We start from the raw sequence: 1,126,673 nt of genomic DNA on the forward strand, positions 1-1,126,673 counted from the left end.
ACAGGAGTCAGCTAGAGATGCAGGCACCCTCTTAAAGGACCAATGCACAAAATTTTGTTTGCAGCCACTCACAGTAGGCTTCAGCAAACAGAGGGTGGAGCAGACTACAGTTGGGTGAGGAGAGTCTAGGATTTGTGGCTCTGGGGAAAAAGCTGAAGAGACAGCCACCAGGATCTCTATGCAGAGTCATACTCCCATACCACAGATGACATCTTTCTTGGGTGGAGTACTCCTCTCATGTGGGAAAGCAATTGCCCCACCCTCTGGATTCCTGCTTGCTCCACCCTGTAGAGCTTATGCCTTGCTGAGGAGTACAACCAGAGAGGCTCTTTCAGTTACTGAACTGCAAAGGAATCCAGGAAGCAGAGGTAGATCTTGGTGTACCTTGGGACTTTTGCTGATCAGCTCCCAGCCTGGTATGGTAAAAGCTGGCTTCAGTGCATAGCTTGTTTCTTCCCACGCACACTCAGGCCCAGCAGAGGTAGTCTCAAACTATAGGTCACTTGTAGCTCCAAACAGGTTGCCAAGGGCCAGTCACAGGCAATGTCTTACATTGGTCTGCACCAGAGTACTTCCCAAGAGACCCAGAAGCAACACATTCAGTGTTTCACAAACAGCATGTCCAAAGGGAGATCTCAGCAAGCACCAATGAGGTGAATTTAGCTTCGCATGGTCAGCTCCTGCCCAGCAGCTTGTATGTTGGGAACCACCCTGCCTGGTTTCAGAAACTGTAACCTGTTGTGGCTAAGGCTGAGTGAGAGACCTTGGGACCATAAGCCACTTAGGAGGCAAAGCTTATCTTCCTTGTAGGGGTGCAGCCTCTGCCCCCTTTCACTTCACCCTGCTTGGCCCCAGGCAGAGGACTGGTTAGCCAACAACAGATAAGATTCCTCAAAGAAGGGACAACCTAAGACAGGCGTGGCCAGGAAAGGACCCTCAGGGAAGGATTTGGGGGGCTATAGAAAAAGGGAGTGATTGACCCTCGCCCCTCAGCTTTGATGTAGCCTTCCTCCTCATTCTGTCTGAAAGATGTCTCCTAATCTCTTGGCTGCCTTAATTCTCCACCTTCCTTAAGCCTGAAACAATGTCAGAGGTCAGTGTGTCCCTGTTCTTGAAAGGATGGGTTCCCTGAGGGGATCAGGCCTAAGAAATAATGCAAAAAATTCTATGAAACCTACTTTGCTAATACCCTCAATTTTAATGATAAGGTTGCAAGCATGAAGTGAGTTTGCTCCCCAAAGTTGTATGGCCCTTTAACTATCTGACCCTGACTCAGAATAAGCCCTCAGAGTTCCTTGAATGTTATCTATTGTTTAATCATTTCTGCCGGACAATGATTGATGAGCTTTACATATACACCCTGTATTACTATGCAAATTAAACCCAATAATAAAAGCCCATTGAGGAATAGGTTTTTGGTCCTTCTCCTTTGAGAGACTGGCCACCTTTTCTCCCCAAGTAGATCATGTCTTGGCAGACTTATTCTCAAACGAGGCAGGCAGGGTGTTCTGTGGGCAGAGCCCTGAACACTTGTATGTTGTAGTTAGGGTTGAATCTCATTCAACCAGCAGGAGGGCTGATCCCATGCATAAAATAGGCCAATGGGAATCAAGATTCAATTACAAAAGAAGAGCCCACTTAACCCATACAAGAGACATTTCTGGAGGAGGCAGATCATATGATCAAGAAGTCTGTGCCACTGAATCCCACAGGTCACCTACTACATAAGGCCACTCTACAAAGACTGGGATTCACAACAGATTGATTTAATACATAGAGACAAACACAAAGAGTTGGCCAAAATGGGGAAACAGAGAAACAAGTCCTGAAACAACATAAGAAATCTCCAGAAACAGAACTAAATGAAATGGAAGCAAACAATTTATCAGATATAGAATTCAAAGTAATGGTTACAAGTATGCTCAACAAAATGAAAAAAGGAAAAAGAAACCATAAGAAAGGGGCTGGTGAAAAAATGAATGATATTTTATCTGAAATGAGGAATACACAGGAAGAAATAAACAGTAGTTTGGATGAAGCAGAGGATCGAATCAGATATTTGGAAGGCAAGGTAGAAAAAGAAACACTCAATAAGAGCAGCAAAAATATAAAAGGATCTTCAAAAATGAGGTCCCCTTCCCTTTTCGGAAGGGACTAAAAACTTCCCTAACCTGGTGAAGGAAAAAGACATACAAGACCTAGAAGCTCAGAGACTTCCAAACATGATGGACCCAAACAGACCCACACCAAGGCACCTCATAATTAAAATGGCAAAAGTTAAAGACGAAGAGAGAATCTTAAAAGTTGCAAGAGAAAGACAGTTACTTACCTTTAAGAGAGCTCCCATAAAACTGTCAGCTAATTTTTTCACAGAAATATTTCAGGCAAGAAAAGATTGGCATAGCCCTGACTGTGTGGCTCAGGAGATTGGGCATCATCTTACAAACTGAAAGGTCACTTGTTTGAATCCCAGTCAGGGCACATGCCTGTGTTGCAGGCCATGTCCCCTGTTGAAGGTGTGCAAAAGGCAATCCCTTGATATTTCTCTTCCACATCGATGTTTCTCTCTTTGTCTCTCACTTCCTCTCTCTCTAAAAATAAATAAATAAAATCTTCCAAGAAAAAAAAAAAGAGAGAAAGGATTGCCATGAAATATTCAAAGTAATGAAGAGCCAGGACCTACAACCAAAACTACTTTACCCAGTAAGGATAGTATTGAAAATTGAAGGAGAAATAAAGATCTTCCTAGACAAGAAAAAGCTAAAGGAGTTTCTTACTATCAAACCAGTATTATAAGAAATGTTAAAGGGAGTGCGAGAAGAAGAAGAAGAAGAAGAAGAAGTAGAAGAAGAAGGAGGGGGAGGGGGAGGGGGAGGGGGAGGAGAAGGAGGAGGAGGAGGAGAAAGGAGAAGAAGAGAAGAAGATAGTTTAAAGAATAAAATGACAATAATTCATGCCTATCAAAAATCACTTTAAATATAAGTGGTTTAAATGCTCCAATCAAAAGAAAGGGTAGCTAAATGGATAGAAAACAAGATTTGATAGATAGATAGATAGATAGATGATAGATAGATATTCTGTCTACAAAAGACCTACCTCAGAACTAGAGATACACAGAGACTAAAAGGAAAATGGATGGAAAAAAATATTCCATGCAAATTAAAATTTAAAAAAAAGCTGGGGAGCCCTGGCTGGCGTAGCTCAGTGGATTGAGCGCGGGCCTGCGAACCAGAGTATCGCGGTTCGATTCCCAGTCAGGGCACATGCCTGGGTTGCAGGCCAGTTCCCAGCAGGGGACAAATAAGAGGCAACCATACATTGATATTTCTCTCCCACTTTCTCCTTCCCTTCCCCTCTCTCAAAAAATAAATAAAACATTTAAAAAAATAAAATAAAAAATTTAAAAAAAGCTGGGGTAGCAATGCTTATATCTGACAAAATAGAATTGAAAATAAAGGCTATAATAAGACACAAAGAAAGAAACTTTATAATGAAAAAGGGAGAACTCCAACAACAGGGTACAATCTCTGTAAACATTTGTGAACCCAACATAACAGCACCTAAATGTGTAAGGTAAATCTTTATGGATTTAAAAAGAGATTTTGATAATAATGCAGTCATAATAGGGGATTTTAACATGCCACTGAGATCAAAGGATAGATCTTGCAGGCAGAAAATCGACAAAGAAATGGAAATATTAAATGACACACTAGGTCATATAGATCTAATTGACATCTACAGAGCATTTCACCCCAAAGCGGCAGAATATACAATCAAGTGCACACAGAACGTTTTCTAGAATGGACCACATATTACACTACAAAACAAGTCTCAATAAATTTAAGAAGATTAAAATTTTATCAAGCATCTTCTCTGACCACAATGGTATGAAACTAAAAATCAACCACTAGACAAAAATTGAAAACCACACAAAGACATGGAGGCTAAATAACATGTTATTAAACAATGAGTTGGTTAACAAGATCAAGGGAGAAACCAAAAGATACCTTGAAACAAAGGAGAACACAATCACCCAAAGTCTACAGAACACAGCAAAAGCAGTCATAAGAGGGAAAATTCATAGCTTACGGGCATATCTCAAGGAACAACAAAAATCTAACTTCACACTTAAAGAAACTTGAAGAACAAGTGAGTAGGAGGAAGTAAATAATAAAGATCAGAGAAAAAATAAACAAGATAGAGTCTAAAGAAGCAATACAAAATATCAATGAAACCAAGAGCTGATTGTTTGAAAAGATAAACAACATTAATAAAACCTTAACCAGATTTATCAAGAAATAACAAAGAGGACTCCAATAAATAAAATCAGAAAGAGGAGAAATAGCAATTGACACCAAAAAATACAAAAGATTGTAAGAAAATATTATGAACAACTAGATGCCAACAAAATTGGGTAATGTGGGCAAAATGGATAAATTCTTAGAAATACAATCTTCCAAAACAGAACCAGAAAAAATCAGAGAATCTTAATAGATACATTACAATTAGTGAAATTGAAGCAGTTATCAAAAAAAAAAAACCCCAACAAACAGAAGTCCTGGACCAGATGGCTTCACAAATGACTTTTACCAAACATTCAAAAAACTAATACCTAACCTTTGAAAACTATTCCCAAAAAATTCAAGAGAAGGGAACACTTCCAAACTCATTTACAAGTCTAATATTATCTTAATTTCAAAACAAGACACTATAAAGATAGAAAATTATAGATCAATAACCATGATGAACATAGATACTGTAATCTTCAACAAAATATTAGCAAACCAAATTCAGCAATATAGTAAAAGTATCATACACCATGATCAAGTAGGATTTATTCCAGGAATGCAAGGTCAGTACAGTATCTGCAAATCAATAAACATAATACACCACATAAACAAAATGAAGCATAAAAACCACATGACCCTAGATAGATACAGAAAAAGCATTTGATAAAATCCAGCACCCATTTATCATAAAAACTCTCAGCAAAGTGGGAATAGAGGGAACATACCTAAACATGATAAAGGCCATATATGAAAAAAACTTACTGCCAGTTTCATATTCAGTGGGCAAATCTACAAGTGTTCCCCTTAAGATTGGGATCAAGACAGTGATGTCCACTCACTGTCTTGTTTAACTCTGATTCTTATTTAACATTTTCCTGGAAGTCCTAGCAACAGCAATCAGAGAAGAAGAAATAAAATGCATCCAGATTGGAAAGGAAGTAGTAAAACTGTCATTATTTGTAGATGACATATATAGAGATACCATATATGATATAGATACCATATATAGAGAACCCTAAAGATTCCACCAAAAAGCCATTAGAACTGATAAATAAATTTAGTAAAGTAGCAGGATACAAAAGAAATATCCAGAAATCACTTGCATGTTCATACACCCATAATGAACTATCAGGGAACTAAGCAAACAGTTCCATTCACAACTGCTTCAAATATATATATAAAATATCTACCCAGGGCGTAAAATACCTTCATTCAGAAATTTTAAGACACTGAAGGAAGAATCTGAAGATACAAACAAATGGCAGCATACACCATGTTCATGGATAGGAAGCATTAACATCATTAAAATGTCCATACTACCCAAAACAATGCATACATACAACACAATTGCTATCAATATACCAGCAGCATACTTCATGGAGCTAGAAAAAATATTCCAAAAACATACATGGAACCCACAAAAGAATGGAATAGCTTCAGCAATCTTGAGAAAGAAAAGCAAAGTTGGAGGAATCATGCTACCTGATATCAAACTGTATTACAAGGCCACAGTAATCAAAACAGCATGGTACTGGCATAAAAACAGACCTATAGATCAATGAAACAGAACAGAGAATGCAGAAATAAACCTATGACTTTCTGGTCAATTAATATTCAACAAAGAAGACAAAAGCAAACAATGGGGTAAAGACAGTCTATTCAAACAATGTGGTTGAGAATATTGGATAGATGCATGCAAAAAAGAAATTTAACCACCTGTTCACATCATACACAAGAATAAACTCAACTCAAAACAGATGAAAGTCTCAAACATTAGACCTGAAACCATTAAAATACTAGAAGAAAACAGGCAGTAAAATCTCAGACATTTCTTGCAGCAATATTTTTTCTGATATATCTCCTCAAGCAAGGGAAGCAAAAGAAAAAATTAACAAGTGGGCAGCGACCAGAAAGGGAAAGATTTTAAAAAAAAAAAAAGAAAAATTAACAAATGGGACTACATCACACTAAAAAGCTTTTGCACAGCAAAGCAAACCAACAACAAAATGAAAAGACATATCACTTAATGGGAAAACATATTTGCCAATACATCTGATAAGGGGTTAATACCTAAAATTTTTATTAAAAACCTATAAAATTCAACATTAAAAAACAATCTCATTTTAAAAAATGGATAGATGTCCCATCAATAAATGAGGTTGTTTTCAATAACCATTGCTAAAAGAATTTGATAATTATATGCAAATAAAAAAATATTTTGGATCTTCACCTAAATTCACATATATAACTTTAAATGAAAAACTATAAAACTTCTTAAAGAATACACACAGATGGTCCATAGACATACGAAAATATGCTCAACAGCACTAATCATTGGAGAAATGTAAATTAAAACCATGATGAGATATTACCTCAAGACTGTCAGACTGGTTATGAACAATAAATGAACAGACAACAAGTTTAGTGAGAATGTGGAGGAAGGTGCATCCTCATACACTCTTGGTGGGAATGCAGATTGCTGCAGCTATTGTGCAGAGCAGTATGGAGCTACTTCAAAAAATTAAAAATGGAACTGCCTTATGACCCAGCAATTCCACTTCTGAGAACTATCTGAAGAAAACTAAAACATTAATTTGAAAGAATATATGCACCCTTATGTTCACTGAGGCATTATTTATAATAGCCAAGGCTAAATGTTGTTAAAGTGTCTAAACTATACAAATTTATCAACACAATATCAATCAAAATTTCATCAGTCTCGCCCTGACTGGTGTAGCTCAGTGGATTGAGTGCGGGCCTGCACATCAAAGGATCGCAGATCGATTCCCAGTCAGACCACATGCCTGGGTTGCAGGCCAGTTCCCATCAGGGGATACATGAGAGGCAACCAAACATTGATATTTCTCTCCCTCTCTTCTTCCCTTCTCTTCTAAAGATAAATAAATAAAATCTTTTAAAAAATTTCATCAGTCTCTTTTTGTAGAAATTGATAAGTTGATTCTAAAAATTAATGTGGAAATACGAAGCACTTGGAGTGGCCAAGTAATTTTTAAGAGGAAGAGCAACACTGAGGACTATGTTATTTCAAGACTCGCTATAGGACTACGGTAATCAGCAGTTGTAGTACTGGTGTAAAGGACCATTAGAGAGATCAGTGGGGCAGCACAGAGAGTCCATAATAGTCACACATATAGGTAATGAGTTGATTTTGACAAATGTACTGAAATAATTTCACAGGGAAAAATGTTTTGTTCAATAAACATTGCTATAAGAATTTGATAATTATATGCAAATATAAAAATGTTTTGGATCTTCACCTAATATCATGTGTATAACTTTAAATGGAAAACTATAAAACTTCTTAAAGAACATATAGGAGAAAAAACTTGCTGCTGTTGGCCTACATAAAATTTCTTTGCTATGCTTCTGAAATGAGGTAAAACTAAAGAAGTTCATCATTGCCAAGCTCTTACTACATGAAATGTTAAAGGGACTTATTTTAAAAAAAAAGAAAGAAAAAGATCAAAACTATGAACAGTAAAATGACAACAAACTCACAACTGTCAACAACTGAATCTAAAACAAAAACAAATTAAACAAAGCATACAATAGAACAGGAACAGAATCACAGAAATGGAGATCATATGGAAGATTATCAGTGGGGAGGAGAAAGTGGGAGAATGAGGGAAAAGGTACAGGGATTAAGAAGCATAATTGGTAGGTACAAAATAGACAGGGGGAGGTTAAGAATAGTGTGGGAAATGGAGACGCCAAAGAATTTATATGCACAAACCATAGACATGAATAAGGTGGGGGTATTGCTGGAAGGAAGGAGGTTTACTGGGCAGAGGAGGGCAAAGGGGAAAAAATTGGGAGAAAACATCAACTATAAACCATTGATAACTTGGAATCCATCATAATTTAAAGCTTCTTTTCCTCAAAATCCACAGTAAAGAAAATGAAAGCAGAAGCCACAGACTGGAAGAAAGTATTTACAAAATACACATCCAATAAAGGAAATGTCTTCAGAATCATCTTTTAAAAACACCTTTAAAACTCCATAACAAGAGAACAAACAACCCATTTTTTTTTAATGTGCAAAGATTTAGACAGACACTTCACAAAAGATGGTAGGCAAGTGTCAAATAAACATGTGAAAAAGGTGTTCAGTGTAACTAATAATTAGAGAGATGTAAATTAAGATATGCTACACACTCACCAGAATATCTAAAATTAAAAAGATGGACATAATAAAGTGTGAGTGAGGATACGGAGCAACTGGTACTCTCATTCACAGCTGGTGGCAATGCAAAATGGTAGAGTCACTTTGGAATAGTTTTGACATTTTCTATATAATTAATTAAACACTAACATATAGCCCAAAATCTCACTTCTAGGTAATAGGCCAAGAGAAGTCAAAAGAAAAAAAAGGGTCCACACAAAGCCATTTATCCAAATGTTCATAATATCTTTATGCAGAATCGCCAAAAAACTGGAAACAACCCAAACGCCCATCAGCTACCAAATGGAAAATTTTAATATAGCCACACAATGAAACACTAATCAGACATAAGAAGTAAAAAAATAAATACTGATATGTTCAATAGCATGGTTGAATCCCAAGAGCATTATGCAAATGAAAGAAGTGAACGAAGTCAGGCGCAATATACTACCTACTTTATGATTCCATTGATATGAAATCCTAGAAAAGACAAAACTACAGAGAAAAAAAGGAACTCAGTGGTTCCAAAGGTAAAGCTCTGTTGGAGGAAAGGAACTGTCTGCAAATGGCCCTAAGAAAATTTTAGGGTGATGGGGTGTTCAATATCATGTTTCTGGTGGTTGTCCCATGACTGTATACATTTGTCAGATCGCACAAAATTATTCACCTAATATTGAAAAATTGTATGTAAATTACACCTCAGTGAAAAATAAAACTCTTAAAACCTTAGGAGTAATAAAGCTATACACATCCTAAACATAGAATGAATATAGTCAAATATTAAGACATATTAATAAATTATTAGATCTGAAAGATAGACCTGTAAAGGATTCATAATACTCTTCTTTCTAAACTTTGAAAATTTTCTTTGTTGAAATATTTTTAAGGAAGATGTCGAAATAATGGGGAAAGGCATCTAGGTGAATGTCAAAAAGAGAGAGAGAGAGATTTTCTTAGCATCAGTTATGACCACCATTACATATAGTGGCTCTTGGGAATGAATTTGTGACCCAACCTAAAACTGAACAGCCATATCTCTGCCAGCTATTTCCACTGCCTTTAAAAACAGTTTCAGGAACAAAGAGAAAACCAGGCACTAAGGTCAGTGTTGCTGTTTTAACAGAATGAGTAATTTCTTACTGTCCAAGACTCTTGTATCCTTTTCTTCTTTCTTTCTTTTTTTTTGTTGGAGGGAGTACAAAATTTGTCAAAAGATGTCTTTTTGGTGTTTTATTTGTTTTAGTGGATTTCTTTTTAGCATGATTATTCACAGATTATTTTCCATTTTGATTGCCTTTTTACTTGATCAGTTGGTCATCCTATTTTTAGAAAACAAAGTGGTAAAAAAATACATTTCACTTCTCTCGCTCTGTAAAACAGAGCTCAGTTCTAAGAAACTGAGTAAAGCAGAGAAAATACCAAGGCTGACATTTAACAATTATTAAGAGTCTTGGTTTAAAGAAAAACCTTCCTGAAACTCTATAACATATTAAATACTCATTAAAATTAATGAGAATGCTTTTATTCTTACCTGTGGGGAAAAATTAATGCATGGTTTAGATAAAAAAAATTTTTTTAGTCTTGCAAGTGTTCTGTAAGTGTTAAGAAATCTGGAGGGACCATATGAAAGAAAGTGAGATTCTGTAGAGCTGTGTGAAAAAGTAAAATAAAATGGGTAAGTCTATGATGGGTAAGAAGAAAAAAAGGTATCACAGTTTTTCTGCTTTTGCCTTTCTACCCATCTCTCATGAATGTTCTCAGCAAAACACTTCTGAGCTAAGTGCTGCCAACCAAATATTCTCACCTGAGTCATCACGTCCAGGGTTTTATTAGGGGTCAGTCACATCGGTATGGAGACCTGCGTGACTGACCTTAGCTACTCGGTCTCCAGCCCCCTCCTCTGGGAGCACAAACTCTCCGTGTGGCTCCGAAGCCTCAGGCACACAGACACAGGTGTCCACTGTCAATCATATTGCTCCCATGAACTGTCTCACATGGCCCAAGACCTCACTCATAGGAAGAAAATGACCAAGCAGGGTACTCCAAGGACTCAGAGGTCAAGTCTCAGAGGTCAGGCCAAGGACCGCCGAAGATCTTGGGAATTTCAGGATTTGCGCAGCTCTGGCCTGCTGAGTAAACCTTTTCCTGAACAGATGAATAATCCCTCCTCCCTGTGGATGTTATCCTATATTGCAAAAGTGATGTTACAAGTACAATTAAATTAATCTTGAGATGGAGAGAATATCCCAGATTATTCTCCCCATCTCCCTTGGATGGGTCCTAAGTATAGCCACAAGGATTTTTATAAAGTGGAGGAAGAGGCAGATTTAACTACAGTGAGACAGAGGTCAAGACAAAGACTGAAGCAAGATGCTAAGGTGCTGGCTTTGGAGAGAGAGGAAGGGCCCACCAGCCAAGTAATGCAAAGAGTGCATCTAGAAAAGGCCAGGAAAAGGAGCCCCTTCTGGAGCCTCCAGAGAGAGGACGCTCTGCCAAACACCTTGATTCAAGTCCAATGAGACGAATTTCAAACTTCCGACCTCCAGAAGCATGCGCTACCAAGTTTGTGGCAATTTGTTACAGCAGCTGTAAGAAACCAATACACTTGGGGGACAAAACTTTGTAATGAGATCCCTTTGGCATTTCAATTACTAACTCTTCTTGGAAGTCATTCTTTCATTTCATTCAGTTCTAAAAGAGTGAAATATTACAGCAAGATGTCAGCATATACATGAACATGCATGCACACATTTAAAATGCAAATGATTTTAAGTACAAAACATTTCAAGAATTTGAAAGCCTAAAGAAATAGCAGGCAAGCCACCCTCAACCAGATGGCTAACTAATAGATTCAGCAGTTGTCCTATAAGGATATTAAATTCAAATATCAAAAGCTGTAATATCCTGAGTACTGTGACTTGAATATAAAAAATAATTGCTAACACAGGGATAAAAAAAAGCGAACTGGCATCACATGCAGGGTAAGATAATCAAATGGCATGGGAAATATCAACGGGCATTACTGCGTTCCTCATCTGAATTTTTATATTCTATAATAAACCTTAAATCCACTCAAAATATCTTATTTCCTGTTTTTAAAGATGATAATGTGATCACATTCTGCCCTTGGTGATTTCCCTAGCTTTAATTAACATACATGTTCACTATTCTGTGAATATAGACTAGATACTTTCCAGTTCTCATTCATATACACACATTTTAACCATTACATCAGAACAGGTGTTCTTCCTCTGAGCACACTTAGTATATATCTTTAGAGTCTTTTTCCAACTAGTCAGATTTAGCCATATATAATCATATTCACTTTTTTATAATTCATTAATTTCTTTTTCAGTCATGGCCTAAACCAGTGGAACAGCCAAATAACCAGGATAATTTTCCTTGGCTCTGTTTATATGGTGAAGATAAAAATGGTCAAATAATAATTTGTTAAATTAAGTTAAATTAATAACTTTAAAGACTTAGGAGTGATGACCATCCAATCATTCCCATTTTTAATGTTTAAAGTTCTATACTCTGAAAATTGATTTTCATAATATACTATGCATATTACACACTAAAATAGTGACTTCTGCATCATCAAAGACTAAATTCTGTGTAGAGCAGTTTTAAAGTCTATCATATTCTATCAAATTATTTGAAAATTGATGTCATATATAGACTATATATCAACAGTCACAAATGTAGAATATTTGTTTTTCCAGAACAAATACTGTGGCATTTATAGTAGTGGTTCAATAAATGATCGTTACATTTACATGTTAATATATTTTAATAAATATCCACCCTCTTTAAAAACTTCATAAGCATTTTTGTCAGTATAGATCCCATTCTTTGTTACCTCCACTTCACAGCACCTTTGCATGAGAAAACAGGAAACTAAGGAGGGTTTTCAGGAGCTACTATAAAGGACACACGGACAAAACCAAGGGGGAGGGTGGAAACAAGGGAGGGAGGGGGGTTTGGTTGGGGTCGGGGGGAGTGGTGGGGAGAAAATGGGGACATCTGTAACTGAACAACAATAAAGTAATTTTAGAAAAGGAAAATAAAATGAGAAACTAAAGCAACAAGGGTTAGGCAGCTTAGCTAATTCTTTCTGCAAGTTTTAGCAGACTCTAAACATGGCCACATGTTCAATAAAAATACACATTTTCCCAATTTATCATGAAATACTCCAGAACATATTTCGCATCGAATGGTTCTTAAGATACACACTATTGTGGTCTTCTTTTTCCCTAAATAATAATAGTGCAGAATTTTTCACACTCTCACAAATTCATGTTTATAAAAGCCACGCACCAACTACTACATCAGATATATGAGTCTAAATTAAATTGAAGTGTTAATATTTGATCCAATTAACTGGCATCCAAAGAAGATATCCAATTTAAGTAATTTAGTTTCTATAAAAGCTTTTCAATTAATTACCATAACTGTTAGCCAAAACGACAGATTTCCTCAGTCATCTGAGTGACTGCAGCCTTGGGGATCCGGCCAGAGGTTGCGGCGTCCTATAATTCTTTCCACGCGGATGACTGGCTCTGGGCATTAAGGAGGAAAGCCGCTCTTTTCAGAGCTTAGCTGGCAAGTCTAACGTAGTGCTATTTCTACTGTCATTGCTATAGAAACCACCAGAAACACAGCTTTGTGAACCAAGAACCAGGTATGAAGCATCTCAGCTAACAGTACTACAAGTTCAATCTTTGATGGACAAAACAAGGGTCATGCAGGTACTTAAAAAACAATATCCTATACAGCAACCAAGCCCCAGCTGGAAATCTTACGAAATTAAATTACTGTGTAGGCGGCCCACAGCCTCACTGAGGAGTGGCTGTCGATTTGCTCCTTCCTGTCCACCCCAGAGCAGGAAATTTGAAACAGCTCAAGTATTTAGCTGTTTCCATAAAGTAATGGAATTAGTATTTTTGTGTGTGGACTATATCTTGCCTTTATATACGACTACTTTATTCCAAGGAGATCAAGAAATACTATGAATTCATATTTCAATTCTGAGCGCTATTATTTGTAAAAATTATTTATCATTTAGAAAATAGTTTCCATTTACATTAATATTTCTCACTTTGAGGTCAACAAAGACAGAGTTCCCACTTTGTCATAATAAAGTCTTTAAAGCAATTCTTAGTCCCTGAGTATCTACGACTTAACACAGATACAAGGTGGACCAGGAAAATTCACAACTACCCCAAGGTCACTTGGAGTTCTACTTAGTCCATAAGACATGTATTGCTTAGAGTAAATAAATAATGTTAGCTGATATAAAAAATAAGGAAAGCCCAAAGTCTCAGTTCCCAGTTTACCTCGCGGTGAGGACTGGAGGGGATGCTGTGCGCTCCAGGATATTTCGGGGGATCTAGGCTACTTCTATCTTGTGTCTCCACCCTCCTCTGGGTCCTTGGAGTTTTCCCCCATTCAGTGGGTAAAGAGTGTGGGAGGGTTTGATAGCTCAGGCCTATAATTTGGGGACATGACTTGAGTTGTCTGCATCCCACGGTCCAGAACTATAGGAACCATAAACCAGCTGTGTGCCCAAGGAGAGGAAAGCAGCCTCCGCCTCCCCCACCCACACCAATCCACAGAGCTCTCTGCACTCCACCAACATGCAGGGAGTGAGAGTGGAGCAAGTGTAAGAGAATTTTGTCAGCTAGGCTGGCAAGAAAACATATGACCCTCACATTCCATTGGCCAAAACTCAGCCTTGTGGCCACATTCAACTGGAAGAGAGCCTGAAGTTTTAAAGCGGGTGTGTGCCCAGAAATAGAATGCAGGTATTGGGATTACACACCCAGTCAAAACTCCCTTTGAATCATCACTAAGATACCCTTATTTGTTCACATTCTTGTGAATGTATCTTCAGCGGCCTGTATGTGGTTTTTCTTTTCAGAGAGTCTTGACATCCATCCATTTTTTCCTATTTTAAATAAGAAATTAGAGGACCCAAAAGGTCAAGTCTCAAAAAGACCAAGTCAGCTAACAAAAAAAAACAAACTTGCAACTAAATTCCATCTCACTTTTATTAAATACATACTGCATAATAGCATAGTGCTAAATATTTTGGAAATAAGAAAGAAATAAAGGCCTCATACTTCCCCTCACTGAGCTTTTATTTATTCTTAAGAAACAAAGCTTTACATAAAGAACACATATATGTAATCATTATTTTGACAAATATATGCCATTGCACATAATGTAATGCTAGAATGAGCACATGCCCCAGGAAGGTTTATAGACAGGAAAGAATTGCGCAGAGTGTAACAGCTGGGAAGATTCTCACTGAGATCAAACCTGACTAGGATGTGAATGAATAGAGAAAGAGGGAGGACTTTTCAGAAACGACATCTGAGAAAAGATGGGAGAAAAGTACGAGCACCATTCTGCCCTGAGCACGGCAAGGAGGCCTGTGTGACTGACGAGGAGACTGGGTAGTGGGAATCACTGTAGTAGGCAGACCCCATTGGAGACAATTCTGAAATCATAGCCAGCTAGGGAAGCATAGTAGGGACCTGAACAAGCCTGGCATGCCTGTCCAAAGGCTTAAGAACATTGCTTTGGTAACGATGTGTAGAGCACATTGCAGAAGGTACAGCTGAACGGCGGTGGCCAATTCAGTGGACCTTATACAAACTGAGGGACTACAGGATAAGGGACTCAAATCAAGCAGTGTTAGAGAAGGCTTATGAAGAAAGAATGGCCACAGAATCTTATATTTCTGAAACAATACATAAAACACTACATTGTTACAGAATGAACACCAAACCCAGTAATTTAGGCTGACGTCCTCTACACGGTGGCCCACTTTTACTGAATCCATGCATTCATGTCCTGTTTACTTTTTTTCATGAGGAGAAATTATATAAGCACCTAAATAACACCCTGTGCTCTCTCCTCAAAACAATCATTTTTTGGCAAAGAGATTAAGTAAAGCCACAAGCCTACTAAGAAATGCAAGATTATGCACTTTATCTCTCACAGGCAGGCAGTGATGTTTGTAATACACCAAGGAGGTATCTTCTCAAAATAAACAGATGCTCTTGGTTGACAATATAAATGCAAGCAGAACCTTACAGACTTTTCTCCTCATTTGGCCTATTTATTTATTTCTATACTGCCTCTGCTAAAAAAAATAAATTAGATGTGTTTACAGAAATAAAATAAAACAAGGTAAAATAAAGTAAAAATAGGTGATGGAATCAGAGCAAAAAAAAAATAACAAACGGAGAAAAAATAAGAGAGGGCCATGAATAATACTGGTACACTTCAGAAAATGTGCTAAAGCTCTGGCCACCGGCTGGAAGTGAATCCAAAATTTGGTTCTGAACTTTCTGCCCAAAGCAAAATTGCTTACATGATACACAATGTTCAATAAACATAGCAATTATTCACCAGGGAAACAGCCTTTCCTGGTTCCAAGACACTCCAAAAAGTTTCTCTTAAGAAATCTCAAAAAAAAGAGGTAACAATTATTACTATTTGTAATTCGTCAGAATTCTTTCCATTGCAAGCGATAGAAAGCCCAACTCAAAGTAGCTAAAGCAGAAAAGTGAACTTACCGACTAGTGTAACTAAAAGTCCCAGAGGCTTCAGGGATTGCCAGGTTCAGGGGCTCCGGCAGTGCTGTGAGGGCTCACTTTGCAGACCTCAGACCCAGGGTGCCTTCCTTTGCACAGTTTTGTTTTCAAGAAGGCACTTCCCTCCTAGAAGCAACAACGGCCACCAGATTTCTGTTTCACCAGAACAGAAAAGAGGAGTAGAGCTCCTCTTCAAGAGGAGTAGAGCTCACTTGCCCAAAGGACACAGCAGAAGTCCTAGGACTGATTCTGTTTGTCCTGCTTTGGTCACATACCTCTGAACAAATCACGTGGTCAAGGTGAGGTCCTTGTGTCTCCTGGGGGCAGAGGTGGAGGTGTTGAATCAGTGTGAGACTTAGAGTCAGAGATGGTGCTTCCTTAAAGCGATTCTGACCAGGCAAAAGCACGTTCCCTACCCATCATACATCCCGACAACATGCTTCTAGAAAAACTGTTGAATATTTACTTAATAAGGTTGTTTCTTATACATTTCCCTTAAAGGGATTAATATTCTCACACCAAAGCTCTCCAATTCTATGATAGTCAGTAGAGTGTTAGCCAGGCACACACCTCCCTGTTGCTTTAATTGGCCTAATTGGGTTGTCTAGGCCAGATTTCTGGAATAAACAAGAATTCCTTCAGATGGTTTACATAAGTAGACTTTGATTACATGTGGAATCTGAAGAACAAAATAAATGAACAAGGAAAACACAAACAGACTCATAGATATAGAGAACAAACTGATGTTTACCAGAGGGGAGGTGGGTTGGCGGGCTGGGTGAAAAGGTGAAGGGATTAAAAGTATAAATGATAGGAACAGAATAGTCATTGGTTTATAAAGTACGGCACAGGCAATACAGTCAATAATACAGCCAGGTGAATACTACACTTATCAGAGAAATCACTTCATTAGTTATATAAATGCCTAACCACTCTCCTGCACACCTGAAACTAATATAATATTAAAACTACAATTTAAAATTTTTTAATCAAAAAAGAAATCAGGTACTTATAAAGATGTGAACTTGGGTGCAGACACATGCAAGAGGTGTTGAGGGATCCAGAATACAGCAACATCAGGAAGCTGTTAAAACACCTACAGTGGCATGGCCATGACTTTGCCAGCAAAGCTGTGAAGTTGGAAGCACCCAGAGAGAGCTCTGGTTTAAGGAAAGTGCCTGCTCCTAGGAAGCAGCCCTAAAGGAAGCAGAAAGTTGGGGCGGGGGAATACCCTGAGGTCTCTCTTCTCCCAAGGTCCTATTTTCCCGTTGGTGCTGGAAGAGTCAGGGAAGATGAGCAGGTGATGCAGTCTGTACTGGTAGGGACCCTGTTCTAGGCTGGAAGATGGATCTAGAGGAGCAAGGAGAGAATACCCAGCTCATGGGTGTCAGCACATTAGACACCAGCTAGGTGGTGGCCCACATCCCACGGTTGACTATGCCCATCTACATACACCTCTTCCTGTTCACTGGCCATGGTTCACTGGCTCAAGGATAGAGATACTTGACTCCAGCAAGCCAAAAAATTATCCTCCCCGAATTCAATCCTGAACAGAAATACAAAGTCTTTGGGGTACAGGAATTGAATCATCATACAGAAGCACCCATGGAGAAATCTGAAACTCATAGAGTTCCTGCTGCTGAAGTCCCATGAGCTCCCCTGGTTCCTGCTGTTCCTGAAGCTTAATTTTTTTGTGGCTTCTCTAATTGTATGACTTTCCCCCAGTATTAGATAAATAAATCCTGCTTTTCATTGTTAGCTGGAGTGGTTTTCTGTTGCTTGAACTAAAAAGAGGTTAATGGAATATTTAAAATAGACTTTTTAGTCTATACATTGAAGAGGACTAGATTGCTCATAGTCTTCAGAAAGTCTCTAGAAATACTAATTTTGTTAATGAGGTTTTGACCCACATGGTACTGCATTAAGTTTGAATACAGGAATTACATGTTACTGATTAATGCCCAGACCTTTGTTCCTTAACAGTCACTGCAGCAACATCCTTGGGTCAAAGTTGAAGAACTTAAAGGAGACAAGCTCCTAAATAAAAGAGCATTATTTTCCAAATGATATCATGCAAAGTAGGACCATTGTCAAAGGTCAAATCCATCACAAAAAGCAGTTTGAGGTCAGCCTAGACAAAGGTGAGTGAGAATCTAAGGCCATAATAATTTTAATCTGAAATAATTCAAAACTGTACTATTCAACCTTTCTGTTCATCTGCAGATGGTGTTTAGTTTATTGCTTATTTGCTTCTCTTGTCCTTAGTGACCCGGCCCAGGCTGATAATCAGCTCATTCCCATCTACATCCTTTGTGCACCTGTCCTCTCATCCACGGGACACAATGTATGGTGGCACTGAGTTAAATGGCAGTACAACAAAGAGCAGTCCCTGGCTTCATGGAGATTATAATCTAATATGTATTAAAGCTAATTCATAAGGGAGTATGAAGATACATTTTAATGGGAGGATTATCTTCTGACCTACTGGAACGCAGGAAGATGGAGACATAACTGTTAGGCAGAGCAGAAGTCTCCAGGAATAATCTGAGGTCAATTTTGACCACATTGTAATCCAGGAGCTTTCCAACTCAAGAGAACTGACCGAAACAGAGCTTCAGAGCAACATCCAACCAGCATGACATCCACCCACCACTTGGCATCTTCACTTTCCATTTCCACAACCCTCAGGTTCAATAATGGTTAGCCAACTAGAAGAAACTCTCTGGGCACATCTGAAGAAAGATTCCTAATGGTGACCTTACAAATCTTCTGGAGCTGGCCATGGCTTTGTACATCTATTTTTGAAAAAACAGCTCTAAGCAAATTCTACCCTCACAATTTACATGATTATCCTCTGTGTCATTTGTAATACCCACAGCATCACACTTCAGATTAATTGTGTCAGTGCCTTGAAGCCAGACCTGAACCAACAATCCTCCTATGACTCATGCCACTGGGAAAAACACCCGACACGACTCCTCAAGGCAGGCTCTGTGTGGTGAAATCTTGGATGGAGACCAGATGGTCTTTGGACACTGACTTGGCTCCCCCAAAGCTCCCAGATGTCCTCAGTGGGCAGCAGTCCTCAGTGGATGCTGAGTACCTATAGGTGTGGGCCCACCCCCTGGGACGTGATCCACCACCCTCTCTCCTTTCTAATGCCGCCTTAATCCCTTTCCCCCCAGCCAGGAAATTTTGTTCCAGTCCCAGAAGCTAAAAGCTTCCCTTTTGCTCACTCCGAGTTATGGTCTAGCTCAGAGCTGTCCAATTTTAGCTATGGTAGAAATGATCCATAATTCTGAGCTAGCCAGAATGTGCAAATAAGAAACTGGCTGTTTAATTTTATTTAACTCTAAGTAATTTAAATTTAAATAGCTTCAGGGCTATGGACTAGGGGCTAACATATTGAGTAGGACAGGTTTGGCTATTGATGCTCAAAAACTAAGAACTGATTTCTTATTATTTTTTTTCCTTCTGATTCCTCCTGATTTTCTTTTGATATCCCTGAGGCAACAAACTTAAAATTATCTAGCTTAATAGTGGAAGGAGTGAGGACATTAAGTAATATTCCAAATATATAATCTCATCACATTTATCCCTTTGTATCGTCGGCAATGGAGTTCTTCGCCTCTGGCTGTCTAAGGTTGACTTGAGAAGCCTCAGTGGCAACATTCCAGCCTCAGTGTGTCACTTCCTAGTGCTCCCAGGAAGGTCTCTCATGGTAGAAAAGAAGGACTCAGCTGAGTCAAAAAATGCAGAGAGAAGTGAACACCGTAGCCATGACTGTACACCACGTTTCCAGTATGTGTTCCAGGGAGGGAGGTGTTGGAATCCATAGGTTTGGGGGAGTCTACTGGCCTTGTGTCACTATCCAGCCTGAGCATGGGAGTGGCTTGAAAGCTGATGATTCTGTGACCTCAGGTGTGATGTTGAAGGAGCAGAAGCAACAGTTGGGACCTGCACAGGCCTGTAGGGCAGGAATAAAGCGCCCTTTATGAACCATCCCCCAGGGCCAGGTAGGTTAACAGATGTCTCAGTGGCTACCAATGTGGACAGATGATAGCTGAGGACCAGAGGTCTCCCTTCGTTCCAGTTGCTTGACATGTAAGTCCCCAGAAATATGATGGAACCAGAGGAAAAAGGTGAAACCCCAATAGGTTGAAATAAAGATTTTACAAACCCTAATCAATTAGCAAACAATATTAAAACTTAATTTTAGTTGTAGAAAAAAGAGTTTATATATATTCCTCAACTGAGCTTGTGGACTGTTGCATGATGATGATATTATTATTATTGTGAGATACATATACATTCCTCCCACAAAGGACCCACTGAAAGTGGACTAAAAACTCTGGGCAATATTTAAAGTAACCCAACTCCTCCTTGTAAAGACCTAATTGGTTACATTAATATGCGTCCCAGCGTAGCCACCGGTTTCCAATGTTCCCCAGTGAAGGAAGGTGGGCTCCAACTGCAAGCCTACCCTGCACACATACTTAAGCTTGTACATGACTTGGTGGAAGCGGAAGCAAATACTTTTTTTCAACCAAGTTTGAATTAACTTTGACCTATTTAAATGGAAACACGGTCTATGCTTACTATTAATATTTAATTATGTTCATATTGTTGTCTTAGTTTAAGCATCCAACAAGTTAGTTATATCTAGCATCCAGCATTTTCTTCTTGTATTCCTGCTTTTACTATTGCAATAAAACTGATCAGAGGAAAATATAAGAAGTTAGCAAAGTCTGTCTTCAAGTCCTCCCTGTAGTACGTCCACCAGCACAGCAAATCCCAGCCTGGCACCCCCCCCCCCACCCCAGTGTAACCTAGAGTCTAACCTGAACTAACATGTTAGTATGTTACTCTGCAAGGTGGCATGCATGCATGATCATTTGTGCCTGATGACTTAATTGCGAGCAGTGGCTTGGAGCATGAAATGATCAGCCATACCAAAAGGGTACATGGAATTACGGAAGCTCAGCATAGACAGAAGACTTGGACAAGAAGTTAAAACACGTCACTTCTAATCTGACACAATCACCACCCTGGCCGTTATGGCTCAGTTGGTTGGAGTGTCATCTCATACACCAAAATGTTGAGGGTTTCATTCTCAGTCAGGACACATACCTGGGATGTAGGTTTGATTCCTGGTCAGGGTATGTATGGTAGGCAACCAACTGATGTTTCTCTCTCACATTGATGTTTCTCTCATATCAATGTCTCTCTCTCTCTCTCTCTCTCTCTCTCTCTCTCTCTCTCTCTCTCTCTCTCTAAAACCAACCAAGAAATACTTTTGAGTGAGGATAAAAATATTTTTTTAATTTTGTGTTTGTTTTTTATTTTTTTATTTTATTGTTGTCCAAGTACAGTTTTCTGCCTTTCCCCCCCTTACCCCTCCCACCCTCCCAGCCCTCCCCACCCCCTCCCCTGTTTCCACCCCACCTTATTATTGTCCATATGCCCTTTATAATTGTTCCTGTGAACCTTTCATCCTTTTTCCCCCATTATCCCCCCGCTCCCCCCTCTGGTCACTGTTAGCCTGTTCTTAACTTCCATGTCTTTAGTTATGCTTTGCTTGCTTTTTTGTTTTGTTGATTAGGTTCCTGTTAATGGTGAGATCATATGGTATTTGTCTTTCACCGCCTGGCTTATTCCACTTAGCATAATGTTGTCCAGTTCCATCCATGCTGCTGCAACCACTAAGGAAAATAGTAAGGAATTTCCTCAGAAAACTAAAAATGGACCTGCCTTTTGACCCAGAAATTCCACTGCTAGGATTATATCCTAAGAACCCTGAAACACCAATCCAAAAGAACCTATGCACCCCAATGTTCATAGCAGCACAATTTACAATAGCCAAGGGCTGGAAGCAACCTAAGTGCCCATCAGCAAATGAATGGATTAAAAAACTATGGTACATTTGCACAGTGGAATTCTATGCAGCAGAAAAGAAGAATTCTTTTATAATGATCTGACAAGTCACCAACTAGTTGGAAAACTTTAAGCAAGCCATTTAATCTTTCCAGGCTTTGCTTTGCTCATTTGTGAAGTGCTAGATAAACTCTAAGATCCCTTCCAGTGAAAAAACTGGATGCTTCTGATTTCATCTGTTTAAACATGTGCATGCATGTGAGTAAATTAAAATATGTTGCTTCAATAAAATCCTGTGCCATTTTTAAGATTCGTCCTACCAAATACCTTATGAAGCCACAATGATAAGGATTTTGGTGCTGGGGCAGAAATAAGCAAGTAGAATAGAACAGAAATTACCTCAAGGCTACAAACTGAAAATTACACATTGTTTAACCACTTCACACCTGCCATACGCTGTGCTTTGCATATTATCGATATTCAATTTGTTGCTCAAACCCTGCAACAGAATAATTAATGTAAGAAGATAAGTTATTGAGAAAGTATTGGCTATCTTATTTGTTTCTCTCTTTGCGTTATACTCCTTGGAACAAAACTAAAAGGAGTTTTTCCCTTTTTCTCCCCCAGGGCCCATATTGCTAAATTCTAGCCAGAGGTCATAAATCAGTGGCCCATAGTGCAAATCCAGCTTTGAAATGTAAAACCCATAGTGTGATTTCTTTTTTAAATATTAGTTGCCAGTATTTTTAAATAGGAATTTTTACGTCTTTTTAAAATCTAAATGTTCAACTTCTTTTGAGAAGTCAGAAGTGTGGACCACACTGGGGGTTTATTTCCACGGGAGATGAGCAACACCCAGTGGTAACTGACCCTTTCGGTGCTGTGTGCTCTGCAGTTCTCCAGGACACCCCCTACCCTTTGTTCACTTCCGGTCACCACCTCGCCCACCCTGAGAGCATTTCAGTTTGTGCTTCCTGTTCTCCTCACTGCCAAGTTACCAGCTGCCATGGTTTGGGCTTTGAGGGAACCAGCATGGACCGCCATGGATGGGGAGGGTCTGGAGACGTTTGTGCACCTAGGGTAAGATAGGGAGGCATGGGAACCTGCCCTGGGTGGTGATTAGATGCAGAGCCCTGGCCCATGGAAGACAGCAGAGCTTCTGTGCAGCCATCAGACTCGGGCAGCTCTGGGGATGCAAGTCCGACACCCAAACTGCCTGAGGGGATCAGGAAGGACTGGACAATAAGCCTCGAGGCCTGACAAGCCCAGGCACCGTCTAGAGGTCGTGCCATCCTCTGAAGCTCTTCGCTTTCAGAGAATCAGACCGGCCCGAGCACATAGTAGAGCAAGCCATATTGATCCATATGGAGACGTAGTGCATGATCAATGCCGGGAGCAGCACAGTCGACTGGGAGGGAAAATGGGGAGGTTGTAGGGCCAGGGTCGGTCTTTTCAAAAGGCTTCCCTGGAGACTGTACCACAAGGACTGACTAGGGACTATTCGTTCACTGAAGTACCTTCCAGCTCAACAAGTCCATGGCCCAAAGAGTTCTCTTCCATAAAAAGTTGTCCATGGATGGGGAAATGACAAAGGATGTGAGAACTGTACAGGCACATTGGTTGATATGGGAATTGGTAAATGTGAAATTCACTGCCAGGGTATAGGTCCAAAGTAGGAATTTCAATTTACCAATATATTAATGCCATAATCAAAAATGAAGGAAGTCTTTCACTCACAGAAAGCTATGAACCTCATAAGCAATGTGATGGCATTAGCCGTGGAGGACGTTTGACATCTGGCCACCCAGCATATGTTCCCCATCCCGGTGGCACCTTGTTTTGGGGGCCTTGTCTTTCCCCCAATGGCTGTAGCCTCAGGACACAGATTGGACTGCTTCCAGGAGAGCTTGTTTAGAGGAGGTAGAAGTTTATTTCTGTCTTGTAACGTAGACGTTCTTTCTTGTATAACATATCACAGAAGTTCTGACAGCATTCGAGAGGGTGGCCCAGGACCAAGTGGCAGGTCGAGAGCCTTAGCATTTGGTCCTTGTCCACAAGGGCAAAGATGACTTCCTGCGATTTTTACATTCAGCTATAAAAGGAAATGAGGAAAATGGAACATAAGTACCTTTCCTTTTAAGGGTACAATTCAGAAGTTGCACATTCTTGCTCATGTGATCCCAGTAAGATACATACTTTTGTGTAAAGGAGGCTGGAAAAAAAATGTAGGCTTTAATCCAGCTAAAACTTTTAGTAAAACTGAAGAGGAAAGCAAATAACGGGAAAAGACGTACAGTCTCTGCCATAGAGAGTAAATCCCTGGTGCCTGCTTCCCACTAAGCGAGCCAGAGGGCCCCTGCTTCCTTTCCCAGCACCAAAGCCACCAGGAGCTGAGCATACAACAAACTGTGGTCAATTGAATGCTCCCTTTCAGGGCTTCAAATCGTGAGTGAGTAAGGCAAGGACAGGAAATAACCTCAGAGGTCATATATCGCCCTGTGTGCTGAACCAACTCACTGCTAGGAGAAGGTAGCCATACTTCTTCCCTGCCCTGGAATTCAGTGGGTCCCTGCCTGTCCCCACACCCAGCCTCAAAGCTTCCCATTGCTTCTACAGCCTGCCTCATCAACATTCACTACACCCTGCATATCTTTCCAGTAAGTTTGCTTTTGCTTTAGTTGGCTAGATTCCATTTCCATTGCTTTTAATAAAGAGGCTTAAAGACAGAGATTTAGCCTCGGTCTAGAAAGATGAAGAGGTTACATAAACCTTGGCATGTGCTCTGAGCACCAGGCCACAGTGGTGTCTCAGGATCGTGTCATTCCAGCTCCCTTGTTCAGAGACCTAGGGCCCACTCCAGAATTTCTTGCTCCTATCGCCCTCCTATGTTTATTAGTTATCTTTTGATGCACAGTCAGTAAGCCTTCAATTTCATCGTTTAAACAAATGAGCATTGTTATCTCACAGTTTCCTCAAGCCAGAAGTCTGAGTGTCACTTTGCTCTGTGCCCCTGGCTCCAGGTCTCTCGTGAGGAGATGATCAAGCTGTTGGCCAGGGCTGTGGTCACATCTGGAAGCCCAGCTGGGTGGGGAGGGGGTGGGGGGAGATCTGCTTCCCAGTTTGTTCCTGTGGCCATCAGCAAGCCTCAGTCCCTCCTCATGCAGGGCTCTCCACAGGCTGCTCGCGCCTGGCAGCTGTCCCCCAGGTGAGACATCTAAGGGAGGGAAAGAGAGACCGCCAAGATGGAAGTCGCGATCTTTGACGACCTAATCGCAGAAGTGGCATCCCATAATCTCTGCATGCCCTACTTGTTGGAAGTGAGTCACTAAGCCTAGCCCACACTCACGAGACACAGGACATAAACACAAGAGGCAGAGGAAAGTGGGGCCATTTCAGACTCTGCCTGCCATACCGTCACTGTCACTCCCTACATACCAATATATCACCATCGAAGGAGGAGGACGAAGGGTAAAGCTCCCCTAGAAATATGAGTTCCTTTTTTCTTCTTCTCACTAAAATGCCCTAAAAATATTTAAGTGACTATTTTGCTCTCACAACGTCAGGCAGCAGTTGCGAGGCGGAGCCCTCCATGGCCGGTTTTCTTGCTGTGCTCTAACTCGCACTGCTGCAGCTGCTATTTTATGTGACAGTCCCAAGGATATTTTAAATGATGATAAAAAAGACAGTTATGTCAATTTCTTGAATTTTACTATTATTAACAATAATAACAACCAGATGTGCAAGGAGAGGTAATGCGTCTTTTTCCCCATTTATCTTATTTTAGTCCTCTATTATGATTTCCTTAGCTGCCACTGTAGCTTTCAAAAAGCTAGTTCAATTACTGAAGTACTACCCATTAAATGAGAAATGATGGGTTTGCCGGAGAAATCAGCTATTATTTCGAAATAAAAAAGCATAGGCAAAGATACTGCTAACCCTCAATGAATTTCCGGAAGTCTTAATGCCTTTTCAAAGCCATTGTGAACAGTGGAACTAAGTTGATGCTTTTGAAATGGAACAAATTGTTAACAGCACGAAAGTGACAACACCTGTAAACAGCTAGGTTTTCTCAATTATCTAATAAAAGAGTTAATGTGCAAGCAAAGTACTGTTTAAGCATCTGCATGCCAGTTGTTCAAGCACGGGAATCCTTGCTGCTTTCCGTAGTTTTCATCGGAACATGGGAGTCAAGGCCCGGGATTCCTGAGGGTCACGCCCCCATCCTCCTCTGCCTCTGGTGGTGACCAGAAGCAGTGAGAGTTCATGCAGGGTCAAGGAAATTTATGCAAAATTTTATTTCAATATATAGAAAAAATGAAGGGAAAAATTTATTGGCAGGGTGCCCAGACTTCTCTTTAACAAACAAATTAACTAATTTAATCCAAGCTTACAGGTCACTTTCCTTAAAGAAAACTTGCTGATCGCCCTCTCAAGGATCTCCAACAGGCCGTCGCCATCATTCTCTGCCACACACCCTATTCATTCCCTTCAGAGCGTTTGCTTTCATGGCAATTACGCACTCCCGTGTTCCTTGCATGTGTAACACACTAGCTCGTAAGTTTCATGATGATACAATCTTCATCCTCCAGCACCAGGCGGCCTGGGTTCCCATCCTAGACATGCCAATCCCCAGCTTTGTGACCTGTGCAAGTTTCTTAGCATCTTGGGGCCTTACTATTGTCATATGTAAAATGGGAATAAAATTAGCACTCTCCTCCCCACGGGATTAAGTGAGCTAATGTAATTAGTACTTTGAAAACTGTGTACCACTAAAGCAAAAACTATTTATATATTAGTTATCATTGAAGGCATAGCCTGGGGTTTAATAAAATGCATGTTAAATGAACGAACTTAATTCTCACAATAGTTCTACCAAATAGACATCATGGTTCCTAAGACTGCAAATGAGTAGCCCAACACACACTAGTTAGTTGTCTTGGGCCATGTCTGGGTAAGTTCAAGCAATCCATATTTCTCAACCCAAATGGTCTAGTTTTATATTACCCTTCGTGCTGGTTTTATCTCCATTGTCTCCCAGCCTTTAGTGAAGTTTCCCAGCCCAACTGACTGTATTATGAGGTATTTAAGAAAAAAATCACTTGTATATGCTTGAGCTTTAGTGTAAAATCTGGAGAGTGGTGCCCCCTGCTGGAGACCTGCAAGCGGTTCCCAAGGCGAGGGGATCCTGGGGAGAGTGGGAGTGACAGGAGAGGGGGCCAGGCTCCTAGGTGTCTAGAAACTTTTCCCAGCTCAAGGCTTGGAGGAGCTGGGCTTTATTTACTAAAAACTCAGCAGCTTCCTTTCAATAGTTTTGCTATTTTTCACCAGAATGTTGCTGATAGATATTACCTCTTTTTATAGATGAGGCTGAATAACTGCCTCCCTCCTTTGTAAACTGACAATCCATTTGATTCCCAAATATAAGGGAGCCCTGGAATTAGCACTGGAATCCAGTACCTGCTACTCTGGATCCTTGTCCACCTGCTTACGAGCTGAGGCAAGTTATTTCCTATCTCTTAACATACCTTCCTAACCTGGAAAAGAGAAGTAATAATAACTGCCTCATTGGGTTGTTATGTAATTTAAACAAAGTCTGTTCAGTCCTTGGGACGTATAGAGCAGCGGTGCTACTTCCTTACTGCCTGTCTGCTGGGGACCACCCTTAGCTCCGAGAGAATTCTCTCTGGTCCTCGCAGGTAGTCCCTTCATTTCAGAATCAGCAGCCATGCAGCATGTCGTCCCTGCGCTCCACGTCTTCTCCTTTCTCTGCTGCATCTCTCCAGTGGACGCTTCTACCTGCCTCTTCTGCTTTTAAGGTTCCATGTGATCACACTGGGTCCACCAGATAATCTGGAACTCTCCCTATTTTAAGGCCAACTGATGAGTACATTTAATTCTGCAAAGTCCCTTCACAGTAAAATCTAGATTAGTGCTTGATTCATTAACCAGGGTTCAGAAACCTTGGGAGTCCATCTGAAGCATTCTGCCTCCCGCAGTATCTTCTTATTAGAAAAACGCCTACTGAGACCCATGAGACTCCTCCTTAGCCCCCGTGTCTGTGGCTGACTGTTACCAGCAGGGTGAGATGTGTTCAACAAAAACTGCATTTCTGGTTTTTTCCTTTTCAAATATGCAGGTGCTGAGACACTTTGTCCACATAAATAAATAAATGATCATGGAATGAGTTTTTGTTATAGCAATGTAAAGGAATTCTTTCAACTACTTCTAAATTAATCTATAAAAGTATCATGAAGTGCTATATTATTTGAAGTCCTTTTTCTTAATGATCCATTAACTAAAAAGCTACTGTGTGTCTCCAATTCTGTAGAAAGCAAAGAATTAAAATAAAATAAAAAAAAACATTGGACTTGCAATAGGATTTTTACCCAATCAACCTTATTCTCGATTTCTGGGACTTACTCCAAAAAGTATTAACAAGACTTATTGAGTGAATTTACAAGGTCTATTACTCTTTTACTTATGAAGATAACAAAAATAATTTTGGCACAAATTAGTTTGGGGAAAAAAAAAAGAAAACGTTTCATTCCGCAGCTGTGGTTTAATATGTAAACAGTATTTTTAAATGTAAGTCCCCAGTTCCAGAGGTTGCAATGGTCCCTTCAAATGACCAAAATCCCCCCCAGACAAAGCAAACACAAGGCTTCTTTAATTGTGCGTGAGGTGAGGAAAAATCCAGATGGGGTTTAATCACAAAATCTAAATTAATCTACGGTAAGAAGGTTTTTTTTTCCCCTCAGATTGACAACAATATCAATAATAAAAAGACTTCCTCAAAACTAGAAAAAGAAAACTAGTCCAAGAGGCTAATAAGCTGTTGCAAAGACAACATAAGCCCCACAGAGAACCACTGACAGAATGAAGACAGACAGGAATTGGGCAGGATCTAGGTTATATAGCCCAACCTCCTGGCTGCAGTCTGAGAGATCACACAGCTGCACCAAGGCCAGAATCCTTTCCTTGGGCCGCCAGACAGCTTACCTGTCACTGTCTCCAAAATATACCCCGTTACAAATGTATTGCCTCTCTCATCTCCAAAATCACTCTTCATTGCCTCCTGGCAAAAAAAAAAAATCGATGCGGGCCCTTTAGCTTTTCTTTGCCAGGCGGGATGATACTAACCTTCGCCAACAGAGGGCCCTGGAGAGACACTGCGGGATCAAGGGGTTTCCTTTCCTAGTTCAGAGGGGCTTTCTCCTCAGGCTCTTGCAGCTCCGATGACTTCTCCAGCGCCTACCCCGTCGTCAGGTGCCAGCTCACCAGCATTCACAGGGGCCCAGCCGCAGCAGCTCCCCTTGGCACCCCCTCTCCAGGAGCTTTTCTAGCACAGTGCCTCCAATGAGGCACCTATCGACAATAGAGGTGCCCCTAATTGACAGAGTTCCCTGGTGCCCTAGAGGATGAACGTCCAGTAAGCTCCAGAGGGTCCATTTGCAGCAACTTCTCACCAGAGCGACACCTTAATGACTTCTCTGCCAGTCACTGAACTTCAGTCATGCATTCCGCAACACCAGCTGATTCCTGGGGGTCAGGAAAAGGGCCCCTTTCTGGGTCCCCTGCCCCAGGCCTAGAATGGCTAATGGCTGCCTAATGGCTGCGCTTTACACCTGCCGTTCCTGAATTGTTGGAAATTCTCTTCCTACTAGTCTATCCTTTGTAACTCCAATTCCCGATTATAATTTATGACTCTTTACATTAAATTTCCCCTGTTCAAATCTCTGTGTGGTTTGGTTTTCCTTTCCTGGGTGACCCCAAGTTGGCCCTAAAACCAGTGCCTCCAAGAGATCTTCCCTCCACTCAGCTTACATATGTCTCTAAGATTCACAGAGGAGGTTTTGTTTTAAAGATATTATAGTTTCCATTTTTAATAGATCACATTGTCTGAGACAAATTAATATTATTTTTAGCAAATTCCCTTATTATCAGAGTGAATAATCCCAATCCATTTAACTTTCTTCACAAGCTCTTATTTGACTCATTCAGCACTTTCCATGGGCCTTTTGGGATTGCCTAAATATGGAACGGGATTCTGTGATCGCAGACAGACTCCAGACGTGCTGCTGCGCACCTCTGTTATAACAGTTACATTTTCACAACCTGTGAGAAGTGAGACACATGCTGATGCGAAGGTAAAACTATTTTAATGGATAAAAAAGGCACTCTTTCTTTTATCTTCCTTTCTTTAAAAGGGAAGTGTGGAAAGCAGAGGAGAAAAGAAGAGAGGCCACAAAATGTTCACAACCTCATCACAAATAGAAAAGAAACTAGTGTTGCTTAGACATGAAATGACAATATGGCAGGGAGAACAAGGAGTCTATAGAGCCTCTAGATCTAAATTCTGACTTTAAAAAAGATTTCTAGTTGCCCTTGGAATGATCGGAAGGACCTTAAAATATAGAACCTATGGTTTGAATCAACCCTGCTTTTGCTATTGTCTTCCCAAACAAACCCAGCAAGTTCTTCAATACTTCAAGGTCATTTTCTGTGGCAAGGGCAATAGAATTCTGCAACTAATGTAAGTTGATTCAGCAGTTGTAATAACATAAAGCCTTCGGTAGTCCTGCATTTAGTATGCAAATGAGAGAAAGCAAAGGTCTAGCATTCAACGAAAGATCATATATATATATATATACATATATATGCACACACGCACACAGTTTGGGGACATAAATGTATGTATCTTCATGATGAGATCAATTTCAGCGCATACTAAGATGGGCATCATGATGTGAGCCAATGGGCAGTGGGCAGTTAGGAAGAAGAAATTGTATGTAGATAACGCCAAGGAAATTTAGTGATGGAGGGAGGAAAGAACTGGAGCTATAGCTGTAAGGAATTTGGAGGTGAAGGATGGGTCATTTTTAAGATGCGGGAGAACTGGGTATGTTAAAAGGAGTCAAGTATATAAAAGTTTAAAGAGGAAGGAGAGGACCTTTTTCTACGATTGTATTGAATAAACATTTCTATGGCTCCTAATGTGTGCCAACCTTCTTCTAGTCATTTTACCAAATTATTTAATCTTTATAAGAACAAAATTAAATAAGTACTGTTTTATCCCAGTTTTCAGATAAGGAAACTGAGGCCTGGGGCTTTAAGAGATTTGCCCAAGGTCACACAAGTTCTAAGGGACAGAGCAGGGATCTAGTCCCAGGCAATGTCTCTAGACAATGTCTCTAGTGCGAGCTCCAGAGAGGAGGAAAAGGCTCCATTCTGGGAAGGCAGGAAGGGGTGGAATGCAGATTGCAGGTGAGGGATATGAGAGGTGAAAGAATGCAGGCTCAGATCATAAGATTTTCACCTGGTGGCTTCTATTTCTTTTGCTCTGAGTAAGAGATGGCACTGTTTGCTGAGATGAAGGTGGAGGGAGAAGGAGCATGCGTTCGGGGAGAGTAGAGCCTTTATAGGCACAGTGAGCACTGGGGAGACAGCTGGCTAGAGAAGCATCTAGGGTTGGCTGGCTGGCTTTGTTGGAAAGCCACTGAGGCCAGTAACCATGAGCTCAAGTGGTTGCAGTCAAAGCCAGCTAGAGTTTGCAGAGCCAAGCACACAATGGAAACATGGTACCCTTTGTTGAGAAAGCAGAAAAAGGACTACCAAAGATACTGTGATATGCAACTTATTTCCTTTCTTTTGCAGCCTCTCTCTTGGCCCATCGTGGTGTTTTTTATTTACTCTTTAATGTCATGCCCACTTGGGCATGGGACACTCTCTGGAGGAGTGGAGACCCTCACCAGGCCCAAGAGCCCACCCCATGACTCAGTGCATCCACATGTGTGAGGCCCACCAACTGCTGGGTTGGGCCTCCCACCAGCCTCTGGACTGAGACTCCTCCCCACATGCCCACCCTGAACTGATCTGCTCATCTGGGTCTCAAGTATCCACTGGTCCACTTCCTGTCTGACTCTAACAGTGGGTACTTCAACTGTGCATCCTTTTATCCCTAAAATCAGCTTTTATTCTCAGACAATTTTGATAAAATTAATCCATTACTAGTTTTACATGAGAATAAATTTCACTCATGAAGCAAGTTTCTGGAACATTCAGCCCAAACAAGTTGCTGTTTACAATATACTATTATCTAAAGAGTCATTGCTGAGAGAAAAGGTGCTGGTCTGAAGTTCTCAGAGATTCTGCCCACTTTGGAATTCCTTTGAAACATCAGGCAATACCTGAAAAGTGAAAGGACCTCTCTGGCATCTCACCGCCCCATGCTTCCTCTATGGAATCTTAAAACAGACAGGAAAGGATTGGATTGGATTATCTCTCTTTGGAATTGGCAATGAAAAATTAGTAGTTATGCAATTTAAACAAAAAAATAGCTTTAAAATTATAGGCCCTTCCAAAATTGATTGAATTTGAAGAAAAATGTGTATCTTTTTATTACCTCTGAACTGGAGGAAACGGAACTGAATGAATTTCTATATTGAACCAAGAATAGCAGTCTATTTAAACTATATAAAATAGTGCTGATTTTCATGGCTCTTAACTAAAAATTCATTTCCCTCACTCTTAAGCCTAAATCACATTCAATTCTATTACTCTATGGAATGATTGTGACTTGAAGACTTTTATAATCTAACTTTTACTGATGACCTATATGCTTTTAAAAGCTGAGCTGCCTTTTCCCTAAGAGAAACGACAGTGGGGTTAATCCAGCTTATTTGAAGGGCTGCTAACTCCCAACCCCCATCCAACTTGGTTAATACAGACCCCTGGTAAAAGCATTATTCTTAGAATCTTTGAACAAGGTGAGGCTTTAGAGATCATCCAATACAATGTTCCATCTGCCTTCATGAGTTTCACACACTTGCAAATGAGTAATTCTTTTCCCAAATGTATAAAAAGGCACCAAGAAAAGTAACTTCAGAGAACCAGAAGTGCTTGATTGGGTGTGTATAAACTGTAAGCACCCTCTATATCTAGCTAGTAGATGGAGGGAAAAAAACTTGTATTTTCATCAAATTTTTAAAAAATAGCTCTTAGTCAATTATGTCATTTTAAATACTGCATTGTTATTCAAGTAAAAAAATAGTATTATTATTACACATTATAAATACTGTTTGCCTCCAAATTGTTTCAAGCTACACCATATCATCCATCATGCAAAAGGTACAAACTAATGTTAGCTTACTCTGATATTTCTCCCAGAGAGTAATAAAGAAGAAAAAAGAATATCTCACTCTCTTCTTAGAAGAAAAGTGCTTGATTTTGTTGGGGAGGAAATATTTCTCTTCTGCCCTTCTAAGTTCTTCTGGATGGTTTAAGAATTCAATTGACATGATACGCACTAGCAAGAAAAGTTAAGTTTAATTTTATACATATGGGGGCTCCCTGAGAACATGGGGACCACAGGTGGTCAGGCAGCTGGGGCTTATACACCATTCAGAATGAAGGAAAGGGGTTTGGGTGTGAGACTGCCGAGGGAAGGCAGGCAATGGACACAGAGACAGAAAAACGAATGTCTGGTAAATGGATGTTTGCCGAGCTATGTAGAGACAGGGGCACACCGAGATGACTCAGGTCTCCACGGCCTGGGAGTCCGCCCCCTCCCCGGCCCCTGCACACCTAGCTGCATGTTTGCTGTAGATATCTCTGGGATGGTGCTGTTCCTGGACCAGGCCTTTTACCTGACTTGTCTTTAGACAGTTAAGGGGAAGAGACCGAGACTGCTTTTCCTGAGATCGCTTCTTAAAATCAACCTAAAAACATCCTCATGCCAAAGAGACATACTTTGTGGTATCAAAATCCAGCTCCCCTACAACTTCAAATAATGTTTATGCTACAGTCATTTTCCTCTTTTTTAATATTAAATGGCAAATATTGGAGAATCTCTAAATGCTCAAAAAAGAATCTCAGTGGATCATATTCCAAAACAATGAACAACCTCCTCCTGAAACACTGTCTTCACTTGTCCTGCAAACACCCCACTCACCTGCTGGTTCTGGCTACCCAGGAAGTTCCTTATCAGTGCCCTTTACTAGTCCTTTCTCAGCTTCTCAGCTTCTGAACGTTGAAGTTCCTCAGGACTCCTTCCTGGGCGGCTTCTCTTCTGCAGTTGTTACTTCATTGGTCTTGTCCAAGGGCACAGCTTTAAATGCCGTCTGGTTACCAGAGAGTTCAAATGTATACCTTCAACCCAGAGCTCTTCAACCTTGAGCTCTTCCTCGGGCTCATGTATTGAACTAGCAACTTGATATCTCCATCTGAATATCTGACAGACACCTCACATCTAACATACACAGAATGAGCCTCCAAACCTTCTTCTAGAGTCATCCCCATCTCACTTATTGGCAATTCCACTGTTCTAGATACAAGAAAAAAGCCTCGGAATTGTCTTTAACTCCTCTTTCACTAATATTCCACATCCAATCTGTCAGCAAATTCTGTTTGCCTTCTCAATAAACACAGAATTAAACCCCTTCCATCACCCTGGTCCAAGCCACCATCAACTCTGCCCAGATTATTGCAATATCTTCCAAACTACTATTGTCTTTGCTTTTCTACCTAAACTCAACACTGCAACCAAATCATCCTTTTAATCTTTTGTTCATCTGTGACTCGAGTATCGTCTACCTATAACGTTCCTACCTTATTCCCAGAGTGAACACTGCAAATTCACTTGAGTCATATTATATTACACCACCTCTGAGAGCCCTCGTGTGACTTCTGAGCTCACTCAGAGTAAACCATACGGTGAAATGGTCCATAAGGCCGCACGTAATCTGCATGTGCGTGCACAGACACACGCACGCCATTACTTCTCTGATGTTATCTTCCATTACTCTTTGTCTTTCTTGCTCTACTCTTATCTAGAGTGGCCACTGTGTTGGTCTCAAGCATTCAGGACCTACTGCTGCCACAGGAGTTTTCCCCTGGCTGCTTCCGTTGGTCCTCCCTGATACAGTGACAAGACACACTTCCTCACCGCCTTCGCCCATATTTCACCGTAAGAGTCTGTCCTGATCACTCCATTTAACACTGCAGTGGCCTCCTGTTCCCACAACACCCTAGTCTCCCTCTTCTCTTTTTTATCTTTAGCACCTGTCAGTTTCAAATATATCTTCTAAGTGACATGTCGGGTTTATTCATTTGCTTTCTTTACCCCCTAGGATGCAGGCTCCACAAGGACAGGCATTACCTGTTCTGTCTGTAGTATCAATGACTGTACCCTGTGGTGCTCAATAAATGGTCACTAATGTGAATTCAAACACTTTTAAAGAGCCAACATGGTTTTAAATGACTTCTGGGGGTAATTTGGTCTCCTTAAAATTGTATACTTTTAAAACCACAATGAGATACCACTTTACACTGGTCAGGATGGCTATCATAAACAAAGCAACAAACAACAAATGTTGGAGGGGTTGTGGGGGAAAAGGGGTCCTTAGTTCACTGTTGGTGGGATTGCAGACTGGTACAACCATTATGGAAAACAGTATGGAATTTTCTCAGAAAACTAAAAATGGACCTGCCTTTTGATCCAGCAATTCCACCACTGGGATTATATCCTAAGAACCCTAAAACACCAATCCAAAAGAACCTACACACCCCAATGTTCATAGCAGCACAATTTACAATAGCCAACAGGTGGAAGCAACCTAGGTGCCCATCAGTAAATGAATGGATGAAAAATTGTGGTACATATACACAATGAAATTCTATGCAGCAGAAAGAAAGAAAGAGCTCATACCGTTTGCAACGACATGGATGGAACTGGAAAGCATTATGCTGAGTGAAATAGGCCAGGTGTTGAAAGACAAATACCATATGATCTCACCTTTAACAGGAACCTAAACAACAAAACAAACAAGCAAACAGAATAAAAACCAAGACACTGAAATAGAGAACAGGGGGACAATGACCAGAGGGGAGAGGGAAGGGAATTTAAGGGGAAAAAGGGGAGGGATTTAGAGGAACTAGTATAAACAACATATGGACAACAGTTAAGGGGGGGTAGAAATGGGAGGGAAGTGGGGAGCACAGTGGGGGTGGGCTGTGATGGGAGTAAAAGAAAACTGTACTTGAAAAATAATTAAATTTTAAAAAACTGTATACTTTAAAAATAATTCTTGATTTTTGTCACTTAAATAGTCTAGAGAATCTCCTTTCATCTACTACACACTAGAAAAAATAGGTATAGATGATGACTATAGTTAAAAATAGTGAATTTTTGTTTTAACTTAATTTGGTTCAATTTTGTCCTTCTATAAAGATCACTGAAGTGATTTTTTTCTGACCTTAGACAGAATTTCATATATTAGCTACAAAGCTTTTCCAACCTTAAAAAGTTTATTTTCCAATGAACAAAAAATATGGAAACATAGGGTCACTTTCTTGAAAGCTCTAATTTGATAAAGGACAGTCATAAGGTTTGATACAGGTGACAGGGATTTGGTTTACTTACACTGTGTGCCAGAGATCTGTCTGCCAATCAATCTACTGGCACTATTTTTAAAAATATTTTATCTATTGATTTTTAGAGAGAGGGAAAAGGAGGGAGAAAGAGAGGGAAGAAAACATCAATGTGCAGTTGCCTCTCACGTGATCCCCACTGGGGACCTGGCCCACAACCCAGGCATGTGCCCTGACTGGGAATCGAACTGGCAGCCCTTTGGTTCACAGGCCAGCACTCAGTCCACTGAGTTACACCAGCCAGGGCTGCATTATTATTATTTTATTGAGTGTGTATTGAATATTTGAGCTTAACTACTCATAAAGAATGCTGTACTATTATCTAAACACCAACTACGAAGTTGCTGCTTGTTGCATTTACTGCCTGGGGTTAGGGAACCAAGGGTAACAAGCTGTTACTGTCTGTCTGTATCACATACACACAGGTATGAGCACACAGGCACAAACATGTATATAAGTAGTTTGAGAACTTTTACCACAAAAGGAAAATATTTAACTCAATTTTTAGGAGAGTGAAGAGCAGAAAATAAATTCCACATTAAAATGCAGAAAAACAATGAGGAGCAGATTAGGGCCATTTTCTGACTTCCAGACTCGTGCTCAGCCCAGGACCAGAAGGAGCATCGTTCCTTCGAGAACGATGTAAAGAACAGACAACATCAGTTGAGACAGAAACCTCAGCACTCTACCCCCACTTGCCATCTCCCCGTCACTCACATACACAGTCTTCACAAAAGGGTAAATCAGCAGGAAATCCGGGAGGCTGCTGCAAGAGAGCAATTTGGAGAATTAAAAAATGGGAATCCCAAAGAGTGGATGTTTTCCTCACAGTTGAGGAGAATTTTTCCAATGGTGTTCAAACTAGAAGTTGGTCTCTTCTCCCACTAGAAGAAGAAGAAGAAGAAGAAGAAGAAGAAGAAGAAGAAGAAGAAGAAGAAGAAGAAGGAGGAGGAGGAGGAGGAGGAGGAGGAGGAGGAGGAGGGAGGAGGAGGAGGAGGAGGAGGAGGAGGAGGAGGAGAGATTCACGTAGACCAGCCTTCTCCATCATGGGACATAGGCAGCAATGATCCTCAGGGGGAAAATCTTCAGGTGTCACTACTACAAGTGGGCATCGCTGAGAAAGAACATTGAAGAAAAGCCCACCTCCTTCTATTTCTGCAGCATAGATGAGCTAACCTAAAGGACCAAGTGACTCACAGGAATCAAGGGTCTTCCCCATATCAAACTTTACTAGTAATCTTAGGAATTCAAGTAGCTAAGGGACACAGGCACAGCAAGGTGACGTCTGCAATGCCAGCCACAGCCCTCCAGGCGCTTACGCTCTGCGTCGGTTGAACCCTCTGTCTCTGAGCAGTGGATCAGTTCCTGGGTGAAGTATGGTTTTCCCTCCTGGCAGTGAGCATTTCAAGTTGTAAATGGTCTCTGAATAACATCTAGAAAGTTACACCTGTTACATCTTCTAAGGAGCCATGTTCCATTAATCCACAGGTTCTAGGTCTGTTTACCCTAAGCGTTCTAAATCAGGGACATCTTACTAAAAACATCCAACCGATAAGAATCCCCCTCCTATAAAATACCAGTAATCAGGTTGGTTATTAGCATTGGTACCTGCTTGTCATATCTCACCACTTGTCTTCTCCCTTCCCCGGGCACTGACAAGAATACCTTGACCCGACTCTAGTCTGTCTCTTCTAAGCTCTTTTTCAACTAGGCCTCGACTTCTGGACTTCTGTATTTGTCTCTGGATTGTTCGATTTTAGCTGGATTCCTGATAAGTCAGTTTAACTAGAATCCCCCCACCCTCCCTCCACCATATCTGATCATCCTTGACCTCTAATCCAACTCCTCATCCCCAGCCACCCCCAGGTGATGCCGATCACCCTGGCCTGCTTTCAGCAAGAATCCTGGTAAGTTATTTGACCCAGAATATCCCCTGACTCATGACATCTCCTCTGAGTAATTTTCCATCCACTGACCCCACCTGCTTTTTAGCTGTACATTTCTACTTTTCCTTGTGTTTGGAGTTGAGCCTGATCGCCCTCCCTTGCCGCAAACCCCACTGTAGTTGCCCATTGAATAAAGTCTGCCTTACTGTCTTCCCTCAGTGTCAAGAGTGATTTTTTTAATGGTGAGCACTTGCAACTCCTCATAAAGAGAGAGAACAGGTCATAGGCCACTTTCTTCCTCCCAGTAGCAGATTAGAAATAGCAGTGACAATTCCTGTGGAAATGTAGTTAATAATCATCCAGTACTTAGAGTCTGAGCCTTAAACGAATGTGAACAAGGTAGTGGCAATTCTTGGCAATGAGTACAAGAGTATCGATATGAGAAGAACTTTCCAAAGCCCATGAACACAAGTGTGAAATTCCATGACAGATCAGTAAACAACACCCCCCTCAAAGAAAACAACTAAACACATGCTCTTCATAGGACCAACACAGAGCGAACGCCCTTAGTCTATACACGATACGTTATTTTAGTATGCTGTCTACCAAATTATGTTTAAATTAAATGTTTATTAAATTGTATCAGTTGCGTGGGTTCTGTTTTTCTCAAGAAGTCCTCTCATTGTCACTGATGTGTCCCCCACTCAATGACGCCCTTCTGGGATAGTTTAGCTGAACCCCATGATTTACCAAAACATTTGCGGTGCCAGGATTTCCACACCCCCAACTTGGTTTTTAAAAATAACGCCCGGTTGCTGCTGGAGAATACTGCACACTATGCACTCGTCACTTTTTATGAAGTTCAGCCAGGCACCTTAGGAAGCAATGTAAGGACGCGTGGTCTTTGCCCCCCAGAGAATCACAGATCAAAGGGGTCAATGAACTGAGACGCCAGCAGAGGGATGTTAACACTCTGACGCCACGAAGCTGACAGGTAGCAAGCACAGCACAGAAGGACGTCTGTCCTTGGATAATGGAGACCTGACTCCCAGCTCTGCCACCAACTCTTGCTGGACCCCAGCGCACCGCTTCTCTCGGGATCTCAGTCCTGTCTGTGAAAACAAAATGACATTTGGGTTAGATGGAGCAGAAGTCCCTTCAAGGTCTACGTTCGTGGAGGAAACACGTACAATAAACAGAAGGGAATCAGCAGTCTTAACGCTGGCGTTACGGAACGTGTCATCAAGGCCCAGGAACGAAGTGCAGTGCGTGCGCACTCTGTTTGGAAAAGCTGAATGAGACAGGTCACGGAGAAAGGGTTGGAAGTATCTTGGCTCTAGCGCTTCTATAAAAATAATAAAAGTGTGGCTCACATTTTGGACTCCAGTTATGTGAATGCCATGTGAATGCCAAGGCCTGGCCTTGGCCTTGTACTCCACAGGCTGTTTAGGTAAAACGTCTTAATAAATTTATAGCTTAGGTTAGTTGCATACAAAAATGGCTTGTTTGTAGACCAAGCAAACATCATTCAAACTCAAAAAGGGACACTCAAAAGTCTGAGAGAATCCGTACAATCACAGTTCCCACCCAAGACTCTCCCACAAGAAGCTGAGCTATTTTTGTGAACACAGGAAGGTTCGCTGTTAGCGCGTCCCATGTGGTATGGTGTTCAGAATACTGGGGATCCGCGTGCTCTAATCACAGGGGGCTTTTCCCCAACCCTGACCAGAGTGAAAGAGATTATTATGCTCGGTGACCTAAGCCTGACACAGAATGACAAGGGCTGCGTGATCTTCTCACTTATGTCAGAATCTAAAAATGTCGAACTCATAGAACCAGAGAGGAGAAAGGTCATGGCCAGGGGCTAGGAGTGGGGGAAATGAGGAGATCTCGGTCAAAGTGTGCAAAATTTCAGTCATGAGATGAATAAGTTCTGGAGATTTCATGTATGGCATGGTAACTATAATTAAATACTAAATTGTACACTTGAAATTTGCTAAGAGAATAGATCTTAAAAGTTCTCACCACACACATGCCTGGGGAAAAAAACGGTAACCATGTCAGGTAATAGATGTGTGAATTGACTGGATGGGGATAATCACCTCAGATATACACAGCAAGCCATCACATTTTATACCTTAAATATTAATATGTAATTTTTATTTGTCAATTATGCCTCAATAAAGTTGGGGTAAACAGCCCTGGCTGGTGTAGCTCAGTGGATTGAGCAGGGGCCTGTGAAGCAAAGGGTCACCGGTTCAGCTCCCAGTCAGGGCACGTGCCTGGGTTGCAGGCCAGGTCCCCAGTAGGGGACACATAAGAGGCAACCACATACTGATGTTTTTCTCCCACTCTTTCTCCTTCCCTTTCCTCTCTCTAAAAATAAATAAATAAATAATATTTTTTGAACATTGAGGTAAACAGAAGAATTATTACTGAGGACTTTGAGCTTGAGCCTCGCAAAGTCCAAGCTGACTGCTGAAGTTATGTAATTTTTTTCTGAGCCTTCCATAACCCTAAAAATAGAGGAGGAGAAATCCAGTTTGAGTATTTTTTTTAAAAAACACCTCATAATGGCAGACATTTGAATTTCTTAACTGGAGCACAAGAGAGAAAAATAAGACGAGATGGGTAGAGATTTAAATTCCGTTCTTTCTTTCTATTGTGTGAGACCTCGGCATCCACAACTGGCAATTGAGAGAAGAGATACATCATTATGCTTATTTATAGCATTAACTACTTTACATTCATCCACACGGTGGAACTGTAAAAAAAATTATAAAGGGAGTGTGTGGTTCTTTCATTAGCTTGTCTGTAATGCCGGATTGGTCCATAAATTAATGTGTATAAGAGGATGGAAAAAAAATAGAACTCAAAGCTCTGCCATCGTAATTACAGCTCTTTAAATATCAAAAGACACAAAGAAAGATTCCTTTTGAAAAGCCTACAGACTCTCTTGGCAAGACACTATTAATTACTTGCATAAATCTGCAGTGTGTACACCCAGAGCTATGGGTGACATTATTACATTACCCAAGCTCTTAATAGTCCCCCTTGGTCTCCACATGTGTTTGTTTAAATGCTTGTTTACCAAGCAATTCTTCTGTAAACTTCAGCTTCCCGTTCAGAGGGAAGGAGCAGAGCCCTGGGACAGCAGGTAGCTTTGAGTCCCTCATCACAGTCTATAACTCACACAATTCAATTAGAGAAACCGCATCAGGCGAATTATCAAATCAGGCTGGAGATTGCCATGAGCGGTAATAATATCACAATCTTATTCAAAAACAAGACATGTAGCTGTCATAAACAAACTGTTTATAAATAAACCACATGGGCAAAGGGAAAACACAAAGTGGGCCTTGGATCTAAATTAATAGTTAGAGCCCTGGAGAAGGGACATTAGTGAAGTAGCTATACCTTAGAAAATATTTGCCTCCAAATTTCTAGCTCTTATATACAAATCTCATTAACATTTCTCTTTTGAGTATCCATTGCATAGGAAAGTTTATAGAATTTAAATCTGGCCCACAGCTCTATATTTTTGCAATAAATACAGACTCTAGGGAACACACTCCAAGCTGCTTTGGAGAAGACGGGGGGATATGTTACTTGATAAAATGAAAACCTAAATGCAAAGCAGCAAATGTGTCCCCTGCTATAACCAAGTGCCAGTTTTCAGCTTTAATTATGCATAAAAGCCTTTTGCAAAAAAAAAAATGTAAGGAAAATGGATTTATGACCAAGCTGAATTGGTCAACATCAGTGCTTCGAAAGAGAGAAGCAAGAGAAGCAGGCATGTAAAAACTTAAATTACCTGAAGGACCTTATGCCAAGGAGGAAGTGGTAGATACTCTTCCTCCTGGAGAGTCATGCGAAGCCCAGGTGGAAGGGGGCAGACGCCCCTCCCCTCTGTCAGACCCCTGTGATGACTGTGAGTGTTAAAGATTTGAGGAGCACTGTCAGCTACCCACTCTCACAACCATGAAACCTAACACGACACCATTTCATAACACAAGTTGTTATATTCCTCCTAATCACCACAAGCCAATTAGTTACAAGACTTGGCCAACAGCCAGTTCTGTTGATATCATGATGCTTAATCATACCATAGAATGGAAAATCTCCATTACATCTTCATAATCTTTTATGCTTCTAATCGCTAGATGAGTAAAGAAATACTTCCTAGTATGGAGGTCTGGGGAGAAGTTGAGAGTTTCCAGGTATGTGCATCAGTAGATCAATTCCTGTGATCACACTGACCCAATAATACAGACTACCAGGTAAAATACAGCTGTCTTCAGCAGATGTCTATATATTTGTTAAGAACATGCTTACAGTATCCCAATACCTCCTGGCCCTCAGCAGCCCCGATACCTCCAGGTCCTGCCACTATTCAGAAGGAAGAAAGAGAAAGAGGAAGAGGTAAGGAGACCAAGATAGTCGGTGAAGTAGAAGGAGAACGAAGACTGATGACGAAGGGCTCAGCAAGCGGGAGGAAAAGGTCCCCCGGAGAGATGCTGTTGGTAAGTTAAATGAGACAAGGTCTGAGAACCTGTGGTTGGAACTGGCAAGGTTGGGACTGGCAGTATAATAACACCGCAAAAGCAGGAGGCTAAAAAAATATCATAAACCTTCATTTCTTTTCTAAAGGTAGCCAAAATTTAATACATGATGCTTCTTTTTAAAATTTCATTTATTAATTTCAGAGGGAGGAAGGGAGAAAGAAAAATATCAATTTGTTGTTTAAATGAGGCTTCTTTTAAGTAAAACGTATGAGGGGCAATCCCATCCCTTCTGGCCACCATTGATAATGAAACTTTAACATAGGAAAAGAATCTAGAGATTTTTCAACTTCAAATACCTCTGTTAGAAATGAGCACAATGAGCTAAGTGAATTATTCAAGGTCACATATTTAACTAACAGAATGAAACTGAAAATTCTCAACCTACCACTGCTCTTTCTGTACATCACACTATGCCTTTGATTTCCTACCTCAAGGTGGATGATTAAAATCCTAAATGCTGCATAGCAATACTTCATATAGCTGACCTCTCTTACCTGAAGTATGTTTATCGGTGCTTTCCCTTACTTAAAAGTTTGTAAAACTTCTCTAAGAAATATCCATGGGACATTTTTTTTAAGCCATGGAAGGAATCAACATGGAAAAGACACAGGGATACTGACATGGGAGTTCCCAGAATTTAATCTAAAAGCTCAAGAATGCCAGTAAAATTATTTCAATTAAAACAACTGCCACTGACCACACAATTTTAAAGAATGCTCTACAAAGTTAGTGTTTCACTTATAAAATCACTTCATAACACTTTCAGAAGTTGTTAATTATCTTGCTTATTTAATTATTACTATTGTTTCCATTGCACTAAAATGTAGGCTCCACAGGAGCAGGGATATTATATATCTTGCTAACCTCTGTATCTCAGTGCATGTCAGAGTCCCTGGGAACTAATAGAAAGCAAACTGTGTTTGTGTGATGAATGAAAGTTTGAACAGGGCCTTGAAGAACCTAAGTTTGAGATTGGTGAGGGGTCTGGTCCCCAAACAGAGGGAGATTGAGAGAGAATGGTGGGAGGAGGGGTCCCACAACTCTACCCCACCCTGTATTGGCCTGTGGGGTAGAGTCCCTGTGTTGGACAGGACTAGGGTCTCAAGGTCTGGCTGGTTCTTGCTAAACACTATTCTTGCTCAATGTTAAAATGTAGCACGGCATTTTGTAGACGCAGCTGCAATTGGATGAGCTTAACCTGAATGCACCTGGATAAATTTAGCCAACTGCAAAGAAGAAATTAATGTGTAATTAACCAAATAGTTTATGTAGCCATGGCAAAGCCTCTTTTGGGGGAGTTAGAACTTTTGAAAATTATCCCCCTGCCTCCTTTACTTGTCACAAGTGAAAATAAAAACTTTTTCTTCCAACAAGACTTGCGTTCCTCTTTGGCTCAGACACTCTGAGCAGGAATCCATTGTGTTTAATTACACTTGAGCGGCCGGTGAAGAGTTCTGGCCTCCATTCTAAAAGCTCAGGAGGCTATTGAGAGGAAGAGTAATAAACGTAAGACGGGAATTTTAGAAAGGACTTGAGAATGAAACAGGAAGTAGGAAGACTTATTAGAATGTTTGGAGCTGATTCTCTAAAATACATCATCCATGTACCGGAGCTATAGCAGTGATCAATATGTTCACCTCGAGGGAAGGACAGTCCAGGGGGAGTCTCACGCATCCCCAGGCCACGGATGCACAGCTTGTAGGTAATGAATGGAGAGAACACCGAATGCAGAGAGTGCAAGAATGAGTTCTGAGCTCAGTTTTAGTTCCCAGTGAGACCTATCTACCCTGACTGCAGGAATGGGAGAAGTGATCATGTGGAAGGTGGTCCAGGAGGAAGAAGGAGCACAATCCTGGAATAACCATGGTCCAGTCTCAGAAGGGAGGAAGGATGCTGAGGGGAAACAGAAGAAAGGAAGGCAGTGAGGGCCACTCAGGCTACAGGATCATAAGGATTCAGTGAATGTGAACACAGCGGGGAGAGCATAGAACATTTCCAGAACTCATAACGTTTTCGCAGGGACCTTCCCAGCCTGTACCTGCACGCTTAACCACTCCCACGCCCACCCCAGTGGTAGCCGTTATTCTAACTTTCATTACCGAAAGATTAGTTTTAATTATTTAATAATTTCATAGAAACAGAATCATTTCTCTGCCATCTTAAGTTTTGCTCTAATCTCATCCCAACGGCCAGAACTCAGAGCTCCTCACATGTCTCTAAAGGTTCCAGCAGTCAGACTGTACACTGTACTTAACAAAAGCAGCCTCATGTCCACAGTGGGACATTTAGTTTCTGGAAGTGTTTACAGATTTTAAACAAACACGTTTCTAAAATAGAAAATATTTCTGCCAATCTAAAAATTGGTTTAAAAAAGGAGAATGAACCAATGTTACCCCTATAAATTTTTTTTTAATTAAAAAATGAGGGACAGTATGAGTGTGGTTTGTTTATATTTGTTCTCAAAAAACACAGAGAAATCTCATTTGACATAAGTATTTTATATGCCTACTAGTAATTAGTATTTATAGTTATAAACTTTGCTTTTATTACTAGCAGATATATCAAGATTTGCACATAGAATACAGCAAAAGTGGGTTTACATGTGATAAGTAAAAGAAAACTAGTCAAAATGGGGCAGCGGGAGGTAAAAAAAACTTTGCTAATGTTTTATGAAAAATTTAGAAAAATAAGATTTTGTAATACCCAGGAGACAACGAATAAAGATCTTGTTTCTTCTATCTGACTAATCTGGGAGCAGCAGAGAATGTCATTCATTTTAACCAGCCTGAAAAAATGATCTTCTAATATTGCCATCTGTTGGCATATGACAGACACAGCATTCCAACGACACAGATAATGAAGCAAAAATGCAGGAAATTAAAAGGACAGATGTGAAAAACTCACATGCTCATTTGGCTTAGCACTTCACATCTGTTCTCTCTCAGAGCCTTCCCGGCAACACGAGTCTAATTCCTGGATTCAGTATCTCAAAATGCCATGCTCTGCAACAAGCAGCTGACTTGCTGACGATCCGTTCAACCCCACACTTGCTGTGCTGTCTCATCAGGACTGGGAGTCTTCTCTCTCCAAGACCGGCTTCTGCTATCGAGGGAGAATGCGTGGAAGTACATGCAGGCGTGTATTATGTTAAAGTTACTTAACCGTGCTTCTAAAAATTTGCCTCGCTGGCATTTGAAGTCAACTGTGACCAGAAGCACACACCAGAAAATGTCATCTGTATGCTTTACATATCTTTGTACGATTATCCACCTTTTTGATTGGCAGATCATTGAAAAATATTAAGATTAATAACCAATGCCTTGTATAGCATATACATACATTCATTTAAGTATCACCTCTCCTTTTTGTACTTTTAAAATTTTGGACCATATATGGACTATTCAAAAAAACGTAGTTAAAAATGTAATGGAGTAAATATTTAATGATTTCACAATTCTGGAGCTGAACACTTTCTGCGTCCCTTCACCGTGGAAGCAATAAGATCAGTTGCTCCCAGCACGGAGCCCACGGAGTCCTCAGCTGTGTTCGCTTCTCCCTCCCAGCTCTTCTGAAATGTAAGTGACATAGAGCGTTGTGTGAGTTTGAGGTGGACAATGTGCTGAGTTGATACATGGATATCCTGTGAGATGATTACCAGAATAAGGTTAGTTAACACGCCCCACAGTTATCACTTTTGTGTGTGATGCGAACATTTCAGATCTACTTCCTCAGCAACTATAAAGTACACAATACTGTACTGCTAACTAGTGTCACTAATTCTGTACATTAGGTCCCCAGTTTGTTCACCTTCTAACTGGAAGTTCGTACCCTTTCTCAACATCTTCCACTTCCCCTGCCCCAACCCCCACCAATTACTCTGTTTCTATGTTGGTATTTTTATATTCCACATATAAATGAGATCATACAGTATTTGTCATCCTCTGACATTATTTTGTAATAATTTTTTCTAATTTCAAAATATTTTTGTAATGTATATATCAGATATAGTTTATACATAATTTATAGTTATACTGTCATAATAATAACTATTATTTCACTTTGCATAAAGCCCCCAAGTTCTATTCATGTTGCCACAAGTGGCAGGACTTTCTTTTTTGTAGCTGAATGGTGTTTCACTTTCTATATATACATATTTGCCACACCTTGGTAGTCCACTCATTCATGGACTGCCACTCAGCTGAACTTGACCTCGGCTGTTCTAACACTACAATCACCATGTGCATGCACAGAACTCTAGAAGATAGTGATTTCGTTTGGGGGGATATATACCCAGAAAGGTGATTGCTGGATAAAATGGTAATTCTCTTTTTAATTTTTTGAGGAACCTCCATACTGTTTCCGCACCAGGTGAGCCAGTTCACATTCCCGCCACCAGTGTACCGGGCCTCCCTTTTCTGCACATCCTTGTTCAGGTATATTCTTAATCATCGCATGGGGGTTTTCAGCGGAATATTTAAATTTTGTGTCTTCACTAAACTAATAATCTTTTTCAAAGTAATAAAAGCATAGTTTCAGTAACATAAAGAGCAACCTTATTCATATCACTTTTCCTTTTATGAAAGTTTTTCTTGTGTTGTTGCTGTTGTTATTTACTGTTAGCAAAACTTTTTAATCTCATGACATCCGTGATATGCAGTTTTTCTTTTAAGAGGGTCTGTCCGTTACTAAAATTTGAGAATATCGGTAAAATGCCTGCCAGAGCATTTGTTTTTATAAATGTGTCGGCACCAGGTTGCTCTGCATCGAAGATTAATGTAAGATCAACGGAAGTGAACCCAAGATGGAAATCTGTCTTTCAGGGCTTTCGGGGCCGTAAATGACATCGGGCTGCACGACAGCAACGTGACTGCGGTCCCCTCTTGAGAGGCGGCAGGACAACGGAGCTGTCACGGGGCACAGGGCAGAAGAGGGGAGCCGACCCCGAAGCTCGTGTTCCTTCTGTGCTCAGCTCCATGGCCCCTGGTGGTGGAGAAAGCAGCAGCCTCTCCCACACATTATCCAACACATACTGAACTTCCAGTTTATGAGAATTCAGCAACATTTAATGAAAATCATTTGCATCCATCATGGGGATCCGAGAATCCTCTCTCCCCACCTGACTGCCGCTGCCCCCCCCCCGCCCCCCGCCAAACCTAAAGGATTTAGTACATCACTTAAGCTTGAGAAAAACTTATGTCAATGTTACGGTCACAGCTTTGGCGCATACCAACCCAGGTTCCCCGGGGCTCTGGCTCACACTAGCTCTCTGATGTCAGCTAAGCTACTCAATGCCTCTAAACCTGTCACTTCACTGGTAACATGGAAAACATGGAAAGAGTAACAAATGACTTCACAGCTTGTCAGGGGGCTGAAAGGCTAGCTCATTTGTTTATATCATGTGTTCACAAAAGACACAGCCCAGAGCCTGGCCCAGAGCAAGATCTCAAGTATGTTAGTTATTTTATTAGTATTTATTCCTCATAATAAAGTCTCAGCGTGGAAATTGTTGAGCCCATTTTACAGGTGAGGAAACTGAGTCTCAGGAGTTTCTAGTAACAGCAAGGAAGTATGAGCTGCAATGTAAAGCCAGGCCTGGCAGGCGCTCACACCTGTAATCTTCCCACTACACCACACTGGCCCTCGGGAGGTTGCTGAAGCCACACCTGCCTGGCACTGGCCAGCACCACCAGCTAGAGCTTCTTTGGCTTTGTTACAAGAATCTGAACCAGCACTCCAGCAAACTCTGGCAATCAAAGGTTACCAGGACAAGCAAAGTGCCAGTGATAACCTTAGCAAACGTAGCTTCTCTGGGCAAGGCCGAAGCCAACTATTGTCTGACGAGATAAAAGCTCTCTGCTCTGCTCCCTCCTCAGCCTCCTTGGGCTACAAGAAGCCTGAGCTTGGCATGCTGTCTCCTCTCAGTGATGTAGAAGGGGTTGAGATAAACAGGCGTGAACACTCGATATATGTTTCCTTTCTCCTGCCAGAGGATATTCCTGGCTTTCTGTTACAAGTAGAAGATTCGTTGTTTTCGTAACCAGAGTGAAAATAAAGAGGTGTGGGTTGTTTTTGTTTCTGAAGAACCCTCCTCTATACCCTGATGTGCCCTCAGAAATCAATGGGGGAAACAAATGGCGGGGCGAACTGGCCGGACGACGAACGTGGGCTCTCACCTCACACACAGCGCTGTCTCCTCTGCACAACAGGGAGATAAAATCCTCCAGGTGATCCACTGTGATGCAGGAACAGTCAATCCTTGTTATTTCCTGTCATTAAATGTGCTCTACCTCAGTATAATACGTAATAATTGTCCATGAAATAGATGCCTTTCGAGTGACTTACTTTCAGTGAAGGAGAAATAATAGAGCATTGCAATGTGGAGTCAGTCATGGCGGTGATGAGGGGAACGAGGCAGTGTTTTCGAAACACTAAAGGCGGGTGACAGAAAGGCCTTGACCACCATGCACGACAGGGACTCTACGGCCGTTTTTCAAAAAACAAATGCTTGCAACGTTATCCTTCATCTTTGTCCAGTTTCTGCGCAATCCCTGCTGGTGGCCTGAGTCACTCACACTGTGGGCTGGGAGACCCACACCATAAACACTCCTCTTTGTTGCCACGGACACACGGAGACTCTGAGGCACACCAGGGCGATGCAGCCTCTACCCTCACCCACAGAGTCAGGCTCCGCTTCCTAGAAGGGCAGTTGCAGGCCTGCGACACGTTCAATCAGACTTACCGTGAGCCTGTGTCATGCCAGATGGTGGAAAAGGCCTACGAAGGATGCAAGTCCCAAGGAACTTACAGTCCACTGGACTGGCCTCTGCAATAGAGTGTAGTGTGCGTAACGATAAACGGAAGTATGAGGCTCTGTGGGAGCCCATACCAGGGGTTCATAAGAGGGCCAAGGGCAGGCTTCCCAAAAGGAGTGCCATTGACACTGAGACCTGAGGGTCGAATAGGAGGTATCCAGGTGAAGGGGGGGTCAACAGGAAGTGTGTCTCTGGCAAAAAGACATCATATACAAGAGCACAAAAGCCAGCAAGACAGCACGGAGCTTTTGACAAACAGTAGGTGATTCCAGACGCTTGGAGAGAAGAGCCAGAAGGAAGAAGACAGTGAGGCCTGAGAACCAAGAAGAGGGCTATATATATATATATATATATATATATATGAATTCTAATTAAGAAGCTTGGTCTTTGGTCTAAGAGTGATGGAAAACTATCCAAAGGTTTTAAGAATGGGAGTCATTTAGAATGGAAGGGCAGATAAAGTGCTTCCCAGATAAGGTCAAGTTAAAGGAGTTCAACATCACCAAGTCATTGTTACATGAAATGTTAAAGGGGCTTATCTAAGAAATAGAAGATAAAAAACACGAAGAGTGAAATAATAAGAAACTCACAAGTATCAACAACCAAACCTAAAAAAAAAAGTAAGCAAACAACTAGAACAGGAACAGAATCACAGAAATGGAGATCACATGGGGAGTTAGCAGTGGGGATGAGGGGAGAATGGGGGAAAAGGTACGGGGAATAAGTAGCATAAATGGTAGGTACAGAGTAGACAGGGGGAGGTTAAGAATAGTATGGGAAACAGAGAAGCCAAAGAACTTGTATGTACGGCCCAGAGACATGAACCGAGGTGGGGGCATGATGGTGGGAGGGGGTGCAGGGCAGCAGGGGATAAAGAGGAGAAAAAAATGGGACAATTGTAATAGCATGATCAATAATATATTTTTAAAATAAAATATATAAAATAAAAGAAGAATAGGAGTCACATAAGCCAGCTACTAACTTAGAAATATCATTCTGCAAATAAGAAGGATAGAATAGAAGTGAAGTGAAGTGAAGTGAAAACTAGGACCTACTGCAGTTAGGTGACAAGTACAAGATCTGTGTGAAAACCAAAAGCAGTCTGCATTAAAGGCTTCACTTAGCACATAACGGGTACATAGGAAATGCTCAATAAATGACACATATTACTAATAACACTAACAATAGTGGGATGGCAAAAAAGAATGGGCTGAGGTAGTCTGAGGGTGAGGAGGGTATGTACCACTCGTGATCATTTAGCTGTAGAAGATGTGAATGCAGGAGAGATCAAGGACAGCATGGGCTTCCTCGCCTGGGCGACTGAACACTTGGTGTGGGAGTCGCCGTGATGAGGGCCTGGGAAAAGAAAGATGACTTGGTGATGATGAACTCCTTTAACTTGATCTTATCTATCACCCTACTTTGAGGGTGATAGAAGAAGGTGGATGTATTTGGGGCCATTTCAGCCTGAGTGGGCCTTGAACATTTCTCAACTGATTTTCTCTGCCCCCTTTAACCATCTAAACCATATAATTCAATATCTTTTAGTACATTCACAATGTTGTATAATCATCACCACTAATTCCAGAGCCTTTTCATTACCCTAAAAAAGAAACCCCATATTCATTAAAGAGTCACTCCCTATTATCCCCTTCCCTCAGCCTCTGGCAGCTTTAATCTGCTTTCTGTGTCTATGGATTTTGCTTATTCTGAATATTGCACATAAATAAAATTACATACAATATGTGATCTTTTGTGTCTGACATACACAAATGTTCATATCATCATTACCTATAATAGGCAATAAACGGAAACAACCAAATGCTCATCAACTGATGAATGGACAGACTGTGGTATATCCATACAATGAAATATTATACAGCCATGAAAAAGGAATAAAATACTTACGCCTGCTATGACAAGGGTGAACATTGAAAACATTATGCTAAATTAAAGAAGCCAGACACAAAAGGCAACATATTGCATGTTTCCACTCATGCAAAATCTCCAAAACAGGCAAATCTTTAGAGACAGAAAGCAGGTTTGTGGTTGCCAGGGACTATGAGGAGGGAGGAATGGGGAGTGACTGCTTAATATGTACAGGGTTTCCATTTTCAGCGATGAAAACATTTCGGAACTAGATCGTAGTAATACAACATTGTAAATGTACTTAATGTCACTTTAAAATGGTAAATTTATGTTATACATATTTTACCACAATTTAAAAAAATAAAGAAATGAAGTACCGATACATCCTCCATGGAAGAGCAGTATTTCCACCTTCAAAGGGAGGAGGAGCACACCCGTGGTTAATACAAGCTCTGGAGTCCAACCGCCTGCATGTGAATCATGGCTCCTCCTCTTACTAGATATGTGACTTTGCACAAGTTACTTCACCTTTCAAACTCAGTCTTCATTTACATAGTGGTGACAGTAATAGTACCTGTACAGGGAGTTACTGCACAGAGCATGTGAAATAATATCAGTAATATGGTTAAGCACAGTAGCTGCCACAAGAAATGTGTTTAATAATGTCAGCTACTCTTTAAATTATATTCTTCTTATTCCATAGTAAGCAGTCTGTAAGATGGGGATGTATAGGACAGACCAGCAGGGTCCCTCCCAAGTATTTTTTAAATGCAGCTGAAGAGAAGAGCTTCTTTCCTTTCCTGGTGTGATGCTCTGAGACAGGAATCTAAGAGCTGCCAGCTAGTCTATTGAAAAGGCCAGGAAATGCTCAAGTGGAATAAAGCCAATACAGCAAGAGAAGCCAGGAGAAGGGATTGGGGCAGGTCCAATGCACTGGAGTCCCTGATTCCAGGTGCCCAGGACTTGGTCACAGAATCAAATAAATTCCTCATTTTGGCATAAGCAAGTTCAAATGTTAATTTCTGTTGAATATGGCTTTCAAACAGTGTTGAACAATGCAGCTGTTGACCACTGAGGCCAGCAGGACCCTGGAGTAGAGTTATTCAGCAAGCAGCCTGCTGGATACAAGCTTCCAGAATGGAATCTGGGAGAGAAATATCAATTTAGGCATCATTAGCTTAAAATGCAACTACTTCCTGAGGGTAGACGAGATTATCTGGAGGGAGGGCATAGACTGAAAAGATAAGAGAGCATAAAATGGAACTTCAGAGAACAGAAATGTTTAACGGACAGACAGAGAAAGATGAGCCAGAAAGAAGGAGAAAACCCAAGAGTGTAGTTTTCCAGAAGACAAAGGAAGAAAAACCTTTGAAAAAAACAGGTCAATAGTTAAATACCGCAGAGAAATCCAGTGAGGGCAGGACTGAAAACTGCCCTTTGCCTTTGCCACAAGAAGACTCTACGGGTTTCGTGAGTTCAAGCGGTTTCCAAGACAGATGCCCAAGAGGCAGAGGACAAAGAAGCTGACCCAGCGATTGAAAACAACGTGGTCTCAGTTATTGTTTTGATTCTAACACCATCTATGCAACTCTGGATGAGCTGTCTAACCTTACAGGGCCTCTGTCTCCTTGCCCGTGAAAACACAAAAGAGAGGATACAATTTAAGTGACAGGCACCCCACCCTTCACAGGGGTCTAGATAAGTATTAAGATAACTGACAGGGGCAGTAAACACAACCAGGCGCTGCTCAGTAATTCCCTGAGACTTTCCAAAATCCTCTTGGTGTAAGACCATCCAGACTGCCTTAAAAAAAAAAAAAAAAAATGGTGCCCCAGCTGGTGTGGCTCACTTGGTGGGGCATCGTCCCACAGAGCAAAGGGTTGCTAGTTCAACTTCCGGTCAGCACACACTCCTGGGTTGCAGGTCCATCCTTGGGGAGGCAACCGATCAATGTTTCTCGCACAGATGTTTCTCTCCCTCTTTTCTCCCTCCTTACCCCTCTCTCTAAACATAAGTAAGTAAAATCTTTTTTATTTATTTATATTTTTTTTAAAGATTTTATTTATTTATCTTTAGAGGGGAAAGGAAGGAGAGAGGGAGAGAAACATCAATGTATGGTTGCCTTTCATGCATCCCCTGCTGGGAGCTGGCCTGCAGGGAACCAGTCTGCAACCCCAGTATGTGCCCTGACTGGGAATCGAACCGCAATTGTCTGGTTTGCAGGTCCGCGCTCAATCCACTGAGCTATACCAGCCAGGGCTTAAAATCTTTTTTAAAAAAAAAGGTGACAAGGACTTTGGGATCTGTGGCCAGTTCTGGAAACTAAAGCAACCCTGCATTGCAAGTCCCTGAACCCCTAGAAGGTAGTAATGGGTGCTGTGGCATGGGCCACCCCGATGTTCTCCTTGAGCCAGAAACACCGACATTGCCCTGATGAGGGCTCCAGGGAAGTGGCACTCAGCTCCCTCCAGACGTAGGATCTGCCCTCAGTCAGAGGGAATCCTGTGCCCTTCCCTGGGGAAGGTCACACCCTTCCTGGGGCGGCTGCTTCCCGGGACTGGTAAGTGTGGCTATAAAAGCCAAAGGGCCAACCCTGTGCCAGAGAGCCTAGAATTGGGGGTGGGGGTGGGGGCCTGGGCTCAGCACCCCACGCCCAGGCCTGCTGTCTTCACTCCCAACAGGGACGGGCCTGCGGGCCCTCCCAGGAAATCTCCTACACCCAGATCTTCATCCCAGAGTCCGTTTCCCAGGAAACCCCAACTAGGTTTATCTTGAATGAGAAGGAAATGCAGGCAAACGGGAGTCAGGAATGAGTCGGCTCCTACTCCATCCCCAAGCATTTAGGAAGCACAAGAAGCACTTCTAAGTGGTATCTTTCAAGTGCACCCTGGACCATTCTGGAGACTCAGCAGCTCTTCAGAGAACCTAATACAAACTGTGTCCGAGTGAAGGTGGTCAAAAGGGTACAAACTTCCAGTCAGAAAATAAAGGCCCAAGTGTGTGGCGTACAGCATGGCAGCTATAGGTAACAACACTTGAGCTTGTCTAAGAGAGCTCTCCTCGGAAGGGAAAAAAGTGTGCAGCTCTGTGTGGTGAGGGATCTGAAGGAGACTTACTCTGGTGATCATTCCATGGTATATGCAGATCTCAAATCATCACGTTGTATACTCGAATCTAATACAATGTTTTATGTCAATCATGTCTCAATGAAAAGAAGAATCTGGAAAGGGAAAGAAAGAGTCTGCACCCCCCGCCCACCCAGCCCTGGATGGAGCCACAAATCAGGCTGGCCCTGATGGCAACGGGAGTCATTTAACAGCCACCTAGAAAGAGACAGCCACCCGGGGGCCTGCCAGGGAGAGGGCCCAGAGCCCGTGAGGGCTGTGGCGGGAGGCAGCCCGGCCTCCGCACGTGTCCACCCGCAGGCAGCACGCCGGGCGGTTTGCCTGCACACGGGTGCCCAGAGCCATCTGCGGTGGATGAGAAGAGCGACCACGCGTAGCGGCACCCGCACGGAGTGAACGTGAACTTCACAGAGCCGAGGCCACTTGCTTCTACTTAAAGGTTCTTTGAACACAAAAATCATTCTATTGATGTTATCCTAAATAGTTGAAAAGTAATTTAGTTTTTTACTTCAGTTGCTGGAGAGAAAATACCCAAACTTTTGAAAGGCCTCTTTCCCTGTCTTTCATCCTTCTCCCCACGCTGCCTTGCTCCTCAAGATTCCACCTCTAAACTCAATCCGCTTCGAATCCGTTTTGCTCCTTCACCCTCTCTGTATTCCTTTTATTCTTGCTAGGGGCTCACCAACCTCTCGAACACACCTCCCCACAACCTCTCGAGCTTCTTGTGTGTGTGTGTGTGTGTGTGTGTGTGTGTGTGTGTGTGTGTGTGTGTGTGTGTGTCTTGGGAGATAAACACTTTACCTGTCACCCCAACGCACGAGACACGGGGCACTGGCCTTTCACTGCCACGTGACACAGGCTCCTTCCGCCCTGAACCAGGTGGACCCTTTGCTTTCATTCCTGCCATGTGAGATATGTTACGTTTAAAGACTGTCTTCTATTTCAAAGTTACATCCTCCCTACCTTTTTTGGGAGCCAAATGATCCTGTCTTCTATGAAACAGTGATGAAAAATGTGAGGTGTTTTTTAACATACTCAGCCAAATGAAATGTTTGCAATGCTGTGTCGGCCCTCAAAACTTTCCTTAAGTTTTGCAAGTTCACAAATCAGAAAACCTGTGAATCATAGCAGGACAATGTGCACACCTGAAACTAATATAATGTTATATACTTCAATAATTAAAAACAACAATGTTCAGAGAAAGAATACAAAGCAGGAAGTTTTTATAACTACCGGTCCTCGAAAGGCTGACCACTGTTACTCTTGGAAGAATTGAGGAGTGTTACAAGGAACAGAAATGAGCAAAGGGGTTTAGAACAATCCCAGGTATTATGCAAGGGCTCCCTGCATACATTTGCATACATTATCATATCTGGACGTTAACATCTCTATGTTACTGATGATGAAACTGAGGTTCAGAGACCCCCCAGCTGGAGGTGGACCGGAGCCCCCGCAGCAGTGCAGACCTGATTGGTGGCCTGTTTTTAGAAACAGTGAACTGATGGCTAGGTCCTAAGACACAGTGTATAGGATCCCCAGACAGTAGGAAGAAAGCCTGCCCAACATCTCCTGTAAGGACAGACACGAACATTCTTCTGAGAAAGAACCCAGTTGAACAGCCTTAGACATGGAGCCAAACAAATAAAGAATTACTATCCTTAACTCAGGAAATCACCCACCTCACATGTGTGCATACCATTAAACAGAGGGCCAGAGGGACATTTAATTCCCGGTCCACCAATCATTCCTGCCGAATCTCAGCCTAGGAAAGTTGCTTCAAGTTATCAAGTGCTTTTTTCTTTCTTTCTCTCTTTTTCACTGAGCTAACTCTACCACTGCATCCTGACAGTATAATTAACACTAGCCTGGGGAGAGGAATTGTTCTGCATTTAAAAATAAGTATTATAGACAGATACTTTTAGATCTTCTTGCACGGCTGAAAAAGAATCAGTACACCGAGCATGAAGTCAAGAGAAGTCAAAGAACAAAGAAAAAGGAACGCTAATGAATTCTCAGATGTGCTGGGAATCTGTTAAGTCCTGGGTTTGACATTAGATGTGGAGTTAAGTGATTTTTAATTTTTTTGAATTGTAATTTTAAATTGAATATAACCCAAGAATGCTGTCTGTCATTTCACAAAACCTCACTAATGGTTGCACATGAGGAACATATTAACTCCTACCAAACAGATTCCCTGCAGAATCAATCATCTAAGGGTTTGGGACAAAGGTGATCTTCAATGAATTATGCACCTCTTTTCCTGCATGTATTTCAAACTGAGCTGTCTATGTGTGTCATTGGGCCCATATTGCAAGGTCATAGAGGAAGTTCAGCTAGTCCGATACCTTTGTTTAAAGGGCAAGGAAACCAGCGTGTGGCTGTCCACCCACTAGACAAGAAACCAACTCAGGGTGAAAACCCAGGTGCTGTGGATCCTGGTCTGGGAATCCATTCTGTGTCATCACAGCTAGACAGTCCTGGGACTTCAGGGTGCCCTTGGGACAACTATCGCGATCTATCGCCTGGTGGGCTGTCCTGTCAGCCCTAGTAGTGATCAAATGCTGTCCTTTACAAAGCAGCAACTTCTTACTGTATACGATGACATTTCCCCCCAAATAATTATCTAGGAAAGTAAGAAAAAGTTAAGGAAGTATTTTCTGAATTAAAACTTTAATACCTTACTGAATTTATATGTAAATCAGTCTACTAGCTGTTAGTCACAAAATAAGATAGAATATAGGAAAATGCTTGGTCAACTCTCCAGAACACCTTTCATAGTATATATTGTTATGATCATTATTATTACTAATCCTTCCATTACCATACTTGAATTTGGTGTTGAAACATACAATAAAACACTGACGCAGGCTAACTGGGAGAGAACAGTGTAAATCACACACTATGTCATTAAAAAGTGTTATTTTCGGGAAGTCCAAAGCCTAACTTGAACCTACAGCCAACAGACTGCAGCCAAATACAGACTTTTCTCCCATTCTACTTCAAGATAAGGAATATTTTTACTTAAAATTATATATTTACATGCTATAATTAATGTGCTGGATTCCTGAAAAAGATATTATCCTGTTAACTATTATGAACGTATCTGTATATTAAAATTTTGTTAATCCAGGCTTCCAATGACTCAGAATTTAAACTCATTTTCTCTGTGCCAAAATGAAATAAACCTTTCTCCCCAGATAATGTAAAGGTATATTTCAGTAGGGCACAAGCTGAATTAATGAAATTTAAGGATATGGTCTCTAGGAAGAGATTTTATTTGAAAGGCTTTCAAAAGCCTACGCTGCTGCCATCTGGTGGTCAATTGTGGTTCTACACAATCATTTTAAAATTAAAACTATGTGTCAACAGCAGCATACACTGGGCTCAAGGAGAAGGCACAGTTCTTGTCTGTGCCCTGACTGTTCAGTCTGACCTGAACATAAAGTACAAATCAGTCACCCACTTTCTACCCTTCTCACATAAACACAGAGGAGGGCTCTTTGTAACTACTGTTTCTATAGGAAGTTTGCCTCCTAAAAGGCAAAATAGTCCTTGGTATTTTCCCAATAGCCAAGAATATAAGGAATCCACACTCAAATGTGGGGAAAACGAGGATTATCCACTGAGTTGTTCAACCTACGCCTTTAAACAACATCCTTAAAGGGCAAGGTTCTCAGCCCAAAAAGCTTTCTCCCAGTGAGCCCGTTAAGAGAGTCATTCTGATTCTGTTAATTCTCCACCTGTCGGAGAACTCGAACCAGAAGGGGGTGTCATCTGGACAGCCAGCTGCTACCCCCTGCCGTGCCCTGACAGAGGTAATTTGCTACCCAGGAGCTAATCTTGACTCATCAGAAATTGTTTCGTACACTCCAGTTTCCCAAAGCACACGACTCGGGCGTTGAGCCTCGAGTTGTTATTCCTGTATGAAGATGTGGTAGCAGGAAAACAGCACGACAGGTTTTACCATACCCATGCAGCTCTCTCTCGTGGCTGCATAACCCCACTCAGGGCGGGCAGGCCAGACTGAAGCCTCCAAACCTGCAAATCAGTAATGGTCACTAAGTGTCAAATGTACAAGTATGCCTGTGTGGATCACAGTGCCAGGTGATAGATGTTGGTCAAAATGAATAAACTAAAGACATTATCCTTATTTTTAAGTAACATAATGTCTACCTGAATAGTAACAAGGAAACTGAATAGTGACAAGGGAGACACTAAGAAATCGCATGCGTATAATGCAGAGAGGGTACGGGATTCTCTGTGATGTGGACAAGGGAGAGATTGGAGTACCCTGACACGTAGCTAATCTCTGAGTGTCTCTCCCCAGAGGTCAGCGTGATGACCAGGCACTTGGAGTACTTCCGTCAGCCAGGCAACTCATCCCCAGTCTGTATCTGTCCCACCCTCCGGAAGTTTAATAGCTAAATCACTTAAAGAATCTTTTATTAGTCACCAATTACTATGTAGATGGAGCCTCTGAAAAAACCCAGCCAAATAATCTTGTACTAGGGGCAAATAAACAGAAATGGATTTATAAATTTCTGTTAATAAGGTTGAAAACAAACTAGAGAGAGATTAATGCACAATTCAAGTTTGTCATAATCAACCCCTAGATGTGAGAGTCTAGACAGGGAATAATAAAGATGAACAATCTCATCAGGATTATGGGGCAGCAGATTATTGGAAAAGATATCTTTGATTTATTATAGTGAACAGAGGAGCTATTCCAGAGCTGTACACACTGATATGGGTCAAATTCCAGAAGGGATGGAGTCCCTCAATTGCTAACCACCAAAATGATATGTATCTTGGTATCTCAAAAATTGTTTGAAAACACAACAAAGAAATTAATTTTGCCTATCTTGAAAAGTAGAAGATGTAGGCAAATTATCAGCACATACTTACAAGAACCTGAACTACATCAGACCCACATCACGCCTTTTGCCACGATTTAATAAACACATAGGGACACCAAAGTAATGATAATCTATTTATACCTTCACAAAGCACTCACCACTGTCTGGGGATGAAAAGTCTATAGCTACGTGGGTAATGGAACTGAAAGTGACACAGTAGTTAACTAATTGGTTTCTAGAAAGAGTTAGAGACGTAGTGGTACTGTTGCCTCTTCCCTTTCTTCTGGTGCCAAATGGCGACACGGGGATTTGTGATGCATCCCACCTCCGTGATGTAAAAGGCCTGCCACGGAGCACCTATCCTCTGTGCTGTGATGCACAGAAGCATGTGAGGCAGCAAAGAAGAGAGGAGGGCGTGTAGTGGTTGAGTGAATGGCAAATACGACCAATGCACTTACCGAAATAATCTATCTGCTGGGCACGAGATGAATACTTCTAAATCAATAGCTTTTCTCTGCAGTAATAACAGCACTTACACATGTAAATGGAAAATATTCCATTTGCAGAACTGACAAAAACTGTAAAGCAGTGACAAGAACAGCATACGTATGAAGAACAGCACAAATATTACTGAAAGACATAAAACTAAATTAGAACAAATGCAAAGATATAACACTGTTGAGTGGGGAGACAATAATAAAAATGTCAATTCTCCCAAAAGTAATATGTAAATCAATGTAATTGTAATTAGTATCCCACAGAAACCTTTTATCTAAATTGGATTAACTTGAATTTTATATGGAAGAATAAATATCCAGAATAGCCAAGAAAACTATTTAAAAATCTAGTGACAACGGAAGATGTAGTATAAAGCCACTGTAATAAAGGCACTAATAAATCAATGGAATAAAATACACAACCCAGACTGGATCCCAGTGTACATGTAACAAAGGAATACTTTATGTTTATGAGTATTGAACTGATTGTTTTAAAGAGCATCATGTCTTAGCCAGTGCTTCTTAAGAAGAAAATAAAGTTGGGTGGGTCTCTATGTATACTGTACGCAAAACCACCTCCAGGTGATTACAGAGCTAACTGTATAAACTAACAAAATGAAGTCGAATAGATTAAAATGCCAGAAGAAAATGGGGGAAGCTGCACGTACTATGATCTAGGTACAAAAGACAAGTTATTAACCAAATAAGAAAAACAAAAAGCTGAAAGAAACAAAATTAGGAAGCGAGGGAGTCAGGGACCGAAGGACTGAGGGCGGGAAGATAGATTTGACAACATGAGTTTTTTATTAGAGTAAAAGTACCATAAACAAGCATAGTGGATGCCCATCAATTTCAAGAGTGGTTGAAAGCATTGAGATTAATTTACATCATGAAAAATTTTGCATTGCTTAAAAGGGCAAGTTAGAATTATAGACATGCTTGGGAAGAGTTCCTTGAAGTTTTCTGAGTGAGATTAAGAAAGTGCAGGAAAGTAGAAATAATATAATATGACTTTTAAGAAACTACTGAAAACTTGCCTTCTCTTTATGTGCTCCTGTGTATGTGAGTGTGTCTGTCTATAGTCTGTTTATAATTACCGAGCATGAAGCTAAACATTCGTAAAGGGTAATTCTCCCAACTCGGGGAACAGGTAAAGAGAGAGGCAAGAGGAAGCAAACAAAGAAGAGAAATTACAGTCCTAAAACAAGGTAGGATATTATCCCACTTATGTAAAACTATATGTATGCATATGTATGTATGTTGGCATATATATCAAGAAAATTTTTAACTAAAATATTAAATAGTGAGAAAGAAAAGACAGGAGAGAGAAGAAGTGAGTGAGAGGGAGAGACATGGATATAGAGATGGAATCTCAGGCATCACACTACCTACTTCATTTGCTGGTGACTTAACACTTAACCCTCACAACTGCCGACAATGTCACTTAGTAATCCAAAGTGTGAGGCTGGTTTTGGTCTTTGTAATTTTTTTTTCCTACCTCCCACCTCTTCTTCCTTTGAAAACAGGTGAAACATATTGCCAGTGTTGAATGTCACCTCCACGGCTCAGAATTTCAGCTGACTGCATGGAAATCTGTTAAACTGGTATGTCCACAGATGGAATCGCTAAGTGTTTAGTAGTATGTATGGAGTCTCCCATAATCTATTAGGGGAGAGGCTTCTCCTAAAAGCAAAACTAAATCCAAGAAGAGTTTGCTTTTGCAAAACAACAACAAACACCTCTATGTCTTCTAAGTAGGAAAAGACTAGAGACTGTTCCCAACACAGAAGAAACAATTTTTGAAACACCTTAATAAATCTCAATAATTGTTAGAGTACCATGAAGTCAAGCAGAAAACAAAGAAGGATATCAATTTCTCAAAAGATCAAGGTTATAAAACTGGTTTCAGCAACCATTCAACAATTTATAATGAGATCAAACTTGTCACTGAATATCTTGGGGAAGTAATTACAATGGACACACTTTGAGGCTATGGGTTAGCATAAGATGTCACCGAGGAATTAAGAATAATGATGATATTATCGATTTAGAGAACAATGGATGAGGAATACGAAAACCTGGGAAAGAGGTTTTAATACCCACATCAAGTCTGCAGAGTAAAATTAATATAAAACTAAAGTCAGGTTAGTATCATTCCAATAATCTATGTCCATTAAAATTTTATACTGAACCCTCCTCTCATCATTCATTCAACCTGCCTCCCTCATCTTCTCTCTGCTTTAGCGAGAATAGAGGACAGACCCTAAAGTACCTCGATTAATAATAATCTCAGCTTTTCTGGTTGAGTCCCTGTTCCATAAGAAGCACTCTTTATATCCTATCTCATTTAAGCATAATTGTGATTTTATAGAATAGGTATTTCTTTCACCATTTTAAGATGGGGAGATTGAGGCTTGGAGAATTACAATGAATGCGACCAAGGTCGGACAGCTAGTCAATGTCAGAGCAGGACTCAGAGCCGTAGCCCATGCAAAGCCTGTGCTTTTCCTGCTCCACTGCTTTGGGTCTCTGGCTAAGTCAAGCCTCACACAGAGAAGCTACCATGTCCATAGCCATTCCCGCTTAGAGCCACGGACCCAGGATTTTTCATATGCGGCCACTGTTGTTAATCCAACATCTGGGCAGTGGATCAGAAGATGGGACTACCCACCGTCACTGGCTTATCTTCCTTAGACATTCATCCAGTGGGAGGCCACTCAGCCCTCTGCCCAAGTCCGTGTGTGCCCCCTCCCACCTGGCCACCATCAGCATCCCAGACCGCCAGGCCTCGTAGGCAAGTGACCTCAGGAACTTAGTCATGACTCAAACTCATACCTTCTTTTCTTGGAAGATACAAAACCTTTTCTTTCTAAACTTAGAAAATTGTATAAAGAATGTTATAGGCAAATGAGTCATTACAATAAGGTTCCAGCATCTTATCCCTGAACATCATGGGCCGAAGCACTGAGACTGTGTGACCTAGAGGCCGCTAGGCCGGCACTTTCATTTTCACAGCTGATGAAACTGGGCTCTAAGAGGTGACACTAAGATCTTTCACAGTGTCGCCCTGCTTACCCTTCCAACTTCCTCTCATCCCCCTGCCATCGTCCTCGTCCCAATTATAGCACATCTCCCAGAGCAGAGCAGCTAAGTGCGCTGGACAAAGTGCTTACGGTCCCTGCAGTCGGTCCACGCCCTTGTTTTCAGAGTAAGGATGGTTCAGCCTTTGGCCCTTCCACACATTTCTGTTGAGATTCTACAATACCAGGAACTTCTTAGCCAACCACAACTGATTAATGAAGTTTAAATTCCATGTAAAACTTTTAGCTTAGTAAGTGCTAAATAGTAATTTCTCTATAAGTTTATTAGCTATTCCTAGTACTTTTATCTCCTTTTCTCACCTCTCTACCTTTGTGCATGCTGCCCTGTCTCCTTGAAATGCCCCTCCCCAGCTTATTCACTCTTCAGGACTTAGAATATCGCTTCCTCTGTAAAACCTCCCCTTTTTTCCCTAAGAACACTCACTGGCTTCCTTCTCCTCCTCTGGGCTCTCTCTGTACCTACAGCAGGTCCTCGAATAACATCTGTCTAGTTCAACGTTGTTTCCTTATAAAATTGGTGAGATGCTGTAGAAACTTAATCCTCCCTTATATCAATTAGCTTGTGGCAAAATTGTTTTTATTTTATGTAGTTTTGCCATGGTTCCAAGAATCTATCAACAACATTAAGAGAGGACTTCCTGTACATCAGTTGTAGCAATATCCACATTATAATACTTTTCCTACATCTCTCTTCCCCCTGTCCCCTGGGCACTGAGTTCCCTGGAGGCAAACGAGGATGTTTCATTAATAGTAGACACCCCTGCATTCAGCCCTGTGGCAAGAACAAAACAGGTTCTCCTGGAGAAGTGAATGGCCTGCCTGTACTGTTGTGGTTCACTGGGTCCCTGCGTCCCTGTCCTGTGCTCTTCTCTCTGTCATGCGGCTTCTCTGAGTCCCTGGGGAGTGGGGTCACATTATGGAGGTGTCCAGACCCTACAGAGCTGCCTATGCTTCTCAGGAAGCTGCCTCAGGAGCTGCCTCGGTCGGTCTGGGTCCAGTCAGGAGACAAAATCTACACAGTGACTTACACAGGACAAGTATAGTGCCAGGAATTACTACCCAATGGTTTAAGAGTAAACCTTTTTTTTTTTCCATTTTTTTATTGTTGTTCAATTACAATTGTCACCATGTTCCCCCATTACTCTCCCCTGCCCTCTCCACCCCCCACCTCCCACATTTAATCCTCCCCCACCCATCATCTTTGTCCATGGGTCCTTTATACATGTTCCTTGACTTGACTCTTCCCCTTCTTTCCCCCCATTATCCTCCTCCCCTCTTCCCTTTGGTTACTGTCAGTTTGTTCCTTATTTCCATCTCTCTTGTTCTATTTTGCTTGCTTGTTTATTTTGTTATTAGGTTTCACTTATAGGTAAGATCATATGGTGTTTGTCTTTCACCACCTGGCTTATTTCACTTAGCATAATGCTCTCCAGTTCCATCCATGCTGTCACAAAGGGTAGGAGCTCCTTCTTTCTTTCTGCTGTGTAGTATTCCACTGTGTAAATGTACCACCGTTTTTTGATCAACTCATTTACTGATGGGCACTTAACTGCTTCCAACACTTGGCTATTGTAAATTGTGCTGCTATGAACATTGGGGCGCTTAGGTTCTTTTGAACTGGCATTTCAGGGTTCTTAGGGAATAATACCAGCAGTGGAATCACCAGGTCAAAAGGCAGTTCCATTTTTAGCTTTCTGAGGAAATTCCATACTGTTTTCCACAGTGGCTGCACCAGTCTGCATTCCAACCAACAGTGCACTAGGGTTCCCTTTTCTCTGCATCCTCTTCAACACTTGTTTGTTGATTTGTTTATGATGGCCATTGTGACCAGTGTGAGCTGATACCTCATTGTGGTTTTAATTTGCATCTCTGATGGCTAGTGATACTGAGCATCCTTTCATATGTCTCTGGGTCCTCTGTATGTCCTCCTTGGAGAAATGTCTGTTCAGGTCCTTTGCCCATTCTTTAAATTGGATTGTTTGTCTTCCTGGTGTGGAGTCGTGTGACTTCTTTGATTTAAGAGTGAATCTAGTACATAAGAAAGCTGTATGTGATATCCTAGAACTAAGGAGAGTACCCAAGGAAAGACAAACACAGGAGACTGTCCCCTCCACCTGGCTGGGGTTCGGACCTCAACAGAGAAGGTACAGTTGCAGCCCACTGAGTGGCAGAGCGGTGTGCTGGCGCGCAGTCAGAGAGCAGGCAGGAATCAACTGTGGTGCAGGCAAGCTGGGCAGGTACACCACTGTGTGAAGCACGAGGTGCACCATTGTAGACAACAGTTCCGGGGCATCCAATGTCTGTATCGAGAGGGACTCAGGAGGTGCCCTGCGATGGAGGGAGCAGGCAAGCAGAGGCCATCAGGGTGTCAGTGTGGGCAGGGGGCCTCGAGTGCACAGTGTCTGTCACCATCAGTGCAGACAATGCTGCAAGGTCACCAAAGCACTGTGCATTCTTGACTCAGGGCCAGGGCGGACCAGCAGTGAAGTCCTGCCACCCACACTGCTGACAGACTCCGCAGCCAGCAGCGCCCGCACAAAAACCCCTTCCTCCTGCGGGGCCCTCCCAGCGCCCTCTGTAAGAGAGCTGAAGGACACGCTCACTGTGGAGCAGAAATGTTTAAAGTTAGCCTGTCCGTTGTTGCAGAACATGCATTGAAAGATGCCTTTGGAGCTGACAGGAAATAAATTGATAACTGGCACAAAGCCCGAATGGAAACTTCAGGGTGCAATAACCACTTATCCTAACTGTGTTAAAGCCCATGAAACTGCCAGTCGGAAGTGAGCAACAGGGTTGGTCTGAAGAATAAGGAGATGATACAGGTAAAAGTGTAGTACGACATATACTGTCAATTAATATTTTATTTGGTTCCCTTAATATTGTTATGAAAGTCTGCTATATTAGTTTCTATTGCTATGTATCGAAGTATGCCAACACTTAGTGACTTAAAACAACACGTGAACATTGTCTCATGGTTTCCATGCATCCGGAATCCGGGCAGAGTCTAACTGAGTCCTCTGCGTCAGAGTGTCTCACAGGGCTTCAGTTACGGTGCCGTCTGGGGCCATGGTGCCATCTGAAGGCTCCACTGGGTACAGATCTTCCTCTAAACTCCCTGAGATGATGGTCGGCAGAGCTTAGTTCCTCAAGAACTCTTGGGCTGAGGGCCTCGCTCCTCAGTCCTGGTCGGCAGGAGGCCTCTCCCGGAGGCCTGTTTCATCAGAGCAAGCACGTGAGAGGAGCCAAAGACAGTGCACAGGAGACAGAGACGTCACGGTCTCCTATAACCCGAGTTTGGAAGTGAGGTGCTTCACCGCCGTGTTATACTCACTATAGGCACGTCACAAGGGCACTGGAAGCAAGCCACGCCTTGGGGGAGGAGATTCCACCAGGGGGCGGGTACCAGGAGGCGGGGTCATGACAAGCCCCATCAGAAGTTACCTGCCACATTGCCTTTGCTTTTCAGTTCTACCTTTTTCCCGAAGAACGTGAAATTACCACATGAAACTATGATTGCTTTCAAACCCCCGTTAGAAGTCTAAATATGTTACTCTGGTTAGATAACAATTGGTTTTGTGGAGTGAACACAAAACCAAACTCTTTACAATCAACCCTTTGGCTACCAATCACAAAATCGTCTTCAAGTTAGACCAGTTCAACCATTTGAAACAGACTATGAAATGTTTTGAGTAAATCTATTCTAATCCCTAAATTAATAATATATATTGCTCAGCCATGCACACTTCTAAATTCTTTCTCAAAGATTAATTAACCATGCTGTATTTATAGCTACCCAATATAGCTGAATACAAAGCACTATCTTCATGGTGAAAGAGTACTTATTAAGCATTCAGTTATGCTCACTGTAAGTACCCACATGTAAGGGTGTTATGTTCTAGCAGTTCACATTCTAAAAGCTTTTACCCTGATGCAACTAAGTACAGATACGGCAGCAGTCACAGAACCTTTTACGACACTTTCCTGTCTCCTCACAACACCCTTCCAGGACCAACATTCAGAAAGTGAAATATTAAACAAATGCGAATTCAACAGATATTTGTTAAATGCCTATCATGTGCCAGAAACTCCACATTCCCAGTGGTTAATAAGGCAAAACGCATCAGACAGCACTGACTCTGCAGTGGGAGAGCTGGACAGTAAGTGCATAAACAAATAAAGGATATTATTTGTGAGATTACTTCTACAGATTGTGATAAGTGCCAAGAGGGAAATCAACAGGGTTATGATATAACAGAAAGAGGCTAGTTTACACAGGTTGGTCAGGAAAGGCCTTTTTGAGAAGGTGATATCCGACCCGAATGACAATGAGTTAGACTTCCAAAGAGCTAGGAGGAAGTATTCCAGGCAGCGGGGAGGGTAAGTACAAAGACCCTCTGCGGCGAAAGGTTCGAGTGACTCAGAAACAGAAGAAGAGACGGTACCGGGCACGTGATGACGAAGGGGGGACTCCAAGCTCAAAGAGTTAGGCGGAGGCCCAATCACGCAGGGCCTTCTCAGTCAGGGAAAGGATTTTAGACTTCTGTATAGAAGGGATATAAACTGATTTACATATATATTTTAAATCTTCCTGGTGGCCGTATGACAAACGAATGGGGTTTGAAGTGACAGGACCAGTGAGAAATCTATCAGAGGGGACAGGTACCAGAAGAAAGACTCGGACAAGCGCTGGCTGGTGTGGCCCAGTGGATTCAGTGCTGGGGCTACGAACCAAAAGGTCTTTGGTTAGATTCCCGGTCAGGACACACGCCTGGGTTGTGGGCCAGGTCCCCAGTAGGGGGCGCTCAAGAGGCAACCACACATTGATGTTTCTGTTCCTCTCTTTCTCCCTCCCTCCCCCTCTCTAAAAATAAATAAGTAAAATCTTAAAAAAAAAAAAAAAGACTCAGACAAGACTTGTGACAGTGGAGCTGGAAATAATGGAGTGATTTCAAAAACTGTACTTGAGAGGTTAGATATGAATGGTGAGGAGAGAGGCCGAGACAGCTGATTCCCAGCTTGGGGCCTGAGCATTTTACTGTGACTGAGCAGAGCAGAGTTGTGGGCAGAACAGGGACAGCAGCTTTGGGGGAGATCTATTTAAAACATGTTCAATTCACAATGCTTATTACTCACCCAACTGGAGATGTTAGCAGTAAGATTTACAAGGTTGTAGCTCAAGGGACAAAATTTGGCTGGAAATATCAATTCTAATGGAATCAGCAAATAGGTGGTATTTCAGACCCTGAGAGCCGATGGGACACCTGGGGACAGAGGGAGAAGACAAGAATGCCCAGGAGCAAGCCCTGACATACTGAGTCATTTAAAGACTGGATAGTGGAAGAGGAGGAGGAGGAGGTAGAGGTATTAGCAAAGGAAATTAAACAGGAGGAAAACCAGGTGGGCGGAAAATCAGGCAGGCGGTGTCAGGGAATGCAGGAGAGAATTTTCAGTAAAAGTAATGGTACCAAACACTGCTGACCTAAACCCTCAAAAGTGTCCTTCTCAGTTAGCGGGAAGGGCACTGTCGATGACCTTGGCATAGGAAGTTTTCATGCAGTGCTATAGACTGAAGGAAGATCTGAGCAGACCAAAGAGTAAGTGGAGGCTGAGAAAGTGAAGACAAGTCGAGACACCTGGTATGAGAAGTACTGGGAAGTGAAAGGAGGACTTGAAATGCTGGCATTTTCTTCAATCTCTTAGAATAATTCAGAGCATCCAACACAGAGGTTCTGCAAACAGTAAACGGAGATTGTATTAGTCAGGGTTCTTCAGAGAAGCAGAACCAATCAGAAATATATAAGGATATGTAGCCCTGGCTGGTGTAGCTCAGTGGATTGAGCTCGGGCCTGTGAACCAGACAATCGCGGTTCGATTCCCAGTCAGGGCACATGCCTAGGTTGCAGGCAGGTTCCCTGCAGGCCAGTTCCCAGCAGGGGATGCGCAAAGGGCAACCATACATTGATGTTTCTCTCCCTTTCTCCTTCCCATCCCCTCTAAAGATAAATAAATTAATTTAAAAAAAAGAAATATATAAGGATATGTAGAAAGATATATAATGAGGGGCAGTTCCACGATCTGCAGTCTGCAAGCTGGAGACCCAGTCCACCCCAAAACCTTGGGAACCAGTGGAGGACTGAGGGTGCAAGTACCAGCCTGAGAACGGGGGGCGATGATGTCCAAAAGGCAGGAGATGTTGATGCGTCTCTGTCTCATCTCTCTTTCCCTCAACCCTCCCCCTTCTCTCTCTGGCCCTCCGACCTGTACAACCCCAGTACATAAAGCTCCTGTTTCCTGTGGTCTCCACCACCTCTTTCATTGCCCTTCCCTTCACTGATTTTACAATTCGGCTGTCATAGCTGACTGGCCTGATAAGGATTTTGAACCGGGGTGACCTACTTCATCTTTCTTGTTACACAGTTGACTGGTGAATAGAGAGGGAATGAAGTGAGCCAACCCCTGGCAGCCAAAAATTCATGTATAACTTTGATTCTATAGTCTGTCCTTGGCATTCTCAGAGTCAACAAACCAAGATTAGGAAACAGTATTTTCCATCCACAAGAATGTAAAAATAATTTTTGATTTCTGGCTGGTTGTATCTGTAGATGCCATATTGGAGGACAGGATGGGCCTGCTGTTTTTATTTTTTTAAATCTGTGAATGTGTGTACCGGCAGAATTCAAATCCTGACGTTCAAGGGTAAACTATATATTGTTAAACTGCTCTACTTGCAACTTTGTAGACAAGCTTAAACTCATTTACTGTTAAGTTGGAAGGTATGAAAGCATCTTTAGAGTCATTTGTCTAGAAGGTTACATAAGGGTACATAATGGGAACTGCTCCGTGGCTTGTTTCAATTCGCTTTATTTATCATTTCCACCAAACTATTGCTGTTGTTGCAAACTTTAAATATTTTTCCGTTTAATATAAACTCAACTTGCAGAGTCAGGGGCATAAAGCAGAGTATGGACACCATTATCAAAACATTTTGTAACACTTCACAAATACAGAAAGATTTACCAATGTAAGATAGAAGATCATCTCAATTCAGAGACTGAGGAGCCCTGACACAGTGGGAAAATCAGTTATTCATAATGAGGCAAAGAAGGGGAAGGGTGGTCAAGGACCATGTATGAAGGGCCCGTGGACAAAGCCAAAAAGGACAGAACTGAGGGTGGGAGGTGGGGGTGGGTGGGGCAGGGGAAAGGGGTGGTGGGGAAAGAGACAATTGTACTTTAACAACAAAAAAGAAAAGAAAAAGAAAATCAATTATTCACTCTCTCTCCTTCAAGAAACGTACTACCATTCCTAATGAAAGCAATCACGAATGTTTCTTTACGCTCCTGCGAGAAATTATTCCTTCACTCCCTAGCCAGAAATATATATACTTGTGTGCATATACAGAGAGACCAAAAACGAGACAGCAAAACCACATAGTGTTAAGTTAAAAATCCTGACAACTCCAAATAAATCATTTAAAGTTTTCGCTACATAATATCCCATGGTTAGCACAGATCCAAGACACCAAAGACAATCTTGTTATTAGAATTGAGAGAAGGTACCTGAGTGTGGTGAACAAAGAGTTATCTGACAGGGATTCCTTTTCCAAACAGGCACATGATGGATAATTTAGGGGGGGAATGTGCCCTTTTTGCACTTTGCGAATCGCTGAAGAAACACCAAGAAACTGCCAGGCCACGGCTTAGCAGCTTGACCCTGTGGAGTTTCACCTCCCTTGTCTCGGAGAGACAGTGCTCCCGATTGTCCCTTCTGTCCTTGTTCTTTTTTACGCTTGTAGGTGTAGAGGATCTCTGTTACCTTTCTTTTGTTTTCCGTTGCACAAATTGCAACCTGTTCTATTGTATGATCATAATTTTTTACATTTTTGTCTTCCGTCAATACTCTAAGGTGAGGAAAATGTTCTCAAATGATGAAGAACAATGGGAATTTTTTCTAATTTTAATAAGATGTATTTGACATATAACATTATATTCAAGATGTACAACGTAATCATTTTGATATATGTATATATTGCAATACGATTACCTTGGTAAGGTTATTCGTCACCCTACATAGTAACAAATTTCTTTTCCTATGGTGAGAACTTTAAAGTCTACTCTCAGCAAGTTCCCAGTATACACTATGATATCATTAGCTGTAGCTCCGCTGCTGTGCATTACATCCACAGAACTTATCACCGGAAGTTTGTACATTTACCCAGACCCCCGCCCCCGACTCTCTGCTATGGTGACTACCAACCTATGCTCTGTATCTGAGTCCATTTTTTTCAGTTCCACAAATAAGTGAGATTACACAGTGTTTGTCTTCTCTGTCTGACTGATTTCACTTAGCATACTGCCCTCAAAGTCCGTCCATGTCGTTACAAATCGCAGGATTTCCCTCTTTTTTTTATGGGTGAATAAAATTATATTGGATGTGTATGCCACATCCTCTTGATTCATTCATCCATCAACGGGCAGCTAGATGGTTTCCATGTCCTGGCTACTTTAAATAACGCTGCAATGCACATAGGAGTGCAGATATCTATTCAAGACAGTGGTTTCCTTTTCCTTAGACATATACCCAGAGTAAAATTACTGTATCGTATGTTAGTTCTATTTCTTTCTTTCCTTTTTTTTTTTTTTAGGAATCTCTGTACTGTTTTCAATAGTGGCTGCACCAATTAACATTCCCACCAACACGATACGAGGGGTCCCTTTTCTTCCTACCCTTGCCAACACTTGTTACCAGTTGTCTGTTTGATGACGGCCCTTCTGAGAGGTGCGAGATGACATCGCATCGTGGTGTTGATTTGCGTTTCCCTAATGATTAGTGATGTTGAGCACCTTGAGAGGTACCTGTTGGCAATTTATATGTCTTCTTTAGAAAATGTCTAATTAATTTCTTCACCCATTTTTCAACAGCACCAGGACTTTTCAAACACTGCTGGTAGAAATATAAACAATTACAACAACCTCTGAAAACAATTTGACAAAATCTAGAGAAGCTGAAAATATTTATATCTGAAAACCCAGTAACCCATTCCTAGATATGTGGCCCTAGGGGAAAACTCTTCTGTATCTACATGGAGAAAGGCATGCAAATTTTCCAGGAAATCTTATCTCTAATAGCAAAATAAAATAAACAACTAAATATCCACTAAGAAGATAATGGATTTAAAAAATTATAATTCTCTACCAAGATATTATGTAAAAGTCAGTGGATGACAGATACCTGTATCGCCTCAGATAAATCTCACAAATATAATGCCAAAGCCCCCCAAAACAAGCTACAGAAGAAAAATGCAGTGTAATGATATTTATGTAAAGTTTACCAATATGCAAAACAATACTAATAACGAGAAGGGGAATGTTGAAATCAGAGCAGTGATATGCTATGAAAAGGACAGGAAGACGTATGAGGGAAGAGAACGCAGAGGGAACTGTGTATATCGGTGTTGACAAAAGAAATGTCCAAACCAATAGAGAATTTTTATGAGTTTGCTTGAGCCAAATTGATGACAATAGCTGGCAAGAAAAGTCTCAAAGGATTGAGAGAATGCTCCAGAGAGCGGCAGTTGTACAGCTTATTTTATACATTAGAATGAAAGGAGCCCTGGGGACGGTGGCGTGAAACCTATTGGTGGTAGATTAAGGGGAAGGGAGAAAGCGAAGCAGGCACATCTCTGAGCCTGGATGAAAGGAAAGTTGTAGAGACACACACTTCCTTTATGTGGTGGGTACAGGATAGCAAACATTTACAGCGAACGGAGGTGGTGTACGAGGAGCAAGATAACAGTAAAGGGGTCTGTGGTCTCCTGCTCTAGCAACTGAAGGGATCTGAAAGAGATTACTCTGATATTTCAAAGGTTTGACATCTTAGGTGCAAACAAGACAACAGACTGGCTCAGTTAAGGTAAAAAGTGACCCTTGTCAAGGAAGCTACAGGTCTAGGGTGTGACTACCTGCCATAACTTGCATTGGGTTAGAAGTTTTCATTTCAGACCGTCCTACGTGACTGCTTTCAGTCTCCGAGTTGGTTAGGCCACCATGCAGGCCTTCCCTGAGCCTGTCAGGTTTAGTATGTGGCCCCCTTTTCTAATCCTTACCTGAGGATATGTTCATTGATTTTAGAGAAAGAGAAATGGAGAGAAACATCGGTGGATTGCCTCCCGTATGCAACCCAACTGAAACTGAACCCGCAGCCTACTTGTGGGATCGAACCCACATTTTGGTGTGATGCTTCAAACCACTGAACTACCAGCCAGGTCAGTGGCTGCTTTTTCATCCACACTGGTAAGTGTTTTCTTTCTTATTAAATTCATGAGTGTTTGTTACATTCTTATTCTAAATAATGCTGTTCTTTACTGAGCAGCTACTGTAGGCAAGACACATTTCTTTTATTATCAGATATGCTTTATTGATTGTGCTATTATAGTTGTCCCAATTTTCCATTTTTGCTCCCCTCCACCTGGTACCTGGATTCCTTCCAGCGATCCCCCCCTTAGTTCATGTCCATGGGTCATGCATATAAGTTCTTTAGCTTCTCCATTTCTTATACTATTCTGGACAGCCACCTGTCTATTTTGTGCCTGCCAATTATGCTTCTTCCTCCCTGAACCTTTTCTCTCATTCTGCCCCAACTGATAACACTCCACGTGATCTCCATGTCTACGATTCTGTTCCTGTTCTGATGGCTTGCTTACCTTGTTTTTTAGATTCAGTTGTTGATAGTTGTGAATTTGTTGCCATTTTAATATTCATAGTTTTCATCTTCTTTTTCTTAAGTAAGTCTCTTCAACATTTCATGTAACGATGACTTGGTGGTGATGAACTCCTTTAGCTTTACCTTTTCTGGGAAGCACATTATCTGCCCTTCAATTTTAAATAATAGCTTTACTGGATAGAGCAATCTAGGTTGTAAGTCCTTACTTTTCATCCCTTTGAATACTTCATGCCAGTCCCTTGTTGCCTGAAAAGTTTCTTTTGAGAAATCAGCTGATAGTCTTATGGGAATTCTTTTGTAGGTAAGTCTCTGCTTTTCTCTTGCTGCTTTTAAGATTCTCTCTTTATCTTTAACCTTTGGCATTTTAATTGTGATGTGTCTTGGTGTGTTCTTCTTTGGGTCCAACTTTTTTGGGACTCTCTGTGCTTCCTAGGCTTGTATGTCTATTTCCTTCACCAAATTAGGAAAGTTTTCTTTCATTTTTTTTCCAAATATATTTTCAATTTTTTCCTCTTCTTCTTCTCCTTCTGGCACCCTTGTGATTCAGATATTCATGTGTTTGGAGATGTCCCAGAGACTCCTTATATTATCCTCATTTTTTAAAATTATTTTTTCTTCTTGCTGTTCTGGTTGAATGTTTATTTCTTCCTTACATTCCAAATCATTGATTTGGATCCCAGCTTCATCCCCTCCATTGTTGGTTCCCTGCAGATTTTCTTTATTTCACTAAGTGTAGCCTTCATTTCTTTCTTTACATGGTTGACATACTCAGTGAGTTGTTTGAGCATCCTGATCAGCTGTGTTTTGAACTCTGCATCTTATAGGTTGGTTATTTCCATATAATTTAGTTCTTTTTCTGGGGTTTTGTTCTGTTCTTTTCTTTGGGCCATATTTCCTTGTATCCTAAAGTTGGCAGCCTCTCTGCATTTGTTTCTGTGTATTAGGTAGAGCTGCTTTGATTCTGTCTTAGTGGCATAGGCTATTGTAGAAAAGGCACCTGTAAATTGCATGGGGCGGAGCCTTAGATAATCTCCAAGGTGGGGCAACCTGCTTCACTGCTTTGTGGCTCTGTAGCAGGGGAGAGGACTCCAAGAGGGGACAATGTCACTGCCTGTCTTCTGGAGGTTGGCCCATCCCTCACCCTGCTTTCAGGCAATTTATTTACTCCCAGTATACAACTGGTGCCCTTCCAGCTGTTATCCTGGTGCGGAATCCCAGAGCGGGTAGGTCTGCATCTGTTTTTAATCTCCATGGGTCCTTCGAGTAGAGTCTCCTGAAAATCTGGCAGTGTCTTCTGCCACCCTAACCCCCACTGGTTTTTATAGCCAGAAGTTTGGGGATTTATCTTCCTGGCACTGGAAACTTGGTCTGTGCATTTTGGCCCGAGGCTGGCATCTGTCCCAAGGTACACCCCCCCAACTTTTATCCACCACACGTGAATGTGGGACCATGCGTTCTGCTGCCACCACCTCTCCACCTGTCTCCTAAGCAGGACACATTTCATCCACTATGTTATATATTCAAAACCTGCAAAATAAGTATATGCCTTTAAAAGGGAAGGAAATCCCCAGAGAAATTACTAATTTTCCCCTGATCACACAGCATGGAACAACAAATGTGGGGTTTAAACACAAATCCATCTAAAAATCAAATATTATGCACTTTCCACTACACATCCATTGTGCTGACTGATTCTTCTGTGTGGAATTAACTATGCTTCAATAAGACTTCATGGCTGACTCCGTCCCCCAACTGGGGATTCACGGATACCTACCCAATCACAGTAATTTATACAGTCGGGTCGAGTAGTCGATTCAGAGAAGGACAGATGACACAAGCCAGGTCAGTGAAACACAATCCTGGGACCGTTATGAAATTTTTTAAAAAGATAGCTTTGAGTTGGGTTTCCTTAAGTATAGGAAAGAGGAAAGTCAGTTGTCGTAAGTTGCTCGGTGGTTAGGTGCGAGATGCTAGTTTGTGGGCTGTTAGCTGTGGCGGCCATTGCTGTCGCCACTTGTTCAGAGCTCACTTGAGAATAAACATAGCTCAGAGGAAAAGAAGACAGGTGGGGAGAAGAGAGAAATTCCTAACAATAGTACCATTTGAGGCCTGAACTCTGCTCTAAATGACCATTCCCTTTTCTTCAGTTCAGTTTCAGTTGGTTTTCTGTCACAAGCAGCCCGAAGTGTCCTAATATATCATTTTATTGTATTATATGCTTTCATATAACTGTAGTCCTTTCCTCATATATCAGTGTTATGATTCATTATTTGAATGTATTTCAATTGTGTCTCTTCCTCTACACAGGAAAGTTCATGAAAGCAAGAATCATGTTTTACTCCCCTCAGCACAATTATCTCAGTATTTCCCAGAAGAACCAGTAGGTGCTTATTACATGGGTGTAGAGTTGATAAGTAAGTAAGTAAATGAGCAAGGAAACAGAGTTCCCACTCAACTATTTTTTTAGTAGTCAATCATTTAATGTCTGATTTTTAAACATTTCAGCAAACTTTACTAAAGTGGCACTGAAGTTTTTTGTGTTTTACAGTTGTTTCTATTTTTCCCCTTTTTACTTTCCCCCCACTCAACTTTTGCATTCATGAAGAAGCTCAATAGCAGAGAAAAGCATTATGTACTGCTTGTAATAGACCACCCAGTCTCTCATTCATAAACAAAAGTGAACAACCAAAGATCCCAGATATTTGAGGAGGACATTTCACAGAAGTCCTGGGTGAAGAAATCTATCAAAGTGTCAAACTTAAAAATAAAGAGAATGAGCCCTGGCTGGTATAGCTCCATGGATTGAGCATGGGCTATGAACCAAAGGGTCACAGGTTCGATTCCCAGTCAGGGCACATGCCTGAGTTGCCAGCCCCTGGTCCCCAGTTGGGGCCACTTGAAAAGCCCCTACACATTGATGTTTCTTTCCCTCTCTTTCTTTCTCCCTTCACCTCTCTGTAAAAATAAATGAATAAAATCTTTAAAAAGATAAATAAACAGAATGAAAGTTTGATAAAAGAACAAAAGTAAAAGGCATGGAGGCCCACTTCGGAAAGTTCAAATTATCTAATATAAATTGCAATAAGGGAGAATAGGTAAAATAAGGCCAGAAGACAATCAAATAAATGCAAGAAGAAACTACTACAGAACTGATGAATGGCATGAATTCTCAGTTTGGAAGTGCCCAGAATCATATATGAAAAAAAATCCATATGTAGACAGATTTGTCGAACTCAGACTACTAAGGCAAAAAGGACATACTACAAGGGGAAATTAAAATAACTTATATGCAAAGGAAGATGTTTCAGACTGGTGTTAGAATTCTTCCTAACAACTCAGTGTAGGAAGACAGCAAAGTAGTGGTTCGACCTTCTGAGAAAAACAATTTTCAATATAAAATTATACATTCTTTTAAACTATCAACTGGTGTGATAGAAACATTATACTTTTCACACCTGCAAAGACAGAAACTTCACTGTGTACTTACCCTTTATGAAAAAATACTTACTTGGAAATATTTATATTAAAATATTAACTTGATTATGTCATGCAGCTGAATGAAAAAAGGAATCCAGGAAAGAGAACCAGCAGAGCCAAGAAGCGGTGTGATTAACCCAGGAGAGCACTGACAAGTCTCAGAAGACCAGTGAGCAGCACGAGCAAGAAAGCAATCCATCCAAATCAAAGCAGGAAGCCAGAGGTCTCTCAGGATAGTGAATGACCTCAAGAAAAAAGCAAATTTCACATAACCAATGAATCTGTTAAAATCCCAAAGATTTTAGTCATATGGATAAATCAGGTACAAGCTTCTATCATCAACAAGAAAAAAGATAGCCACTGAGTACAGGAAGGGAGCAATGGAAGAAATAGCTGTACAAAAAAAATTATAGTGCCAAATCTTAAATTTTGCATGATTTTAAACTGATTTCTATATAAGAAAAAGTAAATATAGTTGACCTTATCACCTGGGACAGAATATGCATTATTCTTGACTATGTGGAAATCATGCTGCCTGCCCCTGGCTGAAGCTGAGAAGCTGAAGGAAATGGGGTGCAGGGACATGTGGGCACACTGACCTCCTCACCGACCCGGTGAGGTCAGGAGGCACTGTCTTAGATGACACTGCAAGTGTCCTTCCCAGCCTCACTAACAATGGCCTTGAGTTCTTTCCATCTTCTACCCACCCCGAAGCCATATGCCAACAGGCGTTTGTGGCAGGTCTCTCACACAGGATGGAATGAGACTGAAGTCATTCAGAGGCTTTCCTGGGATGGGTTAGTCCTTCTCTCCGTGGAGCGTCTGGTGGTCTCTCCAACAGAGTGGCCAGATTTTTATGTGGCTACTCAGGGCGCCCAACAATATAAAACCAGAAGTTTCCAGGCATTCTTAGGCCTAGCCCCACTGAGGAAAGTGTCACTTGCACAGCCTTCTGTTGGTTAAGCAGTCACAGGGCAGGACAGATTCTAGGGGAAGGTAAACTACTTCCCAATCAGCTGCGTTTTACCCACTCCAAGTACTACCGAAGATGTACTTAAGGGAGCATTTCCTCCCAGGTATATAACTTGGAACATGGACTTGATTGGCAAACATGTTGGCGTGGTGGTCTGGGAGAATCATCTGAGCTGTTTGCTAGCACTGGGCTCTTGCTAGAACAATGCATTTCATTAAGAACAGATGCTGCTGCTATTTTATGCAGACGCACTTTCCCTGACGTGTTTCCTGGGATAACAATCTTAGCCATCGAGAAAAATAGACCTTTAATTTCTTCTTGGCATGCAGGGGGCTGGGGGGGGCAAGATTTCAAACAGAGATTAAAACAGAAGATACAACAACACGTCTGTTGTTGCTGATAAAAAGTGAAGTGTGAAAAGAAACAAAAAGCTAAAACCAAGCACACTTCCAGCTTGTTGCTGAAGGGAACTAAGGCAACAAGAAGCACTGCATTTTTATAGGATCTATTTCTGACGTGTATTTCACTCACCTGGATGCATCACCTTCCCTACCAAATTAGGGGTTTATCTTCCCCTAAAATCTGTCCTGTCCTGTGACTGTGGTCAGTACCAGGTTCTAGAAGCACCTTCTAAACAACTGAAGTCTACTGGTAGCATTTACACCTTTATGGAACGATAAAGTTGATCAGAGGTTCTTGCCCCCTACATGCTTCTGAAGGAGCAGAAGAAAATGTTTGATTATACCTCATTAAACAAAATGACATAAAATCACATGCTTGGGAATATTATCAGACTTGGGTAAAAATCATAGATCAATTCATTCATTCGAAATTTTGTGCTGACAAGACTCTGCTACAGGACAAATGTTGCTTATAGTTTCAAAATAAAGCTTAATTAAAAGCAATACAGGAGCTTCTGAGAAGGGGTGCCTCCCAAGAGGGAGTGACACTGTTAAAACGACAAGACCACACACTATCTCTGATGTGGGCTGGTGACACCCTCGGGAGAAGCACTAACTGGACTGCGGCCGTCGTCCTCTGCTCCACGTGGACCAGACAGAACCACACCATCAGTAGTAAAAACCACCTGTACAGCCGATTTGAGAACGCCAGACCTTCCTTCTTAATGCTCTATAACCCGCTCTTCCTGATACGGAGACTGGCTGTCACCATCAGGTTCCCCCCTGAGCTTAGTCATTAGGGGCCTGTTAGAAACATGTCAGCAGGCTTTGCTATTTGGCCACAGTCAAGATTGCTCATCCAAACAGCTTGCTGAGATCACAGCTGGAAATGAATGAGACACAGTACAGGTACAATTTGACACGGAAATCTGGAGAATGATGTCATAACACAGAAAAACACCTGGCGTAAAGCATTACTGCCTTATTCAACGTGTCAAATCCAGGATAATAGAGACAGCAACCTCCATCCTCACAAAAAAAAGGACCTGATACCTCTCCTTGGGTACACACATCTGCTGGTCATCACACTGTGCTATGAGCCTTTGCATAAATTCACTCTGTCCTTCACAACCATCTTGTAAGAATGGCCCCAGTGTCCCCCAGTCTAGTGAAGAAGGAGGGACTCAAGCTAAAGGAGGTTAAATTCCTTGCCCAATCTCACCCCGTGGGTAAAGGCTGAGTTGGAACTTTTACCCAGTAATGCCTGATGTCAAAGCCCCTACTGACTGTACTCAGGAAGCTGCCTTGAGAAGACAGAGGATCACATCACAATTCAGTCACCACGAAGGACCACTCTCTACATTAGACCAAGGGGATATAAAAGGCTTTAGGGAGACTCGTATGCTGGGATTCAATCCTGGAAGACAAGTTTGGCTCAGGCGACTCAGCTGGGGGGGCATCACCTTGCAAACAGAAAAACCGGTGGTTTGACTCCAGTCAGGGCTGCAGTTCCATCCTGGCCAGGATGCACCCAGAAGTCAACCAACTGGTGTTTCTTTCTCGTATCGATGTTTCTCTCTCTCTCTTTCTTCCTCCCTTCCCCTCTCTAAAAATAAATAAATGAAATCTGTTTTCTTGTAAATTTAATTTGGTTTAATTATAAGCACAAGCTCTTTGTAGACAGTTCAAACCAAAGAAAGATATAAGGCAATGAGTAAAACCTTTCCTCTTTCACCTCCCCATACCCAGCAAGTCTAACACCATTTTTTCAGAAGTAGCCATTATTACGAATAGCATATAGCCATTAATGCCGATGGCTATATTTTGTCTTGTGTATATTTCCAGAAACTTTATCTATAAAATCCTTTAAAATTGTTTTAAACTCTTTATTAAAATTAAGTGTAAATCTTCTGTTTCAATTACGTGTTACATTTAAAACCTTATACTATAGATCATATAGATTACATAAACCGTATTTTAATTTAGGAAAAGACATCAACATATTCCCACAATTGGCACTAGTGGCTGCATAGTATTTCATTATAAAATGTTCCACAATTTATTTATTTTTATATATATATATATATTTTTTTAGAGAGAGAGAGAGGGGGCAGGAAGGAGAAAGAGTGGGAGAGAAACATCAGTAGGTGGTTGCCTCTCATGTGTCCCCTACTGGGGACCTGGCCTGCAACCCAGGCATGTGCCCGGACTGGGAATTGAACCAGCAACCCTTTGCTTCACAGGCCCACGCTCAATCCACTGAGCTATACCAGCCAGGGCTCCACAACTTATTTTTTAAATAAACAGATTCATTTCCATTTTCTAATTGGTTATTACAAAAGGGGAAATTCCTAGAAAAGGAATTCAGAGTATGTAAGTGATGAAGAAATTAAGACCATGGCTGAAGTGTGGAGGGTGGGTGCGGCGTGGGGAAAACTCGGAGGCTGAGGGTCCAGCGAGCAGGCGCAGGGTCAGCAGGTAGGGAAGGGAGAGACGCAGATGTCAAGAGCAGGAGTGGATTGTACACACGGACGGGACCTAAAGAAGACTGTGGAGAAAGCTCGGAACAAGCTTCTTCCACTGCCCTTCCCTCAGCACCACCCACCCACATGCCACAACACACACTCGCAGCCGCCCATGCACACACCAGACCTCGTCCAAGTTCAATGCCCCCTTCCCACTTCTAATGAGGGTGTTCACTACCTGTTTGGATTTTAACCCTTTCAGGTCTCCTATTCCAGCACATATAACTGAGTGACAGTGATCATACAACAAGCCCCGTTAACCCTCTGAAGCCCAACAGAGGTCTCCATGAAGCCGGACCAAAACACAGTCTGGGGCAATGGCCTGTAGCACCGCTGACCCCAATAACCCAGACTTGTTCTAATGAACACATCTCACTTCTAAAATTATAACTGTAAAGCTGTCATTTCTCTTATTATACCAATAACTTTTATAGGAATGTTGGGATGGTAAGAGAATTGAAGGGAGGCTGGTAGAAAATATGCCTCCTTTTTTGCAATCCCCAAAACTACAAATACATCCTTGAATCTCCTAAAACTTTTCCTGAATGCCAATAATTGAGACGGAAAAGTCTAAGTCAAAATATTACAGTTTAAAAGAAAAACAAAGGCAAAAACCTCAACCAGGGCAATGGAAAACATACTCAAACCTCAACAGCTCCCTCTGCTGTCTCTTTGTGTAATTTTAAAATTTTGTGTTTTATTTTCTTTATGTCTGTTTTATTTTGTAATTGTTCGATAAGGAACCACATGAAGCTGGGTAGTATAAAAGTCAGTTGATAAAATCCTTCCCACTTTATAGAAAATTGGAAACACCAATCCTGTATCATGAATAATGAGCATCTTATGTTCAAACTTTTTCTATATGGTAGAAGTATTGGTATAATTTAAACAAGTGCTTACATTTTTAAAGTGCAAAGTGATATATATATATATATGTATATATACAGATACATACATATATATTTATGTGTTTCAATAACAAAGAAACATAAGTCTCTAAAATTAAATTAATTTGTTTAAAATAAAGCTTTTACCTGGCTGGTGTAGCTCAGTGGAATGAGCACTGGCCTATGAAGCAAAGGGTTGCCAGTTCGATTCCCAGTCAGGGCACATGCCTGGGTTGCAGGCCAGGTCACCAGTAGGGGACACATGAAAGGCAACCACACATTGATGTTTCTCTCCCACTCTTTCTCCTTTCCTTCCCCTCTCTCTAAAAAAAAATAATAAATAGAATATTTTTAAAAATAAAGCTTTTAAATTTCACTTGTCTAGACATTTCAGTCATATTAGAGCTAAAAGCTAATGGCTTTTAAGAGGCTCTTCAGTCGAATGTGGAGAAAACAAACATGAACCGAACCAGGGAAATAAGTTTTTCTCCGTGAGGGTGCAGTGCCAGAGAGAGAAGGGGGGTAGGGGGCTCAGATGCAGAGAACAGACCTCACACGCACTGAAGGCTGCAAGATGTCATGCAGTGAGCCTTTTCATTTAATTCACCAAACAAATCTGAGTGAGGCTTATTGGTCATGGAATTGTTTGGTCAGTCAACAACTAAGTAGTGGGTTTGGGCACTGATTTAGAAGCACTTGGCTTTGAAGTGGGGACTAGAAAATCTGGGCTTGAAGTTCTCGCTCCGTCACTAACCGGGACCTTGGGAAAATCGGAGCCTCTCAGTCTGTTTCTTCATCTGGAAACTGAACGATTTGATCAGTGACTTCCCAGATCCTTCTCAGCACCCCAAACAATCTCATGGCAAATCACACTGTGTAGCCCCGCCTTTTCTGACTCAAGAGAAAATCCAGTTTAAATGAGAATCAAAGGCAATTTTAGGAGAAAAAAATGGAAGGAGAGAAGGGAGGGAGGGCAAAAGGCAGACAGGCCCCCAGGCGACAGGGAGTCTTCGGAGACCAGCCAAATAGAATAGTGAAGGTCAAGTGGGAATATTATCAGACAGTCAACTTGCTATTTGGCAAAGAAAATAAAAATCACATGGCTTTTTCCCCCAGCAACAATGAACAGGACCAACTTTTTTCTCCTCTACCCATCACCAGTTCACGGACTGACTTCAGGTTCCTAGGCACGGAGGTCACCCCTGCAGCGTTGATAGCAACGGCTCCTTCATCACAACCTAAGAAGGGGTTTCGGGAAGCCCATGACTCACCCCACTGGTTGTCTGTCACTGAGAACTTTATGTGCCAGGTAGTGTTTATGTCAGTCAAGAAGACCAAGTCCCCTAACCCGTGAATCTCACAATTACAGGACAAAGAGAAGGCCACATACAAATAACTGTAGCTAAGTTCTGGGAAGAAAATGGAAGGTAAAGGAAACAGTGACAGTGACTCTTTAGACTGGTGATCAGGAACACACTCTCTGAGAAAGTTATTTTAGTAGAGTGACACAGAAGAGAGCAAATCCCGAAGCAGGCAGACAGGACAGAACCCGGAGGTGGGGACGAATCAGCAGTTTGTGGGGAGACAGGAAAGCCGGCATGGCTGCAGCGCAGGAACAAGGCGGAGAGCGGGCGGTGCGAGTCTCAGGCGGTACGTTCCCGAGCAGCCGGCCCAGGGCCGGCTCACAGTGGGAGTGAACACCACTGCAGGGGACTGGACAAACGACAGCCGGAGAGTGGGAAAAGGGGAGTCACTAAGTACGTGACAATTCCCCCTGCTTTTGTTACCGCTACCTTTGCTTAGAGTTGGGTGACTTACATTAGTGCTCCTGAAAGAGTGCATGTTACCAGACTAAAGGGGTCCATTTGTGCATCAGAGTTCAGTAAGACATGAACGGGACCTGGCAGCACAGAGCAGAAGTTTATTTTTAGGAGCTGGCCCATGCGCAGAGACACAGGTGAGCTGCTGCTTACAGACCTGGCTCTCCTATGGCTTCCAGGGGATGCATTGTGTAAGAGGAAAATCATTAATCATGGTGACTAACAGTGATTGGGTCATGGTCAGGGTCCTGGTCTCTACTGACTGGTCGGTGCAGGGTAGGGGGTGGCTGATCATTGCGCCTGGTCCTGATGTCAGCTGTGGCATCACTTCATCTGGTTTCGCTGCTTTTCTGGGCTGAAATACGACTGAGGCCTATTCGTTATCTATAGTTTGCCCCAAACTCTATCTCCGTGGTCCACAGACCCGAGACTTTGTTCCTAAGGTTATTTGATGCTGACCAGAACCTTGTTGTCCTGAGGGCTTCATGATTACGTGAGTGGTCATGCAAGAAAGGAGGAGGCCAGTGAGTCAGGATGCTAGACAAAGCTAGTCTGAGTCAAAAAGAAAGGAGAAAAGGTCATATTAAAGGAAGAAAGCTTCTACAAGATTACAAGCAGAGAAAATGGAAGGGACAGAAAGCCGATTGGGAGAGTGGGGAATAGACAGAAAACGAAGACCAAAGATGAAAGCGAGCATTCCCTTCAGACGCAAAATATCTGCAAAACACAAACAAAAAACTCTCACAAAAAGGAAGCAAAGCTAATTTTCAGTGTTAAACCACTCATGTTCTTCTCATAGACAATAGAGCACCAGATTAGGGTAAGGAAGTGATATAAAGTTTTTTAAAAAGTTCAGTGATAATTTAAAAGCTTTGAATCGATTGATCCCTTGTAACAAGTATGTTGATTGAGATGTGTACTTGACTTTGTGTTAGTGGATCAAGAACGGATTGGTGTGGTCTGTGGGAAGGTGAGAGGGCCATGTGGATACACAGTGCTACCTCGGCACTCATGGGGACTCGTGACAAGTGACAAGTGCCGAACAGAACTGATGAGTACTGAATGATGCATTTTTCTCTCCCAAGGCGTCGTGTCTCGTACAAGTTCTAGCAAGTGCGATGCTTCCCAAGCAAGCGCTGAGTGCTGAAATATTTCTTGTCATCAAAAGGCAAAGAGTACAGGGTTTGGCGACTTCTAAAGTCAACGAGTACCAAGGTACCACTGTACAATGGAGAGCTGCCAAACAGGCCTGACTGCTCAAAAGTGGTTCAAAAGATCTTAAGATCATTTATGCAGAAAACTATGAACACCAATTAGCCCATCAACATCATGCTGCCAGAGGAGTGGCTCCCAAACGCAGTCTGCAATGCCAAGTTCATATGCAGTCACACTAATAAGGCTCTTCACACTCATCCTCTTGAATGTACCGTCTGGTTTCCCAGAGAAAGATAACATGGCAAGTGATGTTGCAACAGAATGAACAAAAAAAGATGACAACCCAACTGCTAACTACATAAAACACTAAGAGCTTTAAGTTTTGTTTCCAATACGGTAAATACACATGAACAAAAGCTGTGTGGGTTTCTGTGTAACTGGCTGCTGAGACTTAAAAGCTCAAGTACTGCCCAACCTAATATATTTGAGAAAATTAACATTACATATGAAGTATATGTATATGTTACAAATATGTAAATATTAAAAATATGACATTTACTAGTGATAATTTCATTATTAGTAAGTTAGGAGAGTCCATTAAGACTAGCTACTTGGGACAGATCTAAATTATCAAAACCATTCAAGAACCACTCTAAGGCAGTAATTTGTGTGTTTATGGCACCCATCCTGAATGGTATAAAAAACATATACAAGGAAACATCAAAAACTTTCCTTAAAAAGTGTGCAAGTTGCAACTTTATCTCCCCTGGGAATGGAATAGATTCCTCACCTAACCATAAACATGAACTAAAGGGGAAGGAGAGGCTGTGTGTCTGCCTGTATGTGAATATGTGAGCGCAAGACCAGCTCAGATGGTCCAAAACCTCACACCATGCAGCTGAAGCAGGCAGAGGATATAACTCTGACCCCCAGCTGCACATGAAACCAGTCTTGAACCCCACCCTCTACCCCACCCCCAACCAAAGGACCAGGACATAACTGGAACTTGAACTCTGTACCCATTTCCAAAGCCAAAGATCCATTGTCCGGGAAGATCTGGTATTGACACCTGTTACCATAAATGGCCAAATTCTAAGGTCCTCCAATTAAAACTTGACATACTGGCATTTCTGCATACTTCTCCTCAACACCCCCAGCCCCTTAAAAACCCTTAACTGCCCTGACTGGTATGGCTCAGGGCATTGGGCATCCTCCCACAAACCAAAAGTTCACCAGTTCGATTCCTGGTCAGGGTGCATGCCGGGGTTGCAGGCCAGGTCCAAGGCAAGAGGCAACCAACTGATGTTCCCCTCACACATGGTCTCTCTCTTCTTCCCTCCCTTGCCCTCTAATAAAAAAAAATCTTTAAAAAAAAACCCCAAAACCCAAACCCTCCCTTAACCTAGTCTAGTAAGATGGATTTGAGGCACCCCTAAGTCTCCCAACTTCTCAGTTGGTACCCTCTACATCAATAAACCTTTCCTTACTCCCAACTCTTGACATTTTGAGTTTTGGCCTTTCAAAACATTGGGCACATGAATTTTGGTTTGGTAACAAATAGAACTTGGTATTAATGTAGCTTTTTAAAATCTTCGGGCCTTTGTTATTAGAAAGATGTTCAAAATGTATTTTGTGAAACATTGTAAAAATCCAGTTGAAAATAAATATTGACAGTTTATTTCTGCATATTAGTACGCATTCCATTAGGTTTCCATGTTTGCAGTGTGGCCTTTCAAATATTGCCTGGAAAGCAGATAATTAAAAAACAAGCCTATCTGTAAAGCTAGGCTACATAACTCCATGATAGGTATTTAATGGCTAATTTCCTCTTCCTGTGGCATTGTTTTCCTTATTAAAGGGAAGGATGGGGGTGGGGGAACACCAGTTTATACAAGCGCTGACAAACAAGCAGAGCCCTGTGCCTTTCCAAAGGAGTGACAGTTTACTCAAGGCAACCCCCCCAAGACCTGACATGGTTTCAGTGGCTTTAAATTTAGAAACCAGGAATTGTTACTGGGGTACCTGTCTTCCATGCAACATTTTATACAGAAAACATTTCTTGCATAAGTTTAGATATCTGAAATAAACACGTAAGTAGCGTTTCATTTTTCTAAGTAGCAAAAGAAAGAAGTTGCCACCCTAACATATGCTTCTTTGGGGTATTATTTTAGGCTGATTAGTTAATAAACAGCAGACCTGGAAGCAGCTCTGAAAACCAAGTAGAAGTGGCCAGTTGCAGAGGGCACTTACACCCGCACTTCTGAGGTGTTCCCTCATTGTACCTGGCCTGTCACCATCAACAGAAAAAGCAGACTTAAATCGCACAACCTGGCCTTTGTTCACGCACTTTTCCTGGTAACCTCCCACTGGTGACTCTCCACCCCCCACCTCTACCTGAAGGATGTATTTAAGGTGACAGCTGCCACCATTTTGGTGAATCATTCTGTTTTCATGAGTCTGTCCCATGTATACGGGAGGTGTGCATATTAAAATTCAACTTTTCTCTTGCTAATCTGTCATGTGTTAATTTGATTATTAGTACAGCCAGAAGAATTTGAAGAGTAGAGATTTTTCCTTCCCGACAGTGGTAGAAATATTTATTACTGTTATTTGCAAAGAAAGCATAACAGGTTATAATCACATGTGTACTCATGCAGCCACTATGGAAAATGGTTAAGCTCTTTAACGCAGAGGGAAAAAAGCTTTTGGATTTGAGAAAACACAATTTAGGTTAAAATCTTAAAAACTAAGTGACATTAAAGAATGAAATAGTTGTTAATTAACGAGTAAATTCATAAAAAGTGATTCAAACCTTAAGCATTTACTTGGAAACAAACACATATTTTAATTCACCAATTATTTGAGATAGGACCAAGACCTTTTCTTTGAATAGAAATCTCTTCGAGTGGCCCATGTCTTTCTTCTATAAACCACACCTCCCTTTTAATGCATAGTCTGAAATCCCAGAGAACTGAAAATACACTTGTAAACTGTGTCACTGTCTCATTTTTATGATTTTCCTGCCATTTTTAGTTTTACGTTTTATACCTAATTAGAAAACGAACCTTGACAGGTATTTCCAAAGCAAATAAATTTTCGAGGAAACAACTGTCCCATTTTATCAGTTTACATATTTAAATCTCTAAGAGGAACAAGTACAACTGGAATAAGTGAGTTTAGAAAGCACAGGTGAGTCCTGTGCAAACTCAAAAACAGCTGTGAGACGCAGGACTACTTGTGCTCTCAGCACCGAGCACTTTACAAAGGAAGCCCAGTCAATCCAGCGAGCCAAAGCAGAAACGGTAAGCTTAGTATAGCGGGAGACTACAGCGTTGATGTTAATATGCAACAGTATCACATTGACACTTTATTTGTAAACTTGTCATTTCAAGATATAATCTTCCTTTTGGATATATACTAGAAGAGTTAGAACAGCCATCTTAGTTTATGTCAAATATCTTTTCTCTAAAGTTGCAGAGTATCACCGATGACACATGGAGGTACACATCCACATAAGTTTCCATTCTGAACTGTTACTAAATATTCATAATGGAGCTCTTACACTTTACTAATATACTTAAAGCAAATTACTACCAACGGGCATTTGTAACAAGAAAAAAATTTCTTCTTGAGCTAATTTTTATCTTTGGCTTCTCTTCCACTGCTGACAGGTTTTCTTGCCATCTCCTGTTCGCTCTTCTTTCGGTCTAATTTGCCTTTGGTTCTGCCACCTGCTCTGCTCTAGCAGGATAAATGAACTCTACGTTGTAATATTTTACTGAACAAAAGCATGGCTGACAGTCACTGAAAATCCTGGAAACTGAAAGTCAAAAAAACAAAGATAAATAATAATCTAAGATTTATTCAGGCAGTGACTGGCCTTTGGATCTCAATGATACGAACTGAAAATAATCAACATTCTGTAACCTTTAATATTGATCAAAGCTGTAAATATCACCCTAAGAAATCTTCAGTGGCAATCAATAAATTCGAAATTCTCCTTAAGAAACAAGACAGTTAACATTTGATGACAGCTAACATTGGAGGGCTTGCTTGCCTCAGGCCCAGGGTTGTGCTAAGCACTTTATATTATTAATTCACTTAATCTTTCTGAAATAGGTTCTATTGTAATGCCCTCACTTTTTTTTAATCCGAAATCTAGCTATTGGACTCCAAAATCTATGCTCTTGCCCTGGATGGGTGGCTTGTAATTTGTTAGGACATTCCCCAAGGTTGTGAGTTCAATTCCCAGTCAGGCCACATACAAGAATCAACCAATGAATGCACAAATACATGGAACACATCGATATTTCTCTCTCCCTATTCCCCCAAATAAATACATTTTTAAAAAACCTCTATGCTTTTGGCCAGAATAGTATGCAGCAGCCTAATGAGTACTTCAAAAGCAATTCATCTTTAAAAAATGCTATTTAAATCACCTTTTCTTTATGAAGGAATGTACCACTCTAACCATATTACTGCTTAACTCAGAATTTTCAACCCAGCCACGTTTAAATGACTACACTCTTAACCTCTACACATTAAGAGCAAGATAATTTGACATAATCTGAATCTTCTCTTTAATACATTCTTAATCCTTTATTAAAGTTATCGCCCCACCATGCACATGATTAGAATTCAGGGAGTAGGTATGAGTATCCATTAAATTCTTCCAATATACAACTGTTCTGTTGAAAAATAAGGAAGGGGAGAGGGTGGGGGTTCTAAAAAGACATAAAAGGAAAATAAATGTATTCATACATAAGCCTGTTGAGATGAAGCTAAGTAGTAATGAAACAGATTCCCATATTGCCCTTTAAAAACACGATAAATGGGAGCATAATTATCCACTCAAAGGGTGACTGTGACTTCCCTCCAAAGAATACAGAATATGAAGAGGAGGAGGGGGAAGAAAGCTGGAATGGAGAAAAAGACACTATCTCAGCCAGGTGATCAAGGTCAGGATCAACAGGCACATGGAGGTGGTATGTAACCTTGAAAATGATGTGATGGAGATGGCACTTTACTTACGTGGTCTTCCTCCCCCAAACTCATAACCGCAGTCTAATAAGGAAAACACAAGACAAATTCCAAAGGAGGGGCATTCTCTAAGATACCTAAATCCTATTCCTCAATACTGTCAAGGTCATCAAAAACAAGTCTGAGAAATCATTACAGCCAAGGAGAACACAAGGAGGCACAGCAACTAAAGGGAGTGAGACACCCTTGCTGGCATCCTGGACCAGAAAAAGAACATTAGGTAAACACTTTAGAAAGTGGTGAGAATGTATCCATAGCAGTGCATTAATTGTAACAAATGCATCTATCACTGATGTAAAACACAAGTAACAGGAAGCTGGGTCACTGTAGGAAACTGTACTGTCTCTCCACTTCTTCCATAGACCTGTTCTAAAAAAATAAAGGCCATTTAAAAAAAAGTATAATTTAAAATGGCAAAATAGAAAAAAGCTTGGATTTCTTTAGCACACATTCTCTTGCTTTTTACCAACACTGCAGAAAAGATGGGGATTTTGTACACCAGATTTCAAAATTAAGGGAAATAAGTAGTGGTCGTATTTTATCAGACTCAATGAATAAAATACAATTTGAAGTATTCATTACCTACATTCTGAAAAATAAACAAAGGATATTACAAGTTATGCAAATATTACATTTACAAAATACAAAAATGTCATAGCCTTTCAAAACTGCAAAGAACCTGAGATGCATTCGATGCCAATCTTCTAGAATTTACTGAGCACTAACTACAAATGATTTGTTCAGCATCATTCTACCAGTTAGAAGTAAATGAAAGTCTGGTCTTTCTACTCCCAATCCTAAGATACCCCCTCACACAGTAATTCCATTGTGGTTACTGTTCTATCAGAAATATCCAATGTTTTAAAATGGTACACGAATATATGTCTGTGTATCCTACCTACCGTGTGTCTTTGTTCAGTGGAGCAGCTGCAAGGGATGGGGGACCCTACAGTGACACCAACTCTGCACCCGTTTTCCTTACATACTAAGCTTTACAGAAACAATTCATATTTACATGTAGTCCCAATGTTGCACAGGTAACAAATTATACATCAGACTCTGACTTTAGTGCACTAGTTATAAACTCTAGTTAAACCGCCACTCCTCTGTATCTCTCGCCTGTGATCTATAGGCAAGCTCTGCTTCCCACTATTGACCAAGAGGACTGAGGAAAGCATACATACACATGGAGGTTATGCAATGGCAAGTACTGTGATTTGAAAGCAAATCTTAAATTGGTCAGTTAAATTCTGACTGCAGGAATATTTTAGTTCCTGGACTAGAATTGCTAACTAAAGGCAGTATCCCTGATCAAGATAAAGCCAAGTCAGTAAGAAGCGGGGTCCCAACTAGAAATGGAAGTGTGCTGATGAGAGGCAAACCCTCTCATGATGTGACTAGTAACACGGAGGCTTCTGATAATGTGCAGTGTGGGACACTGGGGTGACTCTGTGAAACTCTGCTTCAGTCACAGGTCAACAGTGTTGCATGCACCTGGCAGGTTTTGACATCAGGAAACTATCATTTCTGGTTTTCCTCCCATCTGAACGAGTACCTTAGAGAACCCAGAAATAATCGGTGTACCATCCAGAGTCACCACGATCCTATTCACTAAGTTCTACCCCAGAGGACAATGTCCAGACTGCCAGAAAAGCATTGGTCCTTAGCACCAAGAACAGGGTGTCGGGGTTATTAGACAGCTGGTGGCACCACACCCTCCTGTTACCTGAAAATACACGGGCCTCTTTCTCTTTGGCTCTAAGTTTAGTATTAAGAGGATGTAATCCAATAAAATCACTTAAATGGATGAAGATTAGGATAAACTCTTATCCTCCCTTTCTTTAACTTCCCCACTCAATTTAAATGGCCAACTAAAACAAGTGACAGAATCTGTCTGTGCCTGAAAGACATGTCAGTCAAAAAATCCAGAAGAAGGTCGACCTTTATGCTGTGTTTCTAGCCAATAAACATATTTAGAAAGATAAAATGGAAAGAACACAGATATGAGTGAACAATTTTTATTGAAACCCTCAAAGATTAAAGAGGACCAAATGGTGAGTTTGGGTACCATAACAGAAAATCTCACCCAACTGTACCATCATTCACAGGAATGAACAAACCCAAACACGACAAAATTCAAATTCTCATGTAATTGCTACAAGTGAATGTAAATTAACTAATCATTTTATCATACCCTTTCTGTAATCACATGAAAAAGAAGGGAATTTACATGGCATAACAAAAGATATGCAAAACTTAATGGAAACACAATTCTCAATTTTCTCAAACTTACTTTTACAGGATGCACTTGAAATGATTAAATGACTTAAGCTGATTTTTTTTATTGCAAACTGTTTTAACATCAGCTTAACCTCCATGCATGGTATTCAAAAAGAACACAGCCTTTGAATTAGAAAGATCACTTAAGTTAAAATAAGGAATTAAGTATTGAAATGAGGAAAAGGCTGGGGTTTCTTTTGAAAGGAATCTTCAAGTACCAGTAAGTATAGAGAAAGAATACTAATTTTGGTTACATTTTTACCCTTACTGTTAAATATACAAACTATTATACCTTTCAAAATAAAATACCCACATAAGATAACTTTAATAAGAAACATTCAAACCAGATCTTGAAAAAACATTAAGCAAAAAATTTACTGGGCCAATCAGTCATGTCTTAATTTGTGATTATTCAAACATTTGATTAAGTGTTTCCTGCTGGAGAGCCCAGGTTCTCCCCCTTTTGGTTCCTACAGTTAAGAAACATTCAGTTAGTTGTGCTATTGAGACAACCTGTGATAATTTCACTTAGAGGAAAAAATATTTGCAACATACGTATTGACAGACCAAGGAGGAAGAGAAAGTAGGTGCTCTGAAAAAATCGTAAATGAAAAAAAACCCTACTGATTGTAAAGTTTTTATTTCCAAAGGAATGCTGCACCCATTTCACTTAATATTAGAAATCCAGGTAAAAGGCACTGGGATGTACTCCTCACAATGAACAGACTACTCGATTACACTTGACCTTTCTGAGTCTGCTGTGACGACTGGTCTGCCTGCCGAGTGCTGCTGTGACACTTTTCACAGAGAAACCAAAGGTAAATCAAACAAGTTTCAATCCATTTAAAATGTAACTAGTTTTATAAAAATATTCAGAGTTGCTAATAAAGCACCAAGAAAAAGAGAACCTCAGAGCCAGGACTCAGAGCCTTTCTGTGAGGTCACCCCTTGCAGTTTTCTCTAATAGGACCTCCAGAGTGACAACAGTCACCTTTGACACGTCCTACCTATATAATCTCAGGGCTGTAGAACGTTGCTGTGGTTACTATACCCAAATGCCAATTTTTATTATAAATAGTTAAGAGACATGTTACAAGATAAGATTTCATGGCTTACTCTTAAAAAGGTAAAATAGGTGCAACTTTCCTTTAAGAAAGTCTTTATTTTGTAATATACCTTTAATATTTTAATGTTCCCTTCAGTAAACACTGATGTAACTACAATGGAACTACCAAAGACCTGTGAAGTAGCTACGATTATCTACAAATACTGCATTTTATTTCACTTGAATACAGTATTTGTATATTTTAAGAAAATATTGTACAAAAAATTATATAAATGAAAGCCTCAAAGAAATACGTCACTAAATTTTTGAACCGATGTGATCAAAGATGTCAGTGAAAAGGTTTCTAACATGATGTAAACATAAATGGAGTAATGCAAAACACCACAGCATTCAAATCTACTGTATTGCTATTTTCACCCTTCTCATATCTTTCATCACAGCTTTCTCCTTTTGGAATAACATAAGGGACAGTACATGATCTTCACAACTGTATGCCATCAAATCGTTTAATACAGATGCTTGACACATTTAATTCATACAAAATCAATTTGCTTCAAGATACAAAATTAATGTTGATATGTAATTAATGAGAAAAATAAGATGTTAAAAAGATAACTATAAGAATACCCAGATATATGCTGTATTCCCATTTATATAGATCTGATCAGTAAAACATCAACACATTCACTTAGATACTGATTTAATCCATGAATCAAGGCCATATTTCCAAAGTATTTTAAGAATGCCAGGACACTGCAAAAGCTGGAGAAAATAGCTGAGGAACAGTATATGCTTGCTAAACAAGAACTATGTTTATTTAGCTAGTGAATACCTAGAGTAATAAATTTTTACTTCATGATAGCAATCAGGCTCGCAAACACCCAGAAACAGGAATTAAGGGTTTTACATGTAGTTATAAAGGTCATAAAAAGTCTGATTAGACTGAGGTACATTTACTCAAAATTTTGAGATTCATTAAGTGGTAGCAAACAAAATAATTCCTCAGACAAATGCACATTTTTCAGTATACATATTATTGGGGCAAGGGAGAAGAATGTGCATTAACTGGTGAAATCCACCAAGCTGCATATCAACATTCTGTTACACCAAACGGTTTAAAGACAAGGGTAATGTTCTAATATAATCTCGGATTATGTCTCATTTGGCTAAAATAGAGCTTAAGGTTGCTTTGCCATATTAAAAGTTTACTACAATAATTCTTCACATAAACATTTAGACTTGAACTCCAGGACTAAATATGGCATGATTATTTTGCTTTTAATCTGTCAAATAGCTAAAAATCGACAATTTAAAAACTACAACAAAGAAAAGTTGAAGCAGTGTGACTCTTACATCATTGAACCACTTCTAATGGTTAACTGTTAGTATTTAACAAATTCAAAGAGTTAATGAATCCTTGCATTCATTCAGTCTTCTGTGCCTTAGCTAGGATGCATAATTACAAAAGACAGCAGATACTGGTAAAAGCTTCAGGACAAAAAGTGCTTGACGAAGTTACAGTTCTCAAGTGTGTTTGGTGAGAGTATAAGGGCAGATGCGCTGATGAAAACCATTACAAGAGTCAATTCTGTGTTAAAGAGTCCAGAGATGTCACCTTAAGCAGAAAAAAGCTTTAATAACGTCTTCTTTGACTTATTAGGCATTTCCAGAGTCTACATCATTAGTGTTGTAATTCTAACAGGACATCTTCATATGGTTATTGTTTGTTTCTATTTCTCTCCTGAAAGAAAAAAAAATAATTTAACAAAATACCATCACTATATAAAGATTTAAATTATATTCACATATAATGTAAACCATCTCCATAAAAATTTCTTCAAATACTAATTCAAGTAATTAGTTAAAATTGATTTACTATTACCTATACACGCCATAGCAGGAAGATTACCACAAAACATTTTCAAAATAAAAAACTCCAAACTCTTATCTTGTGGACAGTAAAGGCCCTCTACATAACCCTATTTGCACACAGCATTTTGGTTAAGGTGAGATCACAATAATATCTTTTTAGCCTTTCAAAGACTTTCTGATAGTAAGGTATCGAAGAGACTAAAAGGAAGCTCTGTAGCAATTTCAAAACTATTGGCTCAGGTAGGTTAGGACAAAAGGGTAACTGTCAGTGTTAATAAAAAAAATACTTTGAATCATAAACTTCCTCTGATTTATCATATTCTCACATTCAGCATAACTTTCCATATCAAGAAACATTACAATTCCTTCTAAGAAAGTAGAAACACATTGAACAAAAGTTGAACTAAGTGATGTTTTCCAGTTTATTAACCAAATACGTTTACAGTAGCTACAAAACTTTTTAATTGAATGCATCCTATGGTTTGTTTGTACCATCTTGTTTTAGTGTGTAATTCAGTGGTCTCAAACTTTCCTAACATTCAGATTCACCTGGACAGCTTGTGGAAACAGTACTGGGCCCCCAAATCTGAAGCTGAGCCTGTGAGTTCGCAGTTCCAACGAGTTCAGAGGTGATCCTAATACTGCTGGTCCAAGAACCACACTCTAAAAACCACTTGTGTTTAACACAGTATGAGACTCTTTGTTTTCACTACTCCCATTTTATTTTTCATGTTCCATAATAAATAAGAATATACTTTAAAAATGGTCAAATTAGTTTCCTGTACTGAGACACCATCAGAAAATTAAGTTAGGACTTTAAGTTACTAAATTCCTTTCTTTTTTCATTTTAATATTATCCTAGAACGTGAGTAGCAGTATTTAATATAGAAAGCTAATAACTAAATGCCTGATTACGTAGCTACAAATAATATTATTTCATAGACACATAGTATCAGTGACATATTCTGAAACTAAATAAAACAACAAAAAGACAGAGCTGGCAATTAATGATGTTTCAAAAGGATAAGCAAAACCAAAAATCCAACAACATAAAGGAAAACAACAAAAAAACTTGGTACCAAGAAACTTAATCTAACTTTACAAAGGCTCTAAAACCTTAAAGAAAATGGCCTAACATAGAGTTTAGTTCTCAGAAGAAGAAAACAGATTTGTACGAGAAATTCCAAAGCCTGCTTTGAATAGCTAGATAAAAACCAGAATTACAGATGAAGCAAGAGGATGGCACAGAACACTGCTCATACTCCCCAAACAATGACTGATGGGCACCAGAGAAATTCATTAACTCCATGAAAAGGCCCAAAATCACAGAAACAAAGGCAACACTATTTAAGGATAAGTTAGACAAAAATAGAGGTTTAATTCCAGGGAGAAGATCATTTATAAAAATGAGGGTTATGTCTACTTAAATAAAAGAGATGCTGTTTCAGTTTGAACTATAATCAACTACATCAGTAAAATATACAGATTATAAAATACTGAAGACATCTATATGTGTAACACATAACCTCTAACTCAGTGAACAAAAAAAAAGATGAAAATGCAAAGAAACCTCTAACAAGACAGAAAAAGTTGGGGGGACGAGTGAGTCTGAAAGACCTACACTAATTTAGAAAGCACAAAATAAGATGGCAAAAATATACATTTACACCAAGCAGTCAAAAAATGTAGAATCATCAATGAAAACACAAAACAGCTCAGATTAAAAAAAAACCCTCTAAATCCAGTTACACATAATTTACAAGAAACTTAAAATATAAGAACACAGAAAAGTTAACAATAATAAAAGCAAACCAAAGACTGACACCACTGTATTACTGTAACACAAATGGATGTCAAGGTGAAAACTACTGCCGGAGATAAAATCACCACCACATACTGAGAGGAAGAGACATGTTTTTAAAACATAGAACAGTACTTAACTAAAATTACAACTTTACATATATCAAAAGTTGTCAGAATTACAAAGAAAACCTGAGTTTTCTAATTATAACAAGAGAATTTAATTTCACACATTTCTTAGTATTCAGTAGAGCAGACGGGTTAGTAAAAATACAGGTTAAATATACAGAATACAGGAAACAGCTAAGAATGACAGCACACACTGAACCACCAGAGAAAGAGACTATACACCAAAGACTCGGCATCATATATATCACATTTCTGACATAAATCTTAGAAGCAAAACAGATAATCCCAACCAAAAAACCTTACCCACATGTGGAAATTCTAAAACACACTAATAGTATGCTCCAAAAATCTTAAGAGAAATCTGAAACATTCTTACATCAGTACAATAATAAAAATGTTACATCTAAGTCCCTCCAATGCAACTTAAACATCTATACCTGTAGAATTTTTTAAAAAGCTGGAAAGCACTGAGCTCATCACCCATTTCAACATTAGAAAATGTGTAACAGTAAGTCCCCCTAAAATAGGAGGAATGAAAGAAGACGGCAGCAGAAAAACACAAAACAAAAAATGGAAAGAGAACCAAGGGACTAAAATTGAGAGCTGGAGTAGGAGAAAAAACCCAACAGTAGAAATAAATCTCTGGAAAAAATGAGTTAGAAAATTATGCATAAAAAACATCATGGAGACAGATACAGCTAAAAAATAAAAACCTAACTGCCCTGGCCAGTTGGCTCAGTTGGAGCATTGTCCTGTACACCAAAACGTAGTGGGTTTGACCCCTGGCCAGGCAACATACAGGAGGCAACTGATCTAATGTTTCTTTCTCTGTCTCTCTCAAATCAATTATCATATCCTTGGGTGAAAATTTAAAAAAAAAAAAAGAAAAGAAAAGTAAAGATGTAAAAATAAATAAAATTAAAATACTATTAATGCCAATATGCAGAAAAGTTTTAAACAAAATGGACTTCTTAAAAATACAATTTACCAAAAAAAAAATTAAAGAATAAGACTTATAACTAAAAAAGTTTAATCAACAATTATAAATCCACTCCAAACAAAAAGCCACCAGGGCTCATATAGTTTTACAGGTACATTTGATTAATTGTCCCAGAATTAATAATTAGGTAATTCTAAACTTACACCGGTTCCAAAAATTTTTTAAAAAGCAACTATTTCCTGATATATTTTGTTTGAGGTTAGCAATACTTTGATACTAACATTGTCAAGAAAAGCAGGAAAAAATAAAACAGTCCAGTCTCCCTCGTCACCAAGGACTTCTTACCAGCTGTTCTGTGGATAACAGAGTGTAGAAGAGCACAGTGGGGAGCGAGAAGGCCAGTAAGAAGGCTGGCACAGAAGTAGCAACGCTTACACTGGGGTGAAAATGCAGTTAGTGGAAGTGCATGGAACTGGGATACATTTTAACAGTGGAGTCAATGAAACTTATTGACAGACCGATTAAATATGGGTAAGAAAGAAAAGTATTAAGAACAAAGAGTGAGTCCAGTAGTCGTTCCCTAAACAACTGGAGGAACGATAGTACCCTCTATATGATAGCAACAGTTTGGGGTAGGCAAAGAAATGAGTTCTATTAAATTTAAGATACTTATTAGACAACTCAGTGAAGTTATCCAGCAGGCAACTGGATACATGAATCTAGAGGTAAGAGGAAAAGTCCAAGATGAATATATAAATTTGATAGTCTTTAAGTATAAAAATGTCCATCAACAAACCTTAAGTACTCTGGAAGTCTGTGGTCAATATCATGGCTTTTTAAAAAATTTTTATCTTCACCCAAAGACATATTTCCATAGCTTTTTAAAGGGTAGAGAGGGAAACACTGGTGTGAGAGAAGGCAATTGGTTGGCTGCCTTCTGAATTGGGGATCGAACCGGAATCCTGGGTATGTGCCCCGACTGGAAATCAAACCCATGACCTTTCAGTCTACAGGACAACACTACAATCCACTGAACCACACCAGCCAGGGCAATACTGCTGCTTCGTAGCAGGTGTATTACACAGCCAACTTCATAATTACACCTCTTGCTGTGTTGCTGGTAACACAGGGAGAACGGAAAGCTGACCTACACAAAAGGAGCCATAGTCCTGTATACCTAGTGAAGGACTAAGCCTCTACTGATGATTCAGAATTGGCACTTCAAACAGGTACAGGTCTTTGTGATACAGTTTCCAAAGTACTTCAGAGACCTCAATGTTTCTTTTAATAATGATTGACAATGCAATAAAGCAATTTGCAGAAGGACCATTTTTCATTAACAGAGCTAGGCCTAACAAAGACAAATTGAGATTTAAGTGCTTTTGATGAGTCTCTGGCATAATGCTTCTTCCTCACCCTAAGCTGAGCACTGGCACTGGAGACCAACATACGACCCAGAAACTGAAACTGGCCTGTCGAAGTAAACTCCAGAAGGAAGTTCACTTGCCAACCAACGTGTTTATTTTCTCTCTCTCTCTCTCTTTTTTTTTTTGACAGAGCTTATTAACGGGTGAGCAAACAAGAGCCAGAAAACAACATTTTCCTCTGTGCCTTCAGAGGGGCCAACAGCTTGCCCTTAACATTACAAATAAAACAACACATTCCTTTAATCCACAGTAGGTTTATCACCATTAGCAAAATTGCAGTTTTCATTAACCAGGACCTGGTCACAAATGAGCCACCAGGGAAAAGGTTAACTTGTGTTTCTAAGAAAACAAACCACAAGAAAGAAGATGAGAATAAGCACTCAAAACAATACAATGGAACTGCTAAAGGAGGAAGTGAAAATTTGGGGAGAAAACAACAGATGAAGCAAAAGCAGGCACTTGAGATCTAAATGTCACAAAAACAAAGACCTTAGCTTCTTTAGAAGTTACAACTGACATGTAACATGTCAAATTATAAATTTTAGTAGATAAATTAAAGGGAACAATGGTCACTGCCTCATTTGGGAAGTAGAATATTAGGTGCAAGAATCATGCCAAATTACAGAGCAGGGAAAAAAAGATGGAAATCACACATACACAAAAATTAGAGAACTGAAGAATAGATCAAAGACAAAATGAATATTCTAGAAGTAGAAAAAAGAACAAATGGAAGTGTGAAATAAAAAATTCACAAATTCCTTGACACACCTCCCTGCATAAGGTAGGGCTTAATTTTCTTCCTCTGGAGTGTGGGCTGGACATACTGACTGACTGCTTCAAAGAACAGAGTACGCAAAGAGGAAAAAAGACACTTACTTCAGAGAATCCAAGCAAACACAAACTGAACGAAGTAATCAAAGTTAGTATCACCAGCAGTAAGTTATGTATGATCAGATGAGAAAGATGAGTAACTTATGTGGTATTCTTCCCAAAACCCCAGCACCTCAGTCTGCACAAGGAAAGACAGATTGTCATAGCTTTAAGAAGACATGACAACTAAATGCAAAACTGCTGTTCCAAACCTTGGAACATTTACATAACTTCGTAAGTTATATAAATGTCTAATCACTCTGTCCTACACCTAAAACTAATACATGTCAACTAAAAAACTGTCTAAGTCTGTAGTTTAAACATTACTGTGCCAAAGTTAATTTCTTAGTTTGGGTAAGTGTACTACAATTATGTAACATGCTAATATTAGGAAAAACTATAAATATAGGACATGCAGAAACTCACTACATTCTTTGCAATAAAATTATTTAATAAAGTTTTTAAAAATCCTAATAAAGTTAGAAAAATACAACTCCCAAATATCATATTGCTGCAGAAATATGGAATATGTACACGTTCTACATGTATATGTTCTACAGGGTATGGTTATTTCAATGGCTGCCCTGAGTCTTTTTATTGTTAATGATATGTGTTAAATTCTGCCCAAGTTCAAACCAGTGAAGTATCAGATTATATATTTAAAGTTTAAAAGAGAAAGGTGTGCATGTCTCAAATAGATTAAGTCTATAGATGAACAAGTGACAAAAGTTAAAACATACAATAAATTCAATTCTTCAGGAAAATTAATGACTTACCAGAACTGAAATCTGCATAGGCTGGCTGACAGGATTGGAAAAATTCGTGCTAGAGAACAGAACAAGGGCTGTATCGGATGGATAAAACCTCTAGCTGTTCAAAAGCTACATATCTGTCCAGAGCCATTGAAGTGCTATATAAAATGCTGAGACAAGCACAGCATGCACTGTCCCAACAACATGATGGATCCTTTCGCATCGAGAGCAAAAGACAAAAATTGTAAAGAAAACAGACCAATTCAGCACTACAAAATTTAAACCAAAAAATAATCAAGGGAACAGACAACAATTATGCTTTGGAGGTTGTTTTTGGAAGAAGTCAACTCTTTCCACTTTGAACTTAGGCTTCCGTTTAATTGAGTGTCCCATTCCTGATCCTCAGCATGCTTTGAAAGATTCTAGTTCTTAAATGTGCATTTATAAAATAAAGTATTATTTCAAGTTTGAGAAAACAGATGTAGTCAAGTAATATATACTATCAACTAAAGATCAAATAGCCTCCAAAGGAACTATAAAATGCAATAGTTGGAAAGACGTTCCAACAGTGAAGAACGCGCACAGTCACCGCACGTTAGTCTGAGTGCTCCAGATGAGTAAGAATATGCTTGCAAAGGCTTAGGACTAACTCATGTTTTGAGCTGTGACTTAGTTTCTGCAAAATAATACCACTTAACACACTAATTCTTTTTAATGTGTAGTCTTATTTTGGTTTTAGAGTTTACACCTAATTTCATATTTAAGTAACGCTATATTAAAAATAAAATTGCAAGAAAAAAGCACAAAGATCAAAAAGAAATCAATGGTCTCTACTTGCAGACACAATTGTTAGGTACAAAATCCTAGATGTTCTATTAGGACTACTAGATTTATTAAGCGAATTTATCAAAATCACACGACACAGGACATTTCCATAAACCAACTGGGAAGTAAAACTGAAAATCCAGTTACAGTAATAATCAAAATATACTTAGCAATAAATTCAGCAGGACACATGCTGGCCCTCAACACCACACACTACAAAAATGAGAGAAATGTTTGTCTCTCCACACAGACTGAGTTTAAAAAAGGAGGGAGGCTGTTTATCTTTAGTAACTTTTAATGTTTATCTGTTGAATGAATAAGGGAACCCTGTAAATGGCACTATAGGTTGACTAGACATGTGCTAAAATTCCCAAGGGAAAAAAAGAAAAAACTGACCTGGGACCTGGTATACACACACAGGCGTTTGGAGCCAAAGCAAAGGAATCCATATATAATTCTATTTTAAAGAAAGATTTCTGGAGTGTTTACAATAAAATTAAAATGGTAAAATGATTACATTCCAGATTATTGTTCACAAGTGAAACTGTCTACTAGTTGCTTTTTATATCCTAGTTCTTTTATTATACATCTGATAATCTTATGTTGTTTCAATATTGACTGTCAAAAGTGTAAGATACTCAAGTTAACACACCTGTCAAGTTTTCCGCCAAGAGACAATGAAGTCAGTTTCACTCATAAATTAGACTGTAATATATAAACACAGTTCAGTGAAGTTCTGAGAAGTGTGTCATGAGGTGAACTTCTCATGGTATATCAGAGTGCATTTATACAAACCTAGATGGTATAGCCCAGTGGTCCCCAATCTTTCACGAGCAGAAAGAAAGCAGAATTCAGGTGGGGACTGCCAAAAGGCAGAGCTCAGGTGAGTTTCCCTCCTGGCCCAGTTCCCAACAGACCACAGACTGGTACCATCCAGGGACCAAGGGTAGAGGAGCCCTGACATATAGCCTACTATACACCTAAGCTATGTGGTATATAACCTACTGCTCCTAGGCTACAAACCTGTTCAGCACATTACTGTATTGAACACTGCAGGCAATTATTACACAAGGGTGTATATTTGTATATCTAAACACAGAAAAGGTATTTGATATAAAAGGTAAAAGATGGTATACCTATGCAGGGCACTTACTATGAATGGAACTTGCTCTGGGCGAGTCAGTGAGTGAGCAGTAAGTGAACGTGAAGGTCTAGGGTATTACTATATACTACTGTGGACACTATAATAAGCACCTTCTCACAAGCCCTCCCCCTGCTTCCTCTGACAAAGCCAGAAATTAAAACACTGAGGCTGTCTACACTGCTCCATGAACAGGGGATATGGACTGGACTGATTAGCAATATCAAGAAATCAAGTAAAGCATACATCACCATAATTGTGACCATCAGGAGGAAGTGAAAGGTGGTCTAAGGATTAACAAGAAATCAAGATGCAGAGATAAAGGAACACAGGGGATTGCCATGGCAATGTGGTTCTGGGTACTGTATGCTAGAGGAATGGTCACATTAAGGAACAAGCTTTGTGGTATTCATAAAAAAGAGGGGAGGAGGTGTCTAACATGGAAAGGGCATAGAACTAAGAACTCAACAGCCTGACTTCGGAAATTTGTTTTTGGTTCCACTGACTGTGGCACAAAGGGGTTTCTCTAGAACTAAACTGATGTTAAAAATAAAATTTACCTATGCTTTACATCATTACAGTCTCAAAAGACTTCCCAAGACTGAGGACGAGCTGGCTCCACACTACAGGTAATGCAGGTGTGCTACTATGACCTCCTGACAGCACTGTATACGTGCAGTCCACTGCTGATCGAAACACATGCACATGACTGGCTAGGAAATTTCTAATTAAGAACTGTATGTCAAACTTCTAACAAACTATTAGTGGGGAAGATAATTCAATAATGTAAATTTCTTCCTGAAACAAAACTATTTCATATTACTTACAGTTAAATATATACGTATGTTCCTGGAGTGATCATGTATTGTCTGCTGAAGAAAAATAAATGAAATAATTGAAACACCATCAGTTTAATGACTGTTCATACCACTGTAGGTATGAAATATCTCCCAAAGATATATAATTAATCCAGTAAACTACTGGTAGTTCATTTACTAAAACCCTCACAAAACTCTTTATCAACACTGGAACATAAGGCAGGTACCATTAACTCTCCTATGGGGCAACAAAATTAATCTGAGAAAAGAAAAGAGAAACAACATTATAAAATGTTAATTGAAGCACCTCCTCTTTTCCCATACCTGGCTTATCAAAAATATTTACCAAGTTCAGAATACACTACCACTGCAATAAAAATGACATTATCTGGACTACTTAAAATATCACTCAATGTATTATCAAAGCTCACTTAAACATGTAATAAAAAAGTTAATGGTTTCAAGTGAGAGACATCCTGGACCAAAACCTATTTTCCAGAAAAACATTTTTCAAAGTTTACAATAAAGATCAAAGGAAAAGCAAGATTTATATACTGAATTTGTTTCTGTATGTCATAATCAATTCATTAACTGAGAACCACAACCATAGAGAAGTTTACCAAAGGGCAATCGAATAAAGACTTCCACCTAAGAACTACAAGGATTAGCAGGAAAGCATTACACTGCATTACACTGCATTTCTCAAGCATTACTTGAGAAAAAAGGAAGTACACATGGTCTCTAACAATGGTTTGAGTTATAATTTTTTGACTTTACAAAGATAAAAAAGCAATATGCATACTAAATTATACTAATATTTATTATTATAAAATAGGCTTTGCTTTAGATAATTCTGCCCAACTCTAGGCTAACATTAAGTGTTTGAGCACACTTAAGGTAGGCAGGCTATGATTTTGTGTAGGTTAGGTGTATTGAATGCATTTGCAACTTACAGTACTTTTAACTGGGATAAAACCCCACTGTAAGTCAAGGAACATCTGTACATACAGAACTGTTGCCACAGGTATAATTATTGTTGAAGTAATTTCTTATACATCAACTAAAACTTGGTAAGTTTGAGATAGACCTAATATCATCTCATCTCAGAATCAAAGTTATTACAATTATGAAAAAAATTCTATCAGGTGCCAAAATTTACTCTTTGGAAATACCCAACAACACAAAATCACATATATGACCAATATACCTAGAATACTCTAGAATTAAAACTAATAGAGATGTTATTGTAATTATGCCTCTTCCTCTCTTTCTGACAAAACAGGTATAGGTAAATGCCGTATTTTAGAAGTTCATCTCAAAATTACAGGCAACTGGAAACTTTATTCCTATATAAAATTAAAAGAGCTAAAAATTTCACCTCAGATTCTGTTTTCTGATTAATAAGAATTCATGAAAATCAAATAATATAGTAGGATCTAAATGACTCATTCAGTACAACAGAAAGTGCAATTTCAGAGAAATGATAATTAGTCAAAAGTAGAATCTAATGCTATCTCAATGACTTAAATTTACAATGGACAAATATACCCAGCACATTATCAGTTCTTTGTTTTTCCTTCATTTTCCAATTACACCAGCTTTATCATCAGACACAATACAACATAAACATCAAGTTGAGGTTAAAAAAAGCCCCCCCACCCCCCACCAGCCCTTTCTACTTTAAGTTCCTGTGACGAGTTGCCACTGACTTTAAGTCATACTAACACATAAATTTCTTGATTTAACAATTCAGACACTATCAATTCCCACTGTAGATATGAGCAATTTATCAGCTGAATGTTTTATTCTCCTCTTCCTCCTCTCTACATTAGAAGCCATACTTAGTTGTAATGACTGTGCTTATGACTTTAATTAATATGCTTAAGGCACAACTGCTTCTATCTAAAGAGATACATCTCTATAAACAATTACCTGTTACCTTCAGAACGATGAGAAAGTTAGTGCATTAATTTACCATTCCTCACATCTTTCCTTCCTGCTCTCATAACATTTTATCTACCTGTAATTAAATCTCTATTGTCCATTTCTACCAATGGAAACACCATTTATTTAACTTGAATGATCAAGTACACAGTTGCTAAATAAAGTACAGTAACTAAACCAATAAAGGAAAATTCTATGACATTCAAACTTCCCCCTAAAAAACATTTTTCTAAGCTTTTACTCATTTAACAAATGTTTATGAAACACCTATTATGTGCCGAGCATTAGGTTCTAGGGCTTCACCAGAAAAAAAAAAAAGCAAGTCTTGCTCTCATAGAGATAGCTTATGGTCCAATGAGAAGATTAGACATTTTTCTTTTAAGCTTCCTTCACATCTCCAAGATCAGTGGTTCCCAAGTGGGAAGCTCATTTCATGTCAAGCTTCAAAGACCACAGTGCCTTTTAACAGAAAGAACGGAGATGCTTACGGTATTGATACACGCTACATTCACAAGAAAGACCGTCTGATGCAAAATGCACACCTGGTGTCGCCATTGAGAAATTTGTTTGTTCTAGTATAATCAGCTACCAGGTCTTATCTTTCCTGAATTTCTTTTTCACTCTGTTGAAATAGCTCAAGTAACTTTCTCATAAAAGGCCTCTGGCTAAGCTCTTATACATCTGAAATTTTTATTTTGCACTGCCCTCAATCACAGAATTTGACACTCATCTTTAACAATGTAATGTACTCCCCCTCCCCTCTGCTCCAAAAGAGATTTTACATGTGAGTATCCAGAGTTGTAGATGTGAATTCATTCCCATGATAGTCTGATTCTTTCTTTCTATTGCTCCACATTTTTAAATTTCATTGGTTCAAAATTCTGGATCATCAACCAGATCTAAAACATGAACATCTTTATTAATCTGCTTGCTCACTGCTTTTTTATTTTGAGAATCACAGTTCTCACTTCCAAGAATATTTTCTAGCTTTCTTTTCCTTTTCTCCCTAGGAAAAGGGAGAAGCTTTCTCTTTTCCTTTTACATATGAATTCTCCCTAAAATCAAATCAAATTCTGTTCTGTACTTTAAATTAACTTCTGCTCTCTAAATTAAGTATTTTAGTGGGTTTATCATGGTTGTTCTTTCAACAAGCTTGATAAGCTCTTTTATCAAACATATCAAAACTATGTGTTCAAATCTAAATGTGAAGAGCCACTCAAATACTACAAAAACAGATATGGAAGTTTCACCTGTTCCCTTCACTACAAAACAGCCCGACTTTGTAAGTTTTATATAACAAGACAGGATATGTCTGGTGGGCTCCCCCACAGGGTGCTTTCCTGGCAAGGCAAGCTGGGGAATTCCTTTATTGCCCAAGTAACCAGAACAAAAAAGAAAAGGAAAAGTCAATAGAAGACTCAGCAATGACAAGACAGAATTAGCTTTTTAACATCCTCATCTATCACAAGTAAGCTCAAGAATTTATAAAGAAAAACATGAACACAGTAAAAAAAAAAAAAGTGAGAAAACTACAGTTAACCTTAATGTAAAATGCTAAAGTACAAAACTTCTAAAAAAACACATAGGAAATAAATCTCCCCAAATTTGAGGAAGGCAATTATTTGAAGTCAGATTAGTATAAGCCTTCTAAAACTGTTATTATTCAAAACTGTTTTAGCTATTCTAGGTCCTACACCTGATCTTAGCTTGGAACCAAAACAAACAAACAAACAATGAAAAAAACAGCTTACAGGACATTGTGGATCAGCTAACAGAACATATACACTATACTTTTGGGGGGTAAAGAGCCATGATGTATAAAATTCTCACACTGTTAAAAAAATAATCATAAAGCAAACAAGGAAGAATGTAAACAAGTGAACCCGGATAAGAGGCACACTAGTATTTTACATACTATCTTTATTCTTAAAAATAAATTATAAATTATATCCAGATAAAAAGATTAAAAACAGAGATTCACTCACACTGCTGCATGTCACTATAGTTCAATCATTCTACCATACTACTATAATGTGTTTTGACCACTTTCCTGCTGACAAAGACACTTTGGTTGTTCCTTTTTTTAAAAAACCATTATTGCCTGTGCTTTTAAGAACATTCTTGTTTGTTTGTCTTCTAGGGTACATGGAAAGTTTTTCTTAGTTATCTATCCTAAAGGAAAACTGCTGAATTACAGCATATATGAAACATCCAGCTTCATAAGAATACACAAAAATGCTTCCACACATGGCTTTGTTAATTCAACATTCCCATCTGCTATCTTATAAACAACTGTGTTAATCTGAAGTCTTCCAATACTACTTGATACTAACAAATTTCTTAATGTTGCCAAATAAATGAATATAAAATATTTTTTCATTAGAGTCTTGACTTCCATTTTTCTAATTATTATTAAGACTGAGTATCTTTTTATATACACGTATCGGCCATTTTTGTTTCTTCTCATGAAATGACTAGCCATGTATCTCTTGGCCCACTTTTCAACTAGATTATCTTTATCTTAAACTGACTTATAGAAGTTCTTCATTCTTTTTATTCTTGAACCAATCTTTGGTCACTTGTGTTTGAATTTTTCCCAGTTCCTAATGTCTTTAAAGAATCTTTTGATGAACAGATTTTGATGTAGTTAAATTTGATCAATCTATTCTTCTATGATTAGTGTTGTTTTATGCCTTGTTTAGGAAACCTTCTTTACCCAAGATCTGAAGAACATGCATCTGAGAGAATGTAATCTTCACATACCGGAAGCTTTAAGGAATTTCAGCTGCAATTAAGACCAAAGGGGTCATGTTAAAAGAGAAGGCTAAAAAATAACTTTTTATTTAAAAAATTAAAAAGCATAACAAGTAAAGAGAATCCTACCAAAACACCACTAATTTGTCCTTTAGATAGTGCCAAAGGGAATCTAGAATACATACCTTTCCTTCATCACTGGGATATCAAGAGTATTTTAAAAGCAGTTTTGCTGGAAAGCCAAAGTCCAAGTATACTAAAAATATACGAATAAAAATTTACAAATTCTACATGGACAAGAGGTTAACAGCCCAAGGAAGGAAACTGGGTAAAGACACATGATAGATAACCCAAGTGTTTTAAAATGCATGGAAAACTTTCCTGATATGGTGGTTTCAAACTCAAAAGAACGTCAAATTTTGCCTTCCAGCTTATCCATTGTGCTGGTTTTCCCTGCATAGGCTGATGAATTGCTTATCTTGGTGAAGTCACTTACATCATGCCTCTCCCATCTTATACAACTAACACCAAGCATTAAAGTGCAAAACAAACAAATACCAAGACCAACAAAAGAAAACAAAACAAAACATAACACCCGCACTACTTTGGGGCAAATATCTGACCTGGATGACCAATCCTCTTCTTTGTTCAATGATAAGAGGGAGGAGAGGAAAAAAGCCAAAATGAGTTAAAAGGATACTAACAAAACTATCATGAATCCAGGTGATGGCTGCCAGATATTAGACTTGGGGAAAGAATGTAAACACAAAGGCATAGTACAAGAAAGTTTTGAAAGAATAATGGAACTACTCTCTATCCTGGTTGTGGTGGTTATACAAATATACAAATGTGTTAAAATTCACAGAACTGTACAGGAACTACTCTATATCCTGATTGTGGTTATTACACAAATACAAATGTGTTATATTTCACAGAACTGCACACACCAAAAATAGTAATTTTTACCCTATGATTAAAAAATTTTTAAAGATTTATATACAAATATTTATAGAAGCTTTATTTACATTTTTCAAAAAACTGGAAACAATCCAGGTGTCCTTCAAAGAACTGATGAATAAACTAGTAAATCCATATAATGAAATAGTACTTAGTGATAGTTAAAAGGAACAAAGAACTGATATACAAAAAATCAAATAAATTGAAGAGACATCATGCTGAGTGAAAGAAGCCAGTCTTAAAAGATTACACACTGTAATTTCATTCCTCTGACATTATAGAAAATGCCTTCTAGAGACACGACAGATCAGTGAATTAGGGGAAGGGGGAAGGGGACTGGACTACAAAGCAGCATCAAAAGGAAATTAACAATTTTACTATATGTAAATGTAATAAAAGAAACAAGTTAAAAAGAATATGAAAGAGAAAGAAGTTTCTAAAAGTGATTATTATAGGAAACAAAAACAAGCTGTGAACAGTCATCTTTGTGCCCCCCCCAAATCAAATGGACTCTGAATCAAGGGATTCAGTTAAGAAAACCACCAACAGATGTAAATGGGAGCTAGAGTGATAATATAAACAAACATGTCACACTGTAGAATTCAAAACCTCACAAATCACAGAATACAAAGAAAATTACATCAATACCATGGAAATTCAAATTTAAGAAATTCTCCAAATGCAGAAAATAATAAAGAACCAATGACACTGAAGGACAAAGATTCAACATATTTTCATATTAGAAAAACTAAAACAAAAATAAAATCCTGGAGTATAGACAAAGAATTAAAGAAAATTTTAACAGAGACTCATATTGGACACATTCTACATACAGGTCTACATTGCAAGAATAAAGAAAAATCTTTTATGAACACAAACAGAAACAGCTATTTCAAAAGAAAGAAAACTTAGGCTGGCCTCAGACATCTCCATTATAAAAAACTATAAATATACTTATGTATATAATAGAAATACAAAACTATAAAGCCAAGACTAAATAAAAAGACTGTGACCCCAAAATTCTATAGCCAAGTAAACTGTTGTTCACATACCATGGCTAAAGAAAGATTTCTATTTTTTTTTTGTGCTAAGGGCTTAATAAATATATTACCAAATTATTCTTCCTAAAAAAAAGTAAGTTAAATTAAGATTCAAAATAAATACGCGAAAAGTGGATTAGACATAAAAAGACTGGCAGTAAACAAGCAATTTAAATATCAAATTTTAAACTTTAAATCACTGTTGAATGTATGATTACAAAACAGTAATGTAATGGTCACAATTACTAAAACAATTATATAATTAAAAAATAAGATTAGGATTAAATTTTTACATTGGGTGGAGAAGAAATGTGGAAAGACATAAAAGGATGACCTCTTCTTAGCAGTGAGAAAGGAAAGTTAATAAGTATTTCCCTGCCTTGCATCTTTCTCCCTGAGTAATCTCATCCCACTTCCACTGAATCATCTGTTGAAGAATAAGAAGCACCCAATGTGTGACTCCCACATCTAGCTACTTAATCAAAGAGATCTGTCTATATTTCTCAAAGGCATTTTAAAATCAGCATACCCTAAAACAAAATCTTTATCTGTATCCCACCTTTCATATCCCAAATCATTTTTCTTGATCTACTATTTGTAATGGCAGTTACAAAAGGTTGAACAGGGCCTTAAATATTAAATAGTCATTTGTTTAATTCTAAAGCCAAGTTTCTAAGAATTCAGTTCAGAAATCACTAGCAGCAAATTCAACAAGGTTACACACTGTAACCTTTAGTCAAGGTGCTTGACTAAAAATGTACTCAATCTGATCCCTTATCAAATATATCAGATTATCCTGGAGTGGGCCTCAAGAATCTGCATTTTCAAGAAGCACCCTGGTTAATATTTTATGTGTCTTAAAATTTGGGAATTACTGCTCCAGGACCATCATATTTCAACATTATTCATCATTAATTGAAATAGTTCCCTTTCTACAAAGATCAAGAAGCCACAAGATGCTTATGTTCACACACACATAGAAATCTACTTAAGTTCCTGTTTTACTTTAATTTCTACATATAAGCTTTCCATAGCAACTGCCATAATTTACTGGAGAAGCTTCTATTAACTTTATACCTTATTCATTTGAAAACAACTTTAAATGTAACACCTATGGAAAAATCTACTAGTAGCCTCCTCAGTCCTTTCTCTCCTTTTCTCTTAAAAATAGCACCCTCTCCCGAAGCCCATACCAATCTTCTTTTGAAGTATGAAACAAATAACATCCTCCAGCCTGTCTGTTGTATGCTTTATGACCGAATCTGCCCAGTAAGATGCAGGCATTAACAGTGAGTAAGTAACTTCTTGGGAAGGGAACCTTCAAGTCTCACTGAGGTAAATTAAGTGTCAGAAATCAAATCCTACAGTCTACATCTAAAGCCCATGTCTGTCCAACTCTTGTACTGGCTGCCTTCCTAAGAGTCATTCTTTACTGCATTTTGTACAAGTTACTCTAACTACACAATTATAAAAATGCTTCAGGAGTTTTAGAGAAAAATATTTTATTTCTCATAAATACAAAATGAATAATAAACATTTATTCAAAAGCTGTTTCAAACTCCAGACACATTTTCCCATAAAATTAATGTTTGAGATTGGAGTTCTTTGCCAGTTCTTAAGCCTGCTTAATTACAAATGCAGAATTCACTGAGCTTTGATGAACAGGACTCAATGATCTTTATCACCTGAGGAGTATGAAGAATAGGCAGGAAGCAAATTCAGAGTAAGGGTTACCCTTGGGAAGGAAAGAGGAAATGTTTCAAATATGGCATCACAGGCTTTCAAGGATGTTTATAAAGTCGTTTCTTAAGCCACTTCAGAGTAAAGTTCTTAAACTCAGAATGTAATATTAAAAGGCATTAAAGAATACCCATCCATGCATAGCACCCCAATAAAGACCCTACACACAAAAATTACTGTACTCTTACCCTACGCATGGCTTCCTCCTCTTCTTGACGCTTTTCGTAATGTGCAAAGTCATCAAAGATTGAGGTGGTATGCTTGAAAGTAGCAATTATTTTAAGCACTTGCTTAGCTTTTTCTAGGGGTACCTCTTGAGTGTCCCTTGAATTGGTAACTGGTTTGTTGTCATTATTTTCTAAGCGAATATGCCGTAATTGGTTATTGGGAACATCTTTGACAAAGATCCACTTAACTTCAAATTTGCCTTTCCACTTATCCTGAGACCAGACACCAGCATATGCATTATAGTCCACAACAGACTTCATTTCAGCCACTCCACAAAAATGTCCACTGCCATTCACACTGAAGAGTAAATAGAGTGGGCCTTTCCCATTCAGGGAACGGTAAGCTGCATCCAAACGCTTATTACCATGCTCAGTACTACACCAGATAGAGTACTTAATGGAACGGTGAATGTCATCCTCAGAATAGCTTTTAATTATAAACACACGTCCATTCTTCAGGTTCCAGTCAAAGTCTTTGGGATTATAGTTGTTTATGGCCTTTAGCTTCTCCAGCACTGGATGCACTTCTACACTAGAAGGTGAAGCACTGACAGGAACAACACCTAAACCAAAATTTTCACCGCCCGCTCCATTGTTCTGGTTGAAGCCAGCTCCCCTATTCCGAGGAGCTACCCAGCGGTTCTGCAGCTGTTGCTGTTGGGGCTGCACTTGGTGAGGCTGGGCCTGTGGCTGAGGTCCTTGTTGCTGTTGTGGTTGTGGTGGCTGAGGCTGCTGTTGAGGCAGTTGGCTTTGCACCAATGGTGGTGGTTGAATTAATGGCTGAGGCTGCTGGATTATAGTTTGAGGAGGCAGAACTGGTTGGGTTGGTGGAGCCTTTACCACAGACCCCTTTTCGTCCCAAGTTCCAATATTCATGTTGTGTTTTATAGGAGGTGGTGGCACAGCTGAACCCCCAATTCCCACATTGCCCTTGGGTTTAAGTTTCGGTTGAGGTTTGGCAGGCTTTCTAGCAATGGCGGCCCAGGAGGTCGGTTTAGGTGCTGCACTGCTAACTGGGACACTATTGGTTGCAATGCTAGTCATACCACTGCTGCTCAAGGCTGTACCTACAGTTTTTGTCACTGCAGCTGTCAGGTCACCACCAATTTTCAGTCCCGTCATGCCTTGCTCAATACTGTTAATGCCGGGCACCTTACTCAAAGTATCATTGCCAAATCCAGCCTGTCCATCAGTAATAGCTCTCCCAAGAGAACTAGGTGGATAGCCGTAACTGCTACTATAAGCAGAACTTTGCGTTGATTGTCCCTGAGATCCACTTGTCCCCCATGTAGAGAAATCAGCATTACCAGGAAAAAAGTTAAATCCATGCTGACCAAGAAATGGAGGGGTATTTCCTAATGCCCCAGGTTGACTAAACACACCATCTGGTATATAATGATGTTCTCCATTACTCATTTGTCCATAGGTTGTCAGATATGGCATAGGTTGGTCTCCCGCCGTGGACCATGCTGCTTCCCCAAGAGAATATGGAAATCCAATGGATGGAGCATAGTAACTAGGCATGTATGGATCTGACATTGGTGGATAGCTGTTACTCTGGAAAACAAAAGATCATAATCAAGAGCGAAATTTCCTCCGAAGGGTAGGGGGATAAAAGACATGTGAAAGACTAAAACCAAATAGTTTTAAGTAAATGAAAAACAAATCTACCTGTTCCAAATAGCTAAATTAAAATTTCACATCTAATTTTATCAACCAAAGAAAAAAAAGGCCGATGACTATTTTTATTTTAAAGTATTATATATAAAATCACAGGATTTTTATTTCAGAGCAGGGGGTAGTAGTGAGTTGATTATTTTTGTTTAAAGGGCCTGGTCCTGTACCACAATTTTAAAATACTGTAATTTCAGTGTATCAAAGTTGATTTATACATTTTGCAGACAAGAAATGATCACTTACAGCCAGCTTTATTTTAAGTAATTGATGTACCCAAAAATTCATAAGCAAGAATTAAACAAATCTGGAAATCATGACATTAAGAGAGAAATTAGTCTATATTATGGAATCCATTTCAGCAATTAAGTTTTCTATCTTTATTAAGGAAAAAAACAGAAATACAGACTAATAAAAAAAGATTCAAGATTGTAACTACAGCATGATTCAAATCTGTTTTTGTTTTGCCTTGCTCATTTTGAAAAAGAAATGAAACCAAATCCTTACTATGGTTTCTTAATGATGAAAGAGTAAGTGCCTCTTCTTTGTACTAGCTTTTCCAAATTTTACATAATAAACTTATCACCTTCCTGATCAGAATTTTCATTTGAAAACAAACTCCTGTATTTTTTCCAGAATTACTGTAATTATATCACCATTTATTCTGAATATTAACTAATCATTCATTTAGTTATGTGCCAGAAACCAAGGCATCAAATTCCATTTAAAAAACTTAAACTGTTACTACACAACATGAAAAATAAAATATTATAAAAAGATCTTTGAAAAATGCATTTCTTATGTCAAAAACAGGCCTGACAGATTTTCACTCTTCGATGTAGGTATGATTTTTAAAGCCTCAGACAGAGGTTTAGAATTAGTAGCATTAATAAGCAGGGTGAAAAAAATAAGCTAATATCCAGTTAGCAAAACTAGTGTTCCCACTGCAAGGGTCAAATTTTGAAGGCAATTATTCACTAAATTTCTATCAATATTAATATTCTAAATTCTCCAGAGCAAAGTATGTAACTCACTTTTATTTTGCCATTACTCTCTTGGGACTATTCTAATACTGCTTTCTCACTCAAGAAAGTACATTAGTACAAATATGTGCCAAACATCAGTCATACTACTTGGAATTTACTTTAAATTATTTTTTAAAGGCCATCACTGAAAATTGAGAAGATGCTTTATTGTTATTATTAGTTTCTTCTAACACATGCTGTGATTGTTACAAGTACACTGACTATGAGAAAGCTAGTATTTTGTCTTTTAAAATGATTTTGATATAACTAAAATAAAAATAACAAGATAATCAAACAAAGGCTGCATTTAAGTTAGTAATTATGACACAGTATTATGGAGTATTTCCAGTAAAACTTGGACTTAAACAACTCTCACTTCACACTATTTAAAGAAAAATAAGACTTTAAATACACTTGACATTAAGTATATTTTACTGCATTCAAAACTGAAAATATGTTACTATTTATTAACTTAGCTGAACATATTCTTTAACTATAATGGATAATTACTAACTATATTTGAAAATATATTAGTATAAAGGAAATGAAGAGCATCTTTGAATCAACCACAGTAGTGCCATCATTACAGAGATAAACAGTATAAATATTGACTGTTATATATAAAGACAAATACAAGAGCTTGAGAAAAGTTCAAAATAACCAACAATGGTTTCCAACAATAAAAAAAATGTTTTAAAGAAATTGAGTAAACTTTACTAGCCATGAAGATGGCTCACACACAAGTATAATAATCCAAGCACTAAATTATTTACTAAAAATTAAATACCATAGTGTTTAAAGTCAATATAACTTTGAAAAGCTTAATGAAAATTAATAGACGTTCAGCCAATATAAGTGAATATATAATAGATTAAAAGATTTTAAAAATTCTCTTTTTTTAGTTAAAAATTACTGAAGTATTCATTATTCATTCATTTGAACCTAACACTTATTGAATGCCTACATTGTGAAAAACATTGGTAAGAGGAACTCATTCTACAAGAAAACCAATAGCTAAAGACACATTAACATAGGAAAGGAAATAAATTCTACATGAAGAAAGAGTAGGAGAGCTGGGATAAGTATGGAAATAATCAGTTTCAAAGTTTTAATTTAGAATGTTGGCAAGGAAATCTAGACTCGGTAAGTACTTATCAAGCTGTAGAAGAGGAAAAACAGACCAGGTAGAAAGTTTTATCATTTTTCATAATGAAGTGTTTGGAAAACTATACCCATAACTTATTTCATCACCACAAATGCTGAATTCTGCAAAATAGTTACACATCAAGTTTCTAATTAATCTATACCCATTGTGTTAATTCGGGGGTCAGCCAACAAAACAAAAGACCAAAAAACAAATACAGGGGCGGCAAAAGGAGGCTTAAAGTTAAAGTTGTTCATATGGAAAAAAAGACATGGGGTTATGATTATTACAACAGCCTTGTTAATTCTTTATTTTATGTATTCACGACTGTAAGCCTACTTTTGCCTACCACTATATTTTAAGCTTGCAAGCCAAACAGTCTCTTGGTTGCTGCCTTTTTTTTTATATTTTTTTTAACATTTTGAAAAGGCTGCTAACTCCAGGGTATTCTCAAAGTAAATGGCATGGACTGGATTTGGTCCCTGGGCCAAGCTTCTCAACTCTGTTTTAACTGGTTTGGTAACCTGTACCAATTCCTAAAAACAAAAAAGTTCCCAACCTCTACTGTGAGATTAATGGGGAACAAATTTCTGCCACTTCCATCTCCTCTGGGGCTGAAACAGGCCCAAACCCTTTTGGGCATGAAGGCTTTGATTAGTTAACTTTTCAATTATTTTTTAAAATCATGATCTTTACTGCTTCCTTGTAAATTAGCAATTTTGTCAGGAGTAAGTTTAAATTACTTTAAAATGCGCTGCACTAGTCACACCTGCCTATGGAACAGACAGCTCAGGCTGATAAGAGACGTGTTACTGCACATGCTGGACGGCCCAGATGGCCACAGTCCTACCACCTAGAGTCCTCCAGCATACTTGGATAAACGGCCTTTCTCTAGTTTATCAAATGCTAGTCATTTATTTCCCAGTTCTCTCAGGAGTTTTAGCTGAATGAGATGTTTTGTTTCCTTAGCTCTATAAAAGCAACTTAAGCAATCTCTTTTCAAAAGACAAGACTTCAGTTTGGACTCTAGTAAAAACAAAATGGTGGAAACTCTAAAGGTAACAAAAAAAGATATGATCAACACATTTTGAATTGGTAGAGCTTTGATTATAATTGGAAATACTTTTAAATGTTTTGCTAAATTTTTAATCTCTAGCTAAGTGGAATATCAATTAGAGAAATGCACCTTGGTAGTGGAGAAAACAGAATTTCCACCTACTGATAATGGAAAATAACTCAAAATTTACTTTCACCTTTTACTTAAAACCTGGTTATAATGAGACATACTCAATTTCGGTCTATGCAAAGTGATCACTTTAAATAGCTCATTTCATAATTTGGAAAGTGGTAATAGTGAAATCTTACTATGTTCTTTGAAGAGCTACAACCTTTAAACAAAGTAAAGTATTTATTTCCCTCACATTCAAAAAACTAATTGGAAGTGGAAATAATATATGCATATAAAAAGTGATACAATAATCAATGGATATAATAAACATACTGGTGAAAACAGAAGCACAAACCCTTTACCTACATTGTAAACTTAAAAAACACAACTGAAGAGGACATTAATAGAAGGCTAAAGTGAAACCATGAGGCAACTAAATTCTCATTCTAGCCCAGGCACTTACCACCATGAAAGTAACCAAGTTACAACACTGAATTGTTTTATCCTCTATTAAAAGAAAATAAAGATACACTGCCTGGGACCTACAAAGTGTTCAATTAACAAATTTTATGTATTAATACAGCTTAAACTGCCTCTTTAAAATGTATCTTAACCATAACACACATTTGTATAATTTCAAAGCTAGTCCAGACCTAAAAAGTATAAAGTCATCAATGATGTGATGTAGTAGGCAAGGGCTGGGCTCAATCCTGTACTCTCACTTTCTATGTACAGTGAACTCTTCAGATCACTGAATTTCTCTAACCCTGTTACCTCATCAGTAAATTGGGGATAATGCTTGATGCTCTAATTAACTGTAAAGACTTTAAAAAATTGCAAAGCACTACATGGAAATACAGTTATGCATTTACCTTAATTTTTTTATTTGGAAACTAAAATATGGAAAATTAAAAGTTCTTCCTTAAAATTTTGAAACCATTTATAATTGTCATCCCTTAGCTGGTAGGTCAATCGTTTTTCTATTATTTCAAAGAAAACCTGAATAATAATAAAATGTTTATGATCACGGTTCTGACCTCAGGGCATTTTAATACAAGTCAATTATAACTGAACCTTCCAGTTAAGGTAACTTAATAACCATTTTCCTTCATAAATATCCCAACTTCCATGAAATAACAATGTTTCAGAAGTTCAATAAAAAGGTTGAGGCATTATCCACCAATAGCACAGAAGAAAAACAAAACTACTTTCCCTTAAGAATTAGGTACTTCAGTCTCCAGAACTCACTTCTGAATTAACAAAAAAGTGAAGTTTAGTCTACTTTTAATGCTTATCTGTACATTCCTCTAATATCTTAAAATTATTGTACTTTTAAAAGACATGATTTATTCATACCTAATCATAAGAATGTCCTAAGAACAATGTATTATATATTATACTCAATTAATGTGGTGTTTCATCAACCGTAATTCGTAATTCCCTAATTCATAAAATAACCTAATCTATTTATTCAATAAGTACTTAATGAATGTCTCCTATGTGTTAAAGTGCCAATCATTGGAGACCATGAAACACATGGTCTCTGACCTAGAGGACTTCACAGGTCTAGTAAAGAAGACATATTTACCCTACAATTTGGTAAGTACTGTAATGGAAGTACAAACAAACTGCCATTTGTTTGTACTTCCAAACAAAGCAAAACAAACTACTCTAGCACAAAGAGAACAGTGCAAGTAACTGGGGAAGTCAGTAAAAACGTTAGAAGTAACAGACACCTGAATGTGTCTGTGTGTGTAAATTATATATACTGAGACCATGAAACATTTATATTTTCAGAAAATAATAATAAGCCCCTTTTCTTTGAGTAATTACACAGAGAAAGGTAACCAAAGTTGAGGCAGGAAGGGATGTGCTGTGATGCTGAGGTAGTCTTTACATTGTTACTAATGTAACAATGGTACAGCCAAACTGCGACTTTGAGAAGACTCCTGAATATGTAACTACCTATTAGGAAATCACTGGAACAGGCAGAGATAATGAAAACCTTAACTAAGGGCAGGGACAGAAAATTACAAAATTCAAAATATATTACTTTCTTTGTTGTTTACACCTCTTCCCTAATAAAAATGGCAAGGAATCTGTTTCCCCACATACACAAGCAGACAAATGCAAACTTCATTTTTCTAATTTATTCTTAAAATTTATATGGCACCTTTAATAGCATCAAATCTGAATTTTCTGATCAACTTAATTGCCTCATTATTCTCAGAAATTATAGAGAACTATTTTTTTTTGTATTGCTGACCTTTATTTTTACTTAAATGTAGTCATCTTTTGCCCTGGCTGGTGTGGCTCAGTGGATAAAGTGCTGGGCCTGCAAACCAAAGGGTTACGGGTTTGATCCCCAGTCAGGGCACATGCCTGGGTTGCAGGCCAGGTCACAGACAGAGGGTGCGGGAAAGGCAACTACACACTGATGTTTTTCTCCCTTTCTTTTTCCCTCTCTAAAAATAAATAAAATCTTTAAATATACACAGTGATCTTTTAAGAGAATAAACAAAAAACATTTACACAGCAAATATTTTTACATTAGTGTAAACATGTACATCTACTTAATAATTAAGCAAAGTAAATTTAATTTTAAGCACAAAGCTCTAAAAATCATTAAAGAATGACACATTAAACCCAAGATAGAATTAACAGAAGCAACAAAAACACACATTTTTGCCATGGCTGGTGTAGCTCAGTGGCTTGAGCACAGGCCTATGGACCAAACAACCTCGGTTTGATTCCCAGTCAGGGCACATGCCTGGGTTGCAGGCCAGTTCCCAGCAGGGGACACAGGAGAGGCAACCATACACTGATATTTCTCTCCCTCTCTCCCTCCTTCCCTTCCCCTCTAAAGATAAATAAATAAAATCTTACAAAAGAAAAGACCTACACAATTTACAAAGCTTCAATTGGTCTTGTCTTTCAAACTAACTGGTTAAGGCCTGAGTTTCAAAAATCCCACCTTCCTTGTCAAGCAGAAGCATCCAATTTGGCTGCACCTATTATATATCTATATGAGAGAGCTAATTTTCAGACCTGAAGGACAGATATTTACTTGTAAGTTACTATAAGAATTATTTACTAAGGAAGTGAACAGTAAAAAATATAAGAAATATGCTGCATCAGAAGGTCAATAACCTGGTGTGAAGTATCCCTGGGTTTGGTGTGAATAAGTAACAAAGCAATTTCAGTTAACCAAAAACCTTAAATACCTTTTCAGGCAAAGGATTCATTTTTCTTATTTATAACATTAAAATCAGATGATGGCATTTAATTATAAAGTCATATTACGTTTAATTGAAATTTTAAAAAATTAAACAATTACTTCAACTAGGTCAGTACAAGGACCTATAACTACTTGCAGAACTTTAAATCTGCAAATAATTACCTGATATATTTCACCAGTGAATCCAGTTTCACTAATCTGCTTAAAAAGGTCAATTTTGATAAATTGTTTTATTTCAGCTAAGTGATTATAAGTAACTTAGTCTTACAAAACTAAAAAATTTCAGATAATTTTCCATTATCTCCAAAAGATCCATTTTCAATATTTTTATAATTGTAGTGCTCTTTAAAAAGTAACTATGTACCCTGAGTACACCTAATTATCTTTAGTGTTACAGAAAGGTAACTGCTGAAAACCTATTGGTCAGTACTCAGAAGAAAAGAGAAGTAAAACACAGCCTTACTGGTATCAAAATTTAAAACCTCCCATTAGAGCATAAATATATTGATTCAAATATCATGAATCAAAATAGTGATTTGAGTACTATAAAGCACAAGACCTTCCATTTAAATAACACATTAAAGCAAGTCTTTTATAGATGTTTCTCACAACATAAGGAAGTTTTTATGATACAATTTAAAAATCAAGTTTATTAAGATAAATGCACTTCTGTTCTTAAAAAATAACTTTCCAACCCTTAAAAAAATTTCTTTGCAAGTGAAACTCTTCTGCAAAATTCCAATTAAAAAAAAAAACAGATAAGAAGCAGAGCACAGCTCTGGCTGCACAAGGGTGGGATCAAAGGCACCCTCCCCCAGTCTCCCCTAGGCAGACCTGAAACACCTCTGCGGAATGCCAAATAACCAATCTTCTATGCCCCTGTGACAAATGAATTATAAAATATCTGTTACCAAGTAAAACTAAGATTCTTACATAACAATTTTCAAATATCTACAATCCACTAAAATCCCCTGAAAACAGTTTGAACAATTAAGACAAAAATATCTGCATTCTATATTCTTGTCTTAGAAATTCATTTACGTTTTAATGAAGTATGAAATCAAGTAGCAAAAAAAACCATTTTAATTATTCAGACCAAAAAAACTTCTCAAACTAATTTGTTCATAAAGACCTTGTGAGGGGAATATCTACTACACCTTGTAATATCAGAATTTCTAAAAAAAAAAAAAATTAGAAAACACTGCCAAAAGGAATAACTGACCCAAATAGAATACTGTATTTCTTTTAAATCTTGCATATACATCACACAACAAATGATCTTTCCCTATTTTCCAATGACACATTCTTTCACAATCTCTAGTGGAAAGTAAATTTATTGAGATCATAAAGTAGATTATATAAATGTGAAATGAACTTTTCATTCTTAAGGTAGCCAAACTTTCTCAGATTTTATCATCCATTTTTCTTCTTTCTCATGTGTTTATTCCCTCTTGACATATTCAAGGAATGTAGATCAACAGATAGAAAGGGGAGTTCATAGAAATTACCAAGAGATTAATCAGTCTAAACATAACCATGGCTCTTCACCATCCTAAAAATAATTCTACATCCCACAAATAGAAACTACTTTTTCATCATACTTGATCTAAAACTGTGAAGTTGTGTGATAACATTTAGTTCCTTGTACTTTTATAGTTTAAAAAAAATAGAGGTTAAGATTTCAAGATATATTTTTTCATATTTTTTAAGCAAAGTAACAAAAGCAGCTTTATTCCAGTGTTCTCCTAAAGAAACTAGTTAATAATAAAACTATTTTTTAAATTTATTTCAAGTAGCAACATTTTTATTAAGCAGACACAAATGGTATGGAGACAAAACATTACTTTTTATGTCTAAATCTTAATACTCCTGTATACAAATTCACAAGATTTACAAAAAATCCAAATACACAAGAACCTCAAAAACCACCAATTTTACTGGATGAAATTCTCCATGGCTACAATATATAAGCAAGTGTTTATAAAGTCTATCCCCCTACCTATCCACTCCCTACATTTCTAGGTTATATATTAAAACTTTATCAGTGAAATTCAAATTGGAATGCCTTATAAAGAAAACACTACACTGAATGAAAAATTTCAGGCACAAAGTAGTCCTCTCCCACAAATTTCTAGCTAATAAAACCTTGTAATTTGCTGTGGGTATGAAGATATGAGAGTGACATGAAAAGATTAAATGTGTTAATATTCAAAAAAACTAACTACAATATAAGCAAATAATGTTCATCTTCAAATCTTTGTATTTCATAATTTAGTTTCAGCAGTTCATAATTTTTAAGAACTCTCCTGCGCCATAAACCTGCAACTGCTATGCACTATTATGCAGTTACACTAGATTTATTCATGTTATGGTTAGTCTCATTAGATCAAAATATCTATTTGAAAAATCAAGTAATACTAATATAAGCTAAATTTCCTAAACATGAAACTATCAAACTTACCTGATTTGTCTGGCTGCTTAAGTATGGCTCAAAATCATCATCATTTACAGCATCTTTTTGATGAATGGAACCGTTTTGTACTGAAACTAAAAAATATGTTTGTATTAGATATGGTGTAATTATCATTATGAGAATTACAGAACAATCTAACATTTTCAGCATTCTTCAAACCAAATCACAAAAAGATATCCCTGAGCTCTTTAGTCTTTTCACTTAAAAACTTTTTTAAAGATTAACTTAATTTTGGATATAAATATTTGTGTCACCCCAAACTTACAAATCTTGTATAGATAAGCCCAAGATTAGAGAAATACAAATTATACATATACTTCCCATTACCAAAAAACATATGGTAAATATCCCAATTTCAAAACTGTAGTAAGCAATGAAATAAAGATGTTCAAAGGATTCACTAATGTTATATTTGAATCTAAAATACTGCTTCAAATAGTGCTGCACACAGATTTCTGTGTGTTCTCTAACTTTGTTAAATCTATGACTTAGTCCAATAAAGGTAAAGAATAAAGTAACTTTTTTGTTAACTAAAGTTACAATAAGTATCTTAAATGTCTCCAGTTAAAGTGACTAAAATTAACTAGAAGCAACATCACAATGAATAAATATAATTATGAAAAAATCTAAATAAAAGGGGCCTTTAATCTAAACCAAAAAATTATGAAGACTTTCACATGAAAGTACAAGTAAAATTCAGACACTAAAGATAATCATTATTTTTGCAACACACAAGAAAACCAATAAGAACAATTTATAATGCCATATTTCTTCAGAGATAATTTCCATAAATGCTCTACACTTCCTAATTCTCTTGACACTGTCTCAGGGTGCTCTGAACAGACTTGAGGTAAGAAGGTCTTGGGTTTGAATCCCAAGTCCAACACTGAGAAGCTGGGTGAGCCACCTCTAGTTAGTGACTTAGCCTCTGTAACTCTACTTCTCTGTTCAAGGAGAGTGTCAGTAAGTATCTATCTACGTCAGGTGACATATATAAGTTTTCACTAATAACATTCAATAATCTTGAATATTACTACATAAAGTATTATAAGATCTAAGTAGGACTAAGAATTACTTTAGGACCCACAAGTTTTACTAGGCTAAAACTTGATGTGCTAGCACTATCTATGTAAATATACTGATAGGTAAGAAGATGAAACTTTCTGATGACTAATCTCAGAAACAACAACAACAAAAAACCCTCAATATCTGGAATTTATTACTTAAAAAGTGTCACGAAATATTATAAATTAAGGCTGGAGGCAATGGAATTAAGTTGTGTTCCTTTATAATGGCATACCATTTTTATTTCCCTAATGAACTTAGATCACCTACTATGTAATACTGAGTTGACAATGACATTGGAGCAAAAATAGGCAATATGCCTTAGTTCTTTGCATCCTACTAATAGCATGATCACTCAAAGAAACGATGATAGACTGTGAAGGCTTCAAAGTGAAACCTTAAAGACTACAAGAGAAATACAGTCCACTTGATCTGAATTGGTTTAACTCTGTATGATAAAGACAGCATCATAGCCAAGGTTGAGCTAGACGGACTCCCCAGTATTTAAATGTTAATAGCCACTAGAAATGAAAATAAAGAGGTGGGCACCTTAGGTTGTCTGGTGGGCTAATCATGTCACCCCAAGAGATTCTAGCATACCTGTTCTCCTCTACCACTGGGTTTACCACTCCCTTACGGAAGATAGTTACACATACTCTATTATTACCTCTTGAAAAAGAGTTCTTCACTACACTTTTGGATTATTACTTGAGTATATATTTGAAACAGCTACCCATTTCAAAATCACGACTATTTCTTGTATTTGTTAGATTCTCACAAATGTCATCTATATTCCTAGTATAGTGAAAAGTGCATACTTAAAATTTATTTAAATACACATTACACTGCTATTCTTATTTCCTGTTCTATCCTTTCCCTTCTTGTAAGGGTCACGGAGACTAAAAACAAAACGTTCACACAAACTTAATAGTCTACAGTCATTTATAAGTGATTCATTGTCTAAGAAATCCTAAAAAAAAACTATTCAAGGAGTATGTCAATTTAAGGAAATGTTTAATTAAAAGTATTTTATGCATACTGACAGGTAATTTGCATTCAATTAAAATTTGAATAAGCTGCTAGCTCTTGATTTTCAGAAGCATACATTTAAGAAATTCAACTGTCTTAAAAAAAAAAAAAAGACTTTAGTTTTTGAACACACTTAATGACAATCTAATGTCTTGGAAACTGAGAGCCATTAAACAGTAATGAAATCCAAGCCCATTCCATAGTCTGTACAAGTTCTTCAGGGAAAAAAGAACAGATGACTTACATGATTCTTCGCCTGTTTCCTCTGCTCTATGAAGCAGAGTCAAATCAAGATAGAACATGGGCCTTAGGAGCCAGATGATTCTTTGCTCTGGTCTGACTACATCAAGTTAGGAAAGTCAACAGATCTGTGCATCATGTTTTCCCACCTACAAAAACAGCGACAACACCATATACCCTCTATCTCCTTATAGGAATGTTTTGAGGATTAATAATAAAATAAAGCCTAAAATGACAGTTAGGTGCTTTGCAATCATTTCCAGAGGGGAGGTGGGAGAGGTTACAAAAGAATATTGCCAAAATACAAGGCATTTTCAACTACTTTTCTGAAACACTAAAAGAGAGCCAAATTTAACCTAATTCTTTGAAATTGCAGTTGTACCAATGTTGGGCGGGGAGAGAGGAGCAAAAAGATAAATTTCTTTCCATACATTTATCTATTTATAAACTTAAGGGATAGGAGGAAGCAAGCAACAAAGCCTAAGGCTACCTGGAGTATAAGATCTGACACTTTTCTCTGTGATGCCTGCAGGAAAAGGAACAATACACTGATTCCTGCAAGCAAAAACTCTCATTAACAAACGAAAGTGATATAAAGTCATTTTAAAATTATGGACCAATGGGTAAATAATTACCCTTATATTTCTGCTAACCACAGTACTACCTCGGCCAACAATAATACAAATAATTCTAACAGTTAACATAAAAACAACAGATGAATTTTAAAAAATGCAAACTTGTAAACAAGTACACCTACGACTATTTATATTACAAAGCATTTTTGCCCTCCCAAGATACTGCTGTAGAAGTCCCTTTAAATTTTAGTTCCTTTAGTGCACTTGTTATTAATGCAGAAAATCAAAGACACTAAAGCCAGGTATAAAGCCAATGCTGTCAACTAATGGTAATTCAGGAAAGAAACACAGCATCTCTGAAATTACATTAACTGAAAAGAATCCTGCTTTCAAAACTCTGACAACTGCTCAGCCATGTATTTTTCCTAAGTTTAATAAGTTCTGAATTCAACTTTAATATTCATGTTCTTAGAATACTGAGGTTGTAGTTGAAGAAAAATAACTTTTCTTTCTGCTTCATAAGTAAACAGAATAATTGTAAAACAATTTCACTAGCTTGAAAACCAAGTCGGCTAAGGCAGAGTAGTTTCTCTCAAACACAAACATAGCTAATGGTATCAGTTCACTGGAGGTATTCCCTTGTCCTTGCAATTCTCCCTGCAGAGGCATATAAATGTAAGTAATGTATATGTATATTTGTGCACTTGTAGTATCCATTATTTTAAAGCATCTTAAATAACTACCAATACTTTCAGTGCAGGAGAGTTTTTCCCAACCACCACACCTTAGGCAATAGTCTTCTGGCATCCTAAAAATAGATGAGGCAAGGAAGGTGATAAGAAACCAGAAAATCCAGTGATTCCTAGAGTAGTGGCCTATCGTAATCACAACAATCCTCATAACACAGAATAGGATTTACAACCAAAATTATTCCTTTTATTTAATAGAGGAGAAATTCTGATCAAAAGATGCACTGTGTTCAAGCTCACTTGGCAAGTCAGTGGCCACAACCACTATTAGAATACAGATCACTTAGGAATCCCAGTCCATCATTCTATCCATGAATGAGATTATGAACTGAACAATAAAGGAGAAAGGAAAATTGCTGTAATGAACCATCCAAATACATACTCTGTATGTGTATCTAAATACATCTAACAAACAAAAGTGATACTGATAAAATAATTTTAATGACCAATAAGTATTTATGGCCAATACGCAGTATTATTTATATATAATTTACAATATCAAAGACTATATCATGTATCAAGATTACATTAATGGCTTACTAAATAGATGCTTTTGCTTTGTCAGTTACTTCACAGAACTTGCATACTTACCTTAAAGCAGGTAACACAAAACACTTAGCATTTCAAATAGCCTTGCAAAGTGCCACCTCCCCACAGATCTAGGATAAAATAATTTATGCTAGGCAATAGTAAGCACAAATTTCACATATCTCAAAGTCTGTATACTTCCTAACAGACTAGCAAAAAAGTAATAGATCATTCTTTTTAAATTTACAAGTTAGTTTATAAATACTCGGTTAAAATCAACAATGCCAAATTCAGAGGTTTATGCTCACAACATACAAAATGATTCTAAAATCAAAAATAACTCTAAAAATTAAATTCTAGAATTTAAAATTTGTAAGTGTTTACATACTCCAAGAAAATACATCTTTAACCAAAACAATGTTACTTAAACAGTACCATACACCTGGTATACACAAGTTCTCAAATAAATTGTACAACTCAAAGAAAATGAACTAAGCTGTGTATACGGTGCCTATTCCTTTCAAATTTGCTATAGTATATAAAGCCTGAAGATAAAAAAACCTGAACATTTTGCTACCAAAATAAAAAACAGGAAGCATCATTCTATTTCATCTTATTTCAAGCCCTATTTACAAACTGTTATAAATACATAATTCGCTGTAATGTTATTTAATTGGCACTGTCCCAAGAAAGCAGTTATTATTCTATGCTCACTCAGGTCACATGATCAATGTCATGTTTCAGTCAGCTCCAGATTAGTAAATACAAAATACACTTATTTTTTAAATGCTTTACCTTTAGTAGAACTTCTCTCTCTCTTTTTAACTAAATAGTAAATCACATAATCCTGGCAGGAAATCAGTCCTTTCTAAAATACCAAATTGAGTCTCACCTTGCCATCATAACTACATAACAAGATGACACGCCTGGTCAGTCTTGATCTCTAATGTGACAAACTTCAGCAGCATCAATGATTAACAGTACAATTTGCACTAGTATAACATAGACTACTATGGGATTGCATGTTCCAGTGTAACCCAGACTCCTCAAAGTATCTACTTATCTACTACGTACAAGAAGATTTCTTGTGGCAGAAGTTACATAATACAGATAGGTTGCAAAATTAAAGAAATGTCACTGTATTCATAATAACAGTTCCTGAACTGAAATACAGCTAAGTAGAAAACTATTTCTTGCACCAGTGTTCTTTCTATAAAAGTGGCATCAAAGCAAGGAACTACCTAAGTTTTGGATAGCATTTGGTTGCCTAAGCCATGATGAATGTTTATCCAATCCTACATTTAAAAAGAATAAAAATAAAAAAGGAACAAAAACAAACAAAAAGGCCCTCACAGTTTAACAAATAACATCAGACCAACCTTGGTGAATGAGAGAAAGTTATCCAAACTCACCCTTATTTCCTTGCCCTTTAGGTCTCTGTGTAGCAAGACGAAAGGTGTCGTAATGAGAAGGGAAAAAAAAGAAAAGGGAAAGTGTGTTAATCAAAGGCGTTATCAAAGACAAGTTATTTTAAACAATCCGCGTAGGAGTAAAAGCCACCATATCCTCCATAGCCACCGACTTCCCAACCACCCCCAGTCTTTAAACCCCCTACCGCCACTCGGGTTCCGTCTACCGAGCTCGCCCCGGGGTCAGCCCCACGTCTGCCGCCCTCAGGATGCGTCCTAAGGCCCGAAGAGCAGTCCTTCCCCCACCCCCCGCGGCCACCCGCCTCCACCGCAGACTGGGCCAGGGCGGGAGCCCCGGCCCGGACGGCAGGACCGCAACTTGCGCCGGGGGCACCGTTATGGGGCCGGCAGCGGCGGCGACGGGGAGGAGCCGAAGCCCCACGCGAGGGTGGAGCTCCGGGGCTCGGGCCTTCGCCGAGCCTGAAGCCTCGGCTCCCTCACCTGATCCACGCTAGTGGCTGACATTCTTCACCGCAACCCGAGAGCTGCTGCCGCCGCCGCCGCTGCCTCCTGGGCCTCTCCCCGTGCACTCACAGCAGTTGGAAGCCGCCCTCGGCCGAGTTGACCGTTCCAGCCGCCGCCGCTGCCGCTGCTCGCTGAGAAGCCAGAGAGAGGGCCTCGCGCTCGGGAGCCAATGGAGGGGGCCCGTCTCTTCCGCCTGCACGCTCGTCTTCCCCTCTCCCTCTCCGCTTCTCGGGTCCACAATGGCGGACAGACTCCTTAGTCTCACTTCCGCTCAGAGCCTTCCTGACCTTCCGCTCTCCACTCTGACGTCCGCGCTCACCTCGCTCTTCCTCCCCCACCCTCCCGCCACCGGTAGGGGCTCCGCCCCCGCACGCCACGTCATCAGAGACCGGAGCCTCTTGGCCAACCCCCGGGCGCGAGCGCCGACGAGGGAACGTTTCGGTGCGGGTGCGAGCGTGGACGTTCAGGGTCGCTCGGGTTCTTTCCTCCCGTCCTGCACCGAGGCTGTAGAACTCTTTTGGGGCGGCGGCGGCGGCGGTGGGAATCGGGGCCACGGCGGGATTCGGGGCATTCTAGTAAGGAAGTGGGCCTGGGAGGGAGGCGCGGCTGCCGGGAATTGTAGTAGAACCGGACCGGCGGCGCCCCCCGGGCAGCGAAGTGGGCATTGGCCGGTTGGCAGGCCTTAGCCGCGCCCTCCGATGACGGGCGAGCTGCGGTGGCCGGGCCTCCACTGGAGCCTCCGGAGACTATAAAGCCACGTGTGTGGCTTAGCAATTCAGCCACCCTCGCCCTTGGGACCGACTTGCTGGGTCGTCCGCACCAGCGAGCACTGGCAGCGAAAGTTACTAGGTTGGAGCTCTGGGCAATGACATCTAAAAGCAAGTAGGAGGTGAGCAGGCAAATGTTTGTTCTCTCCACGCCCCAGCTACGTGACAGGAATGTTTCACAAAACACCTGTTACCTGTGGGACAGACTTTGCCACCCAATTTATGGGTTTGTGTCCCCCTCCAGAGATGTTGATTTTGATGAATGAATAGTTTGATAAAGATAAGTGTAGTTGCAAGACGTTTTTCAACCCTAAAAGGACATGCTTAAAGTAACTGGTCAAGTTACTTTTCTGCGAATTGGCAAAAGCAAAGCGCCAATAGGCAACAGTTTATTTCAAAGAAATTTGTTGAAATAACATTTGTCATAAGGGCAAAGATTCCTTGCCTAACGGGCATGATGGGGATTGTATATAAAGTAATCATTTAAATAACCAAATTCTTCCAAATTCATCAAATAGGTGATTATAAAGTATAAAGTTGCTAAATTGATGGATTAATTTTGTGGTGTACAATGCAACAAGATTTTAGAAGCAATGAATAATAGAACTGGAACTTAAGAGTCTGCTATTTCGTATCTATCACCAAGAGACATTCTTCAGATCTGGTCAGCTTCCCATACATTCCCATTTTGCTGCATGTCCCAGGGACTCACTAACTTTCAGTTCAGGCTGAGCTCTCATTCCATTTCCCAAGATTTCCCCACCCTTCCAGTTTCTTAATCTCTCCAGTCTACCCTCCTCCACTCCCATACAGACCTTTTTCGTTTGACAGAATTTGCTACTACATGTTATGAGTGGGGAAATTGAGAAAGGAAGCCTGTGAAACTTTTCAGGCCTTGTCTTTGATCCTTAATTAAGTTAAAAAGGAGGGCTTTGGAATCCAACCAATCTAAGTTTGAATTCTGGCTTGGCTGGAATTAGTTGTAAAACTTGGGGAAAGGCACTGAAATTTTCTAAGCCTGAGTTTGCTCATGAGTAAAATAAGGTCAGGTATGTATGCTTTCTGGCACAGAGTAAGTTTTCAGCCAGCAGAGGCCATGCAGGGCTAGTTTCTGGTTCCTTTGCCAAATAATTTACAGAAAGGTGGTAATAGCTTGCATTTGCTCAGTGTTCATTATATGTGAAGCACTGTAGTAATCATTTAAGTCCTCATAGCACCTTTGAGTATTAAGTGCTATTTTAAAAAATTGACATGCAGGGGAGTTAAGAACATGCCCAAAATAACATGGGTAGTTTCTGCGAGAGCAAGGATTTCAACACAGGCTGTCTGGCTCTAGAGCTTGTATTCCACACCACATCATTCTGCCTAGTGGCATGATACCCTGATAACTTTCTGTTTGCTTTCATTCCTGTCCCTCCTCAAACTCATTTATTGTCCTTCCTAGCATTGAGGTTTGAACTGGTACAATAGAGTGCTAACCACCATGAGATATAAGGCCATTTAATATTAAATACTTTTTCAAAGTATATCTGGGAACTACCTAAAATCATCTCCACTGCCTCCAGTAGTATGCAAGTGATATTTTGGAAAATGCTGATCTAGAGTCTAGACAAAGTTTCACTCTTTTACAGGGTCACTGATATACCAGCCTCCCCTGGTGAGCACAGCACTGTTCAAACCTTGGAAAGGAGAGGGCAAGCTGAATTTCAGCCCCTTTACCTTTCAGCCATCTTGGTTCCTTGATCCAATGAAGACCCTCCACAACTCTACATAATGACTCTGTACTTGTGCATGACTCCTTGTATCAGTTCAAATTAGGTTCAGCTGCAGGTCACATTGATTCCAAGGTCTGTTTTGCTCTCATGCAAAAGAAGTCTAGTCAGTCTAGGGCTTGGGCTGCTGTCAAAGTATGGGGTGGCTTCTAGCCTCTTTCTCTACAATCCTCACTTCCCCCAGTACAAGGTGACTTTCTTACTTCCAGCCATCATAGTCATATTTCCACCTTCAAAAAGAAAGGTGGAAAAAAGACACATCGCTTCCCTTTATGGACATTTTATAGAAACTGCATTTCCTGCTTCTGCCTACCACCTCCTAACTAGAAGACAGTCTCAAGAAAATACTTAGTTGAAGGAAACCTGGAAATATATCCTGGTTTATTCTAGGTTGTCACGTATTCAGCTAAAAATCAAAGTTTACCACTAATGAAGACTGGGACAGTGGGTAGTAAGAGATAAATATTAAAGTGATGTTTTCTCATGACTTAGATTGGGATTATGGATTTTGGAAAGGCACAGGTAAGGTACCTGTCTCACTGCATTGTGTTGGGGGCATTTGGTTAAGGTGGTGTATACCAGGTTTCTCCATGGCAAAGTTACTATTTTCCACTTTACATAAGCTGGTCTTAGGAGGGGAGTCATTAAATTGAGCCCACAATCAACAGAATTAAAACTACACTCCCTGGAGTAGCTACGTGTATTTTTTTGGAATTCATGTACAAAGAAGATTTGTCACTTCTCCCATATTTATATTATTCTCTGGGTTATATAATCCAATACCGTTGTTATTTATTGCTCAAATTGGTCCAGGCTTTGGCTAACTGGAGATCATTCTAACATGCTTCCGTTCTTTTTTTTCAGCACCCCACTTTGGAGCACAACATTTCATTCATTCTCATGTTTAGGGAAATTTACAAAGACAGGGAAAATACAGCAGAAAACATCAAGTACCTCTTAAGTTTTCCCTAAAACAATGTAGATCAAAATGTGGTCCTGGGAGGAGAGCATCAGGGCTGCCTGGGAGTTTGTTAGAAATATAAATTTGCTAGGGCCCCACCCAGAGTCACAAAATGGAAAATGGTGCTGTTTTGTCAAGACCAACAGGTGATTCTGATGCACACTAACATTTTAGAACCACATACTTAAGTTTCCTCAAAGATGCAGTTCAAAAATCTACCCAAAGAACCCATAAATTCTCTTACTGACCTGAATGAAAGTATTTTTGAAGAACTGGTTATTTGCATTAAAAGCAAAGCTGAGAAGACATAGACAGATATTTCACCAAGATACGCTGGTGGCAAATAAACACATGAAAAGATGTTCGACATCTTTAGTGATTAGAGAGATGGGAATTAAAGCCACAATGAGATACCCCTACACACCTATTAGAATAGCTAAAATAAAGTGACAGCACCAAGTGCCGATGAGGTTGAAGAGAAACTGCATCACTGACACATTGCCAGTGGGATTGTACACTAGCACACCCACAGTGGAAAACAGCTGGACAATTTTCAATCAACTTGAATATGCTTCTACCGATGGTAGTTACACTCTTAGGCACTTACCCCGAGGAAATGAAAACTTATGATTGGGTATATGATGGCCTGGCCATGATATCCACATCCTAATCTTCAGAACTTGTGAATGTGCTACCTGCCTGATGTGGCATAAGGGTCTTCGCAGCTGTGATTGAATTCAGCATATGCCAATTGTTAACTTAGAATTTAAAAAGCCCAAATGAGAGGCAATAAGGGTTTATTTGGGGTCAAAAAATTGCAATTTGGAAAGCACAAATTTACACAGAAACCTGAACAGTGACCTAACACTGGGTAAAGGTGTCAGCTTTTAAGAGAAAAGGAAAGAAGTAATCATACAAAAAGAAGAAAAATTCTTCCTGGTACCGCAAACTGAGTTACTCTTGAGCAATACAGGATTGGTTACTGACTCTTTTCAGATAGAGTCCACAGTCATCAGTCCTTGTGGTCAGAATGTCTTCTTTCCTGCTTACTCCACAAAATAAGTGTTAAGACAATTTTGGTTTGGCCCAGACCAAAGGTCTGGCGCAGTTCAAACAGTCCAAAGATTTAAGAAACAAAACACAAAAGGTCGTGTTTAATAGGAGGGCAGGCTCCAGAGCAGGACCACCTATGCGTGCATCCTGGCTTTAGCACTTACTAGCTGTGTGAGCTTGGGCTAGTGCTTCACCATCTCTGGGCTTCTGCGTTGTATCTGCCTCCTAGAGTTCTTGGAAACATTAAAAGGGGGATAATTATGTACAGTGCTTGGCACTCTCCTTGGCAAATCATAAATATTCAATAAAAATTAGCAAGTATTTCCCTCATTTTCATCATCAAGTGTTTTGATGTACCAAGATGTCTGACCAAAGCTCCAGACTTTTACCAGGAAAATCTGGGTTTGTGTCCTAAGTCTGCCTCTTCAGAAGGCATGTCTTGAACAAGTATCTGACACTCTTAATTCCAATCTCTGAATTTTTAAATACATAAAAAGATACTTGTTTTGAAGATTAAATGAAAAATTACATCAAAAGAATAGTTTATGAAACTATTAAGTGCTTTGCAAATATGCTGTATAAAGTGACTAAGAGGACACAGCACAGAGGATAAATGAGTTTCATCTCAACATCTTGGTTTTATGTAAATACTAGAGAGAAAGAGAAGATACTAAATAAACCAAGACAAAATTGTTTCCATCCTGATAAAATGATATCTTGAAATAAGGTTGGATTTTGCAAGTTCAATTAAGTTTCTTGCATATGAGTTTGTAGGTGGAGATTCTAGTCTAATATACATGATTTATGGGTTTGACCTAAAAAGTTCAATGTAATCCAATTAAAATGTATTGATGTCAATCAAGTACCAGACAATGTACTTGTAAGTCAAATAAATGTTACCAAAGGGGAAGTATATGAGATCATATAACAAAATTATTTAAACTATATGTATAGTGATGCTGTAAATTCCTCCTTGAGAAAATTATGTTTAAGTTCAAACACCTCCTTGAGAAAATTATTAAAAATAAGAAGGAATACACAACAGCAAACTGCAATTAGGAGAGGAGTAACACAGGGAGAAGGGGAGAGAGTGTGTTTCAGAATCCACAGTGAAATCCAATGCAATTGGAACATGGAGGACAAGACTATCAGTGCCTAGGGCTTGCATAAGTTTTTAGACTTTTAAAAAATATTATTTTGGTTGCTAAATTGGCTGGAAAATAAGATAATGTAGCATATTCAGGTCTAAAATTGAGGGCAGAGGGTGGTGAAGTCTATTGAACATTCTATCACAATTTTCCAATTAACTTTCAACAACTGATAGTTTTAGAGTAAAAATATTTTCACTTCTACATGCCTAATTCTAGACATTATCTGTGCATAGCTTTCTATTGTGTCCAGATGGGAGTTTACTTAACATTTTAGGCTGTACAAAATATAAAGTACTCTTAAAACTATGTTACTGTCTCTCACAGCATTTCATGATGTTTACAAGTATAAATGAATTCAGAACTTTCTATTACTTTTATTAGTCAACCATATATATTTTTAAAACCCACTTTTTTGAGTTCAGTACATTGCAAATGTTCTTTTGATGAGAATATTATGATAATTTGCTTTATTTCTGGGTTGGCAGTGTCCAACTACATATTTGCTGTGTTACATGTGTGTGCACTGGACAATTCGAACTGAAAATGCGTTCTTGTGTTAAACCAATATTCTAAACAGTGGCTTACACAAAGACATGCATCCTGCAATATTGTTGAATTAATTTATTCTGTATTTGACTTTTGATTTTGTCCACCTGCTCTTGCTTTACAAGGCATTGATCTTTTTTCAGTCTGCCTGCATCCTCTTACTTTTATTCATTTTTTCTCTGGATTGCACAGATTGTCAGTTCACCAAGCCCTATCTATTTTACCTTCTAAATATCCCTTTCTTCTATTACCACGGCTACATCCTACTCCAGCTCCTACCATTTCTCACTTTGACTAATGCCCTCTGAACTGCTTGCTTGCTCTCTTCCATCCACCATCCTCCACTCTGCTGCCAAAGGTTAGATCTTGTTGCAAAACTTGTCTCCTTCAAGCCCTTCAGTTTTCCTTTTCCTAGAGCAGTTGTCTCCAAATGTCCTTGAACTCATACCCTTAACCAGAAAAGCAATTCTGGCCATCACCTCCAATACAGCCAATTTTATTTTTTTACAGTTTATGATTTGCATTATTTCATTAATGTTAAGTGCAATATAAGTTCAATCATAACAAATTTTAAAATATAAAACAAAATAAAATAGAAATAAAAATTATAATTTTTTACACTTGACCATATTGAGCACACTATTGAGCACATAGTTGTAGACCACTATCTTCTCATGTTCTTCCCTCCAAACCCCACATACAATACGGATGCTCCTACTTTCTGGCTTCAATATATCACTTAGAATTCTCTCAACGGACCAAACTCATTCTTGACTGTATCTTTGCACAGGTCGTTGCCCCTGCCTGGAAATCCTTTTACACTCCCATCTCCCCCGCCAGCCCTTTCTTTGCATAACTCAAACTCATCCTCCAGGGCTCACTTACATTCCTGTCCTCCAGGATACCTTCCTGGCTCCTCTCAGACAGAGGCAGATACCTTTCTCTGTGTTCCCATAGCAACCTGGGCTTCCTTTCTGTTGCCTATGTCCCTTAGTAGTCTTTACACTCTCTAAGGATAAGGATCAGGTATTTCATTTTTATGTCAATTGTTGCCTAGCATAGTACTCAGCGCATAGTATAATATTACTATTCAGCTGAAAATAACATGACTAAAAGTAGTTTGGTGGAAAACAAGCTGGACAACCTGTCGTTTTGGTCATGTGGGGGGGTTGGAATGTTTTGTACATCTATAAAAGAATTGATGTCCCCCACTAGACAGGATTGTACTTGTTTTATACTAATTTCTTTTCATCTATTTTTAACTGCTTTGCACTATTCATCATTTCAAAAATTTGGTATAACCTAATGTCCAAAAATTGGTAAATTGAAAAAAATGTGCATGATATTAGATTGCAGAAAAAAATAACCCTTATGTAAAACAGTCTCGGAGGATTTCAGCTAAGGTATCAATAACGATTTTATTTTACACATATGTTTGTATTGTTAAAACACTTTCTTCTCATTACAGAAAATCAGAAACTACAAACAAGGAAGTAAATATAAGAACAGTCAAGATTTCATCATCCTAGAGACAACTTCTGCGTGGGAGACAGTGGAAGGAAAGGAGAAATGTACATGAACTGATTAGTGACTTATTAGGAACAGGGTAGTCTTGATCCGATTCTTGGAGGGAGACAAAAGAAGGTCAAACGAATTTAACGGAAACCTTGGAGGGTTAGCTTGAAATAAATGAGGGATTCTTTTGAAGTAGGTAAACTCAGATTAAGCCTCAAAGTGCAGTATATTTAATTTGTTAGTTCAAAATCTGGATAAATTAAGCATATATTCCTAAGACCTCCTTTCCAGCTTTGTTTTCTTCTACCGCTCTATTGCAACTCAGTGGTGCTCCTGATGTTTTCCCTAAATGTCTCTAACATTCTCTTGACTTTATGTCTATGTACAAGTTGTTTATTATAACAAATGATACCAAACATTGTCTATTGAAATATGTCCACCTTTCAAAGCTCATCTGAAATGCCTTTTTCTCCATGAAATCTTCACTTCCTCCCCCACCCACCCCTACCACCCAACTACAAGAAACGTCTTCCTTTGGAACCCCCATAGCGCTTTGTGTTTTGCTAATGGCCTCTACATTCTGGTAGTGGGGAAACAAGACAGAGCAGCAAATTTGAAACGTGACAATACTTTGTAAACTGAAAATTACTGAATGTGTGCAAATATATGATGTTACTTTTGTCTCATCCTCAGAACTAGATTTTAAGCTCCTAATTTAGGATAGAACCTATATTTTATTCAACTTTTTGTCCGCATTGTCTAACATGTTAATCAGTGCACAGTTATTTAATAAATTCTGTTAAGTAGCATATAGTAATTTTTTGTTTCCTTTTTCTGTTTTCAGAAGTGGCCATAGGTCTTAAAGAAATGCTTCTTGTCCTTGTTTACCATAATCCACAAATTTTGCAAAAGCTTCTGTGCTGGTCATGGAGGAAGTTAAGACATGCATCTTCCCCATTGAGTTTGTGAGTTAGTTGGAATATAGTTGTTTATTTCCAGGCAGAATACTCTTCGTTGAGTAGACAATGAGTAATTTTCCTGGGCTTGGAACAGGGTACACATTTGTACTGGTCATAGATAAGGGGCTCTCCTGTGGTAAGAGGCAAGGCCTTCTGTGATGCCCTCAGAATGCAGGTGGAGCTGCCCTAACTAGAAGTGCAGACACTGGTCCTCTCAGTGGCACATTTCAGATGTCTGCACTCACTTTGGGATAGGAGATTAGATCTTGAAGGCGATGAATGTCTTCCATGCCAGCATTTCAGATTATCTTATTGCTTACACTGGTTATGGACAGACGTGAGCAACTTTTCATGTGTTTATGTGGCATCCTCATTTCTCCTTTAGTGATGAGTCCAAATCTTTTATGCCTATACCCCTCCCCTTTTTAGATTGTCCGTCTGATTATTGACTTGTTAGGGTCCTTTATAAATTCAGCATACAAGGCTTTAATTAGATATGTGGTTTGGAAATATTTTTTTCCGCTTTGTGGCTTTTCTTTTAATTTTCATGGTAGTATCTTTGAGAGACCAGAAATTTCCATTTTTATTGTCTCGTTTATTAATTTTGTCTTTTACAATTCATACTTATTTTATCTTAAGAAATCTTTACCTAAGCTTAGGTCATAAAGATTGTCTATTATGTTTTCTCTGCAAGTTTATAGCTTTAGTTCTAACAATTAGATTTATTACCCTTATGGAGTTAATTACTTGTAAAAGGTGTATGTGTTAATCTTCAATAAAGTTTTTTAGCAACTCCCGAGTGTGCTGACCTTTACTTTGGTAAGTGACTATTAGAATTACTCCACCTAGTGGATTCTTAAAAACACTCACATTTAATCTGTCAGTCCACAGAATAAATGACATTTTAACAATAAATTAAAAAGCGGTATTTTTTAAAAGTACAAATATTTTGCAGAAACTTTGGAAATAATTATTTTATTTTATTTTTTAAACAAGCATAAGCATATCACCTATAAAAGTTGTATCTCCACATTCGGAGACAAATTTTTCTAACTTATTTTAGAGTCATCACTTTAAAAATGAAGTACTTCACCAGGATCCAAACATTTTTTTTTTTACTTTGGAAGGATAGACCTTCCAATTACTTGTCAAGAACAATTAATTGACAATATAAAAGGTGCATTTACTGAACATTTACAAATTTTCAATAAAAACTTTTAATATGTGAATGGAATTGAGAAATGAATATTGGAGCTACATATCTCTGTGAGTTATTATTTAACCAAATTTCAAAATAAGCTGAACTTAAAAGTCAACTTTTGGATTGCTGTATTAAAAAGTAATATCCCAAGATTTAAAAAAAATTATACATATTTATTTTGCACCCACCTAAAATATTAGTAATAGTAAAAGTAAAGAGGATTTTTGTACCATTAATAAAATAAAATAATTTTTAAATTCTTTCTAAATGCTTATCTATATTTTATAATGTATATAAGTTATAACTATATGAATATATAATAATTGGATATACTCTTGAACATATTACTTAACCTTTCTGGGTTTCTGTATTCTCATCTGTAAAATGAATAGTTTTGATTATTGAATCTCTTCAGCTTACTTGAAAATTCTTTGATTTTGTAATTCAATACGTAAAGACTGTTTTTTGGCTTTTATTTTTACATTTTTAAAAGATACTATCATAGAGTGTCACTGTTTTAAAAAAACATGTAAAACATGCATTTTCTTTATAATTCAGACAGCTTGTATTCTTTTGCTTGACGTCAGTCCCAAAGTTATACAAGTATCGTCTGAGGTAAAAATGAATGTTTTTTCATCCTGGAGACCAGGTTGATAGCACTGCTCTGACTGAGTAATGAGAAGAGGGATTTAGCTAAGACACCGGGGGATAAAAACAGATGTGGGAATGAGAGGAGTTTATTAGGAAGAAAGAAATCACAGAATCTGTTGACAGGTTGGTATAAAAAGAATTTTGTGGAGAGAAGACAAACAATTTAGAGGATTGTAGCTTTTGAGATTAGGAGAAGGGTGATATTATAGATAGATTTATGAACATATTAAAAGAGGTCAGTTTGTGATTAAAGAATGTTCAGCTCAGTTGCAAAAGTTGAATTTGAAGTAATTTTGGTACATCCAGTTATGAATTTTCTCTACATCTTTACTTAAAAGTAAATCACAGGTTAGGGGAAAATAAATTAATATCCCTCAGAAATAAAGATAACGTACAAATCAATAGGAAGACAAATATATTTCCAATAGAAAAATGGGCAAAGACAATGGCCAGAAATTCACCAAAGCAGATACACAAATGACCAATAAACATGAATGAAATACACTCAACCTCATAAATAATTTAAGAAGTGTAAAGTTTAAATAATAATAATTTTTAATATCAGGATAGGCTTTAGCCATAATTATGCTGCTACTTTGGAGGAATTGTTCTTCTCTTTTATACAATTAGACTTGAACGTGCCTAGAGTGTACTTGGAAGCTGTGACATGTGCTGTAGCTAATGGCAATGAGAATCTGAGGGAGCGTGGAGGCAGGAAGCCCGGCTGGAGCACAGCAGGCCAATCTCATGCAACAGGTGGGGCAGGCGGGTGCTGAGAAGTGCTGACAATTGCAGGAAATAATGATGACTACATGAAGTGCAAAAGACAGTCTTTTATAAATTAAATGATACAACCCATTTCCGAAGAAAAAAAGATACAGCTCTTTAAACCAGCTCGCCAGGATTCATGAAGGTAGTAATTCCAGAGTATCTTGAGAAGTTGAGAAAGCACCAGATAAATATTGAAAAGCAGCAAAGGTGCAGAATCTTAGGTGTATCAGTACAGAATGTAAAGTTTGTCGTGTACATTCTAAGGAACAGAATTGTTGTTTGGGATCCTAGAGCCTGCCCTAGGAATCCGGAGAACAATAGATCCTGTTAGAGGAAAAACCAGAGAAACAGCAGAAGTTGTCCAACTCCATTTGAAACCTATGGAAGAAATTACAGAACAAAACAAGGAAGAAACTTCATTTCACTTCACGAAAGCTTCATGACTCTTTACGGTTTATTTTATGACAAGTGTTAACTCTGATTGTATTAATGAGTTAATTTTCTAGTCTCCTGTATGTAATACTGCTGTATGTAATACTGTAAGACACTATATGTCTTTCGTGCCTATCTGCTATTCTAACCAAGTAAAGCTTAGAATCCTAGAAGTGCCTCCTCATTTTGCAGGCTGAAATTTTTGAAGCCATATTATCATGCTAAATAGAATAAAATTCCAGAGCCTACTTAGGTTCCCACTTACGCTTTAGAAAAAAAATTTAGAAAGAAATAAAGCTCCCACTTACACTTTAGAAAGAAATTTTTAAAAATTCTAAGGAGAATCTGAACCTTCCTTCAGTGACTTTCTTAGACCCATCTTTCTCCTGGGAGAGGTAGTGGCCTTCATTCAGAAGCAATTTTTTTGTTAGGCTTCTCAGTTTTCACAGAGCACATCATGAGTCTATACTTAAGTGACCACACAGAAAAGCTTGTACTTGAGGTAATGTTGAAGCATAAAATACTAACTGATTGCTGAGATGTTATCAGTGTCTTAGCTGAGAGAAAAAGTGTGTTTGAAAGCCCAGAGAATTTATGCTCTGTAGTGGATGCTGTGGTGTGCCGTCCTGACCCCCCAGCAGGACCGAGGCCCTCATTTTCCTAGCTGCCCACACTCACTGCCATTGATGACTCACATTCCCTTTCTCGGGAATGTCCACAGTAACAGTTGCCTTGCCTAAGGCTGCACCACCTTCCCACAGATGGCTGACTTCTAGTTACTGGTAGGGGTGGGGCACAGGACCAGTCTATTTCCCTCCTTTATGAAGGGTGATCCAGTTCCAGAACTGTCTCTGCGATTGAGTGACGTCTCCTCTGAAGCGACGTTGCAATTCATCTGCTGCCCAATTTTACTTCTCTGGTGCCCCTCATAAACCTCTAGCATGCAAATCACCATCTCAGAGAACATAGACTAATACTCCAAATATTCTTTCAGATATGGACAATAACCTTTCCAATATTGTCAACTCAATTCTTGGGCCTTATTAGATCATAAGACAGGCAACTTTCTAGGTAGGTTAATCTTGGACATCATCATAGATGACTATATCTTAATCTGAAGTAGATATGATATAGACAGTGAAGAACCTATAAAAGCCTGTTTGACCAAAGTCCCCTCTGTGTCCAATTGCTTCAAGATGGCCCAATACACATCTTAGTGAATACCTCAATTGCTCAGTACACATTAACTCTTTTCATTTCCCTGTGATTTGCCTTCTCCCTCCTCAGTTCTGAATGACATATATACCTCATTTTTGCCTTACTGTCTTTGGAATTTTTATGTTCATATGAATTCCCCATGTACATGTATTAAAACTGGATTTTCTCTTGCTAGTCTGCTATGTGACATTTGAATTATTCAACCACTCAGAAGAATAAAGAGGGAAATGGGAAAATTTCCCCATCCCTGATTAAAGGGTGGGGAGCAGATGCAGCATGGATTCGTGTCCCCAGCAGGATAGCCTGGGACTTCACCATGCTGCTCAGAATGACATGCACTTAAAAACGTAGGGATAATTATTTATTTCTGGAGTCTTCCAATTAATATTTTTGGACAATGGTTGACCACAAGTAACTGCAACTGCAAAAAGGGAAATCTCAGCTAAGGGGGAGCTACTATAAAATGTTAAAAGACAAAATTCAACCAAGTAAATTGGAAGATCTAATTGACTTTAATTAAGTGATTCATGACAGGCAGCACCCCACCCAGGAACCAGGAGAAAGCTGGAGGAGTTGTATAAAATGGAAGGTTTTTATAGTCAGAGAGAGGGCGGAACTGAGAAGTAAAAAGAGTGAATTATTTCAGGCGAGGTCACCTTCTCTTAGGGGAAGGGAGGGGGCCTCTCAGGAAGGTTTTCATAGGAAGCAGGATGGGGCAAGGGAACTATTAGTGAAGGAAAAGAAAGGATTATTTTGGGAACAGGACACTTTTTCTTCGAGGAGAAGAGATTGGGAGGGATTTTCATCATGCAGGTTGGCTTTTCTTTCTATGGGGATGGACAAGACCCATGTGATAGATTATTTTACTGGTGCTCGACCAGAAAATTCCAGTCTGTTTGATGAGGATTACGTTTCTGGAAGAGGTTGAAACTGCAATAAGATCAGGTATTAAATCCAGGTTTGGTATCTGGGCTTGCAGCCCAGAACGAGTGATGCCATTCGGGGCCTTTGGTTTTGTATTTAAGGATATTAATTACCTATTTAGAGGTGAAAGTTGAAGCCACATCATTCTTCAACTTCATAAAACTATATGTACCTGAATTTTTAAAGTTTAATTTCAGGAAGATTCTAATAAAATGTATATAAAAATTTAACATTTTAAGGATAGGTAATGGAGCTCTCCCAGATGGCAGCCTAGGTAAACATGGCTCACTTCCTCATACAACAACATCAAAATTGCAACTAAAGTATAGAACAACCATCACTCAGAACCAGCAGAAACCAAGTTAAACGAAGGTCCTGCAACCACAAAATTAAAGAAGAAACCACATCCATTTGGACTGGTAGGAGAGGCACTGATGTACAACAGGCTGGTCCCACACCCACATGTGGCAGATAAAAAATCGAAGATTTATCTCAGGAGTGAGAGGTTCCAGCTCCAAATGAGGCCCCCAAGCCCAGGGTTTCAGTGCCAGGAAGATAAGTCCTTATGGCTTCTGGCTGTAAAAACCAGTGGAGATTGAGTTGGTAGAAGAAACAGCTAGATTCCCAGGCAGTTTCTCCTAAAGGGCCTGTAGACAAGACTTACTCAGACCTAGTCCCACTGAGGTCCAGCACCAGAGTAGCAGCTTGAAAGACATGGGGAGGAACTAAAGCATGTGGCATCAGGGTGAGAGCTGGGACAGCTTTCTCCAAGACAGAACAGCTGGCAGAGGCCATTGCTCCTCTTCTGGGCCCTCCAACCTACAGAGCCACAGAACATGTGGGCACCATATCTGAGACTCCAACCTGGTTCACACTGTTTGCCATGCCCAGGTGATTCCCTGAGACTATGCCCCACCCAACTTATGCTTCCAATTAAGTGGTTAACAGTGGCTTTTCCATATGAATGACTTGTCTTGGGACATGCTTTTGATCTTCCTAAATCCTCTCAGGAAACCGCGGCTGGTCTCAACAAACCTCTGTACCTTGCTAAGTGGCCCCAGGCCTGGCAATAGCAATGGTTGGCCTTGGTTCACAACCTGGCTTCACTAGGGCACCTCCAAGCCCAGCACAAGAAGCAGCTAACTGCAGATTGCTTTATAGCTTATGCCAAGTGGCCCCAGACAGAACTCAAGTGGGCACCAGAGCCCTGCTGAAGTAAGCCTTCCTCTGTGGAATGGGCTGCTGCACAGCTGATTCTCCGTGGTGAGCAGAAGTTGGTGGTTGGTAGTGATAGCCAGTCCTTGCAGCTGACTGGCCTGGGCAAATCCCTCCCATTGACCTGCCAACAGCAATCAAGGCTCAACTGCAAGAGGTGGGTGCACTCAGCACACACAGAGGGCACACCTTGAGAACCCAGCTTGCATGAGAGGGGAGGCTGTGCCACTGGACCCTATAGGACACCTACTCCATTAGGCTATGCTACCAAGACAGGGAGTCACAGCAGCTCTACCTCATACATAGAAACACACACAGGGAGGCTGCCAAAATGAGGAGACGAAGAAACACGGCCCAAATGAAAGAACAGATCAAAACTCCAGAAAAAGAGCTGAACAAAATGGAGATAAGCAATCTTTCAGATGCAGAGTTCAAAACACTGGTTAGAAATAAGTATGCTCAAGGAACTTGGTGAACACCTCAACAGCATAAAAAAGATCCAGTCAGAAATGAAGGATTCACTAATTGAAATAAAGAATAACTTTGGCTGATGTGGCTCAGTGGATTGAGTGCCAGCCTGTGAACCAAAAGGTCACCAGTTCGATTTCCAGCAGGGCACATGCCTGGGTTGTGGGCCAAGTCCCCAGTAGGGGTCATGTGAGAGGCAACCACACATTGTTGTTTCTCTCCTTCTCTTTCTCCCTCCCTTCCCCTCTCTCTAAAAGTAAATAAATAAAATCTTTAAAAAATAATTTATAGGGAAGCAACAGTAGAGTGGATGAAGCTGAGAATCAAATCAATGATTTGGGAAACAAGGGGGCAAAAAATAACCAACCACAAAAGCAAGAAGAGAAAAGAATCCAAAAAATTAAGGATAATATAAGGAGCATCTAGGACATCCTCAAGCATTCCAAAATTTACATCACAGGGATTCCAGAAGAAGAAGAGAAAAAGCAAGAAATTGGAAATCTATTTGAAAAAATAATGAAAGAAAACGTCTCTAATTTGGTGAAGAAAATAGACATGCAACTCCAGGAAGCACAGACAGTGCCAAACAAGGTGGATGCAAAGAGGCCAACTCCAAGACACGTCATAATTAAAAAGCCAAAGGTTAAAGATAAAGAGAGAATCTTAAAAGCAGCAAGACAAAAGCAGTTAATTACCTACAGGGGAGTTTCCATAAGACTGTCAGCTGATTTCTTAAAAGAAACTTTGCAGGCTAGAAGGGACTGGCAAGGAATATTCATAGTGATGAAAAGCAAGGATCTACAGCAAGATTACTCTGTATGGGAAAGCTATCATTTTGAATCAAAGGGCAGATAAAGAGCTTCCCAGACAAGAAAAAGCTAAAGGAGTTCATCATCACCAAACCACTATTATATGAAATGTTAAAGAGACGTACCTAAGAAAAAGAAGATCAACACTATGAACAATAAAATGGCAATAAATACATAACTATCAACAATTGAGTCTAAAAAAACAAACTAAGCAAACAAGCAGAACAGAAACAGTCATAGTTATAGAGAACAGTGTGATGGCAGCCAGACAGGAGGGGGTTTGGGGGAATAGGTGAAAAGGTGAAGGGCTTAAAAGCATAAGTTGGTAGTTATAGAATAGTCATGGGGGTGTAATACAGTGTAGGAAGTGGAGAAGCCAAAGAACTTATATGCACGACCATGGACATGAACAAAGGTGTGGGGATTGCTTGAGGGAGTTAGGGATGCTGGGTGGAGGAGGGCAATGGAGAAAAATTGGGACAACTTAATAACATAATATATAAAATATAATTTTAAAAGGAGAATAGGTAATGCTTTCACCAATTCTTGCATAGTAAAAAAAGTCTTCTCAGAAGCATTACAAAAAAAAAAAACCTTAACATTGTATTGAGTTTATATAATTTTAAAGCAAATTCTACTGATGTTATTTGTAATAAAGGAGTTTTGTCTTAGCTGTGATAGGCAGCTTCATTCCAATAACCATAAAATGAATTTCCAGCACAACTAAATGACTCATATTTGTTTAGTTTTCATCAACAAACTTATAATTGTTACTGAACCCAAGTTTGTATTCCTGATGCTTTATAAGGCAAAAACTCAAAATCTCAATTTGGAGTAAAGAAACGTTTATTGATTGAGAAGGTGCCAACCAAGAAGATGGGAGACCTAATGGTACCTCAAATCCACTTTGTTCACTGAACTAGGTTAGGGTTTTTAAAGGGTGAATGGGGGAAAAACATGCAGAAGTACTGGTGGTGCAAGTTTTAGTTAGAGGACCTTGGAACTTGACCATTTATGGTAAAATGGTGTCAACACCAGATCTTGCTGGGAAACAAATCTTTGTCTTCTGAAAGGACTCTGGTGTCAAGCTCTGGTTGTGTCCTGGTTCTCTGGTTTCACGGGGGGATTAAGACTTTGGTTCCAGGTGCAGTTGGAGGTCAAAGTTACCTCCCTTGCACATGCTTCAGCTGTATGCCTTACAGATTTGGTCCCTTGTCTCTGAAAAGCAACTCAGTATCTCATTAAACAGAATAAGACCATTTTGAACTGGTTCTTCAGTTGCATAGTCATTATTTACTGATCTTCCCTCTGTACTAGTCCTTATATTTTCACTATGTGTAATTAACTCCTACCAACATTATGAAGTCAACTGTATTCTCGTTTTATTAAGAAAAATATATTTAAATTTGGTACTAGTATCAGGTTGAATAACTACTAGTTCATGGAATTTTCAGACTGACTGAAGGCTGCCTTTTTCAAGTTGCTTATTTCTGCTAATTTTTCAAAGTATGTGTTCAATTAATATGTATTTTCAGTGTATTCATTCATGAAATATTATTATAGATTGTGATACTGTGATTTGTAGTAAATACATATTTTAGACTTTGTTTACAGTTCTTGGTTCACAGCATCCAAAACTGTTTAGATTTCCTGAGTGACAAGAGTTTGTAATCATCTTTAGGTATAACCTTTGGTTTGTTGTCATCAGTTCCTGAAATCACGTCTAAGCCAGTAATCTAGTGAGTAAACTAGTTTCCTGAATTCTGTGAACTGCTCTAGCAAATTAATGGAATCCAAGGAGGGGAGTCACTGTAACCTCTGACTTACAGTGGTACTTCGGTAGTCATTGTTAATTCTTTCCAGAACTCTTAAGTGCTGAACCATAAAGCATTTTCTCTCTCAGGGTGGAATTGTGACTCATACAAGTGCTAGCAAGTGTACTGAGTCCTGAGCAACCACTGAGTGCCGAAAACATTTTTTTTTCTCATCAGAATGCAACAAGTACAGGGTTTGTCAAGTTCTGACGCCAAGGAGTACCGAGGTATGAATGTATAGCCAATTGGTCAGAAGCTCAGAAACCAGCAAAGGTTGGGCTTGCAATTTGCACCTGAAGTCGGGACAGTCTTGTTTGACTGAACCTCTAACCTGTGAAACCTGGTCCTATATCACGTAGTTTGAGTCAGAATTAAGTTGAATTGTTGGGAAACTCAGCTGGGAGGGAAATCTCACACACCAGAATTGGTGACCACAGTTGTATATATAAATACGTAAAAGCTTGGTGTAACCAAAGAAGTGTTAAATGAAAACAAAACTACAACATAAACTTCATAAAATAAAAAAACAACATAAACATAGGAAAAAGGTTTCAAATAATATACGTTCTTGAAATAGCAGAATTATGAATGACTTTTATTCTAGTATGCCTTTTCTTATTTTGTCAAATACATAAAATAAATATATCTCAATTTATAACCAAAAAATTGAATTTTTTAACAAATATAAACTTGCTTCTTATTTTTAAATGGAACATATCAGTGTTCTTGATCATTTAGAAAGTACAATTAATAATAGGCTTACTTTTAAGTGAAGTCTGGTTCACTTTTCTTACTTCCTTGTTTTCCAGATTGATAGAAAACTGAACTGATTTCTTCTGAAGATCCACTAGGTGGTGTTATAGTGGAACTAATTAATTGTTTTGTTTTGTTTTGTTTCTACATCCACGAGTTCTCAAACTTCTGATCATATTTTAGAGTTCAAGGTGTTATTTATTCCTCTCAATCAATCTGTTCATTGTGTTACTACAAATGAATAAAACCAGATCACCTCATTGCACCTCTAGTGCTGATTTAATGCAATATTTAAAAAGTGACATCTTTTAACTGATAGAAAATTAATTGATTTATGCTACGTGATAATATAGACAATGATCCATTGTAAACATGAAACAGACATATGTCCAACCCCGACAACCCTGAGATCTTTAGAGATAACTGGAGGTGACTGGACCATATTTTATAAACCACTAATTGACAGTATTTTAAGAAATTTGGCTCAGCCATTTTCTGATTACCAGTGGTTCTCAGCTTCCAGATATTCAGTCACTGTAACCCCAAATTGTGGTACACTGATGATCACTGTCACGTTATCACGTATGGCATCCTTGCGGTCCTAGTGAACATCGTCAGCGCGTTCGCCCAGAGGCTCGGTGGAGGCTCCTCCTCTGCTGCATATTTATCCCGTCATCCCTCTGGCTCCTGGCTTCCTACTTTGCCTTCCACCAATAAATTATCACATTCCAATAAGTGGTTTTCACCTATTGTCCTGGTAATGTTGTCAATAAATGCAAATGAACTTCAATTCCATTAACTGTAGTATTGTGCAGGGAACCGCTCCTCCGCAAGGCATGGAAATGTAGCTCAGCCCTCAGGTGGAAAACCAGTGGGGAGCGAGTCACACGCAGGACCACACCCGTGAAGAAGTTCTTCTGTGGGAAATCAGGCCTGCATTATACCTAGGGTGCTTTGTGACTTGCTCTTGCTAACACTCTCTCACCCTGAGTTCAGGCAGAAAATGCTTGGTGCATGTCTTTAAAGTAACTTCCTGAATGAAGTATAACCAGACCTGTTACTCTAATCATTCCCTTGCATTTGCAACATTTTTTCCTTGTTAATCTGTAAGCAGTGATCAGTAACATCCCTTTCCTTGCTATCTGTAAAAAGTAATTACCTAAATCAAACCTAAGTATAATGAATGAAAACCTTCTTTGATGTATGCTATTGGAAAGCCAATAAAAGCTTGTCAAGGCAAGGGACGGGGCACTCCCCTCTTGAGAGAGTGGCTAGGCTGCTCTGAGGCACTCTCTCCTTGAGAGAGTAGCTGTGCTGTCCCTTTTCCTCCACAGGATTCAGTCGTCCATGTGAATTTATCTCATCTCATCCAAAACGCCATGGACACTGCTGGCCGGTGTCTGAGTCAGTATTGTGCCTTTAGATAGACTTAGCAACTAAAAAACATGTCCAAATTGATTACCTGGGAATAAATTCATGCAGTGTCTATAAAAGCTTGAAGCGGTAGGGTACATAATGACCTCCAAACACCCATGTCCAAATCCCTAGAGTCTGTGAATGTTAGCTAATATGACAAAAGGGACATTGCAGTTGTGATTAAAGGTTTTGAGATGGACTGCTATGCTGTATTATCTGGACAGGCCTGATGTAATTACAACAGTCACTACAAGAGGCCCATGAGGAGTCTAAATCAGAGGGGAAGTCAATGTGCTGATGGGAGCAGAGATTAGAGTAATGTGCTTTGAAGATTAAGGAAGCGATCACAAGCTGAAGAATACAGGTTAGGAGTTGAAAAATGCAAGGAAATGAATTCTCTTTAAGAGCTTCTAGAATAAAGTAGCCCTATAAACACTTTGACTTTAGCCCAGTAAAACTAATTTTCAACTTCTGGCCTTCAGAACTGTCAGTGAATAAATTTGTATTGTTCTATGCCACTAAATGTGTGGCAATTTGTTAAAATGACTATAGGAAACTAACATAATTCCCTGTCTGATTTTTGCTCAGTTACCTACCCCTATTAACCTAGTACTCACTCCTGTATGTATTTTGAAATTCTAACCTACTTATTTTATTGTATTATAAAACCTGTAATTCATTGGAAAAGTATGTGCTACTTCTGGTATATTTATTAAATTGTGCAGTTTTTCTGGAAGAAGGTTTAGTAACATGTAACAAAATATTTCAAAATGATCATACTCTTTGCCCCATAATTACATAGAAAGACCTCAATAGAAGAATAGACGTTACAAGGAAATAATAAAGTTTAGAGGAAATAATAGTCAAATAGAAAAATAAAAGAGAAAATAAACAAATGATACTTTTTCAATAATGAATATGATAGTGATGAATGTGTTAATTCACTAGAGGGAGGAGTCCTTTCACAAGTTGTACGTGTACAAAATCATCACAATGTACACTCTAAATATCTTACAATTTTATTTATGAATTATAACTCAATAAAGCTTATTTTTTAAATTACAGAACATCTTTCAAAGGAACTAAAGACCTAAGTAAATGGAAAGACAGCCCATGATTACGGATCCAAAGACTTACATCATTAAGAGGGTCATATTCTCCAAACTGGTCTGCAGAGTCAATGCAATCCTTATGAAAATCTTAACAGCACTTCTTGTAGAAATTACAAATGATCATAATTTAAAACTTACATGGAAGTGTAAGGGATCCAGAATACTAAAAACACTCTGAAAAAAGAAAGACAAAGTTGGAGGACTCGGCTTCCAAGTGTTAAAATGTAATATGGAACCACAGCGGTCAAGGTAATGAGGTGCTAACATGAGGTCAGACATAGAGCTCAATGGAATAAAGTCAACAGTCCAGAAATAAACCCTTTAATTTATGGTCAATGGATTTTCAACAAGGGTGCCAAGACAGTTCAATGGGAAAAAGAATAATCTTTCAACAAATGGTTCTAAGACAACTAGATCTCCACATGCAAAAGAATGACAGTTGAGGATGGAGGAAGATGGGGGCTAGGTAAGAGGGAGCAGATTCCACTTCCCACTACACACGGGAGAGAAACCTGGCCCATCTATGGAGGAATGGAGGAGACAGCCAACAGAGCAGCAGCATATATGAAAATAGGAGATCAAAAATTGTAGCGGACATTGAAGAACCAGATGGTAAAGAGAGTGCTTCAGGACAATAAGGGCCCAGGGATCAGCTCGGGGACCAGGGAGGCTGCAGTTCCAGGCCAGGGCCAGCTGGGCTGGCCACAGGGTTGTTGAGGGAGAGCTGGGTTGGCGCTCCCTCCCAGGCCAAATAGGGTCTGAGCAGCACCAGGAGAGACCTGGTTGCTTGAAGTCACAGGGAGGGGAGTGAGGACTGAGTGGCAAACACACGTGGGCTGTGAGCCCCCACGAATAGCCCAGGGAAGAGTGTGTGCTGGAGCTCGTGAGACCAGAGGCGGCCTGGCTGGGCATGCGCACCTGCAACTGGACAGGTGAGAGAGTTTTGTGGAACACCTAGGGACCACACCTAAGGATTGGAGAGAGAGCACTGCCTCCAGAGACCCGCCCACATTTTTAAACCCACCCCTCAGCCTGCGACAGCCAGCTGGAACAGATAAACCAGTTTGGCCAGTTTGAAACCAGCAAGAGGTTTTGTGTGTGTGTGTGTGTGTGTGTGTGTGTGTGTGTTTTGTTTATTTGTTTGATTTTTTAAGTAATTTTTAATTTTTATTATTTTACCTCTCAATTCCTTTTGCTTCTCTTTTCTTCTTTTTTATTTTATTCCTTCTTCCTTTCTTTCCAATTTTATATCTTCTACCTTCCTAAGTCCGCTTTTTTTTTTTTTGAAATACCCACAAATGAGACAAGAAAAAACCCAGAACTGTGAAAAGACCAGAGTTGGACCCAAAGAGAGGTCATCCCAGTAGCTGAGACACAGAGGCAAATTTCACTTTGCTACTACAGAGAACCTGCAAGATATTGCATATTCGTATTATTATTTTTTCATTATTCTTACATCATTTATTTGAATAATATTTTTGTATTCCTCTTCTTTCTGTTTAGTCTCTTTGCTTGGCTGGTTAATTTGTATCATATGACAGGTTTCCCCTGTCCCCTCATTCATAGTGTATTGCTAATTTACTGTCCTTCACTTCACCTGTGTTCCATTAGCACACTACTGAAGGCCCAATACTCCCTATTCTTGGTATCTAGATCTCATAGATTCTGTCATATGACTGTTGCTCTAATATTTATTGTAAATAATAGCTGCTCCATACTATTGTAAATACTACACAACACCCCTCCCAGATCTCAGCCCACTTCATGGTTTCCTGAACTCTATTACTGTAGTGGTTAACTCCATTCTCTCACACACTACACCTATTTACTATCCTTTATTCTCACCTTACCTCAGAATCTGACCTCTCACAACCTCACTGCTCTCTAGATCCAACTCACAATCCTTCCCTCCCCAACAAGAGTCTTATCTTCTTTCCATTCTTTCTAAAAAGTGACTAGTTGAGTGGAATATAATGGTTAATACTATACATAGCCAAAAAATCTCCTATCCCTTCCTTACTGGCTGCTACTGTAGATAGCATAGAATACTCTCTTGCTGTCTTAAGCCATTTTGCCTTACCCCCCCCCCAACTGATCACAAAAAAGAGTAGGTGGAAGCAGTGAACACCATGATACCCGAAGGAGACTGCACCACTGAATCCCACAGGTATTCTACCACAGAAGTTCACACCATAAACCCAGGGAGTCAGAACAGATCAATTTAAGAAGCTGAGGCTAACAAGAAGAGTCTCACAAACAATGGAAGACAAAGAAACAATTCCCAAATGAAAGGAAAGGAGGAAGCCTCAGAAAGAATGCTAAATGAAATAGAGGCAACTCATCTATCAAATATTGAGTTCAAAGCAATGGTTATCAGAAAGCTCCCTGAGCTCACAGCAAATTACCAGAAACTACAGGGGAACGATAATGACCTCACTATGAACTATATCAACATAAAAAAGGAAATAAAAAATATCAACAGGGGCCAAGAGGAAATGAAGAATACAATTTCTGAACTGAAGAACACAGTAGAAAAAATAAAAAGCAGGATAGATGAAGTAGAAAATTGGATCAGTGAGCTGGAGGACAAAGTAGGAAAAAACACCCAGAAAGAGCAAGAAAAGGAAAAGAGGCTCAGAAAAAATGAAGAGGGATTAAGAGAAATACAAAACAATATGATACATAAAAATATTCGAATAATAGGGTTACCAAAAGAAGAAGAGAAAGGGATAGAAAACCTATTTGAAAAAGTAATGATGGAAAACTTCCCTAACTTGATGAAAGAAAAAATCACACAAATCCCAGAAACACAGAGTCCCAATCAAGAGGAACCCAAAGAGGCCCACTTCAAGACACATCATGATTAAAATGGCAAAATTCCAAGACAAATAGAGAATCTTAAAGGCAGCAAGGGAGAAAAAGGAAGTAACATACAAAAGAGCCCTGATAGGGTTAGCAGCTGACTTCTCAATGGAAATAATCCAAGCCAGAAGAGAATGGCAAGAAATATTCCAAGTAATGAGAACCAGAGGGCTACAACCAAGACTACTTTACCTGGGTTGCAGGCCAGTTCCCAGCAGGGGCCAGTTCCCAGCAGGGGAGGCACCAGAAGCAACCCTACATTGATATTTCTCTCCTCTCTCCTTCCCTTCCCTTCTAAAGATAAATAAATAAAATTAAAAAATATATATTAAAAAAATAATATTGAGTTTAAAAAAAAAAAAAAACCAAGACTACTTTACCCAGCAAGGCTCTCAATCAAGATAGAAGGCCAAATAAGGGGCTTCCAGACAAAAGAAGTCTAAAAGAATACACCTTCACCAAACCAGCTCTGCAAGACATGCTAAAGGGATTGCTTTAAGGAAAGGAAGGAAGAGAGAGAGAGAGAGGAACACAGGTACAAAAATGGCAATGAATAAGTACCTATCAATAATAACCTTAAATGTAAATGGATTAAATGCTCCAATTAAAAGACATAGAATAGCTGAATGGATAAGAAAGCATGACCCACACATATGCTACCTACAGGAGACCCACCTCAGGACAAAAGACCTACACACATTGAAACGAAAGGGCTGGAAACAAATTTTCCAAGTAAATGGGCAGGAAAAAAAAAGCCAGGGTAGCAATACTCACATCGGATAAAACAGACTACAAAAAAGGGCCATAAAGAGAGACCCAGAAGATCATGTCATAATACTCAAAGAAAGAATCCACCAAGAACACATAAACATTGTAAATATATATGCACCCAACATAGGAGCACCCAAATACATAAAGAAAATCTTACAGGACTTCCAGAAGATATTGACAGCAACACAATTCTACCAGGGGATTTTAACACCCCAATGTCAAAAAGGAACAAATTTACCAAACAAATTAGCAATAAAGATATTGTGGCATTGAACAAAGCCCTAGATGAAATGGACTTAACTGATATATATATAGAGCCCTTCATTCCAAAGAAGCTAAGTACACATTCTTTTCAAATGCACATAGAACATTTTCAAAGATAGACCACATGATAGGACACAAAATAAGCCTCAACAAATTCAAAAGAATTGAAATCATCCCAAGCATTTTCTCCAACCACAAGGGACTGAAATTAGAAACCAACCCCAAGGGAAAAAAACCAAAATACTCAAAATCATGGAGATTGAATAGCATGCTATTAAACAATAAATGGATCAAGAATGAAATTAGAGAAGAAATAAAAAAGTTTCTGGAAACAAATGAAAATGAACTAACAACTCAAATTTATGGAAGACAGCAAAGGCAGTCCTGAGAGGGAAGTTCATAGCAATGCAGGCCTACATAAAAAAAGATTAAAACATTTCAAACAAACAACCTAATCCTACACCTACAAGTACTCAAGGAAGAAGAACAGACATCCCAGAGCAAGTAGAAGGAAGGAAATAACCAAGATTAGAGCAGAATTAAATGACATAAAGACAGACTAAAAGCACGATTCTAAGGATCAATGAATCCAGGCACTGGTTATTTGAAAAGATAAACAAAATCAACAAGCCTTTAAGCAGGCTCATCAAGAAAAAAAAAGAGAGGACCTAAATGCACACAATCAGAAATGAAAGAGGAGAGATTACAACTGACACCACAGAAATACAAAGGATTATAAGAGGTTACTATGAAGAACTGTATGCAAAAAATTTGAAAACCTAGGTGAAATGGACAAATTTCTAGAAAAATATAATCTTCCAAAATTCAATGAAGAAGCAGAAAGCCGGAACAGACCAATAACAGCAGAAGAAATCGAAGTGGTAATAAAAAAAACTCCTGACACACCAAAGCTCTGAACCAGATGGGTTCACAGGAGAATTCTACAAAACATTTAAGGAAGAGCTAACCCCTATTCTTCACAGATTATTTTAAAAAAATCAAAATGGTGGAAGACTCCCAAACTCTTTTTATGAAGCCAACATCATCCTAATTCCAAAACTAGATAAAGACACAACAAAGAAAGAAAACTATAGGCCAATATTGCTGATAAACATAGACACTAAAATCATCAACAAAATATTGGCAAACCGCATTCAACAATACATTAAAAATATCATACACCATGACCAAGTGGGATTCATCCCAGGGATGCAAGGATGGTTCAATATTTGCAAATCAGTAAATGTAATACATCACATAAACAAAAGCAAAGACAAAAACACATGATCATATCAATAGATGCAGAAAAAGCATTTGATAAGGTACAGCACCCATTTATGATAAAAACACTCAGAAAAGTGGGAATAGAGGGAACATTCCTCAACATAATAAAGGCCATATATGAAAGACCTACAGCCAACATCATACTCAATGGGGAAAAACTAAAAGCTTTTCTACTAAGATCAGGAACAAGACAAGATTGTTTACTTTCACCACTTCTATTCAATATAGAGTATTGGAAGTCCTAGCCACAGTGATCAGACAAGAAAAGAAAATAAAAGGCATCCAAATCAGATGGGAGGAAACAAAACTGTCATTGTTTGCAGATGACATGATAGTGTACATAGAAAATTCTATAGATTCCACCAAAAAACTGCTCGACCTAATAAATGAATTCAGCAAAACAGTGGGTTACAAAGTCAATATCCAGAAATCAAAGGCATTTTTGTATACCAACAATGAAATAGCAGAAACAGAAATCAAGAAAACAATCCCATTCAATATAACAAAAAGAAAAAATAAAATACCTAGGAATAAGCCTAACCAAAGAGGTAAAAGACCTGTATGCAGAAAACTACATAACACTGAAGAAAGAAATCAAGAAAGACACAAACAAATGGAAACATATACCGTGTTCATGGATCGGAAGAATTAACAGCATCAAAATGTTCATACTATCCAAAGCAATTTAAAGATTCAGTGTAATACCTATTAAAGTACCAATGGCATATTTCACAGACATAGAACAAACTCTTCAAAAATTTATATGGAACCATAAATGACCCTGAATAGCTGCTGCAATTTTGAGAAAGAAGAGCAAAGTAGGAGGCATCACAATACCTGATATCAAACTGTATTACAAGGCCACTGTAATGAAAATAGACAGGTACTGGCATAAAAACAGGCACATAGACCAGTGGAATAGAACAGAGAGCCCAGAAATCAACCCAAGTCTCTATGGTAAATTAATATTTGACAAAGGGGGCAGCAACATAAAATGGAGTAAAGATAGCCTCTTCGACAAGTGGTATTGGGAGAACTGGACAGCTACGTGCAAAAAAAAAAAAGAAAGAAAGAAAGAAATTCTGGCACCAACTTACACCATACACATAAATAAATTCAAGGTGGATAAAAGAGTTAAGTATAAGCCATGACACCATTAAAGCCCTAGAAGAGAACATAGGCAGGAAAATCTCAGATATTTCATGCAGCAACTTTTTTACTAATATGTCCCCTTGAGCAAGGGACATAAAGGAGAGAATAAACAAATAGAATCTCATCAAAATAAAAGGCTTCTGCAGGGCTAAAAAGACAGTATTAAAATAAAAAGAGAACCAACCATATCGGAAAACATATTTGCCAATGATACCTCAGACAAGGGCTTAATCTCCAAAATACATAAAGAACTTACATGACTCCAATCTAAGAAGACAAACAACCCAATTAAAAAATGGGCAAAGGACACTTGGAGACAATTCTCCAAGGAGGATATACAGAGGATCCAGAGACACATGAAAAGATACTCAATATCGCTAGCTATCAGAGAGATGCATATTACAACCACAATGAGATACCGCTTCACATTGGTCAAAATGGCCATCATAAACAAAGCAACAAACAAGGGTTGGAGAGGATGTGGAGAAAAGGGGACTCTAGTGCACTGTTGGTGGGATTGCAGACTGGTACAACCACTATGGAAAACAGTATAAAATTCTCTCTGAAAACTAAAAATGGATTTGCCTTTTAACCCAGCAATTCCACTGCTAGGATTATATCCTAAGAACATTGAAACACCAATCCAAAAGAACCTATGCACCCCAATGTTCATAGCAGCACAATTTACAATGGCCAAATGCTGGAAGCAACCTAGGTGCCCATCAGCAAATGAATGGATCAAAAAACTATGGTGCATTTACACAATGGAATTCTATGCAACAGAAAGAAAGAAGGAGCTCCTACCCTTGTGACAGCGTAGATGGAACTGGAAAGCATTATGCTGAGTGAAGGAAGCCAGGTGTTGAAAAACAAATACTATATGATCTCACCTTTAACAGGAACCTAAATAACAAAGCAAACAAGCAAGCAAAACATAACCAAAGACACTGAAATAGAGAACAGATTGACGGTGTACAGAGGGGTGAGGGGAGGAAATTTCAGGGGAAAAGGGGAAGGGTTTACAGGAGCAAGTATAAAAGACACGTGGACAAAAACTAGTGGGGGTGGAAATGAGAAAGAGTGGAGAAGACTAGGTGGATGGGGTGGGATGGAAGTAAAAGACAAAAAACTGTACTTGAACAACAATTAAAAAATAAAATAAATAAAAATGAAGTCTATTTTGCCAGGAAACAAAAGAATGACATTTGATACCTTTCTCATACCATACACAAAATTAACTCAAAATGGACAATAGGCCCACATATAAAGGCTAGAAATATGTATAACTCCTAGAAGAAAATATGGGAGTAAATCTTGATTACCTTGCACTAGACAAAGCCTTCTTAAATACAATACAGAAAGCACAAGTGCCAAAATAAAAAAAGTAAATTGAATTTCAACAAAATCCATTACAAACTTTTGTGCTTCAAATGACACTATCAAGAGAGTAAAGAGACACCCAGAGAGTGTATCTGGTAAGGGACTTACATCAAGAATGTTTAAAGAACACTTACACCTCACTAATAAAAAGACAAATAACTCAATTTAAAAATGGGCAAAGAATATGCATAGACATTTTCCCAAAGAAGAGGTACAAATGACTAATAAGCACATGAAAATATATTCAACATACTTGGCCATTAAGGAAATGAAAATCAAAATTGTAATGAGCCACCATTTCACACCCATTAGGATGGTTATAATTAAAAGTCACATAATCAGTGTTGGCAAGTATGAAAAGACTTTAGAATCCTTATGCATTGCTTGAGAGAATGTAAAATGTTGCACACACCATGCAGTAGTTCCACAAAAGTTAATTAGATGCAAACATGACATTGAATCAGTACCACTCCAGTGAGAATTTTCCTGCCTTCCTTATTTCACCCTTCAGCCCTCCTCTCTTTCTGACGCCCTTGAACTCTGGGCTGTAAAGAGATGGTGCCGGGTGGGTGAAATTGTCAGTTCGTTCCCATCTCCCTGCCTGCAGAAAGCCCCAGCTTTTTTTTTTTAATTCAAATTCACAGTTTTGATTACTACATAAGATGAGACATTGTAATTTATACATTGACAGTGTTTTGGTGAAATTAAGTGATCATAAGAACTTTACTATCTGAAAATGATCAAAAAGTCTTCTAGAGGTTGAGGAAGAATTTCTACCAATGGACATACTGTAAAGTCACAATGGGACACAGAAATAAAGTTTCCTTTTCAATGTCTTCCTTAAGCCCTGCTATTCAATACATTGTGTACACGCATTAAAATTTTTCTATTGTAAGTTTAGTTCTATAATGTTGCAGTGCCCATCATTTTCTAGCAGGTTTATTGAGATATAATTTGCATATAATTGCCCATTTAAAGCGTACATTGTTTTTATTGTGCTGGTATACTCACAGTTGTGAGACTGTCCCACAGTCACTATTTGGGCATACATTTAACACTGACTTTTTCCCCTTTTCTCCATGATATATACCAGGGTTTCTCAGCTTAGCACTCTTGCTCTTTTGGGCCAGATAATTATTTGTTGTCCTGTGCATCGTAGGATGGAGGATATTTAACAGCATACCCAGCCTGTACCCACAATGCCAATAACACACCGCTCATGCCCTATTGCGACAACCCCAAAAATCTTCAGACATTACCAAATGTCCCAGGAGGTATGAAATCATTCCTGGTTGAGAAACTGCTGACATGGATGATGCATTTTTCTTTAGTTGAACTCTGCCCTCTAAGCTCCTATTTTTGTCTTTATTGTCTGTATTACTACACACACTCACAGGTCCTAGGAGAGGCCCTCACTGCATCTCTGTTAGTTCAAACCTGACAACCACTGCAGCTTCAGCTACTCTTCCTGAGCATCTGCTGCCACAGCGGTGTTGCACCCTGGACCTTGTTTACCGCCAAGGGCCTTCCCAGCCTTCTCAAGGATGATATGACATGGCCAGCTCCCCTGGCCTGGAGCCGGGAGGACGCCTCCCCTCCCACTTGTTATACTCAGTTAGGGGGATCCCACGGCAGAAATCTCAGGCCTTGACTCTTAAATAAAGGTTCGCCATGAGATCTTTGAGTTCATCCCCCGATCCCACAATGAACAGTCTTGTATGTCACTCCTTGAATTCTTAACCAGTTATTTCCTCAGGATAAATCTCTGGGCCTAACAGCACGTACTTTTTTTTTGCCCAGTACATCTGAATGTAGATTCCAAATCATCTGAAAAGGTTGTGCCAATTTACACTTCCACCAGCAGTATGTGACAGTATTGATTTTCTAATACCTTTATCAGCAATCATTTAGATCTTTCTACTCGATTTCATCTGATACTAAAAACAGTATCTTGTTGTTTTATTTCTTTGTGGGTTATGCAAACTTCTTAAAGGTGCATGAATATCAGGCTTTTTAGAAACGCATTTGGAAGCATTTAAGTTATGGAGATTTTATGTATTATAAATGTTATGTAGTACAAACTTTGGCAAATACTATTTTGAAGTAATATTCAAACTCAATCGGCGTTACCAATCTTCAGAACTAACTCAAAGGGCAAGACTCAGTAAACACAGGCCAGAGTTGGTCTTTGGATATTTGCAACACTGGACAATGTACTAAAGGCTACTTTGGTATAAACAGCAGATGCCTGATTGCCTCATTCCTTCTAAAAACTTTATATACAGACGTTTATTCCTATTCCCAGAATAAGACAATCTATATAAATGATTTTTATATAATAGAAGAATTATACATTAACATGTATCTAGAAAACAAGGCAAATGGGCATTTTTCCCAGTCTTAATCTGATGTTACATAATAACTGTAGCGCAGGGTTTGCCCTCCCTCATGTAAAAAGATTTCTCAAGAAGATTGGTTGAAATTAGGATCTCAGTGTCAGCCACCCTTTCATAATTATTTATCATAATTATAATTGGAGCCTGAAATTGAGCAATGTGGGCCAAGGTTATAAGCCAGCATTCCTAAGCAACTTGATGGTGCCTTTAACCCGCTGTGGTTTGCAAACACTTTCTTGCAGCTCTCTTTGATGAAATGGGGTCTAGGGTAACATCAACAGCCCCCCCCAAAAGCCAATTATATATCTAAAGCCTTACAAAACAAGTTTATGTGCCCATATGAACAAAATTCAGGCTACCAGGTATGTTAACAGATGTAGACATAGGCTATTCTTATAGTCTCTTGTTCCTTGACCTGAGGGCATTTTAACAGAATTAAAAACTGCCCACTGAGGATGTCAGTTCCTAGATTTAAGCTAAGAGGAACTTAGAAAAGCTAAATTTAATTTTTAAAGACAAGATTATTGAGCAAATCTCTTTTGAATAATTCAGACAGCTCTATGCTATTGCCTTGATCAAAATGACAGCTCATCAAGATGAGGAACAGATATTATGCCAATTTCATATTTACAAAATCTGTAGGTGAGGGAGATAAAATAGACTTCAGTTTAGTGGTTCTCAAATCCCCTGCAGTGTCTGTTACAAATCCAGATTTCTAGACTTCTTCCCTGGAGATTCTGATTAATATGTTGGAAAGGGACTGGACATCTCTGTCCTTAAGAAAACATCCTGTGTGGTCAAGTTTGTGAAATACTGTCTTGTTCATCATTTGTTAAGGGGGAAAGCTGGACAAAAACTCCTGGCTGGATCAGAAATCACCAGCATTTGCAAAAAATTAGTTGATGTCTAAAACTGAGCAGCAAAATATAGAACTTGTATGGCCACCCCCAACCAGTGAAATGAAAGATTTAGCCTGTTGGCTCAGCCTGCCAGGACTTCGTGTTATACCTCTTAAGTAAAAGATCAAAACAAGAATAGATATACTGGCAAGCAGGAGCTAAACTCATAATTTAGGAAGCGAGCGGAATCAAAAGTGCAGATAAAGTAAATGGTACCGTTAGTTTATATATCACTTATGAAGAAAAACAGTATAATATTCTGCTTTCTTATGATCCAAATACTTTATTTTACACTTATATAGAGAGAGCACTTTTAGACCTAATTAAAGACTTTTATTATAACAACTCACACACCCTCTGTAGTCCTCACGCTTGCCTTTTCGATGTGTGCAAACAAAATCCACAATGTCCCCACTGTGGCCTGACCGAGAGCAATGACAGGAAGCCACTTAGGTGCAGTGCAGGTTCAGAGATCTAAAAGGTGGGGAAAGGTGTATCTCAGAAGCAATAGAACAAGGTTCGAGTTACTTGGGTTAGAGTTAGATTTCACTATTTCAGGTTAGACAAGGATAGTAATCAGAATAAACTCCATGTGATCCTATGATAAATTCATCTGAAGGCATGGGTAGCAAAGGAACAGACACAATATTAGCTGACTTAAATTAGAAGTCAGGTAAATTAGAACTCATTGCCAGAATCACAAAACGAAGAATATATGTGAGTATTTGGCATATTGAAGCAAAATATATATTATGAATCTCTCTGACGGTGAGTAGGTATTGAGCAAACAGATGGGTGCTTGTTATCCTACATTTGTATTTAGTACAGCACACTTTTACATATACTTATCTCATTTGATTTGACCCTGGCAACACCCCCATGTGGTATAGGAAGGAGCCCCATTCAGAGAAGAGGACGCTGAGCTTCCACACGAGGCGCTTCACCTTAGAATCACACATCTGGTGAGAATCAGAATCAGATTCCAACCCTGGCTGTCTGACTCCACAGCCCACTGAGTTTGGGCATTACCACAGGAACAACTGTATCATCTATTATCACTGAATATGACAACCAGTACGTGATTTGGTTCTGTGAGACCAGATGAGCTGAAGTCGTGCCCTTGAGTAAGGAGAGACATTCTCAGATTCATTCTTAGTTGTTGGGTTTTACGTGTAATCAGGGTCAAATACCATGTCCCAGAGGGAGTGGTCTATACAATCATAATGTTCCTAACATGCCAGTGACCCAGGGAAGCAGGTACTCAATGCCAAGAACTGGATCTAGTTTTCTTGCCCAGCACTCAAAGGCTGAGTGACATTAGGTTTCATAGCAATAAGCTCAAGATACCTAGTTTCCATTTCTAAATAGGGTGTGGTCCACATTGCAGCACTGCCGTGATATTAGAGATAATGTATGTAAAATACCTAGCACAGTATCCAACAAAGTGGTAAGTATTAGCAATACTAATATTTACTCAATGGTTTTACTTTTACTTATAATAATAGCTACATTGACTCAATGTATATTAATTCAATGTATATCAATTCTATATTAAACTAATAAAACTAATTGCACATTTGAGGCAACGTAGAATGGTGGTTAAGTACATGCACTTATAATCGCAAACAGTCTTAACAGACTGATTACCAGCTGTGTAATATTAGGCAAGCTACGTAACTTCTCCATTCCACCCTTTCCTCATTTATAACAGGGGAGTAATAGAATCTACTTTGTAGGATTATGATGAGAATTAAGTGACATGATATAAATAGCTTAGAATATTCCTTGGCACATAATAGGGATACCTAAGTCTTTGTTTAAGTGACTCAACTTTTATATAGGCTTTAATATCTCATTTTCAAATGAATGATTGACAGCAATACAGTGATCCCTCACCTATTGCGGGAGTTAACATTCCAGAGACCCCCGAAATAGGTGAAAATCTGCGAGGTAGCGGTGTTTATTTTATTATTTATATATATTTTAATGCTTATAAACCCTTCCCACACTCCTATAAACCTTTCTCACTCTCTTATTAACCTTTCCCACACTCTTATAAACACTTCATATACTCTTAAACATTTTCTACACCCTTAAACCTACGTAATTTTAACAACATATAAAATTCCATATAGGTACTCACCAGTGAAGTATACAGCCGCCCCTCTCTATAGCAAGGTTCACTTATCACAGGTTTTTAAAACCAGTGAAGCCACAATAAGTGGACCGTGATATAGTGAGGGACGACTATATAACTAACAGGAACAGTTCTTACTTTTAGTAGTCCACATGATTCTTAATACATAGCTAAAGAAAAGAATGGTATGCATGGTTCAAAAGTAGACAGATAAGCGCCCAGTCTACACATCTAGATAAAGACCCGGTTTACGGACAGATTGGGGCACCTTCACTGAGGGGGAAGCTATGTCCTTTAGGGGACAGTTTTGTTCTGCAGCGGAGGTACTGCATGAAGCTTTCCCCGAAATCAAGCCAAGAAGGACCTAGATTCACTGCTAGTAACATGATTGGTATCAGATTAACAGAGCAATGGGGAAAGATTGCAAAGGTTGCCAGATACTACAAACCTAACCCACAGAGCCCCCCAGCACCACCATGGCCTCCAGTCAGAATGGGGCTTATGGAGATCACGTGATAGGAAGATTATCAACCTGAGTTTATCTTACAGTGAATCTGGTGGGAGGAAAGGTTGGTCATTTCCTCTCGCACCAAATATATTATGGGAGTAAACATACTTAGTATTTGGCAGAATCCACATATTGGTTTCCTGACCCATTTAGTAAATTCTCTTTTAGTAGAAAGAACCAAATAGAGGCCCTTGAAACTGACTACCCTGCACCTCCTTCCCCTCCACATCCATTCCCCTACTTTCTCCCAGATAGTAAACCAAAAGCAATACCACATTTCTAGATAACTGCACAGATTGGAGCTATTTAACTCACCTCTTTGTTTAGCAATAGCCAGATGGGTTATAGGATATGACTGAGTTTATTATAAACTTAATCAGGCAGTGATGTCAATTACAGCTAAGGTTCTAGATGTGGTTTTCCCACCGGAGTAAATAAACACTGTGCTATTGATCTAAATAAGGATCCCTCATTTCTGTTAGTAATGATAATCAGGCATGTTGCCTTCATGCTGCAGAGATTGCCCTCCGACCTCAGGGCTGTGCAACCTCTTCTGCTTTATGATCCAATGTAGCCCAGAAACCATGGCCACTTTATAGGCCACAGTGGTTGGCCAGACAGAATCCTGACCAGAAACAGGGTCCTGATCAGAAAAAACGCTCAGACTGGCTAATATAGGATAGTTTCATGGAAGGACTATTTACAGTGAAGGGATTGGAAACACAAGATCGTCACCATCCTTAGATGCACTGGGATGAATGGTGTCCCTCCAGAATTCATGTCCTTCCCACAACCTCAGAATGTGACCTCATTTTGAAATAGGAGCTTTGTAGATGTAATCAAGTTAAGGTGAGGTCATATTTGATTAGGATGGTCTTAATCCAATGTGACTGGTGTTCTTACAAGAAGAAAAAGATGGAAACACAAGAGCAGAGACATAGGGAGAACTCCATGCGATGATGGAGGCAGAGACTGAGTGATGCAGCTACAAACCGAGGCATGCCTAGGACTGCTGGCAGAGACCTGAACCTAGGAACAGGCGTGGAGCAGGTTCTCCCCTGGGTCCTGCAACAAAGGAACTAATCCTTCCTATGTTTTAATTTTGACTTCTCTCAGAACTATGAGAATAAATTTCTGTTGTTTAGTCCACCTGATTGTGGTACTTTGGTACAGCAGTCCCAGAAAACTCATACAGACCGGAATGGACAAAGTAGTGACAGAAACCCGGAGAGAACAACCTTGGCTGTAAGGGAGGGCTGCCTGATAAACACTGTAGCCTTCAGCAGAGTGGTATGGCCAATCTGCTGCAAGGGGAATATAACTCTGACCTGAAATGTTCCTCATCCCTGGCCACTGTGCCCCATTGACCAAACACAACCAGGAGCCAGAGGGCAAGGATCATACTGAGGAAATCAATCAATCAACCTCATGGTGCAAGGAATGAGATACAGGTGTGTAGGGTAAATCTGGGGTGAAAATAGAAAATTTTCAGTGTGGGGGTCTGTTACATTATTAGGTGTTAATTGGGCCGGCTGAGAGAGCATAGTCAACAAACACTTTTATAAGAATGCTGCACTCCAGAGGACAGGAGGTAAGTCCCGTATCACTTCAGGTACTGCCACATGGCTGACATTTCTAGTCAGAGGCACCTTGAGATGTTTCCCTCTTAAGTGAGAGACAAGTTGCTATACCTGCTTTTCCCCCTGCAAAGAAAGAGGTGCACAATTTGATTGGCCGCTATGGATTTTGGAGGCTGCGTGTTATCCCAATTCATTTAGCATTCAGCTGGCAGGCTGCTGGTGTTGAGTAAGAAAAGCCTTGGCAGTAGGGTGAGGCTACATTGCCAGCTGTCCTGACGTTTCAGCCTTATGCCTACACAGGGTCTGGAAATGTCTACAGTAGAGAGCGACGCCCCATTAAGAGAATCACAGTGCAGACCTCTAGGGTTTTTCATTAGACAATGCCTTGTTCTGTTCACAACACTTCTTCATTCAAAAAGCAGCTCCTGGTTTGCTGTTGGGCCTGAGTAGATTCAGTGGCCGACCATAGAATGCCAAGTAATTGTGTAATTTGAATTGCCCATTGTCAACTATGTGTTTTCTGACCTACTGAGTTATACAACTGGATGTGTGCTGCAGCTTTCTGTCTAGGTGAAAAGAATGTATTCACAGCTGGGCCCTCGCAGGTCAGGAAGCACAGGTAGATTTCATAAGCAAGTAATCTAAACTCTCACAGTACCTGCCCCTACTGCCTTGCCACCTTTCCTGGAACTCACATCTATGGTCTCACGAAAACTCCCTGCACCCAGTTAGCGGGGGAGGGAAAGCATGGCTTAGTTTGAGTGGGCTGAGCCTCAGAGGGCACTGGCTGGATGTGGACAACTGCTTCACAACAGCAATTTTACCCTCAGGTTTACCCTTGAATGACGGCGGCAAAGGACATGTCGGAGGGCAGAACTTCAGATGCCATGTCTGGTTGTCAGCCTCATGCTGGAGGAGAGAGGGTCTGAAATACGCATCTACCCTGATTTATGGGAAGTGACAAAGGGGACCTGGAAAGAACAGCAGTGAAGAACTAACTGGCCAGCAGGCCATGGGAAAGAGAATGTGGGTGTACCTCTTGAGGTGGGCACAGACTTTGAATATAAATTCCCTTTGATAACCAACTTCACACAGGATGTTTTGGGTCAGCAGCAAAGTTCTTATGGAATACTCTACAGTAAATAATAAGCGGGTCTGTTCCCCTTGCCCCAGTCCATAATTCCAGGGTAACTCATGTGAGCTAAAGGGAAATTCTCTTACAAGAGTGGCTGAACACCCCCACTGGACAGTGCTGAGGAAAAATCATTTTTCTCTTTATATAAAGGGCAATAAGGGGGAAAGGCAGCTGTCATTCTTACACACTTCCATACTTTGGTATGTAAATACAAACTGCCCTGGCTGGTGTGGTTCGGTTGGTTGGAGTGTTATTCTGTAGGCCAAAAGTTCGATTCCTGGTCAGGGCACATACCCAGGTTGCAGGTTCAATCCCTGATCTGGGTGCATACAAAAGGCAACCGATAGATGTTTCTCTCTCACAGCCATGCTCCTCTTTTTGTCTCTCTCCTACTCTTCCTTCCTCTCTATCTAAAACTGATAAAAATATTTTTTAAAAGACTCTCTAGGAGCCAAACAGATCCACTAGTCTCTCTAGTCTCTCTCGTTCTGTCTCAGCTTTTCCTATTTAGAGACTCAGATATTGACCCATTGATTACTTGGAACCTCTTCCTTCAGGAAGACAGGTATATGTCCTCATAGAAAAGTCATGTATTTCATACACAGATACCTCCTAGTTCCCAAGCCTCTCCCCTTGAAAAAATAAATTCCTAGGAGGAAGTTCCAGTCTTGCTGGCACAGTGGGGACTTCACTTAGGAACTAAGACGTAGTCATTTGACTTTCTCTAGGAGATAAGAGTTTTACTAGCCTTCCAGGTCAGGGCAATTAACTGGACACATGGCTCCATATCGAATTCTCATGGTACATAAAGATGTTTTTGGAGGTCTAGGACTTTTTATAGGAATGCTGAACAACCTGGGAATGTTTTATTTACCCATGGATATATCTTAAGGTCAAAATGTATCACAAAGAAATCTTTAACATCATTCAATAGCTTTATTTTTGGTAGTATTATTGATATTGCCAATTTTAAATTTTTACATAAAAATTATGTGATTAAAACAAATAAGTAATTATGTCAATGTCAATAGGTGGTACATTTTCAGTGTTCGAAAGCAGAGATACAAGTACAACATCAACAACAATTAGTAATACCATGGCAATTTAATTTGATTGGGAAAAAATTAGTATGAACTCACGATGTATTTTCTGCTTAAAAAAGCATTTTCTGTCTCTCTCCACTAACAACACCCAGTGCTAGGACCATCCAGCAGAAACGAGAAATCGTGGGAGTAAATTCTTTACCCCTTCTAATCACTGCTCACCCCCACAGGGACCCACCTCCCAGATCTCTAACACACAACAGCTCTGCTAGGTCTTGAGCTTGTTATTGCAGGAGTGATGCAGTACAAGTGCTTCTGTGCCTGTCTTCCTCACCTTGACCTTGTTTCCGAGATGCTGCATTTGCTGTGTCCACTTTCAGTTCGTCCATTTTCACTGTGCACATTCCTTGACTGTATCGATACACCACAAGCAGTTATCCCTTCAACTCTTGGTGGGCTGTTCAATTGTTTCTGATTTGGACTATAATAAATAGAGCTCCTATTTTTATGCCTTTTATTGAATATATGATATATTTTGGCTGAACATGTGTGTTCTATGCAGATTTCCACACATATTTGTTATATATGCATCACACATGTGGAAATATGTTCATATATGTAGGAGAGACACAGCTGGTTATAGGCATGAATATTTTATATTTTCAGCTTTAATAAATATAAATACTGCCAACCAGTTAATGAAAACAACCAAGCATTTATATTATCTTTTCTATAAAAACTGAATTTCAGGTTAGCAAAATAGTTCATAAGGGAAAGTTTCTATTCATAGAAAAACTCCTTCTAATAAATGAGCAGAGAATCATAAGTTAGGAGATGACTATTTTGCAATCCCTAGTAAAATCATGGGCTTAAGCAATGATTGTCCTCAGGAAACACTGAAACTGTTGGGTTGAAGGGAAGATGGATTAGGACAACAGCATTCAAACCAATGAACATGAACGGAGAAAACACAGATACGATGTCTGTCCTCAGGTTATTTACAAAGAAGAGTCATCTCATGAAATAATCTTGCCAAAGATTGAACCTAAAGCTAATCAAACCTCTAGATCTAACTATCCTTTATAGAAAATGCAGGGAAAAAGGGAAGGAGTTAATGATATCACAAAGAAGCAATCAGCCAAATTTAGAACATGGTAAATCCTAAGGAAAATTGACCTGGTTCCTCCAATAGATTAGTGATACTAAAAAAAAAAAAAAAAAAAAAAAAAAAAGAGGAGGTTATTCTTAGCACTTCAGCTTACCACCCAGATACAATGTATAGATTAATGTGAATCTTACTTTGAATAACTTAAAAGACATATTTTTGAGACATTCAGGGAAATTCGAATATAGACCGGGTATTAGAGGGTATTAGAGAATTGTTGCTAATATTTTTACTTGTAAGAAATGGTATTGTGGAGTGTTAAAAAAGAAAAATGTACATTAAGGTATTTACCAGGAAAATGATATTATACATAGGTATTCTTTAAAATATTTTATCATTAAAGAAGTGGAAGGGCAGACAAATAAGATTGGCAAAATAACGTTGATTGCTGAAGCAAGCTGTGCGTTAGTTCTCATTATTATTCTCTACGTGCGTTTAAAAATTTTTGTGATAAATATGACTTTAATATGAGTTTCCTTAATGACATAAGATGGAATCTGTACCTCACTAGAAAACTGTGCATTGTGTAGACTCTAGCCAATACCCTTTGGATTACCTGATTGTGATTCTACCTGGGCTATAGCACAAGTCTGTAAATCGTAGGTAACCAATAGCAATGGCAAACAGCTCTCGTCTAAGAGCCTACGAATTCTGTCCTACCTGGTACAGTGTCAACTGACCTCCCTCTCTCCCTGCAGAGGTTACTTTCACCACCATTTGCAAATTTGTTTCAACATCCTTTGCTCCATATAAATGTGTGCTATTCTGATTTCTCCTTTGGCTTTTATGACTCATTATTTGCTCATTATCTGCCTCATTATTTGCTTATGTTACATAAAATCTTTAACATGTGTTCATTTTTATATCTGTCCTAATTTACTCCCTTTTAAAAGTTATCTCTTAATAACACTAAATAGTTTTTTGTCTTTCTTATAAAGCTTAAAGTAAATTTATTGGTATATTTATGAATTATTATGTGCTAATGAATAATAAACAATTTCAGCATAAATTGTAGGCTAGTTGTACAAATATGAACCAACTTTTCCTTCCATTTTTGTTTTTATTTCCTCATATCACTAGTTACAGAAACCCCTTTGGAACCTTTGTACTAGAATTCTGCTGGATGTATTGCCAGTGAGCAGGAGAATTCAACAGAATAAAACATGAGCAGGGCAAAATTGAAAACACTACAAAACAAAAATAGAGTAGTAAATCTCTTGAAAACTCATGCCAAGAATTCTAAACATTTTACCTATGTAGATCCAAGATACACAGCACGGTCTGCATTATTTAACAAAAAGTGATCACTCTTTTCAGTGCCCCTAACCGCAGGTGCTGGAGTTGCTTCCCGTTTTTTGTGACAAGTGTCCGCGGCTACTGCGGCCGCCTCCGGTGCATTTAGGGCCTCGGCTCGGTGTTGGCTCCATTTTCGTGGAGTTCAAAGGCAATTAGCTCAAAGGGAAATCAATTAGTAAACATTGTTTTGTGTTTTCACAAATGCAGAACAACAAATCTGGACTCTTTATCCACATATAGCTCACTTCCATAAAAAGCTACTGTAACTGATATTATAGCTGTGTCAATGAGCTCTCACTGAACTTTCTGTCCAATTAAAAAAAAAACAACTAGATGCTAATTGCTAAGAACAAGTAGAAGAATATGCTGAAAAAATGAGAAGGAAAGAAAATATGGGACACATACGCTGTCTTGTTAATTTACTTTTAAACACTTTAAGCTACTAAAGAAGACTGGCTGCCCTTGTCTCTCCTTCACCGGGACAGCTTTCCCAGGGCGTCCCCCAAGGCCAAGCAAATGTCCTCTCTCTGCGAACCCTGGAGATGTCCTACCTACGTAGGCCCAGTGTTCCTCTGTGCTCTCGCAGCACCTTCCCCACGCCTCCTCCACAACAGTGTTCACGTTGAGTTGTAAACTTTCACCCCAACAGCTTTCCGGGCCCTTCCAAGTAAAGATCAAAGATCTTGCCCTCATGCGCAATAGCTTTCTCATTGGACTCTGGTTATGTATCCTATTGGCTTCCTGGCTGAGCCAGAACAGGGCCCGGTAGCCCAGGTGGCCCTGGGCCAGCTTCCTCAGCTCTTTCCGGTGTTTGTTTAATCACCACTGTCAGTGCTATCAAGGAAAGGGGGAGGGGGGGAGGAGGAAATAAAAAAAAAAAAAAAAGCTCCCTAAAAGATTTATTTGAAACATGCCAATCAACGTAGGCGAACAAACTTTTTGACATCTTCCCTTGGCGTTGATAGCCAGTGAATTCCCTTTGACATAGGGTCCAAGTTAGTACTTAGCCTTTCGAAATTATTAGCATCGTGGGACACCACGTGGCTTCTTCGAGAGGCAGTGGCCAGGCGGGGCGGGAGGGTGGGCAAGCGCTGGGCAGCGGCCGCCGGGGGAGGGGCTGGAGGGTGGCGCGCAGCCCACACTCTTCCGGACGGCCTGGGCCACCCCAGCCGACGCGGAGGAGGCGGCGGCGGGCATGGCAGAGTCGCGGCCGGGGCCCGCGACGCCGACCGGGCTGCAGCTGAGCGCGCTGCCCGACCACTCGCCGCTGCTGCAGCCCAGCCTGGCCGAGCTGCGGCGCCGGGCGCGGGCCGTGGGCGCACCGCTCCCAACGCTGCCCCTCACCGACTCCTTCCTGCTGCGCTTCCTGCGCGCCCGGGACTTCGACCTCGACCTGGCCTGGAGGGTAAGCGTGCCTCGGCGCTGCGCTTCACCCAGCAGCCGCGTAACGCCGGGTGTGCTGTCCCGGTCCCGCGAACGCGCCCCTGGCGCACTGGGCAGCAGGCGCTGTGGCTGCGGGTGTTCTGGGAAGTCCAGCGCCGGCTCATTCACTTTTTCTGGGTCTTGGAAATGGAAAATCTGGCAAAGCCAGAGCTGTCTGGGGTGATGGCCCCTTTCACACTGGAACCCTGTCCTTGATGAGTCCCTGGAACTTGTAAAGTTTGGGGGAATGCCTTTCTTCTTTAGAAAAAAGCTGGTGATGGGATCGCGGGGAAACAGCTGAAAAGTTGGAAGCTTAGATTTATTTCATTATATTTTAGCAGGTAACTCCACGTGTGGAGGACAGAATGAAATTGCCAATAAGATAGAAGGTCCAAAGCCAAATTTTAGCGAAATAGTGTTATTACTATAGTAATCCTTAAGCGTCAAGACAGTTAAGTAGTCTGGTATATTTTGAGTGCTAAGAATGCGGCTGTTCTTTAGTGTTTCCAGGTTGGGTGAGAAGAGGTGGTGGGAAGACAGGAGTCAGAGGGATGCGACCTTTAGTTTTGTCACTTTGAACTCAGCATTCTCACTAGTTAAATGATGGTGAGAACGCCTACCTCCTGGGCTCCTTTCCACACCTGGCCATTGACCCGTTGAACCGAGTCAGATGTGCCCAATGCAGAGCAAGCACTGAGCAACTGAACGCCTTTTCTCCGACTGGCTTCGTCCACATCCCGCAGCGGCGGCTAGAAAGGCAGGAGCAGTGTAATAATAGCACAGAATCTCAACGTGTCTCCGTGTGAGGGTGTTCGGTTGCTGGTAACTAATTTTTAATTGAAAAAGTAAAGACTACAGGTGGTAAGAATAATCCATAAATAATAAAAGAGTACAAAGTAAGTTTCCTTAAAAGTAACTTTCTAAGGGAAAAAAGTTCCCCACCCTATTCCTTAGTTTGTCGAGCTGTCTACCCACAGGATGTTAGTTACCTGTCTTGTTTCTCTTTCCAGGTAGAGCCGACTTGCACACAAACATATGTATGTATTTTACACTGTGCCTTTTTCAAACCTAATGTATCATAGAGAGCATCGTATGTCACATAGATGTATCTGTTGAAATGTATATATACGTTTTTTCTTCTGTGGGCCTTCTGCTCTTCATTGTATGAATATATTGTGTTAACATTTATTGAGCAATCCCTGTTGTTGGACGTGGACTTGTCAACAGACAAGGGCAGAGCTGCCATGCATGTTCTTCATTCCACATTCAATGGTTGGTTTTTGAACACTGACAGTTTGCCTGGGAGTATACAAAATGCAGTAAACCAAATGAATGGGATGTCTTCCATCACCACCTGAATATTCTAGTCTTTCTGCACATTTGTCCTTGTGCAAAAATGGGACTATCTCCTTGTAAGACAAGTTTTACCAGCAGAATTGCCAGATGAAGTGAGATGCATACTGGCGCTATTTTGTCAATTCTGTATTACACAATGGTGCCTTTTTCCGCATATCACCACACACGCTCTGTTAACCAGCTTTATGATCTGTGTGCCAACTTGCTGGGTGAGAAACTGGTTCTCATCATTATAACATGCGTGTATTTAATTACAAGTGAGGTTAATTGTCTTCTATACATTTAAATGTTAAAGTTCTTTTCTCAGTAACTCCTTGTTTTTGCCACTTATTTCCTTCCAGTTTGTTTACATAACATATAATATACATACAATATAATATTTTCATTCATAAAACATCTTTATGTATAAAAGCAAATAGGCTGCTGTCCTAATTTGTTGTGTTGACACTGCTGTTTTCTTTCTGTGCAGAATTTTAGTTTTCATGTAACCAATGTATTGGTGTGATTGTTCTCTGATTACTTCTGGGTTTTATAAGCTCTTCTTTCCAAAATTCTCTTAAGTAATTTACTACCTCTTTTTGTTGATGTTGGACTTGTTGCTCTACTAGGATTTCTTTGATGTTAGGAATGAGCTAGGAATCTGACTTTATTTGTTTTCTTTTGTCAAATGGCTACCCAGGTGTCTCAACATCATAAGTAATAAACTAATAATCACTCAGCAGATGCTAAATATGAAGGCACAGTTTCAGGTCCTAGGGAGAGTGCAGTTTGAGGCATTGAACATATATGAGGGGGGACCCAGAACCATGCCCAGAATTTATTTATAAAACATTGTGTATTCTTACATGGTTAAACTTCAGACACCGTCAAAGTACTCTCCATTTGATGCAACTCACCTATCAAGACCTTTTTTCCACTGCTCAAAACGGTTTTTTAATTCGTCAACTTTGATGCCTTGTTGTGCTTCTGCCTTTTTTATTTCACCTCTTCCACATGGGTAAAACAATTTCCCTTTGAGGGCTTTTTTTCATTTGGGGGAAAAAGTTGCTTGGGGTGAGATTGAGTGAATAAGGAGGGTGGGGCACAAGGGTCCTGTCCGTTTTAGTTAAAAACTGCTGAACACTCAGCATGGGGTTGGCAGGAACTCTTGTAAATCACACATCACGGAGATGTGTTGAAAAGAGTCTTTAAAAAATTCACTGAAGTGGAACGCTGCCTCTTACAACAACGCCAGCTGGCACACTGATACAGATGGGTTCCTAGGACACTCACCTAGTGGGGGAAGCCTGTACTACAAGGGGCCTGCCCTCCAGAAGATAATTCTGTTTTTTGGGGGGTCCCCCCTCATATGTTGTAGATGTAACTAACCACAAAAGTTTATGGTTTGTTGTTGATTTCATTTTGTTTGCTTTTTACGAGGAATATCTTACACACGGACAAATGTGGTACCAGTACAAAGGAGTTGAGGGGACTGAAGAGGGTAAAGGGGGTCAAATTTATGGTGACAGAAGGAGACGGGACTTTTGGCAGCGAGCACACACCACACAATACACAGGCGATGGTCAATTACAGAATTGTACACTTGAACTTATACAATGTTATGAATCACTGTCACCCCAATAACTTATAAATAAAAAAGACAAAAACAAAAACAGCAAAATAGAAGAAATAAAATTTACCTCCAGCCTTTGCATCATATATATATATATATATATATATATATATATTCTTTATGTTTCTGAATTGTTTTCATTGCACCCTATCCTTGAAGAATTTGTGAATAAGACTGTGTCTAAATCTACTGAACAGGGATCAAGTTTCTGTCTGTGAACTCTTTACCTTATTTTTCTGCCACCCAGAAATGAAAGTATTAGAGCTTGAAGCATTTATTTTATTTTATGAAGGCAGTTAATTCAAGTCAAATTTTCTTGTTTATAATATAAAAGCCCTATAGTTTTATTGTACAAAGAAACTTCAATAAGTCCCACAGTTGTAATGTAATTTCTCATTTTCTCTGGTTTTTATATTTGAAGTGATAATGAATTAATGAGGTTTTTAGAACTTGAATAGTTTTCAGAGTGCTGGTTACTTTGTAGGTAGCATTTGCCAGTGTTATCTCATTATTTTCTCATTTTAGAAGAAACTGAGATGTAAAGAGTTAAGTGACTTGTCTGAAATCACAGTAAAGTGGTAGAGCCAGAATTTGAACTTGGGTTAAACTCAGGACAGACTGTGCTCTCAGGTATACTGCACTTGTCTGTTTAAAAAAATGAACATAAAAACATGACTATTAATTTTTGTCTGTTCTACATATTCTTGTTAATTTCTGTCTTTCACAAGTAAATAGTCCAGTTCCTTATATTTTTGCTCTATGTGGTAAGTTTTTTATCCTCTAGTTAGTTATGGTTTTCCCAAAGACTTGGACACTTTCAAGGCACCATTGACTCTCCCTGCTAATTTCCCACTAAGTGTAGCTTCTTTTATAAATGTATCATATCATGGGAATTTCAGTCTCCATTCTGCTCCTGTAGTCATTGCCCTTAAACAATATATAACTAACTTCTCTGAGCTTTAGTCTTCTTAATACATAAAATGGGGCAACAATAATTACCTCTCAGGTTGCTCGTGAGGACAAATCAGAAATGATTCCAATAAAGGCTATGAAATCTTCACAAATATGGTTGTTATTTTGTTTGTATATAAAAATGTAAGAAGAAAGCTACTCTATTACAAAGCACAGTTAAAATAAACCATAACTTTTACATTTATTCCTAATTGTGGTACAAATTGTGGTGCCTTTCAACAATGATATTTACTTGCACCCAATTGTTTTGTTGTTGTGAACTTTAGGTCATTTGTTCCAGAATTGCTTTGTAGCATTTTGTCATTGACATCATTTGTTTATGTCAGTTGGATCTTTGAATTTATGGTCAGTGGAAAAGTAATAATCAAAGATCCAGATATAAGTATTTTAATTTTGTAAAAATTATAGGTCAAAGGCATGCAAGTTAATTGTGAGTCTTTACAAAAATTATCTTCTCAAGTGTGTGGATCCAGCTGGTTTACTCAGGCAATACAGGGGTTCCCTTGTGCTCAAGGGTACTTCTCGGAAACCCCAGGGGTGCCTGAGACCATGGACTGTACCGAACCCTATATATGGTACATTTTTCCATATGTATACGTTCCATATGTATATGCCATATCTATTCTATATATATTTATATATTCGTATATGATAAAGTTATCATTTTATAGGAAATAAAATGGTTATTTCTATATAGGAGCTAATATGCTGCTTCTAGCATTTTGCTTACATCAGAATTTAAAGAACTATTTTTATGCCTGTGAGAACTATGAAAAATGTAACGAGCATTATTAGATGCTAGTAACACTTATTTCGATCCCCTCCAAGGGAGCATCAGAGTAAGTGTTATGTAAAGGAAGAGGAAGAGCAATTCATCTTATAGACTAGGAATGACTATATCATCATCATCTACAATGTGCCTTTTGTTTGTAATGCTTTTGGAGACTGCTATCTAGGTCACTAGTTATTTCTTGGTTGGCAAATGTATTGACTTTCTTTTCTTACCTCTCTGTTGCATTTAACTCTTAGAAAGATCCTCTTTTTAAAACCAGTTAAGAAAAGTTAATTAAATGTAGAAATGAAAGAGAGGGAGAAAAAGATAGGGAGACAATATCAGAGAACGTGAAGGAAAGGGGAAGACACACACACACACACACACACACACACACACACACACAGGTGTCTTTTCCTCCCTTCTGTGCACCACAACAGTGTTTCTCCTAAAATCCAACCAGCTTCTCCCTTCTTCTTCCAGCCATTCCCAGCCATTGGCATTTACTGTGGCTTGGACTTTCACTCTCTAGCTGTTTTTTTAGAATTTATATTTGCGGAAGTCTGGCCAAGATAGAGGTGTAGGTAGAACCACTTTGCTTCCTCGCACAACCAAAAGGATAACAACCAATTAGAAACATTCATCCAGGCTGGTAGTAGGGGTGGAGATGGGCAGCCAGGGAAGAGAGGACATAGGACAAGATGGTGGACCCCATGGGCGAGGCTGTGGGTGATTGAGTGGTCCCACATTTGCTCAAAGATAAGCTGGGAAGAACAACTGAGGAATGAAACCATGGAACTCAGGGTTTCAGAGTGGGAAACTAAAGACTCAAAACCTCTGGCTGTAAAAATCTGAGAGGGTTGGGGTGGGGGCGGGAGAAACTCCCAGTCTCACTGGAGACTCCATTGGAGAGGTCTATGATGTACATAAGCCAACCCACCTGGGAATCAGCACCCAGGGCACAGTCCCCTTGTGGGAAGCACCCTGGGTGCTGACACTTGTAATCAGGATGCTCACAGAACTGATGAAGTTCAGTCAAAAAATGAAAGAATAAATGAAGGCTATCTAAAATGAAATAAAGGAAACGAACAGGGAACCAACAGTGAAGGGAAGGAAACTGGGACTCGAATCAATAATTTGAAACAAAAAGAAGGAATAAACATTCAACCAGAACAGAATGAAAAAACAAGAATTCAAAAATATGAGGAGAGGCTGAGGAACCTATGAAACAACTTCAAACATTCCAACATGTAAATCATAGGGGTGCCAGAAAGTGAAGAAGAAGAGCAAGAAATTGAAAAGTTATTTGAACAAATAATGAAATAAAACCACTCCAATCTGGCAAAGGAAAAAAAAACTTCCAGGGAAGTCCAGGAAGCTGAGAAAGTCCCAAAGAAACTAGATCCAAGAAGAAACACACCAAGACACACCATAATTACATTACCCAAGATTAAAAATAAGGAGAGAATCTTAAAAGAAGCAAGAGGAGCAGAGAAAGTTACCTACAAAGGAGTTCCCATGTGACTATCAGCTGATTTCTGAAAAGAAACCTTACAGGCAAGAAGGGTCTGGAAAGAAGCATTCCAAGTCATGAAAGGTAAAGACCTACATCCAAGATTATTCTATTCAGCAAAACTATCATTTAGAATGGAAGGGCAGATAAAATGCTTCCCAGATAAGGTCAAGTTAAAGGAGTTCAACATCACCAAATTCTTATTATATAAAATGTTAAAGGGACTTATCTAAGAAATGGAATAAGATCAAAACTATGAACAGTAAAATAACAACAAACTCATAACTAGCAACAACTGAACCTAAAAAACAAGTACAAAAATAAAAACTAAGCAAACTACTAGAACGAGAACAGAATCACCAAAATGGAGATCACATAAAGGGTTATCAACAGGGAGGGGAGTGGGGAACGAGAGAAAAGGTACAGGGAGTAAGAAGCATAATTGGTAGGCACAAAATAGATAGTGGATGGTTAATAATAGTGTAGGAAATGAAGGAACAAAAATCTTATGTGTATGACCCATGGATGTGAACTAAGGTGGGGCAATGCTGGTGGGAGGGGGAGTGCAGGGCAGAGGGGGATAAAGGGAAGAAAAAAATGGGACAACTGTAATAGCATAATCAATAAAATATACTTAAAAAATAAAATTTATATTTGCAATTTATCCTCTGCTCATTTACTACTTTGTTATTACAGTTATAATGTTTATTCCAGTGACTCTCAAAAACTCTCAAATATAAAAATTTGTCTTTTCCTTTCATCTGAACTTTAGTTTTACATTTCTAATAGATCTTTTTAAATTCAAATACAGGGCCCAGCAGAAGTAATGCCTACTTGAGTGTGGTTGGTAGGGTAATAATATGGGTGTAATAATTTATAATTTTAATTTGGACATTTCACCTAAAATGTCACATGATATACTTGCATGGGATATTGTTATGACACATAATTACATGCTTATGATTTTGTAATAAAAGATTTTGTAATAAAAAGGGACATTATTTGTGCCAGACCTTGAATATTGCCATTTTAGAAAAATTGAGAATGCTGAAAGTCATAAAGAAGAAAATTAAAATATAGTAAGTGTAATTTCATTTTAGTATTCTCCACAGTATACTGGCAATGTTTGTATTATATGTAAATGTGGAGTAACCATTATTGGTGGTTCTTTTAGGAAAAAAAAAAGAGAAAACAGGATTCCTTCACAAAGTATTTTGTCAAGACCTAATATCCAGGCTTAGAGTTTCATAGTCCTTCTGAATGTATACCACTATTAACGAAATTGATTTTTTTCTATTAGTTGAAAGTATAGCAGTTGTATAGAGATGTTCCTTTGTATCTTTGATTGAGCTTTTTTTCTGGGACAGAAAATAAAAACCAAAAAATTCTAGTTATCTTTAATGTAAACCTGCACTAAATACTTGGCTGAGCCAATTAACCCAGACGACTTACCCTATTATAACTACTAACCACCACTCATTCTGCCCATGTATGCTTTCCACGCACCATATTTTTTTCAGACCATAAGATGCACCTAGGTTTTAGAGGAGGAAAATAGGAAAAAAAGTTTTGAAGCAAAAAATGTGGTAAAATATTTAATAACACAAATAACATAATATTTCACCAATGTAAATGTAAACAGAACTCAACAGCAGCACTAACAACCATTATTCCTCCCAAATTTGGGAGGGGAAATGTGTATCTTATAGTCTGAAAAATACGGTAACTTTAGAAAACAAAACTCATCAATGTTAAATAGTTACTGAAGATCGCATAGGTAGTCAGTGGCAGTACCAAGGTTCTACTGAAGGGGCAGCCTGGGGACTGAACTTTTCACTGCACAGCATGGCCTGTGTGATCCAGTTGTCACCAGTACGTCACTTCCAATGAGATCAGGGGTTCACCGTGGTTGCTGCTTTAACTCAAGTGCCAAACACAGTGTGCGGAACATTGTAGATACTCAAAACATATTTGTAGAGTTAATTTATTTGATCAATTTCTATTCTTCTCAAAAAGACTAAATAAATGTGGATGTTTCAGTTGCCCATTGCCAGTTAACAAATCTCCCCCAAATCTGGTGGCACAGACCACAGCTTTGTGACCCTCCAGTTTGGGCAAGGCTGAGTAGGGATGTTTGTCTCCACTCCGCAGGGCGTCTAAGTAAGACAGCCTCTCTTCACAGACTTTGCATTGCATAACCTGATACGGTGTCTGGCTCCTGGATAGTAAAAACGGAAAGTCCCAGACTTCTCACAAACCTAGCATGGTGTCACGTGAGGCCAAACTCTGTTAGTCAAAGCAAATGTGAGGCCATCTAGATTCAAGGGAAGGAATCAAATGGATCCCACCCTTCGGTGACACATGTGCACCAGGGTGAGGGGTCATTGGCAGCTATCTTGGGAGGCCATCCATCACAGGAGACAAATAAGAGTTACTCAACTTTGAGTTTTTGATGAACTCCTACCACTTGAGGTCCTCGATGAAAGAAACTTTTATTTTTTATGCTAAAAGGAAGCTGCAGATTAAGATCTTGACATGATGGGTGGCAGGAGCCATACACAATGCCAAGGCTTTCCTACCATTTTTACAAAATGCTTACCAAGTACGCTGTCTGCTGACACTTTTTATTTTGTTTTTCAGTTACTGAAGAACTATTATAAGTGGAGAGAAGAATGTCCAGAAATAAGTGCGGATCTGCGCCCTGGCAGTGTTCTTGGCCTCCTGAGGGCTGGCTACTTTGGAGCCCTGAGAGCCAGGGACCCCACCGGCAGCAGAGTCCTCATTTACAGAATCGGTAAGTTGGACAAAGCCCTTCCGCTCGATTTTCCTTGACTGCCATACAGAGGGCTCCGGTGAGCCCATATTTAAGCATATTTCGGCTTTTCAGGTTTTTACTTAGGTTTAATTCATATTTTAATGTCCCATAACAGTAATAAAACTGGCAGTTGTGAGAAAATTAACAAAAACCAATGAAAATCCCACTTCTACTTTTCCACACCGTCAACTGTATACAAAAGGAGAAAAAGAAAACAGAGGAGAGAAACAGTAGGGGAAAGATGAAAAAGATCAAGGGAACATGTTGTAAAAACACATAGTGGGAAATGGAAATAAAAGTTCTGAACTGTAACAAAGTGGTAGACAAGTTCTAAGTTGTCTAAGTTTGGGGTAAGTGAGTGAGTGACTAGTTGGATAGCGCCCAAGCTGCAGAGCGAGGTGCTCATTCCCCTGGATGGAGAAAGGGGCAGTGGGAAAGCAGAGACCCGGGAAGTGCTGAAGACACTGTATTCCACGTGCTCCTCCTGCTTTTGACTGCTTCCCCTGCTCATTATCAGGTCTCCCTAGTATTTCTTGTAGGTTGGCAACCTACAATTCCTGCCCCTCCCTCAGACCTGTGTGGGATGAAAAATGGCACTCAAGGGAGAAAGGCATGGACCACCTGCAGCATGTTCCTGTGGCCCCACATTTTATGATCAGAATCTTTTGAATTATAATCTTCCAGAAACTTGTATATCTTTAAATATTTTAAGGAACTTTTTATGTATAGATTCTCTTTTCCTACTGGCTTATAGATGAGATGGGTGCCTGTTATTCAGCTGTTTGCTTTCTTGCAAGAAGACACCGCATTTAATCCTTGAAAGTGTCAGAACACTGAGTAGAATGATTCTGGTTTTTTGCTCCAGCTTCTGTGTCAAGTGCAGCTGAGTTAGTCATGAAGTCATTGTCTGTAAACCGGATATCTGTCTAGAGACAATAATGGAAATCACCGTCTTATTGCTCCAGCAGCGGTACGGAATGTGGAATGAAGTTCTTTGAGTTTTTTGGGGCAGGGTTGCCAGATTTAGCATAGTACCTATGTTTTATATAGCAAGTAAACTTTTATTTTATGAAAATATAAAGTATGCATTTACATTTGAACTTCAGATAAACAACAAATGATATTTGGTATGCATGAGGCATATTTTATACTAAATAGATATATTTGGTTTACTGGACATTCAGCTTTAACTGGGCATCTTGTATTTTATTGGCAACCTTGCATGGGGATTCCAGGAACATAGCACCGAAATCTACAGATGATTCTTTCTGCATGTGTCTTGGCTCGGCACTGCCTGGCTGAAGTCTTCCTAGTTTGTCCATAAAGTAACTGGGGCAAATTAAGTCGTAAAAATGACACCCTAATAATGAAAAAGCAAATGTGCTACTTTGATCATAAATGCCTTAACACTGAATCAAGTCTTTTATTGTTAAGTGAGGGTCTCTTATATTATGCTCATTTCTAAGTATACTGTTTAACTCCAGGAGATTTTAAAATCGGGAAAAACATGCAGGTGTACTGGTGGTCAGAGAGGGTATGCAGCAAATCTCCTGTGTGTCATGTAGAATAATGCATCCTGTAGAATTACATGTTATTCTAGGGTAAAAAGAAGAAACTCAGAAGAGTGTTATGAATAAAATGAAAGGATGCAATAAAGACTTAATACATTTTTCTAAATTTAATTGCATTAATGGGAGCAACTGAAAAAGGGAATCCGTGGTAGAGCTTTTGGACAGAACATTAGCCTAACCACTTTCCCGGGTACCAGTAAAAGCAGTAAAAAAGTGCCCAGAGCCTTTCCCCGGTTTGATAGGGCACCCCAAAACCACAGTTTTGCCATTTCTAGCATACAAGCCAGAGGATACACAGCTGACCCTCGAACCACATGGGTTCGAACTACACGGAGCCACGGATTTTTTTTTCAATAAATATGTGCAGTACTGTAAATGTGTTTTCTTTTCCTCATGAATTTCTTAGGAGTATTTTCTTTCCACTAGCTTACTTTGTAAGAAAAGAGTTTATACTACTTATACCAAACAAAATATATGTTACTGGGCTGTTTATGCTATTAGTAAGGCTTTTGATCAATAGTAACTTATTAGCAGTTAAGTTTTGGGGGAGTGAAAAGTAATACTCAAATTTTTGATTGCCTGAGGGTCACCACCCCTAACCCCTGTTTTTCAAGGGTCAGCTGTAATTCTAAGCCTTTTGAGGCTCACTATTATACTAAAGCAGCAAAAGTAAAATTTAACATTAAGCTTTGATGATGGCTTAATTCTTGTGAATGCGAGTTCTTAGGAATGCATAGCCTGGTTGGAAACTTAGTTCTGCTGTGTTCTAGCTACACGGAGAGCCCTGTAACTGTAACACCATTTTCTTACCTATCAAGTAGCACAGTAAGGGCCTATCTCATAGGATTACTGTGAGCATTAGTCCTGTGAGATATAGGATTACTGTGATATATAAAAAACATAATTAAAGCATTACCTAGTATACACTAATGACTCATTAAATGTTAGATACATGTTAGAGAAGGAATTAAATTTTTAAGGCATATTTTTCTTGTCCATTAAAAAAGATTCAAGTCCAGACCAGAGCTATCCAATGTGACTATGATGATGAGATTGTTTTCCAGTAGCCACTAGACACACAGGCTTTTGAGTACTTGAAATGTGGCTATAGCAACAGAGAAACTGAATTTTTAATTTAGTTCAATGTTAACTAATTTAAATTTGAGTAGCCACATGCAATTCATGGCTACCGTATTGGACAGCATAGGTCTCACCATGCTGGTTGGCTGGGAAATTTAGGAATAGAACTATTTTCTGAACTGCATACTTTCAGTCATTCTGTTTATATTCTTCGCCCTTGTCGTTGTCATCCAGTGTCTGAAGTAGTATAGGATGTTTGAACTTGAGTTGGACTGATTACTCAAATTCAAATTACAGGAATCTGAGGCTTTTAAAACAAGGGGCAATGCCATTGTGCCTTGGTAGGAATATTTCTGATTATCCCTGTTCTTTCAACATCTTTATGTTTTTCCTTGCTACTAGAACCTACCCATTGACATTTAAATCTGTTCGGGGTCAGCCATCCAAAACAAAACGAAAGGTCCCAGTCACTCCCTGGAGACCCTCCAGCCCCAGCCAGCTCCCCCCATTCCTGCCGCTCTCAGCCAAATTCGTAAGTTAGTGATGTTCAGCACCCACATTTTCTCACAGTTCCTCTCAACCGATCCTGGTTTCACTGGTTTCACTCCCACCTCTCTGCTGAAATGACCTCAACAAATTGTCAGTGACCTTCTTTTCACCAAATCTAATGGACATTAAGGGGCATCCTGTTTTAGTTGACCTCTCAACACATCAACACAGCAAACCAGCTCCTCTTTCTCTCTCTCTTTTCTTCAGCAAACATTTTGCTTCAAGGGAAGTTTCATGTAAAGGACATTTTTAATCTAGTAATTTAAAAAAGAAGGAGAAAATGAGGAGAGACGACTTGTTAAAAAAAGAAGGTGTGTTTACACTCAGGCATCAAAAGAATAACATTATAATTCCTGGAAAAATTCAACAATGTCTCAAATTTGAAAGCACTTCTACAGAACTATAAAATAGATACATAATAACATGCAAATGTGAAATTTCTTACTCTGATTTAAATGAACAGTGGATGTTTTAAGACTGTTTTACCTGAACCATTTGTTTTGGGAATACATTGTAGTTACATGAGTATTAGAACAAATATAGTAAAATTCTGGATTATAATCCTAAGGGGAGGAAAGGCTTTTATGAGAAAAAATGAATAATTATGAAAATTAAAAGAAAGCATTTCCAAACTACTGATAGTAGTATTAAAACATCACAAAACTAAGTTTTAGTTTCAGTTTAGAGTAGATTTGTTTTTGTTTAAGAGAGCATTATCATTTAGATTTTATTCAAATTTAAAAACATTTAAAAATTTTTAATTTATATTCTTACAATTATTGCAATCACAAATATTATGTGTTTTGGAAGAATGACTACTACATATACACCAATACCCATGCTTTCTAGATCATTCCTCAGCAAGCCCTCCCTTTATATAATTTAGGTTGGTTCAGTGCTTTTTCTTTCTTGAGATACCCTCTTCCCATGGCTTCTTTGATGCCACGTTCTCCTGGTGTCGTTCTCTGATTTAACTGCCTCTTAGTCTCCTTTGCTGGCATCCCCTATTCTACTCTCCCTTTAAATTCTGAAGTTCCTTAGGACACTGGACTCAGCCTCCTTTTCTCAGGCTACTTTATCTCTTGACCGCAGCAAAGACAAACATAAACCACGCCCTGGATGGCATAGCTCAGTGGACTGAGTGCGGGCCTGAGAACCAAAGGATAGTGGTTTGATTCCCAGTCAGGGCACATACATGCCTGGGTTGCAGGCCAGTTCCCAGCAGGGGACACAAGAGAGGCAACCATACATTGATATTTCTCTCCTTCCCTTCTCCTCTAAAGATAAATAAATAAAATAAAAAAAGATAAATGCAAATCAAAGATAATCCCTGTCATAAGCTCTTATATAAACACAAACAGTGCCCCAATATTTAACTACCCCCATTACCTTTGTTCGCAAGGATTCTTACAACCGGCTCCCCAGTCTAGCTGCATCCATCCAATCAGACATTTTAACGTGTCCAAAATGATGTATCAGCTTTCTAACCAAAATATTTTTTTCATTATTTCCTATCTCAATAAGTGTTACCACCACTCTACCCAGTTGTCCCAACAGACATATTGGTATTTTGAAATTTTACTATTACTTAGTCATGAATTTTTTTCTCTTTTCTTTCACCCTGTTAGGCACTCCGTGGACCCTTCAGTCTGAAGACTCATATTTTTTCGGCTTTGGAAAAATGTTCCCTACTGCTATTCTTCCTCTCTCCTCTGTGTCGCAGTCTCTGTAATACTGATTCCCAGAACTCCAGTTGGTTGGGTTTTCAAACTTCCGGATCTAGCTGCATGCCTCTCAGTTTGCTTCCTCTCTTTTTTGTGTGCCTGTGTTTCAAAAAATATTACAATTCTTAGTTGATGCATGTTCGTTTGCTTTCAAGATTACCTGTTTGCCTGTCCATCACTGTCCTTTCCGCATGCCATCCCAGGACTGGTGGGGCAGGAGAGAGGAGAAGAATGTCAGTAATTGTTCTTCTTAGCTCAGGCATTCCCTGTTTTTCCTGGATGTGGGCAGCTACGTGAGCGCTTCTCTGACTTTGCTTTCCAAAGCCCACACTTACTGTTCTAGCCTGTCAGGGCATGACTCTGCTACATGCTGCTTGTCAGTGAGTGGTGTCAGAGACAGCAGCCAGCCTGTCCTACTCCTCGGGGATTTCAACCTTTTGCAACCTCTCTGGTTACCATAAGGCCCCAGTTGCTCCTCATGATGCAGGCCATGCTTTTCCCAGTTGCAATATCTCTGAGTTCGGAGCATAGCAAGAGGCATTCCCATCTTTAGCCACCACCGTCTCCTGCATGATTTGGGCTGTAGTTTCATCTGGCAAACAAATCCAGCCTGCATTTCTTCTTCTTTTTTTTTTTTAGGCACATGCTCTTAAAAATCTGTTCTTTGCTAGAAGCAGGCATATGTTTTGGGGCCACCAGTTAGATGTGCTATTTAATTCATGGTCTTTGTACATGTTTTTATTTTTATTAAGTCTAAAAAGAATTAGTTTCCTTTTGCTCAATGCTGAGACATGATTTTTTACACAATGCCAAGACATGATTTTTATTTTATTTTATTTTATTTTTTAGCATCCTGGGACCCCAAAGTTTTTACAGCTTACGATGTATTCCGTTTAAGTCTAATCACATCCGAGCTTATCGTGCAGGAGGTGGAAACCCAGCGGAATGGAATCAAGGTTGTCTTTGACCTGGAAGGCTGGCAGTTCTCTCATGCTTTTCAAATCACCCCAAGTGTAGCCAAGAAGATCGGTGCTGTTCTTACAGTAAGTGTACACTTGAACTTGTTGGGATTACACTTCCAATAGATTTTAACTTAGTTATGTGTTATGTAAAGAGAAGAGTTAGTACATTTATTTGAAAATCAAATAAAATTTTAGAAATGATACATAGAATTCAATAATGCTTAGAGAAAGTAAAGTGTTTTTAATTCATAAAAGAAAGAATGTTGCAACACATTGTAAAAATACGTTCAAGATTAGTAATCACAGCATTTAAACATTCAAACCATAATGTGTGTGGTGACTTTTTCTTTCTGTCATTAAACTTCTCTTTCTGCCCTGGCTGGTGTAGCTCAGTGGATTGAGCGCGGGCCTGTGAACCACAGTATTGCGGTTCAATTCCCAGTCAGGCCACATGCCTGGGTTGCAGGCCAGTTCCCAGCAGGGGACGTACGAGAGGCAACCATACATTGATATTTCTCTCCCACTCTTTCTCCTTCCCTTCCCCTCTCTCAAAAAATAAATAAATATTAAAAAAATAAAATAAAATTCTCTTTCTAAATTTTAAAAATTGAATAAAAGATAATATTTATAGCAGTGCTACAAAAAATGTCATAAGTCTGGTAGGTATAAATTGATACAGTTTTTATTTTTTTAGAAATCAAAAGCTTTTTTAAATGGCCATGATTTTTGACCTAGTAATCCTGTTTTGGTGAACAGAGCCAAGGAATCATCTTAAATGAAGTAAAGACCTTGTATATAATAATAATACCTGTGTACCAGTACTTGGCGAAATCTTCAAATGAATCACCATTCAATGGTCACACAGTCCTATGTTATATACCTATTATTTTTTCTTCTACAAATTAATTAACTGTGGCAGAGAGGCGATAACAGTGCCCAAGCACATTTGTTTTGTCAGTAGTGAAGCAAAGGTTCCAGTCCAGAGCATGTGAATTAAAAGCTGTGCTGACAACTGGCCTTGCCTTCTTTACATAAAGATAGGTGCTATCGCATCGATTCTTATAGAATAAAATTAGAGATAGCTTATTTGTCCAGAAATAGGAAAATGGCCACTTAAATTATGGTACATCCATCTGATGGATTATTGCAACACATTAAAACTCATGATGTTTCTACAAATTATATCAGTGGGGCAAAACAGGATACAAATTAAAATTATGCATAGGAAGAACCTGGAAGGAAAATTCTCCAATAGATAACACAGCTCTAAAGGCTTTTCATAGAGAAAAAAAAAAAGAATTTTGTGTGAGAGAACTTTGGCAGGAAATGTATCTATACAAACTGTACATCTTTGGATAGGGAAACTATTGACAAGATTATTGTCTTTCAATTCTCAACCTTTTAAACCTTCTGAATAAGCTCATATTACTTTTATGTTGAAGACTTATACCAGGGTCAAAAATTTTTAAATGTATGTTTATTATACTATTCTTTAACTTGTATGAATCTTTAATTTTTTTTTCAAAATAAAAATTTGAGGGAAAAGTTTCCTTATTAACATTCAAATAACTCATTGATTTCAGTTGAACATTTATATCTGGTTGGGAAGAAATTTTTATGTCTTTTTAATGAAAGATTCAGGTATTTCTTAAAATACTTTGCCTAAACTACAAAATAAATACTTTTTAGGGAACTTTTCTTAATCTAGTGACAGTGAACTATAAAGCAGGCTATGTTGTGTTGATGGAATAAATACTTTGGAAAGTGAGACACATGGAGGTGCTGTTGTCAGTTCAGAAAATGTTCAAAGAAGGGACTTGTCAATAGAAATATATATTCATGCTTTCTTATTAATAAGATTTTTCTTTGTTTTCCAAAGGATTCTTTTCCATTAAAAGTTCGTGGTATCCACTTGATAAATACACCAATAATTTTTCATGCTGTCTTTTCCATAATCAAACCATTCCTGAGTGAAAAAATTAAGGAACGGGTGAGTGAAGCATATTCAAGAACTATTCCTCTCTACCAAATATTCCAATCCTTTCTCATTTAAGAACTACTTTATTAACCATCACACTGCCATTGGACTAATATTTTATACTTATCTAACAAGGCAACTACTCTCATAAGTTAAAATTTCTTTTTAATTTTGAAAACTCAAGTTAGTGATTCTAAGGGGTAACAGCATTCTGCACTCCTGGTCAGAGTGCAGTATGGTGTATTCCCCACAGAGGGCAGTGTAGTAATAGTTATCAAAATTACAGCCTTTGTGCTTCTGGGAATTTATCCTATTCGCACATAAACAAAATTGTGTGTGTGTGTGTGTGTGTGAGGATTTATTGCAGCAGGAGATCGGAAATCACTACGTGTTCATCATCAGGGGACTGGTTAAATGAACTGTGAGACGTCGACACAATGCAATACAAGATTTTCAAGATTTATTGTAAAGTAAAATCTGCAAAATGCAGAAGAGTTTATGGTATCCTACCTTTTGTATAAAAAGAGGAAACATCAGAATCTGTAGTTATATTTGCATTAAAAGTTCATGAAAAGGCTTAACAAGAGAGCAACCTCAGTAGTTATCTGTATAGAACAGAGGTGTGGACAGGATGGATGAGGATAAGGTTGGGAGCTAGACACCTCACTCTGTATCTTTCATCTTGTTTTGATTTCTAGCCGTGTGAATGTATTATCTATACAAATAAAAAATAAGCATTTTAAATGATACATTTTAACTGAAAACCACAGTACCTAAAGTATGTGACTTAATGTCGTGTTGGTTAAAGAAAAGAGGCTTGATTTTTTTTTTAACCTACCCTGTTGAGCCTAATCTCAGGTGAAAATATAATATTTCTTAGGGTATTCATTAATCTTTAAAAGAGAATTTTTAAAGCATTTATTGATACAAATACTGGCAACATCTAATGCCTGCCCCCAAAAAAAAACCCCAGTTTTTAAAAGCTTCAACAATTTAAATCTCAAACATTATTTAAATACAAATGGTGATCATATAAGTTATAATACTATTTGGAATTATACTTATAAGTAAAATCATAAGTTATAATGCTTATTTGGAATTTTAAAAAGTATAGTTTTTTTATATTACAATGTTACATCTTACATCTGGTTAGAATACTGTGACCCTAGAGCTTTTTGAGGTTATCCACTAGGTATTTGCATCTGTTTTCAACGAGAACCACATTTCTAAAGACGGCCCCTTTTCATTCTAGTATTTTTATAAAAGTTGATTCTTTTTAAAATTTTTTTAGCTCTTCAATGTAGCATGATAAAAGCTGGCTACCCTCTTTTTAACTCTGAAAGATCTAAAATTAGGTATTTCTATTTTGGGTTATACTGTCAACAAAGAAAAATAAAAGCAATAATAAACTTCACCTAATAAATAGGAGAAGATGAGCAAAAAAGAAGGAAAAATAAAAAATCGAGAAGTTAAGTAAAGCATTTTAGTAAGGCAATTGATATGAAACAGACTTGACAAAATGCAGGGGTTGGGGAGGATCCCAGTCCAGTCACTTTTCTCCTCTTCAATATTTTGGCAAAACTCTGTGAATGTTCTTATTTCCCACCCCCTGAGGAGAGAGTGGACTTTCTTCTCCATTAGCTGATAATATTCTAAACATTTTAGAACAAATCCAGCATTGAGTGCTGTGAGGTTCCTGAGTGCAAGCAGCTTGTTTCATTCATTTTTCAGTACTCATGTCCTAGTACAGTGATTTTCAACCCATCTGCCACAAGAATTTTTAAAACACGCAACACCTGACTATTTAGTCAGGGGCATTGACTTCTTTTCTCTTAGATTGTAAAATAAAAAAATAACAAGAGCCAACACAGCAATAGCTGGCTGATGTGAATGTCCTGTCCTACATGACCTATATATTTATATAAAAATAAAAAATTATTTTCATATAATAGAACTGCATCTTATTGGTCACAGCATATAATCAAGTTGCATCTGATTGGTTAATTCTTGGTATCAGAAATCCTTATATACAAGTATAGGCACCTGATTTTTTAAGAAGTCACTTTGGAGCAAAAAGGGTAGATGATTACTACTATTATTTTTTGTAAATCTGTCAAAATTATATTTATTTTGTAGCAGATTGGCAAAAAATATAATTCTTGGTGTGCTACAGAATTTAAGTAATTAGTTTATGTGTGCCATGAGATGAAAAAGGTTGAAAATCACGTCCTAGGACATAATAGGCACTCACTAAATGATTGTTGAATGTTTTGATGAACGTTTTGCCCTGGCAGATGGAGAAAGGTTTTTTAAAAAATGTTTATATTTTAACAAGATATGCTCTTAATTTAAGGTCCTAAATCTTTAATTTTGAGCACTATATGATTGATATTTATAGTTTAAAATATTTGAAAGTTTAAGGTTCTTTTTAAAAATTTTAATTGTTGTTCAAGTAGTTTTCTGCCTTTTACTCCCATCCCAGCCCACCCCCCCAGCCGTTCCCTCCTCTCTCCCATTTCCACCCCCCTCCTTGTTTTTGTCCATGTGTCCCTTATATTTGTTCCTGCAAACCCTTCCCCTTTTCCCCTGAAATTCCCTCTCCCCTCTGGTCGCTGTCAGCCTGTTCTCTTAAGCAACATAATTGTCTCCTAATTTTGTAATAGCAAAGAATATCCATCCAATGTACCATATAAATTATTTCCTATATACTTCATTTTGTGTGTAATATGTGCTTTTATCTCATATGAAATAATATCAGTGGGACATTTTTATGATCTACAGAAAAGTCCCAGGATATCTGATGTTTTGCTAATAATCACCTGTACATCAGGGAACAGAACGTATAAAATACTTTTATTTAGACTTTTAAAAATCTACTTGTGAAAGAGGATAATAACTTTTAAAATAAATCATATAGTTGTAAGAATACAAATATAAGAAAACAGTGAGATGATCAGATTCATAAACAGCACAATCCAAACAAGTAAAATTCTTCTATTCATAAGCAGAGGAATAAAGGATTGATATCTATACGTGCTCTCCTATCTTGCAAGTTTTTAGAGTACCTCATTTTATGGTGTTGAGTTTCCATCGAAAATTCATCTAATGTATCAAAAAGGCAGAGGACAAACCTCCTAAAACCTTTTGGCTGTTTCAGATTCATATGCATGGGGCCAATTACAAACAGAGCTTACTTCAGCATTTCCCGGCCATTCTTCCTCTGGAATACGGTGGTGAAGGATTCTCCATGGAGGATATTTGTGAAGAGTGGACACATTTTGTAATGAAGTCTGAAAATTATCTCAGCAGTATTTCACAGACCACTTAATGAGAAGAGGTTATTTAATGTGAGTGCCTTGAGCACCTTCTTTATTAAAAATACATAAATGAGATCCTACCTGGTAACATGGACAAAAAAAGAAAAGTCTTTTTTAACTAATTAATGCTTGTCTGGCTGATCTTTTGTAATGAGCAACATAGGTATTTAGGAAACTACTTTTTAGATGCATTTGAAGTAATGAAATGTTAATATACTTAAAAGCATAGAAGAGATTTCCTGATTTTTACACTTGAAAGTTATCTGTAAAGTAGCTATTCGTGAGTGCCTTTTTATGTTTCCAGAAAGTTTCACTTCAAACAAGTTCTCTTGGGACATTTGTTCAGAAACAAACGTATAAATAGTCCACTAAAAAGAATTATTAGCACAAATCAACTGATGAGAAAAATCTCTTAACAGCCATTTTGGGTAGGTGTCAGATTAGATTATAATTGAGATTAAAACCTGAATATGGTTTTACTATATTTACTTTTCTGTGAGCCAGCAAGATAGTTCATCTCAGGGAAATTTTATTTTAGCATATTTGCACAAAGAAACCCTTGATGGTAGAGCCTATGTATTATACATGGTTGTGTGTGGCATCGATGGGCCTCTATGAAATGACTCATGCTGATACAATTTTGAAAATATTTCAGGCAGAGTTAATGACTTCGTAATACAGTGTCTGCATCTTTATACAAATCAAGAATGTAATTTTGACTTTGGTTTTTGGTGATTCTTATCATGATTGCATAGATATTTGGAGACAGAACAATGTATGGTTGTATGTATGGGCTCTCTTTTTAATGGAACAATAACATGACAACAGAAGGAAAATCATATGTCTCCATTTTTTAAGTCGCTGTCACGTACATCTGGAATTTGGGGGATTATGCATAAAATAATTTGAGTTTTATTATCTCAGAACATTCAAGCCAAATCATACAATTCACATTTACTTCAAAAAAATCAGTAGTTGAAATATAATTTTGTACTATAGCTTATAACAAAGAATATTTCATTAATTGAGAAAGATATAAAGGTATGGCTTTCAATTTATGATGGTCTTTACAGTGTTTAATAATTTTAAATTCAAAAATTAAAGAACATACTGAAAAATTGGTTAGGCATTTGTTCAGCTTAGTTGGGTTTCTACATAAATCATACAATAGTATCTTTGTGAAAGAGTATGTGAAGGATGTATTTCTTTCTAAGAAAATTATTCCAATCAGGTGAGCTGATGTTTATTTTTGTACATATATCTATGATAAAATTGAGAGTAATTATGAATGTTCTTTAGAGGATGTGTTTTATTTCGATTTAGCTTTGGGAAATCTGATTTTACATTATAATTTTCAATAAAAATTAGATGGTGCCTGTTTTCTAAAGAAAAAAGGTTTTCTTCTTTACAATAAAACCATTTTAAAAGAGTAAACACTAACAACAAAAAGCTCTGGCTTACCCAGCTTTTATTCCTAGAAGGAGGTTCACATAGTAAAGTATCTTTTCATTTATGCTGGGTCACTTAATACACCGACACATAGCTCTGTAAAAGAATGATTATGTTAGCAGGTGAATAATGGACAGCATTTAAAAATGTCTTTTAAATGTGATTCATTAGTGATGTCATTAGCAGTAAATAGTAATAAGTCAGTCAACAGAAGGATATTTTATTGTGGGACCTTGAAATTTCTACAAAGTGCAGCAATTCACTGAAGAACATTAGAAGAACAATGTGGAATGAACAGGCAGTTTTGTGAAGTGGCAAGATAACAGCCATTGAACTGTCCCTGTTCCTTAACTGTAGAGGCACCACAGTGCCTTTTGAAGATTATCTCCACCACTTGCTCATTGTGTTACTGAACTGCATAATAATTTATGTTTCAATATTGTTCAAAAGAAAATAAAGATTTTTCACATAAACCATAGCTGTTCCTTTTTTATTTAAAAATATAAATATTAGGCATTCTTTTTTCCAAAACTGCTTTTCCTGACAGAGAGTTTAAGAAAAACCTACCACACCCAGTTGTCCACTACACAAAGCCCAGTTTTTCCTTCATCGGTTCTCATTTGCAGGCTGGTTTCTCCAACAGCTTTGTTCAACTCCTCCTTCCTCCAATGTCTTTTGCTGTGCTTATCGGGACCACAAGCTAATTTTATAAAACCAAGCCATGCATACTTACTAAGTTAAAGCTTCTAGTGACAAAAGCCAGAATGTGCCACTTAATCAGATAATTTGATTTTGAGACAATTTGCCCCTTAGCCTACATTATGGTTTTACTTGTCCAACTATATATTTTTTCTTACACTCAAGTTCGAGAGCAAATATCTTTGTCACTCACCTAAATTAAGCCACAAAACAAGTCAAACATACAAAAACACCAAAAACTGAGGGAACTGGTAAGATGGTGTTGTCTGAAACACTCTTTACTGAAACATACATGCTGCGCTTTGCTATATTTATTAACCTGGAGGAACCAGGAGTTACAGAGACGGAACTAGAAATGACTGGATACAAGCAGGGCTACCACCCCCACTTCTCTGGTTGGCAAGGACTCAGATGGGCCCCCGCAAGCCCCACGCTGAGCACTCCATTAACTGCTCCTTTCTACCCAAGTCAATTAGATTAGTCTGATTTTAAATATCAGTTGATATCTACTTTTGATATCACTGTTCATTGAAATAAGTACTGTAGTGACTAGCAAAATTAACCAGATGCTACTTTGAAGAGAGAAAAAAGATATTTCAATGTTAAATATACTTGGGCTGTCGTAAAGAATAAAAAGCATTTATTTGAGCAAAGGAGGGATTGCAATGCAGGGCACGACTGAGGCAGCAACCTAAATCGTGGTCCAGGGAAAACAAAGAAAGGCGGGGCTTCTAACAGCTGGGGCTGCACTGCTGCCCTCTTTGTGTAAAGAAAGGATTCTGGCTGAGTTAACAGGGACCGGCTTACCCCCATACACAAGTGAAGGATGCTCGTTGGCATAATGCGTTGCACTTTCCAAAGTAAGAAACAGAAGATCTGGTTACCACATTGAGGAGGAGATAAAGTGTGGGCACAGCTGAAAAGTGCAAAAAGCTCATGGAAAAACACGCTGTTTGGAATGCAAGACAAACTTCATGGTTTCCAAGCCCCATGGCAGTTCCTTGGACATAAATGACTCCACCTTGGCAATCTCTGTTCACAATATGCAAAATGGGCAGGTAATATGCATATAGTGTCAAGTGCATTAGGATGGTTCCAATAAAGTGTTTTGGGTGGGTAATGGAAGGAAAGATCATTTCCACCCGAGAAAAAGGAGGAAGTGTCCTTAAAGGAAGTACCCTTTAAAGCAGAGCCTTTAAAGAGAACTGACTTCCCCAGAGAGCCATGAGAACTGAGGAGAGGAAGGATAGTCCAAGAAAAGAAATAGCATGAACAAAGACTTAGAGGTGAGGAATAAAAGGTCATATCTGAGAGATAGTAAGCTTGTTGCCAATGGAAATCGGGCTTTTCCACAGGTTCACAAGGAAAGCCTTCCAAAGACCTATGCATTGCAGATTGTGGTGTGGCGAGGTTTATTTAGGTAGAAATCTGCCCCTGTATCCCATCTCCATCCATCATGCCATGGAAGAAGTCCAAGTGTCCTCAGGAGGCAAACACAAAGGCCAGTGTCCAGGGTTTCTGTTTCATATTGCAGCCTGGTCCTTTGGAGCCTGTGTGTCTGCTGCAGGCCCACAGGCTGCTACACCCACGTGGTTGTGCGTGTTCCCAGAAGAGAGAGAGAACACACGGACAGATGGGGTGTGCAGATCACTGACAGAGAGAGAGAGAGAGAGAGAGAGAGAGAGAGAGAGCTTCTTTGTTCTCCTGGGGTTATACCCAGGAGCTTTGTCAAAATAACCAATGAACTTCCCAAGATTTTGTGGCCTTATGATGGGTCTACTCCTAGTTAGACTGATAGGCCTCTATATTTGGTACCAAAGCAGAGAAGGGAGTGTTAATCCTCCCAGTGGAGAAATGTTGAAATCCCTCACAGGGTGTGAAGCTGCAGCTTCCTGGCTAGCAAACAGGCTTATGCTCCCCAGTTTATTAAGGTCAATGTGCAATTCTCTTTGCTCTCTTTCTTATTAACAATTAGCTAACTACCTATGGTAGCGTTGAGTCCTGTATTTTTTAAGAGAAGGTGTGGGGACAGGAGTTTGGGCCTCTTGCCCAGAAAGACCCATGTGGAACAAAATACAGGAGGTCCTGAATGCCAGCTGAAGGATACTCAAATATATAGATTTCTGGTTCTGTGCCAGACACTGTATTAAATTCAATACATTGTCATACAATCTTTGTGGAAATAAAGGAGGTAGCATTATGTCTATTTTTACATAAGAGGACTGAACTCATTAGCCCTGGCTGGTGTAGCTCAGTGGATTGAACGCGGGCCTGAGAATCACACGATCGCAGTTCGATTTCCAGTCAGGGCACATGCCTGGGTTGCAGGCCAGTTCCCAGCAGGGGACACACGAGAAGCAACCATACACTGATATTTCTCTCCTTCTCTCCTTCCCTTCCCCTCTAAAGATAAATAAATAAAATCTTTTAAAAAAAGAAAAAAAAAAAAGAGGACTGAACTCAAGAAATGTTCATTCTTTGCTCAGAGTCACAGAGCTAGTAAATGCCAGGGTCAGACCAAACCCGACAGGCCAGGCTGTGAAGTCCATATGCTCCACAACACCAACACCTTCTTCTTCCCAATACACCCAATTCCACAGCCATGGGGATTGATGGCCACCAGATTCTGCCAGTCCTGCATGGAAATGCCTAGTCCTGACCCATTTCTAAGGCTACTCATCTCTCATCCTACCTGCTGCTGTAGCCTCCTCAACACACGACCAGTTTCTCATTGTTCTCATTGTTCCTACCTGTCCATACCTCTGTTGCTGCTGCATAGTCATCTATCTGCAAGATTTTATTCCCGGAACTTCGAGAGAACAGCCTTGTGTGCAGGATGAACTGCTCGTTGTCACCGAGGCCTTTCACAATCGGGCCCGACCTGTTTTTCCATCCTCGCATGGAGAACTCCTAACCCCACCCACACTCTAGGGACACCAACATTTCGCCACTTAGAAAAATATTGCCTCTTCCACACAAGAAACCTCAGAATCAGTAGCAAGGAGAAGTGAGGGGCAAGACATGAGAAATGTGTGAAGTTTGTACTTTGAACATTTGCTCTTACAGTTGTCTCTGCTCCAGGCCCTTTGCTGCTTTATTTGTTCATCTTCAAAGTATCATTACTATGTCGCTTCTGTAAAACAGTATCTGACCCTCCCAGTGAAAATTATTTGCTCCCACTCCTGGGGTCCTCTCTATGAAGGTCAGCCTTTATGACACTGAATTGAGTGCTATGTACCTGCCAGCCTAGTCTCCCTGCTGAAAAGTGCTCTCAAATGCAGACACCATCTTTTTCATCTTTGTATAATCAGTACACAGCCAGCCAGCATCAAGGACAGGCTCTGTGCTCACAGCACACAGACCCACGGGTGGGATGTTTCTCATAGCAAGGCTAGGCAACAGCCACAGGGCCTGCGCTAAATGGAATTTTGTTAGGGGAAGTTGGGCTGACCTCAGCCGCCTCCTTACAAGCCTTCGGAGTTGACCTCCCTTTGTTTTCTCTCTCATCCTAAATGTTAACTATCTTACAGTGAACCTAGTAGCTTCATTTTTGTCTCAAACTTCATTTCTCAGTCTTAAGGATTTTAACCAACCGAACTTCATTTTTCGGTTGGCTTTAAATTTCGCTGATTTTTTGCCCTTATTTCCTTCTTGCCTATTCCTCATTTTGCCTACATAGACCTCCCCAAAACCTTTGGATGGCTTTTGTGGAACAGATTACTCAATCTTTTTTTTTTTTTGGATTACTCAATCTTAAAATCTTTCTTCAAACTGTTGCTTTAAAGGTTTTTTAAATGATTACTATTGTTATTTCTGATCCTCACCTGAGGACATTATTTCATTGCTTTTAGCCAGAGAGGAAGGGAGAGAGAGAAACACTGATGCGAGAGAGAAGCGTCAGTTTGTTGCCTCCCAAATGCGATCCTGTGCACCCAGACGGGGTCAAACCCGAAACCCAGGCATCTGTCCTCACTGGGAATCAAACCACAGCCCTTCGGTCACAGGACGGTGCTCCAACCAGCTGAGCCATGCTGGCCAGGGCTAAATGATTTTTTAAATTTAGTTTTCAATAGCAGTCGACATATAATATTATATATTAGTTTCATGTGTACAACAAAGTGATTAGACATTATATAGCTTACAAAGCAATCGATCATATCCAATAAGTCTAGTACCCATCTGTCACGATGCAGTTCTTACAATGTTACAAAATTACTGCTTTTGTTTACTCTTTCCATTCAGCTCAACACTCTTAAATTTTTCTTCCCATCCTTAAAACCTGCACAGTTTGCTTTATTTCCCACACGGTGCTAGGGAATTTTCCTGTATTTTATATCAGCTAAATAATTATCCAAATCCAATCTGGAGCACTTTTATAAGAAATCATGTTTATTTCTCTGGCGATTTCACAGGGATTTTTGTAGGTTCCAGGTTCCATATAGACTGGTGACAATTGTATAACTGTTCATCGTTTTCCCAGAGAAAACGAATTCTTAGTTATATTAAGTAACTCCACTATGGGATGCTGCCATCTGAGGGGACTAAAGTTTTACAGACGGAAAAGTCCTAATCAGGACCCCCCCTTACAGCCTCACCCTCTTCTCAGCTTCTGTGTGGTAGAGAAGACAACCCTCTGGTGAAGAATTACTCCCTCTTCTCAGTTGCCTCAGATGACAACTGCGTTTTTCACTTGTCAAAGCTGAGCCTACTGATAGCTCCTAGCACACTGGACAGACTCAGGTGACCTTACCATCTTGTCAGTTCTTACTGGACATGTCGTCCCACCAGCTTCTTAAACTATTTAAATTCCTCTCTGACCTCTTCAATGCCTATCGTTTGTCCTGACAGTCCACTAGTAACTGTCCTCTGAACTCCTGGAGACCTACACCCATCTGATGTTACTGCATTCTGGATCTAACAGCACCATTAAAGGGAAGCTGAGGGCTTGGGGGGATTTTAAGGACTTCATTGCCACATCTGATCACATCTGAGCCACCTTTTTGCCTGTCGCACCTGAGGTATGGGCTACTCGAGAATGAGTTAAAACTCTTACTGTAAACCAGCGATTTTCGACCACTGTGCTGCAAGAATTTTTAAAACATGCAACACCTGACTGTTTAGTCAGGGGCCCTGACCTCTTTCCCCTGAGTTTGTCAAGTGAAACCAGACAACAACCAACACAATAGCCATAAATGAATCAAAATTATATTTATGTTTTTGGCCAAATCAGCAAAAAATACATTTTTTGGTGTGCTGCAGAACTTTAAGAATTAGTTTATATGTGCCATTGAAATCAAATGCATGGGTCTGGCTGCCTATGCCAGCGAAAGTCAAACTCGTGAGGCATGTACTGGTGCAAAAGGAAAATGGTTCATTTAGGTGCCCATGTGGGAGAAAAGGTGGACTCCCCTCTCAGAGACCATCAGCCCTTCTGGCTCAAGTCTGTGGTTCTTACAGGGATAAGGAGGGGAGGGCTTTTTTCCTATCTAATTACCTTGCCAGCTTTTGGGTTGTATGTGGGCCTTGCCCATTCATTTCTAGCCTTTGGCCCTAGAGGGGGAAGTAAGAACTTCCCCCTCACCATCCTGTCCAATGGGGGAGACTGTCAAGTGCTCTGTGGAATCTGGGTCTGTGGGCAGAGGGCCTGAATGACCAGCATTAAGGAAGCCTGGAGATGCCGCAGCCCTCAGCCCACTTCCCAATGCTGGACACAGGCCCACACATTCCAGGAAGCCGGGTAGAGTCCGGGGCTACCTTTAGATCTGACCCCTGCTCTGGATGACTGTCTATGGTAACACCCTGAGGTGAAAAATGTTGAACACTGCTGCTGTAAACGATCCAATAAAGAAGAACATTCTTACCCAAGAACTTCAAAAGGCTCAACATGAAGTGTTCCTTAATTTACTGGCAATCTTATCTTGAAGCCCAGAGTGGGGATGTGTGCTGTGTTTGGAGGCAACTTCTGGACACTTGTTCCCCCAGATTTCTATGACCTCTGCATATAAACAGGGACACCAAGTTGCTAACAAAAACCTTCACCCTGTTGCCGCTGTAGTCCTAACTCCATTATGGAAGGACCTTTTCTCTACTAATTTCCTGGACTCCACTACACTGTTTGCTGTATGGCCTGAAGTCAAGGTTTTATTCCTTGTTACAGCCTCTAATGATCATTCTGCTGCTTGATCTCGAATGCATCCCCCTGATTGAATGGCTTGTCTCCGGAACTCTTCTCAGTCCAGACCACCGTCAGAATACAGCAAGTGGTTCAGCTGCTTCTCCAAGAACAGCAGCAACAAGAAATACTGACTCTGTGGGCTCTTTTGAGGGGCCATCATCAAAATTCCACATAAGTTACTCCAATCTCAAAGATCATTCTAAGACAAACTATGTTTGTTGGAAAAGACCAATGTCGAACTTTCTCTTTTGCTCAAACTTGCTGGGAGAACCAGGCACAGACCCTCCAATTTCCCACTCTTTACCTCATCATTGATTAGGTAAGATTAAAACTGTTTGTCATGATTGATTAGCTAAGATTAGAAATTTTTGCCTTTATGAAACTTGCCAACTGCAGAGCACAACACTTCCTGTTCAGATATCTGATTGAGACATCTCCTGCTTGCAAAACAACCCCTACTCAGAGTTCCTAGTGTGCTGCATTGCATGCTCATTCCTCCCCACGAGAGTCTAAGGCAAAACCACCCTCTTGAGAAACTCTGATGCTCAGATCTGGGGTACTTTCCATATTGCAACAGCTGAAATAACATCCACCTCTTTCCTTGTCCAGTTTTCGTCTTTGATAGAAGCCATCCAAATATTCTCTGACAATTAGGTAGGTGTCTGGAATCAACAAACGATTTCTAGAAAAGGTTGTGAGCTACCATTTAACCTCAGCTTTTTTCAGCCCTTTGCTACAGGAATGTTTTATATAGACACACATAGGTATGTTACAGGGCCACCTTTAGCTGAGTCTGCCCTAACTCTGTTACTGTGTTGAGGTATATTTCACATCTGAAACACACATGTAATATACATGTATCTATATACATATACACATATATACACAATAAAACATTAATACATAGTGTAGACTTCTAGTATAGCTTTCATGTAGAAATGGAAAGAGGGATAAATTGCAGACCACTGAGCAAAACTCCAGTGTAACTTTTAACAGTCTTTGTCTTTTGTCCAATTTCATTCCACCTTCCCCTCCTTTCTTTTCCTTCTCTCTTCCCTCGCTATATCCCAATTCAAGGTTTCTTTGGGGTGTCTCTCAATGGCAGGGGGAATATATGCAAGGCAGGAGGATAACCACCCCCCTGCCTCAGCAAAACAAAAGGCTCCTTCTGGAACTCACCCTCCTTAAAAATTATGGAAATAGGGTGAGATGAATTGATAACTCTACATTACTTTTTTTTTTTAATTAGGTATCGCTTCAGTTTTTTTTTAATTTTTTTTATTTATTTATCTTTAGAGGGGAAGGGAAGGAGAGAGGGAGAGAAACATCAATGTATGGTTGCCTTTCGTGCATCCCCTGCTGGGAACTGGCCTGCAGGGAACCAGCCTGCAACCCAGGCATGTGCCCTGACTGGGAATCGAACCCTGATTGTCTGGTTGACAAGCCCGCGCTCAATCCACTGAGCTATACCAGCCAGGGGTTCTACATTACTTTTTGTTTTAATTCTACTCTTATGCTTTATTAAAAGGTTGGGGGCAGTTTAGCTTGTATTAATCCTTATTTTTATCTATTTTAATTTGTATTAAATATTATACAACTTCAAACTAAAATGTTGTTTTTCATTTTTCAAATACTTTAAATCATTTTGTTCTTTTACATATATTCCCACTGGATTCTGGGCAAGCCACATTAGTTTTCTACCACTTAGGGAATGACATAATAAGTGAAGGACTTTCAGAGAAATGCCTCTTCCCGACTTCTGGGAGGGAATGCTTCGCTTCAGGCATTCTGATACACCTCCACAGGCAGGACAGAGTAGACTCTAGTCAAATTCCAGCCACTTCCTTTGCTCTCATTTTACTAAGTGCTAGGATGGTTTACTTCACCTTCCCAGCAGGGCCAGGAGAGAAAACCCTTGAGGTTTGCTTCTATGAGCTTCTCTCCACCCTCCTGTGAACCAAGGATAGCTAGCTAGAACAAGGTTTAGCTAAGGAATGCTGGAGTTATTCCTCCTGGTTGTGGTTTTCCAAAGCCTTTGGGCCCCGTTTTTAGTGAATAGAGCCCTGCCTGGGAAGATACAAGAGATGGGCCCTTTCTTTTGAGATTAGTAGGCCACTGCCTATCCCCAGAAATAAATGTCCTGTTTCACTAAACTTACTAGTTTCACTAAATGAAAACAGATGTCTAAAGAATGACTTGATTGAACTTCTGGATGTTTGCCACATTTGCTCAGTTATCCTACCTTTATTCAGTTATCTCCTCCTCTTCCTCCATGGCCTCCTGAGTTCTAAGTGGGGTCTCTCCCTTTGAAGAGATGAGTCATCTAAGACCCTCCAACTCTCTTCCAACTACAGAGTGAGACCAGAGCAGTGGTAATGACAGTGCTTTTGCCACTTCCCATTCCTATCCAAGGACTAATGCTCAAGTACTCCTTGCCATACCATCACTACTATCCTGGGTGTTAAGGCTTATGAAGAACATGGGCAGAAAGGAGAAGTAAATGTCTAAACAGGGCAGTCGAGGATGCTAGGTGAATCCTAGGGTGCAGCTAGACACCCTTTTGCTAGTTAAGCCATGAGTGATCTGCAAGCAGATGATGACCAGAGATTTATATGTTATACCATTTAAAGATAGCTGGCGATGCTTCCAACAACAGCTGGCCCGCAAGCATGTGGAGTCAAATATTGTTGCTGGTGGGTTTCTTTCAGGCAATGAAGAATAAAAGTGGCCAGTTTTGAAAACCCTGGCCTGACCCTTAAGTAGAACATTGGCTTGAGAGACTCAGATATAAAAATTTTTAGGACAATAATTGGTGTAAAATTAGAGTCCGAATGTCCAGCTAACTAATAGGTTTATACACAGAGGGGAATAAAGAGGTGTTTTTTTGAAGGTGGGAAAATATATCTTAGGCCCAGTCAGAGGTGATCATACTATCATATTAGAATTACTTATAGAAAACAAGTTATTAGTAATGAGCATGATCATTTTAAGTGATCCATAAATAGATCACCTTTAAATACCCATATGGTAGGAAGGAGAAGGTATCAGTTTTGTTTTGTGGGTTGGTTCTAGTGGTCTGTGTTTCTTTCTCCAGATTCCAATGGTGACTTGTCTTTTGATTTCTCCCTGATTTAAAAAAAAATTCAATTTGTTTTACTCTAGGGGCATGCTTTTGATTTTTGTTCTGCAGAATACTTCGCTAAGGTTACTAAAGCTTTTGTTTAGCTGCTTTTTGTTAGCTAATTGATAGTGCTTAGTTTTAGGAACAAGTTAGTAAAATGGGATCCTCTTATGGTGTAATGTCTTGCAGTTAAAATTGTTAAACAAAATAAGAAGACATTATTCTCAAGGCACATTAGAATTCAAATATTTTATAGATTCCAATTATTTGCTGAAAAATCCTCATCCATTTTGCCCATCTTTGTTTTCTACTTTACTTAAATAATCATATTTTATGGAAAATAAAAGCCTTGTCTTCTAGCTGCAATATCAGAATCATCTATGGCTCTTCCATTTTATTTTTCTTTTTAAATTACTGTTACATATTTTTAGTATTTTACTGTACTTTGAACATTATATTTAACTTGGAAGTTTGGGGTAATATCTTTCATCGGAGATAGTTCTTCCTGTCTTTTGTCATAGTGAATTGACTACACCTAGTCAATTCAACCAGGTCTTGAGTTGGGATGCAGATTTAATTAGAATCAATTCACCTCTGGTTCACATGGGCTTTTGATTGATATCCTGGACATTCTCTTATTTTCTTAGAGCCTTGCATTTTATTCCTGCTGTAGTTATCAGACTTAGTTCTTACCCACTGCAAGTTCAAAATCTGGCAATGGTTTTGAAGAGGAGGACCACTGCCATGTCTGTGGCAGGCTCTTCCCCTCTGCTGGAACGTGAATTGCAAAACTCTGCAAGACAACGGAGCATTTCATTCAAACTTTCCCGATCACATGCCATGGCACCATGAAATCATGTACTTTATATTTCTCAATTTCCTTCACCAGTCTTACTGATTTCTCCTTTCTACAGTAGTATCTGTTTGAGCTAAGATATATCTCTATATCTATTTATCTATCTAATCTCTATGTGTACAGATGTAGATATCTATACCTTCTTCATGCCCTTTCTTTTCTCTTCAGTTTTTCTATCTGGTTGTTCAGTTTCTCAATGGCACCTTTGACTCTCACCTGTTACTTATACACAGTCAATGATCAGTGATCTTTTATTTTTCCTTTACTTTCTCCATGTTTCTCTCATTTTTAAATGTGTATTCTTTCTACTTAGCAGAGCATATGATGTTTATACTTATTCTTTGACCCATGTCCCTACCCTTATTTTAGTCTTAGCTCTACCATTAAATATATTAAATGCTCACTGTCAGCTATTCCGATAAAATTTCCCAGTCATTGCTTGTTTAGATGAAGTTAATTTTCTAGTTGGTTTTCCAGGAAGGGCATGTGGGAACAGTATTCCCTCAGGTACACCATGTTCAAAAAACCGTGTTTCTGTAGCTGTCGTACTTGAAGTAGAGCTCGGCGATATATAGAGCACTCGACCGAGAATTTACTTGAATTTTTCTTGAAATGGTGTTCCATTGTTGCCTTCATTTTATACTGCTCTTGAAGTGTTCTTACCTTATTAAGTCAATTATTTGTTACTGATGGCCTGAATTATTTTTTATTTTTCCTTAATGTCCAATAATTTTACTAAGTTGATAACTTCGGGTCAATGTTTACCATTTTCTCTTATTTACACAAAGTTCTGGGACTACAGCTATAAACGCTGGTCCTCTTTCAGTACTTTTGTTTCTTCTTCTTCCAGAACTCTAATAAGACGTATGTTGAATCTTTTTTGCCTATTTTCTCTCTTTACATAAAAAGAGAAAGTGCTCACTTACTTTATGTAGTTTCTTACTTCTGCTTTACTTCTTTACGTAATTTTCACGTGCTTGATTGTTTCTTTCCCTTGTTCAGTGATTTTTATCAACATTCCCCTTGAATGTTGGGGACAGACAGTGGTAATCTAACCTTCATTTCTGAGATTGTTTTGTCTTTTCCTTCAAGTTGTTTTCTGATTTCATTACCATCTGTGACATTCCTTCCTCTTGTTGTCCATTTCTGTTTTTAGGTTTTGAACTTCTGACCTATATTTGGTAGGTATATACATACACGCATATTTATCCTATGCTTGTTTGAGCATACTTAATTTTAATTTGGAACTTTTTGTTTTGTTTTTATTGAGGAACCATTTCCATTAGGTAAAAGTTTTTAATTTACCCTGTCTGTTTTCTTCTTGAAATAGTTTGGTATTGTATTGATTTGATTTTTTTCAAAGTAGGCCTTTTGTGGACCCCTTCTTCATTGAAAAAAGTGTTTTATTCTGTCAGTATAGTGAAGTGCAAAGTCCTGGGATGTTTTTGAGGTGCTAGTGGTGTATATACAAGGATGAGGAGGGGTGGCTGGCATGACTGTTGTCTCTTACAGAATCCTTAATTCCCCCCTTGTATCCTTTTTTTCCCTTCAGTGCTATATCTTCAATAGACACTACTCCCTTGTCAACGAAGCTGATTCTTCCTTAGAAGCAATGCTGATCTGAAGTTGCCAATTCTGGTCCTATTGTCAAGCCTCTTTCCCGTCATTAGCACTGTAACCTACCTAGGTCCAGACTGTGTCCAGTATTTTGGCTTTTAATGTTTGACTTTTTTCTTTCAGGGTTTGATTTTTTTTCTCATGCTTTGTCTACATCTTCCCCCTCCTTTTCTCTTTATCAAAGATGCTCTGAAGACTCGCCTCCCCAACTCTCAGTATCCAGGCTTCCAGCAGTGGAGGAATCCTTGTTGCAATGTGATACTTATCAATTTTCTAGTTATTTGATATTGGTTGTATCCTCTGTTTCCTAATATTGCTAAAGGCATGGATCATGTGTAACTTCATTTGTGCTACTTTTGCATCTAACAATTTTTTGAAGATGTGTGGAGGGATTCTAGTTTAAGCAGTTGCCATTATCCTCTCCCCACACATAACTTACCTCTGTATCTCTTATTAATAGGACTGTATCTCTGATGATAAGCAGTTCCAATTATTTCATTTCCAGGCTTTCTAATAGTCTATTAATTATACAGCTTATTTATTCATTCTCTTATTGATGGTCGTTTACATTGCATTTAGTGTTTCACTATGACAAAAAATTCTGCAAAGAACATTGCTGCATAAATTTGTTCACACATGAAAGCATTTCTCTAGGGTAATACTATTATATACCAGAAGGTGCTGGGTTACAGAATATATGCATATTCTGTAAGGCAACCTTTAATAAAAGTTGCCTAATGGGTATAAAAATGGTTGTAATACTTTACAATTCTACCAGCAGTGTCAAGACAGTTCTCATTTTTCTATACCCTTGTTATAATCAAGGCTTGCACTCTTGTCAATCTGATGAATGTGACATATTACCTTAATGTGCATTTTCCCAGTGACCAGTGAAGGTTTGTTTTGTCTTTTCATATTCTATTCCCATTTTTATATTGGGTTGTTGTATGTTGTAGACCATTCTGTTATGGGAAATGAAGCGACCAGACACTGAGGGATTCTGGAGTACGAGGTTTATTCCTTTTACGTGCACGGGCCCAGAGGAGTCAGTCTCCAAATTCTGAGCCCTGAACAAAGGATTCTTGGGCAATATATAGATTAGGGGTCTTCCTATCTACGTAGCAAAGCAGGATACAGAAGCAGAATGCGGTAATTAGTTCTGTCTATGGGGCAGAAGCAGAGTTCAAAGGCTAAATGTGAAAATTGGTTCTATCTGCGGGGGTGCTAGCCCTAGTCCTAGTGACTATCCGGCTATATGCTTTATTTGCTCTTCCCAGACAGCCTTATCGTTCTCCTATGGCGCCTGGGGTCTTGGGTGAGCAAAGGTCTCCCAGGGCTTCTCCTATCAGTGCCAGTTCCAGTCCTCACTATCCAGCCACCCGCCCTCCCAGACAGCCCCATCATTCTCTCTAGAGCGCCTGGGGCCTGGGCAAATAAAGGTTAAACAGGGGTTTTTCAAAGTTTCCCATATCAGTTCTGCCTGATTTTAGGAATTGTACCTCTACTCCTTGTGGCTAAGGGCGAGAGACACCTTTGGAATGCCAGCTGCAGGAGACAAAGCCTGTCTCTGGTAGCAAACGCTGCCTCAGTTCCTCTCCCTGCCCCCTGAGCTTGGTTGGAAGTCAATGAAAGGTAAGACTCCTCACAGCAGGGGCAACCTAAGCCAGACTGGATCACTTGGGAGGCCTTCATGGAAGGACTGGGGGGGGGGGGCTGCAACAAAGAGCAATGGATTCTGCCCCTGCCCCCTTCCGGCTCTGACAAAGCTCGAGTCCCCATGTCCTCAGGGAGAAGTGCTTCTTGGCTCTAATCCTCTTAAGTCTGAATACCTGTTCGGGAGAGGTGCAGCTCCTTGCCTTCCTACAGATTGCCCTGGGGGAAAATTTGGCACCACAAAGACTTGCTGATAAACCTGTGAAATCTGCTCTGCTCAGAGTGCTTTCATTCATAAAGGTCCGAGAGGAAATGAGTATGTCTCTCAAAGTTTCTGCAACTCTCTTCCTGACAGACACTCACTCAGACTGAAGCCCTCAGGCCTCTTTGAAATGTTATCTACTGTTTGATCCTTGCTGCCCTATATTCCTGTGTATTACAACCCAATAAAAGGCTATGGAAGAGGGTGCTCGGGGCCTTTTTCTCCTCGAAGAAACTGGCTGCTGTTGGCCTTTGTCTCCCCTGAGAAACTGGCCACGAGTCCGTGGCACTGGGGGGACTCGTGAAGTAGTCGCCCCCACAGTTGTGTTTTCTTAGTTCTTTGCATATCCTAGAAAAGAGCACTTAGAACATTATTGTTGTTCAGTTACAGTTGTCCCGCCTTTTTCCCCACTGCTCACTGCAACCCAGTCACCCTCAACTCCCACAGTCAGTCCTCCCATTGTCCTTGCCCATGAGTCCTCTATTCACATTCCTTTGTTTGCCCCTTCTCTTCTTTCCTCCATTACCCTCCTCCCTCCTCCTCTCCTCTGGTCACTGTCAGTTTGTTCTTTATTCCACGTCTCTGGTTCTACTTTGCTCATTTGTTTGTTTTGTTCATCAGGTTCCACTCATGGGTGACATCATATAGTACTTGTCTTTCACAACCTGGCTTATATCATTTAGCATAATGCTCTGCAGTCCCATCCACGCTGTCACGAAGGGTAGGAGCTCCTTCTTTCCTTCTGCGTAGCATTCCATTGTGTAATGTACCACAGTTTTTCGATCAACTCATTTACTGAAGGGCACTTAGGTTGTTTCCAGCACTTGGCTATTGCAAATAATGCTGCTATGAACACTGGGATGCATAGGTTCTTTTGAATCGGTGTTTCAGGGTCCTTAGGGTATAGTCCCAGCAGTGGGATTGCTGTATTGTGGGGCAGTTACATTTTTAGTTTTTTGAGGAAACTCCATGCTGTTTTCCACAGTGACTGTACTAGTCTGCATTCCCACCAACAGGGTTCCCTTTAGAAATGAACACTTTTGAAATTCTATATTTTGTAAACATATTTTCCAAGTTTGTGCCTTACTTTTAGTTTGCTTAAAGCTACACAGAAGTTTTAAAATTATATCGTTAAATCTATCACTTTTCCCCACTAACATTTGTATTTTTGATCCTTTGACTACCAAAGTCATGAATATATACTTCTGTATTTTCTTATCAAAGTATATTATTTTGCCTTTCACACTCATCTGGAGTTTATTTTTGTGTTTAATACCAAGTAATAATTTAATTTTTCCTATGTGGATTTGACCTCCATAATCTCAGATAACATTGTAAATATGGCTCCTTGTCCAATTGTGTTCAAAACCAGCTGATTAGGTAAGGCCTTTCACAGTATCTTTCATCACACATTCTTTGGCCTTGCCTCTAACCACACCCTTCTACAGCAGCATTATTTTCTTGTCAAACCAGACTACTTACTACATTCACTCTTCTTGAAACAGGCAAAAACTATGCTCTTATTCTTCTGATAAGTCATGTTCTCTTTCTGTCTTTTTTCCTTACTGAACTGTAAACTTCTTGTGAAAAAGACATTGTCTAACTCATTTTTGCATCTTCAGTACTTCGCAGTGATTGAGTAGATTTTCAAATCCACTTCTTCAATTTTATTTTGAATTTACTTTGGGCCTTATTGGTGGAAACTTCCACCTAATACTACCCATAACTATACATTTAGGTTTTCACAGGCAGAAAGAAAAACGTTTCCTACTCCCCATGAAAAGAGTGATTCCAAATCTCTTAAAATTTTACACAGAACTCTCACAATACTTCTAATGAACTGGAACCAAAGCCGTCATATCTGTCTCCCATTTATAGGACAAAGTCGGTGGTTGGGGCTAACTGACGTCAGTAAGCATCTTTTGAGGGCTTGGCCTGGACTGATCACTTTGCAGGGGATACCAGGAGTGGGTCCCTCCTTGACCCAGTTCTGAAGTGAGATGATGCTCCTTGGAACATGTGCAGGGCCATCTACTCCCCTTCCCCCCCACATAGCCCTGCTTCCTCAGCTCCTAGGCTTTCTCTCCCGGCTTCCCTATTCTACTTCCACGGGCTTCTTTCCTCCACATGCCTGGACCCTGAAAAGAAATAGCAGGATGTGGAAATCACTTCCAAAGTCACTGCCTATCCTTCCTTACATCCACGGCTGGCGTGTCCACGTAGCTGTCAGCATTGCTAACAATAAAGCTCTAGCCTTTTGGGCAGGAGCTGCAGTTGGCACAAAGGTCTCAGGCACTTTGTAGAATCTCTCTCCAGCGCCCCCTGCTGGCAGGTTAGCAATCCGGGTCTGGCCAGGACCAAGGATCCTCTTCAAAGGCTTGGCCGGGGCCTGTGGGGCCCCACACACGCCCACAGGAGGAAAAGAACCCCCACCCACTTTCAAGAGCGGGACGTAGCAAGAAAAAGAGCGAGACCCGGCCCAGCCCCGTGCCCCCGCCCCACCAGCAGTGCACGAGCGTCGGGACTGCATTTCCCATAGGGCCCTGCGGTGGGGCGCCACCCCGCTGCAAGCGCCGTGTGGACTTGTCGCCACTGCAGTAGTGACTTTGAAAGGCGGCGGGAGGCTGCCAGCGCCATGGCAAGCCTCGGCCGCCTGCTGTGCTTGCTGGGCCTGATGCTGTGTGGGGCGGCGAGCCCCCGGCTGTCTACTTCCCCTCCCTCCGAGGCCGAGAAGCCCATCATCGGTAAGAAGGAGGGGTGCTGGCCGGCGTCCCCCTAGCGCCTCCGGCTGGGAGCTCCCGCCAGTGCTCCGGTCTGGGAAACACCTAGGAATGAGGGTGTGACGTGTACCCACAGGCACAGAGGGAGAAGCGCACCGCGACACCGTCGTGCTGGAACGTAGCCTGTGCCTCAGTGATTTGCTATGGCTTTAGAGTTGGGAGGGAGGTGGAGCTCTGAAGAACCTTGTGGATTTTTTATTCTTTGTACACAGCGAGGAATTTCTTCTAATTAAACAAATTGTGTGCATGCATTATATTCATTAGAATTTCACTTTTAGGACGTATTTCAGGATACAATGCATTGTACATATAAAAATCGAGTTGACCAGGTACTCAAGAAATTATGGTATGTGCCTTGGACTTTGTCATCTTGAGCAGTGGAGGGCGGCAGTGCTAGTATGATGCTAATGCCCATTCTGTTTTGTGTTAAAATGAAGCATGTAAATTTTCATTTCCAACATATTTATGATTTAAAAAGAGTGAAATCCGTTTGCATTGCCAAAACAGACATTTGAGACAGGGCAGGGGAAAGCTACTTAGGGGAAGTGAGCCAATTAAAATTTGCCGGAAGTAATTTATGTTGACAGTAAAGATTGGTTTTATTGTAGCTTTAATAGTATGCCATTTATATTGTTTCCTTTCATTAAGTGGCACACTGTCTTTTGTAACTAAATATGAAGTAGATAAGAATTTTTTCATTTATATTGGTAGTGCCCAGTTTTCAAATGGGTTGTGTATCAATATTTGGAAATTGGAATGCCTTATTTCTTAGCTGTTTAAAATAGAAGTTAGATTCTGTAAGGAGAATTAACTCAAAATATAATTCTATGTAGTGTTCTGGAAATTGTAGGTGTGGAGACTAGGAAATAAGGAAAGAGGAGAGAATTTCTTTTCCTTTTCCTAGAAATAGTGGTCATCCAGGGTCAAATATAGAAAAAGTGAGTATGCTTTTGGGCGTCCCGATCCATTAAGACAAAATAGTTTACTGAACACCTACTTATGTGCAAAGCATTAAGTTAGGAAGAGCAAATTATTCAAAAACAAGGAAGCCAGAAAAGTTGTGAGATGGCTTTAAAGTACAGGTGACATTTTGGTCACATTTTGAGGGACTGGGAATATAGCCTGAGCTCTTTGCCCAAGATGGAAAAGTAAGTATGTGTGGGCAATGGAATGGGGATAAGTTGGTGGAACTTACCTGCTGTCTCTCATGTATGTATTTTTCTCCTTTCTGGTACCTTGTATTCATGTGTCCAAAGCCTCCTTTGTGGCCCCTGATCCTTGCCTGTCCCATATCACTCCATGTCCTATGACACTCCCTAAATCTTTCCCTACCAAAATTTATTTTCTGTAATGAAGATGATCCTACCTATACACAGGGAGAAAAACAGTTTGAAGACATTTTGGCCTTTTGGTCTATGTTAGCACAGTGCCTGATAAAATGCCAGCTGTTACAAGAAGGTTGGAATATGGAAACGATGTCTCATGTGGCCTACAGAGTCATCAAAAGCGTTCCAAATGGTGGAGTAGTGACTGGTATGGGCACAGGTGTACTTTTGGGATAAGCACATTTTGATGGGACCGAGTACTCTGATGAGGATGAGGTTTCAGTTGTAAGAGGCAGCCAGGGAGACAGGTGGGGCAGAGCACACATAGGGTCTTGCGATGTTTATGAAAAGTTTCAGAACCCATTGAAGTGCTTAAGCAGGGAGGTATGCCCTGCCAATTTGTTATCTCTCGTTTTCTGTGATCTCATTTTGTATTGCCTTTTCCCCTTGCTCACACAGGGCTCTGGTCTTTCAGGCTCCTGTCAATGCGGCAGGTACACACCTGACTCAGAGCCTTTGCACTTGCTGTTTCCTCACCCGGGACCTCTCTGCCTCCAGACATCTGCATTTGGCTAGTTACTTCACCACGCTGAAATTCTGGATCAAATGTCATGTTCTACCTTCTCAAGGATCTGGCAAACATATTTAAAAGAGACTCTTCTTACCTATAGATGGGACACCCCCTACCCCCAAACACACACTCTCTTCCTCTGCATTACTTTTCTCCCTAGCACTTAACCACCAGCCAACATACTATGTATTTCACCTTTCTTATCTTGTTCATTTTCTCTTCATTCCCTCCCACACACTATCATTAAAGCTCACAGGACAGGGATTTTTGTTTTATTCACTTATGTGTCTGCAGCACCTAGTTCAGTGCCCGGTATATAATATGATTCAGTAATAAGTGAATGAATGGATGAATGTTGATATGATCAGATTTCTTTCCAGTGGAGAACTGGTTGGAGATGGTGGGGGTCATTTAAGAAGGAATGTAGAGAGACCTTTTAAGAAGCTGTTGTAATAGCCTGGAGGGATGCTGCTTGGACTGAGGTAGTTTTGCTGATGATGTTGGAAAGATGTGGATGGAAGGTATTTCAAGTCTTGCTTTGTTGTCAAGGAAACAGTGTGTCTTTGAGTGTATGGGGCAAGGGAGAGGCCTCCTACCAGATAAGGATCTGTATGTCCTGAGATCCATTTTAGGTCTAAAGCTGCGTGAAGGAGGCTGGTAAACCTGCTTTGGGGGCTTATTTAGCCTCCTGGATGAGGGCAGAGAGAGGAGGCTACTTAAAACTGAGATCCATCTCCACTGCTTCTCTTCTAAAGTCTGTGGGTGTACTTGCAGGGGAAGCTTCATATTTATTTTTTAAAAAGATACTATTTATTTATCTTTAGAGGGGAAGGGAAGGAGAGAGGGAGAGAAATATCAATGTATGGTTGCTTCTCATGTGTTTCCTGCTGGGAACTGGCCTGCAACCCAGGCATGTGCCCTGACTGGGAATGGAACCGTGATCCTTTGGTTTGCAGGCCTGCACTCAATCCACTGAGCTACACCAGCCAGGGCAGAAGCTTCATATTTAATTCTGTGTGTTAAGTGAATGAAGCACAGTAGTCCTGTTGTATCCATCAGAGATATATTACAACACCCCCAGTGGATACCTGAAACTGTGCATGGTACTGAACTGTATATAAATAATATACTTTTCATATATATAGATAGATAGATAGATAGATAGATAGATAGATAGATAGATAGATAGATACATGATAAAGTTTAATTTATAAGTTAGGCCCAGTAAGCAATTAGCAACAATAACTCATAATATAATAGAATAGTTATAAACAATACAGTTGTCCCATGCAGTGTAACTTAAGTTAACCCTTGGCATCTGTGGATTCCCAACCCTGGATTAAAAATACTATTTTTGATCCATGGTTGGTTGAATCTGTGAGTGTGTGAATATAGAGGGTCGAGTGTATATTTATTGAAAAAAATCCATATATATATAAGTGGACCCATGCAGTTCAAATCCATATTCAAGAGTCCGTGTGTGCTCTAATAGAAGTTATGTGAATGTGGTGTCTCTCTGAATATCGTTTTGTATGGCCCTCAGCTTTTTTTTTTTAACTTAAGGAAGCACTTCAGAGCTCCTCTCAGCAGTGTTTAAATTGCCAGCAGGGTTCTCGCACTTTGGGGCCATTATTAGGGAAAGTAAGTGTTACCTGAACACAGGTCCCGCAAGACCATACAGTTGATCCTTGAACTGAGACGGCTGCTAAGTGACGAGGTGGTCGGGGAGCATCTGCAGCATGGAGATGCTGGACTGGGGTCTGGGGTGGGATGAGGTAGGACAGCTCGAGATTTCAGCGCACTTCTCAGAACGGTGGGCAGTATAAAACTTATGAATTGTTTATTTCTAGAATTTTCCATTTAATGGTTTGAGACCACGGGTGACCCTGGGTAGCTAAAATCTCACAAACTTAAATCATGGTTAAGGGGAAACTATTGTAGTGATCTTCTTACTGTGGTATCTTTTAGTTTCTGAGCAGGGAAAAAAGGAAATTGACGGAAGCTTCTCTTTTTTTCTTTTTTCCCCCTGTTTTGTATTTTAGGTGTATTAATGCAAGGGTGCCGTACTAAGGAAATGAAAAAGCTGGGAAAATATTATATCGCTGCATCCTATATAAAGTATCTGGAGTCCGCAGGTGCAAGGGTTGTACCAGTAAGGTATGATTCAATATTTTTTACACTATATAAATAAAAAACTGTTTTACTTCTAAAATTAGCTTTGATCTCTAAAATTAATGCTTTCCCTTTTGATTGCATCATTTAAGTGTGGTAACATTGCATGTGATTTTTGCCACAGCTCTGATGCTCAAAGTGTCTCACTACATTGTTTAAAGTATGAAGTTATGTTTATAATGTCATTAGAGATATGTCATGTCTATTAGATAGAGAAGAAGTGATAGTTTCCTTTACCCCCCAACAGGCGGTCCTCACTAGACGTCAGGAAAGTAACAGAGTGAAAGAATCTCACCTTTACCAGCTTTATTCTATAATATTAGGATCAGGGTACACTTAGGGCATGAAGGAGATTTAGAAGATGACTTTTGAAATACCTTCACACTCTGTTTTAAAAACCTGCCCTGGCTGGTGGAGCTCAGTGGATTGAGCACCGACCTGTGAAGCAAAGGGTTGCTGGTTCGATTCCCAGTCAGGGCACATGCCTGGGTTGTGGGCCAGGTCCCCAGTAGGGGTGCACGAGAGGCAGCCACACATTGATCTTTCTCTCCTGCCCTTTTCTTCCCGTCCCCTCTCTCTAAAAATAAATATATAAAACATTTAAAAAATAAAAATAAAAACGTGTAAATGACTAACACAGCCCTGTTGCTTCACTATCAATCACAGGTATTGTAGTTTTAAAGGAGCTATATTAGTTTTGTGATGTAATGGCCTATTCAGAAGAAAATGATTAATGTCATATATTGATTTGGAAAAAGTTGAATTTTTTAACACACAAAACCTTGTAAGTATTAATGATCTTATCTAAAGTAAGTGTATTTTAAAAGCTTCCAGCACCACCATCTAATCCATTATAGGTGATTTCATACACAAAATACAACTTTTTTGCTCAGGGCAACATGCTTTTGTAAATAATTCCACACTAAGAAAAGTATAACCAAAAATACTGTCCAAATGGGACATGAGGAATCAAAATTCAAATGCTACACTTTAGAGAATTACACCACAAAATGGTTTTATGTTTCTCTTCGTAAGGATTGTCTTCTTGCTTGTTTGTTTGCCTTTAACGGTCTGTATCCCAAGATGAACGTTTGCTGTTGACGTTTGTCTTTAATTCTTTAGTAGCAGATCTAATTTTTCAAAGGAAATCTTACTTGGAACCGAGGTAACGCCAGCGTTTTAGAGCTGAGGAAGCATTTTGTGCCAGCTGTTCTTCTGGGACACACGTGCCGATAGCTTGGATGGGAAGTAGGAGAGAAGGAAGGCGGCAGGTGTGCCAGTTCAGAGGTTGTCACCGTAGGTTAACTGTGGAGTGGTGAGGGCTTGTCTTAGATCAGTGGTTGTGGGATTGTTAGGTAAATGTTACTCAAGAAAAAAGAAATCAGCCCAAGTTGATGACTAATTGAAAACAAGGACATGGGGAGGAATAGGCAAGGAAGACAGAAGTTTTGAAACCGGGGAAGTTTTGACATCGGTGATTCACCAAATACTGGTCTGTATGACAGAGACTCTGAAACCTCGACTGTCAACATAGAGGTTAATTTTCAGCTCGGGTTCCCAAAGTTCATTGTAGGTGGATTGCTAAGAATGAGAACCATACGATCCTATAAAAACAACGTGATATGTAGCAGCTCAACTCCCAGGGTAACCTGCAAAGGATTACGTAATATAGAATGAGACAGCATTGCACTGATCGTGTGGGGGTCATTTCTGCATTGTGGATGCTGGGAGCAAACTGCTACAGTTTAGAAGGGAAAGGGAGGAGGATGGGAGACGTAGGCAAAACTCTGGAATAGGCAGAGCAGTTTGTCTGTGGTCTCTTTCTGCCGCCTCGCTCTCAGGTGCCCGGTGCTCTCGGACTATCACAAATTCCTCCCCTGGGACTCGGGGACCCACAGAACATCCTCCCCCGCCACCCGCCCCGAGAAACAGCATGTGGTGCCCCCTGGGCTGCTTTTGGTTCAAAAATGTGTTTTGTTCCTGCAGCGTTTTAAAACAATTTAATCATTTACAAATCAGAAGACTTCACAAAAGTCTGCTTTTCTGGTCTCTCCCTCTTGTTTTTTAAAAAAAGTTATCTGGAGCTGATTTGAAATGGAGCAAGTGCTCTTCAGTAGCAACCATGACTGTCACTCCTTTTCATGCTGTGTCATTTGTCATCATTACCAGGCTTCTCTGTTCTTCTAGTTAAAGAGAGAGTGAATTATTGAGAGGTTCTTTTGCTTCAAGAAAGTCTGACAAATGCAAATCACATCGGCATTCAAAGTATGGTTTGCCCTGGCAGGTCTTTGAGGCGCTTGAGTTTGTGACAATCTCCTCTGCCAGCATTCAACAATGAAGGCCCTTAATAGTGATAAGCAGGGGTCAGACATTCAGTCATGGACAACGTGGGAGGCATTTATTCAGAATTAAAGAAATGAGTGAAATTGGCCCGCATGGCTAGCGGTCAGGAGTCCCTGGGGTGCAGCTGAGTGACCCAAATCCATGGTTTCCTGATGGCGGTGGCTGTCCATCCAGGTTTAAATATCCACGGGGAAGATTCTGGGCCCTGAATGGTTCCCTTTTCCATTGACACAATTTGGGCAGATTGAACTGGCAGGATAATGGGAACAAGCAAACTCACATTTCTCCCCCTGCCACTTCCCAGGTCAAGGCCACTGCCCATCATTCCTGCGTGTGAGAGGGTGGGAAGCATCCTTGCAGTGTTCCCCACTGCTCTGTGGCTCTCTGCCAGCAAAATTACTCTCGATTTCAAACACAGCTGATGTTGCAGAGCTCATTTGGACTTAGAGGAGAGCCCAGAGGGGTTTGGTGGCTTAGCACAGTCAAGTTCAGGGCAGCAGCAGAGGTGTCTACTTAGTAATGTCAGAGGTGCTCCCCCTAAAACTCCCCTGGGGCCAAAATGGACTGTAGTTGATGTTTGATCATCAGCCTACTTCTTCCGTGTCAGAGTGAGGGGGGATTATGCCTTATGATTCTTTTACAGAACCACAAGACTGCCAAATGGAGGGATTTCATGAACAGGATGCCCTCTTCCCTCGTTCTTACAGTTTGTTGACCTTCTGGGAGAGAAAGCCCACCTTGCTGTGACTTTAATTAAAGGTTGTAACTAATTGTCACAGATTACTCCCCTCCGTCGTTTCTGGAGAAGGGGATAAAATCATCAGTAACACAGTGATTGGTTAGGAGGTCTTCACGAAGTGTTTGATGAAGGAGCCTCAGAGCGGTTGCCTGGGCGGATGAGGCCAGTCTGCAGTGATGTGCGTGTAGTCCGTCCCTAGCTCTCAGCGCTTCTGACTTTTGAACACACAGCAGTCCGCAGACCTTTGCAGCTGGTGGTGAGGCAGGGAGGAGTCAGGGCCATGGCTTCTCTGTGCATTGTTTTTATCTGCCGAAACTGCCCATAGTTCAGGTAGGCGTGTTTATGAATCTCCTTATTTAGACTTCACATAAAAATACCAATTGGCTAGCAGAGCTATTTCTGGTGCTTAAATCCCTTTTTTTAAAATAATTTTTTTTCCATTGTAACTACCATTGATATATAAAATATTATATTAGTTTCGAGTGTACAACCACATAGTGATTAGGCATTTATGTAACTTAGAAGTGATCCCCGATAAGCCTAGTTAGTGCTTATCTGATACCATGTATAGTTAGTACAATATTATTGACTCTGCTCCCTGTGCTGGACTTTCCATCCCCGTGACTGTTTGTACGTGTGGCAGTTTGTGCACTTTCTCACCCAGCTTTCCTGGCCCCTCCCGTCTGGCAAACGTCAGTTTGTGGTCTGTATCTGCAAGTCTCACGGCCTTTCACATTTTGCGTATGAATACATCACAGTATTAAATTATATTAGACCACAGAAAAACATGGCTACTCCTCTGATTAGCAAAATAAGGATGTAATTATGTGACTGTGTAGTTTGAAAAGGCTCCTCTAAGAAGGTAGAGCAGTAATATTATCTAGAATTTAAGAACTGTTTTTTTATCTGGCTTTTAAAAATTAATGTGGTAACTTCCGAGGTTTGGGAAATAAATGTTTTGTCACTGTTTTTCTCGTTTTCAGGCCTGATCTTACAAAGGCAGAGTATGAAAGGCTTTTCCAGTCTATCAATGGGTAAGTTGGCAGCACTGGTGGGAGGCAGTGTGTGAGGCCTGTGTAGTCCGCTCTTGCAAAAAAGTACATGTAAATATCCCATGTGTTTCTGTGTAACTATCTCATAGCGGTGTACCATTGGTTTCCTGGGTTCTTTTATAAGAATTATTTTGTTGAGAGAGAGATGCAAAAGTCCTACAGAGAAGGAAGGTTAAGAAATAAATGTTACAAAGTAGACATATAGGATTTCTTTTGATGTGTGACAAAGTCTTTCTTCTTTTAATGCCTGTCTTAACTGTTTTGGAGCCACTTAAACGGCACATGCCGCTCTCCTAGGGGATTTGTAAGTCCTAAGCTTAAGGATATTAATCAGTTCCCTTTCAGAAGGTAATTTGCATAGAATGTGGAAAAAAGTTATCTCTTCTCTGACATCACCACAAAAGATATATTGGTTAGCTCATTGAAAAAAAAACTTTTAATAATATGAAAAAATGCTCAACATTACTCATAATTTAAAAACCCTTCTTTAAAACTATCAAGTTGGCAAAGATCAGAAAACTTGCTAATACTGTGTGGTGAAGCTGTGAAGAAACCAGCATTCTCATACTTTTCTTATGGATGTGTAAGTCGTATAGTCTTCTGGGGGCAGTTTTGCAATGTCTATTGAAATTACAAATGCACATACCTTTGGGCCAGGAAATCTTTTGTAAGTAATTAATTTCATTTTACAAATATACTCCCACATGTGAAGTGTGGCACCCAAACATAAGCACTGTAGTATTGTTTGCAGTACACTCAGTTTCCAAGCCAGCCATTGTCCATCGGTTGGGAATTGAGTAAATAAAGGAGGCTGCGTGTGATAGAATGTTATGCCAGATTAAGGAGGAGGCTGTCCGTAGCTTCTGCTGTGAACCACTCCTGTTACCCGAACAGTGTGACCTTGTTAGACAAAGGACCAAGGCGCATGATGGCGCGTGCAGTGTGCTCCCGTTTACTTTGGTTCACAGGTGGTGGCCAGGAGGTAAGTGTGACATGTGTCCCTGGGTCAACAGCCGACTCCAACAGCGGTTATTTCTGATTCGGAGCCCGATGGAGGGAACCTATCTCACTGCAAAGCTTTTATAAAAAGAGCTTCTTAAAGTTTTTTTTTACAGCATTTTAAAATTACTATCTTTTTAGAAAGGCCATGGTTAAAACAATCATATGCCTTCAGTCTTCAGTTTGGTTCAGTAAATATTTACGATAAAATCAGTTAAATGTAGTAAAACATTAAAAATGCCCGTTATGTGCAGGGACCTTTGGCCCGAAGATAAAACAAATGCAGGCGAGAACGTGTGAGAGAACCTCAGCACTTCACCGGGACATGAGCAGGGCTCTCTGCAGCCTCAGAGCACCGCCTCCGAGCCCTGGGATGCCGTAGCCCCATCCCGTAGCCCCATCCCGTTGCCCGGGTGCACGGAGGGGAAGCGGCAGAGCCTGGCTTTGCTGCCGTCGTCAGCTGAGAGGGGCAGTCAAGTTGTACTTTATGAAATTACTAAATTTCATGCTAAAAATACTAGATGTGATCAGATGCAGCTTTTTAAGTAGTCGGTCAATGCAAAGGAAGACCTGCTGAGTCTTCATTAACCCACTTGGGAGTTGTAGGGTGTTTGGCACAGTGTTGTGCCTATGTTTTCTACTAGACTGTGATTCTGCTAACAGCACAAATTACTCATCTTTGGCCCTGCAGGCTAACAGTGAGCCTGGCTCATGCAAGAAGTTCAATATAGTAGAACCAACAATCTCGAAAGCATTATGTCACATATCTTGAATTCAAATTTAAGTGTTTTCGAAATGTCGGTACATTTAATCTGACTTCTATGGTCTCTTTTGACCATCCTTGCTTAGTTTAAGACCTGTTATAATGTTTAAAATGTATAGTTAATTTAAAAAGTTGGTATCAAAACATAGTAAATATTTTTCTGTATCTCACCTTTATGGGTAGAGTAAACTCAGATGTCTGTTACTCCCCCTTCTTGTCCCCTGTACTTTTTCTACACCTACGATTATGTTCTTTTCAAAACTCCCTAATCTCACGCCTGTTTCTGAAGAGATTACAGGGTGGTAATGAAAAATTAAATTTTCATGGATATGTAATTTTAATCTACATGTATTTTTAGGATCATGTTAGGAAAAACACCTCTGTGAACCAAAAATGACTCAGGATTATGGACTTTAATTGATTTTGGCATCATGGGTCACCTAAATTTAAACCTTCCTGTGCTTACAATTTTGTCTCTACTTGATTTTTAGCTCTGTGTACTCTCTCCCCCTCCCCCGTTTATTTACCTTTAAGTTATCCATATGAAAAATAAGCTTGTTTATCAAAGAAGCTTTGGAAGAATATGCACAAAATATTCTTAAGTACAGTAATTTACAGGTGGGTAGGATTATAAATATTTCATTTTTTTAAAAGTTTTTTCATTTTCTGTAATGATCCCGCTGCTATGTGGTCAGGAAAAAGTTGTTTGAAATTCAGAAGACCGGTGTCTGTGGACGCGGGGCTGAGGCGGACCCCTGTCTGGTGTTGTTTCAGGGTCCTTTTCCCTGGAGGAAGTGCTGACCTCAGGAAGTCAGGCTATGCCCAAGCAGCCCAAATATTTTACAACCTTACCATAAAGGTAAGTATCAGTTGTTGCGTATTATTTTGGGTGGGTTTTTGTAACTTTCTATGGGGATAGTTCCTTTTTCAAGCATGTGGTAATGCTTCTCTCGCGGTTAACTCTGGCCTCGGTTAACCCTGGCCTCGTCACCCTTCCTTGCCCTTTGAGGTGACTCTCTTAAGCAGCCAGTGGTCGCTATCACTGATTTTCTACTTAATTGAATCCTGGGCTCTGGGGGACCTTCAGAGACCTGCTGATGGCCCCTTGCTGTTTGTGCTCACTAATGTGAACCAGGTTCTCTGGGTGGCTTAATAAGCTGTTTTTGTTATGTACCAGGCATTGTTCATATGTTATTAATTTTCATCTCTTCTTGAAAGCTGCCGTTTCTCCGACTCATTCCAGCCTACTGATGTTTCTTCACAGTTACCTTAACATCACTTACAGTTACCAAACAGAGCCTCTTGACTCCTTTGTAATGTCTCGCCTTTGCACCATTGCTCACACCCTCACTGTTTCTCCCCTGAACTATTAATAGCAGCTTTCTAATGAATAACGCCGGACCTAATATCTCCTCCCTCCCCCACAAATATTTTCCTGAAGAACTGCATTTAGCATATGACATACTTGTTTGAAAACTTTTTAATGGCCAGTCCCAATTACCAGTAGTCTTTCCTAGCCTGTTGCTGAAGACCGATAGTGTGTCCACAGCCCGCCTTTCTCAGCCTTTCCTTCTGCAGGTCATTGGAGCCCGGTTGGTATTTCCCCCGCACAGACTCTTTGTCCTCCTGCAACAGTTTCCACCCTTGTTAGTCTGTTTCTTTCTACTCCGTCCTCGATTTGCATCTGTGCTGTCTCCCAAGGCTGAGGCTCTGTTCTTCTGTAGAGGTCGCTCTGCCTCCTCCAGCCTCAGGCGTCCTGCTCCCTCCTCACTTTTAGAGTACTTTGTTGCAGAATTGTTCGGACATGTTTGTCTCCTACTCTGCACTATGACTGGGTCCGTGACCTTATTAGGAGGCTTCTAATTCAGAAGACAGAGTATCTTAAAATTGGCTCCTCATGTCTCATCCGATTTCGTGGTTCTGACACCCTTTGAGGTGGTCCTCATTTCATATTGTGTGGTTCATGTGCTTAGTACTTGCTCAAGATTTTAAAAAAATGAGTGAACAAAATTGAAATTTTAAAATATGATTTAAAATGAATCTGAGAAATATATATGAATATTACAAACTAGTCATTCTTTGTTTTCCTACTACAGATTCCTATAACCAGCTTGCTCGGTTAAAAAAAAAAAAGCCACATAACCTATAAGAGCCAAAGATCTATTTTAAAAAACATTATCAGTTACTTGAAGATTTCAAAACAAAGGAAAAGCTTAGCCACCCCGATCTCCTTGTTTAGCACTGGTCACTGGGGTCCACCAGGCCACACTGCAGAGGCCCTGGGAAGTGGGTACTCTGTCCGATCTACTTAGTTCCCCTCTGGGCCCTCTGCTCTGCTAGGCTGTGCAGAGAATCAGGGCAAACAGAAGATGTACTTCCAGCGAGCAGAGACTTTAAGTTTCGTTGAGAAATTGTATCCGGTACATAATGGAAACGGAACAGTCAAACCCTCTTTTGTGTTTATTACACGCAAATGCAGTAAGACCCTTCAATTTAACGTATACAAATTTAACTTCTGAAAATAAAAATTTCCAGATAACATGTTAAAAATCCTACCTTGAGGCCCTGGTTGGACGACTCGGTTGTTTGGAGCATCGTACTGTACAGCAAAAGTTGTGGGTTCAATTCCTGGTCAGGGCACATACCTGGGTTACAGGTGTGATCCCTGGTCAGGGCGTGTCGTACAGGTTGATGTTTCTCACATCGATGTTTCTCTCTCTTCTCTGACTCCCTTCCTCTCTCGCTAAACAAACAAACAAACAAAAAAACCCATATCCTCAAGTGAAGATTAAAAAATAATCCTACCTTGGAATAGAAAGTATAGGAATTAATGTAATTCTCTATTTTTCTCAGTGAGGAACAGAAAAAAACCCCCAACAATTTCCTTATTTGACATGAGTTATCACTAGGTTATATTTTATAGTTTATGCAGGAAAATGGCTGTTTTTAGAAAAGTTACGAACTTCATTTTTGTAACTATCAGCACATGTGGTTTTAATCCAGGTAACCAGAACACTCAGGTGCTACAGTGCTCTTTCCCCAGTCATTCTAGTTGTTCTGACAAGAAACCCACTGCCAGTAAGAAGCATAAATGGTAGATACAAAACAGACAGGGGAGGTTAAGAATAGCACAGGAAATGGAGAAGCCAGAGAACTTGTAGGTATGACCCATGGGCATGAACTAAGGTGGTGAGTGCAGGTGGGAGGGGCAGTGCAGGCCAGAGGGGAAGAAAATCAATGGGACAGCTATAATAGCATCATCAATAAAATATATTTTTAAAAAGAGAAGAAAAACCCCAATACCGTTGCACTTTTCTTGTTGACAACTTTTACTCTATAAAAATCTGTTCTACTTTTGTTCAGCTTTTTCCTTCCTCACTGTGCCTTTTCCTTCCGGATCATGAATCCCACCTAAGTTAAATCTAATTAGCCGAAGGTGGTGTAATGCAGCTATTAGTGTATATTCTGAGATAATGGAGGAAAGAGTGTGTTTAATACCAATTATCTAAGCAACAAGCTTTATAGAAGATTGAAAAATAGGCATTTATCAACCATCACCTTTGATATTGATAGTTCCTAACTGTTACTGGTATTACTTGGTAGTTGACTGGCAGATGCCAGTCTCTTTCCTAGCACAGCTGAGGTTGGATAGTTTCGTTGATTAAAACTGAGTTATTATGTGGGAGGTTGGCTTGAAGAGAGATTGTGATAGCCCTACTTGTGGAATCTGGAAAATTCTTGAGAAATCCACATATAACTCCGGTGCTTCCCTTGTGCTGACATACCAAATGTATAATTTTGGTTTTGAAAAGTTTGAATAAGATTCATTATCTCTTTCAAAGAGTTTCGATGAGGGAGACTATTTTCCTGTGTGGGGTACATGCCTTGGACTCCAAGAGCTTTCATATCTGACCAGTGGAGAGTACTTATTAATCCACACAAATACTGATGGAATTGCAATGCCCCTGAACTTCACTGGAGGTAAGAATTGTCTTCTTGACCCTTTAAAAATATTAACTGGGGAAGATTAGGAAGTAGTATATATCAAGTAAAAAATGCTCATGCTCATGCCCTGGCTGGGTGGCTCAGTCAGTTAGAGCATCATCCCATCCCTACACCAAAAGGTTGCTGGTTTGATTCCCAGTCAGGGCACGTAACCTAGGTTTCTAGTTTGATCCCCTGTCCGAGCACATTCGGGAGGCAACCTGTCAATGTGTCTTTCTCACAGCAATGTTTCTCTCTGTCTCTCTCTCTCGCTCTTCCTCTCTCTCTAAAGTCAATAAACATATCTTTGGTTGAGGATTTAAAAAATACTCATAACACTTACTAATTTTTAAATTATTTACATAGACTGAAACTGTGAATGGTCACCTTTGTACTCCAGTTATGAGGGTGGTTTTTAAGGAATTTTGAATTTTGAGAACTCGTTGGTTCTAGTGTTATCAGGACAAGGCATCAATAAAACTAAAATGGGCCCTGGTTTCGAGTTCTAGCTTCGTTACCGATGCTGTGGGGAGTCCCTTAACCAATCTTAACTTTAATTTCATGATTTGTAACAAAGTTTTGCTCTTGAGGTGTTTTTTTGGGGGGGTGGTGGTGGTGAGTATTAAATAAAGTTTATGTTTTCTGATACTGTGCTAAGCACTTTAAATACAGTTCTCATAAATGTTAGCTGCTATTATGATAGTGCAACACTTCCCCCTTGGCTGTGTACTCTGTTTCAGCCCAGCTGGGGGGCACTGGAGTTCAGTTCTGGCTCTGAGCACCTGGAGCTAGTGCAGACTCCACAGCGAAAGGGTATCTCCCCAACTAAACTGCCCTTATTTCAGACACTAGCCTCAATTTATGACCCCACACCACCCACACTTCTGATCAACTGGCCAAAGATGTTCCCACGAACCCTCTTAGGTCCCGCAATTCATTAGAATGACTTACAGAACTCAGGAAAGCACTGTATTTATGGTAAGTTTCATTATAAAGGATACACCCGGGATGAAGGACGGGAGCGAATGCAGAGCCTCCACGCCCTTTCCCTGTTGAGTCAGTGCCCTTCTGGCGTAACAATATGTTCATTAACCGGGAAGCTCATGGCAGCAGGCTTCAGTGTTAATGGTTCTTATTTGTGTTTCATTTCAGTGATGTAAATTAAACCACTGGCTATGGGGTTGAACTCAGTCTCTAGGCCCCCTCCCATCCCTGGCTCAGATTCCTAACCTTTTCTAATCCTGGGATTAGTCTTTCTGGGGACCAGCCTCGTTCTGACTCTCTCAGGGGCTTACTGTGAGCCTCCGCATCAGCAAACATTGCAGACGCTGCTATCCCTCAGGAAAGCCCAGGGGTTTTAGAAGCTCCCAGTCAGACACTCAAGAAGCCAGACCAATTTTTATTATACTACACTGTAAAAAGATAATGATTCTTGCAGGTTACTTGATCTGTGAAAACTCAGACTTTAATACTACCAGCTGTTCTGTTCTCATAAGCATTTTGGATGGAAAGCCGTAGTAGTTATACCTGGAACCTGTAGAACGCTCTATACTTTTCAAAGCTCCTCCTCCCACCATCTTCCTTAAATCATTGTGAGAACCCTGTGGGAAGTATATGTATTAGGTCGGTTAGTTTTGGTTGCATGTGGTAAAAACCCAGATTTTACAGAAGGCATAAATTCCACTGAAGGGAGGTTTTTCATTATCTGAGGTACTGGGATTCTGATGGAAGCCGTTAGCTTCCTGCATGAGGGCCTCGTTCAGGGACAGCTGGCCTCAGGGCCTTCAACACCATCAGGAAATTTTTATCCCTTTGATGGTACTTGTGTCTGAGTGTCAGATTCCAGAGGCTTCCGAGAGGTACATGGCTGTTTTTAATCTATTTACTGAATAGAAATTTCTTGGCCTGGTAATTAAAAGAAAATTATCTTTCCTTCAGTGTTGGTATAGTTAACCTTTTAAGTCCCAGATGCCTTTGAAAATATTTTGAAAGGTCTGGATAATTTTCTGCGAAAAGAAGTACATAACAAATACATAAAATCTTACCTGTTTTTCAGTGCTATCTACAGAACTCAGGATTCCTTTTCTCACTCTATGGCTAGTTTGATGTTTAGCATATCAGAATAATTTTAGTTATTAACATTGAATTTCTAGAAGAAAAGTACTTAAATATGAAGCATATTTGAATTTGTATGTTGAACTAACTTTATAATTGACTAGCATACCGCTGTGGAAATGATATGGTTTGCTTAGTTATCTTGATTATATCTTAATAATGACCTGTCTTTGGCAATTAGTGACTTCAGTGGATTTAATTTTTTCTTTGTTTAAATTGTACTTAAATTATTGTACTTAAATTATTCCCTTGTACTTAAATTATTTTAGATGTATTGAAGAGCAGAATGTTCCAGAATTTTCCTGCTGACTTGTTGCGGTCATTAGCAGAAGAACCTCTGACTGCAAATTTCCACAACTGGAGCCTCTCCATGAAGGTAGCACATTAATTATATAATCAAATTAATGCAGAGGATCCAAGATGGCAGAGCAGTAAGTGAAAGCTACAGTAACCTCCTCCTAGGACCAATGTGGAATTAACTAAATTTAGAGAAAGCATCCTGAATAACCAACTGAACTTCTCTCTAAGGGAGAGAAACCTTCTAACCATGGGCAGACAGAAGAAACCACTGCACCACAATAAGACTGGGAGGGAGCATGGCAACATGAGAGGGCTGGCTGGGCTCCCAAGGGTGGCAGCTGAAGATCTGGAGCAATATTTTAATGGCTGGGAGCTCCCTCTGAGAAGTGTAAGGTCTAAACACCAAGCTGGGCTTCCAAGCCTATAGCACCAGAGCCAGAAAGGAACCCAGATAACATCCACCTGTGAAAAGCAACAGGGTTTCTGCCTACTAAGAAGAGATGTCTGGAAACTCAGAGAACCTCGTAAAGGGCCAATGCACAAAATTTCATTTGCAGCCACTCACCGTGGGTTTCAGCAGTGAGAGGGCAGAGTGGACTAGAGACACTTGAGAAGAATTGGGGGTTGGAGGCTCTGGGGAGAGAACTGAAGGAACAGCCACCAGGATCCCTGTGCTGAGCCATCTCTCATACTTCAGGAGCCATCTTTCTCAGGCAGAGCTCTTGTCTCCAAGTGGCATCAACCTGAGGGGAAGCAATATCTCTGCCCACAGGAATTACGCTGCCCCACCATGTGGTGCTTAAACCAGCTGTCAGTTACATCTTGATTAGTTTAATGACTGACTAGTTTAAGGACTAATTAGTTTAACAACTCAGTCAAAAAATACGAAGCAGCCAAAATGGGAAGACAAAGAAATGGACTCCAAATGAAAGAACCAGAGAATTCTCCAGTAGGACTACATGAAATAGAGGCAAGCAATTTATCAGAGAGTTTAGAGTAATAATTATAAGGATATTAAAAAGCATGAGAAAGGACATAGAAACCATAAAAAAATGACGAGTCAAATAAAGAATGCAACATCTGAAATAAACAATACACTGGAAGGAATAAACAGTAGGTTAGATGAAACAGAGGATTACATTAGTGATTTGGAAGGCAGAGTATAAAAGAAAAAAACACAGGCAGAGCAGCAAAAAAGGAAAAAGAATTTTAAAAAGTGAAGTGGAACAACATCCTCATGATGAGAATACCAGAAGGAGAAGGGAGTGAGCAAGGGATGGAAAACCTGTTTGAAGAAATAATAACCCAAAACTTCCCTAGTATGGTGAAGGAAAAGAACACACAAGCCCAGGAAGCTCAGAGAGTCCCAAACAAGTTGGACTCAAAGAGGCTAACAGTGAGACACATCATAATTAAAATGACAAGGCTTAAAGAAAGGAGAGAATGCTAAAAACCTCAAGAGGAAAGCAGATAGTTATCTACAAAGGAGCACTGATTAGGCTGTCATCTGATTACTCACCAGAAACATTTCAGGCCAGAAGGGAGTGGCATGACATATTCAAGGTGATGAAAAGCAAGGACCTACAGCCAAGGCTACTTTACCCAACAAGGTTATCATTTAAAATTTAATGAGAAATAAGGAGCTTCCCAGAAAAGAAAAAGCTAAAGTAGTTAACACCAAACTAGTACTGCAACAAGCGTTAGAGGGCTTGCTTGAAGAAAAAAGGGAAAGAAAAAAAAAGAGGAAAACAGTCTAACAATAAAATGGCACTACATACATATCTATCAATAATCACCTTAAATGTAAATGGCTTAAATGCTCCAACCAAAAGACAGAGGGTTGCTGAATGGATAAGAAAAGAAGACATATATATGCTGCCTCTGAGAGACCCAGGTCAGATTGAACTTTACAGGGACTAAAAGTAAAGGGTTGGAAAAAGATATTTCATGCTAATGGAGAAGGAAAAAAAAAAAAAAAAACTGTGGTAGCAGTACTTACATCAGACCTGAAAGTAGACCTGAAAACCAAGGATTTAGTAAGAGGCAAAGAAGAACAATGTATAATGATAAAGGGAACAATCCAAGAAGAGGATATAACCCTAGTATACATGTAAGTACCCAACACAGGAGCGACTAAGTATATAAGGCAAATCTTGTGGGTATAAAAGGAGAGATCAACAGAAATACAGTCATAGGTAGGGATTTTAACACCCCATTGACTTCAATGGATGGGTCAAGTGCACATGAAATGTTTCTTAGGAGAGACCACATGTTAGGACACAAAGCAAGTCTCAATAAATTGAAGAAGATTGAAATCTATCAAACATCTTCTGTGACCATAATGGTATGAAACTGGAAATCAGTCACATGAAGAACACTGGAAAACACTCAAAGACGTGGAATCTAAATAACATGTTGTTAAACAATTAGTAGGTCAACAGTGAGATTAAGGAAGAAATCTATAGAAACAAATGAAAATGAGGACATAACAGTCCAAACTCTGTGGGACACGGGAAAGCAATCCTAAGAGGGAAATTCATAGCATTAGAGGCCTGTCTCAAAAAAAAAAAAAAAAAAAAAGAGCTCAAACACTCTAACTTTACATTTAAAGGAACTTGAAAAAGAACAACAAACAAAGCCCAGAGTAAGTAGAAGGAAGGAGATGATGAAGATTAGAGCAAAAATAAACAAAATAGAGTACACAAAACAATACAAAAGATCAATGACTCCAAGAACTGATTCTTTGGAAAGATAAACAAGATTGACAAAACTTTAACTAGACTCATCAAGAAAAGAAAGGACCCGAATAAATAAAATCAGAAATGAGTGCCCTGGCTGGTGTAGCTCAGCAGATCTAGTGCGGATCTGTGAACCAAAGTACCGCAGTTTGATTCCCAGTCAGGGCACATGCCTGGGTTGCAGGCCAGTTCCCGGCAGGGGATGCATGAGAGGCAACCATACATTGATATTTCTCTCCCTCTCTCCTTCCCCTCTCCTCTAAAGATAAATAAATGATAATTAAAAAATCTTTAAAAAAAGAAATGAAAAACAAGAAATAACAATTGACACTAAAAAATTACAAAGGATTATAAGAAACTATTTTGAACAACTATATGCCACAAACTGGACAACCTGGATGAAATGGATGAATTCCAGGAAACATACAATATTCCAAATCTAAATCATGAAGAATCAGCGAATCTGAACAGATTATGCCTAATGAAATTGAAGCAGTATTAAAAAAAACTCCCAACGAACATAAGCCCTGGACCAGATCACAGGGAGTTTATCAAACATTCCAAGAACTAACACCTCTGCTTTTCAAACTAATCCATGAAATTCAAGAGGAGAGAAGGCTTCCAAGCTCATTTATGAGAGCAGCATTATTCTAATTCCAAAACCAGATAAAAACACCACAAAGAAAGAAAATTACAGTCCAATATCTCTGATGAACATAGATGCTCAAATCCTTAACAGAATATTAGCAAACTGTACTCAGCGATGCATCAAGAAGATCATACACCATGATCAAGTGGATTTTATTCTGGAAATGCAGGGTTGGTACAACATTCACAAATCAATAAAGACTCATCACATAAATAAAATGAAGGATAAAAACCACATGATCATATTAATAAATGCAGAAAAAGCATTTGATAAAATGCAGCAACCATTTTTGATAAAACTGTCAGCAAAGTGGGAATAGAAGGAACATACTTAAACATAGTAAAGGCCATGTATGACAGACCCACTGCCAGCATCATACTGAATAGGCAAAAACTAGAAGCATTCCCCTTAAGATCAGGAACAAGACAGGGATATCCTCTTTCACCTGTCTTATTCGGCATAGTACTAGAAGTCCTAGCCACAGCCAGACAAGGAGAAGAAATGAAAGACATCCAAATGGGAAAGGAAGTAGTAAAACTGTCTAAATATGCAGATGACATGATTCTGTACATAGATAACCCCAGAGATTCCACCAAGAAACTATGAGAACTGATAAGTGAATTCAACAAAGTATTAAGATACAAAATTAATATCCAGAAATCAGTTGCATTTTTATATGCCAATAACAAACTAACAGAAAGGGATATTAAGAAAACAGTCCCATTCACAGTTGCTTCAAAAAGAATAAAATACCTAGGAATAAGCCTAACCAAGGATGTAAAAGACCTGTATTTAGAAAATTATAAGACACTGAAGAAAGAAACTGGAGAGGATACAAATAAATGGAAGCACATGCCATGTTCAGGGATAGGAAGAATTAATGTCATTAAAATGTCCATACTACTCAAAGCAATCTATAGATTCAACACAATTTCATTGAAGATTCCAATGTTGTATTTCACAAAACTAGAATAAATATTCCACAGATTTATTACACAAGGCCCCATGTAGCAACAGAGATCCTGAAAAAGAACAAAGTTGGAAGAATCATGCTACCTAATATCAAACTGTATTATAGGGCCATAGTAATCAAAACAGCATGGTACTGGCATAAAAATAGTCCCATAAGGCAATGGAACAGAATGTAGGGCCCAGAAATAACCCACACCTTTACAGTCAATTAGTATTCAACAGAGGGAGCAAACACATACAATAGACTAAAGAGGGTTTATTCTATAAATGGTGTTGGGAAAATTGGACAGATACATGCAGAGAAATGAAACTAGGCCACCTTCTTACACCACACACAAGAATAAATTCAAAATGGATCAAAGACTTAAATGTTAGACTTGAAAGCATAAAAATCCTAGAAAACATAACAAAATCTTGGACATTGCTCAGAGCAATTTTTTATGGGACATATCTCCCCAGGCAAGGGAAACAAAAGAAAAAATAAACAAATGGGACTCTGTTAAACTCAAAAGTTTTTGCAGAGCTAAGAAAATTATCAACAAAATATAAAGACAACCCACAGAATTGAGAACATATTCACCAATACATCTGATAAGGGGTTAATATCCAAAATTTACAAAGTACTTGCAAAACTCAACACCAGAAAAACAAACAGCTCAATTACAAAATGGGCAAAGGACCTGAATAGACACTTCTCCAAACAGGACATACATGTGGCCCATAGACATAGGAAAAGATGCTGAACATCACTAACTATCAGAGAAATGAAAATTAAAACCACAATGAGATACCATCTCACACCTGTCAGAATGGCCATCATCAATAAATCAACAAACAACAGGTGCTGGTGAGGATGTGGAGAAAGGGGAACTCTTTTGCACTGCTGGTGGGAATGCAGACTGGTGCAGCCATTGTGGAAGACAGTATGGAGATACATCGAAAAATTAAAAATGCATCTGCCTTTTGACTCAGCTCTCCCACTTCTTGGAATATATCTTAAGGAATCCAAAACACTAATTTGAAATGCATAAGCTCCCATGTGTTCATTGCAGTATAATTACAATTGCCAAGATATGGAAGCAGCCCAAGTGTCCATCAGTGTATGAGAGGAGAAAACAACTATGGGACATTTACACAATGGAATACTAAGCAGTAAAAAAGAAAAAAAATGTACCCTTTCAAACAGCATGGATGGACTGGAGAACATTATGCTAAGTGAAATAAGCCAGTCAGAGAAAGACAAATACCATGTGATTTCACTCATATGTGGAATCTAATGAATGGACTGACCTAACAAGAAAAATGGGGACAGACTCAGATGGAGAGCAGGATGACAGCTACTGGGGGGCGGGGTGAGAGGGTGGGAGGATTGAGTGAGAGAGAAGAAGGACTCATCGACACGGACAACAGTGTGGTGGTTGCTGGTGCAATGGGGTATAGGGGACTAAATCGTAATGTAAAAAAATAGAATAAAGGTTAAGTTAAAAAAGAAATGAATGCAATTAGATTAATTAAAGGAATACTTATTTTTGTTTTACTTTTGTGCTCCAGAATTTTACGATGAATGAAAAATTGAAGGAGTTTTTCCATGTGTTAACTACAAATACTGATGGCACAATTGAGTTTATTTCCACAATGGAAGGTGTGTATCGTCCTACATGGACATTTGTTCACAAATTATGTTTATATTAATCTTGACTTTACAGTTGTCTTCTTTGTGAATAAAACCACTTTAACTTTGGGGCCTTAAGAGAGAAGCGAGGACACTTTTGGAGATAGGAATTGTGTTTTCCCATGTTCCAAAGCATGCGGTTTACCTGGGTCATCTTCCGGTGTAGGGTGGGGAAGAGGGGAGCAGAGAGAGTGATGCAGAGAGAAATGGAGAAAGTGGCTTCTCCTTCTTCTATTTTTATTGAATTTATCGGGATGACATTGGTTAATAAAATTATATAGGTTTCGAGTGTACAGTTCTCTAGTACATCATCTGTATACTGTCTTACGTGTTCACCACCCAAAGTCGAGTCTCCTTCCATTACCGTTCTTTCTGCCTTTCCCTCTTGCAGTCACCTTACTGTTGTGTGGGTCTGAGTTTTTCTCAATCTGCTCACCTTTCTCACCCGGCAGTATTGTGGATTCAGTGCCCTGACTGATTCTTCTCCAGACAGCAACAAAAGACGTAACTGATGTACAGAGAAACAGTTTCCTAAGTACACTGGTGGAGTGGCAAGACATTAAGAATACTCAGGCCCAGACCTCCAAGAGCTGAGCGGAGTATTTAGGTGGGGCCACCTGGAAGGAGATGGTGGGGTGATTTCTCCTGGAATCTGGAAGGCAAAGAGCACCAAATGTCTCTGCTTGGTTTGAACCAAGAAGTTCTCAGGTGTTAGGCGAGCAAGACAACCACTACACCACAGAGCCCTGGCACTGAGGGATTGGGGTGCCTTAAGCATTCTGAATGGCAGGCTCGAGTGCGGCCTGTGTTACAGTAACTGGGAAGTTTGAGGAATCTCAACTCAAACATTTTGTTTCTCAGACTGATAGCGACCCACCTCCTCCCACATGCATGGCAGAAGCAAATAGTAAATAATTCTCTGTGGGGGAACTTAGGTTTACCCCAGACTGTAAGGAATGAGCACATTATGAGGCTTTAAGAAAAATGAGCAATTCGTAGCCAGAAAATCACAAATGAATAAGGAAGCAACATACCATGAATGAGGATAGGCAGGCAGCCTTTGAGTTGGTGGGGCTGGTGAGTGCTAATGAGAGGCCAGGGTACTGGAACAGAATAACCTAGAAGAGATTGGAAGTACCTTGGGTTATTCAAAGACTGGCCATATCACTGTCTCACTTCTGTGGGAAGGTCAAACCCCTAAGGGTTTAGATACAATATCTGGGGAATCCTGGGGAAGGTTGGTCAATCCACTCTGAAGTGGATGCATCACCTGAGTTTATCATCTTCTCTTTAGCCGTGTTTCCCCTCCTGTATTTGTTTGTTTGTTTGTTTCAATCAATAGCATCAACCAAGTTAGAACCCGAGAGCTGTCTTTGACTTCTGCTCTCCTTCCCCAAATCTAGAAAATTTATGCCATCTTCCACTCCCAAATTCTTCTTGTATATATGAAGATATATTCTCCTCTGTCTCTGGTCCTCCCCATCCAACCTCAGCATTAACCACCTTGCATCTGGATCATTGCATTGGCCTCCTCACTAACCGCTCCACATTCCACCTTCCAGCCCACCACTGCGGATCCCCCCCGAAGTGCTCGTCTGATCACACTGCGTGGCGAGCACTCTGCAGTGGCTCTTCAGCACTTGGAGGATAAAGTCTAGATTTTCCAGGTCGTTTATTCCATGATGTCTCCCTGCCTGCATCGCTAGGCTGTATTCCTGTTTGGTGAATGGCCCTCCACAAAGCAATGCTTCTTGCCCCTGTGTTTTTCCTTATGTCTACCCTCTCTGAAAAGTTTTGCTTCCTCCCTACTCCCAGTGAACTATTGGCTGTCCTTGAAGACTCAGGTCTGGTTTATCTCCTAGAGGCCGCTTGTACCCAGTATTCTCCCTCTGCACATATTCAGTACCCCTGCTTTCTTCCTGCTCTGTGCTACCTAGGAATATCTGTTTTTGCATTTATGTGCTGATGTTCTGTCTTTCCCTGAGGCTAAAAGCTCATTGACAGCTTGGACTGTGTCTTATTATTCTTTGTACTTCCAGGACTTTGTATAAACCTCAGTAGATGTTGAATGAATGGCCGACCATTTGAATGAAGGGGTATTGGGTCGGCAGGCAGGGAATCTGGCTCCATGGTGCTTCTGCTCCTGCCTGCGCCATCATGCTGGGCTCCTCTGGACATTTTATCATCTGAAAAATACGCGCACACCTGCTAGATGGGAACACCTGAGATGCTCTATTATTTGCATATTTTCTTTTCATTCTTCACACTTTTGTTCTCAGTTAGCGAGGTAGGGCATGATTCTTACAGTTTTCAGGAGCCTACACTGTTCTTTTAATAATGCAGTTGACTAAACAAGAGTGACCCTCACCTGTTTCTGTCAGTACATATCTGTAGCCATTTATCACCCATTTGTCTGTCTGTCTGATAAGTCCTTGTTACAATTCACTACTTAAGACATTTCTTATTCCTAATATTACATTTTATGTCTCAAAGAAGCATGTTAGGCGATCTTCCAGTTAACTGTGTAACCATTAGTTTTCTAATCATCTCCCCTGTGGGTCACCTGCTGGTAGCTTCACATGTGGTCCTGGACAAGACAGAAAGAAAGTGCAGTCACAGGAGACAGAGAGGCGGGAAGAGGGTGGATGGAGTGACCAGAGCTGCTGGCCGGTGGGTGGTTTTCTCGTCCAAACCCCTAGAGGGCGAGGTTAAAGTAGGTGTCCTCGTGACGCGAGTGCAGGGACAGAACCCGCGCCCTGTGAGAGGACAGTGCTCTTTCCCTGTGTAGCTCTGCTTCCAGCTAATTCTCTTGGCTCCTGCAAGTTCTTCCCCATGGTGGTCAGAGCTGTGACTTCAATGCAAAGATAGTAGATGGAGGGGTATTTTTTCAATTAAAATGAGAAAAGGAATATGTGAAGAAGAAAAGATGAGCACATAAATTTTTCAGAAGGTAAATATTCATACTCATATTTTTTAAAAAAATCATGGACTTTTAAAGACATATAATGACCTGGCTCTATAAAAATAGAGCCAGTAATATAATGACCCCCCTGCCCAGGTACCTATCTTAGGTTTCAATGAATATCATCAACTATGTGGCTATTCTTGTTTCATGCCTACTTTTTCCCCATTCTAGATCTTTTTTTTTGAAGTAAATGCTAGGGACTCATCATTTTTATCATGAAGATATTAAAGCATTCTAAAAATAATTGAACATATCACCAAAAACCTTGCACGCCAATTTTAACCTTTTACAAACTATTTTAAAATTGGCACCATGAAGTCATGAACCGTCCCAGAGTCTGAGAGAAAACCACAGTTCAGACTGAGCCGAGCTGGCTCGTACGAAAGGTACCAAATGTGCTGTTGTAGTTCATTCTCACAGGAGTAAGGCATTATGGGAGGGGGTGAAAATGCGGTATGAAGTAGACGGAGACAAGACCCTTCACAGAAGAAACTCAGTCACCACATGTGCAACTTGACTGGTGAACTAGGATGTATTCAGAGGCGTAACTGTTTTTACTTTACTCTGATTATCTAGTAAAATGAATAATATTACAAATTGTGAAAGGTTGAAAATCAGCGAAATACTGTATTATGAATTTTCACATTGACTGTGAATGCAAATTCTTTATTTTGTGTCTGAGAGCGTGCACAGTTTTACTTTGTCTGATGTAGTGAGTTACAGTATTGTTACCTAGAGCAGAAAACGTAAGAAACACTGTAGACATTCTCACCACTTAATTACCTACTAGTTTGTGTCCATCATGCAGGATACAAGTATCCAGTGTATGGTGTCCAGTGGCATCCAGAGAAGCCTCCTTACGAGTGGAAGAAATTAGACGGCATTTCCCACGCCCCTAATGCTGTGAAGGCTGCGTTTTATTTTGCACAGTTCTTTGTTTCTGAAGGTAAGATGTGGGTATATATTTTTATCACTCTCTTAGTGTGGTTTTGAAGGAAATGCTTTCATCTGAACTTTTGTGTACTCTTGCTCTGTAAATGCTCTGTTTTGAACTAAAAAAAAAAAAATCACATGAAAGCCCTGAAATTGAGTTATTAGGCATTCAGAGAAAACCAGGACGATGATTTCAATTCACAGTATTGTACACTCTAAAGTGGGCTGAATTCTGCAACAATAGCATGTGGAACATTGATTTTTTTCTTTTTTCAATACTTTTTAAGATTCTCTCTCCCCAACTAGTCTTCTTTTTTAGGAATAATGCTTTAATTATAACATTTTCTGAGAATTAGATATTTTTTTGAGGCCATTATATAAACAGAGTATATACTCGTGCTTCCATGATTTTAAGGCTGCCTACCTGTAGGCCTTGGCACGTTGGAAAAAGTTAATAAGCTTTGTTGTTTTTTTCATGATGAAAACAGACATTTTCATGCTGTTTGTGGGTAAAATTGAGAACTTACTTGTGGATATTTATGTTTTAGTTGAGTGAGCCTGAAATAAGACAGAGCTACAAACAGAACTTTTGAGGGTCAGGCCTCACTCTGGCAAGGCATAGCCATTGAAAACATCTGTGAGCCTTGCTGGCATCTATCTCCAAGCCTGGACTAAGGTTTTAGCAACTCTCCTGCTACACTGGCAAGTAAAATACAATGCTTCTTCCGGAGTTCACTCTGGATTAGACCCCATATTAAAAAAATGTTCTCCCAAGAACATTTTCATGCCCTGCGTGTTAGGGTAAATGAGATCAGGGTAGAGCAGTTTGCTGCAGTATTTTCCCTTAGCAGGCTATTACTTGGGGTTTGCTTTCCAATATCCTTTTTAAACCTGCCATAAAAGCCTGTAGTTACTTTATCCTGACCTTAGGGTAAAACCTGAGCTTTGCCTCCTTACACCCAAACTTGACCCCGTCCACTTCTGCATGCTGCCCTGCTTCTGTTTCTGCCCGATCTGTGCAAATTGCCTCAACTTTGCCCCTTTCTCCATCCTCTTTACTCTGGAGACATCTCAGTGAAGATAGACTATAAAAACATCCCTATCTATGACTCTGTGGTAAGTGGACCAGTGAGCATTAGGACCTTGCCCTATTTACAGGAGTATCTCCATCCCTAGGGTCTGCATCAGATCTTACGTGCAGTAGGCACTTAGTAAGTGTTTGATGGATGGGGTGTGAGCAGCACCCCGTTGGCTCTGGGGTGGGGCCGGTGAGCCGCGGCGTCAGCGGGTGACCACTCTACTTCGGGTGCTGCTTTCTTTGGGGGAAGTTCTTCTGTAAGGCATGTTTCCTCTTTGGCGGTATTTTCCCATTTAATGCCAAGGATAGGACAAGACGTAATAAAGTAGCCTTTCAAAAATTACGGGGGGGGACCCCTCACAGTATGGGACTTATTTATAAAACACTGTGTATTTCTTCTTACATAAATAAGAATAAATAAGGTGCTTGTATTTATTCAGCCACCTTCAAAGTACTCTCCATTTGTTACAACACCTGTTGAGACGCTTTTCTACTGCTCAAACCAGTTTTCGAACTCATTGATTTTGATGTCTTTTTGTGCTTCTACTGTTGTTTGTTTTACTTCTTCCACATTGGCGAAACATTTCCCTTTGAGGGCTTTTTTCATCCAAGGAAACAAAAAAAGTCACTCAGGGGTGAGGTCAGGTGAATAGGGAGGGTGGGGCACCGGGGTTCTGCCTTTTCTGGTCAAAAACTGCCCAGCACTCAGCATGGTGTGCTTAGATGTGCTTGTAAGTCACCCATCATGAAACAGGCAAACACTCTGGGGGGTCTTCAAAAAAAAATCACCGAAGCCAAATGCAGACTCTCACAGCGGTGCCAACTGGTACTCTGATACCGGCGGGTTCCTAGAGCACTGACCTAGTGGGGGAAGCCGGTACTACAAGGGGCCTGCCCTTCAGAAGATAATTCCATTTGGGGGGGGGTCCCCTAGTATATCCTGACTTTTAAAAAAACTCACATTTTCTTTATCTTGCAGCTCGGAAAAACAGTCATCATTTTAAATCTGATGTTGAAGAGAAAGAAGCACTGATTTATCAGTTCCATCCAGTTTACACTGGAAATATTTCTGCATTTCAACAAATTTATATATTTAATTGAGAGCTTTTCGTATGTTAACAGAAATTTTGAATAATTCTATGATGAAATTGTTTTCCTAACTTGATACTCATGACAGTAATAGAAAGCCACAGAGATCTCTTTCCTGTGATTTTACTGGTCCTGAATTGTCATTCAATATATTTTATTATTTATATCACATTTGATAATCAGTGAGGCAGATAATCATAATGTATTTCATGTAAAAGCTTTTATCTCAAAATTGGGAAAAGTATTGAAAATGCAAATATTTTATTTTTTTCTGATTGACTCTAGAAATAAATACCACCCCCTACCTAGCCAAACCATTCTTGCTGAAGCTTCGTTAAATCTCGCCTGCAGTGTGCTGTGTCTCAGGAGTATTCAGTGTAGTGCATGTGTTGGGTGTGTATGTGTGTGTCCACGCTCCTGTAGCTCCCTTCCTGCTGTTAGTTCCAAGTGAGAGCAGAGTCTGTGTCTTGAACTGTTTCATCTCCCACAGTGTCCAGCACAGTGGGCCCTCCATAAGCACTTGTGACTATCTGTCAATGAACTTTTTTCCATGGAAAATAATTTGTATTCGGTCATACATGTATTTGGGTAAATTGAAATAAATTTGTCAATCTGCGCTTTCCTCTCTCACTGCTCACTATCCTGTATACTCTCACAAATTCTGAAATGTAGGAATTCCTCAGGGGCAGCCGAGCAGCTGGAAGAGAGAGAGGAGTTTGGAGCCGTTTCTGAGACAGTGTTTATGCACCTGTTCTCCTTGCTCCACCACAGCTGCTGCTGGAGAGCTGGAAACATGGGCCACAGAGAGAGGGATTGGGCGGGAGGTTGGAGGAGGTTAGGAATGTTTTATGACAGAAAGATAAGAACAAAAAGCTTTGCTCTTAAGATAAGCCATAGCTTTGACAATAAGGTGGGCAGAACGTAGAAATTGAAAAGGCATTAACTCATTCAGCTAAAACGGACTTTGGTAAAAGTATGGTGCATTTCGGTTTTTGGTTTTTTTTTCCCATAAGCATGACAAGTGTTATTGTCAAATGTGTCTTTTCTGGCTAGTTTCGTGCCTTCCCCACTAGAAAAAGGTAGCAACACTATTATTATTCACACTGACTTGAGATATTATAGATCCGCTTGTCTCTGAAGTTCCTTAATAACATATAATCCTGACTCTGCCATCACTCACGATGCTGTGTTATCCTTCCTTTGGCCCAGGAATCCTGGCTTCTAATTGCTCCCATTGGTTTTCACTGGGCTCCATTGGTGACCACAAACGTGAGAAAATGTGAACCATTGTTTATTTTTCACTCACGTCAACTTTTCCATTTTTCCAACTATGTATATTTTTGAAGTCTTTATGCTGGAATCGCTTTATTCCAAGAGTGGAGTCTCTTTCAGAGTTGGCAACACCACCATCTGCCAGACACTACCACCTGCCAGAGAACTGCGAAGAGGCCCAAGGGCAAGTGGGATGGGCCGTCCCATTCAGGCCAGGGGTGGCTGCCCTCTGCCCTTCATCGGCTTGGCCGAACACTGACCCAAGGCAGCCCGACATGGCTACATCAGTGCAGGCAAGAGAGGACGTGGACTGGAGGTGTTTGCTTATGTTACTGAGCCCTGGGAGGTGGTGACGGCCACCACTAGAGGGACTGCCTGACACATCATGTGGAGCCTGTGGAAGGAGTGGAGCGACTACTCTGGGTGCTAGTGGCTGGGGGCGTGGAGGTGAAAGATGGATGTTGCCACACCGCTGCCTTTGTGTGCCATAAACCAGGGGGGGAGGCTGCAGTTGGGAGTTGAGTAACAGCTAACACATGGGCCCACGTGTGTTGCTCGAGCTTGGGGGTCGTGGTAGCTCTCCAGTAGCCCAGATTCCTGAACTTGTCTGTGCCCATCATGAAAGTCACTTCAAATCAGCATATAAACACCCTTCTGGCTGCCCAGTCTCATGCAATCCCATGGAAGAAATACTGTGCCTGCCAAGAGGCTTTTCTGGAACTAGAGTCTGGTCACAGGACCTGGCATAGTCCCATAGGCAGGAATTCTGGAGCTGCTCAGGGCATCTCGCAGACCTTGAAGGGGGGACATGGGAATCAGGGCCCCTGGTGGTCTGTCTGGCTAGGCTCTGCCATGGCTGGCTTCGCACCACTGGGGGGCACTAATGAAATATTGAAGGTCGGTGCTTCTTGTGACCAGGCCCTATGCAGGACCAGGTCCAAGCATGGTGTACCTAACACAGTTGCACTTCTGGCCCTCCCCAGTCCCAGGCATTAGAAAGGGGCTCAGAGCACTTTGAGAAAGGCACTCCAACAGGTGGGGACCCCTGATGGGGAACATCTGGAGCGGGGGCTCCTCTGGCCTAATTCTAAGGGTGGCACACTGCCTAGCGCAGTAGGGACCAGTGACAACTGCTGCTTAGAGAGGGAAACACTTAAGAGGTAGGTATTAGAAGGTTTGTTTCTGAACAAACCCAAGTTTGGGTGCCACACTTTATACTCTCTGCTCATAGAAGATGTCCCTTAAGTCCCAGGACTCCTGCATTAAGACAGTTCATGGCTCTAGTCAGCCTGCTCCTGGAGTTGGTTTGTCAGCTGAAACTTATTTGCCACCACGTCTGCTCTAGAGAGTCACTTCAACAATTTATGTGCATAGGAATCGCCTAGGATTTTGTTAAACGTGCAGATTCCGATTCAGGAGCCCGGGTGGGGCCTGAGATCTGCACGTGTAACCAGCTCCCAGGTGCTGCTGGCCAGCGGGCCTTGCTGAGTGTCAGGGAGCGGGCTTTGTCAGCAGGGCTGGAGCAGAGGCGGGAAGACTGTGGGGGGGAGGGAACGTGTGGATTAGGAGAAGGAAAAGGAAGAAAGGAAAAGAGGAAGAAGGACTGGGTAAGGGTGGGGCTTCCTTCCTCACGGAAGAGATAATGTGATTCATTCCCTTGGCCTTTTCTCTTACCTAAGTGGAACACCTCAGGTAGAATGGGAGGCAGATCTTTCTTTTCTTTCTCTTCCTTTTCTTTCTTCCTTTCTTTTCTTTTCCTTCCCTTCCTTCTTTCCTTCCTTTTTTCTTTCCCCTTTCCTTTCCTTTCCTTCCCCTTCTTTTCCTTTTTTTCCTTTTATAGAGAGAGGGGGAAGAAGGAGAGGGAGAGAAACACTGATGTTCAAGAGAATGGTTGCCTCTCACACACCCCCAATTGAGGAACTGGCCTGCAACCCAGGCATGCACCCTGACTGGGAATCAAACCAGCAACCCTTTGGTTTGTAGGCTGTCACTCAACCCATTGATCCACACCAGCCAGGGCTTAGCCAGATATTTCTGAATACCCATAAGTGTATGTGACTAGTCTGGCAAGAGACGTTTTATGAAGGGGATGTGGGCTGTGTCCATTTCCACACTGCAGAACAGGAAAATCTCAATAGCTTGTCAGGCTGTTTCCATGGTTAGGATGGGGTTAGGATGGTCCTGTATCTTCTAAAAGTACAGTGATAAATCGTGCTAAAGTATTCAGGCCCAGAACTCCGCAATAATGGAACAGCCCGGCACACATGCTGTGTTACTTATCAGAACAGCAGGAAAATATACCATTTTGCTCATATGGGAAGAATTACAAAACAAAGGTCTTTTGCTCATTAGAAACAGAGGCTTTGTTCTTATTTTGATTGTAATTGTATTCCACTTAACTTTCTAAAATGAATTAAGTTTTTATTCTATACAACATTTTTCACCCCAATAGTGGTTTAAAATGAAGTTACTTTGCAGTAATGAGTCAGGAACACTAGATGGCAGGAGAGAACCAGCTGACAGTGGTTAAGAGGTTGTGTTTACATCTAAACATTTAAAACAGGAGATTTTAGGAGGTTGACAGAAACCTAAATGAAATTGAGTAGTATAATTACTACATTTATTTAAATACTAATGGTGTATTGCATCATTATGTTGTATACCAGAAGCTAATATATGTCAATTATATCTCAATTACAAGATGCTAATGATTGTATAAATATAAATTTATACCTAGTACCAGATGTTTTCTATTCTGATTTATGAAGAGGCCCTGAAGGACTTGATTTTTAAAAAGCAAACACAATTTTAATAACTATTTAGGGTCAGGTACTCTTCTGTACATAAATTGGTGGACTGCCTACAAAATTCCAATCCCCCTTTCCCTGCTGGCTAACTGGGCAACTGCTAGGCTGGAGTAGTAATTTTTTGGATGAGTAAAGAACCAGAGTGTCATATAATGCAAGATGCTCTGGGGACACCCACAGGAGAGGCACTGTCCTGTGGCTTGAGAACATCTACTGTAAGCAAAATACAGGTAGAAGTGCTCTAACCAAACACTGACCTGGCTGGAGATTTTCCCCTATAAATTTTCTCCACAGAATGTGCTCAAAATCTCATCGAAGTTTCCCTTTCAAATTTAAGAAAAGTCTTTAATCATGAGTTTTTCTATTGGACGTGTTCATGTTCATATACATTTAGCACACTTTTAGAGTTTCAATTCTCTGGCATTTATTGTAATCTCATAATTTATCATAACCAACTTCTGAGCCAGCCTGCTTCACAATAGAGACACTCCTCAGGAGCTTACCGTGACTCATGTCCTTCTGTGGTTCATGATTCAGATGCCCCTCTGCTGGCAGATACCGTGTTTGCTCAGGTCTGTGAGCAAAACGGACTCATCCTCTGCCTCTGCCCTTCACCGCCTCTGTCTCCACCTCGCAGAAAACTATCCGATGTAATTTTTTTCACTTGCTCTTGTAACTAGCCTCTGCCTCCTCACGGGAACTCAATTCACGTGGAGGCAGAGACTTGACTTTGGCCTGCGTGTGTGGCTACTGCTGCTTCAGTAACTGCTGGGAGCTGTGTGCTCAATGCCAAGAAATGCCTGACTGGCTGAACTTGAGTATACAACTGGGGCCTGTGCTTGAGGGATGAATTACAATATTTTAATGGAAATTTTGACTACACTTAACTTTTGCTTTATGCAGTCACTTTACAACTTAATCCCCTGAGTCAGACTTGACTCTACTGTAGAAGTTGGTGCCCCGGGAGGCCACTTTCATAAAATAAATAACAAAAACCTGGCAACCTGAAGGTCTTTAAAGCCTCTGATCACAATTAAAGTGCTGATGTCAACAACTTCTAACATCAAATATACTGAAAAAATGCACTGGGCTCACCATTTCAATGTTAATAATTCAGCCCAAATAACACGAGGCTTTCTGGCTTCCAATTCAAAACGCTTTTCAGCTCAGCATCATACACAGAAAAAAAACATGAATCTAACTCCAAGAAGCACTGAAGAATGAAGTAGTTGAAGCTTTGATTTTACTTCTGTATGAGGCTATGGGGGAGGGAGCGATTGCATTGCCACAGATATACTAAGATTTCCTACTGAAGACACCTTTATTTGTAAATTCCTCAGTCCTTTGGTCTCCTTTCCTTTCTGCCTTTCTAAGCTGTCGCCTAATCTTGCCTTCTTCCTCCTCCTTTTTCCTGTCTCCCCAGTCTTCTTTCTTTCATGACATTTCTACCATAGATCCGTGTAGCTTTTCTAGGCTTCTAGTTGGGAAACAACCGTGCTTCCACACTCTGCGCAGCAAGGCTGGGAAGTGTCCACGAGGAGTTCCTTTCTTTCGCAGGCTCAGGCTGAGCAGCCTCCCTCCGTGGGAGCCCTTGCTGCTGTCCAGCTTCTCAGCCGTGTTTTATTCCCTTGGGTCCTGCCCTTGCAGCATCGCTGCCATCGAATGAACGGAAGGGTAGTGAGGACAAACATCTGAAAACCCCGCCCCCCCCTGTGATGAAGCATGCCACGCCCATCTGCTTGTGGTTTGTTTAATATTAAAATGCTCTCAGATCCACATGAGCCTGCTGCTTCTTTTCCATGTTCACCAAGCCCCGTTGCATTGAGCACCTGTAATGCCATTTTTCTGTATGTCATTGAGAAGGGGAATGCACCAATGTAAATACCAATTAGAAAGCTTGAGTAGTTTTTCAAGTTTTTCAATCACGCTGTTTGCCGCATTGTCATTCTGGATCGGTCTACTCTTGGAACAATTTTACAGTATCATCAAAGGCCTACTTCAATATTTAGATCCCAAATGACAGATTTAATGGCCTTAGTTAACACCCCAATAATGTAGGCTTAATTTTATGGCTCACCTGTTTTTGCTGTTTACTTTCCTGAGAAACTATGAAAACAGAGTTTGATTGTCCATGGAAGAAAATGGCATCTTCCCTAGTAAAAAGAAAACCTAGGGTCTCCTAACCTGGCACCTGCAAAGGGCTCTCCACGTAGGGGTGGAGGGAATAAAGACCCCATGAGCACCATTCCCCAGCCCAGCCCCTAACAACCTCCCCATGAGATGGCTTCTGCTGCTTCTTTCTCTCTCTGTACAGCTGGAGGCAGAGACTCCAAGGCCGTAGGTGAAGCCAGAGCACAGCAGGAGGCTGGGCCCTGAGCTCTGCTTGAGGAGAGCATCTCACGAGGGTCTGAGTTTGATGCACTCATTGACTGGATGTTCGTTCGTTCTTGCCTCAAGTGGTGCCTGTTGGCAGGTTGCTGTCATATCCAGCTACTTACATGCTTCTGGGTAAGAAGGTATAGGATTCAACTTCACTATATAGCCTTCCCCAACTTTAAATAAAAATCCTGTCCTTAATTAGGTCAGAGGATTCTTTGTGAAACCTTGAAATAAAAGAGAAGTTGGCTCTGCGTGCTAGAGTGTATTTCCAAGTGCACTGAACTCTGTGCCCATGACCTCCAGCCCTTGGGCCTCAGGTGACAGCTAAGGGGAGCTATGGCTGTAAGAGCTGGTTTTGGCCTTTTGCATTCGTGGGGGTGGGGGGAGTAGGAAAAACAAAGGGTCAAAGGGGGCTGGCAGAAGAGTGAAGAAGACTGACATCATAGGGCATTTACTAATATTTCAGGGCCTGTGCTAACTGCTCCATCATATTGATATTTTCTCACTAACCCAATGGGATAGATGTCCTCCTCCTCCTTGAGTAGTTTTTCAAGTTTTTCAATCATGCTGTTTGCCGCATGCTGTGGATGAGGAAACTCTGGCTCCGAGAACCGAATGTGAGGAAGGAAAGTCAGAGAGGAGAGGGGAGGGGAACAGTGGCTGAAGTGAAGTCTGCTGTTACCCTAAGTAGCATCTCCTTCCCAACTACTCACTCCTCTTCCCTCTGAAGACATCTGCTCTGCAACAGCGCCTGCAACTCCAGGAAATCGCTTCCGCTGCTTTTATTCCCCAAGACACTTTGTCCTTTAAGAAATTGTTCAACTGAAGAGCCTAAAAGGATGGCCCTGGGTGGCAGATATTTAGTTTCTTCCCATCACAAGGACCACAAAGGCTGTGCCAGGCATCAGAAGTCCTGACGCTTCAGCTCACGTAGGTCTTCACGAGGCCCTTTCACAGAGGCCACTAAAGGAGACATCGCCTTCCGGGGAATTGTTTTTACCGACTTTATTTCTGCATAATCTGGAAGCACAAATGTCTTCTATGATCGAATTTTCCTTTTCAACATATTGACTGACGTCAAGGGTTATTATGTATCACAGTGAGCCGAACAAGCACATGCTTCTCTCAGTGTTGGCATATTCTAGAAGGACTAAGAAGGTAAAGGCAAGGAGGAGTAAAATTAAATTCATGCTCAAGTAAGAGGAATAGTTTAGTTCCCTTGTTCTTTGCAGACAGTTCTGGTGTTCAAAGAGGCACCCGGTTTCTAGAATGTGCTGGGTTTTGTTACCCAAAGGCATTAGCACTGGAGGTGATCTGACTTCCCTCCCTACTTCCAGTCAGGGCCCAAGGCACCCCCAGTGGATTCCCATTGAATGAAATCGCAACTCGCATTGCCTGAACAACACCCTGAATCTCTCACTCCCGATGTCCACCTCCTAATGTTTTCTTGTACCTTTCTTCCGCACTCACTACAGTCCTGTACTGCAGAAGGACGTCTCATCCAGCGACGGGCCGCATACAATGGAGGCAAAAATTTTCTATCATCCAGTGATGCTGTAGGCTTCGTAAGGTCATAGGGCAAGGCAGGAGATTAAGAAGAGGGCCCACAAACACCACCTGTGAGGGTGAGGTCAGAATGGCTTCAAGCCCACTGGTAACGATACTTGAAAGGCACTTTCAAGCTTTTCTTTCTAGGATGTAATCCTTTTATCTATCATCAAACCTTAGTAAAATTTATTAGTTCCAAAATTTGTTTTCAGCTTGGCTTGGGTAATAAAGAGCACAAATCCCTGCTTTGGGTAGACACTGTCTGGAGTGGGCAGCAAGGACAAGAAGCAGCGATGAGAATGTCATTACTGACCCCAGGACACCTGGGTAGACTGTGCAGTCTCTGAAGTCCCCTCAGAGATGCTTTGAAATTCGTGGGGAAGACCCTGCGCTTTCCCTGGACACGTGGCCCGAGACTTAATTTTTATTTGTGTGAAATAGAGAGGTAATCCCTTGAAATCAGAAGAAGGAAGGGATCTTTCCAAGCTTCATATAATAAATGTATAGTGTAATGTGGGAAACATCAGAAACAAAAGCCATCTTTTACTTCAATGTACATTTTTATTCATAACTGAAAAGAATATTATACTGCTAACTTATTGTAAATGCACCCGGAATCACAGGGTCCATAGTGACATAAAAAACTGTGTGTCGTTTCTATTAAAGAACACTTCCTGGTCACTTTGAATGAGTATAATATACAGGTATTGTATGCACAAAAATGTAAAAAGGAATTGTGAAAACATCTTGTTACCAGTTTGGATAAGAAAAAAGACTTCCATTTTCCACAGGCTATGGATATCATATAGGGTGGTTCTTAACAGGATTTGACTTTTTAAATTAATTCACCTGGTAGCTCAAAAATCTGTAGAAAAGAAGTTAATATACAGTGAAGCCACAACACAGTTATGGGGCAGTAGAAATTCATAGTGGTACAAAATATCATTCAAGATTTTTTACATTAAGTTGCAGTAACAAGATTGAGACGCGTCGTGGTTGGCAAGCAATGTAAGTATTGTTCAAGACTGAAAGTTTATCTTTAATGACTTCTGCTGGTAAAATGTTAAAGGTTAAAAACACGTGGAAAATGACGGGAGGTGCAATGTCCTTGCCTTTCTGTCCTTACCAGCGGATCCTTGCCATTGAAATAGAGTGAAATGCTACGTAGGTGTTCCCAGTATTTTCCATCAGAGGGCAGAGTTGGTAGCACAAACAGGAGCGCAAACCGAGTTCTATTCTGTTGGTCAGGGCAGCAAAGAGACTTAAAGCCATTCTCTCCATTTAAATACCGCTGTTGTGCTTTCAATAACAACACAACACAATGTCTAGTATGTTGGAAACAATATCAAGAAACAGTTATGTGTTGCATCAACCTTTGGGATTATGCCATAGCTGTGTGGGGACGGCTTTTAGCATTGCCTCTGCTCCTTTAGAGCACAGGTGGCAAACGCGAGGCCAGTGGGTCAAACCCGGCCCTCCACCTTGTTTTATCCGGCCCGGCACCTTGCTTAACTGTTCAGGAGTAGTTACATTTATGCAGTCCTAAAATTACATTTGGCCCTTTGAAGGCAACCTCAAGGCTGATGTGGCCCCCGGTGAAGATGAGTGTGACACCCTGCTTTAGTGAGTCCCCTCACCTGTCTGGGCTTCGTGTAAACACCAGCCCATCAAACAGGCCCCACAGCACCACCCTCAGATCACACTACAGGTGTGACTAGGAGATGTCTGTTGGTATCACTGAAGGGCACAGCAGCTTTTGGCTACTGGGAGCTTAGACTTGGTATTTTTTTATGCCTGTTCAGCGGTCCTTCAGACTTGCTTTTTGGTTTGTTGGTCATGGATGACTACAGTTATGGCATCTATTATTCAGGTCCCAAGGCACAGGGGGCTCGTTTGCTCAATTTGTCCTTTTGTACACAGTCGCAACAGACAGTGGCACACATCTTCCCAGACGGACGTTGTGGTCTATGATCTGGGGTCAGTTTTATGGAGGGAACGGGCGTGGTATCCAGAGGTTGAAGTTAAGGGAAGTAGTTTATAGACCACCGGAACGCTACTAGGATTGCTTTTGTAACTTTCCCAAGGCAAAGATATATATTTGATCTGTTTTCGTCACTTACCTAGCTTCTTGCACAAAGTGGATGCTCACTAGGGGTTTGTTGAGTGCATAGGGAGGCGGAGGGAGTTGTCAATGGGCTCTTCATCCTCTTGGGGTTGCTGGGACTCAGAATTTGGAAGAATGAAAGCCCAGCACCTCCCATCAGGGCCCAGCTGTGCAGAGCACTAGGTGGCATTGGTTTAGGAGCAACTCTTCTTCACAACCGGACTGTGACCTTTGTGTGGATAAACTCTCACACATGGCTTTGCTTTGCATCTCTAGTGCCTGCACAGTGCCTCACACACAGCCAGCTCTCAGCAGGGGTGTATTGAAAAAAGGAGCAGCAACCATAGCTTGCAACCAATGGACGCTGGCACATGGTATGGCTTGAAGGAAGTCCTCTAACCCTGTCTCACCCACAAAGCTCCTTTATCAATGATACTATGGTAACTAGCTTCAGAGAGACTTCAAGACTGGTTAGCATCTTCTGGGTATTGTCCGTTGTACACACCAAATAGCAAATCAGACTTAGCCATGAATGAAGAAGAAACTATGTATCCCAATGTGATATAAGCTGCTACTCTGAAGCGAGAAGATTCCCCTTTCTACAGTGATAATAGGCCAAGAATGCACCAGGGAAGAAGTTCGTTTTGGTAAACGCAGGCAGGGGGTAACCACTTCCCAAGGAAAAGGCATCCGGCACTCACGCTTTCTGCAAAGGCTTTCCTTTGCTGTGAGATATCCCAGGGCTTTGATGTTTTTGCAACTGAAAAACATCAGAGCATTCTACCAGAAGAGAAAAGATGGCAACAAAAAGGTGAAGAAAAAGTTATCATAGGGGAACATTCCAGAGAAAAATGCCAAGGCCCTTGGTCTTGAAAATCTAATCTAATTCCTTCCAGAGATAGTTTCTCACTTGAACATGTCTCCTATTCAGAACATTCAAGGAATATCTTTGGTATTATTGATACTTTAACCTTTTAAATATCTACGCATCTTTATTTTAACGATTTAGGATGGAGAGATTTCCATATTGCTCACAGGACCACAGGATGTTGTGCAGGTTATGTGGGCACAGCTATGCCACATTAAAGGTTTCCCATTCACAATTCAGAAGAACCTATGCACCCCGATGTTCATAGCAGCAGCATTTACAGTAGCCAAGTGCTGCAAACAGCCTAAGTGTCCATCAGTAAATGAGTGGATTAAAAGACTGTGGTACATTTACTTAATGGAATTTTATGCAGCAGACAAAAAAAGGAGCTTCTACCCTTTGAGACAGCATGGATGGAACTGGAGAGCATTATGCTAAGTGAAATAAGCCAGGTGGTGAAAGACAAATACCACATAATCTCACCTATAAGTGGCACCTAATCAACAAAACAAACAAGTAAGCAACAGAGAACCAAAGACATAAAGGAAATAAGGAACAAATTATAGTAACCAGAGGGGAGGGAGGAGAGGAATAATGGGGGAAAGAAGTGGAAGGGTCATCAAGAAACATGTATAAAGGATCCATGGACAAAGCCAAAGTGGGGAGTGGATTAAAAGTGGAAGGTGGGGGGTAGGTAGGGCAGAGGAGAGTAATGGCGGGGGGGGGGAATGGACGTAACTGTAATTGAAAACAGTAAAACAAATTTAAAGAAAATAAAAGGGTTCCTATTCAAATTGTACACACTGAAGGTTCATATGGTTATTTGTACCATAGAAAAGTTTTCATAGATAAAAGTATCTTATTTAAATAAAAATCAATAATTAACATAATTTTGGGGCAGATGAAAGAAAAGTATCTTGAGTGAGGGGTTCCTGTTCCTAATTCACAATAAGTGTTTTTATTGATAATCTGGATTCACCAGAAGATGAATAAAATGCTTTCCTTTCAAGCAACACAGTGTTGCCCACAGACTCTAAGGATATTCATTCTCACCTTAAATGTCCCTGGACAACTGTGCGGTAGAGCGTTCTACTAGTTTTCTATTTCTGTTCTTTTAGTTTGAGTGTGTTCAGTTACGGCCTGTACTTTGCTTACAGTATAACATTACCTGCTTTTCTAATTTTCTGCTTGTAATGTGTCATGGGATTGACGACTATGTTTTTAAGATAATTAGAAGCGTGAATAAATTAACAGTAAGCAGGACTAAAATAAAGGAAAAACTTTTCTATGGGGAAAAACAGCTCAGGCGTTTGAGTGTGGATTTTATAAAACTGATTGGGATGGTCAGAGACCTGTTTTGTGCCTTGTCCTTGTCACACGCAGGGGGTCTCAGAAAAATTGCAAAGGTAAGCACAACTGAGAAAACTTTTTTTTTTTTTTGCCTTTTTTACTGACAAGGGAAGAGATTCCTCAGGGTTTTCGGATCAGAAGGTCTCAGTGGGAGTTCTCACCTTTGCATTTCTAGCACAGGATGAGAAATAACTTGGTCCAAGGCAGGCATTTTGCTTTAGGAACTGATTTGTAAATTAGTACCTTTCATTTCAGATTTCCCCCTAAGGACTTACAAGCATTTTGAAATGTTAACACCGAATTCCCTTCGAGTTACGCAGGATAAAATTGGGATATCTATGTCTTTAAAAAAAATAAGACCTCGACTTAGTGCAGTCATCGCTGATGCTCATAATATTCCACGCTGCCAGCGTTGTTCACAGGGCGGCTTAGATTTTCGGGGAACCTTTGATGAAAGCTCCGTTTCTTAAAGAGGTTGTAATTGTCACGCAGTCCCGTATTTCTAGATACAGAAATGTGAAGTTCAGACAGAATGAAACCGAGGAGGGTGGGTGGCTGTGGGCCCTGAAACTAAGGAAAGAATCAAACAAGATCAGGAGTTCACCTTCTGAGGCCTCCCCCTAAATGTCCTTTTGACAGAGATTAAAGGGACCAACGTGACCCAAGTTCAGAGACGTTAGACCAAAGACTTTGCGGGCCTAGGAGCACAAAGAGAACTCCACCAGGGGCGGAGTGATTTTGCTTTCTGGGTGAACTTCAGATATTTGAGTTTCATAATCAATGACTTTCCCTGCGATGTTAAAAAATCCAAAGATCAACCAACTGACTTTAAAAAAAAATTCACCACACTAAACAAGTGGTACGAAAATAATAAACAAAATGGACTTAATGAGTACGTTTGCTCTATAAAAACAAGTTAAGCATGCCACATGAATTGCCCCAAATTCCACTCTTTAAAATCACTTGACTTGGTACTATACACATTCTATTCCGCCTAGAAATGTCTTGCACAGGAAACTATTTTTCTTGTTTAGAATGGTGGCAAAAATGAAAAGCCATAGAAGAACTTAGATACACAAGTATAGCTGCTGGTTGAATGAATGGGTCCAACGTGACATTGTACACCAGTAAACAGCTTGGCTGGACAAACAGGCAGCTGCACAACGCAAGTTCTGTGGAAGGAATCGGGAAGCTGACTGACATCCGCACGCAACACTCCATTTGTATTACAGGATCTGAAGGTAACCAGACACACTGCACTCCCTGGGCTCTTGGTCTCACTTTACACAAGGACCCAAGTGAACTCTTTTGTAAAACTGCAGTCAACAACTGCCCTTTAAGGTTTAGAATAGATTTAAAAAGCCAGAGAGGGAAGGGATCAATTCTCTTTAAAAAAGAGGTTTCAAAGAAATGAAATATGGGAGGCAGTTAAAAAGTTACTTTTGACAATCATTTGTGAAATCACTTTCTCAGAAACAAAAGTCTTTGGAAAGACTGGCACCCAGCAGTTGAAAGTAAACAGTCTCTCTGCTGGTTGACAAAGAATCATGAGAAGGCTTGAGGTGGGCAGAAGGATAATGTCTAAACCATGAGTAAAGACAGAGGAAGGCAGGCAAGGTTGAGCTGTTGTGCCTTTTGGGAAGGAAGCAAGGAGCAGTCATCTGAGGTCCGGGCTTTCTCATTTGCCCCAGAAGACAACATGGCATGACAAATGCCCACCGGAAGAGGAGTACACAACCCCCTGATGCTCAGATCCAAGCGTGAAAGGAGGAGCCAACGGCAGGTGTCCTGGTCAGGCATCCCAGGCCTTGATAACCAGGGCCCGGAGCCCAGGTGAAGAAAGCATCGAACTGCAGTTAACGGCCAGCCCCTGGTTCAGCTGGAACTTGTGACGGCTGATGTAGAGGAAAGAAGGCTGGACTGAAGGCTTGCCTAGCAGAGCCAATGGGACATGGGCAGGCCCCTGCAGGACCACCAGCCTCAGTTGTCTCCCCTACGCCAACTAAGCAAAGGAATTGCTGAGGTCCTTTTCAACTCCGCCATTCGACCCAGCAGAGAAACAGCACGTGGCCCTAGGCATCGTATTTCTTTTACCTTTCCTTCCCCCAAATAACCTTATATTACTTATCGTGTCGAGAAATGGGTGTGTGGCACTCTTTAACAAAGTGATTGTTTGGAAAGGGCACATCCCAGGGTAGAAGTGCATGCACACGTGTGCACACATGGATAAGTCAGTCAGTCTTATCTCAGTCTCAGTGACAGTGGCCAGATTTGCAGGCAGAGGTATTGGGAGAATGTAATCAACACTTTCCGGTGATTGAAATCCCTCCCTGGGATGTTTTAAATAAGTAGTGCTTGGAAGGTTTCGAGATTTCTCTGTTTCTCTGCGGTTCTCTGATTCTTTGTCTCTGCCCCCCTCTGACTGTGTGTCTCTCTCACTATCACACACACACACACACACACACACACACACACACACACACAACCTAGGAAGAATATATGATAAAACCTGATTACAAAAAGATTTCATGATTTCCCTCAATTGAAGTTTTTCTTAGAGAAGCAGGCTATGTATCGGAGGTTTAAAATACTCATTCCACTCTAACATTGTATTTTTGAAGAAGAACAGGTGATGGGAAACATAGGCCCAATGTTTACGGAGGGAAAGCGACAGGAAGGCGGGATCACACGATTTTCTCACCGCTCTGTCCTGCCCCAACCTCCAGGCATCTGTGCCCGCTGCACATTTGGTGAGTTGCATAAAAAAGGACATACTGACACTACTTATCAATTCAGAAAAAAAGGTGCTGCCGAGATAAAATAGTTAAAGAGTTATGACCATGGAAGGACTTATTTTTGTAGCAGAACAGTGAGAGCCAATTCTATTGGCTCTTGAGTTTAAAATTTAATTTTAAGTAAGGGAAAGCTAAAAGATTCTCTGAAGGATTACAGAAACATAGAAAGATCTTGCATCATAATTCTTTCTTTCTAAGAAAAAAGGCTAGAAATTCTCATTTCACAAGGTCAATGACTAATTCTTCACAGTATTGAAAAATATATGTATTTTTCTATAATGTATTATAATTGAAGTAGGTGAAAATATTCCAAAATTCACGTCAACTAGTTTGAAGTATGTGGCAAAAACTGCGAAGCATTTTTTAATCTACATTTCCTATTCTTACTGAGAAACAAAGCCCCTAACTTTTAGATGGGCCGATGGCCCCCACAGTGAAGACTATAATTCTGAACTTTCCTTGCAGCTAAATTTGAGGTGGAACAAATTTGTGCTAATGAGATATAAACAAAAATAGTGTGTGCAACTTCTGAGACATGGCCTTAAATGAAAGAAGGGCCCTTCTGTGACCTTTTTCTCCTTTTTGCCTGGAATACAAAAGCAACGGCTGGAACTTTGGCAGCCATGTTGACTCGTTATGACTTTGGGAATGTCAGGACACAACGAAGCAACTAGAGGGAGGGAGCCTGGGTCCCTGTCTCCAGGGAGCCCAAGTTCAGCTCTTTACTGACTATCTCCAGAATTTTGAAATATGAAGAGATAGAGACCTCTCTATCTTATTTAAACCACTGCCATTTCTCTCTCTTTCTCTTCCTTCCTCCCTCCCTCCCTTCCTTCCTTCCTTCCTTCCTTCCTTCCTTCCTTCCTTCCTTCCTTCCTTCCTTCCTTCCTTCCTTCTTTCTTTCATCAGTTTTATCCATCTATTAAAAATGACATTTTTTTCTTAGCCCACTATAAAGTTTTTTCAGGATGTAAAGAGAGATGCTACCCACAAACTGTACAATTTTTGAGAGTTCTGTTTTTTGGAGCACTCCTTCCAATAAGTGCATTCTAATATTTAAAATAGATCTGCTCTCTTCCTGCACTGCACCTTGTACCACTACACGAGCAGTATTTTTCTTTGTTAGTTCTCCTTTCCGGGCACAACACCCTTCAGCTGTGGGCCTGTTTATCATGAACATCTGCACAGGGTTTACAGCTACTGCCACAGACCTTCTATCCAGCAGAAATTACAGATGACTTCCATGGGAAGGAAGTGTGAAAAAAATACAGATATTCAAAGTTTCTAAGTTTAAAAAGATCAGTTATTTGTATTTTTCTTACTTAATTAAGTGATCCTTTGAAAACAGTTACTCCTACCTTGGGCTAAAATATCAAGTTAGAACATTTGAATTGTAATCAACTGTAAGGATTCGCCTAGTTACTCACTAAGGTAAATCAGAAATGATAAATTAGTGTTTGCTTTAAGAAGTAATTAGCCAGAATATTCATTTCATAGTGAGTCCATATTTTAGGATACTATAATTTTTTACATTAGGTCTGAAATGAAGATGTGTTAATTCTTGGCAAGATTCCTTTCTAATTTGCAAAGGTTGAAAAGAGCAATTTTAGTCTCTATTTGATAATCAATCCAGCAGAGTCATGATAGTTTTCCTCAGCTTTGCAACCTACATTTTAGCTGATTCTAATGAAGACAAATTCCTCTCAATCATGAGTGTCCCGTTCATTAAGTGAGACAGATGGCAGCCTTGCTATATTTTGTTATATCCGGCCTCTTGAAGCTGTCTGCCTCCCCTATTTAGAAAATAGCAGGGCTTGTTTTTCTGAAGTAAAAAAAAAAAAGAAAGAAGTCAATATTTTGCTAGGGCAAGATGTCAAGTAATCTTCAAAACAAGTGAGCCAACAGCCTCTCAGATTTAGAGTGGTACGAACATATGCTTTTGTTTCAGGAACACGTATGCTCATATTGCATGGCAGGTGGAAGCCTGAGATACTTGGGGGCACGCTAACTTCTGAGTTTTTTCAAAAAGAGATGTTCGAGATTTCTCTGATGTAGACTATAACCCACCCCTTACCCCCTGGGAATTCTCTAGCCAACCTCTTCCCCTGTGACTCTCCTGCTTAACTTTTGCTTCTTTAAAACATGACTGGAAGCGGAAATAGATGTGAGGTAAACTGGAGAGCAGCCAGCTGCTTGTGGCTCCACACAGTGTCAGCGGGAGACACTTTAAGAAAAGACAGGGCATTGACACAAGATGGAAGACACGGCCTGGGGCACAGTTGGCCAAGGTTTATAAGACACGAAGCCAAGAAGGTTCAAAGAGCAAAGAAAACAGTTCTAATTTTTCCCTTCTGCACTCCAGCCAGTCCTAGGGGTTCCTGGGTAGTGCATGTCCTGTCTTCAGCTTTACCAGGACCACTTTGGAGGAGAGCATGTGAGTGTGAAGGTGCCTGTCTCAGGATGCTGAGAGGTTCTGACAAATGAGTACAGGCTAGGGGACGTGCTCATTTTCCCTTCCTATGACCACACGCACACTTCCATAGGATGAGAACATGGATGTAGGGAACGTGTCTTTGTTGAAAGCCCTGCCGCATGAGGTACAGTGTAGAGTGGATTCCCTGGAACACAGGCAAAAGCTGCAAGAACTGGAGACACTCATTCTGAAGGGAGCCTTGTGACATGTGCCAGTACTGGGTCAGAATCCCCCAGACCCAGGGGGGACCTGCGGTGTGTGACTGTACAATGCTACATTCTTTTCATTCTTTTGTCTTAAGTAAGCAGGACCTCTAAGGAGTAGCCTGGATGAGGAGAGGTGTTGGGGAGAAAAGAGGACCAGAGAGGGGGAGGGAGGTCTACCTAACTTGTTTCTGATGAGTGGCAAATGATTTGGAAGTTCAGAATTACCATTATGGATTCCTGAAATTGGGGATCGAAACAGTTATAACTTAATTATTCAAGTTATATTAAGTATTAAAGACCAAAATACACACACCATCTTAAGCACTGCCTGTGTTGAATTTCCATAGAAAACTCACAAATGGAAGGATTCCTTTTCCAGTCTCCTGCCTGCACTTAGACAGGCTCTATGACTCCCCGGTGCATCTTAGAGGAATGTGCAAGTTTACAGGAAGACAGAACAGCAACAACATTTGTATGGCACTAGTTCGTGAAATGAGAACTAGGTCTTGTTTGTGGGTGGAGGGCATAATAAAATAACAGCGTAGGATATTTAAGTATTAATTTTATTCTTCTGACTGATTTTTCTATGTTTTTGATGTTCTATTAGCTTTCTCCACAATAATAATATGTATTAATCTTGGAATTTGAATATCCAAGTTATTTTTTAATTAAGAAGTGCAATTTGTACTCTTTACTATTTCTAATCGCTCAGACATGGGCAAATTTTTCAAGCAACTTTGTAGAAGACCTGGAAGAGTTTGGCATTTCCATGGGCTTTGCACAGCACTTGGGCATGTAGCAAGACTCCAGACAGGGTCCAGCCTACCATTACGGCATTATGATAATGACTGCCTCTTCCGGTTGTGATCACTTCACAGTTTACAGGGTATTTCGTACATTCTCATCTAACAGTCACCTCAACCTTGGGAGGTAGGCATTATAGTGTCACTTTACAGATGAGGAAAGCTCCAGGGCTGAGGTGTCCCACGCTGCCCAAGCCCACAGCGGTGGACCTGGGACCCAAACCCCACTGTGTGTCTTCCAAGTTCTCTTTCCTTTGGCCATAGCTCTTGCTCCTCTGCAGACGTGCAGAACCCTGGACAAGCCCCCAAAGTTCCCTAGGCTTCAGCTTCCTCCACTGCACAGCGACGACCTAGATTGGACCATCTCTCAGGGCCCTGCTAGCTCCTCTTCACTTCGGATTGGAGGCTATCCAGTAGCATGAAAAGTGGAGGGATTCAATGGGAGTCAGTGGACTGCAGGGCCACTGTCCAGAGGCCTCCCCAAAGCCCACCGTGGTTGTCATGAACTTGGAGGGACCAGGAAAGAATTTGTTCCATAAGTTCTGATTCTTACGGAGTCTCATGAAATATATGGACTCCACAAAAAAGAAGAAAAAAGAAAACTCTACATACACAAAAATTTGCATACAGTTTTAGATGGCGTATAGACTGTCTTAGAAATATATAGGCCAGGTTAACAACTTCCGGATTAAATAGTGCACATATACCCCTTCCGGGGCCTACAGGAGGCCTCGTCTTAGTGTTCACACAAAGGGAGCAAAACTTATTTGGGCATGGAAAACAGTAGTTGAAAGACATGGATAGGAAAAAACTGGGGTGTACTTTCAACATATATTTTCCCTCATGGGAAATTATGTTTCTAATAACTAATTTCTCGGTTTGGGGGATGGGGTAGGAGAAAGAAAAGCTGGTGCAGAACAAATATAAGTATTTCCTTGAGAGGTATTTGTAGATAATTCCACACCATTTTAATGTTCCTTTTGACCATCTGCAGAGCATCATGGCTGATTACAGAGTTACGGTTGTGATTTCTGTCCCGAATGCCCACAGGCTGTCAGTGTGGGGCCTGCGCCAGTGTCAGGACTGGGATAAAAAGTGGAAAATGTGATCCTCAGAGATACTCATATTCCCTCCAAAGGGGGAAAGGTGTTTAACTATCATTTCACTCTTCCACACACCCATAACAAATATTTTTAGAACACAGGAAGAACAGGGTATCATGCAAAAATCTGAAATTTTCGATTGCCATAATATTATTCTGGGTTTGGGGAAGTCTAGAACAAAGGGGAACTTCATGCTTGTCTTGTGGTGTTGAAAAATAGGATCTACATTCAGTCTGAAAGCTGGATTCACTATTTGTACCCATTTTCATCTGCGACGGCATCTCACTTCCTGTCTGCCAACCCCGAGTAGCGTCTGCTAATGCCAAGTCCATCAGGCCTAGGACAACCGCGGCTGTCACCAGCCCTGACTTAACACCTCCACAACACAAACCGGCATTTCTCACAGAATTCTCTGTAGGTTTTCACAGCATTTTTTTTCATTTTGCATGCCTCATGTTAAATACTGTTAAAAAATTAAAAACCATTTTTTTTACAATTTACAAGTATTCATATAAGAAAAAAAGACTAAAAAAATACCCACCCAAGCACCTACAACTCATCTAGTGCACAATGCTAATAATACATAGGCCGTGACCGAAGAACTCCGTGATCGGTGGGAAAGCAGGGAAGCGCAGTCCATCCTCTGGGAGAAAGTGAGACATGATGCTGAGAGGAGCTGTCAACGGTGCTTTGCTTCCTAAGTCAAGTTCAGCAGCCGCATTTCAGAGTCAGTGTCATTACTTATTTCGACCTAAAACAGATAATAGGTATTGCTTTAAAGAACTTCAAAACTGACAATGAAATATCCTTTCTAATCATACAGCTGCTTCAAAATGCAAAACAGCTTTTGGGTTTGCCTTTACCATCTGCGTATAGGGCTGTAGCAACAAGGAAGCTAAAAAGCAGGGCTTCCTGCTTCTCAGAGCAGGGCGTGGCACACGGGTGTGAACTTCAGAATGGAGGACAGGTTTCTCGGGTTCAACATGCCAACCACACAGCAACTGAGGAGTGTTGTGAAGGTACTGCCTTTGGTTGCTGTGAGGTAAAGATGACAGAGTAGTATTATGTATCCAGTCCACTAAGATACAGCCTTAGCCTAATCTTCCTACAGCATCATGTTGGTTCGCTGCTCAAGAAACGTCCTGGTCTGGCTTTCCCACCACCTAACCATTGATCCCTACGTACATCCCATCCCGTGATGGTTCATTTTATGTGTCAGCTCGGCTGGACCACAGAACCCAGATATCTGGTCAAACACCAGTCTTGATGTCACTGTGAAGGTGTTTTGTTAGATACCATTAACTTTTAAATCAGTAGACTTTGAATAAAGCAGATTCCCACCATAACGCAAGTGGGTTTTATTCAATCAGTTGAAGGCCTTCAGAGCAAAAACTGAGGTCACTTGAAGAAGAAGAAATTCTGCCTTGGTACTCAGGACACCAGCACGAGCTCTTCTGTGGGTCTCTAGTCTGCTGACTTTCCGTGCTGGTTTCAGACTTGCCAGTCTCTGCAATCACTTTTTGTCTGTCTGTCTTCCTCCCTCCCTTTCTCTTTACACATCCTACAGGTTCAGTTTCTCTGAAACACACACTGTCAGCCCCAGTCATTCTTGTCCCCACACGTTTAACAAAGATCCTGTGCATATTCCTGACTTTGTACCAGGAAATAGCCTTTGCATGATACAAACTACAATGCTCTGTCAGCCACACAACTGGCACTTAATAAATATTTATTGAATACTTCTGCTCTTGCTTTTTCTCTCATGAGAAAAGTCTTAGCCAGTCTAAATCTTATTCATCTTTGAGGTTCAGTTGACATTTCTTCTCCTCTGTCAAGACTTTGGCTTTGACCTCAGCCGCTCTGCTTTCTCATCCTGCTCACAGCAACTCTTACCCAACAGCTGAACCCCATGTGGAGCTAATGGCATGCAGCTTCACCACTAATTGTGCTCTGATTGTTTCACTCAGGGAAGTCAACCTCCTCCCTCCCACTAAATTATGAGCCTCATACCTTCAGAGACTGTGTTTTACACTTATGCTATATCCCCACCTAGCAATTGTCTTCCATTAACTCAGTTCAACAACTCTCTCTCTGTGGCATAGAATGGACTTTTAGTCATAAATTGAAATAGTTGACAAAACGCTCAGCTTTCTAGTTTCACTTTTGGTAGTGTCTCTCCCTGTAAATTCTGTTCCGTCCTGCACACCTTAGGAGCTGGAGTCCTTCATTCTCTCCCTGTCTTCCTATCCATCTGCTCAAGCTTTTATTTCTCTATATTCTGGAAGATGTATCCCAATGTCCATCCCTTTCAGCTTGTTTTAGTTTAAAGAATTTTTTTTTTACCTTTTAAAAATTTTGCAATATATCTGCACCATCTTTTTAAAAATATTTTTATCACAATTGACATACAATATTACATTCGTTTTCGATACCCAGAGATTGGACATTATGTAACTTACCAAGTGGTCACCCTGATAAAACTAGTACCCATCAGACACCATACATAATTACAATATTATTGACTATATTCCCTATGTTGTACTTTATATCCCCATAACTATTCTGTACCTACCAACTTGTACTTAATTCCTTCACCTTTCCACCAACCCCCCCCTCCCATTTTCACCCGTCTCCTAATCCCCCTCCCCTCTGGCAACCACCATTAACAGGGATTTGAACTAAACAATAAAAAGATGAGATTAGGGTGGTGGAATTTTCGTACATTTATTCCACCATCTAGTTAGCAGGAAGATTCAAAATCCTTAACTTTACTTATCCATCCACCAGGCGAACCTCTTCTAGAATAAAGATAAGGCAGTAGGAGAAGGTATCTCTCTTTGTTACGTATAGTATTGGTGAAGGGTTGGAGGAACTTCTGGGTATCCATTGCTCTGTTTATAGCTCATATTTTCTGCCTTGGGGCTTTAGCAACATGGGTTGGTAAAGCAGTGAAGTAGATTGGGTGTGTTCCTATGATGCAAGGTAGGAATTCTGGAGTATACTCCAGGCATTGGGAAATACGCCTGCAAGGAGTTTCCCAAGAAGACAGTGAAGCAACTTTGAGAGAAGGCATTAAAATGAACCTATTGGCAATCCGGCCTTAGGTTTTAGTAACAGCTTGATATTTAAAAATCAAACATACATAGAAATAGAGAGAATAGTATTATGAATCCCTATGTACTCACCATCCAGCTTCAACTGAAATAAAAACTATGCTAATCAGGTTTCATTGATCTACAACTATTTTTTTGCTAGAGTATTTAAAAGCAAGTCCTAGACATTATATATCACTTCACTCATCAACACATCTCTGTGATTTTTCTAACCAGTGATTCTTAACCAGGGGACATTTACCATCTGGTTATCATCATTTGGCCAGGTGTGTGTGCGGGGGCATTTAGTGGGTAGAAGGCAACGATGCTGTTAAATATTCCCAAGTGCACAGGGCAGCCCCCGCTACAAAGAAAGATCGGGCCCAGAATTAACAGTGCAGAGTTTGAGAACTACTGCTCAAAGTACGAGAATTTTTTTTTCATTTATTACCCATTCATTAACATACCTCTCAAAATAGGCAACAATTTCTTAATTGCCTTTACTATCTAGTCCATATTTACATTTCTCCAGTTGTCTAAAGACATCTCACTAGTCGGCTTGTTGAAATCAGAGTCCAAACAAGGTGTACATATTGTGTGTGACTAATACATCTCTCAAATCTCTTTTGATCAGTGACGCTCCCCTTCTCTCATTTCCACCTGTGCTCCACTAGTTCCCACGCTCTAGGTTGGGCTGATCACTTCTCTGTGGTGAGATTTAACATACCCTGTTATTCTTATCTCTTCTACACTTCCAGTTCAAGGTCAGGCTTGACTCTGTGGCATGATACTTCATAGGTGGTCCTGTGTCTTCTTCTTGCACCCCATCCAGAGACACATAATATCTAGTTGATACTCTTTTAGTGATGTTTTGATTGATCAGTGAGTCTGAATAGAAGAGTCTGAGTTTGGGGATCCTTCAGACCACTTTTTTCAGGTTTTTCTCTTTTTGCAGATATTTGTAGATATGTTGGCGGTTACCTGAGGATTCCTACCCTGAAGGGAAAATTGATCTACTAATGAGACAGTTACGTTATTTCAAAGCACGTCTCTTGATAGGCCTGTCATTGTCTCTTTCTATGGCTTCTCCAAGTCTGTGTCACTTCTGATGTGTGTGTGTGTGTGTGTGTATGTGCTTTTCTCTGTGTTTTTTATGCTCCTTCTTATGTCTCGTTTCTTCCCAGAACCTGTCATAACATAGAGTATAAATATTTTTTGATGTGAATATAAAATTTAAAACTGTATATACAGCATAAAATTTGGTTTCTGTTCACTGCCTTAAGTTTTAACATCAAAGAATACTTTCCTTAGAAATGGGACAAAAGGAAGTTTTTACTTATGCTGATGCCTTGTTTTTGGGGGGTGCTCTCGATCACCATTTCACTACACATATCTCGTTGACATCCATGACAAGTGCAAGAAGAGAATTCTGGAAAAGACAGGAACCACCGCTTCTCTGGAGAGGCCCATTCGGACCCAGGCTTTCTTGCTTTGGAAAAGGCCTTGTGGGCTTCGTGTGGCAGCATGAAAAACAGAGCAGATGGACAAGGCTCTGGGGGCAGTGTGTGAGGTGACATGTCAACTGAGGTCTCCGTGTGCCATGACCACTGGTCATGGCAGACCCTCTCGCATGTGGCCGGCTGCACTACTGGAGGCATCATTCCTTCCTAGGAAGGACTGTGGTGCCTGACCCAACTACTGGTACAGTCATGAGACTGAACTTCATGAGCCGTATACACACAGCCATTTCATTGCTACTTAGTCAATGGCTACACTTTGGGGTACGTTTTTTCATAGTCCCTAAAATGGTATAATCATTTCCTATGATGGATCAAAAGTTACTAATACCAGTGACAAAGGGAAAGTACTCCACAGCTAGGCAAAGCTGGGGCCCTAAGAGCTGCCCCCCTTTGTGATAAGTAAGGCCACATGCAAGTAGGCCCCTCTCCCTTTGGGATAACCAAGAGGGAGCAGAGTGCATTCCAGTCCTAGCGCTCTGCACCCTTGAGACAGCCCGGAGAGTTAATGTCCCATAAGTGCCTGCCATTTCCAGGGACTGAAGCAAGCCCCCAGGCAACAGAACTCCATTCTCAGTGCAGGAAAAAGTGAGCCAGTTGGGCTGTGAGCAGAATACAGACACCTTACTCTGCATGTGACAGGGGACAGACAGCACTGGTAAATAAATGTGGAAGTGTGAAAGCCAGTCAAGACAAACAGACACAGGGTAAAGACAGTGACCTATCATTTTGTTAGTGTTTAGGCGTTTGGTCAAGAACCAGAGGCACGATGGGGCAGATGCAGACGGCAGGCTCCTCCAGCTGGGGTGCGCTGATACATCGCTGGTGGTTCCTGGTGTTTAAATCAGGGCTGGAAAGCACATTGTTCTCACCTCCTTGCCTCCTACACACACGCGTGCACAACAACCCTGATTTGTCCTTCTCGTTTTTACTCCAGATGCTGTAAATGCAAAATGGCCTGACACCAAACTACAGGGACCCTGCGACAAAACAGCTGTTCTTAGGAAAGAGCAGATGGACAGGGCGACCTCCGGCTCTGCCTAGCAGCTGGCCATCAGAGGTGGATTTCCTCTGGGCCTGGACTATTGGAGCGGAGGACAGGAGTGAAGGTCCACGTGGGAGCTGACTGCAGAGCTGCCTAGAAGGAGAGCGAGCCCCTCGTGCCTCCCAGTGCTTAGATGCAGCAGAGGGCCCCCAACCTCCGAGCCACAGACCCTTACTGGTCCAGACCTAATTGGAACTGGGACGCACAGCAGGAGGTGAGCTTGAATGTCATGCCTTTGAATCATCCCGAAATCATCCTTCATCCCCTGGTTCATGGAAAAATTGTCTTCCATGATATCTGTCCCTGGTGCCAAAAAGGTTGAGGACCACTCAAACCCTGCAATGGCAGAGACTGAACTCAGCAGCGGCCACAGAACATGGAACATTAGTTGTTTTTTTTTGTAGAGAAAAATTAGCCTCTAGCAAAGGTAATCAGACAAGTCCAGATACCAGAAAAAAAGTCAAGTGGTCATTTGGAAACCTTAGCACAAGATAGGCTAACAGTGGCGGGAGAAGCTTTTTCCATCAGCTCTTTCTGCATGGCAGTCAGGCACTGTCCTCATGGACATTTCCAGCACCACCAGGTCTCTTTGCCTCTACTGGGGAACTCAGTTCCGAAATTCCACGGCTGTCTTTCTTTGATAAACTGCCTTGGTCTAATTATTTCTAGGTGAAGAATCACTGGTATATGAAGCGTAGTTTTCCCACTACCCAGTCGCTACCCAGTTTGCTGATTTTGACAAACTCTAAGTAATTTAGCTGCTCACAATGATGCTCCCTGCTGTTCTGCATCTCTTTCAGAGCTGCATGGGTTTGAACCAAGCTATTGTTCTTCCTGGGAGGTAAATCTGTTTTTGTCAGTCCTCCCCCACTACCGCCTCCCCCATGCAGCAAATGGAGGAGACCCTGGTGAAGACTCATGTTGTAGCTGTGTTGAGAGTTCCAGCCTGTTGCTGAAGGTGGTGGCAAGGGGATGGCCCCTGGCACAGGCTACCCCTGACCTGGGTGTCACATATCCCCACGCCAGCCCCAGAAGACAGTCCCTGAAAGCATCTCTATAGCTTTGACACTGTCCAACCTTTTGGCATCTCTGGGCTGCCCTGGAAGAAGAGTGGTCTTGGGTCACACATCAAATACATTGCAACATGTAATCATAAAGAAATCGAATAACAGTTTAGGTAAATTTACAAGTTCGTGTTGGGCCACATTCACAGCCATCCTGGGCCGCATGCATCCCCGGGCGGCATGCATCCCCTGGCCGAGACACCCCTGGGCCTTTAGACGGAGGAGCAATGGCTGCTGAGGAGCTCTGGGCCTCCCCACCCAGAGCCTTCGAGATTCCTGTGCTGCTTAAACACCCGCTTCCTCATAGGTTTGCTCAGTTCATGGGAGATCTATGGCAAACCTTAGATTGGATAGTCACAGATTTCAACTTTATCCTCTGCGGAAGGCTAAGGAGATTAGCCTCTGTGCAGAAGACACGCATTTTCTTCTGCTTTTGATAAACTCCTCATCGTCTTTCCAAAGACAGTGCAGCTATCTTCTCCCAGTAAAGCCTTCTCTCCTGGAGTGAGAAGTCCATATTCCCTCTTCTGCAAAAGATTGCGGTGGGGATGTTTTTTTGTATCTACATATTCTGCGTAGGTCTCTACTTCTAGGTCATTGGCTACTGGAGGTCAAAGCTCAAGTATTATTCATTTTTATGTCGGCAGCACCCAGCTCAGGGTCTAATATGCACCTTATAAACAATCAATAAATAGTCGTAAATGGAACTAAATCAATTTATTTAATCGGTTGTCCTTGATAGGTTGATATCATTACTGTAAAGAGAGAGAAAGCATGAAAGACTAATTTCATATTCGAACTGCCTTTCTCCTATCATATCGCCCACCCCTGTATACACACTCTGACTGTGGGCCCTGGGAGGACACTTCATGGCTATGAGCAATGACACAGTCAAACACAAGAACGGAGACGTCCCGCACTGTCTGGACCTACCCACGGAGCACTGAAAGCTACCCATCCACACTCACATGCCTGGGAATATGCTAAACATTCTCCTTATCCCCTTAATAAAAGTGGCTTTGTCTTCCATGGAGATTACAGACTTAAAGAAAGTTACAAACCAGAGTTCACTACGCTCCCTAACAATCGAGTGCAGAGGACTGGCTTTTTCTCCATCTGTTGCTGGGTGGTGATATGACACCACTGAACTGGGTGCAACAGAATTCAACATAAAGGCCTTGTTAAAAGAAGTCAAGCAGCTGAGTGATGCCAACTGGATAAACTGGGCAATATTTGCATACCTGTGGGGAACACACATACTGACCTCTGAAATTGTTTCATGCACCATGATTTTTAATTCAGGTTTAGTTTGATCTTTCAGATTTCTGCTCCCTTCATGGTTGAAAGGCATTCCATATTCATCTGACATAATAATATGCATAATCTGTCAAAGCATAAACTTGTTCCATTATTTTATGCAGCCTGTAGTTTATGCTCCATTCAGCTAAAAAGTGTGAGGGTTAGCAGTGAACTGGGTGGTTGAAAAAACCATCCAAGGAGGTAGTGGAGTCGATCAAAGCCTTTTAGGTCATCTTAACAGGCTATTTTATGTGTTCCCGATGCACAGAGATGGAAGGGACCTTAGGAAACATAGATGGAGGTCACTTGCCTCTGGGCCATGACAGAGAACGCTCTTTGAGCTACATGGATGCACATCTGTCATTCAAGAAAGGAGATTCTGTATCAACACTAATCAGTTGCAGTTTTTAATAATCTTCCTTAAAAGAAAGATCAAATTATATCTGACCAACATTTTTTCATATTGCGGTTTGTCTGCTGAGTTATTTTTTCACAGCGGAGATGAAAGAAATCATTCATCACCTTCTTACTGCATAACAAGTAGGTACAAGACGCTCCTCATCACCACCAGGCATTGTTTCAGTTCGGTTCTCCCTTCCAATGCACTGACCATCTTTATTATTGTCTCAGTCCTGGCCAAGTTCCCCAGATCCACAAACATCAGCCTTTGGAGTACGCCCTTTACCATCACGTGGTAGCATGAACAACGAGGTGGTGACTGCTTAGTCCCAGAGTGTTATGCAGGGTGAATATTTTTCCAAATTGAATTTGCTTTTAAAAACCCAACATTTATTTCAACATCTATCATGTGACAAGTACAGTGCTGATTTATGGGATATGTTTCCTTCAGGTCGTTCTGCCAGAAGAAAATGAATTCAACCTGGAGAGGCGGAGGAGGCTTCGCGGGGCTGCAGTCCCCCAAAAGACAGCTGAGGGCTGCGGACTTGGGAAAAACCACCACGGCAAAGAGGCAGCACATGAAGACTTCCACATTGTTTCTTACACCGGGGACTCTTTTACAAACTTTCCTCTATTGCCATGGAATTATGGAACTTTGGGCTGACATAATCAGAAGGTCACCAGAGCAAGCCCACAACATCAGGCTTGGTGAGAGCTCACTACCATCCAGGAGAGATTTCAGTTCCTCCACTTACTACTGATGAGACTTTGGGAAAGTTATCTAACGTCTATGAACCTCAGTTTCCTTCCTTGTGAAGCAGGGATACTCATTAGTGCATGCTAGTACTTCCATGAGGATTATGTGAGATAACATGTGCAAAGGGTTAACACATGGTAGCTATTATTTTACACAGTTGTCTATTTGCTATGTAGCATTTTCTAGGAGTGGAGTCACTGTAACTATTTCCTTGTTTTCTAGCATTTTATCAAGCAGGTGACTATGGTTTTCTTCCTTATACTCAACTGAAATTAGCCCAGTTTGAGGAGGCTTTTGTTGTAGCTGTTGACTTCCTTCCATGTCCTCTAGCAAGGGTTAGTCCAATATTTGAGTACTGGACACAATCAGAGGGAGTTTTCCATGTGTATACATGCTTTATCCCATATGATCCATCCTCTGTCTGCTTACGAAACAGTTCTCCCTCAGTGCACCTATGTGACCTGGCTAGAGTCTCATGTTGCCTCAACTCTGTTTATCTCTGAGAGTTTGGCCTGTGGTTAATAGGTCCCTCCCCAGAAAGAGTCAGTTAACACCAGCTTAGACCAAGATGGCCATGGATTTGGCCTTCCAGAAGACCTCAAACCTCTTTATAATCTATTATTAAATGGCACACCCACCAGCACCAGGACAGTTGACCATCACTATGATGACAACTGGAGGGGACCATAGAAGGACACACACACACACACTCAAAAGGCATGACCCTGGTTCCGAGAGGACTGCCACCCATCCCCCCTTATCTGCCTAGACCACCCCTTTGTTTCTGTCCTCCTATACCCACAGCTTCTAGTCCCAAACCCATGAGAGGTTGATCTGAGAGCTACTCATCTGCTGCTTCTCCATTCTCTGGCCATTGAGTCACTAAAGCAAGCTCGTGCTATTGATGCTCACTTTTGGTTTTGTATTGGCTTTGCAACACTTAATGGAGAAAGAACCTCCTTGGGGTCCCAGGAAGGGGGATTTTGCCTCTTGGGTAACAAAACCACATTACAGGTGAGAGAACCAAGGCTCAGAGACAACAAGGAAGGCCCCTGAGACCACACATATGGAGCCTGGACTCTAACCTGATCCTTCTCCCTTTTCCCTCAGCCATGCTGCTCCCAAGATACATATTCTGTCTCTTTCTGGTAGACTAAATAATTCCTTATGTTCCTAATTGGCAATCAGGTACTGATAAAAAAAATATATCATTTTAGAAACATAAATTATGTTACCCCATTTCAAATACTTTTTAGAATGTATAATAATGGTGATGTTGGGTTACAGGTGAAAGGTGTGTTTTAAATATGAGTGGAAAATTAAACCAATGATTAGTAGTAGCAGGTCGGTTTGTTTTCGTTAGTTTTGACCAAGTTAGAAGGATTAATGTTTTCCATCTCATGACACCTTTACTTACAGGTTAACTGGCTTTAACTCAACATGATCCTGGTAGTAGGAGTGCGCGTCAAGTCCGCCTATGAAATCAACTGGAAATATAACAGCCCAATATAAATAAATGTGTAGGTAAAACACACATCACAGTAGGTGTTTAAAATAGAACACATACAAATAATACGAACAAAAATGTCTGTCTATCACAAAATGGAAAAACACGTGTTTACTATAAAGGACAGCTCAAAATATTATTGATGGTCGAAAATAGGGAAATTTTCAGAAATACAAAGAAGTTGGCATCTTAGGGACTAAAAAAATCACAGTTGTTATTGGTTTTAGTGAAAAATGAAGTCACATTAAATAACATCAGATTTAAAATAATGGGTTTGTCCTTAGGCATACAGCTATGCACTTTTCTTCCATATATCAAAAGATATATCTTTTGATTTTATTGCCAGGATCCATTTTTATTCTTAAGAATATTTATTGCATCATTAGAAAGACCTTTGAGAAGTCACATAATCTATGTCCGTGCTCTCTGTCCCCAGACCATCCCTGACAAATAGGTGTCTGCCTTTTGCAAAGAAGGTTTCATCTCCTCTCTGGTAGCACCGCACTTGTCTCACAGCCTGTGCAGAAGCACTGTTCTGGGTGATATTCATTCTAAGTTTTTCCTGTTTTGATCACAGCCTCTGTCCTTCTTTTCCAATCCCAATGTCCAAGGCTAATCTTAGTTCATTTTCTCTGTTTTGGGGGGCCCATTAAAATATTAATTACCTTACATGAAGCTTCAGTTTTATTATGGCACTTTAACAGCAGGTACATAGGCCTACAGGGACACTGTACTCATGTGTGTATGTAGGTTCACAGTATGAGAAGAATATTATATCCTCAGCTCAACACAGGCGTTTCAGTGAACATTGATTTAGAGAAGAGATGACTTAGCCTAGAAGCTCAATTCCATGATCCACTTAAGCTCTAGCCGCTCTTATCAATCCCTGACCTGCTCTCTCCTCTGCATCTGCTGGAGAAGCAGAGGTAAGACCTGGTCAATCAAAGCTTTACCGGATCACTGTGTGGACAGAAGCCTTGGAGTACTATAAGGTACCTAACAACCAGGCTGAAAGAACCATCTCCAGATCATTGCACTGGAGACCAGAGAAACCTGAAGCTGATCTTTTCCCTACCAGTACTGGACACTGCCCTGGGAGAGAAGCAGTGGGAGGGGAGTCAGCCCAGGGGGTTGAAAAGATTTTCCAGGGGGAGAGTAAGCAGTGTGTAAAGGGGCCACTTAAAGGGCCAGATTAGACCACCTTTGTTTTTATTATTTTTATTTTCTATCAGATTAGATATTTAATCAAACATTTACTCCTTCGCTCTGCTGACCAATGGGTGAGAATTTACAAGGAAGATAACACTGACTAAAAGTTGAATGAGTGTATCATTGACAGAGACATGTTCACAAGTTAAAGGAGGTATTAAAAATAAACACTTTTATAAATATGTAAATTTGTGAATAAGATGGTTGAACTAAAAATTATATACAAAATAAGATTATAAAAATAAAGGGAGCATATATATGTTTGCTTTAAGCCAAAATAAAAACATTTTTATTGAGGATTTGAACATTAAAATGCAACATTAACAAAATCATTACTTTGGGTACAGATTCATGTAGCTGTTGAGTCTGCTCCTTAGCCATCTATGTCTCTCATCCACCATATCACCGGTATTTTTAGGGGAGAATGGATATATACATAATATATTTGTCAATATGGTTTATTTTCATAAATTTATTTACAATATTATTCAAAATTTATTTTTATGATTATTAAAATTAAAATTATCGATACCTTAATTAACTGTAAGTCATAGTACCTTTAATTGTGGAAATATTTTCCAAATAAATCAACACAAACTAAGTTTGCTAAAGAATGGAGACCATATATATATGGTTTGTCCAGAAGGTATCCAGCCATGCAATATAAAAAATAAAGACATTTATTGAAGAAGATACAAGAGACATTGTACAGAAGGCAATGACACTTTACTCTCCTTCAAAGTAGGCACCTTGGGACCTCACAGAGGACCCCGATTGCCATTAACTGCTCGTCATATTTTCCTGAATCTCATCCATGGTCTAAAATCTCTTCCCTTTCGAAGCTTATTTTAATTTTGGGAAAAGCCAGAAGTCACGAGGCACCAAATCTGGGCTGTAGGGGGACTGAGTCACCTGAGGTGATTTGATGTTTCACCAAAAGACTTTGCATAAGATGTGAGGCATGAGTAGGAGAGTTATCCTGATGAAGCTGCCAATCACCAGTTGCCCAAAGCTCTGGCTTTCTGAATCATCCAAATAGTTTCCGTGGAGGAATGTTCAAGCTTAATGCGAAATTCGATGCAGATTCATTGCTCTACTCACTCAGTCATTTTTAATGTGATGGCCACAAGTACACAGGCTCACTCAATGGTGTCTCCCGCTCCCACTGGCCAGTACAGTGAAGTCATCCAACCATTCTTGTTATATTAACAATGGCTGGACTTTTTTCAGAAAGATCTCATATTATACATATGAGTTTAGCCCAAAGACTTTCCCAGGCACTGTTACTTTACTTCCTTTAGTGTATCTTTCTTTGCCAAAAATTTTATGAGAAAAAAACATAAATTATATCTATTTATTATTCTTTTCTCCAAATATAGCTGCAAAATTTTTAGACCTTATCACAAATCAGTTTTTTTCTATTCTGATGCAAGATAGAATCTTTTCTTGAGTCAAGATAACCATTTCAAAGAGAAATTATAAAATTGCGAATGGAATCTTGTGTAACATTTGAGTTCTCATTATTTCATGTGTCCAGTTCTCCTGCTGTCATGAGCATGAATTTGTAGGTCCTCCTTCTCCTAAGCTTTCAATTACTGCCATTTACTAAAAGCTGCAAAAGATGATTTTGAGGATGCTTCATTAGTTGAATAATTCAGTTTAAATTTTTCAACTGATCTCGAATACCAAGCAACTAATATAGAGAAGTCTCACTTAGAAAAGTGCTCACAGCTATTGTCAGAAACTCAGATTAATTTACCAACTACTTCTTTAAGGCTGAAGTGTTCCCAACTCTGACTGAAGCAGAGAAGCAGGGAGAGAAAGTGCACTTTCTCATCCTGAAGGCCTTTTTGTTTGTTTTCAACACCACCCTCATTACAAAAGTATTCCCAGGGCAATGCAAATCAAAACCGCAGTGAAGCTCGACCTTATCTCCACTAAGCCAGGTTTCAAAAAACAAAAACCGGATAATAACAATTGTTGGTGAAGAAGTGGAGAAGTTGGAACCTCATGCGCTGCTGGCGGGAATGAAGATGGAGCAGCAACTTTGGAACAGAGGCAGTGCCTCTGGTTAAACACGGTGCTACGGCAGGACCCAGTCATTTCACTCCTAGTGTTTACCCAATAGACGTGAAAACATGTGTCCACACAAAAACTGGTTCACAGCGTTTACAGCAGCACTATTCAGAATAGCCAAAAGGTGAAAAAATTCCAGTTTATTTTTATTTTACCTTAACATGCATGCCTGTATAGATAGATATAGATCTTGAAAACTTGAGTTTCTATTTTCATTGTTCTAATAGTGCATGCAGCTTTATTGGGAAGCAATTATAAATGACCTGTGCACCTGAGTTCCAGATGCATTTTTTGCTTCACAAATTCTTAATTTAATAAGAATTCTATGTTTTTTAAACCCACAATACCGTGCTTCACTAAAATTTGTAATAGGAGCACAAAAATAAATGATTTTATCTTTAGTATTCACTTTTTAACTGAATTAGCACACCATTTAAAGTAAAATTAGAAGTGTTAGCCTAGACAGAATGAATATCACAAAGTTTTACTTCGATTCTATGAATTGGATTAAAAAATCAATCCATATTTGGAAAGTTAATTGGTTTTCTGCTGCAAGCACCCAGTGAACTGGTGAAATATTGTGTTTACCGTTGGGATTTTAGCTCTGTGGGAAATTCTCTCCCACGGCTGGAGCAGCCCAGCGCCCTCCACTGACCCACATACCAGCCCTGGTCTGGGCCACCGGCTGCTGGTAGGGGCCCGACCTTCCAGCACTTCCCCCACCTCCACTGGACGCAGGAAAGTATCAGCCATCTCTGTCACCCTGTCCACGTCTCTACCTTTTTAATCCACTGACCTGCCCACTGTGCTTGAAAGGAAGATGCTAATTACATTGCTCACTTAAAGATTTGGGAAGAACAGGGTGGTGGTGTTGGTCTTCTCACAGATTTAACTATGTCCTGAAAAGAGAACTCTACTCATTGCATTAACATCTCACACACCTTGAAGAAACTAGTGCAGAAGGCTGAAGTGCTGTCGGTTTACCTGTCTTAGATCATCTGAATGTAACTATTAACAATAAAGCTTCATGAGTAAACTAAATAATCTAGCCCCAATCTAAACCAGGTCGGATGCCAGGGCAACGGGTGCAAATGGAGACTGGTTCCACCAAACCAGGACGGTGGTCGCCCCTGTGGACGGCACCGTGAATGAGCCACATCTTCTCTGCATGTCAGAATTCTAGTGTGATGCAAAATTTGCAAAAATCTAAAAACAAAACATTGCATATTGGTAAAAGTTACATTATCAAGCTTCTGGAAGCAGGTAAGACTATAAAAATATGCTTTTTTTAAAAGGAGGAATTAAGGAGCGATCATTGAAAAGTGGGCAATTAAGAAACTAAGAACATCAAGAACCTCTTGTGGAAGGGACACAACCATGTGGCTTTTTTGGCAACAGAAATCTCCAAGTCCATGAGATAATGATGTTTCAATATTTTTAAAAAGAGGTTTTTTAATGCATACGCGAACACTTCTCATTTTCCAGAGTGGGTAGACAAGTCAAATTGAGGGGGAAATTGAAGTGTAAATGGTGGGCAAGTTTACAGACTCTGAAAGCTTTTTTTAATGATGTCAAATGCTTTAAAAATATTGAAGACATTTTTTTAAAAAGATGACTTAACGAAACACTTCAAAACAACTCAGTAGGGAAGTCCTTCAGCTTTTAAGTTTGCAGAAAGGTAGTCATGGTTCACTGTTAAGGAAGTAAAGCAACTATGCATTCTAAAACTCGCTTAAATGCAAAAGATGTGAGATGACAAGGTGCTGAATTAAGCAATTCCTCCAGTCATAGAATAATGAGATGAATTCCAATAAGTCACAACAAGTAACAGAGAAGACATGGTTACGTTTCAGAGGTACTCGGGCAGGACAGCTAGAAAGAAAGCATCCACCATATATGGACCTTTGGCACAAGAGTGGTTATGGAAGAGATGGAAAAACAGAACACCTGAGCAGAGTGCGGTGGGGGTTGGGGGACAGCTTGTTGGGTGGCCCGTAGGAAACTCCAGTTGAATTCCATATTCTCTGGTTATTAAATCTTGATTGTTGTCAGGTGGGAGAGGGGTGAGAGAACGATTGAAAAGGTGAAGGAGATTAAGAAGTACAAACGGCCAATTAGAAAAATAGTCACGGGGATGTAAAGTATAGCATGGGGAATATAGTCGGTAATATTGTAGTAACTGGGTCTGGTGCCAGATGGGGACCAGACTTACTGGGATGATCATCGTGTAAGTTACATAAATGTCTAATCGCTATGTTGCGTACCAGAAACAAATATCATATGTCAACTGCAACTGAAGAGTAAAATGTAAAACAAGTCTTGCAATTTAGAACAAAAACTTAGCACAATTAAGAGGTAACACCAATTGTGCAGAAAAGTCAGTTATACAGAACATTTCTCTTCACTCATTCCCAGAAACTGCGTGAGTATAAAAGACCCCACAGGGAGGGCCTGCAGCCAGGAAACCCCCGTTGTTTGCAATCCTTTCAAATGTATTTCCTGTGCCAGCTTCCAACAGCTCAGCCAAGCAACTTCTTAGAAGAAATTTATGTTACTTGTTACCAAATATCCTGACGAGGATTCTCACTGACCTGAAAGGATTAATTACAAAGCTACTTGGGATTTAAAGCAACATCTACCAGACAAATACAGACTTATTTTTCACTTGTAAAAGATACACAAGCAATTGCAGCTGTTCCAGTTGAATACAGGAAACTCTCTGGTCATAAATAAAGTTTCCAATAGATAACTCAGTGCTAGTGGTCCTATTCTTTATTTAGATATTGCAAACCTGACTGACTTAATATACGAAAAGCAACAACCTAAGGCCCTTCCCAGCGAGCCCTCAACCTGCCACTTCTGTCCCAGGTTTCACTGTGTTCACTGAATATCTAATCAGAATGGAGGCGTTTTGTTTCTGAACCAGCTGTGTTGCATGCTGCCTTGTCGCTGAATTGAGGGACACTGAGCCCCTGTAACATTGCCTTCAGCTCAGAATAATGAAAACACTCAGGACAATGGGGACCAATTAACATACTTACTCTGAATTTGCTTGCTTGTCTATCATTGTTCCTGTTCTGTAGTTATTAGAGTGTTCTAATAAGCATTTATTTTGCAAGTTGCCAGCAAAAATGTCTTAAGGAAGCATTGTTGAAGTCTTAAATAACTCAAGTATTGGGGCTACACTGAGATTTGCTTGTTCTGTGATATGATTTCTTAAGAGAAAAACCAGGGTGGAGGCTCAACGCCAACTGAGTTCATGCAGAGACCCGTAAATACCTGGAGGGAGGATTTTGCAGCACCCCACAGGTAATGAGGGCTTTAGGAGAGACCCGTTATTACAGAAAGGTCTGGCAACTCACCCACGTCCATGTTTTTAGGGAACGAGCTATGACTGGAAGAATCTGGGCTTTCAGAGGGCATGGTCCAGGCCACAGTCGGGATGTTCCTAGGGGCGCAGGGATGGGTGTGCTGGGCACGGTGAACTTGACAGTGCCCTGAAATACCCTTGCTCCTGGTGGCTGGGGCTGTGTTGCTGCTTTCCCATGAGCACTTTGGGAACCCTAAGGGCCATTCACACAGCAGATGGTACCCAAGTGCAAGCTTTACGGCTGTTCATTGCTGTTCTCTTTACGATGCTGAAAGTTCAAGATCTCCGCCTTTTAGAATGCACAGGAAATTGAAGGAGGGAAGCACGTGGGACCAAGGAGATGCTCCAGGAAAAGTTCTCCAGTTCAAGGGCAGAGTTTGCAGTCACGTAGGCCAAGTTGTCCAGATCACAGCTTTCCAACAATTTTACCCCTTCTGCATGGTAACATCCACGCAAAATGGACTCTCTCACTTCTGTCTTGTTCCCCTCAGTCCCAGAACTGATGGAACTCAATTGTCCCTCATGACAGTTTGGTCTGGAAAACACTGAACATTGTCACTGGGAGGGTGTGGAGGGTCTGGAAGCAACCTCAGGACTCCTCACCCCTCCTTGTGCTAGGGAGGGAGAGGGGAGGCTGTAGGTGACAGGGGTCTTCAGCCTGGGGAAGGCATGTCCCGGCTGTATGTGCAAACTTCCCAAATGATGTGTAGGTGTGCATAGTTTAAAGGAGTCAATTCCAAGGGCATTCATTTCATAATTTATGTGTCCTGAGAAACTGTGTGTGGCCCTTCTGGTCCTTGGTTCCCTCATTCTCTTCCACATTTGTATTCTCTCCACTTTGTAAGGAAAAGCATTAATCTCGGCCACTCGGAAATCTTATCTTGGCACACTACTCTGGGGGAACGTCCTCCAGGGCCCTAACCCAGGTGGCAGTTTTAATCTTCTGTGATGACAAAATAATAGCTACTCATGACAAAGTGTCTACTTTCTGATTTTTTGTTTCCAAAATAATTGGAGCCCCTAACTGATTTATTAGCTGTAGTACTTTCAAAATAATTTTTCATAATAGATCATTGTGCACTTTCGAACCTAAATCTCAGCCACTCAATCTGTAATTTCACTCCTCCTACTTCTCCTTTCTCCTTCCCCACTTCATTTTCCTCTTTTGTACTCACCACTATTTAGCATACTATATATTTTACTGTAACAATCTCATTCGTTGTCTGACTCCTCCACTGCAATTTCAGCTTTACCACACGAGAAGTTTTGTTTGAGCTTTTCTGATTTTTTTTCTCTGCTAGACTAGTGCTGGGCACAAGCTCCCAAAGCTGACTGGGAACACAGGGACTGCAATAATCGAGCGAGACCGCTGTAACCAACTTCCTCTCTCTCTCACCGTGTTCTTCCTGCAAACAAGGTTCGCATAGATACAACACCAGGGTCAAGTATTTGAAAGTAACTTGGGTGACCTATTCAATCTAGCAATAACTGGCAGTCACCCACGAATCCGTGAGCTAATTGCAACAAAACTCTCCATTTCATTAAAAGGTTCTCTTCTTAGAAATATTTCACTTTCTGCTTAAGTGTTTATTCGGATGGGGTTCTAATTCCAAGTAGTGGAATTATCAACATGTGTGAGCAAACATAAATGTATTACATGTCTGGATGAACGGATTTATGTTTGCTCAGTCACGTCGATGGTCAATAACTATATAGCTGACTTTGGAGCAACATGGGTGTGGACCGCGTGAGTCCATTATGTGCTGATTTTTAAAAATATAACTGTAAATGTATTTTCTCTTCCTTCTGATTTTCTTAATAATATTTCCTCTAGCTTACTCCATTGTAAGAATACTGTTTATAATGTATATAATATATAAAATATGTGTTAATTGACTATCTGTGTAGGACGTCTGGTCAACGATAGGTTGTTAAGGAGTTAAGTTTTGGGGGAGTCAAAAGTCGTAAGTAGATTTTTAACTGTGCAGAGTGTTCAAGGGCCAACATTCATTATAAACCCATCCAAAGGAAAAAGTTTAACACAACATCTGGTCACAGGAAAAAAATAAATTTTTATTTATAAAACTAAATAAAAATACTTGCAGATCTTTTAAACTGAATATAATAAGATGTACTGAGAGAAATGAAAGATGTCTTAAGCAAATAAAAGAACATAAAACACTTATAGATTGTAAAACTCAATATTATAAAGATATAACTTGAACTGTAGATCAACTCATCTATGGATTCAAAGCAAGCCCCATAAAAATTTGACAATTTAATCAAAATGCTGATTTTAATGCAGAGGCTCAAGTTTGGTTCAGACAATCTTGAAGAAGAGCAAACCATGGGAATTCCTAATTTAAGATGTAAGATTGATAACTGGGTTATAGAATTAACAAGCTTTAATTATTAAAAATGAAATTATAATCTATAAACAATTTCTCATTGAAGAAATGTATGATAGATTAAAAAAACTTCTAAGAATACACATATTACATTAGGAAATAGTTTTATGGGTGAAGTGTAATGGCAGTATTAGTTCAAAAAGAAAAAAGCCCAAATTTAAAGTTCCAACTGTTTGTAAATCTTTTAAAATGTATGATAATGAGTATTAAATTGTTATGGCATTTAGATTCTATGGGATACATTCAAATGAGTAATGCCTTAGTTTTATGGTTAAATATTATAGTAATTCTGTCACGTGTCAATTTATCTCCGCTGGAGTTACGTTTCCTGAATTCCCCTCTCTGTATGGTTCTGAGTCGAAACTGGTACAAGAGACATTTGTGTGATCTGGAAGACAGGTGCGGAGCAGAATTGTTGTGTTCAGAAGTTGGTCTGGGGCCCCACTGCAGCTGGAACATGGAGAGCTGACAGCCAAGAACAACAGGGGCCTGCCGACCAAGACTGCAGGGGGCCACTCCCCAGCTCAGTGATGCCAGCGGGAGAGATGGGGGAAATGTGGGTGGCCGGCCCCACTCCACACATCCTGCATCACTACATCACCTTGACCTCAGAATCAGTGCTGGGACAAGGACCACAGCCCTCCTGAACCAAACACCTGATACGGCTGAGAAATTTTTGGCATGGCTGCGTTTTCCTGGAAGCGGCTACCATGAGGAAGAAATGCTAAGTCTGGTTTTGTGAAAATATGGGAAGTGACATTTTTACTTTTTTATAATCATACCCATGCCATTTGTCTCGTATCAAATTCTCTTACATGTTACTGAGCCAGACTTTAATAATGGTGGATTCTTCCAATTTCACTGTATGGTCATAGAGATTTTACAGTGGTTAAAATTAAACACAGTTTATGTGTATTGGGGGGGAGAAGCAGATGGGGAAAGGTTTGTTTTCACAATTTTGTGGCATATGAATTGGCTCCTGAGATTCTGTTATTCTAATGATAAACTTTGCATACTGAGAATTTTGTGTTAAAACAAAGGCAATTGATTTGGAGCAAAATCATTAGGTATATTGTTATTGAACAAGAGGTCCAAGGGGGGGCAGTATTTGGCCCACCTAGGGATGCCAAATATTGCTACATAACAGGGGCCCCTCCCAAGGACAGAATACTAATATCTACTGGGCTCTCTGTCCGTTGCCAATTGAAAAGACATCTCTCAAAGCCAGAGATTTGTGAAAAGGAAACAAAATGTTTATTTAATGCTATTCAGGCCTAATGCCTCCACTGAAATATCAAAGTCCTTTAGGGTATACACCTACACCCACACAGCGCTCCCTTCTCCCACTGTCCCAACTCCGGGTACCGTAAATCAGGAAAAGAGCGCACGTCTGTGTTTCAGGCCGCTGGCACTGTCAGCTGTGTCACCGTGCAGGCAGGGTCTCTAGTTAATCCAAAAGTTATGTGGCACCTTCTCACAGTCCACTGGCAAGAGTCCTTTGTACCCAGTTCCAGGCAAAGTCTCTCCTGCTTCCCAGGCCCCACGGCCAAAGGGGGCACCCCCGAAGCCACGTGGGCTTCTTCCACCAAAGCTGCAGGGGTTTGCACTCTGACCAAAAGTGCGTGTGGCTTTCTTCTTCACTAGGCTGCAGGGGTCTGCACTCTTCCAAAGCTGTGTGGTTTTCCCTTTCACTCTGCTGAAACCTTGTGACTCTCCTCAATGGCTGCACGGGTCTGCACTCTGGCCAAAACCGCATGGTTCCCCCCCTCTCCACCTTGGCAAGAGGGGGGGTCTTCACTCTGCTGAAACCGTGTGGCTCTCTCCTACATGACTGCAGGGGTCCTCACTCTGCCCCAAACCGTGTGGCTCTCCTCTTCACCTTGGCAGGTATCACCTCGGCAGGTATCACCTCATGTCCTGGAGCCAATCTTTTCCAAACTCTCACGCAGGCATTGTAACTTGGGGGACCTGCCCCCAGTTACATCTTGGGTAGAAGCCACTCCCTTCTCCCTGGCTCAAAATTCGGCCACAGCTACTTAACACATCTATGAAACCAGTTAAAGGTTATAGATATGTTAAATAATCATTCCAGAGGTTAGCTGCAAAACTGTTGTACAAAACAGCTCTCAATGGCTCTGCTCCATTTGTTCCTTCCCCCAACTCACACCTGTGGGGGGGAAGGGGTGAGGGCATCTTCTGTGTCTCTCCAATATTCCTATACACTTTGAATTCTGAACATCATTCCAAATCTTTTTTGGGGGCCCCCCTTGGCTGTACCCTGTATCAATATTACATTACATGGGACTCCCATATCCACTTAAATTTCAGTGGGCTAGCCCATTCTTTTTCTCCACATTGTGCAAGTAATTTATATTCCCAATATTTAAACATAAACATTTTGGTATTAATTTAGTGAGTGATCAGTATTTCTTCCTTTACCCGTTTATAAAGAATTTAGTTCTTCTTGTTGAGAAGAAAGGCACAACTGTATGTGGGAAAGCGTGTTGGCCTTTGGTACCTGACCAAGCTGGATCACATATTCATTCCACTTCTTCTGTAGTGGCCTGCCCAGGAGGGGAGCTAGCCACTGAATCAATAGGATGAATGTAATGGCTAATAGCCTGCCCAGGAGGGGAGCTAGCTGGTGAGTCAACAGGATCAGGGAGAGCAAGTAACTAAGTAACTGAGGAGTAAGAACAAAGAAATTCGTATTAACTCTTATCAGCAGTTCCGCTTTCTTGCTTTTGCACCAGAGGTAACAGTCCGAGTGGCAGACCACCCCTCATCCTATACAGATAATTGTTCCCCACTGATTGGGGCCCAGAATTTGGAGACTAACTCCTCTGGGTCCGCGCGCATGAAAATAAACTTCCACTCCATACACCTGAGTTGTTTTCTGTAACACTTCTAGGCCATGTGAGCTGGGAGAAACCTCAAGGCACTGTGTACCGAATGAGGACGGTGACTGCCTGGCAGAGTGTGGCTGTCTAGATGAGCTAATGACCTTGGAGTATGGGGACACAAAAGCGTACAGCAAACAGCAAGCTGTTATTGATAATATTGATACATTTATCTTATTCTGAGAACACATTCCCATGAACTATTGATTTCAAAAATTTCAAAAGCTTTGTTTCGCTGAGGATAACAATGATTTGCCAGAATTCCTGCACTTCCTTCCCCCTGGTTCCCAGAAGACTGTCTGTCCTTGAGAAACCTGTATTGAATTTGTGTCTAGTTGGATTTTCTCATATTTGGAAAGAGTAGCTACTTTGGAGGAGGGGAAATTGATTAGTGTGCCACATTCCAAAGCCTGAAGTTTCATCATTTTTGAGCACAAGTAAGAAAATAAAGCTGAGTGGAAGCAGAATGTGCAGGGTTAAATGTCAAGTAGAAGCAAGGCTCTACCTCCATCCAGGGCTGGTGCTGGGGATTCCTCCCCTGTGCTCGAGTTCCGGGCAAGTGACTCACCCAGTGCACGTGTGACCAGGCTGAGTGCCCGTGTGACACTCTCATCACCACTCGTTTAACTTTGACTGGCACTGCTTTCATTCTCTGCTCCTTCCCCCCACAATAGCACAAACACTGAGGGGAGATGTCTCTCTCTCCCTCTCTCTCTCTGTCCCCCCCCCCTCAGTCTTTTAAGCCACTATATAGGATTCTTTGTAGGTAATACATGCCCTTTGTGCACCTTTTCCCTAATGTTTTCAGTGCTCTTATTTTATATGCAGTGATATGCTCATTCTAGTTATTCTGCAAGGATCCCTGGACTACCTTTAATAATTCGTCTTTGATTCTTATATGTGGGGGACGCTGGTTTGTATAGTGTCCCTACAGAGTGCTTTGATAATAAGCAACTACTATTTTGACTTCCTTCCAGGCTCTGAATTGCAAGTCATATCACATGTATAAGGACACGTGTAACATATTGGCTCCCACCATCCTGCCTCTTCAACACACACACACACACACACACACATCTTAGTTTTTATTTTCTCGTATTTGTCATGAGAGTAGCTAGTTCCCCCTGCCCCTTTCTTTCTTTTTTTAAAAAAATATTTTATTTATTTATTTTTCGAGAGAGGGGAAGGGAAGGAGAAAGAGTAGGAGAGAAATGTCAATGTATGGTTGCCTCTCATGTGTCCCCTGCTGGGAACTAGCCTGCAACCCAGGCATGTGCCCTGACTGGGAATCGAACCACGATACTCTGGTTCGCAGGCCCGCGCTCAATCCACTGAGCTACGCCAGCCAGGGCCCCCCTGCCCCTTTCTTATTTTGGTCATCTTTTATAGTACATTTTCTACTCTCTTTGAAGTTACTCAGCTATTTTACACACATTCAAATTGTGCTCTCTTTCCCTACAGTGGCGGATTAACCCTCCAGTTAATCCTCATCAGTGATTGGATGGAATAGCTGTGGTCAACTACAGCTTGCCTTTCGAAGCTTTTGTAATTTTTCAGTTAGTCCGTTCAGGATCACTGGTGGCTGAAGGCCATTTTGTCCCTACTGCTGGGCTTGTTAGGAAGAACATTTTATTCTGGAAAAAACAAGATTTAAAAGAAATCATGAACACAACTTCCTTTTCTATTTCTGGAGCTCCCTTTTCATCTTTATTTGGCTACATTTCCAGCTTTTGTTCCTCTCGTGGGTTCAGATCTCTGGAATCAAATGTTCCCATAATCAGTGCTGACACTTTCTTCCCACTTAAAATTTTCTAACAGTGGATAATACTTAAAAAGTGGAATAATACATTTATAAAATCTCTTCAGGGTCAATAAACCAGAATGGCATGGCTGGGAGGAAAAATAATGGTCAGAAAGGTAAGGGCTAAAACCAGTTCTATGAATTTGTCTCAATAGTTATAACTTCTCCTCTATATAATATATTTTTTTCTTGGTTATCCAGTTGTTTTCCCCAATATATTTGCAACATTCTCACTTAAATATAGCCAACGTTTTTACTTTGCTCTATAAATCAAGCGACAAACACTTGTTGACTTTGAAGTTTTCTCGTATATAATTCCTTTTTATTGCTTGCTTCTACAATTTCATATATTTCCCCTTTGACTATTATTTTATTTTTAATGGCCTCTATTATTATTTTTGGACTTCCCTTTCCTAGTACAATCTTCATCCAAAAAATACTATTTCTTCTGAGATCGCTATTACACTTTTCCCCTTCTATGAGTTACTACTCAAAGAAAATTGAATCTACCATAGTCTTCCCAAGATTAAATCCATTCATTGACTCCACATGATCTAGCAAAGCATCCCAACTGCTGTGACCTGAGTGGGTACAGACGCAGTAAGATACCGAGTCCCTCATTCCCTTGTGTTTGTGTGTTTTTGTTGGTGTGTGTGTGTGTGTGTGTGTGTGTGTGTGTGTGTTTGCTGAGTGAGGTTTAGGGTAATTAGCCCTCTGTGCCAGTCAGTTCTTGCTGGGAGAATAGTAATGTATTCACCACAGAGTGCTTTATGAATGCTAGCTCTCTGTGAGGGCCAAGATGTAAAATAGGTCGGGAACCACTGTTGTAGGACAGAACCCAAGGTCCCTGAAAGACTGATCTTACCACTCATTTAGTGAACCGAGCATACCACAACTCATCACTTCCTGCATAATCCAAGCTTCTCTCAGGCCTTCTGAATATTTCATGGTTTTCCTATGCTCTTTTGACATATTTTCCCCAGTATTTAAAATGCATTTTCTTTGTTCTTTCTAGTGATTGCATGTTCTTCATATAAGACCACATTCCTAGACTCTGAGCAGCCATGCTTGGTGTCCTGAGACACATTCAGCCTCTGCTTACTTTTTCTGTGCACCCAATTCACTTTGCACAAGCCGTTATCTGTACTTCCTTCTTCTGTAGTTATTTATATGCTTGGCTCACTTAATAGAGCGTAAGGTCTCCTGGTAAAGGGACCAAGTCTTATTTTGTCTGTACCCTTGTGGTCTAACACACAAATGTCTTTCAATAACTGCGTCTTGAATGAGTGAATAAAATTAATCAGTAAAAGACTGGTTATTTAAACTTGTTTAAACACTACTAAAATTAAGCACTATTAGGCTAGATGTAGACTGTAAATACTTTTGGATCTGACCAGGTCATTGACTTTAGAACAAGAAGAGATACGAGAGAAATGCAGAATCCAATCAAACATTTAAATGTCCACGAGGATTGGCAACATATCTAGAATGCAGAAAGAACACAGAATTCTGAGCCAATGTGGTTGAAAGAAGCAAACAGAATGTCAAAAATATGTTGAAAAGCAGGATGATAAGTATCTTTGCGGCACTTGGGAAAATATTAAAATGTTTTAAAGAGTTACTAAGTATAAAACCAACCAAAAAGAAACTCTTAATAGGAGTAAATTCTTCTTTCTACTCAAATCTTTTTTTTTTAAATCTTCACCTAAGAATATGTTTATTAGTTTTATTTATTTATTTTAAACTATATATTTGATTTTATTAAATTATACATTATAATTTTATTACAAATTATATTTTATTGTTTATGCTATTGTAGTTGTCCCCATTTTTTCCGCTTTGCCCCCCTCTACCCAGCCCCACCTTCCACTGCCTGAGGCAATCCCTACACTGTTGTCCATGTCCAGGGGTCATGCATATATGTCCTTTGGCTACTCTATTCCCCACACTGTACTTTACATCCCCATGACTATTCTGTAACAACCAATTTATCCACCCATCCCCTTGGCCTCTCTCCCATCCGGCAACCATCAAAATGTTTTCTGCATTTCTGCATTATGATTCTGTTTCTGTTCTGCTTGTTTGTTCATTTTGTTTTTTAGAATCACTTGCCAATAAATATGCATTTATTGACATTTTATTGTTCATATTTTTGATCTTCTTAAAGAAAACCCTTTGACATTTCACAGAATACTGATTTGGTGGTAATGAACTCCTTTAGCTTCTTCTTGTCTGGGAAGCTCTTTATCTGTCCTTCGATTCTAAACGATAGCTTTGCTGGGTGTGTCATCTGAGTCCTTGTGTTGTGGGCTGCTGACTTAGTCACATTTGAAGGGTATAGAATGTGATTGCATCTTGTTCCATCAACTATTAAAAAAGCTGTTAAGTTTGTTAAAATAGTGGAAATTAGAATCCCCTCAAAATTTAGGTTCTGCTTCCCAGCTGAAAATCCCTAAACCTGTGCTGACCTCGGATTGTTTGAGATGCTTATTTACTGGAGAAATGCATTCTCAACACAGGGAACTGATAATAGAACAAAGTAAGCCAGTTCCACAATTTTAATACTCTTTTTTTATGAAGTGCAGATTAGGGCTTTGTAATCATTGGGATAATCTGTGTTTACCTGCTATGTAAAATCTTTCTGATTCTTAACATAATCAGAGAGATTAGGTTAGATCTGGCAGATTCACCTTGTAAAACCAATTCAAAATTTGAATGGGGTCATTAAATTTGCACTCGTGATTTTAAATTGAAAGATATGGGGAAATTTCATTCAAGTTGTGTACTCTTTAAGAAAATATTTAGATGATTGAATTTAAGTAGATCAAAACGTTACTGAACGTTCAATAGAATACTGTTCAGCCTTATCAGGAAATGAAATTGTGGTACATGCAGCTGTGCAGATGAACCCTGAAATGACAGCTGACCTCTGTGAGATGAGTTATACACAAAAGGACAAACACTGTAGAAGGCCATCAAACGAGGTGCCCAGAGTCGGTAAATACGCAGAGGCGAGCAGGGACTGCAGGGGTGCGGAGAGGGGGCTGAGAAGTCCTGGTTCATGGCCACAGAGCTTTTGTGCAGGAAGGAAATGGACAGTGCTGATGCTTGTACAACATTTTGAGTGTACTTAATGCTATTTAATTGCACACTTAAAAATGTTCAAAAGGTTAATTTTACATTATGTATATTTTATCACAGTAAAAAGAAACAAGAAATTCCAAAGAAGCGGCTATTAAAATGTACTGGATTTTAGAATGAATACTAAAAGTCCTGTTTAGCATTTAAGGCTTAAGAAAACACAGGTTTGAAAAAAATTTGTCACTTTAAGAAATTGCATAGTGATTTCAACTCAGAGTAGCTATGAATAGAATGTTATTCCTTCATGGACATCAAAGATGCACAGCGACACCTGAAAAAGTTTGTCTGTGTGCAGTGTGCACACAGACTCCCGCTGTTGAAGTTTCTGTCTTCTTCTCCCCCTCCCCCTTTCCTTTCCCCTTCTTCTTCTCCTCCTTCGGCATTCACAGCTGGTCTTATCAGGAAGGCTCCCTTTACTTAGAATTAGTGGCACTTGCTTTTATTACAGAACACTTTTAAGAGCTGTAACTTTCTGAAATAACATGGCCTTTGGGGCATGAAGACAGATACTCATTGCAAGGTTATTGGACACCAGAAGCAATAAATTAGAAGGCCTCCTACCACCTGCTACTCAGGAATGTTTGCTGGGGATGGAGGAATAGCCCCTCGAAATGCAGTGTCTCACAAAAACACAGCCTTTGCTTGAAAAAAAAACAAAAAACCAAGGAACAGAAAACTGATCATTGAAGCCTGACTTCGCCTTCAAAACATGAAGAAAAAAATGCAGTGACAAAGTGCTAAAGGAACTTGGCCCTTCGCCTGTTCTCTTGTGTCTTTGTCGTCTCAATTAGGAGGAAAACACAGTCAGTGTGACACCAACTCGGGCTTCAACTGCAGGACCAGTAACTAAGAAGGGTCTCTGTTTCCCTTACGTAAAAAAGAAACATTTAATTTACTTCTCCAAATAAACGTGTAGGGGAATGAATAGAAAATGAGGCAACTGTAGAATGATGAAAAGAAAACAATATTTAAGTCTAGGCTGTGCACTTTTTGCCACAATGTGTAGAAATGGCCTATTCTTCATCACTTTCACGTGACCTTCCTGGTGAATGCAGAGGTTAAAAGTTACATCCCAGATACAATCTGCCTTTTGACTCACCTCTCTTGTGAGAGTCAACAGGCCAGGAAAGTCCAGGTTACCTTTTGACCCTGCAGAACACCCAGGAGGAAGCTGCTCCTGAAGTCAAAGCCTTTGTTTTGTCTGGAAGCTTCTTCCGGAAGTGATTCTTGCTGCCCCTTCAGGAATGCTCTCCTCCTGCCCCTCACCGCCCAGGCTCTTTCATCCTCTTTGTCTGAGCTGCAGTGCCATCTCCTCCAACAGACCTTCCCAGGGCCCCAGGAGGCACTTGCGTGTTAAGTGGAAGGCCGGAGATGCTCCACCCCTTCAGTGGCAGGAAAACCTCGTGTGTTTGTACCGCAGGGGCTCCACCTCAGGGAGGGCCCTGGCACACACTCGTGGGCGTGCCTCAGCGCCTCACTCCTCAGAGGCACTTATCCTCGTATCCCAAGTTATGTGGTTACCTCTCCTCCAAGCGGTGGCTCAGCGACAAGGTCCCTTCAATATTGTGGTTCCACCATTTCAACACGTGTCTACCAAAGCTTCTACGCTTGTCTGTGCCCTACATACAGGTAGAAAGGGGAAGACCATGGAGGATCACATGGGGAAGTCATTTAGGAATCAGGCCTGGCAGTGCACAATGTCTTCTGCTCACTGCCAGGATCTAGGTGCAGTTTCATGGGAGCTGTGCAAGGAGAAGAACGAACAAGTGGGGTTAGTGACTGGCTGGCTAGTCTCTGACACAGGGCGACACGCAGCTATTACACGATTGGTGAAGGCAGTACTGATGAATAAGGACCAGAAAGCATTACACATTTTGCAGTTGATTGAACTGTAGGTGACAAAGACGGCTGTCTTTGGGATGCACCACAAACTCCAGTGTAGGCTTTCTATTCTCACAATCAAACAAAGAGCAAGAATAAGAAAGAACAAGAGAAGGGAGAGAGAGATTCTGCCCTGAGGAAAAATGTGGACAAAATGAAGAGCCTATTAGGTATAATTTAGAACTAGTTTACTTTGTACCTCATAAAACTCAGAAGGAGAGAAATACCTTTTGCTTTTCTCCAGCTTTATTTGCATGTCGGCAAGGCTGGCACTCAAGCTACGTGAGTACGAACTCCTACGCACCACGCGGATTCCAGTTTCTATTGTTGTTCCCAGGAACAAGACCACGTTATTTCTTTTCTCTTGGTTAATAGAGCATTTACCATAGAACACATGAGAATGCGTATTCCATATACACTTTTTATTTATTTATTTTCTTTCTTTTTAAAATTTTTGTTCATTTATTTTTGGTTGCTCGTGTGGCATTTCTTAAAGGAATAAAATCAGACTTCTATTAAATATTTGACCCAGGAATATATCTCATATCTAAAAGGAGTAAATATCTGTTTTATTATCTAATTTTACTTTAAATGCTTCATCGTAACACTGTGGGTATAAGCTATATACTGAGGAGGGCAAGTTAACATTTTTAGGACTTAATGAAAAAATCATCATTCCAAAAGTAGCCAGGCCAAGTATTCAAAATTTGTTACCATAGCTGCATCAGAAATCTGCTTCATTTACATAAGGACATTAGAAATAATTTTTAACTGGTAAAATAAACACTCTCAAGAGGTAGGATTGCCTGGCAAAACTCAAAAGGATGGAATTGCCTGGAAATCAGAGAAAAACTTTTCAAAGAGAGAGCAGTCAACAGTGACCAAAGCCATCTATTATAATGAAGCTTGATAAGATCTAAGTAATTTTGACAATTACAAGGTCATTGCTGGCTGCTGAGAGAGCATTTTCAGTGATAATATAGGACAGGAGGCCAGATGGCAGCAGACTAACAGTGGATGGGCAGTGAGAAAGTAAGCACTAAGTCTGGATTATGTTGCAAAAAGGTGAAGGGATTAAGACGTACAGATTGGCAGTTAGTAAAATAGTCATGGGGTTGTTAAGTACAGCGTAGGCAATACAGTCGATGATACTGCAGTAATTATGCATGGTGTCAGATGGATGCTAGACTTATTGGGGAGAGCACTCTGTAAGTTACATAAATGCCTAATCACTGTGCCCTACACCTGAAACGAATATAACATTGTAGGTTAACTGTAATGGCACAAAATTATTAAAAAAGAGAGAAAGGTCTGGATGTGGGAGGAAGAAAAGCACAAAAGACATGGAAGCTAAATGCATTCTAAAAGGGGAGTCAGGGTAATGTCTTTTATTTTGTGAGTTTATTTGTAAACTGAGGGGAAGGATCCAGTGGGAGGAAGAAGCTGGGCAGGGAGAGGGGAGACAGGGCGGGGGAGAGAGAGAGAGAGAGAGACTAGTTAATGGAGCAAGGTGCTGGGATGTGTGGGAGGGATGGACATAAAAAGCCACAAAAGCCGCAGGCAGAATGAAGACCTCTTTTTCCACACAAGGAGATAGTTACATGCGACTCATCAGAAAGTTACCAAAAGAAAAACTGTTTGAGAGCCACTAAATTTTTAATGGTTTATTGGATAAATACTGTGACTCCTTCGAAATGTTGGCTATGGCCACAGGATCACCCTTAGCTGATTCGCGTGTGTTTCTCCATCTTTGACTCACAAAATTCTTCTGAACCTCCACTCTTAAATATGCAACTATCACAAGGCGCACAAGACAACCAACTGGGTTTTCTATTCTGAAGATCATCTAGGCCTTTGCTGCTCTCACTGCTTCCCCTCCTGCCTGACCTTCGGGCCAATCTACATCTCTCCGTCTTCTCCATACGTTCTGAGGCTAAGTTATTAGGAGGAGATTGAAGTTATTTTTATTTCCAATTCACATCATTTCTATGGTAATACCACCTTATCCTTTTAAAAAGTGTGCATGGGCAGAAAGGCAAATACATGAACACTAGCCTGCAGGAAGCCTGAAGAAACAGCAGGTGCGTGGGATATTTTTCCAACAGTCATGCTTCCTTCTACTGAAAAGTTCCCAAAAAGTACACTAGCAAGGGCCAGATGCCTGCACAAAGAGCTACTTTGAGCTGTTCAATGTAAAATATTGAACCCACATGTGGGGGGTTCATTTCCTTTTAAAAAGCGTTAGCGTCTTTAACATACTTTTCTGCCACCATTCAACATCTATGTCCCAGCCTGGCCTTTGTGCACCCAAACGGATGTTCCAGTTGTAACTGGCAAGCTAATATCAGGAGTAGTGATAGCAACAGATTCTCTGGAAAATTCTGGCAATATTTGTATAAGTCAATACTATTTTCATCGTCTTTTGCCTCACCTTCGCACTTCCCTGAATTAAAACATTCTTTTAAGTAAATTTGACAAGATAGTAACAAGCCCACAAGTTCATTTTCAGCAGTAGATGATTCACAAACAAGGCGTTGACAGGTTTTTATGATTACAGAGTCCAAGTATCCTGGTCTCACAAAGGTGCTCATGGAGATTGATAGATATTGTAAAAAGAAACAAAGAGACATAAACAAGCTTTTTCATTAAAATGAGCGATAGAAAGTATAGACCCCCACCTACCAGTACTCTTCCTTTTGTGAGGTTTTTATTTCATTGTCTCTGACCTGCAGCCATGGTCTTTATAGGAAATGGTGAGCAAAAGAGGCTGAGAAGTAACTAAGAAGATGGGCGGATGGAAATAAATATTTCCTCAAGCATTTAGTACCCTTCTGAAATGCCCATCACTGAAATGTTAGTCCCACAGAACTACTTAGAGGGAAAAAGCAGGTAGCTGTTATTAATTTTTAAGCCTGGCTGACAGCTTTCAGTCCAAGTGCAAGTCTTAACTTTGCATTCTGAATAATGCAGAGATTTTCATTAGTTAAAATAGGATTCAAAATGATAAATGATACATTGTCTGCCAAAATACTGTGACATTACATTATACATTTGCAGTTACCTTTCAGAATAAGCTTTCCAGAAGTATACCCAGACAAATTGGAAAGCTAGCAGTATTGTTTCCTTATTTTATGTTTTGCATTTAGAAAAACAATTCAAAAGACATGTCTTCTTGGCTGTGGGTTGGTAATGTCTCGTCCAAAGAGCAGTTCATTATTGCACCTAAAAGCTAAGTGTTGGCACAAATTGTACTAGTCTATGAGATCATTGCAATTGGTTTCATAGATTCCTTTTTGCGCACATCTGCCTTCTGAAGACTCTGAGACAATTCAATTACGAGTGCACTTTTGATTCCTGCTTCTATCAATAAAAATATAAAATTACCCTTGCTTGAGAACTATCAGACTAAAAGGTTTCTGATTGCTTTTCACTGTCATCTCTCTTCCATCAGATTATCATGTCAGGTCGGTCTAGGGTGTATTTACTTTGTTTTGAGCACCCCAGACTCTTTCTGACTCTGAGTATTATTTGAACGGATGGCAACACAACAACTGTATCCAGATGTCTCTCGGTAACTTAATGTATGGCCCCAATAACAAACACTAGAATTAAACCATTAATGGAATAGGTTGTAACAGCTGCTTCAATCCTAGTTTGATGGGCATTAAAATAGCTGATTCAGAGATTTCTATAGAGTAACTTAAGCTAATTAAAGACACCAAAGTCATGGAACTACAATATCTGCCCGTGGTATACAATCCATACACATTGGCATTAATATTCTAAAAGAAGGCTAGTACAAGGTCAAAAAATGTTTACCCAATTTAGATGAGCCTTTTATTTTGCATGCCATTTTGCATTTCCCAGTTTTGCTTAAAATCACAGGCCTCAAAGAAAAGTCCTTTCTATATTTATGCTAATAGATAAAGAAGATTATTGATTATTCTATTCTCACACAGTAAGGCAGGAAAGAGCATTCCCATCGTTTGAGAGCCTCCAACTAATTCACTGAGGAGGAAAAGAAAGGATACTTTTGGTATTTACTCAAAAGTACCTTACAGGATTTAGTTGAGGTTTATCACTCTTTGTTACAATTTTTTGAAGTGTTTATTCATCCTCCATTCTAATCATTTCCATTAGGTCCTGAATCCAGTTAAAACTGTTCATATTCAATCAATTGCTTTTGGCTTTGCAGCCTGTTTTAGCTGTGGGTCGGAGGCAGGCTGCTTTGTGTACATGAATGTTGTCAGGTTGTGGAAATAACTACTCATGGAACTCCCGAAAACAGGCTTTTTGATGTTAACCTCATAGTGGGAAGTATGTCATTACAGCTGCACTTTTGAAATGTCAGAAACTTTATGGCTCAACTAGCATTAAAAAAAATACCCCCAAGCAAGCATGCAATATGTGATGCGGTGTGTTTGCATATTTTCATTGCCCGATGAGTTTCATCTCAGGTCTAGTATTTATTCCACTCAGTCAAATAAGTGGAGATGAGAGCTTATTTTGTCAGCTGGATCCCAGTTTATGCACCGTACACTACATCTGTTTGGAGGAAAGCATTCATCAGACTGCTTTGGAGTTGTATTCTAGAAAGTTCCAATGGCTCGCTTGACCCTCGCTGCTGAGTCAACTTTACAGCTCAGACCATAACTGAAGTGATATAACTAAATGTCTGATATGGTTGGGTGTGATTTGTTTACCCAATATTATTACTTTAAAATAAGTTAAGATTTCTTTTGGTATTACATGAGCCCATAACAGAGGTGTGCCAGGAAGTGCCTTGTACATTAGCAGGTAGGTGCCTAATACATGCCAGTTGTTGGCCTATGTTGCAAAAGCTCTATCTATGTAAGTTCAGGTTGTATATGCCTTTTGTTGTTGTTTTTTTAAAAAAGTTATTGTATTTTTCCATTACCATTTAACTCCATTATATGCCTCCCCCCCTGCAAACATGTGTATGTCTCTTTTTTTGAGTGTTCTACTAAAATGTGGTTACTTAGCTTTTTTAGCATCTCACTGTTTTTTACATCTTTTTTTAAGAGTGATTGTTTTTTTAAATTTTATTTATTTATCTTTAGAGGGGAAAGGAAGGAGAGAGGGAGAGAAACATCAGTGTACGGTTGCCTCCCATGTGTCCCCTGCTGGGAACTGGCTTGCAACTCAGGCATGTGCCCTGACTAGGAATTGAACTGTGGTTGTTTGGTTCCCAGGCCTGTGCTCAATCCACTGAGCTATACCAGCCAGGTACATCTTGCCTTGAAGGTTATTCAGTTTTAGTTTTCTCAGAGCACTTTATATAGTTTATATACATGTAGATCTTGCTATAATGTGTATTATTTTTGCTATTAGTCAGATTTCAAAATTCTGCAGCCGGTGTGCTTACAGTTGGTGAGGGATAAAACAGCCTGGAATCCTCTACTCAGCAACCCATTTAGGTCTCTGATGAAAGTTACTAAGGCACAATAGGACAGTGATCTGTGGGCTTCTGTATGTCTGGGAAGCTTCCCCCACAACTGGGACTGCGAGTTTCAGCAATCAGTACTATCTTATCTGAATGCAGTTTGCTTTGTAAATGTGTGATTGTAACTTTACTACGGCAAGTTCAGTCACTTTAATTCCAAATAGCAATGACTTCATAGCCCTGTAATGATTAGTTTTGGAAGCTATATCTCAGTGAAAATCAACTGCAAAGAAACAGCAGTGATACTTACAGGTGTCCTCCTCTTCCATGAAAATACTGATCACATAACAGGCATACACAAAACCAACCAACTGCAAAGAAGAGAAAAAACATGCTTTAAGAAGCTAGGCCTAATGTCCATAATTAAAGACCATATATAATCCAAAAGATAAAGAATATATAAGAGTAACGTGTAGAATTTATAACAGAAGAAATCTTGGTTTTGAACAATACCTGTGATTTTTAAGGAGGTTTTCCATTTCTATTCAACTTTAATAGCTTTCTAAAAAGCATACGGGAATAGTGAAAAAACAATTCTTAGATACTTTACTTAAATTTTGATTTGGGAAATACAGATCTTACATTTTAAGGTCACAGATTATTCAGAACATATATTTTTAAATGTTAACTACTTATAGAGCAATTTGTAGCTGCAGTCATTATTACTACAACTATTGTAATGTTTAATAACCAAAAAGGAATAAAAAATATATTAGTTACACATTAAACACCAATCACTTACTTAACTATTTAAAATGCTCAGAGAATATAAATTCTATTTAAATACCATGTTGTTTTTTAATTACAGCACAATAAAATGCATTGACTTTCAGGTGTTAGTCATAAAATCAAACAGATGAGATGACTAGTACTTTGGATACTAGTGGTTAAAAGAATAAATGCAGGTGCTTATAGGCTTTCTAGCTTTTCACATTTTTTTTCACTTATACTGAGAAGACAATTTTTATTCTATGGAGCCAGTGACACTGTAATTCTTGGAGGACAAAATTGTCATTGAATCTAGTTGAGTCTAAAATTACTCCAATAAGTACTTTGATGAAAAAGACGTTCCTCAATAGCTGTTATAGTCTGCCTTCTTACCTTTGTCTCCATTGTTAAAGTCTGTTCCTCCTTCCTTTTTATAAAATAATACGGGCAAGGAAACTTTCCTGATAGTCCCAGTGTGAACGGCTGAATGCAGGGAATAATAATATATCTGGTGGTTGTGACTGCCCTGGTAGATTAAGACTCTGAACTCATAGCACACTTCAGACTATCTAGACTAAGGCCAAGAAGTCCCTCAGAGGGTGAGTGGTTAGAATGAGAAGGACTTACACAGAGAGAGTTGCTTGCACACAGGAAGGTTCTCTCACCCCAAGTGAGGGGGTATTTCAGGGAACCAGAAACATGGGGGAACACAGGTGCTTGGTACCTAACTCCCACTTGGATAACTCAAAAGTCGGGAGGCTGTGGATAAATGGGTTTTTGGTGATAGAGTATGCAGAGACAGGGCTGAGCAGTTATGGCCAGCCAGGTGTATGGGTCCCCTTAGTCTGGCAGGTAAAGCCTTTTGGAGAGAACTGGCTGAGCTGTTCTGAAGTGGTACCCCACTCGGAGGACTTCCTGCCAGGGGCAGGTGGCCTCAGAAGAATGATGCTGCTACTTGGTATATAGAAGATGCACCAGCCAGAGAGGCTGATCACCCAGAGAAATAGCTGAGAGGATCCTAGAAGATGGTTGGCGTGGGTTTTTGAAGAACCCACAAAAGCACCTACAGAAGGAGGAGTTGCAGTTGGAATCTGTGACACCCAGAGAGCACCTCCTGCTAGATTACAGCTGAACCAGCTGAGTGAGACCTGGCTCCTTGTCTCTTCTCCCATGAGTCCTCCTTTCACTGCGTCCCTGGACTGACCAGAAAGAGAGAAGTGCAGTGAGAAAAGGGAAAGCAGCAATAGGTCCCTTCCCTGCTGCTGTCTCCAAATTGAAGTCAGACCCAGGATGAGGAGGAAAGTTTAAATAGAAGAAAGTTTGCACTGGCTTGGGCTGGGTTTTTAAAAATTGAGGTAAATATTATCTAAGCTTTAGGTGTATGATGTTATAATTCGACATATATATGCATTACAAGTGATCACCACCAAAAGTCCAGTCACCATCCATCACCATACAATGACCCCTTCACCCATTTTATCCTCCTATGAAGCCCCTCCCCCTGGCAACCACCCATCTGTCTTCTGCATCTATGTTTGTTTTTGTTTTTTAGATTCCACATATGAATAAAAAATCATAAGATATTTGTGTTTCTCCATCTGACTTATTTCACTTAGCATAACAGTTTTTGCACTCATGTTCTTGCAAATGGCAAGATCTTATTTTGTTATTTGTGACTGAATAGTATTCTGTTTATATACATTCACAGGTTCTTTATCCATTCTTCCATCATGGACACTTAGACTATTTCCATACCTTGGCTTTTGTAAATAATGCTACAGTGGATATGGGGGTGATTATATATTTTCAAATTAGTGGCATTCTTTGGATAAATGCTCAGAAGAGAAATAGATGGATCATATGATACTTCTAGTTTTACACTTTTGGAAAAATCTCCATATTGGTTTTCATAGTGTCTGTACCAATTTCCACTCCCACCAACAGTGCATGAGGGTTCCCTTTTCTCCATAACCTCCGCAACATTTTTTATTTCTTATCTTTTTATTGTTATGGGCTGAATTTTTTAATATCCATGAACAACCAAAAGGTCTGTAAGTTCAGCCCGAAATGGGATACAAAGGGTGGGATAGATTGAGGCTACAAAGTGTGCTTGCAGGGGCAGTGGGAGAAGAAATAAAATGCCTTTAACTGTATTTTACCTTGTTCATCTCATTCAGTAAAGCAGCTGCATACAGGAGAGACAAATGGCCTATGATCCTATTACAAAAAACTTCCTAATAGATTTCTTCCAGTTCTTGTTCTCATAGTTGCCATATGCTATGGTTATATTCTTCTGACTCCTGTAAATACTTATCATAAACTGAATTATTAATAACTATATAAATTTGCATAATTTAAACATACTATAATATATTTAGGCAATATACTATTATTGAACATTGGGTTCACATTATACATATTATTGTAATTAATATTAATGCTCTTTCTATATTTTGGATTACCCGACTCTCGGAAGTGACATAAGTCACACATTTCATCCTACTACAGCAGCGAAGGACAATGCTTGCTTTGTCACGCCCTTAAAATATATGCCAGTATAATAGATAAAATGGCATCTTTTCATTTATTTAATTTGCAATAGTTTTATTTCATCCAAAACATTTTCATATTTTATTAGACATTGATATATTTTTTCCAAATTATTTGCAGAAGTCCTTTACCCATTTATTAACTTGCTGTTATTTTCATTAATTTGCATGAGATCTTATGGTGTGTATATACAAGCTTTTGCTATATTTATTGCATTTATTTCTTTATGTCAGCAGGTGATAGTGATGGCTCCATAATTGTGTAATATTATCTTAGTAAATCATATACTGGAAGGTGTCTGCCTACAAATAATTTTCTTATTTTCTTGGTGGGCTTTCTCTTAGTGTGGGTTTCTCTTAGGGCTTTTTCTTCTATGTGTACGTGTACATGTAACTCAAGAGCTTTCTTGTATTAATTTTCAGTTGGTGCTGTACAAATGAGCACAAATGTGTGGGTTAACACAACACAAATTTATTATCCTACAGGTCTGGAGATCGGAAGTCTGAAATGGGTCTCTGTGGGCTAAAACAAAGGCATCAGCATGGCTGCACGCCTGGAAAATCAGGAAAATCTGGAAAATATTTTGCAGCCTTTTTCAGTATCAAGAGGTGCCTCCATTCCTAGGCTTGTGGCTCCATTTTTTCATCTTTAAGGCCAGCAACCTTGAACTGATCCTTCGTTGCTGCCATGTCCCTGGTGCCCCTCTTCTGCCACCCTGTTTCACTTTTAAGGACCCTTGTGATTCCACTGGACCCACCTGGATAATCCAGGATAATATCCTCATTTAAAGTCACCCAATTACCACTTCAATTCTGTCTGCAACCTCAGTTCATTTCCCTTTGGAAATTAGTTCATGGACGTCTTTGAGGGACTATTATTCTGCCCATCACATCTGTGAACTTGTATTTTAAGTTCTCAGCTCCCTGCACAGTGGGCTACAATGGGAAGGAAGAAGTAATAATATTGATGCAATTACTTAAATTTTAACGTATGAAGTAAAATCATATCTTGATTTAAAAAAAAGACTTGAAAGGAAACTTTGAAAAGTCATTTTTTGTATCAATTCACTCCTCTCAGGAAATACCATCTTTTAATATTGGAGAAACCACTGCCCACATCTATTTGGTGTTTGTGCATTAGTGTCTGTTTTCACATCTTTACTATAAATATGCATCTACAAGCGGAACATGATTAATTTAAATAGCATTTATTTCTAATAGTTTTCTTGACAACTTAAATTCTGAAAAAATCATCTTTCTAACTTGTTTAGGTCATCACTGTTGTTTATTTTGTATTATGGCTGACGGAGAGCTTATACGGAGAGACATGTCTGCTCTGTCTTTTCAAATTTTTTCATTCATGTGTCCATAACTAGTTTTATCTTCAATCCATAGATTCTTGCAAGAAAAGTTATAAGCCACATGGTCATTCTGTGAACATTAGTTTTCTTAAGAAATAGGCACCATAGTGTGTAAACTTACTTAACTCAGCACACAAAAATGTAATTCACCTCAATATACTCGACATGCCTGTCCCCATCAATCCCATCATGCAGTGGAGCTCCTACCTCTCACAGGACAGTCTAGAAATTCAGTGACACATGCCACTTCCTTACTTGTAGTCCTAGTGAGGCTGCCAGTGCTAAACCACATGTTAGATATTGTTAAAGACCGTTTTTTAGGTTACTGGATAAAAATAAATAGATGTAGAGGCGATATTGGCTCCCTATACTCCCATGGATTATTTCCTTTCAACACATGTGTTCCATTTTGGAATATTTTATGTACTTCTTTGCATGCATTTGCCCTCCTTTGGTGACTTACTTTGGAAATGACCTTTTTGGCTGAAAAACAGTTCAATGAGTTCAGATAACATAGGTTTTAGTGACATAAACATAGGCAAATCAGATATCTTTTGAACCCTACAGAGCCAGACCAAGTGACAACCGAACAGATTAAGGTCTCCTGTCCCGTGTGACTGAGTGACTGGTACCAAGGGTCTCTTCCAGGTGCTTTGCAAAGAGCAGGACAGTAGAAAATTGAGTGAATAATGTTATAATAGACACATTTCTGAACTAGCTTTGTTGCTTTGGTTACAGACTGAAATTTAGATGCTATATTTCTTATTTTACCTTGGAAGTTGCTTATTGAATACTTCCAATATCAAGTTACTTGATAGTTTTTTTATTATGATAATATTTTTTATAGCAAACCCAGGTAAACAAAATTTCATAAATCATTTTTTTCATTTGTATTGGTGTGAGGTAAGTAAAGATAAATAAAATATTTTGATTAAGTGCTATAGGACTTTTCTAGAATAAAGCTAGGTCCTTCATGATAGCTAAACACCGTAATGACCATTACTTTTCTACTTTCATAATAGAGCATAATTCTTTAGAAAAAATATAATGCATCTACCTACGCCTTTATGTTGATTTAAATTAAACTAAATTATTTTGTCTTCTCTGATATCTTTTGAGATGACAATGATATCTGAAGTATATAATAGTATCTTAGCAGCCTTTTTGACAGAGACTATCTTTCGGTGTCTTCTAACAGCAACTCATTCTATTTGGCATGCTTGGCCCATCAGCATTTACTGGTTGTCTCATTGGCATTTACTGGAAGAAAGGCCAGAGGATTGATGAGAAGGCCCCATGAGAGCCTACTCAGTGAACTTAATGCTGAAACACTGTTTTCACATGTCAATATGTAGAGTTGACTTGATGGGGTTGAAAAGATTCCATCCTGATAAAAAAATTCTGACCGAAAACAAAATCCACCCCACCAACCTCTGGTTTGCCTTCCAGCTGTTACAAGAGGCCTGGAAAATACTGACTGCTAATGGATGTACCATAAATTGTTGTGTTGCATTGTTTATGCATTTAAGGACCTAAGAACCCTCTAAGAAATCTTCATACTATAAAATACATTTTTATTTTTTAAGGAAACTTTTTAACAATACCAGTGCAAGTTCCTTTCCAGGCTAAACAGAAAGAGGTTTACTAGGTGGCTAACAATGAAAAGCAAGTGCAAGTCTGACTTTATCATTTTTGTAAGTGAAGTAATAGTGTTAGGGTGAGACATCGAGCAAGTTAAAAGGATTGCATAAGATGATGACCATAGAAGTGTCAATACTTTTACAAAGGCAAAGGAGAGCAAACTCCTTTACATGTTTTTTTAAGAAATATGTTATTACTTATTTCATACAAGTATGTTACTTATTTTTTCTCTGTAGTTTTAAGGTCATGGGTTGTTCTAAAAATATTGGGTTACTGCGTTTTCTGAAAAGATTCATAATCTACATACTGAAGAGAACTGGTCAATATATTTATTTCTCCTTTCCCAAATAATTCTTTTGACTGACAAAAAGATCAAGTTCTTTATCGCAATGCTGCCACACTATCTTTCTGTATTCAGTGATTTTTTTGTACTAATGAAATGTGATAACACTCAGTTTTAAAGAACAACAATGCATAGCAAGAAAGCATTTATCAGATCCAGTTGTTCACTAATGGGCTTTAATAATCTTTTTTTAAAGATTTTATTTATTTATCTCTAGAGGGGAAGGGAAGGAGAGAGGGAGAGAAATAGCAATGTATGGTTGCCTCTTGTATGTCCCCCGATGGGGACTGGCCTGCAACCCAGGCATGTGCCCTGACTGGGAATCAAACTGCGATACCTTAGTTCACAGGCCTGCACTCAATCCACTGAGCTCCACCAGCCAGGGCAACAATCTCTTGATAGATGACAAGAAAGGAATTTTGGCTAGGTAATTGAAATATATGGTACCATTAGCTGGGAACAGTAAGACAACAACAGGCTATAGCAGAAATATTAGATCACACTGTAGGTCCTTAAACAAATTTTGCCAACTGTAATCTCTATAGTACAACAAACAAGTTAATTAAAATACATCCTTTTACTTTGCTTTATCGATGGGCACACTAATAAAATATTTATCCCCCAAATTACTTTGGCTACCATGATTAACCAAACTGCTGTTTAATTACTAATGTTACTCTCATGAGAACCTGTCCGAACATTGTGTTGATCACCAATTTGTAGGTGACTGAGTGCTGTTGCGTTGTGTTCTGGGTTTCCTAGAACACAAGCTGAAATAGTCCCTGTGGCTTTCTGTTCACCTTCAAGAAATGTAATATAATGCATTTTTTGTTAATAGCAAAGACATACAACATAATAAATAATACCAGGATAATAATCTTGATTGTTTCTGCTTTTAATAAAGTTTTGAAAGTCATTTATTTTAAGGACACTTTTTTCTCTTCCATTAAAGCCATCCATCTCTACAGTTATAACATTTACTTTTTTTCCTCTCTATTATAAATTCTGACTGCATACAATTCTGACCGCATAAATTTCATCTTTCTGACATATTAAATGAATGCAAATGACATAAGAGCAGATTCCAACACCACTTTTTGTGCAAGTAGGACTCATATATGAGATTGATTTGTTTTGGCCTGCAAACCTCGTGTGAGGACTGGCAGGCTAAAGTTACACACCTGTAGACACAAGGATGAGGACACTGGCTGCCTGTCCTAATTGTGGATGCTAGTAAGAATGAATCAAAGAAATGAGTCATCTCTAAAAGCCTGGGTGTCTTAAGGGAACACATTAAGGTGAAACGGATGATGAGAAAAGCTCATCCAGGGAACTCGGAAAGGAAAGCTTGCTCATGTCTAGCCTTAGGGTGAGGGAACCGATGAATTTGAAGGAAGCCTGAAGGATTCTCAAAGAAAAACAATTGCCCATCTACCTTCCTAAATTTTCCAGCGTTCACACCAACATTTATTCATTTATTTATTTTAAAATTCCTATCTGAGGATATTTTTCCACTGCTTTTTAGAGAGATTGGAAGGGAGGGAAAAAACATCAATGAGAGACAGAAGCAGCACCTGGACAGGGGATGGAACCTACAACTCAGGCATGTGCCCTGACCAGGAATCAAACTTGCGACCTTTCAGTTACAGGACGGCATGCCAGCTGAGCCACACCAGCCAGGGCCACACCAACATTTAAGCCCTAAAGTTTAAGAGAACCCGTGAGGGACTTCCACCAAGGTGGAGGCATAGGTGGAGACGCCATGCTTTCTCACACAACCAAGTTTAGAGACGACTAAATATTAGCAACAGAAAACATAGCCAGAACACAGAAAATTGAACTTTTTGGAAGTCTGATAACAACAAATTCTTCAGCCTGACCTGTAAGGGGTGAAACCAGCAGCTGGCGGAGCGGGGTTGCACAGGAAAACTGGGTCAGACGTACTCAAGCGCATGGAACCCAGGCGCAGGGTTGGACCTAGTGGGCAACTCAGCAAGCAATCACGGGGAAACAGCGAGGGAGCAGGGCTGTGGGTTGACTGTGGTCGCGCATTCGTGCGCAGATAGACAAGTGAGGGGGTGGGCGATTAGATGGGTCCCAGCAGGCCCCAGCGGCGAGCAGCAGCAGAGAGGGCCACCATTTCCCCGCTCTGACCCCTCCCCCACATACAGCGTCACAACCCAGCGACCTGGGAGTCCAAGGCTCCGCTCCTCATACTTAACGGGAGCGAACAGACCAAAAATAGCTCAAGAAGATCTCAAAGCCCCAGAGACATAAATCTAAGCGATGAAGAAATAGCAAAACTCTCAGATGCACAGTTTAAAACACTGGTGATCAGGATGCTCACAGATCTGGTTGATTATAGCCACAAATTAGAGAAACATATGAAGGCGAAACTAATTGAAATGAATGGAATTGCACAGGAAACCAATAGTAATGAAAAGGAAACTGGGACTCAAATCAATGGAGTGGACCAGAAGAAAGCAAATAATGGCCAAACAGAAAAGAGTGAAGAAGCAAGAATTCAAAAAATGAGGAGAGTCTTAGGAACCTCCAGGACATCTTTAAATGCTCCAACATCCGAATTATAGGGGTACCAGAAGGGGGAAAGGAACAGCCACCAGTGGAAAACTTACTTGAACAAATAATAAAGGAGAATTTCCCCAATCTGGCAAAGGAAATAGACTTCCAGGAAATCCAGGAAGCTCACAGAGTCCCAAAGAAGTTGGACCCAAGAAGAAACACACCAAGGCGCATCATCACTACATTAGCCAGGATTAAAATGAAGGAGAGAATCCTAGAAGCAGCAAGAGCTAAGGGGACAGTCACCTACAAAGGAGTTCCCATCAGACTGTCAGCGGATTTCTCAAAAGAGACCTTATGGGCAAGAAGGGGTTGGAAAGAGGTATTCCAAGTCATGAAATCCAAAGACCTACAACCAAGATTATTCTATCCAGCAAAACTTTCATTTAGAATGGAAGGAGAGATAAAGTGCTTCTCAGATAAGATCAAATTCAAGGAGTTCATCATCACCAAGCCCTTATTATATGAAATGTTAAAGGGACTTATCTAAGAAAAAGAACTTTAAAAAAACATGAACAGTGAAAGGACAGTAAACTCACAGTTATTAAGAACCACACCTAAAACAAAAGCAAACTAAAAGGACAGCTAGATCAGGAGTGGAAACATAGAAATGAAGATCTCAAGGAGGGTTAGCAACAGGGGAGTTGGAGGAGAAGAAGGGGGGAGAAGGTACAGAAAATAAGTAGCATAGACAGTAGATAGAAAATAGATGGGGGGGCAAGAATAGTATGAGAAATATAGAATCTAAAGAACTGGAGACACGTGGTCATAAACTAAAGGGGGGTAATGGTGGGGATAGGGGGTAGGGTGGAGGGGAATGAAGGGGGGCAATAGAACAACTGTAATGGCATAATCAATCAATCAATCAATAAATAAATAAAACGTGAGAAATGACAGAATTTTCTCTATTTGGCACACAGCTTCTAAAATGCTCTCTTAGTCGATTTTTCCTCAACTTCAAAATAACTCTATAAAAAGCCTTGGCCGAAACTGCCTGTGGGTGGCAGGCAGAGGAGGACACATTTTGTTCTGTGTAAAGCTTCATTCCTGTGAAAACATTAAGCCGAACATCTGTGAGTAGGAAGCTTCTGTAGGTGATTTATTTGGGCTAAGGTACTAAGTTCTTTATACAAGAAAGCATACTGCCTAATGTCAAGAACGGGGTATGGTTTGGGATTTTACTTTTATATGCTAACAAGTTAGCCTGTTATTGTTTCATGGGTGCTGGTAAGAGACATAAGGCAAGCAGCAGCTCCTTGTCTGTGCTGTATTCCCCGCCTTCCCAGGGGCCTGGGTGGGCCCCGCTCACACAGCGGGCTGTGCTTCAGGGGAGGGTGCCAGGCCACCTTTATAGCAAGGACAGCAAGCCCACTCTGTGCCAGGAGTGGGATTGGAATGGGGGAAGAAGTAACCTCATTCCTAAAGTGTGTTTACTAAAAATACAACCCTGAGAAATCACTTGGGTGAAGAGCAATTCTAATTTTGGAGGTGATCAGTGAATCTATAGGTGGTATTTAAAGCCATATGACTGCATTCGATCACTAAGGAAGTGAATGAAGTCAGCGAAGGGACCCAGGGGTGAATGAAGTCCTGAAACATTATGGCATTTGGGGGTTGGAGAGAAGCAAAAAAGGCTGGAAAGGACTGACCAGAGAGGTACAGTGATACGAGAAAGTGAGAGCTGTCAGCTGTGCCCAAGACCTCTGAAAGGTCAAGGACACTGAGCACTAAGCACGGACCACTGGACTGGGTGGTGGGAGGACATGAGTGACCTTGATGGGAATTGTTTTGGTGGAAGGTGGAGCCAAAATGTGATCAAAGTGGGTTCAGGAGAAAAGAGGATTTCAACAATTCTTTCAAGGAGAGTTGCAGGAAAAGAGAGAGGGAAAAGGGAGAGTAGCTGGAAAGAGATGCCAGGTCCCTGAGGTGGTTTTGTTTGTTCTTGTTTTTATTTTAAGGTGGACACTACTACAACATCTTTGTATTCTGAGGGAATAGCTCTAACTTAAACCATGACTCACAATTTGGGGTAATGGAGGACAAAGATTATTTTGTCTGTCCAAGCACATCTACTTCCAAGCCTTCTATAATTCTGCCTCACCCTGGCTTTCAGGGCTCATCTTCCATCTTCTCTGCTGAGAGCTTGCACCCCAGCTCCCCGAGCATATCCATCCTTCACCTGCCCAAGACCTGCTAACCCCTTCTCACAGCTCGGTCTCCAAAAACCTTCTCATCCTTTAAGCCATGTTGTAAAGGTCACTTCCTTTGATCTCTCTAGTGGCGGCACCGCTAGTCTGAAATGTCTCAGCACTCCATCCTTATGTCTCTAATGGTATTTCCCAGTATTGCTTTGTATCATAGCTATATATGCATTTGCTATCTCCAGGTAGGTCCTTAAAGGCATGAACTTTTGAGAGAGTAAATAGAAAGGCCATGTCCTCTGAGAGTCCTGCCCTGGTTCCTTCAAGACGAGGATCTGCTCCTTCCCCGACTTTGGCACAGCCTCATGTCCCTCAATTAAGGCACATTTTGCACGACTATACCCATTTATTTAGACCTCTGTCTCTGTCGCCAAACTTTCAAGGTGAGAACTTTTTCTCAACTCAACTTTGCATTTCTGACACTCAGCACTTTGCCTGCTACAAAGAAGGTACTCATTAAACGTTTTTGAATGAACAAATGATGAGAAACACTGTATTTCAAAGTGAAGTGTGGGAGGGGAACCAGTATGCCTGGGATAAAGTGGATGAATTTCAGAACTTCGGCATGCTAGCCACAGTGAAATTCCTACACGGGTCACTCAGTCAAAGTAAAAGCCAGCTCTGCAAGTGTGCAGTGATAACTATTGTCCTGATTTGATAACTTGATAGATTTTTCTGCTTTGCTTTGATACTGTCTGGACCATGCAATAAACATGAGAACAGCCAAAGATTGTACCATCTTAGGCAGATGGAGGAAACATAAACATGTAGACCAGAAAAGAGATACTGGGCTATTTTCACTTACGCAGTAACTATGGGCCAGGTTTACATGAAACCAAATCGTTGAACTGCATTCAAAATAGCTACCTGTGTACGTGAACACACACTCCTTCCTTCAGTGGGGAGAGGACAAACAATGTGATGGAGTAAAAATTTTCAGCTACTTTATTGAAGAGATAGGAGGTTTTTAATAAGAATTGGCAGTCTTCCTACTCTTGTGGCAAGCCTGCATTTAGCATGCCCTTTTGTCAGGTCAGGAAGGTAGACAACAAAATGTCCAGACACATAATGCACAGTTAGTAATCTGAGATTCTTCCGACTCTTCTAGAAGCGGTGGCGCTCATCTTTGTGCCATGGCTCCCAGTCAGTTTGGGATTGGACAGCAGGCGAATGAATCTTCCTGGGAAGTTATTGCAAACTCTGAGACTGAGGAACAGGCAGCAGGTGGACAATCTCCTGGCACAGGGCTGCGTGGACACATTTCTTTCTCTATGGCTCTCAGGAGGGTTTTGTCGTGCAACTGTCACCCATGCCCATCTGCTTTCTCTCGTGTGCCCGGTGAAACAGAAGTTTAGGATCTTGGGGCCCTCAGGGGAAGAAGTCCTAAGAGGAATTGGCCTTTTCTTTGTTAGGATCACTCTGGGAGGGGTGTGAATCCTGGTTAGCCCTAATCTATTTGTTTTTAATCAAGCAGCTCATACTTCTCCTTCAGGAATCCCGAATTAGAGTTATGTCTGTTTATGGAAGTGTCCTTTGCCAAGCGAAGCCTGAAATTATTTGAAGACATTTGGATCAATCTCTTAAGGGTCCCCCTGGCACCCTAGGCTCCAAATGAATCAATGAATATGGAAATAAGTTGTTTTCTCCCTGATGACCATAAAAATGCACAAGAGCAACACCATCACATTTAGTCAGGCTTTGGGATTTATTGCCATTACGTGTATGGGAAGCGCTTGTGTAGACAGTCAAAATGGAAAACAAATAGTTTTGGGCTTCTACCAAGGAAGATTCATTTTTTAACGACATGCTTCTGTGCTGCAGACATTCTGCACTGGCCAGCTCAGCAACATCGCAAGGGACACACATGTTACTCTAACTCACCAACAGCTTTGTTCTCAGACAATGCATTTCTGGTGGCAATGATTTGAGGAATAAGAGCATTATTCAAGAATAAAAAAAATAAAGGTACCTATTTAAATAGCTAATTTTATGTGGAACTTTTCTAAGTGTCCACTGCCAAATTTAATAATTTTTCAGTGGTATCATTTGACTAGCTTGGTAGGGTCATAGTATCTGAGTGTTACGAGGTAATTTGGAGGAAACTATTTCTCTTAAGAAAAATTTCATTTAGCTTTCACCTATTTTACAATCCCAAATGTAAACTAGACAGAATTTGTAAATGTGTGAGGTTAGCATAAACGTAGTTTGGGAGTAAAGAGTTGTTTTTATGACAGTGTCAGGGTGTCACAGATGCGGTCTTGGGTGAACACACCTGTCTTTGTGCATATGGAGACCCGTGAACAAGCCAGGTTACACAGAGCTCTGATTCTCCCACACCTGACCCTCTGTGTGGAGTCAGGCCCAGGAAACTGGGGTGAAAGTTGGGCTTGGTTGGGAACCCTCTGCCTGTGTCCATTCAGGCTGGTCTCAGACTTCCTTGTTCCCATCTTGAGGTGTTGACCTCACTCTCTAGAAGCTCACACCTCCTGTTTTTATGACTCATTTTGGAATCTGCTCTCTGGCATCACTATAGCAGATTTACTCTGTGACTCTTTCATGTTGGGCACTCTTAGTGACTCAAGAGAGATGTTTCTGCCAATATACCGTCAAATCCAGCTTGACACTGGGCCATGTGATACAACAGTTGGATGCTCCTCTCCAAATTTTGTGTGTTAGAACTGAGATCCCAGAGCATCCATTGGGAGGCAGTGGATGGCAGAGCAGCTGTGCTCCAAGCTCCAAGCTTAGGTGGCCAGGCACTGCCCCGAAGGCATACGAATCCACCTGTCTATCCACCGCCTGTCTGCTTGTCACTGAGGATCTGGCTCAGCCAGTAATGGAGCTATTGAGGAGACATTTACAAAGGGCAATGTCTGGGGCCATGACTATTGTGAATCCTGCTCTTGTTATTCAGTGACAGGCAGGTAACCTCCGCAGACTGCTCAGGCCCTTGTTGCAATGGAATTGTATGTAAATACACAGAACTTGTGGATCTCAGGAGAACTCAAGAGAAAGAGAGGCTTTCCTCTGCTCATATGTCTGTGGAATTTGAGAGGATGTATTTTGCAATATACAAGTAGAAGTCTACTTCTCTGTGATTAAGTGGGGTTTCCACAGGCTTCTTAATTTGTTTGGAAGAGGCATTTGAGCCACCTAGCAAAGTATGGCAGATGTCGTAATCTTCTGGGTCGGGTTAACAGATGGAGCCAATTCCACCTTAGTCCTATCGACTTGAACAGGAGTCAGAATGAGAGTGATAATGCTGTGACCCTGGTCTGAGAAGACTGCAGGGAATTCTATGTGAGAAACTGGACACAGTAGCAAAGTGTTCCAGCCTTTGTAACTAATGGACCTTTGCGTGAAGCCAGATGCATAGCCTAAGACCTGCCAATACTCTGTCATTGCTGCAGCAGATCACTGACCCTCTCTAACAGTTGAGAATGGGAGGATCTCATGTCATGGTCCACCTGACTTTTCCTGAAGGTCAAGGCAAAATAAATGTTGAGCACTACCACTTTATCTGTGTGGTATTCCTATCTGCTCCTTGATTATGAGCCTCTGTGTTTCTGCTCTTTTGACTGATGAAACCACTTCACCTTGTTCCTGAAGACCAATGATTTTCTTGGACGCAGAGATTCAAGGAGTTCCACCTAGTGCCTGGGGAAGCAACAGGAGGCCACTCTTGCTGCTAGCCTTGCTCTGATGTGCCCAGGTCTCGGGATGGTTTCAGCTTTTTTCCTGGAATCCGGTGCTTTCCTTACAGTTAATTTTTAGGGTCGTCAGGAGTCCAGCTTTGCGGTTGGAGAGATTTCGGTTCAAATTTTGGCTTTGCCAATACTATCTAAGTGAGCTTGGACAAAAGTATTTAACCTCTCTGAGCCTCATTTGTAAAATGGAAATAATGATCATATTACTTCATTGATTATTGTGGGAGTTACTGAGATAATGAACATTTAGTGCTTAGCACAAGGATTTGCTGGACCATAGTCTGGCGCTGTATGACCATTACTTCATTTAGTCATTATATTACTAGAGCTGAGTTCTATTATTAACTCCATTCTATGGATGAAAAATTGAGGCACATAGTTTAATTAACTTGTCCCCAAATCACTTCGGTAGGAAGTGACACTCTGGCTCTTTAGCTCATGGTGTTAACCTACGTCCTTATTGCCACTCCATATGCGGTTCTACAACCCAAAGCTGCGTTCACTTCACAAAACAATTACAAATTTCCTTATATTATAATTTCCCAAGAAGACAGTATAGTTTTTCATAGTAATCTTTATTTAGAATTAAGTGCTATTCACCTATCCACGGAAACACATTACTTACCACATACTGCACATCTTTTAAATGATGGTTTAAAAATTTAATAGCATGAGAAGTACAAAATTTGAGGTAAAAGCATGAAATAGCTCCAGAATGCTCGTGTCTAATAATCTGGAATTTTTAGATTTGATCTTTGATTTTATTGGATGATTTTTCAATCCAATGGGCAACAACCATCTTTATTCTGAATAATATGTTGCAATCAATAAAAAGGAGGAATGTTTCACTAATGATACTCAAACTGAGTGCTTCTTTTCGAAGATAGCTTTGGCATGATGCCAGAACTTTATGACTATGATATTTCCTTTCGAATAGTAGTGCCTTTCTGGGTTCAGGCACATTCATTATTATTGGAGTTTAAATGATTGCTAAAGGCTTTGTTGAAATTCAAGTGCACCTTGTATTTGGATCTAAGCACAGTGTATTAACCATGACAAAAATAAAGTGAGGTTAATCTGCTATGACTTACTCTCAGAGTCTACGTTGACTTCCAGGGGTCTTATCATCTTTGTTACTTATAGTTCTTGTATAATGAGTTTAATAATTGATTCAATTTTGGGATGGTGGAAGGATGGTGCTATGTTTTCTGCTATATAATAGTATAATTCTTCTTCTTCTTTTTTTTTCTTCTTTTTTTGGAAAATGGAGACAGTTGGCCCTGTCCAGGAAAGAAACTTAAAGAACCACCTTGGTAGCAATCTGGGTTCTCTGCTGTTGATGCGAGCCAGTTGTGTGATTCACGGAAGATGGAGATGAGCTCTAGGTTGTACAAGCTACAACAAAACTGTTACAATCTAAATATCTCAGATAGAGCCACGCACTTCAGTGCAGAGGCAGCCGTGTCTCCGTGTGCCAGAGCCTGCTCTTGGTGACCTTGGTTGTCCCGAGTTATCCTTTTCAAGGTAGACATCCCAGTCGCCAACCTCCATCAGACTGAAGAATGTTCATACCTAATGCAATTCTAGAAAGGATCTCCAAAAGGAATTTTAGGGTGGGAGTCTTACTCAGAAAAGATATTTGAGCTGGTTAAGGAGGGTCAAGCTAATGAAAAGAAGTTTAACAACTTTTTTCCATTGACTTTTTGGGGGATTAAATATTTTACTCCAGGGACCAGTGAAAGTTAGAGACATCTTAAAGATCTAACTTACACTTTAATTAAAATCTTTGTAGATATCCTTGAGTCATACAAATCCCAAATAAAAATAGGTTATATTTTATGTAGTGTGAGTAAAAATAAGTGTCACCTCTGCTTCTAATTCAGGTGTTTAAAGTGAAAAAAGCCGAAAATGGTCTGACTACTAGTTTCTCGTTTCAGTTCTGATTTATAAGTTATCAGACCCAAACTGTTCTGCTGGCTGGACAATGCAGGAGAAAGGCAAGGGTGTTCATTCAGTGGTGGTTGGAGCTGGGCCTCCCTACTCTGGCTGACAGGTGGACACTGTGAAAGAAGTTTTGGTGCCATGTAAACTCAGTGGGAGAAAATAGTGTTCAATGAGCTTTATAAATATGGCATCTAGAAATGGTATGCCATTTCGAGGTTCCCTATGGCTCTCCTCCTCAGAATCATTGACAGAAAGTGCCTATTGCCTACCAAGTTTGATAATTTTCTATTCTTCTACATAATGGGGACTGAGTTGATGGAATACTTTGATTCATTATAGAGAATTTAAAGAAGATCTTAATGGGCATATATTAAATTTCAGGTTTTTTATAGTAATACTTTGATACTTTGAGACTGATTATATCTCCTTAATACATTATGATGCATGTTTATATCTGATTAGAAAAAGAGACCTATGGATACAACCATTTATAGCTTCATTTTGAGTATTTACATCAGGCTAGTTATTTAGCGCTAAATTCTGGGTAATTTGCTTTTCACAACATATTTGTGAAGGGAGTATTATTATCTCTCTTTTGCAGATGAGGAAACCAAGGATCAGAATAACTTATTTCTGATTACATTGCTAGTTAGTAGTGGAATTAAGACTCAACAACAAGTCTTCAGTTTACAAAGACCTATGACTTTGACACTCTTCAAACTATCTTCACATTCACTGGGCAAGATCTAAGAAGGCAAGAATTTGGTTCTATTAGAGATTCCCCACTGACTGAGGTGCCATGCCCTCCCTACAGCCCTAGGCTCCCACTCATTCTTGTTCATTGATGGACCACAATAAGTCCCAACCCTACAGCCCTAGGCTCCCACTCATTCTTGCTCATTGATGGACCACAATAAGTCCCAACCCTATAGCCCTAGGCTCCCATTCATTCTTGCTCATTGATGGACCACACTAAGTCCCAACCCTGTATCACTTTTGTGCTCATTCTTTGTCCCTGCTTTTGGGTCATAAGGTAGAACAGAAGCATAATGCTCAGGCCCTATAAATAACAAATTAAATTTAACTTTTTTTAGCTTCAGTGTTGGCTTTCATCTCTATTGTTTCATCTCTTCAGCTTACTGCTGGCCTCAACCTTCACTTTAGTTTCATTTCTAATACTTGGCAAATTCTGTCTTCATCTCTCACTTATGATCTTCAAGATAGTATCAAATCCTGACAGCCACTACATTCCTTTAAACCCATCCTGGCAAATCAGGTTACCTTATTCATTCATCATTTGTCATCTCTTCAAATGAAGAGACTATATCAATAGGTTAATTTATAAGCTTTTCCTATAATAAAAATTCTTAACTCTACGAAAGCCCCAAATCCAACACAAACATTCCTTATCCTTACCCATGACTTTGTTGACTGAAAGACCATTGTGAAGTAATTGTATATCCACAGAACACCTTACTGTACTTCCTTTCTGCAGTCATTTCTTCATTCTTTCTTAATCTGTCTGAGGATAAGAGTCTTTCCAGTTTAAAGATAATCCCTCTCTCTTTAACATTTTTCCTTATCTTGATTTTCAAAGATTTTTCTTTTGCTCTTTTGAGTTTGTCTCTAAATATCTCTTTTTCACAGACTCTTTTCCTTCTGCCTTCAAAAATGTTTAATTCCCCCTTATCTTATAAAGATGTCACTGGATTCTGTTATGTCTCACGGCTTCTTCTTTCTGCTCGCAAATGTCTGAAATGAATGTGTTATCAGCTGCCTCCTTTCCCCTGCTTTTCATTCCTTCCTTAATTCATGGCAAATTGGCTTCTGGCCCTACTTTTCTGCTGAGATTGCTCTTTTAAAGGTTAACAGCCTACATTTTGTCAAATGTAATGGCTGTTTTATCCGTCCAAATTCACACAGTATTGACACTGTGTTCCAACTAGACTGTGTTCGGTTCTGCCAGGCTCCCACCTGCCTGCCTATCCCTCTCAGGCCACTTATTCTACTTCTGTGTTTCAGCCTGGTCCCAGCATCCAGAAGTGGTTCTTGCTATGGTACCAGTGGACGGAAAGAGTCTAGGTCAATGGTGGGACTCGACATGCCACTTTTTGGCATGAGCAGCAAGGTCCTATGTTGGTGTTATGTGGATTTCCACCCAGGCAAAAGAGAACAAGCAGGAACAAGCTGGGCTTGGCACAAACTTAGGGTGGTGAGACATTCTCAGAGTTCTTGGTTTTAAAGCTTATTTAAGAAGGGAGGCCCATTTAAGAAGAGTTAAGAAAACTGGAGCTAAGGACAGATCTGTGAGTTAAGGTAGCACAGAGACCAGGGAAAGAAAGAGACAGCTGGAGTGAAAAGCTACTCTCCTTCTGGTTTTGGAGAGAGGGGGTTAAGGATAGGAGAAAGAAATGCAGCCCAAGGAATTAAAGCAGAAGGATCAGAACAGCTGAACGATGGCACAATTAGGAATAAATTAGTGACAATACAGCTTGATGCTCACACCGGCCCTTGTGCACACCAGGGTTCTCACAGAACTCGTCTTAGGACACGAAAATACTTTCCCATTTTGACAGCTGGTTGAGAGATGGCTCCAAATAGACAATGAGGCTTGGCTGTCCCTTGGCTGGGACCTTAGAAGGACTAGGGGTGCACTGCTTCTCAAACTCAAAAGCTTGTGCTCATTATCTGGGATCTTGCTAAGCTGAAGATTCTGATTTACTAGGTTTCAGGTGGGGCCTGGATTCTGCATTTCTAGCACGCTCCCAGTGACACTGCTGGAGCTGGTCTTTGAGCAGCAAGGGGTTCAGGTAGCAGCTATGTAATTAGTGTCTGGAGTTAGGTAGAACTTACATTTAAGAGGAATCAACCCCAGGTTCGGTCCTTGGGATTTTGGTCCCGATACAATCTAATGACTGGTGAATAGAGTCAAAAGCAATGTGACTTTGTGTAGTATGCCACCATTTGCTTAAAAACATGGGTAAAGGAACACACATGCATAACATCTTGTATGTTGTGACAGATCGCTAGTTGCCTATTCACCATCCTACCTTCCTTTTTAAATTTTTCCCCCCAACAGAACACCTATATTTGGCAGTGGCAAACTACCCATCTTAAAATTTACCCCCTCAGACAGGTCTAGTCTATTAGATATGGCGTGGGGGTTTCAGGAAAGCTCTTTAAAGGGAGCTGACTTCAGGGAGGCATGCCCTTCTGTTCTTCCTTCTTGGCTGGAATATTGATGTGATAAATTTCAACCTAGCCACCATATTCTGATCACGAAGTGACTTCAAGAATGAAAATTGTGTCCCAAGACTGATGAGGAAGAGAGATTAAAAAAGCCAGAGTCTCTCACGATGATGGAGTCACCATTATAGGCCTGCAGGGCCTGTCGCCAGATCCCACCAGATGAGAGAAAAATAAACCTCTGCCTTCTAAATAACTGTTGTATGTAGCTGAATTCAATTACTAACCGGTATGAAATGCACATAATGTTTTGGGGAGTTTATCTATAGAACTGATGTCAGTGGTTGCCTTTGAGGTGGGAAAACTGGTGATATACCCTGGTTTGGGGACTGGGAGGCAACTTTAAATTTTACAGTATTCCCTTCTGTCCTTTTGGAGTTTCACTTTAAGAGTCAATAACAGTCACAGATGACAATAAAAACAGCCAGCAACAAAAGAGAAGCAAAAAAAGCAAACGGTGAATCAGAAGCCACAGTTATATGAAAACCTTCGGTTCTTGGGAGTGTTCGTGAAAAAATACTACAATTTTCAATCCCTGTTTTCACATCCTTTGAGTGATCTTTTCTTTTCATTAAAGATGAAAATGGATCCAGCTGTGTTGAATGAGTTTCACCAGGTATTTGTACATACCTGGAAATTAGCATGCGTATTTGACACTCAACTCAATGCTGATTTTCTACCTTGTCTTATGCAGAATTTTACATTAGGATCATGATCCAAATAACTAAAGCCCCAGGATTTTCACCACTGAAATCAGATCTTCAGTATTTTGAATTCATATTTATGATCAATAATGAGTGAGTGGCTAAGAAAGAAATGTCTTTTGAAATATGTGTCTTTCTTTGTTGGACTTGATGCAGTTTAATCTAGTTAATTTTCATTGGTAGTGTCATTTTATGGCAAATATCCTAACTGGCATAAATCTTTATATCTGATCAAAATGCTGTTAATCAACATTGTTCAAGAATTCTCTGTTTACACAAACATCTCCATTTGCCTTTAAGCTTTGTTTTACTACAAATTCAATCTTCTTTCTCCTCTAGCCTAAAAAAATTCCTCCTCTTTCAACCAAAGATTTCATACTTTCTCATCATTCCAGCATTTTATTATAGATCTTTCTAGTGTTTGAATGACTGCTTACCTATAAAACTTTTCCAGGTGTATATATTATTATGTGTACATGAGTGTGTATGCAAAACCACATCTTAATCTTTATACTTAATATTTTCTTCTCTTAGTATTTGCACTTATTTTCACTTGAATGAATGATGGATACATTTTGTGTATTTATTTTCTTTGGTGGTACATTCACATCTATATTTTCAAACATACAATTTGAGCATTTCACCAGGGGGGCTAATAAACACAGCCTGGAAAGTATAAAGATAAATCTTCACACTTCATTAGATCAAGGAACATTTTTTCACATCAGTTAATATTATAATACTCTTTAGAATGTCTGCCTTCTTCTCCCCATGGTGTTGATGGGAAGTTAATCTAAGACTAGTCTGAAAGCAGATTTTAAAAAAGATTTTGCAGATCCCATTTGGAATGTTAACCTTTCTATATCAGGCTCTGAATATGATACTCTTATCTTGAGTACTGTGCCATTTCCTTTCTTTTTTTAAATGTTTTTGAAAGGTTTTACCTCACATGATACCTAAAGATGTCTTGTCTCAAAAAAAGTAAGTAAATAATTGTAAAACAAAAAACTATTAAAATATAGTTAAGCCTTGCTAAAATGAGGAAAGTAGCCTATGAAATCTATTGTAACTTCTACCTCACACATGTTCATCAGTCCTGGTCTTGCTATTTCTTATGACTTTATTTATTTATTTTTAGAGAGAGGGAAGGGAAGAAGAAAGAGAGGGAGAGAAACATCAATGTGTGGTTGCCTCTTGCATACCCCCTACCAGGGACCTGGCCTGCAACCCAGACATGTGCTCTGACTGGGAATCAGACCCGTGACTCTTTGGTTCACAGGCTGGCATTCAATCCACTGAGCTACACCAGCCAGGATGTGGTCTTCCTATTTTTGTTTTTGCTACTAGTTTTAATCCTGTGAATGGAAGGAATTTAAATTTCATTCTACTTACTGATGGATTCTCAAATAATTTTCATCAGGGACTTTCCCGACATCCTTTCTCTGCTCATTTCATTCAACTAATAATATTTATGTGTGTGAAGATGGAAGGGGAAAGGAGAGGGAAGAAAGAGGAAGAGGAAGAGGAAGCAACAGAAAAGGAAGAGCAAGATGTAGAGAAAGAGAGGAAGTCATATGCTTCAGGCTGGAACCATATCACAGGACTTTGTAAGGATCGTATCTGCATTTTAGAAAGAGCGGTCACCATGCGAATTGTTGAAGAATGGAGAAATTTTGTCTCTGCTCAAAAGGCTAATTAGGACTAGTGTTTCAATAGTTAATGGTGAAGTGAAATGGGCTCTATTTCTTCTGCACTCCACTCTCTCCTCTGCTCCTTGTCCTCCAGGGGGGTCCATGTCACCATATTCGTCCATGTTGCTCCTTTTAGATATTCTCAGATGCCTTGTTGGCATTAAAGAGTAAAATCACAGCCGTCTGGTAAAACATTGAAGGGATAAAGATCTCTGAAAGGAATGGACATTGTGAAATGGCTCATGAACTAGTGAGTGGGGAAGGACTTTATCTAGTGATGAGAGGTGATAAGTGATAGACATCACACCCAAAGGAGGCGGCACCCGTTCCCCTCCCGGAAGGGGAGCCCTGAAATCTGTCTCACTTGTTGGTGAGAGGCTGTGGGTGAGTGTGCAAGCCCATACATGCTGAGAACACAGACACCTAAGGGCACTCCAGTTAGAGTAGAAAAACCTCAACTAACGAGTTTAGAATGCTAATTATTCCCGTTTGAATACATTTTATACCTGGTTGTTTTTCTCTCTGCTATTGTACAAGAGGCACACGAGAAATTAAATACTTTATTTGTGGGCAGACAAATTACCTTTCAATAAATTAGAAAATAGCTACCTCACAGCTAGTCTGAATAATAAGTTTTTACCTGCATCGTGCATATAGGAGGTGGGTTTGAATAAAGAGACTACCTACATGACATATTCTTTCATCATTGTTCAAATAAACTAACAAAAAGAAAACTAGGAAAAAAGACACAGCTGTTAATGCTCATTTGCTAAAGATCTATTTGGTGCTCAGCCTACTTATTTGCTGTCAGAGCATTGAAGTGTTCCAGTAATCCCCTCTGAAGGGCAATGTTTTTAAAAGTTAAGAAATGTGGGCCTGCTATCTTTCAAAGGGGCCTTATTAAAACATTTTAATGCTGCTTCAGACCAACTGACTCAAGAAAAGTAACATGGATTACAATGGCTGGAACTGTCAGCTAAACTGAAAGGCCTATTCAGCTGAAGAACATGTTTAAAATAAATTATTCCTATAGGCATTAAAACATACCACACTTTAATTGGGAAGGTGAATACACAGTGCATATTAATATATATTTCCCACGAAAATTCTATCAAAAGGAACTTTATTCGAGCTTTCATTATGTTACTCCAGTGTGGTTTCTCAGCAAGGAACTAGGAATATTAATAAAATGCATTTTCTTACTTTTCAAATCCAAACCCAATTAAAATATCACACCATACTCACAGCAGTGCCAGGCAGGTCTTTGCTCATCAACTTCTCATCTCTGGAATTCTGGCCACTGCTCAAGATTTATGCCAAATGCTCTAAGGCGCTAAGATTTCCCTGAAATTCCATGTCATGTCACTTCTGTCTCTTAAGAATTCTGGTACCAACTCCAATGTGTGGAGGTTTTCTCCCACACCACCAAGCAATCCTATGATGCCCGCGGTGTCCTACAATTCAACTCAACTCTGATGTCTCTACTTAGGGATAGTATTAGATCTCACAGGTTAAGGGTTCAGTCCCCAAACAGTTCCCCCACCTTCCCTTCAGATGCCAATTGCAAGTCCAGGTTTACTTTGCTACAGTGACTCACAGAACTCAGAGAAACATTTTGCATACTAGATAACTGGGTTAATATAAAAGGATATAACTCAGGTACAGCTACATGGAAGAGACGCATAGGAAAAAGGGGTGGGGAAACGGTGCAGAGGTTCCAGGTCCTTTCAGAGAGCACCACTCTCCTCAAATCTCCACATGTTCAAAACCTGGAAGTTCTTCTAACCCCATTGTTTCTTAAGGACTTTATGGAGGTTTCATTACATTAACACATCTGATTAAGTGATTGGCCAATGTGGGGGTGCAGAGGTGGGACTAAAAGTTCCAACCCTCCAATCACATGGCCGCTTTCCCTGGCAACCAGCTCTCATCCTTAGGTGAGGTCCAAAAATTGCCCACTAACATATTAAAACACACTTTTAATCTTTTTCACCACTTTAGAAGTTCCAAGCATTAAGAACTGTGTCAGCAATGGGGTGGAGACCAAATGTGTATATATAAAATAAATCACAATATCACACTCTTTAAATGACATATCACCTTATTTGGTTTTCTTAATTTTGGGAAACCGGAACAAATTCTACCTCTTCTTTGGCTATTTTTTAATCATTAAAAAGATATTTAAACAATAATACATGAGAGAGCTCAATAGTGGTTAGATTTTTTTTTATCAGTAGAAAGTGATGGCTTTCTCTTAGATAGAACCATAAGATTTACTATTTGGGTCCCTAGTTTATTACCATGACATTATTGTTGTAGACCGCTCTGCCTGATTTTAGGAATTGTCTCTCTACCCCTTGTGGCTAAGGGCAAGAGACAACCTTTGGAATGCCAGCTGCAGGAGACAAAGCTTGTCTCTGGTAGCAAATGCTGCCTCAGTTCCTCTCCCTGACTCCAAAGCTTGGTTGGAAGTCAATGATGGGTAAGATCCCTCACAGCGGGGGGCAACCTAAGCCAGACTCGATCACTTGGGAGGCCTTCATGGAAGGACTGGGGGGGCTGCAACAAAGAGCAATGGACTCTCCACCCCACCCCCGGCTTTGACATAGCCTGAGTCCCCACGTCCTCTGGGAGAAGCGCTTCCTGGTTCTAATCCCCTTTAGCCTGAATACCCGTTGGGGGAGGTGGTGCAGCCCCTTGCCTTGCAGAGTGTGTCCTGGGGGAAAATCTGAAATCACAAAGATTTCCTGATAAACCTGTGAAATCTGCTCTGCTAAGAGTGCTTTCATTCATATGATAAGGGTCCGAGAGGAAATGAGTATGTCTCCCAAAGTTTCTGCAGCTCTCTTCCTGACAGACACTGACTCAGATCTCTTTGAAATGTTATCTACTGTTTGATCCTTGTTGCCCTGTATTCCTGTGTATTACGACCCAATAAAAGGCTATGGAAGAGGGCGCTCGGAGCCTTTTTCTCCTCGGAGAGACTGGCTGCTGCTGGCCTTTGTCTCCTCTGAGAAACTGGCCACAGCCCACTCCTCTTTCCCCCACACAGATCTCATCTTGTCTCGGTCATTACTCATTCACTCATGTCCATGGCAGGGAGGGGGAGGGGGAGGGGAGGGAGGCGGGACTCACGAAAGAAGTCACCCCCACACATTATCATGGGGGTCTTTTGAAGGATGGCTTCTAAAGTTCAAAGGATTTTAACTTTTTGTTCTGTAGTCACTTTTTCTTATTTTTCTTGGTAACTTTGTGACTAGTGTATTGCTGTTACACAGAATTTATTTAATAACCCATAATAAATAACTGAATATAATTTTTAAAATCCCTTGGATAATGTTGAAACCAGAAAAATAGGGAATAAGATAGGGACTGCCTTAAAGAGATTTGGCTTGGAGGAACAAGGAACTTAGAGCAGAAACCACAAGGAAATTGAGAAAGAACATAGGGAGTGGAGAAGGCGGAACTACAAAACCAATGGGGCTGAACAAGTAGAGGACCACCTGTTCAAGTGTCTAGGTTAAAATTTTTCCATTACTCAAAACCCAGAAAGCTTAGGTCATGCTCGCACCACCCAAGTAGCCAGCAGCTAACAGCCACATTTGCTTCTATACAATGCTTGCTTGCTCGCGTCTATAAAAAGACTTAGCCGTAAGCGCTTAGGGTGGCTCTCGTTTGCAGCTCTTATGAGCACCGTGTCTCCAGACACTTTGAGGGTCCACCCCCTCAGGCGCAGGTTAAAACTTTGGCCAATAAAATAACATTTCTGAATCCTGAAAGTTTCTGACAATTTGTCTCTAGCGTTGGTGGATGCAACAGATAAGTAGACATAAGAATAGACAAATAAATCAGTGAAACAGATAGCCTGGAAATAAACCCACATAAATATAGTCAATTCAATTTTTAATCCTCATGTGAGGATTTTATAGATTTCAGAGAGAGGAAGAAAGGAAGAGAAAGAGAAACTTTGATGTTAGAGAAAATCTTTGATTGGTTGCCTCCTGTATATGCCCTGACAGGGGAATGTATCCTGAAAAGGGATCGAACCCACAGCCTTTTGGCATATGTGATGATGCTCCAACCAACTGAGCTACCTGGCCAGGGTAATAGACAATTGCTTTTTAAAAATATATTTTATCGATTATGCTATTACAGTTGTACCAATTTTTCCTTGTTTGCCCCTTGCTGCCTGGTACTCAATTCTCTCTGGCAAATCCCCATCCTTAGTTCATGTCCATGGGTAATGTGTATAAGTTGTTTGGCTTCTCTATTGCCTATACTATTCTTAACATCCCTCTGTCTATTTTGTACCTACAAATTTATGCTTCTTAATCCCTATACCTTTTTCCCCATTCTCCCCTTTCCCCATCTCAGCTGATAACCCTCCAATGATCTCCATACCTATGATTCTGCTCCTGTTATGGTTGTTTGCTTAGTTTGTTCTTGTTTTTTTTTTAGATTCAGCTGTTGATAGTTGTGAATTTGTTGCCTTTTTAATATTTTGGTTTTGATCTTCTTCTTTTTCTTAAATAAGTCCCTTTAAGGTTTCATATAATAATGGCTGGGTGATGACGAACTCCTTTAGCTTTACCTTGTTTGGGAAACACTTTATCTGCCCTTTCATTCTAAATGACAGCTTTACTGGATAAAATAATTTAGGTTGAGGACCTTGCTTTTCATCACTTTGAATACTTCTTGCCAGCTCCTTCTTGCCTGCAAAGTTTCTTTGAAGAAATCAGCTGACAGTCTTATGAGACTGTCTTAGTAGGTAAATATCTGCTTTTCTCTCTCTGCTTTAAGATTCTACCTTTATCTTTTATCTTTGGCATTTTACTTGTGATGTGTCTTGGTGCGGTCCTCTATGAGTCCAACTTGTTTCGGACTCTCTGTATGTCTACTGGACTTATATGTCTATTTCCTTCACCAAATTAAGGGAGTTTTCTTTCATTATTTTTTCAAAAAAGTTCAATTTCTTGCTCTTCTTCTTTTCCTTCTGGAACCCCTATGATTCAGATGTTGGTGTGTTTGGAGATGCCCCAGAAGCTCCTTATTACATCCTCATTTTTTTTAGTTCTTTTTTCTTTCTGCTGTTTTGATTGAATGCTTTTTTCTTCTTATGTTCCAAATTGTTGATTTGAATCTAGGCTTCATCCCCTCCACTATGACTTCCTGTAGATTTTTCATTATTTCACTTAATGCAACCTTCATTTCTGGATGGGTCTTTTTTATGCTGTTGCCATACTCAGCGAGTTCTTTGGACATCCTTATCAGCAGTGTTTTGAACTCTGCATCTGATAGGTTATCTCTACTTCATTTAGTTATTTTTCTGGGGTTTTGTTTTGTTCTTTCTTTTGGGCCATATTTCTTTGTCTCCTCAATTTGGCAGCCTCCCTGTGTTTGTTTCTGTGTATTAGGTAGAGTTGCTTTGACTCCCCTCATTAGTGTGGCCTATTGTATAAAAGGCACTTGTAAATTGTGTGAGGCAAGGCCTTAGGTAACCCCCAGGGCGGGGTATCCCATTTCACTGCTCTGTGGCTCTCTGTGGGGATAGGGCTCAGAAAGTAGACAGTGCTGCTGCCTCACTTCTGGAGATTTGCCTGTCACTTGCTGTGTTTCCAGTCACTTAATTTTTTTCCCTGTGTGTGACTGATGCTCTTCCCGTTGTGGCTCTGGTGCAGAGGGGGTGGGTCTGTGTAAGTTCTAAGTGTCTACAGGGCCTTTAAGAGGAGTCTTCTGAAAATCTGGCAGTTTCTTCCACAGCCCCAAGCCCCACTGGTTTTTAGGCAGAAGTCTTAAGGATTTATCTTCCTGGCACTGGAAATCTCAGCTGGGTGGTCTGGTATGGGGCTGGGATCCCTTGTTCCAGAGGTATCCCTCCCAATTTTTGTTCACCACATGTAAATGTGGCACAACCCATTCTGTTGCCTCTCTATACCACATGGTGTCTTTGTGCCTCTTTGCTCATCTCTGTATCTCATCCTCTCCTACCCGTCTGGATGAATGTGGCTTCTTAAACCCTCAGTTGTCCGACTTCCACACAGCTCGATTTTCTGATGGTTCTGGGTGATATTTGTTTTGAGCTCTAGTTGTAATTTTTTCCTGTAGTTGTGTGAGGAGACGAAGTGTGTTTACCTACAACTCCATTTTGACCAGAAGTCCTCAATTGATCTTCAATGATCAATTGAGGAGCAAAGGAGCAAAGGTAATACAATGGATCAACGATAGCTATTTCAACAAATGATGCTGGAACTACCAGCCAACCACCTGCAAACAAAGTAATAGACCCTTCACAAAAATTACTCAAAATGGATCATAGACCTAAGTGTGAAACTCAAAACTGTAAAAGTCCTAGAAGATAACATAGAAGAAAATCTGGGTGACTGTGGCTACGGTGACATCTCTTTTGATATAACATCAAAGATAAAAAATTGACAAAATGGAACCCTGAGGGAGCCTGCACTTTCTTTCTAGACTCTGTTTTATACTATCACAGTAACTGAATAAAGGCTTGACTATTACTTTCAGTTTGGCTTCTTGTCTAATCTACCACTTAGGCACCTGGCTGCCCAGCTCTCACTGTTTCTTGTCAGGGAGCATATATGGACTCACAGGTTAGAACTCTTCCTCTCCAAGAAATATGCCACAATGCCATTTGGCAGGTTATCCCTTTCTTACCTACTCAAAAAAAAAAAACCACAGTATGATTACAAATATTCAAATGTAGCTGTCAGGTCTGCTTCCTAATACTTGGGCAGGAAGGGGACCTGAACCTGAGTGTCAACTTGGATGTTCCTATGTTTGCATTTCCAGCCACACTGGTGTGAGTAGATCCCTGTCTGTTGTGCCTCACACACCCCAGCAGTGACTGGGGTCTCCTTGCCTCTCAGAAGTTTTAGATACCAGGCTCGCTGCAAGCCCTAAGTCATCCTGAGATCTACATGCATTCCTTGTCCTACATCTTACACAGGGAGTTAGTTCTCTGTCCTGCGCTGGCAGGTGCAAATTTTCTCTATTTCAAATCCTTAAGCAGATTCTACTTATATTTTTCTAAAGTTAGATATCATTAATTCCCCCTTTAAATTAATTTGCCTTTTGGATAAAGCACAGCTCAGCTGAGACATCCTATATGGAACACAGATCTCTGATTCCTGGCCTTTTTCCAGAAGAAAACTAGTAAAAATGACCATTTTATTGAAGACACAAAGGGATACAGGGAACCGCCCCATCCCGAGCCTTCCACCACTTCCAGCTGTTCCCACGCCCTGATGCTGTCCTGGGACATGCTTTCTGGGACTTGGCCCAGGGAAGGGCAGCCCGTGTCTTCGCTCCAACTGCTCCTGCAGAGCAGCCCTGGCCCTGCAGGCTGCACATTCCTTTAACCATGAAGTGTGGGAAAGACATTTCTTCATCTCGTTGTGTTTATTTTCTGAGATCTACCTAGGCCACTGCTTGACAGAGAAAAAGTAGATAGCAGTCCAGTCATGTTGCCTATGTGTAGAATCATTCCAAAGCAGAGAGCTAAACTGAGAAATGCTCTCTGTAGATGATTGTTCAAATGAAAGCCAGTCTTTGACTCCAGTTCTCCCAGTATGAGTTTTGTTGTGCTACAGAAGTCATATCTAAAACCAACCTTTTCCTGCAACCACTTGTCCAAAGCTAAACAGGAATAGCAGATGGTATCATCTAGTGATTTCTAGTCTTTCTGATCTCAAATGAATAGTGACTTCTCTTTAAAATCCTATTTAATTTTTGCATTATTTTTACTTTATTATCTGAAAATAATTTTCTACTCTTCCTTTTATCCCTTTTTAATTCAAAGGACTCTGTTTGATTTCAGTTCCCTCAATGAATTCTTACTTTATTCCTCAGGTTAGTTACCATTAATCTTCCTTCTGAATTAATGTTCCCAATGAGAAAACACCATCACAAACTAATAGTTTTTTCCCTCTGATATTTCATCTTAAAAATATTTTTATAAGAAGTTTCCACAGTTTTAGCCAAGGCCATTTCAGAGGCCATACAGACAGACACGTTCCACTCTCCCCCTCCACATTTCCAAGGTCACGTTTTTATTTCTCTGATTCTCACTCATTTCTTTCCCAGACCCTGTTCCCATCAATAAAGTCTGTTTTCAGAATACTGCTGGGGCAAGAACAGATCTAATCTTTTAGATTTTTTTTACTTTTTGCTCCATTCTGTTTACTTTTCTCCCCAGCCCCTTCTGTGAGCAACAGTGGGGAAGGTCTGAATATTAACTCAGGGGATATCTTTATCCAGGTACAGATCTATCATGTGAAGTCCACTGTTAGGCTATACAAATGTTACACGCGATGTAATCATAAGGAGCACACCCAACAGCCTTTCTATTTGACACTCGCTCAAGTATTTAGAAGCTGAGCTTATCAGGGCTTATACATATTGAATGCAAGCAGCTGTCCTTTGCTTTTTCAGAATGTATGAGTTGAGTAATTGTGTTCAAAAGTAAACGTTCACAGAAATGATAACACTGACATCATCACAAAAGGGCCCCAAAGCCTACATGGGACTCAGGGCACCGAATGGATCAAGTCACAGGCCTGTGCCATCATCAATATGTGATTTCATGCCTGACACCAAACCAGCTCTGCAGTTAATCCGAGCAAAAATTCCCTTCTGTCTAAAACATCTCACCAGTTCAGGTATAAATTGTTTCTGCCTGAATTATGGAGATAAAAGCCTCCTTGGTCCATTTCTCTTTGCTAGCATAGTCTTAGCTTGTAATAGAAGCAAATACCAGGTCATGAGGAAAAAAATGAAAATAAAGCAAGAAAGAATGTAAAGGAAACACTAAGAAAAAAGAAAAGAAAAGAAAAACGGTGCAGTATTTTCCATTTTTCATGAAGAAATGCAAAATACTGTACATTATTATGATAAAATGACCTTTTTGCTTTCATTAAAGTTTAAAACTCTTATGCCATAGAAGTTTATTTAAAACTGTTATAAAGCTCAAGTGTTTCATAAGGTGGCTTTTTATTCTAGTGAGAACATCTACTTCCTTTTCTGATGGTCATACTTCTCTTGTTTTTTTCCTTTAAAGATGTTTTTCAAACTTGAGACACCCTGGTATCCTAATACATTCCAGTCAGATCCAATATATTTATTTCAGATTAATATGAAAATTGTGTACCTTGTTTCTTGTCAGTTAAATGACTTAGTTCCTAGTTTGCTATGTCTTAAAGTCATCTTATTCTTACACAGCTGGATGTAGTACATTTTTCTGTGCACTTGTTTGTGAATATATGTATATATTTTCAGTGTAAATATACTCATACATATAAAACCAAGTGTTCTATTTTGTTTTGAGAGATGGCTCAAAGGGAGGATTTTATTGTATTTTTAGACTGCTAGTGAGAAGTTATTAAAAGTAGACAATAAGCTGCATTAATATCCAAATTAAAAACTAGGGTATTGGATTCATCACCCTCAACTAAAATTTCTTACTACTGGGCAGTGTGCTTTTGTATGCAATTTATTATGACAACTCACTATTCCTGGCCTCTGAGAAGATCATGTTTTTAACCATCGATCAGACTGTTGCCTCTCCTTTCTAAGTAAACAAACAAAAAAGGCTTTGTTATTTACTCTTTCTTTGCTTTGCCCCTTCTTTGATTTCAGATATGTATGCTGTGGAGGTGTCTAGATTCTCCAGTGTCTTGCGTACATACACATGTACATGCACACAAGAGCATATGCTTGTAGGCACACCTGTGGGCACACCTACACACATGCACAAAACATATGCCCCCCCTGAATATACACATGAAACAGACACTTAGACCTGGGATGTACCACTCCTGCAGTGTGGGATTACGAAAATCTCTTTTTATAGTTTATGAAAAAAATAACTCGTTCTGCCTTTCCTCCGAGACACTAAAGCCATACTTGTATTATCTAACTCTCTTGGGATAGTCTTATTCTTTCTACCCACTGTGTTATTTCTGTGTCTTTCCTTTTCCTATTTCTTCAAGCCACTGACTTGTTTCTTATCTCTCTTCAGAGCTATAAATCACCAATACTATTTTCTCTAATTCCAAAATGATTTGCAGTGACCTTTATAAATTCTTGAGTGTATTTTACTTAGAACTAAGAATTTTTCATGATTTTCAGCACCCTTTGGCCCGAAGAAAGGAAAACTCAGATATTAAAATAAATGAAAAAATTTTCCCTTCTTTTTTCTTCAAAAATATTTAAATTATTTTTCAATTGCACCCTTTATTTCAGGTTTTTAATATCTGATCCCCTTTCCAACAAACCAGTTTTCTTCTCTTTAAATTAAATTTAAAATTTTAATTGCATTTTCCCCATTACCATTTATTCCCTTTATACCCCCTCCTCCCATAATCACCACACTGTTGTCCATGTTCAAGGGCTCTCTTCCCTGTTTGCTGGATCCCTCCACCCCCTACCCCCTGCCCCAGAGCTGTCCACCAACTCTATGGGTCTGTCTCTGTTTTTCTCGTTAGTTCAGTTTGTTCATTAGGTCAGTTTTCTTCAATCTTGTTAACTTTAATATTACAATATTTTTATTTTTATTTATTCTTAACTACAAAAAAAATCACAATTTCTATGTGACTTTATGATTGCATTCATTGGTCCCACAGTACACGTTTTTTTTTGCAAATTACTCACTACTTTCTTTCTAGGACCTGCTTTATTCCCTGTCACCTACATGAACAGTTTCTTCTTCCCTTTGACCATATTTTACATGATGCATCAGGTCTGCCTTACAAATTGGAAGTCAAATAATTTTTTCCTGACTTAAAATATAAAGGCAGTCTAGTTTTATTAATATTGTTTTTATAATTGGATTCCTGGTGGTAAATTCACTTTTGGGCAATCAATATCACAGACAAACTGAACTGCAGATCAAACAGATTGTAATAAATGTAATATGGTAAATGTATAATATTGTCAAGACAAGCACAACCTTAAAAGACAAGAAAACCACTGGATTCCTAAACACACCACATGGGTATCAAGAGAGTCCATTTGTTTCACGAGTAATACTGGGGAAAGTTGAAGGAAGTCCCATGTCAGCTCCTGTGTATTGCATTGAGAGGAATCTACCTTCTGTATTCTTTCATTTCATTTAAATTTATTTTAGAATAAATTTAGAATAAATTTAAGAAAAATAAGGCTGCTGATGCAAACCTGTCCGTTGTGTAAACCTAAAACCATTCACAATATCAAACGTTGATTAAATGTCAAACTACTAATAAAAATAGCAATATAGTTTGTAAGTAACAAATATGCTAATACCCTAGCATATTAAAAATTACAAAATAGCATTAGAATTACACTAGTTGGAAAGAATGACTATGCTGTATTTTTCTGGGCAGTCAGTAAGCCAACTCTTTAAATAAACAATGAATTCTCACAGTATTTTGAAATTGATATAAACTGACAGCTCATATGAGGTTGTTCTCATGCTAACAGACATGGGCGAACTTCCTGTGGGATCCTAACCAGGGGAAATGCCACTTTCTGTGATCTTACTGTTGGCTCATCTGATCTTACCAAGGCAGATGCAGTTTGAGGTGGAGTAGAAGGGCAACAGCATTTGAGTCTGTGGTGAGGCAAGGGGAACTGAATTCCAACAGACCGATTGTGGAAAATGGGGCTTTGACAGAGTCAATAAGATGCGTGTGGGGAGAGAGTGTGGGGCTCATCATGGTTCCTGGCAAGAGTGGGGGGTAAGATACAGCCCACATTGTCGGGGACCAGGGTAGAGTACAAAGGTCCAGCAAAGAAGGAGCTGGGACATTAGCTTTGGTCCAGGGAAGGAGGAAGGATCAAGATGCAAAAGGGTTCTCTTGAAGCCCAAGGTGAGCACCCAGAAGGCTGTGAGAGAGAACACAGGACAAGATCTAAAGCAAGATCTAAAACAAGCTTCTCTTTGCAGGCAGCCCAAAGATCCACCCAACTGAACCTACCCTAGCATCTGTCAGAGTTGATCTAGTTCCGCAGTGTCAGGGACACACCCTTAACTTCTTTGTGTCAGTGCTTAGGTTATGTCTGAGCAAATTTGGGGCTTTCATGGCAGGGGGCTTTCATGTGTGTGCATGTGTGTGCATGTTACATGGGAAAACATAACAATCTGTGCTTTTCCTCAGAGCCCCCCAATAACCCACTTTCTCTGTGTTGTTTACATGAATTAAAATGTGGAGTGGAAAATGAATTAAAATTCATTTCTGTGGCACTTGTGTGCCATAAAACAAGAAATGGGAAGCCCAGGGTGGACCATGAGGTTACCTGGGAGCTGCCTTTTGTATTCCTGAAATAGGCAATTTTTGAAACCCCATAAAAGTTTGGTGAAGTTGGCCTCCTACCAGCTTTGAGCCAGGTAGTCCGGCATAGACCCGGAATGAACAGCCACATCCAGTGTCCTATCTCAAGGACGTCCCTCATGTTCACTGTTTGCATCATCCAGATGTGCTTGTTCCCTGGGCCTTAATGAATATTCAAAATGGCCATAATAAGTCCAATAAAGACTTTCATCTTTTTTCATGATTAGGACTAGTTAGAGGCTCTCAGAAATCCCTGTTTGGCATAAACTGTGGTTCACCTGTGCTAACACTTAAATAAGCCAGGAGTCAGTGGGAAAGTATTGACTCTAGGTAACGATTTTATTTAACACCTGGGGCTCACTGCACATATGTGCGCCCTCGCTTCTCCTCTTGATGAGCAGGAGAGACACGAGATGGGCAGATGGGACCTTTCTGTGGATTTCTTTCAATAAATTCTCCGTGGGGTGCTATCACTGATTGACCACGAATACATGTGCCCTGCTGAAGATCAATAGCTCAAGCAGAGGAGTAGGAGGCATGCAGGATTTTGGAAAGTCTGAATACATTTTAGAGTCCTGTGATTTCTGTGTTAGGAACGGTGCATTTTGTTTTCTTTTGTACTCCAGTCTGTACATTGCTGAAGGAGTCTGCTGGAAGCAATGGTGAAGCTAACCTTGGCTTTGATGATTCTAAGTGATACTAGACAAGCCCTGGTATCTCTGGGATTAAAGATTCTGAGGGAGCGGGTAGTATTTAGGAATGTCTATCCTTGGTGACATTCAAAATTAGAGTGGGTTTGGAACCTTTTCCAGCACTGACCATACACTGAGACTGTCTTTGAATGCTGGGTTCACAGTGATATCACCCAGCTGAAGGAATGACTCACCCATGACAGAGCTCAGTGCGTGTGGATGTGGCCATCTCCTGAATGACAGTCTGTGTCCATATTGCACTAAAGAAGCATTTTTAGGGTTGCCCAAGAATGGTTTCCAGTGCTGACGTGTGTGCCCCCAACAACCCTCTCCAGTATCCACGTGAATCCTCAGTGACAGAACACACATTCATGCTGAGCTCAGAAGAGGCCTTGAAAGTCCACACACAGCTCTCCAGGCAGCCACGACCACTGGCTGAGTTGTGTCGCAGCAGGAAACCTATTTGCTTTGCCTACAGTAGGCCTTGAATAAGCCTCAGCAGTCCCACGAGGTAGGTGGCGTGATTATATTTTACAGAAGAGAAAAAGCGGAACTTAGAGGGTCTGCACACACTGCCTGAGATCACAGTGGGAAGGGACACATGAGATCACGTGTCCATCTGTCCTGCATCCCTCTTTATTCTGTGTGGTACCGCTGCTACCACACCATATGACCTATGCTGGGAAAGGAACCGCAGCTTCTGTTTCTTGAAAAATTTAAAAACTTCTTATTATTTCAGGTCCCCACCCTGGAGTTAGAGTTTAAACAGACTGATGAAACGCTATCATCCACCTGTCCAAACTTATAACCTGTCATTCATAATAATTCTGACATTTCTGAGGCCATCCCTCTTCCCCCCTTCAACAGACAGATGAGTCGGTTCCGTGATTCAAAATGAAAAAGCAAAATGGCAACAAATGTCAAATGCAACAGTGATTTTTTTCAGACAAAGCACCAGAAGAGCAAAGCTATTAAAAATATCATTTTCCTCTGCCCTTCCATTTACTGGCCATACCCCCCGTGCTCCTGAAGTCTGCACCATCCAAAGCAGCATGCGCTGCCAGCGCCGGGGACACAGCACTGTCTCTGTACGTGTGAATCCAAGCAGAGTGAGAACCACGCATAGGCTGTTTAGTAGCAGGGGTTTGCAGGAGAGATTGAGTAAATCCTGTGTTATTATTTATAAAAAATGGGGCAGAAATAGGGAAACAAGAGCTCATTATCTTAAAAAGCAATTTGAACTTTTATGTATTTATTTGATTTTGGCTAAATATAACTAGACTCCTTCCATTAAGTATTGTTTTACTTGAAGGATATAAAAATGTTAACTGCAATAAGAAAATCTTGCTACTTTAAAAGGGAACTAAATTTCCATTTAACTTAGGAAAAAGCAAGAAAATAATGCCTTCTTACATGCAATTTACATTTCATCATTGGCATCATTATTTCTTAAACTATGCATACTAAAACGTAATTAAGTTGTACCCTGAGTACTAAAAAATAGCATAAGACTGAAACTGTTTTTAAAAAATTTGAATGTAATGTGAATTAAATCAACTCTTCATGTTTACAAATAAAAAAGCTGAACCACTTGTCACTTACGCTTTGGTTAATCTTGCCCTGGTTGTCTAGTTATTGATTTGTACGAACATTCATTTGTCAAAGCTGCTTTAGTTCATGGCTCTCTTACACATTCATCATTTACTAGACCGAGAACACACAGGCTTTCTCTCCTTGCCCTTTGTACATCACTTTAGTGTTTCTGATCTTCATTCTTCTTCGATAGCTATGGGATTGATTACGTATAGATTTTGAAACACTCAAGTACCAAGTGAGATTTTTGTAACTTCTGTGTTACAAGCAAGCCTTACAAATTTGACATGCTGAATTCGACCTATGTCTTCCTAAAGGACTGGAGGCCCTGGTGAGTTGTGTGTTGATAAGAATCCCAAAGCAGGTGTATTTCCATGAAATAAAATAATATAGTACAGAAAAACAGGGTGGAAATTGTATTTTAGAAAAATTAAATTGACTCTGGTAGCATGTTGGGTGTATAGTAAACAAAACCAGTGTTTTTCTTCACCTGGGTGACTTTTAAAAACATATTGCCCAGTTCTTCTCAAAATCAGGCCAGTGTCCTCTTACTTCCAGGCCTGACCAGCACATATGTCTGCGTCGCCTATTATGTGAATGTCTGTTTAAAATGTCCTTGTATCGGATTTTATTCCCCATCTTCTGGGGTAACTGTGATAAGCAAAGACATTAAATACAGATGCTACACAACCCACTTAGAAAGTTTTCTATCCTATCAGTCACTGTGTCCCTGCCCAGAGCTTCACTTCTGCGCAGGACTTGGGTTCAGGCCTCGTGGGACAGAGACATAAAGAAGCGCTGGATCCCTTTGGTTGAACTTCTCACTGTGGGGGGGAGGGTGATGGGGTTTGGAGTAGAGGAAGTAAATAAATATAGGACAATGAATCCACTATGTTAGGTATAGGAATGAATTTATCAATTAAGCAGCAGGTCTACAAACCTGTATTATGAAGAAGATTTGTAAAACATAACCAGTGTGGGAAAAAGAGAATTGAAACCATGGAAATACAGAGGGCATCCCTGACCTTGGACATCTGCTTTTACAGTAATTCTAAAAACTCTAGCATGTAACAAAATATTTCTTCTTTCGTTCTGATCAGATCCAAACATGTCCTAGGTCTAGGTTCTTGGATGGTTTATGGTTGCATACAACATACTTTGTGGGTAAAACTCACGTTATTTTACCCCAACTTCCTTTCAGACGTGGAACATGAGAGTCAGTGGCCCTCCCCAGAAGGATGCAAAGTGCCACATGACCTCTTGTATCACGTTGCTGTGTGGATTAAGGGTAGAGTAATGAGGGGCGTGGCAGGGCTCTGTCACTCATCAACTTCCCAGGCCAATGCTTCTGTCTCCCGACAGTCCACACAGTGGCCTTTCACTGGTGCTTCTCTCTCATCCTTGTCTTTTTCCTTAATCTCTCTTTAACCTGGACTTCAAGAAGACTGCATTCAATTTGAATGCACCAGCATTTAGGCTTGATAATGCTTAGAACAAGAAAATAAAGTGTTCCCATTAAGGCCCAGCTATGCATGCCTGATAATATTGAAGTCAGAGGCAATTAAATAGTATTTGGTGAGGGCAATGGTGTGAGGAGCTTCTTAGAAAATGAAAGGTTCTCTACTTCATTCTTGGATTAAAAACAAAAATTTCCTTTACCTTGATTTCACGTTTTGTTGTAAGTGCTAACCTAAAGCTTAAGCAAGTCTCCCAAATGTAAGTTTTCTGAAAAGAATCTGAAATTCTGATTATCCCCAGAAAGAAATCATCCTTCTTGGATGTGAGAACCAACAGTTTTCTAAGGAGTTATTTTATTCCATGGATACACTTACTTTCTACACAGGTTTACAATCAGTAACCCTGGGCAGTTCCCCTATCACACCGTCTATAAACTCGTCTTGTTTTTGCAAACAAGTTGAGTTGCAAAAAAAAGTCTTCCAGATCATAGATCTACCGGAATATCTGCCAGGCCAGTGATTTGCGTGTCTGGGGCACTGTTGCTCATTTTCCAGCTTTAGCTCTGTACGTTCCTGCTGGACACTATTCATTTAGCCTACAAATAGTCTTGTATCATGAAGTTGCAGCATGCCTCAAATCACTTCTTAGTTATAGGTTTTAGAATCTATTCCATTAAGTTTTGGACCCCTAACAAGTAATAAAATAGTCCTCAAGCTTCCTCACTTCTTGCCTGCCATTTCCTTTGGTTGGAAAGGCCATGAGTTAACAATCAACAGGAGCAAAGGAGAAGGGAGTTTATGGCATTAAGTGCTCCTTTGAGGCCCAAGCTTGTTTCAGGAGACACAGGTCCAAAACAAATCCTGAAAAATACTCTATTAGTGCCCTATTGCCACTGCAGCAAATTCTCAGAAAACTTCATCACCTAAAACCACACACATTTACTGTCCTACTGCTCTGGAAGTCAAAACTCCAACATGTACCTCCTGGGTGAACCCCAGGGTGTCGACTGCACTTCTTTCTGGAGGCTCTGGAGGGGAATTCACTTCCTCACCTTTTTCCAGCTTCTAGATTCCTTGGCTCAGAGCCTCCTTCCATGTTCAAAGCCATTAATGACAGGCTGAATTCTTACATCACGTCTTTCTGAGTCCTTTCTTCCACTCTTGTGCTATATTGGACTCATTTGCATAATCCAGAACAAACTCCTCATCTCGAGGTCCTTAATCTTATTGGCATCTGCAAAGTCCCTTGTGTCACGTGAGATGACATATCAACAGGGGCTGGCATCAGGACAGGCACATTCGGGGCAGCCATTGTGTTACTTTCCACAAATGCCCAGCTGCGTTGACCTGTGAACTCTCTGGCTTCCTCTTCAGTGTGAAAATCCCAGGGGGGAACCCAAGAGTGGGACCCAAGAAAGCATTTGCATAGTGATGACCCCCGAGGTGCTATGATACTGAGATGTGCTGTTCATACCTGTTCAGGTGACTCTTTCTCAAACACCCTCACTAACATACATTCAATACAGACTTTCTTCTTTTCTTCCTTTGTAATAATTGCATTTTTCCTCTATGTGGGTTGAGTTACCAACTTTTAAGCATAGATACTGAGGACTGAAAAAGTATGTAAACTGTTAACTCCAATATGGTTGAAGAAATCACTCTTGTAATATTTGCCTTGCTTAGAATCATGCAGTTCATTGGTGGAACTTCTGTCCTGGAAATTCAATCGCCATTAGGACAGTAAAACTACTGTCCATTTGACCTGCTCAGACAACCTGGGCTTTTGGAGATATTATCATGGAAACACTTTTTTTTAACACTAAAAAGGTAGAGAGCAGAGTTAAAACACAAGAGCCAGGAGAAAGAAAATCTTATTTTCTCTTTGAGTGCTTTTTTCTCTGACCCCCCATATTTAAGCAAGGCAAGCCCTAGAGACAAGGTAAAATCATGTTTCACAATGAAAAATTAATTTCTTGGAGAGGCTGCTGAATATGTCTACGGCAGAACTAAACAGATTATATTAAACAGTGGTATAGGCATTACAAACAGTAAGCATATAACCAGGCCACTAAATAAATCAGCATTCCTTTGAAATCTCTTTTTTCACGTGGAATGACAATTGAAAGATAATGTGGCTCAGGGAAGATGTATCTTGGAAACATTCCTTCCCCACCCCAACCCGATGATAAAAGTGAGGCTTGGCTTACATGTACAAAAAGTCATTCATTCATTCAAAAGTACTTATTAAATGCAGCCTAAGAACAATGCTGTGAGGGAGTATGTACGTGGCTGTGAATATATGAGTGTGAAAATAAAATCCACCTATTCTCTATCTGGTTTACAGTCTAGAGAGAAAACACTGTCACTTGTGAGTGAGTCCTGGGTGCAGGGAGGACGTTTCCTGTCTTTGCTCTCCTACAGTTTGAAGCCCACTTCTGATTTCGTTTACCTGATCCATACCAAGACATCAAAAGGAGGTCTCTAAAAAAAGATGTATTTCTTTTATTTATAATTTTCATAGCCTGAAACCTCACCACTTTGGACATAAGTATCTTTTTTTTCAACGGATATGCAAGAGATTCTTCGGGAAAGCCAAATCCATTCGATAGAGCTGCAAGACCATATCTATCAGTCTGTGGTGGTGTGGAAGTCTGTTTTTTAATAGAGGTGAAGAACCCTACATACTTTAAATAAGAAATGCTGTCAGGCTTAGCATATTTTAGGTTATTAAAAAAAAGGAAACTAAGTGTGCATAAATAAGGGAGGTGAAGTTAATGACAGATGAAGAATTTCCATTGTTAAGCCTTCAGAAGGAGGAAAGGAGTGGAGTTGACAACCATGTGACATAGAAACTGTTTTGCTGTTGGACTTCTCTGCCTGCTAGAGAGCTGGGTGTGAATGTGTTTTAGAAGCGGAATGAACTATGGCAGAAACACCCACATGGTGCTCGGGTGTGGAGCCAAACCCTTACACCCCTTGCACTTGGGAGTGAGAAGATGCCCCGGGGCACATAGAAATCTCTCCCCTAGTTATCCAAACCTAAGAATGTTAGTAAGAAGTCATTCATTTCCTTCCAATTTGAGGAGTCCAAGTTATCCCGGTAACCCCAGGGAGACAACTATCATTTGTAGTTGAAGGATTTCAAATAAATATTTATATTTTACTCAAATGATTAGAAACTGGTGTCTCAAATGCAAAGAAGCTTATTCTTTTAAAGGATATGGTCCTGATTATTCGTGTAAATTAAAATAAATATGAGATGGTGTTTCTACCCCTCATACCTAAGCATTGTACCTCACAGATGTGATACCTTCCATATATATAGTCAATAGCTCCCCCACCAACCAATAATCCAATCTGCTGGACTCAAAAGATGGGTTTTCTCCAGTTAAAACTTATGTAGACCACACTTGGGGGCAAAATAATATTTAAACACCTACTATGACAATTATGAAATAACTTGAGGGTTATCTCAGCTTCATGATTTTTCTTGATTACATCTTACATTTCTTAGTGTTTTCATCAAATTCACAAGTCCCTTTGTACATGTCCCAGCTGTCTCCTCTGGTGTTCAGAGAAGCATTCTGAACCCTGCCTTCCACACCTTTTGCTACCATCACACATTTGAAAAACTAGGATTTAATGACTTCCTCCATATGCATTTTATTTCCCTAACAATATTTTAAGAGTCAGGAGAGTTTATCTTTACTTTTACTGCTCTCATTAGTTCTTAGGGTATACTTGACATTTACATATACAGATAGTAGACATTTAATAAATAACTTGTAGACTACATAAACAAACCAATTTAAACAAAATCTAAGTTTGAAGTCTCTATTGATGACAGGATTCCTTTTGGTGGGAGGACGTATTGGGTCTTGGGTAAGGTAAATGGCATTTGTAATTTCAAATTGTTTTTGGCACAAAAGACAAAATGAATTGGTTCAGTGTCTTTTGTTTCTCATTAATCCCAAAGCATACTGAATTTTATTTGATAGCAGTTAGAATATTATTTGATAGTGCATCAAATATAACTACCCCCAAAGTTACACTGCTACAAATCAGTGGACAGATGGCAAACGCACAATCCTGAGGCACTGCATTTGTATTGAAACACAAATACAATTCTCTGGTCATTAAAAACACCAGTTATGTCTGACTATTATAATACAAGGCCATACACATAATTTTCATTTTTAGAATTAAAATTTTTCCACCAAATAATTAAATATCACTTTAACATAACTCTAAAATCTCATTGGAATGTTCAGTCACAAGGACGAGATTCTTTTTAATGCCTGATATCAATCGTGGGGGTCTCTCCTGTACAGCTGTATGACTGAATATCCAATGCTTAGTTAAGCAGTTCTGTTCATTATTGCACCATTAATCTCTGATTTTAAAATATTATGAAGTATAATGTTTTAACCTTAAATTGAGACGGTGTTACCTTTTCTAGCTTATAAAGACGTATGGAATCAACTGAGTTCAAACATCTCAATAAATTGCTACTTTATGAAAACAGAAAGAAGATAACAGTCATAAAAATAAATGGCAGTTCATCATACATAATGACATTTATGAAGTCCCTACCCTGGGACAGCTGGTGACTTTTTGTTAATGTTTCTTAGAAAACAAATAGTGGAAACTTATGAAAATTTCAAACAGAGACAAGATTACAAGTCTAGACTTCTCTGTGAGTGAATTTAACAGAAATTGCATTTACTACCTTTAGTGATAAATGTACCTATCACACTTTAACTTTCCAGGCAAACTTATTTTTTTGTTAAAAGGTTTAGATTTCACTCTCTGCTCAACCACTCATACAGGGATTTGTGTCTTTAACTCCTTGAATTGAGTAAATGCTGCTTTAGTTCTCATGCTGTCCCCTGAATCCTGTTTCTTAATGATCTCTGGACGCTGTGCCCTGGCAGAGTCTTCTTCACTGTGAATCACCATGGAGATCTGGAAGCTATCAGAGCTAAAGAATAGGAAGAAGACACAGGGAAAGGCCCTGCCCACTCCATCTGTGAGCAGGGTCTGCCCATTGCCCTGTCCTGGACCCATGCTGGGGTCTTTGCTCTCTGTTCTCATTGCTGTCAAAAAAAGTCAATGGAATTCTAGGCATTTGACAAGAACAGCTGCTGCTTTGTATTTTTGTTTTACCAAAAGGGAATCTTGAAAACAGTCAGAGAAAGCCAGACTTACATTATGGGACTCAAAGTCCTGACACTTAGAATGAAAGATAGAATGATACTTAACTTTGCTAAATATTTCTTATATTTCCCATCACAGGACATTATGTATTATGCTAGAAATCTAAAGAAAAAGATATGTTATATTAAAACATTCATTTTAGAGATGGGGGTTGAGTGGGAATTTTATGCTCTATTTTTCTAGCACAATGTTTTCTAGCACAATACTTTTATAGTTATATGTACTGCTACATCTATGGTTGTATAAAGCTAGGAAGGTGAAGATACATTCAAAAATCAGAAAAATTAATAATGGAGAGTAGGAGAGACAAAACAGTTAACTTTAGAAGGATTTGAGGTGAATTACATCAATCGAGCCTGTGTTATAAGCCTTTGTTATACTGAGTGTGGTCACATTTTTCTTTTTATTATGCCACCCCTTAGTTAATGTTATTCACTAGGGATAACTGTCAGGGGTGTCCAACCTGTGGCCCACAGGCCTCATGTGGCTCAGGATGGCTACGAATGTGGCAACACAAAATCCTAAGTTTACTTAACACATTATGAGATTTTTTATGATTATGTGTTGCACTGTATTTAATGTGTGGCCCAAGGCAACTAACTCTTCTTCTTCCAGTGTGGCCCAGAGACACCAAAAGGCTGGACACTGCTGGTACATTAACCCTAGAGTTTAATATTAAAACTCAGATTTAATTCTATTACTTTAATTTATTGCACTTTATTAAATACAGAGGAAAACTTTTGTATCTATTTATTTCTTCATGGTAGAAATCAGTAATAAATATGAATATTAGACATTACCTGATAAGGAATGACCAAATGCACACTCAACTATTGAAAATGTTGTGCCAGGTAACTTATAGCCACAACAGTCAATAAATAATCAATGAATAAACAAAATAAATATAAAAACAGAAAACAAGAAAAACATTGTTTTATAAAGTTATCTTTAGATTTTTGTCATGAATTTTAGATTTGTTCCAATTTTGGCCATTGAAGCCTACTACAAGCACCTTGACGTTGAACTATATATCTGCAATAGAAGTCTTGCCCCTCCTTCGATAGATACTTTGCTTTAATTGGAACACAATGAGAATTTCTTCCATTTGTTCATTTCTCACTTCATTTGAAAATCAATTTGGAGCAGATGTAGCAATTAAAAAATCTCTCTCTCTAGCTTTCATTTTGTGGTGGAAAGTGGGAAGCATATCTTCCAGGAGTTGATTTTAGACACAAATGGCTTTTAATGACCAAACATTAATATTTACAAAAGAAAGTAAGATGATTTTAGTTTTTTTCTAAAGACTTCATTTATTTTTAGAGAACAGGGAAGGGAGAAAGAAAGAGAGGAAGGGAAGCATCGATGTGTGAGGGAAATATCAACTGCTTTGTTGCTGCTCACATTAACCCAAAAAGGGGCCTGGCCCACAGCCCGGGCATGTGCCCTGACTGGGAATTGAACTGGCAACCTTTCAGCCTCCAGGATGATGCTCAACCCACTGAGCCACATCAGTCAGGGCTGGTTATAATTTGTAAATGGACTTATTTTATATACATATAATATACATAAACATATAAATTATGTAATATTTTTATATATTACACATATGTAAACACTAAACTACGGAACAAAGAACAAAACATTAGCCTTGTTACTTTGTCATACTTAGTCATTCTTAATTTATCAAAAATCATAAAATGATAGGGCTTAGATATCCTGTTCATACCGCATGACTATTTGATAAATGTCAGTGTTCCTAGCCATTCTCTGCAATGCACCTGGGTTACTACCTTTTGTCTCCACTCCCATTTGGACTCTACTCTCTGCTGTGCTCTATTTTCTCTTGTAGAACGAGCTTACTTCAGGAACCTCTCTCTACCCGGTTTGCTTTTATTTTCTTCACAAATGTTTTTATCTTTGCTGGTAGAGGCATTTGACATCACCTTCCTAGTCCAGCTAATTTCTTTCTTTATTTCTGTTTACATTTTCAACATCGCTTTTATTACAGTTAATTTACAATTCTCATTTTCTGTTATAGTCAAGCTTATTCAGAAAAACCATCAAGAAGGGCAAGAATCATTGGAAGTACTGATATTCACAACTGAATAACTATCAAGCCACATTTAAGAAGATGATGATATGAACTTTGGCAGTTTTCAAGAAACATGGATCAAACCATAATAAACCTCCAGGCATCAGTTAAGATCTACTGAACACCTCCTTTTGTAGTCAGCATTATACCGGGTGCTTAGGATGGGTAGTTTGACTCGGTAAGTTCCAGAACTATACGTTTAAGACATAATATAATTCACAGAGTTGTATTTTGAGGTTTCTATCAGTGAGAAATACGAGGTTTGTGTTGTCTCTGGTTTAGTTCCCAAAGCTCGGTTTCTTTTTCTTTTCTTTTTTTAAAAAAATCTTTACCTGAAGATATGTTTACGGATTTTAGAGGAAGGAAGGGAGGGAGGGTGGGAGGAAGAGAGAGAGAGAGACAGACATGCATTGGTTGGCTCCCATATGTGCCCCAATTGGGGGTCACCCTGCAACCTCGTTGTGTGCCCTGACCTGGGATCAAACATGCAACCATCTGGCGTATGGGAAAATGTTCCAACCAACTGAGCCACCTTGTAGGGCCCCAACAGCTCCGTTTTGAGTTCTCCAGGCTTTGGTGGCAAACATGGCCAGGTGTTTGGTGGCACCCATCTTCCTGAAGGTGGTCCAGGACACACCCCCATGGGCACGGTTAGTGGGTGCACACCCACTGGCTCCACAGGTGTGCCAGATGAGACTGTCCCACGGAGTGCCTGGTCCAGCTGTTTCCAATGAATCTTTTCAGTGCGTCTGAAATGCTGGGGGGCAAAGCTTGGGATGCATGTGAATTACATGGGCAATTTGTTAAAAGGTGGGTTTGTGGATTCCCACTTCAAGAGATTTTTATTCATTAGACTTGGAAAAGGGGTGGGAGTTTGCTTTGTTTACAACACTGCAGACTGTTCTCATGCAGGTTTTTGAGGGTGACACATTAAAAAGACTTCAGGGAAGCAATGGCTCAGGACTTGGGCCTACAGCATCATCCCAGGTACAACTGGGATACAGAATAGGTAGCACCTCAAAAAGCCTCTCTTGTGCTACCCCTTCATAATCAGACTCTTCCTCAGTCCATAACTCATGACAAATGCTGATTGATCTTCCATGACAATAGTTTCGTCTTTGGGGGAATGCCGAATAAATGGAATTACAGAGTACGTTACCTTTTGAGACTAGCTTCTCACAATGTTTCCACATTCATTGGTGTTGTTGCGTTTATCGAGAGTTTGTGAGAACTGAAAGGCCTCATTCTCTTTGCCTTGTCGTGTGAAAAGACCCTATTTCTTCTTAGCCTTTTCTTACTAAGGTCAGCAAATTGTAGAAAAACAATGAATAGAGACTTCAGCATGGGTACAATTGTGCAATGCTGATGAAACCAGCAGGTGACAATTTGCTATCTTTTTGTCAGTGGCCCCTTGGTTTGGGTTGAGAAATTATTTATTTACTATTTACTGTTATTTATTTATCTCTGACTTAATCTCTGTAAAAGAGAAATTAAACCACCCAGATCAGCTTTGCTTGGCTTAAGTCTGCCGGATGATACAGTTCTTTCCCTGTCACAATACTAGACCTTGATGGCCCATCAGAGACACAGAGGAGAGGCTGAGATTCGGGATATAAAGGAGTCTCTGTGCCAGCCAAGGAACCAGATATGAAGCAAATGCTTCTAGTTACTTACAATTTAGCATTTCTCAGCTATTTAAATTCTCACTCCCTCTGTTTTCCTAGCCTCGGTGCAAGGAGAGCATTGTATTTCCAATAAATAATGTAAATTAATTAACATTTCCAAAAGCATAGTACCCTTCACGTATAATTGTCTTCTGTCTCCCAAAACAGCAGGTACTAATGAGATCGGATTTTTGTCTTGGAGCAATCAGTTCCTGTTATTTAGCAATTATGGAGTGCTTAGGGAATGGAACTCAATTTCTCCGGGTTCATCCATTTAAAATCAACCTTGCTGCTATGGAATGGATAGAATTCTTCTACACAGGAAATCTTAGGTAACAAAGTTAGAGAGAAAGGACACTTGCTCTAAGGAAATTTAAATGTGTACTGCCTCAGAGAACTTAATAATTCTGAATAAATAGAATAGAGAAGTCAGTAGAGATGCTGATCACATCCTTGAGTATGTCTTTGCCTGCTATTGTCATAAATATTTAGCTTTACTCAAGCGAGTTTAAATTAATAAAAGTTTGTTCATTGTGTTTCTTAGATTGAATTTTTAAGTTCACACACACACACTTGTTAGAGATAAATAAACTCTCACTGTAATACCTATTTTATTTATGCCCTCAAGGTCTAGAATTACCTTTAAGATGTATTGTTTTCTGAGGTGAGGGAATGAGACTAAAGCAACATCGGCCATTGACGTGCAGGGGCTAGGCAATTTTAGCCTGATAATCAGACATGAGCAGAGGAGGGAGGGGTTTGGGTTGGTGGCATGGTCATGACCTGGGAGGGGCCCCCCTGAACCAGGAGCAGTATTTATTAATCTATAGGGTGAAGAAGCATTTGTTATAACAACCGTGGTGTTAATGATAATGGCATGTAAATGTGTCCTTTGTTGTTTTTTGGAGCATGGCTGCTGCTATGTCCTTCATTCTCTTAGTCCTGGCCTCTTTGTGACTAGTGAGTGCAGCTGCCTGAAACTGACCGGCACTCAGGGGACAGAAGCCAACCTGCAGCCACTTTATCCCCTGTGCTGCTACACGGAGTGACTGAGCTCCGTCACCTCTCACTTTCCAAACCTGGCTGCACGTGAGGATAATCTGGGGACTTTCCATAGGTAGCTCTCTGAACCTATTTCATACACAGTCACGGAAGGTCTCCAGACAGCGGGACTCAGAGATCTTTTAAACACATCCCCGTGCAATTCTGATTCAACTCTGTCTGAGGGCCCAGTGTTCTACTCAGTTGGTTTAACTGGTTTGTTAGAGGAATGCATAAAGATACACACACATTTAATCTAGTGGATTTTATCTCATGATGGCATAGAACCCAGGCACTATTGGAGGCAGATTGCGGAGATTAGAGAGAGAAAAATATTCCTATTTCTCCAAAATAGCTCAACTGGATATGTACATTGTTATTGTGGATTTCCCCAACCCTCTGTTGAATCCATAATAAAAGACACATCCAGTAAAAGTGAAAAAGGCATAGGAATTATAAGCAAGATCACTAAGCTTGATAAAATTTGCCTATTATTTTGGGAAAAATTTACTTCTTAATGTGTACTTCAAAGTTTCTCTAAATTTGCTAAGACTAAGAGTCATGAAATGTTTCATTCAGTGTAGGTCAGGGAATGGGAGTCCACTGTCTTTGCCTTGCCAGCTGCGAGACTCCAAAAAGTCACGATTTCCTTTCTTGGCTCCTCTCCACCTCCCATTTTGGATGCTTAGTCAAGACAGTCTCTAATGTCCCTTTGGGCTCTCTATTCTGTGATGGTAATCATACACAGAGAAACTGCCATGCACTGGCCACTGTCCTGTTGGTGTTTAACATTTAGGTTGGGTGACAGGACAACTCCATGAAATAGTAAGTGGCGTGCGGCATAGGAAGTGGCAGGTATAGTGCAGAACAGAAGTCTCTAAGGTCCTAAATGGCGCAGGCTTGTGAAGAATGAATGGCCTTGTGGTAGAGTTAGAACTGGGTCAGGGCCACAGAGAAGAGGATTTAAATGGGGGAATGGAGTGGGGGGGGCATTCCGGGCGGAGAGAGAAGCACAGAAGTCAGAATACACATGCATTGAGCCAAGCTTTCCACCCCCTACAAAAGACAAACTGAATCTCCCTGTAAAGTAAAACTTCCTCTTCTGCACTTCCAAAGTTCGTTGCAGTGACCATTATTATGGCACTTAATACTGGTTTTTTTTCCCGTGTTTTTTTTGACTGTTAGACTGTGGAATCATTTTCCATTCACCTTTAGATTGCCAAGTCCCAGCAGATACCTTGTATCCAGAAGAATGAGTACCTCATAAATATCTGTTTCATTAATGGCTAAAAGAAGTGATGAGAAAACAGGGTAGGTCAGGTTGGTATAGTGAATGTCGTGGCACATCACTGAAGTCCCACATGAGGTACCAACTCTGCATCCCTCCAGCTGTCGGGAGAGTTGACTGTCGATGGCTCTCTGCTCAGTTACTTTTTGGGAATGGCTCTCAGGTAAAGAAAGCTGTCTCATCCTAGGTCAGGATGGCTGACTCAATACAGCAGAATAAAACCTAAGCTTTTTTTCCTCAATGCAAATAATTTTGCAGGCCAACCCCAGCCCAAGCGCTTCTTGGGGAATAGCTTAATATCTTTGCTGAGTGTGCAATGCAGTTCACTCTCTCCTTTGCTCAATCCTACTTCCTTCCCTTCCTCCTGGTGTTTATCCTGAAGGTGCACTCCATTAAATTTCTGGTTCACAAATATTCACCTCAGTCAGTTTCTCACAGAAACCAATTTAAGATAGCTGGTGTGGGAGTTTAATTTTGGATAAAATAGGGGATAATTTGGAACACACCGCATTGAGCCCAAATGATACCTTAATGGGAATTAGAAGAATTTGCCCTTATTCATCTGTTAGAGAATTATAGCCCTAAATACACAAAGCTGCAGTGATTGTAGAGGTGGAAGGCACTCCCTCCAGGCTGAGCAGTGCTTAACCATCGAACTATACAACGGAACATGGCAACCTGAAGTGGAAAGGTAGATTTGTGCCAGGCTAGGAAGGGCTATGCTAATCAATCTGGGGATTTTATCTTCTCAAAGCTACACTCTCATTTTTGCACAAATTTAAGGGCCTTAGTGCGATGTTAGCTTTTAGACCAAACTAAAGAAATGATTCTTTCCATAGACACTATGCAAGACTTTGCTTTCAGGCTTCAACTCCCTAACAGTCTTGAAATATATCCCTGTGAATATTCTATTTAGTGTTATATGCACTTTATGTATATTTAGCATTACGGTGTCAAGGGGAGGGAAATGATCTATGATTTCTTGTGTATATTTGTTCATGGAATTATCTTTAGCCGAAGAGAAAGTCTCCTAAATATGGTCTGTGGGACTTCTCAGGCTACACGTTACATTGTATGTAAGTTGAACACTTAGCCCAAGTGTGGCAAGTGTAATATAACACCAGCACCCACCAAGTCTGTGCAGAAAATGATAGTTGAGAATCATTTCTCAAATTTGGTTCCAGCATAAGTCTTCCTTTCCTTAGATTTCCCTAGATGTGTTAACTTTGGCATATAGGCATCTGTGATCCTTTCCTTATAATATTAAACCACATAAAATGGGCATGTATGTTATGCACCTACAAGTCAACTATTAAGGGCACATGCTTTAAAGATTGAATAGCATAGATTTTTATCCTATATTAATGCTTTTATTGAACACAGTTGCCATATTAAGAACTTTTCAACTGTTTTCTACTTTTGTATTTCTATTAATAGAATATTCTCTTTACTCTGAATGCTTCAAGTTTCCCATTCCAGTGAGAGGAAATAAATATGCCCCAGTGCCCAGAAGATAAAATCAGCAATAGAACAACCAGTATAGATCAGTTGGTGCCTTTTCCTTTTGACAATATGCTTCATTTTGATAACAGAAGGATTTGGCTCCCTTGCTTAACCCAATTTAAACTTCACAGAGGGCCATAAACTAGTAATGAGAAACTGGGATTTTCACAATCGCATCTTGGAGGGGAACTTTTTCCAGCCCTAATCTGTTCCTGTGGTCATCAGCCTCTGTTTAATGGCTTTTCAATAGCCCAGCTATGCATTACATCAAAAAGTAGAGCTTCTGTGGGTTTCCTTTTCTAATGTGCAACAAATAAGAATTTTATTATCATCTCACCCTGACTGGTGTGACTCAGTGGCTTGAGCATGATGGGTCTGCAAATTAGAAGGTTGACGGTTCAACTGCCCATCAGGGCACATGCGTGGGTATTGAGCTAGGTCCCCAGGGGAGGGTGTGTGAGAAGCAACCTGTTGATGTATCTTACACATTGATGTTTCCCTTCCTCTTTTTCTCCCACTCTTCCCAATCTCTCTATAAGTAAATAAATAAATAAATAAATAAATAAATAAATAAATAAAAATGTATTATCATTTCAAGTTTCCCTTTTCAATGACATTGTGTCACATAGTAAGACACCTTTATGGGCACATGTTGTGTCCTCCAAATGAAGCAAAAATGGGAACTCAGGAGAAATATATTATCTTTTATAATCTCAACTAATGTTTAAGTTTATATGCTGAAGATGTGGATCAGGATCTATAGGTTTGTGTTCTTCATTTTATTATATGATTTAGAAATTCATGACCACTGCAAACATAATGAAATAGGAAGCAGTATTCTCTCTGTGTTTCTTGCTCAGAAAGTTCCCCTTATTCCTCTTGAAATCACCTATGACACTGATGGAAGGCACAGTCAGCGATCAACCGCTCTTTCTGCCTCTAAGAGTACAATCTTTCTGGACAGAGACTTTTCTAGTGATGAGAAAGACATTAATTGAGTATTAAAGCTGAACTTTGGTATGGAGACTAGATTTTAATCTTGGTACAGTAAAAGAGGAAATAAATAAACAACAAAGAGAAAATAATAACCACCACTGCCCTTTCTCTGTCCTGATTGTGAACTGTAAAACTTTGCCACAGATTGTCACCTGTTCAGCAGTTAGATATCTAAGAGTTGACTTTGTCAGTACACAAAGAAATGAAACATTTCCTACCAATAATGAGGGGAAAGATATTCTACTAGGCAATAATTGTCACCATCCCTACCTCAGCTCATTTGTATAGAGACCAAAAGCTCAGGATCTGTAGCTCGTTACTACAAAAGATAATTTAGCCTATGAATTTTGCAGGTGTCTCAGGTAAAATGTAAACTGTATGAATTAAAATACTCCTGCTTATAATCATGCCTATGACGAGTTCAGGAGAACAAAAACTACCATGAAACAAATACTGCAAATATAATTGAATGGAAAGCAGAGGCCCTGTAGACTCAGATCGCTTCAAATTATTTAGCTAAATATGCACATTCATTGTTTCTGTTTGTTTACTTAGAGTTTCTTCCTCATGGATTGTTACAGCTTCTTAGTGTGGTATTCTTCCATCACTGAGCATTTCTGTAAATCTCAACTGTTTCCTGAAGCTTTTCAGAAGTCGGTGATATGTCTATCATGTTCTCCTTGTCTGTGTCCATGGCTTCTTAACCTGCACCTCCTTTATTCACACATTGTTTGTTGTTTTAACCAGAGTTCTTCCTTTGATCTTGTCCTCTTGTTTATAATGTTTTTCCTGGGCGATACCTTTTACTTTGATAAAGGAGCACTAACCTTTAGTCCTAAATTGTCATCTTCTGTTCTGCTTGGTTGTCCTTGGACCATCAAACTGAACATGTCTGATGCTGTACTCATGATGCCTGTCCTCCCCAAATCTGCTCTAAGTTTTGTATTCTCAACCTTGCTTGTCGTGTAATTATGAATTGAATCATTCTTCTTCCCTTTCTTCTACTGAGCTTCCAAATCTTCATTCTGTCTCAGAGAAAGAATTCTCTTCCATTCCGAGTATCACAGTTCAGTGCAGCCTCTCATCATCTCTTGTCTAGACCATTTCAGAAGCTTCCTCTTTTATATATTTTTGTCACCAGATCATTCCCCCTTTATTCCATACTCTACAGGGTCCACCACAAACAATGCCCCTTTTTTATTACAAAATCATAAGCATGCAATTCTGTAACATAACAATATCACACTCAAGCACACGATATGACATGTTCATATTGAAATGTTCAAATTGAAAACTACAAACTATTACAACCATATTATTACCCTACCAACCACACTCAGGCAGGAATTACTTTTGTGGGACCCTGTATATTACTATCTGAGATACCTGGAAAACAAATACAATTCTGTTGTTCCCCCAGTTCAAACCTGCATTGGTTCTTCTTCCTTTTTTTTTTTTTTTTGTCTAAATGATTCAATAAAAAATTGTAGGTTAGGAAAAACTCTTTGCTATCTTTCAGCTGCATATCACCACTAACACACTTTTGTTTCCCGCCTGCCATTGGGTTCAGCCAATATCTCCTAAACATAAGCTTTTTTTCTTAATATTATTCCTCTTGCCTGGAATGCCTTTCTTTTTCTTCCTTCATTTAGCAGGCTTTAAAAATAAAATGTGATATTGAGACTATTTGAAGTTTATTATATAAATTATGTTTTATATTTATAAGCTTTTTAGTAGAAAATTTAAAAATCCTATAAGCTTGCTTTCAGAGTCAAAAGTGTGGGCTTACAATTTCAGAACTGATAAAATAATTTATAAGTCCAACAGTAATGGAGACAAAGAGATATTTCCCCCAATATTTTTCTCCAAAAAAAATTCCATCTTCCTCCAGTCCACAGAGGAAACACAAATAGCTTCAATAATTTCTTTTTCTCCCTCATGCCATGGCTGGTACATAATTAGAATACAGAAAACTGTGACTGAAGAAAATATTACTATGGTGACTAAAAATTAATCAGTGCTGTCTATGATTCAGAATAGATTAAAATAAAGATTAGGTGTTAAATGTTCTGAAGCTGTTAGGTAAACTGTTGATGATTAAGGAATATATTTTACTTTTTATTATGAAAATTACCAAGTATAGAATTTGCATAGAGAGAATAGTAGAAATGAATTCCCATTCACCCATCATCCACCTTAAACAATTAGTGAAATTTTTCAATCATGTGTCACCTGTCATTCACAATTTTATTTTCCTAAAGTACTTAAAGGCAAATCCCACTCATTACACCATGTTACTTGTGAATACTTCATTCAGTTTGTAACTCTGAAATAAAGGGTTATTTTCAACTTAATAACAATATAATTATATCACCAAATAAAATTAACAACAATTCCTTAGTTACCATGATTATTAACACATTATATATATCTATATTAATTTATAATTAAATCATTAACAATTCCTTTCTATCCCATCCAATCTATTTTCAAATTTCTTTGATTATCTTATACATTTTTTTACAGCTGTTTTATTCAAATGAGGTCTGATATATTTTATTCTGTATCTTTTAACCTATAACAATTCATCCAATTCCCTTTCAGTTCATGCCACCTATTTGTTGAAGAATTAGGCCATTTATCCCACAGAATCTTTGGCATTCTGAAAAATCTCTAGTTTTCCTTTAAGATTGAGCTTATATGCTCATTCTAAAATGCCATCACTGATCTCCACCTCTGTGTTCCTGATGCATTCAGTTAATGAAATCCTCAGGTTCTTTTATGGTTGTTTACACGTCTTTATTTTCCAACAGATTAGAAGAACCTTGAAGACAAGAATACTACCTTATTCATTTTGTATTCTCAGGGCTTACAGTCATACATAATAAATAAATGGTTCTTCACACATTTTTGTTAAGCAAATTAGTAAATTAACAAATAAGTGAGGTCAAATTTGGAAAGAGAAGTTGGCATTGAAATATGATCACTAAGAATGGAGACAAAGTAAAATTAATGTTTTCCATTCTTTATAGGGTGTATCATGTGTTTCTCCCTCAAACTACCTAATTCTTGCATGAGAAGAATGGATATATTAAATAAATTTAGACTGTTAAAAATGTGAAGTTACATATATATATGTGTACAAAAATTAAGGGTAGTAAAAAGCATATGGATTAGAAAAGAATAAATAAAACTGGCTCCATTTGCAAATCACACAATGGTCTTCATTTAAAAAATCCCAATGAATATATCACAAAACAAAACAAAAACAAATACGCCTCCTAGAACTAATAAGGTAGCAGCACATTCACAGATACTATGCACAAAAATCAATCATGTTTTTACATACTAATATTGAACATGTGGAAACAAAACAAATACGTGTAAACTTAACAAATAAGCACAGTGACCTGTATGTAGCAAATTACAAGATGCTGAGGAAAGAACCATGTTTATACACACATGCCATTGGAATACTCTGCAAAGATATCATTCCTCCCCAAATTGACATATAAATTTAATGTGATTCCCAAAAAGATCCTAGCAATTATTCTTCAGTTAGACAACTTATATTAACATTTATACAGAAATATATGGGCCTCAGAATAGGTAAATAATCCCCCCAAAAGAGAAAAATCACTGTATTAAGTTATATGCTGCTGCAGTAATCAAGGCAGTGTGGTGTTGGTCAGTGGAAAAGAATATAGAATCCAGAAACAGACCCACACTCATATGCCCAAGTGATCTTTGGCAAAGATGCAAAAGCAATTCAAAGGAGGAAGACAGCCTTTGTACAAATGTTGTTAGAGCTACTGGATGTCCACAGGCAAACAAATGAAACTTTGACCTAAATCTCATACTTCACTTGAGAATTAACTCAACATGAATGTGAACTCGAATGTAAAATGTAAAAACTGTAAAACTTTTAGAAAAAAGGCATAGAAAAAAGTCTTTGGAGTTTATAGTTAGGCAAGCACTTCTTAGACTTGATATGAAATGCATGATTCATAAAGGGAAAAATTGATAAACTGGACCTGATGGACATCAAAAGCTTTGTTCTGTGAAAGAACCTGTCAAAAGGATGAAAAGGTAAGTTATAGAGTTGGAGAAAATATTTGAAAGCCACATATTAAACAAAGAAGTAGTATCTAGAATATACAAAGATCTGTCTAAATTTGACAGTTAAAAAAGGACAAAAGACAGGAAAAAAACATTTCACTGCAGAGGATATATTGATGGCAAATACACCTACAAAAACTATTCAACATCATTAGTCATGAGGGATATGCAAATTAAAACCACAATAAGAATGGTAAAACAAAAAACAGTGACCACACCAAATGCTGGTGAGGATGTAGAGAAAGTACATCATGCATACATTGCTGGTCAGAATGTATAATGGTATAGCCATTCTGGAAAACAGTTGGTTGGTTTTATTTAATACTATATATGAAACTACCACACCCAGCAATTACACTATTGAGGATTTATCCCAGAAAAATAAAAATTATATTTATATAAAAACTTATACACAAAATAGATATTAACTATAGTAAAAAAAATATTAACCTCAAAAACATTCAAACACTTGGAAGCTAAACTGCATGTTATTAAACAATGAATGGGTTAACAATGAGATCAAGGAAGAAATAAAAAATTACCTGAGACAAATGAAAATGAACACACAATAACCTAAATCTATGGCAAACAGTGAAAGCAGTCCTAAGATAGAAATTCATGCCATTACAGTCATACCTCAAGAAGAAAGAAAAATCTCAAATAAATAAAATTTAACACTACACTTAAAAGAATTAGAAAAAGAATAACAAGCAAAGCCCAGAGTAAGTATAAAGAAGGAAATAATAAATATCAGAGAAGAAATAAATGGCATAGAGATTAAAAGACAATACAAAAGATCGGTGAAACCAAGAGCTGATTCTTTGGAGAGACAACCAAGATTGACCAACTTTTAACCAGACTCAACAAGAAAAAATGAAAGAGTAAGAGAGAGAGATCAATCACAAATAAATAAAATCATAAATGAAAAAGAAGTAACAACTGACATCACAGAAATACAAAAGACTGTAAAAAAATACTGGGAACAACTATACACCCACCAACTGGACAAACTGGGTGGAAGGAACAAATTCCTAAAACATACAATTTTCCAAATTTCAAGCAGAAAGAATCAGAAAACCTGAAGAGACTGTATACAGCTAATAAAATTGAGCCATAATAAAAAAAATCCCAGCAAACAAAAGTCCTAGACTAGATGGCTTCACAGGCAAATTTTATCAAACATTCAAAGAACGAACACTTCTCCTCTTCAAACTATTCCAAAAAGTTCAAGAGGAGGGAAGACTTCCAAACTCTTTTTATGAGGCCAGCATTATCCTAATTCTAAAATCAGATAAAGACAGTACGAAGAAAGAAAATTATAGGCCAATATCCTTGATGAACATTGATGCTAAAATCCTCAACAAAATATTAGCAAACTGGATCCAGAAATACATTAAAAAGATCATACACTATGATCAAGCAGGAATTATTCTGGGGTTGCAAGGCTGCTACAATATTTGCAAATTGATAAATGTGATACACCACATAAATAAAATGAAGGATAAAAATTACATGATCATATTAATAGATGTAGAAAAATAATTTGATAACATCCAGCACCCATTTATGATAAAAACTTTTAGCCAAATGGGAGAAAAGGATCATACCTAAACATAATGAAGGCCACATGTGAAAAACCTACTGCCAACATCATAGTCAATGGGCAAAAACTGAAAGCGTTTCTCTTAAGATTAGAACAAGACATGGATGTCCACTTTCACCATCTTATTTATCATAGTACTGGAAGTTCTCACAGTAATCACATAAAAAGAAATAAAAGGCACCCAAACTGGAAAGGAGGAAGTAAAACTGTCATTGTTTGCAGATGACATGATACTGTATATACAAAAATCAGTTGCATTTGTACACCAATAATGAACTATAGAAAGAGAAACTAAGAAAACAATCCTATTTACTATTGCAACAACAACAAAAAAGATACTTAGGAATAAATTTAACCAAGGAGGTAAAAGACCTGTATCAATGTTAGGAAAACTATAGGTCATTGAAGAAAGAAACTGAGGAAGATACAAATAAGTGGAAGCATATACTGTATGCATGGATTAGAGGAATTAACATCATTAAACTGTCTATACTCTGACCAAAGCAATTTATAGATTCAATGCAATTCCTATGAAAATACCAGTGGCATATCTCACAGATCTAGAACAAATGTTCCAAAAATTTATATGAAACCAGAAATAACCCTGAATAGCCTCAGCAATCTTAAGAAAGAAGAACAAAGTAGGAGGAATCACAATACCTGATATCAAACTATAATACAAGTCCTCTGTAATCAAAACAGCCTGGTACTGGCAAAAGAACAGGCAAAAATCTCTGGAACAGAACAGAGAGCCTAGAAATAAACACAAAACTTCATGGTCAATTAATATTTAACAAAGGAGGCTGGAGCATGCAATGGAATAAAGACAGAATTGGACAGGTATATGCAAAAAAATAAAATTAGGCCACCAACTTACACTATACACAAGAATAAACTCAAAATGGATAAAAGACTTAAACATAAGCCACAAAACCATAAAAGTCCTAAAAGAAAACATAGGCAGTAAACTCTCAGACATCTCTCATAGCAATGTTTTTAACTAATATATGTCCTAGGGTAAGGAAAGTAAAAAATAAACAAATGGGACTAAATAAATAAACAAAAAGAAAAGGGAACCCATATTTGTTAATGTTACAGCTGATAAGGGGTTAGTTTTCAAAATATATTAAGAATTAATACAATTTAACACCATAAAGACAAACAATCCAGTTAAAAATTGGCAATGGACATGAATAGAAACTTCTTCAAAGAGGACATACACATGGCCAGTAGACATATGAAAAGATGCTCAATGTCACTAATCACTAGAGATATGCAAATCAAAACCACAATGAGATATCACCTCACATCTATTATAATGGCTATCATCAATAAATCAATGAATGAGTGCTGGTGAGGATTGGAGAAAGGGGAACCCTAGTGCACAGTTGGTGGGAATGCAGAATGTTACAGCCAGTGTGGGAAGCAGTATAAAGTTTCCTCAAAAATTCAAAAATGGAACTTCCTTTTGATGCAGCAATCTCACTTCTGGGAATATATCCTAAGAACCCTGAAACACAGTTTGAAAGAATACATGCATCCCTATGTTCATAGCAGCACTATTTACAATAGCCAAGATTTGGAAACAGCCTAAGTGTCCATCAGTAGATCAGTGCATAAAATAGTTGTGGTACATTTTCACAATGGAACACTACTCAGCTGTGAAAAAGAAGAAACTCTTGCCTTTTGTGACAGCATAGATGGACCTGGGGATTATTATGCTAAGTGAAATAATCCAGTCAGAGAAAGACAAATACCATATTATCTCACTTGTATGTGGAACCTCTTGTACAAAATAAATTGATGGGCAAAATAGAAATAGAAGCATGGATACATGAAACAGACTGAGAGCTGTCAGAGTTGAGGGGTGGAGGACTTAATGAAAGAAGGTGAAGGGATAATACAAAGAACACATACGCGTACCGCATAGACACAGACAACAGTGTGGTGATGCCAGAGTGAAGCGGGGCAGGGGCTGGGTAGAGGTGGGCAAATGGAGGGGAATGGAATATCTGTAATAGTGTCAACAATGAAAATAAAGTTATAAAAATTCTATGTGCAAACGTTCATAACAGTTTGATTTGTAATAGCCCCAAACTGAAAACGACCCACATGTTCTTCCACAGGTAAATGGTGAGACAAACTGTGGTATATCCTTATCAAAAAATACTACTAGTACAGCAATAAAAAGGAATAACTGATATATGCAGCCACTGGATTACGCCGAGTATGGGGAATTACACCCAGTAAAATGAAGCCAGTCCCAAACCTTTATATACAGTGTGGGTCCATTTATAGAAAAATTTGAAATAACAACATTATAGAAAGGGAGAACAGATCAGTGATTGTCAGAGATCAAGGATGAAGTGGGAAGAGAGGTGGGAAGAGTGGAAGGTGGGTGTGGCCTATAAAAGAGCAGTAGAGGCAGCCTCGTGTTGCTGGAGCTGCTCCGTATCTTCTTTGCAACAATGTCAATGTCCTGGTTGAGATTCTGGGCTATAGTTTTGCAAGATATAGTTACCACTGGGGAAAACTGGTAAAGTTATACAGGCTCACTGTTTATGATTTCTTATAACTGTGTGTAAATCTACACTTATCTTAAAATACAAAGCTCAATTAAAAAGTAGAGAAAGTCCCAAGGGTAATCTTTAATAGAAGAAAATATACGTGCAATTTCCAAGTGAACAGCAAATACATACACAAGACCAAGAATATTGAAAACTTTATCAATTTAATGGAAGTCAGGGGAAAAAAAGCAAAAATGCATGCCTACCTTCCCATGTATAGACATCTACCTATGTACCTGCACACACAAATACCATGGTGAATAGAAATATAAAGTAAAAAATCAAAGTTTGCCTGATAAATAGAAATGTATTCAGCTCACATACTAAAGGACAGACGGCTCCTTCAGAATTCACATTTTATAAAGGAGAAAACCAGCTCGTGGAGCCTAACTGACTTGGGGCGTTCCAAAGAAAAATTAGATGCGGGGTTCAGACTGAAACCCAGTGCCCCTAATTCCCATGCTCGCATACTGTAAATAAAACAAAAACCAAAAAAACTTTTACTCCAGAAATGAACTACTCCACCAAATATATCCCAGTAGACTCACTGGCATGACTTGTGATATCCTCAAAGCACAAAAGAAGTGAAATGCACCTGAAAATAGAATTACATTTTCCTCCAGAGTAAAAGGCTCTTCAGTATTTCAAAGGTCGTTTATTTTTCAATTTTGCCATTTTTTTGATTTCTTAACATGTGGCTGAGGGAACCTATCCTGAATCTAACGCCGGTCCATGATTACTCAAGCAAGCAGCATGTTCTTAGCTTTCAGCCTTCTAAAGCAGAGTGGCTTCCCCAGCCCACAGGCTGGTAGCCTCTGATCCTGGAGCTGACTTCCACCGCGGACCCGTGAGGAAGGCGACGACGTCATGAATGCTGTGATCATTAAATAAGAGTGACCAAGGGACCTACATCTTAATTAGTATAATAGATACACCTCGTTTTATTTTACTTCAGAAATCGCTTTTATTTTTTTTATTTTTATTTTTTAAAATATTTATTTATCTTTAGAGGGGAGGGGAAGGAGAGAGGGAGAGAAACATCAATGTATGGTTGCCTTTCATGCATCCCCTTCTGGGAACTGGCCTGCAGGGAACTGGTCTGCAACCCAGGCATGTGCCCTAACTGGGAATCGAACCACGAATGTCTGGTTTGCAGGCCTGTGCTCAATCCACTGAGCTACACCAGCCAGGGCCAGAAATCGCTTTTAAAAACACAACCAATTGAAGGTTTAGGGCAATCTTGAATTTTTCCCAACAGCACGGTGCTTCATGTCTCTACGTCACATTCCGGTAATTCTTGCAATATTTCAAGCCTTTTCATTATTAGGACTTTTGTTATGGTGATCTGTGATCTTTGAGAACTTTTTCATGAAAGGAAGAGTCAATGGCAGCCGACTTCCCCATTGTCTTACGGGAAATCTCCCTGCCACGCTGCTGTTTAACAACCTGGTCCTTCCTCAGCTACCGCTCGCTCTCCAGGCAGGAGCTTCAGCCAGCAAAAAGATTGCAGTTCACTGAGGGCTTAAATAATAGTTAGTATTTTTCAGTAATTGGTACTTTTAAATTAAGGTATGGAACTTTTTTTAAAGATATAACGCTATTGCACACTTAATAGAAACATAATTTTCATGAACTGAAATATTTGTGTGCATTGCTTTGTTGTGACACTTCAGTGTGGTAGTCTGGAACCGCTCCCTCACTATCTCCGAAGTGTGCCTGTATTTTATGTCTTCCACTGTCCTGACAGTAACTGCAGGGATAGAAATAAATATTATCAGTTCCAGACACACCCAGACAGATGTGGAACATGAAGACCCAGGTTTGCATCCCGTAACTGCCATTTCTTAGCTGTGGGATCAAGAGGAAATTATTTCTCCATCTGCAAAATGTGGAGCTATTACAATTTCTAAGATTGTGAGATTCAATGAGATTTGAAAGCCTGTGACCTTCAATAGGCATTTAATACATTAAAAAATTTAATTTGTATTAATTTGAAAAGATAAATATAGCAGTAGTGGAACTACCTGAATACTATAAAATCATTTTCCCATGAAAATATCAAGTGATTCTGGGAATGCTCACCTAATTAGTGTGATTAACAATATCTGACAGTTTCAATAGATGCCAGAAGGTGATATGCTGAGTAAAAGAGCTGTTGACCTAGAATAACTATTGAGCCAAAGTATTATTATAGAATGAGCAGAAATAAAGATGTGCAGACCATGGCAGGGTGGGTCAGTTGGTTGGACATTGGTGTCCCTGTCCACCAAAAGGCTGAAGGTATGATCCCTGGTCAGGGCGTGTATGGGAGGCAGCTGATGGATATTTGTCTCTCACATTGATTTCTTTCCCTCTCTCTCTCTCCAAATCAAATAACATATCCTTGGGTGACAATTAAAAACAAAAAAAGAAAGAAAGAAATAAAGACATTCAGACCAACAAACACAGAGTTTACGGTTCACAAGTCCCATGAAAGTACTATTAAAGTACTTGAAGCATACACTTCAAGAACAGGATAATATTGAACCAAACAAAATGGGTACTATGTAAGAAGCAATAGTGAGCAAAAAAAATTGATAAGTATGTCATCCAAATCAACAGTGGCTCAAAAAATTGTTACTAAATTGCGGTCACTATAAACAAGGTGAACCTAAAAACTAGACCAAATTATATGGCAAATGGGGGAGGGATGATTTGAAGTAAAGTATAAAGGATTTTATGTCCATTTTGTGTTTGAAGGGAAGATAAAAATATAAATTAAGTTTAGATTTTAAAAATCAAGTACATATGTAAAACTTTAAGGGTAACTACTAAAAGACCACAAGTAGATACATAATTCCTTAACTAGCAGAAGGGGAATGAAGAGAATAAAGAAAATTGATGAATCTCGCAGAAAGTAGATAATGAAAAGATGGAAATAAAGGGAAAAACACGGTAAATAGAAGATATTAAAAGAAGCTATCATTTTTATGTGGTGAGTAATTCCATATCCATTGATTAGATAAGGATATGAGGGAAAGGATGCTCATCAACAGTAGGATAATGACTACTTCTGAGGGAGGATGAAGAAAGTGTTGTCCAAACGCACTTTAGTGATGTCAATGAAGTTTTCTTTAAAAATACCTGATGCCCTGATGGTGTGGCTCAGTGGGTTGGGTGTCATCTCATAAACCCAAAGGTTAATGGTTTGATTCCCTGTCAGGGTACATGCCCGGGATGTGGGCCAGGTCCCCAGTTGGGGGGTGCAAGAGACGACCACTTGATGCTTCTCTCTCACATCAATGTTTCTCTCCCTCTCTTTCTCCCTTCCTCCATCTAAAAAGAAATAAATACAATCTTTAAAAAATTAAAAAATAGAAAATACCCAAAATAAAAGTGACAAAATGTTGGCATTGTCCTATCTTGGTACAAGGGTATCTGTTGTATTATTTTCTGTTAATTTGAAATATATGATAATAAAAATCCAGAAACTGTAAGTGTTCAGAAGGACATATATGTACAAGTTAACAAGAGGAAACTCTATCCTTTGTTGTAAAAGAGTTAAACAAAAGAAATATTGGATTCATAACAGAGTAAAAGTATAACAGGCACTTTGGGGAAAGTTCCAGTGCTACGTTCACAGAGCACAATCTGTTCCATTTTGCTTGTCACCAGGCCCCCACCTGCAGAGGCCAGGCAGTTGCCCCCAGAGCAACTTCTGCTTGGTCTAGTGTAGACAATTAGAAATAAGCATGCTATTGGTTTCCAGTGATTTTTGAAAGAATTAGGAAAGCTTTTTTTGAAATCTCTAGGCCCCACACTGCATGTCTTTTGACTGAAGACCTGATTTTCAGTTCAGTTTTCTGGGATTTCTTTTAGGAAAACACCTGAGATTAAACAATAAAATTTGACACTGAAGTAGAACTCCATCATGATACCTCAGTGGCAGGGTGGTAGGCGTGGTCTTTGTTGAGCGAAGCTTGGTCTTACTTCATAGTCCACTGTGCTGGACTCCTCCATATTACAAACAGAACCTACCAGAGGGCCTCACACAAACTCCTTCCTGTATGCAGATGTCTAATTGCAAAAATGAAGGGCTGAAACAAGAGAAATTCATTGTCTCACAGTTCTGGAGGCTAGAGATCTGAGATCTCTGGGTCTGAGATCAAGGGGACTCTAGGGCTATGCTCCCTCTGAAGGCTCTGGGAAGGATCTGTCCCAGGCCTCTTTTACCTGCTATTAGGTCCTTAGCTTGTGGCACTCCAGTCTTCATGTGACATTCTTCTTGTGTGACTCCAGATTTCCCTTCTTTATAGTAACACTAGTCATATGACATCACAGGCCCATGCTACTCCAATTTTACCTCATTATAATTATATCAGCATGGCTCTATTTCCAATAAGGTCACATTCTGAGGTCCTGGAGGTTAGGACTTCAACATGAAGTTTTGGAGGACACAACCCAACCCACTGCACTATGGTTACTTTAACTGTTGGGACACTGTTACTCATTTAAAAATTTTAAATTCATTCTTTATTTATTCATTCAATGGGTATTTATTAAAAGCTACCCATATGTCACACACTCTGCTAGACATTGGAAGAAACCAGGCAATGAGAGTGAAGGAACTCACTGTCATCAGGAAACACAGGTGAACTACAGACAAGCTCAGTTTGGATTCTCTCTTGAAAATTCAACAAGGATGATAAAGTTTTCCCACAACTTAAAAAAAAACAGTTGCAAAATTTTATTGTTAAGGAGATTTGATAAAACATTAGACTGATGGTTGATTAGTGAAGATGTTCCAGGACAGAGGAACTTGAATCCAAAATTGAGTAAGGAGGAAGCCTCATGTTCTAATGACGAAGGGAGACTATTCTTGCACAGGGACAGATTAGGCAAAGACTCAGAAGATACAGCTGGTGAGTGCAGTGTCAGTTACAGAGCAGGAATGATTTAATCCTCTTGGTGTGTGCTGTGGCCCCCTTCTGAGTATTGGTTATTGTCTATTATCGGATTCTGCAAGCAGTTCTTGTATGTTTCTTCCATATGCATAGTCTTTGTGTTCTTTCTTCTATCTTTTTAAAAATTTAAACAAATTTTATTGATTATGCCATTACAGTTGTTCTATTCCTTATCCCCCTTATATCCTCTCCCCACTACAATCACCATACTTGTCCATGAGGCCTTTTTCCTTTTTGCTTGATTCCTCCGCCCTCTCACTTCCCCACCAGAGCTATCTGTCTGCTCACTATCTATGAGACAGCCTCTATTTTGCTTATTAGTTCAGTTTGTTCATTAGATTCCACATGTACAAGAAATTGTATGGCATTTATCTTTCTCTGACTGGCTTATTTCATTTAGCATAATGTTCTCCAGGTCCATCCATGCTATCTCAGAGGAAAATTTCCTTCTTTTTTTTACAGCTGAGTAGTACTCCATTGTGTAAATGTCCCATAGTTGTTTTATCCACTCATCTATTGATGGACATTTGGGCTGCTTCCATATCTTGGCGATTGTAAATAATGCTGCAATGAACATAGGGGTGCTTCAGATGAATTCTGAGAAGTGAGATCACTGGGTCAAAAAGCAGTTCCATTTTTAATTTTTGGAGGTATCTCCATACTGCTTTCCACAGTGGCTGCACCAGTCTGCACTCCCACCAACAGTGCAAAAGGGTTCCCCTTTCTCCACATTCTTGCCATCACTTGTTTTCTTTGTCAATTTGTTGATGGTAGCCATGCTGACATGCGTGAGGTGATATCTTATGATTTTAATTTGCATTTCTATGATGATCAGTGATGATGAACATTTTTTCACATGTCTATTGGCCATCTGCATGTCTTCTTTGGAGACATCTCTCTTCAGGACCTTCGCCTGTTTTAACTGATAATAATCTGCCAGATTTTGATAGAACCATTTTTCATCTATATGCCCACAAATTTCCTTAAAGTGCCTGTTACTAAATTTACTTTTGAGCAAGGAGTCTATTACACTGATTTCACCATTTGTTATTTGTAAACTGTATTTTCCTGACAAGAGGGCTCATTCATTTAAGTTTGGGGCCTGGAAAATCCATTTAGCATGCTATTGTTCGTTGTAAAAGTGATTTTTGATAAGGAAAGAATTTTAAGCCTTCTGAACAGGGACCCTTCTGTGGAAGAAAACATTATGCCTGTTCCAGAGAATGAATTAAAAAGCAAGTCCAATGAAAAATATAGAAGAAACAATAGAGAAGGTTTTTTTTATTCACCTCTTGTTACGCCAGCATGGAGCTTCCAGTCTCTAAACAAATTGCATCAGAGAGTACAGTATTCTCCTTTGAAACAACCCCGAGTGAAGTTCTGAGATAAACTGTCCCTTTGTTGGGGGGACCAGCGTGTCAGGCTAAAGTGACACAAAGTGTCCAAGGATGGTGGTCAGAATGGCAGCCTGTGCAGAGCAATTCCCTTCTAGTCTTGTTAGGTTCAATGTGTGTGTGCGTGCGTGTGCATGCACACATATGTGTCAAATAAGAACTAATTTCCTCTCATTATAAAAATTATGGGAGGTGGGGTGTTGGGCAGGGAAGGGGAGAGTAATGGGGGAAAATGGGGACAACTGTAATTGAGCAACAATAAAAAATACAGTACAGTATTGCTTATTTATTTATTTATTTTTAAATTGTTGGTCGAGTACAGTTTTCTGTCTTTTACTCCCACCCCAGCCCAGCCACCCAGCCCTTCCCCCTCCCTCCCATTTCCACCCACCCTAGTTTTTGTCCATGTGTCTTTTATTCTTGTTCCTGTAAACCCTTCCCCTTTTCCCCTGAAATTCCCTGCCCTCTCCCCTCTAGTCAGCCTGTTCTCTATTTCAGTGTCTTTGGTTATATTTTGCTTGTTTGATTGTTTTGTTGTTTAGGTTCCTGTTAAAGGTGAGATCATATGGTATTTGTCTTTTACCACCTGACTTATTTTGCATGATGGGACAATGGAATACACACAGAAAACTATGCTTCCCTTCTACTAAATTAAATTACATGGCGCTCAGGAACCTGAACAAACCTGTTTCTCAGCACAGTACCAGATAGTTTGGGGCTGAGGCCCTGGCTCAACCCTTTGAGATTTAAGTGGTAAGAGAAAACATTCCTGCAAGTCTGGATCCCTGGATACATCAGGCATCATTGGCCTCCATGTGAGGAATTCAGATGGGCTTTCTCCTGCTGGATAAAAGCTGAGCATCATGCGTGTTTGCACAGTGTAACCCAGTCCAATCATGCAGTTTTGTCCACTCTGCAGAGACTGGAGGCAGTATCTGTCATCCGCTGCTGACTTTAAAATCACCAGTGACTTCTGACTTGGTGAGTCTCAAACTAAAGGTGAAGAATTAAAGACTGTCATCTTGTTGCCACTTCTGAAATGGTCTTTGAAAGATTCGGAAGCTTGTTTGGGAACTGAATGTTTGGTGGATTTATAAGGAATCATAAATTGCAGGGCTAGGCTCAAACACACACGCACACTTGCACACACACATTTTAAAAATGCAATTAATGAACAGAAATTTCAACCAAAAGCAGGAGTTTCTGATGCCACTAAAGTGAACTCACATAATATACATTTTCTGGGCCTAAGGATGTTGTAGGTAACTACTGTTAACAGGGAACAGATCGACAGACATACACTGAACATATTTTGAACATCCACAGTGTTCCAGACTACTGTCTATGTCATCTAATTAAATGTTAAAAGTATGAACTACTAGTATAAAGTATTCATTTCATTTTAAATGAGTTTGAGAGCTATAAAAAACTAAGAGAAGTTAAGTCACTTCTAGATGAAGGTCCTAAAGCTAGTTGATTCTGGAGCAAGATCCAAACTTAAGACCGCTTGATTCTAAAATAGGTCGGTGCCTTTTCCAGTCCATAACACTGCTTTAAAGTCTGTATTTCCAGGTCTTTTCAATGAAAGGTCCCAAGACACCCAAGGGGTTTGTTGATGGAGCTCAGGGAAGTCCATGAACATGGTGGGAAAATGACATCATTCTTTTGATTAATCTTTAACTGAATTTTAGCATTTGTTTCCATTATAAATGTTAGAAACAAACCTTAGAAGTACTGGCTCTTGATTTGGTTTGGTTTTGCACTTTGAGGGAAGAAAAGAATAGGGATAAGACTTAAATAGGGAACAGGGAAAAGCAAAAGGGTGATAGATACCCTTGGTGATAGGAATCCAGGTTGTACATATTTGTAATCTCTAAATAAGGTACACTCACACATGTCCAAGGCTTAGAATTATCTTTAGAGTTTGTTAAAAGGACTTTGCTCTGCAGGAGTTTTGATATGGCTGGTGTTGAGGTAAATCCTGGTCTTATACACTATGATATACACACAGAAGGTCTGTAATAAGGGCTCTGAATGGGGTGGATGAATGGATGGGTGGACAGATACTTGAATGAATAAAATAGAAGAAAAAACAGACAGGAAAAGAAGAAGCAGGTACTAAGAGACAACAAGTGAAACTTCTGGCTTCAGCGAGGTGCTGTGTTCTGAAGGTTAGACATCATTGTGCTGGGGAACTAGTCACCATTTCCACCAACCTAGACTCTCCTTTAAGGCTGGAGACACCCTATATACAGTATCTTAGAGATGTCAGCAACTGTCAGGAAGTCTCACATTACTGGCAACCCTCCCCCAAACAAGTAAAATATAGGAGATGAAGAGGAAAGAAAATGAGGCTAAGAGAACTCCAGCTCTCCTGCTTACTACCTTTCAACTTCTTCCCAGCTCCTCAGTGCAAGGAACAATTTAATAGATGTAAAAACAGCCTTTTAGGTAGATTTGCTGAGGAAGGATACTATAGATTTCTCTGAGAGTAACTTGAGGGATGAGGGCTATTTTGTAAAAACCGATACCAAGTTCCGATTTTGTCTGATGACATTTCTTTTATTAAGAGCATTTATTAGAGACAGTTGAATGGATTTTTCTTGTACTTATACACCACATAGGAAGTGAAAAAGAATCTTCCATGACATTTGTCTCATGCTCTATTTGATATTTATTGGAGCCAGACTAGAATCTACACATGTTAACATAATCACTTCATTATGAGGCCATTTATTTCTAGTCAAGCCACCTTACTTCATGTACAGAAATAACAGGCTCTGTGTGCAAAGGCTACTAATGGTGGCAAAAAATGACAAAGTTAATAAGAAGAAGCCATCTCCAGCTCTGCAGCTCACTTGTTTTTCTAGTAGCTACTGGCATTGTAAGAGAGACTTTTTTATTTTACAAAAACCAAAAAGCAGATATTCGAGTATGTCTAATATGGTATATATAATAAGACAGGGCATGATGCTGTTGCTACCTAATTAGTGCTTTTCCTCCATCCTCTGGGCTCAAACTCGAGCAATGATAAGGAATTATTTAACCCAGAAATGTCAGGTTCGATGAAGGTTTGGGAGTTCTGGGTGAGGATATTAAGCACTCATTTCTTAGATGATATTAGAGCTGAAAGTGAAATGTTAGAGATTAGGACCTCTCAGACCTCCGGAACCCACCCCAAGCCCCTTATCCTAACCTTACTGGGGGATGGGAGCCTGCCCGCCACATCCTCTTCTCAGGGAAGTGGCCTCACCCACTCTCCTCACCATTGAGTAGCCGAACTATTCCCACACCACAGATAACCAATCTGTAGTGAGTAGTGAATCCAAAGGGAGATAGTCAGCTTATTAACTGGCCTGTGATCCTTAGCCTAGTACCCAAAGATGAGCTGGGCCAATCAGATTGACCCTCACAGGGTTTCAAGACATGCGTGCACATTCTCAGCTTATGGAGAAAGCTGAGGTCACAAGGTCATGATTTGGAGAAGGGCTGGGGATGTCTTGTCTGCAGTATATTGAAGGCACGAAGGAGCAGACACCATGAGGAAGGCAAGGAAGTCAATTGACAGAAAAGGAGAACTGGAATAGATAGATCAACAGGAAAAAAGCTGTGATGAGGGCCGAGTGGAGGCCATTCTGTTTCTTTTCCATGATGTTCAGCTGGGTCCAGTTCTTGCTCCCGGACTTTTGAAAAAGCTATTCTCATTTGCTTTTAGTAAACCATTCTTTACCTGAAAAATGTTAAGCAGGCTTCTTTTTCTCCCAAGCAAATGTGTCAGGTTAGACAAAGTCACTTCAAAATGTCAGAGTTGAAATTAGTTTAAGAATCCAGATGAATTTGAGTAGTTTGAATCCCTGAAATTCCAATACTTGATTCTTTCGATCTATGGAAATATTAGTTTCATGTGGTTCAACATGATATTGTGCCTTATGTGTGCCCTGTGGGGTGAGCATAGAAACGGGGGCCCTGCACTTTTCAGTCCCTCACCGTCTGCCATCTTTCCTGTCACGTCTTCAGCTGAGCTGTGTCATTACACCGCCCTGAACCCTGCTGTTTCATGTCTCCATAAAATCCTGTGTGCTCTCCTTTCTGATGAGAGTCCTAGTCCCTAACTCACACTATTTATTTTTCAAGATTTATTTCAAATGCCAGCTCATTTGCAAAACATTCCCTGGTTTCACCAGATTTAACCAATAGCTTCTCCATTCCTGATTTCTTTGCTATCCAGCCCTCTTATTTGTCTCAGCAGGTACTGCACTAAATTACTCTTACGTGTTAAGGTCTGTCTGACAGGCTACCTAAATGCCACGAGGCTCTTGAGAGCCAGGACCATGGTTTTAATTCTTTCCATCTCTGGAACAAGTCAGTGCTTTGTATATGTGTGCTTTTAATTCACCTAAACACCCTGAATTTTAGAAGATGAGCCCAAACAACTGAAAAATTCAGAATTTGAAAGGCAATCATCATGTGGTAACACCACATATATTATTACCCACCACTAACATGGGGAATGAAATAGCTCAGAAAAAAAAACCAGAAATAAGCTCCAGGACTTTAAAATTTAAGACACTAGGCACAACTTATCTCCAGTATTTCCACTCAAATAATTGTTGAACATGCTATTTGAATTATAGCCAAGAAAATGAATAGTCTGGCCTTTGGAATAAAAATCAATTTCCTTTTAAATGTATCCTTCCTTCTATGGAAAATAATTTAAATTAATCTGTTAATTTAAAAATAAGTCATGGGGATGTAATAAACAACATAGGGAAAATAGTCAATAATATCATAATAACTTTGTAGGTAATGGATGGTTACTACATTTGTTTTGGTGAACACATTGTAAAGAATATAATTTTTAAAAAATATTTTATTAAAAAATGTTTGTACTTTAATCCTCATTTGAGGGTAGGTTTTTATTGATTTTTAGAGAGAGGAAGTGTGAGAGAGAGGGAAACATTGATGTGAGAGAGAAACACTGATTGGTTGCTTCCTGCACATGCCCCCAATGGGGATGAAACGAGAAACCTAAGTGTGTACCCTGACCGAGAATCCAACCCACAACCCTCTGGTTTACCAGGTGATTCTCCAACCAACTGAGCCACCCAGCCAGGGTCAGGAATATAATCTTGAATCACTATATCGTATACCTGAAACTAATAAGATATTGATGCCAAGTATCCTTTAATAAAAATAAGTTAGTTAATTTATTCTGAAATCCATTAAAATATTGTTTTGAAATGGACTCTGTACAGATACTGACTTTTTTAAAGTGGAGAAATTAATAATATGATTTACCTAAAAAAACATGTAGAGAATAGCAAAGAGGGAGACACTATGAGTGTGAAGACAAACAAAGAGGGAGACACTGTGGGTGTGAAGACCTATTAAGAAACTGTTCAGAGTGTAAATTAAGTCAGTGGCTGTGGAGATGGAGAAAGACAGTGAGAGATACTTAGAAGTCATCATAGTAAAGCTACATAATTTTACCTACATAGATATATTCAATAATATTTACTTTCAAAGCCATTTGGAAAGGTAATACTCTAATTTTTAAAAAAGATTTTATTTATTTGTTTTTAGACAGAGGAAGTAAGAGAAGGAGAGAAACATCAACATGTGGTTGCCTCTCACACGCTCCCTACTGGAGACCTGGCCTGCAACCCAGGCACATGCCCTGACTGGGAATCCAACCAGTGACCCTTTGGTTCACAGGCCAGTACTCAATCCACTGAGTCACACCAGCCAGAGTGGTTTTTTTTTCCTGGAATTGGTGTTATGAGTATATACATCAGATTTCTCACAGGGAAGCCATTAATCCTTATATAAGTGTAATTCAAAACACCTACTTGAAATGAGCTAATTCTCACGCATGAGGAATGGGCTCATTACACTTTCAGGCATGCCCCATTAAGAGAAGATGCGGACAGATTTTCCACCGCAGTTGCTAGGGAACTGGGGACGCACGGAGAGTACCAAGAATCATTCATTTAGATACAGTTTTGTTGTATCTACTTCCTAGAAAGCCAAACATTCATGCTTTGTTCATAAACACGAAGACAATTGATATAAATCAGGGTATATGTGAGGCTCATTCTACTGGACTTAGTGTAATAGGTCTTAGTCTGCACACTGAGGAATACGTTTTTAGCCCTGAGGTAGTCAAAGCAAATTCGACAATATTTAAATAACACCAAGGATTATGATTCTCAAAACAACTAAAGTTTTTGGTTAGTCCCTCTGAAAAACCCTAGGATTTTGAAACCGTAGTAGAAATTGTGGGCTGATTCTCAATTCAGTACCAAGTGATTTGCAAAAATATCTACCTAGTGACTCAGGACAGAAAACTTGGTGTCCCCACTGGTTCCTTTCTTTTTTTCCCTTACATCCAAACAAATATTTGGATCTGTTCATTCTACATTCTAAAAAGTCTTTTCACCCTGCCACGTGGAAGTCTGTACAAATGGCCACAGTGCTTTTCAATTCCTTTGATCAAGAAGTGGAATCTATTTCCCCATCCCTTCAATCTGGTTTGGTGTTTGTGACTAGCTTTGACCAGGGGAATGCTGCAGAAGTGAAGTTCAAAGAATTCTAAGACTAGGTAGGACTCAAGAGACCGTGCAGCTTTTGCTAGCATGTTCTTGGAATCACATGACTGCCTTGAGAAGAATCCTCACAATAGCGTATAATTTAGGAGGAAGGTAATACCATTATCCCTACATTCATGAGGAGGAACCTGGCACAGAGAGAGGCTAAGAAACTTGGCTGATGTTTAGAGCTAATTATTGGTCACATAGGCTAATCGATGCCTGGGATTCAAACCCAGGCATTCTGAGGCAGAACCTGTACCCTTAACTACCACACACTTAGTCAGAAATCAGTGTTCTCATTAAGCAGGGACCAGCAGAATCTCTGCGCTTGGCAACAGGAATATGCATCCATCTCTTTAGGTAACACTCATCAGAGTTGCAATGACTTGGTCAAAAATGTCTTTCACAATAGCTTGTGTCTTGTTCTCTGAGAATCCTCAGTGTAGGGAAAGGTACCAGACATAGAGCAATTGTTTAAGAGAGAATTATTTCCTTTTTATAGCACTCCTGCATTAAAAATCCCAATCTTCAAATTCATAAGTAGATTCTGAGTTTTCACTTCGACTGTTAAACATGTTCATATACCACACACACACCACACATGCGTGCACACATGGAGACAGCGAATCCATTTCCACTGCCTACTGGCACACAAGCCACCAAACAGAGTGAGAGAGACAAGTGGTGTATTGATGTACGGTTCTAAGAGGGTACCACAGCTTTTTAAAATATGAGGATGGCAATATTTATTCATGGGTTTTCCTCTTTGTTCTAGTTGCAAAAGAAGTTCATAATGAAATATCTTATTTAGTTATCATAGATTTGGTCTTTTTACTTTTGTGCTTTATTATTAGAAGCCTAAATTTTCTGGGGAGTAAACAGGATATGAAAACATCTGCAAACCCATCAGTGATATATTTTTATTTTTGTTTATTCAACAGTTACAGAATATAGAATTAGAAAATAAAATGTATTTATTGCTTAAGTGATGCCATCCCTTTCCAAGGAAGTGTCAGTTTATTTCCTCTAAGCCACAGTGGAGGATTAACAGCATGTGATGTGCACGCATACAGAATTATCCCAAGGAGAGGGCCCCACCCCCACTTCTTTCTTCTTCTGTTCCTATGTTCAGTCTATTCATAAAGGATTAATCTTTATTCCCAACAATTCAAGGTTAAACCTGCTAATCGGTGGCTTCCACATTGTCCTGCGGCAGGCTGGGGTAGACAGCAGCTGGGACTGATAGCTCGCTGCCTGAAGCATGTGTTCACAATTGCCCTCCGGGAGCGTGTCTCTGACTGGACTGCATTCAGTGTTTCCTTGCACCAAGGGCAGTCTAGCCTTTAACATATTAAGAAGTAACCAAATCATCAGGGTTTCATACTTCACTGCCACTGTGTGGGTTACAAACCTTTCTCAAAGGGTAAAAGCTTATGCTGCTTTCTTTAGTTCAACAATAAATATTTATAGGATTACCAGCCCATTGTAAACGGGATCACCAAATGAATTCTAATGCAAAATTGCTGGCTGCTTATCTGTTGGACAGAATGAATCACACAACCAATTCTCTTTCTTGTGCCCTTCTGCTACTGTTCCTGGATCACCCATGATGGTGTGTTTTTTTTTTAAACTTTTGCAAACATTTGCTTAGAAACTATGTTAGCTAACTCATAAGTACGGGGATATTCATCATTCTGTTAATCTCTTGATATTTTTACTGTCACAGAAAAGTATATTTAAAATCTATAGCTACTTAGTTCTTTGTTGCCAGGGGGAGACTGTGCCTTTGCTGTTCTGTGTAGAATAATGTTATATGTAATGTCTACATTTATGTAACACTTCTCTGAGAGTAGTTCCATACAGCTTGTGAATTTTGAGCTAATTTTTCTGTATGGGCATACTGGTGCTTGTGACATCATTACTATTAACTAAAACTTATTGAATGCATATTATGTGCCAATCACTATGCTTAGTTCCTTACATGTATCATCTCCAAGCTTTGCAACATGCAGGAAAGGACCTTCTGAAAAGTTTGGCCAGGTTATGGTAGAGCTGGGATTCTGATACAAGTGTGTCTCACTCTACCGCTGACAAAAATGGATATGATGAGGGTTGAATTAACTCCCATAAGATCCAGTGGCAGAGATTAAATAACTAATTCATCGTGTGTCCTTCTATATGAGTGATGAGTAGTGAAGCAGAACTTGGCTGCTCTCTGTGATCACATTTAACACCACATCCTGAGAAGCAGGGAGGGGTTCATCTTTTAGGAATGTTGGGATGAGGTAGGGTTTTACTACAAAGTCTTAATCACCTCCAAGCCGCTGCTCCATCAATATACAGAAATGGAGGGTACTTAAAAACTATTCCAGACGGGATAAAAACAATTCAGTACTACATTGTTCAATGTAATTATTCTTAATCACTTACTCATTCCATAAACATTTCTTTATGAAAATAAGAAATATTAATTATGATTTTCCTGAGTCCGGTGTAAGTAGCTCTGCAAAACTACTTGAATTTGTGGCCCCTATCTCCATTTTTTGTGGACACATTTGGAGAAATAAACTTTTCTCTAGTGAGTTTTAGGAGCACTTGAGTTCAGTCCTTTTCCCTCATTTGGAGGAGGGGTTTGGAGGTGGGATGAGAGCCAGCCTCCCTGCAGAAAGCATGCAGTGTGTGCTTTCTGCCACTTATTTCAGTGCGGCCTGCTGGGCAGGAAGGCCTGGCTGTCCAGCACTGAGGCCGTCTAGTCTGGAAACAGGAGTTAGAGGGCGCACTTAGCTGCCTGTCGAAAGCCATGGTCTTCAATTGGATTTACGAGCAATGAAGCTCACATTCCAATTTGCTTTCGTCTGTTTTTCTGTATCATTTTCCTGTTCGACTTTTAAATCAAAAAGAAAAGAGAGGAATGATATATTCTCTCTTAAAATATTTCTAAAATGATGATATCATTTCTATTTATTGCCATTAATTTTAGCAGAAAAAGCAGGGAAAGAGTACATTTTTGGATATCAACTAACTTTGCGTTCGTTCCTGGGATTAACCCAACTCGGTCATAGTATATGGTACTTTTTTAAAGAAAAAAATGGCTTTACTGAGACATAATTCACACAGGATTAAACTCCCCCATGTGCAGCGCAGAAGTTGGTGGTTTTGGTACAGTGACGACAGAGCCGTGCCAACATCACCGGGATCCAACTTCAGAGCCTTCACTTTGCTCCACTAACAGTTACTTCGACCTCTTCTCTCTTCATCCTCCCACTGCCCGAAGGACCACCAATCCACTTTCTCGCTCTTTAAATTGACCTGTGGTGGACAATTTATATAAATAAAATCATATAATATGTGGTCTCTCGTGGCTGGCTTCCTAAACTTCGCATAATGTTTTTGACATTTGTCCACCTTGTATTATCTATCCCTTTAGTTCTCTGTGTGGCTGAATAATAGTCCATTGTGCTGTATACAGTTCATCAGTTGGCGGATATTATAGTTGATTCTGCTTGGTTGGCTCCTATAAGTAAGCTGCTATGAGTGCTTGTGTACAGGTTTTGTGTGGAGTGTGTATTATTTTTTGGATATATATCTGAAATGAAAATGGGTTCATATAGACACTCTATGCTTTATTGTATGAAAAACGATCTGACTGCTTTTCAAGCAGCTACGTCATTCACGTTTCTACCAGTGCATAGGAAGGTTCCAGTTTCTTCACATCTTCAGCGTTTATTATTGTCTGCCTGTAAAAATTAATTGAGCTGAAGTTCATATCTTACTGTGTTTTTCATTTGAAAATAAAACTGTTAAATGTTGCTGGATTCAGCACGCCAATATCTAACTGAGGATTTATGTGTCTATGTTCACAGGAGATATTGGTCTGCAATTTAATTTTTTTGTGATATCTTTGTGTGGTTTGGGTGTCTTAGTAGTAGACTAATAGAACAAAATGGAAGTACTCCTTCCTGTTCTATTTTCTAAAAAGTTTTGTGAAGAATTGGTATTATATATTTTTTAAATATTTGATAGAATTGACCAATAAAGTTGTCTAGGCCTAAGCCTAGATTGGGAGATTTTTAACTAACTCATTTTATTTATTCCTTCTTGGTTGGGCTATTCAGATTTTATAGTTCTTCTTGAGTCAATTTTGGTATTTTGTACATTTTATGTAAGTTATCTAAATTGTTTCCATAAAGTTATTCATAGGATTCTCTTTTAATCCTTTTCATTTTTGTAAGGTCAGAAGGGAAATCACTTTTTTAATTTCTGATTTTGTTAATTTGCACATTCTTCTACTTTTCTCCTAATCAATTTCTCCTACAAAGTCTTAATCACCTCCAAGCCGCTGCTCCATCAATATACAGAAATGGAGGGTACTTAAAAACTATTCCAGACGGGATAAAAACAATTCAGTACAATTTGTACATTTTGTAGATTTTTTTAAAGTACTAACCTCTGGTTATATTGATTTTCCCTATTGTGTTTCTATTATTATTTCTTCTTTTATGCTTTGATCTTGGTTATCACCTCACTTTTGCTTGCTTTGGGGTAGTTTGCTCTTCCTTTTCTAGTTTCTTCAGGTGAACACTTAAAGTGTTTGTTTAAAATGTTCTTAATTTTTGATATGTCCATTTGTAGCTCTAACTTTCTTCCTAGAATTTATTGGCTGTCTACCATGATTTAGAATATGTTATGCATTTGTTTCCATTACATTCAATTATCTGATGTTCAGAGAACGTACTTTGAACAATTTCAATTGAGATGTGTTTTATGGCCTAGCATATGGTCTGTCTTGCAAGATGTTCCATGTGCTCTTGCAAAGAATGGGCACACTGCTATGATGTGGGCTGCTCTCTAAATGCCAGCTAGGTACAGCTGTGCTGGCCTTCTAGACACTTGCTAATTCTCTGTGTGTTTGACAATTATTTTTGAGTAAAGTATGAAAATATCCAACTCTATTTTCAGATTTGTCCTTTTAAGTCTTTCTGTTTTTACATATGTCTTTTAGGTTCTTTTGTTAGGTGTGCACATATTGTCTCAATTTATCGATCTCTTTATCATTACAAAGTTCCTTCATACTAATTATATTTCTTTTCTTAAAGTCTATTTCTTTCTGAGATTAATTATAGCTCCATTATTATTACTATTTGGATGGACTATCCTTTCCTTTTATTACTTTCAACTAATTTGGCTTTTAATCTGAAGTGTGTGCCTCTAAGTTAGCATACAGGTGGATCTTGTTCCTTTAAGAAAAAATTCAATCTATTGATTAGATTGATTAGTGTTTCATCTATTCACATTTACTATAATTTTTCACATACTGGGATTTACATATGCGATTTTTCCATTTGTTCATATGCTTAGTGCCGTTTTGTTTCTTTTTCCTCTTTAAGACCTTCTTTTGTGTTAAACAAATATTTTATTTGTTTAGAGTTCTTGTATCATCCAAAATTTTATGTTGAATTTTTGACCATATTTTAGAGCTAATTTTCTTCGTGATTCTTTTCAGGATTATAATATGCATCTTTACCACAGTCTACTTGACCTTCAAGTTAATATTGGCTTAACTCGGGTAAACTACAGAAACTTTGCTCCTATATAGCTCTATTTTCTTTTTCCTCTCTTCTGCAGTTATTCTCATACATTTTACATGGACAGATTTAAATGCCTAACAATGTAATGTTATAATTATTATTTTATACAATCTCATGTTTTTAAAATAAATTAGGAGAAGGATAAAAAAGAAATACATTTAGTCAATCTTTTACGTTTACTCACATATTAATCGTTTCTGGTGCTCTTCATTTCTTCCTTTAAATTTAAGTTACTATCTGGTGTTACTTTCTTTCAGTCTGGAGAATTTCCTTTATTATCTCTTGTTGGAAATAGAATTCTTAGTTTACATTTTTTCTTTTAGCACTTAAAAATATTTATTTATTTAATTTTGAGAAAGAGGGGAAGAGAGAGAGAGAGGGGGAGAGAAATATCACTGTGAGAGAGAAATATACATCAATTGACTCTTGTATGTGCCCTGGATTGGGGACCAAACCTGCAACCCAGGCATGTGCCCTGAGCAGGAATCACACCAGTGACCGTTTGCTTTGTGGGATAACACCAAACCAACTGAACCATGCTGGTCAGGGCTCTTTTAGCACTTTACATACACTGTTTCATTGCCTTCTGGCTTCCATTGCTCCTAATGGGAGGTCAGCTGTTAATTTTTAATGATTTCTCTGTACAGATGAGTTGTTTGTCTTTCACTGCTTTCAGGGCTTTGTCTTTGACTCTCAGCAGCTTGACTATGGTGCATCTAATGTGGATCTTCCTGTTTATTGTTTACCCCAGTTGGAGTTCTTTCAGCTTCTTAAGCCTGTAGATTAATTTTTTATATTTAATTCGAGAAGTTGTGGGTCACTATTTTAAAAAATGCCATTATTTCTTTTATCTTTCCTTTTAGGATCCTAAGTAACATTTATGTTATGTTGTTATCTCCAGATCTCTGAGGTTCTGTCTGTGTTTTCCCCTCTGTTCATCAGTTTGGGATAATGTCTATTTGTTTCTTGAAGCTTAATTAGTACTACTTCTGCCATTGCAAATCTCTGATTAAATACATTTAGTGAACTTTTCATTTATTATTATTCTTTTGAATTATTGAATATCTATTTGGTTCTTTTTATAATTTTCCTTGAAATATCCTCTTGTTAAATCATTCTCACAGTTTTGAATGATTTAAACATGATTTCTTTTAATTTTGAACAGTTTTATAATTAGTGCTTTGAAGCCTTTGTCTGCTAAATACATCCAAATGCACTCAGAGACAATTTCTCCTGCAGTTTGGGTCACATTTCTGTTTCCTTGCATGTCTTAATTTTTTTTTAAAAAAACTGGTAGTTTTAGATAACGTATCATAGAAACTCTTATTTCCACCTGAGGGTTATTTTGTTTTGTTTTAAATAACTTGTCTGGGATTAATCTTAATATGTGGCTTTTAAAGCCTCTGCTCAGAAAGAGGAGAAGATGGAGGAGGAGTGAATGGAAGTCACACCAACCTCCTCCCAGGGCCAATCCAGAATTACAACTCATTGTGGAGAAACCACCGGGAACAAACAACTGAGTGATAGCAAGAGAGAAACCTTATAACCTCAGACAAACAGAAGAATCAGCTTTAGCACAACCTGTCTGCACCTGTACAATAGCACACAAGACCTGGTGGGTGGAGTGACCCTCAGTCAACCTGCTGGAGGGAAGGACCCACCAAAGAAAGATCCAACAACAGTAAAAACCCAATTACACCCAGTGAACCAGCATAAACAATATAAAGGCATCCCCAAAGCATCAAGTTCAGGTGATCAAGGGGACTGCACCACTGAATCTCACATACCATACCATACCAAATGCCTTGTACCATAAAAGTTCACACCACAAAGTCAGGGAGTTAAAACAGATCAATTTAAGAAGCAGACACAAACAAGAAGAGTCTTACAAATAATGGGAAGACAAAGAAGCAACTCCCAATTGAAAGGAAAGGAGGAATCCTCAGAAACAATGCCTAATAAAGCCTCTGCCCAGTTTTCTGAAACCCAGAATTTTTCATTCTGGGGTCCTAGAGTACACCAGTGTATCTTCAAAACCTAGTGGTTGGTCAGTGATGGATTAGACATTTGCTTAAATACGTAATGCTAGGAATCTTCTACCCTCTGTTGATGCATGTATGTGTGAGTTGTGGAGTACATTAAAAATTCAAGCAATTTTCAGTTCTTGCCAGACTTTTGCTTTCTTCTGTGCCCTCTGACCTTTCTTTCACATATGTGAAGCCACTCAGTCAGCCAGGGATGTTTAGAGAGCTTGTACCCCTTGATTCTCTCCTGAATGTGTGCAGTAGCCCAGTTTTATACAACATGAAACAATCATAGGAGTGCCATCTCATCGCTTTTGTCATAGAACATAATGTATCATGAAATGGATATCTCATCATCTTTGCCATATTTCATTCGTTGGAAGTAGGTCCCAGGTGCTGCCCACACCTAAGGGGAGGGAATTATGCAAGGGCATAAACACTGGAGGGAAGGAATTTTTAGGGGTTCCTTAGGATTATCTATCACATAGAGAAAGGTCATTGGGGACCTCAGTGCTTACCTGCTTTCTGGTGTAAAGTAATAGGATTTTTAGAAGATGACTGCTCTTTAAATTTAGAGGAATGACTTTAACTCTTAATACACTAGTCCAGAGACAACAATATTTTAGAAGTTGGATTTGATGACATAGATAAGGTTCATTGCACTGGGGTAAGAAAGAAACTATAGGATGCTGAAGGTGATTTTTTTTAAGTGGAAGGAAGTAGTACAACAACTTATTGAAGGAATCATGGAATAAGATCAAAGTACTAGCTTTGTAGATTGTTTATAGGACTGTCTTAGGTTGAACTATTTTAATTACTTTGGAAAAGTTAGCTTGTCTATTTGTTGATGAATATTTTTCTATCTTGAATTAAGTGGGTTGAATAAATTGAACTAACTGAATGCGTCAGGCATCATATAGACAGAGATTTAACCCATGGATATTGATAGGAATTGAAACAGGACAAATATAAGAATGGAAAGGGCATTGAAGTGCCTTAGCATTTATTGCTATTTTCATTAAATTCATCACCACACAATTTATTACTTCTTAAGTTACTTATTTGGGTAACCAAGGTATATATTATTGTGTCCACAAGACTGAATGCTCTAATTAGTGCCCATCATTAACTTGTCTTATTTAACCTTCCTTAGACAAGAAAAATTTCAATTCAATCATTAGACTAAAATATGGATTCTAGTGCTTAGTGATGAAAAATAAGAAATGTAAAAAAAGTCCATTTTAGACAGATAAATATGTTTTTGTTTTTGAATGTCAGTATCCTGAATTAAAATAAATTTTAATTAAAATGACTTAATTTATCAAGGTTGCCCAAATCTTTTCAATAAATATCCTTTAAATATGTTAAAATCACAGACAATAATAATTTATAAACAATGATGTTTTATCTTAAAATATTTGAATTTTATTTTATGGTAAAAAAACAGGCATCAAGAACTTGAAACTTGAAACCTGCATGGCATACTTAGCAATCTGCAGCATCTTACCTACTTTTTATATTTTTTTGAATTTAATAGGGAAATTACATTTCTTGATACTTCTTTATGGACAAGAAGGACGAAGAAAACATCTTGTCTATTCTTACAACCAATCTGCCGCCATGAAGCCTGGGTTAAAGCCCGCTGGCACAGTCTGTTGTCTGCCAAAGGTGGAACTGCCATTCCCTTGTGACAGCTGTCCTCTCCTCAGCCCAAAGTCCATGTCCATTTCCCATGACAGAACTCAGGGCAGGGAAAGCATCCCTGCTGGATGACCCAGCTTTTGCTTCTTTCCAGGTCACAGTTTGTGGGGCAGAGAGAGCTTCCTAGGTCTCAAGCAGAATTGTATGTGGCTTCACAAGAAGGAGCAGGAGCCAGATTTTGCATTAGGCAGAGAATGACTGTCACTTAATAACTCATAGATTATCACCTAGCCCATATCTCACAATTATATTTCCTGGGACATCGCAGACGTTTTTGACTGGTGCTTTTTGTCTGTTCATTAGCCACTGCTGCAAGTTTACTAAATACATACAGTTATATATATATAAACATATGTAGTTACAATATGTATGTATAACTATATAAATATAGCTATGAATATATGCAACTATATATATAATGTATATATAGTTATATATTGGCAATTTGCTAATTTCTTACTATGTGAACGTTGTCAAATTTTTAACTCCTCCTTTCTTACAGTGTAACTCCTATACAAATGGAAATCCTGACTCAATGGTCAGTAATGAAAATAAAAACGAAATACACCACAACTACTCCAGGAAAGAAAAGATCACATGAAAGCACATTTCTGAGTAAATGTAGGTGATCTGTGCACAGGTCTTCCCAGCAACTGGAGAGTTACAGAACCTGAAGAAATTCCTGACAGGTTGAGAAGGGTTCCAAGTTAAGAGACTGAAGTCTTTCTATAAATTGAATCCTTACTCTCTGATTTCCCTATTTATTTTCATACAGTTCCAGACCTGGTATATTTTCATATTCACATGTAATCATAGAAAGTTCTTCCAAAGTTCTGCCTAAAATAATTATCTAGCAGTTTGAATTTTTGTTCTGATAATTCACTCCATTTATGGGAATAATTTGGAACAGGATTCATTTCCTCTGTCCAGTTCATGTGGGACACAGATATCTCACATTTGAAGATTTTGATTTACATGAAATAACAAAATTTGCAAACAGACTCCTTAGAGCTCTAGTACCTTTACAAAGTATATACAAAAAGATATATTTATATTTATCTTACTTTTTGTCCAATGTGTTAGTTAACACAGTATCCTCAATAAGCACAGTAATTTTGGGATCCATCCATCATACCGAATTTGAGGCCCCTTCCCAATCCCTCACCGCAGGACCTTGGACAAGATACTGATTTTATGTCCCAGCTTCTTCCTATGCAAACCAAATTAATAAAGCCTCACTCGCATTAACTACTTCAAAGGAAGATGCCAGCCACACAATCTACACCCAGTAAATGTCAATTATAATTAAAAAAATTATTATCATTGGCTCTAAAGTCATTTACAGCCAATCCTTACAACAGTTTTCTACTTATTTGGATTACTTTAGCCACTTAATTAAAAGTTTTTATGTTTCCTGAAGATTTTTACTATTTATGTTTCATCATTTGCATGACTTTCTGATTTAATTTTGGTGAAATTTCATGTAAATAAACTTTAAATGAAAGAGCTATTTGCATTGATTTTATCTCAAACTTCCCTTTTTCAGCTGGTTATTGTATTGGGAAGGCCATACCAACTGAAAGAGCAAGAGAGGATGGCTCTTTATTACAAACAGATAATTAGGTTTTAAAAATAAATATGCAGCTAAGAGCAATAAGGGAGTCAAGATGCATTATGGGTCCAAATCTAAACTCATTTCTCCTCTCTGTGAACACAGCCCTCTCCCCCAGCTGCTGTACAGATATGGACACATGAGCCCTCCTCAGCCACATGAGCTGATCAGGACTCTCATCTCCTTTACCTCCCCTCACAGTCACACGCCCAGTCTCACTCATATTTTGCGGGGACTATCCTCTGATACGCATTCTTAATTCTTAAATTACTTTTCCATTGAAAATATTCTTTTAAGCTCCATTTTGAAATAACTTCAGACTTACAGAAAATTTGAAAAAAATAGTTTGAAGATTCCTGTGTATCGTTTATCCAGCCACCTGAAATGTTAACACTTTACATTGCCACAGTACAACAATAAAACCCAGGAACTCGATGTTGGTACAATAATACTATCTAATTCACCGACTTTATTCAGTTTTCAACAACTATTCCATAATTGTCTGGGTTTCTTTCTGGTCCAATATTACATGTTTTATTTAGTTGTCACGTCTCATCAATCTCCCTTAATCTGGATGAGTCCTCAGCCTTTGTTTTTGACTAGATTTTTAACAGAGATTTCTCGGAAACTTTAATATGCTAATTCACATACTGACTCTCCAAGGAGTGAATATACCACAACATCAGTCAAACTTAAGTCATCACGGAATCCTTCCTGGGGTTTCATTTGTAGGAGACGTATTCCCAGGACATTCTGGGGCTAATGGCCCAGATTATTATAAGAATGTCCCTATAATATATTCTTCCTTATCTGATCAATCCATCTTTCACACACCTATCAGAATAGTCTCCTGAATTCAGAGTTCTGTGTATGCCATTTTCTTGCTTACAAACTAAAAACAGGCCTTTATTTTTCTGAGGGCGCAGACCCAAAGCTTTAACTTGGCATTCAATTGCCTCCAGTAACCTTTCATTCCATGTTAAGCCACTATTTCTGTGCATATAATCTCTGCTTAAGCCAAAGTGAACTACTCATTCTTCCGCTGGTTTATTTTTATTTCTCTGCTTATGCTGTTCCTTCTGTATGGAACACATGTGAGAAGTAACCAAAGGTTCTCTCTGTTGCAACTGCAGCCATGGGAAACCTGAGCCTCAGTTTTCTCTGAGCTTGTCTCTGGCTAGTTGTAATGAGTTGTCTCAAAACCATGTCCGGACCTCTCTTTGGCCAAGGCAGCTCTTTTTCCTGGGACTGTGAATCCCATCCAGAATGCATTTTTCTGACCTCTCATTAGGACAATCAGCCTGTTGCTTAGTGTTGCTCTGCTGAATGCCTCCTTCTTTGCCCCTTGTGGTATGCTTTAATATGTTGCATTTATATACCCAAAGAAATAAGTGCTTTGACTTTCAGAATTCTTGATTCTCATTGTGCCAGCATGAATATAAGCTTCTGCAATCCATTTGAGATGTTCTTGAAATATTACAGTTTGGTCCATTAGGAAAAGTTCACTTCCTAGAGTAAACTCTTTAGGACTAAGTTAAATATCATAGCTTCCATGAATACTGCTTCTTCCTGTGAGCTCTGGGGGCACTTAGAATATTAATTATGGAACTTTCATTTTCTGTCCGTCCTATGGCACTTTGAGGGCCTGTCTTATCTCCCCAGTAGACTGAAAGAACCCATGGGGTGGATCATGTCAAATTCAACTTTGTTTAGTTTAATTCCATCCTCTCATCCCCAAAGCTCCTAGAACAGCGATTTGCACAGAGTGGGGACTTACTGAGTATTTTTTTCTGAATGAATATTAATCTGCTTGTTTTCATTTAGAAAGCATGCAAAAAGGACATAAGATTTTCTTTATGGAATTTATACAAAATTTCCCTGGTTGGTGTGGATCAGAATATTGAGTGCCGGCCTGCAAACCAAAGGGTCACCAGTTCAATTCCCAGTCAGGGCCATGCCTGGGTTGCAGGACAGGTCCCTGGTAGTGTGTACATGAGAGGCAACCACACAATGATGTTTTCCTTTTTCTCTCTCCCTTCCCCTCTCTTTAAAAATAAATTAATAAAGTCTTTAGAAAATAATTTATACAAAATTTGGTTAAAAGGAGAGTCGAAATGTTTTTGAATTAATTCTTGTTATTTTGAAAGCTACTTTTTTCCAACCTAATCATTATTCCTACTTAGGGCTAAAGATAAAATGTCTGTCAGAATCTGAATGACATTAAATTACCCTAAATAAAGCATCAATAAAGTTAACTTTCTTGCTTCTAATATTTTCATGAGCCTACAGTCAACATGTTTGTCCTGATTAATTATTAAACATTTTTCATATTTTCTATATTAATGGGTTTTGTGCTAGATATTTCAAATTAAACCTTGCATTTCTCTGATAAAATTGTATTTAAGTCTACTAAATGTCATAGTTCATTTTTGCATTGCATAGTCAATGTTTAGTAGATTATTTGAAAATAGTAAGGCAGTAATAATTTATGAAGCCCTGCAAACATGCGTGGGATAATTATGAGCATTTGGACCTTGGAAGACTTAATTCTGTTATTTGGAAATGGTATGGAATTTGTAGTTTGAGACACAAATGTCTGTGATAAGTGATTAACATACAGAATAAAATCCACTGATACACATACTATTAAAGAGAATATTATGGTATAAGAGGAACATGAATTTTAAATGCTCACATGTTTCAAGTTACTAAATCCCACAGATGCTATGTACAAGTGACATACATTAGCATTATGTTTACATAAGACCAATGACCTATATAGGAGCTGAGGACTGCTGTCCATAACTCATGTTCCCAAAACATGGATGTGTATATAGACAAAATATATGGTGGATTGTCTAAATTCCACTTAGGGTTTTTATTAGTGGCCAGGTAGAAGCTTTATACGATTAAATTGTAATCCTAAAAATTTTGTTAAATTTTGTATATTTATCTATAAGAGACAAAGTATTAAAAATACATATATGATAAAATGTTATTCAGTCATAAAAAGTAGTGAAGCCCTGATACATGCTACATGAGTGAACCTTCAAAACATGCTAAGTACAAAAAGCCAGATACAAAATCCTACATATTATATGATTTCTTTTATGTGGAATGTCCAGAAGAGGCAAGTCTATAGAGACAGGAAGCAGATTAGTTGTTGCTTAAGGTTGGGGAGGAAGAGGGGATAAGTAGTGATAGCTAAAGGGTTTAAGTTGCTTTTTAAGGTGAATAATATGTTCTAAAATTCACTGTGGTGGTGGTGGTTGAAGATACTGTGAACATACTGAAAACTACTGAATTGTACACTTTAACTGGATGAATTGTATGGTGTGTGAATTGTATCTCCATGAAGCCTTTAAAAATGTATGTACATTTCAAAGACAGAATACACTACATAGACATGCCTGCTGAGAAAGAAATGACTGAAAATCAGTTCCCTGAACAAACACTTTCAAATCCAGACAATTGTACTGACCAGGTATACTTTGAACACAAATGTCTGTGCCAAAGGCTAATCAATATTACTGACATGGCAATTCTTCCCCTACAACCACACTCTCTTCTCAATGTTTTGATGGTTTAATAAATGATTCCTTTATGGAACTTGAGGTAATCCGTTGATCAGTTTTCTGACGATGGAATTGAATACAGAGACCAGAGATGGTATAGGAAGTAACAGATCTAAATACTTAAGGGTCCTAGGTAGAACTTAGAAATTGCTTGAAATTTGGCACAGGGAGCAAACATCTATTTCATGTATCAATAAACTCTCTGGGAAAAGGGTGATTCTGGGGAGAATTTAGGGCAGGAGTTAGTTGACCATGATTGCTTTCCTCTTCCTAGCTACTAGAAATCCCCAGCAAATAAGCAAGAAAAAATAAACCTGGTAAACTTAACACTTTACAAATGTTGAAATCCTTTCTTTTCTAACAAGAAGGTGGTTAAGGAGTTTTTCAAGAGTGAAAGAAAACATTTTGAACTATTCACTCCACCGACCTTTAATCTATCAATTGCTCTCTGTGACTTTCAAATACTGGAGTGAGGAAGGCCCATCAAGGCAACAGAAATTTGCAGCCTTACAGTTATGAGAGGGTTTACCACTGAGGTAAACCTCAGCTGCAGGGAGGCTGGAGGAGATCCTGATGTCAAAAGGAAGTTCAGTGAAGTGGTTAAGATCGTGGACGCTGGAGTCCAGCTGAAATCCATTTGAGGTCTAGCTTCACTCACTCACAGGCTCTTGTGACCTCAGGCAAACAATTTCACCCTCTCTGTGTCTCAGTTTTCACATGAAAAAAATAATACCTACTTCTTGGGTCACTTTGAGGATTAAATAAATTCTTATTTGCAAAGCACTCAGAGTGCTTGCAAGCACATATGAACAGTTTGTTAAATAAATGCAAATATTTATATAAAAATCAACTCTTCCCAAATACCACTTTAACTATATTTCCATTTTTGGAGCTGTATATTTAACAGCATTGAAACTTATTTTAAAATCTTACCTTTGACTTGCATTTTTACACTGTGTGAGCTTGTTACTCAGTCAGCAATGGTATTACCTGTTCCCACAGGCAGATGGAAGAGATACCCATTTTGGATAAAGATTTCCCAGGATACCTCCTGGTCTAATGTTACTTTTTGCTCTTTTCTGTTGAGATTTAATTTATCTTTAAGTTGAATGTGTCTGATATGAAGGGCAGAGAACAACAGTGGTGAATATTGATGTGACCAGACAGATGAAATTCAAAGAGCATGGGATGAGAGAAACCAATTCTCTGAGTTCTCTGATTTCCAGCGCTGCCCATGGTGACAACCTCCAAAGACACTAAATAAGACTTGTCACCTATCAGATATGAAGGAGAATATCTTGACAGTGAGAGTTCAAGAAAACACAAATGTGAAATTAGCTCCAAAAACCGGCAGAAATGTGAGTTGTAAAGATCTCTGCCAGGTTTAGAAATTAGAATTTGTCAGCTGGTTATAAAAATGAGCTCCTTTAAAATATGTGTATGTTGCTTAATAGTTAAAACAAGAATATGGATCTGTTTACCCACAAATAACTAATCTTGAAAAATTAAAAAGGGGCATAAAATACATATTCATTATTTACCTATTAATCTCAGAACTGGCAGTCCACTAAAATGGAATATCTAGTAATAACAAAGATTTAAGAGTTCCTCCAATGTTCAAATAAATATTACGAGATTTGGGAATGTTTAATAATCTAAGGAAAACAATGATAATATCTCTTCTACTCTTCTATATAAATCATATGATGATTAAATGATATTATTGAAAATGTGATACAACATTTAAAAACCTTTTTGGGAAAAACATACACATAATTCTACATCTTACTTTTGCCAGCTTATCTTTCTTGACTGCTTATTTAAATTCCTTTCCATGTTTTATATATGGTCTTAGCATTAACACAGTTATTTTACATAGTGATCATATTGATATATTTTAAATTGTTATGCTGTGTGTTTAACAGTATGTTTTAGATATACTTAGGTTTGCTATTATAATAAACATGAACATCATTCAGGTAGTTCTTTGTTCCTGTTGAAACATTCTCTTGGGAGATATGCTACCAAGTAGGGTTATAGGGCCAAGAGGAACATTTTTAAAATATTTTATTTATTTATCTTTAGAGGGGAAGGGAAGGAGAGAGAGAGAGAAATATCAGTGTATGGTTGCCTCATGCGTCCCCTGCTGGGAACTGGCCTGCAACCCAGGCATGTGCCCTGACTGGGAATCAAACTGAGATACTCTTGTTCACAGACCCGCGCTTAATCCACTGAGCTCCACTAGCCAGGGCTATGGACATTTTTTAAAAAAGATTTTATTTACTTATTTTTAGAGAGAGAGGAAAGGAAGGAGAAAGAGGAAGAGAAACATCAATGTGTGGCCGCCTCTCGAGTGCCAGGTACTGGTGACCTGACCCACAACCCAGGTATGTGCCCTAACAGAAATCGAACTGGCAACCCTTTGGTTTGCAGGTGGGTACTCAAACCAATGAGCCACACCAGCCAGGGCCAAAAGGTACATTTGTAATGGTCTTTGTAATAAAGAATGCTTTTTGCCACTAACATAGTGACAATTTACTATAAATATTACTTGCTATTTTTAAAAAGTTGTTATATTAATAAAAAGAATTTTAAAATTTAATTTGCACATATTGAGTTACTATCAAGAATAACCATGTTCCTTCCATACCTTTGTTTATAATTTGGATTCTTTTATGTGATTACATTTGTTCATATTTTTCATTGATTTTATTATTACATTTTCATGTTATTATTCCTTTAAATGATTTTATCACGTTATGGATAATGAGCATTTATTTGCCATATATGATGCTAATACAACCTTTAGCTACTCGTTTTATTTTAGTTTTGTAAGACTTCATATTCAGGTGTTTGGGAATTAAATGAGTAAAATATACACAGTAGAATGAGATAAAAGGTCAAAGAGATTCTTTCCATCAGAAATATTTAATTCACACACTCTAGTAAAATAAGAACATACTCTATTTGGGGTTGTAGTATTAATTTCAACACACATTTCTTTAAACCTGTGGTGATAAATTTCCAGGGTGAGCATCTGATTTGAAAATATGTTCAGCATAGTGCTTGGAATTTAAGTGGACATAGTTTAAAAATTTCACCAGAAACTGTTTTGGTATTTCCCTTAACGGGAGCCAAGTTTAGCAATTAAGATAGGCTCTGCTTGTGAAATCATTCTCAAAGCAAAGATATGGATATGGATATGGAAGAAGAGATTCAGAGGTGCAGTCAAAGTCTTAAAGCAGCCTGCCTTTCCTTCCCCCTGCACCTGGGCACCCTCACCGACCCAAAGAAACAGCATCTGCACCAGAAATAAAGTGGAGGCCTGTGCTCTAGATCAGTTGTCTTTACCAAAAGGTATGAAATTAAATCAGTCATTGCTGCATTAAATAACAGGCAGTGTTTAGAAATTGTGCACTTTGTGTTTGTAAATCTAAAATCCAGAAGATTGCACAGCAGCTGGCTCAAACACTCTGCATGAGTAGCCACTGTGAGCGAAGCACAGCCCTTGGCACTGGGGATATGGGCGAAGTCAGAGTCATGGCCCTTGGTAGTTTCCTACTGATTTTGCTAACTGGCTGCTTCAGTCCTTGATCCCCTGTAGTAATTCTGCAAATTTTCACGAAAATATAAAATATATTCAGTCAATTGAATGCACTTGAGAGGCAAATATATGAAAAAATTCTAGGAAGCTAGAATGAGAAAAATAGATACCTATTAAATAAAAGTTTGGCCTTCAGAATAGAGGTTTATGATGGCATGTCCTATGAAGACCATAGAAATGGCATTTTCATGCAGAAAATGAATGGAAGGTGTGTGATTAAAAACTGAGAGTTCAATAGATAGAGCACCACCAGGATGGAGCCCTTTAGCCTTTGAAGAAAGACCAACCCAGCAGGAGAGAGACAGGCAGAGAGCAGTTGTTGCAGTAATAGCAGTCGGGACGTCCAAGACCCCCCACTGGATGCCTCAAATAACAGATAGTACCAAATCCTGTTTATACCATGTTTTTTTCCTACACATACCTCTGATGAAGTTTAGTTTATAAATTAGGCACAATAAGAGACTAGCAATAACTCATAATAAAATAGAAAAATTATAACGGTGTACTGGAGTGCAAGTTATATAAATATGCTCTGTCTCTCAAAATATTTTATTGTACTGTTCTCTCCCTTCTTCTTGTGATGATTGAGATAAGATGCCAAACTATACCTAAAGCTGTGTCACCATCCCTCGCAATAAATGGCTTGGTGTCACTTGTTTCAGGGGATCCCTTGCTGAAGTTTTCTACAGGCTCAATACTTTCAGGAGACACACGTGTGGTCAATCAGAACATGTTTTCTGTCCAAATCTTCTACCCTCAAATTAATGCCTTTCCATCTCAGCTAAGCATTTATCAATGCATGGTGGCCCTAACTTTTGTACTTTGAGGTGCAACAGCGAAACTAGCATGAGTCTCTGTTTTCTTCTTCACAATTTTATATATAGAAGATTTGTTTTTACCGTAGATCTTAGCAACCTCATCATACAATTTTTCCCCATTCCTTATTAAGTCAAAAGCTTGCACTTTGTCACTTAAAGGAAGAAATTTATGGCTTCTCTTTGGCATATCGTAACTGCCAGCATCACTTCTCTTGTTCTTTGGTGCCATTGTTAAGTAAAATAAGGGTGACTGGAACACAAGCAGTGAGATACCCAGGCAGTCAATCTGAAGACCCAGACAGCTACTAAGTGACTGAAGATGCTGAGTGCCTATAGCGTGGAGATGCTGGACAAAAGGATGATTCATGTTCCTAGCTGATGGAGAGAAATCTCATCATTCTACTCAGAATACTGTGCAATGTTAAAACTTTGCACACCATTGTTTATTTCTGGAATTATCCATTTAATACTTTCAGATTTTGGTTGACTGCAGGTAACTGAAACCATAGAAAGCAAAACCTCTGATAAGGAGCTACAACTGTGCTAGCAGTACACTACTATTGAGTGTTTCTGTGCTACACACCATGCAGAATTTTACCTACGGTCCCTTCATTTACCAGCGAAGGGCATCTTCTCTCTGATTGGTCTGTGCATTCATTCCAGTTTGTTTTTGATCAATGGATTTTTCTTTTGTTTTTATCCACTTCTGACTTTGGAATCCCTGTTTTCTGGTCATTTATTCATTCAACAAATTTTATGTGCTAGTCATTGGGACTATAGAAATGAACAAATAACAAAAGAGTTCCAACTTTCAAGGAGCTTTCATTCTGATAGAGCAGAGGCTCAATGATCAAATGTTGTGTATAACAGTTATATATATAATTATAATAGATAACTAATATCATATTATACTATGTGCTATAGATTATGATACATAAATGTATATCTTTTATATAAATATGTAGGAGACCATTCTGCATGGTGTGGACCCAGGCCCCAGTGGCAAACATTTACTGCAAAATAACTTCCTAAAATCCATGCTAAACCTTCCAAGGACCAGTGTAACTGGTTCAACCACTTTTGCCTTTTCACTTGCAAATATCCCTCTTCTGTGATGTGATTACCAGCATTGTCCCCTTTGTTTTCTGTAAAAGGTAATCACCTAAAGCAACCTGTGCATAGTAAATGAGGACCATCAGGTAGAATGCCGAGAAACCCAATAAAGGCCAGTCATAGCAAGGACCTTGGCTTTTGATCCCCCTGAAAATAAGCCATGCCTGCCCTTTACCTCCACAAAACTCTGTAGTCCTTGTGAATGTCTCATTTTATCCATAATGATGTGGACACTGTGGGCTGGTGTCTGCATCATAAATATGTATATTTTGTGTGTGTGTGTGTGTGTATATATATATATATATATATATATATGTGTATATATATATATATATATATATATACAAAAAATCATTGTTATATTTGGATGAGGCTAACAGTCCAAATATCCATCAATAGTGGATCATTAAATAAACAATGAAACAATGAGGTGCTGATATGAAAATAGCTCCAAAATATATAACTAAAAAGGAAGATTTTAGAAGTGTACATATCATATGCTATCTTTTGTTGGGGGCAAATAAGAATAAAGAGTCCTATTTTCCTGTATCTGCATAGAGATACTTAGATTCTCTGTAGTCATACACATAATGCTGAACAACAAACAAAACACAACTGGTTGTCTGCTGGGGAGCAGAGATGGGGGAACCAGGCAAAAAGGTGGATGGGAGCTTTTCACTCAACACTTTTTTTGTGTTTTTGAACTAAATGAACATATTATCTATTTAACAATTAATAATATTATTAAACCAGAAAGAGTGAAATCTTGCTATTTGGGACAACATGGATAGACCCTGAGGGCATTATGCTAAGTGAAATAGGTCAGACAGTGTAAGATAATACTGGATGATCTCACTTCTGTGTGAAATCTAAAAACTGATACAAACAAACAAAACCCCCCAAAACCAAAAATGAAACTAAGAGATACTGATTGGTAGTTTTGCACTGGGGCCCAAGGTGGTGATGAAAAGGGTAAAGGGGGTCAAAGGTACAAAATCCCAGTTATAAAGTGCATAAGTATGGCGATTATGGTCCATAATACTACATTACATATCTGAAAGTTCCTGAGAAAGTAATGGCCGGGTGGATGAAGAACTGAGAACCGGGAAGAGGGAGAAACGAGATGAATCCAACAACCCATTCCAAGCAAAGAGCACTGGGAGGTGGGGCGTGCTTCTGGAACATGCCTCGTTCTGTAGAGTGGGCAGATGGGCTCATCTGGAGCAATGTCAGAACTTGAGGGTGGTAGTCAAACAGGGAACAGTTTGATGAGACTCTCACATGCCAAGGTAAGAGTTTGGATTTCAACTTGAAGGTGATGGGAATCACGGAAGGGCAATGAGAGGAAAGTGGGCGATGAGATGTGTGCTTTGTGACCATCTCCCACAGAGTAAGTGCCTGTGTCATGGTGGACAGGGCAGAGCTGGGGTGGGGGAGACTGTTTAGGAGGCTATTGGTCATCCTTGGGGTGAGAAATGAGCAGATGAGGATGAGAGGAGTTCCTGATATCACCCTACTGCTGGCTACGGTCTCTGATTTCTCATCTTCTCCTTGGGTTAAATTTTGTTCATCCCCTCAGACAGTCCACAGACTTTATTTTGGATTCATCCTGATCTTCAGTTGGCCGTTGATGACAATATTCAGTTCAACAAAAAACAGTTGCTCACAACAAAGGCAACGGGAACCTTCTCTGCTTTCCACTCTCCCTCTCAACCTGAGTGCCCGTGAAGGAAGCTCAGGTGGGGGCCCACTGAGTGGAAGGCAGAAGCATCGCCTTCTTTCTGAGTTCGGTTCCCCCCTCCCCAGTTCCACCAAGCTTGTACACAGTTCCTATAGCAGGCTTATGTCAGAGGTTATGTTTTTGTCAGTTCGAACTCTTGTCCAAGCTGGGACAATGGTGCAGGCAGTATTTAGCAGCATGACTGCATCCGCGGTAAGCCACTCAAACATTTCTCTTTAATTTGCTAGACAGCTGCTGCCCTGAAACCCTAAGGGGCCCCCTCCACTATCCTGGCCACCTCCTTTGCTCCCTTCCTTACAAACTTCTGGATATTATTGGGCCTCCAGCAATGAAAGGCACCTGGGACTTGCCCATCTCAAAGCCCTTTGTTTGCTAAGTTATAGCCCATGCAGCACAGGCAGTTAACTATTGCATTCATCACCCATGTTTTCCAGTAGTAAGGCTGACATCTCATCCCATATAAGGCAACTCATACACAAAGTGTTCCCTTATAAGATTTAAAAAACACAATTCTAATAATTGTGAATATATTCATATGAAGTGGAAAATATACGAAACCCATATAAAATCAAAGACAACAATACATCATTCCAAGGTTGTCAAACATTCAGGATATATTTCATTTTAATATAAAAATGTCTTGGACAGCTTGTCTCATAGGCATACTACATGAGAAAAGCCAGACATCAGCAACTAATGGTTTTTGGTTTTTTTTGCCAGAAAGCTGAACAATATAGTCCTGACTATGTAAGCTTTGAGTGGACAGCTTTGGGTGTGGGCAGGCACTTTTAGGGGTAACATACACTTTATTTAGTATTGCTCTAGTATAGGTTTTTACGTGACAGTTGAGCTCCTTATCAAATGAATACTTCCACCTTGCTATTCTAGTGAATTGGAATTACTAGGGGTAAATGACTTTTTGATTCCATAGCAGTCTGCTGCATTATAAAGATTTGGACATCATGCCATCATTCCTTTGAAATGGTGTAGCAATTCAATATGAATAATTTTTTAAAAGGAGGAGAATCTGTCCACATATGAAAGACTGTAGAAAAAAATGTTTCTATAAGAACCTTGAGAGTCAAGTATATGATAATAGAGTACTTTTTTTTTTACCATGAAATAAACTGAAAATTTAAGGAAAAAAGTTGCCTCCACATTAAAAAAATACTATATATTATACATGCACACATACAAGGTGGGCAAAAGTAGGTTTACAGTTGCAAGTAACATTCCTTTCAGTGAATAAAGCCATTGTAATAATCACAACCTGAATGTCCTTTTCTGTATAAACAATTGTAAACCTACTTTTGCCCAATGTGTCTATCTATCTAGGATTAAAGGAAGACCAGAGAATAGGAAAAATTGATAAACATATATTGACAAATGACAATACATTATATTTTTAAAATGACTATAGAAAGCAAGAATAAACAGATTCCCTGTTGTAGCTCTGAATAAAAATTTCTTAGCATTGAGGTACAACCTGCTTCTTTGAATTCAGGGTCAAATTTGGCTTTTATTGAACAAAAATGCTGACAGATATTTAATTTTTTAAAAAATTTGAATTGTTAGTGTTTCTAAAAATATTCTAATTAAAATGTGATCTAAAAAACACTATCTTAAAACTGGACTCATGCAGGTTAAAGATCAACAATTAACAGAATAAGGAAATGAGGTGAGACCACTACACAAGTGGCCCCAAATAAGCCATCCTTCCCAGTATCCTCACCTTTCCATAACTCCCTTCCAAAATGACTCCAGGCTTGGTCCTATCAGTCATATGAGGGCTTGTAGCTAAATGGACCATAATAAGCATTACTCAAACACAGGCATATCTCAGAGATACTGGGGGTTTGGTCCAGACCACTGCAATAAAACAAGTCACAAAATGTTTGGTTTCCTACTACTTATAAAATTTATCTTTATATTATATTGTCATCTCTTAGGTATGCAATAGAATTCTGTCTAAAGAGATTTTGTACATACCTTAACGAAAAAGATTTTACTGCTAAAAAACTCTAACCAACATCTGAGCCTATTAGAAAAAGGGTGCCAATAGACTTCCTCAGAGCAAGGTTGTCACAGCTTTTCATTAGTAAAACACGGTATCTGCAAAGTGCAATAAGGTGGAGTGCAATAAAATGAGGTGTGCCCGGAGAGGCTTGAAAAATGTTTGCATGCTGGCTCCTCTCAGAACTCAGGTACTCGGCTGTAAGAATGCTTGTCAAGTTTTCTGCAAAAAGAGAAGCCATGTGGAGGAGAATTTTTCCAACAGCCAGCACTAGACGTCCAAGTGAGGTCATCCTGGATGTTCTATTCCCAGAAGAGCTCCTGGTTGAAAGCTTCACATGAGTGACTCTAGCCAATATCAGATGGAACAGAACTACTCAGCTGAGCCCTGCCCAAATTCTTGACCCACAGAACTCTAAGAAATGCACTTGGTATTATTTTAAGCAATTACATTTTGTAGTGTTTCATTACACAGCAGTAGATAACAAATACAGGAAATGATATCAAGGATTTCTCAAAGTTCTTTCTAGAAATAATTCCGGGGTACATTCTTCACTGACACATACTTCCTATATTTCTGTCATCTATTAATTTATTATTAAGCCTCTATCTTTCATTCTGACTTTAACCAGATGGACAGGACTGAGGTGATTAGTATATGTGAAAAGCATGGTTAAGAATGGCTTTACTGTGTACTGACTCAAAACAAATGCCAAGTACTTGCTGGATCTCATAGAAATAGCATTCTTGATGATGGGATATATCTTAATTCTACTCCACACTGTGAGCAAACTGTGGGTGGGACAGCATGATGGAAAGAAGTGAACTTTAAAGAACTTCAAGCACATAAACCTTCTGTGATCCAATCAAGCCATTTTCTCTCTGCATTGCCCTATATGGAATTGTATCCAAACCCCCAAACTTAGGTACTAGAATGTGTAAGAGTCTCTGGAAGAATTTATTTTCTTAAGAAATAATTTTTTCAAAATGTGAAATTTATTAGACTGAACAAACCATTGGTTGGGTTTCCATCATCTTTTTCTGGAACTAATGTGCATTAGTGAAAGAACGCATGAGAGAGAAGCTGTGGTAGGAGCAGAAGTAGAAGAGCCCAAGGCAGTGGGTGGCTAACACACTCTCTTGGGAAACCGTGGTGCTACTTCACTGGTAGATTTTATCTCAAGTAAGAAACTACAGCAACTAACTGTCTCGAAAAACAAAGTGTCTGGATACCAATTAGAAAAGATGTCACCTGCCACTAAATGTAACTAATTTTAGCATAATTGCTGCTATTTCCATTGCTTAAAGGATGTTCTCTGTGTGCTTATTGATAGAATCACCTCCCAGGTGGGTGTGGACAGAAGGTTTAGATATAAAATGCCAATAAAGGAGTGTCCCGATCAGACAATGACACAAATGTGACACTTACGGACAGCAGTATCTGGATGGCACTGTGGATGACCTCCAGGTACTGGAAGTCGACGATGCAGCCTGTGACAGAGACATACGTGTAATCGTCCATCGCGCCGTGGGCGGACGGGGGCAGCACTCTGCGAACGCAGCCAGGCCCGTGTTCCCGCCACCATGACCGGTGCACAGAGATGTTGAATGTCATCAGATCTGTGTCCTAGGTGGGTGGGAGACAAAAGATCCAAAGCAAACAGTCACGTCACATCGAATCTTTGATTTTTACCTTTGGAGAATTCAGGATGGATGAAATTATTGAAAGAATGACTTAAATTTCAAGTGAAAAGTAACAAAAAACAACACAAGAAATGGTATATGTATCATATGTCTAAAGTGTGGGTAATACTTGTTCGATGCAGAGATACAATGTTTTGCAAAAGAACATTTTAAGGTTAGAACACATCAACAACCCAGAGATGACACCCCTCCACATACATCGAGGTTAAAAATTGTCTAGTTCATTTTGAGACTTTTTGTCTGCATTTTCTTGTTTCATCATCAATATCACCACCACCTGCCAACATTTATTGAGTGCTTGATAGTATGTAGACACTTTTCTAAGCATTTTCATATATTATATCCTTTAATTTTTGTGTATATACTATTATCAACCCAATTTACAGTAGGCTAAATAATAGTCCTCCCAATACAAATGTAAGTCCTACTCCCTGGAACCTATGAATTTGACCTTTGATGGCAGTGCTTTGCAAATGTCCTCGAGTTTTTAAAAACACTTTGGTTGTACTTTCTCCATTACCATTTAACCCCTTCACACCCACCTCCCCACTGTAATCACCACGTTGTAGTCCTTGTCCATGAGTCCTTTGCCTTTGAGTTTTAAAGACCATGACTCGGGGGGGTTATCTTGCACTACCTGAGTAGGGCCTAAATGCAATCACATGTATCCTTACGAGAGGGAGGCAGAGGGAGTTTGGATACGAGAAAGAAGAGGAGGAGGTAATGTAGCCATGGAAGCAGAGACTGGAGTGATGCAGCCACAGCCCAGGAATGCTGGCAGTCACCAGAAGCTGGGGAGACAAGAAAGGATTCTCCCCTAAAGCTCCAGAGGGAGCATGGCCCTGCCAACCCCTGGATTTCCACCCAGTGAAACTGACTTCAGACTGCTGGCCTACTGAACTGCGGGAGAATGCATTTCTGTTTGGACACCAGGTTTGTGGTAATTTATAATAGGGAAGTCATAAGAAATGACTACATATGAGGAAAGTAAGTCACGGGAAGGTAAAATAAAGTGCCCAATTTAGTTAATGCATAAATTAAATAAATTGACCAATTTAGTCAATGAATAAATTACGAGTTGCTTATTTAGTGGCTGGCCCAGAAGTTGCTCCTCTGCAGCCTGTATCTTTTGGTATAGCCTCGTACTATTCCACTGCTTACTGTGTACTCCTTTCAAACCCCTACAATTCTCCATACTCTGAAGGGAGCTACATCTTTCCTCCTCAGTTGTTTCTAGAAAATTCCATCACAGCCACAGTGAAAGAACAAAGACGGCAATCCTCAACACATACACATCAAAATACCCTTCCAGAGCTCTTAGCAGAGGCAACAGCACACTCTCAAGAGATGCCCTTTAGTGCTTGTGGAGTGTCGGACATGAAAGACTGAGATCATTGTGATTTTGTCACAATAATAGATGGGAAAGAATAGGTACGGAACCAAGCTCTAGACCCCCTACATAAACTAAAGATGACCACTTCTTGTCCGAGCAGAGGAGGAGAGGAGCTGTGATGATAGAGACAGGGCAAGGGGATGTGGGGACCAGGACACTGGACCTGCAGGGAGGCTGTGCACACAGGAGCAGGGTCCGCTTAAGTTGATTTCCCAGCCACCACTTGGTGCTGGCTCTGTTTTCACTAGTGCCCTGGGAACACGTTGGAGGGGACACCATCCATGGTTTTCGCTCAGAGGCCCGTGGTTGTCCAATGACTGTGTGATGCAAATGACATGTATGCCCACCTCTGTAGGGAGAGGACTGTCCCAACCTCAGTGCATAGGGTGCTTCCAAGTGCCAGAAATTGAGTTTGGGACTCAGAGAACATAGGGAAAGCTGATGTGAAATGCAAAGCCCTTGAACTTACATGTGGCCAGGACTGAAAACTACCAGATGAGAACTCTCTGAACAAGGACAGCGGGGAAACCCTTTCCCCTCATTCTCTGCTGTATATGTATGGGACTCATGAGGTTAGAAGCATTTCCAGTTCTCATCGGTAGTCAGTTACTCTACAGATTTACATTTTTCCCCAACTCAGGAATTCAAAGTGCCATTAGAGCATGCCTCGATTACATCAAGAATAAAACACTTTATCTCTTCTTTCTTTTTTTGGTTGTCGGTTTGCTACACATATCATTCAATTACTTTCACAGTTACAGCACTTTATTGATAATAAAACATTTTATATCATTTTTGGTTGTTGGCTTGCTACATGAGTCATTTGCAGGAACCCTCTAAAGGGAAAATATTATAGAAAAATAATTGCTTTAGTTAGTGAATTAAGTTTAACACAAGGCAATTTACCTGCAGGCAAACTGTTCACTGACTGCCCCCTTTCCTGGCCATCAGGTTTAATCTCTTGCTGTTAGTCTTGATGACTACAGAAGAACTCTTATTTCCCATTTTAATAGAATTCATTGGATTCAGAATGAACTAGCATAAGCTCAAAATTTACAGCAATTTCCATGGCAGACCTGTAAGTTCCTTTCATTGTGACTTGGATAAATTTAAATTATACAAATAAAACAAAAGTGAAAGTTATGAACTAATAATATGTATTTGTTGCACTCATTAAATCTCTCAGTATGGTTCTCACTTAATTTGTTGGCACTATAACATATTTATTAGCTGCACTATTCTTTGCAATGATTCTATAAAAATGTGAATGAGAACAGTATTATGTTGGGGTTATGGGCAGGCCACCCCAAAACACAACAAAGCAGCACATTGATTGTTTTAAATTAAAGTTACTGGAGTAACAGTCAGTACAAGAAAAGCATTCTGACCTTTCTGTCCCCTGAAGGCAGGAAAGAAATCCCCCACGTGGAAGGTACCCTCAGCAAAGGTACTTCCTTATCAGCAAAGACAGGGAAGGAAGGGCCCAAAGTCTATGTAAACAAACCTGGCTATTTCTTCACTTACCACCCTAAGCTCAAACCCTGCTTAGATACTCCACTAGTTAAGCTCCCATGTCTAAGTTCCTTTGCCCTATCGATTACTCACAAATTTATTTTTTCTTTGTCTAAAAAGTATAAAAGATGCCTGCTTTGGACATTTCTTTAGGTCTCATTTCTGTGAGACCACCATATGCATGATTAAATTGTTTTCCCCCCTCCTGTTAATGTCTTGTGCCAATTTAATTACATAAGCCAAAAGAAAGAAGGGGTGTGGGGGAGAGATTTTTCCATCCCCACAACAGTATCCAATTTACTTACAGTTCAAACTTCTTACTTAAGTTTGGTATAGAATTATATCATAAGTTTGGGTTTGATTTCTATCCTCTTCAAACATTAAAAAAAAAACCTTACACATAAGGCACATCAGAGGAAATACAACACAAAAAACCTACAACAATTTTTTGTTTTTTATTTCTTTTTTAACTTTTTTATTGTTGTTCAAGTACAGCTGTACCCATTTTTACCCCACCCATCCCTGCTCCCCACCCTTGAACCTTTTCCCCTTTGTCTTTGTCCATGTGTCCTTTGTACATATTCCCTGATGGCCCTTCCATGTTCTTTATTTCAATAAAGAACACACTGACAGTAACCTAAGTAACCTAAGTGCCCATCAGTAAATGAGTGGATTGAAAAACTGTGGCACATTTACACAGTTTTTTTTTGTAATGAAATACTACACAGCAGAAAGAAAGAAGGAACACTTATGCTTTGCAACAGCATGGGTGGAACTGGAGACCATTATGCTACATGAAATAAACCGGAGGTGAAAGACAAGTACCATATAATCTCATCTGTAAGTGAAACCTAATCAAAACAAAGAAGTGAGCAAAATGCAACTAAAGACATTGAAATAAAGTACAACAAATTTTTATAAAGAAAACAAATGAACACAGATTACTTATTTTGTGGGAGCTTTTCATTACCACATCAAAGCATGTACTTTGGAAATACGTAGGTTGATACTTAACTATAGATCAACAAATTAATCTTAAAAATAATTTTGAGTAATTCAAATGTCATTTCTCTTACACTTCTTGGAATGAGACGATTATGTGATGATTTAAGCACATCATGGTTAAGAAATTCACAACTGATGTCCCTGCCATTTTCTTTATAACTTAAATGATACAAACTATGGACCTTGTACTTTTGGAGCATATGTGATCACTAAGGGGACAGTTTGTAGAATAAGGAAGAAGAAAGTGAGGAGAGAGAAGAGAAACATGAAACGAAAACAGAAGGCTGGAAGGTGTGAGGGTAGCCTGGAGACAGAGAGCACGTCAAGGCCAACAGAAGAGAGAATCTCAGGGACAATAATTATAGCATAGCCTGAAAGCCTCCCAAAAAAGGGAACATTGAATTCGCTGATTGGTGGGGGAGTAGTGGCCTTACAAAATGCAAAGCCAGGAGAGTATTGGAAGTGAAAAACTGAATTACAAGAGGAGAAACCTAAAAAGACAAGATTTTTAAAAAAGATTTTATTTATTTATCTTTAAAGGGGAAGGGAAGGAGAGAGGGAGAGAAATATCAATGTATGGTTGCCTTTCGTGTGTCCCCTGTTGGGAACTGGCCTGCAGCCTAGGCATGTGCCCTGACTGGGAATCGAACCATGGTTGCTTGATTCCCAGGCCCGTGCTCAATCCACTGAGCTACACCAGCTAGGAGAAGACAAGATTTTTTTCCCACAAATTTTTGGGGTCAAGGTAGTGAAAACATAGCAAGGTGGCTTCCAGGGTGGTCAAGGAGAACAGGAGTTGATGTGCAGAGAAGCAGATATTAGCTATGTCTGCTCACATTTACTAAGCTCAGACTTGACAGAAAATTATTCCAGAATATCAGCTTTGCCCCTAATACCTATTCCAGTAAATAATAAATGTATAAAATTATTTCATCTCATTAGTGTAAATTACAGAGTTGTTCCCATTTTATTTAAATGCTTGAATTTTAAAATAAGAATTTCCAGAATTTTTTGAAAATGTTGTTCATTAGCCCTGGCTGGTATGGCTCAATGGATTGAGTGCCAGCCTGCAAACAAAAGGTTGATAGCTGGACCCCCAGTCAGGGCACATGCTTGGGTTGTAGGCTGGGTCTCCAGTTGGGTGTGTGCAAGAGGCAATGGATTAATTGGATCAATGTATCTCTCACACGTTGGATATTTCTCTCTTTTGCCCTCCTTTCCCGACTCTGTAAAAATAAATAAATAAAATCTTTTAAAAAAAGAAATGCTGCTCATTGACTGTGTATGTAGACAGGTCTGCCCATATTCTGCTCATAAGGAGCAGCCACAGTATTGGAATCAGCTCACATCTTAAAAAAATTCAACAGTCAGTCCTTTCGTAGTATACAGCTATATAATTTATCATTAATCAAGGAGCTACTCTCTCTCTCTTATTCTTCTTTGTTCTTTTAATCATCTGCTTTTTCATTATGTGTCTAATTTAACTTTAGCTAATCTTCTCTATCTCTTGAAATGGAGTAATAACTACTCATAATATTCACCTTTTTTTCTTTCTTTTTAATTCTGGCTCAAAGAGTTAAATTTATTTTTATATGGATATTTATTTCCTTCATTTTCTCACTTTCTTTTATCATAAGCCAGCCCATCTGGAAGTGAAAATGTGACCTTGAAGAGAAGTCTACCCGTATTTAGGAAAATAGATTTTGCTTAATTTGAAAATTAGCTTTGGGTTTATATTTATACAATAGAATTTATGACAGGTTACACTTCTTTGGAAATACTTGGTCATCTCTGAATATGAATTAGAAAAGTTAAAACATTCTTCTTATATTTCTAATTGTTTTGTTTCACTAAACATTTCAGAAAACACGGTGGATCTATATAATGAAGGACAAACACAGTACTTTGTAGTGAGGTCTAAGTGTTTGGAGCCCGTAGTACAAAGATTTAGCACCAGTTCAAATACACCAACCACTGAACGTTATTAAAAGCAGCTTTTACAGATAGGCACAGAGGGCAGTCAGCTCCCAATCGGAAGCATCTGTCCTTCGCTCTTGCTTTCTGAAGGCCACGAAAGTCACTGCAAGTAGAGAGCAGTCAGAGTGAGGAGTGGCCACTGATGGTTTGGTTTCCTGTTTCTCTCTTTACAACTAGGTCTCGCTGGGATTTTTCCACCTTTTACCACTGATCATAGGCCAGGGCCAGAGCTAAGAGTCATCAAGTTTTTTTGTCTTCATTTGGGGGCTTAATTCCCTACACTGTCCCACTTTAGAAAGCAACAAAGTCTTATCAATCTATCCAACAGATACTTATGGAGTTTCTAATATGAGCTATGCAGTGAGATTTAAGAGTGAACATAAAGTATTCTCCCAGTCCCCATGAAACATGTATTCTAGTGGAGAAGAAGGTAATGAAGTAAACAAGTAGACAAAAATAATGGTGCATTGCAAAAACTAATATGAAGAAAATGACGTGCTGAAGAGTGGTCAGAGAAGGCTTCTCTAAGGCTGATATTCAGGCTAAGACCTGTTAGATGAGTGAGAACTAGACATATGGTGATGTGGGAAGAGGGTTTTGTACACAGAGAGACTACAAATGAAAAGACCATGAGATGGCAAAGAGGCCTGTATATTACGGGAAATGACTGACGGCCCACACAGCAGCGTGAAGCTGAGGTGGGTGCAGGAGTTGTGTAAGAGGTTGAGGACATAGGAAACAACACATGCAGAAGAGGCTGGATTTTACCCAAAGTCACTTGGGAAATCCGACATGAGTATCATTTCTTGTGCAGTTTTTTAAAAATATATTTTATTGATTATGCCATTACAGTCCTATTTTCCCTCTTCATTCCCCTCCACCCTGTACACCCCTCCCCCACTATTCCCCCCTTTAGTTTATGACCACATGTCTCAAGTTCCTTAGATTCTGTATTTCCCATACTATTCTTGCCCTCCCCCCATCTATTTTCTACCTACCGTCTATGCTACTTATTCTTTGTACCTTCTCCCCCCTTCTTCTTCTCCCACTCACCTGTTGCTAACCCTCCATGTGATCTTCATTTCTATGTTTCCACTCCTGATCTAGCTGTCCTTTTAGTTTGCTTTAGTTTTAGGTGTGGTTCTTAATAACTGTGAGTTTGCTGTCCTTTCACCGTTCATCTTTTTTATCTTCTTTTTCTTAGGTAAGTCCCTTTAACATTTCATATAATAAGGGCTTGGTGATGATGAACTCCTTGAATTTGATCTTATCTGAGAAGCACTTTATCTGCCCTTCCATTCTAAATGAAAGCTTTTCTGGATAGATCAATCTTGGATGTAGGTCTTTGGATTTCATGACTTGGAATACCTCTTTCCAGCCCCTTCTTGCCTGTAAGGTCTCTTTTAAGAAATCCACTGACAGTCTGATGGGAACTCCTTTGTAGGTGACTGTCCCCTTATATCTTGCTGCTTCTAGAATTCTCTCCTTCATTTTAATCTTGGCTAATGTAATGATGATGTGCCTTGGTGTATTCCTTCTTGGGTCCAACTTCTTTGGGACTCTCTGAGCTTCCTGGATTTCCTGGAAGTCTATTTCCTTTGCCAGATTGGGGAAATTCTCCTTTATTATTTGTTCAAATAAGTGTTCCACTTGTGGCTGTTCCTCTTCCCCTTCTGGTACCCCTATAATTCGGATGTTGGAACGTTTAAAGATGTCCTGGAGGTTCCTAAGCCTCTCCTCATTTTTTTGAATTCTTGTTTCTTTACCCTTTTCTGTTTGGTCATTTTTTCCTCCTTCTGGTCCACTTCTTTGATTTGAGTCCCAGTTTCCTTTCCATTACTATTGGTTTCTTGTGTATTTCCCTTCATTTCAATTAGTTTAGCCTTCATATACTCCTCTAAATTTGTGACTAAAATCAACCAGTTCTGTGAGCATCCTGATCACCAGTGTTTTGAACTGTGCATCTGAAAGTTTGGCTATTTCTTCATCGCTTAGATTTATCATCTCTGGGGCTCTGAGTTGTTCTTGAGCCATGTTTTGATGTGTTCGGGTCTGTTATGTCCGAGGAGGTGTTCACCAGGGCTGGGCCACCCAGGTTGCTGGTTTGTGACGCCGTATGTGGGGGCAGTCAGAGAGGGCCACCCAGGTAACTGGTTTGTGACACTGTCTGTATGTGGGGGTGGGGTCAGAGAAGGACAGTGGCGGTCCCCTCTGCCGCTTCCTGCCACTGGGGCCTTCGCAGTCCATCTCACTGCTAGCTCCTTCGCCGGTTTATCTGCGCTGGAATGTGTGACTGTGGTCAGCCCTCAGTGGATCCAATGCCTTTCACCCTCAGTGGGTCCACCTGCTTTTCCACACCTGGGATTCGCCTACGGCTGCTGGCGTGCCTGTGTTGCGCTCCCTGGTCGGTCCAGTGGATCTTTCCTGCCCGACCCCACTCTGCTGCTGGCTCTGCCCCTCTTACCAGTTTGGCTGAAGGGTTCGTTGTTGTCAGACTTCCGTGTAGTTCAATTTTCTGTGGTTTGGCTGCATTTTTGTTGCTAAAACTTTGTTGTTTGTAAACTTGGTTGTGTGAGAAGGTACAGTGCTTCCACCTATGCCTCCATCTTGGTGGAAGTTCTTGTGCAGTTTTTAAACCATCTGCTGGAAGGAACCAAACAAAAACTCCCAGGCTTCTAATAATGGCTTTAGAAATGATTAGTCCCATTAGAGCAAATGATGTAAATGAAACCCACTTTTACTGAAGGGCCACGTTGAAGGTGAGTGGAGAAAGCACAGTGAGAAGTTAACAAAAACCTTCAATATTCAGGAAAACTTTTTTTCTCTTACATGTCCATCTCCCCTTCTCTTATCCGTGTTTATTTTTCAGTTGTTCATTCATTAGTCATGCCCCCTTCTATGCTGGTTTGTCTACTTTCCATGCTTATCAGGTTCAAAGGGCAGAATCAGGAATGTGCCTGGGACAACAGCTTTCTAAACGCTGAGCACTTGAGCACTGACATCATTTCTTGCCAGTGCTGTCTCAAATATTATTTGTGAAAGTATAACATACAGATATTGACATTTATGGTACATAATTGCCATACCTGAATACACTAAGATTTGCTTACAGATGATTTTTTAAAAATTAGTACATTTTACTTGTACTCTATGAATTTTAAACACCTGTAGTTTACTTAGTTCATTACCATGCCCATTCAACACATCTGGCTTGTCTGTCTCTGTGTTCATCAATAATTATTTAATCACAATGTTATGCTTTTTATGCTAATTAGAATTGTGGGACCATAAAAATATGCTACCTTTGTGTTTCATGCTGGCACTAATGGGTTGTATTTACAGTTCGGTGTATTCATAAGTCAATCATATGCATGTAGCATGCAGTCTGCTTCATTTGCACAACAGAAATTTTTCTATTGTCTTTTTGTTTTGTTTTGTTTTGCTAAGTTTAATACTTGGAAGGTATTTCCCCCAATTTTGGTAGGAAAAGATTCCTTGTTTGACAAAAACATTTCGGTTTTAATGGTATATAATTCTTTACAAAAAAGGACAAAGCATATAATTCTTTTAGCTGTTCTCTTTTTGAAAGGTAATTGGATAGATAGAGCAATGCTGGTCTTTTTTGACCTATGGATGTGGCTGCTCCTGTGGTTTGAAACTGCAAAAAGACTATTTTTCTTAATTGCTTCCTTTGCTAAAATCATTGTGAAGCCTGGAAATGGGTCCGATTAACTGCAGACTTGGATGTGGTAAAAACCTCTCTGGTAGGTTCTCATCCACTGTCATCCATCTCAAGCTGGATGGCTTTCAGGAGGCAGCGTCTGGGGATCTGGAAGTTTCAGAGACAGTGACTCAAATGCAACTCTCGGGGTGGGTTTTCACTGCAGAAGTGGGATGTGCATTAGCCCATTCTCACCGCTTGACTGGTCATTAGAATCCCTAGGGTTCCATACATGTTTTAGCGTGTATACATGAGTGAATGGGGGTGCTACTCCCTTTGCTGTGGGGAGCAGCTGAACTGAAAAATAAAAGCCATGTCTATCTATGGTAGCTACCGATATTCACTCTGAAACTGTTCTCTCTTCAAGGACCACTTGATAGGACTATAGTAATCACACTAAATTTGTAGATGCTTTTTGCAAACATTGCTCTATACCTTTCCTCTAAATAAAATTACTCACTAGCCAGGTATTCAAAAGTGCATAGAGTCCAGTGGCCATGAAGGAATTACCTAATAATGAACAATGTTTTATTTTATTACTATTTAATTATTTTTTGAAGCATGATACTGAGGGTCTTTTTTTCTTTTCTTTTCTTTTTTAAACCCTGTAGCTGAATATGGGGTTATCTTTCATAGGGTTGTAAGGGGCTCAGGGTTCCTCCTCAGGTGGAAGGAGATTCTAAGTTATTAATTAATTCATATTAGAAAGTAATTTCATTCTGACTAGGGATGATTAATCTCAATAATTTTAATTTCCTTTAGTGAAGTAAAGACCACTTTTAGCTCTTCCTCAATTAAAGTTGAATTTGAAGTTTTCCAAACAATACTTGGATCCTTTTCAATGGGCAGATCACGAGGGTCCCATTTCTGTTCATGGATCAATGGTCAATTTCTGGTTCTTCTCTTTCCAGACAGTGGCTGCTCTGAAGTCAAAACATCCAGTTTGTCCAAAAGCACACTTAACCATCCTTTCCATAAGCTCCTAGGTGAACACACATACTATTATACAACTGCCCTTCCCTTTCACAGACCTGCCTCTAGCCTCCAAACAGTCCTTCCACGGTGACCTGCCATTATTTCCATGAGGAGAACTTGCCTGCTGGGCTCTTCCACAGACATTGGGCAGTTTATTGTGGCTCCCTCTTTGCAGTGTCTGAGGGACAGCAGGAGCAAGGCACAAGTTCCTGTCCATACTCTGTTCTATTTCCCCTCTGCCAGAACAGCCCTCAAACAGTACAGGTTCCCTCCTTATAAACAGAATAATCTCACTACACATAGAGATCATTACAAATTTAAAATCTTATTAGGTCCTGAAACTGTCTCTGAAAATGAATGCATGAGTTTTTTGTCTTTTGAACAGGAAAGCTGTTTATAGTCATTATTCTTTATTCATCACAGTACAAAATTTTTGGATTTTCTTAACTAGCACTTTATAATCTAAAATATATATTCTATATAGACTAAAATATATTGGTGAATGAAGAACAAAGGTACTTAGAACTACTTTAATTCAGAGCCACTTATGTAGAAAGTGGCCCTTACAGTGTGATATAGTTTTCTTATAAGAGTGATGCTTTGAGCACCTTGATAACCAACGATGAGGCCAGGTGGCATGTTACTTGCTATTTGGAACTAATATGGTCCATCAGGAGCTCTGTGCACACTGAAAAGCCTGGTGCGGGGGCCAAAGGTAGGCAAAGTGGAGGGTGGTCCAGTCAGCAAGCAGATATGATATCACATCTCACCAATCAAGCATCCAACTCTTTTTCTCTGAGTCTGGGAATGGAATAGACAGTTTTGGAGGAAGTCTAGCACTTTATAAGTTAGTCTGGAGACTTTCCAGAAATGGATCAAACAGGAGATGATTTTTCTCTTTTATTGTCGCCACTATCATTCCTTGAAAGATCTGTTTTTTTTTTCAGTGAAATGCTATGTATTTAAGGGTCTTTTTCTGGCTGAGTGGGAGGAAACCTGTAGCCCTGAAAGTCAGTGGGTGCAGTAGAGCCTAGCAAGTCAGGCTGAAAACGTACAGTTTGCCTTGAATTCTAATCATAGTCTCATCATTAAGGAAAAAACCCTCAATCCGAGTAGGCTATTGGCTGATTTTCTAAAAGCCTTTAATTAAGTGAGAAGTGAAACAGTGGGCCTGGCACTCACATTCTCCCCACATCCTTAAGGAGTTTAATTTTCATTTACCTGGTTAACATTCTCTAATTTTAGGCCATCTGCCAAGTAGCAGTACTGTCTTACTTTAGGCAAATTATATAAGATTTAAATTTCAATTTAGAAGTCCAGGCAGTCCCCTTATGTTTTAAAATTGAGGCATTCTTCAGCAAAAGATTATGCTATTTGGTACATCTACCTCTCTTTTGGAAAAGTTATCTGTTCAAATGTCCAGTTCCTAGACGTGATTCTGAGAAGAGATCTGTTACTCCAGGACAGAAGGGGCCATGTAGAAAGGCACGGCAATTAGACATTTTGTGTGACATAAATTCTATGAGGGCAGAAATCTTCCCGATCATCCCCTCCTATAATCTCATTACATCAGAGACCAGTATGTGCTATTACCTGGTGCTCAGCAAAGATCCATGAAAAAGAGAAGGGGTAAGACAGATGAATAGTATATACCAGATGCATTCTGGGTAAGGATGGATTGGTATCACATAACTGTGATGTGAAATGAAGGCTGCTACCATTCTCAGGGAAGAATTGACTGCCTGGATCCAGGAGAAGAGAGAAATTTATGGGAACATTCAGTTAACCTGGAATCCACAGTCAGATCCATTAAATTATATACAATTAATGAAAGACAGAATTTGAATTATAAGTAATAATTCCATTGAGAACTTTTATAGCTATGTAATAATTCATGCTGTTCTTTAGTCATTTGTTTTCCTCATGGCTGTGAATACTGCTCTCAAATTCAGATAGCTATCACATACAATGCATATTATATATTTATTTATTAACATTTAGAAATAAAGCTGTTCCTGTAATTTAATGTAAATGCATAAATATATGAGGGCTATTGTCTCATCATAAAATACCAAGGATTATTATGGAAACATGCTAGGCCATTTATATAAATATTCTTAGTATTGAAGAAAAGTTGTCCTTTGGGGATAGATACATAAATATACATGTTGGTCTGGTAGATACTCAATTTTGTCATAATTTCACATAAACAAAGTCTTTGGTTTGTTGTTTTGTGTGGATTGTAATTTTTTGCTAGGCTTCTTGCATCTGATAAGATATGTATGCAGAGGATTAGGGAGTGTCAACCAACCTACAGGACAGTGTTGGTGATGTTCAAAACTTACTTCTCAGTCAAAACATAAGACAAATGGATTATTTGTGGACATTTTGCTGAGAATCAATTGAGAACAAAGCCAGATGCTCAGAGAAAAAAAAAGATTTCAGTTGATTGTAGGACAATGATTCAAACGACTAGCTCATCCCAGAAATTTTTGTAGCTTCTCGCTGTCAACTAATGTCTCAAAGGCTAGCTCCCAAGAGAATCTTGCCAGGCTCCTAGTTAATGAAAGGAGTTGACAATGAACAGAATTAAAGAACTTTAGCATCAAGAATGAGATCCATTCTTAGCAGGCTATTTGCTTCTATTGGCTTTTAGATTTTGGATGAAGTGATGGCAGGCCCTCTGTGCCTTTCTTCTTCACCCGTGCTCCCTATTCCAACCATCTTCCCCACGCACCTCTGGTTCCACAACTAGAGCAAGCACAGTCACATGGGGGAGACTGTCAGGAGCTCAACTTGTACAGAAAAGAGGAAGGAGAGAAGAATTCCAAACAAGCCTTCTCTGATCTAAGTTCCCACATCCCACACAGGTTATTCACAGCATTGCAAAAGTTTTGAGTACCATTCTACACCTCCTATTTACCTGGATATCACTCATTATATTCTAATCTTTCTGAACTATTGAGATAGGAGTAGCAGCAGCAGTACCTATCCTAGGACATTTGTCTATTGTCTTTGTCTAGCCTTAGACGGAGTGAGTTTGTAATCAACATAACACCTGTTTTTTTCCTGCTAAAGAGAGTCCAGCTTTTTAATGAGAGTACCCCATGAACTCAGCATCTGGTGCACCAAGAAGCAGAAACCTAGTCGATGGAGCAGCTACCACTATTGCTACCACTATTGGCATAGCTGTCTCCTTTTGTTCTGTAGCCCCTTTTACACTGGGGTGTAATATCCTTCGACAGCTTGCCTTGCCACTGAATTTATTTTTCTTAAAAGCTGGCATGGATTCATTTTGTATACACAGTGCCTAGAACAGAGCCAAACACATGGTGTATATGTAATTAATGTTCATCAAATGGATTAGTGTTTTGTTTTTTTATTTATTTTTAATTACTTTAATGTTGTCCATTTACAGTTGTCTCAGAAAACTAAAAATAAAACTGCCTTTTGACCCAGCAATTCCACTGCTGGGATTATACCCTAACAGCTCTGAAATACCAATTAAAAATAACCTATGCACCCCAATGTTCATAGCAGCACAATTTACAATAGCCAAGTGCTGGAAGCAACCTAAATGCCCATCAGCAAATGAGTGGATTAAAAAACTGTGGTACATTTACACAATGGAATTCTATGCAGCAGAGAGAAAGAAGACAGCATGGATGGAACTGGAGAGCATTATGCTAATTGAAATAAACCAGGCACTGAGAGACAAATACCACATGATCTCACCTTTAACTGGAACATAATCAATAAAAGAAAAAAGCAAACAAAATACAACTAGAGATATTGAAATTAAGAGCAATCTAACAATAGCCAGAGGGGAGGGGGAGACAGTGGGGAGAAAGGACACATGTACAAAACCAAGGTGGGGGGTGGAAGCAAGGGGGGAAGAGGTGGGGATTATCAATTTTTAAATATAAAATAAATAGCATGCCCACTTTAAAATCAAAGGATCAGTTCCATATGTATTAAAGAATTAAATATAACATAGATTATAAAAGAATTAGAGAAAACAAAGACAAAATATTTATCTTAGAATACTATATAAACAAAAGGTAGTATATAAACAAAAATAGTAAAGAAAGAAAACAAAGAAAATGGTTGTGATGCATATGATAAATTTGCTTTAAATGACAGCAATAAGAAGGGGAATTAGCATTGAAATACAAAGTTGACCGCCTCCTAGTGTGTTATGCTGTGCTACTCTAAAAAATAGTTTTATCACAATTGAATATTGTCAACCACATGTTAATGAACAATATTCATGTAAATAACACTGTGTTTGCACAGATGAATTGGTTTAACTCATTAAGGAAAATGGGACATGAATTAAATAAGATGTATTAAAATGTCTTTTATAAACATCAATGAATAATTGGATCAACTACATTTTTCAGAGTTTAGTCAATTAACCTGAAGTCCCTTAGGTGTGATCCCAGAATTAAAATACTAAGGAATTGCTACATATTTAGTTTTAAAATATATACAATTTTACAACTCCACAAAGGATATCACAAATAATGGCCCTTCTATTTACCACAGTCTTTTTGGTGAAATTTTTTTACAAGTGTTAATGCCTATACTTACCAAGAAATTCCATGATTGTAAGTTAAGGGGCCTAAGAGAAAACTGGAAAAAGCCATAAACCTTATTTTTACACTTGGAATTATTGCTATCTGATTCACCATCACAAAAAAAAATTTTGTGGGATGGAAGTAAGAATTATTTTTCTAGTAAATTTAAAAGGTTTGAAATTCCACTTACAAAGCTTATTTCTTATACTCATCCACGAACACATACTTATCACAAATTAAAAGCACTCTTTGTTCTTTAATAAGAATATAAATCTAGCATATAAATATTGGACACCTAAAAATAACTCAATCAACTTAGAATTCAAACTTAGCACTTGATTACATCAGCTGGCTGATGATTATTCATTACTTGGCATTGTAAAAATACGACTTGAATAACAATAAAGCATGTAACAAAAAAATGAAACACACAACTTTGGTTTTATTAAAAGACTTGCATTATAATGACAGACTTTTAACATTTTTTAAACTACAGTTGACACAATATTTAATTTCAGATGTACAACATAGTGATTAGACATTTAAATACCTTAAGAAATGATGTCAGTGTTGATAGGCAGAAATCATTAATTGATGAAGCAAAGAGTAAAGCATAAGTAGATATATATAAAAAACTGGCTTCCAAATTTGAGAAGCTTAGTGTTCTATAAAATAGTCTAATGCTCTAGGAAAAAGACTGAGTAAAGTATATGCAAAATGTAATAAAACACTTTAGCTAGAAAATGAATATTTTTTCTATAGGTAAGTAGGACCATTTAGCAACACAAGTTACAGGATGATGGAACTGTGGTGGCTTCACCTTTCACATCCTGTGTGTGAAACCACTCTCAGCTATGATCACATCCCCATTTGAATTCAGTGCTCACTCTTGATCAAGTGCCCTTCTGCTGTGGAAATTTTTGAAGTAGAATTAAAACAATGACAATTTAACTACTGGTATAGCCTCCTTGTTGACTTTGTGTATCAGACATAGCTTCAGTAGCAGGTGTTAATTTCTAAGTAAATTTTATTTTAGCTTCTTACAACTGCTATTATCTAAATTTTTTTTCCTGAGAATTCCAGTTTCCAGGCCAAAGGGAGCATATTCCCACGTGTATACTGGTGTTCAGATGCCAGTTCTTTAGGATGATATTAATCTCTATGCCACAGATTCATGTGTTTTTTACATCTACCTCATGAACAAAAAGGATATAATGGCCCATTAGGAAACATTAAATCCTGATCATTTTGTGAATGTTCTTGCTAATATGTGTTCTATAAAGTTGCTCACTTCTATAACTAAGATTCTAGTGTCATGGGTTAATGAGCCACATAGCTTCTAATGCTGTACATCTGCCATTAATCCATTATCAGGAAGGGACTAATCTATCACTTTAGCAAATGGATCAGAAGTCTTGTAAGGGTAAATGAACCCCCATCCTTTATTGCTGTGTCTTTCAGATTTATAGAGCATTTCACACACTATTATATTTGATTTTTAAAACCATTCTCTAGAGCCAGGAGGATTTGTATTGTCATTCTCATTTGTTTGAGGGGCCTGGCAGGGAAGCACAGCATCTTGTGTATTATTGACCAGAAAGGGCAGTGGGAGGAAGTCTCTTTTTATTGGGAAGCCTGACTGTGCAGCTTCCAGACCCTGAGGGAGGAAGAGAGCAGACACTCAGTAAGTCAAAATGGCTGGCGGCCCAGCTGGGATTGTTGGATGAGAGGTGAGTGTTTCCACCCAACAGCAGTTACACAGCAGAGGAAGGAGGCGAACTTGGGCTTCTTTGCTCCTTTACCTTTTGCTTTGCTTGCCTTTTCTTAATTAATCCTCACCTGAGGATATTCTTAACGATTTTTTAGAGTAAGGAAGAAAGGTGGAAAGAGAGGGGGACAGAGAGAAACACTGATTGGTTGCCTCCCATACACCTTAACCAGGGATTGAACCTGCAACCTAGAGTATGTGCCCTGACCAGGAATTTAACTGCCAACCTTTGTTGTATGGGACAATGCTGCAATCAATGAGCAACCTGACCAGGGCAGCTCCTTGCCTTTTCCATTATGGCTTTGGTCAAGTTCTTTGGGTGAACCAGTGCTAATAGCTTCTGCATCACTAAGTTCATGGTAGATGAGACCTGTTATTAAGGTTTGTTCTATTATCGCCATCCTTGCATGACCCGGTGCCTCAGGAACAGTGACTCTGCCCTCAGCTCCAGGCTGTACTGCCTGTTAGTCTAAGAGTAAACCTGCTATGTCATCTGGTGATTGTTTCAGGAAAGGGCCTGAAATGCAACTCCCACAGGTATGTAAGGAAACCTGCTGCAAGGACGAAATATGTTCATAACTAAGATGGCACCATAATTTCTCTTTCTGGACATTGTCACAACTGCATATATGAGAAACAACAATGACATCTAACACGTATGTAGTACTTACAATGCGCCAGCCGTAATTCTTAGCACTGTACGCATTTTAACTGACTTTGGGAGGTGGGGAGCAAGGGGCGGGGGAGGCTGGGATGGGAAAAATAGACAAAAAACTGTACTTGAAAAATAACTAAATAAAATTAAAAAAAAAAAAAACCTTGCAGCCACCCCTGGAGGAGATGACATCATTCTCCTGACCTTGTAGATGAGGAAGTGGGTATCAATGTATGAAGTGGCAATATTCTTGCTTCCAGTTCTAAATCCACACTGCAAGGTGTCACTCTCAGTTATATTGAATATACTTGTGCTTAGTGAGGTTAAATAGCTTGCTTCAATCAATAGCCAGTAGGAGTATATCTGATTTTGCAAGCGGACTGATGTGGCAAAATAAAGACATGGTGATAACTTGGGTCCTTGATGACATAACTGCACCCACCAACCTTGAAACCTGCTTTGCTTTGAAGCTTTAGGATGTGAGATGCTAAATGCTCTTAACATCTGCAGCACTTTGAGTCAGTTTTATTTTCTACTTGCAGCATAAAACTTCCCGAGTGACCCCAGAGTCACATTTTAGTACCGACTATGGATACAACTACTTGTTTTGGGTTTTGGCCTCATGATTTTGGGTCACTTTTTCATTTGTAAACAGGAATGATAATGGCACCCGCTTCATGTGTGTGTGAGTCAGAGGATAGAGCACATGCAAAGCTCTTTAAAAAGTGCCCCAGGTATGGTTTGTATTCACTGATATTTAGCGAGTGTTAGTGAGTATTTTTTATTTTTGTTATCAATATTATTATTTTATGTTTTATTATTAAGTTTTGGTATTTTTTCTAATTTATAAAATGTGAATTGCAATAAATGTGTAGGATTATGAGGATTAAATGAAACCTATATAAAGTATTTAGCAGAGACCCTGGCTGGTGTAGCTCAGTGGATTGAGCATGGGCCTGCAAACCAGACAATCGCAGTTCGATTCCCAGTCAGGGTACATGCCTCGGTTGCAGGCCAGTTCCCTGCAGGCCAGTTCCCAGCAGGGGATGCACGAAAGGCAACCATACATTGATGTTTCTCTCCCTCTCTCCTTCCCTTCCCTTCTAAAGAAAAAAAATATTTAGCAGAATATCTGGCATATAGAAAATACTCAATAGAATTTGGTATATTCTTTCTAATTAATTTTTATTTCAATAGAAATAATCTATATAAGATGTAAAATAAATGCTACAACCTGTAACCAAGAAAAGTGGTTCTTTCTATTTTGAGTTAAAGCTATGCTAACGTGTGGTTTTTCTTTTAAAAAACCCTGTACATAAAAAAATAATACTGTCACCTTCTATGCCAAGGTTTACTCCTCAATAAATCAGTTTGAATACAAACTTCATATTTTCTTTTTATAAATAAAAACTAATTACAGTCTGTGCAAACTGTTACATAAGAAAGTCTATACTAGTACGCTGGTAGATCCAAAATGAAAAATGGAAACATGTCTGGCAAATCATATTGCTTGCTGATCTATAAAATTGTACAGATCAAATATCCAAGTACAAAAATTAAATATCTAATCTTATACTCATAAGGAAATATTGTACTATCTGGATAAACTAAAACACTAATTTTTCAAAGCCTAGTGGTTTAACTATAATTCTGGTTGAGGAAAATATTAGCAAAAGCATCCTGACTGTAAAAAATTTCTAAATACAGCACAATTAGTTTTCTAGCCTCCCTCAGAATAGGCTGGAACTTTATATGGAAGAATAAACTAAAACTCCATTGGTATTATTAAATTTAGTAACAGAATGATGGCTCCTATATATCGGAGTTGTATTTAGTACCACAAATCACTGAAATATTTACTTCAATATTTGGGAGTAAATATTTGATTTGGGAGTTAACAAATCTTAACCTATAAAAACCCACTTAGAGGATCCTTCCACTAATTAAATGGTGTCCCTTTTATAATAGACATGCTGTGCAACAAAATGCAAACATTAATCTCAGTGATTGCTAGTATCATGTGGCTTCTCAATAAATATCTTTAAAATAGATAAAACATCGGGCCCAGCCAGGTAGCTCAGTTGATCAGAGCATTATTCTGATATGCCAAGGCTGTGGGTTCAACCCCCCACCAGGGCATATATAAGAATGAACCAGCAAATGTATAAGTAAGTGGTGCAACAAATCTGTCTCTGCCTCTCCCAAATCATCAATAAAAAATAGATAAAACACAGGAGTACATTATGTGACCATTCAAAGTTTTGATAACTTTTTCCAATGTAGATTTTTTACTTGTAGAGCTTTATCCATATTGTGTTACTGGAGGGAGACGTATATTTGGCTTTACTAATTTGTCAAATACCTGAATCTGTACTGTGTGAAGATTCTGTAGTACTATGTTTTGGATTGTTTAAAGTATTCATATATTCAATTTTACCACAGTGGTTTAGTCTCTACTATATGCAAGACATTGTTTTATTCGAAGAGAGAGTCGAAATGTAAACTCTACCATCTTAATTTCTTATTAAGATAGTGTACTGACAACACTATACAAAAACTATAGAAAAGTGCATATATTTAAAGACAATCCATAAAAACAAGAGAAGGAAAAGACACTCATTTTTGAAAGATGGAAGTAAATGGATGAGAGGGAGCAGATGTCAGTAGGGAGAGAGAGGGACAGACCTAAGTTACATTAGCAGAATCATAAAAAGCATTAGATGCTTCTGAAGTGTAGCTGAAGAGGGTGAGTCTGAAATCAGGCATCCAGTGTAGAGCCTGTCTGAGAACCAGTTAGATCTCTGCTATCTTCTGCTCCTCACTGCTACGTGCTCTGCTTCCCCAAAAGCCTGTTGATGCATAAGTTAGAGTGAGAAAACAGAGGATACTAACTGGCCAATGCTGCACACAGCTGAGATGGAATGCGCCACGCTGACAACATGGGGATAAATGATGGGATGCATACCAGAGAATGAGTGCAAAGACCCTCACCTCTGCCCCTGAATGGTTCTCAGTGTGCTGATGCCCAGATCCCGCCCCCTGTGGCAGACATTGGGAGATTGTTTTCTGGGGAATTTAATCTACTCCAAAGCAGAAAAGTCAAAGACACTTGACACTTGGAATTCCCCCAAAAATTGTTCGCATGGGTCAATTCACAGTGTAGTCCACAGTAGAAAAGCCCCTTTATGTCCTTAGCAGGGCTGGGGCAGTTTTAAAGCCTTCATTCACAATCATGCTCAGAAAGCCAAGGATGAGAAAAATTTGAGGAAAGGCTCATAGATAAAGACCCAAAATTACAAGCAGAAAAACAATAAAGAAACTTCAAGGAAATAGATTACACAAAGAGGATAAAAACTTTAAAGACAAAATCCCAACCGATTAGGAACATGTACAGACCTCAAACAGTATGCTATTAATGCAGGGTTCTTCTCTGGCAGCTAAGACTGTACAGAAATAAATTCTTGCTCAAGATGATCATTTAAACAAATATAAATACTTTCGTTCCCTTCTTGAACCTCACTAAAATATCAGTAAGAGTTTTAAGAAAAGTGTATACATGTGCAAGGTGGAGCTAGGCTTTGCCTTTTAGGTGGGAAGCTAGAAGACCCTTTCTGGGACATCTGACCTGCTGGAGGGTCAAGACATACCTATGACCTTGAGAGGAAGGAAGGAGACAGGAAGATTCATAGTCTACATTAAGAGTTTTTGAGAAATCCCTCTCCCACTTATTAAATTTGAGCCTACAACTAAGAATTACTAGATATTTGAATTAAGCCACTAAGATGGGAGACGGAAACCTCAGCAACCAAGGAAAAACAAAGGACATATTTGGAAGAAACAGACATGTAATGGCAAAGATAACTCTACTATCATCCACATGCACAAAAAGCAAAGAGAAAATATTGGAACTATGAAGTAAGATTAAGATTTCATAAAAAAGGGAAAATTGGGGGGAATAATCTTTGGGGTATTAAAAATATTATGTTAAAACAAAAGGCTCATTTAGAAGTGTTAAAAAATAAACCTGAAGAAATCTTCTAGAAGATATATATTGTTAAAAGTGAAAATTAGAAAAAGATAAGGAAATTAGAGACTGGATTGGTAAGATGGGTACCCAAATATCAGTGTTCCTGAAATACAGAAGTGAGAAAATGGACCAGTGTTAAATCAAGACATCCAGACTTCAGAATCTGTGAACAAACAGGAGACACTACAAACTTCCAGGGCGAGGAGACCAGCCACGGAATAAATATCGGTATACAAAATGGCTTTGGCCTTCTCCTCGGCAGCACTGTGTGTGGAAGAATATGGAAAGAATATAAAAGAAACATGACTTCTTCTCTAGAATTTTATATCCAGACAAATAATAGATCAAATGCAAAATCTGAGTCAGATATTTCAGACAAGAAAGTTCTGTGCACACTTACTCAATATACCTGTAGTTGTGCTAATCAAGACATGATCCACTAAAATGAGAGAGTGAAGGAAGAAAGGGAGGGAGACATGGGTTGCAGGACAAAGAAGGAAAGGCAGTCTGCAAGATGCCTTTCAGAGGAAGTCCCATCATGAAGAACTGGGTGTACAGGTTTAACACAGCCAGATTGAATTGCATCAGAAGATTAGAGAAGGAGATTATGAGGAAGTACGATTGAGAGTTAGTTTCTAATTAACCAATTAATGGTTGAATAATAATTGGTTAAATAGCTAATGTTTCTAAATATGCTGAAATGCTATTTAGACAATTTGAGAAGAGTTTGGGAATAATTTAATGGTAAATACAAGGAAAATTCAGCAACCAAAACCAATCAGAAACACTAAAGAAGTTTAAAAAGTTATTCGAGGGAAAAAAGTATCCACATTTTATCATATTATGGCTCTGAATACCATTTTTATAGTGATTATAAAACAAACATTGAATAATAAGACTAAATTAAGATAAAATATGAAAAAAATTCATCATAATTTGCAAGAATATATGTAGAAGCTTATAACTGAATGCTTCTTTTGTTGAAATGGTCTGTTGATCTTAAAAAACCAGATTATAAAATATTATTAAAATGAAAATAAGAACTTGCTTCAGAGAATACCTAGTGAAAGATGACCAAAATGGTGGATATTATGAGATTAAGCAATTGTATGACTTGGTTAACTATGATTTCAGGTAATATATTTTTAACAAATTAAGGTAATGAATGTATGCACCGCTTGCAAGGTAGAGGCAATTAAACTTAGTAGCTCTGTCACGGAACAATAACCCTGTGCTCTAAGCCCGGAAATAATGAGCTCCTGCGGAATATATTATCCTAATGGTGCTCATTGCCGTGATGCCACAGAATGAAACACTGGTGAATATGGAAGTCATTGTTAATGCTGACAATTTGATTCAGTGCAGCATAATTCCCTTAGTAGTTATTTTGAATTCTTCTGTTATTATATGGCTTCATTGAAGTTTACATTGTTACATTGTGGGGTCATAATATGTCTTAAATGGGGCTTAGGAAGAAAAATAAAACAACTAGCCACAATTTCCCAGTACAAAATTCTGGAAATAAAGCCTTAAATGTTGCTAAGTGGGGTATCAAATGACAGAACTATTTAAGAGATAAATTTAAAATCAAACCATCTAAAATTTTCAAAAATAGATCTGAGAATAATCCTAGAATACTAGTGACACTATACAAGTCATTAATATAAAATGGTAATTTCTGACATCTAATTTGCAAAACGTAAACCATCTAGAAAATGCCAAAAAACATGTTTGGCTTAGTCACTTGTGTTTATCCTCAGTAATAGAAATAAAATAATTAGTTAGAATAGAATATGAATTTTCCAGAGAGGTTTTCTATACAAACTTTCTGCATAAGAATCTAACTTATGAGGATCCAAAATGGCAGTAGAGTCGCTAGATGTTACACTCAACTCCTCCCAGGACCAAACTTGAATTACAAGTGAAATATCGGACGATCAACCAGAATAACCAGCTAAATAGTGAGAGAGACGCATCATAACTAGGCACTTACAAAGAAGCTATATCAAGACTGGTATAGGAAGGGCAGAAACAAAAGAAGGGCTGACTTCTGTTCCCATGGGGAGACTGAGATTCCAGAGTAATATCTCAGCTGCAAAGGTTCTTCCTGAGGAGCCTGGAGCCTGGGGTCTGAACTCCATGCCAGGGTCCCTTGCCTAGAGTACCAGAGCCAGGAAGAGATGTCCACAAAACATCTGGCTATGTAAATCAGTAGGGTTCTGCCCTATAAGGAGAGACAGGAGTCTGTTAGAGACACAGGTGCCCTGTTAAAGGGCCAGTGCACAAAATCTCATTCACAGCTATTACCATGGGCTCCAGCAGAGGGAGGGTGGAGCAGACTACAGTCGTGTGAGAAGAGACTGGGGTTTGTTGCTCTTGGAAGAGAACTAAAGGGACAGCTGCCAGGATCATTCTGCTGATTCCCTTTCCCACACTAAAAATGCCATCTTTCTTGGGTGAAGCACACCCCTCCATAAGATATTAGCCTGGAGAAATGCTATAGTTCCACCTCTGTGCTCCCCCTCGTCCCAGCCAGGGGAGCTAGCACGCATCCTGCCGAGGAGTCAGGTCCCTGAGCTGGGATGCAGAGGACTAGGCAGACTCAGCAGGTGTCAATGATTGTGTTGTGTGGTTTTGGGGTGGAGACAAATTTTCCTACTTTCCTGTGAACCTGACTGGGGCCACCCCCACATGGGACATCTGCTAGCTCCATTCTTCAGCCTCTAAGGGAATCCTACCCTCCTGATTCCTGATGGCTCCACCCTGCCAAGGTTTGGGCAGAATCTCAGACAGACTGACTTGTGTGGCTCTGGGGTTGAGGCCACTGCTCTCACCTTCCACCCTCCTCCTCACAGGAGATATACTAGCCCTCTCCTTCCAACTCCCAGTGGCCCTGCCCTGTTGAGATCAGTCTCCTGACAAAATCTGAGACAGGCTGAGTTAGGTGGCCATAGGATGGGGGACAATTTTCCCTCACAGCCTGACTGGTGCAGAGCCCACTCCTTTCATAGTCAAATCTTGGTCTGTTTGCCTGTGATAAACTCTGCCGGCCTCGCCCTGATTACTCCCTGAGACCTCATCCCACCACAAAGGCCTGTAGCCAGTCAGTGGGTGGCAGCTACACTTGGTATATCCTGGAACATTTACCAAGTGCCCTCAGATGCAGTATTGGCAGGGAATTTGAACATGTGTCAATCTGGTGAACATCACTTGCCCTTACTTGGTGACTCATTGAGAACCTACTTCATGCAACTCAAGTACCACCGGTGCTCTTTCAGCGACTGAACCTAACAGGCAGCCTGCAGGTGGAAGCAGGTGATGGTGGACATCAGCATGCATTGAAACTTTTGCTGAATTGCCAGATCCAGTGCTCATAAAAGCCAGTGTTGGTGCACAGCTTGGCCTTTCCTATGCTTATCCAGGCCCAGCAGAGGCAGGAAAAAGTGGCGGATCACTTTGAGTTCTAGAGAACTTGTCCAAGGCCAGTCATAGGCAGTTTCTGACTTTGGTCTTCACCAGAGTCCTTCCCAAGAAACCGCAGAACTAACACACCCAGTGGCCAGATTCAGACAACATCAGGACAGGATTCAGTTAACTTCACAAGTGGCATGTCCAAAGGTAGATCTTGGCAGGCAACAGATTTTGCTGAAGTGAATTCCATTTTATGTGGTCAGCATGTACACTACAGTACAGGCCAATGCTCACTTTCAGCCAGCCTGAGTGTCAACCCCACACATGAAAGAGCTAATAGAAATCAACACTCAGTTACAATAGGAGGGCCCACATAGCCCATACAAGAGACACTGCTGGAGCAGTAAGCTCAGGTGATCAAGGTAACTGAGACGCTGGGTCCCATAGGACACCTACTACACAAAGCAACCCTACAAAGACCAGGAGTCATGAAAGATCTACCTAATACATAGAAACAAATGTAAAGAGGCAGTCAAAATGGAGAGACAAAAAATGCTCCAAATTGAAAAAAAAAAACAGGAATAATCTCCAGAAAAAGAGCTAAATGCAATGGAGGCAAGCAATTTACCAGATATAGAGTTCAAAAAATGGTTTTAAGAATGCTCGAGGAACTTACTGAGATCTTCAATAAAGAGAGAGTATGCTCATAAAAAAGTTAAAAAAACATAAAAACAGAAGTGAAGAACAAAATATCTGAAATGAAGAATATACTAGAAAGAATAAACAGTGGGTTGGATGAAGCAAAGGATCAAATCAGAAATTTGGAAGACAAGATAGCAGAAAACACCCAAGCAGAGCAGCAAAAAGAAAAACAAAATTTCAATAATGAGGACAGTTTAAAGGATCTTTGGGACAACAAAAGTGTAACAATATCTGCATCATAGGGGTTCCGAAAGGGGAAGAGAGAAAGGAATTGAGAACCTAACTGAAGAAATAATGGCTGAAACATCCTTAACCTGGCAAAAAATAAAAGACACAAAAGTTCAGGAAGTGCAGATTCCCAAAAGAGATGAAACCAAAGAGGCCCACAGGAAGACACGTTATAGTTAAAACAACAAAAATTAAAGACAAAGACAGAATCTTATAAGCAGCAGGAGAAAGGTAGTTACCTACTAGAGACCTTCCATAAGACGGTTTTCCCATCAGAAATATTTTAGGCCAGAAGAGAGTGGCAGGAAATATCCAAGGTGATGAAAAGCAAGAACCTACCAAGACTACTACTTTACCTAGCAAGGTCACCATTAAAAATTAGAAGAGAAATACTTTCTCAGACCCCCCAAAAAGACTAAATAAGTTTATTACCATGAAATCAGTATTATAAAAAATGTTAAATGGTCTTATTTAAGTAGGAAGAGAAGGAGAAGCAGAAGCAGAGGGGGAAGGGGAAGAGATGGGGAAGGAGAAAGAGGAGGAGGAAGAGGGAGACAGAGAAACACAGTTAAAATAATAAAATGGCAATATATATGTACCTATCAATAATAACTTTAAATGTAAATTGCTTCAATACTCCAATCAAAAGGCATAAAGTACTTGAGTGTATTTTAAAAAATAAGATTGATATAAATGCTATCTACAAGTGACCCACCCCAGAACAAGAGATACACCCATCCTAAAAATAAAGGGATGGAAAAAGACATGTCATGCAAATAGATATAGAAAAGAAAGCTGGAGTATCTACAATAATATCTAACACAATAGTTCTTAAAACAAAGGCTATAGTAAGACACAAAGAGGGATACTACATAATGATAAAGAGAATAATCCAACAAGAGGATATAACCCTTGTAAACATTTATGCACCTGATATAGGAATGCCTAAATATGTAAAGCAAATATTGATGAACACAAAGGGAGAAACTGACAGTAATACAGTCACTGTAGGAGATTTTACTACCCTATTGAGACTAATGGATAGATCTTCCAGACAGAAAGTCAACAAGGAAACAATGGTCTTAAATTACACACTAGATCAGATGGATTTAATAGATATTTTCAGAGTATTTAATTCCAAAGCAGCAGATGTATAATCTTTTCAAGTGCACATGGAACGTTTTCTAGGATAGATCACATGGTAAAACACAAAACATCTCAATAAATTTGAGGAAGAGAACCAACTGTATGGGAAAACATATTTGCCAATAATACCTCAGACAAGGGTTAAATCTCCAAAATATACAAAGAACTTGCATGACTCCAATCTACAAAGACAAGCACCCCAATTAAAAAGTGGGTGAAGGACTTGAACAGACATTTGTCCAAGGAGGACATACAGAGGATCCAGAGACACATGAAAAAGTGCTCAATATCACTAGCTATTAGAGAGATGCAAATTAAAACCACAATGAGCTACCATGTTACACCAGTCAGAATGGCCATCAGAAGTAAAGCAACAAACAACACATGTTGGAGAGGTTGTGGAGAAAGGGGAACCCTAGTTCACTGTTGGTGGGATTGCAGACTGGTACAACCACTATGGAACACAGTATAGAATTTTCTAAGAAAACTAAAAATGGATCTGCCTTTTGACCCAGCAATTCCACTGCTAAAATTATATCCTAAGAACACTGAAACATCAATCCAAAAGAGCCTATGCACCCCAATGTTCATAGCAGCACAATTTACAATAGCCAAGAGTTGGAAGCAACCCAGGTACCTGTTAGTAAATGAATGGATAAAAAAAGCTATGGTATATTTGCACAATGGAATTCTATGCATCAGAAAGAAAGAAGGAGCTCCTACCCTTTGCAACAGCATAATGCGTCACAAAGCATTATGCTTAGTGAAATAAGCCAGGCGGTGAAAGACAAATACCATATGATCTCACATTTAACAAGAACCTAAACAACAAAACAAACAAGCAAGCAAAATATAGCCAAAGACACTGAAATAGAGAACAGGTTGACAGTGACCAGAGAGAAAAGGGGAGTTAATTTCAGGGGAAAAGGGGAAGGGTTTACAGGAACTAGTATAAAGGAAACATGAACAAAAACTAAGGGGGACAGAAATGGGAGGGAGGTGGGGAGCACTGGGAGGGTGGGGTGGGCTGGGATGGGATTAAAAGTCAGAAAACTGCACTTAAACAACAATTAAATAAAGAAATAAATAAAAATAAATTTAAGGAAATTGAAATCATATCAAGCATCTTCTCTGATTATAAGGGTAGAAACCTAGAAATCAATCACAAGAAAAAACAAAAGCACACAAAGATATGGAGTATAAATAATGTGCTACCAAATAATAATGGACTAACAGTGAGATCAATGCAGACATCAAAATATATGTTGAACAAATGAAACTGAAGAAAACAACCCCAAATCTGTGAAACACAGAGAAAGCAGTCCTGAGAGAAAACTTCATAGCATTCCAGGTCTGTCTCAAAAACAAATAACTATAAGTATAGGTCAACATATTAGACAATCCTGAAGAAATGGATAAATTCCTAGCATATACAGTCTTCTAAAATTGAATCAGGAAGAATTAAACCATCAGAATACATTGAATACAACTAATGAAACTGAAGTAGTAATAAAAAAAACCTCCCACATACAAAAGTCCTGGATCAAAGATTCAAAAGATAAATGACATCTATCTTTCTCAAAGTATTCCAAAAATTTCAAGAGGTTGGAAGGCTTCCAGGCTCAATAAACAAAGCCAGCATTATCCTAATTCCAAAACCAGATGAAGATACTACACAGAAAGAAAATTATAGGCCAATATCCCTGATGCACATAAATACTAAAATCCTCAACAAAGTATTAGCAAACCATATCCCACAATACATTAAAAAGATCATACACCATGATCATGTGGGATTCATCCCAGGGATGCAAAGATGGTACAATATTCACAAATCAATAAATGTGATATATCACATAAAAAGATAAGAATCACATGATCATATCAATAGATACAGAAAAAGCACTAATAAAATCCAGCACCCATTTATTATAAAAATCCACAGCAAAGTGGGAATAGGAGGATCATATCTCAACATAATGAGGCCATATATGACAAACCTATAGCTGACATCATTCTCAATGTACAAAATTTGAAATTATTTCCCTTAAGATCAGGAACAAGACAGGGATGTCTGCTTTCAACACTCTTATTTAACATAGTATTGGAAGTCCTAGCCACAGCAATTAGACAAGAAGAGGAAATAATATGCATCAAAATCGGAAAGGAGGAAATAAAACTGTCCTTATTCATAGATGACTTTATATTGCACAGAGAAAACATAAAGACTCCACCAAAAAAGTACTAGATCAAATCAATGAACTCGGCAAAATAGCAGGACACAAAATTAGTATTCAGAAATCAGTGCCATTTTTAAACCCCAATAACAAACTATCAGAAAGAGAAACTAAGGAAACAATCCCACTTACTATTGCAACAAAAAATAAATAAGGTGCCTAGGAATAAATGTAACTAAGGAGATAAAAAAAAACTTGTATTTGGAAAACTATGGGACAGTGAAGAAAGAAATTGAGGATGATACAAATAAGTGGAAGCATATACCATCTTCCATGGATTGGAATAACTAACATCATTAACATGTCCATACTACCCAAAGCAAGCTATAGATTCAATGTAATTCCTATTAAGATACCAAAGGCTTATTTCACAGAACTAGAACCAGTATTTCAACAATTTATATAGAACAACAAAAATCCCTGACTAACCACAGCAATACTGAGAAAGAAGAACAAAATTGGAGAAATTATGCTAGCTAATATCAAACTATACTATAAGGCCATATTAATCAAAACAGCATGGTACTAGCATAAAAACATACATACAGATCAATGGAACAGAATAGACAGCCCAGAAATATGCCCATGTCTTTATGGTTAATTAATATTTGACAAAGGAGCCAAGAACATTAATGGAGTAAAAACAGTCTATTCGGTAAATGGTGTTGGGAATATTGGAGATATGTGCAAAAAATGAAACTAGACCACCTTCTTGTGGTCTAGTTGTGTACGACATGCACATGAATTAACTTAAAATGGATTAAAATTTTAAATGTTAGATTCAAAACCATAACAGTCCTAAAAGAACAAAACAGGTAGCAAAATCTCAGACATTTCTCATGGCAATATTTTTTTCTGATATATCTACTTGAGCAAGGGAAACAAAAGAGAAAGTAAACAAATGGGACTCCATCAAACTAAAAAGGTTTTGCACAGCAAAGGAAACAATCAGCAAAATGCAAAGCATCCCTGAATGCAAGAACATATTAGCCAATGATACATCTCTGATAAGTGATTATATTTAAAGTTTATAAAGTACTTATATAGCAACTCAATACCAAAGAAACAAGCAATCCAATTTTTCAAAAAATGGGCAAAGAACAGGAGTACGTCCTTCTCCAAAAAGAACATACAGACGGCCAATAGACATACAAAAAAATGCTCAATGTCACTAATCGTCAGAAAAATGCAAATTAAAATCACAACAAGGTATCACCTTACACCTGTCCAAATGTCTGTCATCAATAAATCAACAAAACACAAGTGTTGGTGAGGATGTGGAGAAAAGGGACCCTTTGTGCCCAGTTGATGGGAATGCAGACTGGTGCAGCCCCTGTGGAAAGAGGTATACCTCAAAAAATTAAAATTGAACTGCCTTATGACTTACCAATTCCATCTATGGGAATATATTCCAAGAAACCTAAAACACTAATTTGAAAGAATCTGTGTACCCTCATGTTCACTGCAGCATTATTTACAAGAGCCAAGATCTGGAAGGAACCAAGTGCCCATCCATAAATGAGTGGATAAAAATTGTGGTACTTGCAGGAAATCTTACCTTTTGCAACAGCATGGATGGACCTAGAGAGTATTATACTTAGTGAAATAAGTCAAAGTAAAACAAATACCATATGACTTCACTTATGTATGGAATCTAATGAACATAATAAACTAACAAACAAAATAGAAACAGACTCAGAGGTGCAGAGAACAGAGTGACAGATGTCAGAGGTAAGTGGTTTTGGCGGCTGGGTGAAAAAGGTGAATGAATTCAGCGAAAACAAAACAAAACAAGAAAACCAAGAAACCTCATATACACAGACAATAGTATTTTGATTACTAGATGGAAATGGGGGTGGAGGAGGCAGAAGAGGGTAAAGGAGGATAAATGGTGACTGAAGGAGACGTGACTTGGGGTGGTGAACACACAATACAATATACAGATGATGTATTATAGAATTGTACACCTGGAATCCCTGGCTGGTGTAGCTCAGTGGATTGAGTGCCAGCCTGTGAACCAAAGGGTCACTGGTTCTGTTCCCAATCAGGCCACATACCTGGGTTGTCAGCCAAGTTCCCCGTACAGGATACTGGGGTGAGCAAGAGACAACCACACATTGATGTTTCTCTCCCTCTCTTTCTCCCCCTCCTTCCCTTCTCTCTAAAAGTAAGTAAATAAAATTTTTTAAAATGAATTGTACACCTGGAGCCTATATGATTTTATTAACCAATAAATTAATAAGCATTGAGAAGTAACTGACTTCTCAATGGAAATGCTTCAAGCCAGAAGAGAATGGCAAGAAATGTTCCAAGTAATGAGAACCAGAGGCCTGCAACCAAGGCTACTTTACCCAGCAAGGCTCTCAATCAAAATAGAAGGCCAAATAAAGAGCTTCCCAGACAAAAGAAATCTAAAAGAATACACCTCCACCAAACCAGCTCTGCAAGAGATGCTAAAGGGATTGCTTTAAGGAAAGGAAGGAAAAGAGAGAGAGAGGAACACAGGTATGAAAATGTTCATTAATAAGTACCTATCAATAATAACGTTAAATGTAAATGGATTAAATGCTCCAATCAAAAGACACAGAATAGCTGAATGGATAAGAAAGCATGACCCACACAAATGCTGCCTACAAGAGACTCACCTCAGGACAAAAGACCTACACAGGCTAAAAGTGAAGGGCTAGAAACAAATTTTCCAAGCAAATGGACAGGGAAAAAAAAAGCCAGGGTAGCAATACTCATATCAGACAAAATAGACTTCAAAAAAAGGGCCATAAAGAGAGACCCAGAAGGTCACTTCATAACACTCAAGGGAAGAATCCACCAAGAAGACATAAACATTGTAAATATATATGCACCCAACATAGGAGCACCCAAATACATAAAGATATTGACAGCAACACAATTCTAGCAGGATTTTAACACCCCACTGTAAAAAATGAACAGATATCCCAAATAAAATATCAACAAAGATATTGTGGCATTGAACAGTGCCCTAGATGAAATAGACTTCACTACAATAAGTTAAATAAATAAAATTGAAAAATAATCTAACTTTCAAGATCATAACAAAAAATTGTTTTTAATGAATGTCCAGAATTTCCACATTTAAATATTTTCCCAATGCATTTGACACTTATCTCTCATTTTAAAAAGATATTGTATTTGTATATTCTAATGTCTTAAACTGAAAAGTTTTCGAGGGAAATGATACCACTAATATTGGTTTAGGAGTTTTATTGTTATGTTAAATATAATACACAATTGACATTATTTATTTATTTATTCTTACTTTTATATTTATATATTTAATTGTTGTTCAAGTAGTTTTCTGTCTTTTACTCCCATCTCGGTCCACCCTCTCAGTGCTCCCCACCCCCCTCCCATTTCCACCCCCCTTAGTTGTTGTCCATGTGTCCTTTATTACTAGTTCCTGTAAACCCTTCCTCCTTTCCCCTGAAATTTCCTCCCCTCTCCCCTCTGGTCACAGCCTATTCTCTATTTCAGTGTCTTTGGTTATATTTTGCTTGTTTGTTTGTTTTGTTGATTAGGTTCCTGTTAAAGGTGAGATCATATGGTATCCTACCCTTTGCAGCAGCATGGATGGAACTGGAAAGCATTATGCTGAGTGAAATAAGCCAGGTGGTGAAAGACAATCGACATTTTTAAAATCTAAAGTGAGCATATGCAGCCATGGTGGAACTGAAAATTGCATAGTTTTATTGGATATTCTACATTCATTGAACTTTCAACATTCTCAGTGGCAAGGTTTCAAGAGCAAAGACATTGTGAGGGTCACCCAGAGAAGTAAGGTATGGCCACTGACCTGAAGATGGCTGATAATCTAGACCTGAAGTCAGGTACATAAAGAAGGAGATCATCAAACAGAAGAATGAAGAAAGTGCTCACCAGACCCACGAGCATACCTGGCTGCTGTTAGCCCATCGGGTGCCTTAGCAGGAGCTGCTATGGATGGCTACAGCCCTGTGCATCCCGTGCACAGGGGGCAAGTTGTAAGTGAAGGCTTTTGGACTGCAACAGAAAAATTAGTTTCAAATGGGCAAGGTTCCAGGAAGGCTTCCAGGAAGAGGTGGCATTTGGATTTGGAAGAGTGTGCAGCATCTCAGCGAGTCGAGAAACCTGGGAAATACAGTCTGTTTTTCATGCTGGCCTGTCTCCAAGTGATGAAATAGGGATCCAGAGACTCATTTTGAAGGAAGATAACTTGAACAGCTGAGGTATTATTATACCTTTCACATCAATTTGCCACACAGGTCCCTGCTGCCTGTGACTCGGCATGTTTAGTGTCCCCCATTTACTCAATGGCAAAAATAGGATTTTGCTTTTCTTTCAACAGAGACTGAGCATGGGCTTGATAGAAAATCACTGACCTGTGGGGAGTATCATGTGATCGGCATTTAACTGCCCACCAAGTTTTTCAACTCTCTGTCCATTTGAAGGAACCCCCGTGTTTCCACAAGCCATAAAACATGTAATGGCTAAATTTGAGATTTTTCTAATTGGGAGTTACAAAGCGTGACTGAAGCGTATGTGGCCCCAGTAAACTGTTGGATACAGGCTGTGAGATTCTGACGAATGGCTGGCTGTATGTAATAAAGAGGGGGACATCAGACACTGCACCAAACTGAGGCTCCACCTGTCTGAGGCCATGTTTTAAAACACCCAGATGGCCAAATTCATCACTGCAATTGAGTGGCACTGTGAATCCAATTGAGAGAAAATATTCTAGGGCCAAAAAGTGGTTCTAGTACAATCAGATGAAAAGCTTACAATCTTCCAGAGATTAATAAAAGGTAAATCTGGCTGGACTTAATGCTGACCTTTAATGAAATATTTTCCTTTTCAGCAACCACAGATAAGTTATAGGAGAAAAGACTAGCTGTGTATACTATTACAGCTAAGATTAAGGATCAAAATGCAAATGTAATATTTAGAAATAAATTGCTTCCGGCCAGGAGCACCATGGAACTATTTGGGTCTATAAAGTAGATGGGAGACAGTGGTACAAAAATATAATATTGTTTCAGTTTAGAAAACATGGCCTGATGATGATTTATTTTATTTTGTCTATAACTGAGAAAGTGTAGCATTTTCAAACTGTAGTTGTTGAAAATCAATCAACTAAACACAAAGTGTTAATCTATTACACAGTTTTTAAAATATGCTAAGATAAATGGATTTTTTAAAAACTGGATAAATAAAAATGTGTTTTAGATCATGCATTTGAGCTTTTTATACAGGACTTGTTATCTTTTCGTCTCCAGTTGCTTGGCCAAATGTGACGATTAATGAGTGATTCCAGGTTTATTGATACATGTCCATTCAATTGACCATTTTGATTGAATTAGGGAATGATGGGAAAATATATTTTTTTCTGGGAGTCTGTGCAGTATTCATAGTTCATAAAACACTTCCACATTTGAGTGCAATTATCCTGGGGCAACGCTGGAAAAATACCATTTCTCCATTTTTTTAGCTTAGAAAACTGCAGTGCAGAGTCGGGACAACCTGACCCACAGCACCGGTGTTTAGGCTGTAGACCTGGGGTTGGCTGGGAGTCCTGGTCTCCCGACTGGCGCAGCTTCCCCGCACAGCTCCTCTGAGTGATCAAGGAGATTCAAGCCAAAAAAGTTGCTTCAGAGATTTCTTCCCCTTCCATTCAACTTCCTCAAGTTGACTGTTTTAGTAGTAGAGAAGTCGCCTAAACTAACCTGAAGTCTTTCTGAATTTCAAAGCCATCACCAAGAAATTAAGTAACTACATTCAAAACAAATCTTATTTTAAAAATAGAATCAAAGACACTGAAATACAGAACAGGCAGACAGGGACCAGAGGGAAGAGGCGAGGGACTTTCAGGGGAACAGGGGAAGGATTCACAGGAACTAGTATACAGGACACATGGACAAAAACCAAGAGGGGTGGAAATAGGAGGGAGGTGGGGAGCACTGGGGGAGGTGGGCTGGGATGGGAGTAAAAGACAGAAAACTGTACTTGAACAATAATTAAATTTAAAAAGTGCTTAAATATAGGCATCTAAGTCATAATTCATAGGTTATCTACTTTCCCCACTTTGCATGGTGGCTAAGTGTGAGGAGCATAAAGTACTGTGAGTGAGCTTTCTGTGGTATTCTACCACAAAGACCACAGTTCCTGACTAATCGTAATTTCAGGAAAGTTAATCACAGCAGTTTAAAGACCGTCCTTTAGCAACAGCAAATGACAGGACAGGATGAATAAATCATGGAAGAGGGAGGTTAGGCTTTTGAAGATTTTAAGTTCAACCGACAGATCCCTCATCCTCCCTGCCTTCTTCCCACTCAGTGTAGAAAAGAAGGTAGAAAACAAGCAGATATTTAGAAGCATTCAGTATATAGTTTCCCAGTTTGTTACAGCAGCAATAAGTTAATCAGAATGTCCACAATATTAAAAGCAGTTTAATTCATTAGTATTAATTCCAATTTGAAGGGTAATACCAATTAAAGATGTTTTTAATTGTTCATCATTCATAATTGAATATAGATTATCAGTGTAACTATTTAGAATTAGAAATATATTTATAGAGAAACCTAGCAATATGCTTTATAATAATGCAGCATGTCATTAATTTCCTTGAACTTGTTTGATCTTTTTAAAACAGACTTTGTGGGGTTATATCAAATTAATTTTCAATTTTCAAAAAGTAGGAAGTGAAATGATACAAATGATTGGTAGTATCTTGAAAAATATTTCAGTAGAAATGAATAAGAAATGATGTGTAACTATCCTGAGGAAGGTCACAAGGAATCCAGTCTGTGTCCAATGAGAATAACAGGGTATTTATTTCTGTGATGGGGTTGGGCTAGCAGAGAATGCAGAGAAATAGTTGTGCAGGACTGGCTCTTAAATTAGCACAAACTTAGGCAATCTTCTTAAGGTAGAAAACTATGAAATTTGAACAACAGATAACCGACTTAATAACTACTTACAACATAGGCCCTCACTGGTGCTTATTAATAGATTGACATCTATCACAAGAGAGGTTTTCAGAGTCCATTTCTTCACCCGTCCTCTTCGGTATTTTTCCAATCACTTACGTTTCTTAAGTAAAGAAATAAAGGGCATTCTTTCCCTCGATTAGTAATTAATTGTATGACTAATAAATATGCTGAAATCAAAATTATCTTGACATGATGTAACCATCAGCTGAAATCTATCAAACTGCTATTTAAGGAAAACTACAAGGTTCCACACTGGGTTGTGAATGGTGGGGGAAAATGTAGACTAATAGTTTTAGGAATTAAATTTGATAGGAACTCCATACAAACCATGAATGTAACCTTTTAAAAGGCAAACATCTTAAGCTGAATAAATACAAGCAAAGCACCTGGAAGTGACAGGGTGGTTGCACTCTGCCCTGTGCTGCAGAGACCTCCCCATTCTGGGTGTTGCTCTTCAAGAGGAGACAGGAAGGACTCAGATGGTAGATGAACTCGAACTTGTATCACACATGCAACAACTCAATCTTGACGCTTTCAGAATAGACTAATCACTGGAGTGGAGCAGGAAAACTCTTTTCAAGTATTTGAAGGCCTGTTATTTAGAGGCAAGGTTGGTGCACAAGTAAGTAAGCGTTTCTCCCACTCTCGGGAAGACATCATCACACTAAAACCATGTATGTTCTATTGACTCCATCTGTGGAAAAGGAAAACTTATTCGCAGCATTTTACTTTGTCCTTTCCATTTTCTTTGCATTACTCAGTTTTAATTGATTTCATCTGCTTTTAGATACAATTTATAATTAATTTTTTATTATATGATGTTGGGTGTTTGAGATGAATCAGTGAACAAAACAGATAAAGATCCCTTCCCTAAAGACTGTGTTCTAGTACGTGAGAGGTGCTGGAGGCTGGGAGGAGGACAGAGACAAGCAACAAAAAACTTAATACAATTAATAAGCAAGTGATTTAGTTTGTTAGAAAGTGACAGAATCTATTAAGAGACTAACAATAGAATATAGTTTATTAGGAGTGTAGGAAGTCTGCAATTTTAAATAGGGGGTGATAAGGACAGTCTTATTGAGAGAGTGATATATGAGAAAAGTCTTAAAGAAGAGGGGGCAAGAAGTCATGAGAATAACTCATGGAAGAGAATACTAGGCAGAGGGAACAACATGTGCTAAGGTCCTGAGACCTTTTCCAGCAGAAGGTGGCCAGTGTGGCTAGAGCAGGGTGGGCAAATGGTAGGATAGAGGATGAGGGTAAAAGGGTAATGGGGGGGGTTGAGAGGGATGTTTCCATAGGTCACGTAGTGCCTGTAGGCTGCTGTAAAACTTCGCTTTTACTCCAGGCAGAATAAGGACCCATGCAGAGTATGAAACGAAGGGCTGCTATGGTCTGATCTATGTCTTAAAAATATCACTCTAGTTATGGCTTTGAAAATAGACTGTATAGGGGCTCGCACAAAGAAACTCAAGTCAAGTCTCAGCCTTTTATTTCACAGTAAAGTAAAAAGGAAGCAATTTAACAGTGTCATTTTCTATTTATTATATACTTTATTAGCGTTTTACTAAGGAAAAATGTATCAGGGCATATCACAGAGAAATCATTGAACTATATTACTGGAAAAAACCTTGAGAAATAATCTATTCCACCTTGCCTCAGTCAGATAGTATTCCAATAAGTGATTTCAGACATATACGAATCTGCTTTATGTTAGAACACTTCTAGTAAGATAAATTTAATAGCTCCTTATAATCCACACTCCAAAGCTTCACAGATGTCTCTATTGGAATTCTTCATTCTGTAAATTACAATGTATTCTTTTTTAGTTTCTTTATTTATTTAAATGAAAACTTAGAACAAAGAGGACTAAATGTAGCATCAAAACTCCAGATTTCTAATCACACGTTATTCTCATCACACTGGCATCCTGTCTAACCTTTGTCACATCATCCCGTCTCTATGTACGATTAAAGGAACAGATGCAGACCCTTCCTTTAGCTCTTAGGAAGAAATGAGCTCCATAAGTCCAAGATATAATTAGGATCAGTGTTGGTATTATTCTATTCTCATTAGAAGTGAAGAATTAATCCAGACCCTAGCTAGGATTTTAACTCAGCAAGACAGTGTGTGTTGCCTGTAGATATGAAGTCCTCAGGAAGCACTTAATCGTTAATTCTGAGTCAGGAAGAAAACACTCAGAATTCACCACAAGCTTTTCATCCTGATTTAGATCCATTCTCACTCTATGACAATGAGTGGACTTTATGGGGAAAAAATCATGACAGTCATTTAAAAAATGTTTAACAGAACAGTTCAATATAGCTAACATAAATCCCCTTGGAAAATATACCTTAGCTGTTCAATCACAGTGTTGAAATTAGATACTTATCTGAATGAAAATTTACTAGAAGACCATTAAAAACTAGGAGTCAATAGCTTAGTTTCTCAATTTAAACATGTGATTGTGTGTGTGCATTGGGAGCTGGGAAACAATGTGGTTTATAAAAACTCAAATCTCATGTGGCCTCAGATTCAGAGGAGTGACGGCAGAAACAGCAGCACTGGCTGTGACAATTCTAAGTGTCCTAGACAGGGTCATATAGTCAGCAATTCTAAAGCCCTCACTGTCCCTGAGTTCAGCTTTCAAAACTAAGAAGAGTCCAAAAAAAACCCCTCAACCCAAGCACGTGTGAACAATAGCTAACATTGTGCACAACACTGAGTCCATGTTGACCGTATGTGAAATGGAGTTCTTCATCTTCGCTCCTTTATTCCCTAGGCTTGTTATTAAAACCATTCATTCTGAGACCCAGGCTCAATTTTGGATTCATTGTCCACTACTCCTCTGCTCTTTCAAGCACCGAGTACTGGACATTCCATTCTCAGACACAGCCAATATTCTTTGCTCTGTCCATTGACGATTTCCTGCTTCACCCAATATCATCATCATCATCATCACCAGCCTAGATCTAGATCATCCCAGGACCTTCCTAACTGGTCGTCTGTTGCATAGGCTTTCCTCTAATTAATTCTCCATGCTGTTCCTGTCCTTATTTTCCTAAAGCTTTGCCTCTATTATTTCTTTGTCAAGTATCACTGAACCAGAGCCAGATGTATGGACTGTGTTAGGTACTGGCAATGGGGAGGCAAATAGGACTTGGCCTTTTCACTTGTGGAAATTGCAATTAAGCTTGGCAGAGAGACATGCAATTAAATGATTATAATACAATGTAATTAGTGAATCATTATGAGCATGTACAAAGTGCCATGGCCATAGAAGGAAGGAATCAAGGTCACCTAAGGTGATTAGGAAAATCTGGCAGAGGAGAAGGTGATATGAAATCTGTGTATTGAGGGAGAGGTGGGCTTCCACCCGGCAGACATGAGGGAAATGCTGATTCTAGGCAGAGAGAACAATATTTGCAGAGACACGGAGATATGAAATATAGCAAGTTGGAAGAGCTTGAATTTTTCCAGTATTTCTAGAGCATAGGATGAGAATTTTTAAAAAGCAGGAAAATTGAAAACAGTCTTCAGGATGGGTGTCATGCGGAAGACTATGTGACTTTATTCCATATTTCATAGATAATGGAAGTATGGAGCAATATTTAGGAAGATGGCTGTAGAAAGTATTTGTTTACTGGATGGGTCAGGAACCATCAGGAAGGAGGCCAGCCAGCCTTGTGCAGGAGTTCAGGGAAGAAATGATTAAGGCAGTCCAAGTCAGGGAAGAAATGGCAGGGGCTAGGCCCCATTCTAGAGTTGGTAACGTGGAGGTTTTTTACTGGACTTGGGGCAAATCTTCTGTCTCTGCACTTGCTTGGTCAAAGTTTAATCATTGCAACTTTTTCTATTTGTTGTCCAGGACTGACTGGATACGGCCCATGTCCTTGTGTATTTCCATGTACACGACAGTGGCTCTTTTCCTAGATTATACATGTCTCATGTCTCCCCTTGGGTCACGGTTTTCAAATTGGGTTCTTCAGGGCCTTAGGAATAGTTAGGGGTGATTCAGGGTCCTTACAAGAGGTGCTTAGAAGGGATGAAGGGGAGATCAAAGGGCATTTTCCCATATCTCCACCCTACACTTTACAAAGCCAGTTCTGCTTTTATTTGTTTTGTGTGAGGTTCCACATAAGATTTTGTTTGAAGAAACCTGTTTAAACAACTTCTGCTCAAGGAAGTGGGTAAGATTTATGCATTTCAGTATTCCTTTAGCATTGATATCAGACTTGGAAGAATAGCTCAATCCATTTTATGCCAAGGTGTAGACAAAGGCTGGGCTGAGCCTTTGTTATGACCATGAGAAATACTATATATCATATGACTGCAAGTCACATGATAATGCTACTCCTGATGCCAGGTGTATAAAAAGGTCAAAAGTTGCATTGAGAGGCTTGCTCTTTCCAATGTTTCCAGATAAGAAAACTGCCTCTTGTAATGGAGCACAGATTCTTAGGTTGTGGGGAACATAGTATAGAATGCTTCAAAGAGATATAAAGTGTTTTACTGAAATATGACTTGGTCGAGATACTGTTGTGCTATCAATGAAATCATCTCTCAGTTAAAATTAGGTGAGCTGAATTATCTCTGACCTTCTTACATAACATAAAGAACCCAAGGAACCACAGACACAGCTCATAAATGGAGCATTCTAATAACACATTTGGTACTAGCAATGTAACAGGGTGCATCCAGGGAGCCCCCAAAAGAGGGATTTTTAATGGGTTCCAGAACTCCGGGTGTCTAGGAAATATTAAAACTATGGGATGTCCTCACCCCCACAAGTCTGAACTGGGGGCTGGGACACATGGAGCAGGGCTATTGAGAGATGTTTTGTACAGCAACAGTTTTTGCAGCTAACCTCTGGCATGGTCATTTAACATATCTATAACTTTTAACTGGTTTCATAGAGATGTTAAATAGCTGTGGCCATGCTTTGAGCCACAGAGATGAGAGTGACTACAACCCATTACCTAACTGGGAAGCAATACCCCATGGTTACAATGCCTGCATGAGAGCTTGAAGATGATAGACTTCAAGCCATGAGGCCATGCCTGCTCGGACTTATTATGGCAGCCCAGAAAGATGGAAAAATACAGGCATGCTGGCCAGTGTAGCTGATTGTGGCAGGAGTCAGAAATGGGGCTTCAGAGGAAGACTGGCACTAGGATTTCAACACAGGTGCAGCAGCCATGTGGGTCCAACCCACACAGCTTCGACGAGAAGAGAGAGCCATGGAGCTTTGGAGCTCTCTTTGCCACCCAAAATGTAGCAGCAATGCAGATCTCTCTCTTAGCAGTTTGGAAGAACGCAGTAGTAATGCTGCGGGGAGGAAAGGGGTGAGAGGACTCTTGCTGGTGGGTCAGGAGAAGGTTTTGAATGGAGAACTGGAGATTGTGGCGATGACACAGCTGATGGTGCTGGGAGCCGAGAAAGGCCTGCCAGCTGAGCACGGACTACTGGAAAGAACTGGGGCTACCGGAGCCACAGACCTCTATTTCTTTTCCTGATGTATGGTACCCCGGACTGGGATAAGGGGTGAAGGAAGGACTGTGTGGGTTTGTGGGTATTTTAAGGGATTTTGGGATTTTAATGAAGACATTAAGTCATTACTCTTAAGTCTGTGTAACCTTTGGATAAATAATTCCTTTCCTTTTCACCAATATCTGACATTGAGAGCTATAATTTCCTGGTGGCAGGCAAGGCAAACCTAGTACAGGGGGACCCCGGCAGAAGGGGAGTCCATTTGATAATAGTATTTTGTCCACCCCCTGTCTGTTCTGTAACAGTAACATATTAGGAAATAATAATTGACTTTTAGATTCATGTGGCTTGTTATGCAACAAAGCTAACTGATCCAGTGGTGTAATTCATATGTCACCAATTCCATGAACTCTTCCCGGATGAATCTTGCTAGGAAAACAAAATAAAACACAATGCAAAGTCACTCTGTCTTTTCGGAGAGGAGAGTGACCTAAGAAGATGAGGCAATGGAGAAGGACAGGGCCCAGAACAGGCAGGGCCTAGGGGGCCTTGTTAAGGATTTTACATGTAACACTCTCAAATGTACCATTTTTTTCTCCCTTGGAGATTTCTTAAAATTAGGTTTAAAGTTACAACATTTTGAAATCTGGGGACAATTGGAAACCTATGAGAAAACATTCTAGCGCCCTGGGTTTACCTGAACCCAGGCAGCACACTAAGACGACACCCACCGCTGTAGTCTGCCTCAACTCACCCCATTCCGCTTGTCATGCAGACCACACATTTGAAACCGGGCTTAGAATCCCAGACAATGGAGTGACTCTCTTTCTTGGGTCACATTCCAGAACGGAGGCACTTAAGACCCTTCCGGAGTCATTGTAGTAGCCTCTCTACAATAACACCTGCTTTGACAGGCACTTCCATGAAGGAGGAGGTAATGGGTAATGTGAGACGGGAAAGCACAGGTTGCTACTTAGCTTCAAGCACTTCTTTTTAAAGAAACTGAACTACTTACTTGAAACTGTGAAACTCTAAGAGATGCAAATGTTTTCAAAGGCCTCTGGGAGCTGGGCTACTTGATCCTATACTATGGATGGCAAGGATTAGGAGTCTGCATGACAGCAGGAAAACAAATTGTTATCTTCGTAATGTATTCCATCGCTTTTGGTTTGGGTCCAAAGCATCAAGGAAGACAATGGAAACTGCTGAAGCAGTTAACAAACAACAAACGTAGTGTCACCCTCCACCTGTGCGGAGCAATAACAATGGTAATTGCTTTTACATCCCCGGCCCCACAGGCACTGTGCAGTGAGGTTCATGACTTTGCACCTTGCCCAGAGTGCAGCTTACTCAGACAAACTCAGGCTGCTGCCTCATCAGTGGAACGTTTTGTTTGTGTGAAATGTGTGCAGCTGTCGGGGGAAACCTAATCAGCTCTGTAAACTGAGAAACTGGTTGAGAGTCCCTCCGTCAGTCACCATGCTCGGCTTCCTACCCACTCGGCGGCGTCTGGACAACTGTCTACTCTTCAGGGCTGGCGGCCAGGCAGACAGAGACAGAGACAGAAGCTTCCGTGGAGGCACTGAGGCTGAATACCTCGTGCTTTTCAGTGATGAATTTGGAAAACATCCCAGACTGTGCATCTGCCTTGGCATAATAGCTTGTACTTCAGAGAATGAGGCTTTCAAGGGAGACAGTGAGAACAACCACTTCTATTCACAGAGGGAGGGTGACATTTCTTCCTTCTTTCAGGGACAAGTGTCTGCCTTGTTACGCTCTGCCCCCATCGTTGTAGCTGCTGGTGAATGTGTGGAGTCAGGAAGTGCCCACTTGGTGCACAAGCCCCGCTGAGGGGAGCCCTGCCAGCTGTTCCAAAGGAGGCTGCTTAGGCAGGGTGGGCGGGTCTGGAAGTGAGACCCCGGGATTCATGCAGCAAGGTCAAAGAGCTTCTTTCACTCTTATCCCTCTGGTCAACTTGGAGTGCCAGTTTTTCCATTTTTGTTTTTATTTTCTTGTTTGTTTTTCAGTGTGGTATCCAGGTACCCAGATGCTAATGAGCTTCTTTTGATACCACTGGAAGAAATTGAGATCTATTGCACTGTAGCTTCCCTGCGGGAATACAGAGACCCCACTGGTACTGTGGAAATAAATCTCTTTACTGCGTTAGTCATCCTACTTCACAATCAAATCTCACATCTATGATCAAACAAGTATAATTTCAGGTTCAAAGAGACATAAACACACAAGAGGAAATCTTGTTAGGGGCATAGGAATTCTGGCCACCCAAATGGGATTGGTAGAAAAAGCTGAACATGTTTCAAAATGTGCTCTTCTGATAGAAAGGTGTAGTGACATCCAAAGAGGTCCCTTTTATGAAGACAGAGAAAAAGTCTTTTACAAACCAGCATATAACCTTCTAAGATTTTAAAACCAGGCTTATCAGGACAACACTGGCTGTTGAATGTACATTAACAGGGAAAATGGTCTAAAGTAATTGTTTAGGAACGTCTAATGGGGTCAAATCCTGAAAATGTACCGGCAATGTCCAACTGTAAATTCTTCTTGGAACCAGAAGAAAATGAATGATGTGTGATGAAATTAGACTGATGAATTAAACACGGGAGTGAGTGGGAAGAAGGACAAAAAGGACCGGGTTTCTGGTTGCTGTGTTTTATGACCAGAAGTACATAGTCAGTTAGACAGAATATTCATAAGACTAACAACTTTTATTTCAGGCATCTCCTTACAAAGTATATATACACGTTTGGTCAATTTACAATAACACTAGGTCTAGGGATAAGTACATACTTACAAAGTCTATCTAGCTATCTTATAGGTAACTTATTAAAATAAGTTCCCAAAAGGAAATGGATTATACTTTCTCTTAAGACTTACTTTCCTCTCAACATTACAAATGCAAATATAATAGCAAATTAAAATTAATATATAGAATATGTGAGCTATAAAAATAATGCATACTTGCAGTTACTTTACATGTTGAAAAGGACTTAAAAACATGAAAAAGAATTTTAAGTAATATAAACTGTTTGTTATTAACCTAGAGGTTACTTAAGGAAAGATCTTTCAGTATCCCATATTTTATCAGGAAAAACTAAGCCATCCATAGCCATGCTGTTTGAAGAATGCATGAAAACATAGGAATGTTTATTCTTGAGATAAAAAGACTTTGTAGGGAGAGATGATTACCTTGTTCCTGTGTGTGTGTGTGACAGAAAGTGGCATTGCAGTTATGATTCCCCTTGTATGAGCCCTCTCAGGACCCTGGTGTTTTCTTTTGTACAACATCTAACATTTGTAATTCAGTGCTCCTTTTGGACTCATTGTATCCCCTTGAGACAAAGCATGCATTTGCTGCACTCTGCTAGAATGCCAGGGTTTGTTCCAAGGTTTGGAACAACATAAATGCTACCTTGATATTTTATGAGTGAATGAATGAATGAGTTTGAATCTATATTAGAAAGAAACAAAATTTAGCTAACATTTATCACAACAAACACTATCTCATTATTTATTTCATGTAATCTGCCCTGTAACTCAATAGATGGAGCAGCTGAAGCTCACATAAACTACCTGAACCACCTCTGTCTGTTTAGGTCCATGGCCACTATCTTTTGGACAATGAGGGCCATTCCCTGCTATCCAAAAGGGACTTAGATGCCAACTCAGTAGAAGATGGACTTCCTAAGAAGTCTAACAATTTGGGAATGCACCGTCTTGTGAGGAACTTAATTATCTGTCACTGGAATTGTGGAGTCGGCTTGACCACTTCAGGAACATAATAATAGAGAAGGAGGTTGGGAAAGCAGGTTGAATTAGAAAACCTCTAATGTTCCTTTCAATGTTAAAACTTTAATTTATTGTCTAGCCATATGCTGAAGTGGCAGAAAAATACAGTTCTTCCCCTCTCTGGGTATTTCCTTCTTTCTCTTTTCCTCTTCAAGCAGATGGTTGCTATTGTGCTCGTTGCCCCAGGAGGAGAACGCACAGAAAAACAATCAGAAGTCTGCTGTCTTTTGGCTTTTCTGTTCTGGAGGCCTAAACCTTCAGGGGAAGCTGGAAGCTCAGGGGCACAGCTGAAATATTGGAGAAAAATATCAAAAAGGAGGGCATGGTCCCTTATCTGTTTGAAAGAGATCATCCAAACTGGTGAATTAGAATTGGATGAATGAAGCACAGAGCACTTAATGATAAGCAAGGTGCTGATGCTTCAAAGAAAGAGACACCCTCAAGCACCCTTTTTGGGTAGAGCCCTGTGGAAGTAGAACTACCCCAGGAAGGGTGTGAGGCGCTTGAGAGCCCAATAGACCACACTTGTTCTCGGGTGAAACTCTAGGGAGATACAAGAACCCAGGCAGGCGTTGTCTGAGAGGGGTATCTAGCATATACAGCCACGAGAGCCCCCAGTGACCCCAGGATGAAACGAACACAACTGACCCAGGACCTTGGCCCTTTAAGTGACTTCCCAAGCTCAAACACTGCTCTAGGGAAGGAACTTTGCAGGAACAAATATGGTAGGGTAGGGGCCAAAGGATTTCTTCTGAATCCTGAAGGCTTACCAAACCAAAGATTGAGGATTTCTTTGAATCCCTTGTCATTCCTGTGTTTTTCTCCTGCATTTACCTACTTGAGATGAAACACACATTCTTCCAATGAGAAGTTTAATGTGTGTGTTCTGAATAATTCAATGTGCTCTTGTGATGGAATTCACACTTTAACATGGTTAACGTGTTTCAGAATCTGTTTTCATCACTTTTCCATTAGTTCTCCTAGTCTTAAGTAGGTATATAAAATAAAGATATATAATTATATTGGATAGATATAATCCTAAGAGGATATGGATATTAAATGTATATACTACAAATATATTCTCTAGGTTTAGGGCCCTATATAAAATCACACCCTTCTGTTTTCTGCAGAGGTAATGGTTTGGTGAAGTAGGAGAGGTGGTAGATAACATCTCTTTATTGCTCTCTCTAATAACATGGTTTTTACATAGGTTGTACAGAGTTTCTCATGTCAGTCAGAGTCTTCATGAAACAGACACTAAAAGTGCAAGAAATTAAGCAGGGAAAATACTTAAGAAGGATCAGGTGCAGAGGGAGCAAGAACATGCAGGTTGAGCTTTCAGTCCACAATGAATATTGTAGTGCAGTTCTGAACAGAGGCTACAAGGAGCCCCAGAGTAAAGCCCGTTAAAGCAGTACTCTGTCTGGCAGAAATGGCTCAGCTCCAGTACCTCTACTGTGCTTAGCGATCAGCTGGGACCAACCTCAGGAGAGTGTGGTCTTGGCAAGAAAGCCATGGTGGACCCTGATGGACAGCTGGAGGCTGTCAGCTAACTGGCTTATGTAAAGTGCACTTTCTCTCGTCTTGGCTGGGTTGCTCAGTTAGTTGAAGCATGGCCCTGTACACCAAAAGGATGCAGGTTAGATTTGTGGGCAAGGCACATACCTAGGTTCCTGTTTCGATCCTAGTCCTGACTGTGGTGTGGGTAGGACCGATCAAAGTCTCTCTCTCACACATCAATGTTTCTCCCCGCCTCTCTCTCTCTCCACCTTCCTCTCTCTCTCAAATCAATAAAAACATATCCTTGGGTAAGGATTTTTTAAAAAGTAGACTTTCTCTTGAAAGGAGATCGGAGAGGCACACCACGATGGCTTCCACAATCACTACTGTTCGTGTTTTAAAATGTAATTAATTTTTAGAATTGCATGGATACAGATATGAAGTAGGTTCATGGGAGAATATTGGAGAGAAAAACATAGAAAATGCAATGGATTAAAATATAGACAAGAAATGTGTGGCCTAAATGACCAACCAATCACCTGAGAACACTTTAACTTAAAGTCTGAACAGTCACACTGTGGGAGTGAGCCATTTCCCTTCTCCTCACTAGATAGGGGACCTTAACCCTTCATATATACAGTGGGCAGATGCCCTTGATATGGAATCCTTTAGCATCCCAATTAAAGTCTTGGGGCAAGCGTTTGAATGCCACTCTGACCACAAGTAGCAATGAAGCTTAGAAAAAATAAAATTCCCCACTGACTCAAAGGATAAGTGAAGAAAAATTAATGTTTGTGAACTTGCTTTGCTAAAAGGAAAGAACAAAGTCTTAATGATTTATTTTAAATGATTGTTATTGATTAATTTTCAAAAGTGAGTGAACCAAGAAGGTGCTTCTGAATTAAAGAATTACAGCTTATTAAATTCAATTTTCTCAGTTGTAAGGGACAAAAAGTTAATGCAACCGAACAAAAGGGAGAGTGCTATACAAGTCAGTGACTAAAAAGGAGGACTGAAGTCTTTTTCATATGATATTTTTTCTAAACCAAATAGCATGGTAGCAGAGACTGACTAGAAACTCTCACCTGTGTTCCAGTCTCCATGAGACCAATTCAGTCCCTTGAACTTTGGTGATTTTTAAGCCATATACTCTCCAGAGATAGAGGGGATATGAAAAACCTTTTCCATCTTTTTCTTGTCCTAAATCTCACCAATGATGGACCTAGGCCTCCCTAGAAGGAAAACCATCACTGGCAGTAAGAGCCTTTACAAAATCTCATCATACAGTGTTTTTTTAAAAAAAATTCTTGTATTTTCTATTACCATTTCATCTATAGACCTTCCCCCAGCAATCACCATACTATTGTCCATGTCCATATGTTCCTTTCCACTTTTGCTCAATCCAGTCACCCCCTAACCTTCCCTGCCTAACTGTCATTCTGCTTTCATCTATGAGCATGGCCCCATTTTCCACATTAGTTCAGCCTGTTCATTAGATTCAACACATGAGTGAAATCATATGGCATTTATCTTTCTCTGACTGGCTTATTTCACTTAGCATAATGTTCTTCAGATCCATCTATACTGACACAAAAAGTAAAATTTTCTTCTTTTTTACACCTGAATAGTATTCTATTGTGTAAATGTGCCACAGTTGTTTTATCCATTCATCTACTGATGGACACTTGGGCTGCTTCCTTATCTTGGTGATTTTAAATAATTCTGCAATGAACATAGGGGTGCTTATGTTCTTTTGAATTAGTGTTTCGGATTCCTTTGGCTATATTCCAGAAGTGGGGGAGCCAGGTTGAAAGGCTAATCCATTATTCAGTTTTTGAGGCATCTTCATACTGCTTTCCACAGAGGTTGCACCAATATGCATTCCCACCAACAGCGCAAAATAGTCCCCCTTTCTCCACATCCTTGCCAGCACTTGTTTGTTGATTTATTGATGATAGCCATTCTCACATGTGTGCGATGATATCTAATTGTGGTTTTAATTTGCATTTCTCTAATAATCAGTAATGTTGAACATCATTTCATATGTCTGTTGGCCATCTGTATGGTCTTTTTGGGTGTCTACTCAGGTCCTTTGTCCACGTCACAATTATGTTGTTTGTTTTTTGGTGTTGAGTTTTCTAGTATTTTGTACATTTTGGATATTAACCCCTTATCAGATGTATTGACGAATATATTCTTCCATCCTGTGGGTTGTCTTTTCATTTTATTGATAATTTTTTTCACCATGCAAAAACTTTTTAGTTTGATGTAGTTCCATTTGTTTATTTTTTCTTTTGTTTCCCTTGCCTTGGGAGATATACCTGGTAAAATACTGGTATGAGCTATGTCTGAGATTTTGCTGCCAATGTTTTCTTCTACAGTTTTCATGGTATTGGGGCCTAACATTTAGGTCTTTAACCCATTTTGAATTTATTCTTGTGTGCAGTATAAGGGACTCTAGTTTCATTTTTCTGCATGTATCTGTCTGATCTTCCCTACACCATTTGTTGAATAAACTATATTTAGCCCCTTGTATGTGCTTGCTTTCTCTCTTGAAGATAAGTTGACTATAAAAGTATGGGTTTATTTCTGCGGCCATCTCTTCTGTTCCTGACCTACACGGTCTGGCAGAAGTAAGGCCTGCTTGATTGTGGTTGGTAGGGTAATAATATGGGTGTAATAATTTATAGTTTTAATTTAAACATTTCACCTAAAATGTTACATGGTGTGCTTGAGTGGGATATTGTTATGTTACAGAATTACATGCTTATGTTTTTGTAACAAAAGATTTTGTAATAAAAATGGGGCATTATTTGTCCTGGACCCTGTATTTGTGTGTTTGTGCCAATATCATACTTTCTTGATTACTATGGCTTTATAGTATATTTTGATATTAGTGTGATTCCTCCAATTTTGTTCTTTTTTCTCAGGATCACTGTTGCTACATGGGACCTTTTGTGGTTCCATATAAAATTTTCAAATATTTGTTCTAGTTCTGTGAGATACATCATTGGAATCTGGATAGGAATTGTTGAATCAATAGATTGCTTTGGGTAGTATGGATATTTTAGAAATGTTAATTCCTACTATCCACTTACACAGTATATACTTCCACTTATTTGTATCTTGTTTAATTTCTTTCTTTTGTGTCTTATATATTTCCAAGTACGGGTCTTTTACATTCTTGGTTTGGTTTACTCCTAGGTATTTATCCTTTTTGCAGCAATTGTGAATGGGATTGTTATCTTAATTTCCATTTCTGTTAGTTCTTAATTGGTGTAAAAAATGAAACTGATTTCTGGATATTAATTTTGTGTCCTGCTACTTTGCTGAATTCATTTACCAGTTCTAGGAGTTTCTTGGTGGAATCTTTGGGGTGCTATGTACAGTATCACGTTGTCTGCAAATACTGACAGTTTTACTTTTCCTTTCCAATTTGGATGCCTTTTATTTCTTCTTCTTGTCTGACTGCTGTGGCTAGGATTGTTTCAAAAACTCAGGGGAAAACAGTACCTGACACTGCCCTGTTGGCAAGCTCTGGTTCCTGTCTACGTCTTCTGAGTGCTGCTGCCAAGTGTGATCTATGATGGTCTTGAGTCTAAATGTTCACTTGAACCCAAGAAGACTGCCCATGGGTATTGCTCCCATATAAAAGTGGTTGAAAAAACTGCAGCCACAACAGAACAATTGGGAGAATGTTTAGAAGTACCACCATCTATATCTTGAGGTTGTCCTTGGGGAATCAAATGTACTGCTTAGTGATTTTTCCATCATTATCAGTGGGGATAGCAATTCTCCCTTCCTCTCCACAACCTCCCACACATAACCCGGCATTTTCTTGTGTGGATTCCTAACCTTTGTTCACTTTTGTTCTCCTTACTCATTGCCATTTTTAATAAAAATTGCTGATATTTGGGTGGGGGAGCTAGCTACATTCCAGATACTTAAATACTTTATCTAACATTATTTCATTTAATCCTCACAACAAACCATGAGGTGGATTTTCTTCATTATAAAGACCAGATCAATTTAAATAACTTCTCAAGATCATAGAATTATTAAGCCATATAACCATAATTCAAACATGTCATCAAGGAAGTGACTTAAACATCAAATTCTAATGATACAGAAGAACCTTTAATCTTTTTGTTGGTATCTTACAAGAGTAAACTTATAGAGCAAATTGGTAAAGATAGATATTCTAATACTGGTTTTTGAAAACTTATTTTTTCTGACTTTAACACTCTTTATTACTTACAGTGAAAAAGAAAAAAGGTTGTTTTCCTCATAATGTGTTTTTACTTGCATTATTACAAAATAATTTTAATGACAAAACACTATTGGGAAAGTGAAAGAGATTGAAATGAAAGTCCATGGCTATACAAATCAAAGGTAAATTAACTGAATAGTAACTTCATGTCTAGACCGCCCTAAAGGAGACCATTCACTTTGAAGGAGGTCCAACTACATGAATTGTAACTTTTTTCTTGGTCAGGGAAGGGGAATGTGAAAGTTTATGTGCTAGAATTTCTCATCCAGTAATCTCAAAGTTCTCAAAACTTAGCTGATTCAGATGAAATCTCATTTCGTAACACTGGTAATAGAAAAAATACAATAATGATTAAGTTGAAAAAGAAAAAAAAACGACTAGATTAATTAAAAAGAAAAATATCCCTTTTCCCCACAACCTCTTTAACACTTGTTTTTTGTTGATTTGTTTATTTACACAATGGAATACTATGCAGCTTCTACCATTTGCAACAGCATGGATGGAAATGGAAAGCATTATGCTGAGTGAAGTAAGCCAGGCAGTGAAAGACAAATACCATATGATCTCACCTATAAGTGGAACTTAATCAACAAAACCAACAAGCAAAATATAAACAGTGACACTGAAATAAAGAATAAACTGTAACCAGCAACCAGAGGAATGGGGATAACGGGGGAAAGAGGGCAAGGGTCATCAAGGAACACGTATAAATATCCCATGGACAGAGCCAAAGATGGGTAGGATTGAGGGTGGGAGGTTGGGGTAGATGGAGGGAAAGTGGAGACAATTGTGCTTGAACAACAATAAAAATATGCATACAAATAAAAAGAGAGAGAAAAAAACAAATGCAGTTTTGAAAGCACCAGCATTTTGTCCACTTCTTAAATGGACATTCAGAGAAAGTAATATCAATTTTTGATATAAAAATACAGGATGAGGTAAAAGTAGGTTTACAGTGGTGAGTACATAAAACACAGTAAGTATTTTATTCTTGGATTACTATTCATTATTGTATTATTTTCCATATAAAAAACTGTATACCTACTTTTGTGCCACCCTGTATGGTGAAGCATTTTTGCAAAGAAAGAGTAAGACAGGCAAAAAATCCAGCCATCACAAGTTTTAGTTCAGATCACACACTGTATGTTACTTTACTGAATTTCAGGATTCAAGAGATCAGAAAATTCTATTGCAAAATTTCAGAATTCTACAGAATATGCCCAATTAAATAATAAAGTCATGTTTGACCCACTTCAGGTACTGGGTTTGCTGAATTCCCCAGCATCTTGAAAATCTGACTTTCCTTTCCTTCCTTCCTTCCTTCCTTCCTTCCTTCCTTCCTTCCTTCCTTCCTTCCTTCCTTCCTTCCTTCCTTCTCCTTCCTTCCTTCCTTCCTTCCTTCCTTCCTTCCTTCCTTCCTTCCTTCCTTCCTTCCTTCCTTCCTTCCTTCCTTCCTTCCTTCCCTCTCTCTCTCCATTCTTCCTTCCTTTTTTTTGCCTACATAGAGAAGTGAAGGGAAAAAAATAGCCAAAATTCTTTCTAAGCCTTTCATGTCTCTTGACAATTATAAGGTGTTTTTTGATATGTGTTTTAATTTCCTATGTCTCCCATAACAAATTACCTCAATTTGAGTGGTTTAATACAACACAAATTTATTGTATCACAATTCTGTAGTCCAGAAGACCAGGTGGACTCAGCTGGGAACTCAACTTAGAGACTGACAGGCTGAAATCAAAGCATTAGCAAGGCTGCATTTCTTATTAGTGGTTCTGAGTGGACTCCATTCCAAACTCCTTCAGGTTGGGGGCAGAATTCAGTTCCACGTGGTTGTAAGACTGAGGTCCAGGTTTCCTTGATGGCTGCTGAGATTCTCAGCTTCTAAAGGCTACTATATCCCTTGGCTTGTGGTCTCCTTCATCTTCTAAGTCAGCAATGGTGGGTCAAGTCCCTCTCAAGCTTGAATCTCTCTGACCTCCCCTTCTGCCTTATTTCACTGACTGCTCTTCCCATGAGAAGATAGCCCTGTGCTTTTCAGGGCTCATGTGGTTAACTAAGGCCCACCAGGATTATCCACCTATTTTAAGGCCTTTTAACCTTGATTACATCAGCAAAGTCCCTTTTACTATGTAAGATAATATATTTACAGGTTCTAAGGATTAGGGTCTGGACATCTTTGGGGGCTAGTTTGCTTACTGTGCTGTTAAGAGTTGGTCATACCTCAGTCCTACTATACGTCACTCCTGCCAGATGCAACCACCTACAGACCCTGGGTGTGTCCCCTAAGTTACTTCTGGATAGGAAGCATGCAGTGATTCTTCTTAGACGTGGCCTGTTTCCAAGATCCCATTCTTACTGAGTCCTCAAATCTGGTCTTCTGCCAGCTTTATCCTGCCCCTTCGATTCTGACAGGTAATCTCTTCCCTGCTATTTGTCTGGATGTTGCAGTATCTGATTTTTCTCTGTCCTGTGGCAGGTCCGGATTGGTCAGCATGGCTCCCGAATTTGTCAATCCCAAGCTGGGATTTCCAAATATGTCTTTTTGGAAGGTTTCAAATCTTTCCATATTTTTTTTGGTTCTTGCCTGAGTTACTCATCCTTAGCCATGAGGTACTGTAGCTCTCATTTTTTATATTTACTGGTAGCTATCTCGATATATGGAATGTTAGTAAAATGTCAGCATGCCAGCACTTATTCACTAGAAATATGATATATTTATTAGTTATGGCTTGAGCTAGTATCCATGTGTTATGTGGTAAATCACAACACAAACACAATTATTTAAAAAAATCTATATACCTAGGTTAATTGAAAACTTTATACAGTCTGGATCAAGTATTTTCTGGGCATTTTTGATAATTATTGAATTATGATGTAGTTACACTGATGATATTTTTAATATGCCTGAAATTACAGGGCTATAAAATATTCATCTTGGTAATTTGAGTCATTTAAATAAATGAACTGTATTAATGTTGTAGTAATCTAATAAGCGACTTGGCAATTGGTTATTTTGCAACTGGGATCTAACTGTGGGTATTGGGTAGAATTGAGTAGTTACTGTCAAAACTCTTACTAGGCCATTTCAAATTTTATGTCACTTCAGAGGCTCAAATTACAAATATTTATTTTATGTCTATTGAGTGCAATTCACTACAATACAAATGAGACAGACATGGATTCTTCCCTCAAGGCACTTAAAGCCTATTAGAGGATAGCAAGTCCTCTGGTTCCTGGAATTCAAGATAGAAAGTAATAAATGCTCTTGCAATAGCACAGGTGAAACATTAAAGACACGGAGAAGAGAAAAAAATGACTCTACTATCAAGAAACATATATAGTACTTAGTCAAGGGCAGGCATTTAATAAATATTATTGAATGTATTGAGCCCCTTGTTTGATTTGAATCTTGATATGTTTGGACTCAGAAGGAAGGTGGAACCAGCAGTTGTGTATCAAATGAAGAAATGCAAACCAAGGCACAGAGATGCGGAAGTTCTCATGTGACAGCTCGAACCTCTGTCATTTAGGTCTCTGCCAACCAGCGATTCTCATCCTGGTTTCTGTTACCTAGTCTTACCGCACTTCTCTTCTCTCTCCACACTGCACCCATGGACGCATGAAATGTTACGTATCAAGAGCAGGAAACAGAATGTTGGCCATTCTCATCTTCCAGTCCTACCACCATCATCCCAGATAAGCACCCATTCCCTGTGCCCGGTTCATGTAATTGCCTCCCAGGCGGGGTCTTGTCTTTCCTGTTGTACCTTTTCTAAAACCCCCGGCTGCACTTACACTTTCCATAGCACGACTCTGACCCTGTCGTTCACTGCATCACAACTATTTGATGTTTCCTGAATACAGTCTGATCCTTACCCTAGCTGTTAAACCCGTGGTCCTCTAGTACCCGCCCCCCCCCCCCCCCCAGTTACCTATTACAATCCCTCTCCTTCTGCCCAGCTAGCCTCCTTACCTTTTCCTCCTACCTGGAAGTCATTTTTGTTCACATCCATCCATTTTAACTTTTTCTGTACTTTTCCTAGATCCATTACACACTGTCTCATGGTACAGTTAAAACCAGGTCTTAAGCTCCTTTGGGGAATAGTATGAGATTTTTTCATCTTATGTCCTCACGATGGTTGCTTAACAAATGATCAGCAATGGTTTAATAAATGCAGGGTTATCCCTTGGTCTTTCCGTGTTTTATTTCTCTGCAGAACATTCATTTACAATTCGATATTTTCTAGTTGGTTGCCAAGCTGATTAAACGAGTCTCCTGACACTGGAAAGTAAGATTTATCCGAAAAAATATTGTTTAATTTTTTTCAACACGAAACCTTATTGTCTAGGATAGAACCCAGCATGTTCTAAGCACTCATCCAAAAAGTGTCGAATAAATGAATGAATGGATAAAACTAAAAATTTAGGAAATAATATTGGTGTCTTTGTACAGTTTTTTTAAGTGATTCATTATTATTTTTTATGCACCAGAAAGATACTTCCAAAGTAATATTTGCAGGCTTCATATAATATTTCCAGGCTCCTAGATACATGTATGAAAAACGCTAGGTAAACACTCATTAACTTTAAAACATACTTACTATTGACATGCAGGAAAGTATAGACTTCTTCACAATTAATTATTATGAAACATGGACATTTTGAAGCTTTTTTGGCACTAAAGTTTTTAAGATAGGAGAGCTAAGAAAGTATCTACTAATATTTCTACTGCCTGAAACATTGCAATAGGACAATTGCTAACGTACTTCTTTGTTATTCTCAACAATAAGACATTCCTCTTGGCAGAGAGCACTTGGATGCCTCCTATATGGCAGAGAGGACACTTAGAATCTACACTGAAATAATGAATTTTAAAATTGTAAAAGTGACTTCCTCTGGCAGGCAGAAAGGATGGAGTTCTCAGACTCTAACGCCAGACAGTCTTGGACCTGAGAAAACGCTGGCTGGGTGCACTTGAACCATTCATCCCAACTCTTGTCTGTAAAATAAGGGAGACGATGGCAGCAATTTCAGAGAGCTGTGGCGAGGACTGAGTGCAACACTGCACAGAGGTACTAATCGTAGCTTGTGCTTCTTACATGCTTCACGATGTGCTAAGTGCTTAAAGTGAATTCTTCACTTCATTCTCACAATAGTCCTTTAACATCCGTATCACTAGTATTCTTATTTTTTCAGATGGAGAAAATGGGGCATAGAGCATTGCTTGAGAACTAGTAAGCCCTCACTAAATTATAGCTGACTTAAAAATTTGTATTAATCGATATATGTTACTAGCATATATTTTAATCAAATTGTATATGCCAAAATATACAATTTGATTAAAATGTATGCTAAACAAAGAAGAGCTAGTGTTTAATCAGCATCACATTGAACCTGATGCATTAACACTTTACATCGCCATCTAATTTAACCCTCACAGGATGTCTCTGCAGTATGGTTATTACCCCATTTTGCAGAAGAGGAAGCTGAGGTTTAAACAGGTTAGGTCATGCATCTGGGGTCACACAGCTGGAAACTATTAGAGCCAATATTTAAACCCAGGCTGTCTGACACCAGAGATGGTGTGAGAAACCCTACTTTTCCTATCCAACCTCCAGCCCAACTCCTAAAATTTCTAGAAGTTTTATATATAAATATAAAAAAGGAGATGAAGTCAGTGGAGAGCTGGGTCTTGGGAGGAGCACTGTGGGTGCATTAGTTTCCTGTAGTTGCTATAACAAGTCACCACAAATTAGATGTCTTGAAACAATAACAGTTTATTCTCTCAAAGTTCCAGAGGTAGATGAGTGAAATCAAGGTGTCGGCAAGTTTGTGCTCCCTCCAGAGGCCCTATGGGGCACTGCTTGCCTCTCTGACTTTTGGTTGCTGCCAACATTCCTTGGCTTATGACCACTTCACTCCGATCTTTAAGATCCATATATTCAAATTTCTCTCTGCTCTGTCTTCACATAACCTTCTCTTCTATGAGTGTGTAACTTCCCTCTGCCTGCCTCTTTTATGGACATTTGTGAAGAAACCTGGCACCCACCTGGATAATCCAGGATAATGCCTAGTTTCAAGGTCATTATTATAATCACATTTGTAAAAACTTTACTATGTAACAGTCAAAGGTTCCAGTGATTAGGACATGGTATCAATGGGACACTATTTAACCCACTGCAGTGAGGAATATTTCATTAAATCCATAGATGTATAGGTTGTGACACATAGTATTATTTTATATATCAAACACAGGAACAGTCCCCAACATGAGCAGTCTACTAGGAGGCCCTCCACCATAACGTAGACAAGGACTACACAGTCCAGGTAGATACGATCCAGGAAAAAATCCACCACACAGAAAGGAAGAGAGGGCATCTTGCACGTGTTTCATCCTTGGCAGTGAGTGAAGGGAGGAAAAGAAATTTCTGAGAATTTGAGCCCCGCTGATGCCCAGCTGGGGTCTGGTGCCCTGTAGTCATCCTCAGGTCATCCTGTTGATGATACATTTCCAAGTGTAGCGTCATGGCCTGAAGAGGAGTCCAGAGATGCACCTCTGGACTCCAATGGGTAAGCAGCTTGGGGACAGAATGCTGGCTGGGGCAAGAGCTGCTTAGCAGGAAGAGTAACCAGTGTCTGCTGTGGCACCAAGATCAGCACAGCAGTAGGGACTACAGTTTCCATCCACAGCCTTTCTTTTATAAATCATCCCAGGAAAGGAGACTATCCGGAATCCTGGAGGAGCTGCTCCCGTATCAGGTAAACTTTTGTGAATCAGCGGGCCCTGAGCACACGGGAGGGGCCCGTCATACAGTCAGTGTGCTGCTGGGTCCCCCTTAATGACCAGGGCACTGTCATCTTTGTTGGGCCAGATGGCTCCCATTTCAGTCCTCTCCCAGGAGCAGCTGCCCTCTCTGGATGCTGCGAGGCCTCTACTGCACATGTAACTCCTCTGAACATCCCTCTGCTGGGCCTGCCTCTAGTCCTTTTTACACATCGCAAGAGCCATCCTCCATCCAATAATGCCCATCTCAGAGACTGTTTCCTGGGGAATCCTGCTTATGGAATATTTGAAAAATAAAAAGCAAACAAACCAGTGAAGCAGAAAAAACAAAAATATTACAGCCGCAGGGTTTGTCAGCTGTGTACCATCCTTAAAGGCCGTTATACACTGAATTGCCCCATAACTGGGTTATGGATATATACACTGTGTGCAACTCCATCATAACGTTAGAGACACTACCAGCTTTTAAAACCTTTTGGTAATTTCATTGGGGCTACAAAATTGCACATGTTTAGGTATCTGCTCTGTTCTAATCTAGCAGGCATGTTTGTCGCAGTCAGACCAGGGTATAAATTCCTGTCCTCTTACTGATGATACAGCCTAGCACAAGTGACTTGGTCTCTTTGAGCTTCTATAAAGTAGGGAGCATGTTACCTCCCTACCTCACAAGATTGTGGGTGACCATTAAATTAAATACCCACCATGTACAAACCTAGCGTTATGACGGTCACGGAGAAGGCAATTTATGAATGTCAGATCCTCTTACTCTACCCATGGGGGTATCTGAAAACTTCCTCCCTTGCTCATAGTCCTCTTTAAAGAACAACTGCAATAGGATAGCAGGAAATGCATTCTCTGTGGGTGAGTACTTTAAATAAATAAAGCTAATATACAGAGCAATAGGAAAAATGATGTCAAATAAATCCTCTCTTTTCTAACTTAAAAACACACTCAAAATAACAGAGCCCATATGTGATCACCACAAGACATGGCTGCTTTGACTGTGGTCTGTGCACCACGGCAGGAGGATTCGATCAGCCTAAGATGACACGTCCCGTTGCCTCTGTGGGAACTTCCACCAGCCCAGTGTTACTTCCCGCCCCAGCAGCACCCCTTTGCCTGGGTGTCTAAGGTTCATCTGGACACTTTGATGAGGGAGGGAGGGGATAAAAGCTGCTGCCCCAGTTCACTGCCTTTCTAGCTCATGCTGAAATCTTAGAATCCCTGACCATCATAAGTAATTTGTATTTTCTCAGTTATTAAAATAAAAATTCTGAAAAGAATATATCAAATGATAAACTGAATAACATCTTGGTATTAATATTTCTCAAAAATTAATATCGTTGTGCTTTCCAAATGAGTCCTCCGTTCTTAAGGGACTTTCTGATGTCATTAGGAAGAGATGCTTCTGGTACTCGCTTATTTGTGTTCTGAAGCCAATAAAATCTTGGCACTGACTTTTCAGTTTTAAGCAGCTAAATCCTCAACTATTGTCAAGAGAACCTGAAGGGTATAACAGAATTTTCTTGGACCTGAATAGATTTTTTAGAAGAAAAAAGTCGCCAGGCAGCCTCTCAAAAGTCTCAAGTCATAAGAGACGTAAGAGGCGTTCTCACCAGTCTCCTCTCCGGTGACCCTTCTCCTACACAGGCTTAAAAGTTTCAAGTGTGTGAGCACGAGGCAGCACACGAAAACATTCTGAAAGAGGTGGGAGTCTAGAAGAAAGCAACGTGAATTACTGACAGTCACTAAATATAGCTTCCTTTCTCATGAAAACATCTACCGTGGCACTCTTCACGCAAATACATATTCAACGTTCAGGAACTGGGACAAATACATACCTCACTAGGGTTTTGCTTATCTGCATTTTCTTTAAAAATATGAGATTCAGAATCATGGCATCACTGCAGTTAAGGTCCTTGCTGATAAGCACGAGAAAGCAACTCTAGCTACTTGAGCCAAAAAGATTTATTGGGGAGGAGATTAGGGTGGGTGTGTGCACAAGCAGACAGGGGGCCTCACAGAAATGGTCAGAGACTAGGGACCAGTCTTGGAAACACGGGAAACCAATGCAGCTATGGAGGGACAGAAACCAGGGGACAGGAACCACAGTGCCCTTGTTTTAATCTGCCCAGACCCCCACCACTGGCAGTAGAATATCTGCACTCGCTCTGTGAAGCCTTCGCTTGCTTGTTTTGAAGTCCCAGAAGAGAATTCCTTTTGGTCACAAGTTTGCTAGTGGGTAGTGGGCACCTGAAACTGCCCTCCTAAGAGGACCATACACAATGTCAGAAAGATCCATTTCCAAAAGAAAATTGGGGCACTGGTAGAAGGCATAAGCTCATGGCCAACCAACGCAGCGCACATTTGTACTACGGTATCCACAGGTGTAGGGGTCTTGAGGCAAATTCTGGCCGCAGGCATAAACCGAAGGAGTTAGTAACATAGTAAGTGCTTTGTGCCAGAATTCTAAAGCACTGGGTCTAGCAATATATTTCTCAAGGATGAAATGCCAACACTCTTTAAGGCACAAAGATTAAATGGAAGCAGTTTTAAAGGAAATGCCTATGGTTAGATGTCCTTCCTTTTGCAGGTGGAGGAAAATGGCATTGTGTGGAAGCCCTTTAAAGAAAGCGAGTCCCCCAAATCACACACAAACAGCATAAAGAATAGCTCCCCTAAAGGAAAAGGGCTGGCTTCTTTAGTCCTTGCACAAGAAATGGAGTAGAGGGTTTTTGCAAGTCTTCATTCTCTATGTCTGTCCTCAGCAAAGGTAGTTTATTTTTTCCACGTATATTATAGAACCTGATTCTATTTGCGCTGCCTTTGGTAGTGGGTTATTTGAGGCTAGATAAAAAACACAGATTTTAGTTAGACTAAAACTTCTGTGGACAAAAGCATTAGGAGTTTGCTTCCATTACAGTTGAGTAGCACACTCTGGCAGTAAGAGGAAAGGAACACACAACATTGTTTTTCTGTAGAGTGACTCTCCAGTAGCTGATTTCCTTAATATGCAGAGGAGCACACAGAAGAAGAGGAGATCACACCCTCCTTCAGTGCAGCTGTTTGTAAATGGAATACACTAGTGCAACGTCTAAATATGCAGTGAGTGGCTCACAGTCCCTTCCACCACAGTCCAGCTCTCACCACGTCAGCAGTGCCCAGCCATTCTAAGGAGCCAAAGGGAGGGAGAGGTGGATAGAATGTGAAACCACTTAAGTCCTTTGATATACCTTTGCAATGTGTGCCTTTTGTTCTCCTTTTCCTTTTGCTGTGTAGCCTGATGGGGAACATGCCAGCATGATTAGATACTATGCGAAACTGCATCTGATGAAATACCCTTCCCTGAAATGGAAGGAAAAAGGAATTTCAAAAATGTATATATTTTGGTCCTGGTGCAAACAGGTCCTAGGACAAAGCTAAGAGTGCAAGAGGCTTATTAGGCATTAATGTTTGTGGGGATAAAAAAGGGACAAAGGAGGAGTTAGCAGGGAAAGCCTTCAGGAGGAAATGCAGATCTCATCAAGTCTGGGCCAATCAAAAAGGGAGTTCCCAAGCAAGACTTGCCTCTGGCACTCTGCGTAGGGGAGAAATGGCCAGTGCTAGTATTCCAATCATGCTCATTCATTGGCAGGATGCTGCTGCGGTGAGTGAGGCCTTGGCTCTAATGATGAAGCAAACCTTGCAGAGCACTGTTAGCTTATAGCACTCCTTGCAGATAAATAGCAGGTGCCTTCTTGAAGGGAATTCCAAATGGTAAATCATCCTGATTGCCATGAATAGGAGATGATTAGTCCAGAATTAGATACAGCTTTAGTTCCAGGATTAAAGTTAAAGAATGTGTCACCTTCTAACTTTGTCATTTTTATAATTACTATCACAGGAGCACAGTCCTAAATGTGTAGGCAGAGGGAGTGAAGACATAATATTTAATTATAACAAGTAGTCTATTAAAGGAAAGCATTTAGGATTTGCTGTAAACCAATTAAAATATGACAAAAACACTGTCGTAGTTTGGGCTGCTGCAACAGAATGTTACAGACCGAGTGCCTCAAACAACAAACATGTATCTCTCACAGTTCTGGGGACTAGGAAGTACAAGATGCCAGCAGGTCCTATGTCTGGTGAGGACACTCTTCCTGGTTGGTGGATGGCTGTCTTCTTGCTGTATCCTTACATGGCAAACAGCAGACAGATCGCTTCTCTCAGGTCTCTTCTTACAAGAGGCTAATCCCACTCCTCATGACCTCCAAATGTCATCACATTGGGGATTAGGCTTCAACACAAGAATCGTGGGGGTGGGAGGATCAGCACTCAGCTGACAGCAAACACTTGTTTAAAAATCAAGGAATGTAAATAAAAAAATAAAATGTATAACCTGATAATCTCTTCTTTCCTCACCTGCCCTTTCATGGGTTTACTTTTAAGTAAATTGCTTTCAGTATAACGATAGTGTTGTCTGATATTGATTTAGTAGTTTTATTCCAGATATCTTACTACAGAGTATTTAACTAACATGTGAAATCTTAAATAAATATCTTTTTACCTGACATGTCATCCAGGAAGTCAGCATGTATAGTGAAATAAATGTAACGCTGGCAGGAAGTGAGAAGACTTGAGCTTTGGTCTTGAATTCTTCTCAATGGCCAGTTCATAGCTAAATTCTAAATTTCCAAAAATTAATTTACTTTCTATTTCTTTGGTTACATTTTGCTTGCTTTTTTGTGTTGTTGATTAGGTTCCAGTTAAAGATGAGATCATATGGTATTTGTCTTTCACTGCCTAGCTTATTCACTTAGCATAATGCTCTCTAGTTCTATCCATGCTGCCACAAAGGGTAGGAGCTCCTTCTTTCTTTCTTTCTACTGTGTGGAATTCCACTGTGTAAATGTACCATAGCTTTTTATATACATTCATTTACTGATGGGCACTTGGGTTGCTTCCAGCACTTGGCTATTGAAAATTGTGCTACTATGAACGTTGGGGTGCATAGGCTCTTTTGGATTGAAAACAGGCTGACAGTGACCAGAAGGGAGAGGGGAGGGGATGATGGGGAAAAAGGGTAAAGGGTTTATAGGAACAATTATAAAGGACACATGGACAATAACAAGAGGGGGTGGAAACAAGGGAAGGAGGTGGGGAGCGCTGGGGTAGTAGGAAGGGGTGGGGGGAAGGGCAGAAAACTATACTTGAACAACAATAAAAATATTAAAATGAATCAATTAATTAATTAACTTACTTTCTATTAATAATTGCATTATGGGTTTTACCTTATCAGTGTTATAACAGACATTGCTAAAATTTTTTAAAGGCTATAAGGACCTCCTCTGTGCACTCATCAAATAATTACTGAGTGCAGAACCTGGGCTGGGCACAGTCCAAAGCATTGGGGATACAAAACAGTCTGTATCCTCTTGAACTTTACGCTATAGTTGTAGAAACAAACAATCATCAAGGAGATGGAAATATAATTTGTGATTTAAGTGTCGTGAACAAAGACGAGAGACAAAGAATGCCAGGGTGACTGTGTACCTGTGTGTGAGGGGTGGAGGTCCTCACATAAGGAGTCACACAGGGCGGTCAAAGTCATCTTCTTCTAACGAAGGTATTGGAGCAGAAATGTGCATTACATGCAAGGGAAAGACAGAAGGAACAGCAAGGCTACGACTCTAGGGCAGGAATGAGCTGTGAAAGAGTTGGGGATGTGAAGTGGGATAGGAAAGACAGATCTTGGAAAAGGTAAAGACAAGGTAAGGAATTTGAGGTTCATTCTAAGCCTGAATGGGAAGTCCCAGGTGTTTTTAGGCAGAATGAGCTGATCTGATGCATGTTTCACACAGATGGCTTTGGCTTCTGAAGGGAAAACACCTGTATGGTGGTGCGAATGGAAGCCAGAAGCTAGCACATTAGCCTGGGTGAGCAGTGAAGGAGGTTTAGACACTGCAGATGGCAGTTGGTCTCCTTCTGAAGGTAGAGTTGCCTCGAGTGGCTGCTGGAGCAGATGCTGGGTGTGAGGATAAAAGAGCAATGAAGAATGACTTCTAACCAGAGCTACTGCTTAAGTGTGGAGCTCAAATCTGGTATCAGGCATTTGACCCAAATAAGGGGTGATTGCCTTTTGTGGGCTAAGCCTAGTTTTTTGGTTCTATTAACATACATAAGTGGAAGTTTCAGGATATTGAAAGGGGTCTGCTGTCCTTTACTTTTCACTCACTACTTTATTCTCTACTCACTAACAACACAGCAATTGACTTTTTGTATGAATTAAATTTTTTATGTATCCAAATGGATCATTTTTTGGAGAGGTGGACGGGGGGCATTCCGACCATCATTGAGTATCTGCATCAAAGGAGGGGCTTTCTGATCCTCCCAGTCACCCCTCTTAGGATGGAAGTGACTGGCAGTGATGACACCAATTAAATCCAATGCTGCTCATTGTGTGTGTTTAATGAGGAAGTCCCTTTCTGTTCCTTGGTATAATATAGAAGCACAAGTTGGCACAGTGTTTAGATAGGGTTTCTCAAGTTACTTGGTAGCATTACAAGTTCTAGTTGACATCATATTGTAAAAGATGCTTTTCTGAGAAGGGCAAATGGAAATAGTGGTGGGACTTGCAACAGAACAATAACTTAGAAAGACAACCAGCTTCTTTGTGGCCTGAAGCTTAAAAGGCTTAGGACACCTTTTTTAAGGTAAGGAACAAACGACTACTAATAGCAAAACTAGAATGAGAACTTATTTAATATGAGAAGAAAGTTTACAGAATGATAATGCCAAATATCACATAGTACACATAGGTAACATTTTAAAATAAATTGATTGCCTGACACCCCTCTGTAATAGTTTATGGACCTTTCTTCAGGTTGCATAAACTTTGACTGCATTAACACAAAACAAAAATTACATCATTTTAAAATAGAGGGTATATAAAGATAATTGTTTTTACTCTGGCATGGATGATGAGAGTTTCAAAAGTTTGCACTTGGGATGCACAGAACATGTGTCTTATATAGATGTATTCACTCGTGAGAATTATGCCCTACAAACACAGAATTCTAATTAATTATATTTCACACCATTTCTGGGTAAAGATATCTTGTTTTAATGATTGAAACAATTTCAAAACACTAGCTTTGGGCTTCATACACTTCAAACATTATTCTTCCTCTTCTGCTTGTGCACACTTAGTGTCGGGCACACGAGTACCTTTGCATCATGGTACAGCCCTGCTCCTGCCCCTCTGTGTTAGGTTAAGATGTTGGGGGAGAAGGCACAGTGATCCATCCAAGTACCCTTGGGAGCCATTCCTACCCTGGGAAGGCTTCACCAAGGATGATCTATGCCACTCAGAAACACACTCCATTACATTAAAACAGTGTATTCTCAACTGAGTCTTTCTGTAGCCTAATGACCAAAATACCCCTGTCCACTCCAATGCCTTTCTGTCACCCAGGAGTTTGACCAAACTGGAACTAAAACAAGACAGTTGTATTAAAAAAATTGCACAAACTACTTTGGGAAATTTTACTGAAATGTCCTGTGAACACATCGCCGAGGCCAGTGTCTTAGAAGAGGCCCGTGCAGTGAAGGTCCCTTGTACTTAAACATCATTTCCTCTATGGTCAGTCCTCTTTTAGTCAAGAGTCACGATTTGGTGTGCCCTTTTTTAAATGAGAAAATAATAAATAAGTGGTAGGCTACAAAAGAGCCCCAGACTCATTGAAAAGAAATTTGTTCAAGAATCTCTGAGTACAGTGAGGAGGAGCAAGGAGAAAATAAAGAATCTGTTTTTAGGGCATGTGGGGCTTTACATATTTTAATCCAGTTTCTCAAACTTACATGCGAATCCTGGGGTTCCTGCTAAAATTCAGATTTTGACTGAATAATTTTGGAGCACAGCCTGAGATTCTGCATTTGTAACAAATTCCTCAGTTTGTCTAGTGCCTTAAGATCACAGTTTGAGTAATAAGATCTTAATAGTCATTCAAGTGGTGATTTCAAGTCTGTAGAATGAAAAAGAGAGTTGGGGTTTAGAGACAGAGATTTGGGGTGTTGTCACACGAGATCATTGTAGTAATAAGGGGTGTCAGAGATGAGAAAAGGGCCTGGAACTGGACTTCAGGGCACATTGACCTTTAAAGCAGCTTTTCTCAACCGCGGTTCTTCATTGAACCCACAGAACAGGGAACGGGATTTCAGTGGTTGGTTATCCATCACAAGGATGGCACCTCACTAACCCACTCTGCAACAGATGTGGAAGGAGAGCTAACTTCAGTGGGTGCCTTGGACCATTGGGGCTTTAAACTCTGATTGACAAAAGCTGACTTAAAATATAGTACAAGGAGAAACAGCTTAGCAGAGTAGACTCAGATAGACTAGCTGGGATATTAGAGTAGTATCAGAAGCCTGACTTCATGGAAACTCAGTAAGAAAAATGTATCAAAAATGAAGGAGTGACCAAGTATATGAAGAGTTAAGATATCAAATAAAACCAGGACAGACCACTGCTAACTGTCTGTCCTCTCCTCCCAAAAGCCAGTTTGCATTGACCTTGACAGGCACAGTTTCAGAGAGTGGGTTTGATATGAGTGGGTTCAGAGAGTGTTCAGAAGGTTTGATATGAGTGGGTTCAGGAAAGAATGAAATGTAAGGAAGTTTGGATGCTGAGTGTAAACACTCTCTTTTATAAAGAATGGAGAAATAGATTTCAGTTGCACCCCCCAAAAGAAAGGGTTGGGAAGATTTTTTATTACAAGATGGGAGCTATTGTACCTTTATTTTGTATGCTCATCAAAATGATCTAGTTTAGAGGAAAAATTGATTATGAAGGAAACAAGTGGCAATCTTGGGAGTAAAAGTTTCTACTAGGTTAAAGGCAATGGGGTCTACCAGGGGACAGAGCATCTGGCCTTACAGAAGATCACAGAAAATGCAGCAGGGAGGCAGAATATATGGCCTTTGGTTTAGGGCCCAGACACATGAAGAGATAAGTAAAAATATCAGCCAAGGGCAAGATATCCTCACCAAGACCCAATGTTTCCACTCTCTGCAATACTCCTTAGGGCTGTGTATGCAGCTTCATACAACCACAGAGATTATCTTGTATTGTTTCAATCCATGCATTTAGCAAATACTCATAGAGGACCTATCACCTGGGTGTCAAACACTGCTGTCTCACGTGGCTGACTGGATTTATCCACAGAGCCTCTTTTTCCTCTCCCATGGATGTCCTACCACACTCATTGAGGCTATTTTGTGAGCTTATTAGAAAAGAGTGAGCAGGTAATTTCACATGGAAGACCCTGGTGAAGATCAAGATGTTTGAGACTGAGTTCTAGCATCGATGCAGAACTGTAGCAAACCCTTTCCTGTGTGGGTGAATAATCCGAGAACTGTAGGTAGTATATGATATCCTGTAAATGGGATATCTGGAGGTAATCATATATTTCATAATCTCCCCTGTCCCGGTACCATCTAACTCCCAGACAGTCTGGTTGGGACAATTTTGGACAACCCCAGCCTTTCCTTTAGCGGCTCACTAAACTAACCCATCCCAGCCTGTCAGCTCAACTTTTCACAATGGCTCCTGCCTCTGAACCTTCGTTTTCATTTCTATACCTATATTTTCATCTCAGCCTCCTAGAATTCACTGCCTGAATTGCTACAATAGGCAGTTCATCGGTCTCTGCTGCTTCAAACCACATCTGACTCTGTTCCCTAAACCACAGGCCAGGTTCACCACTCTCCTTCTCGGAAACTGCCCTTTAAGGGGAGCCTGAACTGAAGGGTGACATTTGGAGCTTCTGAATCTGACATTTCAACTTCATTCCTTCTTCCATTCATCAAGTCAACCTTCGCTGGAACCATACAGGGCTGCTTGCCCCTCATGAACTTTCTTGTGCCTTTTTGTGCACTTTCTGCCTTCTTCAGGTCTCCTACTCTGTTTTTCAAGTCTGAAATATAGTACTTATCTTGGCCTTTCAAATCATTTCAAGGATTCATAAAAAATTCTACATTCTTCAGAAAGCCTTCTGCACTATTTCATATAATAATGAGTAATTCTTTTTTCTACATCTCCATAAAAGTTAACTTATGCAGCCATTATAGTACTTACTAATGCCTTTTGTAGCAGGTATATGCTTTTCTATGTTCGCTTGCTGTACTTGATTATCAGTTCTTTACAGAGAGGAAAAGTTTATTCATCACTGAATAGTCTTCCAAACATAATTATACAATGTGTCCCAAAGTGCTTTGTACATAGTAGGTGTCCATTTTGCATGAATGCATCAATCTACTAATCTATTGAGTACTTCATAAAAAGTGGAATGAAAACAATTTCGGGCTATTCACCAGATTGTAAGTGCTGCAAGGGCAGAACTTTTATTAACTTTTTTATCCCCAGAACCAAGGACAAAGCTCAAGTCAACAAAAACGTGTTGCATCAATAATTCAAATGATTCTAAGGATCAATATATATTGGGCCCATTTGATGGTTAAGGGGAAAGTAATATACCAAGAATAACTTCCAAACAAAAAGAACAGAAAACAGAAGAAGTGTGGAGTCTGTCATAGCTGAAGTAGCAATGGCTGGGATGGCCAGGAGAAGTATGCTTTCCAAAGAAGCCTAGAAAGATGCTATGACGTCATCCCTGGTTGGGAATGAGCACAAGAGAATGTTGACAGAAAATTTAAGTTGAGGTGCTTCTGTTCACCCTTGTTTTGGACTGTCTGGAGAGACTGAGAGGCAAGACTGTGATTTGTGGAAACCACAGCAAGTAACTGTGGTATCTCTGTGTGCCTGGGCAGGAAGGGGCTGCACTGGCACTCCTTAGCCCGTCTGGATCCCTGTGTAGCATAGAAGGGAGTAAAAAATACTGTTTCCTGTAGGACAAAGGATGGTCATGAGGGCTGGGGAGCCTTTCAAAGGCTCATTCTGGCATGGGCTAAATGACCTGAACCCAAGGGCTCCAGGCAAATTGTGTACGTCAGAGCTGGAGAGGAGCCTGCTCAGCAGTGGGGTGCTGGGCTCCCCAGGAGTACGGCCTGGTTGAGTGAATGCCCTGGGAGTCACACCAGTCAGGGCTGCAAAGGACACACAGGCAGGACTCCATAGTTAAGAAAGGACCCACCTCATCTCAGCAGAAACCAACCAGAAGGCAGCCAGGACTAAAGCTGGTACAAGGGAACCAGCTTAAGGCCTCGCAGGAGGCCAGGCCCCTCCCCCATCCTGACACCAGGAGGATGGGAAGTTTCTCCTACTGCCAGCAGCCTCCTGGGGAAGAAGCAGGGAGAGGAGGAAGGAACACATTTGCTAGGACAACACCAACGGGCTATTTGTTCGACAGGGATGATCTCACTGGAATAACAGGCCGTGGGACTGCTGTGTTTTCATCTGTCACACTTTCGGCCCCAGCCCAGGAAGTGGAGGCTGGTGAGGAGGAGGATGTTAGCCAGAAAAAAAAGTTGCCATTTTATTCCTTTTTATGAACCCCATGTGCTAAATCGCAATCTGTCAACTTGGAGGTAAAGAGGCTCTGGGAAGACCAGCTTCAGCTGGAAAACAAGCGGTGGCCTGTGGCTTGGACAGAACAGGACATCACAGTCCTCCAAAGTCGTGATGAGCAAGGACTGACTGGGAAGCAGGGGAGGTCAGGCCAGTCTGGACCTGCAGAATATCCAGGCACAGCCTGAGCCTGCTGACCCAGGGTGTAAAGTGAACAGACCTGGAAGAATGGTATGTGTACTTTCAATCTGCCTTCAGCTAACCACCCAAGGTAAAGGTGTTTCTGCGAAGCCCCTAAATGTTGGAGCTCTAACTTTCCTAAACTGCTTGTGCTGAGTATCTGCAGATGTGCTAGGAAGTGGGAGGAATACTTTCTGTATGTCAACCCTGCCATTCTGAAGTGTAGCACAAGGTGTTCTTTTGGTCGAAGGGGTGGGGGGAGTCTACAGAGCAGGGAGAGGAGTCTTTGGTGTCCAGAGGGGCCCAGTGGACAGCTACTCACCCTAGCTGACCAGCCAGGCCGCTGCTCTCACTCTGAGCCACCCCTCTTCTTCCTTCAGCTAAGGAATGTGGACATGGAGGACATGGGAGAAAACTTCGAGCCAGTTCTGTAGAGCATCTGAATGACCACTACTGTCAACGTGACCACAGCCAGAAGTGGGTTAAGATCCTCATCCTTTAATCTCAAACTAGTTTTGATCAATTTCTCTTCTCAGTAAAACAGGAACCATTGATCATATGTTGCCTTTCATCCTGAACTGTCTGATCTACCTTTAATCATTTCACCAACAGCTTTGGTATCATACTTAACTGATACTGTAAAACTCCCATAATAGCATCAGTGGAGTCTTCCCGGTCATTGTCTCTCCTAATGCAAGACCAAATATTGTTGGTTTTTTTACTTTTCTTAGGAAAAAAAAAAGCAAGGTCTAGCTCTTATATGTACAATTTGCATGTGGATAATCCCTTACAACCCATATACTTCATTATAGGTGAGAAAACTAACTCTGTGCTCTGTGGTGTTTCCTTCCTACCTGCTGCAGCTATTCTAAATTAATATTCACCACATCTTTGTGAAGCCAAATAGATTGATTATTTCCCTTTAATAGAAAGACAAAGTGAGAAGTGGTTTGCCCAAGGTCACGTAGCAAATCTGCTCTGGGAGCACCCCACCTAAAGCTCAGGTCCTATGGTTCCTGCTCCTGTGCTCAGCCTAGGAAATCTGTTGTACCCAATCCATGACACTGCCTCAGAAGTAACTGCAGTTGAGCTCAGCAGGCAGACCTGCCCCTGAGGCATTCAGCCGGCCAGAGAGGAGGCAGTCCACCCATGGCCAAACCCATTCCTAACCTGTCAGAAATCCCCACCGACTGGGTAGATCACAGGACAACAAAGAAGCAGTCTCCCATCTCCATCCAGAGTGGCAGTCTGTACTGGAGCTTCTTGGTCTTATAAACCCTTTGTCATCACATTAACAGCACGGGCAGAGGTATAATATACTTGTCAGTCACATAAGTCTATTAAAAATTCAGAATTTGATACACGCAAGGCCCTAAGGCAGGGGTCCACAACCCCCGGGTCGCCACAGAAGGAGGTGAGTGGCAGGCAAGCCAGCAAATGTGATGCCTGATGATCTGAGGCAGAGCTGGGGTGCTGATGCTAGTGTGGGGAGCAGCTGCAAATACAGATTATCATTATCAGAGGGTTTGACTGCATAGAGAGCATAAAAAAATTGTTTGCAGACGAGTATCAAAATGCTAACTAACAGTGCGTGGCAAGTGACAATGAAGCCGTATCTGGTGGCAGGCTTTGTAGTGGCAGGTGAGTTGCTGTACTTCATTTGTACAGCTGCTTGTGGTGGCAGGCTTTCAGTCAGACTCTGACGCTGTAGTCTGTGAGTGGCCTGCCCATTACTTTAGTTACCGCCTCCGTCTGTGCCTCTTTTGTGCACTGCACACTTCTCTCAGCCACGGATCCGGTAATCCCACCAGCTGGCCCCGGCCAGAATGAGTGGGAAATGAACGTTGCTGGAGAGCTTCTTTGAAAAGGGGGAAAGATCCAATGATGAGACAGCAGAAGACCCCCAGACAGCCAACAAAAAGAAAGCTGCATTTAAAAGAAAATACCAAGAGTCCTACTTCAATGAACGGTTTCATTGCTACAGGTGGTTCACATTCTCTGGGCCCACTTTGTATAATATGCGGTGACCAGCTGTCCAACAAAGCCATGAAACCTTCAGAATTGCTTCACCGCATGGAGACCAAGCACCCCGCATTAAAAGACAAGCCTTTCGAGTCTTTCAAAAGGAAAAAAACACACAAAAATATGAACATGAAGAACAGAAGTAATTACTGAAGGCCACCACTTCCACAAATGTGTATTCACTGAGAGCATCATTTTCAGTGGCCAATCGCATTGCTAAAGCAAGAAGCCCTTTACTATTGGTGCAGCTGATCCTGCCTGCTGCTAAAGGACATTTGTCATGAACTTTTAGGAGAGGCTGCAGTTCTAAGGTGTCACGTGTTTCTCTTTTGGTTAGCACCTTAACTAGATGAATTGATGAAGCAGCAGAGGATACCAAGGCACGACTGTTAGACAGGATTAATGAGTCACCATGGTATGCAATCCAGGGGGATGAGTCTACCGATGTTGACGACAAGGCAACAATGTTTGCTTTTGTGCAATATATTTTTCAAGAGGATGTGCATGAAGATATGTTATGTACACTTTTGTTGCCATTATCATTAGCAGAGCTGCAGGATTATTCAAGTCTTTGAATGATTACATATCAGAAAAACTGAATTAGTCATTTTGTGTCAGTATATTTATGGAAGGAGTGGCTGTCACGACTGGACAGCTTTCTGGTTTCACTACTCGGGTCAAAGAAGTCACTTCTGACTGTGAGGCTACTGACTGTGCCACCCATAGAGAAATGCTGGCTGGCTGAAAAGTGTGGTTAAAATGATCAAGCATGTTAACGTACACGCCCTCAACTCATGTCTGTTCGTGCAGCTCTGTGAGGAGATGGACGCAGAGCACACACATCCTCTCTTACACACAGAAGTGAGGTGACTTTCTGAAGGTGGATCACTGGCCAGAGTTTCTGAGTTACAAGAGTTGCCCTGGATATTTCTCTTAGAAAAACAGCCCCCACTACCAGCACATTTCAGTGACGCACAATGGGTCTCAACACCTGCTTACTTGTGTGACATATTCAACCTGCTCAGTGAACTCCATCTGTGCCTTCAGGGAAGAACAGCTGTGTTCGGGTTGGCAAATAAAGTGGCTGCATTCAAAGCCAAACTGGGATCATGGGAGTGACGAGTGAACATTGGGATGTCTCAAACAGCAGAGATTTGGAAAGAGACTGAGCCAGAGCCTTCTTTCTCCCAGCTGCTGCATGGTCACCTACCTCAGCTTTGAAGAGAGTCTGAGCATTACTTCCCAACATGAGAGACCCTGAAGTGGGAAGGAATGGATCTGTGCCCCATTTGTAAACAAGCCAGGTGAAACTCACTTTGTGCTAGAACAGGATCAACTGCTTGAGGTCACAAATGACGATGGCCTTAAAGATATGTTTGAGACAACTTCAAATCTGCACACATTCTGGATTAAAGTCAGGGAGGATTATCCTGAGATTGCCACAAAAGCACCAAAAAGCATGCTTCCATTTCTAACAGCCTATTTTTGTGAAGCAGGGTTTTCTGCAGTGACAGCCACCAAAGTGAGGCTACGGAGTAGACTGGACATAAGCAACACACTTCAGGTGTCACTGTCTCCCATCACCCCCAGATGGGACCATCTAGTTACAGGTAGATAAACTCAGGGGTCCCACTGATTCTGCATTATGGTGAGTTGTATTAATTATTTCATTATATATTACAACAACACAATAATAATAGAAATAAAGCACATAATACATTTAATGTGCTGGAATCTTCTCAATCCCCACCCCCCAGCTCACCCCCCCAGGCTTTGGAATAATTGTCTTCCATGAAACTGGTCCCTGGTGCTGAAAAGGTTGGGGGCTGCTGTCTTAAGGTATTTCTCATGCATCATTCCATTTAACCCTTACAAAACATCAAGGTGCATGTAATTACACTAATACTGCCAGTGAGTGCCAGAGCCAGGGTCTGGACCCAAGTCTAATGTCAGCTGCCATGGTGAGAGCCAGGGGCAGCATGAAGGTGAGCCCTCACAGAGCGCACCATTGCTGCTGATGGGGGTGGGAGAGAAAAAGCCAGGTAAGCCATCTCTGAAGCCAGCTCAGTGGGGATGGGAGATGGAGTGGAATGAGTGTCCTACCCGGGTTACCTGTTGGCTGTAGTGCTAATTTAACTCTGTGTTCTCGGCAGATTCAAGCCCAGTGTCCAAGTGAAGCCACAGAGATACACATGATTTCTGATGGAATGAATACTCAGAAGGTGGAAAATCATGAATTACATCAGGAAGAAGATTATAGGAATATGCATCTCAAGTGATTTGGGCCTCACACTTTTTAGCACTCTTTTCCTCCTCACCGCTACATTTTAAGAGCCTTGAATAAACCCTGAATTCCAGAATATGGTCCAGTGTAAATATCAGAACATTCTGACATTTAAAAATATGTCCAGAGCAAAGCAGGACAGGTTAGAATTACAGTGTAGCTTGTGGGCAGGAGGGACAGAAATGAGCAGGTAATACTTCACTCCCCGAAGTTACAAGGAATCATTTCACCAGCCTATAGCTGCACAAGGAGGATACAATTCCTAACCACATTCACAAATGCAGAGACTAGAAAACAAATAAATTATGTCAACACTATTCCAAAACCCCATGTTTCACCAATGACAAATCACTGAGTGGAAGGGGAGCTATGCATGCTGTATTCAATATCTTCATGGTGTGATACATTCATTTACTCAAAAGTGCACCGCCAAGTTATCTGACTGGGTAAACCTCATTTACATATAATATGCCAAGCAGTGATAAATTAGAATGCTGAACATCTACTGCCTCAATTCCCTAATAATAAACTCAACTAATTTGTTCTGATGAAGCAGTCATATAAATAGAACAACTGTTTCCAAAGATCACTGAAGAATCTTGTATCCTCCCTACCAAACTTGGTTTTGCCGAAGGATGGCTGTGGTGTTTACGATGCTCACCTCACTGCTGTCTTGGGGCCGGACTGCTAATCGGCATCCTTTAACGCACGGGAAGCCAGACTGTCCGACGTTTACCCCAAGCCATTGACATGCAACAGGATCTTTACTGTGGTTTCAGGGTTTGGGGAGAATTTTGGGAGGATTCTTGGGATGCTACACAGAGCAATTAAATTCAAATTTAACTCCAAAGACAAACATAGTGCTTAGGGTTATTCATGACTTGGCTGCCCTTCATTATTGCCAAAAATTAAAAGCTGACTGTAAACAGAGGGGCACACGGAGTGCTGAGATAAACCAAGAGATCTGTATTCTCTTCAGTCATTCTGTTTTCTTTTGTTCTTTTGGTTATTGGGATGTTTACAGAGTTTTCTCTGCTTGTTTGTTCTCCTCCATGCCTGCTGACGAACATGGTAGATTAGAGAAAATTTACCCCTGAAATGAGGAACCTCAGACTCCGAGGCACAGATGGCGCCAAGGTCATCCCCCAAAATGGAAGAGATTCCAGCACGCCTGTATCCCCATGCAGGGCTCTTTTCACCGCCATCTCCGTGGCATGTTTGCAGAATGCACCAACAGTTGGCACCGTGCCTCATTCCACAAGTGCATTCCCACAGCTCCCTGTGTGCAGGGGGCTCTGTTAGGTACTGCAGGTAGAATGATGGGCAACAGAAAGTTCCTACCTCCGTGCCAGGAAGGGATTGGCAATACAACGTCTAAGCCACAGAGATTTATTTCTTCTATCAACTGTATAGCCATAAGAGAAATGAACAATTAGGGCATGGACTTTGGAAACAAGAGATGATAGAAAGAGTGTACTTGCTTAGCTGTGGGAGTCTCAGGTTCCCGTTACTGAGATTTAGCTGTGAGCACACCACAAGACAGGCTTTGCTTCTTGCATAATGCATATGTAAGATGGGCCCAAATGAATATAATTAAATGTACAATATTGACCAACCAGTCTATTAAATTGAATATTATTGAATATATGTAATACCACATTATTTCAGTTTCCAAAATGAATTCTGACATCTTAAGAGGTTTCATTGTATACCTATGAAATATTTACAAAACTGTCTGAGTAGCTGATAAATAATAGCAAACTTCAAACATGCTTACATAGCTATTTTGAAAAAAAGAATTCCATATATAAGTAGATCTTTCAAACAGTATGAAAGTTGAAATGTTTTAGATACTATTTCTAGCCTGGACAAAATAGCCAAAACAAGAAAAGTGATAAACATAATAAACTACAATATAGCTTTATAAATGGACCATTCTGTAAATAGACCTTTCTAATATGCTTTCATTTAGAAAATGCAAAGAATACCCTTTTATTTAAAAACAATTCATTTACACAGACGAATTTCTAATAAAATCGTCAATGATTTGGTAACATGTGGATTTATTAGTCACTTACTTCCTTGTAGGTTTCTTTATCTGCCCCGACCAGTCTCAGCTGGAGGCAACCTCACAGTACAGAATATGATTACGGGCTTCCCTTTAAAACAAGAAAAGCTGTGGAGGCTGCCGTTACAACATAGCTGATAGTTCGAGGATTAGGGGAGTAATTGGGATTAGACATTTAGAGTAGCCATGAAAAATACTCTTATTCCAATTCACAAATTCAAAGCCTAAAGTAAGTCATGCTCAGGGGAAGTACGATTGTTAAGGATGAACTCAGCTTACAAAGTGAAGCTCTAATTTATGACACTGGTGGCCCTAAGCCACAGAACAACTCATACCTTGGGTCCTACAATTCGACCCACCTCGCTTATTTTGTTTCTTTAATTTGCTCCGTATTTCCAGGTGTATGAAATAATAGCTGCTGAAATTCTGCAAGCCACACAAATAATATCGAGCTTAAAAAAAATCTATGCCCTGATTTTCAAAGCTGAGATCAGAACCAGTTGATGAGCCAGATTTTTTCTTTTTTCTTTTAATTGGTGTTCAAGTACAGTTCTCTGTCTTTTACTCCCATCCCCCTGAGTGCTCCCTACCTCCCTCCCATTTCCACCCCCCCTAGATTTTCTAAATTGGAACCCCGGGAGTGCGATGGGTAATCAGTTGCGGCCATGGTTCAGAAGAGGCAGCAAAATCAGCTCCACACAGGGGCCGCTGCTTTTTGTGACAGCAAGGCCACCACTTAAGGAAGGCAGCTCATTGGGTCCTCTCTCACCTGCCACCTTCTCCCTGAGGTCCCCTCTGTGGAGTGTTCCTTCTGGTGCCTCTAGGAGGCAGGGTCTGAAGTTTAGCCAGAGCAGATCATTTTTCTATAAACTGTAGAGTCAAAAGAAATGAGGCTTATTTTATTCACAGCATCACCTTTCCAAGAAAGCAATTAATTTCAGTGTTTCTAACTTCTCACACCCAATCTTTGCTCATGATCTACCATAATTTTATGTCCCTCTGGCCTTTTAACTTTGGGTATTCTTTTCATTTCCATGTTTATAATCATCTCTAGTTTAGGAACCCAAAATATACACCCCTATCTCCTTCCAGAACTCCAGACTACATACCTTCCTGCTGACTGGACATCTCCACCTGGATGTTTCATGTCCAAAATGGACATCTCCATCTTCCTCTACTAACTGGCAATCTGTCCTGTATTTTCTTTGCATTTCAGCAGACAGACTACCATCAACGCAGTTGTCAAACCATGACTCTGGGAGCCACGGTCATTCTCTCTCACCTTGACTAACCAAATTCTATATTGATTCTACCTATTTTTATATGGACACATTCTGTTCTCTTTGTCCACCTTCACTGTCAGTGTTGTAAGTATCTTGCCTGTACCACTGCAGCCTTGTGGGTGGTCTCCCGTCCTGCTCTCCTCTTAGTCCCCTCTACTTGGTACTCAACACTGAAGCCAAAGTTCTCCTAAAATTCAGATCTCATTTTGTCACTCTCCTGCCGAGAAGACTTCAATGACAACCTATGAAATAGAGTCATGATTTTCACTATTTTTGCCAGCAAATTTCATTCTTCATATGTAAAATATGTTCAAGAGGTGGAAGTGGACTTGTCCTGGTTGAATCCAAGGAAGCTGAGTCCTCAGACACCATGTGACTCAGGCTCCTGTCCCCTCTCCACATACCTCACAGAGTTGGAAAACAGGTGACTTGTCAACATAGCCTTCCATTCTTCTGTTTACCTCCTCAGATTGATTCTTACCATCTCTCCCTACCACCAGCACCTGCATTTCCAAGTGTATGTGTACCATACTTGAACTTTGAAGAAAAGAGTGACTATGAATGGAGTATAGAATACAGTGGTCCATGGCCGTAAGCTTTCACCCATGCTTCAATCTGGACTATGTCTATGAGCAGCAATAATCCTGGGATCTCCCCTCATTACTTGGGGAATCCCATTACCTCTCTCCTGTCTGAGATCTCCTATTCATTACCAGTTCTTTTTCCATTTGTTTGTTTATTTTGCTTTTGTTTGTTTGTTTTCTTGTTTTTTGAAACAAAGACTCCAGTGTATCATGAGGAAAAGTGAGTGTGTATACAAGTGTGATACACTTTTGTAGATTTGCTTGTCTAAAAATATCTTACACCCTCACTTGATCAGTAGTTTGGCTTAGTTCATATTTTAAACAGGAGATAATTTTCCCTCTAATTTTTAATTTCAGGAGCTTTTATCTCATTTGTCCTCTAACTTCCTGCTCCTAAAGAAATAAAAGGTCATTCTCAACTTTGATCTTTTGTATTTGATCTGTGGTTTTCCTTTTCTAGAAGCTTGTAGCATCCTCTACTTGTTACAGATGCTCTGAAATAACACAGTGATGTGACTTAGTGTGAATGTATTAAGCCTATTGGTGCTTTTCAGTGTGACAACGCCTACTCACCTAGGAAATTTTCTTGAATTGTTTCATTGATGCCCCTCTGCCCTTTTTTTCAGAACTCCTATTATGTGGATTTTGGAGTTGGACTTGTTTAATTATTCTTTTAACTTTATCTTTTATATTTTCCTTTCTTTCCCTATTCTTTACAAGAAATTTTATCAACTCTCATTTGGTTTTTTATTTCTGCTATAATATTCTTAATTTCCAAAATCTCAGTGTTGCTTTCTGCAATATTTTAAGCATCTTTTTCTTATTTTGGTTTCACAATTTTTTTCTTATTTCTCTTAGGATATTATTATTGTTTTTTTTTCTCGCTTCCTTTTTACTGTTTGTTTTTTTTTGCATTCTTTGTGTTTCTCTAAGGTTGATTTATTTGTTCTTTGTGTTGGTTACTATTCTTCACTTTAAAGGATTTCTTTAGGTAACTGTAATCCCTTGGATATCTGTTCATGATTAAAAGTGAGGGATTAAAACAATGGTTGTAACCACTGAGTCCATCTCAATTTTGAACTTTCCTTTAAGGTGATTTGGTGTGTATGTGTTCTCAACCCAGAACATCGTAAGTTTTCTTTTTTTAAAAAAGCATATTGAACTAAGTGTCCTGATCATACAGGCAACAAAGCAAACCCTATGTGACTCCAGTGGAACAGCAGGGCTGGTGGGACTCTTCCACTCTACTAGCCAAACACTCGCACTTCCAGATTCAATATAAAAGTCTCTTTCTTTGTAAACCTTCTTTGATGTCAACCAGACCCTCAGACGTGGCCATAATTAATTGCATCCTCCTTGGTGCTTTCGGATACTAATGAGTAGTAGGACTATGAGTAAATTCCTAATTTATCTGTGGCTGTTTCCTTTTCTGTAAAAGGAATTAAATAAATGTGTCTACTTCAAGGAGTTGTTTGGAGAATTAAAGATACAGTGCTTATAGAAGCTCGGCAGAAATTATTTTCTCAAAAAAAAAAAAGGCTAATGCTTAACCACTAACATGTCATGAGAATTCTAACCAACAATCAGTGACTGGCATATATGAGACTATTCCTGATTTACCCAAATAATCAACCTCTTTAAAACATCCTCAGAAACATTCTTGATAATTGTCTAACTGGAAAGGAGACTGGATATTTTTTATGCTTCATTTTTGTCTTAACATTTTGAGAATGAGAATCGTTTCTTGTTCTTCTAAAACATGTTATATTTCTTCTGAGAACAAATGATTTGTTCCATTTGCCTGCAGTGCTTTTGCTAAGCTGCAGGACAGAGAGTGTGAAGAAAGCCATTGGGTAGTATGTTAACCGATCTAAGTTCTAACTTCTTTTAAGAGACTATTTGGACAACTTTTTTAATATTGAAGGCCAGAAGTTCTAGATGGCGATAATTCCACATAAAATATTGAATGATATGACTGAGCTGCCACAAAAACTGCTGAGTGATATTCATCTCAAACCTTCCATAAGGGAGACAATCATTTGCCAATGAAACTTAATGAGATGAATATTAGAATTATGCAAATTGCTTCATTATGAGACTTGAAAATGGTTACTCCTCTCTGATTCCTTGGGTGCTTAAAAAGAAGATGTGGAACATTTTTATCATGCAAATATGAATATAAAATATGAATAAAAATCAAATTATAAGTTGAAGTAAAAGAAAATGTATCAGAGGTATTCTAAAAAAATATTCACTTTTCCCAAGGGAGAATAATCTTGCAAATGCATTCTCTTCTGCTTTCAAAAGATGTTTTTCTTATTGCAGGTACATTTGGGAAATCAGAATTATATTCAAGTGAAGGTTCATCAAAAATGCACATATTTTAGGTATTCTTTGAATTTGTATAAAGGTTTGAAAGGTTTAATTAAGAACTTGCAAAAAGTAAAACGAAAATATTTCTGTTAGGACCAGGTAGATTCACTGGTGAATGCTACCAGATATTTTTTTAAAAATCCATAGGGTTCAGTCCCAAACTCTTTCAAAAAATTAAAGATGTGAGACATTTTCAAGTTCATTTTACAAGGTCAGCATCACCTTTATATCAAAATCTGACAAGGGCATGGCAAGAAAATAAAATTATAGGCTAATAGTACTAATAAATATGGATGCAAAAAATACTCAGTTACACATTAGCAAATTAAATTCAACAATGATCAAAAGGATCATACACTAAAGTAAAATGGGATTTATTCCAGAGATGCAAGGACGGTTTAACACCCACTAATCAATCAATGTGATATACTGCATTAACACAATAAAGTATAAAAATAATTGACCATCTCAATAGATATGGAAAAAACATTGATAAAATTCATCTATTTCGAATAAAAACTTGACAGAATGACTATAAAGGGGCTACACCTCAACACAATGTAGGTCATGTATGACAAGCTCCTGACAAACATCATAATAGTGAAAAGATGAAAGTGTTTCCCCTACAATCAGGGAAAAGACAAGAATGCTCGTTTTTGCCATTTTTAGTCAACACAGTATTGAAAGGTACAGCCAGAGCACCAAGGAAGAAGAAGAAATAAAACATATCCAAATTGAAAAGGAAGTAGTAAAACTATCACTATTTGTGGATGACATAATTTTATGTATAGAAATCCATAAACACTCCCCCTCAAATCTTTTATAAATAATAAATGCATTCTATTAAGCTGCAGTATACAAAATCAATATATTTGTTTTTTATACAAAAACAAATGTGTGTTTTTTTACACTAACAACAAAATATCAGAAAAAGTACTTAAGAAAACAATCCCATTTACCAATGAGTTTTAAAAAGTTAAATACTTAGGAATAAATTTAACAAAGGAGAAATATTTGTACACTAAAAACAATATGAGACTGATGAAAGAAATTGAAAATGACACAAATAAATAGAAACATACCATGCTCATGGGTTGGAATTGTTAATATCACTAAAATGTCCCTGCCAAACAAAGCAACCTACAGGTTCAATGCCATACTTATAAAAATACCAATGGCATTCTTCTCAGAACTAGAAAATATAATCCCAAAATTTATATGGAACTATAAAAGACCCAAATAGCCAACGCAATCTTGAGAAAATAGAATAGAATTATAGAATAAAGTCATGCTGCCTGATGTCAAACTATATTACAAATCTGTAGTAATCAAAAGAACATAGTATGGACATAAAACACACAGACAGGACTGAGAACCCAGAAATAAACCCATGAATATATGGTCAATTAGTTTATGGTAAAAGAGGTTAAGAGTATACAATGGGGAAAGGCCAGTATTTTTTACCAAAGGGTGTTGGGAAAACTGGGCAGCCACATGCAAAAGAATAGAAGGTGAGTATTATCTTATACTGTATAAACACTTAACTTAAAATTGATTAAAGACTTGAATTTAAGACCTAAAGCCAGAAAGCTCCTAGATGAAAACATAGGCAGTAAGCTTCTTTACTACTTCTTGACATTGGCTTTGGCAAAAATTTTTTTGGATCTGACATAAAAAGCAAAGGCAACAAAAGCAAAAATAAACAAGTGGTATAGTATACCAGACTAAAAAGCTTCTGCACAGCACAGGAAATCATCAACAAAAATGAAAAGGCAACCTATCAAATGAAAGAAAATATTTGCCAGTCATATATCCAATAGATGGTTCATATCCAAAAATATATAAGGAACTCATTCAACTTCAGCAAAAAAGCAAAAAATCCAAATAAAAAATGGGCAGAGGACCTGAATAGATGTTCCAAAAAAGACATACAGATGGCCAACAGGTACATAAAAAGACACTCAACATCACTGATCCTCAGGAAACATAAATCAAAAGCACAATGAGATGTCACTTCACACCTGTTAGAATCGAAAGGGCAACAGATGACAAATGCTGGGGAGGGTGTGAAGAGAAGGGAAAAGTTGTGCTTTATTGGTGAAAATGTAATTGGTGTACCCACTATGAAAAACAGTATGTAGTTTCATCAAAAAATTAAAACTGGAACTACCATATGATTCAGGAATTCTACTTTCTGGGTATTTATCTGAAGAAAATGAAAACACTAATTTGAAAAGATATGTGCACCCATGTTCCATCATATATATACATATATATTATAGAATATTGCTCTGTCATAAAGTAATAGAATCTTGATAGATGTCAATAGATTTGTGACAACATGGATGGATTATGCCAAGTTAAATAAGTCAGACAGAGAAAGACAAATGTTGTAGAATTTCACATATATGTGAAATACAAAACAAAACAAAGAAAAACAAAGCAAAAAATCAAATCAAACCAAACCAAAACAAATAAAAAAGAAGCTCATAGATATTAGAAACAGATTGTGGTCCCAGGGGAGGGGGAGGATGTTGAAGGAAGTCAAAAGGTAGAAACGTTCAGTTAGAACGTAAACAAGTCATGAGACTATAATATACAGTATGGCAACTACAGTTAATAACACTGTGTTGCAAAGTGGCTAAAAGAGTAAAGCCTAAAAGTCCTCATTATGAGAAAAAACTGCAACTCTCTATGGCATCAGACAAAAACTAGACATTATTTGCTTATTTTGCAATGGATACAAATATTAAATCATTATGCCGTATACCTGACACTAAAAGAAAGTTATACGTCAATTAGACTCCAAAAAAGAGAACATATTTTTAAAAATTCATGTTAGAAAATCTTGTTTCAATGGGAAAGAAATAAAGATTTTTCATACAAAGAAAATATTGCTTCAGCTAGTATTAAATCACTAAGTATTATTTTTCTATGACATGCTCAGTGGAGCTCATACCAATCTTATATTTTCTACCTGTCTAAAATATGTTTAAAACAGTGGCATCAGGACTGGCATTGATTTCCATGAAATGAGAAGAATAAGCAAAGAAAGAGCAGGCCTCGGACCATCGCTCATGGTCAATGTCCACACACCACACCTCGGTCCTTAATTGGTGATAACTGGAAACACAGAACTTGACACCCATGTGCTGTGCACTGGTGTGCAATTACTTACAGGAAATTTCTTTTCATTTAATTTACCTTACTCATGACATGAGACCTGCTGAAAACATCTCAACCTCAAAAAATTCATAATCACATCAGGAAGAATAGCAGATAAAAAGCAGAAACTTATTCAACCAACAGTAATAAACAGACTATATGCTGTTAAAATATAGAAAAAATATCTTACAGATATTTAGGGATGTGGTCTTTGACTGTGTGAATTTAACCAACAATGAGGCATTTAATTAATTTTGGGATTATTCACCTGGTAGCTGGGTACTCGATGATGGATTGGAGTGAACAGTGCTGGAGGCACAGAATCAATTAGGGTGTTGTTGTTCTCTTCTAAGCCAGGGGTAGTGAGCATTTGAACTTTGTAATATATTTTGAATAGGAAAGAAGAGGGGATGTGAGAAGTGTTGTGAAAGAAAATTGAGTCTGGGCTGACGGACTTGTCACAAGTCCTTGGAAAGAAGAGACTGGTGTAGCAAAAGGACTACATAAAATTGAAATAAACACTTCCATTTCCATAGCAACCAGGATGACCAGACATCAGAATCGAAATGTAATCTTATTCAACCATCAGAATGACAGAAGGACACAGTCCCTGTAAAACTCTAAACTGAATGATCTCTGTGGGCTGTTCCTTGCTCAGGTAGGTTGGGCACCTTCAATGGATCTCTATTTAATAGATGTCTACTATGTAGCTGTCACGAGCTTAAGGACTTGGGAAAAATAAAAAATTAAATAAAATCTATTTCTTTTCATGGAGACTTGATAGTTCTTTAAATGGATGAGGGTTTGTCCAGACTCCAGCCCACTCAGACACTGAGGAGCCCACGTGATGCCCCGTGCCCACCCATTCCCCTGATGAAGTCCAGAGTGACATGGCTCCAAGATGCCAACATTGTTTGCAGGTGTCATTTCTGCTTTCCCACTGGTTCTCTGAACATCTAGCTTGACTGTCTCTGTCCTTTCACAAGTCAGTGAAACTGCATTTTAAGGGCAGAGGGAAGAGGATGAAGATGCAGAAAACCTGTCCCCGACTCCCGCTGCCACTGCTATGCTGAGGCCATCCTCACTGAAGGCCCCAACAACACTGGTCATTAAATGTAGTGGATACTTTTTTGCTTCTGTAGTAAACCAATGTCTTTTGGTTAAAAATGGCAAAAAAGCAATTCAAACCGACATAAAAAAACATACTTATGGCTCCCAAAATGTAAAAGTTGTTCCAGTGAAATTCCCAGCACAGAGTCCCATCAGCCCAGTTGGCTTACAGCCCCTGGCCCCCCCCCCCCCCCCCCCCCCAGTGCTCAGAGAGGTCACACTCGGACTCTTTGCACCTGGGAACCATCGGCGGGCTCGTGCAACCCAATCTGAAGGAATCAGTAAGAGAGGCATGGTTCCCATGGGAAAACTAAAGTACATTACCAGAGGCACAGGCAACTCACACATTTCCACTTCAGCATTTATTTTATTTGACTTGAGAGAAACATTTGGCACTGATGACCCATTCTGGAGATAGAGCCTTTTCTCCCTATCTTTGACTTTGTTTTCCTTCACTTCTATTACTCCTCCTCAGACTTCTTCACAGAATATACCTGATGCAGGTTATACATCATATCAAATTGTTGCAGGCCATCGGTTGCTTGTTCTGGTTCCTAGATGAAGAGAATCCACCGAGACTCATGTGTTTTATCAGGCACAACATCACTGCTGCTAAGGCCACAGCTTCCCCTCCTAGGACCGCCCCTGTCTCAGTCTCTCCCAGGGCTAGTGAATGAGCTCTGGCCAAGCTCCACCACATTGTCCATTTCTGGAGAGCACCAGAAGCTCCAGTGCTGAAGCTTGATTGGATCAAACCCATGGAGATCTGGCTTTCCCAAGGGCTGCCTAGAAAGGCTGGGGAATGTACTATTCTAAGAGGCAAATCTTGGTTAATGAGACACAAGAAACAGAAGGAGCTAAAAGACATGGTGCATGCTCTTTCTCAGCCTTATAGACTCGTAGGGAGAAGGGTAACTCCATGGTGTCGCCCTGGAGATGTTTCCGGTGACCAAGAGCCAGGTTGTTGCCTCTGTGGCTAACTAGGTAAAGCATCACCATGTGTTTGCATTCCTGCCTTTCTTGCCTCGCTGCTATTTTTCTCTTATTCCTATTGCCCTTCTGTGGCACTCTCTCCTTTGGTAAAGGGTGAGCATGTAGCTTTACTTTGGGCTTTGCTTCTTAGAAAAGCAGGGCTCAGACACAGGGCCACCTTTCTCTGACCAATGCACACTGATGGTGCTCCTTAGGGTTCTTCTGAGGTCACTGCTCATCACACAATGTCCCACTCCCACGGTTCAATCTCTACCTGTAATCTGATGACTCCCAGATCTCTATCTCCATCCCAGACTCCTCTCCTGAGTTCCAGCTCTTCCTGGGCATCTCTGCTTGGAAGGTTCTCAGGGATCCCCAACTCAGTGTGCTCCAAACTGACCTATGTGCCCAACCCAAAATGCTGTTCCCTTGCTCCCTTTCTTAGTGAATGTCACAATGAACACAGTTGCCTAAATCAGAAACCTGAAATCTCTGTGATTCCCCCACTTTCTCTTCCTCCTCACTATTCACACCCAGTCTCTCACCAGACCTTGACAGTTTTATCTTTTAAAAACACTTCGTGCTCACCAACTTTATTCTATCTACGCTGTCATACATAACCTCTCTAAGCCATTTTCCTATCTTGTCTGCATTCCTCCAGTCCTATTTATACAGAGTAGTATTTTAAAAGATTTTATTTATTTATTTTTAAAGAGAAGAAAGGGGAGGGAGAAGGAGAGGGTGAGAAACATCAATGTGTGGTTGCCTCTCACACACCCCCAACTGGGGACCTGGCCCACAACTCAGGCATGTGCCCTGACTTGGAATCAAACTGGTGACCCTTTAGTTCTCATAACAGTACTCAATCCACTGAGCAACAGCAGCCACGGCTGGTGTTGTCTTTTTAATATATTTTTTTCCAGCTTTATTGAGGTATAGTTCACAGACAATGTTGTGTGAGTTTAAGGGGCACAATGTATTGCTTTGATACCCTTATATATTACAAAGTGATTAGAACCACTTTGGGACAGGGGTGGGAGGAAAGGGGAAGATGTTGGTCAGAGCACAAACTTCAGGCTGTAAGATGAACACAAGCAGTCTCTGAGTTCCTCTAACAGGGTGTCAAACTCACTTTCACCAGGGGCCACATCAGCCTGGAGGTTGCCTTCAAAGGGCCGAATGTGATTCTAGGACTATATAATTGTAACTACTCCTTAACTAGGGGCAAGGAGCTTGGTGCTGCTGCTGCTGGGTAGGAACAAGATGCTGGGCCGGATAAAACAAGGTGGAGGCCGGATTTGGCCCATGGGCCTGTGTTTGACACCTGTGCTTTAGAACACCTGTGTCAAAGGCTTTCTATTATTTTAGATGAAGCTTCCTTACTGAAGCTCACTCTGATGTTTATGCCCCATGTCCTCCCCTTTTCTCCAGGTTCATTTTTTCTCAGCAGTCTAGGGGATTTAGCGGGTTCTCAGCAGTCTAGGGGATTTAGTCTTCAGTCCTATTGATTTTTTATCTTCTTATGGTTCCATGTTCTTGCTCACCTCTGAGTCTTCACATAAGGCTTTTTTTTTTTTTTCTGAAAACAGTCTTCACTCTCCTCTTCATCTAGCTAACTTCTACTCATTCTCAGAATCCTCAGATCTCAGCTGAGCTATCACTTCTTCCAGGAAGCCCTTCTTGATCTCCGCTCTTTTCCCAGTCGACGTCAGCACCTACTGTCAAAGGCCCCAGTGCAGCTGCCAGTGTGCTCTGCCAGCACATACAGTGCTGAATCGGTCATACCACTTCCTCTTCCTTTCCGTACATGGACGGGGCCTCTGTCAGCCTCGCTCGTAATTGCTTTCCTCAGAACCTGGCTCGGTGACTGATTTAAAAATACTCCTAGTGTATAAACACCGCAGGTAGTTTTGCCACCTTGCCTTTTATTTTGTGTCAAGTCCCAGAACAGCCAGTGTTTTCTCCCCAGAATTGTAGACAGCTGTTGTGTGCAGCCTGGCCTGTAGGGACTCTTTTAACAGCTTTCCGTATGGAATCCCAAGTCCTGGTTTTAGAATGAGTTTTAGCACAGGTGCTCTAAGGTAGAATATGTCATTGACTAGTCCAAAGAAAGAACACCCCATAGATGTGAATAAAATTACCATATATTTCAAAGTTTATCTCCTTTGTGACTTACAGAGTTTTAAAAAAGTTTTTAAGAATAGATTTCCTAGCAAGTGAATAAATTAAGCATTTATGGGCCCTGCCTGCCAGGTACTATGTGGGGGGACCTGGGGCAACGTCACCTTTCTAGTCATTTATTTTTGAGCTAAAATTCTTTGCTGTGTTTCACCCCTGGCTCTCTGTCTTGGAGTTTTTGTGATTGCCTTAATCTGTTGTGCCTTTAAAGTATTTTTCATAATTTTTGCTTGTGTGTTTTAATTTCATTCTCTGATACTTCCCATGCTCACATGCATTGTTTTGTGTTTTGTGTACAGTTTATTGTCTACTGCATAGAAGCTGTTGATGGCAGTTTTTAGGGTTATAAAACATAATATGGGCTCATGTCATAAATGGAATTTTAAAATTGAATAGATTTCCAAAGAAATGAACATTATGTGAAAGCTAAGCCTGTTCAGAATGGATAAATACAATGGCTTATAAACATTAGGAACACAGAAATTAACCTCCGCATTTACATTTTATGTTCAGAACAAGCTATTAGAGGGTCAATATGGACATTTTTATGGCTAACCAATTATCTTTTACACTAATTTTCTTCAGTATCTTAATTGATTTATTTGGAGTTGGGTGAGCGAATGAAAAGGTTTTACAAACACAGGTTCAAAACCTGACACTGTGCAGTTTTGCAGCTCTGTTTATAAATTAATGGCTCACACATTATTTGTAGAAGGATCAGATCTCTAAAACATCACCCTCTAAGCCTTACTTCATTTAAACCTATTAATTCAGTTCAGTGTGGGGATTGGGACAGTAAAACCACCCAGCAGTCATGTGACTAACAACGTCTAGTTAGTCACCTGTCTTCATCTACTTCCCTAACAGGATGAAAAAATATCTTTTGATTTTTAGGCATTGCAACTGACTGGTTAATCTGTCATCTAGGGTAACTATCTGTTTACCTATCTATCTGTCTATCTGTCCATCTACCTACCTATCTGTCTATCATCTGTCTATCTCATGCTTCATCCTAAAGGCTTTTGGTATGTTTTTCAAAGCAGTTCCAGACTTAATTATAAAACAGAAAACAGCTTTAGAGAATCATACTGTTTGAGGGAAGTAAAGTGTGTTTTATATAAACAGGTCCTTAGATTGACTAGAAAATACTTTTGAAAACTGTTTTGGGGGCTGAACAATGAACTTGAGCCTCAGGTGATCTGCACCACAAAATTGCACTAGTGACAAAGGCAGAATCTAATTGTCCGACTCAAGGCTGGTGCTCAGAGGTAATGATGCCTTTTACATCAAAACCCAGAACGGTTCTACTTTAGAAATGTGGGTTTTTGAACATTCAGAGAATCCATCTCTTCATATCAATTTGGTTCATTCTTTCATCTTCAATCTAGTGTGATATTTGAATAAAAAGGGGAGATTTTAAGTTTTGTGTGTTTGGGCTTGTGTAGATAATCTCTTTACCTATTCATTATTTGAAGGATATTTCTCCTCATTTGCATTGAAGTAAAACCTTGGAAAAATGAAGTACTTCTCCCTGTTGTTACCCCTTTCCAAAAACAGTGTGACTTCATTACATTTATTACAGGGGGATAAATAAACAGTCATTCACATATTACCCAGTAGGATTTTTCTCTCCTTAAAAACTGAAAAACTGTAGAGCAAAAAATTGAGACAAATAGTTAAATTTTCCAAAGCTATGAACATGAATCTTCAAAGAATTGCAGATTCAGCTTCCCTCCCAAACTGTCCTGATTTTTGTCCTATCCAACTCTGTGACCGGAAATCACTGAAAGGGGCTCACTGTTTAGCAGTCACCCAGGGTCTTTCTTACACTCCTTGGCTTCTCCTGCCCAGGGCTCTGATCAGCATTGGAATCAGCCATCAAGGGACTGCTATGATTTGACTTACATGAGTGATAACCTAATCGGGCCAAGTTAAGGACCTTTCCAACAAATAATATTTGTTACACAATCTCCCTCTGGGTGTTCTTTCAACCTATCTGGTGAAAAATGCAAAACATTCACATTTTACAGAAATAATACAGCTACGGATGGCTGCCTGCAAAAATCACAGCTGAATGTAGATAATTATATACATAATTAATTATGCAAACAAATTAATCAGCAATCAGCCGGTACTCCTCTGTTTTGTGCTCAGTGCTGTGGATGATAAAGAATAAAGACCTTCCAAATGCATTTTAATTTCTGAGGAGCCATTTTAAAAGCCAAAAATATTCAGAAAGAAAAATGCCAAATTTAATACTTATAATCAATAGCCAGTAATCACTTAAGTTTCAGTCGTAACCCAAAATAGCTGATCTAGAGTTGTCTCTTCCATAGACTTCACTATGTGAAAATTGATTCACTTAATTTTAAAAGGGTTCCTAAAAGTCATCATTCTGAATTTCTAGGGAACTGGGACATGGGAGTACAAACAAACATGATGAGTATGTTTAAAAAACTATCCAGAGCCATGTACTATGAAAAAGAGACATTTATTGAAAAAGAAGATACAAGAAACATTGTACATAGAACAATGACACCTCAGTCCCCTTCAAAGTTACAACTGTCTTGAGGAAATCTGGTTCATTGACAGTGGTTTGAATCATGTCATCAGCAACTGCAGTACAATGTTCCTTCTGGTCTGGTAGCAGAAGCCATGTAATGAATTTTGCCAGGACATGTTTTGTGCCAAAATCTTGCATCAAAATCTCTGACACAATAGTTTTAGGAATCCCCAGATGGGCTTCTAGTTCTCATACTGTCAGTCACGGATCTTTGTTGATTCCAGCCCATACATGTTCTATGTTCTCAGTCATTCTACTTGTTGCAGGACTTCTAGAACATGGATCACTTTCAACAGGTTCTCAACCATTTTTGTAGCACTTTTATTTGTGCCTCACTCATTACATTGCCCCCGAAAGCCTTGTGATTCATCCAAATAGTTTTCACAGAGGAATGGTCAAGCTTAATGCAAAATCTGATGCAACTTCATTGCTCTACTCACTCAGTCATTTTGAGTGATGGCCACACAGTACTCAGACTCACTCAACGACGTCTACTGCCCTCACTGATTAGCACAGTGAAGTCATCATCATTCACACATGCGCATTCCAGTCCACTGTCCCTGGCTGCCAGGTTACATAGATATTTTGCAATCCATTTTTGTTATGTTAACAGTGGCTGGAATTTTTCCAGACAGACCTTGATTAAGAAAACTGGTTTCTATTTCAACAGGTTTGAAGTGGTTATCTCAGGGTAGAGGGTTGTATGAATAATTGTTTATTTTCACAATTTTCAAACTTGCAATAATCAACATGTATTCCATTTATTATAGCAAAGGTATCATGCCCTCCCATGCTCAAGAATGCAGTGTGGTTGCTGGTCTGATTTATTTTGTCAACATCCCTCCTGGCAGGGTTTTCCCAACACCCTCAGGACACACTACTTGATGCTGCCCTTTCTCCTGGACATTCATATTAAGGGCCTCCTCTATGTCTACTATTCATTTCTGCATGAGATGAAAAATATTAGCCAAATGCACAAGAGAATTGAGTAGAAAACCACTGTAGAAAAAAACCTCTGAGAACACTTGTAAGATTTACAGCATAAAAGAAACTGTATCTAAAATTTCCAATTATTTGTCCTTTTACACCTTTTCCTGGAAATAATTCTGGGATTTACAAATTCAATAGTAGGAGAAACAAACCCCTTCCTGGACTCGCATCTTGCTTTATCCATGAATATTTAACTTGCTAAGTAGTGTTGTACTGCCCAAGACACATTTGCCTTCTGCAGGAATCGAGAGCCTGGTCGGGATTAGGCTTTTGAATAACACTGATGCAGTTGTCCTGAATGTCGGCGGTCCTCCCCGTGACTTACCTAGAGCCTACAAAAATCAAATGTGCTACACAGCATGAACAAATTTTTGAGAGCATTTTTGTAATTGTGACTGGGTATTTCATGTTCAATTTCTCATCTGCAATTTACATGAAAGAGTCAGCCTATATTAAACAGAGTTCTGTTTTCCCAACAGTTATCAAAAAAACCTTTCTGTTCCTTATTTACCCACCAGAATACAGCAAAACTGTGTGCCTTATTTATGCACAAAAATTCATGCAATTTAAAAAAATTTCATGTACTTTTGCAAAGCTTTCTGTTAGCACAATTACACAACCTTGTTTGGGAGCTTCTCATCAGAAGAGTGCTTATCAAACTTTGGTGGCTGAGGAAGCACCTGAGCACCTTGTTAAAGTGCAGATTCCAGTGCAGATGCAATAGGTTTAAGCTGGCCCCAAGACTCTGCATTTCTAATAAGCTCTCAAACAATGTTGATGCTGCTGGTGCAAGGACCACACTTAGAGAAGCAAGTGTTTAAAAAACATAAATGAGGCATTTCTCTTTTTTTTTTTCCTAGGGCACAATCTGCAACTTTTGCTACCATAATGCTGAGGGTTAGACATTGTTGAGATTGAAGAATTTGAGCATCAGAATGTAAGTCAAAGGAACTGGCTCTAGTTTCCAGTTACAAAGAAAGAAACTAGTAGCAGACACTACACTGGTGCTTCCACGGGCTCTAAATGAGATCGATGGGCAGAGGACACACTTATGTGGCTATAATGTGTCCCACTCCCCTGGTTGGATCCCTTCAGTGATACAAGGGCTCAGCCAGACTTTGTGTTTGCTACGCTCTGAGTGTGTAAGATGTATGTAAGCGTCTATGTTAACAAGGTACTGGGCAAAGGGCAGAAGTGCCGGACATGCTCCCTGAAGTGTTTCCTTCAGCTTATTCAACCTTAAATTCCACAAAACTTATGGGGCACCTACTTGCCAGGACCCTAAAGTGTGCCCTGAAGCACATACCAAGTAGTACAACCTTGACATTCCACTTTTGAAAAACTTGCATGAAATTTGGGAAAATAAGTATGATTTCCACATGCAACATAGTTAATAATAATGTAACACAATATGTGCTAAATACCAAATTGGAGATAAAGGCTAAATGTATGACTACAAATTTCAAATGGATACCTGCTGAAGCCAAGGAACCGTACTGTAACTACCTGTTACGTTTGGGCTCCAGTTCTCCGAGGTGATTATTGACTTAGTTTTTTTCACCATCTCCAAACCCTCTCCCTCATTCTCAGCTATGACCTCCTGCATTTTGGTCGATAAAAGAAAATTAATCAGAAAAGAATTACTTCACTTTCCAATCACTAAGTCAACTCCGTCCAACACTCCTCGCCCTGCAGTCCCTGACTTCTTGTCACATTCAGTCCTGCTCCTGCTTGTGCCCAGTCTCTCTACTCTTATCACCTCTAGTCCACGACAGCACCCTGCTTTTCAATATTCTCCTCTCTCTGTTGCAAGGCTATTTCCTTCCTGTCAACTAGTGCCATTAGCATCAATTTGCAAATGTACCTTAATATTACTTAGATTAAAAAAAACTCCATTGATACTGTATCTTCTTCTTCTGATCACTGCCTCACTTTTCAGCCTACTTTCAATACATCTTTTTGAAAGAGAGTCATTCCTTTTTCATTTTCTCCTCATCCACATACTGTGTGAAATCCCTCCCCTTTAAACCTTGTGAGCTTCACTTCTTCTCTGCCCATTAACATGGTTTTATTTTGTTAAATGGATGCTCCTCCAAGTACACAGAGACCTTCATAAAGTCATCATGGCAACTTAGAGGACAGCTAACATGGCTATGGAAGACCTGGAAAGATGGAGATAACGATGCACGTCATCGCCTGTCTCCAGCTTTACTTGCTTCTCTGCGTCTCTTGTTTCCAGTTCCTGGCACACCACCAGTACCCGGAGCATGTAACTTTCCAATGTGGAGGAACTGGTCTGTGGCCAAGGATTAATGGGAAGAATGAAGAAACATGTTTTATAAATTTTTTAAAATAATAATTATGAGAAAAATACTAGAGATGACTTTTCATTCACAATCTTTTTTCCTACCATCACGTTTTAAATAAAAGTTTGTCTAAGGAGGTTGCAGACCTCATTAAGATGGGTCAGTCATTCATTTTTTGTAGGGTCTACAAGTCAACACTCTAAGAATGCTCATATTTTGACAAAGCCATATTTCCAAAATTTTTCCATATGTCTATAAGGTAGAACATGATATTAGTATACTGGGAGCTGTTCTAGCTTTAGAATACTAATTGAAACCCCAAAGTGTATGAACCTACCAGTTGTTGCTTTTGAACTGAATAAATAACTGTCATAGTTACATTTCCATGCCTTTCCAGGATGGGGCCCACATAAAATGGGTGGTGTATTTCATATCCTGGAAACCTGACCTTACATTTTCCTGTGTTTTCTTGCTCCTCATTCTTCCTTTTGCCATTCACTCTCTCGGGCAAAAAAGAAGGACCTCACCCCCAGACTCTGGTTCTGAAGGACTGAGGATTCCTTACAATGGAGCACTAAATGCAGATAATATTCCCTAGAGAAGCCTGCTAATCATTCCTTCCCTCTTTCCTCCCTTCCTCCCTTCCTCCCTTCCCCCCTTCCTTCCCCCCTTCCTCCTTCCTTCCTTCCTTCCTTCCTTCCTTCCTTCCTTCCTTCCTTCCTTCCTTCCTTCCTTCCTTCCTTCCTTCCTTCCCTCCCTCCCTCCCTCCCTCCCGCCTTCTTTCCTGTCTTCCTGTCTTTTTTAAAAAATCTGTGCAGGAAACTCCAGGCTGGGAGAGCTTCTCAGTTCTCAGAAGTAATCTGATTAGTGTCTTCATACTGGAGTGTACCTGTGGGTCAGGAAAAGAGCAGGAACCCCATGGTCCAGCAGGATTTGCAGAGAAGGGGAGCTCATTTGCATGCACATCCAACTGCACAGGGGCTGTGTTTCTTTCACAGCTTGCCTGCTTGCTGTAACAAAGGAATATTGCTTTGAACTCTTCAAGCAGACTCAGGGGTGCTCTTAAAAGACTTTAGGCAATGAAAAGGAAGAAAGGGCCTTTCAGTTAAATATTGGACTTTATTAATTAGATGAAAACATTTGTTTCACACCTGGTTATATCTGGTGTTAGCTTTTGTTATTTAAAAATGTCTGTACTGTATAATCATACACTTGAAACCATACTTCTCTAAAACATACTAAAGTCATATTTTTAAGAGAATACTGACAGCTATTGATAGGTGAACAAAATAAAAATATATTTTTAGATAAAATATGGATGTTAATTCACTATAAATAACCCCAAAATCTTGCTTTAAAATGATAAGCAGGAGAGCATAAAGTTTATCATGATGAAATGAGAACTGCTATTGTGTATTTTCAAAAATCAACTTATCATAGGTAATTACTGTCATTATAGAGTATGAATATAAGATTAATGGAGATTTCTGAGTTCTCTAATGAGGTTCTTTGTAGCAAAATTTTATACTAGTGACATGGTTTCCTTTTGTTTAAGATACCAGTATAATCAATTTGGTTCTGTCATTACAAGGAAAAGTAAAAGTTTCACTTTTCCTTGTAATAGGAAAATAGGATAAAGATAAAAGTTTCATCAATGAAAGTTTGCCCACCCACTACTGTGCTATCATAGACATAGTTGCAATTCAGACTAATGATTAGTCTCAAAGTGGAGAACTTCATGTTCAGGCTGAGACTTCTTTTTCTTGGAACTGCCACAAATATGAATTTCCAAGTTACTCAGACATTCATATTTTAAAATATGCTCTTTACTATGCTAGATTTCATCTTTTACAGGCAGAAGGAGAGACTTCAGTGTTCATTTCAAACTGGTTTTGAATAAAATGCACTAGGAAAATTATGACAGGAGGAACTATTGCTGTATCAGACACATGTGTGTGTTCACAGGCTAAGCCATGCCTATAATTTCTAGAAGCTGTGACAAATGAAAATGTTGGTTTCTTGAATCATGAGACTTTGATATAGACTATTTGGAGAATTGCTGCATCACAGATTAGAAAGTGACTACTGTAAATAAGTGGATTACAAACAGGATTAGGAACTTGGCTTTTCCAGCCACAGTTCTTGTCTTTAATCTATTTCTGAAACTGTACGAAGGAATAAAATCAGTCATAAGTATGTTTTCTTTTTTATTGCCATCTAGAATCATTTCCAACTTGCGCCGCTTTGATTTGAGTTTCTAACCACACAGCTTAACTCTGATCATGGTGCAGACAGCGTATGTCTGCATGCTGTAGTACTGCATGCTGAGTGCTCGCCTGTATGCTGTAGGCAGGACTGCCGTCCTCGCATATTTTTATTGCCTCTCCCCAAAGAACAGTATGGCTTCTGCTAGTATACAATCACTGAGAGTGTCACTAAAAAATTAAAGTTATATCTGCAACATTCCCAGACGGTTCCCAAATATAAATCCATCCACATGCGTTGTGAGGAGGGAGGGCCATTCTGCCTCCATTTCTGAAGCAACCACTGCAGAATAAGGTGGCAGTGGAGCACTGCTCCTTGGTAGGAAAACTCTGTTAGAGGAATATTTTATTAAGTTTCCTTGAGTAATCAGGGTGTGAATTCACGCTCTCATTCTGTGAAATGCACGAGTCTTTAAGGCCATTTAAATATAACTCCCACTTAAAGATACTTGGAAACCGACTGCTGTGCAAGCCCACTATTTAAACACCTTTTCTACTTCAACCCCACAAAACTTTCAGTTTTCTGCCTAGAATTGGAAGGAGGAAATAAGTTAAAGTTTTTGTTACTATTCACAACAGATATCTTGGTGTTTTCATTTCATACCCTGGTCCAGCATTTCTCAAATACATTCCTGAGGGTTAATAGGTACTTTAATTAAACAAAAATCAGGTCCTTACTGGTGTGGCTCAGTGGCTTGGGTATCATCTTGCAAACTAAAGGGTCACCTGTTCAATTCCTCATTGGGTATATACTGGGGTTGCATGTTTGCTTCCCAGTTGGGGTGCATATAAGAGGCAACCAATCAATGTTTCTCACACCAATCTCTCTCTCTCTCTCTCTCTCTCTCTCTCTTTCTCCCTCCCTTCCCCCTCTCTAAAAATAAATAAATAAAATCTTTAAAAAATGAAAATAAAAACAAATTAAACAGTACGAAAATTTCTCAGAAAACTAAAAATGAATCTGCCTTTTGATCTAGCTATTCCACTGCTAGGATTATACCCTAAGAACCCTGAAACACCAATCCAAAAGAACCTATGCATCCCAATGTTCATAGCAGCACAATTTACAATAGCCAAATGCTGTAAGCAACCTAGGTGCCCATCAGTAAATGAATGGACCCCAAAACTATGGTACATTTACACAATGGAATTCTATGCAGCAGAAAGAAAGAAGGAGTTCCTACCCTTTTCAACAGCATAGATGGAACTGGAAAATATTATGCTAAGAGAAATAAGCCAGGCGGTGAAAGACAAATACCATATGAGCTCACCTTTAACAGGGACCTGAACAACAAAAAAAAACAAACAAGCAAATAATAATGAAATACACTGAAGTAGAGAACAGGCTGACAGGGACCAGAGGGGAGAGGGAGGGGAATTTCAGGGGAAAAGGGGAAGGGTTTACAGGAACAAGTATAAAGGACACATGGACAAAAACTAAGGGTGGGTGGAAATGGGAGGGAGGGGAGAGGCATAGGTAGGTGGGTTCAGATGAGAGTAAAAGACAGAAAACTGTACTTGAACAACAATTAAATTAAAATAAAAAAATAAAATAAAATAAAATCCAGCAGGATCACCTACTAAAAAAAAACTTTAAAAGTGGAAAATATGCAAATCATCATCAAGACTGAATTTCATAAAGGCTAAGGGATTGAACCATCACCATTTCTGGGAATTCCTTAAAAGTATTGATGCTGACTATGGTAACATCATTTACTTTTCAGAAGCAAGATGGCTAAGTCAAGGCCAAATGTTGAAAAGATGTTATGATTTGCAACATGTTATCAAGTCATTTATAGTATCCAAAAACCAATTTGTGCTGAAACTTGATGATGAAAACTAGCTTACAAATTCAGCATTTTTAGTGGACTTAACTGCTCATTTAAATGAGTTAAACATGTGTCTTCAAGGTGAAAACCAACTTGTCAGTCTCACGTTGCAAAGCATAACAGTGTTCCAAATGAAACTGGAATCACGTCAAGCTCAAATTAAGGCAAACAATTTTATGCATTTTGACATGCTGGCCAAACACAGCCCTGTGAACAGTGAAAAATATGCAGCCTTACTTTTCAGCTTGACACAAGAGTTTGAAAACAGATTTCAAAATTTCCAGGAAAATAAGCAATATTTTGCTATATTTGCGACTCTTTCTAGTCAACATAAATATGTCACCTGCCGATTTTCAAATGGAGTGCACAGAGATGCAATTTGATATTCAACTTAAAGAAAAATTTGATCGTATCTCTTCACTGGACTTTCATAGGTCCTGTCTTCCAGGAGACAAATATCCCTTGTTTCACAATCATACCTTATTCATGTCATCACTATTTGGTGGCACCTAATTTGCCAGCACCTATTTTTAAGAATGAACACTCATTAAGAGTAAAACTAGAACCAAAATAGCTGGTGAGCACCTTGAGGACTCACTGAGAATTGCAACTACTTCTATCAAACCACATACTGATACACCATATTCTCAAATACAGTATTAAACTAGTTTTATGTTGCCCTCATTTACTTTTATAATAAAATATTTAAAAAAGGAATATATGTTATACTGAAACATAAAATATAGATATAAGAAACCACTAAGTCCTTGTAAATTGTTGCTCTTTGTGTGATGAACTACATGTAAGAAAAGGAGAGTCAGTGAAGAAAAGGAGTCAGCCCCTGAGAGACCAGCACCTCCACACCAGGCTAACGCCATGGTCCTCCTGCATGTGACATATCAGTGCCTTCTCAGCATTTACAAGTGGCGCTGTGTTTGTCTTTTCACCATCCACCCAATCATTACAATTTCAGCATATAATAGCATCTGATGTCTAACAGGACATTGAGATAGGCCCCATCAAGAAAACATAGATAAGACATTTATACTCACCCTTACATGACTTAAAACCTAGTTAGAGAGATGTTGAAACCAACCATGTGAGTCTAACACACAGATGTTGACAGATGTTAAGACAGCAGAAAGAAGAGCGGGGCTGGGAGCCCGCAGCAAGAAATCTGTAGCAGAAAGATTTCCTAGGGAGGTGGATTTTGAGGATCAGGGGTAAGCGAGGCATCAGAGGGAGTGCCATTGTCCAGAGACACGAGAGGACAGAGAAGTCTCCGGCAACTAAAAATAGTTTGGAATAAATGCAGTGAAAAATACTTGTGGAGGAAGGTCAAGAGGAGAAAGTGGAAAATTCAGCAAAAGTTAGTTCATGAAAGACTCAGAGTACCTCTTTTAATGTTTTGGCTTTTCTTTTTAAAAGCTGTGAAGAAAAATCACTGAAAAGTTACAAATACAGGACTATTCTGGCACCAGAGCATTGTAGGCATGGAAGACTGAGGAGAGTATAGAATCATTTCCATGTTTCTGGATTAGATTTTAGATGAAGGGTGACATTCCTCACCAGGTACAAACTATCAGAGAGGGAGCAAATGAAGAGAGGGGAATGCAAGGTCAGCTTCTGACATCAGTTCAGCTCAGTGACACAGAGCTGCCACTGAGAAGGACATGCCCAGGCAGGGCCAGCGGTATCTGTGTGGGCCAGGGAAGATGCCCTCTGGCATCATGAATTTTAAAGTGAGTTGAATAGTGTGTTGTCCAAAGTTTCTAATGCACAGAAAATTCTAGCAAAAAGAGATCTGATAGGTACTGACTTGAATTTGCAGGAAGAGGTCATCTGTGTCCGCTTAGCAGTTCCATTGAAAAGACAAGGGAGTGAATGGGGCGTTTACGTGGAGACTATACGGGCACGTTTGTCCTTTTGAGACGGGGTACATGGCAAAATGGCTGCAGTCAATAAAAGCTATAGGGACTGTTGACAAGGAAGTAAGACCACCCCCACTGGATTTGTAATACATTAGCATGCTAAATGATGAACCCTGGATGTTAGGAATGGAAACAGAAAATCCATGTAAGGACACAAAATGGCTGATGGAGCTCTCCTGAAAAACCTCCACCTCCTTCCCTGGAACACCTTGAATATTTCCTTCCCCTTGTTGAATAGTCTACACCCAACAGATTAAACAAACCTCAGTAAAAGAAGCAAATCCCACTCAAGTGCCCCACTTTCTATCTCACTGCTTCACTAAGAAACTCACTTGCACTTTAAACTTTAAGCTGGCTTGTCCTTGAATTATTTCCCACAAGAAGCCAGCATTCACAGTGGGCTGCAAAATCTCAGTTCCCAGACCCCTGGAATACTTGCATCACTTCTACAAACTTGGCTGTGTGAAGAATGGTACAGGGCAGGATCTAGATGGAGGCTGCCTTTCTCTTCGTATTGGAGGGGAGTCTTGAGCTTGTTTACATGCTGAAACAAAAGATCCAGCAGGGGGTGGAATCAAAACAAAGACGCCATTTCTAGAAGAATAGAAGGTTTTAGGTGGCAGCGCATCTATTTCTCTGAGTCACGGAGAGGTGCTAACAGAAAGAGAGGAGGTAAGGGGAGGGGAGTCACCACTGTTTGCCTCTATTTCATCTTGAAATAATGAGCAATGCCATCTGCAAAGCTGGATGGTGATGAGGATCCCACCGGTCACCTGAGCGACGTAACAGAGTTAGAAGTCTGGGATGGAGGATGCACAGCGTCCTGAATATACCTCACCATGGTTTAGATACAATTTTGGTGACTTGCTGAATATATTTGGAGAATACAGAAGCACCTTTTGTTGGGGGGTGGGGGTCAGATCTCCTGTCGGCCTTTAAGAACCAAAGCTTCATTATTACATGATTGTGAAGTGCTACTTTTAATGAAGAGTCTTGGCTTTCTAACATTAACTAGGTTAAATCCCGTTAGAACTGTCTGCTGTGTGGCTTACACCTCATTTTACTGCAGAACATGATTTCTATTCAGTTGGAAGAAAGGCTCCATCTCACAGTATGTTTTTATAGATCAGATTCTATCTCTTGCTTAAACAATTTTTAAAGTAATTACAATGATTAGTGTATACCCTGCTAAAAATCCAAAATGAATCAAACTCTTGGGTACAGATCCGTATATAAACTTCATAAACTCATATGTTTAATAAGAAGGAGTAAACTTGAATTACTTTAATTAGTATTTTCCAGTTTAAAAGAGCATATGTTACTCCAAAATTTCTAGATCTATCTATCACCGTTCGACACTAATTTTTTAATGAGCAACGGATGTATTTATATTGAATTATTTGTTCTTCCTCTATTTCCTTTTAATGAGTGGGAAACATTTATCTACTGTGTCATAATAATGTCTAACATTTATTGAATATCTTCTGTGTGTCAGTGTTTTTCTAGGTGATTTTACTTTTATCATCTCATTTAAGATTCCTACCTTGTGAGGTAAATACTATTATCGGTGCCAGATCACGAGGGCAAGAATATTTTACCATTACGTCTGCTGCTATATACTTTTTTTAAGATTTCATTTATTTATTTCTAGAGAAGGGAATGGAGGAAGAAAGAGGGAGAGAGAAACATTAATATGTGGTTGCCTCTCATGTGGCCTCCACTGGGGACCTGGCCTACAACCCAGGCATCTGCTTTGACTGGTAATCGAACCGGCAACACTTTGGTTCGCAGTCCATGCTCAATCCACTGAGCTACACCAGCCAGGCTGCTATATTTCTAATTCCTACAACACTGTCTAGCACACAGTAGGCATGCATGCAAAACACATTTGTTCAATAAATAAAATTCCATTTGACAGATAATAAAATTGAGTCATAGAGATGCTAAATAACTTGTCTTACTCCCTAGAGTTGGGAGGTAAATTAAATGAGCAACTATAAGAAAGCACTTAAGGTAATGAAGGGTGAAATACATTCATACACATGACTTATTAGAACAGAGCCTGGCATACAGTAACACTGTCCAGGTGATTTGCCAACACTGACTAGCATTCTCTGTTTACTTCTGTGCCTTCCCCACTTGATTAGGCAAGGCCTTATTCATTCCTCTACGCTAGCCCCTGGCCCAGTGTCTTACATAAATTACGTAGTACACCAATACGTTGTATAAAGAAAATACTTTCAAATACATGGTTCTGAGAGCTTAATGAATTATTTGTTTTAATAAAAACAAAATGAATTTAAGTCACATATTCAATATTCATTGTGCTGCTTTATGCTTGGAATAAAATGTTGAAGACAAACAAAAAAGATCACCTCTGCCCACATAGAAACTGTCATCTGGAGAGGGAGACACCAGTGTATGTCTTCTTTTTATAGCCTTGAATGGGAAGCTGTCTAAAACCATGACTTATGCATATGAAATCTATAAAAACTTCACGATAAGCCGAAACACAAGCTGCAGTGATCAAAGCCATGATTTATGCAAAAACATTAAGAATGTGGTGTATGAGTAGACTGCAGATAAGTAACACAGAGGAAAGAAAAACTACTTAGTAATATTTAAAACAGAACAACCGAGCAGGCTGGAAAATTTACCTAAGAGTGTTCAGCACTGTAGAATAAGAAGTAACATTATACCATCCCAATATGATTTAGATTGAAAATGGAAAAATGGACAGTGATAAAATTGGTTATATAATAGAATAATTCCTCAAGAAACATGGTATTTTCAAATACAGGTGATGGCAAAATGTGTGACATTTGCTATGCGAACCATGTGTGCACCCAGTGGGAAAACAGTAGCACATCAATAATGTATTTTGTTTTGCAGAAACATATACGAGCACTTAATTCTGCCTTCAGATAATGACATTTTAACATCTCACTGACATAAGCTTGGATACAGGCCCAGCCTTCTCTCCAGGCCCTGTGATTCGTGAGATGTTTCCCAAAGATGATGCTCGAGAGGGCTTGACACTTTTGATCAAGCCCTTTGACCTTTGTGGGCTTTAGCACCCCGTCTATGTAGCAGGGTAATGATCTAACTCACAGTGAAGGGGGCAATAGCTAGCATTCAGAGATCCCTCACCACGTTTCAGAGTGCAAGATGCTTTCATAGATGCACGCGGCTGTGGTAATAAGGGCCCTGCTTACTCGGTGCTCTGCAGAAGGTGTGTCGTTTGCAGGATCCTTCCAATTATTTATTTATTTATTTGAGGGGAAGGGAAAGAGAAAAAGAGGGAGAGAAACATCATTGCAAGAGAGAAACATCAGTTGGATGCCTCTGAACACACCCTCGACTGGGGACCCAACCAACAACTCAGGCATGTACCATGAGCGGGAATTGAACAAGTGACCTTACAGTTTATGGATGACACCCAACCAACTAGGCTACACTGGTCAAGGCTTGCAGGATCCTATTTAATCATATTATGGCCTTGAAGAGGGTGTTATTGCTCTTTTTTGTCTTTTTCAATTATAGTTTACATTCAATATTATTTTGTATTAGTTTCAGGTGTACAGCATAGTAGTTAGACAATCCTATACTTTGCAAAGGGATCTCCTGACATTTCTAGTACCCATCTGGCACCATACATAGTTATTAGAATATTATTGACTATATTCTCTGTGCTGTACTTCAGATCATTGGGGTGTTATTGCTCTTACTCTGGGATTCAGGAGCTTGTCTAACAAAGGTAGAACCAGGGATGACCCGTCTGCCTCCAGAGTCCACGTTCTGTCCTCTGGGTCCCGTTACCTCCTGCAAATTGGTCTTTCCCTCAAATCTCTGTGAAACCAGCAGCCTCAAGATGACAAAAGACACACCCTTTCCAGCCCTCTATCTTTCTATAGAGTTGTGGTTTTTGCATGAGGTAAGGAGCTTTTTAAACTTGGAAAGGGCTGTGAAAAGGCAGGTTGTCCTACTTATTGCATTCACCACTATGTCATCATGTAGATGGGCCCCCTGCAGTATCTTCAATTCAAGGCATGTGAAACTTGGAGCATTCTACCATCTCTCTCTCCAGATCCCTTCCTGCCTCCTCTCCCGAGTACTCCATGCTCCAGGAAATACTGCTTTTCCATCACCTTTTCCTCAGTAAAGGGAAAGCTCACATTACCCAGCACCCCTGGTCCCAGCCACGTCCAAGGGAAAAGCAGACTGATTGTCTCTTCAAGTAGTTCGCAATAGCCTCCGAACAACCACTAGACCAACCCGGCCCTCCTGGGACACGGGCATTTTCATCACTGAACCAGTGTAGTAATAACAACTAGCATCTGCACAGAGCACTGTTTTTCACAAAGACATTCACAGCACATTTAATTCTGTGAGGGGCTGTTATCCATATTTCTCTAACAGGAAAACTGAATTTTAGAGATTGCTATTGACAGAGCCATTCTGCAGCTAAGTGGCTGAGCCACAACTCGGAGCCACAACTTCTCATTCGTGATTGCGTGTTCTGCCCATTATTTCTCACTGCTCTTCAAGGACACTAACTTCCTCCAAAGGGGATAAACCTCTTGCTTGGCCTTGTCCTAGTTCTGGCCACCAGCACATCCCTTCCTTGAGCCTTGGCAGGTGCAAATCATGCAGTCAGTGATTTGGTCCACACCTTCAAAAACACGCTACATTTTCTCCTGTGTTTCAATGACATGCTGAACAGAGTTAATAAGTAAACTTGGCAACATGGAGGCAAGAGTGAGTGACTTACTGCCTGAAACTAGTGCTTATGACCTACGGAAAGATGCTTTCAGCAAAAGGGCATTATTTCCTCATTGTTTCATTCAATGTGTGTTAGGCATTGTTTTTGGCACTTAACACATACGGTCATTTAACACCTATGACCATCCTAGGATGAACTTGCTATTACTGTGTGCACTGCATAGATGAGAACACTGAGGCATAGCTAGGCAACTTGCCTAAGAGCTAGCAAACACCAAAAGTGTGTCCCCAGAGCTCCTGCCTTTAGACCTGGTGCTGCACTCACTGCCTGCCATGGATCTCCCTCCTTCAGACTGGGGGATGCTGCAGAGGTTGGTGCTGAATGAGCGTACTGGCAGCCGTGTTCCGATAGACCGAAGACAACCAGGACTTCACGCTTCTGATGCTTTCTCAGCATCTGTGCCCGAGTCCACATGATGTGTTTGCTCAGTAAGATCAGTCTCTGGAACTTCACTGATCTGAATTCAACCTTCCTACTCACGGGAATTTTCTAGCCAAGCATGAAATGATAAGTGTCATTTATCACAGCCTGATGGGGCAGAAACTACAGTCACACATTGGTACTCATTGGTTTCATAACTCGTCAAACACCGTACTCGCAGAATTTTGATGAGAAAAATGTTTCAGGACTCGGTGCTTGTTTACCACTCGTTACACTTGCTAGAACTTATGTGAGTCACATTGTGCTTGCTCGCCACTTGTTGGAACAAATTAACAATGAGTTCCAAGGTATACTCTATTATCACCCTCATTTTCAGATGAGAAAACTGAGGTTTAATGTTAAACAATCTTCCTGAGTCCTAAAGGTGGTAAGTGGTAGAGATAGGATTCAAATGCAGCCCAAAATAATTATTCATTTTATGTAATTCAATGTAGTAATTTGGTGATTAATTAGCTTTTGAGTCAGAAAAATCTGACTCAAACCTGAGTAGGAGTCTAGGTTTCCCCATTTATTAGCCATCTGACCTTAGGAAAACCCCAGTTTCCTGAAACTGTGAATAAGAGTGTCTATCTCTTGGGACTCTTGTGGGAATTAAATGAGATAGCACACACAGAGAATCAGTAGAACCTTAATCGCAGCGTTTATAGAATTATCTCCCACTTAATAGACCTAGATCCCTGCTTTGTATCTCTAGCACAATGTCCAGCATGTCATGGGTACTGATGGATGATGAATGAACAAATGGATGAATTAAGTTGACATGAAGAATTAAGTTGGTCTGAGAACATTATGCTTTGAAATATCACACGAAAGCAGTGTTTAATATATCAGTTGTTCAGACCATGGTTAGTGCTTTTATTTTAACGTAAATATATTCTCCAGCAGGCAGTCTAAGCATAAAGTAACAAAGCCAGAAGAAATCATACAAATGTATAAGTTAGACATTGCTATAAACTTTATAAATGCCTCCATTCATTAACATTTCTGGGTACTATACAATGTCTGTACAAATGCATGAATATTTTTCTAATATCCATTTATAGTTACATTATCTGGAACACCTATTCATTATTTTACTGAAAAATCTACTACCAACCACTTATACTCTGTAACATTTTAATTTTGACTATTGTTCCTCAAACAAGCACCTCATTGTTTGGCACACATTGTTCATCCGTATAAAGTTAAAGTGCTGTAATTATTTTTTTTCTGGGATCATCGATCTTACAGGAGAACAAGAACCTCCTAAATCATGTGCCAGGCCTGTGACAGAAAGAATGCCTTTGACCTGGTTCCTGCCCAGAGGTCCCTCACTGCTGCTCATCTTGAGGAACATTCCATGGCTCTTACCCAGACAGTAATATGGGGATTTTCTTTTCCTGAAGCTAATGGCCCCGGGTGCTTGACTTTCTCTTTCTTTTATCTCTCTGTCTCCAGAGAGGCTTTTCTTTTCTTTTCTTTTTTTCCATTCTCCCCTGAAGCTGTTTGGCCTTCTGCAAAGCTTGTAGCCAACAAACATGTTTCCTCTATTTTCATCATTCCATTAAATATATTTGGTTTGAAAAAAAAAAGAAATTTCGACTCTGAGACATTTCCATTAGCCCCACAGTACACTGATAATTATGAGTTCAACAATGGGAGAAGGTTAAAAACAAAGTGTGTTTATAAGTCCCTCGAAGCCAGATTCATGACTTCTCCCCACTTCTCTTCGTCTTTGACACTTTTCTTTTCTTGAGCCTCTTGTTCCTGGTTCATGGCTTGCTAACCTAAATGACGTTCTTAGAGATTATCTGCCTCCTAATCCAGACATCTATGTTAAATCTATCTGGATTATAAACAAATACACATGTACTGTTTTATTTAAGGGAGGAAAATGCCATAGTGGTTATATACACACATTTTAATTGTAGGGAAGGTATTTCTCTTTGTAGATCATTTGATATTTGAATGTAGTCAACAGTATTAGCATTAGGGTGATATTCCCTGTAACTAGAAAGAGAAATAACAAGTAGAAAGAAAGAGGGGGAAGTCAAGTTGGTTTAGTGCCTCAAAGATTTCAATAGCTCCACAGTAGGAATGAGGGAAGAAGAGGTAAGGGTGAATGTATGTTCTGGACTAGACCTTTGGAGAATTGGAAAAAGCAGACCACCAGGAAGGGGGGTCAGTTTAAGATTCCTTATGTCAAGCTGGTTCAAATGGACTGAGATCACACTCAGTTAATATCCATTTATTATATATCTACTTTCCATTAGCCTGGCTTTATCCATGAATTTCTTGGTTTACTCAATTTTTTAAGAAAAAAGTAAATGTTCTCCCAGTGGGTACATATTAATTCAATCCTATATAAGTAATAAAATCACAGCTAAATTAATCAACTAAAATGGCTTACAGACTAAGCTATAAAACATTAAAAGTAAGACAACCTTCAGGATCTAGGGCTAGGCAACATGTTCTTAGACTTGACACCAAAGGCATTATTCATAAAAAGAAAATTTGATAAATTGGATCTCATCAAAATTAAAAATTTTTGATCTGTTACAGAGTCTGTTAAGAAGATAAAAAGACAAGGTACACACTAGGAGAAAATGTTTGGAAACCATGTGTCTGACAAAGTACTAGTATCTAGAACATATAAAGAAGTCTCAAAACTTAACATGAAGAGATACTACCCCAATGGCAAATCAGCACACGGGAAGATATTCCACATCATTAGCCATTAAGAAAATGCAAATTAAAACCACAATGAGATAATGCTACACACCTATCAGAATGGCTAAAACAAGGAGCAGCGACACGACCAAATGCTGATGAGGATGGAGAACAACTAGAGCACTTAGATATACATTGATAGTAGGGATGTAAAGTGGTCCAGGGACTAGAAATCAACTAGACAGACTTCCATGAAACTAAATATGCAACTACCAAAGGACCCAGCAATCACACACTTGGGCATTTATCCCAGACAAGTGAAAACTTCTACTGACACAAAACTTATCTATAAATGTTCACAGCAGCTCCATTTATAATAACCAAGAGCTAGAAAAAAGCAGATATCCTTCAATGGGTGACTGCTTAAACAAACTGTGGCATAACCTTATCATGGATTGGAAACTACACAATGGAAAGGAATGAATTATTGATATATGTAATAACTTGGATGAACCTCCAGAGATCCTGCTAAATGAAAAGTGCTAATTTCTAAAGGTGGTGATTCAATATACACAACACTCTTAAAATGGCAACATGACAAAAATGAAGAAGGCTAGTGGTTTCCAGAGGTTAAGGACAGAAGGAAGTATGTTTGCCTACAAAAGGGTAACATGGGGAATCCTGTGGTGATGGAAATGTTCTATATCTTGAGTTTATCAGTGTAAATATCCTGGCTGTGATATTTTATTACAGTTTTGCAAGCTAGTACCATTGTGGGCAATTGGGCAAAGGGATTTCAGCCTCTGCATTGTTCTTATGACTACCCATGAATCTATAATCGCCTTAAAATAAGAATTTAGTTAAGACTTGGTTTTCAAAGGATATTAATAACACACAAAATGCTCTTATTATAACATGTATAAAGGCAAAATATGAAACTATATTTGAATTAATGACAACTTTAAAGAGTGTATATTTAGCCTTGGCTGGTGTGGCTCAGCAGATTGAGTACCAGCCTACAAACCAAAGGTTCGACAGTTCAATTCCCAGTCAAGGGCACAGGCCTAAGTTGCAAGCCAGGTCCCCAGTAGGTCCCCAGCAATGTGAGAGGCAACCACACATTGATGTTTCTCTTCTTCTTTTTCTCCCTCCCTTCCCCTCTCTAAAAATAAAATCTTTAAAGAGTGTATATACATATATGCTGAGCTACGTATAAACTCTCCCTATACTGTATATGTACACCCACACAATCTATATATACATATATACCAGGCTTAACAAACAGGAATACTAAAATGCAATGAGTGGTAGAAGCAGGAAATATAATTTTTTTCTTTATTAAAATTCAATATATTTTTCAGTTTTCTAAAAATGTTTACATATTACACTGACAATCACCAACCAGAAAACAAAACATCTGGGGCCGTGATCACCCTTACAACTCATCTGGGGCCATGATCACCCTTACAACTCATGCTTCAAAACTTCATACCTTTTCTAGAAGGGCGTCAAGAGAAATGGCGACCTATTGAAAACCTGAATCTGATATTCAATAAATTATCTTTTCCTACTCTCCAAACTGATGACTTTTATAATTAATGGGCTAATTTAACTGCAAATCTCCAAGTCAGTAATATTAATTAAAAAAGAAGACATGTAAATGACCTTCCAAAAAGGACTCATCTCTTAATTTGCCCACAAATGAGCACTTGGCGATGACTTCTTAATCAATACCAGGAAGCTGGCTGGAATTAATGCCAGGCCTCTCAGTTTCAGCCACTTTTAAAAGCACTTAGAATCACCACACGCAGACTCCTCAAGACCAGCCCTATATTTTCCCTTAATTTATCTGACCTTTTTCAGGCGGTGAGTGAATTTAAAGCCTTTATAGGCTTGGCATGGATAACTGGCAAGTTTCATTACCTTAGTCATTGACCAAAAGCTTTGGGAAATGTCATCCTTTCCTATGCTATTGTTCAATATGTTAATAAGATCACTAAAATTCTCTTTTGCTGAAAGAAACACCGGATCCATAAAGTGGTAGGAAGTTGGAGGTGGAGGTGGAGGTGGATGAATAAAACTCTTTATTTCTAGGAGAAATTTGGAGATCTTTTCTCCCTGCTTTTCTTCTTGAATTCAATGGAGCAAACCTGATGGCTAGTAGGTTTCAAAAACTGACACCTCTAGGCAAAATGCATTTGCCTCTTGTGGAGAGTTCTAGGTCTGAAGTATAAGGTAAAAATCAATTCTAATATATTCTAAAATACTCTTGGCATCCTTTAAATTGACCAGAAAGGACATTGCTAACACACTTTTGTATATAACACATCCCTGTAACTCTTCCTTTCAGGATAGCCCTCTATTAATTCTTTTTATTCCCTAGGAAGTTGTTGACTGTATTTTTGGTATATTTTAACACGCATTTCATAGTTTATCAATAGTTAGGAAGACCACCCCCTTAAAACCATCGGCTTGTTCTTTCAGTAGGTTTTACCAACACACACTGGCTGTGTCAGGCTTGAATGCCTCCATTCCCTTGACGAAATAACTGACCCAGTATGGGAACTGACAGGTTGAATTCAGCTAAGGGGAATAAATGCTTGTACCATATGACTGCACTGTGACGAAGCGGTAAGGCTGAGTCTGTGCTCCACATCTGCCTCTGCATCTGTCCTCCGCAGCATCATCTGAACAGGAAGTCACTGTTTACATTTCACTGCTTAAATTATGACCTCAACAGCACCCACCACTGTAGAAAAAAGTATAGAATATTTAATTCTTAATGTTTTTTATGAAGGGAAACGCAATACAAAGTAAGTGGAAAAAACGAAAAGGGAAAGCCACCACAATGAACTGTTCACTGCAAGGGAGGCATTCACAAGAAACTACACCTGTTGGCAGACACTGTGGATGAGAGAGCGGCTTCGAGTCTGCTCAGCTTTCACACATACCCTCCTCATCTGGCTCATGGCTCGGCTCAGCTGACCACTGTTTTGCTGAGGTGGTGACCGCATGCTCCTGATAAATCAGTTAGATGCTCCCAGCTCTAAACTTGAATCGCATCTCTGAAAACATCCTTTAATTGTGCCGATGTTCTAAGTTTGACTCTCTCCCGTTAGCCACTCATTTCACGTGTGCTCATTATGGATTGTAAGTTTCCAGAGAAATGATATTTTTCCCTACAGAATGCGATGAAGGGCGTGGGCAGGACTGAATGGATCGGGTAGAGATGCTGTAATTGCAAACTTCCATTACAAATGCTCCAATGAGAGTCACCGGTACAAGCAGCAAGTGGGGTGGACATATTTCAGATCCTAATTACTGATCTGGGCGAATCTAATTTCTCAGATTTCTCAGAGCTGTATCCTTTCTGACACCTGAAAATACAAATGCTGATTTACAGTCTTTGATGACTAAAGTCACGTGCTTACTGTGCTAAGTCTTCTGATCATTTTCTGTTAGGTAGCCCTGGTGCCCGCTGCTCGGACAGAGTGTCGTTTATTCCTGTTCATGAATGGCCAGCAGGCTCCAGGCTTTCTGCACGTGTCAGGCTCTCAGGCGGCCTACATAAGACAGAACACTCCTTCGTGGCAGGGAAGAAGGTATGGATACAGTGACATGTCTGCCCTGGTTTCCTTTTTGGCCTCCCATTGTGTGTTTCTCTTACATACCTGAGGCAACTGTCAATAATGGATATGATCTTGGTCTTGGAGAGAGCAGTCCAGGATTAAAAACCCCATTTGCCAGATGTCAGTTGCCTCATCAAGGGCAAACTCTTTACCATCTATCAACTTCCCATTTCATTTCTTTAAAAAACATGCTTTGAAAAGTGCTTTTAGCTTTACTTTTACTGCCGGCATTATACCAGATGTCCCCGACTTCCCCCCTCCTCTGCCCATACCCAGCCGGTCCCCACCCCCTCCCTCTGGCATCCCCACGCTGTGGTCTGTGTCTGTGGGTGATGCACCTGTGTCCTTTAGCCAATGCCTTCGCCTGCTGTCATCTAGTCCCCGTCCCCCTGCTGCCCTCTCACAGCCGTCAGTCTGTCCCATGTATCTATGCCTCTGTCTCTGTTTCGTTCATCAGTTTATTTCATTTATTAGGTTGCACATATAAGTAAATTACTTGTCTTTCTCTGACTGGCTTATTTCACTTAGCATAATCATGTCCAGGTACATCCAAGCTGTTGCAAAAAGTAAGATTACCTTCTTTTTTTTAGAGGCCGTGCAGTATTCCATCACGTAAATGTCAACAACCTCCCGTTTTCTTATGTATGTAAGGGGAAGGCCACTTTCTTTGGAAAGTGATGTCAGGGTGAAATGAGTTGCCTTCATGAACTTTTCTGATGCCCACTGACCTTCAAGCCCTCCCTCTGTTGTATCAGCTTTGTACCCTTTGTGCCCAGAGACAGCGTTTTGCTCCTTGTAGTCAAACCTTGGTACCTAAGTGTCACAGTCCCTCAGAAAATTCTTTCCTCAGTGGAATAGTGATTAAAGAGGCCACGATTATGTGGTTTAATAAAAAAAATCTACATTTGGTGTGTGTCAGCTCCTGGCACAGAGTTTCTAAAACCCTTGACATTTCCTCAGTGACAGGAGAGGCTTTTGCTATTCATAAGAAGGCCCTTTTCACCTCCACTGAGTTGATGTATCTAAGGTGACTCTTAAAGGCACAGGGCTCTAGAGAGCTTCTGGATGGGAGCTGGTGGCCAGAGGAACCAACCACATAAATAAAGGGCTGGAGCTTTCAGCCCCACTACCTCTGGGGAGAGGAAGGGGCTAAAAATTGAGTTCAATCACCAATGGTCGTTGATTTAATCACCCAGGCCTACCTAATAAAAAACTTCCTTAAAAACCCTCGAGCATCCAGGTTTGGGAAGTGCTTCTGGGTTGGTTAACATGGCAACACATCAAAATGCAGGGAGGGCGGCACATCTGGAGAGGGTATGAAGACTGCATGTCCCCGTTCCAGCCCCTATCCTTGCCCTAGCCACCGCTTCCATTTGTTTGTGGCATTTGTATCTTTTACACAAACCAATAATCATAATTACAGTGCTTGCCTGAATTCTATGAGCTATTACAACTGAGGAGGAGTTACAGACACCCCTGAATATGCAGTAGTCTGGCCAGAAGTGCAAGTGGACTGGAAATCCCATGTACAGCTGGTGTGTGGAGTGGGGGCCGTCTGGTGGGACTGAGCCCTGAACCTGTGGGGTCTGTGCCAACTCTGGGTAGTTGGTGTCAGAACTGAATTGAACAGTTGGACACCCAGTTGGTGTCAGAAAACAATACAATTAATTAGTGTCAGGAAAAAACCAGAATTACCCAAAAGACAAAATGTGCATTTAAATATATCCAATTCTCATTGAAATTAGATTTTATGGTAAACATATACAACTTTATAGGATAAACTACTTTCTAACTGACTCTCAGTTTCAAAAACATTTTCTTTTTGCTTTCAAAGAGAGGAAACAAATATGCCACATCTTGGTTCTCCCCTGCACCCCCCTCCACCACTGAAATTTCGGACAAAGCTATTAGAAACATCAACTATTCAGGCAAAGATTTTGACTAGAGTCTAAAAATGCAGCGCAGATTCACCATAAAACTAAGAAAGCTAGTCTCAGGACCCTCGCTTGAATAGACTCATTATCACTGGAGGGTAGACCAGCTGGCAAAGGCTTGGCTTCCTGAATAGGACCGTTGGAGGGGAAGGGCGATACACAACAAAGGAGAAGCAGGAAATGAGGGGAAGGAGAGTAAGGAGTGTGAAGGTAAGGAGAACATAAAAGAAGAAAGAAGGACTAGACGGGCAGGGGAGGGAGGCCCTTGGAAAGCATGGGAACTGTGTTTTCAGATGGGGTCTCCATCTTCCCTGCTACGCTCTGATATAATTATGGTTGCTCTATTACTGGTGAACAAACTACGGCTCCCAGACAACAGCTCACGGAGCAGAAACAGAATTTAATGCTCTGTCTTATACCACCTCTGATCCATGATTGAATTCTGTCAGTTTTGCCTTCCAACTGTACAGTAGCCCCCACTCTTATATATGGGGGATACTTTCCAAGACCCAGTGGATGCCTGAATTTAAGTCTTAAATTACATAGGATAATATACTATGTATTTTCCTATATGTACATGCCTATGATACAGTTTAACTTACACACTGGGTGCTATAAGAGATTAGCAACAAGAACAAACAACACAATAGAAAACTGTAACAACATACTGCAATAAAAGTCATGTGAATGGCTTTGGGGACATTGTTAAGTGAAATAAGAGTTTCCTGAACACAGACAGGCACTGCAATGCCAAGACAGTGGACCCAATAACCCAGATGGCCGCCGAGTGACTGAAGAGTGGGGAGGGTCTACAGCATGGGGACATGGGGCAAAGGGTGATTCACATCCAGGGCAGGGCTGAGCAGTGCGTCATGAGATGTCGTCAGGCTACTGAGAACAGTGTGCAGTTGAAAACTTATGGAACGTTTATTTCTGCAATTTTCCATTTAATAGTTGTGGACTGCAGTTGACTGTGGGTAACTGAACCGTGGATGGGGGACTACTATATTTCCAACTGGACTACTCTCCCCTCGGCCACTGCCACCACTCTAGTCAAAGCCACCTTTGTTTCTTACCTGGACAGTCATCTCTCTGTGGGTCCTCTTGCTTCCACTGTTATCCCCTGCAACAGTCACACCAATTTTTGATCCTGTTATTCCCTCATGCTTAACCTTCCATCAGATTCCCATATATTTAGATCAAAACCTAAATTCCTACCATAGGTTCCTACAGAATCTTGCAATGGCCCAACTCTCGAGACACATGGCGTGCCCTCCTCACACAGTTCACGGCATCTTGGGGTCACAACACGGCTACCCTGCTGCCTTTGTGCATGCAGAGCATGCTCCGATCTTGGGGGCCTGACCATCCCCCAGGTCCTTGCATGGCTCCCTTCTGCCATTTGGCCTCTTAGCGCTCTCCATTCCCATGAAGTCACTCTCTATACTTTATCTTGACCTTATTGTCTTGATATCACCTAACACAACATGGTGGTACATCACATATTTGTTTATATGTCATGTCTTTTCTACTAGAAGAACAGCTCCACAAGAGCAAGTTCTTTTCATAACCTGCCTATATTTTCAGCACCTACAATACCTTAGCACAAAGAAGCTACTCAATGAATGTGTTGAACAAATGTGTCTGATACCAAAGATGATAAAAGAAATGTTTACAAAAGTTGGAACTTATTTTGAAAATAATCTCTAAAAATGATCTCTAAAAAGATGGAGAAAATGAATGTTTCCCAGTAAAGCATCATGCCTCCGGCACATTTGTATCGGAGATATTTCTTGCCATACATTCCTGACAAAGTGTTCTGATGACTGATGTCATGTTTGGTAAAGCCCCTGGAGCTATTTGGAGGAAAATACAATATAAATGCAAACTAATCACAAACCACCTCTCATAATACAGTACATGAGGCTTTCGATGGTTCAGTGAAAAATAAAGTAGAAAGTTTCTAAAGGTGAAGAAATAAGTCATAGTCATTATAGTCTGATCCAAACAGTTTAGACCTTAGAAATGCACTGCCTGATGTTTTCAGCAAAGATGAAAGCCTCATATACTCAAGCATCCTGTCAGACTGCCCCCATTACTATACCCCAGTCTGGTCTTTAGGCAAACAGATAAAACCTTGATTTTACTGGCTATAAATACAACTATCTCTAAAAAAGCCAACATTCCCCCCCCCCCGGAAGTGAAAATATCTTTTCTTTTTTTACATTAAGAATACTGTAGACAAAGAATGAACAATAAAACTATATGAGTTAATAGGTTAAACCCACCAAAAAAGCAACATTGTGTAAATAATTAAATTTTTCTGTAATAATTCTGAATAGATGCTACTTTTACAATAAGGTTTAAGGATACTAGATTCTAAGTTTACTTGCTTTAATTATAGATGCTGGTATGACATAAAGGAGAGAGTTGAATGTAATTCTATTGCCATTCCAAAGCCGCGCTTCTGAAACTATCAGGTAAAGTAACACGAGCTATGGACAGGCGTTTTCACTGCCTCACATGGCAAAACAATGAGTCTGCTGAGTAACTTTAGAACTGCTTCAATCTTGAACATTATGTTTTAAAAGTAGTCTCATTCATGTGGGCAATTGGTTTTTTTTTTAATATTAAAAAACCCCAGAAAACCTCTGGGAAAAGCCAGAATTATAGCCTAATATGAATCACTACCTAGTAAATAGGTTGATTTTTAGCTTTTATGATAAATGTAGAGCATTTTCCATTTTACTTTTAAAATTTGACATAGAAGCTAAGAAATTAATGTATCAAATGGTCATCTTTTTTTCCCTCCTTTTCAGGAAAAAAGTGATCAAACTAAAATGCAAGATCAACCATCAGTTTGGAAAGAGGAGTTTATAGACTCAGCCAGGTGGGCAAACAGAGAGAGTGAAGAAAAGAAAGGAGGTATTTGTCTTCGTTTTCACATTAATGTTATTGCTAACAATGACACACACAGGAAGTCTTGGTTCTCATGTGGAAATCTACATACTCGTTTGAAAAAAATTACTGCTGGCCTATGTGATTCCAGAATAGGAATTATAATAACAACTCTGATTTGCAAGGTTTAAGCTTGGTAGGAATCCTTGGAGAAGTTCACAAATTAATGAACACATTGAAAATAAATTGCAAAATACATCAAAAGTCCCTTTTCTTCTTTGGTACACTCCAAAAATGATCAATCGTAGGTTATACTTTATTGTGTTTAAATTGTGAGATGCTGTATTTCAGGATGAGACCCCCTGTAGAGGTCATCCTTCAGGATATTTTAGAGTTGCAAATTCCACTGGGGGCTCAGACTTCCTTCATTCTACTTTTTCACAAATTCAAATATGAAGGAAGTGTTGTTACTGACTTAATGCCAATAAAGAACTGGAAAGAAATTACACTAATAAAAATGGGATTTTCCTTTAATCAGCTTCTTATGAAGAACTGCAAAGTTAACTCCTGGTGCAGGATGAAAGAGATTACACCCCCTCCCCACCTAATCTGGCAAAGGAGCAAAGCAATGCAATCTGGCAATGATTTCTACTCCGAGAAATACAGGCTGGCACCGTGCTTTGTCATGAACAAGTGCATTAAAACACCGAGGAAACGCAAAGGTGTGATGATGGTTCCCAGAGAAGGGGCATCACCGTCTCTGACAGCGCTCATTTGCATACACGCATCGAGTCCCAGCAGGGGAGTGCGCCCAGGGGTCTCCTGGGGCAGAAAGGCAGACATCCTCAGGTAAAAGCAGCTCTTCGCGAAACTTTACCACCTCACTCTGAAGTCCAGTTGTCAGTTAACAGCTTTCAGGATGACATCTTAAATCAAAAAAATGACACACGTGTACAGTAACTGGCCTAATCTTTTCTGTAAATTGCTGCCCGTGGTTTTCAAAATCGTAGTAAATTGCTGGCAATTGACAATGCGTCTCCCTGCACGGCTAACTCCAGTTCTGCAGTTAACAAATCAGTCTTAAATTATTCATCAGATCTCCCAATGTCTAGGCTCTTCTGACTGTCATTGATTTCAGGGACCAGTAGCCTGCTTGCATCGGATGCTGAAGTGAAATTCATATCATGGTCTCAGCAGGCAAGATTAATTGTGTGCAGGAAACGATAACTCTGCTCTTTGTCTCAGTATCTCAGTTAATGGCGAGTGAGAACAACTTTGCACAGCCAGTGCTTCTGCTCTCGCACGCTGCCCTGACCCAGGACAAAGCATTTCTTCGGACTAACACGCAAAACAGCCTTAATGCCCCCTGACACTTCACATACACAGAGGAAGTGTTTTCTCTATCAATTCTATAATTACAGGGCAAGAATAAGATGATGAATTATATGTACAAGCTAAAACATCAGATGGCCCATTTAGAAATTACACCATCAAACCTTTGTTCACTTTTCTAGAAACAGGGTCGAATCAACTCCCCACTTAGCTCAACCAAGTTCCATTTTTGTTGCTAAAGTAAGTATGGGTTTAGAATGTGTGCTCAGAACGGACTTCTTATCACCATTTTTGTTTCAGCAGCATATATGGGATTTGGCAGGAAGAATATTTATTCTTCTCTGGAATACCTTTTGAATCAGTATTGGTTCTAAGTTGTGCAGTGAATCAGTCTTTTTTATTTTTTTTTTTAAAGAAGCACATTTGTCTATATACGTTTGGGAAAATTAACTCCAGATCATCTGCAAAGTGCTCCCTATTCTATCGTTTTCTCTTGCATCTGAACAGATATTTCTAGGGAACTGGTAGTCATGGCCTGTAACTCGATAGCTCCCTGTGTAGAGCATGTTCCTACAGCACCACCTCCTAATGGCAGTGACCTTTGCTCTGGTGCATGTAAACTCTGGAGCGTTCTCTCTGGTCTCTCTGGCACATGATGAAAAGTGTTTAGAAAAAGAGTGTGGGATGGAGGTGGGTGGATCAATACAAATTCATTGTAGAAAAAAATTTTAAATGTAGTGATTCGAACCACTTTTTTTCTCACTGATGGTAGCTCAGTAATAGCATCTGTGCTTGTGGATGTCAGCACGGTTATTTTGTTACTCCTTTTCCCATCTTCCTCAGGGATCCTCCCTGATTCTGGTGCAGCCTACCTTCCCTGGTCTATGGTATCAGAGTTCTTTTTTTTTTCATCATCATAATACTGGTTACATGTTCTTGTTATGAGTCATTTACTATTTTTCTTTCATATGATACAGAACATCACATGAGTTCAGGAAGTGGATAAAGCCGTAATGCCTGGCACAGTGCTTTGACCCAAGTAAATACTAAATAAAATTGTCTATAGAATTATATATGATTAGTTTGGTATTATTTTCAGCTTCATACTTAGAGCCCCCAAACTGTGGCTTAAACACTTTTCCAAATATAAAAGAAACTTGTTGCGGGCAGCTCAGGGCTGATATGAAAGCTCCACGGAGATATCAGGGTACTAGGATCCTTTCTTCTTTTTACTTTGGTCCTCTTGTGCAATTTACATCCTGAAGGTCACTTCATGGTCAAAGACAACTGCCGTCACGCTGGTAGCAAAATATTGAGTCCAAAGATGTTCATGTCCTATCAGAATCTGTAAATATACTAACCTATTTGGAAAAGGGACTTTGTGGATGTGATTAAAGTGAAGGACCTTGATATGCTGAGATTAGCTGGTATAAAGCAGGTAGGTGTAATCTAGTCATATAAGTCCTTAAGGCAGAGAGCCTTTCTTGGGATGGCAGCATGATGAGGATTTGCTGGACCTGGTCTCATGGCTTTGTGATGGAGAAAAGCATGTGGATGGGTCACTAGATGCTGGGGAAGGGAAGAAAACAGATGCTTTTCTAGAGCCTCCAAAATGCAATACCTTGATTGTATTTTACTTTATTTTTTCAGTTACTGAGTTATAATTGACACACAACCTTGTGTTAGTTTTAGGTACACAGCATCATGATTTGATTCAGTATATATTGTGAAACGATCACAGCAATAAGTTTAGCTACTATCCATCACCTCACAGTTACAAATTTTTTTCTTGTATGATGAGAGCTTTGAAGAACTTCTCTCTTAGCAACTTTCAGATACACAATATGAAACTGTTGACACTAGTCACCATGCTGTACATTACATCCCCGGGGACTTACTCGTCTGTCTCAGAGCTGGGAATTTGTACCTTCTGACCATCTTCACCTGCTTCGCCTACCACCTGTGCCCCACCTCTGGCAACCACCACTGTGTTCTCTGTATCCATGTGTTTTTTAAAGAAAATTCCACATATTAAGTGATCATACAGTATTTGTGTTTCTCTGACTTACTTCACTTAGCCTAATGTCCTCAAGTTCTATCCATGTGGTTGCAAATGGCAGGAATTCCTTCATTTTTATGGCTAAATAATATTCCATTCTATACATCTGCACTTTCTTTATCCATTCATCTTGTCAGTGGCCACTTAGATGCATCCGTGGCCTGGCTGTTGGAAAGAACGCTGCAGTGGACACGGGGGTGCAGACATCTTCTGGAGATAGTGCTTTCATTTCCTTCAGATAAGTGCTACATCAGGTAGTACTTCTATTCGAATATTTTGAGGAACCAGCATGTTTTTTTCCCATAGTAGCTAACACTTCGATTTTAGCCCACTGAGTCTTGATTTCTGATTTAAAGAAGAAGTATAAGACTTATATTGTTTAAGTCACTAAGTTTGGGCCTGCTTCTAAGCTGAAGTAGCTCTTAAGTAGCCTTTCCAGAAGTCCTTCACAATTCTTCTGCTTCACTCTCAATGACTGACCTCAGATGACCATACCTACTCATAGAGAGATGAAAGGAGTATTAGGACTCCTTCATCAAATAAACGCAGGGGTTCCCATGACTCTTATCCGGGAAAAGGGGGAATAGATCATGGAAGATAACCATAAACTTCTGTCCCTATTTGTCTAATAAAAGAATGATTAGATGGATATAATCAAACACCTAGAACATTAGAAAAGTAATATGATTTTTGTAGAAAGTAATACTTCCTATTTGTAAATTAATTAAACAAATGGATATCCTTCCTTTTTCTTTTAAGTTACTTAAATTTCATTCAACTTTTGTCCCTACCAACATAGTTTTAATTTTGGAAACATGCTTTTAAAGATTCTATACTTTTAGGAAATTAAGACCTACTAATAATGAGATTCCATAAATTACATCTCAGAGAACTTGAGTCAGCCAGCTACTATAAGAATAAAGGAGAATTATTTTTTCAATGCCTTCAACTTCACTTGTTATTTGATTGTGAGATGTTACATTTGGCTTCTGTAGCAGCTTGAAAGTTCCCAGAAAAAAAAGCCAACCTTTCACAGAGTGTAAACAGCTGGATGCTTCAATGTTCTGATTTTAGCACGTAAGCACACTGATAATTGCAATAAACATGACTGAAGGTTGCACCGTTGCTGTACTTTCTTGTTCCTCCTGAGTCGGGAAACAGGTCAAGGCAGTCAATGCTGAGGGCTTCCAAGGGGCAGAGGAGACACAAGCTCATCTCTGACCAGACATGTGGTTATTTCGTGCCTCTCTCCTTTTCCGTTCTCTCACCTGTGCCTCTGTTCACTGGTGTGTGCAGGGCACCAGCCAATTCTGCCTCATCTTCTGGGCAACCCTTGCCCAGGCACTTTTTCTGTGTTTTCCTCTCTGTCAGCCTTCTGACCCCAGACAACCCTGCTGGGGTACAGACGCGACTTACGGGGAGTTCCATTCCAAAGGGTATCTCATTAGGAGGATTTCTTCTGCTAGCCTTTCCTGGCATCAAGAGAAAGCAAAACACATCTCCCTTCTCTCTTCTCATCTTTGATGTTCAACTTCAGGCCAAGCATGTTCAGTTTTCACATCTTTCCTTACACATTTCATTTGATTTCCTCACCATTCTGCTTGTCCTGCATTCTCCAGCTTACCCTGAGCTGGGGATCCAGAACTTTGTGCTAAGGAAGCAAATATTACAATACTGGGCATCTAGTGGCTGCGGTAATGGACCAAATCACAGGTGGGTGCATAGGGCCATCTACATTCAAGGCTCTAAGCTAGATCAGTCTGAAGTCTCGGGCCCATAATCTCTCATGCTGTGAAAGTATGGTTCAGAAAGAAATCTCCTCTGTGCAGAGAACTTTTTAGATATGATTATTGTTATTTGTGATCCCTCCCTCCCACAGGCTACACAGGAAATTTTGATATGAAGCATTTAAATGAGTTTTGCTTGCCTCTCTCTGACAGCTTTGTCGAACAATTTTTATTGCAGGCTCCTCTGTTCCTGCAGGGCCCTTTGACTTAATGTTCATCAGTTGCAATTTGACTGCAGGATGTGATTTTATTTTATAAAGCTACATGGTGGTATATGCTGCTATTCTGGTTTGAAAGTAAATGAATGGAACTAAACATGTTTACCAGGCTCTCGTTTATAATCTGAGATCTGTTGCAAATGTCATTGAGATTCTTCATTACCAAGGTTGAACTCTTCATTGACATTTCTCAACAAAGACATTGTATCTTCAGAACAAGATACTTAACATCACAAGAAAATCCAAGGTCTTAAAGGCATCTACTCATGTTCTATTTGTTCTAACCACACATTGTTTTTCTAAAATGACCTTATGTTTACTGATTGCATCAAACATTCTCTCATAGCATCTTCCAATTGTCTTAAAAATATCACAAAGCATTAGAATATAAGCTATAAAAGTGTGGTTTCTCCTCGACAACATCATTTTCTTGAAACTAATGCTTACATAGAAATTCAGCAGCCATGGTCTGCTCAGAATGGCTTAATTTATATAAGCAGTGGCTTCACAAACTTATACCTATTGGATTAATTAAAATAAATATTTTTTATCAAAGTTAGTGGGAGAATAAGTCATAGTTGGAGATGGCTACATTAGCAGAGGCCACTAGTAGTAGCTGGAAAAGCCCGAGGCCAGCAGGAGTCCATGATGCCTGCGAGCTCCACTGGCAGTGCAAGACTGGCTGTGTGAGAAGGGACTGATTCCTGGTTCCTCTCCCAGAGGAGGGGAGGACAGAGAGGTAAAGTTCTCTACCATCGTCAGCTTTGGTGAGGAGGGGTAGATCCAAATCAGACGAGGCTAATTTTTAATAAGCAAAGTTGTTACAGAATCTGCATGCAATGTAATAACAAATGGGTAGAGGGTTCGCAATGAAATAGTTGGAAGAAGTAATAAAGTAATAAAGCTATTCCAATGAGTTGAGACAATACACTAGATGTATAGGTTAAATGTTTATTTTTCTTTAAAAAATGATCTCAGGAAGGACTTCCAGTCAAGATTGTAGGGGAGGAAAACTGTGCCAGCCTCCTCCCCAACCACATTAGAATTATAACTAAATCATAAAACAGTCATCATTGAGAATCACCCATTGAGAATCACCTGAGGGCTAGCTGAACAAAAGTCTTACAACTAAGGAAATCAGGGAGAAGCCACGTGGAGATTGGTAGAATAGGCAGGCCCCACATGCATAGTGTGGTGATTAAAAATCAGAAGGGATAGATTGGTTTTGGAAGTGACCCCTGAGGATGAGGGGTCCCAGCACCAAACCTGGCTCCCTAGCCTAGGACACCAGTACTGTGAGGAAAAGTCCCCATAACATCTGTCTGTGCACACCAATAGGGATTGCATCTGAGTGAGGCAGAGGGCTCCTGGTGACTGAGGCATCCTTTTAAAGGGCCCAAGCACAAATTCATTAGCTCACAAACTCACTCATTCTATGCTCTTGCACAGGGGTAGCATCACAAAAGTTGCCAGAAACATATGGGGAAGAACTAAACTGACTAGCTTCAGGGTTAGGACTGAAGGGACCTCTTTCTCCAGGACAGAAGTGCTGGCAGGTGCCATTATTGCTTTGTTAAACTTTCTTCCCACCCAGCTGGCAGGTGCATGTGAGCACCAAAGTTGTGCCCTCCATTAACTTCACTAGCCCTATTCGCCCCACCCTGGTGGTTCCCTGAGGCCCCACCCACCCTACTGGCACACGCAGCCTAAACATCTTCTCCACACAAGTGCTCTGCCTCATCTTGTGCTGCAGACTTTCCTAAAAACTCTCAAAGGTCCACAAACACCAAACAAGTAGCAGCTGGCTTCAGCGTGCCTTGTACCTCTTGCTAAGTGGCACCAAGCCTGGCATAAGCCATAACTAGTCATCTCCACTTGCACTGTAACCCCAACAGGTAGCTCTAAGCCTGGCATAAGCAGCAGCCAGTGTAGTCTTGAAACGTAGCTTTAACTAAGTGGCCACAATCCTGATGCAAGTGGCAGCTGCCCTCAGCTCACATTGTGATGCCCACAAAGGATCCCGAGCCCAGAACTAGTGAAAGCTTACCTGGGTTCACAGTATAGATTCTCCCAAGTGTCTCTAAGTTCAGCAGAAGCAGCAACCAACTACTTTGGCCATAGGCTGGGCAAAAATGGCAGCTGACCTTGGCACACACCAGAGTCTCCCCAGCTGGTCCCAGAACTGACACACCTGGTGGCCAACTTCAGACCACATTAGACCACCACCCAACCAACTCCACAAACGACATGCCTGAAGGATGGACTCAGCACTAGAGTCCCACTAAAGCGACTCCCACTCTGTACAGGCAGCCCCTGCACAGAAAATCATCCATGGTAGTCACAGTCAGCCCTCACACCCAATCAGCCTGAAAGTCAACCCGACCCACTGATGTAACAACAGAAATCAATGCTCAACTACAACAGGAGGGCACACACAACCCACACAACAAAAACCCCTGTGACACTTGGCTTAGGTGACCAGGGAAACTATACCACTAGACCCTATCGCAGGCCACTCTGCCAATATCAGGAGATGTAGCAGATTTACCTAATACACAGGAATAAATACAGAGAGGCAGCTAAATTGAAACAAACAAACATGTCCCAAAAGAAAGAACAGAATAAAACACCAGAAAATGAACCAAACAAAATGGCGATAAGCAATCCACAAGATAAGGAGTTCAAAACACTGGTTATAAGGATGCTCAGTTAACTTAGTGAGAAATTCAACAAAGAGATAGGTAACTTAAAAAAGAACCAGTCAGAAATGAAGAATACAATAACTGAAATAAAGAATACATTAGAGAGAATCAACAGCAAATTAGATGAAGCAAAGAATCACATCAGCTCTCTGGAAGACAGGTAGCAGGAAACACCCAGAGGAGCAGCAAAAAAGAATGAAAAATTGGGAATAGTTTAAGGAACCTCTGGAACAACATCAAGTATAACAACGTTTATATCTCAGGGGTACCAGAAGGAAAAGAGAGAGCAAGGGGTTAAAACCCATTTGAAGAAACAATGACTGAAAACTTCCCTAACATTGTGAAAGAATTAGACATACCCATCCAAAAAGTACCCACACAAGATGAATCCAAAGAGGCCCACAACAAGACAATTATAATTAAAATGATGAAGGTTAAAACAGAGAGAGAATCTTGAAAGCAACAAGAGAAACAGCCGTTCATTCTGTACAAGGGAGAGACTGTCCGTTGATTTCCCCACAGCAACTCTGCAGGCCAGAGGGACTGGCACAAAATGTTCAAAGTGATGAAAATCAAAGACCCAGAAACCACGATTACTCCACCCAGAAGGGCTACCATGGAGAATCTAAGGATGGATAAAGAGCTTCCCAGGCAAAAAAAAAGCTAAAGGAGTACATCTCCAATAAATCAGTATTACGAGAAATGGTAAAGAGACTTTTTCAAAAAGAAAAGATAAAAAAATATGAGTAAGAAAATATAGGAAAAGAAAAATGCTCACTGACGAAGGCAAACATTTAATAAAAGCAGTGGATCGACCAACTCTAAAACTAGTACAAAGGTTAAAAGGTAGAAAGATCACATGTAATTACAAATATAAATCAAGGGGTGCATACACACAGCAGAAGTAAAAGAAATAAAGTTATAAATGTGGGGGTTGTGAATAAAAATTGTAGTGATTTTAGAATGTGTTCAAACTTAAGCAGCCATCAGCTAAGAATAGACAGCTATAACCATAGCGTGGCATATCTGAAGCACATGGCAATCACCAACCAAAAATCTACAAGTGATATACAGGAAATAAATCGAAACACAACACTGTTGTGACTCATAAGCATACTAGAGAACAATAGAATAAGAAAGAAACTATGTTAAATAGGTCAGAAAGAGACAGAAACCCTATGATTTCATTTATATGTGGAATCTAAGAGACAAAAAGCCCAAAATAAATGAACAAACACATTCACAGATGTAGAGAACTAACTGACGGTTGTCAGATGGGAGGGGGTTGCAGGGGTGAGTGACAAAGGTGAAGAGATAGGGGAGTACAAATTGCCAGCTATGAAAACAGTCATAGGGCTGTAAAGTACAGCATAGGGAATACAGTCAATGATATTTTACAAACTATGTATGGTGTCAGATAGGTACTAGATTTATCAAGGATGATCACTTTGTAAGTTATGTAAATATCTAATCACTATGTTGTACTCCTGAAACTAACATAATGTTGTATTTCAAGTGTAATTTTTAAAAAATGGCTGCTGGGGAAAATACCCAGTGTTTGCAATGGTACCTGAGGAGATGAGGCCCACAAGTCCAGGCACAAAAGGGACGTAGAAGTTATCAAACACAACAGGGATGTCGATAGGGATGACAGCAGGATGGCACCAGCAGAGAGCAGGACTAAGCTTTTTGATGATGACCACCGTCATGGGGAAGAGGCAGGTACCTGCACAGAGGGGACGGGTGCTGTCTAGGTGCAGCGCCTCCATGTTTGCAAGTGGGCAGCCTACTCCCTCTCTCTGTTGCCCTGGACCTTCAGGTGAGATGACCCTTCCTCTTCTTGGAGTCTTACCTCCATGGTCCTTGCCCTTGGCCACTTGTAGCCTGCCCACCTTGCACTTGATCTCTCTCCCTGAGGTCCGGCCCTCAGAAGGGAAAAGCTGTGGCAGCCAAGGGGCACTTGTGCCAAGGGGCTGTGGCAGCCAAGGGGCACTTTCACAGATCCAGCCAATGCCAGGATCTGTGAAAGCAGGATAGTCAGGGAATTGCCTGCATGGGGCTTGGGAGAGGTGCGGGTCCCAGGGAGGACCCACACCACATGAGGCACAGGCTGCCACCTGCCTGCTTTCAGGAACCCCCTCCCACACCAGTTGTTCCGCTTGTGAAATAAAGGCACTGTGCTGGGGGAGAGAGAACAGGCTCCATAAGGGGCAGGAAGGGGCATTGGGCACAGTTCCCCAAGCAGAGAGCATCAGTTGGTGACATCGAAGGCCCCTGTGAGAGCTGCCTGGTGATTGGCCAGGGGCGCAGTGGTGAGATGGGAGGGGCAGTAGATGCACTGGGAAGTTAGTCACACTGGGCCCTTGGTCACGCTGGCTGGTGATACAAGCCTGCTGCTATCCAGGGTCTGTATTGAAGAGAGAGATGGCTTTCCTTTGGAAACTCTTGCTGGGCTGGGGCCAGGTTGTCCCGTGTACTCCTTGTCTTGTTTGCGCTAGTGCCTATGGCCCTCTGCCCTACCCTGGGACCTTCAACCAGGGCCTCCAGGCCACCTTTGTGTGGGCGCCCATGTTCACACCCCGCCCACTGTTTCTCCAGGCTGTGCACAGACACCTGACACCTTCTAGAACACCATCCTGTTGTCAGACTGGCTGGGCTGCTGGGCCCATTCTCCTGGGGCAGTGGGGCACCCACAATCCAAGGGCAAAGGACCCTTATCCAGCCAAGGAGGACCTGCCCAGCCTTTGGCATCACAACCTGAATTCACCTAGGTTGGCAGAGTCCCCAGACATCCAGTCAACCTTGAAAGCTCTGACCCAGTCTAACTCCACCCTCAGAAAAGGGCAGCCATGTGCCCCTACTCAGAAAGTCAACCTTGGATGGCTGCCCAACCCCAGACCCAAAGTCTTTGCCTTGGACTACCCACTCCACAGAGGGCAGCCCCTGACTCACATAGATGTGCCCCGGACCTCTGCCCACTTCCATGCAAGCTCTCAACGGGCTCCCAGGTGGTGGCCCAACTTCAGAAAGGGAAGGACCAAACCTGGTGGCCCTTCAGCCTTACCAGGAAACAGGGCAGGAAGAACAGCCACAGCCCAGAAGGAGGGGAGGGGCATCTTGATGCAGACATGAGAATGCTAAGGCCACCAGACCAGATGGAAATCTGTCAACCAGTACAGGGGCCAGGGCAGGGGCTGTCGCTGAAGGCTGAGGTTGCTGCCTCACTCAGAGACAGGCTTGAATATGTCAGAGGTCCATGGCCTGGTGCTGAGGCCTCACCAGTGACTGGAGCCATTCAGAACACAGTCCCCTGGATGAGTCACTGTGCCAGGGTGCTGGTGGGCCACGGCCTGAAGACCTTTGGCCTTGGGCCAACTTCAGCCTGATGTTCTGGTGGCATGTCACTTGGAGAGCATTTTTCTTTTGGGGGGTTCTCTGGTTCAGAGGAAGCAAAAGATGCTGTGCCTTAGAACAGGAGAATGACCGGAAGTTGGAGAAACTGTCCATAGAAATGATACTCATAGGTAAAGCCTTGACAGGATTTAACAGAGCTTACATTTACAAAGTCATCTTTTAACATAAGCAGGGAATGGAACAAAAACTCTCCAAAGAAGTGTCTGAACTAGAGGATTCACTCAATGTTCGAAGAAGAATATCAACTGTTGAATATTTGCTTGTTAACTTAGCATCACAGTAAGGACATGAATGAAAGAACTTGCCAGAGGACCAGGCCTCCATGGACAGGGCACCAGATGATGGGTTGGGGACTGGGGGCACATTCTGCAGGAGACCCAGAACCTGAGCACAGAAGTAAGTGTCCCTGGCTGAGCTGCTCCAGGCTGACAGGTCCCCTGCCCTGGAGCGGGATGTGGGGCATTATAAAGACAGGCCCAGCACTGCAGAGTTCTATGGCAAGGTGCAGGGGCTCCTGGACACTTCTGCTGTGCGGCAACAATTGCACAGTATGCAGGTGCTATGGTCACATGCACGCCCACCCCAGGGGGCACAGAAGGGGAATGGGGTGGAATGTGGGTCTTCTCCTGAGGTGGAGGTGCCGTGAGCTTCATCTGATGGATATGAATTTTAAATGTGTAAGAATGCAGAAAAGTCAGGCATATGTTCATTAAAGGAATAAACTATAAAATACGAATAGCAACAACGTTTCTGTCTATTTTCAATTGGATTTGCACAGGTAGGCCTTGATCAATACAGTGACTATAGTCATACAGCAATAAATAGAGCTGTTGTTGACAGAGTAATACATCCATCTGCTTTTTTTTAAAACTATTTGAGTCCCTAGGGAAAGCCAAAAGGTAATGGCAAGTTTCTGATTAAAACCTCCTAATGCCCCCTACACTGCAGCAACTACTTAGTGGTTTACTATAGTTTCTGTATGTCATTGGACTATAATGAAGCACCAAATTAGATTTTTGGAGAAAAAAATTTCAAAATGTTTGTATTTAATAAAATGTATGAGAAATATAATACTAAATTTAAACTCGCTTATAATTTTTGTTGCTGTGGAATAGAAGCCACAGGGGAGAACAAAGGTTTCACCATTCACAAAGAGTTACTGAGGATACTATTTTCAGAAGCTGTGTTCACTTACCCCATGCCAAAGGGAAGGTATAGTTTGTCCCTTAGAGTAAGAAAAGCATAACAATATTTATGTTGCCTTGTTATATTTTAAAGATCAAAACTGAATCATTTTGGAAAAAGATTGCATAGGAACCAAACATAATTTTTTTGATGTGAACACTGGCCTGCAGTGTCTGCGTCATTATAGATGAAATGAGACATTCACAGGGACTATCGAGTTCTGTGGAGGAAAAGGAACGGCATGACTTTTCTCTCAAGGGGAGCAAAAGCTGCAGCCCTTGCTGTAACCGGCCTTTATTGGGTTTCTGGCACATTACATGATGGCCCTCATTTACTGTGCACAGGTTGCTTTAGGTGTTTACCTTTTACAGAAAACAAAAGAGCCAATGCTGCTAATCAAGTCACAGAAGAGGGATATTTGCAAATGAAAAGGGCAAAAGTGGTTGAACAGGTTACACTCATCCTTGGAAGGTTTAGCATGGATTTTAGGAAGTTATTTTGCAGTAAATGTTTGCCACTGGAGGCTGGGCCTGTGCTACGCAGAATGGTCTCCTACGTTTTTTAAACTTTATTGTTTACACTATTACAGATGTTCGGGCTCCCACTACCCCCACGGCCTCCGCCTGCCTCCTGCAGCTCCTCCCCTGACCCTGCCCCCAACATCAATTTTTACATTTACAAGTTTGGGGGTCTCATTTAGATTCAAGGCCTGGAAGCAGATGATGACAGTTCCTCCTTTATAAATGTTTAGTAACTGAATAGATACCACTCCCACCTCCACCAGCCCCCAGTCAATGTCACAAAAACATTCTTGCAGGATAGTGGGATAAATATGTACTAACATGTTCAGAATCTGTAGCATTTTGTTATTCTAGTAAACAGAAACAGTTTATGTATTTTCCAAAGTGTCTCATTGATATAAATGTGCCGTTTACTTCATGATATAGTTAATGAGATATCATTCTTGAGTTTTGAAAGTAGGCATAGTTTGGGTGGGTTTCTATGGTGCTATTTCTCTGTCATTTGCTGATACATTATTCTTGAATAAAGGTGCACTGTACCTAGCTTCAGCCCTCTGTAGACATCACATTTCAAGGTTCCTTTTGAAAAATATCCATGTAGGAAGAAATCGTCCAAAGAAAAAGGTAAATTTAAGTTTAAAACTCATTACTAGATTCAGTAAGCTTTATTTGTTTGAATCCAGAAAAGAAATATACTATACCTCATTAATTTAGTTTGAAACTGCTATCAGAAAAAGGGTTTTTTGACACACAAAATATTTAGAATGTTTATATAAATAACAGACGGACAGTGCACAGCTCAAGGGAGCTGAGACTTCTGCTTCCTGTGCAATTGTTTGCACAGAGGACTCTGAATCAATGATCTGAAATTTCCCTACTTGAATGGAATTGCCCAAAGCCAAAGTTGGTGGAAGAATCCAACCCTGAAGGAAAATGAGTCTTGATCAGAGAAGAGAACTTTCCAAGTCTAAAGGAATGATTTTGGCTAGACAATAAGAATAAACCTTGCAAAAGAATCTCACTGTCTGGCTGTGCAGGTGAAATATGGCAAAGGAAGAGGACCCTCATGAACAGTGGTGTCTATGTGAGTCCCAGCAGGACGAGAAGTACTGTTACTGCCATTTGGGGAAACAGTTTAACTTTATTTAAGAGTCAAAATACCCAAAAATCAGGTCACTGTGGAAAAAATGCAGTCGGTGAAGCATGACACAGGGAAGCAAATGCATGAAGGTTTTCCTGTGTGTGAAAGCAAAGCGCCGGCAGAGCGCAGGGCGTCTGTGAGGCGAGTTCACTCCTCGCCCCGTCCCCTGCCTATCGGTTGTCAGACAGACTCGAATCAAAGCTCGCCATTAATATGAGATAAAGCTCCTTAGGATTTCTTTGCATTCTTTTTTTTTTTTATGTCTCAGCTATGCTCATATATAGCCATACACATTCTGAATTCTGTGTGTATATGACACACTGAATATGCTCTAGGGTTGCTAATGTGTAAGTTCCAGGCATCTTTCCAGAAAAATCCATTAGAAGAAATATTAGCCTAAAGTTTTTTACAGTTTGGAGTAATCAGAAAGATGCCATAAGACAACAGCCTAAGACCTGGGGAATTAAGAAAGTACAACTTGAGTTCTCAATATAACTTCTTTTTCAGTGTCTTTAAATGTAGCAAATGAGCTGGGTTTTCATTCTGAACATATTTCTAGGGAGGAAAAGGTGATTTCAAGTCCCACAACTTCCAAAGAAGCAGCAATAACTTATTAATTGTGCCCTTGCTGATCTTAAAGTGTAGCAGGAAAAACAGCCTTAGAGACGTCTAAAGATGTGTCAAGTTCTCCCAGGGAGTGCAGTCGGGACACAAGGGGAATCTAGCTGTAGAAGTATTTCAAAACGGCTATTTACATGTTGAGAGAAAGAATTTAATTAATAGTGTTACAGTTGTGAAGTCAATATGAAGATCTGAGGTCCTATCACAAGGGACTGTTACTTATTTTTTAAGCAAGTCACTCAGCACCACATTACTCCCTTTTACAGCTCTTGTGTATTAATATAGGTCTCAAAGGATTTCAGGATGGAGCTTGTGATGTCTGTTAATTTTTTCATTATTAATCAAGATGATGATGTTGGTGGCAATTATAAGAACCACCACATACTGAAACCTCACAATGTGCCAAGATCCTCAGTCACTTTTATGCATTATTTAATTCTTCCATCAATCCAGTAAAATTAGTGCTGTGGTTTTCCTTCCATTTTGCTGAAAAGGAAGCTGAGGCTCCGGTAGGTTATGTAAGTAATCTTTGGTTAGCAGCTACCCACAGTCATCCTGACCCCACCGTATATGTACACATCCTCTAAAACATTCATTTTCTTCAAGTTCTGGAAATGAATCAGTACCCTCAAGATCACGACAACCGACACACAAAGCAGAGCTGGCTGGAAGGTAACAACGAAGGGAACATCTGGAGGCTCTGATCAAGGGTCCCCGGGACAGGCCAGGTCTGTGACTGTCTGTGACCACAAGAATGTATCCTTTCCATTAGTAAGAATGGTCTGGAAATGCCTGTCATTGGAACGACACACAAGTGCACAGAGTTGTTGGGGAAATTCATTTGAATCCAGTGTTTGGAGAAAGACTCACTATTTTATAATAAATACTTTGGGCCAAAATCAGGGAACAAGGAGGCTTCTATTATTATGTTCAAGTGGTTAATTCCAAGAAATATCTTTATGGACTAACAGGAAATAGAGAGCCCTAGAAAGTTAGTATAAGAACCAGCACAAATGGACAGGGAATTTCTTATAGAGCCCAACCTGGGCAAGTAGCAGGGTGCTTGGGTTTGTCTGGGGCACTTTTCTGTGCTCTGCTTTCCAGAATAGATTTCCTACAGACTGGAATTCAGGCTACACTGGCTAACCAGGGAAATGTCACCAGCCTTTGATGTGGTAGGTAGAGGGAGACCAACAGAGAACCTTCAAGATGCTCCTTTTGGACTTGTCTAAACTTTTAATGCCTAGCATACTTGACTGACTGCTTAATAGAATTTTAATGGAGAATAAGATGAGCAAGCAACACAATTATATACATGTTTTATAATTTTGTATCCAAGGCATGAGAAGAAAAGCCCTTCACACACACATTGATGATATCAGAAAAACAGTTCGTAAAAGAGACTTGGAGCAGAGGAAGAAAATCAGATTTGTGTGGAGCAAACAAATGCCATTATTATTACTCATTTTTTATAACTTCACAGGCTTGTTTGGAAGCTTACCTGAGTTACCACGTATGATATACTTAAATAATGCTAAAAACCCAACAATTATCATGATTATCACTATTGGCAAAGCTGGTCCCATTCTTATATGTCACAGAGACTTGGGAGGGTTAAGGGATTTGCCCAAGGGCCCAGAGTTAGTCAGTGCTAATGACAAGATTTGAACAAGACTTATGATTTGAAATTCAGCCTCCCTTCAACACACTGAGATGCCAATGCCACAGGATAACACTCCTCTGTCTAATTCACTCTAAATCACTTCATGTGGAAGAAAATAAAAGAGAATTTCCACGCAGTGAAATAAATTACGATTTCAAATGACTCTCCCAATCACAAGATACAAAGTGCTAGGTGTTGAAAAATGCTATGCTTATTATTCCATAATTATATTATTCATAAGATTTGCATTTGAAAATTGCTTTCTAATCTGCATGTTACAGATGATAACTGGGCACTCATTTAAGTATTTTTTTCCTGTCTTAGAAATTAGTGGTGAAAGGCGATTAGTAGCATAAATATTAAACAGAGTTAGGAGTTTGTATGAACTCAGTATTAGAACTGTCATTTCGGGTTCCTGAAACATTTGCCAATATGAGAAAATGATGACAAGTTCTAATTATAAAGTTATTATAATCTAGGACAAAGGGTAACTTTCTCTGGAGTTCCTGGAGAAAATCCATTAGGGATGTCTGCTGGCTGGCTAGGTAAAAATTTCTTCGTTACCACATGGACTTCCTTGGAGCCTAACAGTCCTGAAAACATCTGTGTTGGTTGCAGCAGATTTTCTAAGATCAAAACCACAAATGCTAGTAGAAGACCACTGTGTCACTTAGTACATTCGAGACTCTCATATAACAATGGGATAAGCACAAATACAGTTGATAAGAAAAATCTAGAAAATTAATTACAGCTTTCTTATTCTTTTGTGATTATACTGCTGAGTTTCTTTCATCTCTATAAGTAAACGTTCTGGTTTGTGAGAAAGATGTTTAAGAAACAAACCTAGAAACTTAACCGGAGACACTTTACGTTTGGGTGGGAATTGGAAGACAGTTGGGCACAGCCATAGCGCAGACAGTGAAGTCTGCTGATACTGCTTCCAGACAGGCAGCGATGATGTTCGCGTCGTGATTTTAAGACAACTCCTCTCTCTGATCAGGATTTCAAAGGAGGGACCACCACACTGATGTACTTCGTTGTTAGTAAACATAGGTTCCACTTAAATATCTGCGGTTTTCATTCTTTGTCGAGCACTTTTTTTTAGAATTATTATTGAAGCAAAGGGAGAGTCTTGCTTTTCATATTTGTTACATTAATATCTTAATTTATTTTCTCAGTTCAAAAAAGACAAATACTCAAAACCATCCTTTCACTTCGCATTGGGAACTGTGGATGTCACGCCACTCGGCCTTTCTGCAGTGGCCGTGAGGACACACGGGATTCACTCCAGCTTACAAACTGAACCCTGGCCAGTGGTTTGCAGTTCCATTACATACTGCCCTCCCAGGTCATGACTTCCTGAATGGCATCTAGACTCATTTTTTATTAGTATTCCATTTGTAATGTTACTTAGACTACTTCACTTATGTATATAATAATATGCAGTCATACTAGTTATTTATTAGCGTACTCTTTCTAAAGCGTATTTTAAAAGCATGATAAACTTACCTTAGAGAGCCCACCTACTTCCAAATAAAAGCAGATAATGAACACATTCCAGGTGACCCAGAGGGCAGTCCATACTGTGTACTAGAGAGAGAGCGAGAGGGTGGGGGAAAAAGAAGAAAAATATGGAGATGAAAGGCATGTATACTAAATAAATCAATAACAAAATGTCAGTAAGTCTGTCTTCTGGGAGGAAACAGGGCAATGCTCAGGGAAGAGTGCTCCTTGTGAGGTCCCCTAAGATCGCTAGAAATTAAAAATGCAATAGTTCTACTGCTTTCAGTAAATGCCAATAGAGCTAGATTTATTTTTAAAGTGTTTTGCTCACTTGCAGATACAGGTTACATCCACCACTGACTTGATTTTTGTTTTCCGAGTATTAGCTTTTTTGTTTTCTGAGTATTAGCTTTTCCAGGGAATGCAGCCATGCAAATTTTGGTGGCTATCTCTTTATCTATTTAATTTTTGGTTATAATGTTAAATTGTCAAGTTTCAGAAAATGCTAGGCAAAATCCATTCCTTCCCGATCTCTAAGTGAGAAGAATCATGTTTGAAAATGGATGTGTTGTGTGGAGTAAAATTAACACACTTTCACCTGTTATACTATTTTGTTAAGACTGAAATGTGTACCTCTAATATGCTCTTGCAATGGGATATCATCAAGTAAAATATCTTTTAAAAGCACAGAAATAATAAATAAGAATAAAAATGAGCAAATGAACAACACATTTAATAATAATGGGAAAATCCCTTTCGATCACATCCAACAAACTCTAAATATGCTCGCCTTACTGATTCATTGCTTTTGTTAGTGTAGTATGAACTAAGAAGTGTATTAGTCAGTTTGAATTAATGGAGGAGGTCTAAGGGCTCAATTCATCCAGTTATTTTTGTAAGTACATGGAGAACCTGAGGCTCAGAAAACTGACACATAAGTCAGCTTACATGACTGAGCATGGTACTTACCATGGGAACATCATTAGCAGACCCCAAAAAATGGCTTACTCATTTATTTTTACTTTACCACAAAAATCTACGAATTCTTAATCTTTTAAAGGAGCATACTAATTACATGATTGCTTTTTATTCATGATTACAATCATCACATACTATTGTCAAATTAAAATAAATATAGAAATCATTTCACTAGCTTATTCTATGCTGTGTCAAGGAATATAACTATAAATTTTAAATCCCATACAAAATAGCTATGTTCCCATTAGAAATCTAGCCTTTAGTTATTTATAAAATTTAATTTACATTTTGTGTCTTTCTGTTATTTATAATTTTCAAAAGGCTTTCAAAATAATCACATGTAGTTGTGTAGTTCTATAATTGGGTACATTTGATATCTTTTTTCTTTCTGGAAAACGGGTTTTGATTATTAGTTTTTTAAATAATGCAATTAAAATAATGAGTTAAGGTCTCAAAATCACTAGAAATTCAGAGAAGCTGGAACTATGTTAAAAAGGGAAAACAAGTTAAACAATATATCAAGGCTTTTAGTATTTACAGATATATTGATTCTCTGTTGACATCTTCTGTTACTAGTATCATTTAATATAAGTGACCTTGGACATTTAAAAAATATGCCAAATGCATTGAAACATACACTTTTGAACCACAACATGTGCCCACGACTGTTGAAAATAGCTAAACTACATTCGCAGTGTATACTCTGCAAACTGATCGGGTCACAGTAACCATAACCATGTTAAAACTGTTGCTAATAAGATGGAATCTGGTATCTGATGTTTTTCACTCTAAATCAATCTAATTATGAGCATGTCAGAATGACAGAGATTGCAGACCACTAAGTGATTTTCAAAAAACCACTAATAAAGGTTAAGAAAAGGACATAAACTAAATCAAGACTAAAGGAAGAAATAAGCTGAATTAACTGCAAAGCCATGTAATTTTAATTTTTAGGACTACAAACCTAACCCTTAAGTAAATTTTTTTGGAATGTCGATCAACTCGTAGTTATCACAAATGCATTACAAAGCGAATCTATTTAAAAATCAGAGCACAAGTGTAGTGATTGAAGTGCAGGATCTCTCTCCAGCTGCACTATTGATGCCACTTCTGAACTTTCAGAGATGAAATCCCCAGTCTGAACAGACTCCAACCATCAGCTGCTAAATTGTTAATCACCAGAGTGATTACTACTCTGCTTTCTGTGTTCCTGGTACTGTGCTGAGCACTTACACAGATCAGTTTATTCAGTCATCACACCAAAACCGAGGTAGGGAGGGGGTCGTTTTACAACCTCACGTCACTGTTGGGACGGAAACTCAAACAGTTTGACGCCAGAACTGGGGTGCTTATGGGTTATGTGATAATTTCACTTTTAAAAAATCTTAAGAAAAGGACTGTAGATTAGTTGGAGAGTTAACAAACCACCTAATGTTGCAATTTATCAAATAATCAATTCACTGAGCTATCAGTTTACCAGAAATTTATTTCATTTGTATGTATTCTGTAACTGACAATGTTTTTGGAATGATGGCTTCTTTTGCATTTTGTGATTAATATGTTTGTATGATATGAACATCATTTTTTAGAGAAACAATGTAAGTTTCTTTCTCCTCATACAAAGATAATTTGTATGATTAACCTCTGGATTGTAATAAGGTAAGAACTGTGTACCTCAGTGCACACATAAGACGCGAGTCTTTACATGGAAACAGAGGGAAAGAAATCTCTAGCAATACAAATACGTCCATAAATAGTTTCACTTAGGCAAGAACTCTTAGGACAGCATATGTATTTTTTTTTAAAAAATAATTTTTATGTTTTTATCAAGGACATTCTTTTTTAAAAAAGAATTTACTTCTTTATTTTTAGAGAGAGGAAGGGAGGGAGCAAGAGAGAAAGAGAAACACCAATGTGTGGTTGCCTCTTATGTGCCCCCTACTGGGAACCTGGCCCACAACCCAGGCATGTGCCCTGACTGGGAATCAAACCGGTGACCCTGGTTTTTGCAGGCTGGTGCTCAATCCACTGAGCCACAGCAGCCAGGGCTATGTATTCTTTTTTGATGTGGGTTATGTTATTTACAATTCAATTGAAAGAAGAAGAATAAAGAGATAAAAACATTTTAAATGCTCTTTGATTATCATGGAGCACACCTTCATGTTCACATATCTAGGTAAATATATTTACAGTATAGAAAACTTAACTTCCCAACAGAAAAGATAAAACAAAAACAAAGCCACTCTATACTTATCTATCACCTATCATCTATCTACCTATTTATCCTACTTTAAGTGAAGCACACATATTTTAAATCCTAATTCACATAGGCAAAGACTAAACATTTTTTTAAAAGTTCATGTGATCTACGTGGTTGTGGAACTACTTTCCAGTTTTATGAAGATATTTCAGCCTTTTTTAATTGAAATGAACTTCAGAAGCCTTGCAGTCTGTTTCTCTGCCACTGAGCAATTAGTCTGTAACACGATTTGTTTTTACTTCCTAACCTTGTTTGCCTTCCAATGGCTGGAAAGCCCACTCATTCATTCATTCATATGTGTGTCAATCAGATGAAATGTTCTGTACAATAGGTTAGAAACAAAGAAGGCATTACACAGCTCAATTATTTATTAAGCACTATCTCTGTTAGGTTATACTAAGCCAGTCACGAACTTTATATAATTCTTAAAAACAACTATGAATCAGGTTTTTACAAATTAACTATGGTACAAAGAAAGCAAATAAATGTGCTAAGTGTTCGCAGCAATAACTGCTGGGGGAGGATTTAAATCTGGCACCGACAAAATGGAAAGCTAATACCCATAACTATCATATTGGGCAGTGGCCCAGGAAGGAGATGTATAATGACAAATGACATAGCAGGGAAATTTTCCTATAGAACAATTTAAATTTAAAGCAAGTGGCTGTCCTTTGTACATGAGCATTGGCATAAACGTTCAAGTGACTAAACTGTGGGCCTGGAAAATTTACGTGGCTTTTTTTTTATTTTAAAGGCAATTTTGAGTTAATTTTCACTTTAATATTAATCTTTATTTAAAATATGTTACATTAGCTAATGTTTCTCACCTTTAAATTAATTGAAAACTGCTTGATTAAATTAATTTATTGCCCAGGAAATAATAATGATTTAAATAATTCTAGGGCACAGCGCCATTTTGGAATTCATAAGTAAGATTGTTGAACATCTGACATAGGAGTAAATAGGAGTGAACGGCTGATTATAGAACAGTAATTTATGACTGCTAAATAGGATTTCACAGCCCACACTCTGCTCCATTTTGCCTCTAGCTAAAGAAACACAAAAGGTGCGTTCAGGTGCTTCAACTACACTTGTTATCCCAAATGTATGTATGCCACCTTGCACCATAGCTTCAAATACATTTTAATCAGTAAAAGAGTACTATATGACAAAGTTGTTTTGTATTCTAAAAATACACAGAAAAATAGCAAATTATACCTTTTTAGTAGTGACAGTATCCAAGGGGGAATTATTACTCTCTCATTTGGTGATTTGGGCAAGTTTTTGCGATAGCCTGTGCTGTGAGACCTCCTTAATTACAGTGGCAGGAGCCCGAGATATTATAATGCTTAGGAAAAAATAAGTTGATTGACGTAGGTGTCGGCAGAGTAGCGCACACTCTTTTTTCATGTGACTCCTCAAGTCAGATTGAGATGAGCAAGGCAGTAAGGCCAAGTTTTCTTGTTGAACTCAGACATGTTCTTGAATTAGAAATTGCTTCCTGTTCATCCTGTAAAATCACTTCATCCAGTAACATATCTAATTCACTTACTATTTGTTCAATCAAGTATTAAGCACACTGGGATAGACCTGGAACACAGCAATGGATACTCCTGGTCTGCCTGGCAGGAGAACCCTGTTGGAGCGGTGAGGTGGGCCGCAGGCAAGGACGGTGACTGAGTAGAAGAGGGGTGTCAAACTCATTTTCACTGGGGGCCTCATCGGCCTTGCAGGTTGCCTTCAAAGGGCCAAATATAATTTTAGGACTGTATAAATGTAACTACTCCTTAACTAGGGGCTGGGAGCTCGGTGCTGCTGCCAGGTAGAAACAAGGTACCGGGCCAGATAAAACAAGGTGGAGGGCCGGATTTGGCCCTGGGGCCTTGTGTTTGGCACTTGTGGTGTAGAGAGCTAGGAGAGAAAGAGTCTGCAAAATCTAAGACAGCAGAGAAGAAGTGGCACTTATCCCAGACAGGGGTGATCAGGTAAGGCTTTTAAGGGGTGACCATTCAGTTGAAAAATGATTCCCCACTTCCCAAGTAGGTAAGGAGCATAAGGTGTCCCGGATGTGTGCAGAGGAGGCAAACAACAGCATGTGGTCTGAGGAAAGCCCACTTCATCCCAAGTGGCGAGAGGAGGTAGTATGTGGAAAGACGCGTGCATATGAAGGAGAAAAGGTTGCTAGAACTGGGCATGAACACCAGGCACAGCTATACACATGAGGCTGGAGAGCAGGTAGAAATGGGGGGGCCCAGGACACTGAGGGCACAAACTTGCCGTCCTTTTATGTTGCTGAGGCTGGCGCATCTTCTCCCCAGGCCTCTGCCTCAACACTGTTTTCATTCTCCAGAGACCCCGCACCCTGTGCCTCCGCACACCTTGCTTAATGAGCTCCTGGAGAGCGGGGTGCCTGGAATTTACATTCTTTTCTATTTGTTCAACCCTATCACAGTGCAGTTGGTTCTCAATAAATGCTTAGTGAGTGAATGGGAACTAGTGCTCCAGACATCCTACTATGTGCCTTACAGTGCTTCCTGCCTAAACCCCTCCAGTCCCTTCTTTCCTGGTGAACTTAAACTCACACTGTAGCTCTCTGCTCTGCATTCACTGCTGCTGGATCAGATGGATGTCCACGTTACACACCTCATGGCACGTGTGCTCCTTGTCACGGTTACAGTTTAACCATTTTGTGGATGATTCAGGGGGACAGAATAGCAATGTTTGTGTTTGCTCACCAATGTGCCCTGCACCTAAAACAATGCCAAACACACAGCAGAAACTCAATATACAAGGTTTAAGTGAATACATAAATACAGAGGAAGGAGGGAAGTCAATAAAGAAAAAGGGAAGAAGGGTGAGTGGAAGGGGAGAAGAAAGGAATGAAAGAAGGAAAAACTGATTGTGAGACCTGAGTTTGGTCAGTTTGGTCAACAGAGATTATTCTTGTATTTTATCCTGCTGAGAGTTCATTATGGCCTTTAAGCCAGTGGTTCAGGAAAAGAGCAAAGGACCCACTGGAAGGGACAATGGCTGACTGCAAGCAAGAAGTCCATGTACAGGAGAGAGAATGCAGATGCCTCAGCATAGATAGTTATGTGGAGAGCATGAAGAACTGAGGTTTAGAGGGTAGGGGCCACAGGACTAGTTAATATTACTAATGTATGCCAACAATTTCATCCCACAGAGGCCACTGGCTTCACAGCCCTCTGGCACTTTGTGCTTCAGCAGAACACCAACATCGTAAAATAAAAAAGTTCATACTAAATAAGAGTGCTCTGTGTTCATTGCAATGAACTAGAACATAAAATCCAACAACATTTGATATTATGTATATAAAGCATCTTGTACTGCAAGTCCAATTCCATGAGACACCTTTGTAGTATATTATGCCACAGCTTAGCAGAGGCTCAGAGGAGAAATGGAGAGCAAGACTGCAGACCTGCAGAGTGATGTCAGTCACTGTTGCACCCTTGGGCAGCCATTATGAGTATGAAGTCTGTGCTGGGGGCACTGACCTTCACTCTGGGACATGATGAAAGGTATCAAAGGGCCAATTTTGAGATTCAAATTAGAGAATTAATGCATTTGTGGAAAATTTTCTAATTTTATTCTTTTCTATAGATGTGAGTGGATTAAATCAAAATGGAAAGATGGCATACTTTAAAGTCTAGGTTTTCTTCCAATGAGGCAATATTACAAGAAAATATTGCATAATTCTACTGAATACTGTATATTAATTCTGGCTTAGTGAGCATTTTAGAGCATGCCATTTCTATTTACAATGATTTATCTATGCTTGTTATTTCTTACAACCTTCTTGTACATGCAGCCTAAATATTACGTTCTTTTCATAGGAAACTAATTACTGTGGAGAACTTCCACTTCACTGTGGCTCACCACATACACCTTGTCCAGTTGTCCTCCAAAGGAGGGGCGTGCTGACCCTGTTTGATGTAGTTTGCAGCATGGATTCACACTGCAAATTTCTTTTAACAAAATGGGAAGTGTTCAATAACACACTACATAAAATACAGTAGAGGCAAGTACTGAATAACCTTTAATACATGCATTGGTAGTGTCCTAAATCAATGACAATTATATTACATTATTGTTTTCAGTTAACAAACAGTTATGGCTAGGTAGGTTAGCTTTGCAGGGTGTTACATGTCAATTTAAACGACAGCTAATGTATATTTACATCTCGTCGTAACATCAAGACCTTAACAGGTTTCTTATTCTATCTACCCAAACTCCACTTGAAATTTAAACATGGTTCCTGTGAGACTTGAACTTAGCACTGTGAGTCTCACATTTACAGACATGTCACTTTGCTGTCTTTGTAAACATTCACTGTCACCCTGTCCACAGGTAATCGATGCCTAACAGAATTCAGTCTGTGATGGCTACAACGGCAATGCTGTGTCATCGCCGAGGGAGCTACTTCGATCATTCACCTCCTTACAGCAATTCTGTAGTGTTTATATGAACAGACATGGTAAAAATGAGACTTACCACCACGATGTATCGGGGTCTGTACTGAATTGTCCCAAACAAACCCAGTATGACCACTATTATATGTAGAAAATTTCCAAGAATAGGTGCCCACTGGAAACCAAGGAAGTCAAAGATCTGCCTCTCCAATGCCGAAAGCTGAAAAACAAAGCAAGGAGAGCCCATGAGCACCTCACCCAAGCATAATCATTCCATTGTCATCTTTGTTCCAGTTAGAGAAGTCTGCATGTTCTTCTTCACAGTAATGGACAGCATTAGCGCTAGAGTTGTGGTACCTGTTTCATATAGCTTTTCTCAGAAAACTTCCTAAGATAACTTTGAGCATTATGACTTCAAGTATCAATAGGTTTTAAACCTACCTGGAGAGCTATACTCCTTAAATCATTTTCTATACTAGAAAAATCTAGACAGATATTTTATGACACTATATTTTATGATAGTAATTCATCATTATTTTTAGTAAAATGGTTGGCTTAGTATAACATATTTGGAACAGTAACTCCAGACTGGCAATGCTAGAATGAGTATTGTTTAAAAAAAAACAACCCTCCTACCACCCCTGCCTTCCTCTTGAAACATAAATGGTCAAATCTTCTGTTTTGCTTATTTTCCTCTCATTGGGCTGTCACTGATGATAATGATATGACCAACTACTTTTTCAAAATGAAGCTTATTTTATTGAGTTCCTCTGAGCTCAATGACCTCATGAAAAACTAAAGAATCCCTTTGAATCACATTTTTTGAGATTGTTTACCTTCATGAAAATCCATCTTAAGTTAGGCAGAGTCATCCTTTTTGAATATCCAGATAAATAGTATAGAACCATAGCAATTTCGGATATGCCATAGTTTATTGTATTTGCATGATACAAACTACATTTTTAAATAGTTCCAAAATATATTTAAAATACACCCAGAAAGCATTTATGATGGAAGAGATGAATTTTTGTATAGTCCAGTGAACACCAACAATGCTATTATCGTGTACACATAATATTTATTACATTCTATATCTAAAAAATTTATGATTCCACCTGCTGTATTTGGACACTATTCTCACACATTTCAAGCATTTTTCTAGATTTACTTTGATATAATAGTAATTCTAATAAAATGATCCAACCATTAGCCATACTTACGGCCCTAGAAACTGCAGATTTGAAATGAAAATGGTACCCTAGGTGTTTTTCTAGTTATATGGCAGGTATATGCCTGAATAGCTTTAATTTCTTTGGACATAAAGACACGTCCACCATCCAGTAAGCAAATCTACCTTGGTTAAGATTCACCTTCAGTAAGCTGTGGACGAGAAAAGAGCAAATGCTACAGACAACCAACCGGAACCACATTCATTTCATGGGTATTTCCTGATTGTCAAGTGATTTGTCACCACCCCGCACTCACAGGTGGGATGGGAGATGCACAGGAATGGCTAAAAAGAAATAATCAGAGCATGATAAGGAGCAGCACCCACTGCGGTTTCAATTCTGTTTGTCTCTACTTGTGACTCCAATTTGGTCCCAGGAAGCTTTCCCTAGAACGCAGCAGCAACTGCAGGCAATTTATTTTGAGAAGCAACCTATTTTAAAGTTGTTGCACATCACAAAAACCTGTAAAGTGAACTTTTCAAACAAAGAAAAAATCATTTTTTTCTGTCAGAAAAATTACGGATAGCATTCTCTTTTATGATGTTAAAGAAAGCATGCCTAATGAATATAAGCCACATTAACAGCAATTATCAGAAAATCCACATTCCTTATTGAAAGACCTATATCTCTCTATTTATTAATGTTTATTTTGATAACTTAAAAATGGACCTATGGTGCCTTGAAATGAGGGCACAAACACAAGGCCATTAAGAAAATCAAATGGGGGATCATGCCAACCAGAACCACACCAGACCAGGTGAGAGGCAGCTACAATGACTGTACCCATGAACACAAGTTTGAGTATTGTATTGCATTTTTATTTTTAAACCTTCACCTAAGGGTATGTTTATTGATTTTAGAAAAGGAGGAAGGAGGAGGGAGAGACAGACAGACAGAGAGACAGAGAGACAGAGAGAGACCAATGTAATAGAGAAACACAGATGGGTTGTGTCCAGTATGTACCTTGACAGTGGTTGAACCCACAACCGAGGTACATGCCCTGACTGAGGATCGAACCCACACTTTTTGGTGCATGGGACAACACTGCAACCAATGGAGCCACCCAGCCAGGGCTGAGTATTATATTTAAAAAAGTCCACCAATGACATCAAAAAGTCTTTCAAAAATAAAATGTCACTGCAATTTTTACTTAATTTTTAATCTAAATGTTATGTTAAGCTCTTTAGACATTTAGTTTATATGCAAATATCTTCTATGTGTCATCCTCTAGAGACCTCACTTCTCACCTCAGAGCCTGACATTAACGATAATGGCCCAGAGCCACTAAATGAAATTAAATGATATTCTGGTTGCTTTGTTAACTCAGGAGAAGTATGAATATATTTCAGAACTCTCTCTGTCAAAATGGGTCTCACCAACGGTGCGCTGACACTGCTGGCACAGGGCTGGGGATGGGGGTCAGAAGTGTCTCTTCCTAACTCCAAGGTCAGTGACCTTAAGCTGGGAACTTGACATTGGCAATTATGGGAATATCTACAACGTGAACATCGGGAAAGGCTAAAAATGAGGGTTTTTGTGTGTGTGTGTGTGTGTTGGGAGAGCTTATTGCTGTACATTTACCCGCGCACGACTGAATATGCTACCTGGGAAACAGTGGTTCTGAGGAAGGACAGCAGTGAGGGGAAGTGGCCACACTGGACTGGAGCCTAAAAGGAAAGCAAGCCGTCCGGGCCAGAGAGGAAGGCGAGGGGGCCCAAAGCAGGAAGCCATACAGAGGCCGTAGCAAAGAAAAGAATAGATGAGGCATTTGAAGAACTTGAAGTTTAAATAAAAGTAGAGAATTCAAGAAATTATAAAGCTAAGGAGACATCCCAGAGAAAGCAAAACCAACCAGTCACCAGTTTCAAACAGGAAGCAGTGATGTAAAGAACAATAAAATCATTTCTTTTTTTTTAATCCTCACCCAAGGATATGTTTCTCGGGGAGAGAGAGGGAGGGAAGAAGGGAATGAAAGAGACAGAGAGAAAGAGAGAGGGAGAGAAGCATCACCACGACCTAGGTATGTGACCTGAATGGAGACCAAACCCAGTTTTACACACTCGTTATGATGTAAATGTTGCTTATGGATTGTAATTTTCACAATCAAACTGTAGAAAGCTTGGCAGTCTTCATTACAGTTATGGAACAAAATATAAAGTATCATTTGACCATGTAAAGTACAATGTCTGTAACACAGGTTGGAAGAGGCTGCATGTTTTGTGCCTAAATTCTGTTGCTATACGGCAAGGGGGAAGGAGTGAGTTTTAACAATTCTTACTTGGGGGTCAAGCATGTCCTTTTATCAGGCTCCAAGGTGAAACATTCCTCTAAATCTATGAATCTTAACCATACCTCACATTAACCACACATACTTCCAAAAGCTCAAGAAGTATCCCTGCTTCCTTATTTTAGGCCCAAAGAATATAGACACAAACAAATAGAAACACCTTCAAAACAGTAGTTTTCTTACTGATCCATATATTATGCTTAATGCTTCCCATGGTTTTTTGCACACTTGCTTGTACTTACTGATATTTGTGGCAATAATTTGCATGTAGTTAAAGAGCTGTGAAAACTCCAGTCGACCAAACATTTTCCTGAGCACTTACCTAGACTGTGTCTGTAATAAGCTTCTGCGCTCCCCTCCCCCCTCAAAAGCTAGGCAAGTGCTCATTCATTCTTAAGGAGTGAGTGAGTGCCTTTGGAGATTCAACTTCACAGGAAGATGAGCTGCCTTTCATTCTGACTCTTGGACTCTCCCCCTGCTCACTAGAGTCAGAGGCAATAGGAAAGATTGAAACGGGGTTACTCGTGTTGGCACAATCATAAGAAAGCACTTGATCAAATGATAGTTTCTGAAAAGACTGGAAAATTAAAGCACATGGTGTGACCGACACCGTCATCTGTAGAACCAGCAGTCTGGGATTTCGTGAGGTTAAGTATTTTATAACCATGAAGATTCAAATCTTTTCTGAAAGTGGGAATTTAAAAGCTCTAATTAATATTACTCTTAGCCAAGTTGATACATCCTGGGCCATGTCGAGCAGGTTTTGGGTTACTAAGTGGGTTTCTTTATGTCTGGAAAGGCCACGTGGCCTTTAGCTCCACCACCATTAGCCATGGTTCCTTTGCCCTAAAATCTCATAGCTCTCGGTTCCCCACAGACATTCCATGCTTAAGGCTGGTGATGCCCGACTTCTGTGTTCATGGATCTGGCCTTGGCCAAACTATGATCTTATGTGTTAAGCTGCAATTTTTGAATATTTTTTATGGCTCTGATAAAAAAGGGACATTGGCATTTGTATCATTATCCTACTTCACAGAGAGGCAAGATTGAGTCCTAATAACCTGGAAATTTGCCACTCTCTTTTTTTAAAAAAATTATTTATTTTATTTTTAGACAGAGGGGAAGGAAGGGAGAAAGAGGAGAGAAACATCTGTGTGAGTTTGCCTCTCATGTGCCCCCTACTGGAGACCTGGCTTGCAACCCAGACTTGTGCTCTGACTGGGAATGAAACCAGCAACACCCCATGGTTTGCAGGTCAGCACTCAATCCACTGAGGCACACCAGCCAGGTGCTGGTTTACCAGTCTCTTAAAGCAGGTGCTATTTTAGAGCAGTTACTACGTGTCCATAGACAGGTGACCAGACATCAGGATTTACACAGACTTTGACAGATCCAGGAACTCCAGACCGTGGTTTGATCATCATTTGAATTATCCAACAATGACAGTAATAGAGTTTCTGCAAACCATGGTCTCTGAATGGTTTTGTATTATTTTGGGTAGGGGTTAGATAGCAAAGGCTATTCTGGTGAAATCAGAAACTGATCATTTAGTGAGACACATTAAGTCAAATCAACTTTCATACACCTCCTTTTTCCGTTGCTTGGTTTTTAGTACCACGTCCAGAGGCCTGAACGGCCGCCAGTGTGTAAGCAGCTAAGTGAGGTGGAGCCCTGAGTGCTGAGACGGGAAATATTTTCCTCAATGCCAAGTCTGATCGTCTAAGGTCTTCTTTGAATTAGCTTTCCTATGTGAAATGATTGTCTCCAGAACACTGGAAAAGACTTCTTAAATTCTGTGTATACATTTGAGTCCCTCTATCCCGGGAAAGTTGGATGGGCACTTCTTATCTTGCAATTCAATAAGGAAGGTGTAGACTACTCACTCAAGTAGACAGTACTGGACATTAGAAAATGGCTATATGTTGAGCGGCTGTACTACATTTTGAAGAATTAAGGTAATGGGTAAACATATCACAGAAACTTTCCTGTTAAAAGATGAACAGGTACTACACTACAAATGGACAGATTTATGGAGGGTGACAGATAAGCCAAAAGAATGCATGTGAAGGGCATTTATGTACCACAGGTTCACTCAGGAAAGTTATTCAGTATATTTTGTGCACTGACTTAGCACATCAACTGCTAGAGTGACATCCCTTTCACCGACTTCTCAATATGGCAGAGAATAAAACAATGTACTTAAAAAGTGCTCTAAAGCTCAAATGGATAGTAATACTGTGGATATGCCATTATTTAACACTTTTCTATTAATTATTCTAATTCAATGCTAACTAAATGGGATAAATATTACTACCCTCATTGTATAAATAAAGAAATTCAGAGTAATCAGCTAATTAGTATCAGAGATAAAACTAGCATCTTTACAACCTAATCCACTATTCTTTCTTCCCTTCTGTTCTGAAATTGCCCAATAGAACATGCATTGTTTAATGAGATTAAATTCTGAAATAAGCTGTATAATAAGAGAGAGATACAAGAAGCACAGTGGATTGGTCCTCTTTCCTCCTATCCCACTGATCTCCGAATGAGGCAAGCCCTTCCTCTGTTCTTCAGAAGGGGCCAGCTACACCCTTCAGAAACTAACCAGCTCTGCTATCTTAATCAAGCTTCAGTTTCTTCATTGACTCTGGATAACAATAATCTCATAGATAATGGCCAGTTTAGTCCAGCGATTTTCAACCTTTTTCTTTTTTTTAAAATTTTATTTAGTTATTTTTCAAATACAGTTTTTTGTCTATTTCTCCCATCCCAGCCTCCCCCACCCCGTGCTCCCCACCTCCCTCCCATTTCCACCCCCCTTAGTTCTCGTCCCTGTGTCCTTCCTATTTGTTCCTCCAAATCCCTCCCCTTTTTTCCCCTTAAATTCCCTCCCCTCTCCCCTCTGGTCACTGTACCCTTGTTCTCTATTTCAGTGTCTTTGTATTTTTTTTCTGCTTGCTTGTTTGTTTTGTTGTTTAGCTTCCTGTTAAAGGTGAGATCATATGGTATTGGTCTTTCAACACCTGGTCCATTTCACTCAGCATAATGCTTTTCCAGTCCCCCAAAATTGTGGTACATATACACAATGGAATTCTATGCAGCAGAGAGAAAGAAGGAGCTACTACCCTTTGCAACAACATGGATGGAACTGGAAAGGATTTTCAACCTTTTTCATCTCATGGCACATATAACCTAATTACTAAAATTCTGTGGCACGTCAAAAAATATATTTTTTGCCGATCTGACAAAAAGTAGATATAATTTTGGTTCACTCACACTGGACAGCTATTATTGTATTGGTTATTGTCATCTTTCTATTTGACAATCTAAGAAAAAAGAGGTCGGTGCCCCTGATTAAATAGTCAGGATGTTACATGTTTTAAAAATTCTTGTGGCACACCAGTTGAAAATAGATCATCTATTCTATTCTATTTCATTAACCTGCTAGCTTAGATCAGCTATATTAATTGCCAACCTATCAGTGGGTCAAGAAGTATAGTTTACAAAAGCACAAGCTGGAGGGGAGTGCCGCATCAGGGAAGAGGAGAGCAAGGTGTGCCTTCCACTGCTGTGACTATTCCCTAAGAACAATGCAACACCAATTCAAAAGAACCTACGCACCCCAATGTTCACAGCAACACAACTTACAATAGCCAAGTGCTGGAAACAGCCTAAGTGCCCGTCAGTAAATGAGTGGATTAAAAAGCTATGGTACATTTACACAATGGAATTCTATGCAGCAGACAGAAAGAAAGAGTTCCTATCCTTTGGGACAGCATGGACAGAACTGGAGAGCATTATGCTAAGTGAAATAAACCAGTCGGTGAAAGACAAATACCATGTGATATCACTTATAAGTGGTACCTAATCAACAAAACAAACAAGCAAGTAAAATATGACCAGAGACATTGAAATAAAGAATAAACTGACAGTAACTAGAGGGGTGGGGGGAGGGGAATAACAGGGGAAAGAAAGGGAAGGGTTGTCACGGAACACGTACAAAGGACTCACGGACAAAGCCAAAGAGGGCAGGATGGAAGATGGGAGGCAGGGTTGGGGGCGGGGGTAAAAGTGGAGACTACTGTGCTTGAACAACAATTTAAAAAATCTGAAAAGAGGGTTTGGGATTTACTGTGCAGGTATTGGGAGCCCACTGGGCCTTTATCTCGTGCATAAAAAAGTTTCATAAAGAGCACCGTGCTTAGATTTTACAAATTCCTCCTGTCACAGACTCCGGAGTGTTTTGATCCGGTTTTGTAAGGGACCGTAAGGCTGGGCTGTTGGTGGGACACCTATTGGAAGCTGTTGCAATGATCAGACGGCAGAGGATGGGGAGCCTGATCTGAGATAGCGGCCAAGAGAACTCAGAAAAGGGACCATGAGGAACATTCAAGAACCAAAGCCTAAGGGTCAATTACAAGTGACAGGTGAAAGATAAACCAGGTCGTTCTGGCTTAAATTTTCACTCTGACCAAGGTAAAGTTGCTGGACGGGTACTGTTACAATTATTGAAAGTGAGGAGGAACATTGGTTTTGAAGCTGATGTGCTGGAATACCTTATGGGAGATCTGACGCAGCCTCAGATTCCCTATTCCAGTTGTGGGCTTTCCCTATCCTTTTTTTAAAAATGCAAGTGAAAACCCAGGGTGGACACCCATGGACTGCGCACCTTGATGAAGCCTCACAGAAAGGAGCCGTGAAGGTCGTTGGTGGACTCTCGGCCCCTTGTCAGACAGAGGAGAGCCTCTGGGGCCCCTCTCCTCTCTTTCTGTCAACAGGTACACGAAAAGCCAAGTGATGTTCAATTTAGGGCAAGCCAAATATACTTAGAATAATTGAAAGAATACATGAGAACTGAGCACAAAACATGCAGTTGGGAAACCTAAAACTGATTAAAAATAAATTTTAGTTTATTCACTGTTAGGGATTATTTTAATCACTACTCTTCTCGTATCAACTCAGTTGGCTTAACTCAATATGCAAAGTTTCCAGCTGTGGGGTTTAATTAGGGGAAATGAGGGTCTTATAATTAAGTAAACTTTTAAAATATTTCCTTTGGCAGTGCATATTTTTTAAAACAAACTTATAATTTACCAATAGGTTTTGTCAAGAGGGCATTTTCAAACTTGTTTTCTAGCACTGCAGACACCGAAGCAGACAAAAAAAAAATCAAACAAAAAACCCCCAACAAATCCTAAAGAAACTTAGTGGTGACTACCCTCATTCTCTCTTTCATACTAAGTCAGTAATTTCACAAAAGTTAGGCAAAAGAAAATGATCTGTTAGTATGTGTTTGAGGACGTCCCTCGTTCTCTAAACAGGGTGATTTCATCCTACCATCTGGCTTCTAAGTCTCCTTCGCCTACCAGAAATTATTCTACACCCCAACTCCCCCCATGCTGCCAAGCAGAAGCCGACCTGACAAAATGCCGTACCATCCGTGAATAGCTCAAGCCGGGAATAAGGCGACTATTTTAGCAAAGTCCAAAGTAGCAATTTGTTACACAACAGTGATTGAAGATTGAATTTCAACCTCCAGTGGAGCCATAACGGATCCCAAAACACTAAAGCTGAACCCCGAGGCTGGGCGACCTACACTGTTCCACAAGGAGCTGGCGGGAACACGCCCGCCGTGGCATTTCAGACTCCCACGGCGGTTTGACTTAACGGCAACCCAGCGTGAGAAGAGACAAGAGAGGATTGTGAACCAAAAGTTTCTTCATTTTTTATTTGTTATTGAGCCTACCTACAAGAATACCTTCTTTAGAGAATTCCTTTAAAATATACATATTCAGCAAGAGCTGGAATTTTTTTTCATTTGGAAAAGACAGTGAATGCTTCTAATTTAGAAAATAATACAGAAACAACTTGAAGCTGTCCAAATATTAATGCTACGGAGAAACCATTCTCTGAGCATCAGATCGTCATTAAACTCTTAAGTAATAAGCTGTTGAAGCTGTTAAGGTAACTCGTTTCTCCTTTGATGACTCTTCTTGCCTTCCTCTTGCTGCTGCCCTAAGTCCACTGTGTCACAGCGGCTCCAGTAGCCTAGTGCGTCCATATCCCAGGAGGCGCACCAGTAACGCAGTGAACCACCGAACCTCGAACATGACCCTGACAGTAGGACTAGTGAAAACCTTAGACAAAGGTTGAGGTACTTCTAGTGTAAACTTGCACCTTATTTTCTTCTTCAGTTGTCACTAACCAATGGCTATGACCTGATTTGGTGAAATGGTCTTTATCAGCTTGATATGCATATCTTTCATCTGCAGGACCTCGCAGGACAGGCTGAAGTAACCACTGTTTAATCACGCTCATACTCTTTGGACATTGACATGTTTCTCAAAGGACCAGCAAGGCTCGATCAGCCTTGTAGTATCCAGGCTTTTAGAGTGTAAGTGTACAAACAGACTAAATAAAATAATACCTAGCATATGATCTGTCTTCTGGGCTCTCCTTGAGTGGCAGGGAATGAATAAGTGCTAATTTTGATGAGCTCTGATACAGCTACGCTTATCACACAGAGAGACACTGTCAACACCCTGAGCTTTCATCTCAGCCACAGTAATTCCCTTCCTTCTAATGATGGTCTGTATTTGTAAATTAATTCACAGGGATAATGCTTTCCCCCATGTTTTCATGTGTAATAAGTACACTTACTGTTCAATATTGCAGTCTGGAGTAGTGTTAGTATTACAGAAGAACGTATTTACGATGTTTTTGACCTCTGTTTCAGAGAGTGTCATATTTTAAAGTAAAAAAAAAAACTGATGTTCTTCCAAATATGTTTCCATTTCTTGTAAGTAGGGGAAGAACAGGAAGCTGATATTTGCTCATTGCCTACTGTGTGCTGTGCATCACATACAGATTCTAATTAAATTTTAATAAAACCCCCTACAAACTGGGTATTTTACCCTCATTTTACAGAGGTGTAAAAGGTACCCAGCACACTCAAAAAACACCGTTAGTGTAATAACCAGTATCAGAACCTAGCTCAGTCAAGCTCCAGAATTCCTTACACCACAGTATGGCCTTGCCCTGAGGATTCAGGTTAATTCCTAATAGCTTAAATATATATATATGATGTGTGTATATATGTGTATACACACCCATACATATACACACAGAGAGAGCTCGTAAAGTGCTTTATAGACATCTTTGCATTTATGCCTCATTCTTGGTTTCCTGATCTACGGTTATAGGAATAAATTCAACAATTATAAGAATAAATTCAACAAAATACAGAGATTTACCTGCAGGAAGATGGAAAAAAACTTTTTGTATTTTTCCTGCTAAGTACATTCTGAAAACAAACACAAGAAGAATCTGAAAGGTGGAGAGAAGAAAGCAGAGCAGCTGGCAACCTGAGGAATGAGGAGGTAGTGATTTCCAAAGGTTTTCTTTTTGCTGCATATACTCCAGACTTGGAACTGATGAGACTGGTAACTCAGAAATGCCAATTGATGCAGACAAAAAAAAATCCCCAAACCTATTCTTTGTAGCTGGAGAACCAGAAAAAGGTGGCCTAGCAAGAGAAAAACTTTTTGGGCAATAACCACTCTACTCCAGGCAAATACCAGGGTTGCTGGGGGGAGAGGAAGCACTCCCTTACTAATGCAATGAAAGGACAAGGAGGAAGCCTGAATTCTATCTACCCTAATAAGGATGTAACAAAGCAAGGATGCTGTCAGAGAAGCCTAAATAGTGAGCTGAGACTTTCATCTCTGCCAGCCAATAGTGAGTGAGTGCAGAGACCATGGGAGGAGACTGACCTTCCACTCTCACCTGGCAGTAACGAGGCATCACTCCCTTTCACCACTGGGGTGGGGTAAGACAAAGAGGAGTGGAGAGTTAGGACTTTCACCATCACCCAGAGTTAATGAGGCTATTCCACCATGGCATCCGTGAAGGCCACGTGGGGGCATGAAACTCCCACTGACACCCAGCAGTAATGAGGGGCGCCCTACCTCAGGTATCAGTGGAGTATAAATGGGGCATCTGTACTTCTACTTCCACCTGGCAGTAACGAGGTGACTCACTCCCTTCCTTTGCTGGGTTAGTGTCAGAAAAAATACAGTAAGAACAGAAGGTTTAAATGAGATCCAGAATCTCAAAACATAAAGCAAAAAATGTTTAGGTTTTGACCCAAATCTCTTCTTACCAAGAACCAAAAAGATCTCAAACTGAATGAAAGATAAGCAATAGATGGCAAAACCAAGAGGAGGGAGATGTTAACCTTATTTGATAAAGATTTTAAAGCAGCAGTGATACAAATGATTCAACAAGCAATTACAAGAATACTTGAAACAAAGGAATAACTAGAACACTTCAGCAAAACCCAAAAAATCTCCACAAAGAAATTGGAGTTTTAAAAAAGCAAATGGAAATTTTAGGAGTCAAAATACAATAACTAGAACAAAAAGTTCAGTGGATGGACTCAACAACAGAAAGAAGGAAACAGGAAAAAATTAGTAAAATAAAAGATAGAATAGTAAATACTGTCTAAACTGAATAACATAAAGAAAATAGGTTGTAAAAAGTGTGAACAGAGACTCAAGGACTTGTGAGATGATAACAAAATATCTAACATTTCTGTTTTTCTGGTAGGAAAGGAGAAAAGGGGTGCAACTGAAACAAGAACCTGAAAAAACTGGCTGGAAATTGCCCAAATTTGAGAAAAGAAACTTACAGACCGAAGAGGTTGCGTGACCCTCTGGTTGAGCAACAAAATGAATCATAATTAAATGTCTAAAATCTAAAGACAAATTATCCTGGTAAGAGCCAGAGAAAAATAACACCTTAATTATAAGGGAAAATAATTTTAATGACTAATTCAGCACCAGAAACCATGGAGCCAGAACAAAGTGGCACGATACTTTTCAAGTACTGAAAGAAAAAGAACTGTCCACTGAGAATCTCATGCCCAAAACAAATATCCTTCAGGAATCTGTGGAAATCAAGACATTCTCAGATAAGAGACGAATGAGAGAGTTTGTCACCAGCGTACTTACCCATAGTAAGTTTTGTCAAAACAAGAGAAACCATTAAAAAACTATACATGGATTTTGTTATCTTTTCAAAAAACCAGCTCCTGAATTCATTGATCCTTAGAATTGTGCTTTTAGTCTCTATGTCATTTAGTTCTGCTCTGATCTTGGTTATTTTCTTCCTTTCTACTTGCTCTGGGCTGTCTTTGTTGTTGTTCCTCGAGTTCTTGCAGGCATAGAGTTAAGTTGTTTGTTTGAAAGGTTTCTATCTTTTTCAGGTAGGCCTGTATTGCTATGAACTTCCATCTCAGGACTGCCTTTGCTGTGTCCCATAAGTTTTGGGTTGTTGTGAGATCGTTTTCATTTGTTTCCAGAAACTTTTTTATTTCATCCCTAATTTCATTCATGACCCATTTGTTGTTTAATAGCATGCCATTCAATTTCCATGATTTTGAGTGTTTTGGGTTTTTTGCTTTGGGGTTGGTTTCCAGTTTCAGTCCCTTGTGGTCAGAGAAAATGCTTGATATGATTTCAATTTTCTTGAATTTGTTGAGTTGGACAGAAGTTGAAAGCATTATGCTGAGTGAAATAAGCCAGGTGGTGAAAGACAAATACCATATGATCTCACCTTCAACAGGAATCTAAACAACAAAACAAACAAGCAAGCAAAATAGAATCAAAGACACTGAAATAGAGAACAGGTAGACAGGGACCAGAGGGGAGAGGGGAGGGAATTTCTGGGGAAAAAAGGAAAGGATTTACAGGAACAAGTATAAAGGACATATAGACAACAACTAAGGGGGGGTGTGGAAATGGGAGGGAGGTGGAGAGCACTGTGGGGGGTGGGCTGGAAAGGGAGTAAAAGACAGAAAACTATACTTGAACAATAATTAAATTGAAAAATTAAAAAAAAACTATACATAGAGATATACTCAAAATCACTATGGATAAATCAAATGAAACTCTGAAGAATGTTCAAGTAACACACAGGAAGACAGGAAAATAAAATGGAAAATAATGAGAATAAAAATATAAAATAAAACATTAGAATTTTAATCCTTACTATATGAAGAATCATATTACATGTAAATGGTTTAAGTACATCCAAGACAGAAACTGGCAGGGTAGACTAGAAAATATTACCTATATATATGTGGGTATGAAAAACTCACTTCATATAAATAACAAGTATATGAGTGGAATTTCTTTTTTCATTTCAGCCTAAAAATCTCTGTTTTTTAAATCAACTGTTTTGTCCACTAATGTTTACTGTGATTAATGATTATGTTTGGATTTGTTTCTATTATCCTAGTTTTATATTTCTTTTTTTTTGCCATTTCTAAGCTTCTTTTTTCTACTCTCCTTCTTTCAAAATGGTTAGTTTTTTCCCTTTTCATATTTTCCCTTTATTAGTTTCAAGTATATAGGCTTTACTTTTATAATAATTTACTTTTTAAATAATTACTCTAGATTTGTTAGTGTATGTACATGGGTTATTAATGAAGTTAATCATTATCTTTTCTTCCTTCCCAAACAGAAAAATGACTTTAGAACTCTATAATTTCCCAATAGGTATTTTTTGTGTATAGTTTTATATTTTGACATTGTCATTGTTTTATTCAGTCAATGTCTGTTTCTGATTTACCCATCCTCCTGCTCATCCGTTTTTCTTATTGTGCAGACATTTTCTCCAGGAAAACCCTTTCTTCCTGATGACTATTTGTTCAAATCTGTTAAGTGAGGGTCTCTTGGTGGCAAACACTTTCCATCATTCTTCACCTGAAAATATCTCATTCAAATGCTGAAAAGCATTTTCCATGAGACATATTTTATTTCTTCATGTTTTAAAAAAATGTCCTGAATTGCAATGGTGCTAATAAGAAGCAAGCAATCTGTTTACCCCAAAAGTACTCTATCCTCCGCTGCCCCTCTCAATAGATTTTAAAATTTATGTTCTTGAAGTTTCGAAGATTGACTATAATGTCTTTTAATTGATCTTTCCTGGTAATTTTTCACCTTCCAGAATCTGATGATCGGTGCTTTTCATTAGTTCTGAAAAATTCTCAGCTAAACTTCTCTTCCAAATCTTACACCTGTAGTATTGTTTCTCTTTCTATTTTTTCCTATCAGAACTCCAACCAGGCACATGGAACTTCTTATTCAAACTTCCTGTCTTTGAGTCTTCTACATTTTCTAACCCTTGTTTTTCTGTACTGCATTCTGTACAATATCCTCCGAAAATGTGTTCTTGTTCGTCATTTTCCCCATTCTTTTGAATCTGCTAAACCCATCTGTTGAGTTTTTAAAAATCAGTATTATACTTTTTTGTTTTTGTTAATTCTGTATGTTTTTATGTTAAAATACTCAGCCATTTTCTCTTTAGTCATCTCAAACCTCTCCTTTATTTCTTTTGAGCACATTAATTTATATTTATCTCATATTTTGATATATTTACAAGTTTAATTAAGCTATTTGTTTTTCTCATTGCTTTATAGGTATGGCACCTCGGTTCTTTGCATATTCTGAACTGCTGATTGTGAGTCTAATCCCTTGGAACTCTATCTTTGGCACATTTTATGATGTGTTTTAAAGGTAGATTTTTATTTGGTTTTGGATTTTCATGTAGACATGCTAGGTGCCTTGAGACACTAATAGCCTATTACCACTTTAAAATAAATTCTTGGTGTATAGATTTTCTGGATCACACAAGAGGTGTGAATTTAGTTCAAAAATCCATGTGAGGTCTAATATATGTTTTATATATGAATATTCAGGAAAAAATTATTTTTGTCCATCCAATAACAAGCTTGGAAGCTAAAGTCTTTGAAGGGTGGGTTTGGATATAGTTCTCACCTTCACTTTGAAGCTGGACATGTTTGAGTTTCCAGCTTTAAGAAAAGGTTCTTCTATTATACTCTTAACTTGAATTGTCTTTGGGGATTTGTCTTTTCTTTCCCATTTTTGAGCGTGGAAACTGAATCTCAAGTTTCTTAGAACTTAGTTTCTTGTTAGCTCATTGATGCAATGAAATATTTTTTAAATCTGACATTTTACAGTTGTTTTTAACAGCAGTGATGTTCAGGGAAATTATTTTACCATACTGCCAAAAATGTCTCTTCCAAAATATTTCTGCTCTCCATGAATATATTGCCTGTATTACATATTCCTTTTATTGAATTACAATGAAAAATATGTCTTATTTCAAAGAAACAAAATTCCACTCATGAGCTCTAGTAGAAAACCCCTGACAGTCATCTGTATATTTTGAGGCAAAGTAGAAAATTGTATTCATCTAGTTCTTCATCAGATAAAATTATTGTTTAATGTTAAACACTGGAATAAATTAAAGTGGAAATCCTCCTTTTAAAATAGTGATTAAAATCTGATTTTTCACAAGCTATGTATTTTTAGAACCTCAGGGAACAGACTGTGTTAAGTAGAAAAAAATCCTGCATGTTCAATTCTCAGCATATAAACATTAGAGGGCAAAACTGCTTGAAGCATAAGATAATAAAGCTTTAATAATCCTGGACCTGGATCAGCTGATATTTTATCAGATAGCATAGATATAAGGAATATAGCAGTGTTTTGCATATTGTGACTGTATAATAAGTATTTGTCAACATTCACTCTTCTTAAGAGAAAAAGAAGATATTTTTTTGACAGAGAACTTGCAGTAACAATATTTGGTGGGCAATCTGGCTTTAAATCACTATAGATTTAGTTTAAAAAGTGGGTATTTGATATAAGTGGAACAACAACAAAAAAAAGAAATGGTTTGACAATTAAAGTGGGAGAGGTAATCCCTGACCTGAGAATTCAGTAGACAATTGATATGATGACTTGAATGGTATATTTTGGCATTAATGTGGTAAAAATGGTAGTAAGCCTTCTAAGTATACACATCACATTATTTCCTGCATTTTTGAATTCTGTGTAAGTTTTACACAGAAGGAGATTTGGAGCTCTTATTTCTTTGTGTCCAACACAACTACCACCATCTGCTTTTCCTTTTTTAGCCATTTCTCCATGGCAACACATTATTGATTTACCAGTGTGATTGCAATTGTATGGCCAACTTTATGTAACCCCATACTGCCAACCACCAATCCAGCAATTTTCTCTTTCTTCCTTCACTTACAGAGCCACTGTCCAGTGGCCGTGTTGCTACATTTTAGGGTACCACACAGAGGGAAGAGGTGGAATTTTTTAGTGAAAGGAGCCTTTTATCCTAGTAGCTGTCGCAGGGCCAATACTTCTCCAGCAGTTCTTTTGTGCAAGTTAAGACCTGCCTGGCAACTGAAAGTGTACATAGTTGTAAGCAGCATTAACTGAGATTTCAAAATATCAAACCAGACAAAAGAGAAGCAGGGGAGCTGGCATCAAGTTCAAGTTCAAGGAATGGCACAGTTCTTTTTCATTTGCTCCACACAGTTTCATTCAGGATACGGTTTAGTAAGAACTGGATGCTTCTTCAGTCACTGAATAGTGAAGTCCACAACAACTGAAAATATAAACGGATTGCTTATCAAGATTGGACTTTCCTTCATCTTCATGGTTCAACTGAGAAGAACTTGCAGGCATTTCATTATGACAGTTTGCTGATGCAAAGATATCCTTAAACTCTCCATCAAGATAAGGTGACTAAATGGTAATGGAAAAATACAATAAAAAATTTTTAAAGATATTATCAGATCCATGCTATAAACAGTCTGGCAAAATTATGAACTGGTATTTTTTTCAGTAGAGATATACTGTCAGCATGCTCTTTTTATTCTAATAACTACCAAGTTAATCAGAATAAATCCTCAAATAAATGACAAATCAAAGTCACACTTAAAGTAAAACACAGGAAATATTAGAACTGACTGCGATATGGAAATGTAGCTCAATGTTCAACAAGGTCTTCCCTCTGTATTTCCTCAACAATTATATTTCTGTTGTACTACAATACGTAGCACATGCTGATTTCAATAGTGGTATGTTGAGTAAATAAATTGCATCCTGTATCCACACATAAGAAACTCAATGGAAACACCAACTGCATCAACTACTTTGGTATTTTGCACGTAGTGAGACTTGATCAAAAAACCATTTACAAAGAAATATAGTCAAAAAGATAGTTTTTCCACCCAATTAGAGTAAAGATATAATAAGTATTTCCAAGAGAGTTTACTCAAGCCAAAAATGCAGGATTAAATAAAATGCATGTGACCAGCAGGATTGCTGCTATCAATATCTATTGGCCAATATTTGAAGAATAAGCATCTTTTGACTATTTTCCTTCTGGCTCCTGCATCCAAAAATTTTCTTGTTGAAACTATCAGCAATGTGACTGGTATAATTTTCAGTGATAACCCCCTGTTGTCTCTGAATTACAAACTCAAATCACAAACTCCTTTTCTGAAGGCCCCCAAACGCCTTTTCAAACATAATAGCTTTTCTTCCTCTCTGACCTTCGTGGGCTGAGTTAAGAGTTTGTAAGTCAGGAGCAAGGCCTGTCCCAGCACCAAACACCCAAAGTACGCTATACTAAGCTCTCTCAGTTTTTAAGATTCTTCCTTATTTTTCTCTTAGAATAATTACTACATCACAAATAGGCATCATCTCCACAGCTCCCTTGATTTCCCTCTTTACCATGATTCTGTTGCTCGGCTGCACTATTTCAAACTAGTCAGTAGTTGAACAAAAGTGAAGTAAAAATGGTATGGTTGAATAACTCCCTGTTTAAATTACAGACATCCCAACAAAGGAGGTAATGAAAGACGAAGTTCAGGAGCCCAAAGACTCAGCTTTTGTCTTTTCCTTCTACCATCCGGCCCCATTCGCCCTTTTCACTGGGAAGGAGTGCCATTTAAAAAAATACTAAGGTAGCTGATAAAATTATATCCATACGCTCCAGAATAGCCACTGATAGCTGTCTCCTCCTCTTTGAAGCATTATGAACTATAGGACATTTCATAAACAATACAATATAAAGATGCTTAGTCCTCTTCTCTGTGTCAAGGACTAAGTGTGAGGCCAGAGTTCACTCAAAGCTCACAGTCAAATCGAGCAGATGGGGAAGAAAGCAATCATAAAATAGTGTGGACCAGGGAAGGACAAGAGTGACAGAGTGGCAGACGTGACATCAGGACCTCTGGTAGGTAATGGGTAGATCCAACATGCTTCTGGGACACCAGAGTCAGGATTTATGAATAAAGTTAAAAATCTACATAGTTTTCCTTGCATCAGTGAAAGATAATTGACCTGTTCTTCTTGTACAGTTACTTCCCTCCTATCCCCTGTACCAAGGAGAGTCAGTTTTGAGAATCTGTAACAAGTCCCTTACAGTATGAAGCACATCTGATTGTATAGGAACATATAAAAAACACCAAGGTCTTTATTTTTGGAAAATACAATGTTCAGTTTTGCCTTAGAAAAGTTGAATAAATATGACTTTTTCCTTGAGAATCTCCCAAATTCTAAGTTCAACTCAGCCACTGTCGGTGACATTCTAGAAACCAATCTCAGCAGAAAGAAATCATTATTCTCCTAAAAGGGCTTTAAAACACTGAAGGAGTGATAAGTCAAGTTCCCAAATACCAAGCAGAATGAGATAAATGACCACAGAGAGGTGCAAACCAACTGCTGTCCTAGTTCAGAGGAGGAGATGGAATTATAGCTTCTTGAGGGTCATGTATTTCAAAGGAAAAGGGAGCTGGTATGAAGATTAAAAAAGGCGACTACCTTTAAAAGGCCATGGATTTATGGCAAATGGTGAACCTAAAAAGAAATTTTTACCAACAATAGTTATATGATTGAAGATACTAGCAAAAGGTTAATCAGTAAGGACATGCCAAGTACAATTGTAAGGCTTTCTAAAACCATGTTGGTCTTTAACACTACTTCTTTACTCAAAACAGCATTCATTCGTTTCTTTTTTTAAATGTATTTTATCGATTATGCTACTACAGGTATCCTATTTTTCTCCCCTTTATTCCCCACACTGCTCCCCACTTCCACTTGCATTCCCTCTCCTTAGTGCATGTCAGTGTGTTGTACACATCAGTTATGAGTTCTCCATTTCCTGTACTATGCTTAACCTCCTGCTGCCCATTTTATACCTACCAGTTATGCTTCTTATTCCTGTACCTTTTCCCACATTTTCCCCTCTCCCCATTGATAACCCTACATATGATCTCCATTTCTGTGATTGTGTTCCTGTCCCAATTGTTTCCTTAATTTGTTTCTATTTCTGTTTTCAGGTTCAGTTGTTGATAGCTGTGAGTTTGTGTCATCATTTTACTGTTCATATTTTTTATCTTCTTTTTCTTAGATAAGTCCCTTTAACATTTCATATAATAAGAGCTTGGTGACTCCTTTAACTTTACCCTATATGGGAAGCACTTTATCTGCCCTTCCATTCTAAATGACAGCTTTGCTGGACAGAGTAATCTTGGATGTAGGTCCTTGCCTTTCATGACTTGGAATACTTCTTTCCAGCCCCTTCTTGCCTGTAAGGTCTCCTTTGAGAAATCAGCTGATAGTCTTATGGGAACCGCTTTGTAGGTAACTGTCTCCTTTCCTCTTGCTATTTTTAAGATTCTTTATTTGTCTTTAACCTTAGGTAACTTAATGATGATGTGTCTTGGTGTGTGCTTCCTCAAATCCAACTTCTTTAGGATTCTTTGAGCTTCCTGGATATCCTGGAAGTCTATTTCCTTTGCCAAATTAGGAAAGCCCTCCTTCATTATTTTTTCCAAATAAGTTTTCAATTTCTTGCTCTTTCGCTTCTCCTTCTAGCACTCCTGTGATTCAGATGTTGGAATGGTTAGTGTTCTCCCAGAGGTTCCTAAGTCTCTGTTCATTTTTTTTGAATTCTTGTTTCTTCATTCTCTTCTGATTAAGTGTTTATTTCTTCCTTGTGCTCCAAATCATTGAGTCCTGGTTTTCTTACCATCACTGTTGGTTCCCTGTACATATTCCTTTACTTCACTTTTCATAGCCTTCACTTTTTCCTCCCTTTTGTGACCATATTCAACCATTTCTGTGAGCATCCTGATTACCAGTGTTTTGAACTCTGCATCTGATAAGCTGGCTATCTCTGCATCACTTAGTTCTATTTTTGGAGATTTGATTTGTTTTTTCACTTAGGGCCACATTTTTTTTTATCTTGGCTCAGCTGTTATGTTCTAAGGGGCAGAGCCTTAAGTATTCACCAGTGCAGAGCAACCCATGTTGCTGTGTTGTGGCACTGTGTGTGGAAGAGGGGAAATAATGACACTTGCTTGGTTCTCAGTGGGCTTTCAGTGACTTTCCCCTCCACCCACAGGCAAATTGGGCCCTTCTGCTGCTGATTCCTTGGTGGGTGGGCTTGTGTACATTCTAGGATCCTGTGGGTCTCTCCAATGAACTCTCCTGTGAGTCTGGGAGTTTTTCTTGCTGCCACAAACTCCCCACATTTTTACTGCAAGAGGTTTTGAGGCTTTATTCCCCCATGCTGGAACCCTGGATTGTGAGGTCTGTCTTGCTCTCCAGTTGTTCTTCCCAGTTATCTGCATGCAAATATGGGACTGCCTGGTCCACCAGCTGCCACCTGGCCCACCTGGTCCTCTAGCCATCACCTTGCCACTCATCCTCTCTGCCTTGGCTACCCATCTCTGCCCCTCCTACCAGTCTGAATGAATGTTTCTTCTTTAACTCCATGATTGTTGGACTTCCATACAGCTCTGTTTTCTGTCAGTTCTGGTTACTGCCTTTTTTTAAAAAAGATTTTATTTGTTTATCTTTAGAGGGGAAGGGAAGGAGAAAGGAAGAGAAATCAATATCAATGTATGGTTGCCTCTTGTGTGTCCCCTGCCAGTAACTGGCCTGCAACCCAGGCATGTGCCCTGACTGGGAATTGAACCACGATACTCTGGTTCGCAGGCCTGCGCTCAATCCATTGAGCTACACCAGCCAGGGCTGGTTACTGCTTTTTTATAATTTGCTGTTGTCCCTCTTTTGGTTGTACAAGGGGGCAAAGTGTATCTATGTACACCTCCATCTCGGCTGAGAGTTTCATTCATTTCTAATTTATGTATTAATTCTTGAAATAAACATATTGAGTGATCCACTAGGCTCTAGAGGTGCAAAGCAAGCAGGAAAATATTCACTATTTTTTTCTCACAAATGTTGCACCTCTACAACCATAAGAGGATCACAACACATACAAGTATGTACAGTGTGAGTATATGTATACATTTATACATGTAAGTATAACCTCTCAAATATCTCAATAAAAGCTAATTCTAAGACATTTACCTAGATGTGTAGGTCATTTAAGGGAGAAAACAAAAGTCAGATAAAGAGAAAGAGAGAAGGAGAGAAAGAGAAGCTGGTAGGCAGAACCTGGGAAAGACTGATAAGAAGAGTATTCACCTGGATCAGAGAAAGGAATCAGTAGACTAGTCTAAGGAAAGAGTGTCAGGAGAATCTGTCTTCTGCCATTGGTCAAACTATTTCAACAAGGGCTCATATGGCCAAATTTCTAACCATTTTTTTTTTACTTCTCAGTTAAATATGCAAAGAGTTAAAGTGGCTGTATTAGCCTGTAGCTGGTTGTACCTAATAATATTTTCAAATTTTAAAGTTGTAAGCAAAAAAGTGAAGGGACATATTTGTTATTCAAGTGAGATTTTACACAAGATGAAAACAAAGACAACTTTATATTAGAAAGAAAACCACTTAAGTAGTACAGTGTCTGAAAGAACAGCAGTGCAGTTGGGAAAATACTATACAATCATATTTAAAGATGTGGGAGTTTTGCTACACTCCATTTGATAATGGGAATTCCTAACAGCCTATGATTCATTTTACTAATGTCTGGCGAGGAGAGAATGAAATGAACAGGCCAAGAGCTCTTCCTTAAAGGGCCCTGTGAGTTTCACAAAATTTTAGGGAATCCTCTAAAGTTTAAGAGAAAATTGGAAGCATTAATATAATCTATAACAATTTATTCACTCTTTTAATGAATTAAATGTTTTCAAAATCTGTCTTTAATTCCTCTAAAGGGAGTTTTAGGTAGATTGGGCTTTTGTAATTAAGTACATCGGGGAAAGCAAGAATGATATCTAATGATAGTAAAACATTACTTATGGTGGTTTCTTTTTATATATAATTCATTGAAAACTGTAATATGAAAAGGAATACTTTAAGAGGAAGCTAAATCATTCATAGTATATATATCTTGACTAGCCTTCTGTGTTATTTTTCCCATATTTCTTTTCATTATTTGTTCATTATTTATATAAGAAAATTGTAAACACACAAAAATGCACTGTTACAGTCAATTTTTTTCATTTTTGCATAATATTATAAAACTTTCATGTTGTAATTGTCTCAATTACTATTTCATGAGGTACACCTGGGAGCTTGTGAGAAATGCGGAATCCTGGGCCCCACAGGAATGCACAGAATCTGAAGAGACACTTGAACATGACTTCCAGGAGATGTGTATGCACATTCAAGTTTCAGAAGCACTGCCTCAGAGGCTGCCCTTACTGTGACTGCGTGCAACAGTGCCTGTCAGTCCATGTGGTAATGCCAGCAATACATCTGTGCTCTCCTCACAGCTTGGAGCTGACCCTTCATGCTGTACTTTTTTGCAGGTGATTGGAGAAGCAGTTTTATCACATGCTTAGACCATCACTGAGCTGGTGGCCAGGGGCCATTTTAAGTAGTGACCTTGAAATTACAGAAGAGAGAGATGTAGCAATGCAGTCTTCTTTAAGAACAGGGGTGAAATTAAAATGCTACTGATGTAAGAGAAGTCAGGCATCTTGGATAAAGTGAAGATCACTAGGGACACTATCAAGTCATTTGATTGTAGCAATTGCTGGTGACATTTTTGGGCACAGCTGTAACTCATTAATAACTTCACCCTTGTCTGACTTCTTCAAGTGAGTCCCTCAATCTACCTTTAGACTGTAGATGCCATTGGTGACAAGGGTTGTCTCTGATGCAGGCTCAGCTGCACCAGGTCTCACTTTCCTCCCTGGCATCAAGCATCAGATAATAGAATATTCACTGTTCACATAAAACCATATGCTGCTTTGGCACAAATCCCATCACTCAATATTTAAAGCTGTGGTGGTTCCTCTGACACCCTCTGTCAGAATCCTGGGCTCAGCATGCTAAATATAATGGCAAGACTTAAACATTTACTATTGCCTTTCCTTTTGTTACATTTCTCAACAATTCATAAGTTCATGATGAAATAAAATAAAATCATATGAAACATTTCATCCAAAGGCAATGCAGAGAATTCTAATTTAAAATAGTGCCTGACCCCGACTGAGTGGTTCATGTGGTTGGAGTGTCATCCCTTGCACCAAAAGGTTGTAGGTTCAATCCCTGGTTGGGGTGCATATTGGCGGTAGCTGATCAATGTCTGTCTCTCTCTATATATATATCACCACCTTCCTCTCTTTCTAAACTCAATAAACATATCCTTGGGTGAGGATTCAAAAAAATAATAAGATAACATAGTATCTGGTTTAGAACTGTGACATGGCCTTTCCAAATTCACACAGTGATAATGATGATGACATCAAAAAAGAGAAAATTCAGGAAAGTGCACCACAAAGGGCCAGCTGCAGAACCCGGGAGAAATAAGCACTAACATAATTGGACCAAAAAGCACAACTAGTGTCCATTTGTGCTCGTGGAGAGACACCACTCCTCCCATCACTTCAGCATCTTACTGTTTACTCCTGAGATCAGAAAGGCAAAATTCACAGCAACCCTGAAACTAGTTTCTGCTGTTTTTAGGTAACCAACGTAAAACATCAATTTTGCCCCCATAAATGCTTTTTCCTGCATCCATTCCAGTTATGACATCCTGAAAATGGCTGGGAGTGCAATATTAGCGATCTGACAAAGGTCTCTTGTATTTTACCCTCTAATTCTGAGATGGGATATGGGCATGCAATAGGTTAATGCATTAACCTACTATAGACAGAAGTAGGAATAGGACCTGCCCTGGAAGCGGTGCATCCTGGGAAATGTAGTTTTTCTACACAGACTGTCAGACTCAGCAGCAAACAACCCATCTGCTTGCAAATGAACAGGTTTGGATGAATGCACAGGCAGTGGTCTGGGAAAACACACAACAAACTTTAAAGAAGCTAAACTTTAAAGAGTTTTAGGGCAAAATGAAGCTGAAAAGTGAAAATGAATTATTTATGCTCTATAACCCTGTTATCTATATTTCTATATAAATAGTACTTTTTGATTAAAAATAAAAACTGAAGACTTAAAAAATACATAACTATATAGTTTAAAGTGGTTATGTCTGAATGATCAGATTCTGGGTTTAAATTTCTTATATATTTCTGTACTTTCCAAATTTTCTATAGTGAACACATCTTACCATTGTGTTCACTATGTGTTCACAAAATATCACAAAATATGACATTACATATCACAAAATATGGAACCACAAAAATATCTTAAATTTAGCATGTCAATTTTGTTTCTATCATCATGGTAAAGAAGAAAAATAACTTCAAAAAATCACACAAATATTAACATTGTTTTTCTTCTGTTAATGACCCCCTGGTGTTTCTTCAATTTCATTGCATTTAAATTGTTTTCCAGAAGTTATACTTTTGCACTGATAAAAAATAAAAACTTAAAATAAATTAAAATCTTCTAAACCCTAGAGTTGCAGGCTAAAAACAGTTATATATTACCAAGCGCCTACAATAGGTAATATTGGCAAGGACTTTGCCAAACTATCCAACAGTTAATGAGGCTCTATTACAGCAGGTAAGAGATTAGCATTTTCTCTGGAGCTAAGAGTAGGGGGCCCATGACTCTCACATTCTAGACAATCCAGGGTATCTGAGTGTATCCCTGCTCAAATTCCTTCTGTGCTTCCATAAGCCCGGTGCAGTTCTGCAATGTGACCCACTGTGTCTATGGGGCCCTCACAGGGGTTACGTTGAAGCAATTGAGCAACATGGTCAAGTGCTGCCTGTGAACACTATTTACATAGAAACCAAATGGGGCAGCTAATAGCAGGACAAAGCAAGGGCAGCCTAGCCACCTGGAATGCTAGGAGGTCCAGGAAAATGATGTTGGTGTAGAACTTGCAAGCATCACCAGCGGTCTCAGGCAAGGGGGAAGTTCACCCACAGAAGCAAGTGGGCCAACAGCTACGTGCAAACAGTTTATCCTCTGATGTATATCTTTGCTGGAGAGATTGCCCCTTCTGGGATGCATCATCTCACAGAGGGACTGTGAATATGAACAAAAAATACTTGCATGTTTAACAACATGCAAAATATATGTGGCTTAGGTGTGTACACATGTGGTGAAAATAAACAGAAAAGCAAAGGAGAGAGTGATCGAGGAAGGACACATGAGGGACACACAATGGTGTATTGAGGGTTCTCTCTAACATTTGGTAGTAGCTACACGAGTATACACAGTACCAGTTTTAACATATTTTTAAAGGTTTCTTTAATTTATTTTTAGAGAGGGGGATGGAGAGAAACATCAACATGCAGTTGCTTCTCACATGCCCCCTAATGGAAACTTGGCCTGCAACCCAGGCATGTGCCCTGACTGGGAATCCAACCAGTGACCCTTTGGTTTACAGGCTGGTGCTCAATCTGCTGAGCCACACCAGCCAGGGCGGTTTTAACATATTTTCACAAGCTTTAATTATTGTGAAAATAACTACAAAGTAAAGCCGTTAGACCCCAGATCCTCTGTCTCACTCCAAACAGTGACTGCCTCTTCTCAATTCTGGCAGAAGAAGAAGCAGGTCCACAGTGGAGACTGTAATACAGAGAGAGCTTAAACTGAGTAACACAAAGCCTCATTAGGGGCAAGGCTCCTGTAAAGAAAACCAGGCCTGCAAATCTACGAACCTGATGTTATGAATGACCACTTCCTCAGTCCCCTTCCGCAGCAGGGACTGAGGACACTGGGAGATGGGCCGTTAGTCTCTGAGCAAGAGCCAACTGGGTGTTCCCTGAGGACAACAACCAGAACACCACAGAGCAACACCCTCAGGTAGCAAGCACCTCCCACAGGCACGAGCTTTGCGTCAGCTCATTCTCCAACATGAGCAAGGCAGGCAAGGACCTAGCACATCAACTCATTTTTAACATAAAAGACAGGAAAAACATTTAAAAAGCAACCTAGAAGAATGACTGTGCAGAGTGAAGAAAAGCCCATGATAAGAATATGAAACAACCCCAAATCTATCATTTATATCCTTAAAGACATAAGAAAAGATTGAATAGATAAAGCAAGAGTAGGATGCTATAAGGAGGAAAGAAGAAAGAAGGTTTGGAAAATTAAGCACATAGCGGTACTAGAAAACTCATTAAGTAGGACAAATTGAGAAAATACATACCTCAGAAAACAGAATGAAAAATCAGGCAATAGGAGAAAAAGAATGATGAGGGATGCGGTACCTAAATAATAGGAGTTCCCATAGAAGTAACAAAACAAAACAAAGTAATCTAACACAATTTCTCAGAACTCAGGAAGAGAAGTTTCCAGGTAAAAGAGGCGCCTCCCCACCCAAGAGCCCACACATCCTCCCACCAGCCCTGTGCTGTTCCAGGTGCTTGGAAGATGGTGGCAATAGATGAACCAAAAACAGACAAACAAACAAACATTTAATAAGTGGGACAAAGCAAAGGAAAATGAAAGAGGGTAAGGGGATAAAGCAGTAGGGAGATGCTACTATTTCCTTACCCACTTAAATGAACTTGTATCAGTTCACATTCTCAAACTCAATGTGAGCAGAGGTCCACTAGGATTCAAGGTGGTAGGAAAAACAGTCAGTGGCACAAGGATACAGAAATCAACAGTAATTCCAACGGAGGCCACAGGGGCTGAGATTACATTCAGTGCTATGGAATACCAGAAATTTGTCCCTAGCAGAAAAACCCTCCTCTAATATAAACTCCAACAGAATCAGTTTTGTGGCTGAAAATAGGTCATGTGAATTTTATGGCCATAAGCACTCTGAAACTACTTTCTTTCAGAACTCAGTTTAAGATTTATCTTGTAGGGAAAAATAGACAACTGTAAAGCTACTTTGTACTAGGAACTACCTTTCCGAGTGACATGTTTAAAGATCAAACCAGACCTATAATTTCCCACAGGTCTTCAGGGCTCTGTGCTCCTGGCCCTTCTCCCTGTGCTGGGATCCCTGCTGCCTGTCGGGAAGCAACTCCTGGCAGAGACGCTGGGCTCACGGAGGTTGCGCTGTAATCACAGCTGCTGTCAACTGGGAGGAACGGCACAAAGACGACACAGCATGGTCCTTGGCCTCGGCTTCTCTGAGGCTCTGTCACGAAGCCAAAATTAGCCTGTGCGAGGTTCTGGAAAGGCAGTGTTGAGCAGGTGTATCTTTCACAAGTGACCTGATCAAAGCAGCCTAGAAAGCGAAAAAGTCGCCAGCTCCACTTTATACGAGACTATGTTCTCAGGCAGGATTTGCTTTCTGCGAATCCTAAGGAAGTCCGATTAGTCTCTGTGAAGCCATGCTTTGAGGCTCAAAGGAATCACTGATTGAGAGCTGTTGGATGAAAAAAACAACAAGACAAAAGAGGAAAATCAATTTGAGCACTGGTAGATACAACAAGATGCAATTAGGGAGACATGGCCAGGAGTGAGGAAGACACACGAAGAAAAGGAGAATATTCTGGAAAGTGACACTGGAGAAGAATGTGTTTCTGCTGAAGCCATGTTTATCAGTGCGGCGCCTTAAACAGACGCCGTGCACTTTACAGCAGTGCTTTATTATTTACATAAAAATATATATTTAAAACTCTCACCCAGGGATAGATTTACTGATTTCTAGAGAGAGAAGAAGGGAGAGAGACAGAGAGAGATAAACATTGATGTGAGAAGTATTGATCGGTTGCCTCCTGTACATGCCCCGACTAAGGATTCAACCTACACCCTAGGCATGTGCTCTGAGAGGGGATCGAACCTGCAGCCTTTTGGTGTAACAGGATGATGCTCCAACAGTGGCCCCAGCCAGGGCTGGGGTGAGAGGCTTCCACACCCCGAGAACTGGATTTATTAATATATTTATTAAACCCGAGAACTGGATTTATTAAAACTGTTCAGTCATCATAAATAGAGACACACATAAGAGGAAAAATACCTACAATAGAAATAAAGTCATCTTTTAAAAATTTTTCCTGGTATTTTCTAAGTAATACCAATGCATTTACTTGGCAAACAGAGATTCAAAACAAGTCCCTAAGCAATTCCTTCCAGCTAGATTGTTTCCCTGAGCCCCTCTGATTCAGAAATTCTGGAGTCCTACTTGATCCAACAGCCAATGACATAATGAGTTCTTCCTAAGTTCTGATTGCCAGGACACGTTAACATTTTGTCCTCATTCGAAAAGTGCCCTACCCAGAACTTACTCCAAAGTAAAGGCATAAGGTAACTATTCACATCTTTCCTTCTCTCTGCTGAAATGAGACAGCACTTAATGCAAAAACCAGCATTTGTGTAGTATATGTGCCACATATGAGTGTCCTTGCACCCTAAGGAGACGGGCCTCGGTTCTGAAGGTCACTGCTGTCACTGGGATGTTCTCTCTCCTGACGGGAGACCACTGGACTGCAGATCATCATTCTCCCTCCACAAGTGTCAGGATACTGCTGGAATGCAGGCTGAGGATGGTTTGGACTGTGTATAAAGTGTATTTCAGTTTAGAAGAAATGAATGGAGGCTTATTGTCAATATTCCAATGTAATTTAAGAGACTCTGAGCAAGAAATTTCTCTAAACTCTAACTGCTTCCTTTGTCAAAGGAAAAAAAAAGTAGCAACTGTTCCAACAGAGTTTCATAGGCTCTTCTGGAGACAGCTTCATCGTCAGACAGCCTGATCCTGTTGCATTTCCCCAGACCCTCCTAGATGTCTGCGGGACCCATGGCTTGGAGCGCCCAAGATAAACCACCGCTGTTCCACTGCTCCCCCTATCCAGTCTCTGCAGAGAATGTACTAAGAGCAAATGCAAGTCTGTAAATCAATTGAGTAGGTTCTATCTTCCTAGAGAAAAAAGCCATGTATTACCATCATTGTTAATGACTGACATGCACATAGGGGGTGTTTAGGTATTTAATAACTATTTATGCCTTCAATGTTTTTCCTGGTCTAATAGAGAAAGCAACTGGGCGATGCCACATTTCCCTTCTTCAGCCAGAGGCTTGGCATCATGGGGACTTGCTGCTTTGCTTTCTGAAGGTGTTATTACAAACATTTTATTATTAAATAATTTTTACTCCTAAAATGTTATTAAAAATTATTTATCCATGTCTCAAGTGACTTCTTGACTGATAATAATACTCAAAAAATTTAGACATTTTCTTGAAGTTTTTCATGCATGCCCAAGGGAACTTGAGTTATATATATATATATACACACACACACACACATTGTAAGATGCATATACATGTATCAATCTGTATATGTATATAAAATATGACATATATCATATGCATATGGCTGAGGCTGCACATGCACTATGAAATATGCTGCTAGCACTTCGGTGAGATGAAGAGCATATGCATTCAACTCAGCGCTCATCTGTTGGCTCTATTAATTTCGTATGCAGAGAGGAATCACTACTAAGTGAACTGAATGGTGCTAATGACTCCATAAGAGAGAGCCCAATCTCCAGTTTTATCAATAATGCTACTCGTAAACAAAGCATGCACACACGCTGATTTGAATTTGAATATACATCTGTAATTGGGTATAGTGTTATTTGTATAGCTGTGTTTCACAAGAAGCTGCTTATGAACACTTCCTTGGGGACCATTTCTGACCATTTCAGAAACTCAGAAAACACACAAAGAGGAAAAAAAAAGTAAACGAAATGTTGTTACATTTCAGCCATGAAGAAAAAAGCATTTCCCTGACGGGGAATGGTTTGCAAAGTGTGGTCCAGGAGCGGCAGCATCAACAAATGCAAAGTCTTCTAAACAACCTTGGAAACACATTCTTGGGCCCCACCCCAGACTCACGGAGGAGATGTAAAGGTGGGGCCCAGCACTCGGTTTTAACAAGTACTGTGTTAGCTAGTCAGTGATAAAAAAATAGCTGCCAACTTTTATAGTCTACATGTGAGGCTCAGCCCAGGCTGGTGTTTTGGGGTGAAAAATACATTTAATTATGATCAGAGTTATACAATTTCCAACTACCAAATGAACTGTGGCTTAGGGTGATTTTACACTTCAGCAATATCAGCACTGTCTAAGGGACATCCCATGACAGGCTCAGCCCAGAAATGAGGCTGTCTACCGGGTCCCTGTTGGCTGGAATTACCTTCAGACAGGCCGAGGCGTTGCATCCCACTTAGCCTGATTCTCACTGACCTTCAAGTCTTCCCATATGAGGATGCTGTGGAGCTCAGAGTCAGGTTTCCTGTGCACACCCATTGGAACCAGCCTACTCAGGGGAAGAACTTTCACATCATGATCGTGGTGCTTAATAAAGAATGGCAGATGTAAGAAAGAAAATCATCAGAGAATACAGAGATCCTCAGAAAATTCACTAGCTGGAAAAAGCCCAGCCCACCCTTCTCTTTTTCACACCATGGTGACGATGATACAATTGAAGTCAAGGACCATCACCCCTTTAACCCCCGTCCCCCACAAGGATGTGGAGGTCCCTCTGCAGGCTCCACATTCTCCAGTGTGCTCCAGGTAGTTTCAATCTGCTGCCTTTCTTTCATGTCTAACAAGTTGCAAGCTCAGAGGGCATTGCAGAGTAACTATTATCACAACTTTACTTTCCACACCTCCATGATGGGGGAGTTCCATCTATTCAGAGTCCAGACAGAAAAGACTTAAAAAACCTAGGCATAATTACCATTCCTGTGACTATGACAGCATGAACTACGTATTCATATACATGGATATTTTTCTCTCCATATATCTAATGATCAATGAAACAAAGAAAAGGGAGAACATGTTTAAAAGTTTAGAAAACCTCTAAAAACCATCTACGAAGAAAAGGAAATGTGGACATTAATGGGGAAATCTTTACCAGGTTTCAAGATGAGGAAATTCTGTCTCCCAAATGTAATTAATGTTCCACGAAGAATGATTCTCCCCATCCAAGCCTCCCGACACACTGGTTAGGGAGGTAGAATCAGAAGATGACTACAGAAGGGCCTCACGGACTTGAGACCAAGGGGCCTCCAAGCCGAATTAGTAATAGGAGAATTTTTTCTTGATGTCACCCTATGGAGTCCCAACCTAATTTCCCCAACTTGTTCAACTTTAGTTGGGCAATGCGGTAAGGTAATTTCCTGGAAGGTATCAAGTTTTAGTCATTATTGCTGAAATTCCATCTTTACACACTTTTTCCCTTGAGATAATCACTCTTTAATAGTATTTACTTAAAATCACACTTTCGGTGGAGCCTTCCCTGATCCAACTATGAATCACAGCTTCCTTCCCAAACTCTCTCTTCCTCTACTGGTTCCCTTTCCCTCTCTGGCTCATATTGTCATTCCAGAATGATACATTCTATGCATTTATTTGATTTATTTTCCATCTCTGTCAGAGACATTTGTTTGACAAACTGTTGTATCCACAGAGCCCACGAGCATGAGCAGCACAGCTGAGACCCTGAAAGACTTGTCGAATGCAGAAAATTCTGCGAGAGAGTATCTTCTAGATCCAAAACTGACTCATCAATTTTGGAATGTAATGCATCAAACCCAACAATGATGTGGGATGTGGAGTAGAATCTGTCCAAAAAGTTCTTCAACTCTTACTACCTCAATCACTTTATCCAGAAGGAGGAGGAGACCCGAAGCTGTGGGGAGAAGAACCATGACTAGTTTCTGTTACATGAATAAACTCCCCCATAGCATGGAATTGAAATGCAGAACCACATCACAAAGACATTACAATCATACTGACTTTTTAAAGAATATATACGTCTTATTATACTCTTCCATTACCACTTATCTCCCTTATACCCCTGCCCTACCGCAGTCATCACGCTGTTTGTTGTCCATGTTCATGAGTCTTTTTCCTTTTTGCTTGATCCCTCTGCTCCTTAACCAGCACCCCCAGAGCTGTCAGCCTGCTCTCCATCTATGAATCTGTCTCCATTTTACTTGTTAGTTCAATTTATTTATTAGATTCCACACATGAGTGAAATCATATGGTATGTATCTTTTTTGACTGGCTTATTTCACTCAGCATAATGTTCTCCAGGTCCATCCATGCCGTCTCAAGGGGTAAAATTTTCTTCTTTTTTTATGGCTGAGTAGAATTTCATTGTGTAAATGTCCCTTAGTTGTTTTATCTACACATCTACAGATAGACACTAGGGCTGCTTCCATATCTTTGTGATGTAAATAACACTGCAATGAACATATATATGAGTGCTTATGTTCTTTTCAATTAGTGTTTCTGGTTTCTTTGGATAAATTCCCACAAAGTAATCCATCAACAAAATAAAAGACAACCCACTAAATGGGAGAATATATTTGCCGATACATCTGAGAAGGGGTTATCATCCAAAATTTATAAAGAAGTTATAAAATTCAACACCAATAAAACCAAACGATCCAATTAAGAAATGGGCAAAGGACCTGAATAGGCACTTCGAAGAGGACATACAGATGGCTAGTAGACATATGAAAAGATGCTCATCACTAATCATCAGAGAGATGCAAATTAAAACCACAGTGAGATATCACCTCACACAAGTCAGAATGCCTAACATAAATCAACAAACAACAAGCGCTGGTGAAAATGTGGAAAAAGGGGAACCCTTTTGCATTGTTGGTGGGACCGTGGATTGATGCAGCCACTGTGGAAAGCAGTATGAAGATATCTCCAAAAATTAAAAGTGAAACTGCCTTACAAGACAACTACACTGATTTCTAATAACTCATATACAAAGCTATTTCCAATCGGTCTTCATCCAGACAGGGCTGACATGCTGACACAAACAGAAACACCACAAAGCTGTGCATCATCACAAAACAAACGCCACATGCTGAGCCAGTTTGCTAGGGACACTAATTCTAAAAGAGATTAGCTTCCTAACTGTGACAACATAGATAATTATAGCAACATGTTTATTATGCTGTAGGCTAGCAAAGCACACAATGATTACAATGCAATTCTCCCCCCTCTTGGGGCTTCAGTATAAATAGAGATGTTATATAATGGATTGGATTATGAAAGCACAGAGCTTCAGTTTGGGGGGTGGAGCAGGGCATGTTCCGTGGAACCCAATGACAGCCTTGGCGTGGGCAAGTGGCTGTGTCTTCCTGCTGGGCCTTGCTGCCACCTCCTTTTCCCATGAGGCTGCCTTAACCTTCCCCTAACAGTCATGATCAGTGTGATGACATGGCACATGTTGGATGCACATGCCATTTCTCATGAATGTCACTAATAAACAATAGTTTAATAGAGCACCTGGCTAAATAGACCCGTGTTGAAAAAAGCATCAAACCCGGAGCTTTAACCAAAGAACAGATGCCCAAATGAGTCAAAAGGACATGTCTGTTGGGGCTCATGCAGAGATTCTAAATGACAATGTGTTTCCCCAGACACGCTGACATGAGGTGTATTAAGTCCCGACTTCATTACTGTCAGCTGAGGGAACAGAACAGTCAGGATAGCACCTGGCAGGCAGCTGGACATACGGGATGGTTCAGACTTCTCTTTCCCCAGGAAGGAGCATGATCTTGTGCAGCTGAGAGTGGCATTCACCCCGGGAAGGGAGGCACTGCTGCTGCGCAGCTGTGCAGAGTGTAGTGATCGCCCTTCCAGCTGTCTGTTCCTCTCCGGTGAGAGCAGGGGGGTGGGAGAAAAACCCACTGGCCAGTTATCTACTTTAGACCATCTCTATGTCGATGTGTCTTAAACCACATCGTGGGCAACTTCCTCCTTCATTTCTTTACTCAGAAAAACTGATGCCACCAGCTCTGCACCAGACAGTGGGCTGAGGATACAACAAGATCATGATCCCTGTGCTTGAACAGCCTGGCCTCGCTGGGAACACCAACATGTGACTGCATCCTTTCAAAGCAAAGTTAGAGTGTTGTCATTGTGGTAAAAACAAAACAAAACACATTAATAAAAGCCCAGTGCGCTGGGAGAACATGCAGGGGACAACGAATACTATCTATGATTAGGAGGAAATAACTTAGGAATCATAGAATTCATCTTATGCCTTGAGGATAGATAAGTCAGCACCAGCCTATGGGACATGTTGGACAAAGACTCAGCAGACTGTGGTCTGCTGTGTCCAGGTAGAAAAGAATGAGAGCCAGAGGCTCCGAATGATCATAATCGCCTAATATTGATGATTGCCTAGGAAGACGTGAGGGGCTACCTGGTCTCTGGGGAGCTCTGGATGTGGCCAGCGGTGTTTGTTTACTGCACGCCACAGACAGATCCACATTCTCTTTTAGGTTCAGGGACTTTTTGTCTCTGGCCCCCTGACTCTGCTCTTCACAACTGCACTGTCAGCGTGGAAGGCCGATGAGGCAGAGGGCAGAATGTACGACGGGGACGCCGACCTGGATTCCTGAAGTACATGCAGTTCCTTGTTAAGGTGAACAGACAACTCTTAGGTAGTGATAGATGGAATTTAAGCAAAAACTCAAAGCCATAAAATGCGAACTGAAAAGAAACCAGAAGGCAATATTGTTTGCACTTTCTTACATGTGAAGTTATTTGCAGAGGAAACAATTTTCTGTTGTTTCAATTATTGCTTTTAGGTATTAGCAGTGGTAGAATCAACGACTATCATGGTCCAGTCTGAATTCACATGGGTCTCCAGACAGCTACCGAGACAGCAGGTCTTTCTTTCTTAATCTTCACCTGAGGATATGTTTATTGGTTTTTTTTAGAGAGAGAGAAAGAGAGAGGAGGGAAGAGAGAGCGAGAAAGAGATATCCATGTGAGAAATATTGATCCGTTGCCTGATGTACTTGGCTCGACCAGCAATCGAACCCACAACCTAGGTAGATGCTCTGACCAGAAATTGAACACACAAACTTTTAGTGTAGCGTACGACAGTCCCACTGACCAAGCCATGTCCATGGCCAAGATATCAGTTCTTAAAATCACAGGATAAAGACCTAATTTTAAAAAGTTACTTAGGTATGGGTTGTGATGGAGCTTTGGTGGTGCTCCAGCATGTTTAACAGAGATTGTATATGAAATATACAGGTCTGGCACAAATAATGCCCCTTTTTCATTACAAAACCTTTTGTTACAAAATCATAAGCATGTAATTCTGTAACATAACGAAATCACACTCAAGCACACCACATGACGTTTTAGGTGAAATGTTCAAAGTAAAACTATAAATCATTACACCCATATCATTACCCTACCAGCCACACTCAAGCCAGTGTTACTTTTGCCAGACCCTGTATTTACTACAGTATCTTGCTAGAGTTTGGGACTGTGATGTGGAACCAGCAAATGACTTTGGTATTTGAGTCACATTTCAGAGTCACCTTCTGTTCTGCCTATAAAGGACTCTCTTCAAGGTTTGTAATCATTCCTTCCCCCACTTCATAGCTCAATTCTTAACTTCTTATTATTGTTCCATTTGTTTTCGATGACAAGTTTTATGACTCAGTGGTAAGCTGTCCCAAGTCTTTTTGAATGTGGCAAGTAAATACATTTAATAAAAGCAAACTCCTCAGTGCAATGTCAACAGAGCAGTGCAGACGGCCAGACCAAGGGCAGTGGGAACCAGCTGGTGCTGGAACTAGTGAGGGAGCCTCTAGCCCCATGCCAAAGGTATTGTGGGATGTTTTCACTTCATGTGAAGATATCAAGAGCTCAGCTTGACACTGCTAACCTCCAGAAACCATTCTGCACATGATCATAACTCATCACCCCCCCACATGCAAGAGGGCACATCTACTTTCTAAGCACAGTGGGAGGCCAGAAGGAGCAATGAGTCAGCAAAATTCAATGAGAATAATTCAAATTTAAACTACATTAAACCTTAGCGGGTATCAGGTGATTTTCCCCCTCTTAAATGAATTACTAGGCTGTGATATAAGAATGCTACTCTGACTTGCATACTGATTTGCTTTCTTTTTTAAAAATATGTTTATTGATTTTAGAGAGAAGAAGAGAAAGAGAGAGAGAAACATCAATGTGAAAGAAAAATATCAATTGGTTACCTACCTTCTGGTACCCCAACCAGGAGCTGAAACTGCAACCTAAGTGTGCACTGCAACTGGGAAGCAAACCTCATTTGCTTTCTTGAATAGCAGAAAAAGAGGTTAAATTCTGGGGAGAGGCCAAGAAGTGCATTCAACTCTAGGTATGTGCATGGGAGTATGTTAGGACATGTCTCTCATCTGCTATGTATGATAACAAGGGAATGGATTGAGAATTGCTGGTCCAGCAGAATGAAAGTGGGCCCTGGTGTCAGATGGTCCTGATTATAACTCTGCTTTTGCCACTGTGACTTTGGTCAAATTGTGTAGATTGTATGCAACTTGGTTTTCTGATCTGTAAAAGTAGGAAAATGGTACCTTCCATTTAGTGGAATAAAATCACATGAAGTGTAGATACATGGTATATGACTTAGTTCTTCTTACTCCCCCAAGTGTTCTGGAGACTTACTATACAAGTTAGGAAGCTTTAGGTTGCAAATAATAGGAAAATCAACTCAAACTAGCACAGACCACATGGAATGTTCTGGCCATATAAATGAAATGAAAAATTATGTAGGTCAAGATTCGGAGATGTTGTGATCTACTGGGTACTGGATCACAGGAGGGAGAGTGAGAAAGAGACAGAGAGGTCAATGTCACTCCAACAATAAGAATGCTACAGAGAGGGAGGGCGGTGCTATAGATCAGATGCCAGGGAGGCAAACACATAGCCCACTACAGTGGCAAACTGGCATTTTAAAGTCCTTATGAAAATATTTTATGTTATGCTTATTATAAAATATGCAAAAATGTCACATTTATTTCACAACACATACACACATAAACATTTCATACGTATAGCAGTGAAACGACACCGGGTCTTAGACCTTGGTTCAGCAACATTGGTACTTCAGTTCTGGCTAAGAAAAATTCAGAGCCAAGATTCAAACTGTAAGAGAAAGGTTATTTAGAAAGTCACAGAGGTAGAAGAAGTGGGCCATAGAAAAAATGGGCTCAGGAAACTAGTTAAGAAGGCAAAAAAAAAAGTTTCTTGGAGCTGAGGAAAGAAAGAGATGCTCACCTTGAGAAATGAAAGAGAAAGGAAAGGCGAGGGTGTGGTCTGGAAAAAGAGAGAGACAGCACACACATGGTCCCTGTCTTAAAAGCTTTCATCTGGAAGTCTCAGGGGAGGGACTCTAGAATATTCCTCAGCTTTCCAGGTGTGCCCCTTCAGGGTTGTCATTGCCACTGACTAATGAGCACCAGGGCATGGGGTCGAGAGTCAGTGCAGCTGGTCCCAATGTCACCCATGGTGTGGCTCCATCCAATTTTGCTCCTTCTCTGGGTTTGGAGTGGAAACATAGCTCAGGCCTAGATGTCATCTCCGTACTTAATGCCTAAGGGCATAGTTATGCAAGGGTTTGCAGTTTGGCTGATTGCTAGGCACCCAGGCTTTCTGCCCTGCTGACCCTCTGCTCATGCCTGTCTAACCAGCTACTCACTACATTCCCTACCTCCACTCAAGGGTTCTTGGATCTGAACTTCTTCTTAGCCAGAACTGAAAGACCAAGGTTGCTGAACCAAGGTCTCACACTTGTTGCTATTTCACCACCAACATATACATAGATGCTTCTCAACTTACAACAGGATTCCATCCGATAAACCCATCATTAGTTGAAAATACTGTAAATCAAAAATGCCATTCAATACATCTAACCTAGCAAACATAACAGCTTAGCCTAGCCTACCTTAAACATGCTCAGAACACATACATTAAGCCCACAGTTGGGTAAATCATCTGATACGAAGCCTGTTTTTATAATAAAGTATTGAATATCTCATATCATTTCTTATACATAATGCTTTCACGCTACCATCAAATCTGAAAATCGTAAGTCAATCCATCCTAATTTGGGGGCCCTCTGTATATTTGAAGAGAAGATTCTACTCTAAGGAGACAGAGAGAAAACATAGACTGAGGTCTGCCCTCTCTGATACAATCTCATCTTGGACTGGAAGTCTGGAAGTCAGGAAGTCAAGGATAGTGTTTATTTTCCCTTTTGAATTCATCCAATGGTTTTACTCTTTCACAGAATCACACAGATAGATAACAATATCCAGTAAGAACTAGATATGTTTACCACACACACACACACCCCAAAGACAACACCAAAAATCCCTTCATTAAGTCCCTCGTGAGCAACCAGTTTCGTGTTGATATTCTCAAGTCAAAAATCAGACGGAGCGAGAATCCCGAGGACCCGTCACACTGCTGACATGTCTGAGACAGTTTTACACGTGAAGCATGAACACTTCTGATCAATGTTTCATACTGGAACCACACTGGGCTGGAGAGGCAAACATACTAACTTATTTTCTAAAACATTGGTTCTTTATCTGGTCATGGTGTTTACTGAAAAGCAAATGCTTTTCACATCTGTAATATGGGAAAGAAAATTGAGGGTGAATTAACTCCCAAATATACAAGTATAGTAAATGTTCTGCTACTTATATAGGGATTCTGTGTCCCTAAACTTTTAAAATATTCACAAATTCAAAAGTCTTAGCTTGCTGCTTCAGATGAAATGCTTTATTTATCCTCACTGTTATTTTTTAAAGATACGTCTTCTGTTTTGTTCTTGTTGAGGAAGAAAGTTTTGATGGCCTCAAATTTTAGTTAACAATAAGTAAATATATGTCAAACTTAGACTCTAAGTAAGATAACATGCTTTGTCATTTTCAGCAATGGAAGGAACAGTAAACCTCAATAACAGTAAACAGTAATGCTCACCCGAGTGGGTCCACTGTGGCATCGTATAACTTCAATCCAGGGTCTAGTCATCTGACCGTTGAGTCATCTGGCTGCCGAGTCATTGGCTGAAACTGGGATGGGAGATTCTGGTCTTCACCTCAGCCCAGGATGGGAGTCTGGTTGCACAGGATTGTCAGGTAACCAGTCACAGGCTCCCCCCTCTCTGGATTGGGGACCATAATGGGATTCCAGCCTATGGAACTGAGGTTTTCCATTTGGAGTCATATATAGAAAAGCCAGTGGGCAGAGGGAAAACTGGAGATTAGCGTGATGCAGACACGGGATTCCTGGCTGCTTCATCTAGAGGGTGCGTGTCAGGGACAGCGTCGGGGACTTTCGTTGCTGTTACTGTTGTTGAACTACAGATAATTGTGAGCTGAGTCTCAACCATGTGTGTGGAAGCAAACAAGGACTGGTAATCAAGGGCAGTGTTCTGTCTGTAATAACTATACAGCTTAGGGAAAGGCTGAAAAATCTGAGCCTTCGCTTCTCATTTACAAAATGAACTCAAATATTTTAGTTTGATGTTCCATACTTCTATGGGTACACAGAATCAGGGCATCTTTGTTTCCCCCGTCCAGTAAGGTTTTGAGATTTCTTATAACACTAAGCACTGTTTTTTGAATATCTTAGAAATTGATCTGATTTCTGAGGAGCTTGTATTAAGCATAACAAAGAAATCAAGCTATCCATTATTTTAAATTTTGTCCTATATGTGAATAGATATGTAATGTTCAAAGAGAATCGAGTTTACCCTCTTTTTTTAATTAAAAAATGCTCTTGATTAAGCAATAGCCAGCTTCTTACTATGATGGCAAATTTGCTGTAGGGGCCCATTCCATTTTGGGGGCACGGTAAGTTAGAAGGTACTTATGTATTTGAGCTGAAAACTTTGGTTTGTTAAATCCAAACTTTCTTCCTCAACTGTTCTTTCTTCCTCATATTTATATTTGTATTGTACATTGCATCGTGTTGCTGTTATGTCCCTCCTAGCCTTTCCCTTTCTCATTCACACTAATTCTTACTCCTTTATAGCCCTGCCTGCATTCCACAGTTCTCTAGCCTTTCAGCCTGCAGGCTGCTCCCTCTGATCCACTCTAAATGATCAATGCCTCTCATAAAGTGTGCCAGACACAATCTTCCAGATGGGGTATGGCCTCATAAACCTGGGCATGACCTACAACTGAGCGCTACACTAGGGTATGTTATGTCTTTTAAACGCCACATTGTAACTTGTGATCTGTTAAAACCCCCAGTTATTTAATGGGAATAAAACCCCCAGTTATTTAATGGGAACTGCTGTTTGCTTCCTATTCAAAAGTTTAATATAAGACGTACACATCTTGCTAATTATAGATAACCAGCCCGCCCTTGCCCTGTGCCAGACTAGAGGTAGATTCCTTAGACATCTCTGAATTCATAGAAAAGACCACATAATTGTGGTTCTGTCAAATAATTAACTCAGGGTTTTGAAACTTCAGATAAGAAAATCAACAGAAATAATCTTACAAACACCTAGAAATGTTTTAGTACATGTAGATTTTAATTGCTTCCCAAGCTTTATGTCGTTGATTTAACCTTTATGAGACCATGTTAAAATCTGAATTTGCATATTTGGAGAAAAGTTATTAATGTGTAAGTGATCTCATCACATTTTCTCTATTTTTACTTTATTTATGAATTATTTCAAATATATATAATGCACTCACTACTATATTTGCAGCAGAGTTCCACTTTATTTATTTATTTTTATTTATTTATCTTTGGAAGGAGAGAGGGAGAGAAACATCAATGTATGGTTGCCTTTCGTTCATCCCCTGCTGGGAACTGGCCTGCAGGGAACTGGTCTGCAACCCAGGCATGTGTCCTGACTGGGAATCGAACCGCGATTTTCTGGTTCGCAGGCCCGTGCTCAATCCACTGAGCTACACCAGCCAGGGCAATTTATTTATTTTTTGAGGCACAAAGCATTGTGGACTCAGCTAACATCTCCTTCACAGTCCTTTTTCCATTTGTCCTCTTGGAGGCAAGCACTATGTGAAGTCGATGGCCATCATTTCCATGTGTATTTTATACTTTTACTCTAAATTCATGTATATGTAAACCATGTATTGTTCTATTTTCAAAGTTTTAAACACATATATAAATGGCATCATGCTGTACGTATCTTTCTGCAATTTTTTTTTGTCATTCAGGATTATCTGTAGCTTTATTTACATTGATATATGTATATCCAGCACATTCATTTTGCTCTATCTTCAGTGAATCTCAGTCAGCCAGTTTAATTAGCAAACTTCTTATGAAAAGGTCAGTTGAATGTTTATCATTCTTCACTATTACCACCAATGCTGCAATTAGAACCACACATATCCATAATCTCCTTGGTATATGAGAGTTTTCTTGGAGTTTGCCCTTTGAAGTGGAACTGTGAAGTTAGGCTATGTTGCATGTATTCGGCGCTCTAGGTATTTCCAAATTCCTCTCCAAATGATTACATTTATGTTCAAGAAGAAAAAACATCATTGTTTTATATAAAGATAAAGCAAAATCTCCTTTTGTTGGGCAAGAAGTAAAATGCCTAGAATATCCAATAAACCGACAGGCTAACGAGATAAGTAAAAAAATACTTTCGAAAGATAAGTACAAACTCTAAGGTACTATTTGGTCAAATGTATGCTCTCAGGAACGTTATAAGAGAAGGTTTTGTAAAACTTTCCACTACAGTTAGTACGGGAAGAATGCTCTTGAGATGAGTGTTCATTGTGTCACACAATGGCTCCTTGGCAGGTGCTATGGGGATGATTCCTTTGTGGTAATTGCAGAAAAACTGTACTTCTTTTAACATCTGGTTTTATTTTATCCTCCATATTCTGCACATTTCATAACTGTTGATATTTTCCTCTTTGCTTTGACCATGGGAAGCTTTGACCACACAACAAAGTACGAGACCCGCCATTGGCAACAATGCAAAACAGAACGGCAGCATAAACTTGAGCTTGGCACTGTTTTCTTTTCCTACTCGTGTCCTCTCTCCAACCACATATTCCAATGAATTTATTCATGTAGTGATACTATTAGTATTTTTATAAGCTGTCCACCTCAAATTCCTTTTGAAAGGAAATGAACTGTGTAAAAATAAGTGAATAATGAAACAGAAAAAGTGAGGGACTACATATATCTTTATCACCACCTTTGAGTACAGTCTCAACTAGAAGCTCTGGGCTTGCTGTTTAAACTAATTTCTGCACATTTCCAGTTAAACAACCCACAACTGACTCAACCTCTTAAATGAAACCCAACATCTTCACAAAATAGCCCCCTCCTTCAGCTACTACATAAAAATGTTTTATTGGTTATTTGTCATGACAAAAGCAATTATACATATTACTGCTTGTGATAGGATGGATGGTGGAGAAGGGGGATTCCACCTTCATGACCTCCATTTGTCTCCTCACACTCTCACCTATAAAACATTATTATTTAATACAGAGATATGAAGTTTTCCTCAATCTCATTTCAAATGTGAATAGGTTCTTTAGCATACATTTTATGTGCCTAGATGTGATGTGCACCCTACGTTCAAGGCTAGACTACAAGATGAGAAGGACACAACCGCTGCCCTCTAAGAAGTTTAAGCTGTCACCTTTGACCCCTTTACCTCCTTCCCCCACCTATTTAGTTAGAAAATGAAACCGATCCTTCTTTTGCATTGTCTGCTGGGACCTGCCCTCCATTCTTGTACAACTACCCTCCCTGACAGTTCTTTCATCCCATTCTTAGACCTCTGTGAACTCTTCCTCACTGATTCGTCTAATCTTATCTCCCAACCCTGTTATCATCCTTGCTGCCCACTGCTGCCAGATGAATATTCCCTAACTACCGCTTGGCCTAACTACTGGTCTCCTGCTTCAGACAGCTCTACTTCCCCATCTTACCTATCAGGCCGTCTGGGAGCCTTCCACAAGCACCGGTTCAGCTACTACCTCCCCTGCTCCCCACGGGAGCCTCTCCCATGATCCATCCCCCCCATTTCAAGGCAGTGTCGCATCTCCTGCTTCCGAGAGAATGGAGAAGCCTCAGCTTCCTGTTACTCCGACCTCCCCCGCACCACAGGCAACATGTCTACTTTCATTTACCTCTCCTTCATTCCTCCTTCCCCATTCTGAGTAAAATGTGCTTCTTCGTGCTTCCTGACTCCTGAATCAGTATAGATAATATGTGCTTTGGCAGAGCGGCCTGGGCAAATAGAAGGAAAAACATCACTAGATTCCTACTGGAGAAAGAGACGGAGAAGAGTGGTGAGTGTGATCAGCATGGTCACAACCACAGCAGGAGCATGGTAAACGTGGTAGACATCTTCTATGTGTAATGGAGACGATGCTAAAAACTGACCTAGCTTAAACAGAAGCATTTACTTGGAGAGTCTGGAAAAACACTCACTCAGGTTAAGTTTAATGGTAAGATGATTAAATTTTTAACAGAGAAAAGAAGGTCTGGATAAATAAATTCAATTAAGTATAACTTAATTATTTATACAGTCAAAGACAGGAGGAACTCTTCCAATGAAACTTCTGACATGAGTCTCTCTGATGAGTCCCAAATCCTCATTCATTCCAAAGAGGAGCAAGGAGCGGCAGAAAACAAGAGAAAGGGTGCCGGCCCCCTGGGCAGGTTTACCAGGAATGAGAGCGCCTTCTGATGTTATCCCTTCCTCCAGTTATGAAACTGCTGCTGCTACTGCCTCCTCCTTCTCCTCCCACGGCTCAATATTTGTTTCTTTTGAAATGTCAATCCTGAAAAGGTTACAATTTACTCTTAAGTATGCATCCCTGAGTAAGCATTTCAAAAATTTGTAATCAGCTCTCATTAGGGGGTTCTGTGGCAGAATTCTTGGTAAATAGCTCCCCATTAAAGCTAATCTGAGTGTAGTTGATGGTTCACAGCAGGAGTTATAAAGCTGTTGCTAATTGAAGAAATTTATACGGAGTCATTTACCCTTTGAAGGTGTCTCCACACCAACCCCCACCACCACAGCCTCTGCAAAGGATGCAATGACAGAGCATTAGATGGTTCTGTGTGGGCTTTTTTCTTTGGACCCTTCAGTAAAATCAATCCTTAGGGGCAATTAATACATCTTTAACATGACCATAACGCATCACCAAACTAATGAGGTATTAAACTAGAGTATCTCAGGAATTCTCTGAAGGCCTGCATTCATTTTATAAAAATCTCAAGATATACTCATTAGTGAGAGTAAACAAAGAACCAAAATGAGATGGACAGAGTACTCTTAAGAATAAAGAGTGAAAATAATAGTGCTCAGTTTAAAACCTTCACAAAAAAAATGCAAAACGAATTAGAAAAGTTCTGGATAGCTACCTTGAAGGATGGGGTGTGCCTGGAGATTTCAAATAATTGAAGAATGCCATGAGGGTTAATTGATGTCAGTAGTGCAGGGCTGAAGAAACCACTCACTGTTGATTGAAGGTGAATAATTTGTTTGGTCCAGAGCCCTTTTCTGAATAACCTGCGCTGATTCCCATCAGCAGACAGAGTTAGTTATTACTGCCATTGTGTCCCTTCAGGGTCTGCTCATTTTTCAACTCTCTGCCATTTGGTTCAGTTATTCCCTAAATGAATCAATTGCTAATTTATAATTAGATCCATTGACAGCCTAAGTCTCTGTAGTGGAAAACTTCGAAAATTACATGAGTCTATAGACAAATCAGAGATAGAGCGTGTTTATTATTTGTACAACTAATTGGCTTAAATCTTGGCTTAAAATCTTTTTCAAGATATATTAGCTAGATTTTTTTGGATGGGCTAAACATGATGAACTTAATACTTGTCTTGCTCATCCTTGTTTTTCATTAACATTCACAGTGACTATTCCAAAATAGTGGATTTATTGATGTCACTGGCATAAAAAGTCTTGTCATCAACTCTGTGTTACAGGGATCTTGATACGAAGGAAGCTATTGTCACGTTAAGGCCATACAACTAGGTGTGAGGGCCAAAGCACACAAGAGAAATTCCTTGTGGCTATGCTAACACCCTAGGAAATAATGGGCCATAAAATAATCAGGCTGGATAAGCCAGCCAGATTTCTAACTGATGCTCTTCTCTAGGCAGCTTGAAGAAGTCCTGGCCTTCAGTGTGTGGCTACTGGCATCGAGGTCGGAGCTCACTGCTGCTTCTTATCCTGCTCCACATCACACCCCTAAGTATAGCTGACTATACATCTAAGTGTGAAACAAACCTGGTCTTGATGTAGTAAGTCCGTACCCTCTTCTGACACTCAGGACCCTGATGCCTTTGTGGTCAGAAGAAAACCCAGTGACCTGCCCCTGCAACATCTCACGGGAAAGCTATGCACTCACAGTGTGAACCTCTCCATCTCAGCCACTCAGTATTTCCCAGCCACTGCCATTCTGATTTCTGGTGTGCACCAGTGGGTCCCAGTGGGCTACTTAATCTCGGCCTTTCACAAGTCTGCCAGTTCTTCCCTTCTCACCGAACTGCCGTGGTGGTCTGCATGTGTTTTGGCGAGTCTAACGGCTATCAAGGAACACGGTCGCTCCTGAGGAACTTGGTCACTGTGTTTTTGTGGTTCAAGGACCAACGTTCCCCAGCACTCCCTCACCAAATGCAGTATTTAAATGAATACAAGTTTTACATGTGAATATGAGGAGATGTAACCTGAGAGGAAACCCTAGACTGCTGTCTTTTTAGGCTCTCTGCTTCCTATCCACCCGCAGGCCCACGGGAGGACGCGGGTAGCCACTGCCACCACCGGCTCCCGAGAACCCATGCCTAATCTCAACTAGAACCTTGAGAACTGCCAGTCAGTCAAAATGCTCTAAAAGCAGTTATAACACTGAAGAACTCAGACTTCCCCAGGCTAAGAAATAAAACAATTTAGGAAAATCTTACCTAAATCTTACCCAGGAAAAAAGATTTTAATGGCAGCAGAAGAGATGTTTTCTAGTTTCTAGAATCATTCTTTCTTGAATTGACAGCGCTTAAGTGTCCTGTGTTCATGAGTCTCCTGAGATACATTAGAACTGCTGTGATGGAGAACCGGAGGCTAGAATCCAGGTCCAGCCCCAAGATGCTCTTTTGGTCCATGACTCAGCTACACTGTCAACAATCAAAGCATCCCAAAGTCATCTGCAACTGGGATCCACAGGCTGTCTCCTGACTTTGAAATCGATATGGATGCGTGCCTGGCCTCTGCAGTCTTCTGCAATTTAAACAGGATGTACATGGGATTTCCTGCCCATTGACCGCAGTCACAGCCATGGCCATAGAGAGGACTGCCCCACCACTGCAAAACCTCCCTGCTTCATAACTAAGCACCTGCTTCATTAGCAACACACTCACAGACAAGGAAAAAAAGTTAGACAACTTTACAGAACCGGGACTGTAATTCAAAGATTAACTGTTCTTCCAACAAGGACATCTAACAACAGCTGGTATGTCGCCTCTCTACCCACAGGCTGTCCTGGGATTGCAGAACCAGAGCAGGAAGAGAGGACATTGATGTAATCCCCCGGCCCTTCAGGAAGCCTGCAACTAGATCATCCCAGACAGAGGCACAGTTGCCCTAATTTTAATAAGCTACAGGGACAGAGCTCGCAGGACATCCTATTCTGAACAGAGAGAAACCCTGTCTTCCAGTGGAGCAATCTCTCCCTTCAGAGCTGAAGTCAGTCCATTGTGTTGGCTGTTGCTGGTGATGAGAAAGGGCCTCCTAACAATTCCTGTATCACATGCTCCTCACAAACAAAAGTTGGCTCACTCCTTGCGGATCAGATTTCCCCAAAACTTTTAAAATATTAAAATAACTTTTGCTACACTTTACACTTAGCTCTTAAATCCAGACCTAAGAATCCGGTAAAGGCTAACCATGTTAGAGTAAAAAGGAAAGTCTCTGTGCTGTCCAGGATGGCAGCCACCGGCCACGCAGTCACTAGTGTGACTGCAAGACTGAATTTTAAATTCGGTTTAACTTTGCTTCAGTTTGCATCTAAAGACTGGTGTTTGCTATTGTGTTTGGAAGATTTCAGGTTTGTTTGGAACAACTTGAGTTGGTGAATTTACATTTCCAAATGTAAATTTCATGGCGTATAATGTTCAAGTGTTGCTGATGAAAACTTAGCGCCCACTTTGAGATGTATTTTACTGAACACTTAATATAACAAGAAAAACTTAAGTACCTCATAATATTTTATACAGATTCCATGTTGCAATTATAATATTCTGGATATGCTGGCTGTTATGGAATGAATGTTTGCCACCCCCTCAAAAAACACTCGAAGTTGAAGCCCTAATTGCATTTGGACGTGGGGCCTTGGAGGGGTATCTAGGTCATAAGGGTTCGTGTGTCACCAGGACGGACCGTGCTGGCACCCTGTCCTTGGGATTCCCAGCCTCCAGAGCTGAGAGAAATAACCGTCTGCTGTTTAAGCCACTCGGTCTACAGTACTTTGTTATGGCACACAGAGCTGACTCAGACACAGGGCTACATAAGACACAGTGTCAAAATTAATTTTCTTTTTTCACTGTTTCCATAGATAATCACAATCCTAAAAAATAATCCTGTAATGCAAATTCTTTCTCTTAATATATTTCCCCTCATAAGCACCATTATTCTGACAGAGCATTAAAAGGTTGGTACAGGAAATGAAGGAAGTCAGAACAGCAGGGTCTGAAATGTTGTGGCACAAGGTCATGATCAAAAGCAGCCCAAGGAAGAGGTTTTAAGGTTGTCAGTGTGGTCTCAGCAGTCCAGCTAGTTACAAACCTACAGCACAGGGATATGTTTCTAAGGTACACAAGTTAATTTTAAGGTTTTTGGTTTATTTGCTTTTATTTGTTTGAAGTTTTGTATATGATAAATGTGAAGTGGAAGTCTGAAAAAAAGAAAAATGCACGAAAAGGAATTTTACATGATGTCAGACGTCTGGTGGGTGGGGAAACCTCGGACAAGCCCGTCTGCAGAGGGCAGGCCTGGGCTACAGGTGGTGTGAGGCCTGTGCACTGGTTGATGGCTTGAGACTTGTATTCTAAGGACAAATGAACAGAGATAAGAGCTGTAGCAATTTGGAAAATTAGGGAGCTATTTTGAATGCAACTAGCTATGAAAATATTAGCAGCATTATAACTTGGAAGTGAATTTCTAAAGTGTTACATCATGGGTTAGATCTGAGAAAAAAGGCTGGTAGCCAGACCCAAGTCTGCGTGGGAGGAGGGATGGTCACGCAGGGCTGCCCACAGAGTGCTGATGTGCAGGGTCACTGCTCACTTCTATCGCCTTAGATTAAAAGTTGCTTTGTACGTGCTCTTTGAACCCCCTTCAGGTGTCTTTTAATGGTAGCGCCAGACATGCTGTGTGTGTGCCCCTGTGATTGTAGGCATTAATCTTGGATATGTTCTCATGGATTTGATCTAAGAAAGTAAAATGTGTAACAATCACGGCTCTTCTCTGATGTGATGTGAATTCATGACCGCACCACTGGAATAAGGGTCAGGAAAGTGAACCTGGCCTGTTCTGACAGGAGGCGCCCAAGAGGATTGAAACAGAAGACAAGAGATTTCTGCTGCCTGAACTTTTAATGAGTCTTCATGAGAATTTTAGCAAATCAATTCTCCCCTCCAACTTTTCCTTGACATTTCGAAATACTAACCTTTTGTTATTGCATTTGTTTTTAGTAGGCTAACATGGCCAGGGACTTAACCACACTGATGTTAGAAGCATGCTGAGGGCAGGGACAGGGTTGACCCCTCCTTTTGTGTATCCTAAAGTCCTGCTGTGTATGCGATTGGGTGCAAAGGCCTACGTGATAGAGAAGTGCAGATCGGTATAGCAAAACAGCACGCGGATGTAAGTACCGCACAGGGGACATCGTCAATCGTATCGTAGTAACTGCGTATGGTGCCGGGTGGGTACTAGACTTCTCAGAAAAATCACTTCCTAAATTATATGATTGTCTAACTACTATGCTGTACACCTAAAACTAATATAAAAATATTGAACGTCACCGTAATTGAAAAATAACGTAATTTTGTAATGATTCATAAGTTTTAAAAGAAGTCTATGTGAACTGCTGTGAAATCTTTTTTTTCTTTTTACCCTTAGGAAAAATATGTCCAACTCACACATTGTTGAAGCTATTATATATTAAATTTGAATGTTGAAGTGACTCTCAGAGATTGCCTTATAAATCCCTCCATCGTAAAACTGACGAGGTTGGGACCCAGGCTTTAATGTCACTTCTAAATCTGGTAGCTAGTTAGGAAACTGCAGCTAGAATCCTGGTTATAGAAAGATCGGCTCCTTTATACTGTCTCGGCAACAGCTAAGATTACTTAGGTGGACATTTGTGAACAACTCAAATCCACAGACAAAATATTTTAAAATCTACTTTTTGGTCTCTCCTATTAACTTTAAATAATCATGATACAAAAAGTAGTTTTATTACTTTTTAAGAAAAATGATTTTTAACTATTTCAATGTTTAATGTTCTTACTGCCAAAAGTCCTAACCAAATGTTTAATACACAATGAATTTGCCTATCCCAATGCCCAGCATCACTTAGCATTCACTTTGTCCCAGAACTGTGGCAAACACTTCGTACGCGTGGTCACACTGACTCCCCAGGAGAGAGGCGCCAGTGCTATTAATACTCTGCAGTGAGGAAACTGATGCACAGAGAGGGCATCTAACCAGCCCAAAGTCCAACACGAAGCTCCTTCAATGCTGGGATCTGCCGGGCATCTGCAGGTGCTGAGTTAGATAGTATCTAAGTCTTCAACATCTGCTCTAACAATCAACTCATTTGGCTGAATATGACCAGCTGGCGAGCTCATGCTATCACTCCCGTGCCGTTTGAAGTGGGAGACACAGACATTGGTATAAATAATAGATATTGTTCTCCTGGATGGTGCTTTTTTCCCTAGTGGAATTTTGCAAAGCAAACATTAAAAGAATGGACCCATTGTAAGCAAACTGTTGACCACAGAACTTAAAATCCATTCTCTCCATGGTTTACCCATGGAGAGAATAAAGTATAAACATCGCAAGATGCTAACGCTGGCAGCAAGCATGAAGGATATTGGGGTGGGGTGAGGATATTTGCCTCTACTCTTTAAGTCACATATTGCCCATATCACATTTCTCATGGGGAATTAAACTTCCCTGCCTCTTTGTAGTTAGGTACCAGTTCCAGACAATGGTCAATGAGTAGAAATTATATGTCGCTTCCACCCAAAGCTTCTAATTACCAGTGAAAGGCCAGTGCAACATTCTCTCCCCTTTCCATGTTAATGAAAAGCTGTGAGTTTCAGGTTATGTGGTCACAGGACAGTGAAGACCTCATTCCTCGATGCCACTGCAAACCATATGGAGAACTATTGGGCCAGATTAGCAGACTTTGCTTAGCAAGAAATAAACCTTCAGAATTTCAGAATATTTTTAAAGGATTTTATTTATTTATCTTTAGAGGGGAAAGGAAGGAGAGAGGAAGAGAAATATCAATGTATGGTTGCTTCTCGTGTGTCCTCTGCTGGGAACTGGCCTGCAACCCAGGCATGTGTCCTGAGTGGGAGTTGAACCATGATGTTTGGTTCACAGGCCTGTGCTGAATCCACTGAGCTACACCAGGCAGGACAGAATTTGGGAATATTTTTTACTAGAGTATATCTTAGACTATTCTTCATGTCCACTGTAGCTTTCAAGTATAAGCTTATAGAAAAACAACTATCCTTGGGACAAAGCATTATTTTATTCTATGCTTAAGCAAGAAAACCGCTACGACCACAATCCAAAAGTCATAAAAGCAGACTGCATAATCAGAAGAAATGACAATTCACTTATTTATTCAATCAATATTGATGTACTCCTTTTGAAAAGCAACACTCATAAATTTTGTCATTAAAATAAAACTTGATGATGAATGAAGTAAGTGGCGAGGAAGACAACAGTGCAGGTAGGATGTCAGTAAAGAATTTAGGACCAGAAAGAAGGCGTGGAGAGTGACACCAACCACTAAACTGTGGCAGGCTGAGCGGGGAGGTGCTCTGGGTGTGAGGCAGAGACCCCATTCTCAGTCAGGTAGACACAAAATTGTAGATAATAAGAGGTTTCCCAAATGGAAAAGTCAAATTGGTCATTTGGCACATATACAGGGCAGATTCTCAAAAGAAAGATTTGGATGATGATATAGAATAACAACAGCAATAGAATTAGTAAGTATATAGAAATTAACTGAACCAAGAACCCATAAAGTTTTTACAGAGTGTATTTTTAAAACTATGTCAGGACATGTCTCCATATGTATTACAAGAGAAATATACTTTAATAGATGGATGGTTTTATACTTTAAAGATCTTTATTTTCATCAAGTTTGTCTGTAAATTTGATATAATGTTAATTAAATTGGCAGAGAAGGCTTTTTGAGGACCTTGGGTAACTTACTTCAAAGTAATGTGAAACTTAGGTTATTTGGACAAAGAAGAGAAAAAAGCAAAGACTTTATCATACATGAAGACGCACTGCAAAGTTCTAGTCATAAACAGATGTATGGCGATGGTTCAAGATGGAGAACTCCCAAAACACTGTGTAAGTTTGTTAACTTGATGCACAATCAGGCAGCACCATCAGTCAACAGGGAAAGGGGAACTGTTAGTAGAAGGTATTGGGAGAAAACTTGCTTATCAATTAAAGGAAAAAAATCTACTTTGAATCCTAACCTTATGCCACACAGAGAGAGGATCAGGATGAATTAGAAAGGTAAGTGTTATTAGAAATGGATTGTGAACGATGGAAATGTAAAATTAACACAAGATATATAGAAGAACATGTTGAGACACCCAAACTCATAAACTATATGTCCAAAAAATGGAAGGACCTCAGTGTATCTATATTTTGACTTTTCTTGTGCAGTAGGATATGCCTCAGACAAAGCAGAAAAATATTTCATAGACTGGGAAAGATTTACAGTATCTAAAATAAATAAGGGTTAATACCTTTAAAATATAAGGAAATTTCTATAAATCAACAAGACGGCAAACTCAATAGAAAAGCAAGAAGATGATATAAATAAACAAATCATAGTGAAATCCAAATAGCTATTATATACACGAAGGACTGTTCGACCTCACTAACAATCTAACAAATGCAAATCAAAATGAGCTATGACTTTACTGCCATCAGATTGGCAAACATCAGAAGGCCCAATAAATCATATAATTTGAAATGTTGATGAAGATGTGGGCAAACAGAAACCCACGTGAAGTGTTGGTGAGTGTGTAAATTAATTTACCCTCTCTGGAAGACAAGCTGGCACACAAGATTCTTCATATTACCTATGGCCCGACAAACCGCCCCTCCCGACGGAGATTTTTATTTGTGTATACATTTCTCTCAAGACAAAAGGGAATACGCAGAGGAATACTCAACACAGAGTTGTTGATACATGGGAGAGATCGTGGGAATTTAGAAAAAGGCTTACGCTATGGAATTTAGAAATATATGTGGAGCACATACAACAACTGGCATAGATTTTAAAAACAGTGTTGAATTAAAACAATGTTAAGCATCACAATGGCCCTTTGGCACAGTTTTGTTCTCTTTAAATTTAGCATAATTTTGTTGTCTTGAAAACACGCACGGATAGAAACAACATCGCAGTGGTATGTTCAGATTCCAGGATACAATTCAAGAATATTCTAAGTAAATAAAAGAACTGAGCCTTCGTTATTATTAAATCTCTGAACTGGCATGTACTTTGTTCTACTTAATCCGATGGAGTAGACCCAAGTCCATGTGCATATCCCTCACTACACAAACAATTACTATGAAATAATAGAGAAACCGATTGATAGTGAAGCTGTATTCCAACAGGGAAATTTGGGTTAGAAAAGCAATATGTAAAATTTGGAATATGAACATATGCAGGGATGCGCACTGCTGTATCTTTCCCTAACCACACAGCTTTACTTCCAGAAAATCTGAGGTGAGGATCTGATGCAGAGCGTGAGCTGACGTGACAGAATGCCGCTTCACAAACATGTTGCCTGAATCCTGCATGACATTTCACTGCAGTAATTGGCCTTAGCATTTTTCTTCCTACCAAGGTATAAGCCATCTATTTATTATAACACATTTCTACTATTTACATATACGAGATTAAACAAGACCTCTGTTTTCTAGAAATGGAAATGCTTTGACAAGAGAAGTTTTTTCCCTAATAACTGTGTTGCAAAGGAAATGTATATGATGCTAACTGAGCTGTCCAATAGTTTCTTTCGACATCCAAAAATGGATCTTATGATGCGAGAAGGAAAGCAAATAGTGTGATAAACTCATTTACTTAGTGGGTTTCTCATAGCCCCTGATGCCATATATTTCTGTGGTTAATTTCATTTGTTTCTAAATACTTGTTGGGAAGATAGTTATTTTTCTCTTGCTGGTAATGTGCCATCTGTTCAGAGGAAATGAAAAACATGATACATAAAAGTTTCCCTGATTAGAAAGGAAAGCCAAGATGAGGCTGAAGCTGAGGATTTACCTGAGCTTAAATATGCAGTTACATAATAGACGCCCCAGGTGAGGGGCACGGTTTTGTGTGTGGCAGCGGCTCAGATGCAAACAGTCTCAATGCAGTTAGTTCATTGTAAACGAGGAGATCTCCTGGTGTCAGTACTGCGGTGTGAACACAGCCCTTTAGGACCTGGTCTGTGGGACTCCTGTGGAGAGCCTATTTCCCCACTGGTGCTTTCAGATGAAAGGATGAGCAAGTTTAAGAGTGGAATTTGAGATCAAGGAAGCTGTTCAGAGGATTAAAAAGCAAAAAAAAAAAAAAAAAAAAAAAAAAGCCACCCTGAAAGAGAACTGACAAAAGCTGGGAAAGAAGTCAGAGGGATCTAACATGAAATCCTCTAAAACCAGGAAAAACACGGTCATGTATTGGAAGGATCCTGTTTCCTTGGTCTGATCACAGAAGGCAGAGAAGATGAGAGTATGTTTCCAGGCCCTTGTTATTTACTTTAAAAAAGAAGTTTGGGGTAAAAAAGTGGGTTAGGAGCCTTAGAGAGGAGTGCTAGCTGGGAATAGCAGGGACTTGCTGAGCAGGGCCATAAACTCCTCACAAAGCCACAGATTCATTAGCCTGATATTCATAATCATTCATTCATCATTTACTAAATCAATCATCTGTTGATGACTTCAGTAACCTTCACAGATAAGAACTCTTCAAGGTGCTGGAGATACCATGTTAAATCAGGATTGTTTCAGTTCTCCAAATTTCATGGTATAAAGAAGCATGTCAATTTATCCATTCATTTTTTGTTAAGAGAATTATATTAATTGAGCATTTACTATAGACTAGGTACCAGGTAAGGCACTGGGAAAACAGGTGTGAGCAAAACAGACCCAACTGCTACTTTCACAGAAATTGCTATTAGTACAGGAAAAGAGATATTAATTAAATAATCATAACAACAATCCCATGGTCATAAGTAAAGTTAAGTCAATGAATAAGGGAAACAGGTCTCAGAACACGTGGACCTGAATAATAAGAAATGCTTCCTCAGGGAATTTTTTGAGTAGGAATTAATTTGGTTAAGCTGGAGAGGATAACATTTCAAGCAAAGGTAAGAACATATGTAAAGGTTCTCTGTGGAGGAGGGAGATGACGGGGCATTTTTGAGTAAATGAGATTTTGGTACAGAAAGAAAGAGGGAGACAAATGTGCAGCAGGTTGATGAGAGAAGCCCCGTGTAGGGCTTTCTGTGAAATGAAGAACCTTTGTCCATCTGCTAAGAATACCAAAAGAATAGTCCTCATACTATTTTTATTTGGAAAGGGTTATTTTGCTGTAGCATAAAGTAAGGCTTGGAGAACAGCCAGGAGGATACAAGATTAATAAGATGATTTTTTCCAGGGATGTGGGTGAGAGCTGATGGTGGCCTGGTGAGACTTAGTCAATGAGTCGGAGACTAAACAGAGTAAGAAGAGCACTGTAAAACGGGGTGGAGGGAACAAGGAGCCCAAAGGAGAGTCATGGGAATTCGACTGCAGCAAAGCGGCCAGAGAGCAATGCCTCTTAAATAAAGTCGTGAATGAGAAATTCTTCACTGGATAAAAACTAGGGCATGCGGGAAGCATGAATGGAGACACAGGCTGAAATGCGTGTGGGCAGCCAGACCAAGGGCAAAATGAACAGTCAAAAGATTGTGCTGGATGTTTATAAGCAATAGGCGTAAAGCTGGCAAGTTGACGTGGGTTGCTTTAGAAGGGGTAGGGAGAGAGACTGGCCAGAAACCTTGGGACATTGCCATTTATGTGGTAAACAGGCAGTGGGGGCCTGGAAACTGCACTGACAAGGAGCAGCCCGAGTTGTATGAGGAACACCCAGGAGAAAGTGACACAGAGAAGGAGGGTGAGTCGAGTCAAATGCCAAGAAGGGTTTGCGTAAGGGGACTAAATGCTGACCATGAATTTTAGCAACATGGGGTTTTATCCATAATATGGCCCAAAACATTTTCCAAACTGATCTCTTACTATGCTGCTAAAACTCAACTTTTAATGAAGCCATTTTTCTCCCTCTTCCTCATTCTTGTTTTGCTTTTTCCTCTTATTCTCCTCCATCTCCTCATCCCCTTTCTACCCTCTCTCTCCTTGCTGCCAAAACTTGTCTTGGTAAGGGACAAAACCGGTCTAAGATAACTACAGCCTATCCATCATTTCTTCATGGTTGGCCTAGAGATGGGATGCGAGATTTGGTACCCATGTCAGTTGTCAGGGCAACCTGGATAAAAGAGCCAATGGAGGGAGATGGAGACACAGGTGAAAAGGCCAGGGCCTTGTGACACAGCTGGCCCTGAATGGACCCTGGGTCTAGCTACTCCCGGCTTCCTGCAGAAGGCAGCCCATGTCCTTCCAGCGGCCCGGGTCTAGCAATGTTCTTGTTGGTGTCCTTTCCATCTGAAAGCTTTTCTAACCGATGGAACACAGTTATTCCCTTCCACAAACTGCATTTTGTGTCCACTTTTCCTTGACTCATTCTGATTCCTCTGCCAAGAGATTCTTTATGAAACCTTCATCTATCCCAAACCAACCCAACTTTCAAGGCCCTTTCCATCATATCACTTTCCCTTTTTCCTAATCCTGAGAAATTACTACTCCAGTCCCATCCCTCAACCATACCTTGTCCTTCCAGTAAATCTGTTTGACCACTTAAAATATGGATATTTATGCACATGTATGATGTTCCTTACATGTTCCTCGCTAGACCTTAATTTTCTCAATGCAAGATCCCTGCCCAAACTAATTTAACTTCCCAGCACCCAGTACAATGTTTTATCCATAGTAGATCCTGAATAAATTGAGAAACTTAATAAAATGTTTAAAATTTCTCACCATAAATGAAGCTAGTCATAGAAATATATGGAGACTGCAATATTTTGGAGAGTTATTGTCAGAGAGAAAATTTCTAGTGGGATCATCAAAGTCAGGGGACACAGTTAATAGCAATTTCAGCCACAGCTTCATTGCAAATGATATATTACTGAAATTGTGGGCTTGCATCTCATAGCAATTAAGTGATCATAGTACACGCTGGCACTTGGATGCTTATGGTGCTTAGAGATAAGAATGCAACCGCCGCTGCATTTCATTAAGAGCCCAGAGATCAGGAATACCAAACTCAAGGCTGTTTTTGTTATGGCAGGGACACAGAATATTGGCAATAAAAGAAGGAAGTATACAGAGTACAGACCTAAGTGAAAGTGACAGATAAAGGATGTAAAGAACAAGGGCCACAAATCTTACTGGATGGGACCCTTCATCTGGACAGATGGCACGGCGGGTGGTCAGAGTTATTCTGAGGCAGTAAAATAGGCTCTGAGGTAGACATAAGGAGGGCAAGAAGAAGAGATGTGCCTATAAATGCCTTTCTCAGCCTTTGCCCAAGTCTTCCTTGACAAAACCCCCACTGCACTCCCCTCCCCGCCCCCTTTGATTGATGTCTTAGCGCTCACAGATACAGTTCATGCTGATCTAGCACGAATTTCAGCAGAGGCTGTTAGTTGTCCTGCCCTTGTTCTGGGTATTTTTGCTCTCAAGACAAGGCTAAATCCTAGACCCCCCAGAGAAGCCGCTTCCTCCCTAAAAGCAGTGCAGAATTGTGCATACACTGAGGGAACCACACAAGATTGTGGGGAGAGGAAGTAAATATATTCCAAAAAGACCATTCTTTAAAAATCTATTGAATTATGAAGGGGCGTGAGGGGGCACTGGGAGACCAATGGTGATAATGCTGTCTCTCTTTTTCTGGGTGTTAATTACACGAGTGTGTTTACTTGGTGAAAAGTCATCCCACTACACACAATGAGGGCATATTTCTGTGTGTATGCTATACATCAGTAAAATTTTACCTTAGAGAAAACTTACTGAAAAAGTTGTGCTGAAACAGCTCTATTCTGAAAGAAAACCCCAAATAAAGCTCACATGAACACGAGAGTCTGGCTGAGAGGTGAGACAGTGAGGGCCTCAATCGCCATTGCAGAATATTGACTATCTCATCTTGGGATCATACTTTGGAGCTGGCCAAGCACTTTGAAATGCATTGTTTTTCTGGGCCACTCCCCAAGCACAGGAAGTAGGCATGTCTAAGTGGTCCCCAGCACACCGGGCTCTTGGCGTGTGGCTCCAGTCTTATCGTAGGAGCTGCAGCCTGGTGTGACAGTAATAGGACATTTGTGATGGATGCAAAGGAAAACTGGTGGTTGAGACTTGGATTGAGTGAGCTAGAAATAAAGAAAGATGTAAAAGTGACGCCCAAGATGAAGGGAGGCGGGGCAAAAATGGGTCTAAAGCAAAGGGTTGAAAAGAGGGAATGTGGTATAAGCAAACAAAAATGCCCTTGGGTTGTGATGGTGTGGCCTGAACCATTCTTGCTTCTCTGAGAGAGTACCTTCCTCTTCCCTGCACTTCCCTGTGCATTTGTGGGGAGAGATTTCTGCTCTTTAATCAAAACCTCCCCAGATTTTCACAGACTTGCTTTCTCCCCAGCCCAGTGCACAGCTTTCAATGACTCTCCAGGGAACAGGACGTATAAGCAATTATTTCCTAGATGCACTAATGTATCACCTTCCTATAGAAGCCCCGTCACTAAGTTACGACACAGGTCTATCTTAGCCAAGCTGGAGAAACAACACACCCAGATGATTTTTAGTACTTTTTATGCTGTGGAACTACATGTGGCACTTTCAGGCACCAATGCCCGAGCTAGCAGAATCTCTCCAAAGGTCACCTGAGATCACTCAGCCTCCACCTCTTCTTACAAGTCCTTTCTGTAAGTGCCTAGTCTCCTGCTGGCCCTTGCTGTTGGGCAGCCTAAGACAGATCCCACGTGGAACAGCTTTTAATCTTCTGAATAATTTCTTCCAACTGTGGGATGTGGAAGTAGGTTTGTAACAGAAAGAAATCATATTAATAATGTCTTCTTAATCCATCTTGAGACACTAATTTTTTTAAAAAGGCAGAGAAAAAATGATGGCCGCTTTGTGGTTCTCAACCAGCAGAGCATAACTTTAACATCTTGGGGGAAGGTAATAGCATTCAGCAGAAAGTCTTACAAGGAATTGGGAGTGAACACCAACATGAGGCAGAGCAAGGACACTGTACAATGAGGCACTACTCTGAGAGTCGTGTCAGTCATTTCTATGTGAGTCACGTGAGATTGACTGGGAAGAAGACAAGCAAACAATTATTGACTGGGGTGGGAGGAAGTAGAACATGATTCTCGTATTTAAATAATTAGTATTTATTGAGTGTCTACTGTGTGCAGAACTGGAGTTGCTGAGGTACCAATTCCCTTGGTTTTAGATAAACCCCAGTGAGTAACGTGCAGTCCACAAGCAGCGTTTTACGCTTTGTTCACATTCCAGATTCAAATCAGAAATCTTCTTCCATCTGGTTGTATCCACAATATCCAAGATTGTTTCAATTTTGTAAAGTGCAACTGACAAACACAAAGTAGAATTAGTTTTTTTCTAGCCACTCACACACTTTGGAAAACAATGGGAAATTATTCACACAGTGTGAAATTATCTTTATTCAGAAGATCACATAAGGAATGTATTCACAATCAAAAACATTTTGCATTAGCAATAAACACCAATCACTTCTGCAAGAGCTTCCCAGGGTTGGTAGATATTTTTATTGCTTCATTTTGTTTCCATCAAAGAAATGGAATAGATGCATTTTAACCTTAACATTACCAGTTTTACATCAGGTGTAGAGTAGGGAAATGCAAAGATTTGGGAAGAGATGGGGGAGCAGTGGAGGCACCCCCTCCACTGTTCCCTGGAAACAGATTCAGAAACCCTCTTCTAATTTCTAAACTCATCCTAAGTCACACAAGCACATATACCTTTACAGAATTCCCCATGGATTCTAAGGAAATGTAATGTTTGTTGTTGTTTTAGGAGAAAGGTGCAGAAGGGCATCATGCAACATGCTCCTTTGAACAGGTGGTTGGGACATCGCAGTCTCCAGTGGAAATTAGAACATGCAAGTGAGATGGTATAGCAGGCAGAATAACTCCCCTTTCTCTAAAAATGTCAGCATCCCTAAAATCTGTTGGATATATTACTTTATATGACAAAGGTGGCTTTATAGATGTGATTAAATTAAAGGCCTTAAAGTGAGGAGATTATTTTGTATTATCTAGGTGTGCCCAATCTAATCACATGGGCCCTGAAAAGCATAGGATCTTTTCCAGCTGTAGTCAGAGAAAGACATGGTCCTGTAACAACTACAGAAATGCAACATCATCGCTGGCTTTTCAGGTGTGGGGCACAAGCCAAGGAATGCGGGTGCCCTGCGAAACCTGGGAAAGGTAACGGACAGGTTCTACCCCAGAGTCTCAAAGAACCCCAGCCCCGTCAGAAGACTGAATTCAGCCCAGCTAGAACTGTTGGGAACTTTCAACCTCCAGAACTGTAAGGCAATAAATTTGGCTGTTTTAAGTCACTTAAGTTGAGTTGTTTGTTACAGCAACAATAGGAAACTAATACATGAGGGCTGGCAGAGAAAGGTTTTTTAGTGTCAATATCTCAAATGAATGCACAAAACCATTTTGACTAAGATGTCAATGATGCCATTAAATATGATCTGGCAAAAAAGACTGACAAAATCAGGTATCAGTGTTTGATTCCAACAACCACTTGGAACTGTATACGAGGAAATATTAATTGATTTTCAACATAATGTCTTACTTAACAGTCATACAAAACTATGCTTCTGGTTTTATTATCAAACCATTATTGAAGGTCTTACCCATTATTTTATTCAATATATTGTATGTAATGTCCCAAATGAAAAATTTCTCTCAGCCCTGACTGATGTGGCTTAGTGGGTTGGGAGATGTCATACAGACCAAAAGGTCACCAGTTTGATTTCCAGTAGGACACTGGCCTGGGTTGCAGGCCAGGTCCCCACTTTGGGGTGTGTGGGAGGCAACCAGTCGATGTTTCTCTCACATATCGATGTGTTTCTCTTTCTTTTAACCTCTCTTTCCCTCTCTCTAAAAATAAATTAAAAAATATTTTAAAAAATTTGTCTCAAAGTTTAAAACAGGGGATATTTTGTTCTTCATGATGAACATTTCAAGTGTACAATATATGCCTAGCAATTTGTTGTAAGTAGAAGTCAGATCTCTCTTTTACTTAGTTGTCCATCAAAATTTAGTGCCAGGCACAAAGGATTCACTCAAAATTATTTGTGAAGTGAATGAATTTGTGACTAAATCTTGGCTGGTAAGTGGTTAAAAGCTAGGTTTTATGCACACCTATAGTAATTGCCTTCATTGTGATATTGATATCATTATTGGCATTGGTTTTCTTAGTTCTTCCTTTAGCATTTTTAGTACCTCTTTTATAGTGTTGTTACATTTGTCATATGTGTTCCCAAAGGACTCAGTTTGTGGGGAAAGAGAACACTCATATACTAACTACAATAGAATAAAAATCACTAAACAGATACTCAAATGTTACAGGAGCCTGAAGTAAAAAGTGGCTAAACGTAACTGGCATTTTGTTCAGGGACAAAGGACATTCCAAAGTTGAGGGATGTCATTAACCCAGACGACCAGCTTGGAGACACTGAATAAATCTAGTGTAGCTAGAGCATACAGTAGTGGGAGAAATATCTGGGAAAGACAGCAGGAGAGTGACAAATCAGTTTAGGACTGAGAGCATCAGATTATATGCAACAAAGAGCTACTGGATACAGATTAACTCCAAAAGGGTTTTGAGAAGACTAACCTTTTTTTTATCGTAGTATCTAGGAAAAATAATACAAAACTGAACTCTGATGACAAAATAATGATGGTTTGGAGGAACGGAAAACTGAAAGCAGATGCATCAATTTGAATGTTATTGAAATAACCCAGGGAACAAATGATAAGGACCAGACCGTAGCTGGGGATGAATTCAAGGGAACCTATAGAAGTAGACTCAACATTACATGACACGTGACTGGATATGAGGATTGGGAGAGATAGGAAGAGAAAATAACTATGAGAATATGACATTTTGATTAAAATCAATAGTGATACGACAGGAGAAGGAGGCATCAAAGATAAGGTAATAATGCAGAATATCCCTTATGTATTAAACGACAACCATTTGCCGAATTTGATTTCATATGTTTTATATTGACAGCTGTTCTACAAAGTAGATTTTACAACTTTCATCTTATAGCTGCACAAACATTTTCATTATCCTCTCCAAGGTCCTTTAGCAATTAAGAGCCAGAAATCTAATCCTGGTCTGTTCCAGTTCAAGGTCATGCTCTTCCTGGCAGTCCAATCTCATGCTGAACACATTGAATTTGGAAAGCCAGAAGACTAGCCATGTCCGGCAAGTAAATGTGCTAAATGTGCATGTGGTGTCTAGGAGCATAACTGGTGCACACAGACTTCAAATCATCTGAAGGTAGATGATGGCTGAGGAAGTGCCTGGGATCATTTAGGGGAACCCTGTGGGAGCAGAGGAGACCAAGAGTGTTGCACTGAACGGTTGGTGGAGAGACAGGAGTCAGAACAGGGAGCTGAGAGGAAGGAGAATGCGAAGTACGGAGTGAAGAAGAGCACAGTGTCACCAAAGCCAAGAGGGAACGTGGTCAGTTGGAATAAACTAGAAAAATTACATGAGGATGAGAACCAGGAAGGCCTCTGGATTTTGAAAATTCTAAAAATTCAGGAAATTCATCTGGGATTCCGAAAGGGCAGCGTCATCAGGCAGTGACAGAGCTCAGCAGCGAGACCGCAGGGCTGGGTAAGGAGTAGTGAAGACATGAGGCCTGTTCCTCACGACATGTAGCAATGACAGGAAGACCAGAAGCAGGGCAGAGGACATAGGGACAAGAAAAGAGTAAGGTTTAAAAAATATAAAAGGCCTGTTTGGGCATAAGAAGGCAGTGGGAAGAAAATAATACGAATATATGACAAGGAGATTTTTGTCACTGTCTTGGTAGGTCATTTAGTGTCAGTGCAAGGGCCGTGTCCCTTTGAGGGCCATCTTCGGTGACTGCATGGCTTGTCACAGGTTGGGCTACAGAGCTCTGGGCAGCTCCAGGGAATACCTAGAAACTGGGACCATTCCCACTCTAACTTAAATATAATATCCAACTAAGGTATATCGGTATTTAAAATGCATCCACAAGGTAAAATGGTGCATCCCAGACATGACTCCTTACTTAGAATAACTATAATGCTAATAAATGCCAAGGGTAGCCAGTCAAGTTTATGATTTCATTTTGTGTGTGTGTGTGTTTGTGTGTGTGTGTGTTTACACTGATTAGAATACTTACAAACAGTAAATATAAGTCCAGTGTTTTATGTTTGCTATCAAAATCAATTTCATCGTTTAAGTGAGTAGTCATAGAAGAAGCATTTGGAGGAATATAGGAAGAGTATCTGCAGCGGTCTAGCCCCGAGTCATACAGAATACACAATAGCACAAAAACGCACATTTTGCATAATGGCTAAACATTACGGGAGGAGACAATGGAACAGAGTTTGACTCCAAAAAGGGAGCTACAAGAGCAACAAAAGCTTTGGAATCAACAGCAAACATGAGAAATGAGGAAACGTGGAGAAGACATGAGTGAACAGAATGCTTTCTAACTTGGAGGGGACTGAGAGAGCAAATGAAAGGTAGGAAAGGAAGCGTGCCAGCCCTGCAGAGAAAGCCCCAGAGGAACAAAACTCGGCCTCCTGGACTACTCTGTACCAGAAGAATGATTTTAAAAGAGAAGAGGGAGGCTAGGAAGAGTCCGTAGGCTTGTAGTGTGGACGTGGGGGTACGACCCCTATGGCCACTCCTCAGGGGGTGTCAGGGTGTGGTTTCATCTTCCGTGTCCCTCTCTTTCATATATTCGAGGTGTTTTCAGACTGTATCCATAAAATAACACTAGGAGATTTGGAGATAAGGCAATTACGTTATACAAGTTCTTTGCCTTCCCCAAACTCTCAACTCAGCCTAGTTGGAAACAGTATATATATGTGTGTGTATGCGTGTGTGTATACATACACACACACACACACACAGAATTATAGAGAATAGCTTAGTAAAAAGGAACATGTGTAAGAATATATTTATAGGCATATTAGCATAACAGAAGAATAATTGATGTATTGTCAGATTTTCTGAGAAACTGCAGTGTTTCCACAATCACATTTGGCACAGCAAACCCCACTTCCTCCCTCATGATGACCCAGGAGTCATCGTCACTCCGCCCAGGATGGACACTGAGCCCACCATGTTCCCCTCCTGGCCAGTGTCCTGTTACAGTGTCATTGCCTTGACTCACTCCTCCCTCCTGCTGAGTCCCTTCTTCAGTACTTCCCACTGCTACATGGTACCACAGAGGTAACAACTAATCGTTTTCTGGTCGTTTCTTACTTTTTATAATACAGCCTGACAATTTTCTCCTGGGTTTTAAACCCATGTGGCTTTTGTCCTTAGGCAAGGCGGGCATGATAAATGCCATTACCTAAAGCTTTCAACTGCTGAAATAAATCTCCAAGAAGGCTGACAGGATTCTAAGATCACAGGATTAGAAACAGGATATTTGGGTTGAAATCCAGATGCTGACACTGACTCACGGGACTTCCTAAAACACAACATTAACTTCAGGGGGCCTCCGAGTCCTCACAGGCAAAACAGGGGGTTCAGGAGGGCAGCGCTCCCCGGCGCGCCGCCATCTCGGGGCCCCGTGAGCTCGCTCACTGACAGGCGCCACGCACACTCAGACCCACGCACGCAGACACAGTCTCTGAAGTGTTCTCTGAAGTTGCTGTCAACTTGAAAATGTTAGGTCTTATCTACTTCTTGAAATAAATCATCACTTCTGCCCTCCTGTTATCAGTTCTTTGAAGATGCTTCAACCATGACAAGACATAATAAAGAGGGAGATTAATTGGTGAACTGGAAAACCCGTTCAGAGACAAGGACACTCACACGAGGAAGAAACCCTGGCCGCTGCAGTGTTTGCAGGCTTTGTTTGTCTCAGGCTTCAAGGCTTTGTTAGTGGCATGGCCAGCTTATCTCTTAAAAACACAAAGCCTAAATTGTTAATGAAGGGAAGTGTGTAAGTCTAAATCTGGTCACTAACTAAGCTTGATTAAAGCACCGATTTATAATTACTTTCAACCCTTTGGAACAGATGATGCTGTATTCCTTTGCCACTTCCTTTCTCCTCCACACTGGTCCTGTCAACATTTTTTCCCAAAATGTACATAAGTAAAATTTAAATTTGCTTGGAGACTTTAAGCAAAACACCTCTTGAATAAATTTAAGAGACAATGAGTAATGCAAGGGTAAATATGGGAATCGTTCAATGTCACTGTGTCCTCGACAGACAGCAGGAAGAACAGAAAGCACAGTTTCTGTATTCAAAAGCCGTGAAACTGGCAGCTAACCTTTAGCAAGTTCTCGCCATGGGCCAGGGAGTCCCTCTCCATACTTACAGCAGTCCGTCCTTCGTGCAAGGGCCAGGATAGCCCAAACCTAGTTATGTTTAGAGACAACAATTTGACAACTACTACTGAACGTGGTGTTAACAAGGAACCCCTTCATGGGAAGGGAGAAGAATACGAATGATAAAAGTGGGAGGTCACAGATTAAAAGGGATTACAGTTGAAAAGCAAATTCCTACAGAAGGTGACATTTGAGTCAGTAGCAAAACTGTTATTAGATACAAATAAATGGTATTAAGGGGGAAGGACATGCTAAAAAAAAAAAAGAATAGTGCACAGCCAGAGAAGTCTCATCAGGATAATTAACACACCTGTATTTCACCTGCACCATGTCGGTCATCTGCACTAGAAAATAAAATCCATCAGCTCGGAGACTGTCTGGCTCAGCTGCAACTCCAACTCCCAGGGTGTAGTAATATAAGTTGAATGAAGGAAAGCACATGGAATTTTTCAGATCCTTCCTAAAATGGTGGAGTGTGCTTTACCACTCTGTTATGAACTGAATGTTTATGTCTGTCCCCAAATTCATATGTAGATGCCCTAACTCTCCATGTGATGGTATTTGGAAGTGGGGCTTTAGGGAGGTAACTAGATTAGATTAAGCCATGAGGGTGGCACCCCCTGAGGGGCTTTAGTGCCCTTATAGGAAAAGGCACAAGCATGGAGCAAAGGCCCCCTGCCCACCCAGTGAGAAGGCAGCTCTCCCCAGGAACCAAAGTTGCCTGCGCCTTGATTCTTACATTTCCCGGACTCTGGGACGGTGAGAAATAAGTGTCTGTTGTTTATGCCACCCAGTCTATAGCATTTGGCCTATAGTATTTTGTTCTGGCAGCCTAAGCCAGGTGATTTGCTTTGGCCAATGACGTTACAGTGGATGTGACCTAAGCAGAGGCTTGACATGTGCTTGCCTTGTCCCTGTGCTTCTGCCAGCACCGCAAGGAACACACAGTGGGGTACATATGAGTGCAAGAGCTGAAGAGGCAGATGACAGAGTAACACAGCAAAGTCAAAGTGGCGTAATGCTGTGTGTGCCAGAGAGTGGGGTTGGAGGGAGGAGTGAGATGAGGAGAAAACAGTTGAAAGGTAGTCTTTTTAATCAAATGCAAAAGTTTACATCCAATAGGGAGTGTGAAAAGCAATTACATTATAAAATGTGTACAATGCAGTTGAGTAAAATGAACCAGAGACTAGAGGCTACAAAATGTAGCCTCCTGTAGGGCGATTCTGCCTGCTCAATGACCAGGGTTGCACTCTGTGGTCTCTGTCACTGTCTTGGACAAAGCGACCAGAGATCTCGTTTTATAATGTGTTAGAATAACAACTCTGTAAATAATATTCTCAGTCCAACCCAAAGGCTTGATGATTACCAACCTTCCTTACTGTGATGGTCATAATCAATGCACACCCCGCCCCCCTGCATGCACACACACCTGGCAATGTTCCAAAAACCAAACAGAAGAAACTTAGAAAAAAGAGGATATGAATTCATGAATGCCAAGTAAATGGGCTTTGCCACTTTCCCCTTACCCACTCAACCACTTTACTGGGAAGTGCCAGAAGGCTTACCGACATTAATCCTAAGATTTTTGTGGCTAATAAACCCAAGCTGGCAATTCGAGAAACTCAGGCTGCAAAAGTTAATAAACTAAATTCCCTAAGGCTGGGAACCCAGAGGGCAATAAATGTCCAAAGGCATTAAAATCAGAGCCCCAGTTGCCCAGCACAGGATGCCTGGACTTCAACATCAAGTTCAAATTTGGCTCTCAGTACATTTTACTCAGCGTCTTTTGGGCCTTCGCTAGATTCTTAGAGTCCTGTACTAATTGGTCTCCCTGAAACAGGATGAAAGTCTCTGGCATGCCTCCACTGGGAATAGGTTTGGGCCCAAGCAGGGACGTGTAGGTAGGAAGTGAGTGGTAGGATTAGCAGATCATTTTCTATCTCCGTAGTAAGAGTTTATTCTAAGTTAAACTGCCTGCAAGGCAGTAGACACCTTTACACCTTCTATCAGAAGCTTGATAGAAAATTCAGACTATATCTAGAAGTTATTGTCCACATGTTTCATCATATAACAAACATTGCTTCAATTATCATTCTGTTTTTATTGCTAAAATGGAATATATATCCTATTCCACTTAATTTTCAAGTCTACAACTGAAACAGGCATTCTGTGTTTAGTAGTTCATTTTTCTATAATTTGTTATTCCTTTTATTTCTTTCAAATTCTAACTTTTATAAATCTAAGCTATCGCATTATGCATTTTGGTAGTTTTTTCCCCCTCTTTTTATAAAACAACCAAAAACCATTCCAAACACTTTGGGTTTGGTCAAGGTAAAAAATAAATTACTTATGTTAGCCTTAAAGTAGAAAAACAACTTCTTTTCTGGGTTATCAAGTCTTTAGTTGGCAGCTGGATCATTAGGAAAATGTCTTTCTTTTAAGACCTTGAACTTCAATGCTTTCTTAATTGTGAAACTCATTAAGTGTTCAGAAATGACATTATTTGCTAAAGCTCATACCCATTAAGCAAAGCACACCCACTGTAGTTATTAAGGTACTAGGGAATCACCGCACCAGTAAGGAGGCAGGGAACTAGGAGGCCACAAAACCGAAATTAAAACATTCCCAGTAAGAAACTAATTACCTAACCAATACAGAGCAAATGAAACTTCTACTCCCCAAAGAGGAGGTAAAGTCAATCCAATCTACTCTAATCATACCACACAACCCTTTGTAGCTCTACTTCTTTGAAGAGGGGTCTCTAATAGCCTTTCAGAACGCTTCCCATATTCTCTGATGTCACTGGAACCTATTCTTTGTTATCCCTATCATAAGGACTGTTGAATACATGCATATGTGAAATAAATGAATGCATAGATGAATACAAGCTCTGAATAAGCAACACTAGAGTGACTTCTTTTAAACTTATATCAGCTATTTATGGGCCAACCGGAATCTGTGGGCAAGATGGTGATCTACAGAATCCTTCTGAATAGTACCAACTGCTCCTTTCACGGTAGCTCTATTGTTCTCTCATCACCCAGCAAGGTCACCCAGGATGAGCCTCAAAACTGAGAGCTTTCAATACCATTTAGACAGGATTGTGGTAAAAACCAGAAAGTCATTGGAGTTATTAAAACATGGACTTTCCCCATATGGTGAATGAAGGTATGGCAAGAATAGTTGTTGTAACAGGTTTTTAAATGCCTACTGGGAGGCAATATAAAAAGAGCATCCTTAGTAGTCTAGTTTAAAACAGCTTACTTCTTTTTGTATGTATTGAGAGTTCTCTGCCTTTCCTTTTGTTTACATGTTATTAGCACTAAGCACATGTTTAACAGCTGTTTAATTAATAGGGCAAGATTGTAATAAAAACATGTAAGTACAAATTATACTTCAAAATAAAAGGTGTTTCCAAACTGAGTACCCAGTAACTAGACTCAAAATTCCTTGCTTAGACCGATTGAATGGGCAAATGCTGAATTAACTGTGCCCTGGAGTGAACCCTGGGCTGAAGTCAGCACAGCTGCAGCTCCATCGCTAAAGAGCTTTCCAATGGCTAAGAACAGGCTTGCTAGTTAGCCCTTGGCTTCGATTGTTAGCTGTGTGACCCTGGACAAATTACCTAACTCCTATAATCATCAGTTCTCTAATCCATAAGTTAGGACTCTTAGTTTATAGAGCTGTTGAGATATTAATCAGGTAATGTGTGTAAATAGTTAGCACAGTATGACATGAATGGTAGTTAAAAATATCTATACTTTGGGTGCATCAGCTAACTCTTCATAGATCAGTTTTATTTCTTTTTCTCATTTCTTAAAAAAATTCCAAGACCCATCTTATTCCATAAGAGATTATTTTAATATATTTTTATACGTTCTCTGTTGGTTACCTAAGTGCAGATATCGGCTCTACTTTTGTATACTTTTTAACACTTGTATCATTGTCAAATACATTCATTTTAAAGTCTATTTATCACTAAATAAATGTACTTGAGAGTAATTCTCAAACACAGTGATGTTTTTAACTTTTAAAGCATATTTTGTATCTGCCTATCTATCTATCTAATCTTTAGTTCACAGCCATAGATTTACTTTCCTTTTGCTGGAATAGCATCTATTTTTCTGACTATATAACCATGCTCTTATTCTATTAAATTCAATGCCTCATTGAAATCTATTCTTAATTTTCAATTCAAAAATATTTAATAAGGATTTACATAACTCTCATGTAATTGAGCATGAAATGATCACAGCAAAACTGCACTGTAGCAAGCAAAGAGTTTTGACCAGAGCCGCCTCGGTCCAGTAAGATAATGGACAGTGAGAGAGAGTAAGTAACCACAGCACAAAGGGTATCTGATAACGGAGAGAGAGATTTCCAAGTAGTTCTTTTCCACCAGTCATTGCTTGTTCCCTCCAAAATTGCTACCAATTAAACTACTGATAGCATTTCCAGTTACCCACATGCAGCTGCAAAAGTGTAATTTCAAACTTGGTAGAAAATTGTACTTGTGACATTTTTCCAGATTTGTGAAGGAAGAAGGCAGAACATTTGAACTAGCTACTACAATGGAATAATGGTCAGAAGGTATGTGCCATGACTAAAATTGAGCAACCACAGACAGAATTGGGAAACAACTTGAAATGAGCGAGTTAGCTCTGATATAAAGAAGACACTGATACAGTAGCACATGGAGCATATATTCCGTACCTGGTCAGATGAGAAGAAAACCACACTCAAAGAAGACTAACATAATTCCCGAGTTATTGGTTTATGGATTTGAATTGGGGCTTGGGCATCTATATTAACAGTTTCACAGTAATTCAGGTACAGCAGCAAGACCAAATCCCAATGTTACACTTTCTAAACAAATACAATACTCTTCACTCCTAGCGAAAAGAAACTGCATCACGTTTCACTGAATACCAGCACAGACCACTAAAACCTACTAAAATCCCCGACGTTACCCTCTCTTCATTCTTTGTCTTAGCCAAACTTCTTGAGAAAGCTTTCTACAACTTCCTATGTCCTCTCCTCACCTATTATTCCTGATTCAAGCTGTTGTAATCTACCTTTTCAACTGTTCCCTTTAAGGTCATCAGCACCCCATTAATGAAGAAATCTAATGAGTGTTTTTAGTGCCAAATTTTCTTGGCTTCTCCCCTTAAAGATAACTGACATGACTGACTACACTCTCTGTGAAGCACCACACTCTTCTAATCTCTTCTTCTGTCCTCCCTGGGTTTCTCTTCCTCTTCCTGCAGCTTAATATTTGGTATTCTTCAGGATTCTATTTTAAATCACCTTCTCCCCCCACTCTATGTGCTTTTCCTAACTAATGAAGGATATGGTGAGGATTCTCAGACAGTTCTCACTAGCCTAGACCTTTATTTCCTATAGTCACTGAAATAGGAGTTAACGTCCAAGATGGAATAATCCCCACCACCCCACCCTCCCACATACAACACCTGCTCCTTCTCCTGTATTTATATGATTTTCAATGCTTTTTAAATTTTACCTAGGCTATAGTAAACTGCTAGTATTTGTCTGTTGCATTGAATACCTAGAGGCTATTATTTGGGTTTTGCTCTATTAACAAGAAGTCTAGAGTATGTCTTTCAAAAGACAATTCATATGTGGTGGTTAATTTGCAAGAGCAAAGGAAGCCCCTACACTCAGTTTCTTATGAAGCATCTAATACATGAATGGGTAGGAATAAAAAAGTGATCTAGGCATAATAGCAAAGGAAACCACATGGCCAAAGGCTGGAACACAAGTTGACCATAGGACTGTAGGGTCTGTCTGTGGTGAATCTGCAGTTTTAATTGCCTGGTAGTAATGTGGAGGAAACCATACATTGCTAGTGCATATGCTAAAGGTTCAATTTATAATAAATCTTTCTACACAGTTTTTGAAGCACAATCTGACGACTTCTCTTTGGATATCTACTATTGATTCATCCTTGTGGCACAATAAGTAGGGAATAATCTGGACGTTCTTAAACAGTAAACAATTACCCACTAAAGATGCTTGCTCATCAATGTTGGTTCTTAGGATGAAGTTCAGGTAGTGAGAATGGACATAGTGTGTTGAGAATCCACAGTCTCAAGGGAATGCTGTGAGCTACTATTTATTGTTTATTTTATGCTGGTCCTACCCATGCATTATCTCTTGATTTTTATGACATCTCTGAGAAAAAGGTATTATTCTCCCACATTTACATCAACAAGTAATATAAGTGAACTTCATAGACATTAAATAACTAGTTCAGGTGAGACAACTAGCAGTGATTCACCAAGGAATGACTCCAATCCAAGTCTGTTGGACTCTAAAGCCCTTGTTCTTTCCCCTTGGACTTGATATGCTGCCTCTCGCGTGATACCAGCATTGTAATTTGATTGATGGTTCAGGTCTTCCTTTTGTACCCATGCATCAACTCTGTGCTTTATGAAGCACACTTAAACATTCATGAATTTTTGTTTTTTACTGAGTTAACAATTATTCTTAAACTTTTGGATAAGTTATTACTACTTTGATGGCCATCCTTCCCATAAGACCTTCTGAAGAAGGTTTTTATTATCATTATGAATTCTTGGGGTATATAATATGGTTACTTCATCTTTGATTATCTTCTATATTTCCTCCCCCCATTTCTTCTTCTCAAAGAGGTTAGTCATATAAATTACTACTCTCATCAACCAGGGAATGTGAATCAAAAGGAGATATACATTCAGAGATTTAGTGCAAGTAATTGGTCTACACAATTTTGAGGCTCAGAGAAGCAAATCTGAAATCCATAGGACAGGCCATAACAAAGGATAGGTTGGAACCCATGAACAGGACACAAGTAGAATTTCTTCTCGGAAGCCTGGCTGTGCATGTAAGATCATTCAACTGGCTGAATCAGGCTCAACTGGATTATGTAAGATACTCTGTCTTACTTACAGTCCACTAATTATGGACTAAAGCACATCTACGAAACACCATCCTGGTAACACAAAGTTTAGCATTTGAATAACTAGGGACTGTTATTTAAACCTGTCAAAAGACTATCACAGCTACTATTACTACTTTTAATGTGAATAAATGATATTTTTATACTTTACCTGTTTTCAGATTATTTAACATCTGACTCTCAAAACAATGTGAAGAAAATTGGATCAGGGCTTATATTGTGTGCACTTTATAAAAGAGCAAGCTGAGACTCAGATAACTTGAATTTACCCAGGGTCACCCATGAGAAAATACTGTTGGACCTGAAGCCAGTCTATGGTGCCATGGGTCACTCCAGGCAGCACACCCTGGGACAGATCACTGCTGCAGTTGTTCACCAAAGGCCAGAGACAATGTTAGCAGGGTAGGAAGGTTTCGTCTCATGCAACTCTGATGAATTATTTTAAATTTGGTATATTATGTACTTGGTTTATTGTTTTCTACACTGACTTATTATTAGCAAAGAACAAAATAAAGATTCACAGCTCTTTTAATTATGCTAAATGTTTTATCTTCATTTTTCAAGCTTGTCATTTCTTAGATTCTATCTATAGTAGAGTTTGTTTTTTTTTTTAATCACTGTTATTCAGATATTAAAAGCAAGACACAGAGAAACCTACACAGACCTTCAGAGATCTTTCATGTTTTCATTCACTCTCAAACACCTTCCTATATAACATGTAACAAATAATTGATGAAGTTACATTTCAATATTTTAAGGGTTTACATAATTTTAAAGATTTCGGGATCTATTTTAATTCAATGCTATGAAGGCATAATTCAACTTAAGACTTAGACAAATGATGGTTTCACTTTTGAAATCTCAAATCAAATAAATTGATGATTAAGTCATATCATTAATAATAACAACAGCTAGCGCTTGTCAAACTCTAAGCGTGTCTGCCATTTTGCTAGAATACTTCAGTATAAAATATCACTTAATTCTCCCAGCAAACCTAGGTGGCAGCCACTGTTACAAGGGAGGTCAAGGATGCACAGTTCACAATGGCAGAGCCACAGCTTGAACCAGTCTAACTCCAGGCCTGGGTTCTTAGCCCCATAAGCTAACTGCCTCTCTTATTAATGAAACCTACACATAGATCTTCCTCAAAATCTCAAGCCTTACCAAAAATTTGTGTGGCTCCCAGAAGCCTATTGTTCTTTTTCTTCTATGAGTAGCAGCCCCTACAGGTATCCCACTCTCCTTCTCCTGATCCCATCATCTCCAGGCTAATAAGAAGCCTACACACTGCTAACTTTTACTACAGCCTTCCATGAAATGAAAAGAAGGAGAGGACTCCTAGTAAATAACATAATTCATTACTTAACTTATTCATTCATTCATAGTAAGTATTTACTGAGATGGTGTGCTACTCATTCAGGTGGGCCACGGTAGAGGTGAAAAAGTAAACCACTTCTGCTCTCAAAGGATTTGTCTATCGGGGTGGGCACTGTAGCAATTATACAAAACAATCAGTGAAGCATCATGATAAAGAGGCATATGGGTGCTGTGTAAGCACAGGGAAGTTAACACCTAGCTCATCTTTGGAGGACGGGTCAGAATTAGGAGACATGAAGGAATGCTTTTAGTAGACGCAGGACACTATGTGTGTAGTACCAACAGCCCCTTGGGGTTTTGTCAAACTCTGGGTCCATGAGCAGTGCACTGCTGTCCTTCTGCCACTGAGCAACTCCCTAATCTTGGGTTTCTGATGATTATGATAGAAGCGCAGAGTCTTTCCATTCCTTAGCACAACCTATGCCATTTTGTAAACCAAACCCAGCATGTCAAAAACCCCACTCTGAAACTTGATGATTAAGATAACACTAGGTAAAATCTATATTCAGTTCTGTGCCTGAGACCAGAAAACAAAAACCACGCCCTTGCTTTGACTAGCCTCTACCTGAAATGTAGCATTTCTTTCCACTATAAATGCAGTGACAGTAACACCCATGGCATTCTCTGCAATACAAATCAGGGTTATTTTCACAGGACGTGACAGTTACAGAAATCACAGAATATTGTTTATGCTTATCTTGTCTTTGAAATTAACCAGGTTAGAGAACTGTCACTGGATGTTATTTCATACAATATTAAAGAAGCACATATACTTTGTATCACGATTAAAAAAATATTTTGATAATTGTATTTCATTTTATCAGTCTTTTTGTCATTACATGTACTTTATTTTATGCATTTAAAAACAATCCTCCTGGCTGGTGTAGCTCAGTGGATTGAGCGCAGGCCTTCAAATCAGAGTATTGGGGTTTGATTTCCAGTCAGGGCACATGCCTGGGTTGCAGGCCAGTTCCCAGCAGGGGACACACAAGAGGCAACCACACTATGATATTTCTCTCCCTCTCTCCTTCCCTTCCCCTCTAAAGATAAATAAATTAAAAAAAAAACAAAACCAATCCTGAGAGGTTCATCAGACTGCCAAAATTCTCCATGTGCAAAAGAAATAAAATTTTTGCAAATTTTATATAAATAAAATTGTTTTTTTCTGACTGCCCTTTATTTGAAGGAACAACCCTATGGGTGGGGGGAAAACAAACAAACAAAACAAACAAACAAACAAAAAACCTAACTGTGCCTTCTCGAGCTCATCGATGCCCATGACCTGCATGGGAACCTCAGAGAGGCTAATTAGTACAGTCTGTGTTATTCCCAATGGTTAATCCTTTATTCTGATTATGGTGAACTCTCTGATCTGGCACGGTCTGAGAATCAGGTGTTCTAGTTAATAGTGGCCCAACTTGAACAGAGAGAAAATAAAGGCGTGAAAGATGTTGGTGCTGGTACAATTCAGGCTGGGTTTACACAAGATGAGTGATTTTGTCAGCCTGATTGCCTCTGTACTGTTGCACCACTGGGTGTCTAAACAGCAGCTAGGAAACTTCCCAAACTGTTACCTACCCTATTGTAAATGCTCCCCCGCCCCACTCCTTTCATTCTGCCTCTTTACAGCCTTTCCTTTAACAGGGAATGAAGTTGCCAGTCACCATTTATTGAGCCTTAAGATGATCACAAGGAGTAATAAGAACAGCAGAACTGCCCTGGGAAGATTAATAATATCTTTCTCACTTTTCCAATCCACGGTGCGAGTCACAAGTTCTCTCTGTGTGTTTGTGAAACTGTAATAAAGGATATTACTTTTCCACATTGCTTTAGGTCAAAGAGACCATGTCAAAAGTCAAGTACAAGTGAGCTAGACATCCCACTCAGCTTGGGGTTGCCTGCACCAGAGATGAAACTTGCTCCCAAGCTTAATTTGAGCAGTATTTCAAATTACCATGAGGAGATGTCCCAAATATCTAATACGTTAACTGTGTGAGTACCAAACATTAAGATGAAAATTATACAAAGAAAATTAAGATGAAACAGAATATGAAGAAGGAAGAGAGACAGGGGAGGGGAGGGAGAAAGGAAAGAGGAAAAACAATCCCTGAGCATGTGCTAAGCATGCAATGAATTAACTTCTCATTCAACGTTTTTTCTTTGAAATGATGCTGACCTACTGAGTTCCTTTTTCTTCTTGAGTTAAAGTTCTTCTCCTCTTCTTGAAACTTCTCCCCAACATTATTCTATCAGTATCATCTGATTCTCTACTTGTCTGACTTTCTCAATCCCTTTTGGTGGCTCATTTTCTTTTGCCCGTTAAATGCTGGTGTCCCCCTATGACTCTGTCCTGGGCATTCTCTCTTTCTGCTTCTGTATCACCCCTTTGCTTTGTGTGTCCATTAACAGGCCTGTTTGCTGGCAACTCTGTCTGCAAGGTGAAGAATAGATGGGTAAGACCATCAGGGCTCTCAAGAAGCACTCACAGTTCTAGCTGGGGTGGCTGAAATAGATAGTTAAAACACAATGGGTTAGGTTAAATCCAATGACAAAGTCATGCACAGGAATTTTTATGCATATATGAAATGGGCACATCATCTAAATGGAGGCCACCTTAGAGAAAGAACCACCTGGGAATGGGAAAGTATCTTAATGGATGAGTAAGAGACGGCTACACAAAGGGAGGAGGAGGGAAAGAGAGAGCACCAGGTTCAGAAGTAGTGTGTACATTATATGCAAGGAATTACTGGCAATCAGGTATTGCTGGACCATTGAGTATGAGAAGAGAATGGCAGTGGAAGATGGTTTGAATAATTATTAACATCCATCAGGTAAGAAGGAATTAAAAGTAAATATGAATACCTAAATCAAGAGATGAAACTCTTACCTGTCACCAACTTCATTGAAAAACATGCAATAACAATGACATCATAATTATAAATATGCAGGGCATGTGAGATGTTGGGTTTTTACATGACTATGCTCATTCATTCAGATCTTACAGTAACTGTCAGTCCAGGAAGGTAGAGCTGGTCAGATTTTCTCAGGATTAGTAACATCACTGTCTGGATCTGCTCTCCTGCCTTTTTTCAGATCCCTGGGGAATCATTCCATTCTGATACTTTCTCAGTTTTGCTTCTGTAACTTCTCCACTCTGTACGCACTGGAGAGGAAGCATCCCCAGCCCTCATTTCTTTCCCCACTGGGGTCTGTTGGCTCATCCCTATTCAGTGGCCTCCATAAGTCTATAACTTTGGCGTCTAGCTTCAAAGAAAGCCCTGCAGTTATTCGAGAAATGGTTTTCGGGGTACAGTTCAGGCTGTCCTTTCAAGACAAGCCCAGGATTTTTCTTAACAAGCCCCGAGGCTTCCCTCCCCTAGACCATTTTGAAAGTGTCTTGCGCTGACTTTTTCTCTCTTCTGGAGACTTTGGAAAATCCCAACTCTATGTCCTCTAATTTCTATATCCAAACAGGAATGATAATTTAATTACTTATCCTTTAACTCTGTCCTGAAAACAAGCACTATAACCTGGCAAACTTTGAGTGACTGAATGTCCATTTAAATTCCTGCGAAAGGAGATATTTCATAACAACCAAGTGTTGTTTTAAACACACACGCTCAGCCACCAGTGGAAAACTTATTTGAACAAATAATGAAGGAGAATTTCCCCAATCTGACAAAGGAAATAGACTTCCAGGAAATCCAGGAAGCTCAGAGAGTCCCAAAGAAGTTGGACCCCAGAAGGAACACACCAAGGCACATCATAATTACATTAGCCAAAATTAAAATGAAGGAGAGAATTCTAGAAGCAGCAAGAGCTAAGGGGGCAGTCACCTACAAAGGAGTCCCCATCAGACTGTCAGCAGATTTCTCAAAAGAGACCTTACAGGCAAGAAGGGGCTGGAAAGAGGTATTCCAAGTCATGAAATCCAAAGACCTACAACCAAGATTGCTCTATCCAGCAAAACTTTCATTTAGAATGGAAGGGCAGATAAAGTGCTTCTCAGATAAGATCAAATTCAAGGAGTTCATCATCACCAAGCCCTTATTATATGAAATGTTAAAGGGACTTATCTAAGAAAAAGAAGTTAAAGAAACATGAACAGAGAAAGGACAACAAACTCACAGTTATTAACAACCACACCTAAAATTAAAGCAAACTAAAAGGACAGCTAGATCAGGAGTGGAAACATAGAAATGAAGATCTCAAGGCGGGTTAGCAACAGGGGAGTGGGAGGAGGAGAAGGGGGGAGAAGGTACAGAAAATAAGTAGCATAGACGGTAGATAGAAAATAGATGGGGGGCAAGAATAGCATGGGAAATATAGAATCTAAAGGACTTGAGACACATGGTCATAAACTAAAGGGGGGGGTAATAGTGGGGATGGGGGGGTAGGGTGGAGGGGAATGAAAGGGGGAATAGAACAACTGTAACAGCATAATCAATAAAAAAAATTAAAAAAATAAACACACACACACGCATACACATACACACATATGATTCAAAATAAAATTAAGCTAAATTCTAGAATACTCTCGGAAGATGCCAGGATCTTTCTCATTGTCATTCTTTATTCCTTTTCCTTCATCTTTCTCCCTCAAGTCCTTATTATTTAGAGTTGCACTGGGGGTAAAGGGGACAGAAATGTGCTGGCCAACACTGCACCAACTGGAGCTTGTTAAATAACATTTTAAGTTTTTTAAAAATTTTATTTAGTTATTTCTCAAGTACAGTTTTTTTTGTCTATTTCTCCCATCCCAGCCTTCCCCCCCCCTTGCTCCCCACCTCCCTCCCATTTCCACCCCCCTTAGTTCTAGTCCCTGTGTCCTTCCTATTTGTTCCTCCAAATCCCTCCCCCTTTTTCCCCTTAACTTCCCTTCCCTCTCCCCTCTGGAGGTTTATGCATTTCTATACTCTGCGCCCCTGAGGAATAGAATTTTCCTTATCTTATCTCCTCCTAGAAGTCATAATCCTCAGTATCAAAGAGACAGCAGGCACATCCCTCACCTTTGAATGAGGTTCCTGTCTAATGCATACAGGCTTCCAGAATCACCTCAATAATTCCCTGGTACTCCCCTTCCTTCAGGAACCAAAATTAATCTAGCATTCTCAAGCCTAAGGGCAATTTGGAGCCCAGACCAGAGGATGTGGCTAGTGGTTACAGTGGCTCAAGCACCAACATGGTTCAGGGAGCGGGGGCTTTGGAGTGAGGATCTGGGCTCCACTTCAGACTTTACCACTTCAAAGATGCGTGCGTTTGGGCAACATGATTTCTCTCTGTATAGCTTTCTTTACCTGCATAATTTGGATAATAAAACCTACTTTCTGGGGTTGTTTTGAGAATTAAATGAGACAATATATGTATGTAGAACCTGGAGTGGAATAAATTATTAATAAATTATAGTCCTAATAAGAGTGTTAATAATAATAAAATTAATCCAAAAAGATTTAAGTCACTTCCTGCTAAAACACTCACATGTAGTGAGTACTTATTAGACTGCTCAGTTTCATGAGCAATCAGTCCAAGTAATACATCAAATCCAGCACATCTTATGGTCTCTCAAGACTCCAGAGAACAGCACCTGCAGACAACATGAGACACACTTCGAGAAAACAGACATGGAAGATTAAACGATGAAGTGCCCTGTCTGAGACCGGCCTAATCCCAGGTCCACACGGTAAATCATGGCTCTGGGAGAACCTCCCTGATGCCTGGCACACCATCACACCCGGCTCACTGCCTCGGAGGGCATGTGCGTACTGGATAACCAACTCTATTCTTAATCCTGGCTGCACTTCAGAACTACCTGAGAGCTTTGCAAAAACACCAGTGAGCAGCCCCACCCTCACTCCGCCACTCCTGGTATTCTGGCTTCTTTGGTATGCTATTTAAACCTAGCAAATAAGTAATTTTAAAAAACTTTCTGGTCGATTTTAAGGACTACCAGGTTGAGGAACATTGTGGGAAAGTACTACTTACTTGTATTAACAATAAAGATGATTAACAATAATGATGACAACAGTAATACCAGTACGTATTACAGGTTTATTTTGTGCTGCTTACTGTGCTAAGTGAATGACCACACATTTCGTAGGTGGTAAATTCAGAATAAGAAGCTGGGTCTGAGTGACTTTGTAACTGAATCCAGGTCTGGATGCCTGTCACCACTCCAGCCAATACTTGAGATGCAGGTGCTGATGGAAAAGACAGTGGTTTATTTGCAGATGCCGGCCATCTGGAAGACAGGAGATTCATGTTTCAAAGCCCTTCTCCACCTCTCAGTGGAGGCAGAGGTTTTTATAAGGAGGGAGGGGGGAACAGAACAAAGAGATCGAAGAAGAGGGTTGAAAAGTTCTCTACATGCAGATGAGCACAGTCCACTCCGATAAGGCAGGTGATGGTCTGGTGTGTGTCGTCCTGGTTTAGTCCTCATGGATTCACGTCATCCTAACTTTACATCATGCTGGACCCACAACTGAAGGTCAGCAAACCTCCTGGGACTGGGATGCTTGACGGTCAAAGTCTGTATTTTTGAAGCTAGTTCCTAGGATTCTTATATAAACATGTTGTCCATCTATAAGCTACATATTAGTCAGAATGTGCATTTACAGAAACAATGTCAAAAGAATGGTGGGGTGGTTCACAATTTCTCACCATTACAATTTTCCCATTACAACGTCATGCTTGTATTTTTAATCAGTATCACAGAGGTCACTTTTGTTAATTTTACATTTGATGGGCCACCCTTAGGGTATGGTTGAGATGAGCATACTGCATGAGTTTACCTTTTTCCAATGTAATGTACAGTTATTTTATCTGTGGCCTTGGATTTGTATAAAGGCATCATAGAAGAGTGGTTAAAATCATGCAGGGACTCTGGACCTAGATAGCCTTGGTTCAAATACTGGTCCCACCGCTAACCAAATGAATATCTGACTCTACTAGTTAACATTTGATTAACTCTTTGTTCCTTCATTTCCTCATCAGTAAAATGGGAATAATGATAATAATACCTTAAAGAGTTTCTTTTAAAGAAATTTAGTGCTTAGAAGAGTATCTGGCATATGGTAAGAGCTATACAAGTACTTATTATGATTATATATCTAATTGAGGCAGTGACCAATGGTGGGAATTTGTGAATCACGAAAGCTTGTCTGGGAGACACTTTTGGATGGTCAGCTCTGTACCATACAAGATCTATCTAGAAGGTATTCAGCCGTATAATATGAAAAAATAGACACACTTATTGAAGAAGATACAAGATACAAGAAACACTGTACACAGGACAATGATGCCTCAGTCCCCTTCAAAGTAGGCATTTTAGGACCTCACACAGTTCTCCCTGTTGTCAACAGCTGCCCCATTGTATTTTCCTGAATCACATTGGTGATCTGAAATCTCTTTCCTTTCAAAGGTGATTTTAGTTTTGAGAAAAGCCAGAAGATGCAGGGCACCAAATCTAGGCTGTAGAGGGGCTGAGTCACCTGGGTGATTTGATTTTGCACCCAAAACCTCTGTACCAGATGTAATGGATGAGTAGGTGCACTTTCCTGATGAAGCTGCCAACCACCAGTTGCCCATAGCTGCAGCATTCTGAATCATCCAAATAGTTTCTGTAGAGGAACATTCAAGCTTAATGCAAAATTTGATGTAGATTCATTGCTCTACTTGCTCAGTCATTATGAATGTGACAGCCACACAGTACACATGCTCCCTCAACAGTGTCCACCCCCTGCCACTGTTGACTAGTACCGTGAAGTCATCCTTGTTTGCACATGCACATTCCAGTCCACTCTCCTTGGATGCCAAGTTAGATTGATGTCTTGCAAACCATTCTCATTATATTAACAATGCCTGGACCTTTTTCAGACAGTCCTCATATTTCTTTTTTTTTTTAAAGATTTATTTATTTATTTATCTTTAGAGGGGAAGGGAAGGAGAGAGGGAGAGAAACATCAATGTATGGTTGCCTTTCATGCATCCCCTGCTCGGAACTGGCCTGCAGGGAACTGGCCTGCAACCCCAGTATGTGCCCTGACTGGGAATCGAACCGCGATTGTCTGGTTCGCAGGCCCGTGCTCAATCCACTGAGCTACACCAGCCAGGGCCCTCATATTTCTTAAATCATGCTATGTTGCTGGCAATTTGATTCTGAATCTTTGGCCCAGAGAGTGAATTATATGTATTAGTTACTCTTAGTGGGGATGGTGCAACCTTCTAAAGAGAATTTTGGAATGTGTGGGGACATTTTTATTTGTCATGGGGCAAGGGGGAGCCCTACTCACATGTAGTGGGTGAAAACCAAGGTTATTTCATGTTATACTCAAGGGAAAACTGGCCTTCCCAAAATGGCCTTAATACCCACTTAAGGAACATTCAGGATATAGTCCAGAATAATTGTATATAAAATGGTTTAATCATAAAGTAAGAGAGAAAAGGAGATATTGTAAACAAGTTTCTTTAAATCTGAAGAGGAAATGAGATGGGGAATACATGGAGGGTAAAGGAAGCATCCAGCAGAAATCCCACTTTGCCCGACAGGGTAGAGGGCACTGCAGGGGTCAAGTGTGAAGACACCTCTGCAATAACAGTAAGTCTGGAAGTTCAGGGCCCAGGCTGTAGCTAAGATACATTTTTTAAAAATGCTATAATTATTATCGTGTCAGAACAGGTAAGCTTAAAAACAAAGAATAAAAGAAAAAAAGTAAAAACAAACATTTATAAAAAGTGGTAGGGCAACAGGACTATGTATGATTTTTCTTTCTTTTAAGAATAAAACCATTGTGGAAAAATCTATAGGATGAAAAATGAACAAGCATATGACTCTATAATTATAGTGAGAATGAAACCAGTATTAAAAGTAGATACTCCTTGACTGGAGAGCAACCCAAGGATGGAGATAATAGACAAGAAAAATATGGCTCCCTCTTTGAAAAAAATCAATAAACTTGGTTTTGGAAGTTTTAGTGACAAACTAATTTTATATTTTTGATTTGTCTTCTAGTTACTCTAATGCATTTTTCATTTACGTCTTTATATCTGAACACCTTAGAGTTCACAGTTCTCTAAGGAATTGGGTTACCCACCCCAGCTTGGATCTTGTAACTTTCACAGCGCTGACAGTTAATTTAAGAGCACTGGACACCTCTGTGGCCACTTTAGTTCTTAATTTCCAATTCAGCTTATATTTAGTGAAGAAATCCTTTGATTAAGACAGGGTCTTTCAGGGCTGGAAATCTTGGACTATTAAACCATTTTTCTAGTTCTATTCTGCTTTCATTTCTGAATTATTACTTATAGGCCGCAAAACTGGCTGCTTATCATAAGAAAATAAAACGCTCTCCCCCACGCCATTATCAAACACCCAGAACAGATTTTATTCTACTGAATTTGGGATTACAGAGTGCTATAGATAATAGAAAAGTACTCACTTAGAAACTCAACATTTCTATAACCTTGGTGTCTTTGAGCTGATCTGTTCAGTGCTTATATTTTTCTGTGTGATACTCTCAAAAACTGCAAATATCTGGCTTTGACATGTTTGCAACTTTAATTGGATTACTTCTGGGGATGAATCTGGAACTGCATTTTTAAACACCTTGGTTATTTTTCCGCCTTTTATTTGAAGTGGCATTTCCTTGCCCCTGTGGTGACTTACTCTGCTGTCTGCTGTCCTTTCACCCGCTGTCCCTGTTGGATGTCACTTTTTATGGAGGCACTTTCTGCTTTCCCCAAAGCACACAGTATATTGATTCATTTTATGAGGTGTTTTTCTTTTCCCAATCTTATTTCTATGGGACAATTTTTGTTTCAGGTCTCAAGAGCATCTTAGGTATAAAGTAGGACGATCACAAAACCCTGGTTATTTCTCATCCTTTCTCTTATTATATTACCCACTAAGTGCCATAGAACATGCAACATTCCTCCATTTACCTTTTCTGCTTATCCAGTTTCGGATTTGGTTGGTGCAATAACAGGTATGATGCTGATTGTTTTTTGGAGTTTTCCACTTTAGATGTTTCTATTATAAAAACAATCTAATGTAGGTATTAATTTTAGCTCGTAGGAGTTAGTTTCCTAGGTACAAAGTAGGTTTTGAAAACTACTTAACATATCTTTTTTCTAGTATTTCCTTAGTCTGCTATGGGCCTGCTCCGCTGCCCTAGTTCTTACAGTGTGGTTTCTCTTCTCAACTTCTGGCCTGCTCCCACATGGCTTCTTGCTCTATTGATTGTATTTCAAGGGGAGTCACAACTATTGTTTCTCTTTTACTGCTGAATCCCTCTTTTCCATATTCTTTCTCTGTGAAACTTCCTAGCTCCTCAAATACACACCTCCCAGAAACCCCCTTCACATGGGAAGCAAGCGCCTCTATCTCCTAAAAACGGTGTTTCTCTCACCCCGGGAAGTTCCATATGTCTAAATATAAAAGGGATAGCCATAAAAACCACACTCTGAGGGAAACTGCCTCCTGGGAAACGTGGCCAGGACAGGAGGAGAGAGCAGCTGTGCTGTTTGAGAACAGGACATCAATGAACATAATAGCCCAGGCTGCTCTTAGTAAGCCCACAGCTCCCCATTCACCCCGTCACCAGGCATGCGTTTCTCACTAACACTGAAAAACAATGGGCTATAGTCACTGTACTTGGCCAAGAACTCCAGAAGATGCTGAAGCGTGTGTGTGTGTGTGTGTGTGTGTGTGTGTGTGTGTGAATAGAAGGCCTTCCTTGCCCTTATTCCAGTCCTGAAGGAGGAGACTGTTCCCATGCTGCTCAGCTCCAGGTATATTTGCTCATGTGATTGATACTCTTACTGTCTTTAACCAGCTGTTTCCTCCCCACGGGAGCACTTCCTGCACCCACGTTTACCTCTCTGCCCAGGAAATCTGAAACGTTTCCCCTGATTGCTCCTGTACCTTCTGCATGTCTCCTCAACCAAAGCTGCTCCCACATTTGTAGTCAAGTCACTACACTCCCCCTTCTCGTTTCCCTTTGTCTTCATGCAGCAATCTATTTTAAAATCCCTGTGACCACTTTAGAGTGTCAGAGAAAAAGCAGCATATTATGTATAAAACAAGACAAAGGGACACACATAAGTTTTAAAGAATATAGCCAAAGGACATGTATGTGGGAGAAGGTACACAGTTTTTGAATTACTAAACAAACAGACACTAACTATACAACATGTATGTGCTTCTAACAGTCCTTTACCAATAAACAATACCAGGTTGGAGTTTATGCTCCCACAGTAACAGTTTCAAATGTATTTTGCAAATTATGGTTAAATAAAAATATGTTCAGATACACAAAAGATGAGAGACATGGTTGCCGGCAGATTCACACTAAAAATCCTAACGAGAGTTTCCAGGCTGAAGGGAGAGTAGCAGATGGAAATTCAGATCTCCAATAAAGAAAAAAGGGCCTTGAAAAACTTAACTTCCCCGAATTCCATCAGAATAAAATGAACAATTTACTGCCCTGCCACTTCCCTCTGTGTTCGCAGATCCCTATTTCTCAGTGACAACATGCCCAGGAAGTAAGTGCCATGGTTATAAAATTCTAACCCGTTGACTTGACCATGAAATAGAGCAGCAAAATGCTTCAAATGCCCTAGTACAAACCTAACCTGAAATTCTTAGTCACACACTATCATGATAATTATAATCATTGACATATAGTGAGCAGTTGCCATGTCTCAGGCATTTTTCCCAATAGCTGACTTCTTTTGTTTCATTTTATTCTCATCACAGCCACACGAAGGATGTTTGGTACAGAGAGGGGACCTGAGGTTCTGTGACTCTGAGTAACTCACTGAAGTTCTCAGCCACGCACGATGTGACCTCATCACACTTTAGAGCTCTCGTTTTTAACCACTGCTCTCCATGATGCTTTATATTAATTCATTAAAGTGTCTGTCCATGTTTTTTAGCAAGAGTTGTTCATTTTAAACCACTGTGAATTTTCATGGGGCCCTTAGCGGGCACCAGTCCAGGGAGCCCATCACAAACAATGCAGTGTAAGGCGGACTCTGGAACTGGGCAAGGCCAGAACCCTGGGCAGACTGTTCATTTCATTGAGATTTTTCTCACCATGCAATAAAGAGACCTTTGTGAATTTCCTATATGTAATAAAGAGGCAAAGCAAAATAGATTTGGCTAGAAGAGAGCAGGGTTACTGATGTGGCTGTCAAACTCTAGTGCTCTGCAAAGTCACCTGTGGGAGCTGGTCACACAGGCAGGGATCCAAGTCTACCAGCAGACACCAGTTTCAGTGAGCTCCAGGTGGATCCCGGGATTCAGAATTTAGCAGACAGAGTGGATAAAAGAAAAGGGCTGAAAGGTACACAATTTGGGGGGGGGTGATGAAATCATTTTACATTAGGTTATTATGATGGTTACAAAATTCTGTAAATATATTAAAAAGCACTGAATCACATCCTTTAAATGGGGGGTGCTGTGTGCAATATGAATTGTATCATGAATAAGGCTGCTGAAAAAGGCTCTGAGCAAAAATGACCACAGGGACACAGCCTTCCAGGCAAGTCCCTCTGACTACAGATTCCCAGAGGATCTCCCGGACAAGAGGGCCAGGGTGGGTCCTTTCTCTAGCTGACCATGAAGATGGAGATCTACAGAGGGAGGTCATCATCCCTATTGCCTCCTTGGTCCTTTCTATTCCTTGTTCCTTCCTTTCATTTTGTACTTTATTTTTCGGAGGGGGTAGTATAAATGAAAGTGTTTTAGCATCTATCTCCTCTACTGTCTTTTTAGTTATGCCTCTTTTGATTTTAATACATTTTGTAAATTTATTAAATTTGCTCTATGATGATAACAAGCCTTCTTAATATACTCTGATCAACCTTGAATTGATATTATGATTTTATATGTAATGTAAGGCATTTTAAATTGACTTTTTAAAAATTTAAGAGAGAAAATAATTGCATATATTTACCCTTATGAAAGTTCTTTATTCTTCACTGTAGATCCAAATTTGCAACTGCTACTCTCCCTTCAGACTAAAACCTCTCTTTAGAATTTTTTAGTGTGAACCTGCTTGAAATGAGGTGCAAAGCAAGGGTCCCAAAGTATAGGAAATATCCCCCACAGCCCATGACTGGGGGAAAGGGGAGTGAATGAGACTGCATTTAAGATACTTTGCATTACAGTGGGTATCCTCGTCCTTCCTGAAGTGCAGTGACAGAGCCAGGGGAACTTCTACAATGCCTGTGTGAGAGGCAGGGAGGCAGAGGCTCCTGTGTCAGAGGGTACTCTTGCCCTGAGCAAAGATGGCAGCCATATGAAGGTAATGATACCAGAATCTGGCAAATGTAGCTCATTGTAAGAGGGGACAGAGATGAGGTCATGTAGGAAGCTCTGGGTCAGGATTTAAACTAAGGGTGGGCAGAGAGAGAGAGAGGCAGGTCAGCCAATGAGGGCTGAAAGAGTAGTTGTAAAAATAGGTAGCAGGCTGATCTGTGGTGAAGAGGGCACCCATAAGGGATACTGATGTGCTGCCTGTAATGAGTGAGGAGCCATATCTGCTCCTTGGAGGATTTGGCCATGTGGCCCAAGCTGGGATGGGAGCTGATCTGTTATGGGAGAGAGAAGGAGGTAGCCATGAGGGAGCAGCAAGTAGCTATGCAGTTTGTAGTCAGGATTCAGCCATGTGGCCTGCTGTAGTGAGGAGGCAGGAGCCAAGCGGGAGAGAACAGCATGCTGCTGCTCTGATAGGCTGCTCTGGCTGACTCTGAAGCCATTCAAGATGCTGACCTGCTGCCTCATAGACCTAGACTCTTGGGACTTGGGACATATGCAGGGGCCACTCTCTTGGGATTTGTGCCTTTCCTGAACTTCACCATGATCCAGGGCAGCACAGCACATGTTTTCCTGGACTACTACATGGAGGTTGAGGATGATGAACCCCAGATCCTGAAGGACAGAGCTACTGTGAAAGGAGGGCAACTTTGAAACCCATGGGTATACTTTCCAGAGGAGATGGAGAACTGTTCGAGCAGCCACTTAGGAACAGATAAGAATATGGGGAACTTCTGGGCATGGTTTTGGCTTGTAGCCTGGTGGGGAGTAAGAGGTGTGCTTTGAGCTGAAGTGCTCCCAGTCCCTCCACCCAAGGCTGGAATCTTGTAAATAAACACCTGTTTCCCTCAACACTAACACTGGGTCATGCATCAAGGTGCCTTGTGCCTGGGCCCTGCTTTCCTCGGTTACATGCTGGCAACCATTTCTATCTTCTCTTGTGTACCTGGAAATATTTTGATTTAAATGTAATTTTTGAAATACATTTTTACCATATCAAGAATTCTATAGTTGACAGTATTGTTTACTTTTTGTGTTTTGGCACTTTGGAGATTTTTTTCTATTTTTTGCCTACATACTTTTAAATTTTTAATGGATTACAAAAGATAGTTTATTGTCAAATTTTATATATTTTCATGAAACTAAAATATAAAAATTGGATTAAAATATACAAAATTCTCTTTGTGAGATGATTTGGAGAGATTTATATCCAAGGAAAATGTATGTAATACTTCTATGATTATTTCAACCTCTATAACTTTTCCATCTTGAAAAGTGTGGATAAAACCATATGAAAAGTAGAGAAATGATGAAGAATAAACTTGGTCTTAGTGAAATAAAAATCAGCCCAATGTTTAGGTAAAGATGGGTATGATTCAAGTTTTCTGCATTTTTATTGATGAAACATATTTCTACTTAAAAATCACAAAGTGAAAAATGTTTTCTAATTTTCTTACCCTTGCTACAATTACATAGTTCATTCATATGGCTACAACTAAACTGTAGACTGGAATAAATCTATTTAAATGATATGTTTGAAGCAAAAGAAATAAAAGTCAATCAAGAACTTTAATAATGAACTTCTTACCTAAGGAAAAATGTTAAATATTTCTTTATAACCAACAATGCCCAAAGTATCTTCAAAATAAATACTAATAACATGTTTCCATTTACTCTTTCATACCTTCCCTTTTCTTGATGGAATCAATGACCTACCCTACCTTAATTTCCCTTCTGAAGTAAACAGCCTCTCTGTTAGGAACTGTGATTTTAAAAACAATCCTCCCTTCGTATGCCTTTTTGCACAATAATCATGATATAGTGAGAGGCTATTTTGAAACAAAGAAAAGCATTCACTCCTGTTGACTATACACAGTAGGTAACACTTCTTTTCACCTAGAGAAAGTAAAGACTCAGAGAAATCTATTCATATGACCTAGAAACCCCATAGGGCAGTGAGCCATCTATCTATAAAGAATTTATCATTGGAAAATATCAAGCCCACATTCTCCAAAATTAAAAATTACTTTTAATTATGAAAAAGTTATGATCAGTGTAAAAGATGGGTGCACTATTGCATGTGCCTGTAACAAAGACACTTGGAGATTTGAGTACTCTCACTGCACCCCCTAGTCAAGTCTTCTTTCTTTCCATGGTTTCTTATAATGTCACACTTATTATTATTCCCCTGTAACTACAAGACCATGAGGTCCTTTTCACCTTCCATCGAGCTTTCAGCCTCAGCTAACTCAGGAAAATTTCCAGGAGAGGAAATTGCTAGGCAGAGAGGATTATCTATGTTCTGGGCTTCCACTGGATGCATCACAACATGGCACCCCACAGATTTGCCCAGTATTTGCTGGTTTCTGCTGGTCAGAGCAAAGATAGCCCTTCTCTGATGGGTGGCTTTCTCCATACTCTGTGACCAGAATGGGTCTCACCTCCATTAGCTTCTCCCTCTAGTGTTATTTTTCTAAAATGTCTTTGCGCCCACGATTCTTCAATGACTTTAAAAAAAATTATAGTGGTTTCTCATTGTACACTTGCTTGGTGCTTTCTGATTTTTAACACATGATTGGAGGCCTGCACAGCATTCTGTAGCCAAACTGAAAGTCAAACTCCCTTCTGTTTCCAAGGAACTTGAAACCTGATTGAAAACACACAACAGAACTAGGTTGGAAATGGCAGACAGAGTAAAGGACAAGGACAGTCAACCTCCCAAGAGTTCAGAGGAAGAAGTAGGGCTGCCAGACACAACCCAGGACATCCAATTGAACTTGAATTTCAGATATACAGAAAATGTAGTTTTAGCAAAAGTATATCCCAAATGTTGTATTATATTGGAAAATAGCTTCTTAATCTGATATTCAAATTTAACTTGAAACCTTATATTTTTCATAAATTTGTGATTAGAAGGAAAAGCACCCTAGTGGGGAAAAGGCTCTGGAAGCAGGAAAAAATTGACTCAGGCTGTTAAAAAAGGACTGAGATGTTCAAAAACTACCACATAATGTGGATGCAGATAAGTAGTGGGAGAAAGGATCAGAGAAATGTGTCAAGTTCAAAACCCCTGAGAATTCTGAATGCCAGTCTAAGAAGAATGGACTCTATTTTACTGGCAAAGACGGATAAGAAAGATTCATTGGAAGTCTCTCATTTTTGACCTCTTTAAAGATAACAGTAGCAATAAGAATCAATTTTATGGTATAGGTCTTCCATAGCAAAGCCCTTTTCCGATTTTCAGGGGCTTTTTGCTTCAGCAAGATCCCATTTTCCTTTTCATGCTTTTCCGTAGGCATTTACAGTCTCTCTTTGTTCAGGTATAAGACAGGATGATGGCTCTGCCTTCAGCAACATGAAACAAATAAGATTTTCTATTTCTGCCAAATAAATGAAAATCTAGATCGCATAGAAATTGACAAATGCCAAACAGACTTTTAACCATGTTTATTTGAAGCAACTTGCTGTACTTTAGTGCACAATTACAAATCATCCTTTCAAGCTCTTCAGCATCTCAGTCCTGCCAAGAGCTAATTAACTGCTCTGACAGTGGAAAGATGTGGCAACAGAAGGCAGAGTTTCTGAATGACTGTAAGGTATTTAATTTGAATAAAAGGAGAATTCAAAAGCAGCAGTGAGCAAGAGTGGTAACAGATACGGAGTGCCTGTATTAAAAATTCCTCTTTGATTTCAAAATCATACACTGGAAATGTATTATTGGGATGAATGTTTTAAAGTGTTTAAGACAGCCTTCCATAGCAGACAGCAGTGATGGGGGCTGTGAATGTGAGTTTGTGCTGGTGCAGCTTTCCCAGCAGACTGACCTTTCCTCCTTGAACACCTTTCCTGCACTTCTGATCACGCACATGAACATGAACAAGAGTCCTCAGTGCTTAACATCATGGTCAGAACAGCTAGTTTCTCGTAACATGTGTAACTGAATCAAGTGACTGCTGCATCCTGGCTAATACACTGAATACAAGACATGCATAATCTAATAAGTACCCTCATCACTGATTTGCAACTGTTTTTTGTGCAGTCCAAGCCTCCCGCCCAATCCTACTCCCAAATCCGAGAAGTGGCAGTAGAGATGGGATGTTTTTCTCAGATTCCTTCTGAGACAGCACTTCAGATAACTTTAGCTGAGGTCTCCTGGCTGGTTCTGTCTCCTCCCTATTCAATCCCGATTACACTCAATGAGTGGAGAGGGACAAAAATTATTCAGGTGCCAGGAACTTTCACGTGTCATTTCATTCATTGTTACAAAGAAGATAACCACAGTCGGGTCACTCCTATTTACAAGATACGGAAACTAAATCATCGAAAAGCCTTAGTATCTTGCTCATCATTCAAACTCAGGTGGGCTGACTCGAGCCCCATCGGTTTTCCCCCACCCTAGCACACAATAACGCCACACAGCCTCACTTTCTTTAAGATTCTTCAGCCCTGGTTTTCTTTGTAGCTCGTCCCTAATTCAATTCTGATTTCGCATGAAATTAAAGGCCCTTATAACTTCCTTCCCACCCAAAGGTTGAGTTCTTTACCTTCTTTATGTTTATTACACCCCACCCCTTCATTTCTGGTTATTATTTATTTTGTTAACATGGCTACCAAAGATAAGAAACAACCATATGAAGAACATTTCTGAATCTTCTGCAACACTCTTTTTTAAAAAGGCATTGTGCCTCAGAGTCCCCCCCCCAATATTATTTTGTATTGGTTTCAGGTGTACAGCTTAGTGGGTATACAATTGTAACTTTACAGGGAGTATTGTCCTCAGTATTTTCAGTACCCAACTGGCACCAGACAGAGTTAGCACACTATTTTTTACTGTATTTCCCATGGCCTGGGTGAAAGAGGTGAAGAGACCAACAAGCACAAATTGGTGGTTACAAAACAGTCAGGACATGTGGTTGAGTCCTTTCTGTAACCAAGTCCACTTCCTCCCAGGCATGAGGTTGAGTGGCCCTTGTCAGGTCAAGTGTGGGTCAGACTCCAGGCTGCTCAAGATTTCTAAGAGTTTCTCTAGCTTCAGACCTCGCCTGCAGTGAATTAAAGTAGAAAGTGCTATTTAGGTTCATAGCACAGGAATTCTTCTGCTATGTTGGGTTTGACGATTTTTCACAGCTAGCTTTGCCAACTCATATGTACGTCCTCCCACAGGGGGCAGCTGAGTGCATGCATACACGATTTTTTATCAATAACTCTAGAGCATTCACAGTACACACAAGATTTTTCTTCTAAATAATATCCTGCAAGTATTCATAGAACATAATTTTTAAAAACTTGTGAAACATTCCACGCGGGTTTATAAGTGAGAGAATACATCTGCATAATTGTAACCAAGATTGAACAGATGTTAACGTACTATAATTTGCTCCAGATCATTTTTTTAAAGAAATATAATGTTATAGATATTGCTAAAATGCTACTTCTACTCTTTACCCCTTCCTTTCTAGAAGTATCCACTCTTTTGTAGATGGTACGGATCATTTCCATGCATGTTTTTGAACTTCTGGAATACGAATAAAATGCATCCATAAACAATACGGCTGTGCATTTTAAAGATTTATATAATTGGAATCCTACTACACATACCTTTTTACAACTTGTTTTTCTTTTACTTTTTATGAGTGTCTAGCCTAGAGAAATGAGATGAGCTCAAGGAAATATGTACAAGGATTTCCATTGAATCACTGTATTCTAGTAAAACAAAACATGAAAGCAACCTAATTGTTCCTCTGCTGTGCAATGTTTACATAAATGTGATTTATGTAATGGAATGCTACCAATGCCATCCAGCAGTTAGAATGGATCAACAGCATCTACACGTATTCATAGAACTTAAGTTGCTTTTCTTAAAAAGTGCATTTAGGCCCAGGAAAGCAATGAATATAAAGTGAGTTTTTACAATAGCAGGTTTCTGTTTGCTTATTTTTAAGATTGATCCCTTGATAATAAAAATATTGAAAGATTTAGTACATAAAATTTCTTAGCATTATCACTGGAGGAAAAATAAGCCCAGTGTTTTAGTATTTTCTTTATCTAAACCTCTGCTCTATTCATCAGCTCACGTGTTCACTCCTGCAATGCAGATAAAAGAAAGATGCAGAATTTGACACTAAATTAAGTCAATGTGTTAGCAAACTCTCATTCTATCCCTGTCATTAACTTGATTAAAAAATACAAGATAAAGGAAGATATGTCTATCTTTCAGTCTTCAGAAATTGTTCCCATTTACTCTGTTTGGGAAAGGCAATCAGGTCAGTGGTGCTTTTCAGAGGTGTGGTCTCTCTTGCTATCTGGTTTGTGAAGTTAGTGCTGAAAAGACTTTAGATAACTCATTTGTATGCAGACCAGAATTTCCAAATTGGCAGCTCTAACTACCACAGCCTTCTAACTGCCATATATAGATGACAGTAAATTACTTTCAATATTACCTTCAGACTATTAAGGCTATAGTGGTATGAGAATAATGTATGTGTGCATATTGCTACTGTCAGTAGGTACCCAATCAATAAAACAATATTGCTCAGTATCCCAGCAAAGAAGAGTTCTGATAACGTAATGGTAGCCTGAAATATGCTAATAAATATGTTTAGTAAAACTGCTATTACTGAAGATGAGGCTGCAGTGAACTGGGGAAACTGCAAAGCATGCCGGGACCTGTGCAGCTTGGAGCTGGCATTGTGTGAAACTTTATTGTGGTTAAACCTGGAAGGGAAGTGATGTGTGAGAGAGAGAGAGAGAGTACTGAACCATTTGACTAGGTTGGTGAGACAAAGCAGTGATTCTCTTACCCTCTGGAATAGGTCAGGTCATCCTGCTGTTGATTTTTGTTGCATTCTGCAATCTTCCATAGTGAGCTCATCACAACCCTAATTATGCAATTTTTATAAAATTATGCAGTTAGGTTTCTTTTCCCTGCCAGACACTAAGCTTGATGAAAGGGATGGTGCCTGTCTCCTCTGTTATGTATCCCCATAGCAAAACTCCTTGAACGAGTTTAATAATAGTCATAAAAATAATTAAAGAAACATGAGGGAGAAGGTGCTGATGTAAAGGTTTTATTGGACACCATCATAAGACAGGTCTTCTGTATGTCTTCACTCCACCTATGACCACACTGAGCAAGGGCTGTAAATTGGGAGATCCAGGGGAGCAATAGAACAGAGATAAGAGCACTTGGTTCACACTTAACTGCATTATTCACCTGCTGTGTGACTTTGAGCAAGTTACTGACTTTTCCCAAGTCTCAGTTTTGCCATCCCTCATTCTCTGAGACAGGAATGAGTAAGGTAACTTTTAGGAGATGGATAATAGTTTCATAAATTGTTCTTAAGGATGAGATAATCCAGGTATTGCTTAGCATATAGTACTTGCTGAAAACAGGTTTTCTATTATTACCATTGTTATTCAAGATTAGAATCCATCCCTAAGGAATGAAGGTTGATAAGAAATAAGAAGGTATGACACAAGCCCCAGCCATTGGCACTGGTTCAGGATGGGAGTCTAGTCTCAGGAATGTAAAGTCTCAGATGGAATCACAAATATATTTTAGAAAACAACCCAGATTTATGGGCCAAGCCAACACAGAGATGATGGGCTGAGAGGGCGATGAAGTTCTAGGCCTTGAGGCTTGAAGAAAAGCAACAGAACACTGAGTTGAATGAGGATTAGTTTGATGACTGGGAAGAATGAAGAAATCCAGTAGATTCCCACTAGGTATTGGGATTAGGGCTACCCTACTCAGAATTAGGTGGTCCAATTTTGAGACGCTGGCCATGAGAGAGGAAGCAAGTCAGTAGTTGGGAAATTTATTCTGGTGGTGGCTATTACTATAGAAAGGCTTAACCTGAGCCATAAATATGACATTATGCAGAACTATAAAGGACATCAGGAAAGGGCTGTACTGGCAACATAGTTAGTATACATTTATTGAAATTAAATCACAAAAAGAGAAATCAACATAGATAAATAATATATTTAGATTCTTTTTCATCTTTGGAAAATAGTCTCACCACAGAGTAATAAGGTGTGAAAAAACTTAAAAAGAATCACTGACAACTGGAACCTTGTCCAGGAACTGCCAATACATGGCATGTGTGCTGTCATTTCTAAATTCTGCATCCTTGGCCAAACTCGAGGAATAATCTCTGTATTCTTCCTGGTGAGTCAATATATGGACTTACGATACTTCTTAATATAGCATGCGTGGCAGCCTCTTCTAACCAAACTCATTTGCACACAAGAGAAGACCTACTTGCCTTCCCTGACTTGGATCAACCCTTAGTATTTAAGTGAGGAAACTGAGGCCTAATGAAGCGATCCCACTTTCCTCTGCAAATCTCAGAGCCCACTACTTCACTTGTCCTGGTGATATCTCCCCTTCTCTGTTCCTGGTTCTCAATACCATTTCTATTTCTATTCAGTTAACATCCTCATTAAACAAAACACATTTAGGCAAAATATCAGATATAAAATAATTCATTAAATGAACTTTCTTGAAGTCACATGACTACTTCCTCATAGACTCAGGACTCTAGGCAAACACTAGATGCTTGTGGCTGAATCCCTTGACTGTGTAAGAAAGATGAATGGGGAAAATGTTGAGTAAACTCAAAACTAAAAACTCCTTTGAATGGAAGGGACATGAAATTTGAGCATCATGGTAACTCCCCTTGTTGTAAAGAATGTCCTGGAGATAAAAAGAAGACATCAATACAAACTCCTCTTGTAGCCTCTGAGAGAGATCTGGACCATCCAAACTATTGTAAATTCTAAACAGTAAAAGTAATAGTTAATGAAATGAGCATGCTTTATTACTGAATGCTTCCATACCAAGTTCAGGTGAATTTATGAGAGAGACAATCATACTTTTGTATCAAGTACTTGCTATATACACTGACCAGGAAGCAGCACCAATTTATAAGGTTTTGGGATAATTTAAACTGTTTACAGAGGTTTAGAGTGTTTGTACTTTTATTTTTCTAAGACTGCTGATCATGGCTGTGATTTCGTGGTTAGAAATTCTCTAATTCTTTTTTTAGGGAAGTGTAAGATCTATTTGTTTTTCTGTAATTTCTAAGACATACGGAGAAGTCATAGGAAGAAGACACTGCCTAGAATCTCTGACTTCTGTTGGGCCAGGAGGGGAGGTGGCTGAGGGAACAGGAGTCAGATTCCCAGACAGAAGCAGCAAGAGTATGTACAAAGGCCTGAGATAAGGAGAAGTTAGGCACCTTTAAATAAATAATTAAAGATTTTATTTATTTATTTTTAGAGAGAGGGGAAGGAAGGGAAAAAGAGAGGGACAGAAACATCAGTATGTGGGAGATACATTGATCAGTTGCCTCTGGCACATCCCAACTGGTGACCTAGCCTGCAACCCAGGCCTGTGCCCTGACTGGGAATTGAACTGGCAATCTTTGGGTTCATAGGCTGGCACTCAACCCACTGAGCCACACCAGCCAGGGTGGAGTTAGGTACCTTTTAGGAATAAAAATGCACATCTTATGTTTGCTGCACAGTAGACCTGGAGAGCAGAGATATAATCTAGGGGAAGGATCAGAGCCAGGTCAGGTAGATTTTTTGTAGACTACGCTTAGGAGTTGGATTTGAATGTAAGCACCAAGTAGGCAACTGTATGATTTGATTAACTTTTAAAAATGGTACATATTGTCCTTTGAGTTAGTGTTATTGAAGTAAAAAACTTAAGTGGATTCAGGACAGGGACTTATTCTGATTGATCTCTGACACTTCCACATTGTCCATTCATAACAAGATGAGGATATGTGTTTACTAAATAATGAGAGATTATATGGCTTACTGAATAAACAAATGGCTATCAGGAAAGAATTATCAGTGCAGGCAGAGTTCAAAACACATGGTGAAACAATTTTGGCCATGTCAAAGTCTGAGTTGAGTGGACAGGAAAAAGACTTTAAAATAGTATGCCTTTAAGATTTAGTATTGGCAAAATAATTAGTCTTTGAATTTGTTCCTCTTTTAAAAGTTTGTTTATTCTGTAGTTGCTGTTGTGCTAACATTCCTGCTTTATTTAAGTGTTTTCTTCCTGAATAGCATGCATTTCTGTAGCTAGGATAATTAGGTTGAATTACATCAATTTGGAGAGGTTAAATTCCAGTAGTAATTATACATTTGCAATTTACAATTAGAGTATAAATCTGATGATGGTATATTACTTGCAATGCATATGATAATGGCAATTTAAGAAAGATGTAAACTTAGAATTCTGGATACTATGGACTTAAGCAAATAGTCTATAAAAATGCTTGAGTTTAAATATTCTAGAAAAAGAAAGCTGTAAGTTGATACCTACCCATTTTATAATTGAAAATGCTATACTGTGTTGGTTTTTAAACTGTTTTCCAAATAGACAGAAAGCCAGTTAAGAAATAATATTACAAAACAAAAATTCCTTCCACATGCTAAACTCACTATATTGTAATATCCATTTCATCTTCACATATTAATTATACCTAAGTATTTTTGCAAAAAAATTTTAAGTCGCATGGTTAAATAGCTATATGACGGATAATTCACAGGTATATCTCTGTTTCAAGGTGCAAATAAGTAAATTACATATTTAGGCATGTAAAATGTCATTGGTATCAAAAAAGACTCCACTTCTGACACTTTTCAGAGTGAGCAATGAATAACTGGAACGTTTGGTCGACAATAAACAACAAGTTAGCTTTTCAAAAATAGTTGTACCTGAAGATCTTTCTGACCCATCATGGGGCACTTACCAGAAGATGTACATAATCATTAGAATATATCTGTGAATACTGTCAAATAGAGCACTGTAACTAGTGTTTAAGATGTATTTTTTAGCATTAGCATTCTACTAAGCATTAAAATGTCACTTAAAAAATAAGAAAAAAGGAAAGCCCATATATTGACTAATTATTTTTTAAAATATAATTTTATGAATAAATAACATGATTCTTTTTAAGTGCCTTCTATGTGAACCCAAATACACACACATATGTTTATATGTACCTGGAGACATTCTACATTAATAATTATTTAATAAAATATAGCAATATCGAGAGCAATTCTTCTACTTCATGATCTAAAAGTTCCAGGATACATCAGTTTCCTGAGTTTTGAGAATACTTTCTGAAATACTGCACATTTCATCTATTTATTTATATATAAAATTTATTTTGGGAAAATTAAAGATTTACAGAAGGTCGCAAAGGGAGTAAAGTGATTTCTCTCCTACCCCTCCCAGCTTCCCCTGACATTAACATCTTATTCATTGTTCCGGGATGTGGAAATACACATGTTGACAATAGAGAGATGATAGATAGATAGATACGCAAAATGCACAAAACAAGGGAAAGATTACCTAAAAACGACAGCATCTGGGGATAAAGATTCAGCCTTAGAGGCAAAGAAAATGAGCAAATCACTAAGAATTACTATAGTTTTCCAGTTGTGACACAGTTTTTAGATACCACAAAATTCAGTCCAAGGGCACAGTTTTTATAGCAAATTTGCATTCAGCACACCTAGGTGCATTTAGAACATGTCTGCTAGCCTGCATTACAGGACTTTAAAAGCACTGCATTAACAATATTATAATAAAGTAGCTAGGCATTGCAAGGTAAATTGCATTGATTTTCAACATTTTCCAAGGTAACATCAATGCTAATTGCTAATAAGCCTTGTACTATGCCTAAAATAAATTCAAAATTTGCTGTATTACTGGAAAGCAGAATTTTAACTGACAAACTTACTTTCACTGCACATTTTGTTGTTCTTACTTATACGGAAACATTTATTAGCTCTGAGTAGAATTATAAAGAAGAATAAAAACACCAGCTCTCCCATTAAAGAGCTCAACTAAAAGGAGAGACAGAAAGGAAGAACAAAGATTTAATAAAAAGCCAAATATAAGAAGTGCTAAGGATTTGAAGCCATAAAATGCAGGGGCAGGGAATCCTGAGCACACACAAGGCTGGGAGAAGCAGCCTTTAGACTGGGGAGTGACTGACTGGAATATTTTGGGCACTCGGGGTTATGAGAGAAGGTCGTTCTATAAAAAGAAAATGGTATGACTGAAGGTTTTACATCTAGCATATGGACTGCATATGCCCTGTGATGAGGCAAGTTGTCAAATGTATAGTTAATGGTTTAGAAGTATCAGAAAGACCTTCCATCTGACAAATGATATTATTCTACAAAGGCGAAGACTTAGAAAACCGTCTGCCTCAGCTGCTTTTCCAAATCAAGATGACCAGCAGGACATGCTTTCTTCTCATTCTTCACAGTGTCAGCTGATTCAGGGTCTCGGGCTAAATTACCAACAGCCATTGTTGACAATGTCAACGGGTTGTGCGATGACCTCCACACCCAACCACACATCCATCACACTCCAGTCTTGTTTCCTTGGGCAGACATGTTTTGACATATTTGTCTTTTTTTAATGCCATATTCTTTTTTATATAAACATCAATCTACTTAATATGATCACTTACACGCCCTCTCTACAATTTTTCTTACCCCTTAGCTTTGGCAAATAAGTCTCCAGCCACAGCCCCAGGAGTAAGCGATTAAGTCAAAGGACTGAATTTAAGAACTGGGCTCCTTCAGAAGCAGCAGCCTCAACAAAGCAGCTGAAGAACAAAGAGAGATTAATCTTGACAGTCAGATTTGCAGACACTCAGACAAGAAGATGATATGCTTCGAGGTGTCTATTGTAGCCCTGATATTTTTGTTTCATGTAAAACTGGAGCATTTGATGACCAGGTCAAACTGGACTAATGCACTAACCATTCTGCCTGGGATCTACCTATAGACACAATCCAAACACAGAGACAGAAAATCTGTAAGTAATCAATAGTGAGCTATTTCAGTGTAGTGGCTTAGGTAATTTGTCTGCATGCCTATTTTATCCACCTGCAAAAGACTGAAAAATTCTCCATGAACAAAAATTAATTGTATATAAGCAGCTGCAAATGGGCATGGTAAGAACAAGCTATTTACGATATATGACAGACCCAAATTGTTTCTGATTATACTAATCAGAAAGAATTTAATATACTAAGAACTCTTGGTATAAATTTAAGTCAATGGTAAACTGTGCTTAAATCATGCTTTACTCAATATTTTAAATGAGTCATTATCTACCTAGAAAATAGTATTCACAGATAAAAAGGAGAAAATAGATTTCTACATGAAATTAGGAAGTGTCTTAAAAGGAAGAAAAATAAGAGTTACAAACCATAATTGGAAATCACTCTGTGCTTAATTACATTAAAGCCACACAATTGCATACCTCAATAAAGCTGAAATAAAAAAGGAACATCAGGCAAACCATTCCACGCCACCAAAAAGTCACAATCACAGTTGGAGAGGACTTCAAAGTAAGCAGGCCTATCTCCCCACAGATTGAGAGAATCTGCTCAATCACCCATTACTGCAAGGGGATTATCTCATCTCTGAACACTACTGGTGACAGAGAGCTTGTTACTTTTCAAGACAGCTCTCTCTGCTCAGGTGTGAACATCCTAATTTAATTTTATCTGTAGCTTTAACTCAGCACCAGATCTCCACTTTGCCCACTGGAATAACACAAAATTTAAAAGTACCTGCTCCATTCAAAACCTTCCAAATACTTGAAGATGACTTTCCAACTCTTCCTAATGTGGCCCTGTCTTCATAAACAGTGCCAACTCAAAGCTCACTTCCCATGTGCATGATACCCCTAACTTTCATCATTTTGGATTCCATCTTTATTCATTTAATGTATATTAACTGAGACCCCACTGCATGCCAGGCATGGGATATGCTGATGGATACAACAGTGCAGCATCTGCATTCACGGAGCTTAAAGGCTACTAAGAAAGGCAAATGCTTTAAGCAAGATAATGAAAGATGTGATAAGTGCTTCAAAGAGGAAGGTCATGGGCATTACTCGGATCTTACAAAGTGCCTACATCTGTATACAAAACTCCAGGAACCGTTTCAATGAAGGCCAGGTGCATTAGGATGATTTATCACCTGGATTTAACCTATGATTCTTTTAATTTGGTCAAGATTATGATAACTCAGGAATCACACCACAGAGTTGAAAACACTCATACTAAGGCTGAGATAAACCAAAAACTGGGTATCCCATTTACAGCAACTGCTGACTCCTGGGTCTATGCCACACAGTCCCAGGTGACAACACAAACTGTCCTGAGGGAAAATTCCAAAGGAAGCCTCTTGGGCAGTTCATTAGTGCCCAGATCAGATCACCAAGGTGCATATTAGGAACAGGGCGCTCACACAGAGAGAAGTTAGCTCCGCTTCCAATTCTCAAGACTCTCCGTGTATTAAAAACAATGTAGAACAGCCCAAATGAAATCTGCACACTAAACTATTTGCTGCTAACAAACTAGCAATTTTAAATCAACATAAAGATTGCTGCAAATAAAATCATATTCCCTAGAGACTTCCCCCAGAATTTCTTCCAGCTCTCTTCCAACTTCAACCTGCCCAGACAGAGCTCTTATCTTCAGTGTGTTTTTGCTGTACTTCCCTGAGCATGCTGAATGGGATGCATTATTCTGCAGAATGGACCACATTGTGGAGTTCAAACATTCTTCACTACTAATTGAGGTCTCCTGGAAAATAAAGCAGGCAAGAAATAGTATGCATAACAGGTGGGGTTCTACTAAGCAGCTGGGTAACCTCTGTGCTCTGGTAGCTTTTCTGAACTCAAATATTTTGCTGAGCAAATGAGAGATCTGGTCTGAAGATTTGGGTTGCTTCCAGCTTTAATGTCCTATGAATCTAAATACTGTTTAAATTAAGGTTAGATTAATTTCCTATCACCATTTCCATAAAGTATGGAAAAGAACCCTTGGGTAATTAGGAGACTAATCAAAATATAAACTATAATATTTGTAAACTCTCAAGAATACTTGACTATGAACGATATTCAGTAATCTATTTTCACTGTTTGAAACATTCAGTTCTTGTAATTCTACAAAATGTTTCTACGGTAGATTTAGCAGAGATCTTTCTGTTAAACATCCACCAAATAGCATGAGTCTGGGGCGGTATTGCTTGCGTGGCAATGGCAGCTTTTCTGGATAAGTGGCTGTCCGGCATGGCTAAGGTAACCGTTGCTTTCTGAAAGTGACAATAATGCAGAAAGATGGCAGATCACACGAATGTTGGGTCTCCATCATGCATCACTTTGACATTTGCTTGAACCCAATTTTTGTTGTGCAAATGCAGTAACTTCTATATACTTTCATTGCTAGCCCAAGTACTTTTGCTTTTCTTTTTAAGTTATCAGATATAAGTAGTGACCTAGCTGGCCAAGGCCAGTTGGAATACCTACCACTTTGGGAAAAAAGGAAACTGCTAATATCATTCACATACACACACACACACACACATATATATATACACACATATACATACATACATATATATGAGAGAGAATGTATTTATAATGTATACAAATGTGTATCTCAGGATGAGATCCGTGAGGGAAATACACAGAACTCAATGTCTTTTTCAACAACCACTTAGAAATATTCATTTCCCTCAGATACTGGCAATATACATTATTTAGAAAATATATTGCAAATTTTGATTTGCTTGTTTTCTAAAAATCTCATAAGAAAACATGCCCTTCTGAGAATTCCAGCCTAATTTCTATGCAAATTATCTATATATCAATCTAATCTATAAATCTATAATCATACATTATGCATGCTTTGGATAATCATCTAAATAGTTACTGATTGATTTGGGGAATCCTTTGAGGCTCATTGCATCACTTTCTTTGATATGCATGTTTGAGTGGCCAGCAGATTCTTAAGCTCAACTGACTTTTCAGCACCTAGGACTGTTTTTGAGGGGGAAGAGAAGGTGATCCAACACTGAGCCCTTGATTTTTAGTTAATTCTACTTTATAAGTATATGCTGCTTCAAAATTATGGAAATTAATGACAGCTGCTTTTTCCCAAACAAATGCAATCCAAACTAAAGAAAAATGTAATCATAGTTCTATTTAATATTTGTGAAACCTATGTCAAAATACAACATAGCCACTCTACATTGTATAAATAACCATTTATACAACCTTCGAGGGAAATTACTGTATCTTTCACTGTTCACTCTATTTCCTCATGTACAAAGGGATGATTGTAGATGAATCATTTCTATCCTACTCTTATACAAGGTTGTGGCTTTCAAAGTATATAACACCAAAATAATATAATACATTCTGCTAAATAGCTTTAATTATTTAGGAATCGGACCAAAATTCCTTCAGCAGGGATTCAAGGTTCTCATTTTTAATCCTGAGCTAGGTGGTGGCCATATGAGAAGACAACTTGGCAGAGACAAGTAGCCAAGACTCTGTAGCCACGGGCCTGGGCTCCCTCTCCTACCTAGACAGGTCACTCTACCTTTCTGAACCTTAGATCTGTGGGGTGTGGGTAATAACATTCTTCCCTCATTGGGGCTGTTTTAAAAGTCACATGGATCATTACTTAAAGTGCTTAATGAAATGCCTGCGCATAGCAAGCCCCTATATACATAGAAAGTATTACCATTATACTAAGTGGCATTTACTTTGGGGAAGCCGGCCTAAGGCAACTATTTTCCTGTTGTAAAAAACTACTTTTGAGGTGTAATTGGAAGCAGAATCCCAGCACTTGTCCCTCCAGTTCTTCTGGGTCTGTGACAGTCATACTTTTCCCCCTTCTCCTACCTTCCTATCTCATCTGTGCCCTGACACCAAGCATCCACAGTCCCCATTAATGCAACTTTTTGAAACAATGTTGTTGTTAATGACCAAATAAAAAATCAGTAGGCAACTCCTTTGAATGTTAGAGATTAAGATTCAGGTTAAGCCAAACATCATTCTGATGATTTTAATAAATCTAGATAATTTTCTTTGTTCTTGTACTTTTTTGTAAGTCCTTTATGAAGGTTCTAGAAAAGAGTGAAGACAAGCTAAACTTTCATCAGCTCTCTGGATCCTAACAGCAGTAGAAAGAACTTTATTCAAACTAAAGAATACAATGTATTGATAGGGTTGACAGACCTCGGTCACCTGATCTATGAAGACAGTGACTTTGCAGGTTTCATGGAGTTTTTAAGGTATAATTTGATACACTAAAGTACATTTTAGCCTCAGTTTTTGATTTGTAAGGAGGCAACATTATGGTTTAACACACAATGGCCAAGTGGAAGGCTACAAATGACTGAATAAAGACTGAGCACAAACCAGTCACCAAAAACACAAAATAATTATCCCTTACAAAGTTACAGGGAATGATAGACAAGCATTCAAACTCCCTAGGAACCCACATGCAAAGAATATTGGAATTCAAAATATTTTATGTTGCTTCTCCTCGAGGCCCTGGCACTGACAGTGGGTGCGCATTTACCTTCTTGCTAAGATCTGCTTCAGTCAAAGGCATTTACATCCACCACCGACAGGAGACACGGTGAGGAGGGGCCACCCACGGCGGTGTTCCTAGTGCTCAGTGCCATGCCACGCTTTACTGTGCCTCATTACATTTCAGGAAAGACAAACTTTCTGACAACTCAATCAGGCATACACTCAACAAAAAGTAAAAGGAAGAGGCGAGGGACCCTAGGGAGTTGTTCTCTTTCTAAACCCAAAACACAACTTTCAGTTTTTAATATTTAAAAGTCACTCATTCTGAAGATATATTCTACCTGTGTTGATCATGTGTGCATGATCTAGGGGCTGGAGGAGAAAGAAAAAACAAACAGAACGTGAGCCGTATTTCAAAGTTTGTGGTTAAGTTTTATGATAGAACTCAATGAATTCCAGGAGAGCGGTGACTGTAGCTATATTTTACATCAATGGACAAATCTGCCCTAAAGGCCCACCATAAGGCCATGTCAGAAATAGATCACTTTGACAGTCCTGAGTGCTTCAAACCCTCTAAATATTTTATGCCTTCCCCCTTTGTCAATGCTTCCAGTTGAATCCACGTACAGAGTGGGATACACAGGTTATTGGTTCAGAAATCAGACACAGGTGAAATAGACTATAGATAGAATAAGTTTGGCATCAAAAATTAGGTTTGTCTTCATTCACTTAAAAAACATTTGTAAACACAACACTGTGAAACCCAGTAAAAGTATTCAGAATTGTAGGTCCCATAACATTTTAAGCACTGCCTCTAAAGACCAGCTGTTTTTCACTTAAATAAAGCTGTCTAACCCCAGATAAGAAAAACCTGTTGAGATTGCTGGTGTGCTTTAAATATTCAGAATTTCTTTCAATGGTTACATTACAAACATGCTCACATGGAAAGCCATTGGATTAGCAAGTATAAACTCTATAAAAGAAGAAAAGATAAACAAGTTTGGACATCCTAAATTAACTTCCACTTCTGCAACAGCCATTGGATAAAACAACATAAAAACTAGAAACTTTATTCTCATTGGCCACAGCACCAAAGAGAAGAAGGAAGCTGGAAAGACATTAAATTGGCATTTGAGAATTTTTTATGCACTTAAAAAATCCACACATCGTATCCTTTATAAACTTACAAACTGACCGAGACTAAAGTTCAATGGCTATTGTTTAAAAAACTGAGATTCTTATAAAAATAGTATAACTTAGCTCTGCTGTCTTTTTCTGTAGTTGTTCTAACATGTTTGTTCCAAAAGCACCCTTGAGAATGTTTGGGAGAGTAGGAGAATAATGCTAACTCTGAGACTCTCTGCGTTGTGCAACCTCAGCTCTGCGGAAGGGCAGACAGGACAGAAGCCATTCTCTCAGATACCAGTGGCTCTTCTTTGTGCTTTTCTGCATTTTCTAAAAATTTAAAAAATGTGTCGATATTACTTTTATCTACATAGGTGAAACCTATAATCTCTGAAAACAGAAAGCTTTTCATAATTTTAGTATTCCTTCCCTTGGCAGCAGAAGTTGACCTGTGGTTACAAGAAACCAAGACCAGCGCCACTGAGAGTTCAGATGTGACCTAGTAGACACTCAATTTCATGATTAGATAGGTGATAACAAAAAAGATACCAGTAACTGTTCTTTCTTTAGCAGTATTGCAATAAGTTCTATTTGCTATAGGAGCTACTAACTACTTACCTTTGAGAGTCCTTATCATTTTGAAAATGCTATAATTAGATATTATCTTACCTGAGATTTACTTATATGAGATTATCCTAGAGACACTGAACAAGAGTTATTCCTAAGTGCTAATGTTCAGAGAGATTAAAGTTATCTATTCTGCTAATAACTGGCAAGACTCAAATTAGACCAGCCTTTCTGATTCCTATGAGAGCGTGTTTTGTTTTAAAGCATTTGGGAAAGAAAGTTTAAGCCTAAAATTTATGGGGTAAAAATGAGTCATTATCCCATGTACCGAATCTGAGAATTTCTCCCATAACAAAACATTCTCTAAAAACACTCTTGAAGAGGGTAAGCCAACAAGAAGGGAAAAAACTATAAAAGGTACCACAAAACATGAAATGTGGGGATGAATGAATACTCAAAGTTTATTGTTGCCTAAATAAAAATTTGCTCCATTTACCAAAAAAGAAAATTACATCCACAAATACACCAAAATAAATTCTCAAATCTACGTTATCTAATACAGTAGCCACTGGTCACAATTAAAATTAAAATTAGTTTAAATTCAATGAAAGATTAGGTTCCTCAGTCAATCACAGAAGCCACGCTTTAAGTGTTCGACAGACCTGTGGCTGGTGGGGACTCACTGTTGGGCATCGGGAGTATAGAAGGCTCCCATTACCACAGAGCAGTCTGTGTACCAGGGTTGTGGCAGACGGCACGCGACACGGTGAGTGCGGGTTAGAGTTAGGAAGGCCGGGTGAACAGAGGAAGATGAGAGTGTTTCCGGGTACAGACCTTGTCAGGAAATGATGTGGATACTGATACTCAAGACACTGATTTAAAAAATTATAAATGCATTATATTTAGTGAAAATCAAATATAATTTCTACTATAAAAATTTTTCTCACAGGTAATAATTTTTCATAAAATAAAAATCTGAAATAAGGTGGCAGAAGTAAATTATATTCTAACTCTATTTGTAATAAATATAAATGGATAAACTGACAGTGACTCTTTGAATGTTTTAAATTGATTCAGCAATATTATATTACTTTTAAGAGATATATATTATGACAAAGATGCAAAAATTTAAAATTCAGTGATGAGAGAAGAAAATCACAAAAATAAGAAAATACCATAAATTAATTGACAATTGTCATGGCACCTGAAATACCACACAGACTAGAACATATGACAAAAAGTAAACCAAGTGGACTTCCGCCAAGATGGAGGAGTAGGTGGAAGCACTGCGCCTTCTCGCACAACCATGTTTAAAAACAACAAAGTTTAAGCAACAAAAATGCAGCCAAACCACAAAAAATTGAACTACATGGAAGTCTGACAACAACAAACCTTTCAGCCAAACTGGTAAGAGGGGCAGAGCCAGCAGCAGAGCAGGGTCAGGCAAGAAAGATCCACTGGACTGACCTGGGCCTGTGACCCAGGTGCGCCAGCAGCCATGGGCGGATCCCAGGTGTGGAGAAGTGGGCGGACCCACTGAGGGCTGATTGCCGTCACACATTCACAGATAAACCGGTGAAGAAGAGATCAGTGAGATGAACCACGCAGGCCCCAGCAGCAGGAAGTGGCAGAAGGAACCACCATTGTCCCTCTCTGACCCCGCCCCCACATAGAGCATCACAAACCAGCGACCTGGGTGGCCCTGCCCTGGTGAACAACTAAGGCTCCGCTCCTCATACATAACAGGCACAAACAAATCAAAACATGGCTCAAGAACAACTCAGAGCCCCAGAGCCAATGTATCTAAGCAATGAAGAAATTGCCAAACTTTCAGATGCACAGGTCAAAACACTGGTGATCGGCATGCTCACAGAACTGGTTGATTTTAGTCACAAATTAGAGGAACATATGAAGGCTAAACTGATTGAAATAAAGGGAAATGCACAGGAAACCAATAGTAATGGAAAGGAAACTGGGACTCAAATCAAGGGAGCGGACCAGAAGTAAGGAAAAAATGACCAAACAGGAAAGTATAAAGAAACAAGAATTCAAAAAATGAGGAGAGGCTTAGGAACCTCCAGGACATCTTTAAACATTCCAACATCCGAATTATAGGGGTACCAGAAGGGGAAGAGGAATGGCCACAAGTGGAAAACTTATTTGAACAAATAATAAAGGAGAACTTCCCCAATCTACCAGAGGAAATAGACTTCCAGGAAATCTAGGAAGCTCAGAGAGTCCCAAAGAAGTTGGACCCAAGAAGAAACACACCAAGGCACATCATCATTACATTAGCCGAGATTAAAATGAGGGAGAGAATCCTAGAAGCAGCAAGAGCTAAGGAGACAGTCACCTACAAAGGAGTTCCCATCAGACTGTCAGTGGATTTCTCAAAAGAGACCTTACGGCACGAAGGGGCTGGAAAGAAGTATTCCAACTCATGAAATCCAAAGACCTACATCCAAGATTGATCTATCCAGCAAAGCTTTCATTTAGAATGGAAGGACAGATAAAGTGCTTCTCAGATAAGATCAAATTCAAGGAGTTCATCATCACCAAGCCCTTATTATATGAAATGTTAAAGGGACTTGCCTAAGGAAAAGAAGATAAAAAAGATGAACAGTGAAAGGACAGCAAACTTACAGTTATTAAGAACCACACCTAAAACAAAAGCAAACTAAGAGGACAGCTATATCAGAAGCAGAACCATAGAAATGAAGATTACATGGAGGGTTAGCAACAGGGGAGTGGGAGAAGGAGAAAGGGGGAGAAGGTACAGAAAATAAGTAGCATAGATGGTAGGTAGAAAATGGGGGGAAGGCAAGAATAGTATGGGAAATATAGAATCTAAAGAACTTGAGACACATGGTCATAAACTAAAGAGGGGGAATGGTGGAGGAGGGGGTGTGCAGGGTGGAGGGGAATGAAGGGGGGAAATAGAACTGTAATGGCATAATTAATAAAATATACTTTTTAAAAAAGTAAACCAAAATCAACAGTGAAAGAGACAACATATTCTACTAAAAAGAATAACAGGTGAGAAAGTCATAATAATTATAAATATGAATGCCACATATCTATACTTGAAATTAAAAATCCATCAACTATTACATTATTAAAAGTGGATTAATGAATAATTGTGATTAAGATTTATAAGACAAGGCTTTCAAAAACTGGTACATAAAGATAAAAGTATAAAAAAGCATCTAAAACTTTCAAATAGGGTTACTTATAAGCTTAAGTTAAGAGGTACAGACATAATTTTATGATAAACCAACAGAACAGACATTTTAAGGACACAAGGAACATACACAAAAGTCAAGGATGAATGAGCTCTCAAAGGAAACCTTAATAAATGTCAAAGAATCAATATCATATGTACTATGTTTACTGACCATATGCAAAATAACTTGAAATCAATAAAAGAGATAACTAAACAATGCATATATTTGTAAACAAAAAGACTTCTGACTAAATAAAATGGTACATAATAGAATGGGCAATAATAGTTTAGAGCTGAATGACAATTTAAAAACTGTATATTAATCATTGTGGGACTCAGCTAACAGAAGACCTATATAAAAATTATAGCTTTAAATGTATGTATTAAGAAACAGAGGGACTAAAAACAAATTAGAAGAGAAACAAGAAAAGCAAACTATAACAAAGCCAAAAATAAAAAAAGGAAGTAAAACTAAAGGGAATAATCTGAAATAAAAAGAAACACTAACAATTCAAAAAGTTGAACAAACCAAAATTGATTATTTGAAAATACTAAAAGTTAGACAAACTTCTTTTAGTACTTATTTTTTAAATGTAGATTGGAAATGAAAAGATGAAAGTAAAAGATGAAAAGATTTCTAAAGCAATTTAGAAATTTAAAAGAATAAGACAGTAAAAGAAAGTTTTAGATTTTAAGACCTTATTAACTCTGCTGACAGATAAAATCCTGAATAAATGGAGCATTCCACTCTATTCACTGATAGCATTGTAAAGATGTTAATTTTTCTCAAACACATTTATCATAAAGGCTAGGGGGAACTGACTCACTAGTTGGACATACTTAAATAAATAGATAAATAAAACAAAATAAATGCTATAGCTATTATTAAAACATTTATCTCCCCAAAGTCATTAACATCATTATAAGACTTCTTAAAAAAACAAAGGTTAGTCCTTAGGTTGAACCAGTGACAACTAAACCTAGAGAATAGCTGTACTCAAAACTGCAAATATAATGATAAGCAACAGGTTAGAAACAAAGTAGAAGTAGAATAGGAAACAAGCCAAGATGTGTGTATTAAGTGGTGACTAATCATCACCAGGTGAAGCCTTAAAAATGGAGGAGATATAGCAGCATAAAACAGGCTCAGCATTGAAGACGATTTTGAAGGTGAATTTGCAAAAGTTGTGGGAGTTTTGCAATAACTCAGGATATTGGGAACTAATGTTTTGTACAAACATTCATCACCATACACTTAGTAGACTCTTGTGATAGCCACAAAATTGACCTGCCTGCCGCTGGCTCCCTGCGGTGAGATTAATTTTTCTGGAGTGCTGCATGTTAGAAGAAAAAACATCTAAGGGTAAAATAAAGCTCCTTCACTATCATCTTTATTTCACAATCCTTAGCTCGCTCTTGATGAAAAAAGAGAAAAGGAGGACAGAGTATACTCATTGTTATCCAATAGCAGGGGAGATTATATTTAAATAAATATAATAAACACTGGAGCATGAACCTGTATGTGGGTTGCAGGTCAGCAGAGAAGTCTGCAGATGAAGAAGGCAGTGATAACGAGAGCAGATGCAAAAGGATTGGAAAACCAGTGGAGTCAGAGACAATGGCCTAGGGCAGGAGGGGAAACTTGTTTCCTAAGAAAGACTGGGTGAAAGGCTTGCAATATAATGACTAAATTGATTCCTCCTGTGTCTACCGACAAAACTGCTGCCTTGACAGCTGCAAATTTTGTCTGAATCTTGACCAACTTTTCATCCCCAGTGAAGGTTGGAGAAGGATCATTTGATTGGCATTAATTTCTGAACAAGATCAAAGAAGTCATAAAATTTACACCTGAAGGGCACTTTTTGTTTGGGTTGGATTTTCTTCCAGTATTTGTCTTCTGGGTCCTTTGCTCACTATGGATGGCAAATAAGAAGATTCCGACAAATCAATATCAGAGATAATGATGTTTTCCTAATTCAAGAACTGCCCCGACCTTGGACTTGTATAAAGGAGTACGTAAAATGCACATTCTTAGTAAGAGATCCATCCAAACTTAGTCACAAAAAGGAAGACAGAAAGAATTCAATAAAAAAGTGGATCCTGAATGTCTTTCCATTACAGTCAACATCCAAAAGTAAGAAAACATTTCTCTTCATATTAATATCTGCTTCCCAACAGATAAGTAAAACAATAACAACAATGAACTATTATTGGAACAATAGTTAATCTGATGCAATAAAGTAAGATGCTTCCCCTATATAAGCACGTGCTCTCAGAACTTAACAAAAAACAAAAATGCTTCTGTGTTTACTGCACCTCATGTTCCATGGCAATGGCTCTTCTATGCAAATGAACTAGGAAACTGTGAAAAGCAAACATCTTTGGTAACATCTGCCTGCAAACATTCAGAACACTAGGCATTTGAATCCATGTGGCTAACTACAAATGTTAATGATTCGGCATTAGATTGGATGGAGTATTAAGATCCCCAAGTTTGACAGCGAGAGAAACAATCTGTGTATTGCTTACTTTGCTTTTCTTCCCGCCCCCCAGCCCCACCCAGCTCAGAATGAATGCTCAAGTGCAGAGACACTTGAAGGGAATCTATTCTTTAGCTAAAATGATGCTGGTATTTTTAATCTGCTTTCTTGCTTTCAGGCTCAAGCACCTGCTAAGTTGATCTTTTAAAGAACTGAGAAGCAAGGGCTGGCTGGGATCAAAACTACTCTAACAGATGAGCTGGGGATGCATGGTAATTGTCCTAACAGTCTCCTAAAATGTGGCAGCTCCCTTATAGTTTATGAACTACAAGTTGCAGTCAACCAAGCCTTCTTTACACCGTGGAAAGAGTCATTTCATATCCCAAGGACCTGAGCTCTCACCCTGGTGCATAACCCACCAGCTGTGCAAATGTGGACCAGAGCCAGAGTCATCATCTACTTGTCACATCAGATCCATCCCAGTCTCCTGCTAAAAAAGAGCTACCCGCTGCCCTTGGATAAATCCTAACATCCTTAAGTAACAACCTCTGAAATTGTACGTGACGGGCCCCGCCTCTCTCTCCAGCCTCAGCTTGTTCCATGCCCTTTAGCTCCACCACCCTGCTCTGCCGTTCCCAACACCAGCATTGCTCTAGCACCAAAGCATCAGCAAGTCTGGAGATATCAGCAAATCTGGGAATATCAGCACTCCTGAACGCAAATACAGTACTGAAATTTTAATGGTAGCACTCTGACACTGGACTCCAGAGCACCTTTTATAAGCGGCAGCCAAGGAGATAGGTAATGTGCTAGGTAACCTGAGGTGATCCTGGGTGACAGACTGATGTGTGAGCTAAGAGACTCACTGGTACCCCCATGAGCCCTAGAGGGGGGCCTGATAGCAACTGTAATTGGGCATAAATGTAATATGAGATACCCTATTCATAAACACAGCTTGCACCTGACTTTAGCACACTGATTCCCCACACAAGGTATAGTTAAAGGAAGTGAAAACCAAAGCTGATTTCATTCTTTTCTTCGAATAAGGATACGACCTTACCCGTGGAAAGATATATGGTTTCCAACTTACGATGGTTTGATTTGTGATTTTTTGACTTCACGATGGTGAAAAACAGGTATGCGTTTAGTAGAAATCATACTATGAATGTCGACTGCTGATCTTTCCCTGGGCTAGTGATATGCGATGTGATGCTCTCGTGGCGCTGGGCGGCAGCAGCCACAGCTCCCTGTCAGACACGCGATCACGAGGGTAAACACCCGAGACTATACAGTATACTGTGCTGCCAGCATTTTTTGGATATTGAGTCTACAAAACACCCATCTGTGTCTCCCTCCCTTGGTGAGAAGAAGTAGAAGAGGAAGGCAAATGCTCTCCAGATGAAATTGGAGGTAATTGCCCGACAGAAGGCTAATGTAAGTGCTCTGAGCACATTTAAGGTAGGCTGGGCTGGGCTGTGCGATCTTTGGAGGGTTAGGCGTAGTTAATGCATTTTGACTTTGGATATTTTGAAACTACGATGGGTTTGTCAGGACATAACCCCACTGCAGGCTGAAGAGCATATATATCAGAAAAAAGTGAAACTGGCTGAAAGTAGCACAGAGAAGGGGGCTGAAAGGGAGGGCGGGGGAGGAGCAGAGAAGACAGGAGCAGAAGGGAGGAGCAGGCAGCCAAGTGCACCCCAGGCTCCTGTGAGAGGCACCGAATCCCCCACCACGGGCCTGCTCATTGGATCCATGACATGCTATTTTCAAACAAGAGAGTGTTATTTTATAAAATAATTAATATATGTTTAGAGAACATTTGGGAAATTAGAAATATAGACAGATAAGAAAAGAATCACCCATGGTCCAGGCAGAGCAAACCAAGTACCGTCAAATTTCTGTTGTGTCCTCTTTCACCCTTTTTGACAGATGTAGTTTTAAGAATTATTTTTTGGTTTTCACCTAGTTGACAATTTACGCCTTTAACATAAGTTTCCCCACCTGTCATGATTTTTAACTAGCGCTCAATTTAAATAACTATATTGAGCCCATTGGGAAGATGGACCATCATATAATTACGTAAATTCCACACTTAGATATTAAATTCCCTTCCAGTTTTTTCGTACATATAGATCCTCAGCATGACATTTCTTTTTGCCGCTCTGTATTTCTTAGTTCATGCTGTAAGCATTACTGAAGAACTTCCAAAATGCTGTCTTGACTGTTCTCAGTAGCCCCCATCACGTAGAATTTTGCAGCCCCTTCCTTGCACAAGGAACAGGAGGACCTCCTCCCCAGCACCTACAGTCAGGTGAAGTCATCATGACAAGTGACAGACAAGCACTGCCCCGCCAGCAGTCAATGCTTCAGGATGTCCACACTCACAGCTCAAATGCACATCAAGTACATAAAACATCTCAACGCTCTGCTGTTCGTGTATGTCTGTGAGCCTGGGGGAGTTTATTTAGCAAAGCAAATGTAACTGCTCTTTCTCTTAACTAAGAGTGTTAAAGCTTTGCTCCCACTCAAGAAAAAAGTTATGATTCCTTGAGGAGAGTGCAGATAAGTTGGCCATAGCTGTTTTCTTGTTTCATGGCTGTTCTGTGTGATACTGTAGACCATTAAAGTTCTCGAGATTTTTCAAGTATGTTAGGCCTCTCTATGCAAAAGAAAGCTATGCTACTTCTCTGTCCATTCTAATAATTTTGAAAATTTCGCATCTAATAATAGCGATTTGTAATTATACATCTCTCCTTTCTAACTCATTTGCCTCTATTTTAACCTCATGAAACGAAGTGATTAGAAAAGCAATATATTGAAGAATCTAAAACAACCTCTCATTTACTTTGGCACATTTTATCTAGATTTACATATAATTATTAATTCATCTTAACCATCAGTCCTCTTTTTGATGTGTTCTACACATCAAAATCACATTATTTTTTTCACTTGGCAGGGGTCTTGGTTCCTTACTTCTGTTTGCACCAAGTCTGGTACTTTTTTGAGAGACGTGAGAAATGCTAACTGCCAAGTCAAAAGGTATCTGCTGTGACAGCACCATTCACCCAGAATGAGGCCGATTTCTGATTCTACACTATTGTTATGAAAAGCTCCTTGACATTTACATCACTGGTATTTTAAGAAGTTGGTCAACATGTGAGAACTCCTAAAGAAGTGAACAAAACTTAGATTTCTGAAAAAGCTGTCTCCAATTTCCATGTGTTAATAATTGCTATACTGTGTGCTTAACAAGTAATAATGAAAAGGGCGAAGATTAGAATCTACTGATAGTTAAGTTAAATTTCTGTATTCATTAAGCTGGTGCTCACAGCTGTTTTACAACCACTTAATCTGACAAGAAGGAATGTAATGGCTTTATTATACCTCATTCAAAATCTCCACATTAAATACTGTTTAAATAAATAAAAGTTTAGGCTTAGAACGCACCTCATTGTGAAATTCTTAGCCCTGAATTCAACTCCACTCAGAAGCAAGAAAAACTTCACCTGATTGTCTTCATTGTAATACAGTCAGAAAGAGTTGGGGTAAAATATGAGGGAGAGAAGACATTAAAAACTCCTTGGCCCCTTTAAAATTTCGATGTATTGATTTGGGTGTGAAGATATTGGTTATTTTGGTGGACCTGTGAGATGCATAATATCTGATGGTCAATTTGACAATCTGTGACATTATAGTTTTAAAATGTTCATATATTCTTACCCAGTTACCTGCATTTAGGATTCTACCTTGAAGAAAACAATTAAAGGCAAGCAAAAGGATTTACATCTAAAAGTATTTATTTCAATGTTTCCTTATGATATTAAAATAATGGGGATAAAACAGAAGATAGTTATATATGTTAAAGAATTACAGTATGTTCACATAAAGTATACACTGTACAATATTTGATGACTAAGGAAAGTAATATCATTACATTTTTTAATAAAGGAAACCTAGAAAACAGTCTTGTAGTTTAATATAATTTTTAAAAGTTGTATTACTTAGATATATAGCTTTGAAAGATTTCCTGAAATGTTATACATCAAAATATCATTATTTAACACCAAAAGGTGATTTTTGACATTTTTTGTTTTCAACATTTCTAATGAACATATAATACTTTGTAATTTTTTATAACAATACATAATTTCTAAGCATTTTAAGGAGTTAAAGGAGGTAAAATTTATCTTTGAGCCACATACCTGTATTTAAATACATGGACAGAACTAATTAAAAATTAGCATAGTTGTTTTTATCAACAACTCCCTTTAATAGAGTTTATAAGGGATTAAAATTAATTTTTGACTTTATATGTCTACTTAAGTTGACAGTTTTTATTTTTATATGATCCATTTGCCCAGCAATCTAATCCAATGCCCCGAAGATCATAACTATGTTGAGCCGGTGGTTTTTAGTGGGGGTACAAATAAAGAAAGCTTGTATTGGAGACATTTTATTTTGTCTGCAAGCTTTAGTTTTTATACTCTGATGTTTCTGTGAGTCAAAACCTAACTTATTAGTCCCCCAGGAGAAACTGCCTGTACCCGTCAGGAATCCTTGCCTGGAGGTGCCATAACAGCCACACACTGACAATAGCCAACTGTGGCCACAAAGGCTGCCAAAGCCTAATGTAGTATTTCAGTCTGAATTGTCTTACTCAGTAGCCAGAGGTGTTAGGGATGTCCAGAATTTTGTTTATTTATCACACGTGCCACATTATTTTCATCCCCTTTCCCTTGTCCCCTCTCTCTCCCTGTCCCCATCCTCCATCCTTCCATCTACAGCTCAGAGCTCAGCACCTTCAAGCACTCTCCTGGCTAAGGTCTGCCACTGGGGAAGGAGCATACCTTTATGCACAAGAATGATTTGTTCTAAAGCTCCTTCAGCGTTAACAGATGGTCTATAAAAATTGGGGAAGAGAGAGATGTTTGATGGTCAGCTCACTGTTTTTTCAACCACAGAATTTCTTTTTTTTTAAATATTTATTTAATTTTAGACAGAGGGGAGAGAAAGAGAGGAAGAGAAACATCAATGTGTGGTTGCCTCTCATGCACCCCCTACTGGGGACCTGGCCAGCAACCTAGGCATGTGTCCTGACTGGGAACTGAACCAGAGACCCTTTGGTTTTCAGGTTGGCGCTCAGTCCACTGAGCCACACCAGCTAGGGAAACCATAGGATTTCTAAGCTCCTTAATATGCATGTGTACTGATAATTTTCAAGAGATGTATAGACTGAATGCTTCCACTAATCATATTGAAATCTTTCAATCAAAACACATGCTTTCTAAAGACATTTTTTAAATGTCCTATCCTAAGTCCAGAAGTATTTCCTTTTAAGTAGAGTATCAAGAGTACATAAAGGTATTATTTGATCATGATGCATCTTTATTCACTATCTGCAGGGGCAGATACTTGTGGAAGAAGTGGTCCTTTCCTAATTTTTTCCTCAAATATGCATCTCTGGATCTTTATCTTAAGGAAAGTCCTGGTTCTGATAAGGCAGAGCACTCTAACTAATCAGCAAAACCTACTCAGGGCAGAAAAGCTAGTAGCCACATTTGTAGGCACCTCCGAGTCATCGCCCAGAGGAACTGTTTCCCTAACTGCTCCCCAGGCAAGCAGCATCCCTGTCTTTTGCATTCTCCTCCCACACGCTGCCCATCACATTCTTCCTTGTTTCATTGTTCTCTCTCTCTCACCCTGAGATGTGAGAACAGAGGCCTTGACTGACTCACCTCTGTAGCACCCACAGCATCCCGCAAAATGTCTTTTATATCTTTCATTACTCATGAGTAGTTTTGCATGAATAAAATATGGAAGAAATAAGGTTGAGACATTCATGACATCATGGCACAATAATAGCAACAGGGTCAAAAACCCCCACTGCATTGTGAGACTTAGCCTCAAATGTCATTTCTAAAGGACAACTTCTCTGATTTCCTTAAAAAAGAATAAAACTCTTTTACTACAATGTCGATCTGAATCTGTAACAGAGTACTTGTCCTAGACAGTAAGTATTTATTTTATGTGCATCTTCATCACTAGATCTTGTCCTATTCATGGTGCATGCTCAGCATCACGCTCACACAGACTATAAGGTCCACGAGGACAGACAGTACATCTGTCTTGCTCATATCTGTATCCCCCAAACTCTGCATAGACACCCACACTTGGTGAATCCTTAATAAAATAAGCTGGTGCATGAATGAAGGCTGGAAATCAGAGACACAAAAGGATGACAAGATGCTCAGACGACGACTCTGTGTCCTTGCCTGACTTTCATACTCATTAGAGACTTAGTTTGAAAAACCACAAAAGGGGGAAGCTATAGATATTCCTGCCAAAGAAGTTTTTTAACTCCTGTTCATCCAATTAATTTAATTAGTTAAATTGAAAGTCAAATGAAATTTAAAGCAATAACTCAGAAATTTAGGATTTGCTTAGGAAAAAAATCACCATCATCATATTTAAAAAGTGTGATAGATATCAAAATTTCCATTACTCATAGAGCCTTTAAAAATGGTTTCATTGGACACAGGGCTTAAGAAATCATTATAAAATGCAAATAAAATTACACAAATATTTGAAGATTGCATTTTCTATAACTTTGCCTGTATTTTTTTCTAGTAATTTAAGAGATGGGTACTTGGGATTGTAGTTAATTTTACTAATGTCTGTAACTACTTAGCCTCTGGCATTGTTAAAGGATTTTATTTTTTTAGAGCAGCAAAATGGAGAGGAAGGCGCAGAGTTCCCATACGCCCCGCCGCACACACGCTTAGCTTCCCCATTGTCAACATGCTCCATCACAGCAGCTGCCAATGGTTTTGGCACAGGGACTGGTTTTGTGGAAGACAATTTTTTCATGAACCGGGGTTTGGAATGATTCAAACTCACCTCCTGCATTGTGGCCTGGTTCCTAACAGGCCACGGACAGGTACCAGTCTGCAGCCCAGGGGTTGAGGACCCTCCCAGGGGTTGCAGCCCAGGGGTCTCAGTATGTCAAATATCATACTGAGACATTTGTTACAACTGATAAACCTAATTCTCCCCTTTCTTAACCAAATCCTTTGAGCTGACCATGACTGTTCCCCACTGCCAACCAAGAGACTGTCGATAATCTGACAATAAATTGAGTGTTTAGTAGGAACCGATGCTTTTGCTCAAAGATGGCTCAACACTTGTGACTTGAAATTAAAGGAAATGCCCTTTTACGACATTACATACTCAGTTACATTGAACTGAAATCATTAAAATTTTATTTGAATGAAAAAGTATCAAAAATCATTAAATTACACTCAAAAGGGCCACAGCATTGGTTAAACTTTCACTGATATAAAATGCTCTGTCAACGTAATTAATTAAGGATTATTCCTTTTGGGATCGAGGAGGCAACAAACCACACTGATCAGTTTAGTGGGCTGTCACGTTACTCAGTGGGAGACAGATTCATTCCGTGGTTTAGAATGTACCAGGTTACCCGAGGACACGACAGGGCTTGGGTGAACTAGATACGCCGAGTGCTGATCAAATATAAAAGCACTGCTTTGGGATCGATAGAACTGAGTTAGTGTGAAATGCACTGTGACTTTCTAAATGACAAGTCAGATTCCAAGGGACGAAACAGTCTCTGGTTCTTACACTGGTGACTGCATGCTCAGGTTGAGAGACAAAGCAAATGTTTGCAGCAAATATGAAATCTATCTTCACAATTAAATGTACAGGTGAAGGGAGTTAATCTGGGATGCATTCTCTCTTCAACAGTGCATTATTCTCCAGGTAGGCTATTTCCCTGGACACAGCCCTCAAGAAAGATCAAAGACAGCATGAAACAAGATAATGTGCAGTATTATGACAGACATCAAATATCATGGGAATGTACAGTTTTTGTCACTGATTAATTTGACGCATAAGCCCTTAGGTCACATCAACATCACAGAGGGTTTTCTGGGTCACAAATCTAAAAGCGTCCTATCATCCTCAGCCCTAATATAGAAGTAGTTCATTAAAATGATTGTCTAATTATCAGGAAATAATTTCCCTATTTCTGGAAGTTCTTCCAAGTGATAAAAGTGCTCTTAGGCTAAGTTCTCTCTTGACTGAAAAAGCAGTGCTCCACTGGGAAATTAAATAAAATCACTTCTTCTGGGATTTCCAGTCTCCGGTATTTCAGACTTGCAAAGGAACATCGTAATATCCCATTTTCCCTCAGTATTTTTACAACACCAGGGACCTTATTTTGCATTTCTGTGGGTTATTTGGTGTGAATAAGGTATCTTTTAGGGATGAGCAAATTGAGAAGATATAAAGACGAATAATTAAATTAGAAGCTTTTTGAGGAAGACCCCATGTAGTTAATTTTTTGGTTCTCCATGACTTTCCTATTACTTATTTCCGTTGTTAAAATGATTCTCTCATGTACTTAAATATCTAAAGGGTTATGCCATGGAATAACTACAGGTCAGTTATAGTTTAATTTGGGGGTTACAGTTGTTACAGCAAGTTAATTAACTTTTTCCTTTTTTATATGCCTTTCCTTCGGTTACTCTCTGAGTATGGCAGGCAAATAATTAAGATTCCATAAGGCACTTTCATAGTCCTTGTTACCATTGATTGCTAACAAGACTTAGCAGAAAATAAATCACCCTTTTTTTAGGTCACCTGCAAACATAAAAAAAAATCCTTTGTTATTTTAGAATACAAGAAAATCAATTGCTATAGCAATAATGCTTTTCAGATACAAAGCATTTGGTAAGAACAAACACAAAGATGTAATCTGTTTCACTTTGCAATCATTTAGCCCATTTGTTAAAAGAAACTTTCACCTGAAATTATCATTGTCCACCATTCACCTTCCTGAATTCACAATTTCAAATATAATATCGGTTTATTGTAGGTCATGTGTCTTAGTCAATTTCATACAAATCCATTCTGGCAGAGCTCTGGGCAAATAAGAGAATAGGCACACAAAACCAAAGTGCTATTAATGTGTTTATTTTGAATACAAGCTACATTTAACTAAAAAAGTGGGGATGTAAGTAAACAATCAGCTGCATGTTAGTTTTTTTAAAATGTGTCATTTCTCAGTGAACCAGCTTCACAAAGCCACTTACATTCATTTTGCACCCCACACCTGCAGCGCTTGCCCTGTCTACAAGAACCCCATCGATTATTCAATATCCACGTGGACTCCCACCCATTCCATGATTTGTTTCACCCCTTTCTAAACAGACTTCCCCTTACTTATAGTGAAACAAAGAAGGGTGTTTCTATGGCTTAGAGATTATAATAAAAAAGTCCTTGAGGAATGTACTTAGACATCAACAAATGCCTCTACACAAAGCTGAGGCGTGAATCATCTGTGATATAAACTATAATAAAAAATGAAAGAAGCTGGAAGAGTAGACTCTAGATATAGTTAATATTAGAATATGGTGTCAGTTTTCCATGTATCATCAATCACTGTTAAAAAATAAAAATATGTCTGGCCATGGTGTTCAGTTCCATTAAGACTGCACAACGCTGATGATGACTATGTTGATGATAAAGAAATGTCATTTGTTTGGTGTTCTGTTAATCCAGGCAGGCACTTTTAATAACTCTCTCTCTCTCTCTCTCTCTCTCTCACACACACACACACACACACACACACAGACATTCATCTAACAACTCATGTTTCACAAGCCAAAGAGGTAGAAGTAAATAGTCCTTCTAAATAATTCCTAATTCACAGAAGAGTGACCTGGGTGATCTAGGGATGTGAGATGAGACTCAGGTCAAAACCTGGGAGATGCAAAACACTGGCTCCTCACCACCATACCCTGTATAAACACTACACACAACACAGTTGATTGGAAAATGTTCTGGTAGTGCCCTTGTCAGTCTCCAGATTTCCACTCTGATAACATTTACAAGTCATTAATGCTAAACTACTACTTGTCTATAATTTGTTTCCTAATAGGCCAGCTTTTTCATATTACTTGTGACTGAAAACAGGTAATGTTTCATACATCATAGCTAAATGCTGCCTGCTGGCTAAGGTCCTCAGCCAAAACGAACCACCAGAGATTTCGGGTCATACAGTTCTTACTCAAGGGGTTAGTCTACCTGAAACAAAACACGAAAGGTCACAAAACTGAGTAAAATCATCAACAAACGCTCAGTGTAAACAGGGATAATTTGTGACAACAAAAACATAAAAGAGGAGGGGGTAAAGATGAATTTTCAAAGGGGGGAGGGAATAAATACATTAAAAAGATAATGGATTACTGCATACGTGAAACTTTTTTTCATAAACCTAATGGTAACCACACATAAAACCCCCAAAACTGAAACCTTAAAAAAGGGGAAAAACAAAATGTATGGAGTAACACCAAACATGGGAATACAGTTCTTTTTAGCCATGTCTACAACCTGCGAAGGTTTTGTAAGACAGTAAAATGCGTATTTGTTATGCTTCATTGAATCCAGTTTGCTGAAAATGACTAGAAGAGTTTAATTGTTTTTCATGTTTCTTTGCCAGCTCTTATCAAACCTGCGGAATCCCTGTCACGAGAGCAGAATTGTGCTAATAGCTGTATCACACGTTGCATTAAGAAATGATTATTCCCTGGAACCAAGCATCATAAGAGCAATAGCACTGAATAATTTTTTGCCACCCTCCCCATTTCTCGATTTAAGTAGTAAAATATCTGGAAAATAAATCAAAGCTTCCTTGAAAGTAAGACGCTGTATTTACTTCATTGACAATGCAACTTGCTCTATTTAAACAGTATGCAGAAAAGTCTATTAAAACAAGTAATACGCTTAAAAAGAAAATCATGCTGTAGCTTAAAATAAAACAATATACACTGAATATGGTCTGCATTGGAGTCAGGAAATGTGGAGAAAAATGGTAAGGATAATGTAGTCTACTTATCCAGAATGGTATTCAGTTGGCTTAATGTTATAAAGTCCCAAATCAGACACATCTACGTGCAAACTGAAGTGTAAAAAGACATTTCTACGATGTGTGAACATTTTTTGAGGTTTTAGTCATTGCTGATTTATTTACTAAATGGCAAATCAATAATTTGCTATCTATATGTGGAACATTATAGATAAATTTCTATTATGTCTAATATCATTGAGGAAAAGAATATTGAAGAACAAAAATACCTAAGGTTTTCTGTATATACTTCCATCAACAAAACTAGTGATTTCTAAGTTTATCAGAATAACAGGTTATAAATTATTAATAATGCATAGATATTATGCCATCTCCTGTTTTAGCATTTATTTAAGGTAAGTATTATACTGAAGTAATAGAAAATGATTCCTATACTCTGGCATATTTTCATTCAATAAAACGTACATTTATTCTGAGATAACTACATATTTTATTTCATCAAGAAAACAGGTGTAGCCCAAACTTTGTGAAGTTTTGATTTAAGATTTACACATTAATTTTCTCCTGTAATGTGTTTAGGAATTTTAAAAATATCAACTTTTAATGTTAGCTTCAATTTACTTAACTTTGTTGACTAAAATTTCATTGGTGGAACATCATTTAAAAATGATGCTTTACAAACTAAAAGGACAGCTAGATCCGAAGGGGAAACATAGAAATGAAGATCTCATGGAGGGTTAGCAACAGGGGAGTGGGAGAAGGAGAAGGGGTGAGAAGGTACAGAAAATAAGTAGCATAGACGGTAGGTAGAAAATAGATAGGGGGAGGGCAAGAATAGTATGGGAAATATAGAATCTAAAGTACTTGTGACACATGGTCATAAACTAAAGGGGGGGAATAGTGGGGGTAGGGGGGTGCAGGGTGGAAAGGAATGAAGGGGGGAATAGAACAACTGTAATGGCATAATCAATAAAATTACAAAAATAAAAATAAAAATGATGCTTTAGAATTTATCCATCTGTGAAGACTATTTAAAAAAAAATGCTCATTCACTTAAGGCTGAGAAATGGCTGTATCCTTGCTCCTTGGAGCTGAATGACAGAAATATTGTAGAGCTCTCAGTATAACCAGAAAAGACAGTCAAGGACATTTTACTTTTTAATATTTTAAATCTGTATGTGACTAATTTTCAAGAATAAGAATGGAGGATCATTCAAACATAACTTTATTAGAACATTTACTAATTTAAACAGAAATTTCCCTGTTTTGACAATATATGTGTATGAACTATTTCCTTTGAAATAAACTAACTGCTCATCAACTTCCATGAATCCGAAACATATCCACCTTGTAAATTCTACTTCAAAATGTTAAATACATTTTAAATCTTTAATACAGCTTATCAAAACTTCTCATTCTTCTTCCCTTTGCATTGTCAAATACAGCTATTTTGAAAACTCTCAAGGTTTTTGTTGAGAGAAAGATGGAGTCCTTCATTCCAAAATTGCAAAAACATTATTTTTAGATTTATAAACACTAGTGAATTAGAGTGATTAATCAATCAAATAGATTTGTTTTCCCTTCTATATTATTGAGTTTCTTTTCGCCATCTTTGTATAAACACAAAATCTACTGAATCAGAACTCTGCGGATGGTGCCCAGCAACCTGTGAAATATTAGAAGGATTCCCATCAACACTAGAAAAAAAATTGGAAGATGGTATTGCCATTATTATTTATCACCTTTCTGGAAGATCTGGCCAAAGTTTTAAGGCATGTAACAGAAATAAAAGATCAAATTTCTTTAAAAAAAAATAAAATGTGTAATCAAGATAATTGATTGAGAAACTATTTTAATTAATAGGATGTTTCAGTCATGTGTCGGGTAAAAGGTAGATGCATAATAACCAACAGCATTTCTTGCAAGAGTTATGTTGAAAGAAATATTTGACTTCCTAAAGTAACAAAAATATAAAATACTAAAAATTACTATAAAAGAAATATGTGTTATGTACATGTAAATAACTATAAGACTTTAATAAGACATTAAAGAATATTTTAATAAAACTGACCCTTACTCATAAATATAAAGGTGAAATATTACAAATCAACCAATTCTTTCAAAATTAGCTTAACATTTTAATATGATCCCAATCAAAAGTAAATTAGCTGTTTAAAAATTTGACCATCTTTGCATCTCTGGAATAAATCTTACTTGTTACTCCCGGGATGCAAGGAGGGTACAATATCTGCACATCAGTAAACATAATATGTCACATAAACAAAAGGGAAGACAAAAATTGCATGATAATATCAAAATATGCAGAAAGGGTATTAGATAAAATCCAGCACACATTTATTCCCACTTATCAAAGTGGGAATAGCGGGAGCATACATCAACATAATAAAGGCCATGTGTGAAAAACCTACTGCCAACATCATACTCAATGGGTAAAAACTAAAAGCATTTCCATTAAGACCAGGAACAAGACAGGGATGTCCACTTTCACCACTCTTAGTCAACATAGTACTGGAAGTCCTAGTGACAGTGATCAGAAAAGAAGAAGAAATAAAAGGCATCCAAATTGGAAAAGAGGGAGAAAAACTGTCATTATTCTCAGACAACAAGATAGTGTACTGGAGGGCACTGGTTTGTTTTAAGTCTGGCAAATGTGACTCAGCTCTGTACGGAAAACGCTCTGTACGGAAAACCTACAGGAGCAAAGCGGTGTGCGGAGCCAGACCCTCAAACTGGGTTTTCCCGTGGGAATCAGGCCTAGAAAGTGCATCCAGACTGTTATGGTTTGCTCTTGCTAAAACTCCCTGGCCCTGGTCTGAAACAGTAGATGTTCATTGTCTATCTTCAAGGTAGTTCCCAAAGTCTGTGTGAATTTTCCCAAGGATGGAGCTAATCAGCTTGCCACCTTTCCCTTCTGCATTTGTTATTTTCATTTCCTTGATTGTACCTAAAATGTGGACAACAATATTCCATGTAATAGATAATAAATCCTTCTTTGATGTAAGACCCTAGAAAAACAATAAAAGCCTGTCCAGGCAAGGGTTGGTACGCTCTCCCCTTGAGAGAAGTGGCCGCAGTACTCTCATCAAATTCAAGGAGTTCATCATCACCAAGCCCTTATTATATGAAATGTTAAAGGGACTTATCTAAGAAAAAGAAGTTAAAGAAACATGAACAGTGAAAGGACAGCAAACTCACAGTTATTAACAACCACACCTAAAACAAAAGCAAACTAAAAGGACAGCTAGATCAGGAGTGGAAACATAGAAAGGAAGATCTCAAGGAGGGTTAGCAACAGGGGATTGGGAGGAGGAGAAGGGGGAAGAAGGTACAGAAAATAAGTAGCATAGACAGTAGATAGAAAGTAGATGGGGGGGGCAAGAATAGTATGGGAAATATAGAATCTAAAGGACTTGAGACACATGGTCATAAACTAAAGGGGGGGTAATGGTGGGGGAGGGCGTGTGCAGGGTGGAGGAGAATGAAGGGGGGAATAGAACAACTATAATGGCATAATCAATAAAAAAAAGAAAAAAAAAGAGAGTACCATACCATCCCCTTTTCTCCACAGAACTGCTGTAACCTGTGCATTTGTTTTCGTCTTCACTCACAACACACAGACTCTGTGGGCCAGAGTCTGCCATAATGCACAAAGCAACCCTGACAGACTCCACCAAAAAACTCCTCAACCTAGTAAATGAATTCTCAAATTATCAGGATACAAAGTCAATATGCAGAAATCAATGGCATTGTTATATATCAATAATGAACTATGAGAAGGAGAAACTAAGAAAACGATCCCACTTACTATTGCAACAACAACAAAAAAGTACCTAGGAAAAAATTTAACCATGGAGGTAAAAGACGTGTACTCAGAAAACTATAGGATACTGAAGAAAGAAAATGAGGAAGATACAAATAAATGGAAGCATATCCCATGTTCCTAGATTGGAAGAATTAACATCATTAAAACGTCCATACTACCCAAAGCAATCAATAGATTCTACAAAATTCCTATTCAGACATTGGTATCATATTTCACAAGTCTAGGATATTACAAAAATTTATATGAAACCAAAAATGACCAGTAATAGCTGCAGCCATCCTGAGAAGGAAGAACGAAGTTGGAGGGACCACAATACCTGATACCAAACTATACTACAAAGCCACTATAATCAAAACAGGCTGCTACTGGCATAAGAACTGATATAGATCAATGGAGCAGAATAGAGAGCCCAGAAATAAATCCATGTCTTTATGGTCAATTAATATTTGACAAAGGGGCAATAGCATATAATGAAGACAATCACTTTGATAAATGGTGTTGGGAGAATTGGACTGGTACATGGAATAAAAAAACAAAAACAAAGAAACTAGACCACCATCTTATACCACACACCAGAATCAACTCAAAATGGATAAAAGACTTAAACATAAGTTGTGATACCATAAGACTCATATAGGAAAACATAGACAGCAAAATTTCAGCTATCTCGCATGGCATTATTTTTGCTGATATGTGGTATCCCTCAAAAGGTGGGAATCATGCTCTATAAAGAGTTCTTTTTTGTAATTAACTTCACATTGCATTGAACTTATTATCTGACATAGTTTTCAAAAATGTAAATTACAGTGGCTATATAATAGTCTATAATCTTTATGTACCACAGTTTATAATATTTTTCATAATTCATATGTTAGGAATTAATTAAAATAATCACCATTTTTACATATATAACAAAACTTTGGACACAAGACTTTGAACATAGCTCTAAATATTTGTCACATTATTCAACATAATAGATTTCTGCAGTGCAAGCATGATCTCCTAAGACTCTTGATCAACACTTTCAAAACATATTTTTAAAGGTCATACAAGTCTATGCATCTATCCAGAACCAATAAATACATTTGTGCACATAAGTTAATTGCAATCTGCAGAGTTGTGCAATGTAAAAAAATTATATAACTGAACCAGTGATCCCTCCGGGCTATATAGTAAGAGGTAATCCATCTCATTTATTGTCACTAATATTAATCACTTTTAGATTCACTGACACAATAGATGGAAATACACGTTTCTCACTGAGAATTAGTTAAGTTTCAGTTGCATTTACCAGGGTCTCAAAAACACCAAAAACAAATCATCAAACCCTGTGGTTTAATGAAGTTGATATTTCTTCCTATTTAATGGTCCGATGTAAGCAAAACAGATCCATGTCAGGTAGGAGGGTTCTTCTCCACAGTGGTGTCCAAAGACCATCGTTGCTGTAATCATGGTTCTCCACCACAGCACTCCCTCTACTCGATTTGAGATGGCACTGCACCATGACTACAGTATTCCAAACAGCATAACAGAGGCCCGTGAAAGGAAGGGCTTTCTTCCCTGTTAAGGGCACACTGCGGAGTTTGCTTATGAAACTTCTTTACATATCCCATTAATCAGAACTCAGTCACCAAAGTGGAAGATATAGTGTTTATTTTGGCTCATTCCAGACCCAGCTAAGAAAACCTGGAAAATAATTTTGGGAAAAGGTCTATCTCACTCTGTTATACAGAGGATCTTAAATTTGCAATGTGTTTTATTACTGGTGTGGTTGATAATTTTTCACACATTTATATGGTTTCTTCTGTGAAATACACTTTAGTGCTTTCTGCTAATTTTTTTCACAGGATTTGTTTTGTTTTGTTTTATGAGTTTTTACTAAAGGTATCTCATTGTGGTCTTATTTTGCATCTCTCTTATGCTTAGTGATGCTGAACATTTTTCATATGTCTATTGCCAATCTTTATGACCTCTTTAAGGGTGTTTACTCTGGTCCTTTGTCCATTTTTTAAATTGGATTGTTTATCTTCCTGGGGTTGAGTTGTATAAGTTCTTTATATATTTTGGAAATTAACCCTTTATCAGACGTAGCATTGTTGAATATGTTGTCCAATTTATAGGGTTCCCTTTTCATTTTTGTTGATGCTTTCTTTTGCTGTGCAGAAGCTTTTTTATTAAAATGGGATCCCAAACTGTATAAACATGAGATTGTTAAATAAGTGCTTTAACATTGTAATTGCAGGTTCTCTCACAGGACCAGTGTTCAAGCAAAGTTTACAGCCCGGAAATTAGAGAACAACAGCTTTAGAATGTAAATTAATATATTTTAAGGTAAGAGTGACTGGTATTCTGATTTTATTTTTATGGGAAAGAGAGATTTACTTTCATATCTTATATCCTGAGCAAGTTAGAATCTTATTTTCCTGTGTTTGGAAAACAAATCGTGGGGATCATATACATTTTATGTATTTCTTAAATTTATCTAGGGTTTATCTTAAGAGCTCACACATATAGTTCTTATATTACAGTAGACACTAATTCTTAGTGAGGTGCAGCCTGCTCTATTTTATGATGTTGAAAATATATTCAGTGAAATTATTTACATGCCTTAAATATTTAATAGTTAACCATAACTAGTCCACAGCACGTGTTTCATATCTTGTATCTACTCAGTCATGTGTTAGGCACTGAGGATAGAGACTAAATATAAGGCATGAATGACTTTCCCAAGACTCTGAAACAGTATTTCATTAAACATTTGTGGTGACTAAGATAAATTACCCTCCGTTATACTGTAGTGAGCGATATTGATCAAAGAATTTATTGGAGAAAAGAGACTCATAAATTTCACACAATTGGATTCTGGTTCAAAATAATTTATAGTCACGTGCTAACTTGCATGGTGTAAATAATCAGTACCAGACTTTGTTAGTTAAGAGAAGGGAGAAATTCAAGAGCTTCTGAAGGGAAAAAGACTCATCAAGAACATTTGAATTTCAACTTTAAACATGAGCAAGACTAAGGTGGGGAGAAAAGGACGAAGATTATAGGTGAGAAGAACTGAAGAAAAATTGGGTGGCCAGAACCTGTGGAAGAAAGGTAAACTTGGGTGCTCCATCATTTGGAATAACATATGCAAGAGTTGTAATAAGGGTGACATATTTTATTAGCACATTTTAGCCAAATATATATTAGTAATCTAATCTATATTATTACTTTAGAATCAGGAGGGAATATGCAAATGTGGCCTGGAAGGGGCCATGAAGTAATTAACCCGGGGCGAGAAAAACCAGCAGATAACCTGACCAGAGAAATGGAACTGACTTAAAGAAGTAATGGAGGCCATAGCAGACATATGTAGCATTGGCAATAAACAAAGAAAGCCAGGCCTAAGATTTGGGAGTAGCTTTAAGGAAGAGATTTTTTAAAAAAGGTTGGTCGGAAGATTTTTACACTGTTGAGTCCAAATAAAAATATCTAATTGTGGCAGTCAGACTATAAGAGGTTGTCCAAAGATCCCAGTCCCTGGCATAGACACTTCTGTGTATTCATTCCTCTCTCCATGACCACAGGTGGCCTAGTAACTGGCTTCTAACCAATAGAATAAGGCAAAAGAGATGGGATGTCGCTCCTGTGGTTAAGACACATAATAGTTGTCTTCGATCTTCTCATCAGGCTCTCGCCCTTGGCCTTGATGAAACGAGTTGCCGTGTTGGGAGGGCTGACAAGGCAATGAACTGAGGGTGGCCTCAGGCCAACGGTCAGGTAGGAACTGAGTTCCTCAGTACAATAGCCCTCCAGGAACTGAAATTCTGCCAACAACCATGTGAACTTGGAAATACATCCTTCTCTGGCAGCCTAAGACCTTGGCTCTGGTGACACTGAGATCCAGGCTTCTGAGAAACACGGAAACAGATTCCTGGCCCACGCCCTGAGATAATAAAGGTGTGCTGTTGTAATCCACTAAGATTTGAGGCAACATAGGCTATGAAAGCAATAAATAACTAATAAATTTATGTATCTTTTCTTGCCTTGCCCTCTCCTAGTCCATTGAAGAGGAACATGGCTTTAGCTTCTTCTCCTTTTCTAACTTCTAAGAAAAATTCAACTGCTATTGGAAACTATTCTCTTGGAGTTTATATTCAGAATCAAGAAGAAAGAATGACAGAATAAAAAAACAAGAAACACACAGAACTGGATCAGAAAAGAGGTTATTTAGAGGGGAGGTTAAGGGGAGAGATATGACATCCAGGGTCAGAGAAACTCAGATGAGAAAGAAAAGGAAAACATGATTTAAAAGAAGTTATTTTGTCATTCTCTTCTGGTGGTGGGGTCGTGGGCTCTCATCACAGGCACTCGCCTGACATAGGACCACATGGCTTATGACATCAGTGGGCTAAATGAACACATGCTCCAGTTTCCACTGTGGTATTTGCCAGAAGGAAAGGTAAAGCTAATCATCGTCACTGGTTTCTTCAAAACCCTAATCATTGAAGAGCTTCACAGAGCTTCCATCTTCCCCTCGACCTGTATTGGGAGCCACTCTGAAGTTTCTTTCCCATCCCACTCCATTGTAGGTTTCTCTCCATGTTGAAGAGAGAAGGGGAGCGAGGCTATGCAGGAAAGTTCCCGTTCAATTAGGAGACGGGACTGGAGAAGCTGAGGGGAAAAAAATCCTACCAGTGACTGACAGATCCTGATGTAAAAGAATGGTAATAGAACCAGCTCTTCCAGTACCAACATTTTGTGAGTAAAGATATTGATCTTCAAGGGCACCAGACATCTCACTACAGGTCAGCAGAGTTCTGCCCAAAGTAGATAATAATAAAAGAACTAACATGTTAAATGCTCATTATATGCTAGAATTCCTGGTGATGTGCGTATAGGAATTTATTTGGTTCTCACAACAGCACATGAAAAAAGTTTCTGTCATTATGTATATTTTATAGATGAGGAAAAAGGCAACAAGATGTTATATAATTTGCCTAAGTTTACAAAACTGCAAAGGATAGAGCCAGGATACAAACCTACGCAGTTTATTTTTAGAGTTCTTGTTATTAACAAGTACTAATAAATATTAATTGACTGAAGATGATTTTGGAGAAATTTCCCACAGGCAGAGCTGCACAGTGGTAAGTTTTATGAGAAATTTTTACAATATGTACTTGAAAGTTTCAAGTATTAACATTTCCCTCATAATTATTGCAAACAATTATTATGAGTGATGCATCCTTGCAAAGTTCTAAAACCAAAGTTTTTCTTTTGGCATTCTACTTAAACAGCAAAATTTGGTTAAAGAGTTCATAGAACCCTTTCTTCTATCAGGATTTACAGTCAGTCAATGATTAGAAAACCCTGCAACTCTGTCTCCCCAAAGAGATCCTGAATCCAGTCCCTGCTCATTGCTAAACCCAAGTCCAACCCTCACCACCTCTTGCCAGGACTACTGTTAACGGCCCTCTTCCCAGCTTCTCCACTTCCATTTTTATTTCCCTATTTTTCATTCTTTAAGCAATAGCAAGAGTCGTTTTACTAAAGCATAAATCAGATCATGCTCAAAATTCCCCAAGGGTTTCTAAAAGCAATTCACATGAAATTGAAACACTGCACAGCATGAGCTACAACAGCCCTCTGATCTGTCTCCTGCCCACTCTCAGTTCTCATGACCTGCATCATTCCACCCATTGGTGTCTCTGCTCCAGCCTCAGTGGCTTGTTTTCATTCCTTGACTATGCTTAGCTCATTTGTCTGGGACTTTGCACAGGGAATCGCCTTTGACTGGAATGCTCTATCTTCAGAGCATGGCATGGCTATCTACTTGACATTATCAGCTCAAATTAGAGACTGTGTTTATCTTCTCCCTTCTTGATTTATTTTCTTGACAGGATTTATCACTTTTTGAAAACATCTTATATCTTGACTGTCTATCTTCCTTACTACATTCATTAGGAAGGGATTTTAATTTACTACTGTACCGACCATTCTTAAAGCAATGCATATTATATTGATGCTCAATACATAATTGCTGAATGGGTTACTAATGAATGAATGAATAACTAATACAGGTCGGTAACAGTGGCTCGGATTCAGGAATAAGTAAGAAGACACAGTATCTGACCTCAAATCTCAGGATCTACTTATCTCCCCAAGGGAGTAAAGTGTAAACTGAACCGTGAAGCACAGGCAGAAATCAGCCAGGAGGAGAGTGTGGGCAAAAGTTTTCAGCAAAGACGGGTTAAGAGACATCAAGGCCCAGATTGAAGTGGGGCTGTATCTGTGGGAGGCACTGAAAGAGAAGCAGTGGCTTGGCTGCCCTCGAGACAGCATTGGGGCTGGAGGGTAGCCCACCAACCAAACAATTCTTGTTAAGAGTATGGACTTTATTGGGAGGGAATGGAGAACTCCAGGCAGGTTTCAAATAGACAAGTGATAAAGATTGGAACCTGAATCCAGCCAGCTACAACTAAGTACACTATTACATTTTGATAAAAAATAAAAATGTAATCTTATGGGGTAATGCTATGAATCAGAGTGAGAAGAGTTAATAGTGAAGGGCAGGTTCCTATGAATATGCAAAAAGGTACGTTGGAGACTCACAGTATCATCATTCCCCTGAATGCACAGCATGACTCAATGCTAGTCAGGGAGTTGAGTCCAATGGTGATTGTCCCTACAGACCCAGGATGGGGAAAAATTAGGTTTACAGTTGTATGTGAAATACAGTTTGTTCTTGTATTATTATTAATTATTGTATTATTTTCCATACAAACAACTGTGAACCTTTTGCCCCACCTCTGTATATATATTTTTAACTTATTTTCATAAAACTCAGAAGTACTTTTTTGAGTTAGTAAGGCTATTTCAGTTATGAGTTAGTCCCAGGCGTTATATTTTGCATCCATTGAAAGGGCTCAGTATTACGTTTCCCCTTCATTAGGGGGGTGTAATTCAGACTCGCTAATTGTATTTCTGGACAGACACTGGCATGGTTCTGTGAGTCCACTCACTCCTGCTGGCAAAGGTATGCAGGAGTGATCATTTATTCCGGGATATTTTTACTTTAGATTTTTTAGCTTTATCTTCTCTTTGCATAAAACAAGTGTTCTCTGAAAGGAACATTATGGAAAACAAATATATAATGCTTGTTCATTCACATTTTCCTGATTTTTTTTACAGATACTCATGGAAATCTTACCATGTAGAAGGTGTTGTGGTCATAAGCATATCAAGCAGGGAGATTATTATTTCAAAATAAAATCAGAACTAAGCCTTGAGAATCTGTAAGCAAATGATCCAGGTAACTCACATTTTGGGGAAAGTGTTTACAATCACTTTTGCCCATGTTCACTAGTATATGAAATAAGTATTTTGATTCTTCGCGTTCAGTTTTGTAAACCAAATGTGCTGAGTTATAATGTGTGTGTGGGTGAGGGGCAGCGTCACCTGTAAGCTCGGCACTGCAGCCAGCAGCGGGTCTCACGCTTGTTCGTCATCCCAGCCCTCTGCCCAGGGCCTGGTGTATAGTGGGCACCGACTAAACTTTTACTGAATAGAATGAAGGGAGACACAGTCTGGCATTTGGCTGTTAGACTTTACTATTTGTAATTTCTTTATTTAAATGTTGATGAAATTTACTGTTGCAAACATGTTCTGTAGTAAAGATAACCACGTACAAGTCAGCAACGTGCAATACACACCAAATCAACTTTTGTGTCCTTGTTCCTTCGCGGCTGTGTCCTCTTCTGTTTGTGTTTGTCTCACCTACGCCTGTGATACCCCAATGACCAGCTTTTGTAAGACAGTAATGTTCTGTTTGTATGTGAATAATTTACTCACATTCTGTCCCACCCACCAATTTCAGGGACATAGAAATTTGGCATAATCTCAGGTATGTTGTAATTAATATTAAAGTAATGGAAAACTAGGGCAGAAGTCTATTTTGCATTAATAAAAGTCCTTATCAATGCAAAACATTTTCACATTAATACAATTAGCAATGCAGAAATGCAAATCTGGTTCTCCCAGGACTCAAGGACTTGCATTCACTACACTGCAGGTACCATTTCTGGGACTCCAGGAAAACTTTTGTTAAATATACTGACCTAGCAGATATGTGAACTTTAAGTAATCATTCTGTTTCTGGTTTAGCAGTTGTGGAAATTAATTAAATCACACTTGAAAATATCTATCATTTTTTCTTTCGCTTCCCTAAATAATTGAAAAAAGAAATAGCTAACTTGAAGCTATATTTGCAAAAACAGTATCATAGGGTTATTAGAAGGAGAATAACCACAATAGCTTAATATTAAGGTTTGTTATTGCATTTCATAAAAGGCTTTAGATACATAATGAAATGTGGATTCTGGCACAACCCTCAGGATACAGGTGTAAAAGAATTTATTTAGTATAACTAGCACATAAACAGAAATACAGCTGGTGCTTAGATTAATCAATCTATTCTCTTTAAAAAATCTTCATGTTGAATTTGCACAGATAACTCTAGCTTAGATGCTCTTTCTGACTTGAGGGCAAACTATTGTACCCTTAATAATTATGTGGTATTTTTCCACATATACCTGCTTTTATACATGGAGCAGTGGACTAACATGACAATCAAGACAATATAAAGCTGGGTTTTTAGTTTAGTTAATGTTTTTGTTTGTTCATAATCTGGTCTCATCTGAATATTTAACTAGTTTGAGTCTGGATGCAATTTATGCTACAATGTGTGCTATGCTGCTCTCCTTATCTCTATGATGAACCCTGTCATTTGCCTTGTTTACTGAAGACTCTGCTTCTTATTCCAGTCTTCCTCTCCTCCCAAACCCTGCCACTGAGGTAGGGCATGTGGCCAAATGGCTATAACCAACAGGGACTGTCAAAGAGATAGTAAGACCAACTCTCAATGGATTTATAGCTTAGAACTGGCAGAAAACCAACTCGGTGCAACATGGTGACCAATGTCACCTTTGGGTAACCCAAGCTTTATTATACACTCATTGCAATACACTAGGAGACTAAAGGACAAGCCCTGGAGCAATGATCAGAAACTGAAAGCCCATATAAGGACACAGATTGGCTGCCAGGGCTCTCACTAGAAGTCTCTAGCCCTGTGTCACCATCACCTGGGTGACTTCGGTGACTGTGGGATGGCTCACTGGACATGGCAGTTCTACTGACCATTTCTAGACTAACCTCTCCATCACCTTCTCCACTCCTGGGCCCCTCCCACTGTAATGGCAGGTAAGAACCCCCATTTCTGCTGATTCTGCCCCCATGAACTCATCATGCTCCACTTCTTCAAGTGGACTCCATTGTCCCCTGGCTCTCCTATTACGCCACACTCCTCTTATTCATGTTTTCTCCACATCTCTACTGTTAATACTTTTAGTCACTTTCCACAGAAGAGCTAATTTACAGAAAATATCACATTCACCATGTAAGAACTTTCTCAACTGACCAGCCTTAATTATCACCCCACCTTTTCCCTTTACTCATAAATGATCAGAAAGAATCTTGCTCCTTTCATCTGAAATTAACCTGCTACTTCTGCTTGGGGTCCCATGCCCTCCTACCTGTTGAAGAACCTTGTCTTCTTGATAACCCCTCTCCCTCTGCTCTCATCCCCGGCTCTGCTCTATTAGACCCTTTTTCTCAGCTGATAACAGCAGGTCTTCCATCTAAGAAAGTTATTTCCTTTGTACTTCAAACACCTTAAATAATGTTCCTATGCTAACTTTTTCTATTTCTTCATCTTCCTTGCATTCTGCAAGTCCGTGCAATCTGGATTCTCTGTATCATTTATTTAGACAGTTAACAAGTACTGACTGACAGCTGACTATGCATGAAGCACTGTTCCAGGTGCTGGAATATAGCAGTTAATGAGACACACATTCCCAGTCATCTGGAATATTATGAAAAATCCTTTTCAGAGATCACAGAAGCCATTTCTATTTTCTTTAAGACACACCAAGCTCTCCAGTATCCTTTTTATACAATTATCAGTTGCCTAATAAATCTCAGAAAAGAATTTATGAATATATATACATATAAAATATATTCATTTTGTCTTCTGAAAAAATAATTTAAATAGTTCCAGGCAAGAGGGACAATCAAGTAGCTTTATCCCATATAACTTGTGACTATAATTTCTTATATTAAACAGCACAACCAACTCTGATCTTCAAGAAGATATGTTAGAACACACTGAGAAATCAAAATAAAGATAATAATAAAAAAGACAGCATGGTAATAGTTCATTCTGCTCACCGTGAACATGCTCCAGTTTTATTTTTTGAAGGCACCTTGACCAAACTATTATATGAAATTGAAGAATTTGAAATGATCTCCCTGTTGAACCCTGTGATATATCTGTTCTAACTGCCACCATTCCTGACTGGCGACCGATCCATGATTATCATAGACCCTCAGGGCTGTCATGACCTCCTATCAGAGATTCAACAGTTTACATGAAAGCTGCCTGTGCATTTGAAAGGGCAGTGACCTTGTGGAAGCAGGACAGCTCTGGCTTCAAACATGTCTTGCTGATGTTGTAGTTTAGATTTGCCATTTGTTTACTCAATGTCCACATTTATATGTGAAAATGATAGAAAAGGATGGAATGTCAGGTTAATCGCCACCCATGTGCACACATGCAGGGCAGTATCCTCTTCGCCATCCAAGTCTACAACTATAATTCTGATTCCTAAAATTTCTAGTTTATATATTTTCCACACGCAATTCTTTTGTTTCCATTGCAGTCTTCCCGTTTGCCATTCTTCCAGGCATTGCCACAGCTGCAACGAGACAGGTGACCTGAAGAACGCTGGTGGACCCTCATAACCAACTAGAGTCATGATGTGACTGTAAACCAGGATGTGTAGATGCACATTATAAATGGTGGATAACTGAGAGTTAGCTTCATATAGTTTACCCTCTATTTGCCAGGGGCGGGTGGTGTGATCTAGTGCGTGGAGGACTAATTGGGAGTCAAGAGACCCAGATTCCATTCTGCGTTCCAATATGGCTGTGCTCTGTGACTCAGAGCAATTCACCACCTGACTGTATTTCAATTGTCCGCTCTGTAAATTAGATATACTACTTATCACCTACACCCCCCATGCAGAATTTGAGGATCTCAATGAATTATTGCCTGTAGAGTGATTTTCCCTCCTAAGGAAAAAGAAGTTCACACTTCCAGTTAAAAATACTTTACTTTAAACAAAATAAACAACTCCAGCACTATTATATCATCATCGTACAAAAACACAAAGTGTGGATTTTAGAAGCACAGGGGATTTTGTCCAAGGAAATAAGTAATTAAAGGCACAGATGGGATGATGAGTTTATTTTCTACTCTAACTAAATGTCAGAATGGTAGTCACTTGGTGCTCAGGAACTTCAGAGCACCAAGGCCAGTGGCAACCCTGTGAAACTTTAAAATGTCCAAGATCTGTGAAGGATGCCACTGATAACAGAAATGTCATTTCCGACCTCAGAATATGCCAAATATCCCAATACACAAAATATTGGTGGGCATCTGCTGTGCATATGATCAGGTGGCAAAAAACTATCCCTTCCTATTTAGGGGCTTCATCCTCTCCCTTGAACGACAAACTGAGGTTAAAGCATCGCAGTCAATCAGCATAGCAAATGTAAAGGAAGTCACTGCAACCTGGCGTTCAGGAAACAGAATCACATGAAGAAGGTTCTCTGAAGTGGTAGATGAGGAACCTTCCCTAATGCCAATCAACACAAGAAAAGTCACGGGGGGGGGGGGGGGGAATGAAGCTCTTGTTCTGGAAGTGCTGTGTAAACAAATTTGGCTTCGATTCTTGCAGAACAGGCTGGGTAAGTAGGGCTAACAGAAGATTAGATAGTAGAATCCACAGGGAACTTTTTAGGTTAATCTGTGGTGATATTTTTTCATATTCCGTTTGTAAGTGTGTGTGCTACTTGATCAGCTCAAAATGCTTGAGCTCTAGATATGAAGAATGCATGAAATCAAGGGTTACTGCAATGTCACTCAGATACTGGGTTGGCCAAAAAGTTCATTTGTTTTTTTACCATAGATGTCTTTAGTACTGCTTAGTTGTCTTTAACTTCATTCAAAACAATTGTGTTGGGCTGTATTGTGACAGCTGTCCAACCAGCGTGCATTCAAAAATGACTTATCAAAATTGGTGAATTTCTGTGTAGCCATTTTAATACTGAGGATGAAGAAAATATGCAACATTTTCAGCATATTATGCTTTATTATCTCAAGAAAAGGTAAAGACAAAACTGAAACACACTCAAAAAGATTGTGCAGGGTATGGAAAAAGTGCTGTGACTGAATGAATGTGTCAAAAGTGGTTTGTGAAGTTTCATGGTGGAGATTTCTCGCTGGACGATGCTCCACAGTTGGGTAGACCAATTGAGGCTGATAGCAATCAAATCAAGACATTAATTGAGAACGATCAATGTTATAATGCATGGCCAACACACTCAAAATATCCAAATCAATAGTTATTGGTGAAAATGAAAAACGTGTCTTTTATTTTTATGGAAAAAAACATATGGACATTTTGACCAAGCCCATACTTCACTTACTGCCTTGGGTGTCTTCCAGCTCTCCATCCAAATAAAGCCCACAGGGGGCGCCAGTGGGATTTTAACTACATCAGCTTGCCTTACCGAGTCAGCCATTCTACTCACACCGTTCACTCTAGCAATGCTTTTAACTTGCTGCCCCATCATCAGGTTCAGTTGTAAAGCAAGACTTAACATACTGTAAATTAATTACTCTATTTAACATTTTTATTGTTCACATCTATCATTTATTTAAAAATTAGACAAATCAAATAACTAACTTGAAATCCCACATTGATGTGATGGAATAATCAGAAACTCAACTTCCCTGTTAGGAGAGATTGTGTCGTTTCCACCTTTGTGGGTTTTGCCTGGCAGTAACCTTTCCAGACACCCCGGGGATAGTCATAGCTACTCTTCATCAGCGATGGTACTTTACTAGGAGCTTTCCATTTAAAAAAATAAAATTTAATTTTCAAAAAAAATGTTATGAGATGAGTATTATTACAACTATCTTACAAATGAATAAACCGAGATTTGGAATGAGTAATAAGCAAGTTATCTGACTTTACGTGACTTTCAATGTGACTTTGTCACATGCCTTTAAACAGAATCTGTCTATTTCTTTGTACCTGTGATTTTTGTGCTTGGCCAAGTGACTTTAGTTGGTCCATAGAATTGTAGCAAATTAGATGTCAGCAGAAAATAGAAAAATGGTTAATCAACCAAGGGAAAGGAAGTGCCGGAGCACAAGCACTACTGGGTCACTGAGATGCTCACGTGAAGGAGCCCAAGCTGCTGCTGCAGAGTCCCTAGAAGAGACACGGGCTCCCTGGCCCGCAGCCTGGTGACTGCTAGTTCTGGGAAAAGGCCTCCCTGGACTGTTGAATGGATAAACAAACTACAATAAATGCACAAATCTGTTTCATCCATGGTGATACACAAAGCAATGTGTGGGAGTCTCAAACACATTATGCTAAGTGAAAGAAGCCAGACCCAAACTGCCACATGCTGTAAATTCCATTTATAAGCCATTCTAGAAAAGGGCATAGAGACAGAGAACACATCAGTTGTTGGCAGAGGTTAGGGTATGAAAAGGTTTGACAACAAAGGGACCACAACGAGGAATTTTGGGAGATAATGGAGCTACTCTGTATGTTCATTGTGGTTTTTGGCTATATGAGACCTGCATTTGTCAAAATTCACAGAACTGTAACCAAAAGAGGGTGAATTTTATTGCATGTAAACTAAAACTAAACTTTAAAAATACTCCTTTTTCCTCCTTAACTGTGGAATTGTGCTATATTGGTGGAGTTAAAGTTAGAAGGAACTGCATTATTTAGGTGCTGGATCTGCACTTACTATCTGAGTGATTTAAGTAAATAACGTAATGTCTCTAAGCCTCGGTTTCTAACACATAAATGGACATAATAATACCCACCTTAGGCTTCCATGTTTCTTCCATGAAGTGAGGCAGTAATACTCTCCAGAGGTATGGCCGGGAGTCAAATGAGATAATGTGTGCAGGGGGCCAGGCACAAAGTAAGTACTCAACACAGGGAAGTGGTTATGTGAGATGCTCATGCTGATGACCACTATAATGATGATGGACATAATGATCTCCATTAGAAGAGCACTGTTTGGGGAGAATTTATGGCTTTAGAAAACTACTAGGATTCTCAGAATTCTGATTCTAAATACACACTGTGTCCCATATCCTCCTATACGACTCTGTATCCCATGGAGATTTTCAACAAACAGAAGCTTCCAACATGAATGAACTCGGCAGATGTACAGTAGGCACCTACCATGTACAAAACACTGTCAAACAGGTGTTCTATGTAGTGACTGCATTCAGAATTTCTCAAAGTCTCTTCCAACCAATTACAATGCTGTCTTATAGATCTCGAACTTATCCTTGATGTAGGAGGACCCCTGTAACCCTGCTTGTTGCCTCTGAGATTATACTTTGGGATCCTTAGCTTCTGAGACTTAAAGCTACATAGAATCTTATAGTTTTTGCATCTCTGATTATGACTTTTTAATAAAATCTATTTATTTCATTTTGGTTTCCTTGCCAATATCAAATCCTTAGAGTCAAGAAGACCATCTAGAGTCACTGAATCTTTAAACGACAGATGATCAAAACACTAACATGGCTCTGAGTCATCCCTGAACGCAGTGTAGTTCTAAGAGACAGAGGGAACTCCTCCACTGGTGGGGGCAAGAAGGGGTCTCCAGCTCCCACGTCCTCCCTAACAGAAGAGCTACTCAGCTTAGAATCAACAAATTTTAACCAGAAATTAAAAGAAGGAAAGAGCCACTTGCACATGCAGATCGGTAAAAATTTCATAAATATATTCATATCTTAGGGAGAACTCATGAATGAATATATATATAAATAAATGAATACATACATGCACGAATATGTGTGTGTGTGTGTGTGTGTATTCACTCACACTAACCAATTATACTGGGAAGAGCACTACACTGGGAGTCGGGAGACCCGGGCTGACTCCTGGCGGCACGCCCAAGTCTGGTATTCCATCTATTCTATTATAAGGGCCCTAGACTTGACTGAGTGCATTTAATTCAACTGTGTAACTGCCATTTTACCTACTTTGCAGCAGGCATAGGGAAACAATGTACCTTTATTGGGAAATGACACCATTTTCCATGTTCTATTTAATTTATAAAGTTTTCAAAATATAAATAAAGCACCATTCTAGTAAAACAGGCCTTTCTAAACCTAAAAGATTCAGTATTTGACTCCTGGGGGTAGAGAATGAAATAGTAAAAGAACATTCTTGTGTAAAGCGGCCTCAAGCACCGTAAAGCTTTGGGTAAAGAGTAAAACCTTGCTTGAATTTGACTGGCAAGATAAAAATGTCCTGGTGAATAGGGAAAAAATGACTCGCAGTATATGCTTAAAGGTTCTCACACAAAGAAAAAGTAGGTAAGAGTTTTAACCCCAGGGAACACTGTCAATGCCAAAAGGGAAGAAAAAGCAAACTCATTAAAGTTCTAAATATTCAGAAATAATAAAGGGTCTTAGGAAGTATGGAAATAGTACCCTATTCATTTTTATGATTCTAGAAAATGTAATATGAAATAAAGCATAGTTAATTTATGCTCCTAATTGCAAAAGCAAGTAACTGATATTTTAAAAAACAGGGATACTGAAGAGTAGATCACAATGGGTTTCTCAATCGGCCCCATAAGAAGTAAAGTATAAAGTTCCTCTTGGGGCCTCGCAGGAAACAGAAAAATCCAGTCCCCTTCATTCTTCATTGACATAATAGTTCTTCAGAACAGCTTACAACTGAGCTTATGTTTCACACATGAACATTTGATGAAGCTCACCTGTTGTGATCTGTTTAAGCGCTCACATTCTCAGTAACAGCTGTAGGTTGCCCAAACCACAGCTTTCACAAGGTTTTAAAATAATTGAGGGAGTTTTTCCTTTGTTTTGCTCTCACTTCATCTTACTTGAACGTCCAACAGAATGTACTCAAGTTTGGAAATTCAGGGGTTGCTCATTGAAGCTTGCTTATCGCACAGAATTTTAGACTGCTTTTCCTACCTGTTTCTTGTGACAAGGCTTTGCTAAGAACCGGCACAGGAGCTGCTCGGCCCCACCCGCTGTCCCCTCTGTCCTAGCCCCAGCATGGACACGTGCTCGGCAGCTGGCGTAGTGAAGGCCCTGGGTGCTTAAGACTAGCGCTGGCAAGTGGGGCATCTGCCTGCTATTTCGTCTGATAAGCCAGGAGATGTTGACATCCCTAGAATGTGCTAGTCCATATTCCCATTGTCACCTGATAGGAGAAAGAGGTGGAAAGGCTCATTATTGAAAGTGGTAACCAAGGGAAATATAAACTATACTTAGGGCCAAACAGAAAGAGTAGGGGTTGAAGTGGCCATCTTGGTTGTCCCACTGAAGCAGGAGAGTGAGTTCATTTTTATCTTTGGAAAGTGCAAAGTATTTATTAATTTAAAACCTCTTCATAACATCCTAGCTCATATTAAAGACTAGTCTATTTTTCATCTCTCAGACAGAAGTCTACCTAATTTTTTCAAAGAAAAATCATTTTATTGTGTTTTTCAACCATGTTAACATGCCAGTTACCAAACTCCTTTACCCATTCATGTTACTATGTAACAACCTTAGCTGCCAAGGTATTTTTCCCTAAATATAATTAATTGCCTCAGACAGTGAGATACCATGGCAGGGAGATCTATACAGACTCAAGCACCAGCAATATGGACTAAATCAACTGATGAGCCCAGCCTGCATCTCATTACTCTCATCTGTAACATGAGAATGTCTGCTGGAGGAGATAACCCAGGTAGGAGCTCTTAGGAGAGAAACACAGGTCGTTTCTACCCATGCTGCAGTCAGAGTCAATTACTTTGCGTTTTCGACTCCTTAAAGGCAGTGATACAGAGTAACACGTTAATGCTCTGCACGGGCTTGAAAATGCCACCCTTTTCAGCCTCTCCCTTTTGATCCCTTCTATTGCATATGTAGGTGCAGAGCTCATTAAAAATTAAAATGACAATGTGCTTAATAATTGAACAGACATTTTAAAGGAAACAGCTGCTACTCTGAAAACAGTTCTGAGAAATAAAGCATTGAAAAGAAAAAATAAGTCTTTAATAATTTTTAAAAGCATAAACAAGGGAATTTGGAAGGTTCATTTTGAGAAGAGAATATGTGTTTTGTGTAGGAAACTACGCATTTGTGTGTAAGGGGGTGGTATGAGAGAGACAGACACAGAGAAGTATTTTTTTAAAAGAAAAGTGTTCAGCAATCAACATCTTTCCGTTGTAAAAATAAAAATTCCACCCTAATTAAGTGCTGATTAGGTAGTAAGTAAAATGTGGTTTTTATCCCACTGTTAATTTTCCATTACTTCAACCTTCTCATCAAAACTTATGTTTACACACTGAAGTTTTCTGAAGATAAAACTTCATGAAAACAGTTCAGAATGCTTTAGCTACATAAAAGCAGGCCTTCCTACAGACTTATTATTTTGTGCTCTATAAAAAAAACAAAATATACATAAAACAAAATGAAATGTATATAAAAATAAATATAAAAGTAGCCACTGTGACTTAAGTGACTTTCTATCTTCCATAAAGATATCAGTCTAGTTAGGAGACTAGGTTTAGAGATGAATTTACCAATATTTAAAGAAAAATGTTTTATATTTTGTTGAAATTACCCTAGAACCTCATAAAAATGCCCTTTTACTTTGAATAAAGTCCAAACATATTAGCTTTTAAATGGTCCCTCTTATCCTACCACATACGATTTCTGACTGCCTTTCAGCTTCTGAAAAATACAGAACTTTAGTCGTCTTTGTATTCCATCATCTAGCAGGAGTTTGGTTCATGGTTCCTACTCAATAAGTATGTCCAAACCAAACAGGTTATCCACCTTTTCCCAGTACAACCGGTACCTTTCTCCCTGACATTTATACTCTTAAGATTTGGTCAACCATTTCTCTCTGCCCATTTCAATCCAATCTGTTTTTAAGCACAAATTCAAATACCAGCTCCCTCACAGAGGTGACCACTGGGACCTCTCCTAGATGTCCACTGACTGCACTGATGCTTCAGGGAGATGTCACAGCCAGGTCATGAACATGGTCATGAAAAGTCACAATGGTGCGGGCATGGCAGGACCTCTCCATTAGGTTGCCCTAGGCAACCCTAGGCTGGACACTTGAGTATGGGGGCAAGACGGAGAGGCAGTTAGCACAGCTTTTCATTTGGAAGCATGAGTCTGAGCTAGCTCAGTCCACAGGGAAGACACCATGGGGGCATAACAGAGGGGCCAGGGTGCAGGGTGACCTCGGACAACGGGGGACGCCCATGAATTTTAAAAAAGTATCCCTTCAGAGTCTATCACAGAAAATCTGGTTTTCAAGGGTGGGGATTATAGTACAGTAAATCCTTATTTAATGCCTTCGATACATTCAGCTACTTTAAGTGAAAGGACCTATATTAAAATCAATATTCCCATAAGCTAAATGATTGGAACAACTGTTAAGTTTTTAGGGCATTATAAAACGCCATTCTTTGAGGACCTGCTGCACCTGCACCTGGGAACACAGGTGGACTAGAGGCAGCATTAAGGCACGGCAGGCAGTCAAGGAACGGACTAGATGCAGAGGTACAAGTTGGGCCTGAACCTTTAGAAAGCACCCATCAAACGAGATGCAGTCACAGCAAAAAGAGTAAAGGATTCAGGCCTTTCTACAGGGATGGACATTTTCTAAATTCCACATTGGAGTTTAGCTGTGAAAATCCCACTCGTACCTCATCGCGTTTCACATGCATCGAATGTCCACAGACCTAGAAGAAACACTCAGGTTCAAGAATGGAGGGACAGAGCAGACTGTTTCTGTCACTTCTCTGACAGGGAAGTTCTCTACGCCCCGTGTTCTGCTCTCTTACAGCTCTCCACACAACTGCCGTTCTTTGGGAGTGACGTTTGCATTTACCGAAGTGAGTTTTATTACTGGGTGACTGTCAGCACCGCGAGGGCGGGCACTGAATCTGTTGCTCTTCGCTTTGCTCCCAGCACCTATTGTGTTCCACAAGAGGTAGGAACCCCATGCGTGGACTTATGCAAACATGATGTCAAAGGAAGGGTCGATCAGAGCAGCTGCATAGAAAAATGACACAGGACAGGGACACTAAGACACGTGGGCGGAAGTTCTGTCAAAAACAAATGCTGAGAATTTGCTGCTGTTGTTACACTATCTTGTTTTGGGTGTTTTAAATCAGCATGTGAATTAAGTATTTTTTTTTACAGTAACATTTTGGCAATTGAGAGTGGCTTTATTTTCTTTATCAGAATCTCCTAGGTTTATGGTTTCAAATGGATATATAATAAAGAACGATGGACAAATCATAAGCATATAGCTCAATGAATTTGTTTTTTAGTCATTGATGGTGATAATTTCTGCTAATCTTATTTATTTATTTTCCTTTTTTCTACTAGTTTCCTTTTCTAAAAGGAAGTAAACTTTTTAACATTATTAAAAAACTCTTTCTGAAACTGTTGGTCTACATCCCAAGTACCTTCTCCAGGCAGCTGAGTACGCTCTGAATAGATTTTGCTTCTGAAATCCTACCCTTGGGCTCTTTACTGCATAAATCAGGTAGGAGCCTTGACTTTTAACAGTCCTGAACAGAGCACTGTTATCTATTCTAGGGATCAAAAACAATGGAAGATCAGAATGGCAAGACAAAGGATGTGTGGACTCCAGGCTACTAAGCGCCAGGACAGTGTCTGAATCACTCCGACCCCCAAGTCTGAGTTCCCCCCACAGCACTTGGCTGGAGGTCATTGTGAGGGCATGTGGCTCACACCCACTCATTTTCAGGGTGTGCCGGCTGTGGGTTTCAAACAGGTTTTCAAAGGCAAAAGCAGCAGCACTTATCAGTGCTTATGCACAGCATTTGCACTGCACGTCACAGCGTTCGCAGACCCGATATAATTGATCTTCGCAGCGTCTGAAGGACACAAGCCGGACCGCATCGCCCTCGTGTTATGGTGAGCTGTTTGAATCTCAGCTGAAATGACTCACTTCTGATCAAGCCGCTTGTGGATGAGAAAAACCTGTTTGGTTAATTAAAAACCTGTAAGATCGACTTTGAATTCAACATTGAGAATCACCAATTATTTCAAATAGTGTATCTCAGTTAAAGGAATATTTAAAACAGGGTGTGGAGAACAGGGTACTTACACATCAGAAACACTGAAAATGGAATACTTAAAGGATTAGCAACCCACAGAAAGGATGTAAAATTTGTGCAAACGCTGCCACAAAGCTCTGCAGCTTCTCCATGGGCGTGTGGGTGCTGGTGGTGATTATGTTTCCTGATGGTCAATGTCCTGTGTTCCAATGCTCCACTCATTCCGCATAAATCTATAAGCAGACAGTAATGCTGTACCATTGCTGACTAAAGACAGGTTAAAACTTTCATTTTAACACACATTTGCTTGAGTTTCCACTAACTCGGGCTTTGCCAGACTACCTTCAGCTCTCCAATCCTACTTCCCTCTCCCACCCCTAGGATGGCTAATTTGCCAAAATTTCTTTACTAGACAAAACTGAAGCTATAAAGTAAAACCTCGGAAGCCAAATGCATCAGTGTGTAATGTGCCACTAAGAAGTCCTCCATCCATAGTTCATACCCAGAAAACCGCAGTAGGATCGATAACAATGACAGCTGAGTAAAGTTTGATAAAGGTGGAACAGAGAGCCCAGAAATAAACCCATGTCTCCAGGGTCAATTAATACTCAACAAAGGGGGCAGAAGCATAAAATGGAGTAAAAATAGTCTCTTCAACAAATGGTGCTGGGAGATTTGGACAGCCACATGCAAAAAAATGAAACTCAACCACCAACTTACACCATGCACAAAAATAAACTCAAGATGGATAAAAGACTTAAATATAAGTCATGACACCATAAAAGTCCTAGAGGAGAACATAGACAGAAAAATCTCGGATATTCCACGCAGCAATATTTTCATCTATAAGTCCCATTAGAGCAAGGGACATAGAGGAAAGAATAAACAAATGGGAGTTCATCAAAATAAAAAGCTTTTGCACAGCCAAAGAAAATAGCAGCAAAATGAAAAGGAAACCAACCATATGGGAACACATATTTATTTGCCAATGACAACTCAGACAAGGGTTTGATCTCCAAAATATGTAAAGAGCTCACACAGCTCTACTTCAGAAAGACAAACAATCCAATTAAAAAATGGGCGAAGGACCTGAACAGACACTTCTCCAGGGAGGACATCCAGACAGTCCAGAGACATATGAAAGGATGCTCAGCATCACTAGCCATTAGAGAGATGCAAATTAAAAGCACAATGAGATACAACTTCACATTGGTCAGAATGACCATCATCAATAAATTAACAAACAACAAGTGCTGGCAAGGTTGTAGAGAAAAGGAAACTCAAAACTGTAGTGCACTGTTGGTGGGAATGCAGACTGGTACAGCCACTGTGGAAAACAGTGCGGAATTTCCTCAAAAACTAAAAATGGAACTGCCTTTTGACCCAGCAATTCCACTACTGGGATTATACCCTAAGAATCCTGAAAAATCAGTTCAAAAGAACCTATGCACTCCAATGTTCATGGCAGCACAATTTACAATAGCCAAGTGTTGGAAGCAACCTAAATGTCCATCAGAAAATGAGGGAATCAGAAAACTGTGGTACATTTACACAATGGAATTCTACGCAGCAGAAAGAAAAGAGCTCCTACCCTTTGCAACAGCATGGATGGAACTGGAAAGCATTATGCTAAGTGAAATTAGGTGGTGAAAGACAAATACCATATGATCTCACATATAAGTGGAACCTAACAAAATAAACAAGCAAGCAAAATATGAACAGAATAAAAAACACTGAATAAAGAACGAACTGACAGTAACCAGAGAGGATGGGGGAGGGGGATAAAGGGAGAAAGAAGGGGAAGGAAGGGTTGTCAAGGAACATATATAAAGGACCCATGGATGAAGCCAAAGGAGGGTAGGATTAAGGATGGGAGGTGGAGGTAGGTGCGGAGCAGAGGGTGGGGGTGGGGAGGTGAAATGGAGACAAATGTAATTGAACAACAATAAAAAACAAGAAACTAAAGGAAAAACTAGCATCTTTCCTGGGTTAGAGGAGGCAGTAGGGAGGAATACTCTTTATTTTGCTTAAAACTGCTAAACAATGCTTTCTAGCCTGAACTCTTGAACTCTCAGGCACCAGAGGTATTGCCCTACTCCTGGGGAAACCGAAGCACAACTCAACTTCATCTGTCAATTTAGGCTAACTAGAGTGAGGCTGCCATTGCCAATACTAATGAATTAGACTCCACAGTTGGCCTGTGTTCCAGTCATGAAAATATTTTAGGTGGAATATTTGTGAAAAACACTAGCCAAAAGTGATTTTATTCCAAAGATGACCAATAATACCTTTCTCATTTTAAGTGTATATTTTAAGGTTGGCTTTCTGCGGTCAAGAAGTATAATTTCTACAGAGGGCAGTAGGGGTCGAGTCAATAAATTATTGAAGTGACAATGCACACCTCTGTGATAAGAAAGTGACTCTGTAGCTGGAAGTTTGCAATTAAAGACAACTCATTTCCTCAGTGCAATGCAACGTATAATGACTTGTTTTTTATTTGCTTTGCTGCCTTGCAACCTTACATAAAATGAGCTATTATTTCAAAACTGTAAAAGGCTGCCTGGAAACTAAACTGTAAATCCGAAATAATTTATCCGGAAGACCTGCTCTAGAAGGGTTCTAAGTTTCCAGACTGGCAGAACACAATGAGACATGGGAGCAAAACAATTTAGGGTGATCTCTCCTCTCAATGGGAATAAAGGGACCCCAAAAATATTGTAGGTAGGCAAGAATTTCTCATCCATGGATAAAATCCATATTTTATTATTTAATGATAGAACATTCAACATAAAACTTTATTTTTCAAAATTCATCTACAATTTGACAGTCCTTTAGAGTAAGCTCTATTTTTCCAGACCAAAAAGGAATAATATCTGGGATGACACTAAGTAAGTACCTCACACACATCCGGGCATTGAACTATCATAAATAGTTCTAATCTGACTCACTTTTTAGTGATATGTTAGAAGAACCCAGAGTTATTTTCTTGATTTTCTAGAAGTAGAATTTCTTAGTCAAAGGGAGTGCATGAATTCTGCAGTTTTTATGAAATGTTTTGCTAAATTGCTTTCCAGAATTCACTTGTGCTATGGCATGTAAAAGAATGGTTACATTCCTAAATAAATGATATGAACAAGCTTATACAACTTACTTTATATCTTTTAAAACTATAAGAAAATACATCCTTGTTAAATAACATCTATTGCTTCAGCTATTTAATATTGAAACAAAATGTGTGACATGAACATTCACACCCAGATAAATATCTAAAGATACTCATTCAGCTGATGAAAGCTTTCTCTTCCTTCAAGCAGAAAACCACATATTTTGTTGAAATATACAATGGAAATACAGTAATACAAAGTTCAAAGAAAAATAATGAACTAATCCTCTGCCCATTAAAAAAGAAAACCATTAAGAGAAAACAATATGCTACTCATGTTTTTACAGAAATAATAGCAAAAATTAATAATGTGTCTTCTGTATATAACTAAATATTAGTTTAAGTAAATAGATGTGTATAACCTAAAATATATTTTTCTTACTTAAGCAAATGCTCATATACATAGAGGCAAAAGACTTATGTGCATATCCACAGTCTTTATAAACTTTTAGCTATAATCCCCTGGGTCCCAGAGTTAATCAATATGGCATTTTTCAATTCAAGAAAATCTAATTAAAATTAAGCCATTTTGTGATGATTGGTTAATTCAGGACTACGTTATATCACTGACACGTGTCTGGCAGCAAACGAGAAAATAGGGAAAAAGTGAAACAGAGGAGCAATGAGATTTTGATATCACCTTGTCAAAGAAGTGAAGGAGAGCCTGCTCTGCAAGATCTAAAGTAGGGGAAGTCACTGAAGGTGATTTACCATGGAAATAGGGAGAAAACGTCCCAAACTCCTTCAGCACTCTTACTGGTTCAGAGAAAGCAGAGTGGGCTGAAATTAAAGACAACAGCAAGCAATAAGGTGGAGATATGTGACTTAAGGAATGAATTCAAGTGTTACAGTTACTACAAAAGGCAGAAGCAAAATTAAAATCCACGTTGGAGAACAAAAAGTCAAGTTGCAGAATGTGCATTGCAGAAAATAAAATCGGGAGCCTGGAGCAGATCTAAAGCCCCCCAGGAATTCAGAAGAGAAGCCAAAAGTAATGAAAACAAGAAAACTGTGATAAGTATGGCAATCAGACACAGTGAGCTGACCTGTGGGGTTGCACTGTCCCTGAGGAAAAAGCATTAATTGAAGTAGAGGTCATAATAAAAGAGAGTGAAACTAAATTTTTATTTAAGAAATTTAAAAAATGTTCTGACTACGCATAAAAGTGTTAATTTCTCATTCCAGTTGAAAAATAAAAGAATGTCACTTGTATGTAGATGGATCTTGAAATGACAAACAAAGTAAAAGTAAAAATCAAAGATGACTCGAAGAGGAGGCTAGGAGAAGAGGGAGGAGGTGGGGAGAGAATTAAGAAGCAGGCTGCCTTCAAAACAGGAACACAAAATTGTGTCTGGATTTGGCTTCCTGGGACATTAAAGTCAACAGAACAGAAGCATAATGTTGACAGGTCTTTGCGGATAAGATGGCATGCAAGATGTCTGTTATCGGTGTGTTAAAGCAACACAAGGCAAAAGCAAGGGATGCTGTTCCTCAGGACACACCGCATTTACGTGCTGCTGTTTACAGATGTTCCTTAAGGTTTACTGCAGCCAATCTAGAAAAGAAACAAGTTCACTACTCAGGGCTCAGAAAAGGCTAGCTAGAATGATGAAGCTACCTTTACAGGGTTTGAAACTCAAAGGGAACGACCCAGCCATGCTGTGTTCAGCCAGGGGTGGCTGGTCTCTGCGGAATTCCTGCAGCTTCTCTCCTCCACCTGCTCCACACCCACTCCCAGGAAATGAGTTTCTTAAATACATTCTTGTCCATTGTTCACATAGAATGTTTTGCAATTTTAATTAGTGTTTAATACAATAGATAGTGTTGAGTGTTCCAGTCTTGGTAATGTCCCTTAATTAAACAACACTGAACAAGGTGCTACGAGAATTGCTCATCAAAAAGCTGCTTTTTTTTTCCTTTCACAAGAGGCAAACTGTCAGAGTAATCAACACTGTCAGTACTTAAATAATTTGTGTTCAAATCTGAAGCCTACTGAATGGCATATGTCATTTTTCTTTTATAGTGAGGGATAATAATTCATCCTGAAATAAATATTTTGTAACATCTTATCTTCCATACAGACCATGTGAATGTTACTGAGTTAATTCTGTTTAAAACCAATACATGATGTGTAGTCATAAGCATGAATAATGATGTTCAAAGAAAAGCGAGATGGTAAGAACAATCATTAAAATGCAAACTACTAAGAGCAGTTATTTATAAATATTAAACCTACAGGCAATCTCTTTCTTCCTGAGTTTTCTTCTACCAATTTTTAAATGAGTACACTTTAATTATACATTTTTGAAAAATATATAAAGCAAATATCCAGTTGCTCAATCTCATACTACTCAGATAAATGCAAATTAAATCAACAATGAGATACCAATTCATATTCAAAATACGGGCAAAAATTTATGGTCAGAAAGTACTGAGTGATGGTATAGGGACATGCACCCTGGTTTCCTGGAGGAAGGAATGCAAATTGTGCCACCAGGACTTGTTAAAGCTGACAGTTTGTACCTATGCTATAATTTATCTACTTTGCTTCTATAAAATTAAAGAAATTCTGATAGCATGTGTATAAGGATATGTATATCCTTATCCATATATATATATGAATGGATATATATATATATCCATACATATATATATATGTATAGGCTCACTGTGACAGAGCATGTAAGAATAAACTTGGAAACAACATAAATGCCCATTCTCCTACACAGGACATCATATAAAAAGTGAACTAGAACTTCATGAATCAAAATGGATAAATCTCAAAATCACTGGGTTCAGCTGAAAAAGCAATAATAGTTTGTACTGCGCATATTTAAATTTTATGTACTAATATTTAAATAAAGCTTAAATATGCAAAATAATGCATTGCTTATGGGTCCATCATTATGAAGTATTACATGACTGTTGGGGAAAATAAACACCAAAGGCTGCCATACAAAGCACACGAGGGAAAGGCACAGGCAAGAGAAACACAGGTGTGTGCAGTTTTTTTCCTATACTTTTCTATATAATTGAAGTATATCAAAAAAATAACAATGTACTACCATAAGATCACATATTTTTAATTTAAACAACACTTTTAATTGTAAAATGAAGGAAGATGGTTTAAAAAACAAGATTTCTAAATTTTGACCAGTTTTTAGATGTCATCTATTTGATTCTTCACCCTCTAATATCTTTATATAGAGAGTTACAAATCAGTTCTTTGTTAGATCTGATCTTTTAACAAATCACCTTTAAGCTCCAGAGGTCTACAGATTTGTCTTGAAGGTCAGCCTGGATAATGATTCTGCAAAGAAAGGTTTTTAACACAGGTCTATTTTAATTGATTGAAGCAAGAAAAACTTAAGTGAACTCTGTAATTGAAATGGCCCATAGATAATAAAACTGATTAGAATGGAAAGAATAGAAGCATAGAATTTCCGGTAATGATTTTGAAACTCTAAGGAAGAGAGAAGACACCGTGTGAAAATGGAGCCTGTCATGCAAGCTGCTACCTTTAAAAATAAATAAAATCCAAACTGAGGGTTCTATTCAATGTCTAAAATTACAAGGGCCTAGGTGCAGGGCAGATAAATATATTTAAGAAGACCCCTGGCTTTGCTAAAGTCTTCATGACATATTCCATAATTTTATAAATGTTGTTGAATGAGAGAAGTTGAATGAGTGGGGAAAAATCTTTTACACAAGTTTTACAATCACCTTTAAGGCATTGCTATAAGTCTTGATTTGCTAATTGGCTTTTTGTATGTTAACAGGCTGAATCTATTAACATATGCATTAAGTAATGCCTTAATGTGTTTTAGTGCTTTCATTTAATGGAACTACATCACAGCACATATAGAAAAATCTTCCTCCACTCATTAACATGCATAATAAACACCCAGTTTTCTTTATACTCCAATAGGTTTTAAAGAAAAGGATACATGAACAATTTCACTCTCACAGAAACCTCTACAGAGAAAGAAAATCAAAGAGAAATATCCTCTGGCTAACTCTTCCCCATTATGGTTCGATGCATCATTCTTCATAGGTTTTTCTATTATTGTATCTAATCTGTATTGAAAATAGAAAGAAAATGAGAACTGATTAAACACTTTTCTAATTTCCAACTAGCAATTCATGTCTTCTGCTTGAAAAAGAAGCCATCTCTTTCTTTCAAAAAGAACTAGTTTTTGAGATAGTACATTCATCAAAAGAATTTTTGATAAATGTTGGCTTGCCCAGAGCTGAGATTGTGGGACAGGCACAAAATAATTGTCTTTAATCCTTGGCACTTGTCTTTGATCATTCCAGGCATAAATGATTTTTCCTATCTCTGACAAGTTCAGACCCATGTACCATGCAGTTCTGTATTGTACTATTTGAATAATCTATCTTCTCTACCTCACTAGTAACCATTAACATTTGAGGAGTACCTTAGAACATTGTCGGCTGATGACACGTTCCTGTGACGAGGCAGAGCTGCAGCTTCTCCCAACTTCTCAAGGAGGAGGGCAGCGACAACACAGCACCAGGCCCACTGTGTTGAGAAGACACACTGAATGGTCTCGGTCACAGGCACTTAGGCAGCTGGCCACTATTGCCACTATACAGGCTCAGGTAAGAGGAACTGGGAACAGTGGGTGAGAAAGCTAGAGAAAGCACATTGCAGAAGGTGACCTCCAGCGATGAGGCCCTGGTCATTATCATGCTGACTCATAGTCAATAGAATCAAAAGTCTCAGAAGATGCCTCAGGTGAACACAGAGGCATCACAAGAGATGAACAGGAACGGTGTCACCACCCGAGCTGCCGGGCACCTCCCCACTGTCTTCAGAACAGACTCCAGTTACTGCTGTTTCTTTCCAAGCTTGACTGCCCTCTCTCTCTCTGTTTTTATTCATCTTCCCGTCTTTCCTGCCCTCTTCCTACCCTATTCCTCTATGTAACTCTACCTTAGGCGTCCTTCACTTTTTTCCCCCTGTACCGTACACTTTCTCTTCTGTTGTGCCGTTTCGCCTGCCTGCCATTCACGCAGTTTCCAATGCCTTCTGGCCTTTTTCTCCCAACTGGACATTTCCTGAGTTAGACACACGGGGCTCTTTCTGCAGCAGCTGCTTCCTCATCACAAGTCCTCTGTGCTCATTTTTTCTGGTGCTGTGTTCCATCCTCTCTGCTTCTGGAGTTCACATAGAAGGCTGGGAATTACCTGGCATGAGTGGAGAGATACATGCCCAGCTCTTTAAAAGCCAGAAACTGTAACAGCCATTGGAGTTATAGTGAACATTCTGTGTTTGTCCCTCTGATTCCTGCCTCCTGCTTTGATTCTGTTTGCCAAATTAATTAATGTCCTGTTACTTGAGCGTAATTCTTCTAGCATGCCTACTTGCTTAGCCCTTGGTGCTCATTCATTCACTCACTCATTCAATACTTTTGCAATTATTTGCTATCAGACCTGACACTAGCTACCGAGAATCTCAATCATCAAGAACTAGATGGTCTAGTTGGCGGGAACAGACCAAATAATGAATAAGGTATAGCACATTATGAAAGGGACCTGAGCGGGTGGTAGACGATATATATTTGGCCCTCTAGGAATGCCTCCTAGAGGAAGAGACATGGAAACTAAGACCTGAAAGAAGACTAGGAGTGAACAAGGGTAAAGAGTAGGAAGTGGAAACTCCCAAGTACAGGAAGCCACATGTGCCAAGTGTAGAGGTCGAAAGCAAGTACACGACTGCCTGTTTGTTATAGCATGGAATGGAAAAAGAATATTTTATTTTTAAACACTCAACTCCTCACTGCTCACTTTACACCAATTAAAAGTAAATAAGTATGTACTTATTTTAAGAATATGAATCATTAAGCACACACTTGTATTAAGAATATGAGTCATTAAGTACAACACTTAATAAGATCACAGTCCTATAAGGGTTTTTGATGATTCATTTGTCTTATCTCCCTAAAAATTTTGAGTTATTAACAGTTATTCTCTGTTTAGAACTGTACTGAGGAGGAAAATGGGCCACTGTAGGCTAAATGAGTAACTTTTAACTTCATTCATTCATTTATCATTGTGCAAATATTTATTGAGTTCCTACCACCGCTAAGACTTCTCTGATGATGTTTACTGTGCCATGAAGGAAAGAAAAAAGCAACACTTAAACAAGTAAACAACTAAATACATCATGAAGTACTCCAAATATAACCATTAAAGGCAAAGCCGAGTAAATGATCCATAAACCTAAGATCAAATCATATAAAAAAGTCCATTTACGGAAAATGCTGTAGAAATCGAACCAAACACTAAAACTTCTTTCTAATAAATGGCATTAGTTATACTTCTTTTACAACATACTAAATAAATAAGCACCAGTCACAGGCTCACTTGCTAGGGTTGGACACAATTTATTAGGGATGACAAACGGTTACAGTTCATTGGTGAGAGGTAGCTTCTTGCAGGGGTTCTGTGCAGTTGTAAAGACTGGCTCTCACCCTCTTCAGCCATTTTCCAACTGGATGGCTTTCAGCAGGCTATTTAACTTTATAAGAATTTCATTCTTTTGTTCATAATATGATGATATAAAAAATAATGTTAGTACAAACTTGTTGTGTTGCTTTGAGGCTCAATATGAGTTAATTCACATTAAGCAAGTCAATGCATGTTGAGCTCTTGGAGCAGTGCCTGGCCCATCCTAAACATGTTAGCACCTGCATTGAAATCTGTTGAAAGAACATAAAGACCCTTGATGTTTAGAACTATCATGAGGTTTATAAACTATTTCTGTCTTCCCATGCCCACAATAGCTATCAAGAAAGAGCTATTCCCTGCTCTGAATTGTAGAATGCTGATTTTATCTTAAAAATCCTTCCTAGATTCCTTCTGACAGTAATTTTCTTTGACATTAAATGATCAGGGGGTTAAGCACAAGCTGCTGGGGAACTGCCACCAGTAACAAGGATGCGTGTGTGGCAATGCCATGTGCAGACCCACAGATGCTCAATGGAGACCCTGTGGGCCCAAGCCTCACCCTCAGTACCCTCCACAGTGTGGGGCTGTGGAGTGAGCAGTTGGGGCACTGCAGCCACTGGGTCCTCTTGACTGGGTGAAGCATGGAGAATCTTGCCTCTACTTGTCCTCCTCCCCTGAACCAGAAAGAGGCAGCAAGTCTGGGGCGTGTCTCTGCTCTGCAGATCCAAGTCTTCCCTCCGAGGCAGGTCCACGGTCTAGCCTGGGGATCTAGAAGTGTTAGGATGCCCACTTAACTTGCCAGCAGATATAAGCTGAGCTGTCTGCTCTAATAGCCTTCTTTCTATCAGTTAAAAAAAAAGTAGCCCTGGCTGGCGTAGCTCAGTGGATTGAGTGCGGGTCTGTGAACCAGAGTATCGCAGTTCAATTCCCAGTCAGGGCACATCCCTGGGTTGCAGGAGACACATGAGAGGCAACCATACATTGATATTTCTCTCCCTATTTCCTTCCCTTCCCCTCTAAAAATAAACAAATAAAATCTTTTTTAAAAAGTAATATTTTGATCTCTATCTATCTACGCCTATGTCTCAATTGTTTCTAAACCAGGTAACTAGAAACTATAGAAGGGATGATATTGATTGATCTCCTCCCATCCCAACACCTAGTTCTTTTAAAAAAAAAGTAATTTTAAAATGTAAAAGTTATCTAAAGTACATGGGAACTAGCAAAATTTAATCTCCCATGGGAACTGCCTGTGCACTTTTTTTTTGATAGTTTTTTTTCCCCTGAGATATTATAGGAAAGGTGAGTGGCAGCTGCAGGTACTATGCTGACCTGAGCTGTCAAAGTGTCTCCAGGTTGCTCTTACACAGTTGGAGATCCCACAGCTACAACAGCCACAGCCCTTGGAAACACGCCGTTGATAGTTTTATTCATGTTCATTTTTTATTATATTTTTTCCATTAGCATTTAGTCCCCTTATTCCCCCCTCCCCACCACAATCAACACACTGTTGTCCATGTCCATGAGTCCTTTTTCCTTTTTGCTTAATTCCTCAATCCCCTGAACTCCCCCTACCCTTAGCTGTCTTCCTGTTCTCTGTCTATAAGTCTGTCCTCATTTTCCTTGTTAGTTCAGTGTGTTCATTAAATTCCACATGTGAATAAATCATATGGTATTTATCTTTCTCTGACTGGCTTAGTTCACTTAACACAATATTTTCCAGGTCCATCCATACTGTTGCAAAGGGTAAAATTTTTCTTCTTTTTCACAGCAAGTAGTATTCCATTGCATAAATTTCCCATAGTTGTTTTATCCACTCATCTACTGATGGACACTTAGGCCACTTCCATATCTTGGTGGTGCAAGCATTATAATAATATGTAAATCATTTTATGTTTACTAGTAAATGTGAGAAAATGAGTGAAATGAACTTTCACACCAGCGATTGACCTTCTACCTTAAAGCATGATTTTTCAGCAACACAAATGCAGCTGACACTTTTTTCCTCAGTGTTCGGTGTAAGCACAGTTTGCATCTGAGGACCCCCAGGTACACTGTGGAAGAGGTGCTGGCCTCAGCACAGCCCCCCTCTCACCAATTATATGTTCTGCTACTCACAGCCACAAGAAAATGTTTAATTTTATGAGTTAATGCACAAAAATGCAAATGTGGGCTCATTTCTATCTATGTGTAGCATGTAATTGAATAGAACTTCTTCTTTTGGCTTACATAGCATTTTGCACCTTATCAACCACCATTAAAATGCATTAAATGTCTGTGATAATGATGCGCAATTGACCCACCCAGGACGGCAGCATTCCTAATCATGTCTAATTTCTGTCTGAAAATAAAGGACAGCTTAATTATCAAACTACTAACTTCAAGTCCTTTGAGTATTTTTTTAAAAGGAAAAGAATATTAATTAGTTCAACTCTCAGTCTTATGAATGTATGCACTTTCCTTGGGAAACCGGCGCCTGCACATTCCGGCCCTTCCCCCACACACGTGCCGCAGATTGAACGCCGACCTTGAAAAGCTGGGGGCACTTCGGCTGCTTTTTCATTCGTTATCCCATAGTGTAAATCCATAATGTATTTCAATATGTTTACTCTTAGAACAATGAAAATTAGAAACCCAGTATTTAACCAGTCCTTTACAATATAGGTGCTACCTATAAAGAACAAAGAGTCTGATGATGTCTGTGTGTATCAAAGAGAAAGACTTGGTGATACGTGCTTATCTACGAATAGTTATATGTGTACATGACTAACAAATAATACCCTTACTAGCATTTTAAGAGTGTAGATCATACTTCAATTTCTGAGGAAATCAAACCCCTCTCTTTTTCTTATAAACTCTGCTGACAGTTACTAAAGTTTGTGGGCAAGGGGACCAGGACAGGTGACAGCTGAGAATGGAGGGAACAGCCAGGCCCTGAACCAGGGTTAGGGGTTTGAGCCTCACTTTACAGGCCTGTATTGTCTTATGTGCCTTTCTTGGAGCAGTGAACAGATGTTTTGCCGATCCAAAGAATTTTATTATCAGGTAATCTGGGAATATAACGTTATTTGGAAAAACAAAGAGATGTCTGTATTCTAGGACTTCTAACAGTCTTTAATATGCAAATGAGTATTTTTCAGCACCAAGAATTCTAGATATACTCTACAGAATTTCTAGTTTCCTTTTTACTATCATATCCTTTTTTTTTTTTAAGAGAACACTTCTTTATAGAACTTGGTGTCACAAAATGTATTAAATACTTTAAGTACATTTAGGCAAATGGAACACATTTAGAGATTTGAATCTTAGGAGTGACGTGGTTTGACTTGCATGTAAGACAGATCACTCTGGTGGCCATGGGAAAGAGGCTCAGTGACCCTGGAATCTGTTGAGACAAGATGTTTAAGGTCAGAATGAGGCAGTTGTTGTCAGGAAAAGAGAGGTAGAAAGACTAAGAAACATCTAAGAGAAAAATTTGGCAGGACTTGGCAATTAATGTGGAAAGTAAGTAGATCAAATCTACCTCCAAAATTTGAAATTTAGGTGACTGGGGGGATATATGTGCCACCACGATAGAGGATAGCAAGACAGGGAGTAATGGGAAAGAGACATTATAAGGAAATAGGCAAACACATGTAAATACAATTTATAAAGTTCTTTCACACTCATTATTTTATCCAAAACTCATAGCAACTCTAAGGCATAAACAATATACATAATTTTTCTTATTTTCATGATGAGAAGAATGGGATCAGCATTTTAAATCACTCGCTAAAGTAAGCTAATACCACCCGTATAATAATGGGAGGGTTCTACTCCACCCCTCAAATCATCTCTCAGTAAAAAGGTAATTTTGCTATATGCAAGTTCTTTGAAAATCTCAAAGAAGAAGTTGCATTAGCTTGAAACATTCGCAGCCAATCCCAGTTGAGAGGCTTCTGGAGCTCCACTGGATGAACTGATATGAAGAAGGGCTGAGAAACAGCCGGGATTTAAGATTAATTCCTAGGTCTGCGTACCTGGCACTGTTGGACACTACCATTCTCAAAGTTTTAAAAGGAACTTTCATTATATATTTATGATTTAAGATGAAATTTATAGTAGCAAGCTCATACACAAAAACAAAAACTACTAAATTTTAAAGAACTTATTTGTATGTAGAAATAATGGCCCTAAAAAACTTCATGCAATAATCCCAAAATGGCTCTACATGTTGAAGATTTATGCAAAGCATTTGAATTAAACTGTCTCATGAAATGTGAGAAGAAGCAGTTTTACTAATATATCATATAAATGCATATGTGATTTGAAGCATGCATCAGTAATTAAAATTATAAATTAGTGTTATGAATAAGCCACACACTTTCATCTATGTCTCTAAGTTACATCCTTAGACTGGCCAACATAGTAAGTTCTTACTGAGAAAGTGAGAGAATCATCCTTCACGCTGAGTTTCCTTCCATTCAGGCTTATTTGACATTTGGATCCCACCCCATTTTTCATGGCCACCTCTGTTTCCATTGACTCAGGAGATGACTGATCAAATCCTCTCAAAGCTGAAATTGGGAAGCCAAGGACGACCTTGGAAGCAAGGGAGGCAGTGAATTAATGTGAAATTAGGAATGACATATACAGTACTGATTCTAAATCTTGTCATGAAAGAGTCAAACTTTGCTTCTGCAATCGGGAGGAACAAGGTTTCCAGGAAATGAAAAGCAATATGTCATAAACATGCTGCTGTGGCTTTGGGGCATTTGCAGGGAAATAGTGTGGCAGTGTGAAAAAAGCCGCGGGCTCACGGGCAGCCTCTACAAGAGACTCGCCCCCTTTGGGAGCCAATTCTTCATGGGTCTCTCACATTTCTGCACATCTTAGCACTGAGGCCCTGACTGCCACTTATTCTCGACGGTGTCTTCAAAGATGTTTGATAGCAAATAGCCTTTGAAGATGGAGACAGTGTCTTCCTCCGGAGAAAAGGATAGGTATATTTACTCCCCGATATAATGAAGACAAATCTTCTTGCAGAGGGAAGGTCAGACATGCTTTTTGCCCACTGGAAAAGATTCAGAGTCCCGAAGCTCTGGCCCCTCCAGCAGTCTCCCCTAATGCAACACGCTGCACGTGGATGTGTCCCACGGCAGTCTCTGCACTCCCAGGTGGGAACTGAGGCCAGGGTTTTGGGTGCACAGATGCTAATACGCTGGCTACTGTCATTCTTGTGTGTAATAAACTGTCTTTAACCTCTTACCCAGGAGTCTTGGGTCTTCTACCAGCACCCATGACACTGTGACAAACCAATTTGCTCATTTGCAAGTAGAGTGAAATCTCGGACCCTTCCGAATTTGTGAAACTTTCTGCATTCCCTCCTTTGCTTGCCTAGAAAAAAAAGCTGGGGGCTATATGATCATTAGTCCTCCTTCTGGCTTGGTCAGTACACATAATTTATATTAGGATTATGAAGAACCTTGGCAAAAACAGTGCTTATTCTTTTACTATTGAAAAATTCCTAAAGTTGACTTTCCAAAAAATTCCACATCAAATGCTATGAGTTTTGTTTCCTCATTAAAAAAAAAATCAAGGACCTGAACAACTGGCTTTATTCAGTTAAAACTTAGCTCTTAAATGTATTGGATTGAGCTATAACCAATCTCCTCTCAAATTCCTCATGCTCACTCACTTCCTTTAAGAAGTCATTCAATTGTAGCTTTAGGTTTGAAGATTCTACAGCACCTAAAAATGTATATTAACATTCCTACAAAATATTAAACCAGTTAGTCTATTTGCATATCTAACTTTTATCTTTGTGGCTATTTCAATTCCAGTGATGTTAGACACAAGAAATATTACTCTCCACATTTGATAAGAAAAAGTATTCACTCACACTTGGCAAACATTTCTCTACAAGAATAGGAAATTTATTCATTCATTAATAAGTATTTATTGAATTGCTATTATGTTCCAGAAACTGTCACAAAGTTATGATACAAAAATTACTAAAATGTGATTACTGCCTTCAGAAAGGGCCTGATAAAATAGCAAGCAGAGTCTGTAATGTAGTGTTATACCCTGTAGCTTCAACTTCCTCAGAAAACGGAAAATATACCATCCAGACATTAACAAAAATTTTTGAATAACAGCTGAATGAATGAATACATGGATATTAAATGACTAAATACAAGTCTGCAAGCTGTGCAGAATCCTGGCTGTGCATCAAATATATGCTCTGGCAGCCTGGGGATTTCAGAAACCATTTCAGATCAGTAGTGCTAATGAAAACTCATTTCTCTGCAGAAAGAAGAATTTAAATTCTAATTGCATTAAAATCCCTGGGCTATTACTTCTTACTAAGAATGCACATAGAAACTATTAAACTATACTTAAACTAACCCTGTCATAGGGTTGACTCTCCCCAACCTTTTTAAAGCAGACGTTTGCCTGAGGATCTGTGCCAATGCACCATTAACCCTTGTCCAAGATCTAGACTGGATGCCACAGGCCCACTTAGACTGGACTGCACACTGAGGTGGCTTTGTGGTGCTTGTCCTAAGGGTACAGACGATACTGCATCCGGGGGTTAGGCTGTTGATCTGATTTCAAGGCTGATCAAGTCATAAGAAAACAAATGGACTCTTGTTCTTCCTCATGATAGAGAACCCCAAATCATCAATCTGCCTCACTGTTCTGAGATGGGAAGTCTCTGTCCTTGAAGCTAGAATAGAGTTATTATTATGCACCGGCTGTTGGTAAGGGTCTAAATCCTTGAGATTTTTATCGTTAATTCATTCCATTCACAATTACTAATGTGGAACCTATCCTACATGAGCCACTGCCTTGGAAGGAAAGTGCTGGGAATGCAGCTAAGATGAACGGAGTCTTTGTGGACCTGAGGCATCTACCTACAGTAGAGAAGGGAGAAAGGCACGTTCCCTAGGAATGTGGCATGGCAGCTGGGAGTTTAGCTAAGATTTAGGCAGTGTGAGAGAAAAAGCAACTGTTTTTTATCTGCTTCTTCAAGATCTAGATCAAATGCCAGTTATCTTTAACATTTGGCGGCGGGGGGGAGGTGTGAAGGGTTAGGCCATTGAGGAGGATGACATGCAGCTTCATCCTTTTCCCTCAAAGGCTCCTTCAGAGCATCTGACTGGCTCACCCATTCCTCATCCTCCTTTTCTGCTCATCTTTGTTAGTTCATTCATTTATTTTCTAAGCCCAGTGGAGGCAGAGACGATGTTGCCTCTTCCTACAAAGCCCTTTGAGCTCAATGAATAGATCGGAATCAGCATAAGTGCATAATCGGTCTAAGTGTTATAAGAGAAATGTGGGTAGGTTACTGATGGAAGGTGGTAGTTGTATCCAGCTGTTGGAAAGGCTTCAGAGAAGATCTTGATTAGAGTAATGAGAGAAGAGTGGGTGCAGACGAGGTGGAAAACAGGAGCTTGAGCCTGGCAGCATGAAGGTGTGAAATAAAGGCGTCTCAGCACCTACAGGTTCCACCCTTACCCACCTTCCCTAAACATCCCTACTCTGGTATGAAGTCCGACTTATCCCAGTAGCATAATTCTCTCTCCCTAATATGTCCTTTCTCCGATTCTTGGGTTATTCTGTGGTTTCAGTCCACCTCCCTATCTGGTTAAGTGTCTCCAGTCTTTGACAAACCCACCAACTTCATCCTTATTTATTCATCCATTGCATGTACTGCCCCAGCCAACGAAGATCATCTCTGTCTCCATCCTGAAACGTGACTTCTGCAACCCTGCTCCTTCCATGGTTGTCCACAATATCCTCGTAATATCTCACGGTAAGTACATCATTACTTTTTGATGATGCTACCTTCTCTTCTGAAGAGTTGAAAGGTAATTTCCACTCTGTTAAGCCCAATAGAAATGACTATTTAACAGGTATTTGGTAAACTACAAAAACTATTCTGGGAAATCTCATATTTATCATATCATTTGGTTGCTCTCACATCTCTTCAATTTAGGAACTAATTTGTATTTTATAAATCAGATACCATGGGAGGAAGAAGTTCGAACTTGGCTCAAAGACATACAGCTAGTAAGTGACTGAGCCAAGGTTCCCCTTCTAATATCTCTAGATAAAAGGTATTTCTCAAAAAACTCTACTTGCCACTAAATCTGTCTCTATCTATAGATCTATATATCTTGCCTCTGCTTGATCACTGTCAGTGATGAAAAGCTCACTATTCTCTAAAGCAACATATTTTGATATTTTTATTATGATTAAAATATACATGATATATGCAGCACTAGGAAGAAATGAGCTATCAAGCCATAGAAAGACACAGAGAAACCTTAAATGCATATTGCAAAAAGTGAGAAAAAAAGCCAATCTGAAAAGGCTTGATATGTGCTGTATGATTCCAAATATATGACACTCTGGGAAAGGCAAAACTATGGAGACAATGAAAAGATCAGTGGTTTCCTGGGTGGGGTTAGAGAGATGAATCATCAGGGCAGGTAAGATTTTTAGAGCACAAATACTCTGCATATTATAATAATGGATACATGTCACTATATGTTTGTCCAAGTTCACAGGGTACACAACCCAAGAGTGAACTGCCAGGTAAAGGATAGACTCTGGGTGCTAATGATGTGTCAGTGTAGGTTCATTCTTGGTAAAAAAAAAAAATGCACCATTGTGATGAGTAATGTCGATGATGGCTGAGGCTATGCATGTGTGGGGGCAGAGGATATGTGGGAAATTTCTATATTCTCCTCTCAGTTTTGTCATCAATCTAAAACTGCTCCCTAAATATAAAGTCTTTAAGTAAAAGAAACAAAATGCATACAGACATAAAATCTACCATTTATAAGTGTCATAAAGTACATTCACATTGTTTGTAACTATTACCATTGTCCATCTCCAGAACTTTTCATTTTCCCGAACGAACACTCTGCACTGCTTGAACAGTAACTTTCCATTCTCCCCCCTCCACTCAGCTCTTGGAAATCAACATTGTACTTTCTTTTCTGCCTCCATAAATTCCACTACTCTAGGTACCTTACATAAGTTTAATCATATGATATTTTTCCTTTTGTATATAATGCACTTCATTTAGCATTTCAACATTCATCCATGTTGTAGCAATTATCAGAATTTCATTCTTCTTTAAAAATATTTAATAACATTCCATTGTATTTATATGTCACACTTGTTTATCCATTCATCAATCAATGAACATTTGGGTTGTTCCCATCTTTTGACCATTGTGCATAATGTTGCTATGAACACAGGGGTTTAAATATCTCTTTGGTAGCATGCTTTCCATTCTTTTGCTATATATCCAGAAGTGGAATTGCTGTGTAGCAATGTGGAGTTGAAGTTTTTTGAGGAAGTGCCATAGCGTTTTCCACAGTAGCTGTACCATTTTACATACCCACTGTATCTGCACAGGAGCTGCGTAAGGCAGTATGTTTTGGCCACGCCAAATTACATGTAAATATTACTACGTATAGAAAAGTTGTTCCCATGCCAGAACACAACTCCAGACTTCACGGGACTTAGAACATTGAGAACATTGAGAGTCGGCATCTCTTCAGATCCTGGAGAAGTGGAAGGTAGGCATGGAAAGAGTCCCGGTAGATCCAGCTTCACTCTTTGGGACTGGAGTGGGTTGAACAGCCATCTTCTGAGAGCCACATTCTCTTCCACTCGTGCTCAGAAGAATGGCAGGAACTTGGGTGACCTGGTCACTGAGCCTGCTTTCTCTCCCTAGGTAAACCCAGCCAGTTTTCTTGTGTGTTTGATCTTGTTGGGACCCAGGGTCTATGCCAATTACATACTTCGCTTTAGTGTTTGTGCCTATACCAAGTTTCAGCCTCTGTTTTTCCAATCACACTTTTCCTAAAGTTTCATCTTTTCCTAAGCTTTCCCTAAGCAGTTGACAAGCTGTAGTCTGTCTTCTCTGACACCTGTGCTCAGTTCTAATCTTTACTTGTCCACTTAGGTTTTTGCCCAAACCTAGGCATTAACTTTCCTGGATCCATCCTCTGTTCCAACATCCCCAGTCTTAACTGCCCATCTAAAGCAGAGCAGCCTGCTCCAACAGTAGTGAATTAAAGTCTTTCTTACAATCCCATTGCTGCCCTTCTATATTAAAGGCACCTGGACCAGCCTCGCCCGCACAGCTTCAGATGCACAATTAAGTAGGGCAGAAGAAATACAATAATGTTGCCTTTTGAGAGATAAAACGAGAAATAATATGAGGCTCGGGGAATACTAGGACCCCTTCCTTGTCCTTATGGAGTTATTTATAAAATGATTACTGCTAGAATTACACATTGCAGGTCAGGTGTGTTCCAGTCATTGCCCATTCAAGGACTACATAGACTCCCACCAAGCAGAACAAAACACCACTTCCACTAAAGCTAAAACAGAAAATCTGAAAATAGAGAGGAACTATCTAAAGCATGTTGAAGGGGACAAATGAGTTCTGGCTCATATTCTTTGGGTTAGCTCTACTTTTTGGATGAGCAATGAGTAAATCAAATTATTTTTCTTGTGTTTAATACAATCATCATACTTAATTGTTTCAAGTCTAGTATCTCCAGTTGTTTCAATAGCTCCTCAAACATGGTTTTCAGTCTCTCGGGTGAAGAAATTCCAGCTTATTAGGGTCTTTCTTGAAACACACAGCCCAAAAGTGAGCCGTATCCCCCAGAAAAGGACTGCTCGGTAGGCAGTTCTGGTCCTTTGAACACCACATGCCCACAGAGCTGACTGAGACCGTGTTTGCTGTCTTTAGAGGCCAGAGTCACAGTGGGCCCCATACAAACTGTGAGCAGCTGGTACATCTGGCTATCTGCACTTAATGTTGGTAAATATATAATTCTCTCATCCTGTGCTTTGGAGGTTGATTTAAAAAATGTATCATCTTCTTGGTTTCCTTCCATTATGCAAGCCAACAGAAATATTCTTCAATTTTGTTAATGTCATCAAATGTACCTGCAATGCCTAAAAGGCCATATAATGTACAGATTTGATAAGCATGCTTTCTGAGACTAGTAATCCTAAAAATGAAAGAAAATTGTTTAAATTAGATGGCTTGTTTTTATTGAACATAGTGTGATGTTCTAGTGATTACTACATTCTTTTCAAAGAATTCATCTTATGTTCCTTGTTTAGGAACCCTCTGCTGGGTATTAAAAGTATAACATACAGTCACTTAAGCTTATTTTTTCTCAATTTTGGAAATTAGGGTCAGGATTGCCTATCTCTAATAGCCTCATATATTCATGGACAATGAGATTTCTAAACAAAAAAAATACTGACAAGGAATCTAAAACCATGTCCTCAAACCCTTTTAAAACCTAAAAATTCTTTTACTTGAGATTTGACTGATTTAAACAACCAAGCACAATGTTCACTGCATATAATTCTTGGCTATTTATAACAGCCAAGACTTGGAAGCAGCCCAAGTGCCCATCAGTATGTGTAGTGAAAAAAGCTATGGTACATTTACACAATGGAGTACTACTTGGCTGTAAAAAAGAAGAAATTCTTACCTTTTGCAACAGCATGGATGGATCTGGAGATTATTATGCTAAGCGAAATTAGCCAGTCAGAGAAAGACAAGTAACATATGATTTCACTTACCTGAGGACTCTAATGAACATAATAAACAATCATACAAAATAGAAACAGACTTATAGATACAGAGAACAGACTGAAAGCCATCGGGGGAAGGGGTATTGGGGGACTGAGTGAAATAGGTGAAGGGATAAGAAAAAATCTCACAGGCATAGACAACTGTATGGTGATTACCAGATGTAAGAGGCGGGGGAGGAGACAGAGGAAGTGTGGGGGGCTAAGTGGTGACGGAAGGAGACTTGACCTGAACACACAATACAATATGCAGATGATGTATTATAGAAGTGTACACTTGAAACATATATAATTTTATTAACCAACATAACCCCAATAAATTCAATAAAAAATAAACAACCAAGTACTTTCTCACTGTCTAATCCCTCTGTAAATGATACTTTCCTTCCTCCAGTTCAATAAAACAGAAATAAAGAGGTCGTTGTTTGTAAACTCATCCTTATGTATCCCAGAAATGAGCATATCACAACCTTCTTGTTATTTTTACTCTGAGCTTTGCATGCTTAAGTCCTGTAGCATTTTTCAAAACGTCACCCCAGTCTAGGCGTCAGACCGCCATTATTTTTAAGTGTTTGTTCTTTTTTAGGAATTCTTACTTATACACCTTTCCTTTGATCTTTTTACGCACATCTCCTTTCAAAAGGTTAGTTTATTAGGGATATACTTGTATTCCCACCAAATTGTTTACTTTTTGATCTTCAATGGCATCATTTTTAATTAGTTAGGATTTGTTTTTCGAAACTCTCTTTATCACTCTCAGATAACCTCCCTTTTCAGAATCTTTGAACACAAAAATGAATTTATATTTTCTAAACTTTGCTCTTTTGTTACTTAGAAGAGCCAGAACTCATATCTGGAGATGCCCAGAAGTTTTCCTTTCTCTCCAGTGTGACTTCTAAGTCAATAGCATCAGGGACCCCTAACTGTCCCACAAAATCTAAAGCACCAATGTATTTTCCTCTTTGGATAGAATTAATTCAACAAAAGCTTCTATCTTCCTTCATAGAAACATCATTTTAAGTTATGAAGGACATAGATAAGCCAAGTGCTCTGCTTTTAGAGAATTAAATTTACAGTATATGTCTTCACATAAAAATCCTCAGTTACTACTCTATCTTCCAAAACCAACTTAGTATTTGTTGAGGAAAGCATCACTTGTAACTATATCTGTCCACAGAAGATATTATTCAGTTTAAGAATGGGTGCAATTGTTACTTGTCTAAATGTCCTTGGTTCTCCTATTGTATGCAATCACTCATTGTTAGAGTTCTTAGCTGCACTACAACAAATGAAAAAATAAATCAGGGTGTTATTGTATATCATTCATTTGCTCCTGGAATAAAGCAGTGAATAGTAATTGTGTGCAGCTGAAACACTGTGTAACTGGTCCCTGAACAACTGTACCCTGTGATCTCCCTGAGCCATGAGGAGCTCAGCCTAAGCCTCATGGTCTGCAGGGTCCTCATGAGTCCACAGAGAACTGCCAGTGTAGCGTAACGTGACTCGCACGGCCCTTTCTGTGGCACATGGAACGTGTAAGATCAAAATAAAAGCCTCTGACAGACTCAGCGGTAGCCGAGTCTTGCCATTTCCTTACTTTCTAGAGTGATGGGGACTGATATCAGACCTTCAGGGTAAGAGGACTAATCATCCCCTTCCCACGAGCATCAGTCAGTTCTTTATGTGGATAATTTTAAAGCCTTTGGATTGTACATGTGGTTAATTTTCAAGACCATTTTAATGAAGGAAAATAGGACTTGTTTAAATAGTTGAATTACATTTCAAAATAATTAAAATTTCATATTTACTGCCTAACAAGGTATAGTACACAATTCCAAATTTCTTAGTATACCACCTGTTTAGCAAACTGGAAAACTGACTTCAGTCAACACATATAAGCAACTGAGTTGCAGGATAAAAAATATAGCAATTACAGCTATAAAATCTTTATTAAATCATCCAGTTCCTGCCTTCCAACTGCTAAAGCATAAAGAAAAGCAAAATGTAGAAAAAATGAAATATAATGCACCATTCTCAATTAAAAAACCTACATATAAATGTTAAACTTTCTGTTTGAAAAAAATTTCTAAAGCTGAGGGTAAGCTAATGTTCTCATTTTTAAAATGTTTTAAGGGATTTTCCCCATGTGAATACAACTTTGAAATACCATGAACATGACTATTGTTGTATTAACAATAATTCAAAACACAGACACCTAGAAATATAGTACACACATGCTTTTTGTATAATATGTGTACATAATGTGCATAAGTAACTGTCGTACTTGTGTACAGTATATTTGCCATTTACATCAACTGTTTTAAATAGAAGTTATAGAGACTTGGCTACTTGACATTTAATGTTTCTATAACTCACCTCAAAATGTGCTTTATTTATTTGGTTTACAGCAGAACCCATCAAGTTCCAGCTCAAAGACAATGGCACCCCAGATACCATTACTACAGACTCCGCCCACCAGCCTGGCTGTCAGATGTATTTCTGAATTTCAACAATTAATCCATACTTTCATGTCAAGATGAAAAGCCTTTATAAGTCATCTCTCTTTCCTCAGTCTTATTTTTATAATTCCCCAACTTAAGAATATTAATGTAAAACTATCGAGCAGCACTTGGACACTAAGTACACCTTGACCACAACGACCCCCGTGATCATCTGTAAAGAATCAACATGTGGCACCTGCACTACAGCAATTCTGTGCCCACTTTCAAAAGCTAGTCCTTGTAGACAGCACACTAAATATTGGTTTTAAAACATTTGTTTAAATGAAAGGCAATGGGAATGTTCAACTGACACCAGAAGTAATTACAGAAGATTTGTGAAAAAATAAAAAGGGAATCAGACCATGGAAAATCACCAACCCACCATGGTATTTGACAAGAGGAAAGAAAAGTAACAACGAAATTACAAAACAGTCAGAAAGCAATTAAGAATATATGGCATCAGTAAGACCTCACATATCAGTGATCAGTCTAAGAGTAAATAGGATGAATTCTCCAATCAAAAGTCACAGAGTTGCTAGATGAAAACAAGACAAAACAAAAAAAAACCCACTCAACTCTGTATTGCCTATGAGACTCAGTTAATCTTTGAGGACATGCATATATATGCTCAAAGTAAAAGGATGAAAATGATATTCCATCCAAGTGGAAACCAAAGGAGAGTGGGGACGTGTAGCTACAATTATATTAGACTAAATAGACTTGAAGCTAAAAATGAGAAAAGAAGGTCATTATATAGTGAAAAAGGCATCAATCAACCAAGCAGATATAACTATTGTAAATATACACACACACACACACACACACACACACACACACAACGTTGGAACACCTACATATGTTAAGTAAATACCAGGAGAGCTAAAGGGGAAAAATGACAAAAACACAATAGTTTGGAACTTTGGCATGAGATAGATCATCCAGATAGAAAAATGACAAGACTGTTATTTTTGGACTTGAACCATACATCAAATGGACCGAAGAGACAGATACAGAACCTTCCAATCAATAGCAACAGAACATACATCCTTCTCAAGTCCATAGGGAACATTCCACAGGATAGATCACGTTGATAGGCCACAAAATAAGTCTTACCAAGTTTAAGGTTAAAATCACACCAAAAATCCTTACTAACCACAATGGTATGAAACTAAAAATCAATAAGAGAAAAGCTGGAAAATGTATGAACATATGCGAACTAAACAATATACTCTTGAACAACCCTGGAGTAAAAAAGCAGTCAAAATGAAAATTTAAAATCTCTTGAAACAAATGAAATCAGAAACACAACGTACCAAACATATGGGATGTTGCAAAAGCAGTTCTTAAAGAAAGTTTATAGTGATAAAGGCATGTGCCATTTAATAACTAGAATATGTCCTGAGAAATGTAGCATTAGGCAATTCTGTCATTGTATCAACAAGCTATGGTGCATTTACACAAACCTAGATGGGATAACCTACTACACATCTAGGCTACATGAGATACCACTATCATACATATGAACATATGATGTGCAGTTCATCTTTGACCAAAACATTGTTACATGGAACATGACTAAAATAAGAAAAAAAAAGATCTCAAATAAAGAGCCTAACTTGATACCTCAAAGGACTAGAAAAAATAGGAACAAACTAAGCACAAAATTATCAGAAGAAAGAAAGCAACAAAAATCTGAAATAAAGACCAGAAAAACAATAGAAAATATCAACAAAATTAAGAACTAGTTATTTGGAAAGAAAAATAAAATTGACAAACTTTCAGCTACACTAGCTAAGAAAAAAGAGAGGACTCATAAATAAAACTAGAAATTAAAGAGAAGACATATTACAGCTGATACCATAAAAAATCAAAAGAGACTACTACAGACAATTATATGCCAACAAACTGGACAACCTAAAAGAATGGAGGAATTCCTAAAAACATACAACTTAACAATACTGAATCATGAAAAAATAGAAAATCCAAACAGATGAATAATAAGAGGTTGAATTAGTAATAAAAAATCTCCTAACAAGTACAAACCCAGGTCCAGATGGATTCACAGGTGGATTTGACCAAACATTTAAAAAAGAGTTAATGCCTCTCAGGCTTTTCCAAAAAAACTGAAAATGAGGAAATATTCACAAACTCATTTTATGAGGCTAGATTTACCCTGGTATGAAACTGGATAAGGACACTACAAGAAAAGATAACTACTGGCCAATATTCCTGATGATGTAAAATATAGATGTAAAAATTCTGAAAAAATACCATCAAATTAAATTCACAAGCATATTAAAATGATCATACACCATGACCAAGTGTCTGGGATGCAAGGATGCTCAAATCAATCAACATGATACACTACATTAATAGAATGAAAGATAAAAATCATATGGTCACCTCAGTAGATGCAGAAAAAGATCTTTGACAAAATTAAACATCCTTTCATAGTAAAAGCTCCCAACAAATTCCCTATAGAGGAACATAGTGCAGCATAAAAAAGGGCATTTATAACGTGCTCGTAGCTAGTATCACACCCACTCGTAGCTAGCTCGTAGCTCGTAGCTACGAGCTCGTAGCTAGTGAAAGGTTGAAAGTTCTTCTTCTAAAGAAAGGAACAAAGAAATGTGCACTCTCACCATTCTTTTTTTAGGGATATTTTATTTTTTAAAAGATTTTATTTATTTACTTTTAGAGAGAGGGGAAGAGAAGAAAGAGAAGGGAAGAAACTTCAATGTGTGGTTGCCTCTTGCATGTCCCCTACTGGAGACCTGGCCTGCAACCCAGGCATGTGCCCTGACTGGGAATCTAACCATTGACTGTTTGGTTCACAGTTGGCAATCAACTCACTGAGCTACACCAGTCAAGACTCACCATTCTTACTTAACCTAGTAATCAAAGTCCTATCTAGAGCAATTAGGCAAGGAAAATAAACAAAGGGCATCCAAATTGGAGACAAGTAAAACTGTCTCTGCACATGATATGATCTTATATAAAGGAAATCTTAAAAACCAGCAAAGAAACTGTTAGAACTAGCAAATGAACTCACTACAGATGCAGGATGTAAAATCAACACATAGAAATTGGTTATGTTTCTATACACTAATAACAGAATATCTGAAAGGAAATGAAACAACACCATTTACAATAGCATCATGAACAATAAAACACTGTTATATGTTAATTATAACAATAAAACTGGAATAAAAACAATAAAATACTTAGGAATAAATTTAAGCAAGGAGGTTAGAGGTCTGTACACTGAAATCTCTAAAATTTTGATGCAAGAACTTGAAGACACAAACAAATGGAAAGACATCTGATATTTATGGATCAGAAGAATTAATATTTCTAAAATACTATACAAAGTTATCTATAGACTTAAAACAAATGCTATCACAATTCTAATGGTATTATTCATAGAAATAGAAGAATTATTCTAAAATATGTATGGAACCAAAAAATAATCTAAATAGCCAAAGCAATTATGATAAAAAAGAACAAAGCTGGAGGCATATTCTTCTTGATTTCAAACAATATTACAAAGCTATAGTGATCAAAATAGTATGGTACTAGCATAAAAACAGAATCAATGGAATAGTATCAAGAGCTCAAAAATAGACTCTTACATATACATTCAACTAATACTTAACAAGGAAGCCATAAATACTCCATGGGAAAAGGCTAGTTATGGATGTCCAACATTTTGGCATCTCTGGGCCCCACTGGAAGAAAAAGAGTTGTTTTGGGCTACATATTAAATATACAAACACTAACAAAAACAAAAATATCTCATAATGTTTTAAATAAATTTACAATTTTGTATTGGGCCACATGCGGCCCATGGGCTATGGGTGGACGCCCCTGGCCTAGTCTTTTCAATGATGTTGGGCAGCTGAATATTCTTTTGAAAAAGAATAAAATTGGAACTGAGTTTACACGAGTTACAAAAACTAACTCAGATTACATTAAAGATTTAAACATAAGACCTGAAACCATAAAGCTCCTAGAAGAAATGGGGAAAAAACTCCTTGAATTGATGTAAAAATGAATAGAGGAGCTAACAAGACATTTTCTCAAAGAAGACATCCAAATGGCAACAGGTACAGGAAAAGATGTTCAACATCATTAATCACCAGGGAAATGCAAATCAAAACCATAATGAGATATCACACCAGACTTGTTAGAATGTTATGATTAAGAAGACAAGAGACAACTAGGGTTAATAAGAATGTGCCAAAAAAGGAACCCCTTGTGTTCTGCTGGCAGGAATGTGAATTAATGCAGCCACTAAGGAAAATACTATAGAGGTTCTTCAAAAACCTTAAAATGGGATTACCACATGATATAGCAATCTAACTTTTTGGTGTATATCCAAAGGAAATAAAAATAGGATATCAAAAAAAAGGTATCTGTGATGCCATGTTTATTGCAATATTATTCACACTAGACAAGATACGGAAATAACCTAAGTGTCTATCAAAAGGTGAATGAATGAAGATGTGGTATATTTGTACAATAAAATATTACTCAGCCATGAGAAAGAAAGAAATCCTGACATTTGTACCAACATGGATGGACCCTAAGGGCAAATGCCAAGCAAGATACTGTATTTTTCAGACTATAAGATGCACCTTTCCCCACAAATTTGGGAGGAATAATGGTCGTTAATGCTGCTGTTGAGTTCTGTTTACATATACATTGCTGAAATATTATGTTATGCATGTTATTAAATATTTTACCACATTTTTTGCTTCAAAATTTTTTTCCTATTTTCCTCCTCTAAAACCTAGGTGTATCTTATCATCTGAAAAATACAGTAAGTCAGACAGCAAAAGACAAATACCTCACAATATCGCTTACATGTAGAATCTATACCACAAAACGAACTTATAGAAACAGAGCAGAATGGTGGTTGCGAGGGGCTGGGGAACTGGAGGAATTAGGAAGATACTGATCAAAGGGCGCTTACTTGCAGATAGAAGATAAATAAGTTCTGGGGATCTGATTGTGACCATAGTCAATAATACTGTATCGTATACTTAGAAGTGGCTAAGAGACTAGGTCTTAGATGTTCTCATCATGGAAAAGGAATAATAATTATGTGACATGATGGAGGTGTTAGGGAATGTTACGGTGGTAAGCACAGTGCAATAATGTCTCATATCAATGCACTTTACTCCTTAAATTTATATGATTTTATATGTCAATTATGCCTCAATTAAAAAAAGAAAAAAGAATAAAACTAATGATAGGTAGCAAACCAAGGTTCTAAAAATAACCTACAGTGTAGGTAGAAAATAACCTGTAGTGGAGGTAGTGTACTAGGATGATGAGGCTCAAGGACCTTGCATGGATACAGGTATAGGGGCAGCCTGGGCCAAGGATGCTGACTTAGAAAGCCCTTCTTTCCTTCCTTCTCTGAGACCAGAAAGGGGTGAGTGTTGGTCAATCTGGGATTAGAAGTGAGTCCATTACAGGGTTTGGATAGAATTCTTGGAGTCTGTCAACTTAGATGGGAAGTAATATATTTTTATTTTTACTAACATGGAATTAAAATTTATCATTACTGTTAATTAATGAATGTCAACAGCAAACTAAAGTAATATTAGCAGTACCTGTGACTTCATCATAGATATTTTCATTTTATTTCATGTTGTAATTATTGTAGATATCTCAAATGTTGTTCATGCCCATTATGACTTTGAAATTATAAAAGTTATCAGACATTCTAATCTTGCTTAACATATTATTAATAAAGATGCACACATATTCCTGTATCACATTTTACTTCTTTGCTTCACATGCCTGTGCTCAATCCACTGAGCTACACCAGCCAGGGCCTATATCACATTTTAAAAACACTTTGATAATGTCATCACAACATCTTTGATTGTCTTTGTAATCCACTGTGTTTTATATTGTGATGTTTAAAATAGCATTCTGAGAAGCAATTAATTAGCTTCCACAAATTGCCAATGTGGTCCTTGGACAAAAAAGGTCGAGAAACTGGCAGATGGTATGGAAGGGAGCAGACAGCTGGAGACACTCTTACCCTCCGAGAGAAAGGGGTTTTGGTCAAAGAGAAGAGTGAGAGAATTCTCTGGGAGGTGCCAGGACCAAAATGCCTAGACTTTTGGCCGCTCATTATGGCTCCCAGTCTGTTTCTGGGTGGTCCCAGGAACAAAGGATAGAGCAGGAAGGACTTCCTGCTCAGTAGAAAAAAAAGTTTTGTGATAATAGGTATATATAAGAGAATAATATTTTTTTCAGAAAAATAATTTGTCGCTTGATTAAATGGGATAATTCATGTCAAAATAACTACTCAAATAATATTGACCGTAAGCCAGGCAGTGTTCTGTGTGATTTAGACATATCCTCACGTCAATCCAACACAGCAGGCAGTGTTATTGGCCCCATTTTGCAGATGGAGAGGTTAGGCAAATTGAGGTGAAGTTGCTCAGGGCAGGCCAGGAGTTCTGCCACAATCCCAGGATTTGGATATAACCAGGTGGACTCAGGACTATGTACCCTTATGCAGGCTGCCGGATGACTTTCTAAAGTATTAATAACTAATATTATTTGCTTGTACTCTGCAATAATAATAAGTAAAATGTGATATATTACAGCTAGAAATAAAAAAATAACATTCCATGTTTGTATTTTCCACTCAGTTGTTCTCATCGGATGTGCTTCCAATAAGTATACTGTCAGTTTGTTACCCTAAGGTCTGCCATGACCTGCCCTCAGGCTGGGTTCTAAGGAAGAGAATCTGAAACTTTGAAGGGTGGTGCTTTCCATGACTGATGGTCTAACCCAACTTTTGACTTTATTCATATATTCCTTTCAGAAAACATTCTGAGGTGTGTGGGCAGCTGTGCTATGCTGGCTGCAGCTGCTGCGATAACCTTCTTCCTGCAGCACATCAGTGAGAGAGCAGCCCTGGAGTCCTGCATCACCAGACGAGAAACATTAAGAGCATCAGGAGTTTCTTTATGCAGAAGTCTCAGGCTTCCCCACTGGGGAGATAAGCTGAGGCCCGGCAAGCAGTATGTGGCCTGGAGATTTTCAGGAAGGGAGAAATCAAACACTTTGTTGCAGAGGTAAAGCTTGACTTACAAGGTTTTTACTGCATTGGTCTTTGTGGATATCGTCTGCATTCGAAAGAATACCCAGACCTGTCTCAGATATCACTGTGAATATATAGCCATTCATATAATACTATGAATAGTTCTGAGCGCCAATAAAATAATATACTTCCAAATTCTCAAGGAAAATGGAGACTTTTTTACTTAAGAGTTGAGAGGTATGATTATGTTTTGAAATTTGAGTCAAAACTATAAGAGTGTAGATCTCTTTTGCTTTGTATCCTCCTTTTACGCAGCTCCATGTATTGGAAACTATTTTTATCTAATGGGAAAAACAGAGATATAAATGGTTTTCCAGTAATAACAGAATGAATTGAAATCTGGATTGAGAGTTAGAAGACCTGAATTGTAGTACTGACTTAGTCCCTCATTTATTTCTGAATAGTTTGTAGTTCAATAGCTTTCAAAAGAAGTTTACAGGGTGACTTGCAATAAACACTTGCCTAGAAAAGAACATAAGAGAATTAAATGGAGAATCAGAAACAACATATAAGAAGAGAAAAATTTTCCTTAACCCACTTCATGTAACACTGAGGAAATTGAACAAAAGTAAGAAGGGGAAAGATGATGAACCTCCTAAGCTTCACTGTCATTAAAGTCCACTAGTTCTCAATAAAAGCATATTTCTGGTTTTTTTGTTTTGTTTTCTTTCCTGAGTCTAGATTTTAGAAAAATTTTTTTCTTGTGGACCTTTATATAAAAAGGCATCAAGCTGGACAACTCTTCTCAAAAAAAACAAAAGTTCGGAATAAAAGTTAATGGTGTTTTATCGCACTGCACTTGAGCAAAAGGTAATTTCTTTGGAGACCCAATTCACTGTAGTTCAGGTCAATCACCTTTGCTACTTCACAGAAGGAGTCACCGGGGAGCTCCGTGACTTCTCTTTCCTCTTAATTGGTAAAACAGACATCGTCTTTAAGTGAACTCCAAAGTTCCTTCTAACTCACAGGTGATATTATTTCTAGGAGTAATTTCATTTAGACTTTCTACTCTTGTTAACACACCAGCCAAGCCCACATACCCACAGTGCAGGGATTCTCATCACCTTTTTTTTTTTTTTATAAATTTTGCTTCAAGTAAGAAACAGGGTCCTCCACAGTACCTGAAAAAGCAATGCCTGCTGAATTAACCAGTGAATACGAGTATTTCAAAGTCCTCACTGCCACTTTTATATCTTGTGTTTAAAAAAGGCTCAGCTTCACTGAGTTGTCTTTATATCCTATGAATTCTAAAATCAACAACTCAAGCAATCTCTGTAGCCAATAGTAGTTCCAAGGGTAACCTAATAGCACCAAGGTACATGCTACAATTTCTAGATAAGTAAGCAGAATATGTCGCCCTATAATATGCCTCTTTGGCACACTTGGAACTCAGTTATTTTTAAGAAATGGCTCTAAAAACTGAGATGTTACCCTTTTGTAAAATACATTTACATTTTTAAGGGATCTCTCCATTTGTAAGGGTTCTCTCTCTTTCTCTCCAAGGAAGAGGAGAAGATTAAGTGTCTAGAGCTTCTTTTAATGGAGAAGATAGCAACTTAAACCTGCATAACAACCGCACTTTTGTTTAAAGGCATATGTTTCACTTTACTGCATTATACAGATACTGCCTTTTTTTTTTACAAATTGAAAGCAAGATCCTCCACCAGCAAAAAGATTAGAACTTGCTAAAGGCTCAGACGATGGTTAGTATTTTTAGCAATAAAGTTTTTTTTATTACAAGATATACATTGATTTTTTGGATATAATGCTACTGCACACTTACATTACAATATAGTATAAAAATAAATTTTATATGCACCAGGACACCAAAAAATTAGTGTGACTCGCTTTATTGCAATATTTGCTTTATTGTGGTATTCTGGAACTGAATCCCTGATATCTCCAAGGTGCCTGCCTGTACTGGGCTTTGACGGAAAATTCCCCGTAACTGGCTAGCCCCACTGCCAACATTTTTGTTTTGTCTTGAGCTGCAGATGGTATTTTATGTTGCTGGCTTGGGCCATTTCAGGGAGTTATTCAATTTTCCTGGGTATCTCCCATGTATACAACAGGTATACTTGTTATTAAACTTTTATTTGTTTCCCTCATCTTCATCTGCCTTTTATTATGGGTGGAGGGAGTCTCAGCCAAGAACCTAGAAGAGGAGAGGAACAATTATTTTTTCTCCCCCACAGTGTGCAAAGAATAAGGTTAGCATTGTCACTTCAATTTTGTTCCACTCCAGTTCTCTCTGTATATAGCAGAGACACTGAGCTTCTTACAACATAAATTTGACCATGCCTTCTCCTGCATAAACACCTGAATAGCTTCTTTTGGGGTTAAGGAAAAAAGAAATACACATTCTTTACAATGTCCTATGAGGACTTGCTAGATGGGTTCCTGGACACCTGCCCCCCTCCCTCCTCTCCCGACTTCCCACCCTAACTTGCTGGGCTTCACTTACCCTGGAGGTTTAGTTCCCTAGACTCACCCACCACATCCTGACCCTGGAACCCCCCCACACACTCAGGTCTGCTCTTCCCACTGGGCTAATCACAGCACCTTCCCTTCCCATCCTTTCATCTCAACTGCCACCTATTAAGAGAGACCCTCCCTAACCACCTTTAGTTAAGAGCTGATCCCAATATTTTGCATTTCAGTTCACGTTTGTTCCTTTCATAACACTCCTCAAAACTCACAATTACTTTGTTGACATGTTCTTCCTTCCGTCTGACATTGTGTAATGTACGTTCCATGACGACAGACTTCTGCTGCCTTGTCTACTGTTGCATTTCAAGCCCTGACTGGCCCATGTTTAGTGAACAACTAAAGAATAACTGCATTTTAGAATCATCATGGCAACACTATCATCAGATTTCACGGTCCCTTTACTCACATTATTTCCTATTTCGTATCCTCAACGTGAATACAGTTTCTAAGCAAACTAATTGCAAACTTTTCTTATCAAAAAATATGACGACTTCTGAAAGTTCACAATGGTATATTAAAAACCTACCAAAGTCAACAAGATGTTTATGGCACCTTCAAACTAATATCTTATCAGAGCAGCTCAGAATTAGTGGACACATCATTGACAGAAAAACAAATACTGTATCTAGAGGAGTTTTAGAGGAGGAAAATAGAGAAAAATTTAAAACAAAAAATATTCAATAACGTAAATAACATAAAATTCCACCAATGTAAATGTAAACAAAACTCAACAGCAGCATTAACAACCATTACTCCTCCTAAATTGGGGGAGTGCATTTTATACTCTGAAAAATACAGAATATATCAAAAGATACTGGGCAAATGTTTTGTCAAAGAAGACACTGGACCAAGACTTGGTGTGAAAAGTTCCTTTATATTCCTCTACTAAATCAATTCCCCACTCTTTCTATAAAAATACATTATAACAATAAGTTACTGTGGAACCATGACCAATAAGACATGTTCTTTGCCTCTTCTAGACAATTGTTTTCATAAACTATAGTTGACAATCAATTCAGTAGACAATCACCAGAATTTCTAACCTTTAAATACAGTAGAAAAAAAGAGTGGAAAATATCAAAGTACATTCCACAGATACGGGGTAACAGCTATTGGAAGAAACTTGTTTTACTTATGTGTTTGAATGTATGTTATGCATGCTTATTCTGGGGTTGAATGTAAATCATTGGTTTCAGTTAAAAACAAGCTGAAAACCACAAAACTTGGCAGTAAAAGAAGTAGAAAGAAGGGCTAGCAACTGCTTGTAAAGCATGTGCATATATCCACATTGGTTATACCCCTATAAGGGTACGAATGAGGCTCAGGACATCTGACCTCAAAGTATGGCACCTTGGCATATTGAGCTGAAGGAATCTGCAAACACAGCAGAAGCAGAAAGGTCATGAGCTTCCCCCCAACTCTCTTCTTCTGAAATGGCCCTAAAACCCTTGTGTGAGAGGCAGTCTCCTTAAACCCAGAAGAAAGGAGCATCCTTATCCTAACAAACAGGCCTCGCTGAGTTTACCCCAGTTCACTACACTAACCTCATGCTTTCTGATCTATTGTTCACATGACTGCCAAGCCTTCATTACACCTAGTGTAAAAATACTCAGGTCTAACTCTTCAGGTCTTCATTTCCCTATGAAGGCTCTTGTGCCATGTAAAATTTATATTAAATAAATCTCTATGCTTTTCTTCTTTTAATGTGTCTTTGTTAGTTTCACTTCAGACTGAGCCAGGGACTCCAAGAAAGAAGATCAAGAAATATATTTTTCTCCCCTAATGTACTCACACGCTTTCTTTGTTCCTGTGATAAGTTTCATTCTGCCTTGTATTTTAGATACTTGTTTTTATATCTGGTTCGAGTTAAAATGTAAAATCCTGGAGGGTAAAAAAATATCTTACTCATGAATGAATTGAATTAAGGTCAAGCATTATGTTGGATTAAAGATGGCCACCGTTATCTGACACCCTTTCTATTAAGGGTGTCCAAAAATGGTCACTTCTTTTCCCTCTCAGTCTGGGAGGGGACGTCTGTGGCTGTGCTGACCAGTGAAAATGGCAGAAATGATGAAGTGATGTGTGCTTCCAGGCCTAGACCTTACAGAGCTCAGGGGGAGGAGCAACTTGGATGGGCACACCCGCGGCACATTCATTCTTGGGGCCTGATCCCCCATTCGGGAAGCTGGGTAGCTTGCTGGAAAAACCATGGACCAGGGCCCTGTGACCACTAGACAGGAGGGAAGCTGGGCTGAGCTCCCCACCTCTAGTGTCATGGTGAAACTCAAAGGCATGTGTGTGAGGCCTTCTTGGGTCTTATAAACTCAAAACTAGGCACTGGCAAACCATGGCCTGCAGGGTATCAGCCTGCTTTTGTAAATAAAATTTTATCAGAACACAACCAGTTATCTATTTGCATATCGTCAGTAGCTCTTTTCACATTATAACAGCAGGGCTTAGCAGCAGTGAGACACCATGCCCCACAAAGTCTGAAATATTTCCGATCTGGTCCTCCACACAGAAATGGCGTGACCCCTATTCTAAACCATCTCAGACACCTCCGAATGACCACAGATGACACTACATAGAGCAGACCAATCTCTCATTCTGCCTATATTTCTCATCTATAAAAATTGTCACCCAGAATACAGTGACTATAGTTTTAAGCCACTTGTTTTAGGGTGGATTTTTATGCAATAGTAGGAAATGGAAAGATAAGTTATTTCCGGGAAGTGTGATGGTGTCGTATGAAACCTGTGACATGAGTTGAGGGCTTTGGAATCAGGCCATGGACAGGAGCTGAAAGGGCCTGATCCTGACTGTTAGTAGAAAAATAAAGAGACGGTTAGTAAAAGCAGCAAGAACTCTGAAGAGACTGTTGGTGAAGCTTTGAGGGACAGTGAAAATACGTTAGTGGAGGCTGGGGAACGTGAGCTACTTTTTCTGTATTGGCAAAAAATTTTGACATTAGTGTTTTCTGTGGTATGAAGAAAATGGTAACGAATGTAATGAATGTGTGACTCTGGCAAAAAAAAAAAAGAAGAAAAAAAAAGATTAACAGGCAAAACAGAGAAAGCACCAACTGGCTTCTCACCGCTGAGAATAAAATATGAGAAGAAAGATGAACTAGAAAAATAATACCTACTGATTTGTGAGCAGAATATACAGGAAATATAAAGTAGCCAGAGCAGGGTGGGTATGAAAATGAAACTTTCGCATCCAGCGTCTCCCAGCAATAGACTTGCAAAGTCAGACATGACCCCAGGACGAAGGGTACATGCGAGCTTTCACCTGTAAAACTGGTTGTGGGTAAACAATCTCAATTCTTTTGATGAGACCTCAAAAACATTTGAGGGTGAGCTTAATAGGGCTTCTAAGAATCTTAAGGCATGTACATCTTAGTCTTTCTCTGCCAGGAAAGAGGGCCTCTATGAAACTTGAGATACACTTAGTAAACCCTTCCAACCAGACAAAAGGTCTTGGTATTATCTTTCCCTGAGTAACCTAAATCTTAGCCCAGAGGAAGAAAAGGACATGTCACAAACAAATTTGCATGTGGCTTTTAGTTAATAAATTGGGTTATCTTTGACACACAGGAGCCCTATAAAGATTTTTATAGAATAGGACGGGTGACTCAGAGAGCATACCCAACAGACACTGCAGGCACCTCTAGGGAACAGGACCAGACCCAATCAGGAAACCGGTGACAGGTATCTGGTTGGGTTTCAGAATCGGTGTGGAACAGGAACTGCTCCCTCATCCTGTTTTCTCCTTTTGAAGAGGAGGGTCTATGGTTATCCTTTCTTTCTTTTTTTAATTTTTTTTAAGAAACTCTCCTTTTTTAAAGATTTTATTAATTTATCTTTAGAGGGGAAGGGAAGGAGAGAGGGAGAGAAATATCAATGTATGGTTGCCTCTCGTGCGCCCCCTGCTGGGAACTGGCCTGCAACCCAGGCATGTGCCCTGACTGGGAATGGAACCACGGTTGTTTGGTTTGGAGGCCTATGCTCAATCCACTGAGCTACACCAGCCAGGGTTGGTTATCCTTTCTTTATTTCGCCACTACATGTTAAGAGGAGAGCAGATACATTCTCCCAACGGTTCACAGATCTTCAGGTTGAAAGGAACCACACTCAAAGACCCTCACCCATACATGGTCTTGATTTACATCATCAACTTTTTCAATTCAAGGCAATGTTACAACAGGGTGAGACTGTTTAATGTGGAAGGAATGTAAGTAATCTGTGGCCAGAAGATGAACGACACTCCTTCTATACAGCATCACCCATCTCCCCTTATATCAGTGGGTGCTCTGTGACCATACGACCATTAGAATGTGGTGAAAGCTACACTGTGCCGATTTTTAATCCTGGGCCTAAGGAGACCGAAAGTTCCTGGTTCCTAACTCTTGGGTTACTCACTTTTGGCGCCGTGAACTGCCATGCTAGGCCTCCAAAGACTCTGCTCAAGAGAGCAAGTGAAGGTTCTGAATCCACAGTTTTCGAATTTCCCAGTTTGCATTTGTGAAGTCACCACTGACCCTCCAGTAGAGCCACTAGCTAGATTCCAACACAGATGCCGCATGAAAAAAAAATTTCCCAGACAAAGGCGGTCCAAGTTTTGACCCACAAAATCCTAAGTAGTAACAAAATGGTTGTTGATTTAAAGCACTAAGTTTTCGAGTGATTTGTTACTCAGCAATAGATAATAAACATATTTCATACTGCTACTAAAAATACACAATTATATCTTCAGCATATCTATTCTCCAAAGCCAATGAGTTTTAAAAACTACATTTTCTGTTATAAGTTGAATTGTGTCTCACCCCCCCCAAAAAAAAAATAGTCCAAAGTCCTAACCCCCAGCACTTGCAAATCCAGACTTACTTAGAAATAAGGTCTTTGCAGATGCAATCAAAGGTAGGTGAATAGTACAAAACTGGGGTGGGCCCTAATCCAATGACTGGAGTCCTTATAAGAAGGGGAACTCTGGCCACAGACACACAGGGGAGAGGCCATGTGAAGACGGATGGCTACAGAGACTCGAGTCCAATGTCTCTCTCTAACCCAGGGAACACCCAGGATTGCAGGCAACCACCAAAAGCAAAGAAAAAAAATCCTCCCTCAGAACCTTTCAGGGAGACCATGGCCCTGCCGACATCTTGATTTTGAACTTTTAACCTCCAGAACTGGAGGTGAGAAAATAAACATCTGTTATTTTGAGACACCTGGTTTGTGATCCTTTGTTACTGCAGCCCTAGGTGGCTAATACAGTCTCCTACAGCACATGGTGTAGAACAGATTTTTTATGTCTATTACAAACACTCCTGATAACATATAACACAGCTTCCGAAATAGTATTAATACTGCGTGGTAATCTTCACAAAGCCTAGCACATACAAATTCTACGTATTTCAGCTGGTTCCCCCTTGTGCCAGTGTTCTTTTTCATGCCAATTCTTAGTGGCATGACAGTGGAGTGTTCTGTGGCTTCATGCTGCCTGGCCCTTCAAATCCACTTAATGGCGTATGGGCCACGCCTGAGGAAGGGCTAGAACTGTAAAAGGGGATAAAAATCCAATGAGACAACACCATCACTTGCCAGCAGTGTGATGACAGATGACTGCAATTAGTCTCTTACACGGGATTTGGAAATTTGCTATGGCTTTCAGGTTTTCATTCTAAATACTTTCAGATAATGACACTTGGGCCCAAAACAGAAGTGGAACATTTAGTAGAGCTGCATTTGTGTCTGTATCAATACTTCAGAATGCTTATCACTCTAAAAACAGGAGAAAAGTTTACACTGCTTATTCTTACTGTATGATAATATGTGTAGTTAAAGCAAAAGATACATTAAGTGGCTACTTAGTAAATCCTCTTCTAAAATGGTTTTTTATACCTGGATTCAGGAAAAGACCAGATAAATGTGATGATCACAAGACTTCAGTGAGGGCTCTGCAGTATTTAATTGACATTGAACCTCACTTACGTGGCCCCTGGCACCCCTCTACAGAACGCAGCATTACTGTATTATTATTAAAAATGTATTTCATATTTCCAGATTGTATTCATTTGGCTGGTGGGACATACACTGTAACGAGCCAGTACCAGATTCATCTGAGCTATAAAAATAAATAATAACTGCATGATAATCTTTTGATGCACAGCCAAACTCATTTAATTTCTGGAGTCATAAAAAGATGAAATGAGCCACAAATTCAAAAATGCCAATGAGTAGTTGAAGAAACTATTCTTTAGAGACAGGTAATTCTAGCTTTTTTATACAGTAAAAAATTTAATTGCTTAGGGGAAATTTGATAGTAAAATGACATATTTCTATACTAGTGTAATAAGAAACCTAAAAATATATTTAACAATATTGAGATTGGAGAGTAAGAACCTAAGAAAATTCCTTGGCAAGCGGAATAGGGAAACCAAACCAGAGAGCTAGACATAGTGGCCGAGCAATTGACAGCCAGGCGCAACTGGTCACCTCCCTAGAGATAACATCGAGGCCTCAGTTGTATTTCAGCTCCAGGCCCAAAGAAGCAGCAAAACCAGTAGGACAAGGCCAGGACCAGCTGCAATGACTAAGGACCCCTACCCTGGCGCTGACCAATCAGTGGAGACCAGGACCCTGCAGGGCCCACCAGGAGAACTGATGAATATCCTGCCGAAACCCTCCCGTAATGCCTCCCCTAAGATTTCCCATTACAAGAAAGAGATAAAAGCCTCAAGACAAGAAGGACTCAGCAAGCTGTCTCCTCTGGGGAGCAGTCCACACCATCCCCCTCACTTCCTCTTCCCCCACAGCCACGGTCCCCTAAACTCTAAGGCAATGGGCAGCTGGCATCTTGTCCCAGCCTCATCCCCTGAACCTGCCCCCAAGGCCCGCTGTCCTCTGACTTCCCAGTGAGCTCAGGCAGCCCAGCCCAGGGTCTCCTGTTGCTTCCTCTATGCTAAGCCCTTCTTTGATTTAAAGCAGGCAGTCCCAGCTTTAATAAGCATACCCTCATCTTTATGGACTCATTGTGAAATCTCTCCCACATGAACTCAAGGACCCACACCCTACCGTCTGGCACTAGGCAGACCGCTCAGGGCCAGTAACAGCATTAGCTCTTGCTTTTTCATAGGCCAACTTATAAATTGTGCTGGAAAACTTTCATGAAAAAACTAATAAAAACACAACCGGAGTCACTGTGTCCTACCGAATAAAAGGAGCAGAGGTTTATGACTGCAAATCTAAGTTCGCATGGTCACCCATGCACAGCTTGGCAGGGTTACTGACGTCACCAAACACTCTCAGACTTCAGTTTCCTTATACGTAGCTTTAAATTATTGTATCACCTATGACGAGGAATCACTGGGATGATGAATGAGAAAACTGTACAGAAATGTTCCCTGTAAATTATAAAACATGATGCAGATGTTATGATATTCATTAGTCCAATGGAAAAAGTAACCCAAAATTACAAATTTTCATGTGCATTCTTCTTAACTGAGACTTTGAAATTTGGGTTTCAATTTGGTTTGTGCTGAATTCTTTCTGATGAGGAGTTTTTGTTCTCAGAATATACCAAACCAGTCACTTATTAACAGTGGGTATTTAGAATAGAAACAACATTTTCTCCTGGAAGACTACAGCATAGACTGTTAAAACATTCTTCCTGACCTTTACCAAAGTCTGTTAAGCAGAAACAAGGGGTTAAGAATGTAATGGAAGAAACATTTTCTTATTTCTGAAGCCTTTATGATTGTACATGTTCCCTTTTCAAAGGCCTTTTAAGAGCTCTGACATAAAGCTTCCTTGAAGTTTCAGCTAGAATATAGACAGGTTAAAAGGCATTCAAGTAAAAAGGCTCGCTAGTAGAATCAAAATGGAAATAGCGCCGTAATTGTTCCCTTCACATTCACATCAGGATCAGTCGGAGCATGTTCCTGCCCCGGTCATCCAGCTGGGGAGATCCCCAGACTTCAAAGAAATCTCCCCTCACAGAAGACGTCAGCTGAATTATATCTGGAGACACAGTTGAACATGAAAAAAAGATTTTTTTATCATTCTAAATGTCCTCTTGCCTAGCACTGTTTACTTGGGTTTTCAAGAAGACAGAGATACAGTAGTCCCCCCTTATTTCTGTGGGGGAACATGTTCCAGCACCCTGAGTGGATGCCTGAAAGCCCCAAGTACCAAACCCTCTACATACTAGGTTTTTTCCTAGACGTCCACACATATGATAGTTTAGTTTATAAATTAGGCACAGTAAGAGATTAACACCAATAACTGATAATGAAATGGAACAATTACAACAATACGAAAGTCCAGAAAATCTCCAGCCATTGTTAATATAAAGAGAATGATTTGCACAATATCCATGTAATCTAGCAGCCAAGGAGAGCGGATGGGAGTGTGCATGGGTGGACGATGACGATTTTACTGTACTAGTCAGTGGGGGCGGCAGACGCTGTTGAGTGAGTATGTGTACTGTGTGGCCGTCACATTCAAAATGACTGACTGATGCCCTGGCTGGTGTGGCTCAGTGGACTGCGTGCCAGCCTGTGAAGCAAAGGGTCACCGGTTCAATTCTCAGTCAGGGACCATGCCTGGGTTTCGGGCCAGGTCCCCCAGTAGGGGGCACGTGAGAAGCAACCACCCATTCATGTTTCTCTCCCTCTCTCCCACCCTTTCATTATCTAAAATTAAATAAATAAAATCTTTTTTAAAAAAGACTGACTCAGTAGAGCAATGAATCTACATCAAATTTTGCTTTAAGCTTGAAGATTCCTCTGCAGGAAATATTTAGATGATCCAGAGGCTTCAGCCATGGGGCTGAGGGGCAACCAGTCACTGGCGGCTTCATCACCACAGCGCATCCACTCACATATCACGTCTTACGCAAAGTTTTTTGGTGCAACATTAAATCACCCAGGTGACTCAGCCCCCCTACAGCCCCAGCTTGGTGCCCTGTGACTTCTGGCTTTTCCTAAAACTAAAATCACCTTTGAAAGAGAAGAGATTTCAGACCATTGATGAGATTCAGGAAAATAAGACAGGGCAGCTGATGGTAACTGGGAAAACGGTGTGAGGCCCCAAGGTGCCTACTTTGAAGGGGACTGAGGTGTCATTTTCTCATGTATAATATTTCTTGCATCTTCTTTGATAAATGTCTCTATTTTTCATAGTACATGGCTGGATAGTTTCAGGACAGACCTCGTATACCTCATATGTTATTAACATAAAAGTTATGTTAGTGTGGTTTCTCTAATAACTGATCTTATCATTTAACCAAGGTGGCTACTAATTGACTCAGAGGTGGGGACTAATAGGAGGAGAGCATACACAGTGTGGGGATGACGGACAAAAGGGACAGCTTATATTCGTGGTGGGATGGAGCAGAAACGAGCAAGATTTCATCTCACCACTTAGAGTGGTGTGCAATTTAAAACTTAAGCATTCTTGAGAAGAGATTTTAGTCTGGTCAAGGAGTAGGTGAACATGCTCACCTTCCTGCAAAACCATAGCAGAAATTATAACTAGACTACAAAACAAATATCACCCAGAATCATCGGAAAACTGAGCTGAATGGAAGTCCAACAACCAAGGAATGAAAGTAGTCACATTAATCCAGGCGGGCAGGAGGGGCAGAGATGCACAGATGTGTAGAGAGTCACCACGACCTGGAGATGCTGAACAGGCAGCTCCACACCCACATGTGGTGGATCAAAATTGGAGGCATACCTTGGGAGCAAGGGATCTCAGCCTCGCACCAGACCATCCAGTCCAGGATTCCACTGCCAGGAAAGTAAGTCCCCCTAACTGCTGGCTGTGAAAACCAGGGGGGGTTGGAGTGGTGGAAGAAACTGCAGGATTCTCAGGAGTCTCCTTTTAAAGAGCCCTCAACAGACTTAGGACTTACTCAGACTCACTCCCTCTGGGCTTCAGCACTAGGACAGCAGCTGAAAGGGTACCAGTGGCAGACAGGGGGAAACTGAAATGTCTGGCATCAGGGTGAGTGCCAAAGGACAGCTTCCTCCCAGACCTAACTCCAGAGGGCCAGGCAGTGGCACTGTCCTATTTCTGAGTCCTCCCCCTCACAGAGCCACAGAGCAGTGAGACCACATTGGAGACTCCATCAATCCGGTTCAAATGGGTTGCCCCGCTCTGGTGATTACCTAAGGCTCCATCCCAACCAACTTACAGGTGCGTTTTTCTACAATAGGCCACACTGTAAAAACAGCGGTCAGAGCAGCTCTACCTAATACATAGAAATAAACACAGGGAGGCTGCCAAAATGAGGACACAAAGAGACATGGACCAAATGAAAGAACAGAATAAAACTCCAGAAAAAGAACTAAACAAAATGGAGATATGCAATCCACTGGATGCAGAGTTCAAAACACTGGTTATTAGGATGCTCAAGGAATTCACTGGGTACTTCAATAGCATAAAAAAAGACCCAGGTAGAAATGAAGCTTACACTAAGTGTAATATAGAAAAATTTACAGGGAACCAGCAGTGGAGTGGATAAAGCCAAGAATCAAATCAATGATTTGGAAAGTAAAGAAGAAAAAATATTCAATCAGAACACCAGGAAATAAAAAGAATCCATAAAAACAAGGTTAGCCTAAGGAGCCTCTGGGACAACTTCAAACATATGAATATTTGAATCAGAGGGGTGCTAGTAGGAGAAGAGAAAGAGCAAGAAATTGAAAACTTATTTGAAAAAATAATGAAACAAAACTTCCCTAATTTGGTAAAGGAAATAGACATGCAAATCTAGGAAGCACAGAGTCCCAAACAAGCTGGACCCAAAGAGGACCACACCAAGATACACCATAATTAAAATGCCAAAGGTTACAGATAAAGACAGGATCTTAAAAACAGCAAGAGAAAAGCAGTTATCTATAGGGGAGTTCCCATAAGATGGTCAGCTGACTTCTCAAAATAAACTTTGCAGGCTAGAAGGGATTGGCAAGAAGTATTCAAAGTGATGAAAGGCAAGAACCCACAACCTAGATGACTCTGTTCAGCAAAGCTGTCATGTAGAATGGAAGGGTGTGTAAAGTCCTTCCCAGACAAGGTGAAGCAGAAGGAGTTCATCATCGCCAAGCCATTATTATATGAAATGTTAAAAGGACTTATTTAAGAAAAAGAAGACCAAAACTATGAACATTAAAATGGTAATAAATTCGCAACTACCAACAATTGAAACTGAAAAACAAACAGGAAACAAGCAGAACAGAAACAGAATCACTTGGAGGGTTATCAGTTGGGAGGGCGAAGGGAGAGAATGGGGGGAAAGATGCAGAGATTAAGAAGTACAAATGGGTACAGAATAGACAGGGGGATGTTAAGAACAGTATAGGAAATGGAGTATCCAAAGAACTTACATTCATGACACATGGACATGAACTAATGGGAGGTATTGCTAAAGGGAATGAGGGAACCAAAAGGGAGGCAAAGAGGGAAAATATGGACAACTGTAATATCATAACCAATAAAATATATTTTAAAAATTAAAACTTAAGAATTGTTGCCCTGGCCTGGTGGCTCAGTTGGTTGGAGAATGTCATCCAATCCGCCAAAACGCTGTGGGTTTGATCCCAGTCAGGGCATATACCTAAATTGCTGGTTCAATCCCCGGTCAGGACATAATCCCCGGAGGCGATTAATTGATGTTTCCCTCTCTCTTCTACCCCTCCCTCTCTCTCCAAAATCAGTAAATGTGTTATTGAGTAAGGATTTTAAAAGTTTTTTTAAAGGTAAATAAAAAATAAAACAAAAAAATATTAATTTCTAAATTTTTCAAAGATTTTATTTATTTATTTTGTAAGAGAGGGAAAAGGAGGGAGAAAGAATGTGAGAGAAACATCAATATGTGGTTGCCTGTCATGTGCCCACAACTGGGGACCTGGTCCACAACCCAGGCACGTGTCCTGACTCAGAATGGAAGCACAACCCTTTGGTTCCTAGGCCAGCATTCAATCCACTGAGCCACATCAGCCAGAGCTTTTCCTTTTAATATTTTCAGACCATCGTTGACTACAAGTAATACCATGGAAAGCAAAATGCTGATGAGTGGGGACTAGTGCCCACCATAACCTACTGGTGTTGGAGATCTGTCAAAAGTTCATTTGGGAGATTTTTGCTCTTTATGCTCATTAATACACTGGACCAGTTTATGAAGGACAAAAATCAGTTGATAAGAGGGAAATATCAGACTCCTTTCCATGGCGTCCATGTGCCTTCTCACGTGCTCCCTCTCCATCCTGATTTCTTTCACTCCTCACTGCCCACATGGGCCCATCCTCGGGAACTATCCTCCTTGCTTCCACCTGCCCTGGGCCTTGGCTCACCCTCTTCTCTCCACCTGGACCACGGTGCCTCTCCTGCTCCAGGCTTTCCTGTGGCCGCCTGCTTGTCCCTATCTTTTGAGCCACAGATCAGGCACCACTTCTCAGCTGCTCCTGGCCTCCCACACTGACAGCTGCTGCTTCTGTGTGCTCTTTGCTCTTACTGTACCTCCTTTCGGCCCCACAGTAAATCACCGCCTCTTCTGAACTAGAGGATTCTGGAAGACAGGGACAGTGTCTTCATCATCCATGTGCCTCTGTATTAGTTTATCTATTGCAGTATAAAGAAAACTGTCCCAAAAACACAGGATAAAAGAAAAAACACTTCTCTCACAGTTCTAAGCCCGGAGTTCTGGAGCAGGTTCCTTAGCTGGTGCTGCCATCGGGCCTCCCAGGAGGCTGCAGCCCAGGTGTTCACTAGGGGGGAACCTGACTGGGTGGGCAGATCCACTTCCCAGCTCTCACATGGCGATTGGTAGGAGGCTACAGTTTCTCAATACATGGGCTGCACCACAGACCACACGCTTTCCCCAGAGAGAGGCATCCACAAGATATAAAGCCCAAGATGGAAGCCACCTAATCTCGGAAGTGACATGCTATACTTTCTGACATGCATTGTGGGATGGAACTGCACAAGAGTGTGAGCAGCAGGGGAGGCAGGAATCACTGGAGACCATCTCAGAGGCTGGATCTCACGGACCCCAGTGCCTGGCAGTCCACGTAGCCTGTAAGAGGTGCTAACGGGTATCTCAGAGTGAGTTAATATATGAGTGAGTAAATGAGTGGATAAAAATTAAGCAAGTTTATGCAAAGTTTGGGGCTAATATAAAAGATGGACTTTCTGTACTTGAAAGACTTTCTGCTAAAAAAAAAGAGTACACTGTAAGCTTTGCAATGTCACTGTGTTCTTTTTGCATGGGAGACCTGGTACAGTGAAACTGGTTTAATGGCATGTGGCTATTTATTCCCAGAGGGCTGAGCAGACAGGAAAGCTCTGTGAAATACATCCACATCTCTTTACTTCTTGAAAAGAAATTGCTACCCATAGATTCTCATGCTTTGAGAATCTATGCTTTGTCACAGGACTTGTCTCATTATGGATATTTTGATACATTTAAGCTGATTAAAAGGTAAAGGAAAACAATGTCTGGCATAGCAGGTCCATTAAGCAAGAAAATGAGAACCATAAACAATGCAAAGGATATTAAACTATTTGCCTTTCATTAGACTTGTGAATTCTGTTGGAGATAAGGCTGAGCTTCATAAGATAGAATTCAAAAACTAAATGATTTTCATAATAGGTTGGTCTACCAGCTACACTATATTGCACTCTAGCTATACTGCATCAAATGTCATTTAACTATTTTAATTAATTTTTGGCCCACAGGTAAAATTGATAAGCATTTCTCTACCTGCCTACAGATACAAAAACTGGCATAATAAATGGATCAATACAGTACAACATTGTAATGTGATGGTAATGTGCTAAGGACTGAGTCAATAAAAAAATCATTATTAAGGTAATTGCTTTAAAATAATAACATTTAAAAAGACAGTTGTACAAAGGAAACTATATAACATCGCTGAAAGAAATTAAAAAGGACAAATAAATGAACAGACGTCCCACGTTCATAGATTGAAAGGCTTAATGTTGTAAAAATGGCCAGACCGCACAGAGCTATGTAGCCCTTACCAAAACCCCAACAGCAGTTTTTGCAGAAATAGAAAATCTATACTAAAATTCACAGGGAATCTCAAGGAACCTTGAATAGCCTCCCCCAAAAAAATTCTTGAAAAAGAATAGAGTTGGAAAACTCTCATGGCCTGATTACAAAATACACTACAAAGTTAGAGTAATCGAAAGTGTGGAATAAGGACAATCATGTAGATCCACAGAATAGAACAGAGAATCCAAAAATAAACCCCCACATGCATGGTCAAATAATTTTCAGATGAGATCGGGCACATTTGGGTGGTATGACCATAGACAAACAATTTTCAGTGAGGGAAGCAAATCCACTGCACGTGGAACAGAAAGTCTTCCAATGGTGCTGGGAAAACAGTATCCACACGCAAAATAAAGCTGCACCCTCACCTAACACCATATACAGAAATATAATCTGAAAATGGACCAAAAATTTAAATGTAAGAGCTATAACTACAAAACATTTAAAAGAAAGCCTGACAAAGACAATGGGGGGAGGACTGAATGTGGGGAGTGGGGGTGGGCAGGGTGGGGGAGAGTTACAGGGGGAAATGGGGACAACTGTAATTGAACAACAATAAAAAATTAACTATAAAAAAGAAAAAAATGAGGCAAAAGCTTTATGACATTGGATTTGACAATGATTTCTTGGATATGTCACCAAAGACACAGGGAACCAGACAAAAATAAAATAAAAATTGTTCTTCAGGAAAACTTAAAATGTTTATGCATCAAGGGGCACTACTGACAGAGTGAAAAAAGATAATCCATACAGCTGGAGATAATATTTGCAAATAAAATACCTGATAAGGGATTAACATCCAGAATATATAGAGAACTCCTAAAACTCAACAATAAAATTCACAATTCAAAGGGGCGGGGTAGGCTGGGATGGGAAAAATAGACAAAAAACTGTACTTGAAAAATAACTAAATAAAATTAAAAAAAAAAAATTCACAATTCAACCCAATTCAAAATTAAATGATTTAAATAGACATTTCTCCCAAGAAGATCTGTAAAAGCCAATAAACAGATGAAAATATGTTCAACATCACTAATAATTAAGGAAATACAAATCAGAACCATAATGAGGAATTACCCCTACACCTATTAGGATGACTACTATTAAAAAATACGGAGAAAATAACAGGTGTTGTCCAGGATGCAGAGAAACTGAAAACCTGTGGACTATTGATGGGAATGTGAAACGGAACAGCCCCTGTGGAAAGGAGTGTGATTGCTCCTCAAAAAATTACAAATAGGTTTCTCTATGATCCAGCAATTCTACTTGTCATTCTATACCCTAAACAAGGGAAAGCCAGATCTGAAAGGACTATCTCTACTCCCACATTTACAGCAGCGTTACTCACAATAGGAAAACATACAATGACTACATGTGTCTATCAACAGATGAATGGAAGAGCAAAATGTGGTATGTACATATGATGGAATATTAACCAGACTCTCAAAGGAAAGAAATTCTGATACACGCTACTACTACATGTGTAAGTCTTGAAGACATTATGCTAAGCCAGTCACAAAAAGGCAAATATATGCCACTTACAAGAGTTACCTAAAATAGTCAAAATCACAGACAGAGAAAGTAGAATGCTGGGGAGGGGAGTGGGCTGTAGCTGTTTAATGGGCACAGAGTTTCAGTTCTGCAGGATGGAAAGAGTTCTGGGGAGGGATGGTGCGATGGTTATTCAGCAATGTAAATGTATTTGATAACAATGAGCTAAATACTTACAACTGATTGAGAAGGCAAATGTTGTTATGTGTATTTTACTATAATTTTAAAATTGAAAAAAAAAATCAAAATGCCTAGGAAGAAGAAAGGCAGCAGGTGGGATCTCTGTGGTTATGGAAGTGCCAGTACCTTGACCCCTTCAATGTCAATGTCCTGGGTGCGACCTTGCGCTCTAGTAGTATGAGAGAGTGCCCCTGGAGGAGGCTGGGTAAACTGCACGTGGGCTCTCTCTGCTACTTCTTACAAACACATATGAACTTACAGTACTCTCGAAATAAGAATTTTAATGAACACAAAGCTGGTTAAAATTAGTAATTTATCATACGTTCATATTCACAGACCTGATTCTCACTCATTCATTCAACAAGCATTTTTTTCCAGCACCTGCAATGTACTGGTTCTCGTGGAGCTCACATCATTTTTTAAAACAAACTAGTTATCCTAAGGTGAAGGCTAAAATTCCACAACTGTCCTATCAGATGTAAGTACATAAATAGCACTATGATGCTGTATGTAATAAACTACATTTTGTGTTCAGATACCAGAAGTGTTATATAGGACAATTTATTTAGAAATTACATTGCGTAGAATGAGTAATGTGGCAACAATCTTTTTCAAAATATTAAAAAGGACATTCATTTAGTTTCTTTGAACCTAAACTGCATCTGAATTCACTTTAATGGTAACGTTGAGAATACCCATTACTATATTCTATATACTTTAATCACGAGGAGGTTGGTGCAGGGGAGAAACACTGCAAGATGACATTTCCCTTAATTTTGTATCATTTTCCCTGGACTAGTAAAGGGCATAAAGGTCTGAGCTGGCCAAGCTTGCAGCCGAGAGAGAGAATAACCAATTTAGTACTTTGAACTATCAGCAAAATAGAAAGCTATGTTTCATTTTCCCGGGTGGGATGCTGTGACTTATCAAATTGTTAATCTGCAGAGATCCCACTCCTTTACCAGTAAGCAGTCAAATGCTTTACATGTGCCTGGCTGTTCCGTTCTGTTGACTTGTTGGGAATTCAGAGCTTTCTTTCTGTCTTTCTGCTCTTCTTGGCTTTTTTTTTTTTTTTTAACTTAAGGCCATTTAAAAGAGACTGGCACTTCGGTTTTATCTTTATTTTTTAATGAGGTTTTTTAAAAATATGCACAATATAACAATTGATAAACTAGCCTATCTCCAATATACATGTTATTAATTCAACACACTGTTACCAATCTCAGTTATGGATTACTGGTAGAAAGGTTGGTTTGAATTAGTGACAAAAGGAAATTATACAATAAGCTTTTTAGGTGTAATTTTATTATTCACAAGTATATTATTTAGATTTTGAAAGTTCCTGTTTAGAAACCCAGCTGAGTCTTTAATAGAAATGTACACTCCCTTAAAAATATTATTTTGTAGCGGTTTTAAATTTACAGAAATATGAGCAGAGGTTACAGAGTACCCATAGACATCCCCTCAGTGTCCTGTATAATTAATATCTTGCATCAATGTAGTACACTTATTGCAATTGATGAGCCTATATCGATGCTTTCCTGTTAACTAAAGTCTGTAGCTTACAGTGGAGGGCACCCTTGGCTTTGCACAGCCGACGTTTTGGCAAATGTGTAATGACATGCCTTACAGCATCATGGAGAATCACTTCACTGTCCTGAAGCCCCCCTGTGCTTCACTTACCCATCCCTTCCCCCGCACCCCGTCTCTGGCCACCACTGATCTTTTACTGTGTCCACAGTTTTGACTTGTCCACATGTCACAGAGTTGGAATCACACAGTTTGTCGTTCTTCCAGTTTGGCCTCTTTCGCTCAGCAATATTTCACTCAGCATTTAAGGTCCCTTCATGTCTTTTTGTAGTTTGATAGATCTTTTCTTTTTAGTGCTGAATAGCATTCCACTGTACAGATGCACCACCGTGTGTTTACCCATTTGCCTATTGAAAGACATCTTGGTTACTTCCAAGTTTTTGGCAATTATGCCTGAAGCTGCTATAAACATTTGTGTGCACCTTTTTGGGTGGAGGTAAGTTTTTAACTCATTCGGGTAAATACCAAGGAGCACGACTGCTGGGTTATGTGATAAGAGGATGTCTCATTTTCGAGGCCACTGCCAACATGGCTGCACCATTTTGCATTCTTTCCAGCAACGAATGACCGGTCTGGTTGGCTCCACACCCTCGCCAGCATTTGTGTCGTCCGTGTCCTGAGTGCTACCCATTCTGACAGGCCTGCAGTTTCCATCTGCACTTTCCTGATGACACAGGATGTTGAACACTTCATATGCTTATTGATCATTTGTCATTTGTATATCATCTTTGGTGAAATATCTGTTCAGATATTTTGCCCGTTTTTAAATTAGACCTTTGGTTTTCTTAGTATTGAATTTGAAGAGTTCTTTGTATATTTTGGATACCAATCTTTTATCAAATATGGGTGACTTTTTGTGAATATTTTCTATGTATGATAGGATCCTTTTTGAGTTGCTTAACTAGTTTGCTTTTTGATCTTTATATAACCTGTAAAACTTAGAATCATCCCCTCATAGAGTGTTTAGTCAGCTAGCATTTGAAGGTGCCCATTTACTGTGCTGCTCCCCCAAAATGTGGATTTAATTTGTTTTGTGCAGGCCCATTTTCAAACATTCTGCAGCAGCCATTGAAAATAAATGCTAATCTATTCCCACCCACCTTCCAAAAACTGAATTTGAGTTTGCTTAGACCAGAGAGAAGCTTGATGAAAATACATCAATCAGCTTTCAAGACTGCCTTTGTTTCACCTCGTGTTACCTGCATTTCAGGTGAGAAAAATCATTGCCGGGATGACGCGACCAGGCTGCTGACTTGTGCCCATCCCCAGACTCTCCATGCCTGCTTCTTTCAGATACATTTACCTTTTAGGTATCAGAAGCAGGGTTACCCTCTCATTCCTATTGTGCAAGATAAACAAGCTCTTAAAAATAATTCCCTGGTTAAATCAATCCCACTCAAGTATTTGGGACAGCTGGGTGACTTCAGTGGAATCAAAGATCAACTATTCTTAGCATTTGCAAAAATCCTAAAGAATTCTTGAGGCTACCCTGGAAATTGAGGTCAAGACATTTAATAGATGGTTTTTGGCCTGAAAGTCCTCTAAATGAGTACAGCAGGAATCTGTGAAATGATCCCATTCATGGCGTGATGTTTATATTACAGTCTGTGCTTGTAGTTGAGCTCTGGAAATTGACTATGTAAGAGATTTTTATGAATTCCCTTTTAGACAGTGTTTTCCTTTCTAGTTTCTTTTTACACAACCGTAATGTACAGTTAAGCCGTGGCTGTTACCGAGATGACATGTGCTAAAATAATCTTTCATTCTTGTCAGGAAACGTGTCCTATGTAATGACTGAGGCTTAAAAATCTATTAAGTCTTCCTCTGTGATCTATTTCCACCAAACAACAGGCTCTTGTATCCCCAGTAAAGTCCTAGAAGCTGAACACAGCAAGTGCAACAGGCAAGGTTGGCCAGTCCTCCCACCTGCAACTTACACGAGTTAGAGCTCTGAAGATTTAACCTCCTGACATAAAGAGTTTTCTTCACAAAGGAACTGTGTGCAGTGTTCATGCTTACAAGCCCTTGCCACATAGGCAATTGCTAGCATTAATTAACATGTAAAATGCATATGAAACAGTTGGCTGCAAACAAAGCAGCATTTTGACTATTGGAGAATATGATGGGTGAACTCATAGTCTTCATAAGGGCAGCTCAAATGGGCAAGATTCTCTTCAACTACGGTCTGCTTGCCAAAGAAAGTTTCAAATCCTAATATAATGCAAGAGAGGGGTCGAATGCCGAAATGCTACTTACTTCTCTGTGGTGCAGGCTGGCTGTGCACTTACAGCCAGGTACCAATCATTGAGTGCAGAATCCCTTTCACAAGGAAAGAGCAGCTTCTATCAATAGAGTGAAGTCTGTTCTACCAGGGAACCACCAATCCAAAGGCAACAATAAGAGTGTGGTTTCTTCACAAGTCCTGGAGCTCTCATGAGGCAAGAAGGGAGCCTTTGCACTTGCACGATGCAATGGCAACAGTTAAGGCCCGACCACTGGCCTGGACAATGACACTGCCCAGTAACAACGGCTGCCACAGTAGCCTCGCTATGACTGGACTATGTCAGCAGAATGACAGTTTGAATATAATATCTGGGGTGCTATTAAATATTGAAAGAGGCAATATTAGCATAGTAACTTAGGAATTTAGCATTTTTCATCCAACTGGATGATTTATACACTAATTCAATGTTGTATTAAATGCAGAAGATTTTAAAACTTTCCTCAACTTATTATTGCCTGATTCTGAGTGGCTGGTAGGAAATTGAGATGTAGATAGTTATTCAGAAGATAGATTCACACACTAAAGGATGCTTATAATTGGTCTAACATAAGGAGGCAATTAGCTAAAGCAATTCTGATAAAAATGCAGATACATTTTATATCATTTCTACTTCCGTGTCTCTCCTGTGATCTTTGGATGGGTTTATCTCACTGACCACAATGTCTCCAGTGCTTTGTACAGAGTGTCCTCAAGGAATGTTTTGTGAATGAATGAATGAATGAATGAATGGAGTGAATCAATGAGATAATTCAGAACCATAAGTTTTTTAGTGGGTCTGAATGTGGGCTTAGTGCACTCTGAACCATTGTGCTACTATCTATATACTTTTATAAAAATGCTGGGATTCTTATAATAGTTTTTGAAAGGATAGACTTTTATGCTTTTGGGACCTGTGAGTGAAATATGTAAAAATTCACCCCGACAGACTCAAAAACCATCATGCATTCAGCTCTTTGTGTCTACTATTCCCATCAGTAATATCTACTATTACCCCTTGTACTCCTTGCCACTGATACTAGCTTTTTCAAAATTGCTGACATTTACGCCCTGAACACTTGCTTTTCCAAAGAAACCATCTAACTTACATCACAGGGAAGTTTATGTGCTGGTCGTGTTATCAATACCTGCACTGCCATTTCTCTCTCACTTTTCAGAATAATGAAAAGAAACACCAGAATGCTAAATAAAATTCTGCAAAAAAAAAAAAAGAAAAGAAAGAAAGATAATGTACAGGTACTCCAAAGATGTAACTTTCATTGGGTTTTTTTTTAAAGTAGAAACTTTTTCCTTTAAAATTTTATTTAATTGTTGATTATTATTTTTATTTTTTAAATTAAATGTACTGAAGTGACACTGGTTAATACATTTATATAGGTCTCAAGTGTACCATTCTATGATTCATCACTGTGTACTGCATTGTGTGCTTACCACCAGAAGTCAAATCTTCTTCTAAAACTATGTATCAGAATCTTCATTGTTAAATGATTTAGAGCAGTGGGTGAACTTCATTAAATCTGCAGAAATGATTTCCTGAAGAAACGTCTCCATTGTCTATTCGATCAATAATATTCTTTGGTGTTTCACTGCTTTTGACTCCTTAGAACTACATGCCATGGTAAAATTAGGGGGAGGTAATGTAAGCCTTTATTTTGCAGAGTGAGACAATGGGATTTGAGAATGGGGTGTGGGGAGTGTAGTGCATTTGAACCAAGGATCAGTTTTAAGGAAGATTGTAGGGAGGTCAAAGATCTGGACCCTGACCCTCCTGAAAGTCTTTGTGCCCAGGTACAGCCTAGACAGTCTTCTTTTGCCCTGGGTGGCACACACATCCCCGTCCCCATCTGAAAGCCACCAAGCCAAAAACTCCCTGGCACCAAGACTCTCACATGGCCTTGAGTCTCTCTGGAAAATGCCACAGATAAAAGGGTGGCCTCAATGAGTATAACTTTTTAGGGCTGGCTCCTACATTTATGCCTCCTTGGCCCATTGGCCCTTGAGTCATCCAGACAGCTTCACAGAGTGGTGAGCTCCTAGCCCACTTCTTGACCCCTGCACCTGAATGTTGTCTCCAGCACTGAAATGACCATGGAGTTGGCCGTCAGACAGACATGCGCTGACAGCTTAGGTCTGCCACCTGTTACCAGAATGCACTTCAACTACTCAAATCCTGGGACCCATTTCCTCTCCTTGCAGATGAGGCTAACCGTACCCACCTTTTGCTAGGATTAAGTGCGGCAATACATCGTTGAGGTGCCTGGCACAGTTCCCACAGCTCACTGTTTCCTTTGACCCCCCCTCTACTCTCCCCCTGACTTTTAGCTCAATTCCCAACCAAGTGGCATTATGAGAGCATGCTGAGTTTCAATACCAAAATTTGCTTTCACTTACATGGTAACAAATTCAACCTCACCTATGCTTTTCTTTAAGCCCTTAAGTACAATTATTTTCCATTAAATTCTCACTTAAAAGTTTCCCTTCCCTTTTAGCATGTAACTGTCCCTCACATGAAAGCATTTTAGAAGAATAAAGAAAGTAATCTGAAAAAGGAAGTAAACGCTATTTTTTTTCTGAACACAAGAAACAAGTTACATCGCTGGGTCATGAGGCTGATGATACTGCATCACTAATCATGTTTTATTTCACAAAATATCACCTTGGAATTTTCTTCACATATCAGGGATTATAAAATTATTTTATAATTGGAGCACAATGCAAGACATATACTTCCTAGCAGAATGATGGGAAATAGACAAGTTTCGGGGATAGCCCACCTGGTCTATTTTAAGGTATGCAGTCTAAGCATTGCTTGGAATTTTTGGAGATCTTCTGATATGTCAGAAGTTTCATTGTAAACCCCTGAGGCTTCTCCAAAGAACGAAGAGCCTATCTTTGCCTTCTTGCTAAATTGTGATGCAGAATGTATTTATTTCAGACAAAACAAAAATATGAGTGATCACACTTATCTACATTCATTAAAAATCATAAAAATACACAGCGAAGAGTGTCTGAAGATTCATGCTGGGATTCTTTGGAAGTAGCAGACAACGAAACTGGGGAGTCTATAGGCCCAGGATTGGCATTCATACTGCAAACAAGTCTTTTCTTTTTCTCTTAAGATATAATGTAGAACCTATTACCTACCAACTTCACGAAGTGTGCCCCAAACAAGGTGAGGGGTGGTTTCATCTTTTGCCATGGATTAGAATGGATTGGATCTGCAGTTCACTTTTCAAACCCTCTGAATGTGACTTGTGTGTAAATGATCAAAATAGGAAGTACTTAGGCAGGGCAGTTTTTCTTCTCAAAAAACATAAGATGCTTCTTAGAGAAATACATGGTTTAGAAATTCAAGTGAAAGTTTTTCCAGCAATTTAAATACTTTTAATGTCACGCTTGCAACTTCTTGAATCACAATTAAACATATTTGTATCAATGTGGACATCTAATAGATATGCAAATATTATTATATTTTTAAAATTCAAACTCCAAACTAAAATAAATCCCATTTTTATGAAACAAAGCAACTTTTGGTATATGGCTTGAGCACAGCTTCCTAATGGATGGATATTTTGAATCTTAAAATTATGTATTTTTTTCTTTAGATAAAATACAAGAGGTTTTCTACGGAGTATGAATCTCACTGACTTTCAAGATAAAAAGGTCAAATAACAATGCCCTTTCAAATTCCAACATACAGTGAAGTAGATGACTCACTTTTCCAGGAGTGAAGGAAAATAACATAGTTTATTGTAAAGGTAAACCAGTAACCCCCTCCTCCATTGGTCAATGGGCTATGCAGGCTGACTTTCAGCTGTGAAATGCAAGACCGCTCAGATCTAAAAATTTTATCTCCAAAGCTCCCATGCACTTGCTTATTTCCCTAGTTCTCCTAATGGCACCATCTTTTTTTAGCAGAAGTTGGCTTATCGCCTGGATTCAAGCTCTTTGAATTACATGACTCTTGCTTCTCATTTGTTGTCCACAGTCAAATAATTGCCAAGTTCTGTTAGTTTTATTGCCACTGTGTCCTGGAAGGATGACCTTTCACATAGAGTACAATTATCTGAGTTGATCTTCACACTTCTTCCAAAAGTGTTGCAATATACCTGCAAATGTCCTCCTGTTTCCAGATATGCTTTTGTAAGAATAATCTTCCTAAAATACAGCTGTTGATCAACTCTTCATTCTCATATTAATTGACTTCTAATTCCTTAACTTGAATGAAAGCTCTCACTAGTCCCATAGAATTCATATTACCCTATGCACTAGGGTAATGATATAGACTTAAATGAAGTACATATCATTCCTCACAGATACCAGCTCCTGAAGTTACCAGACTACCCTCAGACACAAAGAGGAAGGAAAGCTGGATGGCTGAGGACTCTGTCGAGTGAAGAAGACTTTGAGGTATAGCTGACTAGACCCCTCAGGGCTGTGTCCAGAAAAAAACCTGAAAATTTAAAAGGTCTAATTTTCTTTGAATAATTTTGGGAATAACTAGATTCTGATTTTGGATCAAGAGCTACCCCAGGAAACTGATTTTGGATCTGGCTTTGACCTAGTTATGCAGCCAAGCCAGCCTTAGCGGTTCATTCTAGACCATAGCTCTAAGTCAGCACTAGGTCCTCCCAGCCTGGACACGCATACTGTCCCGAGCTTGAGAGAACATTATCTCTAAGCCCAAGCACCCCACTCAGATCTGACCGGCTCTATTCGCTTATGCTGTCTTCCCCACGACCCTTCCTTAAGCCCATTCCCTGATTTAACTCTTCATTCAATTTAAACTCAGTTCATATAGTCCTACTGCACAGTCTAACGCCGCTCACCTTATCCCAGAATACTTCAGATAGAAGTGTTATCTCTTCTTGTCTATAAAAACACTTTGCAAAATTCACACAAGATTTTTCACATTCTGTTAGGGTTGTTTTTCTTACTTTTCCTACACATTTAATATTACAGTAACTTGAGGCTGAGCCTTATGCTTTTTGCATTTTCTATGAAACCCAAAATAGTGCTTTCATATAAGGGAAGCATAACATGTAAGTATCTCTATAGTTGAATTTATGCTACAAATGAAAAAGGCATTTAACAGTTTACTGGGCATGTGATTAGGTGCCTCTTTCTTTGTATAAATTATAAAGATTTTTTATTTCTAGTACTTAGCAGAATCTGGCACACACTGGTGTTCAAAAATGCATGTGGAAGAAAGAAAAGAAGAAAATAGAGAAAGAAAGAGAAGAAAGAAAGAGAAAAGAGGAGAGAAAGAGTAAAGAGAGAGAAAATACTTATACGTAAAATTTTGGCTTATTGATCTCCAGTGAATTTCAGAACAATAAAGCTATTTGTGCAGCGTTTTTAATAGAAGAGAGTGAATTAAACCATAAGGAAAAAAAGAGCTGTTCCTTTCTTTTAAAATGATCAGGTAAAATCACACTTAAAGTGGACTCACATGCAGGTGGTATGTGTGTCACCAGGAGAAGCCGCTTGGGTTGGCAGATGGACCAGGACAGGCCCCTCAGCTCCACGGGCTCAGAAATGTGAGCCCACTACAGCCCTGAGTCATTTCTCAGGGGGGTGTTCAAATTACAAAGCTCACCAAAATCAAAGGGGTGGAACTGGAATGCAACTTGACTCTTCCATTGTATACCAAGAACGAAACTGTTTCAGAACTGACGAGGTCATGAGCAGCACTCCCTGTGGACACATCTGTCTGGGTGTCAAATATTAAGGTTAGTACTTCACCGTGAGCACTGGGATCAGAACCAGGCAAGTTTGTTACATAATTTAAAAGGGTAATAGCATTAGGCTAGGATGGTTTACGGTACCTATCAAGGCAGAGGTCATTCATCCTGAGTATGGAATTCTATCACCTGGCTCTCTGGCCAAACCTATCATCCACTAAAACTATCAGTTGTTGAATGATCAGTGTGAAGATGTGGGTCTTTGACCTTGCTTTTCTACACTCTATTGCCGATGAATGTCTCCCTCTGCTCCCTCTGCCCTCCCAAGACCGTCTTCCAATGATTGGTATGGCCTTGATTTTATGAATATATTCAATCAGGTATTTCTCCAGCTGGGAAAAATGCTCATTAAGGTTTTCAAAGCTCTGGTCTTACGTATTGCATTCTGCTTTAATAGTTTAACTTTCTGAGCTGTTTCATCGCTCTTCATTTTAAATCCTTGGCAGACAGCTTATTGCTCATCCACCATATATAAAAGGTAAAAGAATTCTCCCTTCAGTGACCCCTAAAAGAACTCTGAACATGGTCAAAAGGTACGAACTTCCAATTAGAAAGTCAGTCAGTTCTGGGGATGTAAGATAGAACATAGTGACAGTAGCTAATACTGTATTATACCTTTAAAAGTTGCTAAGACAGTAGATCTTAAAAGTCTCATCACTTCTTGTGGAAGACAAATTTGTTACTGTGTACGGTGAGGAATGCCAGCTAGACCAACTGTGACATGTATGTAGTGACCATGTCACAATACCTACATGCATTAAATCATGTTCTACATGTGAAACTAATACACTCTGTGTCAATTATATCTCAACAAAAAAGAACTGCTTGACAAGAACTTTTAAATTTAGTTCTCTTCCCATATACTAAAAGTCAGCAATACAAATAGTAAGAAAACAATTATTAGCACTTAAAATAATATGATTTAACAAAGCAAAGTACATGCGGAATTGAATTAATGCTAAACATAAACCAAATTTTTTAACACTGAAACAATTTAAAACTCATAAATGAAAAGGAACTTCAATCAAAATATCTGATTACCAACCAAAGTTCCATCAAAGACAGAGTTTCAGAAAGACAAATACGCTGGAAGTGCCCAACGCGCTCCTCCAGACCTCGAGGAAATGACTGGGACAGCTGGGGAAAGAGGTCAAATTTCCCATGTGCCGACTGGACAGGTGAGAATGAATCAGGGTTCTCAAACCCAAAATGTATCCAAGGACCATAAATTCTCAGAACCCAGATGGAGAGGACCAGTAGAGACCAGTTTGTCATTCCTTTTCATCTATGACCACACACAGGTATTGCCCCTGACTGAGAACAAGTGTCTGCTGACACCGCCATGCTTAGGCCTCAGGAGATGTTTACCGTAGTATGCTGTGCAGGCATTTTTAAGGGACATGCAGGGGAAAAGGACTGGATTCTACCTAAAGGAAATCTAAACATGTCCTTTTAAAAATAGTGACCTCTGGGAGTCCATTTGTCAGTAAGAAACATCAGTGGGCACTTTGAGAAGTTTACTAGTATATGTTTATCCAAACTATTAACTATATTCTGCATTAAAATCATTTTTCAGGTTGTAGTTTTTGCAATATCCTCTTGTCAGATTTATATCTGTGTACATTATAGAATTCTCTAAATCGAATTTGTTTTTGCATATACCTGGTTTTTTATTAATTCACAACATTTTGGGTTTTTGGAAATGCAAGAAGTCATGAAAAGCATCTCATAATTTACACTGCCTTATTAAGTATAAGTGCAATAAAGAACTTTCTGCTACAAAGAGAGAATTAACTAAATCAAATTTTATTTTCTCCTAAAATCTAATTTCTGCAGAATGATCTATAACCATTGAAATTTTAAAGCCATATTTAATAAAAATATTTGTTTTCAAAACAGTTATCAACAATTTAAACAAGTAAAATGACTGTGTAACTCTGAGGGTTGAAAGATAAAAAAATATGTCTTTAAAGTTTCTATAATCAAGGACAAACCACATGTTACAATAAATATAGTAGAAATATAGTCACTGTTTATGAAAAAGCAATTATATGCCAGGCAACATGCTACTTTCTTTGTATAGTTTCTCTGGTCCTTGAAACAACCCATAATTCTTCTTACTCTACAGGTAAGGGAAGTGACTGACCCAGCCAAAGTCACCTAGCCAGCCAGGCTTGCAACTGACATATGATGACTTTTTCCTCCCATATCACTTGCTCATTCCATTATAACTGCAACTTTCAAAGAAAGATTTGGTCCACCCCAAAATGGATTTTCCTATGATTTCTGAGTAGCTTCTATTGACCTATGGATTCTGCCCTGGACACTCATATGCAGGGACACAATCACAGCAGGAAGCTGTCACGCCAGTCCCCTTAGAACAGAGGGAAATGCTTTTCTGTGGCATCCAACCCTGCTTAAAATCATGATACATGGAACAATTAAATCATAGAACGTCAGTCCTGGAGTGTTTAAGTAACCAGCCCAGAACACGGATCAATTAGCAACAGAATGAGACTAGCCTCTTATACTTGATGGCTCACAATTCCTTATTATTTATTTTTTCTATTCACATATTTACATTTCAGCAAATGCTTGTTCAATGCCAACCACGCTAGGTAAATCAGCTGTGAGGACCGAATTATGCATCTCAAGACACCATCTTAGGCACTGTACTACAGCAAAGTGAACTTTACCTCCATCAAGTCCACCACCTTCCTCTGCCCAATGATTGCAACTGGCTGCCTGATAGATTCTTACATATTCTTTTCCTCCTCCTGGACAACCCACTTAAGCAGAGGGATTTGGTCAGATGCATATCTCTTCAGCAGTGCATTTCACCCACCCACTAGGACGTATTTCTGCAGGTGACTAGGCTTGGATCTCCCCATTTAAACACAGAAACAGCGATTCCCCAGCATCCTGTGGCTGGTTAGGGATCAGAGGAATGAATGTTCCATTGCCTACTTCTCTGTTCTTGGCAAATTTTTAAAGAGACAGCTCTAATCACATTTTATTATCTTAAAAAATCAAATGAGAAACAGAGGATTATTAAATACTCTCTTGAAAATTAAATGCACAGAATGGTAATGACTTTGCCATCTACCTTAGTTATTTTTATTCTATGCATTTATAATCTTATAATACTAAAATGAAGACATGAGATTTGGAGTTTTAGGTACCATATTTCTTTTATTGATCAGGCAATATTTTTAACAAGTATTTTTAAGGTTCTGCTATCCCAACAACTTAGAGTTTGAAATTATCTTATTTTTCAGTTAAAACTTTTGAAAAATAATTGATTCCTATTTAAGATGTATTATATATGATTTGAGAGAAAGTAATCACTTGTAAGTGCTATTCTTTAGTAAGTCAACTATATTTTCTCATACCTTCCAAATTCTGTATGCAAAACCCTTTGCAACATTCAGCTACAGTTTCCAAAAAATCCTCATTTTAAGGCAATATATTCTGCAATTAGCATTATCTGGTCTGGATAAAACTCACTTGGGTAACTTAAAGTACAGTTGGGTATTCACACACACCTTCTGGGGGTGAGTCATATCAAAACTGCATGAGGTAGGAAATGAGGGGACTAGAAATTGGACCTTCAGTCACTGGCTGTTTTCAAGAGTCCTGCGATAACTTCAGCAAATTAGAACAGAGAGTTTTGCTCATGCAATGGAGCACTTCCACGGTTATTAGGCTTATCCAAGGATCATTCATCAGTTCATGCATTTCATTCTAATTTTCACAGAATTAGTAACCAAAGAGCACAGCTATTTTCAAAAGAAACAGTGTATCAGCTATTGGAGAACACATTTTCCCAACAGCCTTTGCTTTGTTTGAATTCTGTGTCCTTTCTTTTGAGAGTCCCAAGGAGCCCAATACCATGAGCAGGGAACAAAACTTCATTCTATACTCACTTCGCCCATTTAGAGTTCAGGCATGCAGCTCGAGTTATTTGCAATGGGAACTTGCCAAGATGCCACTGTTTTCTTAGGAGGCCCTGGTGGGAGGAGTTCACAGCTACACCTCTACGTACTATCACTGTTGTGAAAGAAAGTCCGGAGATGGTGAGCCACACAAAGCAGTAATCTTTTGACACAGATGTCCTAAATAATATTTTATTATCATCAGTTTAAACGCTACCAGCATTTATTAACTAAGAAGAAAACGCACTCTGTAACACGTTCTCTGGAGGTCTACTGTTAGCTTTTCTCATCTCTGGAACAACGGAGAGGATAAGATTTACATGGTTATGCAGTAAATAGCCATTGAGTGCCCTCTGTGTGCCTGACATTATGACAAAAGCCAGAAATCACTACCAAACTTCCAACGGACACATTGACATCTCTTACGGTCACTAACTTGGGCAAGTTCTTTCACAGAGTGTAAGGTTAGTTAATGCATTTTTAAATTAATGTTTATGCTCTCCTTGTTAAGGATACAGCATCTAAAGTGAAGCCACAGAAAAACAGTTCTGAGTAATAAACTTTAATTGTTTTTTTCTGTGTGGCGCCTAGAAATAATGCCTGCTCTTTGAAACGCTGACCGGTAAATTTCCCTTTGATAAAAAGGACTACAAAAGAAGTTGGGAACCCAGCTGAGGTAAAAGAAAAAAGATGCCTTTTATTCAAGTGCTTTGGGGAAGTAGAAGAGACTAATGAGCCAGAATAGAGAAAGGCTTTCTTCCTAATGAATAGGTAACCTACATGAATGCCCTCGGTTTACCCATTTGGCAAACCAGAAATGGAAATACTGCCAAGGCCTGCCTCAGTGAATAGCTCCATTTGAGAATTCTGAACATGTCAAGGGGCAGTTCTAGAGGAACATGTTTTCATTCATCTCGGGAGCCTTGTAGGGTAATTAGGGAAGAGAGAACACTCAGACTGAATAAGGAGTGCCATCCAGGCTATTTTTAACATAGCCTGTGGTGTTAACTCCTGAAAATCAAGAACTTTCCAAGGTGAAATTCAAAGTTGAAGGCCATATTGACACCCCGGGTTCCAACTTTGGTTATGTGCAACGTAACTCTCACATTTACTTTCATTGTTCTTTGTTCCATTATTCTTACCTACATGCTACCCTAAAATACTCAAGTTGGAAACTAATTTTGGAGGGTTTTTTGTTGCTGTCGCTGTTTTTGCCATACTAAGGCTACTAGCAGCCGTAGAGCTTAAACATGGATGTCTGTTTGTGAAAGGGAGATGGGAGCTGGTGGGGGGAGAGAGAGAGGTGAGAAATGAGAGAGACCAGGTGAGGAGCAACTGGTCTGAAATAAAAAACTCTGGGTATGCTCCCATTTCCCTGGCCAAGTGGAAGAGCTTTAGTTCTAATTTCAAGTGTAAGGGGGCAAAATAAGTTTTAATGAAGTGACTACATCCTGATTCTCACACACGTTTGTGTCTGAGTATCCACGGTCCAGTGGCATGGGAACTTACTGAGAGGTTGTTAATTGCATGAAGCCCTGGACTTCCTGGGAAAGGTAGCAGACAGGCATATGGTGAGGGAAGTGCTGTCTCTTCCTGAGAGCAGCATTCATGCCACAGGCAGCTCCATTGCCTCTGCCTGTTGGACAGGTGCCCAAACACTAGGGAAAAAGGATAGATGTAGCGAATACAAACAGCAGTGTGCACTTCACAGCTTGCCAAGAGTCCTTTCTAGACAAAGGGTGACCACCCTGCTTATCCCACCAGTGGAGGAAGCTAGGACCACAAATCTATATAGTGAGGCCCTAAGAGTTCTAACCACTGCAGGACGAACTATAACTCCTTGGTTCATTGGCCAGATGCCTTTTCTTCTGGCAAGTCCAGCTGCATACTCCCGCACACTGGGGCTATGATTAGAGGTCCCTGGACCAGTGAGTATAAGGAACCCACCAAATGCCTGTGGACCCAAGAAGGCCTACTCATCACTGTTCCACTTCACCCCGTACATGTCTTGGTGGTGGTCCTTATCTCCCTGACCGCAGCAACATGTTTATTGACCTCTGTTCCTTGTCACATATGAGTTCATTGAAGATAAAGGCTATGTGATACTTATCTTTCTAGAACCTCAGTACATGGCATGACATGGACACACAAAACACTTTGTGAAATGAATGAATGAATAAAGACTGAACCACATTTAGCTCCTCCTGAACACTCAGTCTCCCAAACAGCAAACAAAACCTTAGAAGGCCAGGCTGAGCTCATGACAGAAGAAAGAGCATGCAGAGTCTGAAAAGAGACGGAGAGTGATAAGACTGGAGTCGGAGACCTAGCAGCTCAAATTTCCCTCTATCTCTAGCCATGTGTCTGGTATTACCTACTTAACTTCTCTGTGTCTCTTTTTACTAAACTATAAAATGCCTATTTCATAGAACTAGTTGAGGTTTTAGACTAGATAACATTAACAAAATACCTTTACGGTGTCTGGTACGAAGGCACAAAATGTGTAAAGGACATTGTTTATACGATGCTTGAGGACAAGAGAGGAGAAACGTGTCAGGGGAAACACGTTTTGTGTCTGAGTTTCCATGGTCCAGTGGCATGAGGTTATTCCCTTGGGACCATTACTTCCTAGACCAAATGGCCGGGCTCTAGAGCCAAAGGGCAGTGACCTGCTAAATTAGTTTTACATGGAGAAGATTAAAGCCAAGCGCTATGTAAGAAAGACTGCAATGCATCTCACCAAAACAATTAGAGGGATGTGTTTAGGAATATTTACAGCCTTCTAGACCTGTGCTTCTTCAAAACTACTTTGTAGACATTAGCATCATCTAAAATTTCATATAGCTCATGATTCACAAGGCAAGAATTACATATATATCTGGTGTTATTAAAAGTAAGCATCGCTTATGCATTAATTTGGTTATTCATTGATTTATTACTCTTGTAATTCATGAGCCATAGCACCAGGGATGTGCAATACCAAAAGGAATATGCAAGCCTATGTTCAATGAACTCTCATCATCAGAGAGGAATTAGACTTAGAATTTATAATTGCAGTTTTATAAAGTGCGGTAGGTCGATTGTGGCCATGCTGTCCTCCCTTCAGGGTTCAACATAAATATCGTTTCCATGGGAAAGCCTTCCCTGTCCCCTACAACCTTCCAAACCAGCCTGGGACCTACTTATTCCCACAAAGCTTTGATCTCTCTCTTTGCATCCTGAGTCACATTCCACTTCTCCAGGGTCAATCCTCACCACTTGACCATGAATTCTATTAGGTTAAGTTCCATGCACCTGGAACACCACAGCTGCCCAGGAAGTTCAAATCAGACCAAAAGAAAAATGAAATCTAAAAGTATCTATGTGTGGCATTTTTCAATAAGGAGGCCTTTGTTAAGACTGGATTTAGATGAATGAGGAGGGTAAAAGGAGATTGCATTTACCTGAGAAGTAAATTAGAATAAAGAAAATAGGGATGGCAAGCAGAGACAGAGCTAAGAAAACAGATTGACAGCTAGAAAGAATCAGGTGAGGGAGCCTTCCGCCCACACTGATTCAAAGTTAATAATTTGTTGGAAAAGCTGTTGCAGATTGATAAAAAAAAAAAGCACTGAAATGGCGGGTGAAAGAAAAGTTGAGCTATGGATTCACAGGAAATGGAAAAAAGAAAAATACTCCAAGATGAGTGAATAAATTGAAAGAAGAAGAAAGTGATGAGGAATATCTCACAGATGTGTCATGGATATTTCAGTGAGGCTGGGAAGCAGGTATGGTGGGAGTTAAGCTTGAGAGAATGAGACCATAGAGGTTGGGCAGGCACCAGGGACACTGGGAATGTGAAGAGCTCAGGGGACCACTGGAAGTACAGTTGGTCCCTGCAGAATGGGCATTAAAGACTTGTATTACAGACTTCTATTACAAAAGGGAAGTTGATGGAGTAACTTGGAAATCAGATATTCTTTATTCACTTTGTTTTATTTTATTCATAATAAGATTTACAAATGCTAGCTTGGGGCCCCCTCCACAAAGGCCTTTCTGCCTGGTTCTCTGCACCAGGAAAGTTATACAGACACTCTACACTTTGGTTCCCTCACCTTAAAGCCCAGGTGGCAAACACAAGGTCCGAGAGCGGAATCCAGCCCTCCACCTTGTTTTATCTGGCCCAGCTCCGTGTTTCTACCCAGCAGCAGCGCTGAGCTCTCTTTTAACTGTTCAGGAGTAGTTACATTTATACAGTCCTAAAATTACATTCAGCCCTTTGAAGGCAACCTCAAGGCTGATGTGGCCCCTGGTGAACATGAGTTTGACACCCCTGCCTTAAAGGAGACTTGCATAGCTTCTCCACAGGACTTGTAAGAATCAACTCAATAAGATAAATTCAAAAGCACAGAGAAGCTGTTATTGTTATATGTGTACTATATTATTACTAATTTGTTATACCTCATTAAAAGTTTTTTCATAAAGTATAATCATCAAATTAAAGGCAAATCCTGACTTTTATTTCCTGGAAGACATGGTAGATAAGCTCTGATTTTACCAAAATACATACCAAGCAATAAAAACTCATTTCTTCTGCAATTTACACATTGTTCCCAAACGGCAAGCCTTGAGCCATCTGTCTGCCCCCTCTGGCAGTGGGGAAGTGACAGGAAGGCTTAGGCTGAAACATTCCTGCTGGAGAAATATGTTCTGAAGAAATGTGGCCGTGGTTACTGTTGTCACGACATCCTTGTCATCATTGTTAGTCACAGCCTCGAGTTATAGCTAACGCGTTTAAAAACAAAACAAAACATAAATCCTGAGCAGAGTCAGGTAAAGTGCTCAGGCTAACTACGGTGGGACAAGGAGAATAGCATCGAAGTGCACAGCACTTCAAGAAGCCATAATTCTTCATTGTTCTCCAAGTGCACCCGCGAGTATTTCAGGTGGCCACATCACCAAAATGAAGAGTTGTAGCCTAATTTCATGTTCCTTTAGACTCAAAACCCTGACTAGCGTGGAACATCGAAACTTTTATGCATCTCAATATCCAGTTCATCTCTAAACTAATGTCAGTTTGTGATTTCAGATCTTCCCTTTCAGCCGGTATTGTTTTGGATAATCTGTCACCAGGGGTAGATGTAATAGAGACTGAGATAGATGAATCACTATTCTCTTTGCTACTTGATCAGCATATCTCTCTTCACTATTCTCTTTGCTACTTGATCAGCATATCTCTCTTCAAAATATGCTAAAAGAAAGTACCTTTGACACACATCACTTCTTTCTTGAGAAATGTCTATTAAAAGAGAAGGAAACACAATTCCTTGAAAGTTAGCTATTGAAAAGGTCTATTCACATTAATGTATATATACATGTACAAACTCCAGTACATTGAATATTATCAGAAGATAATGGCAATTATATCATTAACATATACAGATTCCCAACATAATCTTTCAAAGCAGAACAAGATCTGGATTATTACATTCATAGAGAAATCTTGGTCACCATTCCTAAAACCATGACAAGTATCTTTAGTGTGGTCTGAACTTTTCTTGAAAGGGAGAGCTAATCAGAACACATATGACCAGGCCCTGACTGGTGTGGCTCAGTGGATTGAGTGCCAGCCTACGAACCAAACGGTCACTGGTTCAATCCCAATCAGGGCATATGCCTGGGTTGTGGGCCAGGTCCCCAGTAGGGGGAGTGCAAGAGGCAACCACACATTGAGGTTTCTCTCCTCTCTTCCTCCCTTGCCCTCTGTCTAAAAATTAATAAATAAAGTCTTAAAAAAAAACAAAAGCAAAACACATATGACCGGTCCTATTGGCCAGTGCACATATGGTACCTGAAGCAGCTCATTTAACTACTTGTCCATTCAAAGCACACATCCTGTTCAGGCTTTCACACTCCATCACTCTAGGATCATCGACTCTACCCCCAGCCCTGTCTCAGGGGTACCTAGACTAGGCGATCAGAAACTACTTGTGAAATAAATAAAAACACGAGTCACGTGTCTTCATGCTTTATTCTGCCTCTTGAGCCCTCTAGCTCTAACCTCCATTTGATTAGAACCTGTTTTTATATCATCTTATCTCCTAGCTCCCAAATCTGAATTCGGTTTTCTTCTCCATCTCTCCAGCCTCCTCCTGGATTTAGCCTCTCCTTGATTTGCCAGTCTGGAATTCAGACTCAGACTTTCTTACTTCGTTTCTGGATTAATCTGTATCACAAAGATGCTCAGTCCAACTTCTCGATCCTGTGGACACCAACCAGCACCTATCACCCAGCAACCAGAGGGGCCCTGGGACATGTGAAAAACATCAAGAAGGGGAAAGAGATATAGAATAAGTGGAGCCAGGTTTCATTTCTGTGATTCTCTTCTGTTCAGACTAGCTGAATGACACAAGATACAGGGCACAGAACAAGAAAGCCAAAAGCAGACTGTACAGTGGGACCTCACACAGAAGTGTAATCCCAGGGGTCCACACCGGGAGCTGGCTCTGGGAGGAGCACGCCAGGAGTGGAAAAACAAGGAGCGCCCACAATAACCAGGTTTGACACCAACAGCACCTGACAAGAAAACCCTAAATAGCACGATCCTTTCTTATAATACCATAGAAAATCAGTTCAAATGAAACACAAAGTAATTGTCCTCTTATTGCTAAATATATACTTAACTTAATCCTCCATTCCTAAAGATATCTCTTGATTTTCTGGCACAGTAAAAATATCTATTCCAAATTGATATTTAATATAATGTTCAAAAGAAATATACATGTGGAGTAAAACCTTATAGAATAAAAATAATTATTAAAAGTTTTGACTCTTTGCTTATTCTTTTTAAAGTACATACATTTTTGCAAATTCATATTTTTAAACTTTCTAAGTTTATTCTTCATTTTAGAAACTATAAAGTGATAAAGTCTTTCAAGTAAAATAAAAATAAAACATCCTGTTGTCTTTACACAATTTTTATAGTGCGTGTATATTCCCCTCTTGTGTTTTCAGACAATTTTTCAACCTCAGTAAAGTAGGAGTACATGCAATTTGTGTCTTGAGTTTCATTTATCATTGTGCCTCAAGTGTTTTTCTTTGTGATTCCTGAATTACCTTTACCATTTTTTTAAAGGCCTCCTATTTCTCTATCAAAAAGATACTCTGTACTTTGGATATCCTTCTTATTGTTGGATAGTTTTCTTATTTCCATTTTTTAGGAATGTAACAACAGCTTTTGGCATTGATTTGTTAAGTTTTAATAATTCTCATTAATTTTATGAACTCATTATAAAAATAGCTTCATTATACTGTTGCAAATATTTCTTGAATCTTTTTCTTGCCTAAACTGTTGCTACAGTTTTCACTATATATGTAATGATAGATCCTTTCATGATCTCCCAATCTTAAAAAAATAGAGAATATCCTCCTGTAAAAACTGACAGCTTAAGCAGGGGTTTTATGTTCTCTCTCCATACATTTCTGATCAGTTACTGCACTTAAGTAATCCTCCTTTACCTGCATTGTTTTGCAATATTTCCTCCAATACTTATTAAATTCTCAAATATGAAGAAATATTCCTAGAAACCCTGTTCTATTTGAGAGTTCTACCTTTGGGGCCCAAACCAGAAAACCCTGTTTTAAATTAGTTTGTCTATATGTCTAAAGAAGCTATAGGAATGTCCTCCTTAAACATTTTTAATTTTCTATTTTATTTACTACTGTTTAAGTGTACTTCAGAAAAAACTCCTTAGAGTTACAAAATTTTCTGTTTAATTTGAATTTCATTTCATTAAATGTATGAATTGGATTGCAGGGAATACATATTTTTATACATTTAATATTTTCAAAATAGAGCAATATGCAGTGTCTTCATGTACTAAATCTTTATTCTTTATAATGTTTGGCTGTCTTCTGTTTGTGCCTAAACAACTTCTGCTGAGTTTACTGCTTCTATAATGTACATCTTATTCCCTTTCATATGCTGTCCTTCATATTGTAATTTATACTTCATAATGATGTCTATGTTAAATGAGCTTCAAAATCTGGCTAAGCAGAAAAGAAAACACACATTTAAGGAAAATGTTAAATGATTCCATGGACTGAAAACACTCAGAGTACTTTCTAACTTCACACACTCTCTGCTCCACCATTTTTTTTTTTTTTGCTAGCTGATGATGACTTCTGTAAACCTATTAAATTGTTTATATTAAAATGTCTTTTTAAAAATTTCCCCATTATATATCAAACTCAAAAATTGAAGACAAACTCTAGAAATTATAATAAAGAATTATTTTAACTGAATAAGGTAATTTTTAAGTTCCTCTGCTTTATTTATGCCACCTGAAATATTAATTCGTGACTGATTTATTTTTAATTACTAGAATGTATATTTTAATATTTAGTAAACTGATCATTTTATTTGTAATAATGGTACTGCAGTTATATTTGTCTTCCTTTATTATTTTTAATTTTATTTTTTCATTACCATTTATCTCCCTTATACCTCCTCCTGCCAGCAATCACCACACTGTTGTCCCTGCCCATGAGTGCTTTTTAGAACTATACATTGTAAAGATGGTAATACTAGGTTAAAAATGACCATGGTTTTTATTTTTATAATTAAAAATTAAACTTTTTACCGAAGTCCACCTTTGCATTTCCCTTTGAGTGGATGTTCTCACTGTGATCTATGCCAACTTCCATCTAATTATGTTCCCTAGATAGAAATCAGTGACATATCAGTAGGATTAACATTTCATTTGTTGCTTCTCCTATAATTTAATTTTGTTTATACATCTGTTTCAAAATGGCTCTTCTTGTCTATTTTGAATTAAAATAATACAATTGTGTTTCAGGTTATTATAAACATACTTTTTCAAATACTCTATGCTTCATAATTAAACCAACTTCTGGTGTCTTGGCCTAAGCATGCTACCTCTCTGTTTTAATTTCATAGTGCTCTATTCTACTTTACATAAAGATACATCTAATTAAAAGAAAAGCAGGAAAAAGTTTCCTTAAATAACTCTCTAAATGGGTATATTTGGAGCAAAATATGACCCTCAAAAATATCTTCAGTTTCAACTAAAAATCTAGAACTTGGTGGAATACCATCTCCTATCTACTGAGAGGAGAGAATAAAACTCAAAATCCTATACCATTTATCTGAAAATGTGAAAGGGAGATATTTGAGAACATGCAAAATTAAGGTAGTCCACCATTCAAGTTCTCTACAGGAGAAAAATACGTGAGTCCATTTAAATGAACAGCACATGAAGGAAAATAGAAATGTAGAGATGGAAGAATAGAAATAGGAGCAGCTCCTGGCCTTGGCAGTCTCCCATTAAATATAAACAAGCTCACAGCACATCCTCATCAGACGAGGCCCCTCTGTCTTTGATGGTCAAGACAAAAACTAAACCATACTGTAGTCACATGCGAACTCAGACAGAAAACATGAACATTGTTCAAACCACATAATACCAGACATCTTCCTCTTGCAGTGAACTGAGTTAACTGCTGCTCCCTTACCACTCACAGCTCTAGCTTAACCCTAGTCTGCCCTCACTGAAGAATGGACTCACTCGGATGCCAAATCAGAAGGCGGATTGGTACAGCCGATAAGTAAAGATGCAATAAATAAAGCCATAAAGGTGTTTGCCCTCATGGAGTTTATGTAATTAAAAAATATACATAATGTATATTCATATAGTAATACATATATATGGAGAGAAATACAGGTGGATAAGGAAATAGAACATGATGGAAGATACTATTACAACGTGTTAAAGCTACAAAAGAACAGAGACCTGAATGGAGTCAGGGAGCAAGCCATCCATATCTTGGGAAGGTTAACAAGGCTTGAGGAAGAGAGAGTACATGTTCTGAAGTGGGACTTCCTTGCTGGCTTTGAAAAACAACAAGAAGCCTGGTGTTGCTGGAGCACAATGACAATGGAAGATAAGCCAGGGACTGGATCATGCAGGACTTGGGAATGTGAACAATACAGCATTTTCTTACAGAACAAGAAGTCATAATGTTCAGTTGTTCAGAATCTCCATGAAGTTTTTCTACCCTTCTTTTCTACCATCCTTAATGAAGGAAGGGCATTGACTCTTCATTCTCAATTGTTGCCTCAAAGTTGAAATAGGGTTGCTGCACCTCCTGGAATTGTGTCCTTACACAAGAGACCAAGCAGGAATAAAGGTGGACATGTAAAAGTTTTCTTTTCCTAAAGATTTTTTTTTAATCCAGGAAAAAGGATTCTCCTTAAGTCTCATTGATTTGACTAAAGTACATGCCTGAACTTAGAAAACACTGATAAAAGAAAATGAAACACCAATTATGCCAATTCCAGGGGTGATACCATTCCAGAGGCTACCCTTCTTGAGATTTAGGTAAAATTCAAGTTCTCTTTGTAGGAGAAAAAGGTAGAAGAAGGAATGGCTGTTAAGTAAACAACCTAAAAGTCTGCCACCAAAATCCATGACACCAACAAATTCAAGGAGGGAAACTCAGATGGTATATCATGCTTTTTAGAACTTAAAAAAATCAAATCAGCATTTAATCCCAGTGAAACTACTAAGTGTAATAGGAAAAGAAGAAAATTAGCAAAGACCAATAGAATATATTATCCTCAAATTTAACTCAATGTTATCTTTCATCTCATTTGAAATCAGATATTTGACAGCAATGACCAATATACCATTGTTATTCGTGTTCTCTTAGAGGTACTAGTGAATGCAGAATACATAAAAATGAAGTATTGTGTACAAATGTTTTTTCAAAAGAAGATATAAGCTACCACTTTTGCTGATAGGATTAGAAAATACATATTCTAACAAAGAAACTGGTAGAATTAATATGCAATTTTGGTAAGATGGCGGGATGCAAGATCAAAATCAATAGTTTTTTTCTATTCACAATATACTTGAAATGTTAAAAAAATATAAAAACACTACATAATTTTAAAGAATATATTAATCAGAAAGAAATGGATTCTATGGGGAAAATCTTACTGATGGGAACCAATAGAAAAATCTAATTTTTCTTGGATGGGAAGATTTAATAATACACATACATATACATGCACAAGTTTTCAAAGACTAGTGCAAAAATTTATTCCAGTTTTTATTAATAATCAATTAGTAGACAAGCTTTTTGCTTAGTATATAAAGTGACCTTAAATTTTATATGGAAGAAGCACTCAGGAATGACTAAAAAGAGGTGTGAAATAGAAACATACATACCCTCAAAGGTCAGTGTTGATATTCTTTTTTTAAAAAATATTTTATTTATTTATCTATAGAGGGGAAGGGAAGAAGAGAAGGAGAGAAATATGAATGTATGGTTGTCTCTCATGGGTCGCCTGCTGGGGACTGGACTGCAACCCAGGCATGTGCCCTGACTGGGGATTGAACCACGATCCTTTGGTTCGCAGGCCCAAGCTCAATCCACTGAGCTACACCAGCCAGGGCATTATTCTTGTCTATATAAATCACAGTGCTGAAGTGCAGAATCACTGTGTTGTCCTAGATCATGTGGCTAGTCACTGAGCCAGGATTCAAACCCAAGTCAGCCTAATTCCAAAGCACTTATCACTGCCATAGAGTCGGACTGAGTCTACAGTCATTAGGACGATTGTCTGACACATGTATCAACTTCGTTGTTGCTTTTCTTTTTTTTTGCTGGATACAGGAGTTAAACCTTGTAAGTGTGAGTCAGAGATTAATCTTACTCTTACCTTTGCACAGCCCATAAGCACCATGGATCTACTATAAATCCCATGTTGCAGATGAGGTGATATTCCTCTACACCCATGTCCTGATTCGGTCTGCAAGGGCCTACAATGTTGATACTGCAATGAGGCACAACAAAAACAAATTCAAGGAAGGAAACCGTTCTATTTAAGTTTTTGTCTCTTTTCCCTTCACAACAACCCTGGTCTTGCTAGGCTTCCTAAAATCTGAGGAAGATAAGAGGTCACGTGGTTTCCCAAAGAGAGAAGTGATTCAAAGATCCATGCACTCATAACAAGATGATGCTAATATTGGAATATGACCAGAAAGAAAACAAGAACCTAAGAGGTACATTGTGGGGGTGACTTCTTCAAGAGTCCCCCCCAGTGCCACGGACACGCGTGAATGAGTAAATATAGCCGAGACAAGATGAGATCTGTTTAGAGGAGGAGGAGTGGGCTGTGGCCAGTTTCTCAGGGGAGACAAAGGCCAGCAGCAGCCAGTTTCTCCGAGGAGAAAAAGGCCCTGAGCGCCCTCTTCCATAGCCTTTTATTGGGTTGTAATACATAGGAATACAGGGCAACAAGGATCAAACATTACAAAGAGATCTGAGTCAGTGTCTGTCAGGAAGAGAGTTGCAGAAACTTTGGGAGACATACTCATTTCCTCTCAGACCCTTATCATATGAATGAAAGCACTCTTAGCAGAGCAGATTTCACAGATTTATCAGCAAGTCTTTGTGCTGGCAGATTTTCCCCCAGGACACACTCTAGCAAGGCAAGGAACTGCACCTCTCCCAATCAGGCATTCAGGTTTAAGGGGATTAGAGCCAGGAAACGCTCCTCCCAGAGAACATGGGGACTAGGGCTTTGTCAAAGGGGGGGAGGGGGCGTGGGGGGGGGCGTGAGAGTCCATTGCTCCCTCTTTGTTGCAGCCCCCCCCCCAGTCCTTCCATGAAGGCCTCCCAAGTGATCCAGTCTGGCTTAGGTTGACCCCTGCTGTGAGGGGTCTTACCCGTCATTGACTTCCGACCAAGCTCTGGGGGCAGGGAGAGGAACTGAGGCAGCGTTTGCTACCAGATACAGGCTTTGTCTCCTGTGGCTGGCATTCCAAAGGTCGTCTCTTGCCCTTAGCCACAAGGGGTAGAGATACAATTCCTAAAACTAGGCAGAGCGGTCTACTACAACACATATTTTTGTTTTAGGAAGGACAGAAGCTTTGGGTCCTCTGTAGAATCTAAATGATGCAATTAATAAATTACTTTGACTCAGTTTTGATAGGAGAATTTAAGAAAAGAAAGGATATATCTGTTAACTCCATCGGATGAGGGTATTTAATGTCCATAAAATTTTATTATATTTTGTGCAATTTAATAAGAAATATTAAATATGAAGAAAAGATAGTATCTGTTAAAGCTCTTCAAATAAATTCACCTCAATTAATACTTTCTGAGTGTCTACTATGAGCAAGGAACTGGACTATGAAGAATAAAAACAGATTAAAATACTATTCTTTGGAGCTTATAAACTAGGATACAGTCAGGGATATACAGCTCAAGGCAGAATACACTATCAAAGGCACTGTGGAAGCAGAAAGCAAGTGGAGAGATTTATTCTCCTAGGAGGTTTCATTGAGGAGAAATATATAAGCTGAGACTGGAAGTCTCAATAGGCTATTGGCAGGTAAGGGTGGAAAGAAGAGAAGGAAGTCATTCAGTGAAAGAACACATGGAGACCAGAAAGTACAAGGCATGCCAAGGCCGTGACAGCAATGTTATAGGAGCACAAACAGCAGGCATGTGGTGTGTGATTTTCACAGCAGGAGGTGAGCAGGGAGGTAGTAGGAGTGAGGAGGGGAGGTAGAGAAAGACAGAGAGTAAGGGTAAAATCAAATTATGGAAGGGCTATGCTAAGAATGCATACTTATTCTTTAGCTATGGAGACCCACCAAAAGGCAGGTCGGGAGGGAATAACTCAGGAATTTCTGTGTCTCCCTTGAAATTCACTGAGACTGCCCTTTCATCCTTTCAAATGGGATGTTGTAGTCATTAATATCCTAACTTTGCAGTTACGGGGGATTACTAGAATCATCATGGTATCGCATGGTAAGGTATATGAATATGTTGAATCATATTGTACACTTGAAACTAATGTAATATTGTATGTCATCTATACTTTAATAATTTTTAAAGAGAAAAATTACTTTCAAACAAAAACAAAGACAAAGATGTTTTCTGAAAAGAGATCTGCAAGGAATTCAGAAACAGTCCCCAATAAATTTCCTAAAAGAACACCAGACAATAGTAAACATCTTTCCAAGCATCGATAGTCTAAGTGCAGACAAATGTCACTGACCCGTTTCCATTAGCTCCTCCATGAAAGCTCCTTGCATGTCCATCTTGTACTGAAATGAACTGGCTCCTGTCCAGGTAAGGACACAGTCAGGCCCCTAACCCACCCACCAGTGAACTCCCACTTTGCCTCTTCACTATGGATGGTGTCTTTCATCAGAAAATAAAGACTGCCTGGGCTTTAGGTACTTGTTAAAAAATCACAAACTGACTGACACTGGAAAATTACTAAGAACCTGCTAAGAATAATAATATGTGAAACTGATAGTTAAATAGGAACTCATTCATTTAAATTATAGAAGTTATAGTATATTAAATTGGCAGATAAGTAGAGAATTCCTAGACAGCATTATCTCTGGCCTGTAGAAAATTCCATCATAGAAACTGTAGTGTAGGTTTGTGCCATCTACCTTTGAGAGTAGGGATGTGACATCTGCTCATTTAAAGACATTTATGCCTCTTCTTTTATATAGATAAAAACACCTAGTCAAGGATACTAACCACTGTATCTCATCACCTTTTTATATGACAACTGCTAAGATCAATTTTATATTCTTTTACTTTCAAGGTAAGGCTCATATGCTGTTCTGCAGAAACTAGATCCTGAACAATTGTTTACAAAGGGAATCGTGTGCTAAATTTAGGAAGCTCAGAGCCAAATTAACGGCACAATGATGACATTCTGTTGCATTCAGATGTCTGGTACGTGAGCTTCTTTCCTTTAAACCGTCTTTGCTCTATTTTAAATTCAATTGGATGTAACAAATATTTATTGAGTATCCACAAACTACCAAACACTCAGCCGGACACTTGGGAGGCAGATATAAATCTCTTATCTTGCACTTTAAAAAATACGTGAGCCACCACAAGTCCAATAAATGGAAGAAAGTACATCATAAATAAAATGTGCACATGCATTATACACAGATTTAATTTTCTAGGAGAGAAGTTGTATCTAATTTAGCCTTTCCCTTTTTTTTCAATATACAACAGTCAGTAAATCATATAAAATTCTAAAGAAAACCTGTAAGTGTTGTGGGCTTCCTGATATTTTCATAGGAATGGGTGTTAGGCCAGACTACCAGAGGAAAAGGCACTAAAAAGAGATTGAGTGTGAACGCAGCTGGGTGTCTAGTTTCATCCAACATTCAGGAGGCAGCATGGAGAATGGGTAGTGGAGTCAATGTGAGTTGTGCCCACACAGAGAGCTCTGAAAGGCACTCTGGGGAGAATCCAAAACTCTACTGCAGAGGTCAACCAAGAACAAAGAGAGGACGGACCAGAGCAGCTGATAAAGCCCAGCTCAGGGAATCTCTCATGAACTGCTCCATGTAACCTGCTCCGGCCTTGGCTGGTTTTAAGTTCATTCTCTTAACTGTAATTCTCGTGCCAGAGACACCTTGAAAAAAGCACCATAACTCCTGATAATGAGAGACAATAAAACCAGAATTTCCAAAAGCAAGTAGGTGCTATCTTTGTTGGTGAGCTCGATACACATTTGTGTATTATCTCAACTTTTCTCCATCATAAAACATACACATTAGCAAGACAATTATCTTGCCAAGAGTTTATAGCTGGCAACATCAGATCAATGGTGTAGACAAACATTCTTGATTTTACGGTCATTTTTCCTTCTCTAATGAATACCTATATTTGGGGGCATTTGTGAAGCTTGGAATATATCAGGGAAAAGGTAACAGGTGAAGTTTTACAATGAATGTTGAAGGACCCAGGAGGGTGCTCTTTACTTTGCAGAAATAGTGACGTACTTGAAATTATACAGTCATTCTAGTGCATTCCTGCACCACTACTTTAAAATAATGTCTTTCAGTAAAAAGAATCTGAGAACTAAAAGGTCAGTTCTGCCCACCAGCTTGCTCACAGATGCATGACTAAACCACTGAACTCTGACGTCACCAAGGCCATCTGTATCGCACTTAACCAGGAATTCTTACTGGCTCATACTTAGGCAATTACATGTGTGAGATTTTCCACGTTCAGAGTTTATTTTTGCATCTTATTTATCCCACATTCACATTTTACCCACTTCTTCCTGTTCAAACTCTACCCACTGTGCTCATGGCCACTGGATCCTGAATTAGCGAGCCCTACCCTCTGAAACTAAGCATCACCGTCTACCATCTTAACCAGAACAAAGGGGCAGCATCGATGCAAGGAGAAGACTAAACACAAGAAGGAGAAGCCACTGTCTTCCCCAAAGTCCTAGCCACAGGGGTTATGATGACCAAAAGCAAACAGCTTCCTGAAGTTCTACAGACGATGTTCTAAGCCAGCAAGCACGGTGGGTGCACCACACCCCACGGAGACGTTCTACTCTTGCCCTGTCCTGTGTGAATCAAGGTGGCATTCTGGGCTGGGTGGTTTCAAGATCTAAGGAAAACAAAGGAGTTCATGGTGGGCAGATATGTGAGCATTTCAATTTTCCCACATACAACAATAGTATTTTCAAACTTTAATTTTCGCAAATCACCTTCATAACTATTGTTACTTTTGTGCTGCCTGTTGTATGATTGCTCACCAAATGAACACATTATAAAAAAAAACAAATAAATGCATCTCCAAAGATATAAAAAAAGTTTCATGGGCTTATTATATTTCTAAAGAATGTGAAATACAAAAGTTTTATATTAAATTGTCCACGTATCACCTAAAATGTTGACTATTATAAATCATGGTTTGAAATTAAGTGCTTTCCAATTTACAACCAAACTTGCAAGTGTGAAGCATAAATATTGTCTGTTTATGTGAAAATCCCAGTAGCCAAAAGCATTACAGATGACTGGTTTAGGGAGGTACTTTATAAGCGGCTTTTATTCGGCGTGGTTCAGCATGCCTCCTCTGCGCTCCATCATCAGTCTCTGCTCCTTCTGCAGGGTGCACCGCCAGCAGGGCGGCCAGGCACCATCCCCAAGCAGATCCCTGTCCGTGACTATTCTGTAAAACAATCTGCCTAACAAACAAGTTATCTGAAACTCTAATGGTCATGTGTGAGTGTTCCCTACAGTCAGAAATCCTCAGAACAAAGAAAAGCCAGACCTTGGAAAGAAAACAGTCTGATTACCTGTTTTCCAGGAGCGTGTGAGAAATCTACTAACCATCAGTTGATGATTACAGAGAATGGACATCACGGCTAACAAAACGGAAGAAATGGCTTCGGCACTAGTGTGCCTCTTAGTGAAAGGACGAAATGCAGAACTGACGTAGGGTTACTGACAGCATCATTGACGTGTGTAGTCATCAAAATGAGACACTGGGGAAGCTAATTAGCAGGTAACTCTGCAACACTTAAACATAATTTTTATTTAACAGAAAACACCAAATAAAAAATTCAGACCTCAGGGTATTGTTAGAGTATTGAAAAGGAATTTAAAACTAAACACTTTAAAATGTTTTCAATTGAGGAAACATTTACACACAGTGAAACACTAAGAAAGATGTTATTGATACAATTCCATGCGTTTTGACAAATGTTTGTGCTCTTTAGTCAACGACCCCATGGAGATACAGAGCACTTTCACCACTCCAGAAAGTTCCAACCTGCCACCTTGCAGTCCACTTCTTTTCCCCTTTCTCCATCAGGAACCACCATCCTAACTTCTGGCACACCAAAGTTCTCAAACTTCAAATAAATACATTAGAGCCTCCTGTTTCCTTGTTGAATTTTACGTTCGCTTCTTTCTGTCAACATACTATTTGAAACTCACTCACATTACTGCATACATCAGTAGTTCATTCTTTCTCTTCGGCGAGAGGAACTACAATATATTTATTCCTCTGTTAATGGACATTTGGGTTGTTTCCAGTTTGGGGATAGTATGAATGCAGCTACTATAAAAATTGTCTACAAGTTTTTGTTTTGACATATATTTTCATTTCTCTTGTGTTTATACCTGGGAGGAGAATTCCGATTGATTAAGGCTAGTTTTACATTTCTGAGACACTGCCAATAAGCTCCTCAAAGTGTCTGTGTCATTTTGCATTCTGCCAACAACACGTAAGTGTTCCAGTGCCTCCACACCCTCACTGGTCTGTGTGCTGTGAGTCTTCCAGTGTCAGCCACTCTAAAGGGTAAGAACAATTTTTTCATTGTGATTTCAACATGCATTTTCTTGGTGAACAATAACCGTGAGGATATTTTTCATGTGTTTACTATCATCTGTATCCATTCTTATATATCTCTTCAAGCCCTTCTTCCATTTTTTAAATCAAATTGTTTTTAATTATTGGTTTGTTCTTTAAATATTGTAAACTTGACTCCCTTGTCAGGAAGGTGTCATGTAGTATTTTCTGCAGTGGGTATCCTACCTTTCCATTTGCAAAGGTTGGCCATTGATGAACAGAATGTTTTCATTTGATGAAGTACAATTTATCATTTTCTTTGAGGTTAATGCTTTTGTATACTGCCTTTGTGTGTTCCAAGGTGGCAGTACTATTCTTCCATGTTCTCTTCTAAGAAGTTATGAGTCCAGCTTTTATGCTTATGTCTATGATCCATCTTAAATTAACTTCAGTTAATGGAATGAAATAGGAGTCAAAATTCATATTTCTTCCATATGTCTATCCAGTGTTCCGGCACCATCTGTTGAAAAGATTTTCTTTATTCTCTTAAACTGCCTCGGTGCCTTTGTCAAAAATTAATAGACCAACTACATGTGGGTCTCTTGCTGCACAGTTTATGTTTATTTAATCTGTGTCCTATATTAATGCAAAGCAACATCATTTTGATTATTGCAGGTTTATAGCAAATCTTGAAATCATGTGGTATGGGCCCTCCAACTTTGTTCTTCTTTTCCAAGATTGCTTTGCATATTCTGGGTTCTTTACATTTCATATACATTATAAAATAATTTCTTGATTTATTTAAAAAATTTAAGATTTTTTTTGAATTTTTGTGTAACTACTTTAATACTGAAGATGGAAGAAAATGTGCAACATTTTCAGCATATTATGCTTTATCATTTCAAGGAAGGTAAAAATGCAATTGAAATGCAAAAAAGATTTGTGCAGTGAATGGAGAAGGTGCTGTGACTGATCAAACGTGTCAAAAGTGGTTTGGGAAGTTTCATGCTGGAGATTCCTTGCTGGGCGATGATGCTCCATGGTCAGGTAGACCAGTTGAAATTGATAGTGGCATTAAGAACAATCAATATTTATAGCACACAGAAGATAGCCAATATACTCAAAATTTTTAAATCAATAAAGTTATTGGTGAAAATAAAAATGTATTTATTTTAATCATTTTTATTGTTATTCTATTATAGTTGTCCCAATTTTTTCCCCTTTGCCCTCACAACCCCTGCTCCCAGAGTCAATTCCCACACTGTTGTCCATGTCTGTGGGTCATTCATGCATGTTCTTTGTCTAGTCCCTTCCCCTTCTTTCCACCATTCTCCCCCTCTTTCTGCCACTCTGGGCACTTTCAGTCTGTTCCATGCTTCCATGCCTGTGGTTCTATTTTGTTCATTAGTTTATTTTGTTCCTTAGATCCTCTTACAGGTGAGATCAGATGGTATATTTCTTTCACCAACTGGCTTACTTCACTTAGCATAATATTCTCCAGTTCCATCCATGATTTTTGAATGGGAATGTGTTGATTCTATATTCTGTAATGTTTGAGTGTACTGTTTTATAAATATCGGTGATATCTATTGGGTTCAAAGTGTGGTTTAAATGTTTTACCTCCTTAGAGATTTTCTTTTTGTCTGATTTTCTTACTGAGAGCTATTAAAATTGCTGACTGTGAATTTATCTATGTTTTCCCTTTAATTCTGTCAGTTTTGCTTAATACATTTTGAAGTTTTTTAAATAGTTGACAGCACATTAGGATATTTTTTAAATTATTTATTTATTTATATTTAGAAGGGAAGGGAAGGAGAGAAGGAGAGGAATATCAATGTATGGTTGCCTCTGGTGCATCCCCTGCTGGGAACTGGCCCCTGCTGGGAACTGGCCTGCAACCCAGGCATGTGCCCTGACGGGGAATCAAACCGTGATCTTTTGGTTCACAGGCCCGTGCTCAATCCACTGAGCTACACCAGCCAGGGCTAGGATTTTTTATATTGACCCTTTTTTTTACCATTATAAAAATAAGTTCCCCTTGGCAACTAGTAATACTCTTGCTCTCATTTCCATTTTGTTCATAATGTTCATAAACACACTAGTTTGGATGCTTGTTGTTGGCGTAGTATATCTGTCCCCAGTTTTATTTTTAGTAGCATATACCAAAGTTTTGATTTTTTTATCTGGTCTGACAATGTGCATATTTTAATTGGAGCGTTTCATCCATTGATATTTTATGCAATTATTGATTTGTTTGGGACTTTATACAGCATCACAGTATATTGGCTAATTTGTCAGTTATGAGTTTTATATAATTGCCCCTCCTTTCTTGTTTTCTTTAGAGTCATTATAATTATTCTTACAATTTTATTTTCTCTAGTTGGCTTCAAAGCTGCACCTCCTTGAACTATCTAATGTTTTCTGTAGGAGTTACAATATACATCATTTACTTAGGCTACTTAAAAATTAATCTTTTACTACTTCATGTATAATATAAGAATCTTACAGCAATGCTTATTCATGTCATCCCTTTTTCATATATGTTACATCTAATGTAATATAATACCCATTATATAATGCTATTGTTTTATTTGTATTATCTTTTAAAGAAATAAAAAGTATTTATCCAAATATTTAAAATTTCTGGTGCTAGCTTTGCTATTTTTGGATCTGATTTTCTCTCTGTTATCATTTCTCTCAAGCTTCAAGAGTTTCCTTTACCATTTATTGAGGTATAGTTCTGCTAGCAACAGATTCCTTTAGATTTTGTATGAAAATTATCTTTATCTTATCATGACTTTTTAAAAATTTATTTTAACTGTTGCTCAAGTACAGTTTTCTGTCTTCTACTCCCATCCCAGCCCACCCCCCAGTGCTGCCACCTCCCTCCCATTTCCACCCCCCTTAGTTGTTGTCCATGTGTCCTTTATACTTGTTCCTGTAAATCCTTCCCCTTTTTCCCCTTAAATTCCCTTCCCTCTCCCCTCTGGTCACTGTCAGCCTGTTCTCTATTTCAGTGTCTTTGGTTATATTTTGCTTGCTTGTTTATTTTGTTGTTTAGGTTCCTGTTAAAGGTGAGATCATATGGTATTTGTCTTTCACTGCCTGGCTTATTTCACTCAGCATAATGCTTTCCAGTTCCATCCATGCTGTTGCAAAGGGTAGGGGCTCCTTCTTTCTTTCTGCTGCAGAGAATTCCATTGTGCAAATGTACCATAGTTTGTTGATCCATTCATTTCCTGATGGGCACCTAGGTTGTTTCAGCACTTGGCTATTGTAAATTGTGCTGCTATGAACACTGGGGTGCATAGGTTCTTTTGGATTGGTGTTTCAGGGTTCCTAGGATATAATCCTAGCAGTGGAATTGCTGGGTCAAAAGGCAGATCCATTTTTAGTTTTTTTTAGAAAATTCCATACTGTTATCCATAGTGGTTGTACCAGTCTGCAATCCCACCAACAGTGAACTAGGGTCCCCTTTTCCCCACAACCTCTCCAACATTTGTTTGTTGCTTTGTTTATGATGGCCATTCTGACTGGTGTAAAGTGGTATCTCCTTATGATTTTAATTTGCATGACTTTTGAAGGACATTTTTAATGTGGTATAGTATGTTAAATTATTACATGACTTTTTTTCCTCCCAAAAATTTAAAGATGACATCCATTTTCTTTCTGGTCTCAATTATTACTGATAAAATGTTATCCATAATTTTTATTATTGTTTACCTATATGTGATGTATGTTTTTTTTCTGGCTATTTTGGAAACTTTAAGTAATCAGAAGTTTGATTATGGTGCAAGTTAATTTTCTTCTTTTTTTGGTACTTATCCTATTTTGAGTTTATTTATATCTTGAATTTATAAGGATTTTTTTCAAGACATTATAAAATTTTCTGCCATTATTTCTTTAAAAATTATTTCTTTTCTATTCCCTTTTCTATAAAATAGATTTTATATTGCGCTACAGATCATCAGGATTCTCTTCATTTAAAAAATGTTTTCTCTATTTTTTAAATTTTTGAAGTCTTTAAGTTCACTGGCTCTTTTTACTTCAATGCTCAATCTGCTGGTAAGCCCATGTAAGAATTTTTCATTTCCATATAGTATTTTTAAGTTTTGGAATTTCTGTTTGGTTCTTTTTTTACTTTCAATTTCTCTTTTGAATTTCCTTCTCTGTTTCATTCATCATTTATATATTTTCTTTAAATCCCTGAACATATTTATAATAAAGTTTTTAAGATCCTTGACTATTCATCCTAATATCTTGATCATTTTTTAAGGTTTTATTTATTTTTAGAGAGAGGGGAAGGGAAGGAGAAAGAGAGGGAGAGAAATGTCAATGTGTGGTTGCCTACTGGGGACCTCGCCTGCAACCCAGGCATGTGCCCTGGACTGGGAATCAAACCAGCAACCCTTTGGTTCACGGGCCCGTTATCAATCAACTGAGCTACACCAGCCAGGGCATATCTTTATCATCTTGAAGTCTGTTTCTATTGAGTACATTTCCTTTCATTAAGGATCACGCTTTTGTTTGATGTGGTGGTTCTCCGCATATCTCATAATTTTAAATTTTATTCTGGACATCATGCAGTATAATCACGTTGAGTGTAACACATCATCCTCCTTTGAAGAGCATTCTTACTTGTCCCAGAAGCCCATCACACTGACAGCAGGATCTCCATACCCTGCCAGGCATGGTTTTATGCTTTTTGTAGTAGATATATTTTGTTTCATTACTTAATTCTAGCATGTGACCCTTACTCTAGGGTGCAATGACTCTTACTCCTGAGCATAGCTTTTTATGGTACCAACTGTTTGGGTATTCAGTGAGGCCTTTTCAACTCTGCTTTGCCAGAAATCCAACAGCTCCGAAAACTGTATGGCCTTCATCTCTATGCCCACCTCTCAGTCCTGCAGCAGCATCACTATGCTGGGCTTCACAGAGTCTCACTCAGAGCATGTGTGGCCCAGCTCAGAGCCGATGGCTTGAAATGTAACCATACCAACTCCTTATTCCCCACCATGAAACTCCCTCTTAGTTACTTGCTCAACCAACTTCAATTCTGACCTCCAGTACCTGCCTCCTCATATCGGCAAGACCACCACTCTCTGGGTAGGCTCCCCACCCTAGCTTCACGTCTGGAAAGTAGTCTTTAGCATCTTCTCCCAAGGTCATATTCTTCCACTGCCTATTGTCCAGTGCTTGAAAATACTGCCTCAGCTACTCTGTCCAATATTAGAGTTGTTTATGTCAAAAGAGTAAATTCAATACCAGTTATGTCACCTGACAGAAGTAAAAGTCTACAGGTAATTAAGGGAGGATTTTAAAAACAAATAAAGTGAAAGTTATTCAAGGACATATCCTAAATCCATCTTAACTCTTTGTAAAACAGAAAGTTTTAAATTCTGCTTGTTTTGGATTTCTAATTAAAAAATAGCTTTATATAAATGCATTTCATCTTAACCTTAAGGATGACTATGTCTTAGATAGTTTCAGAGAGGATGATAAACTCTAATACCACACAAGCTATGCCACATAAAGGACAACGATTCATCTTCCTTTCAGATGAGAGTTCTTTTTACCACCCACAGCCCACAACACACAGGAGAGTTTACAATACTGGGCAGTCCAAAGGGTCAAGACTGTGAGTAAGCAACATTAGCAGTCATCAGTAAATCCTGTCTACTTATACCTGTATGCATCCCCCACAAAGCTGCCAGGTCTAAGTTTACTTACAGAGAAAATCAGATGCGCTAAAATGAGAACTTCTTTCTGTCTAGTTACAAGCTAGTAATTACACAAATTCAGAAAATACCTAAAGAAAATGGTATTTTGTTTATATAGTTTTCTATACAATAATCCTTTGAAAGTCCCATCAAAAATTTAGCTGACATATACTTGTTCTTAATAACAATCTTTTATATTTAATAATATCTATGCTTGACTTTCAAAAGTTCATTTTTAAACATTTTCTGAAAAGGGAATTATATACATAATTGCTAAAATTGAAGTTTAGTGACCAATAAAATTTAAACACTATTAATAATTAAATTTTACAAAGCAAAAGAAAAAATACATGTCAAAGATCAAAAGAATAGGACCTGATGTGGCAAAAGTATAGAGTATTAAAAACAAAATTTAGGAAAATAAGAATATGCATTTTATTCACCATTGAAAATAGAGCATAGAAATATTCATTGAATTCTAAAAAGAATCAAAATAATTATTTTTGTAATGATTGACTTACACAAATTGAAAGTATTCCAACTGAAAAAAAAAAGCACTGAAAATTGCCATTCTCATTAATGTAAGCATGACAGCTAGCAATTACAAATTCCTGGTCTTTTAATCTTAACCATTCTTAGCACTCTACTGAATACTGCCTAGAAAAAAAGCAGATGAACTAATAAATTGGGATTGCCAAGCTAATCCCAGAAAAAGTGATTTTAATAAATAAAACTGAAGGTGTAGCTAAATTCAAAATGTATATGAAGTATATGCATGTTTTACCTCACATTCTCATTTTTATAACTGGTCATTGGCATAGAACTTGAGGTCATTAGAAGCACAGTAATTGTTTTTTCTAGTTTCTCTTCTTAAACCCAGTGATGTTGCACAGTAATGCAGAGCCTTGTCACTACTCTGAAGTACATCTCCTCAATTACTAATTTCAAAAATAATAATCGGAACAGATATAACAGGCCTATACTAGTAACCCACCTTGCCCTCAAATATGAATATTTTCCCTAGATTTCCAATCTAATGGGATTTCTTTACACTCAAGTAAAGGAAATTCTGATTTTCTACATAGCTAAGGCATAGCTTCAAATAACTTATCTTTCTTCAGCATCTAAAAAGTCATAGAAAATTCCAAGAAGAAAATGGTAAGCTTCAAATTCAGAAACGTGAATATTGTTCAATATACTTTCTCCAATTCAGCATTAAAATAGTTAAAAGGTTCACATAAAGATAATATTAATAGAACTAACTTTCTGATAATAGAATTATATAAGAAAAATTGTATATTACCAAAAAGTACATTTCAATTCACTAAATTGTACTAAATAATACTTTAAACATAAATTACAAAAGATTCTCCTATACCTTAAACATCATTAATATTTGACTATGTTCACAGCTTTTAAATGCTCTATTAGTTCTTCATCCTAACTGGCCTTTAGAAGGAAAAGGTAAGATTTATGTAATTTAAAAATACTTAAGTAATAATAGACTTACAACTTGTGGGAAATGGCAGAAAAACTCAGAGGAAATCTCAGGTCTCACTAAATTTTATCATAGTGCAGAATTCCAAAGAGTTCTATGACCACAGCTCACTCATAGGAAGCAGATCACACATAGCACCCAAGTTCGCTGATGATTAGTGAAGGGCACTGACAAAGAGTCTCTCTTTGAAAACCCTAGCCAGACTCTTTTGAGACTGCTCCTTAAATAGACCCATCAACCTTGGCCTATAAAGACTCAAGCAAACACTAACCTAGTGTCTTAACAACTCAAGGCTGCATCCCTGGGATGACCTTACACCCTCTTTGCAATTTCTGCTGGAGAAAACACAAGGCTGTCAAAGAGTTTACTGTTTGTTCCATCCAATACCTAAAAGATAGGGGCCCTGCCTCCCAGTCTCTGTGGGAATATTAGGGCTACACTCCAATTTGCCAGTTGGCAAATCCCCATGGCTTTCACATGGAAATTCCAATGTTCTGTAGTATAGCCACCAGTTCCTGCCTCACTAGCCACACCTTTCCATGAATTGCTCAGCTGAGCTACGCACACAGAGCAGCACTTCCATCCAGCAAACCCACCTCTAAACAACCACAGCAGGAGAGCAAGCTGCCCCTGGCTCACTGCGGATCCTCCTAGACTTCCTAACTGGTGTGAAGAGCAAAGCTGAAGAACCACAGGATTTCAGCATCCAAGCACCCTCTTTGAAGAAACAGAGGAGCTGAAATCAATTCTCTCTCTTCTAAGAAGAAAGGGATTCAATTATGATCTCTAAAGCATAATTAAAATCAAACAAGATCCTAAGTCCTTTCCAGTGCTATCACACCAATGGAACCCTTAGAATCATGAAAGAATTAAAATACACCTCTTGGCAAATGCACCTACATGGGATAAATAGCATTGAAAAAAACATTATATTAATGGCTAGGATATAGTATAATTGAAATTCTTAGCTCACACTGCCCTGTAAGCCCCCTAATACTGCCAGTCCAGACTTATTTACCTCTTTGTTTACACACATCAGCTCGTAGGCACATACTGATACTTTATCACAGACAACAAAACCAACCTTTTTTTCAATTCTCTCCCTGAGTCAGTTGCATATAAAACTTTCCTTCTAAAATCCCCAGTTTCAGACCTGCCACAAATTTAAGGCTTAAACACAATGGTAAGAACAGACAAGTGAAATAGGTTATTGCAATAAAAATCTTGATTTGTGGCCCTATCTTGCTGTCATGAACTATTCTGTTGAAAGTTTAGGTCACAATAAATCTTATTCATTCCTTATCCCAACCATGGCAGAAACAAATCCACTTAGACTTATAACTTCAGTCTTTGACTTTCTGTATTTATTCTAACTAAAACTAAAGCACCCTATAAAAATATTTTGAAAAAGTCTTCCAGTCAAGATGGCGTAGGTAAATGTAGTACTCACATCCTCCCAAAGCCACATCAAAATTACAATTAAACTACAGAACAACCATCATTCAGAACTGCATGAAATCTAGCAGAATGGGAGTCTTACAACTAAGGATATAAAGAAGGAGCCACACTGAGACTGGTAGGAGGGGCAGAAAAAAAGAACAGGCTGGTCCCACATACACATGTGGTGCATAAAAATCAGAAGAGATATCTCCACTGCAGGTCCCTCTTAAAGAGTGACGGGCCCCAGCCCCATACCAGACATCACAGCCCAAGTTTCCAGTGCCAGAAAGAGAAGTGCCTATTACTTTGGGCTGTAAAAACCAGTGGGGATTGATGCTGAGGGAGAAGAAGGGCTTCTGGAGTCCAGGCAGTTACTCTTAAAGAATAGGCACAGACTTACTCTGACTTACTCACTCTGAACTCCAGCACTGGGGCAGCAGCTCAAAAGGTATCAAGGACAAACATGGAGGAACTGCAGTCTGGAATCAGGCTAGGAGCTGGGGACACCTTTCTCCCAGACAGAAGCGCCAGCAGAGGCCAGTGTTCCTTTTCTGAGCCCTCCCCATCAGGGCCAGCAGGTGGATACCATGTCTGAGACTCCATCAACCTGGCTAGTACTGATAGCCCTGCCCTGGTGATTTCCTGGGGCACTGCCCCACCCAACTTGACAGCCACCCAAGCTATTTCCAGTGACTTTCCCATACAAATTCCCTATCTTGGCTTGTGCTTCAGACTTTCCTAAAATCTCTCAAATAAGCCACCTGTGATTTCAGTAAGCCCCATACCTCCTGTTAACTGGCCCCAAGCCCAGCACCAGGGGCAGCTGCCTTGCTTTGCAGCTTGGGCTCTCCTGGGCAACTCCAAACCCAATATAAGTAGCAGCCATTTGCAGAACACTTTGTAGCTCATGCCAGGTGGCCCCAGGTAGGACATAGGTGACAGCTGACATAAGCCTGAACCTCCCAGGAGGCCCCACAATGAGCACACCTAGTAGACAGCTTCAGATCATGTAGAAGCATCACCACCCAATCCCTTCCACAAGTGACACACTCAAAAGGCAGATTCAGTGGGCTTCAGAGCATTGTTGAAATAAGTCCTGCTCTGTGGGGTGGACCCCTGTATACCTGATCTTCCATGATGGTCATAGCTAGTCCTTGCATCTGACTGACTTCAGGGTAAATCCCTCCCACTGACGTGTCAACAGCAATTTAGGCTCAACTACAATAGGGGGTGCACAGAGCCCACACGGGAGGGGCACAACTGGAATGCCCAGCTCAGGTGAATGAGGAGGCTATACCACTGAACCCTAGAGGAAACATACCACATTAGGCCACTCTACCGATCCTTAGAGATGCAGCAACTCTACCTAATACATAGAAACCAACAAAGGGAGGCTGCCAAAAATGAGGAAACACAGAAATATGTCCCAAATGAAAGAACAGAAGAAAACTCCAGAAAAAGAATTAGACAAAATAGAGACAAGCAATCTACTAGATGCAGAATTCAAAACACTGGTTATAAGGATGCTCAATGAACTTAGAGGAAGAGTAGATGAACTTAGAGAGAGAATTTCAACAGTATAAAAAAAGACATTAAAAAAACAGTAAAAAATAAAGGATGCACTAACTGAAATGAAAAATAATTTACAGGGAATCAGTAATAAAGTATATAAAGCTGAGAATCAAAACAGCAATTTTGAACATAAGGAAGAAAAAAGCAATCAGAACAGCAAAAAGAAAAAAGAATCCAAAAAATGAGGATAGTGTAAGAAGCCTCTGAGATAATGCCAAGCATACCAACATTCACATCATGGGGATGCTGGAAGGAAAAGAAAGCAAGCAAGAAATTGAAAACCTATTTGAAAAAATAATAGTGGGAAACCCCTCATCTGGTGCAAGAAACAGTCATACAAGTCCAGGAAGCACAGAGAATCCCAAACAAGCTGAGCCCAAAGAAGCCCATATTGAGGAACATCATAATTAATACACAAAACATTAAAGATGAGAGAATCTTAAAAGCAACAAGAGTAAAACAGTTAGTTACCTACAAGGAGGTTCTCATGAGGCTGTCAGCTAATTCTCAACAGAAACTTTGCAGGCCAAAAGGAAGTAGCAGCAAATATTTAAAGCGATAAGATGCAAGGACTTACAACCAAGGATACTCTACCCAGCAAAGCTATCATTTAGAATTCAAGGAAATAAAAAGAGCTTCCAAGATAAAAAAAAAAAAAAGCTGAAAGAGTTTATTACTACCAAACCAGTAACACATTAAATGTTAAAGCATATTCTTTATAAAGAAGAAAAGATAAAAAATATAAACAATAAAATGGCAATAAATATATATCTATCAACAAGTGAATCTAAAAAACAAGATAAGTGAACAAGCAGAACAGAAGCAGACTTACAGATACAAAGAACATTTTAAGAGTTGCCAGATGAGAGGGATTTGGAGGGATGGATGAAAAAGATGAAAGGATTATAAAATAAAAATTGGTAGTTTACACAATAGTCATGGGGATATAAAGTACAACATAGTGAATATAGTCAATAATATTCTAGTGACTATGTATGCTGTGAGATGGGTATGCAATTTATCAGAATCATCACTTAAGTGATGCAATGCCTAATCACTGGGGTGTACACCTGAAACTAATATAGCTGTATCAACTGTAATTAAAAAATGAAAAAAATTAAAATACTTTGAAAAAATTTCAAGAGAGAATACTTTGAATGTGTTTCATGTTTAGTCCTAAGAAAATAGAAGAAATACGTGTGTTCTTATAAATAACATCTAAAAATATTACTTACGTTTTTGATGCTAATTTTTTAACTTTTCACAAATTTTCAAGAGAACTGTAAGGATAAATTACTTCACAAAGCACCCTAAACGTGCATGTTGCCACCCATCAATATTGCAGTGCCAATACCACAGTATGTTCTCCCAGTAAAATTTTGGTATTAAGGTTACCAAACAATAGGGGAAAAAAAAGCATGAAGCCCTGGCCAGGTGACTCAGTTGGTTGGTCCATATACCAAAAGGCTGCATGTTTGATCCCTGGTCAGGGCACATACCTAGGTTGTGGGTTCAATCCCCGGTCAGAGGATGTATAGGAGTCAACTGATCAATGTTTCTCTATGACACTGATATTTCTTTCTCTCTCTCTCTCCCCACTTCCTTGCTCCCTCTCTAATATTAATAAACATATCCTTGGATAAAGATTTTTTTTAAAAAGCATGAAGAACTCCACATGAGCTAAAATAAGATTTATTATACTGTTTTCCATTATTCCTACTTCACTATAAAGTATTACTTTTATTTTACTTAACCTAAAGGACGTGGAAATTTTTAGAAGACAGATGAACTTGTTTTGAACCAAGTTTTATGACTTCTCATGACATGGTGACTCTGATGAGAATGTGTGGTTATGTATTACATACACACCCACATGCTGGGGTTTTCCATCCAAAGGCCGTGTCAGCAACATTAGTGAGCAGTATCAAATGCCGTACAGGTAGAATTGTTGACCCACAGTGTCCCCGAACAGAACTGACACTATATCGCTGTGATAGGAAAAACACATCTTAAGGTAGATCCATAGAGTGTGCTAAGTGCTAAAATTTCCAGAACTGTGAAACTAGAATCTGCATATTTGGGCATTAAAGATAAATGTCCCAAAGCTTACTTTCATAGCCCTGTAAACTGTTATGCTACATACGTTAACTAGAACAGACTATCACCTGCAGAAAGTAACATGGTCAAAGATAATTATGAGTGTGCCCAGCTCAGCAGTAAAATGAAAAAAAAATGAACCACTCTAGAGATATATTGTCTAACCTTTTTCAAAAGCAATTTTCTAGGGAATTGGAATATGGAAAACTATAGAATCAAGAGAGAATCGCTCAAGTCAGTCTCCCTGGATCGGACCTACCCCAGTTTCTGACATCACACATACCATCCGGTCACCCAGTGTGCACCAAACAAAAAGACTCTTTGCGGCACAGTACGGAGAACCTGAGTCTAGATAACTGGTTCTGCTCTCATGCCCAGTGATATGACCTTGGACAAGATACTTCACCTCCCTGTGTCTCATTTTCCCAGTCTGTAAAAAGGGGCTAACACTGGCTATGTGTAAAATAATTATATGAAATATGAACAATTATACAAAATCCCTAGTATAAGAGGTTTCACATGAGGTCGAGCTATTATTATACCTCCCCACTTATTGAAACTTTCTCTGTGCTGATGTCCATTCCTGATAATTTTAGGTCTCTAGAGAAATGAGCAGGACATGCATTCTCTAGACCTTCTTGCTAATACAACCGTGGCGCTGTTCACAGCACTAGGTGTCCTGCCCAGAGGATAAGTCACTATGGACGAGGCCTTGACATTTCTCAGGGCTGATGCAGGGACTGGAGCAGGCAGGGCAGGTGACCCAATACTGGCTGATTGTGCATGGGGAGAAAACTGAAAAAGATATTCAGTGCAGATGAAATGAGAACCATAAAAGAGGAAAGAATCGTAATTTATGAGCCCATCTCCTTCCAGAGTTGAATGTTTTCATGTGAAAACACGAGACCTGGAACTGCTAAAGGCATATTGTAACTGGGGTCAAAGACCAACAGAATTCCACAAACACAAGCCTACAGCCCTAATATTGTTATACCCATAACCCAACCCAAACAACTCTTTCTTTCCAGTTTCTCATTATGTGAAATTTATTAATAAACACTCAGTGTCTGAACTTGAGTTTCTCAAACACTGTAATGAGAGAAATTCAAAAAAATGTTTTCAATCAGTTATGGACAAAAACATTTGTAAAGTACAATATAAATGAATTCTCAAGATTACGGTCTTGAATGTCATGATTAAGTCAAATTGCTATAAGTGTTTCTAAATGCTTACTTGACTACTGTGTTTTTCAGACCATAAGACACACCTATGTTTTATTTTATTTTTTAATATGTATTTTATTGATTATGCCATTACAGTTGTTCTATTTCCTCCTTCATTCCCCTCCACTCTGCACAATCCTTCCCCACCATTCCCCCCCCCTTTAGTTCATGTCCATGTATTTCAAGTTCTTTAGATCCTACATTCCCCATACTATTCTTGCTCTCCCCCTATCTATTTTCTATCTACCATCTATGCTACTTCTTTTCTGTACCTTCTCCCCCCTTTTCCTTCTCCCACTCCCCTGTTGCTAACTCTCCATGTGATCTTCATTTCTATGGTTCTGCTCCTGATCTAGCTGTCCTATTAGTTTGCTTTTGTTTTAGGTGTGGTTGTTAATAACTGTGAGTTTGCTGTCCTTTCACTGTTCATCATATTAATCTTCTTTTTCTTAGATAAATCCCTTTAACATTTCATATAATAAGGCTAAGGAACCTCCAGGACATCTTTAAATGCTCCAACATCTGAATTATAGGGGTACCAGAAGGAGAAGAAAAAGAGCAAGTGGAACACTTATTTGAACAAATAATAAAGGAGAATTTCCCCAATCTGGCAAAGACAATAGACTTCCAGGAAGTCCAGGAAGCTCAGAGAGTCCCAAAGAAGTTGGACCCAAGAAGGAACACACCAAGGCACATCATAGTAACACTAGCCAAGATTAAAATGAAGGAGAGAATCCTAGAAGCAGCAAGAGATAAGGGGACAGTCACCTACAAAGGAGTTCCCATCAAACTGTCAGTGGATTTCTCAAAAGAGACCTTACAGGCAAGAAGGGGCTGGAAAGAAGTATTCCAAGTCATGAAATCCAAAGACCTACAATCAAGATTGCTCTATCCCGCAAAGCTGTCATTTAGAATGGAAGGACAGATAAAGTGCTTCTCAGATAAGATCAAATTCAAGGAGTTCATCATCACCAAGACACACCTATGTTTTAGAGGAGAAAAATAGAAAAATAGGAAAAAAGTTTTTGAAGCAAAAAATATTTAATAATATAAATAACATAATATTTCACCAATATAAATGTGAAGGGAACTCAACAGCAGTATTAACAACCATTATTCCTCCCAAATTTGGGAGGGGGAAGTACGTCTTATAGTTCGAGAAATACAGTACTTAGAAACCTCTTCTTAAATAAAGTCTTATTTAGATTTCAAAGTTTTTTAAAAAGATTTTATTTACTTATTTTTAGAGAGAAAGGAGTGGAGGCAGAAAGAGAAGGAAGGAAACATCAGTGTGTGGTTGCCTCCCATGCGCCCCCTACTGGGGACCTGGCCTGCAACCCAAGCATGTGCCCTGACTGGGAACTGAACCAGCGACCTTTTGGTTTGTAGGCTGGTGCTCAATCCACTGAGCCACACCAGGCAGGGCTAGACTTCAGAGTTTTTAAGACATAGACTTTTAGGTGTTCTGCTGAAAGTGCTCTGAGCCTTCCTTTCCTGCTGAATAGGCTCAGGAGAGGACTGCAGGGCCCTGCTTCCAGTTCCCTTGTTGCTCCTGAGGACATCTTAGCACATATTCGACGGGAGCACACTACCATGGTGACACATTTTTGTCATGTTCATACCTATCGTTTCTCTACAGGAGAAGGCGAGGTAGATTGTTTTATCACCAGGTAACTATTTCTTATTGACATTCCTCATTATTTTAAATACTGCTGATGTTCCATGTGGTGGAACCTTCCATTCTGTTCACAGTGATACTGTGCATAAATTATTTACTCATGAATATATGGACCAGTTAACCTCACCCAAATTGGTTGACACTGCCCACCACCCTTCACACTTTGTTCCAGCATGACTTCCTTCTGGAAGACCCCATGTCTTCCCTCAGGTTGGGTCAGATGCCCACTCAGGACCCCAGAGTTTACAAGGCTTAGTTCTGCATTGTAACACATTACATTGACATTATCTATTTACCCAACTGTTTCCAGCCAGACTATAACCTCCTCAGGACAAGGATAATTTTTAATTCCATTTCACAGGCAATCAGAAATAAAGAGTGGAAAGTAGTAAGGAAAAATTATTGCAAACATTTTGTTAAGTAATGTTAATAATCAAACACAAGCACACTGCTAGCATTAGCCACACACACACACACACACACACACACAGGCCTCAGACAAGTACTGTAATAGTTACTGTGCTTCAGAGATTTACTGTGACTAAACCATGTTTCACTATCACACAAACCACACTGTGCGCCCGATTCAGCCAGGGTCTGGCACTGTACAGGCCATGCGATTAGCCTTCAGTTAATACCCCTGAATTTATGAATAAATGAACAGATGGATGGGTGAGTGAATAAATGAACGAAATGGCTTCTGAAATTCAGTTCACAACTATCTAATCACAATTCTCTGTTGTGATTCCACAGGTGAGGCTCTAGGAAGCCTCAAAAATAATCTTGCTGGTGCAAGTGAGTTAATTTTAAATGTTACAAGTATCTCAAATGGAAACAATAATGTTCAAAAATGAATCAGCACTCAAGAAATATATGAGCTACTATATAATACAGGGTCCAGCACAAATGATGCCCCTTTTTATTAAAAAATCTTTTATTACAAAATCATAAGCATGTAATCCTGTAACATAATATCACACTCAAGTACACTGTATGACATTTTAGATGAAATGTTCAAATTAAAACTATAAATTATCACACCAATAGTATTACCCTACCAACCACACTCAAGCAGGCCTTACTTCTGCCAGGCCCTGGATTTTATTAACCTCTCAAACTCACTTTTCTCTACAGAAAGTTAATAGAAGGTAGATAGACAGGAAAGGCAGAAGGAAGGACAGAGAGAGAGAAGGGTGGATAGTGAAAGGGGAGAGAGGCAGGAGGAAGAGAAAGAAAGAATGAGTTTCCTCTGAAGTAAAGGAAAACTCAATTTAAATCAGTTGCGTGGGGCATACATTTCTTGTGAAATACGTCCTCAGGGTGCTATTTATTTTCACAGCGGTCATATATGATAGATGCAAAAATTACACTATATACTTGAATCCACTGACTTTTAGATAAAATCTCAAGCCAAACAAACCGGATGGCATCATGCAATATTAAAACTTTATAACCGTTTTAAGTTTCCTCATGCCTCCAAATCTGAAGCCACCTCATTGCAGTTTTGATGCTGCATATAACATGAAAATGTGTACTGGAAAAAATGCAAGCAAAGAAGTTCCACCAATGTACAGCTGCCCACAGACTCTAAATTAGGGTGTTAAAAATTTACGTGTGGCTCTGGCTGGGGCGGCTCAGTTGGCTGGAGCGTCATCCCATAAACTGAAAGGTCGCAGATTCGGTTCCCAGTTGGGACATAGGCCTACGTTGTGGGTTCAGTCCCAGGTCAGGGTGGAAATGGGAGGTAACTGACCGATTTTTCTCACTCACATCAATGTTTCTCTCCCTCTATCTCTTCCTCTTTCTCTCCTTCTCCTCCCCTTTTCTAAAATCAATACACATGTCCTCAGGTGATGATAAAAAAGAAAATTAAATGTGAATAAAAAGAAAAGAAAACGGGCTCAAAGACATGATTAAAATAGAAAATGTTTTATGTCCCATTTAAATTGAACTACAGTAATTCAAATTTATAACCTTAAAAATAAACAAATGTCACAGCTGTTGACTTTGACGGTGGCATGTACCCCGTGAGTGTCTGTAAACGTTGACTGAGGACTCCACGGTTCACTGCTCTGCTTCCAATAACAGCTATGTGATGGTTAATTTTAATTTCCGCCCAACTTGACTGGGCCACCGGATGCCCCAACAGCTGATAAAACATTATTTCTAATGTTTACAATACGCCTGCGAGGGTGTCTCTGGGAAGAGATTAGCATTTGGACCTGCAGACGGACCACCTTTAGAAATGCTGGTTGGCATCAGCCATTCAGTTGACGACCCAAACAGAACATAAGGGTGGAGGGAGAACTTGCTGTCTCTGTTTGAGCCGAGGCATCTGTCTTCTCCTGCCCTTGGACATCAGCCCTCCTGGTTCATAGACCCTCAGACTCAGACTGAATTACACCACCAGCCCTCCTGGTCCTCCAGCTTGCAGACAGCAGATGGTGGGACTTCTCAGCCTCCATTATCACGTAAGCCAATTCCTGTAACGAATCTCCTGATACATACTGTATTTTGCCACGTAAAATGCGCACCCATGTTTTTGTGCACATTATACATGGGTTTATTATGCCCGTTACTGTATCCATGGCATGTAATCATCATACCTATGTATAATGCGCATCCTTATTTGTCCCTCATAAATTTGGGCAAAAACGAGCGCATTACACATAGCAAAATTCTGATCCTCTGGAGAACACTGGCCAGTAGAGGCTGTATCTCTCCTTTTAGACAAAAGTAGCCCCAAACTAGTCTGTTCTTCAAATCTTCCTAGAGATGATTTTGAAAACCTTCTTCCATAAACTTCACAGCATATCTTCTTCAGACCGAGTGTTTATGGAGTTTGATCAGGCCTGCCATTTTATAGGAAGGAATAATAATACAGCTGTCTCTGCCCGAGTCACTATGGAGAGAAAAGAAAATGAAGTAGTAGAAGGAAACATGCATCTGCTCTCAAGCTGCAGGTAGTAATTTCAAAAACTGACGTGAGAAGTAGACAGTTAAGAACTGACGACTGGTACAGCCAAGTTAACATCCGACTCGTTTTCCGTATGGGCCCTTTTTCTGCACCTGTTTCACCCATCATGTGGCGCACGTTTCCGACCACTTTTCACTTACATCAAGGGAGTGGCTGTGTTGGGAATGTCACATGGCTCCTTTCCCAGCCATGTGGGTGGGAAAGGCCAGATCATAAAACACACGGCTCCGGGTGGCCTTTGAGAGTCTCCCTAAGAGTGTCACACTCAGGAAAATACAACTGCAGAGATCATTCCTGGTGTGACACAGGTGGACTGAAGCGGTTACAGAAGCAGCGGCACAGGCAGTTTTGTTTTGCAATTTTACAATCACAGTGGACAGCTGACCAGATAGAGATGCAGCTGGGGTTTGCGGGGTGAGGGTGCTCTATAATGAAGTCAGCCCATAAACCTCAGTGGAGGCATCTTTTTCGGTAGTAAGAGACCAATGTGGGCAGTACAGGTAACAGATGTAGCTAAACATGGTGCTGCCTTAACATCGATTGCATCTTAATATCAGGTGAGCCCACTCTAATAATATGGGGAAGAACCATGAGTTAGCAGTTATCAGACATTGGGAACCACCAAGAAAGCTTGGCAACCAACTGAATAAGGACCACAGGGACACTTTTCTAAGCTGTCCAAGTTTCTCTAGCAAGCCACCATAATATATTGTTGTCTTTCATTCTTTCCTATGTATGTGATTTAAAGTTTTACCAATTGAAGAGCTGACGATAATATCTATGTGCTACCCTGACTCAGTCGACATAGGCTCAGTAACTGGTGTGGGTCAGAACATATAGTGTAGAGCAACAATTGTAGGAATAAAAACGAGGGGGCGCAGAGGGTGAGGGGATGACATTTTCCTTCCCACATTCTGAGACCGCTCCTGCAATACCAGTGATCCACCATTAAGGCTAATCTGAATCCCTTCATTTTTCCTTCTGAACTATCTCCAAATTAGCATTCCTTTTAACTTTGATTGTACCTTTCACAAGATACATCACTAAGAGAAAGATGAAACTATCACACTCCTTTGTTTAAATATAGCTGACCAAGGCTGACAAGAGTGGATTACTGCACATCGGGCTTCTATTTATGCATTCCAATACTGCTGCTTAAAGAACAGGACATTGATGACTCATCTTTTGTCTGTGGTTGATTACTGCTCAAATCTTTTATCTCCAGGACTTTTTCCTGCGAAGTGTTATCATCACACATACTGTAGTTTATACAGGAATCAGTAGTTTAAACCTGCCAAAACGCTGCTCCCCCTACACTTGATTGTAATAGGAGAAAATAACTTAATGTCTCAGGAATTCCCAGAAATGTTTGATGATCTTATTTCTTAGGCTCATAGATGAAGCTTATAAAATTTGCTACGATTTTCTACATCATCTTTTTTCATACACATTGAGTTCAATCCAGATGACCTATTTCTGATATCATCTGACTTGCTGCTGCTATGTCGGTTTAAGTTATATCACATGAAAAGTTTCCCTTATAACACTGATCATGCCTTCTGGTTGTGAGTCCCCCTGTGGAGTCAGCCTCCAGTACCACTTTGGAGAAAAGTATGGTTACATAGCAGCCAACCCTCCACCAGCATCCTCCTGATGCTGCTGGGACTTCTCTATCACTTTGCCTTCACTTCGGGTCACAAGAAGCAGGTAGCCATTGCAGGAGATGCTTGTCCCAAATCTAAATTTCTGATGATCTCTTAATTAAATATAATGTAAGACAAATATTGGCTACAGAAATGTATTTCTATTTATAAATTTTTAAGTACCATTGTCCTAAGAACATTTTAAACCTTTCATTAGTAGAATGGCAATTAATCCACATTTCAAAATCAAATTAAATTTTATAATGGCTAAAAATATAAGAAATGCAAACTTTAGACATCTGTAAATATAATACCTGTTCAGCTTTGGTATGGTCCTCTAAAATATGAAAATATTATTTCCTCAATTTAATGGGACAGAAATAAAGCATCTCAAATGAGAATCCATGCGTATTTTTCAACTATCAAACCAGTTTCTCACCAATAAAAAAAATACACTACAAAAATCAATGGTCTGTACTTTGTGTTGTCCTGAAAGAAAATCGAGACATTACTTTTATCTTCAAACTCCTCAGAACCTCTGCCCTCCCATAAAAGCATCATCAGTAGTGGAGTTAATAAGTACATATAATGACAGTTTTGGACTAGTCAAACAAACATATTAATAATAGATGGCCAACACTCCTCTGTATAATGTGGCCTGTGAAATGTTTGAAAATGTTACATCTCCTCCTTGTGAAATGCTTCCAGAGAACCATGTGTGAAAGACAGAACCCTGAAGATGATGCCCTCTGTGTACATCCAACCACAACTCCCCCTCAGAAGCAAAGACTGCTGGGAGATCCCTGCAGGCTTCCTAATGGTTCAGAGGCTTCACCTAATGCTTTCCTTTAATTGGCCCTGAATTTAGAACGCTCAGTCAATGGTACGGCTGCCACATTCAGATCTTTAACAATCATGCACTCTGAGGCCAATGTAGAGTTTCCCATCAGACAGCAAAAAGAATTTGAGGTTTAAACTCTTATGGAAAGAGAGGATAGTTGTGAGCAGAGGCCCCGATGGTATTAGAAGATTGTATTTGGACAACGAAAGCATTGTCAGAAGTGGTTCATCTGCTGGAGAAAATAGAGCATACAATAATTGCAGAATATTTGGTCTGCAGAATGCTTGCATTTCATTCTTTTGTTTCGGGGTAAGTTGGGGAGCCTCCTGAGAGACCGAAAATGGATATCAATCATGAGGAAAGCTATCTTCTCCTAACAGAAATGGAAGGAAAAGGAGCTGTTTCAAGGGTTACAACATTTCTTCTTGTTACTCAAGTCATCTGGATCATAATTTTTAAATTGCACTTTATGTAGAGAAATTGCTGCTTAAATAATTACTCTTTCCAATTGGTTTGGCCTCAGCCCAGAGTGAAAAAACTCTCTTCTAATCCAGTCATGAGGTAGCATACACAAAATTCTGTTACCTGCATTTCTCCACTTCTGAAGGCTTAAGTCACATCGTAACATATGGCTTCAGTATACTGCTTAATTTTCCACATTTCAGTTTTCTCATCTGTAAATAGGAACATATTAACATCTGCCTCATGGAGATGTTATAAGAATGAAACAAGGGAACTGAGGTGCTATAGAACTTTATTGCATATTGTCACAAGGATTACATTTTAAATTCAGAAAATACATTTCATGAGGCGAGGATCTTTTAGTGTATTCTCGAATAAGTCACCTGCTCGTAGCTTCCTTAAAGATTGGATATTTAGTCTTTCAATATGGGACAATGGAAAATTGTAGCATGGAAGCCTAGAAGGACCAGCAGTGGTGTAGGAAAAGTGTTTTGATCTATTTGCCATTGATCACTTGCCATCCCTGTGGAAGGAGCTAATTAGGACCAATAATGTAGACAGGTGGAGGAGCTGGGCACTGGAAGAAGTCCTCGCCCATTCACGGGAATCAATCAACACCCATTAGGCAGAAATGACTTTCCCTCAGTGAAGGAGTCGAGAGTCTCGCCAATCACCTAGAAGTGAATCCTATGAACCACCATCAATTCTGGACCATTTAGTCACAAATCAGTTATCCACTACTATGTTCAGGAGAGTCTAAAGCTACTAAATAAAAGGAGTCAATGTTGGAACTTTGAATATAAAGGCTGATGCCTTGCCAGTAAATGGGTAATGACGGAGGGGTGGGAGAATGGCCTGATTCATGGTGTTAGTGTGTTCTCATGATGTAAATACCTCCACTCCAACGGAGTTTTAGCTACCTGTGTCATGTCACAAGATGCAGAGTTGGAAAGAGATGCTCAACAGTACAGTTACACATAATTTCCACCATACAGATACAACAATTACCAAATATCCCCTGGAACACAGATGAAGCACAGTGCAATGAGGTAACAATAACTAGGAAGGGTTGAGCTTCAGATATTTATTACCTTTGTTTTTAATTTAAAATGTATACAATTACTGTTTAGTACAGGCTGTGCTTAACAACTGGCTCACAGAGTTTCTGGAAATGTAACAGTGAAGTCTCCCCAGATTGTACGAGCAGGCTCCAGTATATCACGGCCTCCATCTGCTACTCATCATCCAGATGAAAGGCAAAGGCACAGAAGATCGGATAAAAATCAAAGCACGAGAAATTCTATTTAAACATGAGGGACTTTACTGACAGTGAAAACTCCAACTCTCAGAGATATTTAAGAGTCAACAGGAGCATCTTTTGTATTGAACATTCACACAGCCACGGCACTGAAGACAGGTCCAGGTAATCTCCTGAGGTCCCCTCAACCCTGAGCTATGTTACCTTTCATAAACTATAGTTTGAAAGCGCTCCCTTACCAAGAATCTATATTTTAAGTACGAGTTGATAAAGAACTGCCATCAATGAGAATTTTATATTATCTGCACTATGAACAGTCACAGCTAGTTACCAGGACAGGAAATATAACTGGAGCACAGAGCATTTCTCCTTGTCCTTTAATGAACTGAGCTAACCAGTCAACTTCACAGTCTGGGACTTCCCACACGCAAGCACTTATCAGACTACATATTAATCAATACCGAAGTATAACCATGTCTCAAATTACTGGAATAGAGAGAAACTGTCAGAAATATATTTACGACTTATCATCACATCCACTGAGCTCATATCTCTTACGAGAATGTGAGAGCTGAAATTCTATTCCAATACCTTGTTAATGAAGGAACTGGGCATCTACATGAAACCATTCGTAATGCAAATACCTATGGAGGGAGTAGAGAAAAGAAATTCAAACATGTAATTCTACTTAATAATTCAGGAATGCAATTAATCAGGAAAAACATTCTAAAGCGTGTTTCTGCATGCACAAAAGACCAACAAAAAAAAAACTAGGAAAAAAGAACAAAATCATTAACAACTGCCATGATCTTGCCCCTGCTTCTCTCAACAATGGACCACCTAACTTTTACAAGCAGAGCCCTTGTCAGTACCTCCAACCCCTACTGCCCACGAGCCTGCACCCGCGTCTCCCTTTCTCAATATGACAGGTACTTCTCTTCCAAATCAAGGAACTGGTGATTCTCTGGCCAAGTCAAAGAGAACAGCAATTGACTAATTCAAGTGTTTCACCTTCCCAAATTTGTGTCATTGAGTAAGACCCAATGCTCTCACCAGAACTTTTTGTACTATACCCATCTCAAAGTATCTATTTTCCAATATTTTACTTAGCTCAGAAATAAGAGTGTTGCTTTACAGGGCTTGGGGGCTATCCCCCACTTTATTTTAATAGCTTTGCAAAATATATCAAATTAAAAATGTAAATTTGATAGTTTGTGTTATGTGTCATTGGCTTGCACTTCCATTTAACTGGCATTTTGAATACCAATTATTGATGAAATCTTATCTTTTAGTTGAATGTTATATTCTGTTGTAACCTCATGACACATTACACGTATTAACACCAATTAGTGTTGATGGGAGTTAAAAGCATGCATTTTTGACTCACCTTAGAAAGCAGGTCCACGTTCACTTTATCCATTATAAAGTAGTCTCCTCAAAAACAATATTCAAAACACTGAGTCCTGTTTTTAGCACTGTTCTCATCTATCTTTACACGGTCTCTTGAGGTGACCTCATCCAGGGCTTTAAATACCAATATTGCTCATGATTCCCGATTCTGAATATTTAGTCCAGTTGTCCTCCGAGTTCCAAACTCATATACCTGACAGCTATTTGGTCTCACATATCAGAATCTTAAAGTGTCTAAAACAGAACTTTATGTCTCCAAACACTCTTGCTCCACCTCCACACCCACAAGACCAAATTTTCCCACTTTCAGTAAAAAGCACTACCATCACATTCTCTTATACGAGCTGTGTAGGTCAGCCCCTGAGCCGGTCCTAGGATTTCTGCTCCTAAATCCCGTCTCAGGTTTACCCTTCCCCCCTGCCTACTGTTATTATGTGTGTCTGACTCACATTATCTCTTGTTCATAGTAACAGAAGAGCATCCTGTCTCCATTTCCTCTGGTTTCCCCCTTTTCCCTTCTCATCTCGGCACAAGTCAGACAGCACCATAACTGTGTTTAAAATGCTCCAGTGGGTCCACTTTGCTCTCTGAAAAAATCGGTGTCGATGCACATGTCCAGCGCTGCCCCACTGCGTGTGCTCTCTTTCTCTCTCTCTGACTGTCCCCTAGCCACCCCAGACTCTTGTCACATCTTGAACATCCCAAGCTCTTTCCAAACTGTAAACTTTGTATACTTGGTTTCTCTTGCTTAGAATGGTTCCCTTCTCTTTTGCATGCTGACTCCTGGTCATCCTTTCAAACTAAGCTTCCAATTTCTAAGAAGTCTTCTTGACCACCCCATCTAAAAAGGGCCCTCCCGAGTTTTTTTAATGTGTTATACTTTCATCTCCTTAATAGCACTTAACAGTACTTGTAATTAGATAATCATTATTTACGTATTTATTGACAGCCCTTCTAGCCTCAGGTATAAACTGCATACATCAGAGCAGGTCTGCATCTGAGGAGTTCACACCTGTACATTCAGTGCTCAGGGAATCTATGAATATTTGATGATTTTTTAAACTTCAAGTGCAGGAATCATGGAACACAGTAAAGAGAACACAGACTCAAGATTTCAATGTCCATCCTGTTATAAATGAAGTCTCATTATTAGCCAGAATTTTAATTTCCCTAACCTTTTCAAAGTATTGTAAGATGAACCAGAGCTTTAAACATACTAAAGAATGTAAACTAAATAATTAAGAATTATATTGCACAGGAAAAGGATAGGAGCTATTAAAATTTAAAATGTGTTAAAGCAAAAGTAACAACAATATATCTACATAGTACAAGAAATGTATTTCAGTATTCACTGTCAGATAGTATGAAAGGTGAGAGGTGCCTTTCATAAAACTTAGTTGGAACACATGTCACTGTGACGACACCACCACCATCCCCACATGTCCCAACACACGTGGTCACAAGATGGTGTGAACAAGGTAGGGAGAGAAAGTTAAATCAAGTTGATGTTCACTGCAAGAAAAAAACATTCCTATTTTCTTTAATTTGAGAATATGTTCTTTCAAACAAAATCCTAGAGCCCATCAATGAGCTAAAAGCTGCTTGTTTTCTCTAACCCCTTTAAAGGTCCCTGTTACTGGAAAATGGAAAGTGGAAGTTTTTTTATTTTGTTTTAATAGAAACATGGCTGTGAGTGTTCCATGAAGTGATGCAAGATGAAACAAAGCCCCCCGGAAAAAATGACACCCAGGGACAAGTTTTTCTGAGTGTGTTCTAGAGTCTGACCTGTGTGGTGTCAAGAAGGTGCGGAAAGCTCTGTGAGGACAATCTCTAACGACCTCGTTGGATCCTTCACTGAGACCACTCTAAGAAAATGCCACTTAAATGACATTGGAGTAAATTTTCAACCTTAAAAACATGCAATTAAGACTCACTTAAATGTGGCAACTAAAACTAACTTACTAAAAGCAGATGATCAAGTGTTACTTTTTATTTCTAGATTAGACATATATGATAACTGAATGCACACACATTATTCAAAAATAAGTAAAACCAAAAGCATCCTTACAAAAATATATTTAAAAGTTCTCGGATGACTTGATGACTCTGTTACACAGTGATGAAATGCTTTTCAAAAAGACTGACTTTGCACAGTTTTCTGTGGGCACGCATTCATGTTTCCCACTTTTTCTTCAAACACCTAGCAGAATTAAGAACATGAGTGTAAGATCTGGGGGAAGCACACAAATTTGCATTAGGGTAGAAGCATAGAGAAAAAGTAGTGATGGGAGATGACCAGAGCAGTGGGATAAAGTATGTGGAAAGAAGACTGCAATTACGAATCATAGCTCATTCAAATACATTCCCCTAAAACTGGTGAGTCCTCTCCGGTTACATTCGCCAATCTGATGTTTTACTCCTGAGAGCGGTTTGGATAAAATACGAATGCGCTAATACGAACCTTTTGTCTGTTTCTTTAACTTTGAGAAGAAGCTAATATGTCATCTTCTAATGACCTATGCAGTCATTTCTTGTCATTAGCATGTATTGGCTTTGGCAAATGTGTTCTGTGAGTGCCATTCCTCTCTCAACACCCACACTTATTTACTGCCTCATAACCTCCTCCCTCCAATAGTTTGTGGGAGTGGAAAAAAAACATGAAAGGGGGAAAAAGACAGCTGGTTTCCACAGAAAGAACACTACATCTGCGAGCCCTACCCTGTGGCAAGCTAGAGCAGGCTCTACTGGCGCAGGGGGTCAGTTAAATGGGCAGGAATTTGCCAGCCAGTTGATAAACACATCCATTATTAAAAATTAAATATTATAAAATTAAATATCAGTAAATCATATTAAAGACAGAGGTACTAAATATTTAAAACACATCCCTTCCTACTCGTTTTACTGTGCTTTACTTTATGCTTTTGAGGTTATTTGTGCCTATTTTATCTGTTTAACAAAAATAGTACTTCAGCTTGGCCAGCATGGGAGTATTTACACCAAAGAAATGGGCAAATGCTAAAAATCCACGTGTAACAGTGTTTTGTTGATAGTCTAGGGTTAAGAAAGCAATGGAGAATCTTTTTTCTAATAATGCTTATTAAACCTAAATGTGTCATGCCATTACTGTCGGTAGCACACAAAAACTGACAATGATTTTCCAGTATTTGAAAACTTACTCGAGTCAGCTAAGAATCTGCTCAGGTGCAGGAGAAGGTTGTGGGGGGGGGCATGACCTCCTGCTGACCCTTGAGCAGCACCAGGACAATCAGAGGCTCCTCACCCTCTCATGCCCTGGGAATGTACATTCTGTCCACTGTGTTCACAGTAGGAGCCATTTCAAGGACAAAGCCTTGAGAGCCCCCTGTGTTGTTGAGACCATCTGGATGCTATGTGTGACTGAAACCCATTAAGGCCTTTACACAAACTTTAAAGATTCTGGCAGGGGAAGGAAGGCACAGAAATGAACTCATCTTGCAGCTGCCCAAGACACAGCATCCATGGAAGTCCCCTTGCTAACGGAACCTGCCCCTGCCAATCTGAGTGGTCTGCTTCTTTCTTCAGTGTCACCTTGCCCCCTGTGAAGACGGCCAGTTTCAAACTGCACCAGGGGAAGTTTCCCTGGTTGCAAACCATCACCATGTCATTGGTAGAGAGAAGTTCCAATGTTGGCTTCCTTGTTACTCCTCAGAGTAAATACACATATTAATCAGCATTCATGTCAGTACTAGGGAACCAAGAGCTCATCAAATTCAACAAAATGGTTCTGCCAGAATTAACTGGCTATACTGAATTTACAATTAAGAGTATTATATATTTTATCATTACTATTCATCAAATGAGTGCTACACATCCTATGTACTACACAGTAATGTAATACACACATACATGTTTTGTTTGATTTCCAATTATTAAGTGTTTACTGTCTCTACCATACAAAAACCATTGATCTGGAAAAGTTTTTAACTATGAGTATCACCTTCCCCATCTGCCAACTAGTGAAATGGGGGCCCTTCCTCAGATGATAATTTTAAGAGTAAAATAAAATAGTGTGTATGCAAAAACCTTATATGGGTTGCAAATGTTAATTATTATCATCAATTCAGCAAACATGTTTCACCTCCTAATGTGAGTTCTCCTAGGGACTTGCAGGGTTTACAAAGATGAATACTGTTTGATCATTATCCTCAGGTTACTTACAGACTAGTGATGAGAGACACCTGTATATAACAAAATAATTTGAGGGGGTGAAGTGTGTTCAAGCAGAGGAAAAAGCAAAGTGCTATGCGATTTAAGAAAAAGACATGATTGATTTTTGCCTTGAGCACCAGGGAAGATTTCATAGATAAAGTGGAATTTTGAAATAAGCTTTGAAGAGTAAGATGCATTTGTAGCAACTGGGAAGGTGTATGGGGAAGGAAAGGGGCATTTCAGGATGAAAGAGTAAACACCAAACACAGCATCATCACAAATATTACAATACCCACTGAGGAAATCATGAATGGGTTGATAAATCCCCTATATCAAAAACCCTTACCATCCATGTAAAATGGAAAGAATTATGTTACTATAGATCATACAAGCCAATGTGTCTATCTATATAATCTTGCATATATCAAGGTTGACTATTACATTTTTACAACTTATGAGCCATGTCCATTTCTCATAACTAAAGTAAAAATTATCCTCTGGGCTTTTTTTTTTAAGAAAAGATGTTCAGGTAAATTTTAAATTATTTTTCAAGAAAATGCTATAAAATATGTCCTATTTAACAGGACAGAAGGAACTGTCCCTTTGATTTAAAGAAAAGTAGCCACTGATTTCGAGTCTATAAATACATAAATTATGTACTTATTAAGTGAACATTGAAGACCACATCTAATTTGAGGTTTTTATGGGAGAGTGGAACATTGAGGCCAGGGAAAGCTGGAACCTTTTACAACATCCATGGGAACAAGGACTAACTATTAAAGGAAGAGTATAATTTTAACCTTCATTTAATGAGTCTCGCAGGGGTTGACATTCCTGATTAAACTTCACTGAAAAGCATTTCCCTCTTGCTAGTCAAAATACACTAGTTAATGTTTGTGACTTTAAAAAGCAAACAACACTTTGACGAAAGCTTGGCAGAGCATCTACAGAGTCGGTCTTAAGTTTAATACACGGAAAACGTCTATTAATCTCTCATACACAAAACTCTGACACAAAAGGTCTGTGGCCTTGACCTGAAGTGACAACGCAATAGACCCCAGGGCCAGTCTAGGTCCCACTAGGACATATGTTAAGAAAAGCATTTGCTTCATACTGAAAGCCCTTTTACTCTCCCGCACACCACCCGAGCCTTTCAGTCTATTCTCTCCCTAGTGACAGCTGTCAGTCTGTCGCAATCTGAACACGCATCATTTCAACAAAATCTAAAGCGAATTTGTAAGGGCAAGGGTTGAAATACTTTTTTAAAAAACGCACCGCCAGACCTCGGTTCTTGGAGATCAAAGAGTCCTCAAGCACCACTTTCCAACCTGATAAAGGTAAGAACGACCTCACTGTGAACTAAGAGTTGAAGCTGCTCCTGTATCTTCAGAACCTGGACATTCCCAGGCACCTTCCCGTGCAACAACGTTACTGGGAATACCCGAATAAAAAAGAGCCCACGAGTCCCCGTGAAACTTCAGCTGGGATGTAGTGTGTGCTAACGCCAGTTTTGCAACCCAGGAGCGGGTAAAGCGCTCAAACCCTGGCGGCTGGGCAGCAGCCACAGGACCTCGTGGCGACACCCGGCGGGGGCGCGATGAACCCCAACGCGCGAGACCAAAAGGGCAACCGCGCCCTCCCTCAGGGCAGGAGTGACCCGGTGAGTGCCCGCGGCCGGAGGGCAGTGTGAGTCCGAGCTACAGGGAGGCTAGGAGATGGCAGGAGCGCCAGCCCCGCGCCCGGAGCAGCGGCTCCGCGGAAGGAGCCGGAGAGGCCGGTCCCAGGGCCGGGACGGTCAGGGGTTAGGGCTCGAGTGGCACTCACCAGCTGCAACGCGCAGAGGCAGATGAGTGAGCAGCGCCCGGTGCAGCAGCCCATGTTGCCCGCGGCGACCAAGCGGCGCGCGCGGCCAGAGATCCGCGTCTTCCGGCGCCGCCGACTCCAGAGCAGCCCCCACCCGGGGCTCGCCGGCCCGGCCCAGGCTCGCCCTCCCCGCGGACGCCGCTTTCCTCGCTCGGGTCTGCACTCGGCTCGCCGCCTTTGTTAGTTTCCCGGGCGGACAGAGGTCAGTACGGCGCGCACAACGCGAGCGTCTGGCGGAGGTTCCTGCCTCCCACGGTGCGGGTCCGCTTCTTGGGGAGGGGGAGCCGAGCCGGTAGGGCGGGGGGCGGAAGGGAGGCTACAGATGGTGAGTGGGTGGAAGTCTGTTTAGGGGAGGGGAGTATGTAGGAGGTGGGCGTCTGAAAAGTGGAGTGGGCTGTCTGCGTAGAGGGGGGAGCGAGAGAGTGAGAGAGAGAGAGAGAGTGTGTGTGTGTGTTATGAATGAAAGGGAGTGCCGCTGAGAAGGATGGCCTGTGTCCTAAGAGTCTTTGAAGAGAGAGAATGAAGGGATTAAGAAGAAGGAGGAAAAACTCGTAGACAGAGACCGCAGTACGGTGATCACCAGAGGGAAAGGGGGTGGGGGTAGGTAGAAGAGGGTGAAGGGGGGATAAATGGTAATGGAAGGAGACTTTACTTAAGGCAGTGAACACACAATAGAATATACAGATGATGTATTATAGAATTGTACACCTGAACATATATGACTTTATTAACCAATGTCACCCTAATAAATTCAATATATTTAAAAAAAGTGAATATGAATGAGAGTGAAGTAGGGTGTCTGGTGGTGATGGAAACCATCAGCGGTCCACGTAACTGGGGAGACCCCGGCTGCGCTTTCTCGCTTGGCGTGTTTGGGTGTCGGGATGGTGATCAGAGGAGTGTGTAAAGGAGGGGAAGGGATTTTGGTGAGCTGCCCGGTTGCTAGAGAGGGAGGGAGTTTAGATGGCTTGGTGTCCGGAACGTAGGGCCCAGAGGCGAGCAGCTCGGGGCGGGTGAACACCCTGGAGCGCCGGTGGGGCGCAGGCGGAGCTCCAGCACCCCAAGGCTGCTAGCGGGGGCGGCCGCAGAGGGACTGCGGGCGCTAGGCAGGCGAGTCCGCTCCGCCCGGCGCCGGGCGCTCAGCTCTGGGGATTCGCGGACGAGGCCTCTCCTACCACAGTCTGTTTGTTGCCCAAGGACGTCCCGGGTGGAGACTGGGAGGGAAAGTTGGATTTGGACCCAAGTGGTTTGGAGAGAGGCACGCGGCGTTGTTAGGCGCCGGGTCGGAGTGTGGCCGGAAAAATAAACAGGAACGGCCAGCGGAACCTTTTGAAATTGACATCAAGCGTGAAAGAAGAAAAGCCGAGAAAGAAGAGGATTCGGGCCTTTTTTTTACGAATTGAAATTTTGTCCCGGGGTGAGGATAAATATGATTTCTTCCCAGGGAGAATCAAGTTGTTTGAAAAGAGCATGAAGATGAGAAAACCTGGTCCGGGATAGTAAAGAACTGGGCGTAGGAAGTCTGCAGGCAACGAGGACATTTCATCAGGGCTCAGCGTCAGACTGCCTGGGTTCCATTGTCGTACTAGGTGGAACTAAGCAAGTAGCTCCAGCACGCCAGAAGAGCAGGGACAAGCCTCCTGGCCATTTGTCTCAAAAGAGGCTTCTTCATAACTTGGCACAGAAACCCCGTTTCTAACCCACTGCTGCCCTCCTGGGTCCTTAGTGGTAGGTTCGTAAGTAAAGCAAGAGATTTTTACCTTACCTTTAAAACATTCTCTCTATACCTGGAAACTCTGCTCAAACCATCCTTTAGGAATTCAAGGGAGTTCTGTTTTTATTTTATTTTATTTTATTTTATTTTATTTTATTTTATTTTATTTTATTTTATTTTATTTTATTTTATTTTATTTTATTTTTGCAATTAACTGGCTGTTTCTGAACTATGTCTTCGGGATTCATGCTTATAACTTAAAAGAGAGTTCTCAGGAAAACCGTTGCATGATGTATTTGAAACCTTAGTAGAGACACACAAATAATCGCAGGCCTTGGGTCAATAAAAAGTTCAAGAACATTCATTGTTTTGGTTCCTCCTCTGTCCATTACTTTGGAGAAAGGGGGAAAAAAAAGAGTCAGAAGCTTTTTTTTTTAACCCAGTCTTTAAAGACTCAATGACCAAGGATCATGAGGGCATGCTTCTTTTACACTGAGAACATAACCATCACCGTCCGTGGTGGATGAACACAATTGGAAAACATGGACCCTGGCAAATAAATAACTTAGCATAGAGAAAAGAACAGTGAAGAAAGTTTGAGGCTATAGGCCCCTCTGAAAGCTGAAGAGTGAGGAGACATGAGCAAGACTTATCTACAGCTTCTGGAAATTAGTGCAGCCTGTTCATCTCCAGAGATGGTACTGAGTTACGATAATGAACATAATGATCCTTCCTTCCCTCTACATTATATGTGTTTACCCCAATACATCCCAATACATGTTTTCTTTTATCGTCTTATTTATTTATTTAAGAAATACCAAATTTTGCAGCTAACATGTATTGGGTCCTTGCCAGACACCAGTCTAAGTGTTTTATGTATATTCACTTCATTTAATCCTACAACAGCCAGGAAGCTGGGTGCTGTGAGCATCCCCAGTGAAAATGGACAAATGGAAACAGGGATTTCATGGCTATTAAGTGGGTGGAGAGAAATGCAAAGCCAGGTGATCTGATTTAAGATCTCCTGGATTGAGGCATTTATTGTGCTGCCTCTGCAATTTAGGATACCAGTAACACCTAAGCTCCACCTAACTGCTCCAGTGGGAAGTGGGTAGCAGGTTGCCTTGATCCTTCCGCCAGAGTCCGTGCCACCCTGTGCTGTGGTTTCTGGGACTGAGGAAGGTCCTCCTGTGCCTTTCCTTCCCTTTCCCACTGCCCCCTCTACTGATATACTCAGACTGCAGTTTCTTTCCTGTATAATTTAAGTCAGTTGAAAATGCATTTAACTTCCAAAGGGAGGAAGAGGGAAGAAGCAGAGATAACACAATGCTAGTAACAACTCTGGACATTACAGGGAGCTATCTTTATTTGTTTCTACAATCTCTTATTCTCATTTTCTAAATCAAACTACGTCCTGAACTAAAAATCTTCATCCCTTCTTTGTTCCCTTCCTTCCTCCATATCTCCCTCAAACATTTCTTACTTGCTCCATTTCTTTATTATGTTTAGGGTTATGCTGGTTGCTAGGTTCGCGACAGTAAATAAATGACTCCTTCCTTTCTCTTCAAGGGCGTGGAGGTGGGAAGGGAGAGCAAACACATCAATGAAACAGAGCCCACTCTGAAAGAGTTTGGTACCAAGTATTGTCATTAATTTATCTTCTTGTGAGGATAAGGGAAAGTTTAAAAGAGGCTTATCTTTCTCAGGGAGAGAAACAGTGGAGGACTTCTTCCTTGAGGAGGAAGATTAGAAAATGACAGAAAGGGTGGGGTCAGGGAAGAGTTCGGAAAAGTTGTTGGAGGGAATAATAATCTAAGTAGAACAGCCAATCTGATGTATGGTGGGTCATGCCATTGCTAGACGTAGAATCTCAGAAAGTCACTTTACTTCCCTGTGAGGCTTTTTCCTAATTGAACTGAGTCTGATGATATGACTTTCTCCATGGGACTAACCCTAACATCTGTTCTTCATGCTTCACCTACGTGTGTTTTACACCCCCCCCCGCAGGTCTCGGCCTCATGCCTCGTGCCGTAGAGGCCTTCACTGACTTCCACGTCTGAGGGTGAGTCCAGGCACTGTGTTGCATTTACACTCAAAACATTGATTTGTCTGCTTTATAATTTGCTGTCTCCTTACTTAATATACTTATATTTCTTGAATGAAGATAGTGTGTGCATATTTTGGCATAATACTTCACACATAGTGTTGATATAAATGTATATACATATATGTAGCATATAGTAAGCATTAAACATATATGTATACACATGCACACAGACCCCAATGACATTCAAGTCCATGCTTTATTCCTTCTATCTTTTTAATTTATCCATTTCTTGGTAAAATGCCTTTTGAGAAACTCCAATTCTGTCTTCCTTGAAGTTGAGCAAGAAGCAAATTATCAATACCAGCGAGATTCAACCTTTTTTATCTCATGGCATACATAAACTAATTACTAAAATTATGTGGCATACCAAAAACATATTATATATTCAGCTGATCTGACAGAAAATATAGGTATCATTTTGACTGACTTATAAAAAATAGTAATAATAGTACTTACCTATTCTTTTTGCTCCAAAGTGACTTTTTAAAAAATCAGGTGCCCATACTAGTATGTAAGAATTTCTGGTACCAAGAGCTAACCAATCAAATGCAACTTTATTATCAGATGTGACCAATAAGTCCCAGCTGGTGTGGCTCAGTGGCTTGAGCACTGGCCTGTGAACCAAAGATGGCTGGTTTGATTCCCAGTCAGGGCACATGCCTGGGTTGCAGGCCAGGTTCCCAGTAGGGAGTGTACGGGAGCAAATCACACATTGATGTTTCTCACTCCCTATTTCTATCTCCCTTCTACTCTATCTAAAAATAAATAGGTAAAAAATGTAAAAAATAGACATGACCAATAAGATGCAACTCGATGATATGACATATTTATGGTTCAGGACCTGGCATTCACACTGGATGATTATTATTGTGTTGGCTGTTGCCATTTTTTAACTTGCCAATCTAAGGGGAAAAAGATTGGTGCTTCTGACTAAATAGTCAGGTTTTCCATGTTTTATAAACTCTTGCAGCAGGGTGGTTGAAAATCACTGACCTATATATCCCAAGACTAAGAGTAACTAGGTGGAAGAGAGCACACCTAGAGTCCAGACCTGGAACTGCAGATTTTTAGATTCCACAGGACTTCCGACACTAGGATTTGAGACCACAGCTTGACGGAATCAAAGTTCCTCCTTAATTAAGTCACAGTTGTTTCCTTTTAAACCTTCCATTTTGGCATTTTTGTTCGAATGAAATAGGGTACAATCTGATCAAGTATCTTTCTATCACCATTGAGGAAATTTCCTAAACGCACCACTAAGTAAGTACTTTTTCTCTGGTGCTGCCTTCTTGGAGTAAGCAAATTCTAATCTAATCCTCTAACCTCCTTCTACAACTGGTTTAACTTCATGATTCTCTGACAAACCTTGGGAAACAGTGTGGCGGCCCAGTTGGAGCGAAGATGAGGTTCACACCGGAGCAAGGCTCGGAGACACCCCTGTGGAGAGGCGGACACGTGGTGGGAAGGCTGCAGTGCATGCGTGTGCTGCCCAGTGCCTGCTGAGATCACGCTGCTGGTTAGAACCGACTCGCTTGCTATGCCCAGCAACAGATGTCCCAGAATGTTGGGGACCTGGGGAGGAGATGGCCATTATAACTCAATATTTTCTCACTCCATGAGACATACTTCCCGCTACTATAAGCACTTTACATCATAACATTTAAAAGTGACCCCCCCCACCCAGAGGGTTGTTTTATTGGGAGGTAAAGTGAGAAAGAAGTAGGCGATGGATGTGTGGTATGGGAGGGATTTTAAGGACACTGGAAAGCCCAGTGGATGTCACAATTATAAAAAAGAGAAAGAATGTGAAAATTTCTTTGGTATATTTTGTTTCAAGAAATGGTAGTAATAACTAGTTTTAAAACTTAAAAAAGCACCATCTTTTTTGTTCCTGTTTGGGTTAACAATAAGGCTCAATTGTATTACCTATCATACTCTTCAGTGGTCTAATAACTCTTGTTACTATTATCATAATTATTATTATAATGATATGCTTTTGGAGTTTTTCTAGTGTCATGTACTGAGCAGCCCCAACTGAGCCAGACAAGCTCAGGCACTTCTTACCACAAAATGCATTGCCATTGGAGATTTCTCCACAAGAAGCCTCGCTGCATACCACCTACATCAGAGTCCTTATATTACAGACACACACGTGTCCTTCCCGCCATTCATTCGCTCCCCTGCCCTCTGCTTTTCTCAACAGTCCAGGGATCAGATCAGACTCCTCTGCCTCACAGCTTAATCAGACCCCTAACGACTGGCCATAATGAACAAAGAGAAAAGGTAGCATGGCCGAAAGTGAGAAGGAAAACATTAATACGAAGTCTTAGTGAATCCTGAGGCCACCAGCGTGGCTTCTGCATCCATATATCTATGTACCTGTCTACTAAATTTCATGAAGTGTTCCAAGGTAAAGAGAAGGTACTTTCCTTTTATCCCCCATTTTTAAACCAAAAAAAGTCTTTTAAAGTTTTTATCCATTAGAGTACCATTAATAGAACATCTCTTTAGATGATGTACCTTTGCATTAGATTTCCTCATATCTGTGTGGTTCTAGGATCAGTCCTAAATTTCTATGTAATGCTCACGTAAGACTTAATATATGGAAGGTTTATGGGATTTCTGTAATTCACTTTGGCACCTTTCTTAATCTAAGTTCATTTTAAAATAAGTAGTTAAAAATAATGTATGCAGTACTGACCAGGCTGCCACAGGAAATGTAAAACCTAACATAAAGTACATTAGCTCAGGATAATATGGAGCAAACTACTTTTTAGTCATATGTGAATGATAGATACTTTTTATTTCCCAGTGGTATTTTAGTATGCAGAGAAAATCCTCCCAATTTATACCATTGCACATAAATATTTTATTTTTAAAATCAGTGACACAAACTTACATTTCACCGTGAACACGCCACTGCTTTTCCTATGCATTTATTCCAGAAATCTAAAGAAATTTAAACAACCATTAAAGATAGTACAACCATATAATTTCCCTTTATATTTTTGAATGGGAAAATAAGAAAATGAAACTGCTAGTGAGAGAAGAGGCGCAGTCATTTGTAAACATCACTGTGATATCTTGAGGCAGTCTTAGAAATTAGAAGCAGCAGTCGAGGCCAAAAGCCATAGATTCCCCGTGCATTTAGTAGATCCCACATGTGCCCTCTGTAAGGCCATGGTCTCACCTGAAAAGATGCAGCTCACACAGGAAAGCACGTTGGGGCCATGCAGCACCCTTTCCCCTTGGGTTGGCTGCATGGTTTCCACAGGGTGCATGTACTGAACAGTGGTAGGGAACTGACAGGCTCTGAGTACAGTGGTAAACACAGCTCACTTTTTAATACATCACATTTAAAAAGAAGTTCATTAAAATAGAAAGTAAAAGGCACAGAAGGCCAATTTCTTTTTATAAACAACATGGAGTACACAAACAGGTCCTCAGGTTTGTACCCAAACCGCTGGTGGTAAGACCAAGTGGGAAACACACAGGAGTAATTTTCCCAGCGGCGCAACCAGTCTGGGGAAAGCCGTGTTAAGAGAGCATCCAACAGAGTTTGGAGTCGAGGGTCTGGCTGTCCCACTCACATCCCTTTGTCTGCATCATTTCATTGCATGGGGGTCCACCTTCTCCTGGCAGCACCTCTCTCTGTCTTACATGCAGGCCAGGCTGCAGTTCTGGAGAATTAACCACATCCCAAGAGCAACTGGAATCCCAAACAAAAGGAGTTGCTATACAAACACCTGAGCAGCCTGGCCCCAGAGAAGATGACTCGGGTGCATATTCCATATCATTTTCAGAGTTCCCCAGCTGGGGTGGTCCACCGGGGTAATTTGTTTCATGATCCACCTTTTACTGGCCCTCCTCCTCCTTGGTTTCAAGTCCACACTCCTTGACTGTGGTTTCCAGGGATCATCTCTCAAACTGCTTACTCCAATTCCTATCTCAGGGTCTGCTTGCATGAAAGCCCCAACTAGTCATGGTTATTCTCGCCTGGTCTTCCATTCTTGACACCAGCATCTTTTTAAAAAAAATAATTTTATTTAGTTATTTTTCAAGTACAGTTTTTTTGTCTATTTCTCCCATCCCAGCCCCCCCCCCCACCCTGTGCTCCCCACCTCCCTCCCATTTCCGCCCCCCTTAGTTCTGGTCCTTGTGTCCTTCATATTTGTTCCTCCAAATCCCTCCCCTGCTTCCCCCTTAAATTCCTGTCCCTCTCCCCTGTAGTCACTGTCCCCTTGTTCTCTATTTCAGGGTCTTTGTTTTTTTCCCTGCTTGCTTGTTTGTTTTGTTGTTTAGCTTCCTGTTAAAGGTGAGATCATATGGTATTTGTCTTTCAACACCTGGCCTATTTCACTCAGCATAATGCTTTCCAGTTCCATCCCTGTTGTTGCAAAGGGTAGTATCTCCTTCTCTCTCTCTGCTGCATAGAATTCCATTGTATATATGTACCACAATTTTTTGATCCATTCATTTACTGACAGGCACCTAGGTTGCTTCCAACTCTTGGCTATTGTAAATTGTGCTACTATGAACATTGTGGTGCACAGATTCTTTGAAATTGATGTTTTAGGATTCTTGGGATATAATCCCAGCAGTGGAATTGCTGGGTCAAAAGGCAGGTCCATTTTTATTTTTCTGAGAAAATTCCATACTGTTTTCCATAATGGTTGTACCACTCTGCAATCCCACCAACAGTGAACTAAGGACCCCTTTTCCCCACAACCTCTCCAACATTTGTTGTTTGTTGCTTTGTTTATGGTAGCCATCCTGACTGGTGTAAAGCGGTATCTCATTGTGGTTTTAATTTGCATCTCTCTGATAGCTAACGATATTGAGCATCTCTTCATGTGTCTCTGGATCCTCTGTATGTCCTCCTTGGAGAAGTGTCTGTTCAAGTCCTTCGCCCATTTTTTAATTGAGTTAGATATCTTCTTAGAGTGTAGTCATGTAAGTTCTTTGTATATTTTGGAGATTAAACCTTTGTCTGAGGTATCATTGGCAAATATGTTTTCCCATACAGTTGGTTGTCTTTTTAATTTAATACTGTTTTATTTAGCCACACAGAGGCTTTTTATTTTGATGAGATTCCATTCTTTCCTTTATATCCCTTGCTCTAGGGGACATATCAGTAAAAATGTTGCTGTGTGAAATATCTGAGATTTTCTTGCCGATGTTCTCCTCTAGGACTTTAATGGTGTCACGGCTTATATTTGAGTCTTTTATCCACCTTGAATTTATTTTGGTGTATGGTGTAAGTTGGTGCTTGAGTTTCATTTTTTTTGCATGTAGCTGTTCAGTTATGACACCAGCATCTCGAGTAAATAATCAGTAGGATTTTATCCCATTTTTTATGAATTAAAGCAACTTGAAGGAGTCCTTAAATCCAGATTTCATAAAGATCACAAAAAGATGAGTGGATATGGCTTAGCCCACAACATAGGATCAAAACTGCATGTGATCCTGGTCACTAACCCAAACACTACAATACACCACATATTAGAGATTCCACACAGTCGGAAAGCTGATGTGAAATTTCCCATTTCCTGCTCACTAAAGACCAGGAACACTCCTGGGGAAAATTGACTACAAGAACTAACTGTTTTGATTGTGTCTGTCTTTCTCTTCCAGCATTGACAGATTCTGCCAAGCTTACTTGGACATATTCTGTATCATCATGGTCCCCAATGAGGTAGGCTTGCCCATACATCAACAGCCTTATTCTAATTGTATGTCAGATACTCTCAGTCTCTACTTATGAGTAGTTCAGAATCGATTATCAGTACAAAGCTATCCTTACATCCCCAAAACGTTGCTGCGGCCAAGGGTTTTCTCCAGCTAGCCTCTCATGAGCTCCTCGTATTACCAGTGAGAGCTTTTCTCTTTGTTTGCAGAGCTCAGTGCTCTCTCTGTGCGTCCTCATTTTGAAAAGGAAAGGGGAGCCCTCATGTGTCTACTCCCTTTGGCAGGAAGAACAACTTCCAGATGGTGTCTTCCTTTGAACTGCAAGCAGAAAGTGACACCTGTGATACTTGCTATCAAGTCAACCTGGAGGTTTTACTGCTTTACTATTTAATTCCAGTGAGGTAATGACACACTGATTAATGACTTGGATTTTCTTCCTTAACTGTCCTGGAATGACAGATACTTCCCAGGGTGAAAGGCATAGATAGAGGCCCGTCTCAGTTACAGTTAAACTTGAACCTGTGGGAACACATGTCAAAGCACATTAGAAACAAGAAAGCTACAAGGTCCTTCTGCCATTTATTCCTGCTACAAATGACTGCTTGGCAGACCATCCTCACAGCATAAACCACCCCTGAACATCAATGCTTGGCCCGGATTTATAGTTCTAAGTTGCAATTATATCTTTTAATTCACTTAGTTCTCAAAATAACCACAGAGGTACCTAGAATAAGTGACTCACTCAGCTAATCTGTGGCTGTTATCTCTTTTTCTGCCCCATAGCCAATGCTTAGCATCAACAAAACACATGCACCCTATACTAAGGCAAGTAGTAACTTGCCTTAACTAATTAGCTGCGGTAACAAACCAATCCTAAATCTTAGTGGCTTTACACAATAAAATTCATCTTTCCCTCACACAAACATTCCTCGTTGGGGGGAAAAGATTATCCACCGAGCACAATCATCTGCTGACTCAGCTCCTCCTTCCTCCCATTCAGTTAATTGAAGAGGAAAGGGTGAGAGAATTTAGCATGTAGGAGGTTTTTAATGGCCGGACTCAAACAGAGTACATCATTCTTGGCTTATTCACCAGTGCATACTCTCCCATATGGCCACACCCAACTGCTAGGGAAGCTGGAAGATGTGATCTAGCTCCAGGACCAAGAAGAAAAAGAAGAGGATTTGGATGGCACTCCGTAAGGTGTGATAGGCTGCTTCTCAACTCATTTCATCCTGTAATCCTCATGAGAATAATACCCTCTCTCCTCCGTGCACTTCCCTTCTCTAGAGAGTGTTCATCCATGCTGGTGGCTGAGCTCAGATGTTGCCTCCTCTGTTGACATGCTTATTCCCATCCTGAATTTGTGTAAGGTGCCCCTCTTTCTTGTTTGCTTCCCATTCTTAATTATCCTCTGTTACTGAATTACAGAAGCTCTACTAACACTTCTTATCTTTGAATAGTGCATAATAATGATAGAACATATTTGTTGAGCTACTAAACAATGGTCCCCACCTCTTCTGTTACATTCCCTGGTGGTACCAACATGCAATCCTCCAACAGGTGCTAGACTGACTCCATACGAATCACCTGCAGAGTCTGCTATACCTAGTCTAGTCCCTCAGTGCCAAGCCCAACGGATCAGGTCTCCTTCCTTCCCCCTCACAGCAGAGTGTGCAGCCCAACCTCACTGACATTAGGCTCAGTCAGTCATATGATGGGCTTTGACCAATGGAATGTGGGCAGAGGGTAGGTCGGTTTTAAGGGGTTTTAAGGGGCATCACATGTTTTTGTTCACCTTATGCTTCTACCATCTGCCATGAGAAGAGTGGCCCCAGGTGGTTGCTGTTCCTTCCTTGTATGCTAGAATGAGAGGCACGAGGAGCCAACCTGAACCCGGGCCTAGCCCTGCCCAGCTGAGTCACATCCAGCTTGTGCAGGTGAAGAAATTCAGCGAGAAATGAATGTAAGCCACTGAGCTTTTTAGCAGTGTCTCTTACACACCATTACTGAAACCAAAGCTGACTAATACACCTTCCCACCCTGATTCTTTTATAATTGGTCAGGATGGGACCTAGACATCGGTTTTTTTTTTTTTTTATGTTTAGCCACCTCAAAGGAAACTATGGTACACATTTGTCCCCTATTCAGTAGGGAGGAAACCTAATATCTAAGCCCCTGGAACAGAGCAGCCATTTCCCCAATCACATTCCAGGGCATATGACTTTAGATAGATTCCCAGCAGACCTCCAGTGGCAGCTCATCATGAGCCCTGCTGCAGGGAAATTGGGAGGCAGGAGAAGCCTGGACGTGACTACTGACGTCCCCTTTTGACCTCAAAGTGGGTGGCGGTGCTGTAAGAGCCTCTTTAGGATTCAAGTCGGTCTATTTTTTTCTTTCAACCAGAATTCATTGTTTTATCTCATTATTACTATTTAAAATGATCCACCTTACCCAATTTTATATGATCAGTTTTTCTCTCTAACCATTAGGTAATATAATTTGAAGGTAAAATAATTATATTCTGTATATAGTCTATAGGAATGAGAGACAAGGTTAACTTTGAATACTATGGTTAATGTTTCCTATGTCTAAAAGGATTTTTTTCCTACATGTCTGGCATGTAGGATGTTACCATTGGCTATTTTTAAAAAGATGTTAAAGTGCTTTAGGGAATGTATTGGCAAAAAATATTGCTACGTGGAATATCTGAGGTTTTACTGTGTATGTTTCCTTCTAGGAATTATATGGTTTCATGGCACACATTTAAGTCTTTTATCTGTTTTGAGTTTGTTTTTGTGTATGGTGTAAGTTGGTGGTCTAGTGTCAATTTTTGCATGTACCAGTCCAGTTCTTCTAACACCATTTATTGAAGAGATGGTCTTTGTTCCCTTGTATGCTCTTGCCAACCTTGTCAAATATCAACTGATTGTACAGGCATGGGCTTATCCTGCGCTTTCTGTTCTGTTTCATTGGTCTGTATGTCTGTTCTTATGCCAGAACCAGGCTGTCTTTATTACAGTGGCCTTGTAATATAGTTTGATGTCAGGAGTTGTGATACCTCCAGCTTTGTTCTTCTTTTGCAAGATTGCTGCGGCTTTTGGGGGCCTTTTTGGTTCCATATAAATTTTTGGAATATATGTTAACCATGGACATGGACAACAATATGGAGATTGACTTCGGGAGGGAAGAAGGTGGGGCTGGGTGGTGGAGGGGGAAGGGAGAAAAGGTGGGAATAACTGTAACAGGATAAACAATAAAAATAAATTAAAAAAAGAAAAGATGTTAAAGTGATTTTATATCTCTTTTTTAGCTCTAGTAATATCACCACATATTGTTTCTCCAGTTATGCAAGCTCTCTGTTCATGAATTAAGGATATGCAATAGGTGTAAAGAACCTGACTCCATGTAGCTGTGTTTATATCTTATGGTTGAATAAGTAACAAAAGAATTTGACTTTTGCTATTTCTTTGGCAGAGTAGGGCAGGTGTAAGGAGAAGAAATACATTTACCTCTATAAATACAAGGTCTTGTTTCTTTTATTCTAGTAGGAAAGGAAGAAGAGATAGTCATACGAACCCTGGGAAATTTGTCCCATCTGTGAATCACATTAGGCAGGGAGATTAGAGTACTTTTCATAAAAATAATGGACAATAACCTTCATTTCAAGTACAGAATTATAATCCCAGAGGACAGGCACTTTACGTCAGAATCCTCTAGGAGTCCTTTTTGAGTTGGTCACAGGCAGGAGTCCCAGTCATTCTCTGTGCTTGCTCTGGTAGTTCCTAACTTTTTGTTTGTTGAATAAATGGATGGGCAGATGGACAGTGGTGGGGAGGGGAGAAAACTCTGCTGAGAAAAAGTAGGAATCTTTGAGGAGTCTAATCCAAAAAGCTATGCATGTGATTAAACAAACACTTGCTACCAGAAATGATGCCCTTGGTCCCTGTCCAAGGAGGGTTTTATGCTCCAGCTGACTGCCTGGGGCTTGTTGAGATGCTCATGCAGATAAGTCTTCTGGGTCAGCCTGTCACTTCCAAATGCCAGCTGACCCTGTTTCTGATACAAGTGCTTCAGAAGATTTTGTCTGCTGCTTTCTTTTGTATGGATACCATTGAATATTTTATAGTATCGTGGGCATTTTTAGCGAATTCTATTTTCAGTATATCCTTGAAAAGACAAACATAAAGATGAGCTCATTTTAAATTCATATATCTCATGCTAAGAAAGGACATTCTTCAATGAAATTGAAGCTGTTTATGTAAAATGACTAAGTCACTAAGTATTTGTAAGCAAACTGCGAGGAAGAATATTATCTAAATGCTCTGCAAAAAGAATAGCACAGAAGCAGCTCAGCCTTCTTATCATAACTAATATATGAGCCTGCCATTAATCTGTGTTAAGTTTAACTTATTCTGCAGAAAAAAGAAGTGACTCCTCTGAGCTTAACCAAAAGAAGACAGGCAATTTTTTTGCTCATTATTACTTGGCCTAAGGCACAGGAGTTCAGGCAAAATTTCTTCTCATTGAGTCTAAGTCCTAGGATGTGAATAAAAGGAAAGACAACAAGTATTCCACAGCACATCACCATCACTTTAAGAATAAACATCATTAGATGATCATAAAAAGGAAATGCAGATGGCTTAGTCTTTATATTGGAAAGCACATAGTAATAGTAATTTTGATTTTAAATGAGGAAGGAAAACTCTGGGCACTCTAAGCCAGGTTCTAAGTGCAAGTTTGACCTCAATCTTAATGTTCCTAATCATTTTATAATGCTGAGCAAAAGCTTGGCTAATGATGTCCAGCAGCTCTGCCCAGAAGACATCTATTTCTAAAACATTTGGTGAAAGAGAGCCTGGCTTTCCCCCACTAGTTCAGAATTGTCATGAAGGTTCTCAACGGGAATCCAAGCTTCTCCAGAGCAGGCCTGGCTGAACTTTTGCCTTCCCTACAGGAAACTAGAAACAACATTATCTTAGGGACCTCCTTTAAGATCCAAGACCTTTCAGGACACTTAGCCAAGCTTAACTAACTCCCTTTTCTAAAATGTTTCAGTATAAAAAGCTACTGAAAATCTGGCTTCCTCTATCTCCATGACTCTTTCTGATAATGGAGATGATATGGCTTAAGGGGAGAGACCCTAAGCTTTGCAGACGCATCTGCGTTTGATTTCTCTTTTCCACTGACTGGCTATGCGAAGACCCCATGAATAACAAGGATAGCCATCTTCAAGTCCTATTGTTTTTCCTTGGTCCCCATTTCTTCTGAATCCACTGTTGACCATTGTCCTCATCCACTGGTCTTGTTGCCTACCTGTCAGAACATTCTTTGTTTGTATGATCCAATGCGGATTTAATAAAAATAATGCAATGAAAATAATAGCAAGTCCAATATTTATTGAGACTTTATAATGACCCAAGCACTGTAGTAGGTATTGGGTATAAAACCTTGCCCTGCCCTTAGAGAGCTTATTGCCTGAAGGGAAAAATGAGATTACAAAGAAATAATTGCAAATCTCACAACATAGTACGAGTAGTACCAGTACCAGTAGCAAGAGACTAGGTTATTAAAGCTCCGGAATGCTTGCATGAATATCTTTAGCTTTATTGCCTAGGTCAGTTGTATCTACACATGTTTCATTAGGCATCATTATCACTAAAACATGAGAATACACCAATGACTATACATACACATACATGCACACAACATAAACAGCCAATCCTCGTTATTCACAGAATCTGCAGTTGCAAATTCACCTACCAGATGAAATCTATTTGTAACATTCCAAGCAATACTCACAGCACTTTCACAGTCATTCTCGGACACATGCAGAGCAGGGAGAGAATCTGAGTGCCTGAAGGGCAGGTTGCCAACTGAAGTCAAACAAGTTTCTCTTACTGTAAACAAGTGTTCTTTCTGCAAAAGAACACTTGTTTTCCTGCCATATTTCCCACATTTCTATGATTTATTTGGGAAATTTTGCTGTTTTAAATGGCCCCAAAGTTAGTGCTAAAGTGTTCCTAAGCACAGAAGGCTGTGATGTGCCTTATGGAGAAAGCACACGCATGTTAAATAAGCTGTGTTGAGACATGCACTATAGTGCTGTGGACTGTGGCTAATGAATCAACAATACATGTTAAACAAAGTGTCTTTAAAAAGTAAAACACATAAAACCTCAGCAAGGCCAAGTAGGATAGATTGTAACGATTTGTGTAGACAATTCACATTTTTCCCATGTTCAGTTGACTATGAGGCCAAAATAAACATATCTTTGAGTATGAAAATTTAACATAGGCTCACCAGAGCTGGACTGGAATTTCACCAGTTGTTACTCCCCATAATATGTGCTTTACAATGTCACCATCCTAAGCCATTATCCCAATTTCATAAGATAGTTATCCTCTGGTGTGCAGTTTCTATTAGGATTGCAATATGAAAACCCATTGCCGGTTGCTGGAGACTATAGAGGAAATACGACCACAATCCTCAGGAAATGGAGTCAGAGAGATCCCAGAGAAGGCTCTCAGGAATGAGAGACCTGTTGGCAAAATGAGTCTGAAAGGCCAATATTTCAATCCGAAGAAGACTAGAGAGCATCCTTCACAAGATCTATTTCTACTGAGTGTTAGATCCAGAGGGCGGCCTGTAGGAGTTTGAGATTTCAAAGATGAAAGGATGCTGGCTGATATAAGGGTCCAGATCACAGTCACAGGAGGGAGTAGAAAAAATGTTGTTTGAAAGTGAAATAGACATCGAGTGGTCAAAGAACTCTGCCTCCCTGAAAATGGCAGAAATTGGGATGGGGTGAAAACTTATGAAACAAACAAGCACTAAAATTCTTCCTAAATGTAGAAAAGTGACCCAGAGACTAAAGATCATATAGAAGTAGACAAAAAAGGTGGAATTATAGCCTGATGCTGTAGGCTTCTGTGCATTTTTATTTAAGAATGACAGTAATTGTTTATAAAGACTTGGGGTAGATTGCTTGAGATTCAGAAATGGGCAACAACATGGTGGTGTGGACTGGGTGGAGGGCAGCAGGTGCCACCTACCAGGAAATCTTCATCCTCTTGGGAACGCAAGGATGTGATAGGAGAGTGCTGTGAAGATAATGAAAATATACAACTCATTCACAACGATGTCAGATTCCACTGGGCACAGTCTAATGAGTGAGGATGAGGAGTGGCAGTATTTGAGAACGTGTCAAAGGGTGGAACAGGAGAGCAACAGATAAGGCCAGAGAGACCTGTCTTTGGTTCAGGCCCAATTCTTGCTAAGATGAGAAGAATGGAAGGAATTTTCCCAGCCAGGGAAGGTTCCTATGGTTGATAGTAATATTATCTTATTTCTAGAACTGACTGTATTTCTCAGATGTTACCAGGGACTAGTCTATGCAGAGCTTCCCTTAGTATCCCATAGCATGTGGAAAGATTTGGCTGCAGCCTGCCTGGCTGAACTGTGGTCCAGGGGTGGGTGAGGTGCTAAGGATGGTTTACAAAGCTCTTTATCATCCATCTTCCTGTCCTATTTCTTCCTGGTAGGATTAAATGTCCAACAAAATTCTCTTCCACAACTGAGCTCCACATGGCACATTGCATATGTCCTCTCCACTCTCCCTGGAGAATTTGTAATCAAATTAAAGCATCAATTGAATGTCCACTGCTCTATGAAGTCTAATCCAACTGCTCCTCCTGTCTCCAAACTTTACCAAACTCTTCTTTCAGTCCCGAAGTTGCCAGTGCACTTCAGTCAAACTGAAGATGAAATGGAGCAGCAGAATTGCATAGAATTCGATGGAATCGGATAGAACTGATATGCCCTGAGAACCTTAATGACATGTCTAATGTCTATGTTTAGGGAAGAAATCACTGGCTGAGTTTGATTGTAAATCAACATGTAAACATACTCATCGGGCAAACAAGAGCCAGCCACAGGTTATGGTGAAACCTTTAGACCCTGAAAGCCCGGGGCCAAATCCTGCTCTACCAGGGATTAGCTCCATTGTGTTGAGAAATTGACACTATTTCCATCTTCTTCCATGTAAAATGAGGAACATGATGAAGGTATTAACACGGAAGTGCTATGGGAATTAAATGAGGAAATGCATGTAATGCATTTGACCAGCTGTTGGAGCTGCCCCGACTCACGGTGAATGTTCAGTAATAGGCTGGTATTACCTTGATTGGTACAATTTAAAATTCTCCTGATTTTAATGGAAAATTGATGTTGAATTTGGTTGCTGTCTCAGTTTTGGCTTTTCTTTATTTTTGTTCATTATTTTATACTTTTTTCTCTTTCTTTTGGGAGAATTTAAGCAATGAAAAGTAAATTAAAGAAAACTACTAGGAAACACTAATTTTCCCTAAGCTTCATACAGTTTATGCTTTTCAAATTATTTGATTTTTTATACTTAAGAACTCATACACGCACACATGATAATCATTTAAACATAATTTTAGTTGGTTATTTAACAACTTATCTCATTATATTCTATTCCTTATCCTTGAAAGATATTTCTATGAAGTATTTTTTATTTATTTATCTTTAGAGGGGAAGGGAAGGAGAGGAGAGAAATATCAATGTATGGTTGCCTCTCATGTGCCCCCTGCTGGGAACTGGCCTGCAACCCAGGCATGTGCCCTGACTGGGAATTGAACCACGATCCTTTGCTTCACAGGCTCGAGCTCAATCCACTGAGCTACACCAGCCAGGGCTATGAAGTATTTTTAAACGGTTAAGGCAAAATAGGAATATGATTAGATAGTATTATTTAAATTTGCATGAAACTCTGCTTCTTTTACTTGCCCGTTCTTGCTCTTACTAGTCTTTGTGTTATTTTAGACAAGGATTCCTTACCTATGCTTCGTACTGGAATCATGTGGGAATGTAAATGCAGGTAGCTTTTCAAATGAAAATGAAATGTGAAACGTATTCTGCCCTGGAGTGGAGATTTACTCTACTCTTAAAATACAATAGCAAGTGGAAGAGTTTAAAGCTTGCAGTCTATTTATTAGCAGGCTGCTTAGGACAGCATTTGTACTGTCATTTCCTGGAAGTCTTACTAACTCAATACCAGCCAATCCATCATAGCTTCACAAAGGAGGTGATGAAAAGCGTGCCTGTCTTCTGCACTTAAAATTTAAATTAGCCTGACTGGACTGCACAAAGGGCTCTCCACAGTCAGCCTTGGTTGACTTCAAAGAATTCATATACTTGGAAGAAAAAAGAACCCAAAGCTACAAAGAGTTGAGAATCTGGCACAAATAATGTCATATTTTACTTAAAGCTTGACAAGCGAAAAAGCAAGAAACAACAGCCAAAACCCTTGATGTTTCCGAACAATTAATTTGAAAACTATATTTTTTTGATTAGTCTATTTGTCACTTAATATTACAAGTGGTTCCCAATGTTACTACTCAGGCATAAGTCAATTATCTTTATGTAACTTATAAGGTCCAGCCTGCATTGGTAAGTGAAGACAACAAATAATATTCTTGAAGCATCCAGTTATGCTTGCTTACTATTTACAGGAGATGTGGCAAAATAAACGTGTGCAGGGCCGGGCAGGAGGTGTGAAGGAAGGAAGCAGTCTGGATAGGGAGCGAGTGAACTGGGGAGCACAGTCCTGATTAAAGGGGGCAGCAATTTTGTACCACTGCTGTCTTGGAGGGGGACACATCAGCACAGGCAGCTCTAGAGATTATCCAGGAGAGGTTGCAAACTGGATTTGTATGTGATCCCTTCCAGTTTTTCCACAATTGCAATTAATTTAAAAACTAAAACACTGTGAAGGCTAATAAAACATAAGGCATATTTAACATAACATAAAGCATAATAAAAAATAAGGCATATTTAACGTATCACAGAAACAATCAGTTACAAGGTGTGTGAGGCAAAGATGAAAAAGTTGGGTTGTTCAATAAGTAGTAAGTGCAGGGAATTTTTGCTTTTTCTCAGTTGGCGAGGTAAACATCTTGCCCAGAGCTCAGTGCCAGGTGACACAAGGCTTCAGATACCAAGTTCAGCTTCATAAGCGAAAGCCTAGGAAGTTGCACTTTTGAAACTAGGTCATTACCCGCTGTCTACGAAGCTGCCACCATGAGGAATCTCACATCAGCTGCTACAGTTGCAATTAATACTGTCATTACTTTCTATATTATTCCCACTGCTGCCCCATAGCCTTCAACACAGATAACGTCTCAGTGCTTCTGCTGCCTCTGAAATCAATGATCTTAATACTTCCAGAATTATTGGCATTGCATCATTATCACTGCAGCTACCACTGAAGAAGGCTTCAGAGAGTGGGCGCACGAAGAGCGTCCCATCACTTCTCCCCGTCTCCAGCTGTATGACTTTCTGCCAATTCCTTCCACACGCAGCTAACATAGAAACAATATGCCGGTTTCTTTAAGAGTAGAGATATAAATTCTACTGAAAATATTAGAAAACTAAGTCAACCAGTGTATTTAAAAACGCATCACTAATTCACGACAATGGCATTGGCTTTATCTACTAATGCAAAAAAATGGCTTTAACAATAGGAAATCTCAACAATATCCACCAAATTAGCAGGTGAAGGGAGGATTATCTGGGAAGATGCAAGAAAAAAATAATAAAATGCAATAATCATTTATATTAAACAACTTTGTCAAAAAAAAATAGAAGATAACTTTCTTAACCTGATCTGTTTATAGCAAGACCATCAACACTATTCTATAGAATGTTGAAACATACTCAGTATTTTCTATAAAAACTAGAAAAGGGAAAGAGGTGTCTGCTGGTACTAGTTGCACTTATTATTGTCTCAGAGTTCCTGGCCAGTGTAATAAGACAGGACAAAAATGTTATAAAATCAAAAACAGGAAAAAGGACTCATATTGTCATTGCTTGGAGATTTTAAAATTACCTATGGAAAAAAATCAAGAAAATCTACAGATGGTGAGTGAAATAAGCCAGGCGGTAAAAGACAAATACCATATGATCTCACCTTTAACAGGAACCTAAATAACAAAACAAACAAGCAAGCAAAATATAACCAAAGACACTGAAATAGAGAACAAGCTGACAGGGACCAAAGGGAAGAGGGGAGGGTATTTCAGCGGAAAAGGGGAAGAAGGGTTTATAGGAACAAGTATAAAGGACACATGGACAAAAACTAAGGGGGGTGGAAATGGGAGGGAGGTGGGGAGCACTGGGGGGTGGGCTGGGATGGGAGTAGAAGACAGAAAACTGTACTTGAAAAATAAATAAATTTTAAAAAAGAAGATCAACAGATGACACTATTTAAATCAACAATATTTTTAGATATAGTGTCAAAGTGAAAAATCTCAATGAAACTGTTATAAAATAGCATCAACCAATTAAAAATATTTCTTTATAAATTGTGCTGCTATGGACATTGGGGTGCATAAGTTCTTTTGGATTGGTGTTTCAGGGCTTGCAGGGTATAATCCCAGCAGCAGAATTGCTGGGTCGAAAAGCAGTTCCATTTTTGGTTTTCTGAGGAAATCCTGTACTGTTTTCCACAGTGGCTGCACCAGTCTGCATTCCCACCAACAGTGCACTAGAGTTCCCTTTTCTCTGCATCCTCTCCAACACTTGTTTGTTGATTTGTTTATGTTGGCCATTCTGACTGCTGGAAGCAACCTAAGTGCCCATCAGCAAATTAGTGGATCAAAAAACTACGGTACATTTATACAATGGAATTCTATTCAGTAGAGAGAGAAGGAGCTTATACCCTTTGCAACAGCATGAATGGAACTGGAGAACATTATGCTAATGAAATGTCAGGCAGTAAGGGACAAATACCATATGATCTAACCTTATACTCATAGTAAACAAAAGAAAAAACAAACAAAATATAACCAGAGTCATTGAAATGAGAACAATCTAACAATAGCCAGAGGGGAGCGGGGAGGGGACAGTGGGAAGAAGGTTTTTCAGGAACTACTATAAAGGACACATGGACAAAACCAAGGGGGAGGGGGGAAGCAAGGGAGGGAGGTGGATTTGGAGGGGGTACAGGGGAGGCGTGGGGAAAATATACAGACAACTGTAATTGAACGACAATGAAATAATTTAAATAAAAAAATATATTACTTAAAGATATAACATTTACAACAGCATAAAGCATTAATGGACCTAAGAACTAATCCAGGAAACATGTATAACACTTTTTATTTAATTTATTGAGTGACATAAACACATAAATATACCTAAATTGAAAATATGAGTATACCATATTCATGGATAAAAAGGCACAGACTCATAAAGATGACAGTCTATAAATATACAATTATTCTAATAAAAACTATACTAGTAGTTTTTTTAGAACTTGATCTAAAAGCCATACTGAAAAAAAAATCAATGGAAAGGAAGAACAAAGATTATTTTAAAGAATAATACTCTGTCAAATATTTAAAATTTTTATAATTATAATAATTAAAGTTGCTTGGTTTTTGTAATGATACACTGATAAACCACTGGGAAAAAATGGAGCGTATAGAAATAGAATTATGGAGATTCTTTAAGATGGCAGCAGAGTTGGTGGAAGCTACACTTAATTCCTCCCAAGAACAACTGGAATGACAACTAAAATATAAAACAATTAACCTGAATAACCAACTGAAGACTGCTGAACAGAAATCTTATAATCAAGGACTTACAGAAGAAGTCACCTTGAGACAGGGAGGAAGAGCTGAGGCAGAAAAGGCCTGGCCCCACTCCCACAGGCGGCAACTGAGATCCCAAAGAAATGCCTCAGCTACAAAGGTTCCCCCTGAGGAGCAAGGCAGAGTCTCAACCCCATGCCAGGGTCCCTGGCCCAGAGCCAGGAAGAGGCACCTACATAATATCTGGCCTTGGAAATCAGAGGGGATTCTGTCTACCAGAGAAAGACAGAATCTGCTAGGGACACAGGAGCTCTCTGAAAGGGCCAACACACAAAATCTCGTTTGCAGCCACTCACCCTGGGCCCTGGCAGAGAGAGAGTGGAGCAGGCTGAAATCATGTGAGGAGAGGCTGAGGTTTCGGACTCTGGGGAGACAACTAAAGGGACAGTTGCCAGGACCTCTGTGCTTAGCCCCCTCCCACCCCACAAATACAATTTTTCTTGGGTGGAACACTCGCCTCTGTAGGGCATCAGCCTGAGGAATGCAATAGGCCCACCCTCCAGACCCATGTCGACTCCACACCACGAGCTCACACCCTGAGGACCAGTCAGCTGCCTTGGTAAGGGTGCAGAAAGCTGGGAAGACTCAGGGGGTGTCAGTGCCAGAGTTGTGTGGCCCTGGGGCAGGGCCACTCCTCCTTCCCTCCCCTAAACTTAACCAGTGCTTCCCCTCAAGAGAGATCCACTAGCCCCACCCTCCTGACTCCATACATATATACATTTGCCCTATGTTACATACATTTACATATATTTTATATTTTTTCAAAGTTACTATATATTGCCAAGTTGCTCTCCAGATAGACCCACCCTGATGAGCTAGGGTTCCCAACAGAATCTGAGACTGGCTGAGGTGTGTGGCTCTAGGACACCTGGCCAGTGCACAGCCCTCTCCTCATGGGGCCCGAACTTGTCCTGCTTGGGCCTTATGAACTCTCCTGGCCTCACCCTGAAGACCCCACCCCCCCAAAGGTCTGTGGGACCCCAGTGGATGGCAGCTAAACTTGGGGTACCCTTAGACTTTCTTTGAGTAGCCTCAGACCCAGCACTGACACCATAAAGAAAACTAATGATTTTTCTATGGAAGGATTTATTAAGTAAATACAAGAAAACATGAAGTATAGAAAAAGAAAATAATAAATTAGACTATGTGAAAAATAAAATTCATAGGTACCCTAAATAAAAGCTAAATGCAAGCCAGAAAACTGAATAAGATATTTATAAAATATGGACCACAAAATATGCAGTTTATTTTCTAGAGACGATCCCTGTAAATAAATAATTCAACAGAAAAAAAAAGGTTTAAGACTGACAGAATATTTTTCTATTTTAGGAGTATCAAATGAATTCCTGAATAAAATTTAAGGCATTAGTTGAATCTGATTCAACAAAAGGAATAGTACCCTTTTACAACTTCTAATGAAGAAAATTAATTACCTAGCATATTTTAAATGTCAGAATTTACACCCAAGATTCCTATGAACGTGAATTAACTGCTAACAAGCAGTGAAGGGAAAAAAACTGAAATACTCATGTTATCAAAGGGGTTATAAGATAATGATTTCCATTTCAGGGAGATTTTTGTGTATTATCATAAAAACACATTTTTCAAGGAAAATAGAATGTTTTATGAACACGGGAGAAAACACTCAAATGGAATAAATGAATTCCTTTTCCTCTTTTGAATAAAATAAATGTCAGTTAGTTGGTCCGTGCTATGTCAAGCTAGATGCACTAAAGAGAGTGTGATTAAATAGCTTCTCATTTGGTGCATTGTTTATGAATTCAGTCTTGATGATAATGCACTCAAACCCAATCTATCACCGATGTAAACGTCCCGTATTGTGTTACAGCAGATGAAAGGGGAAGAGAATGGAACAGAGGGGTTGGTTAGCCAGCTTGTGTACCATCTCTCCGTCCAGGTTACATGCACAGTGTGTTCTTCACAGCGTGAGTTTGGCAAAGCAGCAGTGCCCACCTCACCTGGTCCATGCAGTTCAGAGAGCACCTTTCCTAGGAGATGGAGTTGGAAAGGACCCATTGCCTTACCTTTTCTGTGTATGAGGGGATTATAAAGCAATGTGCTTCATTTTCATGAATCGCATAATATAAAACAGTCTCATATTCTGCATGTATTACATGTTCTAAAAATCACAAGATCAATAATACCTTGAGACTACCAGGGATTCAATGATCAAAGGTATACTTGCTGAGACTTTTCATTATAATTAGTTAATAATTGTTGCTTCTTTCTTTCTCTTTCTTTTTTTTTTAACCATGCAAATGTTAATCAGAATTTATAATACAAAATGAATGAAATTGTGTAGAGGTAAGGACAATAATTAAGTTTTTCTTCATTAATTTGAATGTTTTCTACAAGAGTAGAGTACAACTCTACTCTAATTAATTTGTAATTAAACATCTGGAATTCCTTAAGCTTTATGTCCAATGAGAATTCAGGGTTTTTAAGCCTTTTATTCAGCACCCAGGTTTACTACTCAAGCACCATCAGTCCTGAAATCCCTTAGCTTAAGAAATTGTTTCCACCTAATCAACAAAACAAATGAGCAAAATAGAACCAGAGACATGGAAATAAAGAACAAACTGACAGTGACCAGAGGGGAGGAAGTGGGGGTATAATGAGGGGAGTAGGGGAAGGGTCATGTAAAAAGGAACATGTATAAAGAACCCATGGACAAGGACAGTGGCGTGGGGGACTGACTGTGGGGGGAGGTGGATGGGACAGGGGAGAGCAATGGGAGGTGCAGGAGTTGGGACAACTGCAACTGAACAACAATAAAAAAGAGAGAAACTTCTTCAAAAATGCTTTTCCTGGGAGTTCATACATACAAATTCTTATCTTGGACCTTCATCAATACATCTAGACAATGGGTTAAAAAAGGAAAGTATTTGGTGACCAAATACTTTTGGAGGTTCCTATGGAAAGGCAAGGCAGGGCAGGGTGGACAATTTAGGATTGGCTAGTTGGAATCATTTCAGCAAGCTCCTAGCTATAGGGAGGAGCTGACTCTGGGGAGACAACTAAAGGGACAGTTGCCAGGACCTCTGTGCCTGATCCTGGCTTTGGATGATTAAGGCATAAGTATATGGCCACTGAACAGAGGAGGTCAGACTGGATTGGTTAGTTTGCATGTCCTCTAGAGCAAGGAATATAAAGGAAAGAATAAACAAATGGGATCTCATCAAAATAAAAAGCTTCTGCGTGGCTAAAGAAAACAGTATTAAATTAAAAAGACAACCAACTGTATGGGAAAACATATTTGCCAATGATACCTCAGACAAAGGCTTAGTCTCCAAAATATACAAAGAACTCACATGACTTCACTCTAAGAAGACAACCCAATTAAAAAATGGGAAAAGGACTTGAACATACACTTCTCCAAGGAGGACATACAGAGGATCCAGAGACACATGGAGAGATGCTCAATATCGCTAGCTATCAGAGAGATGCAAATTAAAACCACAATGAGATGCCACTTTACACCAATCAGAATGGCTATCATAAACAAAGCAACAAACAACAAATATTAGAGAGGTCGTGGGGAAATGGGGACCCTAGTCCACTGTTGGTGGGATTGCAGACTGGTACAACCATTATGGAAAACAGTATGGAATTTTCTCAGAAAACTAAAAATGGACCTGCCTTCTGACCCAGCAATTCCACTGCTGGGATTATATCCCAAGAATCCTAAAACATCAATTTCAAAGAATCTATGCACCACAATGTTCATAGCAGCACAATTTACAATAGCCAAGAGTTGGAAGCAACCTAGGTGCCTGTCAGTAAATGAATGGATCAAAAAATTGTGGTACATATACACAATGGAATTCGCAATGCAGCAGAGAGAAAGAAGGAGCTCCTACCCTTTGCAACAACATGGATGGAACTGGAAAGCATTATGCTAAGTGAAATAGGCCAGGTGTTGAAAGACAAATACCATATGATCTCACCTTTAACAGGAAGCTAAACAACAAAACAAACAAGCAAGCAGAATAAAAACAAAGACACTGAAATAGAGAACAAGGAGACAGTGACCAGAGGGGAGAGGGAAGGGAAGTTAAGGGGAAAAAGGGGAGGGATTTGGAGGAACAAATATGAAGGACACAGGGAGGAGAACTAAGGGGGGTGGAAATGGGAGGGAGGTGGGGGAGGGGGCTGGGATGGGAGAAATAGACAAAAAACTGTACTTGAAAAATAACTAAATAAATTTTTTTTTAAAAAAAGGCTCCAGGAGGGGCAATATCTCCGGAGCCAGAAAGGTTTTTAGGATGCCCAAATGCTATAATGTAAAAAATTATGAACAATACACACATCCTCATGAAAGGGCTCTTTCAAGTCAAGAAGCCAGGAAAGCAGTGGTCTGAAATTTTTGGATCATAGCCACTTCTCTGTATCACTGTCCATCTCTTATTTCCTTTCCCAGTCCCAAACCTCCTAAGTGGTTTCTCTCAGTTATTCTCCATCTCTATGTGAGGGGTGCACAGAGGGACGAGAAGAGCAGGCTGAGTGTTACACAGTCATGGGAGTGGGTAGGGTGATTTACCAGATTTGGTGGAGGTGCACTATGGGGTAGAGATGGGGATTTCAGGTGTGACACTCTCTTCACCTTGTGGATTTCACAGCTCCTTTTTTTCCAGTACCACCGGCAAAAGAAGTAATGTATGGAATCTGGTGAACTGAGCTGAGTTTATCCTGGAATCGCAGTGAGGTCTTGTGTCCCACTAGCAACAAGAACAATGGAGAGGTGATTTCTCCATTTTCATTTTTTCATGAGCTCAGTAGCCCAGTCACGACACTCTTTTCCACTCTGTCATCTAGTGCAGGAACCTGCTTCTTCACACATCCATCAGCTCTGTCAACTGCTCCCGAAGCAGGTACAGACCCAGATGACCTATTCCATGGCCTGGCACTTCCCTCCCTGTGGAGAACAGGACCAATAAAATGGCATTTGTCCAATCAAGATAGCATAAAGTATATAAAACAAAGTGGAGTCACTCATGTAAACTAAAATGACTATCAGTCCACCATGACACTTTGGTTCAAGAAGGAAACTACCTAAGTCAGAGCAGACACTTCTGGCAAGGAGACATACTTAAGACACCTGCACACATGGTTAGAGCAGCTATGTCTGCAGAGGGGGACCACCCATAGATAGACTCCTGGGAAATTCCATGCTGACACCAGGGCTGCCAAGACACTTATCAAAAAGACCCCGAAGGGTGGAGTACACCACTTTCGAGGTATAACTGAGGAAGGCTCCAGACCACTGCTGAGATAACCAAGCTCCACACACCAGAGTGCTGCTCCATTCCATGCTGATCTCCTTTGGCATTAGACACCAGAGGCTCTGTCATGCTGCACTGAAGATTTTGCCCCACTGCCCACATGGCTCCAGAGATCCTTCCTTGCAAGACGCTGACAGTCTCCTTGCCCACTGTGCTGGTCTCCCAGACCTGCAGACTGACTCTGGGACTCAGGTTTGTTATCCCCCATTGATTGCTGTGTGTGTGTGTGTTATATTCCTCTTAGATTGTTAGGGTATAAGTAGGATATTAATGTCTGATGATGTTCTACTTTGAGTGAACCTGCATTCAATAAAAGTTGAGCGAATAGCATAGTTACTGTGTGTGACTCTGGTCTATTCCTTGGTGCTGGGTCGCTCAGCAGGCAGCTAGCTGAGCAGTTGCCCAGCTGACTTACAGGAAAGACTATATTGGGAACATTTGCTCATGACACCCCCATGCTTACTGTGTGCTTTATAGCTGCTACACTCTTCCACTTTCCACCCCTGAAACCATTGCCAACAGACTGAGTGGCCCCCTGGCACACAGGTGTTGTCATCTGTGCAATGTGTCCATTAAAGATCCTAGCCACACCAAGGTTCCTCTTTTAGGATATTGTGGGACATCAGCTGTTATTTTTGTACTGTTCCCATTCAGTGTTTTACTCTACTGCAAGGGATTACATGTTAGAATGCTTGCCTTCCCAAAACCATCATTGATCTAAAAAAAATTATTCTATAACAAAGTGGAAAGGAGAGTAAAGAGTAAATGCCCATAAATAAATGTCTTATTCTTTCCTCTCTTCTACCGGAATGTTTTTAGAAAAGCCTGCAGCCTGAATATTTTGTCTCTGCCGCTGTGTGTCTGAGCCAGTACTTGTGATGTCAGGTGCGTGCCTTTCAAACCTTCTCCTAGTTCAAACTCTAGTGTGTTGAAAATATAATCTAAAGAAGATTAATTCTAAAAAATATGGTTTTTTAGGATGTAAAACCACCATGAAAAATTAAAATCCACTTCAGCGTATAAAAATAGTTCAATAGTTAGAACAGACTTCCGTCAGCTCTCGCTTCAAGGACAGATGATAGAACAACAAATAGGCAAGTCCAAGGTCGCAGGTGGCTGCTCCATCCTCACCATGGACCTGGAAACCAGGTTTAGAATGGAACTGAAACCTACTACAATCAATAATAATAATCATCATAAAAGTGCGTCCCTATAACGCCATGGAAATACTTTCCATAAATTTTTACTTAATGGAATTGTACTGAAAGTGGTTCTGAGGCATTCATAGCGCTTTTGTTGTCACACAGAGACACAGTGCAGGAAGCCCCTTTAAAAATCAGGTCTCAAGGTCAAGGAGAGGAAAAAGACTGCTTTTGTGTTTCCTCCTGTCTTAAAATGTCGCAGTGTGCTGCGTGGCTACCCTGATGGAAGATGAGAAACAAAGATATAAAATAGCAGACATCCCTGGGAAAAGCAGGCAGAACATGCAATAGGACAAACAGAAAAGGTATACAGAGAAAAGGAAAAAAAGCTCTCTTTTCTTGTAATAAATAAAATAAAATAGCCAGCAGGAAAAAGTGTACACACAAGGGAAGGCAGTCTGTAATGTGTGATTTATTAGCCACGTAATTTTGTTAGTGAAACACTTCTCTTCGATTCTACACACTAGACAATTGGTACCTCATTAAAAATAAGAGTGTTTATAAAAAGAAAGGTGAAGGCAAGATTTAAGTAGAATGATCAAACAAACCTCTTGGCGGAAGTCGAAGTGCACCAATAATTGCTTTAAATAGCCACCTCAGACTTTGTAGAGATTATGCCTTTAAGCTTCCATTTCCTTTCCTACCTCACAAACTGATCTGAGGAAGATCGAACTGCTGTTTATACAGCACGTGTATCCTGAAATACTGGTTGTAACAAGAAGGCAGGTGATGGTCAATGAAAGAAGTATTCTTTCCAGAGCTGAACGGTTTATGTTTTGAATGGATAAACCAATTGTAATACAGATGTCCCCCATTTCCCCCACCCTTTGCTTCTCTCCACCCAGCCGCCCTTCCCCATCCTCATGGAGTTGCCTGTGTCCCTGGGCCTGCATACACACACGCATGTTCCTTGTCTGATCCCTTCCATTCCACCCTTCCCCTTCCCTCTGAACCTTGCCAGTCTGTTCCACGTGAACGGGTTTTATAGTGCACGGGTCATCCCATGCCTAGACTGGGATGACGTTCTCAGACGTGGGCCTCATCTCCTGGGAAGCGGTGCAGAGTCACCCACAGCAGCCCGCAGACACTGAGTACTCACTCTCACTGTCAGAGCAAAGCCGCCACCCTCGGCACTCTCGTGAGAGATAAAATCAAGAGTCATTTGTGCACTCTCACTTCAAAAATGGAAGATTAGTTAACTATGTCACTCCACCTGGAAGAGAAAACTCACAGCATTCGATTTGTCACGGTATCGGATGTTGGAGAGGGAAGCCCTGCCTGGCTCCTTGGTTATCAAAAAGAACAAACAGATAAATTGCAACTGGCTAACACTGGAGTGTCAGAAATCTCAAACGTGCCGAGTTGTCTTTATTTTCTCCAGTGCTCTTAATGCTAAATTAGAAAAGATATACACAGCATTGGAACTGACAGAGGGTAGAAAGTGGTATCAACAAAACTACTCAGAAATAGGAGGGAAAAGTCTTAAAGTCGTTAAAGTCTTAGCTTTAAACGTCAAATCCAAATTGATCTGTAGACAGAGAAAGACTCTCCTGGAAAAAGAATTGCAGCCAAATGCTCATCAATAGAGACAAAAGATGAGCTTGGCAAACTCATTATACTGCCAGTGAAGCTGTTTGATAAACCACAGGACGGAGACAGAGCTCTCTGTTAGAAGAGCCATATGAGGCTCTCCACTCAACCTGCCAACCGCAGCCAACATGAACATCTCTTAACGAGAAATGTGCAGGGGGTGGAAAAATGAAGGAGCGATTCCCCGAATGAGACAGAAAGCTCCAGATCAGTCAACGGCATTGCCTGAACTGCCTGGGGTTGGTTAGATGCCAAAACCCAAAGATGCAGCAAAAAAATTCTACAATTAACTGCTCAGAAGAGAGCAACATTGAGCATACCCAGAATGTAGCTGACTGCTGTTAAAAACCCTGCACATCTGGGGCTGGGTAAGGCTGAATAGCTGGGCCAAATGACACCCATGGACGAGATCATGAGTGCCGAATGTTAAAACAACCATACCTTCCTACCTGCCTCCAAACATCATTGCAGATGAAGCCTAGTTCGGAGCATTTGGAACTTTGTATGGGACCTAGATGTGTAAGCTTATACCCTTTGCTCTAAATGAGTCCAAGTTTCCTAGCCTTGACAAATTTTACCCCAGGCTATTGAGAGAATTTGGGTAAGAAATCGTACATGCTCAAAGATTCAAATTGGGATAGTGCTGTGTGGCAGAGAGAGAGGTTCGTGATGTCCACAGAGAGGACTAGGAGCCTCTGCACCCCGCGTGCACTCAGGTACACGCGCTGAGGCCCTGCTTCCCTGGCTGCTCCCATTGCTGACTGAGCACAGCAAGACTCCGAGAGCAGGCCACGGGTGTCTGATGTGGGTCTCCTGTCACAGCAGTCTTGGCTTGGGGATAAACTATCAGCTTGGTGACACTATCACAGGACTGCAGAGGCCTAAGGCCCTCCCCACCCAATACTTTTGTTCCCTTCTCTTACAGGTGCCATCCCTGTGTGACATTCTAAAGCTCTTTCTTCTATTCCTATTCTCTTCCTCTTTGTCCTTCATATCATTTTCTCAATAAACCACCTACATGGCTAACCCTGCTTCGGTAACTATTCCTTTAAGGACCTGAATTACCATAAGCTTGTATCTACCAACTATAATGGCCAGTCTTTCATTCTAAAAATTATGGATTCTACCTATGGAAGAGACTAGAGGGATTTATCTCAATGCATGTTTAGAGTTACAGAAGTATAGCATGGATTTTTTAGATTTAAGTCATGTAATATTTAAATGATTTTCCTTGCCAATATGGTTGCTAGAGTGATACAAGGGGGGAGGGGAATGTGAAAGACATTTGTGTTTTCACAAAGCATCTGACAGTGTCTCGGGTATGGCTACATTTGGTCTATGAATGTTATTGTGCACTGTGTGGTGACTAACTCTAAGTCCATCAAATGACACTTCAGAGGGAAGACAGAGAAGACTGGGCAGGGACCCAGTAGTCTAAGAGCTACGGTCCACTGGGATCCTTTCAGGGTAATTACTATGCACCAGGCAGTGTATTGAGCACATTGCATACTATATGGACATAAACACATAAAACCAAACACCATCCTTCAGATAAGCCTGTGAAAGAAATGGTTTCCCCTTGTTGAAGATGGGGTAGGCCAAGCATGAGCAGCGTAACTTAACAAATAATTGATTGTTTGTTGAGGGCGAGGATCTAAACATGAGTGGGTCACGCTCAAGCCCTGAGCTAACTCCAACTCCCTGCCTCCTGTCTCCAGGGAGGGATTTCAAGTTCATCATAGCCAGATTTTGAAATGTGAGAACTCCTGGGAGACAGGGGTCCCCACTATACACTGCAAGGACACAGTATACAAAAAGCTCTGCAGGCCTTTTTTTATGTGCAGTGGCGTCCTCTGCAGGGTCGTCTGTGAAAGTGCTGGAGAATGTGCTGTGGGCCTCTGGCTGTTCTCCAAGACTAACAGTGACCTCATTGATGGGAGTGGCTAGCAGAAGGTTCGGCACAAGGTGGGTAATGGGTTAGGTCAGGTGATGAGATCGCTCCTTCCCTGTAATGCCGCATTGTGGTAGACACGTCACATGCTCCTTTCACAACATAGCCTGCTTACAATTTCAGTTCTAACTGCAGCAGACCATTCCAGTGGAGCTCAGCCTGCTTTTATGCTGCCAGCATCCCAATTAACTGAGCATCTTGCCTTTTTGCCATTCTCTCTTTAAGATCTTATCCAACTTAGTGGGATCGCATTTCACTCTATGCTCATACACAGCCTAGAAAATTTAGCAGTGCAGAAAATTTAGCAGCTCTGTTAGGGGAAGAAAATCATCAGACAATTCTGGGGGCATTCACTCTGCCTCTGAATAGTTGTGACAGAATGGAGCCACTGTGGGTTAGAGTAGCATCCTAGATAAAGTATCCTCACAGTGACTTTGCATTTTTCCTCATCTCAATGTTCCTGCTTCTTCACTCCCCTGTGATCACCTTTCAAAAACACAGCTGCACTCTTGTCCTTGTCACAGGCTCTGTATAGAGGAACTTAAACTGAGACAGTTGGGTACAGGAAGTGATCCTAGAGAGTAGTCAGGATGGGATTCTGGAACTAGGTCTGGTGATCATCACCCCATTTGTGATGATTAGAGGGGTGCATGATCCCTGGGGTGCCAAGCATTGCAATGACTAAATCATATGAGTGGTGAGACTGGGATGAGGAACAGGAGAGAAGGGCAAGCATTGTGTTTACACTGTAGTTCAGCACTTGAACAGTATGGGGCAATGGTAAGTACAAAGTTTATGGAGCGGGAGTGGGCTGACTTTTGCTAACTGTCAACGAGACCTTGAAAGAGAATCCAGGCTCAGATTAGTCAACCGTCAACTCAGGACATGCCATGACAACCAGAGGGAATCATGGCAACAGTTAAATATCTCCTGCAGCCAAGGCAAAATGTGCTAAAAATGCAGCCCAGAATTAAATTACAAGGACAATAGAGAATGAACATATAACCTGAAAAGGTGACATCTGCTAAAGGAAATAGCAGCACCTTGAGGCCTGGGATGAGGGCTGTTAAAGGTCAGCATCAAACAGAGGTCTGAATAGAACTGCCTGGTTCCCCGACACTTCCCTCAATGCACCTGCAGCCTGTGTGTGGCACAGATCTTAGGCCCCACGGGATTAAATGTCTAGGAGAAAAAAATAACAAACACCACATTCCACCAAGGTACAATAAGGAACAGTTTCGGTTGAAACTAGAACTCTGATTGGCTATTCTGGACTCCTCATTTTGGCATAAAAGGGAATTATTGTATCTTTGAGTGTAACTGACTCTGATTGCCTTCAGGAGCTAAGGAGGAAGTGTGGCTGTGACGTGGGGATCCCCAGGGGTTCATTGGTGCTTCTCTGCCTGATGATTAATGAACAGACAGTTGTACCAACCATTGCACAAAAAGGGCAAGGCAATCAGGAATGCAGATCCGTCTGGGATGAAGGCCTGTGTCACTCTACCAGGTAAGCATTTTGATTCTGCAGCAGCACAGGGTGAGGGTGAGGGAAATCAGAGGGGCAGTTGTGGAGGGAGATGCTGACTTTCAACTGTGGCCTTCGGAGAGGTTGCAGCAGGGGGGACCGCAGCTTGTCCTATTAAACCGGCTTGTATGAAGTGTTTGATGAAATTGCAGCCCCTGTCCTATTGGAAATGTAGTGACACAATGACATAATGTGAAGAGTGCGATAGGATGGACTACAGCAGATGCCACTTGGTTCCCTTCATTTTGAGCCTCGTCTGTGGTGGGTGGTGGCATATGAGCTCTGTGTCACCCTGCTGTCCCTCAAACAAGCATGGTCTGAACCAATGCATTGTGTCCCAGGGCTTTCTGAGATACCAACAGGACTTGCTTGGACTACTTGTAGGCACAACCTGAAGGTCACATACTCTTGGCAGTGACCTTCAGCTCATGGATGATGTATGGCAGTGGATGAAGGCTTCAGGCCCCTGACTTTCATGAGGATATTTCTGGGATACAGATTCTGTTCATTTCTCAGAGGTTCTGGATGAACTGTCTAATGACCTTCACAATGGCAATAATAATGCACACGTGTACGTGCTTCTCCTCTTCCTGTGCCTTTCCGTCTTCTTCCCTCCCTCACTTCTGCTTCCTGAGAGCATCTCTCAGACAAGTCACCTGCCCTGAAACCCCTTCTCAAGCTCTACTTTGGGGGGAAATCAAACTAAAACACACAAAATATCTCCCAAAACTTTATGTTTTCTGCTTTATGAAAAACAAGCTCCCTCCTGCTGGAAGAGTAGCTGGATTGAATATTGGATACATAATATTTACTACTCAGAGCCCAAAAGCAGAATGAGTAAGGGGTATGTGCCAGTTTTCCCATTCCTAATGCCTTGCAGGATTTTCACCGTAAAACTTGGTGGAGATGGCTGAAAACCCACAGTCGCAGCCAGACGAGTTATTGCTGCTAAAATTTTTAAGTGACTCAGATAACATATTTTTAGAGAAAATTCACCCCAGAGCAAAATTGGAAGCATTGGAGGGAGTACACCTTATAGGCCTATAATTTTTCACCTTTCAGATTCTCTTACATATCCAGTTTAAGCTATCATTAATATTGCTGTGGGGCATTCCTAGCTGTCCCCAGTGAGCAGTCTACTACTAGCTCTAACCGCTTTCTGAGAAACATGAAGTTCAAGCAGTGTCTAAAAGCTTAGATCAATGAGTCATGAAGAAGCTAAATGGGATGACTAGCCTTCACTGAACTCCTGGATCCCACAGCTCAAGCCTGGGGAATGCTGATGGATGCTCTCCAAGGCACAGCAGTTAAAAAAAAAAAAAAACACTTAGCACTTTAGCAATTTCCAGTCCCAAATAATTTACGGAAATCTTATATATCCCATAACCACATCTTTGAAAAATATGTGATAGTGCCCTCATTTTTCTACATAGGAAAAAATAGATTAAAAACAGCATTTAATAAGGTAGCAGTCAAAGATAAAAATTGAAATTCAGTAGTTCCTGAGTTCAGGAATACTTTGTTTAGCTATCTATTTTAAGTTTGAAGAATTCAAACTGGACTGATGTGTCATCCAAGATGTTAATTTTGTCTGGGTGCTATTTCTTACGGTGTTGCAGAAGCAAATGGCATCGGTGAGTTCTTTGAATGGAAGACTTGGGCTTCTTGCTCGAGGGCAAAAGATGTTTCGTGGCACTCAACAGACCACTGAGGTTGCAAAGACTCACAAAAATATTGTTGAAGTAGTAAAAGAATATTTAGCAATCTTTACTTATTTCTGAACAGACAAAAGAAGAGAGGCAAACTCCAGGTGATTGACAAATAGGGACAGGGAAGGGCACTGACATCACTTGTGTGTCCCCTAGTAATCCAGAGGTAAGGCGCGGTGCCTTTATTATGCTGCTGAGTCTGTTAGCTTTTCATTCAGAGCGCTCACTGCAGAATGTGAGTGTAAGGAAATCATCTTTTATGTATTACAAAATTTTGTTTGAATTGTGAAAATGAAGCCATGAATTAAATTATTTAAAATTACCTTTTCACATAGACAATTCCCAGAATTCTAGGCAGGACTATACGCCCCCCCCCCAAAAAAAAATGACAGTTTTCTCAACATTTTCTAATGAAAACTAGAGCTTAGCAGAAGTACATTAATATGAAGTAAATTCTCATAAAGTTTAAAACTGAAAACACTGAGTGCCATTTTCTCAAAAATCCCTGAGATGCTTATTAAAAATATAGGCTTCTGGACTTTGTCCACAATCACTGAATCAGAATGTCTTAGGATAGAGTACAGGTATTTATACTTTTAAACAAATTTTAGTCTCTACTTCCCCAATCAGCATGTGACTTACCAACTGAGTTCTAGGAAGTTTCTGGAAACAACACTCTGCACATTATATGTCTGCTGTGCACGTTTGGACAGCAGCAACCTGTAGGCGGTCTGATTACAAAAGCATACTCAAGCCGGGATGTGTTTTCCTCACATATCCAGAAGGTTGCATGCAGGTGCCTGGCGGCTTCGCTCCAATGGTGCTGGTACGCCCTGTCCAGTGTCCACAGGCACTAGCTCATGAGTGTTACCTCACACCTCACATTTAAAGCTGAAAGGGTGTGGCCGAGGGCAAGCGCCTGTCATCCAGGGATGAAGCTGCGTTAGCTGAGTCTCAGTCTCTGACTTCTCTGTGCAGCTGCCTCTGCACACTGTGTCCTCTGTAGCTTCCAGGCTGTTCCACTAGCTTCCTGAACACTCTATTGTCTGCAGTAATGTCCTGGAGCACAAATTTCTCAAAGGTCTAATATCCTTTGCGGGGATATTTTTTGAGGTTAGTGTACGAGTTTGTTGTGGTCCAGAAGACTTTTTTTTTCTTTTTCTTTGGCCATCTCTGGCAAAGTAGCTGGCCTTCCAAATTAGATAGGTTTTCTCGTGGAACTACCAACCCTGTCTTAACAGCTTTCCACAAAAATCTCCGTTGCTTTTGAACGCAGCCTTGAGCTTAAATATACCCACACTCAGGTCAGCTTTGAAGCTCCAGGTGTGAGCGATCTAGGGGGGAGGTGATTAGGACCTGCCCTACGCAGAGTAGAGGTTCTGCCCTGTAAGTTGGGGCTGTGAGAGGAAGAGCCCCAACACCTGGGGCTCTCTTGGAAGTCAGCTGGGCGACAGTAAGAAATCCTGGCAGCCTGTTCCTTCTGGAAGTATAACATAGCCATTGACAGGAGCTGTGCGGACAGAGAGCCCAATTTTAACCACATTTACCTGAGGAGTGGGGCTTGACCTGAGTAGGGTGGGGAGTGAGGGCGCAGGTTATGGTCAAATGATACAGACTCTGTGCTAACCCAGATTTAGTAGATTTTTTTTTTTGAAAAACAAAAAGGTTTGTTTTCTGTATACCCTTAGCACACTTTCCAGAGGCTTTACTTTTTTTCTTAAATTAATATTCCCCAGTTATGATTATGTTGCAGCAGCATGGGTCTGTGGAGCTCCTTGCTCCCCCTGCCGGTGGTCATCTCTGTGCTCGATGTGTTCGACCCGTGAACACGTCACAGAACTGCTATTTCCATCTGCAATACGAGTTGCAATTATTTCCTCCCAGTTTGTCCTTTGCCTTTTTACATCACTTGTACTGTGTAGTGTTTTGGCATGAAATTTTAAAATACAATGGCATGTAGCTTGCTTAATTATTCCCCCCTTGGTGGATTTTGAGTCTTAGTTGGAAAAGCATTCTTTACTCCCATGTTATAAAATAATTCACTCTTTTTCCCCAAGTACTTGTATGATTTAATTGTTACATTTAGATCTCCAATCACTAATTTATTGAAATGGGTTGAGTGAAACATAATTTTTAAATTACCTTGTTCTAAATGGCTATTTAGGCATTCTAAACTAATGATTAAAAATTCTATCTTCTTGTCAGGTACTTGAGATTGAACCTGTATCAGTTTAAAAGTTTTCCACATGTATTTTAGTTGTTTTCAGACTCCATTCTGTTTTACTGGTATGTCAATCTACTTATGAGCTACTACTACACTCTTTTAATTATAGAGGCTTTATATTATGTTTTTAAATGGCGAACTTCCTGAAACTCAATTACTCTCATTTTTTAGGGTTTTCTGGACAGTTCTTGTTTATTTATTTTTTAATTTTATTCATTTTACAATCAGCTTGGACCGCTCCAGACCAGAAAAATAAAATAAAATTTGTTGTATTGTGTTATCATTTTAAATCTATACATTAACTTGGGAAGTATCAATACCTTTTACTTGAGTTATTCTTTTCAAAATCATAGGTGGTCTGCCCATTTTGCTGAGACTACTTCCTCTGCTTTTCAGTGGGAGTTTAGATTTTTCCTCATTTAGACTTTGCACGTGTCTTGCTAAAATTATTTCTGGATATTTGTTGCTGTTGTTACTATAATGAGTGGTGGTTTCTTCTTCCGACATATTTTATACATTGTTATTTTTGGTCTATAAAAGGGCTATTGATTTTTGTATTTTAACTTGATAACGACAAATTACTATTATCTTATTATTTGTATTAATTTTTCTACTGTATTTGGTTTCCATGGTATATTGTTATAATAATCTACAAATAAAAATAATCTTTTCTCTAATTATTATTGTCTCAAATTGTTAACCGTATCTGAAGGACTATCTAATAATAATAAATAATAATGGACATTTTAGCAATTCTTGCCTTGTTCATGATTTTAGCGAGAGTGGGAAAGATGTTTCCTTGTCAGTTAAGATGATGATGTCATTTTGTCTTTATTTTCCTGGAATAAACCCACTTAGTCATGGTTCATCTTCTTTATGGTGTTACTGGGTTCTACTTGCAAATTCTTTATTTGTAACTCTTTATCACTGTCTGTGAGGTTATTCTGCACTTCAGTCACTGCGTGGCTGTGATTGGTGCAGCCATTGTCAGGTTTGGAGTCACTGTTATAGTCTCCTCATGAAATTAATTGGGAGGTTTTTCTTATTTTATAAGCCCTGGAACAGTTTAAGTAGCAACAGCAATATTTGTGCTTTGAAGGTTTGGTGGAAGTCCCTGTGAAAACATATGAGTGGATCCTTTTTTGGGGGGAGGGGATCTTACACTTTGGTATAATTCTCTATTTGACATTGAAATTCAAAGTTTCTCTTCTTCTTGGGGACAATCTGGGCAAAATTTGTTTTCCTAGAAATTTACCTTTTTAGTCGAAGTTTCAAACTTATTTACAAACAATCATATAAAGCTGTCTCTTAGGAATGTTTTAAAATTCTTATAATTTCAAAAGGTGTGTTCCCTGTCATTTTTTATTTTGTATGTTAATGGTGTCTTTCTTCTTTTCTTCATTATTTTAGCTACTAGTGTGTCTATTAGATTGATAACTTCAAAACACTAGTCTGTGTACTTATGTATTAGTTATTATCTTCTTGTTTTCTAATTTATTAAGTTCTGCTTTTATGCTTATTAGTTTATTCTTTCTGCTTTCTTCATATTTATTTTGTCCTTTTACTTGCTTTATGACATGGATCCTCCTCTCATTGTTATTAGTTATATTAAGGGCCAGGAGTTTTCCTCTGACTATCATTTCGATTGTATTCTACAAATTCTCTTTTGTATATTTTTAATCATTTCTAAAGGAAATTCTTCAATTTTGATTTATTTTTTCCTTTGATTCTAGAGATATTTATAAGTATCTTTTAAAGATGTGGTTGTAAAGGCTTCCACCCTCTTAAAAATTAACTTCTACTTTATTGTGTTATAAGCAGAGAATGTTGTTGCATTATTTTCTTTTAATAAAATTTATTCAGATATATCTTTTTTATGTGTTAAAACTTATATACCCTTACTTGTTCATTTTTGTTCCAATTACTTACTTTATCTTCGAATGCCAATATTTTGTTCAGATCTCATTACTGGTAGGATCTGTGAGAAGGCTTGTCTGCACAGTGACTGCATAAGAAAATTTGGGGCAGGTGGCTGATGGAAGGGTCTGTATCTTAATTGTGATAGTAGTTGCACAACTCGATGCAATTGTCAAAACTCATAAATCTTGCACTAGTAAGAGTGTGTGCATTGCACATAAATATAAAAAATGTAAAGAAAGTGGCTAGGAAGGTATAAAGTTAAATAATTCAAGAAAATAAAAAATATTTTGGATATCTCTTGTTATTTTGCTAAAAACCATTCTTACCTCTTCACACCCCTCTGTCTGACAGCAGGCTGACTTTTTGAGGCCACTTCAAGAAGACTAATTACCACTGTCTTGTGTGTGGATGGGGCACCCCCATCAAGAGATTAGAGAAGGGAGGAAGGCAAAGCTAAGGCATTGGTTTTCCTGGTTCCTATCCTGGGGGTACACACATAAAAGAATAAATGAATGAAATGTATTCTAAGACATGTTTCTTTCTGACTTTGAGAGAATATGCCAAATGGTTGCCATGATGCAGACTAGGTCAATACCAAGGAAATGTTGCAAGTCAAAAAGAAATTAATAGGGAAAGGTTACTTTAAATAGCTACAGTTAATGAAGCTGAGAAGATCAGTAAAAAGTTGAGAGAAATAAAAATCACTGCAGGTCCATAATTCTAAGAGTTTATAAACCAAACACAGTTGTTTAAGGAGCAAAGGGAGATGTAGTCGAAACAATGATTTCTGCATATAAGCAGGTTTCTAAAACTCAGGTTTCTAAAACTCAGGGGTTTTACTTTTACTGGCATCTCTACTTATGTAGTGGGCATTTATTGAGCCATAGCTTTCTACTAGAACTAAGCCCGAAGGAAGGTTATCTAATGCTAGTGATGGAAAATAAGTACGGGAGTGATCAGGATTTGGCTATGAAATTGGAGAGCAGGATTTCCTGGAAGTCTATTTCCTTTGCCAGAATGGGGAAGTTCTCTTTTATTATTTGTTCGAATAAGGTTTCCACTCGTGACTGTTCCTCTTCCCCTTCTGGTACCCCTATAATTCAAATGTTGGAATGTTTAAAGATGTCCTGGAGGTTCCTAAGCCTCTTCTCGTTTTTTTGAATTCTTGTTTCTTCATTCTTTTCTGTTTGGTCATTTTTTCCTTCCTTCTGGTCTACTCCCTTGATTTGAGTCCCAGTTTCCTTTCCATTACTATTGGTTTCCTGTGCATTTCCCTTCATTTCAATTAGTTTAGATTTCATATGTTCCTCTAATTTGTGACTAAAATCAACCAGTTCTGTAAGGAAGCTCAGAGAGTCCCAAAGAAGTTGGACCCAAGAAGGAACATACCAAGGCACATCATCATTACATTAGCCAAGATTAAAATGAAGGAGAGAATCCTAGAAGCAGTGAGAGATAAGGGGACTGTCACCTACAAAGGAGTTCCCATCAGACTGTCAGTGGATTTCTCAAAAGAGACCTTACAGGCAAGAAGGGGCCGAAAAGAGGTATTCCAAGTCATGAAAACCAAAGACCTACAACCAAAATTGCTCTATCCAGCAAAATTTTCATTTAGAATGGAAGGACAGATAAAGTGCTTCTCAGATAAGACCAAATTCAAGGAGTTCATCATCACCAAGCCCTTATTATATGAAATGTTAAAGGGACTTACCTAAGAAAAAGAAGATAAAAAAGATGAACAGTGAAAGGACAGCAAACTCACAGTTATCAACAACTGTACCTAAAACAAAAGCAAATTAAGAGGACAGCTAGATCAGGAGTGAACCATAGAAATGAAGATCATGTGGAGGATTAGCAACAGGGGAGTGGGAGAAGGAGAAGAGGGGAGAAGGTACAGAAAATAAGTAGCATAGACAGTAGATAGAAAATAGATAGGGGGAGGGTAAGAATAGTAGGGGAAATACAGAATCTAAAGAACTTGAGACACGTGTTCATGAACTGAAGGGGGGATAGTGGGGGACGGGTGCACAGGGTGGAGGGGAATGGAGGGGGAGAAATAGAACAAATGTAATGGTATAATCAATTAAAAAAAAAGAAATTGGAGAGCAGGAAAGTGAATGTGTATAAAGACAACCATGGCGACCAGGTCAGAGGAGGGTATAGCGAGACAGGCTCACCCATCCATCAATGGTGGAAGAGAACAAGTCGTTAAGTGTTGCCGAACTTTCTCGCACTACGTAACTAGGGTTCCCTTTTCTTCAGTTCTAGTAGTGTTCTCCTCCTGAACTACTTCCTCAAGGCCCCTCCAGCTTTCACTGGTAGTCTCCCAGAGGCCACTCTAGCTCCTTTCTACCTGGTCCCTCCCTGTGTCGCTGGCTTCAGGTATTTGTATGGCGGTACCATATTTTGCTGTGTATAATGCACTCCCCTGCATAATGCACACCCATAGTTTTGTGCGCATTATACATGGGGATTATTATACCCACGGTATGGAATTATTATACTCATGTGCAATGCACATCCTTATTTTCCCCTCAAAGTTTGGGCAAAGATTTATACATGGTTAAAGATGGTACCTCACTCCTGGCACCACTGCTCCGCAACAAGGTGCCCAAGCTTGATGGCTTGAGGTAACAACCATTTACTGATCCTTCACAATGTTCCGGATCAGGGATTTGGCAGGGCTCAGCTAGGTGATTCTTCTTCTCTATGGAGCATCAGCTGGGACCTGTCCATGGTATTTAACAATTGGGGAGACTTATCTGGAGGGGCCAGGTCAGTTTCACTCACATCCCAAGAACGTCGGAGGGTGTGGGGAACAGTGGGCTCACTTGACGGGCCCCTCTTCCTCTCTAGGTGGCCTCAGAGCCTCGTGCCCACAGTTTTTACAGTAGGGCAGTCACATTTCTTAATATGTTGGCTTAAGAATCTAAGGTAAAAGGCATAAATGGCCAGTTTTCTTAACAGGTTACCCCAAACTCTCACGGCATCACTTCTACTTTATTAGTCAAATAGTCTCACTTCAGCCCAGATTCAAAAGGAAAGGAAATAGAGCTGATAGGAAGGAGTGTGAAAGACTTTACAGCCCCTGATCTTATTCTTCCCGAAACGTTTATTAGCATAATCTGATGTCATGCTATGAGTCAGGCATATGAATTTCCAAAAGGTGTGCCCCTCAAGGTCCTGGTGGCCTCAATTTTAGAAGCATGCTCCTCCAGTATTTTTATATATAATAAGTTTCATGCTGTCTCATGCTTCTCTATCAATAATCAATCCATCTTTTTTTTCATATATAACTCATTTTTTCTTCTCCTCTTCCCAATTTACTCTAGCTAACTTAAGGAAATCTATCCAGCTGTCTCTCCACTTCTCCTCTCTTTTCTGCCTTTGTTCTCTGTGCAATAAACAAACTATTCTGCTACTTTTCCATGTGTCCTCACTGCTTCCAGGGCCTATTCTCCAGCCACAGCCCATGCAACTTCCACTTTTGCTCTCTAGATTCCTGCCACACCTTTTTACACTTGGGAGGCTCTCCCTGCCCAACACATGTGTGTACATTCGAAACAATCTCAAATGGTGACAATCTTACCTTGTCACCGTGTCTCCTCCAGTGGATTGTAAGATCCATGAAGACAAGGGCCTCGTCTCCTGGATCCCTGCTGTATGTCAGCAGCCAGCAGAGTGCCTGATACACATTTGTTTAATAAATAAATGGAAATGTGAACGCCATACTACTTAAGGGAAAAATTAGCAATGATGATATATTTATCAACAGGGAAAATGAGTCAAGGTGTTAATGAAATTACAAATGGTAGTCAGTGTCACACCAAATACCAAAGTCTATAAAAATGTACAGAAACTCACCTGGCTGGTGTGGTTCAGTGGATTGAGTGTCAGCCTGAAAATCAAAGGGTCACCAGTTTGATTCCTACTCAGGGCACGTGCCTGGGTCGCAGGCCAGATCCTCAGCAGGGGCAGGTGAGAGGCAACCACACATTGATGTTTCTCTCCTTCTCTTTCTGCCTCCCTTCACCTCTCTCTAAAAATAAACAAATAAAATCTGTAAAAAATGCACAGAAATTCTTTGTGGTATTTCTACATGAACGTTCTTCAATCTTCTCCAATTCCAATGTTCAAGATGAAGAAATGGAACACAATACACCTAATTCCAACTCATTCATTTTTTTATTGTTAAGATTAAATCATCATCACTTTCATTTATTGGACTAAATAACCCTTTGGAAGCTAAACAGACAGATAAATCAATGTTGTTCATCAAGAAAAATACATTCTTACTTCCCAAAGTCCAAATATTTGAGGCACAATCATGCTAAATGAAGCATTGCCTGAATAATCTATAAGTATGGAAAATATGTAGTTTAAATGTCATTTAAAACTGGCATAGTACAATCTTTGAGAGCCATTTATATCTTCAGTTTATTTTATAATATGAATGCAGGAACAGCATTTTGGAAGGTTTCAAACCATGTTCCTAAATGTAGACAGTAAATGAATGTATTTTTGGAAGATTATCTGCATTTTTACTGTGTGAGTTTTAAGTGCTGCATTAAAAACTGTAGGTCTCCCCCCACCCTCCACCAGGGTTGTAATCTGATGCCATGTTTGCAATCAGTGAGACTTGGTAAATATATCCTAAGGCAATTCTTTAGGTTTAGTGCACTATAAATGCTTATTATTGCCTCTAGAATATTTTATGTTTGCTTTCTTCACACACTAAGATATAATTTTTCTCAACACAGATCATTGATTTTAGAGCATGAGTCATAGAATGCCAGGCCTTGAGAAGTCATCCATTCCATATCTTTGCCTTTATATAAGCCCACACTTAGCCCACCCTGGATAATGTTCATTGATCCCACTTTTAAAGACCTTTTCAGGAAAAGGATCCTTCAATTGTCTTCACATTTCAGTGTTTAATAACCCATAAGGCTCTCAGGAAAGTCCTCCTTATATCCTTCCTAAATAACCAATGGCACATGGATTTAGAATTCAATCTGAAGTAACTGGAGTAAATTACCTGTGCTATGGAAACAGACATCTATTCTGAATTTGGAAAAGTGATGCCTGTGTGAAATAAACTGAAAACATTACTTTTCAGGGATGGAATAAGTAATTTTCAATCAAGTGTTCCCCAACTCCACACGATGCTGCAGTCAGCTGGGTGATTGCCATCGAAGGGCCCTGGCAGAGCCCTCCAGGGGGCTTACAAGCACCAGGGCCAAAACCGAAGTCAAAAGACAAGCTGTGCATGGCAAGGTGTCAGACAAATTGTGGTCAAGCTGTGTGGGTGATGGGTTACTTACACAGATAGGCCTATCGGGCCAATCTCAGCAACACACTGTGTCTGAGCAGATAAAGACAAGCTGAGCCAAGGTTCTGCTAAGTGTTGGTGCCTTCAAGCTAAAGGGGGCTTCACCAACAGACACCCTGCAGAAGTTTGTTATTTTTCTCATAATACCAGTGTATTATTTGTAATTACGCAATTGAAGTACTTCCAGATCGTCTTCCTTTTTTGCTCGTCCTCTAAATTCTTTTTGCTTAATGTTGGACCTTGGCATTTTGATAAGTTCTGATGTTGAAAGCTCAAGAGTTTATGTGAACAGGCAACATATTTAATGAACTGAAGAAAATGGTGGGTTAAAAATAGCTACTACAGTTGGCTAGTTATGGATCAGAGTCCTTATTACTGTTTAACTTTGAGTTAATTATTTAACCTTTTTCAAGCTAAGTGTCTTCAACAGTAAAATAAAGATAACCGCATCGACAAGCCTGCATTAGGATTAAGTGACACAAGTTATGAGAAAAGCTTAGCACTTTCAGCTGTTATCTCTGCTAATTATTGAACGCAAGCATGAATATGCCAACATTAAAGTAACTTCAGTTATTTTTAATTCGGTAAGCATTTCCTATTATCTATATAAGTACAAGACCATGGTTCAGACCCTTTGATGGACTCAAGAATAACTTAGAGAAGGTTTCTAATTTTAATTGTTTTAAAAAGGGATGCAGGGCCTATCTGGCCTGATGTAGGTACTCAATAAATATTTGTCAACCAATAGTTATTGTAAAAAAAGGAAAATAATTGCAATGCAATATTTTGAAAGAGCGATACTGAGAAAAGTAGAGATAAAGGATCATGTAGTTTTGGTGGTAGTAGAAAATTTCCTGTTGTGTAGAACTCAAAGGAATAATGCAAGTGAACACTGGAAATTTATGTGGTTCTTCGACTAACACAGGTATCATATGTACCATTTGTGTTCTAATTGTGACACATTGGTAATACTTCTCAGTATCTTACTTTTTGGGTTGCATCTGTCCACCTAAAAAAAGAAAAAGATTGACACCAAGCCTCGCTCTGTTGAAATATCTCCACAGATGAGTAATAGAATCTTCAATCTCCAGAGGAGAAAGTAGCAGCTATGGGAAGGGCGCCCCCTGGAGGCAGGCATTTTTCCAGGAATGACCAAGGCCTAATGAAAGCTTCATCTTTGCCAGGCACTATACTACATGTTACACATTCATTAAATCATTTGATAGTTATAATGATATTATGAGATAGGTATAATTATTACTTTTATTTTTACCAATGAGAAAATTGAAGAACAAAGAGATTAAGTTACTTGCTCAGGCTAGGAGATGCCAGAGCTGGGATCTCAATCAAGGGAATCACGTTCTAGACTCCATGCTCTCAATCACTGTGTTGCACTGCCTCTCACACTAAATGCGAACAGCAAGTATTTTTATGAAAGTCCTAAGTGGTAGCCATTCCAGTGATGGACCTCTGGCTGACAGAGTAGGTGGAGGGTAGGCCAATGCATTCTCATGCAGTCGTTACAGCCTATCAAACAGTGCTGGCCAACCTCAGTAAAAAGTTGAATTAAGTTAAACATAAAAAATAAAAGCAGAAATCATAAGGAGCCATTTTCAATCTAATAAAAACGATAATACCTTGTATTTGTCTAGCAGCCTATGCCACCCCACTCAATGTTTGCCAACATCCTGGCATCCAATAGGAATTATTATACCCACTTTAAGGCTGAAAAACAAAAACTAGGCAGTGAGGTTGGCATCGGCATGGGGAAGTTATTGCTATGAGGTAAAGGAGAAGTTCTCTGCAATTGGTTGTACATCAAGCATGTTCTTTCAATTCTGCCATGGAGGAAATTAGCATCTGTTGAAAAAACAGAGATGAGCCTATATGGAATTTCCCACGTCTGCGGTAAAGATAACGATTAGGACTAGAAAAGCCAGTGATGATAAGAAATCCTGGGGGCGACTCCTTCCCAGGGCTGTTTTTCCCTACTTACTCTCTTGGGACTGGTTTTCCCTATAGAGACTTAGCTTTATGAGTGATGGATGATTTCATTGGCTTTCTGCTTTCCTAAACCTCTGGTCTATAAAAGTTAAAAATAGAAGAAAGCCGGACTCCTAAGTTTCCCCAACCTCTCCTCTTTCTGTCAAAATGCTCTGGCCTTCCTGGCAATACATTATCCTGTGATTTCAAGGGTGATATTTAAAATTTTGAATAAGTGGTATGGCTGTTACCCACACAGTCTGGCCATGAAACCAGGAGTTACTCCTGCAGGTGTTGGGTCCTAGTTGGAAACATACCAGGAATCCAGCAGGTGGGTGGGTTGGTTGGAGGAAAGAGCCCTTGAAACTCTTGGGACAATGGACACTTAATTCTTGGGGAAAATATTCCAATATTTTAACATCATCAGGGGTCTAACAGTATGAATTAGCTAAACAGTAACACTTGTTGGATTTCTTGAGAGTAGAAGCTATGTCCTATTTTTTTTTATTAAACACCACAGGTACGTTAGCTTTTATCTATAATTCCGAAACCCAAAAAGCTGTAAGAAATAAAACTTGTCCTTGTAACTCAGTTGGCTTCAAAACCGTGTCCATCTTGGTGTGAGACTTTTAAACTTCATTATTCCTAAGTAGACAGTCGTGTTTTCACTCCTGACACATTAATGTGTTTGATTGTAGGAAACTGCTTAGGGGTCTCCTGCAAATATTTTTTAATGGAAGGTGCATGCACTGTTTTACTTTCCTGAAATTGAAAAAAAAATTCTGCCTTTGGAATACATCTGGTCCCCAGAGTTTAAATTAAGGGCTGTGTACAGATACCGTTTGGCGTGACATATGCTCAGAAACAGAATGGCAGGCAACAACAAATTCTAGGCTGTTGAGCAAACATGTCTATGTGGCTTTCAAAATCTTGCTTTGATGAGGAAAAATATAGTACAGGGAGCAGAAAAGCCAGTTTCTGTTCGGGCGTAGTTTTGTAAACCTTCTTCATCTAAAGGCAAAGGCAAAAAATGGGATTTTTATCACCCGGTTTTTCCCACAAGGGCAGGACTAATCATTTACACATGGACCATTTCCAAATGCAGGCCCTCAGCAAAGGGTCTGCAGGACTCAGTTTGCACTCACATGATTTCTTATGGCCATATGCAGAACCCCACACATAGAAGACATTCACAGTACTCTACATTAGTGATAATGTTAAAAGAAACTTCAATGTCAGTTTAGGCAACAAAACACTTCACTTTGCCCAGAAATGTTTCCAGTGTTCAAAATACTCTGACAATACATTGTGAATGGTCAAATTGCCTTTTACATGTTTAAACTGATTAAAAATATAGAGAGTGTTAGCCTTTCAAAGTACCAGAAATTGTCTCATTGGAATAATGTGAAAAAATATCATTAAAGATTTAAGACAGAGAGAGGACAAAGTATTTTATAATTGTCCTGAATATTTCTGCAAGAGGAATTACCTTGAATCCACTGGAAACTTATTAAGTTTTATAAATAAAGGGTTCTCATCAAGTCACAATCATGTAACTTGGATAGAAAACAACATAAAGTCCAGACTAGTAGGATGGTGGAAAAGGCAAAGGGGGCCAACCCAGATGGCCTTGAAATCTAGGGAGACCGGTGGCAGAGCGAGGGGCAGAGGCTATTCCCTGTAAATGGGGGGAGGGGTGGTAGAGGGTAGACTGGATCAACATCCCAAATGGTCTGGAAACCCTGGGCAGGGAGAGAGCAGAGTGCAGGCCTGAACTACTATCTGGAGCATGTGAAGAATGGGTTCAGAGGCAAGGCAGGCCCATCAGCGGGAAGACCACCACAATAAATCATGTTAGGCACGGTAAGAAACTGAATCGAAGGAGTGATAGTGAGGTGGAAAAATATGAACAGGAAATAGAGAATAGATTCAATTTCTCACGTTGCCCTTTCCCTACATAGCCCTTAGAACCACGCTAATGAATTAATAACTCTGGGCTGATGGGCTAGCGGCTGACGGAGCTCACCTCTTTTTGCGTAGCTCTACATTTTTGTAAAGAGGGAAAACTGAAGATGAGTACTCACACGGCAATGCTTAGGAACGTTCTGAGGATGTTTCGTGAGGCACTAAAGACGTATAGCAGTCCTTGCATTTTACCCTTGTTTTCTGTCATGTTTATGGGGGAAAGGGGAAAAGAAAGATGTACAGGCCTGCCCTTGGTGAGATCTGACTCCAGTAAGGTGACTTTTTTAAAAAAATCAAAGTATCACTATTCTTCACGATAAACTTAGAGAGTGATGGACACTGCATTGAGGAAGGGAGATTACCATTGTATGCGGTCACTTCTGGGTTTGCTGAAAACAAGTTAAAAATAGCATTTCATAGAAATCACTTGCACTATACCATAATGCATTAGGTTATTAAACATTTCTTTGAGAATAAAATTCTAAAGATATTAGTCTATGTAAAACCAAGTTCTTCAGCCTTGAGGAAAGCAGAAGAATTTCTCAAGGGAGTTTTTATGCTTGTCTTGAGCTCGAAGGAAAGAACCAATTCAGAATATCTGTCTATTAACTTTTAAACAATATAATGAGTGTATTCTTTAAAATAAAATGTCAGTTCACTAGGCCTTTCCAAAGCAGCAGGCCCACCCCCAGTACCTGGTACATTACCCCAAACAGCAACTGGCTGGGGAGCTGGCCCCATACACAAGCCCACCCACAGTCATTGTTACCATCCAGTGCCTGGCAGCCAGCCCATCTCACCAGCACACCCTCAGCGGCTGTGACCCAGCTACAATAGGGGGGAGCACGCAGCCCACGAAGGGACACCCCTGGAGCACTTGGCTTTGTTGACTAGGATGGATTCTACCACTGGGCCCATGGGACACCTTCTCCATAAGGCCACTCTTTCAACATTTCAGCATTATTCACAATAGGCAAGTTATGGAAGCAACCTAAGTGTCCATTAATAGATAAATGGATAAAGAAGAAGATTATATACAATGAATATTACCTAGCCATAAATAAAAATGAAATCTTTCCATTTGTGACAATATTGATAAAGCTAGAGGGTGTTATGCTAAGTTTTAATATATCAGACAGAGAAGAACAAATACCTAATGGTTTCACTGATACGTGGACTCTAAAATCAAATCAAATCAATAAAACAAACCAGAAACAGACTCATAGGTATAGAGAACAAACTGACGGTTGCCAGAGAAGAGGAGGGTGAGGTAATGGGCAAAAAACATGAAGGAGAATAAGAGGCACAAACATCCAGTGATAAAACAAATAGGTCACGGGGATGGAATGTTCAGCACAGGGAACATGGTCATTAATAATGGAATGACTTTGTCTGGTGACAGATGGTTACTAGATTCGTCATGCTGATCACTTCATAAGGTATATAAATATTGAATAACTATGTTGTACATTTGAAACTGAAACTAACATCACATTGTATGTAGACTATACTTTAATACAAAATTAAAATAAAATGAAAATAAAATTTAAAAATAAAAACCTTTTCATCACACACACACACACACACACACACAACAAATAAATGAAATGCCCCTTCAGTGAGGTTGCTTTATTTATTCTGTTTCTTCTAGGAAGTACTTATTAGAGCTTATTTGTCACTTAAACAATTTTATGAAATATCAAGAAGTGAATAAGTAGCTGCCTATTTATCCCCTAAAATTACCCTCATTACCTGGTATAATATATTGATATTGAGGTGTTGCTTCATTATATTTTACAGTGAGTCTTATAGTTAACTTGTTTACTATTATTGATGATGTAAAAATAAAAACCATCATTCTTTTACATATACTTTGTGAAAAATGAGTTTTCACATTTGAATATTGGATGAACTTATTGCTTAGAGTGAGAACTGCTTGTTCTGTGACTTTGGGCATTTCACTCTATAACCAGGCCTCAATTTTCATGTCAGTATAGTTAACAAATAACTAACATATCAATAATAAACCCTGTCATTAGGAATACAGAGGCATCCACTTACGATATATTATAGGCAATTAAAATATATTTTAAAGAGTATTCTTTTGTTAATTTTTCTGGGGTTTACCCACTTTAAATTGCATATGTAATGTTACTTAACTCCCCTGGACAAGGATGATGAGCAAAACCTAAGGGAAAAGCATCAACCCAGTGATGTCCTTCGCAGTTGAGAAATCTAGCATCGTAGATATGTATATTTTCTAATAAACTAACAAGTGATTCTGGAAATGCAGGCAGATTTTTGTTAGGCTTTTTTCAAAGTTTCTATTAACAATTTCTCTGAGCTTCTGATTCAATGACGAAAATGTGAACTCAGGATTTCACTGTCAACTTTGAATCATGAAATTCTGACCACTGGCCAACTGCCAGGGGAAGCTCATCTAAGGGAGAACTCTTTTAGTGACATCCTGCAGAAGATGGTCTTTACGTATGTTTTGTTACAGTGACTTTCCCCACTTGAAGGTGAGGAAATTTAAGCCAGTCATTGAAATGCCTCCTTAATATCAGCTCTTAATGTTTTGAGGTGAAAGAAACGTATCAGGGAGACATGTGTGAGCAGATCCATTTCAAGTCAGAGAAATCACTAAGGTGCTGAGCCCTCTGTGATATGTCTTTTCTTAACTCTAATCTTCATCACCACTGGGACTTCTTTGAAAAATGTAGAATATTAACTGCTAGTCTGCCTATCCATTCTTATTCCTTTTGTATTTTTTGAGCAATATAGATTGCCTTGTCATATAAGCTGCCTTTATCTAAAACCATGTACTTGCCCTTATATATGTGAGCATCCCAACTTCCTACCTCCTAAAGCATATTGGATTTTTTAGACCTTAAACATCTTTTTGAGGCCCCTTAATCATACAACTTTGGTTTTTCAAGCAATAATAGAATAGTTTGAATGTAGGACTACCTACATCCTGGGTTAGTACCAATTTGATTCAACATTTATTTAGTGAGCATCTTCTCTAAATCCAGTTCTGTGTTAGGTAGGCTCTTGGATGAGACCAGAAAAGAAGAAAAAACTTGGGCCTCCTCGAAAGTTTCAGTCTGGGGTATATTCCCTCTGCAGATTCCTTTTGCCCAAACATATAGATGGAGTTCAAAGAAGTCCTCCATCTGTATCTTTTCTCTTACCCCAATCCTCAAGTCAAATTTCACATGCTCAGCAAAATTATCAATAACTGCACAAGAAACCTATGCTTACTATTCAACTGAGATCCTTGAAGGTCAGATTCAGTATTCTGATCCTAACCGGGTCAGTAGGCTGTTCCCTCCCATACCTCACCAAGTACAGGTTACTACTGATAAGAGGCAAGAACTGGAGTAGAAGTGATACCACCTGTGGTCTTCGAATCCAAACACCAGATTCCTCCCACACTAATTACACTTAAGTACTTAGCCTTAGTCTGCCTGGTAAACCATTACATAAATAAATTGTCCGGGGCAATGATTCCCCTTGCCTTTACCCCTGAGTGTGGTACAGCTTCTGCTAGTTAAGCTTTCATTATCAGTCTTCCAATAGATTTGGGTAGTGTTTCTGTTTTCCAAGTAACATTCCTCTGATTCCAACCACCAATCTGCCTGACTCATTATGTTGAGTCAAGTCACAGAAATTATTTTATTTATTTTTTTCCTGAGGTTGAAGCTTTTCTTCCCAATGATCTCTGGAATCAGACTCTTTGAATTCTACCATCAGCTGGTTCTCAATGGAGATTTATGACTTCAGATTTTTCTGTAACATAGGGAGAAAAAACAGTTTCCAAACTGAAATCAAACCCACCATGTAGAGCTAATTCTGAAATGGGGGTGGGACAGTTACCTTTCAAATTCTATCTTCCTTTGCAAATCAGTCAGCTCCTCCAACGAATGTCACCCTTTAATGACATCATCATTCTTCCAGGCAACCAGACTTCAAAGTCATCTTTGGCTCATCTCATTCACCCTTGTCTCGTATCCACTTACTTTCCAAGATCTAACTGTTTATGCTTGTCTTTCCACTGCATAGTTATTGTGTAGGTTCCCTCACCTTACATGACGTATGCCATTCTTCCAATTGTTCAGCTAAACTCCATGTTTCCTGCCCCAATCCATCCCACACATTCCATTTCATCTTTATTAAGTATTACTTTAATAATATTAACTTTCTGTATACACATTTCCAATAGTTTTATTTTTCCTGATGAAATTAAGATTCACCTGGTTTTAGATACTGTGACCTTGCTGACCACAGTGTCACTCTGTATATTCTACCTTATTTCTCAGTTATTCAAACTACTGCTTCTTTTCCTGTCACGCTTGCCTCCTCAGTGCCCTGAGAATATGCTAGGTTCATTCTCGAGAGTCTTCACTCACTATACTAGTGTTTCTGCATGCAATGGGTGGCAAATTCAAAGTAGATCATTTGAGTGATTTTAATATAGGAATCTTATGAAAGCATGAACACAATTAAGAGAACCAACAAACAGTGTAGTGTCCTGGGGCTAGTAACAGTGAGGATCCTTACCATCTCAAGATCAAAAGGGATTAGAAGAAGAAGTAAGCACTAAAAAGTGCAAGGGGAAATTCATAGTGATAGAGGCATCCCTGGTGAAGGGTCGAAGGTCATAGCCATCCTGAGGGGTACACACACACACACACACACACACACACACACACACACATATCATGGTGAGCCCTAGAAAGTTGCTAGAATCCTGCCAGCATCTCTGGTGTGCTCCTACTGCTTGGCATTTCTGAGAGATCCCAGGGGTCGTTAGTAAGTAACCAAAGGTGTTTTATTGCTCCTATCCACCTTGGGCTGTGTTTTTTCTTACTCATTGTCTGCTACAGAGTGTGAGAGAACCCTAAGGAAAATTTATGTCCCTTTCTCTCACTCTAGTCTGAAACCATACTATTAATATCATTATCGTTTTACAGGGTCCAGCACAAACAATGCCCCTTTTGATTACAAAATCTTTTATTTACAAAATCATAAGCATGTAATTCTGTAACATGCCAATATCATACTGAAGCACACCATATGATATTTTAGTTCAAATTAAAATTATAAACTATCACCCATATTGGTACCCTACCAACCACACTCAAGCAGGCCTTACTTCTGCTGGACATTGTATATTTTATTTGAAAATAAGTACATGACATTATCTACCAAGACTTCTTTCCATTTGTTTTCATTGTAACATTAACCAAGGATTACGTTAATTTCTAAACTTACCTCATTAATTACCCAATTTATAAGAGAAGTGACCAACATCGATGCTCACAGCGTCACATGGCATTGTAAGCTGTGTTGCCATAGCAAGCCTACTAACACCCCAAACTGTTTCTGTATCCTTTTCTTACCAGTCAACCTTTCTAATATTTAAATGTTAGTTATATCTTGTGAGCGCTTGAGTTAGAGATAAAGGATGCTCAAAAATATAGTCAGCATGATGAAAGAGACCCTGGGACCCCCTAGAGACTGATCTTCCTAGAGCTGAAGATCTAAAGAGAGCTGGGTCGATTCTCGAGCCTGGTCTCAGAGCAGGTAACTGGTCATTCTTAAGATATTTAGGGGACCTCAGCGGTTCCAGCCCTGTTTCAGGAGCACGAGGTGAGTCTAGAATATGAAGATGGGTCTCGGGGCCCAGAGGCAGCCCGGAGCCCTGGCAGACACCTAATCTTTTAAATTAGCATCTGTGGGCAGACAAGGTGTGCTTGACTCAGGGGCTACAGATGTCAGAGCAGAGTGCTCAACTCCATGTGCCTTGTGAAAGGGACTGAACACCTTGTGTTCCAGGAAAGATCATGCCTTGACTAGGTTTTATTCCCAGTCAGCTAGTGGCCAGGATTTGGTGCTTTCCTCTAGGGCTTAGGTCTTAAATCATGCTGAATCATTGCTGAACTGGGGAGAACTGGGGCAGAGAAAATGAGGCTCAGTATTGGCTAAGGAGCCAGGCCAGGCCTGGATTTGCAGGTGAACTCATGGGGACGTACTTTTGAGAAGACAGCAGGGCACAAAAGGGCCTATAAAAGTGTGTCTTTGGTTCTGCATTTGGCTTCATCCAGCTCTTCCTTTTCTTTCTGTATAAGAGGGAGTTTGTTGTCTGATAAGACTACAGCAAGCTCTGTCTGAATGTGGCTTATTTCCCCATTCACATTTCTTCATACCAATTGGCCCTGAGAGCACTATTGCCAAGTTTCTGAAGAGACTGGTTAGTCATACAGCATGTTTCAATCCACTGAGGGCTTGCTACTGTAAGCTACTATCCAGGGCACTATAAGACAGGATCCCTTAAGGAGCTGAAACATAGTCAAGTAGCTGAAACACGAGCATGTAAACTATAGTACAAAGCAATATGTAACAATATTATATGAGTACAAAATATTTTAATTTTCATAGAAAAACTCTGATAATTTTTGGTGATAGTAACAAGTAACTCCCAGATCTGGTATTAAACTATTCTATTTGATCACTGACAAGATTTGAATAGAAAATCATACTTCTGGACACCAGGAATTTTGTGACAGGCTCATGCTTCTGGAAGTATCAGCAATAGCTACACTCCAATAATCACTCTTTACGGCTAAAGCTCATGGGTCCTTAACTGTCTTGCTTCTGTACATCACCAATACTGAACTCCGGGCTTCTCCAAATCTTACATAACAGTGTGTTTGCTTTATTCAGGGAGATGGCACCCCACAACCACGATTTCTCATTGTTTCAAAAGCAACACATTTACATTTCTGTTTTAGATTCTGAGTGATTTTTTTTTCTTTGACATCCTTGATTAAACTCAATTGGTCTCTTGGGTCAAGTGCATTTCCCCTGGAGTCACAAGCTCTCAGGGAGCAAGCAGGCATGGGAGATACTTTTCGGGTCTAGACTGACAATCATAAGTCTTTACTAATGCCATTGCCAAGTCTGGGGCTCTGATCTTGGGAACTAATTATGCCAGTTGTCAGAATATAGATGATACCACAGACAGATGCTTTCCTTGTAAAGGCAACTTACTGGACAATTTGGGCAGGAGTGTCAGAATCATAAAGGGAAAAATATAAAATGCTTACCTGAGCCCACGATGTCAATGAGAATCTGCTAGCCACCCCCTGCCCTGCCCCCAATACACACCTGCCAGGCATCTTGTATTTCCTATATTTTTCTTTTTAGCCACAGAGGAGAAAGCCATAAGTCTTAAAGAAAGGAAATTTATTTTTTTAAAGATCTAGGTATATTAGGGTATAAAAATATTAGGGTTAAAAGGGTACATTAAAAGATCTGGATTATTGTATTATAATGTTAGTTACAGGGAAGTATAAGCTGAAAGTGTCTCTCCCATGAAAATAATCTACCTCTCACTTTAGAGATAACCGGAAACTGAAAGTAGGTAAGTATAGCTGACAGACGTCGCTGCTCGCTGAGTGCGGAAGGTGTGATGCAGGCTGGGCTATCTCATGTTTAACCCATTCTTTGGGTGGAAAAAGAATCTAGCTTCTAGACCAGCTTTCACGCGTGGGTGCATGGCAAACTAAGAAGGAGGTCAGCAGAGGAGAAGGATCAAATACAGCTCTGACACTTGTATGACTGATAATGAATGCCAATAAGTAAGGGTCTGTAGTCCTGCTGGAGAGAGGGTATTCAGAGGGACAATTATATTGTCAGACAGAGGGGAAAATATCATCCTGCAATGAGGGAGAAAGCTGGTCGGACTGACTGGGGGAAAGAGATTCCCCTCAGAGCGGGACCCAGACTGTGATGATGATGTGTTAACGATGCTGGGTTACGGTGACCTGTCCCCTGCATGCTATTTGGCTGACTTTGCAAAGACAAAATTCTTTTTAAAAAGTTGTTTTTTCTAAAGTCACAGTGTAACTCTGAAGTAGTCTATCCTTCTTCTAGGACAGCTGTTTAAGAGATGAAACCAGGATTCTTTTTGCTCTAGAATATTAGACTAGGCCATGCTTCCTGGGTTTGTGTGTGTGTGTGTGTGTAGGGGGGTGGGCAATAAGGGTATTAGGTTCTTTCACAAAGAAGAAAATGTCTTCATTCCAAAATTATGTAATGAGTAGCCTTGGTCCTAGCCAACCTCTCCTTAGTACATAGCAAGGTAAAAAAATGTCCCCCAGCCCTGGCTGGTGTAGCTCAGTGGATTGAGTGCGGGCCTGTAAACCAAAGGGTCTCGGTTTGATTTCCAGTCAGGGCACATGCCTGGGTTGCAGGCCAGTTCCCAGCAGGGGACACATGAGGAGCAACCATATGTTGATATTTCTCTCCCTCTCTCCTCCCCTTCACCTCTAAAGATAAATAAATAAAATCTTTTTAAAAATCCTCCAAATCTCATGAATACTTATTGTTTGATTAACTTAATGGAAGAGGGAGGCACCTTCCTAGAACAGAATTAATGAGCTGACCTTTCACTTCTTTTAAGCAGCCACACATTCCATGACTTCTTTTATGACTCGTGATTGCATAAGCAAAGACCAAAAATTTTAGATTGCGTACTTTGCTACAAAAAAAATTGCAAAGGGCCAAGAATCCATTAAAGGTCAAATGAAGAAATGAAAATGTTCAGGCTGGAGCATTTGTTGAAATACCCAGTCCTAATATATTTTTTACTAATCAAATGAAGGAAAGCTAAAAATAAATACAGCAATAATAAAAATATGAAAGGTAATAAAGACAATAGTGAAAATAAAAAGATATGAGAAATTTTAAAATTCAAAAGAACTTACAACTTTTAAAAATAAACAAGAAATAAAATGTAAAAAATAAACACAAGATAATTTCAAATGTTGAAAATTTACATTAGAAAATTTAACAAATGCTTATAATTTAAAAAGAGACAACAATATGACCTGGTAAAAATTAATGCAAAGTGATACCTTGACTGGTGTGGCTTAGTGGGTTGGGCATCGGCCCACAAAGCAAGGGGTCACCGGTTTTATTTCTGGTCAGGGCACACACGTTCTTGGGTTGTGGATTTGGTCTTTGGTTGTGGCACTTATAAGAGGCAACCAATTGACCTCTCTCTCTCACTTCAATGTTTCTCACCCTGTTCTTCTCCCTCCCTTCCCCTATCTCTTAAAATAAATAAATAAAATCTTAAATAAATAATATAAAATGAACAATATTCAAAAGACTAGATTCAAGAAGAAAAGCGAATGAAGCAAAAGGAGAAAGTTAAACGATGTGATACTATTCTAAGTTTAGTATCAGGACACCATGGCACATGTCCTCATAACAGAAAGTCAATGAGCACAACACAAAATGTTTTGCATATATATGTACATGTGTGTGTATGTGCAAAGACCTTTGTTTTCTTAGTTTTTAAATTAAGATATTCTATTTTTATAAAATAAAAATTATCTAACATATGGATGCAATTTTCTTTAATTAAAATAATCATCATGTGTATCGTAGTAAAATATCAGAAACACAGCTATAAACAAAGTTTTCAAGCTGTGCGTGATATGGCCACAATGAGCCAGCTTCTCCTGCTAGATGGGTTTGATCCCCCACTGCCCACATAATTTTTATTTTGTAATTGGAATCACTAAATTATTTTTCTCATATACAATGCCCTTTAATATCTTCCATATCTTAAAATAACCTTTCCCCAGTAAATATAACAGTGATGCCCAGAACCTAAAAGCAATGTCTACAAATCCATGAAGAAAAGGGGGCCACCCAAAGAAAGAAATGGGTAACTCTACCCATTGCACTGACACTTCTCACTGGCTCTGGCCGACTGGCTAATAAGCGTGTAAAATCATTAATCTTCAGGGAAATGCAAATTACAGCAAGATCGCGATGGAGAAAACTAAATTTTACAAAAGCAAGTATTGGAAAAATTAATCAGCAACTGGAACTTGTACACACTATTTTAAGAAAAAACATTGTATAGAGCACATTGACTATAATCATTTAATATGAGTGTTATCTATGATCCAGTGACCTCATTCCTGGGTAAATTCGTACATGTGTGCACCAAAAGTCATTACTAGAAACTACATGACTAGACACTAGAAAATTATAACTAGCACATAGCAGTCCTGTTTGTAAACTAAAATTGTAAATCACCCACAGTTTCCTTCAACACTATAGTAAATATGATATGGGAAGTTTTGAAGAACCTTTGTTTAACCTTTATTTGCCCAGGCCCCAGGCACCCTGGGGAGAATGATGGGGCTGTCTGGGATAAGTAAACAACGGTGCATTAGCTAGGACTAAGATTAACACCCCTGCTGTTAAAAACTGACCTTCGAATTTAGCCTATGTACTTTACTTTCACCTCATAGCTAGGACTGACTTCCACATTCCTGCTTCTGTATCTTGCTTTACTACTCCGAAGGCTATATGAACTCTAAGAACCCTTTGTTCGGGGCTCAGAATTTGGAGGCTGACTCCTATGGGCCTGTGCATGTTAATAAAACCTCGTACTCCAGAAACCCTCAGTGTCTGATTGCTTCATTTTCCTGCAACAAATACACTGTGGTATATTCTGATAATACAACATTAAACAGCAATGTGTGTGCATGAAACCCCTACAACTACCAGTAACAAAGTGAGTAATTCTCCAAAACGCAATGCCCAGCCAGTGCAGCCAGACCCAGTGGATCGGGCAACCCTGCAGTGTGGGCCATCCGTCCAGGGATTGCCCTTCGGGGATAGTGACTGCGTGGAGCCGTGGGGGCTTCCAGGAAGGTGGTAATATTGTTTCCTAAGCTGAAGGCTGTTGTGTTTCTGCAAGTTCATAAGAAGTGCAGACTACTTAAGATATGTGCAATTTTAAAAGTTAATAAAAGCCAAACTTGACCCCCTAGTGCCCTCAGCTACAGCCATGTGTATGATCATCTTTTATAATAAGCTTTCATAGTAAGAGTTTTATAATTGCTACAATTACTGGATCCACTTCCTCGTGCTGTTTTCTCTGTGGACCTTATTTCAGTTGGTCTCTGTCCCTACTGTTCAGCAGTAGTGTTACTGAACAGAGGTCCAAGGGGAGGGCAATATTTGGCCCACCTAGGGATGCCAAACACTGCTACAGAACAACAGGGGCCCCTCCCAAGGACAGTATACTAATATCTACTGGGCTCTTCTGTCTGCCGCCAATTGGAAAGACATCTCTCAATGCCAGAGATTTGTGAAAAGGAAAGGAAACGTTTATTTAAAGCTGTACAGACTTAAAAGTAGTGAACAAATGTCCCCATTAAAATATCAAACTACTTTAGGATAATCAAAGACGCCCACAGTGCCTCCTTCTCCCACTGTCCCAACTCCAGGTACCGTAAATCAGGAAAAGAAGCACACGTCTGCGTTTCAGGTTGCTGGCACTGTCAGCTGTGTCGCAGTCTAGGCAGGATCTCCAGTTAACCCAAAGTCATATGGTACCCTCTCATGGTCCACTGGCAAGAGTTCTTTGGACCCAGTTCCAGTCAAAGTCTCCCCTGCTTCCCAGGCCCCGCAGCCAAAGGGGGCACCCCAAAGCCCTGTGGGCCTCTTCTATCAAAACTGCAGGGATCCGCACTCCACCAAAAGTGCATGTCTTTCTTCTTCACCTGGCCACAGGGGTCCCCATTCTGGCAAAGCCAAGTGGTATTCTTTCACTCTACTGAAACTGCGTGGCTCTCCCTTTCACCTTGCTGCAGGGGTCTGCATTCTGACCGAAACCACATGGCTCTCCCCTACATGACTGCAGGGGTCCTCACTCTGCCCCAAACCGCATGGCTCTCCCCTCTTAATGGCTGCTGTGCTCTGGGTTTTAAATCCTCACGCCAATCTTCCTCTGTACCCCTATTTCCAACTCCTCCCACAATCAGTTATAACTGCCAGTATTTCTGTATGATTACAAGTTTACTGGGCTGTCATTGTTAGTCTGGGCAGGTATCGCTCCATGTCCTGAAGCCAATCCTCTCCAACCTCCCACACAGGTGCTGTAACTTGGGGGACCTGCCCCCAGTTACATCTTGGGGGAAGTGACTTCATCCCCTTGGCTCCAAGCCTGGCCACAGCTATTTAACATAACCAAGTGACCCACCAAAGGTTATAGATATGTTAAATGACCAGGCCATGGATTAGCCGCAAGGCTGTGGCTGTACAAAACAGCCCTGCATGTTCCTGCTCCATGTGTCCCTTCCCCCAACTCACACCTGTGGGGGAAAGGGGTGAGGACATCTTATATGTCTCTCCAATATTCCTATACACTTTAAGTTCTGGACACCATTCCAAATCTTTTTTTTTGAGGGGGGGGGGCCTTGGCTGCACCCTGTATCAGTAGGACTCACTTCAAGACCAGTGGTGACCCTAAACCAGCAGCTGGTTTTCAGTCTTCATTCTACTCCACCGCCCAGCAGCACCGGCCACATTGAGACCTCCATTGTTCTTGGAAATGTTCGTCCTTCCGTTTTGTAACCCTGTGTTCTCCCTACTGCCGCTCCTTTTTAGTATCTCTCACTTAATATAACAAATAATACCAGGAGAATGACATAACTTGAATTCACAGAACACTACAAGTTGCAGATGACCTGTGAGTACAAAAGTCACCACCACCTTGTGACAGCACCTTGCCTCCAGCTTTGCAGACAGCCGTGGTCGGGGAGGGGAGCTTGGGAAAACTGCGGAGGAGGCGGCAGTGGAGAAGAAATGGCACCATTGATCTGAAGTCCTCACGGAAAGAGAAAGCCCACGGTGAGTGTGAAAATGCTGAAAACTGCTTCAGGTAAGTCAGTCGTGCCAGCGGAGAAGGGACACGACGGTGTATGAGGCTCACGGTGACAAGGCTGAGAGGCAATGTTTTGGAAGGATGAGGGTACAAGAAAGAGAACAGCATCCTTTGAGGACAGGAAGGGAAGGGATAAAAGAAGCAGGGAGGTGAAAATGATGATACTGCCAGAAAACAAATAAAATACAAAATCAGGGCATAGGATCTCTTCTCACAGTAACCACAAAAACGAACCGAGAACTTCCTGTTTGGGGAATCGGTAAGTTGTAACCCCTCCCACCAGAACCCTGTTCGCAAGTCGCGAGGACGTGGGTTGTCCCCTCTGCACACCACAGCTGCGGAAGTGGGAGGAGCAGAGAGCAGGAATCAGACCTGGTGCAAATGCGGTCTCAGGAAACCAACCACAAAGCAGAAGGAAGCTCGCAGACGATATCCAAACGGAGTTAAATATCCTCGGGCAGCGGTCTGCGGACACACAGCCAAAATAAGAAATGTACACATTAAGGAAAAAGTGAAAAGGAAAGCTGACCGAACTCAGCAAAGATGGACAAGGATGAGGAGAAAATTATAACAGCGGAAATGAATAAATTACAAGGTACCACTGGCTTAAACAAAAATTTAATAAGGGACTTTGGAGAAAGGTGGGAAAATACCCAAAAGAAATGAGTTAATAGGACTAAAAGGATTTGGAAGAAAAGTGGTTAAAATAGAAAACAGACAAGAATATATTTTAAAATCATATAATATGGAGTCTCCCATGATGAAAATAAAATAAGAAAACAGAACTAGCACTTAGTTCTTTCATATAAAAAATCCAGGAAATAAGAAAAAGAACTCTTTCTAAATATAGAAGATACCCAATAGTCCCTGAGAACTTTTCTGGAAATGACTGTGCAGGAATAAAGTTGGGAGCAATAAGTAACTCTCAGCAAAATGACAGCTAAATTGTTACCACCTTTGGGGTGAGCATCAGACACCTCAGCCCAACGCAATACTGCTCTGCCTCCTTGTCCACCTTCCCCCAGCACTATGACTACTGCTAGAAATCTGTCCACTCTCAGCCCTATTCGAAAGTCCCCTGTGGGCTCCTGTCACATGTATATAGCCAGGACCTCTGTGTCGGAAGGTCCTGCCCATGCACTTCTTTGTTTATGCATTTGCCTGACTGAGGAACCTTCGAATTACCTGCACTGACTGACTATGGTCAGGTGGATTGACATCTGATACCACTAAAGGCAAGAGAGTTGGCTGGGTTTGACCTCAACAACAGTGAACTCCAAAATGTATGTTAATAAATCCATATGACTTTAATGATTGAAAAATCTTTAGGACTTACAGGCAAATCCTCTTGACTTACAGACGAAGGGATCAATCATTTAAAAGGACAAGAGGAGTAGACTGACATCAGATTTCTCAAAAGCAACATAAAAAGTAAAACAATAGGGCAGCATTTCCAATGAAGAAAAGCGAATCAAAGATTTTATACTCAGAAAAACTGTCGTTTAACTACCAAGACCACAGAAAAGTGGTTTTCAACATGTGAGAACCCAGGTTACACTGCACTCTGAAGCTCCCCTTGAAGAATCTTCTGGAGAATGAGATGAGCAAGAACTCACTGGAGGAATCTTCAGGAAAGGAATCAGAATAAGCATGAAGGTGAGGGGCTGAGATTCTCTGCAGAGCACAGCTGGCACCAGCATTTTGAAAGGCCCCTCTTCAACCAGACAGGATCAGAGGTTTAAATCAGGGAGGCAAGTGGAAATAGTTCCCATGGCACGGTTCCACCTACTACTCAGTTTGTGGCTGTGAATGAAGGAGTTACCCCTTCCAGCTCCAGTTTTACTACCTATAAAGTATGGATCACAAAATAAACATTTTTTTCTTTGCTGTGAAAAGTTAATGAAATATTCTTGGCATGATACCCAGTACACATCAACAGTCAACTGTACCTTATTCTTTTCTTCGTATCCCTTATTAACACACAACACTCCGTGTATTTATGTAACTCATTATGTAAATGTGTCAAAACTCACATAGATACAAGTACATGGAATAAGAAATTAAGAAAAGATTGTTCACTAAACAGATCCTAGCAAGACCATCTTAAGTAGTAAGTCACTATAATACATTTAATTTTAATTAGTAATTCCCAAGAGACTTGTAAGATATATATTAAAATTGCTTTATTTCCATATATAATATATATGTGTATATATTTTACACATGATGAGGGTTATCCAAAATAATGCCAAAGTATTTTGTCATTTGTTATCAGTGGTATGTTCTTGATTATAATCAGGGGTAGGACAGGTGAACACTTTATTTAACTTGACTTCTTCCCTGGCCTGTATTTGTATATGTTAAAATGTATGAATGTCCATGAGCTGACTGCTGTTCCCCAGGTGACTCTAGGAGGGCACAGGGCGGTCCCCCCTCCTCAGGCTGGATGGACAAGCCTGTCCAGATTGAGAGGAGAGAGTGTGACCCTCCCACGGTGCGGACAGCCAAGGACCAGGGGCAGCTCAGGATCAAGACAAAGGGAAGGGAAAAGGGCCTCTCCCAGTTACAGAGTGGTTGGTGAATAAAAGTGGAAGTACTTCTGAGAAACACACTCTTGACTTTAAAAAGAAAATAATTCTAGTACTTTCTAACCTTGCCATTAGGAGAGAAGGCAGAGGCCTTCTATCAAAAAGATTAGATGAATGTAGAGGTTTTCCCTGTTTTATCAGCAGCATCAGAGAGAGAGTTCACCTCCCAGCTGTGTCTGTGAAGAGTCATCACTTTCTGTATAGAAGGAAGCAGCCTACCTATCTGGGTCTGAAAAGATGCTCTGGAGAGAACAAAACATTGATGTGGAATTTAAAGGGCAATGGAAACAATAAAAACACATAAGAGGTCAATTGATCCAGACAGTCCGGCAGCTGGAGCTCCCAGCCCTGAGAGCTGGGGGAGAGCAGAGGCAGTTACAAAGCACACTGGGTCTTGAAGTGACTGACAGGAAAACAGCCGGTCTGCTCACTGTCCCTGTCTCACCCACAGGAACCACACTTAGGAAGGTCTTCCCTGTCCTCTACACAGTGTCTTGACTTTCTGTAGTCACTCTTCAGGTAAAAACTGTCACAAACAGATAGCTGATTGCCTTGGCTTTTTGAAAAGGGGATAATTCCTTGAAGAACCTCTTCTGTTGGGATAAAAATGACTTAAAGATCCAGAGGCAGGATCTTACACTGGCAAAAATAAAAAGACAGTGGCTATCAGGAAAGGAATGGCTAAGGAAAAGACAGTGGCTATCAGCTGGGCACCTGTGAGCTAAATGAATGCATGGGACACACAGACAGAGGATTTTTCTCTCCTGTAGAGGCTAGAGGTTCTATTCATGAATACATTTTATCTGTTTATATTTTCTTAGAGACCAATTCTATTTTTATAGCCCATGAAGCTTAATGTTCTCTAGCCTGCTCTTTTGACCTTCAGCCCCATCATCAAGCCCTTCCCTGCTCTATTTAGATTACTGGTGGGAGGTGACATAATTTGCAAACTTTAAGTAAAATCATATTGCGTATATTTCTGTATATACTTGTTGCACTGGCTGTGTATAAAGTGCATATGTACTTTTAGTAAATTAACGTACAGATATGAATATTTGAGCCTTATAGATATTAAAATGATGTTAAGCTCATTAGAAAAATAACCTTAAAGTAGATGCCATTAATTCCCCATACTTATTATTGCATTTGTTTGATTTGCAAGGTTATTTTGAGTTTATGGCAAATTGTTGGTTTTTGTCACCATACCTGTAATTCTACAGGGGAGAAAAAAGAAAATGACAAAGAAACAAGGGAGAGTTAGAAAAATGTACATAACAATGGTAAATTTAGGTAAAGGTAATATAGATTGATAACTGTTGTTATTTTGCTGTTACTTTCAAAACATCTGTTAAACTTTGTTTTGTAATAGAGGCTTTAGAAACATTAAAAGTATTTTTAATTCCTTATTTTTTCAATTTATAGGGAAAATCTCTTACTTAGTCTTCTTATTTATTGTGGAAAAAGTGTGAATGAGTAATCTATCAATACAGTATAATGGAACTTCAGAAGACATAGTTTAAAAAATCTAAATAGCCGAGGTACCCGGAACACCCGATGCGGTTTGTAATAGCAAATAGGACTATTCTTAGCCTGACCTCTAGTGTTAGCAGCAAATAAGCATGGAGTCTGGCAATATTAGACAAAAATAAATTGTTTAGAAAGAAACACATGCCAATAATTTTTATTGTAAAATAATTCATCCTTAGTGAATATGGAGCCCAGGAACACCAACCAATCCAGAAGGTGCTTGGAGAGTAACAACCTCATTTGGTGGAAGGAAAACCTGACCTGACTGCTTTTAGGATCACGGAATGCATCTGAATCAGTTGACGGAGCCGAGTTTCAGACGTTGCATCCACTCCACTGGCTAACAGCGTGTTTTACAGCAGTCAGGAGACAAGAGCTGGCTTTTAATCCCTGCCATTGCCACTCCATGAGCGCAGCTATCGCTAAAACACGGGTTCTGTCTGAAGTTGGCAGGCAGGTTCTAGTTACTCAAAGGGCACAGCAGAGAGGGGCAGAGAAAGAATTTATTTTTTGTTAATCCAGTCTAGTTCAGAGTTGTCTGACTTTCCTCCAATCAACCGAAACAATCTTAGTAATTATCACCAATTTACAAGACATTTCTAATGTAGCTCATGAAATCCAACCTACTCAAGTGTTTCCCTCTTTTTTCTAGCAGCAGAAGCCCTCTGAAGCTTTAAACAAAGTGTCTTACCATATAAATAAGCCTGACACTAATTTTTATCCATGACTTCAGTGACACATTCTTCACAAATAATGAACTGTGAGCTGTTTGCTTATTTTTCTTAAGATCTGGAACAGTCAGCTCTTCCAGTCTCCTTTGCCCTTACATACTTTGTCTTAATACCAAGGACTTGTTACTCTTGATAAGACATACACTACTAAGTTGATTTTTCAGCAGAAGTCACAGTTGCTAACATTCCAATTATCACTTGGTTTCTTACCTTGGGAATATTTATAAGCTTATTTTAAAAGGTCATACTTAGAGGTAACAATTCCTAGTGCTCTTAAAACAGCAGAATTCGCATTTACTCACTTTTTTTGTCTTTTAGTGTGGCAATGAAAATGTTTGAATTAAAATGCTTTTAGAAATGTCAAAATAAACTTGCAATAAGCCTTTGCAAAATTACTGATGGAGCAATTGCTGATGATGCATGCTATATATATACATATATTTGAGTTGTAGAACTCTTCCACTTCATTTCTTCATTTCATGGAGCACCACATTCCTCTCTGGGTTTGCAGGCAGAAATAGTCTCGGCTGCCTGCCTAGTCCACCTACAACCAATTCCAGCTCTGCTTGTTACCTAATATTATTACTAATCTGGGTTAGTTAAGGTTTTTGGATGCAAGCAACAGAAACAAATATTAAACAAAAAGAGGTGATTTATCAGAATACAATTAGAGGAGCTCGTAGAATAAACCCACATCATTATGGTCAATTAATATTCGACAAAAGAGGCAAGAACACCGATGGGGTGACGATGGTCTATTCAACAAATAGTGTCGGGGGAAGCTGGTCAGATAGATATATGCAAAAAATTAAACACCTTCTTATACCACGTGCAGGAATAAACTCAAAATGGATTAAAGACTTAAATGTTAAACTCAAAATCATAAAAAATCCTAAAAGAAAACATAGGCAGTACAATCTCAGACATTTTTTTGTAGCAATAATTTTTCTGATACATCTTCTCAAGCAAGGGAAACAAAAAAATTGAGCAAATGGGTCTACCTCAAACTAAAAAGTTTTCGCACAGCAAATGAAACCATCAATGAAATGAAAAGACAACAACCCGTGGAATGGGAGGACATATTTGCAAATGATAAGGGGTTGTTAATATCCAAGATTTATCAAAAACTTATATAACCCAGCACACACAAAAATATCCAATTTAAAAATGGACAGAGGATCCACCTAAATAGACACTTCTCCAAAGAGGACATACAGATAGCAAACAGACATATGAAAAAATGTACAATGTTACTAAAAATCATCAGAGAAATGCAAATTAAATCCACAATGAAATACTACCTCACACCAGTCAGAATGGCTATCATCAATAAACCAGTAAACAACAAGTGCTGGCAAGGAGGTGGGGCAAGGAGAACCTACTACAATGTTCCTGGGAATTCAGATTGGTGCAGCCACTGTGGAAAGCAGTATGGAAATTAAAAACGGAACTGCCTTATGACCCAGTTATACCACTTATGGGAATATATCCAAAGAAACCTGAAACACTGATTTGAAAGAATCTGTGCACCCCTATGTTCACTGCAGTGTTATTTATTTGGAAGCTGCTCAAGTGTCCAGCAGTAGATGAGTGAATAAAAATGGTGATATACAATGAAATACTACTCAGCTATAAAAAAGAAGGAAGTCTTACCTTTTTAAAATTTAATTATTATTCAAGTACAGTTTTCGGTCTTTTACTCCCATCCCAGCCCACCCATCCAGTGCTCCCAACCTCCCTCCCATTTCCAACCCCCTTAGTTTTTGTCCATGTGTCCTTTATACCAGTTCCTGTAAATCCTTCCCCTTTTCCCCTGAAATTCCCTCCCCTCTGGTACTTTCAGCCTATTCTCTATTTCAGCGTCTTTGTTTTTATTTTGCTTGTTTGTTTGATTTGTTGTTTAGCTTCCTGTTAAAGGTGATATCATATGGTATTTGTCCTTCAACAACTGGCTTATTTTACTCAGCATAATGCTTTCCAGTTCCATCCATGTTGTTGCAAAGGGTAGTAGCTCCTTCTTTCTCTCTGCTGCATAGAATTCCATTGTGTATATGTACCACAATTTTTTGATCCATTCATTTACTGATGGGCACCTAGGTTGCTTCCAACTCTTGGCTATTGTAAATTGTGCTGCTAGAAGTCTTACCTTCTGAAACAGCATGAAACAACCTGGATAGTAGTATGCCAAGTGAAGTAACCCAGTCAGACTAAGACAAGTAGAACTAATGAATAAAATAAACAAACAAAATAGAAGCAGACTCACAGATACAGAGAACAAACTGGCAGCTGTCAGAGGAAACTGGGGTTGGGGAGCTGGGTGAAAAAGATGAAGGGATTAAACAAAAGCCAAAAAAACAAAGCCTTATAGACATAGATAATGGTTTGGTGATCACCAGAGGGAAAGGGGGGGTGAGAGGAGGTAAAAGAGAGTGAAGGGGGATAAATGGTGATGGAAGGAAACCCGATGTTGGGTTGTAAATATGCAATACAATGTATAGATGATGGATTATAGATTGTATTCCTGAAACCTATATAATTTTGTTAACCAATATCACCCCAATAAAATCAATTAAAAAATATCAAACAGCAAAAAAAAAGTACCACCTGTGCTCATCCAAAATCAAATTCCTGTTTATGGCTAGATTTTAGGACCTTGCACTGCTTCTACCAAAAAGAATAAGAGGTTTTCCGGGCCCCGGGGGAAGGAACACGGAGCCGCAGCACTGTCGGAGGTGAGCGTGGTTGTCATCAGGAGCGGCTGCACCGGCATAATAAACACATCTCGACTCACAGCGTTGCCATGGCCAATTGAACAGGAGTTTCCTGAAAGCCAATGAAAATAAAAATTCAGGTCTGGGGAACAAAAGCCTGTCTGGAGCCACAATAATAAATAGTTTCAGTCCTCTCTCAAGTCCCAGACCTGAAACACTTTACAGACAAAAGCTTCTTGAATAAAGGAAGGCAAGGTGAACTTCAGAATGAACCTTGCAATACATCAATTATGTGTACCCTGTGAATTTTTTCCTAACCATAATGAAAGGGTCATAAAACTAGTTACCAGGGTAATTTTTCTATGAAATGAAAATGCCAAGTCTTTTAAGGATTATTAGGAACTGCCTCTGAGCTAATTCTTGGGACCCCAAAACACTGCTCTGTACCCCCAGTCTTACATGGGCCTTATGGGCTGCAGAAAAGCGGGGCCTTCACATTATCCTCCGAAAAACATTGAAGAAGCACAATTCCATCTGTGGTTATTTTAACAGTTCCTGAGTGTATAGTTTGGACAAACACCTTCAGAAGCAGGCAGCATCCCTACCTTGATGCCTCCGCCCACCGAGGAAAACCAGTGGTGAGGCAGGACCAAGTGGCAGTTTGGGGGGGCTCTCTCGTCACTGAGCAGCACATCTTGAATCTCAGTCTTCTACCTCATTAGGGGTAACAGCAAAGAGTAGGGTGACCATCATGAACTTAAAAGATTTAGGGGATAATTTCTCTCAATTTCAATTTAGTTATGCAATTCAACTCATGCAAAAGTGAACAGGTCTAAAATAGAAAACTTTTTGGGCTTTCGTTTACCTGAAAAAATGCTAATGTTGCTTTGAGATTAGGCATCGCTTTCTTCTAGCACATCAGAGATATTCTTCTGTCTTCTACCCGACATTTATGCTTCAGAGAAGTCACTTGTCAATCTAAAGGCTGCTACTAGGATTTTCTTCTTTGATTCTCCAGTTTCACTTTAATGATTTTAGGCATATGTTTCTTTTTATTTAAGCTGCTTGGGGTTCATTGGGAGTTTGAATGTGAAGATTGAAATGGTTCATCCATTCGGGAACATTATAAGCCATTATCTTTTGAAATATTGCTTCTATCTCGTTTGTTCTTTTCTCTTCTTCAGAAATTCATGTTTAGATCTTCTCCATCCCTCTGTTTTTTTAATTTTTTATTTATTAATTTGAGAGAGAGAGAAACACTGATTTGTTGTTCCACATGTTTATGCATTTTTTGGTTGATTCTTGTATGTGCCCTGACAGGGGATCAAACCCGAAACTTTGCCTTCTTGGGACAAGTGGTCAATACAAATGAGCTACTTGGCCAGGGACCTTCCTCTCTTTTAATAGCTTCTTAACCTCATTTCTATTTCATATCAGCTTGTCTTCTTATGCTTTACTCTGAATGATAACTTCTCATCTGTCTTGGTGTTCTGATTTCCCACTGATTTTTCTCTCAGTCATAGCTAATCTACAATATTATTAACATCTGCATTGACTATTTAATGTAGTTAATTTATTTTAAGTTAATTTTAAACTTACTTTTAATAGAATTTATAAATTCTTGAGAGCAATACTTAGCTTATATACTTAAGCCTTCCTACTATTTCTAGAACATTCATCTATAGCCATAAATCTTTCTCTAGACATGACTTTAGCTACATACTACAATTCTCATAATGTAATATTAATCAGTTCAAATTATTTTTATTTTACATTGTAACTTTTCTTTAGTTCAAGAATTAGTGATTATATTGCATAACTGCCAAGTTACTTGTTTAACTCCACATGGTTAAATAACAAATTGTTTATATGAGTCCTTTGAGAGGTTGCCCAAGGTACACCAAAGTTTTGTAAATATTTCACATGCATTATGATTGTGAATTTATCTATTTTATTTTTTAATGTAAATTCTAGCTTTATGCATTTTGTGACTATACTGTGTTGTATGTGTATATATATATTTCTGATGTAATAGCTTGTTCATTAATTCTCTCTATGGCCATGTCTAATTGGTTTTTACAAACTGTTAATTACATTTTTGTTTTCAGCTATTATATGCTTTCATTTTAGAAATTCTATTTAGTCACTTTTATAGTTATTCAGCTAAATTCTCAATCTTCTGTTTTATTTCCCTGAGCATAACAGTCATAGTTATTTCAATGTAAATAGAAATAATAGTAACTTTGGTAACTCTCTCATCTGGATTTCTCATTGATTAGTTTCTATTACTCATTATTTTTCTTGGTTATGGATCATGTTTTCTACTATGCAGTGCTATTTATATACTTATGTATATTTACTGACTACTAAATATTGAACATAAAGAGCTGGAAGAATCACTGGAACTGGTAATGGTGTATCTTTCTCTAAAGAGGATTCACATTGATTTCTGACAGGAGCTTAATGACAAAAGAAATCCCATATCATCTCAATCCAATTGGAAAGGGAAAAGATTTTCACTGGTAAGAACAATTTATTTTCAGTAGAGCTTATCTTTTAAGGTATAGACTTTCAGAGTGAGCCCTGGACACTTACCAGGAACTTTAATGGGCCTTGAATTCCAATTTTTATTTCTAAACCTGGAACTAATTGAAGATGTTTTCAGGGTCTTAGACTTCAGGATCTACAAGAAAATTGTTCTTTTTAAAATCCAGAATCACCTTTTGGGTATTTTTGTTTTCTTACATATTGGTCCCTTAATTCTTCATACACTTGATTGCTCTCTGATATCATTAATGATTTTTAAAATATCTTGCACACCTTCTTTACTTCCTCTTCAGTGTAATGTTGTCTGAATAGCTTAGAAACTCAGTATTTGAATGACAGTGATTTCCATGAGGAAAACAGTGTTTTTTTTCTGAGTTGATAAAAAATGTCACACTACATTTTCTTCTAAAACAAGAATAAAAGAATTTAAATGATAGATGAAAATGAAATGTTAATTCCATCAGTATTTGAAATATTAACAAGGATATCTCTCTAGATTATAAAATGTGTTCAGAATGCAAAGAAACTATTCATACATAAGATTTTTATATCTAATTTATCTTTTTTCATCCTCTTAAACTTATAGAGAATTGGAAATGTAAAGGCAGAAAGGGTAGAAGAGAGTAAGAGGGATTTTTATGTATCATTTCTCATTAATCATCTATAGATTAATATGAAGTATCAAGCAACTAATTTAGAATAGCATGATGGTTTCTAAAAGCTGGTTTTGTAGAAATAAATTCTTTACAGAAAAATAATAATACAGAAAAGTTATATTTTATCACTTAAAGTTCACAGTGTACTACCCTGATGAATCAGATATCTTTTATTTATTTTGTATTGGTATTTTGACTTTTAACTGCTTAAAAGTACTTAGGAGATCCAGGGGACACAATATTAGAACTGGTATATTTGTGCTTTAATCATCTACAAAGTTAAGTTGGATTGAATTTGCACACTATTCTATCTTGGAAATTGTATACTTGGGATTAAAATTCAAACTAAATAGTATTCTCTGTTTTTTATTATAGAAAAACTAAAAGTCACAGATCATTAATATAATATACATAAATGACTACCTAATTCATAATTATTTTATTATTTTCCAAACCGTACTCAGTTTGCTCTCTATTTTTGAATTCTGTCAACAGAAAGAAAGAAAACTCAGAAAGACCAGTAGAAAATATAGTATTTAAGCAATATACCTTATCACAGAAATTGTGAAATTTCTGCAACAGGGAAACTTCAACAAATGGTGAACTTTAACAATGTAATCACCTTGATGGCCCCGGTGCCTGATAGCACAGCAGCCAAGGGCTTTCTGTTAGTCGTTTTTAAATATGGATCAGTGCCCAATGTGACCATGAGAAAAATCCTTCATAAGGGAAGTTCAAAGCCTCCTTGTTAAAGAGATGCCATGCCCAGTGCAGGGGTGCAGATTCTCTAATGTGTTTCTGACTGCCAGGGGGAGAGATTGAAGAGAGAATTCAGAAGACTGTTTTCCTCTACAGTTCCTATAGCAACCCCAATTTTCCCAATTTCATACTTCTATTAAGCCTTTAGCTACCCCCAAACATCATTTTATCCACATATTAATATTGTTCATACAATAGCATAAAGAATTTTGTGAAAAATATTTGAAATATGGATAAATTCTATATTCCCATATCAAACACTACTACTTTAAGATTTTTAGTTCATGAATTAAATGATCTGTATATTTTCTTACTTGAGAACATTATTTAAAAGTGATGAAAATCATAATAATTTAGAAGCCCACAGAGGGCTCTTCAAATTTAAAAGTGGAATATTGGGAATTAAGATTTCTGAGTTGTAATTCTGATTTGCCCATTAATTCTTCCAACAAGGTGCCTTCTAAGGTACTTAATCCTTTCCAGTATCAATTTTCTCATTTGTAAAACAAAGCAGATTGGATTAGAATATTTCTTAGATTTCTTATACTTCAAATCACGTATTTGAGGTATAGACCATTAAAAATTTTGAGGAATTTCCCCCTATTCTAGGCGACTAAGGTAAAACTGAAGAGCGTCACTTTATGTGCAGTAGACCAGGACACGGGGGACTGAAGTCATGCCTCCTTAGTCCTTCATCAGCATAAGTAAAACTTGGGTCAATTGCTGTAACAACAGGTTTTTTCAAAAGTCTCAGTTTGATCAATGAAAGTACAGCCAAAGCCCACAAACTCCAGGAGCAGCTCCTTCTCCCCAGCAGGAATCAGGAGTTGGTTGGATGATGGGACGAACAACGTGCTACCTCTAGAGCTTCTGTACCCTCATCAGAGGTGAAGAGACCCGGGGAGCCGCTCCTCCCCATTCCCCAGACTCTCAGCCTTTCCACCACTACCTCTTTTGAGCCAATGGGAACTGACTTTGGTAAACTTGACAGGACTTGTGCTTCCTGTCTTCAGTCACAGGAAGCACAAATCCTATGACAGCAGTCACCCTCCAGTGTCTTATCACCAAAAGGTTCGGTCCTTCCCCTTTCCTCTCCCCTTTTTCCATCTCTCTCTAACTTCAGAAAACCTTCCAATGTGCCCTCTGGCTTCACCTTTTATCAGCAACAAATCTCCCTGCATTCTCACCCTCTCCTCTAAATGTTCCTTTTATGTTCTCGGTGTAACCAAACCTGACTCACCCTTGAGGACCTTCCTTCTTCTTCACCCTCTCAAATGTTTTCTTTCACTTTGTCCTGATGGAAAGGAGGACAAATGGTTGATCTTTTCTTCCTTGCTATTTTCAAACTGTTCTTCCCTTCCTTTGGAAGACCACTCAGGCTTTGAATCTTACATATCAGATAATCTTTTTATACTTCTATTTTCTTATTTTATTCATTTCTATTGATACTAGATCCTCAATTCTATCATTTCATTTATGAAACAAGAGACTTTCTCTAATTCTTGGCCATTTCAATATACAAGTAGCTAATCCTTCCCATTCTCTGCCTTTTACTTATTTGATCTCCTCTTTACAATGAATCTACCCACTACTCTCAAACACTAACTTTTATGGTCACACTCAAGATCTTGTCATTATCAACATCTATAGAACAAAATGGCAACCTTGATTTAGATGCTGATCTGTGGCACTAAATATAAAGGCAATCAGCTGCTCCGATCACCAACAGGAACTTATTCAGTGACAGCCAACCCTAAGCTCCTTAAGACACTGAAAATGCACACTGGCCTGAAATGCTCCCCCTGTTGAAACATAAGAGATGGAGTCACTGTGTCTTTTGCTTTTAATAGAGGAAACCAAACAAAGATGCGTATTAAATCTCTTTGTAGTATTTACACCTGTGCTGTTTTAATGTGAACTATAAAATCCATAAACTTTCTAAAGCACAGACATGTACCCTGCAAGCACTAAAAAAATAAAAAATAAAATATGGGTGATGGAAGGAGTAGAGTATTCCTATGTTACTAAAAATAAATAAGAGCTTCTAGGAAAGTCTACTAGAGAAAATAGTAATTATGAATTTAGCTTTTACAAAGTACTTAAATGAGATTGACAAGGTCAGTGTGTTCAACTAGGGCCATAATTACCTAGGTTATTTAAATTTAACTTCTGAGTGCAAGTTATTGTCAAAATACAAGGGGTTTAGTTTACCCCAGCTCTGTTTGCTAATTACAGGCTTACTGTTAAATTAGGTCGTATTTCTCTGTAGCAGCAAGGTATTCAGACAAGAATCCCATGTCTCTATTAAACATTTACATTAGAACGGCCTGATTAGACCAGGATTTGCTTGGGTAGCACTGGCAGATGTTCTGAAAGGCTGTGGAAAGTGCAGTCACTATTTCATAGAAGATGGGCACCCACCTCTGACTATCCTAACATCAGATCAGGGCATGTGAGGACATGTGTCAATCAAGAAATTTAATGCGTGCTTCTCGGTATAATTCAGCACTGTCATCAATAGCCTGAGTACCTGTAATAAAGGTTATTTATTTTCCAACTGCCTCAGGAAAATATTGCAAGGATTCATAAAAGAAGTTCAGAAAACTTTTAGTTTTTTTTAAACTCAGTGTTATGGAAATAGAAAGCTATTCAAATCTTTATAATCATAGTTTTAATATTAAAAACATCCACATGAGTTTCCTTTATGCTAATGGACGCACATCTCCCAGACTGGACAGGAAGAAAGAAAACAACGTCTGTTTGCAGATGACATGATCTTGTATACAGAAAATGCTAAGGAATCCACTGAAAAACATGAGCACTCTACGCAAGTTCAGCAGTGTTGTAGGAAAATCAACACACTAAAATCAGTGCTTTACACGCTTGCAAAGAACAATTGGAAAATGAAATTTAAAAAGCAATTCAATTTACAATAGCAGCAAAAAGAATAAAATACTTAAAAACAAATTTAACAAAAGTATAACAAAACTTATGCCTGAAAACTACAGTATATTGTGGAAACTACAGAATCACATAAAAATCTTAATATTCTTAAAATAGTACTCCCTAAATTGATATCGAAATTTAATACAACTCTTATCAAAAACACAGTTGCTTCTTTGAGGAAATCAACAAGCTGACCCTAAAATTCACATAAAAATGTAAGAAAAAGAAGAGCAAAAAATTTTAAAAAAAAGAATAAAGTCGTACTGAATTTGTCGCACACTTCAACAAGTTCGATCATAATAAGTGTTGGTGTTCGTACTGACTACAAACTACAGTAGTCAATAAAGAATGGTATTTACATAAATAAAGATTAGTGGTATAGAGTTAAACACCCAGAAATAAAGTTTAAAATTTAAACATGGTTACCAGATGGCCTAGGAATTTCTCTCCTAGACATATATCCAAGATCAATGAAAACATAAGTCCCCAAGAAAACTTGTGCAAAATATATAGAAAAAAGTATTATTCATGATTCTAAAACATAAAAGTACCCAAAATGTCTATCATTTGATTGATGGATAAATGAAATGTGATACATCCAATAGGAGAATATTATTCAGAAAAGTAAAGAAATAAAGTATTGATACATGATCAAGATGAATGGCCCTTTAAAACATATGCTAAAGTAAAGAAGCCAGTCACAAAGACTACATATATTATTTCATTTATATGAAATGTCCAGAATAGGAGAATCTATCTAGAAAGAAAGTTAGCTTGTTGCTGCACTGAGCAGTAACTACAGAAGAATAGGCAGTGACTGTGACTGGGGGTATCAAGTTTCTTTTTGGGGCAATGAGAATGTTTTGAAAGTGATTATGTTAATGGTTTCACTATTTTGTGTTTATACTCAAAACACTGAATTGCTCACTTTAAATGTGTGAATATTAAGATACGTGAACTATATCTCAATAAAGCTCTTATATAAAAATTTTAAAAATATATAACTGTAGTCTGAAATAAATGAACAATGTATCAGAGTAGAAACTACAATCCATTGCTCAATGGAATAAAATGTTGGCATTTGCATAAAAATGTTAAATGTTTTTATACAAAGCAGGGTAGACTCAAGTAGACAGCGAGGAAATTAGAGTTTTCTAGATTGTGTGAAGCAGGAATAGCTAGCTGCCTGGTCTTTTTTGAACAATCTGAGCCTTTATGAAAGCAGCAGACTTTCTCAGGGTGTTGGTATATTGGGTGAAAAAGCTTAGTAACTGAAGAGAAAATGCTTCCAAGCTTCGGAGAAGTGTCTGTCCCAGAAAAAGGAAGTCAGATAATGGGCAGCCTCTCGCAAAAGGTGTAAGAAGTAAGGATCAGAAAATTCACTGTATGTAGAAGGGAAGGAGAAGAAAAGAAGTGACATTTTCAAAAGTTTAAACAATTAATAAAAGGCTATGTATGTGACTTCAGTAGTGCATTTCAGGGATCGACTGGGCAAGGTGTTTGGGAAGACATAATCTGGACTGGACAGAAATGTCAGGCCTGCATTGAAGGTGCAGTTGTGAAGCTATGGAAGACATGGGGGCCAGAGGCCCAGTGCCATCCAGGATGTATTGACACATGGGACGGGAAGGAGGAGAGGGTCATGCTGTCCCTGCGGCCAGTGCTTCCCCGCAGGGGGTAAACAGACCACTGTGGGCACATTGGCTAATTCTGGATCATACCAGACTTTTAAAATTTATGTACTTTTATGCTTTATGTATTTATAACTAGCATCTAATACACAATCTTACTGTACTCGTGCTTAGAGGATGGCTGAAGGAAGCAGAGTTGAGCGGATCTGTCTGACAGAGACGGCATCTACCACAGGTGGTCCCAAGATGGGACACAGGCCTAGGGCTCAATCAGAATGAGAGTAAATGAAGGAATGACATTTTGAGAAAAATGTCTCAAAATGATAATTGCCCAGAGAAGTACTCTAGCTGTACTAAAACCCTAGCTGTACTAAGGGTTAGTACCCTTAGCTGTACTAAGCATTTTTTATAACCAAACCTTTTGTTATGTGATGCTTAGCTTTGAGAGAAAGCTGGTATATCTGGGTGTACAACAGGTTGCACTGGAAATACGTGAAGTGAGTTGAAGTAAACATCTACTCAGGCAAATATGGGGCCTACTGGTACTTTCCTATCCATATATGAAAGGAAACAGTAACTTTCATTTATACAGGCATTTTGAATATAAAATGAGAAAGAGAATTTTGAGAGTACCTATACTTGCGGTACACAATAAGATATTTAAGATTACTGATTTTGAGAGAAAAAACATTGTGTCAATAGATATTTCATCAGATAAGTAGTGTTTAAAGGCTTTCGGTTTCATAGTCTCCTTAAGGAGAAAACTTCCTTCTCCTCGCGGGGACCCTCTCAAACAGCAGACAACCTGCTGTGGCTTCTCCACCTACATCTGAAGAGGAAAGTGTAACTCAGGCTGTCAGAGATTCCTGGACTTGTGGGTTCATTGCAGCATTAACTACAGTAGCCAAGATCTGGAAACAGCCCTGGTGGTGCCCATCAGCAGATAGATGAGTGGATTAAAACACACACACACACGTACACACACACACACACACAAAACAGAGGTACATTTACATAGTGAAATACTACTGAGCTATAAAAGGAAATAAAATGAAAGGAAAAGGAAAGAAAGAAAGAAAGAAAGAAAGAAAGAAAGAAAGAAAGAAAGAAAGAAAGAAAGAAAGAAAGAAAGAAGAAAGAAAGAAAAAAGGAAAATAACATCTTACCTTTTGTGACAGTGTGGATAGACCTGGAAATTATTATGCTAAGTGAATTAAGCTGGTCAGAGAAAGACAAATACTATGTGATCTCACTTATACGTAGAATCTAATGAACAAAATAAACTGATGAATAAGATAGAAGCAGAAGTATGGATATGTGCAGACAGACAGCTGTCAGAAGGGAAGAGGGTTTAGTGGCTGATGAAAGGTGGAGAGATTAAGCAAACCCCCCTAATATTTATATGTATACATTTACATATACATAATATATAATGTGTGTATGTATATATATACATATATACAGGTGGAGGTGGACAAAGTGGGCATAAATGAGAACAGAAAGTGACTTGTTTTGGCTGACAGGTGCATGAAGCAGTGTGCAGATTATATTTTGTTGAGTTGTACACTAAAAACTTGTATGGTTTCTTAGAGCAGTGTCACCCTAATAAATTCAATAAAAATAAAAATACTCTGCAATGCATATTTCATGCAGTATTTCTGGTTATCAGGAGAGCCTTGCAAAAATGATTATTATCTGTATTTTTAAAAATACAACTCAAATAAAAAGTAATCTTAGAGTCAATTGGGAAATATATATAGTGAGAAAATGATTTATTCCAAATACATTTTCAGTCAATTATCTTTTATAGTTACTTGGCTTATTCTGGCTAACAGCTCTAAGACATTTAAATCAGTAATGTATGACCTCTTCTTTGTATTTAAACAAAGCGTTTAAGAGTGAATGAGAAACTCTACAAAATTATTTTGGAGAAATGAAAAACATTAAGTTTAATAATCACCACCTGATATAATATTTCTCCATTTCTAATGGGGAAAGCTTTGAGAAGCTTTGTAGAACACCCGTCATTTTAATAATGTTGTTTTTACTGAATATTTTAAATCCGAGAAAGAGTTAAACTTTAAATGAAATAAATATGTAACTTAAGCAGAGAAATAGATGTATTCCTCATTGTAAGTGAACGTTGTCAATTGTATAATTTTTAAAATACTTATCCAATATATTGAGGTCTAATTGGGAAATAAAGTTATTCGATATTTAAAGTGTACAATGTGAGGGTTGATGCGTGCATCCTAAAGGCATCCCCCCAAGTTAATACATACATTCATCACCTCACAGATTTACTTTATTTTTGTTGAGAACATTTAAATTCTATTCTCTTAGCAAATATTAATTACATAATGCAGTGTCAACTATCATTACGATGTTACACATTAAATCCTCAGACCTAATGCATTTTATAAGTGAAAATTTATATTGTTTTTTAAAGTGCATATGTTATCAAGGAGACTCATTCAATGGATTAAAGCTCATTTTTTAGTTAGACTGCTAGTTTACAGAGAGAATTTAGAATATAATTTTCACAATAATATTAATGGAAATATGAAATATTTTAATTGTTTTGGGAGCCTCTGAGCATATAAACTTAAAAAGTTATTTTACTTACTGGACCACTTTGTTATGTAAAATAATCACAAGTGTATTATAATCATGGTACCATTAAAGGAGAGGTCAGTATGCTATGAAAATGAATTGTTCAGCAAGGACTGCGTTAGACGTAAGAGTGGAAAACTAACAAGAAAACAAGAAAACCTAAGGAGATTAACTGTCAAGTTCTGCATCTGTTTGTTAGGGTGAATAGAGAGGCAGCATTTTGGACTTGCCTTTCCATTCTATCCATTAAAATTCATGTGTGGCTGTGTTCTTTAAGTGATGCTGATAAGAACTAAATGGAAGTTTGATAACCATCTTCTTCAATGGTATTTCTAATCAATTCTGGGACTTGAAGTTATGGAAATCCATTTCATATGCAGCACTGTGGTCTCTTGAACTTCAACACCAGAGGATACAAGTGCCACACCCCCTCATCCTGACAGCAAGTGCAGAGATGCTGGTGTATCAGCATAAAAGCCCCAGGCGAATGACTAGGATGGAAATGAACTTTTCAAGGTAAAGACTACTTTATGCTGCTTCGCAGAGGTTGAGCTCGGGGAAAGTGTACGATAAACAATATTAGCTAGTAAATAAGGCACTTGTAAGTAAGGCCCTCTCATGCTTTTTGAGCGGTGAAAATGTCTGAAATATAATTCAATATTCCACAGATGGAATTTAAGGCAAATTATCTTGGGAGTTATTTGAGTTTGAGGTCTTCTCCCTTGCTTTGTTCCTTCCACTCCTTCCTCCCTTTTTTCTCCCTTTAGCTCTCTCTCTCTCTTACCCTGTCTTTATTTTTGGCTAGGACAAAATTCTTTTCTAATGTTATTTTACTATTTTAATAATAATTGTGGAATTTATGGTTTCTAATTTTTGTATCACGAAAATTTGTAAAGGAAGTCTCTACAAAAATTCGTGGTTACCGGAGGCCACAAGGGATGAGTGGCTGCACTCTCACTAAGGGAAGTATGTCACAGTAACGAGGCAAACAGCTACAGATGAAGGTCTCTGTGTGGCTCAGAAAACACACACATGAACTCATCCATAGCCACAGGAAGAACCATACACACATGCACGAGAATGAATCAGAGGTCAGTGATTGTTTATGACGTTCTTAACAGACCTACAACTTTAAAAGTTTTTACTTGACATTTATATTTTTTGCCTCAAAATTTATTTTTGATTGCATCCTTAGAGACTGCATAAAATATCTTACTTAAAAAAAAACCCAAAAACATCTTACTTTTCAGAAGTGCTAGTTCTGGTGCCACAAACATACACACACACACACACACACACACACACACTCTCTCTCTCTCTCTCTCTCTCTCTCAAAAAAATCAGCTCCTCTTTTCTGGATTCCTTGATTTCAAAGCTTGCCTCACATAAAGGATAGCTACAGTCTTTCTCAGGAAGCATCCCCACAAAATACTTGAAAAGATCAGTTAAGGTTACACCAACATCTCCAACCAAGCTCTCTTTGCCTTCTTTATTGTTACACTTTTTGTCTGCACTGAGACAAAAAATGACAGCCTTCTTTATTTGCTTGGTTTCTTCTGGTGTGGAACATTTTCTAACTTTCATGTCATAAAAAATACAGCATACATCATCAGCAACTTGCATTCCAGGTGTTCTTTGCCATAGTGGTTGCAAGGAGGAGGAGGAGGGAGCCATCTGGCACAGAGTCTGCTGGGCATCTTCACAGCAGCAGAACCACACAACTGAGCATGGAGACTGACAGTATTGTTCTTAAAACAGCAACAAACAAAATCACAACAAAAATAAAAATATCTACTGAGGATAATTTTAAAAGTTTAAAAAAAACAGAAAACTTAGAAAGAAAAGATGAAGGAAAGGAGGAAAGGAGAAAGAGAAAGAAGTAAATAAATATGGAAACAGGTAGTACCTATGTATAAATTACATATCTAACATATAAATATAGATATAGATAGTGCCTATTTTTAGGTGTTATAGAGACAGTGATAAAAATTTTATGGCCCTGGCTGGTGTAGCTCAGTGGATCGAGCACAGGCCTGCAAACCAAAAAGATCACAGTTCGATTCCCCATCAGGGCACATGCCTGGGTTGCAGGCGGCCAGTTTGCATCAGGGGACAGTTCCCAGCAGGGGATGCACCAGAAGCAACCATACATTGATATTTCTCTCCTTCCCTTCCCTTCTAAAGATAAATAAATAAATTTTAAAAAATTCAAATGTGTGTGTAAGACATTGAGATGAAGACATTGCATGTATGATGTGAACAAAATGAAGAAACTCATTCAAAAAAAATGAGGAGTGGCTTAGGAACCTCTGGGACAACTTTAAACTCTAACATCAGAATCATAGGGATGCCAGAAGTAGAAGAACAAGACCAAGAAATTGAAAACTTATTTGAACAAATAATGAAGGAAAACTTCCCCAATCTGGCAAAAGAAATAGAATTCCAGGAAGTCCAGGAAGCTCAGAGATTCCCAACGAAACTGGGTCCAAAGAGGGACACACCAAGGCACATCATCTCTAAGTTAACCAAAATTAAAGATAAACAGAGAATCTTAAAAGCAGCAAGAGGAAAGGAGAGAGATGCTTATAAAGGAGTGCCCATAAGACTGTCAGCTGATGGAGCTGGAAAGAAGTATTTGAAGTCATGAAAGGCAACGACCTATATCCAAAATTACTCTTGGCAGCAAAGCTATCATTTAGAATGGAAAGCAGATAAAGTGCTTCCCCGATAAGGTCAACTTAAAGGAGTTTATCATCACCAAGCCCTTATTATATGAAATACTAAAGGAATTTACTTAAAAAATAGAAGATCAAAAACTATGAACAGTAAAATGACAACAAACTCAACAATTGTCAACAACCGAACCTAAAGAAAATGAAAACAAAAACTGAGCAAACAACTAGAACAGGAAGAGAATCAGAGAAATGGACATCATATGGAGTGTTTTCAGTGGGGAGTGGGAAGGGAACAATAGGAGGGGGAAGGTACAGGGAAGAAGAAGCATAATTGGTAGGCATAAAGTAGATGGGGAGAGGTTTAGAATGGTTTATGAAATGGAGAAGTCAGAGAACTTATATGCACAACCCATGTGTATGAACTAAGGGCAGGGGAATGCTGGAGGGCTGGGGGGTGCAAGGAGGAGGGGGTATGAAGGGAAAAAATTAGGAAACTGTAATAGCATAATCAATAAAATATACTTAAAAAAACAAAAAAGCAAAATGAAAAAAAGACATTATATGTGTGATGTGTACGACTTTCCAATGTGACCCTTGGGGTACACAAGAAATATAAAATTTTGTCTTTTTATCATGAGATCTAAGTCCCATGTTTTTTTGATGCAGAAAAATTAATGTCACCGATTGATGTTCTCAAATTCAGTAATTTCTCAGTCAATTCAGTTTTAAACTCAGTTGCTTTGAAGCTCTGCCCAAACGCCATGCCTCTGGACCCGTCTCTGAGTGTTCCTGGCTCCTGGTCGACAGTTTCAGGCAGTACTCTGTTCTCTGCAGACATCCACTAACAGTGGCCCTCAAACTTGGGTCTTGAATCTGCATCAAAATCCTCTGGAGAGCTTGTTAAAATGCAGACTGCTACCCCTTTACCCAGAATTTCTGAGTCAGTATGTCTAGAGAAGGATCTGCTCTCACAAAGTACCCACTGATGCTGATTCTGCTAGTTAGGGACCACACTTTCAGAACCACTGCATTAAGGCATATTTTGTATGTGCTGATCTTTCCTTTATAGATCTTATTATTGCAGATGGTTCACTAGGTTAATGCCACACCTAAATCCCTATAGAATCTTGGGAGACTGTCCTAGACTGTCTCTTTACTTTTGGTGAACTCAGAGCATTGAGGAGCCTGGCATAAGCCCCTTCGGCCTGGCCGCATCTACTACCCTTTCTGTTTGCTCCTCATCCTTCCCACTGTATGTTTACACTTCAGTAAGGAAATGGGACCCAGATCCTATTCACCTCTAAAATATATCTAAGAGCCCCTTTATTCTCTTATTCACCCATGGGGGCTTTGTCCAGAAAAGGAAAGGAAACCCTAACTCTTGTCCTCCGGAACTCTATTTCTGATTCCCACGAGTGTTATCTCTGGAGAAGCATCCCTTCTCACAGCATTCTTTATCAAGGTGCGCTCTTGTTCATTTGTGCCTGCAGCACTGGGGGTTTCAGAACTATTTCTTCCAAGAAAAGCCTAATGAGTAAGCTATTAAGATTGACACTTCAAATTTTATCTGATATGGTTTTAAGGCCTGTTTTATAGATCACAACCAAATTTTCACTTTTTATTTTATATTTTCAGTTCCTCTGAGAAAATAAGGCTCAGTTTAAGATCTAATTTGAATTACGGTAAGGACACAGGAGAGAGGAACAGCAGGAAAAAATAAATCAGTTACATTTCACAATGTTACCCAGCTTAGATACATTTGGTTAGTTTTCCGGTGGAATGGCACACTTTGCTATCTTTGTGCTTTTGGTGAAATATTATTGATGTCCATTACTGAAAGAAGAAAGAAATACATTTCCACCGGCCATTGTTAGAATTTCTCTTGTCATTTTAAGAGTCATATCCATCACACCCGATTATAAGGATGATGAAGGTATCGTGATGCTCCCTCTGGGGCACAGTCACTTGTATGCTCAGGTGACCATCCCTGTCACACTTGAACAGAAGGCTCATGTGCAGAATCTCTCAGTTTTTTTCTTCAGAATCCACTCACTGGGGGCCCTGAGTAAAGAGCCTGAGGAAGCCAGAGGCCAGAGGGGTTGTATTTGAATGAAGTTAGCCTGAATCTAATTTGGCTGCTCTTCATATACTTAGAATCCCAGCACTGTATGTTACGTATGAAACGGTAGGTTAATTAGCATATATATTTTCACAAATACTGTACACTAACAGGGCCACATATTTAGTGGAAATATAAGATAATCTTCATGCTGCCTTCAGAGTGTCTACTAGGACTTCAATTTTAAGAGGACAGAAAATTAATACTCTATAGTGACCTAAGGAATGCTTATGTTAAAAGAAAACCCCATAGTCTAGAGTTCATAAAATGATCCCAAGCTTAAAAACTCTTAAAAATCAGGAAGGGAAGAGAGAGGAGAGAAACATCAATGTAGGCTTTATCTCACCCTACTTTTCTTCCCCTCCTCATCCACTGAGCTATACCAGCCAGGGCTCCAAGCTTAAAAACTCTTTTAAAGGAGTGATCTGTCAGTAATTAAAACTTAAATGGCATACATGTGAATGTAAATATGATTCAAGTATACACACATTTGTATGTGTATAATCACTCTCGTCCTTTTGTTTCATTTTATTATATTAAGAGCTACCACTCATCAAGTACAATTACAAGTAAAGCCTCAATAATGTGTCCTTAATGTATTATGCTGGTGAAGCAGAGATTGTCACCCAAACTGAATGGATGAGGAAACTGAAACTCAGAAGCGTTAAGGATGGTATTGTCCCCAAAGTACCTGAGCATGGTTTCAAACCTTTACTTGTCTAAATTCAGAAATTCCATAATTTTCTTGTCTTAATTCAGGCTCTTCAATTTTTCTTTGATTTTTTAAATTAAAATATAGTATTTATCCAACTGTTATAATTGCTCATGGACACCATGTGCCCATTCTAAGGAATTATCTATCATGCAAGAGAAGCCCAGGGCTAAATAAGCCTCCAGGGTTAGAAGAACAGAAAGAGTTCTGTTTTAAGTGTTCTCATGAGCTAGAGCTAGAACTAGAGCTAGAGCTAGAGCTAGAGCTAGAACTAGAGCTAGAGCTAGAGCTAGAACTAGAGCTAAAAAGAGAAAGAGAGAGAGAAGGGGAGAGAGCATGGCAGCTGTGTGATGGATACTGTAATTAGCTTGACTGTTGTGATCGAATTAGCTTGACTTTTGTGTACCTTAAGTACTTACAATTTGTTAATTATACCTTAATAAAGTTGAAAAGGAAAAGAAAAAAGAAAGGAATGAAGGCCACTGTGGCCAGGGTGTCCTTTATAAAGAGAGGCATTTAGAGAGGTTGCAGAGATGAGATTGTGTAAGGTCAAGGTTTGCATTTTATTCTAAGTGAGATAAGGAGCCATTGGAATGTGTTGGCCAGAGAAATGTGATCTAATCTAATTTATTAAATAGTTGCACTGTCTGTTTAAGAATGGACAAGACTGAAACTAGAGAGGCCAGTTTGGAGGTCATTGCCATATAATAGATATTAATGAGTTGGCAGTGGATCTGAGATAGAAAATAGATAAATGAGAACTGTATTTGGAAGCAGATTTAACAGGACTTGCTGGTAATAGTATCAAAGTGGATAAAATAAATTTTGTTAAGTTTTACTAATTATCTCTGATATTTAAAGCCCTGGTTTTACTGAACTGAGGTGATTATTAACGTTCAGGTAAGTAAAAAATGAGAAAATGTTAAAGGGACTTATCTAAGAAAAAGTTAAAGAAACATGAACAGTGAAAGGACAACAAACTCACAGTTATTAACAACCACACCTAAAACAAAAGCAAACTAAAAGGACAGCTAGATCAGGAGTGGAAACATAGAAATGAAGATCTCAAGGAGGGTTAGCAACAGGGGAGTGGGAGGAGGAGAAGGGGGGAGAAGGTACAGAAAATAAGTAGCATAGACAGTAGATAGAAAATAGATGGGGGGGCAAGAATAGCATGGGAAATATAGAATCTAAAGGACTTGAGACACATGATCATAAACTAAAGGGGGGGTAATGGTGGGGATGGGGGGATAGGGTGGAGGGGAATGAAAGGGGGAATAGAACAACTGTAACAGCATAATCAATAAAAAAATTAAAAAAAAAGAGAAGCGTTTTAAAAATAAGAGACACCTTAGCATTTATAAAAGGTGGTAAACAATGTCAGAGTTTCCATTCTGGCCATGGTGGCATTACTGGTACTGCTCTTATTCTCTTCACATTAACAACTAGCTCATTGGTCACATGTCTCTGATTCTCACTGACAAAGCTTTAGAAGACAGGCTTTAATGATTCAAGGAGATCCATAAGTAACTCTGTCAAAACAAAGTCCAAAACTCTTTAAAGGAGGACCAAAACTTCTCAAATTTAAGTAATAAGTTGAAAAGACTAGACACCTTGGGAACCAAAAATATTATCCATAACCAGGAAAGAGAATGAAGGATAAAGGATGGGTAGGTTTCCCAGACGACCGGAGGAAAAGCAGCCCTGAGCAGAGTGAGTTAGCTCTTCAATTCTACCAAGAGTAAAATATACACCATAGGTCACAATTAGGGACAGTTGGTAGCCATTGAATGAGAGAGTTTCTGTGTTGTGGGTTCTGTATTTTTCTATGAATTAGGCCTTTGCTGACAGTGACTTGAATAATACTAAGGAATGTGGAGAAAGAATAGACTGGAGAATATAACAGTATTGCCAGGGAATGTCAACATTTTACTCAGAGCCCAGGAACACGAGGGCACTAATCTGCAGATGTTGGGGTCTCCCAGGTGAGGACAAGGAAAGTGGGTGGTTGCTCCAGAGTCGGGACAGGGAGGCACAGATAGGAAGGGGCATCTCATCCACACTGAAGTCACCCAGATTCCATGCAGAGCTTGGGGTGGAAAGGAGTTGTGCTAGCCTGTAAGAAAGTTTTAAATGCTTATAAGGGCAAACAAAGGAAGAATAGAAAATAGAGTTAAGGGACCAATCCAAATTGGAACAAATGTAAGAAATACATAAGTAGTAAGAATCTAAATGAGTTAAATATTAAGAATCATTTAACTATTTAAAATATTGAGATGATGAACAAGAAAAAAGCTTCCCCCTGAATTATCAGAACATTCTTATATGCTTTTCTTGGCACATGTCACATCAACCCTCTTTCCTTTATAAATGAAAGTTTTAAAAACACAACATGAATATTGTTATATTTCTAACATTTTTGCAAGTAAATTAGAAGCAGGTACTAAAACTTTATTAGTTTAATGCAATCATGTGTACCATTGCCTTACATGTCTTTTTATGTAAATGACTGATTTTCCACATGTCCCAGGGGCGCTGAGAAAACTCAAACTTGACAATTCATTACTTTCGTAAATAGACTTATGAAACTCAATAATGATCTTAAACAGTAACATTATAATGTGTAATATTATATAAACATATCTATAATTCTTGAAATATAGCTTCCAATAAGGTATTACTTAGTCAATTATTTGAACAAATAAATGAAGAAAATATATAAGTATTTTGCTGAGTTTGATATTTGAAAGTTTTCATTTTGTTTTGTTTTCCTTCAATCTGACAGATTTATTTTTTCACATTTACTTAACCTAAGATCTAAACCTTACATCAATATTTAAACATTTGTTAAGTATATTTTTTCAGCAAAAGGTTATCTGCTACCAAATGTTAACATTGTCATATGTTCAAGTTCATGAATCCCTGTAGACAATGTTTTACATTTCTGCATTATTAATTTGACAATAGGAATATCATTTGGCTAAGGGCTTCACTAATGCAAAGCAAACTTTTAGCTTCATACTATTTTAATATTAACAAAATTATATGCATTATATTGTCCACATTTCACCAGTAAAATAGATGCAACAAGATGTGAAAATATAATTATACAAACAAAGCGGTCATGACATTGAAAAAAATGAATCTTTGGGGAATCACAGGTGTTAATGTGACAGAAATGACTGAATAGGAGACCTATGCAATGGAAAAAAATGAGTGTTTTGTAAGGTTTTGTAAGTGCCAAATGTTACTAACTGTAATGAGGATGTAATTAAAGTTAAAACAGTTTTCAAAACAAGATTTCATAGACATTTAAGTAAATAACTCAACTATCGAATTTAACAACCGATGACTTTCAGGGAAAAAAGAATTAGTTCTACTCCATTCTATTCAAAAACTATATTTTGCATCTATTCTGTGCCCAGCACTGTGCTAGATATAGAAAAGATAAAGGTGAGACTCAGTGTCAAGTACAAAACAAATATAGCTACAAAAATGCATGCACTAAGTTTAAATCATTTTTAAAACTACGCTCATACACAAATAATTTTTAAATTAATTTTGACTTATAAACTAAAGTCAAACAATGAGAAAAAATTATTTATTAATAATTTTATGAAGGTGGTCAAACCTACTTCCACATTCCCCCCCAAATCTAAATCAGACCCTGAATTATCTGCATTACTTTTCAACCGACATCCGAGTCACTGTTTGGTATGTGTTTCACAAACAATTATGATCTTGCTGTTTGTTGTGCCTGCTGCAACAGTACCTTGCACGTAGTGGAAAATACATAAATATTGGCAAGCAAATAAAAGAAACAATTAACAAATACTGAATAATAAAAGAGTTCTCCTGAGATCTTGCTAAAGTGATACAAAATGATTTCATTTTCTAAATGGAAGGCAAATTAAAATGATCTCAGATAAAAAGTAATTACTTAGAGCCCTGGCGTGTATGAATGAATCTGATCATTTTTCTTTTCATGAAACATAATTTAGCATATCTGCACATGAATAGCAGAGGAAAAATTAAATCAATGTATTTCAAATGGAAAATTCTGAAAGAATTCACAACCGAAGTAATCTCGCTAGTTAAAAAAAAAAAAACATGTCTTTTGCAATTAGTAAAATGTTCAATATATTGCAGAAGAGAGAGTGTCATCCGACCCAAAGTTTCCCTCTCTGACTGGCACATAGCCATTCTGTCGCTCACTCAGTGTGAGTCCTGAACGGGGGATTAGAAACATTAGCAGGAGCCTTCCACTCACCACCAACTCGTCTACTTACCTAAATTATGATTCACTGTTTATGCAAACGTGGTTTGGTTGCAATCTTGATTAATTCAGTTTCCATTCTTTGAACAGTATGCAATATGACCACATTACCTACTGATTTAAAATGCTTCTAGAATCCTCCAGTCCCTCATGATGAAACCAATACTCAACAAAGTTTATATGGCCCTGCGATCTCTACCTTTCCACCCTTTGGACTCAACTCTGGACCCTCCCTGCCTGTTTTCAGAACAGCCCTGCTGCTCCTTTTTTAGTGCCTTCAAATGCCTCAGCTTGCTCTTAACTCTGAGCCTCAGTGGTTCAGGTCCATCTACGTAGAAAGCTCTTTTCCTCACTCTCCGCCTGGACAATTTCTTCTTGTTCTTTGAGTGTCATTTTATATTTTAGTCCCCTGAGGAAAAAGTGACCATATCCTAAATTGGTAGATAGGTTACTGTGTTTATCTTATGGAATCTGTGACATTAAGCAACTTCCTAATCTTTAGACTTCATTCATTCTTTTGGTTATTCACTAATCATTCAACAAATGTTGAATAATCATCTATTACAAGTCAAGCATTCTGCTAGACATGGGAAATGCAATAGTAAGACAAAATCCCTTCCATCTGAGGCTTACACTCTTGCAATTAATATAGGCAATGGAGACATAAAGATGCAAAATCATTACAGAAAGTGATAAATACTATTGGGAAAATCAGTCATGAGTCAGAGATAATGCCTGTTGAAGAAAGTTTCTTTGGTGCTGGGTCCTAAAGAATGAAAAAGAAAAGCCATGTCAAATTCGGGAGAGAGAGAGAGTATTCTAGTTAGAGGCAATACAAGTGCAGGGCCCTAAGGTTAGGATGAGTTTGGCTGATCCATGAGACAAAGTAGGGAGTAGTGTGCCTGGAAACTAGTGGAAAAAAGCATCATGGATAGTAACAATGGAGCAAATTCTGCAGCATATTGAAATTAGGATTTGATTATAAGCCCTAAAGTGAGCCTCTGGAGGATTTGGAGCAGAGGAGGACAATGATCTTATTTCGAAAAATTACACTGTTACTAGTGAAATGTAGGAGGTTAGAGGAGAGAGAATGGAAGCAGAAACGTGAGTGGAGAGATGGAGTGACTTAGGGTTTAGAGGGATCATTGGTAGGATTCAGGATCTAACTTGGGAAACTAAAGTCCTGGAGCCCTCTGATAGTTGAAAAGCAGAAGGTGAAAGAAAAAGAGAAATCAGAAAACAATCAATTCTATTATTTTATTACAAGAAAAATGAAAAGAGAACACCTTTAGGTTACATCATGGCTCCTTGGCCTCACTGACGTCTGATCTGGCTCATTCGTTGTTGTGGGGAGGGTCCTGTGCTTTGCAGAATGTTTAGCAGCATCCCGGCCCCAATCCATTAGATGCTAATAGCAAGCCTTGGTTTTTACAACTAGCGATATCTGAGAATATTTTAAGATGTGTCATTCATCAGCTAATATTTATTTTATTATTTAGGGCAAGAAATCTGTAGTAGATAGCCTTATGGTAAATCCTGCTTATGCCATTTGCTAGCTGGGGTATACATAATTGATGACCATTTTTAGCTTTCTTCCTTTTCTTATTCACATAAATTTCTTATATTTCATGGTTTATTAGCCCCCAAATGTGTCCCCTAGTCCAATCCCACCCATCTCTTTTCTTCTATTACCTCCATCTCATCTTCAGTCTGCAACATAAAATTCAAAAAGAAGCATAGGATAGGTAAGGTGAAAAACCAAACCAGACAGGGAAGGCTAGCAACTCCTGATGGTCAAATGGCAAAAATGTATGTGATGATAACAAACTGATATACTTTTTCTGGTCTCAGAGTAGCCAATTTGCCATACTGTTTTCTGCTTTTCTAAAGTCATCTGATGTTTTACATTTACCTCTTGTTGGTCAGAGCAAGGGTCAATTGGTACATATGTGTACTATGGCCCCAAGATTTTCTTTTGTCTTGTTCCAGTCTCTTGACCAGACTCCACTGCTCTTCACCAGCCTCAGAGTAATTAGCAAATGTGATCATTTCAGATTACATTTGTAATTCTTTCATGATTTATGGGCTATCCAGTGTTAATGCAGCTAAACTACTAATATAAGCACACTTAAATTATATTAATATTTAACATAATTAAACTCTTATTCAATCACCATTTCTTCAACTAAATAGCCATGTTGTCCCCTTGTGCATATGCTCATCTCCGTCTTCTTACCATTATACTTGTATTCTCTTCCTCATCGAAACCCTCCTCCTCTCCTGTCTATAACACAGTTTTATTCATGTTTAATGCTAATTTCAAGTGTTTCCAATGAAGCCTTCCTAGTCTTTTAACTCATAATAATTCCTCTAGTGTAACAAATGAAGCATTGATAATTTATACTACGCAAGATGTCACTTGACTGGAAATTATTTTGTACGAATTACTAATTATTTCTACTTTGTAAGCCTCATTTCCTCAATAAGATGGTGAGATAGTCAATCAATCAGCAGAGCTTGCTAGAGTTTAACTAAAAAGGATTTATCTTAATCACCACAAATGATAAATGAATTGTCATTTTGATGTCTTTCTTAGAAAAAAATCTGTCCTGTCCCCTAGCATCTAATACTTGAGTGGATACATACTAAGTATCCAATAATTACCTGTTGACTTAATATGGCAAATGTTTAAATAAATTCCTTATGTATTTTAAATTTATTTTTATGATATTTTATTGATTGTGCTATTAGAGTTGTCCTGATTTTTCTCTCTTTGCCCCCCTCCACTAAGTTCCCTCTACTCCCTCAGTCAATCCCCTTACCATTGTTTGTGTACATGGGTTATGTGTGTAAGTTACTCCATTTCCTATACTGTACATTATATCCCTATGGATACTCTGCAACTACCCATCCATACGCCTTAATCCCCTCACCTCCTCACCCATTCTCCCCCTCCCCCTCCCATCTGGCAACCATTTGGTAGCTTCACTTCTTTCTATTGCTGCTTTTAAGAGCATCTCTTTATTTTTAACCTTTAGCCTTTTAATTATAACATGTCTTGGAGTGGGCCTCTTTGCATCCATCATAATTGGGACTCTGTGCTTCCTGGACTTGCATGTCTATTTCTTTCACCAAATTAAGAAAGTTTCTTTTTACTACTTTTTCATACACATTTCCAATTTCTTGCTTTCTTTTCTCCTTCTGGCACCCCTCTGTTGTGAATGTTAGACCTCTTAAAGTTGTCTCAGGGGCTTGCTTATACTATCTCCAATTTTTTTAGATTTTTTTCTTCTTGTCGTTCTGCATGGTTTTTTTTTTTTGCTTCCTTATATTTTAAATCATTGATTTGATTCTCAGCTTTATCGACTTTACTGTTGTTTCCCTATATATTGTTCTTTATTTCAAATAGTGTATCCTTTATTTCTGACTGGGTCCTTTTTATGCTGCTGAAGTCCTTATAAAGTTCCTTGAGCATCCTTATAAACTGTTTTTAGCTCTGCATCTGATAGATTGCTTATCTCCATTTCATTTAGCTCTTTTTCTGGAGTTTTGATCTGTTCTTTCATTTGGGCCATGTTTCTTTGTCTCCTCTTTTTGGCAGCCCCCCTATGTTTGTTTCTATGTACTACATAGATGCGCTCTGACACCGTGTCTTGGTAGTATGGCCTAATGTAGTAGGAGTCCTGTATGTAGGTCCAGTGGCACAGACTCCCCTCTCACCCAAGCAGGGCACTTGAGGTATGCCTTTCATATGGTCTGAGTACACCCTCTTGTAGTTGAGCTTTGGTTGTTGTTTGCAGATCAATGGGAGGGATTTACCCAGGCGTGCAGCTGCAGGGATTGGCTGTGACCACTTAGCACCAACCTCTGCTACCCGTGGGGGATCAGCTGTGCAGGGGCAGGGTGGTGGTGCTCCAACAGGGTTTGTAGCTGTCCACTGGGTGTGTACAGCTTCCATTTCCTGGGTGGTACAGGCCAAAATCAGCCCCCACCTGTGTTTTTCCCAGAGCACCATGCCTGAGCTATAAAGCAATCAGATGAATGCTACTTGTGCTGCGCTTGGAGATTCCCTGGTGAAACCAAACTGTACATCTAATTTGGCTGCCATCTGGCTGCTTCCAGGGCTCACTGAAGCCAGCTGTTGCTTCTTTAATAGGATTTAGGAGCCAGGACCAGCCATTCTTATGGAGCAGCAGCTTGGGTGGGCCCATAAGTTGGGAGGGGCAGAGCCTTCGTGGAGCTCCAAGGAGGGTCAAACAATGTTAACCAGGTTGATGGAGTCTCAGATATGGCATCAGTTTACCTGCTCTGTGGAGGGAGGGTTTAACAAAATGACAATGGCCTCTACTCAACTTGATGCAAGACACTTCAGTTTCTCCCTATGTACCACTGGTACCTTTAGAACTTCTACCCCAGTGCCAGAGCTCAGAGGGAGTGACTCTGAGTGGGTGAGTCCGTATGTGAGTTCTTTAAGAACTGCTTGGGGATCCAGAATTTTCTTCCACTGATTCAATCCCCACTGGTTTTTGCAGCTTGACGTTCTGGGATCTTATCATCCTGTCACTGGAACCCTGAGATGGGAGGGGGGCACCCTACTGTGCTGCTGGGACTCCTTGTTCACAAAATATCCCTCCTGAATTTTCATCCACCACACATGGGTGAGGGCCAGCCTGTCCTGCTTTTGCTTGCCTCCTACTAGTCTGTGCAGATGTAGTTTCTTTAATTCCGTAGTTGTCAGACTTCCATTCAATTCAATTCCTGACTGTTCTGACTGATGGTTGTTTTATATTTTATTTTATCTCATTTTTTTAAAGACTTTTAGACAGAGGGGAATGGAGGGAGAAAGAAAGGGAGAAAAACATTAATGCGTGGTTGCCTCTCACGCATTCTCTATTGTGAACCTGTACTTTGCAACCCAGGCATGTGCCCTAACTGGGAATCAAACCAATAACCTCTTGGTTCACAGACTTGTGCTCAATCCACTGAGCTACACCAGCCAGAGCTGTTTTATATTTTAGATGTAATTCTGATGTGGTCATATGAAGAGTCTAGTCATGTGTGCTTACACTGCCATCTTGACCAGCAGTCTCTTTTCTATGTATTTTAATAACAAAATAAAATAATACTCCTTACTAGAGATCACATATGACTATAATGTATGAACAGTGCATGTGAGGTTAGAAGAACCCTACATAATTTTTAAAAACCAAAACATTTAATAATGCTAAAGACTTTTTTTCTTAATCTAAAGAAATCAAAATGCGAGTTACTCAGGTAAAATTTAAGTAGCAGTTCTTAAAATTTGGCAGGATTCAGGATCTCTGGGAGAGGTTAAAACGAAGTGCTGTGCCTATCCCCAGAGTTTCTGATGCAGCAGGCCTGGGGTGGGATCCAATAATTTGCATTTCTAACAAGTATTCTGGTGGTACAGATGCTACTGTTCCTATGTACATACTTTGAGAATCACTCTGTAAAGCATTTTCCTCCTAAAAAGAAAAACCAAATACTTTACTTACATTTCCACCATGCTTCAAGAACAATAACAGAGGAAGATAGAACAGTCAAAGGAGATAATACTCATGATTATTTTATAACAACAAGAAGAGATTAATTTTTCTCAGAAACAAGAGGGCCTATTGTTCTCACCAACAAAGGAGAATTAGAGTGACCACGGTTTCTTAACTTCATCTAGTCTACCCAGATGTCCTCATTCTAAATCTCAGGGTCCCACACTTTCCAAATGATAACCCTCACTTTTACATGAAAAGCTTGACAGGACTGTGACTCCAACTTGTAATTCTGCAACTTTCACAACTAAAGTCTTATGTTTGTTTTTCCTCCGTGGCTTTCTAAATTTCCCCTGTGGCTTTCTAAATAAGAAATTCTTCCAGGCTTACTTCAGTAGTTCTTTGGTTCTCTGATCACAACTTGATCTGAGAGTTTACAGACTGAGTTTGTTATTGTTTTTGTAAGAATCCCAGTGCAATCAGAGCAATCCATCCCATGCAGTCATGTGTAGGAGCTGGCTCATACCCGCTAGCAAAAGATGTATGCATCTCTGCTCAACTCCATGTTCAGTGACACCAGGAAATAGTTTGGCATTAGCTATGGTGGAAATATTTACACCAAGCATACTGGTCATGATTACAAATAAGATTTTTTTTGAGAATTACTTGTTAAATATTTAACAACCCAACACTAATTTCATATTACTTTTTTTGTAATTAACATTATTATACTATTCAGTGCAGAAACCCATGGTCCCCAATACACTTGCTTGAGAAGGCACTTCATCCAAATCAGCCCAAGGGCATTACACGCAATTCAACAGTATGCCATGACTAATTAGTCTCTCATTTCCCACTGGAAAGGAATCCAGGTTTGTGCTCAAGCTCCAAGACATGAACAAGTCAACACCCAAACCCCATCTTTAAGAGACCATTTCCTAGGACCACTCCTGATAAAAACATCTGTCTCAGTAGAGTTTGTTAAGTACACAGAAATTACAGCAATTATTTTAAAAGAGAATGTAACATGAGCAATTGTTAACCTGCAATACAGAATTGTTAAATAGGTAATGAAATGCAATATGTGTGTGTGTGTGTGTGTGTGTGTGTGTGTGTGTGTTAAAGTATCATAGCAACATGTATTAGGTACATTATATATGGATACCCAGGGAGAGTTAGAATCCCTAAATCTTAGAAGCTTGGGAAATTAACCCCATTAAGATGAAACTCACACCACTGTGAGGGGGGGTGATTCTGTTAGACCGTGCTGGTGTTTGAGTGTGAAAGAAGGGACCTTTATTGTGGGACCCTTCAGACTAAAGAGAGGACCATGCTGGACCAGTGCTGGTGTCTTTGTCTTGATGCCCCAGAAGAACACATATAAAGTCTAAACCATGAGGAAATAGATAGTACAACAGGAGCATTGCAAAACCATGGAAAAATATTCCTGGAAATTGATTCCAAGGTATTAGACAAAGGGGAATGCAATGTAACTGTGAATCAGACCAAAATTAATGATTTGGGTACAGTTATAGCAATTTTGGAGTTAAGTATTAGTGTATTTAAAAGTTCATGACTATATGACTAAAACTTGGACTCTGGGATAGTCTATCTTTAAAGATGTTGAGAGGCAAAGACTTGTCTGACATAATGGAGAGAATGGAAAGCAAAGATAAGGGCAATTTGCTGGGGACCATAGTCTTTCCCTGGGATATCTCTCTGTCCCTCACCTGGAATTTGGTAGTTCATGATTCAATATCACTTCTTCAATAAAGTGTTCCCTCATCACCTAAACTTATTTTTATGGTTTTGACCACAGTGGAAATTAACTAATGGTGATGATTGTTTAATGTTTCTCCTCCTCATTAGTCTGCTTATGAGAGCAGGGGGTCATTTCTGTATTGTTAATGGAATCACCTTATTAGATGCTCAGTATATACCTCTGGATTAATGAATGGATATCATGTAAAGTATCTGACACAAGTAGCTAAGCAATAAATGATAATCTTATTCATCATTCTTGGTTTTATTTTATAATTGATATAATTTACAGTGATGCCTTTAATGAAAATCTGCTATGACATTATTTTGTGCAGTGACCTTTTTTTGTTTCACAGAGATTAGAGACTATAGCATAAAAATCAAAGGGCAAATTTTATTATTTCATCAGATGAACATGTTCGATCTTATTTACCTATAGAGTTTCACAGATATGAGAGTTCTTAGAGTAGAAAGTTTTCCTAATATTCCCAAAGCAATATACAGATTCAATGCAATACCTATTAAAGTACCAATGGCGTATTTCACAGACATAGAACAAACACTTCAAAAATTTATATGGAATCATAAATGAGCCCGAATAGCAGCTGCTCTTTTGAGAAAGAAGAACAAAGTAGGAGGGATCACAATACCTGATATCAAACTGTATTACAAGGCCACTGTAATCAAAACAGCCTGGTACTGGCATAAAAACAGGCACATAGACCAATGGAACAGAACAGAGAGCCCAGAAATCAACCCAACCCTCTACAGTCAATTAATATTCGACAAAGGGGGCAGTAACATAAAATGGAGTAAAGATAGCCTCTTCAGCAAATGGTGTTGGGAGAACTGGACAGCTACGTGCAAAAAAATGAAACTTGAGCACCAACTTACACCATACACCAAAATAAATTCAAGGTGGATAAAAGACTTAAATATAAGCCATGACACCATTAAAGTCCTAAAGGAGAACATTGGCAAGAAAATCTCAGATATTCCACGCAGCAACATTTTTACGGATATGTCCCCTAGAGCAAGGAATATAAAGGAAAGAATAAACAAATGGGATCTCCTCAAAATAAAAAGCTTCTGCATGGCTAAAGAAAACAGTATTAAATTAAAAAAGACAACCAACTGTATGGGAAAACATATTTGCCAATGATACCTCAGACAAAGGTTTAATCTCCAAAATATACAAAGAACTTACACGACTCCACTCTAGGAAGACATCGAACCCAATTAAAAAATGGGAAAAGGACTTGAACAGACACTTCTCTAAAGAGGACATACAGATTATCCAGAGACACATGAAGAGATGCTCAATATCGTTAGCTATCAGAGAGATGCAAATTAAAACCACAATGAGATACCACTTTACACCAGTCAGGATGGCTATAATAGACAAAGCAACAAACAACAAATGTTGGAGAGGGTGTGGGGAAAAGGGGACCTTAGTTCACTGTTGGTGGGATTGTAGACTGGTACAACCATTATGGAAAACAGTATGGAATTTTCTCAGAAAAATAAAAATTGACCTGCCTTTTGACCCAGCAATTCCACTGCTAGGATTATACCCCAAGAATCCTAAAACATCAATTTCAAAGAACCTATGCACCACAATGTTCATAGCAGCACAATTTACAATAGCCAAGAGTTGGAAGCAACCTAGGTGCCCATCAGTAAATGAATGGATCCAAAAATTGTGGTACATATACACCATTGAATTTTATGCAGCAGAGAGAAAGAAGGAGCTACTACCTTTTGCAACAACATGGATGGAACTGGAAGCATTATGCTGAGTGAAATAGGCCAGGCATTGAAGGACAAATACCATATGATCTCACCTTTAACAGGAAGCTAAAAGAATAAAACAAACAAGCAAACAGAATAAAAACAAAGACGCTGAAATAGAGAACAAGTGGGCAGCGACCAGAGGGGGAGAGGGAAGGGAACTTAAGGGGAAAAAGGGGGAGGGGTTTTGAGGAACAAGTATGAAAGACACAGAGATGAGGACTGGGGGGGGGGGAATGGGAGGGAGGGGGGAGACCGGGCGGGGGGGGGGGGGGGGAAGAGAAAAAAAATGTACTTGAAAAGTAACTAAATAAAATTAAAAAAAAAAAGAAAGTTTTCCTAATATTCTATGCAGAAAAATGTTGACATTCTCTTTGGCTTACACCCAAAGCTAAATACTTTTTAAAAACAATTCACTGCTGACTGCAGGCACAAGTGTTCAGTCATGGTGAATGTCCACTTAGCAAGTTCAGGCATTCTCTCTGTCTACGTGGCTGACAAACTTACAAACCTCTGAGAGTCAGAGGTCATAACCCAAAGCAGCCAGATGGCCAAGAGTCATCTCCCCTCCAAAGCAGACCTTTCTGCCCATCTCCCTGGTTTCCGACAGGCCACTGTCAGTTTGTTTGAGCCCATGAGCACTTACCTGGCATCTACTTAGCCAGGTCAGTACTTGCAAGAGGACAGATGACTATTCTTCTAAGACTCACTCCCTCAGGAACCTTGACTCCTACTCCACCAAGGACTCATGCAGATGGGAATCTCACTAACAGATTAATTCCCTGTCTTGCAAAGTTAAAATGGCTCCCCTAATGAGGACTGAGCAATAAAGGATGCGAGCCTCTTTAAAGGTATTAAGATCCTAACCTACTCAGAATTACTGAACAGAAAGGAAGTACAGGTCATATTCCAAGTGCTACTAATTGTTTTTGTCACAAAAGTCGTATAGATTTATTGTAGAAAATTTAGAAAATATAGTTAAACCTAATGACACTGTCTGCTGATAACCCCTGCCAATGGCAGTTTTCATTAGATCTCTCCAGACCCCTTTGAAGTGTGTGTATGTTAATTTATGATCTAGATAGATAAATTTTTATTCTAACTTGATGTATATCAAATAAATGTAAAACATGACTATACCATAATATTTTATGAGCATCTTTGTTATTTTTTATTATTCAAGATTACAATTTTATTGATTCTATAATATTCTATTTCATGGAAATAAAATATTCCTCTTGTTAGAAAATTTACATGGTAACCTTGTTGTTTGACACTGTACAGTGTTACTTATTTCTTTTTTTTTTTAAGTTTTATTTTAATTGTTGCTCAAGTACAGTTTTCTGTCTTTTACTCCCATCCCAGCCCACCCACCCAGCCCCCCTCTGCTCCCTCCCATCTCCAGCCCCCTGCCCCCTAGTTTTTGTCCATGTATCTTTTATACTTGTTCCTGTAAACCCTTCCCCTTTTCCCCTGAAATTCCCTCCCCCAGCCCCTCTGGACACTGTCAGCCTGTTCTTTATTTCAGTGTCTTTGGTTATATTTTGCTTGCTTGTTTGTTTTGTTGTTTAGATTCCTGTTAAAGGTGAGATCATATGGTATTTGTCTTTCACTGCCTGGCTAATTTCGCTTAGCATAATGCTTTTCAGTTCCATCTATGGGAAGGATGGAACTGAAGGGTTGCAAAGGGTAGGGGCTCCTTCTTTCTTTTTGCTGCATAGAATTCCATTGTGTAAATGCACCCTAGTTTTTTGATCCATTCATTTACTGATGGGCACCTAGGTTGCTTCCACCACTTAGCTATTGTAAATTGTGCTGCTATGAACGTTGGGGTGCATAGGTTCTTTTGGATTGGTGTTTCAGTGTTTTTAGGATGTAATCCTAGCAGTGAAATTGCTGGGTCAAAAGATATATTCATTTTTCGTTTTCTTAGAAAATTCCATACTATTTTCCATAGTGATTGTACCAGACTGCAATCCCACCAACAGTGTACCAGGGTTCCCTCCAACATCCTCTCCAACACTTGTTGTTTGTTGCTTTGTTCTGATGGCCATTCTGACTGTTGTAAAGTGGTATCTCATTGTGGTTTTAATTTGTATCTCTCTGATAGCTAGCGATATTGAGCATCTTTTCATGTGTCTCTGGATCCTCAGTATCCTCCTTGGAGAAATGTTTGTTCAAGTCCTTTGCCCATTGTTTAATTGGGTTGCTTGTCTTCTTAGAGTGGAGTCATGTAAGTTCTTTATATATTCTGGAGATTAAACCTTTGTCTGTGGTATCACTGGTGACTATGTTTTCCCATATGGTTGGTTCTCTTTTTATTTTAATACTGTTTTCTTTAGCTGTGCAGAAGCTTTTTACTTTGATGAGATCCCATTTGTTTATTCTTTTCTTTATGTCTCTTGCTCTAGGGGACATACCAGTAAAAATGTTGTTGTGTGAAATATCTGAGATTTTCCTGCCAATGTTCTTCTCTAGGACTTTAATGGTGTCACGGCTTATATTTAAGTCTTTTATCCACCTTTCAAGGTGGACAAAAAGCGTAAGTTGGTGCTCAAGTTTCATTTTTTTGCATGTAGCTGTCCAGTTCTCCCAATACCATTTGTTGAAGAGGCTATCTTTACTCCATTTTATGTTATTGCCCACTTTGTCGAGTATTAATTGACTATAGAGACTTGGGTTTATTTCTGGGCTCTTTGTTCTGTTCCATTGGTTTATGTGCCTGTTCTTATGCCCATACCAGGCTGTTTTGATTACAGTGGCCTTGTAATACAGTTTGGTATCAGGTATTGTGATTCCTCCTACTTTGTTCTTCTTTCTCAAAATTGCAGCAGCTATTTGGAGTTGTTTATGATTCCATATAAATTTTTGAAGTGTTTGTTCTATGTCTGTGAAATATGCCATTGGTACTTTTATAGGTATTGCATTGAATCTGTAAATTGCTTTGGGTAGTATGGACATTTTGATGATGTTAATTCTTCCGATCCATGAATATGGTATATGCTTCCATTTGTTCGTGTCTTCCTTGATTTCTTTCTTCAGTGTTGTATAATTTTCTGCATACGGGTCTTTTACCTCTTTGGCTAGGTTTATTCCTAGGTATTTTATTTTTCTTTTTGCTATATCAAATGAGATTTTTTCTTGATTTCCCCTTCTGCTGTTTCATTGTTGGTATACAAAAATGCCTTTGATTTCTGGATATCGACTTTGTATCCCACTATTTTGCCAAATTTATTTATTAGGTTGAGCAGTTTTGGGGTGGAGTCTATAGAATTTTCTATGTACACTATGAAGTCATCTGCAAACAGTGACAGTTTTGTTTTCCTTCCGATTTGGATGCCTTTTATTTCCTTTTCTTGTCTGATCACTGGTAATTCTCCGTGAGCTCATTGAGCTTCCTTATAACCACTGCTTTGAACTCAATATCTGATAGTTGAATTACCTCTATTTCATCTAGCATTCTTTCTGAGGCTTCCTCCTTTCCTTTTATTTGGGTATTGTTTCTTTGTCTTCCCATTGTTAATGAGACTCTTCTTGTTAGCCTTAGCTTCTTAAATTGATCTGTTCTGGCTCCCTGAGTTTATGGTGTGAGCTTCTGTGGCAGAATATACCTGTGAGTTTCAATGGTGCAGTCTCCATCGGGTATCCCGGTGTTCATAGCTTCTACCTATTCTTTTTTGTGATCAGTTGGATGTGGAAGGCAAAATGGTTTAAGACAGCAAGAAAGTATTCTATGCTATTTACAGTAGCCGCTGGTAGAGAAGAGATAGGAGATCCTTTGGCTATGTATAGCGTTAACTGTGATATTCCACCCAACTAGCCACCATTTAAAAAGGATGGAAAGAAGGTGAGACTCTTGTTGGGGAGGGAAGGATTGTGAGTTGGATCTAGGGAGCAGTGAGGTTGTGGGAGGTCAGATTCTGAGGTAAGGTGATAGTAAAGGATAGTAAATGGGTGTAGTATGTGAGAGAATAGAGTTAACCACTACAATAATAGATTTCAGGAAATTGTGAAGTGTGTTAAGATCTGGGAGGGGTGTTGTGTAGTATTTAAAATTGTATGGATTAGCTATTATTTACAATAATATTAGAGCAATGATCATATGACAGACTCTATGAGATCTAGATAACAAGATTAGGGAGTATAGGCCCTGGAGTAGTGTGCTAATGGCACACAGTGAAGTGAAGGACAATAAATTAGCAATACACTATGAAAGATAGAACAGGGGAAACCTGTCATATGATACAATATAACCAGCCAAACAAAGGAGACTAAACAGAAAGAAGAAGAATACAAAAATACTATTAAAATAAAATATGTAATAATAATGAAAAATAATGTTACAAATATGCAATAATTTGCAGGTTCTCTGTAACATCAAAGTGAACTTTGTCTCACTGTCTCAGCTGTTGGGATGCCCCCTCTTTGGGTCCGACTCTGGTCTTTTCACACTTCCGGGTTTGTTTTGTCTCACTTGTGGGTATTTAAAAAGAATAAAATAAAATAAAAGCAGAAGAAGAAAGGAAGAAGAGATAAAATTGGAAAAAAAGGAAGAATGAATAAAATTAGAAAGAAGGGAAGAGAAGCAGAAAGAATTGAGAGATATAAAAATAATAAGAATTAAAAAATTTAAAAATACTTTAAAAAAATCAAACAAACAAACAAAAAGACCTCTTGCTGGTTTCAATCTGACCAAACCGTTTTTTTTTTCTGGTCTTGCTGGCTGCAGCAGGCTGAGGGGCCATTGATATTGCTTTTCTCCCTTCCCTTACAGCACTCAGTCAGCCTGGTGTACTCTCCCTGGAGCTAGTTTATGTCTTCCACAGAGCACACTCTCCCCAGGTTGTGGGCCCAGGCTCTTGGCCAGGTTGCCCCTGGCTTCCTGGGCTTAGGTGTGCATTCTTCCCAGGGTGTGGAAGCTCACAGCCCCTGTGTGTTTCCCACTCAGTCCTATTCCCCTCTCTGTGACTTTAAGCAACTAGTTCTCTCCTGCTGCTGCTTAAACCCTGTTTGGCCCAGGAGGGAGCAGTTGACCCAGCTCTCTCCCAAGAGCCCTGTGGCCGGCCCAGAGGCCCAGGCCTGGAGCTTCTGCCTCCCTGGGTCCCCGTGCTGATCCCTGGACCCTTATTGTCCTGAAGCACTCTCCTTACTGTCTGTTTTTTCAGTGTCCGCTACAATTTTTGATCTCCTATTTTCATATATGCTGTGGTATTGCTGGCTGTCTGCTCTGTTCCACTGTAGAGTGGCTAGGTTTTTCTCCCATGTGTAGGGGGAAGTGGAATCTGCCCCCTCCTACCATGCCGCCATCTTCCCTCCAGTATCCTTCTTTCTTTATATGAATAAATCTCTGGTATTCTGCCCTGGCTGGTGTAGTTCAGTGGATTGAGCACAAGCCTGCAAACCAAACAACAGTGGTTCGATTCCCAGTCAGGACACATGCCTGGGTTGCAGGCCAGGTCCCAGCAGGGGATGCATGAGAGGCAACCAACCATACATTGATATTTCTCTCCCCTTCTCCTTCCCTTCCCCTCTAAAGATAAATAAATAAAATCTTTTAAAAAAACACAAAAATTTTCTAGTATTCTTTTGTATCTATTTACATACATGATTGATGATTTTATCAAGAGCTCTAAAAGTGCAAATTCTTGGTCAAGTGCATGTGTGCAAATCTTCAAAGATAGTGACACATATTGCCAAACCATTATCCAAAGTGTTTGTACTGATTTATATTTTTATTAATGTGTATGAGTGGATCTGTTTCAGGGTAACTTCTCAAACTCCAATTGGTTAATTAAACTTTAAATGCATTGTGCAGCATTGGTGCCAGAAAAGAATCTGATGTCTCATGGTTTTGCACTTGAAAAAGTAGCCTGTTTTGGTAACATTGCCCCATCTGTTTTGAGGCAGACTTTAATTTTTTAAAACAACTGACACAGCTCCCAAAGGCCTTTCTCTCCACAGTTGCTTTTTCCTAGTTTTGAATTTGCCTGTGGATATGGGGCTGCAGAATTTCTCTTCTTATTAGCTCATGTGTATTCAATACTTACAATGTGATTTATATTTATATAATTTAATGTTTATAGTTACCTTATAACATAGCTACTACTACCCCCAATTTCTGGAATAACTGGAATTAGCCCCAGTTTCTAACAGGGAAAAGTGAGGCACAGTGGAGTTAAAGAAATAACTTGTACATTCTGCACTGCTGTAAGTGGTGATAAGTGGGAATTTATATTTCTGTCTGACATGTATATTTATAAAAATGAAAAAAATTTATTTAACTAGTCAAAGACACACATGCTAGGCTTTTAATGTGCAGATCAAATCATAGAATGGTCAGTTGCACTGATGTTAGGGATGTCCAGGAAAGACTTAATGAATGAGGTGAGCTTGAACTCAGTCTTGAATGATGAATGTGCTTACCAGGCAGATGTGATGTGGTGCAGAGAGACTGATGAAGGCCTGCCAAGTGGAGGAGCCGTTACACGAAAGCATGAAGATGTGAAGCAGCATGATGCAGCCACCATAACAGCATGTACCAGGACATTGGCTTCGTGGGAAGTAGTTCTCCAGCTGTTTGCTTCACTTCTCTTCTTTGGGCTGGAAAGCACAGCTTCTGCTTCCCACACATAGCATTTAAAGGTTGGGCAGAGGTTTCCTGATATGTATGTGTCAAATTTCTTTATCAAAAATTCCAAAGGAGGGACAGATTACTCTAGACAAGCATCTGTTAAATGAATAAATGCATGGTTGCATTCAAGTGTAGGAATTGCCAGGTGAAATAAGAAAAAGAAAAAAATGGGGAATTTAAAGGCTTTTCTTCATTTGGTTTGGAGAGAGTTAAAGTGGCATTTTCTATTTACTATAAATGTTTTGTGGTTCCTTATTATAAAAATTTCTTCTAAATATGTTGACATTTTAATTTAATCAGCTAAAATGCTTATTCAAAACAGAATTATGAATATAAGTGAATCAAATTGTCCACACCTACAGTTAAATGTAACTTGTATATAACTCAAAATAAAAATAAGAATATTAATAACACCTTTTTCCCATGGCAACCATATTTTTAATATATTTTATTGATTATGTTATTACAGTTGTCTCATTTTACCCCTTCATTACTCTCCACCCTGCACATCCCCTCCCCTTCACATTCCCCCCTTTAAGTCATGTCCATGTGTCCTAAGTTCTTTAGCTTTTACATTTCCCATACTATTCTTGCCCTCCCCCTGTCTATTTTCTACCTATCATCTATGCTTCTTATTCTTTGTACCTTCTCCCCCCTTCTCCTCCTCCCACTCCTCTGTTGCTAACCCTCCATGCGATCTCCATTTGTGTGGTCCTGTTCCTGTTCTAGTTGTTTTCTTAGTTTGCTTTTGTTTTAGGTATGGTTGTTAATAACTGTGAGTTTCCTGTCCTTTCCCTGTTCATATTTTTTATCTTCTTTTTCTAAGATAAGTCCCTTTAACATTTTATATAGTAAGGGCTTGGTGATGATGAACTCCTTGAACTTGACCTTATCTGAGAAGCACTTTATCTGCCCTTCCATTCTAAATGAAAGCTTTGCTGGATAGAGCAATCTTGGTTGTAGGTCTTTGGATTTCATGACTTGGAATACCTCTTTCCAGCCCCTTCTTGCCTGTAAGGTCTCTTTTGAGAAATCCGCTGACAGTCTGATGGGAACTCCTTTGTAGGTGACTGTCCCCTATCTCTTGCTGCTTCTAGAATTCTCTCCTTCATTTTAATCTTGGGTAATGTAAATATAATGTGCCTTGGTGTGTTCCTCCTTGGGTCCAACTTCTTTGGGATTCTCTGAGCTTCCTGGACTTCCTGGAAGTCTATTTCCTTTGCCAGATTGGGAAAGTCCTCCTTCATTATTTGTTCAAATAAGTGTTCCACTTGTGGCTGTTCCTCCTCCCCTTTAACCCTCCTCCCCTGGTATCCCTATAATTCAGATGTTGGAATGTTTAAAGATGTCCTGGAGGTTTGTAAGCCTCTCCTCATTTTTTTTTTTGAATTCTTGTTTCTTCATTCTTTTCTATTTGGTCACAAATTAGATGAAAAAATGAAGGCTACACTAAGTGAAATGAAGGAAAATGCACAGGGAACCAACAGTAATGGGAAGAAAACTGGGACTCAAATCAATGGAGTGGACCAGAAGTAAGAAAGAAACCATATTCTTTTATATGCCTGGAGCTCAGGTTGAACTAATTTGTGCTGAATTTATTAACATATGAAACTTACAGTGACCAGTATTGTATATGAATTTGTGAGTTCTGAAATGTAAATGGTGGTGGGGAAACAACATGAATTTCATGTACAGGGGGGACAAAAGTAGGTTTACAGCTCTATCCACTTTCGAATACAACAATTAATAAATGAGTGATAATACAGAAATAAACTGTAAGCCTAGTTTTGCCCCACCCTGTGTAGATGAGCCTGATGACACACAGATTCAAACATAACAGAAGGGAGCACAGGGCCAGCGTTTGCTCTAACTCCAGCTTGAGTCTGAAAGCATCGTTGATGTAGTAATTGATTTTATCACACCCCCAAACAACAGACTTTTCAAAAAGTATTCTGTTAACCTGAGAAAAAGGTGAATTACTTCTGCTGTCTTATTAGCAATCAACGGTAATAAAGACTGTGAAAGTGCCTTAGAGAATCCTTAATTATCATTTTGAGATCCTCTGAGAACAAATGAAAGAGAGGCTTATAAAAAGGGAAAGTTAATTAACTTGTCCCAAGGACTACACTCATCCAATTAAAGTATAAATAAAATATTGCTAACTCACCATAGGTTGTTTGACATGTGATAATTTATTCAAGAGAAAGAAATAGCAATATAAAACATTGAAAACTGCTTACATTACCTTACCTACTTCCCTTAAAAACTATGTCCTCTGGTTTGAAAATTTCTCTTTATTTCCCCATTACATTATTTCCCCTAGGAAGAGAGCTAAATGGCCCGCAATAACCCACTGCTGTGCACAGAAGGGTCTCTGACCTTGCAAAGATGCCCAGGGAAAGCAGGATCATTATAATGGTTGTTTGCAAGTCTGAATCATCACCAACTACTGGATATATATCCTTCTAGACATTTTATTTAATTTTCCAACTCAGGCTTACCTTCCCAGTTAAGGAAAAACTGAGTCAAATGGTTCTTTTTTTAAAGAATTATACATTTTTTATTATATTTTTTTCATCATTGTCATTTATCACCCTTAGGATTTTTAAAAGCATTTTGAAGTCCTTAAAAAAAGTGGGAGTATATTTTAAACTACCCACTTCTATATAATTATTTTACTGAATGGCTTTGTAAAAAAAAGGGTTGTCACCCAAAATATTGTCTGTGAGATGGATGTGAATGAAGGACAAGTGCTTCAGAGTGAAATGGGAAAGGCAGGGTGTGCCTCAGCAGGGTTTTTATGCCTTGCCCAAAGGTTCTGGGCTGAAGCAGTACTGTGGGGAAGCTGCCAGTTGGAACCGCTGGTGCACAGGGCATGCGCACTTCTACAGCAGCCACTACTTGTGCAAATGACTTTTTTCTTGGTTGAGAAGAAAAAAATATTCGGTATTACATTTTGTTGTGTTCTCTTTCATCTTCTCCTAGGGAATTGCTTTATCTGAAGTGTATTGTACTTCAAAAGTTACCTGCTTGTTCTGGACCATGTAATTTGAATATGTTTTTTGTATCATCGCCAAAGATTAGCCGATGTCTCAACGTGAGCACACAGCCATGACTCTGAGCAGTAATGAGCACTGTGTCCCTTAATATTGCCATCTAGCACACTGCAATGCACTTTAGGCTTCCTTGGCACGCTTATCTCCTCGGTGTTTTTGCATTTGATCAGGGGTCAGTACTAACCACTACTCTACATACTATAAGCCTCACCTGATGAGGTGGTACATATTGAACTGGAGAATGAAACCCTCACTCAAATATATGCAAGAGATCATTCAGCATTCTTTCAGCAGAATGTTAGACTCAGAGGAAAAATGCCTCATTTATCATTTCATAAAACCATTTGTATTTGCAACAGTTTACAAATATTGCCCTGACTGGTGTGGCACAGTTGGTTGGGTGTTGTCCTGCAAACCAAAAGGTCACAGTTTTGATTCCTGGTCAGGGTACATGCCTGGGTTTTGGGCTGGTCCCCAGTTAGGGTGTGTGGGAGAGGCAACCAATCAATATTTCTCTCACGCATTGATGTTTCTCTTCCTTTCTTCCTTCTCCACTACTCCCTCTCTAAAAATAAATAAATAAAATCTTTTTAAAAAGTTTGCAAATCAGGACTGTAGTCCTGATTTCTGCATCTAGCTAGAAGGTTAACGGACTCAGGAGACTGTTTTCCTGATTGTAATAATAAGAATAACCCCCTCCCTAAAAAGTGATAAAATCACAGTAAGCCATTTTAGAGTAACAAATATCAAATTTTGCTTCATGGTGTAAAAGAAGTAGAAAAACAATTGGGCAAAATACATAACGCAGTTGGTTTTATACACTGTACAACAGGCAGTGCAGGAACTGTCATCCCTGAGAAAATTAAAAGACACAAAGCTTATCCCCTGAAACTTCATAGAGGCACTTTCAGAATGAGGTATAAGAGCAGACTCAGAGATTTTGCTGAGCTGAAGAGACGGAAACTGTGTTTTGATGAGCCCCAGCAGTTAAAATTTTAAGGACAGAGTATTGGCAATGAGGGAACTATGCAGAAAGCAGAGAAACTATCCAGAAATCTGCATACATTGCACTTGAGCTTGTTGCTGAATGTTAACTTGTTCATGTGTGACATAAATACCCTGCAGCCAAGAGAAGACATGCTCTTTATTGTAAGATAAACAAGTCCCAGAGAGTACCCAGAGCTGTAAGACTGACTCTCTGTTGGAGTTATGACCTGCATTAGTAGAGGTGTCTCACCGAACAATCAGGATGTTCAGTAGAGAATCAGGAGGATAATATCTCAGCACTAAGGTTAATCTAAACCTACGGTAAACCTAGTCCAGGCCCACCTGAAAAAGCTTTCAGAAGAAGCCTCAAAAGATTAAGCTGCCCCACAAATAACTGGACTATTAAAACAAATTTCAATATTTTTAAAGAATGCTAAAACACTCCAGATAAAAATGCAAGCAAAATATACAGCAACCAGTTAAAATTCACAAGAATATGAATGATCAGGAAAGTGTTACCCAGAATCATAAGTAAAGTAATACTATAGAAACAACCAAATATGACAGAGATGATGGGGTAAGTAGAACAGGTCCTTATCAAAATTACAAACAAGAGGTTTTTCTAAAGGAAATCTAAAGTCAAGAGAAATAGAATTTATAAAGATGAACCAAATATTTCTTCTAGACAAGAAAAAGAACATGGCAATTAAAAATTCCTTTAGAGGCTTAACAGATTATTAGATATTTATAAACCTATTCAGTAAACTTAAAGAGACAGAAATCGTCTCTTCATAGTAAACGTCAATAGGTAGATGGACAAGCACAGAAAAAGTTTAAAAATTAAACAAGGATGCAACAACCTCTGGGAAAATATGAAGCAATCTAACATGTTTAATTACAGTCTCCAAAATAAAGGAAAGCCAAAATATATTTGGAGAAATAATTTTGCTATACTTGTTATTAGAACTAGAATACTTTTTGGGGGGGTCTATTTTTGGGGGTTTTATACATAAAGAATCATGTCATCAGTGATTAAAGACAGTTTAAATTATTTTTTCCCCATTCTAAAAACTTTTCTTGTCTTTTCTCATTGAAGTAGCTTGCACTTCCAGGACAATGGCGAATAGGAGTGTGGAAAGAGAATATCCTTGTTTTGTCCCTGATCACTACGGGGAAACATTTAATTTCTCACCTTTATGTATGATGTAAGCTGTAAGTTTTTTGTAGAGACTCTATAAAATTGAGGAAGTCTGCTTCTAATCTTGGCTTTCTGAAATCTTTTATCATGGAAAGTTTTATAATTGGGTCACATCCTTTTTCTGTATCAAATAAAACAATCATAACATGTTTCTTTTAAGCTTGTTAATTGGTGGATTGCATAAATTTATTTTTAAATGTTGAGTCAGCCTCCCATAACTGAAATAAATACCAATTGGTAACAATATGTAATTATTTTCAAACATTGTTGAAATCAACTTGCTAATATTTTGTTGAAGATTTTTGCATCTACATTCATGAGAGATATTGGTCTGAAGTTTTACTTCTTATAATGTCATTAATCTGGTTTTAGTATTAAATTAATGCTGGATAGAATGAATTAGGAAATGTTCACTTTACTTCTATTATCTGGATAAGATTGTGGAGAATTTCTATAAACTTTAAAAAAATATTTGGTAGAATTCACCCATAAAACCATCTGGGCTTGGTGCTTTCTTTTGGGGGGAGGTTTTAAATTATTGTTTTATTTGGTTTAACAAGTATAAGTCTATTCAGATTATCTAGTTATCTTTGTGTAAGTTTTGGTAGTATGCTTTGAAGGTACTGGTTCATTTCATGTAAGTTATTAAATATGTAGGCATAAGGTTCTTGATATTAGCCTTTTATTATTCTTCTAATGTCCATGGGAGCAGTAGTGATAAAACCTATTACATTTTTGGTATTATTTGTATACTCTCCTTTCTTCTTATTATTTCCCTATTTGCATTTTCATTGATATCTGCTCTGATTTTATCATTCATTTTCTAACTGCTTGCTTTAATATAAATTATTTTTCTTTCTCCAGTTTTCTAAGGCAGAATATAAATGGTTGGTTTTACATATTTCTTCTTTTCTAATATATTTCTTCAATGCTATAAAAATAGTATAAATTCCCCTCAAAATATTGCTTTCAATTCATCACACAAATTCTGACAAGCCTTATTTTCTTTTTTCTGTATTTTATATTGTCGTTCAGTTACAGTTGTCCCATGGTCCCCCCATTACTCTCCCTGCCTTATCCACCCCCACCTCCCACATTCAACCCTCCCTCCCCTCCATGGCCTTTGTCCATGGGTCCTTTGTACATGTTATATTTTCGGTTTTGTTTAGCTCAAAATATTCTTAAATTACTCTTGAGACTTCTTTACCCAGGTGTTTTAGGTACATTTATTACTTTCCAAATATTTGAGACTATTCCAGCTATCTTTCCATTATTGGCTTCCAGTTTAATTATGTGGTAATCTGAAACACATTTTTTATTATTTCTATTTTAAATGTTTTACAGGTCTTTCATGGTCAAGAATGAGGCCCATCTTGATAAACATTCCACATAAGCTTGAGAAAAATGTTCACTCTGCTATTTCTAGGGGCAGTCGCATTTCAATGTCAATTAGATCCAGTTGATTGGTATTGTTTTACAGGTCAGTTATATCTTAAACATTTCCTGCCTGCTCTATCTTACTGATACAGAAAGAGTTGTGTTGAAACTTCCCATGGGAATAGTGGAATTGTATGTTTTTTCCAGTTGTAAGTTGAACTTCTGTCAACTGTTGCCTCGCATACCTGGACAGCCTGCTGTTGGGTGAATATACATTTAAGATTGTTTGTCTCTTTGCTTTGTATAAAGACAGAGTGATGGCTTCTAGGGTCTTCACATGAAGAACATAAATCAATGGCCTATTTTACTTCAGCTTTGAACAATCCTTCTATCCCTGGAAGCTTGGAATTCAGTAAATATCATCTGTGATCTCTAATAGGGTGACAGTTATATTTATATCAAATTACAGTTCTGGAAGTGCCCCTCTTTACCCTTTCCATGTGCATAAGCACATATATCACTTGAAATTCTCTGAGCTCCTAGACCGATGTCAGTCAGAGTCACCTCAAAGCACCTACAGAGTGGGGCAAACTTAGGTTTACAGTTGTTTGGATAGAAAACAATACAGGAATTAATAAATAAAAACACAAAAATAAACTCTTGAGTTTTGTATCTACCTTTGCCCCACACTGTTTGGTCTCCCTCTCCTCTGTCTCACACTAATTAAATTTGCTAAAAGCCAGTGTCAGAAGTCCCTCTGCTGCCATAGGTGAGACCATGGACATTGTGAGACCAGCATGTTTTCAAAGTGTTGTTACTTGGTATTTCCAAAGTGTCTTACCCTTAGAATGCTAGAGAAGTGTTGAGGTTTGGGGAACTGAAGGAAGGCTGATGTGGCTGGGCTGTAAAAATTAAGCTGTTGTGTAGCCCACTTTAGACTGAGAGAGACACAATCTTGAAGAACATGTTAAAGAATCTCACAAAGGCCCTTGGGAAAGGTTTCGATTTTAAGATACCTGCTAATGTGCATATGGTCAAACTCCAGTAGCTGGCAATGGATATATAGGCTTTGATTCAAGACCCACTATATTCTAAAATGTACTCCCGTTCTACAGGTGATACTCACACATGTAAAACGTACTATTCATAAGCCTAGTAATAATGGAGGTGGTGCATTTTGAGAGATTATTCAGACAATGAACATGCAGCTCCAACTTTACCATTAATTTTATTTTGACCCCAATCTGACCCTTCTCTTTAGTTCACAGAAAGACCAAACTTAACAATGTGTGTACATAAATAAAAAGTCCACATTAAGACACAGGCACCCCTGCGTGGCTAACAGACATGTCTCTCAAAGAGAGACATGCGCGTGGTCCTGGGGGAAACATTCCGTACAGAGGTTTCACCTCCCTCGTGTTACACCCCCATGTTGCACTTGGCAGTCTCCACGCTCCTTCAGGGAACTCAGACATTTGCCCTCGTTCTTACCCACAGGGAGTCAAACACTGAATGCTCCTACCGTTTTCAGACAGATGTTATCAAACATTTTCCTACCATAGTTTTCTCTGGCAATTTGCATAGAGCAACCACTGTCATGGAAAATGAGGGGCAATCAAAAGAGAAACAATTTTGTTTCTCACTAACATCTGGGAATATACCTGTGTTTAGTGAGAGTATTTCCTTCGTGGCACTAAAAACATTTTTGTTCCAACAACATTTTATGTTTAATCTCATGCATGTGTGTTTCAGAATAAACATATATGCTATACAGAAAGTGCATACTTTATGTATATACTCTAATATATATGTACTTTTCAGTTTGTCAGATTAAGTGTATATACACATATGTAATTTTCACCCTTGATACCCCCAATTCCTCGCTACATGGCATACTATCTTTCTTTTTCCCATAAAGAGAGCTGGGATCAAACTTCTACTTCTGGTTAGTATTTAAAAGGTTACAAGAGGCTGTAACTCTCAGTCTGATAATTTAAAAAATTGGGTGTTTAAAAAAAGTCATAAAGTCCATTAGAAATCTGAAGATGCACAGAGAGAAATGTGTACTTCCTAGGAGAAAAGAAATTCCTGGTTATTTTCATGCCTGTGGCAGAGTAAACAGAGGAGAAAACCTCCGGAAGGCAAGGGGCGTTCCTCAGGGGAGAAGAAACCGCCCAACTTCCCAATGAAACACGTGAGTTGGCAAGAAAGACTAGATTCCAGAAAGCACCAGCGGGAAAGTCTTTCCTGAACCATCCACAAAGTGTTTCTAACGAGGGCTCCACAGGTACGGAAACATGCTAAACGCTGGGACCAAAACAGGAGGTCAGGGGGCCATTCCCTGAGGGCACCATGCAGGACAAGGTGTGGTGGGAGAACTCACCAGCTCAAAAGCTGCCTATAAATCATACCAGGATCTCAAGAGTCTCACAATTCTTAGACCCCGAATCCTTCTGAAATGCAGCGTCCTGATCTTACCCTCAAAACATGTATTTGAAGCCAGGAGCAAACTCAGATGAATGAAGCCTCCAACCCATAACAAATCTAGGTCAGCATGAGCTTAGGTCAGATCTCACAGAGAAAGGGGTACGTTCTGCTTTGAAATTAAATGTCACCAATTTCTTACCTACTATTTTTAATAAAGCAGTTAAATATCATTGATTTCTTGCCTACTATTTTAAATAAATAATTATTTATTTATTAAACATGTCATTGTTATCCATGTAATAAGACATTACATGGATTGTAAAAATAAAACAAGACACAAAAATCAGAAAAATATGATTAAAAATTCAGGTTAAAATTTTTTGAAGAGTAAAACCGCCTATTGATTTTAACAAATAAGAACATTAAAGTAATAACTTCAAAGTATGTTAAAGAAAAATGTTGTACTAAGAGCATGAAATTAATAGAAATTCCAGCAGAAAAATTACAGCATTGAAGAAGACATTATCTGAAGTGAAGAATTTATCCAGTGACCTTAACAACATACTGGACATAGGGGGAAAAAAGCCATAAACTTGAAGGCAAATTATTGAAACACATAAAAGAAGTTGCGAAGAAGAAATCTCAGATGACTGCAAAAAAAATAGCAGAAGAACAGAGATACGTGGAACAGTACCATGTGATCTATCATGCTTGAAATTCATGATGTATCATGCTTAAAATTTAAGTCGCAAAAGATCTAGGAAAGAGGGCAGAAGAACTATGTAAAAATATAATGGCCACCACTGATTAAGGACAATAACACAGATAACAAATAAGCTCAGCAAAACTCAAGCAGAATAAATATGAGGAAAAACATGCCTTTGATCACAGAGGGGAGACTAGCTGAAGAAATACGTGCACATAAACAGAGCCTGTGCAGCGAGACAACAATGTTGTAAAGGTGGGCCAGGGGCTTTGGGTGGAGGGAGACAAAGAGGAGGAGTGGGGGACATCTGTACCAGTGTCAACAACAGCAACAAAAGAAAATCAGGCCTTGACAAACTGTAGACAATGAAAGCTAATGAGGCATTTGTTAAGAACCCAGAATATCAGGACTTCTGGAATTTCAGAGTATAGAGCTTTGAAATTCTCTCCCCTCTAAAAGCAGTAATAATAAAAAAAAAAGTTGCAGTCCAAATTAACTATTCCAGGGCCCTAAAAGAGGCCAAAGAAATGTAACAATTTGAGAGCTGTTTATTTAAGAAAAACTGAACTTCTACAAGTGTAACAGGATCTGTGGTAGATTGCCCCAGGGTGGTTGCCCTCCTCCCGACCTTTGAACAAGCTGGGAGAATGGGCAGTTCTGCTGTTGAGGGGGACAGCTTAATCTGAAGAGTGAGGAAAAAATACATACACAGGAATGTTGCCAAAAACAATAATTTCCTTGGCAAACAACTGAGGCAGTCCAACATTACGGCTGCCTGAGGCTTCAATGTTGGTTGAGGTAGGAAAGGACACATCAGTCCGAAATGCAATAGGGAAATTGGGGGATAAGACAGCTCTCACAAGACTTGAAAAGCTTCAGGAAATTCTTGGTGGTCAGGAATGCCCTGTGTGTGCTCAAGAGAGAACAGAGAACCCAGCTCTCTGCTCATCATGGACAGAACATGAGACCAGTATAAGCCACACGTAAAAGCTGTAGTAGACATATAAACTGCCTACTTTCAATGTGTTCCCTAATTGAGCACAGAGCCATAAGCAAAGGGTGGAATTCTTATTGATTAAAGGTGTTTAAGTGGAAACTTTGATTAATCATTGGCTAACCACTAAGCCATTTAACTCAAAGGTAAAATGTAGGAATCTAGGTTTTAAAATAGAGACAAGAACCAAAATAGCTCAATGATTCTAGTCCAGGCAAGTTTTTAAATAAAGAAGCAACAAACAAAATCAACAAAAATGAAGTTACAAAGGTAGGGACTAGCGAAAACCTAGCATTGCCACATACATTATCTAAATTTCATGTCTGATTCTCAAAAAAAATTAGACAAAAAATAATGAAGGATGGCTGAGGGAGAGGAGAGAGAGAGAAGTATTAAGTAGAAACTATGAGAGACTTTAGATGTTGGATTTAGTAGACAAAGACTACAAAACATCTGTTATGGATATTTTTAAAGAACTAAAGTATATATTTAAAAAACAAAAGAAAGTATAATGACAAAAAGACGGAAAAATTGTCACAGTCAGTAATAGACTAACAAGACATGAAGATTAAATACAATGTAGCACACAGATTATATCCAGAAATGGGAAGAAATACATTAGTGGGAAAACTGAATGTAAAATCTGTAGCTTAGTTAGTGCTATTGAACCAATACACATATTTTAAATTTTGATACCTTTAATGATAAATAAAGCTATTAAAGCAATAGAAAACAATAGCTGAATTCCTCTTTAACCTTGAAGTAGAGAAAACTTTTCTACAAAGACTGACTTTCTAAAAGTAACTTTGAAAAGATTGATACATTTTATAAATAAAATTTTTTTAAGTAATCAAAGAATAGCTTGCAACCTGGGCTAAATTACTTACAATATATATAAAACATGAGACTACCATAGCTAATGTATATTGAGACAACCTCCTAAAAATTAGAGAATATAGAATCAATAACCCTATAGAAAAATGGGAAGCAGAAATTCACAACAAATTATACAAAAATGGTCTTCAACCAGTCATAAGGAAATTCAAAATATCATTAAAATATCCCTAAGCATATGAAATTGTTGAAATTCATTCATAATTAGAGACATGTAAGTTAAAACAACCTTCCTTACTAGTCTCAAATATCAGACTAGCAAAAATTGTAAACAATGACAACGTATTCAACATGGTAATGCAAATGTACAATCCTGCAAGGAAATGTGGCAATACGTAGTAAAACTACATGTGCAATTACCTTTTATGCAGCAAATCTGCCTGTAGGAATCTTCTCTAAAGATATTTCTCCAACATTATAAATTTACATGTGAACAAAGTTATCCATTGCAGCATTTTTATGGATACAAAATATTAGAAACAATCTTAATGTTTGTACATTAGAATGGTTGAGTAAGCTATAATACATCCATTGGAATATGATGCAGTTCTATGAAAAAAGAATGAGGAGGATCTCTATTAACTGATATAGAATAATTTTCAGATATTGTTTGCTGAGTGAAAACAAGTGAGAGAAGAATATCTTTATAATGTACCCTTCATGTAAGAGAAAGAGATATATAAGAAAATATTCATATATATGCTGATTTATCCAAAAAAAATCCTGGAGGAAAAAGCAAAAATGAAGGAGAAGTTGGTTGCCTAATGGGGCAGGTAGGAAAGAAAAGGAGAATGAAAATAAATGAGTACAAATGGAAAAAGAATGACACTTCTCAGAGCCCATCTTTTTGTACAGTTTAATCATTAGAAACACACCAATGTTTCACATACATCCAACCGTAGTTAAATGAAAAATATGCCCATAAGTAAACTGATCAATTAATAAAATCAAACGGGATGTTGAGAAGTCCAAAATGTTACAACAATATGGCTATGCTAGTTTCACTTCCAGGCTAGCAAAAATTGTGAAGTGAACAGCACATTCAACACGGCAAGGTTGTGAGGGACCAAGCATTGCCATACCATAATGATGGAAATGAAAATGTACATTCAAAATGCCTAAAAAGAGTTCCATCAAGATGGAGGAGTAGGTGGAAGCACTGCACCTTCTCGCACAACCAAGTTTAAAAACAACAAAGTTTTAGCAACAAAAACGCAGCCAAACCACAGAAAATTAAACTGCACAGAAGTCTGACAACGAACCCTTCAGCCAAACTGGTAAGAGGGGCAGAGCCAGCAGCAGAGAGGGGTTGGGCAGGAGAGATCCACTGGACCTACCCGGGCATGCGACCCAGGTGCACAGGCAGCAGTGGGCAGATCCCAGGTGTGGAGAAGCAGGCAGACCCACTGAGGGTGCAAGGCAGTGGACCCATTGAGAGCTGATTGCAGTCACACATTAGTGCGCAGATAAACTGGTGAAGGAGCTAGCAGTGAGACAGACCGCACAGGCCCCAGTGGCAGGAAGTGGCAGAGGGGACTGCTATTGTCCCTCTCTGACCCTGCCCCCACATACAGCGTCACAAACCAGCGACCTGGGTGGCCCCGCCCTGGTGAACACCTTAGGCTCCGCTCTTCATATGTAGTGGGCAGGAACAAATCAAAACATGGCTCAAGAACAACTCAGAGCCCCAGAGCCAATAAATCTAAGTGATGAAGAAATAGCCAAACTTTCAGATGCACAGTTCAAAACACTGGTGATCAAGAGGATGTTCAGAGAACTGGTTGATTTTAGTCACAAATTAGAGGAACATATGAAGGCTAAACTAATTGAATGAAGGGAAATACACAGGAAACCAATAGTAATGGAAAGGAAACTGGGACTCAAATCAAAGGAGTGGACCAGAAGGAGGAAAAAAATGACCAAACAGAAAAGGATGAAGAAACAAGAATTCAAAAAAAAAAAAAAAGTGAGGAGAGGCTTAGGAACGTTCAGGACATCTTTAAACATTCCAACATCCGAATTATAGGGGTACCAGAAGGGGAAGAGGAACAGCCACAAGTGGAACACTATTTGAACAAATAATAAAGGAGAACTTCCCCAATCTGGCAAAGGAAATAGACTTCCAGGAAATCCAGGAAGCTCAGAGAGTCCCAAAGAAGTTGGACTCAAGGAGGAACACACCAAGGCACATCATCATTATATTAGCCAAGATTAAAATAAAGGAGAGAATCCTAGAAGCAGCAAGAGATAAGGGGGCAGTCACCTACAAAGGAGTTCCCATCAGACTGTCAGCGGATTTCTCAAAAGAGACCTTACAGGCAAGAAGGTGCTGGAAAGAAGTATTCCAAGCTCATGAAATCCAAAGACCTACATTCAAGATTGATCTATCCAGAAAAGCTTTCATTTAGAATGGAAGGGCAGATAAAGTGCTTCTCAGATAAGATCAAATTCAAGGAGTTCATCATCACCAAGCCCTTATTATATGAAATGTTAAAGGGACTTACCTAAGGAAAAGAAGATAAAAAAGATGAACAGTGAAAGGACAGCAAACTCACAGTTATTAAGAACCACACCTAATACAAAAGCAAACTAAGAGGACAGCTAGATCAGGAGCAGAACCATAGAAATGAAGATCACATGGAGGGTTAGCAACAGGGGAGTGGGAGGAGGAGAAGGGGGGAGAAGGTACAGAGAATAAGTAGCATAGACAGTAGGTAGAAAATAGACAGGGGGAGGGCAAGAATAGTAGGGGAAATATAGAATCTAAAGAACTTGAGACACGTGATCATAAACTAAAGGGGGGGAATGGTGGGGGAGGGGGTGTGTAGGGTGGAAGGGAATGAAGGGGGAAATAGAACAAATGTAATGGCATAATTAATAAAATATATATATATAAAAACGTAAAAAATGCCTAACAAAACTTATAGTGCCAACAGGAACAAATGGACCCATGTATTTAGAAACAAATATCATAATCTCACTGAAGAATATGGCAAAGAAGAGAATTAACCTGTTACCAAACAGGGGTCCTGGGGGGGTGCAATATTTGGCCCACCTAGGGACACCAAAAACTGCTACAGAACAACAGCTCCCCGCCCCCCCCCAGGATGGTATACTAAATACCTACTGGGCTCCTCTGTCCGCTGCCAATTGGAAAGACATCTCTCAATGCCAGAGATTTGTGAAAAGGAAAGGAAAGCTTTATTTAAAGCTGTACAGACGTAAAGCCTTAAAGCGGTGACCAGATGGATGTCCCCATTAAAATATCAAAGTCCTTTTGGATACCAACAGACACCCACAGCGCTTCTTTCACCCCCACCCTAATTCAGGGTACCGTACCTCAGGAAAAGAAGCACACGTCTGTGTTTCAGGCCACTGGCACCAGCAGCTGTGTCGTCTCCAGGCAGGATCTCCAGTTAATCCAAAGTCATGTGGCACCTTCTCACAGCCCACTGGTAAGAGTTCTTTATACCCATTTTTCCAGGCAAAGTCTCTCCTGCTTCCTAGGCCATGCAGCCAAAGGGAGCACCCCAAGGCCACATGGGCCTCTTCTACCAGAGCTGCAGGGGTCTGCACTTTGACCAAAAGCGTGTGGCTTTCTTCTTCACCTGGTTTCAGGGGTCCCCACTCTGGCAAAATTGCATGGCTCTCTCTCCCACCTTGGCAAGGGGGGTCCTAACTCTGCCAAAAACTGCATGGCTCTCCCCTACATGACTGCGGGGGTCCTCACTCTGACCAAAACTGCGTGACTCTCTCTTTAATGGCTGCCGCATCTCAGTTTAAATCCCCGAGCCAGTCCTCCTTTGCAGCCCCATTTCCGACTCCTCCCACAATTGGTTACACCTGTCAGGACTCCCATATTATTACAAGTTTTTTTTTATTTAGTTATTTTTCAAGTACAGTTTTTTGTCTATTTCTCCCATCCCAGCCCCGCCCTCATCCCGTGCTCCCCACCTCCCTCCCATCTCCACCCCCCCCAGTTCTAATCCTTGCGTCCTTCATATTACAAGTTTACTGGGCTGCCATCATGAGTCTGGGCAGCTGTGGCCCCACGGCTTGGAGCCAATCAATGCCAAGCTCTCACGCAGGTGCTGTAACTCAGGGGACCTGCCCGCCCAGTTACACCCTGGGTAGAAGCAACTTCCTTCTCCCTGGCTCAAAGCATGGCCACAGCTATTTAACATATCTATGAAACCAGTTAAAGGTTATAGATATGTTAAATAATCATTCCAGAGGTTAGCTGCAAAACTGTTGCTATGCAAAACAGCTCTCAATGGCCCTGCTCCATTTGTCCCTCCCTCCTGGGAGGGGGGTGGTGAGGACATCTTAATATTTCCTGGACATCCTGAGCTCTGGACCCCATCCAAAATCCTTTTCTGGGGCCCCCCTCTTGGCTGCACCCTGTTACAAACCTACTCAAGTTCGAAAAACAGTATTTTAAGTGGGTTCTGTGATGCTAAAGAATAAAAGTTACACAGAAGTATAGCACCCAACACAGCTCTTTCTCACCAAAGTATATATTAGCCACATTGTAACTAATTTGTTCACTAGCATGAAACAAATAAGTGAATATAGTAACAGGTAATGAGAGCCAGTGTTTTTTTTTTTTTTACAAAGAAATTAGAAATAAAGGGAAAGGGAAGAAATCTAGAAGAAATTTTGTGTTATTTGATTTAAACCAGAGGTATCAGTGTTAAGTTATATTAACACATACACAGAGTACTTACTTAAGATTGATAACTTCCAAATTCATCAAATATACCCATATACACATATACTAAGGGTGTCCCTTGGTGTAAAAGAAACAGAATTATCTTCTGGAGGGCGGGTCCCTTGTAGTACAGACTCCTCCCGCTAGGTGAAGGTTCTAGGAGCTCATCTTCTGTATCAGTGTCCCAGCTGGCACTGCTGTGAAAGGCTGCATTCCGCTTCAGATAATTTTTCTGAAGACTCTTTCAACACGTTTGCCTACCTCATGATGAGTGACTTATGAGCACACCTGCCCATACCACGCTGAGTGTTCAGCAGCTTTTGATCAAAACAACATGACTCCCATGCTCCAGCCTCCCTATTCACCCAATCTCACCCTGAGAGATTTTCTTTGTTTATCCAGATGAAAAAACCCTCAAAAGGAAGAGGTGAAACAAAAAACAGTAGAAGTGCTGAAAAGCATCAAAATCGATGAGTTCAAAACTGTTTTGAGCAGTGGGAAAAACGTCTCAATAGGTGTATTGCATTAAATGGAGAGTACTTTGAGGGTGAGTGAAGTTTAAACATGTAAGAATAAACACATAATTTTTAGAAATACATTTGCACTTCAATCATTATTGTATATATGTGTGTACAGATATAAATACTTGTGCATGATACATGTGTAAAATACCTATATGTTCATATACATATATATTTATGTGTGTGCACACATGCATAGAGGTTATTCTATTTGTGTATATTTCTTGTTCTGATCCCTAAAGGACCTATGAGAAACCCTGCTCCTGCTGAATGAGCATGTAATTGGCCAGATCTTAGTTTCTAAATATGATCCTCCAATAAAAGGAAGCTGTGCTAGTTGGAGACCTGGTTCCTTTCAGGACTGGGGCAGGAAAAATGCAAGATAAGCCTGAAACATCTTATGATGTCAAAAAATAAGCAACTACTTGAAAAAGCCCGATGGCAGGTGAAAGTACATAGAAGACAAATGGAAGGAGCTACCATTGGTCAAGACTTGAAAAATCTGATCAGCAATGTAATGATAGTATTGTATATTAACCAACAGAACCAAATAAATGTCCATGAGTCCATAGACATGAATGAATGAATGATGAAGAGACAGTTCTTCCTTATAAAAGAATTCCAATTAAGAGATGTAGAAGAAATGAGCAAAGCACAAAGTCACAAAATACAAAATGAGGAAATCACCACAGTAATGATTTTACAGACAAGATTCATGCATGGATCTTGAAGTTAAATTTTTTAGTGAAAAGTATTTCCCCCATATATTTATTAGTCAAAAAATGGTATGTTATGGTAGAGAAACCCAGGGGACATCTCCTTACACAAGTGACTAAGGTTAACATTATCACTGAGGAGAGTCCCATCAACATCACAAGCCATCTGATCTTCTGCATTAGGAGGGCAAAGGTCACTTCTGTGGCCTTTGTGGACAAAACATGTAACCCTCAGTGTAATTATGAGAAAATGTCACACAGATCTAAACTGAGAAGAAATTACAAAAACATGTGACCAGTAACACTAAAAGCGTCAAGGTCACAAAAGAATGAAAAAGGAAGAACTGTAACAGATTGGAGGAGACTAAGGAGACACATGATTTTATATATTCTGGAATCCTGGATTGGATTCAGGATAAGGAAAAAATGGGGTGAGGGAGAAAAACAGATTAAATGTAAATAATGTCCATAACATAGTTAATAATAGTGTGCTAATGTTAATTTGTTAGTTTTAGTAATTGGACCATGATTATGTGAGTAGATAACATCAGAGGAAACTTGGGAAGGGATACACATGGACTGTCTGTGCTATTTTGTAACCCTGATGTAAGTCTAAAATTGTTTCAAAATAAAATTTAAAATGTTAAAGATAGATCTTTTGGCCCTAACATAGAAAGCTATATAACAAATTAAATAAAAAGATAATCAAATGAAAGAAACAATTTCAAAAGTAGAATTTGTAATATTACTTAAAAAACACATATATAACCATGGAACATCCAAACAATTAACTATTATTCAATGTTGAAAAGAAATGAGCTATCAAGCCATGAAACTATATGGAAGAAACTTAAATGCATATTACTATGTGAAAGAAGCCAATCTGAAAATGCTACATACTTTACAATTCCAACTACATGGCCCTCTGGGAAAGGCAAAACTGTAGAGACTAAAAAATCCAGGGACTAGGAGGGAGAGAGTGATGGATGGAAGGATTTTTAGGGCAGTAAATTTATGCTATTGCTATGGTGGATACACGTCATTATACATTTGTACAAACCCACAGACTGTGGAACAAGAGTGAATCCTAATGTAAACTATGAACTCTGGGTAACAGCGATGTGTGGATGTAGGTGCATCACTTGCAGCCAATGTGCCGCCCTGGTGGGGGCTGGTGGTACTGGGAGAAGCTGTGGGTGTGGGGGCAGCAGGTATAAGACCTGGGGAATCTCCGTACCTTCTACTCAATTTTGCTGTGAACCTATAAATGCTCTAAGAAATAAAGCCTGTTGCAAAAATATGTATATATACAAATATATTTATATATGTATGCATATATATTTTCACATTTATATTTATATTAGTATGTGCTTAAAAACTTAGCATATGTCAGTTATCAGTTATGTTTCTGACCGGGAGAAAGGAGTGGGGAATCAAAGGGATTTTACTGTTTCTACTTTATGTATTTTATATTTTTCTGTCATGTTTGAATTTCTATAATGAAGATGCATTTTGAAAAAAAAAACCATAGTTACAAAATCGTAACAAAAGAATATATTTGAAAAATAGGTCAATGAAAACCAGTTTAGAGAATAAGTTTGCTTTATCCATAGTCCATTGAATGCACGTCTGGTTTCCTGAAGCAGCGCCCCAGTCAACCTGCTACATGTAAATTTATATCTGCGTTTGGGAAGATTAGCAAATAAGGAGGGTATAAAATATTTATGCCCACGGAGCACTTAGAGCTGTGAGAGTGATCCATTTCTCACGCACAGCCTTGTGCTACGGCTTTGAGGTCAGAATTGCCCATTTATGTTAGCTGTAGCTACAGTGCTGCTTTCTGATATAGTTATATCATAAAAGTAACAATAAACTTTGTTACATATTAAAGTTCCATTTATTTCTCTCCTTCAGGTCATGTGCCATGATTTATGATGGCAGATTATGTTCTGAGAATTTTGAACTATTAAAAACACCTGGGAAATACATTTATCGTCTAAGTTAGAAAATTACCTTCACATTAGCCCCACCTCCAAGCCCACTTAATTTCTGCTGATGTTGTACCTTGATGTGTTGTGAGAATGAACTAAATTTCTGTTTATTCTAACTCTTGGTGAGCCACAGTGAGGTCACTCACTTTCCTCCTGGATCACAAGTAAAGTCATCCACACTGTCCACCTGGGTCCTTCCGTTCTGGGACTGCCACCTGTGTCAGTAATGCATTTGCGTGACCTGGGCTGAGGGCAACTGACAAAAGAAATTAATGGGAATCAGCGTCTCTTAAAACAGGATCTCCGGGACATTTGAATTGAGGTAATTTTAACATCAGTATTCTTCGCATTTAGATTCCTGGTGAGTTCTTAGGTCTATGTGGTGTTTTATGTAGCAATTATATGGACATCTATATTTTTCAGTCCTTCCTTCACGCATAAGTAGCTGCCCACTCAAGGAGATGGTGTGACCTGCCCAGAGTCTCATAGCACTAAATGCCAAGCTAAAACCAAATGTTATGTCCTCTGCTCTTGTCCTCTTTTTATGCCATAATATTACTATTTAAACATAAACTAACAGCTCTATGATATTTATAATATCTGTACTTTCTGGCCTTTATAGTTAAATATTCAGGAAAATGTAAACTATATTGGAAAGTGTGCACAAATGAATTAACAAAGCCCTTTACGACTCAAGTATTGCTGGCGCTTTTCCTTTCACATGACTTTTCTCAAAGGACATGAGAAATACAACTCTTAATCTGAAGATTAAGGGTAATTATTAAAGAGCACCGTCAATGAAGGTTAAGTATAATGATTAAAGAGAACAGATGCCAATCCTAATGCAAGTAAAGAATCTCGCCTTTAAGATAATGTTTTATCTTAAGGCAAAGTATACAAAAAAAAATCAGTCCTATTGTAAATTAGAGTAAACTTTATGACAAAAAAATAACATAGTAATGAAGGATTATGAAATGAGAAAATGCCAGCTAAGGTGGTACTGGGGTAGCAAAAACAATAGCCCCTCACCGTTCCACCTTAAAACATAGGAATCTAATTTATGCAGCTGCCAGAATATGGGGAGAGCAAAATCCAACATGTGTCAAATTAATGAAGGCCCGTGGCCACTCCCATGCATTGAGTGTGTGCTCTTGGCCCACCCACAGGGGGCGCCTGAGACTCTGGAAGTGTAGTTCCACAGCTTTCTGTTACTTTCTTCCATCCTTAGTGAATTCCATACACTCAAAGGGTGAGGTTAATGTCCTAAATACAGTACATGTTTATTAAGTGTTCTTTGATTTTTTATGTAAAATTTCCCAGGGAACTGGATCTAAGACAAAATACTTAGTCCATATCCATGTAAAGTAATTTCTAATATTATGGAGAACTGTATTTCCCATAAGGCTACACCAGGCTCCCCCATCCCATAAACTCGTCCTACAATGTGGATTAGAATTTCTCCCAGCCAGTGGTGGGTCTGGGGTTCCCTTCGCTAAGATCTGGGTGGGCCTCTGATTACAGAAGAAATGACGTGAAAAGCGACTCCCAGGCTAGGTCGTAAGCAGGCTACAACTCCTCCCTCCCCCTACTACATTACAGCCTTCTGGGCACCCCGAAACGTGAATCTCTGCTGCGTCACCCCCGCGGGACCATTTTCTTCCCATTTCCATTTTCCTGCACTGGCATCTCCACCCCTAGAAAGAAAGCTGAGGCAAGTACAGCACTCCCCTTGCACACTCCCTTCTCTCAGACTTCGGTCCCGTGCTGCCTGTGGTCCAAGGCTGAGAGTAGTTGCCTTATTAGCTATTTAATAGCATTTGATAGTTGTTTAGGGTGGGAAGGTAAGCCCAATCCCCATTACTCCGTCATGGCCAAAATGCAAGTTGGCTTATCTGTTGTACATACAAAATATTTTTAGGTTTTGTCCTGTTAAAAAGTAGAACTTATTATCTTAATGGCGGTGAACTTATTGTTAGGTTACCAATGCAGGCAAGTTTACATTTTCATAGAAACTGACCAAGTCCTGCCTCTAATTAATGTTACATTACTTATATCTGTCAGGATGTCACATACATCACGCTGAAGAGTAAAGCAAATCCCTACTTCTGGAGCTCAGCTCCTTCCCTCTATTAAATGTAAAAGGGAAAGCAGTTGAGTCCTAACTGACTCCATCCGTGGAAAGTTAACCTGTCTTTGAGAGCCTTAATCTCACCAATTATCAAAGGGTCAAACTGCAGGAAAACCAGTGGCCTCACCTGTGCCTGACGTCTGCACTCGTCCTGGTCCTTCAGACAAGGTAGACCAGCATTTTGTGAAACCCCAAGTGGGATTTTTCCTTTCCAAGCATCACTTTATTGATGCAACAAATATTTATTGGTACCTGCCATGTTCTAGGGATTTGGCAGTGAAGAGCGGATGACATTGTTTTGGAGGGAGACAAACCTTAAAATAAATATACTATTGCTTAAATATGTAATCTGTAAGGGAATCATAAGGGCTAAGGAGGAAATAACTCAAAATAAGAGAGTAGATTGCAAGAGAATAGAAAAGCAGGAGGCAGAAATTGCCAGGCTGGAAAAAGTCGGTGCCCTTCCCTGACGCACAGCTCCGCTTCCTTCACACTCTGTTGGTCTAAGCCATCTCGGGGCTGCTCAGGTTCAAGGGGAGGGAGGAATGGATTCTGCCTCTTGATGGGGAAAGGCCAGGCCACACAGAGAAGGGCACATGTGGTGAAACCACCTTCGGAAAATACACTTAGCAACAGTTTCCATGCCTAGATACACAAATTATTGCCACATGGTAGCAGAAATGTATTTGTGAATTATTTATCATAATGCCATTAAACAGTGGAAATGAAAATTTGCAAAAATATCTGAGGCTATTATTTACATTTGGAAATGCAATGAGAATATTTTAACATACTTATTTCACCACTTAAAGGAAATTTGGAGGTTTTTGAAAAGCATTTGAATTACATTGTTACCCTTTTGAAAAACACTTAGGTGGGCAAAATACAGTATATTTGAAGAGTTAACTAAGAAGTTACTACTCTGCAGCTTTTATTTTTGAAAATATTTGAGCTCAAGTCAATAGTACTTAATTTTCCAAGTTTATAACACTTTATTAAATTGCCACTATCCTAGCTTTGTCACTGGTATAACTCAATCATATTTATCTTACAATCGTATGTTACAGATATATAATTACAATAATTTAACCTCACCACAGAGATGTAACTTAACAAGTTATTCTGTCTACTTAATGCATGCTAATCAGAAAGAGTTTACTTAACTATAACACGGCAATTAACACAAGAAATAGAAAATAAACTTTCCAGGACAGGAAGGATAATTTCAGGGACTAATCATATCTCCAACAATACATTGTAAATGTATATTAATATCAAGACTTGTTCCTTTCCATTCAGATTTTAGAGGTGGCCAGAATTAGTCCAATATGTGTTTTAGTCCTACCCAAATTAACACTTCTGTTCTCATATTCATTTATTTATTTAGTAATCCATTCATTTTTTACTCTTTCATAGAGTCAAGGAATATTCATCTTGGTCATAATTCTGTTATGAGTAGTATATTAGAGATCTCCAGAGAAACAGAACTAGTGGGGCGTGCGTGTGCATGTGTGTGCGTGCAAATATGAAACTAGCCAAACTCCGAACACCCAGAGCCAGGAGAGATGACAGTATAAGTAAGTCTCAGTCTTAGTATGAGGCCAAAAGCAGGAGAAAGTCAATGTCCTATGTCAAAGACAGTTTAACAGAGATAAAGATTTTTTTTACCCAGTCTTTTAGTTTATTCCGGCTTTCAATGGATTAGATGAAGCTCACTAATGTCTGGTAAGAAAATTGGCTTTCCTTAGTCCACCAATTCAAATATTAATCTCATCCAGAAATGCTCTTACAGACACAGCCAGAAATAATGTTTGGCTAGGTTTCTGGACATCCTGTGGCCTAGGCAAGTTTACACATAAAATTAACCACCATAAATAGTTACGAGTAGAAGAGCCAGAGCTTAATCAAAACCTGTTCCCATCACTTGCTTTTGTTTTTCTTCTCTCATAGTTGCTCCATTCATGTTTTGTTTGTCAGACCGAGAAAATGCCATCCCAGCAACCTCACTGTTGGTATGCCAGTTCAAGATAGCCTCCTCCTACCTAAGTATTCTTTTTAGACTTGCCTTTCCAGTTCTATTTGATCTCAAAAGCAGCTCTGTGTTATCTGTGCTCACTCTCCATGGGAGCTGAGAATCAACTGTGAACATATTTGTGGTCCAAGTCTTGACAATCAGCATCAAATAACTGATTAAACATCCTTCATCCTTATATTTAAGATATAGTGTTAGGTGCTACACACACACACACACAAAAGCCTGTCAAACACATAAATACAGAGAAAAAGAAAGAAAGAGAGTGTCTGTCCTTGAGAAATGAAATTAGGAAAAGATGGTAGATAGATACCACCAAAGTAAATTCTGGTCATTTCATCACATGATACATATCGTAAAGATTAGAGAGCAAGTCAGAAGTTCTAATACATCATGAACAGAAGTTCTAGAAAGCAGAAAAAAGAGAAAATGGGAGGGGAACAAAAACACCTGTTCCTGACTTTGAGGTATTTACTGACCGGTTTGCAAGGAAGTTACTTACTAAAATAACAGTAATTCGAAATTAAAAGTGTCCCTTCACCACTTAACACTCAATTGTGGCTTCCCAGTAGGTTCATATTAACAGCCCAAATCTTACTTTTGGCCTGGACCGTCTTCTCTGGCCCTCTGACCTCACCACCACACCACAGCGCTGGGTTCACTGCTACGACCAGGGCAAAACTGTCCATTCCAAAGGATGCCAACCTCTTGACGTAGGACCTTTCCCCTGTGTCCTCCCTCTGCCTAAAAGGCTGGCTCTTGCCCCACCCTCTCCCCTGTCATCCACAAGCCCCTAACAGGTCTAAGATTTAGGCATCTCTCTCCTTGTACAACTTTGATATGTCTAGAAACTGCACTACAATAGATCATACTTTTTTATAGGTAAACAATTGAAGCAGTAATGACTAACATTCATAGCAAATAATCATAGTCATGACTAAACATGGTATTGTATGACTATGTAAACAAAGCAAGACTATGTCTACTATAACCCCCTGTAAGCATTTTAATGTCTGCAATACTACAAAGTTGCAACTCATTGAATCAAAGTATAAATTAAGTAACTGATTATAAATTAAGTATATGATTATAAATTTTCTCTGTAATAAATCTCATTCAAATTCAACCAGGAATCTAAAATCAGCATTTAATGGTAATTACCCATTATTTTTGTTGCTTCAAATTTACAAGAGTTTGGTAAAAATGATTTGTAATGTCCAGATGTCTCTTAAAAGCTGCTCATGGTAGCTTGCACGTAGGTCTTTATATTCGGTAACGTTTGTTTTTTTAATATTTTTTAAAGATTTTATTTCTTTATTTTTAGAGGGGAAGGGAGAGATATAGGGAAAGGGAGAAGCATCAATGTGTGGTTGCATCTCATGTGTCCCCCATTGGAGACCTGGCCCGAAACCCAGGCATGTGCCTCTACTGGGAATTGAACCAGTGACCCTTTGGTTCACAGGCCGGCACTCAATCCACTGAGCCACATCAGCCAGGGCATATGTTCAGTAATGTTCTTAACATCAACAAAAGACAGTGAAATATTGTGTCTGTCCAATTTAGAGGCATTTGAAAACCAACTAACCCAACATAGTCCTTTTCATGCTTGCTCACACAGTTAATGTATTCACCATCACAAACACAGCTACTTAGTATCTGACTGGAGTTTTGACTGACTAACAACTAGTTAGGCGACTTTTAGGAAAATTGTGATATTTATCCACTGTCATACACTGGCATTTTCCTTACCCAAATTTGAGAATGATTCTAACTATAAAGTTCACTGAATAAGCATAGAACTGGAAATTAGGATCACAAAAAGGGGAAAGGTACTAAGGAGATGAGTTGGGAAGAGAGCTGGCTCTGAGCTTCTGCAGGAAAGAGGTCCTGCTTGTCCAGATCTGGGGTGTGGAACCGTGGCTGGAAGAGGCCTCTGCACTGTGTGGGGATGTAGGAAAGGCCACCTCTGGGCTCACCACGGCAGATTGCCCATCGGTCTGCAAGGTCCGCCAGAGTCGCAGCATGGGGCAGTGGCAATAGACGTGCCGTGCATTGGCCATTTCTAGACAAGATTATGGTTGTCTGTGACTTTCAAGTGTCTTCAGCCTGCTTGCATAATTTCTTCTTTTGCAGTAACAAACTCTTTGCAAATGTATAAAAATCTGATTTGTTATGACATTCATGGACACCATTGATCTGATTTATTTTAGTTAATGTATTTATTCCACTTGCTTCCCTTTTCTGATATTTGGGGAATCCTGAGCATGGTCCTGGACCTCATCCAGCTGAGTGTCTGGTAGAATAGAAAAACTTTAATCAAGTAATCATGCAAATAACTATGGGGTTGCCTTGTGATGAGCTCTGTTGAGGGAGCATAGTGCACAATGGGGAGCAGCCGGCCTGTGCTGGGAAGGTCTGGGAATGGCTGCAGTGCTCCGTCCCTTGAATCGGTTGCCACACTCCTTGTTCTCTGACTCACGCAGGTGCTTGCTTCCATGTGTGAAATTCACTTTATATTTACTCATTCATGTATTTCACGCTGCCATTACCTTATTATTAGATCTCCGCTCTATTAAAGCAATATTGTTTGATTGATTGTGGACCTACTAAGAGTAGTTGTTATTATTATTATTTGCAGCTATAACATATGGAAATGATTCTTGGAAAATACAAACAAAAGTTCTTTTATATCTACTTTCTTGGGAGAGTCAATGACAAAGGCTGGATGAGGTTTTGATAACATATTGCCTTATTGCAATATTAAAGTCCTGCATCATTCACTGGATTTTAATACCAGATTCCACATGTGAACTGAAGGGTTTGCATGAAAAAAATAGTCATAGCACCAAGAAATTTTTAAAATAATTTTATGCAATATTTTATATTATTAAGGAAGAAGTATTCTAAAACATAGACAATTTTTAAGAAATCATTCCGCATATATTTCTGTTTTATTTTTTTAATTTAAATTCTGTTCATCTTATTTGAATATTTTAATTGCTAGATTGTATCTTTAGTTGATAAAACATTTTACTTATATTAGCCCTAAGGTCAGATAATTAATGTATTTTTAGGACTATAAGACACACCAGACCATATGACGCACATAGGTTTTAGAGGAGGAAAATAGGAATAAAATTTTTAAAGCAAAAAATGTGGTAAAATATTTAATAACATAAATAACATAATATTTCACCAATATAAACATAAACTACATATACTAGCCAGGTAAGCTACATTCAGACTATGAGATGCCATTTTCCTCCCAGATTGGGGGTAGTACATCTTATAGTCCAAAAAATATGGTAGCTTGTTTGCAATTTTTTTCATTCTTGTATAAAGTGCTGTAGTAAAAATTCTTCTACATATGTTGTACACAACTAGATTCTCTAGGGTGAACAACAAGGAGGAATCAATAAAATATCTGCAGAAGAATGGGCATGGTAGAAACAATTGATACAAATTTTTGTAACTAAATTATTTTACAGATGGACTTTTTATTGAAGAGAGGCACCAAAGTGCATTGGAATGATTTATTCTAGCTTCAGGGTGCTAGTTCCTTTGGGGAGGAAGGAAGTTAAAAGGGGTGGAGGCCAGGCCTCTCTGCCTTTTCCCCTTTAAAACTAATCAAAAAAGAAAAAGTGATAATAGCTGTTTAATTGTGTATTATTGTTTAATTGTGTTTTATATGTTTTTTTGTTTCTCACACTTTTCCATATGCTTGAAATATTTCATAATTTACAAAATAATCTTAAACTCTATGAACTGTTCGTGATGTTCTTTAAAACAAGAAAATGTTATATTCTAAGTGCATTCAAGTCACAGAAAAAATGATCTATTTCATCACATCCAATTGCCTCATTTGAGAGAAGTATAAGGTTTAAAAACACAGTCATTAAGAAATAACATAACAGTAAGATTTACATAGTTAAGAAACTAAACAGCGTTATTTGGAATTGAAGAGTATCCCTCCAAATTTCTGTCTACCGAGAACCTCAGAATGTGACCTTGTTTGGAAATCTGATCTTTGCAGATGTAATTAGTTAAATTCAGATATAGTCATACTGGATTAGGGTGGATCCTAAATCCAATGACTGGTGTCCTTAGAAGAGGAGAGGACCCACAGAGACACCCCCACACACACACACATGGAGGGAACACGAAGATAAGAGGAGGAAATTGGAGTGATGAACATAAGTCAGGGAAGACCAAGGACGGCTGGCAAACACGGGAAGGTAGGAAGAGGCGAGGAAAAAGTCTGCTCTACTGTGTGTTAATAGATTCCGGCCATGGTGTCCAATTTGTAGAGATAATTGTAGGCGGGCTGGTATTGTCCTTTCCTTCTTTGCATAGACTTAACACAGCCAGGTTGTTCTTGCCATAAACCACTTACCCCCATTCTCATGTTGCCACTAATGGAAACACTGTATTAGCTTTTCCAATGCAGAATCACAGAGGAATGGCTTCCCTTGCTGGTGTTTGCAATGTTAGATTCCCTTAATTAAAGAAAAAAATCTCAACATAAATCTTCAGGCAATCCATTTTGAAATCGAATAAGAACGTTCAGGCAGCATACTCTATCTGCTGATACCCCTGCTAAGGGCAGCCCTTAAATTCTTCTATTGTTCAAATTCAATACCTTGCAGCCCTTCAGACACTGTAAAAGGTGTTGCTGCATCTCCCCACTGCCAAAGCAGTTAATGAGCTCCTGGCAGGTCTGAATAGGGGAAGACTGAAAGGAGGGCTTCTAATTGCTAGTGAAAAGCAGGTTGCTAACCATCTTTCCATCAGCAATTACTGTCCCTATACCATTCAGATGTTCATATATCTGTGAGAAAACAGAAAACATTTTCTCATATTTCTACTAGCATCATCATCATTCTTTTAGCTGCATAAAAGGAGGACAAAAATTGAATATTACCAAAGCAAACAGCTTTATAAAATCTGAGGAGGACTTCTTTAAGGAAAGTCTATAGCGTAAGATTTATTCTTCATGCTACTGAAAACTTCAAAGTGGTCAAATTTGAAGGATTTACTGCAAGAGCCTTCTGAACGTTCTTTGACAGTAAAATTAAGTTCATTATTTTTATATTTATACTGGCACTTAAGAACCTGGACAGTTTTATTAACTTGGCAGGTAGATTTCTCTGATCATTTTTCTTCCACTTTCCTGTATATTCATTAGATGACAATGCAGTAGAATATCTTGGGATTCTTTTTCCAAATTATTTTCATCCTTCAGAGCTCAACTCAATTTTATTTCCTTTCTGAACCCTTTTGGGGCTGTTTTGTTTTGTGGTTTTTTTTTTTCAGCTTCTTTGAAATTCCGTGATGTGTAGCGTCTGTACTTGTCGATTCTTATTTTCCAGCAAGTTTTGTGTTACAGCCTCTGTCAGCCTTACTGGCTTATTGAGAATAGAAATTCTTTGTGTCTTCTATTTGCGATATGCTGTTTTATTCTTCATAGGTGAGTAAGAAAACAATCTTTTTATTCTAAAAGCCATATTTCTCTCTCTCTGCAATCAGAAAAATTTTTCTAAAGGCAGTGTCTTCAAAGAATGTTTCTCCAAGTCCTTTACTATGTCCTTGGAATCTGCATCTATCCATAGAAAAAAATACGACAAACTGGAATCTAAAAAAAAAGAACATTTTACTTCTCTGTGTCATCTCTTCTAGGCATGCTGGGTGGTAGAGGTACTAGCTCCAGAGGCTGGCCACCTTCTAGAAAAACCAGGTCAGGGCACCAGGGGGAGAGCTGCTTCCTAGAAAGGATGGTAAGCTGGACACGGTAGGCAAAACACAGAAGTGCGGAAAGTCAGCGGAGACTGTCTTGATCAGGGAGGTCTCCTACAGTCAACAGGGAGAAGGTGGCAGGAAATAAGAACCTCATCCATTAGCCACTGGTCAGGGTTCCATGCAGGCTGGAATTTCAGTCATGACCCCAAAGTGCTGGGGGCATAATAAAAGAATGCTGGCTAAGAGAAAATTAACACCACAGCCCAGTCCTTTGACAAGGACCAAACCTAAAACAGCAGGGAAACAATAAACCTGGAGCCTCCCTGAGCAGACAAACATGAAGGCTGGTTGGCCTAAGTTGATGGGAGTGACGTTATTGATTTACTTTCTGCTGAGACCACAGCAGCCAGTGACCAATGGGAGAGCAAGGGTGGAAAGTAGTCACATTATTAAGCTTCACAATGAAGGAGTTGATAAAGAAGGGGGAAATAATACCAGAAATGACACAATAACTACTGCTTACCACTCTCCTCTCCCATCCCCTCCCCTACAAACCACGTCATCTCTTGTTCATTCCAGGGACTGCCTGGGTCAGCAGTATTATAAATCATCCTTAGCCTTCCCACCATCACAGAACACTGGGAGCTGGACTCGGAAATCTGGATGTTTGAACACAGGTGGAGAAACATGGTGCCAAATCTCGTCATCTAACAAAAACTGAATTTTCTTTTACCTGTTTATTAGACTTTAGAAGTTTAGAGGTATTATGATAGTGAGGACAATTCCTTGGACATTTCATGCCACACTGAAGCCTTTATTGCAGCAGTTTTCAGCCTTTTTCATTTATGGCACACAGACTAATTACTAAAATTCTGCGGCATATGAAAAAATATGTGTTTTGCTGATCGGACAAAATAGGGATAATTTTGAGTCACTCATACCTATAGCTATTGTTGTGTTGTCTGTTGTCATTATTTTATTTGACAGTCTAAGGGAAAAGAGGCAGTGCCCCTGACTGAACAGTCAGGAACTGCAATTAAACATTCTTGTAATACACTGGTTGAAAAACTGCTGCTCAGCCCTGACCTGGTAGCTCAGTTGGTTAGAGCAACCACTCAACATGCCAAGGTTGTGGTTTCGCTCTCAGTCAAATCATGAATGCATAAATAAGTGGAACTACAAATTGATCCTCTCTTTCTCTCCCCCTTTTCCTTTCTCTAAAAAAAAAATCAATAATTTTTTTTTTTTTAAGAAAAATCTGCCACATTGCCATCCATCCCCTAGGTGCACAATTCTCATTGTATTGATGTGTGTGGTGCCCCCTAGTGTTGTACAACATGTTTGTCCTGGGTAAACTCAGGTTGGTTTCAGCAGAAAATGTCATAGTAAAGAACATCAGGTAGTGTAGTTTATCGAGATTTGCATAAAGGTGTGGTCAAGAGCAATAGTTCTGTGGTTTGATTCCCTGCAGGCAAATCATGGTTCTGCCCTGTAATTGACTGAGGAACATAGACAAATTACTCACACTCTGTGCCTCAATTCAGTCAACTGTAACAATACTGTATATTTAAACAAAAACTGTACATACAAAAAAGCTTAAAGAGACTTGAATGAAACCAAACAAGCAATGTGCTTAGAAGTGTGACTGCCACACGGTGGGAACTCCATAGGCATTTGTTGTTGTTATCCGTGTGGATTGTAGTTATGAATTCGCCAGTTAGACTTCCACCTGCACCAACTGAAAGCACTTTGCTGCTTTGTCCCAGGATCTAATGAGAAGGCTTGGTGTTTAGACCCAGTACAATGATACTGCTTTCATATGACTATTGGGCCACTGAAAAATGCATTTATGAAATCATAAGGAAACGTCAAGAGAATAATGTAGCTTTTCTTCCCGATAGGCTTTAGAACACAGGAGTTGGCACAATTGAGGACTTCTGTGGTGGAAGAACTGAACAATGCCCCTGAACTTATATTGTGTAAACATGGCTATGCGTGTGCATACTGCATATGAGGTGTAGTAGCTCTAAAAATATGTACAATAGCTTGGCTATTTTAGAGTGTTGTCCTGCTATGCCAAGGTTGTAACTTGAATCCCTGGTCAGGGCCCATACAAGAATCAACCAATGGTCCTGACCCTGCAAAGTGAAGTGTTGCCAGTTTGATTCCCGTTCAGGGCACATGCCTGGGTTATGAGCCTGGTCCCTGGCTGGGGCATGTGCAAGAGGCAACTGATCAGTGTTTCTTTCCCTCTCTTTCTCCTTCCCTTTCTCTCTATCCAAAATTAAATTAATTAAATTTTTAAAAAGGTAATCGACCAATGAATGCATAAATAAGTGGAATAACACACCTGTCTCTCTGCCTCTCTCTCTCTCTCTCACAAATCAATAAATAAAAATTTTAAACACTAAATATAAATGTATAAAATATTTTCCCACATTTTTCTTTTTGGTAATTTATATGTTACTTTCTTCTCCATGTCCCTGTCTTCTTTCACCTCTTTCATAAATAATATATAGCCTCTCCCCGTCATTCTACAGGGGTCATGGGCACTTTAAACTAAATTGATATGGCTGTAAAGGAGGAAATGAGAGGCAAGGGAATACACTGTGACTTTAGGATGGAAAGATATGTGGTTTAACTGCAAATGTAAAGGCAGCTTTGACTGAGGTGAAACGTAAGAAAGATTCAAGAACAATCAGGGGAAACTATTACAGATCTTCTGGGCAGAGGGAAAACTCAGTGGAAGAAATGTCCCTGCAGAGGAAACAGCTGGTCAAAACGTTAGAGTATCAGTCACATGGGGAAATATGCAGGAGCTGAGCCAGGTAACAGTACAGGCTCCTTGCTAGGAAGGGAATGAGGACAGGGATGGGCAGAGGTTGACAGACTCATGCAAACATACACGCAGGCATGCGCACTTAAGGGTTCTCTGAGGACAGCATCGGCAGCACCCCTGTGCTCCCCTGGCACTGACAAGGGTAGCCTGGTGAGTGGGATGGATGGGGAGCTGTGGGCTGTCCCAGGCAGACCCCCGCAGAGGCAAGCAAGGCAAAGAGCAGCACCAGCTGTTACTTTCAGTTCCCATAAACCAGACTCTGATGGATGTGCTCTGAGCACTCCGTTTTGTCTGCCCCATCACGTGCTGTGAGTTTTCTCTCGGGGTCCCTGAAAGTGAGACCTCAGACTTGGTCTTGCCACCAGCCTTGGACTGATCTCCTTGCTCCCCAAGGGCACCAGAGCTCACTTACTGGCCTGAGGCAAGGAAACAATTTCCATGTGGATGGTAGTTCCAAGCTGTCATTTTCACACTCCCAAGGCTCTAGTGTTTGGGTTTTTGAAGCAGCATTGCACGCAGACAAGGATCTAGGCTTCTTATGCAACAGGGAGAGTAGCAGAAGGGTGTTTCTTGAGCTTCCAGGAAGCACCACAGAGAAACGGAAGCTATTGGTGAACAGGAGATGAGTGAATAAATGCAGGAAATCGGTGGAGAAACATGGAGAATAGTTGCGACGCCTGAGATAATGTATACAAAGGGGAGGAATTATAAAACCAGCTGAGGGTAATCTGAAACCGGGGAATAAGAGGAATGGCATATGGGAGCTGGGGAAAGGGAAACCTCTCTGGTAAATCGGGAACTGAGCTACTACCCAAGAAAAATTGTTAGTTTTCTTTGCCTAATGTGAATCCAGTCAAGAGGAATGAACTAGTATTCATGGGCCAAGAAGAAAAACATGATTTTTAAAAAACTTAATAGGTCTAAACAGGAAAACTAAAATACCAGAATTATGCACTCTACAACACTGAAGGAATATGAACACTGACAAGAAGAAAAGGTGAAAGGAAAGGGTACATGTTCTAGTGTAGCTTGTGTGTAATATGATATGACAAAAATGAAGAATAATCTGGCTTTTGTGGGCATGAGATTTTTATTATATCTGAGATTCTCTTGTGACCTGCACGAGAAATTGCTGCACATGAATTAAGATTGAGGAAGAAAGAGCTCACAAAACCTAAATGTCACTGAGAGGGAAAACCATGCAAAACTAACATCACATTAGAGACAGTAACTGGAAGGGCAGTCAGTCTCAGACACAAGTAATAAATGACACTGAAGAAAAATATGTCACGTAATAGATATTTCTCCAAGGAAAATATGGAAATGGCCAACAAGAACATGAAACGATGGTCAAAATCATGAGTCTTCGGGAAAATAGAAGTCAAAACCACAGGGAGATACTACTTCATATCCAGTAGGATGGCAAGAATCAAGAAGTCAGGTGATAATGATAAGTGTTGACAAGTATGTGGAGAAATTGGAGCCCTGGTACATTGCTGCTGGAAGTAGAAAGTGGGGAAGCCAGTTTAAGAAAACAGTCTCTACATTTCTTAAAAGATTAAACATGTAGTTCTCATATGATCTAAAAATTTTACTCCTGGTTATATATCCAAAAGAAGTGAAAGCATGTGTCCACACAAAACCTTATATACAAATAATTATAGCAGTGTTATTCATTATAATTAACAAAGGATGGACAGAACTTAATATCCATCAATAGACAGATGGATTAAAAAAGGTGGTATATCCCATACAATGAAATAGTATTAAACCACTGAAAGGAGTAAAGTAGTGGTAGATGCTATAATGCAGATGAACCTTGAAATCATCATGTAAGTGAACAAAGCTAGTCAGAAAAGACCACATGCTACATGACTCTGTGCATATCAAAGTCCAGAATACGACATATATAGAGACAGGAAGTAGATTAAGTTGCTTGGGGCCGGCAGGAAGGCGTGGCGACTACAGGGTGATAACTAAGGAGTGCGAGGCTTCTTTCCGAGGTGATGAAAATGTATTAAAATGGACTGTGGTGAGGGTTACACATATACTGTGAGTATACTAAAAATCATCGACTTGTCTGGTTAAATGGGTGAATTGTATGGTGTGTGACTTATGGTTCAATCAAGCTATAAATAAGTAAATATAAACGAAACAGGAAGAAAGTGAGTAAAGAAATAAAGAAAAAACATTAAGATTTTTGGAAAAATAAGAATACAATTTTAATATTTTTGCAACAGATACTACAATTAAAAGGACAGATATCTCAGTGACAATATCTGTGCATGAACTATTGGAACACATACATTAAAAAATGTTGCCCCCAAAATCTATAGGCCAGGATGGTCATGCTAGATAATTTTACAAATCATTTAAAAAATAATTAACATTAGTTTTCCACAATCTTTTTGAGAAAAAAATAGAAACAAGCACTATCCGACTCATTTACAGGCAAGTAGTAACTTTATTCAAACCAAAAACAAAGGTAGTTCAACAACAACACAACTATACACCATTATCTCCTGTGAGGTCAGACACAAAAATCCTCAACAAAATATCAAGTGACTGAAATGCCACAATGTTCAGAAAGAATTATACACCATGACCAAATGGAATTTACTCTGGCTACACCAGGATTGTTCAACATTTGAAAATAAGTCCTAGTAACAGGACAAAGAAACAATTATGTAATTATGTGAACTAACACAGAAGAAAGTAGTGATGACCCCAACCTGGCAAGGGTGCAGAGAATCCGCACTGTGTCAGAGTAGATAGAAATGTAAGCAGGTGGCCGTCCGGGAAATGTCTTTACCCTTTCTTATAAAATGAACATGTGACTATTGTATGATCTCTAAAATGCACTCTTGGCCATTTATTTCATAGAAACGAAAATGTAGGTTTACACAAACACCTGTACAGAAATATTCACAGTAGCTTCATTCATGATAGCCCCCAACTGGAAAGAACCCTGATGTCCTTCAGAGAGCAAATGGTTAAACAAACAGTGATGCGTTCAAACTGAAATTGTGCCCTGCAGTAAAGAAGAGCTCTTCTCCCTTCATGTAAAGCACGGGAGAACTTTCTGGTCAACATGCTCCATCTCAGCTCTGTGCTGAGTTGAGTTAGGAGGAGTGATGTGTGTAAGGTGAAACTGTTCTTACTTTTCTGAATTTATCTTTCTTTCTTTCCATGCTCCACTAAGGTGCTATATCTCTCATCTGGACTCCACAGCTGTAATAAAGCTGTTTTCATCTGTGGGTAGTTAGGAAATTTGTGTTTTGGGGGCAGGGGGTGAATCTTTTAAATGAGTTATAAAAAAAATGAAGAAAATTTGGGCATTACAAATAGCTTTTTTTACATTTATTGAATTCCTCCTTTCTTCTGTTCCTTATTCCTCCCTGGAGATACAGGGTACCACACAACATCATTTCTCTTCAACCTAAAGATATTCTTTAAGCACTTGTATGGCAGATCTGTGGGCTATCAATGATCTCAGCTTTTGTCTGTCTGAGAATGTCTTTATTTCACCACCAACTTTACAGGATATTTTTACTGGGTATAAAATTCCCAGGGGTGGGCAACGCTGTGACTGTTTCTGGGTGGCATCCTTTGTCTGTGGAGCATGTGAAGCCCAGGTAGCTCCTTGTTGCTGGTTCTATTGTCACAAGTTTAGAGTGAAGGTGAAAACCCTGCAGAGAGCTATTGGCAGTGGTGGTAGTGAAGACTCAAGAATTAACTCTAAACCACAATCTCTTAAAGTTTATCTTTTAGATGGTGGTGGGAAGCTGCATGGAGTCTATAGATATGACTTAATATCAAATGAGTTAAGCTCTTCCAATCTGTTTTTATCATAGAAAAGATAAAGATTAGGTGCATATTGTAGGCTCAGATTTTTAAGAACTTTTCATATTTTGCCAAAAACCTTGGTCTTTATTCTGTGACACTGGACCAATAACCCAGGGGACAGACACAGTAATATCTGGTAACAAAAAGACCCTGGGAGAAGCATTTAGGATGGTAGGAAGCAGAGAACAGATGGGCATCAGGGAGGTCAGTTTGTGCTTTAGCTTTTGGCATGTAGCCAAAAACTCACAGTGGAGAAATCGAAACTTACACTAGGGCTGTGATTGCTGGAAAGTAAGAGAAGCAATTGGAGGATGATCTGACAAGACTTAGCAACGAATCAGTTTTGAAGTATATGGGGATGTTTCTAACTTGAATGACCAGACGATTATAATGCATTAACTGATTTATGAAATATAAGCAGAGGTACAGAGAAGAAGGGTGACAAAACCCCACATTTATACTATTTAGCTAACGTGTGTTTGCATTTTGGGCTCTCAGTGAGGAGACAGGTCAGAAATGGAGATCAGATTAGTTCTGAGAATTTTTTAGTGCACAGTAATTGAAGCTGCATGAAAAGTGTATGTCACCTGAGTAGATAGCAGAATGTAAACAAGAAAGAGCTGAGGACGAAGCTCAGGGACAGTAGTATTTGACAGGCAAGAGGAGGAAAATGAACAAGCAAAAGAGGCTGAGAAAGCCAGACAGGCAGACAAGCAGGTGAGACTGCATCAGTGGAGGCCACAGGAGGAGTTTAAAGAAAGGAGGTGCACAGCTGGGTCAAGAGGAACCTGGGCTTCCCTGAGCTGGTACCTTGATCTGTGACACAGTCGTTTAAGGAAAGCAATTCATTGCACTCTCAGCTCAGGGTCATTGTGTTTCCTAAGCTACATTTAAAAAAATCTTTTGTATGTATTTTAATTAAAAATGATGCTCAAAAATATATATTAGATATGTGGAACAGGGTACCAAGGAAAGTTGAAATAATGTCCAAATTAATGTTCAAATTAATGTTCAAACTTGGGAGCAAGTCTTACCTCTGGCACTGATAATCAGAATGGGGCATTATGATCACTTACATTTGATTTTTGACATGGAATTCTTGACCAAAAACAATATTGTTTATTACAGCTTGACAAATACACAGAGAAAACTCCCTAGATAGCATGGCTCGAGAAGTGAGAAAGACATTGTTAATCTCCCCAGGTAGTTCCACTGCTATTTCTATTACTGCTTCATGTTGTTTCAAGACTCAATAAATGCCGACTGCCAAGGAGTTTATTCCCACATCCTTTTTTCTAAGGAAAACTTGTGAATCGGAAGAGGGAAAGAATGTGTGGTATCACTTAAACCAGGGTTGGTAACAATTCTGAAGTCGCTTTGAGCTATTTAGATGTCTGATGGTGCGACATAATGGCCTTCTACAATGGATGACAGAGAGTTCTCTGCTAAAATCCAATCATCTCATATGAAGCAGGCTGACTCTCAGGAGCACTAACATCTTTTTTCTCTTTTTTTGAGTCGAACCATTATCCACACTACCCCATTCCCTGGCCTTGCCAAATAAAATAATTTTCTGCACTTAATTATAATAAGATTCTAAGCATTTAAAATGTCTTAAAAGGCAGTGATTATCCTCATTACATGGAGGACTCACCTACATATCAGACTAGAACTTGGCGGTTGGTGCTACAATTGGGGCATGTGATGAGTTAGAGATTAGAGAGTGAAATTTCTGATATATGTATTTAGTTACCAGGGTGACACAGAATGTGCTAAGGAATTGTAAAGGCCTATGTTTCTTTTTTAAACAGCACAATCTCAAAACTATGGGGGTTACTCCAGCAGATGAAGAACAGCAATGGGCCACTTAGGAATGACATGGTGGGAAAAGCTGGATGAGGTGTTCCACATTCAGGCAACATATCTGATGTGCAATGGTTCTATTAATTTTTAAGGAATGTTTATATTAGCTAAATCTATCTTTAAAAAAAACTTTAAAGATGGTATTTATTTTTAGAAGATACAAGAGTATTTTCTGTTTTAATTAAAAATATTATTGCAAATACAAAGAATCAGGGTAAAATTTCCACATGGTTTTGTGGCTATATTATTATTTGAATATTTTGCTACTAGCTTCATCAAAGTTGACTTCGCCCAAGAACATAAGATACCTGTATTTTGTATTGTGATAACCGCCAAATACATTTATAATTCACTACTTTTCAAAAAGCGAGGGGGGTGTGACTTATTCTAAAGCTCATTCTCAGACTTATTATTACCATACTTTGTAAACCAATCACATTCTCTTGGTATGTATAGTGCAGCACTCTCCGTAAAAGTTGCATTTAACTCATATACAATTGTCGATCACTAGCCACAGACTAGATAGTCTACCCACAGGATAGAGTTGGGGGCAAACCAGGAGGATGACAAAACAAGCAAGCAAACAAGGAAACAAACGAACAACAGTAAATCTCTTGAAGGATCTTGGTAATATTCACAAATGTGAGAACTTTACTTCTGTAACTTATTATATATCGAAGAAGATAACTGGGTCAATGAAGGATTTTTTGGTCTATTTCATTCTTGGCAATGTTGCATGATAATTTTCACTTTTACTTTTATGACTAAGTATTGCATCTTTAGTTTGGAACTTAATAAAATTTAAAGCATTTTAACTGGAATTGAATGCAGTGATGTCATTATTTGCCAATAACTCATCCATATGTAAGTCTTAACTTCTCCAGGGTCCAAAGACATCGTCTCTCAATTACCCAAAAACCTCATCGTGTGCTATTCTCTTCATCCATAGAGAGAGAGCATTTACTGTTCAGAGTACATCCTCATTTATGTGCTTTGAAGTTATCTTTTCATTAGGCTGCCGAATTCTATTTCATCCTTCGAAGATAAACTCAAACACAGCTGAGGGAATATAGTCAATAATATTGTAATGATTATGGTGTCAGGTTGGTACTAGACTTCAGGGAGGATCACTTTGTAAGTTATGTAAATGTTTAACCTCTCTGCTATACATCTGAAATGAAAATAATCAATGTCAGCTGCAATTAAAAAATAAAAAGTCATTGCCAAATGAAAACTAAGAATAAGCTTAAATGACACCTTCCCATAAAAGAAGACTTTGTAGGTTCCCTCAAGCATTATTATTCTCTAGCACCTGTCTGCAATCTCCTACAACATATGTGTGTGTTTATTAAACTTGTTAATCACGGTGCATATGGTCTACTGTCCAGCACACACTCGGCAGACACCCAGTTCTCTCATAGCAGAGATTCTTTCTTTCTCATCTCAGTGTTTTCAGTGCTTCCTTGAGTGTGGCACATCAAGTCAATAATGTTTGTTATAAGTGAATTGCTGTATTTTGCTGTGTCTAATGTGCACATTTTTGTCCAAATGTTTTAGGGAAAATAAGGATGCACATTATTCATCAGTAGTAGCTGAAAAACCTTGCATCTCTTCTTGTGTTTTCTAATTAATTGTTACATAAATTCTTTTGTATAATAACATGTTAAAAAATAAATGCTAAATTCTTTTATAATACCAAAAATAAGTGTCTAAATATAAGTAAATAAATAAATGGAGTTAAAAAATTAAAACAAGAGATTTTTTTCCCTGAAAGCTTGGGCCAAAAACATGGGTACATATTATATCCTGCAGTGCATTATACGTGGCAAAATACAGTAATATGTCGGCTAATGACTTACGAATGTTATTTATTGGGAGTTGTGTTCTTTCTGAAATTTCGTGGAGAACCTTTGGGAAAAGTTCTTAGAATATAGACCTATCTTAACAAGGAAGAATGGAGCAGATAAAAGGTACAAGAATAGCTGGAAGGGCTGCCTGCCATTAGCAGATGCAAAAACAGCAGGTTACCAAGAGCAAGGCAGAATCTTTGTGGAACTTGAGCTTTTAGAGGCGCACACTTGAGGCAGCATTGATCGGAGAGGTAATAGGGCCAGAAGGGCTGAGAACATTGGCCCTTCAGTCAATTAAATGCTTTCCTTAAACTGTGGCTTTGCCACTTATCAACAGCTAAATTTTAACCTAAGTCTCATTAGCTTCTCTTATAATAACCTTCTCAATTTTGGGGACTTCCTTAGTCCATTTGCCTGCTATAACAAAATACCACAGATAAATTATAAGGAATATCAAGGAAGAAAAATTATATGAAGCACTTAGCCTTCTTTAAAGTGTCAGAAGTTGGTATCATATTTTAAATGTGTTCTTTTCAGAAAAGAAATAGCAAAAAGCAATCAATACACTAAAGATATAATTCACTGAATATAAAATAGGCCCAAAATTATTGTCTGAGACAAACTGTAAATTGAAACTTTAGCATTGCCCCTTTATAAATATTGCCTAGTACCTCGAGTGAATAATTAGAGCAGTGACCTCCATCAGGAGGTGGTGGCCAAAGCAGATATGAGATCACGTACCAACTTCTCTGTTGTCTAATTCGTGACCAGATATTTGTACCATCAGATTGTCAGTAACCTTCTTCCTATTACCTCGGAGTTGTTTTAAGAATTAATAATAATAATAATAATAATAGTATTTTATCACATCTGTCTTCTTTGTAGAGAAAGCAGTGATGGAAAACCCAGACAATATGAGATGAAAGGTTTAGTGATAGAAACCTTCCCTAGAAGTTGCAGTGGAAGGGACTGCAACGAAAGATAACACAAATAAGTACCAGTCAGCAGTTTAGTTATGTGGGGCTGGGCTTAATCACTAAACAACAGACGTTCATAAATGTTTATGAGGTGATGCTGGAAGCTGAGGGAAGATTCGGTCTGCCAATCACGTCACAATGCTGGTGGCCTCGCAGAAGTAGCGCATTGTCACAGGAAGAATGGGGCTTGATGGCAGGTGGGCCAGGGGAGGAATCCTTTTTTCGTGAATTACTATTTGCTGTCTGCCCTTCCAAGTTTTAACATCTTTTAAAGTAAACCAGGGCTAATAATATTTGTCTTCTGGAAGGCCGTGAGAATCAAAGGAGAAAATGCATGGGGAGTGCTGAACTTACAGTGAGCACCCTCTACAGCTAATTGCTAATCCCTTTGATACAGAGAGATCTGATCAGTTCTCTGGGGAAGAGTAGCGAGGGGCTGTAGGAGGGAAACAGTCTAGGATGGGATTGGCTGAGAAAACAGAATGCATCCAGAGCGCATGGAATTATGGGCAAAAAGATCTGAAATAAGAGAAGGTCACTCAGGCAGCTGGCTGGCTCTAGCTCTCCAGCTCCTGCACTGGCTGGTTCTGTCTCTCTGGCACTCTTCCTGGAGTGTACCTGGATAACTGTGCTACAGCTGCCTGCATTTCCCAGGAGAAGGTATTTTGGGTGGGAAGGCACAGCCTAGGGTTGGGCTGGCCTGGAAGAGGGTGGCAGGTTTATTCTTCTTTGGGTGTTCTACAGGGGATGACCTTTCAGGCAGAAGCCAGCCAGTCTTCAAAAATTGTGTAGCTTTTTAATCTTATGTTGTTTTCATTTGTAAACTAACCCTATAGAAATAAGATCTTTAAAACTAACTGGGGGAAATGATAGGAGAACTCAGGTATTAAAGAGTTTATCCTAGCTTTAATTGATAGGTCTAGGCGACTACCATATTTTGCCGTGTATAATGCCCACTTTTTTGACGAAATTTTTGAGGGAAAAACAAGAAGGCACATTATACATAGGTAGTACTAATTCTGTACCTGTATAAATATTTTCATTCTTTTATTTATGCATATGTGTTCAAAGAATAACTCTAGAAAGCAGTAATGATATACTCATGCAAAATAATACCGTGGAATATGATAATCGGTTTTGTTTCTAAATATAAATAAATAAAATTAAATTGAAAAATTAAAATAAAAGATTTTTTTTTCCTCAAAGTTTGGGCCAAAAACATGGGTGCTCACTACACACAGAAGCACATTATATATACAGCAAAATACAGTAATTCCTGTGGAAAGCTGTTATCCCCAAACTGTGAAGCTTTTGAATGAAGATTCCTTTCCTTTATGACCTAACCTTTGCCTCTGGAGTTTAGCCTGGAGGGTGGCAGCGGGCAGCAGGACCCCCTTGCTGCTGGGCAACGCCTTTGTACCAGGTGGTGCGCTCCCCTTTTCCTCATTGATTGTATTGTTAGCAGGACAATCATCCATTTCCTTAGCAGAGCTCGTCTTTTTCTGTTATTTTCAGTCACCTATTCTCTATTTTGTCAAAAAAGAGCAGATATGTTAAATATCTGAGAAAGAGTATTTCAGATTAAGTTCCTCCAATTGGTAGAACAATGTGTTATAAATCCGCTGACCTAACCCTTGACCACCTAAACTTCATTGTTATTACTGCTTTTATCTCTCCCCACTTTTCAGTGTCGATATTGGAAATAATGGGAGGAAGGGAGATCTACACCCCATTTTTTCTCAAACCTGCCACTTTAAGTCGGAAAACTTTGCGACTTATATGTTCTCGGCAGAGTATTTTGTGGGCTTACTTTAATTGGAATGTATTTATGGTAATATTAGGAATACCATTCAAAAACATCACCCATTAACTCGGATGGAAGAGTTTTATGGATCTGATATAACTTGAGAAAAATACACTCATATTTTCAAATTGAGATTTGCATGAAGATAATTGTGTGCATTAAAAAAAGAAGAGTGGGGGAAATAAATGGTGATGGAAGGAGACCTGACTTGGGGTGGTGAACAGAATACAACACAGAGTTGATGGATTATAAAACTGTACATCTGAAACCTATATAATTTTATTAACCAATGTCACCCCAATGAATTCAATAAAAAAATCTAGATAGAACCTACGTAGTTTCAGGATATACTGTTTTGCACACATGAAATCCTTGCATAACAGTGTAACATCAATTTAAATTTAAATTAAATTTTGAAGGTTAAAGCAAACGCTTAGTTTGTAGAAAGTTGTATACTTTGGGAAGAGCTGGACTTTTTGCTTCATAGAGTAAACACATAGTTTTTTGACTACTAAACATCTGTGTTCCTTCCTGTCTTGTGCTAAAGCTTCTCTATTGTCATTTTCTTTTTGAGGAATTACTCTTCATAAAAACAAAAAAATTAATGCCGAGTGGTCGTAATATCAATTGAGATAGCCTGCCTTCCAAAAGCCTGGACATTAACATGTGGCCCAAAGCTGGACCCTGTGTCCTGTGATTTTGAAACATAAATAAAATAATGTTAGTATGGAAAAAAAACAACTGGAGCCAATTCACCTAACTGCCCAGGTTCAGTAATCCAGTGCCTCAGTTATGTCACTAAGGACTCAGAATCTCTCTGTTGCATCTCTGTACTCACAGGTCACAGACCCAGCTTTTGTAGCCTCCTCCTCCCATGCTCCCAAGGTGGCTGCTTAATTCCAGGTCCCACAAGATAATAGGATTCTGTGAAGTGGCGATTCAATCAGGGCTTAGCACGATAGCTCATTTCTGCAGCAATGGTGTGATCTAGGCTTGGTCATCCTGCTAAATAAATAAATACACACTGCCTATAATTATGTGGCTCTAGGTTTTCAAATATTCTGATTTGTTAATTCCCAGATCTGTGAAAATATCCTAAATGAGATAGTCCCCTAATTTATAGTGATGCCTTTCAAAATTGTACTTAGTGACAGAGAATACTTTCATTGACTTTTCTGGTAGCACTTTGGGAAGGAAGAGAGAAAGATCTTTTCTCTGTTACTCAGAAAGCCTTTACTCTATCTTCTTTCATGTTTTTCTTGATATAAAATCCCTCCATCTATAGCAACTGTAGCTAAAATTGTTTGCTTGATGCTACACTGGGACTTGGCTTTTTCACTCCCCTGTGCCCACTTACATCTCAGATACTGCATTGAATTAATAATGGAAAATAAATTATCTAAGGCAATTACCACAATATGAGCTTAAACAACTGGTCACTATATAAACTAACAGCAACATGGACATGATTCCATGGAAAAACAAAAAATGTATAGCTGAGATTTAGAAAAATGAAGGACAACAGAATATGAGCTGCATATTGAAAATACCACTGTCTTGGGATTTATAAGATTTGGGTCTGAGCGTTTGGAAAATCACTCAGATACATATTCTTGACAGTGAACAATTAACTTTTGTTTTTATATTTTTTTCTTTGTAATAACATTAGTTCGGTCAATACTATCCCTGATAAAATAGAGAAGTAGAAATTGTTTCTATTCTTGGTGTACTATCTAGCAAGAAGTATATCCAGTTTACTTCTTACTTGTAGGATTAGAAAAGTCTAAATTTATTTTTCTGTCTACCTTGTTCATTTTATAAATGAAAAGATTGAACTATGATGAGATTCAACTAATTCATAGTGTTTTAATAGCATCTATTAATCTGTTATTCTGTTGCCTTGTATTATTTATGTACCTTCTCTTATTTAATGTTCTCGGTAATTTATTAATAGGAGCCCCAGTGTTCAGATCAGGTTACTGAAATTCAGAGAGGTTAAGTAACTTGTCCAAGGTTAAAGAGCAGTGCATATCATGAGCAACGAGGCCAGGCTCTGTTGATTCTTGCTAGTGAGCACTCTCCAGCACGGGCAGCTGCTTCCTGGACCTTGGGAGCAAACTAACTGGGGACCTGGAGCTCAGGAATTGGGCAGAGAGATTTAGGTGGCCCTAATGTGTAGATTATGATGTATGATTATATGCATTTAATGAGTTCATCATGCCCTATTAATTTGTAAACTTTAACAGTTTACAAATATAAACATAAATGAAATGATAAAAATCATGGAACTGTACCTAATGAAAATCTAATGAAATAAGCTATTTGAAGCTAGATCACTAAATTGCATTCTAATCAGAATGAAAAACAGCCGACATTCCTAATGTAGCATAACCAGGTGGGGTTGCGGTGGGGGCAGAGGGTATCACAGTGAATAACTCCTTTACGTTTCTATCTAAATCATCTTGAGAGCACTGAGTATGGAGGCATGGCCAGAGTGTCCCTCCGAGGTCCTGAGAGATTGACCAGGCTCTGGCAAGAAGAGCCACAGCTGTATGGGAAGGAGTGCCATTCACTGTCATCTTTCCCACTGATTCTGGTTAACGTGTGAAATGTCTGCAACGAGTTCAGCAGGCGGCCTCTATTCCCCGGTCAAAGTTAGAACTATTCATTAATGCGTTTGTGCATTCATTTATTCAATTTGTTAACATGACTGAGCCCATATAATTAGTAGTTTGAAACTGTGGCAGGAAATACGCAAAGGGTTCTGATAGACTACCAATACTGCATATTTCACTTACATGAGGAATCTAAAAAACAAAATGGAACAGAATCAAACTCATAGATACGGAGGAAAAACTGATAATTGCTGAGGAGAGTGGGGTAGGGGGATTAAATGGATAAGGGGAAGGGAATTAAGAAATACAAACTTCTGGTTATAACCTTAATCCCAGGGATGTAGCGTACAGCTTGGGGAATACCGTCAATGGTATCGGGATACCCATGTGCAGTGACAGATGCTTACTAGGCTGACTGTGCTCACCACTTTGTAAGGTATATAAATGTTGAATCACTACAGCGGTCCCTGAAACTCACATAATAGTGTGTGTCAACTATAATTAAAAATGAATTAAAAAAACAGATCCCCTCTCAAAGAAGCAGAGTTAAAATATGGTGAGTAATGTAATTAGAGTGGATTAGACTAACTTCAGCTTCTCCTCCTTCTGGAGGCAGAAGCTGCATTTTTCTGTATTGCTCTGGGTAATTAGTTTCCTAGCCAGAAATGTGTTAGTTTTGTTTAACAGTCTCTCATTTCCCTGCCTCTTTTCCAGGACAGCATTTCCTGGTATGTCAACAAGGACAGTGCAATGACTATGTTCTGCTTATTAGACCTGAGCTTTAGAAAATGATGTCATTTCTAAACACTTAACAAGTTTCATAGTTAAGAAGCCAATGAAATTAGTCTTTTGTTTTGAAAGGACACTGTCCTCATCATAACATTGCCATCTGAGTTAGTAACCCAAGCAGTCTTTTTCTTCTAATTTAGGGCTCAAAGACGTTAATTTATTCCTATTTCTTCTTGACCTTGAAATAAATCAAAATGTGAAATGCTATTTGACTAACAACACAAAAAACTACTATGTATGTGCATGTGTGTGTATATATATCTGTATAAAATACTATAGCATAATATACATGATACAGAAATAGTGAATTATGTCTCATCTAGACAGAAATAGGTACATATATGGCAGTTTGGGGGATGGTTGTCAAATAGCCACACGTATTATGTCAGTCATAGAATGATGTATCTGTGTCTACTATGCTGTATGTAGATACATGTTAATGTATATAATGTCCTTTTAATTATTAATAAAACATATCAAGAAGAAAAGTTGGATTTTTTAAAGACTGATTCTGTATTTAGCGTAGACTGAAATATTAGTAATATATAGTGGAACACATATTGTATTTCTTTTCCCTTTGAGAAATAAGGAGAATTGCATCAATCTTTTCAAAATTATGCTTGGTAGAATGCATGGTACTTGGGCGGTCATGATGAAATTATTTTGAATTTCTTGTCAAGCACCTCAGAGATCACAGGGGTCTGTCTCCAACCCTTCAAGCATCCTAATTAGAATAGATTCTCATTATGGGAAAAATCCTGTGCTAATCCTAAAGTCACTTCCTACCTCCAAGACCCTGTGTACTTCCAGCGGAAAGTCCTCTCCCCAGGTATTGTCTTCCTATTACAAGACACTTTTTTAATTTGCTGAGTATCCTATACATCTAGCCCAGGCAAAATGTCATTTCTATCAGGATACTCTGAGAGATGAATTTGAGGTTAAGTCTAGCTGCCCTCCAGTGTGTACTCAGGACTTTTACACTGACATCCTTGGACTTCTGTTCTGCCCAGGTTTTCACTCAGCATGGGCTTATTACCTACAAAAGGCTTAATATTCACCTTGGTAACTCTTAGCACATAACTGCCTGAAGTGGTTATGTGATTAACATGGTAAATGGGAAATGCCCTCTACTTGGCATGGTCAATTGAAATTCTCTGTCATTGCTTGGTTACTTTTATTTAGTTTTTAGAATGTGCTCGACAATCACTGTGCTGGTTAATAAATACCTGTTGATGATGACTGTAACTACCATCATTATTAAGGGATTGGTCAGTCATTAGGCTCTGGATTCAACTGAATGAGAGTAACATTTAGTCAAGGTTATTTGTAGAATCACACATGGAGTACATGCCATAATCTAAGATCTTTGGGCTTTGCCAAAGAAAAGTAGTGAATTGTAATCCTTATTCTTCAGCACTGCAGTATTCTTTAAAACTATTTTATCTCTGCAGCCTCTAGTTTCTGAGTTCATGTCACTCAACTCCATTTTAAACAGACTATTTCTATCATATTATTCTGTTTCCCCACAGATACCCCTTTGAAATATGAACTTTTCAACTTATTCTCAATTGCTCTGCCCTTGCCTTATTCTGAACTCTTCCAAACACACACATATAGCATCAAAGCTCTTTGAGGTCATTATACTCCTTCTCCTAAATGCAACAGCAAGTTCCATAGTAAACCTATCTATATTGTGTACGGTATCGTTTCGTTACTGTTTTATAACAAAATCTTCAAACCTTCAAGCATACAATGGTAAACATTTGCCCCTCCTGAGGTAGTGGGTTGGCAGGAATAACAACTTCAGGCCACAGTCACTAGCGCTGGTCATTTTGACTCTCATGATGGCCCTGGCACCATCAGGCTATCTGGTATACCTTTCTCATAAAACAAACCATAAAACAAAACAAAACAAAAAGTACAGGAAGCAAACCCCACTGTATAAGCTCCTTTCAGGCTTCTTGTATCATAACTGCATACAACATATTGCACAAAATATTGAGTAAGTCACATGGCCAAGTCAAAGTTGGAGATACTAATGTTTAAGCGGACTGCCTAGTTACATGGCAAAGAATGGACAGAGGGAGGGGTGAAGAATGTGGTCCAATATCTCAATCTATCACAAGAGGTGAGGCAATGTACAGCTTTTCATGGACCCAGTCTGCATTTGGCGTTATCTACTATCTCCTAATACTTACAATTTAAACAAAGATGAGTTCAGAGAATATGGCTAGAGCTTCATCTGTATCCTGGATGAGACATTTATCACATGTGATTTTTGAGGCAGGAGTTATCATTTGTTATTCCTAAACTAGTGATAAAGTAAATGGAAGGTAAACATTGCACTTAATTTTGAGAAAAATTAAGAGTGGACATAACAGCAACCTACTAAATAAAAATGTGAGTGGTTCTTTTATGTTGCTAATTAATGTCGATGAACAAATGCCATGGGTTTTCTTTCATTTTAAACTAGACTAGAACCATGAAATTGTAAAAAATGTCACTTCTGCTTTATCTCTCATTATCTTAAAATCACCCAGTGTTATGCTATTACGTTAAAAATATTGAATGCACTCAACACACATGTTGGAATCGCTACATTTTTAAAATCCTGCACATATCAAGACTGATGAGGGTGCAGAGTGAGCGGAGCTCTGCTCCATGGCTGGTGGGAATACGAAATGGTTCAATTCCTTTGGAAATAGTTTGTGATTTCTTATGAAGTGAAACACAGACCCTTTCATAGACCCCAAAAACAGCAATCTCACTCATAGGAATCTTTCACTATCTTTTATCTAGGATGCAAGAGTGGTTTTCATGGGGCTTCTTTTTGGGGATGCCATATTTGTTTTGCTGTCTTTAATTTGCTTTTCAATCCCCCTACAAAATATTGTACTAAGCTTTCTGTTTACACAATTCCTTTTCTGTTTTCTTCATTTCTCATGATTTCAAAGCTGCTGATTACAAAACTGTCATAGTAGCTCTTCTTCTGGCGTCCAACTATATCCTACTCTCTGGTCCTCACTTTGTCTGACCTCAAGATAGTTATGATCCATTGTTTAAAAGTGAAATACAGAGATTTCTTTAGCAAATATATGCTACTAATTTCTACTCTTTGATATCCAAATAAGTGCTCTTATATGGGTATGTAATGCAATCATCTGCTTAAGGAAACATCTTTAATATTTTCTCATGGTATAAATATACTAAGTGGTGAGTCTTGTCTTAGATACACCATTTGCCAGAGTAGATACATTTTACACACCAGAAAACTTAATTAGACGCTGTTTGAGGTAAAGAGGGTTAATGCCGTTCCAGTTTGCTGAGCTTGTGGCTCAGCTGGTACCCAGCTCTGCCTGCAGTGCCCGTGTCAGAGGCCACGTGGTGAGAGCACAGGGCCACACGTCTGCCCTCACCTCCTTGCTCTCTCTTCCTCCCGCTTTTGATGGTTTTGCTCACCATTGCCTTCTTACACTTCAATAATTCTCCATTTTAGTGACTACAATAGGAAAATAAAAATCCAAATAATCAACAATTAAAAAAACCCTCACCTCCCATGTGCCTTACTCTCAGCCTCTTTTCATCTCTTTTCTTTGAGTATTGTCAAAATTCACAAATGAAGAGGCTTCAATTCTTTATTGCCTCTTCACCCCTCAATACTCTGAGGAGTTGCTCCTGAGTTTAACAATCTCTAGTACCCTAATGACGCTGCACCTTTGGAGTCACTGGGAAATCCCAACTTGCAAGATCCAGGTGCCCTCAGCGGTGGACCTCACCCTCATGCCACTTTTGATGCAGTATCTGATGTCGTTGCCCACTCATTCCTTCTGGATTCACTGCCTCTTGTTTTTAATCTCATTCTCATTTTACTACGTAGCCTCCACTATGATCTCTCTTTCCCCACCTGCCTGGTAGGTGTGACTTTCTCAAGGTCACATCCTTGGTCTTCTCACATGTTCACCCTAGTGATTTCAGCTACCACCACAGCTTTAACTTTACCTCCCTTCAGATAATTCCAACTTTGTATGTCCAGACCAGCTCTCTGCTCTTGAGCACCACAAACACCGACATTTGCAATCCTTTGATGGACAAAGATGTCACACTTATCCCTAAATCCAACATGTTCATAATGAAAATAGCTGATGAAGAAAGTGCATGGAACACGGCCTTTTCCACTTATCACTCTGTGCCAATAGAAAAGGCACTTAGATGGTACATGCAGCTATAATTTGGGTGAAAACAGCCAAATTTACAGTTATGGTGAGAATGAAATGCCCAATACATTGCCTGAAATATGGTGGCACTTAGTGCCTAGGAGCTACTCTGTGTCATTATCTTAACTTTAAAGTCTCCTTTGGTCCTCGGAACTCTGTATCCATAGTAGCATCACTATAACCCAGTAGCAATTTCTTCTCTGTCTTCAGATTCCATCAGTGGTCAAGTCCTGTTGATTATTTGGTCATGTTTTTCTGGTATCCACACCTATTTTTCTAGGTATGAGTGCTTTCAAATATTTCCCCCAGTCTTAAGATTGTCTTTTCATCCCCTGTATAAGTCTTTCACAGAGGATATTTCAAATTTTTCTTTATATGCTCTAGGAATCAAGTCTCAAAACTTTTTGCCTAGCACTAGATCCCAAACACTTTCTCTTATTTTTTTTTAAATTTAGTTTTACATCTTACTTTGAAGTCTGTAATGTATTTTGAATTAAATTTTGAATAAGCTATATCATTTTTTAAAATATTTATTTATTTAGAGAGAGGGGAAGGTAGAGAGAAAGAGGAGGAGAAAAACATGAATGTGAGGGAAAAAACATCAACCTGTCACCTCTTACATATACTCCAACTGGGGGCCAGGCCCAAGGCTGAGGCATGTGCCCTGACCAGGAGTTAAACCTGTGACCCTTTGCCCCCTGGGACAATGCCCAGCCAACTGAGCCACACCAGCCAGGGTAGCATATGAGTTCTTTATTAAAAGGATTTGACTCACGGTCTCTCAAAACATTTAATGAAGATTTACCTAATTGAACTAGAGACAATGTTGGAAGTTCAAAAAAGAAGAATTTTCTGAATCTTGATATTTCTAAGAACAGAAAGTACATGGATATCATTTAACTTGAAGACACTGCTCATTTTTTCCTGGGAAGGAATGATGACTATGAAAATGGGCTCAACAGCCCAGAGGGAGGATTCAAGAACTGAGGAATTCAAATATCAGGAACCAGACTTAGCCCTCACCAGTAACAGTCCCTGTGCCTGGATTAGGGGCTGTAAACGCATTTTCCTCATGGGGTTAGATTTCATATAAACTAGCCATTGGCCACCACATGGAAGATGGGAGGATGCGTGGCCATCATGGACTGTCCACCTCAGATGACTTCCCAGTTAAGAATGATGCTATCCCACAACACACAAAGACCTACACAGCTGAGACCATGCACCTCACAGCATTGTGACAAGTTACACCTTAGTACTGTTTTACAAGGCACTACATTGTGTAGTGGTTTTACAATAGGTTACTGAGAAACAAGGCAATTTTTTACTTGTGCCCTTTACTCCTCTCAATCTCATCTATTATCCCAAAATTCTGCCATTATACTCATTGACTTTTTGTGTCTAGAAGCCACAGGAAAAATGGCATTTTTCAGCAGTACTACAGATTTAGATACTACATTGGGAGAGTGTGCCAAAGTAGTCTCTCCATGAAAATTTGTCCTTTGCAGTGAACAGCCTGTGTATTCCATCATAATGTTTGTATTTGAGCTACTGCATCAGTTACAGATGTGGCTCTCACCTGTGTGGCCTCCTGGTGTAAACACCCATAAATGTGAGTAAATTCTTGGTTATGACCTTATCCCGACTTCCTTTTTCTCATCAAAAAAACCTTATCATTTTTTGGAATTCTATGCAGCAGAGAGAAAGAAGGAGCTCCTACCCTTTGCAACAACATGGATGGAACTGGAAAGCATTATGCTGAGTGAAATAGGCCAGGTGCTGAAAGACAAATACCATATGATCTCACCTTTAACAAGAAGCTAAACAACAAAATGAATAAGCAAGCAGAATAAAAACAAAGACAGTGAAATAGAGAACAAGGGGACAGTGACCTGAGGGAAAAGGGAAGGGAATTTAAGGAGGAAGGGGGGAGGGATTTGGAGGAACAAATATGAAGGACCCAGGGACGAGAGCTAGGGTGGGTGGAGATGGGAGGGAGGTGGGGAGCATGGGGGGGCGGGGCTGGGATGGGAGAAATAGACAAAAAACTGTACTTGAACAATAACTAAATAAAAAAATAATTTAAAAAACCTTATCATTTTTATTTTTACTTTTCTGAACACTTAGGATATTACCAGCAATTGTAGACATAAGTTAATTTTTATAAAGCTGTGGGAGCATGTTGTACATCCAATGTCATTATGAAACTGACTTTATCACACCGTTGGCCTCTCTTGACATCATGAAAGCCATTAGCGAAAACACAAAATGTTAAATGAAATAATTTGGATAGCATATCTCCTTTCCAACGCAGTTAATGGGGAAACTAATCTTTTCTTGTCAAAGCATTGGTACACATGGGCAAGAGCATTGCTGTTTATCCCTGTACAAATACTGCAAAGCATTATGATAAATAGATGCCTCAGACCTTCCTAAGAGAAAAAACTAAGTAATTTGTTGCAACCAATTGTAATGCAGATTTCTTTCACACATCTACAAAATTACATTCTATCCCATTAGCTTGTATAGCATCAAACTTACCGGAGGGAAGAAATGAGAATATTTACATTTAAACTGCGTTAGCTTTAGTTCACCCATGGCTAGAAGACATGGTGTATATCCACTTGAATTTCTCTTTTCTGTGTTTTTAAGATACTACTTCTTCTCTTTTAGAATATAGCTAAAGGCACACATGGTTTCCTGCCGAGATCTCTCCAATAATATATTTGTATAGTGAGGCGAGGTAAAGCCAGGCTTATTCAATTATGCTAATTACTTACATCACATTCTGTCTCATAGATCCACTTGTGTTAGTAGATTAAACTGTTTTTGCAAGGTATATTTATTAAAATATGACCTTTTGGAAGGAAAATGTCTAAATATGTTATATGCGTAGGCTCCAAATAAGAATTTAATAAAATTTTTATTAATTAAAATGGTCAGTATTGATTGACTGGTATACCTTAATCCTTTGTGAACAGTAACTTAGGGTGATTTTTAATTGTGCTTAAATGTTTTTATGGAGTAAGTTAAGGCAAAATAGACATAGGAGGTCTGGTAGCATTAATGAGTAGCATTTATGTTTCTTTTACTCTAACATGTTAATTAATTGTATTGTTTGCCAAACTCTGCCAATGATTAATTGACGATGCTACAACTTCTGTTCTCTGAAATATTCCATCTTGTATGTTGAATACTCAATTGAGCCCTATGCCCCTGGAAGCAAATATGATAAAGAAATCTCCCTACCCCCTTATGTTCCTGGAAACAATTAATCACAAAAAACCGCCCTCCGCTCTGTTACTCAGAGACAGGGCGCACCTCCATCCTACCTCATGGCTCCCATAAGACTCATTGCCCACCCTTCTTCATAATCACATTATTTAGCTGCCTCCATAAGACCCCAAGTTTTCTCTTTGTTTCTCTGAGACATTTTGCACTAAGGAATATTTTCCCTACTGCAGTAACCTAAATAAAATCATCTCCTTACCCGAAGTATCATTGGCAAATATATTTGCCTGTACGGTTGGTTCCCTTTTTATTTTGCTGATGTTTTCTTTAGCCATGAAGAAGCTTTTTATTTTGATGTGGTCCCATTTGTTTATTCTTTCCTTTATGTCCCTTGCTCTAGTGGACATATTAATGAACATATTGCTGTGTGGAATATCTGATATTTTCCTCCCTATGTTCTCCCCGAGGACTTTTATGGTGTTGTGACTTATATTTAAGTCTTTTATATGTCTTGAGTTTATTTTTTTGTGTGGTGCAAGTTGGTGGTCAAGTTTTATTTTTTTGCACTTAGCTGTCCAGCACCCCCAACACCATTTGTTGAAGAGGCAAGTTTTACTTCATTTTATGCTCTTGCCCCCTTTGTTGAATATTAATTGACCATAGAGATTTGGATTAATTTCTGGGCTCTGTATTCTGTTGCACTGATCTATGTGTCTGTTCTTATGCCAGTACCAGACTGTTTTAATTACAATGGCCTTGTAATATACTTTGATGTCAGATATTGTGATCTCTCCTACTTTGTTCTTCTTTCTCAAAATTGCTGCAGCTATTCGGGGTTGCTTATGGTTCCATATAAATTTTTGAAATGTTTGTTCCATATATGTGAAATATGCCATTGGTATTTTAAAAGGTTTGATCTCCAAAATATATAAAGAACTCACACTTCTCTACTCCAGGAAGACAAACAACCCAATTAAAAAACGGGCAAAGGACCTGGACAGACAATTCTCCAGGGAGGACCCAGAAACATATGAAAGGATGCTCAGCGTTACTAGCCATCAGAGAGATGCAAATTAAAACCACAATGAGTTATCACTTCACACCGGTCAGAATGGTCATCATAAATAAAACAAACAACAAGCACTGGTGAGGTGGTGGAGAAGAGAGAACCCTAGTGCACTGTTGGTGGGATTGCAGACTGGTACAGCCACTGCGGAAAATAGTATGAAATTTCCTCAGAAAATTAAAAATGGAACTGCCTTTTGACCCAGTGATTCTACTGCTGGGATTATACCCTTAAAATTACCCTAAGAATTCTGAAAATTCTGAAGCACCAGTCCAAAAGAACCTATGCACCCCAATGTTCATAGCAGCACAATTTACAATAGCCAAGGGTTGGAAGCAACCCAAGCAACCCAAGTAAATGAATGGATCAAAAAACTATGGTACATTTACATGATGGAATACTACTCAGCAATGCTAAAGAAGGAGCTCCTACCCTTCACTACAACATGGATGGAACTGGAGAGAATTATGCTAAGTGAAATAAGCCAGGAGGTGAAAGACAAATACCAAATGATCTCAACTATAAGTGGAACCTAATAAAAAATCAAGCAAGCAAGCAAAATGTAACTAGAGACTTTGAAATTAAGAACAAACTGACAGTAACCAGAGGGGAGGTGGGAGGGAATAGTGGCAGGGGGCGAAGGGTCATCAAGGAACATGTATAAAGGACACATGGACAAAGCCAAAGAGGGGTAGGATTGAGGGTGGGAGGTGGGGATGGCTGGAAAAGGGGGAAATGGTGGTGGGGGGAATGGAGACGACTAGACTTAAACAACAATAAAAAAGGAAGAGAGAATAAAAAATCATCCCCTTAATTGTTCAGTGCATTCCGTCTTTCACATGAGAGGTGTACTGGAATTGAAATACATGATTAGGACAAAAATAAATAAGATATTCTGTCTAAGATATGTTATTGAATACCTGAATTATGTATCAAAGTGTACACATACCTAATACAGGTATTCAATAACATATCTTAGAGAGAAAAGTGAAATTTAACAACTTAATGAGTGAAAATAGTCTCAGTAATAGATTATTCTAATTTTTCAGGTAGATACCCAGAAATGAGGTGCTGGGTCACGTGATGCCTTTATTCCAAATTTTTTTAGGAGCCTCCATATCATTTTCCATAGTGGTTGTACCAGTTTATATTTCTACCAGCATTGAAGAAGGATTCCTTTTTTCTAAAACCTCTCCCACGCTTGTTATTACTTGCCTTGTTGCTAATAGCAACTCTAACATGTGTGAGGTGGCATCTCATCATAGTGTTCATTGGCATTTCCCTCATAGCTGGTGATGTTGAATATCTTTTCATTCGTCTTTTGCCATTTGTACGTCTTCTTGGGAGAGGTGTCTGTTCAGGTCATCTGCTCACATTTTAATTGGATTGTGTATTTGGTGATGAGTTGTATGAATTTTTTATGTATTTTGGATATTAACCTCTTGTTGGAGGTAGTAACAAAGATATATGCACCCTTTGTTCATTGCAGCTCCATTCGCAGTGATCAAGACATAGAAATGACTGAAGAGTCCTTCAGTAGATGACCGTGGTAAAGAACATGTGGTACATACATACAATGGAACCTACTTAGCCATAAGGAAAAAATGCAATACTGTCATTTGCGACAACATGTATAGACCTTGAGGATATCATGTTAAGCACAGTAAGTCAGACAGAAAAATGTTAAGAACCATATGATTTTTCTCATATATAGAATATAAAACTGAAAAAAAGAAATGAACAGATGAGAAAAACAAGCAAAAACTCATAGACACAGACAAGGGTATGATGATTACCTAAGAGAAGGGTGTATGAGGGTAGTAGAGGGTAAAAGGGGTCAAATATATGGTGACAGAAGATGATTTGACTTTGGGTAGTGGGCATATAAAGCAATATGAAGAGCACATGTTACAGAAATGTATGTTCGAAAGCTGTATAATCTTATTAACCAATGTCACCTCGATAAAGTTAATAAAAAGTAAAATAAGTACCAGTAGAGTAAGAAGTCAAAGAAAATAAAATTATTATATTTCCTATGTTTTTAGATAGTTCACTATTAAAATATAGACAACTATGTGTTTACACTCATTTCAGTGATAACAAGCTATATAAACATAGAGTAATAATAGTTCAAGTGTATTCTAAACTACTCTGGGTAGTGCATTCATTTCCTATTGCTTGCTGTAACAAATTATCACAAAACTACTGACTCTAACCACCAAATCTACCATCTAACAGTTCTGGACATCAGAAGTATAAAATGGGTCTCATTGTCTCCTTGTACTAAAATCAAGGAGTAAGTAGTGTTGAGTTCCTTCTGGAGGCTAAAAGGATAATCTGTTCCCTTGCTTTCTCTGATACCTAGAAAATGGGCATAATACTTGGCTTATGCCTCCCTTCCCCCATTTTCAAAGCCAGAAGCAGTGGGTTGAGGCTTTGTTACACTGCACTGTTCTGATCTCCTCTGCCACTTTTTCCACTTTAAAGGACCCTTGTAACTACTTTTGGACCAAGTGTACAATCAAAGATAACATCCCCATCTTAAGGTCAGCTGAATAGCAATCTTAATTCCTCTTTATCAGGCAGCACAACATATTCACCAAGTTTTGGGGATTAGTACTTGACCAACTTTTGGTAGCCATTATTCATTTTTCTGCCTACCACAAATAATATATTCAAATATTAGCCTAAGTGAAAATAGGTTACATTTTTCTGGCAGGAACAATCCTAGAAAACTGTGTTCTAGATGACGTTTCTCTGCTCCTGTGGAAAATCATTTTCTTTCCTTTATCCAGGCTTGCTCCTGCCCCAACCAGGCCTTTGGTTCAGCTACTATTTTCATTATTCCTCTGCAAAACCTGCTTTAGAGAAAGAAGCAAATAGCCCTGGCCAGTGTGGCTGTTAGTTGAGGTGTCCTCCTGTAACTAAAAGGTTGTGGGTTTGATTCTTAATCAGGGTATATACGTAGGTTTCAGATTTGATCCCTGGTGGGCGGGGCATGAGGGGAGGCAAACAATCAATGCTTCTCTCTCACATTGATATTGCTCTCTCTGCCTTCCTCTGTCTCGGAAAGCAATAAAAACAGTGTCCTCTGGTGAGGATTAAAAACAAAACAAAACAAACTGAAGAAAAAAAAAACAGAGCTAATGAGTTCAGTCCTCGTACAGATATATGTAGCTAGCAGTCTAATACATTACAGGTCTTCCCTCCCCAGTATTTACAGTCTAACAGGTGTTAGCATGTCTCATTTCAGAGCTAAACACGTGGTTGTGGGAAGCATGGTAGATATGTTTCTTCCTGCTCTAGGACTGTGCTGTGTACAAAGTGAGATACGTCAATGGGAGTGGTAGGATTGTGCGCTGGTTAAATTTCCATCAGAAAAGAGATTTATATTTGGGATCTCAGTAAGAGCATAAGGAAATGATTGCCCTGGATGCTTATCTTAATCTGAGGTCTCCGTGTGGCACACAAAAATAGAAATACATAATAACATATAATAAAACAGAAACTTTTAAATCTGCATTGTCCATAGTCAATGCTCCTCATCTAGGTCTTATTCAAATTAAGTCACCTGAAATAAATTAAAAATTCTTAATACGAGGGGTGAAAAAGAGGACCTCACTACATCCCAAATCTCAAATCAAAAAGGAAAAAAAATACTATGAACTATATTTTATTTCATTAAACTCAACAACTTAAATGAAACTAATATATATTAGAAATATATTTTTATGTTCATTGATGTGGAAATAGAAAATAGTAATAACCAAATACGTATTTAAAAATTCATAATTATAAATACTTCCATACAGAAAATTTTAGACCAGAGAGTGTTTTTGGTGAATATTCCCAAGAAATAATGTTATACATAAAACCATTCAAAAATGTTTTAAAATTATTTCCCATTCATTTTAATGAGGCAGCATTATCATATCAAAGCATTGAATGTTGTAAGTAAATAAAACTATAGACAGTATCTCTCAAGGACATAGATGCAAAATTCTATTACAAAATGTTAGCCGATTAAATATAAAATAGTAATTCACGACTTTTTTGACAAATGATCCTGAAACAAGTACATATCCACATATAAAATAATGAAGTTGTGCAACCAAACACAGGTCTGCCTGCCTGCCACTTTGAAAGCCAATACTGGACCAGTGCTGGTGTGAGGGAAAGGAGTTTATTCAGACGCTGGCCACCTGGAAGATGTGGCACTCGGGTCTCAAAGTCCACCTCAGCATCTCTAGTCAAGCCGGCGATTCTTATGGGGAGTTGCTGGGAACTCAGGAAGGGAAAATTCCTGGGGTGAGCACAAATGCACCATTTCTCTTGGGAATAGGTGGAGCATGGACTGAAAGGGGAGTGCATGGCTTCTCGGCAGGCTCACTCCCATGAGATGCTGGTGTTCTCTTTCTCTTTGCATTAGCATTCCCCAGTGGTTTATGGCCCGCACAAAGCAGCAACGAGAACTGAAGCAGAGGGGTGACATAACTTTGATTACTAGCCGGGATATTTACAACTGCACGTCTTGGTGCCCGCAGAGGTTTTAAAGAGGAGGGAAGAGGGGGGAGCAGATCAAAGGGATTAGGGGAAGCGTTTGTGGATGTGCATGCAGGGTCCTTACTAGTCCTCATACGGATCTTTCTGGTCAGCATCCTTGAGTCAATGGGACTCCAAGGTCAGACTGTTTCTTAGGTTTACACAGGAGTTAAACCTGTTGATTATAGTACAGTATACATAGAAAACAAACTTATAACATATAAACTCCATCTTTGAGGGAAAAATCAGGTTAGAGTAATAAGCTATGTTTACTATTTACTCAGATTAATGTAGATAGCTTTATATAAATAGAGTATTAATTCCCCATTACATTTGGACCCTCATGTCACCACATACACAAAAATTAAATTGGAGTAAATACCAAAATATAACAGGTGACACTATCAAACACTTAGAAGAAAGCATAGGATTAAATCTGCATAATATCGAGTTTGGAACTAGATACTTAGATATGGTGCTAAAGCATGAACAACAACAACAAAATAGATAAATTAGACTTCATCAAAACGTGTAACTTTTGTGTTTCAAAGGACACTAATGAGAAAGTGAAAACCAACCAACAATACAGAAAAAAAGACTTGCAAATCACTTATCTGGCGAAGGATTTTTATCTTGAATATATAAAGAAGTCTTACAAATAAAAATGCAAATAAAAATTACAATGAGATACAGCATCACAAACACAAGGATGGCTATAATCAAAAAGAGATAAGTGCAAATTTTGGTGGGCATGTGAAGAAGACAGAACTCTCATACCCTGTTGGTCAGAATGTAAAATAGGACAGCCGCCTTGAAAAACAGTCTGGCAGTTTTCAAATTGCAAACTTAGAATTAAATAGCTCCTCTCAACTCCACTCCTAGGAATATATTTAACAACAATCAAAACATATGCCCACAGAAAAACTTGTGTGTGAAAATTTATAGCAGCATTGTTCATGATAACCAAAAGGCAAAACAATTCAAATGTCCATAAACTGATTAATTGGTAAACAAAATGTATACATTCATACAATGGAACATTCACTATTTGCTTATATGAAAACGGAAGTTAAGTTGCAAAATATAACTTTTGAAAGTTATATGCCAGGTGAAAGAAGCTAGTTACAAAATATAACTTTATTGTGATTTACTAAATAAACCAGTCAGAACTGGCAAAGCTCTACGGACAGAAAGTAGATTGGTGATTACTTGGATAGGAGGAGGATGGAAGACTTTGAGAGTGAAACTAAAGAGTATACGTTTTTCAGTGATGCGATAAAAACATAAAATTGATTGTGGCGATGGTTGCATAACTCTGTACATACTATTGATAAAAGCCCTAACTGAATACTTTCAATGGTTGAACTAGATGATATGTGAATTATGACTCAATGACATTTTAGAGCTGAGTGGGATCCTGTCCAAAAGAGACAGTGGACGTACTGCCCCTACCCACCCCCCGAACCCCTGAAAAATTCTCCAGCTTCTGAAAAAAAGCTTGTCCATATATCTAGCACCCCGGCTGTTATGGTTAGCATCTGAGTGACTGCCACTTTAATCTTCCAGCTTTGTATGCCTATGGGGCGTGGCACTCATGGGTCCTTGGGAAAACAATGGGGCAGTTCTATTCAGAAGCAAAATTACTCCCAGGAACTATGCCCTCTGGCTAAGCACAGCGTGAGTAGGCAAAAATACCAACTTATACATCCTCCATTTTATGTTTACAAGAAGAAAACTGGAAAACACCAATATGAGATTAAACAACATGGTACTGAGCAACCAATGAGTTAAAAAGAAACTGAAACAGTATAAAGCTGAAAGTTTTTCTCTAAGATCATGAGCAAGACAAGGGTACCCATTCTCTCCATTGTTATTCAATGTAGTACTGAAGTCCTAGTCAGAGCAAACTAGGTAAGAAAAAAAGGCATCTAAACTAGAAAGGAAGTAAAATTGTTTCTCCTTGCAGACGACATGATATATATTAAAAACCCTAAAGATTTTACAAAAAAAACTGTTAGAACTAATAAATTCAATAAAGTTGCAGGATATAAAATCAATATACAAAAATCTATTGCATTTCTAAACATTAATAATAAAATGTCATAAAGAGAAATTAGACAGGAGTCCCATTAACAATTGCATCCAAAAGAATAAAATACTCAGGAATAAATTTAACCAAGGAAGTGAAAGTACTATAAACTGAAAACTATTGTATAAAACAGGGGTCCCCAACCTCAGGGCCATGCTACCAGTGTAGTAGGGACTAGACCACACAGTAGCAGGTGAGCTTGAATGTAATGAGCTTGAATCATCCCAAAATCTTCCCCCCTCACCCCTGGTCTGTGGAAAATTTGTCTTTCATGAAACCAGTCTCTGGCACCAAAAAATTTGGGGACTGCTGGTATAAAACATTGATCAAAGAAATGGAAAGAAGACACAAATAAATGGAAATATATTCTGTGCTTATGAATTAGAAAAAATAATATTGTTAAAATTTTCATATTACCCAAAGCAAGCTATAGATTCAATGTTATCTCTATCAAAATCTTAATGGCACTTTTCACAAAAATAGAAAAACAGTCCCAAAGTTTGTATGAAACCACAGAGACCCCTAATTGGCAAAGCAATCTTGAGAGAAAAAAGAACAAAGTTGAAATCATCACACCTCTTGATTTCAAACTACACTGCAAAGTTACAGAATCAAAACAGTAAGGTATTGGTATAAAAAACACACACATGCATAGATAATCGTATTTTGCTGTGTATACTTTGCACCCATGTTCAGTACTAATTCCTATGCATAATTCATATCCTTATTTTTCCCTCAAAAATTGGAGCAAAAAAGTGTGCCTTATACATGGCAAAATATGGTCACACATAGATCAAGGTGACAGAATAGAGAACCCAGCTAAAAGTGATCATGCAGGTATGGTCTATTAGTTTTCAACAGTATTGCCAAAAATATACAATGGGGAAAGGGCAGTCACTTCGATAAATGGTATTGAGAAAACCAGATATCCAAAGGAAAGAAACAGGCATTTATCTTACATTTTACACAAAAATCAACTGAAAATAGATTACAGATTTGAACACAAGGCCTGAATCCATAAAAGTTCTGGAGGACTACATAGGGGCTAAACTCTGTGATGTTGTTTTTGGATTTGACACTGAAAGCAAAAGCCACAACAACAACCAAAAAAGGGACATAAATAGACATTTTTCCAAAGAAGACATACAAATAGATAACAGGTGCATGAAAAGGTACTCAGCATCACTAATCACCAGGGAAATGCAAATCAGACCCACACCAGTGTCACGGCACAACTGTTAAGATGTCCATTATCAAAAAGACGAGAGACAATGAATTCTGGTGTGGATATGAAGAAAAAGGCGCTCTTGTGCGATGTTGGTAGGAATACAAACTGGTACAGCCACTATGGAGGTTAGATAAGAAAGCTCAGGTGCTTCCTCCTTACGCAGCTGTGTGGGATTCAAACTACACAAGTCTCTCTAATCAGCCACACACAGGAATCCTCACATCAGCCCCACCTACTAACCAAAATTAAGTCCCTGCCCTCTCCAGCCATTTTCTGGCTGGCTAGTGAAGCCTGCCTTGACCTCCACAGAAAGCTTCATTACGTAAGTAATAAAACTTTTCATTCCCTCTTGGGGTGTGTGTGTGTGTGTGTGTGTGTGTGTGTGTGTGTGTGTGTGTGTGTGTGTGTGTGTGTGTGTGTGTGAGAGAGAGAGAGAGAGAGAGATACCATCAGTGTTGACATCCAAACCAAATTTTAGTGAGGACACCCCAATTTGTCCAGAGTGCCAGCCACAGCACCATGTGGTCTCAAGGACGTGGGGACTCTGAATATTAGAAGAGGGGAAGGGACTAGGGGCCAAAGACAGTTTTGTCTGTTTAACCCTTTGTGTGGCTTTAACTATATGTGTTTATGTGCCAGAGCTGAACAAAACCATATGTGGAAGTTTTCAGTTGGACACCAATAGCACTAACCTAAGGGCTGAAATTCTAGCAAACCCTTTAGACTGGGAGATTAAAGAGAATTCTGGCTGGAGTATTTCATGCATGAGTATTTCAAACGATTTCTGGTGGATAGCTTTGATAATCAAGAGTTATGACAGAATCTTAAAGGCTTATTTTAAACTTTTAAGTTTACAGAATATTTTTTTGGTAAACTTGATGTAACCTACCTGAATTGAGATATTTTATATTAGCAATATTTAAAAATCCCCTATTCTATAACAATCTTTGCATTTACATACAAAAAAAAGAAATTGAAAGAAAAAGAATTAAATTTCTCAGACTGCATCCATCCTAATAAAATCCTTGTCAATTTTCTTTCCCCAAAGACTGATTTAAGGGCAATTATGATTTGGCACTATATTAGGGATAAAGTATTTTGTTTATGAAATGCAAACATGCTATTTTTCCTGATTTTTAAGTATTTCCAGTGTCATCACCAAGAAGATTTATGCTGCCACTTGATCTAATTATGAATTAATAATTTGACTCATTTAGAGATGAATAAAATAAACATTCATGAAGAGAAATTATCAGTGATAACTAAACCTGGATTGATGATCAAACAGAAATGAAAGAAAAATATTATGCACCTTTAATTCACCACCTTTATTCCATTACATTAATAATTTTGATGGCTTCTTCAGTTAATGACATTTCCATACTTAATATAGTGATCGATAATTTTTCAGGTTTGTTTTCTTTGCAAAAGTTTTAATTATGACAACTGTGATATTTAAACTCTCTTTTACTTAAACTCTTTGTTTTTAAAAGCACTCTAATTCATTTGAAACTTAGTTATTCTATGCTCACCACTGAGCACATCTTGACATTTAGGGAATGAATACAAGTCTCAAGAGCAATTTACCTGGGTTTAACAGCTTCGCTCATTCGGTGACATATGTGGTCATATTAAAGATGTATTAATTGCACTTCAGGAGTGACTCTGACTGAAGGGCCCTTGGATAGAGCCCACACTTAATCACTTACTGCTCTGTCATCTTATCGTTTGCAGAAGCTCCTCCTGCGAGGTCGGAAAGGGGAATTAACCAATAAAGGGTAAATAAATTCACACGCAATTTTAAAAGTCAGCAACAACTTTACTCTCATTGCCATAAGCCATCAAATATAACAGATTGGCTTTAACAGGGAGTTGTATACCAAGAATTCTGCCACAGAACCTCCTAATCAGTGCTGATTACATTTTTCAAATGCTTATTCAAGGAGGCATACTTAATGGTGCATTATAACCTTCCAGAATTGAAATCACGAAATAACTGAGGAGTAGCAGAAGGTGGGTGGGGGTGGGGGACGCAGGAGAAGAGGCAGTTTTGTAACTAGGGGAAAGGGTAGCGTCAGGAGCCCTTCTCCTGGTGCACCTGTGAAGGTGGTCCAAAGGGCGGGCTTCAGAGTCTCTTCTGCTTGGTACACCAGTGTCTTGCTCCTCTCGAGAGAGCAAAAGGCTCTGAGTTAGTCTGAGTTATTTACATCAGAAGCTTTAAAAATTTGATGGTGTTCCTGTAGCCATTTGGCATGTAAGTCATTGCCAAAGCTTTTTGTCTCAGTTATTGATTCGGCCCCTGTCTTCTCTCTCAGTAATTTAATCTTGTTAATCTTTCAGTTTAACCTGAATGAATTGCCAGTGTTAAGATCCTTTAGGTAAACTGATCTTTTGTAAGTTAGGTCAGTTCCCAATATTTTCTCTGTAACAACATACATGGAAGATTATTTTAACATGCAGCACACTTTCTTTTGGGTGCTATAGTCAATCCCTGGCATGTCACACCATTTTCTGTGCAACCTGAAAGGGTACATAGAAGCAAGTGATAAACAGCGGTGGTATCGTAGATATGATCTTGACTTTGCTCTACTAGATTTCAATCTTTCTCAACTTAAAAATTGATCTAATGTCAGAAATAAAATACGTCTTAGAGCTGACATATGTCACAATGACCAGAACAGGATATGAGTCTCAAGCTTAGGAAGCCATCAGTGAGTAAGTAGCATTTGTGTTATAGGGGAAAGGAAAGCCTTGACCTCAAAGAGCATTGTTGGCCACTCAGAGCACTGTCTACACGTTGTGAGCCAGGTGCAGGTATTGATGGGGAGTTTTGAGAGTACAAAGGATTACTCCGAGCCACTCATTCCTGGTGCTATTATGAATAAAAGGACACAAACAGCCTCGAGATCTTGTCCAGAACTTAGATGATACATGTCTGCAATAAAAAAAAATCTCTAGTCTTACTTCTCAGAAAGATTCTTCTTAGTTCAATTTAATTTTCCCTGACAACTTCTATCTAATCTCAATATGTTTAGAAAAGCCTGAGTTGCTTGGTCTCTTTTTATATTATGCCTTTTCTACAACAGCCCCTCCATCAGTGATTCCCTTATACTTTGTGTGCAGTCGCACAGAAGTGATTGTAAATTCTTCTGAAATCTCAGAAAATAAATTCTGGTGGAAAAGATACAAGAGCTTCATCAGGTGAAGCTGGTGACTTTTAAAGCTGACACTTTTTCTGAGCCACTGTGATCAGATCACTTCACTGCAGATGCTCTGCTTAACAGTGAGCTTTTAGAACCTTATCCAGGGTAGCGAATGTTTTGAATATGCAGAACTCTGTTTTAATTTTTTATTTAAGCATAGTTGGCATACAATCTTCTATTGGTTACATTAGTTTTAGGTATACAATACAATAATTCAACATTCTTATACCTCACAATGTCATCACCCCACTCATTTTAATCATCTGTCACTGTAAACTTAGCACAGTAATATTGACGGTACACCTCTTCCCGTTTTTTATCTACCCTTTAACCCCTCCCTTCTGGTCACTGTGGTCTCTATTTCTACGAGTTTGCTTTTGTTTTGTTTCATTTTTAGATTCTACACATGAGTGAAACAATATGTGAATGTTCACTTCTTGACACCACCTCAGAGAAGCTCATTTCAAGGGCAGATCTGTGTCTTCCTTGTGCCGCACTTTGTAGTGATGGCAGCTGTCATTGCAGCCCAGCCTCCCCGGAGCCCAGTGTCTTTGCCAGGAGCTACTTCCCCAAGAGAAAGCAGCTTCTCTGAGCTCAGAGAAAAGGGGAAGGATATCACCCCCCGGGGAGCATCGAAAACAAAAGTTCTGGCCTGACCTATAAACTGGTACTTTGCAGTAATTGTCCTTGCTGCAGGTTAGATGGTATGCTTTTCTCTTCCCCTTTTTATTTTAATTGTCCCCTAGTAGGTTAAGAATGGGTGTTCGAAGAAGGAGCATTTTCAGAATGAATGTTATTGCCATAAATTCACATTTATTTCAGCCACAAAAGGGGTTCTTGGATTTCTGCATTGTGGTATTATAAGCAGGCTTCTCTACTCCTGACTAATTGCAAGTAATGTATAACTCTGAATATGATTGCAACCCTGGGCATTTGGTTAAAGTTAATGGTTTCTCTATCCTTTGTCATTAAGATTCCTCTGTACAAACTCTTCGTAATTCTTTGTTATCTAGTGAAATTCTGCATCTTCCAATTTACAGACTTTAAACCAAGAATAAAAAAGAAAGAAGAGATGAAAAAGAACTTATTCATGTGCATTTAAGGGGTCATGAAATATATCTTTTTCCCCACCCCCTTTTACATTTTATTCCACCTAAAATATTATGCACTTACTGTAGCCTCCATTAAAATGGGAATTTTTAATCCCTCTCCCCAGCATTTAAAGCAGTGCCAGGGACAGAGGAGGTGTTTAAGAGATGTTTGTTGAAGGAGTGAGCAAGATTGATATGGCGTCTAGTGTTTAAATTGGTTTTTAAATCCGATACACATTACATACCAATTCCACTCTCTCTGACATTATACATGTATTATTCTCACAATGGTCTTTGAATTATCCTAATTTATCAGCCAGTCCTTTTATATAGGAAGGAAAAGAAAACTAGCAACACCACACAACAAAATAACATTGTGCAGATTAATTTTTCGTTTGAATAATTGAATAATCATGGGGAAATCTACAGAAACTATAAAATATAAATATTAGATGCTCCTTTTAGAATCAAAGCAGGGAAGTCAAAATGTTAATGTTGAAATAGATACACCTTAAACATCTGAAAGGTCGAACTGTAAAACTGACAGGAACAAGGGTTGCGATTTATTTTGGGTCCCCTGCAGTATGAAGCTGGCCATCTGTCATAGACTCTTGTTGAAAATCACCGAGATCCGAGATACAGGCTGCACAGATGATGAAAAGCGGGAGGGACTTCTGACTGGCTGACTGAGGTTCTCTGGGCGAGCTGTCTTTCCACTCCACTCGCCCCGGAGGATGCCTTCCCACATGTACCGTTTGAGTCACCAGCCACATTCAAATCAAAGACAATCAACGGTCGTCAAATGGCAGCATTTTCTGTTTACAAATATTGAATCAGCTTTACCTTAAGAGGAGCAATAATATGCTCTTGAGGAGTTAATGGCATTTAATTAATTTCTAAAATTTTTACCAGAGAATTACATTTATGTGTCTTAGAAATTACCACTTTAACAATGGTGGTGACAAAAAGCAGTCTCTTGCCCACATATATTCCTAATTCTTGCTTTCCATAAGAAAGAACTTATGAAATTTTGGACAATTAACTCTTTTTACCTACTCACTGGCAATTTTATACGGTCAAACTTCACATTGTCCTGCATGTGTGTGTCCACTTCTTGTTTAAACATGGCACACTTTAATCATCATTATTTTTAAAGTAATTATTTCTATTCTTATTCTATTTATTTATGCTGCAATCTTTATTTCCTCGAATCTTCCTGCTTTCATTTTAACTTGCTGTTTTTCTCTAGTTAATTCATATTATCCTTTTGAATGCATTCTTCCATGCATTTATCTACTTTGTTCTTGATAGGTATTTTAGTTGCATTTTTTTTCCTTTACAAACAGTGCTGCTGTAAATGTTGCTATTCATATCTTCAGGTATGTGTACTTTACAGTTCTTCCGAGTTACATAGTTAGGAATGGAATTTCTGCACCGTAAAGTATATGCACCTGCCCCTTTAGTGGAGGTTAACTGTTTGTTTTCCAAAGTAGTGGTGTTGAGGCACTCGTCCATTAGCAGTAGATAAACGTCCCTTAGCTTCAAATTCTTGACAACACCTGGTAAAGTCAGAAGATTCTCCAATGTTCTTTACAACCATCCTGGTGCTCCACTGTACCCCACCTCCCCAGGGATACCTGAGAGGGCAACGCAAATCAGGTTACTCTGGTCTTTCTCCACTCGCTGCTGTGATTCCAGTTTCCTTGGATCTGGTTATATAAGTTCCTCCTTCTCCTGCTTTCCAGCTTACGACGTTTGGTGCTTCACTTATATTTTCTTTGTTTTGGTGGAGTTATCCTTTATTAAGCTATAATATTTTTCTTTTAGTGGAGATTCAAGCAGGAATCTAGATAAACCTGTGTGCTCAATCAGTGTCTTTAGAAGCTGTTCATAGTGTTCTATTTGAATACACATGAGTCTCTGTTGCAAGTACTCTGTTTAACTGTAGCGTAAAGCAGCTACAGACAATAATAAGTGAATGGGCATAGCTGTGCTCAAAGGAAGCAATATTTGCAAAACAGTGAACTATATTTGGCCCATAAGTCCTATTTTGCTGACCCCTAATATAAACCCATCTGCATGTCTGACGTAAGGATAGTGTATCAAAAATATATTCAATATGCATTGCTTCCAGGACTTGTCTTGGCTATACATCTTCCATTAATACATTAGCTATGAGACCTTATCGCTCACAAATGAAAATTCAAGAAATTTCTCTCAGTGCACTCTCAATCCAGGTTTTTCTGGCCACTGCATCTGAACAGAGATGACGTAGAAGAGGCTTGCACAGAATCCTGGCTGCCTCTGAAAAGCAGTCAGTTTTATGGTTGAACTCATGCCTGAACTCAGGAGCAGCCAGTGAAGCAGGTAGCACTGGACGCTATAAATTCCTTTCACATATTCATGGCTGGTTTTTCTCCAGGTGCAGGCCACCAATTGTGTTTTTCATCTAGTTACATAATTCCAAGTCAGTGGCCATCAGAGACCAGAGATTTTAGTCATTTATTAAAGCAAAGTATTTGTCATTGTCCTTCCATTTAAGTGTAAATTTTAAGCATGTTGAAAGCTTGCTGTACACTTAACATTCCATCCCCAGGATTCTGTATAGGAGGCAGTACAGCCGTAAATATTGATGACGGGATTTATGCCAATGCAGTACAGGCTTTTACATGAATGATAAATATTCTATTATGTGATGTGTGATGCCAGGAATAACATGGATGTGGAGAGACCTGGGACAGCTGGCAAGTGCTACAGGCTACCCTTTGGTCATCATTGCTCTTGAAGGTCTAAAGCTGGACGGAGGGACTATTTGAGTTAGGCAGACAAGAGTGAGGTTGTTAATGAGTTACAGCTGTGCCCAAAAAAGCATTCACAGTTGCTACAATCAAATACATTTTGAATGACTTTCTAGTGTCCCTATGGATCTGTGCTTTATCTGAGCTATATGGATGCCTAGACTTTTAAACATGGGGAGCCTGGTGGTGTAATTTCTGAGCCTAAAGATATCTCCATTATAAGCTTCTCTTCTACCTTCTGATTAGTAACTGAAGGATTAAGATATTCCCATCTTTCCTGCATATAGTATGTATGATATATATTAAATATGTGTTCTCGTGTGTATACATTATGCGTAAATATATACATATATGTGAATACGCACACATACATACATTTCCCCATCACGAGTTCCCCAAAAGTGAGATTCCAATTAATTTAAAAGGATATTTGTTGAAAGAATATCATTTGCATTTAGTAAAAATGAAGTTTCAGTTTATGGTGGCTTCGGCGGACTCACAGGGCTTCTTGCCCATCTGCCCACTCGCTTCTGGTCAAGTACAAAGCCTGGACACGGTCAAGTAGGAAAACTCAGTCTGGTGCTCTAACCATGAGGACTAATGCAAGACTATGGTTCTTTGACCTCAGTAACTAGAAACATTCTAATGCTTCTGTCTTAAAATGTATGAGGAATTCCCGTGAAAGTTACTTAAAATGGCCCCTGAGCTCAATAATTATCTGAACTGAAATAAATAAACGTTAAGCTTGTTGCAAAATAAAATTGCTTCTCTCCAATAACCAGCCAACAAAAACCTTTGGTGGCCTCAACTCTGCCGGGCTTCAGAGTGCAAAGTCATGAGTTGCTTCCTTAATTGCCATACAGTGTGGCATGGGATGGAGTCCGTAAAGGAGTCCTCTATGATGGTTCTTTTCAAATGTTAGTATGTATACAAGTCACCTGGGATCCTGTTAAAATGCAGATTCTCGTTCCGTAAGTCTGAGATCCAGTCCAAAATGCTGCAGCTCTAACAAGCTCCCAGATGATGCTCACGCTGCCGGGTTACAGCCCACAATTCGAGTAGTGATGTTATTTGGAACCAATGGCCCAGAAGAATAATGGCTTCCTGTGCTTTGTCAATTACTGCAAGATATGTCCTGGAAACTTTTCACATAAGAACAGCATCATTGGTCTTAAAGACAAACTTGTTAGTGGAAAAGCAGGATAGATATGTTTGCCTAGACATCTGTGTGGCTGCCACCTAGTTTTGATAGACAGCATATGTCTGTCTGAAGCAGGTCTTGCAGACAGCAATGGTACCATTGTTGCAGAAAGGTCATTATAGTTTCTGGATGCTGTGAAGCCTGGAATTGAAAAAAATGTGATAGTCTAGGTTAAATTACCGGGTCATATGGCATTATGTAAATATGTGTAACCTCACAATTCTCTAATGTGTGTTTTGTTTTCATTTTCTTTATTTGTACCTTATGTCATCAAAAAATTATAACAGTTGTCATTTGCTTTTACACACCTTTTAGAAGTTAAATTTATTATAATTATAAGACAGATTTTATGTGCAATACCTATTCGAATCTAAACTCAATCAATGAAATGTAATGTGAAAGAAATAATATTATATTTATCACTTTTTTTAGGTATTTAAAAAAATTATTTATTTATCTTTAGAAGGGAAGGGAAGGAGAGAGGGAGAGAGATATCAGTGTATGGTTGCTTCTCCTGCATCCCATGCTGGGAACTGGCCCCTGCTGGGAACTGGCCTGCAACCCAGGCATGTGCCCTGACGGGCACGATCTTTTGGTTCGCAGGCCCGTGCTCAATCCACTGAGCTACACCAGCCAGGGCTATATTTATCACTTTTACATCCAGTCATTTGTTCTCACAAATACTTGTAAGTCACTTCCTATGGGCCAAGCTTCATAGTAGGAACTACAAGGATACATGTGGGAATGTAAGGAGAAGTAAAATTAGGTTCCTTTCCTCAAAACCACAGATAGATAATTTAATTATCTAATAAAATAGCATATTGTAAAGAAGTTTTATGCAAGGGAACAACCGGCCTATGGCAGCATGTGGTTTGAGGGACTGAGGTGGCTGTTTCAGCATTTGCATCCCTGTAAGAACCTCTCGTGGGTCCAGGCACTGGATCCACCTGGCATATATATCATAGATTTTACTTAAAGTCCCTGTCTGACAATTACAACACTGGTGTATAGCTGAGTCTGATTCTTTGGTTGCTTTATCTCTTGGCAGCATGTTATTTTCTTTCCATGTGTGTATCTTGTAACTTCTATTGAATCATAGATATAATATGTAAACCAACAGTGGAGACTTAGGTAAAAAATGCTTACACTTGAAACTGGGCATTCCTTTTCTTTTTCTAGGACATTAGTATAAGAAGTCGAGTCAGTCTGTTCAGACATTGAGCTGTGTTTCAGTGTTGTTGTTACTATTGTTATCCTTTGCAAACCACAAGCTTTCATTTTTCCAGTTATTATCATTGGCTTAGTGTAGGGCTTGAGGTACTTGAAGTTATATATTACTGTTCCTATAATTAAACTCAGTTTTCAGCAGGCCTTGAATAACCGGAATAAGAGAGGGTTCTCCTCATGCTCTTGCTCCATCGCTGCAAGTACTCAGCTGCCGCTTATTATTTGATTCTGGGAACACAGCAGAGGTAGGGTGAAGGTTTTTTGGCCTTGTGGCTCAGTCTAAAACTGAGGCAGGTTCTGTGAACCTGGGACATAGGAGTGTGGCTTTCTAATTAGAGATTCACAAGAGGAACTCAATAACAGATTTAAACTGGCATAACAAAGAATTGCTGAACTTAAAAATAGGTCAATTAAAATGACCTAATCTGAGGAACAGAAATAGTAAACAATAATGAAAAATCAACAATGAATAAGGAACCTGTGTGACACCATCTCTTATGCCAACAAAAGCATAATGGGTGTCCCAGAAAGAGAAGACAGAGAAAGGAGTGAAGGACTATTTGAAGAAATAATGGCTGAATATTTACCAAATTTAATAGATACATCAGAAAAGTGTAATGAACTCCAAGTGGGATAAATTCAAAGAGATATACACCAAGATATATTATAATCGAAATATGAAAGCCAAGAAGAAAGGGAGAATATTGAAGGCAGCAAAAGGGAAGTAACTCATCACGTGCAAAGGAGGCTCAATAAGATTAACAGCTGGTTTTTGGTCAAAAATCATGGGAGCCAGAAGGATGAAATAGTCATAGTGCTAAAAAAATTTTAATAAAAATTCTATATACTTCAAAAATGTCCTTTAAATATGGAGAAAAAAATTAAGACATTCCCACATAAAAAGAAACAAGAGTTATTTGTTAGCAGACCTGTGTACAAGAAATGCTAAAGAGATTCCTTTAGGCTAAATTGCAAGGTCACAACACAACAATCCAAAGCACACACACAGAAACAAAGAACTCCAGTAAAAGTAATGACATTGATAAATATAAACTACAATACTAATTTATGTTTTTGTTCATAACTTCTTTATTTTCCTGTCTGATGTAAAAAATGACTGTAGAAAACAATAATAACTTTATGTTGATGGGTGTACAATATATAAATATGTATTTTTTAATTTTCTTCATGCTCTTTATGTTGTTATTATCATAAATTACATTTAACAAGAGTGCAAAGACCCTTAATATCTGGTTAAAAAAATCTTGATATGTGAATAATCCAAAGTACTAGATGCTAAACTGCATATCAAGCTTCCTAATATGATCTTTCGTGTCCATTGTGAATAGTTATTTAACTCTTTCTATTTATATTTATATTCAGTCAAATGGTTGAAATGCATTTAACTTTTCTATGAACATATTGAAAGAAAGGAAGAAGCAGGGCTACTACTGAGCAGGATGAGGACACTCAAAACACCCAGCTTTGAGGCTTCTGGATGTGACAATCCACATGTGGACCTCCCACATGCGGCTCCCGTTGTCCTTAAACAAAGGATAGAGAAAGTCTATCATTGTTTCTGTGTTTAATACTCAGTCATTCCCTCATCTTCTTTACAAGATGATTCAGTAGATGCAACAAATACCCTATTTCCAGTGCAAACCCTTCTGCATCAAAACAAAACAAAAACAACGCCCTTCAAAACTACTGTAAGGGCGATTTTTCTAAAGCCCAGTGGTGGTCGTGACATCACCTATTTAAATGCTGTCAGCAGTTTCTTCCCTGGCATCAAAACTTTGAAACTCACAGCCGGAGTCCACTGCCCTCTCCAGTGGGCCACCAAACTACCTTTCCAGGATCATGTGTGAGTACCAATGTTTTTTAAACTGCAATTCATGATCCAGCTGTTCCTGATACCAAACCCAAATCAGAGTGAGGAGGACATTGTGGAGAACAGGAGAAATAATATCCTAACAGATACATTGATGTTCATAAATTATCAGTACATAAGGTGGAAAATGTGTGGGAAAATATTCATTACTATTATATATAGTAGCAAAAAAGATAGCTACTTAGATGTTTAAGTGAAAATGGCACAGTAAATTTTAATGCATTCGTACAACCTTAATGCGTATGGGCATTAAAAATCATTTCTGAATGCTTTTTAATTTTTATGCCTATTAGTGACAAAGTGAGGCAACAAACCAGATACTTTTTATCATATTTACAAAGAATATACAACCTACATGCCATAAACATGTAAAGCATGTGCTACATATGCATTTAAATATGGGATGAAATTGTGCTAAGAAAATCATAGTGTCTATGGATAATGGAGTTGGGAGTAACTTATGTGATTTTTATTTTCCTCTTGCAATGTCTTTGTCATCTCACATTTTGACAGAAAAGACACCTGATACTTTTATATAAACAACACAGTTTACAATTGATATCATTGGCATTAGTTCCTAGATGATCCATCATCACGTGATTTGTGTGAAATACCTGCCTCTGCCATTCACGTCCTGGAATCTGGAATGACAGCTTTTCGTCCCATGGGTTTTTTGTGAGAAAATGACATCATCTAAATTTGTTTAATGCCAGTAAAGTGGTTTGAAGATGAAAACTACTACATAAGTGCTAAGTATTGTTATTGATCATTAAAAATCATTCAACATATCACAAGTGATTCTCTTCATTACTGACATGAAAGCCATTTTCTCCAAGCAAAGGGTAAGGATTTACTCACATTATTGACATTTTACAAAGTGTATTACTAGAAGACATGGAGTGCTAGAAACACTTATCTTTCATTTAAGTCCTGTTATTTTTGTGGTGTCAGCTCTGTATTTATTTATGTCAAATGCTAATACTCTTGCTACTTCATAAATTTTGCAGAAAACTGTTATCAAGTAAATTTTCAGTGAATAATGGTTCCTGTTACCATGAATGGAGTAGGTGGAGGTAGGGTTGGTAACCGGCTGGTCTCCTCAGGACTGGATTGGTGACAGCTGCATCTGGAAAAGATGACATTAATGCAGATACAGATTTTTAGGGTTGAGAGAGCAGTGGGGAGGGTGTCGATTTTGCTGGGGCTGGTGTTGGCCTTCTGAGGAAAAGATGTTTTCTGAGTTCGCTCTCCAGATTATGGCGACACGGACATCTTCACTGGTATCATCCAAGAGAGATCTTTGGTTTAGCAGGCAACAAGTACCATCTTTCCCTTATTGATTTTCATCTGTGTTTCACAGACATTTACTTGCTAATGACCACCTACAAGGCAAGAATTACCATTAATATATATTTGACAAAGGAACTAAAGCTCAGGGATTGTTGCTTGATCAAGCTTCCACAGGTAAGTTTCTAAAAAGTGCGTAGTACCCTTCTGAAGAACAGGGAGGTCTGCACTGCCCCGCTGAGGTGCTACCGTGATGGGAAGGTGGGGAGAATTGAATGAGGGAAAGCTCTGTGATGCTTCCTGTGTCATTTCTACCTCTGGTGCCAAAGTTTATCTCGAAATTAACTTTCATTTAACATGAGCTTTTCCTGCCTGATTTCCGGTAGTGTGATAGAAATAAAATAAGATAAAAAATGAAATTCATATTTTAGCTCTGTTGCTAATTAGTTGATTGTTCTTGTTTCTCACAGATTCAATAGGGATCATAAAATATTCCATGTCTTCATTGGCATCATTTGAGATGAATAGATGTGAAAAAAATTAAAGTGTTAAGTAATTTCTTATCCATGGTATTGCTATTCTTACAGCCTTTAGAGCACATGCGGCAAACACAAGGCCCATGGGCCAAATGCAGCCCTCCACCTTGTTTTATCCGGCCCGGCACCTTGTTTCTATCCAGGTGGCAGTGCTGAGCTCTTGCTTAACTGTTAAGGAATAGTTACATTTACACAGTCCTAAAATCACGTTCGGCCCTTTGAAGGCAACTGCAAGGCTGATGTGGCCCCCAGCAAAAATGAGTTTGACACCCTGTTTTAGAGAATTTCTTAAATACTTTTCACTCACTCCCTGACATTGAGAAGTTGGTGAAATAGTTGTCACCGGTTTCCTATGGTTTCATCATCCCTCTGTCAGATGATTGTTGAGTTGATGCACAACATGCTCTAAGGACCTTTCTGAGTGTGTTTTTAGTATGCAGATACCATTCATGTACATTCTTTAAGTTCTTCAGTCTTCAGGAATTTGTTGATTTACAATAAAGTATGTGTTTTCAAAGGGACAACTGCTTCCCAGTTATTATTTCCTTAGAAAAAATGTTCATAACACTTCATTTAACTTTTCTCCATGTTCCAAAATCATTACCAGCATCATGTCATTCACACATGTGTTATGAGTCATTGATCAAATTCGAGGAGCAGGTAATGTCCAAACTGCCTAAGGTATGTAAACTCAACATTTAGAGAGAACTTATTGGAACCTATCTCAAATATATCACAATAGCTACTTCAATGCTATTTCAAAGAATAATTTATAATTATGTTTGGTATTTTTATCTTATTTGAGACTAGTTTCAGGTGTGCAAGAGTAGTTTAACATTAGAAAATCATTAAGTGTATCTATGAAATACAATTAAAGATAAAAACCACATGATCATCAGAACAGATAGGGAAGATGCCTTTCCTACAATGCAAAACACATTCATGCCTAAAAACTCTTGATTAAATAGGACAAAGTAGAAAATTTACTAACCTGGTTAAAGAGATTTACCAAAAAATTGCATTAGCATCTTGTATAAAAATATGAAAGCATTAAAAACATTTCTTTAAAATAAAAAATAAGTATATTCTATTATCACTCTTTCTATTTTTTTATTGTTGTTCAGTTACAGTTGTCCCATATTTTTCCCTGATGCTGTCCCCTGCCCTGCCCATCCTCCCCTAGTCAATCTCCACCCCATTGTCCATGCCCATGGGTTGGTCCTTTATACGGGTCCCTTGACTTGTCCCTCCCCTCTCCCCTCCGCTCATTGTCTATTTCTTCTCTATTCCTTGTCTCCGGTTCTATTTTGCTCATCTGTTTGTTTTGTTGATTAGGTTCTACTTATAGGTGAGATTACATGGTATTTGTCTTTCACTGCCTGGCTTATTTCTTTTAGCATCATGCTCTCCAGTTCTATCCATGCTGTTGCAAAGGATATAAGCTCCTTCCATCTTTCTGCTGCATAAAATTCCATTGTGTAAATGTACCATAGTTTTTTGATCCATTCATTAGGCTGCTTCTAGCACTTGGCTTTTTTAAATAACACTGCTATGAAAATTGGGTGCCTAGGTTCTTTTGCATGAGTGTCTCAGGATTCTTAGGGTATGATCCCAACAGTGGAATCACTTGATCAAAAAAGTTTCATTTTTAGTTCTTTGAGGAAATTTCTACTGTTTTCCACAGTAACTACACCAGTATGCATCCCCACCAACAGTGTACTAGAGTTCCTTTCTCTCCACTACCTCACTAGCACTTGTTCTTTGTCGATTTATTTGTGATGGCTATTCTGACCAGTGTGAAGTGTTATCTCATTGTGGTTTTAATTTGCCTCTCTCTGGTGGCTAGTGTTGAGCATTCTTCCATGTCTATGCATCCTTTGTATTTGGTATTTTAAAAAAGTCCCTCCTCCATGTCCTTCCTTACTCATAAGCACAACACTGAGACTAAACTAAAAGTCACAAAACAGATAAAGGAGGTGATGCGTTAAATTATTTTGTCCTTTATTGACTTTATTTACTTTCACCCAATGTTTGATTTGTGTTTCAGTGACATAACTTTTGCAGTTAAATCAAAGCAAAAGAATCTAAAAGGATGGAATCTGTGAGGTCCTTATATCATCACTATCTTTGTTACACAAGCAGCCCAAACAGAGTACCTGGATATCCATATCTATACCAATAAAGAAATGTATATGCACCCTTTACATTGAAAGTTCTCTAGATTTGGACCCACATCACATCTCCAAGTAAATAATTTCCAAGTTATTAGAATACTTCATTGTATCCTCAGATTATTGAATTGCATACATCAAAAGATAGCAAATTTTTCTGGAAAGATGGCAGAGAGTAAATAATTTTAGACTTTATAAATCACTGAGTCTACTGCATCTACTCAAATTAGCCTCTATAGCACAAAAGCATCCATAGGCAATATGTAAATGATTGGGTGTGGCTGTGGGCCAATGGTCCCATTACTCTCTATGTATAAAGAATCTAATGTCATCTTCCTAATATCCTTCCATTCTTCTACTTTACTCTGGGCTGGTTGCTTCCTACCAGGTTTAATTACTGTACACTAGTGCCTGGCTTTTATTGCTCTCCTATTTTTAGAGCTCATATCTTCATCTTCTTGATTTACTGCCTCAATTTGCTGTATTAGCAAGTAATAAACCAATAAAAGGGTATTAGTGTTTTTTCCAGCTCCTTGCTTATTTGAAATATCTTTATTCTGTGTTCATAATTTGATTGGTAATTTAGCTAATTATCAAAATTTAGGTTGCATATAATTTTTCCCTCAGAATATTGACAACATTGCTCCATTTTATTCTGATCTCAGAGTGCTAAAGAGAAGTCGAATATTGGTGCAAATTTAGGTCTCTGTAATATGTTTCTTTTTCCTCTTGGAAAATTTCAAAATATTTTTACTGTAAAAGTTCTGGAATAAAACAATAATGTGCCTACATGTGGGTCATTTTTATTCAGATTAATCTTCATTCAGTAGGACATTTAAATTCAAAGAGTAGTGTCCCTTATATTTCAGGAAATTTTTTACTTTAATTACATGAAAATTTCCACTCCTTCATTTTTCTTTTACTTTGTCGGAATCTGTACTAGTGTAAATGGAATTCTTTGATATGTTTTTCATCAGTTATCTTAAAATTTTAATCCTTGTTGTGTTTCCAAAACATTGCATCCTAACCTTTAAATTGTTTATTTCATCACATTTCTAGTGCCTAAGTCCTTTTATATTCTCCGATTCTCCATTTTTTGTATGACCTATTATACTTACAGGCATGAAATAACTTTCTAGCACTCTAGGAAAATATATACATACTATAAAAAGTGACTTTCCATGACATTTCTGCTTCCTCCAGAGCTACATTTCTTTTCACGTGCTTGGTCTTAGTCCGCTGTGCTTCGGGTTTTCTTCTGTTGGCAATTGAGCCTTGATTATTTGCTCATCACTACATTGCGAGGCATCTGAGAAATGGGCTGGGAGCACAGCCTGCGCAGGCAGACTGCGTCGTCACCTAGCACACTGCTTAGAGCTGAACATGCAAGGATCTGGTCTACCGGGAAGGGACTCAGGTCTTGGAACAAGGAGAGTTTTATTTGAAGACACTACCCTCTGCCCTGGCCTCTATTGTTCTCATCATAAAGCTCATTCAATTTTGAGAGAGAGAGAGATTCAAAGAGGGAGAAATAGCATAAGAGAGAGAAATATGGGAAGTAGGTCAAGGAGGTGAGGCTGCCAGTTCAGCACACTGGCTGAGGTGTGGGACTTTCACAGCCTTTTATTCAGCCTTCTGCTTTCAGGCAGGCTTTTCATGACCAGCCACTGTGGCACTTGCTGTTTTGAATCTCCAACTCTTTGGGGTTCCTCTAGCCAGTTCTCATCATCTGCCAACCACTTCTATCTATCTGCTCTCTGTTTTCCAGTCATGAAGTTCAATTTCTCATCTGGCAGTAGGCACCCGTCATTCATTTCATTGTTATCAAAGCAAACCCTTTCAATTCCTACACTAAGTTTTGGAGCTTGCCATGGAAGGATCACTTACAAATACCTATTTTCAATCTGAATGCTAACCTGGAAACACTGATTAGCATTCCTGGGATTGAATAAGTTCTCTGGACTTCATACTCTCTTATAATCTATATATTAATGCCCGTGTCCCACACCTTTTAATTTCTGAAATATGTTTGGATTCATTAGCCAATGTTATGGATGTCTTATTAATGGCCAATAACTTACAAAATCTATTTTGTCCCCCAAATGTATCACCCTTTTTAAGATTATGCCAAAGCATTAAAACTCTACCTCATTAAGAACTGATTCTATAACTATCCTTGTGCGAATATACTGCAGAAATCAAGGAAAAGAATCAGTGTATCTCATACAAAACCCTAATTATTGCTTCTCTCCTGTGAATCCAAACACAATTTGATCTCAAGGATTCAAGCAGTAAAGCACCTGGAATTACTAATTAGTGGCCTCTAATTTATGTGATAGAATCTGGATATCATTTTATTTTTCTTGAGCAAATAGCAGTACACTCACAACAGCCTCATTGTTTATGTCTTAGCTCCCAAATCTTACTAAGGTGGAATGTAGGAAAAGTGGTTTTTCTGAGTGGTTATATCTATGCATGGCATAAATATACTTGTGCTTCTGAGAAATGATTCTGCAAAGCACCAATATTTTATTTTTCTTCTAGCATTTTGACACAAAATTTATAGCTAAGTTTTCATTCTTTTTTCAAATGTTGTTTATTTTTCTCCAAGATTTTGCTATTTATCTTAGTTTTTAGCATTAGAAGGCAAAACCAAGGAAATGCCTTCATTTAAAGTTAGGAGAACCTTTGTATTCCAAGATTTTAGAAATTCTTCTTTTCAGTGGTGGTTGTAAGATATTTGTACATATATAGGTAGATGTACATATACATATAAAATTTATATACATGTAAAACACATATATATATATATATATCATTAACTAGTAATGACGTAGGCTTAAATTGTTTTAAATTTGCAAAATACTTTTTTAGTCCATGATCTTTTTAATTCTATAGTTTTCTGGTGATATTGTGTCAGAGTTTGAAAGTATATATTCATTGGAAATATTTGTTGCTAAGAAATTTATAGAGATCAGTATTGAATAATTTATAATACATAATCAGTTGGTAAATTAGTTTTAACAGTAAATTAAGTTTACTCATTAACTCCAATTTTATTGTAACCATTTGACAAAAATATTTCCAATTTCTGTTTAAAGCTCTTTCTGAGCTAACAGAGAACTAGGATTTTTCTTCTTACTCCAGTGTAATAAAGTGGTGTCTTCAGACAGGTTTGCAAGTATAGAGATAACTTTGCTGAAAAATTACTTGACTAAATGACCCAAGGGATTTTAAAAGGTTACATTTTTTTGCCTGTTCCATTTTCATTGGTGGTAGTTTGTGCCTTAAAATATGGCTCCCAAATACACTTTTAATAGATTTTATAGCATCTCTTATTATAGGGTTTCTCAGTGAGGCTGCTTCTTGATATGATTTGCTCCCTTTGTTTCCTATTATTTTGTTTCTTACTATGCATAACTTTTTTATTATGTGTTCTTATTGCAAGACACCTCTAACATATTTTTGAGGTATTCATGAGATAAATTGATGGATAAAAGAGAGCCAGAGATAAAAATCTTTCTCAGTAAAAAATACAGATCTCCTAATCGGTGCCATTATTTACAGTCACTTTCATCATGACTTTTTTTTTTGTCTAATAACATAAAATGGAACTTTACCCATGCATATTCTGACAGACAGAAAATTGTGCTTTTATGAGTTTGAAAGTTTACCTTGAATGTTTTGTCTTACACAACAGCTTTAAAATGACACTGTTTTGCAGACCGTGTTGCCTGCAGCTATGGCTCTTTGAGCTCTTTCTTTGTGCGCATGGCACTTGTGTTTGCACCTTCATACTGTAACAGAGCAAACCCGGGGACAGGGGGCAAATGATATACCATTCCTGAATGGTATATCATCCTCGTGCTCCAAGGATCTCCCCTACCCCGTACTAGGTTTGCCTTGACCACCACCAGGAAAAGACGTCTCTCAATGCCAGAGATTGATGAAAAGGAAAGGAATTACTTATTTAAAAAGTAATACTGACATAGAGTAATGACTTCATATCTTCATTAAAATACTAAAGTCCTTTAGAATACCCACAAATGCACACAGTCATTCCTTCTCCTTCTCCCCAGTCCAGACTACCATATCTCAGGAAAAGAACTAGAAGTCCGTGGCTCAGGTAGCTCCTCAGTTCCTGGCACCATAGGCCGTGTCGCTGCCATGATCTCCAGTTAATCCAAAACCATGTGACACCTTCTCATGACCCACTGGCAAAAAATTCTTTCACCCCTTTCCTTCCCAACAAGCTCTCTCCTGCTTCCTAAGCCACGTGGCAAAAGGGAGCACCCCAAAGTCACATGGTCCCAATGCTCCCACATGGCTGCTGCACCTGGGTTTTAATCCCAGCACCAATCTTCTTCTGCATACCCATATCCGACTCTTTCCACAATCAGTTACACCTGCCAACATTTCTGTATTTTTCCAGCCTTTCTTGGATGCCATAGTAAGCCCAGATAGGCATGGCCCCATGGCATGGACCCAATCATCTCCAAACTCTCATGCAGGCACAGTAATCAGGGGGAGTTGCCTCCCAGTTATATCCTGGGTGGAAGTTACTCCCACCCCCCCGGCTCCAAGTATGGCCACAGCTATTTAACATATCCATGAAAACAGTTAAAACTTATAGATATGTTAAATGACCATGTCTGAGGTTATTTGAAAAATTGTTGCTGTATAAAACAACTCTCAATGGCCCTGCTCCATGTGTCCCAGCCCCCAGTTCAGACCTCCAGGGGTGAGGACATCCCATATTTTTAATATTTCCTGGACACCCAGAGCTCTGGACCCCTTTACAAATCATTCTTTGGTGAGGGGACCTTGGCTGCACTCTGTATCAATGCCACATGTGGATCCAGAAACAAACAGCCATGTTTCTTGTGGACTGTTCCTGGCAGCTGGGTAGGATCACAAGCAGAGACATGCAGGGAATGGGAGGCCTCTTTTCATCAACATCACCCTGACCGTTTTGCTCTCTGGGCATTTCTACATGTTTCTACATATCATAATTGTTTAACAATGTTACTTAGATCATGAAAATGGACTAACACTGACATACCTGCAGACTCTCACGGCTCTGTCATTTTATTTGACTATTCCAAAATATTTTTACTTAATTTTAGAGAAATTTTCTTATGTAGGTTAGATCTCTGTGAATGTGTTTTTAAAGGGATGGCTTTCCTCCAGTTTGCACTAGGGCTTGAGGACACAGTAAGTAATAAGGAAGCTTTGTTTTTTAATGAGTTGTAACTCATCATCCAAATTGTCATTCTTTAAACAAAAATGAAACACAAAGACAGAATGTATTTGCACATAGGGAGACAATTATGTGAAATTTCCTCTACCTGGTATTAATTCTGATATTGTAAGCTTGAAGTTACTGTTCAGAATAATAAGCCAATATTGTCAAGATCATAAATTTAAATAATTTCTTCCCAAATTTGGCTAACATGGACAATAACTTAAGCATGTATTTCTCCATTTAGCTAAAACATCTATTTTATACTTGAAATTATAATCTCCACAAGCTCCTTGGCATATCCTGAGAGGAGTTGCATAACAGAGTATATGAAATTGGTAACAGACATCTATCATTATTATGCATAATATAAAACTGAATATGCAGACCTCACTAGTTTTCCAGTTATTATGATTATAAAATTTAGGCTTAAGCAACCATTTATTATGTTCACAAATTTGGTTATAAGACATTCAATTAGGACCCCATGGAGATGCCTTGCTTCTGCTCCATAACGTGGGGGCCTCAGCTGGTAGATTCAAAGGCTGGAAAATAGGGCTTCTGAGGGCTCATTGACACACACAGCTGTCAGCTGATGCCACCTGTTGGCTGGACCTTGGCTGGTGCTTTCCATCCAAACTCCTGTGATAAGGCTCACCCTGTGGCCTGGGCTTCTTCACGTCACTGTGTCTAGGTCCAAGGAAGAACATTCAATGTTTGGAAGGAGCAAGATGGAAGTCATAGAACTTACTGTGATCTAGCCTCCCCAGAATTTTTAAAGCACCAATTCTGCTCTCCACCAAGGCAGCCACAGGCCACTCCAATTTCAAGGGGAGGGGAAACTGACTGCACTTCTCGATGGGAGAGTGGCAGGGTTCTGGAAGAGCATGTCGGACAAGAAATACTGTGTGGTCATTTTGGGGAACTATAATCTGCCACATTAACTATGAAAGAAATATCAAAATAGTTTGAGTATACATAATTAAACACTACTAGATTGTCATGGTTTTTTGTTTTATTAAAACTTTCAGCCTCTTTAAGAGATATACCTTTGATTTCCTTGACTTTCCCTGGGTTCCTATTATTGATAATTTCCCACGCTTAATAATTGCTGATGGGTTTGTTTAGAACCACTCAAAATAATTCTTAACACATAGTAATTGGAAGGATTTTATTCTCATCATGTCTCTTTATAAAAACACTGTCAAATTGTTATAAGAAGATAAATGAAATAATTTGTTATTCACTTAGACCTATTATTACAGAGCCATTGTTCCAGAACTCAAATGTCAATATTAAGAAAGACTGTCTGCCAGCGGAAGACACTGGATTCCACATACGGAATTTTTTTTGAGTGAGGACAAAACAACAGGACACTAAACATAAAGGGTCCCAATTTGCCCGACAACCCACACGGCTCAATTCAAGTTGTGCCTGGGGAATTAAAATGCAGTCTGACTGGACCCAGAGGACAGATTCTGGTTGTGCAAAAGAAAGGCACAGGGTGTGGGTCCGAATGTAATTTATGTGTTAAAAGCCAAAGCCATTATTTAAAATCATTCTCAGTTGAAGATTGAAAACAACAGGTAATTTAAATTATAATTGATTTAATAAATTACAAATATGTATACTAAATTTAATGTTGACACATTCATAATAAATCTAGCCTTATATATTATTGAACACTTTCCCAAACCATTAGGTTAATTTTGGGGGAAAAAGAAAAGGCAAAAACTCCATGTTCGAAGTCTCCCAAATATGACTGACCCAAACTGCATTCTAGCCAACATAAAGGACATGGACAATGAGCCACCACCAATAAATTATTTTTAAAGTACTTACTATGCTTTTCTATAAAGACAGCCTCTAAGATTACTTGTGCAAAAGATGTGTACAATAGCAAATGTTATCTGTAAATGTCAATAAAACTCTCAGTTAACTATTTAAACATATAGTGTTCAGTTTAGTTATATGATTACTGTTTTCCTCTACTCAGCAATGGTTCTATAGAATAATTTTTGTGCCCCAAGCATGCCAGTGGCTACTGCTAACTTAAATTCATCTCTCGTTGAAAAATAAAGCTACAGAGATTTTCCCCAAAGCAACAACTTCCTTCTCTGAAACTCAAACCTCATCTTCTATCACATCCTACAGGTAAAGATAAGTGGACAACAGAATAGCCTCTGTACTCAAAATACCCACCGTGGGTACACACTGGGGACTTTGACATCTGCTGCCTCATTTCCTGGGTGAATTAGGTTCTGTCTTTTCTAATTCTGCAAAAGCCGTACTTTACAACATCCAGCATAATCTATTGAATAGGTGTCCCATGGTATTAGAGTTGCTGGTATGTTGATGCCTTTCAAAATATCAAACTATTATTAAATTCTGAATATGTTGTAGTTTGTTAGCAGGAACATAAAGCACATTTCCTTATCAGTAACTCTTTATTTCATGAGTATTCTGCTCAGAAACTAAATGCCAGATGGCTCTGCAACCAATTGCTTCTGTTGGATGGAGAACGCATGTACCAGTACTGTTTGCAAGCCCTGTTGCTTTTACCCTCTAAACAGCGGCCCTTCACAATGCTTACACAACCATTGCCTTGATTGTTGCTTCTGTCGTTTCTTTCCTGGACTATTATTTGCTCTTTGTGCTCAGCAACCTTCCACTAGCCACAATTCATTTTTTAAAAAATTTATTTAGTTATTTTTCAAGTACAGTTTTTTTGTCTATTTCTCCCATCCCAGCCTCCCCCGCCCCTTGCTCCCCACCTCCCTCCCATTTCCACCCCCCTTAGTTCTCATCCCTTGTGTCCTTCCTATTTGTTTCTCCAAATCCCTCCCCCTTTTTCCCCTTAACTTCCCTTCCTTCTCCCCTCTGGTCGCTGTCCCCCTGTTTTCTAGTTCAGTGTCTTTGTTTTTTTTTTTTTTCTGCTTGCTTGTTTGTTTTGTTGTTAAAGGTGAGATCATATGGTATTTGTCTTTCAGCACCTGGCCTATTTCACTCAGCATAATGCTTTCCAGTTCCATCCATGTTGTTGCAAAGGGTAGTAGCTCCTTCTTTCTCTCTGCTACATAGAATTCCATTGCATATATGTACCACAATTTTTTGATCCATTCACTTACTGACGGGCACCTAGGTTGCTTCCAACTCTTGGCTATTGTAAATTGTGCTGCTATGAACATTGTGGTGCATAGGTTCTTTGATATTGATGTTTTAGGATTCTTAGGATATAATCCCAGCAGTGGAATTGTTGGGTCAAAAGGTAGGTAGATTTTTATTTTTCTGAGAAAATTCCATACTGTTTTCCATAATGGTTGTACCAGTCTGCAATCCCACCAACAGTGAACTAAGGACCCCTTTTCCCCACAACCTCTCCAACATTTGTTGTTTGTTGCTTTGTTTATGATAGCCATCCTGACAGGTGTAAAGTGGTATCTCATTGTGGTTTTAATTTGCATCTCTCTGATAGCTAACAATATTGAGCATCTCTTCATGTGTCTCTGGATGTTCTGTATGTCCTCCTTGGAGAAGTGTCTGTTCAAGTCCTTTTCCCATTTTTTAATTGGGTTAGATGTCTTCTCAGAGTGGAGTCCTGTAAGTTCTTTGTATATTTTGGAGATTAAACCTTTGTCTGAGGTATCATTGGCAAATATGTTTTCCCATACAGTTGGTTGTCTTGCTAATTTAATACTGTTTTGTTTAGCCACGCAGAAGCTTTTTATTTGGATGAGATCCCATTTGTTTATTCTTTCCTTTATATTCCTTGCTCTAGGGGACATACCAATAAAAAAGTTGCTGCATGAAATATCTGAGATTTTCTTGCCGATGTTCTCCTCTAGGACTTTAATGGTGTCACAGCTTATATTTAAGTCTTTTATCCACCTTGAATTTATTTTTGTGTATGGTGTAAGTCGGTGCTCATGTTTCATTTTTTTTTTTTTGCAAGTAGCTGTCCAGTTCTCCCAACACCATTTGTTGAAGAGGCTATCTTTACTCCATTTTATGTTACTGCCCCCTTTGTCAAATATTAATTGACTGTATAGAGTTGGGTTGATTTCTGGGCTCTCTCTTCTGTTCCATTGGTCTATGTGCCTGTTTTTATGCCAGTACCAGGCTGTTTTGATTACAGTGGCCTTGTAATACAGTTTGATATCAGGTATTGTGATCCCTCCTACTTTGTTCTTCTTTCTCAAAAGTGCAGCTGCTATTCTGGGTCATTTATGGTTCCATATAAATTTTTGAAGTGTTTGTTCTATGTCTGTGAAATATGCCATTGATACTTTAATAGGTATTGCATTGAATGTGTATATTGCTTTGGGTAGTATGGACATTCTGATGATGTTAATTCTTCCAATCCATGAACAAGGTATATATTTCCATTTGTTTGTGTCTTCCTTGATTTCTTTCTTCAGGGCTCTGTAGTTTTCTGCATACAGGTTTTTTACCTCCTTAGTTAGGTTTATTCCCAGATATTTTATTTTTCTTTTTGCTACATCGAATGGGATTTTTTCCTTGATTTCTGCTTCTGCTGATTCATTGTTGGTATACAAAAATGCCTTTGATTTCTGGATATTGACTTTGTAACCAGCTGTTTTGCCAAATTCATTAATTAGTTCGAGCAGTTTTTGGATAGAGTCTATAGGATTTTCCATGTACACTATCATGTCATCTGCAAACAGTGACAGTTTTGCTTCCTCCTTTCCTATTTGGATGCCTTTTATTTCCTTTTCTTGCCTGATCGCTGTGGCTAAAACTTCCAGTACTATATTGAATAGAAGTGGTAAAAGTGGACATCCTTGTCTCGTTCCTGATCTTAGTGGAATAGCTTTTAGTTTTTTCCCATTGGGTACGATATTGGCTGTAGGTCTCTCATATATGGCCTTTATTATTTTCAGAAATGCTCCCTGTATTCCCACTTTGCTGAGTGTTTTAATTTTTTATTGTTTCCTAAACCATACTGCTCTTTGCCTAAAAGTATTGATTGACTCTTTGTTATCAGCAGGATAAAGAAACAAAAATCCCACAGTACTCTTTCCTGGCAGACCCACAAGACCAAACTCTTCTCACAACATTCTTTCCCCTTCCCTTCCTCCTCCTTCCCTCCCTCCCTTCCTCTCCTCCTCCACTCTTTCTTCCTTCTTTCATTATTCATTCCAGAAATATGTGTTATGATCACACTACATGCTAGACACTATATAGCCTCTGGAATACAATTGTGGGTAAAAAAAGCAATGTTTCTCAGGCAAATACACCAAGGCTGGTGGGGGTTGGGAAATACACTTCCACCAAAAAATCATTACCATAAATGTTAAATTGCAACCTTGATGCATGGCCACAAAGGGTACATTGTATGAACACAATATACAATGGGAGAATTTGACCTTGACAACAGGGATCTGGGCTGGAAGATTTTACAAGCTTTATTCTATAACCCGGCACAAAGTAGGCAGTTTTCATTTATTTGATGGAAGGCCTACTAGAGGGAAGAAGGAGCTGGGTGGAGAGGTCATGTACAGGGGGAAGGTGATGGCGCCCCCTGAACTGTGGTGGGAAAGCCCCACAAGGATGCTGAGAGAACAGAAGATTATTTTGTCTTCTCTTTTTTCTTTTTTTTCATTTGCAAAACCAACCAAAGTTTAGCTAATGATTTTATTCCTTTTATATTTAAAAATATTTAAACGCTACGCTTTGCAATTTCAAGCATTTATTAAGTAGTGCTTTAAAATTTTTTTTATTGTTGTTCAAGTACAATTGTCTCCATTTTTCTCCCACCACTCCCCCAACTCTACCCATCCCCACCTCCCAGTCTTGACCCTACCCCTCTTTGCTTTTGTCCATGTGTCCTTTCAGATGTTCCTGAAAACCTCACCCCTGTTTCCCCCCATTGAAAACCTGACAAGAGATTAACAAATTGCATTGTATTACCAAGCAGTCAGTCTTTGGTTTCATTGATTTTTCTGTATGTTTCCTTTATTTCAATTTTGTTGATTCATGCTATATTTAAAAATTTATTATTTCCTTTCTTCTGCTGGCTTTAGCTTTTATTTGTTCTTTTCCAACTTTCCTAAGGGGTGAGATTAGATTATTAGTTTTAGATCTTCTTTCCCAATATATACATTTAACATTATAAAATTCCTCTAAGTGTTGCCAGTGGAAGTGGGGCTCTTTCACAGGGTTGCGATAGAAGCATTCCATGGACCCACTCACGGGAGACTGTGGTGTGGTGAGATTCATTTGGGTGGAAATATAGGCTGCCCCTGTGTTCCATCTCTGTCCATCCCGCCATGGAAAAAGTCCAACTGTGTCCTCAGCAATGCCAAAACAAAGTCCAGTGTCCACAGTCTCTGTTTCATACTAAAGCTGAGTCCTTCAGAGCCCACAGGTGGCTGATAAGCAGTCTCAGTCCCCATCCAGGGAGTTTAGTGCTGTTCCTGGCTGTGCTGCTGTACCCAGGCTGCTGCCTGGAGCCTGCATGTAGAGTCCGAACAGTTGCTGGGTTTGGGGCTGCTAGACCCCATGGTTACCATGGGAGAGAGCACGCTAACATATGGTGGGGGGGAGAGAGAAACAGAGAGAGAGAGGGCACTTCTTTGTTAAACTGGGTTATATTATCTCCAGTTTGGGATGGAGGAGGCGCTTTTTCAAAATAACCAATCAACTTCTCAATCTTTTGTGAACTTTCTATGGGTCCACCTCTTAGCCAATTGATCCCTTCCTCAGTTAAACTGAAAGGCCTCTGTGGTGGAGGATCTCCCCCTGCACATGTGCTTACCCTCCCCCTTGAAAATGCTTACTTACCCCCCATACTATGGGCAAGTGGGCCAGGGAGATTTAAAAAGTGGTCCTTCCTCCCTGTACCAGGAAAGGGAGAACTGTTAACTGTTAACCTCCTTTGTGGGGCAATGCTGCAATCCCTGGGGAGGGTGTGAAGCTGTAACTTCCTGGTGAAACAAACTTACAATGCCGGATTCCTTTCCTTTCCTTCCTTTATTAATAATAGCAAACTACCTACAGTAACAGAAGCACTGGTTTTACTGTATCCCTCAAAATTTGATGTTTCATTTGTATTCTCTACTTGATCATTTCCACATCTATATGTCATATCTGAGTCTAGAACTCGGTCTGAGTTCTGATGGTTGCCGCATCTCTTCGGAGAGGAGTTCTTCTTGACTGTTGCCTGCCTTGTGATGTTTTTTTTTTTTTTTTTTTTTTTTTTTTTTCCCAGAAAGCCAGGTTGTTTTTTCAGTAGTAGGAACTGAAGTAAATATACCTTTCATGTGAGGAGTTATTTTAATCTGGCAGAGCTGTTTAATGGCTGTTGTAACTCTAGTTATCAGAGACTTTGAATTCCTTTAGCATTTTTGTATTTCCCCCCTTGACTTACTTGGCCCTCTTTGTAACTCACCTCTGAGATCCAGTGTCTCTTTTGATCATGGGGGAGGGGAAGTGTTCCAGAATCTTCCAATTAAGCTTCAGTCTCTCAGTGAGCTGGTGACTCAGGACTGACGCACAGATATTTCCCCAGTTGTACAGTCCAGCCCAGCCTCTCCATATCGCCTACTCTCTCCCCTACTTTCCATCTCCTTTTCTGACACACTGACCCCTGCTCTATTTTTCCCCTCTTTGGTGAAACTGGAAACCTGGTTGGGGACTACAATGAGGAGGAACCCTCTTCCCCAAGCTGGAACAAGACTCTGGTCAAGTCCATGTCCCCAAGCAGGCGCTGTTTTGGAGAGGGCTCTGGGAATATTTCACAGTGGTTACTCCTCCCCACTCCCTACCCTCACAGTGCTCATTCACGTATCTTCATACGACAACCTCATGGGTTTCCTGGATGAAAAGCCCATGGAAGTTTGGGAACCCCCTACCACTCTTGCCCCATAGATTTTTCATGCTGGTTCACACTCCTCCTTCAACAATTCATCAAAACCACCATTTAAGTGTCCCTACTGGTTTGTGGAAGCTGAACTGGGAAATCACCTCAACCTACTTACGTTATCCATCTTCACCAAATCTCCGTAGTCAAGAGCCTGGGACAGTTTTACAGTTTTATGGTCCCTTAAAAATAAGTTGAACCAGGAAAATCTCAACTTCAAAGGCAAAATAAGTGATATGACATCAAACTTAACCAATTAAAAAACTACACATTAAAAAGCTTTATGCTGAGTGAAATAGGCTAGGTGTTGAAAGACAAATACCATATGATCTCACCTTTAACAGGAAGCTAAACAACAAAACAAACAAGCAAGCAGAATAAAAACAAAGACACTGAAATAGAGAACAAGGGGACAGTGACCAGAGGGGAGAGGGGAGGGAATTTAAGGGGGAAAAAGGAGGGGGATTTGGAGGAACAAATATGAAGGACACAGGGACAAGAACTAAGGGGGGTGGAAATGGGAGGGAGGTGGGGAGCAAGGGGCGGGGGAGGCTGGGATGGGAGAAATAGACAAAAAACTGTACTTGAAAAATAACTAAATAAAATTTAAAAAATAAATAAAATATTTAATAAAATAATTCTTAAAGAAAAAAATAAATGACAAAAATCTTGTGGGTTATAGATTAAATTTCATGATTATGATGAGCCTATTGTTAGTGTTGGTAGCTAGATATTAACAAAAGAGAAGGGAACAAAACTGGCTAAGCTTCATTAGGTAGGAAGCTACAGCTTTGCACACCCCTGGGGACCACTGTATTCTCTCTGGAAGGGATTTAACATCATCCAGCCCAGTGACAGGTATCAGGAGGAGGAGCAGGGGAAATTCCTCTGCTAGGTGCATGTGTACTAGGGGCCACAATGGCAGCCATAAAGGGGAGTTCTCCAGCCTGAGAAAAGGATAGGACTGGACAAGAGACACAGAACTTCAGAATATCTAGGAAATGGATTGGTTAGGGAGAAAGTCTAGCACTAACCCAGGAAGGACTGGGAAAAAGATTGGTCAGTTTGAAAGCCTGAGATAATACAATCAAAGCTTAATGAAGGGCCCTGGCTGGTGTAGCTAAGTGGGTTGAGTGCCAGCCTGTGAACCAAAGGGTAGCAGTTTGATCCCAGTAAGGGCACCTGCCTGGGTTGCAGGGCAGGTTCTCAGTAGGGGGCGCACGAGAGGCAATTACACATTGATGTTTCTCTCTCTCTCCTTACTTTCCCCTCTCTCTAATAAATACGTAAATAAAATCTTTAAAACAAAAAGCTTAATGAAGACCCATGTCTCAGTAACGAACATTTTTTCACCTGTTCATTTGCGTGTTCTCTCTGTAGCAGCCATGTGAACCGAGCAGACGCACAGGCCCAAGCATGGGCTCCAGGTGCGAACCTGGGTACATTAATGCAGTGCCAGCCAGAGCGCAGCCGCGAGCCGAGACTGTGCAAGCTGGATGGGGTCAGAGACAGAACTGGACTAAGCTTTGGCATGGATGAATGAAATGACACAGAATTTCTGGATCCTAGTGCTTGATGAAGACAGGCTGGATTTCTCTCACAGTGGGACAGAAACAAATGAGACGCCAGGAACCTGGGGGCAGTCTTTCATTTTTACTCCCAATATATCTTACCATTACACCTCATCACCCCCTGCGTGGGTCCCCAGAGATGCTTTTCTCGTGACTTCGTGGAAGGACCTCATTTTCATTGGCCACATCGTGAGAAGACTTCTAATAATGACTATTAACTGACCCTACCCAAAATGCATAATTCTAAAAATGGATAGATCGTAAAATAACATAAGTAAATATAATATAATAAATATAATATTCTTTATAATTTTAGATTACTTAAAAGCCATTTCTTATCATAACTGATAGAAAACAAATATATTGCCTGTCTATAGTAAAAATTAAGAAAATAAAAAATTCATGTACTTTTTTGATAAAAACTGGTGGAAAAACTATTGTATTTATCATGGTGACTTTTTTTCTGAGGAAACTATAATTCTCAGTGATCCAAGCTGCTCTACAGTTAAGTGCTCTTGGGTTTCTTTATCTGAATCTAAAAGTGGCTGTTGAGTTCTAAAGTCTCTATCTAGGGCTAACTGGTTAAATTAAAGATAACCAAGGCCTTTAAATAATTAAGGTATGTTCAAATTAAAAAAGAGCCATTAATAATGACCACTTAACCTGTGATGTCAACAGGTTTACAGCTTTTGCTGGATTTGATTGGAAGGCTTTTCTTCGAGGTGGAACCCTGCTTTTAATTTATTCATCCTAATTCTATTCACTGAAGTTCCAGGGCCATTTTAGTTTATATTCTTCACCACATGATTCACAGAAAGCACATTTTCTAATTTTATAAAGAGGAAAATAAACTTTACTTACTTAAGTCCAAATATATTTTTTAGAACTAGCTTTCCATCAGGGTTATAGAAGTGCTGTCATTTACTATCCCTAGTCCTGACAGTTTATTACTATAATTTGTTTCGATATTATGGGTGGCCTTGCAGAAAATTTGCATAATGCTACAAAAGGAGAATACTCACAAAATAGTAATCAAGTCAGCATTTGGGATCGTTATATTTCCAGGCCAGCAAAGCACTTTAAAAATAAATTTACTTTTTTCTGGCAGGCACTGAAAGTTGTAGAAACCATTGAACTTGGATGTTTGGAAGACCTTAGTGGACCTTAGAAGAGCGTACCTTCCTGAATGTTCCCTGTCCTTCCTCCCAGATTTAAACGTACTGACATTTTTATTGTTGATCTGTTTTTTATATATGCCTTTCATCCCCACAAATTTCTTCTTTTCATTTTGTGTACAGTTCTGTCCTTGGAATCACCCAAACGTTTTTTACCTGTTTGGATTTGGACGTGTAACTGGACAGGGACCGTCCCAGAGCAGGTCTGCCTCACACTGGTCTGTAGAGTGTGGGTTCTTGGCCTTGTGTAGGAAGGATTTCACAACAAGAGTCCAGGCAATGTTGAGAGTATGTTTACTGAAGCTGGGGACAGTGAAAACAAGGAAGGACGTCGGGAGAAGAAGTAACAGGAATGAGCCTAGGCAGTGCTCTACTTTGGCTCTCCAGAAAAGTTACAGGCATTATGCTAAGTGAAGTAAGCCAGGCAGTGAAAGACAAATACCGGATGATCTCACCTGTAAGTGGAACCTAATCAACAAAAGAAGCAAGCAAGCAAAACAGAACCAGAGACATTGAAATAAAGAACAAACTGATGGTAACTAGAGGGGAGAGGGGAGAAAATGGGAAAAAGAAGGTAAATGATAGTCAAAAAAACATGTATAAAGGACCCATGGACAAAGTCAAAAGGGGGAAGGATGGAGGGTGGGAGGTGGCGGGGGGTGGGATAGGGAAAGGGGCAGTGGGAAAATGAAGGTAACTGTATTTTAACAAGTAAAAAATGATTTTTAAAAAGAGAAAAGTTATAGGAAAACAGTGAGGCCAGGAGGGACTGCTTTTAGATCTCTGGGAAGTCAGAGAAAAGGGGGGCCCTGGACACAGGATTGGGGGTAAGCATCGGTTAAGCAGCTGCTGATCACTGCTCCCCTGGCTGCAAGTCTCAAGGGAGCCCTTAGAGTTTAGGAGGAAATAAAAAATTCACGCCCAGGGAGGAGTAAGGGCAGAGGTTTGAACCCACAGCATGTAGGCTGCACGTGGCCCAGGATGGCTATGAATGTGGCCCAACACAAAACTGTAAATTTACTTAAAACCTTTTTTTGTTTGCTCATCGGTTTTCATTCATGTTTGTGTATTTAACATGTGGCCTAAGACAACTCTTCTTCCAATGTGGCCCAGAGATGCCAAAAGGTCAGACACCCCTGAACCTGCCCTGTGTCTTTGTCTTGAGGGCTTTTTATCTTCTTTAACCCATGGGTGAGAATCTTAGGGGAGGGTTTCAGCAGAAGACTCATCAGCTTTCCAGGTGCATTTTTAATGCGCTGACGCATCCAAATGAGCACATAGGAAGATTCGGGATTTCTCTTTGCCCAGTTTTATTGTTTTGCTTTTATCTAGGGTCAGTCTAGCTTTTAATGGTGTTTTTGGTATTTGTTCCCTTGACTTCATTTGCGCTTGGGTTTAGCTGGTACAGCTGGCATTGATTGGGTCTCTGTCCTCTATCTTCCAGTTCAGGGTGATGTAAGCTATGTATTCTCTAGTTAGGGAGAAGAGGTATGAGCTAGTTGCTCTCAGGTGTCCTTGGTGGTGGAATATAAGGTCTTGTGATTCACCAGCTGGCTGTAAGTTGTTCAGATAGTTTGGCCTTTGTTTAATTTTCTCGACTTGGTTTCCCGATTGCACTGGCCCCAGCATTTTCCTGGCTTCTTACTCTCCTGTCACAGAAAGATGTAGTATGCCTAAGGTAGGTTTACCATGCTGTTTATCATACTATTGGTATGAAAAAAGTACACTTACAAATTATTATGACACACGTTATTGTTAGTGTAACAAGTAAGATAATCTTATAAAAAGAACTTATGAAACTCAACACCGAAAAAACAAACAATCCAATTAAAAAGTGGGCAAAGGACCTGAGTAGACACTTCTCAAAAGAGGACATACGGATGGCCAGTAGACATATCAAAAAATGCTTAATGTCACTAGTATCAAAGAAGTGCAAATTAAATAATGAGATATTACCTCACATCTGTTAGAATTACTATCATCAATAAATCAACAAACAACAAGTGTTGGTGAGGCGGTGGAGAAAGGGGAACCATTTTGACTGTTGGTGGGAATGCAGACTGGTGCAGGCACTATGGAAAGCAGTATGGAGATGCCTCAAAAAATAAAAAGTGAGACTGCCTTATGACCCAGTGATTCTACTTCTGGGAATATTTCTAAAGAAATATGAAACACTAATTCAAAAGAAAATATGCATTTCTACGTTCATTGCAGCATTATTAATAATAGCCAAGACGTTGAAGCAGCCCAAATATCCATCATCGATAGATGAATGTATAAAAAAGCGGTGGTACATTTACACAATGGAATACTACTTAGCTATAAAAAAGAAGAAAATCTTACCTTTGCAATAGCATGGATAGACCTGGAGAGTATTATGCTCAGTGTAATAAGCCAGTCAGAGAAAGACAAATACCATTTGATCTCACTTCTATGTGGAATCAAATGAACAAAATAAACTTACAAACAAAATAGAAACAGCCTCATAGATATAGAGAACACACTGACAGTGTCAGAGGGGTGGGGTTGGGATTGGGTGGAGCTAGGTAAGAAAGGTGAAGGGATTAAGAAAAAATTCTTAAGGCTAGACAACAGTATGATGATTACCAGAGGGAAAGAGGTGTGGGAGGAAGTAGACAGGGGCAGGGGAGGGGGGTGTTGGGGGAAGGGGGTATAAATGGTGGTGGAAGGAGATTTAACTTGGGGTGGTGAACACATCGTATAATATACAGATGACGTATTGTAGAATCATACATTTGGAACCTATATCATTTTATCAACCAGTATCACTCCAATAAATTCACTTAAAAATTATGACATAAAAGCAAGTCTTAACAAGACTTTATTTGAACCAAATTGATAACAATGCCCAGAAGCAATCTCAATGGATTGAGAAAATGTTCTGAAGAACGGCAGTTTTATAGCTTATTGTATACGTTTGAATAAATGTATGAGATATAAGGAGGATGAGACATAAGGAGGGTTACACAAGTTTCCTTGGCAGTAGATTAGGGCGGTAGGAGAAGCGAAGCTGGGAAATCTCTGAGCTTGGATACAGAGTGAAGAGAAGAGACACGTGCTTCTTCTCATGGGTGGGTGCAGGATAGTTAACATTTATGGTACGTAAAGATGGTGCGTAGGGACCAGGACAACAATCAGGGGTTCTGTGGTCTCCTGCTCTGGTAGAAGATTGTGCCCTGGGGGAGTCTGAAAAAGATTACTCTGATATTTCAAAGGTGTGTGATCTTAGATGCAAGAAGACAGACTCACCTAAACTTTTGACCTTTGTCAAAGAAGCTACAGGCCAAGCACTTGACTACCTGTCATGACTCACTTTTAATTAGGAATTTTTATGTTCAGACTGTCCTGTGTGATCATTTTTGGTCTCTGAGTTTGTAAGGCCACCACGCAGGCCTCCCCTGAGCTTGTCAGAGTTAGTACATGGCCCCTTTTCAACCCACACCTATAAACTAATATTTCTCTTTAATAAGGTGTTCCTATGTCAATAATTGCCCATCTTTGCTCATACAGAGGTTATAAAATAAGTTCAGATTTTATGAATAAAATAATTATACACATTAAGTTTTATGCTTTATTTTAACCCATTTTTGCATCTCATTGTTTAAATTTTCTTCTTTCTAATATGAGATTTGAGATACATTGTCAATTAAGGAAGGTATGTCCTGGGGACAATCAGCCCAATTTTCTGCTGTGTCTAAGTTCCTCATTGTCACTTCCAGTTTCCTGAGATACTGTCCCTCTTCTACTTCACTTTCTCAAACACCACAGCTACAGGACTGCTGCACACAGCTGACACTTACACAAGACTTGTGATAAAAAAGGAGATGGCGCAACAGCACAGTTGACTTGCACATCAGACACAGGTGGTCCTTGACCATCTCTTCACAGAGCATTGATCACCAGCCTTTTTTTTTTCCAGAGGATTCAATGTGCCACCATTTTAGTTGTGACCCTTCAGCATTTCTCAGTTTGTATCTGATTTCATATTTATAATAAGATTGTAAACTCCCACTCTGCTAATTTTAACATCAGGGTCATCTTGAGTTCTTTTTTTCTTGATATGGTTCATATTTTTTCACTTATCCATGTAACTTGTAACTTCATTGTATATGCATAACAATCTCAGTGAGACATTGCAAGGATTTTAAATTTTGTTGCCTTTCTTTGCATAGTGTTGGTTTTGTTTTGGCAGGCAGTTAATTGCTAAAAAATTCTCTTATCCTTCTGTTCTTGTAAAGTTTGGTTTAATTAGTGGCTGGAGCAGATCTTAGTCATAGGGCACGGCCTTCTTCGACAGTGATTTTCAACCAGTGTGTCGCAAGGATTTGCTGTTTCTAGGTATTTTATTGTTTCTGCTATTACGGACATCCCATTTTCCCCTTCACCCCTTCCACCCATCCCGTCCCCCACTTCCATAGTCAGTCCCCTCACCATTGTCCATGTCCATGGGTCCTTCATGTAAGTTCTTTGACTAGTCACTTCACCTGTTTCAATCAGTCCCCTTCCCCTCTCTTCCCTCTTAGAACTATCAGTCTATTCCATGATCCCATGATTCTAATTCTATTTTGTTCATTAGTTTATTTTGTTCATTAGATTCCTCTTATAAGTGAGGTCATATGATATTTATCTTTCTTTGACTGGCTTATTTCACTTAGCATAATAGTCTCCAGTTCCATCCATGCTGTTGCAAAAGGCAGGGATTCCTTCTCTTTTTTTCTGCTGCATAGTATTATATTGTATAAACATACTACAGGTTTTTGATCCACTCATCTACTGATGGGCACTTAGGCTGTTTCCAAATCTCAGCTGTTGTAAATTGTGCTGCTACAAACATAGAGGTGCCTAAGTTCTTGTAAATTGATATTTCAGGATTCTTAGGGTATATGCAGTGGGGTGTCTGGGTCAAAGGCAGTTCCATTTTTAATTCTTTGAGGAAACTCCACACTGCTTTTCACAGTGGCTGCACCAAATTGCATTTCTACCAACAGTGCAGTAGGGTTCCCTTTTCTCCAACATCCTTGTCAGAACTTGCTGTTTGTTGATTTATTAATAATAGCCATTTTGACAGATGTGAGGTGATATCTCATTGTGGTTTTAATTGCATCTCCCTGATGGTTAGTGATATTGAGCTTCTTTTCATATGTCTATGGACCCTCTGTGTGTCCCCCTTGGACATGTGTCTATTCAAGTCCTTTGCTCATTTTTTTAGTGGGATTGTTTGTCTTCCTGGTGTTGAGTCATATGAGTTCTTTATATATTTTGGAGATTAAACCTTGTCTGATGTATTGTTGGCAAATAAGAACAAAGTTGGAGGAATCACAATACCCAATATCAAACTATACTACAAGGCCACTGTATTCACAATAGTCTGGTACTGACATAAGAATAGACACATAGATCAATGGAACAGAATAGAGAGCCCAGAAATAAACCCATGTCTTTATGGTCAATTAATATTTGACAAAGGGAACATGAGCATACACAACAGAGTAAAGAAAGTCTCTTCAATAAATGGTGTTGGGAGAACTGGACTGGTACATGCAAAAAAAAATGAAACTAGACCACAAAGTTACACCATTTCCAGCATAAACTCAAAATGGATAAAAGACTTAAATATAAGTTGGGATGCCATGAAAGTCCTAGAAGAAAACATAGGCAGTAAAATTTCAGGTATCTCACATAGTGATATTTTTGCCAATATATCTCAGGGAAATAAGGAAGAAATAATCAGTGGGACTACACCAAATTAAAAAGCTTCTGCATGGCTAAAGAAGCCATCATCAAAATGAAAAGGACTTTTGAAACATGAAATATCTGACTAGTCAGGAGCACTAACCCTATGATTGTCCAAATAAAAATAACAGCCAACACAACAATACCCATCCAGTTGGATGAATTAAAATTATACTTATTTTTTGTCAGATTGGCAAAAAATACAATATTATTTTTGGTGTGCTGCAGAATTTTAGTAGTTTATGTGTGTCATGAGATGAAAAAAGTTTAAGATCACTGCTGTAGGGCATGCTTTCTGCTTCTAAGACACACTTTTTCTGGAGCTTCAAATGAATGTTCAAGGTACTCGGTTAAGTCTCTTAATCCTGGCTAAATCAGAGCCGAAGTCTCCCAGGCCCTCTTGACCTCTAGCGGCACTTCTCTGAGCCCCAAAGCCCATGATCTTGGCTAAATTTCATGTTGAGTAGTCTTGCATATATACATTGTAACTCTTGGCCCCTGATCTGCAGAGAATACGCACAAAATGTTCTACCCTCCCTCCTACTCCACACGTTCCTTTCCTTTTCTCAGATACTGCATACCAACTGCTAATATTTCAACAACCCAAATATTCAATGTTTTCCCTCCAGTCAGCAAGAACAAGGAAAGGTCCCTGCAGTCAGTAAGAACAAGGTCCAAAGCATAAAAGTGTCACCAGTCAAAAAACAAAACCAAAACGAAAATGGGGTAACCTATTTTGGGTATCATATTTTGTATTTTCGTTTTTTCAAGAATCATATTTCTAAGCTGCCCAATATTGAATGAGAAAGAACAGTTTCTTCATATATTATCCAGTTTTTGTGTTATTGTGATTAAAAGGACAATTCTAATACCAATTAACATAGTGCGGCCAGAAGCATGCACGTTCAGATTCTTAGATTACTATAATATTATAGATAAAATTTGCATACTGAATTTTTAATTTTATATAATGCAAACATTTCTCATATCATTATAAATTCTTTATGTTTAATCATTACCTAATATTGATTTTAAAAATATATAATTTTCTTAATTATTTCACTGTTTTCAAAAATTATGTAGTTTCCCAAGTTACTATTATAAATAATGATATCATGAAAATTATTAGTTTGAGTTACATTTATCTTATCTATTCGAATTCCAGAACTGAAATTATGGACTTATACAGAATGTATATTTAAAGGTTCTTGATATATTTCTACTAAATCCTCTAAAAAAAAAGGCAATTGTTTAAAAACATGTCCCCAAATTCATTGACATTTTCTCTTGACTTTTGGCCAGACTTGCTGACTTGCTTCTAATGAACAGCGTATTATGGCATTGACATTAGCTTCACAGCTATAACACTATTAATTAAGTCCTGCCTCTTAGCATGCCAATAGCTTTTTTGATAACTGCATTTGCAGCTAGATTCTCCTGGTGTCCCTAGGCAATGCTCCCCTTAGGAGCATGTTAGGCATCTTTGGGAGTCTCCAAGGCTGTTTGTTATTCATGCTACATTTTAAGATCACCAAGGGCACAACTAAGTTATTGCTGCTTTCTTGGAAATAACGTGACTCGCAATCATTTTCTTTCCAAGTAATGCACTGAGGGTGTAAATATGAAACCTTATTTTATTTGGCACTTTTAAGATACCAAGAAAACATTTAAATCATACTTTTGTTTTCCAAAGGAATTAGCCTGGCATTGTAGTACCATCTTGATGATGACTAAAATTATAGGCTAATTTCCTACTGGTTTTTCTTGAGAGGTACAGAATTTAGTGATCCTAGACCATTTCCGTGTGTCAAGTTCTCAAAGTATAATTATACATAAACAGATTCAGTCAATGTAAATAAATGTTACAGATTTACCTTATATTGGCCATGAACTTGGATCAGAAGCTTTTAAAAGCAACAGTAAGACAGATGGCTCACATTTACCGATTGCTAGCCTACACAGATTATTTTACATTTATATTTTATTCTTACAACAACCCCTAGAGGCACATGCTGTTTTCCTTATTCTATGAGGAACTTTAACTCCAAAAGTCTAAGGAGGTGCCAAGAAGACATATAGTTAGGAAAGAAGGGCAGCTTTATTTCCAGGTCTTGCATCCAAAAGCTCTGTGCCTCATACACCATAGTGACACCCACTCAGACTTGGTCTATCAATGGTACATTTTATCAAATATGGGTTTTTAAGTGTGTACTTATTTTGGGGTTATATACAATGTGATCTTTTCCTATAGCAACTGATCCACTAATATTTTGATTCTGTAAGAAACTTAATCATTCAATGTGGCAACAATAGAACCTTATTATCCTGTTCTAACTGGACACCATTGCCTGTGAGGGCTGTCTTTCCCCACGAAATACTTCAGCTGCATATTTTACCTGAGGAGCCAGGCAGGGTCAAAAAAATAATTCTTCTTTTCCAACTCATTCTTATTGTCTAATTTAAACTCTGCCTCTAAACAGGGCTGAGAAAACATTTTGTTTTTCTCAAGTTCGATTTCTTTCTAACTCCCAAGGTTTGGTCATTCTTATTGTTGGCCATAGTATTTTGAGTTAAGAATATTTTAGAGAGCCAATACGAGTTCTAAACACAAGAACAAAATCCTAGTAGATGGGGTGTACACTATTATTTCACAATAATGGAAAGCCGAATGTGTGTTGAAGTCTGTATTGTATTTTATCACAATGCTTCATGCAAATACAAAGATTTAGGAATCTTTTCTGAAGACACAACAGGGGAATGTCATTAACTGCTTGCTTACAAAGTCTAATGGCAAACAGAAACAATCTAAAATTTGGCCTGTGGCCTGTGGCTATTGTGCGTGAGGAACCCCTGGGGTGATCTGCATCTCTTTAGTGGTTGCCAGGAGTTTTAGTTCTGTGGGTTTTTTTAAAGCAGTTGGGTCATTTTTTTAACATTCAGTAGCTTCATTTATTGCTGCATGTTAAAGTCACTATATTGAACAGGTCTGTGCAAAACTAATAATAATCACACTGAAATATACATTTTCTGTCATTTTTGTTTTATGCTATGTTCTGCCTCCAATCAACATATGAACAATTTTTAATAAAAGTAAATGCCTTTCTGTATGTTTTTTCATAGTTTTAGTTTGAGTATAAATATAAAATGATTATATTAGATTTTCTCTAAAAACTTCCTCCCTAACTCTACTGTGGCAAGTCTTTCTTTCCAAGTTTTTAATTCACCATGCAGATTCTGCACCGCCTTTAGTTGTTCAACTTAGTTGTTAAAGCTCAGTCTTGTGTCTTCTCTCCTGGCCAAGCAAACCACACTGAGGGCTATGGCTGGAGGGTTTTCTTCCCTCTCTGCTGCCTCCCCCAGACTCAGCCTTCCTGGCCAGGACTGGATGGAGCAGGGGGTCATCTTGCCCAGCCAGCCCAAAGCTGGTGGGAGACTGGAAGGCAACCCTGCTCTTCCTCAGCTCCCTGGTGTTTCCAGGGTTCTACTGATGTGATGGTCTTCAAGTTTATCCACTTCTCCTACATGCATTACTAGAAACAACATTTCTTTTAAAATAAATCTCAAATTATTTCAATATATGAAAGTCAATTAGACCATTGTTTCCAAAAATAAACCACTCAGAGTAGGCTATAGCTCTAAATTTCAATGAAAGCAGTATAGTTCTCCAGAGAAAATGACTCTCATAGCATCTAGTATGATGTGTTGTTGAGCTTTTTAAAAGAAAATTTAAGCAATATGGGTGGAATTCTTGATAGATCATATTGAACAGAAGGTCACTGTAGAGCGAACGCGTGTAGAACACCAGTAAATGCCATTCACATCATGGATTCTCTTGCTCTGGTGTTAATTTATGTATTTAATGGATACAATCTCATGGTCGAGAAACTTCAATCAAAAGGAAAACCCAAATGAAGAATGTTAGATGACATTGACAATGGTTCATAAGACTATAAAAGAGAGACTGATAAACATGTTTATTTGCATGCTGCTTATAGCTTTGCTTAACAGAATCGCAATTTATGCCTTTGAGAAATTTTATACAACAACAAAGAACACTTCCACAAGATGATTGGATGGTAAATGATGAACATTTAGCTGAAGAGCCTTGCAGCAACAGAGCTTACAATATGATTATGCAGCACCACCTTCTGAGATGCTATCATGAAAAAGAAGTCATTGAATTGTAGTACGAATTTGCCTCTGTAGCTCATTTGACAAAAATTCATGCTTACAGACATATCTAAAAAAATTCTCTTTCTACAGAGAAACTTTATTGTTGATCCATGAGAAGCTGTGGGTACAGGCTATGGAGTGGCCTTGAACATGAGAGGCACTAGAGTCTCTGTGCATTTGATCTTTATTTGACTGGCACAGCAGTCACAGGACACCCGCAGAGCCCTAGATATCTCCCTTGGAAAGGGTAAGGTTGAGAATGCTATTTAAGAGAAGTGATGAAGAAATCAAATCAGTAACATAGGGAGGGATGGGGAAAAGAATTAGCTGGAGCCTGAACAGCCAGTTTCAACTATGAGAAAACCTTGAGCAGACAAGTTATTATTGATTAGGATAATAAAACAGAAAGAGAAGAGAACATGGGGCAGCCTATGTTTGTGGAGGCTGTTGTATCATCTATGGACTGACTAGTATTGGGTCTGTTTTATATGAGAAAACACTGTTAAGCCATTGTTTTGGAGATTTTCTGTAGTGTAGAACCTAGCCTAATGCAAACCAGTACACACGAATGTTAATTTAGAACTCATGAACATGGCAATGGGAACAAAAGAATATACCGAGAATACTGTTCCCATGAAATATTCTCTATAATGGGAAACATAGACAATTAAATGAATAAAAATAATAGAATGTAAATGTGTTGTAATAAGGGAATTTTCTTAGAAATCTGAGCGCATAGAGTAGGATAAGCAAAGACCTCACAAAAATGTGATGGGTTTGTGCATCACTGTACCGGGTGGGGCAAAAGAAAGTTTACAGTTGTGAGTATGCAAAAACACAGTTTATTCTTCTAGTTTCACTTATTAATTATTGTGTTATTTATTTGTGTTACAACTGTAAACCTCCTTTTGCCCCACCCTGTATTCAAGAACCAGGAGAGTACATCCTTAACATTTAATGCTGATATTCACGTGAGGACAATGTTCATGACCGACCACATGTGAGAAAAAGCATTTTTTCTGTCCTTTGCAATGACTTTGTGTTGCTCTATCTTCATTCCATATTCTCCCTTTAGACTCTTCTTTTACCTGCAGTTTCTACTTGAACAGCACATCATCGGGGATCAGAGCATGGATCACAATTCTGAGAAGGTGGCCTTGTGGAAACGTGCTCTAAATGAAACCACAGAGCTACAGTTTCACAGACCAGGGCAAGTGGGACGTGCCCTCCTGCTGGGTTTTATTCCGAGGTGCCCTGAAGTTACCTCTCCTGAGCAAATATGGACAAATGTGCTTCTTAAATAGAAGACTCCTTTGTGACCCAAGAGTGTTATTTAGCTTAGAGCCAGTACTTATTCAAACACTGTTTCAAGAAAGGGGAGCTATGTTTTAAAAAATAAACAGAAAACTGTACTGGAAAAATAACTAAATAAGAAAGTATGATGATGCAGTTAAAAATAATGGTAAGAGGTCTTTTCAGAAGAGAGTACTGTGTCCCTAAAGTTACTTTAGGAACAAAAGTTTTGTGTGAGCTGTTTGAGGTGATCTAGTCTTGTTTTCTGGGAAAATGTGCAATGGTAGAAGAGTACCATTTCTTAATGGGCCATGCGATGTTTTAGTTTCTAATATAATTTATCACTTCGCTGTGTTCTATAATTATGGAGTTAGTAGAAAAAATTTCCTCTTTATGTGAAATGTTAGGGGACATTAGGAGAGAACAACGTCTCCCATTTCAGAGCAGCAGAGGACAGCAGAAGCCCTAATTGAGTAGTGAACAGTGCACTGGGTGATGTGATAAATAATTTAAGACTGATTTGTTAACTGTGCAGAAGTGAAGTTAGTCATGCAGGGAGACACACTGTCAATTGCCAGCAACGTACTAGGTTTTCCAAAACCACCGACAACAATTTACGGAAAAGATTAAGCCAGATACTGCACACGTGTGACATTTTCTTGATTTAAGATGTCAATCTGGAAAGCTGTAAATTGACAACTGAAGTTTAGAATGAGGCGATACAGTTTGTGAAGAGCTGCTTTTACCTGAGGATGTCTGCGTTTCTGCTCCAGGAGACCCCTAAGCACACACCCCTGCTGGGACTCGATGCGTGTATGCAAATGAGCGCTGTCAGAGACGGGTGATGCCCCTTGTCTGGGAACCATCATCACACCTTTGCATTATTCAGTGCTCTAATGCACTTGTTCATGAGAAAGTATGGTGATGGCCTGTATTTGTTAGAGCTGATGTTATTTCAAAGAAAGACTATAAATACATTTTATTTATTCCTAAACCAACTTGATGGATATAATTACTTTGATCTTGCACCAGAATCCTTATTTTTTAGTTCCTTTTAAAAAGAATGTGTCATGAGCATTGAAGAAAATTCCCTTTGGATACCAAAATGATAATTGCTGCAGGCAAGATCCACTGAGGAATGATAAAATAACTGGGCAAGACTTTAAGGAGAAACAGGTTGTCTGTATATCCTCAATGTATTGACCCCCCCCCCCCACATTTACTAATTACTCTGTTGGTGTTAATTTTCATCTACAGATTATTTGTATTCCCCTTCCTTGCAGGAGGTGAAACTTTATCTTCCTTCCTTTCATTATGGGCTGTACTTAGTGAATGACTTGCAAAGAAAAGCATGAAAAGAGGCAGATGTTTACTCCACTGTGGAGAACGCAGTCAGCACCAACCCAATAACCCAGGCCAGCATCACTCCGAACAAGCCGTGTTGGCATCCTGTACCCTGACATGATTACCCGAGTGTGATGTGATACCTGGGACACTTTGCTTCCATGATAGCCTTCCTAAAAATTCATAATCCTAATCTAACTATGAAAAAACACTAGAGTAACCCGTTCTCCAAAAGGAGGATGTTCTGCAAAATATTTAGTCAGTGCTCTTCAAAAGTTTCTATGCCAAGTGCATAAAAATTAAATGAAAACTGAAAAGCTGTCACAGACTGAAGACATGACAAAGTCAATTAAATGAAGCTTGATGTCATCAGTCAGATCATGGAACAAAAAATAAATTTAAACAGGCATTAGTGAAAAAAAGTAAAATACAAATAAAGTCTTCAGTTAATAAAGTTTTACCAATAGTAATTTTTTAGTTTTGATAAATGTACCATGGTTATGAAAATTATGGAGACAACTATACTTGAACAACAATTAAAAAATTAAAAAAATATAAAAAACAAAACAAAAAAGGAAAAAATAATGATGTCATTATAACAATACACATATTTAAATTTGTAAACCATATATATTTTATATATAATTATATATAGAAATACACAAATAATTTATATATTTTAAACAATAAATATATTTACATATATTTAAATTAAAAAATGAAAGTTATAAATATTAGTAGAAGTTATATAGGACTCTTCCCTATTATCTTGAAAATTAACATATACTAACACTTTCAAAGTAACAAGTAAAAAGAAAGAAAATTTTACAGAAGAAATGGTCGATGGATGCTTTGAGTTACAGTGGGTTCCACAAAAGACGTGTTGAAGTCCTGACCCCCAGGACTTCGGAATGTGACCTTTGTTGGAAGTAGGGACCTTGGGGATGTAATTAGGTGAGACGTAGCATGACTCATGTCCTTTAAGAAGATGACACTCAAGAGGCAGAGATGACAGTGCTTCCGCTGCAAACCAAGGAACACCAAAGGCTGCCGGCCGCTACCAGAGGGGAAGACGGGAAGAAGAAAGTTTCTCCCTTTGGGTTTCAGAGTGAGCATAGCTCTGCAGACACCTGGATTTTGAACTTGTCTGCCTCCAGAATTATGCAACTGTTTTCCATTCTTTTAAGCCACAAAGTTTGTAGTACTTTATTATATTAGTAAACAAATACAACCGAGGACTACAATAAACTTCTACACATGTTTTTGATTAGTATGAGCTATTTAGATATGTCTCTTAATCAGTGTTAGAGTTAGAAACAAAAAACCCTTTTTCCTGAATTTGTAAAAAATGCTTCATTTTCAATAAAAATTGTAAATTCCAAGATACTCTGAAGGATGGTGGCTTCTTGAAGAATATTTATGGGGCAAGAATTTCATCCATAATTCAAATGCAGTGAGACCCAATCTGTGTTTGATTATCCTCTGTGCTTTAGAAAAATATAAACAGTATATACTTCTAAATTTATTTTCATGTTACTTTACATTAACTTATTAATTCTTTAATATTCCCAGGTTTAGATCTTGCAAGCCAGGGTTTTTGTTGTAATTCCTACACTGAAATTGTATATACCGATAATCATAAGTTAAAATAAAAGTGGATGTTTTGTTTTTACATAAGAACAGACAACACACCCTTTTTGTTAGTGATGAACTACAGGTTTATCTTTTTATCTGAAGGGTGGTACTTAGAGCTTCTTATGTCTTATGCAGTTTAACATCAACTCTGATGATGATTCATTTCAAACATTCTTTCCCTGTAAACTTTTTATCAAAAGGGAAAAAGAGAGAAGACTGTTTAATAAATTACTTTTTATCTTTAAACTCAGTTTTCAAGAGTGGAATATAAAATGTTAGACTTGATGGTAGATGTCAAATACAAGTGGCTTGTGAATAGAAATGATTATTCGACCACTATCTTGGCTTCATTCAGGATTTGTTTATTTATTTTTTGCTGATGCCAAAAGACACAATTATTGGTTTAAAACAAATCATCAGAATAGATCCAAGATGGCAGCAGAGTTGGCAGATGTTACACTCACCTCCTTCCAGGACCAAACAGGAATTACAACTAATTCAGGAATCAACCTGAATTATTATCTTAAGACTATCTGGAGAACAGTCTATAACTGAGAATTTACAAAAGAAGCCACATGGAGACTAGTAGGAGGGCAGAGACTCAGAGAGGGCTGGCTCCACTCCCAGAGGCAGCAGCTGTGGTTCCAGAGGGACATGTGAGCTGCAAAGATTCCCACTAAGGAGCTGGGCTCCCCAGCCCAGAGCTCCAGAGCTAGAAAGAGGCACCCACATAATACTGGGCTGTGAAAATTACCAGGGATTCTGTCTGCCAGAGAGAGACAGAAGTCTGCTAGAGACACAGGTGCACTCTTAAATAGCCGATACACAAAATCTTGTTTGCAACCACTTACCCTGGGTTCCAGCCAAGGGAAGGCTGAGCAGACAAGACTCGTGTGAGTAGAGGCTGGGTTTTGTGGCTTTGGGGAAAGAACTGAAGGGCCAGCTGCCAGGACTTTGTGTTTATTCCCTCTCCCACACCACAGAAACCATATTTCTATGGTGGAGCACTCCCCTCCACACTACATCAGCCTAAGGGAATGCCCTACTCTCTGAACTCCCTCTCACCCAGCCCTGTGGAGACTTTGCCCCGCTGAGGAGTCAGTTGCCTGGGCATGGATGTAGAAGTCTGGGCAGAATCAGGTGGTATCAGTGACTGAGTAGTGTGGCTTTGGGGTGGCAGTCATTCCCCCCACTTCCCATGAACCTGACCTTTACCTCCCCATCACAGGAGATCTATTAGGCCCATCCTCTGGTTTCCTGGAAGTCTCAACCTCCCAAATCCTGGTGGCCCTGCCAAGGTCTGAGCAGAATCTGAGATAAACTAGTTGCATGGCTCTGGGTTGGGGCTACTTCTTTCACCTTCCCCCAGTCTGACTTAGCACTTTCCCAACAGGAGAGATGCACTAGTTCCACCCTCCTGAATTCCAGAGGCCTAGCCCTGCTTAGCTTGACCTCCGAGAAGAATCTTGTACAGAATGAGTTGTATGGTTCTAGGACAAGGGCCATTTTTCCCTCACATCCTGACTGATGCAGAGCCCTCTCATTCATGTAGTCAAATCTTGGTCTGTTCAGGCCTGATAAATAGTTCTAGTCTCATACTTACTACTCCTTGAGACCTTGCTCCTCCAAAAAGGTCTCCCAGCACCCAGAAGGTAGCAGCTAGATGTGGTATACACTGGGACATTTACTGAGTGGCTTCAAACTCAGCATTAGCAAGGAGCTTGAACCTGTGTCAGTCTGGTGAACACCACTCACCCCTACCTGGTGACTCACTGAGAACCTACCTCATGCAACTCAAGGCTCTTTCAGCAACAGAACCTACTGACAGAGCTATCAGACAGAGGCAGATAGTTGTGAATCTTGAGGTGACTTGGGACTACTGCTGACCTGCCCTTTGGTGCTATGCTGGGAAAAGGTGGCTATGGCACACAGCTTGGTTCTTGTCACACACACTCAGGCACATTAGAGACAGACACGAACTGTGGACCACTTTGTACCTCCAACAGTTTACCCAGGGCCAGTCACAGGCAGCATCTGAGACTGACCAACATCAGAGTCTTTCCAAAAAGGCTCCAGAATCAACACACCAGTGACCAACTTCAGACAACATCAGAGCAGGATCTAACTAGCTTCACAAGCAGCATATGGAAAGGAAGATTTCAGCCAGGACTGGACTCCGCTGAGGTGAATTCTGCTTCATGTGGTCAAAACTGGAAGAGCAGTTCACACACTGTGGTTGGGGTTGATCCTCACAGTCAGCCAGCCTGAAAGTCTACCCGCTGCACACACAAATGGGACAATAGAAATTAAGACTCAATTACAACAGGGGGGTCTTCATAACCCACACAAGGGACATTTCTGGAGCACCCTGTTCAGGTGATTGAGACTACACCACTAAGTCCCACAGGACACCTATACGTAAGGTAACCCTAACAAAACTGAAAGTCATACAAAATCTACCTAATACATAGAAAAAAAAAAGCAAAAAGAAGCAGCCAAAATGGGGAGAAAAAGAAACAGACCTCAAATGAAAGAATAAGAGAAAGCTCCAGAAAAATAACTAAATAAAAGGGAGGCAAGAAATTTATCATATATAGAGCTAAAAATATGGTTATAAGGATGTTCAAGAAACTTAGTGAGAACTTAGTAAGAAGTAAAACTGTCACTATTTGCAAATGACACCATACCACATATGGAGAACCCTAAAAACTCCACCAAAAACTGCTAGAACTAATGAATGAATTCAGCAAAGTATCAAGATACAAAATCAATTGAATTTTATACACCAATAATAAATTATCAGAAAGAAAAACTATGAAACATTCTTATTTATAATTGTATCAAAAATAAAATACCTAGGAATAAATTTAACTAACATTGTAAAACACCTGTACTTCAAAAATTATGACACTGAAGAAGGAAATTGAAAAAGGTACAAATAAGTGGAAGCACATGTTCATGGATTGAAAGAGTTGATATCATTAACATGTCCACACACCCAATGCAATCTACAGATTCAATGCAGTTCCTGTCATGACATCCATGGTGCATTTTACAACTAGAACAAATATTCCAAAAATGCATATGGAACCACAAAAGACTCTGTATAGCCACAACAATGTTGAAAAAAAGCAAAGTTGGAGGAATAAGACTCCTTGATATCAAACTATATAACCAGGTCATAATAATCAAAACAGCATGATACTTGCATAAAAACAGACCTATAGATCAATGTAACAGAAGGGAAAGCCCAGAAAGAAACCTATGCCTTTATGGTCAGTTAATATTTGAAAAAGAAGAAGAAGCAGACAAGAGGGTAAAGATAGTCTATTCAATAAATGGTGGGAAAATTGGACAAATACATGCAAAAAATGAAATTAAACCCCCTTCTTACATCATGCACAACATTAAAATCAAAATAGGTAAAAGACTTAAATATAAAACTCAAAACTATAACAGTTCTAAAACTCATAGACAGCAAGTTCTTGGACATTTCTCATAATGATTTTTTTCTGATACATCTCCTTGAGCAAGGGAAATAAATATATATACAAACAAACAAATGGGACTACAGCAAACTAAAAAGATTTTCACAGCAAAGAAAACTATTAAGAAAATGAAAAGAAAACCCACTGATACATCTGTTAAGGGGTTAGTATCCGAAATTTATAAGAATTTATAAACTTAACACCAAAAAAAAAAACCCAATTTAAATATGGGCTAAGGACTCAAGTAGACACTTATTCAAAAAGGATGTACGGATAGGCAATAGATATGTGAAAAAATGCTCAACCTCACCAATCATCAGAGAAATGCACATTTAAACCACAATGAGATATCACCTCACACCTGTCAGGATGGTTATCATCAATAAATCAACAAACTAAAGTGTTGGTGAGGATGTGGAAAAATAATCCTCATGTACTATTGGTGGGAATGCAGATTGGAGCAACCACTCAGGAAAGTGTTATGGAGTTACCTCAAAAAATTAAAAATGGAACTGCCCTATGACACAGTGATTCCACTTCTTGGACTATATCTGAAGAAACCCAACACACTCATTTGAAAGAATATATGTACCCCTATGTTCATTGCAGTGCTATTTACAATGGCCAAGATGTGGAAGCAGCCCAGGTGTCCCTCAGTAGGTGAGTGGGAAAAAAAGTTGTGGTATATTTATACAATGGACTACTACTCCACCATAAAAAGAAGGAAATCTTACCTTTTGTAACAGCATGGATGGTCCTGGAAAGCATTTCACTAAGTAAAATAAGTTAGTCATATACAGAGAAATATCATATGATTTAACTTATATGTGGAATCTAATAAACAAAGTAAGTTAACAAGCAAAGTAGAAACAAACTCATAGATACAGAGAACAAACTAAAAGTTGTTAGGGTGGTGGTTGAGTAGCTGTTTGAAAAAAGTAAAGGGAGTAAGCCAAAAAAGGAAAGGGAGAAAACTTCATAGATACACACAACAGTATGGTGATTACCAGGGAGAAAGGGGATGGAGGGAGGAAAAGGAGTATAAACAGATGATAAATGATGACAGAAGGAGATGCAACGTGGGGTGGTGAACACATGACACAATATGCAGATGATGTTATAGAACTCTACACTTGAGAAATATGTAATTTTATTAACCAATGTCACCTCAATAAACTCAACTAAACCACAATGGTTGTTGTGAAAAATCATCAGAGTTGACCTCACACTGTGCAAGATGAATTATACCCCCAGGGAAGTGGGCAGACAAAACAGAAATCTAGGATGCATGTAAATGAGCTGAGGATTTTAGTCTACTTTTAAAACACTATTTTGAAGACTGATAAATTCAGCTCTAAATTGTCTCAGCTGTCACTTTTATTTTTCCACGTTGGGCTTTCTATCATGAAAGATTCTCGGTTGCATGTTACCAGCATACTTGTGTTACATTAGGTAAAAACTCAGCATGCTTTTGGAGTGACAATTGGAAATGCCATTCCATTTTTCAAAATAAACTTAATAATACTGATCGTCTACAATGATGGCGAACAAAGCTTAGATTTCCATCACCTCAATCCTTCTTAATCCTTAAAAATAGCAAACAAATATATTTAACATTATTAGAAATAAAATGTATTCTAAAATTCTTTATACTAACTTAACTTTGGTGAGTAATTGGTGAGTAAATACTTGAAAGGCATCTGCTTTCAAGTATTGTAGAGGGGAAATGCTGGCTTATTTAGAGGTAGCCTGCATGTCTTTCATACCTGATTTCTTATCTTTCCAAACCCTGCTCAAGCACCACTTTCCTATCCTGTCGGTGCTTTCCTATCCTGCAGGCGCCGATGTCACTAGGCTCTAGTGCAGGATGGTTCACTGTCTCTGACCACCTGTGGGGCCTCGGCAAGCAAGTTCAATGTCTTCTTTGTCTTTATAATCCTGGGACATATGAAGGTCTTGGCACAGAGAAGACAACAAGGAAAGTAAAAATTACATCTTTAAATTATGCCACAAATATGTAGCAGACTTACATAACCACCAATACGGAAGAGACCAGGACAGGGCCACTTTCAAAAGATGTGGGAAAGGCGGCTTATACTATGCACCCAGGGTTGTTTTCATCTGAGGGCCTGTCAGGTGATGCTCCCTTCTCTTAAAACAAGCCATCACGTACATTTCTTAAAATGTAAATTTGTCTAGTAGTTTTTGCATTGTGTATATGTAAGAGTTCATTGGTAATAAGAACTTCATTAGGAAAAATACACCAATAATATATGGTACACTACATACATACACGTGTACAGACATATGTATCTATACATATGTGCATATACATGCAAATGTACACACGCATATGTGTGTGCATACACACCTGCATAGAATGTAAATATGTTTGTGTTGTGTGTACATATGTGTGCCTGTGTACATGTATGTACAAAACATGTGTGATTGTACACACATGTGTGTAGAGTATCATATGTTATTCGCATATTTTCCTAATTACGTTCTTATTACCTATGAACTCTTAAGAAACACTGGTGTCCCCCAGTGTACATTGTGAAATGTTGAGCCAAAGTTTAAAATAAATATAGCAACCTCCCTTTCCCATGTACCAATGTAAATTTGAAAGTGCTTTACTCTTTTGAGTTCTGTGGGTTTGAAAACATGTTCTGCTAGATTGAAAGGGAGTTAGCTCGAAGGGCAAAGTATCCACTAATACAATTTCAGTGCAAAATCTTTAATTATGAAATAGGAATTAAATGGCCCTGAAGGATTGTGACACTGATAATAAATCCATGCCTTTATTGGAATGGAAATTTTACTCAAATTTAATTAAAATGCACCCATCAGTTTTTCCCTATGGGGCAGAGTGTGGGTGGGAGAAATGTTCTATCACATTCTGCAGTGGGAGGTCGAGGACCTGAGGCAGAATGGCCCTGGGCTGCGGGGGGAGAGCAGGGGTATCCTGAAAGATTCCCGGATGATGTGCATGGAGGTACCAAGTGCAGGGTCAGCACACAGCTCCTCCAGGGAGCCTGCTACCCCTGACTCCAAATCCTCACTCTGCTGCCTGCCACCTGGGTCAGGGAGCAAGTCATCCATCTTCGATGAGCTGTAGTTTCTGCTTTTGTAAAAATTGGTTCCTACCTCACAGGGTTGCTGTGAGCTTTATTTGAAGGATAAAGTTTATTACACAGTAAATCTTTGTTATTCTTATTTTAAATTAAAAATGAAATCATTTCCAGGAACATACATTCCTAGTCTTCTTACTCTCTTTGATTTTTCTTCCGTGTTTCTACTACCAACTTTATTTCTCACCATTCGGGAGAAATAAATTCCCTAATCAACACTGGGCCTTCTATCTTGGAAATGTGAAAGTATTTTGGTTGGTGTCCAGTAATTCACTGACACTGATTGAATTCTGCTGGACCTTTTTCAGACACTAGACTGTACTTATACTTATAACAGTGTGGTTGACAATCACCAGAGAAATACATAACTTATACATTTTTCAGTGCATTGATTTTTTCATAGCAAAGGAAATTATGCTATGATGTAAATTCTACTACAAAAGACTGTGTAAGAAAACTAAATATATTATTTTTAAATTCATACTGTATAATGAAGTCTAAAGCACAGTTGGGGGACTGGACCTAGGCACAAGCATATTTAAAGTGGGAGGGAAGAAACTATGGGTGCAGGAGATACAGGGAGGTAGGTTTGTTGATGGGAAAACACAATGATTTTTTTTCTAGTTTCTGTTACATTAAGACAGAACTACTCCTGTCATGCAAGGTATGAAGTCCCTAGATCTTTTTGTTCTAATGGAATAGCTGTAATTATATAAAAAAGCAATTTTTAGTCATTTTCTGAGTATCCTCCATTCACCCTTCCAGGCCCACTCTCTGCATTTCTCCACCCATAACCATTCACCTCAAATTTTAAGGACAGAAAATAGCCCACTTGTTCTCAGGCTTCAGGTTAGATTTGATGAATGGGGAGCCAGCGATAGATCAAACAGAAAAAGGAGAATGAGGAGAGAGGATTTACGTATCTTCCTGCCTAGGTCCTGTGAGTTCGCCTCCCACTGGCTGAGTGTCCCCCAAAGGTTACTGCCCCTCTAAGTCTGACCTTCACTAAGGGACTCTTTCCTCCTGTATGTCAACAGTTCTCCCTCTTTCCTACTGTGCAAGGGCAACGTGATCCCTGCTATTCCATATTCCTGCACTAACCTGTGTGGTTCACTATCCCCTGCACCTTAGTAATTGTTTCCTTTGTCAATGAAACATTTTCAACATATCTTAACTTCAGTATGCCATCTATTTCCTCTCGACTGATACAGATGTCAGTGTTTTATAACATTATCTTTGTTAGGGACTACTGAGGCCTAGCAGGCTTCAAGTAGGACATGAAAATGTTTTGTGTTTGTTTCCTTGTTTGGAATGTGGCTTCAACAGCTGGATCCTTCTTAATGGCATTCCCAGACAGGCTATTTCTCTGACTCTATCCCAGTTACTAGGCATTCAGGTTTATGGCTCTTAGGGCCTTTGAAAGAGTAAGTGAATCATAGTCAGACTTTGGAAAGAGCAGCTACATCAGAAAATAGCATTGTCAGTCATTACTAACAGCTAAATAATGGCTACGTATCGATTTTAAATATTGATCCTTTTGTCTGAATGATTTTATGCTGTTTATTTAAAATAGTTTCCCAAAACCCAGCATAAATTTTAAAGGTCTTCATTCTGCATTGTCAAAAGCACCTAGTCTGTTGTGATTTTCCATTCTCTACTTCTATTTGGGGACCATAAAAAAATCAATTTTGTGATGCAAAATCATCATTAACTGAGGTTAAGACCTGAAGTTATACCAAAATGATTTTTAATAATCACATTTCTCATCTAATCTAAAATTCATTTGTATATACCCAACAAATTAACATTATTCTTTCCCAAGATGTTATTGTTCTCTAAAGCTTTTCCTTGTTTTATAATTAATTCTTGAAAATTATTACTTTGACATGAAGAAAGAGCTTTAGGGATGAATCATTTTAACTGTTAGACATTTTTCAAATAATCAAAACTAACTGCAACATGGATAAAATAATGGAGACAGAGATTAATTTTAGTTTATATTTCTTTTTATTTTTCTTTTTTAATTAGTTTTATTAATTATGCTGTTACTGTTGTCCTGTTTTTTCCCCCTTTGTCCTGTGCCACTCAGCACCCCCAACTTCTTCAAAAAAACAATCCCCCCACCATAGTTCATGTCCATAGGTCATGCATATAAGTTCTTTGGCTACACCATTTCCTTTATATTTTCTACACTTTGTATTCCCATGGGTATTCTGTAACTACCTATTTGTACTTTTTAATCCCCTTACCTCTTTACTCATTCCCCCCACAACCCCCCCTATCTGGCAACCATCAAAATGTTCTCTGTATCCATGATTCACTTTTTTTCTTGTTTGCTTAGTTTGTTTTTTTAGATCCAGGCGTTAATAGATATGTATTTTGGCCATGTTGTTGTTCATAGTTTTGGTCTTTTTCTTAAATAAGTCCCTTTAACATTTCATATAATAATGTTTGGATAATAATAATCTCCTTTAGCTTTTTTCTTGCCTGGGAAGCTCTTATTCTACCCTTCCATTCTCAATGATAGCTTTGCTGGGTAGAGCAATCTTGGCTGTAGGTCCCTGCTTTTCATGACTTTGAATATTTCTTGCCAATCCCTTCTAGCCTGCAAACTATTTTTTGAGAAATCAGATGACAGCCTTATGCTAAGTCCCCTATGGGTAACTAACTTCTTTTCTCTTGCTTTTAAGCAAGATCCTCTCTTTATCTTTAATCCTTAGTATTTTAATTATGATGTGTCTTGGAGTGGGCCTCTTCTTATCTATCTTGTTTGGGATTCTTTGTGCTTCCTGGATTTGTGTGAATACTTCATTCATGAAATTAGAGAAATTTCCTTTCATTATTTTTTCAAATAGATTTACAATTTCTAGCTCTTCCTCTTCTCATTCTAGTATCCTATGGTGTGAATGTTGGCCCCTCTTAAAGGTGCCCCAGAGGTTGCTTATAATCTCATTTTTTTAAATTCTTTTTTCTTCTTCTTGTCCTGCAGGCTCATTTTTTGTTTGCTTGTATTCCAGATCATTGATTTGATTCTTGGCTTCATCAACTCTACTGTTGTTTCCATGTAAATTGTTCTTTATTTCAGTTAGTGTATCTTTCATTTCTGACTGGGTCTTTTTTATGCTGCTGAGGTCCTCACTAAGTTCCTTGAGCATTTTTATAACCAGTGTTTTGAACTTTGCATTCAATAGATTGTTTATCTCCACTTCATTCAGCTCTCATTTGGGGGAGTTTTGATCTGTTCTTTCACCTGGGCCATGTTCCTTTGTCTCCTTGTTTTGACAGCTTGCCTGTGTTTTTTCTTTGTATAAGGTAGAGCTCTTTGACTCTGTGTCTTGGTAGTAGGGCCTAATGTAGTAGATGTCCTGTAGTGTCCAGTGTCACAGCCTCCCCTATGACCCAAGCTGGGTCCTTGAGCTATGCTCTTGTGGTCTGAGTAAACCCTCTTCCTGTAGTTGAGCCTTGGTTGCTGTTGGCAGATCACTGGGAGGGGTTTACCCAGGCCCGTAAGCTGCGAGGGTTGGCCGTGACCACTTACTACCAATCTCAGCCCTCCATGGAGGATCAGCTGTGCAGGGGCACAGTGGTGGTACTCCAACGTGATCTGTAGCTATCCACTGGGTGGGTTGGCCCTGGGGTTTCCCAGGTGGTGCAGGCAAAGTCAGCCTCCATCTATGTTAGGGGTATCAAATTCATTTTCACTGGCAGCCACATCGGCCTCACAGTTGCCTTCAAAGGGCCGAATGTAATTTTAGGACTGTGTAAATGTAACTACTCCTTAACTAGAGTAAAGGAGCTCTGCATTGCCAGTGGGTAGAAACAAGGTGCCAGGCCAGATAAAACTAGATGGAGCACCAAATTCAGCCTGTGGGCTCAAAATTTGTGTTTGCCACCTGTGACATATGTTTTGCTTGAGGCCACCTTGCTTGAGCTATAAAGCAGTCTGAGGTGGTTGCTACTTTTGTTGGGATTAGAGATTCCCAGGTGAAGCCAAGCTGTGAATCTAGACTGGCTTCTGCTAGTGCCAGGCCTGGGGCTCAATGAGGCCAGCTGTTGCTTGTTTGAGAGGATTTATGAAGTAGTGCAACATAAGCCAAGACCAGTCATTCATATAGAAAAGCAGCGTGGGTGGGCCCGAAAGTTGGGTGAAGTCTTGGGATCTCCAAGCTTGGTCAAACAGAGTTAGGTTGGTGGAGTCTCAGACATGGCACTCATTTATGGGCTCTGTGTGGGGAAGGTTTAGAAAAGAGACAATGGCCTCTGCTCCCCTTGATGCCAGATATCTCAGTTCCTCCCTATATACCATGTGCCTTTCAAGCTTCTACCCCAGTGCTGGAGCTCAGAGGCACTGCATCTAGGCAGGTGAGTCTGTGTGTGCATTCTTAAAAGTTTTTAAAAAGATTTTATTTATTTATCTTTAGCGGGGAGGGAAAGGAGAGAGGGAGAGAAATATCAATGTATGGTTGCCTCTCGTGTGTCCCCTGCTGGGAACTTGACTGTGCCCTGACTGGGAATCAAACCACAATCCTGTGGTTCTCAGGCCTGCGCTCAGTCCACTGAGCTGCACCAGCCAGGGCTGTGTGTGCATTTTTAAAGAGGAACTGCTTGGGGCTCCAGAAATGTCTTCCACTAACTCAGTCCCCACTGCTTTTTCAGCCAGACGTTGTGGGACTTATCTTTCTGACTCTAGAAGGCCTCTACAGGCCCCAAAATAGGGGACCTGTTGTGCTGTGGGGACTTCTAGTTCACAAAATATTTCTCCTGAATTTTTATCCACCAACACACAGTGTGGAACCAGCCCATTCTACATCTGTGCCCCTCCTGCCAGTCTGGAAGGATATGGTTTCTTTAATTCCATAGTAGTCAGACTTCCATTCGACTTGACTTCTGATAGTTCTGAGTGATGGTTGTTCTATATTTTAGTTTTAATTTTGATGTGGTTGTGGGAAGAGGTGAGCCACGTCTGCCTATGCCACCATCTTGACTGGACTTGGAAGTCCAGTTTATATTTTAAAATACATATTATTATAGAATTCTAATGATCTCAGTATTTGGTTTTCTAGTAAATAGCACCTAGGAGAGGCCTTTTTAAATTATCATCTATCATCCTACATATATTTATTACCTACAGAGTGCATGACACTGTGCTTGATTCAGGGCTACAAAGAGGAACAAAATACAGTCCTTTCCTATTGAAATACTCCAACTCTAAATGGGGAAGAGAGGTGTGGGATGCTGTGACCCAGGTTTCCAAGAGCCACAGGAGCAGCTGTCCGGAGCACATCTGCCACAGGAGTTGAGAGAGTAGGCTCACAGAAGGCATAGCAATTGAGCTGTCCTAGAAGATGGAGTTAATCTTGGGGATGAAAAGGACGCTAATTTGAATTATTCTTCATAGAAAACTATATCAACAGAGTTATTTGTAGATGCAGTGGTCTAGAATTCAGAGTCATTTTTCTCATCTGGTAGGAAAATAGATGTAGAAATTGTTGGCTGACATTGTTTTTTGGTCATATGTCTCTTAGTTTAATTTCTGCAGCCCAGCTTAATTTAGAGAAATAAATAAAATAGAGCTTAGAGGATAATTTTCAGAGACTGAAAGTAATTCTCTTCATAATATATAAAATACCTATTTGCATTTAAAACTACAGAACAGTGCACAGGATAGGTTTTTTATCTGCCTTACTGTGCCTTGGCCCGTTTTCCCCATTTACTTCCAAATGCCAAGAAGGGCACTCAAATACAAAAGAGAAAACAATTCTAAGAGATAATATGCTAAGATATGTAAAAGCCCTTGCTGAGAATGTAGTGCTGGCCCCCCATTGAACTACTATGTTGAAGGTGTATTTATATATTTATAATATTTATAAGCTAAAGTTATACTAGAAAATTTACCATACTTTGCCATATATAATGCACACCTTTTTGCCCAAATTTTTTGGAAAAAATAAGGATGCACATTATACATGACTATAATGACTACATATCATGGGCATAATAATGGGTAGAATAATCCCACGTATAATGCACAAAAAATATGGGTGTGCATTATACACAGCAAAATACAGTATATTGTACGACAGCATCATTTCAACATACTGAGAGTTTATTGCATTTGATATCTTTGGAAACCTATTACATTTTTTGAATTCTCACATTTTTATGAACCTGCAGTTCATTTCATAACCCTATAAACCACCATCATTAATTTCTTTTCAAAGGATGGTAAATTGTGGATGCAGCAAAATACAAAATGGGAATAATGCTTGTGCTCACATTAGGTAGCAAAGAAGCACAAAAACAAGATCAACTAATTAACCACTGTGGTTATGTGCTCCAGTGTAATGAGAGCAGACACACATGGCAATGGGAACCTCCTGAACTAGGGGAAAGGGAGATTGGGAAGGGCTTCCTAAAGTGACAGATAGTCTGAGATCTGAAGAATGAGTAGAAGTCAACGAAGGGAAGAGGAGAGGGAAGACTGTTTCAAACAGAGAAAATAACACGTAAAGACTCAGAGGTGAGGTGGATCATGGAGCTATGAGAAAAAACAAAAATCAATAGAGCTAGAGCCTAGATTTCATAAATCAAAAAATAGCTAGAAAAATATGCAGGAGTAAATGAATAAATCCAGATTACATAACATTAAGGGATATTTATGGGGAAAAGTAGCCTTTGAAATGTTTTACAATGATCACTCTAAAGAATGGGCTGGCAGGAGGAATACAGCAGATGGGAGAAGGACTTGGGTAGGTTGTAACAGTGGAGATAAAATGAAGCTGGATAAGAGTGGGGTGCACTTAGGAGATGGAATTGCACAGGGTTGGCAAGAGACTGGCTATGCAGATGGGAAGTGAAAGAATGAGGGGTCAGGAATGATTCTGATTTCCGATTTGAGCAACTGACTGCTCAATGATATCATTCACAAGATAGGGAATGTTGAAGCATGAGAAAATTATGATGGCAAGTGGGAGATTCTATTATCTAAATTTTTGAGCATGTCAAGTTTGAATACCTATGGCTTTGAAGTAGTAAGGTCTGCTGGATTTTTGGTTCTGAACCTCAGGTGAGGAGCCTGGGATAAAGATCTGAAAATTCTCAATAATTCAAATCATGGAAGTGGATAAAGTCTCCAAGCAGAATATGAGTTGTGAGAAAAGAAGAGGACCTGCAAGTACCCCCAGGAAATAGCAAATCTGAGTGATAGGCAAAGAAAGACAGTCTTGTGTCTATGCCAAGTTCTCTAGGAAGTGAAGCTTGAGACAAAAGCTGTGTGTTGATGCTTTCTTTGGGATGTCATGCCTGGGCAAGTTCAATAAGTATAAAAACACAAGTGAGTTGAAGAAGAATGGAGATCAAGTAGAAGGTGATGTATTGCCCGACTAGCCAGAGCCTCACAGGATAACAGAGCCCAGTGCTTCTGCTTATTTACATTGAAGCTGATCGAACAGGGTTGTTTTTTGTTTTTTTTTCAGGGTAAGAAAAGGCAAGTGATTTATCTGCTGAGTTTTCCCCATTGCTTGTCTTCTCAAGCAGCTGCTGGGCAAGCCCATATCCTCAGGGGGTCTGTTGGGTTAAACTTGGGCACTGCAGCTGCTGCAGCTCCCCATGGTGTAGCCATCATACAGGCTATGCTCAGGTCAGGCCCTTGTTCCCACTGGAGGCAGAGACAAGAACAAGTGACAGGAGACAAAGCAATGGCAGTGGCAGCCAGGACTTTACAACTGTTGGAATGATGGAAGTCACCATTGGGCTTATCTAGCCTGACATCAGGGAAAGCTGCTAAGGCTAAGGAGAGAGGCGGTCTGAACAAACCTGGGTACTAGTTTACCAACTGTAAAGAGTATGTCCTGTGAGGAAGTCTAATGGAAATGGCCCAACATGGATGAAAGTTAAATAATGTTAAAGTAGGCACAGGAAAAAGTGTTTCACCTATGCCAAATGCTTCTGACAAGGCAAACGGTAAGAACTATAGTGGATTTGAATGGGTTTTCTCTTATTCTGACAAAGGTATTTTAACTTCCCTGTGAGTGTCCACACTTCCTCTAATCTTGGCTCATGAGCTCTGGATGAGTCAAATCCAACTACTGGCCCCAGAGGGAGAATATAAGCCAGGTACATACCATAACAAATTCATCTCTTTGGTCACCCTACTGGGTCATTTCATGATTTTTGCAAGAATTGGAAAAAAACTATAAACACAGATTTTTCAATTATATGATCCAAATTCTCCTTTTTTCTAGGCCAGTGTTAGCTGGATTTCCATCACTTGTAACTGAGAGGTTTCTAATAACTCTTAGAAATTTTCATCCTGTTTTACCAAAATACCACTTAACACAAGGTCCTGTGCCCAGAATCCTTTGGTACTAGAAATGTACCATCAGTCTCCTGTAGAGAGTCCGAGGTGCTGTTCTGACTGCGTGGTTTCCTTTCACTACGTTATTGCCACAGCTATGTAGGAGTTAAACTACCTCGGTCGTCATCTTCTTCCATGTGGTTATTTACACAGACATCCACCTGCCTTACCCAAGGATCTACTAAAGGGAATATGCAAAGCAAAGAAAAATAAAGATATGAAAGGAAACTTAAGAAACCCATGAAAGAGCAAAGGTAGAGTGTCTAATGCTGTACTGAAGAAGGACCTTCTCATCCTTGAAGGGAACACTGGGGTCCCAGGGAATAATTCTTTTTCCATGAACATCCCATGTTAGAAATCTTTCAAACAGTGGCCAGTTGAGAGATTTTGTTGCTAGTTTCCCACCAGATGTTTGTGTCACTGAGAGAATAAAGCAGTTCGACTTATAAAAGCACTACACTGCTCCATGTTAAGTAAAACGTACATGATGTTAAATAGGTTGTCTTAGTGAAAATTCTAGAAGGAACTATTGATATAAGTGTGTATTTAAATGCAAGATGTGGGTCTGAATTGTTCAACAACACACAATAAATGAACAGAACTTAATTAACCCTTACCAGTAGTTTCTCTCTAATAAAATTTCATTGTGATGTACTATAATTAGTAGTATTTCTTACAAAAAAGGGTGGAATAAGAATGCCACTTGTCTTAAAATGTGTTAATGAAATCACATTTTGAAATTATCATGGGTCTTGACTATGTTATACACTCAGTTCTATTCAGTGGTTAATCTTTGATTTGAGTGAATAACATTTGCTTAGTCCCTGGGGTCCCTTTTCTAAACATCTTTAACCCTTCACGAGGTTCATTTTCCACTATTAATATTGACTTACTCAAATATCTATAGCACTTTAAAAACAGTCTATTTAAAATGTATTGTCCCAAATTTATCTATTGTTAGCTATGAGTAACTAAAAACTAGTGTGCTTAATGCTATTTCTTACATTAGTTCATTTTAATGCTTTTCTTATATCAGTGCTACTCACAGAAATTCCTAAATGACATTTATAATTCTCCATTTTGAACTCTTTCCAACTACATAATTATAGTTCTTTTCATTTTCAACATGTTGAGAGGTAAGAACTTACTATATCTTTCATGACTTGTATAAATCAGTTTTTAAATCCTTCTTAGTGTCTGATGTGCCCATTAGTTATACTGACAAAATATTTAGAATGCAGATTTTTGTTTAAAAAATTAATTGAAAGCATTAGAAAGTGTTGAGTGCTTAAATAACCTATAAAAATTCAGAAATTAAAAGAACAAATAATTTATGAATAATTGACTGAAGTTTGCTGCTCTTTGACTTGACTTTTGCTGGTGGATACTAAAGTCAGACAGTTCAAGATGACCTTCCAAAATACATTCACAAAGTTACATTCTACTTTTAGTGTTTCTCTGTTTAAGGTTTTTGGAAAAATGATTAAAATTTTAATTCCCATTCAACTTAACAATAGTATCTAAGTAAATCAAAACAGAATAACTTTTAGACTTTCTATAATATTAACAAGTTTCCAGTGCTACGGTGGCTTCTAGGGGAACCACACTTTGCAAAACACATGGACCTAGTTTATCATTTACTACCAAATATCCTGAATTCCAGAAGAGATTTTGAAAGTGTAATAATATTAAAATATATGTCAGTGACCAATATTTAATATTTAAAAATATGATAAACTTTGGCATTAAATATCCTAGGTTGTTATTGCATAGCTTTAGGGTATGATTTTTTCATTTCTGTAGTCTACCAAGCGTCATTCATACCAAATCTGGCACTGTTGCAAATAAAAGGCTCTCTAACTTGATTTACTAGATTTTTTATGGTGAGTTTTGCTTTTTCATTTAAGTTTTTGGTTCATTAGACACTTTCTCTGACAAGTTAAATTTCTTTGTTCACAGACTTTACTTCCATCATAATTAACTTCCATTTTCTAGCTACTCTTAATGCTGCCTTCACAAAGTTAATTTGGGTGCTGCCGTTAGTGAGATTAGAATTTTTATTACTTACTGAAAACTTCTAATCAAGAAGTTTAGGTTTCCCATGAGATTGCAAGTATTGAGGAAGATGCCTGCCCTCGCCTGAAAACTACCACTGGAAACTTATGACAGATGTGCAACCATTAAAAAACTTTTAAAGTTATTTAGATTTTTTCCTCCTGCTTCGCTTCTCTCTCCAAAAGTAAAACTTTTTGCCTCATTTCTCTGTGTCTTTAGGGCGGGCCTTTCCCTGGAAATCGATGTCAGGAATCTAGGGGCAGCTGTAGTGCAGCTTCTGCCAAAGGTAGCCTCTAGTGATCACAAACTTGAGCTATATTTATATACCAGAATTGAAATAGAAATGTTAGCGCATATTTGTATACAAAATTTTACTTCTCCTTAGCGAAACCCACTCTAAAACCAGTCTTAGAGTTGAATGATGCTCTATTTCATTTCCTTTATCTCAAGTATTCAGTTTATATTGGTTAAATTTAAATAACTGTTCAAGCCCCTGCAAATTACGAATCTACATTAGCATATTATTAGAGAGAAATTAAACTTAGCATTAAGTTGTGTGTTATATAACACTCAATATTTATGTGTTGGATTTTTTAAATGTATACATGAATATTTTTAAAAAGAGCCTAGTGACTTGCTTAAGTAAAAATAGTATTTTATAGAAATGTTTTGTGTTTGTTTGTTTGTTATTTGAGAGAGCATCATTGGTTAGTTGCTCCGCTTATTTATTCATTCATTGGTTGAGTCTTATATGTGCCCTGCCCTAGAATTGAACCCCTACCTTGCTGTATCTGGATGATGCTCTAACCAACTGAGCTACCTGGCCAGAGCCTAGAAATAATTTTAAATGCTTTTAGGTCATTTTTAAGTAACAGATTTAAACTACTGCATAAAGTAATTATCATGCCAAAAATTACCAAAAAAATAAAACTTTTATGGGTGTTATTAGGCTAGGCCAATTGCAAAATAAGAAGTCCAAGAAAAAGAAACAGAGATATGGGTAAAAATGGCTACACTATAAAATAAGTGTATAAAAATGTGACCTGCGTCCCGGGCTCTCTATGCACAGTGACAGGCTCTGGCAGGCAATAAAAATGAGTGCTTCATTTATTTAATTGCTGTGAAATGAATTCTTAACAATCGTAGGTTTTAAGTTCTATATTTCAAAAAAACAGAATGTAAACAGAAAGCATAAAAACTTTAAAACATGTAATCACGATTTTATTCATATCTGTGTGGTACTATTCCTTCACAGTTGATGGTATAATCTAGCTAAGAGCTTAGTGTCTTAAAAGTCCTCGTGACACTATCTCATATACTTCTGTAAGGGACGCTGTTAAAAGAATCAGCAAAGAAAAGTTAGCACATACCAGTTTTCTAAAACTCTTGGGAAAGAAAACTGGATGTTTGGACTTGAGAAGGTGTGAAAAGACAAAAAATATTTACAAATGTGTTTGTACATGCGTTGGACATATTTTTAAGCCAATCACCACATCAGGTTTTGGGAAAGCAGTCATGAACAAGATAGACAGGAGCCCAATCCTATACTGAACGGACAGCTAAAGAGCCCCTCTAGTAAATGCATGCTGTACATTCTCAGTGAGAGTCAGAGCAGACTCTCTGACCCTGACCTGACTAGGAGAAAGAGTGAAATTCAGGAAGGCTTCTTGAAGGAAGTGACATCTACTTAAAGGATGAGTAGAAGTTAGTTAGCAAGGTGAAGAGGAGAGAAAAGATTCTTTCAAGCAGAGAACACAGTTCACATGAAGACTCCGAGAAAGATCGTGGGGCCCTGAAGAAATAAAAGCTGAGTAGGGCTGGGACCAAAACATGCTAGGTTGTTGAGAGGCAAGAAGTGAATCAGAAAATTAGGAAGACAATAGAGGACATAACATGCAGACTTCAGAACATTAGAGAATATTTGCATAAGAACAACAAAAAGCCTTTGCAATACGTGTTTTTCAGGCATCATTCACTAAAGGATGGGTTGGAGAAGTGCAGGCAGGGTAGGAGGATGGCTTGGAGAAGTTAGAGCAGTAGAGACAGAATAAAGTCGGTGAGACCAAAGCATATTTAGAAGACAGAACTGTCAAGGTCAGGTGAGAGACTGGCTGTGAGCAGTGAGGAGTGAGAGAGGGTGAGGGATCACGGAGATTCTAGGTCTCTGATCTGGGCAGCTGGGGGCGTAGTGCCGCCTTTCCTAAAGAATGTGAATAGAATCGCAGTTTGGGTTTGGCAGGAGAGAATACTGAGGTCTGAATAACAGACTTCACAAATTTGACACACGCAGCCTGCCTGGCACCTTGGAGGTTTGGGTCTGGACCTCCCCTGGGGCAGGGGGGCTCCTTCTCAGTGGGCTCCAGAGCACCACCAGAACACAGCAGACCCCCATCAGTTATAACAGATTGCAAGGCCTCTATGACAATAAATTCACTTGGTCTTAATTTATATTTCTCCCAGCTTTCTAAATCTGGTGCCAGGTGAAGAGTGAAGTTCTACCAAATATGAGTTCATGTAAGGTGCCAGACCTATGTGAGCAAGGGGTGGCCTAGAGGAATCACTCAATCTGAAGTTTCACAGAAAATAGGGCCCTTCTTAGAGCTGAACACAATTATACTCGGGTCAAATTTCCAAAGTCTGAGCACTCTTAAGACTATAGAAGTAGAAATTGTTAGATCCATTTTATGATTCTTTCCTTCATGTCGATCTTTTTCCTTAGGAAACAAATCTGTTATTCCAACTGCAGGCTTCTCTTACAATATTTCTCATCTATTCTTTTCTTATTCAAACCGCATCCCCTGATTCAGATGATCATTTTCTCTGGCCTAGCATAGAGTGACAGCATCCTAATCGGTCTTTGTGCTCCAGTCACCATCTGCTCTTACGAATCATTCTGCGTCTTATCACCAGGTATTGCATTTCATAATGTTATCGAGTGTCTGAGCCTTCATTAAAGCGGAAGCATGGAACCACCCTGTAACTACAAAGTGTGTATACCTCCGTTAGTGTATAACTTAAGTGTGCAACAGACGTACCACTACCTCTGTTAGTGGTAACTTTTAAGTTACCACGTATAAGAGGTAATTTTTATTACAATTGGTTGTAGGTATTTGTATCTTTCTGTTTATTTGTCAGTCTTCCATAAATTTTGAAGTTGGAAGATGATTGGGCCTCAATTCACATATAAGACTGCAGGACACCTGGCTGGTGTAGCTCAGTGGATTGAGTGTGGGCCTGCGAACCAGACGATCGAGGTTCGATTCCCAGTCAGGGCACATTTGTGGGTTGCAGGCCAGTTCCCAGCAGGGGCCAGTTCCCAGCAAGGGGTGCACCAGAAGCAACCATACATTGATATTTCTCTCCCTCTCTCCTTCCCTTCCCCTCTAAAGGTAAATAAATAAAATTCTTTAAAAAAAAAAAAGACCGCAGGACAGTTAAATAGAAAAAGACTTCCTTAAATACTGCCATATGGCAGGTAGAGTTCAAGTTCTAAATTAGCTGTGGGAAGCGTGGTCCTAGAGCTGACATTGTTTTGCCCATCATTGCCTTTCATGGACCTGGTCAAAAGGAACACAATGTCAAGTTCTGGTCCTATGTTTTAATAAGTTTAATAACCACAGGTTTGGATGATGAAACATTGGTGTGAGCACAAGTTACAGTGATGATGGACTGAAATACTTTTTTTTTAATGAAACAGTCTTTCTGCTTTGTACTTTCGCAGGATCTTGACTGAGGGTCTGCACTCTTCTTCAATGTCACAGAATAGCTATGGTAAACAATAAGGTTTTCTGAACACAATTTCTGATTTTCTATCTGCACCTACCAAATATAATTTTTTTCCAAAGGCAACACATTTTTAAGGTTAATTTCCTCTGGGAAAAGTGGGATTTTCAGAACAACTTTAATGTTTTTTTTTTATTTAATGTATAACTTGTGATTTAATTTTTGTTCACATTGTATACTCATGGTTGCATGATAAAGAGATACCATGTCACTTTAAAAACACCTCTTTATCATCTGAATTGCTTAAGGAAGAGTGTTAAAGGATAAAACAGAGCAAGGGTTTTTAAATCTCATCGGATCAACTTCCCTAATCCCCCAATATTCAGCACTAATTAGTAGTGGCAGACAACCAGCTTCCTTGTTGAAGTTCGGAATGAACATTTATCCCAATTTTCAGATTTCCATGGCAGCTCAATAATGCCATCTCATCCTTTCTTTAATCAGCGTCACCTCTGTTGAAAGTCTGGGCTTTCAGTGATAGGAATGATTCATCGGATTTTCTCTTAACAGAATCAGCATTAGCAGAGTAAGACTGGCTTGTGATCCCAAAGCTGCCCTCTCCTGTCTGGTCCAGCAACTTCATCTACAACACCACCAGGCGAAGTCTGGCGAACTCACCCAAGAGGGTCAACAGTGATAACGGCTTTTCCAGCAGGGTAAGAAAAATGTCCCTTCCAAAACTGATAAGATGAAAATAAAGCTCCAAAATGATCTTTATTCTTTTTTAGCCTTTCAATTTTGCAAAATAGTTCTGAGGATGTTATGAAGAGGTCAGTCATGTGGGGTCATGAGGAGGGGTCTGGAACATGCCAAGCCCCGTCCTTCATTTTTAATTATGCTGGTGGCAGAGGGTTGATGTGGAGAATCACACTACGGTTCTAGGGGGCAGTTCCTGTATGCCAGACTTCTGCCAGGCACTCTACACACATGACCCTCTCATGTGGTTCTACAGTGCACACCACAAAAGTAGGGCAGTTGTACCTTTTTAGAGAAGGAAAATTAGTCTCATTTTCTTAACTTAAGAGTGTCAAGTCAAATACAAAGGATGAAAATTTAGAATCTCTTCGGGCTTCCCAGCAATCACAGTAGAGGGACAGTGGAGAGATGCCTTGAAAATTTGGCAGAAAAACTATTTCTTATTTTGGCTATATTCTAGTCAATCTACAAATCAAGCCAGAATGAAATAAAGGTATTTTTAAACAGGAAAATTCTCAAAAAACAAACCAAAAAACAACACCATTTCTTAAGAGGACATGACTAACAAATAAAACAAAATTAGAAAAGAAAAAGAGAAACTTATGGGCTATAGGCAATAGGAGTTGACAAAAATGGAGAAGAGCTTTCTCTGTGGCCCTTGAACCTGGACTTGCCTATGACTTTCTTAGGATCATGAGACAGGAGCAAAAACGACACAAGCAGAAGCTTAAAAGTGCTTTTGTATTAGAGCCTTCTCCTTATGCTCATGAGAGACCCCTGCCATCTCTGATGTGTGGAACAGCTTGGACTCCCCCACCAGATGGGGAAAAACACATGGCCCAGCCACGCCCCCAGTTACCATGCCTAGCCAGTTAACCCCAGAAGCAGAGGTCCTAGCTGAGTGCCATGCAGACCCGGGATTGAGTGGATGCCACTGAGACAAGCAAAAAACCACTTGGTTGGTCCAGTCCAAGCTGCAGATCCACAAACTTTTAAATCAAATGGATAGTGATTGTCTTAAGCAACTGAGTTTTGGGGTAGTTTATATGCTGTAAGACATAACTGATCATGAAACTGGAAGCTAGATGTGGGGTGATGCCCAAAGACAATGTTAGAATATGTGGCATTGACTTTGAGGTAGGCAGAAACGCTGTTTACAAATCTATTAGAATGGTGATCTGAGATATATACAGAAGCACAAAAATAGGCAACACTAATACCTGCGACCTAGAAAAACAGGCAGTGCCTAATGAACGTCTAGATTGTCTAATGAGATCACCAGACAGAATCTCAAAGTGCCATTACATTTCTTTCATAATAAAATGTGGGAAGAAGGAAGTGAGTTAAAGAAAAATTATTGAATTTTAAAGCAGAATTTAGAGGCAATTTAGAAGGCTTGGGGCCTACTAACTTTCTCACATTTTACTTTTCCATATGGTAAAAAATTCCTTTCTTAAAGTATATTTTAGCCCTGGATAGTGTAGCTCGGTGGATTGAGCACAGGCCTGTGAAGCAAAGGCTCACCAGTTCGATTCCCGGTCAGGGCACATGCCTGGTTTGCAGGCCAGGTCCCCAGGAGGGGACACATGAGAGGCAACCAGACATTGATGTTTCTCTCCCACTCTTTCTCCTTCCCTTCCCCTCCCTCTAAAACTAAATAAATAAATATTTTTTAAAAGTTTATTTTATTGATTATGCTATTATAGTTGTCCCAGTTGTCCCCCCTGTGCCCCCATCGGCCTGGTTTCCCCCTTCCCTTCAGTGACCCCCCGACCTTAGTTCACATCCATGGGTTATGCATCTAAGTTCTTTGGCTTTTCCATTGCCTATACTATTCTTAACATCCCGCTGTTTATTCTGTATGTACCCAATTGTGCTTTTAAATCCCTATACCTTTCCCACCATTCTTTTCCTTCCCCCTCCCAGCTATAACCCTCCAAATGATCTCCATATCTATAATGATAAAAATCAAATCAAAAGTGTGGCTACAGCCCTGGCCAGGTGGCTTAGTTGGAATGTTGTCCTATACGCCGAAACTTTGCAGGTTTGATTCCTAGTCAGGGCACATAGGTAGGTTTGTGCATTTGATCCCCAGTTGGGGATAGTACATGAGGCAACCTATCAATGTTTCTCTCTCTCTCTCTCACTCTCCCAATCTCCCTCCATTCTCCATCTTCCCCCCTTTCTCTAATATCAATAAAAGAATACCCTCAGATGAGGATTAAAAGAAGTGTGGCTATAAAATAATTGTTAAGGTCTATAAAGTTTTATGGTAGTGCCTAGAAATATTTTTAAGTACATAGAAAGGATTCTAAGAAACATAAAGACAGGTTTTAAGGGTTTTTTGTTCAAGCAAAAGAGTCATCAGCTTTAACTTACAGAAATAACTCTGAATTCTCCAAATTGCAGTAGCAGAGAGCAGGTTGAGATAGCTGCTCACCTGCAAAATGGGCCATTTTTTCCATGAGAGGAAAGGGACATTTCAGCGTAGGAGCCAAGAGCCCAAGAGATAGAGCAGCCAGCCCCGGTGAGCAGTGGATTGGGCGGCCTCTACCTGGGAGCAGAACCAAGCTCTAGTCAAGGAGTGTCTTCTACCTCCAAGTGGGGAATCTGACATATTTGTCCTGCAGGATTCCAGAATTCTTGTGAACTGGTGACTACTTTCTGATTAGAAGTATCTGTTATGATATATTGTATCAATATAGCATGGATGTAGGCAGTTGTGTAATGGGGGCATGTATCTTATCTTAGTTCACTGGCTTCTGAATATAGAAGACTCATCAGATGCTGTGCTGGAATCATAGATTTGAAATCTGATGCCATAATCAATTGAGACTTTTAAAGGATCTGAAGTAAGGGACATATTTCACAGAGGAATGCAAGTTACTATGGCCAGAAAGCACAGGTAAATTACAAAAACATCCATAATGCTTCGTAGCTCCCCCCATCAAGGTAACATTTCCTCCACCTCTGTGAGTCTAGGCTGGCCTTGTGGCTTGGTTTGGCTAATTGATCAGAAGTAAACATGAAACAAACAAAAAATCGGGATTCCTCTCTTGCTGCTTTTGGGAGCACGTGAAGAAGTCTGAGCTACCTGGCTGCATAAACATATATGTGGTCCAATCATCATCTATGCACAGACGAACAGACAGCCCCAGGGGCTCTGAGAAGCTAAGCCACCTGTGTGACAAGCAGCTACTAAAGAGTATATACGAGGGAGAGACAAGAGAAGACCAAGAAAGGAAATACTCAGCTGATCCCAGACCAATTTGCCAGCTCACAGATCATACGCTAAATAAATAGTTCTTTAGGGAAATTTTGTGGCACAAAAATGGATGGCATACTCACCATGCAGCAACTGGCTGATGACTCCTGCTACACTTCATAAGGTGACCTATTATTCACTCATTTCTCTTCTTTATCCCTCCTGGCCACACTTTCATTCTAACCTGCCCCAGTTTGGAAGAACACATTTTTAAGTGTCGGAATATACTGCATATTTATGCTGCAGCAGGTCTGGAAACAGTGGTTGTTCAATGATTTCAGAAAAAGATTAGTGATGCCTTGAAAGATAGCTAAAAATTAAGAGAGCAAACCATTGAGAGACATAGGTCCATGTATTCCTCCCTGATAAAGATATTATTAATTATTGCATTCCTCTGTTGTCTGTTTTATTTAAATATCATGTGTGTCTCTATGGCCTCACTTTGACACTGGGCTTGTAAGGTCACACAGTTAAATTAGTGCCACAGCCAACAGGTAACCCGGGTAGGACACTCATTCCACTCCATCTCCCATCCCCACTGAGCTGGCTTCAGAGATGACTGGCCCGGCTTTTCCTCTCCCACCCCCATCAGCAGCAATGGTGTGCTCTGTGAGGGCTCACCTTCATGCTGCCCCCGGCTCTCACCACGGAGGCTGACGTTAGACTTGGGTCCAGACTCTGGCTCTGGTGCTCACCGGCAGTATTAGGGTAATTACATGCACCTTGATGTTTTGTAAGGGTTAAATGGAATGATACATGAGAAACTCTCAATTTTAATAGATTTATGTGACTGACAGTATATTTCATTTCTGCTTGTGCTGTCATGATGACAAAGGGTGTACAAGACCAAGGATCTCCAGTACAGATGGTCATGCGGGATGGAGACAGGAGGCTGCTGCTTTGCTGACCTGTGAGCTGTGCAGTCTATGCAGCTTTCTGTCCGATAGGTTAGGAATGGGTTTGGCCATGGGGTGGACTGCCTCCTCTCTGGCTAGCTAAAAACCTCAGGGGGAGGTCTGCCTGCTTAGCCCAACTGCAGTCACTTCTGCAGCGGTGTCATGGGTTTGAGACAGCAGGAGGTCCTGAACTGAGCACACGAGCAGGAACCATGTGATCTGGGCTTTATGCCGGGTCCAGCACTAACTTGCTGAGTGACCTTGGGCAAACCGCTTCCCTCCTCTTCTTTCTCTAAAAGGGAAATAATCAGTCTTATAGCCACACTTCACAAAGACATAGTGAAGATTAATTTAGAATATCTAGAGCAATTTCAGAGGGAAATACCACAGGGATCATAATTAGTTTTATAATCTATAATTAAGTCTATAAATAGTGAGAGGTAGCCACACCTGAATTACACATTTGAATATGAAGCTTCAATTTTTTTAAATCTTTTTGGGAAAATGAAGATCAGTTATTTGGTCACATTTGTAGAGATGACAAGCTGGAAAAACATGAAGATCATGGCCTCAATGCAGCCTTGAATTTGGACTCTCCAATGAGAAAACAAACCTGCTGATGGAGACCAACTTGCATATCAGATGTCCCAGACTAAAGGCCCCAAATCTAACGCATGAAGGAAAGGAATCTAGGCCATTTACAGAAGAAAAGACTGGGATCTTAACCCAATTCTGGGTATGCAGATTTTATAATGAAATTATAATTGCGGAGCCTTCAAAACACTAGGGAACCCCTTTTTCTAAATCTTCCCTCACGTCCTTTAGGTCCATGTGCCTCAATCCAGGCGAGAGGAGATGGTGCAGAAATAAGGAGCACTTCCCAGTGGGGGCCAGGAGCCTGTTCAGTCACTTCCTTCTTGGGAAACTTGTATGTTATACTCTCTGGGCATCAGAAGATTTTCCTTTCTGGCCTTTCCACCTTCCATTCCTCCAACTGAGCACCCACCGTGAACTGCACAGTAGAGCTCAGTGTCAAGTGCACACTTTAACCCCACCATCCTTTTAGGAATTTCAGAACAGTCAGTGGAGGCAGTTTAGATAAGATATACCTCCAAAGTTTAGAGTTGCAGAAACGTGCATACATTATTCAGCTAGTTGAAAGCAGTTTTTATCGAGTTGATCAGCTTCACTCCTTAGGTTGCCAAGCACGTGCTATGATTTGCACCTTCTGCTGTTTTCTTTCTCCATCAGTCCTTGGTTGAGGACCACGGTGCCCTTTTCTGTCTGAGCCACAGGCCCCCACTTACTTTCCAGCTGAAACTGGTCTTCTCACAGACCCTGGACCTCCCAGCAGACAGGTCAAAGTTTTAACACACTGGGTTTATTAAAACAAATAAAACAGCAACTTATTTTTTCTGGCTAAGCTCCTCCTCCTTACCAGCCTCTGGTTCCCTGGGCTGGGGCCCAAAATATGGGGAATGGAAACTGAGCAGTCCCACAGTTTATTATTCCTGTGAGATCATCTCTGTTGGGTGCTGTAAATTTATTCCTCACCTAAGAAGAAGATGAAAGTAACAAACTGTGACCTTTGGCTGAAAGAGACTTACCAAAAAGCCAATGAAGCTTAAGCTTCCAGGCCCTACACTGTACTAGCCCCTTTGGAGGTACTGAGATGGACCATACGTGTCTGTGAAACTTGTCTAAGGCAGATGTTCTAGCCATAATAGGTATGGAAGTCTGTCTCTCTGCACTCCTAGCTCATCTCTGCCACCTTTCTTCCAGTGGCAGGTGATGTGAGAGAAGATGTCAGTCTGTGAGGAAGCTGTGTTGGGGATACACTTAGTTTGAGTTCAGTGGCAGGCGTTTATGTAGTTTATAGATGCTTATGAGTTCTATTAAACAATGTTTCATTCCAGGATAGAAATAACTTCCAGTAGTTTTCCCCTACTGCATTCTTCCCCTGACATCACTTACTTTCTCCTTCAAAATTCTCCTGCCCTCAACCCTGCACCCATATTGGCATTTTCTCTCCTGTTAACTTATTTTCTTTTCTTCATTGCACCTGCCTACCACAAACAATGTCACTCATTATTATCTTGTTGAGTTTTGCCTCCTTCACTAGACCTTACGCTCCCAGTGGTCAAGGTCTTTGTCAGGTTCATTGATGTATCCCAGTGTTTATGATTGAACCAAGAAAACATTTAGTGAATGAATGAAAGAATATCCAAAAAGGTTTTTTGATAGTTCACATTTTAATATTATCAAAATCAAATCCATATTAAATATGCAATGGGACATAAAGTTATATTTTGAAATTTAGATATTAACTAGTCTCATGAACTATAAGAGAAACTCTTCTTACTTTCTACCTGGTGTTATTTCTATTGTACCATTCAAGCTATCTTACTCAATGATATGTTAAATAAAAATGTGTTTGAGATTCTATACATTTATGTCATAGTCTACAATAAGATATCTGGATCAAAAATTAAATTTATTACTAAATCAACTAAAGTCATACAAAATATTGATATATATGTGCAATTTATTTTTAAATAAACATAAAAAAGAAAGGGAGAGGATGAGACTTTCAGTTTATTTTTATTTTATTTAACTTTTAAATTATAGCTATATAGCTGCGTATAATCATATAAATACCTGTTTTGCTGAAAATCTATAAACTTTTCCCTTAATATGCACATAAATGTAGTTAATATTTTTGGTAGAACTATTGCAAAAAATAAAAAAATTATAATAAATGCTATAACTGTTTTACTTTTATATGGCACCTGCCTATACATTTTAGACTGCGCTCCTCAATGGCAATAAAGAAAAAACCAAAGTGAAGAAATGACACTACCTTTTTAACCTTAGCTTCAAACTAATCCCGCTTGTGTCAGAATCTGAACCAACTTTAATGTAGCTAAAGCCTCTCCTAAGTTTGCATTTTTCCATTTTAAGGAAAAGATTCTTGTTGAGCAAATTGGTACAGAGTTGTGGAATCGTGCTGGCTGGTATACACACACGACAAAGTACAGGCAGAAAGATACACATTACAAAGCTGTATCCAAGGCCCAAAGTGACTTTACATACATTTCCCTGGCTCCTTCCATTTGTCTAGTTGAATGACTGTCATTTTGCACCTATTCGTCTGAGGCAATGACATGGTAAGGGCTGTACTGTGATGGATGGAACTGTCAGAACCCATAGAATTCAGATATTGCACTAGCGAATTACATTTACAAAGGGCTGTGTTACAGGAAAGTGTGATTGCTCCTTTATAACTATTCTGAGTGTTTAGGAAATGGGCTGGTTGTTAAGGGACAATAATGCATTCTCCCCTTCTGTATGCTACCATTTCTTTTGTGTCACTTTGATATAGTTGACACAAACAAAACCCAAGACTTTTGTCCACAGGATTCTAGTCTAAGGATGAAATCTCTCTTCAGCTAGCTTCAAATAATCCAATATAGCAAAGGCTGGGCACTTGGAAATCGGGTTCAGCATGTTGTAGGGGTGGAAATATTTTCCCTTTATTCCTTCTAGGTTCTTTGGCTGATCTAATAATTAAACTGATATAAGACAGATTCACAGGAGAAAAACAAACAATTACATAAATACAGGAACCCTATAAAGTCTGAAGAGTAAATCACCTTGTTTGCTAGAAATGTAAAGAACAAAGACTTAAAATTAACACACTCATATTTTGTTCAGTGTAATACTTCTAATAAAAGCATTTTTTTGTGAATTTCTTCCTTCATCTTCCTTTTCCTCTTTAAAGGTGAACTTGGGATGTCAGCCCATTTCTCTTAGGAAGCCTGCCCTTTATTATTTGCATGGGACTGAAAAGGCGCCAATCTCTTCAAGTGACAGAGCTTAGCTTGCAGGCTTGCAGCTTCGGGGCTTCTTCCTCCTACGACATTTCAGGGAGTCACACAACATGATCACAAATATTACCTCCAAGTTATTCCTTCCCCAAAATCGTCCCACCAGAGTCATGGCATTTTACCTTTGAGATATATGTTTCTAGAAACATTTTAGTTTTCTGACCAACTTAAAATACCAAAACAAAAAAGATAATAACAATGTTGTTTATGCCTTTAGTATCCTGATTATTTGAGGGGCTAAGGATTACTTTGGATTCCTGTTTATAGACAGTTCAGTTGCCAGTTGATCCATTTTGTTTGGATAGAGTCTAGGCTCCTTCCTGCTGGTACCCCAATTTCTTTGAGAGAGAGTAACTCCAGGTATCCACTTCTCATTACAGAAGCAAAATCCAGAAAGACCAGCTTCTTTCTTTCCTGCATGTTGCCTATATTGTCACTGGAAAAGGACCAGGACTAAGGCAGGTCTGTCCCAGAACATTCCAGAATGTGTGTGTTCTTGACTTTGTGCAGGAAAGATTTACAACACAAGTCCAAGTGATTTAGAAAGTATGTTGATTAAAGCTGGGGACAGTGAAACAAAGGAAGGGCCTAAGATAGAAGACGTAAGATCCTAACAAGAGGAGTGAGCCGAGGTGGAGCTGCTTTGGCCCTTCGGAAATGTGAGAAAGAGTCGAGCCTTGGCAAAACTGCCTTGCACCTTTAGAAAGTAAGTCACAGAGGGAGAAGTGAGCCAGCTGGGCTACATGGACTCAGAAAAGAAGTTATAGAAGAAAAACCAGGGCCCTTGGAGACAGGTTCAGCATCTCAGTCCAGGATGAGAAGCTGCTGCCTGCTGATCCCCATGGTTGCAAGTCTCCTGGAAACCTTTAGAGCTTAGGAGATAAAAAGCAGAGATACACATCTGAGGAAAAAAGGAGGAAGGCACCAGGGCCTCCAAAGAAAGCATTCACTGGGTCCTTTGCCTTAAGAATTTCCTACAGGTGGAAATTTTACGGGAGATCTCAGGGGAGAATCTCAATAGAATATTCATCAACTTTCCAAGTATGTCCTTTAATGTATTGGTGCATCGAAATGAATGTATAAAGGGGTCAAGGTCATTCTCTGGTCAGCTTCACCTTCAAAGAATGTCATCAGAGAGGGACTAGGGCCAAGGTGGGTCTGCCCTAGCATGGTCTGGAGTGTGTAAGGCATTTACTCCTAGGTTTCCTTGGGGTTAGGAGAGGTAAGACCTTGTGATTTCTTATGTGCCTGTAAATTGCTGAACCATTTAAATATATGTCTCAATTTCCCACTTCTACTTGTAAAGGAATTGTCCTAACTTCTTACTATCCTGCCTCTATATGACCCATATCTCCTGGGGTTTTGCATCATGACCAAGTGAGGTGGTAAGATGGGAAAGTCAGAGGTTTCCACCCCTTACAGGGTTCCTGCCTAGGACATTAATGTTTAGAGGTGTTTGCATGTGTGTGTCCCTATGTTTCTCCCTTAGCTTCTTCCTATTTTCATGCCTGCTGTTAGCCTCCTATCAACTCTGTGAGACCCTACACTTAGGTTTATACACACACTCATGCACATTCTGATATCCTTTCTTATAAACAAATCCCTTTTGCTCACATCAGAACTAATTTCTGTTGTTTGTTACCAAAAAACCCTAATTGATATTTAAGCCATGATTTTGAATGTTATAGAAAAGTAGATAACCAACATCCTAGGAGATATGTATTTGATTCAGTCCTCAGAAGTTAAACATTCATAATTAAATTTGTGAATAATGAGAGTGTAATATTACCAGTGTTATAGAATAAAAGAGTTCAGGTAGAATCTTAGGATACAAGTATGTTTTCACTGACACTTTCACCCTTATATGAAATGTCTTATTGTGCTGCCTTCATTCCCAAAGATCCAAAATGTTAAATCTACATGGGCTATGTAGAAAAGGCTCAACAATATTTGCATAACACCAAATGCAGTTAGGCTCCCTCTTATCTTACTTTCCCTGTGGAACTGAGTCTAGTTTCTTACTTCCTTTCTTCCTTTTTATTCCTTTGCTTGCTTGCTTTCCTTTTCTTTCTTTCTTTCTTTCTTTCTTTCTTTCTTTCTTTCTTTCTTTCTTTCTTTCTTTCTTTCTTTCTCTCTCTCTCTTTCTTTCATTTTCCTTCCTCCCTCCCTCCCTCCCTTCCTTCCTTCCTCTTTCTCTTTCTTTCTTTCTAGAGGTTATCTGGAAAATTTGTAGTTTTAAGAAATATGTTTATTTTTTTAGGGGTTCTTGATAGTAGTTTAACATTAAACTGTGTACAATTGAAATTTTAGTGCCAAGATTATAATGATTTAATGGTATAGATAAGTTAGCACTTGTAATGGTAGAAGATTTTTCAGACTGTGTTAGAATGTTTGCTGAAAAAAATTGTTTGTTGTGAAATTATAACATTAAAAATTAATGTGGGCTTAAAATTTTCTATTTACCTCTGAATGTTTTTATTTAAAAAATAGAGAAAATAAATATCTATTCATAATAAAGTGCTATTAACAAAGCATACAGTATATTTCTATAGTAGTACCGATATGTTGCAAACAAACACATTAACTCACCTGACTTAAACAATAAATAAGAATGTATTAGCTTATATGAACGAGACGGGCAGACGCAGATTCATTTTAAGACAAGGCTTGATCTCTAGGACTGTGATGTCATTGGAGCCATGTCCCTGTGCCTTTACAATCCTTTGGTTCGTTCTTTCTTCTTGTTGGCATTTCTAAAAATGGCAGCTGCAGTCCCGGGCCTCATATCTGCACCCCATGTTGTTTGTGTGAGAGTCATATGCCCGTGTTATCCCACAATTCTTAGCCAAATTTGGACATTCACTCCTGTTCAATTGAATTAAATCACATGTCCACTCCAAAATCAATCACTGTTGCCAGAGTAATGAGGAGTAGTGCTAGGCTAATCCTGCATTATTTATTCCATTCTAGCAGCAATGGTATCTGGGCACAGCTTCCCTAGAGCGCATTAATCCCCCAAATAAAATTGGCAGCTATTGAAAAGGAGGAAGGAAAAGGGGGAGAAAAAATGGAAACTTCACAGGTAACTGGCAAGTGTCCAGTTTCCCTGCATTATGAGGCTATTGTAAGGGAGCATGAATGACATCTAGATGTTTTGTGTAAAGTTTACCTTCATCATCCATCACTTGTTATGTGAACCAACAAAAGTGTGCTTCATATTGAATAGATGGACAGAGATGCAAAATGACAAAGACCTAACTGTTTTTAATATTTCCAGGACATTTTAGATAATTTCAGTAATATCGAGGGTATCATATTCAGAGCTCTGAACCACTCAGCAGAAACCTTTCTCTTCTCTTTTGTCCTTTCTGCTAAGTGACATTTGTAGATGCAGTCTTCATGGAATGAGTCTAGCCTACTTCACACAGCATAAAAGGCAAAATAAATTGACTTAGTATTTTGTCAGCTGATCAGAATAACTGACCCAGTAACTTGACCGATCAAGTTACTTCAGGGTGGGAATTGAAATATTAGTATCTATTCCCTCAAATTCTCTCTTGCTCCTCCTTTCCCCTCTGTAGTATTATAACACTTGCATAATATCTTCTAAAGTCTGCTTCATTTTTTGAAATGTGACACAGCTGAGTTTAGACCATTCTCACCAGTGATGGACCAGAGGCATGTAACATCTGTTTCTAAACTTCATTATAGAGATCCTGAAATGTCACTGAGCTAGAAAGGGAGTGAAGCGGGTCCGCAGCCACTGTCCCCTACATGTGCATAAGGCTGCCAGGTTCACTGTTGGGACCGTGCAAAGGCATGCTATGGTAGAAGGTGACTGTGGCCTGTAGGAAGTTCCCATGGAAGCAGAGGGGCCATGTCATCTCTGGCTCCTCAAATTCACCTGGCATCCTACCTAAAGCCCAGTCAGGGCAAGTATGCCTATTAGTAGTTATTTAGGCCACTTTCTACAGACGCTACTGTTCTTCTTGGGTGTTATCTTTCATTCACTCTATGGACACTTGTGGTACAAAATGGTGCAAAAACTTATATTAAAAAAATAAAATCATCAAACTCACACCCTCATGTTAAATTATTTTCAGTTTATTAGGTTAGGGTTGTACATACCACAAGTGTAATACACAACAGAGAGTGGAAAAAAAACCCTGTAATCAGAGAGCAAGGAGAAGGAGAGTCGGGGGGCAGAACATTTCTGCCTTGAGTAGTACTGGGAGGGAACTGGGATCCATGCCACAGTTTTCACTAAATTCAGGGTAAAATCATTCTCTCTGTCTATCACTGTGGGCTGTAACTAAAACAACTGGTGATACATATTAATGATTTACTACAGATGATGTATTACATCTTAGGTTTGCCATGCATTGGCTATATTCTGAAATAACTTTGGCCACATTCTGAGTTTTATGGAGTTGAGGTATATTACTCAACTTGAGACATCACCATTTGGTATACTTTTCTTAATCCCAAAATACAAGTTACTTGGTTATTTTAAAGGAATTGCAAAATCCAGTATTTTTCATTGTTGCTTTGCATAATTTGTGTAATCAAGAATATATAGGTAATAGAATCCACTTTTTTTGAGTTACATATTTTTTTATTTTTTAGATGATAATGGTTGTCCATAATTTATTTGAAAATAAAGTAGCAATTTAACAAGTTCTAAAAAGTAATTGCTATTGTGTACCATTTCTTAATTTCCAGTGAATCAAAATACAAACACTACCACCAATACAATCCTTTATGCAACATAACCAAATGATCTATAACAACAACTTATGTTATAATTAATAAAACAACACTTTTTAAAATTTTCCAGGTATACTACTGCTTATTTCAGGCAGGATTTCAAAAGTAAAATATTTTAATCTATGCTTTTTTTCTGTGTGGCTAAAGAAAACAGTATTAAAATAAAAAGGCAACCAACTGTATGGGAAAACATATTTGCCAATGATACCTCAGACAAAGGTTTAATCTCCAAAATATGCAAAGAACTCACACGACTTCACTCTAAGAAGACAACCCAATTAAAAAATGGGAAAAGGACTTGAACAGACACTTCTCCAAGGAGGACATACAGAAGATCCAGAGACACATGAAAAGATGCTCAATATCACTAGCTATCAGAGAGATGCAAATTAAAACCACAATGAGATGCCACTTTACACCAATCAGAATGGCCATCACAAACAAAGCAACAAACAACAAATGTTGGAGAGGTTGTGGGGAAACGGGGTCCCTAGTTCACTGTTGGTGGGACTGCAGACTGGTACAACCATTATGGAAAACAGTATGGAATTTTCTCAGAAAACTAAAAATTGACCTGCCTTTTGACCCAGCAATTCCACTGCTGGGATTATATCCTAAGAATCCTAAGACACCAATCCAAAAGAACCTATGCATCCCAATGGTCATAGAAGCATAATTTACAATAGCCAAGAGCTGGAAACAACCTAGGTGCCCGTCAGTAAATGAATGGATCAAAAAATTGTGGTACACATACACAATGGAATTCTATGCAGCAGAGAGAAAGAAGGAGCCACTACCCTTTGCAACAGCATGGATGGAACTGGAGAGCATTATGCTGAGTGAAGTAAGCCAGGTGTTGAGGGACAAATACCAGATGATCTCACCTTTAACAGGAAGCTAAACAACAAAACAAACAAGCAAGCAAAATAAAAACAAAGACACTGAAATGGAGAACGGGGGGATGGAGACCAGAGGGAAGAGCAGAGGGAATTTAAGGGGAAAAAGGAGAGGGATTTAGAGGAGCTAGTATAAAGGACACATGGACAACAGCTAAGGGGGGTGGAAATGGGAGGGAGGTGGGGAGCACGGTGGGGGGGGCGGGAAGGGAGTAAAAGGCAGAAAACTGTACTTGAAAAATAATTAAATAGAATCCACTTTTAATTAGGTGTTGAGAAAACTACAGGGAAAAAATCTCCATCTCTTTGAGCTTCAGTTTTCTCATCTCTAAATATATATATTGCCTTTAAAATTAATATATGACATATATATTACCTAAGTAGGACTTGGGGGAAATAATAGTTGCTCAATAAATTACAGCTGTTACAAGAGGACACACTGTGGTATAATTCCACTGTTTACTCAACTGTTCCACTTAATAAGATAACTTGTAGGATGAGATTGCATATTATTCATTATTTTGTGCTTAGCTCTCAGCACAGTGTCTGGCATGTAGCAACTACTTAATGCTTGTTAGTTGGTCCATTGATTTATCAGGTAGCTAATGGAATAAATGAATAAATGTTATCATTTTCATTCCCAATTCCTCACCTTAGCCTTCTCTTAAAAATCTTCAACAATATTGGTGCAATAGGACTTTCTAGACTTACCCACCAATACCAGTCTCCACTCCAGCTGCACTGGTCTCCTCTTTCCCTCTGACCTAAAAATACTGAAATTTAATCCGACTCCATACTTTATTACAAATATCATCCCTCCTCCCCTGCTTACCAAAACCCAATCCAGATAGCAAGTCCAGACTGAGTCTCACCTTCCTAGGAAGACTTCCCACCTCACTGTTCCTCCAATAAGTTTGTCAATGTTGAGCTCTCATTTTCCTACACATCTGCAACACTGATTTTGCACTTTGATGTAATGGATTGTGCTGTCGTTTGTATTTTATCTTGTTAATCATAGTGAGATTAGATGTTTCTAAGCTCTTTTGAGGCAGAAAGTGCAGCTCCTACCTTTTTTCATTCATTCTGAGATGCATTTTTCACATTTTGATTTCCCTGAAATCAGAATGCAATTCACAATCAATGGCAATTCAAACCATCATAGGCTTGAACTGCAGTGAGTTCTTGCAGAGGGCAGTTGAGTTTGCTTTTGTCAGAAATTACCATCCTGAAACCATTGTACATTAAACTTGCACTGTATGTATAGACCACAAAGATGAGTGAGTACCAGCTTTAAATGTTCAGGTGAAATTTATTTGATCTCTTTTGCCAGTGGTGAGATTAAGACAAGCAACCTTCCTTGTCCTAATACCTTTGTCAGGTTCATATCTTGTTTACTCTTATACTAAGTGTACAGCCTTTGTCTCAACTTAATATAGGGTCTCCTATTATGCCTATGTCATCTTGGATGCTTTTCCACAATTGAAAAAAAAATAATGATCCATATTACAAATGGCAGCAATGTATTTGTATTCCCTAAGTGTTGGCAGAGTGTTATTGGGAGATTAATATGAACATGCTAAATTCAATTAATGTCCTTCTGGATGTTATTTTTTCTTATTCCATAACCTATCTCTTTGTTGAAGGTGTTGCCTTTTACTTATTTAATAACTTGAATATTAGGTAAAGGTTTAGAGTTAGTACAGAGTAACACAGGCTACTTTTACAGTCTTCGAAATCAGGCTGCTGTGTTTATATCTTGGCCTTTTTTGCTTTCTGAATCTAATACATAAGACGTATAACTTAAAGTCTTTAAACCTCAATTTGCTCATTTGCAAAATGGGGTAACAATTAGTACTGCAAAGGGGTAATGTTAGGGTTCATTCAGGAAATCATGTAAAGTGTTCAGCTTAGTTATCAGGTTAATATAGTATTGGCTGACTGTGTTTGTATATTTTTTAGTCAAGTAATACATATGTTTTCTGTGTATACCAACCAAAATAATAATATTTAGTAAGATCTCACTATATATTAGTCAGTCATTGGTGCCTTGCCTTCTTCTTCTGAGAATGGAGATAATAGTACTTGATCTTCTAGCACTATTGGATTTGGTGGCATGCTATGTGCCACGTTACTTGTTATTGGTACCACTATATATTATTGCATTTTATCCCCTCCACAGCCCTTTTAAAATTGCTACTACTGTTACCTCCAATTAGTGCAGAGCTGGAATACATTCCTCATGGTTCTCGTTGTCTGAGCCAGGATTCAAGCCCAGGTCTGTCTGAGATCAGAGTCTGAGAACTCCATCATTTCTACCTGCCACAGAACATAATTGTGAAGTGTGCCTTGCCATTTTAAGCTTTTTCTGCTCAACACATATATTATGTGTGTATGGCCTGTATCAAGCATTAGCAGAAAAATGAGAAATTGAACATCATGTGGTGTCATTTTTCTATCTGAGAAATGGGTGAGGTTAGAAATATTGTTGTAGTTTAAACTGAGAACATATGGAAATGATTTAATTGTAAATACAGCAAGTCAAAGAAAGTGAACTAGCAATACAGAATAACTTTAAGTAGGAACTTCTGTTTTTCTAACATTTTATAATGAATAGCTGACCAGGAGCCTTTCCACTTCATCTCTGCAGCCGTGTTGTCTGTGTGCAGTAAGCAGTACTTCTCCGTTTAAAGCGCTATATTTCCAGAGTCATGATGAAAGTCCAGCAGATTTAATTCAGCAAGTGGGTGCTTTTGTGCATAATGAAATGGTTCCTTTATCTGCTAATCAGATCAGGGAAGAATAATTGCCTAGATATTTCTTGTCCATTATGGTTTATCATTAAGAATAATAATGGAGCATATTAGCAATTATCTTATTAAAACTTATCAGGCAGTAGGAAGCATTAGTAGATAATTATCCACTTTCCCAATCTCCTGAACTCCAGCATCAGTACAAAACATTCAAAAATGCCCATATTTTATAATAATTAATCTTGAAGAATGCTAATCCCTCTTACAGTTAAATTGATATATAAATTTGAAGACTTGATGACTTTGAATTTGCATGCTATGTCCCATATCATTATTTAGAAACCTGTAAATATTACAATGCTAGCTCATGGATAATTTGAGATTCTTATTTGTTAGGGTTACTGCTAAACATCAAATAAAGCTATTCTAGTGCATGCAGATACTACCATTACTTTCTGAAAGTACAGGTTTAGGATTTCATTCATTCACTCAATCATTAACTCAACACACTTTGGTTGAGCTTTTAAGATGTGCTAGGCAGTGGCCATAAAGATGGAAAAGACAGACAAGGTCCCAAGTCAAATGATGTCTATGGACTGTTGGTAGGACACAGTTCTTTAACAAAACAATCAATAAGAAAATATCAGATAACAGTAAAACCCTGCAAAGAGTTAAAATGGGGATGGGACAGGTGGCAGCAGTCATTCATTACATCCTCACTGACCATCACCTCTCCTGAGGACGTCAAACAAGTTAACCATCAACTTTGCCCCTTGTAGTTAATTGTACCAATACAAGAACAATGTATGTGTGTGAAATGTCACATGAGAAAATTGTGAATAAAGTTTATAGAAGAGAAATGCCAGAGAAATTGCTCCCAAAAATAAGGACCAGGCTGTATGAGAATAAAATAATATTTTGTGTGAATCTTGAAGGATGGCTAAGATTCCAGATGTAGACAATGGGAAGAGAATGACAATAAAATCAGTGAGTATGAGCCAAGCAACAGAATGGAAGTTTCAAGGAAAGGAGCAAGAAGACTTTTTGGATGGAATGTAGGGAGCAACTGAAGATAAGTGAAGATGCAGAGGAACCAAGGGGAAGGCATCTTGAAATTTGAAATTTTCATTGCTTTGTTCTACTTGACTGAAGAGCCAAATATAAATTTCCTCTCCCAAGTTCAAATATTTCAAGGTTCAAATCAAATAATAGCTTCAATATATATTCAATAACATTTTTAAGTGTCTAATTTAGAATAGGCATCTTTCTTAATGCCTGGAATTCTCTTATTTTCTTCATATTTCCTTTAAGGATTTACCTGTGACATTGCTGTTTGCACCTATAACATTATTATAGACCAGATGTTGGCAATCCTTTTCTAAAAAGTGAGATGTATCTGTAAATATTTTAGGCTTTGCAAGTGATAGAGTCTCTGTCTCAACTATTCAACTATCCTTGTAGCATGAGAACAGCCACTGACAATAATACATAAATAAGTGTAGCTGTGTTCCAATAAAACTGTTCAGCTGCTTTGCCAATGCCTGAAAAAGACTGTAAACCTATGAAGGTAGAATCCATGTTTGCTCACTCACAATGCAGTGAATTTTGTACAGTGAATATACAATGAATATTTTTAAATTGCATACAGTCATGTAACACTTGACATCATCCTTTATGAAATTTTTAACAGTGTCTTTTGAACAATACCCACTTACCAATAATAACCAATTATTAAATAGCCCATTAAATTAGTACACTATTGCTCCAGCTTGTTGATTAAAATAACCTAAATAACTAGGCTGAGTATTTTATATCATAGTTGTTTCTGACATTAATAACAATTACTGATGTAACTACAATGTTATTCAACTATTTATTCAAAACATTTTATAATTAGTTGACCCAAGTGTATGCATTTTGTTTGTTTTTCTAATAATTCAGAAATAAAAATTTTGCAAGATAATTGAGAATTTACAATATTGTTTCATGGTAAGATACAAATACTTGTTTAAAGTATATTTAACAAATATGTCAAAAGGCTGATGAATAATACTTGCAGATATAGAAGGGGCTGGCCCAGAGAAATGAAGGTGCACTTGAGGAAGCACCTTGATCATCAGGGAGGGAGACCTTCTGAAAATTTTATTAGGAGATCCCAGGATGGGGTCCAGAGGTTCAGAAGCCTTGCTGACCAACCAGGAGTGGGCAAGACAATCAGATATTCTAATATCCAAGCAGACAGAGCATAGTCTGGGCACTTGAGAGCATGTGTTTGAGAAAGATTAGGGGCAGCTGTCTTTCAACACCCTGCCCCACCCCCTCCAGCCCAGTCTGAAGTAGTGAAGGCTGCTACAGTGACAATGAGGCCACACCCCCGACAGCAGGGCCTCTCCAGCCAGAAAGCAAGGTTAGTGCCTTCACGGGGGGGTGGAGCATCTATGGACTCCAGCACAGTGCTTGGTGTAGACCTACCATCTGCTTTCTCATCTTCAGTGACACAACCACTTAAAGTCTTCATCAACTTATAACCACTGCCAAGTTCATTGGTTAGGTACAGTGTATGGGCTTTACTCAGTGCTGTCTACTACATATGTTCACAACTTCACATGATTTGAGACTGAATAAATACCTTAATTTGTAATTTAATAAAGATGCCAATAATCTACTCCTGGAAGTCAATCTGCAGAAATACTATAAATTAATCTGTTTTCAATATTCTTACACTAAAATGGGTGGAGAGTCTAAATAATTGCTCAGAAGAAATTAGTTAAATAATGATACATCTACTTAAGGGGTTATTATCTCACTTTTATTTTTAAAAATATTTTATTTATTTATTTTTAGACAGAGGGGAAGGGAGGGAGAAAGAGAGTGAGAGAAATATCGGTGTGTGGTTGCCTCTCATGCACCCCCTATTGGGGACCTGGCCTGAAACCCAGGCATGTGCCCTGAATGGGAATTGAATCAATGGCCCTTTGGTTCACAGGATGGTGCTCAATCTAACTGAGCCACATCTGCCAGAGCATCTTTTTATTTTTTTAATATATTCCATTGATTATGCTATTACGGTTGTCCCTTTTTTCTCCCTTTTATTCCCCTCTGCCCTGTACCCCCCTCTCACTAGCATTCCCCCACCTTAGTTCATGCCCATGGGTCATACACACAAGTTCTTTGGCTTCTCCATTTCCCATACTATTCTTAACCTCCCCCTGTATATTATGTACCTATCATTTATGCTTCTTATTCCCTGTACCTTTTGCCCCGTAATCCCCCCTCCCCCTCTCTGCTGATAACCCTCCATGTGATCTTTATTTCTGTGAATCTGTTCCTGTTCTAGTTGTTTGCCTAGTTCCTTTTTGTTTTTTGAGGTTCAGTTGTTGATAGTTGTGAATTTATCATTTCACTGTTCATATTTTTGATCTTCTTTTTCTCAGAGAAGTCCCTTTAACATTAGGCTTGGCGATGATGAACTCCTTTAACTTTACCCTATCTGGGAAGCACTTTCTTTATCTGTCCTTCCATTCTAAATGAAAATTTTTGCTGGATAGAGTAATATTGGATGTAGGTTCTTGCCCTTCATGACTTTGAATACTTCTTTCCAGCCCCTTCTTGCCTGTAAGGTTTCTTTTGAGAAATCAGCTGATAGTCTTATGGGAACTCCTTTGTAGGTAACTATTACCTCACTTTAAAAAAGACAATTATTTCAAATTTTTGAAAAATGGGGGAAGTGCTATGGCATAATATTAAACTAGAAAAACAGCATGCAACACTTTCAAATTCTGATTCAAAATTGTGTTGGTCAGGAGAGGCTAGGTCACACAGCAGCACAAAATGACATTAAAAATGTTAATGGTTTAGGACAATAAAAGTTCATGTACTGCTCACAAATAGTTGGTTTCATGTTCAGGAGGTCCCTCCAGTCACTGTCCCATGTATTTTCCATCATTCCTGCTACTTTGTTGGATGAATGACACCTCTCTCTGAACCACCAGACAGTCCAGTTACTGGAGTTTCAACCTGTTCTTATAGATGGTATGACTATCCACAACCAGAAATCATCAGATTTGTCAAGGTCAAATATCAGGAAAACCATCATTTGAAAAACAAGCAGGAAAAAAGCAGTTCTGCCTTACCTGCCTTAGAAATGACTCACAAGGCCAGGCACTGATGGTAAGGGATCTCACGATGATATCTGGGTAGGGACTGATGGTAAGGAATCTCACAGTGGTAACTGAGCAGGCACTGATAGTAAGGGATATCATAGTGGTAGTAGGGTAGACACTGAAGCTAAGGGATCTGCTCAGGTGGCAGAAGCACCAATAAGAAGCTTGGCTTAGTCCATACTCCTGCTCAGATGCAATGTGCATGCTGAGATCAGCTTGGAGTGCCTGCCTGTGTGTATAAATGTATAACTCATCACACACACAGCAAAACTGCAATTTGTTTAACTCTTATCATAGCTCATCTCGTACTGTCAATTTATGTCCTAGTACTAATATCACTCATGAGAGTCCAAGAAGGTTGCAGCTGAGAAGATTTGATGAGAATTGCCCGGCTTACTGCAGCATAAACACTTTGTGGAGTTGGGCCCTTGATTGAAAACCTCTTGCCCCAGCATAGAAAGGTAATATTTTTAGTTTATTTCACATAGGCAGCACTTCTTTAGATCTTAGGTAGATGTCTGCTTCCCTAGAAAAGGTAATTTATTCCAGTTACTTAGGATTGAAATTCAAAATTATGGACCATTGATATTTTAATATGGGTATAAGAAAAGTTTTCTAAGAATCTTATGGGTTATTAAACACTAAAATGTGTTTCTGAAGAAAATCGCAGGGCATCTCTGTGCCAAGTTCTCCGGTTCTCTATGGAGCCAGGGGTACTGAATAGTTGCTTCTCAAGGTACTTCCAAGGCCTGAGATTTTTATGATAAGGGCTATAAAATCAATACCTTCAGTTGAGAAAAATTACATCTTTCCCATCTGTGGAGAAATAAATAAATCTAAAATATTCTAGATTATATTTCTTGTGCACTAAACAAGTATTGCTGCCTTAGCAAAGATTTGCCTCGTTTTCTTTTTTAATTGCAAAGATTGCAGAAAGGCAACATACCTGGAATAAAGTTGAAGTGCACAAGCATTTAGTACAATACTGAACGTGGCAAAGATAGGGAAAGTCATTTTTTAAAGAAAATTATAGCAAATTCTAAGTGCAATTCTAATCTTCTTTAAGCAAAATGATAGTTTAAAAGATCACTTAAAGGGATAGCACTAAATTCATACTATATAAATATGATTATATAAATGGACTGTAAATATCATGCTATATATTTAAAATAACATAATTTTCTAATATTTTATATTCACACTTCAACTACTCAAGCAGTTACCCATTAATACATGGGTTGTGATCTGAAAATTTCTTTGTAACTTGGCTGTTAGGAAGTAAAAATGCACTTTACCTCCCAAAATTTATTTAACTCATATTATAAAAATATAGTACATTTTAAATGAAAGAGATTCCTTAACCTTATTTTTCAACAAAATTAAATTAAACTCAATAAAATAATTCAGTGATAGAGAAGAATATTAAATTAATATAAGGGAATCAATAGCCTTGTATACTCAAACAATAACCAGTTAGAAGATATAATATCGGAGAGAGCCCCATTCCCAATAGCAAAATAAGATTTAAAATACTTAGAAATACACTTAACAAAACAATTTGTAAAACCTACGTATGTAAACTTTAAAATGTTTCTGAAAGAGACAAAAGAGGACTTGAACAGACAGGAGACACCATTTGCCCTTGAAATAGGATGACTTAATTCATCACTAAAATGTCATTTCTTTTTCCATTAATGTATAAATTTAAGTTGATTAAAAATAAATAACAGGCATTTTCATCAACTACACAATTAAATACCAATGTGCACAATGAAAAATAAAATGCAAGAAAAACCATGATGACTTTAAAAGGAAAAATTATAAGGAAGTATAATCTAGCAGATACAAAAACATACTTTGAAGCCCCTATAATTCAAACTGTGTGGTACTGGCACCTGAGTAGACTGAGCAGCCAAATAGAATAGAGTCTGAATGTTGACCCAAGAACAAATGGAAGTCTAATAAATGATAAAGAAGATGTCTCAAATCACTGAGGCAAATCTTTTGTTATTTTTAAAAACATAAATTTGGATCCTTAACTCATTCTATACACAATAATAAATTCAAACTTATATAAAAAATGAATGTTAACAATGACACCATGCATGTACTACAAGTATATATGGGAAGAATATATTCTTCCATAATCCAAGGATGAGCAAAGACTCTACTGATGAGTCAAATCCAGATGCAATAAAAGAAAATATAAGTAAGTTTGACTATGTAATTATGTATTCTGCATATTTTTATAAAATATATTGTATATAATTATGTAAATAAGAAATACTTCAAAATAATTTGACATTGCAAAAATACATAAGTCATGGAAAACTGGATGAAAATATTTGCAACAAGTATGCAGTAGAGATCTAGGTAAAGGATCTCCCTGAGATTTAAGAAGCAGGAAAATGGGGTAGCGAGAAAGAAAAACGTCATTACACCAAGATCTGTGTGCTATTACAGAAGACTGATTCTGTCTTAGGCCTAGATATCATACTGTCTGTATTCTAAGCCAAGTAAGTACTAGAGTCTATATTTGTGAGGAACTACAAGTGAGTGCCAAATGACTCAGCTGGGAAAACTATAGGGCTACCTAACATTAAAGCCAGGAGCATCAGACGAGGAGACATCAGCAATCTCATTGCTTTCAATGTGATGTCACTGCCCAGAGTTTCAATGGAATTGCTGTAGGGTATTGACAGGTGGAGCTGGATAGACTTTGTCCATGACCTTACAGTGGATGAGATCTGCTGTTTAAACCTCGGGCCAGTGCTGTACTTGCATTCACTCCTGCCATCTTATTTTCATCCACTCCCTGTCCTCCTGCAAAGGCACCATGTCCTGAATCTCTACTGACTTCTCTCCCAGCTCCAAATCTTCTCTAATACAGAGTCCTCATTTTTCTGAAAGATGATGAGAACTTCCCTGTTGGAAACTTACCTTCCTGATAGGCTCCAGCTGGCTGGAGTTCCCATGGTGATAAAAAGAGTACACCTTGTGGTGCTTTATTGCTCCAGTTCCCTTTGACTTTGATTTAGCATCACTCACACGAAGGATGAGTAAGACGAGAAAAATTTATACTCCCTTTTACATCCTAAAGCCACACTATTCATCTTGTCCTAAAGCTTTTTTATTGCATAGAGGTATTTGACCACAGCTATTAAGCCTTATTTCTTTTCATTTCCCTGGGGCGTTAACTAATGATTAACTTTTCTTATTCACTATTCAGAATGTTCACATTGAGTATCACCCACATACTTACACAACTTTATAAATGCAGTACCCAAACCATTTTTTCTTTGTCTCCTCTGTCTCTTGATCCCTTTTCAATATTCATGTTCTTGTGACTTGGGAATGTTTCTTACTGAAGAGGATGAGCATTTGACATGTCACACCCACTGAGCACCTGGTGGCTGCATGTTGTATTAGGTGCTATGAAGGAAATAAAGTGTACAAAACATATTACATGGTTATTCAATGAGCTGAAATCTATTCAAGCTGATGAAGGAGGGAGCAATAACAGTGTGGTATGTGAATAAACTACACTGACTATAATAAACTCCACCTGTCTAAACAAATAAGGAATTTGCTCAAGTGTGTGCCACTTAGAGTCATACCACTATCCAAGGGAGTGTGATCCTGAGGAAAGCAACCTCCCTATCCAGACCAGGCCTACACAGGCATTGGTGATGGCATGACAATCTTGATACTCTGGTCTCTAGAAACAATTAGATCCATTGTCAAAGAACACAGGTGGTACAATAGAAGAAAGCATCCATATTAATTGACATTAATGTAGCTACATTCATTTGTTAGGGTCATAGACCAATTGCCTTAAAGAACAGAAATGTATTCTTTCATAGGTCTGGAGGTGAAAGGCTGAAATCAAGTGTCAGCAGAGTTGGTTTCTTTTGAAAGTTCTAAGGGAGAATTTCTTCCACGTATACCTTTCTCATAGCTTCTGGTGGTTGCTGGAAATCAATGGCATAACTTGCCTTATAGACTTACCACTCCAATCTCTGCTCCTCTCTTCACATGGCCTTCTTCCCTATGTGTTGCGCTGTCTTTTTTTCTTCTTATAAGGACACCTGTTATTAGATTTAGGGCTAACCCTAAATCCAGAATTATCACATCCATAGGTACTAAGGGTTGGGACTTAGACATATCTTGTTGAAAACCAATATTTAATCCACCACAATAGCCAAGCTCTCTTATCTCTATTGTATTTTTCCATCATAGTAGAGAATAAAGAATCCTAAAGAATTACAACAAATAGGAATTTATTTTTTTAATCTAGGCATCTTGGAAAAAACAATTTGTGAACCTAAGAATATCAGTATGTTACAAATAAAAGATACACTCTAGGAGCCTGCTGAATGTAGCATCCATCACTTGCTTTAGAAAGGTCTGGAAGATGTGGATATGTGATTGTTGTTTCAAAGATTCTACTGTAATGGAACTTCCTGGAATAAAAGTGTTGTGAGACTTCCAGGCTAGGTCTTATTTGGAGATGCCTCTTTCACTGGGAAGTCACTTATTATATGCAGCCTTCACATGTAGGGCTGGGGAGTGTAGTGCAGGTGAGCACTGAAGAATCTGAGTCTCTAAGAACTTGGTTGAGGAGAAACTTGGACAAGAGAATTAATCTGGGAGGCATAGTGGGAAGAAGAACTTGGGAGATGGATGGATGGAAAGATATTGCCCTGAAGGATGCCCTAGGGAACAAATGGATAGAAGATAGATGGTGTTAGACATTCATGCACTAGAACACCAAGAGTCATGCACTGAATGGTACTTGGTTTACAATTCAGGAACATTAAAATCTCAAAAAAATGAGAGAAATCTGTTCTCTCTCTACAGGAGTCCATCATTCCTTGAGGGAGGCTGAGAGTTAAGAAAAGGAATGAAATGAAGATTTATGATACTTGTCATCTCTTTTGTCATATATTTTCTAAATTAAAAACAGCATTGAGATCAATAGTCACACTTGATATTTCACAAGGCTGCAAGGATGCTAGATATGATGAAGAAAAATCTTAAACAGCCCTTTGTTTTGACTTCAGCTCCCCCACAAACTCGAGTTCTTTGCTGTGGCACAGTGGCACAGGCCCCTCCCCCAAGGAGGCAGAGAGAACAACATCCCCACTAAGACTCAGAGATCCTGGTGGTGGAACTGCTCAAGAATAAAATGAAAGCGTCTTGCCTCATTACCAAATTCGAGGTAAGGAGAATAACAAGTATGGAAAATGTGCTAAAAATATGTTCTTGGCTGATATAGTGTAGTCCCCCTGATCTTCGGGGGATATGTTCCAAGATTCCTGAAACTGCTGGTAGTTCTGAACTCTATTTGTACTATGTATGTTTTCTGTATGCACATACCTATGATAAAGTTTGGTTTATAAATTAGGCATAGTAAAAGGTTCATTACAATAACAAAACAGAACAACTGTAATAATATATTGTAATAAAACTTAGTCAAATGTAGGCTTTTTTAATCAAATTATCTTATTGTACTTTATTCACCTGTTCACTTAAAGGAAGCACTTTATCGCTTCTCTCTGGCATGACTGAATTTCCAGCATCACTACTCTTGCACTTTAGGGTCCTTATTAAATAAAATAAGAATGACTTGAATAGAAGCACTGTGTTACCCAGACTGTCAATCTGATCATGGAGACAGGTACTCAGTGACTCATGGCGGGAAGCACCTGCAGTGCAGAGAAGCTGGACAAAGGGATGGATGTATCCATGTCCTGAGTGGGATAGAGCTGGATGGCAGATTTCATCACACTACTCAGAACAGTGAGCAGTTTAAAACTTATGTTTATTTTGGGAATTTTCCATATAACATTTTCAGAATATAGTGGACCGTGGTGGACCATAGATAACAAACCACGAAGGAAAACCACAGATAAGGGGATTACTATAGAGATAGAAACAGAGAGAAAGAGATATAGTTCAATTTTGAGTTATGACCTTGCTATTAGAATAAAAACAACAGAGATATACTCCAAAGCAAAAACACGTATGTAGAGGGGGTTTTTCTTTTTGTATCAGCGAATCAGTAAGAGGGAGGGACTGTCTGACCTAGTCTTAGGCCCCAGCCAAGGACCTTCACACCGACCTCTGGACTCTGAGAAGAGCCATCATTTTCCTTAGGCAAAGAGGCATTCTACCTTTCTAGGTCTGAAAAGATCCATACACTAGAGTTTTTTTTTTGTTTTAAAGATAATGGTGAATAAGCCCTGACTGGCGTAGCTCAGTGGATTGAGCGCGGGCCTGCGAACCAGACAATGGCGGTCCGATTCCCAGTCAGGGCACATGCCTGGGTTGCAAGCTGGTCCCCTGCAGGCCAGTTCCCAGCAGGTGGACGCACGAAAGGCAACCATGCATTGATGTTTCTCCTCCTCTCTCCTTCCCTTCCCCTCTAAAGATAAATAAATAAAAATCTTAAAAAAATCCTTAAAAAAAAAGATAATGGTGGATAATTGAAAGGGCAGTGTAAGCAATAAAATCACTAAAGGTCAGTTGATCGGAGCACAGGGAGCATGGCCGCAGGGACAAACCGCGGGGCAGTGCAGCCTGAGGTGACTGGCAGGGAAGACCATTCCTCCTTGGCTCACTGTGCCAACGCCAAGAACAGCATCAGGAAAAGCTCTCTGCACAGCGACTTGACGGTTCTTTAACGAGTAATCCTCGGGGTGGAGACCCTCTAATTTAGACATGGTTGATTACACGGGTCAACCAATATCATGGGAAAGTGAGGATTTTCTTGATTCATTCTCCCTTTTAGAGAAGTACAGACATCTTGAGGATTCGCGATGTGTGGCATTGTGTTGGCAAAATATAAATGACAAGCACAGCTCTCTAGGATTAATTTTATAACTATAATTTAATTGAGAGAAGAAAATATGCATATTTTTAAAATGAAAACAGGCTTTAACATTATTTTGCTCAATTTAGAAATTATTTTCATACAAGGCAATAAGTACACATTATCCGCACTGAATCTTTTCCCACAGGAATGTGCCCTGCATCGTCCTTGTTCACAGAGGGTGGTGGGAATGGGAAGTTCCCATTTGCTCTTTGGGATAAAACTAACCATAGTTTTATTTTTTAAAGTCTGTTCTCCAGTATACTTTCGCTCTCTTTTAATATTCTTCTGCTGCTGCTATTTTGGATTAATTGGTTTAACCAGCAATGGATTAATTGATCTTGGTCAGCAGTGGAACAATTAAAAATCCAAATGCAGTGTTTATTGATTCCCGTGTGTAGTGTGGCCAGGCTGAACACTAAAATAAGGATGCAGGGCTCACTTTTTAGCAGCACTGAAGACGTTAAAATACCCACACAGTGCACCACAATCTATATGTTAAAATCAATTAGGAAATACATTTAATAAGAATTTTGTTGATTCTGCCTCATTATGATTTATTTTTATTTGGTTTTTAAGGGTTTTTTGAGAATGTGGGAAATTATAGTTGGTATTCTTGCTGCACTTGTTATTTTGTCATTAAGTAATATGAAAAGGTGAAGGGAAAAGAACGGGGGCAGCTAGCATAGGGAAAAATGCATCAAATATTTAGGTATAGAGAATGTGGATTGTTCATGGTTATTGGAGTCTAAGATTCATATTTAAACTTTCCTTAAACTATTACTTGTATTGTGTGATATTTTTAGGAAAACACTATGGTATAAATATTAAAAGTACATTTTTACCATGTTAATTTTTAACCATTGAGAAATATTTTTCATTATGAACAAATTGTGAATGTATGTTGCATCCATAAACATGAGAATTCAGAAGACTTTATTTTCTAAAAAAGCCTTGTGTCTAAATTTCCACAGTACATATAATACAGCTTATATTAGAATCTTTACACCAAGTGAGGGAATACCGACTGAAGTTTCAGCTTGACTGGAAAAACACAACTATTCTTTGTCTGACCCCTGCTGCTTGAAGCATGTAAGTGTCAAGTCCAAAAATACCAAATGAGAACAAAAAGGTAGCAGTTTTGTTTGAGAAACAGCATTTTGGTTTTTTTTAAACAAGGTAAAAATGTGTTCCAGAAAAAGAATTCCCCCTTAGTAAGCTTTATTATTAGCACAGAAACACAAACCTAAAAGAAATCTTAGATATTTTCCAGTTCAGCCTTTGCTTCCGATAAAAGGAAAGAGAAAGACAGTTTACAGAGCCAAGGAGCACGGTTTGAATTGGTTTGCAGGGGCCACACTTCTTTCCTCAATCACTCCACTGGTCTTGTGTAGGGGACCAGTTTGTCTTGGCCTGGCAAATGTGACTCGGCTCTGTATGGAAAACCTGCAGATGCGAAGTGGTAGGCAGGAGCCAGATCTTCAAACTGAGTTTTCCCGTGGGAATCAGGCCTAGAAAATACTTACAGACTCTTATGGTTTGCTCTTACTAATACTCTCTTACCCTGGTCTAAAGCAACAGATGTATATTGTTTATCCTCAAGGTAACTCCCAAAAGACATGTGAGCTCTCCCAAGGACAGAGCTAATGAGCTCATTGCCATCCCCCTTTGCATGCTACTTCTATTTCCTTGATTGCACCTAGAATGTAGATAATAATGCTCTGTGTGATAGATAATCTTTCTTTGATGTAAGACCCAAGGAAGACAATAAAAGCCTGTCTAGGCAAGGGTCGGGGCGCTCCCCTCTTGAGGGAGTGGCCGAGGCACCCATAGGCACTCTCCCCTTGAGAGAGTAGTAGTGCCTGTTCCCTTTTTCCACACAGGGTTGTTGTCACCTGTGCATTGATTCTCATTGTATACCACCATAAGCAGACTCTGCCGGCCAGGGTCTGCAACAGTCTTGGATCTGTTGTACAAGAGCAGAACGATAATATTTCAGTTTTTAAGCCTTTCCACTGCTACCCGACCACCAGCTGCATTGCTGCCATCACCAGGACCAATGTGGACATCCACCAGGACCATCCCCTTTCCAAGAAATGGGCAGTCTTTCCTTCCTGAGGCTGTGAGGACAAACACATGTTCTTCAAGTAAAGTAAAAGGCAGAAACAGGTACATAATTCCCTTTCTTTTCCTCCTCCTCCTCCTTCTTCTAGAATTCTCTTTCTTAGCCCAAACTCAGTTCACATTTTTCTGTTTTCTTTTGACATAGAGTTTCTTACTGTTTTACCAGTTATGTGTTCTTTGCCATTTTCTGTGCTGGCAGATAACCTCTTCTAGTTGGAAGCCCTCTGAGACTGCGTGTGGAATGTCACACTGCGGGGGCGACTACTTTCGCGAGGTCCCCCCGGTGCCACAGACATGCGTGAGTGAATAAATATGGCCGAGACAAGATGAGATCTGTTTGTGGGCTGCGGCCAGTTTCTCAGGGGAGACAGAGGCTAGCAGCAGCCAGTTTCTCCAAGGAGAAAAAGGCCCCGAGCGCCCTCTTCCATAGCCTTTTATTGGGTTGTAATACACTGGAATACAGGGCGGCAAGGATCAAACAGTAGATAACATTACAAAGAAGTCTGAGGGTTTCAGTCTGAGTGAGTGTCTGTCAGGAAGAGAGTTGCAGAAACTTTGGGAGACATACTCATTTCCTCTCAGACCTTTATCATATGAATTAAAGCACTCTTACCAGAGTAGATTTCACAGGTTTATCAGCATGTCTTTGTGGTGCCAGATTTTCCCCCAGGACATACTCTAGCAAGATCAGGAGCTGCACCCCTCCCCAACAGGTATTCAGGCTTAAGGGGATTAGAGCCAGGAAGCGCCTCTCCCAGAGTACATGGGGACTCGGGCTTTGTCAAAGCTGGGCGGTGAGAGTTCATTGCTCTTTGCTGCAGCCCCCCAAGTCCTTCCATGAAGGCCTCCCAGGTGATCGAGTCTGGCTTAGGTTGCCCCCCCACTGTGAGGGGTCTTACTTATCATTGACTTCTGACCAAGCTCTGGGGACAGGGAGAGGAACTGAGGCAGCGTTTGCTACAAGAGACAGGCTTTGTCTCCTGCGGCTGGCATTCCAAAGGTCGTCTCTCGCCCTTAGCCACAAGGGGTAGAGATACAATTCCTTAAACTAGGCAGAGCAGTCTATAACATCACACCATGCGAAATCATCCTGGCTTCAAAAACAGAAAAGGAGAATGTATTCCATTAATTTTACTTATTTGTTTGTAGCTCTTGGTTGTTTTTTTCTCATACGACATGAAGCGTCCATTACTTTTGGTTTCTTTGCACCTTCATACTTCATACATACTCAATTTAATTCCTCATATCTTAAAACACTTTTTATAAAATACTTATCCTCTTTACTGGATACTTAACTCAACCAATCCATAAATGCTTTCCCAAAGGTGTGTGTCTACTTTTAGATCTTCAAATAACTCATCTTTGTTTCCAAATTAATAAGAACATTTGTCCTAATTAACTTCTCTAATTCTAAGCCAGAAAGTTGTCCCTCAGGTTATTTCAAGATATTTTAGACAAGAATGTCTACATTTCGCATGACCCTTTGCAGTCAACACCCTCTGATACCAGGTTACAGGCAAATACTGATCTGTTTTCAGTTACTGTAGATGAGAGTCCAAATTAAACATTAAACATTAGATGAGAAATAAGTCATTTTATAAAACCAACTCTGTAAAGGATGACAGACATTTGTTGCACTCATTTGAGAAACCAAGTTCAATACCCTAAAATAACCCTCACAGACATGCCTAAAATAATTCTCATAAACGAAGCACACTGTGTCTTCAGTGCTACCACCCCAGGCGCCAGCCCACAGGATGCTTGTTGGCACTGCATTTCGACAGATATATAGGATTTATGAGTAGTTGCTCAGAAACTTTTATAGCAGTTTGAGATTACTATGTCATCCAATGGCATGATCATTTTTCTTAGAAGTTCAATTTTACTGTATTTTATAAAAGCGCTGGTTGGCCGCAGGGTGGAAGTTTAAAAACAAAGCAAAAGCTGGTCCTTCACCACAAACCATCAGAAAAGCACTGCTCACGCAATTCTCCGTCTGCCGCCACTGGCAATCAGTTTTCTCTGTTTTGTCTTCTGAGCAGTGACTTTGAGGCTTTTAAAAGGTGTGCACTGAATCTAGTGAAAAAAAAATGTGTAAGTATTTATGAAGATTTTTAAATATATAAGGAGAGAAAGAAATCCTCTGTGACTCGACTAGTCCAAAAAAGTGTCCAAGCCAGAAAAAAACCTCACCCTTAAAAAAATGGCTGAGGAAATTGCTGTTGCCCATTAGTTGATTTAAGTTAATGATGCAAGTAGCCATTAGTTCAACTAATGCTAATGGACCCTCTGATGAGTAATTTGGTGAAAATGTCCCAGATGCTTCCATTCTGAAAAAGACTCAGAAGAGCTAAAAAAAAAAGTATTTACTTTCTAAATCAACAATGAACAAGTGATTGAAATAAAAATAATACATAAAGATATTTATCAATTATAACTAATAAATCATTCTTAAAACCTCTAAAATGTTGTATCTAGTAAAATTATTTACTAATAATAAATTTGAAAAACACATATAACTTATCACATAACTTGTATACCAGATACTTTTCACAGTATTTGACAAATATTATTTCATTTAACCCTCATACCCACTCTGGGAGGCAACCACTATTATTATTTAATAGATAAACTAAGAGTATGGAGGTTGAGTGACTTGCCCGATATTATACACCTAGATAGCAGCCAAGTCTTTGTGTCTCACTACTCTTTGCTGCTAACTTGAACCTTCAGCACAGAAGCCACTAAATAAGGGAGCTGGAAAAAAAAGAAGTAAATCAGTGCCCTATCCAAGGCATGTTCCTTCACATCCATGGTATCACTTGGTAAATGAAGGCTTTGAACATTAACTTTTTTTTTCTTTCCTAGTGACTTTCCTAGTGAATATTTTCCCAGTGACTTAGATAATCATGCTTGGATTATATAATGTCATCACAATCAACTGAAAAATTAAATAAACCAGCAACCAAACTTTTTAAACACTCACCCAAGGATATGTTCATTGATTTTTAGAGAGAAGAAGGGAGAGACAGAGAAACATGGGTGTAAGAGAGAAACATTGACCAGTTGCCTTTTGTATGTACCTCGACTGGGGATTGAACCCATAATCTAGGCATGTGCGCTGACAGGGAATTGAACCTGAAATCTTGTGTATAGGATGACATTCCAACCAGCTGAGCAACCTGGCCAGGGCAACCAATTGTTTATTTAATGAGGTTAAACAACTGTTTATTTTCCCAATGTAAATAACCATCTATTTTGAATGCTATTAAGTCATGGTCTGCTTTGATAATGGTATAAAGTTTTATCCAGAAAGAAATTAAACATATTACTGCTAATAGTATGCTTTCCTTTTGATGGAGCAAAGTACCCACTCTACACTTTAATTTCTTCTCTCATTTTACACTCTCGAGATCCAAGTATCATATCCCCAGTACATTAGGAAGACATTCCAGCTTATACTTCACAAAATTTATTGAAAACACTGAATTTGGGTCATATTAAAGAAATTCTATGACTTTAATTTTAAAGTCTAGAAGGTTTTAAGGGAGTGAAGAACATTTAGAAAACAGTTTTTTCCATGCTGTTTCCACTAAGATAGGACAGATTATTCTGCTATGAATCTAAATGAGATATTTAGCTTCTTGATATTATATATATGTGTATATTTATTTTCCATCAATCTAAACCTAGACTCAAAAATATCTTTCAAATATATTAGCACCAAAGAAAGTATGTCTTCCCAGAGTTCCAGAGTTTTTCATCATGAGAAATGCCTTCCATGCAAATCCCCGTTCAGATTCCCCCTAAAGTTTAAGCAGTCACTTGATTAGAAGAAAAGTACGAAACTTTACATCACTCTTTTCTTGAGGTTCATACACAGGCTGTTTTGTAAGGTTTTTGACATCCATCATGAACATAACACAGACACATATTCTGAATCAGCAAAAAAGTAAAATTGGGGTTTTACAAAGACGATCTGGAAAGCCCATTTATTTCATTTGCAGAACATCATCAGACATGTGCCATGTGCTGTAACAAAAATGCATTATTGTTTGTCACACAGTATTTTTTATTTGAAGAATGGCAAAGCATAAAATGCAAATTTTAAAACATTTATACCTGAAGCCGCAAGACATGTTCTTGACAAAGGCAACAAGAAATGTTTGTACACAAGATTAGTGACAGATGAGTCCCATAAACATTTAGTCCTCTGACAGTTGATGGTTTTAAATCGATCACAGCTGACTAAGAAGTCATTTCTTCTTGGTCAGCTGTGGTCGATACTTCCAAGGTGCACAGGAGTATATTATAATAACAATGGATGCTAAAATATAAAGGGTATGTGAGTACTGGTTTGAAATATCACATATTTTAGTTGAGATTTATTTTATAGAAATGACAAAGGCTGTTTTTTCTCATTGTTATCACTAAGCATGATAGAATTAGGATATTTAGACATTTCTTAAAGAGACAGTCATTCATGTTTACTTAAATAAATTGTCCTGTCCTCAAATTTGCCTTGATGTGTTTACTGACCGAATTCTATGTGTCAACCACAGTGCTAGCTTACTGTGAATAAAATGGTAAACAAGATATAGTTCTGCCTCTAAAGACTTATCAGTAGAGACAAATAAGTAAAAAGCTAATATTTAAATGATTTTAATCATCAATACATACTTGGCGTAATTAAATATGTCTACAATAACATCAACACATTATTTGAATGGCTTCTGTGTGGGGGAAAACTCCAAAAGAAAAACATATTTTTATATTTTATTAGACAAAAATTCTTTTAAAATTATAGCTCAAAATTAAAAATAAAAGGGGATGGGCTAAAACCATAAAAGAAGTCTTAAAAATGAAATGTCCTCACTGAAGTAGAGAACAGGCTGACAGTGACCAGAGGGGAGAGGGGAGGGAATTTCAGAGGGAAAGTGGTAGGGTTTACAGGAATAAATATAATGGACACGTGGACAAAAACTAGGGAGGTGGAAATGGGAGGGAGGTGAAGAGGGATGAATGTGTGGGCTGGGATGGGAATAAAAGACAGAAAACTATACTTGAACAACAATTAAAATAACATTTAAAAAAGAAATGTCTTTAGAGGTCTTTGAAAAGCTCTTACATGTTCATGAGAGTTTGGAAAGCCACATGCATGTGTAAAGCTGTGTGTACATCAAGAAAGGACATGAGAAACTCTAATATCTCCAGTGTGGCTGATCTTGAGGCCCTTTAAAAATAGGAGTGAAAGCTAAGGCACAGTTACAAACTGTCATTTAAGGTATTCTCTAACACACACAAATTCCCTTGACAAAGGAAACTTACTGGGTCAAAGCTTTTAAGGGCTTTCCTGTTCAATCATTAGCTGGCCACTAAGTCAACCAAGCACAGAGATGACAAACACTGCAGAACTAACCAAGAGTCACTAAACCAACAATGGTAACAAAAAGCAATTGGTAAGAGAGGGGTCACATTTCCAGAACTGCCACATGTTATTTCAAATGCCAAGTTTTTAAAAGAATATTATAATACATGCAAAGAAACAAGAAACTATAGCCCTTATACAAGGGAAGGGGGTGGGGGAAAATGCAGTCAACAAAATATTCTGCTAGGACACCCAAATGTTAGACTTATTAGACAAATAAATATAGCAGCTATTAAAAATTTGGTTAAAGACTAAAGGGAGCTATTTCTAAAGAATTATAAGGAAGTATGAGAATGATGTCTCACGAGATAGAAAACATCAATAAAGGCATAGAAATTATTTTTAAAAAGTAAACAAATAGCAATACTAGAGTAGAAATGTATAATAATTGAAATGAGAAGTTTTTCAAGAGTCTCAAGGGCATGTGCAAGCTGTCAAAGAAAGAACCAAGTAAACTTTAATATAGACCTAGTCTATATTAAGCACCCAGTCTGTATTAAAGGACATTAAAAAAATAATTTAAAAAAGAAGGAACAGAGCATTCCAACATATGCACAATGGGAGTACCAAAATGAGAAAGAGAGGTGGGAAAGGCCAGAAAGCAATAATTGAAAATATAGTGGCTAAAAGTATTGCAAATTTGGTAAATACTTTTATCTATAAATTTAATCAGGTTAATGAACTCATAAGAGAATAATCTTAAAGAAATCCATACATAGACACATCATAATCAAACTATCCAAACCAAGAAGAGAAAAAAACCTTGAAAGTAAGAAAAGAAAAACAACTTATCACAATACAAGGTATTCCTGATAAGATTAACAGCTGACTTTGGCATTGATGAAAATGTCCTAATAGTAGGTAATGTTGATCACTGCATAGCTCTTTATTATTTTAAATATTACTACACATCATATGCACTAATGAACAAATTTTATACTTTCGATGGCTGAATTTTTTTGGTATGTGCATTATATGTCAATAAAGCTATTATTTAAAATGTAAGATACATAAAATTTTCCACCTAATTCTTCACAATTTTTATGTCCTTGTATATCTCTTAACCTTCATATGTATGAATCCTTCCTACAAAGAAAGAGATGAGTTCAAAATATGGTATGGTCAAAGAAAGTATCCTAACTGTAAAGTTTCCTTAGATTCTTCACACTTTAAGTATTCTATGCACCTGTGAATTCAAAGAATAACTCAAATCCTGGACAGTTCTAGCTGTATAACATAGTATTGCAGAGTCTTAAATGAACCAGGGCACAGGACACAAAGCCATACCTACCTAAGACTTCAATCCTCATCATCAGTCATAGAAAGTTCTGGTTGTGTGGAGTACATCTGGATTCCCCAGAAGTTTCCCTTCCAACTATAGGGATCAAGATAGAAGATACACATTTTCTTCTTCATCAACAAAAATTACAAGTGGGTCAGGCCCTCCTTCTTTAGATCTTGTACCCCCTCAACGTGAACACAGAGGAAGCTCCTGAAAGGCACCTTTTTAAAATCTGTCAGTACACAACTCTGCCTTGATTATCCATGGGAACTAAACTCATTACACAGGTTATGCCTTTTTTACCTCTTTACCAGTCATGACTAGAAGCCCTGGACTCCCAGTAACCCCTCATCCATCCTCCAGTCTCCAGTCCCCGTATGACTCCACACTGTCCCTTTTCTTTCTCATTCTCTCACTTCTCTCCATCTCCAATTCCAGAAATCCTTCCTTTGTGCCCTTCAGAACTCACCATCAGACATCAGTAAACTCTTCCATATTCTCAGCCTTATTCATAAATCTTGTTTACCTTCTTTGTAGAACAGAAGCCTGGGGCTCCCCTGATGATACCACTTTCCTTGTAATACTTTCAAGAAATGACTGCTTGTCTCCCACCATTGTGGTGCTGTTCCACTCAGAGGTGGAGCACATACCCTCCTTCTCACTTTTAAATTATTCTTTCTCTGTTCTCCAAAGCCTCCCAGGTTTGAAGATCATATCGTAAAATAATACCACTTTTAACTCCTCATTTTTCCTGTCACCTGTGGACCTCTTGGTCACTGCCCCTACATTTCTCAGTGGCTGTAGTATCACAATCACTATCATTGTCACCTAGAACAGAAACTCTGTTGTGACGTAATTCTTGGAAATTTCAACGTACAACACGAATCTCTCAGTTCTTGGTGTTCTCTCTATATCCATCTCTCCCACCCACTGTACCTCGGTCGGTTCCTCGTGGTGATTACCAGGCAGCACTGCGGAACTGGACAGCCACCCTGCTCCACCCGCAGGCTGCAACCCCCAGAGACTTGAGAAGAGAGCTTCTCTGGTCATCAAAAACAGTCCTTATAGCAGCACCTATGATAAATGTTCAAGAACTTGGAGAAACTAATGTGGCCAAACTTCTCTTATGTGAAAATAAGAGATGGAGGGTCTTTTTGTTCCATATGGGGAGGCCCCATGAAGATGAATATCAGGGTATATTATTTACAACATTGATCTCTTAAATAAATAAAATACGTAGGTTATCTAGTATCCACTCACATTACCCACAAGTGCATCTAAATAAATCAATAAACAAGCAAGTATAAATAAGTAAGCTGGAAGGAGTAAGAGGTCCCAATCCAAACAGACACAGTTACGGCTCTCTCATTAAGTCAACTAGAGTACATTGTGATTTAAATTTACTTTTTGAACAGTGTGCATGAGATTGACTCAGTGTGCCACCCAAAAGTAAAGTTATGATTTTCTAGCTTATTTAATTTCAATTCTGAATACAAGTCATAATCAAAATGCAAGGGGTTTTGTTTACCCTAACAAAAGAGGCCTATTTACTAATTTCAGGCTTAATGTGAAATTAGGTCCTGTTTTCCTGTAGCAGCAAAGTAATCAGACAAGAATCCCATGTCTCTATTAAACATTTACATTAGAACGGCCTAATTAGACCAGGATTTGTTTGGGTAGCACTGGCAGATGTTCTGAAAGGCTGTGGAAAGTGCAGTCACTATTTCATAGGAGATGGGCACCCACTCAAACCCATCTTGACATCAGATCAGGGCACGTGAGAGCATATGTCAATCAAGAAATGTGCTGGGTACTTCTCAAATAATTCAGTACAATAGACAGTCTGAGCACCTATAATGAAGGTATTTGTTCTCCATTGGCTCTGAAAAATATTGGGAGAATTCCCAAAGGAAGTCCAGAAATTTTAATATTTCCACAATTAAGTCTTAGGGAATCACAAAGTTATTTAGATTATTATAATTGAAGTTTGAATATCATAAAAAATAATAAACCCACTTAGACATCCAATGTGCCAGCTGACAGTACATTTTCTGAGACTTCTTTACACAACATAAGGCATGAGATTTGAGAGACTGTGAGATTTGCCTGGTGGTCCATAGTTGAGTGGGTGGCACCCTGCCAGCCGTATCTGCTTCACAAAGGAGTGAACAGAACTGGGCTCTGTTTTCTGTATTTCACGCATGCTGGCATACTTGACCGGATGATGTGGGCCAGACAAGTGACAGATGGCACGTTTGCACCAATGAGATTTGCCAGAGCAGGAGGCTCTTCCCTCGCCACCCTCCTCAGAAACAACCATGGCTGCACCTGCGTCTGAGATTGCTCCTGGAGTGCAGGCCTAAGGCACAGTTGCTTGGGTGGACTGGTTTGGCACGAACTCTGAGTTTGTCAAATGACATGGGTGCTCCACATGTGGTTTATCATAGTTCTAAGTCGTCCCAGGAGATACATCAGAACATTAAACTCTTTCCCACTAGAACCAAGACCTCCCAGCACTGACCTTTTCTTTCTTTTACGTCAATTATTCCTGGGAATTGAAAAGAAAAATTGTTGTGTCTGGAAGAACAAAATCCTCCCTTACAAGGAGTTTTTGAAAATCTGTAAAAATGTAATCCTGTTTCCTTTCCAACCTACCTTACCATGTCACAGGCTTTTCACTGCCATCCTTCCTACCACACTCTGTCCTGTTGTCTTTCTCCCCCTTCCTCCCTCACTTGTGTACTCTTCCTGTGATTTTATAGGTAAGAAAAGAGAATATTCCTTAAAGACAGTGATGGGCCTTAGTATCATCATATTCCCAGCACCCAGCACAATGACAAGAATACAATAGGTGCCTAATAAATACTTACTGAATGCATTTTGGAAAACTTATGTGATATCAAAAAAAACAAGAAGAAAGAATTGGGACTATCTGTGTAACATACTGTATATCCAGCAAAGAAATAAGCCTATTGAAACAAATCCTCTATGCATTAGCTTATTATAATGATGGTCCCCAATAAGTTGTATTCCCCCGAGCCCACAGTCCTTTACAATGCTCTGCTGCTTCTCTTCCCATCAGAAGGTAGAGCCCATTTCTCTATCTTCCTTGAATGTGGTCTGCTTCTGTATGTTTCTTTAACCAATAAAAGAATAATAAGGAAAGACACATCCCGTCGATTACAAAGCCCAGTTCTTAAAAGATTTTGCAGATTCTGCTCTTGTTCTCTTGGGAGCCTAAAGCCAGTACCTTGTGAAGAAGCTGGGTTTAGCCTGCTGGAGGATAAGAGGCCACATGGAGGAGAGCCAGGCTTGCCTGCTCAACAGCCAGCACCAACTCCCAGACATATGAGTGAGGCCAGCTTGGACATTTCAGCCCCAGCCAAGCCACCCACAGTCAACAGAGGAAACTCCCACATTGGAACCCAACAGGGTTGTGAGAAATAGTCAATCACTGTTGCTGGGATTATAGCCTAAGAACCTTGAAACACCAACTCAAAAGAACCTACATACCCCTGTGTTCATAGCAGCACAATTTACAATAACCAAGTGCTGGAGCAACCTAGGTGCCCATCAGTAAATGAGAGGATAAAAAAAACGGTGGTACATTTACACAGTGGAATACTATGCAGCAGAAAGAAAGAAGGAGCTCCTACCCTTTTCGACAGCATGAATGGAACTGGAAAGCATTATGCTGAGTGAAATAAGCCAGGTGGTGAAAGACAAATACCATATGATCTCACCTATAAGTGGAACCTAATCAACAAAACAAACAAGAAAAAAAATAGAACCAGAGACATGAAATAAAGAACAAACTGACGGTAACCAGAGAGGAGGGAAAAGAGGATAATGAGGGAAAGAAGGGGAAGGGTCATCAAGGAACATGTATGAAGGGCCAAAGGGGGAAAAGATTGAGGGTGGGAGGCGGCTGGGGCAGGGGAAAGTGGTGGCAGGAAAATGGGGACAACTGTAAGTGAAGAAAACTTTTTTTAAAAAATCGCTGTTGCCTTGTTGGAGGTCAGTTGCCCAACCCTAGTTTCTGGAAACACTCCATAATTTTCAGGTCAGCGGTGCCTCTCCTCCCACCAGCAGTGCTTGACACTGATGGTCCTCCGTAACAGGGCTGTGGCTGCTTTCTCAGGTTCAGGGGGTTCCTCAGGGTCCCCCAGGCAGCCACTACTTGGAGTCCATTTGCTTTCATCCATTTTCCTAGATTCTGCACCTTTGCCTCATTCCTAGATCCAATTGTTTATCTAGCTCTCTCTAACAAATAAATTGGTTGGATGGTCTACTTACCTTTTTATTTGAAATTCTTCCCCATGAATCTGCTTCTTGGGTCATCTTCCTGGTCTCACATGGTACAGCCCACAGAGGACTAACCCTATTCACATACACCCACTTCTCCTTGAACCTGACCATATTCCTGGGACTTTACCAGGACTCTGCTTCTTCAGGAAATAAAAGCATTGGACCTGCGGATAATAACTCACATGATAGAAACATAATCATGAACATTATTTTGAACACAAAGCTACAACTTCTCTCTATGTTTCATTAGGGTTTTTACTACTATTTGTAGTAAATTCTTAGATTTTATATTTGTAAATGCTCAACAGTGACTTTTAGGAATCTCTTAACAGAGCATAATCTGTAACCTGTGTGATGCCCATATTGGATTTCGTCGTTACTTATTATCCCAGGAGTAGCCTTGTCTGTTTACTTGGCTCTCTGTGATCTTTACAAGCCAAATGCCCTTTGACCTGGGTCTACAGTCTGCTTTTATGGGGACCTTCTTCTCTTATTAACTGTCTAGATATCTTGGAACTAATACTCATTTCAAGTTCTTTTTAGTGGAAATATTTATTATCTGGTTGGGATCCCTGAGGAAAATAACAACAAAACCCTTCCAGAATTCCAGAGTTCCAGCATTAATGTGACCCCTAACCTGCCCCCCCCCCACTGGCCGCTGCTGCTGCTGCTGCTGCTGAGTAGGGCTGCATTTCTGTCTAATCCTTCACAGTCACAGTCCCTTGTGGCAGGTGACAGTGGAAATCCCTCCTGCTCTTCCTTGGTAACCAGCTCTGTCTCCAGGCGAGTGCTCCCTCCCATTCACTTGCAAACCAAGATCAGGATTTAGGCTCCAAACTGAGTACTAACCATTCAATTTAGCCTTATCAATGGACTGTCACTCACCAGAAGAGTGACAGAGGTGGAAAGTTTTCCCAGAAAAAGTATGAGTCACTCGGTGGCCGTCATCTTCCTGAAGAGACAACGTGCTTCTGTGTCAATAAGAACGCGGAGGGCATGGCTCAGTGCCCCCCCACCCCGTGTGTCCGTGTGTCTGATAGAGTACATAATTCCCTTTTGACTGAAATTCTAGCATTTCATACCATGATAGTAATGTAAAACAATGCTTAGGAAGGCACTAGCAGGGATACACTACAGTCATAGTTCAAGTACAATCTTTACTTTTTCTTGGATCTAGAATTTTGATGTTCTCTGTAAGGACAGTATTTTTGATTAAGTTGTAAGTGAGGGCCATGGAGAAGAGGAAGAAGTAAGAAGAAACGAGAGGGTGTTCCTCCCCTTTCACTGCCCCAAGACGGAACCAGAGAAGAGGCTGTGATCTGTACCTCTCTGCTGCCCATATTTGGTCAAACTTCCCAGAAAGAGGGCGCTGAGCACAATGCGTGCTCTGTGCCAAAGCCGCATCCAAGGATCACTGTGACCTCAGACTGCTGAAAGCCACTGCAGAGCCTTTCTGAATTACTAGAGCTGAAATAATGACAATGGCAATCAGCAGCCCCCACTGAATATTGAGTGCTGACGATATGGCAGGCCTTGCAGTAAGGGTTTTATGTTCATCATCAACTCTTATCCCCTAGTGACCCTATAAGGCATAATTACCCTTATTTTTCAGACAGATAATTTGAAGCTTCAATGATTTAAATCAAGCAAAGCCACACAGCTAGATAATGATGGAGTCAGGATTTAAATCCTGGCTTTGAATCCATTTTAATCTGGTTTTTCAAATTTTTTTCAGGAGCAAATGCCTTTTATCTAAATATTTATTAACCAGATCTCTAATAAACAAAAGCAACAGCCTCAGCTGGTATAGTTTAACTAGTGTGCAGATGCTAAGAAGCCCCCCAGGACCCTGGGACCCATGGAACAGCACAGTGAAAATCACTCGCTGCACTGCCTCTCAATGGTGTGCGTGAGAGTCCTGAGCAACACCCAGTGGCTCAAAGTGCTCATGAAAAATGTAAAGCAACAGAAGTGAAGGTGTTGCTGTGTAGGGAGGCCCAGTAGGCTGGATGGTTTTTCCCACTGTAGGTTTAGTCAAAGAGCCTTGTCCTTCCATTAGAACATTTCTTCTGATAACAGAAGAACCCTTCGCACAGCTACTACCAAGGAGGGGGCAAAAAGCATGAATCATTCATCCACTCTCCTGCTGGGATGGCTACCAGAGAAGAGACCATCGGAAAGAAGATTTGGGAACAGGAATGTTCCCAAAGAGAAGTGATGGCTTTGGCTGTCTACACACACACCTATGGAGTCCCTGTGTAACCCCAGCAGGCCACAGGGAGACAGTGGGACTCTGCGTGCAGCTGACACCTGAATGAGGGACTCTTGTGGAGTGCTCACTTCAAACGGCCTTGGTCCAGGCTGACCTACTTGGGCATTGCAAACTTATTCCTGGACGCTTCGGTCACCCATGTGTCTCAGTGGTCTATTTCAATCTCTGTCTCCATTTCCACTGCTTTTCCCAACTTCAGCATTTTTGGCATTTAATGAAGAAAACAGTCATTTTGTTGGAAGCTGGCATTTTCAGATTATCTCTGAAAAGTGTCGGTTTACTGAAAGAGGCTTTAATTCTCTGTGAGGGCCCCGAGGGGTTAGCTCTGTTTATTTGACGAGCACATAAAAGGCCCTTCTCCATGGTCTGTTAATTAGGTATATTTTGGTGATTACTTTCTAGAATGGTGTTGGCACTGGTCATTCCCAGCTCAGGGATCCTGCTGACCCGCTGCTATCCTGTACCCTGAATAACAATCTCTTACAAATAGTGATAAAATGGTAGCAGTTCTAAGAGTTCCTGTGCATACTTTCACATTTATTCTGTACTTTTTTAAAATTAAGGTAGCCCCAAAAAGTCAGAGGTCAAAGATAAACTTTGCTGAGAAAGAAATCTACAATGAAGTCACAATTATACCCCATGTGAGACACGACGTGACCTCCTTCTTGAGATTCAATTGCCCACGCACCACGGGAAACAGCAACAGTCAAAATTCCAGACTTCTTGAAGCTGGAAAATGTCAAGGAGAAATATGTGCATCCAGGCAGTACACGCATTTAAATGTTCTACCTCTTCATCATTGTCATGAACTTCTAAAATAGAGCATATAGCTGGCCCATTACTAGAGTATTTTTCTTAACTTTTAAGCAATGCCTTTTAGGAAATGCAGGGCTTGTTTAGTAACCTTTTTCACGTACCCTAGCTGGGGAGCTTCCCAAACTGTTCCGCTCTGTGTACCTATAATCTTCATCTTCTCTGTAAACAACCATGACCATTCTCTTGAAAAATAAGCACCAAGTTGGATTGTAAAGTAACCAAGTGATTTCTTCATCAGGAAACATAATGTGAAAAGAAAAAATATTAAACCCATTAAAATATTAGTAGAACTTTTCAAAAACAATTCTCACTCGAGGGTATGTTTCTTGATTTTAGAGAGACAGAAAGGGGGAAAGAAAAAGATCCACGGGAAAGAGAGGAGCTTCCATTGGTTGCCTCTGTACAGCCCAGCTGGGAATCAAACCCACAGCCCATGTATACACCCTGACTGGGGAGAAAACCCTCGGCCTTTTGGTGGACAGGACGATGCTTCAACCAGCTGAGCAACCCAGCCAGCGCTAAAGTATTAGTAGAACCTCTAAAATAGTAATTAACTTATGGGAATAAAAACCATGCTTTACATTACAATAACTATTCTAGCAAAACAAATATACCTATTTTTTAAAAACACTTTAATAAAACCCTGAAGTGAGATTTCAGAGGAAATTATTTCTAGCAAAATATTACTCTACATTTCACATAGGATTTTACCATAATTTATTGGATGGGTCTCCTATCACATTTAAAATGTTATTTAAGATATAAAATTGAAGGTAAAATACCGTTGCATCGATATGAACACTAAAAAGAACAAATCTGATGCATAGTTCTGACAAGCACATTAGCGGTTCCCCGGGCTGGAGAATACGAGCAGGGGACAATTGACGAGGGGCCCAGATAAACTCCTGAGGGTGACAAGTATGTTCTGTATCTTGACTGACGTGGTAGTTCATGGATGCATACATTTGTCAAAACCCACTGAATCTTCACTTAAAAGGGATACCTTTTATCGAATATCAATTATGCTTCTATCAATATGACAAAACAAACAAAAAGTATGCACAATGTTTTAAATATTCATATATAGTGTTCGACCAAGTTATATCGCTAACTTAATTTTGAGAATCATACGTAAGAACCTTAGTATGTCCCTGGTTTCTTCATATTTATTGTTTTCATGGCTTCCTCTTTTTCTGCCATGCTCCATTACTGACCTCTACTGAGCATTAAGTAGATTGTACAAGAAAATTCAGAAGGCATTATCTTAATAGGGTTTCTCCATAGTCGTTACTGTTTCTCTACACACGTGTATGTTAATGAAAACTATTGCATCTAAATAATACATTTCGACTAGAATGGCTGCTAGAGCAGTCTGCAGGGTCATCGTAACCATATGCCCATTGGAGGTGCTTAGTGGCCTTAGAATGTACTTATCTTAGAGTGTAGCTTATTAAAATCATTCTCTCACTATTTCCCAATAGGCTTTAAACTTTTATTATACTTTTAAATAAACCTTTTGTTTTCAAAAATACTGGATCAGTACTGGTTTCCAATTGCTGTTGTAAAAAAAATTACCATAAAACTAGTGGCTTGAAACAAGATTAATTGATGATCTTACAGCTCTGGAGGTCAGAGGTCAGAAATGGGTTTTACAGGGCTAAAACCCATATGGTGGCAGGGCCATATTTCTTTGTGGAAGCTCTATGGGAGAATCTCTTTCTTTGCCTTTTCCAGCCTTTAGAGGACTCCTGTCGCAGCCCCTTTCTACATCTTCAAAGCACGTCACTCCATCCTGAGCTTCCGTTGCCACGTTCCCTTCTCCTGCTCTGGTGCTCTTACCTCCCTCTTGTATGGACCCATCGGGCTGATGCAGAGAATCCAGGATAATCATCCCATCTCAAGATCCTTGACTTAATCCGTCTGCTGAGGCCCTGTCTCTGTGTCCCGAGCATGCTCACAGGTTGGGGGGATGAGGGCGGGGATTTTGGGAGACCACTCCACCCATCCCAGTATCCAAAGACAATTACAATAAATTTCTCTTTCTTAAAACTGAATGGATTCAACAACTGAAGACAAACAACTTAATTTAAAAATAGATAAGTGATTTGAATAGACGTTTCTTCAAAAGAAATGTGCAAAGGATCAACGAACATGAAAAGATGTTTGCATAATGTTCATAGCAACATTACTCACAATAAGTAAAAGTGGGACCCAAATGTCCATTAATGGATGAATGGATAAACACAATGTATAAACATGCAATGGAATATTTTTCAGTCATAAAAAGGAATGAAATATTGATATATGCTACAATATGGATGAATACTAAAAACATTTTGTTAAGTGCAGGAAACTATACCCAAAAGGCTTCATATTGTATATAATTCTATTTATTTAAAATACCCAGAATAAGCAAACCCAAGGACTCAGAAAGCAAATTAGTGGGGGGTGCGGACTTGAAGGAGAGAAAAATGAGGAGTGAATGCTTAATGGTTAAGGGACTTCCATTTGGGGTGATAAAAATTTCTGGAACTAGATAGTGGTGATGGTTGCACAATATTGTGCATTCACTTTATGCCACTGAACCGTACATTTTAAAATCATTAAATGGGCCCTGCCTGGGTTGCTCTGTTGGTTGCAGTGTCATCCATGCTCCAAAAATTTATGGGTTTGATTGATTCCCAGGGGCAACCAATTGATGTTTCTCTCTCACGTCCATGTTTCTCTCTCTCTGTCTTTGTCTCTAAAATCAATGAACATATCCTTGGGTGAAGATTGTTTTTTTAAATTGCTAAAATGGTAAATTTTATGTTGTGTGTATTTTACCACAATTTAAAACCGAAATAGAAATGTTCCTTAATTCATGTCTTCCAAAGCTCTTTTTATAAATATTTACACATTTGTATCTTGGTCTCACCCATCAAAAATTTTCAAACCCTGAGTCGGTCTTTCCTTCCCACCTGAGAGAGCTTACTCAGCATGAGTATGATTCCAACTTTGATTCTTATAGTAACGCTTGAGTTATTTTTCTCCTGCAAGTCATTAAATGTTTAATTGACATGCTAATAAAACACCCCAAATCACTGGGAACAGTAATACCTAATAAGAAATTTTATAAAGATGGAGAGAAGCTGTGTTTTTTGGACACAAGCAGGTTCCGAGCTGCCCTGGGTAAGGGGTCACGGGCCCCCAAGCAGCACACGTGATGTTTGCCGGTGCACTTCTTACAGGATGCAAGTGAGGAGCTGCTCTTTGCAAACTTGGCCTTTTATCTGCAAGTAAAGTTTACAGATTACATATGAGATGACAGTTATGCTTTTAAAAAGAGTGGGTAAAAATGGATTCTGAAAAAGAACATTACGTCTTGGCTGTTACGTGTTTTTGTGCTTGCGAATCCAATTGGCCCGGCAGGCCTCCTGAGTTTTTAACAGGCAGTGTGATTATCCCCACTTCACCAAAGAGAAACGACAGCCCAGGGAAAGCAGGGAAAGTCCAAGCATCTGGTTTCACGCCGAGAGAGCACTGCTTTCCAGGTATATTCTGTGCATAATCGGCCACGTTTGTTTTTGTAAGTAAACATCCCTAAAATAAATGAAGGTTGGAAAATATTAAACACTATGGTCTTCTTTAGACATTTGGCCATTACTATGAGCATATTAAAGGCCCTAAGAATTTCTGCGGTAGAGAAACTTGTTAGAATTTTGTTTAACCTAGCATATGTTTGATTCTAGAATTCATTCTACAAGTAAGGCTGCTTGTATGCTATAGGAAACTCCTAGGAAATGATATTCTAACAGACTCATGTACCAGGATTTCATGTACCCTTTGGTATTTATTTCCATCTTGCCCTTAATAATTAACCTACAGGCAGTAATGTGGCCTGGTGTACCTTAGAACCCTGGAGCTCATTTTTATCCAGCCCCCAAATAATGTCCTATCATCTGCTAGTTATAATTATAACTAGGCAAATTACATGAATATTGACTCTCAGAATCATATTAACCTCATTAAATTTTACCACTAATTACACACTTACTAGAGAGAGCAGGTGTCCATAAAAGCAAGGAAAGGCACAAATGCCCATTCTTCATAGGGTCCTAGTGAATTATACAGAGAAGAGCCACTACCAGAAACCATATGCTTGCAAAGTCATACCCATAGACCAGGAGTTCTGCTGGAGCAGGTGGTCAAGGGGACTCCTACCCCAGGACTGGCCTATAGGGACTCAAGGGGAATAGGTAGCTGAGGGTATCTACAGAGAAGAGAAGATGTTCTCTTTGGCAGCAATGGCTTGAGTTTTCCCATCTCTGTGAGGTCAAGACTCTACCCTGGGTAGAGCAGCACCTCCATCATTCTGGAAGAGACCTGGCAGCAAAGGGAGAGAATTGAAGGGCAGCGTGTATGTGTAAGAAAGACATCAAGCACACCTGTAACACTATTGGACATTCAATATCTACTTCTCTTAATTTGTCTAGTTAATATCTAAAATAATTGGTCACAGTAAAAAAAACACAAAACAGCCTGTTAGACCAGGGGTGTCTAAACTTTTGGCATCTCGGGCCACACTTGAAGAAAAAGAGTTGTCTTGGGCCACACATTAAATACACAAACACTAACAAAAACAAAAGCATCTCATAATGTTTTAAATAAATTTACGATTTTCTTTTGGACCCCAGTCATAGCCATCCTGGGCCACATGAGGCCTGTGAGCCACAGTTTGGACACCCCTGTGACCATTTTTACTACGGATCAACAAGAGACATACCTTACCACTTCACAGTCATCTGCATGAAGCGAAGTATGTGCAGCCTTCTGACCTAACACTTAACAGTAGCAAATGGCTTCCTTCATGGATCACAGATGTGGAAATAAATATTGTAAGTAAATGAAAGCATGTGGAGTGTACATAGTTAGAGACATACATTCAGATAGCATGGCAAGTTGGCAGGGACCACAAAGCAACAGTACCAACAGAAATATGATATTTTTAATTCTTGCGAGAACATATATTTATAATAATTTGATTTTATTTAAAATGCCCACAGCTCTCCAAATGTGTTTTAAGACTAACCTAATTAACTCAGAGATACTGTTATCTCTGAGTTAACAGGACGTTTAAGTGTCCTGTTAAAACAGGACATTTTAAGTGTCCAAGAGAGCACAATACTACTCAGTATCTGCCAGTCACCTTGAAAACTATTTGCTTGAGTGAATAGACATTTTCAATATTTTATTATGCTACATTCCTTTAAACATTATTATATCTTTGCAAAGCTGTGTTTTCCAGAGTAGCTATGATAAAAAACCAAGTACCTTGACAAAAATTAATGTGGAACAGATTACGAGGGTGTTTTGATCTGGTTCTCAGCTAGATGCAGAGGTTTCTCTTTCCTACTGAGAACAGGGATTACACCTGTCTGTACAGTGTCCAGGAGGAATGCAATGCTTGACATACAGCAGGTGCTCCATGCCTGTTTGTGGCACAGAATTGTTGCCTGATGCAGCAGAGGGTAGCATATCACTACAGAACAAGGTACTAACCTTGTGTCTGCAACAGCCCTGAATGTGTTTTTGGAAAGCTGGGCCTATGCTAAGGTGACTGTGGGGAAGTCCATTTTGTCCACATGAGATGAAGCAAGAAAATCCACCTAGTTTTTCTGGCCCATCTGAGATGCTCTACAGGCCATGGGGGTCAGGTATCACCAATGGGCCACTCAAAGTTAAGAACAGGATAAAGGAGGCACCAAGGGTCCAAATGTTCCAAATGCCCTTTGTCCCAGGAAAAAGGGACAGTGTGCAAGTTTTGTGGGAAATGAGTAAGGAATGAAAATGACAGAGACCCCGCTGCAGAAGGGGAGGGACAAGAAAAGAAGGGACATTATTAAAAAATAAGAAGTAATGAGTGTCTTCACTAGCCACATCAGCAGGAGGAAGTTGTTGACTCAGAGGGAACTGGCACTTGTCCTGAGGCTCCCGCGGTTAAGAAAGGGAAGGAACTCAGCCTCACTCTGGACGGGAAGTCAGGAAGGAGGTAGCCACACTGTCACCAAGATCAATGTTCTTGTAAATGTGATGAATAGACCACTGTGGGCACTGGAGGGAAGTCAGCTAGTAGTGGTGAGATATCTTTTTTATTGTAATGACTATATGCATATTTTCATGCATTTCCATTCATTTTAAGTCTACACCTAGCATCAAATGCACAGTTTCACATTATTGTTGACAAGAAGGCTGAAGTGGTAAGCTTGGTTGTTACCTAGGTGACACAGACGGCATGGACCACAGGCCATCACTGGAGCTCCTAGATGGCTACGTCTGAGCTCAGCAAGTAAATGCTGGAAATTGGAGAAATGCCGTTAACAATAATTCCCAAGAAACTGGTCCTATATTTTCTCAAACTTTGCAGGGACTATTGTATAAGCTATTTTAACATGCAAAGCCTAACTTTGGGGAAAAGGAGCTTGTTTGCTGATATGTCTGGGCAGGAGAGAAGTTGCTTGGAAAATTGTGAGGAAGACAGGTAAACATTTCACGTCCGGGCAAACACAGCCCAGTGCTCCCCAGATGTAGAGGGAAAAGAGCCCATAGGTGTGCATAGTAGTGTCATCAGGCATTTGCATATTTTCAATACCTAATGTGGCATCCATCTCACAGGGGAAAAAGTCTCATTAATTATAAATGGTATCATTTTCTGCCTGATCTTTTTTTTTACCACAATGAAGGGAAATTTACATTTGCTAGAGTAAGTTAATCATTCCAAAGGAATAACATAATAATTAAACTCAAGATGAAAAATAGATGGCCAGGCAAGTTGGTGGCGTTGGGTAAGGGCAGCACTCACCTCATCCCACAAACACATCAAAATCACAACTAAACTAAACTACAAAACAACCATCAATCAGAACCACCTGAAATATAACAGAATGAAAGTCTACAACTAGGGGATTAAAGAAGAAGCCACATTGAGATTGGTAAGAGGGGTGGAGATGCAAAACTGTCCGGTCTCACACCCATGTGTGGTGGATAAAATTGGGAGGAATATCTCTGCTGTGGAGGTTCCCCCTGAGGAATAACCAGGGCCCACACCAGGGCCCCAGCACAGGGTTCCAGTGCCAAGGAGTTGAGTCCCCATAACTTTTAGCTATAAAAACCAGCAGGAATTGAGGCTGAGGGAAATGGAGGGCTCTGGAATCCCAGCAGTTCCACCCAAAGGGACCATGCATGGTCACACCCAGACTCAATCCCTTTGATGTCCAGTGCTGGGCAGCAGCTTGAAAGGCACCAAACACATATGAAGAAGACCTGAATTGTCTGGCATCTGGGAGAGAGCTGGAGGGACAGCTTTCTCCCAGGCAGAAGTGCTAATGGAGGCCATTGTACCTCTTTGATGAGCCCTTTCCCCACAGAGAGGGAAGGGGGTGCCATATCTGAGTCTCCATCAACCTGGCTGTTTTCCCTGCAACATGGGTTGCCCTGCCCTGGTGAACACCTAAGACTCTGCCCCTCACTACAGAACAGGTGCGCTGAGACAAAAAAAAAAAGGCCCAAAATGAAAGAACAGATCAAAGCTCCAGAAAAAATACAACTAACTGGTGAAGAGACAGCCAACATATCAGATGCACAGTTCAAAACACTGGTAATCAGAAAGAATGCTCACAGAATTGGTTGAGTGCAGCCACAAAACAGAGAAAAAAGTGAAGACTAAGAAAAGTGAAATAAAGGAAAATGTACAGGGAACCAACAGTGACAGGAAGGAAACCGGGACTCAAAATAAATGGTTTAGACTAGAAGGAAGAAATAAACATTTAACCAGAGCAGAATAAAGACACAAGAATTCAAAACATGAGGAGAGGCTTAGGGAACACCCAGGACAACTATAAACTTTCCAACATCTGAATCATAAGGGTGCCAGAAGGAGAAGAAGAAGAGCAAGAAATTAAAAACTTATTTGAACGAATAATGGAGAACTTCCCTATTCTGGCAAAGGAAATAGACTTCCAGGAAGCTCAGAGTCCCAAAGAAGTAGGACTCAAGGAAGCACACACCAAGGCACATCATAATTACATCACCCAAGATTAAAGATAAGGAGAGAATCTTAAAAGCAGCAAGAAAAAAGGAGACAGTTACCTACAAAGAAGTTCCTAGGAGACTATGAGCTGATTTCTCAAAAGAAACCTTATAGTCAAGAAGGGGCTGGAAAGAAGTATCCTGAAAAGCAAGGACTTACATCCAAGATTACTCTATCCAACAAAGCTATGATTTAGAATAGAAGAATGGATAAAGTATTTCCCAGATAAGGTCAAGTTAAAGAAGATCATCATCACCAAGCCCTTGTTATATGAAATGTTAAAGGGACTTCTCTAAGAAAAAGATGATAAAAATTATGAACAGTAAAATGACGACAAATTCACAACAATCAACACCAAACCTAAAAAAACAAAACCAAAAAGGAACTAGGCAAACAACTAGAACAGGAACAGATTCATAGAAATGGAGATCAAATGGAGGGTTATCAGCAGGGAGGGGGTTTGGAGGTAGAATGAGTGAAAAGGTACAGGGAATAAGAAGCATAAATAGTAGGTACAAAATAGTCAGGGGGAGGTTACGAATAGTATAGGTAACATAGAAACCAAAGAACTTACGTGCATGATCCATGGACATGAACTATGGGGGTTAATGCAGGTGGGGTGTACAGGGCGAGGGGAAACAAAGGAGGTAAAAATGGGACAACTGTAATAGCATAATTAATAAAATATATTTTAAAAATAAATAAAGCAATAATATTTTAAAAAAAAGAGCTTCCCAGAAAAGAAAAAGCTAAAGGAGTTCATCACCACCAAACCAGTATATGCAATGTTAAAGGGTCTTATTTAAGAGGGAGAAGGGGAAAAAGACAAAAAACATGAACAGTAAAATGGCAATAAATGCATATCTATCAACAATTGCATGGGGAAAAAAAATAAACCAACAAGCAGAACATAAACAGACCCTAGGTACAGAGAACATTTTGACAGTTGTCACATGAGAGGGGGGTTGGGGAGGTGTGTGAAAAAGGTAATGGGATTAAGAAATATGAATTGCTTGTTACAGAATACTCATGGGAATGTAAAGTACAGCATAGGGAATATAATCCATAATATTCTAATGCTATGTATGGTGTCAGGTGGGTGTGAGACTCATTGCAATGTCTCTTGGTAAGTTACATAATGTCTAATTGCTAGGGTGTACACCTGAAACTAATATAACAATGTATGTTGACAGTAATTGAAAAGTTTTAAAAAGATGAAAAAATATTTTATTATTTTATTCCCTAAAGCATATTCTTTAGAAAAAAATTTAAGAGTCATACTTTGTGTTATTTTTTCTCACACTGATTTTCAGCAATTTCAAAGTATTTTCTAGTTTTAGTGCTGTAATCCACTTATATTGTCCTCAGGGAAAAAGATGATCAGGGAATATTTCTTGGTAAATGCTCTAAATTTATTGCGGCTTGTTTTGTAATAAAAAACCTCCTGAAATGTATTAGCTGGTAGAAATGAAATGGGGATGGTAGCTTCTTTAATAAGAGCATATTCCATATGTGGGCCTTGTTGAGAATTAATAGGAACATTGTGTGTCTGTGTGTGTGTGTGTGTGTGTGTGTGTGTGGAGAGAGAAAGATATCTCAAGTTTGTAAACATGAATTTACTTTTAGTACTAGAACTACTTCAAGTATTCTCATTTACCACTAAATAATTTCCCCCCAGGAGAAGTAAATAGTGCAATAGAGGATTTGTTGGTATAATGAATTACTACTGAATTAATTAAACTACAAATAAATACATGTCTCTGTGCATACAAGGGCTTTTATTAAACACAAATCATAAGAGCATCTGAAAATTACACTTGATCTTTGCCAAAAGGTCGAGAAGCAATAAATGTATGTGAAAATCAAAAGCAGCAGCTACCTATGATATTTAGAAACTAACTTCGGAATTCACTCAAAAAGTAAACTAGTGTGTAAGTGAAAGTCATAAAATGTGGTAAGACCCACACTTGCCCAGTGAAGCATATGAAGATGAAATCAGAACACAAGGTTGAAAATGGCTTGTTGTAAAATGGGGTTATAAGTGAAGAGTGGTGCAAGCGAGAAAGTTGGATCCTGAGGAGCAGCGTGACTGGGACATGCAGAAATAAATGGGAATGAGAGAAAGAAATTCTATAAACAGAGCAACAAGAATGGAAAAACTATGAGCTGTTAGCCTTCAGGAAAATGAAATCAGTTTGGAAAAGCTGATGTATGAAGGGAATTCCTCACCATAGCTAAAATTGGATATATGTGAGACACTGTTACAAACATTTTATATGCAATATGTCATTTAATGTTGGGAACCGCTCTGTCTGGTTTCAGGAATTGTAACTACCCTCCACGGCTAAGGATGAGTGAGTGACCTCCGGAATATGAGCCGCAGGAGACAAAAGCTTGTCTCTGGTAGCAAACGCTGTCTCAGTTTCTTCTCCCTGCCCCCAAAGCATGGTCAGTAGTCAGAGATGGGTAAGACTCCTCACAGTGAGGGGCAACCTAAGCCAGACTCAGGGGGCTGCAACAAAGAGCAATGGACTCTTTCCCCCCTCCCCTGGCTTTGACATAGCCCGAGTCCCCAACTTCTCTGGGAGAAGTGCTTCCTGGCTCTAATCCACTTAAGCCTGAAAACCTGATGGGGAAAGGTGCAGCTCCTTGCCTTGCTAGGGTGGATCCAGGGAAATGTGGCATAAGAAAGAATTCTTAAAAATCCTCTGAAGTCTGCTTTGCTAAGAGTGCTTTCATTCGTATGTTAAGGGTCCAAGAAGGAAATGAGTATGTCTCCCAAAGTTTTTGCAACCCTCTTTCCTGACAGACACTGACTCAGACTAAGCCCTCAGATTTCTTTGAAATGTTATCTAGTGTTTGATCCTTGCCACCTGTATTCCTGTGTATTACAATCCAATAAATTCCCCTGGAGGAAGGGGCTCCTGGCCTTTTTCCTTTGAGAAACTGGCCACCTCTCCTCCCCAAGCAGATCATGTCTTGGTAGTATTTACTTTCATCCGTGGTGAACAGGGGGACTTGAGGGCAAAGTCACCCCCACAATTTAACCCTCTCCACAATCCTATCAGGTACATTTTTATTATGGTGTTAAAATGAGGAAATGAGTGTAGGGAGTTTAAGGGAGTTGTTTGAAGTTTTCTAGGTGGGAATAGACAAAATCCAAGAAGTCTCAGTTTAGAGCCTGTATTCTTCACTCAAGCACTGTATTTGGGAGTAGAGGGTGGACAGCCTTTTTAAATACTATTATCACACACAAAAAGTAAAAAAGTAAACCCACCAATTAAAAAATTAAGAAAAGTAAGTAGTATTTCCTACCTCGGTTCCGCTCCCCAGGGGTAATTATATGAAAGCATTTTCTGGGTGTCCTCCCCAGCCTTTTCCTTTGCTTATTCACAGAGAGCCTAATAAGTAGTGCACTCCGGCCTCAAAAATCCATACCCTTCCAATTCATTCTCCCTCAACATTTAACAAATGCCAGTGGGAAAATGGATTCCTGAGCTCAGAAGCACACAAACTCATACTTGCGGTTGTGTGGAAGGAAACGTATACAACATTAGAGTGCCAAATTTATTGGACTGAAGGACCTCATTAAAATGTAGAATTTTTAAACCATACACTCAAATATCCAAATGCCATTTTTAATGGAGAAAAAGAATTTTAAGTATCATACAAATGAAGCATTTAAATATTTCAGATGGCTGATTTCATGCAATTTTAGTTGCTTAGCATTCTATAAATATTGAAAACCAAAATACTGAAGAACCTATAAAAGCTTTCATGAAATTAGCCTTTTCCAGTGGAGCGAGAGTTATAAACATCCAATAAAAATACTTGGATCATTAGAGGACCCCAGTCCAATAATGGGGAAGAGTGGCTCACAAATCAGCTTTTGGACAGTACAGACAGAGGCAATAAAGAACATTTTGACTCATGATAAAGTGTCTCAGATAAAGACTCTCTAAATCTTTGTAACCACAAGATAGCACCCAGGAGCACTATGAACTTCAACAGAAAAAAGTACTGATTTGTTCTACCATTATGATGAGTAGCTAATGTCTGTCCTGTTTGAACGTAAGTTCCATGAGGATGGTTTTTTTGTTGTCTTCTTTTCTGTTTTATACCCAGGCTTTAGTAGCATTGCACAACGTAGATATCAATACTGGTGGAAGGAAGGAGAGAAGGAAAGAGGGGGGAAAGTACAGAGGGAGAGAAGGAGGGAAGAGGCCTCCCCATTTGGACTCACTGTGCAAACCAGACCACCTCACACTATCTTCAGGTACATTCTTAATGGTAGGTCCTCATACTCTTCACTCTGTATTTTAAAGAGGAGGAAGAAAGTTCTAGTACCCTGGGAGCATACCCTCCCAGTGTGGTGTGACCAGGAAGCTATGTTTGGCCATTCTTTGGAGGATAGCTTCCCAAGTTTAGGGACATAATAAATGATTACCCCAGGAATAAGAACATGTTTCACATAGAGAGGATATCGACAAGTCCCCAGGGCCCTTTGATTTATAGCATTAAACAGTGCTAGTATTCTCTCTGGCTGACAGGGTATTGAAACATGGTAATTTAGAAATGAAATTATCTTGGTAAACAATTTACAAATTTTTGCATAGAAAATATTTATATTCCTGAGAAACAGACAAGTATTGCATCAGACTATTTCTTACTTATGCATAATTAACAAAAAAGATGAAATTTCTCTTCATTATAATCTTAAATTTGGTAGACAAACCAATTCTCCAATATTTGCCATTAAAGTTTGGGGAATACCTCAAAAAAGTATGTTTATTATATTTTATATTATAAAACAAAGGGGTCAATTTTTCATATTATCAGTGACCATTCCAGAAAACTAAAAAACAATTGAGGTTTAAAGAACATCTTAAGAATTTGATTATTTTGAATTTAGGGACTAAATTTGGGAAAGACAAAATCAAGACCAGTTGTCGAAGGAAACAAAATATAAGTGTAAGTCATAAGATTCAAAGGTGAGAAATAGTTACATGCAATATTTTGAAAACGCATAAGAAAAGTAGCAATGATCCTTAGAAACTTAACATTTTACAAACTTAACTTTTGTCAAAATGATCAGGAGTACAGCAACAAATTGGTGTTCTCAGACTATTTTGTGAAAAGGACTCTCTCTCTGTTATCTGGGCAGAGAATAACTTGGTCATTTTACAGAGAAAAAGCCCCTCATATTCCAATTGTATTTTTTGTATATCATCCATTTTACAATTGATGGTAAAGTATACATAGCCCTTCTCTTTATGACTAGATCTATTAACACAGAGCCAATTTTGTCCAAACACACCAAAAAAAAACTTTTAACACAATTTATTGTTTTCTTCAGTCATCATCTTGAGTATTAGAAAGTTATATCATCCTCTCTTTTAGAACTTTTACACTTAGATTATGCCCTTGGACTTGTCTATTATTTTAGTTTTTATTTATAAACTTTTTAAAGTAATCAAAAGATATTTTTATATTTATGACTTTAAATATATGTTTATATGTATTATTATATATTTTATGTGTAACAATATGTAACTATGCAAATAAATGACAAAATTAAAACTATTAAAATTAGCTTTCTAAAATACAACTATCAGCATATTTATTTAAAATTGTGTATATAAATATTTACATATATATAATGGAATTTGCCATCTTAAGGAACAATAACAATTTCCTTAACAAGGAAACAGACAAAATATTGATATATTTATTGTCTTACATACTCATTTGTATTTATCTGTAATTATAGCATAATCCCAACTATTTATATTAACTTCCACTATTAATCAAAGTAATCAACTTTCGTTTCTCTGGACTCGAGAGTAAACTAGAAAATAATGTACTGCAAAATAAATGTCTGTCTAATATTTTTCCTTTGTAACACATTTTACATAATTTCAATGAACAGGATATACATACATACACACATGTACAAGTCAAAGACATTTCAGTGACCTGTTAATCTGTAGCATTGTGTATGTAAAGATTAGGAACAGGTGAAATTCAAAATAGTGTTTCTTGAAAAGTAATTGTCCTTTTAGTTCTTACTTAGAAATGATTGAGCTATAAATATATTTATAAATTAGCTTAATTTAACTTTAGTTTAAGGTCTTGAAGCTAACTAAAGATCTGAAAAATTACAAAATTTACCAACACATTAAGCCCTTATGATTTCACAAGGCTCACAGGACCATAATTAAAATTTAATTGGACTAAGTACAACTTGATAGCCTTAACATTAAAAATTTTGTGGGTACAATAATAACTCATGGAGCTCACAGAATTAATATAGAATTTGTATGAAATTTTAATTATGAGAAATTGTACCCAAATCTTGTCTTATCTAAAATATTAGACTAACATTTTAATGTGGTAATAAGATCAGAGAAAAACCTTCAGAGTTACTATAAACTAAAATTAAATTATTCATTCTTATTTGGTTAGAGAGTCCTCTTTTCAGTATAAATGAACCTCTGTAATATTTCACACAATTTTTCATTAATCTCCAAAGTTTTCTGAGAGAAAACGAAAGTGGAGAGGAAGGAAAAGAATACATGAGAGAACTGACTTCAAATACGAAATCATCACTGTAAAAACCTAATTACCTAACTACAAGCACAAGTCGAGGGCTTGCTATACAAGCACCCCTGGCACTTTGTATCCATTACCTAGTTTAATGCTCACTCAGCCCTGTGAGGGAGGCACTAGTATTGCTCCCACTGTAAAGATGAACAAACTGAGGTACAACAAGGTTAAGTACTTGCCCTGAGTCCTTGCAGCTGAGTCAGTCTCACAGCTAACTAAGTCACAGGTCCAGAATTTTGCCCCTGGCAGCTTGGCTCCAGAATTTGTGCTCATAGCCACTTTGCAATACTGCAGTGGGAACATGGGCACTTCAGCTACTTCCAGCTAGCATGGCTTGTGCTCTACTCCTAAAGGAGCTGAGTTCCACTGGGCCTATTTTATTAAATGTAGGGATGTTATTATCCAGAGTCTCTATATTCTCACTTAGTTTTGGCCTGTCAGAACTTGGTCTGTCAGAAACATATAAAGCTGTGCTACATCATTCTCTTTCTCTGGGCTTTAAAACTTTTTCTTTCTGTGACCCTTGTACAAAAGTATTTTCTTGCATATGTCAGTGGCATGTTAGTCCTTGCATGTATATCTCTGACCCTTATGTGGATAAGGTGCCTTGTACTTTTTGTCAAAATAAAATGACCTCCATCAATTTAAGAGGAAGGAAGAAAGGGAGAGAGAGAGGAAAAAAGAAGAAAAGGATGAAGAGAGGGAGAAAAGAAAGAATGAAGTTCCTTTCCCACCAGTCTTGTGTTAGGTAGATCAGCCAAAAAAGCAAGGATTCTGAATATGCTTCTTCCAAGAATATGTAAGCCACGGTGTCCCAAGGAGATGTCTATAGTTGGGGGTGGGAACTATTTGAAACAGATGCCAGCGGAAAGAAAATAGAGAGGCACCACTATAATGACACTTGGTGATGCTTCCTAAGTAGCATATATTCAACTAAACACAGACAGGACTTGTGCCAGCTAAGACAAAAAGGCAAAGCAAGGATCCAGGCAAATTTAAAGGGATATGGGGAAGATTAAAAGGCAAAATGTTGACCTTGTGGAAGTAAAGGTAATGGTAGAGATAAATCCGAGCAAAAGGGCGTCGGCACAGAGCTGGCACCAGATAAACACAAGCTGACTGACTGCTGGTGAGTGGCATTGAAACACTGTTCTTAGCGGGCCTTTCATCATGAAATGACCTAATCGTCTCCTGGAAAACAACCAGGAGCTCCTGTCTCTAACAGCGTGACAAAAGTATTTTAGTAGAACACAGAGTAGGCAGGACAGTGACAGGCCAAAGAAGTCATCCAACGTGGGTAGAACATACTTGTAAAAATCTGGTGTGATAATGAGGAGTATGATTCGTTGCTGGCTTTTTTGAAGAGATGTGAGTGTAAACGTGCTTGGTGTAGACGCTGAGCCCCAGGGCCTGACTGCCAGCTAGAACTCAGGCTTCAGAGCAGAAAGGAAGCCACTCTGCACATGAGAGGGGAGAGGAACTTGGCCTCTGTGGGGAATTCGGAGGACAAGAGAGAAAAGTCTGCAGGAGAGCTGGGAGAGGAGGCAGAAAGGGAGCCTTCATAGGCAAGGCCAGCAGGTGACTTTACAGGAGACTATGAGAGGCTAATGGCGACTGTGGAGGTGTTCCTGCACAGGGAGTGATGTGATGCCCCCCACCACCCTGAAGAAGGCCTTGGAAAGGACCACCGTGCTCACTAGCAGGCTCTTTTGCTGCTCCAGTCACATGCCTGGGCTCCTCGGATCCCAGCCAGCTCCGTAATGGACTCAGCCAGTGCGGGACCTGGAAGCACAGGGCAATCTGTGCCCAGAGGAGCCAGAGGTGACTGCCCCATTGTGAACAATTCTTGTAGGCACTGATGTTTCACAGAAGACCTGCCAGTATGGGGCCTTGTGGTCTGCATCAGCGTCCTTGATCGCACACCATTCGGCTTTTCTCCCTTTTGTCACTCGCATTCCTACTCCCTCATTCTGAGATCATCTCCCAAATGAGATTCCTGTACTGAAGTCTTGTCTCAGTTTGCTTTGGGGAGAACGCCAAACTAAAATAGTGTCCCCTGTGTTTGTGTGACTGAATTGTGAAGATATCAAGAGCTATGTCCTCAGTTCAGTCTAACAAAGAGTGACTAAAAAGTGCCAACCTAGATGCAGAGTTTCGTGGACTAAGAGAGAGTGATATCCAGGTGACTCTGGCACTTGCTGTCACAAATACATGTCTCCTGCTGCCTGTGCCTCCCTTTCTTTTATTCTTTTTATCTTTCCATCAGAGTATCTGGCTGCCTTTTCCCCATGACCTATTAGTAACGATACTAACAGTACAATAGTCCAGCTAAAAAACAGGCAAAAAGATTTGAATAGATGCTTCACAAAGGAAGATGTGCCAATTGCCAATGAGCACATAAAAATTCTTAGCACCATTAGCCATCAAAAAACGGAAGTTAATACCACAAGGAGATACCACACTATTCACTCACTAGAGAGGCTAAAATTTAGAAAGAAGAGCATCAAATTCTGATCTGCATGTACAGCAACTATTGGTGGAAATATAAAATTTTACAACCACTTTGGAAAACCAGTTGGAAATTCTATATAAAGCATAAAACTAAACAGATACTTATGGTCCAGTAATTTCACTTTAAGAAATCTTCCCCCAGAAGAAATGAAAACATATGCAAAAGATTTATACAAGAATGTTTGTTCATAGCACCTTTATTTATAGTAGATAAAAACAGAAGCCATGCAGGTGTCCATCAGTAAGAGAATAGATAAACCAATGTCAGCATGTTTATATAAAGTAATAAACATGCATGAATATGACACTATTATGCTGAGCAATAGGAGTCGTATCAAAAGAGAACATAATGTATTTGTATTCCATTTGTAGAAAGTTCCAGAATACACAAAACTATCATCTGTAGTGTTGGAAAAAATGAAACAGAAGAGTCGCCTTGTCAGTGGTAAGGATATCGAATGATTGGACAGATTTAGAGAATTTTTTGGTATGAAGAAAAGTTCTGTATCTTGAGGACATTTTGAGTAACACAGCTTTATGCATCTGCCAAAAACCATAGAATGGTACATTTAAGATTTGTGTAGTTTATTCTACATGAATTTTACCTCAAAGAAAAAAAGAGCCATAAACAATACCGAACTCTAATTAATGATACATATACTAAAGCATTTAGTGAGAAATGTCCATAACTCACTACGAAATGCATTAAAATGGATTCATGTGTGGATAGAGTCTAGAGTACATGTGAGAAAATGTGAATTGTGGGATCTAGGATTTGGTGTATATGGATGCTCTTTTTCTTTCACCTTTTTGTTGGGTTTGAGTCCTCTCTAAGTCACGAGTGGTGGGTATTATTGCCATTGTTATCTTCAGGGAAAAAACTAACACTGAGAGAGGTTTAATTAACTTTTCAAAAATCAAATGCAGAATACAAAATGATACAACCACTTTGGGAAGAGTTTGACAGTTTTATGTAAACTTAAACAAGTACTTATGGCCCTTATACTTATTTCTTGAGAAGTTCCACTCAAGCAATCCTTCCCCAAAGAAACAAAAATATATGTTCACCAAAAAAAACTTATACAAGGATGCCTAGAGCAGCTTTATTTATAATAAAGGGTTCAAATCCAAATTTATGCTCTTAACTTTCATGATATCCTGTTTTTTAAGAAAGGAGAACCATCTTTACCCTCAAGCAGCTCCTGTTTAGATTCACAATTGATGAACCTGTATTGACCAACACACCATTATTGCCCAAAGTTCATAGTGTATATTAGGGTCCACTGCTGATGCTCATTCTATGGGTTTGAGCAAGTGTATAATGACTATTCTGTATAATCTTCCATTATGGTATCATACAGAATAGTTTCACTGCCCTAAAAATCTTCTGTGCTCTGCCTGTTCACCCCACCCTCACCTCTAACTCCTGGTAACCAACCATCTTTTTAATGTCATGTAATTAAAATCATACAGCATCTAACATTTCCAGATTGGCTTATTTCAGTTAGTACTATGCATTTAAGTTCCCTCCCTGTTATTTTGTGGCTTGATGGTCTATTTCTTTTTAGCATTGAAAAATATTTCATTGTCTGACTGCATCACAAGTTAATTCATCCATTCACCTACTGAAAGACATCTTGGTTGCTTCCAGGTTCGGGAAGTTTTGGATAAAGATGCTGTAAACATCCATGTGCATGTTTTGTGTGGACATAAATTTTCAGCTCCTTTGGGTAAATAATAAGGAGCAATATTGGTGGATCATATGGTCAGAGTATGTTTAGTTTTTCAAGCAACTGCCAGTCTTCCGAAGTGACTGTGCCATTCTGCATTCCCACCAGCAATGCACAAACATTCTTGGTGCTTCACATCCTCACCAGCACCTGGTATTGTCTGTGTTCCGGACTGTGGCCATTCTAATGGTGCATAGTGGTACCTCACTGTTTTTATTCGCAGTTCCCTGATGGCATACAACATTGAGCATCTTTTCATATGCTTATTTGTCATCTGTATATTTTTCTTGGTGAAATGTTTGTGCAAGTCTTTGGCCCATTTTTAAATTAGGTTGTTTGTTTTCTTATTCTTAAGAGTTTCCTGCATATTTCAGGAACCTATCTGTTATCAGATATATATTTGCAGATATTTTCTCTCTCCCAACCTGTAGTTTGTCTTTTCATTTTTTTTCATAGAGTCTTTTATGCACCAGGTTTTAATTTTAATGAATTCCAGCTAATCAGTTATTTTTTCACATATTATGCCTTTGAGGTTATATCTAAAAAATCATCACTGTACTCAGGGTCATCTGGATACTCTCCATGGGGCTGAAGGGTGCTGGAATATGGCATCCCACAAATATTCCTCTTTGGTGTAAGGATTATTTTGAGCCAAAGGCTATTGAAAACTAGCAGATGCAGAAAAAGCTGTAAAAACAGGGCACAAGATTTCCTGACCTGCCACTATTAGCTGTGTGACATTGAGAAGTCACTTAAACTCTCTGAGTTTCAGTTACCTTATCTATAAAATGAGAATAATACTATGCATCTCTTAGGACTGTTGCAAAACTTAAATAAAATAATTACCTTAAATACTTACTACACAAACGGTCTTACGAAATGCTAGCAAAGCCTTTTTAAGTCAAATGATTTTAACCTTGATTTGTCATTTTTATACACATCTGAACTTTGCATAGTACCAAAGCTTTCCTAAATATCTTTAGTTCCTTAGTTATGTGTACAATATAGGTAGTTTTGTCACTGACTGTTTTGCATGACTGATGACCATGGTCTCTTCTGTTTGTGCGTGTGAATTATTTGACCTGGAGCTGGTGTGTTCCTGAACTAGGGCAAGGATTTTGAGCCCTATTATCATGCATGACTAGGAAGAGATCAAAGTAGCCTTTATTTTACTTTCTGAGACTTAATACAAACTGACAGCCCCTAAGCAGGAATTCCTGCATTCTGTGTCATTTCCAAGGAGTGTACCATACTTCCCGACCTCCCCAGACCCAGACTTTCTAACATTCCTCCAGACACTAAAGGAAGTTTCCTGTCCAGCTCACTCCCCTTCTTTTCCCTTTACTTTACCCTCTGATCTGATAAATAAAAGTGTCAAAATCCTGAGTCCCTTTCAAAATACTGTACAGTAATTATCTGTTGGAAGAAAGAGAGATAGAGAAGAAGGAAGGAAGGAAGGAAGGAAGGAAGGAAGGAAGGAAGGAAGGAAGGAAGGAAGGAAGGAAGGAGGAAGAAGGAAGGAAGAAGAAGAAGAAGAAGAAGAAGAAGAAGGAAGGAGGAAGGAAGGAAGGAAGGAAGGAAGGAAGGAAGGAAGGAAGGAAGGAAGGAAGGAAAGGAAAGATCCTCACTTCCGAGAAGCAGCTGACAGCTAAGACCACCACACAGCCCAGCACGTGGTGTGCAACTCCCAGAAAGGATGTTAGCTGAAGACAACTTTGGATTTGTTAAGGATGAGTGGACACCTAAGATACATCTAGTTATTTCCATCTCATGTGGTTACTGAACTGATCAGGTAGGGGAGAAACCTTCAGCTCAGTCCTATGTGTATGAAAAAAAAAAGAGGTTATGTGCCAAGTAACCCAGAAGGTGATCTGATCATAAATTCTTAACAAACCAGGTCATGGAGAGTAATCACTCACCAGGAAAGTAACTTTTTTAGCAAGAGGCCTATCTTCGTCTTAAGGAAGTCTTGTCCACTGTTTCTGTGCATCTAGGTCACACACCTTTGAAATAAATCATAACCACCCCAAAGAGAACACATAATCTTTCTAACTATCCTGTAATACAGTCCCTGCCTTACTCTCTCCCACTTCCATGTAATCTTCCTTACATTCCCTCCTTAATCTCAAACATATAAAAGAAACTGCAAAACTGTTATTCTCAGGGGAATTTAACATCTTGCTCCCCTTCCTACGTCATCAGTGTTGTTCAAATTCTCTAAAGGTTTAGACAATCTTACATTGAAACTTGGGAAAAAATTGTGGGGAATTGTATGAGCTTGGACAAATTGCATATGATAGCCAACAGTGGGCGTAGGACTATGACTGTAGGCAGTTAATTATTAATAAGAAAGAGAGCAAAGGGAATTAGAATTGAGCTTAATAAACTGGGGAACATACACCTGTTTGCTTATCCAGGAAGCTACAGACTCAATCACACACTCCAGGGGACTGCCACCAAGGAAACACAATCCTGGGAGCACAGGAAACTTCCCCAGAGCGCTGCCCACACTCTGGTACAGAACTGCTCAGTGCAGGCCTGTCAGCTCAGCTGGGGGCTGGACCCACTATGAGCCCATGGAAGCTTGCGAAGCTGATTGTTGATTTGTTATTTGGTTATTTTGAAAATGCTCCTGGTTAGAACTCCAGGGGAACAAAGAAGCACGCTGTCTCTCTCTGTCTCTCCTGTAATCCAGACTCACCCTGTCATTCAAACAGCTGCTCTCCTGGGAGCACGTGACCCTGTGGGTGCAGCAGTCTAAAGGTCTCATGTCTGCAATTAATACAAGCCACTTAAAATGACATATTAAAAAATTGGAGAAGTCTTCAAAGTAAAATTTTCAGAAAAGCAAGTTCAAATGGCTAAAAAGCATGAAAAAAAATAGGAAAATGCAAAAAAGTAATTGAAATCTTCTTGTACCTGTGAGGGCTAAAAATAAATATTACTTTTCCTCCCACATTCTAAGTTTTTCTAGTTAGGCTACTAATTAAATTGACAGAGGCAGATTACCTGAAGAAAATAAAAATGTTAATGCATGTATGTGGGAAAATTCACACAAACATAAAAATTCTAAAGACATTGAGACAAAGTTGGGTATATATGACATTTTAGACAAAGGAGAAAAGGGGGAAGATGGGATCTTAAATTCCAAAAGCAAGAATGGACAATTTACAGCTAATCGAGGAAGAGGAAAACGCACGAGAAAGGTAAATTTTTGCTGGGAAACCCAGAGACAGTGAGACACAGTCTATTCAAATTAGTCTGCTAAGGTGAACATCCTAAGTTTCTTCCTGAAGTAAGCCTTTCCCTCTGAATCTCCCAGGCAGGAAATAGAGGGTTAAAGGTTCTTTCTGAATCTGTTGTTTCTTAATTACCAGCTTAAAAATCAATGTCTCAAAAAGCAAAACTTTTGGTCCCTTTCACACCCATCAGGATGCACTCTCAAGTGCCCAACTAGAAAAGTGACAGCATTTCACCCCATTTCACATAGCTCAGTGGGATTCGTAGCTTCATATGCGCCCTAAGAACATTGCGTCAGGGTCATTTGAGAAGAATAAAGAGGGGTATCCTGTTTCATCCCTAACGAACGTTCTGAAATTAGTTGTGATACAAACCACCTGGAGTCTGTGAAGGCTCCACAGGTTCAAGTTCAGGTCCTCCACATGCTTGCCCCACTTTAGACACCAGCCAAAATTTCAAGGAGACTCCATGATCTTTAAGTAATATTTATTCATTATTGTTTTATTGTTTTTAATCCTTCCCCAAGTATATGTTTATTGATCTGATTACCTCCAATACGCCCCCTGACCAGGGATTGAACCTGCAACCTTTTGGTATACAGGATGACACTCCAACTGACCGAGCCACCCGGTCAGGACAAGGGGTCTGTCTCCAGGTTCATATCACTTCCGGCTGACTGGCTACAAATTTGAAAGTTCCCCAAACCCCACTCTATTTCAATAATTCACTAGAACAACTCACAGAATTTAAGAAATTGCTATACTTGTGATCACAGTTTAATTATAAAGGACAAAACTCAAAAACAGCCAAATAATGAGATACATAGAGCAGGGTTGGAGGGAGTCTGAAACACAAAGCTTTATGCTCTCCAGGAGGCATTGAAGCAGGTCACCCTTCCAGTACAGGGATGTGTTCACCAATCAGGAAGCTTCACTGAGCTTTGATGGTCAGAGTTCTTATGAAGTTTCATTATATAGGTGCAATGGATCAAACCATTGGCATGAGATTGAACTCCCTCTCCAGCCACCTTCCCTTTTTCAGAGGTCAGACAGCTGAAAATCCCAATCCTGCACTTCATCTTTCTGGTGACCAGCTCCCATACTGTTGATCTGGGGGCCAACGGTGAGTCTCCTCATTAGCATAAACTCAGGTGTGATCCAAAGGGCTCATGAATAACAGACGCTTCCAAGACCTGGGAAATTTCAAAGGTTTCAGAAGCTTCATGCCAGAGACAGGGAAAAGGGAGAGGGAGAAAACCGGGCAAATTCTTTATTAAACAACAAAAGGGAGAAGTAAGCAGCAAATATTTGAAAAGGTAAAATTCTCTAGATCAGTGTTTTCCAAACTTGTGGTCATGGCCCATTCATGAATAAAAAGTTTGGTTCACTGGGAACCAGTGTTGTTTTAACAAAATATAATTTAGAATACAATAGAATACCATGTAGGGTCAGGATAAATATTATTTAGTGAAATTTTGCTTCGGGTCGTCAGGTAGATGGAGATATAGTGATGTAGCTAGCTATCATTCCTTAGACACATATACACAGACTATATATAGCTACATCTATGTAGATAGAGCAATAGATAGATAGATAGATAGATAGATAGATAGATAGATAGATAGATAATAGATAGATGGATAGATAAAATGGATTCTTACTGTAGTAAAAAAAGTTTTATTTTAAGGCTAGTGCCCAAATAAACAGATAACATTTCTAAATATTTTTAAGATATCATGTGAATTACAATGTCGTTTTATCCAGGTAGTTTTCCGTATCAATTACTAGTAGCACTTTAATTAGCATACAAGCTAGCTATAAATAACTCAGCTCCTGTGATAAATGGTATTCATGTCTCTTAAAGCAAACACTCACTGAAGTATCTGTTAATTTTTTGTTTTGCCACCCAGGGACCTAGTTGAAGTTGTAAATCCACCCTGCTCTGTGGAAAGGAGGCCATTAAATCATCAGAATAAGAAACTTTTCAGGGAAGAGTCCCTTTTGAATTATGATGCTGTTGTGAAATTCATTTCCAGATTTCCTGCATTAATTAAATTCCTTTCACAACTGCCAGGTCTACAGGAACATTAATTCATCTATATCACAGGTATTTCTTATTCTGGGTCCCATGCTGGGCACTGGGGATACAGCAGTAAACAGGCATATGTGGTCTGTAGCAGATGCAAGTTTTATAAACAGAGACAGCAAGGCTGGCCTGGGCAGTGACAGAGGTCACCCTAAGGAAGCAAATGTTAAACTGACATCTGAAGATTAGCCAAGCAGAGGGAGAAGCAATGGGCCCAAAGGCAGGGGGGAGCCAAAGAGACTGAAAGAACCACAGTGTGACTGGAGAAGCAGGTAAGGAGAGGAGAGTCAGGAAGAGGTGCGGTCCAAGACGTAGGCAGGAGCCATATTTTGGAGAATTTAAAAGTTATGGTATGTAGACAATTTCAAAGCCAGCTCCTTTAGAGTGATCAGATTTTTCTATTTGATTTACTCTTCTAAATAGCACTATCAGGCAAAGTACAGAATTCTGCAAAAGTTTAGTACAGAATTCAAAATTGCTGTTGACCTGGAATTTCTAATGTATGAACATTTATTGTCTCGTGGAGGAAGACCAAGGTAACTCAGGCAGGTTAGTACTCCAGGGTTAGAATTGAGAGCATTTTGAAGACAGAACTGAAATATGTGTTGAGACAACTGGTCATTCTAGTAATAGGAGCCAAAGAGAACATTTAAATTAGAGTGTCAACAAAAAAAGACAATGAAAGCAGAAGAGAATAGAAAAGCATTATATGTATATTTTAACAGATTATATTTTAAAAGCTGCAGCAGCTGTCACTTTGTTTCAAAATTGGATGTTTATCTCTTCATTTGCTGCTTATAAAGTATATACATGTGTACATATACCCAAGTTCATTTTCATTTTTAATTTTAGCACAATGTAATATTTAACACAAAGCTGGTACAATTAATTCAGGATGAGGGATTACAAGTTTCAAAGGTCCTCTTTTACATCTGTTTTGCTTTAGCTATAACATATCTTAAAAAGAACCAATGTTTGGAACTGAATCATTTTTAACACTATAAAAATAGAATCTGGCACTTGGAGACAAGAGTAGCAAGCCCCAAGCTTGACTTAAAATAAAATTCCCACTTTTGAAATCTGAGACTAATTTACACTTTTTTCTTTGAGTGTTTTGAAGCATTGCTGTATTTTAAATAGACTTTAAATGAATTCTGATGCTATACACATTTCTGTCATTCACAATCATTCTTTTCCCTTTTAAATAGCATCTTATTTTCATTTTGCCTTTACTTCATAAGTTAGATAGAAATTTATTTTTAGGAAAATCTACCCTAAAAAAGCATAATGCCATATGTAGACTCCATAACTCAATTATTTGGAACTCACATTATTGTAAGTGATAGAAACCCAGCTCAAATTAATTTAAACAGGAAAGGAGAATTTTATTGGCTTGCATTCCTCAATCACATGATGCATGACTGTAGGTGTGAGGAGAACTAAAGACTAAAAGTGCATCAGGAGGTTACCTCTATCTCTTGTTTCTGATTCATTCTGCAAGTTCTCTGTAGCTGCAGGCGGGCTTCTTCACATGGCAGAGGTCGTGGCTGGCAGCCATCCAGAGCACACACACGAATAGCCCTGCAACCAGGGAGGGAGGAGTGCTCTCTCCCCAAATCTACTGTGAAAATCTTCCCGGGGAGAATTCAGATTGATCTGACTTTGGTCATGTGATCATCTCTAGTCCAATTACTGTACCTGAGGTAGTGTACCATGACTGGTGACTGCCACTAGAACCCCATGGACTGAAGAAACGTTTTCGATAAAATAAAATTGGTAATATGATAAGCAAAAAAAAGTTAAATTCAGTTCTGACTAGAAAATGTGAACAGAAACATTTTGTTTGAGAATAAAATTTATTATTTTAAATCAAATATATCTTCTTCCATCTGAAACTCCTTTTAACGTACTACAGTCTATTGACATCACCTTTTTTCCATTTGTCTCTTCCACTGAATGCCAAAGAACCAATTCTATAATATACAGATTTGTATTGCTGGTGTCTAACATTGTACCTTGCACATAGCAGATGATCAAGAAATGTTTGTTGAACTGAGCAGATAGATACACATTAAAAAGATCATCTACAGAGAGCAAGAAAAGCAGGGTGCATTGACCCACTCACACGCTCAACTCTAGACACCTCCAAGGCACACACCCATGAAAACACACAAAAACACTTATCCTGATCTTCAGTCTTTTGGAACTGAAGAATATTGAATAAGGTTTTATTACCCATCAAAGTCATTCATTATTTGTTCCTTCTGCCTGGATACATAGTTAAATCACATTTCTCAGACTCCCTTGTATTTGAGGGTGGCCATGTGACTTAAGTTCTCACAGTGGAAATCATAAATACATGTGACTTCGTGTGAGGCTTTGGACTCTCTCCTCAATATTCTATTTCCCATGTTCTGTCTACTAAAACTCGGATTAAGCAAACTTCAGTCATGCAGATGATGACAGTGTCTCAGGAGACTGTGGAGTTGTGCAATGGAGGGGTCTGGATACCACATGGAGCAGAGCTGGCTCAGGAAGCGTTTACCTCAGAATCGTTAACATGAGAAAAAAAATTAGTATCTTCATTCTTTAAACTGCGGGGTTGTTGGGGCTCTTTATTATAGAAGTTAATGTCTAATTCCAACTTTTAAAAAAGTGAGAAAAATTCTAAAACTGGGGCAACCCAGTAGATGGGATGTAGAAGGGAAGAAAAGCTGATTTTAAAATGGGGGAAACATGCTCTCTCTTGGATTTCGGTCCCCTCTGCCACTTCCCACAAGCAAATTGGGCCTTTCTGATGCTGGTTCCCAGGTGTGTGGGCCTGTGTACCCTCCAGGACCCGGTGGGTCTCTCCAACGAACCCTCTGTGAGCCTGGAAGCCTCTCCCAGCACCTCGATCCCCCAAAGTTTTTCCAATTGGTGCTTTTAGGCTTTATTTCCCGTCGCTGGGGCCATGGTTTACACGGTCTGTCTCACTGCTCGTTTTTTTGCCTGGTTTATCTGAGTGTGAATGTGTGACCATGGTCAGCCAGCCGCCTTGCTAAAGAACTTGTGACACATGAACATAAACTAAAGGGGGGGAGTGGTGGGGGAGGGGTGTGCAGGGTGGAGGGGAATGAAGGGGGAAATGGAACAAATGTAATGGCATAATCAATATAATATTTTTTAAAATAATAACTACACAATTATATTTCCAAGTATTCAAATTTTTCAGTTATGGAATTAGAATGTTGCTATGGTATCAAATGATTCCAGTCTTAAAAAGTTTTATATTTCTTTTAAGGTAGATTAGCTAGACAAATTCACTCAATCTTTTTTGTTTTTTGTTTTGTCTTTAAACATGTAATGTGTTTTTTTGGCATTTATTTTGTAAAGATAATGTTCTTAAACTAAATAGAATATCTCAGTAGGAAAAAATAAATAAAATAAAATAAAATGGGGGAAACAGCATGGAGCATGAGCCAGCCTTGGGACTGAGAAATGAAAGATGTTTCCGGTTGCAAGAAGCACCCTGGCATTTGTAGAATGTGCAGGTGACCCCGAGAGACAACTGGAGGGGCGTTTTAAAACTTGTTCGTTTGAACTGCATTTCCTTTTAACTTTTCTTCGACAATATAAATATTAAAATATTTAAAATGTATTCTTGGCCACAATGTTATATTAAGTGTGATATTAAGTAAACGGACTGGCACTAGCCATAGTAAAATGGAATCAGCTTGTACATATTTCCATAAGAATTAGGCGAATTCTTATGGAAATAAGAATTCCCACTGTGATTGAGAGTATTAAATCACCTTCGAATTTTAACTTTTATCCTCCTGGAAACAAAAAAAAACCCCTAGATACTGGGACAAGCATAGTGATGCTGGTTTTGAACAAGCATATTAATAAGTATCTCCAGACGTGCATCAGGCTAGGAAGTAATTTAAAAAGGGGGAAAACTACTGCATCTTTTTCATTGTTGATAGCTGTCCTTTTGTTTATTTGGCTTCACATTTTTTATTTTGATAAATTTCAAACTAGAAATTGTCAACACATAGTGCAATGGCACTGATACAGCCTCACCTAGGTTCATCCTCATTTAACATTCTCTCTCTACTGTCTCTTGTCTTAGAGATTATATTTTGCCTTTCATCATTAAATTAAAAACCTAGGAGGTGGAAGAGGGTATGACGAGGGAAATGGTAGAAGGAGACTCAACTTGGGTACTAAATACACTCTACAATATACAAATGATGTATTACAGAATCGTACCCCCAAAACCTATATAATTTCATTAACCAATGTCACCCCAATAAATTCAATGAAAAAGTAAAAAATTTAAAAAATAGATCAATAAGGGCAAAATCAGTAAGATATTCAAATAACCACATCAGCATCACTAATGAAAAAGTAACAAAAAAAATCTATCTGGCATAGGTTTCGTGTAAAGGTGTGTAGCCATCAAGCTTCGTTTTTAAATGGCAATGTCAGTGCTATCTAGTGAGCTACTTTCTGGACTATAAACCCTCCTTTTTTATGCTCTGCTTTGTGATGTTGGGGTGGGACTCAGTAAACCCCTCTCCTTTGCCATCCTGCTCCCTCTGCCATCCCACCAGTAGGGAGGGAGCCTTGGAGGGAGACTCCAAGTTTGAGATGGACTAGGGACATGCTCCTTCCTGCTGGCTTTGTCACTGTCACTCCAGCAATGGCCCTGCAGCACAGCAATGGCCTTATTTTCAGTAACAGTTGGTGTCCAATTTCAGTCAATTCCACACCCTCAGAACCCGCCTCATGGTGCCCCTCAGAGAAATCAGCAGCAGGCAACTGGTACCCCTCCGTTTGAGATCCAGGTCCCCACTCTGATGGCTCCTTCGGGCTCCCAGGTTCTAATAACCACAACCCTTCTTTTCAGATGGCTAAGCCCTGGCAGCAGCTGCTGCTTCCCGTATACTGTCTGCTACTTGACAGTGCCCTTTGTGCTACGGTGCCCTTTATCCAACACTCTGGACTTACACCATTTCCTACCTCCAGTGGAAATAAGTGGCGTAATTTCTGCCTTGGAGTAATAAATGACCCAATATCATTTATTACTCGTAAAAGACCATTTTTCCCCCTCAATGTACTGCTGGACCATTTTGCATGAATCAAATTGCCATATATGAGTCTATTCTGAACTCTTTTAGTTCCAATGAAATATTTGTCCATCTTTATGCCAACATCTTACTTTGTTACTAAGGTTTTATAATAAAACTAAATACCCAGTATCATTAGTCTTTGCATCTTGTTCATTTTCTTCCAGATTTAGTTCTTGGGGTTCCCTGCTGTCAGCCCCTGTAGAGTCTCTCTCAGCTCTGGAGAAACACTTTGTTCAAGGTCAAGTCCCTCCTGAAGTAGCCTGCATATACTGACTGAGAGGCAAATGTGTAACTCCCACTCTCCCTACCAGATTGGCTGAGACTTTGTTGGTAGTTTGACATTTTCCTCTGCTTATCCTTCACAGATGTCAATCCCTGATGTGCAATGCCATCTCAGCAACTCCTTCAGGGGGCCCCAACCTTCAACAAGACTGTATCCCAATACCTGCTGCTCTCCTGGTTTCTATGCTGAGAACTGAAAGTGATATCTTTGACTAAAGGGTCTGTTTGCTTCCTGGGATAAAAGGAAGTGAGTCATGAGCACTGTGGTCAAAACAATAGTCCACAAACTCAGAATATAACACAGGACTTTATAACTAATAACTGCAATGCAGGAAGAAAAGAAGAAAGGATTCAAAAGCTAGAAGCTGGGAGCTACCACACAGACCATAATATTGCAGTTCTTTCACAATATTGTCTGAAGTCTAATCTTTTAAAAAATATTTATTGGTTCTAGAGAGAGAGGGAAAGAAACAAGACCTGCCACTCTACCCATTCACACATTAGCTGGTCGACTCCTCACGTACCCTGACTAGGATCGAACCAGCAACCCTGGCACTCAGACACGGCACTCCAGCCAAGAGGCTGCTACCTGGCCAGGGCTTCTCTCTGCTTATCTTGATGAGATTTGTGTGTTTTAGTTTACTTTCCAGATAAGTCATTTTAAGTTCTGTTGATTGTCATATATTTGTTTTCCACTGTATTGATTCTACCTCTAATTTTTCTCTTTTTTTTCTACTCTTTGGGTTTATTCTGCTGTTCATTGTTTCAGTTCTAAAGATGGACATGTGGCTCATTAATTTTGATGCTTAGCTCTTCTCTAATGTAAATATTTAAAGGCATGAATTTTTCTCAAAGTACCACTTTTTATATAGCCTTTTCATTCTCCACTTTAAGGGCGGGCTGTGCATAGCAACTTCTTTGGACGGAGTGCACCATACAAAGACGGGAGTGTAGCTTCACGTACGGTGAAGAAACCTGAGAAGCACTACCTTAGCCAGGTGATCAAGGTCAACCTCAGCTGTGGTACATCATGTCGACAGTAGTTACCATTGATACAGTGTGATAGAAATGACACTTCACTTCTGCAGTCTCTCAAACATAACCCCAGTCTAACCACGAAAGGAACAGCAGAGTCCGACAGTAGAACATCCTACAAAATACATGAGTACCATTCCTCAAAACTGTCAAAGTCAAATATCATGTGATCTCATCTTTAACTGAAACATAATCAACAAAAGAAAAAAAGCAAACAAAATACAACCAGCGGCATTGAAATTAAGAATAATCTAACAATAGCCAGAGGAAGGGGGGGACAGTGGGGAGAAGGGTTTTCAGGAACTACTATAAAGGACACATGGACAAAACCAAGGGGGAGGGTGGAAGCAAGGGAGGGAGGTGTGTTTGGCTGGGCTGAGGGGGGAGTGGTGGAGAGAAAACGCAGACAACTGTAACTGAACAACAATAAAGTAATGAATTAAACAAAAATAATAAAAATAAATAAATGAATAAAATCTTTAAAAAAACTGTCGAAGTCAGCAAAATCAAGGCAAGTCTGAGGACCGTTGCAGCTATGAGGAGCTTAAAGGGACATGACCACCAAATGGAACCTGATATCTTGGACCAGATTCTGGAACAGAAAAAGGACAGCAGGAACAAACTGAGAAAATCAGAGTAAAGTATGACGTGTGGATAATAATGTATTAATTCCTTTATTAATTGAGGCAAAAGTACTGATTTAAGAAGTTAGTAACAAGGGAACATAGGTGTGGGGTACATTGGGAATTCTCTGTATGTTCTTCCCATTATGTTTGTAAATATAAAACTGTTTTTATTTGTCTAGGTTCTCCTGAGAATCAGAACTAATAGTATACATAGATAGCCAGAGGCAGAGAGATAGATAGAGATAGAGATGATAGAGATAGAGATAGATAGAGATAGAGATCAGGTAAAGTTAGAAAAAGATAGAGAAGACAAGATTTATTATAGGAATTGGCTCACACGTTTGTGGAGGCCAGGAAATCCCACAATCCGCGGTAAACCAGCTGGAGAACCAGGAAAGACATGGGGTTGGCGGCTGTATGGTAGCACCAGTTTAAGTCCCTGAATCTGAGGATCTGGGAATCAGGAGCTCTGATGCCCAAGGGCAGGAGAAGATGGACATCTCAGCTCAAGAAAAAAGGAAGAGCCCTGGCTGGATGGCTCCGTTGTCTGGAGGATGGTCCAGTACACCAAACGGCTGAGAGCTAGATTCCTGGTCAGGGCACATACCTAGACTGCAAGTTCGATGCCCATCTGGGACGCATATGGGAGGCAACTGATCTAAGTCTCTCTCTCTCTCTCTCTCTCAAAAAAAAAAGGAAATTTGCCCTTCCTCTCTGTCTTTTAGTTCTATTCAGGCCCTCAATGCCTTGGCTGGTGCTCATCCACATTAGTGACAGCGCCCCTTCATTACTTAGTCTACCAATTCAAATGCTAATCTCTTCTCCAAATGTCCTCACAAACACACCCAGAAATAATGTTTTACCAGCTCCATGGGTGACCCTTGGCACAGCCAAGTTGACATGAAAGTAACCATTACATGATTCGTAAAAGATAATAGCACAAATAAACATATAGTTTTAGTATAATTTGGTTCTAAGTATTTTTAAATTTTCATTATGATTTCCTCTTTAACTTATGTATTATGCAGTGGTTTTATTTTTAATTTACAGATATTGGATAATTTTTAATTTACCTTTTTTTGTTATTAATTTCTACCTTATGTGAATTATAATATCTGTCTTGAAATTTGGGGGACTTTCTTTATGGCTGAATGTAAGAACATTTTTATGTTTGTTAGGAAAATATAAGTATTTTATGCTGTTGAGAAGCAGAACTCCTAAAAGTACGCTAGGTCAAACTTACTGTTTTTGTTGTTTAGATCTTCCAGTTAGGACAGATGAATTGAAACCTCCCATTATATGGTGAATTTAGCAATATCTTCCTACTGTTGTATTAATTTTTACCTGACATATTTTGAAGTTTTTGTTAGGTGTTTAATAACCTGAACATTTTCTCACTATGCAGTTACAGTCTTTATCTTTTTGTCTTAATATAATATCTCTGTTACTATGAATTCATCAACATGTAGTAAGTATTTTTAATATCTTTTTTAAAAAGACTTTTATTTATTTATTTTTAGAAAGAGAGGAAGGGAAGCAGAAAGAGGGAGAGAAATATCAATGTGTGGTTGCTTGTTGCATGCCCCCTGGGGATGTAGCCTGCAACCCAGGCATGTGCCCTGGCTGGGAATTGAACTTGTGATCCTGTGGTTCTCAGGCCAGCCCTCAATCCACTGAGCCACACCAGCCTGGGGCTAGTTAGTATCTTTATGACAAGTTTTATGCATTCTTCTACCTTCAGACTTTATATCCAGTATGTTTAGGCATTTCTTTGTAAACTGCATGTATCTGTCAACATTTGTTAACTGGCATGTTTACTTCATTTGTTTTTTTGTTTTTTGTAATAACTGCTCTATGTTTCTCTTCTACCGTTTTTATTTATTATTTCAATTTGTTCTCCATTTTTCCTTTTTAGTGAATCAAAATTACTTTTACTTTTATTGTATAGAGTGCTAAAAGGAAAGATGCACACACACTGAATGAATTATATACTAAATTTTAACCACGAAGAGCAATGAGGACAAACAACTTGTTACCTCGTGAAGAAAAGCTAACTAATACACCTGATGATATCAGGATGAGCAGAGATCTGTGCACGGTGAGTTTTCCCATAAGCACATCTCCACTGAGCATTGTGCTGCGCTCAGGGATCACGCAACAACTAGTATCACATGCTGGCACTTGCCACCCAGCTGTGCGGCAATGCACAGCAGAGACATTTCAGACACAACTTAAGTATTGGATTCAGGGCTGTTTGTTTTATTTGTTCTCGACTTTGATCTCTTATATTTTACTTGGTAGCTGTGTGTTTTGCTGTGACCTTGTGTGAGACGGGGGTGGTGTGACATCTAAATTTGTCATAGAGGGCTCTATTGGTGACAGACGCAAAGCATGAGCTCTTTGAATAGAAAAACAAGGCATAAAACACCACAGTGCTCTGCACAAGTACTCAAATATAAGTCCTTGATTTCTTGTTTTTATTGTTATTATTTTATTTCAAATTTGAATCCAACCCCTGCCCCAAAGCAGATGCTCTTCAGGCTATTTCTAACGACTTGGGTGCCACCTCCTCACAGAAGCACCACCTGTCCAGAAAGTACCCGGCCACGCACTATGAAAAATACACTTGTTGGAGAAGGTGAAAGATGCAAAAACACTGTACCTAGGACAAGAATGCCTCAGTCCCCTTCAAAGCAGGCACCCATGATTCATCTCTGATTATGTATGACCTTGAGGAAATCTGGTTCATTGCCAGTGGTTTGAATCAAATCATTAGCAACTGCAGCACGATGTTCCTTCTGCTCTGGTAGCAGAAGCTGTGGAATGAACTTTGCCACAACACATTTGCCTGCCAAGATCCTGCATCAAAATCTTGGAAACAGTAGTGTCTGGAATCCCCATATCAGCTTCTAGTTCTCACACTGTCAGTCTCTGGTCTTTGCTGATTGCAGCCCACACACATTCAACATTCTCAGGTGTTCTGCTTATTGCAGGCCTTCCAGAATGTGGGTCGCTTTCAATAGATTCTCGACCATCTTGGAAGCATTTGTGCCACACTTCTATTTGTGCTGTACTCATAGCATCATCCCCGAAAGACTTGTGAATCATCCTGTGGAGGAATATTCAAGCTTAATGCAAAATTTGATACAGATCCATTGCTCTCCTTGATCAGTCATTTTGAATGTGGCAGCCACACAGTACACATGCTCACTCAACAACATCCACCACCCCTACTCACTAGCACAGTGAGTCATCATTGCTCATGCATGCGCATTCCAGTCCACTCTCCTTGGCTGCCAGGTTACATCAATGTCATTACAAATAATGAGAACAAACTGTTCTCATTATTTTAACAATGCCTGGCCTTTTTCTGGACATACCTCGTATATATGTGGTTTGTACTGTTCTGTAAATTCCTTGAGGCATTCAGAATACAACCATTGCGAGGACTTTTATGTGTATATGTTTTAAAACAGTTTCACGAAAATCCTTAAGAAATATATTGTGTTTTTTTCCTTCAAGAGACTTTCTCTAGGCATAATTTAGCTTCTTTGGATGATTATGCATTACCGTGTCACCATTTGAAACATCATTTGCAGTTCTGTGTTGTAATTCAAGAACTCCCTCAGGTACCATACAGCAACATAAGTCTGTTCCAATACTAGCTGACCCCAGACTGTTGTATAGGATGTTTGCTTACTCTGTCTGCTCCCAATGTTGAGTTCCCCTTTCTGGGTTCAGATGGACACAGCTCCTTTAGTACAATCTGCTTGCCTGCTTCAAACTAGTTATTCTTGGCCTTCTCGGCCCTTTTTAATCAAATACAGTTTCTTGAACTTGGTTAAATTTCAAATCTACCAAGACCCTTGTTAAGGGTGCAGATTTCCTGGAAGCTTCCCGGTGATTGCAATTCATTAGCTCTGAGGTGGAACCTAGACATATGTATTTTTAGTAAATAGCCTGAGTAATGGAAAAGCACAGAACAATAAAATCTGGCTTATAAGCAAGTAATCTTAAGCATATAAGCAAGCTCATTTTTTATTTTATTTATTTTAATTGAATTTATTAGGGTGACATTGGTTAATAAAATTACATAGGTTTCAGGTGTACAATTCTACATAACATCATCTGTATATTGGATTGTGAGTTCACCACCCCATGTTCTCCCTTTGTCTATGATTCATCTGAATGATGCAAAAGGCAAGAATTTCAGTGTGTTCCGACATCCCTTGGCCTGCTCTACCCCCAGGACTCATCAGGTTAATACCATGCAAACCTTTGGTGCCTGGCCATAGCATCTGTAAGAAAAAGAAATGCTATCACCGTATTTGAGCGTCTTTTCTTCACACTATTTCTTGCAACATCTCCTAGATTTAGCTCTTTTATTTAAATATTTCACATAAACTTTTTCAGTGAGGACTTTTATATTGCAAGGTGTCTAAATTATTGCATGACTGAGAATTTCTTTCGCCCCCTCACTTCATATTTGAATGACAGTAGACCTGGATTTAAAATTCTATGCCTTAAGTTTTTTTTTCAGTACTTTAAAACACTACTCTACTTGCTACGGTAATCTGATTGTGTTCTTTTGTATTCTTCTTTCTATATGTAGTTTTTAGAATTTATTTTTTGTCCTCGGTATGATTACATTTCACTGTAAGATGTGGATATTTTTTCTTCTTTCTCCTCTTTGGTACCCTATATGTGCTTTTAATCTAAGACCTATTTTTAAAATTGATTCTAGAAAATTTATTTATTACTTATGAATGTAAAAATAAAATAAAGTTAAAGTTTTATAAAGAAATAAAAATGTAATTAATCATTAATTTATTATTTCTTCAAATATTCTTTTAATATTCCATCTATTCATTTTTTAATTTTTCCTCTCTTTCTGGGAACATGTTACTTAGATATTCTACTTCTATCCCTCACATCCTGTAACTTCACTTTCATAATATTTAATTATTTGCCCTTTCTTATCTTCTGGAAGATTTTCTCAGTCTGGTCTGCCAATTTCTTAATTCATTCCTAAATTGTATCCATTCTGTTATTCTTCACACGATGTGTTCTTTATTAAAATCATAATTGTGGAGATAAGCATTTCTGCTTGGTTCTCATTTTCTTATTCTTATTGCCAATACCTTTTCTTATCTCATTTTTTTGTGCTTATCAGACTGCAAATTCATGGCCCATCTGTTGAGTTCCTCCTCTTATGAGAACCATAATACAGAATGTGTTTCTTTGGACATGCTGCTCAAACATCCTGCAGTTTTGTTTACTGAGCTCCTGTTTACTCAGAATGTACAGGGCAGTGCATTAGACCCCAGCAGTGAACCCAGGGACCTCAGGGGGAGGAGCGGATGGACCCTGGGTGGAGAACCCCAGCCACTAACACACCCATCAGCTGGTCCTCATGCTTCAAACCAACTCTGCAGCTCCGAGCTTGCTCACCCTTCCTCATCCTGCCTGTTCTACACACTCCATGTAGTGTGAGGCCTGAGACACTCTCCAGATTATAATTCCCTGCCTTGGGGGCACAGAAGTGGGGAAAGCACTGTCCAAAGTCAGTCCCCACTTGTGTTTTCCCTGTTCCTCTTAAGCACAGGACTGGCGAAGCCCTGATTTTCCTCCCGAGGATCTCTGAACCACAGCTCTAGGTTTCTTCAGATGTCCACACAGACACTGTCTGGCCTGAGGTGCAGTGACAAGAGCAAAAACAGAATTCTGCAGTGTCCTTCCTAATTTATCCTCCGCCACTTCCATGTCACAGCTACGTTCCCCACTCACACAACACCCCAGTTCTTCCCCATCCCTGTGCTGTCCTGGTTTTTTGGTGGTGTTTTCCTTCCATCACTCCTTTAGGGTTGACCTCTGTGTGGGAGATAACAAAATCAGCATTTTGATAGAACCTGGACACTGATCGGTCTAGTTCCTTAACCCATCCAAATGAAAAGCTTTCTTTTACACACAAGCACAATGTGACACCCTTCCCTGACACGTCTGGGGGCAGCAGAAGAGCGCAGGGCAGCGAAGAGGGGTCTCAGCGTGAGCAGAGATGATACTCTTTAGCCATGGGATCAAAACTTGAAGGAGTTGTTTGAACGGGGTGTGGAGAAGCACCCTGAAGCCAGTGTTTGCCCAATAAAATGTTAACAGCCTATCGCTGCCTTGAGACATTTAACTTACTTTCTAGAGACACTTACCTGATGTACTTCCTTATTTCAGGATTTCAGGAGCATGCAGCAAGAAAAAACTTTTTCTTCCTTTGGTTTTGTCTGATTATTTGTTTGTTTTTTTAAGCAGCACAGATGATCAGAAAGCATTTGGAGCTACCTGAAGTGGGGTTCCACTTCAGGTTATAAAGGACAGCGAGAGCCATGGCAACAGGCGAAATTCCTAAGAGGAGTCCCCAGGGTTGGAGGAAGAGAAGATGAGGCTGGAAGCGTGGAGGACCCCGCCATGAGCGATGAAGAGTGGGGAGCATTGAGAGAAGGAAGCAAAACCACAAGCAGAGGGATTAGAGAAAGAGGGAATTCCAGGGTCTCATGGGGCAAAAAAAAACCAGCCATAGTGTCAACATGCAGGTCAGGTCAAGTACAACAGGGGATGAAGTGCCATAGATTTTAGGTACAAGGAGTTTACGGAATTCAGAGTGCTGGAAGCAGAAAGCGAAACTGAATTAGGCATGAATGATAGTGAGGGAGGCAGAGAGAATGGGCAACTGTCCCAAGAAATTTGGTTGTAAAGTGCAGGAGATGGGGGGCAAATGAGAGGGGTTTTTGTGCATTAAAGAATCAAGCATGTTAGCCCTGGCTGGTGTGGCTCAGCGGATTGCATGCCAGCCTACAAGTCAAAGGGTCACTGGTTCTATTCCCAGTCAGGGCACATGCCCGGGTTGCAGGTCAGGTCCCCAGTAGGGGACACGTGAGAGGCAACCACACACTGATGTATTTCTCCCTCTCTTTCTCCTTCCCTTCCACTCTCTCTAAAATAAACAAATGAAATGTTTTACAAAAAGAATCAAGCATGTTAAATATCATCAGAGATCTCATCTATGGCCTTCAAGTAATACCACCTTGGAAGCTTTAAAAAATACCTGTGGCTGGACTCTTCCCAAGGGTATTTGGATTTAATGACTCTGGAGTGAGGTCCAGTTATCGGTACTTTTTCAAATGCTCCCTAGGGAAGCCTAAGGCTCAGGCAGATTTGGAGCCACTGGTCTAAGGGAAGGACCCAGGAGAGAGGGAGAAAAAAATGTAAGAGAGAAACAAGATAATATTGGATATAAAAGAGACTCAAGCTGGGGCAGAGGATTTGGTCTTAAACAACACAGACATTTCTTCAGGGAAGAGAAAGGGAGGAAAGGGTGGGTTTAGAAGCAGGCAAGCGTGCAGCCGAGATATGGAAGGAAGAGAAGTTCCAGTGTGGTCGGCTGCACTTTCTCTGTGAAGTGGGAAGAAAGGCCACTTGCTGGGGGGCATGAAGGAGAATTAAGGATAACAGAGGAGGGATGGCATGGTTGCTATACCAGGACCCTGAAACACTGACTTTTTAACATTGCTAAGGACCCATTTGAGGCTGGTGGAACCGGCCGATGTCCTTAGGTGACTTCCTGTGGCAGTGAGACTCCAGGTGTGCCTTGACCGGCAAAGTGGACATTTATAGTTATATTTGTTCATGACTGGGAGACTAAGGGACACAATGGGAAAAAATGTCAATAAAGGAAGTTATAGATGTGGACTGCAGAATCTGGGCAAGAGAGAGAGGAATTGTAGAGAAAGAGGAAATGGTGGGATGTAAAGTTCAAGAGACTGGAAGGCTGGATGAGATTGAAAAGTTATGTAGCAAGAGCAGGTGAATACTACCAGGGGAAGAATACAATGCTGTGATCTGAGAGCAGCTGTTGGAATTTGAGTCTTCAGACACGGAGGGCTAGATGACAGGCTGGTCTGGCTAGGACTCAGAGTGTGCACAGCTGAGGCAAAACAAGGGTAAAAGCACCAGAACATTGCATTTTCTGGAATACCTACTTCCCCAAATATTTTAATTGTCTTACTTATAATCTATAACTATAATATATGGTTATACTATAAAGTACATGTAAATATATACTACATATAATATATTTTTACAATTATAGTTTGCCTAGCATGTCTATGATGTTTTTGAAAACATGAAAGGGACGAAAAAAAGGAAAAGGCCCCCACATATGTGTACACGAATAAAAAGGACTAGTTACACATGAACCAAAATATTAGCAGCGAGAGTATTGTTCAGCTTTTCCTTTTTTGTTTTCCAAATGTTGTGCAACAGTCAAATCATCTTAAAAGACAGCATGATAAAATTTATATTTTAGAAGAAAATGGTTTACCACAAAATAAACTTTGCTCTTTCAGGATATCTTAGTCTATAAAGGAAGTAATATTTTGAACTGTGGAACATGGGTGTTAGCACAGAGTACTGAAGGCAAACAGTCATTTCAATGAGCTACTTTCTTTCCGGCTTATTTTAGATGATGAGATAGCAATCAGGCCAAATTATTTACATTTATAAATATTGACTCTTCAGACAAGTTCCTTATGTCTGTAATGTTGACTTAATAAGTGCAAATTGACGCTGACAGATTACAAGACTTCCTTCTCTTGGGTTATGTATTGTATTAAAAGAACTTCAGGAAGGAGAACAAGAAAACAGTGGGCAAAGATGGCCATCTCTGACTACCCATTTTTGACATGAATCTTCTCCAAGATTCAAGAACACACAGCATTTCCTATTCCCCTTTCACTCTTTTTTTCCTCCATAGCACTTAGTAAGGTACTATTTATATCACTGGTATGTGTGAAATCTTATATAATACAGACACACATAAGTATTCATGTGTCTTTATATATATTACATCAGAAATTCTGATACACCCGGCCTAGGGGAAGATGTGAGCATTGCTGTTTTTTAAAGCTGATACTTACCAGCAACCAGCATTCTCTCAAAATGGAATTGTTGGAGCCTTGCCCCCTCGTTCCCTGAAAATGAAGACATTCTCTTGTCTGTCAACACTCCTGTCAGCTTTGATGTCATAGTCACCCTGAACACCTGGTTGTTCCGTTCCCAGCTCATCACTGACTAGTAAAACACCCTCTCTCCTTTGGGAAATTTAACTAAAAAGCCAACTAAAAATGAGAAAAATACATGCCTACGGCTCTTTGTAAAATAAACAGAGGGCAAATCATATCTCTTAGGTACTTCAGAGAGGCAAAAGGAAAGACACGCCTCCAATGGAAGAGTCCTGTCCGCAACGACGCTCGGAGGGCTGCTTTAAAGCGTTTCCTGGGGTGCGCGGAGCCACAGCTGGCGAGGTGCTGGCGGGGCGCTGCGACCACGGCCGCCAGAAAGGCTACGGCAGCGGCTGGCAGGGCTGGCGGAGGGCCAGTCTAGGGACGTTCACCGGGGACTCGGCAGCGGCAGCTGCCGCTCAGATGACATAAGCTGGACTTTAAAAATCACTTCCTCAACCAGCATCATCTCTTTTTTTTCAACTTTTGCTTTTGAAATAATTATTGACTTAGAGAACATTTCAAAGATAATACATAGAAGTCCCACGTACCATTGCCTCAGGTTTCCCTCATGGTTGTATCTCATGTAACTAAGTCCAATGTCAAGCCCAAGAAATTGACATTGTTACAATGTGTGTGTATAGTTCTACGTCATTTTTAATCACATATGTAATTCATATAACCATCAGCTGAGATAAAAAACCATTCCATCATTTTTACTTCCTCTGGGATGAGTACCTGGAAGGCAATTGCTGGATGTCCCTGGGGGCTGACCTTTCTACTGTTATGGTCCTCCCTGTACCTGGTCATTTCCTTTGCTCTCAAGTCTATTTATCTGAGGTCTTCTGTTTGCCTGCTTTGCCTTTTTCTACTCTCTTACTTTCAGCCTATCTATATTGTTATAGCTTCATTGAATTTATTATAGACAGCATATAATTGTGTCATTTTTAAAAACTTAAAAAATTAATAGATATTTTTTAGAATCTTGAGGTTTGTAGAAAAATTGAGCAGTGAGTAGAGATCCCATATACCCTCCTCTCATTCCCCTTCCCCCAATTGCTCATTGTTTAACATCTATCACTAGTGAGGGACATTTGTGATAATTAATAGGCCATATTGATACATTATTATTCACCAAAGTCCACAATTTACATTGGGGTTCGCTCTGTGTTGTGCATTCCATGAGTCCGACAAATGCATATACCGTTAAATCGTCATTGAGGATAATTTCCCTGACTTTAAAGTCCCCTGTGCTCCCCCTGGTCATTACTCCCTTCCCTCATACCTAAGTCCTCAGCAAACCACCCACAGTTTCACTGTCTGCATAGTTTTACCTGTTCCAGAATGTCATAGAATGGGAATCAAACAGTATGTAGCCTTTTCAGATTGGCTTCCTCTACTTACCAATAAATATTTAAGATTCCTCCAAGTCTTTTTGTGACTTTGGTGATTCTTTAAAAAAGGCTGAATAATATTTCATTATCTGGGTACATAATGATATGGGTATATCACTCACTGAAGGACATTTTGCTTCCCTTTTAGTGAGTGTGAATAAAGCTTCTGTAAACATTCTGTGCAATTTTTGTGCAGACATAGTTTTTAACTCATTTTGGTAAATACCAAGGAAAATTGCATATATATAATCTTTCTGGCAGGAGAAGTTCCCTCATCAGCACTATTTAAGAAGAAATGAGTGTATTGTTAATCAGTAAGTGATTCTCTTTTTTATCTCAACCATAGTTTATTTTTAATTACCACATGGATACATGAAGCCTGCTCTCTTTAGTCAAAAGATAGAGAAAGGGGAACCTAAACAGAAAGAATATCTTTTTAGTTTTAGCAATCATCAGACATTAACTGAAACATCACTAAACCCAGAGGGCTAAAGTAAATATGGTTTAAAAATTAGAGATAATCTCTGTACAAAGACCTCTCACATTACAAACAAACAAGTAGATCTCATCCCTCAATACAAACTTCTGCCACATAACTGCATTCATATTATAGTGATAAAGTAGAGATTTTTTAAAAAGTATCATCTATACTCTGGTTTCTCTTCAGATTGTATAAATCTTTCACCTTTTACTAAAAAGTATCATCTGACTGCTCTCGGGAATCATAAACCACCGAACTGTAGAAGAAAATTGAGAAAATTACATGAAGTTAACTGAAAAACAGCTCAGTAGGATCAAATTTCAAAAAGCAAAGTTAATATAGCAAATGATGAATTTATTGAATGAAAACTTCTCACCCTACTTTGAACTCACTTTAAATTTGACATAAGTATTTTTGCCTAATGAATAACTCTTAAACCATGAATTAATACTTTCCTTCAACTGCCATAGTTTCTGTTTGCCTAATACAGACAGGCAATAGACTTTCCAAATGTGAAGACACAGGGTGTTCATTGGCTTCTAATGTGTTAACGTTTCTAGTCACTTTAGCGCAGGGAAAGGTGACTTTGCCACCTCCTACATAATTTACATCTGTGCTGTTTTCAGCTATTAATATTTTGTACAACTAAGAGCAAAATATTTCTCCTTGTTTAAAATACACAGAGCAATATAAATATAGGTTCATCTTAAAACTGATTGGAACATTAATAGAAGGGTAGTCTTTATAAATAATATTGTTTGCTTGTATAATACAATGCAAAAGACATTCAGGGAAATATGCAAATCCTACCCATCAGTCTCAACCATCCCCTATCTTCAATTTATTAATAGGATCTGATATCTACTCAGCGTCTGCTTTGTACCACAGGTCAGTTCTCCCCATATCATTTTCTTCCCAGCCGTCCACATGAAGCACTGCATCAAGATGTATCCAGGGTGTTGGTGACCAGCTAAGACTCAGTATTTCCAAGGGCCAGGAAACCCTCGGGTTGACTTAGGAGAAGAAATGGGGCTGGTCCACCATGATCTTCCACAGATTTTTGAGCCTGAGCAATTGGGTCAATGGTAGTGCCATTTTCTGATGTGGGGAACACTTAAGGAGAAGCAAGTCTCTAGAGAGAAAGTGAGAAATCTCAATACAGTAGATGTTTATCCTTAATATTTTTTGAGGTAGATAGAACCTTCAGGTATCCCCCAAATTCATCAGTACCACCTATAGTATTTTCCATAAAGTACATGGTAGTGGCCTCTTCTTTTTTGTCCCTTAAAGATCTCTCTCTTGCTTGAGAACCATTGAAATGGTGCCACAAGTGCCTTTTTCCTTTATTGTTCTGCATGACCACATAGTGTATTCATCCAGGGTTCCACAGATAAATATGACATTTCACTAGATTACCCATAACTTTGAGTTGTTAGCTCAAGGATTTTTCAGGCACAGAATGTCATTATCAGCATTGCAATTAGTTTCCTTTTTTGGCCACGTTACAAAAATAAATAGAATTGGTTTCACTTCCTGAGCATTTCTGAATATGGGACAATGACTCAAAGGAAGAAAGCCAAGTCAAGACAAGACTGCAAAGTAAGCTATGAACATCTCTCACGGGCTAAGCAGACCATTGAGGAATATCATCATGCCCATCCTTAAAGTATTAAATGGTGTGAATCAGTAAAATTTGAGAGTCTTTCAAGTTATGAACCAGAGAGTCTCACAGCTGGTTAAAATCATGAATTTTAAATTCAAGAAAGTCAGTGATGTGCCTGAATTGATCACATCTAGCTTCTACTAAATTAGTTTTCTACCCTGTATGTTGTCAGCAAAGTTTCTCGGTTTTGTGCTTTGAGACTCCTCACTCTGCCCTGTGGTAATGCAAAGCTTCGCCTGTCTACTTCTAAGATTTGTTCAGAGCCTCAATGAAGTTTTGGATACCCTAAAGAGGACATGTTTGCAACAAACGGAAAACCTTGGTTCAAATTTTGTCTGTGCCACTTACAAGCTGTGTGACTTCTGGAGAGTTGCTTAGTCTCTCTGAGAAATGTTTCTCAATGTCCGAAAATGGCCCAGAGTAAGTGCCTTCATTGGTCCTGGAGACGCACCCCACAGATTGCCCTTTAAGAGATCCTGCTGTGAGGAGCTCAGTTAGCCAATGGTTCTGGCTGCCACACCTTTGAATTTGCTGTGACATTTTTTGGAGGTCACTCCTCCCAGCCCACAGGTGAGCTAGGCCATTTGAACTCTGCTGTGGATTCCCACTGGCCTGTCTGAGATGGTCTCACAGGTACTCTGAACAACTTACTATTAGTTTTACCCAATCATCTTTCCTTTCCTCTCTCCTTTCACAACGGTCAGATGGCGTCATAGGCTGAAGGCGCCCACTGCCTACTCCTGCTTTCCAGCCATTTATCCTTCACACGCGTTTCCCTCAATATACCTCTCGAGTAACTAACTATGTCTTGGAGGCTGCCTTTCATAATACTGTAACTTGCTGTCTCTAGTGGAGACCGTGAAGATCTTGAGCATTCCATCGTGCCTTCCAAACAGGACATAAAGCATACACTTGCATCTCTGCAAGAAGTCACTTGTGTGTAGCTAGTTCAACATTAGTCAGGCTTAAAATTTTCTGTTCCCACCTTGGCTGGTATGTACGGCTCAGTGGACTGAGTGCCGGCTTGAGAACTGAAGGGTCACTGGTTCGATTCCCAGCCAGGGCACATGTCTGGGTTGTGGGCCAAGTCCACAGTTGGTGGTGCACAAGAGGCAACCACACACTGATGTATCTCCCTCTCTCTCTCCCTCCCTCTCCTCTCTCAAAAAATAAATAAACAAAATCCTTTAAAAAAGGAAACTGTAAGAAGGCATATTTTAAAAAAATTGTTCCCTTACTGCTCCTGACCTATGACCTCTGGAGTACGTGCTATCAACTTCCTAGCGTGGTTTTGCGTGTGCTGTTCAGAACTCTTCACTCCACCTTTGCGTGATGATGATTCATCCAACCCCCCTCCCACTGCCCATTGTTCTTCCAGCTTCTTAGACTTGGCACAGTTTTAGAAATACCCATACAGATGACCTCAAGAACTATGTCATATTCCCCTGTATTAACGTTACCAAGGAAACAAGAACTCAGATGTGCAAACACCCAGATGGCCTCCAAGTCTGGGCGATAATCATCAGTGTAGTGTAGAGGGGGGAGCCTGTGCTCTGGAGCCAGACGGCCAGGGGGATCTGGACAGTCCTGACTCTGCTACTCAGGACACAGTTGGTCCAGACTAGCAGACGTGTGACACTTCAGTGGTACCTCAGTTCCTCTGTTTTGTAAAATTTAGGTAATATCACGTAGTGAATGCATATTATTCATTGATGAGTGCATGTGTATAGCCATAAGTATTTTTCCATAAATTAGGATGCCTTTATAAATTTGGTTTTAAAGTATGAATTTTTTTAGAGAATAAAATTAAAGTTAAGAGATTGTGTTTTCCTACAACTATTACTTTACACAAGTTAGTTAAGCCTTATCAGAGTGTATAGTGCTAGAATATAAGTAGTCCACTAAAAATAATAGCCTTCCTAGACTTTAATGGTTGGATGGAAGGAAGAAAGAATTAAAGAAAAGGGAAAAGCATGAAGAAGAGAAGGAAGAAAGAAAGCTAGACAATAAGTCAAATAATATACAGGACCATGGAGTAAAGATGAGGTGCCGGTGGAGAATGTTTTATTTCCGAATTTGTGAAGTAGAGCAGTAGATGGAACTCTGGTCTGGCCGTAAGGCAGGGTTTCTCAACAATTTAAAACAAGTTTTATTGAAGTCTAAGTGATATGCTGAAAATTGCACTTACTGAACTTATACAATTTGATGAGCTCAGACATATACCCATGAAATGAAAACAATCAAGTCAACCTTTCAAAAAAATCATTGTTCCCCAGCAGGTAAGGGACCTTTTAAGATATTTCCTTTTCTGTAATGATCCCTCCACCCCATGAAAATTTAATACCACAGATCTAAATATCTATTTGTGTACTAAGCCCTTGAGAGGTGATCACTGTATGATCTAAAATTTTTTTGCTCCCCAGAACCACTGGGGAGCAAACTGCCTCAACACTGCCCTTGCTGAGAAGGCATGCTGGAAGGGAACTGAGTTCTAGCGCTGCATGGACCAATCATTCAACTTTTTGTAAGTCACTCACTCTTTGAGGCCCATTTTCCTCATGTGTAAAATGAAGAGGTTGAACAACAAGCTCTTGAAGACTTCATCATGGCCCTGGAGCCCCGCAACTTTTGCATGGTACGCATGGACCCACTGTAGCTTACCCCTCTGGCCCTCCCTTTCCCCTTGCCCACCTACCTCTGCAGGCAGAGAGTGTGGGTAGAACTCTGCACTGTGATTGTTAGGTTGTGTGTCAGGCTCCCTCCAGAATGACAGGAGCTCCTGAAGACAACGTCCACATGCCTTTGGTACCATTTCTGGCAGGATGGGCACTTGGTGGACCTTTGTAGGACGGGCCACACAGAGCACTTACAGGTTGAACTAGATGGGCTTGGCCAGTGTTAGCCCTTTCTGCCATCAAATATACAGGCTAACCTAGGCATCATGGAATTAAATGACACCTGTCTTGTACTGTGGTCCACAGGGCAGTGTCTGACAACTCAGAAGGTCAAAGAATACTTAAGGAAGGAAGGAAATTTGAGAGCAAGAGAGGGAAAGCCAGAGAAGTCATATTGTTACCAACCTTCCATTTCTTTGAAAATGCCTATTACCTTTTAACTATAGCGGATTGTTCTGACCAAGACCCAGCAAGACACTTAATCAGCTTGGTCAAAACTGGGCATGTAGGGATATTGCCATTAAAATTTTTATGCCGTTTATAGTATATATCTGTCATAAAAAGTAAGAAGGAAATGATTGGCTACATTTGTAAAGCACTTTCTGGTTTCCAAGGGGCTTTGTCATGAATTACCTCACTGCAGGCTCCAGAAAAGTTTCATATGGTGCAGAAGATGCTCAAACTAAGTGAATCCACTGAGCCAGCGAAGGAGCATCCCTTTGCTAATCACAGTGATATTTTATGTGGATGTCTTAAGCATTCTCTTTACAGACTGGTTTACAATATTTAAAGCTGCTATAGATACAAGACCACTATATAACCCATTTGCCATTTCTCATCTTCTACCACCAAATCTGTCAATAATTAAAACAAATTATAAGAAACAACTTCCATTAGTAGCTACCAAGACTTAACATCATAGAATGCAAGGGATAAAAGGAACTTTATCTTCTGGTGCAGATATGCATAACCTTTGGTACTCGAGTCCCTAAAATTGACTGGAAAATGTCATGGCTATCAGAGTGTCTCTCATAATGGTCCATAGTTTTCATCAGATTATGAAGGTGGATGGGCCCCATCGTGACAGCCCAGTTACATCTGAGACAACTGAGACTGGAGAGGCCAACTGCATTCTTGGGGTTCCACACCACAATTAGACCCAGAATTTGTGTCTTCTCCTGTCATTCAAGTGCCTTCAGGAGCTGTACATTTTTGAGCCCAATCAGGGATTAGTTATATCTGTGCGATTCTAAAGTTTAAATATAAAAGAATCTTGCACACCCTTGCCTAATTTTTCTCGAGGTTACAGCCCTTAATTTGGATTAGTTAGCATTGCCTTAGTGATACAATCTCAACAATAAAATGTATAGAAAAGGAATCATTTCACAAGGAGAAACTGTGGTGGGTGTGCATTAAAGCTTGAAGAGAACTGATAATGTTCCACGATTACAGAGTAACACATATACTGATTCCTTGGAAATGGTTAAGGCAGAGGCCCCTATTTAAAAATTAAGAAACTGAGAGCAGATCTCATTAGTAGCCTGAATAAGCTTGTGATAATCATGTAAATGTCAAGGACAAAATTTTTTAAAGGCAACAATATACACGTTATAAATGAATAGCTAGGAAATGTTAGTAGAATTATGTGAAATAAGATTTCCTTTAGTTTTTTTTTAATGTGGGAATTTGCTCAAATTATCTGACTAGTTCTATTTTTTTAAAAATACAGTTTTTATTAGCAAGAATATAATCTAAGGATAAGTAGTCAATTGGATTTCTAACTTAGGTAAGAACAAGGAAACAGTTGTAACTGGTTTTTAAAAATAGCATTTTACACCTATTTTGTCACAGTGTATTCTCATTCCTTCCTCCAGTCAGCTCTCACATGCCATCCAGTGTCCCTCTCCCCATGAAAAGATCAGGACATTGAAAGATAAAGCCCAGCCCAGTTACCATGTCTGTGTAGCAAACTGTGCAACATCTCAAAAAAATGCAGAAGAAGAAAAAAACCAGACGTACATGTTACCACTTTATTTGCAAATACCCAAATATTTTGTGGCCCAAATGATTCTGAAAATGGGAAGTGGATTTGAAGAAAAAAAAGCACTGCTTCAAAGTGCAGAAGAGCATGCTGAGTGCACTATCTGGAGACCAGGCAGCCAACAAAGTCCCCCTAAGTGTTGTAGGAAGTACCACTCCCTATCCTTCCAAAGCATCCAGATCAGCACAGAGGGAAGCATGGAGAGGGAGGCAGAGAAGAGAGAGGCCTTGGACATCAAGGTTTTTAAGCAGCAGGGAGGGTGCTGGGGGATGCGGCTGTGAAGCTGGCTTCTCTAGTCCCCTGGCTCTGCTTCCTGTTTCTTTAGAAGCAAGGGAGTGACAGTGGCAGCAGCCCAAAGACCCACAAACTAAGGCATGCACCTCTGGAAACCTTCCTTACGGTTCTTCTGACTGGACTGGGGCTCCTTGAGTGGGATGAGTTGGAGATAAGGAAGTACACAAATAGCAGGGGCGAGCCACACGTGTGGGGAAGCCATTCATTAGTCATAGGACCCATACTGCAGAAAGGAGGGAAATGCCACTTCCCTCTCTTGTTTATTGCTCTAGCTTCTAGGCATCCAGAAAACAAGTGAAGAGTGTTCAGAGCAGCCACAGAGCATGGCCTTGGGGACTGATAATTTTTTTGCATCAGGGAATCTTTTAGAGAAAGTATCACAAGGAGCCATTCCTTTAGCCACAAATGATCCAGTACCAGCCTACTATGTGTAGGGCCCCGTGGTAAGTGCTGAAAGAACAAAAGCTGTGACATGAAGTTCTCTCTCTAGCTATCCTGAATTCTGATTATACTCTGCTGATGGTAGCAGAAAAAAAACAAAAACAAAAAAACAAAACATGTCCACTCCTGCTGGAACAACTGAGGAGAGGGGTACCCAGTCCCGAGTGAGGACTTCTGAGATGATCGCTGTGTTTGCCTTGGACAAAGCAATGAGCCCTAGAGAGATGGTTTGTAGCAGTCACACTTCATTTGCTCCATTGCCTGTTGGTAGGGTCTCCCCACCCCCCACTCCCAAGAGTAAACTATTTTGGCCATTCTCCCTGGCAGTGGCGCCTTATTTACTTGCAGAGTTGTTATTCTGTGGGATCAGGGCCAACTGTTTGCCAGTCATGCTGAATCTGCCATCCTTTCATCCTCACAATTTGCATTTCTAATGAGAGTCCTAAGGGTGGGGAAGGAGCAAGGATTGGCAGAGAGTCTTCCTAATGACTCTAGGACTTTTCCCCTGCTCTCTAAGTCCCAGCCATGCAAAGCATCTTTACCTCTGAGCCTGAGGTATCTCTTAGGAGGAAATGATTTAGGCCTGCCTTGTTGACAGACCAGGGAGGAAGGGTCAGGAGGTAAGGGGCCAGCAGACAAGCACACTCTGCACAATACCCTTTCCTTTGGTGCCCAGAATGTGTGCTGAGTGGAACTGCATTGCTCTCATGGGTGGTTTTGAAGCGAGAGAGTCATTAGAGAATAGCCGAGGGTGGGGGCCAAGGTATCTGACACATCCTTTCCTGATGCTTTGAGGCAAAGGATGATAAAAGGGTGAGGAGCACATCACGATGCTCCGTAACAGTCAAACCACCCCCAGCTGCCTGTGTTACGGATCATGCCGCATACACAAACAGGAATTCGACTTGAATAAGCGTAATTCAGTGAGAGTTGCTGCTTGTAAGATCTGCTCCCGAGAACATGAATTTGAAGTCCAATGAGTCATTATACATCTTTAATACTTGAAGTGATCCTTTTAACTTGAGACCTGACTTTCTTTTTTTTTTTAAGATTAGATGAAAATCTGAATTGAGAGTACACAATAACCTATGGGAAATTTATTAGATTCTTAATGTATGGGCACACATGTCCAACCAACTATAATAATAATATTGATAACAAATCTGGCGACAGATCCAATAGCTAACTTAGAAATAGAAAAAAGGGGGGGGCAGGGTGCAAATCTAGCTAAAAGGCTGAAACTTTGTTTTTCTTTTTTACATCCTAGTCTTATACCATCCACACATTTTCTTCTCTGTCCCATTCGGTCTGATTTGGAAGTCACATCACTATTTTGAGGGTCTAATTGCAGAGAGCTGTCAGTTTAATCTGTTCTTAATTGGTTATACTTCAGGCGTTACGGACGTATTTATTAAATGTCATTCTCTACTTTAGGGTTCCATATTTCCTAAGTGATTACTGCGCAGCTTCGTACACTGGTTCCTTCCCTTCCTAAGCTTGCTTTTTAATGGTCTATGTTAGCTATTCACGGCTGCTCACAGTTTTATGATAGGATAAATGCTAAAAGGGGGTACCCTACCGATTCTGAAGAAAACAAAATTTGAGGTTGTGTGCACTTGAAAAGATTTCCCCTTCGGTCAAAAAGACAGTTATTTTAATGTTTTGTATTAATATCAAATATAAGCCCTTGCCTTACAAATATAAACACTTGCCTTACAAATATAAGCAGCTTACTTTACAAATATAAACATATCAGCTTGAAAGATATGGAGCAGTCGGGCTGAACCAAGAGGTGGTCTTGTGGGCCAGTAAAACCACTCCCCGAGCAGAGAAAGACTGAGTTCCAAGAGCCCGAGACGCGAATGTTTATTCATACCCACTCTGTGCCACATGGACACAGACGAGTCCGCTGGCAGTCCTCGCCCTGGTCAAGATGCCTGCGTGTAGCTTCCTAAAGCAAACGTGTTCATGACTTTGTTTGTTTTCTCATAGGCCCAAGCACAACAGCAGGCTGTTTATATTTGATTTCGATTTCCTCAAATTTGGAATAAATATATATTTTTTAAATTTTTATCATTAAATATTGCCATTTACTTCTACGTATTTACCTTTGTATTTTATTTACTGTTTAAACGAAGTGCAATACGAATATCATCAAGCACCTGAGAAACCAGAATTACATACTTTGTGAGACCGTTCCCCGGAAACAATCTCCACGCAGCTGTACTAGGCTCATGCGCTCTCTGGTGCTTGGAGGAGCAGCTTCGGCAACCCGCTCTGCATCGGTGTCTGTCTCTAGGCTCACAGGGATCCACCACAGAGAGATGATTTCATCAAGTGATGACGTCAGCGCTGGAGCAGTTCCACAAAGGATTACAAAATATTTGGGACTACTAGCCATGGACACTAAACAAGTTTTTTTAAAAGATTTTATTCATTTATCCTTAGAGGAGAAGGAGAGAGGGAGAGAAACATCAATGTATGGTTGCCTCCCATACATCCCCTGCTGGGAACTGGCCTGCAGGGAACCGGCCTGCAACCCAGGCATGTGCCCTGACTGGGAATCAAACCATGATTCTCTGGTTCATAGGCCTGCGCTCAATCCACTGAGCTACACCAGCCAGGGCTAAACAAGTTTTTTTAAATTGATTCTTTGGGGTGGGTAAAGAGGGGTAGAGATAGATAGATAGATAGATAGATAGATAGATAGATAGATAGATAGATAGATAGATAGATATTCATTGTTCCATTTATTGATGCATTCATTGCTTGCCTCTGGTATATGCCCTCATGGGAGATTGAACCTGCAACCTTGGTGTTTTGGGACGATGCTCCAATTGACTGAGCTACTCATCCAGGGCCAAACTAAACAAGTTTTTAAAGTAATAAATTGTGTCCTTCTTCAAGTAAAGATGTACTGTAGAGTTCTAATTATATTAGCAGTGGTCCTTAGGTTAATAAAATCTTTTTTAAACTTTATTTTTGTAGCTGACACTATTGCAGATGTCCCCCTTTTCCTCCCTTTGCCCACCTCCACTCAGACAGGTTAATAAAATCTTGTTGCAATGGTAGAGGGAGACCCTCCCTATTTTCCATGGTAGCAAGTTCTTCAGTAAAGCCTCTGAGGATTTGTTTTTCCTCGTACAGGCTGAGTAATGTTTGTCATGTGTTTATAAAATTGCAGAATAGATTCTAGTCCACTGATGGCAATGTGAAAAAGGTGAAGTCAATGCCAATTTATGTAGGGCACACATGATTTCTCATCAACTATCAAGAAGTTAAGTTGACTAAATGATTTAATTTTGCAGATAATTATAAAGCAAGGATATTGCTTAATGTATTTGGACTTGATGAAATTGGAGGGTCCTAAAAACTAGCGTTAGGATACTTCCTTCTGGATCAGGGAACCATTTCCATCAAAGGAGAGTAGTTATTTCCGTAAGACATAGAAACAATTGCTTTTATTATACACACACAGATTCTTGAGGTAAGTAGAGAATCCTTGAGATTCCTTCATTTTTCCCCTTTCTTGATTACTTTCTACACACTCATAAATCATGTTAATATTTCCTTTCATATGCCATAGAATTGCCAAGCCTATAAAATAAATTGTTACTCTAATTATTTGATATTTTCTCCATGTTTAAGCTTTTTCTGGCATTCTGTTTAAAAGTTAAAAAGAAAATCTATTCTATCAATACCCTGTATTATGAAACTTAAGACCCAGCAATAACCATTAATTACATGCTATTTATTAGGAAAGAAATTCAATACTAAGATGTACCAATCCCGACAGGAAAACATGTAAAGAACAGGAATGAAAAAAGAAATGACAGGTTTCTTAGCTACTGTTTTCAGATTTTTTTTATTACAGCAAATTATTTCCAAAATAATATATTTCACTAGATTTAAAATTACTTCTGCTAATATAACTTCATTCTCTGTACTTATAATGCAGATACTAGCTAGGATTGTTTTCAGTGGTAATACAAAGTCAAGTGTTTTGATGAAAAATGAAAGTTTATTTATTTGTTGAGAAATAACTCACATGGGAATCATTGCTTTGAGGCAAGTTCAGAGTGCCTTCACAGTGCCCTGGTAAGGACCAGCACAGCCTTCAGTTCAAAAAATTCCACCACTGTAAAATAAAAACATACAACGGAATCACAAGCAGTTGAAATTTATTTTTTTCCCATTGTGGCAGTAAATAAAGGACGAGGAAATACCTTTAGTTTGCAATAATAACATTTCACATTAGGAAGACAGCATGTAAATAAGAAGCACTTTCTAGGAAGCAGATTAAAAATGCGACTTTAAAACAGTATTCTAGTGGGTATAAATAATCCAGAAATACCTAATTTAGAAAGCATTTGACTGGAGGTTGAAGGGTCAATACACACACGCACAAAACTAGGACAAATCTTGTCCTCCAGTTCTGACTTGCAAATCCCTGTAAAAGCAATGGAAAGTTTATGGCAATATCTGAAAGGCACATTCGGCCCAGTTTAAAAGCTCCATTAAAGTAGTATTTTAACACATTGTCCTAGTTAAGTTCTGTCTTTATGGTCCTTTTCACATCACTTCACCAAGGGTTCAATTGTAGCTTACTCAGAAATCACAGAAATGAGGTTAGGCTAGTAGGAATAGTTGGCCTTTCGCTTAATTTCAAGGATACTTTGGCAACCTAACCCTAACCCTACCCCAATTCTGAGAAAAAGACTTATGTCAGAAGTTCATGGATCTAAGGTAAGTTTTGTGTTTTTGAATTCTCATAAAGAGGGAAGTATGAACAGAGATGTAAGATGTATAATATTGATACTTATCTTGGGGAAATTTTCTCCCTCACACTAAACTGTATAGATAGCCAATAGTATCTGATGCCGTAAGCACTGTTATACCTTTGTGTAATACTGATAAATGTCATTGTAGCTGTTTTCTTGTGGTACGAGGAGGAAGTCAGGTAACCTCTCACTTCCTGTGCTCTGTATTTACAAAGCCTCTATTTTGATCTGGCACTGCCAAAGATACACAGCAGTGTACCTGTCAATGTTCCTAGATTTGCTTTCTGAAAATGCAGAGGCAGAGCATCACTTCAGAGCATTTTGCAGTTAGTTATCAAAGAAACTTGGTTTCCTCAGACCGGTGGACTTTGCTAAGCAT

The 1,126,673-nt window shown here is 39.3% G+C and overlaps 4 protein-coding genes, 3 long non-coding RNA genes and 1 other non-coding gene across 17 annotated transcripts; 3 read left to right on the top strand and 5 right to left on the bottom strand.

Annotated features, from left to right (window-relative positions):
- Positions 1-92,095: 92,095 nt before the first annotated feature.
- Positions 92,096-129,763, bottom strand: YTHDF3 (YTH N6-methyladenosine RNA binding protein F3). 7 transcript variants are annotated; one of them, XR_008390766.1, is made up of 8 exons: positions 129,492-129,643; positions 128,994-129,018; positions 125,734-125,878; positions 123,384-123,469; positions 112,635-114,230; positions 108,672-108,740; positions 104,021-104,065; positions 92,096-95,178 (listed from the first exon to the last, which is right to left on the bottom strand). XR_008390766.1 is itself a non-coding variant. In XM_037133532.2 (6 exons), exons 3-6 carry the CDS (start codon positions 125,789-125,791, stop codon positions 95,155-95,157), a joined length of 1,764 nt encoding a protein of 587 aa, XP_036989427.2. In that variant the 5' UTR covers positions 125,792-125,878; positions 128,994-129,018; positions 129,492-129,642; the 3' UTR covers positions 92,096-95,154. The 7 variants fall into 7 exon arrangements, 6 of the variants coding, with proteins under 6 accessions (XP_036989427.2, XP_036989426.2, XP_053516880.1 ...); XM_037133532.2 differs by lacking the exons at positions 104,021-104,065; positions 108,672-108,740 and having other exon boundaries at positions 129,492-129,642; XM_037133531.2 differs by lacking the exons at positions 92,096-95,178; positions 104,021-104,065 and having other exon boundaries at positions 107,480-108,740.
- Positions 129,764-171,976: 42,213 nt separating this feature from the next.
- On the top strand, positions 171,977-194,460 carry TTPA (alpha tocopherol transfer protein). 2 transcript variants are annotated; one of them, XM_037133520.2, is made up of 5 exons: positions 171,991-172,300; positions 181,183-181,336; positions 187,131-187,324; positions 189,123-189,233; positions 192,379-194,460. In XM_037133520.2, exons 1-5 carry the CDS (start codon positions 172,091-172,093, stop codon positions 192,547-192,549), a joined length of 840 nt encoding a protein of 279 aa, XP_036989415.2. In that variant the 5' UTR covers positions 171,991-172,090; the 3' UTR covers positions 192,550-194,460. The 2 variants fall into 2 exon arrangements, with proteins under 2 accessions (XP_053517090.1, XP_036989415.2); XM_053661115.1 differs by lacking the exons at positions 187,131-187,324; positions 189,123-189,233 and having other exon boundaries at positions 171,977-172,300; positions 192,379-192,458.
- Positions 194,461-210,928: 16,468 nt separating this feature from the next.
- GGH (gamma-glutamyl hydrolase) lies at positions 210,929-240,225 on the top strand. Its single transcript, XM_037133523.2, has 9 exons — positions 210,929-211,114; positions 215,089-215,203; positions 219,284-219,334; positions 221,889-221,973; positions 224,957-225,095; positions 227,483-227,589; positions 233,424-233,514; positions 237,318-237,455; positions 239,500-240,225. Exons 1-9 carry the CDS (start codon positions 211,006-211,008, stop codon positions 239,619-239,621), a joined length of 957 nt encoding a protein of 318 aa, XP_036989418.2. The 5' UTR covers positions 210,929-211,005; the 3' UTR covers positions 239,622-240,225.
- A 17,195-nt stretch (positions 240,226-257,420) lies between these two features.
- Positions 257,421-793,555, bottom strand: NKAIN3 (sodium/potassium transporting ATPase interacting 3). Of its 2 annotated transcripts, XM_053661235.1 has the most exons (7): positions 793,167-793,555; positions 535,525-535,662; positions 527,781-527,861; positions 393,229-393,426; positions 294,498-294,558; positions 269,908-269,977; positions 257,421-260,068 (listed from the first exon to the last, which is right to left on the bottom strand). In XM_053661235.1, exons 1-7 carry the CDS (start codon positions 793,218-793,220, stop codon positions 260,059-260,061), a joined length of 612 nt encoding a protein of 203 aa, XP_053517210.1. In that variant the 5' UTR covers positions 793,221-793,555; the 3' UTR covers positions 257,421-260,058. The 2 variants fall into 2 exon arrangements, with proteins under 2 accessions (XP_053517210.1, XP_053517211.1); XM_053661236.1 differs by lacking the exon at positions 269,908-269,977.
- LOC119040501 (small nucleolar RNA SNORA44) lies at positions 693,364-693,491 on the bottom strand. The gene has a single exon (XR_005080875.2). It is a non-coding gene; the product is annotated as a small nucleolar RNA SNORA44 (small nucleolar RNA).
- Positions 793,556-796,924: 3,369 nt separating the features above from the next.
- LOC128626761 (uncharacterized) lies at positions 796,925-805,891 on the top strand. The gene is made up of 3 exons (XR_008390827.1): positions 796,925-796,981; positions 802,661-802,721; positions 802,999-805,891. It is a non-coding gene; the product is annotated as an uncharacterized LOC128626761 (long non-coding RNA).
- Positions 805,892-861,497: 55,606 nt separating this feature from the next.
- LOC119040487 (uncharacterized) lies at positions 861,498-883,479 on the bottom strand. Of its 2 annotated transcripts, none has more exons than XR_008390803.1 (4): positions 883,360-883,479; positions 865,008-865,095; positions 863,018-863,122; positions 861,498-862,524 (listed from the first exon to the last, which is right to left on the bottom strand). It is a non-coding gene; the product is annotated as an uncharacterized LOC119040487 (long non-coding RNA). The 2 variants fall into 2 exon arrangements; XR_008390804.1 differs by having other exon boundaries at positions 863,018-863,126.
- A 178,271-nt stretch (positions 883,480-1,061,750) lies between these two features.
- On the bottom strand, positions 1,061,751-1,069,423 carry LOC128626703 (uncharacterized). Its single transcript, XR_008390741.1, has 3 exons — positions 1,069,075-1,069,423; positions 1,064,788-1,064,871; positions 1,061,751-1,062,100 (listed from the first exon to the last, which is right to left on the bottom strand). It is a non-coding gene; the product is annotated as an uncharacterized LOC128626703 (long non-coding RNA).
- Between the last annotated feature and the right edge of the window lie 57,250 nt (positions 1,069,424-1,126,673).

The sequence above is a fragment of the Artibeus jamaicensis genome, unplaced genomic scaffold, assembly GCF_021234435.1.
Source record: "Artibeus jamaicensis isolate MK-2021 breed Jamaican fruit bat unplaced genomic scaffold, CSHL_Jam_final scaffold_916, whole genome shotgun sequence".
NCBI lineage: Eukaryota > Metazoa > Chordata > Mammalia > Chiroptera > Phyllostomidae > Artibeus > Artibeus jamaicensis.

Coding starts and splice junctions, on each gene's coding strand:
- GGH (XM_037133523.2), top strand. CDS start 211,006: ATGGCAAGCCTCGGCCGCCTGCTGTGCTTGCTGGGCCTGATGCTGTGT. Junction 215,204..219,283: donor GCAAGGGTTGTACCAGTAAG/GTATGATTCAAT, acceptor TCTCGTTTTCAG/GCCTGATCTTACAAAGGCAG. Junction 221,974..224,956: donor TTTACAACCTTACCATAAAG/GTAAGTATCAGT, acceptor TCTCTTTCAAAG/AGTTTCGATGAGGGAGACTA.
- TTPA (XM_037133520.2), top strand. CDS start 172,091: ATGGCAGAGTCGCGGCCGGGGCCCGCGACGCCGACCGGGCTGCAGCTG. Junction 181,337..187,130: donor AGTCCTCATTTACAGAATCG/GTAAGTTGGACA, acceptor TTTATTTTTTAG/CATCCTGGGACCCCAAAGTT. Junction 189,234..192,378: donor GTGAAAAAATTAAGGAACGG/GTGAGTGAAGCA, acceptor TGGCTGTTTCAG/ATTCATATGCATGGGGCCAA.
- YTHDF3 (XM_037133531.2), bottom strand. CDS start 125,791: ATGTTCTATCTTGATTTGACTCTGCTTCATAGAGCAGAGGAAACAGGC. Junction 123,470..125,733: donor GGAAACAGGCGAAGAATCAT/GTAAGTCATCTG, acceptor CATATTTTTTAG/TTTCAGTACAAAACGGTTCC. Junction 114,231..123,383: donor TAAGCAGCCAGACAAATCAG/GTAAGTTTGATA, acceptor TTTGTTTTCCAG/AGTAACAGCTATCCACCAAT.
- NKAIN3 (XM_053661235.1), bottom strand. CDS start 793,220: ATGGGCTGCTGCACCGGGCGCTGCTCACTCATCTGCCTCTGCGCGTTG. Junction 294,559..393,228: donor CCATCCAGATACTGCTGTCC/GTAAGTGTCACA, acceptor TCTTCTTTGCAG/TTGGTTGGTTTTGTGTATGC. Junction 269,978..294,497: donor CATGGAAGAGGAGGACACCT/GTAAGTATCACT, acceptor TTATATTTCCAG/TTGATTTCATAGGCGGACTT.